We start from the raw sequence: 1,060,457 nt of genomic DNA, 5'->3' as shown, positions 1-1,060,457 counted from the left end.
TTATAAATGAAAAAAATAAGATTGTAGGAGCCAAAAAGACATTTATTTGAAGAAGAATCATTATATAAAGTTATCTAACTCACTAAGGATTATCTGTTTTGTGTCCTAATAACGAGGTTGGCAATGTATTGCATCCAAAAATATGGAACTTCCTACTTGTCAGTTTTATCTTTTTTTTTAGGTTGCTATTTTTAATGTGTGTTTATAATACACTGAAGACATCTCAGTCAATCATGTATTGAGCAAAATAATCACCATGGCAGGGAGACACACCTGGTAGTCTTTATCGTCAACACATCTATAAAACTGGATAAATATTTGTTAGTGTTCCATTTTGATAAATACAAGGAACACATGGGGCTGAGAGGGAAACATATCCAGAGCTTCATACTTTTTCAAAGACTGACACTACTTTAATAGTAAATAGCAAAGAATGCCAGGATGGGTGGGAGGGGCTTTGCAAACACTCCACATCAGAAACAGGCTAGACTTCGACGTGGCAGAGTAACCCAGTGGCTAAAGGACAGAACACCACACCTCTTGTCCTGTGAAGCTAAATGCCTAAGCGCTACGAAAGGTCTTTCAGGATTCTTAACTTTTTACTAGCTTGCTCCCCCTCCCCTTTCCCTCAGCAGGCCTCTCTTTGGCTTCCTTTCCCAGCTCCTGCCTAACTGGGACCCTTTCATCACTCACAGACCTTTCTTCTTAGAAACTTCTTCCCTCTAGTCCCTTTGCTTCCTCCTCCAACTATTTCTTCCCAAATCTCCAAAATTCCCCAACTATTATAGCTCACTGCAGACTGCAGAAGGCAAAGTGAATAAAAAGAATCCTACAGAAAGAGTTAGAAAATTGATGGTCACACTTAGCGAACGTCCTAGAACTCCGCAGTGGAACACTTTAGAACTAGAAAAATGGCCCTAAGAGTGAGGGGCTCTGAGTCCCAGCTCTGCTCGCCACTAGCCGGGTGAACTTTAGCAATCACAGTCTTTCTGGACTGACTTCTTCATCTGTGAAGTACCTGCCTCACGAGGTCACGAGGTGTAAGAGGATCACAGGAGATCACTATGGGAGAGCATTTTATAAATTACAAAGCACAGGACCCACAGTTTCCAAAGGTTTCCTACAAGAGCAGCATCAGCTTCACCTGAGAACTTGTTAGAAATACAAATTTTCCAACTCACCGCAGACCTACTGAATCAGAAACTCTGGAGGGTTTCTGGGTGAGGCCCAGCCATCTATGCTTTAACAAGTCCTCCAAGTGATTCTGATACCTGCTAAAGTTTGAAGACCCTGCCCTATACAGATGAATTGCTTTTCATGAGATTTCTTCTGGTTGCAGCTTTCTATGGCGCTGAATAGATTCTGCCAGCATCAGGAATGTTAATGCCCTCGTATTGCACGGGTACTTATCATGGGATGAACACGATAGCTTACTCTCCTCTGTTCTCTTCTTGGTTCTCACAAAATTCAGCAAGGTAATGCACTTGGCTCCATCTCACGGAACCCAGAGCACTTATAATGTAGATCATACAATTTATGACATCTTTGAGGGCTGAGAATTATTCCACCACAAGGCCAGCCTAACACCTCGATGGAAGACTACGTACTATGGTTTCAAGGATACTAGAAAGATCTAATTCTACACGTTTCCACCCAGCTCACTGATGCCAGAAATGCCATCATTAGAGCTTAAAGCTTTGGTCCTCCACCTGAAATGCCAACATCCCTGGAAATATCACAGCAAACCCCTTACTTCCCAGTTAAATGGTCCTGTTCTCAGGAAGTGGGATGCCCACGCCTGCTTTGGGAAGCATACCCTAAAGGGCTATCTGGGGTCACTACAGGTAACTGTGCTTCCTTCACAATTTTGCCCAAAGCCACGTGTGCACACAGAACCAGGTGTACGTCATAGGTGTGTTAAAACTTAAGGATTGACTTGGGGAGTCTCAGGCTGAAGGAGGAAGAATGAATAGACCATACCAGAGATGGAACCAAATGGGAAGATGCCTCCTTTTTGGTGCACTGGGAAAGAGAGAAAACCTCCCAAACTATCATGGAAACAAATCTTCCGATTTCACTGGGTCCTCTTCTTCCTCATCTGTCTATACATTTGACATTCTGGTGTTCTTTTTAAAAAAATATTGTATTTATAAAAGTATTGTATAGTTTGCAAAGCACTCTTACATGCAGCATTTCATTTGCTCTCTACAGCCCATGAAGAAGAGAAAATTCCTCATTTTGTCGAGGAGGAAACTTGTGCAAGGATTCCATCAATAAGTAACAGAGCTCACTTAGATTTGAACCCTGGTTTTGCGACCCCAAGCCTACTTCTTGTTTTTAAAAAAAAAGATTTATTATTTATTTTATTTACTTCTGGCTGCATCGGGTCTTCGTTGCAGCATGCGGGATCTTCACTGAGGCATGTGGGATCTTTCGTTGCGGCACGCAGGCTTCTCTCTAGCTGTGTCATGCGGGTTTTCTCTTCTCTAGTTGTGGCACGCAGGCTCCAGGGCGCGTGGGCTCTGTAGTTGTGGCGCTGCGGCCTTAGTTGCCCCGCAGCATGTGGGATCTTAGTTCCCTGACTGGGGATCGAACCCGCATCCGCTGCATTGTAAGGCAGATGCTTTACCACTGGACCACCAGGGAAGTCCCCCAAGCCTACTTCTTTTATCTTGGTGTGTATTTTCAGTCTGGTTTGTACCCTATTGCTGAGGTGGTCTGTGTATTACTGGTCAACTCCCACCCTCCCTTTAGGAGAGGGCTTCTGGGGGTGTGGAGCCCTGGTGCAGGGCATGAACCCCAGAATCCCGTCATCCAAGCAGGCTCCCAATTTTCTCCAACTGCATACCTCCTCCCTGCTTTTAGAGCACAGAGCTTGATGACGCCACAGATGGGCAACACTGCAAGCCATGGAAAAGAGATTCTGCTACACATAACTGTATTCTGAAAATATCACTCTGGAAGTGTGTAGCTGAGTCACAGAGTTGGCAAGAGAATGACACACAGGCCAGGCCTTTCTGGCAATGAGCTCCACGGGGCTCTAGCAGGGGACCCAGGGCATGGCCCTTCCCTGATCCAAGCTGACAGCTGCTGAGGCCAACCTGAAAGGACATTCCTTGCACTATCATTGAGGTCAGGACACTTGGATCATGCATAGAAGTTTGGCCTAAAGTTTTCTAAAATTCCTTCCATGCCTCCCATTCTAAGTTATAAGCACGAAAAGTCTTTATTCTGTTATCTGGACTTCTTGTACCATTTGTATGACCCAGGCTCCCACCTCCGGGATAATGGATCACAAATCCACGCTTCTAGTGCCGCCCTTTCACCTAAGCCCCAATGCCCCACCACCTAATGCCTGCCAGATGTGGTTGCCATGAAAACTAAGCGGAAATGCCTTAAGCCAAACTAACTCCTCCTTATCCTCTGCAGACCAGCTCCCCACCCCCACAGCAACTTCTGGCACAACTATTTTCTCAACCATCAAGACTCAGCGTGGTGGAGTTGTCTTCTCTTTCATTTTGTATATTTGGTTCATTGCCACTAATTTCTCTTTCCTGAGCACACTCTTCATACTGCTGCATGACTTATCTTTATTAAATCTTTCACCGTGCTATTCTCTGATCCAACATTTTCACTCTTGCTTTATAGCCATGAAAACAGTACTTCTTAACCCTGGCTTAAGAAGTACTTAAGTACTTCTGTACTTACTTAAGTACAGTAGTACTTAAGAAGTACTTAAGAAGTAAGTACTTGAGTAAGTACTTAAGTACTTAAGAAGTACTTAAGTACTTACTGTTAACCCTGGCTTAACAGTACTTCTTACAGGTTAGAGCTTCTTAAAACCTTTAATGTCCAAGCCCCATCCCTAGAAAATTCTGATTCAGTAGGCCTCGGGGTGGGGGATAAGACATCATATCACTGAGACCTATTGTCCTGAATGACAGTACTTTTCAAACTTCAAGTTGCATGGGAATCACCTTTGGATCTTGTTAAAATAAAGATTTGGACTCAGTAGGGCTGGGGTGGGCCTGCGATGCTGTGTTCCTCACAAGCCCAGGTAATGATGATGCTCCTAGTTCCAAGACCATACTTTTGAGTCTCAAGGTCCTAGCACACCAAGTGTAGGAGCTTCCGCATTACCTGGGGCCTTTGGTGACTGTAAGGCCCTTTCTCATTTCCCAGGCTTCCTGTTCTCGCTAGTACAGTTCTTGACTCCTCCTAACACACCAGCCCTGCCTTGCCATCCTGGTTTACTTGGAAAGCCTGACTCCCTTCTCTCTGCCTAGCTAAATCTTACCCCCTGTCAGTTTCCAGCCTAGGCCCTCTTCTCCCATTTAGTCTTCCCCAACCACTCCATGGTTTATTCATTTCTTTTTCCTCTGATCTCCCACAACTGCAGAAAGTGTGGTGATCATTCTAGCTTACAATAAGCTCTGCAGCTGACAGCAAGAAGAAAACTGGAAGAAGAGAGATGTGGAACCTAGGCACCATTGTTGACACATTGTGACTGCAGGCAGGTCATTTTCTGTTTCTGAAAAATGCCTTTGAATTCAACAATACATTAAGAAGATCATGCACCATGATCAAGTGGGATTTATTCCAGGAAGGCAAGGATGAGTCAATATCTGCAAATCAGTCAACATGATACACCATATTAACAAAATAAAGGATAATCATATGAGCATCTTAATAGGTGCACAAAAACATTTGACAAAATTCAACATCTATTTATTATAAAAACTCTTAACAAAGTGGATATAGAGGGAACACACCTCAACATAATAAAGGCCATAATAGAACCCACAGCTAATGTTATACTCAAGGTGAAAATCTGAAAGATTTTCTTCTAAGATAAGGAATGAAACAAGGATGCCCACACCCACCACTTTTATTCAACATAGTGTTAGAAGTCCTAGTCAGAGTTATTAGGCAAGAAAAAGGAAAAAAAGGCATCCAAATTGGAAAGGAAGAGGTAAAACTATCCTATTTGAAGATGGCATGATACTATATACAGAAAATCCTGAAGACTCTACCCCAAAACTGTTAGAACTAATAAATGAATTCAATAAAGTTGTACGATACAAAATTAATATACAGAAATCTGTTACATTTTATACGCTAATAACAAACTATCAGAAATAGAAAATTAAGAACACCAGCCCATTTACATTTGCATCAAAAAGAATAAAATACCTAGGAATCAATTTAACCAAGGAGATAAAAGACCTACACACTGAAAACTGTAAGACATTGGTGAAAGAAATTGAAGAAGACACAATAAATGAAAAGTATTCTATGCTCATGGATAGGAGGATTAGTATTCTTGAAATGTCCACACTACCCAAAGCAATCTATAGATTCAATGCAATCTACAGATTCAATGCAGTCCCTGTCAATATTCCAATGACATTTTTTACAAAAGTAGAACAAACAATCCTAAATTTATATGAAACCACAAAAGAACCCAAATAGCCAAAGCAGTCTTGAGAAAGAAGAACAAAGCTGGAGGTATCATGCTCCCTGATTTCAAACTATATTACCAAGCTAAAGTAATCAAAAGAGTGTGGTCCTGTCATAAAAACAGACACATAGGGCTTCCCTGGTGGCGCAGTGGTTGAGAGTCCACCAGCCAATGCAGGGGACACAGGTTCATGCCGTGGTCCAGGAGGATCCCACCTGCCGCGGAGCGGCTGGGCCCGTGAGCCATGGCCGCTGGGCCTGCGCGTCCGGAGCCTGTGCTCCACAATGGGAGAGGCCACAACAGTGAGAGGCCCGTGTACCACAAAAAAGAAAAAAAAAAAATGAGGAAAAGATCTGAATAGACATTTTTCCAAAGAAGACATACAGATAGCTAATAGGTACATGAAAAGATGCTCAATATCACTAATCATCAGGGAAATGCAAATCAAAATATAATGAGATATTACCATACACCTGTCAGAATGGCTATTATCAAAAAGATAAGAAATAACAAGTGTTGGCAAGGATGTGGAAAAAAGGGAAACTTCTCTCCCTTTTGCACTGTTGGTGGGAATGTAAACTGGTTCAGCCACTATGGAGAACAGTATGGAGGTTCCCCAAAAAACTAAAATAGAACTACCATATGATCCAGCAATTCCACTCCTAGACATATATCCAAAGAAAATGAAAACATTAATTCAAAGAGATATATGCTCATATATGCCCTATGTTCATAGCAGCATTATTTATGATTATTATTTATATACATATACATACAATGGAATACTCCTCAGCCATAAAAAAGAATGAAATTTTGCCATTTGCAACATGGATGGACCTTGAGGGCACTATGTTAGGTGAAATAAGTCAGACAGAAAAAGACAAGTACTGTATGATCTCACTTACATGTGGAATCTAAAACGGGGAAAAAAACAAGCTCATAGATGCCGAGAACAGATTTGTGGTTGCCAGACGTGGGGGTGGACAGGTGGGCAAAATGGTTGAGGGGAGTCAAAAGGTACAAACTTCCAGTTATAAATAAGTCATGGGGATATAATGTATAGCATGGTGACTATAGTTAATAATACCGTATTGCATATTTGAAAGTTGCTAAAAAGAAATAAATCTTACAAGTTCTCATCACTTTCTCCATCATTTTATTGATAAGGAAGCTGAAACCCCAAGAAGAGAATAGTTTCTTCACATGACCAACTGGACAGTAAGAAATTCAGTACCAGAGTCCAGATTCCTTGTTTTGTATGTTTTGTTTTGTTGATCTAGTAACTGCATAGCATTTATTTCAGAACAAGAAGCTCTTGATTCTTCCAGAGGTAGCATCTTCCCAGTGTTTAAGGGGAGCCATTACTGTATTATGCAAACAACATGCCAATGCCCTGTGACTAGATGGGCTGGATAAACCTCAGGAAACAAGTGTAATGGCAAGATGTTACAGGATGGCAATCTGCAAGGTGAACACTTTATACATAGCAGAATCCTCCTGCCTTCCACAAGAGGTCGGGCCCTATAGTTCAGTGTCAGACTCTGATGATGGCTTCAAGGTCCCCTATAATCTGGCTCCATCCTAACTTTCCAGCATCCGTCCCTGCTGGGATGTTACACTCAAACTCGATGTTTCTCACACACACGTTATGCCACTGATGATTCTTAAACCACCAGAACACTTCTTCGCACAGGAGTCCATGTGGATGGGGTTAAATCTGCTCCATGACCTTTGACATCTTGAAGTTTGGAACTGAGCTAGACAACGGTTCAGTCTGAACATGGGTCCAGACCTCACAATGGTTCCACCCTTTCTGGAGCTGTGGGCATGATCTTTCCAGGATAAAGCAGCTTTTCTTTTATCTTTTGGCTTCCTAATGCCACCTCAGGTGAAGTTCCACTCTGTGGAGCCCAGACAATTGTCACGCTGTGGCCAGAGATGTTTAATTGGATTTTAAAAGATGAGAAAGCAGCAGGGAGCTGATTGTCAGACCTCTGACAAATTTGCTCGGCATAGGTGGCCTAGCAGCAACGGGGAGGGGTGTCCTGCCCAGTGTCAATTCCTGTCTCCATCTGGGGGCAGGGAGGGCTGAGGAAAGGAGGAGAAAGCTGGCAGTGGTGGCAGAGCCTTTTGCAAACTCAGCGCCACATTGTCGCATGTTCTGTTTTTACCCCCAAGAATAGGACTCTCAGGAGTCAACCGAGGCTTCCTTTTTTTAACTTACCCCTCTTCCTATGAAAAACTTCTTGAGATGTAATATCCATAATTTATTTTTATATTTTTAATAACACTTTTCCACTTCCATGCTAACTTTAAACCTCACTAAGCCTGTGAAGTACGTGATCAGGGAAAATATTATCACTGCCTGTTTATGAAGCAGTAAACTAGATTAATTAATCTGGGACAAGAGTTTGCCCAAGGTTATGCAACTAGTAAATGGTTAAGCCAGAACTGGAGATCAGTTGTCAAAGATCACTGATGAAAAAGTAGATAAAAGATGTTTCAGGGCTTCCCTGGTGGCGCAGTGGTTGAGAGTCCGCCTGCCGATGCAGGCGACACGGGTTCATGCCCCGGTCCGGGAAGATCCCACATGCCGCGGAGCGGCTGGGCCCGTGAGCCATGGCCGCTGAGCCTGCGCGTCCGGAGCCTGTGCTCCTCAACGGGAGAGGCCACAACAGTGAGAGGTCTGCGTACCGCCAAAAAAAAAAAGCTAAATTCATTCCATTCAAAGCAGACTTTAAAGCAAGGAAAGGTATCAGGGATAAAGAGGAGCAAACATTATCTAATGATAAAGGAGTCAATTTTCCAAGACATAACAATCCTTAATGTGTATGTACCTAACAACAAAGCATCTAACTACATGAGGCAAAAACTGACAGAACTGCAAGGGTAAATAGATAAATCCACTATTATAATTAAAGACGTCAACACCCCTCTCTCAGAAATGGACAGATCCAGCAGGCAGAGAAAATCAGTAAAGACATAGTTGGACTCAACAGCACCATCAGTCACCAGGATATAATGGACATCTATAGACTACCTTATCCAACAACATCAGAACACACGTTCTTCTCAAGCTCACAGGGACTATTCACCAAAATAGACCACATTCTGGTTCTATTAAAGTACACCTTAACAAATTTAAAAGGAAAGAAATGATATAATGTCTGCTGTTGGACCACAATGGAATTAACTAGAAGTTAATAACAGAAAGATAGATAGGAAATCCCAAAATAATGGGAGATTAAATAACACAATTCTAAGTAACATGTGGGTTACAGAAGAAATCACAAGAAAAGATTTTTTTTAATATCTAGAACTAAATAAAAGTGAGAATACAACTTATCAAATTTGGTGGGATGAAATAAAAACAGGACTTAGAGGGAATTTTATAACACTGAATGCACATATTAGAAAAGAAAGATCTAAAATCAGTCATCTAAGCTTCCACCTTAGGAAACTAGAAGAAGAGAAAATTAATTCCAAAATATGCATAAGGAAACAATAAAAATTAGAGCAGAAATCAATGAAATTGAAAACAGGAAATCAATAGAGACAACAATAAAACAAAACCTAGCTCTTAGAAAAGGTCAATAAAATCATAAGTTTCTGGCCAAGCTAACTAAGAAAAAAAGAGAGAGAGAATACAAATAACCAATGTCAGATGAAAGAAGGGATATCACTACACATTCCATGGACATTAAAAGGATAATAATGGAATACTATGAACTACTAAATCTATACTCACAAATTTGATAATCAAGATGAAATGGACCAATTCCTTGAACAACACGATCTGCCAAAACCCACAAAAGAGGAAACAGTATCTGAATAGACTTACATCTGTTAAACAAATTGAAACCATAACTAATAACCTTCCAAAATAGAAAGAACCATACTTAGATGTGTTCACTGGTGAATTCCACCAAACATTTAAGGAAGAAATTATATCAATTCTCTACAATCTCTTTCAGAGGATAGAAGCAGAGGGAATAATTCAGAACGTATTCTATGAAGTCAGAATTACTTTAATACCAAAACTAGGCAAAAACATTAGCAGAAAATAAAATTACAGACCAAATCTCTCATGGACATACATTTAAAAATCCTCAACAGAAAATTGGCAAACTCAATCCAACAATATACAAAAAGAATAAGACTCCATGACCAAGTGGGATTTATCCCAATAATGTAAGGCTTGTTCAGCATTTAAACAACATTTCATGTCATCCATCACATTGCAGACTAAAGAAGAAAAATCACATGATAATAATAAATGGAAAAAACACAAAATCCACCATCCATTCGTGATTTAAAAAAAAAAAATCCTCTCAGTAAACTAGGAATAGGGGGCAATTTCCTCTACTTGATAAAGAATATCCACAAAAAACCTACAGCTAACATCATACTTAATAGTGAGAAACTAGAAGCTTTCCCACTAAGATCAAGAAGAAGGCAAGGATGTCTCCTCTCACCACTTCTTTTTAGCATTGTACTAGAAGTCCTAGCTAATGCAATAAGACAAGAAAAGGAAATAGAGGGTATATAGATTTGGAAGGAAGAAAGCAAACTGTCTTTGCTTACAGATGATGTGATCATCTATGTCAAAAATCCAAAAGAATTTTTTTAAAAAACTCCTGGAGCTAGTAAGCAATTATAGCAAGGTTTCATATAAAAATCAATCACATTTCTATATACCAGCAGTGAATATATGGAATTTGTAATTGAAAACACAACACCATTTTCATTAGCATCCCCAGATATGAAATACTTAGTTGTAAGTCCAATAAAATATGTACAAGAGCTATTTGAGGAAAACTACAAAACTTGAATGAAAGAAACAAAGAAGAATTAAGTAAATGGAGAAACATTCCATGTTCATGATAGAAAGACAATATTGTCACGATGTCAGTTTTTTCCAACTTGATCTGTAGATTCAATTCAATCTCAATCAAAATCCCAGCAAGTTATTTTATAGATATCAACATATAGATTCTAAAGTTTATATGGAAAAGCAAAAGACCCAGAACAACCAACATAATATTGAAGTAGAAGAGAGTAGGACTGACACTATCTGACTTCAAGACTTATTTAAAAAGGTATGATAATCAAGAACGTACGGTATTTTGAAAGACATAGACTGGCTGAATGGATACCAAAAGAAGACCCGTATATATGCTGTCTACAAGAGACCCACTTCACCTAGGGACACATACAGACTGAAAATGAGGGAATGGAAAAAGATATTCCACACAAATGGAAATCAAAAGAAAGCTGGAGTAGCAATTCTCATATCAGACAAAATAGACTTTAAAATAAAGACTATTACAAGAGACAAAGAAGGACACTACATAATGATCAAGGGATCAATCCAATAGCAAAGATCAATAACACTAAAAGCTGGTTCTTTGAGAAGATAAACAAAATTGATAAACCATTAGCCAGACTCATCAAGAAAAAAAGGGAGAAGACTCAAATCATTAGGATTGGAAATGAAAAAGGAGAAGTAACAACAGACACTGCAGAAATACAAAGGATCATGAGAGATTACTACAAGCAACTATATGCCAATAAAATGGACAACATGGAAGAAATGGACAAATTCTTAGAAAAGCACAGCGTTCTGAGGCTGAACCAGGAATAAATGGAAAATATAAACAGACCAATCACAAGCACTGAAATTGAGGCTGTGATTAAAAATCTTCCAACAAACAAAAGCCCAGGACCAGATGACTTCACAGGGGAATTCTATCAAACATTTAGAGAAGAGCTAACATCTATCCTTCTCAAACTCTTCCAAAATATAGCAGAGGGAGGAAAACTCCCAAATTCATTCTACGAGGCCACTATCACCCTGACACCAAAACCAGACAAAGATGTCACAAAAACAGAAAACTGCAGGCCAATATCACTGATGAACATAGATGCAAAAATCCTCAACAAAATACTAGCAAACAGAATCCAACAGCACATTAAAAGGATCATACACCATGATCAAGTGGGGTTTAGCCCAGGAATGCAAAGATTCTTCAATATATGCCAATCAATCAATGTGATACACCATATTAACAAACTGAAGGAGAAAAACCATATGATCATCTCAATAGATGCAGCAAAAGCTTTTGAAAAAATTCAACACCCATTTATGATAAAAACCCTCCAGAAAGTAGGCACAGAGGGAACTTACCTCAACATAATAAAGGCCATATGTGACAAGCCCACAGTCAACATCGTTCTCAATGATGAAAAAGTGAAACCATTTTCTCTAAGATCAGGAACAAGACAAGGTTGTCCACTCTTACCACCATTATTCAACATAGTTTTGGAAGTTTTCACCACAGCAGTCTGAGAAGAAAAAGAAATAAAAGGAATCCAAATCGGAAAAGAAGAAGTAAAGCTGTCACTGTTTGCAGATGACATGATACTATACATAGAGAATCCTAAAGATGCCACCAGAAAACTACTAGAGCTAATCAATGAATTTGGTAAAGTAGCTGGATACAAAATTAATGCACAGAAATCTCTTGCATTCCTATACACTAATGATGAAAAATCTGAAAGAGAAATTAAGGGAACACTCCCATTTACCATTGCAACAAAAAGAATAAAATACCTAGGAATAAACCTACCTAAGGACAAAAGACCTGTATGCAGAAAACTATAAGACACTGATGAAAGAAATTAAAGATGACACAAACAGATGGAGAGATATACCATGTTCTTGGTTTGGAAGAATCAACATTGTGAGAATGACTTTACTACCCAAAGCAATCTACAGATTCAATGCGATCCCTATCAAACTACCAATGGCATTTTTCACAGAACTAGAACAAAAAATTTCACACTGGGGCTTCCCTGCTGGCGCAGTGGTTGAGAATCTGCCTGCCAATGCAGGGGACACGGGTTCGAGCCCTGGTCTGGGAAGATCCCACAGGCCGCGAAGCGACTGGGCCCGTGAGCCACAACTACTGAGCTTGCGCGTCTGGAGCCTGTGCTCCGCAACAAGAGAGGCCGCGACAGTGAGAGGCCCGCGCACCGCGATGAAGAGTGGCCCCCGCTCACCGCAACTAGAGAAAGCCCTCGCACAGAAATGAAGACCCAACACAGCCAAAAATAAATAAATAAATAAATAATTTATTTAAAAAAAAAAAATTTCACACTTTGTATGGAAACACAAAAGACCCCGAATAGCCAAAGCAATCTTGAGAAACAAAAACAGAGCTGGAGGAATCAGGCTCTGGACTTCAGACTATACTACAAAACTACAGTAATCAACACAGTATGGTACTGGCACAAAAACACAAATATTGATCAATGGAACAGGATAGAAAGCCCAGAGATAAACCCACGCACATATGGTCACCTTATCTTTGATAAAGGAGGCAAGAACATACAATGGAGAAAAGACAGCCTCTTCAATAAGTGGTGCTGGGAAAACTGGACAGCTACATGTAAAAGAATGAAATTAGAACACTCCCTAACACCATACACAAAAATAAACTCAAAATAGATTAAAGACCTAAATGTAAGGCCAGACACTATCAAACTCTTAGAGGAAAACATAGGCAGAACACTCCATGACATAAATCACAGCAAGATCCTTTTTGACCCACCTCTTAGGGAAATGGAAATAAAAACAAAAATAAACAAGTGGGACCTAATGAAACTTCAAACCTTTTGCACAGCAAAGGGAACCATAAACAAGATGAAAAGACAACCATCAGAATGGAAGAAAATATTTGCAGATGAAGCAACTGACAAAGGATTAATCTCCAAAATTTACAAACAACTCATGCAGCTCAATATGAAAAAAACAAGTAACCCAATCCAAACATGGGCAGAAGACCTAAATAGACATTTCTCCAAATAAGATATACAGATTGCCAACAAACACATGAAAGGGTGCTCAATGTCACTAATCATTAGAGAAATGCAAATCAAAACTACAATGAGGTATCACCTCACACCAGTCAGAATGGCCGTCATCAAAAAAATCTACAAACAATAAATGCTGGAGAGGTTGTGGAGAAAAGGGAACCCTCTTGCACTGTTGGTGGGAATGTAAATTGATACAGCCACTATGGAGAACAGTATGGAGGTTCCTTAAAAAATTAAAAATAGAACTACCATACGACCCAGCAATCCGACTACTGGGCATATACCCTAGGAAAACCATAATTCAGAAAGAGTCATGAACCACAATGTCCCTTGCAGCTCTATTTACAATAGCCAGGACATGGAAACAACCAAAGTGTCCATTGACAGGTGAATGAATAAAGAAGATGTGGCACATATATACAATGGAATATTACTCAGCCATAAACATAAATGAAATTGAGTTATTTGTAGTGAGGTGGGTGGACCTAGAGTCTGTCATAAAGAGTGAAGTGAGTCAGAAAGAGAAAAACAAATACCGTATGCTAACACATATATATGGAATCTAAAAAAAAAAAAAAATGGTTCTGAAGAACCTAGGGGCAGAACAGGAATAAAGACACAGACATAGAGAATGGACTTGAGGACACTGGGAGGGGGAAGGGTAAGCTGGGACGAAGTGAGAGAGTGGCATGGACATATATACACTACCAAATGTAAAATAGATAGCAGTGGGAAGCAGCCACATAGCACAGGGAGATCAGCTCGGTGCTTTGTGACCACCTAGAGTGGTAGGATAGGGAGGGTGGGAGGAAGACGCAAGAGGGAAGAGATATGGGGATATATGTATATGTATAGCTGATTCACTTTGTTATAAAGCAGAAACTTACACATCATTGTAAAGCAATTATACTCCAATAAAGATGTTAAAAAAAAAAAAAGAAATGATCAACCCATAAAAACAATTGAAGGAACCTTAAATGCATATTTACTAAATTCATGAAGCCAATCTGAAAAGACTACCTACTGTATGATTTCAAATATATGATATTCTGGAAAAGACAAAACTATGGAGACAATAAAAAAAACGTGGTTGCCAAGTGTTGGGAGAGGAAATGGAATGGATAGGTAGAAGACAGATTTTTAGCACAGTGAAACTATTCTGTATGATATTATAATTGTGGATACATACCATTGTAAATTTTTCAAACTCATAGAATGTACAAGTCCAGGAGTGAACCCTAATGTAAACTATGGACTTTAGATGATAGTGATATGTCAATTTAGGTCATCAGTTGTAACTGATATTTTATCTCTCATGGGAGTTGGTGTTAATGGGAAAGGTTCTGCATGTGTAGGGGCCTGGAGTATATGGGAAATCTCTGTAACTCTGTTTAATTTTACTGAACCTAAACTGCTCTAAAAAATAAATTATTTTGTAAAAAAGAAAGTATGGTATTTTGGTAGAATCGTGGACAAATAGATCAATGGAACAGAACAGAGAGTTCAAAAATAGACCCACGTAAATATAATCAACTGATCTTTGACAAAGAAGTAACAGCAATACAAGGGAACAAAGATAGTCTCTTCAACAAATTATACCAGAACAACTGGACATCCACATGTTAAAAAGTGAATCTAGCCACAGATCTTACACCCTTCACAAAAATTACCTCAGAATGGATCATGTAAATGTAAAATGCAAAAATATAAAACTCCTAAAAGATAACATAGGAGAAAATTAAGATGACCTTGCACATGGTGGTGAATGTTTAGATAGAATACCAAATGTACAATCCATGAAAGAAATAATTGACAAACTGGATGCCATTATAATTAAAATTTTCTGCTCTGTGAAAAACAATGACAAGAAAATGAGAAGACAAGCCACAGATGGGGAGAAAATATTTGCAAAAGATACATCTGATAAAGGACTGTTATTCAAAATATGCAAGGAACTCTTAAAACTCAACAATAAGAGAAAAAACACCCTGATTAAAAAATGTGCCAAAGAGGGGCTTCCCTGGTGGCGCAGTGGTTGAGAGTCCGCCTGCCGATGCAGGGGACACGGGTTCGTGCCCCGGGCCGGGAAGATCCCACATGCCGCGGAGCGGCTGGGCCTGTGAGCCATGGCTGCTGAGCCTGCGCGTCCAGAGCCTGTGCCCCGCAACAGGAGAGGCCACAACAGTGAGAGGCCCGCGTACCGCAAAAAAAAAAAATGTGCCAAAGAACTTAACAGACACCTCACCAAAGAAGATATACAGATGACAAAGAAGTATATGAAAACATGCTCCACGTCATTTGCCATCAGGGAAATGCAAATTAAAATAACAATGAGGATACCACTACACACCTACTAGAATGGCCAAAATCTGGAACACTGACAACACCATATACTGGCAAGGATGTGGAGTAATAGGAGTTCTCATTCACTGCTGGTGGGAATGCAAAATGGTGCAGCCACTCTGGAAGCCAGTTTGGCAGTTTCTTATACAACTAAACATACTCTTACCATGTGATCCAGCAATCACTCTCCTTGGCATTTACCAAAAGAGTTGAAGACTTATGTCCACACAAAACCTGCACATGGATGTTTATAGCAGCCTCATGTATAATTGCCAAAACTAGGCATCAATCAAGATGTCCTTCAGTAGGTAAATGGATAAATAAGCTTTGGTATACCCAGACAATGAAATAGTGTTCAGCACTACAAAGAAATGAGCTATCGAGCCATTTAAAGACATGAGGGAAACTTAAATGCATATTACTAAGGGACAGAAGGCAATCTGAAAAGGTTATATACTGTAGGATTCCAACTCTATGACATTCTGGCCGGCCCCTGCCATTCCACCTCCAACCCCTGCCTGACTGCAACTGCCTGGGACACCTGGAGTCAGAGCCACCCGGTCAAGCCCTGCCTAATTCCTGACCCAGCACAACTGTGGGAAAGAAGAAAATGATTCTAGTTGTTTTAAGCCACTAAGATTTGTGATGATTTGTTAAGCAGCAATAGATAACTGAAACATTGACAATCAAATTAACCAAAAGTTGAGATATGAGTATATTGGATTATAGGAAGAGAAGAGGGGAGTAAAAGAAAGCTAAAAAATCTTCATCTACCAATGTTTATGTTAGTAGATAATGGATATATTTGATAAACCAGGAGATAGTGTATAATATATATTATACATGCTATAATGTATGTAGTTATATATAATATATTATATATAGCTATTATATATATGTTATAAAATATAGATATATATGAGAGAGAGAGAGAGAGAGAACAATTTCAAGGAGGAGAAAACAATTAAAGAGTTAAGAAGTGGTTATTTCTGGGGAACAGATTACAATGTGAGGTTGACAGGGACTACTCTTTTTTAAGTTTATTTTAATTGTAATAAAATACACATAACATTTACCATCTTAGCTATTTTTAAGAGACTGTATTCAATAGTAGTGTTAAATACATTCATGTTGTTGTGCAACCAATCTCCAGAATACTTCGTCCTGTAAAACTGCAAGTCTACACCCATTAAACAACAACCCCCATTCCTTCCTCCCTCCCTCTACCCCTGGCAATTACCATACTGCTTTCTGTCTCTATGAACTGGAGGTACGTGCTAGGTACCTCATGTAAGTGTGGAATCATAAGTCTTTTACCACTGTTTAACTTTTTAATGTATATTCACTTATGACTGTGTTAAAGATAAAAAATTTAGAGAATAACGGAACACACACAGAAGACTCTTCTCTCCAATCTTTGACAAAGAAATACATGGCCCAGCATTGCATAAATACCATACATTTCTGGTACCTAGCAGGTATAAATCACAGTGGTGTGCCATCTCTATGGGATAAATGACATGCATGCACGTGGTTCTAGACTTTGAAATACTTGCGATTTGGTAGGGGAGAGAGAATGTGAAAATTGAAAAGGTAAACAAAATAGATTACCCTGATTTAATCAGACAAGTGGTATGGGTGGCTAGAGCTATAGGAAATGAGAAGCTGAGAGTGAGCGCTAAGGTGAGGGAGACTGGAGAGGGCATTGCTAAGGAAGACAGGGGGCCCTTACCTTGGGGCTAAAGATAGGACCCAGTGCCCGAGTCTTATTCATTACACACAGGTTCTTTGGAACCTCGGGCACCTCAGCTCCACTCTGTCACTCTGTCCACTCTCCAATATTCTAGCGGTACCCTTTCCTGTGTCCCAGTGAGCCAGCCAATCTCAGAGTCCCATATTAATATTATTATGGTAATATTGATATTAAACTCCTAGAAAATCAGCCATAACGATAATAATAATGACAAAGATCGCTTACGTGTATATAGTACTTTACATATCGCAAAACATTTAATTTTATCTTCATAACTGTGAAGTAGGCAAGAAATTATTGCACCCATTCTACAGATAAGGAATCAGGAGACTCGGAGAAGGTAAGTGAACCCCCTGATATCCCACAGCAAGTAGATGGCAAATTGGAACGCAAATTCATATCTTGTGACTCTGAGATTGGTAGATAAAGTCAATCCAACCAAAACACAAAGTGGTATAATTCTATTCGTGCTGCCAGACTCCCTGGTCAAGCCAGAGCCACAGGGTTAGAAAGGAAGAAAGGGGAAAAGGTAACTCGAATTTTCATATTATCGATGGTATCTGAACTGATGCAGAGGAGTTAGGTTATAAATATATAATAATACTGTTGAAAGAACCATGGTGTCCAGTACTCACTGGATCTAACTAAAGGCAAAGGGTATTCTTGATGGAAGCAGCAATGGTTAGAAAATAGACTATTAGAGAAAAGAAAAGGAAAATGCAGAAAATGAATGTCAAGCCATGTGCTCAATTCTGAAAATACAAGGAAAATCATATCTAGGAATGAGCAAACAGTCTCCTTAAAGATCCTGGGGGAAAATACAGAACTCAAGAACACTCCCAGCTGGAGATGGGGAATTAAATGAGTTTTCAAACTTAAGAGGCCTCGAGGGAGAGCGGAAGTAAAAAGCCAGAAACATCAACACCACTTCTGGGAGAGAAAAGCGGGGAGGATCTGACTTTTAAGCCTAGGAACTAGCTTTCAGGAGGGTAACATGGCCAGAAATAAAAAGGCTCATCAGTGATTCTAATATTGCCCTCCACCACCTGAAACAGGTGCAAAACCCAACTGAACAAAAGCAGCAAAAGCCTGACCAGATTCCCAAGCAGCTGTGAACCGTGGAATATTCACCAGGATTCAAACCGCAACACGAGCAGTGCCATCTAACAGTCATTTGTTTGTTTTGAGTTTACCAAGCACTTTAATACACGGCAATTGCGTGAATGCAGTCTTTCTCATGTTTGATGAGGAAACTGAGGCCCGGAAAAGTAAAACAACTCATCCAAGTTCATATAGCTATTTAGTAGAACTAGAAATAACTCCGAGCTTTGGCATCTCAGCTGACTTTAGCTTGAAAACAATTTTTTTCGTGAAAGATTTTACTTGTTTTAAAGCTCAGAATTCTGCTTTTCTAAGCACTGGAACAGGTCCCATTTTAATTTGATGACTGATTAGTGCTTGTGTAAACCAGGGGTCCCCAACCCCCGGGCCACGGACCACTACGGGGTCCGCAGCCTGTTAGGAACCGGGTCACACAGCGGGAGGTGAGCGAAGCTTCATCTGCCGCTCCCCCTGGCTCACATTACCGTCTGAACCGTACCCTCCTCCCCACTCCCCGTGGAAAAATTGTCTTCCACGAAAATGGTCCCTGGTGCCAAAAAGGTTGGGAACCACTGGTGTAAACAGACTCATTCCTGCACTCATAGGTAATAGGAAATAGTGGAAAGAATGGTTTGGAATACATAGAGGAAAACCAGGTGGACATAGAATTCTCATCCATTTGAGGGAATGTAAACTTGATAAGCCAGGTGAATCCCTAGGGGAGAGAGAGAAAGCGAGCACCGCCCTATAGGGAGGTAAATATTTCCACTGGCCTCAAGGTCATTCAGAAGCACTATCATGACTTCAGAGCTCACAAGCCATAATCACCGTGGAAAAAAATTATAAACAGAAACCTCAATTAAACAGAGTCAGGAGACCAGAAGGGGGAGCTCTCATGCCCTGTGATGATAGCAAAGCTCACCAAAAAAGAAAGATGCCTCTTCTTCCCTTGCAAGGACTCAGCCAATGAGAAGCCATGGACTTTGTTTACTACAGCCCTCCGCACTTCCTTTCTCCTCTATAAAAGCGTTTTCCTTCCCTTGCCGGGGGATCTTGCATGTGGCCTGCCAGGGCTGCAGACCCTGAATTGCAATTCTCTGCTGATTCTGAATAAACCTATCTTTGCTGGAGAAGTATCTGGCAGTCTATTTGTTTTAGGTCAATAACCACTAAACCCTGCAACCCAGAGGCTCATAGGTGACAGAGCCAGCACCAGGCAAAAGGCTTGGCTCCTGTAGCTCTGCTTCTCCTTAGAGCAATTTCTTTCCATGCCCACATCACTGTCTTCTGATCTTCCTCTCCTTTCTCTCAGAAAAGACTCTAGCTTCAGTCATTTACACCTTAATATTATTTAAGGCTTTGTTATCTTTCCCCTAGGAGTTTGCATTTTAAGCCTTTTCTTTAATGGAAGAAAAACACCACATTAGTCAAAGGAATTTTAGCATTTGCCAACCCCTTTAAGGAAAATCTGCTCCCCCCAACAGAAATACACCCTAGCTAAAGAAGTTAGCCCCTAAAATATCAAAGCTATCCCCAGTTTTCTTTGGAAGAACAGAGAAAGAGTCACACAAATATGTAACATAAGAGGAAAAGAAATATCTATACAGGGTCTCCTTGGCATTAAAAATAATGAGCCAGACACTTGAATATAAGGAAAGAAGTAGATTTGGGAATAACAACACAACAAAACCCCTGTAGTGATTCTGTGTTCTGGTTATGTCTCCTGTTCCCCAGTCAGCCTGCCTAATGCAAAAGTCAAAAAAATTAAATGTACTCCCTATAGCTGCTCCTCTGGCCGTCTTACAAACAGTAATATGGTGTCTGCTAACAGGTAAATGCATCAGTTTAAATAGCCCTAGCTCTATGTCTAGAAGTTCTTTCTGTATGTAACATAGACCTGAAGGCTGTTCCTCTCGTGTATACGTTGAATTCGTACAATGGGCTCAGCACTGTGTCTGGTGCCAAATATAAGAACTTGGAGTCTGGTAGGGAAGACACATACTGCAAGGAAATTAACAACAAATGAAACAGAATAGTGTATTGGTCTCTGCATCTTCTCATTTCAAATTACTCTTTCCTCCATTCCAATGCAGCAGCCTACCTACCCTCATGATGTGCGCGCACGCGCGCGCGCACACACACACACACACACACACTGTTTCTGTTTTTCCAAATTCACACTCCAACCTCCTGGTCTTTTGATCTACTTGCTCAAGTACCCCAGCTATAGCAATTCTTCAACATCACTTTGGAACTGCAATGCACTTTCTCACATCATTTCTCTCTCTCTCCCTCTCTCTCTCTCTCTTTCTCACCACTTCTCCCTCCTATACTCTTTGGATCCCATGTTCCATCTTAATAGTCACTTCCTTACAAATCTCCTCAATGCTGTTGCCCCTCTCCTTGTATTGCTGTACTCCCCTGACAAACCTCCCTGCTTGGATGTATTAGGCACCTTCCTTCACCATGCCTGTCCCTGAGTTCTGGAAGCAGCATATTCCACATCTGGGAATACCGTTCAAACTCATTTACTAAGTGGCAGGAAGACTACAGGTTTCAAGTATGTCCAGAGTAGGAAAGGACTCTATAACAAGTCCAAGCAGTGAAGCATTGATGCATTCCACACTATACCCTAACCATCCAACTTGGCAAAACCTATGATTCTAGAGGTATATTTGGTAGGGGAAAAAAATGCCTTGAGGAGTTTATGGTAAACTCCTGCAGGAGACTCACAACACAAATCTCAAGAGTTCTGGAGCAAGGCCATTATATATGCAGCAGAGAACTATATACTATTTTTAAAACTTCTTCTGGTGTGCTACTGGGCTAGGAGAGCGCTGGAGAGTCTTGTCATAAGACATCGAGTGACCATACAGCTGAAGTGCTCCTCATGAACAGGGTTCTGTAAGGCCCACCAAGTCATAAGATGGGCCTACCCATGATACATCATAAGACTGAAGTAGTACACCTAGGATTGAGCATGCGGAGGGCACAAAAAAATGAAGTGGGTAGCACAGACCCCCAGGTCCTCCCCCACTGTGGTAAGCATTTCTCCCTCAACTCACACCTATGGCCACCTGGGAGTCCTGCATGAACAGCTGACAGAGGAGGAAGAAGGCAGAACATGATTCACAGAGTGACTTGATATGTAGGTGCCAAAAATGGACCATTAGTGCACTCAGGGGTGACACTAAAAGACAGCATCTATGCGTGTTGCACCTGGTCATCCACTGTATGTCGAAGGAGACGTGGCATGAAGCAAGAATATACACAGACTTCTGGACAGAAGTGAATGACTTGATTGGTTGTTCAGGGGCATGGAAGGAAAATGGAAGATGAAGGACAAGGAGGCTTGGGGAAGAGGCATATGGATGGAACTATGGGGAGAAACATAAAGTGTGGAGATATTTCTATCACATATTAATTCTCCTCAGATAGCATCCACCACAGAAAAGGCATCAAGCAATCAAGGAGGCAGAATGGTGTAGCCAGCTGACATCAGCCAGCCTCTGTCATTGGCTACTCCAGCGCTGGCATGATGGGCTCATGACTGGAGTAGCCATGGTTCAGGGATAAAGGACATGCATGGTCAACAAAATGGGCTCTCATTCAACAAGCCTGATCGTCCTACTGCTACTGCCAAATATCTATCTTGCTAGCAACAGAGACCAACTCTGAGTGCCTGATACAGCATCATTCTTTGAAAAGACCAACCAGCCAGCTGGTGGCAAGTTGATTACACCAGATCCCTTCTCCCTGGAAGGGGTAGCAATTCATCTATTGGAATTTGACAGTTTACCTTTCTCTTTCATGCCTACAAGTTCTTGGCCAGCACCATTATTGGAGGGTTTATAGAGCGTTTGGTCTACCAACACAGAATCTTGCACAACAGTGCATTAGACCAAGGAGGTGACATAGTGTGGCACATAACCATGAGATCAACTGGTCCCACCATATTGTTCATCCCTCTAGAAGCTGCCACATTGACAAAGAGACAGAACAGCCCATTGAAGGTGCAACTGAGGTGGCAGTTTAGAGATGATACCCATAGGGTATATACACAGCTTACACCTAAAGCAATGACGATTACATTGTGCTGTGTCACAAGAGGAAGAATGCATGGGTCGGGGAAGCAAGGAGTAAAAGTAGGAGTGTCCCCACTTACTATCACCCCCAGCAACCCACTAGGGGAATGCATGCTGCTCCGCCCTGCAACTTCAGACTCTGTTGGTCTTGAGGTCCTCTTTCCCATAGGAGTAGCACTTCTACCAGGGGAGTCATGAGTGATCCACTCAACTTTAAGCTACAGCTGCCACCTAGTCACTTTGAGCTCCTCGTTCCAAAGACCAGCAGATGAGGAAAGGTGTCTCCAGGCTAGCAGAAGTCACTGATCTTGCTCATCAGCAGGCGGTAGGGCGACTACTACACAAGAAGGACCCGAGTGACCCACTGGTTCATCTCTTGGTATTTCACTGCCCAATTTGACGACACATGAACAAGTACAGCAGCCATGGATCTCAGGTATTTCTGAAATGAACAGGGGTTCCGCCCTCACCACATAAAGTAAGCCAGCAGCTGTGCGAGCCAAGGGTGAGGGGATTTAGAATGAACACAGAGGAAGGATACACTGAGCATCAGTTGCAGCCTTGAGACCAGCTGCAGTAGAAAGATATTTCATCCCACTAACTTTGCTCTTCTAGGTTTTCCCAGGAAGAGACCAACCAGGATCTCTGAGAATTTCTTTCCAGGTAGGGTGAATGTAAGTACATCATGTGATGAGGGAGGAGTTTACTTTGAACCAGAAGTCAGGTTGAATTGTAAGCTTGCCTAGACTGTATTTTAACCACTCAAATTGACTGGAAATTTATAGGATCTGCCAAACATTCACCAAGAGGTAGGAAATTATGTGAACAAGGTTGAAAGCAGTCACTGGAAAAACAGATAGAGCTGTTTCAAGTTTATATCCAAATGAACTGAGAATCCTCGATGAACTGTTTATTCCTGTTACTTGTTTATTGTCTGTCCTACTCCTTTGTAACATCCAGGAGGCAGGAATCACCACATCATCTAGCACCCAGTACAGCCCTGGTAACAAAGCAGTTACCAAAACATAGCTGTGGCTGTTGTACATATGAAACAAGTCATAAATTGTGTGCAGAAGCTGTAAGATCTGAAAGCAGAGGGAAAGCAATAAACATGGGTGGACAGAGAAGTCTTCATGGGATTAAACCAGACTCTGAAATGTATCTGAATTTCCCTTCTTTCTCCTTGTAGAGTAGGGTCAGCCCTCTTTGCTTTCAGCGGTAGCTTTTTGGTCCCATGTAACTGCACAAACAAGTTGTTCAAAAAGATCAATGCTTTCCATAATGTATGTGAAGTCTTTAGAAATATAACAGCATCCACACTCTTTACACTAGCCAAGACATGGAAGCAACCTAAATGTCCATCGACAGAGGAGTGGATAAAGGTGTGGTACTTAGATACAATGGAATACTACTCAGCCATAAAAAGAATGAAACAATGTCATTTGCAGCAACACGGATGGACCTAGAGATGATCATACTAAGTGAAGTAAGCCAAACAGAGAATGATAAATATCATAAGATATCACTTATATGTGGAATCTTTTTAAAAATGGTACAAATGAACTTATTTACAAAACAGAAACAGAGTCGCAGATGTAGAAAACAAAGTTATGGTTACTGGGGGGAAAGGCGGGGGAGAGATAAAATGGGAGATTGGGATTGACATATACACACTACTATATATAAAATAGGTAACTAATAAGGACCTACTGTATAGCACAGGGAACTCTACTCAATACTCTGTAATGACCTATATGGGAAAAGAATCTAAAAAAGAGTGGGTATATGTATATATACAACTGATTCACTTTGCTGTACACCTGAAACTAACACAACATTGTAAATCAACTATACTCCAATAAAAAATTTTAAAAAAGAAAGAAATATAACAGCATTGCTCCCAAAAGATTAATCAATTTAGTAATCACTAACTATTAAACTCCTCCTACGCACTTAGTGTTGTGCTAACTGCCTCTTAGTAACTAAATCTCCTTGCGAAGGTCCAAGACAGAGTTAACACGGAATTCATCTCTACATTTAAGAATATTATAGTGGAGTTCTAGGATGATTTGTTTTATGTTTAAAGGTCAGTGAACAAAATTTAATAACAGAACTATGGAAATGCTACTGTCATCCCAAACCTCCCCTTTCAAGTAAACAGAAAACACTACAACTTCTGCCATGTGGATCCAAGGACATTAAAGAGGCTAGATCCTCCAAAGGCAAGTGAGAGAATTAAAAAGTCCGGAATATGGAAGCTCTAAAGTGACTGGTTCAGATATTTTACTCTGATCAGTAAAATTTTCTCAACAAAACACTTTAAGGGTTTGAAATGTATAAAAACTGAGAATTCCAGCCTTTTTAAATTAGTCCAGCTTCTTTATTTTTAGTTAAAGTAGCTGTGCCTAACATTTCTACCAAACAAATCCTCCAATTCTGTGAAATGTAGGGAAAGTTCATCTCTCCAAGTGTGCAGCGGTCAACTTCCAACTTTCTTGGGCAAAGATGTCTGTCTGCTGAGCCTAGTATGCGTGGTTTCATGAGTATATACAAAAGCATGGCTCTAACAATAAAATTCAAGTGGAATTCCAAAGAGGAAAACCCCTCTATTCCAAAAAGGTAAATGCCCAGAGCAGAAGCTCTTTCCTATGGCACCTACCCATAATGCTCTCTTCTTGTCCACCTGTACCATACATGGTGTGTACTGAGCTACCTTGAGTCGTGAGCTGTCATAAGCTCCTTGGGACCATGCGTCTCACGTGATGCCTTGCATAATAAGATGCTCAGTACTTGTATATGAGAGGTGAAGGGTGGAAGTAGATAATTGTATAGTCAGTGTCTGTTCATAAGCCTGTGAGAAGCTCCTCTAGAACTAGAACAGAAAATACAGATAGTACATATCTCTCTCACCGCGCCACCCCCTTTTTAATGAAAGGCGGGGTGGGTCTGGAAGGAGAGAAAGAGGAAAAGGAATAAGAGAAAGGAAAACAGGGACAAAAAACGTACCCTAATATAACTTCTGCTTGTCATCCTAGCTTTTGCTTCCCCCCAAGGGCAAGAATTACCCTCCTAGAATTTTCTATGCCTGTGAGTTGGGTAGATGAATGTGGACTGAGCGTGAAGGTTCATTGTGATGATTATTTCTGGAGCCATCATATTTCCCAACATCTCTTTTATGTAATGAAGAGTTTAGGTTCAAGAACTGACCTCTGGGGCTTCCCTGGTGGCGCAGTGGTTGAGAGTCCGCCTGCCGATGCAAGGGACACGGGTTCGTGCCCCGGTCCGGGAAGATCCCACATGCCGCGGAGCGGCTGGGCCCGTGAGCCATGGCCGCTGAGCCTGCGCGTCTGGAGCCTGTGCTCCGCAATGGGAGACGCCACAGCAGTGAGAGGCCCGCGTACCGCAAAAAAAAAAAAAAAAAAAAAAAAAAAAAAAGAACTGACCTCTTCACTAAGTAAACAATTTTTCCCTGAATTAAACTCTTCTAGCATTCGTAACTAATATTAGAGTACTTGTCATCTGCATACTCTAAAATTGTCCTACATGCTGGAGAATTTTCCTATGAAATGGACACACTGACTTTGTGTGCAGTGAACATTTATGTGCTTTTCCAAACTTGGTCAAGAATAGGGCTTTTTTTAAAAGCTTGGCAGACTATTGGAAAAAGCCATTCTTTTGAAGTACATACAAAGATTATTCTGGAAAGCTGGAAAGTGAGGGCATATAAGTTTACCAGATAGTCCAAAGGAAAGATAATTGGTTTCCTTGAAAAGGAGTAACTGCTTTATTCCCTTTCACATCTATAGGAGCAGTAGGTACCTAAGAAAGGAAACAGATGCTTTCTTTTGAACTCATTTATAAGCCATAATTTTGTATTTTCTGGTACATATAACACTCATTTTGTGTATCATTAACTGTTTGTTCATCTTTTTAACTGGTTTAAAATAAATTAAATACGTGAGCCATGGCCGCTGAGCCTGCGCGTCCGGAGCCTGTGCTCCGCAACGGTAGAGGCCACAACAGTGAGAGGCCCGCGTACAGCAAAAAAAATAAAATAAAATAAATTAAATGGCTTTTAATTTAATTGTGCCTTTCAAAAGCTTTCTTACAATAAAAGTAATATGTATTCATCTTGTTTTCATCATTTAATATATTGTGAGCTCTTTTTCCCATCATTAAACAGTCTTAACAATCTTTTTAAAATAAATTTATTTATTTATTTATTTGTTTGTTTATCTATCTATCTATCTTTGGCTGCATTGGGTCTTTGTTGCTGCGCACTGGCTTTTCTCTAGTTGTGGCGAGCAGGGGTTACTCTTCACTGTGATTTAACACTTGGGTGATCTGGAATCCTTTTCCTAATGTTCACCTTTAGTACAGAATCAAGCTGCCTTTGGTAAGATTTTCCATTTGTCATCAATATTTTTAGACTTCAAGCGTATCCCCAAGGAGATGTTAAACATCAGGATGAAAATATCCGTTGGGATTTTCAGTATTAAGATGGCCTTCTTCTCTCAAAACTCTCTCCAAAACGAGAAGGAAAAGAAGCAGAAAGAGAAATTCCATATAAAGTCAGAAAGTAGATGTAGGAAGGCTTAATGACTTCGAAGAGAAAAAGGTCAAACCTAAGGGCATACAAAAGAAGAGGCCAGTGAAAGAGAAACTAACTCACTCTCAAGAACTCTAGAGGAATTCAGGAAATATTAAGTACCAGATAGAAGGCAGAGGTGAGCCAGAGGCAGCAGGTAAGCTGCAAGACACCAACCTTCACCTGGCATTTTCAATTAATTCTCCTTCCCATAGGAGACAAAGATCAAGTCTCTGGTGACATTGAACCAGAGAAGATCAAGTCTAGAGGACATTAGGCCTGGGGAGGAGAGGGGGTTTGGTCAGGAGCAAAACTAAAAACTAAAAGATAAAGTAAAAATTTGCATATTGAATATGAGAACCTCAGCCCCTCCCACTGCATAGCTACAAAATAATGGCAGCCAGGCTTCTTATAATCCTCGGGCAGGAGATTGGATGATCGCCTCTTGGAGAAACTGAAGGACACATGAACAGAGGCCTACAGATGCTGAAATTCGGAGGTCCCCAACAAAAAAGCTAGCCAGCCACCCATCCAATTGTCCTATTGTTAAACCCATCAGACAACAAATCTTGCACAGCACACTCATTTATTTAATACATATTTATGAGGTGACTACTATGTTTTATTTTTGTTTGTTTGTTTTTTGTTTTTTTGCGGTACGCGGGCCTCTCACTGTTGTGGCCTCTGCCATTGTGGAGCACAGGCTCCGGACGCGCAGGCTCAGCGGGCATGGCTCACGGGCCCAGCTGCTCCGCGGCATGTGGGATCTTCCCGGACCGGGGCACGAACCCGCGTCGCCTGCATCGGCAGGCAGACTCTCAACCACTGCGCCACCAGGGAAGCCCGAACACTATGTTTTAATACAAGGGATTCAGCAGTAAAGAAAACAGATAGAAAGCCCTATGTTCATAGAGCTTCCATTCTAGTGGAGGATAACATAATAAACACAAGAAATAGATAAATGATATAGTATATGGAGGAAAATAAAGCAGAAAAAGGGAGAGTGCCAGGAATTCTAAATAAGGTGGTCAGAGAAGGGTCCTCTGAGGTGACACTTGAACACAGACTTGAAGGAGTTGAGAGAGTGAGCTATGTGGAAACCTGGGAGAAGAGAGTTCTAGGAGGAGGAGAGAGAAAATGCAAAAGCCCTAAGATTCCTGTGGCTCTAGCAGAGTGAACAAGAATGACGATGGTAGGAAATGATGTCAGAGAGGTAATAGGGAGCCAGAGCAGGTATGGCCTTGTAGACCATTTGTGGCAGAGAGACTCAAGGTGGCACCCCATAATCCTGACTTCTGATGTTCACGCCTTTGTGTTGTTCCCTCCTGTGTGTGGACAAGATTTGTGACTTGATTTTAACCAAAAGATTATGGCAAAGATGATAGGATGTCATTCTTGTGATTAAGTTACATTGTATAAGATTCTGCTTTGCTAGTAGACTTGCCCTAGTGCCTCTCTCTCTCTCTCTCTCTCTCTCTCTCCCCACCCCCAACCCACCACCACCACCTTGCTGGTTTGAGGAAGCAAACTTCTGTGAATCCCACAACCGCAAGGAACTGAATGCTGCCAACCATCACTCAAGTTAGAAAACAGGTGCTTCCCTGGTCGAGGCTCCAGATGAGAACCTAACCCTGGCCAACAGCTTAACTGCAGCCTTGTGAGACTCTAAGCAGAGGACCCAGCTGAGTCATGCCTGGACTTCGGAACCACAGAAACTAAAATAATAAATGTGTGTTGTTTTAAGCCTCTAAATTTGTGGCAACTTATTACACAGCATAGAAAACTAATACCTTATTGTAAGGACTTAGGCTTTTACTTGGAGTAAGATGGGAAGCCATTGGGGCATTTGCAACAGAAGTGATATAATATGGCTTACGTTTTTAAAAGATAACTCTAGCCTCTGTTGAGAAGAGTCTATAAGGCATAGGTATGGAAACAGGGGAGACCAATTAGGAGAGTATTGCAATAATCTAGGCAAGAGACAACGGTGGTTTGGACCAAGATGGTACAGGTGAATGTGGTGAGAAGGAGGATTCTAGATAAATTTTGAGATGCACAAATAGACTGTTAGACCTCATCCTTACATATGATGAGACAGCACAGGATCATCAGACATTTGAGAAATATTAGGAATATTTCTAATATAGTAGGAGAAAAGAAAACAAACAAACAAACAAAACCTCAGAGAAAACAGATATAACCAGGGAGCAGAAGAAAACTCATTAGAATATCAGAGAAATGAGAAAAGCTATTTCATCCTTGAAATAATAACAGAATACTATATATAAAAGTTTTAAAGTAATAATCCAAGAACCCAAAAAGGACTCTTCAAGTTAAAAATATATGAAATTTTTAAATCTATGAAAATGTCCTTAAAAATCAAAGTAAAACAAAAAGACCAAGACATGAACAATAATACTGAAAAGGAAAGGAAAGTATAAGTGATACAGGAAGTCCAATTTCTAAATAATAATTCCAGACAGAGAACAAAGAAAACGTGAGAAGGAAATTTTCAAAAAGAATTGCTAAAAAAAAAATAACTTATAAAAAAATTTTTTAAAAGGGAAAATTTCTGAGAACTAAAGGACATCATCTTCCAGACTGAAAGGGCCTACCGACCAACTGTCCAACACAGTGACTGAAAAACAACACAGACCAGGCAAATTATTATAAATGTTCAGAACACTAGAGTTAAATAAAAGATCCTAAAACCTCCAGAGGGAAGAAACAGGCTATCTACAAAGAACTGGAAATCAAATGGTATCAGACTTATTGAGAGAAACACTGAAGCTGGAAAGCACTAGAACGCCTTCAGAATTCTCATGTGTTGGGAAATTATTTTTTATCTAGAATTCTACACCCAAAAACATGAGAGTGGAAAATAAACACAAATTTTTTTTCAGTTTCTAAAGATTTATCTCCCATATACTCTTTTTCAAAAAGCTACTGAAAGATGTATTTCACCAAAATAGAGGATTAAACCAAGAAAAAGAGAGGTATGAGAGCCAGGAATTGGGGCTAGAACACAGAAGATAAGCTGAACTGAAGGACTTCTCAGATGATGGAAAAAAGAAGTTCTAGGAAAACCCCATATGTGTTCCTGGAGAAGGACAGGTCCAGACTGGGAGGAAAGGACAGAAGGCTGCCAAAGGGATACCTCCAGGAAAGAAACATGAAACTGAAAGCTAAATTTTGCATCTATTAGAATAGAGACAATAAATAACATCTAAAACAATAACCCAAGAGATCATAGTACATGAATATTGGTTTTGAAAATATAAAGAAAACCTGAAAAAGTGGTTTAATAGGTTGAAGGTGGTTGCCTCTTGGATTGGGAGAGAGCATGGGATCACTGATTTTTGTTATTAGCCCTACTTGAATTTTAGATATATGTTAATTTATTCTATTACCACTAGTAAAAATTAGATTTTAAAAATTTAAGTGGTTTGTAACCCAGAATTTGGCAACATCACAGCGGGGGGAAATGCAATATTTTGCATTAAAATGAAATATTTAAAAAATATTTTTACAGGTCATTTGCAGAAATAAAATATTTCAACCACAATTGTTGAGAATTTTATCTCTTTCCTCTCCAGCTTCCCTTCTATCACACTTCTAGAGTTGGCACCATTAGAGTAGAGATGATTTGGGGAATCTGGGTAAGGGGAAGTTGAATTGTGGATACATTTAGTTTTGCTTTACTGGGAAATATTTATAAGGCTCTTCTATGTAGAGTTGTTTTTGCTTTCTCTTGTAATCTAAGAAAGACCCCCAGGAATGCTCCTACTGTCCACCATATCAGGTATCTATCCTGATATGAAGGTGCAGAAGTATGTGAGTGGTGCAGGAGAATCAAGGTTTGAAATGTACATAACTAGAAGCTAGCCTATGGAAAATTCTTCCAATCATCAGACATGTGAAACTGTGAATGAAGGATAAAGTTTTCATTGATGCCAGGTCAAAAAAGAAGTTTTCTCCTAAAAGAAATATACTTGATAGTAAGGCAAATATAAAAAAAGAAAACAACATTTTTTTTCTTTGTTGGTGGGAATCATACAAAACAGAATTTATCAGAATACTTGTCTTTAAATTTCCTGCTGACTTAACATGAAATATGAGTTTGATGAAGACAGTATAGATTAACATTAAGCTACTAAAATGAGAACATCAGTGACAAACTGGTTAATGAGTATTGTCAATTTAAGGGCTACTTATGATTGGTCACTGCACACACACAAAAATCTTTTTATCTTATAGCTTACATATAAAAGAAACTAGAAGCTTTCCCAAATCTGATAACAATCCTAACAATTTATATGATCGTAATGAGCTGTGAAGCTAAAAGGAACTTTTCTAAATCATTACCAATAGAAATGAAATTTGATCGACCATGTTAAAGGAAAGACGGAATTATCCTTCCTGTCTCCATAGAAAATGATATTCATTGTCATGTGAAGAGAGGACCAGAGGATGCTGCAGGGAAAAAGTCTAAGAGAGGTATGACAGGCAGTTAACTAATTTTAAACATAGTAAGTGTTTATGACGTTTGTGGTACTTATCAGCTTTTAATATTTTTGTATTTTGTTGCCATTTCTCGTTTCATGGTAACTGCATGCCCAAGTTCCTACCTAATTTTGTATTTCTAATTTTGATTCTTTGTTTAAAGACAGGGCCCCCAAATTGAATAATCTTTGTGTCCCGTAATACCTGAATCTGCCCTTGGTGGAACTTCCACAGACGTAGAACATCATCTAGTTCAGTAATTCTCAAGGGAGGCAGTACTGCCTGCACCCCCTTACCCCCACTCCAGCATGTTTTTGAAATTGTGGTGGGTGTTTTTGTTGTTCTCCCAGTAATTTGGAGTGAACCTCTGAGCATTTGGTAGGGGTGGTGAGGGCCACTCAACATCCTGCACCGTAGGAAAGAGTTCCACCCACAGAAAACTGTCTCACTCCTCCTCTGACTTCCCAAGGTCCAGCCAGCCAATTACATAAGTGAAAGTGTGTGTTTAATTATCTGAGCCTAGAACAAAACTCCTTTCTACATATAAGCACATGATTTTTTTTTTGGTTTTTTTTTTTTTTTGCACAGTTTAAATATATACTGACTTTTTTTTTTTTTAAGAAAGCAACCCAGAAGGGAAGATCATGCTTTATTTTGTTTGGAACTTTACCAAGAAACCTTCACCATTTTGGAAAGTCAAATCACTGACAGCAATACCGCTAGTTGTATTTGATGGTCAATAAAAATGACAAATGAATGCCAACACCACACAGAGTTGCAGCATTTGTAGCTGTCACATTTATGGTGATTTTACGTATAGCTGCAGGTATCTGATGACTTTATATCTTCTGGTGTAGGTGGGCCTGAGCATTTACATATTGAAATACATATTGTTTTATATAAAATACTTTCCTTTTATTTCTTTTTTCTGTTACAGTTAAGATACTATATTGATTTTTAAAATCATGTATGTTAAGTAGATTATATTATCTCTGAATTCCATTTCAGAATAGTAAAAGAGGAGCTTCAAATAAAAGAGAAGACAATAGTATGGCTGAAAACCACTGATTAAGTTTAACTGCCTCATTTCATAATAAAGAAACTGAGGCTATACCTATTCAATCTATACAGGTTACAAAGTCTGTCAATAACAGTGCTAGGACCAGAACCTAGGACCCCTCTCTGCTTTCAGGGCCCATAGCACCAGACCAAGCAACTTTCCAATATTCTCAGATATTACCAAGAATCTAACCACTGTTAAAATAGGAATGCCACAGAGAAAGGGAGGTGAAACAATGTCCAACATTAAGACCTACACTTGAATGGTATGATCTTATTCTTTTTAAGTGGCCCAGAAGTTTAGAGAATCTTCCTGCCTGGATCAGACACTGGGAAGAGTGTCAAAGTTGTAAAAGTCATTAAGAAAGGTTGTGGAGAGAAAGTGACCAAAAATGCCAAAGACAAACGTCCTCAGCAGCAGTCTTTTGCCAAAGGTTAATGCTGAGAGTAATCCTACTGGAGAAGACATTTCATGTGCCATCTGACCTGGCAGTGGCATTGCCATGACCAGTGCATCCCACCCCTGCAGTCTCAGCACCCATCTGACCTGGAGGCAGGGAAGGAGGGTAATGTCACTAGTCATAGGGACTGTCCTAGAAGAATGGCCATTGCTATGACACTTGAGAGAACGCTCATGTAAATGGGCTTAATTCCAACCATCTTGAGTCAGGCTCAAAATATTAATTTCCTGAGCATACAGGATCCTGCCTGGATTGAAGTGCAAAAAAACAGCTGAGTTTCCCAAGTAACCTAGAAATCCACACTGAAAAAGGAAGGTAGTTTCTTTCAAACAATCCAAGGATTGGCAATGAGGATGAAGAGGCCAGACCCGCCATTCAAGCATGAGTAGCTTAATTCTGGTACGTTTTCAAGAATCAGGAAAACCAACCATAAAATTAGCTTCAATAGATAATATTATACATGCATGTGTGTAAAACCACACTTTTATCCCCCCACCATTACCACCCCAAACCAGCTCTTCCTTCTATTTCCATCCAGGGTACCATTATTCTTATAAACTCAAAACCTCAGCCTTTAGACTATACCTGGTCCCTCACTCTGTACATTCAATCAGTTGCTAGATTTCCTCTGAAACTTTCTTATGTCCCAGTTTTGTACTCTTTCTGCTACTAGTTTAAGCCTCATGCTCTTTCGCCTGAATACCATAGGAACTGCCTAACCTGTCTTTCTCCCTTTTCTCCATTTGTCTTGCCAGGTAAGGATCCTAAAGGGCAGGACCAATTATATCATTCCATCCACACATTTATTTGCTCATTCTTTCTTTCATTCATGCATCAAATACTTGGACCATTATGTGCCAGGCAATTGGAATACACTGGTGAGTGTGTCACAGCCCCCCCTGAAGGAGCTTCCTACCTGGAGATGGATACAGAAAATTCAGCAAGTGTTAGAGTTCGGAGAGATGGGTGGTATGACAGGGTGACCATGGGGGAGGGGGCACCCTGCACCAGGGTCCAACTCAGTTAGGGGACAGGGAAGACCTTTGGAGGAAATGATAGGTGAAACCTCAAGAATAAGTTAGCGTGGGCCATAAATAAAGGGATGGGAGAGAAGGTGGAGACACAGAGGCAATAGAACAGGGAGTCTTGGTGAACAGCAAGTAGCTCATCATTTCAGTGGGTGTGTACCTGCAAGTGGATGTAGAAGGAATAAGCTAAAAAGACCACCGGAGGGAGGATCAAGGGTATTATAAACTCTGCTAAAACTCTTCAAATACTTACCAAATTAAATGCCCTTTCCTCATCCTGGCACTCAAGGCTCTATCCACTGTGACTTGGTCTACCTCCTGGTCTTCTTTCCCGCTCTCTAGACTTTTATTCTGACACTGACTGTTCTATGATGAGGCTTATACGTCTTCCCTCTTTCTCTCTCCTCGGTCACCCTAACCTTGGCATTGGTTCTCAAAACACACACACACACACACACACACACACACACACACACACACACACATATACATCCCAAAGGTGGGCCTCACTTTAAGAAAATTCAATATGGGAAATCCAGGAGTGGTAAATAGGTATATAATAGGTTGAGGAAAGACAGGATAAATCACGCCTCAACGTACTCAAAGTTAATCACAGTGATTCTAAGTAGCAGTTCTTGAGTATATGACAGTGTTATCTTATATGCCATGAACAGCTTTACAAAGTCCCTGAGCTAGAGGGAAAAAACTTAAAGCTTAATATGTAAGGAACTACTTTTGAATCAAAGACAAATTAGAAATAAAGATAGTCATCTCTCTTCTCTGAATGGGAATCAAGAAGAAAGTCACATTCTATTTACTGAAATTCATCTTACACATCACTTTTTAGAAATGTATTTCTTGCAAAAGTAAAATAGACTTGAATTATTCACTAAAAAACTAACTAAATAAATAAATAATTCACTAATACCTTCACTCATCCAACATTTACTGGATACATCCATGTGCCAGGCAGTACAGTACACAGAAGGGATAGAGGCTTGAATAAGGTGAGCTTTGAGAGTATATTATTTGGTAGGAAAAGAGTCCCATATCAGAAAATACAATAGGCGCTAACACTGACCTTGGCAGCCTGTAAGGGTCAAGCAGGAGCCATTTCAGATGAGATGGTGAAATCATAGGGTGGGGGTGGGGGGAAGTATCTGAAGTTCAGATCATAGTTCTGACTCTGCCAGTAAGTTACTATATGGTTTTAGGGCAAAACACATACAATTTGGGCCCCAATTTCTCCACCTATAATGTGAGGGAGTGGATCAGTTGATTCTGAAGTCCCTTTAATCCAATAGCAATCAAAACTGAGAATAATTATCAGAGGCTTGGCTTTGAACAGTTGGTAGACCAGTGAATATGCAAGTAACTAAGGATGATCACTGGAGTGCAGAAGGGGACGATGATACTGTGTTTGATGTGATCATGTGTGTACACAGGATGGAACATGAACATGATGAAGAGATGAAGAAACTGAAGCATCACAAAATTAAATGCCCAAGATGATACCACAGTTCTGCTGTAAAATGCACAGATAATTTGCATGAGGTTGTTTACTATATTACTCTCTAATTGGTCTCCACTTGTTCTCCAAAATGAGTGATTTATTTAGAACTTACATGTATTGATAGATAACCAACAAGGACCTACTGTGTAGCATGGGGAATGCTACTCAATATTCTGTGATAACTTATATGAGAAAAGAATCTAAAAAGGAATGAATGTATGTATTATATATGTATAACTGAATCACTTTGCTGTACACCTGAAACTAACACAACATTGTAAATCAACTATACTCCAATAAAATTAAAATTTAAAAAAAGACAGAGAGTCTCAGAATGCTTCTGGCATTAGATCATGTATTTGGTTTGTATATTGTCTGCTTCCCCCACTGCAGTGTAAGATCCATGTGGGCAGGAACTGTGTCTCCCATACCTTGCACTGGGCCTGATACAGAATAAGCACTTTATAAATATTTTTGATTTGATAGATAAATGTTAAGTGCTCTGAGAAAGACAAACAACCTAAGATATTTTCTCAACTCTAAAGGACATTTTCAAGGGGCACTTGGAACTATTGAACAATACAGAATACTTAACAAGCAAGAATCAAATTATTTAACATAGACTGTACTGTAGAGTTGAGAAAATAGACTAAAATGATCAGGAAATGCTGTAGTGATTGGGGAAGCTGCCAAAAGAAGTGTAACTTGAATCAGAATCTGAAACATGAAAAGCTTGGAGTTTGGAAGGAGGGAGTTGGAAAGCAATGAGCAAAAGCCAATGAAAATGGCCCAGAAGAAAAGACAGACTTTAAGAGAGCTCCTTTTGGAGAAAAAGTGGGAAGTCAAGGTGTAAGGGCAGGTGAACCACAGACTACCAAAGATATCCAAACAAAGAGAAGGGTTTGGACTCGATGTGATAGAGACAGGAAGTCCAGAAATAACAAGATTAAAAACTTCCCTTCCAGAGGGTGTAGAGAAAATGGAACCTTCCTACACTGTTGGTGGGAATGTAAATTGGTGCAGCCATTAGGGAAAACAGTATGGACACTCCTCAAAAAACTAAAAATAGAACTACCATATGATCCAACAATCCCACTCCTGGACATATACCTGGACAAAACTATAATTCGAAAAGATACATGCACCCCTATGTTCATAGCAGCACTATTCACAATAGCCAAGACATGGCAACAACCTAAATGTCCATCGACAGATGAATGGCTAAGGAAGATGTGATATTATATATAATTAATATATAATATATATTATATTATTCCATTATGTATATATAATGGAATATTACTCAGCCATAAAAAAGAGTGAAATAATGCCATTTGCAGCAACATGGATGGAACTAGAGATTACCATACTAAGTGAAGTAAGTCAGAAACAGAAAGACAAATACCATATGATATCACTTTTATGTGGAATCTAAAATATGACACAAATGAACTTATCTCCAAAACAGAAACAGACTCACAGACATAGAGAACAGACACGTGGTTGCCAAGAGGGGGTGGGGGAGGGATGGATTGGGAGTATGGGATTAGCAAATGCAAACTATATAGGATGGATAAACAGCAAGGTCCTGCTATGTAGCACAGAGAACTATATTCAATTCCCTGTGATAAACCATAATGGAAAAGAATATGAAAAAGAAAAGATATATGTATGTATAACTGAATCACTTTGCTGTACAGCAGAAATTAACACAACATTGTAAATCAACTATACTTAAATAAAATAAATTTAAAAAATAAAACTTTCCTCCCAGATTAGATTGCAGCAACTCTCCTTTTCTTGGGTCCTCAACAAACAATGACCAGGGCTGGTTATACAGTAGTTATTTAATTAGCACTTCTGATAGATAGAATTTCAATCAAAGACCCCATCAGTCTTCCATCAGTCTTTTATTACTCACAGACACCACACCACTGGAAAGGGGGAATTGCATAATTTTATTTCCCATCCATCTTTTATACCTTTTTTCATGTCTGCTGCTGTTTACAGTCCCGGGGAAAAAAATGTATTACCAACAAAGTCATTGCCTCATTAGGAAGCAGGGTCTGATCTGAAACCAATTTTTCAGAACAATGACTTGTTAAATGCTGAAAAATGCAGTGTTTAGTCATGGAGAAAATAAAGACAATTCACCATGCAATTGGGGTTTTTTTTTAATACTAAAAGATGAGAATTTTAACACGGCGGGGGTGGGGGGGAACCAGTCCATTATCAAGTCTCTGCTCCTTCAAAAAGGGATACAGAACATGCTCCTTCGTGCACAAAGAGAAAAGGCTTCTTTCTCCCCCCACTCCCTATATTTTCTTACTGAAAATTCAGAATGAATGTCAGCCTTATAAGAAGGTGAGGGAGCTTAGAAAGAAGGGTGTGTGGCGTTCAGAACAAATCTCTCTGTGAAGGACAAATTGGGTGAGCAATTGCAGGTGACAGCATGAGGGGAGTGCAGGCTTCCAGGGTGGCCAATGGCGGCTGATTTCTCTAAGGAGGACAGCAGGGTCTGGATGCTGAGAGGAAGAGTTCCAAAATTCAGAGAGCGGGAAATCAACTGCAAACATCCACATGAAATGGACCAAAGGTGATGCCGGTTTTACTTAAGAAGTATCTCAGAATAATTCAGTAGGAATAACTCCCATCCTATCATTTATTTGCTCTCTGAAAGATAAATGGATAGCAAGTGGAAAGCATTTGACTCCTTCCATTAAGAAGACCTCTGAAGGAAGAAGGAGACAGAATACTAATGCTACAATATTGTTTTAGCATAGCTAGAAAATGTCCCGAGCTATTGCTTAACATGGCCCCGAGTGCATAGGTCAGGGTTCATTTCTTCTGTGAACTAGTTGCTCTCCCTCTGCTCCTGGCCACGGATTTTAACCATAACTCCAACAAGTGAGTCAACAAAATGGGTACCATATGTCACAAGGGAGACCAGATCGGAGAACGGAAGTAGCTTTCCTCAAATTTATGTTCACTTTTGGAGAAAGTATCTAAAACATAACTTCAAACTATGTCCACCATATCTGATTTTTTATCTTTAAAAATAATGTAAAATGAAGAAAGCAGAAAACATCCCTGACACAGGGCAGGCTTTCCAGAGTGTCAAGCAGTTGCTACTCCTTTGTCCCGGGTAGTCCCATGCCGGTCTTGTTGAAGAGGATTGTGGAAATGCAGGCTTTCAGCGGCATAGCCCTAACTATTTCAGACATATTCATCCTTCCCTTCCAGCTCTGAGGGTGTGTAGGACTGTAGATCCACTTTTAATTTAGAGCTACATGGTTTGGCTCTTAATTATAAGCTATCTTATCATTATAGTTTAATGTATGCATCTTAATCTCATCTCCTCATTTACTGTAAATTGTAAATTCTTTGGAATGAGAGGTTATCTTCACTTTCGTGTTTTCCAAAATGCCTATAAAAACATTGGGCACACATTTTGGAAAACAGGTTGGCAATTCTTCAAAAATTTAAACACAGAGTTACCCTCTGACCCAGCGATTCACTCTTATACCCAAGAGAACTAAAAACGTACTTTCACAAAAATGTGTACACAAATATTCAGATCAGCATTGTTCATAATGGCCCAAAATTGGAAATAATCCCCATGTCCATCAACTGGTGAATGGATAAACCAAATGTGGTCTATCCATACAAAAGACTATTGTTTAACCATAAAAAGGAATGAAATACTGATACATACTACAACATGAATGACCCTTGAAAGTACTCTGCTCAGTGAAAGAAGCCCAATACAAAAGGCCATATATGTGATTCCATTTATATAAAATGTCCAGAAGGAGCAAATCCTTAGAGACAGAAAGTAGACTTGTGGATGCCAGGAGCTAGGCGGGAGGGAAGACTGGGGAGTGACCGCTGATGTGTATGGAGTTTCTTTTGGGGGTGATGGAATGTTCCAAAATTAGACTCTCATGATACGTGCACAATTTTGTGAATATAGGGAAAAAACCCACTCAATTGTACACTTTAATAGGTGAATTTTACGGTATATGAATTATATCTCAATTTTTTAAAGGTCGGGCACATAGAAGAATTAGTGCTTGAAAGTGACTTGTTTAGAAATATTTTAGGGGAAAAAAAACTCCAGAAACTATGCTTAGTGACTTTGGCACAGTTGTTCCTTCCTGTTACCACGTTATAAGCTAGAGGCTTTCTCCAATCCTGGATGCTTCCTGAGAGAGGCTGTGCAGCAGCCAGGGAAAGTGCCCAGGCCGCCTGCAGCAGGGAGCATAACTGACTGATGGCCCAGCTGCTCCTGCTCTAGATTGGCCACCGCCCTTGTGCCAGGCTTCTGCTGGCCGCTCCCAGCCAATGACTGGGGACAGCAGGGCTACTAAGGCGGGCTCATTCCAGCAGGGCACACACTCTTCCAACAGGCAGCTTTGGCTCGAGGACTCTCCATCCACCTGGCATCATTAAGTTGAGTGGTGGCTCTCCTTGGCGGGCCAGAGCTCATGATAGGAAAGGTCATCACAGAGCCAGGCTTGTTAATATCTATGAGGATGATGGGGTCCAAAGTCAGAGTGGCCCGGGGGGCAGTCAAGGGGGCTTGACACTCAGAGAGTTTGGAGATAGTTAATCGAGCACAGTGTTCCTGCAGGTGAAATAGATCGGCAGCCATCAAGAATGCTACTTAATTTAACGTCCATAAGGGGGGAAAGGGCAAGAATGGAGGAACAAGAGGCTGAGGGTGGTCACCTCAGTAAAAAGTCACTTTCCCTTCTCAGCTCCCAGATCCAAGGCAATTTGTAGATCTGGAATCCACTGCCTTAAAAGACGTGAGGCGGACAGGTATGTAGGACCCACAATAGCACAGCAAGTCTATACTGTAATGATTCCTTCTGCAAAGGACCTAGGGCCATTTACTCATGTGATTATATGGATACGGAAGTTTCCAGGCTTTTTTGAGAACTACCGGACACAGGATCTGAGTTAACATTGATACCTGGGGACCCAAAGCATCATCACGCCCCCCTGTTGTTATCTTAGGCGAGGCCACGTAGTAAATACATCCTGGCTATCATCCAGCTCTCAGTGGGCGCAGTGATCCACCCAGTGATCATTGCCCCAGTCCCTGACTGTACGATTGGAAGTGATATACGTGGCAGTTGCAGTAACCCTCACATTGGGTCCTTGGCCTGCTGGGTAAGAGCTATCAGAGTGGAAAAGGCCAGGTGGAAATTCTGAAACTGAGTCCCCACAAGCCAAGATAGTAAATCAAACACAATATCACTTAGTAGGGATGGAGATTAGTATCATCATTAAAGACCTACAGGATGGAAGACCTATCATACTTTCAGTTCACCAGTCTGGCCCCTGCAGAAACTGGATGGCTCCCAGAGGATGCCTGTAGACTACAAGCTCAACCAAGTAGTAGCCCTGACTGTAGCTGCTGCTCTGGGCCAGGATTAATGCTAGATCAATCGAACAAGGCCTCAAGTACAGAATGTGTATTTGATTTGGCTAATGCATTCTTTCCCATTCAGCATTCACATGGGACCAATAACAATGTTCATTTACAATAATGCCTCAGGGTTATGTTAATTCTCCTGCCCTCTATCGTGAGGTAGTCAGAAGCCCTCTGGTCACCTGGCCATCCCACAGAACATCAGACCAAAACATTCCATCAATGACAGGATGAGCAAAAGCTGTGGTGCACTAGAGGCCTTGATAAAACACACTTGTGGCAGGGATGGAGGATACACCCCTTGAAGCACCAGGGACCTGCCACTTCAGCGAAGTGTTTAGAGGTCCAATAATCAGGGGCATGCCTGATTTGGGTGGAGCCCAGAGCAGGAAAGGGCTATACGGCAGGTACTACAGACCTGTCCTGATACTTGGGCCATACTATCCAGCGGACCCTATCATGCAGGGGGTGTTAGTGGTGGAAAAAAGACACGCTGTGGAGTCTATGGTAATCCCCGGTGGGAGAATCACAATGTAGCCCCCTGCGATTCTGGAGCAAGGCCATGCCATCTGCAGTGGAGGGTTTTATGCCTCTTGAAAAACAGTTCCTGAGGGGGTCCTGATAGAGACAGAATGCTTGGCCCTGGGGTAACCAATGTAGCTGTCCATGAAGAGCTGCATCTGTTGGACCTGCCAAGTCATAAAGTGGGACAGGCCCAGCCTCAGCCCATCATGAGATGAAGTGTGCATCTGTAATTGAGCCTGAGCAGGAACAGAGGGCACAGCCCGCAGATCATCCGCCACAGCTGCTCCAGTTCCTCCCTCTGAGCTTGCGTCTATGGCCATCCAGGGAGTTCTACACAACCAGCTGAAAGAGCAGGAAAAGGCCCACGTCTGGCTTTCCAATGACTTACAAATTTGTATTGTATGTGAATTACATCTCAATTTTTTAAATGTTTGGTCACAAGCTGTATGTGGATACAAGCTGAAAATGGACAGCAACTATATTGCAGCCACGTTCAGAGTTGGTCTTGAAAGAGCAGAGACAAAAAGTCTTCCCTGTGAGTTGAGTTACGAGCAGAGCTCTTCGTCGTGCCCATGTGCAGAAGTGGCCCAAAGTGAGAATATGCAAAGGTTCTGGAGTGGTGGCCAGTGGCTGGCCCTTTACTTCAGGGTACCAGGAGAGGGTCTGGGGTAGTGCCTGCTGGTACTCCCTCGCCTTATAACTGTAAACAGATGTGTAGCAGCACCAGCCTGAGAAGGGTATGATTACCAAGAGCTCAGGCCCTGGAGATGAAGGTTTGGGTCACAATACCAGTAAGCTGCTGCCACCTACCAAAGTAATGGCTGAGGGTGAAGGGGATTTAGGATGGATGATGGAGGAAGAAGAGGATGAGCCCTTCTTGTGGCCCAGAGACCAACCACAACAATGGGTCGTTGTTCATCCCATGAACCTCTTCTAGGCTCCCCTCAGGAAGAGAGGCTGACAGGAGCTATGCAGAAGCTGCTCCCTGAGCTGCGGAAAGCAGTAGATCTGTGCAGAGCAAGGGATGGACCCTGGTGGCCCTGAAAATGCACGGCTCAGACCTCCTGCTGTGGGGTGGGTAATTGACAACAATTAAGCACACTGGGGAGATTAAGGTGGCTCAGTCCAGCAAGAGGCAGGACTTCTCCAGTGTGTAACCGGCTTGAGGACTCCCCATCGGCCTGGCTGAACCTCTTTTGACTGTGTTTTCGTCCGAGACTCTTCTTCTTTCCTTCTTCCTTCCTCGGGTGTCAGATCTACATCACCGCGTCGGCCTTCCCCGGCTCCCCACGTCCCCCTCAGGAACGCTCTTGTGTGTCTAATGCCACCTTGGAGTCTGCTTCTCCACAGACCTGAACTAACACAGGCTGATTTTAGCTGGGCTCTGTGAGCAGAGAATAAAGTTGTGAACAGATACTATGTGGATGCAGGGGATTTTTGTCATTATCCACTCTGCCCCAAATAGGTGTCATTATTACCTCCTACCAGGAGCTGAGGAGAGATTGAGTGCAGTGCATTAGCCAGCATCAAAAACACTAGAAATGATGAATGAGGTAAATTTCAAAGCTGCATTTTATCAGTTCTCTTTATCCACTCCATTTCTACTGAATAGACAGTGAGAAGTTCCTGTCCATTCCTTACCTGCCCAGTCAGTCCCTAACACACACTGCCAGGAGTGCCAGGATTCGGAGACCTCTGAGGGACCTTGGGTTTCTGCAGAAACACAGTTGATTTAGAATCTAACTAGAAAAATAGGCAAGCTCATTTATTGCTGTAGGAGGGCTCCAAACCTCCCGTGAGCAAACCAGTGAGCCACAGCCCACTCAACCTAGCTACCCTAGCCAGTGGGGCACATGTCAATGGTGTATTTTCTTTTTTTTTTTTTTTTTTTTGCGGTATGCGGGCTTCTCACTGTTGTGGCCTATCCCGTTGTGGAGCACAGGCTCCGGACGCGAAGGCTCAGCGGCCATGGCTCACGGGCCCAGCCGCTCCGCGGCATGTGGGATCTTCCCAGACCGGGGCACGAACCCGTGTCCCCTGCATCGGCAGGCGGACTCTCAACCACTGCGCCACCAGGGAAGCCCCAATGGTGTATTTTCAACATTCTCACATACCTCCTTCCTGGGATCCCTCTCCACATCGGGAGGCTCCTCCCAACATCCTAGGAGGGTGTGCATGAGTGATAGCAACTTAATACGCTTTCTTTCTCAAGGGTTGAGCACTCTGAAAAGACTTCCAGTGGAAAACAATTTTAACTGTAGGGAAACTCTTCTGGAAAAGGAGGAATCCTTCCAACCCCTATTACTTGTAGCAGGTCCTACTGTGCACAGGGAACCGTGCTAGGCTGGCTGAAGCTTTAAAATCAGAGATCACTTTCAAATATGTTGTCTAACAGCTAATGAGATCCTCAATCAACAGAAGGCAAACAGGGCAGGGACTGGCATTCTAGATCCCAGAGAAGGAAAGAGGCTCAAAGGTGAAATGATTTGCTCAAGACCACAGAGTCAGAGCCTGTTCTTCTCACTTCCCGACTAGTTTGCCCACCCTTAAAAGAGTATTTAGTCTTTAAGTTTACTATTTATTCTTTACTATGAAGACAATCACATCTATTTCATCAACAAAGGCAGATGAGTCTGGAGATGTCACTTTCAAGATTTTAAAAATCCTAAGTAGTGCCTGTGTTGGACGCTGTGATGCTCTACACTGATCTGCCTTCAGGGATGAAAGTCACTCCCAGGTCCTAGGAGTGCTGCCAGCCAAAAGCCCTCAGCTGTGAGCCCTTACACAAATCACCCTGGCTGATGTCAGCCGTGCTTTCAATCTCATGGCCCCTTACCAAAGCATCTTGCATCCAATGACTTTTTGACATGGCGGTTTAAGACTAAGCCCTCTTGCCCCAACTTGGGGTAATCCTAAAGGGTCATGGATCTCAGCTTCTGAGCTCCCACTGGGGTCAGCTGAGGCCTCCACTGAGACTGCATCACAGCTCCATTTCCCTTCCCCTCCACAGGTTTTGATCCTAAGAGCAATTCCTAATAAATTTTTTGCATGCTAATCTTAAGTTGGTACCAGGCATAGTCAGAGAAAGTGGACATCAGGTTAGGATTTTGGAAGTGGATCACCCAGTTGGCAATGAGGATCCCATCACTAGTGGGACTGTGTGGTACTAGGTGGCATAAGATAGCACTGTAATCGTTAAAATTTCATCTGTGGTGAGCTGGGATGCTACACTGGTGGAAAGAAAGGCATTGGCTGGCGTGATGTATCATGCATTAGAGAAATAGTAGCAGTAAGGGTAATGAAGTTGCATGGCTATTGCTAAACACAATTGACACTATGGAAAAAGATAATGAGGGCTTCCCTGGTGGCACAGTGGTTGAGAATCCGCCTGCCAATGCAGGGGACACTTTGATCCCTGGTCCGGGAAGATTCCCCCAGGTCGCGGTGCAACTAAGCCCGTGCACCAACTACTGAGCCTGAGCTCTAGAACCCGTGAGCCACAACTACTGAGCCCACGTGCCACAACTACTGAAGCCCATGCACCTAGAGCCTGTGCTCCGCAACAAGAGAAGCCACCACGATGAGAAACCCGCTCACCACAACAAAGAGTAGACCCCGCTTACCACAACTAGAGAAAGCCCGCACGCAGCAACGAAGACCAAATGCAGCCAAAAATAAATTAGTTAATTAATAAATTTTTTTTAAAATTAATGAAAAGCTGAGAGCGATTAATCATCAATTAAAAGCTGAGTGTAGGGACTTCCCTGTGGTCCCAGTGGTAAAGACTCCTCGCTTCCAATGCGGGGGATGCAGGTTCGATCCCTGGTCAGAGAACTAAGATCCCACATGCTGTGTGGTGCAGCCAGAAAAAAAAAAAAAATTAAGAAAGCAAAAAGTTGAGTGTAAAAGCCAGATGGCCTCTTAAATAGCATGTGAAGAGGCTGTCATCATCTGTAGTCGGAGGGTAGAAAAGGCTGAGGGTTGGTCCCAGGACTTAATAGTAAGAGCAGCTGAGCTCCAAGGTACATTAAAGTCCCGACCAGTATAGATTTGCTATACCAAGGATAGAGTCCTGGTTGGGAAAGAACGGGACCATGACTCATAGGATGGAGGCATCTGGGTTGATCCACCTGGAAATGCTAAATTCCTATACTTCCCCTAAACTTCTGAACCTGCTGAAGTGGCCCACTCCTCCCTATTAGGGGATAACACTCCCCTCTCGCTTGGAGGTGACACAGAGGCTTCTCCCCAGCAAAACAACGTGTTTTGGATTCAACCTCACCTCCTCTTCCCATCATTAGGCCGATAACAAGGTTTAAGTCACAACAAAATCCAGCTTTGTAACTGTAAATATTAAATGCTGTTTAAGTGCAGGCAGCTGGGAGCGAAGTGGGGGAAAAGGATCTGGCCATGGGGAGGGAGGAAGGGGCCACCAAGGAGCTGCAGGTCCTCGCCAGCATGCAGGAGTGAGGCAGGCACCCAGGGCTGCATCCTGAGCGTGCCCCATCAAGGAGGGCAGAACACAAGGCTTAATAATGGAGAGTTTATCGCTTGGAGAGCACTCTCCTGGGATACATGATGTAACACCCTGGCAAGGATCCCAGGAAATGGTGCCGACACATTCCTAGCATGATTCCTAAAAGCATAGAAAAGGCAATGGGCCCCACTAAGTGAAGTAGAAATACCAGAACTGCCATGGCAGACCACAGAAGAAGGGTTGAAATGCTGGGGTGGGTGTCGCTAGATGGATAGGAGGCCAGAAAACCCACCAGAGGATGCAGCACTTACCAAAGCTGAGAAGTTCAGTGGTGGCTGCCTTCTGTGGGTCAGAGCCGATGGGAGAGATGCCATTACAAAACAACTCATTGATAGCAATGAGGATGGGATGGTACAATCCACGCCTACCACCTTACCCTACCTCCGTGGCCAGGTGGCAATGCTTCCAGTCAGGGGGAAGGTGGATGTAATTATCACAGTGAGCGGCAAGGTTGGGGGAGACCAGGAGGCCTGAGACACAGAGTTCAGGAGATGATGAACAGAACACAGGATCCCTAAGGACAAAATAAGTGGGACCCCAATAAATGTATCACTCAAACTGTAAAATCAAAATAAATCAAGGATGGATAATCAGGAAGCTGAGGTCCATTACCCCAGTAAAACGTCATGGTCCCTTGCCGGGTTTCTGAACCTGAGCTAGTTTCTTGACACAGAAATAACTGCCTGGAAGAGAAGACAGATTCCCAAATGCAAGGATCCTGTAACATCCTGGCAAGCGTACATGGTGATGTTTCCTTAGGTTTTCTCTCCACATGGGCCTCTAGAGCCATTACTCAGATAACCATGCACTGAGGAAAGGGAACTGCCCAGAAGGACTGTTGGACACAGGGTCGAAATTGACATTAGTTTCCAGAGACCTAAAACAGCACAGGGCTTCCCTGGTGGCGCAGTGGTTGAGAGTCTGCCTGCCGATGCAGGGGACACGGGTTCGTGCCCCGGTCTGGGAAGATCCCACATGCCGCGGAGTGGCTGGGCCCATGAGCCATGGCCGCTGAGCCTGCACGTCCAGAGCCTGTGCTCCGCAACAGGAGAGGCCCGCATACCACAAAGAAAAAAAAAAACAGCACAAGCACTCCCACCCCAGCCCTTACAGTGGGGTCGTATGGGATTTAGGTAAAAACTGAAATCCTAGCCCAGGTCCTATTCACAGAAAGTCCACTGGGTCTACGACCCATGTAACAGTCATTTCTTGGATCCCCAAATGTATAACTGGAAGAACACGCCTATTATTTGGTAGAACTTCCATATCAGTTCTTGGCCTGTCAGGTAAGAGCTATCATCATGGGAAGGCCAAGTGAAAACCCTGAAACTGACCACCACCCCTTGGCTTACAAATAAGCCCAGATAGTAAATCCAAATCGATATGGCATCCTGGGCAACTGGCAAAAAAACAGTGCCTCCCTTAAAGATCTAAAGGATGCAGAGAGGATGGTCCTCATCATGTCCTCATCTAATTTACCAATCTGGGATCCTGCAAAAAATAAGACAAATGCTGGACTATGAAAGGAAACTACTGCAAATTCAACCAAGCAGTATCCCCAATTGCAGCTGCTGTTCCAGATGTGCCTCTCTTTGGTAGAGCAGATTAACGTGGCCTCAGGTATGTGCTATGATCCGCAAATTGCATTCTTTTCTATCTCTCTTAGAAAAGATGATCAGAAACGGTTCCCATTCACTTAGAACAAACAACAGTATACATTTATAGTCTTGTATACAGGATACATTTACAGTCCTGCCCCAGAGCTATATTAACCCTCCCACTCTCTGAAGAGACCTGGTGGTCTGGCTGAAAACCCCACAGAACATCACACTGGTGCTCCATACAGATGATGATTATATAGTCAGACCAGATGGACAAGTGGCTAGCACACTGGGGAACTTAAGACATATGCTCTCCCAGGGGTGGGAGATAAAGACTACAAAGATTTACTGCCACATCAGTAAAATCAGCTTACCCAGGAGGACAGTCCAATTCGAATCCTGGAGGAGTTTCCCCCAGACCTTACACAAAAGAAGTGGATCTGAGCAGCACAGAGCTAGACCCTTATGAACACTGAAAAGGAAGGAATTACACTGCTGAGCGGACTGCCAGCAGGAAGCCCTCCACTGTTAGTCCCCACCAGACCCCTGCCGCTGGGACTGCCTTAGATGGAGATTGCCGCCTCACCCGAGGTCACACTTCCTCATCCAATCACTGATCAGTGGGAGGTGTAAAGGCCAAGCCCCCTGGTCCCCATGGGATCAACCACAGCATCCTCTGAGATGGCATCAAAGCTTCTCCCTCTGCCCAATCCTGCTTTCTTCCCTTCCCTTTTACAAGTGTCAATCCCAAAAGCACTCCCAAATAAATTTCCTGAAGGCTAATCTCAGTTGAAGAATCTGTTTCCCAATCTAACCTGCAACAATGACGAAGCTGGAAGGAGCCTTGAGATGTGATTCCAAATCCTGACGTGACATCACTATTCGAGAAGGAAATGAGCCCACCTCTACCATAGTCCTGAGTCTACATGCAGACAGAAGAGGGAACTCTTGCTAGTAATTTTTAAGCTTTGGGGGAAGGGGGGTGGCTATAGGCTCCTTTGAGATTCTGATGAATGATCTGGACCCTTCCCCCCCACCAATATATATACATACACTCACATGCATCAAATACTGCATGAATTTCAGATAGTTCATGGAATATCTAAAGACGCCAAATTAAGACTTCCCAAGTTACATCATCTCTAATAGACCCTACATTTCTCAAGATTAAACCATATATCTCATGGTGAGACATATTGTAGGCATCCAGTAGAAGTTTGCTGATTTGCCTTTCACAGGCACTCAATAAATGCTTGCTGATTTGATGTGACTTCTGATATAAAGTGAAGGACTAAAACAAAATCTTCTTTCTCTAATTTGCCGTCCGCCTCCCACCCAACAGTGATAACGGCTGGAAAGTCCACCATTGCACACCTTTAGCTCTTCCACTTGAGGCTTTGCTTCAATTAAATGAAGCTGCTCCTGGGGACTTCCCTGGGGGTCCAGTGATTAAGAATCCGCCTTCCAAGGCAGGGGACACAGGTTCGATCCCTGGTCGGGGAACTAAGATCCCACATGCCGTGGGGCAACTAAGCCCGCGCGCCACAATGAGAGAGACGCCGGCGCACCCGACGAGAAGACACAGCAGTGGAGGATCCCGCGTGCAGCAACGAAGATCCCAGGTGTGGCAACTAAGACCCGACACAGCCAAAAATAAAATAAATAAGTAAATATTTTTTAAAAAATGAAGATGCTCCTGAAAGACATCAAAATAGCTTATCACAAATCAGTTTACCCTAGCCTGCTTCAGTCACATTCAATCTTGAACACTGCTGTTGCTTAGAAGTGAGGGACAGTCATCAAGAGGGCACTGGCTACCAGATGGGACTCAACAGTTGAAGTGTTGGGAATAGATTAAGACAGGGAAATTGCTGGAAAGGACTATCAACTTTACAGCTGTTTTGCACGGGAGGACGCGTTCTGAGCCCAGATCCATGTTGTGCCAAATGCAAGTCCGGAGGCAGCGATGGTACCGCGAATTTTGTCTGATAAAAATATAGAATTACTTTGTGACATTCATTTCGTTTTAATTTTTATTGAGTATAGCTGCTTTTCAATGGTGTGTCAGTTTCTACAGTACAGCAAAGTGATCAGCCATACATATACACATATCCCCTCTTTTTGGGATTTCCTTCCCATTTAGGTCCCCACAAAGCACCGAGTAGAGTTCCCTGTGCTCTACAGTAGGTTCTCATTAGTTATTTGTTTTATACATAGTATCAATAGTGTACACATGTCAATCCCCATCTCCCAATTCATCCCACCCCTGCCCTTTCCCCTTTGGGTGACATTCTTTTTAAGGAAAAACAACAAGCCTGTTATAATAGAGCCATGGTATCAATATAAGGATTCTGTATTAAATTTAATTTCCTAAGAGATACTCAAGATCTTTTTGAGGTCACGTGATTCTCACCTGCCTCTCTTATTTTCTCCCCCTAATCTCCCCTTCAGGCCCCCTGGCTGAGTCGGCCTGGATGCTAAAAGCATTACACAGGGTCACAGATCAAGCAGCTTGTCCTGATTCCTGACATGCTCTGGGGAAGGGAGAAGTCACGTGCATAACACAAACCACAGTTCCAGGCATCCTGGCTTTGTTTTGAAACCATTCTTTATATGAAGAGCTAAGGGGATGCAGTGGAAAGGATTCTGGATTAGAAGCAGAAGATCCGCTCTGAAGTTCCAGCCTAGCATTTACAAACTAGATTCTTAGGCAAATCACTTTCCCTCCATATCCCCTAAAATAAGACTATTACCTGTCTTACCCAGTAGTGTTCTTTGAGGAACAAATGAGATAATATATGTAAGCTGGGATGCAGTAACACTCAGGTAAGTTCTATTTCTATCACCTCTGAACACACCGCCCCTTCTCTTCTTCATCTCACCCTCCAAGCCCCACCACCCTTTCTGAAATCTCACTATCTCTTCTAACTTCTTTATCCAACTCTTTTCTGGGTTTCTCCTCTGTCTCTAACACATTCCACACCATCCTGCACTTTACATACCATCTTATTCTCTTCACTGTTTCATGGATATTAGTCCTCTCTGCAATTTAAATGTAAGCTCATTGTAAACAAAGACCACGTCACATATTCTTAAACCACTCTTCTTTAGCTGAAAACATGATAGGTCCCCAATAACTAGGAATTTGATGAGCTGATTCTAAAATATGTATGGAATAAAAAGACCACTCAGCAGTCTTGACAAGATCTGAGGGGAATCCTGCCAAGGTCAAGGGGCTGGGAATGGGCTTGCCACAGATATGAGCTTTGCATAGATCTATCCTAACAAAGCATAAAACTAACTCTGCACAAATTCAAGGTGACCTGCTGGTAACTGAACTGCCTGATAGAGCAAAAATCACCACTCTTCAAATGAAGACAATAAAATCCAGGGTCTCTACAATGTATCAGCAGCAATCTTCAGTATGCAGTTCAAAAGTGTTAGACGTGCAAAAAAAAAAAAAACAGGAAAATGTGACCCCGAGTCGGCACAGAGGTTGGATTTTGCAGACAACCTCAAGCAGCTATAAGTATGTTCCAGGACTTAAAGGAGCATATTGTCTTACTGAGTGAACATATACGGAATCGCAGCAATAAAACAAAACATTTTAAAAGATCTAAATGGATATTATAGAACTGAAAAGAACAATAACTGAAATGAAAAATTCACTGGATGGGCTTAATAGATGAACTATGTGTTAGCAAACTTGAAGACAGGTCTTAAAAATCATCCAATCTGGGAGGGAGACGCAAGGGGGAGGAGATATGGAGATATATGTATATGTATAGCTGATTCATTTTGTTATAAAGCAGAAACTAACACACCATTGTAAGGCAATTATACTCCAATAAAGATGTTTTAAAAAAAAAAAAGACAGAAAGAATAAAACTCAGCCTCAGGAATTTATACGACAATTATCAAATAGTCTCACAAACATGTTTTCCAGTTTTTGTAAATAAAGTCTTATTAGAACACAGCCACACCCATTCACAGAGTTGAGTAGTTCCGACACAGACTGTGTGGCCTGCAAACCTAAAATATTTACTGTCTGGCCCTTTATAGGAAAAGTTTGATGACTCTTAGTCACAAGGGACAAAGGGAGAAAACAATGTTCTAGAAGCGCATGGACAACAGTCACCTGGCAGAAGCTGGAACCACAATGGCCTGTCCAGACCCTAGAGCCAGGAGGAGACAGCCACAGCCATTTCCAGAAATACTGCTCAAGACAGAGGGGGAGAAATACCTGGCTTCTCTCTTCCTTGTCTCTCCAATCTCCCCCCAGTGCCTCCCACTCACCAAACCCAGTGGACACAAAAGCCTGAAGCACACAGCCTGCAGGGGTCAGCCTCCTGTAATACAAAGCAGGTCAGCAGAAGGGTAAGAAATAGATCTGAGGGTAAATCCAACCAAGGACTGCCAAATACCTTGGAGAAACTCTTGCACATCTGCACCAAGAGACAGGGACAAGAATGTTCTAGCATTATTAGTAAAAAACTGAAAACAACCAAAGTGTCCATCAACAGGAGAATGGTTAAAACACTGCAGAATATTCACACAGTGGAATATTACGCAGCAGTAAGAATAAATGAACTGCAGCTACACACAGTAACGTTTGTCTGAAAAATATAATGTTAAGTAAAAAAAAAAAATCAAGATACCAAAAGAAAACACACTATATGATATAATTTGTCTAAAGTCGAAACATGTAAAACTAAATAATACATTGTTTTGTGATATATGCCTATGTATTAAAATTATAAAGAAGAGAATTCAGGATAGTGATTCACTCAGGTAGGTTTGGGGAAGCAGAGGAATAAAATAAAGGAGAAATGCAAAGGTAGTTTCAATAGTATTGGTTACATTTTATTATTAAGTTGAATATCAGCTTCATTGGTATTTTATTTTTGACCTTCATAACTTACATACATGTTTGTGTGTGTGTACATATACACATATTTAGTTAAATATCAAATTTTTTGTAATAATTTTTTCTTGGCCATGCCACGTGGCTTGCGTTCCCTGACCAGGGATTGAACTTGGGCCACAACAGTGAAAATCCAGAGTCCTAACCACTAGGCCATCAGGGAACTCCTATAATAATTATTTTTAAAAATAGAAAACGATGTTTTCTAGCTAGACCTTAATTCTCTGCCTTTGCCTTAGGGTTTTCAAGGCCCCTACAAAAGGAGAATTGCTCTGTTTGATTAGAAGACACAAACAAGGGACTTCCCTGGTGGCATAGTGGTTAAGAATCCACCTGCCAATGCAGAGCACACGGGTTTGATCCCTGGTCCAGGAAGATCCCACGTGCCGCGGAGCAACTAAGTCCATGAGCCACAACTACTGAGCCTGCACTCTAGAGCCTGTGAGCAACAACTACTGAGGCCACGCACCAAAACTACTGAAGCCCAAGCACCCTAGAGCCCACATGCCACAACTACTGAGCCCACATGCAGCAACTACTGAAGCATGCGCTCTAGGGCCCGTGTACCACAACTACTGAAGCCCGCGTGCCTAGAGCCTGTTCTCCACTACAGAACAAGCCACCGCAATGAGAAGCCCGCACACCTTAATGAAGAGTAGCCCCCACTCGCCGCAACTAGAGAAAACCCACACACAGCAACAAAGACCCAACGCAACCAAAAATAAAATAAATAAATAAATGTATATGAAAAAAAGACACAAACAAGAGGCTTTGTCCCAAAATAGCCAATCATAACTGTAGTATAGACCATAGGTGTTCTGAGAATATCACTTTCCCTTCCTAGATGAGACATAGAAAAGCACAGATACATTTTGGAAGGAGAAGTAGAGAAGATAGAAAGATACGAAAGGGTTGCCATAGAAGGCAACTATGTGCTACACTCTGCTTGAGAGACTCAAGAAGCCTACAATCTAGTTGTGGAAACGAGACACAGTACAAAACTGTGTGACCAGGAGCCTGGAGGCTGGGTTCTATAGGAAAGAGGTGGAGAGATGGGTAATGACTGGGAAGGGGAAGGAAGGCTTCTCAAAGGAGAGGAGACTGTCAGGACCTCAAGGGATGGATGAGATGCCATCCTTTCCTGGAACCTGGGATCCCCAGTTTTGTCAGTGACTTGCTGCATGATTTGAGCTGGCCTATTCATATCCATATCTCAGGTTCCACCTTACGGGAGAGATAAAAGCCTGTCTGCTTTCAAGAGATGTTTAGGAGAAAATGCCTGGTGATGTGGAAAATTAAGAAAACGCTTTAAAATAAATAAATGAATAAATAAATAAACAAATAGAAACCCTTTATTGGGAACCCTCCTGCACTGTTGGTGGGAATATAAATTGGTGCAGCTACTATGGAAAACGGTATGGAGGTTCCTTAAAAGCTGAAAATAGAGTTATCATATGATCCACCAATCCCTGTGTATGTATCTGGGAAGGATGAAAACTCTAATTCAAAAAGATACATGCACCCCAATGTTAATAGCAGCACTATTCACAATAGCCAAGACATGGAAGCAACCTAAGTGTCCATCAACAGATGAATGGATAAAGATGTGATGTATATGTATACAATGGAATATTACTCAGCCATAAAAAAATGTAATATTGCCATTTGCAGCAACATGGATGGACCTAGAGTTTATCATACTGAATGAAATAAGTCAGACAGAGAAACTCAAATATTGTATTATATCACATGTGGAATCTAAAAAACAATACAAATGAATTTATTTACAAAACAGAAACAGATTTCACAGACATGGAAAACAAACTTATGGTTACCAAGGGGGAAAAGGGCGGGGGAGGGATAAATTAGGAGTATGGGATTAACAGATAAACACTACTATACATAAAATAGATAAACAATAAGAATTTATTGTATAGCACAGGGAACTATATTCAATATCTTGTAATAATCTATAATGGAAAAGAATCTGGAAAAAATATATATGTATAACTGAATCACTTTGCTGTACACCAGAAACTAACACAATATCGTAAATCAACTACACTTCAGTTTTAAAACCCAGGAAAAAAAAAAAAGAAAACCCTTTATTTATATGATTAAAATGAAAGGAGACATCATACACCTAATACCAGCACCTGCTCACCTTGTTCTCTAAATTCCTGGAAAGTCAGTAAAACAACCCTAGGCTTTGCTAGGGAACAGCAGCTTTTTCTCAGGGTGAGGCATCCTGCCAAGGCCTCCCAAGGAAGTCCCCTGCTTCTGGCGTACTGGTGGCAGTAAGAATGATAGGGAGAGTGCTTTTAGATCTGGACTCAAGGCATAGCAGAGGGCCTTGCACATGCTAACTGACTGCTGCTGAATGAAAGAATGAATGATCTCCCAGCTGGCAATTCACAGTGTGAGATGCTTCCTTGGATACAGATTGCTTGGGATTCAACACACCCAGATATATTAAAACTGTAAGTAATGCCTAAGAACTTAACTGACACACTTAATAGTTCAACGTAAGCATATGCAAAATGTGTAGCAAATGTTTATATAAAGGATCTCGTTCTCGAAAATAGTATATTTAATGCTTCACAAGTTATATTAATGCCCTCTCTTTTTTTCAGGCTAAGGCCAAATTAATCATTCAATAGCCAAACTTCAAAGATAACTCAGCCAACAGGCCATCAAAACAGCTTTATTTGTGTAACCTAAGGGGCCCTGGGAATGTGGGTCTCGGTAAAAGGAACACACCTCATGGGTTAGGCTACTTCTCCGGAGTCCCCAGTCACTTAGGGTGTGACACACTAACCCCATGGTGAAGTGGAGTCAGCATTTTACTTTACTGAGACTGCAGATGGCTCAAGGACAGAGGCTTAATGAATGCAGGAGCACAAAGGGAGTGGAGTCAGATAAGGTCTACATGAGGGTTTCCAGTAGCCCTGGCTGCAAACACTGAGCTCTTTCTTCTCTAGATTAGCGCATCCACTTTATCACTCCACAGCTGGTAATCAGATTTAAATCATCGGAAGGAAAATCAATAACGCAAAGCTCTCCCCTCTCACCTATTTACACCACAGTCAGCTGACTTTGTGGCCGAGAACCAAAGTTCTACTTAAAGATCCTCAAATTTGACAAACCTTGTCTTTTTTCGACCGCACCGCGCAGCTTGTGGGATCTTAGTTACCCAACCAGGGATCGAACCCGTGCTCCCTGCAGTGGAAGTGCGCAGTCCTAACCACTGGACCTCCAGGGAAGTCCCCAACACACCTTGTCTTAATTGCTTAAGATTCCACTAAACACAGGCTGCTCAGGAGAGCTACCCAGAGTACAGATCCTCTACAGATTCAGGCCAGTAAAGGATAATAATAACTTACATGTTTCTTCCCCCTTACCAGCCTTTGTCAGTGGGCTATAGGACCTCCAAAGTCTAACATGTTCTTTTTATTGCAGTTAAATCATATATATATTATATATATGATTTATATTATAATATAAATATATGACTTATATATATTTATATAATAATATATATAATTTTCTATTCTAATCATTTTAAGTATACAATTCAGGGGCATTCATTGCATTCACAGTCTTGTGCAGCCACCACCACTATTAAATGTAGGTTCGCTTGTCTAAGAGAAAGAAGAAATTTAGGATAATTTTAACATTATCCAAACAATCCATCTTGATGGAACAAAGTTTCTGTTGCACGTTCTGTCAGTAAACTTCGGAGGTTTGATCACAAAAGAGTAAACATGCACACAGTAAAATCAAACAGAATTCCAAATGACTGCCCTCAATTCCATAGCTGCAAAGCTAACTATTTCAAAGAAATGGTAGGTATTTTCCTGCTCCCTCATAGAGAAAAAGGTAGATCTGGCCTCTGTGAGAGTCCTGGATGGGCTGGAGCTGTTGTAATGGTGGCTGACCGTGTCGTACAGGAGAGATGGCTGGAAGGTGGTGGTGGAAATGGAGGCATCCTTGGGGAGGATGACTCAGGGGGGAAGAAAAAAGGGGACACCAGTTATGGATGATCTGCAAGCTGACCCTGTCTGCTAAAGTTAGCATGCCCGGGTTGTGGAAAAGGACTGACTCACTTGGAGAATGATAAATAACAGCAATCACAGGCATTTGTAGAGTATCGATTTCCCGAAGACTTCCACAAGTTCTCATATGAATAATCTAATTTATAACCAAGCAGTTCCTGTGATGAGTCTGATGAATCTCCTGTGTGAGTCTCTGGTGCTCCTCACACCTCATAGAAAAGGAAACTAGAGAGAGAAGGTACGAGGCTTCCTCAACACCACATGGGATCTGCACTAGATGGATGGTCTCTGAAGGACACTAGAACAAATGGTTCCAGATTGCAAGGATGACCCATAGTTAAATCATCGAATGCCTCCAATAGACCCTCGAATCCAGTTAAGTCTAAATAATTGTTGTTAATTTAATTCTTGTTAACGTAATTTTATTTATTTTATTTTATTTATTTATTTTTTTCTTTAGCAGTACACGGGCCTCTCACTGTTGTGGCCTCTCCCGTTGCGGAGCACAGGCTCCGGACGCGCAGGTTCAGCGGCCATGGCTCACGGGCCTAGCCGCTCCACAGCATGTGGGATCCTCCCGGACCGGAGCACGAGCCCGCGTCCCCTGCATCGGCAGGCAGACTCTCAACCACTGCACCACCAGGGAAGCCCATTAACGTAATTTTAAATCTGAATGCAATCATCAAAATAGTTCTTGAAAGAAATAATCCACAGTGTAAAATGGTAACTTAATAACAATAAAGTAAACACATGTCTTGTTTACTATGTTCCAGGTACTGTTGTAAGTGCTTTACATATATAGTTGTCCATTGGTATCCATAGGGCATTGGTTCCAGGACCCCCCGAGGATACCAAAAATCCATGAATACTCAAGTCCCTTATGTAAAATGACTTAGTATTTGAGTATAACCTATACACATCCTCATGTACACTTTGGATCTTCTCTAGATTACTTATAATACCTAATACAATATAACTGCTATGTAAATAATTGTAAATACAATGTAAATTCTATGCAAATAATTGCCAGTCTGTGGCAAATTCAAGTTTTACTATTTTATTTTTTGGAAATTTCTAGAATTTTTAGAATATTTTTGACCTGCTATTGGTTGAATCCGTGGATGTGGAACCCACTAATAGGGAGGGCCGACTGTACCACCTCATTTAATCCTCAGATCTGCCCTTTGATGAAGGCATTATTATTACCTCCATCTTTCAAAGGAGGAAACTGAGGCAGAGAAGGTACATAGAAATGTCACACTGTTGATAAGGGAAAGAGCTGGGATTCAAACCCAGGCGGTCTGGTTCCAAAATCTTAACCACCATTCTAGACTTCCTCTCAGTACTGCTAACAATAATCCAAAGTGAGATTCCTGGAATATATCTACAAAAATTAGCGATGTTGGGGGAAGTAAAACAGGCTTCTTTTTCATTTTACTCAAAAGGAAATCAATTTTGTTCTTGAATTTAATCATTTGAGGAAAAATACATTCAGATTTTAGAGAACTGGAAGGAACATGAGGGAATTTGGGGGTGATGGTAATGTATATCTTGATAGGAGCTACATGGGTGTATGCATTTGTCAAAACTCAGTGGACGTACACTACAAATTTGTGCATTTCATGTAAATTTTACATCAAAAGAAAAAAACTGTAAGCAAATATTAAGGTCTGGTTAATCGTATTAGAGTACTGGAGTACTTTGGGGGAAGTATACAAATGTTTGTAATTTACTTTTTTTTTTTTTTTTTTTTTGCGGTACGCGGGCCTCTCACTGTTGTGGCCTCTCCCGTTGCGGAGCACAGGCTCCGGACGCGCAGGCTCAGCGGCCATGGCTCACGGGCCCATCTCCGCGGCATGTGGGATCTTCCCGGACCAGGGCACAAACCTGTGTCCCCTGTATCGGCAGGCGGACTCTCAACCACTGCGCCACCAGGGAAGCCCTGTAATTTACTTTTAAATGCATCCAAAATTAAGATGGATTGATGGATGGATGGAGGGATAGCTTTGGCTACATGTATGGTAAAGCAAGCATCGTAGTGTGTTAATAATGGAACACTTGGTGAAGTATTCTCTGTGTACCCCATACTAATCACACCTTCCAACTCTCCCTCTAAAAATATCATCACCCTCTTGTGTTACTTTATGGTTTTATCACCCCAATGGGCACAGTAGTTTAGTTTGCTCCCCTTTTAACTTGGTATAGCCCCCTCCATCCCTTTCTTTCCCTTACAGTGTATCTGTTGAAGGACCTAGGCTGTTTAACCTGTGCAGTTTCCTCCAATCTGGACTACTATGACTGCTTGCTTATGGTACAGGTCAGCATATTCCTCTGTCCTCTGTTTTTTCCTGCAAACTGGCCACCGGATCCAGAGTATTAATGAGACTCAGATTCCTTCTCTTTGACAAGGTGAAGTGGTGGGGTATTCCTTCCTTCACCAGGGTTGTTGTTTTCTTTTAATGTCGGCAGTTAGTGCTCAATGACTAGGTTAATTAGTTCATTTGAGATAGTTGGAATGGTGATATTCTATCACATTGTTTTTATTTATTGGCTGGAATCATCTAATAAAGAGATACTTCCCCTCATATACCATTTGTGACCCACGTGTTTGCACAATTCATAAAGGAGAAGTAGTCGATTCTTTGTTTTTATTCAGTTTTCAAAATAATGAATTGCTTATCTATCATCCTCAGAAGGTGACCAATTAGTTTTCTTTTTAGATACTACTATAAAATCACGGATTTAAACATATTTCAACATTATTCTCACTAACAATGTGGAAGCCTCTTCAGAATGGCCCCTGAGCCTTTTGTCTGCCCCTCTAGTAGTCTTTGATAGCCTTCCTGCCCCATTCTATACCAAGATGCTCCTGTTCATCTTGTACATTTCCTACTCCAGATCTAGAATCAGCCATTTCTCCAAGAAGCCCTAGTTTCTTTTAGTATTCTTTAGTTCTTTCCATTTCTTTGGACTTCTTCCCCTCCCATTATCTGTATTTCTGACCTTTCTTATCTCCCATTATCCATATTTCTGACCTTCCTTATCTCCTATGTATCACTTCCCACAACTCTTTTAGTATTTCAGGGCCATACTCTGGGTGCTAGAGCTACTCATTGTTACTAGGGGATTGCACCCTTTCTTCCATACCAAGAATCCTAGTCTCAAGGATCCAGAGGCTGATAGAATTAGAATATCCCATCATTTACTCTAAGCTATAATAATGGTACAACAGTCTTGGAATAATAATACCATCACAAATTATGGTTAGAGAAAACACTTTAAAAAATGTTTTTGGGGGACTTCCCTGGTGGTCCAATGTTTAAGACTTCACCTTCCAATGTAGGGGGAGCGGGTTCGACCCCTGGTTGGAGAGCTAAGATCCCACATGCCTTGGGACCAAAACACCAAAACATAAAACAGAGACAATATTGTAACAAATTCAATAAAGACTTTAAAAATGGTCCACATCAAAAAAATCTTGGAAAAAAATGTTTTTCTTAGGCTAACCTCATTCTCTCCTCTTTTTTAATGGTTGTACTAGATCTGTGTTGACAGTTCGTATAACCTTTAGATATTACAATCGCCTGCCTTCAATCCTCATTAAGTCTTAGTTCTACAAGCAACCATGTGTATCATGCTCACCGCCAGTTCTTGTGTCAGCGTCTCTCTAATCTTTGTGGTGGACTTGATATCTAGTGGACGCTTTAATAAGGGCCCATGAGAACAATATTCCCCGAGTTCTAGCATGTTGATCACAGCTCGTGTCAATCTTACTGGATATAAAACTTTTTGTTCAGATTTTGTTTCCTCGAGTATCTTACTATATTATTCCATCTTCTGGCATAAATGTTTGCTGTCAGAAAGTCTGGTAATACAGTGGGGAGTGGGGAAGGGCAATAAACAGGTGGGGGAGTGGGAGGTACAAACTATTGTATGTAATATAGGCTCAAGGATACATTATACAACACAGGGAATATAGCCAATATTTTGTAACAGCTATAAATGGAAAGTAACCTTCCACATAAAAGGTTTTATATAAAACCTTTGTATAAAAATTTTTTTGAAAATTAAGTCTGGTAATAATCTAATTTCCTTTCTTTCATAAGTCACATGCTATTTGTGCCTTAAAAGAAATTTTTTATTTTTCTTTAAAGTCCAGCAATTGCTCTAGAATGTGTCCTGGTATTTGCAGTTCTGGGTCAATGTAGCTCCTTCAATCTGTAGTTCAAAATATTCCAGGAAATATTTCAAGAAAGTTTTCTTGACTTTCGCTTTTAACACTGGTTCTTTCCATTTCTTTGGACTTCTTCCCCTCCCATTATCTGTATTTCTGACCTTTCTTATCTCCCATTATCCATATTTCTGACCTTTCTTATCTCCTATGTATCACTTCTCACAAGTCCTTTTAATTTCTTTCTTCATTTCTTTTTAACTGTTAAATTATATTTCTTTTTACCTTCTACTATCTCTGTTCTACTGTTCCTTTTGGTTTGGTCTTTTCTAAAATGATTTTTTTCCCTTTTATTTCTAGTTCTGTCTTGAATTTTGTCACCTCATTTGTAAGTTTTTCTAATTCTGATGACTAAGGTTCTTTATGTCTTTTATAATTTTCTTAATGTCTTTTAGTTCTTCTGAAATAGTATATGACTATATTTAATGATATTTCCAGCATGCCTTCTGGCAAGCTCTCATTGTCTATATTCCCTTCATCTTTGCACAAAAACATTGAGGACCACCTAGAGGTATGGGATAGGGAGGGTGGGAGGGAGACGCAAGAGGGAGGAGATAAGGGGATATATGTATATGTACAGCTGATTCACTTTGTTATACAGCAGAAACTAACACACCATTGTTAGTGGTTACTCATACAAGTTCACTTTTTGAAGCACACAAAAAACAACTGAATTTTAAAAATAAATTTGCATCCTAAGGTTTCTTTGGAGAAGAGTAAGGAAAAGCAGTTCACAACACCAGTCAACAACACACTAAGAACCCCCAGAGATAAGCCAGCTTTGCTCCTGAGATGAGGAGTTTCTTTCAGGTAACTGTTTTTTCCTTCCAGACTTCAAAGCAAATAAACTATCAATTTAGTCAGAGGAAAGTGCACCCACATAACACACTTTCAAAAAGGCCTGATGAATCTTTTTTCAAATCTTCTTCAGTGTCAGTTCAGCTTCTGCTTTTGAGGTCCTCCCGACAGAAAAGAATCATCTCTGTTCCTTTGTGTGAGTCAAAGAGAGAGACGGATGACATACTGAATTAATGTGAAAGGGAGTTTCAAACGCAGACACCATCCAACAGCAACTCTGAGCATAAAACTGTCTTCATTGAAATATTTGATGAACTGTTTGATGTCAAGCAGTATTATTTAATTAGATGCTTGTCTCTCTTCACATAAAAAGACAGATTACTGTATTATATAGAGGAATGAATTTAAAAATTTCCTACCAATAAAACAAAACTTTGCCCTCATAATGTTTTAACCACTTGAACTTTAAAATGCAAATGGTCTCCACAGTTACTTTCTATTTTCTTTGAATTGATAAGAATAATTTATTTAATATTAAGATAAATAGCTATGACTCAAAGACGTAGAAAACAAACTTACAGTTACCAGAGAGAGCGGGGGGTGGGGGTAGAAGATAAATTAGGAGGTTGGGATTAATGTATACACGCTACTGTGTATAAAATAGATAAACAACAAGGACCTACTGTATAGTGCAGGGAACTATATTCAATGCTTTGTAATAACTTACAATGGAAAAGAATCTGAAAAAGAATATATATATGTGTATATATATATATATATATATATATGTATGATTGAATCACTTTTCTGTACACCTAAAGCTAACACAACATTATAAATTAACTATACTTCAATTAAAAATGGATAAAATACCAACAAATTCAGAAAAAGAGATAATTACCTATTAAAAATAATTATCTTGCATGGCAGTATAGAAAACACCCAAGCACTCCTTTGATTAAAAGATAAAAATCTCTGAGCATTTGAATATAAAAAAAGAAGCTGTAAGACAAATAATTATGGCTGAAAAACTTATATTAGGTTTTTGTTTTCTTTTATAAATTTTATTGAAGTATAGTTGATTTATAATGTATAAATTTCTTCTCTACAGCAAAGTGACTCACTTATATGTACGTATATTTTTTCATATTATTTTCCGTTATGGTTTATCACAGGATATTGAATATAGTTCCCTGTGCTATACAGTAAGACCCTGTTCTTATCCATTGTCTATGTAATAATTTGCATCTGCTAAAAAACCACAGTGTCTTGATTCCTATTCCTTTATTTTTTTAAACATCTTTATTGGAGTCTAATTACTTTACAATGGTGTGTTAGTTTCTGCTGTATAACAAAATGAATCAGCTATACATATACATATATCCCCATATCTCCTCCCTCTTGCATCTCCCTCCCACCCTCCCTATCCCACCCCTCTAGGTGGTCACAAAGCACTGAGCTGATCTCCCTGTGCTATGCGGCTACTTCCCACTAGCTATCTATTTTACGTTTGGTAGTGTATATATGTCCATGCCACTCTCTCACTTCGTCCCAGCTTACCCTTCCCCCTCCCCGTGTCCTCAAGTCCATTCTCTACATTTGCATCTTTATTCCTGTCCTGCCCCTAGGTTCTTCAGAACCATTTTCTCTTAGATTCCATATATATGTGTTTGCATACGGTATTTGTTTTTCTCTTTCTGACTTACTTCACTCTGTATGATAGTCTCTAGGTCCATCCACCTCACTACAAATAACTCAATTTCATTTCTTTTTATGGCTGAGTAATATTCCATTACATAGGTTTTGCCACCCAAATAAGAGCCTGTGAAATCCGAAAAAATCCGTATAGAATTTCCCAGCAGTCATTTCCTGTCCATCACCGTACTTGCTCCCAAGTCTTTACCACGTTCATTCTCAAAGAGTAACAAAGACTGTGGCTCTGTCCTCAGGCTACCAGGTGCTAAGCAATCCATCAGGGAACCACCAATAATGTTAAGATATGAGTTGAGGAGGGAAAAGAAAGGAATATTGAAGAAAAGAAGGAGAAACTAAAAGGGGAAGATGGAAGTGGAGCCATGGAGTAGGACAAAAGGAGAGAAAGAAGTGTTTGAGGGCCATTAACCTCCAGCTCCTAACAGAGACACCTATCACCATTGTTACCACCCTCATCATATGATGTCAACATTTGCTTTGCACTTACTGTGTACCAAGCACTGTATTTGTGCCTTACATGCAGCCTCTCACTTTATTCTTGCAACAATCTCATAAGGTAGCCATTCCCATTTAAAATCATAGATTGATTTGTAAACGTGTGTTCATGGCAGGATTGTTCATACTAGCCAAAAAGTGAGAACAACCCAAATGTCCATTAACTGATGAACGGATAGACAAAATTTGGCATATCCATCCAGGAATACTATTCAGCAATAAAAAGAAATAAAGTACTAACACATGCTACAGCATGGATGAACCCTGAAAACTTTGTGCTGAGTAAAAGAAGTCAGTCACGAAAGACCACATAGGGTGTGATCCCATTTACGTGAACATTCCAGAATAGGCAAACCTATAGAAATAGAAAGTAGATTAGTGGTTGCCTAGGGTTGGGAGCCGGGAGCAGGGAGAGAATTGGGAGTGACTCTTAATGGAAACAGTGTTTCTTTTTTGAGTGAAAAAATGTTCTGACATTGATTATAGTGATGGCTGCACAATCTGCCCATATATTAAAACCACTGAATTCTATACTTTAAATGGGTGAATTGCATAGTATATGAATCATATCTTAATAAAGCCGTTATTTAAAAATTATAGGTTGAAAAAATCATAGATTGAACTGGTATACAGTCACTCCTTGAGGAAGGGAGCCCACGATTATTTATTTAAGAATAACAACTGGCCCATTTCTGAGCTATTTAAGGGGTCCTAAAAATATGGTAGAAAAACCTTCTCCCTACCTGGGCTGGGAGCCAGGGATCTGAGTTCTAGTGTCCTCCACTAACCTGCTGGTAATTTTGAATAAGCAAAATCTGGAAATACAGGGAGGCACAGAGTCCGGTGTTACTAAAGGAAATACCATGCATGTACTGCTTTGTAGGTGCCTTAGTTTATAAAGTCAACCTCTACCTAATCACCAGGTACTGGAGAGCCTATCTCCTTAACTCCTCTCCCATCTATTTCCTTTTCTCCATTTCTACCACCTCCTGTCTTGCTCAGGCCTTTATCATTTCTAGGTTACTGTAATCACTCCTAACAGGGTCTCTCTGCCTCTACTCAATGTCCCCTTCCATTTCCCCAAACACTGGGTGCCAGGATGATCTCTTTAAAAGTAAGGTCTTCATCATTAGGGAAACGCAAATCGAAACTATGATGAGATACCACTTCATACCCATTAGGATGACTACTATCAAAAAACAGAAAACACCAAGTGTTGACAAAGATGTGGAGGGACTTCCCTGGTGGCTCAGTGGTTAAGAATCCACCTGCCAATGCAGGAGACACGGGTTCGAGCCCTGGTCCAGGAAGATCCCACGTGCCGTGGAGCAACTAAGCCCGTGCACCACAACTACTGAGCCTGCGTGCGGCAACTACTGAAGCCCGCGCACCTAGAGCCCGTGCTCCGCAACAAGAGAAGCCACTGCAGTGAGAAGCCCGTGCACCGCAATGAAGAGTAGCCCCCACTTGCCGCAACCAGAGAAAGCCCACGAGCAGCAATGAAGACCCAATGTAGACAAAAATAAAATAAATAAATACATTTATAAAAAAAAAAGATGTGGAGAAATTGGAATCCTTGTGCACTGTTGATGGGAATGTAAAATGGTATAGCTGTTGTGGAAAGCGGTATGATGATTCCTTAGAAAATTAAACAAAGTATTACCATATGATCCAGCCATTCCATTTCTAGGTATATACCCAAAAGAATTATGAGAGTCTCAAACAGATACTTGCATACCCGAGTTCATAGCAGCATTATTCACAATAGCTAAAACATGGAAGCAACACAAATGTCCATCAACAGACGAAAGGATAAGCAAAATACATTCACACAAAATACTGAATACATACAAAGGATTCTGCCTTAAAAAGGAAGGAAATTCTAACATATGCTACAACATAGATGAACCTTGAGGACATTATGCTAAGTGAAATAAGCCAGCCACAAAAAGACAAATACTGTATGACTCCACTTATGTGGGGTACCTAAAGTTGTCAAAATCATATGGACAGAAAGTAGAATGATGGTTGACAGAGACTGGGAGGAGGGGAGAATGGGCAGTTATTATTTACGGGGTAGAGTTTCCGTTTTGCAAGATGGTAAGAGTTCTGGAGATGGATGGTGATGATGGTTGTACAACAGTATGAAGATATTTAATAACACTGAAAAGTACGCTTTAAAATGGCTGACAGTAAATTTTATGTTGTGTGTATTTTACCTCAATAAAAAGATAGGGATTTTTTAATTAGGAAAAAAAACAAATGAAGTTCACTGGTCTTGGTACTAGTACCACTACCCTGCCTGAATCTCTTCCATACTCCTTTTGTCTTATAAGATGAAAGTCAAGTTACTTGACTGCCCATCCTTTAGTGACCTGGCTCCTAGCCTCACCTCTGTCAAACTTCCATCCAACAGAGATGGCATTCCCTCAGTCCCAGAGGTACGGCGACCAGAGGACAGCAGGTCCCTTACACACACCACAATTGCTCACATGTCCATGCCTTTGCACGCTGTTCCCTCCGTGGAATTGCCTTTCCTCCACTCTTCCTACTGTAAATGTCTAGACCAAAGACCATTCATCTGGTTGCCTCTGAGGTGGCGGCTTGGGGTGGAGCGCTGGCTAGAAAGGAGCACAAAGGAATGCTCTGTGCTGATGAAAATGATTTATATCTTGATTAAAGATCAAAATGGGGCTTCCCTGGTGGCGCAGTGGTTGGGAGTCCGCCTGCCAATGCAGGGGACACGGGTTCATGCCCTGGTCTGGGAAGATCCCACATGCCGCGGAGCGGCTGGGCCCGTGAGCCATGGCTGCTGGGCCTGCGCGTCCGGAGCCTGTGCTCTGCAACGGGAGAGGCCACAACAGTGAGAGGCCCGCGTACCGAAAAAAAAAAAAAAAAAAGATCAAAATGCACTGAAATGTATTACCATCTGTGCATTTTATTTCAACTGTTTATAATGGGAAGCAACACGAAAAGAGTCAACCCAAAGCATCATTTCCTATAAGAAGTTTTCCCTAAGTCCCACAGGCTGATTCAGATAACCCTCCTCTGTGCCCACATAACACTCCATGAACCCTTCTGTCGCAGGACTTACCCTATCCTACTGTATGTACACAACTGTTGAAGTCATTTGTCTACCTTGCCAGGCCAAAAGCTTTAGCGGGCAAAGACCATGTCTTAACAGCTTTATTTCCCTAGCACCTACTACACCGTTGTGGTATCTCCCACGCCACCAAAAGCACTCCGTAAACAAACATCTATTGGATGGATCCAAATGAGATACGATGATGGGCAGAAGATGGTGGAGGTGCAAGAGGGAGACAGGAAAATATCTCTGAGGTTGTAAGAGAACTAAAAAATACTACATCACAGTGAAATGTAATCACCAACTGCAATTAGGATCAGCTTACAAGCTACCCTCAGCACTGGCTACCACCCTCCGTCTGCAGACACACGTAAACACACCATCATCATCACTTTCTTTATCGTTCCCTTTAAACAGTTTACACCAAGATTAGCATGTTTGGGGATCATGGGGGACATTTTCCCGATGTGATGTGAGACTTGTCTGTTTATGCCCCTCCAACCTCTATCGACAGTCCTGTAGAAAAACATCTAGAAGCCATTCCTACAGTGAATTCACATGCTGTTGAGTGATCAGCAGGAATGGTGACAAATCCGTTTTCCAGGAAAGGCTCCTTGTTTCCTGCTCCTCATGTAGGGAATTCAACGCTTATCTCCTCAAAGCACATGTGTAAGTGAGCTTTATCATCCCTATAGTCTCCTTAAATTTTACATCATAAGCTTGGCTACAGCTAGATGCACCAGGAGGCCCCTATGAGCTGCAGGAATCGATGAAATGTTAACGAGCACTGACAGCTCCGCAGGTGCCACGGAGGAGAGGCGAATCCAGAAAACAGTCGTGCTCCACCAAGCATCTCTGTCCCACCTCATCAAGGGTACCTTCTGGCCACGCTTCCACCTCCATTTACTGACCCAGAGGCACAGCCTCAGCCTGAGCAGACTGTGACATTCCTCCACATCTGATACCCTTCCCCATTCCCCTGCCCACTCAGCCCATCGAAACCTCCCTCTGGAAAGAACGGAGACTCAGCGCTTAACAGTAAATTGACTGATACAGATCTATGTTCTCCCATGAGCAACTCCAAATCCCCAAACTCTGAAAACCAAAAAATTGTTTCTTTTATAAAAAAATGTTTTTAATATCTTTCTAGGGCTTCCCTGGTGGCGCAGTGGTTGAGAGTCCGCCTGCTGATGCAGGGGACACGGGTTCGTGCCCCGGTCCGGGAAGATCCCACATGCCGTGGAGCGGCTGGGCCCGTGAGCCATGGCCGCTGAGCCTGCGCGTCCGGAGCCTGTGCTCCGCAACGGGAGAGGCCACAACGGTGAGAGGCCCGCGTACCGCAAAAAAAAAAAAAAAAAAAAAAGAATATCTTTTCTATTTAAAATTTGTTTTCATTTATTGTTTCTTTGATCCAAAAACTTTTTAAGGCTTAAGGCAAACTCATTTGACAGAACGCCCTGGCCTGAACTGACAGGAGACCATTTGTAGTCTTTATGCCACCTGGTCCAAATACTCAACTTTGATTACAGACTGCTGCCCCAGGCCGTGTTGGCAGTATTACATAATATACCGTAGAGGCAATGTATCACCTTCCTAAAATCCCAAAATGTCTGGTTGCTAAAATACACCCAGCACCACATATTTTAGGTATGGGACAGTGGGCCTGAACCCACGAACAGGCCAATCTGATCTGTTTGTAGTCGGTGCCCATAAGGACATTTCTGGGGCCCAGGTGGAAAGAGCAAGCACGACGGTACGTAGCTTCTGGACGTCTAACATTGATGACAGAGCAGGGAGTGGGGCACGCCTGCCTGGCGGCTCCATATCTGGCTCGGAGCATCACGTCATCCAGGGGGTTTATATTCCAGCAGCCCCAATGCACAGGAGCCACTCATTAGCCATGCCCTTGCTCTTCAAAACAATGATTAGGAGATGGTTAAGATGCACTCACTGCCTCAGGGACAGGGCCCTGATGCAGAGCTCAGAAAGCGCCTACAAAATTTGGCAAAAAACTTTCAGAATGGCCATGGCTGGGTGTCACCTCCACAGCAGCAGGTCAACTCAGTGGATTCTGGTCCCCATTTAATCACACCAGTTTGTCGATATCATAAACATGTATATGGAGGTTGAACTGAATTGTTTTCTTGTTATTGAAACTTACGAAGATGCAGAACGGTGCACATATCATAAGCATACCACTGGATGAATTTTCACAAATCGAACATACCCATGAACCAGTGTCCAAGTCAAAATATACAATATGCCCAGCATTGCAGAAACCTCCTCCATGTTTCCTTCCTAGTCATAACCATGCCTCTCCCCACCAAGGGCAACCACAATCCTAACTAGAATTCTAAGAGTCTATTATTTCCAGCTTGATTTTTAGATTAAAGTCATCAAATGTTTTGCCACTATTTAGACCCAACTTTGGTGATGACCAGGTTTGCTCCCTGCCTTCTGAAGGTAGCACTGTAAAATTAGCTGGGCAGCAGGCGAGGCAAAGCAACCACAGTAAAGTTCTGATACAACTCAAGAAGCACATGCCCTAACCCCAACCTGGCGTTGCCGCAGAATCAAACTCTGACAATGGCCATCATCAGAAAATCTACAAACAATAAATGCTGGAGAGGGTGTGGAGCAAAGGGAACCCTCTTGCACTGGTGGTGGGAATGTAAATTGATACAGCCACTGTGGAGAACAGTATGGAGGTTCCTTTAAAAACTAAAAATAGAACTACCATATGACCCAGCAATCCCACTACTAGGCATATACTCGGAGAAAAGCATAATTCAAAAAGATACACACACCCCAGTGTTCATTGCAGCACTATTTACAATAGCCAGGACATGAGAGCAACCTAAATGTCCATCAACAGAGGAATGGATAAAGAAGATGTGGTACATGTATACAATGGAATATTACTCAGCCATAAAAAGGAACGAAATAGTGCCATTTGCAGAGATGCGGATGGACCTAGAGACTGTCATACAGAGTGAAGTAAGTCAGAAAGAGAAAAACAAATATCGTATAATATCGCTTGTATGTGGAATCTAGAAAAATGGTACAGATAAACTTATTTGCAAAGCAGAAATAGAAACACAGACGTAGAGTACAAATGTATGGATACCAAGGGGGGAAGGTGGGGTGCAATAAATTGGGAGACTGGGATTGACATATATACACTACTATGTATAAAATAGATAACTAATGAGAACCTACTGTATAGCACGGGGAACTCTGCTCAGTGCTCTGTGGTGACCTAAATGGGAAGGAAATCCAACAAAGAGGAGAAATATGTATACGCACAGCTGATTCACTTTGCCGTACAGCAGAAACTAACACAACATTGTAAAGCAGCTATGCTCCAATAAAAATTAATTTTAAAAACTCAAACTCTGACAGATACAAAAAGAGGCAATGCTTGCTTGCAATAAAGAGCACAGAAATCTAATTTAAATAAGATTATTCAAATATACGCATCACTTAAAGCTCGTAAAATGCCATTTTTTTAACTGAGATAAAACTCAATTAACATAAAATTCACCATGTTAGCCATTTTTTAATGTATAACATAGTGGTATATTCACAGAGTTGTACAACCATCATCACTATCTAACTGCAGAACATTTCCATCACACCATAAAGAAACCCCTTATCTGTTAGTAGTTACTCCCAATTTCCCCATTCCCCCCATCCCTTGGCAACCACTAATCTACTTGTGGTTTCTTGGATCTGCCTATTCTAGACATTTCATATAAATGGAATCATACAATATGTGGCCTTTTCTGTCTGGCGTCTCTCACTTAGCAGAATGTTTTCAAGGTTCATCCATGGTGTAGCATGCATTAGTACTTTGCTTCTCTTTATGGATGAATAATATTGCATTGCATGGATACACCACATTTTGTTTATCCAATGATAATTTGATGAACATTTGGGGTTTTTTCCTCCTTTTGGCTATTAATACTGCTATGAGCATTCATGTACAAGTTCTTATGCACTTGTTTTCATATGAAAACATATGTTTTCAACCCTCTTGGGTATATACCTGGGAATGAAATTGCTGGGTCACATGATAACTCTGACATTTTGAAGAACTGCCAATTCTGTCTTACAAAGTAACTGCTGCATTTCACATTCCCACCAGCAATGTTTGAAGGCTCCAATTTCTCCATATCCTCACTGACACTTGTTATTTTCCCTCGTTATTATTGTTATAGCCATTCTAGTAGGTATGAAGTAGTATCTCATTGTGGTTTTGACTTACTGCCCTAATGACTAATGATGTTGAGCATCTTTTCGTGTTATTACTTGCCGTTTGTGTATCCACTTTGGAGAAATGTCTGTTCAGATCTTTTGCTTATTTTTATTTTTTTCTTCCAGTTTTATTGAGATATAATTGACATACAGCCCTGTATAAGCTTAAGGTGTACAGCATAGTGATTTTTTCCATTTATTTTCCTTTATTTTTTATAATAGTCTAGTTTTATTTTATTTTATTTTTTAATATCTTTATTGGAGTATAATTGCTTTACAATGTTGCATTAGTTTCTGCTGTATAACAAAGTGAAGCAGCTATATGTATACATATATCCCCATATCCCGTCCCTCTTGCATCTCCCTCCCACCCTTCCTATCCTACCCCTCTAGGAGGTCACAAAGCACCGAGATGATCTCCCTGTGCTATGCAGCTGCTTCCCACTAGCTATCTATTTTACATTTGGTAGTGTATATATGTCAATGCTACTCTCTCACTTCATCCCAGCTTACCCTTCCTCCCCACCCCTGTGTCCTTTGTTTTAAATTCTTTTTTTTTAATACAGCAGGTTCTTATTAGTCATCCATTTTATACACATCAGTGTATACATGTCAATCCCAATCTCCCAATTCATCACATCACCACCCCGCCCCCCACCGCTTTCCCCCCTTGGTGTCCATACGTTTGTTCCCTACATCGGTGTCTCTATTTCTGCCCTGAAAACCGATTCATATGTACCATTTTTCTAGGTTCCACATACAAGCGTTAATATGCGGTATTTGTTTTTCTCTTTCTGACTTACTTCACTCTGTATGGCAGTCTCTAGAGTCATCCACGTCTCTACAAATGACCCAATTTTGTTCCTTTTTATGGCTGAGTAATATTCCATTGTATATATGTGCCACATCTTCTTTATCCATTCATCTGTCGATGGGCATTTAGGTTGCCTCCATGTCCTGGCTATTGTAAATAGTGCTGCAGTGAACATTGGGGTGCATGCATCTTTTTGGATTATTGTTTTCTCTGGGTATATGCCCAGTAGTGGGATTGCTGGGTCAAATGGTGGTTCTATTTGTAGTTTTTTAAGGAACCTCCATACTGTTCTCCATAGTGGCTGTATCAATTTACATTCCCACCAACAGTGCAAGAGGGCTCCCTTTTCTCCACATCCTCTCCAGCATTTGTTGTTTGTAGATTTTCTGATGATGCTCATTCTAACTGGTGTGAGGTGATACCTCATTGTAGTTTTGATTTGCATTTCTCTAATAATTAGTGATGTTGAGCAGCTTTTCATGTGCTTCTTGGCCATCTGTATGTCTTCTTTGGAGAAATGTCTATTTAGGTCTTCTGCCCATTTTTGGATTGGGTTGTTTGTTTTTTTAATATTGAGCTACATGTGCTATTTATATATTTTGGAGATTAATCCTTTGTCCGTTGATTTGTTTGCAAATATTTTCTCCCATTCTGAGGGTTGTCTTTTCATCCTGTTTATGGTTTCCTTTGCTGTGCAAGAGCTTTTAAGTTTCATTAGGTCCCATTTGTTTATTTTTGCTTTTATTTCCATTACTCTAGGAGGTGGATCAAAAAAGATCTCAGCATAGTGATTTGACTTGCATACATCATGAAATGATTATCACAATAAGTTATGAATATCCATCATCTCATATAGATACAACATTAAAGAAATAGAAAAAAATGCTTTGTGATGGGATCTCCTAGGATTCACTCTCTTAATGACTTTTATATATGACATGCAGCGGTGTTCATTGTATTTATCATGTTGTACGTCACATCCTTAGTACTTATTTATCTTATGACTGGAAGTTTGTACCTTTTGACTGCCTTCATCCAATTCCCCCTCTCCTTCACCCTCTACCTCTGGTTACCACAAATCTGATCTCTTTTTCTATGAGTTGGTTTGTTTATTGTTGAATTATAATTGACCTACAACACTATGTTAGTTCCTGTTACACAACATAGTGATTTGGTATTTCTATACATTTCAAAATTGATCACCATGATAAGTCTAGTTACAATATGTCACCATATAGATATTATAGTTATTGACTATATTCCCCACACTGTACATTTTATACAGTATAAAATTTATACATTTCTCTACCAGATCATTGTTTCTAGGAGGTAATCCATAAATTTTTAATTCTTCTAGTGTTCTTGAGCAATGTAAAAAGAACCGTTCCTGACCTAGTTCAACCTCTTTTTTCACATCTCTCAACAACTGTAAGTTTGTACCTCTTAATCTCCCTCACTTATTTTTCCTTTGCTTATTTTCAAATTGGATTGTTTTTCTTTATATTGTTAAGTTGTAAATATTCTTTATAAATTGTAGGTACTAGACCCTTATCAGATAAGATTTGCAGATGTGTTCTCCCATCCTGTAAGTTGTCTTCTCACTTTCTTGATAGTGTCATTTGAATAATAAAAATTTTTAATTTTGCAAAGGTTCTATTTGTCTATTTATTCTTTTGTTGCTTATGCCTTTGGTGTCATATTTAAGAAACCAATGCCTACTACACCATCACGAAGATTTACACCTATGTCTTCTCCTAAGAGTTTTATACCTTTGTAAAATGTCATTTTAATAAATCGTTTTGATTTATGTAAGACAACTATCATACCAAAACTCTCTTATTATGAGTTACAAAAATACAAAGAAAACTTGCAAAATATATTTTAGTTTTATATTCCAAAGCGTAAGAGCTTAGAAAATAGTCACTGGAGTCAAATCCTGGATTCAGCATGTCTGAGGAGCTCCTTTGGAGAATTTGTGTGTCCTGATTTAGAATGAGTGTTTCAAATTATATATGTGGCCTATATATTTTTCTATAATTGTCTGTATGTCCAAGTCTATATAAATATAATATATGGTCCTACCACTAGAAACAATTAACATAAAAAAAAAACAGAAAACTGTATAGACTGGTACAATCCCATACCCACTAAGCCATAGAAAGACAAAGGGTATGTCAGTAGCAGAAGAGCTGTCCCCTGACATAATATTAAAAATATCTTTTGAGACTGAAGAAAACCCAATTCTAGTTACCTTATCTCTCCAAGCTTCAGTTTTTGCCTCTATAGTATGAAGATGATAATCGTACCTACCTCATAGGTTATGAGGATTAAATATGATAATGTATGAAAAGTAATAATAGCATCTGTCACACAATATGCTTAATGAATGTCAGCTATTATTATTTTTATTAAGTTTAATGTACATGAAAATTGTTTTGTAGTAGGGAATTCCCTGGCAGTCCAGTGGTTAGGATGCCACGCCTCCACTGCTCTGGGCCTGGGTTCGATCCCTGGTCAGGGAACTAAGATCCTGCAAGCTGCGCAACACGGCCAAAAAAATTAAAAATTTGTTTTGTAATAATTTTTTTAAATAACACATTTTCCTTGTGACCCTCTCTGTTCTCTCTTGCCCAAAGAAGGTTATAAACTGTCTGCAAGCAAATGAGCAAATAATGATTTGAGCTGAAAATAAATAGCCTTGGGAGAAATCTACAGGATTAGAGAGGAAAACTGGAAACTTTAGAGTGGCTAAAGACCAAGAAGTGTTCATTTTTCCATCTCTTGGGTGATACTCTAATTACTTGTCCACGGACACTGAGCTTTTTGAGACCTAAGTGGTTAACTTCCCCAAAAATATTTAATTGAGCATTCTCCTGACTATTTCCTTGTTTACTGGCAAGGCGGCATAATATATTCTAAAGAGTGAGAATTAGGAAACCTGAGTTTGGGTTCTGACTCTGCTGTTAATTGTGTGACTCTGGAGATCTGCCTCATTTCTCTGGCCTTTTGTGTCTATTTGAGGAAGGAAGGAAGGAAGGAAGGAAGGAAGGAAGAAAGGGACGGAGGGAGGGGAGGGGAGGGGAGGGGAGCCGAGTCAAGAAGGGAGGGAGAGAGGGAGGGAAGGAAATGCCCTCCTGATTCTAAAAGTCTGATGGTTTGGGAAATTCTACATGTAGAAGTTCTTTTCTCCTCTATCTGTAGCAAGCAGAAATGCTCAAGCCAGTTTTTCAAGCTACTTGTGTGCGCTAGCCTTTGTGATAGCGCTTCTATCACATTTAGCTTTTGGAAGTAATCCATAGCCCAAAAGATAATCTTCCTTTCTTTGTTTAGCATCTCTACCCAAAAGCCAATCATCCATACATTTGGAGGGAAGGAAGGCTCTGTGCCAGGCTCGCAGATGGGCCTAAATGTTGACTCCCCAGGGATGCTGCGGGAGATCAAAGGGGAAGACGTGCTGACTAAACGTCCAGGAGGAATCTGTGTGAGCCCAGAGCTTGGAGGGACTGTGTCATTCCTGACCAGCTGAGTTTTAGAAAGGAAGCAGAAGCAGAAGGCACCAAAATAATGCTTTAAAGTTCCTGCTCTTGCCATTTGTCTCTGTCAGGGAAAGAAGTATTCACACAATTCATTCACTTATTCCATAAAAATATATTGAGAGCCTATGGTTTGCCAAGTACTATTCTAGGTGCTGGGAATACAGCAGGGAAAAAAATTACGTTCCTGTATCCACAAAGCTTACCTTCTAGTGGGGAAGACAGGCAATAGGCAAATAAACAAGCAGGTGTGTGTGTGTGCACGTATGCAGGCATAGGTGGAGAATGTGTGCCCATGTGGATGCATATATTTATGGGTGCGTGTATGTGTCAGTAGGTAAGTGCTTTGGAAAAAAAGAAAAGCAGAGAAAGTGGCATAGGGAATGGGGAAGGGGTTGGGTACAAGTTATTATTTTAAATAGAGTGAGCTTCATCAATTAGGTGACATATAAACACAGAACTGAAAGATGAGGAATTGAGGTGTCTGGAGGAACAGCATTCTAGCAGAAAAACAGTAAGCGCAAAGGCCTGGAGGTGAGAACATGTGAGTCGTCTATGAGGAATAGCAAGGAATTCAGTGAGGATGAATCAGAGAAAGCAAGGCAGAGAGCAGCAGGAAGTGAGTGTGATGGAGTGAGGGGAGGGCGCATCACGGAGGGCTTGTAAGACACTGTAAGAACTTCAGCTTTTATTCTGCCCAACATGGGCATCCACTGAACAATTCTGAGCAGAAGAGACACATGATCTGACTTAGGCTATAGAATGACCTCTCGAGCTGCTAGGAATATATCATAAGGGGTTGGGATGCCAGTCCCAACCAGAGGGATGCCAGTCAGGAACTTATTGCAATTATCCTACAAGGGGTGATGGGGGCTTAGACAAGGGGATTTAGCCATGAAGGTAATGAGAAGGAGCTGGATTCTTGATGTATTTTGAAGGAAAGGCCAGCAGGATTTGCTGATAGGTGTGACGTGGGGAGTAAGAAAAACAGTCAAGCATGACTATGAAGTTTTTGGTCAAAGCATCTAGATGGAAGGCTGTAGGAGGAACAAATTGGAAAGCAGGAGGGTGTGGTGACTCAGGAGTTCAATTTTGGACATGTTGCTTTTGCAGTGCATGTGAGACATCCAAAAAGAGATGAAGTTATAGCTTTGGAATTCAGAGGAAACGTCCTGGCTAGGAATACAAATTCAGGAGTTGATGGCATTTGTATGGGATATAAACCCGTGAGACTGGATGAGGGCCCCTGGGGAGTGAGTATAAAGAAGTCTGAGACTTCCCTGGCGGTCCAGCGGTTAAGACTCCACGCTTCCACTGCAGGGGGCACGGGCTCGATTACTGGTCAGGAAACTAAGATCCCACAGGCCGCGTGGCACAGCCAAAAAAAAAAAAGAAGTAGTAGAGGTCTGATGTCTGAGCCCCGGGCTCACCGACATTAAGAGGACTGGACAATAAGGAGGAAGCATCAAAGAAGACTGAGAAGATGCAGCCAGAGTGGTGAGAGGCACGTAAGAGAGAGGGTGCTCCAGCAGCCAAAAGAACAAACAACATGATCAGTCACGTCAAATGCTCCTGACAGGGCAAGATGAGGACTCAGGATTCACGCTACAATGCGGATGAACCTTGAAAACATTACGGTAAGTGAAAGAAGCCAGTCGCAAAAGGCCACATACTGTACAAGTCCATTCATATAGTGCGTCCAGAATACACAAATCCATTGAGACAGAAAGTAGATTAGTGGTTACCAGAAGCTGGGGGAGGGAGAAACGGGGATTCACTGCTATGGGTGTGAGGTGATGAAAGTGTTCTGGCCTCTGTTTTTTGTTTTCGTTGGGTGTTTTTGTTGTTGTTGTTTGGGGGGGGGGGCGGTTGCTGCACCCCATGGCATGTGGAACTTCCCTAACCAGGGATAGAACCAACGCCCCCTGCAGTGGAAGCGCGGAGTCTTAACCACTGGACGGCCGGGGAAGTCCAAGTGTTCTGTGGTTAGAGAATGGAGATGGCTGCACAACTTTGTGAATAAACTTAAAAACCCACTGAACTGTATACATTAAAACAGTGAATATTATGGTGTGTGGTATATCTCCATTTAAAAAAATCTTTTAAAAAAGAGAACTCAGAGTTGACTATTGGATTTTGTGACATGTAGGCCAATGGTGACACTGACAAAAGTGGTGGGGATCACTGAAGTGAGTTTAAGAGAGAGTGGGAATGGGAAAATTCGTGCATCAATATGAATAACAGCTGTAATGGACTGAAACACATCTAATATGTTTAAATACATGACTTCATAATAATACTTGAAAAAAATCACCCAGAAAATCCAAATTGAGGATGCTAGGGGACCAACTCATTATTCTGAGACTGGTGAATTTTTTTAAAATCAAAGAATTTATCTTGTTTTTCGTATATAAATTGTACCATTGGGTATCCAAATAGTAAATGAAGGTAAATTTATCTTTTAAAATGTATTCCAGGGACTTCACTGGTGGTCCAGTGGGTAAGACTCCAGGCTCCCAATGCAGGGGGACCGGGTTTGATCCCTGGTCAGGGAATTAGATCTCACATGCCGCAACTAAGAGTTCACACGCCGCAACTAAAGATCCCGCATGCCGCAGCTAAAGGTCCCGCATGCCACAACTAAACATGCTGCAACAAAGATCTCACGTGCCGCAACTAAGACCTGGTGCAGCCTAAATAAATAAAATTTTTTTAATTAAAAAAATAGAATTATTCCAGCTAGTAAATAAATGAAAAGGGAACGATAAAATTAGAATATCACCTAATATATTTTGGAACCCCTAATGAATTAATGGAAATAGGCATTGATCATCAAGAGCAACTAGCATCTCAAGGAGAAAAGCAAACAGACCTTATAAGCCTCCTGACGGAAGAACACACCGGCAGCTATAAAGTCATCCTCGTCCCACACCCCCAAAATCAAACCTGTATCTGATCAAGCCTCTAAATTAGCTACCAATTCTTAGGAGATACAGAGGGCAGAGAAACACATTAAATTACACCACAGGGATACAACTGGCAAAATCCAGATTATGAAAAACTCTAAAGAAAAAGGATCATAGTTTCCTCAACAAATTACAAGGGAGGAGAGACAGAGAAAGAGCAACAGATTCAGAAACAGAGAAAAAGAAGAAATGCATTATATGGACATTTGAATCCTGTTTCAAACCCTATAAAAAAAGTTATGACAGAGATGAAACCATTAGAAATTTCAACACTGATGAGATATTTAATGATATCAAGAAATAGTTAATTTTTAAGGTATTAGTTATGGTAAAAGGTCCTTATCTTTTAGTAATACACACTAAAATATTTACAGATAAAGGGCTATGCTATATAAAATTTGCTTCAAAATATGGGAAAGGAGAAATGAATAAGGGTGTAGATGAAATAAAATTGGCCATGATTGATCACTGTTAAGGCTGGGTGAGGAGCACCCTTGGGTTCATTCTACTATCCACTCTACAGTTATATCTGTTTCAAACTCACCATCAAAAACTAGTTGAAAGAGAATGGGAAGAGAGGACCTGGAGAGAACAAGTACGGACTGCTCTAGAGAAGCCAGGGGAGAAGCAGAGAAATGGGGTGGCAGCAAGAAGAGAATGTGGGGTTGACATTTTCTGAAAGTCGGGAGGGTTTTCTGAAAATAGCGACATTGGAGAAAGTTAGTGTTCCGATGTGAGGATGACCCAGTAGGAAGGGAGAACGATGGGAGAGGGAGGCATGCTCTGGTGCAGGCGTTAGGCTGTTACCTGCAGATAAACCCAGCACAAGTCTCACAGCCACATTGGACAGGGACATAGGTTTCTTAGAGAAGAAAACCATCTCCAAGTTTGTTCTATATAAGGGACCTAGAGAGGTGAATCTGGGGTACTTCCTCATCCTTGGGAAGCATCTTCCTGAAAACACCCTCCTTCCAATGATCAGACCTTAAATCAGCTATGGTTATTCTTCATTAATAATAATCCCACCTAACACCTCCGAGTCACTATTTTCCCAAGGGTCTTTTATTTTCTTTTTTTAAATTATTTTTAGTTTTTTAAGAGAAAATAAAAATAATTAAAACAACAGCCCATCATCCGACTGCCCAAATATGCCATTAGTATTTTCTTAAATAGTGAAATTAGGGATCATATTTTTTTTAACTTTCTATAATCAGCTCTCCTTTTATTTATTTATTTATTTACTTACTTACTTACTTATTTATGGCTGCACCGGGTCTTAGTTGCGGCATGCGTGATCTTTCGTTGAGGCACCCGGGCTCAGTAGTTGCGGTGCACAGGCTTAGTTGCCCCACGGCATGTGGGATCTTAGTTCCCCAACCAGGGATCAAACCCACGTCCCCTGCATTGGAAGGTGAATTCTTAACCACTGGACCTCCAGGGAAGTCCCAATATTTTTAACAGAAAAAAATACCTCCCCACTCCTGGTTCCCCAACAGTAACCACAGTTTTTTGTTTACCTTTCTAGTAAATAATAATCATAATGGCATATATTATCAGCATATACGTGTTTGGATAAAAATTCATTCACAAAACCATCATACTATAACTACTCTGCACCTTACTCTCTATGCTTATAATGTGTCTTGGCAATCCTTATCAACAGTTATTTTAATGGCCATGGTGTACTTTTAAAAAGCGCTTTGCTATCATACCTTAGTCTCATTGAAACAGAATATCTCTATTTTGCAGTTAACAAACTGACCCAGTGTGAGATTAAATGACCTGTCCACGGTCTCACTGGAGTTGGAAGCTGAGGGCTCATTAGACCTGGGTTCCTTTTATTCCCTGTGCCACAGCGCCTCCCAGTGGCGCTCAGGTGACATTTTCCACCCACAGCACCAGGGTGTCCATCTTTTCAGTCCTCCAGTTCCCAGGAAATTTTTCATTTGAATTTATTAAGGCCATCTCACATCCTAAGACAAGGCATCTCCTTTTCAATCGAGCTTCTCTATTTGTGAAATAATTTTTATAATCATTGCATTGGGATTTAAAATTCATACTAGAATGAATTTTTATAGGTTGTATATCCTATATCTAAAATTCTAAGCCTTTAATGTAAAAAGAGAAGGTATAGATGACCAGAGAAGTTTCTTTTTATCAATTTTTAAAATTTAATCCTATGTACTGGGCATTTTTAAATGTTTGTGGTTCTTAACCTTTTGGGGAGACATGGACCCTTTTGAGAATCTGATGGAGGCCACCAATCCCCTTCTGAGACAAAAGCACAGACACACAAAACATTGCTTTTAATCCCAGGGCAGTCAGAGAATTTCTAAAGGCCATTCACAGGCCCCAGGTTAAAAACCACTGCAATCATGATTTCATCTCCCGATTTTAATCAGTGTCGCCACATGCTTTTAATTAACTCTAACTTTTAACGTATATGCCAAATCTTCTCAGCCTGACTGGATATTTAGGGATATCTCACTATGAGCTCAACTATCTTGGGCAATCTGAACACCCTGAAATATTTTGTTTCAAATGTTTTTAAAAAGAAGAGAATTAAATTTCATTTTCCATTGAAATAATTATTCAACACTAAAGATATTGAAATTAAGGTTTGACCTACGTTACACAGTGATAACTGATGCTCAATCCTTACTTACACTGAAAACAAAACCAAACCAAAAAAAAAGAAAAAAACCCCTAGGCTTTGGATATGGTAGGAAGGGGTAGAGGGGACGCAGGATTCATCACCTCAATTAATCATTAACTTCAGAAATATAATGACCCTCAGGGGCAGAGAAAGTTTACCCTATGGCTTTTGGGTGGCAAAAACACCCCCTAAAGGGACTTCCCTGGTGGCTCAGTGGTTAAGACTCTGCACACCCAATGCAGGGGGCCCGGGTTTGATCGCTGGTCAGGGAACTAGATCGCACTTGAATGCCGCAGCTAAGAGTTCACATGCCACAACTAAGGAGCCCACGTGCCGCAACTAAGGAGCCCATGTGCCACAACCAAGGAGCCCGCCTGCTGCAACTAAGACCTGGCACAACCAAATAAATAAATAAATTTTTTTAACTTATTAAAAAAAAAAACACCCCCTAAAGAAAATCTTTCTTCTACCACCTTTCAAGTCCACTACTCTAATTAGAGTATCCTTTCCTGAGGTGTCTTAGGACATCACTCTACAAAGGCTCAGATCCCCATCGAAATGGAGTCTGCATATAACACCATCAATAAGTAACAATAAAGGACTGTACCTAGGTTTTTCTTCACATGGTTAAAACTACCTTTAATTTCCCTTTTCCACCAAGTGACTATCCAGCTTTCCAGCCCAAAGGCCACCCTGAACAAGAATTTAGTCTGCTGCCTAGAGTGTGAAAAAGCTGTTTTCAAGCATTTCAAAAAAGTGACCCTTCTTTCACTATTTAATAAGGTGGGAAAAAGAGGGAAAGAGGGTAGTAACAATAACATTATTTTCTCACCTCTAAGAGCTTCTCCAAGGCCCTGTTCCCACCACCAACCCTAACCTCATCTCCCAAAGAATAAACACTTTCTTAAACACGAATCCAATCCCTCTTTACTAACTCTGAGTGTTCAGGGAAGAAATAGAGAACAGAGGCCCCTGCAGACTTGGAAGACAGTGGCCTTGCTGTGCCAGAGACTGGTTGCCCAGTGGAGACAATTCCTCAGAGCCACAAAGGAGCCTCCCTTCCCAGGTTAGTAGCAAATGTTAAAACAGGTAGCTTTACCTTTTGGGGTTTTAGGGGATTTTCTGCCTTGGATCCGTTTCTCTGACTGGAAGTATTTTGTCATTTGTTGTTATTGTTCTTATTATTATTAATTCAACAGAAACCCTAGAGCATAAAGACACAGGACTTATAGGTGTATACCTGATTCACTCTGAAATTTTATTTAGCCTTCAAATGGATGTTATTTAGCTTGCTAGGGGGTCTGTAATAATGCAACCTCCCCCTTTCTTCAATTCCTAGGCTTACAACAAGCTCTCAAAACAGATTCTCCCCCTCGTGATGGCCACTTTCCCAGTAAGATATTTTAATTAATTAAATACAGCACAGAAGCCATTACTCCCCCTCTCTTAGTAGAGAGCAGGTTTAACCAGTGTGTCTGCCCCATCTGATTGCACTATCAAAGGGCTTTAGAAGGCCACCCAGAAAAATATGTGCAAGAAAAATTACTGTAGCTCCGTGCTGGGCTAACTCACGGGGAAACTTCTGATTACCTAGCAATGCGCACTTGTCCTTGACTAACAAAGATCCTCACTTTAACATATATGCCTGGCCTCAGCACTTTTCCGTCCTGAACTCTGCTGTCCTTTGATCTTCTTGACAGTGCACGTGTGTTCCAGAGCTCTTGAGGCTTGTGGATGGCAATGTACCAGGAAGTGTGACCCTGGGGCCCCCATTCATTCTCCAGACAAGGAACAGCGTCTGTGGACGGCCACCAGCAAGAGGTCAGGCTTAGGTTTCCAGAAAGGCTGACCACGATTCCAGAGACAAGCATTTCAGCAGAGGCACCACCTTATTCACATGCTGTCAGGAGCCGTGATGTCTCTTCCCTACTCAAAAAACAAATCTGTTATTTATGGCCTATCAGGAGGGACAAGAACCTTGTCATTGACAGAGCCCTTCCTATGTGTTAGGCACTATGTTAGCTAATTTGCCGACGTCTTCTCAGTGTGGGCAAAGTTCCCAATTTCTACAAGCCTGGGAGGTAGAAATTATTAACCCTATTTTTTCAGATGAGAAAACAGATCCAGAGAAGTTAAATGATTTCTCCGGTGGTGCCAGCCATCACGCGATGGAGCCAGGACTGGAGTTCTTGTTTGACCTTCTGGTATGAAATGCTCAGATGTTGGGCATCTTAAAGCTACTGGTGAGATACTGCTTTAGCATATCCCAGCAAACGGGAGAAAAGGAGAACATTCTTTCCGAGGGTGTTCCAAGAAATATTATTCAAGAATGTAACCCCAAAGAGAACCCACATGGTTTTCTCTGTAACGAAAACATATAGAAAAAGAAGGGAGTTGGCATCCTTTCCTCTCCCCTCAGTCCGTCCTAACCCCACCCACCACTGAAGCTCAGGCCCAGACTCTGCTCCTCCGTGTGGCTTCTCTGAGTGCCCTTCATCTGGGACACAGCCCTGGCTGGCATAGTAGGACCATTCATTTGGCACTTACCATATACTGCTTTATAACCGTACCCCTTCTAACTACCCCTCTGAACTCCCAGTGACTCTAATAAGCAGAGAAAGGCTAAGAAAAAAAAAAGTAAACATCTATTGATGGACGTATGGATAAAGAAAGTGTGGTATGTATATATATATAATAGAAGATATATACAAATATTTATAAAATAGAATATTATTAGCCATAAAAAAGGACATCTTGTCATTTGCAACGTGGATGGACTTTGAGGGCATTATGCTAAGTGAAATAAGTCAGACAGAGAGAGACAAATACTGTATGATCTCACTTATATGTGGTGTCTAAAAAAAAATAAAATAAAGCAAAGAAACTGAACTTATGGATGCAGAAGACAGACTGATGATTGGCAGAGGCAGGGGGCGGGGGGAATGAGGTGAAGGGAGTCAAAAGGTACAAACTTCCAGTTATAAAGTAAACCAGTCCTGGGGATGTCATGTACAGCATGGAGACTATACTTAACAATACTGTATTACATATTTGAAAGTTGCTAAGAGAGTGGATCTTAAAACTTATCATCACAAAAAAAAAAATTTGTAACTACATATGGTGATGGATGTTAATTGGACTATTGCAGTGATCATTTCGCAAGACATACAAATATCAAATCATTATGTTGTACACCTGAAACTAATATCATTTTCTTTGTCAATTATATCTCAATGTTTTAATATAGTCCAAAAAAAAAAGTAAAGATCCTGGACATTTCACAGATTGAATCATCAGCCCCCGATATCCAGAGCTGACCATTAAATGGGAGCTTCAGAGCACGGAAGTCTCTGCATGGCCCACTGGCAGAGTGGAAGGGAAGCCAGGACAGAGCTTTCAAGATTCACTTGGAATATATTGAGTTGTTCAGCAGTGAAGGAGCAAGAGACAAGGAAGCCTGTGGCAGCTCCAAGAAAAAGAAAACTCCAGTCACAGAACTGAGTTAAGTCAATCATGAGGGTCTTCCCAAAAGCATCCCAAAACTTTTTAATGCATCTAACAAAATTTTATGGATGCCAGAATTTTTCTGTCTCTCCTTTTTTTGTTTCACAACCCAGTTTCCATTATCTTACTAGCCAAAACCATCTTTCATATTTTCCTGAAACATTCACTATGAAAGCAGCCAGTGGGGTACCTGGGAATGGTCCTCTAAACCACCACTGGCACATTAGCATTTGTTTATCGGTTTTGCTACATGGTTCCTTGGACGCCAAGTGGCTGAGATTCCAGTGTCTAAGGATAGTGAGGCAGAGTGGGGGATGGGCACCCTGGCAGTGGGTACTGGCTCCGCCTGTGCGGAGACAGGCTCTGTCACTTCACTATCAGAGCACCCATCTTCCCTTAGATGAAACAAGGATAAACATCCCTTCCTTGCCCTGGGTTGCATATTAAAGGAAATAATTTGTATGGATGTTCGATATGAGAGATGAATATTTCTATGGCAGTGACAGGGTTCAGGACATGCTACCCCAAAATAGGGCACCTTGGCATATTGGATATTTCTACCTGAAAGAACTTGAGAAACGGCTTGCGCAGGAAGGACTTTCTGACCTTTCCCTGAAGCAGGTCATAAAACCCTCATGTGAGAGGTGCTCTCCAAATACCCAGAGGAAGGAGCATTGCTATCTCTGAAGAAAAAGGGACACAGGGAGGAATTTGAACAAACAAGCCTTGCTGAGTTTCCCCCAGTTTGCTACACTTAGCTCATACCCTTCATCCCATCATCTCTCCACGACTTCCATTCTTCACCCAATCTAGCATAAAAACACTCAGGTTTATACAATGGAATATTACTTGGTCATAAAAAAGAGCAAAATACTGCCATCTGCAGTGACATGGATGGACCTAGAGACGGTCAGACTGAGTGAAGCAAGTCAGACGGAGAAAGACAAATATCATATGATATCACTTATATGTGGAATCTAAAAAAATGGTACAATGAACTTATTTATAAAACAGAAATAGAGTCACAGATGTAGAAAACAAACTTATAGTTACCAAAGGGGGAAAGGCAGGGAGGGATAAATTGGGAGATTGGGCTTGACATACCCACTACTATATATAAAATAGATAACTAATAAGGACCTACTATATAGCACAGGGAAGTCTACTCAGTACTCCATAATGAACTACATGGGAAAAGAATCTATAAAACAGTGGAAGCAAGATCCATTTTGACCCACCTCGTAGAGAAATGGAAATAAAAACAAAAATAAACAAATGAGACCCAATGAAACTTAAAAGCTTTTGCACAGCAAAGGAAACCATAAACAAGACAAAAAGACAACCTTCAGAATGGGAGAAAATATTTGCAAATGAAGCAACTGACAAAGGATTAATCTCCAAAACTTACAAGCAGCTCATGCAACTCAATATCAAAAAAACAAACAACCCAATCCAAAAATGGGCAGAAGAACTAAATTGACATTTCTCCAAAGAAGATTGCCAACAAACACATGAAAGAATGCTCAACATAATTAATCATTAGAGAAATGCAAATCAAAACTACAATGAGCTATCACCTCACACCAGTCAGAATGGCCATCGTCAAAAAATCTATAAACAATAAATGTTGGAGAGGGTGTGGAGAAAAGGGAACCCTCTTGCACTGTTGGTGGGAATGTAAATTGATACAGTCACTATGGAGAACAGTATGGAGGTTCCTTAAAAACTAAAGATAGAACTACCATATGATCCAGCAATCCCACTACTGGGCATATACCCTGAGAACACCATAATTCAAAAAGAGTCATGTACCACGATGTTCATTGCAGCTCTATTTACAATAGCCAGGACATGGAAGCAACCTAAGTGTCCTTCGACAGATAAATGGATAAAGAAGAGGTGGCGCATATATACAATGGAATATTACTCAGCCATAAAAAGAAACGAAATTGAGTTATTTGTAGTGAGATGGATGGACCTAGAGTCTGTCATACAGAGTGAATAAGTCAGAAAGAGAAAACAAATACCGTATGTGAACACATATATATGGAATCTAAAAAAAAAATGGTTCTGAAGGACCTAGAGGCAGGACAGGAACAAAGATGCCAATGTAGAGAATGGACTTGAGGACATGGGGAGGGGGAAGGATAAGCTGGGACAAAGTGAGAGAGTGGCATGGACTTATAAATACTACCAAATGTAAAATAGATAGCTACTGGGAAGCAGCCACATAGCACAGGGAGATCAGCTCAGTGCTTTGTGACCACCTAGAGGGGTGGGATAGGGAGGGTAGGAGGGAGACGCAAGAGGAAGGAGATATGGGGATATATGTATATGTATAGCTGATTCACTTTGTTATAAAGCAGAAACTGACACACCATTGTAAAGCAATTATACTCCAATAAAGATGTAAAAAAAAAAAAAAAAAGAGTGGATATTGGAATTCCCTGGGTGGTCCAGTGGTTGGGACTCCAGGCTTTCACTGCCGAGGGCCCAGGTTCAGTCACTCATCGGGGAACTAAGATCCTGCAAGCTACATGGCCAGAAAAATTTAAATTAAAAAATAAAATAAATAAAATTAAAAAGAGTGGATATATATGTATAACTGATTCACTTTGCTGTAAAGTAGAAACTAATACAACATTGTAAATCAACTATACTCCAAAAAAAATTAATTAAAAAAAAACCACTCACGGGCTTCCCTGGTGGTGCAGTGGTTGAGAGTCCACCTGCTGATGCAGGGGACGCAGGTTCGTGCCCTGGTCCGGGAAGATCCCACATGCCGCGGAGCGGCTGGGCCCGTGAGCCATGGCCGCTGAGCCTGCGCATCTGGAGCCTGTGCTCCGCAACGGGAGAGGCCACAGCAGTGAGAGGCCCGCGTACCGAAAGAAAAAAAAAAAAAAAAAGTTTGAGGAAAACCTTTTCCTCACCTATAGCAAGGAGCATATTAAAAGATGAAAGTACCAGAATGTGGTGCTTTGTCATCATGGCAGAGTTTGGATGTAGTTTATCAATGTTCTTACCCTGGAACTGTTGGGTCAAGATTGTTTGGTCAATTAATTCTATACAAAATCAAAGTGCCTAACTATTTATTGGATGAAGTGCTACTGAGTCCTCACGGGTTTGTTGCTTATATTTTTTGTTTAAAGTTAAAAGTCAAAGGATTTCCCTGGCGGTATGGTGCTTAAGACTCTGCGCTTCCACTGCAGGAGGCGTGGGTTCAATCCCTGGTCGGGGAACTAAGATCCTACATGCCGTGTGGCAGGGCCAAAAAATAAAGTTAAAAGTCAAGTATTTTAGTGTACGTACATCTGATGGTGATGGTTTTAAATAAAACTGGATTCAAGAGCTGGGTAGAAGATCAAAAAGAAGTCAGGTCTGTGTTTTCCCCTCAGCTTTCAAAATGCTCTTTTTTCACCCCGTCTGCATCTTGGAGGACAGGTGACCCTACAACAGAAGGCCCGGCCACACCACAATATTGCACAGTCAGCAGCTGGCTTTGCTCTGCTCAGACCTATGAAATACTTAGGTCTAATAGATGCAGACCTAACCCATACTTTCATAAAAAGGTCAGTTCTCTTCTCTTTCATGATGTTAATATCAATTCATTTACCCTCTGCCTGTCTGAAGAAGGTTGAAACAAACTCATTGGCTTTGCCTCTGAAACCTCTTTTGCACTACCCATCATCTCCAGTTTGAAGGACAAAAAATCCAAAGACTGCTCCCTTTTTATGGTCAATGATACCTTTTTCAAAGACCTTTCCAGATCACACCAGGAACGATCTATGCTATTCCAAACACTTTAAAAATCAGTTGGGGCTTCCCTGGTGGCACAGTGGTTGGGAGTCCGCCTGCCGATGCAGGGGACACGCGTTTGTGCCCCGGTCCGGGAGGATCCCACATGCCGCGGAGCGGCTGGGCCCGTGAGCCATGGCCGCTGAGCCTGCGCGTCCGGAGCCTGTGCTCCGCAACGGGAGAGGCCACAACAGTGAGAGGCCCGCGTATGGCAAAAAAAAAAAATCAGCTGACTTCTTTGGGGGGAAGAAAAAACTCCTTGTTTACTCTGAGAAGGCACGCCAAAATATGACGTTGAGATTATCTTTTAGTTCGGTTTAGCTGATGTATTTCAAGCAATTGCAAGCTACACAGCTCTTTTCTCTGATGTGATATGCCTTTCAACAGATCTCTTGGCTGCTTTCAATAGATGATGTACCTCAATCCTCAGGGATTCACTGACTGAAAAATTCGAGTTTTTTTTTTTTTTTTTGCACATATTCTATTAGCATAAACTGTGGATGGGCATTTTTTCCTCCCAAGCCTTAGTTTTCTGTAGATGACTTTAAATGCAGGAATCTGTGGAAAGCAGAAAATGTCTGTACAGTAATGTTTCACCCAACTAATCATCTTTCCATTACCTTTGCTAAACCACAAGGCAATTTAGCTCAAAAACAGATCAATGGAACGCTTGACACTGTGTATCTTCTCAAGCAGTTCATCATGGAAGAATAAAAGGCCATCAAAGGAAAACAGAGATAGGAAAGGAATCACTGAGTCAGAAAACAAAAATTTTTCTATATGAAAACATCCATCAATACTTAGGAAACACATGATTTTTAGACACTTACAAATAAAATGTCCAACTCCCCCCCAAATCCCTTGAAACTAAGTTACGTCTATCACTAAAAGGGCCCACTTAGATTATTTTCCAGCATTAAATATAATACAAATATACGTGCTTTAAAATACTCTTTAAAAACAACAACAAAGACTTAGAAATGTCTGAAAGGTTAAAGAACCATTAATAAAAGACTTTTCAAAACTAGATACAGTTCTTTGAAGAAGTAACTTTGCCAGAATTTGCTGCTGGAAGATTTCACATAAAAATAACAATACAGTAATTTTCGTAGCCAGAAGGATACTTATACTGTATGATACTATGAATACCACTCTTGACTTCACCTTCATCGTTTTTTGGCTTGTACTTATCAGCAACCCAAGTAAAATAAAAATACGAATATATAGAGTATACACAAAATGAGATTCTATTTGATTCCCATTTTAACATTACCTTTCTACACCGTCTGCCTCTGGATTTCCCATAAAAAATCTTTTGCTTTGGAAATCTTCATCTTTGCCAAAAGACAGTTTCTAGAGCTTCAGAAAGTTGTCACACTAATACAATGGCAACATGAAATGGCATGGAGCAGCTTAGGAAGACACAGGAGAGTCGGTGTTTTATTACATTTCTCTACCAGATCATTGTTTCTAGGAGGTAATCCATAAATTTTTAATTCTTCTAGTGTTCTTGAGCAATGTAAAAAGAACCGTTCCTGACCTAGTTCAACCTCTTTTTTCACAGCAGTGGCAATAATTTTATTGTGCAAGAGAAACCGGTTATTCTGTTACCTTTTGGGTTCGTGCTTATTGAATGGTAAAGTATAATTTATGTGCTTCTCTTTAGATGATGAATATCAAGATCCCTTCAAGGCTCAGAACACGTAATACTCATTAAATTCAAGGCTGCAGACAACATATAGATGAGTGACTGGCTTTTCATACTGTGACAGTTAATCTCCATTAAATTATAGTGGTTCAGTAATTCAGAGTGATTTTTAATGATCCTGTGTGACATCAAAGTCTGTAAGTGCACTTGAATTGGGAAAGATAGGATTTCCTAATACGTGAGCCTTCAGGGTGAATGAGTTTGAGTTCACATAAACTGTATCTGGACCACGTTTATTACTCCACAGATCACATAGTGAGTGGTTTACACAAGAGAGCTCCCAATGACTCGTATGTCAGTTTTGTCTCAAGTAGACCACATGTCAGAGAAGCAAATTAGGACAAGATATAAACAGAAAAACAGAAAGCATTGAACCCTTTCACTATGTAACATTGTGGTTTTACCGCAAAGTGGGAGGGTATAATAAATATAAATAATTAATTCCTACAGATATTTCTGTACAGATGCAAACCATAGGAGATCAACAACTTATGAATATTCCCTGGCCACCGAACAATCAAATTTCAGATTCGAGGGAGCTAAAATTCATTAAATGAATTAAATTCATATGTAAAAATGATTATGATGTTAATTATGCCAGAAAAATAAATATTAATAAATGAATAATGGCAATATAAGCCTAGAAGAAACCCAGAATTAAAATTGGGGAGTTATAGGAGAGAATCCATGGAGAGAATCTATAGGTTCTATTACCAGTGCTTCTCAGGCTTTCATATTTATCTGGACAGTCACAAAGAAACTATCAGCATTCAGAGTTGACACAACAGAGAGACACCTTACAAAAACTCTTCTTATGGTCTTGGCTTAAGAAATATTGCATTTTCTGGGCAGAAGACCTATAATAGACTTTTCTCCAAAGAAGACATACAGATGGCCAAAAGGCACATGGAAATCTGCTCAACATGCAAATTATTAGAGAAACTCACATGAAAACTATAATGAGGTACCACCTCACACCACTCAAAATGGTCATCATCAAAAAGTCTAGGGACTTCCCTCATGGTCCAGTGGTTAAGAATATGCCTTCCAATGCAGGGGACACGGGTTCGACCCCAGGTCGGGGAAGTAAGATCCCACATGCCACAGGGCAATGAAGCCTGCACACTCTACAGCCTGTGCGCCACAAATAGAGAGCCCTCATGCCGCAACTACTGAGCCCATGTGCCACAATGAAAGATTCCGTGTGCCACAATGAAGACCTGACACAGCTAAATAAATAAATATATTTTTTTAAAGTCTAGAAACAATAAATGCTGGGACTTTTCTGGTGGCACAGTGGTTAAGAGTCTGTGCTCCCAGTGCAGGGGGCCTGGGTTCGATTCCTGGTGAAGGAATTAGATCCCACATTTATGCCGCAACTAACAGTTCTCATGCAACAACTAAGGAGCCTGCGTGCCACAGCTAAGGAGCTGTCGAGCCGCGACTAAGGAGCCTGTGAGCTGCAACTAAGGAGCCCGCCTGCTGCAACTAAGACCCAGCGCAACCAAATAAATAAATAAATATTTTTTTTTTAAAAAAAAGAAATGATAGAAACAATAAATGCTGGAGAGAGTGTGGAAAAAAAAATCCTACGCTGTTCCTGGGAATGAAAACCGCTAGACCCAATATGGAGATCACTGTGGAGGTTCCTTAAAAAATTGAAATTCAGAGGCCAAAGGATGCAGCAATCACATTCCTGGGCATATCTTCACAGAATAACATAATTCGAAAGGATACATGCTGCTCAGTGTTGAATGGAGCACTATTTACAATGACCAAGATATAGAGGCAACCTAAATGCCCATTGAGAGGTGAATGGATAAAGAAGATGTAGTACATATACACAATGGAATAGTACTCAGCCATAAAAAAGAATGAAGTAATGCCAGTTTAACCAAGATGGATGGACTAGGGATGTAAATATGAAGTGAAGTAAGGCAGACAGACACCGACAAACATCATATCATACCACGAATATGTGGAATCTAAAAATAGAAACAAAAAAACTAATTTATAAAACTAAAACAAACTCACAGAATTAGGAAAAAAAAACTTATGGTTACCAAAGGGAAAGGAGGTGGGGAGGGATAAATTGGGAGACTGGGATTAACACGAACATATTAATATATATAAAATAAATAATAAACACATACCAACTGCAGACCATAGTAAATTTAACTAAACACTGTGTCAAACTCTATGAGGGTAAGGAACCAAAACAGAATAAATATATCTATATGTATAACTGAATCCTCTTGTGGTACAACTAAAAGAAACAAACATTATGAATCAAATATACTCCAATATACTCCAGTTCCATGGATAAGCAGTGTATCAGTTAAATATCCTGCTGTTGTTTATGACATTGCTATGTTATTGGTAATTTGAAACATTACATTGGGTAAAGTAACAGTAAACAACATAGAACTTTCTACCAAAGAACATTATCAAGAACACCATGTTAAATGCAATCTTTCCTGGCAATAGAGGGATGAAATAAATGTTGTTCTAATCCCATGTTCTTTTATTCTCACTACATTATTCCATATGGGAAAGCCATTTCTTTCTTCCTAGTTGAAAGTACTATTATTTCTGCTCCAGAATTGACAGATTTAACTAGTTCAACATATCAGAAATGTAATTCTAGAAAACATCTAACACCACTTAAAATACTTTCATAGAGTAACATTTTAAAATACAGAGGTCTGACCAGATGGCTTCACAGGTGAATTCTATCAAACATTAAGAGAAGAGCTAACACCCATCCTTCTCAAACTCTTCCAAAAAATTGCAGAAGAAGGAACACTCCCAAACTCATTCTACGAGGCCACCATCACCCTGATACCAAAACCAGACAAAGATACTACAAAAAAAGAAAATTACAGACCAATATCACTGATGAAAATAGATGCAAAAATCCTCAACAAAATACTAGCAAACAGAATCCAACCACACATTAAAAGGATCATACACCATGATCAAGTGGGATTTATCCCAGGGAAGCAAGGATTCTTCAATATATACAAATCAATGGATGTGATACACCATATTAACAAATAGAAGAATAAAAACCATATGATCATCTCAATAGATGCAGAAAAAGGTTTTGACAAAATTCAACACCAGTTTATGATGAAAACTCTCCAGAAAGTGGGCATAGAGGGAAACTACCTCAACATAATAAAGGTTATATATGACAAACCCACAGCAAATATCATTCTCAATGGTGAAAAACTGAAAGCATTTCCTCTAAGATCAGGAACAAGACAAGGATGTCCACTCTCACCACTATTATTCAACATAGTTTTAGAAGTCCTAGCCATGGCAATCAGAGAAGAAAAAGAAATAAAAGGAATACAAATTGGAAAAGAAGAAGTAAAACTGTCACCGTTTGCAGATGACATGATACTATACATAGAGAATCCTAAAGATGCCACCAGAAAACTACTAGAGCTAATCAATGAATTTGGTAAAGTTGCAGGATACAAAATTAATGCACAGAAATCTCTTGCATTCCTATACACTAACAATGAAAAATCAGAAAGAGAAATTAAGGAACCAATTCCATTCACCACTGCAAAAAAAAGAATGAAATACCTAGGAATAAACCTACCTAAGGAGGTAAAAGACCTGTACTCAGAAAACTATAAGACACTGATGAAAGAAATCAAAGATGACACAAACAGATGGAGAGATATACCATGTTCTTGGATTGGAAGAATCAATATTGTGAAAATGACTATACTACCCAAAGCAATCTACAGATTCAATGCAATCACTATCAAATTACCAATGACATTTTTTACAGAACTAGAACAAAAAATCTTAAAATTTGTAGGGAGACACAAAAGACCCCAAATAGCCAAAGCAATCTTGAGGGGAAAAAATGGAGCTGGAGGAATCAGACTCCCTGACTTCAGACTATACTACAAAGCTACAGTAATCAAGACAATATGGTACTGGCACAAAAACAGAAATATAGATCAATGGAACAGGATAGAAAGCCCAGAGATAAACCCACGCACCTATGGTCAACTAATCTATGACAAAGGAGGCAATGATATACAATGGAAAAAAGATAGTCTCTTCAATAAGTGGTGCTGGGAAAACTGGACAGCTACATGTAAAAGAATGAAATTAGAACACTCCCTAACACCATACACAAAAATAAACTCAAAATGGATTAAAGACCTAAATGTAAGACCGGACACTATAAAACTCTTAGAGGAAAACATAGGAAGAACACTCTTTGACATAAATCACAGCAAGATCTTTTTTGACACACCTCCTAGAGTGATGGAAATAAAAACAAAAATAAACAAATGGGACCTAATGAAATTTAAAAGCCTTTGCACAGCAAAGGAAACTATAAACAAGATGAAAAGACAACCCTCAGAATGGGAGAAAATATTTGCAAACAAATCAACGAACAAAGAATTAATCTCCAAAATATATAAACAGCTCATGCAGCTCAACATTAAAAAAACAAACAACCCAATCAAAAAGTGGGCAGAAGACCTAAATAGACATTTCTCCAAAGAAGACATACAGATGGCCAAGAGGCACATGAAAAGCTGCTCAACATCACTAATCATTAGAGAAATGCAAATCAAAACTACAATGTGGTATCACCTCACACCGGTTAAAATGGGCATCATCAGAAAATCTACAAACAGGGCTTCCCTCGTAGCACAGTGGTTAAGAATCCACCTGCCAATGCAGGAGACACGGGTTCAATCCCTGGTCCAGGAAGATCCCACATGCTGCAGAGCAACTAAGCCCGTGCACCACAACTCCTGAGCCTGCACTCTGGAGCCCGCGTGCCACACCTACTGAAGCCTGCGCGCCTAGGGCCCGTGCTCCACAACAAGAGAAGCCACGACAATGAGAAGCCCAAGCACCGCAACAAAGAGTAGCCCCCGCTCACGGTAGCTAGAGAAAACCCGCTCACTGCAATGAGGACCCAATGCAGCCGAAAATAAAAAAATTAATTAATTAATTGAAAAAAAAAGAAAATCTACAAGCAACAAATACCTAGAGACCTAGAGACTGTCATACAGAGTGAAGTAAATCAGAAAGAGAAAAACAAATATTGTATATTAATGCATATATGTGGAATCTAGAATAATGGTACAGATGAACAGGTCTGCAAGGCAGAAATAGAGACACAGATGTAGAGAACAAACACCAAGGGGGGAAAGCGGGGAGGGGGAGGTGGTGGTGGGATGAATTGGGAGATTGGGATTGACATGTATACACTAATATGCATAAAATTGGTAACTAATAAGAACCTGCTGTATAAAAAATAATAAATAAAATAAAGTACACATCAAAAATAAATAAATAAATAAAATACAGAGGTCAGAGGCCTTTCTGGAGAAATTGAAGGAAAGAACTACCGTCCTAATCATCTGGCAAGGACGAGGTAAGGAGTTTTATAGTAACTCCACAACCTTTTGGATATCCATCATATAAAATAAATATCAACAGTGAAACAGCAGCATAAGGAAAACAAATTTCACTCATGTGTATCCAGTGTAATTTAAGAGTGTGCCTGGCAGAATAGTAGCAAGATACATGATCTACCTGGAAACCAAGGCTAGAAGATGCTAATTCCAGCTCAGCAAATGAATCATTATTGGACCTTGGGAAAATTAGTTAGCTTGCTTTCTCTGCCTACAAAGGTAAACAGTAATAAGCAGATACTTTCATTTATTTTTTAAATTATTTATTTATTTGGCTGCGCCAGGTCTTAGTTGTGGCATGTGGGATCTAGTTCCCTGACCAGGAATCGAACCTGGGCTCCCTGCATTGGGAATGTGGAGTCTTAACCACTAGACCACCAGGGAAGTCCCTAAGCAGATACTTTTAGAATAAATCTTTGAAATCTGAGAAAGAGGACTTCCCTGGTGGCGCAGTGGTTAAGAATCCGCCTGCCAATGCAGGGGACAAGGGTTCGATCCCTGGTCTGGGAAGATCTCACATGCTGTGGAGCAACTAAGCCCATGAGCCACAACTACTGAGCCTGTGTGCCACAACTACTGAAGCCCACATGCCTAGAAGCCCGTGCTCTGCAACAAGAGAAGCCACCACAATGAGAAGCCCACGCACTGCAATGAAGAGTAGCTCCTGTTTGCTGCAACTACAGAAAGCCCACACACAGCAACGAAGACCCAACACAACCAAAAAATAAATAAATTTTAAAAAATAAAAAAAAATCTGAGAAAGAAGGGGACAGGGAGGAGAGAAAGAGAGAGGAGACAGAGATGGAGAGAAAATGGACAGGGAGAAAGTTGCAAGAGTGAAAAGATGCTGAATTCTGGGCTATACTAAAAGCGATAAGCATAGAGCCTAAGAAACAAAAAATTATATTAATAATACAAGTAAATCAATCATGATTATTTGTTGAGACTTATGACAAACAAATGTTTTGTTGGCTGTAGAGCTGAAACAACCATCCCTTCTCTCAGGTTTATGTGGTAGATAGAAATCAACTTAACATTCCATTTAATCCAACAAATACTTATTAAGCCTGGCTTCTGTGTCAAAATGTGATAGTAAACAAGACAGACATGGTTCCTGCTTCACTAAGCTGATGAGACAGACAAAAGTGAATATAATAACTACAACTCACAGATAAGTGCTATGAAGAAAGTGGGGAAATGAGCCATTATTATATCACAGGGATATCAGAGACAAGAATGTTCCAGGGCTTCCCTGGTGGCACAGTGGTTGAGAGTCTGCCTGCTGATGCAGGGGACACAGGTTTGTGCCCCAGCCCGGGAAGATCCCACATCCCTTAATTGAAAAAAAAAGCCGCAGAGCGGCTAGGCCCGTGAGCCATGGCCGCTGAGCCTGCGCGTCCGGAGCCTGTGCTCCGCAATGGGAGAGGCCACAACAGTGAGAGGCCCACGTACCGCAAAAAAAAAAAAAAAAAAGAATGTTCCAGAAAGGGAGAACAACAAGTGCAAAGGCCCTGAGACTAGACTCATTTAGCACACGTCAGTCAGTGGGCTGGGATGGAAAATTTGAAAGAGCAATTCACAGAAAATGGAGATGGAAAGAAAGCAAGAGACCAGGCCCAGCGAAGTCTCCTCCTAGGCCATGGCAAGGACTTGGGATTTGACACTGGAGAAATGGGAAGTCTGGGACTGACAAAGCTACACAGCTGGTAGATGTATTTTTGTGCCCTTTACCTTACAGCCCATGATTTTATTTTTTTTAAATGAAAGGTTTATTCAGGGAGATACACACTCCATAGACAAAATGTGGGCCATCTCAGAAGGTGAGAGGCCCCAAGGTGTGGGGGTGGTTACTTTTCATAGGCTGGGTATTTCATAGGCTAATGAGTGGGAGGATTATTCCAACAATTTTGGGAAAGGGGTAGAGATTTCTAGGAACTGGGCCACAGCCCACTTATTGGCCTTTTAAGGTCAGCCTCGGAACTGCCATGGCTCCTGTGGGTGTGTCATTTAGCTTGCTGATGTATTACAATGAGGGTATACTGAGGCTCTAGGTCTAGTGGAAATCAACTTGTCCACCATCGTGGACCTAGAGCCCATGGTTTTAAATGGCAAGTTTTATTTTCTACCACAGAACCACTCAGAGTGGGAGACACATGGGTTGGACTGATTGGGTTTTAGGTTTTCATATTTTAAATTATTTTTATTAAAAAACTGTCATTCATGGAACACAACGCAAATGTTACCAAAGGTCTTCCAGTGCAGAGTAAGACTCCTTCCCACCTCTGATCACATGATCCCAGCCACCCACCTCCCCACCCCTCCCACAAGTCTCTTCCATGGCCTTAAGGGAGTTGGGTTTTAAGACAACATTCATTCACCAGTATTTATTGAGAGTCTACTCTTTGCCGGGGCTGTGTTAGGTACTGGAGACCTAATAGACTGAGATGGAATCTCTGACCTCTCAAAGCCTATTGTCTAAAATAGTGGTCCCCAACCTTTTTGGCACCAGGGACCAATTTCATGGAAGACAATTTTTCCACGGATGGGGTGGGGGGTGGGGAATTGTTCAGAGCAATGGAGAGCAATGGGGAGTGGCAGACAAAGCTTCGCTCCCTAGCCCACTGCTCATCTCCTGCTGTGCGGCCTGGTTCCTGGACCACTACAGGTCCGAGGCCTGGGGGTTGGGGACCCCTGGTCTAAAAGACATGGGAAAGGTCTTAAGGTTTCATTCACAAATATAAGGCAAAGTCAGGCTTCAAAGTAAATGAGAAAGATTTTCAATTCCAAAATACTCACATTCTCTTTAATATATCTTAAGAGCTGTATAGGGCATCAAAGTCAACATTAACATGTTTGGGGCCATGCAAACATGCATTTCGAAGCAATTTTCTATTCTGAATATGGAAAATCCCTAAAATAACTTGGTGTTCTTCACTAGTCTAGCCCTGTTCAATCAAAAATATATATTTAATAAATAAAGAAGGAAATGTCCTAGATTATTTCAGGAAATCTACATAAGAAAAAAACGAATGAATAAGGCACAAGAATGTAATGTACAGCATGGTAACTACAGGTAATACTGTACTGCGTATTTGAAAGTAGCTAAGAGAGTGGATCTTGAACGCTGTCATCATGAGAAAAAAAATGTGTAACTATGTGTGGTGATGGATGTTAACTGGACTATTGTGGTGATCATTTTACAATATATACAAATATCAAATCATTACGTTGCACACCTGAAACTAATATAATGTTATATGTCAACTCTACCTCAATTAAAAAATAAGAATTAAAAACACCTATATTCTGTTTCAGGTGTGCCTTTGAATTCTGTACCAAGGGAATGTATTACTTATTCAAAAAATACAATTAAAAAAAAATTAGGGTACAGATTGTTTAAATGTTCCCTTGAAAGTAGGTGGGGGGGAGGGATAGTCAGGGAGTTTGGGATTGACATATACACACTGCCATATTTAAAATGGATAACCAACAAGGACCTACTGTAGAGCACAGGGAACTCTGTTCAATATTCTGTAACAACCTAAATGGGAAAAGAATTTGATAAAGAATAGATACATATATATGTATACCTGAGTCACTTTGTTGTACACCTGAAACTAACACAAAATTGTTAATCAACTATACTCCAATATAAAATAAAAAGTTTAAAAAAAAGTAGGTAGAGGGGATGTAGGGGTCTGCCTCCACTATGAAGAAAGGCAGCCATAGTGTGGATAAAAGGACCCTGGGGTAGCAGGCAGTAGTCCCTGGATTCTAATACCAGATCCCCCCTGACTAGTGTGGAACAACTAGCCAGTGATTTCTCCACCCAGCTTCAATTAAATCAACCAGCAAATGAGGATGAACACTTTTCTACCATTAGACTGTGAGATGAAAGGAAGCCCTTGCCTTTCGTCTCTGATGAATTCCTACTCATCCCTGAAACATTAATTCAAACATCATCTCCTCCATGAAGGCTTCCTATACTTTCCTGACCAGATGAAGTTAGTGGCTCCATCCTCTCGGTTTCAAGTGAAAGGTCTCTAGCATTGCCTCTACTTCTTTCAGTTTCTCCCAGAGCTAGAAAGTTGTCTTTGAAGCTTCCAGGGGGCTACCCTTTCACAATTAGGAGTTCAATAAATACTTGCTTAATGAACGGTAAATGAATGATACATGTTTCCTTGTCTGCATTTGTATATGTAACGTGATTCTGCAAAGAATGTAAGACATGAAGTATCTTTCCATTAACAAATGGCCTTGGGATGTAAAATCATCAACAATACAACTACTATCCTTTTTCTTTTTTTTTTTTTCTGTCAAAAATTTTCCATTCCATTGGGGTATCTTTTCTATAAGGAAATGTTTTTTAACAAGTCGGCGGTGGGGCAGAGCTCCCTATACCTTACAAGCCTTGTTTTCCTCTTCAGCTAGTACCTGGCCCTTTAAAATGCCTTAAAATGCTCAACAGATGTTTGCTAAAATAATGAGTTATTGTTTTAAAGCTTTAAACGATCCAAGACAAACTCAAGCCTTCACGGGCTCTTTCCAAGACTGGATAGAAATATTTTCGTGGGATTCACACGAGGAAAATAAGTAAACGTGGATAATAAAAGACACTCCTGTATAGTTACAGGCGGGTTAGTTTGGCTTTTATCAAAATTTTCCTTCATAAAAACACGAAGAGAGCCGAGATCTGAGGTAATTTTCGGGGTTCCCTCCCTCCTTCCTGTCCGCTTCTCTGTGCTTTCTAAACTCACGGTGGAGCACTGCCTTGCCACAGCGAGGTTTCCATTCTGCGGCCCTGGGAGCCTAGTCCGGCAGGAACGCTGGAGAAAGCTCCCGAGCAGCCTTGATCCGGGCGCCGGGACCTTTCAGCCAGCGGAAGAGAAGCAACTGAGTCCCGTCCTACCAGCTCGGCTACGCGGCGGCATACGCCAACCCGCACGGTAGGTCCACTGGGACCTGACGACACTGGAACCCAGCGCCCCGGGCGTGGGCGCAGCGGAGCATAATAGCTGACGTACCGCCTCGCCGCGAGGCCCGGCTGAGAGGCGGAAGATGAGGGTGCTGACGCAGCTGGGGGAACTTTGGCTCCATGGCACCTTCCTGTCCGCGACTCCGCCCCCGCCAGAGGGGCTAGGTTCCGGAATTCAAGATGGAGTCGCTGAGTCGAGCTGGGCAAGAGATGAGCCTAGCGGCCTTGAAGCAACACGACCCCTACATCACCAGCATCGCAGACCTCACGGGCCAGGTCGCACTGTACACCTTCTGCCCCAAGGCCAACCAGTGGGTGAGTGCAGCCAGGCCGTTGAAGTCGCCCGCCCGGCCGCCGCCTCTTAAAGGGGCCGCGCGGACCGTTCTGGGTGGGGGCCGATGAAGGAGGCCACGGCGGCAGGGGCGAGGCCAGGGACTAGAGAAGAGTCCGGCTGGCGCCTGAGGGGTGTCGGCGGAGCCGGAGATTGGGCGAGAGGAGCGAGAGAAGTAGGTCCAAACATCCGGGGGAAAAGCTGATAGAGGGGAGGGTTGGAAGAGGATCAGCCCCATGGGGTCCGGTTCGAGGATGTGGGCGACTTGCCTTTTTTGCAGGTGTGTTAGAGGATATGAGACTGGTGGAGTCATAAAGATGCCTGAAAGATTGTGTTTGAAGCTTTGAGAGTTATTAGATAAAGTATATATACATAATCTATAAAATAAACACTCCTTCTCTCCCCCCAATAGACATAAATAAGGGCTCCCTTCTCAGAGGTCATTTGGATTTAGAGCTTGAAATCCAGTTAGTTTCAATTATTGGAAGAGAGGGGTTGGGGATAAGTCCTGCATTTATCGAACTACACTGTATTTCCAGAGTTTGGAAAAGATTTCAAGGCGCTTAGGAAAATGACTTCCATGTTAATTGGATTACCTTGAAACCTTTGGAAAAGAGACCCTGTGTCTGTTCAGCAGTGCTGCTGGTGATGTCACCTCTGAATGCACCCATCAGACTAAGTACTTTTTGTCTTTTTTGCACGGGAGAGGATCCGAAAAGTTGCATTCAGTTTGTCCACTGACTTGTTAGCCCGTTTGAAGCTTCGTCCGTTGTTTAAATAACATAATTAGGGAATTTCCTGGCGGTCCAGTGGTTAGGACTCCGCACTTGCGCTTCAGGGTGCCCGGGTTCGATCCCTTGTCGGGGAACTAAGATCCCACAAGCCGTGCAAGTGGCCAAACAAATAAAGGTAACAAAATTTCCCTTAAAAAAAAAATTGAACCTTCTTGATTAACTCATTCAGCTATATAGGCTTTACTTAGGAAATAATCCGTAAATATTTGTTGGATCGAATTAATGATTGACGTTAACGTTTCAGTAAGAATTGAAATCTTTATACTAACAAAACTGAAAGATTATTATCGTAGTATGTCCTTTACAACATAGTGCAGATACATAGGTTATAGTTAATTAGTAATTTTGTGAAAAATCATTTGGCATTTATAAACAGTTAATTCAGATAAAGAGAGTTTTCAAAGTCATCTTGCTTTACTTTATCTTCTTTCCTTCACCTCCTGTAAGAGAAGGAGGTATGGGAAGCTAAAGAGAACAAAATTATAGATTTTTTTTTTAAGTGTGGCTGTTTTAGACATTGCTTTAGTTTGAATCGTTCTTAATCATTTTTCTTGCTCTACGTATGAATTTTTGTAATATGGGTTGCAGACAAATGGTGAAGATTTGGGGCATGGACTTATTATTTGGGGCATGGACTTAGGCTTTTATTTCTAGTTTGTCACAGACTTCCAATATTTTGGAATTTTAATTGTTATTCACCTTTAAATATGAAATACAAGCTATAATAACCTGAACTGAAAAATAAGCTGCCATTATTCATTTGGGTCATGGTACATGGAGTATAACCAAAGTCTCTTCTCTCATTGTTATTTTACAGTGAGTTGTAACTTTGCACAGTGGTTTATTTGGGCGTTTTCTTTCATTGTGAAACCGTTGATTACCAATTTCTTGCACTAATAAAGTTTGAAAGGCAAGAAAAAGCCTCTGAATTTTTAGTAAGGAAAAGTTTCATTATGATGTTTAAGCTAGGGCAATACTCCTGGAAGAAATCAAGTTGGTAAATATTTTTTAAAATTATTTTTTCATCCCAGCAAATTCAATTTTATATGGCTGACATTTAAGTTTGCTAAGTTTGTTGATTACCTTAAACCATTTAAGTCCTATCTGGGCTGTGAACTGTAGACTAACGTGTTTCTTTTGCTTTTTTAAAAACATTGTAACTGTGTGGTTTTGTTTGTTTGTTTGTTTTTGCGGTATGCAGGCCTCTCACTGTTGTGGCCTCTCCTGTTGCGGAGCACAGGCTCCGGACGCACAGGCTCAGCGGCCATGGCTTATGGGCCCAGCCGCTCCATGGCATGTGGGATCTTCCCGGATCGGGGCACGAACCCGTGTCCCCTGCATCGGCAGGCGGACTCCCAACCACTGTGCCACCAGGGAAGCCCCTGTAACTGTGTTTAAAACCTAAATACGCTCTTGTCACAGCAAGTGAAGGATGATGAGTTGTACTTTGTTAATCAAAACATTTACTTTAAGCTAAAAAAAAGTTTTTAATTATTTGTAAGACCTATAAGAATTACACTAAGACAGAGTATAGTTTCAATATTCATGATTCTTCAGCACAGTTTTAAAAATAACAAACTAATTGTGTTTGAAAGTAACTCTTAACTAAATTTGCTACAAAATTTGCTACTCATAAAAATATACCAAAATTCCCCAATGATGAAACAAAGTGTCCTATAAGAAAATGTTTTTTTTTTCCCCTAGTAACTTTGATAAACTTTAAAGGTGAAGAAATTGCTTTATACAGGACCTTGGCTTTAAAATTAAGAAATTTGGCTAAAACATTTTAGTTTTAAAAAGTGAAAGCTAATTCTAGAATTTTTCTCCTTTAAATTTTAAAAAAGGAAAGGGAAATTGCTGCAGATACAGGCGTGTTGCTAGATAGAACATTGCATATCAGTTAATACACATCAATAGAATAGAAAGGATACAAAAGAAACTGGTAATAGTAGTCTGTGGAGAAGACCTACTTGACCTGTTCAAAGTGATTAATTTTAAAATAAATAAGTTGATCTTAAACATGAAGTATCTCTTCTCCATTGGGACTACTTGGGGTTAGATTATGGGAAAAAAAACTAATCATCTCATTGTCTATTATAGGAGAAGACTGATATAGAAGGGACCTTATTTGTATATCGAAGGTAAGCTTTTTTAAAAAGATTTTTTTTTAATTTTTTTTTTTTTTAAATTTGATGGTGAATGGTGTCATATGGAGTGATTCAACCCTATTGTATATTTGTCTTTGGGACCTTGCTGCTTGACCCTTCAAGTATTCATCCATCCCTTGCTGTGAGATCCTTACCAAGTAATGTCCTTTCTTTGACACTTCCCATGATTCAGAATCAAACAGAACTAGAATTTATTTAGGAACCTAGCAAAATGGAAAACATTTTCTAGTAATGAATGAGTCTAAAGCAGTTGCCTTTCTCCCTCCCCCCATATTAAGAAAAATAGAATACATTGAGAAAAATAGTTGAGAAAAAGAGAATAGACGGACTAGCTGTTGTGTGATTACTAAACAAAAAGTTATCTTCTAAGACTCTGGTTCTGTCCCCTTTCCATCTACCCGCAAAAGTTTTGGATTTTGTCAGTGTTTGTAGTAATATGTATTTTTAGTTTGAGAGTCCTTTAGAAAGCCTAGATTATTCATAATTGCACATTTTTTATTTTTAACTTTTCTGAGAATTATTGTCTTAAAACATGATTTTTAAAAAAATGATTGGTTTGTAAATGCAGCTTGTGTTTTGTTCGGCAACTTTCTTGGCCTAAAGGCAGCTGACAGGGTATGTTAGTCATTGGAGTTCCTTGTTTTCCTGGATCCCTCTTAGGTCTTGCTCTGACTGAGGTAGGTTCCTTCCTTTGGTTTCTAAAGCTTAGGGAACTCAGCAGGAGTTATTACTGATACCTGGTTCTTTCCCTGTGTGTGTGTATTGTGAGTTATCTTTTATGGATTGCCTTTCTCCATTTCTCCACTGATGGTTATTAACAAGAATTTGTGAAATATTCTTCTAAATTTTGCTGTACAACTTTGAGATCTTGTCTAAAAATACTGATCTTTTTCTTCCTTTAAATGTATATGCTTTGATGTTACTTTTTATTTTTTGACATTTTGTTTGCTGTTATTCATCTTTCTCCTTTAAAAAAAAAAAAACACTTTACCCTTCACCTACTTCATTAGTCTTCATTACCAATATAAATGTCTAGAAGCTCTTCAACTGTTGTTAGAATGTTGGTACTTGGAAAGTGCTTTGCTGGCCTTATTGTTACAGTAGAGTACAGATCCACCGGTTATAGAAGATGAAATTTAGTTTAGTGAGCGACTTGATTTGATGAAATTTATGGAGGCTTACACAGTATTGATTGTAATAAAAGGAGACCAGAGAAACTCTATTTGGGAAATGTGAGAACATTTTATATACTTTGGATAAATATATACCAGGATGTCAGAATGTCGATTTGGAGAGACCTTAGTATAAAAGAAGCCTGGATTTGGAATCAGAAAACCTAAAGGATTCAGTGAAACAAGTGTATACAGAGAAACAAGTGAGAAACCGTAAAGTGTTGTATACAAGTGAGAAATATCTAAAGGATCGTATGCTGAATCATCCTGATATGAGAACCAAGCGTGTTTCTTATTGTAGGATTCGAAGCATTTTCTTTGTAACTCAGGTTTTTCCATAGTTCTCACATTTGATGTAAGAAAAATCATTGTAATGGTGGGCAATAATTATAACCAATCCTGCAACATATTTAAAATAAATTATATTTTTATTGAGCATATGTTTATTAAACATATACTATATGTCTGTCTTGGGACATATCTAAAAAAATGACAACCCTATTTTCATGGAATTTACAGTTTAGTGGAGAAGGACAATAAATACAAAAAATAATAAGTGGTTTGGAAAAAGAGAGAGGAGGATTAGAGGTATTGAGTTTGGGAGCATTAAAAAGGGTAGTTCTCTAGTAGGCCTCAGTGAGAACAGGACAGTTTACCAAAGGCTTGTGGGAAATGGGATAACTCTAGATTCTAGGCCATTGGCCCAGGCAGAGGTCTTTAGGTGGAAACATACCTGTAGGAAGAATGGCAAGGAGCCCAGTGTGGCTGGAGCAGGAGGAACAGGGAAGAGGCATAGGAGATGAAGTCAAGGGGGTGCACATCACCTGAGGCCTTGGTGGCCTTAGACAGGACCTTGGTCTTTACTCTGATAGACCGAGAAAGCTTCTGAGAGGAGGAGGGGTATGATCTGACTTAGATTTTTTTGTTTACAATTTTAAGTGCCAATAATACTATATAATGCAATATTGTATTCATTCTTTAAAATGGAAATAAAGAGGTAGATAACATTTCTGCAAATGAACAATGACAACAGATTTTTTTTTCTTCTATTAAATCTAAGGTCAGCTTCACCTTACCATGGTTTTACCATTGTGAATCGACTGAATATGCACAATCTAGTTGAACCAGTGAATAAAGACTTGGAATTTCAGCTCCATGAACCATTTCTACTATATAGAAATGCAAGCTGTGAGTATCTATCTGTTAATTACAGTGCATATGTTTGCAGTTAAAATTGAGTGACTTCAGTTTCTGTCAGCACATTATTCTTGGAAATTAAAGGTACAATAAAAAATATGGTCTATACTCTTGTGGTTATAAATGAGTCTCTTAGTAAGATCAGAGCTTTTAAATTGGGCTTCTAAAATTGAAACACTCTTTTGTATACAGTAACTTATTACATTATTTTAGTTAACTATACTATTCCATATAATAGCATTACATTATATTCCTATTGTTTGTTCTCTGAAAATAAGTTTCACCCTTTGTTTTTGTTGTAACATGTATTATTGGCTGCCCATGCCCCTGAGCAACAGAACTTAGTTTAAGAGACACAGGACAGATACTGATATTTCTGTCCACAAAGAAAGTACTATCTTTGCCCTGATTGTGGTATTTTTCGATCTGTTTATTTAGTTGAGTATCTGTTGGGTAAAGGTGCAGGGCCAAGAGCTATTGTACTTTAATGTTAATAATATAATAACCTATGGGGTAGGCAGGCAGTTAAGTCAGCTGAGACTCTGAGGTGAGTGGCGGCTATTCAGTTGAAGAGTGAGGATTGTAACCCTTCTTTCTGCTTCCTAGTCCAGGGTCCTTTCAGGCATTTTATAGACTCTAAAAATGGTTGGGTGTGGTCAGCAAAGCTAGAGTGGCCCTTTCAAGAAGGAAAGCACTAAAAAGTATACCTGGTTCCTGTACTTCAGCATGGGTATTGAAAGTATGAGTGTTTGAGGAAAGAAGATGGGCGATTTGTTTGGCATTGATGGTAGAGATATCAAAACTGGTTACGGTGGTAAGGTGATTGTGCTGTAACCATAATCTAACGAGATTGCTGGAGATAAATTTGCTCCTTAAGTAAAAGTTTGAATTTCACTTGACTGGGAGGTAACTGGTATTGGGGGAATGTCTTCAGTATAAAATGTAAAAAACTACTAGAAATTATGCATCTTTTCATTCCCTGAATGAGAAATGACAAGGTCTGTGTTGAAGCTAGAAACCCCAAATTCTTCTCTGTAGCTCACTTTTAAGTGAAATAAAATCTGTCTCTTGACTTTTCAGTAAACTGTTTGTCCAGATAATTACCTCTCTTAGATGGTTTGAATGGATTTATTTAAACTAATGTTACAGTAGAATTACTTCAAATAGCTGTTTTCTTTATGCTGACCATTCTGTTAAAGGGGAAATTCTGCAAAGTAACACAGATCCAATTTTTTTTTAAGGAAAATTGGTTTAATTCTGCTTTTTATTACCTGAAAGTTTAATCTAGCTATTGCCTCTAAGAAAAGTTTGATTGGTAAAGTAGTCAGCAGGGGAAATTATCAGAGGCCCATGGACTTGATTACCATTTAGCATAAGCCTGAAGTGAATCTCATTATATTTCTTTAACAAGTAAAGTTCCCTGTGAAGTTGAAAGTGCAAGATAACACAAATATAAGTGAACCATGATTAACCAAAATTTTTTTTAATTAATTTTTATTGGAGTATAGTTGATTTACAGTGTTGTGTTGATAAAACAAAATTTAATCGGAGCCTAAAATATCTGGAAATATTTCTATAGTCCATGTGTGGAAGAAATGAAAGCAAATTGTAAAAAAAACAAGCTAATGTTAGGTTTTATTTTGTGAAAATCTAGTAAATTTCTCATGTGTTACTTGGGATCAATACTATAGCTTTAACCGCACTATAGTGTCATAGATTGATTTGCTGTAATGATGAGACCTTAAATTGTCAGGAGTGTTTTTTATATTAATTAGAATATTCTTGAGGGAAAAAGTGCACTACTGCTTTTTATTTTAGAAAGATTTTCAACAAGAGGTTGAAACAAAGGTTTCCTTAGTTAAACAGAAGACTCACTTAACCAGGTCATTCCCTTCCTCGGTTAGTTGAGGCACTGAATCATCTCAAGGGCCTTACAGTTTCTGATATTGCTAATTAGAAATTCAAGAGCACATCAGTTTGCTTTCAGACCAGAGAAAAGCCTGAAAAGGTCAAGCACAATACTGTGGATATATTAGAAACAGTCCAGAGGAGGAGCTTGGGGAAAGTATTTAAAGGAATAGCTGTATCAGGGAGAAGTGACAAAGGCAGCATAAAGTGATTCTGGGAGTGTTAAGGCCTCTCTTGAGTATATGTTTTGTCTACCTAGTCTTAAAAGTAAAAAGTAGTCTTGTCAGGTCAGCAGGCTATTGAGTTGTTTAGGGATTGTTCTTTAAATAAAAAGTTAATTAGTGTCTGATTGTGTATACAGGTAATTGTACATGATTCTGTAGCTGCTCTTCTGTTGTTTTCTTTTGGAAAATACCACCAAGACACCTGACCCATTTTACTCAAGTTACACCCTCAGATCTAGTTCCACTTAAATCAGTTTTTAGAGTTGAGAGAACATTGAGCTATAACTTTTTCCAGTTCTAAATTGTTTGTTTTGCTTTATTTATTTATTTTTTTGAGTGGTTTTTCTTGTTTGTTTGTTTTGGCCATTCTTTGCGGCTTGTGGGATCTTAGTTCCCCGACCAGGGATTGAATCCCGGCCCACAGCAGTGAAAGCGCGGAGTCCTAACCACTGGACCACCAGGGAATTCCCTAGGTTTTCTTTATACACTCCCCACACACCCTAGCCCCACCACCCCAAGAGAAAGGTAAAATCTTACAGAGGAAATGCTTATGCCTTCCAGAAGCTTAGCTTTGGTGATTCTCTTGAACCTTTTGGAAGCAGTATATTTTTGTATACTGTGCAAGGACTTTGGGCAGCCACAAGACCCCAGTGAGGGTTGTGGAGACTGCAGATTCTGTAGTTATTAAGCAAAAATGATGTTCCCAGCACCTTATTTCTGATTCCCAACTTACAGATGAGGAAACGAGTCCCAGAGAAGTTAAGAAATTTGCTCGAGTCACAAAGGTTATAAGTGACAGGCAGAAGTCAAACCTAGGTCTGTTGAGCTTCAAAACCTATGTTCTTTCTACTCTGCTACAACAATAACATTACTTCATCAATCCACATTCTAGAGCAGTGCTATCCAACAGAACTCTATGATGATGGAAAGATTCTATATGGGTACTGTCTCATATAGCAATCGCCAGCCAGCCACATGTGACTGTTGAGCACTTGAAGTGTGGCTGGTGTGACCAAGAAAAAAATTATTTTTAAGTTTATTTAATTTAATCAATCTGCCTTTGAATAGCCATACGAGACCAGTGGCTACCATATTGGACAACAGAGGTCTAAAGCATGGATCCATGCAGAAACACACCCTTTTGTTATGCCATATCTGAACTGAACAAGCACTTGGGAAGCTTTAGATTAGATTTTTATGCCTCTCATTTAGTAATTCCTTTTTAAAATTTACAAATGATTTCTAGATACAAAGGCTGCAGAAGATATCCCTGAGGGTGGCTTTGCCATGGTAACACTCTTCTGCGTGGAATTTAGTTTGCAGACAAGAATTCTATTCTAGGCTTTGCCATTTTACCAACTGTAACCTTGGATAAATCACTTAAACCACTGATCTGACCTGCTTATCTTAAGAGAGCACCATATATGTAAAGGTTTTTTGTCAGGCACTTACAAATATAAAATATTATAGACTTTGTCTCCATCTTGGACTTAAGCCACATGATCTTATTAGTGAAAGAATCATAAAGACTTTAATATTATACGGGCTGTCTTATAACCTAGGCCCATAGTGTGCTTCTTTCCATCCCTTCTGATTAGCACCATGACAAGCTGGGAACTCTGTTTACCTTTACAAGTATTACATTCAAATGTTGTAAGGGCAATTACTAGACAGCCTGAGGTATGATAAGTTGAATATATATAAATATATGTTAAAGATGAGAAATCTTGGAGGCTACAAATTTTTTAAAACTCTGATCAGTGGGTCATGGTGTGCTGGAACACACAGCCCCCTCCTGGCTAAAATTTTGTAGGATAATGTAATGCTGTTTTAATCTGTGGACACATCTCCCTTAAAAACACTTACGATAGTTTTCATTTTATCTGTGATTAGTTGAAAAATCATAATTCTTTTGCTGTGTAAACATATGCATTACTACCAATCTGCTGATCTTCTGTTTTCATTTGTGAACAGAATCCATTTTGCTAACTGGATTATAAAACCATTCTTGCGAACTCTGAATTTCGAGGAGTTATGGCATAGGCACATCAAAGAAAAACTCCTGTCCAGCAATATGATGTCAGAAAATCTTCCTCCTATAAACACTTAGAAATGCTATATAAAATATTAAATGCACAGTATAGCCTGAAAGGGAATGGGGGCATTTTAATGGGTCAGCATCAAAGTGAAAACTGAAAGCCAAAGTGGGAAGCTCGTGTGCTGACACCAGCTGCCAGCTGGTTAAAGAGTTCTTGGGGATAGGGAACGTTCCTTAACATAAGGACCCCATTATAATTACATGGGATCAGGAGACAAGACCTTGACCCCTCACGAGGTGGCTCATTGGAGCTGAGACGTACATACCAACGTTCACCCAGGTGCCCTAATGAGTTATATATTAATAAATTAGAAGGATATCAGAGATATCCCCACGAACCTAGGGAGATGACAGGCAAGCTAATCTACCTCAGTCTAGGCTATGAGTTAGAGGGAAAATGTCTCCCCTGAAAATTGTAACCATGAGCTCTCTCATGCAGATTTGAGATTCAAGTTATATCATTCATTTGGTATAATTTCTTACCCAGGCCAAAAAATTAACATAAAATTGATCGTCAACTGTTGAGTACTCTAGAACATCTGGCAAAAGCAAATACAAAACTTTTCTGGAGAGAAATATTCTTAATCCAGATTGCCCAGGCATCTTATTGACAAGCCTCGTGGTCCAAAATTACTATATATACAAAGAAATAATTCAGTCAGTAAAAGTTACGATAAAACAAACAGCCAACCCTTCGCAGAAACTTTGGGTAATGAAATGATCAGATAGAGACTTTAATGGATATGAATATCCGATGTAGATTATAAAATAAAATGATAGGAAGATTTGAAAAATAACCAAGTAAAACTTCTAGAAATTAAAATTTTAGTTACTGAAATAAACTCTCTACCTGGACTCAACAGTGAATTTATAACAACTGAAAAGAGAATTGGGGAACTGGAAGAGACATCTGAGAAAATTATCCAGGATGCATTCCAGAAAGGGAAAAAATGGAAAATTTGAAAGAGAGGATAGGATAGGAAAGTCTTAGAAAGTTTAACATATGACAGAGAAGAATTTCAGAATGATAAAATATATAGAGAGGTAATATTTGAAGAGATTATGACTGAGAATTTTCCAGAATCCATGAAAGACAGAAGTCTCAGATTTAGGCAGTAAAATAAGGCCCCAAGCAAAGTAAATAGAAATAAATACACACCTGGACAGATGGTAAAACATCAAAGGCAAAGACAGAAGCAACCAAGCTTGAGATTGATTATTTACAAAGAGCACCAGTTTGACAGCATATTTAATTGCAGCTACTGAATTTGAAAGACAGGGGAATAATATATGCAGAGTACTGAGGAAAAAACAAACAATTCAGTAATTCAAGAGAGCAAATAAAGACATTTTTCAACAAAAACAGAACTGTTGTCTCCCCAGACCCTTGTTGTATACACTTCCAAAGCAATACTGTCCAGCATGGTAGCCACTAGTCACATGTGGCTATTGAACACTTGAAATGTGCCTAGTACAACTGAGTTTTTAATTGTAAATTACTTCTTAATTTAGTTTAATTAATTTAATTTTACCAGTGCAGTTCTAAAGGCTATAGTTCAGAAATAAGGAAATTGAACACAGAAGTAATGAGATTTAAGCAACAACCATAATGAGCAAAGAAAACAAGGTACATCAAAATAAGCATTAACTGTATAAAACAATAAAATGACTAGTTTGAGTAGAGGTATTAAAAAGGTGAAGCAGGGCTTCCCTGGTGGCGCAATGGTTGAGAGTCCGCCTGCCGATGCAGGGGACACGAGTTCATGCCCCGGTCCGGGAAAATCCCACATGCCGCGGAGCGGCTAGGCCCGTGAGCCATGGCCGCTGAGCCTGCGTGTCCAGAGCCTGTTCTCCGCTACGGGAGAGGCCACAGCAGTGAGAGGCCCGCATACCCCAAAAAAAAAAAAACCAACCAAAAAAAAAAAGTGAAGCAAAAATACTAGACAGCAATAATATAAGATAAAAGCTTTCCAAACATAAAGCATCCCAAGACTGAGAAGAGGGTAAATAAACTGATGAACAACAGACTTTTAAGTCAAGTGATTACCCAAAAGATTCAGGGTAATCACTGCAGAACAAAAAATAGGATGTCTTGATTTTAAGCCAGTATAAGTCAAGATAGGAAAAACATAAATAGAAACCATGGGAAATAGCCCAGTTATAATAAAATGGCAGAAATAAATAAATCAGTATTTAGAACAAATGTTAAGTGAACTGTACTTGCCAGTTAAAAGAGATTCTGAGATTGGATAAAGATACAGAATTTGCCTAAAATGCTGTTTTCAAAAAACTTAAAACTCAAAAACCAGGATAGGTTGAAAGTAAAGGGATAGAATGATATATGTTAGGTAACTCTTAACCAAACAAGGCTGATGTAACTATGTAAATCACACATGATAGATTCTAAGGTAAGAAACATCATCAGGAATAAAAGTTACCACATAATGACAAAAGGAGTAAATAACCTGCAAGATAAAACAATTCCAGACTGGTATTACCTTGTGTTAATATTTGTCAGAATTACATATCAAATGTTTAAAATCCATAATTATAATGGGAGAGTTAAACAGGCCACCTCAGTAATTGACAGATAAGGCAGATAATTTAATAAGGTTATGGGATATTTAAACAACACAGTTAGGCTTGATCTAATGGACATATAAAGAACCCTGCTTCTAGCAGTTCAAGAATTTGCATTTTTTTCAAGTCTGTATAGAATTTTATAAAAAATACCATATGTAGGCTACCCAGCCACAAAAATTATAGAGGAAAAAAGAAATCTTTAAGTTGAAGGAAAATATAGATGAGTAGAAATTAATTGCAGAAAGTAGGAATTGCAATAGAACAGTAGAGCAAATCAACAAAACAAAAAACTCTCCCCTATAACTTGATTGATCCAACAACAACAACAAAAAAAGAGTAAGGAGAGGCATAATAGGCAATACTAGTAATAATATATACTGTATATATAGAGCAACTAAATATAGAGAATAAAATAAGAAACCACTGCAAAGAACTTTTTAAAAATAAGAAACCGCTATGAAGAACTTTCTGCCTGTAAGTTTAAAACTTGGATTATATGGACAATTTCCTGGAAAAAACACAGTGTAACAAAACTTAGGAATAAATGGACTCAGTAAAATAACTGGGTCAGTAGTTTAAAATCTCTTCCATCACATCTTAAAAAATGCTGAGAAGAATGTTCTGTCAGGTTCAGTAAATGGTACTAGAGTAGTTCTCCACATAGCAACCGGCCTCTGAAAAAGCATCCATACGATCTATACACTTCTGATCTTATCACAGGACATTTATCTCCACAGTGAGGAAATTGTGCTTCTATTATCCACTCTTCCTTCAAGCATTTGGTGAGCACCTGCTACAAGAAACATACCTCACTAAGTATGTTTCTCTTAGAAGGTTCTTTTCCCCAAGATCAATGTCAGGGGTGCTTTGATTTCCACTTCTGTGGGTATCTCTCAGGGTGAACGTGGCAACCTGGAATCTGTTATTTATATGTATGTATGCGTGTGTGTGTGTGTGTGTGTGTGTGTGTGTGTGTGTGTGACTTAATTATGACATGCCCCAAGGCCATTTTGTAAGGTAGGTTCTGAGCAGTTTTTTTAAATCCAAAATTTGGCATGTGAATCAGCAAAAAAGTGAAAGCAAGCAAAACTGGTTTTTCTTTGTTACAGCTAGACAGTTCACAGTATAACCTTGTTAATTGAAAATATTAAGATAAAGGTTTGTGGTACCACTAAGCTCTGTAAAATCGATTCTAGCATTTAATGATTTTCTTTTGCAAAAACTATTTATTTTGTCCTTTACTTTGTTTTTAAACAAACAAGGTGATTATTTAATTCAGATGCACATCTTAATTCATTAATGTTTATTAAATATCTTTTGCTAAGCATTTTACCACACGGTATATCATTTTGATTAACAGTATTGTGTACTTTTAAAGAATTTTATGTATGTTTCTAGTTCTGAGATTCTGTTTTATTTTCTTAGAAAATTATAAGCAGAAGTCTTTAAATTGTGTTAGAACTTTTAATGTCAGACCTCTGCCTTTCTGGTAAAGGTCAAGATTCTTAAAGAAATATGCTACTATATTAATCCCAATGCTGCGCATATTTATTCCTGAAACAACCCTGTTAATTAGTGGTAAAAATTAATGATTTAAGATCTGTGATTTGAGACTTACCAGTTGCCAATTTGAATGATTAAGCTCGTTACAGTGAAAATGTGATCCACCAGAGGGATTGTGAGGGTATTTACGTGTTGTTTTTCCTGGCCATTTTTAACAGCAATACTGATTCATGAATTAGAAGTATACAGTCTAGATTTTCTCTTCTCACACCTAACTTTATTCTGTCCTTAGACAAGTTGGTGGTGGTGGTTTTAGCCAGAAGAGAAGCAATTATCTTACTTTGTGTGCATGTTAGACTTGACATCTTTTTACTGAACTATAATCATTTTAACAAGAACAACTCCGTGTTTCCTCCACCCAACACCTTAAGGCATGGATCTCCCACTGAATGCCACTTTTCATTTTAAAATGTTTTCTATAATCCAGAAGTACTTTTGAAAAAAATCAACAAAGCTTCACTCTGTAACCAGCTTAACAACAACAACAGATCACCATAACAAAACAATTGAATATAAAAATATTATCGCTATTTAATATTTTTAAGAACTTACCTCCAAAAACCTGTGCGAAGTACCCCTTCGTTTCCGTTTCACTTGTAACTTTTCCTTTATATCGGGCATCAGTCTCTTGATATAGAGCATTTTTAATTAAAATTAGATCACTAGAAAAAGCAGGGAGATTCATTTCCATAGCGTTGAAAATGTAGCTGCCAAATGGAAAGTTTTAGTAGGAGAAATACTGTAGTGTGTGTTTGTGTGTGTTTCTTGGTCTCTGCTTGTCCTTTCTCAGTTCAAGGGCAAGACTCGGAACAGTAGAGGTGCTAGGTGGCTGCTGGCATTTGGCGCAAATCTTCAGACTTAAAGCACAGTGCAGGAAATTTCCTTGCAAGAGAAGTTTACAATTTGTCAACTCAGAAAATGTGAGTTCTACGTCAAGACTGAAAGAGGAATTTATAAACAGTTTTTAAAGTTACACAGTTCATTCTTTGTGATCTTTGAATCCAGCACACTGCTTCTTACTTAGCCTGAAGAAAGGCAGGCAGTCTTCCCCCATCAGCAGCAGCTGCTGTGGTTGGTATGATTCTGCAATCAGTGAAAGAAGAAGGATCTGTGGCGCTGCATTAGTCTGGCCTTCTGAACCAAGATAAAGAGCCTTGCTGTTGCCACCTTTGTAGATTGAAGAGGTAAAAACACCATGAAAACAGTGACTTAGACTCTAAGGCTGATCTGGTGACACTGTTAGGTCAGACATATCAAAAATCTTTAATGCTTCCTGTCATAGGCCACCACTTAGTATTCTAGTAGAGCTCCATCAGGTACCTTCTTGTTAACTTCGTGAGCCTGTGAATGTGTCAGAATTTCCAAAGCAGATTCTTTTCATTATGCCTAATTAATTACTGGCTTTCCCACCCCCACCCCGCCCCGCCCAAAGTAGTGTTGTCAGGGGAAAAGCAATTTTTTTTTAATTATAGTGTTATCTTAATTGTAAAGATTTAAAAAGTTAACCATGTATGCTCCACTTATTTCTTTTAGGTAATTAATGTTTTCTCTTTTAAGAACTCAAAAAGGAACGCAACATTTACTTATAGCTAAGTGGCAGAAACTTCTTACTATGTGTTGTATAGGTTTTCACCTTGTGTTAATATAGGGAAGCACACTGTGGAGGTGAAAAATTGAAACAGAGTAACCACTTGTCCAGGAAGATTTGAAGCCACTCTGGAGTGGGCAGAATAAACCTCAAGACAACCCTCTGACATTCAGTCCCCTGGAGGGTCCAGGCAGATCTGAGCTACTTGCAAAGTCACTGCTTCTAGGCATGCTCAACTTTTTCTTTTTGTTAGAGGAAGGCGTAGGATAAGCATTTACTACCAACATTTTAAAAATTAGGGCATTTGGGCTTCCCTGGTGGTGCAGCAGTTAAGAATCCACCTGCCAATGTAGGGGACACGGGTTCGAGCCCTGGTCCGGGAAGATCCCACATGCCGCAGAGCAACTAAGCCCGTGCACCACAACTACTGAGCCTGCGCTCTAGAGCCCACGAACCACAACTACTGAGCCCACGAGCCACAACTACTGAAGCCCGTGTGCCTAGAGCCTGGGCTCTGCAACAAGAGAAGCCACTGCAATGAGAAGCCTGCGCACCGCAACGAAGAGTAGCCCCTGCTCGCTGCAGCTAGAGAAAGCCTGCGTTCAGCAACAGAGACTCAACGCAGCCAAAAATAAATAAATAAATAAAATTTTAAAAAAAAATTGGGGTATTTTACACACACACATCTGGAGTTCTACCTTTTCTTGTTATGATAAAATGGCATGTATGGCCACACAGCACCTGCATTCCTGCAAGCACTAACAGTCAGCAGAGCGCTGGGTAGGGCCTGCTCACCGGAGCCTCGCTGATCCATCACACCCTGAGGTCTCTTATACCCGCTTCGGCATTTGCCTTACAACCCTGGTTTGGATAATCTCTTAGTAAATTGGTAGAAAAACATGTAGGAGAGAAGTTAGAGAAAGGAGAGAAAAGAAGTTCCCCCTTTTCTTACACCACTGTCTGACCTGTTTCCCAAACCCCTAAGTGTAGATTTTTAGAAGCCCAGGAAACAGGAAGTTGGCTGCATGGAAGCCAAGGGCCATGCTTCCCACCCTTTGTTGTCCCTTGTGATACATAAAAATGATAATATGGATTTGTGTGGGACACTGGGATGAATAGACCACTAGTGGGGGTTGGATGAATCCAACATTTTGGCACACCCATAATCACTTGCAGCTCAGGGGAAGCTCTGCCTTAGGGAGTGGCAAGTACTGTCTGGCAATAGTGGCGAAAGATCCTGACAGCAGAGGTGAAACCCTAGTGTGATTCACTATTTTATTCAGGGTTACCCATCATTAAAGAATAAAAAGTTTATAAATAGGAATCATCAGTTGTGATATTTCGGGGTTTATTTTCCTAGTCCCCCAAAACATTCAGTGGTCATTTCATGTGTCTGAATCCTATACTGAAATTACAGTGTTAAAAGGGACTTTGGAAGCAGTATTGCTGGTAAATATTTTTGGACTTGATTTAATTTAGAGAGGGGAACCAAATTTAGAAACAAACCAAAGAGCTTGCAAAATAGCATTTTTAATTTCCTGGCCTAAGTCTTTTAATCAGTGTTTACTAAATGGACATTATAATTTAAATTTTGGAAGGTGTGCTCTTTCTCTGCCATGTTAGTGTTCAGTGGTGTTTTAATATGTGTGTTCTTTTGTCCAAAAAAGGTAAGCTGCTGATATAACCCAGTTACACTTACCAGCCTTACTTATAGATTCACAGCATTGCCTCACCTGCCTGTTTGCCACCTACCACAGTCTCCAGTCGTAATCCCAGGTCCGCAATCTTTGTCTCCATACCCCTTTTCGTGTGTGTGTGTGTGTGTGTGTGTGTGTGTGTGTGTGTTCTAAACCCTAACCCACCTCAGAGACTTTCTCTTCTCTCTCTTTCCCAACCTTTTGATACTGATAAGGAGCCACCAGGCTTATTCTTGTCTTAAAGGAAATGATCTGTCAAGGCATTTGCTTTTTCACTTGTCAGGGCAGGCTTGTGTTTGTATCATCTACTCCATTCTTAACAGTACTTTTATAATCAGAAGGGTCTTTCTCATTCTAGGGTAAATATTTTTGGTTATGTTGAAAGTACATTTTCTTGTTTTTGTTCCCCGGTCTCGGGGATCTTTGTGGATGTCATCTTCATAAATTTTATAATAATTCTATAACTCAACCCCAAAAAGCTTTATCAAACCCCTTTTTCTGCTTGGCACCATACTGAGAAAATCTTCAGCCTCCTCAAATCCTTTTAGAAAGTAGATCAGATCTAAATAATAAATGAATAAAAAGACAACGTGCATGAGAGTGATTCCCAGCTCTGTGACAGTTCACAGAATCTCTAGAAGTCTCAAGGGATTTTATAAAGGCTCCAAATTAATTTGGGTTTCCTTGATCTTGTGTGTGCCATATGCCACTGCAGATGAGAAGCAAAATGAGGTATAACATCAAATCATAATTGGCTCCTGGATCTTCAAACAGGACTCTCTAGGGAAATGGATGTCTTGCCCTTCAGCTTTTTAAAATTTATCAGTATTAAACAATCCAATAACTTTAATCTTTGTCAATTGTATTTTTCATACTTTCAAAAGAAAAGGGCTGTCACTTGAAAAGCAATGGAGAGTTTCTCTGGTGGCTCAGTGGTTAAGAATCCGCCTGCTGATGCAGGGGACACAGGTTCAAGCCCTGATCTGGGAAGATCCCGCATGCCGCAGAGCAACTAAGCCCATGCGCCACAACTACTGAGCCTGTGCTCCAGAGCCTGCGAGCCACAAGTACTGAGCCCGCGTGCCTAGAGCCCGTGCTCTGCAACAAGAGAAGCCGCCGCAGTGAGAAGCCCATGTACCGCAGCTAGAGAAAGCCTGCACATAGCAACAAAGACCCAATGCAGCCAAAAATAAAATAAATAATTTTTTTAAGTTATAAAAAGAAAAAAGAAAAGCAATGGAAACGTTTAATTTTGAATATACTTTTCTGCACTTTGCTATTTTTTATGGAAGTACAACATAAAGGTATTTAAATGTCCTGTCACACCCCCTAACTCTTCAGTAACAGCATGACTTACTTGGGACAATGGTTAACAGCCGTGATATGTGATGGGTGTCCAATAACTAAATAATTTGCTTTCATATTGATAAAAGCCACTTATAAAGCAGGATGCCATTATTATTTACCATAGCAAAATTATACGGTATTGCCACATCCCTAAATCCTCTGTGGTATAATTAATCAAGATGTTTCAGCAAGCATATTGTTGACAAAAATGTGTTGGGCCTTAGAGTGTAAGTTCTCTTGAGGGAAGAATACTTAGCTTTGGTTTAGAGACAAGGCCTTCCATGGTTTTATCTATCTGGTGAACTTGTCTGTCTTTCCTCACCAGTGACAGTGACAGGCTTAGTGGCAGCTCCCTGGGCCTCCTTGCCAGTTGCATGCACTGAGCATTTGATATGTTGGCAGACAGAGCTGATTCTTTGATGCGTGTCTGAACCTCTACAGGTCTGCTTTTGGCAGAATCGAGTGTGACTCTTATCCTTTACCCATTAAGCTATCATTATGGCTTCCTTATCTTTATTTCTTCTGCAGCATGCCTTTGAAAGTGTTTGGCTCTTTTTTGGCCGTTTACTTGATAATGTACAAGCGTGGAAAGTGTGCATCTTATTTCTAAATTATAGTGTATTTCTTCAAAGGAAAGGGGGTAGGGCTTAAGTAAAGATTTGTCAAAGTAAGTTGACAGCTCGGGTGGACTTACTTTGATTATTGATATGGAATTCTTTCTTAAGAGTTTGGTTTGCAAATCCCCTATGAAAACATACTTAAGTGCCTCTGCTTAGCCCCCAGTAATATTGTGTGTTCCTCTCTGAGCCTGATGTACTGCATATCATCCTTTTTTCTCATCACTCTAAGTTGTATGGGGTTGTCTGTTAGAGAAATATTGGTATCTTTTGTATTTGGCCTCTTGTATTTTGTGTGTTCTTTAGCCAAGGTCAGATGAGGCATATTTAGAGAAAGGTAGTTGTGTGTGATTGCCATATATGAAGTCTTTTCAGAACCCCAATCCAATTTACTCTATGTTGGAGCAATTCTTAGCTGCAAGGAACATAACTTAAGAGCCTGTGGTAGATAATGCTTAGCAATTATCTCCTCTGTAACAGGGTTGCTTCTGTGCTTCTTCCATTGGGATGTCAAAGGTAAGTTTAATCTGTCAACTTACATCATATAAAATATTCCAGAATTATCTATTATTCAAGGATATTAACTCTGTTTGAAGCATTGGTAGTGTTTTGAAGTTCTGTGAACAGAAGAGGGGCGATGAAAATGGATTCCAAACACAGGGAACTATTCACAGCAGGCTGACGGCTCAGAAAACAAAAGCAAGCCTGGGCTGCTTCATGGTAGGACGCATGGCCAGATGTGGGGTCAGAGAAACCCCCTTGTGACCAGAGTAGGGAAAAAAAAAAATCCATGTTCATGATCTTTATTGATTAAAATGAAACCATTCACTTACTCTGTATATCAGTGTTTTATCTCACTCTACAATGGCAATAAAAAAGCCAATTAAACTTTTATTTCCATTGAAAAGAAACTGTTAAAGTTGTGATTGGCCACGAAGTCTTTTATAGAATGTAATGACCTTAATTCAGGGTGAAACAAAAAATTCGCCATTAAAATAGCTTTCATTGTACACTGAAAACTATGACATTAATCAAAGAAATTGAAGAAGACACATTGGACTTCCCTGGTGGCACAGTGGTTTAGAATCTGCCTGCCAATACAGGGGACACGGGTTCGAGCCCTGGTCCGGGAAGATCCCACGTGCCGCGGAGCAACTAAGCTCATGCGCCACAACTACTGAGCCTGCACTCTAGAGCCCGCGAGCCACACTACTGAGCCCATGTGCCACAACTACTGAAGCTTGCACGCCTAGAATCTGTGCTCCGCAACAAGAGAAGCCACCGCAGTGAGAAGCCCGCACACTGCAACGAAGAGTAGCCCCCTGCTCGCCACAACTAGAGGAAGCCCGCATACAGCAACAAAGACCCAATGCGGCCATAAATAAATAAATAAATTTATAAAAAGAAAAAAAAGATATCCCATGCTCATGGATTGGAAGAATTAATAGCGTTAAAATGTCCATACTACCCAAAGCAATCTACAGATTCATTGCAGTCCCTGTCAAAATTCCAATGACATTTTTCACCAAAATAGAACAAACAATCCTAATATTTGTATGAAACCACATAGACCCTGAAGAGCCAAAGAAATCTTTTTTTTTTTTTTTTTTTGCGGTACACGGGCCTCTCACTGTTGTGTCCCCTCCCATTGCGGAGCACAGGCTCCAGATGCACAGGCTCAGCGGCCATGGCTCACGGGCCGAGCCGCTCTGTGGCATGTGGGATCTCCCCGGACCGGGGCACGAACCCGTGTCCCCTGCATCGGCAGGCGGACTCTCAACCACTGCGCCACCAGGGAAGCCCCCTTTTCTTTTTAATATTTATTTATTTATTTATTTGGCTACATTGCGTCTTTAGTGTAGGCATGTGAGATCTTTCCTTGCAGCACACAGGCTCTCTAGTTGTGGCGCGCAGGCTCCAGAGCACACAGGCTTAGTTGCCCCGCAGCACGTGGGATCTTAGTTCCCTGACCAGGGCTTGAACTCATGTCCCCTGCTTTGGAAGGTGGATTCTTAACCACTGGACCACCAGGGAAGTCCTGAGCCAAAGTAATTTTGAGAAAGAACGACAAAGCTGGAGGCATTACCCTCCCTGATTTCAAACTATATTATAAAGCTGTAGTAATCAAAACAGTATGGTATTGGCATAAAAACACACATAGGTCAATGGAACAGAATAGAGAGCCCACAAATAAACCTAGGCATGTATGGCTGATTAACTTATGACAGAGAAGCCAAGAATACACAATGGGGAAAGAACAGTCTCTGATAAATGGTATTGGGAGAACTGAACACACAATGGAATATTATTCAGCCATAAAAAAGAATGAAATTCTTCCATTTGGTTGGCCTTTGAGGGCATTATGCTAAGTGAAATAAGTCAGATGGAAAAAATAATATCGCATGATCCCACTTATATGTGGAATCAACCAAAAATGGAGATCATAGATATAGAGAACAGGTTTGTGGTTGCCTGAGGTGGGTAGGTAAAATGGGTGAGGGAAGTCAAAAGGTACAAATTTCCAGTTATAAAATGAATAAGTCATGTGAATGTAATGTACAGCATGGTGACTATGGTTAATAGTACTGTATTGCATATTTGAATGTAGCTAAGAGAGCGGATCTTAAAAGTTCTCATCACAAGAAAAAAAATTTTTTTGTAACTGTGTATGGTTGATGGATGTTAACTGGCCTTGTAATTATTTTGCAGTATACACAAATATCAAATCATTGCACTGTACACCTGAAACTAATATAATATGTCGTTTATACCTTAATTTTTTTAAAAAAAAGCTTTTTATTAACAGTGGCTTCCTAAATGAATGTGTATTGGTAATATCAATATATGTTAATGTGTATTGATGAAATTCAAATTGTAGTTATAAAAAAGGATTTTTAATTTATTTAAAGTTTCTTGTGCTAGCATTTATATTTTTTATATTCTGTCAGTCTTTTAGTGTATAATTTTTAACTTATTCAGTTATTTATACTTTATTCTTTTATGTGTTGCTTTAGTCTTCAAGCATAATTAAAGCCCATTAACTCTTTTGTTTCTACAAAATATTTTACATTATTTCAACTAATGAGGCATTGGGTGTATAGCGGCAGGATTATTGGCCTAGGAATGAGAAGACCTGAGTTCTAGTTATAAGGCTATTTTTCTCTGATTTATTAATGTCATGTAGTCTTTCCATGAGCTTCAGTCTTCCATCCATAAGCATACATAATGAGACTAATGATCCAAACAAAATGGCATAGATTTGTCTTTCTTTGCTTCTACCCTGTTAAGTACAACTATAAAAACCAGAAGTAACACAAAAGACAATCAGGAAAACTCTGAACAGTAGAAAGAGGAAGATGATCTGGTGCGGGACCCAGAACTCAAAGAACAACACAGCAGCATGTTGTCTTACAACCCTCCCACCCCAACAGAAGAAGGGGACCCAGGCCTGGTGTTTCTTGACCTCCAGTGTAGCAAAGGAGGGTGCCCCAGTTAGGCTTATTCCTCTCCCAGATCAAATGGGAGTCCTGTCAACAATACCAGGTGAGCCCAGCAAAACTGGCAGGAAGGATTGGAAGCCCTACTGACAATAAGTGGCCACTGGGGTAATATGTTCCCTCCTGTTCATGAAGGTGTGGTGAGAGCAGGGGAGGAGTCACATCACAACCAGCCTGGCCTGGGTAGCAGTCTTCATCTCTGAAGGTCAGAGGCTCCCCACTAAAGGCATACCAGACGGCCTAGCCATGGGAAACTTCTCTCACCCCTTCAAGCAACACTGCCTAGGAGTCTACTAAATTCCCACCTCAAGAAATTAGGAAAAGAAGAACAAAATAAAATAACTCAAAGCATACAGAAGTAAGGAAAGAACAAAGATGAGAACAGAAAAATCAGTGACATTGAAAAGATGAAAATAGAGAAAAACCAATGAAACAAAAAGTTGATTCTTTGAGGGCTTCCCTGGTGGCGCAGTGGTTGAGAGTCCGCCTGCTGATGCAGGGGACGCGGGTTCGTGCCCCGGTCTGGGAAGATCCCACGTGCCGCGGAGCAGCTGGGCCCATGAGCCATGGCTGCTGAGCCTGTGCATCCGGAGCCTGTGCTCAGCAACAGGAGAGGCCACAACAGTGAGAGGCCCGCATACTGCAAAAAAAAAAAAAAAGTTCTTTGAAAAAGTCGATAAAATTGATAAACCTTTAGTAATGACTAACAAAAGCAAAAACACGACACAGATTAGCAATATCAGGAATGAAATAGTGGACGTTGTTACCCCCAAACTGGGTTTGCCTCTTGGTGGGTGTCGAGCCAAAAGACAAAACCAAGCCAAAGATCAGTAGAAGGAAGGATTTATTTTTTTTGTTTTTGTTTTTTGGGGTTTTTTTTTTTGCGGTACGCGGGCCTCTCACTGTTGTGGCCTCTCCCGTTGTGGAGCACAGACTCCAAATGCGCAGGCTCAGCGGCCATGGCTCACAGGCCCAGCCGCTCCGCGGCATGTGGGATCTTCCCGGACCGACCGGGGCACGAACCCGTGTCCCCTGCATCGGCAGGCGGACTCTCAACCACTGCACCACCAGGGAAACCCGGAAGGATTTATTATTACTTGCAGCAATTGAGAACTACTGGGCTTTCCCAAAGCAGGGTTTCCCTGAACAGCAAAATTGGGGGAGTTTTAAGCTAAGGATACATGCATATTCATGAAGGGGCTTGAGTGGTCCACAGAGTCCAAGCTTCTATAGTTGATTGAGGGTCAGAAAAGGTCAACATCATCATTCCTTAGGTTTCAGTTGATCTGGTGGTTGAGCTTTTCAGGCTAGTCTTACCATTGAAACAGAACTGGGAGTCTAAGACTGATATGTTATCTTTGTTATTGTTACTTCTCTTGCCTGATAATAGCTTATTTCTGCATTCTTTTGTTCCCTTAAGATCATTAGTTACTGGGACCTGTTCAGGGGCAAGCATGATGGCCAGGCTTAGAACACAAAATGTCTTAGGCCAAAAATGGCTTCTCTTCTGTCAAGAAAGCTGTGCCTGGTTCTCTTTCTCCTGGGACCTCCTACCGTATCTGCTTACAATGTCACTACACATCCTCTGTAATAAGAGAATGCTATTAACAACTTTATACTCATAAACTTGACAACTTAGAAGAAATGGACCAATTTCTTGAAAAAAACAAACTGCAAAACTCAACCGAGATAAAATAGATAACATGAGTAGTCCTATAGCCATGAAAGAAATTGAATCCATAATTTTAAAGCTCTCAGAAAAGAAATCTTCAGGCCCAGATGGTTTTACTGGAGAATTCAAAGAAGAATTAACACTAATTTTACACAGTTTGTTCCAGAAAACAGAAAGGGAAGGAACTCTTCTCAACTGATTGTGTAAGACCAGTATTTACTCTAATACCCAAACAAGACAAAGTACAAAAAAAAAAAGACCACAAACCAGTATCTCCCATGAACTTAGATGAAAAAAATCCTTAACCAAATATTAGCAAAACCAACAATATATAGAAAAGAAATATAAATTATGCCCAAATGGGCCTTATTCCAAATCTGCAAAGCTTGTTCAATATTAAAAATCAGTCACTCTAATCCACCATATCATAAGTGAAAGGCTGAATGTCTTCCTTCTAAGATTGAAAACAAGACAAGGATATCCATTGTCATCACTGCTATTCAACATAGCACTAGAAGATCTAGCCACTGCAATAAGGCAAAAAAGAAAAAAGAAGAGGGCTACAGATTGGAAAAGAAGAAATAAAACTGTCTCTATTCACAAATGACATGATTGTCTATGTATAAACTCCTAGAACTAATAAGTGAGCTTGGTAAGGTCTGAGGATACAAGATCAACACACAAAAATCAATCAGACTTCTACATACTAACAATGAACCTGTGGAAACCCAAGTTAAAAACAATACCATTCATAATCTCTACAAAGAAAATTAAATACTTAGGGTAAACATAACAAAAAATATACAGGGTATGTGTGCTGAAAATTACAAAATGAAAGAAATCAAAACCTAAATAAATGGAGACATGTGCTATATCTGTGCATTGAAGGACTTGACATACTAAAGATGTCAGCTCTTCCCAAGTCCTGTCAAAATCCCAGCAAGGATTTTTTTAGGCATAGACAAACTTATTCTAAAATTTATATGGAAAGACACAGACCCTAGAAGCTAAAACGATCTTGGAAAAAGAAGCATAAAGTGGAGGAATTATTCTTCCCAATATTAAAGCCTATATATAGCTGCAGTAATCAAGATGATGTGGTATTGGTAGAGGGATAAACAAATAAATAGGACAGAATAAAGAATCCAGAAATAGACACACACAAATATGCCCAACTCATATTTGACAAAGGTACCAAAGATCTCTCAATAGAAGAGAGCATTTTCAACAAATAATACTGGAACAGTTGCACCAAAAAGAAAAAAAAGAACATTAACCTAAACCTTTTTTTCCCCAAAAAAACTTCAAAATGGATCACCATCTTAAATGTAAAACTATAAACCCTTTAGGGAAAAAACAGGATAAAAATTTTTATTTATTTATTTTACCTTTGGCTGCTTTGGGTCTTCATTGCTGCATGCAGGCATTCTCTAGATAACAGGGCCTACTCTTCATTGCGGTGCATGGGCGTCTCATCGCAGTGGCTTCTCTTGTTGCAGAGCACAGTCTCTAGGCGCTCAGACTTCAGTAGTTGTGGCTCACGGGCTCTAGACCGCAGGCTCAGTAGTTGGGGTGCACGGGCTTAGTTGCTCCGCATCATGTGGGATCTTCCTGGACCAGGGCTGGAAACCTGTCCCCTGCATTGGCAAGGCAGATTCTTAACCACTGCGCCACCAGGGAAGCCCAGGATAAAATTTTGAATCTAGGGGTCAGTAAATAGTTTTTAGACTTGACATCAAAAGCATAATCCATAAAAGGAAAAACTCATAAATTGCACCTTGTCAGAATTAAAAACTTTTGCTCTGGAAGGACCTCGTGAAGAGGATGAAAAAAAAACAACAAAGGAGAAAATATTTTCAAACCACAAGTCTGACAAAGGACTGGTATATTGAATATATGAAGAACTCTCAACAGTTTAAAAAACAATCCAATGGGTCAAAAGACATAAACAGACATTTGACTAGAGAGGATATACAGATGACAGGCAGATGAAAAGACGTTCAGTAACGTTAGCCATTAGGAAAATGTAAATTAAATCCACCATGAGTTACCACTATGCACCTATCAGAATGCATAAAGGTAAAAATAGAACAACAAATGCTGGCAAGGATGCACAGAGACTAGATGTGTCATCCACTGTAAAACTGGAAAGCAGTTTAACAGTTTCTCTTTAAAAAACATGGAACTACTGTGACTCAGTAACTGTACTTTTGGACATTTAACCCAGAGAAGTGAAAACTTAGGTTCACAAAAACCTGTACCCGAACATAGCAGCTTTATGCATAATGGCCAAAAACTGGAAACACTCCAGATGTCCTTCAGTGGACAAATGGTTAAATAAACTAGTACATCCATACCATGAAATACTATTCAGCAAAAAATGGGAACAAACTATTGATGCAAGCAACAACTTAGATGAATATCCAGAGAATTATGTTGAGACAGAAAAGTCAGTTGCAAAAAGTTGCATCCTCTATGTTTCCATTTATAATACATTCTTGAAATGGCAACGTTATAGAAATGGAGAACAGATTAGTGTGCTTGTCAGGGGTCAGAGATGGGGGAGGGGTATCAACGGAGATGGCTGTGGCAATAAAAGGGCAACAGGGATCCCTGTGGTTACAGAAATGTTCTGTATCTTTTTTTTTAATATATATTTTTAAAATATTTATTTGGTTTTGCTGGGTCTTAGTTGCAGCAGGTGGGCTTCTTAGTTGTGGCTTCCAGGCTCCTTAGTTGTGGCATGTGAACTCTTAGTTGTGGCATGCATGTGGGATCTAGTTCCCTGACCAGGGATCGAACCTGGGCCCCCTGCATTGGGAGGGCAGAGTCTTAACCACTGGCCACCAGGGAAGTCCCAAAATGTTCTGTATCTTGATTTTATCAATGTCAGTAGTCTGGCTGTGATATTATGTTATAGTTTTACAAAATGTTACCACTGGAACAAACAAAGGGCACACAGGATCTCTGTTTATTTTTTGCAGTTGCATGTTAAGCTACAATTATTTCAAAACTAAAAGTTTAATTTTAAAAAATAAAAGCATATCTGCCCTTCCTGTGCCAGAGAGTCACAGTAAGTATGAAAGGGGGTGCAACCTGGGATGTGCTGTGTCACAGAGGGTGCACATTATAGCAATGAGCCATGCCTATCGCTATGTTTATTTTGACTTATGTATTCAGTATATCTACCTTATCCAGAAAGTATTTATATGTACGACACAGAGAATACAGCCAAAATTTTGTAATAACTGTAAATGGAAAGTAACCTTTAAAAATTGTATAAAAATTAAAAGTTCAAGTAAAAAAATAAATTCAAAAAGTATCTGGGGCTTCCCTGGTGGTGCAGTGGTTAAGAATCCACCTGCCAATGCAGGGCACACAGGTTCGAGCCCTGGTCTGGGAAGATCCCACATGCCACGGAGCAACTAAGCCCATGCACCACAACTACTGAGCCCACGTGCCACAACTACTGAAGCCCTGTGCTCCTCAACAAGAGAAGCTACCGCAATGAGAAGCCCACGCACCGCATCAAAGAGTAGCCCCCGCTCACCACAACTAGAGAAAGCCCGTGCAGCAACGAAGACCCAACACAGCCAAAAATAAAAAATAAATAAAATAAATTTTTTTAAAAAAGCATCTACAGTAGTTTTGGACTTACCTGGTAGCGCAGTGGTTAAGAATCCGCCTGCCAATGCAGGGGACAAGGGTTTGAGCCCTGGTCTGGGAATATCCCACATGCTGCAGAGCAACTAAGCCCATCCGCCACAGCTACTGAGCTTGCACTCTAGAACCCGCAAGCCACAACTACTGAGCCCACGTGCCACAACTACTGAAGCCCGTGCTCCACAGCAAGAGAAGCCACCGCAATGAGAAACCTGTGCACCGCAACGAAGAGTAGCCCCTGCTCACCGCAACTAGAGAAAGCCCGTGTGCAGAAAGGAAGACCCAACGCAGCCAAAAATAAATAAATAGAAATAAATAAATATTTTTTAAAAAGTATTTACAGTAGTTTTATATTTAGTCATCTTTATAAAGTTCATCTATCCATTCACCAGTGTTTTTCTTTATTTTTTTATTGAAGTATAATTGATTTACGATGTTAATTTCTGCTGTACAGCAGTGTGACTCAGCTATATACATATATACATTCTTTTTTATTATCTTTTTCATTATGGTTTATCCCAGGATATTGAATATAGTTCCCTGTGCTATACAGCAGGAGCTTGTTTATTATTCAGTGTTTTGTGGGGGCTTTCTTAGTGGTAATCACCATACTGGGAATAAAAGATTGGAAAAGAAGTGTGATATGGAGCTCAGCCTGGGCACTTCCATTTCACGTGTGAATAGAGTCGATCATAGGATGGGTCTGGAGTTGGTGTTTGTTTTTTAAAGCTTTGTTTTTACTGTAATGTGGTATTAATTTTATATTCTTAAATTTCAAGAGACTCATAAAGGTTCTGGTGTTTGGTTTTGGAACATGGTTTTCAACGATTAAGACACCTTTTTCCCCACATTTGACTATCAATTTGGAAAGCATTTTACAATTATCAAGTGAAGAAAAACGAAACCTAAAAGTTGCAGGTTAAATTTTATTGAGACCTTTCTGAGGACTATTGCCCAGGAGATAGCTTCTCAGATAACTCTGAAGAATGCTCCAAAGAGGTAAGGGAGGAGCCAGGATATGTAGGAGTTTTTGCTGAAAACATGTAGTTGAACATCAAAATATTACTGCTAATCACAAAAAGTAGATACCTTAAGTTAATGATTTTTTTGCTTTTGTGTGTACGGGAAGATGCAAGGTCTGGGCCCATTGAAATTATTCCTTAGATAGACATCTTAGATATGCAACTATCTAGGGCCAGTATCCAGAGCACACAATGTTTGCTGTTTGTCTCCATCCTGAATTTGCCTTAGGGCTCACCATAGGGGGGTAGGGGGCGCTGCAGTGGCTGATGGCTTGATGGCAGGCTAGGGCAACATACGATATTTACTGGAATGGTAGGCAATGTTCCCTTTCCACACAATCAATGTTAATTCTTAGTTTAATTGGCAGCATTTTTTTTCTTGATAATACATAAAATAATAGTTTATCTTGTACTTTAGTGGCATCTTAAGCTTGATGAGATCTGGTAATGATGTCTAAAACCAACAATTTTTGCAATTTTCATCTGAATATTTTAGCTGTCCTAATTTTATTAATAATTTTATTATTAAACAGTTTGCGGGGAGGCTTTTTTTTTCTTTAGAGTAACTGTTAACAGTTTGAGGTCCTCATGGTAAATTCTGTGACATTTTATGGTGATAATATGTTACTTACATATTACCCAAGTATTGAAACCTCATTTCCCCTTATTTTTTTTTCTTTGTTTTTCAAGTGTCAATATACAGTATCTGGTTTTATGACAAGAATGACTGTCACCGCATAGCCAAACTCATGGCCGAGTAAGTATTTCTGTTTACACCATAGATTTAATTAGTGATATATGGGAGATGAAAAAATGACTTTTCCCCTTTCTCTTTGTTACTGGAGTCCACTAACTCGTATTTTCCCCTGATTTCCTGTTATTGTCAAAGTTTTGAAAAAGGCAGCCAAGCTTAAAGAAATCTAACATTATCTATAATCCTACTACTTACTAGCATTACCGTTTTTGTCTGTTTGATTCCAGTCTTTTTCTTTACGTGTACCTTGGGTTGATGTGTGTGATTGTTTCTTACGTCCACTGAGAGAACAATGCACAACATAAAAGTTGTGAGTTAATTTTTATTCAGTGACCTTACTGAGCACTATAGCCTGGGAGATAGCCTCTCAGAGAGCTCTGAGGAACTGCTCCCAGGAGGTAAAGGAGGAGCCAGGATATATATGAACTTTTTTTTAATATATATACATCAGAAAAAAACATCTACTTAAGATGTTACCACCAAGAGGAAAATACCATAGGAAAAAATATATTTACATAATTGAAACCAGCTAAAGACTACTTTGTTTTTAAACCAAAAAGGTAAGAAAAAAAAGAATTCAAAATATGACCCTCAGCAATAGTAACAAGAATTTTAAAATACTTTAATTAAAAAAAAAAAAGGAGCTAGAGAATGGAATGCCAAAAGAATGAGGATATATGAACTTTTTTGCTGAGAAAAACATGTAGTCAAGCATCAAAAGATTACTGCCAATAGCAAAGAACAGACATCTCAAGTTGATGATTTTAGTGCTTTTCTATGTATGAGAAGATGCAAGAATCTGGGGTCATTGAAATGATTCCTTAGATATGCATCTTAATCTAAGGACCAGTATATCCAAAGCACAGAATGTTTCCTGTTTTTCTCCATTCTGAATTCCTCTCAGGGCACACTCTCTGTGGGCAACTGTAGTAGCTATAGGCTTGATGTTTCTTGAACTGGAATGGCAAGCAACACTTTTTTCTTTACACTTACAAAAGTAAGATCATACTGTACATCCTACTTTTCATGTCAACAGCATTTTTCCAGGGCATTCTAGTATTTATAATGACTGCATTGTATTCAGTCCTGCAGACAGATCATAATTTAACTGTTAAACATGTGGTTAGAGCCATATGAACTGCCTAGCTCCAGAGGGTATCCTCTATATCCAGTGCACAGCCTAACCAGCACATGCAGTGGATCTGACTTAGGTTCTCTCCAGATATCCACTGTAGCAGATAGAATTGTGTTCAGTAACTGATAGAGAACTTCTGCACACATCCGTGGCTACTTCCTTTAAGAGAACTTATTTTTGACACAGATTCTAGGTTTAGTAGTCCCCAATCCTCTAATGGATTATGTTCCAGGAGAGTTCTTATAAACCAGAATCTTGGAATTTGGAAAGTAATTTTCATTGGATTGATGTTCTGAGGGATGGTTCATCGACCTTTCTCAGACTGGCCCACAGAAGCCACCCCTCATGTGGCTTATCTGTATTGCTGGTATTGCCATTCTGGTTTCTGGGAGCCCAAGACACTTAGGTGCTGGAGGGGCCTGAGGTGCTACAGAGCTCTGGACAAACTGATGCAGTGGGTGGCAAGTTCTGGTGCACTTATATTTCCTTTGCAATTTTTGCCTGAATCTCCTCAGAAATGCAGACCTCTCTTTCCCCTCTGTCAAATCAAAATTCCCTTTGCTCTCCTGCAAGGTTTTTACCTACATGCGTGGGGGAAAACAGTCTTAATTTTCTTTTTAACAGTCTAATTTTAAACTAATTCTTGTAAAAGTGTAAATAATTAGGCCCAAAATCTCAGTTCCAGGTATATTTGCATTTTAAAAGAAGTGCACATGGCTAAGGCCACGTTTTAGTCCAGGACTGCTAACATGTCTCAATTGGATGTTCATCTGCTTCCTGCTTTGTTTGCTGTAGCTATGAGCCACTGGCAGGCCATGTTTATTACTGTGTGCACCCCAAGGACATTGTTCCTTATGAACTTGTGTCATTCATTTGAAAATGTGTTGTTGGCTCCCCAGAACCAGACTTTCTTTTTAGAACAACTTTTCTCTAAAAAAAAAAAAAAAAAGATAAACTTTTTTTTACAAACCCATTTATTTGACTATTTTGTAGTTCTGAAAGTGACAGCAGAGGCAGCTTCTGATAACTTAGAAGACAAAGATTTGTTGATTCTTGGTTGTCCTGAAATCCAGAATATTTTTCTTAAATATCTATGCTTTGGAATATATTAATATATAGACTTTCTCCTGCAGATTGAGAGCTTTTGGGCCCAAAGTGAGAGAACCTGGCTCTTGCAGAACTAACAGCTATTTGCAGGAAACCATTTTGAGCTTTCTTCTCTCTCAGGGCAGGTGGTACACCTAAGGCAAGGCTTCAGAATGTAGATAAAGCAGAAGACTGAAGGCCTATCTGAAACTATTGTATTGAGCCTAGAAATAGGATGAGAAAGTAGAAACAGGAAGCAGAAAGAAAAAAGAAGGACATTCAGGGTTCCTTCACTAGAAATGCCCAAAAGAGGGACATTTGCTTAAGCTTTAAGCTTGTTTTACTAGAAGCAGGGGTGGTATTGAAACTGATTAGTGAATGCCCTCATGAAACTGTTGATAGTGAGTTTTCAAGTGTCTGGCCTATTTATGGCTGAAGAGAATACCTAATGTTAACATTAACTTTGTGATAAATGGTGTTCTGGTCACCAAAGATAAAAAGGTTACTTTATCCTTCTTTGCTCTAACTTTGCCTGCATACAGCCTCTATTTGCTACATATTTTAGAATATCACCTCTCTTAACCAGAAATACAGGTAAAATTCTTTTGGGCATATTGTGCATCTAAATAAAAGTGCCCATTATTGCCCATTCTGTTAAATCTAGTTCTTATCACTGTTTTGACAGCCACAATATAATAAAAATTCTTCAAGTAAAAAATTGATTTATTCCGAAAGGTGTTACTAAGAACTGAGAAGCTATGTAGGAGAGCAAGAAGGTGGATTCAGGCTGATGTGGCCTATAACTGAGTATTAACTAATTAGTCATTTTTAATAGTACTCTTTTTTCCGATTATTAAAAGAGTGCCTGTTAATTACGGAAAATGAAGAGAAGTACAAAAAAAGAAAGTGAAATTGCTTGTAATCTACCATCAAGAAATAACCAATGTAGATCTCTGCAGTCTTTTTTTCCTTTGCAACAGGCCTCACAGTTGTCACAATACAGTATTTCTTTCCCAAGAGTTGATTACCAGTATGGATATAAATGAAACAATATTCTAATTGGTCTGATCCTCATATCACATGCCTGTCTTCTTTCAGTCTGCCATCAAGTCCATGATTCTACATTTGTTTTATAAATAATAATCCTATTAAGAGCTGTAAGAATCTAAATAGAGAAATGATACCATTACCTTAAAGCAGCGTTTTCCAAATAAGAATCCTACTTCAAGAGAAGATTCTACGGTCAAATAAATTTGGGGAAATCTATAAGCCCATCCTTGGAGAATCATAATACATTTTAGCATGTTAAAAACTCAGAATGTTTTTGCTGTTTAAAAAAAAATCTGTTTAATATTGTTTAACCCAGTATTTTCAAATAAAAGAACCATCCCACACACACTACTGGGAGTTCCTGGACAGGCTGTTTTAAAGCAGTAAAGCTGACACTGGGTGGCCTGTTGTTGTCCTACTCCTCTTAGTCCATAAAAACAAGCCTTTTGCTACTGAATTGTTTTATTGCCTGTCATCATCACTGTCTGAAAGTTCTCAATTAATATGATTATCAAGTTGTGGCTGTACCTATAATACCCCATGGCAGGTAGGCCTATTCATTACAGTTGGGATTGAAACCTGAATGGATCTTTAAAAGAAAAAAAGACTAGTTGCTTCATTAAAATTTATTACTTTTATTTCAAGCTTGAAGAAAAATATAAGAAACAATAAAATATCCATGTGCTCACCACCCAGCTTTCAGTTTCTCACATTTTGCTATAATTGCTTCAGACTTTAATATGTGGCAGGTGAGAGAGGATGTTCCTAAGAAATGAAACCCCTCAGATAGATTTGAAGACCACAACCCTCGACTTAGACCTTGACTTTTCATGCTTTATATATTTTCAAGTGCAGAATTAGTTTAAGCAGCACCAATCAAAATAAAGAGCATCACCACAGTCACCCTAACCTCAGTCACCCACTTAGTGATTTTTTTAAGGAGAGAACAAGGGAAATCTTTTGTTTGCTTGTAGTGCTATCGTTAACTTTTGAAGATTCACCAAGACCTCCGTTTTCAAGAAGCTGATCTTTCTCCTTGCTACCCCATTATCAATACACACTCTCCCCAGGGGTTGTTCAACTGTGCAGCCTTCCTTGGTCTTGGTGGCATTGTCCATTTTCAAATTTACTTCACCAGTTAGTTTGACTGATTTTGACATACTTTTAAAAAAGAGAGAGAATGAGATAATTCAGTAGAGTTTTAAAGGTACCTACTTCTACCCACTCTGGAAAGGAATTCTGTATTTTGGGCCTTCTGACAGTTAAATATATTGGTTGGTACTGTTGTGAGTGAGGTGGTGAAGTAGGTAGTTGAATACTCCTGGGATGGGGTAACCGAGGCTCTGTGTTTTGTATTGTGAGAACAATGTTACCATGTGGCATTCTTCCTGTATCCTTGGAAGATGGACACCAAAAGAGTTCTTGGGTCAGATTGTATCAAAAGAGGTCTTTCTAAAACCTGGTTCTCCTCCTGTAGCGTGGTAGAAGAGGAGACACGGCGGTCCCAGCAAGCAGCTCGGGATAAGCAGAGTCCCAGCCAGGCCAACGGCTGCAGTGACCACAGGCCCATCGACATCCTGGAGATGCTAAGCAGAGCCAAGGATGAGTATGAGAGGGTGAGACTCTGCATGCTGAGTGGGAGAACTAAAGGGAGGAGGAGACCTGCGGGGGGCTCGTGGGCTGGCGAAGTCACCTCCAGGGCCAGCGGGAATAAGTAGTTCAAAAAGAAAACATGTCTTATAGTTTTAAGCCTAAAAGATAAGGAAAGACATTTTCTTACCTCAGAAAATTTAGAATGCTCTTTTTCTATTCCTGTAAAATTACTGTGGGAGAAAATGATCTTGGACTGCAGGAGTTAGCCTGTAGCAGGTAGTTCTGGAAAGGTTTTATGCCTCTTCTTCCACCCTGCAGGCTCTGCTAGGTCTTAGGAATTTATGTAGTTTTTGAAAAGTACTCTGATAACTTGCACCCTGTAATACCGAAGCGTATAATTTATGATCTGTAATTGGTGCTAGGTGCACAACCCTCATTAAGCATCATTTGGAATATTACCCAAATGAGAGGCTCTTCTAGAATGCTTTTTTTTTTCTTTCTGTTTTGTATTTTAGTTTATTTATTTATTTAAGCCTTGCCACATGGTTTGTGGGATCTTAGTTCCCCGACAGGGACTGAACACAGGCCCTCAGCAGTGAAAGTGCAGAGTCCTAACCACTAGACCACCAGAATTCCCTGGGTTTTGTTTGTGTGTTTTTAAATATTTATTTATTTATTTATTTGGCTGCGCCGGGTCTTAGTTGCGGCATGTGGAATCTAGTTCGCTGTCCAGGGATCGAACCTGGGCCCCGTGCATTGGGAGCACGGAGTCTTAGCCACTGGACTACCAGGGAAGTCCCTCCCTGTATTTTAGTTTAAAAGTTAATAACATTTTCTCCCCAAAGTTGAATTAAATGGAAGTTGTGGTGCATTCATTAATTTATTCAATACATACTTATGAACTGTCCACTATGTGCCAAGCAGTGGGCAGTTCCTCAGTGGTCTTCAAACCTTGTGGCTTTGGAGCTGTCCTGGCTTTTCACCTGACATCGGCACTTCAAAGCCCCACGCTTCCTTGGAGTGAGGTGGAAGGTTTCCACTGCTGCACTTTGTTTCAGCAGAATTGTAATTGTCATCTTACTCTTTACTAACATTGGGTTAAGTTAAGCTTTTTTTGTTGAATCTTCACCTCACCAAAAGTTAAAGGAACAAGGTGTGAAAAACGCTAAGACTGTAGCTCCCTTAACAGTTCTCTAACACTAGCCTCTACATTGTTAACAGGTGGTCCTTGAAAAGAGGTTCTAATTGGTCAAATGAGTTAAGAAAACATTGTTAGAATGGCTTCTCCTCCCCCATCTTCTTGGGGCGTTACAGTGCTCAAGACTCTGAGAGGTCCCACAGTAAACAAAACAGTAACCTCAAGTTCCAGATTGACTTGACTACAGGACCATTTTTCACATACTGCCCTTTAACATCTCAAGAATCTAGAGTTCGGGGAACAAACTTTGGAAGCAGTGCTCTAGAAGGTAGTTGCCCCTAATTAAAAACAGTCATATTCACCGTAAACTACAACAAATCTTCATGTTCAGACACCAAAGGTCCCACCTCCTGGGCAGAGAAATGTACTTAGAGCCCATGAGAAGTTTCAGTTTGTACCAGATTCCTCAGTGTCTCATACAGAATTATGAAGAATTTGTGGATCTGTGAAAATTAATATAGGAAAAGCAGTCATCTCTATAATGAATTCCTTGATTCTTCGGAAACTAGATGAGATTAAATTCAAGAATCATTTGTGAACTTTTAGGTTACCATATATTACCATAAATTCCCTCTCATATCCTTAATGAGATATGGGTTATCTACATAGATGCCTTGTTCTGTTTTTATACAGACCTTTTGGTGTTCTGACAACAAATAACTAATAAGTTCCGAGCTCTGTCACCTCTTCCCAGTGATGAGTAGATCAAGGTGCCACACAGGATAGGAAGTATAGGCACTGTACACTAGAGCAGACACTCCAGGAGATGGCTCGCCTTCCCCCTCAGGCTGAGAAGTGAGTAATCTCCAAAGGAAAGAAAGAACTAAAGCCTTGTTTTTCTACACAGAGCTGTAAAGGAACTCTAGGTCACATGAGCAGAATAAAAATCTGACACGGGGCTTCCCTGGTGGCGCAGTGGTTGAGAGTCCGCCTGCCGATGAAGGGGACGCGGGTTCGTGCCCCGGTCCGGGAAGATCCCGCATGCCGCGGAGCGGCTGGGCCCGTGAGCCATGGCCGCTGAGCCTGCGCGTCCGGAGCCTGTGCTCCGCAACGGGAGAGGCCACAGCAGTGAGAGGCCCACGTACCGCAAAAAAAAAAAAAAAAAAAAAATCTGACACGATTTCTAGTTAATAAACATTGCAAAAGTAGAAAATATGGGAAGTGCAGTAATTACCGTTGTAAAGAAAATTCTTCCATCGTGTGGAATAAATGAAATTACTGTGGTTGGATTAAGACTAAACCTTTGGGAATTTAGTTAAATCTTTGATATTTACTTCATAATATGTTCTTTCTAATTTTGAAAACCGTCCATAAATAGGTGGCGCTTCCTTAAACAAGAGTTTCGTTTCTTGTCTGCACTTGCCTATCATCTAATCAAATGGAGTTAGTATTAGCAGTGGCCCATGAATTCCCATCTTAGAGTTTGGATGGGCTCTTCTCTGGTGCTGATGGTTCCAGATGGACCCTTTATCTTTAGGTAGAGACTTGGGAGATTGATAGTTTCAAGAGCAGGGGTACAAGCTAGGCCTCAGTGATGGAATTTAATCCCAATTCTAAATCTCCCCTGTCCAGTGTATATAATACAGTGAATGAAATTCCAGACTTTTTTTTTTTTTTTTTTGGCTGCGTCGGGTCTTATTTGCGGCACACGGGCTCTTCTGCTTTGTTGTGGTGTGCAGGCTTTTCTCTAATTGTGACATGCAGGCTTAGTTGCCCCTTGGCATATGGGATCTTAGTTCCCCAACCAGGGATCGAACTGGCGTCCCCTGCATTGCAAGATGGATTCTTAACCACTGGACCATCAGGGAAGTCCGGAAATTCCAGACTTTTGAGTGAAGAATTTATAATAGAGACTATTTGAAAATAAAAACACTTTATAATAAACATTTTCTCCCCAAGTCCTATAGTAGTTTGTTTTAACCAACTTCCTGGGTTTTTTAATATTTATTTATTCATTCATTTATTTATTTATTCATTCATTTTGGCTGTGCCGGGTCCCAGCTGCAGCACACAGGATCTTCGTTGTGGCATGTGGGATCTTTTTAGTTGCAGCACATGGACTTCTTAGTTGCGGCATGCGGACTTCTTAGTTGCAGCATGCAAACTCTTAGTTGCGGCATGCATGTGGAGTGGAATCCAGTTCCCCAACCAGGGATCAAACCCAGGCCCCTTGCATTGGGAGTACGGAGTCCTACCCACTGGACCACTAGGGAAGTCCCCCAACTTTCCTGTTTTTAATGTAAAGAAAGATAGCTGAAACACAGGCCTTGACTAAGGTTGGCCCATTCTGAGTCACATCTAGCCACAGGATGTAATCCTAGATTTTGGTAGGGATTTTTTTGTTCTTAAAAAAAAGGAACACTTATTTTTCTTATTATGTAAGCAGTGCATATTAATTATAGAAAACTTTATATTTTAAAATTATAATAAACGGGAAAAAAAATAATTCCACCACCTAGAAATAATTGCTACTAATGCCTTGTTATTTATCCTTCTACAAATTTGTCTAAATATGTCCCAATGTGTGTGATAATATTTAAGTACACAGTTTTATTAATTAGTTTTAAAACTACTTTTTCATTAACTTTTTTGTAACCTATTTTTTTTCCAAAGAACAGTATCTTTTTGTGACAATATTTATCTCACAGGGAGTCCCTGGGAAAGTTCATTTGGTAGAATGAAAAGCTTTTGAAAAAGCAAACTGTGATGTTAATAGTTGTATATTTTTATTTCTGTGCCTTATATAAACAATATCCTAGATTTTTCTAATTCCGTTTAAGAACTCAGAAGTATACCTTTGGTAGCTGTCTTGTTATTAATTAGCATTAATTTTCTCTTAAGATAAGTTACTTGAAATGGGATTGGTAAATCAAAGGATTTTGACATTTTTAAGGTTTTTACCAAATACTGTAAAATTATCTTCCCAAAAGTTTGTTTGTGGGACTTCCCTGGTGGTGCAGTGGTTAAGAATCCACCTGCCGGGCTTCCCTGGTGGCGCAGTGGTTGAGAGTCCGCCTGCCGATGCAGGGGACACGGGTTCGTGCCCCGGTTCGGGAAGATCCCACGTGCCGCGGAGCCTCTGCTCCGCAACGGGAGAGGCCACAGCAGTGAGAGGCTCACGTACCGCAAAAAAAAAAAAAAAGAATCCACCTGCCAACGCGGGGGACACGGGTTCGATCCCTAGTCCAGGAAGATCCCTCATGCCTCGGAGCAGCTAAGCCTGTGCACCACAACTACTGAGCCTGCACTCTAGAGCCCGCAAGCCACAACTACTGAGCCCACATGCTGCAACTACTGAAGCCCACATGCCTAGAGCCTGTGCTGCACAACAAGAGAAGCCACCGCAATGAGAAGCACGTGCACCGCAACAAAGAGTAGCCCCTGCTCAACAACAACTAGAGAAAGCATGTGCGCAGCAATGAAGACCCAACGCAGCCAAAAACAAAATTAAAAAAAAAAAAAAACGTTTGTTTCTGATTGTCCATTTCTCCCAATTCTTATGAATACTGGTTACTATCATTAACAAACAAACCCAAAATAAACCCTCAAAAATAAATAAATAAACAAACAAACAAACCTTCCAAGAACAGCCCTGCATAAGTGTAATAAAATATTTGAAGTTCTGGAAACCTTTTAAAGTACAACCCATCTTATAGCTTATGTTGAGTTAAGTAAGTATTGCAGACTCACATGTCCCAAAACCAGGTGGGCCACAGTGGCACCCACAGTGAATCAGAGTGGAAGTAAAACCAACAGCGAGCCTGTCCCTGTGTCATCTGGTCAGTTGCAGCTCAGCTATAACCAGTCATTACCAAATGGGCTGGTGTGCCAAATTATTCAGCTTCTCTCTGAAAATGACAAGCCAGGATTTTTATGTGAAAACTCCCAATTTTAAAGATGCTCCTGAACATTTGCACCTTCCATCTTAAGAACTTGTTGTGAGCAGTGTTTTCAGTTTATATTGGGTTGGCCCAAAAGTTCGTAACATTTTGTGGAAAAACCGGAACGAACTTTTGGGCCAACCCATTATATTTTCTCTAATACAGTTCAGTTCCAAGGATTCCCCATAAGGTGTTGATACTGGTTGATGGTGGTGTTGCATAAAGAGGTATGTTAGAAGATAAGACAGTTTATAAGCTTTCACAGACTACTTCACCTCTGCTTAAATGCGTAACATTGAGTAAATGGTGTTCTGAAATAATACAAGGACTAAGTCATTTGAATAGGAAAAAAATGCATATTATCCATTCATTTCACATTCAGTACCTACTCCTGCACTAGGCACATATCTTTATAATATGGTGTCAAGAAAGTTAATCTGTCTCTGAACTAAAGTTTGGAGCTTCTGTTTTTAAAAAGTCTGGTCCCTTGACTGTTCTAAACTGGTTTTGGTGTCTATTTTGACACAGATAATGCTCACTAGATGCTCGATTATATAGCCTAAATATATAAGTTTCTAAAAATTCCATGTCCATCTAGTGATCATTTTTTTAGGATTCTTTCTAAGAACAAAGATACAAGTTAACAGGAATTTTTAAACACTTTATTACAATGTTTTGTCATCTGTGATAGTGATGTTTAGAGACTTTTTAATTAATTTATTTATTTTGGCTGTTCTGGGTCTTAGTTGCAGCATGCACGCTTCTTAGTTGCGGCATACATGCGGGATCTAGTTCCCCGACCAGGGATTGAACCAGGCCCCCTGCATTGGGAGTGCAGAGTCTTACCCACTGCACTACCAGGGAAGTCCCTAAAGACCTTTTTAATTCAATTTTTAAAATATATGATGGTATTAGAGTACTTGTACATTCATATGTCCAAAAAAATGAACCTCAACCTAAATGTAACACCTTATATAAAAATCAACTTAAAATGGGTCAGTAGATCTAAATGTAAAAAATAAAAGTACAAAAATTTAGAAGAAATATATATTTACTATATGACCCAGAATTACCACTCCTAGGAATTTACTCTAGAAAATAAAGCTTTTGTCCACACAAAAACCTGTACATGAATGTTTGTAGAAGCTGTATTCATAGTCACCAAAAACTGGAAGCAACACAAATGTCCTCCTATAGGTAAATGGTTAAAAAACTTTAAGACCGTTATGGAAAAAACCCAAACGAACTTTTTGGCCAGCCCAATACATACAACAGCTTGGATGAATCTCAAAGGCATTATTCTAAGTTAAAGAAGCCAGCATTCCATTTATATGACATTCCCGAAAAGACAGAATTAGTGCCAGAGAACAGATCACTGGTTGCCAGGAGTGGAGGGAGGGCATGACTGCATTGGGATAGCACGAGGGAGTTTTGGGGGGTGATCAATATGTTTTATATCCTGATTGTGGCGATAGGTGGTACACAGATAGAACTGTGCACTCCAAAAGTTAATTCCACCATATATTAACTTAAAAAATAAAATGGAAAAGAGTACATGATAAAGTAATGCTATTTGCTTTTCCTTAAAGGGGTTATAAAAATAGTAGTTGTTACTAACACTATTGTCTAAAATCAGGTGCTCAGCTTTCTAGAAATTTTATTGTACAGGTTAATTTACATGTAGGTCCAGAGCAAACATTTGGGGGGATTTTATGCTTGACTTTTAAAATAATATTGCTAGTAACCTTGAATGCTGTTTTGTGAGCCAAAGAATAGCAAGCTTTTCACCTGATATACTTTTCCTTCTAATTTAAGAATCAGATGGGCAATTCAAATATCTCCAGTCCTGGGTTACAGCCAAGTACTCAGATCTCCAATCTGGGAAGCACCGAGACTCTAGAAGAGACGCCATCCGGGTCCCAAGATAAGGTTTGTACAGCTAAAGCCCTAACTTCACCTAAGGTAACCTAACAGAGTCAACATTTTGTAAGGATTTTAATGCAGTACAATTTTGATTTGTTGTTCATCTGTCAAAGTATTTATGTACAGGCAGCCATGTAATGTCATCCTCTTATGTCATATCCCCTGGTCCATGTAAAACTATCTTGCATCTGGATTTTGCCGTAGCCTCTTGTCTGGTTTCCCAGCATTTGCCCTTGCCACTCCCTCCCCTATTCTTAACCCAACAGCCAAAGTAATCCTGGTATAACATAAGTTAGATCATGGCCTTCCTCCAGTGGTATCTCATCTCACTCAAATAAAAGCCAGGGTCATGGCAGTGGCTTACAAGGCCCTACCTGATCTGGCCCCCCTAACCCTGGCCTCATCCTCTACCTTTCTGCCTTGCTCCCAGCCTCATTGGCTTTCCTGCCTTTCCACAAATGTGCCACACATGCCCCTGCCTCAGCACAGGCCTTTGCACTTACAGTTCCCTTGGCCTGGAAGACTTCCCTCCTAGAAGTAGCTTGCTTCCTTTCTTCCTTCAGATCTCTAGTGTCTTCCATAAAGGTGAGAGCCTCTCTCACCACCCTATTTTATTTATTTATTTTTTTAATAAATGTATTTATTTATTTATTTATTTATTTTTGGCTGTGTTGGGTCTTTGTTGCTGCACGTGGGCTTTCCCTAGTTGTGATGAGCGGGGGCTACTCTTCATTGCGGTGCACGGGCTTCTCATTGCGGTGGCTCCTCTTGTTGCAGGGCACGGGCTCTAGGCACATGGGCTTCAGTAGTTGTGGCACACGAGCTTAGTTGCTCCATGGCATGTGGGATCTTCCCAGACCAGGGATCGAACCTGTGTCCCCTGCATTGGCAGGAGGATTCTTAACCGCTGCGCCACCAGGGAAGTCCCTCACCACCCTTTTTTTTGGCTGCGTTGGGTCTTTGTTGCTGCGCGCGGGCTTTCTCTAGTTGCAGCAAGCAGGGCTAGTCTTTGTTGTGGTGCACGGGCTTCTCATTGCGGTGGCTTCTCTTGTTGCAGGGCACGGGCTCTAGGCGCACAAGCTTCAGTAGTTGTGGCTCACAGGCTCTAGAGAGCAGGCTCAGTATTTGTGGCACATGGGCTTTGTTGCTCCATGGCATGTGGGATCTTCCCTGACCAGGGATCAAACCTCGGCCCCCTGCGTTGGGAACACAGAGTCTTAACCACTGGACCACCAGGGAAGTCCCAGAAAACCATAGTTTTTTAATTAAACTTTTTATTTTGAGATAATTATAGATTAATATGCAGTTGTAAGAAATAATACACAAAGATCCATGTCCCCTTTATCCATTTACTCCATTGATAACAGGTTGTAAAATACAGTACAATATCACAACCAGAATATTGATACAATATACCCATCTTGTTCACATTTCCTCAGTTTTATTCATACTCATTTGTGTGTATGTGCATGTGTTTATTGAGTTCTATGCAATTTTATCTCATGTAGAGCTTTGTATGTCTTCCACCACAGTCAAGATACAGAAGACTTCCATCACCACAAGAATCCTCTGTGTTGCCCTTTTGTTATTGCACAAACTTATATGTCACACCCTCCCAGCCTTCTTCTGGCATTCCTAACCCCTGGCAGTGACTAATCTGTCTCCAGGTCTGTAATGTTGTCATTTCAAGAATTTTTTATAAATGGAATCATATAATATATAACCTTTGGGGATTATGTTTCTTCACTCAGCATAACTCCTGGAGATTCATTGAAATTGTTATGTATATCAGTAGTTCCCTGTCATTGCTGAGTGGAATTAACATTTTTAACCATTAACTTGTTAAAGGACATCTGAGTTGTTTTCAGTTTGGGACTATTATGAATAAAGTTTCCATGAACATTTGTATATAGGTTTTTGTACATAAATTCCCTTTACTCTGGGATAAATGCCCAAGAGTGCAAATGTTGGGTAATTTGGTAATTGCATGTTTTAGTTTAATAGGAAACTGCCCTGCCATACTGTTTTCCAGAGAGGCTGTACCATTTTACATTCCCATCAGCAATGTATCTATAAAGTTTTTAGGTATGTAGATGGTAATTAATTTAAACCCATTTTGTATACCACATTCCTTTGCTCCATTTTTACTGTATTTGGACTGAGGATCCTAAAGGTCAAACATATATTAGAAGCAATGCTGTGTTTTTAAAAAATCAAAGAAAAAAGCAGTGCTATATAAAACTTAATTTTTAAAAAATATATGTTAAGAGAGGCAGCAAGGGAAGGAGCAGATTCCTTCTGGTCTGGTTTATCAGCCAGTGGGCCAGTCACTTCCCCTTTCCTTCTGAATCATGGGATTAAGGATTCTTGGCAGTGCCTAACTCACAGACTGACTGTGAGATCCAAATGAAGAAATGGACCCCCAGAAACTCCATTTTATAGCCAAAGTGACAGCATTTTGTAAAATATTGAGATCTGGATATTGTCAGAGCCATGTCTAAAATTAGCTAAAATCCATAATCGGCCCTGCATGCAGATTGTATGTTGGTTTAGTAACACTGCCATCTAGTGCTGAGGAGCAAGTAATGCTGTCAAGCCTTACTAGTATTATATTTTATTTCAGTTTCATAATTTACTTATTAAAATTCCCTTGGGACTATTTCTCTAGTTTGTTTTGTATTGTTTTTTTGGTTCCTGTGGTTAACAATAATCGTATCTTCTAGTGTGCTCAGGGCACTATCAGGTAGGAAATCTGACATGGACACAATAAATCCAAACAGAAATATGAAGTTCTCTAAATAGCAAGAGCTATGGGGTGAGGAAGGAACAATGGAAAACCTGATACAGTTTTGTTGTTGTTTTGTTTCTTAGGGGTTTTTTAATATTTATTTATTTATTTGGCTGTGCCGGGTCTTCATTGTGGCACGTGGGATCTTCACTGCAGCATGCAGGATCTTCGTTGCAGCCCGTGTGATCGTTTAGTTGTGGCAAGCGGGATGTTTAGTTGCGGCATGTAGCATCTAGTTCCCTGACCAGGGATCGAACCCGGGCGCCCTGCATAGGGAGCTCGGAGTCTTAGCCACTGGACCACCAGGGAAGTCCCCTGATACAGTTTATTAGAATTTTTTTTGAGTATCATACATGGTGTCACTCATTGAATTCCATTTCCCAGGGGCATGGTCAGACTAAAACTTGATTTAAGTGAGGCATTACAGAACTCAGAATCCAGTCTTCAAAGATGAGTAAAGAATAAAATTTCACCTTTTCTATGGATGATGGAAGATGAATCCATGAATAAATAAGCCCAGCTACTAGAGGAATGCAGCCAGTTTTTCTTGTCAGAGGCAGAGAAGCATAGAGAGGGTCCTGTACAACTCAGAGACTATAAAGCTTTGGGGAGTTTGTGTGGAGACGCATGCTCTGCCTACTCAGCCTCTTGCGACTGATTCAGCCAGTTACATATTTCCAAAAGTTGGTACCTTTTGACTTGTATCCACCTCTTATTTATTCAAGTCTTAGCTGCACCTCTGTTCCCCAGAGGATCATATCACCATTCAGTTGAGTAGGTAACCTATCATCTACTTGATGGACATCTCAGGATGGTGGAATAATGGTTAAGAATATGGACTGTCTTGTTAGAACTAGGTTGGAGTCTGGTTCTGTTGTTGTACTTGGTCATCATCTATAAAATGGCAATAATAATAGTACTGCCCTCACCGATTAATAGAGTAATGCGTGTAAAGTGTGTAGCACAGGGCCTCGTGTGTAATGAGCGTTCTGTCTATGATAGCTCTTATTGCCCTCGTAACCTCATTTATTCTGCCTCACGTGAGATACCTCTGAAACCCTAAAGCTTTACCACACACCCTATTCCAGAGAAAATGTGAGAATCTGTCTCTGGCCTGGCAGAAGCTGCAGGGAGGCAGCATGGAGAAATTGGAAACTTTCTGCTGCTTTTGCCATCAGAGTTCAGCATTCTACCATATGGTTTCATTATTTATTTACTTATTTATATTTATTTAGGCTGTGCCAGGTCTTAATTGCGGCACGAAGGATCTTCATTGAGGCATGCGGGATCTTTTAGTTGCAGCATGCAGACTCCTTTGTTGCGGTGTTCGAACTCTTAGTTGCAGCATGCATGCAGGATTTAGTTCCCCGACCAGGGATCAGACCCGGGCACTCTGCATTGGGAGTGTAGAGTCTTACCCACTGGACCACCGGGGAAGTCCCATTTTTTAATATGAAGTAGATTTCATACCATTAGAAATACCAGTTTGGGGGACTTCCCTGGTGGTCCAGTGGTAAAGAATCCACTTTCCAATGCAGGGGACTTAGGTTCGATCCCTGGTCAGGGAACTAAGATTCCAACTAAGATTTGTGGGGCAACCAAGCCCGTGTGCCACAACCACCAAGCTCTCGTGCCTCAACGCTAGAGCCCGCCCTCGCGCCACAACTACAGAGCCCACACACTCTGAAGCCTGCACACCACAACTAGAGGGAAGCCCACGTGCTGCAACGAAAGATCTCGCATGCCTCAACAAAGATTCTGTGTGCAGCAACTAAGACCTAACGCAGCCAAAAGAAAGAAAGAAAGAAAATAAATAAATATGTATATATTTTTTTAATGGAGGATTTAGAGAGACTTTTAAAAAAAATACCAGTTTTTTTCAACAGTCTTAGATGTATGTATTAATTCAGTAAATATTTATTAATATTTATTAGTAAATATTTATACAGTAAATATTTATACTTCAAAGTAAGCCCTGTTTTTCTATACTGAAATAAACATTATCATCAAACCCCATAAGACATTCACCATTCTAATCATCTTGGAAGGTAATTTATTTTTTTTAATATTTATTTATTTATTTGGCTCTGTCGGGTCTTAGCTGTGGCATGCGGCATCTTTCCTTGCGGCGTGCAGACTCAGTTGCGGCCCGCGGGCTAAGTTGCCCTGCAGCATGTGGCATCTTAGTTCCCTGACCAGGGATCAAACCCATGTCCTCTGCATCGGAAGGCAGGTTCTTAACCACTGGACCACCAGGAAAGTCCCTAGAGATACCAGTTTTTAAGTGTAAGTGTAGAAACATTTCACATGTAAATGTGGGTAATGTTAGTTGTTCAAAAGTTGATTTGTGTTCCACTAGATAGATAAAAATTGCTACCTGGATCGTGTCATTTACGAAGCCTAAGGTGTATTTCATGGTGAGGCGTCTCCATGTCCTATTGTTGGATTGCTCCTTTCATTATAACATAAAATAGTATTCTTCCCTGGAAAAGACTCTTAAGTTTCTGCAAGATAGTCCCAATGTGGTCTGTGTTTTTTAAAGTAGGTATGTCTAAATGTTGGTTTGTGCGTGTTTATATATATATATATATACACATATATATAAAAAAATATGGTGGTTAAGATCTACGTAATTGGGAATTCCCTGGCAGTCCAGCGGTCAGGACTCCGCACTTCCACTGCAGGGGGCACAGGTTCAATCCCTGGTTGGGGTACTAAGATCCTGCATGCCGTGTGGCGTGGCAAAAAAAAACTACATAATTTGCATTAATGAATAAGAATTAGTGTAGTTTTCCAGCACTTCTTTTGCCAAGCAGTCTTCACCATTTTGTTCTAAACATGATGTGTAAAAAAGGAATTAACCCAACTCAAAAATGGGCAAAGGGGTAACTTCCCTGGCAGTCCAGTGGTTAAGACTCCGAGCTTCCACTGCAGTGGGCATGGGTTCAGTCCCTGGTCTGGGAACTAAGATCCTGCATGCTGCATGGTGCAGCCAAAAAATAGTAAATAAATAAATAAATTTTTTAAACGGGCAAAGGGCTGAATAGAAACTTCTCCAAATAACATACACAAAAGGCCAACAAGAGTTATGGTAATGTAAAATGGTACAGCAGCCCTGGAGAACAGTTTGGCGGTTCCTCAAAAAGTTAAAATGTGGAATTGCCATATGATGCAGCAGTTCTGTTCCTCAGAATTGAAAACAAGGACTAAAACAGACACTTTTACACTAATGTTCTATGAAGCATTATTCATAACAGCCAAGAGGTGGAAACAAATTGTCAATCATCAGATGAATGGATAAACAAAATGTGGTATATACATACAATGGAGTGTTATTCAGCCTTTAAAAGGAATGATATTCTGGGAATACCCTGGTGGTCCAGTGGTTAGGATTCTGCGCTTCCAGTGCAGAGGGCACAGGTTTGATCGCTGGTTAGGGAACTAAGATCCCGCAAGCCACGAGGCGCAGCCAAAAAAATAATAATAAAAATAAAAAATAAAAAGGAATGAAATTCTGATACCTGCTACAACATGGATGAACCTTGAAAACATGCTAGGTGAAATTAAGTCAGTCACAAAATGACAAATATTGTATGATTACACCTAAACAAGGTAGGTAGAGTAGGCAAATTTATAGATACAGAAAGTAGAATAGAGATTACCAGGGTCTGTGGGTGGGGCATTGGGGGTGACCGGGAGAGAAGATAGGGAGTTGTTTAATGGGTACAGAGTTTCTATTAGGGTTGATGAAAAACTTGTGTAAATCGACAGCATTGTGAATATTCTGAATGCCACTGAATTTTACACTTAGGTATAAATATGGTTAAATATGGTTAAATTGGTAACTTTTGTTATGTATATTTTACCATAACTTTTAGAAATGGGAAGGGGGAAGGAATTGTCTCTCTGCTCATCAGCAGACATTTATGATGCCAGGGATCCAAAAGTGAGTAGATCACAGTGTTCAGCCTGGGGTTGGAACCTGTGCATTCTACTGCAGTTATGTGGCCTGGACAGAGAGAAAGAGACATCTGTCCCATATCAGAATTCATTGTCTATTTCAGATTACTTTGAATGGATTTGAAACGTTACCAGTGAATTCTAAACAAACAGCTGTGTCTTTAATGACTCCTTGCCTCAGGGAACAATGGGGTGATTTATAATAGCACAGCCTCCGTATCCCATCAAGTGGTTTTGTTATTATTTTGCATTATAGGGGATGATATTCTAAAAGGATTTAATAGATTTTTAATATCCCCACATATTATTTGATATTCTTTAAAACATATCCACACACAGATTTATCATAATTGCTGTTAAAGAGTATATGTGGGGCAATGTGCTCACCAGTCCCGCAGATCTGTCTCTTGCTTCAACAGTGTTTGGACGGAAGAGACCCAGGGACGCCTCTTGCTCCAGCCTCCGACCACCCTCCAACCTTTTTTCCAGTCTCAACCTTCAGAATCAGCCACTCAGCTATCCTTGGCCACCAGGACCAGCTAACACCATTTTTTGAGCATAACTCCTCATTACCGATCAACCCTGAGCTCCCAGATTCGTCAGAATTATTCCACCAAGGTGGAGGCTGCCATCAGCTGCCTGGTCAGCATGCATCTGCGGGCTTCCTACACCTACCTCCTCTCTGGGCTTCTATTTCAACCACGACAACGTGGCTCTGGAGGACATGGGCCACTTTTTCTGTGAATTGGTGGGGAAGAAGTGCAAGGGCGCCCAGCGTCTCTTGAAAATGCAAAACCAGTGTGGCAGCCGTGCCCTCTTCGAGGACATGCAGAAGCCATCTCAAGATGAGTGGGCTACAAACCCAGGACACTTTGGAAGCTGCCATTCTCGTGGAGGAGAACCTGAACCAGGCCTTTTGGATCTGCATGCCCTGGGTTCTGCCCGCCCAGACCTCCACCTCTGTGACTTCCTGGAGAGCCACTTCCTAGATAAGGAGGTGAAACTCATGAAGAAGATGAGTCACCGCCTGACCAACCTCCGCAAGCTGTTTGGTCCCCAGGCTGGGCTGGGCGAGTATCTCTTCGAAAGTCTCACCCTCAAGCATGATTAAGAGCCTCCAGAGCCCAGCGGCCTCTGAGGAGCCCCTCTGGTGTCAGGGCTTCTGCCTGAAGCCCCTCTCTGCAGCCACTAGGCAGCTTTTTAACCACCCTGGACCCATCTCCCAAGCCTTGGACCAAATGGAAACAATAAAGCTTTTTGCAGCAAAAAAAAAAAAAGACTGTATCTGGGTTCATATAATGATGATAATAGCCAACTCCCAATTATTGAATGCTTGTTGGGCACCAGACATTATATCGAGAACTTAATTTTTACAACAGCTCTGTGAGGCAATTAGCCACAGTTGCCCTCAGTTTTCAAATGAGCGCACTACATAGAAATGCTGTAATTTTACGAGTTAACAGCTGGGACTTGAACCTAGGTACTTGTTATTTCAGACCCTAAGCTCTGCAGTTTTCCAGAAGTAAAAATGTAAGGATATTAAACCATATAAAGTCTTTTGCAGTTCTTCACATCCACAGTTTATGATGAGGTGTTAGTGCTGCCTAGTATTTGGAGTGAGACTGTGAATCTGGAAAATCCCTTGAAGTGCTAGAAAGTGTTGTGACAAGACAGTCTTACTAGTCTCGCTACAGCATTGTTAGCGGGGGCCTGAATGTGCCACGTGAGAGTTCCTTCACCTAAACAAAGCCTCTCGTCACATTAACTTGCCAAGATACATTATGCTAGCTTTAATATTAATAGAATTCTCTTCATTGACTATTTTCTAAGATATAATGAATGGTTTGGTACGAAGTTGTGATTTTTTTACAACTTGAGGAGGCTCTGCCTCTTCCTCCACAACAGCTATTCCGCACCACCTACGCTCTCCCGGCCACCTCTCTCTCACCCAGCAGGTGCTTCTGCCCTGACACCAGGGAGAAAGTGCACAGCGGCGACCCCGAAACTTTTTCTGTCCCTTATGTGTAAGCTCCCCTGCATCCTCAGTCCTCCCTTCCCTGTTGTCTCTCAACAGAGGGGATCCCTAACCCCCTTCCCTTAAGAGCCTGCTGCCCAGAAGCTCCCTCTCTCTTCTTCTCCCCACCCTTCACAGCCCAATGCCCCTGGCACCTGGTTAACACCATTAATTATTTGTCAAATGGACGCAGCAAACATTGGGGGAAAACTGAGCTTGTTTTCCTATAGAAATGGGATCATACCATAGTGTTATCATCATTGTATTTCAGATGCAGTGTACTTTAAGGCCTTTATAGACTTTCTGGGGCCCTGAAAGTGAATTTTTTTTTCATGTAAACATATATGTAAACAACTAAGAAGTCCATACACTTTAGGGATAAAACCGTAAGTTGAGGCTGCTTGTGTTCTCAGAGTACTTTGTCTCCCATGAGAATGTAAGCTCTGTTAGGGTAGGACTCTTTGTCATTACTTCCTGGTATGTCCTTTGGGCCCAGGTCAGAGCAGGACCTGCCACCCCGTGCATACTCAGCAAATAAAGGTTAAATGAATTCAGCAATAGTCCTTGAAGGGAAGGGGCAGGAAAGCTCACAAGTGGGAGGCACGAATATTTCTCCTTTGAGTCGTTGCAGTGGCGTCAGTAAACCAGATCACTAGACTATATGTAAATGTAACGTGTTCAGGCTTAAATGCTTCGCTTTTTCTTAAGGATTCTGTGATTCAGGAGTAGGAAGGAGGAATGGCTAGCTATTTAAAAAATGATTAAATTGGGAGGGGCAGGATCGCGGTAGGGGATTAAGAGGTACCAACTACTATGTATAAAATAAATAAGATATAAGGATATATTGTACAGCACAGAGGACATAACCAATATTTTATAATAACTTTAAATGAAGTACAATCTATAAAAATATTGAATCACTATGTTGTACACCTGTAACTAATATAATGTTGTATCAGCTATACTTTAATTTTCTTTAATAGTTAATTTTATTTTCTGGTATTTGAGGCCTAGTCCTCAAGGTGCAGTGCCTACCTTTTAGTCAAAAGTCATGAAAATAAAGGTATGATTGCTTGATCAGCATTTGGTCCCTCTGTCCTCTTGAGTGTAATTTCCCTACCATGTGTGACTGACATAGGGCAATTAGGCACAATTAACTTTGAAGTAAAGTAATTGCCCCTTCACCTTATATCTGTTTGCCAACAAAAAAAAGGTGAATTCTAAGCTACCACCTAAGAGTCCGGAAAATTGGAATTTTACTATTAATGCAGATTTCTGTCCACCACCTTGGGGAGACCAGATAGATGTACCTAGGCCTTAATCCTGAGAACATCTTCAGTTTGTTCCATTTCCTATTTTCAGACTCCACCCAACCTTGCTTCTGCAAACTGTTTTGGTTGATGGAAAGGAAGTTTAGATGCGCTGGTTTGCAAGAGATTTCTTTCATTGGGTGGTTTGATTTGTTTTTCAGTCTGCTCCGTCTGGACACAAACATCTGACAGTGGAAGAATTATTTGGAACCTCTTTGCCAAAGGAACAGCCAACAGTTTTTGGTCTGGATTCAGAAGAAGTGGAGAAGCTGCCAGGAGATGCCTCCCAGAAAGAGCCCAGCTCGTTCCTACCATTTTCCTTTGAGCCAGGAGGGGCCCCTCAGTCGGAAAACCTGGGTGTCCATCCTGCTGCCCACCACTCAGTCCAGCCTGAAGTCACCACCCCGGTGCTAATCACTCCTGCCTCCATCACACAGTCCAGCGAAAAGCAGGCCCCAAGCTATACGATCCCGTTGCACCCTGTGCTTAGTCCTACTCTACCAGCAGAAGCTTCTACTGGACAGGCTCCCCCAAGCCTACCCCGAAACACCACCATGATGCAAGCAGTGAAGACCACACCTAGACAGAGGTCTCCACTTCTGAGTCAGCCAGTCCCTGAGCTGAGCCACACCAGTCTGACTGCCAGCCAGAGCCCATTCAGGGCCCCGCTGAGTGTGACAAACACAGCCGGTACATCCCTCCCAAGCGTTGATCTTCTCCAGAAACTCAGGTTGACCCCACAGCATGACCAAATACAGACACAGTCACTTGGGAAAGGTGCAGTGGCACCCAGCTTTTCTGCAGCAGCTGGCCAGCTGGCCACGCCTGAGAGCTTCATAGAGCCTCCCACGAAGACAGCAGCAGCAAGAGCCTCAGCCTCCCTGAGCAACATGGTGCTTGCTCCCCTTCAGGTACTGGCAGGAGGGTGGGTGGCTGTAACTGGGTGGGATGAAACTGCAAAGACCTGGATTTTAATTGACAGGAGACAGTTGTTTAAAGAGACAGCTGTTGAGTGTGTCAGGAGCTAGAAGAAAGGAGAGAGAAGCCCTGCAGTGATCAGCCAGACCATTGGTAACTGGTGTTGTAACTCAATTCACTTCCCAAAGTTATTTCAACTGATAAAAGCTAAGAAACAGTATTTGTATTTTCCTTCCCGGGTGTACATTTTAGGGTTTTTTGTTTATTTTTGCCTAACAGTTCCAGAAGTTCTTATTTGACTTGGGACCACAGATCCAGATTATCCCAATCTTTGTTCCATCCCTGGCTCCCTCAGTACTCTCACTGAGTGCCTGCCTTGTGCCAGGAGCGTTAGGGCTGCCATCAGACCATCCCAGATTTGGAGGTCTGGGGTCAAATAAAGCTTCCTCAGGAAACTGATGTTCAGCTGAGATCTGAAGACTCAGTAGAAGTTAGCCAGACCTATTCTAGAGGTAGGAAGAGTATGTGGAAGCAAGGAAAATAGCACATACAGAGGCCTGGACATGAGAGGGCATTTGCTGAACTTGCACTGTGGCTGGATCTACATGGAAAGAAATGTAGGGGAGCAGGTATTTGTTGATGAGCAAAACTTTGTAAATTGTGTCAAGGAGTTAGAGGTTTGTTCTAAGGGCCCTGGGGAGTCTTTTAAGTGCTTTGAGCCAAGGGTGGCATGCCGGGAAAGGAGAAGATGGCAGTAGAATGACCCATCAGGAAGGAGGCTGGGGCAGTCACCCAGGCTTGAGCTGGTGGGGGCCTGCACTGGGGAGTGTGGACCCGTGGATTTGTTAAGAAGTAGGGTCAGTGGGACTTAGTGGTGAAGTGGGTGTGGGGGTGAAGAAGAGGCTTGTCCCTCAATTTATAAGGTCGGTGAGTTTACAAGTGAGGAAGTCAGGTCAGAGTTGGAAGTGACTTGTGCAAGATCAGAGAACTGAAAGGGAGTAGAACCTTTCAGGGTTTTAGTCTCATGCCCTTTAATAATTATAATCCCCAACTCTTAACATTTTACCAAATAATATTATATAGAAGAGCCCATCATAATAATTGAATATTATTTCTTAGTTAATGGAGTATTTTTTCCATTCCATTGAAATTCTGTACAGAAAAAGAGGAAACCTAGTGTCCCGGTTACATCATTAAATTGTCATTTTTTGCCGTTTCTGTCTGCAGTATAAGGAGGAGAGAAAATGTTCTATTTAACAGTAAGGTATCACACCCCTGCAGTGTGTCTGCCGCCACTGTTCCTGTTGTTCTGGAAGTACAACCAGCAGTGGTTGGGGATGCTACCCGCTCCAGATTTTGCCTTCTGGGATGGCACCCTGCTCTCCAGCATGCCTCCTTGCAAAGGAAGCTTACAAACATGTACATTTTCATTTATGTGGCAGTATTGAATTTTAGGACCTTGGGCTTTATTGAGTTCCAATGTATTTGCTCTGCACAGGAATGGGGATAAAATTTAACATGTGGAATTGTGACTCTGTATGAAGACTATTTAGTGCCACCTGTCCAAAGTTTAAATCACCTTATCAGGAGGTATCACACTGCCAGGATCTTGCATTTCTACAGCCTCAACAGCAAAAATAGGCTTGGGCTGTCCCAGCTCTTATAAGAGATACAGGTTTCAGCTTTTTCCTTAGAGACACTTTCAAGGCTTTGCACGCACCCCTGTTCTTGGGTGGAACTGAAGGGGGTCGGGTACTGTCCCAGAGCTCTCATTCTGCATTGTCACAAGTTCTGGTCAGCCTCTCCCCTCAGGAGTCTAGGAACCAGATCATGTCTGAACTATTCCTTACTGCTGCTAACCTAGATTTTTCCACAGTAACTAAGAAATCTTAATTGAAACTTGCTACATCTGTTCATCTTTTCTTTTTAAACGTTGCAGTCTATGCAGCAAAACCAGGATCCTGAAGTTTTTGCCCAGCCTATGATGTTATCCAGTGCCATCCCGGTAAGGATTCCCTTTTTCTGAAGAGCACAGTATGTTTAAGTTCTGCTGAGTGTGAAGTAAAACATTGTCACTTGAGTGAAAAGTTTTGGCTTTCAAGCCTAGGCCCATCTTAGACGCCCCCTCCTGCTCCCCCAGGCAGAGTTCATTGCTGTGGCCTTTGTAGGCCTCAAGGCATCTGTCTGCAGTGATGTCTTCCCTGACTGTGTGTATGGGAGGGCAGGTGGGCCACAGCAGGGGCAGTCACTCAGTGTTTGTGAATGGGCGACTGCTGAGAGCAAGTCAGCCTGGTCCCTATGAGTAGGAGATTGTCTTTGCCCTGGAAGAGCTGTGGTGTCTCAGTAAACAGAGGGCAGCATCACTACGATGCTCTCATTGGCTTCCCGTTGCTCTGACGACAAAGCCTCCCAGGGCTGTGTGCTCTGGGTCTTGCTGTGTCTCCCCTGCCTCATTTTTTAAAAGTTGCCCTCATCCTCCATTACCTACCAGCCTTGACATGCACACTTACTTTTTTCAGTTCTTAAACTTTTACATTCCTTTTGCCTTTGAGCCTTTACACCGCTCCTCAAGTCTCAGAATTTAAAGTATAGCCAGCTTCTGACTGGTCTTGTTAACGGGTCTTTTCTGTAGCTTGTCCGCTGCATGGTGATTGGCGGGAGCTCTCAGCCTGGTGTTGCACCAAAAAAACAAACCAAATGGCTCAGAACCCAGAAACCACATTCTCAAAACTATGGCTAGCTCTTGGCTATTTGTAAATGAGGAGGGTGACAGATAGGAGGAAAAAAATATATAGCTCTCTGTTGATTGTATCAAAATGTGAGAGTTATTTAAAATACTAATTATTACTCTTTTGTGTATTCTGATGGTTAGCCGTTATTAGCCCAGAAGTACATCTAAATGAAAGGAGATAGATATTAGATTTATGTTTTTAAAATGTATCTTTGGGGGCTTCCCTGGTGGCGCAGTGGTTGAGAGTCCGCCTGCTGTGATGCAGGGGACACAGGTTTGTGCCCCAGTCCGGGAAGATCCCACATGCCGCGGAGCGGCTGGGCCCGTGAGCCATGGCCGCTGAGCCTGCGCGTCCGGAGCCTGTGCTCCGCAACGGGAGAGGCCACAACAGTGAGGGGCCCGCGTACCACAAAAAATATATATATTTATCTTTGATACCTGTAATGATACAATAAATACGTTGAACACCACCAAAGAAACTAAGGCTCAGGGTTTCCCTGGTGGTCCAGTGGCTAAGACTCCGCACTCCCAATGCAGGGGGGCCCAGGTTTGATCCCTGGTCAGGAAACTAGATCCCACGTGCCACAACTAAAAGATCCCGCATGCCCCAACTAAGACCCAGTACAGCCAAATAAATAAATATTTTTAAAAAGAAAGAAACTAATGCTTCATATAACTGGGTTTTTTTAAATTCTCTTTTTATTGAAATAAAACTTACATATAATAAAATGCAGATTTTTTAATTGAGTTTTAACATACGTATATCCCTTGGGTAATGACCCAGCCAAGGTATGTAACATTTCCATCACCTCAGGAAGTTCATTCACGCCCTCTTCCAGTCATTTCTGTGCCCCTCATGGAAAAACTTTACATGTTTGATTTATCACAGGACTATTCTTACTGTACATACCCTGCTGTTATTTATCAGGTCCCCCTTCTGTGATGATCGGGCCTGGCTTCTCATAACAACTCTAGAGCATCCTTATCATATAAATGGACTCTTTATCCTTCAGCTAACAAGCTTCCTAACCAGATGTAAAATGCCCAGATGCTGCTCCTGAATGTTTATCTGAACCCCAAACAGTTAGCACTGGACTCTGGGCTCCAGTCTCCTGCTGCTTATGCTTGTTATCAGGCGTCCACTAATCAACGTGGCTGCTGACGGTGCAAAATGACCATTGTTCCCCTGCAGGTGGCAGGCCCCCCACTGGTTCCTGCAACAACTTCGGCAGTGTCCTCAGTCCTGCTGTCCCCAAGTGTTTTCCAGCAGACAGTTACAAGGTCCTCAGACCTTGAGAGGAAAGCAAGCTCCCCTTCTCCTCTCACTGTTGGAACATCAGAAAATCAAAGAAAGCCTTCCATTATCCTCAGCAAGTCTCAGCTCCAGGATACATTAATACATCTAATTAAGGTATGTAGGGCATCAATTTCATCTTTGAATTTCATTCTTTAAAAATAAAAAAATTGTATGACTTCTTAGAAAATCAGCTCATAAAGAAAATTCACGACTAGCCAGAACCAGTGTTTCTCTCTTCTTGGGCATATGCTCCCGGTGGAAGAATATCTGAGTGAATTCCAAAATATTAATGGTTATCTCTGGGTGGTGGGATTCTTTGGGTAATTAGTTATACAGATCATGTATACAGCTTCTTCCTAAGCGGTTATCAAGAAAGTAAGCTCTAGTGAGGTAAATGTGACATTACCATCTCTTCCAGAATGATTCCAGCTTCCTTAGTACGCTTCATGAAGTCTACTTGCAGGTTCTGACCAAGAACAAAGACAGCCACAACCTATGACTGGAGCAGAGTCGATCCAAAGGCAGAATGGCGACCTCAGAAACAATAGGCCTCATCATGGAAACTTCTAAACAGAACATTGAGTTTTGAGAATCCTGAAATTGAGCCTATGAGAAAGAGACTCATTCCTTAAGAATGTTTTCCAAGTGACGTTCCCAGTGATAATGGAGGTTTCACTGTGAAGCATCACCAGCAGACCTTTGTTTTGACAAAAAAAAAAAAAAAAAAAAAAAAAAAAGACCATTGTGTTGAGTTGTGTGGGTGTTTTCATCAGATCTAAGCAAGTTTGTGAAATAAGGAATCTGATTTTCAACTCACTTTCACGTTCAAGGTCTTAGGGAAAAGGGGTCACCAGCCTTGCAGCAGTCAGAGTTCAGCCCAGTCTGCACCCCTCTCCCCTCCACTCCCCCCCTGAAAACTTGAGCATTGGGCTGGTAGTCAAGTTCAGAACAGAGCAGAAGTCAGCTCTGTGCAAAGTAGCTTCGTGTTTTAAGGGTCAGAGTTTAAGCTGGCAAATTAGGACTGATTTGTTCAAGTGAAGTATGTTTTATATGAATGCCTCACTTGGGCCTTAAAAGTTCTGAAATTTCTTAATTGTGTTTTGTTTTTAAGTGTCCCCAGTGCTGCCATGTGGCAGGCTCCCAGTGTGGGGATACATTGGAATCAGGCCCTGCAGGCCCTGTCATGGTATGGGAGCAGGCGTGGCACATCTTTGAAATAAAGGCTGGGACTGGTAAGGCCCGAATTCTATCAGAAATCTTCACTTTAAGTTACTCTCCAGTGGTTTTGAAAATGTTACATTTGTGTGTGAATCATAGCCTTATTTTCCTTTTCTGTCTAAACACAGTGAGAAGTCATTGTTAATTGTTTTCCTTAACACTTTGACAAAAGGACCAGTGGACCAATCTGACAAAGCCATTCTGGTTCCATTCCTCAAGTCTACTGAGAATAGTTTTAAAGCTATGCAGAAAAGGGAGCTGTTATTCACACTGCCCTTACTTTATTATAGAATATGGAGTTAAAAACAAAGTGTGAAATTCAGAACTTTACCAATGTATTCCTAGGCTGTGAGTACTTTTGCAGCCCGAAGTGTGAAAATATGTAAAGATGCTTTGTTATGCTGCTATTGATCTGCCATGATTTATATTTATTCTTTTATGGCATGTAATGGTGATTAGTAATATTTTAATGTAGATTTTGATTTATTTCAGCAATAGTAATTTTAAGATATTCTTTGAATGAAAATGTCTTCGTTTCTATGATACAGGTCATTTTGTAGTATTTAACCAATTAAGATGCACTGCTTACTTTTCTGAGCACTATTTAATGATGGGGTAAAACCCAATTGGCTCAACCAGCTAGCATAAGGATTAGCTGTGAATAATGCTGACAGATGTAATGGTTCCTCGGGAACAATCATTTAAGCTTTAATGGTAACTCAATCATAAGTCCACAGATTTTTTTTTTTCTAGCTGAGATTTTAGAAAATTACTTGTGAATTACATACTTGTTTTAGTTTGCTCTTAGTTTTTTAGCATAAAGAATACCTTGATTGGCTTTTGTTAATCTAAACATGCTTCCTGGGCAACTTTTCTGCTTCCCAATTTAGTGTCCTCTATTGCATTTACCTAGTTATTTGTGAATTGCGCAGAAGCCAGGGAAGCTTTTAAGTTCTCATACTCCATTAGGAATAGTTTGTTTTCAAAGGTAGTGTGTAAATTCAGCAACCAAAAATGAATTGCTTGCGTGTCACCTGGGAAAGAGAAGGTTACAGTAAGACGTGAAGTGTTGCTGACACCAGGAGATGGTGTCCAGGGAGCCACGTGACTGTTCTCAGAAAACAGTTGCCCTGGTAGGTTTGCTCGCATCCCAGGTGTAGTCTCAGTGGGCTTTGGTAAGTGGAAGAATCGAGGGATTCTTGTTATGATAGACATTTGAATTGAAATGATGATTTGAGTATGGACAATATTACAAGAGAGTTGAGAGAATATCCTGAAGAGGGTCTTTAATCAGATCTGTTAATTTTCACCCTTTAATCCAAGGAATGAATATGACAGACAGTAAAGAGAATCTGTGATAAGGTTTCCTTAGTGTGAAAGTAAATTTTTAAGTGCCCAAGTCATGGAGACTTGAAAAGGGTAAACCTGTTTCAGCTCCCAGATTTATGTATTCAAAGCATTTTGAAAATTCAGAAGCCAGAAGTCCCCCGTCATGATGACTAGGAAGTTCAGGCCAGAATGAGTCCCTAGAGAAGTCAGGCCAAGCCTGAACAGTTGCAGTTGGATGACCCTGGCCCGAAAGTCGCAGTTCAGTTGCCTTATTCCTCATTCAGGCTTCTGTCCAGAACCTCATGCTAGTTTAGGTTGCATGTTTACATTGCTGCAGTGACTTTACTGGAATCTTAGTTTTAAACCTTAGGTGAATCAAAATGGACACCAAAACAGAGATGCTTCTTGCTAGGTTTGCAACTTCAGGTGACCTGCATTTAGGTCACTGTGACTGTCTGTATGCCCCCCCCCTCACCTGGGTGGGTGGCACTACCTTCTTTGGTTGTAGTTGATGTGGTGTCTTTGAATGGACTCCCACCTCCCAAACAGCCTTGCTCCTTTCCTTTAAGGAAGAAGCTCCTCCTCATTGTGCATCTCTCCCGAGGTTTGTAAGGTGTGACTTTGAATCCTAGGTTTTCAAGTGACTGTCAGTTTCAGAAGCATTCATGCCGTCTGCATGTGAATGTGAGTGTCCATGGCTTACTTTGGAAGGCTTTTGGGAGTGGGGTTTTGTTAAGAACCCAAGTTGACCTGGGTCCTTCTCTGCCGGAGGATGCACAGGCTAAGTTTAGAATATGACCCGATTTTGCATGTCAAGAATTGTTCTTTTTCCACCCATGTTTTCTTGTAAAAATTTTAAACCCCATCAAATCTTCTACTAGGTAAATATTTTTAAACCACGCAGCTTTATTACTCTCCTCCCCAAAGAATGTAGTTTGAAATTTTCTCATTTTGGTAGTAGAGGCCATAACTGCCATTGTATTACTAACAATGCAACATGAAATTGAAGGTGCCTAACTGCTTAAAAAACAAAATTAGCCATCATACTGTAACTCTGGGCAAAATGAAACACAGAGGAATGAGAGGCAGCACAGGCACGAGTGGGCTCAGTCCACGTGAGTGAAGACGAGGAATCACACGGACGTGTGTCCTGCATTCTTGCTGCGCGTTTGCTGCTGAGCACGTGTTTCTTTCTTACTTGTCTTTGGTTTTCTTCAGTTGTATTCAAAGGGCCTTCTGGAACCAATAGTGCCCTGTGTTTTCAGGTGTCTAAAACGTTAAGATCTGAAACAAGTAAAGCAACTTACACTGAGCTTTTTAAAGCTGTGCTTGAGAACATTTCCCTGAGTGGGCCGGGGCCTCAAGGAGCCTGTTTTTCAGCAAATTCAGCAGGAGAGATGTGTGCAATGTTTCACTCAGTTTTGTATTTGACATCTTCATTTGAAATGCTATGATGCAATATCGTTCACTTTGAATGGGGAAAATGCAAAATTGTGTTTCCCTTTTATCTGTGTGATTCCTTAAGAAACGTGTTTTTAACAGTATGTGTTCTAAATGGTTTTTTATTCTGTATTCCTGCTTTGGCCATGTGGCTCTCATGACCTTCAGTGTACCAGAGTCTCAGCGCCCTGAAATGTGAGCATGAGAAGCTCTGGGGTTACAGCAAGATTTTTGTTCCATGAGCGCAATACAGCATCATTAACATTTTTAATGGTATGGATTTTATACCATCTGTGTATGTTTGCAAATATTAAGTTATTACCTGTTTTCAGATGAGCATTTTTCATCCTAAATTTTATATGTTTGCAAATATATTTTTTTAATAAAAGTTCAAAACCAAGTTTTAGCACCTACTAAATTTTAATTGTGTTTTTATTGAATTTACAGAAATAGGAACTTTTGAATGAGTTGCTACACTTTTCCAGAGTCTCCTACTGCTGAGAGGGAGTGAGGTGAGAGAACAAAACAACTCCGTTTATTCCTCTGAGTTTTCCCCAGATGGAGGGTACAGATCTAGTCATGACCAAAAACACTGTTTTACAGGGGACTTAACCTTCCAGGTCACTTCCCAAATTCACTCAGTTTATGTGTGTTGAGTTGTCATATGTGCCAGGCATCTAGGATGATAAGGAAGGAAAGAGGGAGGGAAGAAAGTAAAATGTCATCATTATGGGACATAGGGAAAAGGAAAAAAGTGTTAATCATATATCTCCCTAGTAATTGTTCACATTAAGTGTGTTTCCAAATGAAATTCTCTCTAAAATGTTTGATATACCTGCCTGCTTTTTTAGAGCAGAGCATATGCTTAACCCTCGCTTTATGACTTTTGTACACACACCCCAGTCATCATTAATGCATGCTCATTCAGCACTTAAGCATTGCTGTCCATTATTTTCCTGATCTTCACAATAACCCATTTTAGGGAGAAGGGAGTTGAAGCCGAGAGTGACAGGGCCTGCTGCTTATTAAGCCAGTACTGAGTTAGGGACCCGAAGCCAAGCAGACCAGAGGGCTAGTCTAGAACTCCTTTCTTGACTCCATTGCCTCCATGATAAATTATTCTAGATTGCTTTCTATAATTCCTTAGGTCACACATTACCACTGTTTATTAAAAGCTAGTTTGACCTACTCACGTGCTGCTTTTCAGCTGTCATGACCTAGGAAACCAGGTAACCAGGTTCATTGGAATTTCGTGAAAAACTAAGACCACTGGATCGTGAACAAGAGCCATAGGGTTTGGGATTTTAGGCTTCCTGGTTGTTTCTAATGATGTTTTCACTCACCGTTTATGGATCCTGGTTCATGCTGTTGCTAAAAGATACCTCGTCTTAGGCTTCCCTGGTGGCGCAGTGGTTAAGAATCCGCCTGCCAATGCAGGGGACACGGGTTCAAGCCCTGGTCCGGGAAGATCCCACATGTCGCGGAGCAACAAAGCCCGTGTGCCACAGCTCCTGAGCCTGCGCTCTAGAGCCCATGAGCCACAACTACTGATCCCCGCGTGCCTAGAGCCCATGCTCCGCAACAAGAGAAGCCACCGCAATAAGAAGCCCACGTACCGCAACAAAGAGTAGCCCCCCCTCGCCCGCATGCAGCAACAAAGACCCAACACAGCCAAAAATAAAATAAATAAATATTAATTAATTAATTAAGTGATTAACTTTTAAAAATACCTGGTCTTTGAGTAAGTGTGTGAGTTAGAAATTGCTGAGGCTTCTGTGTTTGTCAGAGCTACAAGAACCAGCCTGTCTCTCCTGGATGAGCAGCTAGAAATCCGGCCATGGGGTTTCCTCTAAAGATGAAGCCAGGTTCTTGGAAAGCTGAAGGGAAGAGCAGCAAAACAGTCACTAAACCAAGCAAACCCTGGAGCCCAGCCTGCATTCTCTCCTTTAGACCGTGTCTTTTGGGGTCTCTGTTACCCCCAAATGTAATGGGAAGACGCCAACAGGTTTCTAAAGGGCTTAGATCAATTCAAGATTCTCCACCGGTCTAAGTTTGCTGCCACGCTCATGCAGACGGAACCCATGGCAGGGCGGGCGGGCGGATGGGACTTACATATATCTCTTCAGGTTCACCAGGCAAATTAGCTAAAAGTAAAGCTGACTACTAAGAGATCTCATGCCCAGCGGTAGAATGGCTCGGAAGGAGGTGATACAAAGGCCGCATGACAGTCACATCATGTTTCACAGGTACTTCTTTCACGTAAGTTTGAATATATTTGAAGTACAATCCCACAAGTAATCATAACCGACGTTTGTTGTGTGCTGTGTGCTCTGTGTGCATTCCTTAACCCTCCCCACATCCCTCGGAGGTGGAAGCCATTCAAAGTGCAGCCTTGGGAAAGGGCCACACACGACACCAGCTTCCTGTCATCCTGGGAAGGGGCAGAGGCCCTGGCTGTGGTTAGACTGACCTCAGCCCATCAGTCTAAAAAAGGGCCCCAGAATTTGGAGCTGAGAAGCCGGCCACAGTCCACAGGAACTGCTGCTTGCTTACCACGTCCCTGCCCCTCCAGAAAGATGGGTCTGGTACTGCCTGAGCCCTGTGAAAGCTCTAGAGGCAACCCCAGCAAACCACCCACCATGTTCTGTGGAATTTCTCAGTGTTGGCAATGGCGCCCTGGCTTCTGAAGCATGTACAAAAATCTGGACCCCTACACATTTTGCTAGCGAAGCCCCGTTTTGTTGTTTCTATATCTGACACGTTCCTGCCCCCACAGACTGCCCCTCCCAGCCTCTCCCAGGCAGGGGTCTTTCCCCTGGACAGAAGGGCTAACATCCTCTCCCGTCCTGCTGGCACCGAGAAGCTTCCCTGATTTCTGTTTGACCCTTACCCCGACAGGCCCCCTGATGGGAAAGGGGATGCTAGCAATGTTGCCGGCCAACACCCCCATTTACTGTGTGGTCTCCACCCTAGCAGGCACCTCACCCCCTTTTAAACAAATATTTTGTCATTTCACCTTTACCATTTTGACCTAAAATTCATAGAGAATGTAACCTGTGCCTACATAATTTTTAAATAAGACCTTAATTGTGATCTAAAGGAGAAGTTTTAAAGTAATTTATAATCAGATGCTCCATATTAAATATGGAAATGCTTGGGCATGACTACACAAATTCTCAGAATGCCCCCGTAAATAGGAGCCCTGGTCTTCACTCTGACACAGCTCCCCTTCACCCAGAAGACGGCCGCTCTCCCACAAAGGGCCCGTCCAGGGCTGACACACCTGGGAGCCAGCTCCCGCCCCCCTCCATCGCCTGCCCTGACTCACTGGGCTCCTGCCCAAAAGGAGACCGAGGAGCTGTTTGCGCTCCAGCCCAAGATGGCGAGGTTATTAATTAACATTCCCCGAGGACTTTGGAGCCCTTAAAAGATGGGCCGGTGCGTCAACCTCAGAGAGAGGTAGGAGGGAAGATGGGAGGGAGAGACACACACACACACCCTATTTGTTGGTCCCCATCTGACCCTTGGGGCTGGGGGTAGCAGCTGTTCTGTCCCAGACTCAGTGCTGGACACTATGGGCACAGCCCCACACACGCCTGCCCTGTCCCCTTAGCCTGGGCTCCGTGGTAAACTGCGATTTCGGGAGCAGGGATGCACGTCACTCTGGAATAGAGTGACTTTGACCATCCTGACCACCTGGGGGACACATGTCATTGCCTCGTTTTCCAGGTGAAGGAACTGACCACTGAGTGATTTGCCGAAGGCCATCCGTCCAAGTTCACCCAGCTAGGGGGCAGCAGAGGCAAGAGCTGACCTGGACGTGTTCAGTTCAAACCTCCCTCTGGGTTTGTGGAACGTGGAAAAAGCTTTCGGGTCCCTGGAGAATTTTGAAGCACGTTTGGAAATGACAGTGGCGTTGCTGCCAGTCACCTGTTGTTATCCCTTCCTCCCAGGTATGGCTCTTCAGAGGGCTTTCTCAGCCCTAGGCCGGGGGTGGGGGGGTGGGGGGCGCGTCGGAGTGGCTCAGAGGCATCCTGCCAGGATACTGGCCAAGCTGGGAAGCCGAGGTCCGGATCTGAAATGGGTTTATAGTCTCAATTCCCATCACCCATGCCAGCATGACACAGGTACAGTTTGGTGACAGGGAATACTGTTATTTCAAAATTTGCTGTCGGTTGTCACTTCCTCCTTGGAGCCTTCCCTGATCTGCAGTCTCAGCAGGCAATTCTTTATACAGATCACAGGACAGGGCCGTGTGGCCCCTGCCGACCTGTGACCTGTGATCTGAGAACCAAGACAGGATCATCTTCTTCCCCAAACATCTAGCACAGTGCTGGCACACAGGCCTTGGTAAATGCAACAAAGGAGTGAATTCATGAGAGAATCAAAGGGTCAATTGAGGCCTCATCAAAGTCACCAGAAGGAAGGCTGACTAGATGTCATTGCTAATTCTAGGGGTGGGGTGGGGAGAAAAAGCCATTGTGTTTGGAGGGCAACCAACCTGGGTTTGGGACTTCCTGTGGCTGCTGACTGTTCCTCCTAGCCAAACACTGTTACGGCTTCGTGTTTCCCAGGAGGAGCCGTGTGGCTCTAAGCAGGGAAAGGATCCCTCTCCATGCCTTTCTCCAGACTGCTGCAGCCCTACCCTAAATAACCACCACTTCAGCTCTTCAACAACTGCCCAGGAGAAAATCCACTTAATCTCCCCACAGCGAAACAAAAATGTTCATCTTTAATATCTACTGGAACAAAAGCCACCTCTACCACCCAGCTTGCTCAAGGAAACCAGGAGATATCAGAAGAGGGAACAGGGTGACAGTCTCTCCCCACTCTGTGCCGCAGGCCATGCAGGCGGGCCCGGCTGCCCTAGAAGTGCCCTGACTGTCAATAGCACTGCCCAAGCCCTGCCTGGCATGGCACACCCAGACAGGAACTGATGAGGGCTGTTGAGGCAGCTCCTTACTCCCCACCCAGGGAGGTGCCCAGGCTCTGCTACTCAAACCGCAAGCTGCAATGACTAGGCACTTTTCCTTTGTGTGCAAGGAAAGCAGGCCTGGCAGGGCTGCGCTGGGCTCCATGCTGGTGCTCACCTTTCAGGAGTGCCAGGTGCCTGCAGCCCCGGCCTTTGGGGGTGACTCAGAGGGTCGACCACCCAATCTGGTCCTGGGATTGGCCAAGGACACACAGTGATGACCAGAAAAGAAGCCCTCTCTCCCAGAAGCAAGTGCTAGCTATAGTGAAAGCACAAGTATTGTTTGATACAGTATAAACGCAGAAGCAACGCAAACGTCCAACCAAGGGGGGACAGTGGATGACCTTCCTCTTCGCCAGTAATAATTCTGGGGGAGAAAAGCACGTGGACTCTGCGGGAAAGCATTTAAGATGCACAGTGATATAAACCAGAGGGATCATGACCTTACTTAAAATATTCATGCTCATGGATAAAAAGGGGAAAAAAAGGCTGGAAGGAAATAACCAAAATGTTGTCCTTAGTGACCTCTGGATGGTGGATTATGGGGGATGAAGTTTTCCTCTTTGTGTATCAGTCAGGATACAAGCAGAGAAGCAGAACCTGTAGGTCTATATTAAAGATTTGTGGCAAAGAATTGGATTGCTCCAAGGTGGTGGGCTGAGGGGACTGATAGGTAAGTCACAAACTGCAGAGGAGGCTGGAGCTGCCACAGAAGAAGTCACTTTTCTTCTTCAGCCTTTCAACCAACTGAATCAGATCCACCCAGTTATCTAGAATAATCCCTTTTACTTAAAATCAACTGATTACGGGATTTAATCACATCTACAAGATACCTTCACAGCAGCACCTAGGTTAGTGTTTGATTGAATAATTGGGGACACAGCCTAGCTGAATTGAAACAGGAGGGAAGGGGGGCAGGGCACAACCTTTGAAAGAATGACATAGCCCGAGGACATGACATAAACGGATTAGAACCAAATGGGTCCAAGATGGTGGGCAAGTCGACTTCCACTAGACCTCGAGCCTCAGTATACGCTCATTGTAACACATCAGTAAGCTAAATGACAAACCTACAGGTGCCATGACAGTTCCAAGGCCAACCATAAGGATGAAAAAGTGGGCAGTGGCCCAGTTCATGGAAATCCCCGCCCCTTCCCGGAATAGCTGGAATACTCCTCCCACTCATTAGCCTATGAAATTACCCACCCTTATAAAAACTGACAATCCCATACCTTGGTGCCTTTCTCACCTTCTGAGATGGCCCACACTCTGTCTGTGGAGTGTTTCTCACTTCTTACCTATTACTTTGTCTCACTGAATCCTTTCTGCAATGAGACATCAAAAACCTGAGCTTCATTAAGTCCTGAAACCAGGTGTGCAATCTCAGTTGGAAGACTGGGAGTTTGGTCTGGGTTCTAGTCCCGGCCATGTGGGTTCAAGTCCCAGTCTGGGTTTTGGCTGGGTTTGAGTCCCGGCACGTGAGTTCAAGTTCCAATTTGGGGTGCACGGTTTCAGAATGACATATAAAACAGACTGTCAGAGTATTTTGCTATATTCTCAAATTTTCTACAAAGAACATGTGTTGTCATTTGTATAATTTTTTTTTTTAAGCAGTAAGTGACAAAACCACCATGAGATACCACTTTGCACCTACAAGGCTAGTTAAAATAAAAAAGACAAGAGGATGGGCTTCCCTGGTGGCGCAGTGGTTAAGAATCTGCCTGCCAATGCAGGAGACATGGGTTCAAGCCCTGGTCTGGGACGATCCCACATGCTGTGGAGCAACTAAGCCTGTGTGCCACAACTACCGAGCCCGTGCGCCACAACTACCGAGCCTGCATGCCACAACTACTGAAGCCCGCGCTCCTAAAGCCCGTGCTCTGCAACAAGAGAAGCCATCGCTATGAGAAGCCCGTGCACCACAACAAAGAGTAGCCCCCGCTCACTACAACTTGAGAAAGCCTGCGTGCAGCAACAAAGACCCAACGGAGCCAAAAATAAAAATAAATAAATTTATTTAAAAAAATTATTAAAAGATACATTTCTGCAAGAAGAAAAGTGAATCCAGAGAGAAGATTTGGGAGTAAAGAAGCAAACCCTGACTGGTTCGAGTCCCAGCGCGTAGGTTCAAGTCCCAATCTGGGTTTAAGCTGGGTTCGAGTCCCGGCATGTGGATTCAAGTCCCAATCTGAGGTGCACAGTTTCAGTACCACGCGGCTTACAGGATCTTAGTTTCCCGACCAGGGAATGAACCCAGTCCCCCGGCAGTGAAAGTGCTGAGTCCTAACCAGTGGACCACCAGGGAATTCCCAAGTTGTGATTTTTTTAAAAAGCAATAAAATGAGAAAGGAAGGAGAGAGAGCCGTGTGCACCGGGGTTAGAGCTGACTTCTAGCAAAGTCGAGGAGCTGGTGAGTTATCCCCTGTGTCCAGGTTCCCTTTCCCCACCCCTGCCTCCCTGTCATGGGGCTCTTGCCCAGTGCCCACGGTCCCAGAGTCTGCAGGTGTCCTGGAGAAAACCATCTATAAAACTCATCTCAGAATTCTCTCTTCTCATTGATTTTCCCTTTGCTCACTGGACAAGGGGGTCTAATACCTCCTGCTGCCTACATACCACTGCCAGGAAGAGCTTACAGCTGTGAAAATGAGGGTAGCCTCCCCACCTTGAATTTGCTTTCCCCAGGCAGAGAAAGGGAAAACAAGAAGAAACCTCTGTTTGTTGTGAGAATGAGCCCATTTTACAAATGTGAGGAAACAGAGGCCCAGAAACATGCAGGGATCCACTCAAGGCTATGCAGGTCTTGGATTCCCTCCCTCTGCCCTCTCCCCCAAGCACATGGCTGAGAGGCAGAGGTGACTGAGTCACAACCAGACTTCCTGGAGAGCTCATTGCCAAATATGTATCAAGGGCTTTAGAAGGGTTGCCACCCTCTGACCTAGCAGCTTCCCATTGAAAACTCTGGGAAAACTCCCAGCTAAGCTGCCAGGAGGACAAGGATTTAGGTACCACATGTTAACTGCAGGGTAATACATCTTGGTGAAAACCTGGAAGCACTCCAAATACTCATCACTAAGGGATGGTTAATAATGAGGACATAGCTCCATGATGGGACAATACACAGCTAGTAAAAACGATGTCTTTGAAGAATTTGGGAATGCTAATGGGAAAATGTAAATGAAAAATGGAGAATTTTATGTGATCCTGACAATAAGAAAACAAAAGAAACTATAGTAGCAAACACCTATTGAAGGGTCCCCCACTTCTACTCTCCAGCCCCTCTCCCTGACCCTTGACCCTGTTTTATTTTCTTCAAACAATTGTAATAAATCAGTATTTGTCAAATGAGGGAATCCCCTGGCGGTCCAGTGGTTAGGACTCCGAGCTTCCTCTGGAAGGGTCACAGGTTCAATCTCTGGCGGGAGCTAAGATCCTGCATGCAGCGTGGTGCAGCCAAAAAAAAAAAATTTGTCAAACGAACAAATGACTTTACCAGTGGTCCTCTTTGGGTGGCATTACATACAATTTTAGTTTACTTCTAAATTTTCTGTACCTTCCAGGTTTTTACAATGAGTGTACTTTACTTTTACCTTTGGAGGGGGGGCAGTGTTTTTAAAAAACAAGAACAAAAACAAAAGTTAAATCAGAAAAATCAGAGGTTCTGTGAGTTGAACTGTGTGTCATCTCACGTCCCTGGGGGCAACATTATCAAAAGAAACTTTACCCCAAAAATGCCTCTGGAAGGAAATTTCCGGCATTGAGAGGAGAGATGGATTTATTAAAACTGAATTCTTCATCAACCTACAAGCCCGTTAGAGAGTGTCCAACGGGCCCTCTGCTATGCATTGGTGGACACGAGGCTGGACACATCCTCACACAAGGACCCATCCCAGGCCCCCACAGGCTTTGAGCCCCGGATATGAGTCAAAGACAGTGTTCCGAAGACCCAGACTGGGATGTTGCCTCCACTGCAAGCCCCGTGCTGACTTAGGGCCCCCAGCACTAGCCCAGGCCTGCCCCAGGAGCCGCACGTGGGCCAGACCTGCCAAAGTGATGCCCAGTGCTGTCATTCAGGAACACAGCTGCTCGGGACCCGTTCACGCCTCATTGGTGTCCACTCAGGGGATGTGCAGAAGCACATCAGGATAGCTCTGCCCTGAATTTCATGTAGATAGCAGAGCAAGGGCAGGAGGGACCTCCCACTGGTGAGCACCCACCGCCTGGAGGTTTGCTCCCAACTCAGAAACATCCAAGGAAACAGCCTGGCTTATGAAACACAGAGGCAGCTTTACATAATCGTGAGAAATTACAAGAAAAAGCGCATTCATAAAAATGCATCTCCAGGGCTTCCCTGGTGGTACAGTGGTTAAGAATCCACCTACCAATGCAGGGGACATGGGTTTGAGCCCTGGTCCAGGAAGATCCCACATGCCACGGAGCAACTAAGCCCGAGCGCCACAACTATCGAACCTGCGCTCTAGAGCTCGCGAGCCACAACTACTGAAGCGGGTGCGCCTAGAGCCCGTGCTCCACGTCAAGAGAAGCCACCGCAATGAGAAGCCCGCGCACGGCAACGAAGAGTACCCCGCGCTCGCCACAACTAGAGAAAGCCCGCGCGCAGCAATGAAGACCCAAAGCAGCCATTAATTAATTAATTTAAAAAATTAAAATAAAAAAAAAATGCATCTCCCAATCTCAACAGTGCTTTTTTCAAGATGGAATTTTGTTTTGCTTTTTTTTTGGATTATAAAAGTCAACAGTGTTCACTAGCACTAAATTCCAGCCAAAGAGAAATTCATAAAGTAGAAACCCAAAGTCTCCCTCAGTCCAACCCTCCAAAGTCCCCCATGGCTTGAAGTCTGTCCTTGCAGCCTCTGTTCTGCCCAGACACACTTACGAACACACACATGCATGGGTACACACGCATGCGCATACACACACATGCGTGTGCACACTTTAATTTATTTTTGACAGAAATAGGATCACACTCTACCTGCTGTTCTATACCTTGCTTTACTCTGTTTACATGTCACAGACATCTCCCCACCACAGCTGGACTTTCAGTGCTTCACTTAGCCCCATGGCGTAACCAGCGAGGCATTGAACTCAGGTCTGTCCAGGTCTCCCTGATGTTTTTCTCTGGAGAGTTCTCAGCCCCAAAACAGAATTGCCTGAGTGTCTTCTTAGAAATGCAGAGCCCCAGGCCCCACCCTAGGGATTCTGATTCAGAAGGTTAGATGTGGTGACCAGGGATTCGTGGGTAGAATAACTGTTTCAGGCAATTCTTATGACTCAGCCAGCTAGGGGACTGTCATGTCTGGTGATTGGGACCCTTAGGAGCTACAGTTCCCCACAGGCCCTTCCAATTTCTGTCCGCAAGTCAGAAATGGGGATACTTTAGAGTATCCCCATTTCTCAGGAGGCTTGGTCTTCACACCGATTGGGTGAAATGACCACGTAGGGCCCCACCAGCCCGTGCCTGCTGCCATTGCAGACATGCTTGCCCATGGAACTTCCCTCAACATCATCTCCCAGGCACAGAGTTCCTAGTGGAAGGGCACGAGCACTGTGGAGGTCTTCATGTCCAAGGGTCTAGTTGGGTGCCCAGGTCTGAGCAGCAGGAGGAGCTAGACCTTGGCTCTGCCCTCTGCCTTAGCTAAGGCGCCCAGACCTTGTAGGCCAGGGGGGTCGGGGAGCAGGGCAGGAGGAGAAGGCTGTGGTGATGCCAAACTGGGTCTTATTCACCTGGAATCCTGGGATGACAAGAAGCTGCCCCAGGGGTCCCTAGAGCCCCACAATGGGGCAGGTGGAGGGGCATTTTATTCTATCACTGCTGGATCCCCAGAGCCATGGAGAGAACTGTGCCACCATTAGAGACCAGGGTGGGTGCAGAATGGCAAGGATTAGTCCCATTGGGCAGAGGGAGAAATTGAGGCTTGGAACAGGAAAACACTGCTCTAAAGGCCAGAGTTGGAAGGCACAGAGCTTCCAAAGGGTTTCAAAGGTATGTCTTTTCTTATCAGACTGAGGGCAGAGGCACACGTCAGGTCTCTGACATGGCATACCCCTGGGGCTATCTCACTCCAATCCAGCCTTCAGCCCTTGCCAGCTTTGGACCCAACCCTGGGTGGGCAGGCCTCCGTGGGCTGGGCCGGCAGGACCCAAGTGCTATGAGATGCACTTGGCTTAGGGTCTGGCTGGGCATCTGGGAGCCAGGCCAGCAGAGGAACAGCCAAGGAGCACCCAGAAGTGGGGTGGGGGACTCAGTCACATTCAGTCCATTGTCCCTCATGACCCAGAACTCTTGAGTGTTGGCAAAAGACACAGAGGGGACACAGGCAAGGAAGGCCTGGCCACTTGCCTCCCTCAGCTTGCTCAGGGGCTCAGCATCAGACAGATCTGATGCAGCCCCCTCCTCAGCCACTGATTTGAGGGGATACCTTTCTCTGTCCTCTGTAAAATGGAGCTTCTTCCTGTATAAGACGTGGTAAAGGGTATCAGCCTCCTGGGGCATGTGGGGTGGGTGAACTCCACCGACAACATCTGTGATGACGGTCCCCTCCCTACTCCCTCTCGGGGGACCTTCATCCCCCTGGGGGGCCAGGGGACCTGGTAAGAGCAGAGGTGGGTTCTCCTGTCCTTACAGACCTGGAAACCAAATCTAGTGATCTCCCTAAGAGTCAGCAGTGTTATTAGGCCTTAATAACTTGTGAACGGTTTGCCTCTAGTAATTTCTCGGTTAACATTAACTGATATTATCATTACTACTCATATGTATTCTCATTTTCATAATCCTCATCCTCCTACAGGCTCCTCAAGCCCTGGGGTCCCTCTCTGGGGCTGGGGCTCGAGGACAGGGCGTGTTTGCTAGGGCAGAGCTCCCTGCACGCACCAGCCCTGTGACCTTAATTGACCTTACCAGTTTCAGTTTGCTCATTTTTACTAAGGTACAATCAATGAAGCCTCCCCTCTCAGTTTCACTCCAGGGCTTTGTGGAGGAAGGAGAGCGGTCTGCAGTGAAGATGCGAGTCAACAGAAGAACCCTGAGCCGGGCCTAGAACCTGCAGTTATTATCACATTATTTGTGTCGGTGGTTAATCCCGGCATGGCAGTGCAGCCTGACTCACAGAAGCCTGGCAGCCCGCAGCTGCCCCGCAGATTCCGGGGGAAGGAAAGAGGGACGGAGAGGTTAGGCGGGCGGACAGCATCGGGCTGGGTACAGAGACTCCCAGGCTCCCGACGGTCTCGGTTTCCTAACAGCGCCGGAGGGCTGGGGCGGGGCTGCCTCCGCTGGTCCGGGGGCGGGGCGGGGCGGGGCAACCTGGGGTGATGCCGGCGCCCCGCCCCCGCGGGCGGCTCCCGGCACTCTTAACGCGCCCCAGCGCTGCGTCCGGCCTTAGCAGTTGCCGGCAGCTACGCTGCGCTGCGTCTCCGCGTCCTCGGCCTCCCCACCCGCCCGTTCGCCCGGCCGCGCCATGGAGGCCTACCATAAGCCAGACCAGCAGAAGCTGCAGGCCCTGAAGGACACAGCCAACCGCCTGCGCATCAGTTCCATCCAGGCCACCACGGCGGCCGGCTCGGGGTGAGTGAGGGCGCAGGGCGAGGGCGCCGGGGCCGCGGGCACGCCGGCTCCGTGTCGCGCTGCACGGTGCCACCACGAGGGAGGCGGCCGGGGGCGCGGTCACATGGCGGAGCGCGCGCCTCGCAGGTCAGCGCCGGAGGAGCCTTCCGCCGCGCCCGCGCTCGACCCGGCTTCCGCCCGCTGGGGCCCGGCTCCCAGCAGGCCTCAGGCCGGCTCGGCCCCTCATTCCCCGCTGCTCAAAGGCGCAGGGGACGCGCGGCTACGCACTGCGGAGGCCCCTCGCCGGCCGTGCCGGGAAGGCCACCATTAGTGCCCACTCGCCGAGAGATAAGCCCTGTACCGTGCCCTCGGCACGCGCGGCCCCAGGACCCTTTCCTCCCTGGTAACTGGTAACGTTCCACCCACATGTGAGGAAACTGAAGCTCCGAATTTGTCAGTTGCCCGAGGTCGCATGCGGCGAGATCTGGAATTTGAACCCGTGCTGCCCAACTCGAGAGCACCTGTTTTAACCCCTCATCTTGCAGACGAGCCTGGGGGCCCCGGCCTTGTCCCTACCTCAAACTACCTGTCCCCTTCTCCACCTCACATTCCTGTTCAGAGTCACATTCCTGCCACTCTTGGCTTTGGAGCAGGGGTGCTGAGACTCCAGGAGTGGAGAGTGAGGAGGAAGGTGGCCACGTGGATGCAGAGCCCTGGCATCCCTTGTGGAGGGAAGGTCTAAGATCTCCTCTGGGGTGGGGGCAGGAGGAGGGGATGGGGTGGAGGAGGGGAGACTTGGAAGGTTAAGAGAACCAAGAACCAAGCCCCAGGGCCTTGGGGTGAACATACAGGGCCAGCCTCCAGGTGCACTTTCCTCAAGTCAGAGGCCCATCCCCCAGCGTTCTTTCCCGACAGCCCTAATGGCTCAGAAGATGGAGAAAGGCTGTTGCCCATCCCAAGGAGCCTTCTCTGAAGATGGCCAGTTGCAAGGGACAGTAATGATAACTGGCCACTTTGCAGCTGGAGGCATCAGGTGGGGTAGTTGAGAGGGTCAGCTACTGAGTCGCTTCAGAGCCTGTTTCGCCGCTCTGTAAAATGGGAACAGTAGTAGCGCCTACACACTGAGTGGTTTTCAGGATTCCAGCCCTTTGGGGCGGGGCATGAGGCTGCCCAGACAGCATGTGATGGGTTCATGAAATGATTTTGAAGTCTGGCTGGGGAATGGTTTCCAGAAACCTTCCCAGCCAAGTCTTCTTGCTTCTGGCTGGTACCCGATCATGTGGGGTACCCCTTGGCCAGGCAGGGACCTGGCTTACTCTTGGTGCCCTCTCCCCTGCCTGGCACACAGTAGGTCTGCACACCTATATTGCTTGGTGAGTACTACTGGATCCCCTTCCCTTGACCACTTTAGGGGATCATTTGCCCTGCAGAACCTTGTTGAGCCCTGCTGTATGCTAGGAGCTCTCTAGCTAGATTCCTGACGGTCTAGCTGGGGGGACACAAAATAGTGTTACACTTCCGAGCATCTTACAGGTCTAGATAAAACCTGTAGACAATTACAGGGATCTTGAGTGGTCAATAAGTATCCCTGGTGTGACACAGAGCATCCTTTATTGCTAATATTATCTTATGGATTCTGAGAATAACCCTATGAGACAGATGCTGTCATATCACATTTTATAGATGAGGAAAGTGAGGCTAGTGTGTTGAGTGACTTGCCCAAGCTGGTCATTGGTAGCTGTTCCATGCTGTCCAGTGAGGGGCTCCCGTTAACCAAGAAGACTTCTTGGGCAGGCAGGCAGCACCAGGCCAGAAAATGGAGAGAAACTAGAAAGGGAAAGATAAGGCACAGTGATAAGGGATCTCAGTCAGTTTGAAGGCACTTGGAAAGAAATGAAATAACATTTACAGCTGGGGGAGGGGGGCTCCCAAAGGGAGAGGGTGTCCAATGGGTCTCCTGGGTCTTTGTTAGATAGTTAAACTCTGATTTCTATGGGGAAAAGATACTGGATTGGCAACTAAGTTACACCCAGGTTTACACTGTAATGCCTTAGGGAGGAACTCACTGAACTCAAAGTGTCCATTTACAAAAAGAAAAAGTGCAAGATACAGTGATTCCTGTTCGTTTTAAGCATGCGTAAAAAGTGCAGGAAAGAAATACTTAGGAAAAAACATGCTGCAAGGCCCCCCCAAAAAAAAGAAATACTTAGAAAAAACTTAATTTTTCAGAAGGAAGTAACATTACTATTACTACCTCTTTCACAAGAGATTTTGAAAGGCATGTGCCAAGAGCTCTGTGTGCACACACACAAAAAAAAAAACAGTAAAGGAAGACTTGAACAGGTCTCCAGATGTTGGTTTTGAGGCCGGCTATTCCCTCACAGCAATGGGTGCGGTCCATCAAGTGAAGGCTCAGCTTTGAGGCCCCGGCTCTGTGCAGTCGCGGCCAAAGTGACCATCCTGTCAGGTTGTCTCCTTTCTGGGGGAGCTTACACCCCGGTGGTGAAACAGCACTTAGGCCAAGGTCTTTTCATGGTCACTGTGGAGGCTGGACTGACATTGGATCAGTGAGGACCAGGCCATGGTGTTCAGGATTCGGTGAAGTCCTGATATCTTGGTAGCTTTCCCCTTCCTGTGCCATCACTGACCAAGTGACAGTGGACGTCACCAGGCCCGGGAAGTGAGGACACTGGCCTCTGTGTCCGAGGAGCTGAGGGACAGAGCCTGCACAGAGGGCTCCTTGTGGCAACACCCACAGCTTCTCCAGGTCACCTGCCCCTCCCTCCGCGTGCTGGGGGAGCTGTGGCAGCCGTGGCAAGGGTCCAGCTCATCCAGGCTTTAAAAGATAAGACTTGATGGCCTTGTCAGAGGGGCCCTTCCTGCTGAGGCTCATGGTGGAGATTTCTGAGTTCTCAGCAAGCAGGCTAGACTGGCATTATCCAAACAGTGCTGAGTGTCATCTGAGGACGCCGTCAGAGTCAGGCCCGGGTCTGGCGGTGCAGGCTGTGCCTAGACGTCCCCGGGACTCTGACCCACAGTGTTGGGGTGCATACTCAGAAACGTAAGGTCTGGCCAGGCCTGGCTGGTGGGCACAGGGAGACGAATCTAACCCTGGCTGTGTTCCGACTGGCTGTGCCCTTGTCAGAAAGACCCTTCCCATCCCAGGGCCTCAGTTTCCCCATCTCTAAAGGAGAAGTTCACAGATGGGTGGTTTTTGAACTGGGTTTCTCCGGGGTGGGGCTGGGGGACCAGAATGAGCAAGCTCTGGGGTCCTGCCACCTCCTGTTGTGGGTTTCATGTCCTGGGGGATTCACGTGACCTTGAAGTGGCTGGAAGTACATCCCTCCCTGCTACCCAGTTCTGGTGCTCTGAGAGGCTTTGAGTGCTCTCTCTGGGCAGAAAACTGCTGCCTGGGCCTGCTTCTCCATTCTGGCTGTCTTCACCCCAGCCTGGCCCTGACTGAGGCAAGAGCAAGCCCGTTGAGATTACCCCAGCAGCAGCATTTCCCAACTCTGTGTGAGGACACCCGGCTGTCCCGCAATGACCCTGTTCTTTGCCTCTGAACTCAGCAGGGCTGATGGGCAGTGCTTCCTGAAGCTGGGAACCTGGTGCAGCCACCTGGCTAGGGTCTGAGATGTTCTCCTGTCTTCCCATGAGCTGATCACACTGTGGCCCCTGGACCACCAGCTCTGACTCCCCTTGACTTTGCCTCTTTAGGCAGAGGCCTGTTGTCACTAGAGCCCAGTCTCACAAAATCAGGAACTCCCTTATTGCCACAGACAACAGCTACCAGCCCTGGACGCTGGGTCCTTAGGCAGACTCTGTGCTCCCGCCCTGAACAGTGAGGTGAAGTCCACTCCATGGGGTGGGCTGGTGGGAGCTGGCGGTCGCCCCAGCATATGGGTCTAGCTGGCGGGGGCCTGCACTGTTTGGCCTTCTTGCTCAGAAGTCAGTCTCACCTGTGGCCTGGCTGTAATCTCTGAGGGCTGCACAACTGGCTAAGGGAGTGTGGCTGCTCAGGTATTTGCTCTGCTGGGCTCTGAGCACCTTCTTCCTTTTAAAGGTCATCCTGTTATAGCTCTAGTGAGGTATAATTTTCATATCATAACATTCTTAGTGTATGGTCCAGTGGCTTTTAGTAAATTTAGTATATTGACAGTGACTTACAATAAGTTTTAGTGAATTTACCACTTCCCCTTTTAACTCTAATGGATATTTCATATAAATGGAATCCTACAGAATGAGGTCTTTGGGGGTCTGGCTTTTTTCACTGAGCACAATATTTGGAAGGTCGTCATGTTGTAGCATGAATTAGTACTTCATTTCTTTTTATGGCTGAATAGTCCATTGTTTGGATATACTACATTTTGTTTATCCATTCTTCACTTTCTCTTAGCATTTTGCTTTTCTCCTAGCTCTTCTGATGGTAGACTGTGTGACCCTGGGCAAGGTACTTCCCCCCTCTGTGGACCTTAGTGGTCCCATCCTCAAAATGAGAAGGAGGTTTGACTTCGTATCTGGTATCTTTAGAGCTGATATTTACTGAGCAATTGCCGTTTTCCTATGCACTGTGTCAAGCTCTTTACACACAAATGCTACCTCATTCAGTCAGATTCTGCTACTGTCTCCATTTTACATTGAGGAAACTGAGGCTCAGAGAGGTGACATCCTAGAGTCTTGGAGCCAGGATACATCATTTATGTGTGCACTCTTTGTTCCAGATGCTCTTCAGACCCGAGGCTACAACAGTGAAAAGACTCAAACTCCCTGCCCTCCTGGAGCTGGAGTTGCACCTAGGATAGACAGGCAACAAATAGCCACATAGTGTCAGTTGGCGGCAAGTATGAGTGAGGGGAAAAAGGTTTATTTGTTTTTTTTTTTAACGCAGTATGTGGGATCTTAGTTCCCCGATAAAGGATTAAACACAAACCCACTGCAGTGGAAGCACAGAGTCTTAACCGGTGGACCGCCAGGGAAGTCTTGAAGAAGGTATTTTAGATCGTGAGGTCAGGGAGGGCTTCTCGGAGGGAGTGGTGTGGGGCATAGCTCTGTTTCTTCACAGTCTGAGGTGTGGAGGCAGTCTTTCCAGACAGGAGCCAGCCCAGGTGGTTCTAGGAACAGGAAGAACAAGGATGGCTTGTGTCCTGGCATCCTGCGATTCTCTTGCCTGAGTATTTTCTTTTTTAATGTTTATTTTTTAATATATAAATTTATTTATTTTATTTATTTATTTTTGGCTGTGTTGGGTATTCATTGCTGCGCGCGGGCTTTCTCTGGTTGCGGTGAGTGGGAGCTACTCTTTGTTGTGGTGCGTGGGCTTCTCACTGTGGTGGCTTCTCTTGTTGCAGAGAACGGGCTCTAGGCGCGCGGGCTTCAGTAGCTGTGGCTCGAAGGCTCCAGAGCACAGGCTCAGTAGTTGTGGCGTACAGGCTTAGTTGCTCCACGGTATGTGGGATCTTCCCAGACCAGGGATCGAACCCGTGTCCCCGGCATTGGCAGGCGGATTCTTAACCACTAGTTAAGAATGCCACCAGGGAAGTCCCCTGAGTATTTTTTTTTAATACATACCTAAAAAAGAATACAAATGATGTACATGTTATAAATAACTATCCTGGGTGTACCTACCTCCAGGCCTAAGAACTAGGACATTATAGTGCTTTAGAACCTGCTGGGTGTCTCTCCCTACTCACAGAAGGAGGGTTTCCCCCAGAAAGAACTATACACTGAGTTTTGCATTTTATTGTTTTCCTTATAGTCTTATAACGTTTGTATAAATCCATAAACAGTGTGGTCTTCCCTGCTGTAGAGATCTGTCAGCAGTGTGCTTTGTTCACGTGTTGTATTTGTGAGATCTTGTTGAGGTTGTTGCATAGTATTCCATTATAGGAATATATTGTCATTAAATATCCTCTTTATTTCTTTTTGGCTGCGTTGGGTCTTTGTTGCTGTGCGCGGGCTTTCTCTTGTTGAGGCGAGCGGGGGCTACTCTTCGTTGCGGTACGCGGGCTTCTCATTGCGGTGGCTTCTCTTGTTGCAGAGCACGGGCTCTGGGGTGCATGGGCTCAGTAGTTGTGGCTCACGGGCTCTTGAGCGCAGGCTCAGCAGTTGTGGTGCACAGGCGTAGCTGCTCTGTGGCATGTGGGATCTTCCTGGACCAGGGCTCGAACCCGTGTCCCCTGCATTGGCAGGCAGATTCTTAACCACTGTGCCACCAGGGAAGTCCCTTTTTTTTCTCTTTTGAAGAGCTAACTCTTGACTTCGATTTTTAAAAACTGTACATTTGCTTCCTATTTCATAAATTTCCATTTTTTATCTTTCTACTGTCTTTGAGCTCACCATATTTTTTAACTTTTTAGGTTGGACCTTAACTGTTGGTTTTCAACTCATATTTCTTACTTTTTCCTTCAGGGACTTATTTCTTCTTCATAACAGATTATTTTTCTTTGTATTTTTAAGCATGGGAGAGGCTGTTGTAGTGCTCGCCTCCCTGGTTCATTTTCTGAGGCCTTGAGGCATGTGTAGGACATGTGTAGGGTGGGAGAAGGGCCATCTTCCAGCAGCTGGCAGCATTATCTGTTGATAATGGAGAGGAGCCCAGCCAGGGGGTGAGGGATCTTCTCTGCACTTTTTTTGCAGGGAAACCTGTGAGCAAGCAGAGTGAATGCTGAAGGGAAGGGTGGTGGTGGGGACATCTGGAAGAATGTCCTCCCAGAGGTGGGGGGCCTTTGGGAGACTTACCTAGGCCCAGCTGTAAGGCCTCAGCACCACCTTCATAGATTGAACTAATTAGGAGTAAGTGGACAGGTTTTGGAACAAACTTATAACCCCCATGCGTCACAAAGAGTTGCTTAGTGGATAAAGTTCCCTGCAGCCTCCCACCTTGCCCACACCCCTCCCTGCCTCTTGCCAGTTTACATTCATGGGTTTGTCCTGCACAGCACCTTGGGGTGGGCCCCCGCCCACAGTTGTACCCCCAGGGCAGGCTGGGGTTACAGGAGAATCTCAGGCCCTCAGACCACAGACTCTGTACACTGAAGTTCCTCTAGTAAGTTGCACCTGAAAGTAACTGTCTCCTGTGTGTTCAGCAGTTTACGGTTTGCAGAGCCCCATCTCAATTCTCAGCTCATTTCTTCCCTCCTGCCTGCCCTGTGGTCCGCAGAGGGTCGCGGTCCCAGCCTGCAGATGAGGAGTTGGAGGCCCTGAGAAGTGTGGCATCTGGTCTTCCAGCAGATGGTGGTGGCCGATGGTCACCTGGGCACTTTGAGTTCATTGTCTTAGGGACCCCCCGCCATCCCCACACAGCACCCCATTTACAAGTGAGGAAGCTGAGCCTCAGGGAGGGTGAAGCATGTGCTGAAGTCACAGCCTGAGTGGCCCATATCCCCACCCTGGGACACCTCTCAGAGGGAGTTCCCTGAAAGCTCTGGGGTGCGGTGGAGCAGACACCTGGCCCCCAAGGATCCCTTATTCCGTATGTTTTTATTTGGCAGGTATGAAGGTAGGGCTAGTAGTGTGTCCGGGATGCAGGCTTTGGAGGAAATATAGGCTCAACCCCCATGGGTCTCGCAAGGAATGGTTCAAATCAACTACTTCTCAACTTCTGGTGTCTCTTCGTGGGTGACCTCCCTCCCACCACGTCAGCTTTGCCTGGGCCAGGCACACCTCCACCATGTGCAGAAAGTGCTTGTGTCACAGCCCTTTCTCCCTGAAGCCCCTTCCTGGGAACCGCCAGGTGGGCAGGGCAGGCCAAGCTCCCGTCCGTGTCTGCCTTCTTTCTCTTGGAGCAGTTTGGCCTGCTCTCCACCCACATCCTTCCCCCGCTGTTCTCCTAACAGGGTCATGACTTTTGAAAGAGGGTTCCTCAGGGATGGGGCTGCCCTAGGAGGGGAAGGGCAGGAGGTCAGCCTGGCTGGTGTTGACTGGGGTGTCCCCCAGCTGAATTCTGCGCTAGCGACAAGGGAGTTGGGTTCCTGCCAGGCGGGGAAAGGTTTCTCGTTCACATTTCCTCACCTCCCTCTTTCAGGTCTAGTGTCTTTCCCCATGACCAGGAGTTCGTAGAAATGGTTAAGTATAAGACGATTGTGTGCTGGGGATGTGGGTACTAAACCAGCATGGGCAGTTCCGGATTTCTCTACTAATGTGTCTGCTCTGGGAGTGACTCACCCCTAACCCGTGGTGGGAGCCGGCTGGCAGGGAGGAGGGAGGCCCACTGAACTCCAGGTGGTGCATGTGCCCTTGGGTTTGGCAGTGGGCATGTTTTAGTGTGAAGGGCCTCAGAGCAGCGGCAGAAGGCTGCGCTGAGCTGGCTGAGCTGCATGGAGGGAGCGGCTGGGAGCCACGTGCCCTGAGGCTGACATTGTAATCAAACTGCGGACCAGAGGCCTTCAGGAATCAACAGCTGTCCTGCCGGGAACTCCAGTCTCCACTCCTGGGCGCTGGGGCTGAATCAATCAAGTGGGTCCTAAGAAACCTGAATAAGTCACATCTCTAAGACATAATCCTTGTATGTTCCCTGGTTAAGTCCTTTGCCCAGTAGCCATTCAAATAACTGCAGCAAATAGAACAAGAGCCTGAAAAAGGGAGGCCCGTTGAGCCACCGCCCCAGGCCTGTCTCAGGCAGAAGGAGTTTTTATTTTTTCCAGGATTGTAGCCTTTGTAGAAGATAAGAGATTGCTTTGCCTTTTAAATTCTGTGCAGAAACATGGTTTCTGGTGGCTGTACCAGCCCTCAGAATGCCCATTAAAAGCCTGCCGAGTAGCCCAGTGATGCTCTTGGAGAGCCCGAAGGCCCAGTTTTCAGACTACCAACCCTGCGGGTGGAGGCTGCTGGGAGCCTTCGTCCGTTAGCCCCTGCCCAGGGCCGTAGGAGGCCCAGCACCCCTGGGGGCCTGGGAGGCCAAGTTGCCCCGACAAGTGGACAGAGTCCTGGGCAGTCCCACTGGGACTTAGCTAACTGTTCATAGAGGGGCCACCGCAGTCTCCTGGACCCCTCCTCCTTTCTTACTCTAGTCCAGCCCCAGAATTCTTCAATTACCATGACTCTGAGGGTCCAGACTGTTGGCCCCTGGGAGGGTGCAACCCCCATGCTGCCAGCAGTGCCTCCTTGAGACCCCATGTAACCCTCCCAGGAGGGAGGAGCACGTGGCTCTCTGACAAGCCAAGCCCGTGACTCCTTGGGACCTGCACCCCCAGGTCCCTGTCTGTGGGCGTGAGATAAGCCCTGTAGATCAGGGGTTCAGGGCTGTGATGCATGCGTTTGTCTCTCTCCTGGGCCACAGCCACCCCACGTCATGCTGCAGCGCCGCCGAGATCATGGCTGTCCTCTTCTTCCACACCATGCGCTACAAGGCCATGGATCCCCAGAGCCCTCACAACGACCGCTTTGTGCTCTCCAAGGTAGGAGGCCAGCCCTCTGTCCTTCACCTGGGGCTGGGTGGGCCCTGAAATGGTGAGAAGGGGACCTACCTCCCTGGTGTGAACCCAGCCCCTCACCACTCTTCTCCACCTGCTCCGCCCGGCCCCTCCCTCGGTGTCTTGCTCTGTGCTGACCCAGCTGGTAAACTTAACCCCAAGCTAAGGAATAAACAACCGAATTAGTAGGGGATAATGGAAATGGTCTGGGTGTTCCAGCCATGTTTGGTGTTGACAGGCAGGACTGGAGTCCAGGTCGGGGGTATAGCTTTGTGGCTTTCTACACGCGTCTCTGCTGTGCCAGTACCCAGGCCACGCTCGCTCCCTCAAGAGTGGTGATGCCCTGCAGTAGGGTTTGGGATGGGGCGCACTGACCACCTCCCCCCGCCGCCCTGCTTGAGAACCATAGCCACAAACTATGCCATGAAACCCCGAAATCCACCTGTACCCAGGCCTGGCTCCGTGGCCTCTGGTCTCCTGGGGTAGGCATGAGAGCTTAGAAGTCTGTCCAGGTCCACTCACACGCCAGAACCCAGGGATTAGGGCTGCCGGCTGCCTGCTGGGGCTTTGGCCTCGGGCCTCACAGCTGCGCTCCCCCTGCACCTGTCCTAGGGCCTGCTCCGCCTTGGCTGTGGGAGCCTTGGGCTGGAGAGGGATGAAAGGAGGGAAGGTAGCCTTCACTTGCTTCCTTTCCTGAAAGGGATACCCAGGCCGGTAGGTTCGGTTTGGCCAGGCCCCGGGTTTCGGGGCGTGGTGGGAACAGCTCCTCATCTGACCCATCCCCCCACCGTCCATCCCCTGCAGGGCCACGCAGCGCCCATCCTGTATGCCGTCTGGGCTGAAGCCGGCTTCCTGCCCGAGGCAGAGCTGCTGAACCTGAGGAAGATCAGCTCTGACTTGGACGGGCACCCTGTCCCGGTAAGTGCACCCCACCAGGAGCCTCTCCAGGCCTCTGGTTCCACTTCCTGTTTCTCAAGGCATGCGGGAAGGGAGCAGGGCACCCACTGAGGAGCTGAGGGGGTGTTGGAGGGCAGAGGAGGGCATTAAAGGAAGGAAGAAGCAGGGGTTTGGGGGCACGCTGTTTACCCCAAACTTGTGCTGCAGGGTGAGACTTTTAAGGCCCCAGCCCAGGGCACTCTGGGTCAACTGCAGGGAGGGCCTCTCCCCAGGCACCAAACACCGGCTTCCCTTCCCTGCTGGGCCTCCCTGGCCACTTAGACACAGCTTGGGCGAAGAGGTTCACCAGGGATTCTCTAAGGGGGTCACAGCAGGATGCTGGTGACATCCACGGAAGGGGCCCGGTGTGCTCCTCGGGCCGCTGCAAACGTTTGGAGTTCATGGGGTTACCATGGAAACTGTGATGCCCCATCTGGGCACCCACTAGGGCCAAATACTTCAGTTTTGTCTTGAATTCTCCCAACCACTGTGTGAGGTGAATAATGTGGGCTCTGTTTACAGGTGAAGGAACCAAGGCCCAAAGAGATTCAGTCTGTGGCCTGAGGTCACACAGCTCCCTATGGGCCGAGCTGGTATTTGAACCACACCCACAATTACTGCTGTAGGGGAATAATGAGAAGTCACACTCTGCCTTCTGCAGACCTGCCTGCACCCCGTGTATGGGTGGGGTGTGGCTTCGAGGCTCCCAAGGCCACAGGGCTAGAATCCTGGGAGGCATTTCTGGGAAACATTGCCTGTGGTAACTGTAGCCCTCTGTCATGACAGAAACAAGCTTTCACCGACGTGGCCACGGGCTCCCTGGGCCAAGGCCTCGGGGCCGCTTGCGGGATGGCCTACACCGGCAAATACTTGGACAAAGCCAGGTAACACACCCACTCCCCATCCCCACCCACGATGGTTTTGGGAGGGGTCCTGGTGGCCCAGCTTTACTCGCTGGCCCCAGGCACCTCCTTGCCTGCCCAGGGCGGAGTCGGAACTGAGTAACTAACCGTGCATGTGTGGCATGAGGCTGGTACCAGGACCAGCTCCCTTTTCAGATGAGGAAATAGGCTCAAAGGAGTGAAGGGACCTGCCCAGAGTCCCTGGATAGTGACCGGTAGGGCCAGGCTTGCGTCCAGAGCCACATGCTCTTTGGCCAGAGCGCTTTGGCTCACGAGTTCCCGTGTTCCCCCCAAGCCTGGCACCTGGACCCTGGAAGTCTTAGGTGGGCCCACCTCTCGATGCCTGACTAGGTGCCGAGAACCCAGGCCGGAGCCACTCGCCTTTACCTCGGGAAAGGAGAAAAGGGGGTGTTCCGGGGGTGTTTCTGGGCCTCCCTGACCCCTACGTGGCAGCCAGGGAAGAGATGAACCCTGGAGAGAGTGGCCTGTGGAGGGTGAGCAGCCTGGTCAGAGAGGTTTGCTGCTGCAGCACCAGGCAGCTTGGGAGAGAAGCCCCTCGAGGCAGGTTTCAGCTGCAAGGCCGTCCGCCGTGGCCTGCAGACAGGCGTCTGCTGCGGAGGGGAGGCGTGTCGGCTGCAGGCTGTCCGAGCGGTTTCTTCACTCCTTTACCGTTTAGGGCCCTGTGCTCTGTGCTTTATAGGGTTTCACCTTGATGAGGTGATAAGGTGCATACAGCTGCCCCTCTCACAGGTGGGGAGACTGAGGTAAGGTGTTTGCCTTACGGTGGAGGCAGGATGTGAACCCAGGGTGTGCACCTGGAGTCCATATTCAGGGTCCCCAGGCTGCTCTGAGGGGCCTGAGGGAAGCACAGCAGGCTCGGGGAGCCCTGTGGGCGGGAAGCTTCCCAGAGGAGAGGCCGAGGGAGTCTGGCCTGCAGGCGGCAGGTGGCTGCAGGGAGCCTGACTGGATGCTCCACCCCAGTGAGCGCCTACTGTGTGCAGGGCAAGCTCCTGAGACAGCTCTCCAGGAGGTGGGCTGGGGCTGCGAGGCCTTCCAGACTCAGGCCAGTGTTACCTGACGGCAGAGCCTCCCGGGCTGGGCTCTGGGGCCAGGCTCAGCTACACCCAGAAGTGATTCACCATGCAGTGAAGAAAGTCACAAAGAATGGGATGTGTGTTTAAGAGTATTTTATTTGGCACAGAACCAGAGCTGTGAGTTAATTATTCTCTACAGTTGCTTGAAATAATTCCTCGTGAAGGGTCGTTTCCTGACCCTAACATAATGGGAAAAGCCAGTGTAGGGAGATAGCGTTTAGCTGGGTTCTCAGTGGCCAGGGTTGGCTAAGGCTGAGGGGTTAAGGGAATTACCAGGCTGCGCCAGCTGCCAGAGGTCCTGGATCCAGCCTCCAGTCAGGTCTGTCCAGCCATCAGCCAGGGAGCACACATCCAATTGGGTCTGTCCCATTTCTCTCTTCTTTTTTTTTTTGGTTGCACTACATGGCTTATGGGATCTTAGTTCCCCAACCAGGGATCGAACCTGGGGCCCCGGCAGCGAGAGCACTGAGTCCTAACCACTGGACCTCCAGGGAATTCCCCATTTCTCTTTTAAATAATTTTTTTTATTATAAAATACATACTAATCTAAAATACAGGAATGCATTAAAAAGAAATGAGGGACTTCCCTGGCGGTCCAGTAGTTAAGACTGAGCTTCCACTGCAGGGGGCATGCGTTCACTCTCTGGTCGGGGAATGAAGATCCTGCATACTGCGAGGTGTGGCCAAAAAAAAAAAAGAAAGAAACAAACTTCTTCCTTATTCTTAACCACCTCTCCCCCATTTCAGTCTCACTTAACAGTGTATCCTATTTCCTCCATGTTATTGTGAGAAAAAACTTAATGGATTTATAATCCTAGTATTTATACAATTTTACCCAATGCTTTTTAGAAAAATCTGAACACTTTCTCACACCCTGTCAAGAGCTAGTGTTTGTTTTTTTTATTTTATTTTTAGTTTTGGCTGTGTTGGGTCTTCATTGCTGTGTGTGGGCTTTTCTCTAGTTGCGGCGAGTGGGAACTACTCTTTGTTGCGGTGCGCGGGCTTCTCATCGCGGTGGCTTCTCTTGTTGCAGAGCATGGGCTCTAGGTGCGTGGGCTTCAGTAGTTGTGGCACTCGGGCTCAGTAGTTATGGCACACGGGCTCAGTAGTTGTGGCTTCCCGGCTCTAGAGCGCAGGCTCAATAGTTGTGGCGCACGGGCTTAGTTGCTCCGCGGTATGTGGGATCTTCCCGGACCAGGGCTGGAACCCGTGTCCCCTGCATTGGCAGGCGGATTCTTAACCACTGTGCCACCAGGGAAGTCCAAGAGCTAGGTTTAATGACTGGATACTGTTCTGTTTTATGGGGATGCTGTAACACGTTTAGACCGTCATCTGTTGTTGGATATTTGAGGTGGTTTCCCAACTCCTGCAGCAAATGTTGGCCGTCTCGTTAGGGTCTCTTCTCTTCATGGTAATTCAGGACTGTGGGCATTTGTAGCCCTACCCTGAATCTAACAGCTTCAGGAAATATGCGGCCTCAGGGTTAGCCCTGGCTTCTGCAGGGCCCCCTTTCCTGTTCACAAGCACCCCCAGTGTCTCCCCACACCGCCTTCCTGACTTGAGTCTGAGGCTATGCTGGAACTCCACGCTTGGCCCCAGTTCAGGTTCCTTGGAAGTGGGTGTGGGGTTGGGAAGGCAGCCAGTCTGCTTCCCTGGAATCCCTTTTTGGGGAAGTCGAGTTCCCTACAGGTTTCTCTGGCTTAGCCCTGTCAGGCTGGTCATTTTCGGGAGCTGCTGTGCCAGACCCCACCCCTGCAGTGTCTTTGGGCCCCCCCTTGCAGCCTGCAAGACCCAGCTTAAGATAAGCCTCTGTGAGCGGGACCTTCTGCTCCTTGTGGGGGAACCAGTGGCCTGGCCTGCTGGAGGCCGCAGAAGCGAAGGTACGGGCCTGGCGTGGCAAGGGGAGGATGCAGGAGCCCTCCCTGACCTGGAGGCCTGCAGGGGTGCTGAGTCATGCTGGCAGCACCACAGCCGTCCCCGCCTCTCTTCAGCTCCCCCTGCCTTGGCCCTGCAGCAGGGAGGCCTGGAGGCCCAACCCACTCAGCAGCAGGGCGGCTGCATCCCTCCGAGCCGTCCAGGCACCAGCCTCGCTCCCTGGGGTCACGCATCTGGACTCTGGGCAGGGGAAAGGGGGTCTCGGCATCCTGCTGCCCCTCCCCCTGTGTGCGATCCTAGTCAGCAGGGAGTGGACAGTGGGCTGGGCAGTCAGGCCTGTGTTTGAATCCTCGCTCAGCTGCTCCCCAACTGCATGATCTTCAGGCAGGTGCCTTGACCTTTGAGCCTGTTTCCTTGTCTGTGTGTTTTCTTGGGAATAACAACTGCACTTACCTTCTCTGAGAGGGTTACTCAGTGCTAAGCAGAGTTGGGGGGTTGGGGGTTGGGGTCAAGGTCCCTGAACTGGTCTCCCTGCCTCCAGCCTCACCCCTTGGCTCCACCCTCCCCAGCCAGGGAAGGTTCTGTTTCTGGGTAATTTATCGCAACCTTATTGCTCTTTTTACCGTGTCACACTGCCTTTGGAACAATCATGGCTGCCTGTTTTGAGGGCAGGAGATAGCCCCTGGGGTGGAGAAAGCCTAGGCCCAGCTCTAGTCTTGGGTAAGAACCAGCCCCAGAAGTTTGGGAGGAGACCATCCTTCAAGGCACCTGCCGACACCATGATCCCGGCCTTCAAGCCCCCTCGTGCGTGCTCATCTTCACCTGAAGCCTCCCTCTAGGGTGCATCACAGATGGCCTCCCTGGCCCAGCTCCTCTGAGCAGAAAGGTGCTCTGTCTCTCTGGCCCACTTAGCGAGTCCCAGGGCTCCCCCAGCAGTCCTGGTTCATGGTGGGGTGGAGAGAAGTGGGTGCGCTCCGGCAGCGGGCGGCTCAAGGCCCTCCCGCCCAGCCTGCGTAGTCAGCCCCTGCGAACCTCACCATTTTCTTCATGCCCTAGCCACTCCACACTGCTGTCTGGAGCTGTTTCTTGGCAGCTGGTACTACTTTCTGGAGCTCCTGACAGCTTCCTTCACAGCCCCTGCTCACTGGGTGTGGACTTGGGGTGGGCACAGCTGTTGCACGTCCCAGAAGGAAAGGCCAGGGGCACGTGGGCCAGGCAGGGGGGCCGGTCTCTAACCCCCCCACCCCCACCCCCCCACAGCTACCGTGTCTACTGCCTGCTGGGAGATGGGGAGCTGTCAGAGGGCTCCGTGTGGGAGGCCATGGCCTTTGCGGCCATCTACAAGCTGGACAACCTCGTCGCCATTCTTGACATCAACCGCCTGGGCCAGAGCGACCCCACCCCGCTGCAGCATCAGATGGACGTCTACCAGAAGCGCTGCGAGTCCTTCGGGTACGTACGAGGCTGTGGCCTGAGCACCCTCATAGCAAAGGATACCTCTGTGCCAAAAGCTTTGCAGATGCAGGGGCTGAAGCCAGAGGTTAAGCCCCATCAAAAGAAGGTCTCCCTTCAGGGTCTGACTCACAGGGCATGTGGCCGCCCTGGCCAGTGCCATGGATCTGTGGGCTGAGGCCCAGCTCTGAGCAAGTTCCTTTATTTGCACGTTGGGTGGTGTGATGGCTCTCAGAGCTTCCACATAATGTGATCTCACACATCCTCACCTTGTTCTTGGGTGAGGAGGCAGGAGGTGCACGGTGTGGACCAGGCTCGCTCAGTACGTCAGGCCACTGGTTACCTCCTGTGACAGGAGGAGGAACAGGCCTCTCATAGGGAAACGGGAGATAGGATTTCCAGATTTCCCCCATGGGCCTTGGATGGTTGTGAATTCAGAGTCACGTGTTACAAAGCAGGGAGGTCCATCTGGGCGGGTGTCAGCCAGAGAGGGCCTCACCTTGATGTCCCTCCCCTACCCCAAATAAAAGTTCTGCAATTGGGCTCTGAGGGCCCAGGGCCTTCAAGGCCACCCTTCATAGATGAGCCGATGACCAGGGAAAGTCGAGTTGGAGTTGCAGTACCTGATCACACAGCGGACACAGGGCTGTTATCTCTGAGTGACCTTACAGAGGGAGAAAATGAAGAGAAGAAAGATTCTCTGTTGGACAGGGGAAGAAACAGCCACAACATGCCTCAGGGACAGACCTCCTCAAGGCCACATCGGGCTGGGGACTTGGAGTATAACCCCGGCAGCATCCTTGGGTCTGTGTCCATAACCTTGTGGCTACGAAGCCAGATTCCTTAAGTCCTGGCTTCATCACTTAACTTGCTTTGCGGCCTTGGGCAGATTACTCCACCTTCAGTATGTCAGTTTACATGTCTATAAAATGGGGACAACAACAGGTTTTTGTTTGTTTTTAATAATTTGCTTTTATTCTTTTTTTTAATTTATTTTATTTATTTATGTTTGGCTACGTTGGGTGTTCGTTGCTGCGCATGGGTTTTCTCTACTTGCATCAAGCGGGGGGCTACTCTTTGTTGCGGTGCGCGGGCTTCTCATTGCGGTGGCTTCTCCTGTTGGGAGCATGGGCTCTAGGCACGCGGGCTTCAGTAGTTGTGGCTCGCAGGCTCAGCAGTTGTGGCACATGGGCTTAGCTGCTCCGCGGCATGTGGGATCTTCCAGGACCAGGGCGCGAACCCGTGTCCCCTGCATTGGCAGGCGGATTCTTAACCACTGCGCCACCAGGGAAGCCCAACAACAGGTTTAAATGGGTTAATATGTGCTCAGCCCTGTGCCTACATAGAGTGGGCACTCAGTAAGTGTGAGCTGCTACTTCTGTTACTATTAATCTGCCAAAAAGTGTCCCAAAAGGGATTGCCTGAAAGAGAAGGGCTCCTTCCTCTGGATGTTTGACAACATGACTCATTTTATACAAGTTTCTGGCACCACGTCCACCATCTACGGAGTGATCGGATGTGTCCCTTAAATAAAAGTTCATCAAAAATCTAGCAGTAGATTCCAAACCCACTGCATTGTCCTAAAAGCAGCTTTCAGTAGGAAACGAATAGCTCAGGAATGAAAGACAGTAAGTAACTAGGCTTTGCATTACTTAGGAGAGAGGAGGAAAATCTGTTCAAAGGCAAACAAGAGGAAGTAAAACAATGTGAAAAGAGAAAATTAAATGCAAATCGGAATCCGGCAGGTTTGAGGCACCCCAGCTCCTCCAGCTCTTTTCCAGATCGCAGCCGTGCAGTGCAGCGAGGGCAGGGCCTTTCCCCAGGGCCCTTCTCAGGGCCCTCGCCCCTCACGCCCTCTTTCTGTCCCCAGCTGGCACGCCATCATCGTAGATGGACACAGCGTGGAGGAGCTGTGCAAGGCCTTCGGGCAGGTCAAGAACCAGCCAACGGTCATCATTGCCAAGACCTTCAAGGGTCGAGGCATCACAGGTCTGTATGCTCGAGTCTCCTCCCACCCACCACCCCGGGACTGGGCCCTGCGGCTGACTGAAGAGGGGGTGGTTTAGGAGGCATATGCCTCTGAGAGCCCGTGCCTGGGGTTGAGCCAGCCGCTTCCTTCCTCAGCAGAGTGCACCCAGTCCAGGGAAGGGGGAGCAGGAGACTTGCTGGGCAGCGTGGCTGAGCTGGGATTTAGAGCCTGGTTTGGCTGGTCTCGACTGGGGGTCATGTGTAGGCAGGAGGAGAGGGAGGACTTGGGAAGGACTGTGGGTAAGGAGAGAGGACACTCCCTGCCTGGCATCTGCAGAGCGACCTTGACAGCTCCAGTTGTCTGCCCTGAGCCGAAGGGCTGATGCAGGGAGCCCCAGGAAATCCTGGGGAGACCTAGATTCTTCCCTAGGAGGCAAGCAGGGTACCCCTCATGCAATGGAAAAGTGATTCCAGAGGCCTGTGCAGGTGGGCAGCCCAGGAGCGTCTGGAAGATGGTTCCTGTGCCTGGCCTGAGAGCCGTGCAGACATAAGCCCCTCCCTAGGACCTAGGCACGGGCTCCAGACCCTTGCTTGGGGCTGGGATGGCCCTTGCCCATTGTAACAATGGGAAGATGGGGCTAGAAGTGGCCAGGGACTTGCCCAGGGATACAGGGAGTCTGGCACTAAAAGGGCTAACTGCAGGCTCTGGGCTGGCTTCACTGTGCCATGTGTCCGGCTCTCCCCCTGCCCACCAGGGGTCACGTCCCCCTCTGCCTGTGTGGACTTGAGGTAAATGAGGATATTCACTGGTATCTGGGAAGAAGTGCACAACTCTGGAACCTTCTGGGAGAGGACTCTGGGATACAGTCATGGCCTCAGTGCCGCTGATGCTGACTCCTCAGGTGTTACCACCACGTGGGATCTGGAAACCTCAACTCCTGGGGGCTGCTTGGTTACTTCTTGGCTTTCTCCAGGCTGTGGTGACATCTGAGGTGACCTTAGAGGAGAGGGTTATTAAGTCTCACTGGTCCCCACACGGCAAGATGCCCCCCCACACAGGGGTTGCACCTGGGGGCTTACAGAGCCCTGTCTGCTGCTCACTGATGCATAGGTGACCTTGGCGGTGCTCCCCCCGCCCTAGGCCTCAGCTTCCTCTCCCAACCTATGCAACAAACTGAGTGTGATTTCTACAGCAGACCCCACGCTGTGCAGGCTTGGGGTGGGGAGGTGATGCAAGGAGAATGGGATGGGGTGGCCAGCAACATTCATCTACCACACATGCCCCCTCCCCACTGGGAGCTCCTGGGGGACTGGGCTGCTACTCAACAGGGGCCTGCAGTTGAGTGCTGGTCACCATGGTCCTCCTTCCCTGACCCCCATGGTGGCCTGCCCTTGACGTGTGGAGGGTTAGGCCCCCTCGAGCAGCTTCCTGGCCCTCTGGGAGCTTTCATCTTACCTGTCCCTCTGCCCTCCTACGTTGTACCCATAGGGATAGAAGATAAGGAGTCTTGGCATGGGAAGCCCCTCCCCAAAAACATGGCTGATCAGATCATCCAGGAAATCTACAGCCAGATCCAGAGCAAAAAGAAGATCCTGGCAAAACCCCCGCAGGAGGACACCCCCTCGGTGGACATTACCAACATCAGAATGCCCACCCCACCCAGCTACAAAGTTGGGGACAAGGTACCCAGTTGGGCCTCACTTTTCTGGACTGGTTGGGCTAGGGTGGCAGCGGTTCTCTGGTTCCCCAGGGCTGGGGCTGGGAAAGAGAAGAGAGATTAGATTAGTTCTGGGTGAGGAGGAACCCTGAGATGTTGCTCCTGCCAGTTCTTTCATGGGGTCAGCCAGCTCTGGAATTATTTACATGCAGAGAGGCTCAGAGAGGGCAAGGGATTTGCCCATAGTCACACAGCAAGCTACTGGGATCAAAGCTGACAGCTTCTGAGTCCCCCCCCAGCCCCGGTCCATCATGGCCTTGGCCTGCGCTCAGGACTCCCCCACTTCTGGCCAGGCAAAGGCAAAGGGCAGGCCTGCCCGGCTCTGGGCACTACCCCTTGTGGACCCATCAGTGCCACCTGAGTCAGGCTTTCTGACTCCCAGGCCCTCAGTGTATTCTCGTGCAGAGTGGGGCGCGTTCACAGGCCTCTTTCACAGGGCTGGGGAAATGGGGTTGTTAGGACATCTTTTCCAGCTCAGATGGTTCATAGCCGGGCTGGAGACAAGAGGCTGCACCCAAGACATTCATCGTTTTAAGTTCTTATTGGCACCCTTACAGAAGTTTCCATAGGGCCATATGCTGCTGGGCTTCCTTTTTCTGCTGTTTTACCCTTTTCCTCCCTGGTGGAAGCTATGGCCCAGAGGCTGAGCTGGGCTCCAGGCCACATGCCCCCCGAGGTGCTCAGCCTTCCCACTCTCCTCCCTACAGATAGCCACCCGCAAGGCCTATGGGCAGGCCCTGGCCAAGCTGGGCCACGCCAGCGACCGCATCATCGCCCTGGACGGGGACACCAAGAATTCCACCTTCTCAGAACTTTTCAAAAAGGAGCACCCAGACCAATTCATCGAGTGCTACATTGCTGAGCAGAACATGGTGGGTGCAGCTGGGGTCTGAGGGGTGCAGGGGCAGGGCTGAACCCCTCCTGTTCCCTTGAGCAGCCGTGTTTGGCAGTGCCAGGTGCCTGCTAGGCCCCAGAAACAGCTAGGACCCAGCATTGACCCTTGACCTCCAGTAACTGGTGGGGGAGGGGTGTTGTGACACCTAAGGGCTGGGTGAGTGCACACGGGGGAGCTGAGCAGGGGATGCTGCACGCAGGCCAGTCGTTGTGGTGGAGGGGCTTTCTCTGGGGGTAAAGGGCCCTCCAGGCGGAAGGGCAGGCACAGCCAGGAGGCTGGAACTAGCAGCCAAAGTCTGCTGGGCCCTTTTATGCACGAGGCTTTGGCCCTTGCTACCCTGTGGAATACAGAGATGAGAGAACTTTGTGGACCCCTGTCATGCACACAGTTGGGTTAACAGCTCCTTGTCAGGATCTATGGTTCTTAAATAAGGAACAGTGTTTTGTCCTGTTTTTCAAAATATCCTGGCCGAGGAGCCCAGCCTGGCCTGCAGGCTTCTAGGAACTGGGAGCTTCCTCCCCCTGGAGACCACCTGACTCTGCTGCATCCAGAGTTCTTCCTCCACCTGAACCTGAAGTTGTCCCTGGCTTCCAGCCTTGGCAGCTGGAGGGGCCGGGGCCGGGGGGTGGGGGGCTGGGGAAGGAGGGCTCCTGTCAGCTGGTGGGTTTCAGAGCTGTGGAGGCGATGCCAATTTAGAACCAGTGCCTGCACTCAGTGCTTCTGGGCCAGCATTTGGGGCCTGGGGCCTCTGGGCATACAGAGGGCTTGCGAGGGCTGGTCTCTGCAGAGGCCTTGGGGTGGCAGGCAGATGGTGGAGGAGACTTGCAGAGGCCTGGGAAGGATGGACCATCCATGCTCAAGCTTACTGGCCTGCTCTGTGAAAGGCTTTTCTTGCTAGAAAAGTGTTCCCCAGGAGAGTGATTTTAAGAGAACTTGTGAAATTACGATTTCAAGTTGAAGGAGTTTGGAAACAGACTGTGGAGTCCGTGGGCGCACAGGATCACTTGCATGGGAGGAGGAGAATTAACAGTTACTAGGATGACGGAACCCTCACCTCCCAAGAGGTGGCCCTGGGGGTCCTGGGCCCCCTGGCCACCCTCTCCCTCCTCTGGGCTGACACCACCCACTCTGCCCCCAGGTGAGCATCGCCGTGGGCTGTGCCACACGTGACAGGACGGTGCCCTTCTGCAGCACCTTTGCAGCCTTCTTTACGCGGGCCTTTGACCAGATTCGCATGGCAGCCATCTCCGAGAGCAACATCAACCTCTGCGGCTCCCACTGCGGCGTGTCCATCGGTAAGGAGCTGCGGCCGGGTGTCACACCTGTGACGTCCCCGGAGTTCTTTTTATTTTATTTTATTTGTTTGCTTTTTCCCACACATGCACATTTATTAAACATTTTGAGTACTTTACACAATTTCCTTCTTTTACTTAGCAATTTTTGGCATTTTTCTGTCAGTACTTCATTCTTTTTAACTGCTGCAGATGTTACATTCTATAGACATATTGGTTAGTTATTTCTTATTAATCAACATTTGGGCTGTTTCCAAGTTTGAAAAAGAAAGTTGCAAGAAGTACTCTTGGGTCCATTTCTTTGTTCAGGATTAATTTCTAGAAGTGGAAGTTCTGGGTCCAAACCCAGAATACTTTGAATTTTAATTGATATTGCTAACTTACACTCTAAAAAGATTGTACCAATTTATAAGGCAGAAAATGCTATTTTTTTTTTGGATACTTAATCTAAATCTTTGCTAAAGTGATGGGTAAAACATGTTTTAATTTTCATTTTTTAATTCTGTGAAGTTTAGTTTCTAACTTACTAATTTTGGTTTCTAGCAATATTCATTCTCAATTTTCACCTCTTTGAATTTTTAATTTTAGCCATTATGCTTGATATTAGGTTATTCTTTTTTGTAAAGAGCAGCCAATTCTTATTCTATCATTGTAGCATCCCATGCAATCTCATTGAAGATCAGAAAGTTTTTTAAGGTCTCAGACCTTCTCCTTTAACCACCGAAAAGGTAGTCTCGTACCTGCCTCTTTACTATCTCTGTGGAGTATCCCGGAGTTTTCAACTTATTGACTCCTAGTCTGAGTGAACAGAATTTTTTTCAAAAGTGTGATATAAAGTAATTCACAGTCCCTCTTTTGATGTAATTTTAATAACTGAATGCTAACTCTTCTGTTTATAATCTATTTCTGACCTTTGGACCCATCTGCCTAGCTCCTAGCTCTATAGGCTCTGGTTTCAACTCATGCTGCCAGGGGACGCTGCCACTTTGGGCTGTCTTGGTAGATATTCTACCCTAGGCACGTGCTGGTCACCTATTCTTGACTCTTGATGGGCATTCAGGCAGTTACAGCAAGAAATGTTTCACAAATGGTATCTGATACCGTCTAGTTAAGATTAATGGGGAATAAAAGTACTTTGCTTAAAAAAAAAAGTACTTTGCTTAGAAATAATTATCCATAGATCTAAAGTCAACAACAGTCTCCACAACAAAAAATACATAATTTTTTTTTGGGGGGGGAGGAGGAGGCTTTAAATAGATCAGAAATCACTTTCACATTAATTGTTCTTTTTATATACTTCAAATGTGTACTTAATGCCTTTCTCCTCCTGGACATCAGAAGGAACACCTGGATACCTTATAAACGGAACTGCCTCCCACTATCCAAACCCCGTCCACTTTATTTGTTAATTCTGGTTGCTCAATAAATTTTAAGGCATCATCCAGACTTTTAGCAAGAAAACGAGCTCCCTGTGGAGGTTCCCTGAGTTCTCTACTGAGAACTATATTAATTCTGTCCTTTTAAAGGTCGATTCTTCTCTGGAATGGAGAACCAGGTTTTCCCACCCATAATCACCAAATTCTGTTTACCTAAGCAGGGGCCAGGGCAGGTCCCCATTCTTGCCGATGCCCATGTTCTGGGACACAGCGACAATGCAGTTTAGCAGACGAACCATGACGGTGGCAGAAAACACTTCCGAGCTAGCACGTCACACTGCCGGGGATAGCCTGCCAGCTTGGCGCGAAATTCTGTCCCCGGACTTCTGAAACAGGGTTTGGGGCCAGGATTCCATTCCACGCATGAGGTCTTACTTCAGCATATCCTTTCCCACACCCCAGGGGAAGATGGGCCCTCCCAGATGGCCCTGGAAGATCTGGCTATGTTTCGGTCTGTCCCCATGTCAACCGTCTTTTACCCAAGCGATGGGGTGTCTACAGAGAAGGCAGTGGAATTAGCAGCCAATAGAAAGGTAGGTCACTTAACTGTTCTTTCTTCGCTGGCAGCTAGCGCTTCCCTAAAGGGACGGGAAGGGAGGCCAGTATGCAGGCCCAGAGCTGATCATTTGCTGCCCCAGAGTGGTGTCTCCTGACCTTGCACTGGTGTTGTGGCTTGGAGGAGTTAGACCAGGAAAAATGAAATACACACCACCTTTCCTGCTGCGTGGCAGACATTGCTAATTGATCACCGCTCTCTTTCACCACTGAGCATCCTGGCAGCCCCTGCCAATCCAGCAGTTGATGCCTGTCTGCCCTCCCTGAGTTGAATTCTCCAAGACGGAATGAACTGAGTCCTGAACAAGAGCCACGCTGCCATTGACTGGAATGTCTCACATGGCTCTCGTCCCTCTGAGGGCAGGGGGCGAGCCACAGCACTCTGGGGCGGGGGGCGGGGGGGGGGGTGCAGTCCTTGGAGGCCAGTCTACCTGATGGAGAAGTTATCTTCCATCTGGGGCTTGGGGCTGGCTGTCACGCAGGAGGAATATTTGGAGAGGCACGTGCTGCAGAGGAAAGACTCCAGTCCTCAAGGTTGGAAGTCCTGCGTCCTGAAATCCTCAGTTATTCTGTTTCATTCCAGGGCATCTGCTTCATCCGGACCAGCCGCCCAGAAAACGCCGTCATCTACAACAACAACGAGGATTTCCAAATCGGACAGGCCAAGGTCAGTGTGGTTTATGCCCCAATGAGACCCCGCAGAGAGAGCCTGAGGTCGGGACCCACCCCAGTCTACCAGACTCTGAGCCTCACTGGCCCCCATGTTGCCCCCAGGTGGTCCTGAAGAGCAGGGACGACCAGGTGACTGTGATCGGGGCTGGGGTGACCCTGCATGAGGCCTTGGCTGCTGCTGACCTGCTAAAGAAAGGTAAGGAGGGTGGGACCCACATAGTCTTAGATGGGCTGCTAACTGCAGACCCGGTCTTGGGTGAAGAAAAATCTCGTCGAATTAAATGATGAGAATATTACTAAAAGCCAGGCTTGGAGCACTCACTGTGTGCCCAGCATGGTGGCCAGATCAGAGGCCCTGGAGCCTGAATCTACTTAGCTGGCTGCTAATTAAGTCTGTTATTCAGCATCGTTGTGCCTTGTTTCCCCATCCATGATGGAGGTACTATCACCTTCCCCACGGGGCTGTCCTGAGGATTTAATAAACGTGACCTGGCATTATTATTATCATTGCGAGCTCACAAGTGTTAGCTGTAGGGAAGACAGGCATTAGCCTCCCCTGCAGTAGAATCACAACAGATTTCAGCCGTGCTGAGCACCCAGGAGAGGGTGGACATGGGTGTCCTTAGGAAAATGACCTCAGGGCTTCCCTGGTGGCGCAGTGGTTAAGAATCCACCTGCCAGTGCAGGGGACATGGTTCAGGCCCTGGTGCAGGAAGATCCCACATGCCGCGGAGCAACTAAGCCCATGCGCCACAACTACCGAGCCTGCGCTCTAGAGCCTGGGAGTCACAACTACTGAGCCCATGTGCCACAACTACTGAAGCCCACGCACCTAGAGCCCGTGCTCTGCAACAAGACAAGCCACGGTGACTAGAGAAAGCCCGCGCGCAGCAACGAAGACCCAATGCAGCCAAAAATAAATAAATTTAAAAAAAGAAAAGAAAATGACCTCAGATGTGAGTAGGAACTGATAAGCAAAGAGGGTATCGAAGAGGCCCAGGCAGAAGGAACAGAGCTCTGAGGAACTGGGGGGAGGGCCAGAGCAGGAGCGAGACGGGCTGGAGATCCAGGGGGAGGGTTGACCCATCCTCCTGACCTGACACTGTCCTGCCTGTAGCCACAGCTCCCCTCCCCACCACCCCACATGCCCTCACTTTACCTCAGGGCGGACCCCTGGAGGCGGCCGTCCCTCTGGCTTTCCCTGACAGTCGGTCCAAAGGCGAAGATACTGCAGCCCAGGGCGTGAGGGGAGAGAGGAGGCGCTCCTTTTCCTGCCTGAGACCTGCTGCTCCTGTTAGGCCAGGGAGGCTCCGAGGTGGAGGGGTGGGTGTGGAGGATACGGGCATCACAGATCAACAGAGGAGGTGGCCGAGCCATCAGGGGTGGGCAGCTGTGTGACAAGCCCCCTCGCAGGGTGCCCATCAAAGGCCCCCAAAGGGCAGACCCATGGCGCCCAGCTCCTTCCCCTCAGCCCGCCCTGCTTCTCCTCCCCTCACAGAGAAGATCAACATTCGCGTGTTGGACCCTTTCACCATCAAGCCCCTGGACAAGAAGCTCATTCTCGACAGTGCCCGTGCTACCAAGGGCAGGATCGTCACCGTGGAGGACCACTACTATGAAGGTGAGAGAGCCAGAGACACACAGGTTGGGAGGGCTGGGGGCATAGGGCTGGACATCCTCCTTTATCCCAGCCCCAGGAGGGTAGCTGCGGCCCAGGAAACCCAGAGCAGCTGGGACTTGGCCTCTTAACAGACCTCAGGCTTGGCCTGGGGACCCTTGAACTCAATGGCTGGAATGGCTCCTTGGATCCCTGCCTGACCCAGGAAGCCCGAGAGGGTTCCAGCCGTGCTAAGAGCACACAGTGGTCATGTCCCTGAAGTACCTGAAAGTTAAGGCTGTTGTGCAGAATCAAACCGGGAAAGCGACACAAATTTCTGGCTTTAATGAGTTTTTCACAAAGCCATCCTCTACAAATACACACTACTCTCTCCTCCAAAGCAGGCCCCGGGGGAATAGATGGGCTTAGACCCTGAGATCAAGTGCAGATGTCGGTTGATGACAGCTGCCCAGAGGATGGTGTTAAATATGATTCAGAGGCCATATTTGGGCTTATGAAAAAAATAAGTACTGTGATTGGTGATGTCTGCTCTGGCTACAGGCATAGGGCACGGTGGTTGGTATATATGCCATCCCCCCATCCTTGGGAAAGGGAATAAACTCAGACTGATTCAGGGCCCGGGGGGGCAGCTAGGGGCTCTGGGGACCCGCCCACTGCTCACCTGAGGCTGCATCACCTGACTCACCTCCTTTCCTTTGTCCAGGTGGCATAGGTGAGGCAGTGGCCTCTGCAGTAATGGGCGAGCCTGGCGTCACTGTCACTCGCCTGGCTGTCAGCCATGTGCCAAGAAGCGGGAAACCAACAGAGCTGCTCAAGATGTTCGGCATTGACAAGGACGCCATCGCGCAAGCCGTGCGGGGCCTGGTCACCAAGTCCTAGTGGGGGGTGTGGGGTACAGCGTGGGAGTGAGTTCTACACATTCCTGAGATCCTGGCAGAGGTGCTCAAAGATGTACCAAGAGGAGTCATAAATATATGTTTTGAGAAAAATGAATTGGCTCCTGAAATGTTTTTTCTTTGATGTGAATGCAGCCAGTGCTGGTTCAGAGGAAGAAGGGTGGAGGGAGAAGTAGGGAGGTTGGCGCAGTTGGTTCTGAGCTGCTGCTGCTGCTTCCCAAGCACCACCAGGTTCGCCTGCAACCTGCCTTCCAGCCCAGAGGTGGAAACTCTCACCCTCAGCTGGCCCGGCCCCAGGGGTCTAGGGAGCTGCCTTATAGTCTGACCTCTGTGGTCCGAGGTCTCCTGGGGTAGGGAGGACACTTGCTTATTGTTCCAGTTCCTTCCCATGCCTTCTTAACCAGCAACCTCAGAGAAGCAGAGGGAAAGAGAGAATGAAGCTCTCAGGTTGGCATCAGAGCTGCAGGCTTCAAGAAAAACAAGAATCTCCCACCCAGCACCACAGACCCAGCAGTCCTCAATTCCAAGTGTGCAGAACTGCCTCCCCACGACTTGTGAAAATGCAGTTTCCTGGGCCTTGCCTCTGGGGCCGGACTCTGTATTTGACAGCTGGTCCAGGAGCTTCTGCTCACACTTAGAAAGCTGTGCAGGCCCGAGCCCCAGCCTCTGCGTGGCGCTGGTTCCCTCACCCCCGTGGCCACAGCTTATCTCTCCCTTGCTCCCTGGGCTCAGCTACGGTAGGCCTTGCCTGTAGCCAAATGCATAGGCCCTTATCCCGACCTAGGACAGACTAATGCCAGGGAAAGAGGGCTGGGCGCTCTCAGCCACTGGTGGGGTTCCCAGGAGATCCAGAGTCCTTGGGGAGATGAGGCACTCACAGACATGTCTGTTTGTCCGCCCAGCAACCTGGACAGTATGAAGCAGCCACACCCACAGTCAGCTCGCAAGGCTACTCAGCCAGGTTTGGCTGGACCAGAGGCTGTGTGCCTGCGTTTAACACCAATTCCAAAGGGTGCCAGGAAGAGCAGGGGCGGGGAGGAGTCCTGAGCCAGGGCTTATCAGCCTGCTGGCACCAACTGGAGGCAACTTAAGCACCAGAAGCGGACATCAGGGCAAACACCAGGGAGGCTGGCCCCAGGCACTGCCGGAAGCCCACATGGGTAGGGGGAGGAGGAGAGCAGGCAAGCCCGCTCTTCCTGCCTGGGACCAGTGGGGTGGGGGGAAGAGGATAGCTCTCAGCCAGAGCTCTGGGTCCTGACACAATTCTGATGCCCCTTCTTGTATAATCCAAAATAAACTACAGTAAACCAGAAAAAAAGAGTAAGGAAATCCATGGAGGTCTGCAAAGCAGCAGCCTGGGGACAGGGAGCTGGGGTGGGTGCCACCTGCTGGTCATCCCTGGTACTGTGATGCCTGAAATGGATCCCCAAGGTGGGGCTGAGACGAGGAGTGGGACGGCGGCTGTTGTCCCAGGACTGGGCTGCAGCCAGCCAGGACCAGAGGAGTGGGAAGTGAAGGTGACATTGCTGAACACCTCCTGCAAGCCAGCGCTTTATGTGTATACATCTATTTAGCCCTTCCAACTGGATGAGGTAGAACTGAGGCTCAGATGAGACACCAGTTACTCCAGCACAGTAGCAAAAGGCAGAGCTGGGATTGGAACCCGGGTCTCTCTCACTCCGAGACCTCAGCCTCTGCACCCTCAGCCCCCTGGAGAAGGGGTTGTGCAGCGGGCACCTGGAGAAGGGCCTTAGGTCCTGCAGCACCATGGCCATGGGGAGCGTGGACAGAGCACGCTGGAGCTCAGATTCTGTACAGCTGTCAGCAAAGCCCCCTGTGGTCGTTGGGGCCTAAGGCCCATGCACGTAAGTTTCTAGAAGCAAATGGTGGGAAAAGGGCACCTGAGCCATGGACACAGGCCCAGGCCTGCAGGGAGGCTGGGGTAGACCTGCTGGGCCCACCTATATGCATCAGCCATGGCCCCAAGGACCTGGGCAGCCCTGGATAATCCAAGCAGAGGGACAGGACAGGCAGCTGCCCCAACACCCCAGCCTGCTAAGCCTCTTGAAACCCACACAGCTTGTGAGGGAGACGACAAAGGCCTGGGCGGGCAGGCCCTTGGGGCTTGGGCAGGATACGGAGGAAGTGACAATACCCCCAAGGCCTCAGACCTAGTCCTAAGACATCAGGGACACAGGAAACTGGGACACTTATGGACCCAGAGCCCATGATGAGCCTTTGAAACCCTGCTTCCTCTCTTTGGCTGAGAAGACATAGTATAAAACGTGCTTGGTAGGGACTTCCCTACGGGTCCAGCGATTAAGACTCCGCACTTCCACTGCAGGGACGGCGGGTTTGATCCCTGGTCAGGGAACTAAGACCCCACATTCTGTGCGGTGTGGCCAAGCACGTGCAGGAAGCCCAGTCAGCTGGGCCCTCATGAGAGTCCTAGGAACCTGTTATTTCCTCCTCAGCCCCTGGCCAGGGAGGATGAGAAGCCAGGACACAGTGTCCAAGGCTCTCCTTGGCCTGACCTCCCAGCCAGAAAGGCCTGGCCAAGCCTCACAGCTTAGGCAGCTGAGTGGGAGGTCAGTATGGCCTGGGGAGGGTCAGCTTCAGGGCCCCACAACAGCCTCAGGACAAACTCCTGGCACCAGTGAAGGGCCTCCCAGCCCAGCTGGCAGGGAGGGGAGGCCAGGGACCACTTTTCTTCACACCACCCCACAGCCGTGCATGTGACATGGCTACAGGGGTGAGGGGTGCCCTGGGGACTTCTCGGTTCTCAGGCGAGGCTGAGCTAGGTGAGCCTGACAAAATCATACAGGTCTTTTCTGCCTTCTTCTACTTACCATATGTTTTTAAGGTTCACCCATGTATCAGAATTTCATTTCTTTTTATTGCCAAATAATATATATTATTGTATGGTTATACCGCATTTTATTTTTCCATTCATCAGTTATTTCTTCTTTTTGTCTACTATAAGTAACGCTTCTATAAACATTTGTGGTCTGGGGGGACATATGTTCTCACTTCTCTTGGGTGTATACCTAGGATTGGAATTGCTGGTAACTATCTATGTTTAACTTTCTGAGGAACTGCAAGGCTGATGGCTGTGCCATTTTACGTTCCCACCAGCAATGCATAACAGATCCAATTTCTCTTCACCCTTGCCAACACTTGGAGTTATCTTTTTTATTACAGGTGAGGTGGTATCTCATGGTTTTGATCTGCATTCTCACGATGGATAATGGTGTGGAACATCTTTTTATATGCTTATTGGCCATTTGCACACCTTCTTTGGAGAAATATCTATATGGATTCTTTGCCTATTTTTAAAATTGGGTTATTTTTCTTCTTATTATTGAATTGTATGGACTGAATGTTTGTATCCCCTCAAAGTCCATATATGGAAATTCTCATCCCCAGTGTGATGCAATTTGGAGCTAGGGCCTTTGGAAGATAATTAGGGTTGGATAAGGTCATGAGGGTGGAGCTCTTACAATGGAATTAATGCCCTTTTAAAAGAGGAAGCAAAGGGGGCTTCCCTGGTGGCGCAGTGTTTGAGAATCTGCCTGCCAATGCAGGGGACACGGGTTCAAGCCCTGGTCTGGGAAGATCCCACATGTTGCGGAGCAACTAGGCCTGTGAGCCACAACTACTGAGCCTGTGCGTCTGGAGCCTGTGCTCCGCAACAAGAGAGGCCGCGATAGTGAGAGGCCCACGCACCACGATGAAGAGTGGCCCCCGCTTGCCACAACTAGAGAAAGCCCTCGCACAAAAACGAAGACCCAACACAGCCAAAAAAAAAGAGGAAGCAAATAAGATCTGTCTTGTGTTATGTGAGGACATAACTAAAAAGCCATCTGCGCTGAGGGCACCTTGATCTTGGACTTTCCAGAACTATGAGAAATAAATAATTGTTGGCTAAACCACCCAGTCTACGGTAATTTATAACAGTAGCCCAAACTAAGACAAATTGTAAGAGTTCTTTATTTATGTAGTCCAGATACAAGTCCCTTATCAGAATTATGATTTGAAAATATTTTCTCCTGTTCTGTGGGTCTGCCATTTTTTTTAATCTTTTTTGTTGAGATAATTGTGGATTCACAAGAAGTTGCAAAAAAAGAAGAGGTCTCATGACCTCAACCAGCTTTCCCCAGTGGTGGCATCTTACATAACTATTGTGCATCACCAAGACCAGAACATGCACGTTTGTACAACGTCTCAGGTGACCACAAACCTTACTAAGATTTCACCAGTTCCTGTCTTTTTCATAGGACTTGAAGGCCTTCACTTCTTGTCCTTTCTGTGGTGAGGACAGGGGGGCAGAATGTGAGATGTCTCACTGCAGCCGGGGACCAAATGCTCCTTTCTCTCCCAGTGAGGACACCTGTGCTTCCAGGATCTCCGTGTAGAGATCCACACAGACGCCTCTTGCAGCACAGCTGGGGTCACAACCGTTCCCTCATCTCACCAAAGATCACCTCCCCGGATGTTGTGTGTAGGGGGATCCAGGTTCTGCCACAAAGAAAGCTGCCACTTAAAACAGCCTGTCCTTCCCAGCCTCCGGGACAATGGGTTTTGGGGGTGGGTATTACTTTAATAATTAAAGCATTTCAGAGACAGGTTCCAGCCCTCCTCCCCAAGATGAGTCCCTGCCTGGGGCTCCCCTGTGCTCTTCTGTCCCCTTCGGGGTGGGGGGAGAGGTAACAGGAGAGCAAGGGCACACTGGCAAGTGCTCTGGGCAGGATTCCAGAAATCACTAACTCTTGGGGATCTGGGTGTTACAGACATGGGGATTTGAAGTATGAATCTGGGAAAATACATAAGGGCAAAGACAGGCTGCCCACTCTCACCACTATTATTCAACATTGTTTTGGAAGTTTTAGCCACAACAATCAGAGAAGAAAAAGAAATAAAAGGAATCCAAATCGGAAAAGAAGAAGTAAAGCTGTCACTGTTTGCAGATGACATGATACTATACATAGAGAATCCTAAGGATGCTACCAGAAAACTACTAGAGCTAATCAATGAATTTGGTTAAGTGGCAGGATACAAAATTAATGCACAGAAATCTCTTGCATTCCTATACACTAATGATGAAAAATCTGAAAGTGAAATTAAGGAAACACTACCATTTACCACTGCAGCAAAAAGAATAAAATACCTAGGAATAAACCTATCTAAGGAGACAAAAGACCTGTATGCAGAAATCTATAAGACAGTGATGGGGCTTCCCTGGTGGTACAGTGGTTAAGAATCCACCTGCCAATGCAGGGGACACAGGTTCAAGCCCTGGTCCAGGAAGATCCCACATGCCGCAAAGCAACCAAGTCCGTGCGCCACAACTACTGAGCCTGCGCTCTAGAGCCCGCGAGCCACAACTACTGAAGCCCGCACACCTAGAGCCTGTGCTCCACAACAAGAGAAGCCACCGCAATGAGAAGCCCATGCACCGCAACAAAGAGTAGCCCCCGCTCGCTGCAACTAGAGAAAGCCCGCATGCAGCAACGAAGACCCAACGCGGCAAAAATAAATAAATTTATTTTTTTAAAAAAAGACACTGATGAAAGAAATTAAAGATGATACAAACGGATGGAGAGATATACCATGTTCTTGGATTGGAAGAATCAACATTGTGAAAGGGACTATACTACCCAAAGCAATCTACAGATTCAATGCAATCCCTCTCAAACTACCAATGGCATTTTTCACAGAACCAGAACAAAAAAATTCACAATTTGTATGGAAACACAAAAGACCCCGAATAGCCAAAGCAATCTGGAGAAAGAAAAACAGAGCTGGAGGAAGCAGGCTCCCTGACTTCAGACTATACTACAAAGCTACAGTAAACAAGACAGTTTGGTACTGGCACAAAAACAGAAATATAGATCAATGGAACACGATAGAAAGCCCTGAGATAAACCCACGCACCTATGGTCACCTTATTTTTGATAAAGGAGGCAAGAACACACAATGGAGAACGACAGCATGTTCAATAAGTGGTGCTGGGAAAACTGGACAGCTACATGTAAAAGAATGAAGTTAGAACACTCCCTAACACCATACACAAAAATAAACTCAAAATGGATTAAAGACCTAAATGTAAGGCCAGACACTATAAAACTCTTAGAGGAAAATATAGGCAAAACACTCTTTGACATAAATCACAGCAAGATCCTTTTTGACCCACCTCCTAGAGAAATGGAAATAAAAACAAAAATAAACAAATGGGACTTAATGAAATTTAAAACCTTTTGCACAGCAAAGGAAACCATAAACAAGACAAAAAGACAACCCTCAGAATGGGAAAAAATATTTGCAAATGAAGCAACTGACAAAGGATTAATCTCCAAAATTTACAAGCAGCTCATGCAACTCAATAACAAAAAAACAAACAACCCAATCCAAAAATGGGCAGAAGACCTAAATAGACATTTCTCCAAATAAGATATACAGATTGCCAGCAAACACATGAATGGATGCTGAATATCACTAATCATTAGAGAAATGCAAATCAAAACTACAAGGAGGTATCACCTCACACCAGTCAGAATGGCCATCATCAAAAAATCTACAAACAATAAATGCTGGAGAGGGTGTGGAGAAAAGGGAACCCTCTTGCACTGTTGGTGGGAATGTAAATTGATACAGCCACTATGGAGAACAGTATGGAAGTTCCTTAAAAAACTACAAGTAGAACTACCATATGACCCAGCAATCCCACTACTGGGCATATACCCTGAGAAAACCATAATTCAAAAAGAGTCATGTACTACAACGTTCATTGCAGCTCTATTTACAACAGCCAGGACATGGAAGCAACCTAAGTGTCCATCGACAGATGAATGGATAAAGAAGATGTGGCACATATATACAATGGAATATTACTCAGCCATAAAAAAAAAACGAAACTGAGTTATTTGTAGTGAGGTGGATGGACCTAGAGTCTGTCATACAGAGTGAAGTAAGTCAGAAAAAGAAAAACAAATACCATATGCTAACACATATATATATAGAATCTAAAAAAAAAAAAATGTCATGAAGAACCTAGGGGCAGGATGGGAATAAAGACGCAGACCTACTAGAGAATGGACTTGAGGACACGGGGAGGGGGATGGGTAAAGTGGGAGAGTGGCATGTACCTATATACACTACCAAATGTAAAACCGATAGCTCGTGGGAAGCAGCCGCATAGCACAGGGAGATCAGCTTGGTGCTTTGTGACCACCTAGAGGGGTGGGATAGGGAGGGTGGGAGGGAGATGCAAGAGGGAAGAGATATGGGGTTAGATGTATATGTGTAGCTGATTCACTTTGTTATAAAGCAGAAACTAACACACCATTGTAAAGCAATTATACTCCAATAAAGATATTAAAAAAAATACATAAGGGCAAAAAGTGGGAAAGGATGAGGCAATAAAAGGGTGTGAACTACAAGGCTCCTCCCCCAAGTAGTGGCTCAGTGGGGGCCACTGAGACCCGCCAAACCAGGTCTTGTGCCCCCACTATCCACTCTAGAGAAAGGGGGTCATGCAGATGTGGCCCTAAGGGCAAGAGAAGGAAAGTGTCTCCTTTGAGTTGTGTCCTGGATGGAGGCACAGGGTCTGCACTGGTGCTGGGCTTGGTGCTGACTCACTCTAGGTCAGGCACAGCCTTGGGGAGAGTGAGCCTTTGGTCAAGCTGGCAAGGCAGGACAGGGTCCTCGGGGTCAGGTGTCTTGCTACTGCCTCTATAGCCTAAGCCTGAGCCAGGAGATGTCCTGCTCCCAGCCATCTGGGAACGGGGAGGCACAACGTCATCATTAAGGAGGACCCCAGGACTTCCCTGGTGGCACAGTGGTTAAGAATCCGCCTGCCAATGCAGGGGACACAGGTTGCAGCCCCGGTCTGGGAAGATCCCACATGCCGCGGAGCAGCTAAGCCCGTGTGGCACAACTACTGAGCCTGCGCTCTAGAGCCCGCGAGCCACAACTACTGAAGCCCACGCACCTAGAGCCCGTGCTCCGCAGCAAGAGAAGCCACAGCAATGAGAAGCCCATGCACCACAACAAAGAGTAGCCCCCACTCGCCACAACTAGAGAAAGCCTGTGCACAGCAACGAAGACCCAATGCAGCCATAAATAAATAAATAAACAAATAAATTTATTTAAAAAAAAAAGAATTAAAAAAAAAAAAGGAGGACCCCAAAGCTGCTGAAGCCCCGGTCTTAGCTTGGGCTGCATAACAAAATTCCTCAGGCTGGGTGGCTTAAACAACAGAAACTTATTTCTCACTGTTCTGAAGGCTGGAAGTCCAAGATCAAGGTGCCGGCCAATTCGGTTTCTTGTGAGGGCCTACACTGTGGCTTATAGATGTCCTCACATGGCCTTTCCTCCCTGTGCCAGTGGAGACAGGCAGTGCCCTTGGTGTCTCTAAGTAAGAGGACACTAACCCTATCTGGTCAGGGTTCCACCCACATGACCTCATTTAACCTTAAATACCTCCTTAGAGTCTCCTTCTCCAAATATGGTCACATTGGGGGTTAGGGCTTTAACCTATGAATTTGGGAGCAACACAGTTCAGTGCATAGCAGCCCCCAAATCTACCCAGTTCATGGTTCACCCATCATCTCCCAGGGGAACACTCATCTGGACATTAGAACTTGAAGTTTAAGAGAAAAAGGAAAATATCTGGGATTTAAAGGGGAAGAGGAGGGAAGGTTCTTTAAAAAGGGAGCAGAAATTCATCCACAGGTCACTGACCACCTCCCTACACACACCCAGGCCAGGGTGGAGGAAGCCCAGAGCCTCCAACCTTCATCCCCATCTCACCACAAAAAAAGAGCAACAGAGTTTCCAACATCGACAAATGCTTTTCCCCAGAAAATGTCTCTTTCTACCTCAGTACTCCTCAAAGGAAAAAGGGTGAGTTTATTAGTACCCAAGTCATACATGGCCCATTTTTATGTTGCCTTCAGTGACCTCAGATCTGAACATGCAATAAATGTTTTTCTCATATTTTCATGGGGGTAGGAGGCAGCTGATCAGAGTTTTAACAAAAACTTCCTAACCATACTCTGCACCTCAAATTCAAGACGTTTCCACCTCTGCTCCTCCAAGCTCAAAAGATGAAGAAAACCATCACACAGCTCAGAACTGGATGAGCAGCTCTATCCTTACAAGAGGTATTTGGACACAAGCCAAGGCCTCTGCATGTGCTTGAGCCCAGGTCCACCAGGCTGGGGGTGAGGGGCGCTGAAGTTTAGACCCACCAGGAATTTCATTTTAGCTGATCCCGGGAACACAGACCTCAGCAAAGAGCCTGTCTCTCCATCACCTCAGAGGCCCAAGTCACATCACTTTGTAGGAAAAAGTGGCCCATGTGGAGGAGTAGCCTGTACCTCCACCTGTAAGGACTAGGGAGGAGCTGACTCATGGACCAGAGACCCTGGGCTGCAGCAATGGCTCCCAGTAGTCACACAGCACTGAAATTGCAAGATGCATGCTGGGATGAAGAGGAAGCTTTGGGCAATTACCCACCCCCACTCCGCTCGTGGAACTGGACAGGGTTCTCTCCCAGTAACCCCAGGCCCCATGGATTTTGCTTCCTAAATGATCCCAAATATGCCAGCTTCTGCCTTCATCCTGGTCCAGACCTCCATCACCTCTTCTTCTTCTTTTTCTTTTTTTTAATAAATCTATTTATTTATTTTTGGCTGCGCTGGGTCTTCGTTGCTGCCTGCGGGCTTTCTCTAGTTGTGACGAGCGGGGGCCACTCTTTGTTGCGGTGCGCGGGCTTCTCATTGCGGTGGCTTCTCTTGTTGCGGAGCATGGCCTCTAGGCACGCGGGTTTCAGTAGCTGTGGTGCGCGCACTCAGTAGTTGTGGCTCACAGGCTTAGCTGCCCCGCCGCATGTGGGATCTTCCTGGCCCAGGGCTCGAACCCAAGTCCCCTGCGCTGGCAGGCGGATTCTTAACCACTGCACCCCAGGGAAGTCCCCATCACCTCTTCTTATACAGAGCACAGCCAATGGCCTCCAGATGCCTTCTGACTTCTGCCCCTCCCCCCAGCTCATTCTCCACACAGCAGCCCAAGGGAATCCTCTAGAACCTGACACAAGCACTTACTGTTCAAGCACATCCCCTCCCTCATGACTCCCACTGGATGAAGCCCTGAATGGCCTCTTCCTGCCCTGCTGTAGCCTCACCTCAAACCATCTCCCCCTGTCTCTCCAGTGCCAGCCCCGGCAGCCGAGCTTCTGTCACTTCCTCCATGGTCTCTCCCACTTCCTCTTCTCCCTCCCACCCCCTCCCCAGGCTGCGCTGGTGCCGATCACTTAGTGCTGAGAAAAACACAAGGCAGTTTGACAACAGGAAGAAAACGGGGGGACTGAGGAGGAGGAAGAGAAAGCTTGGGTTGGGGGGCAGAGGCCTCTAAGAAGGAAGGCACAGCCTATCTGGGTGACAGCCCATGCCTAGTGTAACTAGAGGGCACACACGGTGGGGGGCTGGGGGAGGAAAGATGCAGCCTTGAATGCTAAAGTCAGTAATCTGGATCTCAACTATGCCTGAAAAGACTTCCAATTTTACTTTCACAGGAAGAGGAACTTCTTTTTTTTTCCTTCTCCAACCAATATTTTATTGAATGTTTTCCATGGCCCGGGTCCTGTGAAAAGAGGAATCCAAAGCTGGACCAGCCCTAATTCATGTCCTCCGGGCCAGTGATTCCCCAAACCCGGCTAATGAACAGAATGGGAGATTTCCACACACACGTGAAGCCCCAGGCCCAGAATATCACCTTTCTGTGGCTTTCCTTAGCAAAGACAAGATGGGCTGAAATTCTCAAGAAAGGGTCCACTAAACCAAGAGAAAACAAAAAGGATATCAATGCATAGAGTGCTTGAAAAATTAATCACACTTCTCCACAGATTCCAAAGCTCCCAAACCAAAAGGCCGCCTTTCTGTTCACAGCCCCTACACACCTGAGAAAACTGCAAGCAAGCCCCAATTACAGTCGTAGTTTCCAAGGCCACTCACCCTGCTACCAGAGGCCTTTGTAGATCATCGAGATATTCTGGTGGTGAAAACTACCTTCCTCCACTTTGCTGCTTCACCATCCATTCTGTGTCTCTCCCCCTCCCCCTCCCTCTCCACGCTCCTCCAGTTTCAAACACAGTAGAGTAACAGAAGGCAGGGGCATGAAGCAGGAGGAGAAATTTTATATTTTAACCAGAAATTTAATATTTTCATCAGAAGTTGCCAACACTTGACACATAAGCTGCAGCCTTTCTTAACTAAATATTTCTAAATTCTCACGCTTTGGAGGGTTACCTAGGAAAGGGCCTTCCTTAGATCTCTGGTTGGGAGGAATCCCTCCCTGCCTCTTCTATATTTCTTCCTCTCATAAGGCAGTTGTATTTATTACTTGCTATTATGGCAATTGCTTCTAGACTGTGAAATCCTTAAAACCTGGGTAATTTTCTGGTTCGTCTTTTTCTCCACATAGGCAGTTGCAGTGCTGTGCATGGGGCAGATGGCACATGAATAGCTGTCCAACAAAGTGGGTAAATGAGAAATGAGTAGCAAAAGAGTACAATTAACCTGAGAAAAACTGCACTGTGGTGGTTGCGAAAGGTGTATGCAGCTGCACGGCTCATTTCCTGCCCTTCATTATCTGCAGAAACAGTTTTCCTGCCTTGCGTCCACCCCTAGAGGAATAAGGACATTTTTATAAAGAAATGTTAAATCATGTCACCTCTGGAACTAATTGCCCTGCATGTGCAATTCCAGAAAACAGTTCACCAAAGCTTCATTACTATACCAAGTCATCCATACCGTTCGTATTTCTGGTATGCTTTGTTCCTCTGTGTAGATCCCTGTTTCCAGCTGGAATAACTTTCCTTCTGCCTGATGGACCTCTTTTAACATTTTCTGTAAATGCTGGAGATGAATTATTTTAGCTTTGGATGTCTGAAAAACTCTTGACACCCTTGCTGGCCATAGAATTCTGAGTGTGTGTGTGTGTCTTTCAGTATTTTAAAGGCTTGCCCCCTTGTCTCCTCACTTGCCTTGTTTCCAAAGAGAAATCTGTTGTCATCCTTATTTTTTTTTTCTTCCTCTGCCTGTAACACGACTGTTTTCTTTGGATATGTTTAAGATTTTCTCTTTATCACTGCTTTTTAGCAGTTTAATTATGACGTGCTTTGGTGTATTTTCCTTGTGTCTGTTGTGCTTGGGATTCATTGAGCGTCTTGGAGCTGTGGATTTATAGTTTTCATCAAGTCTAGAAAATTTTCTGCCATTACTTCTTCCAGTATTTTTCCTGTACCATCATCCCCTTATCCTTCAGAGATTCCACTTCGATACAGATTAGATTGCTTGAGGTTGTACCATGACTTACTGGTGCTGTTAATTTTTCCCCCACTCTGGGTTTCATTGTGGGTACTTTCTGTTGCTATGTCTTTAAATTTTTATCTGCTATGTCTAATCTGCTGTGAATCCCAGTCAGCATATTTTAAAATCTCAGACATCATTGTGTAATTGGGGTCTTTTTTTGTATCTTCTATATTTCTGTTTATTTTTTTTAAATAGTCTTCACTTTTAAAAGCAGTTTTAGGTTCACAAGCAAAACTGAGTGGAAGGTAGAGCTCCCATATACTCCCTACCCCAACACATGCACAGCCTCCCCAGCTATTGACATCCCCCACCAGAGTGGTACAACTGTTACAATTGATATGAACCTATATTGACACATCATTATCACCCAAAGCCCACATTCACATTAGGGTTCACTCCTGGCGTTATACATTCTATGAGTTTGGACAAGTGTATAATGACATGTATCAATACACTGACATATAGAATAGTTTTACTTACTGCCCTAAACATTTGTTGTGCTTTGCCTATTCATCCTTTACTTAACATTTTGAAATATGGAATAGTTATAATAATTATTTAGTTAATAACTAGTTTTAATGTCCTTGTCTGCAAATCCTAATATGTGTGTTGGTTCTGGGTCAGTTTCAATTGGTATTTTTCCTGTTTCTTTTCATGCCAGGTAATTTTTTTTTAATTAATTTATTTATTTTTGGCTGCATTGGGTCTTCGTTGCTGTGCGCAGGCTTTCTCTAGTTGCGGTGGGTGGGGGTTATTCTTCGTTGCGATGTGCGGGCTTCTCATTGTGGTGGCTTCTCTTGTTGCAGAGCACAGGCTTTAGGCACACGGGCTTCAGTACTTATGGCACGCGGGTTCAGTAATTGTGGCTTGAGGGGTCTAGAGCGCAGGCTTAGTAGTTGTGGCACCAGGCTTAGTGGCTCCACGGCATGTGGGATCTTCCCGGACCAGGGCTTGAACCCATGTCCCCTGCATTGACAGGCGGATTCTTAACCACTGCGCCACCAGGCAAGTCTCCATGCCTGGTAATTTTTGATTGGATACCAGACATTGTGGATTTTATGTGATTGGTTGCTGGATACTTTTTATATTCCCATAAATATTCTTAGGCTTTGTTCTAGGATGTGGTGAACTCTGGGTACTCTACATAATGACCCTGAATCATAAGGTTTTCCAGTATGGCTTCTGAGAATAGCCACTGTTCCCAACACCCTGTGAGTTCTAAGGATTGCTCCCTTTTATCCACTCAGATAATCCTTTCTCACCTCGGAGCATTTCCTCACACACATGCCCTGATGAGTGCTTAGCCAAGTACTCCAGAAGGATTCTCTGCAGACCTCTGGGCCTTTCTCCCTCATCTCCAATAGGCTACATTCTGAATTCCAGCCCCCTTGGCATGCCTGATTTCCCAGCTTCATCTTCCCAACTTGGGGAGTCCACAGGGCACCACCTGGTTTCCCCTCCCTAAGCCTCAGCCTGGAGACTGTCTCCAGGCAGTAAGCTGGGCAAACATGGGGCTCACCTCCCATGTTTCCCATCTCCCAGGGAACACTGCCCTTTGTTACCTCATGTCCAGAATCTTGAGAACTGTTGTTTCATTGATTTTATCTTGTTTTTGGTTTTGTTTTTTGTTTTTTTTTTTTTTTCCTCAGGCAGGGCAGGAAGGTAATTATAGTCCCTTCTACTCCATTTGGCAGGATAAAAGCAGGATTCTACATCATTCATTTGGATAAAGTGTGGTCAATATATATGATGGGATATCATACAACCCTGATGGGAATTCCTTAACCAGTCACAAAAGAGTACATATTGTATGATTCTATTTATATGACACATCCTGAATAGGCAAATCTATACAGTCAGAAAGTAGATTAGTGGTTGCCAAGAGCTGGGGATATGGGGGAAGTGGGAGGCTGAAGGCTAAAGGGTATGGAGTTTCTTTTCTGGGTGATGAAACTGTTCTAAAATTGATTGCGGTAATGATTGTATGACTCTATGCACATACTGAAAACCATTGAATTGTACACTTTGAATGGGTGAATTGTATGGTATATGAATTATATCTCAAAGCTCTCACAAAAGGAAGGAAATACACTTGAGCTACAGGGCTTAGTAAAGGTCAATTTCAAAAACATGTGTGGGTTGGCGGGGTGGGCAATCAGGCGGCAGAAGGATCCTCCTGTGCACAGACACTGTTTATAATGAAGTTTAAAAACATGCAAAACAATTCTCTAGGGACTTCCCTGGTGGCACAGTGGTTAAGAATCTGCCTGCCAATTCAGGGGACACGGGTTTGAGCCCTGGTCCGGGAAGATTCCACATGCCGCGGAGCAACTAAGCCCGTGCGCCACAACCACTGAGGCTGCGCTCTAGAGACCGTGAGCCACAACTACTGAAGCCTGCACACCTAAAGCCCGTGCTCCGCAACAAGAGAAGCCACTGCAATAAGCCCGCGCACTGCAACGAAGAGCAGCCCCCACTCGCCACAACTACGGAAAGCCCACACGCAGCAACAAAGACCCAACACAGCCAAAAATAAATTAACTAATTAAAGCAAAATTTAAAAAAAATTCTCTAGACTATGCTCAGGGTTGCCTATGGTACAGAGAAATGGTCCACACAGTAAAACCAGGTGCTGGTTCCCTCTGGAAGAATGCAGAGGAAATGAGGGTGCGAGGTACAAAGGGTGGCAATTTTATCTCTACACTTTTCTTTAAGAGCTTTGTTTCTTTTTTTTTTTTTTTTTTGGTTGGGCCACAGGGCTTGTGGGATCTTAGCTCCCCAAGCAGGGATCCAACCGGGCCCCCTGCAGTGGAAGCACGGAGTCTCACCCATTGGACCACCAGGGAAGTCCCTTTACGAGCTTTCTTAATAAGATTACTCGTCAGATAAATCACTCACATTTCCCCTGATGTCAGTGCCTCTCCATCCCTGCGCAGGCCGAGCACCTCACAGCGAACGCCAGCCCCACGGAGCCTGACTTCCCATCTCTGATGCAGAAAGAACGCCGGAGAGTTTAAAAAAACAACCCTTGAAGCTTGTTTTTTGCTTCCCTTGGGAAAGCGCAACTATCCCACCACACTTGCCCGTGCTGCGTCTCCCCCAACCTTCCCAAAGCCCCAGAAAATCTTACCGAGCTGGTGCAGGCTGCAGTCAGCGGAACCTCGCGGGCCCAGCGGGGTAGCTGCTCCTCCGCGCCCACGCCCAGGGTCCGCATCACTCTCTCCGCAGCCCCGCCGGGCCGCCACGCCCCCGCCACGAGCTCCCGCACTAGCTCAGCTGCAGCCCGCCGGCAGCCTCCAACAAGTAATGCCAAGCTCATGATAACCCACACCTGCGGGCCGCACGCCCACCTCTTAACACACCAGGCGGGGGTTAAACCGTTCATCAAGCCTGTCCTCTCACTCCAGCTGGCGCCCCTGCCTGAGCGCTCACTTTCTGCCAGCCTGGCCCCCCAGTGCAGAGAGCCCGACCACCCACGGGTGGGGGCTGGGAGCAGGGCTGTGCTCAGGGGACCACGCATCCTTAGGGCGGGACTCCAGGGCCCTGCCCGGCGCCCAGGCCTTGGCTCTGCCAGTTCCTCTGCCTGGGACCGCTTCCCCGACCCCACCCTGTTGCCTACTCATTCTTTTTAATTTCTAAAAAACTGTGAAATGTCACCTCCGTAAAGAAAAGCACATAGCACAAATGTACAGTGTAACAAATCATTAGAAAGGGACACCTGGGTAACCGGCAGTCAGGTCAAGAGACAGAACACCTACCTGTTCTTTAAAAAAATACTTTTAAAAATTATGAGACGTTTTGAGCATAAAGCACAGAGAATAAAATAAACATCTGCAGACCCTCCACCAAGCTCTATGAACCTCTGATGGTTTTCTGTACATGCTTCAAAATTTTTTTGAAAGAGGTAAAGCATTACAGACAGAAGCCAAGCCCTTCGGTAGTCTCTGGAGCCCAGGTCTCCCCCAACCCCTACCCTTCAGAGGACCCAACGTCCTGCGTCCTGGTTGCACCCTCTGACTCCTGGAGTTCTGGGCGCTTCACACAGAAGCTTGCATCCCTGAGCTCGTGCAGCTCTGCACTGCCCTATTTCATCACCCCACACATATTCTTCCACATTTCCTCTTAACGTGGGTTTGAGAGTCAGTTGGTGTTGAAGCTGGCAGCCCTGTCCACTGTGAAGGCAGAGGCTCCATACCCACTGCACGAACTCACCTCCACTTCTCCATTTAGTCTCCTGTGTGGACATTCGGTTGTTTCCAATTTTGCACTTTACAGTGTGGCAATGAACAATCTTACCTGTGTGGCTCGCAGTGTCGCGACCAAGACTTTCTCCAGCAAGAAGCCTGGGTCTTCAGCAGTCCCAAAGGGTGCCAAGTTGCCTTCTGGGGGAATGAGGCCAATTACGTTCCCACGATTGCTAACAGGGACCTGCAGCTTTGCATCTCAGCAAAACTTGGTATTAGCAGACTTTAAAAGTGTTGCAGGTCCGACAGTGGGACCTACTCATTCTTTGGATCTCAGGATTAAATGTCTCCTCTTCCAGGAGGCCTTTCCAGTCCCTGTTGCCCTCCCAGGAAGAGCCGGTACTTCCTCTGTCCACCCACAGCCCCAGCGGACACCCTGACCCCCACCCTCCCCTGTACTGTAATTTGCTTACAGACCTGCCTCCCCCAGGAGACCATAAGCCTGTTCCTCATTTGCACAGTTTCCCACCATCCTGCAGAGCCCTGACATGCAGTCAGTGCTTACTAAATGCTCACAGAGTGAATTGACGAGTCCAGCCTTCATTTCAGAGACATGACCACAAATACACTAGAAAAGCCTCCAATGCAGGATCTGACCTTAGTAGCTGCTCAAGAAACATCAGCCCAACCTGTGTATCTGCATCCTGGACGTGATTTGGGGGCTCCCAGGAGGCTCTCCAGCTCTGCCTCTGCAACATGCTGGGCAAGGTCCTGAGGAGTGAGGGAGAGGTTTTACTGTGGCCCTAAGACCAAACAAGAGGGGGTGGAGAAAGGGAGACCTCCAGGCATCTGTCGCTCCTGCTGCTGCTGTGGCAACTTGCAATGGAATTTTGTGACAGTGGGAATTACTACCTTTCATGTCATTTGATTTTAGTTTTTTCCAAGAACTGGGGCTTTTTTTTTTTTTGAATTTTCTTTTATTTATTTTTTTATACAGCAGGTTCTTATTAGTCATCCATTTTATACACATCAGTGTATACATGTCAATCCCAATCTCCCAATTCATCACACCACCACCCTCACCCCCCCGCCCCGCCGCTTCCCCCCCTTGGTGTCCATACATTTTTTCTCTACTTCTGTGTCTCTATATCTGCCCTCCAAACCGGTTCATCTGTACCATTTTTCTGGGTTCCACATATATGCGGTAATATGCAATATTTGTTTTTCCTTTTCTGACTTACTACTCTGTATGACAGTCTCTAGATTCATCCACATCTCTACAAATGACCCAGTTTTGTTCTTTTTATGGCTGAGTTATATTCCAGTGTATATATGTACCACCTCTTCTTTATCCATTCATCTGTCAATGGGCATTTAGGTTGCTTCCATGACCTGGCTATTGTAAATAGTGCTCCGGTGAACATTGCGGTGCATGTGTCTTTTTGAATTACGGTTTTCTCTGGGTATATGCCCAGTAGTGGGATTGTTTGCTCATATGGTAATCCTATTTTTAGTTTTTAAGGGAACCTCCGTACTGTTCTCCACAGTGGCTGTATCAATTTACATTCCTACCAACAGTGCAAGAGGGTTCCCTTTTCTCCACACCCTCTCCAGCATTTGTTGTTTGTAGATTTTCTGATGATGCCCATTCTAACTGGTGTGAGGTGATACCTCATTGTAGTTTTGATTTGCATTTCTCTAATTATTGGTGATGTTGAGCAGCTTTTCATGTGCTTCTTGGCCATCTGTATGTCTTCTTTGGAGAAATGTCTATTTAGGTCTTCTGCCCATTTTTGGATTGGGTTGTTTGTTTTTTTAATATTGAGCTGCATAAGCTGTTTATATATTTTGGAGATTAATCCTTTGTCCGTTGATTCGTCTGCAAACATTTTTTCCAATTCTGAGGGTTGTCTTTTCGTCTTGTTTGTAGTTTCCTTTGCTTGGGAAAAGCTTTTAAGTTTCATTAGGTCCCATTGGTTTATTTTTGTTTTTATTTCCATTACTCTAGGAAGTGGATCAAAAAAGATCTTGCTGTGATTTATGTCAAAGAGTGTTCTTCCTGTGTTTTCCTCTAAGCGTTTTATAGTGTCCGGTCTTACATTTAGGTCTTTAATCCATTTTGAGTTTATTTTTGTGTATCGTGTTAGGGAGTGTTCTAATTTCATTCTTTTACATGTAGCTGTCCAGTTTTCCCAGCACCACTTATTGAAGAGACGGTCTTTTCTCCATGGTATATCCTTGCGTCGTTTGTCATAGATTAGTTGACCATAGGTGCGTGGGTTTATCTCAGGGCTTTCTATCCTGTTCCATTGATCTATTTTTCTGTTTTTGTGCCAGTACCATATTGTCTTGATTACTGTAGCTTTGTCGTATAGTCTGAAGTCAGGGAGTCTGATTCCTCCAGCTCCGTTTTTTTCCCTCAAGACTGCTTTAGCTATTCGGGGTCTTTTGTGTCTCCATGCAAATTTTAAGATTTTTTGTTCTAGTTCTGTAAAAAATGCCATTGGTAATTTGATAGGGATTACATTGAATTTGTAGATTGTTTTGGGTAGTATAGTCATTTTCACAATATTGATTCTTCCAATCCAAGAACATGGTATGTCTCTCCATCTGTTCGTTTCATCTCTAATTTCTTTCAACAGTGTCTTACAGTTTTCTGCATACAGGTCTTTTGTCTCCCTAGGTAGGTTTATTCCTAGGTATTTTATTATTTTTGTGGCAGTGGTAAATGGGAGTGTTTCCTTAATTTCTCTTTCAGATTTTTCATCATCAGTGTATAGGAATGCAAGAGATTTCTGTGCATTAATTTTGTATCCTGCAACTTTACCAAATTCATTGATGAGCTCTAGTAGTTTTCTGGTGGCATCTTTAGGATTCTCTATGTATAGTATCATGTCATCTGCAAACAGTGACAGTTTTACTTCTTCTTTTCCAATTCGGATTCCTTTCATTTCTTCTCTGATTGCCGTGGCTAGAAATTCCAAAACTGTGTTGAATAAAAGTGGCAAGAGTGGACATCCTTGTCTTGTTCCTGATCTTAGAGGAAATGCTTTCAGTTTTTCACCATTGAGAATGATGTTTGCTGTGGGTTTGTTGTATATAGCCTTTATTATGTTGAGGTAGGTTCCCTCTATTACCACTATCTGGAGAGGTTTTTATCATAAATCGGTGTTGAATTTTGTCAAATCTTTTTCTGCATCTATTGAGATGATCATATGGTTTTTATTCTTCAATTTGTTTATATGTTGTATCACATCCATTGATTTGCATATATTGAAGAATGCTTGCATCCCTGGGTTAAATCCCACTTGATCATGGTGTATGATCCTTTTAATGTGTTGTTGGATTCTGTTTGCTAGTATTTTGTTGAGGATTTTTGCATCTGTATTCATCAGTGATATTGGTCTCTAGTTTTCTTTTTTTGTAGTATCTTTGTCTGGTTTTGGTATCAGTGTGGTGATGGCCTCATAGAATGAGTTTGGGAGTGTTTCTTCCTCTGCCATTTTTTGGAAGAGTTTGAGAAGGATGGGTGTTAGCTCTTCTCTAAATGTTTGATAGAATTCACCTGTGAAGCCATCTGGTCCTGGACTTTTGTTTGTTGGAAGATTTTTAATCACAGTTTCAATTTCATTACTTGTGATTGGTCTGTTCATATTTTCTAGTTTTTCCTGGTTCAGTCTTGGAAGATTATACCTTTCTAAGAATTTGTCCATTTCTTCCAGGTTGTCCATTTTATTGGCATAGAGTTGCTTGTAGTAGTCTCTTAAGACACTTTGTATTTCTGCGGTGTCTGTTGTAACTTTTCCTTTTTCATTTCTAATTTTATTGATTTGAGTCCTCTCTCTCTTTTTCTTGATGAGTCTGGCTAATGGTTTGTCAATTTTGTTTATCTTCTCAAGGAATCAACTTTTAGTTTTATTGATCTTTGCTGTTGTTTTCTTTGTTTCTATTTCATTTATTTCTGCTCGGATCTTTATGATTTCTTTCCTTCTGCTAACTCTGGGTTTTGTTTGTTCTTCTTTCTAGTTCCTTTAGGTGTAATTTTAGATTGTTTATTTGAGATATTTCCTGTTTCTTGAGGTAGGCTTATATAGCTATAACCTTCCCTCTTAGAACTGCTTTTGCTACATCCCATAGGTTTTGGATCATTGTGTTTTCATTATCATTTGTATTTTTTGGTTTCTTCTTTGATTTCTTCAGTGATCTCTTGGTTATTTAGTAATGTATTGTTTACCCTCCATGTGTTTGTGTTTTTTACGTTTTTTTCCCTGTAACTGATTTTTTAAAAAATTTTATTGGAGTATAGTTGATTTACAATGCTGTGTTAGTTTCAGGTGTACTTCCCTCTGTTTCATTTTCTTTTTTAAAAAACTTAATTAGTTTATTTATTTTTGGTTGCGTTGGGTCTTTGTTGCTGCATACGGGCTTTCTCTAGTTCCCTGTAATTGATTTCTAATCTCATAGTGCTGTGGTCAGAAAAGATGCTTGATATGATTTCAATTTTCTTAAATTTACTGAGGCTTGATTTGTAACACAAGATGTGATCTATCCTGGAGAATGTTCCATGCACACTTGAGAAGAAAGTGTAATCTGCTGTATTTGGATGGAATGTCCTATAAATATCAATTAAATCTATCTAGTCTGTTGTGTCATTTAAAACTTGTGTTTCCTTATTAATTTTCTGTTTGGATGATCTGTCCATTGGTGTAAGTGAGGTGTTTAAGTCCCCCACTATTATTGTGTTACTGTCGATTTCCTCTTTTAGAGCTGTTAGCAGTTGCCTTATGTATTGAGGTGCTCCTATGTTGGGTGCATATATATATTAATAATTTATAATAATTTATAACATTTATAATTGTTATATCTTCTTCTTGGATTGATCCCTTGATCATTATGTAGTGTCCTTCCTTGTCTCTTGTAACATTCTTTATTTTAAAGTCTATTTTATCTGATACGAGTATTGCTACTCCAGCTTTCTTTTGATTTCAATTTGCATGGAATATCTTTTCCCATCCCCTCACTTTCAGTCTGAATGTGCCCCTACGTCTGAAGTGGGTCTCTTGTAGACAGCATATATATGGGTCTTGCTTTTGTATCCATTCAGCAAGCCTGTGTCTTTTGTTTGGAGCATTTAATCCATTCATGTTTAAGGTAATTATCGATATGTATGTTCCTATGACCATTTTCTTAATTGTTTTGGGTTTGTTTTTGTAGGTCCTTTCCTTCTCTTGTGTTTCCCACTTAGAGAAGTTCCTTTAGCATTTGTTGTAGAGCTGCTTTGGTGGTGCTGAGTTCTCTTAGCTTTTGCTTGTCTGTAAAGCTTTTGATTTCTCCATTGAATCTGAATGAGATCCTTGCTGGGGAGAGTAATCTTGGTTGTAGGTGCTTCCCTTTCATCACTTTAAGTATATCACGACACTCCCTTCTGGCTTGTAGAGTTTTTGCTGAGAAATCAGCTGTTAACCTTATGGGAGTTCCTTTGTATGTTATTTGTCGTTTTTCCCTTGTTGCTTTCAATAATTTTTCTTTGTCTTTAATTTTTGCCAATTTGATTACTATGTGTCTCAGTGTTTCTCCTTGGGTTTATCCTGTATGGGACTCTCTGTGCTTCCTGGACTTGGGTGACTATTTCCTTTCCCACGTTAGGGAAGTTTTCGACTGTAATCTCTTCAAATATTTTCTCGGGTCCTTTCTCTCTCTCTTCTTCTGGGACCCCTATAATGCAAATGTTGTTGCGTTTAATGTTGTCCCAGAGGTCTCTTAGGCTGTCTTCATTTCTTTTCATTCTTTTTCTTTATTCGGTTCTGCAGCAGTGAATTCCACCATTCTGCCTTCCAGGTCACTTATCTGTTCTTCTGCCTCAGTTATTCTGCTATTGATTCCTTCTAGTGTATTTTTCATTTCAGATATTGTGTTGTTCATCTCTGTTTCTTTGTTCTTTAATTCTTCTAGCTCTTTGTTAAACATTTCTTGCATCTTCTCGATCTTTGCCTCCATTCTTTTTCCGAGGTCCTGGATCATCTTCACTATCATTATTCTGAATTCTTTTTCTGGAAGGTTGCCTATCCCCACTTCATTTAGTTGTCTTTCTGGGGTTTTATCTTTTTCCTTCATGTGGTACATAGTCCTCTGCCTTTTCATCTTGTCTATCTTTCTGTGAGTGTGGTTTTTGTTCCACAGGCTGCAGCATTGTAGTTCTTCTTGCTTCGGCTGTCTGCCCTCTGGTGGATGAGGCTATCTAAGAGGCTTTTGCAAGTTTCCTGATGGGAGGGACTGGTGCTGGGTAGAGCTGGCTGTTGCTTTTGTGGGCAGAGGTCAGTAAAACTTTAATCCACTTGTCTGCTGATGGGTGGGGCTGGGTTCCCTCCCTGTTGGTTGTTTGGTCTGAGGCGACCCAACACTGGAGCCTACCCGGGCTCTTTGGTGGGGCTAATGGCCGACTCTGGGAGGGCTCACACCAAGGAGTACTTCCCAGAACTTCTGCTGCCAGTGTCCTTGTCCCCATGGTGAGACACAGCCACCCCCCGTCTGTTCAGGAGACCCTCCAACACTAGCAGGTAGGTCTGGTTCAGTCTCCCCTGGGGTCACTACTCCTTCCCCTGGGTCCCGATGCGCACACTGCTTTGTGTGTGCCCTCCAAGAGTGGAGTCTCTGTTTCCCCCAGTGCTGTCGAAGTCCTGCAATGAAATCCCGCTAGCCTTCAAAGTCTGATTCTGTAGGAAGTCCTCCTCCCGTTGCTGGACCCCCAGGTTGGGAAGCCTGACGTGGGGCTCAGAACCTTCACTCCAGTGGGTGGACTTCTGTGGGGTATCTTTTTTGGTGAGTTCCAGTGTCTTCCTGTCGATGACTCTTCAGCAGTTAGTTGTGATTCTGGTGTTCTTGCAAGAGGGAGTGAGAGCATGTCCTTCTACTCTGCCATCTTGAACCAATCCTCTATTTGTACTCATTCTTCAATCCAACTCAAGTTCTGAAATCAATAATGAGTCGTACAAGATTTGAGACATTCCTTTTTCATTTTCCTATGACTCATACTTCTTTCTTCCTGGCAGTTTGTTGGGGCGGGGGTATGAGGAGGAACTCTCCAAACTCCGGAACTCCACACTCCAGAGGCAGCCCTTTGGACGTGCTGCCTCTCCACTTCTGGGCGGGTCCTAAGCAGAGGCCCCGCCCCACGCTTGACCGTCACCCCACCTAGCAAGAACTGGGGCATTTGACATTCAACTTTTCTTTTTCATAATTTAAAACCACATGAGACCCACCTGCCACTCACATCAGCCTTAGACTCTCATTTTCCTGCTGTGGAGCTGGCTGATGGCCCAAAGCCCACAGTAAGGGAAGCGGAGACGGACCCTGCTGCTAGGTCTGGAACCTACTCCTGACTCGCAGTCCAGGGCTCTTCACTCCATTCCCATCCAGAAAAATTTTGTCCCCTTTCTACAAGATTCCCGGACACTAGCCTGGGCCCAGCCATGCCTTGTACCTACAGCACTGCTGTGAGGCAAACATGCTTGGAGACATGGAAGATGTTCACAGAGTGAAGAATAAGAACAATAGTCTTAGATTTCCTGAGTACTCACTGTGTGCCAGGCTGCACGAAGAGTTTTCCAAGCTTCAGCCTCATAACAACACTGTAAAGCAGGTATTATTATGCCCAAGCTATAGGGGAGGAAACTGAGGCTCAGAGAGGGCAAGTAACAGTGGAGGGATGGGACAGGCAGGTGTAGACCCAGATCTGACTCCAAGTCTGCATCCCATAGTTTGTCATCAGCGCTGCCACTTCCTGGCCCACGCTAGGTGAGTCTGAGTATGGGTCCAATATAAAAAGGAGCATTTGATATCCAGCTACTGCAAACCTGAGCCAGGGTTTAAAGACAATCTTTCTTTCTTTTTTTAAACATACCTTGTTTCCAAACAGAGCGCTCAAGAACAATTAAGTTAACAAGATCCTTTTCTTTTTCTTTTTCTTTTTCTTTTTTTTTTGCAGAGGGTGTGTTTTCACGTAGAAATGCTTTCAGCAGCAGTTTTGCTTTATATTCTGCAGCCTCTTGCGTGGTTTTGCAGAGCCCTGAGGCAACAGTTTTAAAGGCCTGGGTTTGACTTCTCTTTGGGCTTTTCAGCTTTATTTTATTTTATTTATTTATCTTTGGCTGCATTAGGTCTTCATTGCTGCACGCGGGCTGTCTCTAGTTGCTGTGAGCAGGGGCTACTCTTCGTTGTGGTGCGTGGGCTTCTCACTGTGGTGGCTTCTCTTGTTGCAGAGCACGGGCTCTAGGCGCGGGCTTCAGCAGTTGTGGCACGTGGGCTTAATTGCTCCGCGGCAATTAAGGGATCTTCCTGGGATCCTGGGATCCTGGGATCCTGGGATCTTCCTGGGATCTTCCTGGACCAGGGCTCGAACCTATGTTCCCTGCATTGGCAGGAGGATTCTTAACCACTGCGCCACCGGGGAAGTCCCAAGATCCACTTTTAATGGAATGCAAGCATTTTGTGAAATGAGTTATTTTGAACTTATCATTGATGCAAAGTGGGTCTAATTGGCTTAATTTTTGAGACATTCCTTTTTCATTTTCCTATGAAAATGAAACTCATGATTTAAATCCAGGAAGTGGCTCAGAGAGGTTTTGCCAATACTATTGATGGCAGGTTTCTAAAGGTCTGTGGTTGGCCACAGCTGTCTTGCTCTTGAACCATGTCCTAACCCTCAGCTGGGACAGTGGGCCAGTGCCACCTGCCAGCTGGAGGACATTGACTTCTGAGTTCCTGGGGTTTGGTCACCTGTCGCTTCTAATGTCACAGGGCAGGATTGGCAGCCACCCTTGTTTTACCGACTCCTTACCCATGCCCCCAGAGCAGGGGGAGGGGAGCTCATATCAGTCATTCACACCTTAGTAAGGAAGAAATTGGGGAAATGGGATTCTAATTGTGTGATGGATGCTAAGGAATGGGGTTGAGATTTGGGGCAGACCAGAGACCCTCTTAATGCCAGGGGAGCTGTCTAGATGTGTAACCTCCACATCTCTGAATCTCTTCAAAATGGTCCTCGGGCACCTCCTTGCTGGAATATTTCCCCAGGGACTAATGACAGGAGGTGGGTTAGGAACCGAGCACTGTACCTGGCACAAAACGGTCCTCCCTGGGCCTGCAAGCCCGCCGGCCACCAGAGGGCGCTGTAGCTTCCCGGAGCCGCCGCAGGCTCCCTCCCTTAGGGCTCACCGATCTTCCGCCTGTGATGCGCGCTCACGCAGGGGTCCCAGGGTCCAGCGGTGGAGCCTTCCACACACAGGGGCTGGGCGGTACTGGCTGGCGACTTCACCTTCCAGGGTGTGGCCCGCTCACAGCCGCATCTCCTTGCTCCACCAGGACGACTGGGTGAAATGCAGATTCCCAGATCTCAACCAACTGGCTCTCAATCCTGGTGCCCGTTGGACTGCGGGGCACTTTAGCAATACTAACGTGGGGTCCCTTCCAGAGATCACCTAGAACTAGACGCGGGGCAGCCTGGGCATCGGATTCCTATGTATAGTCAGGGCTGAGACCTGCTGGCTAGAACTTGGCATAAAGGATGTGTCTTATCAGTATGCTTTGCACGCTGACTGTGAGAGCCACTGCCTTAAAGGGATTGTGGTCTGCGCAGCCCACGCATTCATTCACGCATTCATCCTTCATTCCACCTTTGGGTGCCCTCGAGAGCTGGCACATGGAACCACAGGGTGGAATCGCTCTGAAGTTTTGGTTCTCTAACTTGCTCATCTTGATTCCTTGGCCCTGCACCACTTTCCACATCAGGAAAGTATTTAACCACCTCCCCAGGTGCTGGGTGTTCTGCTTGCTTCGAGTTTTTCCCAATTAGTCCACGAGGTGGTGGGCATCCTGGGCCAGCCTCCTGGGGCCTGTGGGTGAGACTCCTCTGGGTAGCTCTGCTTGGGAAGGGGGATTGCTGGATCATGGGGTGGGTGCATTTTAGGATTCATTCATTCATTCATTCATTCCACGCCACATGGCTTGCAGGGTCTTAGTTCCCAGACCAGGGATCGAACCTGTGCCCCCTGCAGTAGAAGCACGGAGTCCTAATCACTGGACTGTCAGGGAATTCCCACATTTTAGGTTTTAATTGAAACTGCCAAGGTGCCCTCCTGCAGTCTGGTCAAAAGGCCCACGGGTTCTGATGTGCAGCTGACAGGCCCGCTATCCTGAGCATGTTTCATCCCCTTGAGGGGATGGGGTCACAGTGGCTGCTGTCTACTGAGCATCTACTGTGTCCTGAGACCGTGGGATGCACTTACAGAAATCATCCTAGTCCACAAGCATCAGCATAGCTACACGCGTACCTCGGAAATATTACGAGTTCGGTTCCAGACCACCGAAATAAAGCACGAGTCACAAAAAATTTGGGGTTTCCCCAGTACATATAAGTTATGTTTACACTATAATCTATTAAGTGCAATAACATTAGGTCTTAAAAAGCAATGTACATACCTTAATTAAAAAGTACTTTATTGCTAAAAAATGCTAACCATCATCTGAGCCTTCAGCAAGTTGTAATCTTTTTGCTGGTGGAAGGTTTTGCCTCGATGTTGATGGCTGCTGACTGATCAAGGTGGTGGTTGCTTGAAGATTGAGGAAGCTGTGACAATTTCTTAAAATAAAACAAAAATGAAGTTTGCCATATCAAATGACTCTTCCTTTCATGAATGATTTCTCTATAGTACACAGTGCTGTTTGATAGCATTTTACTCACAGAAGTTCTTCCAGAATTGGAGTCAATCCTCTCAAGTCCTGCCACTGCTTTATCAACTATGTTTATGTAATATTCTAAACCCTTTATTGTCATTTCAATAATCTTCAAAGCATCTTCACCAGGAGTGGATTCCATCCCAAGAAACCACCTTCTTTGTTCATTCATAAGAAGCAATTCCTCGTTCGTTAAAAGTTTTATCATGAGATTGCAGCAATTCAGTTACATCTTCAGGCTCTACTTCTAACTCTGGTTCTTCTGCTATTTCCATCACATCTGCAGTGACTTCCTCCACTGAAGTCCTGAACCCCTCAAAGTCATCCATGAGGGTTGGAATCAACTTCTTCCAAACTCTTCTTAATGTTATTTTGACCTCTTTCTATGGATCACAAATGTCTTAATGACATCTAGGATGGTAAACCTTTTCCAAAAGGTTTTCAATTTTTAGATCCATCAGAGGAATCACTATGTGTGGCAGCTATAGCCTTGTGAAATGTATTTCCTTTTTTAAAAAATACATTTATCTATTTATCTTGGTTGCGTTGGGTGTTCATTGCTGCACGCAGGCTTTCTCTAGTTACAGCGAGTAGGAGCTACTCTTTGTTGCAGTGTGCAGGCTTCTCATTGCGGTTGTTTCTCTTGTTGTGGAGCACCGGCTCTAGGCGCATGGGCTTCAGTAGTTGTGGCACATGGGCTCTAGAGTAGTTGTAGCTTGCAGCCTCTAGAGCGTGGGCTCAGTAGTTGTGGCCCACAGGCTTAGTTGTTCCGTGGCATGTGGGATCTTCCCAGACCAGGACTCGAACCCGTGTCCCCTGCATTGGCAGGTGGATTCTCATCTTTTTGCGTTTTTCTTGGCTGCACTGTGCAGCAAGTGGAATCTCAGTTCCCCAACCAGGGATTGAACTCATGTGCCTTGCAGTGGAAGCATGGAGTCCTAACCACTGGACTACCAGGGAAGTTCGGATTAAGTTCTTATATGGGCACAGTTGGTGGTGCTGCAAAACAATTACAATAGTAACATCAGACATCACTGATCACCATAACAAATATAATAATAATTTAAAGTTTGAAATATTGAGAGAATTACCAAAATGTGACACAGAAGCACGAAGTGAACAAATGCCATTGGAGAAATGGTGCCGATCGACTTGCTCCACGCAGGGTTGCCACGAACCTTCAATTTGTAAAGAACATGATGTCTGCAAAGTGTAGTACAGCGAAGTGCAGTAAAATGAAGTCTGCCTGCATCCCCATTTTACAGTAAAGGAAACTGGACCTCCGGGAGGTTGTCACTCACTGAGGTCACACAACTAGGGACATGCAGGGTTTGAAACCAGGGGTATCTGACAGCAGAGCCCTGCTCCTGCCCCCAGGCCCTCCTGCATCTGTGTTTGCTTGGCTCTGAGTGTGAGGCCTGGTACACATTTCAGGTGGAGGCCAAGCTCGCTGCTCTGCCTACACACCTACCTGGCAGGCGGAGGGCCGTCTTCCAGACCCCCAGTTCCCAGTGAAAGCGTGGCTCCGAGCCCAGCCACGAGAGGCATTTCCTGGGCCACCCGTCAGTCCTGGTGCCTATGCAACTCTGGGAACAGGCCTCGAGCCGCACAGCTTCCCAGGCAGTTTGGCAGCATCCCTGGCAGCTGCTTCCCCATCCCCCAGGCTTTGCCCAGCCCCATGGGGTACCGAGCATCAGTCTCTGAGGGATTCCCCAGAGCTGGGAGCTCCAAGAGCCAGTAAGGAGTAATGGTCCCGTTTTACAGATGAGGAACTGAGGCCTAAGGAAGAAACTCGTGGTGGTTACAGTGTGTGGGTAGCGGAGTAGAACTCACACTTCCGTTCTTCCCGCCACCCTCCACAGCCTCTGGCTGAAAAACGACTTAGTCTCCCAGCCCACGCAGGAGGAAATGGGCTCTGGCTGCATGGCTCTGCCTTGGAGCTGCAGGACGACGGGAGAGACTCTGAATTCACTCACCAACTGTAGTTCTGTTCTAAACACACTCTGGACCACCCCGGGGGCTTCTGGGGCCTGTGCAACAGAAGTAGGGAACAGGGGTCTCCAGGCTCCTCCTCTGGGCTCTCAGAGCCCCAGCATTCCCCAGCACAGCCCATGTCACGCTGTGTCTCCCTCCCGACTGTGAGCCCAAGGGGAAAAAGCCCCACTTCTGGGGCTTTCACTGCTGGACGCAGAGCAGGGATTCAAGTGTTTCCCAAGAGGATGGCAGGTGGAGAGGACAGGGAGACACTTAGGTCTCTCTGGGGAGGGTTTGGCCCCCAATCCCCGCAGTATCAGCCCCCCCTCATCTGGCACCTCTCCAGCTGTGGAAACTTGTACCTCAGCCCAGAAAAATGAACTTGCTGGAAGTCAGCTACTTGGATGCCAGGGCCAGCCAATCCGGCGCTGGGGGCACCTCGTCCACCACCAGGGACGAGGGCCGGGGGCTGGACCAGAGGGGCTGCAGGGAGGGCCCTGCCTGAGGCCTGTGCCCAGAGAGAGGCGGAGAGGAAGAAACAGGAAGCCGTGAGCAGGTGTTGAAGTGGTGGGGACAGAAAGCTGCACGCTCAGGGGGACACCGGCTGCCACCAGTTTCCTCGCTGCACACGGGCACACTGAGCAAGTCTCTCAACCTCAACCCGGCCACTCGGCATTTTCTCACTTTTTTCTCCTACCCTGCTCCCCTCCCTGTCCCCAGGTAGGAAAGAGCTCCTGAGATATAGATTCTAGAACTCAGACACAGACTCCTCTGTGGCAAGGGCGGGGACAAACATGAGATGAGGAGTTACACCGAGTACCACCTTGCTTTGTCCCCATTTTACAGATGAGGAAACGGAGGTTTCAAATGATTAAGTGACATCTTAAAAGCCGAATCTTTTGGCTACTCTGCGATTTGAATCCAGAGCTGTCTGAAGCCTGAGCTGTATTTCCATTCTCTCCCCTGTCCTCCTCCCCAGTCTGGGCTGGCCTCGACGACTTTGCTCACATCTCCCCGCCAGACCTTGCACTGTCCTGCTTTTCAGCGCTCGCCCCTCACTCTTCTGAGATAGACTCTCTGCAGCTGGTCCCTCCTCCTCCCATCACCCCACAGAGACACCTGGGGCTCCCTCAGCCACCCAGAAAAGTTTTCTGCTTTTGGCCCATGGCCCTGGAGCCAGAGGAAACCCATAAATACAAACACATTTGCATGAAAGCCCAGGGGTCTGCATCTGCAGCTAACAGCTCGGTTTAACTTCCAAGACAGAGCTGCCAGAAGTGGGAGCAGCAGCCACCAGCTTCCTGGGAGAAACGTGTCCTGACAGCCAGGTCAGCATCAGTTGGTGTTTATTTAGACACACAAATAAAAGAATCTGGCGTTTCAAACAGCTTGTGCTCCTTTTTTTTTTTTTTTTTTGGGTGGGGGGGTGGTGGGAGGTGGGGAGGGTGTGTGTCATATATATAATATATATATATTTTAAAAGATCATATCACCACATTTTTCTCTACTGAGCAATATATACACGCCTATATATATATATATATATATATATATAGGCGTGTATATATATATATATATATATATATATATATTTTACATATTTTTTTCAATAGATAACTACATTCAAGTAATGAAACACAGGATTTACAATTTCCCTCTGAGGGCAGAGGAAAAGCAAATTCACATACAATTCACAGAGGAAGTACCATGAAAGCCCAGCCAGACAGGAGCTGAGGCCTCTCTGGGGGACGAGGGAGACAGGCAGCAGCAGAAATTATGACAATCACACTGCTACTTATCGTGGGGGACAGGCAGGTGCCGATGAAGTGGGGGGCCCTGCCTGCTCTGCCTGGGCCAGGTCAGCAGGCCGTGCTGGCTGACCCAGGCTCCCTGGCTGGGGTGGGCTGGGGGCACGTGTCTGGCAACCTCAATTTTCCAGGAGCCTCTCGAATTTGGGGTTCACAAAGGAGAAGCCGGCAAATGCTGTTTGGTCCATGGAGTCGATGAGGTTCTTGTCGCTGTAGGAGAGGCGCGGCTTCTCGTTCAGGAACTCCTGGTCGAAGTTGTTGTAGTCTCCAGCAGACCTCTGCAAACAGAAGGCAGGGGTGTGTAAGCGGGACCCAAAGGGCAACCTTCCAATGGGTTCCCGACGTTCCAGGGACCCATTCCCGGAGCCATAATCCCTGTTGGGCTGGGCCAAGCCAGAGCTGTCCTTATTTAGAACAGAAAAGGGAGTCTTTCTGCTGGAAGGTGGATGCTGTTACCAAGGGAATGAGGGAAGCCAGCAGGGGGCCTGGAGGAGGAAAGGTGGGCATCCACCCAAGCAGGGTTCTAGAAGACCACAGCCCTGGGCCAAAGCCCAGCCACCACTTGTTTTTGTAGGTCCCACAAGCTAAGGCTGGCTTTTGCATTTTTAAATGTTTAGGAAAAAATCAAAAGGAGAATAACACTTCATGACATGTGAAAATTAAATGAAATTCAAAGTTCGGCATCCATAAATAAAGTTTTATTAGTACCCAACCACACCCACTCACTGACATACCGTCTATGGCCGCCTTGAGACTATCTGGCCTGCAAAGCCTAAGATATTTACTATAAGGCTGTTCACAGGAAAAGTTTGCCAACTCTCTGCTTCTGAAGGTACAATGAAAGAGTGATTGAAAGAGGTCTTAAGCTGGTGGCCCTCAGGCCAAACTGAGCTGCAGGTACAACCATTTTGACTAGCCATGGGTATTAATGGCATTTGAGCCAATATTTTAAAATTGGGCAATTTGGGGCTTCCCTGGTGGCGCAGTGGTTGAGAGTCCGCCTGCCGATGCAGGGGACACGGGTTCGTGCCCCGATCCGGGAAGATCCCGCATGCTGCGGAGCGGCTAGGCCCATGAGCCATGGTCCCTGAGCCTGCGCGTCCGGAGCCTGTGCTCCGCAACGGGGGAGGCCACAACAGTGACAGGCCCGCGTACCACCAAAAAAAAAAAAAAAAAAAGGGCAATTTGACATAAAAATCCTGGTTTCTGGCTTCTTTGAAAACTGACAGAGCAGAGCAGCCCTGGGCCCATTTCCTGGCACGTCCACCCACTCTTGGTGCTGAAACCCGCTTGGCCAGTACATCACAGGCCCCACTTCCCACTGACAGGGGCTGCCGATCAGCTGCCTGGTGTTATTTAAAATCAGTCTATCCCTCTTTCTATCAAAAGCGAGACACTGAAAGCAGGCTGTGTGATTTTACTACAGCTGGCCTGGCCTGGTAGTGATGTGCCCACGGCAGGAGGCACTGAGTTTGAGATCCCTGGAATGGGGGAGTGCTCTGCGGCTTCAAGACACAAACACGGGGGCACATTACACAGGCTGCTCAGTGGGAACAGCGTGTCCTGAAAGAGGAGGGGAAGCAAAGGAGAGAAAGGGGAAGGGAGGGAAGAGCTGCGATCAGAGAAGGGCCACAGAGCTCAACTTCTGAGAAGTCCAGCCTCCCTCTGCTCTCCTGCTGGCTCCTTGGTGGTTTCTCTAGATTCTAGGCCTTTATGCAAACCATCCCTCCTCTACCTGGAATACCTCCCATCTGCCCTTGGCCTGGCCGAGCTTCCCCAGCCCTGCAGACATCCCATTTCCTCTCAGACCCACCCCGATCTCTGCATCTTGGGCACCTGCCCACAGACCATCCCTATGGCAACTGATTGTGTGTGGCCTTGTGACATGTCTTGTACTGCTGTCATTTATCATAGATGACCATCAGTGTGCAAGTTTCCTATCTCTCTGAGGAGCTGGGGCCCCTCTAGCTCTGGGACTGGGCCTCCCACTTCGCTATGCAGCCCAGCACAGTGCTCTGCACCCAGAGGGTACTCATCATTTCCGATATTTTTTGGAAAATGGATTGGATAGATGGGTAGGTGGAGGGAGGGGGGCCTTAACTGTGATCCCCAAAGCATACTCCCCTGCACACAGTGGGTTTTAAAGAATGTATGCTAAAGGGTGGCTGGATCCACTGTCACCAATGTTTGTTGAATGACTGACTGAGGAGAGATGGTGAGGATACGAGGGTAGAGGCTGTGGCTCAGTGTGCCAAGGAGGTTGGGAAAGCAGATTTGCTAGAAGAAGGGAGAGGAGGAGAGCATGCGAATGATGCAGGAGAGAGGCAGGGCAAAGCAGGAGGAGTCCACTCCGGAAGGCAGTGAGAGAAAACATTGAGTGGGCAGCCCCCACTGGAGCGGGATCACGTACCACTTTGGGCTTGAAGGGCGGCTCCACTGCACGTTTCTCCAGCAGAGCCCAGTTGATGGTCTTGAAGAAGGGGTGGATTTTGATGTTCCCTGTCACTCCCAGCCTCTTGGTTGTATCCCGTTCAAGCAGCTGCAACGCAGCAGGGAACCTGGTTAGCACCCGAGGGCTGTAGGAAATGGGAGCCTCAGAAAACGCCAAGCAGGTCGAGGGGTGCCCAGCCTGGTCCAGCCCAGCCTGGTATCACAGCCCAGGGCCTCTGGGCCTGAGAGGTCCTCTCTGGCCTCTGGTCCCAGGTCCGGTGGAGAAATAGGGTGTGGACTGGGGCTGCCAGGACTCTCAGCTGGTGGGACTTGTGAGCAAAAGCAGTAGCTCTTATTGGGTGTTTACCATCTGCCTGGCATCATACACTTACGTTTTTTTTCCCCCAAAACTCTGTGAGAAAGGTTCTCTTCTGGCCTCATTTTGTAGATAAGGAGATAGACTCAGAGTTTAGCCTAAGGTCTATCTGTCTTCTGACCCCAAGCCCATCATTGCCAGGCCAGGCTGATTCAGTGCAGGGAACATAGACAGGAGGTCCCAAGAAGGTGGCAGGAGAGTGACCCCCCAATGTGTTAGGACCGGAGCACTGGTGAGGCTGCCATCCCTGAGACAGGAGGCTTCTGGCATTCCCGTGACCTGGTGTCTGCCAGCTCCTGCCCCTGCCAGCCCAGCCCAGGGGCTCCTACCTTCTCCAGGATGTCCTTGGACTCCCTGGTGATCCAGCGGGGATAATACGGTGAGTCCACACGGATGGACTCAAAGAGTTCGTCCTCATCGTCACCGTGGAAGGGGGACTGACCAATGAGCATCTCATAGAGAAGGACTCCAAAGGACCACCAGTCCACGGAGAATGAGTACTTCAGGCCCTGCAGGATCTGGGGCAGAGGGGGTGCCAGAGCTGAGGGGGCCCTGGAGCACAAGCCCCGACCAGCCCTCCTCAGCCTCTTGGCTGTGACTCGGACATTGCCACCCACCCCCTGTGGAGACAAGGTGTCGGCCAGAGGCAGGGCCGGGAGGGTGCCACTCACCTCGGGGGCGATGTAGTCAGGGGTGCCGCAGAAGGTGCTGGCCTGTTTGTCCCCAAACATGTTCTCCTTGCACATGCCGAAGTCAGCAATCTTGATGTGGCCATCCCGGTCCAGCATCACGTTGTCCAGCTTAAGGTCCCTGCGGGGAGGGGACAGGAAAAGGAGTCGTTAGGGTCCAATTCCCCTCCTCCCCGTAGTCCCCTCCCATGTCCCCATTGTCAGCCCGGAAAGCCTAGGACTCTCTCCAGGGTACGAGGGAATGAGGAAGAGGAGGGGAAAGAGGTGCTAAACACAGGTGCTTCCTGCAAGCCGCCTACTGTGTGCTGTGTGCTGGACACACACCATCCTACTTTCCGAAGCCCAAAATGAGGCTCAACGAGGTGGTATCACTTGCCTAGGGTCACCCAGCTACTCAGCTGTGGAAGCGCCCTGGACTCAGGTTTGTCAGACTCCACAAGGGCAGGGAGCCCATCTATTTTATGTAGGTAGTTGAGTAGATAACTTAGGCACACGGTAACAAGCACCAGAAAAGCAGAACAGCACAAGGCCCATCTTCCACTAACCTCGCTTGCCAGGCCCTCCCTAGACTGAGTCCAGGCACGGACAGCACATTACAATGTGCATCTCATGCCACCTTTTAAAGCCTGGTCCCTAACATCCAATATGCACTGTCCCATGGATTGGTTTTCCACTTGACAACATACCTTGGGATCATCCCACAATAGTACACACAGCACGGCCTCAGCCTTTCGGATGAGTACATATTAATCCATGGCAGGATGGAACTGTCATTTATTGGGTGAGAATTTATGAAAGCAGACCCCATTGGTGGAAGCTCAGAGTGCTCAGATGCAGCTGCAGAGGGAGACCGATGGCTCCAAGGAAGGGAGACACCATACCAGTCAGTGCTGCGCTCCCACCAAAGGTGTCGAGTATGGGCAGGGAGTTCCCAGTCCCTGGAGCTGTGCCAGCCTCAGCTAAGGGGCCACAAGGAATTGTAGCAATGGAGTAGGTGGTTTAAGCAAATATCCAACTAAAGACCAACTCCAAGAGGAGATGGGGCCACAGCTGGACCGGGATCCACTCAGAGCATTTCAGAGGATATGATGGGGTCGGGGCCTCCCCTCCTAAACACCCCCCACCTTCCGATCCCCGCACCTGTAAATGATCCCTTTCTGGTGTAGAAACTGTAGTCCACAGACTATCTCAGCCGCATAAAACCTGTATGAGACACACACACACACAAAGTGTCCTGAGATTTCTGTGAGCAGCCCCTGCTTCTCCCTGGGTCTTCATCCCCACCCCCAGGGACAGGAAATGCTGAAAATAACTCCACGGACAACCTGGTCCTGATCAAGCACATCTTGTATCAGGCAAGTAGGGGCTGGTAGCCAAGGCAGAAAAGAAAATTGTGAAGTAAAAAGCTCCAAATGAGACAGTTCTCTGTCCTAAGAGTGTATGCATTTATATAGATATGCCTGTGTGCACACACACACAGTCTGGGGGTGCATGCTAGTTTAGGGGCCACCCACCTGGGTCCTGCATTGTGCAGGATCACCCACCCGCTGAGGCCCAGGGAGGGGACAGGACCTGGCATGTCTAGGTTGTGTTCCCAGCCACAGCTCACCCCTCACCCCTAGCTTCCCACACGAGGCAGGGGACGGCCCTGGCCACCCCAAGTCTCTCCAACCCCAGCTCCAGCCCAGGCTGGCTTCACCAGGGGGAGGGAAGAAGGAATGGAAGGCAGATGGGCAGAGGGCTCTTCCCCCAACAGGGCCTCGCGTACGTGGCACGGTAGAGCTCGAAGCGGCCTTTGTCCTGGATGTGATACATCAGGTCGCCCCCATTGAGGAACTCCATCACAAAGAACAGGTGGTCCTGTGGGGGGAGGGTGGTGAGCAGAGGCACAGAAAGCGGCAGGCAGCTCCCTCACTGAGGACCACTAGGGACAAGCCCCAACAGGAAGCAGGGGACATCTGCCCTGGTGGATGTGAGGGGGGAAGAACAGCCCTGCCCTGAGGAGTCTGAGGAAGGGAGACTCAGCCTTGCCTTAAGTGGTCTGAGGAAGAAGACTGGGCCCTACCCTGGAGAATCTCAGTGGGAGACATGGCCTTGACCTGAGCGACTGAGGGGGGATGTGGGCCAGGGGCACTGATAGTGGGCGGGCCGGCACCTTGGTCTGGAAGGTGCAGAAGAGATGGGTGAGAAAGGGATTCTCCCCGGAGAGCGCCAGCACCCGCTTCTCCACCATCGTGCACTCCACGTCATCATCGATCAGAACCACGTCCTTCTTGAGGGCCTTGATGGCGAAGAATTCCTTTTTGCCCTTCAGCTCTGCGAGCAGCACCTGACAGATGGGCAGGGGAGGTTCGGACCAAAGGTCAGGGCGCACGGCCCAACCCAACCCGGAAGCACCCAGGGAGGGTGGGAAGCAGGTGCCCCTTGGCTACCAAGCCCAGGTCCCTCCGGCTGCCTGCCCCAGGGCCATGGGGCCCTCACCTTCCCGAAGCTGCCTTTGCCCAGGATCTTGATGAAGGTGAAGTTGTCAATGCTGCACTTGGTGCTGCTCTCCCAGATCTTGCCGTAGGTCCCAGTTCCTGCCCAAGAGACAGCTGCTTCAGACTCATGTCTCATGTCCAGAGGGTGGTCCTCCCTGGCTGGGTCCCTCCCCACAGAGGTGCCTCCTCTCCAGTTGCACTCAACTGTGTGGAGAGGCTAGGTCCCATGCTGGCGTGGGGGGGTAGGGGCTTTCCTGGAAGGAATGGGCACACCTTCACATGGGACATCATCTCCAGAGACTCCTGGCTTCTTCTCAAAATTCTGGTAGATCCCAACAGTCTCTGCAGTCTCGGAGTCCGACCTCCGGGCAGGTCTCTGGAGGGGGTAGGGGTTGGGGGGCCAGAGGTCATATCATGGTCAGAATTCCCAACCCAGAGGGAGGACCCCAACCATCCATGACTCCACCCTCAGTACCAATGGGGGACAGCAGGGGCAGAGCCCAGGACTCCAGGCGGTGCATGTGCACGCACACGTGTGTGAATAAGTGCGCACACACACGCACACACACTTCCGGCACAGAGACGCCTCAGTGGTCTGGAAGGCACTGACTACAAACAAGAGTTCTGGAAATTGAACCCTAACTTCCCAGCCACTTACTCAATAGATTTTTATTTGTGTTGCCTTCACTTGTTTTTTTTTTTCCCTCACTTGTGATAGATTCTAGAATCTCAAAGTTCTGTGGCCTCCTTCAAGCTCCACCCATACCCACACACAAAAAAAACATGTACACACTGGACTGCCCTGGTGGCGCAGTGGTTAAGAATCCACTTTCCAATCCAGGGCACATGGGTTCGAACCCTGGTCCAGGAAGATGTCACATGACACGGAGCATCTAAACCCATGTGCCACAACTACTGAGCCTGTACTCTAGAGCCCGCGAGCCACAATTACTGAAGCCCGCGCACCTAGAGCCCGTGCTCCACAAGGAAGAGTAGCCCCTGCTCGCCACAACTAGAGAAAGCCCGCAGGCAGCAACAAAGACCCAACACAGCCAAAAATAAATTAATTAATTAAAAAAAAAAAAGTAAAGGAGCAAAAAGAGATTTTAGGTAAACTCCTTTTTTTTTTTTTTTTTTGGCAGTACGCGGACCTCTCACTGTTGTGGCCTCTCCCGTTGCGGAGCACAGGCTCCGGACGCGCAGGCTCAGTGGCCATAGCTCACGGGCCTAGCCGCTCTGCGGTATGTGGGATCTTCCCGGACCGGGGCACGAACCCATGTCCCCTGCATCGGCAGGCAGACTCTCAACCACTGCGCCACCAGGGAAGCCCTAAACTCTTTTCTTTAAAAAAAAAAAAACCATATACACATAAAGGCTTTAGTTCCAAGTGTTCCAACCTTGCAGTCATCCAGGTTCACCCTCAGGAAAAGCACTGCTTGAATAACTAATTTCTTAGGAGAACAAGCCCACCACCCTCTAATGTCCAATCCTTGAACTGGATCTTCCAGAAGTAGGGTCTTATGTATAAACGCCCCTCACTGCAGTTCCCCAGGAGTGGGCATGAGCCCTGACTCGTCCCCAACCCTGCCACCCTCTGTCCAGGGTTCCCACAGTGCCTGCCCACCTGGGTGACTTGGTTCAAGGCCTCGGCCAAGAGCTTCTGGTTGATGCCACAGAGGTTGGCCACCTTCGTCTGGCACTTATGGTGCACGTTCATGCCACAATCTGGGGTGGGAGAGAAGCAGAGCCATCAGGGCCCCCGCCCAGGCAGGCAGCCAGCAGGCTCCAAAAGAACTGTCCCCTTGTCCCAGGCCCAGCCAAGGGCAGGGAGGGACGGAGGAGAGAGCAGGAGAGAGGAGGGCTTTTGGCAGGGTTTGCTGGGTTTCCTGCATTTAGAAAAAGATGCATCTGAAGCCATCAGGAGCACCTCAAATCTTTCATTATTTAAAGAAGAAAAAGAAAAAACAAATGTCTGGGACAAGCTAGACAAGTCACTTTTCCTCCAGACGTGTCTCGTTTCAGTGAAGCCTGAGGTGGGGGAGGGCCTGCAAGGAGCACGAGCTGAGCTGGTGTGAGAGGGGCCCTGGCCGGGGAGCACCTTCCGCCTGTTTTCCCCTCGGTGACTCTCTGGGGCCGACTCGACACCTGTTTTATACTTGAGGACGTGGAGCTCTCAGCAGTGGGGCCACCTTCTGATGGTCACACAGCAGTAAATGGCAGTCAGTCGAGCCAGTGGGGAGGGGCCAGGAGGCCTCACCCACGTGAGAGTCCCCAAGCGAGGGGGCAAAGGCAGCCTCAGCTGGTCTCAGCTTCTGGGGTCCGGGTGGGCCCCCCTCCCACTTCCGCCGCAGCCCCCGCCCTAGCCGGCACGCACCTTCACACTTTAATCCCTGCTTCACCAGCCCCCAGAGCAGGCTGCCGCAGTGGTCGCAGAAGGTGGGGCTCATGTAGTTATAAACCTTGAACCGGTGTGGCATGTCAATGTTGAAACGTTCTTTCTGGAACTAGGGGTGTGGGGTGTCACAGGTCAAGGGTCACATGCCAGCACCAGTCCCTTCCTCACCCCCTAACTCTCCCTGACCCAACCCCATGCGTGGCAAGATCCCCAAGAGGGCTCCGTGGGGACTGGGAAATCCAGGGATCCCAGGGGCCAAGCCAGGGGAAGGAAGGAAGAAGGAAAACGGGGAGGAAGGGTGACTCCACAGGGAAGGGGTGGGGAGAGCTCGAATCCCTCCCGCCCTGCCCTGGGCCCCGCCTCACTATGGTGTCCCGGCTGTTGGCTGCAGTGCCCGTACACCGGCCAATGATCTTGTCGATGCATTTCTTGTGGATGGCAGCGTTGCATTCTTGAGGCGGCCCAGGCCCAGGAGGGGGACGGGAAGGCCCCGGAGGGGCAGAGTCTGTGAGCTGGCGCCCCCCGGCCCAGTCCTGCCTTCCACACAAAGTCCCCGTGCTCCCCGACCACCCACACCCTCACCACATGGAGCCCTCGGCCTAGAGGTTGATTTTTCTCTCCTCCGGTCAGTCCCTGTGGGAGGAGTCTGGGAAGGATGGGGCAGGGAGGACAGGTCGATCTGGGCGGGTATCAGAGGTTAGGAAAGGCTCAAGGAGTCCCGGTGGGCAGGGAGGGGGGCATGGCAGTGAGAGAACTAGAGGCAGGGGAGCCCTCTTTGTGGCTCAGGACAGCAAACAGCTCTTAAGCTCTCTCACCGCCCCCCGCCACACACACACACACACACACACACACACACACACACACACACTGACAGATGCACCCCAACACAAAGGCACTCAGGTACACGTACACAGCATGTATAATGACAAACCTTCTTACATAGAATGCTTACCGGGCACCAGCCACACTTAAAATACAGCTTTACATATTTTATCCCATTTGATCTTCACAATGACTCTATTGTCCCTATTTTACAGATGAGGAAATTGAGGCACAGATAGGTTAAGTAACTTTGTCTAAGGTCCTACAGCTAGGAAGTGGTAGAGCTGGGATTCAGACCCAGGCAGGCTGGCTCCAGAGCCTGTGCTCACCACCACCGGTCCACACTGCCTCATGCATGCACCGACGGCCGTAGAGAAGGGTGTGCTCATACGTGTGTACCAGATGCACACAGCTCTCAACAGAAGCACACATGCAGCCAGGGATGTGCTGGCAAAGGTCTAACAGCCTCTCTGCAGGGAAAGAGCCCCGATGTGCAGCACTGGCAGATTCTGTGTACATACTCCACTGGGGCCTATTTCAGGCCGCCAACGTGATGTCACTGAACGGGAAGCGCTGGGAAGAGACACGCCGGCTCCAGCACTCACTGACGCAGCTGCCGTCCACACACACACTACCACATGGAAAGCCTCACGTGCACACACTCAAGCACAGGCTTCATCCAGACACACCGTCCCAACACAGGGACACAGGCTTCTCTGTGAAGGCACGCAGGCACATGCGTGCACACACATGTGCATACAGACTGGGCGGTGGAGACACTTACGCCTGCACTTGTAGCCTTGCTTGTTGAGACCCCTGAAAGGCAAGTGCCCAGGCAGGGTGAGTGAGAGGAAGTATCGGGGATGGGGGCCCTCCCTCACCCACCCCACCCCAGCGGACACAGCCAGTCTCACCAAACAAAGTCTCTGCACACAGAGCAGAAAGTGGGCTGTCCAAAGAAGGTGGCGATAAACTCGTGGTTCTTGATGTAGTGAATTTTGGCCTGTTTGATGGCTCCACGGCGGTTCATCGTTGGGAACTTGGCCCCGTCTTCACCCCGCATTGACTGCTTGCAATCTGGGGACCGGGTAGGAGTGAAGACAGCCCCAGCCCACGGGAGGGGCCACACCCCTTCAGTCCCTCCCAGGGCAGTCCTGGACAGAGCGCCAATGGAGGCTGCTTCCCTAAACCTCCGTTCTGGCTCTGGTCTCTGAACCTCCGTCCCCAGCCCAGGTAGGGAGGGGCTTACCTATGTCTTCCAGGAAATACTGCACAGACATCAACACCTTGGCCTGGGGTTGCAGGTCCAGCTGCAGGAGTGAGGGTGGGGGAGTCAGTGAGGGCGGGCCTGGGCCAAGCCAGACTCAGAACCCGCCCCCATGGTTGGTCCCTGAAGGGCCAGGGAGTCCCAGCGCCTAGCCAGACACCTGTTTGCCCAGAGTGGGCAGGGCCCCACCTGTGAGTCCCGCCCCCAGCCCTCACCCAGGAGTATTATTACATTTGGGGAAGTAAAAGGATCCAGCCCACACCCAGCTTGGCCACATGGCCCTGGGAACAGAGTGGGAAGGGAAACTCCCCGCCCCCAACCCCGGCTGCCCACTTTCACAAGGATCTTAGAATGGAGGCACTGCATCCCCCCACACATGCAGACACACAGACACACGCCTACTGACACAGCGTGCTGGTTCTCTCTCTCTCTCTCTGTCGGGGGCTCTGCCTGTCCAGTCTCCTCACACAGACTGGCTCGTCCTAAGGGCAAGACCCTCAGCTCCCCCAGGGCCTGGTGACTGACAGTGTCCCTTGGGGTAGTGGACAGAGAGCACAACAGGAGCCTCTGCCTGATTCTTCAAGGGTGGGTGCAGCCCTGGGTCAACCTCTCTCGGCCCAGTTCCTTCACCCCTCACTGGAGGCTGAGTAGAGTCTCCATGGTCACAGGTCTTTCCTGGCGGGGACACCTCGGCTGCAGGAGCCCACATGTAACCGCAGGGGGCAGGGATGCCCTGCCAGCGCTGACGTCCTGTGGCCACAAGGGACATATGGCCACGTGTGCATGCAGAGTCCAGGTTTCAGCAGGTGAGTCGTGGGCCATGAGCCTTCTCCTCCCCGACCCCCCCTGCTGTGGAAGATCATAACTGGTGCTCCCCGATGCCTGCCTGGGTTTGGAATATCTGTGAAGATTCCAAAAAGAACTGGGAACAATGGGGTTCTCTGAGAAAGGGGACCTGGTGTTGGGGCTAGGACCCACCCTTTCATACAGCTTGATATGTTTTACTATGTGCACATCCTGCCTTTGCAAAATTAAAAGGGAAAAAAGCAGCTGTAATACCAAGGAGGGCTCTCTTTAGCACTGCCTACGTGCCAGGTTCTACAGTAAGCCCTTTGCATCCAGCAGCTCATTTCATCAGAACTGACCCCACCGTAGGTCTTTTAGTAGTTTCTCCTTTTACAGATTCAGAAGCAGACTCAGAGAGGCGAAGGGTCTGATGAATCGCAGGACCAGGATTTGAACACAAGCTGTTGGCTACAGAGCTGCCCCAGTGGCCGGAGCGGCCAGGTGCCCTCGGCCGTACCCGCTCACTTTGCCCACACACATGCGTGACTGTGGCTGTGCCCCTCACCCAGAACTCGGCCTTGCCATTGTTCTTCTTGCAGCGCTCGGCCAGCACCGACACACCCACTGTCACCTCGGACACTGGCTCCTCTGCAGCTCGCATCAGCACAATCTGGATGACGCGACCTTCGTAGATGTGGGCATCAAACGAGGACTTCCACTCGGGGTACATGGTGGGCTTCTTCTGCACCAGCGTCTTCCCACGCTCTGCAACGGGCCAGGAAGGCAAGGTCAGGCTAGGGAACCTCTGTGCCTCAAATCTCGGGCCTTTCCACAGCCTTCCATCCTATGGAATCTGCCTGCTCTCTCCCCCAGGGCCCAAGTCTCCACTCCTCAGCCCTCATGACCATGCTCTGCTCGCCTCACCAGCCCCATCTCACTCACAATCTGCATGAGAGCACAGAAACGCCGGCAGTTTCCCCAGGGTGCCCTGCTAGGTTCCACCCCGGACCTTTGCTCCTGCTGTCCCTTCTTCCTGTGACCCGCTTCCTCCAGCCCCTCTTAGATGTCACCTTCCCTTAGACATTTACTCAGTGACACTGCCACAGGCTCCCACATGCCAGCCATGGTGTTGGAGGCAAGGAACATGGTACCTGTCCTCCTAGAGTCCCAGTCCTGGGCAGAGACATGAATCAGTTCACCCCTCAAGTGAACATTAAATCACAGCTGTCATGAGACTGAAGAGGGCAAGGTCACTGGTTCTAGACCCGCCCATGGTCAGGTGGCCTGCCCCAACCTAAGGGTCAGGGAAGGCTTCCTAGAGGAAGGGACAGCTCAGCCGAGACCTAAGGGATGAGCCAGGGGTTCACCAGGTGAGGGCAGAAGCAAGAAGGAATGGCGTGAGATGTTTGCTTCTTCCAGGATGACCTCCCTGACTGCAGCCTGGGATGGTTCCTCATCTGGACTTCCCTATCACAGGATCACTGTCTGCCTCCTCCACCAGACTGTGAGCCCCATGAGGGCAGGGCCTGGTCAGCCCTGGAGCATGGCAGTGTTCTCAGAACCCAGCACAGGGCCTGGCACAGATGGACATGTGGAGCTCCTGGAGGGAGCCTGTTCTTGGGTGAAACAACCAGTGGGGGAGGAGCCAGAAGCCCTGAGCTCCACAGAAGGTTCCATGTAGCCAGTGCAGGTGGTTCTACAGGCAGTGAGTCGCCTGTTGTCCTGCATCGCAAGCTGAGCTGGGCAGGGAAATGAGGACAAGGAAGAGAAGGATCCCTCAGAGGCTCTAGGAGAACAAGGCACAGTCCCTTCCATTGCCTCCTCCTGGCCCTGGCTTCCCCGCCCCACCGGCTGCTGCCATTGCCTGCAGCACAGGTAGGGTCCAGCCTACAGCCCTACCTGTGCTGAGTGCCTCCTTCATCCTCACAGCACAGAAGGGCTGGCTTGCCTCGTCTGCGGCCTGCAGGGAGCCCAGCTCATAGGAGGTGAAGGAGATGCGCAGGAACGGTGCCATGTTGGGGCTTGCAGCAGGGCTGTGGAGACAGAAGGTGTGAGGCGGGCAGCAGGGACAGCCCTGGGAGGTGGTCAGGTAACCGCTCCCCCCAAGGGCTCCCACAGCACTGAATTTGGCCCACATGGTGCTCAAAAGGCACTAGTCCTAGTTGCCACCATTAAAATTGAGAAGTTTTATGTAAGACTAGATTGGTGGCCTCCCTGGTGAAATTGGAAGGTGCGACATCAGGCCTACTGGGCAATATCTGGCTGGCACTGCCCCCTTTGTTGGGCACCCCTGCCAGTTGACTCCAGTTCAGAGGCCCCCTTCCACTTCTCTCCGAATCCTATCTAGGCCCTGGAGGCGTGTGAGCCTGTGATTCCCATGTCATTCATTTGGGGAGTCAGTCATTCAATGCCTCCTTTAATACCCAATGGCTGTTACCTAGTATGTGCTGGCCATGGCACCTTGGTGCCAGCCACGATGGGCAGGACAGCACCCCTTCCTCCCTGTACCCTGCCCCACGCAGCCCTCCTTGGTTTTCAAAGTTTGGTTTTTGCTCATAACTACCCAGGCAGACAAGTAGGGCCAAGACAAGTAGCAGGGCCAAGATGATCACCCCCACTTTTCAGATGGGAAACTGAAATCCTGAGGTTGAACCAGAACCCAAAGCTGGATTCTACTAATTAAGCACCCACTTTGTCTGGGATCAGGGTCATGAAAGGCCCCACCCACATCAGCGTGCTTGACACTTCTGAACCTGAGCTCCTTGGGGTCAGGCGCTCTCGCCTACCTGGAAGTTTGTCCGCACTTTCAGACTAAGTTTTTCCAACTATAAAACTACTTTAAGGTCGAATGTAACGCTGACTTTGCTTCTTACGCCACACAGGTTGGCCCCACACGCCCCCATTCCTCACAGTTCCTCAAATCGAGGATCACGATGGGTGGCCCTGAAGGTCTTTCGGCTTGTCCTCGTGGAGGATGCTCAGCTGTGCAAGCCCACAGGTGTACACTTGCACACCTGCACAGACAGTGGTTCCGGGCCTAGGCCCCACAGGAGGGAGCTCCACAGCCGAGGCTGCAGGAATGCTCACTAACATTTATCCCCGTGTATACGTATTTGCTCCATCCTAAACATAAGCCAGCACGGAGGCAGACTGAGACACGCACCCCTACCCACACATGGGCCTGTGTGCACAGGCAACAGCCACCCTGGCCCTGGGACAGCTCCCCCAGCTCCTCCACATGGCCGCAGAGTACCAGCCAGGCCTGCTGGCAGCTCCAAGCCCAGATAAGCTCACAGGAAACACTTGACCTCAGCCTACAGCCCAGTCCAATGGCCCGGCCAGTCCTCTGAAGCCTGCAGCCAGAGAAGAGGGGAGGGACCATGCGGGGCAGACTCCACCACGTCCCCTGCCCGGGCCAGGCTCCTACTCAGAGGGAGCGAGAGTGGGTGTGTGAGCTCACGTCTGAGACCAGACAGGCCAGCCACAGTGACCCCTCAGCAGGCAGGGAGGGAAAGCCAGCTGTGGGCGGCTGCTGCTTCCTCCTGGGGCCCAAGCAGGCATGAGTGTGCAAGCTGGTGTTGGGGGGAGGGGGGCGGTATGTGTGGGTGTGACTGCACAGCCATGGAGATGTGTGTGCCTGTGAGGATGTGTGAGTGGGTGGCAGGTGGTGTGCACTCAGCCAACGTTGAAGTGGAGAGCGAGCTGTGTGGGCCTGGCTGGGAGCGTGCGTAGGAGCCTGGGTGAGTGTCTCAAACTTCCAGGCAAAAGGACATCATGCCCCTCCTGCCACCCTGTGTGGTCTGGGGGTCCAGAATGATTAGCAGGGCCCCTGCACAGCACACACTTGCCATGTGTCTGCATCTGCATTCCAGGGCCTGACCCCGGCAGACGTGGCTCAGCCTCATGCTTCCCAATAGGATAACCTTGAGACCCAGGTGGGGCCGTGATGAACTTCCCGAGTGTCTCAGAGGATGAGGGGACAGGTGGGCAGGGACAAAGGAGGAGCAGTTGTGCTGCAGGGGGCTGGGCTCATATGGGAGAGGGGGTCAGGGCAGCCCTGGGTGGCAAAATGACGGTCAAGCTGCCTGGGTATAAGATCCTATCACCCACACTGCCTTGGCTGTGGGACTCTGTGGGTCACTTGGCCTGAGTCTCAGTCATCCCCATCCTACAGATGAGGAACAGTCCCCTCGCTGCAGAGTTGTCACGATGATGAGAACTTGTATAGGACGAGAGCCAACACCAACCCCACAGCCTCAGGGCGGGGGCCTCTTACCACTACAACCCCTTCTTGCTAATAGCACCCCTCTTTCATCTGTGCACCTTCCCTCACCGCTTACAAAGTACACTCACATCCCCACCACATCCACTCCATGCCACCCCTGGAGCCTGGGAAGATGGTCCTGATAACTGACTCTACCTTTCGGGGAAACCAAGCCTCCAGGAACAGAGCTGCTCATCCTGGAGTAGCAGGTGGGCCCAACACCTACTGGCCAGCTCCTCCTCGGCCCTTCCCCCACCTCCCCTCGGGGCCCATTCCAGGTGGCCCATGGGCTCCGGGTCACCCAGCAGGAGCCGTCCATGGACCACCCAGGGCTGTGAGGCAGAGACAGGATCATCAGCCTGCCCTCCAGCTCTGCAGCACACTCGGAGCAGTTGCTGTTCGCAGTCAGTTAGAAGCCACCAGAGGGAAAACCACAACCACAGCAGGCCCCAGTCCTGGCCCCAAACCTGCACAGCCAGGCCGCAGCACCGTGAGAGAGAGGACCCACGGGCTGCCCTGGGGCTACTTGGCAGTAACCCTAGCGTTAGGTCACCCAGCCCCAACTACCTAGGACTAAACCTAGAGCACGGGCCCCGGCCACGTTCTATCACCTCCTCCACCTCAACTGCACCGCCTGGACCCCCAGAGGAAGACAGGCACCACGAGCTGGCATCTTCTTCCATTGATGGCCATGTGACCCTGAAAGGGGTCTTGGGCCCCTGCACACCAGGACCCCCCTGCACAGCAGAGCCAGAGTTGTCCACCTACCTTGCAGAGCATCTGAACACTGGTGGGAAGGCCAGGGGGTAAAGTGACAGCACAAAAGCAAGGTGGGCCAACTATTTATAGCCCCCATGCAAATTGGCTCAGGCCCACAGGCCCCAAAGGAAGGCCATTGGCTCAACATTATCCCCACTCTGCAGGGCCATGGAGGTGGCAGGGGTTGGACTCCACACAGGCCTCCATGGGGACCAGCTCCTTGGAGCCAGCTGAGGCCAGCCAGGCCTTTCCCAACTGCCTGTGGGCTCCGAGTCTCTACTCTCCTGCTTCTCTAGCCCACAGCAGGGGCAGCCCTGTGAAGCAGAGAGCTCCGGACTTGGGAGTCAAAGGGCCTGGGTGTGAATCAGTACACTCACTTATAAGAAAGATCATCCTTCTCTGAGGCCAACATACACCAGACCAACCTTGTAATGGCATTAGCTCACTTTATCCCTGTGCAGGTCCCAGAGGTGGATATTTTACTGACGAAGAAACAGGCTCAGAGAGGCTAAGTGACTTGCCCAAGATCACAGAGCCAGTAAATGGTAGAAGGAGGATCTGAATCCAGGCCTGCCTGACGTTGCAGCCCACATTCTTCTGGTATGCCATGTCAGGAAGAGGAGATGAAGGGCAAGAGGGGGCAGAGGCAGAGATAGATAAAAGTGCAGGGAGCAATACACACAAACACACCCATGAGGACAAAGTAAACAAGAAGAGGGGTGAGGGGACCAGGAGACAGGTCCCCTGTGCTTGACCACCCAACCCCCTCCAGGCTGGTCCTAGGTCTGACCTTGGGGATCCCCCGCTACTGTACAAAGAGGGTGGTACAGACCCCTGAACTGCTACTTTCTCTCCTGACCCAGCTGTTTGGGACACACTCCAGTTCTTAAAACCTGGGGAAGGTCTGGCTGCATCCCATCCCCAGGATATGAGGGCTTGCTGGCCCTGTTCCCCACCCTGCCCTAGACCAACAGCCCAGAGGTACGGAAAGGCAGGGCCAGGCCGGACCAGAACAGGCGGCCCGCTTCTGCCAGGGCAGCGGAAACCTTCTCCCAACCAGTCAGGGGCAGTGGGCAAGGCCGACCTCAAGGTGACCAGAGTGACTGTGCCAGTTGAAGCTCCTGGGGCGTGGAGGACAAGTATGCACATTACACATCCACGTGTGTGTGCGTGAGTGTGTTCCAGTAAAGGAGGCAGGTGGGGTGCAAGGCCTGAGGGGCACTATCAGGAACAAAAACGCATTTTCTACAACAATCACATATAACTTGTTGACTAACAATTTTTTTTTTTTTTTTTGCGATACGCGGGCCCCTCACTGTTGCGGCCTCTCCCATTGCGGAGCACAGGCTCCGGACGCGAAGGCTCAGCGGCCATGGCTCACGGGCCCAGCCACTCCGCAGCATGTGGGATCTTCCCAGACCAGGGCACGAACCCGTGTCCCCTGCATCGGCAGGCCAACTCTCAACCACAGCGCCACCAGGGAAGCCCTAACAATTTTTTTAGAGGTAAAAAATAAAACCCATCAAGCCAAAAATATCTCCCAATAGATCGGCCTTCAGAAACTGACATGTCCAGCTCCTCTTTGTACAGAGCGCAGGGGAACTGAGGACCGGGTCCTGCAATGAGGGTCCCCTGGCCCCCAGATAGGGCCGGGTCCCCTCCAACCTAGTCCTTCCCTGACATTTGATTCTGCCTCACAGGCCACAGGGTGATGCCTGCTGGACAGAGGAGCAAAGCAGGGCCCGAGAAGAGAGGCCTTGGGCAGGCTCTTGGGGAGAGTGTGAGAATGTAGAGGGGGGCTCCCTCACAAAGTCTGCCCAGGGAACAAGAGGAGGCAGGCTGAGGTCAAGCAAAGCAGGGGTGAGTAGGACGAGCTGAGGCCCCTAGTGGGTCTAGGGTCTGGCTCCCTTGAACAGACCCCTGAAGAGAGGGGGATACACCCCTCCCATGCAACCCTCCCCACACACACCCACCCAGCCTGGGGCAGCCCCTGCCACCTGCCCACGGAAGGCCACCACCCGCTGCCGGTCAAGGCTGGTGGTGGCGGCAAAGCAAAGTGGGGCAGTGTCGGCCTAGGCCCTCTAGGGACACAGACCCTGCCTGGGGGGAGCTCAAGGTCCGGCCCACATCAGTCTTGAGGGATGAACGGAAGAAGGAGGACACAGGAGGCCCAGGCAGTGGGAGGGAAGGAGAGGGACCAGCCATGGTCTCAGGTCATGGCCAAGTCCCACAGCAGGGGATGCTCCCCACCCCTGCTCTCCCCCAGGACTAGCACCTTATCCCCCAGCCAGACTCCTTCTCAGCCCCTCCCTCGCCCCACACAGACCACCCACTGCCATGGACTCTCCTCCCCTTGCCCAGTGACCTCCCCTACTACCTGTCACCACTCCCGGTCTTTCCCCAATCCATTCTTCTCACAGCTCAGAACCTCCTGGACTCCCACTGCCCTTGGAGAAGGCCCCAACCTCAGCCTGGCCCTGGCCGCCCCGCCACCTCAAATCTCACCCCTGGCTACTCTGTGAACACATGCCTCACTTTCCACCTTTTGCACAGGCTGCTCCCTCAGCCAGAATGTCTCCCTGAATTCCTCCATATCCTTACAGATTGCTCTGAAGTCCAGCCCTTCCTTCCCCACTTGCCAGGAAGCCAGCTGCTCCTCTATCTCACGTGCCCCAGCAGGTCCCCTGTGCATGTGTCTGGGATCACACTCAGCAGAGGACCTGGGTGTCTGCCTGTAGCTCAGCCTTGTCAGCTCTGGCCACACATCTGACCGGCCTGGGGACATTCAAAACCTCCACTGCCAGCTGACCCGGCCCACTGATGGGAATCAGAGGTGAGGCCTGGGCAGCACAACTGAACGTTTTGCAACTGTCCTTCCCTCAGAACCAGTGAAACACCTGGCTTTTCCCTCAGGAAAACCCATGCCTGTGGCGACAAGATTCTGCACATGATAGGGTGGGGACTGTAGGTCTCGAAGGCCTAGCCTGGTCCCAGGTGACCCCCAGCCAGCGGGCGTCACAGTGACAAGACACACCAGGCCCATGGAACTCACAGCCCCACCGGGGACAGCCACATAAGTATGTAATTACAGAGAAGATGACTGCTGCTCAGGCAGTGAGAAGGCCTGGGGTAGAATGGGGGCCGGAGGGGCCTGTCAGCCGGGGTGGGGGCGGGGTGGTTTGCCTTAGGAAGGGCTTCAATCTGAGAGATGCTCACGGTGCCATGAGCCCATCTGGCCAGAGGGTCTGGAAGGGTAACGGGGACAGGTCTTGGGACCCTGGCTGTCACTGGCTCACACTCACCCCTGCCCGTGTCGGGTGTAGGACCTGTGTGGGGCACAGTCCACAGCAGGCACAGGCCTGAGCCACTCAGCTGGCCCTAGGACTGGGGAAGCCCTGGGCTCAGCCAGAGGGAGGGCTCCAGGTACCCCTGAGGGGGGAACAAAAGTCCCTTCATGGCAAGACTGAGGACAAGGGGGCTCTGTGAGGAGCCAGGGTAGGGGGTATGTCAGGGCCTTTCCCAGAATAACCACACCTGTGTGCCCACACGGGCACACCCACCAAACCAAACACAGTTACACGTGGGGAGCCCTGACTGCAGTTGGACATACACACACAGCTGTAACCACAGGCACATACACAATCCTATGACAACTCAGTAACGCACACACGGAGAACGACACCCCAGCTCCCCGGCTCTCACATGTTGACAGACATCCAAGCCCACGCAGATCACACAGGACATTCATACCCTCATGCATTCACCAGCACAGAGAGATCTGTGTGCACACAGGGAGCCGCGAGCACACAGGCACACCGCCACTCCAGGCTGGCAGAGATCAACTCACAAGCCTGGAAGAACCCACACATGCCTGACTACAGTCTGCCACCAGAAAGTCCAAATGTAGCTTTTTCTCCTGCAGCCCGTGGGGCACAACAATTGGGGACAGGGGAGGGAAGGGCAGCAGGACATCAGGCAGGCTGGGCCTCCCCACTGAGGGAGGTGGAGAAAGTCCCTCCTGGCCTGGGGCAAAGTCCAAAGTGTACAAGGGAAGGAGTGGGCCGGTCAGGCTCATCGCTGGGTGGCCTCCCACTGCCTGAGGGGAAGTCAGTGGAGGTTGGGGACGAGGCTGGGGGCCACAGGTGCAGTCACAGGCCTGGTGCACAGGAGGAGGGGCGGGTGCACCCGTGCAGGTAGAGCAGCCATGCGGGCACCCCACACAGCACCTCCACGGAGCTCCAGACTCACTGGGCAGAACCTGACAAAGAGAGGGCGGGTAATTCACCCAAAGCCACAAAGCCAACGGGGCAGACCCCAGGGTGGCGGAGAGGGACTCTCCGGTCCTAGCCCCAGAACTGCCCGTCTGGCCTCCCGCGGGACAGGGCACTGCTTGACAGAGGGCACGGCTCCTCCACCAGCCCCCACAGAGATGGGCCCGCAGTCCACTCCTCAGCCCCTCTCTGTGCACCTCCTTCTAGAGTCCCTGTGATTTTCCTGATTGTTGACAACAGCCTTTGTGTTTGAGAGACGGTGAGATGGCCATCTAAGGCTTTTGCCATCCATGCCCACAAGGTGAGTAGGGCCTAGATGATGCCTTCCCACTTTAGGGATCAGGAGAAAGCTGGAGGGAGGCAGGGCCATGGTGTGCCATCTCACAGCGGGCAATGAACACAGGAACTGGAGAGCAGGGGCTGGTTGTGGGCTGGACAGGTCTAGTTCAATGGGGTCTACCCTGGGTGCCCTGCGACCTTGGCCAAGGCCCTCTGGCGTCATCTGTGAAAGGGATGATCTTGCCCTGCCCAGGAGGTGGTGCTGAGTGTAGGAGCTGTACCGTCATCCTTATCAGTGCTGTCATCCTCACGCTGGGCCCTCTCCCCACCTGCCCCACCGCCCATTCCCAGCTGTCTGATAGCCACAGGGGCCTCCAAACTTCCTTGGATCAGTGGGTAAAGGGGCTCTCTCAAGCCACCCAGCCCTGTGGTGCCCTGCTCTGGTCTGTTGCTCTGGAAAGAGACCAACTGGGCAAAGACAGCTGAGTCCACTGGCAGACACCTGGCCAGCTACTGTCTCTCTCAGGACCTCAGTCTCCCTACGTTGACAATGGAGACCTCTCAGCTTCCTCCAGCTCTGATGAACGACCCCACAGTTCTCCTCCTACCTCCTCCCAGCCCCAGCCCACAGCAAGCGGACACCTGCTCCAGCCTCAGGCCTTGGTGACTGGCTACTCCACTATGCCTGTTTACCCAACACAGCCATAGACATAATCCAAAGCTTCTGGGGCTGTTGTGAAAACAGCAGCTCAGCCACCACAAGCCTGCCCTCCTGGGCACCCTGGCAGGGACCTTCAAGGGACAGCCACCCCAGCCCTGTACCCAGGGCCTCTCAAACTTCCCCACCAAAGGCCTGCTGAACCCTCTCCTCCCTAGTCCGGGCTTTACGTGCTACCTCTCGACTCTCAGGTTTCACTTTCAGCCCAGACCCTCCTGAACTCCAGGATCCCCAACCTCACCAAGCTCTGTAGGTGCTCAAACACATCCAAATGAGGCCTACTGATGTTCTCCACGCAAGTGCCCCTGTTCTCCTAGCAGCGCCAGCACTCAGGCCAGACACCCGGCGGTCGTTTCCACCTTCCCCTTCTTCCCAGCACAGCAAGGCTATCACTTCTGCCTCCTGTCCATCCCGAAGTCCTCTCTTTTCTCCATCACCACCCTATCCAGACACCATCGCCTTCTGCAGGCCTGCACCAGCCTGATCACTACCCTCCATCCTCTCCTCTGGCCCCCATGGTCCCTCTGCCCCAGTGACTAGGCAGGTCTTTTAAGACAGTAAAGCAAGTCTTGTCACCCCCTGCTCAAGTCCCCAGTGTTTCCCATTTCCCTTCTGATGAGCCCAGACCGCTCTCCCCGGCCTCCTGGCCATACCCCGCCCTGCTCCTGGGCCCCAACCCCAGCGACCACTTCTGGTTCCCTAAACAGCCACGTTCCTTTCTGCTCACGAGCCTCTGAGCTCGCTGTTCCATCTTCCTGCTCCTCCCAAAACACACACTGGCTCTTTCTCATCATTCAGGTCTCAGATGGACACTCCCTGATCTGCCCATTTCACAGGTGAGGTGACTGAGGCTCAAAGTAGTCCAGTCCCTGGCTTGAGTACACAGCCAGGAAATATCAAGCAAGGATTTGAAGCCAGATCTGTCTGACGCCTGCAGAGGTCTTGCTCCTAAACCTTCGATGCCCTCGCTCACACTCCTAGCCGAGGCCCCTGCCCATCTCCAGCCCTCCAGGCTCCTGGCCCCCGCCTACCACACCACCAGCATTACCATTCAACACCCAAGAACCCCAGCCCCTTGGCCCTGGATAGCAAAAGCCAAAGCTCAGCCCAACCCTCACTGGGCTGACCTTCTGTGTGTCCCTGGGACAGGCAGGTCCCTGCCACCAGCTGCTGCATGGCAAGGATGTATGTATGGATGTGTGTAAGGGGATTTCCAGCTCTCCCCACTCCTCCAGCCTCCATCAGCCCCACACGTCCGCCCCCTTCCCCAGTCCAAAGGCCAACTCCAAGGGTCCAAAGGGCAGGCAGGCTGGCGGGAGGGCTCACCAGCTACGCCCTCACCGCCAGCCTCAGCTTTTCCAAGCCTCATGTCCCACAAGGGGCCAGGGCAGGGGAGAGGCTTTAGGGAGGCCAGAGGGGGCAGCAGGCAGCTGCGGCCTGCCTTTCCCTTCCCTGCATCTGTTTGTCAGGAGATCTATTTTTCTCCCTTTGAAAGGGAGTGAGGGGGAGAAGAGCTGAGTGGGCACAGCTGTTCCACCCTGGAGTTCTCCTCTGAGAACGCAGAACTTATTGAAAACAACAGAACTGTCCCCACCCTGCAGCATTGCTGCTGGAGGCAGAGTCAAGACCCGGCTTCTCAGCCGCAGCCACTTGGCCCCGTGACACTGGGCCCATGCCCAGGCCATCAGATGATAATAATCCCATCATCAGTACCACCTGCTGTTCTTCGAACAGTTACCATGAACCGGGTGCTGAGTGCTTTATACAGCTAGTTTCTACTTCTTACACACGAACAGCATGCCAGGCACGGTCCTGGCTACTTTGCATACATCATCTGTTGTTTCCAGCACAACCTGGTAAAGGTGGATGCTGTCATGGTCTCAGGTGTCAGAGGGGGACACTGAGGCACATGGTGTCAAAGCCACTTGCCCAGGTCCGTTCATACAGCTGCTTAGAGCTGCCTAATCCCAGAGATGCAGCCCAGCTGATGTCACTCACACACAAGGGGCCATCCCTGCCTGAGCTAATGCTCTGAGCCTCAGCTTACAGCTTGGAGGAAAAGAGGAGCTGGGGTCATGGAGGCTGCAGGGGACTCCGTGGCCTCTGCACCCCCAGCCCACTCCTTGAGTTTCTGTCCAGGCCTGGAAAGCCTGGCCGGTTGACCTATTCCACTGGCCAGACACTGCTCCTCTCGGAGGCAAGACTGGGGTGGAGCAAGCCACAGATGGAGAGCTGGTCAGTCCCACTCTAAAACCACTTCCTGGGCAGCCCAGAGGAAGTGAGCCTCCGGAAACACCTCGGACGGTCTCTCCTTGGGCCCAGGCCTTGGAAAGTGCACAGACTGCCCCAGGAGAAGTCCCCTGCCTGCCTCCCAGTCCCCAGGGCCCAGCAACTCCACGTGTACCAGACATGGACACTGCAGGGAACAGAGGAGCTGACAGGATCCCCCATCCGCCTGTGAGCACCTTGGCCCTGTGACCACAGGCAGCCCACTTCCTCCTCTGTGGCAGCAGCCACAAATGGTGCCAGCACAGCTGACATGGCTCCTCCCCTACATTTATCCCCCCTCCCCCCAGTGCCAAGCCCTGGTCAGCCTGGGGGCCTAGCCCAGGCAGGCAGGATAGCTGGTGAATGCCTGGGAAGAGCTCACCTCCCACTGTGGCCCTGTCCCCTGGAGTGCCTGTGGTCACACAGCCACACCTCAAACCTCACCCTCAGTGCCAGATGCAAGCTGAGCTGTGACCCTGACCAAGGACCGCCCCCCCTTCCTGACCCAGAATGGGCACAGTGTGGTATGTGTGGGCAGGCGTCTGAGTGCACGGATGACTGGGTGAGCCTCTGTGTGCGTGTTTGAGCGTGCCTGCGGGTGAGTCCATGTGAACACGTGTGTACGTGTGTGCGCATGTGTGCTACGTGTGCAGGCACTCATGCGTCTGCGGGTATGGGTGCCGAATGCGGCTCAGCTTGTCTCCCTGTGTGTGTTTGTATGTCTATGCCAGTGAGGTAGGTGAAGTTTGAGAGTAGAAAGTGGGCTGGCTTTAAGGCTAATTAATTGAACTTAGGGAATGAGGCTCAGTGGTGGGCGGGAATGGCCCCCTGATCTCACACAGCAGAGTCCCCCAGCCAGCCAAGGACACATCACCTCCTCCTCATCAGGTTTGCAGGGAGGCTGAATAAACAGAAGACCCAGCGTAGACCCTGCCCTTGTTCAGCCCCTCCAGGAAGTGAGGGCCCTGACCTCTTGCCCTCCCCTCAAGGGGGAGCCCGGCCCCCACCATCTATTCACCCCTGAGACCTGTAGGTGCCTGGCAGCCAGTAGGGGTGGGAGTGAGGGGTTCATCTGGGAGGACTCCTGGGGGAAGAACACCTTGGCCACCCTGAGCACCCTCCAGTGCCCCCCAGAATCCTGTTCACTGGACTTCAGACACTCAGTGGGTAACTCACACTTGCCCCTGTAATGTGGGCTGAAGGAGGCAAGTCTGGCGCCAAAGGAGGGAAGTTTTAGCTTTATAAGGGGCCTGAGAGAGAGCAGCCTTTCCCAGTATTCCTTAGAGACTCCCAGCTCACCCTGAATCTGGGGGCTGGCGATGGGGATTTAGAGCCTCTCCTCTGGCCCCAGAGAGGCTGTGGAAATGGGGGAACTGGGGTGTGGAAGAGAGCTGTGCCAGGAGCTGGGAGACCTCGTTCCATTCCAGCTCAGTGTCCAACCCCTACAGGGCCCAGGGCAAACCTCAGTTTCCCTTCGTGATGACAAGGACAGCCTGAGGCAGAGAAAGGGGCCAAGGAAAAGCTGATACATCTACTCTCACCCTGGCTCAGACACCACCTCCTCTCGGCACCAAACCACTGGTGGGCCCCAGGCCTCTGAGCTCCAAGGCCAAAGCCTTCCCTGGGCCCGAAGCCAGTTCTAGGCAGGGAGCTCTCAGGGGCAGGGCCAATTGCTACCTGCTCTGGGTGCCCAGCCCCATACCCAGACCATGGGCATGTTGTATGTTCCCCCACTCCAGTCCCAGGGCAGAAGGGGAGGAGCCCAAAGAGGGTGGTCATCCCCGTACACTGTGCATCTGCCTAAGAGGACCCCATCTTACCTGGGGCTCCCGGCTCCCCTTTGTCCGTAGTCCTGGCTCCCGCTGCCACCACTGCCACACAACCACCACCAGAAGTAGGCCCACCGCCCTCACCTGGGCCAGTTCCTGGCAGACCTGCAGGAACAAGAGAAAACAGATGAGCTGGGAGGCGCCACCAAACAGGCTCTTCCCATCGGTCAGCCCCAGCGTGGCTGACAGAGGCCCAGCTCAGCCTCGTCTGGTTCTGAGACCTTGGTCTCCGTGGACGTGGCTTTCTCTTCTATGAAATGAGGTATTGGGCTTGACTTTTCCAGGGCACTGGCTATGTGTCCACTCCATGCTTGGAGTCAGAACACTATGTCTCAGCCCTTGGAGCATTCCCAGACTACAGATACAACAAGAAAGCTGTTACTAATCCTCCTGTCTTCAAGAGTCTGCCCTGTGGGCTTGGAGACCTAGGGTGCAATCAGGTACCACCGCTTTGTGGCCTGGGGCAATTCCTCTGAGCCTCAGTTTGTCTCATCTTTAAAGTGGGGAGACTACATCTCCCCAGATGGTACTGAGGCTCCAATGATGTGGTGTGCCAGCTGCTGTGCTGAACTCACACTGGGAGTGCCAAATGAATAGTGACACTTTTTTATTCTTTGTTTTGCACCTTCTAGTTCAGGTGATTCTCACATTACTGTTGTGCCCATTATACAGCTGAAAAAATGGAAGCCCAGAGAGATCCTAGAAGGAAGGAACAACAAAGGCAACAAGGTGCCCTGGGTCTCCTGGCTGAAAGGCCTGAGCACTTTCTCTGCAGGCCAGGCCTCCACAAAAGTTTCTCCTCCCCAGATGTGAGCCGCTCCTCCAGCTGAAGACCCCCATCATCACTCCCTCGGGGCTGAGGCATCCTCGAGCTTTATCTTTTTGTCTGTGCTTTAAGTTATTTCTAATTTTAAACTCCAATTAGCTGTGCTAGCTAAACGGTGTCAGTGGCCTGCGGTCACAGCTTCGAATCACCCCCACCACTCTCTCCCCATCACTGCTGCTGAGACTGGTAGGGGGTATCATGTGGGCTCAACAGGGCTGGATGCAGGTGGGGTCTCTGTCAGCCATCTTCCCTCCACAAGCAGTCTGGTCAAGTGGATGGGAGGGGGCAAAAGATACATCACGGGCAGGAAATTGGGTTGGGACTATCTGGGCTTTTATTAGCTCCAGCTCCCAGGAGAATGGGGACCATACAGTTTGCGGGGAGGTGAGTGGTCACCAAACAAGACTTAGCATGTGCTGAGCTTTCACTATGGACCAAGGCTGTGCTAAAGGACCTCTGACACAGGACTTCTGGTCCTCACAACTTTCTCCACCCTGCCAATAAGGAAACTGCCTCAGAGAGGCCTAGTTCCCAGCTCTTGCTCTTAAAAGGCACAGTGTGTATTTGAGCCCAAATCTTTCCTGGGTCCAGAGCTCTCGGTCTTAGTCACAACACTGTGACCTCAGGTGTCTGTGAACTTGGGAGAGTGGAGGAAGGTGAGAGATGGAGGCTTTCCCCGTCTCCCCAGGAGCCAGGGCTGGGCCTGCGTGTATCATGTGCACATCCACACTCTCACAGCCTGCCACATGCATACACATATACACACACACACCAGGGCTCTCACCTTCCCTCCCAGCACTGCCACCCCAGGGCACAGGCAACACACACCTCGTGGCATCCCCTCCTGCTACTGACACCCACGCCCAAGCACTCTCGGTTCCCCACAATCACAATGACTCCCCAAGCACACATCCTCACAGTTTCATACAGTCAGACTGTGAGTCTCCCACCAGTCATACGCTCAGCCTCAGCCCCAGCCAAACTCCTGTCACACGCCAGAGCCCTCATACCACCCTATAGCCAGGTACAGCTGTCCAAACACCTCCACATCACACACACCCGCACAACTGCCTTCTATCGGCCTGCCCACCACGTCCCAGCTCAGTCCACGGCAGGAACGAGGAAACCCAAGGGACCAGTCCCCTCCCTCAGCGACTAGGTCAGTCTGGTCACAGCCTGGTCACAGCGGCTCAGTGGCAGAGAATAAGAACATGTAAGTGCACACACATACACACACTTATACAGACACACTCACACATGAGCCTGGTGGACTGACACTAACACTGCGGGCTGTATGTACTCATGACCACCAAAACCTACCCAGTGTACAAACAAGACCCTCCAGGCACATGGGGACACACATCCCAACACACAGATGGGAGTCTGGTGACAAAGAACATAGTACACACATAGCTGCGGAGGGCACACAGAGCCTCAGGGCACTCAAAGAGGTATATACACATACACACAGGCAAGTCACACATGTTTAAAAGGACACAGAGGGTCAAGTCCCAGACCCGGTGACAAAGAACACACAAGGAGACACAGATACACAACATACCTACATGACAGATACGGACAACTCAGCAGAAGACAGGGTCCACGCACATAGGGTACGGGCCAGAGGAGAAAGGAACGTCGCTTCACTCACACCAAATCCTTCTGACCTGGTTCTGGTGGGGTTCTCAGTGGGGCTCTCCCCTCCCCGACAAGGACGAATGGAGGAGTTGGGGAAGTGCGGCAGTTATGACGGTGCCCACCTCCTGCCTCTTCACCCTTTCCCTCCTCCGCCTCCTCCCCTCTCCCGGCTGGGCCCCCAAAGGGTGGCATCTGGACTGGGAAGGGGCCACTGGAAAAGGGGGCTGGGGGGCGTAGGGGTGGGAGGGGAAGGGCAGGGGATAGTGTAGCATGGAGCCACGCCCAGCCCGGAGACAGACGGGGAGAAACACACAGAGACTGAAAGAAGAGAACGAGAGAGGAGGAGGCGCCGCGCCGGCTGGGCCGGGCAGGGTCCCAGCGGCGGGAGGCGAGGCCCAGCGGGCGGCCTGGCCTCAGCCCCGCGGTAGAAAAGATGAGGCGGCGGACAGGCAGGGGGCGGCGAGCGTGGCCGGGGGCGCCCCTCGCGGAGGACAGGATCTAGGGGGTGGCGGGAGGTGGACTGAGGGTGGGGTGATGGGGCGCAAGGGCAGCCGGATGGGTACTAGGAAGAGGCGGACGGGGGAACACTGAGGGGGTGGGGACGGATGGACGGACAGAGGGCCCCAGTAATTCGGAAGGGACGGTGGACCCTCGGAGGCGCGGGTAGGGAGGGCCCGGGAGCAGACGGACAAGAGCCCCTCAGCCCTTACCGCTGGAGAGAGGGCCAGAGAGACGGACGGGGGCACGGAGACACCGGCGGGTCTCGGAGCGCGGCGGGACTTTCGCCGGCCGCGGCTCAGTTTCGGAAACGGGAACCGGAGCGGGGAGGGAAAGGGAGGGACGGTTCGCCCTCGGGGCAGCCCGATCCCACGTCCGGGCCCGGCCCTCACTCACCTCCGGGCTCGGGCCAGGCGCCAGGGGTCGCGGTGGCTAGAGTCTGGCTCTCGGCGCGGCTCCCGGGCGCGCGCGCGGATGGGGGTTCGGTGCGCACCCGACCCGGACGGGCCTGGTGGCCGGTGAGGTACCACCCGGGCCTCGGCGCGGCGGGCGAACGCCGGGGGTCGCTCAAGTGATCCCTGGTCCGCAGCCTCTAGCTCCCGCGCAGCGGCACACGGAAGTGCGAGGGGGCGAGGCGGCGCGGAGCGACCTCACCCAGGTGCCGGCCCCGGCCGCGGCCCCGCCCTGGGCCCGCCCCCACGAGGGCCCGCCTCCCCCCGCGGCCCCCGGGGGTCTAGCGGCTAGGCTTTCCCTGGCCCGCCACTCAGTGTCTGGGCCTCTCCGCCCGTCCCGGCACCCCTCGCCCCCGCCCGCCATTAGGGCACTACCAGCCCTCAGAAGGGGCCTCATTTTACGGAGGACGCTGAGGCCGGGGGGTTGGGGTGGGGGGCGATCTCCCCGCCCCACGCCCCGCACAGCGAGCCGGAGAGGCGCTGGAGGGGGTTCCCCAGCTCCCAGCGCCCGCGCCCGGGACTCCCGCCCCGCCAGCTGGCCCGCCTCGCCGGGCCCTCGCTCTTTCTCTTCCTGTTGGCTGGAGTGCGGACGCGGCCGGGCTCCGTGCCCGCCGCCAGGCCGGCTAGTCCCGGCCCTGCCCCCGGAGACGAGTGGGAAGACTCCAGGGCGGGAGGCTCTAGATGGTCCACCACTGCTGGTCAAGTGATTCTGGGAGCAGTCCCTACCCCGATCCACCAGTATTCCTCCCTCCTGCCCCTGCTTTTCAGAGTTCCCCATCGCCTCTGGGAGGCTCCTGATCTTCCTTTCCAGACTTAGAACTTGGTTGTCTGACATAACTCATTCATTCATTTCATTCACTGGGTATCCTCTGGGCCTCAAGTCTGGGGAAAGAGTAAGGCGCAGGGAATCCATTCCCTTGCCCCCAAAGATCAGAAAACCAAACCAATGACTCCATACTCCAAAGAAACGTCACTTTTCAGAGGAAAAGAAGAGGGTTCCAGTTCCAGGCCTACCTCCTGGGGGACCACCTAGAGGACAGTCTGCACAGCTCTTCCCAGCTGAGACCTAAGGGATGAAAATGGGAGGCAATCCCTGAGGAAGCCTGACCTGATCAAGGGGCCCACAGCTAACACAGGCCATGGCCAGGACATTAGTCTTCTCAAAGAGCAGGTGGCTGCAGCTGTTAGAGTGGAGTGGGCTTGTGGGGGAAATGCATGGACAGAGTGGCTGCAGGCAAAGAGACGGGCTGGACAGGGGCAGAGGTGCTGCCATGTTGTTCAGGTGGGAGGACCCTAGGTTGGGGAAGATGGGTGGGAAGAAGGGGCCACACCAAGTGGGTTACAGGGCTGTGGGGGTGGGAGGAAGGGGTGTCCAATGAGACCTTCAGGGATGGAGAGCCTGGCAGAGATGTGAATCCTGAAACTGTTTTAAGTGTGTGTCGGTGGGGGTGGCGGGGGTGGTCTGGACTGGAAAGAGAAAAACTACAATGATTCTTCCCACAAATGGGAGGCTGGGGTGGGGGGCGGGCGGCTGCTACTCTACATTCCAGAAGGAGGACCTAGTTTGAAAACTGGTTATTGTCTAGGTTCCCAGCACTGGTGCCTGTCCCCTACCCCACTGGGGGAGGCTCTATCCACCAAACTGAACCTTCAGGTCACACTGGACTATCATTTGGGAAATAGGGCTTATGCCCTACTCCTCACAACTAGTCTTTTTTACACACTGTTCCCTGGGACTGAATGCCATTTCCCACCCATCCCCAAATCTCTACCTCTCTTTGTTGTGTCCATTCAAATGCCACTCCTCTGTGATGCCCAGCTGTGAATCCATGGCACTTCCCTGAGCTAAGGGACTCCATTCATTAGTGTGATTTGTGTCCTCACAAATCACACTACCCCCACCCCATGGCTTCCGTGGGGTTGGGCTGGAGGAAAGGGGAGCAAGGTGAGCTTTAGGTGACTTTTGCTCACCTGGGATCAAGTTTCCCTCCTGGCTCCTCCCTCCAGGTCCACAGAGGCCAACCTAGCCTCTCCCTCAACATCAACAATAGGCCCAGCCTGTGCCAGGGATCACTGGAGGGAGGGCAATGGAGGGCTGCCTCTTGGGGAGCTCCAGGGCCAGCCACCAGACCTTTGCTCCCACACCCCGAGGTTCACCTTGGAAAATGGAAAAGAAGAATAATCTCTATCACTGATGGAGCTTCCCCGGTGCCAGGTCCTGTGCTGGGTACTGGATGTGTGCAATCTGATCAGTCCTCAAGGCACTTTAAGGTGAAGGCCACTATTAGGGCCACTTTCGGTGATGAGCAAACTGAGTCTCAAGGAGAGATGAAGCCACTTGCCCAAGGATTCACAGCTAGTAAATGGCAGAGGTGGGATTCAAACCAAGGTCCACCTGGCTCCAAAGTCCAGGGGTTCTCAGTCTCAGCACTACTGACCCTTGGGTCAGATGATCCTTTGTTGTGGGGGCTGTTCTGTGCATTGGAGGATGTTTAGCAGCATCCCTCGCCTCCACCCACTGGATGCCAGTAGCTCCCCTCCCTTAAGTCGTGACAGATAAAAATGTCTCCAAAAAGGGAACCCTCCTACACGGTTGGTGGAAATGTAAATTGGTGCAGCCACTATGGAAAACAGTATGGAGGTTCCTCAAAAAAACTAAAAATAGAGTTGCTATATGAGGCAGCAATCCCATTCCTGGGCATATACCCAGACAAAACTATAAATCGAAAAGATACAAGCACCCCTATGTTCATAGCAGCACTATTCACAATAGCCAAGACATGGAAACAACCTAAATGTCCATCGACAGATGAATGCATAAAGAAGATGTGGTACATATATACAATGGAATATTACTCAGCCATAAAAAAGAATGAAATAATGCCATTTGCAGCAACATGGATGGACGTAGAGATGATCATATTAAGTCAGAAAGAGAAAGACAAGTACCATATCACTTATATGTGGAATCTAAAATATGGCACAAATGAACCTATCTACAAAAGAGAAACACAGACATAGAGAACAGATTTGTGGTTGCCGAGGGGGAGGGAGGTGGGGGAGGAATGGATTGGGAGTTTGGGATTAGCAGGTACAAACTATTATATATAGGATGGATAAACAACAAGGTCCTACTGTATAGCACAGGAAACCATATTCAATATCCTGTGAAAAACCATAATGGAAAAGAATATGATAAAGAATGTATAGGGCTTCCCTGGTGGTGCAGTGGTTGAGAGTCCGCCTGCCGATGCGGGCGACGCGGGTTCATGCCCCGGTCTGGGAGGATCCCACATGCCCCAGAGCCGCTGGGCCCATGAGCCATGGCCACTGAGCCTGTGCGTCTGGAGCCTGTGCTCTGCAACGGGAGAGGCCACAACAGTGAGAGGCCCACGTACCTCAAAAAAAAAAAAAAAAGAATGTATATATATAAATATAAAAATATATGTATAACTGAATCACTTTGCTGTACAGTCAAAATTAACACAACATTGTAAATCAACTATCCTTCAGTAAAACAAATTTTTAAAAAAATGTCTCCAGACACAGTCAAATGCCCCCTAGGGGGCAAAACCACCCCTTGTGAGAGTGAGAACCACTACTTTAGAGCAGGACTGGTGTTGCAGGAACAAGAAGGATTTAAATTAGACACCAGGAAGCACTTTCCTGGCCCTCAGGATTATGCAGACTCATGAATTCAGGGGCTGTGGGCACACACTAGCTTCAGTCAATCTTTCTCCTATGGAGATTCCAAGGGGAGGCGAGATGTCCCCAGAGAAGGGCAAGGGGCTGAGGCTGTGCAGGCCACACTGTGGCCAATGCAGAGAAAGGATGCAGGTGGGCTTCCCTCTAGAGACAGGTCCTGGGACCAGGGGACCCAGGGAGAACAGGCTTGTGTGGGGTCCAGGGAATCCAGGCCAAGCTCGGATGGAGCCACTCTGCATGTCGGAGTTGCCCTTTGGTGCCACACTGGGTGGGCCAGGGCACAGTCCAGGTGAGCTTGCTTCTGTGCCTCCACAACCCGACTGGTACTGACCTTAGAAGGGCCTGCTGAGGCTTGGGAGCAAGTCTTGGCTGTGTCACATGCTAACTGTATGACCCTGGGCGGGTGACCACACCTCTCTGATCCTGAATTCTCACCTGTGAAATGGGCTGATGACAAACCATGTTGGTGGTTACGTGTTGGGTGAGATGATGTGTGTGCAGTTTCAGCCAGGGTGGGCACCTGGTGAGGCTAAGCTCACACTGGCCAGGGGCACAGGTAAGGTCACTTTGCCAAGTCACAGGCTGTCGGCCTCGGAAGAGCCCTTGTTAGCCTTTCACGATATGGGGCATAAATCCCCATGCAGGGCTGGGTCCACAGCAGCCACCCGGAAGTGGTGCTTTCCCTTTTCCCCTATCCAGGTTTGCAGCCAAGGAAACAGGCCCAGCAGAGTTAGCACTGAGCAGTCTCCAGACTCCTACCCCGGGCATCCACCCAGGGCTGTCCCCCTGCAGGCTCCCTGGAGGGTTAGTCCAGAGGATCGCCAGCCTGACCCCTGCAGCTTCCACCCCACCCAGAGGCCATTAACCCTGGGGGCCCTCACACCCCTCCACAGGAAGGCCAGGACTCAGCCAAGCAACCTGGAAAAGGCCTGGACCTCCCTCCATCTCTGGGGCCCACCCACCTGAGGGGGCAGGATGGGGTCCCCCACTTGATCCCTGCCAAGAGTTGGTCCTTGTTCCGGCCTCTCTTCCTATGCTGCCTCTCTGTTTCTGCTTCTCTGCATCACCATCCCTGTCCCTGAAGCTTTGGCTGCCATCACCATCCCCATCACATCCAGAGCACTGGCCTGACCAAGGGAGAGTGGGCTCATGTTTCTGGAGCAGAAGGCCTAGGCCAGCAGGGATGGTGCTCCTGGGCAACTGCTGGGGATGGCAGAGCCTGGATGGGTCCTGTTGGGGGTAGCGCATGCAGGTGAGAAGGGCACTTGGAACATGGTCCAACCTGCGGCCATGCCTCAGGTCACCAAGATGACCATGGGCAGGGATTTCCGCCTCAGGCACTGGGTAAGCAACAAGTAAGGGAAGTGGCCTTGGGGGTAGTACCAAATGGTAGGGAAGTGCCAGGTCAGGGGCCTGAACAGGCCAAGTTTACATCCTGGCTCCACCCTGGACCTGTGTCGTAACTGTGCCTCACCTTCCTCATCTGTGGAATGGAGAAGAGAACAGTAATATTGGCCTGGTGGGTGGTTGAGAGGATGGAAGAGATCAAGATTGTGGGGCACTAGGGGCAGAGCTCAATCCATGCTGGTGTTAACTACCAAAGAGTTGGTGAGGCCGGCTAATGGTCCACAAGTTCTGTCCTCAAAACATCTTTGGGTGAAACTTGAGAAATACTTGCGGTAGACAAGGGGAAGGTGCTTTCTGGGAGTTCAGGGCACAGGGCTTTCCCCGAGCTCTCACAGAGCAGGCAGCCCCTGGACTACCCCAGTCCTGCACTGACCACCGCACAGCCCCTGCTCTTGAGTCCCCTCTTCAGGCTCCTCTACTCCTCTGCCCACCAAAGGGGTGTGGATGGGCATTGATGTTGTCAGGGGCAGTCACGGACTAGCAGCTATCCCCTGGCACAAAGACCCAGGTGACCCCCCAGCTCTCCAGCATCACCCCTACTCCCCCATCACCCGCAAACAGCAGCACGCCCTCTGCTAAGATCTGCCAGGTTTTACACTAGGCTCTGACACCTGCGGAGTCGGAGGGGCTCTGTCACCCACAGGGCGGGGAGGGCCGCCGGCCTCAGCAGCTCCCTCGCTCGCTCACCTGCCTCAGTCTCCCTCCGCAGCGGGCAGCTCACCGTGCCCAGCTTGGCCGGTGGGAAACGGGGGACGGCGGGTAGGGGCGGCCTCGCCCCCCAGCAGCGGCTACGGCGCATACGCCCCCGCAGGCACGTCTCCCGCGTTCCGGGTCCAGCCTAGCCTACCTAGCCCCGGGGAGACCTTTCCGAACGGCGGGCGGAGGCGTCCGCCTCTCCTCGTGACTCAGGCCCGGCTATAAATGACCCGGCTGTATTCCCGGGTCGCGCCGTCACCTGGAGGCTGGAGTGGCCCCGCCTCCTGGACCCGGGCGCTGGGCGGTGTCTTCTCCTTGCCCTTCGCTGCTGGCTCCGTCCAAGAGTCAGGGAGACTTGAGCACGCCCGTTTCATGGATGGCGCAACCTAGAGCCTGGGCGAGAGTGTCGTCCAAGGCACCAAAGCCTGACCTCTGGGTGGGAGGACTGGGGCTGGGGGGTGGCAGGTGGTGAGAGATGGGGAGGGAGACTCACAGAAACCTAGAAAAGTAATGAAGTAATGACACACATTGGCTGTTCTGATGAAAACCAGAGCAAATAAGGAAAATAATGACAAGTTTACAGAGAAAAGTAGAGATTTCTCATAATTGCACGGGTAATTTCATCTCCTCAGACAGACCTACCCTCCACACTGTTGTTGTATCTTAGAAATTGTCCTACTGGAAGGCACAATCCGGGCAGGCTTTCTGGAGGAGGTGACTGTGAGGAGGTGACAGAGCAGTCTGGGGCTCAGGACCCCTTAATCATTTTACCCTAGGGCCAGGATGAGGGATCCTAGGTTCCTGACCCAGCCTTCACCCAGGGTTTGCCAAAGACTCTTGGCCGGGCTGTGAGCAGGGGCAGTGAGCAGTGCCTGGAGAGAGAAGTGGTTGGGCCAGTTGGACCAGCAAAGCCTGAGCAAGGTACTTGCGCAGCCAGCACCCTCCATCCTGGGTGTGCTCATGCTGTGCTTTGCTCTTGAAGATGCCATTCGATCAAGCTCTTAGCCGTCTAACAAGGCCCCATGCAAAAGGTCCTCCTCTAGGGAGACTTCCAGATTCCTGTCTCTAACTAAAGAGGTCCTCTGCTTCCTATGAGCCCTCCCCTCAGTTCTAACCCACTCCCACCCCCTCTGTCCAGGGCCTCTCCTGAGGCACCAACCACATGGTGCAGACACTCCAGAGTAGGAAGAACTAGCATGCAGCTTCCACACTAACTCACTGTGTGACCTTGAGCAAATGCCAGCCATCTCTGAGCCTCAGTTTCCTCATCTGTAAAATCCCCAGCCCTTGAGGCTGCTCTGAGGATGGATTGAAATGCTGGCTGCAGAGGGCCCAGCCCTATGCCCAGCACTAGAAACAGTCAGCTGGGCTGTTCATGTCCATCTCCCCGAGGCTGCGAGCTCCCTTGGCAGACATACACCTCCTCCTCAGTGCCCAGCAGCCTGTGGTGGGCAGAGACAGAGGTTGCCAGGTGAGGAGCCTCCCCAGGGAGCTGAGTCTCACCCTTAGGCTACTTGCCCACCCCACCACCTTCATATGCCTGGGCCTTGCCTCTGCCCACAGGATTCTGCAGGAACGGACTGTGGCCATCTTGGCCACAGCAGCTAGGCCTGTGGCCAGGCTGCTGGGCAGGCCTGGGCAGCAGGAATGGTGAGCCCTGGGAGCCAGAAACACAGCCAGTTCACAGGCCAGCCCCTCAGGGCCTGTGCGCACCAGGCAGTCGTCCCAGGGCAATAGAGGGAAGAGTGGCAAGGCTGGAATTTCTGGATGGGGGTGGCATTTGGGTCAAAGGCTGGGATATATAATCTAAGTCCTCAGGTGGGGCCCATGTGGGACCCTTTACACCCTCACTCTAGGCCAGTGGGGTGAGAGCTCCAGCTAGCTGCATCCAGCTGTACCAGGTTTCCCCAGGTGGGCACTGGAACTGGGGCCTCCGCTTCAGGCCACAGGCCTAGGATCACAGGGAGATTTGGGAGCCTTGCAAAGAAGATGAACTAGACTTTCAACTTGGCCTCAGGTTTCACAACCTGGAAGCCTGGGAAGTTCATGCTGATGTCTGCTGTAGCTCTACTGTGTTGCAGAGCAACCATGCTGGTCTGTCCTTTGGGGTGGGAAGGTAGCTTTCTTGTGTGTGGGGCCACTCTTTGCCTCGGGAGCAGCTCTCTGGAGGGAAAGCAGAAAGGATGAGGAGGGAACTTGGGGAAGTGTGAGTGGGTTTTAGTGCTGGGCAATAGGGGTTGTGGTGGGAGTGTTCTGTGAAATCTGGCTTTGGGTTCTTGTGTGTGCACCTAGGTGCCGGCTGGTATGCATGTGTGGGGGGCTGGGAGGTGGGGATGGAGAGAAGCTGGTGGCAGTGATGCCCAGTGTTCCCTCCTGTTCCTCAAGCCCCCTCCTTCCACACCACCCACATGAAGCCGCCGAAATCTAGAGGAGAAGACTCCAAGGAAGCCTCTGCTGCCCACCAGGCTCTTGGGAAGCCAGGCTGTGGCCAGACCTCAGCCTGTGTGGGGTGGGGGTGGTGCATGGCATAGCTGTGCCACAGGGGACGAGAAATGAACTTTTCTTCCCTCAGGCAGAAGCTTTGCTCCGAGAGGCGGGGAAGGGACAAAGGATTCCCAGCCCCCGAGGTGGATCCAAGTGGGCCTGCGCTGGGCAGCCTCCTGCCCTTTCCCCACCTCTCAACCTCCACCCCCCACAATGTCGCCACCCCAGCCAGGCCCCGGGTCACTATGGAAGTGTGTACAGGTCTTTGTCCCCTTGGTGCCTCAGTACCCCCATTCTTTGTATTTCAGCTGCACTGCACAGCATGTGGGATCTTAGTTCCCTGACCAGGGATCGAACCCACCCTCCCTGCACTGGAAGCACAGAGTCTTAACCACTGGACGGCCAGGGAAGTCCCTCAGTCTCCCCATTCTGACTTCTCCATTCTTTTGCCCCCACTGCCGCCGCCCTGGGCCACCAGTGCCTCTTGTCTGGCCACCTGCAGTCTTCTGTATTCAGGACCCCAGCTCCGTGCCCCCAACAATTCTTTTTTCTCACAGGAGACACACACCCCTCCTGAAGAGTCCAGGACTGCTCAGTCCCAGCCCCGAAGTGACCATGGGTCTCTCGGGCTAAAGGACAAAGTCTCGACATGACTGTCAGGCCCAGCCTGGTTCAGCCCTGCCTCCCTGGCCCCTGTCAAGCACCCCAGCTCCTGTGAGAGAAATTTCTTTCAGTTCCTACCAGACAATCTCCTGGAGTTTCTCACCTCCAGGCCTTTGCCCATGCTCTTCCCTTTGCAAGGTGCACCATGCCTAGCTAACTCTTTCTCAGTCTTCATATAGCATCTTGCTTAGTTACCACCTCTTCCAGGAAGCCTCCCCTAGCCCCTGTACCAGGTTAGGCAGAGCTCAGACATCAGGGCAGTGTGCCCTCTCTCCCTGGGGAACACCACCACTGGGGGGTTGGGGGATTGTCCTTCCACCTCCCCACCCAGGCCTGCCCAGCTTCCAAGCCCCAGCGCAATGCTTTACCTCAGCCCCCAGGTGTCTGAAGAAGAGAGAACAGGGTGACCAGCAGGAAGTAAGGGGACAACCGGGGGAGGGGGGGCGGTGGTTCTCAGGATGACTCCTACAGCTCCGGCCCACCTGCCCTACAGGGCCTCCCCTGGGAGTTGGTACCACCAACTGATCCTCCAGATTTGCCCAGGGCTTCCAGGGCTTGGGGGACTTGGTCTCTCAGCTGAGCCCCAGCTCAAAGGGAACCCTAGCAGCTGAGGATGGGCCCGGCATCCTGGGTCATGTCTGATGGGAGGTAGGCATGAAGTGAAGCTTCTGGAGAAGGACAAACCTCTGGGCTGGGGTGGGCCTGAGCACACACAAGTAAGCGAGTTTGTGTCAGGGGTGGGGATTGTAGCAGAATGCAGCTAGAAACAGGCCCCCGATGGGCATGCCTGAAGAGGTGCCTGGCAAGCACTGTGAAGCTGGAGCCTCACCCTGCGGTGCCTCTGACTTGCTCCAGAATCCCAGGAGTCCCCTCTGCCCCTCCAGGCCTTGATAGCTCCAGCTATACAAGAGAGGCGACAGGATGGGACGTATTAAGTTATCACTAGGATGATACTGGCCCCTGCCAAGGACAGGCTGAGCAGTTCAAAACAGCGTCTCGTTTAGTGCTTGGGGCAGCTCCAGTTTACAGGTGAGGAAACTGAGGCTCAGAAGGGTGAGGTCACCACCCAAGGCCACTCGGCAGGTCAGGAAGAGGCGGGGCCCCAGGTCTGTGTGAGGTCGCAGCCTCCAGCCTTTTCGCAGGAGGACCTGGTGGCTTCAGAGGCAGAGGCTCCTAGTAGTTAAACTTGGTCTCTGGGTTCCCCTCCCAGCTCAGCCCTCACTGGCTGTGTGACCTCGGGCAGGTAGCTCAGCTTCTCTGAAACACAACGAATGATGATAAGAGCCCTAGCTCTCCGTGGCCACAAGGATTAATTGACCCAGTGAGGGTAAGGAGGAGGCCACTGCCTTCCCTATCCCATCTCTCCCTCCTCCCCAAGTCCGCATGAGGACATGCTGGGAGCACGGACAGGAGTGGGCCACTCTGAGGGTTGCAGGCATCAGGTTCAGCAGTTCCACCCAGATACCTTCTTCTCTTTACCCCTTGGCTAGGAACCTTCCCCAGGCACCATGGCGAGCCCCCCAATTGCCATCTAATTGCCTCCACCTGGGTAGAGCAGGCATTCTGATCCCATCCCACAGAGGAGGAAACTGAGGCTCGGGTAAACCCCCACCCAAGGCCACACAGGTTGTTAGAGGAGAATGAGGCAGGAGCCCAAAGCCTGGCTTGTCCATGTGTCCTGCAGAGAGTCCCTGCCCCTTCCTTAGACAAAGGCAGGATGCTGTGGTGGGGACCGGCTCTGCTGCCCTCCAGTTGGTTCTGACAGGGGCATTGTCAGGACAATTCCTCGGGAAACTGGAACGGAGCAGATGTTCTGCCTGGCTTAGGCCAGGCCCAGATGGCAGCGTGGACTTTGGCCAGTGTCCCCACCAGAGGAGGGGATGGAGTCCAGCATGATTTGGGAGGCCGGGCATCTGTTTTCCTCTGCCTGGCAGGGATGCTGGGCTGGAGCAGCCGCCTGCCTGGGTGACTGCCCTCCAGTGTCCTCTCTTCCCTTCCACGTGCCTGCGGGGTTCCCAGCCCACAGTGTAGCCCAAGCCCCTGAGCCTGAGCCTCCTGAAAAGGGCCTGTCCTTATAGGTTGTGTTGAAGGACAGTGGCCGAGCTCAGGAGGCCCAAGCCTGAGACCAGGAGTCCCCTGGCCATTGGGGGTGGGCTTCTTGCTGCGAGTTCAGCCACTCAGTTGTGTGACCTTGGGCAAGTCACCTCCCCTGTCTGGCTTCAACTCCCTTATCTCTGAATGGGGTTGTTTATAGCCCCTCAGAGGCTCAGGGAATGTAGACAGAAGAGGGTCTAGCCCTGTGTCTAGATCAGAGTGAGCTCCCAATAGATTACTGCTATTTTTGTTATATGATTTAATTTTGATATTATCAGGGTGCATTTAAGGATGGGATGGGAAGCTTACATGGCCAGAATCCCTCTGCATAAAACCTAAGGCTCTTAGAAGCTTAATGCAAAACATCTCATCTAACTCCCCATCAAATGGATGGGAGACTAAGGTCCCAAGAGGCAAAGTGACTTGCCCAGGTAACCAGCACAGACTCCAACAGAGCCAAGAATAGAACATAATTCATTGTTCTTTCCCTCCTGCCATCATTTAGCAAACACCAACTGTGTGCCAGACCCTGTATTAGAGCTGAGGAAGCAAGGACAGCTCCACAACAGGGTGCCCCTGGCCTGGGCCAGAAAGACAAGGAGGAATTCCTTCTCGGGCAGTGGTGAGGGGGCAGAGAAATCACTCACAGTCGGAGCAAAGACTACATCCAAGGCCAATCCTAGGAAGAGCGAGGTGAGCCTGTGGGGCTGGAGCATGAGGTGCACAGGGTACCTCAGGGATCAGTGGGGGATTCACATTCTCAGGGGCCTTGGATTCCATGCAAAGGCCTGGGTCTGCGTTTGGGCCTGTGCTGAAGATAATGGGAAATGAAGCCTTGGGAAAGGGGTTTTCCAAGCAGAAACTGGAAGCGATAAGGCTGGGAAGACAGGCATTCTAGGCAGAGGAAAGGGCAAGGGCCTGGAGGCAGGCTCGGCTGCAACAAGCCTCTTTAAATGAGTGGGTAAGTGTGGCATGGCCTTTATCATTCATGCTGCCCGGGTCTGTGCGTCCAATAGGGCAGGGATCAGAGTGCCCTGCCACATGCTACTGATGGCACCTGCAGTGCAGGGGTGGAGACACAGCTGATGCAAAGACCTCCACCCACCCACCCCCATGCCCAGCTCCCCCCACCCCCCCACCCCCCCACCCCACCCCCCAAGGCCAGCAGCGCCTGAAGCTGATTACAGCCTGCTCCCTGAGCACAAGGTTTGCCGACATGAAAGGGCACATATGGGTGTAGGTCCAGGGAGATTTCTCTAATCTTTGCCCTTCTGACCTTTGCTCTGTGAGCTCACAGTGCGCAGCCCTGAAGGATGGGCTGCTGGGTCTCCGACCAACAGACTCATGGGTGAGGGTGTGGCTGTGTGTAGGGGGTTCCTGTGTCACCTCCAACCCCCTTCCTTTCGTTTACTGTTGGTTCTGGAACCTTTACCTATGGGTCTCTGGGCTCCCTGGTGTCATCATTCTACCACGTGACCTTCCTGGTGCCTGTAGGATTGAGCTTTAAACTGTGCATGTCTTTGTTCCTTTGCTAGCTGCAGGGTCACACCCCTTGAGGGCCATGTCCTCTCGTCCAGATCACTCCCCATGCCACCACACACATGGCCGCCACCCTGTGAGGGTCAGGCATACTGTAGGCTGTTAGCAAAGACTGGCTTTCCCGGGGCGGCACCCCATGCCCAAGCAGTGCTCAGCAGCATCTGTTCACTTCACGTTTGTTGGCCCCCTCTGGGCCCTGGGCCTCCACGGGCAAGGGGCCACGGGCAAAGGGCCAAGCTGCTTCCCCATGGAAGTCAGGCTGTCTGGGATTGGCCTGAGCCTCTGGGGCTCCCTGTCCTGTACCCTCCTGCAGCTCTGGCAGGCCCTGCCCTGGAAGCTCCTCTTTGGATCAAGAGACATTCCAGCCCTGCCCTGGGGAGAAAGATGCAGTAGGCGGGGATGTGCCCAGAAGAATTAGGAGCAGCAATGCATGATGAAACAGCTCGGGGCAGACCTGCCTGTGCTGCTGCCCATAGCACTCAGACACAGGATCCTCTCCCTGACCTGGAGGCTGACCCCTTGAGTCCCCACCTCTTGCTGCTTTAAGATGGGGAAGTTTGGGGTGGGAAGTCACCATTACTTCCTCCATCATCACCCTGCAATTGTTGACATGGTTGAGTGTACAAGGACGCGTCTGTGCATAAATTCTTGTGTGTGAGAGGCCTGGAGTGGGGGCAGCAGTGTGGGAGAGCAGGAAGGTGCAAGTGCACACGGCGGTGAGAGGAAGGCCAGGCTCCAGCCAGCAAGGGTGCATGACCTCCAGAGACGGCTCAGGCTCAGGGTTTGCCCTTGAGGCACCCTCATTCCCAGCCACCTCAATGCCAGCATCTGCCCTCCTAAGACCAAGGCCTGGGCACCTGAGGGGAGGAGGGGAAGGGGACAGTGGGGAGGAGGACGAGGATGGAATGTCCACTGCGGGTCCTCTGGAGCCTCCTCATTCTGGCCTCACACTGTGTCCAAGAGGCCCTGGAGTACTCTCCAATCAGCTCTCCTGGCTGCCAAGGGTCCCCAGAGCAGCCTTTGCCCCCAGGGCCTGGGCAGAGGTGGGTCCATGGAGACTGTGGGGTCCTGAACTCTTGGATCCTGCACTCAGAGGTCAGCTTCCTTGGAAGGGCCTCCTCCCCAAAGAGCTCAATCTTTATCTGTGTCTGGCAGTGGTCAGCCGGTGTGGGGAAGCCCAAAGGCACTGACTGGGCATCAGAATAAAACTTCACAATTGCTGCCCCCGCCCAGTGCCACAGAGCTCTGCCAGAAGGTAATTATAGGTGGCCTGGGATGGCTGGCTCTGCTCATAGCCCAGAGCGCAGCAGGCCCAGGGGCCTCAGGGCTGCAGGGAACCCCTGCCCACCCCATTTTGCTCTGCCCCAGGCCTTCAGGTTCAAAACATTCCAAGTCCCCAGCTCCAGGGCCCTCCACCAACCTTGATGCCTACCAATCTTGGAAGAGGTCCCCTGGGGGTCCAGGTGGAATCAGGACTCTACAGAGGATGTGGTGAACATGAACTTGGTCTCAGAATCTTAGAATCATAATAAGAACAATAATTCCAGCCCCTGCATATCAAGTACTCACTACCTACCAGGGCCTGAACTAATAACAATGTTTATTAACTCACAATCTTTCCACAAAGCCCTTACGACGTGGGGACCATCATTAGCCTCATTTTACAGGAGAGGAAACTGAGACCCAGGGATGCTAAATGACACGCCGATTCTCACACAGCCAGGACGTGGCCAAACTGAGCCTTACATCCCAGACTGCTCTGAATTCCAGGCCAGAGTTCATAGCCACTAGGCCAGTCTACCCCTAAAGCCACAGAAACAGGGATGGGGGTAGGGGGCACAGTTGGAAACTGGCCTGGGTGGAGTCAGACGAGCGATGGGTGTGGAGGTATTGGCAGCTAGCAGGGGAGGGACAGAGCTCCCCTTTCAGAGGCTTGTTCCCCAGCTGTGAAGGCTTGTGCAGACCTTTCTGTGTGGCCTCACGGGGTGGGTATCCAAGGGGCAGTGAGAGGCTGGGGGAACAAGGGTAGGTGCACACAGTCTGACTGCCCCACTGTCAGCCTTCTCGGTCCTGCCCAGGTTCTCCCAGACGAGAGGGAGCATCCTGCCCGGCCCCACCTGCTCCGGCCCCCACAGTATTCTTCCCTCACGACCTGGGAAGCTATGTGAAGACAGGGGCTCACACAGGAGCTGCACCTGGGACCCCTATGTGCCCCTTGCACTGTCCTGGGCCCAGTGGGGATGCCTGAGTCTGCCGGGCATAGAAGGCTTGGGTCCGGCCTCCTGCAGCACAAGCCTCCACCTCCTGGGTCCTTGCCAAGATTTATCTCTGGAATTTGCCTTGGAAAACTCCTGGTTCCTGCTGACTAGTGAGGGCAGAGCTGTGCCTGGGTTCAGGATCTCAGTCCACACTGTCCAGAAGTTCTCATGGGCATCTAACTTCTCATTTGCTGTCTGTCATTCTTTCCCATTCTCTTCTCCCTTTTTCCTTTCTGGTTCTTGCAGATACAATAGTAAAGAGGCCGTGGGTTCATAGCTCCATCTCCATGAATGACTAACTCCAAATGACTTCTGCGCTGACCTTGTTAGTAATCAACAATGAACCCACAGACTTTTATTGGGTCCCTACTCTGTGCTGAGAGTTGAGGAAAGGTGAAAGGAGGGGCTGACAAATTCTGAAGTAGGCTACTGTGCCCCCCTCTGTGCTGGTGGCCAATATTGCTAATCGATCACAGCACTTCTAACTGAGCCCGGAGGGGTACAACTCAGAATCCTTTTCAACAGAGCTGCAGGGAGCCATTGACAATCAGCCGCAAGTGACACATCAGTTGAAACCCATTTACCCTCCATCTCTTCTGCAGCCCACCTCCTGCCAAGGATCGAGGCCAGGGTCAGGCCAGGGCTTCTTGTGCAAAGCTGTCCTTGTCCTGTCCCACCTCACACTGCCTGTGCCCTGATTTCTTTGTCCTCGTTCTCAGCGCCTGACACAGGATGGGGAGAGGGTAGACAGGATCATCTGTCTTTGTGTCTCAGGTTCCTCTGAGGCTCTGATGGCCTGGTTAGGGACTTGGCCCCAAAGTAATGCAGTGCCTTTGGATGGAAGGCATCTGGGCCACTGCATCCAAGCATCTTTCAAAGCTGTCTCCGTCTGGGACCCAAGACCCTCCCCAGACACATATCTTCTCAGAGATGCTCTGGGGCCTGGGGGTCATAAGTCCCCTCACCTAGTCTCCTGCTCCCGAGGTGCTCACTGTGCATTCCTTCCCAGGTCGGCAACAAGATCCTGACTGCTGCCTTGCCTTTGGTAGGCATTCACACACGTGGATTAGCATCCACTGGGTGCCAGAGCCTATGGCAAGGGTCAAGGACCCCCCAGCAGAAACAGCGGGTCCCTGATTCAAGGAGCTTGAGGTCTGTAGGAGAAAGAGACGTGTTCCTGGATGGGTGATTGAGAAAGCACTAAACTCAGGATCAGACAGGTGGGAAGTCAATCCCAGCACTGCCACTAAGCCTCAGTTTTCTTGCCTGTAAAATAAGGATAATTGTAATAAGAAACACAATAACACCTGCTTCACAGACTTATTTAAAGGTTAAACAAGATAACTTATGCCATCCTGTAACATTATATGTTGAGCATCTACTATATGCCAAGATTTGCCCTCAGTTCCAGGGATATGATCGCTCTCTTGGAGCTGACAGAGAAAGCAGATAAGTCACTAGGAAATGACCACATCCTGTGAGCAGAGCCCACATGGGGGAAGCCTAGGCACTGTGAGAGCCAGAAGAACTCCTGACTCCACCCATGAAATCAAAGAAGGCTTCCTGGAGGAGGTGACTCCTGAAGGAGGAGGATGAATTAGCCAGGCTTAGGGAGAAAGGTGTTCCAGGCAGAGGGAGCAGCATGAGCAAAGGCTAGGCAGTGAAGATGGTGTATATGAAAGGGCCCAGCACTGGGCCTCAGCACTTGTTTAAAAAATACAAGGCAGGAGAGTGGCCCAGACAGACTGGCCTGGGTGCTGGATGTGGGGCAGATGAACTGGGTCAGGTACGTCCGGGGAGCTGCATTATTTACTGTCCCATCTATAAAATATTTACACAGGCTTCCTGATGATTTATGGTGTTTGTTTTCCTACCTCGGGGCTCCTGGCAGGTAAACCATGTGCCCTGCAGCTCACTCTTGGGAGGAGTCCCGGGGCACCGATGCCAAGCACCTAACTGGGCCAGGAGGAGGGCTCTGGTCCATCAGGCCAGGCCATTCAGCAGCTCTAAGCTCTTCTAATGAGGTGTGAGCCCCGCAGACCTGAAGTCCCCACCCCAGAGTCCCCAAGGCAGAGTCAGGAATCCAGGGTGACAAAGGTCCAGGCTATGGGGAGAGGCAGACCCAGACAGTGACCCAGTGCTCCCTGGCTGCGTGGTCTTAGACGAGGTGCCAGACCTCTCTCATCTTGTCTTCTCCCCTGTAAAATGGGGTTCATGGTGGTATAGTGTTCTGAGGAGTAGATTGAGATCACATAGCACAGGGTGTCATCTCAGTGACAGGAAGCTTGACACTCTATACATGTTACATTAAATGTCTGCTAAGTGTAATATTAGGACAACCTGTCAACTGGAGCACACCTCATGGAAGAGCACAACTCTTATAAGTGTTTTATGTGGGAAGTGGGTGCCTTTTAATTTGCTTGGGTTGAGAGCCAAGAGCCTGCGGAAACCTTAGAAGGGCTTGACCTCAGCCTCCCACAGAAGGAGACCTGCTGTCCCCTCTGCTCGGCACCTCTCTCAGAGTCTTTTTAGAAATCTTTCTTATAATCTCTCTAAAACGGGCCCAGTTTCCTGTCCATTTCTGGAAAGGAAAAAAGGAGAAACCCCAGATAGAGGGAGGGAGGTGGGGCGGAGGGCTCGAGTGGACCTCTGCCCAGGCCAGGTGGTGTCTCCTGCTGCTCTGAGGGGGAAGAGCCCTCAGCCGGCGAAGGTGGAGCTGGGGTGGGAGGTCCAGACCCATGACTGATGGGCTGGCAGGCTCATGAAGACTGGACTACAGGGAAAAGCGGACACAGGGCTGGGTGCCCCCAGCCTGAGACAGCAGGATGGGCAGGTATGGTGAGGTCAGCAGATTCCTGAAAGGAGCTTCTGGAGAATCATGGCCTGGATGTGGATGAGAAATCGGCCCACATACCCAGGGTCTTCTTCCAGGGCCCACCTGGACCAGCTTGACCAACCTCTCCATTGAGCAGATGGCCACACTAAGGGCAGAGGGAGTAGGGATCCGCAGGCCACGCACGACAGGAATTGCGACCAGAACCCAGGGAAATCCAGCCCTTGCTCTATGAGTCACAGATCCATAGACTTTCAGAGACCAAGTATCCTCAGGCACCATCAAATCCGACCCCTGCCACAGTAGACAGAGGAGAATGTGCCTATCCTGGGCCTACTTACCGCAAATCATTCCTCACCCTTCCCCTGCTCTGATCCTCGTCTATAGCAGAGGGGTCAACCTCTTCAGGGTGCATTCCTCATACTTTAGTGGCTTGGTTTAGCCTGTTGGGGGCACTGGGGGAAAGGTGGAAGGAGACAGGAAGAGAAATGCTTTAGGCAATGTTTCTAGCAGTGCCTGCCTCTCTTCTGCGGCCTCAGATCCCCTGGAGAGGCCCAATGAGGTTCTAGCTTCTTCTGGATACCCAAGTATCAGTCAGTAATACTTTAGTAAGAATCAACTGATGAAGTTCCTTAAGTTCACTACATTCCCAGACAGCTCTCCACACAGCAGAAGGAAGCTGGCACAGAGTGAGGGTGAGGAAGGCAGATCTCCAAAGGGAGAGGGGGCTGAGGAAGCAGAGGATGGGTGCCACAGGCAAGCCCTTTGATCCTGGACAAGTGGCCTTACCTCTGTGGACTTCAGGGTCCAACAGGAAAAGAGAAGCCACTTGAGGTGTTTCAAATAGGGGGAACTGAATGTAGGGAATCCATTACACAGGTGATGGAAAAGTAGAGAAGCTATGGGGAAAGGCAAGGCAGCCCAGAGAGTAGCACCAGCAGGAAGCCACCACTGCCTCCAGGCTAAAGGGACAGAGGAGGAGAGAGTGGTGTGCATGTGCCACCCCTGGAGATCCCCTCCCCAGAGCCCAGCAGCCTGGTGGATTTTCCCCACCTTGTTTCTCAACCGGGTGTTTTGGGCAGCAACTTCCCCATTGAGCACATACTTCCTTCCCTCAGCTGCAGCTCTGGGACACAGCCGTCTGGAAAACCTGTGGCCTCCTCTGCCCGGCTCATCTGGGAACTGGAGCGGCTGGGCCTGTGCATCACCCCCAAAATTCCCAGAGGGAGAGCCAGGGGCTGCTGCCCAAACCAGGGACTGGGGGAGAGAGCTGAGGACTGAGGCCCTCTAAGCAAGGCTCCAGAAACCCAGGAAGTTGAAATCTCTACCCCACCGTCTAGACTCCAAACAGCACCACCCCCTAAGGGTCTCAAGGCCAGTGCTAACCAAGGGACCCACAAATCTTTACTGTGCACCTACTGTGTGCCAGGCACCATTACATCACCTTGGTTTTACCTGACTCCAGATATTATCATATAACCCCACTTTATAGATGGGGAAATCAAGGTTCTAAGGGGCTAAGTCATTTGTTCAGGCTCCCTACACTAAGACGCTCTATACCGCAGAGCCCTGAGGTATAGACATGGAGAACCCTTGGCATTCACCTTTTCAACATAGGGGTTTCAAGGGCTTGAGAGTGATCACAAAGGCTGGGGATTTTCTGTCATTGGTAGCATTGCCGAGGCGTGAATTTGAACCCTGCATAGGTAAGGCTGGTGGTGGGAGCGAGTCACTGACTTTGAGGCTTAAACAGAGTAAAGCAGGCTAAGCATTTCACCAGCACCCCGTGTGAAGGCATGGGGGCTATTAGGCTCTGGGGTCAAGTTACCCCCACCTCCATCCCTTTACCTCCTCAGCTGTTAGATGAGATACATAATCCTGACCTTAAAGGGTTCTTGTGAAGACGACAATCACGTATGTAAAGGTTCCAAAGTTTCTGGCACATATAGGGGCTGTTAGGACAAGGACGTTGATCTTGGCCTTTTCAAACGGTGACATAATTTAGGGCTCTGTGGTAGGTTGTGAGGCCTGAACTGGTAGGAGCTCCAAGGGCAGGCAGTGTGATCCTGGGGGGCAGGGTGGCCAGGAAGGTCCAGGTCAGTGAGATGCGAAGGGCAAGCAGGCAGGAGGCACCAGGGTGTGTGCTCAGGGCCTCTGGTCTTTGGGGTCACAGAGGCCTGAGTGCAAATGGCAGCTCTGCCCCTTCCTGGTTGTGTGACCTTGTGCATGTTACTTCAGTGGGGCCTCACTTTCCTCATCTGTAAACTGGGGTGACATCACTGCCCATTTCCTAAGGTGTGTTGAGGAGGTTAAATGCAATAATACACCTGAAGCCCCTGGTATACGCCTGGCACATGCGAAGAGCTTAACAAACGTCAGTAGTTACCGTTAGTTAACATCAGTGGTTACTATTATTTTCATGAGGGTTGGACCAGCATTTCAGGACATGAGTGGAGATGATGGTTCCTCTATGGCCCCAGCAGTGATTCCTGGGCCCCAGCAGCCTTCGGAACGACTTGCTTCTCATCTCTGGCCTTCTCTGAGGGAGGATTCCTCTAGTCCCCAGGGAGGAGGTTTTTCTCCATCATTTCCCATCAGAATTGGATTATGGGGAGTTAGACTCTGTGCCTCTCGGGATTTGGGGTCTGACTCATACCCTGACTCTCTTGTTTATCAACTGTAGATGGAGCCTACGTGCCCAAGCAAGGGCTAGACTGGGGAGGGAAATGGACAGTGATTAAAAACTGAGCGAGGTCCTGCCAAGAGGAGTTCACGGTCTAGGGCGCAAGGCAGACCAGACTGGCTGAGGTACAGGCTGTGATACACGTGGCAGTCAATCCTCTTAGATTCACGGTATTTTCTGAGCAGCTGGTGCAGAATTCTCATCCTCCTCAACCAGGTTACCTTCTCTGGCATTCGAACATTGGCAGTACCCTTTCTCTTACCTGTGCTCATGTGCCTGCCGTTCCGGCAGGCCAAGGTGTTTTTCCAGCGTCAAGCCTGGGAAAGGACTGTCACAGGCTTCCAGATGATTAGCCCATCTTTGATCAGCTTCCGGATCGGCTGACGGGATTTGGCATTGGTAATCTCCTTAGTCTCATTGGGGTCCAACCAGACCTTCTTTTTGCCACAGTGGAGGACACTGAAGCCAAGCCTTTTCTGAAGCCTGAGCATACTCATGCCTGCGGCCGCAGCAGCAAAAGAGTGACCTGCCATTTTTGATTCCACTTTGCTTTCCCCGAACCATGTCCCAGACACCGAGCCTGCCCAAGGGGTGTGTGTGTGTGTGTGTGTGTGTGTGTGTGTGTGTGTGTGTGTAAATGACCTAAAGTTCCCCACCACACTAGAAAAAAATTAAAATGCTATTTCTCCCTTACTGCCCCCTGCCCCAGAATAGACAGCTCACTTGTCGTGGGACTCAACTTCCTCAGACCTCATCAGAGACACACTCAACTTTACATTTTCAAGGAGATTCTTGACCATTTATCCTCTGATAGACACCCAAAGGTTGAGTCCTCCTTTTCCCATTCCAGGTCCCAGGTTTGTGGGCAGATTGCTCGTGGGCTCCATCCACTTCAGGCTTGAAGTGGCAAAGGGGAAACAATTTCAAGGGCATAAGCCATATTGCCCCCTGCTTCATGACACTGCTCTTCTAACCTATGAACTGAAGTTAGCTGTGAGGACCTGAATTGACCCAGGCTGCTCCAGTGCTCTTCCTGCCTCCGACATCTCTCTTCTGGTTCTGCCTACACCCTTTTCCCAGCAACCTTAGTCAAGGTCTGAGAAAGCCTGGTGTAGTAGAAAGAGCCCTATTGTCTTGAGTTCCAAGCTCTTCTTTGCCATTTAACAGCATGTGATCGTGGGAAAATCATTTACGATAAGCCTCAATTTTCCCTGTCTTTGAAATGGAAATAATAATAGGTGCCATGCCTGAAGGGTTAAGAAACACTCAGGACACCAAGTAAAACAGGCTCTTTCATTAATTGCTAGTGAGTACAAAGTGGGAGCACAAAGTGTTCCTTTTTAAAAAAAAATATTTTAATTTTATTGGCATATAGTTGATTCACAATGTTGTGTACAAAGTGTTCTTTAACAGGTGAATGGTTAAACTGTGGTACATCCATATCATGAAATAAATAAAAGAAACAAACTACTGATACATTCAAAAACTTGGATGGATTTCCAGAGAATTATGCTGAGTGAAAAAATCCAATTCTAAAAAGTTCCATAGTGTATATGACTCCATTTTTCGAAAGAAAAAATTTTAGAAGTGGAGGATAGATTAGTGGTTGCCAAGGGTTAAGAAGGGGGTGATGTAGGCGTGATTATAAAAGAGCAACATGAAGAGTCCTTGTGGTGTTGGAACTGTTCAGTATCTTGACTGTAGTGGCAGATGTAAGAATTTACACAGGTAACAAAATTGCATAGAACTTAATATACACACATACACGGGTAAAACTGGGGCAATATGACCAAGACTGGTGGATTGAACTAATGTCAATATTCTGGTTGTGATGTCATACTATCGTTTCACAAAATGTTACTACTGGGTAAAAGTGGGCAAAATGTACAAGGGATCTCTCTGTATTATTTCTTACAACTGCATGTGAATCTACAATTACCTCAATTTTTTAAAAAGGATATGATAGATTATTAATGTTTCTGCTGGGTTTAGGAGAAAGAAGGGGCTGCCCTTGTGTTTCCACTGCAGAATTCCAAAGAGGAAGATTAAAAAATATTACTCTCAAAAAAAAAAAAGAATTGGACTAGGGGAGTGGTCGAGGCTTCCTGGACTGTGGCACTTGTGACAGCTCCACCTGCCCCTAGAAGGTCACTTAGAAAATAGGTCTGAAGACCCAGCTGTGAGGAGCTGGCTACCCTACCCTGGTCTCAGCTCCGATGTCACGCTGCAGAGGCCCTCCCTGACCACTCTGTTGAAGTAGGCCTCAGGATCGCATCACCCTACTTTTCTGACTTCAAAGCACTTTTCAGGATGTGGAATTATCTTATCAACTTGGCTATTGGTTTACAGTCTACCTTTCCACCCCTGGAGGAAAGCTTCTTGCAGCAGGGTCCTGGTCTGTATCTTAGAGACCAGTTTGATGTGTAGCTCTCAACAGGTACACAGTAAACATTTGCTGGATGAATGGACCACAGAGGCAGAAGGTGTGTCTTGGTGGAGGCACAAGAAGACCACTGGACAGAGAGGCGAAGGCCTGAGTCACAAGCCCAGCTCTGCCCCCACCAGCTGTGTGGCCCTGGGCTCCAGTCTCCCCATATGTACCATGAAGTCTTTGGGGAGAGGGGCTCCAAGTCCCTTTGGTTTCTGACATTCTGTGCCTCTGCGAGGTCCACAGAGCAGCAACTCTAGGAAGTCCTATTGGCCCCCAGGTAACAGGCAGTCCCCATGACAAATGCAGCCGGGTCTATTCTGAAATATGTTCTTGAACTATCTGTGTCTGGGCTTTGAGTGACTAAGCCCAGAGAATTCTACCTTCCCTTGGGGCCACCACCATTAGTAAGTGACCTGGGGCACCGACCACAAGCATGTGCATATGCACAAACCGGCCTGCAAGGCAGAAATAGAGACACAGATGTAGAGAACAAACGTATGGACACCAAGGGGGGAAAGTGGCGGGGGTGGTGGTGGTGGTGGGATGAACTGGGAGATTTGGATTGACGTGTATATGCTAATATGTATAAAACGGATAACTAATAAAAACCTGCTGTATAAAAAATAAATAAACAAAAACCCCCATACACACAGACACCCTATCACACCTGCTTGTACACACTCACATATACTTGCTCACATGTTCACACCACACGACACAGGTGAACACTCATGCACGTGTACTCACATTTTCTCAGACACACTCACACACACAGATGCTTACACAATCACACATACACTCTGGTATGAACACATACAGGCAGTCACACACATTTGCACTCCTACACGCTCACACTCATTTGTACACTGTCATATGCACTCACTTGTACTCGCTCACACTTGCACGTAGACTCGCAATGCTAACATACTCACGTATGTGCTTGCACGTGCTCACAGACTTCGCCTGACACACAGATGCACTCAGACACTCAACCTGCATCCACACACTCACACACATTCACACATACCCACTCCCATACCCACGTTTACTATCACACATGCTCAGTCACGCTTAAAGTCAGTCACGCACACATGCACACACACACGCACACATACACATGCACACACTCACACACACGCACACACTCACACACACGCACACATACCATTCTGTTGTACAAGCCCAACCCCCACCCGTCTGCAGCTTGCCCCTCCAGAACCGCCCAGGCCTGGCCCCATCTGATGGCTGCTCTTTGCTCTCTTTTCCCTCTTGGTTCGATTTATTTTTCTTAGCCACAATGAGCATATTTGGAGAAGGATCTATTTTCACCCTATCTGGAAACGTACTTCCTTTCAGCCATGAGCTCGGCAGACCAGTGAGAAGGCGCCTGGCTGCCGTGGCACGGGCTGGGAGGGGTGAGGCGAAGCCGGGATGGAGACCAGAAAGTCCCAGAGGCCAGACAGCTTCCTAGGATGGTCTGGCTGCCCCTCCTGGGGCTGCTGCCTCTGAAATTCTTTTTTGGGTACCCCTGAAATCAGGACAGCTCCTTCCCATAGAGGTAGCTGTGACTGGGAGAGTCTGGCCTGCCTCTTTGATCCTTTCATATGATGTGGGGGTTCCACTGGCTCCTTATCACCTCTCTTTTCTAGGAGGGAGTCGAGCATTTGTAGATCATCTCGTCCCTCTCAGTTTTCAGATGACAAAAAAGTAACATGAGTTATATCGCGTGAACATTTCCTCTGTCCCAACCTGTGTAAACCCCTTTGCATGCATCATTTCATTTCAGCTTCAGAAGCACCTCAAGAGATTGTGTTGTTAGTCTCCTATTTCACAGATGAGAAAACTGAGGCTCAGAGACATCAAGGGACATGCCTAAAGCACACAGCCGTGTGGGGCAGAGTAGGCTCCTTCTGTCTTCCTATTGCTCAGGCTCCAGCAGCCTCACTATCCCTACCACTCACCCTGCAGAGCTGCCTGGAGATGACCAGGGATTGTGTGGGGGCCCTGGCTGGGTGGCCATGGGTTTAAATTGGGATTCCCTGAGGGTGCTTACCCAGAGGGTACCTCCTCTGTTGGTGACCTGGGTGGCTGCCACGTATCAGTAACACCGGTGTCAGGTGTGGCAGGGCAGCCTGTGGGCAAGGCAGGCCCCTGGGAGGGTGCATGGCACAGCCTCTGAAACCCGAGGCTCTTGTCCAGTCTGTGCCTCCTCCCCTCTTGGATCAGAGTCCCTTCTATCACACACATGCTCCAGTGTGACAGCCCTGGGAGGCAGAGCAAGGCAAGCCTTCATGTCCCAAGCAGAGTCCATGGCTCTGTGTGCCCCTTCCCATCCCAGTAAGTCAGCACACAGGAGATGCTCAGTAAATGTTAGCTAAAATAAAAAGAATTTTTAAATGGCAAAGGATTTGAAGAGACATGTCTCCAAAAAAGATATACAAATAGCCAATAAGCACATGAAAAGATGCTCAACATCCTTGGTCATTACGCAAATGCAAATCAAAACCACAATGAGATATCACTTCACACCCATGAGGATGGCTGTGATCAAAAACAGGGACAATAATATGTATTGGTGAGGATGTGAAGAAATTGGAACCCTCATACACTGCCAGTGGGAATGTAAAATACTACAGCCACCGTGGAAAACAGGGTTGCCACAAGACCCCAGCAATCCCGCTCCTAGCTACATAACCAAGAGAACTGAAAACATGTCCACACAAATATCTGTACACAAATGTTCATAGCAGCATTACTCATAATAACAAAAAGTGGAAAGAACTCAAATGTTCATCAGCTAATGAATGGATAAACAAAATGTGATATACCCATAAAATGGAATATTATTCAGCCATAAAAAGGAATGAAGCAATGATACCTGCAACAACATGGATGACTCTACAAAACATTAATGCTAAGTGAAAGATTCTGGATGCAAAATACCCCATTCTGTATGATTCCATTTATAGGAAACGTCCAGAATAGGCAAATACAAAGAGACACAAAGTAGATTAGTCATTGCCAGGAGCTGAGGAGAAGGGGAAAAGGGAATGGTCTGCTAATGAGTATGGAGTTTCTTTTGGGAGTGATGAAAATGTTCTGGAATTAGACAGTGGTGATGGTTGGAGAACGCCATCCAAGCGTGAATATGCTAACACCCACTGAACTGTTCACCTTATTTTTTAATTTTTTAATATTATAATGTTTTATTTTATTTTGTTATTATTTTTAAAATTTGTATTGAAATAGAGTTCATTTACAATTAAATTGTACACTTTAAAAGGGGTGAATTTTATGGTACAGAATTATGAAAATAAGTTATATATTTTAAAGCATTTAAATGAGCCTGGGACTTCCCTGGCAGTTCAGTGGTCAAGACTCCATGCTTCCACTGAAGGGGGCATGGGTTCAATCCCTGGTTGGGGAACTGAGATCTCACATGCTGTGCGACATGGGCCCCCAAAAAAATTAATTTAAAAAATGAGTGTAAGAAAAAAAGAGTCAAAATAATTTCTATGGGGGTGGAGGATGGAGGTCCAAATATTAAATGGTTTTCCAAGGTCACAGGGAGAAACGATGTCAGCTCTATTGATGCAAATACAATGAAAATAACACTAATAGCTCCTATCTGTTGAGCATGCTCAGTCTATATGCCTGGCAGTATGGAAGCCTCTGCATGCATTATCTCATTTAACTCTCACCATAACCCATGTGGCAGGTATTATTATTATCCCCATTTTACAGATGAGGAAACAGAGGCTTGGAGAAATGAAGTGTGTTACCTAAAAGACATTTGAACTTAGATCAGTCCATCTCCAAATGGTTGAGGAAAATGATTCTGTGAGACCTATTTTTTAAAAAATTGTTATTGCCTGTTTTGGTTTTTACATGACACTTGCGTCCTCAATGCAAGAAAAAACACACAAATGCAAGTTGGTGGTGCTGCTGCCGCTGACAGGCTGTCAGGTCCAGGAAGGGCCTGCCCTGGTACCCGACTCTACTCTGGTCCCCAGGCTCGATCCCCACCTTCTTCAGGAGCAGGTGCTGGCAAGTAGCCTTCGAGAAAACAGGCCCAGGAGAGCCTGGGGGCAACTCTCCATGCTGGACTGTTTTTCCATAGGGCAGCAAACACACCATGTGCTCAGGCTTGTGGCCTCCACTGGCTCTGGCCCAAATTCTTTGGGGTTTTGGATAAACAAAGTCTGCCCCATTTCACCTCTATGTGACCTTTCTATGTGTGTAGCCCTGGGTCCCAAGAGCCAGGCCCCAGGGACAGCCCCTTCCTAGCTAGCATGTGAGAAGAAGCCCTGGGTGTTTATGCCAGGTCCAGGCCAGGGGTGGGAATGTGCCAGGAGCGGGAATGTGCCAGGGGCGTTTCCTCCCTGGGAGTGTTGTGAATTGCTGAGAAGAAGCTTGCAGAAAATGGAAAAGGGGGGCCTTTGAGGTCTGACAGTCTGAGCTCAATCCCAGCTCTGCTACCTATTGGCTGGGTAACCCTGAGCAAGTCACTTTACTTTTCTAAGCTTCAGTTTCTTCATATGTAAAATAGGGATAACAACTCAGATGATTATTATATAACTATTATAAGCCCCCCATATAAAATTTTGTTTTAAATAGATTTATTTACTTATTTATTTACTTTTGGTTGCGTTAGGTCTTCATTGCTGCATGCGGGCTTTCTCTAGTTGCGGCGAGTGGGGGCTACTCTCCACTGCAGTGCGTGGTCTTCTCATTGCAGTGGCTTCTCTTGTTGGGGAGCATGGGCTCTAGGCGTGCAGGCTTCAGTAGTTGTGGCACGCGGGCTCTAGAGCACAGGCTCAGTAGTTGTGGCGCACAGGCTTAGCTGCTCCGCGGCATGTGGGATCTCCCCAGACCAGGGCTGGAACCCATGTCCCCTGCATTGGCAGGCAGATTCTTAACCACTGCACCACCAGGGAAGTCCCCTCGCCATGTCAGATTGATGAGAGGGTTAATTGAGGTGATGCATGAAAAGTGGAGGCCTGACTCACAATGTTAACCATTTTTACACTTATGGGGGCCATGGACCCAGAATCAGAAAGTCCAAAGGCTGACTCCCTGAAGTAGCCTACATATGTGTATACTTGCGTGCACACACACCTTCATGTCCCCACACGTTCACTGGCTGCGTGCACTGCACGTGACCTTACATTCACATTTTCACATCCGTGCTCATACATAAACGCACAAGCGTGTATGCATTCACGTGCATGCTCACACACTCCCACACACAGACTTTGTCTGTCTGAAGGCAGATCCTCGCAAACAGACTGGCACACACATACAGATGCACGCTCACCTCCCCCTATGCATGTGAACACATGTGCCTGAATTTATATTCATTCACACATGCATGTCCACATCCATGAACTTGCTGTTCTTCTCAGGGCTGCCAGCCCGGCACTGGCCACAGACCAGTGAGGGAGGACCTCCTGCACTCCAGGGCAGTCAAAGGCACTTCCTGGGTCCTCCAATGGGCTCGGCAAGTTTCCTCCTCTGTGTTCTCTCTGCCCGCATGTTCCTCTGTCTGACCAAGCCCTCTTTCCCTTCAAGGTGCAGCTCAAAAACAGCCCCTGAGGGAAAGCTTCCCTGATGCCCCCGCCAGAGAGCTCTGACCCCAGCCCTGAGCTTCCCTTGCCTGTTTTTTTCCACCTCAGCCTGCCTGGTATCACAGTCGTGTTCTCTTGGAGAGGGACCCTGAGCTCTGAGAGGGCAGCGATTGTGACTCGTTCACCCTTATGTTCCTTCCTAATGCCCAGCACAGGGTGGTGGCTCTGGAATAGACATTGTGTTGATATGAACCAGGCTGATGAGTGGACATTGCAGTTTACTCTCTTATCTCTGCACAAATCAAAGCCCACAGGAGCCAGCAAGGCCAGGGCCCTGTGGCTGCTCACCCCCAACCCCTGGGCAGACCCTGGGACCCAGGGGCTGCACTGTGCACCCTTCCTGATATGAAATTTCCCCAAGGCCCTCCCGCAGGCACCGCCTCCAGTCCCCGCTGCCCTGACCACTGAACTGTAGCCCAATCCTGAGAGCAAGACCCCTTGATGGCTGGATGGGCCTGGGGGCAGATCTCAGGACTCAGTTTGCTTGCTTTAAGCAGACGGAATTTTCCAGCCCACCGAAGGAGGCAGATTTTCCAAGGTGCCTGAAGATCTGCCCTCAGGCTGTGCTTCTCAGAGCTTGGTCCACTGTATCAGAACCACCCAGAGTGCAGGTTAATGCATATTCCTAGGCCCACCCCAGCCTTCCTGAATCAGAACTGCTGAAGTGGAGCCAAAAAATCAGCACTAACAATAAACAACCTGGTTTAGTCCTAGTTAAGGGTCTGAGAGTCACACCGCCCGGTGCAAATTCTGGCACCGTCATTTGCTAGCCCTTAGGCAAGTCCCTTAACCCCACTAAGCCTCAGTCTCCTGGTCTGTAAAATGGGGATAATAATGGTGCCTACGTTGTGGGGCTGCTGTGGGAGATCATGAAAGTGAAGTGTGCAGCATAGTGCCTACACGGGCTCAGCAAATGTGGACTACTAATAGCACAGCCAAATTCTCATGCCCGGGGACTTCTGAGTAAGGGACAGAGTCTTGAGTTTCTCTTGCAGGGAGGGCATTGGTGGAGGTACTCTGGGCACCAGGAAGCCTTGGCAGGGCAGAGCTAGTGGCTGGTGTATAGGACCATGCCCAGTTCTTCTGCCTCCAGCCAGCTGAGGTCCAACGTCCCGCTTCCCATATCTTCCATCCTGCCTCCCCACCTACCAGCCACCTCCCTCCCTGCCCTGATGCCCCAGGAGTCTAACTGTCTTGGCAACAGCCCTGGCACTCCCTCCCGCTTTGTAATAAAATAGCCAGCTCAGGTCAGCTTTCCCTGGCAGGGAGGCTACCTGCCATGGAGAGCAGGGGGCAGAGGGGGGTGAAGCCCAGAGAAGCAGCTCCTTCTGTGACCACCAGTGATAGTCTAGTGTTCTCCCAAGGGTCACTTGCTCTCCAAACCAGGCAACCACCAGGAAAGAACTCTCTTATCATCATTATCATCATTAATCATTTTGTATCTTGCCATGGGCTAATAAAACTCTTCCACCCTTAAAAAATTTTTTAAACTGAACTTAAAATTTCATTTATGTATGCATTCATTCATTCAATATTGAAATGTCCACTGCTTGTCAGGCACCGGGGCTCAATGGTGATCACCAGGATTGGCAAACTTTTTCTTTAAAAGGCCAGACAGTAAATATTTTCAGTTTTCCAGGCTAAACTACTCTGCTATTCTAGTAAGACAGTAGCTATAGACAACAAGTAAACAAATGGATGGATGTGGTTGTGTTCCAATAAAACTTTATTTGTGGGGAGGGGCAAGATGGGGTAGAGATTAAGAGGTATAAACTACTATGTATAAAATAAATAAGCTACAAGGATATATTAGAAAACAGGGAATATAGCCAATATTTTATAATAATTGTAAGTGGAATATAACTTTTAAAAATTGTGAATCTGGGCTTCCCTGGTGGCACAGTGGTTGTGGGTACGCCTGCTGATGCAGGGGACGCGGATTTGTGACCTGGTCCGGGAGGATCCCACATGCCGCGGAGCGGCTGGGCCCGTGAGCCATGGCCGCTGAGGCTGCGCGTCCGGAGCCTGTGCTCCGCGGCGGGAGAGGCCACGGCAGTGAGAGGCCCGCGTACCGCAAAAAAAAATAATTAAAAAAAAATGGTGAATCACTATGTTGTACACCTGAAACTTAACATAATATTGTACATCAACTGTACTTCAATTTAAAAAAATAATAATTTGAAAATACAGTGGAAATGTACAGTATGATTCCAATTATCTTTTATAAAATCTATTTATTTAATTTATTTATTTTTGGCTGTGTTGGGTCTTTGCTGCGTGCAGGCTTTCTCTAGTTACGGTGAGCGGGGGCTACTCTCCACTGCAGTGCGCGGGCTTCTCAGTGCGGTGGCTTCTCTTGTTGTGGACCGTGGGCTCTAGGCGCGTGGTCCTCCGTAGTTGTGGCATGCGGGCTCAGTAGTTGTGGCTCGCGGGCTCAGTTGCTCCACGACATGTGGGATCTTCCCGGACCAGGGCTCAAATCCATGTCCCCTGTATTGGCAGGTGGATTCTTAATCACTGCATCACCAGGGAAGCCGCGATTCCAATTTTCTAATTAAAAAAAACCTTTACTGTGGACCCTGAAATCTGAATTTCATGTAATTTTCATGTGTCATGAAATAGACTTCTTTTGATTTTTTTCCCAACCTTTTAAAATTATAAAAATTATCCTTAGGGCTTCCCTGGTGGTGCAGTGGTTGAGGGTCCGCCTGCCGATGCGGGGGGGCGCGGGTTTGTGCCCGGTCTGGGGGGATCCCGCATGCCGCGGAGCAGCTGGGCCCGTGGGCCATGGCCGCTGGACCTGCATGTCCGGAGCCTGTGCTCCGCAGCGGGAGAGGCCACAGCAGTGAGAGGCCCGCGTACAGCAAAAAAAAAAAAAATTATCCTTAGCTTGCAGGTGGTTTAAAACAGGCAATAGCAAAAAAAAAAAAAAAAAAAAAAAAAAAAAAAACAGGCAATAGCCAGTGGGTCACAGCTCACCAGCCCTGTGCTTAGCCCTCCACACAGGAGTGTGCCAGGCCCTGTTGGTGTCAATACCTCTAACAGAGGCAAGGCCTTTGGAGAGGCTCAGCACAGAGGCGGGGGACAACTTCAAGCCCACTGCAGCTCAACCTCTGCAGCTCTCCTGGAGTCCTCATCTGTAATACCTACCTCATGAGTTGTTGAGAGGATGAAGAGGTTAGTACATGCATGTGCAGTGCTCACACAAGCACCTAACATGGAGTCAGTGGTCGGTGCTCACTGATTCTCATTACAGTTCCTTCTTTCCCACACACCCCTGCACCCAGCACGGCTCTGGGCACAAAGTGTCTGCTCAATCTCTCCTTGCTAAATCCTACCCTCCAGAATGAGAGAAAAGGGCCCCTGACTCCCTGCCCAGAAGCCCGTTAGGGTCTGTACCCTGGACTCCTGCGAGGCTTTGCACTTTGGACTTAGCTTGGAGCATTTCCCTTTGGCTTCTTTGCCCCCAGTGAAACGATTCCCTAGTCACTCCCAGACCAGTCCACCTGGATGCCTAGGGTTAGAGTATGTTGACGTGAATAGCTCTTGGGGACTTCCCTGGTGGTCCAGTGGTTGAGACCCTGTGATTCCAATGCAGGAGCATGGGTTCAATCCCTGATCAGGAAACTAAGACCCCACATGTCATGCAGAGCGGACAAAAAGAAAAAAAAAGGTTGGTTGCGCTCCAAGCAGTAGCTGTGGAGGAGGCAGCTGCTTGGCTGGGATAAAGGGAGCCAGAGCCCACCTCACCTGCCAGCCCAAGGTCCATGGGGGCAGGCAGGCAGCCCAGGTCAAGGCCTTGGGCATCTCGGCCCACAGGCTGAATACCTCGACCCTCCAGCATTTTGCTCTCCTCTCCAAGTGGTTGCCTAATTTGCTCTGCCTTCCGGAACAGCACCCCTCCCTCCCCATCTAAAAGTCTCTATTACCTTATCTTATTTCATTCTTTCATAGCACTTATCCCTATGTAAAATTTTATTATTTATTTACTAGGGTTTTTTTTTTTTTCAATCTTCCTCCCACTAGAATTTAAGCTCCTGAAGGGCCAGACTTTTGTCTACTATATTCCTTACGACTGCCATCACAGGGCAGATAATATCCCCTATTTAATAGCTGAGCGTATAGAGGTCACCTGGTTAGTGAGTAGCAGAATAAGGATTCAGGGCCAGGTCTGTCTGACAGTCAAAAGCTTACATTCTGAGCCCCTGCCATAAGACAGAGCTTGATTAATCTGGCAAGATGGGAGTGGGGGATGTGCATAGGCCTTGAACCCCATAGTCTGTTTTCAGCAGTAATAGCAGCAATAACAAGTCAGGAAGCATTCATGGGTGTCCTGGGGACTTTCTCTGCCACTGCTGCAGGAGGCAAAGCCAATGGACTTCATTCCTGCCTTATCAGAACTCATGGGATGTTTAGACATAGCCTAGTCTCTTCACTGCAAAGCAGACTGTGCTAAGAGCTATAAAGGGTTACAAAGTGCTTTACAGGTGCTGTCTTTTTTTTTTTAAATAAATTTATTTATTTGTTTTTATTTTTGGCTCTGTTGGGTCTTCGTTGCTGTGTGCAGGCTTTCTCCAGTTGCGGCGAGCAGGGGCTACTCTTCACTGCAGTGCGCAGGTCGCTCACTGTCATGGCTTCTCTTGTTGCAGAGCACAGGTTCTAGGCACACGGGCTTCAGTAGTTGTGGCAGGCGGGCTCAGTAGTTGTGGCTTAGTTGCTCCACGGCATGTGAGATCCTCCCAGGCCAGGGATCGAACCCGTGTCCCCTGCATTGGCAGGTGGATTCCTAACCACTGCACCACCAGGGAAGCCCTACAGGTGCTGCCTTAATCTGCTTAGGCTGCTGTAATAGAATACCATACGCTGGGTGGCTTAAACAACAGGAATTTATTTCTTGCAGTCCTGAAGGCTGGGAAGTCCAAGATAAAGTGGCCGATTCAGTTCTTGTTGAGAGCCTTCTTCCTGGTTTGCAGCCAGCTGCCTTCTTACTGTATCCTCACATGGCAGGGAGAGAGTTCATCTCTCTCGTCTCTTCTTGTAAGGTCACTAACCCCATTCTTGAGGGCTCCACTCTCGTGACCTAATTACCTCCCAAAGGTCCCACCTCCAATTACCACCACATTGGAAATTAGGGCTTCAACATATGAATTTGGGGAGGACACGAACGTTCAGTCCATAGCAGGTGCTGTTATACTCACAGGTCAGAACACTGGGGCCTGGGAGGGTAGGCAGTGCCATTTGGAAAGGAAGGCACTTTGGGCAGAGATGGCAGCAGAGCAAAGGCCAATTTGGGCCTGTTTGAGGAAATGTAAGGGATCCAAATGGCGAGAGCCTAGAATGTGCTGTGAAAGGGCAGTGAGAGTGTGAAAGGTGGTTGAAAGGTAGGTTGGGGTCAAATCACCAAGTGCCTAAAAGAGACAGATGGGGCTTCCTATGGCCCGCATAGCAGATGATAGGAGCATGGACAGAACAACAGCTGACTATGTCGGGCACTTTACATTTTATGAAGCTCTTTCCTACCATTCTTCTGCTCTGTCCTCACAATTGGTGGCATGCAGACAAGGGAGGCAAGTTTAGGATCAGGAGCCTGGGGTCCACTCCACCCAGGTACAAGTTATGTATACATGAACAAGTCACTTCACGTCTCCACGTCTCACTTTACTCATCTCTGACAACAGGTCCCAATTTTCAACACTTGAGAAAGGATTACACAAAACCACACATATGAAGATGCTGTATTTAACTTCTGGTCCTCAGTTCTTTCGTTGTAAAATTGGGACAATCCTGTCTAGTCTAATTCTGGGTACCGTGTCCGTGATTTTGTAAGCGAAGGCCAAATGGCAAAAATCTTATTACGGAGGTCAGTGAATAGTTTGTTCCTTTAGACAGATGAGGCCAGGGAAGTGAGTGTTTCTTGGTTGGTGGCCTGGGTGCCTCAGAGAAGGGGCTTTGGCTACTTTAATAGAGCCTCTTAGTATGGTCACAGTATTTAACTCATTTGGAACAGGGAGGCATAGGCACACAAACCACACGTTCTCTCAAACGGGAAAGGCGATGCGGCGCAACCACGCTGACTCATCCGAAGCCGGTCCACTTAAAGGGCCAGATCTTCCCGTGTCCCGCCTCCGCCCTACAAAATCGCCAATCAGCGAACGAGCCGCTCCGTGACGCTATCTTCTTGCGACAAAGCCGGCCGTCTGAGGCGTTTACTGGTGACGGATCCCGGGCGCAGAGGCTATGAGCCCCCGGGAGGTGCTGGGCCAGGCGGCTCGGCTGGCCTCTTCTGGTCTCCTCCTGCAGGTACTCTGCCGGGCCGTTCCCCAGCCGGGACTTACGGGGAGGTGGCCCTGGGGCCCTTGAGAGCCCATCCCGGGGCAGACCCAGCCCTGGCGTGGACCCCGCTACTACTGAGGGCTTCCGCGAGAGGCGGTGGCGGCGGCGGCCGAGAGGGGACACCTGGGCCCGGAGCTGGGAGCCTGCGTCCAGAATCCTGGCTGGGAGACTGCAAACAAACCACTTTCCTTTTGAGCTTTATTTATCCCATATGGCAGTAGGGGAAGGTTAGATCAGGTGGCAGGGGTGCCTCTGGTGCTCTAGAAGCTCACATATTTTTAAGGCAAGGGTTTATTTTTTCCATGTCCCACTCCTTACCCTCAAACACTTTTTCAAACTCTGACTCGCACTGAGTTCAGAGAGACAATATGGCATGGCGAAGAACAGGGACCTGGGCTCAGACAGGCCTGGACTGGAATCTTGGTTCTACCATGTCCTTGTTGCATGACCCAGGACAAGTGACTTCACCTGCTAAGCCTCAGCTCCTCCTCAGAAAATGGGGGTAGTAAGAGTACCTAGCTCATAAGGTTGCTGTGAAGCTAGGTTGGGGTTATTCGGATAATTGCACTTAACAGTAGTATGCTCTGGCTCTTAGTATGCACTCTTCCTTAAGGCAGTGTGACCTTGGACAAGTCACTTTCCCTTCTTGGCCCAAATTTTCACGTCAGATATGGTGCATGCCAGTTGATCCAAATGGTATTGTAAAGATTCTTTTAACCCTAGAACCTGGTCATTCTAAGTCATGTGGCTCAGTTTCTCTGTGTCCCGCTCTTGACCCGTTCAACCTTTCCTCACAAAAGTCCTGAATCTACCTTTCCCCTTGTTTTAGAGAGGCAGCATTTCACATAGAGGTTAGGAGAAAGCACCAGGCAGACTAGGGCTCAAGTTTAGGCCTTGCCACTTGCTAGATGCCTGCACTTGGGGAAAATCTCTTGACTTCTACAATCATCAGTTTCCTCATCTTAAATGAGAACAATAATGCAATCTCATAATGTCATTAGGGAGATTAGGTGAAATGCCTAAGTGCCTGGCATAAGTACTTAATAAATGTTAGCTAGTTTTATTATGGTAATATGAATTTTGAAAATGGTCACTGTAGGGGTGAAATGAGCCAATCTATGTAAGGCATGTAGAAGAATTCCTTGCACAAGATATGCACTTAATAAACATTAGCTAGTCATCTAACGCTAAATTAGGTGAACCCTAAGTTACTTAATTGTGTTTTTTTTTCTATTTCACAACATTAATAACTGTTTGAATTTAGTGCTTTAGCCACAGTGTTGATTGTTCAACCTTTGATGATACCTTACTACTGAGATTAGCTTCATTAAAAGAAAACAAGTCATAGCAGAAAACACACTAGACTAGGAGTCGGGTGGCCTTACCCATAAGGTCATGCTGGGTCATTTGCTTGCCATGTGGGCAAATCCCTTTGCTCCGAGTTTACTTGCTTCCCATGCATTCACCAGGTTGCTTTTAGGGGTCAGGTAATTAACAGATGTGAAAGGGCTTTTTTTTTTTTAAACTGTTAAGTCCTTTACAAAGTTAAATGAAGACTGTGTTGCTAATAAGGGCCACTATACGGAGCAAATACTGGGGAGTGTGAGCAACCTCATAGCTTCATTAGCTCAAACCTTTATTCAAACCAATTAGGAGATATGGATATAGCCTAAGACATTAAGTTTCTTATTGATAACTTTGAAGTTAACATAAATGTGTGCATGTGGTTTTTTTTTTAAATAGCTATAATCTTTAGGTTTCTTGGAGTGTTTTAATTCAGTCTTGTGTGCTTTCTCAAATTACAATGCAGACACTTGAGGTAGCTTTGCAATTACATTGTGTTCTGAAAGAATTTAAGAGCTTATTCTCTGTAACTCTGAGCCAGCCATAGTGTATTAATGCCTTTCATTTGTATGCATTTTTCAAAAATGCTTTCACTTCCACGATGTTTTTTGATCCTTGTCATCAACTCTCTGTGATAGGTAGCCTCACTTGACAGGGATGAAAACTGAGGCTTACAGAATTTAGAAGATGATGGGTTTAGCTAAATGGTGAGTTGAGACTCTCAGCTGAGTACTTTTTCCGTTAAGAGCTGCATGAATTGGCTTCAAATCTCTAAAATTGAATACAGAATTTGGTGTCTACGTACCCGCATGTTTCTAAGGAGAGGCTACCAAGCTTTCATCAGACTTTGAAAAGATCACCTTTGACTCCATAAAGGTTAACACTGTGATACCTTGGCTTTGGAGACCTTGCTGCTCTGTGACACTTCAGGGACAGTGTTAGACTGCAATCTCCCTTTTTGGTCATACCTTCCCCCGGAAATTTTCAGACCACTGTAGTCCATTGGCATAGTTTGATTGAATTTTCCAGATTGCAACTGTTCACGTGTAGCTCTGAGAGTGCTTGACACAGAAGTGATCTGTCATTTGCTCTGGAGTGCCCTTGAGTTACATCTGTGTTGCTGCCAGGATGCAGAGGGGGTGTCACTTAGTGAGGCTTGCACCCCAGCCATCATCCCCATTTGGCAGCCTCACTTAATTGCAACCTGTTTTTCTCTGTCTCATGGGAAGAATTCTTTGTTCAGGTGGTTTTCTTGAATTCACAGGCTTGAAAGTCTCAGGATATATCCTTTTCAAAAGGTGATAGCTGGACTCTGTTTTCCTTTCCCCTCTATTTTATAGTATCTTATTGCAGTTGTTTGAAAGGTATTTCAGTTCCTCTCTGGAAAGTGGCAAATATTCAGTAAATAAACATAGCCTTTTCTGTTTTCTAATTGAGAAACCAAAGTTCAAAGAGATTAAATGTCATTGTCGGATCCTTAGATATAACTAGGCAAAGAAGGAGAAGTTAGATTCCGTGATTCCTGGTAAATCTGCTATATTCTGCAGACTCCCACTTGCTAAGTGTGTGCTCTTTCTAAACAGGCTGGAGGGAGGGCCAGTGTGAAGCACTAACTAGAATTCCCTTTCTGCTCCCTAGAATTCCATTTCTGCTTTCTGCCTGACTGAACTTGAAGAAATTCAGTGAATCTGTCAGGGCCTCCCTCTTCTAATCAGTAAATTAGGGAGACTTCCACATGCCTTCTTGGGCTCTTTGACCATTGCATGAGAGTGCCGAGAGACCCCAAGGAATGAGATTTCAGAAGCAGTTAAAGAGAAACTCTCTGGCGAAGCTGCTGTGTGTCGTTACATTAAGAAGAGCAGCCATCTTGTGTTCTTTTCAGCAAAGTAAACCTTCCCAATATAATTTATTCTTATCTATTTTTTTTCTTTTTCTGTAGGTGTTGTTTCGATTGATCACCTTTGTCTTAAATGCATTTATTCTTCGCTTCCTGTCAAAGGAAATCGTTGGCATAGTGAATGTCAGGTAAGAAGGGGTGTACCCTGGCGTTGTCCACAACTCACATCCCTAGTCGGGTTTTCTTCAAATTCTGTACCTGTGTGTCACCCTTGGATTTTAGAAGCATGGACCTTTACCAGAAGCAGAGTGTTTCAGCAGTGGGCTGAAGAGAAGCATTAGGCGATGTTGCTTTTAATGGACCCATGGTGTGTTTTCCATTAGCAGCCTCCAAATACACATTTCTCTGCCCGCTGTTCCGCTGTGCCTTAGAACCCAGGAGAGGAGTGGGAGTAATTCACTGCAAACTCCAACTCAGGTATAATCCTGTGTTCTCGTCCTGCTGACAGCAAAGGAAGCAGGAATTCTGCACATCGTGAGGATGTGCTTTGTAATTGCAGGGCTGGAACAGCCCCTTCCTTCCCTCCTCGGTGAATTTTATAATTGGAAAGTGGCAGTGGGATGAGAGCTGTGTCCTTGTCATTAGTTCCTTGGAAGCTCTTAGAAAGCCAACTTGCTTTGTCTTTTAGATTCTGTTTCTTCTACTCTCCTCCTGTCTGTTTAAGGACACCCACACATATTCTGTCTTCACAAATGACACAAAAGTATATGAAGTGATGTGAGTGCTCAGTATAGCTCAGCTTCCCAGGTGTGTCTTCATGTCCTAGTAAACAAGACATTATGTTCCAGACAGCATTTCACATCTAATATTTACCGAACATACGCTCTTGGCTCTGTTCTCAGAGCTTAGAGAAGGGTCTCAAACTTTGATGGGCAAAGGAATCATCTGGAGAGCTTTGCAATTGGTAGGACTGAGGAGGTGCCCGGGAATCTGCACTTTGACAAGTTTTTCAGGTGATTTTGAAATAGGGACCATACTTTAAGAAATGCTCTTTTTGGAACTTCCCTGGTGGCGCAGTGGTTAAGAATTCGCCTGCCAATGCAGGGGACACGGGTTCTATCCCTGGTCTGGGAAGATCCCACGTGCCACGGAGCAACAAAGCCCATGTGCCACAACTACTGAGCCTGCACTCTAGAGCCTGCAAGCCACAAGTACTGAGCCCACGTACCACAACTGCTGAAGCCCACCCGCCCTGGAGCCTGTGCTCCACAGCAAGAGAAGCCCCTGCAATGAGAAGCCCGCACACCACAACGAAGAGTAGCCCCAGCTGCCACAATTAGAGAAAGCCTGCACGCAGCAACGGAGACCCAACACAGCCAAAAATAAATAAATAAATAAATTTATTAAAAAAAAAAAAGAAACGTTCTTGTAAAAGCAGGAAGGAAGAGGGCCAAGGCCTCTTAGGTACTCAGACTTTAAAGCAGTTTGGGCCTCTCCCAGATTTGCAGATCCCTGCATTGACAGCCCTTGTCTGGCCTGTCCACCTGCTTAACATATAGTTCAGTCTCATTGGGACAGAAGCACTGGGTCACAGAATGGTCCCTGGACAACCTCAGGTACCTTAGCCCTGGGCCATCCTCATTCTAGCTATTGATTCTCTACTCAATAGAGCCTCAGCTTCTTTCGTAGGGGTCATTAGGTCACCAGTCTCAGGGTGGCCAAGAGGCCCTCTTGCTGTGTGTGGTCATATCTTGTCCTTTTTTCCTCCTTATGGTCAGAGCCACACCTCTGTATAGGCACAAAGGCTGCAGTCTTTGGGGGCCTCTGTGGCAGTTTCTGTCCTAGGCATAACTCTTATAGGCACACACTCATATGTCCCTTGTTTGGTTCCTAACTCTCCTATTGTATGGATCAGATTAGCTGGGGAGGGGGCTTCTGTAAGAAACCATTGCCCCCCACCAATCACCACCAGTGATTTATGACCAAGACTTTTCCTCCTCCCGATTGCTAGCAAAATCCCAGAAGTTGTCTCTGTGAAAAAACTAGACATCATGTTGATTGCTGCTTTTCCTTTACAGGCTAACACTGCTTTACTCTACCACCATCTTCCTGGCCAGAGAGGCCTTCCGCAGAGCATGTCTGAGTGGCAGCACCCAGCGGGACTGGAGCCAGACCCTCAACCTCCTGTGGCTAACGTGAGTTGTGCTTTGGCCAGAGACGGTTTCATGGAGGCAAGCGTGATAAGTGTGAGAAATTAAACAGCAACACTTGCCTAAAGCTGAATAGTTTCCAGCTTGGGTTTTGCAGTGGGCTTCTGGGCCCTTGGCGTGGGACAGGAAGGGGAGAACATCTGTGTGAAGTAGCATCCCTGGCTGTTTTCTCTCCGGATGGCCAGGAGCCAGGAGGAAGCTCCGGGTAGGGGTTTGTGTGCCACGTTTCTAACCCCACTCCTACCCTCTTTGGAGGCTGTTTCTGCTATTTTGATTCCCACTGGGCCTGTGCCATCTTTTTTATTCCTAACCTTTTTCCTTAGAGTGTTTTCTGCGCTTTTAACAGCCACTTATTATTTTTTGAAAGCCTTTTAAGGGTTTCTTTGTATCTCTCCTCAATTTTGTTATGTTGATTTCAGTTCTGAGCCTTTTAGAATATTCTTGAGGACCAAGTACATCAGCTAAAAATTGTAATGGCTTTTCTGCAGTTTGATCCCTGCCAGGAGGGCTAGTGATTAAAATGCTTTCCCAGTCCTGCCCTTGCATAACTCCTTATTACCTCATGGAGATGACTGTCATAAGGACCGGTAGGTGTTTATTTTATTAGAGGAATGACTGTTAGCGACCCAGTCATATTGAAGTGCTCTCTGGTCACACCTAAAGGGATACTGTGCACTGGACTACCAGTTATTTGAGGTACAAGGACCAGCTGTATACCGTCCTTCAGTTATTCTAGTGCAAACAGCAGGCACTTCTGGGAGTTTTACTTACGAGTCGTTGTAACACAGTGGATAGGAGTGCAGGCTTTGGAGTTAGATCAGGATTGGGTCCTACTTCTGCCCTGAATAGCTGTCTGTGACCTTGGCCAAATTACCCAATGCTTGTCAGCCTTAGTTTCCTCATCTTTTAAATGGCGGTAATGACAGAGTATCATTGTGAGGAGTCAGTGAGATAAAGGGGGTGAATCATATGCCTGGCATGTAGTAAGTGCCTGAATAAGTGGTAGCTATTTTTTTTTTTTTGGTAGCTATTTTTATTATGACTATATTTCTTTTCTGTTCAATGTTACTATTTTAATATATTTTTATTTTTATATTTAGCATATTAAGAGACATTTTTTCCGTTTTCTAGAGTCCCTTTGGGTGTGTTTTGGTCCGTGTTCCTGGGGTGGGCCTGGCTACAGTTGCTCGCAGTGCCCGATCCTGACGTCATCCCCCACTATGGAACTGGAGTGGTGTTGTTTGGGTTCTCGGCAGTGGTGGAACTTCTGGGAGAGCCCTTCTGGGTCTTGGCACAAGCACATATGTTTGTCAAGCTTAAGGTCAGTGTGCCTTCTGCTGTGAATGAGAAATGAGAAGAATAGGAGAAAGAGTGGTGTTTAAAAAATGCTTTTATAGGAGAGAATGGCCTTTTCAGATTTGCATCTAAAAAAATATTTGGAAAAAGGTAACATCATCAGTTCAGTTCATTCACTTGAGATTTGTCAGATGAGTTTGGTTGAAGTTTACCTCTGCTACCCTATTAATGAAGAACAGGTTTTGTTAATAGCGAAGTTATTAGTGTAAATAAGAATTTAAAAGGACGTTTTTCAGATTTTTCTAGTGATTCTATTTAGTTGTATGCGGATATTAGCTTTTCATCTTTTAAAATATATTATTTGATACATACAAAAGAATATAGTGTGTAACATATATGTAAATCTTAAAGCATGATAATATACTGAAGGTCCATGAACCTACCACCCAACCTAAGAAGTAGAATATTATTAATACTGTGTCCAACCATATGCCCCACCCCTACCACCAGGGTAACCACTATCCCAGATTTTCTGGGATTCCTTTGCATCTTTAGTTTTTAATAATGTTTGTAAAGTATACCCTTTACCATGAGTTTGCAGGTGATTGCTGAGAGCCTGTCAGTAATCCTCAAGAGCATCCTGACAGCTTTTCTCGTGGTGTGTTTGCCTCACTGGGGACTGTATATTTTCTCTTTGGCCCAGGTAAGAGTTATGACTTTTAACTTTTGTATAATCTGTTTCTCCATCTGTTTTTTACTTCCTGTTTCTGTTACTCAGTGATTTACATTTACAGTATTCATGCATGTGGAGAAGGCTGGAAGCTCTAGAAAGGTGGTCTTGGCACTGCTTCTCCTCTGGCTGCCATGTCCATCCTGCTGCATACACTGACACCACTGGTGTTTGTGGGGACCTGGTGAGGGCCACATCCGGCCTTGTTGTCAGACATAAAAACTCCTTTAGACATTCTGTGGGCAAGCCCAGCCCATATCCAACTGATCTTTGATTGTCTGACAATCCTATGGAGGAGAGAAAAAGCAGTAAGGGGGTGGAGTGGGAATCAAATTACATGTGTGTTATTTTCCCTGGATTTCAATCAATTGTTTTCAGAATAGCAGGAAACTCTGCCAAGCCTGTTTTAAACTTAGATTGAAATCTCTCATAATTCAGAGGGTGTGAATCTAGTCATAGGAGGTACGTTTTCATTTTTAGCAATTTTGGCTTCAATTCCATCTCATTTTCTAGTTCTAGTTCATATTTCTAGTTCTATTAAAAATGTAACTACAGTACTAATGCTAATTTAAAAACTGAAAAAGATCATATAGTTATCAGACCATCTCATAGTACAAACTACTTTGTAATTTTTCTTAATGTATTGGAAGACAAGTTAAAATTCTTAGTAATGTTTTATGTGAAAATGTTTCCCATGTCCTAGGCAAAAAGTACAAATATTTCTGCGAAACATAGAAGAGCTAGATTTAAAATTATAGATTAAGAATGAGGGGCTTCCCTGGTGGCGCAGTGGTTGAGAGTCCGCCTGCCAATGCAGGGGACACGGGTTCATGCCCCGGTCCGGGAAGATCCCACATGCCGTGGAGCGGCTGGGCCCGTGAGCCATGGCCGCTGAGCCCGCACGTCCGGAGCCTGTGCTCCGCAACGGGAGAGGCCACAACAGTGAGAGGCCCGCGTACCGCAAAAAAAAAAAAAAAAAAGAATGAGAATTGCTTCCTAAAAGTAGCTTGCTACAATTGCATATTTTAGAGAAGTTATCTCTGATTATTTTTGCCATGTTTTATTAGATCTAGAACTACAGTTCTCAACATTCATCATTGTTTGTGATGGACTCTCCCTAATAGGATAGGAGGGCAGTAGAGATGCCCAGTTATTGGTTGACTCTTCTTGGGAAAGTTACTTGCATTATGACTTTCTCATTGTCATAGTTCCCACCCAGGATACGTCATAGATCATAGGTCAGCTAGGCCAATTCTGAGTTTATTGACATCCTTATTATAAGATTTCTGAGAGCACTTCTCTGGTATGTTCTCTGTCAGTCTCTGTGGGAGAGGTCTAAGAGCCAACAGCACCTCATATCAGCAGGTGAGCCCCACCTATGTTGCTGGGATTCCCCTTTCTCCAACCTGCCTCCAGGTTCCTCCTTGAACTGGCCCCTCTCTCCATGGCATCATAGCTCAAATAAAAGAGTCACTGTAGAATATATAAAGAAATCTTACAACTCAACAACAAAAAGACAAACCATCCCAAAAGTGGGTCAAGGACTTGAATAGACATTTTTCCAAAGAAGATACACAAATAAATAGCCAATAAGCACATGAAAAGATGCTCAACATCATTAGTCATTAGGCAAATGTAAATCAAAACCGCAATGAGATACCACCTTACAGCAGTTAGGATGGCAAGTATCAAAAAGATAGAAAATAACAAACACTGGTGAAGATATGGAGAAATTGGAACACTCATACATTGCTGGTGGGAATGTAATATGGTGCAGCTGCTGTGGAAAACAATTTGGCAGTTCCTCAAAAAGTTAAATGTAGAAGTGCCATATGATCCAGCAATTCCACTCCTAGGTATATACCCAAAAGAACTGAAGATGGGTGTTCAAACAAAATTTTGTACATGGATGTTCATAGTAATACTATTCACAATAGCCAAAAGGTGGAAACAACCCAAATGTTCATCAGTTGATGAATGGATAAACACAATGTGGTATATCTATACAATAGAATATTATTCAGCATAAAAATGAAATACTGATACGTGCTACAACATGGATGAACCTTGAAAACATGATACTAAGTGAAAGAAGCCAGACACAAAAGGCCGCCTATTATATGTTTCCATTAATATGTAATGTCCAGAATAGGTGAGTCTGTAGAGACAGAAAGCAGATTAGTGGTTGCCAGGGGCTGGGGGAATGGAGAGGGACTGCTTAATGGGTCCAGAATTGCCTTTTGGAGTAATGAAAAATGTTCTGGAATTAGATAATGGTGGTTATTGTACAACATTGTGAATGTAGTAAAAGCCACTGCCATTATATGCTTTAAAATGGTTAAAATGGTCAATTTATGTGAATATTTCCTCTATTAGAAAAAGGGGAAGGGATCATGTAGTTAGGATACTCTGTAAAGAGGTTGTTGCTCTTCCCCAGGCTCTGGTCAGCAGGAAGATGGAGAGAGGCAGGGAAGGGGGCTAGAAAAGCGTGCTTGTTACAGAGGATGTTGGCATCAGGTGGTGTGGCTCCCCACAGCACTGCTTGTGTCTTAAAGGGTTTGAGGCGTGAAAGAAGGAGAGTAGATGGCGAGTCTGTCCTCAGGCATGGATGGGCGTGGAGAGCAGAGGAGCCTACACCTGCTAAACCCAGACTCCTCTTAGTGCGTTTACTAAAGGAGCAGCCTTGGTGTTTCCAGATTGAAAGTGGGGCCTGGAGGTCCCAGTACTTCTTAAGCTAGTGTGCACTGTTCTCAGGGGCAGAGGGGATAAGGGAGCTTACGAAAAGGGGCTCTTTCGTTTTTTTTTTTTTCCCTGCGATGCCACGCAGCTTGTGGCATCTTATTGTAGTTCCCTGACCAGGGGTCGAACCTGGGTGCCCGGCATTGGAAGTGCAGAGTCCTGACCACTGGACTGCTAGGGAATTCCTGAAAAGGGTCTCTTTGGGTACTCCTCCCCAACCTGCAGACAAAACCCCAGGCTGCTGCTCATGGCCAGAAGACATCTTTTTGTCCTAGATGGGAAGAGGAAGGGGTGGAGCCTCTTAGCACCCTGTCCCTCCCCATCCTGTAGTAGCTCTTGCCCTACCCATGCACTAGGCAGAAAGGAGAGCCAGCAGCTCAATTCTGCTTTTTAATCATAGTGTCACAGGTTTCTGGGGTTCATGGAAAACCCCCAGCCCTAGATGATGGACAAGTCCCTGGATACTAGCACAGCCGGAACACATGGATTCTCAAGGTGTACTGTCTAGCTGGGAGAGCCATCCCTTTGTCCAAATACGAATCTTCGGAGAACGTATCTGACATTGCTGTGGTGGTTGTCCTAGTGGATGTCTGTCATGGAACTTATGTTCTGCCTGCCTGGAAGAACTTCTGTTCTCCCAGTCAGGTGAAGTGTGACACTTTCCCTAGAGATGCTGCAGTGGAGCTGGGTCATACTCAGTAGTGCTGTTTTCCAGAGGGTGAGACATTGCTCCATAGAAAGTACAGTTAATTAAGACAGTTCTATTTCTTGACTGGCCTTTGAGGTCAGATCTATAGTTGTATCTTAATTATGCTTACATTAAAACAGTGTAATTTAAACCCATTATTTTCTTTTTTCAGCTTTTCTATACTGCAGTTCTGGTGCTCTGCTATGTTATTTATTTCACAAAGTTACTGGGCTCCCCAGAATCAGCCAAGCAACAAGTTCTTCCTGTCTCCAGAATGACAGATCTGTTACCCACTATTACGAGAAGTAGAGTAAGTAATGTATTTTGTCTGTTATCATTTTAATCACAGATGCTAGTTATCCTTGAGGGAAAGAAATGACAACTTTATTGCTTATTGTTAATATAATAAAGATAATTTGATAACTCATGTCTATGGAGTGCTTGTTATGTGCTCAGCCAGGGTTTCTAAATCTTGTCACTATTGACAGTTCGGGCCAGATAATTTTTGTTGTGGGAGCTGTCCTTTGCATTGTAGGATGTTTAGCAGCGTTCTTGATCTTTACCCACTAGATACCAGGAGGTACCACCCCCAAGTTGTAACAACCAAAAATATCTCCAGACACTGTGGAGTGTCCCCTGGGGGACAGAATTGCCCCCAGTTGAAAATCACTCTGCCAGCCCCTGTGCTGGATGATTTACACACCTTATTTAATGCTTATAACAACTCTTTGGGGATGACATTATTACTTCTATTTTAGCGTTGAGGAACTGAGGCTTAGCAACTAAATTACCTGCCCAAGGTGAGGGTCAGAGTGAGGACAGGAGCTGGAGTGGCATGAATCCCAGCAGAGCACAGGGCTCTCACCACTGTGCTCACTCTCTCTGTTCTGCTGCGTCTCTTGGTTTTTCCCGGGACTGACCTCCAGCACAGATAGTCTGGAGGGTGCTGACAAAGCAGGGAGGGGCCCTGCAGAGTTCCTTCGCCTAGTGTCAGGCTGCTCTCTCAGGTGATCCGCTTCCCCACGTAGACCACTGAGGATTCCAGAGGCTGATGTGTGAGAGCAACTTTCAGTCCATTTGACTTTTATCTCCTGACTCTGGTGGGGTCAGTGCTAGTGTCTCTAGCCCAGGAGCCGTGCATGTGATGTCTTACCACGTCGCCTCTGCACAGATGCTCTGTGACCTGCTCCATCTGGGCTGATGCACTTTCCCTTTTTCTCGTACTTATTTGCTTGCTGGATGTGGTGCACTTAGTTGAGGGAAGGCTTCAGCTGGACTTCTCCTTATAGCTCTTTTGTGATTACTTGAAAATGTAATAAAGTATTTGGGACTTAAGTCTCAGAACTTAAGGAATCTTGTTATGCAGCTTTTCAAGAAAAACGAGAAATTATGTAGCAAAGCCAGATATGTTCTTATTTGTTATATGAGAGTTCTCCATTCTGATCAACTAGATCTTACCTTTAACCTAAATCAACATGACAATTTTTGGATACCATGGTGCCTTATCTGCAGGCTTAACAGATCAGGACTCCAGATCACTTCTCTTGCCTGGAGCTTCTGCTCCCTGCCCACAGAGCGGGTCTGAGAGTGCAGAAAAGTCCCCCTCCCTGAGCGCTCCCCAGGGCCCACCTGTACCAAGCCTGGCCAGCTTTTCATACTGGACCAGCGCCTGCACCCAGCAGTATTTTGGAAAGGAGCGTTTTTACTGTTAATACAGGCAAAGATAGAGAGGGTAAGGAAAAGAGTCTGACAAGTGTGTACTTAACCCTGTGACGGGCTCAGAACTCCAACCTTCAGTTTCCTTATCTGTCAAATGGGCATAATAAGAATACCTCCCTCCTAAGGTGGTTGTGAGAGCCAGATGAGATGGGGCATATAAGGTGCTTAACACTGTGGCCTGGCATGAGTGCACATCCATAAGTGACAGCGCATACCATCATCAGCATCCCACTGCTGCTCTGAGAGCAGGAGTAGCTCCACTCGAGCATCCTAGCCAGGCAGACGCTGATGACATTGCTGAGAGCTCAGCGGTTTCATCTGGCAATCTGTCCCGAAAGTACCCATGCTCATGTTGTCAGGACAGAAGTCTTGACCTTAAGAAGGTTGGGTGTACCTGTCACACATGATGGTGGCAGCGTTCCTGCTGACAGAACACAGCCCCTGCTGGGTGTTCTCTGGGATACAGACACGTAGGAAGGTGACTTCTTAGGCTCAGGGAGCTTCCTGTGCATTTGGGAGGCAGTAGATACAGATCTGAAGCCTGCAGGACTCTCTCCAGACCTCAGGGTCCTCACTTTTAAGGTGAGATTGTTGGTCTACACAACCTCTGAGGCCCCTCTTAAAGACTTACAGAATTCTGTGAAAGTATTTGAACTTTGACAAAGAGCCGTTATAACTGCCATTGACTGCACACTTACTCTGTGCCCGGCCTTAGGCTAAGTACTGTACTTGGACTTCTGTCCTTAATCCTCTTAGTAATCCTATGAGGTAAATACTATTGTCTCCCATTTTACAGGTGAGAAAACTGAGGTTCAGAGACATTAGGTGATGAACCCCAAATCACACAGCTGGCTTTGGACCCACTTCTCTCTAACTTCTGTCTATGGAAAAACTTTAGTCTGTGTGTTTAAATCTCTATGCTATGAAGTCTTCCAAAAGAAATTGGCTTATTGCCCAAAGTAATTATTTATTTACTTAAAGATTGGGAGATTCCAGGTAGAACAATTCATTATTCAAGTTTACTTTTTTAAAGAGAAAAGAAAGGAGACAAATCTGAATGCAGTGGATGACTACACCAGCAACATGCCTAACTTGACTCTCCAGAACAGCTTTCTGCCCTGGGGGCTCCCTTCTACGAAACTGGTCAAAAAATTGCATTCACAATCAACTTGACCAAATTGGGAGATTTCTTGCCTCCTCTTATAGAATTCCATCTTCTTTTTTTTTTAATTAATTAATTTTTGGCTGCATTGGGTCTTTGTTGTTGTGTGTGGGCTTTCTCTAGTTGCGGTTAGCGGGGGCTACTCTTCATTGTGGTGCGGTGGCTTCTCTTGTTGCGGAGCACGGGCTCTAGGCGCACTTGCTTCAGTAGTCGTGGCTCACAGGCTCTAGAGCACAGGCTCAGTAGTTGTGGCACGTGGGCTTAGTTAATCTGCGACATGTGGGATCTTCCCGGACAAGGGCTCAAAACCGCGTCCCCTGCATTGGCAGGTGGATTCTTAACCACTGTGCTACCAGGGAAATCCAGAATTCTATCTTCTTTAATGTTACTTATTTAGCCTTAAAATAATGACATCTCAAATAACGGCTGCCTTTTACATCTTTTCTATTCTTTGACACTTCTGAGGGATTTAATATGAGAGATCAGCTAGCATGCAAGTAAAGCTGAGGAATTTAACATAGCAAGCATGTACTAAGCAGTATCCTGTCTTAAGCACTGTACCAGGTGCCCTGAGTGAGGTCCCTGTGCTCATAACTTGCACTGTGGTGGGGAGATAACATGTGTACTCTGCTAACTACACTGTGTGTCTAGCGTTAACAAGATAGAAGCACAGAGAAAGAACTGATGAATTCCATCTGCAAGCGTCAAGGAAGGCTTCATGGAGGAAGCTGCTTTTGAGCCAGGCCTTGACGCCTGAGCGGGCAGAGGTGAATGTGCACCTGTGGTAGAAATGAGCATTCGTGGCTGTAGGAAGGAAGAACATTTGCTCAGGGCCTGTTATGTGCCCATCACCGTGTTGGAATTGGGATTGCAGAGATGACTGGGTCCTTAGGTTGGTTGGACAGCTGGGGAGGGGAGAGGTGAGGAAGCAAAAGGGGGAAGGAGGTGACGGCGTGCTGGTCTAGAGCCAGGTAGTAATGGCTTCAGTGCTGCCAAGTGCAATTCAAGGGCAGTGGAGCCTAATGAAAGGTTTTTGAACAGTACCATGGTCTAATTGCTTGTGTTGAGAAACTTACCATCTGTTACAAATTTATCATGTCTAGTTTTCTCTCATTCAATGCTCATACCAGCTCCAGGAGATAGGACTTCTTATCCCTCTTTGTAGGTGAGAAAACTGAGGCTTAGCAAAGTTAAGTATTTTGCCCATGGCCTTCGTAGTCCGTAAGTCAGGAGCTGTAGGGAATTCCCTGGAGGTCCAGTGGTTAGGACTCTGCGCTTCCACTGCAGGGGGCACGGGTTTGATCCCTGGTTGGGGAACTAAGATCCCACATGCTGCCGTGGCCCAGCCAAAAAGAAAAAAGAAAAAAAAGGGTAAGGAATGGCACTTCCCCAGTCTCACCCCTGGGTCCAGTGGGTGAGACTCCATGCTCCCAATGCAGGGGACCTGGGTTCAATCCCTGGTTGGGGAACTAGATCTCACATGCATGCCGCAACTCAGAAGCAGCCCTCATGCCACAACGAAGATCCCTTGTGCTGCAGCTAAGACCCAGCGCAGCCAAAATAAACAACAACAACAAAAAGTGAGGAGCTGTAGTTTGAGCCCCAGTCTCTGAGCTTGAATCCAAAGCCTGAACCCTACCATGAGGAGAGAAAAGGTTGGAAGAGGCAGTGGCAATCATCTATCACTTTTCAAGTGATGAGGACAGTGGAGGGTGGGTGGAAGTGGGAGCATGGACGAAACCAGGGCAGTCGATAGCCCTGGAGCGAGAGGGAGAGGAAAGAGTGCTGTGTGGGGTGTGGAGGTGATGGAGGGCAGGGGACAGGACCGTGGCCCTGGTGACTCTTGTCAGTGTGGTTAAAGATGCAGCTGGTTGGACCATTCTGAGTCAGAAGAGTTTGGGAAGTGGAAGAGTGACTCAGGTTAAAGCACAATGAGCCCCTGAGTTCTGATTCCAGACCTTCTCCAGAGGTACTGCACATCACCTTTCCCCACCTGTACCTCAGTTTCTCCATCAGTACCGGGAGGCAGTGGAATGGCTTGTTGGTCACGGGATTCTGGAGAAATTCACAGCCTGTAGACCAGCTCAGCAATACCAACCTAGCTCTTGGGGAAGAGGCCTCTTTCGACCTTCCGAAGTGGCAAATCCATTCAGAACAGAATGGTAAAAGCCCGAAGAGTGCTTCTTTTTTCCACCACTTAGCAGGTGCCTCTGAGAAGAAACCCAATCTCTGATCAGACTTCCTGCCTCTGTGTCCTTAATGAGCATTTTGGAGTTAGTAAGCAGTGTGGCTGTTCCTTCCAAACCATGGGTCCATTTAAATTGAAGGCATTAGGAGAAAGGAATGCTCAAGTATAAGCTTGAAGATCAGATGCACTGTCATGATTTCACTCTCCTAAAGAACTTTTTATTTTTATTTTTTAAAGAGCTCAGCCACCTTTCCAAATCAATTCACAGCCTAACAGCAAGTAGGCTTCACAAAAGCCTTGTGGGCCCACTGTAACTGTTCATTTCCTTTGAAAAGAGCACAGTTACTGCTTTGCAGATCACACCCCTCGCTCCCTCCAGAGGACCACCTGGCATGGAGGGGGCAGAGTGTGAGAGAGAGAAGGTGCTGTACCCAGGCTCCCCTGAAGCCAACTATGGGCGGGATCAGTGTACGAGGATGACATGGTCCACAGTGTCCCCTAGTGGTGTAGGGCGGTCTGGCGCTCTTTGTTCTGGGGAAAGGAAATGCCTAGTTTCTTTCTCACTGAGGAAAATTTCCTCCTGGACTAGAGCTACCCCTGGCATTTGGCTCCAGGTCCAATGATGCACTGAAGTCAGTGTGGTTTGGCAGGATTCAGAACTGTCCTCCAAATATGGAAGAAAGGTTCTGAAACCAAAGGGTGAGGAGATTTGAGGACTGGAAATGACTCTTGCTTTCAAAGGGTACTCTAGACTTGCCCTGTCCTAAATGGTAATGTGGACAGGGCAGTGTGGCTACAGAGCGTTTGGAATTGAGATGAGCTGTAAGTGCACTCAATACACACTGGATTTCAAAGAATTAATATAAAAAATATGAAATGCTTCTAGTATTTTCATGTTGCAATGATAATATTTGGGGTCAAATCAAATATATTAAAATGAATTTTACCTGTTTCTTTTCACTATTCACTGTAGGCTGCTAGAAAATTAAAAATCATATATATGGCATGCATTATATTTCTACACAGATGGGCTTTGTGCCAAGAGCAGGGGCCCATGTGACTGGGACAGGTGCTACACCTGCCTTTGGGCCAGCTTCCATAGCTAAAATCGACCTTTTAGAGAGGTGGGGTGGGCTTGGCCTTGAGATTCACCCCTTTCCTCCTAAATAGCCCCCTGAAATCCCACCTTTCAAAAGTCATCAACTGAGTTAATAAGAACTTTCCAAAATGCAGGTACCCTGAGAATAAGGACCTAACACCTAAACTGAATATTCTGGAGTCCCAGGATGCCTTCATGTTTGAGGAGAGGCCCCTAGAAGGAACTGGAAGTAGAAAAAAAGAAGTCATGTCCAGCTAGCTTGCCCCTCTCCTGCATTTTGTGGTCAGCTGTCTGGATTTGAGGCTACCTGTCTCTTACAGGTTGACCTCTGCCCTTCCTAAGCATTTGCTTCCTTCTTACCCTCCTTGTCCCTAGGAAATGGGCAGTTTGTTGCTCCCCCTGAGAGTTTGAGAAGAGCCATATCAGAAGTTTGTTTTTTGTTTTTGTTTTCCTTTTCTCTGTCGTTCCAATTCTATGTGGTTTAACTGACCTGGAAGGCCTTACTTTCTTTTGAAATATACAAGCCAAGCTCATATGCTTTCTGTAAAGAGACCCTGGCTGGCTAAATAAAGCACTAAGACGTACATTGAGCAGAACTTGTCCTGCAGCTTGGCATGCTTCAGACGTCTTTTAAGGGAAGAACTGACTGTGAGCTGTGTGTGTTCCATGTGGTCAGCTTACTCTCTGGGCAGCAGCAAGGGGACAGCACATTTCTTTAGGGGTCTCAGTGAATGAATCTTGGGCAGGGCCCACAGGGAGGCTCTTCCACCCAGAGACTTTGTCTTCACATTTAGGAATGTAAGTTCTTTGCCAGGATTCGTTGGATGTTTTCTGTGTGCTTAGCAGTAAATGAAAAATTAGTGGGGACTATCCAAATTGGGATTTAGAGACCAAACTGAATTTCAGTAGTATTACTGTATTCTTAGACTTGGAATGCCTGGAGTTTTTGTTTTATTTTGTTTTTTCTTCTAGGCTTTTGTAAATTGGGAAGAGGCTAAATTGACTTGGAGTTTCTTCAAACAGTCTTTCTTGAAACAGATTTTGACAGAAGGTAAGTAAAAGGTCTCTCTGAGCAGTCAGGAAACCGAAGTATCAGCCAGGGGATTCCATAGAACTGATGATTGCCTAGATGCAGACCACCTGCTGCCTAGAGCCCCCAGGGCAGAGGACCCTCAGAAATGGGAGTTTTTTAAACAAGGAGAGGGAAACTAACATTTATTTAATTTGATACTTCAGTTGTCTAATTTAAATCTCCCCACAGCCTTGTAAGAAAGATATTGGCCCCATTTATTATGGATGAGGAAACTGAGGGTCAGTGAGGTTACATAACTTCTGCAAGAATGAGGAGCAATTTAATTTGAATCCAAGTCTAACTCCAGAACCCATGTTAACAGCGTTTAAACAAATGTATTATAAAAATATTATATCAATTACAGAAAGTTTGGAAAATACAGAAAACTATCTGTAATCTCATTTTCCTAACTTTTTATACACTTCTTTTTCTGCACTTTTTAAGACCATGTTTTTCTCATTTTATTTTCTTCAACAATAAAATTCACCTGTGGGATAGTTTGGTCAGCCTTCCAACTTCTCGGGACTTTCCAGTTTAACAGTGACAGAGCTCTGAAGCAGAGGGCAAACCAGGAGCTGAAAGTATATGTAATTTTTCTATATATACGTATGGTTTATTTATACCCAGCTTTAGTTCAAAGAATGAGATTGGAGGCGGCTATAAGCTGCTGAAAGTAGTAGTTTCTCTCTATAAATTTCGTGTGTCTGTACATCTATATATCTATTACTGAACGTGTTTCTAAATATTTTCAAAAATTATCTTTTAATTATGAAAATAATATAACCCCATTACAAGAATTTTGGAAAATAGAAAAGTTTCCTATAATTCTAGCATTCTAATACAAACATCATTATTATTATCTTGTTGTTTTTCCTTTTCCACCTTCTTTATTTTATTCATTATGCTTCCAAAGGGAAGTAACCCCCCTAAGCCTCACTTTCCACATCTGTGAGTTAAAGGATAGGACCAGGAGGTGCCTGAGGGCTCCCTGAACTTTGCGAATGGATGTTTCTAGCCTGAGCCCATAATGCTGCCATTACAGAAGTGAAACTGTTCATAGGGCTTCTGGAGGAAGTAAAGGTCAGAAGCCTTCGGAGAGCTGAGTGAAGGTGCCTTAACGCTAAGTTTCTTGAGAGCAGTGAGTGTGCTGTTCACCACTGTCTCCGTGGCACCCTGCCGGGCCTGAACCATAATAGGTATTCAGCAAGTATTTTTTGATAAAGAAAGGTACTGTAGTGAAATTGTATATTGTGATAGTTCCCATTATTGTTAGAACAGGCAAAACAATGGAGGGAGTTTTGGGAAGGGGTGTTGCTTAAATGCACTTTTTTTTCCTCCTGAAGTTTAAAGGACAGTTTGAATGAGTTGAGGAATGGTCCTGAGTTGGTTGCAAGCAGTGGCCCTAAGTTGGCTGTGTGGACTGCAGTGGCTAGATGTGTTTGCAGTGGCAGGTGTCAGCTACACACTCAAGCCTCCCAAGCTGGGCCTGTTCCATGGTTGGGCCGTCCTGACCTGGCTGGCAGAGGGCCCTTAGGGACTTTCCAGGGCCTCCCTCTCTGTGGCTGTGAAGTAAGGAAGGGACTTAACAAGGACACCCAGATTCTTCTTCTCTAAAAACTACAGCTCTAAAAAATTTGAAATCATTTATTGTTATAGCGAAAATGTGTGTGTGTATGTATGAGTATATATAGTATATGTGTATGTGTGTGTGTGTATGTGTGAGTGTATAGTATATGTGTATGTGTATGTGTGTATACAGTATATGTATGTGTGAGTATATATAGTATATTTGTATGTGTGTGTGTATGTGTGAGTGTATATAGTATATGTGTGTGTGTGTGTGTGTGAGTGTGTGTATGTGTATATAGTATACGTGTATGTGTGTATGTGTGAGTGTATATAGTATATGTGTATGTGTGTGTGTATATAGTATATGTGTATGTGTGTGTATGTGAGTGTGTATAGTATATGTGTATGTGTGAGTGTATATAGTATATGTGTGTGTGTGTATGTATGTGTGAGTGTATATAGTATATGTGTATGTGAGTGAGTGTATATAGTATATATGTGTGTGTGTATGTGTGTGTATATAGTATATGTGTGTGTATAGTATATGTGTATGTGTGTGTATATAAATGCTGTTACTTTCTGCCCCCACATTTCCTAAACACTGTGTGTCAGGTGCTGAGAATACACAGATGAATGAGGAACAGGCCGTGGCCTCAAGGAGCTCATTCTCTCCCCAGAGACTCTCCCCAGGCATTTGTGTCGTTAACTCTGATACAGGGCTGTGAGGGGCTGTACTTGGAAATGGCAGCTCATTCGCCAGACATCTCTTGAGTGCTGTTTCATTTCCTGGAGCTCTGCTAGGCAGCCAGGCACACGGAGATGACTGAGACATGGTTCCTGCCCTCAGGGAGCTCACGGAACGTGGGAGGGAGAGGCCTTTTGTGCCAGAACCCAGGGAAGCCCCTGAAGAAAAGCCATTGCAGGTGGTGAGAATACCAACAGCTGAGGCTGGGAACACCAGCCCAGCCTGACTCAGGGCAGCTGGAGGGGCTAAATCCTCCGTGTAGGGTGTAGCAGAGGATGATGGTGTGATGGTGGGAGGTGGGGGTGAGGTTGGTGAAGGGAGGCCAAAAAGATAGCTCGGGGTAAGTTTATAAAAGGCCTCAAGGGCTTCCCTGGTGGCGCAGTGGTTAAGAATCCGCCTGCTAATGCAGGGGACACAGATTCAAGCCCTGGTCCGGGAAGATCCCACATACCACGGAGCAACTAAGCCCGTGCACCACAACTACTGAGCCTGCGCTCTAGAACCCACGAGCCACAACTGCTGAGCCTGTGAGCCACAACTACTGAAGCCCGCGCGCCTAGAGCCCATGCTCCGCAATAAGAGAAGCCATTGCAATGAGAAGCCCGTGCACTGCAACAGAGTAGCCCCTGCTCGCCGCAACTAGGGAAAGCCCACGCGCAGAAACGAAGACTGAACGCAGCCAAAAATAAATAAATTTCTAAAAAATAATAATAATTAAATAATAAAAGACCTCAAATGCAGAATCAAGGCGCTTGGACTTTTTGCAAACACTACAGAGCCATTTAAAATTGTGAAGACAGGGATTGACTTAAGATCTGTATTTGCAAAAGCTGGAACTGTTAGTGGTGAGGATGGATCAGAACAGAGCAGAGATACAGATGGGAACTAGTGCAGTGCCTGAGGACCTGTGCCTGGGAAGACTTGCAGAGGTCCCTGCCACAAATGCAGTGGCTGGAAGATTGTAGGCAGGGAAGGGCTGAAGAGAGACTTGAGATCACATTGCTTCTCATCTCTTAATATTGCTTTCCTCTTTGAGCAAGTTGCTAGGAGGTGAGAGTTGGCCCTTCAGAGCTATGGACACTCTTCAGTGCTCCACCTCCATAGTGGTCAGTGCTTTCCACTCACAGATAATAAGAACATTCATGGAAGTTGAGGGTGGGGAATAGGGCTCTGGGCTGGTGTCTTCACCTTGAAAGCATTAGACTGTCTTGAATTGTGAACTTGGGCTCCAGGGAACTGCCAGCCTCCACAGAGCTTTATCCACCCAAAGAGGAAACTTTTGATGAGTCTGTGCACTTAATCATGGACCTTTCATTTCACAGAATTTACACGCAGATTATCTGACCTCCCTGAAAACTTGAGATAATCATTTTCATCATTAACATTTTAGTAACTCCTCATACTTTTTGAAAAACTTATCAGACTGGTTTTATTGATTTTTGTTTTGTTTTTAATTTAACTGGTTTGGGAATTTGTTGTCAGTAAAGCCCCCTGCACTTTCCAAATTGTTATTATTTTGAGATTATTTGAAATCAACATTAGGACAAGGAACATGTCTTTAACTGATTACTTAATTTTTCTCCTTTGAGAGTATTTACCAACTGGAAGAGATGATAGACGATAAAAGAAAAGGAAAGAAGAAAATACTGTACATTTGAAATGCTAATTATTTTGCTTTTCCATTTACAGGCGAGCGATATGTGATGACATTTTTGAACGTGTTAAATTTTGGGGATCAGGGTAAGATGAAATTCTGTATTGTTTTAATTAAAGATGAACTATTAGTAGATACTTTCTCATATTTTTCTCTGCAGTTTGATACATTTAATGAAAAAATGAACCTGCAGACTATTTTTTACAAAAAGATTATAAGAAATGAATCCTGAAGATTAAAAATTGTAGGTCTTTATAAATATATATTTGACTATCCCCTCTCATTGACATGGGTGGCAAGTTCTCTTTTGAGATTCTCTGCCCTTACCCTGCTTTCTGCAGAGCTCTGGTGCTCATTTTGGGGGCCAGAGTGTGCTAAGGGAAAAGGGAGCTCATTGCAGTCACAGAGATTTGCTCCATGTTTGTGTGGCTATATAGGTCTTAATATTTTTTTCACATTTATTTTTGAATATAATCCCAAAGTAGTGCAAATAAAAATAGAAAAAAAAATCAACTTGGCATTAATGACTTTTATAAAAAAATGCTGGTGATGGAAATGTTCTGTATCTTGACTGTATCCATGTCAGTTGTGATATTGTGCTATAGTTTTGCAAGAATTTACTGTTTGGGGAACTGGGTAAAGGGTACATGGATCTCTCTTTTATTTCTTACAACTCCAAGTGAATCTATAATTATCTCAAAAAGTTTAATTTAAAAAATTAAATTAGAAAAAATTTTAATGGTGCTATAAAAATTCAAATAGAAAAACCAATACGATTGTTATTTCTTCCTTTTTGTTTTGTAGGCGTGTATGATATAGTGAATAATCTTGGCTCCCTTGTGGCCAGATTAATTTTCCAGCCAATAGAAGAGAGTTTTTATATATTCTTTGCTAAGGTGCTGGAGAGAGAAAAGGATGCTACACTTCAGAAGCAGGTAGTCTTGGTTCTTATGTCACCATCTCCCAAGTGATTTCTCTGTCTATGTGCAGGATAAACAGACAGAAACGTGGAGCTATCTGTTCCCCTCTGTTAGCTCTGAAATTTTCTTCTAGTTTTCATTCTTCTATCACATTCTGAATGATGGCAGGACGCTGAGCTCACTTCTTCTTTCACAGCTTCTCCTTTTTCCCCTGACCAGCCCTTCTTTTTCACCCTTTGTCCTTCTTTGTGACCTTATTCTTGTCCCAGCCCTCTCAGAACTCTCTGCGGCTGTCCCCAGCGCAGCGCAGACCTCCTTCCATGGTCTAGTCTTAGGTGTAAGAATGAGGTTGCCCCCCCCATCCTCAGATTCTCAGGAACAAAAGATGAACTGAAGGATGCAGAGACGGGGTCAAGGCTAACTGAGGGTGCGGGGAGGAAAGCATGCGGACATTTGGTCTCGCTCACCACACCAGTTGTTTAGCTTCTTAAGGACTGTGACATGCCCAGAGCTCCATTCTGACTCTGAGAATTGATATACTCCAGCCAGTAAAAACAGAAGAGATTTTAATCCAGGAGTATTTGGTTGTAGAAACTTCCCTTTTCCTAGAACCATTGAAAATGTCTGTCTTAGAATTAGAAGCAAGCTAAGTTGGCCTCTTACATCTCTTAGAAGACATTTTGCAAAATACAGTTTATGCACAGTATTTCAAAACGAGCTAATCTGGTTCTCAGACTGATTTAGGAATGTTTTCCTAAGTGTAGATTCCAGGAACATCAGGGTTTGGAGTTGTTTGTCAGGAGAAGCACGGTGACAAAGCTAGCTAACAATGTAAAAACTCATCCATTTAAGAATAAATGTCAGAAGGGGAAGTGAGTGTTTCCTAGGCAACATTTGAGATAGTTTATCCTAAATGAGTTAAAAACTAACCCTCCCCTGCACTGCCTAAGGAGGTACACTTTGTCTTTTTCCCTCCATTTGCTAATTGACATAGAAACAAACCCAGGCTACAGAAAAGCAGTGATGGCCCTCAGCAGTTGAAAGAGTGATCTGTAAAACAGCAAAGGGAGAAAGTCAGATGTGAAGTTTTTCTTTAGCTCATGATTCATCCCACTTCCTTCCCTCTCCCCCGGCCCAAGGAGGATGTTGCTGTGGCCGCCGCGGTTTTGGAGTCCCTGCTAAAGCTGGCCCTGCTCACTGGCCTGACCATCTCTGTTTTCGGCTTTGCCTATTCTCAACTGGCTTTGGACATCTATGGAGGGGCCATGCTTAGCTCAGGATCAGGTATGCACAAGAGGTTTTTCCAGATCTGTTCTAATTTCCAAACCGAAATATTTAGAAGAGTCTTACAAAATTCAAACACACGACTGACATGTGTGTCAGTGTAGGGAAAATTGCCGGTAGCTGGGGCACCTGAGGTCAAACCAGCTCAGGGTGCAATTAGAGCTTTGGCACCAGGTCGATCAGTCCCGCAACCTCACTTGGAGCAGGTGTTATGAATCCTTGGCTTTCGTCTCAGCCCTAAAATGTGTTTTGCCGATTGCTTCCTTCTGGGGTAAGCGAGGAAGGAAGAGAGCAGGCTCTGATGAGTCTCCGCTTGGTACTAAACACATCTGCACATAGTAAATGCCACATAAATCTCACGGCCTGATGGACAAAAGCCTCCGAAGGATAACCCAGAGCCATTTGCAGAGAATGAAATTGATCTCGGCAAATAAAGTGGTATATTTAGTCCAGTGACTCTTGGGTTTTGAAGGAGAAAAGTATTGAATGTGTCTAACTTTGAAACACTTGGTGCCCAGGCCACTGGGCGTCTCACAGCATCGCTGGGCCCTGGGAACTTCACCAGTTTCAAAATGCGCTGGGTCGTGGGGTGGCAATCCATTTGGAGTGTTTCATCTTGGGTTTAGCAAAGATGTTTTTAATTCCTCAGGTCACTAGACAAGAACCCTGAAGACTTCTTTCTGCTGCCCTATCTCAAATGTAAAGGGCCTTCTCCAGTGCCATTTTACAACGTCACTGGCATGTTTTAGTCTCCACTATAATAGGCCCAAACTTTTAGTATTAGGGGAAGAAGGGCCGAGTTTCTGCTTGACAGCAAAGGTTGTTAAGTTTGGAGAAACACCTGCCATGAAACCAATGACGTGGTTTGTGGCTCCCTGGGTCAGGCAACTGCAGGGAGGCCCGCATTGAGATGCCGTTAGCAAGTCAGTGTGCAGAGATCGAGACAGGCTATTTCACAGCAGCTCTGCACCTTTGGAAAGGTAATCACCAAGGAGCAGCCTTTGTAATGCAACCACAGGACAGTGCCACGAGGAAAGGGCCGTCCCATCCATGTAATGTTCACTTGCTGGATTCGTTTATCATAGAAGATATATCAACAAACCATTGTCATTGTGTGGTCCTTTTACTCAAGTGAGATGCTGGTACCAGTCTTGAGAATTTAAAAGGGTCAGTGTTAGTTGATTTCTAAGGTAATAAATTCTATCTGTGATGGTTTATGTCAGAGTCATTAATAATTCTATTTATTTTTTATTAATTTATTATTTTTTATTTTTGGCTGCGTTGGGTCTTCGTTGCTGCACGCAGGCTTTCTCTAGTTGCGGTGTGTGGGGGCTACTCTTCATTGCAGTGCACGGGCTTCTCATTGCAGTGGCTTCTCTTGTTGCAGAGCATGGGCTCTAGGCACACGGGCTTCAGCAGTTGTGGCTTGAGGGCTCAGTAGTTGTGGCTCACAGTCTCTGGAGCGCAGACTCAGTAGTTGTGGCACATGGACTTTGTTGCTCTGCAGCACATGGGATCTTCCCGGACCAGGGCTTGAACCCGTGTCCCCTGCATTGGCAGGCGGATTCTCAACCACTGCGCCACCAGGGAAGCCCCAGAGTCGTTAATAATTTTAGACTCAAAAAGATATCCCCTCTGTCTCATCTTCAGAGAGAGAAGAGTCTTGAGAGTGGTCTGGTTTCTCAGTCTCTGAAAAGGATGTGTGGTTTGGTGTAGCTGCTGCAGGATCTTTAGGACCCTTGTCGTCTCTTGCCTGGCCCAGGCCTCCATCAGCATCCCTGTCCTGGCAAGGTCTTCTAGCATTTGTCTCCTCATTGCAACTGCTTCTCATTTTGACCAAACTTCCAGTTCTCTGTGCCTTCTGGGAGGGTCATTTTGTCTCCCCAGGGTGCCTGTCGGCTTTCCTTCCCTCGTCTGCACTCCACCCATCTTCTCCTTGCCCTACTCCTGACTCTTCGGACTAGTGCTGCATATCCGAATGCCTTTCCTGTGCCAGAAAACATTAACACTACTGCTCTCTGCCCCCCTCCGCCCCCCACCATAGTCTTTTTTGTTCCCTTAAAACTACCTCACAAAACTTGACTTTCTCCAGAAAGTCTTACTGAATCAGAAAAGAATGGGAACCACTTAGTTTTGAAAGTGGACCTTGCAATGCTGCTGTCCTCCATTGCCCCAGTTGCGTGTTGCTCTTTGTCCTCACCTGTGAAGTGGACTCACCTATGACCTGAAGTGGCCTCTCAAGAGGCCTCTGTGCTGTTGTCTCCAAATGTAGGACTTGGACGCACCACAGGCAGGCGTTCGTGGGGCACTGTGGTTTTGCTTTGCATTACTTGGGCTTAGCCCTGTATATAATTAGGAGCTTTGGAAGTGCTCTGAGACTTTTCTCAGAAGTCTTTCTCATACCTAGCTTTTCCATCCTAAAGAAAAATACATTCAGTGAACTTCCCTGAGATTTCTCACATTTATCTCTTAGGTGCTTCTCTCTTGCCCTTTCTTTTACTTTTTTTTGTCTGGAGAAGGAAGGATTTATTATTTGCAGCAAGTAAGGAGAACACTTGCTTTCCCAAAGCAGTGTCTTCTCTTTTATTTTTTAAAATCTTTTTTCTTCTCAATCCCCTAATATTAGTTTCCTAGGGCTGCGATAACAATGTATCACAAACTGGGTGGCTTAATTTCAACAGAAATTGATTGTCTCACAGTTCTGGAGGGCAGAAGTCTGAAATCCACGTGTCAGCAGGGCCGTGCTCTCTCTGACATCTCCAGAGTAGGCATCCTTCCTTGCCTCTTCTAGCTAAGGATGTAGGCTGGCAGTCCTAGGCTTGGAAATGCATTAACTCCTCCTATCACGTGCCTGTCTTCTCCGTGTGTGTCTTCACATTGTCTTCCCTCTGTCAGTGTCTGTTTCTGCATCCAAATTTCCCTTTTTTATAAGGACACCAGTCATAATGGATTAGGGCCCACCCTAATGACCTCATTTTAACTTGGTTATCTTTATAAAGACCTATTTCCAAATAGATCACACTCTAATAGATCCAGATCTATTAGACTTCAAATTACTTCAGATTACTTTTGAAGGGGATATATAATTCAAGCCATACTACCACTCACTTCAATCCATAGTTTAAGGTTCCATCCACAAATTCCCCAATTCCAACCTCTTTCCCCAAAATTGACTCAAAGCGCTTCTACTTGAATCACCGTTTCATGCAGGAGTTTTGTGTCCTCCACATTGCAAAGCAGCTCACTATCCACCTTCAGATAGACTCACACATGCCGTCAGCTTTCAGTTACCAAGTGAGAGGTGCAGGTTATGAGAGGAGCCCCACTCCTCTCTGCCAGAGAGAGGAGGATGGAGAGAAGCAGGAAGCACACTGAGCATAGCCTCGAGCCACCACAGGGCAGAACCTGGTCCCTGCGTTCTTTGCTGGAGTCATCCCACAGCTGGAGTGGGGGCCAGGCTACTTTCTGCAGCGACTTGGGGAATGAAATGCAACAGGATATGGTACAATGTGTACCCAAGAGAGGGCCATCAGGGCTGCCTTGTTAGTAGTCCTTTTGTCCTTTTTGATGGCCATAAAACTATTTAGGGTCCCCATGATGCAGGGATGTTTCATATTAAGCAGCTTTCATAAACCCATGAATAAGTTTCAGATTCTGAGACTCTGGAACTCCCCCCGCCTTTCCCTTTTCTTTTAGCAGTTAAGTTTTTTCTTTTTTGAGGTCTAGTTTACATAAATTAAAATGCTATCCTTTTTTTTTTTTTTTTTTTTTTGCCATACGCGGGCCTCTCACTGTTGTGGCCTCTCCCGTTGCAGAGCACAGGTTCCGGACACGCAGGCTCAGCGGCCACAGCTCCTGGGCCCAGCCGCTCCGCGGCATGTGGGATCTTCCCAGACCGGGACACGAACCCGTGTCCCCTGCATCGGCAGGCGGACTCTCAACCACTGCGCCACCAGGGAAGCCCTAAAATGCTGTCCTCTTAAGAGCGCAGTTTGGGGGCTTCCCTGGTGGCGCAGTGGTTAAGAATCCGCCTGCCAATGCAAGGGACATAGGTTCGAGCCCTGGTCCGGGAAGATCCCACATACCGTGGAGCAACTAAGCCCATGTACCACAACTACTGAGCCTGCACTCTAGAACCTGCGCACCACAACTACTGAGCCCACGTGCCACAGCTACTGAAACCCGCGTGCCTAGAGCCTGTGCTCTTTAATAAGAGAAGCCACCGCAATGAGAAGCACGTGCACTGCAACGAAGAGTAGCCCCCGCTCGCCGCAACTAGAGAAAGCCTACGTGCAGCAAAGAAGACCCAACGCAGGCAAAAATAAATAAATAATTTTAAAATGCTTTAAAAAAAAAAAAGAGCACAGTTTGATGAGTTTTGACAAATATCTACACCCATGTAACCAACATCCAGATTAAGATACAGAACATTTCTATTACCCCAGAAAGTTCTCTTAGGACCCTTTCCAGTCAACTGCCCCCCTCCAACTCTGAGACAAGCACTGCTCTGATTTCTGTTACCATAGATTAGTATTGCTTTTAGAAAGAATTTCATATAAATGAAATCATATAGCATGGGCACTTTCATGTTTGGCTTCTTTCCCTCAATATAATGTTTTTGAGATTCATCCATGTTCTTACATGCATCAGTAGTTTTTTTCCTCCTTGATTGCTGAGAAGTATTTCTTTGTGCGGACGGCCCATAGTTTGTTTATCCCTTCTCCTGTCGATGGTCACTTTGGGCTGTTAGGAATAAAACTGCTATGGATGTTTTTGTGAACACATGCATTTGTTTCTGTTGGTTGTACACCTAGGAGTAGAATTGCTGCATCATAGGTTAAGTACATGTTTATTTTATTAGAAACTGCTTGGCTGCCTGTCAGTAATAGCCCTCTTAAAGGAGGGGATCAGGGAATTCCCTCGTGGTCCAGTGGTTAGGACTTGGCACTTTCACTGCTGAGGGCCCAGTTTCAGTCCCTGGTTGGGAACTAATGTCCTGCAAGCTGCGCAGCTTAGCCAGGGGGAAAAAAAAAAAAAGAGGAGATCAATTTCGTTTTAAGGCTCCCGATTTTTTGTTAGCAGATCTTCCCAAAGCTTGTTAGTTAGCTCTAGAATCACATCACTTTGTTTTAGGAGAAAATAACCTTGCAGGCTCTGATTCTCCCTGAAGAGTTATGGGTGTTATATCTCTGTAGTTTCCTGCTGCTCCTGAGCCCTGGGTTTCTTCAGGGCCTCCTCAACTGAGTTTCTCTCAGCATGCAGGGCCACTAGTGTCCCCAAGTGCTCAAACTAGCAGGCTTCTTCATGCTGATTTAAAAAGTGAGTTTTGCTTGCTGGCCAGATAAGCTTTTAGTTGTTAGGCAAGAGATCTGTACATTTATTCCTAATTGTCCTTTTGTTTTCAGCTGTTTGTTTTAGTTAGTACTGTAGAATGCTGGGAGTCCTTCCAGATAGTTAAGACCATAGGCTCAAGCATGCGTCTGCCCACTGATGACATCAGCAGGGCTCATGACCCAGCTCTGGTGTTCTCTGACCAACCTGCCAAAGTGAGGGTGCATGTGGGCCTCCCGTTTGGGCTCTGGAGTCTCAGTGGGTTGTTTCCTTACAGGTCCTGTCCTGCTGCGTGCCTATTGCCTTTACGTCCTCCTGCTTGCCATCAACGGAGTGACCGAATGTTTCACATTTGCTGCCATGAGCAAAGAGGAGGTTGACAGGTAGGTAACCTTAAAGATAAACCTCTAATTATGGCCTTCAGCCAAAATGAAGTAACTTCTTTCTTTTCATTCTGAACATGCATTTACAGAAGGCTCTTCTAGAACCAGGAGTGTGGTGCCTTCCTCAGGCACCATTCAGTAAGTCCTCCCCACAGTAGGGCTGGGAGCAGCCACTGCTCCTTGCCTCCCTTTGTGAAGAGAGAAGTCAGGGCCCTGAAGGGTTTTGTTAGTCCAGTTTGGCAGAGGCAGGCACCAGACAAGATCCACTCCTCCACCCACCTCCTTGCCCAGTGCTCCGATGGGTTACCAAGGAGCTTCTACGAGATGCAGATCTATAGAATCTGATTTGTAGGTCTTGCAGTATCTCAGGGATCTGTGACACCTCTCCTCAGAGAAAGGCCCAAGTGCACATACAAGTTTTGCCACATTTTTTCCCATCCATTGACCCCCAGGTCAGGACCTCTGCCCTGGAATTTCAAGCAGTAGTTTTTAACACTGGTTATGAGTCACAGTGCCCCATGGAGCTTGTTAGAAATGCAGATTCCTGTCCACCCTACTCCCACCACTCTCTCTCCTACCACGCCTACAGAATCGGCAGGCCCTGAGCATGTGAATGTTTTTTTAAAACTCCTCAATGATTCTGATGTGAACTCCTGGTAAGAGCCTCTGACCCACACCTAGGATAATTGATCTCTTGTGTCCCAGATGCCAAAATTAGCAAGGTGGTATCTGAAGACATCACTGCAGAGTGCAGTTGAGGAGAAGGATAAAACTGATATGGACAAAGAAGAGAGAGGAAGAAGAAGAGAGAAGGGGTGGGTGTAGGTAATGGGGCAAGTGGCCCTCTTTATCCCTTTGCCCCTTGAGGTCTGGGTCCCTCGGGGGTTTCATGCTGCCTCTGTAGTGCCCTGAGTGCCATTGAAATCCCTCAGAGTCCCAGTGTGGGGGTGGGATAGGAAAAAGGTACTCAGAGAGTTGGCGAACCCTTCCCCTCATTCAGAGCAGCCTCTGTCTGCTTCCCACTGGGGCCTGTCTCACAGCGGCTTGGTGACCTTGTATGCTACACCGTAGTTGAGAACTGGAGTCTAGGGCAGTGGTCCCAGCCCAGATTGCTCAGAAGTTCTGGCCCCCTCCCATACCAGCTGAACTGGAATTTTAGGAACTTAGGCCAAGGAGTCTTTTATTGCTCAGCTCCAGGAGGTTGCTGATGATAGATAGCGAAGGCCTTAGGAACCGCTGGCTCAGACCAGCTTTCAGAGTGAAAACTGCATTGAACACTGTGACCCAGTGCATATTTGGGTGTGACTGAAAGGAAGCTTCCATGAAGCAACAAGTACCCCAGTTACGCACAGGACACACTGATGGTTTTTAATTCTGTTCTATTTCATTCTTTAAACTGCCATGTCATGACCCACTAAATTGATTTCCTAGCCTACTTTTAGGTCACAACCCATAGTTCTCAAATGGTGGTCTAGACATGGTTTTTACTTCAGACAGTTAAATTTATAGCTATAAACTGCTTTGAGTCTATCTTTTTTTTTTTTTTTTAGTGGATAAAATGTTCTCTAAGTTTAATTTTGAAAGCACTGTGTTTTTACTTGAAAGGTGCTTCTAACATGAAATAATTTAAAAATATAATTTAAAGCGTACTAAATGAGGCACTGAGGTGTAGTGGAAAGAGTTCTGGACTAAGAATCTATCTCTTTGAAGGGAATTTTGTTATAACAATTTCAGCATTAGTGTTGAGGGGGAGAATCAACACTAAGCCTGATTAAAACATTAAAAATACATATCTTGCAACAAATCATGAGGGAATATAGACAGTGGCCGGTTGCTTTGGTTTCTCTTACATTGCATTGACCCAAAGAAAGCAACTTTTTAAGTTATTTGTAGTAATGGGATCAGAACAGTATATTAAAATCTGGAGAATTATTTTCATGGTATTAGTAGTCAACATAGAGAAAAGACAGGGCCTTGTTCTCATCTGAAGTAACTCACTTCCCCTAAGAGTAAAATGTGTGTGCCTTTAAGCATGGTCTCCAGGTTTGTATTAAACATAGCAGCCCCCTTTCTGTCTGGGCCCCTGACCCCAACCCTCAGTCCTGTCTGAACACAGGTAGCACCTGGGCTCATCACAGACCCCAGCAATTTTTCCCTTTCTATGAATTTAGCCAGACATAAAACGATAGTAAGAATTTTTATAGTAGAATTGAGCAGCTTAGTTAAGTGTTATGATTGATTTACCTCCTACATTTCAGATTCTGGATTGAAAAATATATACTGATGAAATCATGGCTTTTAGTTAACTACCTACAGGTTAATCAGTGTTTTTCTAAATAAAAATAGGGGATTTAGTTGGATGTGAAATATTAGAATGTCCATTGAACTGCAAGTGGCTTTTTTGTTAATAACCTCATAATATGTATAGCATAAAATTGATGGCTTTTACATTATGCTCCACTGAAGGATTTTGTTGTGTTTTGTTAAGGATATCTCATTTTCTTTTGTCCATTTGACAAATACTTTTTGGGCATCTACTCTCTAACAGGCATTTCTTTAAGCTCTAGGAATTCAGCAATGAACAAAAGAGAAGAAAGAGATCCCTGCTCTCCTGGAGCTGACAGTAGGGAAGGCAGGTAGCAAACAAGTAAATAAGCAAGAAAGTATTGTGCTTTGCAGAGAACTAAAACAGGGTTATCTAGTGAGAGTTGGGGCCTTTTTAGATTGGGGGGCCCCTCCAAGGAGGTGGCATTTAGGCTGAGGCCTGAATGACCAAGAAGAGTCTGCTATGCAAAGATGGGGCCGAACCTTCCAGGCAGAGGGGACAGTGGTGCAGAGGCCCAAGGCTGACAGCTCCTTTTGCTGACTTGTTGGCCCTTGAGTGCCCAATGTGGAGTGGGACTCCATAACTGTTGAATGCAGGACGAGTGCACACAAGACTGGCACCATACTTTGCACGGTTGCCAAGGCTACAACGTATAGCTGTGCCTTGATGTTTTCAACCAGCACCCACTGGGGAATGCTTCAGTTGCTGCTGCAGTCATCTATCTTTTGATAAGCCTGATTAAATAACTTCCTGTCTGTGTTAACCAAGCCTTAGAAAATAATCATTGTCACTGACTAATTTTCCATTGACTCAAAAAGTGGCATTTTAATTTTATCTTTAAAATTCTCATTTTTTCCTGAAGTGGATAATGTCTTTAAGGCTATAGATTTATGAGTTCTGGAAAGTTCAATAGTTGCAGAGCCCTCTTCTAGTTAAAAACAGTGGACTCCGTCATCATCAGCACCTCCCAAATGGCTACGTTAAAGAAGCCACACCATGGAACTTGTCCCTGCTTGAATTAGCATGAATTGCCTACCAGTTTCATTCATTGTTTCCATTCTACTTGGAGCTGGGTGAGGATGACTTTGAAAGTTTGTGAACCTGTGGCCTAAACTCCAAGCATTGGTCTTAATAAACCTTTCTGAGATCGTTTCTGAAAAAAAACTGAACAGATTACACATCTCTGCTTCTTTTTGGAAAAGAGGTCAGAGTACTGGCCCAGCCTCAGTGGCCTGTCATAAAGTTGGCCATTCTGATCATTGATTAGCAGTTAGTGAAGAAACTTCCCCTTTGAAGATGTGGGCTCTTGTAGTTCCATTACTCATTAAAAGAAACTCTCTCAACTGAGAAGCAAATGAATTCCCTCTCTGGAATTCTGGATGAAAGCATACCTCCCCTGTTGAGTACAGTGTGTGTGTGTGTGTGTGTGTGCGCGCGCGCGCGCGCGGAGGCTCGCGCGCACGCATGTGTGTTCTTGCTATCCTCTCTGATGAATTATATCTCCCATAGCACCTTGGGAATCTGGGCATTTGGAGGCCACAGTGGCTTTCTTACCACCCCTCCCTTCTGTACAGAACCCGAGTGGTGGCCTCTGAGGTTTCCTAACCCAGCTGACACAGCTTGGGGATCTAAGGAGTTTGGTTCCCTCAACAACTATACACTTAGAATGCCAGCTGTGTGCTAGGCAGAAATGAGATGCTGGAGAATTTTGTTCATGGATGTACCACAAGCCTTTTGGAAGACTGTGGCAGCTATTTTATCTCTGCTGAGACTCAGTTGAGAACTGAAAACTGGAGATAACTAAGTGACATGCTGCTCTGGAATCATAGAAGTGAAAGGAGCAGTATAATCCCTCAAGTCACAGAACCCACAGAGCTCTGGAGATGTAGAGAGCAGAGCAGGGATGTGTAAGAGTCTGGGAAACCCTGAAGGTGGTCCAGGCCTTGCTCCCTGTTTCCATTTCATTATGGAAGCTGGTCACTTGCTTTGAGTGAGATCCACTGGCCAAGGTTATGGGGCTTCCGCATTTTGCAAGGGAAGCGGTATGAGGTGCTAAAGTTTAGGGGCGAGGGGTCAGGTTGGGGTGTAGGCTCATTCCTTAGGCAAATTATTTAGCCTCCCTCTGCCTGGTTTCCTTGTCCATAAAACGGATCCAAGCTCCACAGGGAAAGGGCCGTGTGTTCATCCACCAGTGCATCCCCAGCACCCCTCACAGTACCTGTCAGAGTGCCTGTTCACATGTAATTGTTACCCGTGTCATATTGTTGTGTCTCACATTAAAGACAGGCTGAAAAGGATTTTTATGTGTTTTGATCACAGTGTCACTTAAACTAACCAGTTACTATCCTTAAACACCATAAATATGTTGAGTTGTTCCTTTTCTTACTCTTCTATTCAGGGGCGAAAGGGACAGTGACATTTCCATGTTGTCCACTTAGCATTCGATGTTGTGAAAATCAGCTGGATTGCGGGAACTTGAAGGTGCTTTCTGTGAATTCATGTTCACAGCCACTTTCTTTGCAGCAGCCCTGCCTTGGGACCAGGTACCCACTGCCCTGCATTGCTTGCCTCCCTCTTCCCAGGTACAATTTCACAATGCTGGGCCTCTCATCTTCGTTCCTGCTGTTATCCTATCTCCTGACCCATTGGTGTGGCAGCGTGGGCTTCATCTTGGCCAATTGCTTCAACATGGGCATTCGGATCACACAGAGCCTTTGCTTCATCCACCGCTACTACCGGAAGAGTCCCCACAAGCCCCTGGCCGGCCTGTTCCTGTCACCAGTCCTCCTCGGGGCATTTGCCCTCAGTGGTGGCATTACTGCTGTTTCCGAGGTGAGGCGCCCTGCAGCCTTCACACCACATGATTTTGCAGCATGTCCACTGTCCCTCGTTCCAGGCATCCCGTTCCTGCTCTGCCTGACCCAGCTGGACAAGTACTTGCTTCCTCTTACCCCTTCCCCTAAGCTTCTGGGACAGCATCTTATGATAGAAATGACTGATCAGTGGTACCCGTGGGAACAGAGTAGACCCTAGTACATAGCTGTCATGCCTTTACCTGACTGGAAGCTGGAGCAGTAGGGCCTCCACTCCCCGTGGCTTGCCCCAGAGAAAGGAGGTACAGCTGGGGGCCCGGGGCAGTGACAGTGGTTTCTTTCTGCAGGTGTTCCTCTGCTGTGAGCGGGGCTGGCCAGCCATGCTGGTGCACGTCGCTGTGGGGGCCCTCTGTTTGGGAGTGACTCTTGGGACAGCATTCCTCACAGAGACCAAGCTGATCCACTTTCTTAGGACTCAGTTGGGTGTGTCCAGACTCACTGACAAAACGACGTGACCTCGCAGAAGCCCTGTGGCACCTGGACCAGCTGTGGGGCAGTTTTATGGTGGAACATGTTTTTTATGCAGAAGAGCCCAGTTAGGGGTCTGTAGTGGAGTGAGACCAACACACAGGTGAGTCATTGGAGCGAACCACCAGACCAAACCCTTAGTATCCGTTTGAGATTTCAGACAGCAAGGAGGAGTTCCATTTTTAAGGGAAGACCAAAAAGCTTTTAAAATAGATGCAATTATTTTTTTCACCATTTTGTTATAATCAGCATTTTTCTTTTTGAATAATGTGTTAATTCTTTTTGGTGGTGATTGACCTTCAGAACTACATGTTCCAACAAACTCTGTCTTGGATGATAATAGTTAATAATCTTCTGGCCCAGAAGGAGAGATGTAGCCACTTTACCCTCCATAGGAATATTTAACATATTCCATAAAAGCTGGAAGGAGACTTGATGTTATGTGATGTTGTGCACCAAACAAGAACAAGTTGGCCCTGGAGTTGTGGCTTTCCCCACGTCAACACTGTGGCCTGGTTGTTTAGCGAAGGAGAAATATTGCTCAACGAGAAATCTAAGAAATGAAGACACAGTCTTTCAGATCACATTTCCCACAGTTAGCCAGGCAGAGTCATGTCTCTCCCCTTCATGGCTGTCCCCCACTCCCACCCCCACCCCCAGGCCAGCACATGTCTTCCCATAGCAGGGGCAAGCCGGCTCACGACCTCTGGCCTGGCCACTTGAGAGAGGAGGGCTTTGAAGGACACTGTGATCCTTCGTGAGCTACTCTGAAGGGAACACCACTTTGCAGTTGGCTGTAACTTCTCATGAGGAGATTGCACAGATGACAACTAAAGTTGAATAGAGGTGTCTTTTTTTCCATCAGAATGAAATAGGGTAAATTCTATATGGCATGTGTCACTGAATCACACCCTTCTCCCGCTGACCTGTTACTTCCAGCACTGGTCAGTACACCGGAATTCCAGCCCCAGGACAAGACTGACAGGCCTGCGGATCTGGTCCTTCAGGCTACAGTGTGAGCCCAGGCTAAGGCTTGCCTCCCTGCCCTGCACCCAGCAGGTGCTGTTCTCAGGCAGCAAAGCATTCTTCTTCTTTCATTAATGTATTACTGTATTAACTGATGTAATGTATTAATTAATTAGATGTGATTGACCTTTGGAGCTACATGCACAGACTATATCTTGGGTGGTAATAGCTAGTAATCATCTAGCCCCGACGTCCCCAAACTTTCTATGTTTACACCCAGAGAGCAGGATAGCTTGTATCAGATGGCAGTTTGGCTGAAATGCACACGTTTAAATCCACTGGCCTAGAGCCAAAGCCAAGAGGCCAAGGATAAAGACCCACCCAGTGCACCAAGACTAGGACCCAGTCACCTGGACACCTTTTTATCTGTTCAAGGAGAGAATGCTTCGTATTAATTGCAGGGAAAGTAGCTAAATGCAAGGTGTCACTGAACAATCAGAGGCCCTCCAGAATCATGGGCTTGGTCATGTTTTGTAAGGCAGGGTCAGCCTACCTCAGAAGAACTGATTGCCCCGTGGGGTAGGGTGGGTGGCACACACAGAAGGCAGCCCCCCACCCCCAAGTACTTTTTTTTTTTTTTTAAATAAATTTATTTATTTATTTTTGGCTGAGTTGGGTCTTTGTTGCTGCGCATAGGCTTTCTCTAGTTGTGGCAAACGGGAGCTACTCTTTGTTGCGGTGTGCAGGCTTCTCATTGCGGTGGCTTCTCTTGTTGCGGAGCACGGGCTGTAGGCACACGGGCTTCAGTAGCTGTGGCACGTGGGCTTAGTAGTTGTGGCACACAGGCTCTAGAGTGCATGCTCCGTAGTTGTGGTGCACGGGCTTAGTTGCTCCGCGGCATGTGTGATCTTCCCGGACCAGGGCTCGAACCCATGTCCCCTGCATTGGCAGGCGGATTCTTAACCACTGCGCCACCAGGAAAGGCCCTCCAAGTACTTTTTTTGTCTTTTGAATGCACAGAAATGGGCCTCCAGCCCTCACAAGTTCCTTCTCTGCTGCCGTTGACCACCCCTCTCTCCCCTAGAACCCTGTCACCCAACCCCTGCCCACTTGACCCCAGACTCAAAGTGTGGGCCTCGCACTACCTGCCTCAGAATCACCTGGATTGCAAGTTAGAAATGTAGGTTTCCAGGATCCATTCCAGACCTTTTGCCTCTGCGTCTCTGGGGCAGGACTTTGGGACCAGCTTTTTCGGCAAACAGGTTGGCACACCCCATTATCCTCACCAGCGGCAGTGCCTAGGCCCAGTCATGCTCGTGTTCACAGTGTCCATTCCCAGCTCCAGGAAGACAGCTGCCGTTGTCTGAGCAGCAATGCTGACGCCCCACCTCCTCGGGAGCAGGAACACCACGGCTCCCACTCTGTTCTCCAGCTTGGAAAGTCTCTGTGTCTGATAGCAAGGGCTCATGCTCATCTCGTCGCCATGCAGCCGGGCTCTGCTATCAGCACAGGGCTGCCGCAGTCAGGGCCAGCGCCTTTTGAGAGATGGCCAGCTGGGACAGCCACCGGGGGCTGCTTCCTGTGGCCTGCTTCCCCGTTTATAGAAAGAGGAGTCCCCATGGCCCAGGGTTTTGGGAAGCGGGTGTTGTCCCATTACTAACACCTGCTTCCCGGGCTCCAGCACTTGGGCAGCAGGCCCTTTGCAGCCCATGGCTTCTGGCTCTGTCCCCGCTGCTTCCTGGAGCACAGCTGGGCCCAACCACTCGCTCTGGGGCTTTCCCCCGTCTCCCTAGAGCCACACCTGTGCCTCAGGGTGCTTGCATACATGGGTGCTGAGCTGCCCCATGTTACCCAAGAAGGGTTTTTGGGGGGAATCACACTTGAGGCTTTAAGTGCCACTCAAAATATAGTGAGGCTACTTTTCCCATGGAAACAAGTCTCTAAAGCACATCCATTTATGAAACGAAGAAGCTTTTGTTGGTGAGGATAACAGCATTTCTTCTTTCTGTGCTGCTCTGGCCACGTGTGTGTTGGTGTCCTCAGGTTTGGCCTGTCAGGTCCCTCCGTGAGGGGATGCTGCTGTGCTACTTAACGCTTCCTCAGCTGTGACTTCTGGCTCAGGAGATGCTGTATACTCTGCCCCACTCCCTGCCACTTACCACCTAATTCACCAGGGCATCTCCTCCCTCCTGTCTGTTTTTAAAACCATGTATTCATATTGCTAGTTTCATGTCAATTTCCCCATTTTAAAATGAATAAATTATTTTCTTCACATCTCTGTGAAGATGTTTCATACTACTTCTCCTTGCAAAAAAGAAACAAAAACTCTTAAATTTCAAAAGGAAAGTGGGCAAGTACCTTGAGTATGTGAATCGTTTTTATTCCTCATCAGAACAGTTTTCCCTACGTTGACGTTACTGGACCATGATTCTGACTTTGAAAGAGAGGCTGGATTCCTGGCCCCTGCGATGGAGCTTTCTGTGTCCCAGACTGACAGGCCTGGCAGTTTATTCACTGCCTTTCCCTTCTGCCCAAAGTAGTGCTCCCCATTGTTGATAGCACTTTTCTCTTTCCTATCTTCTCTGTCTGGCCTGTCCTTGTCTTGGTCATGTTTTTTAAATATGCAGCCATTGTTGGCAGGTCAGAACTAATATCAGGGCAGGGTGGACAAGTGTGTGATTTTAGGCCTGTGGTTTTTAGGGAGTCCAGGGTACCCCTTCACCTTTATATCTTCCTCATTCGGTTGCTTGACTCGTGTATTTTATTTGGAAATGAGACTTCTGAGCCAATCACATGCAGGTGGAAAGTGATTTGTTTTACTGCTATTTACCTGAGTGAATGTCCTTAATGTTGTAAGTATTTTATTGATATTCGTTAATTTCTTTTTTTTTAAACAGGGTTTTTAATTTTTATTTATTTTTGGCTGCGTTGGGTCTTCGTTGTTGCATGCAGGATTTCTCTAGTTGAGGTGAGCGGGGGCTACTCTTCATTGCGGTGCATGGGATTCTCATTGCGGTGTCTTCTCTTGTTGTGCAGCACAGGCTCTAGGTGCGAGGGCTTCAGTATTTGTGGTGCGCAGGCTCAGTAGTTGTGGCTCACGGCTCTAGAGCGTGGGCTCAGTAGTTGTGGCACATGGGCTTAGTTGCTCCGCGGCATGTGGGATCTTCCCAGGCCAGGGCTTGAACCCGTGTCCCCTGCATTGGCAGGCTGATTCTTAACCAGTGTACCACCAGGGAAGCCCAAATTTCTTTTTTTAAAAAATTCTATTTTATTTTACTTTATTTTATTTATTTATTTTTGGCCATGCTGTACGGCATGTGGGATCATAGTTCCCCAACCAGGGATGAAACCCACGCCCCCTGCAGTGGAAGCACAGAGTCTTAACCACTGGGCCACTGGGGAAGTCCCTAATTAACTTTCAAGGGTAGCAAGAAAGGTGTTTTATTTGAAGAGTCTGGGGGGAAAGGAAGACTCATTGATTTGCATCATCAGTTCGACCCCAATTACTGTGGCAGAATTAGTCCCCCCACTTAGTGTCATTCCTTCTTAACCAGAACCATCTGGGTGTATCAGAGTGAAATAGGGAAAATGGGCTCCTAATGTAGTTCAGCCTCCTTTAGGGGCCTAATGAAGGAAGTCTTATAAATACTTCTTAATTATCCTCCAGATTAATTAGCCGAAGTTGCTAGGTGCCCCTGTCCCAAAGTGCAGTCAACTCTTGGCCTGTCAGCTTCTCCATCCTTCTGGGGTAGTATGGCTTAGACGGCAAGTGCTAGAGGTGAGCTGTAGGGAGTTAGGTCTTTCCCTTCACGAACGGGGTCCTCACCAGAGTAGGTGCACCCAGAACCCTGTCAAGGCTGCAGCACGCTCATGGAAACCCCTCCCCACGGCTTGTCAAAGCTGTTACAGTACACCCTGTCCCACACTGAGCATAACAGGTATGTAAGTATGCAGGAGTTGTGGTTGGCTAACTCTCCTGGTGATATGTGCTATAGACATTTGAACATCAGCTTTGAAGCTTTATGTTTGGATCCAGTAAATTTTTTTCCATCTCAGTCATTTCTGTAGGTTCCTGAAGAGTTGAAGGGCCCTGGATTCTGCGCCTATGAGACTGAATGAACAAAGGGCCCCAGGGGGCTTTAGAAGGAGGAGAGGGGGTGCCTGGACGGCTACCTCACCATGAGGCTAGCAGGTGCTGGGTGCTGGGGCAGCTCCTGGTTTCTGTGCTCCTCCTGGCTTCACACCGGGGTGATACCCACCTGTCCTGGGGCCCAGACGGTGGGCAGTCAGGCTGGTGGGCAATGAGAGGAGGAGTTCCCAGAAATAGGTGCTGCTCTCGGGTAGAGGTCCACGTTCTTCCAATGATGAGACAGTCTCTTTCTTTCTTTTTATAATATTTATTTATTTATTTGGTTGCACTGGGTCTTAGTTGCGGCTCACAGGCTCCTTAGTTGCGGCTTACTGGCTCCTTAGTTGTGGCATGTGAACTCTTAGTTGGAACATGCATGTGGGATCTAGTTCCCTGACCAGGGATCGAACCCGGGCCCCCTGCATTGGGAGCATGGAGTCTTAACCACTGCGCCACCAGGGAGGTCCTGAGACAGTCTCTTTCACCACCTTTTATCTCTTGCCTGCAGTCTCTCCTCTCGGGTTTAAGCTCTGTTCTGTACACAAAGCCCCTGAGGAGAAATGGAACTGGCCCAGGCTAGCTACTGTGGGCCATGGGTCATAAGGGAGCCAGTGGATGGGCCACCCTCGGGGCAGATGAGTGCCCAGTTCAGTCAGCTCTCACTGGGCAGGGGCTGGGCCAGGTGGCATAGTTCATCCGGAGTTGCCCCTTCAGCCTCAGAGGAGCTGCCCAAGGGCCTGTGATGTAACAACCGACTTGTGAGGGAATGTTCTAGTCCACCATTTACTTGTCTCATTACCTCCCTCCATCCAAAAATGTGTCCCTGTTGGCTCTACTGTCACAGTGCTGCCCTGGTCTGACCAAAGCACTTGGCAGAGGCCACCTGGGTTCAGAGTGCTCAGTGGGAAGGGGACCTGGAAACCTGGCAACTCTCAGTCCTTTAATCTCATCCGCATCACAAACTGGGGCCTTGGAACGGGGCTCTGATGCTGTCAGCGCAGGAAACAGTGACTAATTAAGACACGACTGCATTAGTCACGTTGGAGGTGACAATGAGCAGCATGTTTCTGGTTCGTGTCTGAGAGATCCTGACACACTTTTCAATTATGTGGAACTAATAGTGTGCGGCTTCCATGCAGCCGTGTCAGGCGGGAGAGAAGGGGAGTCTGAAATGAAAGCCTGACTCACTGTGGCTCTTCATTCACTTCTCTGCACTGCTTTTTGAAAATCACAAAAATTGACACCAGGGAGCGTGGCATCAGGGGGACCAGAGGGCATCTTTCAGAAGGAGAGTTATGAGACAACTCTGGGTGACACAGGAGCCTCGGTCCTTTCGGGAGGTGTGTGTTGTGAACCCCAGCGTTGACTAGCCCCAGCTTCCCCTGGGCTCAGGGCACACTCTCGTCCAGCCCTCATCAGGGATTGGCACGGCCAGGCAGGGAGAACCATGAGGACCCAGGAGAACCAAAACCCTTAGCCGCGAGGGAAACGGGAATGTTTTCCCCCACACGTAATCCCAACCAAACTAGGGAATGTTGCTAAAATAGCTTTCCTTTTTGTTTCCCCCAGGGCATTAACACAACAGTTTTATGAACAAACCAGATTAGCACAGCGCATTTTTATGTTCTTGAGCTAGAGCTGAAGATTCCTTTCTTCCTCATGTGGCTTGTGAAATCCCTAAGTGGCATCTCTCCAATGACAAGAGGATGTTCTTGCAGGTGTGCAGATGTCCAGCTCTGGGGGGCAATAGAAGTGATAGAGCTACTTGCATTTTTTTTCTTTTTTCTTTAGTAAGTGGGAGTGACATCATGCGGGGCTGATGGCAAGATGCCCAAGCGCACTGGCCACTCATCCTCGGCTCTTTTCAACTGTCCCTGCAGCAACCCTACAAACACATGGCTGAGAGCCAGGCTCTGGGGGGAAGAACCCAGAGGTGTCCTGCCCACGGCGTTCCTTCCATGTGCACCACCACCAGGGAAGTCCGCTTGTGTCCATGTCTGCCTTCTGAAGTACACAAACAGAGTTTTGCTTTCTAAGCGGCCCATGGTGTCACATACATGGTTATACTCCAGCCTGGCTGCCCTTTTCTAACTCAATGGGTGACCTTGAACAAGCCTCCCTCACTCTACCAACTGTGGCGCACTGAGCACATGTCAGGTACCATCTACCTTTGGGCTCCGTTCCTCCCTCGGGTTAACAAGGGCTGGATCTGAGCTGTAGGGATAACATTGAGCCTGAGGAGATGGACGGGCCATCCAGCTGCAACTCCAACTGGAGCAGCACCCTTTTTATCTGTTTTGAAAATTAGGGGTTAGTCTAAGAATTTGCTTGAAAAAAAGGTTCTTTTTGTTAAAAACAAAAACAAAAAAACCCAGCAAGTTTGAAATCCACGATTTTGAATGTTTTAAACCTCCTTGCTGACCTTCCATGACTTTTTCTCCCACAATTCCTCTCCCACCTCAGTCTTTATCTCATCTGAAAGAATTTAAGGTAATTGTTTTGCATAGGCATTAGCATGCATAAGAAGTATTTGGGAGGGCTTCCATGGTGGCGCAGTGGTTGAGAGTCCGCCTGCCGATGCAGGGGACTCGGGTTCGTGCCCCGGTCCGGGAGGATCCCACGTGCCGCGGAGCGGCTGGGCCCGTGAACCATGGCCGCTGAGCCTGCGCGTCCGGAGCCTGTGCTCCGCGATGGGAGAGGCCACAACAGTGAGAGGCCCGCTTACCGAAAAAAAAAAAAAGAAGTATTTGGGAGAAACAAATCTGGCCACAAATTATGTTGCGTTACAAAGAAAAAGTTGTCTGTATCCCATGGTCCCCTGTCTGTTGTGGCCTTGACTCCAGGTGACACCACCAAGGAGTGGGAAGGCAGCTAACTTTGGCCACTCCATCACTTTGTAATCATAGGCAGGAGGTCTTGCCTCTCTGTGCCTCAGTTTCCTCATCTGTCAGTAGCCCACCTTGCACAGCCCAGGGAGGATGGAAGGAGAACAGAGGTAGGACAGGCAAATGCAGCTCTGAAAGCCTTGGAGAAAACAACCCATAGCAAGACTCCCTACATGTCCTGTGTATGCACCTCCCTGCCCGCTTTTTCTTCTGCTCCTCACCCTCGGCCAGTCCTCTCCTGATGCTGTCCACCCCACCCCCTCCCCAGCCCAAGCTCTGTTCTCCCCACCCTCGCTCCTATTAACTCACTCAAGGCCTGTTTACGGCTGGACCAGCAAAGGAGCGAGAAGTGAGGACACTACAAATACTGGAGATTTAACCACTTTTCTTTAGCCCTGTCACCCCCAGAAGGCACTAAACCCCAGCACCACCTGCTATCCAGCCTCCAACCTCTCACCTCTCCACCCCCTGGGCCCTCGCCCCTGTCAGGTTCAGTTGCTCATGCTCTTGACCCCATCACACTCCTTTCCCTTTCTTCCAACAGCCCTATTTTCCTTCTCCCTTGAGAATTAGGAAGGCAGGTTGTGTGTGGGTTCCAGAGAGGGTCTTGGAGGCAGACCCATCCCCACTTCAACCTTGAGCAAGGTAATTAATCTCTTTGAGCCTCAGTTTATGCAGCTAAAACTGGGCATTAGAGCAATTGCCTCATAGGATGTGGCAAGGATTCCATGAGAGGATGGAGCGGCACTGAGCAGGGGGTGCCCTGCACCAGCCTGTTTGCTCTGTGAGTGGAATTATAAATCTGCTGAACAGAGAGGAACTGTGGACGCTGGGAACATTTGTTTCACGCCTACCTGCTCCCTCCTTCCCACCTAAACCCAGTCCACAGACATGCATGTGGTTGAGTCTTTTTCCCTTCAGTGGCAACATTTCTTTCCCCTTTTCTTGGAGGCAGCGCTGCAGGTGAAGAGGAAACGAAAGATCCTTCTCAGCCCAGCTTGCCCGGAGGAGCTTAGAAAGTGAGGACATGGGTAACGGAGACTGCCGGAGGCCTTCTGACTCTTGGCCAACTCAGGTAGGCAAGCCTGGGGAAGCAAAGCCACAGCTTCCAGGGAGAGCCAGCAAATGACCTCTTTCAGGCTCAGCCTGAGTGGCCCCCCCAGAGCAAGAGGGGATGCTTCCAAAGCTTGTTAAATGATTTTCAGCAATTTCAGAAATTACCTCAACTGGTAGTTTAAATTTCCCTGTAGCCTTAGATTAAAGCAGAAAGAAAAAAGGTGACAGAAGAGAATGTGGCTTTGTCCAAGGAGGGCCAGCTGCTGTCGGCAGCTTCTGAAGAAAATGGAAGGGTCTGCGTTGGTCCCGCCATGTGGGTGGGCAGCCATGGGCACTGGCTCCCCTGACCTCAGCTTTAGGCCTGGGCCATGGTGGCCAGGTGAGGACACTCCCGAAACTCCCCCCGCCGCCAGCCTCGATCTCCAGTTTCCCAGTGTCCTCACCTTGAACCCACTCATCAAAGCTGATCTGAAACTTGTTGAGTTCTTCCTCCTCACCCTAAAAAAGACAACAAAAAACAACCATTGCCTCTGCCATCAGCCTCTCAGACTTAACCTCTATAAACTTCTATTTCGTTTGTTGTTTTTCCTTCTCTGGACTGGGATAAAGGATGCCAGGTTCAGACCAACCAGCTTTCCCCTTCCAGAAGCAGCTGGGAGGAAGAGAAAGGCCAGAACTTAGGGTGCCCAGAGGGCTCTGTCTTGAGTGCTACTATTAAGGTGGGATTTTCCTAAGAAGGGAAGCGTGTTCTGCCCACAGTTGGGACTCAAGGAGAGCAGGGAGACACCAGGCACGTCTGGGTCTGGCACCGCTCCTTGGGGGAGGAGTAAGGCTGTTGACCTTTGGGGTCTGCGTGGTGGGGGTCCGTCAGGCCTGCCTCTTGCTCCTCCTCCTCCTCCTGCTCTCTTCAAAAGCCTGTGACCTGGGTGTGCCACAGAGCCCGGTGCTCCAGGCCTCCCCACTCCCATCAGCTTCTGTGGGCCTCTCCCCCAACTCTGCAAGCTTTCTGGTTGTCTTCGCAGCTTGGGAGATGATGTTTTGGCTCCAGGGACCAGCTGTTGATACAGATAATCAACAGAGCCAGGGAGCCTGAAAATCACGCTCTAATTCCAGGCCTGCCGCTGTCTGTTCATAAGATCCTCTTCTCCATCTACAAAAGGTTCTAATCCCTACTCAACTGTTGCTCTAGGACCATGGTGGGGGCCAAGAAAAAGTCACCATGCAGCACTATTTGGGGCTGAGTGGAGAGTGGGAAAGCAGGTGGGCCTGTGTGCTCCGAGGCTGGAGCCTGGGCCTGCGTTCAGACAGGGGAGCTAGACCAGAGCAGAAATCATCACAGAGTCTAAAATATCTCTGGGTATTGTTCTTCCTGGTAGCAAACGATCTTATCTCTGACAGCATTATGTATTTTAGGTATTTCTTGTATTAACTTATAAGTTGTAAATTATAAAGTATCCTGGGCAGCCAGTGCCCTGTAGACAGTTAGAAACGCCCCATCCTGTCCATGGCCTCTTTTTACTTTGCATGTGGTGCACACATCTTGCCATGTACACACTGCCCTCTACATTGTTCTTTTTTACTATACAGTGTACCAGTTAAGTTGTCCCCAGTTTTCCCTACATTGTAAACCACGTGGTAGAGAATATCTTGACACAGAGACCTGTTCTGCATTTTGCCCACTGATGGAGCCTGAGACCACTCTTGCTGTATCAGAGCAGGGCCCTGCCTCTCGGCCTCAGCTTCACCCCAGAGGAAGCCCCGGGATGGAAGGAAGCCTCTCCAGGTCACACTGTGTTAATGACCAGCCAGCCTGGAGCCCAGTCCCAGGACCTGCTAGCCAGTGGGCCATACCCCTTCTTTCACATGAAAGAGGCTTTGCGCAATGCCAGGCACCCAAGCCATGCTCAGCGGTAACTGTGAGATCATGGCAGCCTGTCACTGGGTCATTCAGCCGACTGTCTTTCCCGCTGCAGAAGCCGGGAAACTCCTGGAGGAGTAGTGGACTTTGGTGCCTCTGGTGAGCACAAGCCAGCAACGAGGACCCGACCCTCCAGGCTCCACTGCCTCCTTGGCTGCAGGTGGAGCGTGTCTGGCACAGGGAACTGCTTCCCAAGGTGTCAGGCAAGTCATTGATACCCCAGGCCTCCCCCCGGAGAATCTAACTAATCAGCCTGGCTGGATGGGGAACTTGGGAACTAAAGTTACCAGTAAACAGAAAGGAAGTGAAACCACCCTCTGCTCCTGCTCCTCCCACGGGGTGACGTGATCTCCTCAGGGAAGTGGCTTTGGGCCTTATTTCCCTGCCCAGAGGCATAGGGTGCAGCCGGTTAGGCTCGAGGCCTTATTTGTGCAGCCTTCCTGGGTGCTTGGTGAGCCACCGGCCCATAGGTGGAGTCCATGGTCTTGACAAGGTCACTCCAAGCTCTCAGAGCTGCATGTGGATCCCTGCTAGGCTGTCTCCCAACTCTGCCACCCTGGACGAGTTACTCTACCTCTCCAGCCTCAGCCTGCTTTCTATCTAAACTCTACCTATTTTTATTTTCAGTTTTTCTTTTGATCAAAAAAACACATGTACATAGTTTTAAAAGATAACCCTCAAAGGGCAGGTTCTGCCCCCCTCCAAGCTTCCTTCTCCTTGGCCCATTGTTTTAGTTCTTTGCATCATTCCTTCTTCTGTTTCCCTTCATATTTCTAAGTAATTTGCTTATAATGCTATTTCTTGATTGTTTCTGCTTTAGAATATTGACCTCCTCGTATGGAAAAATGAGCTCTGATGGCCACCTCCCTGCACACTTACCTTCCCATCCTCCCAGTGTTATGATTTGGGGTAAATTGATATTCATGTTCACATGGTTAAAACTATAGAAACATTGTTCTCTGCTAAACCAAGTAGTATCCTATTTCCTTTCTACTACAATCCTCAAGCTATTAATGGTCTCGTTATTTCATTTGCTTTTTTAAAAATACTTTATACTGTCCCCTACAAAATTATAAAACTCTGAGCAAACACTATAAAGCTCTTGGCAACATGACTAACCTCAGCAAGTATCACGGAGTCTGTGTTTTCCCTGGAGACTTTGCTCAGGGAGCCCCTCACCCCCCCCTCCACTCTCACGGTCCCATCTGTGGGCCCCTCCCTTCCCCAGAGGGAAAAGGCTCAGAGAAGTTAAGGAACTTTGCCCAACATCACAGCAGTAGTAAATGGGGGCAGAGATGTGGACCTAGCCCAGGAGATAGAGTTACGGTCAAGAGCCACCACCCCCTCATCGGAGGATGCTGCAGCCCTGTGGGGTGGCGACCATGTAAACAGGACCACGTGGTGGGTTTAACCTGCAGCAAGATTGCACGTGTGGGAATTCCCTGGCAGTCCAGTGGTTAGGACGCTCATGGCACTTTCACTTCCATTGGCCCTGGTTCAATCCCTGGTCGGGGAACTAAGATCACACAACCTGAGCAGTGCAGCAAAAAAAAAGGAAAAAAAGGATTGAACGTGGGGCAGAGGCCTCAGCCCTGACTGCAGAGGGCAGAGGCAGGTCTCCCTGCTCATCTTGAGTGACCCTTCCTGATAAGTTCCCCCGCATCCACGTCCATCCCTGTCCCAGGCAGATTTGAGAACAGGCTGAGCCACAAGTCTGCCTGACAGCCAGGTCCACACGTTTCTCTGACTGCCCATGGCTACCTCCCATTGAACAGGCTGAGCCAGCCCTCACGCAACTGCCAGGCTGACACGTGCCTTCCAGTGCCACTGGCAACCCCCTTATTACAGGCCACCCCAGGTCTCCTTCACTAGGGGACTGAGCTCTGACCCCAGCCACCATGCTCTGCACTGGAGGCGGCTCCTTTCCTTTGCTGGTCACAGTCAGCTAAGGTGAGCTCCTGGGAAAGCGTGGTTCCGAGGGCCCCAGGGGGCCTGGTCATCCAGTTGTTCACACACAGGCAATTCCCAGCCAAGGCCACCGAGCCCCTAAAGGCAGCGCACACCCCTGAAGGGGACAAAGAGCCTTCTGAGTCCAGAGCTCTTGCTGGAAAGCCCTGTGCCTCACACGGAAGAGGACTGTGCATGGTCTGGGGCCTCTGATGACCACCATCCACCCGCCCCTGAAGCTGCACACCAGAGTGTTGTCAGACGGAGGCCAGACCGGCAGGGGATGCTGCCACTGGGCCAGGACTGCCCCTGGGACACAGGAGCTGGTACAGGACATGTCTCGCTGGCCTCAGCCATCAGGAAGCAAGGAGGGGGCATCAGAGATACTTGGGAAATGGAAGATGCATAGATGTCTCCAAGCAGCCACATGCCTTCTAAACAGACAACTCACCATGATTTAATTGGCAGCTCAAATTCAGTCTGCTAAGTAGGGAAGAAGAAAGTGTGTGGTTGTCATGGCAACACCAAATTGCCCAGGACTGTTGGTCTCCCAGGTAGGAAAGGGAGGGGAGCAGAGCCCAGCCTCTGTTTCCCTGATGGGGATGTTCTGGGGAACAGGGGCCAGGCTGGACACACCTGCTTTCTTCCCACCACCCCAGCTTGCGGCTGAGGGCCTGAGCCGTGTGGTGTGGTGTAAAGGGGGCTGGCTGGCTCAGGGCCCTCACCCTGGGGTCTGGGGCCCAGGTTGTTCAGCCATGCGTGTTCCAGCCCCACCTTAGAGCAACTGGGACTTGGACCCCCCTTTTCCTCTTACCCCCCAAATCCTATGACTTCCTAGCGGTGCTGTGCCCGTAGGCTTGGTCACGGGCATGTGCACAGCTGGCCTTGCTGGCCTATCCTCTGAGTCCAGTCTGAATGACCAAGGGAACAACAGCCTCACCCAGAGAGTGCCAACCGGAGCCACACGAAGGAGGGTGTGGGGCTGATCCTTCCACTCACAAGCACACCGCACTGCCAGCCTGGCCTCCTTCTCTCCATAAGGAATGGGAAGAAGCCATCTGATGGTTGCCCCCTGTAATCTATGCCAAGCTGGGCCCAGGCCTGGGTGGGGGTGAGTGGTAGAGGAAGGGGCTGCTCAAGTCGGGGAGTTAAGCACTAGGAGCTTCGCCTGCCCTCATACCCACCTGCACGGCCCTGCTGATCACCTTCATGTCTATCTCTGTGGTCCCAGGGCCCGGTCCTAGGAGGTCCATGGACACTTAATGCATGAATGAATGAGTGAATAAATGAATGAATGAGTGGATGACGTATGGAGTGAGGACTGGGAGCAGAGGAACTTGAGAGGCCAAGTTGGGATGAGGAGCTTGGGGGAAGGCCTCAAAGGAGGTGTTTGTCAGGCTCCCCATCCTCCAGTCTGCCCCAGCCCTGGGGCAGCTCCCATCTTCCAGAGGGACCACTGAGGTCCCTGGCAGATGTGGCCCTGTCACTTGATCCCCCTTCAGAGAAGCAGGGACCCCAGGGCCCTTCCCCCAAGGCCCTTCTCACCTGGTGCCTGATGGGGACTGCCTCCCTGGGACCCCACAGACCTGACTGCTTTTGCTACATGGTCTGTGGGTTCTCCTGCTGTCTAATTAGTGCTAATTGGGAGCAGGAAGTGTGTGCGTGAGTGGGGATTCGTGGGGGTGTGTGTGCCTGGAGCTCGTATGTCCTTGTCAGAACATAGAGGCTTCTTGGGATGGGCCCTTGCCCAGAGCCACGGGGTCTCTGTGGGGCCTGGGTGGGACTGACTGGGCATCGTGTGCGCTGAGTGCTTCTCTGCAGAGGCCTGTGCTGTCACTGGCCACCTCCTACCCTAGGTGCCAGCTGCCCCAGGGCCAGGCAGGCCCACTTTGTTCATGTGAATCTTCAGCGCCTGGCACAGAGCCACAACTCTTTGCATTTCAGACTCCAGGAATGAAGGGAAGAGGCCTCCAGGGCTGGCAGGAGAGACATGGAGGGCCTGGGGGAATGACCCGGTCCCAGGCTCAGCTCATGGTTCAGTAAAGGCAAGGAAAGACTTGTTTATCTGATGGGTTCACACTTGTGCCTCCCTTGAGGGAGAGAGGATGCAGAGGCCCTCCCTAGAGAGGCGTGACTTCCCCTTAGTTTTCCCTCCTTCCCCAGGTCCCCGCCTCCTTTCACTTGGGGCACAGACGGGGGTGTCCAGAAGCAAAGCAGCTTTTGTGTCAAGCCCTAGGCTAAGTTCTCAACTCCTGTGGTGCTCCCCCCATCCATAGGCACTGGTCATAGCCTGATGATAGGCTGCAATGGGGGAAGCAGGGGTGCGGGCGTGTGGGGAACCTGGGCAGAAGCATGTGCCCCATTCCAGAGCTAAGGCTCTCCCTGCTTCCTGTATTGCTTGTGTTGACCATGGTCCGTGAGTACCCTCATCCTGGGCACAGTCAGGCCTCCCTCTTAGTGGACACAGACCCTGTGACCCTAGGACCACCAAGAGCCCGGAAGCAGGGCCCTCAGGGCTCAAAGGTGCTCAGAGATTAAGATAGCTGAGCCGGCTGCTAGGACCAGCCTCAGTTTTAGCCACTGTAAAACAGACTTGTTATTGTGAAGCCGGCACTGGAAAAGGTAGAGTGGGCAGTGGGTTCCTCTGAGGCTTGGGATCCAAAAGGAGAGGCCTGACCGCCGGTGGCCACTAGAGGGCAGGACCCTCCCGTGTGTTTCTTCCAAAGGGCTGGCGAGCAGGGTGGTGGGAGACAATGGCAAGGCAGGCCCTGGACACAGTTGCCAAATGCTGAATGGCTGCTAGTCAGGTCCAGCAGAGGCTGGGGCACTGACCAGAAGTCCACCTGGGCCCTACACCCCACAAACCCTCGTTGAGCCTTTAGGCTTTCCCCTCCTGAGCCTGCTCAGCACCTCGCCTCCCTTCTTAGAGTATCAGCGGCAGAGGAGCAATTAGCACTGGCTCTTCAGCCTCCTCTGGGGACACTGAGGCAGGCAGACACTCAGCTGGCCACACCCCATGCGTTGGCTTGGAGTAGACCAAGGGCTGACCGTGACCCAGGCACTCACAAAGACTCCGTGGGGTCAGAGTTGTTGGGATCATGCTGCTTTGGCAGATGAGGAAACTGAGGCCCAGAGGGGCTTTTGTCTGCCCGAGGTACACCAGCAATGGTGGTACAGGGATTCCAGCCTGGGCAGAGGGACGGCAGAGCCTGTGTTTGAGCTACCACGCAGCGTTGCCATCACACATGCAGAGACACCCTCCCATGACCCTCCCAGACATGAATGCGTGTGTGCCCACAGGGCCCTGGTAGCTAGCTGCAGCAAGCACAGGGTGTCTCTGCACCCTGCCTCTCCCAGCCAGAGGCTTCTGCCTCATCCGGGCCTGGCCGGTAGTGAGGCCCAGGAGTACTGCCTCCCAGGTACAGGCTCCTTGAGGATGCCCACCCCACCCCTGGGCAGGAGGAGATGTGTGAGAAGCTGTCCATGCTGTGACCACGCCTCCTTCATGGCCCCTTGGCGCTAGTGGGGAAGTGGGTGCCAATTAAGGGAGCAGATGGTGGCCCTGTCCACCTCATGAGGCTGTGCTTACAGCCACAGGAGTCAAGGACCTGCGTTTAAGCCCTTGTTTGGCCTTGTTCCTCCAACCAGGCTTGGAGCTCTTTGCCCAGGGCGGGGAGTGGGGAGTTCCTGACCCAGGCTGCCCTACTTCTGCCCTTTCCCAGAGAGGGCGAAGGCCATGGAGCTACTGGGCATCATATTTCCGGTGAGGGCCTGAGCAGTTAGAGGCTGAGGCCAGCTGTCCCAATACTGCCTTGGAGCAGTAGAGAATGAGGGTGTCTTTGGGGCCTGTTTCTGGAGCTCTGGTCTGAACTGAGCTATAGCTCATACAGCTGATTTGCATGGAGATCCCCCACTGGGCTGCTGGGCTGAAGTAGTGGGCCCTGTTAAGGGCTGGGGTCTGGTTGGGGAGGTAGCCCTGTTGCCAGATCTTTCTCTATGGCCCAGTTGGCCTCCTGGTGTGTTGAGACCTGTGAGCATCAGGCACGCCTGGGAGGGCAGCTCCACAGGCCAGCCTGAACAGGGTACTTGGGGGAGCCCTGTCTTCCAGCCAAGTATCTGGGGAACAAACCCCACAGACTTCAGAGTGCACCTCCAATAGTGCTAGGGTCCTCTCAACAGCTCCAGTGACCATAGGATTCAGTGCACCCATTTTACAGATGGGGACCCCCAGACTCCGGCCACACCACCCCTTCACCAATAGCTTCTTCACTGATCTCCTTGACTTCAGTTCTCTCTCTTCCTTCCTTGTTCTCAATTAAAACAATTTTTTTAACTTTTAAAATTAGTTTTTATTACATAAGAAGTACATGAAAACATCCTCTTTTTTTTTTTGCAGTACGCGGGCCTATCACTGTTGTGGCCTCTCCTGTTGTGGAGCACAGGCTCCGGACGCGCAGGCTCAGGGACCATGGCTCACGGGCCCAGCTGCTCCGCGGCATGTGGGATCTTCCCGGACCGGGGCACAAACCCGCGTCCCCTGCAACAGCAAGCAGACTCTCAACCGCTGCGCCACCAGGGAAGCCCAAAAAACATCCTCATTTTTAAAATGTAATACAGTAAGATTAAATTGAAAGGCTCCCTTGGCCTTGTTCTTCACAAGCTCAGGGTTCACAAGGGTTAGGAGTTTGATATTTCTCTATAAAATGAGAATAATTATACTTGTGCTACCCAAGCAACAGATTTATTGTGTATAAAAAAAGAAAGTGCTTTAGGAGAATGTGTGTTTAACACATATAGATGATTTATCAAATGTCCTGTGAATGTGAAATGCTTGTGTCCCAGTGGTGGTGCTCAGCTGTGCTAATGCCCTGGCCCTGCAGGCAGCCCATCCCATGATGACACTGCCACCAACGCCCTGACTTCCTATCTCTGTCCCCTTATTTTGGCTTCAAGACTCAATCATTTTCTTTTAAAAGCTCACATCTCAAACTATTTTCAGAGTTTATTTTCTTTTTTCTCCCAACCCCCCACAATAAGATTTGGGGTGGGATGGGGACAGGTAGGGACGTGAGGGAAGCCAAGCAGGGCAGGAAATGTCTAGCAGAACACCCCTCCCAGACTGTAGACCCAGGTGCTCCTGCACAGCCTGTGCGTCTGGCAAAGCCTGTGCTCCTGTGGACACGCAGCACCCCCAAACCAGCCATGTCCCCCTCCCCCTCCTCAGTCATTGTAATTGCAGCAGAGGACATGCACTATATGGATATCCCATGGGCTTATCTGTTCCTCTGTTCCTGGACGTCTAGGCTGTTTCCAGTGGGGTGCTATTCCAGACTGCCACAACGGACACCCCTGTGCACATCTCCTCTGGGGTCTTTCAGAGATGCTGAGAACTGAACTCGCTGAGCTGAGACGCAGGTGCTAAATCACCCTCCAGGGACTTCCCTGGCGGTCCAGTGGTTAAGATTCCGCACTCCCAATGCAGGAGGCACGGGTTCGATCCCTGGTTGGGGTACAAAGATTCAGCATGCCACACAGTGCAGCCTAAAAAAAAAGAAAAAAAAAAAAATCACCCTCCAAACTCTTGAGCTCACACCCAGGATCAGAAGACTTTGTTGCACTAACAACACTTTGTTGCACTAACACTTTGCCAAAACATCTCCTTTCAATGTGAATTTCTTTCATTACTCATCTTATATGTTACTTATTAATTAATTAATTAATTTATATTGTATATATTTAAGATGTATAACTTTACATCTTAAAGGCAGGATCTGTCTGGTGAGGCCTCTCCTGAAGTAGAGCCCTGACCTCAGCTCCTTCTCCAAGGCCGGGAGACTTGGAGATTGAGGTCAGCGGCCTGCTGGGCCCTCTCCTCCAGGCTGGATCTGAACTACACCCTGGCCCCAGGTTTCTTCCTGACATCTGACAGCAGGGCTGGCTGGAGGTGTAGCTGACATGGTCCCTGCTCAGGCTCAATCTAACTAGGGGGAAACTGCCCCAAAGCAACTCACTTGGAAAAGATTGACCTTTCCTGGACTTCTCACTCTGAATTAACAAATCCCAATCTGTCTCGGCCTTCACTTTCTGCTTCTAGAAAATGGGGCGAAGGAGGACCCAGAATAGGAGATTAAGAAGCAACAGACAGGCAGGTGCTTTGGGCAGTGGGAAGATAGGGTTCGGGTCCTGGGAGCTCAGTGTGGATTCTAGCATCCACCAGGCCAGGTGCTGGGAGAGGTTGAAGTGTCAAGTTTGGGGCTCTCCTGGGCCTGTCTCAGATGTTTTTCCCAGCCCTCCCTGAGCTCACCGTGCCTTTTCTATGCCCACTCCCCCCCCCCCCGCCCCCGCATCCCACCAAACAGCATTGAGGATCTGCTGGGCAGTAGCCACCAAGAGCTCCAGGGAAATAGAGAGCAAGCCCATTTGATGATGGAAATGGGCTTTCAAAAAAGCCCATTCTTGGGATGCCGTGGGCTTGCTTCCCTCTGACCAAAGGAGACCCCACCTTGGAGAGGGTAAGGAGAGGGTAGGGAGAGAGGAAGTGCAGGGGGCAGGGGCCGGACTGGGCTTTCTGCCTGGCTGCAGTGCTTTGGGGTTATGTTGAGTGTCTGGGTGGATGATCACAGGCAAGTGACTTTTCTCTGAGCTCCTGTGTCATCATCTTTAAAGTAGGCAGAATACTACCTGCCACACAGTGTTGTGGTGAGAATTGAATGAATCCACACATGGACAGACCATCTAGCCAAGGGCTGCACACATGTGAAGTGGACCACAAGCAATCGCTGATCCGACATTGCCCAGTGTTTAGTGGACACCCAATAAATGGTGACTGTTATCACGGCGGCAATAGTTTATGTGCCCATGGCCGTAGGCACCTGTGCACGTCTATAAATCCACTCCTGTTGCCGGGGATCCTCCCGGGATGTGTGTGAATGAGTGTGTGTGTGGTATGTGTTTCCACATGTGGACAACCATGTCTTGCCACAGGTGTGGGTGTGGACCTCCTGGGGTCATTTCTTCTGCAGAACCAGTGCTCAGAAGGTAACAAGTAGGGGGCAGTCTGAGGAAGGGCTGGTGCTTGGATGGAAAAAGGAGTGGACAGGCTGAGCGTGGGCAGAAGACAGGACAGGAAAAAACAAAGATGAGATTAGTCTATATTGGGTGCAGTGGCTAAGGTCTGTTAAGGTCAATCCCTGTCACACTCTGCACCAGGGCTACCCCTTAGGAGAGGCTTGGGCTGGGCCCCTTCTTCCCAGCAAGGTTGGCTATAGCTAACCTTATGCCTTGCCCCAGCCAGGCAGTCCTGGGGCCTCAGAAAAGCCCAGAGTCTAGTGGTGACAGGTGGCCCAGCTGACTTGAGGGCATGATGTGGCCTGTCCGATTGTGATCTTCCTCCAAGCCCTCCATGCTGTAAACTGCCACTTACATGTGTATGATCTCATTCACCAGCCAGTGCACTCGACATTCGGTTGAGACAAGAACCAGGAAGATCAATTCCCAGCCAGGCTCCTGAAGGATGGGTTGGATGAAGGGAGCGCTAGTGCGCACACACAGGGCCTCTGCCTGCTTCTCTGCAGCACCCCTCCCCCAGAGGCTCCTCATTTCGGAGTGCATCCTGGAGGCTTATTTTTCCTGTCGAGGAATAAGTTACAGTCAGTAAAAAGCACTAATCAGGACTGTACAACCCGATGACTCTCATGCAGATGGACACCCATGTAACCATGACCAGAGCAAGGTTCATCACCTCAGAAAATTTCCTGTGTGCCATCCCAGTCTCTAGCACCCACTCAAGAAATAATTGCTACTCTGACCTCCATCATCAGAAATTAGTTTTGCTGTCCTAGAACATCAAGTAAATGTAGTCATACAGCATGTTCTTTTTTACATCCAGTTTCTTTTGGTCAGAATGATTTATTTTAGATTTGCCCATGTTGCTGTGTCTAACATTTGTTCATTCATTTTTATCACTGAGTAGTATTCCATTGTATAAATATACCACAATTTACCTATTCTTCTGTTGACGGGCCTCTGGGTTGTTTCCAGTTTTCAGCTATTATGAATAAAGCTGCTCTGAATATCTTGTGCAAGTCTCTGTGTGTGGGTGTGTTTTTACTTCTCTTGGGTAAATTTAACTGAAGAGTGGAGAAACTGGATCACAGGGTAAGTGTGTGTTTAATTTTATAGGAAACTGACAATAGCAATGAATGTGAATTCCAATTGTTCTTCATCCTTGGAAGTCCCTCTGTTCCAGACCCTTGGTTGCCTCAAAGAGCCCACCCCATTTCTCATCTAAGTGAGCCTGGCTGCTAGAGGGGGCAGGCATCCTCCAGGAACCCAGAGTCCTGCTACAATGGAGGATCTGGCTGATGTGGGAGACTACAAGTTGGGCACCACAGAAGACCTTTACTTGCATGCTTTTACTTAATCCTCTGATTGCTGGGGTCCCACCAAGAACAGTGCACAAGACGTTTGCTGTCTGCAGAGAGCCTGCCCCCACCTGCCAAGGCTGCTTCTCCCCAGCAGTGCCTCCTGGCTGCCATAGTAAATCTATCAGAGGACCCAGCACAAAGGTGCTGGGAGGGTCTATAGAGCCTCTCCTCCTTCCCCACCTGCACAGAGGAAAAGCCAGGCCCTGGGAGAGAAGGGACAAGCAGACTCAGGTTTTCTGCTCCCAGCTCAGGAGAAGAAATCAGGCCTCCTTCCTTGGAGAGAGGCCCTTTCTAGGACCCCCTTTCTTTGAACCAACCCTCGGGAGGACTTTACTCAGCTGGGAGCACTTCTGGGTTGGCCATTTAATAGATCTGTCTGTGCACCTCAGTCCCACCTGTGCAGGCACACAGCTGGCATCAATGAGAGGAAGCATGCATGAATGATTTAGTCTGGCTCTGCTGCTTGGAAAACTCCTTATCTGAAATATTCACAATCGTGTTCACAGCCCAATCCCAAATCTTTGAGCTGAAAGAACCTCTAGACATCTTTGAGTGCACTGCTCTGCTTTCAACAGCCCAAATGTTACTAGCCAGATTATAAGGATAAAATAATTGATATCAGGAAGTTAAAAGTGACTGTCTCAGGTTTTGTGCTCCAGAACTGACTGAAGACGGTGGAGAACGGAAATTTGAGGATTTAGGAGCAAGACCCAACAGGAATGAAGATCACACATCTCAGGAATTATAAAGTAAGTAATGAGAAAATTAGAATTCAAATGGCTACACTTCATTTTGTACAAAGCTACCGGGTAAAGCAAGGTCCATTGGCATTATCTCTGATTTTGTCTGTATTATGCAGAAATCTCTTTCCTCCCAAATCCACCCAGCACTGACAAGCAGGGAAACAAGTTGGGGGCCTAGAAGTGGTACCACACATTTGGCTGGAAGCCCCGCCAGGTAACTGTGAGGCTCTTGTTTACCAGGGAGATTAAGCTTCCCTGTTGCTATAACAGGCATCAAACAAACATAATGAATGTCCGTGTTAACATGTTATAAATTCATACCAATATCCTAATAGTTATTAAATGTAAGCTATACCTTAATAAAAAAGGAAAAATGGTAGCATGGGAAGAGGCAGGGAGTGCAATGGAGGGCATGGGACAGGCGGGGACTGTGGTCTCCAGTCATGGCAAGCAGGCAGGGGATGGAGAAAGGACTCCGAGCATCAAAGGGATGCAGGCTGCGCTTGCCCAAGCCCAGCAGGTGGCTTTGGGGAGAGGCTGGGAGGGTCCACTGTCATGTCGCCCTTTACTCTTTCCTCTCCTGGTGGGCTTACCCTGCTAACTCCCTTCCAAGGGCCCAATGGCCAGCTCTCTTCATGAACCTCCCACCTCTGACCCTTTAGGAGGCCATGACAGGCTTGGAGAATGTTCTGTGCCTGAGTTGGCCCTACTCTCTACTCCCTCCTGGGTGGCAAGTAGCCAAATACAGGAGCCCTTGGCCAGCATAGTGAGCCTTGGTGTCCTGATTCCAAATGCCAGCTCCTCAGCCCCAACTTGACCTCCAGGTCTTGGAAGTGACCTCTCTGGGGTCAAACCTGAGTGACTGCTTCTTTTTAATGTGGTTTTCAGAACAGGTGGGTAGAGGACCACAGGGAATGAGGACTAAATGTCCCATCAAAGACATACACATCAGATAAAAGTGTGTATGTGTATTTAGGTATTTACATATATATGTATGTGTGTGATATATATATACTTTTTAATGTGTATGACTGTTGACGGGACATTTATTATATATATTCAAAATATTTAATACATGTTATATTAATTACATTTTATTATATACTATAAATTATATTTTCATTTACATATTACACATTTCATATCACACATACATATCTCTATAGATTTAGTATTTCATATTGTTTTATTATATATTTTCATAGATCATATGTTATATTACTAATTAATAATTAGGAATATTTCTAGTACATTATATTTAATATATTACATAATATATATGCCGTTAACAAAGAGGAATGAAAACACACATCCACAGAAAGACTTACATATGAATGTTCATAACAGCGTTATTCATAATAGCTCTAAATTGGAAAGAACCCAAATGCCCATCAACAAGGGAACGGATACACAAATAGTGATATACCCATACAATGGAATACTATTCAGTAAGAAAAAGGAATGAGCTACTGTTACATGCAACAGCATGGAGGGATCTCAAAATCATTAAGTTGTATGAAAGGAGACAGGCAAAAAAAGAGTACCGACTAATTCCATTTATATAAAATTCTAGAAAATGCAATCTAAACTGTAGTGAACAAGCACATCAGTGGCTGCCTGGGGATGTTCGCAGAGAGAGGGATGAATTGCAAAGAAATGTGAAGAAACTTTTGTGGGTGATGAAAATATTTGTTTTCTTTATTGTCATGATGCTTTCATGGGTATATTCATATGTCAAAACGAATCGGATTATAAAATTAAATATGTGTAGTTTATTGTACTTCAATTATACTTCAGCAGTGTAAAAAAAGAAGCATTTTTAATCCCATTCCTTTTTTAACAATATTATTTTTCATGTATATTTTTTAATATTGTTAAAAATAATCATTTAATATAATAATTTGTGAGGGCCAAAATGATTATACTCCTTTGATAAATAAAATGGAAATTATATTAAAGTAGTATTTATCTTACCTTTACTTCTTCCTTTTAAAATTTCTATATATTGTGTATGTTTTATAATGCATGTAATATTTTACTAGATATAATAGTATGTGTGTATAAAATAATGATTTAAACATAAGTAAACATACCGGAGGGTATATGCTCAAAAATTCACTGATACGGGTACAATATTTTGAAGACCAGTAGAAAAGAGAGGTGCTGAATCTTCATTCCTTGGGCATTCTGTGTGATTAAAATAATATTATTTAACCTGAAATAAAGGAGTGGTTGAACATCAGAGGAAAAGGGAATAATCTTCTGATACATGTAACAATGTGGATGAATCCCAAAAACAGACACAAAAAGGTATTACTCTATGATGAATTTTTTAAAAACAGACAACACTAACTATGGAGACAATTAAGACCCGATGCAGCCAAATAAATTAAAAAAAAAAAAAAAGAAAGAAAAGAAGTCAGATCAGTGGTTGCCTGTGGGCAGGGGAGTCACTGAAAGGGGTTGGAAGGAACTTTCTGGGTGATGGAACGCTCTGTATCTTGATTGTGGTCGTGGTTACCTCTGTCAATACTCAGAGACTGCACACTTATAAAATGGGTGCATTTTACTCTATGCAAATTACCCCTCCCCCCAAAAAAGAGTATTGTAAACAAACCTCACTGTGCAGGTCAAGTAAAGTACCACCTGGGGCCACATTTGATCCAAGGGCTACAGGCCTGTGTCCTCGGAACCTGTCACTGCAGACTTCTCTCATACAACTTTTAAATGGAGATATTACTCATATACCATAAAATTCACCCTTTGAAAGTGTACAGTTCTGCAGTTTTTAGTATATCATGAAGTTGTGCAACCATCACCATATCTAATTTTTGAACATTTCATCACCCCAAAGATAAATGCCAGCCTTGTTTTCCCTGCATTGCTGAGTATTCTTGGTCACCAGTTCTGTGCCCTTAAACTCTTGTTAGCAGATAAGATGTTGAAGGGGCAAAAAGTCTTAGGAAAATTGCATGGCCCAATAATATAAAATCGAGAACATTGTGCCCATTAATTTTGTTTTCCTCCATGAATTGGGAAAAGAGAGCTGTGGAGGTAGAGAGGGATCCCTGGGAATGAATTGTGCATAGCCCTGGGCTTGTGATACTCAAGGATGGAAATGGGGTCTGGTGAGCCTGTGCTTTTCCCAAGGTAGGTGACTGGGGAAAAGCAAGCTAAGTGCCCTACGTAGACAGAGAAGGAAGTGGAGAGATCTTGGGAGGCCTCCTGCAGGAAGTGGCTTTGGACCAGGCCAATTATTATAATTCTGTTGTGCTTCGTAGTTTGCAAAGAGTGTTTATGAACATTACTGCCTTGGATTCTCAGGACCCAGCAAGATAGGTGGCTTTATCCCCATTTTTATAGAGATGAGGAAACTGAGGCCCAGAGAGATGAAGTGTCCCATAAAGGAGGTCTTATTGGGGAATTCCCTCGCGGTACAGTGGTTAGGACTCCGTGCTTCCACTGCTAGGGACCCGGGTTCGATCGCTAGTCGGGGAACTAGAATCCTGCAAGCCACGCGGCGTGGCCAAAAATGAATAAATAAATAAAAATAAATACATTAAATTAAAATTTTAAAAAAGGAGGTCTCATAAATAAACAGTGACTAAATCTGGACTTGACCCCTAAGCTGTGTGCCTCCAAGCACACTGCTCTTTCCCTTACAACACGTATATAGGAGAGAGGGATGCCTGGCGGGGTGAAATTGAAGGAGCCAAGATGTGGAGGTGGAGCCAGGCAGGTTTTGAAGGGACACGTGACAGTGGCCTGTGCCCCTAGGGAAGCAGGGCCAGCATAGTGAACTGGGCTTCAATGGAGAGTGGCATGGTGTAAGCAGGGACTCTTCGGTGGTGGTCTACTTGATCCTTTGCATGATTAGCCACAGGGCATCATCATGTGACTTGCTTCCCTTGGGCTGATTGAAGGGTGCTGGCTGGTCAGTGGCAATGGAGGGCTGCTGACAGCAGGGCCTGGGAGGCTGCAGAACTTTAAGTTCTTCTTGGGTGGAAAATGGGCCCACGTCCTGGCTGAGGGCTCTGTGGGTCCCCAGAGTCCAGGCCTGGCCCTAATGCTCTCATTCAGAACAAGGCCCTGAGTTGACACCCACCTGCAGAGAGTAGGACTGCTTGGAAGTAGCAGGGGACGGGGGTTCATACGGAATGATCACACGTGAGGGCAGGAGGTCATAGCCTCCACCCCCAGAACCAGTAGGAAGTGGAGACTGAGTTGGGAATAGTCAGGGTACGTCATGGGTGTGCCAACCTCTGGTCTCGGATGTTGCCAGCTGACCCACTAGCCACCCTCTCATCAACCTGCTGCTTCTCAGGGAAAGGACCAGCTTCATAGTGAATGAAACAGGCACATCTCTGCCCTCAGGGGGACTGATGTCTGTGGGGTTATTAGACAAGGGTGACAGACCCCACAAAATGACAAAAATACAGATATAAATTATAGGTACCAATTGTGGGGAGAGAGAGAACCTGTTAGGTGGAGTGGGCAGGGAAGACTTGTCTAAGGAGACCACCTTCTTATTTAGTTATTTATTTAATTTGTTAATTTTTGGCTGTGTTGGGTCTTTGTTGCTGTGCATGGGCTTTCTCTAGTTGCGGTGAGCGGGGGCTACTCTTCGTTGTGGTGCGTGGGCTTCTCATTGCGGTGGCTCCTCTTGTTGCAGAGCACAGGCTCTAGGTGTGCAGACCCTAGAGCACGCGGGCTTCCGTAGTTGCCGTGTGTGGGCTCAGTAGTTGCCACGCGTGGGCTCTAGGGCTTGCGGGCCTCAGTAGTTGTGGCACACGGGCTCAGGAGTTGTGGTGCCCGGGCTTAGTTGTGCTGTGGCATGTCAAAACTTCTCGGACCAGGGATCGAATCTGTGTCCCCTGCATTAACAGGCAGATTCTTAACAACTTAACAACTTAACAACAGGAGGAAGTCCAGGAGACTACCTTCTTAAACAGATACTGGGACAATGAGATGGTACTAACTATATGAAGGTGGGTGCATGAGGTGGGATGGAGGGTGTCCCAGGCAGTGGGAACAGAGTGTGCAAGGGTCCTGAGGCGGGAAGGGGCTTGTCATACTTATGGGATGGAAAGGATGTAGGTACAGGTGAACTGCAGCAAGCAAGACTGGTGAGTGGTGCCTGGTGAGTTTGTAGGATGGCCAGGGCCAGTCTCAGAGGCCAAAGTAAGTCTTTTGGCTTTTTCAAAGTGCAACGGGAAGCCCTGGGAGGCTTTTGAGCAGGGGTGTGCCATGATCAGAAGTCAGTTTCCTCCATGCTCCTCTGGCATTGCCTCCTCTGTGAATAACTACTATACGAAATTCCAAGTGGCAGAGGGGTTGAGGGGCTGGTCCACCAGGTTTGTGGTCTAGCTCTGGCTCTCACTGAGTGACCTGGAAACTCCCAGTTTGCTCTTTGTCCATAGAGAATGCCATGACCTGCCCTGGGGGGTGTTGCAAAGGGTAAAGAAGATTTCCTGCATGTGCATACATGTCCATACCTACACGGGGCCCTGCACAAGCCAGACTCTTAAATGGTAGTTCCTTGTGGCTTTCTGCTCTTCCTCTTCCTCAGGGGTCGTGAAGGTGAGCAACAGAGAGAGGCTGGAGTCAATGAGGGACCTCGCTTCTGTCTGAGTTTTAACATATTTGGAGGAAAGATAGCACATGTCCTGGTTGGGAAAATGAAATATTATAGAGTATTTGATCTGTTTAAATGAATTCATAGGTTTAACGTAACTCCATGCAAAATCCCTTTTTTTGGGAAAAATATCAATAACAATGCTGATATTTACTGAGTATATATATATATATATATATATATATATATATATATACACTATATGACAGGCATTGAGCTTGTGAGGCAGGTGTCACTTTTATCCCCGTTTTACAGACCAAGACCATAAGGCCTAGAGGTGATAAGCAACTTGCCAAGGTCACAGGGCTGGTGAGTGTTGAACCTGGATGATCCCATCTCCAAAGCCAGCACTCTTAAGCCCTGTATGATTATCCTAAAATGTGTACGGACTTAAACCAGTCTGGATATCAAGTGATATTCTGAATAAAAGAAGACCCCATGAGGAGGATTCTAGCCCTGCCAGATGTGAGAACCTATTTTAAAGAACCAATATTTAGATCCACATGTTATTTGCTTAAACCAAAGTCTGTGAAAGGAAATGGACAATTCAGAAATAGACCAACCAAAATCAAAAGCCTAGCATAAAAGTAGATTTTACTAAGCAAAGGATAAGGGAAGAATTATTTAATTAATGGTGACTGCATAAAAACTGGTGATGGTGCTGGTTAATTAAATCTATATTTTACCCCACACAGCAAAATGAACTTGCCATGGATAATCACCAAAGAACTAGATGTAAAATGAAGTTTTAGAAAACTAGCAGAAAATAAGACTATCAGATGGGTCGAAGAAAGGTTTGTCTGCATTGAAATAATTTTAAAAAATCACAAAGGACCAGAATGACAGATTGAATAAAACAAAAAAGAACAATGGACTGGGAAATATTTGGATCACTTATGACAGAAGAGCAATATCTATAACATAAAAAATGCTTATTCAATGTTAGAAGAGGTTCAAGTCCCCAAAAGATGAATGGATGTGAACAGATCATTTACAGAAAGGGAAATACAGAATAGTAAATGCATGGAAAAAAACATTTCTTTTTAAAGTCATCTAAGAAATACTGAAGTAACCTTGAAATACCAACAGACACTGTTAAATTGGGGAGAAAAAATGATGGTACCCAACGCTTAGAAATGTGTATTGAACTCTTTTACACTTGTTCCTGGGAGGTGCAGAGTAAGTGGGGCAGCTCTTTGGGAAGCCCTATGGCACTGTGGGGCAAGAACACCTTGCTGTTCCTTAACCTTCCACCTGGTTATTCGACTGTCAGGAATTTGTTCCAAGTGCAGAACTAAGATACACATTAGCAAACAATTACAAGGAACCAAAATAGGCAATATTAAGAGACTGAGTGAATGGATGAGGATACCTGCACACATTAAAAATGAATTGTGTGAACAGAAGAAAAATGTTAGCGATGGTAGCAAACACAAAGGAGAATGTGTGGTTGCAACTATGTAAAGACGTGCATATAAGCGGAAGGTTTCATGTGTAAAAAGTTGCATTTTGTAGTAGTAGTATGGATACTTTATTCTTTTTTCATGTTTCTTTCTCCCTGGTTTTCTTATTCTTTTCAGTGGCAGTTAAAACAAAAACAAACAAACAAAAAAACTGGATTCAAATCTAGCCAGCAGCGTGACTTTGAGCAACTCTTGTCTGTAAAGTGGGGTAATATTTTCCAGCGCGATGGTTGAGGTCAGTAGGAAATGATTTGAGCCGCATTTGGCACCCCAGACCTCCTTCTTGCGGTGGGGGCGCCTCCTCCTCCCCGAAAGGCAGGAGCCGTCAAAGCCCTCTTGGAGACCTCCTCCCTGGGCCCGGGAGTCCAGGCACTCCTGGGTCTCCACGGCACAGGGACTCCTTCCTGCATGGAACTCTCCAGAGCAGGTGGGGATAGGGGTGTCCCACTGGCACCTGCCCTCGCTGGGGAAGGGGCAAGCTCGGGGAACATAACGCCCGTGGGCACCTCGGGTTGCGGGGCTGGCTTGTAGCCACCTTCGAGCTTCTGTCCCGACCCCGGGCCCCCTGCACTCCCGGCGGAATTCGGCAGCCGTCTTGTGCCCCCTCGCCGGGGCCCCGAGCGGCAGGAAAACTCGGATTTACAGGGCACCTCCTGCGGAAGCCTAGAGACACCGGGTGTGCCGGGGGTCCGGGTCTGACTTCGCAGACAGGGGGCACTTGGGTGCCTTCTCAGATCTCAAGGGTCGCGCCACGTCTCCGACGTGGGCCAGGCGGGAGGACGCAGCCCTCTCCCACGGCGACACGCGCCGATCTGGTATCCAGCTGTCGCTCGGTCCGTTCCTCCGCTAATGCCATCTTGCCGGAGGCTGTCACGTGCGGACGACAGCATCGCGCTTCCCCCGGCTCGGACACCAAAATCTACACAGGGACGCCACCCGGTTTCCTGGGCTCTGTCCACAACCCGAGGTGAGGCGCGGGGGCCCTTCCCTCGTGGGTTGGAGCAGGGACACGGTGGGCGCTGGGTCCCTGGGGGCGCGTCTCCCTGTCGGGGCCAGGCAGCGCGGGGTCGCAGCGCCGTCGGGGGCCGGAGGCGCCGCCGCTTGCCTTGCGCCACGGCCTCGGGGGTGTCCGCTGCAAGTTGTGGGCTGCGGGCACGTGGGGCTGGGGCGGCTGGCGGCGCTGGACCCCCCAGGACCCCAGTCCGCGGCCGCCTCGCCTCCCGCAACCGGCCAGCGGTGCGGGAAGACAAGCGGGCGAGCTCTGGGAGGCCAGGCCGGGGGGCGCCACGCGTGCGGCGCGAGGGGCGCGGGCCGCCGGGAGGAGCGCGGATGGTGGGGGGGCGCGGGCGCATGCGCCCTGCGCCCGTGCCATATTGGAATGAGTCGGAGCGCTGAGCGCCGCCGCCGCCGCCTCCGCCGGAGCGCGGGTGGAGGGGGGCGGGGAGAGCTGCCGGCCGCCCCGCTCCGCGGAGCCCAGCAGGAAGAAGGGCGCGAGCGGGCGAGTGCAGGCGGCGCGAGCGGAAAAAGCGCCCGCACGGGGGAACGAAAAGAAGAAAAGAAAGAAAACGAGCGCGAGAAGGGAAAAGCGAGCGATCGAGCGAGTGCGCGCGCGAAAACTCCCGACAGGTAAAAAAGCGGGGCCGCCGACTGGGCCTTCCCGCGCGGCGGCCTGAAGGGGCGGCGGCGGCGCCGGGGCGGTGGACCGCGCGGCGTCCCCCTCGAGGCGGCCACGCAACTTTGGCAACGAAAATCCGCCGGGAGCCGAAGGGCGGCGGGCGCGCGGTCTGAGGCGCCAACGGGCGGCGGCAGCACGTTGGGGGCGGGGGCGGGGCGGGTGTGTGTGGGGGGGAAACGCAGCGCCCGCGCGCGGCCTGGCGCGTCCCCGCGCGCCGGCCTGCCGGGCAGCAGGAGCGCGCCTGGGCGCCTCGCCGCGGCGGCGGCGGCCGGCCGTCCCGGGCGGACAGCGCGCCGAGCGGCAGCCTTGGGGCGTGAAAGGAAAGTGGCCGGGCGGCGGCAACGCCGGCGCCCAAGTTCCCCGGCGCGCTGGGCCCGCCGCGCGCCCCTCCCCGCGCGTCCCGCGCTCCCGCCCGCCGAGCCCCCGCGGACCCGCCCCCCGGGCTCGCTCCGGGCCGGGGCGCGAACCCGCAGCAGGACCCGGGGGCGCGCCGCCCGCGCGGAGGTCCGAACTTCGCAGGGCCGAGGCGGCCGCTGAGCGTCTAGCGGCCGCCGCAACCGGTTGCTTCGGGCCAGCGTGGTGGAGTGCGCTGGGCCTTCCTAGCGCCGCGCGAGCGGGCCGAGGGCTCGCGGGGAGCCCGCTGCTCGACCCCAGCCGGGCTTGCCGCTCGGGAGGTCCGTGACCGTTTCGATTTCTGTTCTTAAAGTCTCGTTTTGGATCTTGAAAAGAGGCTATGGAGAGGCGAGCAGAGTGTCCTGAGAAGGCAGGCCTGCCCTGTGGGGAGCAGAAACGCCTTGTGAGAACAGAGATAAATTCCCGCGGAAAGGATGTATGTTAAGTTTTTCACAAGATGTCAGCTGCTCACTGGGTTCTAAAACTGAGCCGTAAAGGACAGGTCACCTGCACGTTTTGTTATGCGCCAGGATTGGGGTAGGACACCCTTGCCAGGGCCAGGCGTTTTATTTAGTGGGGGTTATTCCCAGCGGTTCTCTCAAAGCCATGCGGATGGACGGCCCTGAGCGAGGTTTCGTGAGCCCTGCTTAGCAGTGATATAGTCTTGAGAACCAAGAAACCATCAGAGAGATTTGAAAGGAAATAAAATGGATTTTGTCAATCCCTGCATATGCCTTCTCCTCTGGAACCACATTTTTCAGATGTCACACTTTATTGCATCGCAAGCAAAATGCCTGAAAATGTAATTGTTCATTTGTCAACTGTCTTGACAGGAGGAAGGAAGATGAGTGTTTTCTTGCATACACTTTGGGGCCTGTTGGCCTCGTGTTTTGAGGGATATGTTGAATCTTTCTAGGCCACAGGTAGATTCAGAGTTGAGATTTGTTTATAATGTCAGAAAAGTAACTGCTTGGTGGAAACGGGAGTGGCCCAAGATCAGGAAACAGTTACATTACTGCTGTTGTCATTGACTAGCTGTCTTATCTTGGGTATGTTTCTTACCCGTTACAGATTTGGTTTTCCTTCTTCGCAGAGTTAGAGGATGAGTGGATCATTATTCTGCTGCTTTCAGTTCTAAAATTCGGTGACTTTTTAAAGTGAACGATTAAAAAAATCTCGGTCTGTACTTTGAAAGGTTCTACATAAAAGTGCTCACAATGTGCATCTTTATTAAAATACATTTAGAGAAAATATCTTGGGAGCTCTGGATGATTTCATGTAATTATCTGGAAAGATAGTTACACATGTATTTTAATATGTTTTTGAAATTATATATATATATTTATTCATTTATTTATTGAGGCCTAACTTACAGTAAAATCTTAAGTACATAGAGTTCAATGACTTTTTACGTATGTATACGCTTTGGTAGCTACACTCAGATTAAGATACAGAGTATTTTCAGCCTCCCGAAGGGCTCTCTTTACATTCTTTCCGTTCAGTAAACACCTTCCCCCTCCCAAGGTGATCACTATACTGACTTCCATCACCACTGGTAAGTTTTGCTTTGCAGCAGAACTCTTTTGAGGGTGAAAGGGGGCAGTATTAATAAACTGAAGGACAACATGTGTGTAAACCTGGAGTTATGGTCATGGTCGTTTTCGCCCTAATCCTGATGCTTTTATAACAATTCTTACTTTTTTTAATATCTAAAATAACTAAAAATTCTGACCTGGGAGACTTCTTAGTCAGAAGATCACTTTTTAGCTGAGGCAGTACTGTGCAGGTTTGGATCTGTGGTTTTTGGGAGTCCTTGTGGACACGGGGCCTGTATTAATCTGTTATTTCTCGTTTTTGGAATACAGGTATATTTGCAGACATTAGGTTTGAAGGATGAATCATAAACTTTCCCAACAAGTCAGATTTAAGTTGTCAGTAGATGAGTCAGTTCCTTAAAGCCTAGAATTTGCTGAGAAAATTAAATGAAAATGGATTTTTTAAAGTTCAGTGAATTAAAGAATGTGGGCATAAAGCTTTAACAACCTTTTAAATGACGGCAATTAACTTAATTTATATATGCAGGATATTTGCCTGGTTTATCAAATCATTAAAACTCTAGCGATGAAAGCAAAAACAAAAAGTAACTAAAAGTTGTATCAGGTGTGTTTTTTTCTTTTTAATTTCAACATGATTAAGATACCTTTTTGTGTTAGACCTAGGAAGTTGGGTTTTTTACATTCCCCCCCTGAAGCAAGTACTTCAGCAATTTGCTTGTCCTACCCAAATGCCTTTTAGTATATTCTTGTACCCTTTCTTGTTTCTAATGCTAAAGGAGAGGAGTTAGAGGTTGTAAGTGAGTTCTTGTTAGTTCTCACAAAGGTCTGTGTTTTTCTACTGCATGGCCATCTGTGTGATACAAAGTTGGGAACTGTCTGAGGCCTGTGTTAGGGATGTATGGGGCGTAGTCCACAAAGTTCAAAGATTTTCTTTTGTGAAATGATTCTGCTGAATAATTGTGTTTTTCTGTGACTAGGTCAGACAGTTAGCCAAAAACTAAGCTGAATTTGGTCACTCTACCCCAAGATTCATAGCATCATTAGGAAAGTAATTCATCACTTAGTTGTTATTGATCCACCAGTTTTTATCTCTCCTTCCTTCCTTCCTCCCTCCCTCCCTTCCTTCCTCCTTTCCTTTTTTGGTGGCTCTTTTTAGATTTCTTAGCTTTGGCATTATCAGATATTTAACTTAAAATTTGTTAAATTTTTGAGAGATGCAACTGAAGAGATGCAAAATGAGAAGCACATATGAAAGGGAATTCCGTCTTTTGTTTTTTTGTAAACTATGATTTTTCTCTTTAAAAATGCTTTTCTTATTCATAATCTTGCTGCTTCTGTAGGGTACTTTTGCTTTCACAGTGGTGACTAGACTGGGCTTAGCTGTAGAATGATGATGTAGAAGCTGATATCTTTTGACTCTGAAGTCTATAGAAAAGCTGAACTGTCCAAACTTCATTGGCCTTTTTATTATGACTTCATGTCATGTTCACATTAAAGAAATGAATACAATCCAGAAAGCAGAAGACCATAAGGCAGGTATTTGAATGCTAAATATTTTTTATTAAATCTTTTCTATCTTATAATTTCCTGAAACTTTTCTTTCTGGATTTATTTGGCTGTTAACCAGTATTTCAGAATAATTTAAATGAGAATGAAAGAACATTTAATCAGTAAATGGTATGGTTTTGTTATGGCAGGGTATTTTTATCTCTGTAAATAGAATTTGTTTTCTAACTGGAATGTTTTGTAATTGAAAAAAAAATTTCTTCTTGTACATAGTTGTTAAATTGGCTGAAAGTCTCTGGGGATTTTGGTTACCTGGGAGATTTTGAACCATTAGACTTCAGGGAGTGGGATTTTGATATGACTGTATACTTCTTCAAGTGGAACTGGCCCCACTGGAAAATGTTTACAATAGAAAGGATATGGTCAGGTTGTTACAAGTTCATTTTTAAGCTTTACAAAAGTGGGAGAGAGGATAAGAAGACGGGTTATTAAAAGAAAAATTATGACTTTACTGTAGACGTTTTAACAAGTTTGATTGTAAATCTTTGCCTGTTGCTGAAAGGCACCTAAAGATTTGTAGTTATTTTTTAGTCTCTTTTATTCAAGAGGATGTTTATAAATTTATTCAGCTCTTTTTGACTTTAGATCATCACTCAAGGACATAATTAAAAAGAAATGTTGTCTATATATTGTGCTAAAGGTATTAGGTCTCTGCTGAACTTTGTGGTTTGATAGTTGAGTAACTGCAGAGCCAAGCACTGGGCTGTGTGGGTAAAGGCTATACAGTGGCATTTCTAACATGGTGTACAGTGCTGCATGCAGGTGTGTTTGCTTAATCTAGAGAAAGGTTAATCACTAGACTGATTTGGGGTGGATAGGGCAGTTGAGAGTACCTGCTTGGTTTGGGAAAGTTGGTTTTGGGCTGAGATGACATTTGGAGAGGGTCTTAGATGAGAGATGAAGGGAGGTTTGTTGGCAGCTGCAAGTGCAGGACAGTCGTATTTGGAATGACAACATGAGATGGACTGAGAAATTTATCAGTCATTAAAATACCTCAAGAGTTTTTCCTGCTGAAATTCAGTTTAAAGTGTTAACCAACAAGTACTTCGATTTAATTCCAAAATATTATATATATTTTTTTACCCAGAATAGTTTTAAAATTTATTTTATTTATTCTTGGCTGCGTTGGGTCTTTGGTGCTGCGCACGGGCTTTCTCTAGTTGCGGTGAGCGGGGGCTACTCTTCCTTGCGGTGCATGGGCTTCTCATTGCGGTGGCTTCTCTTGTTATAGAGCACGGGCTCTAGGCGTGCGGGCTTCAGTAGTTGTGCCTCACGGGCTCTAGAGCGCAGGCTCAGTAGTTGTGGCGCACAGGCTTAGCTGCTCTGCGGCATGTGGGATCTTCCCGGATCAGGGATCGAACACTTGTCCCCTGCATTAGCAGGTGGATCCTTAACTACTGTGCCACCAGGGATGTCCAGGTTTCATTTTTATTATTGAGCAAAATGGGCAGGGGTAGGTGATCTAGTAGCTAAAGCTAGAAATATGAAAAACTTTGGGTATTTGATTGTTATTATGGTCATTTATGATATCTGAACCCCTTGACCTCTTAATATAGTTGATGCTTATTATTTTCATTTGTTTCCCTTTTGAAGTTGATTTTAGTCCTCAATCATGGTTTGTATTTGCATTTAAAATATACGTAAGTTTTTATTATTGTTAATATTGATACAAGTAACACTGTACACAAATTGGGAAACAGACTTAATCTGCTCTTAGGCATTATCTGTGCCTGGCTTTCCTTAAGGGCTCCTGGGTGAACTGAGAGAAATTTTAAATGGCTCTGTTGCCAGTAGTAGTTGTGACACGGGAAGCAGTGGGCTGGGTGGGCTCTTCTGGCTTTGCCTTCTAGGGTGGCTTTCCTTCTCTGCTGTGAGTGCTTGAGGAGGGCTCCACGACTCCTACAGCCAGATCCAGAGCTTTAAGGCACAACAGGGTTCTGAAAACCGTTTCTCCTCCCAGCCCACCCCTTGACCTTTACCCTGATTTTGGCTTTCTATTAACTTTGAGAGGAGCTCTTTCCAAAGCAGCTATACTACTGAAACCTCAGGTTCTGGTGTGGTATTCTTTTTCCGCCACCTCCTTGAGAGGCTTCCCTACTCATCCTGTGTCATCTTTGACCTCATTGTTAACCTCCTTTTCCTCTCAAAGAGTTCCAGCCCCTTTAAGCCTGGACCCATTGTCCAGTCTTTTGCTTCCTGGCCAGTACCCTTTACTCTGGTCCCTTTGCCCTTCTGCAGCTTCTGCTCTGTTGAGTACCACCCCTGCCAGTCCAGCCTGTGCCTGCTCTTCGGTGGACAGACTGCCCACTTCAGACCCTGAAGGAGACTTCAGGGTCTCCTCCTGAAGTGGCCCTATGTGCCACTAGCTCCACACAATCTTAGCTCGAGGCAGACCCTTTTCTTTTTGCCTTCTGTGACCTTTTCAGACCCTCCCTTGGTGGATTCCCCCACATTTAGACTTCATCTAGCTCTTATGCCCCCCTAAACCTTTCTGCTGAGCTTCAGATCCATATATCCTCTGTTCTCTGGGCCTGTCCAGTTTGGATGCTCTGCTGGCCTCTCAAAATCTACAGGTCCTGAACAGAATCCCTCAGTCTACCTTAAAGCTACTCCTCTAGCCGGCCCATCTGCCTAGGTCTCTTTTTTGACCTTCCTTCTTAGTGATGGCTTCCATTTTTTCCCCCAACAGCTTTCCCGTGGAACTGAGTTTTATTCTTGAATTACCAACCCTTTACTTAAGAATGTGCAGTTCTGACTCCTTGGCTTTCAAACATTTTTAGAAGCTATGGGACCCTTTGTTAAGTGAAATCTTTCTAGGAAACCCAATATGTAAAATAAGTAAAACTAGAGTTCTGGTGGAAGGGGAGTGAAGGGTCAGCATCCTGTCCTGCCACTTAGGCCTTCTAGTGCTGCCCTCTTCCTCTTCCGAGGCAGAGCTGGTATCTGGTCCTTGGACTCTGTAAGTGGAACTTTCTGGAGTTGCTCAGTACTGCCTGAGGGCACTCTGCTTGTCGGAAAATCACTTGATCTGTTCTGCACCCCACCTCTTTCCCATTGGTTTTATTTTAATTGTGACTGGTAAATATAAAATTAACGCTGCGATGAATCTTGCCAAGGAAAAGGAAAGCCACTTTGGAAAGTGAAACTAGGTTTTAAAAAGAGCCAACTCCTTTAAATGCTGAAACCTTCAAAAGTGCCCAAGGGTTTCTTTCAAGTTTTATGGAAGTCTCTACTAACTTATCTTATTCTCTTAAAAGCTGCTTTTCTACACCATGAACATGCAAGTAAACTTAGTTTAGTTTTACTGTTTTTGTTTTGTTCCTTTACCAGTATAGCAGGTTTGTTCAGCCCATAATATAACTAAAATGTTAAATATTTGCAGTTAAAAATATGTTCTGTTGCCTCCAAATGGTTGTCCATACCCTCCATCCTCTGCCCCTCCTTCTCCAATCCATCTGACACACTGTGGCCAGATAGCTCTTTCTAAACAAACTTGATTTTATCACATAAACTTATTCTGCTGCCAGCAGGGGAAAGTCCAGGCTCCTCAGGAATGTGCACAGAATCCTTGAGGAGCTTGTCCCCTCACCTGCCCAGCTTAGCCCCCTCTCACACACGCCCATCCCTCCAGCCACGCCTACACCCTGGTCCTCTGCACATACTCTCCTCTGCATGTCCAGTGTGTCCTCCACGAACACAAGGCTCCCCAAATATCAGTCTCGCACGTACCAATCTCATGCTTTTGGCCATATTTGATTACCATAATTATTCTTTCAATATTTAAAAAATTTACTTTAAATTTTTGACTATTTTATTTTTAAAAATATTTATTTATTTATTTGGTTGCGCCAGATCTTAGTTGCGGCATGCAGGATCTTTAGTTGTGGCATGCGGACTCTTAGTTGTGGCATGCATGCGGGATCTAGTTCCACGACCAGGGATTGAACCCAGGCCCGCTGCACAGGGAGCATGGATTCTTACCCACCGGACCACCAGGGAAGTTCCTAAAATTTTGACTTTTTAACTTAAATTTTATAAAACATTATTACATTTTAAAAATAAAAATAATGAAATACAAGTAATAGTAAGTCTAATCGTTTTATCCAAATATATTCCTTCAGTAAGTTTCTTATTTATTTATGGCCGTACCATGTGGCTTGCGGGATCTCAATTCCCTGACCAGGGATTGAACCCAGGCCCTGGCAGTGAAATCCTGGAACCCTAACCGCTAGGCAGCCAGGGAACTCCCAAGGTTCTCAACAAAGCCTTTGTACTTAAAATTTTTACAAACTATGTACCTCATAACAGGAGATATTAAGAATTTTTTTTTTTTAAGTGTGATAATGGTGTTGTGACTATATATGAGAATGCCCTTATTCTTGGGAGAAGCAAGCTGAAGAGTTTAGAGCTGAGGTATCATGATGTCTCATGATGTCTTCAACACTTTCAAATGGCTCATAAAGTATACATATATGCACATATGTATAGAAAAATAAAACAAATCAGGAAAATTTTCATAACTTTTGAGTCTTAAGTGGAGAGTATTTGGAATTTTTTCAAAATCTGTTTGAAAATTTTGATTAAATATTGTCTTGGCTTAAGTATAAAAATGGCTGCAAAAAATGTTGGTATTAAAAAAAGTTTTTAACCCCAGTACACAATGGTTAACATACATACATACACACACACATACACATACATATACAGAGAGCACAGACCCACTTGTTGAAGTGATATTTAGACTACCCACATATTCAGTGTTGTGGGAAAACCAAATGCTAGTGAAATTTTTTTTAAAAAATTTAATTTTTAAATTGAGGTATAATCGACATACAACATTATATTAGTTTCAGGTGTAAAACTAATGATTTGATAATTGTATATATTGGGAAATGATCACCACAATAAGTCTAGTTAACATCTGTCACCATACCTAGTTACAAAATTTTTTTCTTATGATGAGAACTTTTAAGATTTACTCTCTTAGATACTTTCAAATGTGTAATACAATATTATTAACTATAGTCGCCATTGCTGTACATTACATCTCCATGACTTATTTTATAACTAGAAGTTTGTACCTTTGAAGTTCTTAATAAATCCTGTTTCAGCAATACCTGTGAAGTTGCAGTTTCATGTTTTATATGTTAACTCTTTTTCCCATTCCACCTTAATGATGCTATGTAAATACTTGAAAAGAAAGTCTTCAGCAGCCCCTAAATTTTCTCATGTTCCACCAGTGGTTTGGGTGTTGTGCTTAGGGGACTACACTAAGGAGATTCTTGCTTGTCCTGTAAGACTCAGGTCTCCTGTAGAGTTTTCCTCCCTGGACTTCTCCAGGCCGGATTAACTACCCTTTGCCCTGGGTACTCACAGTATTCTACATATTCTCCTCTTGTGAATATTACAATTGTAATTATTTGTTCAGTGTCTATACCAGATTGAGAGCTCATGGTGAGAGACCCTGTTTTATTCTTTATCGGTACCTTGCATACAACGTAGCAGAGAGTAGACAGTAGATGAATTATAGCTGAACGAAAGCATAGAAGCAATACTGCAGCACCATCATTTATAACATTATTTCTACTCTAAAATGTATTATTTGCTAAACAAGAAACTATGATGTTTAATCAGATCCTGTCTTGTCACTCCTAGGCTTAGAGCCTGCTAGTGGCTTTCCATAGTAATTACAATAAAATCCAAACTCCTTTTGTGGTCTGTAATGCCCTTTGTGATTTGTTCCCTGCCCACCTCTGCCACTTTTCCGCCTGCTTTCCCACAATCCAGCCACATGTCTTTTCTGTCCCTCCAAGTACACTGAGTTTGTTACATTTAGTTCCTTTTCATCAGAGGGGTCAGCTCAGTAATGAAACCTTTCCTAAACATCCTTACCTCCGCTCCCCTGGCTTTTCATGTGTCATTACTGTTTGGTTTTCTTCATGGCACTTATCACTATGTGAAATTATCTTATTTTTAGCTCATTCTAATATTTAAATTTAAAAGTTTAATTTATTATAAAGTGTTTTAGAACCCCAGTGTAGAGAATATTAAAACCTACTCCAGGAATGTTTTCCCTTATTGTTCCTTGTGGGAAAACTAGACAGTGCACTAATGCATTGTTCTTCTGTTTGCTGTTGTAAACTCCATGAAGATAGGAACCAGGTCTGTCCTTTAATCAGCATGGCATCCCTGTACTGAGAATGGGGCGTAGCAAGTACATATATGTTACGTGGAGGTATGAATAAAAAACCAACTTGTAGATGATCTAAGAAAAAAATTTTTTTAAACTCTGGAGATTTGGGGGCAGTATTATAGTTTAGTTTTGAATCTTCAGAATTTTTTTTTTATGAGAAGTCAATATTTTGTCATATTTTGCAGCTTGGAGTGTCTGTTTATTGTTTTAGGTGAGCCACATTCCTTTCCTCAACTTCATTTTCTTTATAACCTATAACATCACTTTTTCGAGGATAACTGCCCATCTTCAGATCTTTGACACAAATGGTTTTCCATTAGTAAAAAAATTAGTAAAAATTAGTAAAAATCAAATTGAAGGGCATTAGCTCCAGTCATTTGCTTTACTTTTCATGATAGTAGTTACAGAGAGGCAATCACCAGTCTGGTTCTATATGAGCGTAGGATGGGGCAATTCTGTTGATACTTCCTTTGCCCTCATGTAACTAATGAGAGCCTGTTATTTGCAGGTGCATGAGCCCCAGGTTGAGCTTCAGAATAAAATCCAGTGGATCCATTGTCCTTCCACCATTGTTAATTGAATTGATGCTCTTACTGTGGTGGGAGTGCTGATGATGTTGTATCTGTATGAGGACTGGGGGTACCTGAGAACAGGGGAGGCACCACAGAAGTGAAAGAGGGTTGACCAGACTTAGACTTTGCCTATAATCCTTCCCACCCCCTCCTCAGTCCTGCCTGGAAATGGAGAAGTTTTGGAAATTGTGACGCTATGGGGGAAAAAACCCTCTATTTTTTAATGAAAAAAAAAATTTTTTTTTTTGGTTTGATATATTTTGTTCTGCTTCCATGCACAAAGGAAAAATGAGTCAATACTCTAGTTTTTTACTTAACTGATTTTTGGCTGGAGAGACTTTAGAAAATTTGGACTCTTCAGTAATTCTGAAGTTCTTTGTTTAGAAACAAAAAGATATTATGTAAAACTGTTTACTCATAGTATGTGATATTAACATGTAAAATGTAATTGAACTTTAGTTGCAGATCTATTAATATATTTGAATCATTTAAACTTTGATTACAGTGGAGCCAAACATTTAAGGGATTTTTGCATCTTGGTTTGAGGAGGAAGTATACATTTTTTTTTTTATCACGGTTGGCAAAAAGTTGAAAGTTACTGTGGGTAGACTGAACCTCTTCCTATACCACCCCTCCACCCACCCGTTTTACTGAATTCAAATGTTGCCACAAAGAATTTAGAGATAATAAATTCTTTTAATAGGCATCACTTTTTCTTGCATTGCTTTGTTTTTATCATAATCACAGACTTAAGTACTTAATCTTTTTGTTTGTTTGTTTGTTTTTCAGCCACTCCATGGCCGTGCATCATGTAGAATCTTAGTTCCCTGACCAGGGATCAAATCTGTGCTCCCTGCAGTGGAAGCTAGAGTCCTAGCCACTGGACCTCCAAGGAATTCCCTTAATCTTTTTTTTTAAACAGAGATACATGGTACGTAGTAAAATATTTTTTGAATAGTGAAAAAGAGTGTACAGTACTCCTTTACTGATATCCCTAGTCCTTCAGTCCGTTCTGTACAATTTTTTTTTTTGGCCACACCACACGGCATCGATCTTTGTTCCCCAACCAGGGATCGAACCCGTACTCCCTGCCTTGGAAGCTTGGAGTCTTAACCACTGGACTGCTAGGGAAGTCCCCTCAGTCCCTTCTGTAGGCCACTGTTATCCCTAGTTTTTTTTGTTTTCTTCCAGAAAAATTCTGTTTGTATAATGATATATATTTCTCCACCCACTTCAAAAAACTCAATTGGTAGTGCTCTTTTCATTTAAAATGTCTTGGATATATCCAAGTTCACAGAGATCTGCCTTGGTTTTTTTTTTTTGGTTTTTTTTTTTTGCGGTACGCGGGCCTCTCACTGTTGTGCCCTCTCCCGTTGCGGAGCACAGGCTCCGGACGCGCAGGCTCAGAGGCCATGGCCCTCGCGCCCAGCCGCTCCGCAGCATGTGGGATCTTCCCGGACCGGGGCACGAACCCATGTCCCCTGCATCAGCAGGCGGACTCTCAACCACTGCGCCACCTGGGAAGCCCTGCCTTGTTCTTTTAATGATTGCCTAGTAGTCTGTTAATGGCTGCTCCATAATTTATTCAGTCAGTATTTCCAGTTTTTTATGCTATAAACAGTGTCATGGACTAATAATGATAACTGCATTTGCTTGGATTAAGACAAACTTTCTAATACTGAATGTGTTTTTTCTGAGTTAATGTGTTTGTATAAGTAGACTGTTCTTCAGCACTGGGTGCAGTAGAATAAGGGGAGCAGGAGGTAAAGTCTCTGCCACTCCTTCCCCTTCCTGTGGGGCAGGAGGGGTAGAGGGGGCAGAGTTCCCAGCCGAGTCTTGGGAGGCTGAGATGTCTGAAGATGTCCACAGACTGTGAGGTGTTAACCATGCCTTTAAAGCCCAAGACCTGTGTGTGTGCTGCTTGTTATCAATTTAGTTTATTTGTGTTTGTGTTTTGGTTTTGAGAAAATCACAGCAGCATGGATTGGCTAACAAATTATTTTCTGGAAATTTTTTTGTATTCATTGGCAGTAATACAGCTAATTTTTTTAAGTTGCTTTTTATCTGAGCTACTTGATAAGGAATTTTAAACAGAATGCTATGGTTCCAGTATCGTAACTTCTGAAGAAACTGAATTTGGAATCTTGATGCATTATGTAGCTGAATCTTAAAGTGTTATTATATTTCAGTAATCTGAGTTCTTACTTCTTACCCTTTATTGGAAGAACTTGAGAACACTCCCTCAGAGCTTACATTCATACCCCCATCAGTATCTCCTCTGTGTACAGCCATTGCCTCTAAAATACTGTCATCAAAAAATGGGTAACAATTCATGGTAGTATATTCCTAACCCAGGGCTGTCATCGCATGTGCAGAGGGTGCACACACTGGGCCAGCAACGGGCGGGCACTGCTGGTCCACAAGTGCTAGTGCCCTTCCCTGCAGGGGCTTGCAGCCGCTGAGTGCACTATGGGCTTTCCGGAGTCAAGTGTGTTTGCTTTGCTGTGGCATTCTTTCTGCCATTTATTTTGTATTCTGGTGAGTAGTTTTGACCCATGAAGGCAGACAGAAGGATGCGACTTGTAGACTTGGACTTGTGGCAAAGAGACAGCATAACATACTATGGCAAAAAGCAAGTTCTTATGGGTTGATAAGGTGCCTTCAGAAAGTGATCTCAGGACTTTCCTGGTGGTGCAGCGGTTAAGTATCCGCCTGCCAATGCAGGGGACGCGGGTTCAATCCCTGGTCCGGGAAGATCCCACATGCTGCAGAGCAACTAAGCCTGAGAGCCATAGCTACTGATCCCATGCGCCACAACTACTGAAGCCTGTGCACCTAGAGCCCCTGCTCCACCACAAGAGAAGCCGCTGCAATGAGGAGCCTGCGCACCACAACAAAGAGTAGCCCCCGCTCGCCACAACTAGAGAAAGCCCACATGCAGCAATGAAGACCCAGTCCAGCCAAAAAAATAAATAAATAAAATAAATAAATAAATAAATAAGTGATCTCAGGAAAAAGAAGTATAGAAATCGGCAATTAGATTTAGTCAAGTTCCTTATATTGTGAAAAGCCTTGTAAGCAACAGGGTAGCCTGGCAAGTTGGACCGTTCAATGTTTAAAGAACAGGTGGAAGAAACAATGGTTTGAAGGCTTGTTTTAACGTCAGAGGATTTGAAGAGGACTGTAGAGCAAGCAAATTACCTGTGGATAATGCCTAATAAATTTACACGGGAACTCTGCTTTAACGCCCTCTCAGGTGAAAAAGGCACTCCCGATTGGTCAGTGTGCACACCAGGACTGTCAGCAGTGCTGACCTTGAGGCACCTCGAGGTAGTGGACACTGAATTTCCTTCTCTTGTGAGAATGACATTACCCCTCCCTGGAGGCAGGAACGTTATTGCTGCATTAGAAAGTTGCGGTTTTTTCCTCTCTACTGAATTGGAGGTACCATGATCTGTTGACATAGAAATTTATTCAGAAAACTTCATAAAGTGGTGGTGCCAGGAGTTTAGGGAATACAAAGTTGAGTAAATTCCCTGCCCTTGAGAAGCTTATAGTACCAGGATAAGATATGATACAAAATAGCTAGTGTTTAAGTGCTGTCAGAAAGGTACAAAGTGCCTCCTATGGAAGATAGTTTGACAGGGCTGGGAGGAGGGGCTAATATTTTTGTAGGGTGTTATTTTGAGAAATGGTTTTTGTGGAATAATGTTTGTGGGAGTAAAGGTCAGGGAGTGAGTAATCTTTGAATACTTATATATTATTAGTGTAAGATTTTCTCAGACTTAAGACATTTCAGTTTTTGTTTTTTTTTAAACAGTGTTTATTAACTTGGACTTTGAATTTAACTTACAGCATGTGGCACTTGTGATTTTTTTATTTATTTATTTTTGGCTGTGTTGGGTCTTCGTTTCTGTGCAAGGGCTTTCTCTAGTTGTGGCAAGCGGGGGCCGCTCTTCATCATGGTGTGCGGGCCTCTCACTATCGCGGCCTCTTTTGTTGCGGAGCACAGGCTCCAGACGCGCAGGCTCAGTAGTTGTGGCTCACGGGCCTAGTTGCTCCGCGGCATGTGGGATCCTCCCAGACCAGGGCTAGAACCCATGTCCCCTGCATTAGCAGGCAGAGTCTCAACCACTGCACCACCAGGGAAGCCCCGACATTTCAGTTTTTAATGGAGACAAGGTCCAGTATAAAATAAGAAAATAATCCTGAACTTTTCCTTTTCAAATCCCTTTCCAAGCCTTTATCTTTAGTGCTGCTTCCTCCTAAAGCTGTTTAACTTTGGTGAGGTTCCCACCAACTTTCCCTCTTTGAGAGTACCAGAAGAAGCAAACAACTAGCTACAGTGATCTTGGGCTATTATATCTGAAACTGAAGGCAGGCTCATTGGGACCTGCCTGGAACTGGAGTGAGCAGCAGTCAGAACACGGGGATAGAGGGGAAACTCTGTTAACTTGTGTCCATAAGCATGCAGCTTGGCAAGATTACAGTATATCCTAAATGGGCCCCAAACTTTTTACTTTGTTATCTGTTGAGTTCCCCTAATTTGCTGTTTCATTGCTGAGGGAGGTTATTATGCTGAGTGCTTATATGTGAGTCATTTGCTGTTTTGATTTATTAAAATTTTTATAACCCTGGCATGTTATGTATTAATTTTTCTGTATATTGAATATTATAAGAAGTTAATTTGCAATTATTACATTTTCTTTGGCTAATTATATTCTCACCTGGTAGGAGTCAGATAGAAATTTTTTTTTTTATAACCTAGGAGGGTACAGTTGCCTGCATCATCAATTTTATTTATATTTAATTAATTAATTAATTAATTTTTGGTTGCGTTGGGTCTTCGTTGCTGCACGTGGGCTTGCTCTAGTTGCTGGGGTGGGGCTACTCTTCATTGTGGTGCATGGGCTTCTCATTGCGGTGGCTTCTCTTGTTGCGGAGAACGGGCTCTAAGCACGTGGGCTTCAGTAGTTGTGGCACGCGGGCTTAGTTGCTCTGCAGCATGTGGGATCTTCCTGGACCAAGGCTCGAACCAGTGTCCCCTGCATTGGCACGCAGACTCAACCACCGCGCCACCAAGGAAGCCCTAGAAATTTCTATTGTTGTGGATTTCAGCAAATTTCAGGGACCAGCCCGTGACTTTTTAATGATCACATAGGAGTTCAAGATACATTCAGAATTTGCTCAGCATCCTCACTGTCATTACTTTCATCTTAGCTATCATCCAGTCTCATTTGGATTATTACAGTAGCCTCCTAACTGATTCCCCTCCTTCTGCCCTTGCTTCCTCCAGGCTACCCTTGACACAGTGAGATTCTGTTAACAGGTAAGTCAGATGATGTCACTCCTCTGCTCAGAATTTCCTGCTTTCACTCAAGTCTTTGTCATATCCCACAAGGCTCCACGGCTTAGCCTTCCCACCTCTCACACTTCCTCCCCACTATCTGCTCTCCAATAATCCCAGGGGGCTCCCACCTGAGGGCCTTTGCACGTGTTGTTTCCTCTGCCATGAATGCCTTCCTGGAGATATGTGCATGACTAGCTGTCTTGCTTCCTTGGGGTCTTTCCCCCAAAATCACCTCAGTGACCTGTGTGATTAAAATTTCAACCCTCCTGTTATTACGCTCCGTGACGTAAAGTCAGTCAGAGAAAGACAAATACTGTATGATATCACTTATATGTGGAATGTAAAAAATAAAACGAACTAGTGACTGTAACAAAAAAGAAACAGACTTGCAGATATAGAGAACAAACTAGTGGTTACCAGTAGGAAGTGGGGCAAGATAGGGGTAGGGGATTAAGAGAGGTACAAACTACCATGTATAAAATAAATAAGCTACGAGGATATATTGTCCAGCGCAGGGAATATAGCCAGTATTTTAATAACTATAAATGGAGTATAACCTTTAAAAATTGTGAATCACCATGTTGTACACTTGTAACTTATTACCTATTTTTTTTTTTGTAAATTTATTTTATTTAGTTATTTATTTTTGGCTGCATTGGGTCTTCGTTGTTGTGTGTGTGTTTTCTCTAGTAGCAGCGAGCGGGGGCTGCTCTTCCTTGCAGTGCAAGAGCTTCTCATTGCGGTGGCTACTCTTGTTGCGGAGCACGAGCTCTAGGCGTGTGGGCTTCAGTAGTTGTAGCTCGCGGGCTGTAGAGCATAAGTGCAGTAGTTGGTGCATGGGCTTAGTTGCTCCGTGGCATGTGGGATCTTCCCGGATCAGGGATTGAACCCGTGTCCCCTGCATTGGCAGGTGGATTCTTTTTTTTTTTTTTGTGGTACGCGGGCCTCTCACTGTTGTGGCCTCTCCCGTTGCGGAGCACAGGCTCTGGACGCGCAGGCTCAGCGGCCAAGGCTCACGGGCCCAGCTGCTCCGCGGCATGTGGGATCTTCCCGGACCGGGGCACGAACCCGCGTCTCCTGCATCGGCAGGCGGACTCTCAACCACTGCGCCACCAGGGAAGCCCTGGCAGGTGGATTCTTAACCACTGCGCCACCAGGAAAGCCCCTTAGTACCTAATTTTGTAAATCAACTATACCTCAATTAAAAGAAAAAGAAAATTTCAGTCTTCCCTGGTGGCGCAGTGGTTGAGAGTCCGCCTGCCGATGCAGGGGGCGCGGGTTCGTGCCCTGGTTCGGGAAGATCCCTCATGCCATGGAGCGGCTGGGCCCGTGAGCCATGTCCGCTGAGCCTGCGCGTCCGGAGCCTGTGCTCCGCAACGGGAGAGGCCACAACAGTGAGAGGCCCGTGTACCGCAAAAAAAAAAAAAATTAAACCTCCTGCAAAATTTCATATCCTTGTCCCTGATTATTTTTTTTCTCCTTAGCATTTATTATCTAACACTGTGTATTTTACTTCTCTAGCCTGTGTATTATCTCTCTCCTGCACTTGAATGTTAGCTCTTTGATGACAGGGATTTTTGTCTATGTTGTATCTCTAGCACCTAGAACAGGGTCTTGCCTACAGTAGGTGCTCAGTAAGAAGTTGTTGACTGAATGGATGAATGAATATTTTATAGCATAGCTCCCCACCCTGGGTTGTGAATTATATAAATTCTGAATTTGGTAGGCTATCAGACAATGTCTAGTCAGGAAACCACTCCTAGGTGCTTCAATCAAAAGGGGATACAATTCTATGTGTATAACTGAGTCTCTTTGCTGTACTGCAGAGATTGGTACAATATTGTAAATCAGCTATATGTCAATTAAAAAAAGGGGGGGTATGATTCTAGGAATTGGATACAAAAGGAAGGGCTGGAGGAGCAAAGAGGAAGGTGGTATTGCGTAGAGCCCACACACCACCATTTTTCACCTATACTGCTGGAGTTCACTAACTGCCAAGCAGGAACGCCTGCCAGGGCTGCTGCCAGAGTGGAGTGAGAGCACAACTGACAAGGGGGGCTGGCGATGCAGATTCACACCTGATGATTCAGGGAGAGTCTAGAATGTTAAACATGGGGCTGAGTACCAACATAAACTATCCAGCACAGGTGGTATTTATTTAATTCATATGTAGAGATTAATAAACTTAGATGTAGGACAAACTAAATTAATAGCAAGGGTAAGATCTGAGATCATGAGTGCAACCTTAAAAGCTAAGAATTAAATTCCATCTTAGCCTAGTCACATCCATGTGTTGAACCACAAAACTGAACTCAGCCTCTCGAAATGGAACACGACAGGAAACATATCTTCACTGTGGCCGTGATCTCTTAGTGTGATTAAGTGCTCATTTCCGTGAGTTCAGAAAATCTGTGTTTAGGCCCAGTTGTGTCCCAGATTAGATCTCTGTCACTTACAAGATCATACTGGCCTCTCCTAATCTGATTATAGTCCTTATTCAGAGCCCTGATATTAGTTCTTGGTCTAAGATGTGACAGGCTTGTATTTACGGTACCTCTGATTGAGTGCTCCTCCCTTTGCTGCTCAGATCATTCTTACCGCCCCCACACCCCCCAAGACACATTGCCAGCATCTTGTTGCTCCTTTTCTCGCTTATGAACAAGGATACCAAGGTCTAAATATACTTGATTGCAAACTATATTCATGTTCAGTGCTCGTCAGTATTTATGACATGAATCTATTACTGATAAGCTTATTTTTGATTAGGGATGGCAACATTTAAATCTCTCAAGATGTGGAGGGAGATCATAGTGGAAATGGTAGGAATTAGTGGGACTTCTGTTGCCTATTTCCCTGCTTCTCTAGGCCCCAATTAAAATTGGCCTAGGGTTTTAGGTTGAATGTCTGTTTCTTGGATGTGAGGTCTGTCACTGATAGATCAAAAAATACTTCTTCCACCTACCCCCCAAAAAAGAAAGACAAAATGAAATCCTATGCAGTGATTACATTTACAGATTTAGAATTCTACTGTAATTTATTTATGAAATTCACATCTTTGCTTTTTTCCTTAAATCTGAAATTCTAAGGGCTTTTAATGTTAAAAGTTATCTTCAGGGAATAATTTATCATGTTTTTGGTGAATTAAATAATTTATGTTCAAGTACTAGCTTATTTCATTCATCAGGTTATTTTGGATTTCTGTAATGCTAATTATTTTTCTTAAACGATGATCCTTTTCTTTTTTTTTTTTTTTTTGATATAATATGACAAAAAAGGGTTAATGCCTTTACTTTTTTTTTTTTTTTTTTTTTGGCGATAGGTATACCTGGATTTAATTCTCACTTCTACCGCTTGGTAGCTGGATAGCCTTAGGCAAGTTTCATACCTCCCTGAAATTCACTTAATTCAGTCTGTAAAATGGCATAATAACTTATTATAGCATCCTTTTAGGAATTTTAAATCAGTTCTTGAAATAAAAGTACACAATATATAGACAAGTATGGATTCCTCAATAGGTGTTTGACCTTTCATTTCTCCAGTATCCCACCCGCATCAAATAAAGAAAAATACTTTTTAAAATTTACGAATATTTCATTGTTGTAAAGTTAAAGCCATAAAAATAATCAAATGGCCTACTATCATACCGTTAGAAGAAAGAAAAAAAAAAAAAAAAGGTGTTCATGAGAGTTCCATATTAGAATACAAGTTTTCCTTAGGCACCTGTTTATGTATGCTATTCTGCTCTTTACAATAAATAATTAAATTTAAAAGACTTAATTCCTCACTTTTAAGACCTTATTAGTTTACAAATTACATATTGACCTATGCTAAATTTTATACCGACCCATGCTAATGAATTCAGTACAGAAAACAAAAAACACTGCACTCAAGCAAACTACATATATATATATATATATATATATAACTTATATGAGAATTGCTACTCCAGCTTTCTTTTGGTTTCCATTTGCATGAAATACCTTTTTCCATCCCCTTACTTTCAGTTTGTATGTGTCTCTAGGTCTGAAGTGGGTCTCTTGTAGACAGCAGATATATGGGTCTTGTTTTTGTATCCATTCAGCCAATCTGTGTCTTTTGGTGGGAGCATTTAGTCCATTTACATTTAAGGTAATTATCGATATGTGTGTTCCCATTCCCATTTTCTTAATTGTTTTGGGTTTGTTATTGTAGGTCTTTTCCTTCTTTTGTGTTTCTTGCCTAGAGAAGTTCCTTTAGCAGTTGTTGTAGAGCTGGTTTGGTGGTGCTGAACTCTCTCAGCTTTTGCTTGTCTCTAAAGGTTTTAATTTCTCCATCAAATCTGAATGAGATCCTTGCTGGGTAGAGTAATCTTGGTTGCAGGTTTTTCTCCTTCAACACTTTCAATATGTCCTGCCACTCCCTTCTGGCTTGCAGAGTTTCTGCTGAAAGATCAGCTGTTAACCTTATGGGGATTCCCTTGTGTGTTATTTGTTGTTTTTCCCTTGCTGCTTTTAATGTGTTTTCTTTGTATTTAATTTTTGACAGTTTGATTAATATGTGTCTTGGCGTATTTCTCCTTGGATTTATCCTGTATGGGACTCTCTGTGCTTCCTGGACTTGATTAACTATTTCCTTTCTCATATTAGGGAAGTTTTCAACTATAATCTCTTCAAATATTTTCTCAGTCCCTTTCTTTTTCTCTTCTTCTTCTGGAACCCCTATAATTCGAATGTTGGTGCGTTTAATGTTGTCCCAGAGGTCTCTGAGACTGTCCTCAGTTCTTTTCATTCTTTTTTCTTTATTCTGCTCTGCAGTAGTTATTTCCACTATTTTATCTTCCAGGTCACTTATCCGTTCTTCTGCCTCAGTTATTCTGCTATTGATCCCATCTAGAGTACTTTTAATTTCATTTATTGTGTTGTTCATCATTGCTTGTTTCATCTTTAGTTCTTCTAGGTCCTTGTTAACTGACTCTTGCATTTTGTCCATTCTATTGTCCATTCTATCTCCAAGATTTCGGATCAACCTTACTATCATTATTCTGAATTCTTTTTCAGGTAGACTGCCTATTTCCTCTTCATTTGTTAGGTCTGGTGGGTTTTTATCTTGCTCCTTCATCTGCTGTGTGTTTTTCTGTCTTTTCATTTTGCTTATCTTACTGTGTTTGTGGTCTCCTTTTTTGCAGGCTGAAGGTTCGTAGTTCCTGTTGTTTTTTGTGTCTGTCCCCAGTGGCTAAGGTTGGTTCAGTGGGTTGTGTAGGCTTCCTGGTGGAGGGTACTAGTGCCTGTGTTCTGGTGGATGAGGCTGGATCTTGTCTTTCTGGTGTGCAGGTCCACGTCTGGTGGTGTGTTTTGGGGTGTCTGTAGACTTATTATGATTTTGGGCAGCCTCTCTGCTAATGGGTGGGGTTGTGTTCCTGTCTTGCTAGTTGTTTGGCATAGGATGTCCAGCACTGTAGCTTGCTGGTCGTTGAGTGAAGCTGGGTGCTGGCGTTGAGATGGAGATCTCTCGGAGATTTTTGCTGTTTGATATTATGTGCAGCTGGGAGGCCTCTTGTGGACCAGTGTCCTGAAGTTGGCTCTCCCACCTCAGAGGCACAGCACTGACTCCTGGCTGCAGCACCAAGAGCCTTTCATCCACAGGGCTCCTTAATTTGGGATGATTCGTTGACTATTCAGGTATTCCACAGATGCAGGGTATATCAAGTTGATTGTGGAGCTTTAATCCGCTGCTTCTGAGGCTGCTGGGAGAGATTTCCCTTTCTCTTCTTTGTTCTCACAGCTCCCAGGGGCTCAGCTTTGGATTTGGCCCCGCCTGTGCGTGTAGGTCGCCGGAGGGCGTCTGTTCTTTGCTCAGACAGGACGGGGTTAAAGGAGCCGCTGATTCGGAGGCTCTGGCTCACTCAGGCCGGGGGGTAGGGAGGGTCACGGAGTGTGGGGCGGGCCTGCAGCGGCAGAGGCCGGGGTGACGTTGCAGCCTGAGGCGCGCCGTGCGTTCTCCCGGGGGAGTTGTCCCTGGATCCCGGGACCCTGGCAGTGGCGGGCTGCACAGGCTCCCCGGAAGGGCGTGTGGCTAGTGACCTGTGTTCGCACACAGGCCTCCTGGTGGCGGCAGCAGCGGCCTTAGCGTCTCATGTCTGTCTCTGGGCTCCGCACTTTTAGCCGCGGCTCGCGTCAAGCAGCGTTCTTAATCCCCTCTCCTCGTGCACCAGGAAACAAAGAGGGACGTAAAAGTCTCTTGCCTCTTCGGCAGGTCCAGACTTTTCCCCGGACTCTCTCCCGGCTAGCCGCGGTGCACTAACGCCCTGCAGGCTGTGTTCACGCCGCCAACCTCAGTCCTCTCCCGGCGCTCCGACAAAAGCCGGAGCCTCAGCTCCCAGTCCCGCCCGCCCCGGCGGGCGAGCAGACAAGCCTCTCGGCTGGTGAGTTCCGGTCGGCCCGATCCTCTGCGCTGGAATCTGTCCGCTTTGCCCTCCGCACCCCTGTTGCTGTGCTCTCCTCCGCGGCTCCCAAGCTCCCCCACTCCGCCTCCCGAAGTCTCCACCCGCGAAGGGGCTTCCTAGTGTGTGGACACTTTTCCTCCTTCACAGCTCTCTCCCGCTGGTGCAGGACCCGTCCCTATCCTTTTGTCTCCGTTTAGTTTTTTCTTTTGCCCTAACCAGGTACGTGGGGGGTTCCTTGCCTTTTGGGAGGTCTGAGGTCTTCTGCCAGCGTTCAGTAGGTGCTCCGTAGGAGTTGTTCCACGCGTAGATGTATTTCTGGTGTATTTGTGGGGAGGAAGGTGATCTCCGCGTCTTCCGATGATCCTTTTCTACTTGTAAACTAAATAAATGGATCTTTCATGTGCCAGTTTGGATCCATCTCATTATGTTCATGGATTCACTTGTAAGGATAAAATCAGTCTTAAAATTGTGACTAGCTGCAGTCCCTTACTTTCCTAATAGGATTATTTTCTTCAGTCTAAACAAACTGAAAATAAACTTCTATGATTTTTGTTTTCCCATAGAGCAGAGTATTTCTGTAGCAAAAAAATTAACTACTGCCAGAGCAGCTTACATTCTTCTGTTCTCTGTGCCACCTAATAAATGAGGCCTTCACATCAGCATCTCTACCACTGACAGCAGCAACATTTTGAAATGTTGGAGTCATGGAGGAGGAGGGCCATTTTGGCTGGGGATGCTGGTCACTGGTGGATTTGCATTTAGTCTTCTGTAAGTCCCTTTCAGCATCTGAAGTGCGCTTTATTTATTTATTTTTTTGCGGTGCGCGGGCCTCTCACTGTTGTGGCCTCTCCCCTCTCCCATTGCGGAGCACAGGCTCCGGATGCGCAGGCCCAGCGGCCATGGCTCATGGGCCCAGCCGCTCCGCAGCATGTGGGATCCTCCCGGACCAGGGCACGAACCCGTGTCCCCTGCATCGGCAGGCGGACTCTCAACCACTGAGCCACCAGGGAAGCCCTGAAGTGCGCTTTAGACAGAAATATTGCCTTATCAGAATTCTAGGAAAAAAATGTTCTGTTTAAGTTTAAGCAAAAATCATTTATTTTCCCTTTCTGCATGCTTCCACTACTTCCTCCTTTTAAACGATTTTATTCCTCCCCTAAAGTTGCAGACTGTCATAGAAAGGAGGCTGGGCTGGAAGTCAGTGACACTGAGCCAGTGGGAGGGCCCGCAGACACTCCCAAGGAGCCCATGTCTTAAGAAAACACCTTTAGAAACTGTTATCAGTTCATTTAAATTAAGTCTCCAGAGGGCAACAGAGCTCACTTGAGCTAGGAAAATAGCTTTGACCCAGAGATACTTACTTTTTTTTTTTTTGCAGTACGCGGGCCTCTCACTGTTGTGGCCTCTCCTGTTGCGGAGCAACAGGCTCCGGATGCGCAGGCTCAGCGGCCATGGCTCACAGGCCCAGCCGCTCCGCGGCATGTGGGATCTCCCCGGACTGGGGCACAAACCCGTGTCCCCTGCATCGACAAGCGGACTCTTAACCACTGCGCCACCAGGGAAGCCCGAGATACTTTTGACTTCTTAGAGGCATTTACTCTTATTTAACTTTTTATTATGGGAAATTTTAAACATACACAAACGAAGAGGTTATAACAGTGTATCCCGTTTACCGATCACCCCTCATTAACATTTTGCTCTTTTAGAGGGATTTTTTCTAATGCATTTAGGCATAAAGCGCTTGCATTTTATAATTATCTTTTTCTCCTCTTGGCATTATGTTTTAAGCAAAATTTTCTCCTCATTTACATTAGCAAATTTAAGTGTGTACTAGTAACTCCTGAGACTAGTTGTAGGGAAGCAATAATTTGATCTTTCAGTAGAAATGCACTGAGTATAAAATAAACAGATTGCTGCTAGAGCTGTACTTTACAAATAGGTTATATATAGAATATTACTGTTAGGCTCAACTTAGCCGACAGCGAACCTCTACTTTCACTTACAGTATGGAAAAATCTGTATTATAAAACTCTGGTGGAAACCTGGCTATAGATAGGAAATGTTTTCTTTTCTTCCCTTCTTTTCTCTCCTTCCTATGTCCTTGAATTATTTCTTCTTTCTGCCACTCATTCTACAAATATTTATTGGCACTGCATGTACAACCCAAACAGGGAAGCTTGTATTTTGGGAAAGTAGGGAGATAATAAACTAGTAAGGGAATAAATAGAAGCTAGTATTTGTGATAAGTACTTGGCTGGTAGGCTGAGTGATGTTAGAGAATAAGATGAGGACATGCTCGATAGGGTGATGAGAAAAAATCTTCCTGTGCTGGTGACTTTTAGACTTACGATGTGAAGGGTGAGAAGCAGCTGTGTGAGGAGCACTTTGGGCAAGGGGATAGTACTTAGGAAAGAGTCTGAGATGAGTTAGGAACCAACAGAGGGAGTATGATTGGAAGGAAGATGGAGTGTTAAGTAGGGACCAGACCTTCCAGGGCCTTGTAGATCCTGGTAAGGAGTTTGGAGTTTATTACTTAGGAAGTTACTGAAAGGCTTGAAGTACGATCGTGACAGGATCTATTTTGCCTTTTTTTTTTTTCTAGCTGTGCCGCATGGCTTGCGGGATCTTAGTTCCCAACCAGGGATTGAACCCGTGCCCTCTGCAGTGGAGGCGCGGAGTCCTAACCACTGGACCACCAGGGAATTCCCTCTGCTTTGCCTTTAAAAAGATTTCTATCTGCTGTGTAGAGAACAGACTTCCAAGTGTGAAAGGAGAGGCGGTTTGGAGGCTACTGCAATAGTCCAGGTGGCTTGGATTAGGATGATGGTGAAAATGGAGAGAAGTGGTTAATTTCAAGATATATGGTCACAGTAGACTCAGTAGGATTTGCTAATGGACGGAGTGAGGGTGATTGGGCCATTGACCATGGTTTCTAAGTTTTTGGCTTGGTTGGTTATCACTGAGATGGGGAAGCCTGGAGAGGGTTGGGTTTAGAAGCAAATTAGAGTTCTGTTTTGCTTGCCTGTGCAACATTGAAATGGAGATTCCAAATGAGTAGTTGGACATATGTGTCTGGAGCTCAGGGAGCAAGTGCCATGAATTTGCATGATATCGCCCAGGAAGAGAATGTTGGATGTATACGGGAAAAAGAGAACTCAGCACGTAGCTCTGAGGAATTCCAAGATTTAGGGTTTGTGTGATTCTGGAGGAGCCAGCAAAAGAGAGTGAGATGGATTGGACAGAGAGGAAGAAGGAAAACCAGGACAGTAGTGTCACAGTAGCTGAGAGGAGAAAATGCTTTGAGTAGTTTACTTTATAGATGGGGGGCCTGGTGAGACCAGAGAGGAAACCATTGGATTTGGTGATTGAAAGGTCATTGGTGATCTGGCCAAGAGTAATGTCAGTGTGTTAGGATAGACTAGCCAGACTGGGGAGGAAGTGAGGAAATGGCACATGTAGACAAGCTTCTGAGATGAGATTTCTTACTGTGAAGGGAAAGCAGAGAAATGGAGTTCTTAGAGGGCATGACGGGGTCAGGAGAGGTTTTCTTTGATTATTGAGATGGCAGCATTAGAGTGTTTGTATGTTCCTCTGATGTGACTAATCCTGTGGAAATGTAGTACAGAAGGAATAACTGATGGTGTTATATTATTAAGTGGGTGAAAGGGGTGGAATTTAGAGCCTCTGGAAAGGGCGTTTCCTTTGTCTGAAAGATGGAAACAGATGCAAGCAGGTGATGGGAAAATAAAGGTAGTACTTGGCCTCTCGCATTGCTCTGAATAGTTACCTCTTTTTCTCTCCTAGTTCTTTATTTTAAATTTTTTTTTATTTTTGGCCATACCACACGGCATGTGGGATCTTAGGTTCCCTGACCAGGGATCGAACCCATGCCCCATGAAGTGGAAGCGTGGAGTCTTAACCACTGGACCGCCAGGGAAGTTTCTCTCCTAGTTCTTGAATTCTTCTATTTTCTGAATATGCATAGACATCCCATTTGTAGTAAAGAAATGAAGCAGAAGTTTATTACTGCTTATTGTACATAGAAATGCATCTTTTTAAAGAGGGAAAGAAAAGGGTTAAGAAATAGCACAAGATGTATGCTCATTTTGCTTACAAGAAGTCATGCTCATTTTTTTAAGGTAATTTGGAAATATTGCTAATGTTTTTTGAAAAGTGAAAGTATAAGCTACAGGAGAAGGGAAGAGGCATGGCAATGCTTTCTTTCATGGCGTTCTGTCAGTGTGAAATGGTGAAATTTCTTCAAGTTGCTATTTAAGTTCAGCCTTAAACTTGACAGTGCAACATGTTGCAGTCCTATTGCTCTGCTTTTGAGGAAGTATTTTTTTTTTTTTTTTTTTTTGCGGTACGCGGGCCCCTCACTGTTGTGGCCTCTCCTGTTGCGGAGCACAGGCTCCGGACGCGCAGGCCCAGCGGCCACGGCTCACGGGCCTAGCCGCTCCGCGGCATGTGGGATCTTCCCGAACCGGGCCACGAACCCGTGTCCGTGCATTGGCAGGCGGACTCTCAACCACTGCGCCACCAGGGAAGCCTGAAGAAGTGTTTCTTTAATAAGTGTGTAAGACTGGGTCATGCAGAAGGGACATGGGAGACTACTTATGAGCAGGTTAGACGTAAGCCCTCAAGAGGATAGGGACTTTGTTTTGTTTATCACTTGATCCCCAGAGTAGGGAACAATACCTGGCAGGTAATAGGCACTCAATAAATATCTGTTCCCTGACTATTAAAATAAAGTAAGCATCATTTTATTAGCGGACCTGGAGAGTAAAGTGACTACTGCATCCTCAAATGAAAACGTTTCCTCTTTTATCCAGAGATCAAATTCTTAACCTAAAACAGTGTGGTATGGTAGAAAGAACACGGGCATTAGATGAGACAGATGTGGATCCCATCTTTATCTTTTAACACCTTGGACTTGTTTCTTAGCTTCAGTTTTTTCATCTGTAAGATGGGAATAGTAACAGTGTACTTCGCAGAATTATTGCATATTTGTATAAGGTATGTAAAATACTCCTAGCTGGCATAGTAGGTCCTCAACAAAAGAAGAATCTCGTTAGTTTCCTGTTTTGCTCAGTGGTTGAGTCTAGTTACTGGGGTCAGATCTAGTTCCCAATAATCAGTTTTACATGTAGTGGAAAAAAATGAAATTGAATCTTTCCCTTGTAGCTGATGGATTAAGGAACTGAATGTAGAGGCATAATTTTAAAAATTTTAGGTAATAATAATAAGAGAAGATCATTGTGACTTCAGGGTGGGGAAGAATTTTTTAAAACAGGTGCAGAAAGCACTAACTGGGGACTTCCCTGATGGCGCAGTGGTTAAGAATCTGCCTGCCAATGCAGGGGACACAGGTTTGATCCCTGGTCCAGGAAGATCCCACATGCCACGGAGCAACTAAGCCCATACACCACAACTACCGAGCCTGTACTCTAGAGCCCAGGAGCCACAACTACTGAAGCCCGTGTGCCACAACTACTGAAGCCCTCATGCCTAAACCCTGTGCCCTGCAACAAGGGAAGCCACCGCAATGAGAAGCCCACGCACCGCAACCAAGAGTAGCTCCAGATTCTGCAACTAGAAGAAATCCAGTGTGCATCAACGAAGACCCAATGCAGCCAAAAATAAAATAAACCTTATTTCCTGGCCTTTCGAATGGGACTATTTCTTTTTTTCTTTTTTTACTTTTTTATTATTTTTTTACCATATATTAAATTTTTTATTTTTATTGAAGTATAGTTGATTTACAGTGTTGTGCCAGTCTCTGCTATACAGCAAAGTGACTCAGTTGTACACATATATACATTCTTTTTTTATATTGTTGTCCATTATGATTTATCACAGAATATTCAATATAGTTCCTTGTGCTATACATTAGGACCTTGTTGTTTAGAACGGGACTATTTCAGAGGGTGGTGGAATGGATGAGGTATTATATCGCACAATGCCTGGCACAGCAAGTCAGCTGTCTTCCTCCCTGATCTCAAGACTGTTTTTAAAGGAAACGACGCTGCATAAATAAGCTATGTTCTTTCTTAAAGCAATTGAAGCTATCAATTAACTGATTATTATCTAATAGTAATGAAAGTGTGAGAGCATTTTGGCAAAAGAAAAAGAGCTAACACAGTAATATATGCAGTTGTAATCATTTCGTAGAATGTAACAAAATTGATGCAATTTTATTTTTTATTTTATTTTTTTCTGCACACGTGGCATGTGGGATCCTAGCTCCCTGACCAGGGATCGAACCCATGCACCCTGCAGTGGAAGCGCATAGTCTTAACCACTGGACCACAGGGAAATCCCGATGCAATTTTATTTTGTAAATTAAAAAAAATTTTTTTTTAAATTTTATTTTTGGCTGTGTTGGGTCTTCATTGCTGCACGCGGGCTTTCTCTAGTCACGGTGAGTGGGGGCTACTCTTCGTTGCAGTACAAGGGCTTCTCACCGCAGTGGCTTCTCTTGTTGTGGAGCACGGGCTCTAGGCATGTGGGCTTCTGTAGTTGCGGCAGACAGGGTCAGTAGTTGTGGCTCACGGGCTCTAGAGCGCAGACTCAGTAGTCGTGGCGCACGGGCTTAGTTGCTCCATAGCACGTGGGATTTTCCCGGACCAGGGCTCAAACCCGTGTCCCCTGCATTGGCAGGCAGATTCTTAAGCACTGCAGCATCAGAGAAGTCCCCCTGATGCAATTTTAAATCACTCTTAATTCTTAGGAGTTACCTTTTTTTTTTCTTGTCAATTCTAGATTTTTCTGCTATTTCAAGTTATAAGTAAAAATTCTTCACAGGAGAAGATTTTTAGAGGTCATGATTATATTCTAAAACAAAATGTACTTCTTTTTGCAATAGTAACTTGGAGGAATGTTTCTGATATAAGGCACAGGGAAATGCTCATAAATGCAATGTTTTATTTTCCATCATTTTCTTGAAAATCATTAGTATGTCCTTGATGGAGAAAACTGCTCTTTTTTTCTATATGGTAAGATGGTGTTACATGCTTTGTAACAAGTGAGGTTTGCATCTTGAGTTAATGACTCTGTAAGTATAATACTGTTACATTTTGAACAAATTTAAGAATCTCTAAGGAACTTGTCCAGAATTTTTTTATCTGGTGGCATAGTTCTTGCATTGCTTTCAGTATTATGAAATTCTAAAACAGTGGATTTTTAGCAGAACACTGCGTCTGGTCAGCTTCTGGTCAGCTTTGAACTCATCCATATATACCACTAAGAGTTGTATTCATGATGACATATTCTGCCCATTCTAAATTTATCTGTTACTTACAGTCCCCCGTGTAGAAGAGTTTATTCTTCAGATAAAAGATTGAAGAATGAGTACTTTTATTATTTTGAGTACAAACTAATGCATAAGTTGTAACTTAGCAAGTTTTATGATTGGCTGGGACTATCTCTGTTTAAGGCTCAACACTGGAAACATGGAAAAAATTTTCCATTGAACCAGTGAGTGTTTTTGCAAATCAAATTCTATAGCACTACAATTCCTATAGCAAGTTTCTAGATGATTGTGATTGGTCTTTCAAATGTTTTATTTATAAAAACATGGTTTAGGATTTCAAAAAGTTAGTGTGAAATATTTGTAATTTTTTTTATAGCTTAACAAGCTCTTTGTGTCTTTGTTATTGGTCTCTCAGCACTCACAACCTTTCAACTGTAAAGAAGACAGAATATGTTCCAATCAGTGTATGTTAATTTGTTATATTTATAGCTGAACTCTGTTCGTTATGGAATAGAGCTCGCAAAGACTAAAATGTGCCTGTCATTTTCCTTTAATTCTAGCACCTTCAATAAAGAGAAGTATGGGCGCTAACCTTTGACTTTTGGATTTGTTGGTCAGTGTTTTCCTAATTACTTTGGTGAACAAAGGATTGTGAGAACTGTTTGACATTGCTGCCCTTTTTAAGAGGCCATTAAACCTTGTCCATTTGCTGCTTGTTCGTTTTATACCTAAATATATGGTTGCTTCTTATTCACTGCATTCACTTTGTATCCCCGCCTTCTCCTCTCAGCCACCCACGTTGCAGCCTCTGCTCCTGCCACACAACTGGAAAGCTCTCTCAGCCGCTGCCGGTGATCTTTGCATTGGCATGTCCAGTACCCTTTTCTCAGTCTTCATTATCCATTGAACTTCCTTTCATAATTGTCTTTGTTGATGGTGCACTCTTTGCGAGAGGGCATTTTCTTGACTTACTGCATTTATATTTCTTCTCTATTTAATGTATGTGAAGTGACTTTGATAGTGGCCAGCAGAAAGTGCTACCTCCTTTCCCCTTTTTGTTACCTCCTTTTCTTCCTCTTGGGTTTTTCTGAGAAGTAACTGCCTGCACTTGCCAGGTGACTCATAATCTACAGCCCAGCCTGTCTTACTCTGTCATCTCTTAGCAGCCTGATTTTCACCTGCCTTTGGGACTTCACCTGGATGGCCTACTCTTAACCCAGGAGTCCGTATCAGTCATAAAGGATGCACCAGTCTTTGACATGTCCCCCACCCCAAAACCTCAGTTTTGTGTCACTACTATTTGGCCTTTCACATGACAGAATTTGGAGTCATCTCTGATTTTTCTGTTATTTCCTACTTTGAAATATCTCTTAGGTTTAGTGTTTCCTCACCATTCTGATGGCTGCTTCTCTGCCCCAAGCCCTCAGCCTTTCATCTCTGGGCTGTTTTCTGCTGGTCTGCCTCTAGTCCTAATTTTCCTTTAACTGTGTATGTCAGCTGACAGATAAACTTTAAAATGTAGTACTCCTCGAGTCTTTCCTATTTGGTGCCTTTTGTGTAATATGTAACTTTCTACTGTGTACACCCCTCTGTGTGGCCTTATGCTATACACCAGCAGACTGATCTGTCCTTCCACCTTACGTGCAAGCACACTCCCCCCACCCATACACACAGCTGATGCCAGTCTCATGCCTGCCTTGCTGCCTTTTGCATCCTGCTTGCCCTGCTAGGAATGTCTTCTACTCTTTCCTCTACCTTTCCAAGGTTCTGTCCATTCTTCTTCAAGATGAAGTTTCTTTACTTTTACATGCAGCTGTTATTTTTTTTTTGGCAGCTATCTTGACTCACGGTTAACTTTTCCTTCTCTGTGCAGCTGGTTTTCTAATGTCTTGCATTTCAGAAATTCCCCCGGTGGCCCTGTCCCTAACTGTAAAATCCTTTAGGGCAAGACTGACCTTTGTATCATGATCTTCCATCCCTAGTGTAGTGCTGGGAACGAAAGAGGTGCTCAGTAGTAGGTGGAGGTCAGTTGCGAGAAGGGTTGAGAAAACATTGTAAACATGTGGGTTTCTAATTGCATTGGTAAATATTGGAAGACAGTTCTAAAGATAAAGATATAAAACAGATGTTCATAAGGTTGGTGGTATTCCCCTGGGATGGTTTTATCTTTTACCTGGTGCCGTTTTGTTGATATGGTATAACAAATATTGTGGAATTAAAATTCAGTGGGGGAAACTGTGAGCAAATTAATTAAACATCATGTTTTATAAGTTAAGTTCTATATATAGAGAGAGACTCATTTGCCACTTTCTCAGTCAGCTACTGTAAATACTATGTTATAAATAAAATATCATTAGTCAGACATACTGTATTTTTGTTTGTTTGTTTGTTTTGTGGTACGCGGGCCTCTCACTATTGTGGCCTCTCCCGTTGCGGAGCACAGGCTCCGGATGCGCAGGCCCAGCGGCCATGGCTCACGGGCCCAGCCGCTCCGCAGCATGTGGGATCTTCGCGGATCGGGGCACGAACCCGTGCCCCTGCATCAGCAGGCGGACTCTCAACCACTGCGCCACCAGGGAAGCCCCAGACATACTGTATTTTGATTGTACAGATTAAGTGAATGTCATCTTATTTTGAAACATGGCTCCACTTTACCCCCTTGTACGTTTTCCCATCTACATTATGTAAAGAAAGTGAAGAAAATTTCGTGTTTAATTTTCCCAGAGCATCTGTGGAATAGAAAGGGCCTACCAGCTCTACAGAGAGTTAAATCAGGATCCATGAGCTACTTGCCCTGGCTGGGCAGCCGTGTTCAGTCACTGCCCAACTGTTCTCTCTCTCTCTCTTTTTTTTTTCAAATTATTTTGGCTGCGCTGGCTCTCAGCTGCGGCATGTGGGATCTTCGTTGCGGCATGTTTAGTTGGCAGCATGCGGACTTCTCAGTTGCGGCATGCATGCGGGATCTAGTTCACTGACCAGGGATCTAACCCGGGCCCCCTGCATTGGGAGCGTGGAATCTTACCCACTGGACCACCAGGGAAGTCCTGCTGTTCCCTCTTGATAGCTGTCTCCCTTTGCCTTCTCCTGGGCTAAGGATGGGCTGCCAGAAGCCCCCTGCACTCCAGGCTGTAGGAGCAACTGAGAGCTAGAAGAGCTTTCTGATTCTTCTCCCTTTACTCAAATTGTGCCTTGTTTGTTTAGTGAGAAAACAGAAAACCTCGTCTTTGAGTTCAAAGGTTTCTTTTGCCCTTTTCCTCTAGGCCTTAAGACATTCTAACCTTGTTACTTGCTTTTGTCTCCTTTCCCACTAGTTTGAGGCAAAGGGGCAATGTTTTATCTTTATAGCTGCTTCACAGTACAGCACAGAACAAGAACCAAGTAAATATTTGTTGAATGAATAAGTGGTTCATGTGTTTAACAGCCAAACTTTTTTCCCCTTTATTCTCTCAAATTCTCAGCAGATTAACAGCTTTGTGTTTCAAAACCAGGGGTTCTTAAGCTTTTTGATATGCATGTATCCCTTTGGTAAATTAGTGAGGCCTGTAGACCATTCTCAGATTGCTGGTTTTAAATAAATAAAATACATAGGATTAAAAAGGAAATCTTTATGTATATCTGCATCATCTGTAATGTGATATGAAGATATGTGTTCTTTCTGTGGTGACAAAGTTACTGTTAATATTGCTGTGTCGCCTACACTCATATTTGAAGGAAATCTTAAATTTCAATTTGAGATTAGTTAAAACAGATGTAACAGCTTTCTCTCATTCACATTCATGCGCCCCTGAATTCTCTTCATGGATCCTAGCACTTCAGGTGAAGAACCTTGCTCTAAACAGTAGGAATAAGAAACTGTTTAAGGTAGGAAGACATTTTAAGAAATTTGACACTGTTGCTGATTTTTAGTAAACAAGTCTGTGATGGGGGAGTTGACAAGATTATTGTAAATTGCTGAGGATGTTGATGGACGAAGACTTGGGGGTTAAATAATTTCTGTTTTACAGTGATAACAGGGAACTGTGGGGGTAAGGGAGTAATTTCCTGAGTGCATAGTGTACAGAAAACCCTTTTAAACATACATATGTGGTGTCTTTCTTAATCACATTTGGAAATAATAGAGTTAGCATTTAGTGGGAAATTCATGAATGTTGGAGTCAGAGAGACCTGAATTCTGAGTCAGTTTCTTAATCTTGCTTGAACCTTGGTTTTCTTACCTGCAAAATCATTATAATGCTTGCTTCCAAGTTCTGTGAAGATGAAACGAGAGCGTGTCACAGTGCTTGGAGCTCCCAACCAGTGCTGGTGTCTCTGTGATGGGAGTGGTTTGCCTTTGCCTTGCGTAAGTCCAGGGTCTCATTTCCTTCTCTGTAAAGCAGGGGTATTGGAGTAAAGGATCCTTAATATCTCTTTAACCTGAAATGTTGTTTGATATTAGGAAGCGTACTCCTTAGGCTTACTAAGATGTAAACTTACTAACTAGATGCAAGCTGTAAAGAGATTGTTTAGAAGTGGGAGAGAATTAGTCTTGAGTATCTATAATCTGGAAGGCATTCTCAGAGAAACCAGTTTATTTCATCCTCAGAGACACTCTGTAAAAAAGGTGGTATTCCCACTTTATAGATTAGGGTATTGAGACTCAGAAGGGTAAAAAATCTTCCAAGGCCATGAATTCATTTGTGATGAACTGGAGTTTGAAGTCAAGGTTACAATGTGGAAAACCTGTTTTGGCCTTTCGTTTTTTGTTATACAACACTGTTTCGCTCTACTTTCCTAGTGATCAAATGCCAGACTCAGTTTAGTACTCGTCTTATAAAGAGAACATTCTTGTTGGAAAGAATACATGTGTATGTGTTAAGATTATATTTATTACTTTCATTTTGGAGAGATAACCAGTCATTTAAAAATATTTTTAAAATTTTGAAACAGCCAAAAACAGGGAAAACTTATAAGTACAATAGGGAAAGTGTTTTCCCACCCCCAGAGTCCTTGGCAGTAAGTTGTCCATCTGATGCTCCGTCACTCCAGAATACCCTGCTGTGTTACTTCTGCAGTAAGGACATTCTCCTACATATGTACAATATAACTCTCAAAATCCGGAAATTAACACTGACACATTACCATCAAATACACCTCAGACCCCATTCAGGTTTGACTAATTGCCCCAATAAAGTCTCCCACCTCCCCACTGCCCCCTTTTTTGGTAAAAGCAAAGTGATCCAGTTGAGAATCATGCTTCGTATTTAGATGTCAAGTTGTCTTCAGCCTTTCTTTTGATTTTCATGATCTTGATGTGTTTGGAGATTATAGGCCTGATATATTTTAGAATGACCCTCTATTTGGGTTTATCTGATGTTTTCTCAAGATTAAACTCGGGTTATAGGTCTTCAGCAGGAACATCACAGAAATGATGCTGTGTCTTATGTACCCTGAAAGGAGGTACAGATTTCAGTTTGTCCTACTTCTGATGATCATCTGTTTATGGTGGTATGTGCCAGGCTTTCCACTGATAAATTACCCTCTTTCCATTTGTAATTAATTAGTATTTTGTGACTAAGTACTTTGAAACTATGTAACTATCCCATTCTTTGTCAAACTTTTAAATTTATTGATTTATTAATTTATATAAGTATGGACTCATGGTTTTCTGTTTTATTCAGTGAGCTATAGTCTTGTTACTTGTTATTTTTATTTCTGTGTAAGTTGTCCTAGATTTGGCCAATGGGAGCCCCGTTAAGCTGGCTTCTTTGTCTTTTTGACCTGTGTCCATCATTCTTTGGAGCATTTTCTCAGTTCTTGGCATCAAGTGTTCTAGGCCAGGATTTCTCACCTTTGGCACTGTAAGTGCTCATATGCATGGCTATTAATCTTAGTATCCATTCCATTCTGCAAAAAAAATAGAACATTTTTGAAAAAAATAACTACCAATTGTCAACCTTTTTGTATCCTTAGTAATATATCACTTAGCCTGACTTTCTGATACTACTGTGAAGGTGACAGAGAACCTGATATTCCCTTTTGTGCATTTTTCTTCTCTCCTACCTAGGGGAAAAAAGAGGTCTTCTTGTCTAGGAACTGCCAAAAAAAAAGGTAGTGTAATTGTCAAAGCTTTTCCATTGTCAGAACAAACATTAAACAAAGCAAAACAAAATAAACATTTCAGTGTCATTGGCACAAGAGTGGAAGAGGAAATGTGTTCTTCAGTTATTTGCTTGCTCATGTATCATGTATTAAATGAATATCTTCTGGTATCAGGTACTGAGCAGGGCTCTTTGCAATGCAGCTGAGATTCCAGGGCAAACAAATCAATGGTTCCTGCATACCCTCAAGGAGCTTACAGTCTAGTGGTTAAGAGATGAGTAATCGTGAAAAGAAACATGGACCGACAGATAGTCATAGAAGGAAATGCCCTGAGCAGCAGTTCCTGACTTATGAAATGTGACAGATGTTCTACTTTACAAATTGTTCTGAGGGTAAAATGAGCTCATTAAAGGAAAAGTCTTTTGGAAACTGCAGACATCTTATATAAATGAAGTGTTTCTTTCCTGTCACTCTATCTTCTGGTGTCTCTGGTCTTCTTTTTAGAATTACTAAAGTAAGCATCCCCTGATCTAGCTTCCAGGCTCTTCTTCCTCCCCACTCCAATCCTGAGCATTACTGCCCATCTTTCTATATGTACACTACCATTCACTTTCATGGCACTTAACTCTGTTCGAGTGTTCCCATATTTCCTTCAGGTTGAAGTCCAAACCTGTGGTAAATAAGGCCTCCAGGTTAGTGTCAACCTAGCTTTCCAGTCTTGTCTTTTCACTTGTATTGAAGCTCTCAACCCAAACCAGATTGGTCTAGTTGCTGTGTCTGAAATACACATTGCACTTTTCCAACTCTGTACCTTTGCTCTTATCCTTTTGCCTGGAATTATCTTCATTTTCTCCATTTTTCACAGTTACATCCTCATTCTGGACCTGGCTCAAACCAAGGCCTTCCTTTGCTTTGCTCCCATTGTGTGTGGTCTGTCCAGAGCACTTGGTAGTCATCATTGGCCTCTTAGGTCACTGTTAGGTTTGCCCAGCTGGCATTACGTGCTTTCAATGTATAGGGACCATATTTAACATGTGTTTTATATTTCCCATATTTATGTAGTGTTCAATGAATTTTTTCTAATTGATAAGAAAAGTGATTAATTCAACCCAACTCCAAAGAATTTAAAAACAAAAACAAAGGGCTTCCCTGGTGGCGTAGAGGTTAAGTATCCGCCTGCCAATGTAGGGGACACGGGTTCAATCTCTGGTCCAGGAAGATCCCACATGCCACGGAGCAACTATGCCCGTGCGCCACAACTACTGAGCCTGTGATCTAGAGCCCATGCCCCACAACTACTGAAGCCTGTGTGCCTAGAGCCCGTGCTGCGCAACAAGAGAAGCCATTGCAATGAGAAGCCTGCGCACCGCAACGAAGAGTAGCCCCTGCTCGCTGCAACTAGAGAAAGACCGCGCACAGCAACGAAGATCCAACACAGCCAAAATTAAGTAAATTAAAAAAAAAAATCCATTATCTAAAAAACATAACAAAACAAAAACAAAGCCTAACTTTTCAAAAACACAAACTGAGTTTGCACTGCAAAAAATTGTTGCTCTGTACCAATTTTGAATTTCGTTAAAAGTTACAGGGGCGCAAAAAAAAAAAAAAAAAAAAGTTACAGGGACTTCCCTGGCAGTCCAGGCAAAGTTAAGACTTTGCCTTCCAGTGCAGGAGGTGTAGGTTCAATCCCTGGTCAGGGGGCTAAGATCCCACATGCCTGGTGGCCAAAAAACCAAAAAACATAACACAGAAGCAATATTGTAACAAATTCAATAAAGACTTCAAAAAAATGGTCCACATCAAAAAAAAAAATCTTAAAAAAAAAAGTTACAGCACATCTGACTTAAACTTGTCCCTTGCCTCCGCAAAAGATGAACACTTTTGCATTGTGAGTACACTGTTGTCAAGAAGGAGGCTTCAAACTGAGACAGTTGCAACCCCTTTGTCCCTCTCTTTTGACCCATTTTGGTACCAGGGATGGACTGCTTCAGCTTAGCAGTTGGATGTATTAGCTGGGGTCAAATGGGGTGCCGAAGATGATATAAGTGGATGCTGGAGGTGCTGAAAGGGGCTTAAGACAAGACCCAGTATTTCCCTTTTGTACATGAATGATAAAGAAGTTGTGTCTCAGAATCTGAGGAATCTGCCACTTGATTATCTACCATAATTAAAAATGAAGATCAGAGTAAAACTGAAGTCATTAAAAGCAATCCATTCTACTAAAAAGAAAAAAAAAAAAGAAATGCCCTTGTGTACTATGGGCAAAATGGGAAAAATGTCCCATGCTGTGAGAATAGAAAATAGGAGGAACCATGAGTTTAGGTTTCAGTAACCAAATGTGATCTAATAATTGGTGTTATTGCATCCTTTTGAGTTGAAATTCCGTATTATATCTAGATGGATTTTCAATGATAGACTGTTTTTTTCCCTTACTGCTCTAACTTCAACATTCACTGTTGAAAGAATGGGTTGTTGAAGAAAAGAATGGTCAGAAGTTGGAAATACTCAGATAACAATGATGATCTTTTAGTCAATACATACTTGTTAAATATCATTGATTTTCCAGAAAGATCTCTAAATACAAAATACATTTTGGATGTAATGTGTTTTGGACGTGATGTCCAAAATATAATTTGGGATATTAGTCGTGGGAGTCGCCTCACGCTGCGGAGAATGCAGCAGGTTTTTTCAGAGTAGTAGCATCCATGAATATCAGGATGTCATTTACCATGCACACTCCTTATTTCTGTGTTTACAGCAATTAATGCTGCTGCTGCTTCTTTGTTGTAGCCTCTAAGAAGACTGATTTATCACTAATTTTTTTATGGTCTACTTTTCATTATAGCAGTATTCAAACGTACATAGAAACAGAAAGCCCTGCTACTTGGTTTCTGCAATTATCAACACGTGGCTGGCTTATTTTATCTGTATTCTTTTTCTCTGACACACATAATTTTGCCTCCCTCACTGTATTGTTATACAGCAAAACTAGAGTTATCACTTCATAAATAATTCAGTGTTTATCTCTAAAATGATGACTTTTTAAACCATACATGTTTATCACATGTAAAAATCAGTTAATTCCTTAATACTATTAAATATCCAGTTGGAAATATCACATGATATCGCTTATATGTGGAATCTAAAAAAATGGTACAAATGAACTTATTTTCAAAACAGAAATAGAGTCACAGATGTAGAAAACAAACTTAACGGTTTCTGGGGGAAAGGGGGGGAGGAAGCATAAATTGGGAGATTGGGATTGACATATACACACTGCTATATATAAAATAGATAACTAATAAGGACCTACTGTATAGCACAGGGAACTCTACTCAGTACTCTGTAATGGCCTATATAGGAAAAGAATCTAAAAAAGAGTGGATATATGTATATGTATACCTGATTCACTTTGCTGTACACCTGAAACTAACACAGCATTGTAAATCAGCTATACTCCAATTAAAAAAAAAATCCAATTGGTATCATCACTATTTTTTTTTTTGCGGTATGCGGGCCTCTCACTGTTGTGGCCTCTCCAGTTGCGGAGCACAGGCTCCGGACGTGCAGGCCCAGCGGCCATGGCTCACAGGCCCAGCCGCTCCGTGGCATGTGGGATCTTCGCGGACCGGGGCACGAACCCGTGTCCCCTGCATCGGCAGGTGGACTCTCAACCACTGAGCCACCAGGGAAGCCCTATTTTTTTTTTTAAGATTTAATTTTATTTATTTTTGGCTGCGTTGGATCTTCGTTGCTGTGCGCGGGCTTTCTTTAGTGGTGAGTGGGGTCTACTCTTCGTTGCGGTGCGCAGGCTTCTTGCGGTGGCTTCTCTTGTTGCAGAGCACGGGCTTCAGGCAGGCGGGCTTCAGTAGTTGTGGTGCGCAGCCTTAGTAGTTGTGGCACATAGGCTTAGTTGCTCCGCGGCATGTGGGATCTTCGCGGACCAGGGATCGAACCCGTGTCCCCTGTGTTGGCAGGCAGATTCTTATCCACTGTGCCACCAGGGAAGTCCCATCATCACTATTTTGAATTCTCTTCCACGTGAAGATTAGAATTTGACTTGTGGTATTGGCTGTTATGCAGAACCTGTAGAAGTTTTTTTCTTTTGAAATTAAGATCTAAAAAGAATAGCTCTGTTTCTGGAATGAAAATCTAAATACCATAATTTTGTAAAATATTTCGGGCTAAGACCAAAAAAAACAACAACCAACCACTGAAAATCTAGGTATAACAACCTTGATTAAATTAACTTGAATGATTGTGTTTTTCCCATTGCTTCAGTACTTCATGAATACCATACTACTTGTTGGAAAAAAGAGGAGGCTGTTTTGCAAATTTGTGCTTCAGGTTTAGCAAGCTGGTGCTGACTAGGTGATGAGTTTGTGTATGGCTCTGGGTGGCAGTCACTGGTCTTGGACTATGGGATTTAGGATGCTCGGGACAGGCATCAGTTATTCAGTACAGTTCATTTTAGCAGGTGCTTAAATGAGCACTTACTCTGTGCAAATTAAACTGAGGAGAATATCTCCTGACTGCTGAATGTTGAGTTAATTTGAAATGATAATTCTCTTATTTCTGTTGTAATTCAGAAATATCACAATACATAGTGCAAATCGTGTTTGAACTTTTAAAAGTACAAACTGGACCATTCCATAGAAAACACATTTTAAAATAGGTTATGGGTACTTCCCTGGTGGTGCAGTGGTTAAGAATCCGCCTGCCAATGCTGGGGACATGGGTTCGAGCCCTGGTTCGGGAAGATCCCACATGCCGCGGAGCAACTAAGCCGGTGCAGCACAACTACTGAGCCTGCGCTCTAGAGCCTGTGAGCGCCAACTGCTGAGCCCACAAGCCACAACTACTGAAGCCCATGTGCTCTAGGGCCCGTGCTCTGCAGCAAGAGAAACCACCACAACGAGAAGCCTGCGCACCGCAACAAAGAGTAGCCCCCACTCACTGCAACTAAAGAAAGCCCACACAGCAACGAAGACCCAACACAGCCATAAATAAATAAATAAACAAGGAAATAAATCCCTTTTCTCCATGCCCTCTCCACCATTTATTCTTTAAAAAAAAAATTATTAATTTTATTTATTTGGTTGCACTGGTCTTAGTTGTGGCTCTTGGTCTCCTTAATTGCTGCTTGCTGGCTCCTTAATTGCGGCTTGTGGGCTCCTTAGTTGTGGCATGTGAACTCTTAGTTGTGGCATGCATGTGGGATCTAGTTCCTGGACCAGGGATCGAACCCGGGCCGCCTGCATTGGGAGCGTGGAGTCTCATCCACTGTGCCACCAGGGAATTCCCACACATGCTGTTACTTTTTAAAAATGTGTTGCACAACAATATGAATGTACTTGATGCCACAGAACTATACACTTAACAGTGATTAAAATGGTAAATTTTATGTTATGCATATTTTACCACAATAATTAAATTTTAAAATATTGTTTACAGGATCCAAAAGGCCATTGCATTGCATTTGGTCTCTTAATTCTCTTTTTTTTAAAAATTGCTTTATTGAGGCATATTTTACACCTTAAGTGAACAGCTTCATAAGTTTTAGTAAGATTATACAGTTGTACAACCATCATCGAAATTTAGTTTTAGAACACTTCCATCACCCCCAAAATGATCTTTTGACCATTTACTCAGCCTGCCTCTTCCTGGCCCCAGGCAACCACTGATCTGCTTTTCTCTCTACATTTCTGCCTTTTCCACACATTTCATGTAAATAGAATCATTCAGTATGTAGCCTTTTGTGTCTGGCATATTTCATTCAGTGTGTTATTTCTGAGGTCCATCCCTATCATTGCATGTTTTGGTAGTTTGTTCCTTTGTATTTTGCTGAGAAGTATTCCATTGTGTAGATATACCATATTTTGTTTATCCATTCACTACCTGATGGACATTTGGGTGGTTCCAGTTCATAGCAGTGAACACTTGTGTAAATGTCTTTGTATGGATATATTTTCATTTCTCTTTGGTAGATGCCCAGGAGTGGAATTGCTGGGTCTAAATTTTTTTTTTTTTTTTTTTTTTTTCGGTACACGGGCCTCTCACCGCTGCGGCCTCTCCCGCTGCGGAGCACAGGCTCTGGACGCACAGGCTCAGCGGCCATGGCTCGCTCACGGGCCCAGCCGCTCCGCGGCATGTGGGATCTTCCCGAACTGAGGCACGAACCCGCGTCCCCTGCATCGGCAGGTGGACTCCCAACCACTGCACCACCAGGGAAGCCCCTGGGTCTAAATTTTTAAGAAGCCGCCAGACTGTTTTCAAAGTGGCTGTACCATTTTACATTCTTTTACATTCATTCCAGTATTGTGTGAGAGCTGCGGTTTCTCCACATCCTTCTTAACGCTTGGTATTGTTAGTCTTTCACTTTAATCATCTTCATTGGTGTGTAATGATACTTCGTTGAGGTTTTAATTAGCATTTCCCTAATGACTAATGAAGTCGAGCATCTTTTCATGTGCTCATTTGCCATTCATATATCTTTGTTGAAGAGTCTCTTCACATCTTTTGCCTATTTAAAAAAATTGGATTGTTTATTGAATTGTAAGAATTTTTATATACAAATCCTTTATTGGACATATATTTTGCAATTATTTTTCCCCCAGTTTGTGGCTTTTCTTTTTCTTAATGGAATCTTTGAAGAGAAAACACTTTTAAACTTTGATACAGTCACAATTTATTGATTTTTTCTTTTGTCGTTTGTGCTTTTTGGGGGGTCATATCTAAAAAATCTCTGCCAACCTAGGTCAAAAACATTTTCTCCTTTTTTTCTTACGTTTTGAAATTTTAGCTCTTATATTTAGCTTAATGATTCCTTTTGAGCTTTTATGTATGGTGTGAGGTAAAAGTCGAGGTCGATGTTTACCATGTTCCTCTGACTTCTCTATTGGATCTAGAAGCTCAATCTGATTCAGGTTTGATTTTTTGTGTGTTCATAGTTGGTGTTCTGTTCTTCCATCATTAGGCAAGTAACCTTTCAGCTTGTTTTTTGTTTTGTGATTGGTGTAAACTGTTTGTTGATGGTCAGCACTCAGATGCATTAACTGTATCAGAGATTCTGTCATTCCTTCATCATGTGTTAGCTGGATTACTTTCACTAAAAGAACTCCTTATCTTCTATTTCGTTATCCAGTGGTATAGTTGTGTATGATCTCTTTAGTTACAAATGCAGTGACTCTTATTATTAACAAGTCGTTTGGGTTATTTTTCCTAATGCACCATTTCCCAGATGACTTGGCAGACAAAGTTTCAGCTAATTAGCAAGTTGAGTTTTGTTTTTTTTTTTTCTTCCTCTGTCTCTGCATTAATGGCTTATGAACAAATCCTTCTGTTGGAAACTCTGTAAAGTGTTCTCCTTGGCTTCTTTGTAGGCAAAGATTGTATGTATCCTCAATTATTGCTTTATAAGAGCACATTGCAAGCTTGACCTTATCTTTTCCCAGCATAGTATTTTATAGTGAATATATAGTAATTGCTTGCTTTTCTGTTTTTAGAGCTCTGATTTATGATGCTGCTGTCTCTTATGATGCTTTATTGTTATGAAAAGGTTTTCTGTTCTTTTCTTGATCTTAACTGTAAATAAGAAAAGTTATAAAGTTGACGTACATTCTACTGAGTTTTTACTATTTCTTTTTCATTTTTTGTACCTTAGTTATTAACCCTGTTTTCAGAATTCTCCCTAAATGGGATGATTTCTTTTTCTTTTTTTTTGGCTGTCAGTGTATCTGTTTTAAATACTAATGTCACAGTGACTCTGTAGTGTTTTGTAAGTAGATGTACCTCTTAATTGGAGCTGTAGGTAGCAGGTGCTTAGAGTGGTCAGAACTAAGTGGATGGATGGGGCCAGGGGTGGGGAAAGTTTCTATACTAATTGATCAGCCTAGATTTAGTGACTTTGTTTCCTTTGGATAATACCCAGAAGTGGAATTGCTGGATTGTATGATAGTTCTATTTTTAGTTTTTTGAGGAATCTCCATGCTGTTTTCTATAGTGGCTGCACAATTTACATTTTCACCAACAGTGCACAAGGATTCCCTTTTCTCCACATTCTCACCAGCACTTGTTCTCTCTTATCTTTTTGATAATAGCCACCCCAGCAGGTGTGAGGTGATATCTCATTGTGGTTTTGATTTTCATTTTCGTGCTGATTAGTGATGTTGAGCATCTTTTCATGTATCTGTTGGCCATCAGTATATCTTTGGAATAAAGGTCTATTTAGTTCTATGATTGGTTAAATTTAAAGAAACATAATGAGAAAGGAACAGTTCTTTGGTCCATCAAGGCTGATTACCAAGATCTCAGTATCGAAGTCTAATTAACTGAGCAAACTTAGTTTTGAAATATTTTGCCTGGTCACATAAGTAGTGGACTGTGTAAAGTGAAATCAAAATCATTTTAAGGTTTTATTTTATTCTTTTGTATTCTGTTGGGATACAGACACTGAAATGTGTTTCAGAGGAAGACTAGGATTGGTCTAGGGAGACTAGGGAGAACTGTTCTTTCAGCTATGGGAAAGAAAGAAACTGTTCTTTCAGCTATGGGAAGACAAGGAAGACTAGGGAGAACTGTTCTTTCAGCTATGGGAAGGGCTCTTGTATGTGTGAAGGTGCAAACTCATTCTGAATGGGCAATGGATATGGGTAGAATCCATTGGAAGTTGGGGGCAGTTCAAAGACAGACTATGTGGTGCAGCTGCTCAGAAGTAGAACAGATTGTCACAGAAGGTATACATGGGAGTTTTCTGTACTGTATCATTGATGGTGTTGGAACACAGAACGGACAACTTACTCAGGGATGGGCGGGGAGAGACTTGTTAGAGAAGCACCATAGGTTAACGGAGAGATGTTATTTGTGGAAATATTAAGGCATGAGAATGGCATATAATCACAAAACTATGAGAGTCATTGGACTAGATGTGACCTATTGAAGTTTTTTCTAACTTTCAGATTCACCAATATCAGTTATTTAGTGAGACAAAGAAAGATTTAAAAACAATCATCCAGGCAGTTGACTTAATGTATTGTAAACATATAGTGCTAGGTATAGTTCCTGATGGCACTAAGCAAATGTTTGAAAATGAGACAGTGATGTGAGCATAAAGTATTTAATTGGGGGAAAAAACGAGTAAAGGGAAAAAGGTTTATATGTTGAACTTCATTACTCATTTGAGTAAGGTGGAAAAAGTATTTTATTCTCTTCATACTTCACCCCACTCCATCAGTATCCCTCCAAAATTGCAAGGTTGACTGGGTAACCCCACAGTAGTAATTTTTATTTATTGGGTTTCTTCACATGTTTTACAAGGTGTGCTGATGTCTAAATTCCCAAGGCCAAAATTCCATGATGTTTAGTTCTCATTAGAGGATTTGTTAAAATGGGAGAAACTTTCCCTCCCTCCCTTTCTTGACAAGACTTTTTCATTAAGGTGGCTCTTTGAAGTCTAACTGGCAGTCTGAATTTGTTTGACATTTTGTTAAAGATTCAAGCAAGAGCAGTACTCTGTGTTTGAATAGCTTATTGATTTTTTTTCTTAAAAGATTGCTTTGAGAGGAATTTGAAGTGAGCTTATGACTTTTTGGTAGTTAGATTTGATATTAAGCCTCTTCCAGCATTGGATTTTGGTTTCCAAGTCAGCAAGGACTGACTGAGTGTCCTATTTGTCTGTCATCTGACTGGTGGGCATGAAATTCCAACTTGATATATCTAAGCCTGGGATAATCTTCAAATTATCATTTTGGAGGAATTGAATGTGAGTTTAAACAACTGAGTTGAGTTCTCTTTTCTACTTTAATAGAAAATAATACTGTATTTATAATCTCATATCCTATAAGAAAATACTGAAGAAAACATGTTAATGATTTATAGGGTGTACTTTGAGTTGTTATTATCTTTATGATGATGTTTTTCCTGAGTGAGTGGCTGTGTTTTGACCAACTAGTTCATTTATTTATTTTCTGAACAGTTTAAATACAATTAAAGTAATAACCATGTCTCCCTCCCACCCCTCATCATAAAAAACAACCAGCCTTTGGAATGTAAGTCAGAACAGTTTTCATAGATGGTGCTGGAAATTTTTTCCCTCTGAAAGAGACATTAATCACCAGTTATTTACCTCAAGCCTACCTTTTGTTAACTTGCAGATAGCAAAGTTTTGATTTCTTTTCAGCTTGTTTTGATGACTTCAGGCACCTGTCTCTGTTTCAAACTGAAAGAAGTTTTATACTTTGTAAGAACTATTTTTTCTTATAAAATATGAAAATTAGCGCAGCATAGTCAGTGTTGTTAAGGATTGAATATTATGTAGATAATTTTGTACTACACGCTAAAAAGTGGAATTGGTAAGTGCTAATCTTAGAAAACTGGTAACCTTTGTAGTACCGTATTTAAGTTTACTTAAATAGTAATTTAATGGCAGGAAAAATAACTCATTTTTAGGGAAAGAATAGAGAAGTGGGGGAGGAGTCATTGTTTTTGTTTAAAAAGTATGGAGATTTAACCAAAAATCTTTCTATATTTAGCATAGGCACTTCTAGTTTTTAGAGGATGTTCACTGTATATATTAATATATGTGGGTATTGAAATCGACAAAAGCAAATAACAAGCTGCAACTAAGTTAGGGTTTTGGTTTTACATCTTGAATATGAATTTATTTATTTATCTATTACATCTTGCATATGAATTTATTTATCTATCTATTTATCTTATTAATTCATTCATTCATGGCTGTGTTGGGTCTTCATTGCTGCGCATAGGCTTTTCTCTAGTTGTGGCGAGCAGGGGCTACTCTTCATTGTGGTGTGCAGGCTTCGTATTGTGGAGGCTTCTCTTGTTGTGGAGCATGGGCCCTAGAGCGTGTGGGCTTCAGTGGTTGCGGCTCGTGGGCTCAGTAGTTGTGGCTCGCGGGCTCTAGAGTGCAGGGTCAGTAGTTGTGATGTATGGGCTTAGTTGCTCCGTGGCATGTGAAATCTTCCTGGACCAGGGATCGAACCCATATCCCCTGCATTGGTAGGCAGATTCTTAACCACTGCGCCACCAGGAAAGTCCCTTGCGTATGAATTTAACTGGATTCCTAATTAGTTAGCATAATTTAGACTTTGTTTTTCTCATGCTTATTTAATACTTTGCACTGAATTATTTTATAGGTCTAACGCATTTGCAGCATATCTCCAGTAGTGACCAGAGGTTTACTCCTTTTTTGGAAGCACTTATTTAATTTATTTATTTGTTTTTGGCTGTGTCGGGTCTTCATTGCTGCGTGCGGGCGTTTCTCTAGTTGCAGTGAGCGGGGGCTACTCTTCGTTGTGGTACGCAGGCTTCTCATTGCCGTGGCTTCTTTGTTGCGGAGCACGGGCTCTAGGTGCCTGGGCTTCAGCAGTGGCTCGCGGGCTCTAGAGTGCAGGCTCAGTAGTTGTGGCTCGTGGGCTCTAGAGCGCAGGCTCAGTAGTTGTGGCACACAGGCTTAGTTGCTCCACAGCATGTGCGATCTTCCCAGATCAGGGCTCCAACCCGTGTCCCCTGCATTGGCAGGCATATTCTTAACCACTGCGCCACCAGGGAAGTCCCGGAAGCACTTACTTTAAAAGCTACTGAAGAGAAGCAGCGGATTAAAGCTCCACAATCAACTTGATATACCCTGCATCTGTGGAATACCTGAATAGACAACCAATCATCCCAAATTAAGGAGCCCTGTGGATGAAAGGCTCTTGGGGCTGCAGCCAGGAGTCAGTGCTGTGCCTCTGAGGTGGGAGAGCCAACTTCAGGACACTGATCCACAAGAGACCTCCCAGCTGCACATAATATCAAACAGCAAAAATTTCCGAGAGATCTCCATCTCAACGCCAGCACCCAGCTTCACTCAACGACCAGCAAGCTACAGTGCTGGACATCCTATGCCAAACAACTAGCAAGACAGGAACACAACCCCACCCATTAGCAGAGAGGCTGCCCAAAATCATAATAAGTCTACAGACACCCCAAAACACACCACCAGACGTGGACCTGCACACCAGAAAGACAAGATCTAGCCTCATCCACCAGAACACAGGCACTAGTACCCTCCACCAGGAAGCCTACACAACCCACTGAACCAACCTTAGCCACTGGGGACAGACACAAAAAACAACAGGAACTACGAACCTTCAGCCTGCAAAAAAGGAGACCCCAAACACAGTAAGATAAGCAAAATGAAAAGACAGAAAAACACACCGCAGATGAAGGAGCAAGATAAAAACCCATCAGACCTAACAAATGAAGAGGAAATAGGCAGTCTACCTGAAAAAGAATTCAGAATAATGATAGTAAGGTTGATCCGAAATCTTGGAGATAGAATGGACAATAGAATGGACAAAATGCAAGAATCAGTTAACAAGGACCTAGAAGAACTAAAGATGAAACAAGCAACGATGAACAACACAATAAATGAAATTAAAAGTACTCTAGATGGGATCAATAGCAGAATAACTGAGGCAGAAGAACGGATAAGTGACCTGGAAGATAAAATAGTGGAAATAACTACTGCAGAGCAGAATAAAGAAAAAAGAATGAAAAGAACTGAGGACAGTCTCAGAGACCTCTGGGACAACATTAAACGTACCAACATTCGAATTATAGGGGTTCCAGAAGAAGAAGAGAAAAAGAAAGGGACTGAGAAAATATTTGAAGAGATTATAGTTGAAAACTTCCCTAATATGGGAAAGGAAATAGTTAATCAAGTCCAGGAAGCACAGAGAGTCCCATACAGGATAAATCCAAGGAGAAATACGCCAAGACACATATTAATCAAACTGTCAAAAATTAAATACAAAGAAAACATATTAAAAGCAGCAAGGGAAAAACAACAAATAACACACAAGGGAATCCCCATAAGGTTAACAGCTGATCTTTCAGCAGAAACTCTGCAAGCCAGAAGGGAGTGGCAGGACATATTGAAAGTGTTGAAGGAGAAAAACCTGCAACCAAGATTACTCTACCCAGCAAGGATCTCATTCAGATTTGATGGAGAAATTAAAACCTTTAGAGACAAGCAAAAGCTGAGAGAGTTCAGCACCACCAAACCAGCTCTACAACAACTGCTAAAGGAACTTCTCTAGGCAAGAAACACAAAAGAAGGAAAAGACCTACAATAACAAACCCAAAACAATTAAGAAAATGGGAATGGGAACACACATATCGATAATTACCTTAAATGTAAATGGACTAAATGCTCCCACCAAAAGACACAGATTGGCTGAATGGATACAAAATTTACAAGCAGCTCATGCAGTTCAATGTCAGAAAAACAAACAACCCAATCCAATAAATAGACCTAAATAGACCTAAATAGACATTTCTCCAAAGAAGATATACAGATTGCCAACAAATATATGAAAGAATCTGCAACATCATTAATCATTAGAGAAATGCAAATCACCACTACAATTAGATATCATCTCACACTGGTCAGAATGGGCATCATCAAAATATCTAGAAACAAAAAATGCTGGAGAGGGTGTGGAGAAAAGGGAACCCTCTTGCACTGTTGGTGGGAATGTAAATTGATACAGCCACTATGGAGAACAGTATGGAGGTTTCTTAAAAAACTAAATATAGAACTACCATAGGACCCAACAATCCCACTACTGGGCATATACCCTAAGAAAACCATAATTCAGAAAGAGTCATGTACCAAAATGTTCATTGCAGCTCTATTTACAATAGGCCGGAGATGGAAAAAACCTAAGTGTCCATCATCAGATGAATGGGTAAAGAAGATGTGGCACATATATACAATGGAATATTACTCAGCCATAAAAGAAACAAAATTGAGTTATTTGTAGTGAGGTCGATGGACCTAGAGTGTGTCATACAGAGTGAAATAAATCAGAAAGAGAAAAAGAAATACTGTATGCTAACACATATATGTGGACTCTAAGGGGGGAAAAAAAAAAAAAAAGGTCATGAAGAACCTAGGAGCAAGACAGTAATAAAGACACAGACCTACTAAAGAATGGACTTGAGGATATGGGGAGGGGGAAGGGTAAGCTGGGACGAAATGAGAGAGTGGCATGGACATATATACACTACCAAATGTAAAATAGATAGCTAGTGGGAAGCAGCCGCATAGCACAGGGAGATCAGCTCGTTGGTTTGACTAACTAGAGGGGTGGGATAGGGAGGGTTGGAGGGAGGGAGACGCAAGAGGGAAGAGATATGGGAACATATGTATATGTATAACTGATTCACTTTGTTATAAAGCAGAAACTAACACACCATTGTAAAGCAATTATACTCCAATAAAGATGTAAAAAAAAAATAAAAATAAAAAAAAAAATAAAAGCTACTGAAGAGTTATTTTGTTTTCTGAATAATGTATGCTTTTTCTAAATAACTTATACTTGTTCCTTGTATCATTATTATTAAACGTTCAGCATGCTTCTTAGGTTTGTGGACCACAACATAATGGCCCAGTGTTTTGCAATAGACAGTCGCCATCATGCTATTTTCCAGGGATGCCTCAGGGGGCAGCAGCATTGCCTGGAGTTGGGAGGTGTTGAGGGACTGGTTTTGTCTGCTCATGCAGTATGGATACATATAGTGATTTTGAGTGGTTATAGCCTATCCAAAGTTACTTGGCATTTATAGCTGATAATCTTTTAGGGCCTTAAATTCTTTTAAAAAATTCCAATGAATTAATCGTACTGCACACGTGATTATAGTCCAGGAGTCTGTGAAGTCTGACATGAAGCTATTTAAAAATACCTGTGCGCTTAATGTAACAAAACAAAGCAGCAAACTCCCCAAAGCATTCTGCCTTATAATCACGCCCTCCGTTGAAAGCTTTGAGGAGAAAGAGTGGGAGTTCAAGTTTGGTGAATGATTGGATAAAAGTGAAGCCTCCCAGAGGTCTGAAGACATCAATCACTGCAAATTGCCCTTGGTTCTCTTCTCGAGGCCTCTGGGGTAGGCAGAAGCCTCTTTACTCCCTTGGGGCAAAGGCTTTGTTTTTGTGCTTTCCTACTGATTCTAAGGTTTTCGGTGATGGCTGTTGATCACTGATTCTTTTTTTAGCCTTTTGACTGTTTTCTAAACTAACTCAATGTCATTTCATTACACCAAAGAAGAATTAATAAAGAAATGTACTTTAATTTTTTAAAAAAATGTGTACTGTATAACTTTGCTAGGAGGAGTTAGGAGGATATTTGGTAAGAAAAATAAAGAAATAAAGAGGGTGTTCCGGGGGCTTCCCTGGTGGCACAGTGGTTAAGAACCCGCCTGCCAGTGCAGGGGACACGGGTTTGAGCCCTGGTCCGGGAGGATCCCACATGCCGCGGAGCAACTAAGCCTGTGAGCCACAGCTACTGAGCCCGCATGCCTAGAGCCCGTGAGCCACAACTGCTGAGCCCGTGCACCTAGAGCCCGTGCTCCGCAACAACAGAAGCCACCACAATGAGAATCCCGAGCACTGCAACGAAGAGTAGCCCCTGCCGCAAGTAGAGAGAAAAGCACGTACGAAGACCCAATGTAGCCAAAAATAAATAGATAAATAAATAAATAAGAGGGTGTTTCAACTATGTATGGTCTGGGAATCATTTTAGAAACAAAAGGTATTTTCATTCTAATAAGAGCCTTGTTAAAGCAATAATAGCTAATATTCTTTGAGGGCTTAGTGTGCTGTAAACTTTTACGTGCATTAATTAATTGAATAATCAAAGTAGCTGTATGGGATAGGTACTATTGTTAACATCTCCATTTTGCAGAAGAGCCTACTGAGGCATAAATTGATTCTGTAACTTGCCCAAGGCCACACAGCAAGCAGGCTGTGCACCTGTCAAGCCTTAGCAGTCTGGCTTTTGAGGCCACATGCTTCCTTACCAGAACTGTCCAGTTACTTTTGATATGGTGTTGATCATTCATATACCTTGATTTCCTCCCTTTTAGAGACCTAAATTAACCACTTAAAATATTTTATTAAACTTCCTGAACTTTTGAAAGTTGTAATGTAGGTTCAGTAGCCTCTAAAATTTATGATCCCTAATAACTTCCTTAGCTGGGAAGACATGGTTGTATGGAAACATGAGGGTTTAAACATATCTCTAATATTCTGATGGATAGGATTTATTAGGTACCTGCTGTAAGTGTAAATTATCATTTACTCTTCACAACAGCTCTTTACCATATTCCCTATTTAACAGATAAGGAAACTGAGCTAGTAAGTGGTGGCCGGGGGATTTAAGCTGGGTCTCATTTTTATAGTTAGTCTGGTCCATTATTTCACTATCTGCCATTGCCCGGCATGTGAATTTTGTTGTTCACTATTTAGAGAAACATTTGCCCAACTGATGAAGACAAAGGCACAAAGTCAAAGAAGAGTTCTCTTCTAGGCACCTGTATTGGCTTTACCGAGTGATCTTTTTTTCAAGATACTTACTGTGCTGAACTTTGGGTAGAACAAATTTAGTTATACTCATTATTCAGCTTCAGTTGATTTTTCATTCTCTTGAAGAGAATAGTCGGCTTTTCAGATTCATCAAGAAAAAGAGGGAAGGGCTTTCCTGGTGGCGCAGTGGTTGAGGGTCCGCCTGCCGATGCAGGGGACATGGGTTCGTGCCCCGGTCCGGGAAGATTCCCACATGCCGCAGACCTGCTGGGCCCGTGAGCCATGGCCGCTGAGCCTGCGCGTCCGGAGCCTGTGCTCCGCAACGGGAGAGGCCACAACAGTGAGAGGCCCGTGTACCACAAAAAAAAAAAAACACAAGAAACTAAAACTAGAATTACCATATGACCCAGCAATTGCACTACTGGGCATATACCCAGAGAAAGCCATAATTTAAAAAGACACATGCACCCCGATGTTCGTTGCAGCACTACTTACAATAGGCAGGTCATGGAAGCAACCTAAATGTCCATCAACAGATGAATGGATAAAGAAGATGTGGTACATATATACAGTGGAATATTACTCAGCCATAAAAAGGAATGAAATTCGGTCATTTGTAGAGATGTGGAATGGCCTAGAGACTGTCATACAGAGTGAAGTCAGTCAGAAAGAGAAAAACAAATATTGTATCTTAATGCATTTATGTGGAATCTAGAAAAATGGTACAGATGAACCGGTTTGCAGGGCAGAACTAGCAACACAGATGTAGAGAACAAATGTATGGACACCAAGGAGGGAAAGCGGGGTGGGGGTGGGGATGGGGTGAACTGGGAGAATGGGATTGACATGTATACACTAATATGTATAAAACAGATAACTAATGAGAACCTGCTGTATAGCACAGGGAACTCTACTTCACTGTACAGTAGAAACTAACACAACGTTGTAAAACAACTATACCCCCCAAAAAACTTAAAAAAGAAACAAAAAACAAAATATGATACAGGGACACAACTGAATATTCACATGCAAAAAAATTAAGTTGCACCCTTATTTTACACCACACACACACACACACACACACACACACAGAGAATAGTCGGCTTTTAATGAACTATAATTGGCTTTTATGTTACTGCAAACAATTCATAAGTCAGAGAATTTGCAAATACAGTATTACATCTAAGGCAACTAGGAATTTAGAGGGAGAAAAAAAAGTGTGGACTGTCAGATGGTGGTTTGTTTTGGTCTGGTCTGATGCCCCCTTTTTTCCTGGCATGTGTATGTGCACTTAGTATCTCATTTAATTGACCTGCTTCTCTTATTTCTAATGTAGTTATCAAGGAGCTTTCAGACTTTTCCTCTGCTCCCAGTGGTCTTCCTTTTGAGGGTGCTGCCTATAATGAGATGAGCACATTGGTAGCTATTTGGGAGGTAAAGACAATTAAGTAACTTTCTAGGCTTGATTTGAACTTCTGGGTCCTTTTGGTTTGTGGTCAGTTCCTTAACCTTGTGCTAACTAAGAATCTCAAAAACATTTGGAGTCCTTTCTTTCAGGTTTCTGCTTTATTTTGTCTGAGCTGAGCTCTTACAGTTAAACTATTAGTGTCTCTGGTCTCTCGATGATCCCTTTTAAGTATTAATCTTTCCTCTTGCCAGACTCCCTTGTTTCTTTTCTTTTTTTTTTTTAGGCTGCATTGCGTCTTCATTGCTGTGAGTGGGCTTTTCTCTAGTTGCGGCGGGTGGGGGCTACTCTTCATTGCAGTGCGCAGGCTTCTCATTGCAGTGGCTTCTCTTGTTGCGGAGCATGGGCTCTAGGTGCAGGGGCTTCGGTAGTTGTGGCGTGCAGGCTAAGTAGTTGTGGCTTGTGGGCTCTAGAGTGCAGGCTCAGTAGTTGTGGGGCACGGGCTTAGTTGCTCTGTGGCATATGGGATCTTCCTGGACCAGGGATCGAACCTGTGTCCCCTGCATTGGCAGGCGGACTCTCAACCACTGCGCCACCAGGGAAGCCCAGGTCTGCATCTTTATTCCCGTCTTGCCCTTAGGTTCTGCTGACCATTTTCTTTTTCTTTTTTTGTTTTAGATTCCATATGTATGTGTTAGCATACGGTATTTGTCTTTCTCCTTCTGACTTACTTCACTCTGCATGACAGTCTCTGGGTCCATCCACCTCACTACAAATAACTCAATTTCGTGCCTTTTATGGCAGAGTAATATTCCATTGTATATATGTGCCACATCTTCTTTATCCATTCATCTGTTGATGGACACTTAGGTTGCTTCCATGTCCTGGCTATTGTAAGTAGAGCTGCAGTGAACATTTTGGTACGTGACTCTTTTTGAATTATGGTTTTCTCAGGGTATATGCCCAGTAGTGGGATTGCTGGGTCATATGGTAGTTCTATTTGTAGTTTTTTAAGGAACCTCCATACTGTTCTCCATAGTGGCTGTACCAATTCACATTCCCACCAGCAGTGCAAGAGTGTTCCCTTTTCTCCACACCCTCTCCAGCATTTATTGTTTCTAGATTTTTTGATGATGGCCATTCTGACTGGTGTGGGATGATATCTCATTGTAGTTTTGATTTGCATTTCTCTAACGATTAATGATGTTGAGCATTCTTTCATGTGTTTGTTGGCAATCTGTGTATCTTCTTTGGAGAAATGTCTGTATAGGTCTTCTGCCCGTTTTTGGATTGGGTTGTTTGGTTTTTTGTTACTGAGCTCTGTGAGTTGCTTGTATGTTTTGGAGATTAATCCTTTGTCAGTTGCTTCATTTGCAAATATTTTCTCCCATTCTGAGAGTTGTCTTTTCGTCTTGTTCATGGTTTCCTTTGCTGTGCAAAAGCTTTTGAGTTTCATTAGGTCCCATTTGTTTATTTTTGTTTTTATTTCCATTTCTCTAGGAGGTGGGTCAAAAAGGATCTTGCTGTGATTTATGTCATAGAGTGTTCTGCCTATGTTTTCCTCTAAGAGTTTGATGGTGTCTGGCCTTGCATTTAGGTCTTTAATCCATTTTGAGTTTATTTTTGTGTATGGTGTTAGGGAGTGTTCTAATTTCATTCTTTTACATGTTGCTGTCCAGTTTTCCCAGCACCACTTATTGAAGAGTCTGTCTTTTCTCCACTGTATATTCTTGCCTCCTTTATCAAAGATAAGGTGACCATATGTGCGTGGGTTTATCTCTGGGCTTTCTATCCTGTTCCATTGATCTGTATTTCTGTTTTTGTGCCAGTACCATACTGTCTTGATTACTGTAGCTTTGTCGTATAGTCTGAAGTCAGGGACCCTGATTCCTCCAGCTCCATTTTTCTTTCTCAAGATTGCTTTGGCTATTCGGGGTCTTTTGTGTTTACATACAAATTGTGAAATTTTTTGTTCTAGTTCTGTGAAAAATGCCAGTGGTAATTTGATAGGGAGTGCATTGAATCTGTAGATTGCTTTGGGTAGTAGAGTCATTTTCACAATGTTGATTCTTCCAATCCAAGAACATGGTGTATCTCTCCATCTATTTGTATCATCTTTAATTTCTTTCATCAGTGTCTTATAATTTTCTGCATACAGATCTTTTGTCTCCTTAGGTAGGTTTATTCCTAGATATTTTATTCTTTTTGTTGCAATGGTAAATGGGAGTGTTTTCTTAATTTCACTTTCAGATTTTTCATCATTAGTGTATAGGAATGCAAGTGATTTCTGTGCATTAATTTTGTATCCTGCTACTTTACCAAATTCATTGATTAGCTCTAGTAGTTTTCTGGTAGAATCTTTAGGATTCTCTATATATAGTATCATGTCATCTGCAAACAGTGACAGTTTTACTTCTTCTTTTCTGATTTGGATTTCTCTTATTTCTTTTTCTTCTCTGATTGCTGTGGCTAAAACTTCCATAACTATGTTGAATAAGAGTGGTGAGAGTGGGCAACCTTGTCTTGTTCCTGATCTTAGTGGAAATGCTTTCAGTTTTTCACCATTGAGGACGATGTTGGCTGTGGGTTTTTTATATATGGCCTTTATTATATTGAGGAAAGTTCCCTCTCTGCCTACTTTTTGGAGGGTTTTTTTTTTTTTATCATAAATGGGCGTTGAATTATGTTGAAAGCTTTCTCTGCATCTATTGAGATGACCATATGGTTTTTCTCCTTCAATTTGTTAATATGGTGTATCATGTTGATTGATTTGCATATATTGAAGAATCCTTGCATTCCTGGGATAAACCCCACTTGATCATAGTGTATGATCCTTTTAATGTGCTGTTGGATTCTGTTTGCTAGTACTTTGTTGAGGATTTTTGCATCTATGTTCATCAGCGATATTGGCCTCTAGTTTTCTCTCGGTTTTGGCATCAGAGTGATGGTGGCCTTGTTGAATGAGTTTGGGAGTGTTCCTCCCTCTTTTATATTTTGGAAGAGTTTGAGAAGGATGAGTGTTAGCTCTTTTCTAAATGTTTGATACAATTCGCCTGTGAAGCCATCTGGTCCTGGACTTTTGTTTGTTGGAAGATTTTTAATCACAGTTTAAATTTCAGTGCTTGTGACTGGTCTGTTCATATTTTCTATTTCTTCCTGTTTTAGTCTCAGAACGTTGTGCATTTCTAAGAATTTGTCCATTTCTTCCAGGTTGTCCATTTTATTGACCTATAGTTGTTGGTAGTAATCTCTCGGGATCCTTTGTATTTCTGCAGTGCCAGTTGTTACTTCTCCTTTTTCATTTCTAATTCTATTGATTTGAGTCTTCTCCCTTTTTTTCTTGATAAGTCTGGCTAATGGTTTATCAGTTTTGTTTATCTTCTCAAAGAACCAGCTTTTAGTATTATTGATCATTGCTATCATCTCCTTCATTTCTTTCTCATTTATTTCTGATCTGATCTTTATGATTTATTTCCTTCTGCTAACTTTGGGTTTTTTTCCTTCTTCTTTCTCTAATTGCTTTAGGTGTAAGGTTAGGTTGTTTATTCTATTATTATTTTTTTTTGCGGTACGCGGGCCCCTCACTGTTGTGGCCTCTCCCGTTGCGGAGCACAGGCTCTGGATGCGCAGGCTCAGCGGCCATGGCTCACGGGCCCAGCCGCTCCGTGGCGTGTGGGATCTTCCTGGACCGGGGCACGAACCCATGTCCCCTGCATCGGCAGGCGGATTCTCAACCACTGTGCCACCACAGAAGCCCTAGGTTGTTTATTTGAGATGTTTCTTGTTTCTTAAGGTAGGCTTGTATAGCTATAAACTTCCCTCTTAGAACTGCTTTTGCTGCATCCCATAGGTTTTGGGTCATTGTGTTTTCATCGTCATTTGTTTCTAGGTATTTTTTGATTTCCTCTTTGATTTCTTCAGTGATCTCTTGGTTATTAAGTAGTGTGTTGTTTAGCCTCCATGTGTTTCTATTTCTTACACATTTTTTCCTGTAATTAATATCTGGTCTCATAGCATTGTGGTCAGAAGAGGTACTTGATACAATTTCAATTTTCTTAAATTTACCAAGGCTTGATTTGTGACCCAAAATATGATCTATCCTGGAGAATGTTCCATGATCACTTGAGAAAAATGTGTATTCTGTTGTTTTTGGATGGAATGTCCTATAAATATCAATTAAGTCCATCTTGTTTAATGTATCATTTAAAGCTTGTGTTTCCTTATTTATTTTCATTTTGGATGATCTGTCCATTGGTGAAAGTGGGGTGTTAAAGTCCCCTACTATGATTGTGTTGCTGTCGATTTCCCCTTTTATGGCTGTTAGTATTTGCCTTATGTATTGAGGTGCTCCTGTGTTGGGTGCATAAATATTTACAATTATTATATCTTCTTCTTGGATTGATCCCTTGATCATTATGTAGTGTCCTTCTTTGTCTCTTGTAATAGTCTCTGTTTTAAAGTCTATTTTGTCTGATATGAGAATTGCTATTCCAGCTTTCTTTTGATTTCCATTTGCATGGAATATCTTTTTCCATCCCCTCACTTTCAGTCTGTATGTGTCCCTAGGTCTGAAATGGGTCTCTTGTAGACAGCATATATATGGGCCTTGTTTTTGTATCCACTCAGCCAGTCTGTATCTTTTGGTGGGAGCATTTAATCCATTTACATTTAAGGTAGTTATTGGTATGTATGTTCCTATTACCATTTTCTTAATTGTTTTGGGTTTATTATTGTAGGTCTTTTTCTTCTCTTGTGTTTCCTGCCTAGAGAAGTTCCTTTAGCATTTGTTGTAAAGCTGGTTTGGTGGTGCTGAATTTTCTTAGCTTTTGCTTGCCTATAAAGCTTTTAATTTCTCCATCAAATCTGAATGAGATCCTTGCTGGGTAGAGTAATCTTGGTTGTAGGTTTTTCTCCTTCATCACTTTAAATATGTCCTGCCACTCCCTTCTGGCTTGCAGAGTTTCTGCTGAAAGATCAGCTGTTAACCTTATGGGGATTCCCTTGTGTGTTACTTGTTGTTTTTCCCTTGCTGCTTTTAATATTTTCTCTTTATATTTAATGTTTGATAGTTTGATTAATATGTGTGTTGGCATGTTTCTCCTTGGATTTGTCCTGTTTTGGACTCTCTGTGCTTCCTGGAGTTGATTAACTATTTCCTTTCCCATATTAGGGAAATTTTCAACTATAATCTCTTCAAATATTTTCTCAGTCCCTTTCTTTTTCTCTTCTACTTCTGGGACCCCTATAATTCGAATGTTGGTGTGTTTAATGTTGTCCCAGAGTTCTCTGAGCTTGTCCTCAATTCTTTTCATTCTTTTTTCCTTATTCTGCTCTGCAGTAGTTATTTCCACTATTTTATCTTCCAGGTCACTTATCCATTCTTCTTTCTCAGTTATTCTGCTATTGACCCCTTCTAGAGAATTTTTAATTTCATTTACTGTGTTGTTCATCTCTTTTTTTGTTTGTTTGTTTTTGTTTTAAATTTATTTTATTAATTAATTTATTTTTGGCTGCGTTGGGTCTTTGTTGCCGCACGTGGGTTTTCTCTGGTTGCAGCAAGCAGGGGCTACTCTTTTTTTCTTTTTTTCTTTGGTTGCATTGGGTCTTCATTGCTGTGTGCAGGCTTTCTCTAGTTGCGGCGAGCGGGGGCTACTCTTTATTGTGGTGTGCGGGCTTCTCGTTGTGGTGGCTTCTCTTGTTGCGGAGCACAGGCTCTAGGTGTGCGGGCTTCTGTAGTTGTGGCATGTGGGCTTCAGTAGTTGTGGCTCACTGGTTCTAGAGCACAGGCTCAGTAGTTGTGGCACATGGGCTTAGTTGTTCCACGGCATGTGGGATCTTCCCAGGCCACGGATCAAACATGTATCCCCTGCATTGGCAGGTGGATTCTTAATCACTGTGCCACCAGGGAAACCCCATTTCTGTTTGTTCTTCTAGGTCCTTGTTAAACATTTCTGGTATTTTCTCCATTCTATTTCCAAGATTTTGGATCATCTTTACTATCATCATTCTGAATTCTTTTTCAGGTAGCCTGCCTATTTCCTCTTCATTGGTTAGGTCTGGTGGGTTTTTGCCTTGCTCCTTCATCTGCTGTGTGCTTCTCTATCTTCTCATTTTGCTTAACTTACTGTGTTTGGGGGTCTCCTTTTCACAGGCTGCAGGTTCGTAGTTTCTGTTGTTTTTGGTGTCTGTCCCCAGTGGCTAAGGTTGGTTCAGTGGGTTGTGTAGGCTTCCTGGTGGAGGGGACTAGTGCCTGTGTTCTGGCGGATGAGGCTGGATCTTGTCTTTCTGGTGGGCAGGTCCATGTCTGGTGGTGTGTTTTGGGGTTTCTGTGACCTTATTATGATTTTAGGCTGCCTCTCTGCTAATGGATGGGGTTGTGTTCCTGTTGTTTGGCATAGGGTGTCCTGCACTGTAGCTTGCTGGTTGTTGAGTGGAGCTGGGTCTTGGCATTGAGATGGAGATCTCTGGGAGATTTTCGCCATTTGATATTACGTGGAGCTGGGAGGTCTCTTGTGGACCAGTGTCCTGAACTTGGCTCTCCCACCTCAGTGGCACAGCCCTGATGCCTGTCTGGAGCACCAACAGCCTGTCCTCCACACGGTCAGAATAAAAGGGAGAAAAAAAAGAAAGAAAGAAAGAAGAAGATAAAATAAAATATTAAAGTTATTAAAATAAAAAATATTAAGAAAAAAAATTTTTAATAAAGAAAAAAAACGGACAGACAGAACCCTAGGACAATTGGTAAAAGCAAAACTATACAGATAAAATCACACACAGAAGCATACACATACATACTCACAAAAAGAGAAGAAGGGAAAAAAAATATATATATATCATTGCTCCCAAAGTCCACCTCCTCAATTTGGGATGATTCGTTGTCTATTCAGGTATTCCACAGATACAGGATACATCAAGTTGATTGTGGAGATTTAATCTGCTGCTCCTGAGGCTGCTGGGAAAAATTTCCCTTTCTCTTCTTTGTTCTCACAGCTCCCGGGGTTCAGCTTTGGATTTGGACCCACCTCTGCGTGTAGGTCGGCTGAGGGCATATGTTCTTCGCTCACATAGGACGGGGTTAAAGGAACAGCTGGTTCAGGGGTTCTGGCTCACTCAGGCCGGGGGGAGGGAGGGTTACGGATGTGGGAAGAGCCTCCGGCGGCAGAGGCTGGCGTGACGTTGCACCAGCCTGAGGCGCACCGTGCGTTCTCCAGGGGAGGTTGTCCCTGGATCATGGGACCCTGGCAGTGGCAGGCAGCAGAGGCTCCCGGGAGGGGAGGTGTGGATAGTGACCTGTGCTCGCACACAGGCTTCTTGGTGGCTGGCTGCAGCAGCAGCCTTAGCGTCCCATGCCCGTCTGTGGGGTCCGCGCTGATAGCCTTGGCTTGTGCCCATCTCTGGAGCTCCTTTAAGCGGTGCTTTTTTTTTTTTTTTTTTTTTTTGCGGTACGCTGGCCTCTCACTGTTGCGGCCTCTCCCGCTGCGGCGCACAGGTTCCAGACGCGCAGGCTCAGCGGCCATGGCTCACGGGCCCAGCTGCTCCAAGGCATGTGGGATCTTCCCGGACCGGGGCACGGACTCGTGTCCCCTGCATCGGCAGGCGGACTCTCAACCACTGCGCCACCTGGGAAGCCCTAAGCGGTGCCTTTAATCCCCTCTCCTCGCGCTCCAGGAAACAAAGAGTCAAGAAAAAGTCTCTTGTCTCTTTGGCAGCTCCAGACTTTTTCCTGGACTCCCTCCCAGCTAGCTAATGGCGCACTAGCCCCCTTCAGGCTGTGTTCACGCAGCCAACCCCAGTCCTCTCCATGGGATCCGACCGAAGCCTGAACCTCACCTCCCAGCCCCAGTCTGTCCCGGCGGGTGAGCAGACAAGCCTGTCGGGCTGTTGAGTGCTGGTCGGCACCGATCCTCTGTGCGGGAATCTCCGCTTTGCCCTCCGCACCCCGTTGCTGCGCTCTCCTCTGCAGCCCCGAAGCTTCCCCCCTTCCGCCACCAGGAGTCTCCACCCGGGAAGGGGCTTCCTAGTATGTGGAAATCTTTCCTCCTTCACAGCTGCCTCCCACTGGTGCAGGTCCCGTCCCTATTCTTTTGTCTCTGTTTTTTCTTTTGCCATACCCAGGTACATGGGGGAATTTCTTGCCTTTGGGGTGGTCTGAGGTCTTCTCCCAGCGTTCAATAGGTGTTCTATAGGAGTTGTTCCACATGTAGATGTAATGTATTTTTTGATGTATTTATGGGGAGGAAGGTGATCTCCGCGTCTTACTCTTCCGCCATCTTGAAGCTCCTCCTCTCCCAGTAGTTTTTGTTTGTTTTTTGTTTTGGGGGGGCCAGAAATCAGATTTTGAATTTTGATTTAAATCTTCATTGACTGCTTCTCTGTATTTAGTGTACTCTTTAAACATATTCCTTAGAGTTATAGCGAAATTAATACTGAAGGAACACTTTCTCTTTCAGTTTACGCACACATACTATTTGTGAGAAATTGGAAATTCTCCAGTTTGCTTATAATAAGTATAAATGCCTACCAATACTTACTACACTGAATATTCTCTGGTATTTAAAAAAAATATATATATATATATATTTTAGTTGTATAACAAAAACTGGTCAAAAGGGGGCTTCCCTGGTGGTGCAGTGGTTGAGAGTCCGCCTGCCGATGCAGGGGACACGGGTTCATGCCGTGGAGCGGCTGGGCCCGTGAGCCATGGCCGCTGAGCCTGCGCGTCCGGAGCCTGTGCTCCGCAACGGGAGAGACCACAACAGTGAGAGGCCCGCGTACCGCAAAACTGGTCTAAAGGTACAATATATAAAAATTATCTGAATATTAGTTTCAGTTAAACTTTTACTATTTTACAGCTTAAAAATAATTTATTCTTTAAAAAAAACCCAAACCAATTTATTCTACCAAAGTTTTAGTTCAGTAATTAATCATTTGAATTTGCAGTTCGTTAATTCAACAAGTATTATTTGAGTACCAACTGTGTCTTAGGAGCCAGGATTTTAATGTCTCATTTGTTCATGACTCTACCCTGGTGCCCAGCACAAAGCCTGGCATGTACTAGGCATTTAGTAAATATTAGTTGAATGAAACAATGCATGGTCTTGTGGAGTTTACTTTCTAGTGTATGTCCATATCTAGCATTGCAGAGGCCCTAAAAGAAGTAGAATACATAGTCTGTATACATTGTAATGGGATGTGTTTGCTAACCCTGGCTGTGCCAGTTACCACTGCAAGGTGAACACTGGGTGATATTAAAGATTCTACACATTTTGAAACTATCTTGCCTTTCTTATTAGGAATGAAAGTATACTTCCCAGAAGCTCCCCAGTAAGTTTTCTCTTATTTTTGAGCCAGGACTGGGTCACATAGCCATAAGGAAGACTCAGAACACAATTATCTGCCAGAGGGGAATGAGACTGCCTGAGCATGATCCATTATGTGGAACATGGGACTTTGCCATCATGATCAAATGTGGACTTTGCCGTCATGATCAAATGTGGAGTTTGGTGGCAATGAGGAAGAGATGGAGGGAAAGACATTAGGCTGTGCTAGTAGTGACCATTACAGAGTTGGAGAGAGTTGAACTGGACTGGGCTTAACTTTGTACAGTGCTATGAAAAAAGTAGTTTCTAGGTGTATAAAGGAGTATGGTGGGAATTTAAACGTACTTGAGAAAAAACTTAAATCTTAACACTTTAAGCAAAAGTCTCATAAATCATCTTCTTTGGAGATTAGTTTATCATTCACTTAAAGAATAAGAAAATTATATTTCTTTTTTCAAGTGTTCATTAATTCAGAGTTTTTAGGCTTTTATTCTTTCATATGAATTAACCTAGTTAAGGACCTAGTAGAATAACATTTTGGGAGAAATTCGTTGATGGCAACACCTATCTAGGTACCATTCAGACTCCTGATTACTTACCCTTGTAGTAGAACAGTGTAGAACCTTGAAGTTAAATAAATGAATAAACAGAAGAACTAGAGTGTAAATCATTTAGGGCCATCACTTTGTGGTACAGGAGATAGACACTTCACAGTCATCCTGAGCCACAGGAAAACTAGAGGAGTTTAGACTCAGGAATCAGGCTAGGGTTCAAATGCTGCCTCTGGTGTTTCCTAGCTGTATAAACCGACAGGTTATTTAACTTCTCCGAACCGCAGTCTCCTCATCTGTAAAATGGGGTTATCATGTATGTGATAAGTAAATGGTTGGTTAGGATTAAATAAGATATAATTTTAAAATAGTTAACACTTATATTATGCTTACCATGTACTGTTGGGCAGTGTTTTATTTACCGTATAACACACAAAAAAAGTGCCAGGCACATACATAGCAGATACTCAAATATTACTTCTTCCTTTTTTCTTTTTTAAGATAAATGGCTAACAAGCATTTGTTGCATTGGAATGAAGTTTCTCATCTGTCATTTGACATGAGAAGGCTGAGAAACAGCAACCATGGAATTAGAGAATAGTTTCCTGGCTTTTTGTAACCAGACATGGTCTCTTCCTGTAATCCTTTTATAAAATTATTAAAAGTGGTACATTTTGACAGCGTTTGTGTTGGTGAATCAAATACCTCTTTATTTAATCAGATTAAAGACATATTGACTCTTTTAACATGTACTAGTGCTACTGGCTCCTGTAAATAAAGCCTGTAATCAATGAGAAATGTGATAATATTTGAGCTCTAGAAGGTCTGCTATTTCTGCAGCCTACAAGATAATGTGAGGATAAAGAAATGCTTTTTAAATGCTTATGTCATATTTTGGTACAGTGAAAGATAATTTCAAAACCATGATTTAGTAGTCTTCGTATCTGGCATAGTGTAGGTGCTTAGTACCCTGGTACTAATTAACAATTGCTGAGGAAACAGGACTGCAGAATGGCCATACTTACAACTGTGAACCAGGAATTTATAAATTGGTTGGCATAAAATTTCCAACCTCATTATAGTATGATTCAGTTTTCAAAATTGTCTGAAATTTTTGTTAGATGTGTATTAAAGAAGGCTTAGAAAAATGGACATTTAAGTGCTTTTAATGCAAAATTTGTGGGTATTGAATTTGGGGTTTTAAAATAAGACAATAAGACAGCATAAATTACTAAACTGGTATGAGGAAGTGCCTTCATGGATGATTAGTAAACCTAGAAAAAAAAGGTGAAGTGTAAGAGAGGGATTGAAGATGACAAAAAGGTTCCCAAGGTGTAAGATAAGGATTGAACCCATCTAACTGTTGTAAAGAGTTGTTATTTTGCTCAGATGAAGTATAGCAGATAAAGAAAATAGCTTATAAATTGGAAACACTTTACATAGTAATAATTCTGTTGATTGAAAAAGAATTTCCCTGAACACTCAAAGAGCAAACCCTTAATAATGAAGAAGGCAATCGTATTGCCCTATTTTGCATTGAAGCCCTCAGTTTGTTTTCCTCAAACCACTCCTCCTTTAGACTTTGCTTTTCCCCAAGTGGCAACTACATCCTTTCTATTGCATAGACAAAAAACTTAAAGAGTCAGCCCAGGTAACACTCTTTTCTCACACCCCACATCCAGTTTCTCATTTACTATTCTCAGTGTTTTTACTGCTTCTAACCTGGAGTTAGCCACCAACACCTCTCACCTGGATTATTCCAGCGTCTTTTAAATTGGTCTTCCTGCTTCTACTCTTGCCCATTTACAGTCTTTTCTCAACATAGCTGCAGGATAACCTTTATAAAAAATAGGTCAAACTGTGTCTCTCTTCTGCTCCAAATCTTCCAGTGGCTTCCCCAAAACTAAAATCTTCACAGCAGCCTACAGGTGTACATGTAATCTGACTCCCTGGTACCTTTCTAAACTCACCTCCTAGATCCCAGCCTTGATCATTCTGCTACAACAGCAGTGACCTCAGATATCCTGCACAAGCTCTCAGTTGAGGGTCTTTGCACTTCTCCTTTTCCTGCCTGGAATGTTCTTCCCTCAGGTGTGGGCTCATGTCACCTTATCACTAAGACCTTAATCACCTTTTTGAAAGTAGTACTTCTGTCCTCCTTCCTTGCTTCATTTTCCTCCTAACATTTATTTTTGTTCAATATGCTATATACACTTTGTTTTTCTGTCTCCCCGTGCTGGATTGTGAGATCCGTGAGGGCAAGGTTTCCCCCCCTCTATTTGTTTACCTAAAACAATATGTGGCAGATAGTATGTACTCAGTAAATATTTATTGATTAGTTGAGAAAGCAATTCCATGGCAGTTTGTTGTATCACTACTGTTGATCCGTAGAGGCTTCTTTAAATAAAATAACTAATATTAGCTGTTGATATGAATTCTAGAATATGGCAATGCTAATTCTAAACACTCATATTTACTAATGTCGGGAAGTACTGCATTAGAGTTCTCGGCTTCCCTTAGAGCAGATGGGTCACATGACTAAGTTTTAACTAGCAGACCGTGGGTAGAAGGGAGGTGCCGCTTGCAGGCCTGGCCCAGGAGAACCTCCCGTGAGTGATCCCCCTATATTCGAAGATTTGAGAACCCTTTGTTGAAGATGGAGGAGGTGTGAGGTAGAAGGCACTTGACTCCATGAATTACCACGTGGAGGGGAGTTGCCCCACTCATTAAGAACATCTGTTTGGACTTTATGTGTGTGAGAAATAAATATCTGTTGGATTAAACAACAGAAATTTGGAATTTATCTTTTAAAGCATTGACTTAACTAATACACAACAGTGACAGCTAAATTATCTTTCCTTGTTCTGTTGCATATCCTAATGGTGACCCAGACTCCTTGTCTCTTTTTGTCATTGGCTTCTGTATTTGAAAATGGGAATAATGTTATTTTAAAAGCACAGTTGTGTCCTTAATATTTTTTTTACAGCTTTTATTTTTTTACCTTTTTTTTTTTACAGCTTTATCAAGATATTTTTCCATACCATAAAGTTCACTTATTTAAAGTGTACAGTTCAGTGGTTTTTATTCAGAGTGGTACAGCTATCTCAACCACCTAATTTTACAATGTTTCAACACCCCCGCAAGAAACCCTGTACATGTTAGTCACTCCCCATTAGCCTCTCCCCCAGCCTGGGCAACCACACTAATCTGCCTTCTGTCTCTGTGGATTTGCTTCTTCAGTACATTTCATGTAAATGGAAGCATATAATATGTGGCCTTTTGTGTTTGACCTCTTTCACTTGGCACAGTATTTTCAAGGTTATCTATGTTGTAGCGTGTATCAGTACTTTGTTCCTTTTTATGGCCAAATAATATTCCGTTGTGTTAGATATCCCATATTTTATTTTTCTTTTATTTTTTAGTTTTTGGTTGTGTTGGGTCTTTGTTGCTGCGCATGGGCTTCCTCCAGTTGGGGTGAGCGGGGGCTACTCTTGGTTGTGGTGCGCGGGCTTCTCATCACGGTGGCTTCTCTTGTTGCGGAGCACGGGCTCTAGGCGTGCGAGCTTAAGTAGTTGTGGCACGTGGGCTCAGTTGCTCCATGGCATTTGGGATCTTCCTGGACCAGGAATTGAACCCGTGTTCCCTGCATTGGCAAGTGGATTCTTAACCGTTGCGCCACCAGGGAAGTCCCCCATATTTTATTTATCCATTAATGGGTGGGTGGACATTTGGGTTGTTTCTACCTTTTGACATTACAAATAATGCTGCTGTGTACATTCATGTACAAGTTTTGGTGTAGACATATGTTTTCAGTCATCTTGGGTATACACCAAGAAGTGAAATTGCTAGGTCACATGGTAAATCTATGTTTAACATTTTCAGGAACTGCCAGACTGTTTTCTAAAGGGATTGCACCATTGTACATTCCCACCAGCCTTGCCTTTATGTTTTATCACCCCCAGAGGAGCAGGGTCCTGGTAAATATCATAGTTCCCTAAGGACTGTAGGTGGGAGACAGTCACAAAGGAGACTGGGAGTGTGGCAAACAGTGTGAGGTTGACAGCTGTCTTGCCTCTCCTCTCGCTTGCTTATTTATGTAGCCTGTACTACCCTGGCTTCCTTGCTAGTCTTAGAACACACCTCACATGTCCTCATTCTAGGGCCTTTGTTCTGGGTTTTCCCTATGGCTGGCAGGCTTTTTCCTTCTGTTTGTCCTTCAAGTCTGTCCAAATGTTACCTTTTCAGTGACGCTCCCCCCCTCCCCTCGTCCCGGTCCCCGCCCCACCCCCCCACTGCAACCTCCGCATTCAACTTTCAGCCTATGCGTCTCCCCTGCCCAGCTCTATCACTTACCATATTTCGAAAAGTACTTTTTCTCCTTCCCACTAAAACATAAGCTTCATGAGGGCAGGGATTTTGGTGAGTATTCTTCACTGATAACATCCCTAATATTTTGATAGGGCTTATTAACACAGAGTAGGTTTCTGGTAAATATTTGTTGAAAGAATGAATAAATAACTTTCCATGTCAGTAAATGCATTTTTTTCTTAAAATAAAAATTTAAGTCATAGAAGTACACATATGAATACATTCTGATCATAAAATGTTTATTCAAAGCAGATAAAGCACAAATTCCCTTTTACCCTATTCCTGAATCTCACTCTCCTAGAAGTAACCACTGGTAGTGATTTGGATGCATTCTTCCAGATCATTTTAAAAGTATCTGTAGCTATATAAAGAAATGTATATACTATAGAAATATGTAGTTTTGTGTATGTTTGAGTATGTTTTATAAGCATGCACACACACACAAACTACTGTCTATACCCAAAACCTTTTCATCACTCCCAACATAAACTCTGTACCCATTAAACTATCTCATTCTTTTTAACTCTCATCTTAACGAATATGCCCTAATTTACTGATTGATACTGAGGTTTCCAGTTTTTCCCTAGCCACAGACATTGCTCAAGCATACATTGAGGCTTTTGCACTTTGTACGTGTGGGAGTGTCTTCTCTGTGTATGCCCTGGAAGTGAGAACAATTTAATCTCTTTCTTTGAAATCGTTATGCTGCTTATTTATTTTTTGGATAGTTTTCTGAAATAGATATTAGAAATTGAATTGCTCGGTTGTAGAGAATACAGGTTAAAATTTTTGATGAAATAAAATTTCTTTCTAAAAGGATCGCATCCATTTGTGCTCTTCAACCGGTGATAGGAGCATTCATATCTCCATATCTTTACCCATATTGGGTGTTATTAATCTTTTATTTTTGCCAATCTGTGAGTGAAAAATAACTTGTTTTAGCTGTTGATGTTAAACATATTTTCATATGCTTTTAAGTCATTTGCATTTCTTCTGTAAAATTCCTGTTTATATCTGACTGTTTTGCCCCTATAAGGTTTGGTCATTTTTCATTGATTTATAGGTGCTTTCTGTAATTATGGCTGTTAATTCTTTGTCTATTATATTGATATATGCTGGCAGTATTTTTTTCTAGTCTATTAACTTGGCTTTGAAAGTTGTTTATGGTGTCTTTTTGCTAATCAGAAGTTTTAAATGTTTATGTAGTCAAATGTATCCATTTTATAGCTTCCTTGCTTAAGGAAGTCTATACTATACCAAGGTTATAACCATATTCTCTTGTGTTTTTCTTTTAATTTGTTTAGAGTCTTAATTTTCATGTTTTGCTCTTTTAATTCACCTGGGATTTATTTATGTTGCAACATGAAGTAAGGATCTAATTTTTTTCCTCCCAAAATGGATAGCCAATTCTTTATTATTAGTTTGTTCATCCTTTCACAATTGATATGGGATGCCATTGTATCACAAACTGTACTCTCATATAAATGCATCTATTTCTCAATCTCATTCTATTTTATGGGTGTATTTGTCTTTTCTTGCACTAATACTACACTATTTTAATATTTTGATAGAAGGAACTAGCTTCATCATATATCATCTTTTACAAATATGTAGCTAGATTGTACATTTTCTCTTTTAGATGCATTTAAAAATTAGCTCATCAAGGTGAATAAAATACCCTATTGGGATTTTGATTGGGAAGGAAAACATTTCTCTAACATAGTTTTATTGGCCATGTAGTAATACAGTGTATGCTTGTACCATATTTTACTTAAAAATTTCTCATTGTTAGTCCAAAATAACCCTTTTAAAATATTGCCTCATAATTTGGCTTTTTAAAAGATTGAGATATAATTGACATATAACATTGTATTAGTCCAAGTTGTACAACACTGTGATTTGATATATATATATATATATATTGCAAAATGATTCGATTATGTATGTATATATGTGTACACAGCATCTTCTTTATCCATCCATCCATGGACAGTTAGGTTGCTTCCATGTCTTGGCTATTGTAAATAATGCTGCAATGAACATGGGGGTGTAGGTATCTTTTTGAGCTAGTGTTTTCATTTCCTTTCATTTCACATACCCAGAAGTGGAACTGCTGGATCATATGGTAGTTCTGTTTTTAATTTTTTGAAGAATCTACATAGCGTTTTCACACAGTGCCTACACCAATTTATATTCCCACCAGTGGTGCACAGGGATTTCCTCCACATCCTTGCCAACACTTGTTATTTCTTGTCTTTCTGATAATAGCCATTCTGACAGGTGTGAGATAGTATCTCACTGTGGTTTTGATTTCCATTTCCCTGATGATGTGATGTTGAGCACGTTTTTAAAAAATTAGGGTATTCTTGAGTTGTGGGTTTTATTTAAAGCTTTTACTGGTTTTGTAAATTAATAAGTACTGATTTGTAAAGCTGAGATAGATGTGCCCTGTGTTGCATTTACATAATCATGAAAAAGTTAAGTTAGGGTCAGATTTAACTTAGATGATTTGAGTGGCTAAGATGTGTCAACTTAACAGACTTATTTTTTATCTCCCTAGTTAAACATGTAGCAGTGGGTTAGAAACAATAACAACAAACAACTTAATGAAACAATAGAAAATTTCTACCCATGATAATCAAGTTACATTGACATTTGACAGATGGAAGCATAAGATTTAATTTAGATAGCCTGTCAAATAAGATGTGCACAAGGTCAGGGAGTGATGATTAACCCTTGTGGAGAGTGAAAGGCCAACTGAAATCAACACCTGTTGGGGAACAAAAAATACAGTGACTCTACCACTAGCATTTACCGTCAAGGGCAGGGTTAACTTCGCAAATCTGCCCAAAATGGAGCATCTGATTTGCTGAATTGTTTGCACTTACCATATTTACAACATACTTGATATTATTACTGACCTTCCATTTGTTCGGTTGAGGGAGAGGAGTGCAAATTCAAGCATGTTAGTTAGTGGGAATTTTCCTTTTAACTGTCTGGTAAATATTTACTGAATTAAAGCATTTTCTTGCAACCACCATACATACTAGGTCATATCTTTATAGTCACACTGAGTTTCTGTCCTTCTTCCTAAGTGCTTTAAAAATTATATCCAACATGTTAAATCATTTGGCTGAGGACGACTCATGCTACAGAAATCTCTCTTGCATTATTGTAACTTTTCTACATTATAAATACTCTTACTCAGTGTTTAATCTTAGCCTTGAAAATCAAGAGCATTAACGTGCAGCTGAGTAGTATAAGCTTAGAGTGTGGACTGCATGGGTAAACTGAAATAGCATGGGAGGGGAAGCATCATGTAGCTGTTTGTTGTTCAGATGACTTTTAGATCTTTTTAAAAATCTATTAAAGTATAAGTATTCCATGGTGGTTTTATTTTATATTGATATATCACTAAAAATGAAGTAGCGAATTCAGTTCAGTTTTATTCTACCTGGGTTTTGTTTCTGTTTTCTTTGTGTGCATGTGTGTGTGTGTGTGTGTGTGTGTGTGTGTGTGTGTGTGTGTGTGTTTGACATCAAAGCTGGTTTTGTACAATTAGCTTTGCTTTTTTAAATTGTTATTTATGTTTCTTAGAAGTGTTTCCTATTTTAAAATACTGGCTTTAGTCTCTTTTATTAGAACCTCCTGTAAATATCTAGGCTGCTGTTTAGTTCACTGAAAGAATTCTTAAATAAGATGAACAAGGTCCAGATTAGTTAGTTCATGAGAACTTATTTAAATAAATAATTCTGATGTATTCTGGTCACCACAAGAGGAGTTATAATACCAAAATCAGTGATAAATAAAGACAGTAAAACAGTTTAACATGAATAGGAAATAAATGAAAAGTGAATTAAATTTTTATATTTTAAGCTCCTCGATATTTTATTGTTTTTTTCTCACTGAATAAAAAGAGAGCAGACTAGCAATAAAGAGAAAGATCTGACAGATGTTCTACAGCAAAAGGCTTCATCAGTTTATTTCTCATGATACTATTAAGACAATGAACTGATTATTTATTAAAATCTAAGTGATGCTGTAAGATCAAAAAAATGTCACAGCCCTTTTTAACAACTTTGTATGTTGACAGATGGTAAATGGTCTTCTTGCAGTGATGTATAAAAATACTGGGGGCTTCCCTGGTGGCGCAGTGGTTAATAATCCACCTACCAATGCAGGAGAGACAGGTTCGAGCCCTGGTCCGGGAAGATTCCACATACCGCGGAGCAACTAAGCCCATGCGCCACAACTACTGAGCCTGCGCTCTAGAGCCTGTGAGCCACAACTACTGAAGCCCATGTGCCTAGAGCCCCTGCTCCGCAACAAGAGAAGCCATTGCAATGAGAAGCTTGCGCACCGCAACGAAGAGTAGCCCCCACTCACTGCAACTAGAGGAAGCCCGCTCGCAGCAACGAAGATGCAATGCAGCCAAAAATAAATAAAGAAAACTTTAAAAAAAAATACTGAATCACTACACCTGAAACTTATGTAATAATGTGTGTTAATTATAACTTAATTTTTTAAAAGTTACATTCTTAGTTTCAGCTACATAAGACTTGGCATTTCCCCCAGCTCATGTCTTTTTGGCTTTGAAGATTTATTAATAATAATAATTATTATTATTGCACTATGTGGCTCGCTGCACAAAATATGCTGACGTATTTCAAGAGTTTATGAGTGTAAGCAGTGGATGACATCTTCACAACCTAGTAAACCAACAGATAATTTTGTTACATCAGACCCATGATGAAGTTTCAAGACTATATGTAGAAATGACCCTAAGTTAGTGCCATAGGAACTTGAATCTGTCAATATTGCATAACAGTTAACATTAACTCAGCATTTACTATGTAGCTCTATGCTACATGCACTTCATTGTTTATCCTACTTATCCTGTCAGTCCGGTGAGGTAGGTACAGTACTGTTACACTCCATTTTATTAGTGATGTCATTGGCACCAATAAGGTGATTGTTGAAAGTCACATAGCCAAGTAAACAATGGACACAGGATTTTGAAAAGTTAATATAAATAATAATTGTCCTTCACTTGCTTTTTTCATTGAGAATATAGATGACATTCCCATATGCTTTTATGGATCTACTTGAATTCTTCTAATGATTACAAATTATTTCCTAGTGTAGGTGTATCATAATGTCTGTAGCCATCTCATTCACATTTGATGGACATATAGGCTGTTTCTGGTTTCTCACTGTTACAGATAATACAGCAGCAAACATCATTGGCTATGTAGCCTTCCACACATTTGTGTTGTGTGAAAGGTTATTTTGTTGTTGTTCAAGAGTGCTTTTTTTAAATTTATTTTTTATTGAAGTATAGTTGATTTACAATGTTGTGTTAGTTTCACGTGTAAAGCAAGGTGATTAAGTTATACATACATATATATATATATATATCTATTCTTTTTCAGATTTTTTTCCATTATAGATTATTACAAGATATTGAATATAGTTCCCTGTGCTCTACAGTAGGTCCTTGCTGTTTATCTATTTTATATATAGTGTGTATCTGTTATTCCCAAACTGCTAATTTATCCCTCCCCTGCCATTACCCTTTGGTAACCATAAGTTTGTTTTCTATGTCTGTTTCTGTTTTGTAAATAAGTTCATTTGTATCACTTCTTTAGATTCCACATATTGTGTTGTGTGAAAGGTTCTTAACAGTAGAATTATTGCTCAAAGAGTTTGTCTTTTAAATCTTTATATGTTAAATTATTTATCATTAAATTCCTCTCCAAAAAGGTAGTACCAATATATACTCTCTCCCTTTGTCTGTCTTCCTTGCCAACTCTGGAGATTTTCAGTTTTAAAAATTTTACCAGTTGGAAAGGTGAACAAAATAGTATTTGATTAAAAAGTCTCATTATTTCACTACTAATGAGATTGAGCATATTTTTGTAAGTATTAACTCTCATTTTTAGTGTGGATTAATTACATATTTTACCGATTTTTCTTTTTTTCTTGTTGAATTATGGGCGCTTGTATTTGGAAATTAATCCATTATCTTACATGTTGTTAATATTTTCACCCATCTCAACTGTCTTATTTATTTATTTTTATTGAAGTAAAATTGACATATAACATTATATTAGTTTAAGGCATACAGCATAATGATTTGATATCTGTATACATTGTGAAGATTACTGCAATAAATCTAGTTAACATCTGTCACCATACATAGTTAGAAAAATTTTTTTGTGTGTGATGAGAACTTTTAAGACCTACTCTGTTATCTTTGAATTTTATTTCCGGTGTCTTTTGCCATGTAGAAATTTTATACTTTTATGTTTTTTTGTCACTCCTTTATGGTTTCTCTGATTGGGTCCAGAGTAATTTTTTTTTTTTCCCAGAGTGATGTTTTTAAAAACACAGATTTGATCCTTTCTCTGCTTAAGAAAACCCTCGGTTGCTTCCCATTGAGAGGCACTATAATACAGCGTTTGAGGACCTATAATGTGGATGTTTTGCTAGGTTTGAGACCTGGTTTTCCTACTTAAGTAGCTGTGGGACACTGGCAGGTAGTACCTGTTTTGTGCCTGTTTCCTCATGATAGTGATGTCACCTTGTCCAGTTGTTGAGAGTATTAAATGGGTTAATATGTTTAAGTGCTTTGGACAGTACCCAGCTTATGGTAAATCCCCAGTTTGTATCAACTGCGTTATTCCTACTCTTCCTGTCCAGTTTCATTGTGTGCCACTTACCCGGTTGGTTCCCATGCTCCAGCCACAGTGGCCTGCTCTCAGTTCCTCCCCACCTTAGAGCCTTTGTATGTGCTGCTCCCTATTCCTGGACTATTCTTTCCTTTCTGCCCTTTTTGCCTAACTGCTGTTTCCCCTTTAGTGTCAGCTTAAATACCTTTTCCCGCCCCAGGGACGCTGTCAGTGACCCCTTAGTTTAGGTTAGGTCTGCCATTATGTTCTATCTTAGCACCTACTGCTGCTTTTCCTTCATAGCACTTTAAATAATTGTTTTAAATTGTTGGCTTAAATTGTCTTACGCCAGTTGAAAATAAGCATCATGAATGCGGGAACCAAGTCTCTCTTGATTGCTTTACCCTTATTTCCTAGAATAGTGGATGGTAATGAGCTAGTGTTTAATAAATATGGGGAGTGAATGAATTGGCAGGTGGAATGGTACAGTTTGAATGTTTTGGGCTTGGGGTAGGAAAGTAAACTGAGAGAAGAAAGCTTATTTAGAGGCTTTAAATCTCACTACCAGGTTTCTATTCAGTTGTTCCTATCTGCGAAAGTGTGAGTTTCAGTGCTTATGTTGTTGTATGAAAAGATTTTGGATAACTGGCAGTTACCTCAAATGGGATATCCATAATTTTAACTGTTATTAAGATTTTCTCTATGCTCAATATGAAATTTAGTTTTAAAATCTGAAAATGTTACACTCATTTTACAGATTTTAAAAATGGACATAATAGGGCTTCCCTGGTGGCGCAGTGGTTGAGAATCTGCCTGCCAATGCAGGGGACACGGGTTCTTGCCACGGTCCGGGAAGATCCCACATGCCGTGGAGCGGCTAGGCCCGTGAGCCGTGGCCACTGAGCCTGCACGTCTGGAGCCTGTGCTCCGCAACGGGAGAGACCACAACAGTGAGAGGCCTGCGTACCGCAAAAAAAAAAAAAAAAAAAAAGACATAATATAGTCCGTATAAGATTGCATATTTAGTTACGGGTAGAGCTGGGACTAGAATCTGGGTATCCCTATCACCCAGCTCACACTGTTGTACTTGAGGTAGCTTGTACCTTTTCAAAGAGTATGTTAAAATTTAAACTAATTTTTTCTTAGTGTTTAAAAGATTTTTATGATAATCTTTTACTGGGGATCTAATACAGAATCAGAATCTTTTTGAGAGGTTCAGAGTTGTTTGCTCTTGTAGGTATCACCCAGGCAGCTGTGGCTGTTGAGTTGCTATTCCACCTTTATAGTTTTCTGCATTGTTGCCCTTGAGGTTAGTTCACATCACGCCTTCCTGCAGCAGCTCCTTTTCCCCCTTGCATTTACTCTTTCTAATCTGTTAGGCATATATAAAGGCAGTATCTTAGATTGTTCTACATGTATGTAAAGCAAGAATAAATAGATTCATCCATGCTGCAGCATGGATGGGCCTCAAAAACATGCTGAGTGAAAGAAGTCCACAAAAGACCACATGTTGTATGATTTCATTTGTGTGAAATGTCCAGAAGAGGCAAAATCTCTAGAGACAAAAGCAGATTAGTGGTTGCCTGAGGCTAGGGATGGAATGGAGAAGAACTGCAAATGGGGAATGAAGTTTCTTTCCAGGGTGATGGAAATATTCTAAAATTGGATTATAGTGATGGTTATACAACTGTAAATTTACTGAAAATTATTGAATTGTACACTTAAAATGGGAGATTTTGGCATGTGAATTATATCCCAATAAAGCCTTTTTAAAAAAGAATAAATGGTTTCAGAGGTTATTTTGGAGGGATTGAGCTCTCTTTATAAGTGTAATTGTAGACAAATGTAGTTGATACTTTTTGGTTCTGCATAATATTCTAGGTAAATGAAATGGAAAACTAGATAAAATAATATGTCGTATCCTGAATCTTATTTACTGGTTAAGACAGGGCATTGAAAGCTAACTTTTCCTCCCAGGATTTCATTAGGAATTAGAGTTTTTGTGGATAGTGGTGCTCAGTATTATAATCTAAGTTGAAGGGGTAGTGATTCATATATATGTTGATTTTTTGTGATTTTTAGATATCAAGGTCTTGATAGCTCTTTCTCTCTCTCTCTCTCTCCACACACACACACACACACACACACACACACACACACACACACAGTCTTCAAAATTAGAAAAGGTATCAAATTTTTTTCTCTAGTTCCATCTATTCTGCCAGTGTATTTTTGTTTTATCTGCCCTTTCAACCCACCAGAGTATCATGTCTTATGACTGAATAAACACTGGGCTGCAGCCTGTTAATGTGTTCTTTTTGATTTTTCAGCACTTTCATTTGGACGCTTGGATGCCCATTGAACAGATGCTTGAGAACTGCAAGTAATCTTCAGACTGTAGCATAACTATAAGGCCTGTCCTCTGTGTGGGGAGGAGATCACCCATGTGCTGTGGAAATGAACGGGGAGCAGCAGATTGATGCAGGTATTGGTTTTGCTGAGCAAAATCCATTCTTCAGAGTGCAGAATTCCATTACTTACCTGTGTTATGTTGTATGGCTTATCTTTCTACCACTAAATGGGAAGCTCTTTGAAGACATGAGTTGTCTTTCTTTGTACCTGGCAGAGAACCTGGCACTGAGGGGTGGGGGTGGGCGTGTACTCAGCATGTTTGTTGAAAAAGTAAATAACTTTTATGAGCAGACTTCGTTAAAAAAAAAACACAAAGTTTCTTTTGAGGTAATTATTAATTCATAGGCGCTTGCAAAAATACTGACAGTTCTCATGTACCATTCACTCAGTTTCTACTGTAAGTTACATCTCATTTAAGTATAGTACAGTATAAAAGCTATGTATAAAATGTATGTAGTTCTGTCATTTTATCACGTGTAGATTCCTGTAAGCACCACCTCAGTCAAGATACAGAACTATTCCATCACCACACAGAGCTCCTTTGTACTGCCCCTTCATAGTTACACCTACTCCTCTTCCTCAATATTCCCTAACCCCAGGTAACCATTAATCGGTTCTTCATCTCTATAATTTTGTCATTTCCAGAATGTTACATAAATAGAACCACACAGTATGTGACTTTTTGAGATGGACTTTTTCACTCAAAATAATGCCCCTGAGATCCATCCAAATTCTTGAATGTATCAGTAGTCTGTTCCCTTTTATTGCTTGCTAGTATTCCGTGGATATACTGCAGTTTGGTTAACCGTTCATCTGTTGCAGTACATTTTGGTTGCTTCTAGTTTTTGGTTTTTATGAATAAAGATGCTATAAACAATCATATACATAAAATTTCATTTTTCTGGGATAAATGCCGAGGAGCACAGCTACTTTCCAGAGTGGCTGTACCATTATGCATTCTTAGCAGCAGTATATGAGATCTGATTTCTTCACATCCTCACAGCCATTTGGTATTGTCACTATTTTTATTTAAGTCATGCTGATAGATGTGTAATGATAGCTCATCCTGGTCTTAATTTTCTTTCCCCTATTGGCTGAATGCAAATGATGTTGAACAGGTGCTTACTTGCTATCCCTGTATCCCCTTCAGTACCATGTCTTCGTATTTTTGGCTCATTTATTAATCATATGGTTTGTTTGCTTTTTAATTAATAATTTTTTTAACTATTGAGGTTTCCTAAAAACATCTTTATTGAAATATTTTTTAAAGATATAATTCACATACTATAAAATTTACACTTTGAGAGTATACAGTTCAGTAGTTTTTAGTATATTCAGAAAGTTGTGTGACCAACACTACTACCTAATTCCAGAACATTTTCATCACTCCTCAGAAGAAACCATTAGCAGTCATTTCTTGCTTAATCTACCCTCTGGCAACCGTGTCTACTTTCTGTCTCTACAGATTTACCTATTCCTACTTTCTTTTTTTTTTTTTTTTTTTGCGGTACGCGGGCCTCTCACTGTTGTGGCCTCTGCTGTTGCGGAGCACAGGCTCCGGACGCGCAGGCCCAGCGGCCATGGCCCATGGGCCCAGCCGCTAGGCGGCATGTGGGATCTTCCCGGACCAGGGCACGAACCCGCGTCCCCTGCATCGGCAGGCGGACTCCCAACCACTGCGCCACCAGGGAAGCCCCTACTTTCTTTTTATTAATGTTTGCATGGTATATCCTTTTCATCCTTTCACTTTCTTTTTTTTTTAAATTTTATTTATTTTTGTCTGCACTGGGTCTTTGTTGCGCACGGGCTTTCTCTAGTTGTGGCAAGCAGGGGCTACTCTTTGTTGCGGTGCGTGGGCTTCTCATTGCTGTGACTTCTGTTGTTGAGAAGCACAGGCTCTAGTCACATGGGCTTCAGTAGTTGCAGCTCGCAGCTCGGTAGTTGCGACATGCAGGCCCTAGAGGGCGCAGACTGGCTTTAGTAGTTTCGGTGTGTGGGCTCGGTAGTTGTGGTGCATGGGCTCTAGAGCGCAGGCTCAGTAGTTGTGGCCCACGGGCTTAGTTGCTCCGCGGCATGTGGGGTCTTCCTGGCCCAGGGATCGAACCCGTGTTCCCTGCATTGGCAGGCGGATTCTTAACCGCTGCACCACCAGGGAAGTCTCTCATCCTTTCACTTTCAACCTGTGTAAATTGTTATATTTTGAGTAAGTTTCTTGTAACAGCATGTAGTCATTAAAATTTTTTTTTTCAGTCTTGTAATTGGTGTAGATCATTTACACTTAATGTAATTATTGATATGTTAGGGCTCACGTCTGCCTTTTTTTTTTTTTTCCCGGTACGCGGGCCTCTCACTGCTGTGGCGTCTCCCATTGCGGAGCACAGGCTCCGGACGCGCAGGCTCAGCGGCCATGGCTCATGGGCACAGCCGCTCCGCGGCATGTGGGATCTTCCCGGACCGGGGCACGAACCCGTGTCCCCCGCATCGGCAGGCGGACTCTCAACCGCTGCGCCACCAGGGAAGCCCCGTCTGCCATTTTTGTCCGTTTGTTTTCTCTGTTTTTTTAATACATTTATTTATTTACTTTTAGCACGTTGGTACGCACAGGCTTTCTCTAGTTGCTGCAAGCGGGGGGCTGCTCTTCGTTGCAGTGCACGGGCTTCTCATTGCTGTGGCTTCTGTTGTTGCGGAGCACAGGCTCTAGTCACACGGGCTTCAGTAATTGTGGCTTGCGGGTTCAGTAGTTGTGGCTTGCGAGCTCTAGACCACAGGCTCAGCAGTTGTGGCGCACGGGCTTAGTTGCTCCACGGCATGTGGGATCTTCCCGGACCAGGGCTTGAACCTGCTTCCCTTGCATTAGCAGGCAGATTCTTAACCACTGCGTCACCAGGGAAGCCCTGTTTTCTCTGTTTTTTTGTTCCTATCTTTTCCTGCCTTCCTGTGGGTTACCTGAACATTTTTTTAGAATTTCATTTTGTTTTGTCTATACAATGTTCTTGAGTGTATCTCTTTATATAGCTTTTTAGTGGTTGCTCTAGGTATTACATTATATATATTTAACTTACCACACTCTGCTGGTTTTATCATTTTGTTAATTTGAGTGAAGTGTAAAAATTTTACCTATTTTTATGTCTCTTTTCCTACTCTTATTTATAATAAACTTGTCTTAAATATTCTTCTACATGTTTTGAGAACCACATCAGATATTGTTAAAAGTTTTGCTTCAACTGTCAAATATAATTTAGAAAATTCAAGAGGAGAAGGAAAATGTAGTATGTTTTCCAGTATTTTTACTCTTTTCATTGTTCTTTATTCCTTCCTGATTTTCCAAGATTCCTTCTCTGTCATTTCATTTCTGTTTATAGAACTTCCTTTAGCCATTTTTTTAGGGTAGGTCTCTTGGTGATAGAATTCATTAGTTTCCCTTCATCTGAGAATATCCTTTAATTTTGCCACTTATTATTAAAGGATATTTTTGCTAAATATAGAATTCTGAGTTGAAAGTTCTTTTCTTCATCTCCTGAAAAATATTGTGCCTTCTGGCCTCCCTTTCTGATGAAAATTTGCTGTCATTGGAATTCTGTCTCCCGCCACTCCCCTTAAAAGAGGTATTGTTTCTCTTGCTGCTTTGAGGATTTTTTGTCTCTAGTTTTCAGCAGTTTGACTCTGTGTATCTGTGCACAGATTTCCTTGGGTTTATCTTGTTGGGAGTTTTCTCACCTTCTTAAAAGTATAGGCTTATGTCTTTTGACAAATTTGGAACCTTTTCAGCCATTATTTCTTCTAGGACTTCTTCTGCTCTGTTCTCTTTGTCTTCTTTTGGGACTCTGAAGACACTTTTGTTAGGTCTGTTGCTATTGTGGCATAGCTCTGTGAGGCGCTTTTCTTTTTTTTTTCTCTCCATTGTTGAAATTGGGTGTTTTCTATTGCTCTTTAATTTTGGTGTTTCTTTCCCTGTCCTCCTCATTCTGCTGTAGAGCTTATCTGTAGAGGAGTTTGTTTTGTTTTGTTTTTTGGTTATTGTATTTTCAGTTCTAAAATTTGTTTTGAGCTGGGGAGGAATGAAAGATGGGAATAGCTCCAACTTAAAGAGCCACAATCCCACTATTCTAACAGAGGTTCTGTAACTTGTCTTGATAGATGCTTTTCAGTTTGTTCTGTGCCTTCAGTTAATTTCAGAACTTTGAAATGGTCAATTTTCATTGTTTAGCCAGTATTTTTGCTGCTTTTCTGGAAGAGTGTGTTCACTGAGGTACTCACTCCGCTATTTAGGAAGTTGATTTGTTTTCTTTCAAGTGTTATTATTAACTCATATCGTATATACATTACATATATATTTTATATATGAATTTGAATCTATTGCTGTCATCATTCATTTGATGATCAAATTGCCTCATTCTAGACCAATGAGAGTTCTTTCAGATTGGGTCCTATGTTCTTTGGATGTGATGTCATATATCTTTGATAGTTCTAGTCCTTGCTTTCTGGTATAATAAGATTCCAAGGTACCTCTTGCACATTTCCTGCCCCAAGCTTGCAATTTGCCATTTCTCTGAGGAGCTCTCTTTTTTTAAGTGGATATGATATTTACAGTCTACAATCCAGGTGCTGGGGTGCTCATTGATAGCAGATTGCCATTTCTTCTAGGTCTTATCCATAGCGATAGCTAGGAAATACACGTCTTTTGAAGAGAAAAGAAAATCAGATGGCTTCATCTGATATTTACAATTTTAATTTAAAATTACAGGGTTTTTATTTCTTTGATTTTATATTCATGTCTCTTTTCTTTTAGAAATGTGTTGTTTTGTAATGTCTTTAGTATCATCACTTATTTGTTTTTATCCTATAATATTCATATAATTTTTTCACAATAACAGTACCAACCTTCCAAATATCAGTAGGATAATAGTGTATAGTTTAAGATTTCTTTATGTTTTTGCCTTTAGATATATTCCACTTGGGTTTGTAGTCAAAATTTTGTATTTTATTAATGACTTAAAGGGATCCTGTTTTCTTTGCGGTTTTGACACCAACAGTTAGGCATATTTAAGTTCATTTTCAGTTTTTAGAATTTTTAATTTAAATGTTTCTGAATTGTGTAAAGTATATACATAGTTACAAAGTCAAAATTATATAACAGCATTCCCACTTTCAGCCTGATAGTATTCATCCTTTTTATTCTTCTCCATATATACAAGTTTTATTACTTTTTATTCTATTTTTCATGTTTTAAAATGTAAAAAGATATGTGTGAGCATTTACATATATATTCATCTCTCTCTCACCTTATACAAAAACTAGAGCTACAATAAAAACTGCTGTGTGTTTTCTGTTTCACTTAGTGTATACTGAAGATTATTCCACATCAGTATATGGAAATCATTCTCATTCTTTTTTACAGATGTATAGTACTGGATGTATATACCGTATTTTATTCACCCTGTTCCTTATTGATGGACATTTGGGTTGTTTCCAGTCTTGGTATTACATATAGTACCGCAATCAGTAGCTTTGTACATATGTCTTTTTGTATTTTTGCCAGCATATCTTTGGGATAGATTCCTAGAAGTGGGATTGCTGGATCAAAAGGTAAATACATATGTAATTTTGCTAGATATTGCCAAGTTCTTTCACCGGGGTTGTGTCGTTATGCTTTACCTGCTTAATTACCTGCCTCACCATGGAGTGTGTTGTCAGACTTTGGAATTTTTTCCATCTGATATCTCAGTGTAGTTTCCATTTGCATTTTTTTAAAATGAATAAATTTGCACACGTTTCCATATGTTTAAGGACTATTTGCATTTTTAAAAAATAAATTCTCGGGACTTCCCTGGTGGCGCAGTGGTTAAGAACCCGCCTGCCAATGCAGGGGACACGGGTTCAGGCCCTGGTCCGGGAAGATCCCATATGCCACGGAGCAACTAAGCCCATGTGCCACAACTACTGCACCTGCGCTCTAGAGCCCACGCCACAGCTACTGAGCCTGCGTGCCGCAACTACTGAAGCCTGCACACCTAGAGCCCATGCTCTGCAACAAGAGAAGCCACCACAATGAGAAGCCCATGCACTGCAACGAAGAGTAGCCCCTGCTTGCTGAAACTAGAGAAAGCCCATGCACAGCAACGAAGACCCGACGCAGCCAAAAATAAATAAAATAAATTTATTAAAATTAAAATAAATAAATTCTCTTTTCATGTGTTTTGCTGACTTTTCTATCAGATCATTAGTCTAGTTTCTTCTCAGTTTTTAGGTAGTTTTTGATGAACGAGAGATTTTAGTCCTTTCATTCACTGCTTTTATTGTTGTTATTGTTTATTTTTAAATCAGCATGCTATTTGAGGGACTAGGGTTCTTGCCAAGGACCATGAATATGAATGTCCAGCCTTGTTGTGTTTTAGTGATGGAAGTTGAATTTCTACTGGCTCATACTTCCAGGATGCTCCCAATAAAGTCTTTGTTGGTTTGTTGTATTTCTAGGGAAAATTTTCAAACACATAGAAATGAAAACAATATAGGAAACACCCACATACCTACAATGCAGAATTTAAAAATTAATAAATAATAAATTAACATTGTCCAATATTTGTTTTCATTTTCAAAATTGCGGTAAAGTATCCATAACATAAAATTGACCATTTCAGCCATTTTTAAGTGTACTGTTCAGTGGCATTACATTACATACATTCACATCATTGTGCAGCTATTACCACCGTCCATCTCCAAAACTTTTTCATCTTCCCATACTGAAACTCTGTACCCATTAAACACTAACTCCCCATTCCCCTCTCCCCCCAGTCCTTGGAAACTACCATTCTTCTTTCTGTCTCTATGAATTTGACCACTCTAACTACCTCAAGTAAGTGGAATCATAGAATATTTGATCTTTTGTGGCTGGCTTGTTTCATTTAGTGTAATGTTCTCATGGTTCATCCACATTGTAGCCTGTAGCCTGTGTCAGAATTTCCTTCCTTTTTTTTCAGAGATGTGGTGCTTTATATATATATATATATATATATATATATATATATATATATATATATATAAATTTATTTATTTATTTTTGGCTGCATTGGGTCTTCATTGCTGCATGAAGGCTTTCTTTAGTTGTGGCGAGCAAGGGCTACTCTTCGCTGCGGTGCACGTGCTTCTCATTGCGGTGGCTTCTCTTGTTGCAGAGCACGGGCTCTAGGCATGCAGGCTTCAGTAGTTGTGGCACGTGGGCTCAGTCGTAGTGGCTCATGGGCTCTAGAGCTTAGGCTCAGTAGTTGTGGCGTACGGGCTTAGTTGCTCTGCGGCATGTGGGATCTTCCCAGACCAGGACTCGAACCCGTGTCCCCTGCATTGGCAGGCGGATTCTTAACCACTGTGCCACCAGGGAAGCCCCTCCTTCCTTATTATGACTAAATAATATTTCATTGCATGCATATAGCACATTTTGTTTATCCATTCATCTGTTGATGGACACTTGAGTCAGTTACTTCCGCCTTTTGGCTATTGTAAATATTGCTGCTATAAACATTCATGTATAGATATCTGTTTGAGTCCCTGCTATCAGTTCTTTTGGGTATATACCCAGAAGTGGAATTGCTGGATCATATGGTAATTATATTTTTAATTTTTTGAGAAACCACCAAAAATTTTTCCACAGTGGCTGTACCATTTTATATTCCGAGACCAGCAGTGCACAAAGATTCCAGTTTCTCACAGCCTTGCCTACACTTATTTTCTGCTTTTTTGATAATAGCCATCCTAATGACTGCGAGGTGGTATCTCACTGTGGTTTTGATATGCATTTCCCTAATGATGTTGAACATGTTTTCATGTGTTTTTTCATTTCTTAAATAAAACATAATACAGTTTAAGGCTCTTTTGTACTTTCCTTCTAATCTTCTTTGCTTCCCTCCCTCCCCAAAGGTAGCACTGTTAATGTATATTCTTCCCATCCTTTTTTTATACTGTTATTGATTTGTATTTATAAACATTATATTGCAGTTTTGTTTTGAAGCCTAAATTGTATCTTGTGCTTTTCATTCTGCACCTGCTGTTTTTACTTGATGTGATTTTTTTGAGATTTATATATGTCAATATAGTTCATTTATTTCAGCTGCTATATGTAGTAGTACTCCGTTGTAGGATTGCCATAATTTATCTATTCTTCTACTGATTGCTTCTGTCTGTTGCTGTTAGAAACAGTGCTGTGGTGAGCATCCTTGTATTTGCCTCCTTGTGTTTGTGTGAAGCACAGGCTCCCCAAGGGTATACTCATTCAGCAGCTGTTTATCACAGACTTCCTAGTGACAGGCATTGTTTTGGGCGGTGGGGATAGTTAGTGAACAAAACCCTGCTCTTAGGGAGTTTATGTGAATTGGGATTATTGGATTCCAATGGAGTGTTTGAATCTTTGCTCACTCATCAAAAATGTATTGAGTCTCTGCTGTGACAGAGATGTAGGAGTGACCAAAACAAACCTCCTGTCTTCACAGGGTTTATTGTCTAATGGGGAAGATAAAAAGACATGGTATGCTTGTAGATAGGAATGAATGCTGTGAAGATAATGAAAGCAGAGGCTGGAGGTTTCTACTTTAGATGCACACTGATGGAAGGCCTTTCTGGTGGAAGGCTTTTCTGGAGAGGTGTTGAGTAGAGGCTTGAATGACGTAAAGCTGTCAATGACAGGGGAATGAGTCTAAGCGGAGGAAATAACAAACGCAGAGACTTTGAGGAAAGAACATGGTTAGAGAGGAGTGGCAAGAAACTCAGTGTCCCTCGAGTGCAGTGAGCAAACAAGAGGCTGGTTGGGGATGCAGAGTCAGGGTCGGGAACTAGGGGTCAGATCATATAGGGCCTTTGCAGTCTCCCAAATTTTAGATTTTATTGTGTGATTAAAAGGTGAAAGATATTGTAGTTAGACCTTGCACTTAGAGAGAGAGCAGTAGAAATGGTGGAAGGTGATTAGATTTGGGATATTTTTAAAGGTAGTACCCAGAATTTTCTGATGGATTGGATGTGAGATGTGAAAGAAAGGGAAGAAAGTAAGGATAACTCCACAGTTTTTGGATTGAGTCAAAATATCAACCATTGGTAACTTTTACTCAGTTGGAGAGTACTAAGGAAGAACAGATTGAAAATTTAAGTTTGAAATGCCTATTAAGGATCTCAGATATTTGGCATTAGATACTAAATTACAGTACAAAGGGTTTATAGTAGTTACACTCTCACCAGCTTTATGTGATCTATTTAGGTGAATCCCAGATAGATCCCAGCAGGAGATAGCATGTCACACTCTATGGTGTTGAGATTCATTGACAATCAGTGCACTAAGGGAACCTGCTATTTAAAAAGAACACTTAGTTATTTTGTGTGAAAAGTCAATTAACTTATGAAGTAAATTGTAAGTTAGGTTTACTAAGTTTATGTTTTTATAGCTTAAGTTTTTTTTTAATTGAGTCTTACCTGTTTTTGTGTTGTTTTTAATTCCAGATGCTGGATCTGGAGTGGAAGAAGTGGAATTAAGCTGGGAAGACTATCTAGAAGAGACAGGATCCACAGCAGTTCCCTACGGGTCTTTTAAACATGTGAGCGGTGACTATATTGCTTGACTTACTATATTTCTTTTCTTTGACTCACTGCACCATCAGTAGAGAGTTTAGAGTTATTTTAAGGTAGAATTCTCTCAAGTGAGAGAATTTGAGTGTTTTTTCTTTTTCCCCCCTGTTGTCACTTTTATTAAGAAAACTTGACATATTCTAAAACCCTTTTGGTTTTGTGTATTTTTTCCCACTCGATGCCAACCTGTCTTTTTTGACCAGTCATGAATATTCCTTTATTTTTATTTTTGTCAAAAAAACCCCCAAAAACCTCTTCAGTTGAAGAAAATGATTTATAGTCTGGTACAGGCAGACCTTGGAGCTGTTGCGGGTTCAGTTCCAGACCACCACAGTAAGGCAAGTGTTGCAATAAAGTGCAAGTCACACGAATTTTTTGGTTTCCCAGTACATATAAAAGTATGTTTAAACTATACTATAGTCTGTTAAGTGTGCAATAGCATTATGTCTAAAAAAAAGTACATACCTTAATTTAAAAATACATTATTGCTTAAGAGTGCTAGTCATCATCTGAGCCTTTAGTGAGTAGTCTTTGTGCTGGTGGAGGGTGTTACCTAAATGTTAATGCTGCTGACTGGTCAGGGTGGTGGTGGCTGAAGGGTTGGGGTGGCCGTGGCAGTTTCTTGAAAAAAGACAACAGTGAAGTTTGCCCCATGGATTGACTCTTCCTTTTACGAATGATTCCTCTGTAGGTACAATGCTATTTGATAGCATTTTACCCATAGTAGAAGTTCTTTCAAAATTGGAGTCAATTCTCAAGCCCTGCCACTGCTTTATCAACTAAGTTTATGTAATATTCTAAATCCTTTGTTGTCATTTCAACAATCTTCACAGCATCTTCACCAGGAGTAGATTCCATCTCAAGAAAGCTCATCCATGAGAAGAAACTCCTGGGACTTCCCTGGTGGTCCAGTGGTTAGGATTCCACAGTGCCAATGCAGGGGGAATGGGTTCGATCCCTGGTCGGGGAACTAAGATCCCACATGCTATACGACGTGGCCAAAAGATTAAAAAAAAAAAAAAGAGGAAGAAGAAGAAGAAACTCCTCGTTTGTTCAGGTTTTATCATGAGATTGCACCAATTCAGTCACATTTTCAGGCATCACTTCTAGTTTTCTTGCTGTTCCACCCCATTGGCAGTTACTTTCTCCACTGAAGTCCTGAACCCCTCAAAGTCATCCGTGAGGGTTGGAATCAGCTTCTTCCAAACACCTGTTAATGTTCATTTTGACCTCTTCCCATGGTTCACAAATGTAATTAAAGGCATCTAGAATGATGAATCCTTTCCAGGAGGCTTTCAATTGTTAGATTCATCAGAGGAATCACTATAGCAGCTACGGCTTCATGAAATGTATTTTTTAAGTAGTCAGACTTGAAAGTTGAAATGACTTCTTGATCCATAGGCTGCAGAATGGATGTTGTGTTTGCAGGCATGAAAACGTTATTAATCTTGTACATTTCCATCAGAACTCTTGGGTAACCAGATGCATTGTCAGTGAGCAGTACTATTTTGAAAGGAATCTTTTTCTGAGCAGTAGGTCTCAACAGTGGGCTTAAAATATGCAGTAAACCATGTTGAAAACAGATGTGCGGTCATCCAGGCTTTGTTTTCCCATTTATAGAGCACAGGCAGGTTAGATTTAGTATAATTCTTAAAGGCCCTAGGAGTTTTTCATGGTAAATGAGCGCTGGCTTCAGCTTAAGCTCACCATCTGCATTAGCCCCTAACAAGAGAGTCAGCTTGTCCTTTGAAGCTTTGAAGCCAGGCTTTGACTTCTCTGGCTATGGAAGTCCTAGATGGCATTTTCTTCCATCTTCTTCCAAGATAAGGCTGTTTCATCTACACTGAAAATCTGTTATTTAGGGTAGGTACCTCCATCCATTATCTTAGCTAGATCTTCTGGATAACTTGCTGCAGCTTCTACATCAGCACTCACTGCTCCACCTTGCACTTTTATGTTATAGAAATGTCCTTTTTCCTTCAACCTCATGAACCAGCCTCTGCTAGCTTCACACTTTTCTTCTGCAGCTTCCTCTCTGAGCCTTAATAAAATTGAAGAGAGTTAGGGCTTTGCTCTGGATTAGGACTTGGCCTAACCATAAACCTGAATCAGTATATGGTGAAGGGCTGCCAAATATAGTAAAAATCAAGCATGGGTATAGGAAGATGTTGAGAAGGGATGGCTATGACTAGCAGATCATGGGCAAAACTGGTAGAACTCAGAACTCTAGAGCAATGGTAATGTATGTCCAAGCCACCAGCAAGAGTTTTACATAACCAAGTTTGGCATGAAGGAAGGAGGGAAGACAGGGCTGAAGAAGGAATTAGAGATAAACCACATTTGCAAAGAGGAAGAGTGTAAGATAGTGAAAAAGCCTTCCTCATGGTGCATGTCTGTTGGAGAGAAGAACCCCCACTGTGGGAAAGGTACTAAGCTTTACCTGGGTCTTCAAGAGCAAAAGCATCAAACTGATTGGGGAAGGGATGTAGGTAGGAGAGGGGTAGGAATACATGCTGGAGCATCAGAAGTCCCCTACAGTTGGGGGAAGGTTAGGATCACTGAGAAGTTTCCACCCCCAAGACCAAGGGACACAGAATCTCACAAGACTGAGGCTGAATCTCAGAGAATGCTTGTCCCCCACTACCAAGTTAGAAAATTGTGGGCAGTAGAGGTCTCTTTGTGGGGGAGAGGCAAGAGTGTGGAGAGAGAGAGACAGTCACAAAGAGAAGTGTAGTTACAACAGAGGTGTAGTCACAAAGAGAAGATCTAAATGTGAGGGTGGAGCAGCTAATGTTGAGGGAAAAAACCGTATAGCAAATGAGCCTACAGCATAAATACCAGACAGTGCTAGTGGAATCTGAAGCCTATGGTACACTGTGAATAACTGTAAGCAACAATAAAACCCAAACCCAGCTCTACTCCTAACTAGATTGACTTAACCTTCTCTCTTGAACTTAAGACCTAAGAAGAAACATGCTCATTTCCGGGAGTAAATACTATGTGTCTCAGTCTTGACTGTTCTACCCAGGATGTCTAGCTTTCAACGAAAAAATCATGAGAGACACACAGAAGGAAGAGAAAAACAGCAAAGTGTCAAGAGGCAAAGCATTCAATAGAACCAGACTTGTATGACCCAGATGTTTAAACTGTCAGAGAATTTTAAATAACTGTGATTAATACGTTAGAGGCTCTAGCAGAATAGGTGGACAACATGCATGAACAGAAGAGGAATTTCAGCAGAGATGGAAACTATTAGAAAGAATCTAATAGAAATGAAAAACATGGTAACAGATGAGTGCCTTTGACAGGCTCATCAGTTGACTTGACACAGATGAGGAAGAAATCAGTATACTTGAAGGTAAGTCAGTAGAAATTGCCCAGACTGAAATATAAAGAGAAAAAAGTGGGGAAAAAACAGACTAGAACACCCAACAGCTGTGGACAGTATTAAAAAAAAGAGTGTAATTTGTGTGTAATTGGAATCTCAGAAGGAGAAAAGAGCAGAGGTGAGGAAGAGATGTTTGAAGGGATAACGGCAGACAATTTTCCAAAGGAAAACAAAGATACTACACCACAGATCAGAGAAGCTCACGCAATGCAAAACAGGATAATTAATAACAATAAAATGCATCCAGACACATCATATTCAGACTGCTGAAATCCAAAGGGAAAGAGAAAATCTTGAAGGCAGCCAGAGGAAAAAAAGGCACATTACATATAGAGGAACAAATATGAGAATTATAGTGAAATTTTTTGGGGAAACTATCCAAACCAGAGCACAGTGGAGTAAGATCTTTAAAGCGTTGAAAGAAATGAACCTATCAACCCAGAATTCTTCCTTCAGCAGAAATTTTTTCGAGAAGTGGAGGAGAAATATAGACCTTTTCAGGAAAACAAAAATTAAGAGGTTTCATTATCTACAAAAAAGTATTAGGAAGTTCTTAAGGCAGAAGGAATTTGAAATAAGACAGAAATTTAGATCTACAGAAAGAAATAACAATAGAAATGGCATGGATGTAGCTAGATATAAAGTTCATTGTTTTCCTTATTTTTAGTGTCTCTAAAAGATACCAGTTTGAAACAAACAAAAAAATGGTAGCAGTATATTGTGTGTTTATAGCATATGTAACTATAGTAGCACAAAGGGTGAGAGGGAGGATTTGGGAGTATATGGTTGTAAGATCTTTGTGCAGCACATGAAGTGGTATGGTATTATTTGTAAGTAGACTGCAATTAATTAAAAGATGCATATTGAAAATACTTCAGTGTTAAAGGTTTTTAAAAAATTAACTTCTTCCTCAGTGTTGTACAACCACTAACATTCTCCATTTCCAGAACTTTTTCATCATCTCCAACAGAAACCCTGTATTCAGGGTTTCTCCCCTGAGTGGCTCCTCCCACTCTCCTCCCCCAGCCCTTAGTAACGTCTGTTATACTTTCTGTCTCTCTGAATTTGCCTATTGCACAAAAGGACATATTTGTCCTTTTATGTTGGCTTATTTCACTTAGCACATCATTATACTTTTAGAAACTTTTTTAGTGGTTGCCCTTGTTTTTGCAATATACATTTACAGCTAACCCAAGTTCTCTTTCAAGTAACACTATACCATTTCATGGATAGTGCCAGTAGCTAATATCAGAGTATTCCCAATTACTCCCTCCCAGGCCTTATAACATTGTTATCATTCGTTTCACTTACGCATAAGCTATAATCACCAAATAATTTGTTGCTGTTATTAGTTTGAACAGTTATCTGTTAGATATATTAAGAATAAGAAAAATTAGATTTTATCTACGTTGATTCTTTTATATGTTTATTATATATTTATTCATTTATTCTATTGCTCTTCCTTTATGTAGATCTAGTTTCTGACATATATCATTTTCCTTCTCTCTGAGGAATGAATGAATGAAGTTTCCCAGCCACGCTGTGTGGCTTGCGGGATCTTAGTTCCCTGACCAGGGATTGAACCTGGGCCCTCGGCAGTGAAAGCGTGGAGTCCTAACCACTGGACTGCCAGGGAATTCTCTGAAGAATTTATTTTAATATTTCTTGCAAGAAATATTACTGGCAACAAAGTTCCTCAATTTTTGTTTGAGAAAAGTCTTTTATTTTGCTGAGTGCAGAATTCTAAGTTGGTGTCTTTTTTCTTTACGTAATTTAAATATTTCACTCCACTATTTTCTTACTTGAGTGTTTTCTTAAGAGGAGTCTGATGTAATTTTTATCCTTGCTTCTCTATAGGTAAGGTATTTTTTTCTCCTCTGTCGTCTTTCAAGAGTTTTTTCTTTGTCTTTGTTTTTCTGCAGTTTGAGTATCTTATGCCTAGGTATAGATTTTTTTGTGTTATTTATACTGCTTGGTATTCTCTGGGCTTCTTGGATCTGTGGTTTGGTATCATTAATTTTGGGAAATTCTCAATCATTATTGCTTCAAATATTTCTTCTATTCTCTCTTTTCCTTCCAATATTTATAGTACACTTATGTCACACTTTTTATAATTGTCCCACAGTTCTTTGGTATTCTTTTCCAACTTTCTCATTCTTTTTTCTCTTTGCTTTTCAGTTTTGAAAGTTTCTATTGACATTTTTTCTAGCTCACAGATTCTTTCCCTGGCTGACCCCAGTCTTGTGGTTGAGCCCATCAAGGAATGCTTCATTTTTGTTAGAGTGTTTTTGGTGTCTGTCATTTCATTTTGATTTTTCCTTGGAGTTTCTCTCTTCTTGCATCATCCATCTGTCTACTCTTTTCATTTAGAGCCCTTATCATATTAATCAGTTGTTTTAAATTCCTGGTATGTTACATCTCTGCCATATCTCAGCCTGGTTCTAATGTCTGCTCTGTTTCTTCAAACTGTGTTTTTTGTCTTTTAGTAGCTCTGTAAGTTTTTGTTGAAAGCTGGACATAATATACTGAGGAAAAGGAATAGAAATAAATAGGTCTTTAGTGTTTTATGTTTACCTGGATAGAAGTTAGGTTGATTTTACCGTTTGTTGTAGCTACAGGTGTCAGAGGCTAAAATTTACTTTGGTGTCATTTATTTTTCTCCTCTGTTTTACAGGAGCCCTCTTGATGTGGTGGTAAGGTGTGAGGAGAGCAAAAGCATTCTCTAGCCCTGTGAACTGGTCTCAGTGTTTTAGTGAACCTGAGTTGTGCATATCCTTTCCCCTATTTTGGAGGCTAGAGGGGGCTGGAGTTGGGTATTTCCCTTACCTTAGATCAGGAAAACTCTGGTAAAGGTTTTGGTAAAACTAGTTGATTAGGACCTAGTAAAATAGTTTTTCTTGAGGGTTAGTCTTGTTAAGAGCAGAATGCTTTGGATGTATTTCACAATGCTACTTTATTCTTCCCTCTGCCAGAAGTACTAGGAGATTTTTCTCTGATCTTTATTGTGAAAACCTGATAGGACTCCTGGGGGGGGGGGCGGTAAACTCAGAGAAGTCCGTGGGCCGCCCTGAGACTGGGCCCCCGTGGAGTTTTTACTCAATCTTGTCCATACTGAGCCTCTAGCAATTCATTAATTACAGTTTGAGGTTTCCTACCCTGGTTTTAGTCCTGCAGAGGTTTCTGCTCTGTCTAGTATGTTGTAATTCTCTGTATCTGTCTGTCTGTCTCCAATTTTGAGCACAGCAGTTTTGCCCTATGACCTCAGTTCTCTGCTGGATCTAAGAAGAGTTGTTGATTTTTAGTTTGTTGAGGTTTTTTTTCTTCTTAGGACAGGAGTTCCAACATCCAAAAATCCTTACATGTCAAATTGAAACCCAGAAGTCCTGTATTGTTTTTCTGTTCTCTGTTTTATTTATCACTACTCTAATCTTTATTATTTCCTTCCTTATGCTAGCTTTGGGTTTAATTTGCTCTTCTTTTTCTAGTTTCTTCAGAAGTAAAGTTAGGGTGTTGATTGAGATCTTCCTTCTTTTTTAGTGCAGTCACATACAGCCACACATTTCCTGCTTAATGCTGCTTTTGCTGCCTCATAAATTTTGATGTATTTTTGTTATAATTTGTCTCAAAGTATTTTCTGATTTCCCTTGTAATTTCTTCTTTGATCTATTGGCTATTTAAGAGTGTGTTTCATATCCACGTATTTGTGAATTTTCTAGTTTTCCTTCTGTTATTGAGTTCCAGTTTTATTTCATGGTGATTAGAAAAGATAACTTTGTATGATTTGGTTTTTGGCCTAAAATTATGGTCTGTCCTGGAGAATGTTCCATGTACATTTGAGAGGAATGTGTATTGTTGTTGAGTGGAGTGTTCTCTATATGTCTGTTAGTTCTAGTTGGTTTATACTCTTGTTCAAGTCTTCTGTTTCCTTTCTGTCTGATCATTCTATCCCATATTGATTGTAGGGTACCAATTTGTTTAGAGATCAGCACAACCTTGATACCAAATCTAATAATATTTCAGGAAAGGAAAATTACAGAGACATGTCACTCATGACGACTAATGCATAAATAGCATAAAAAATAATACCAAACTAAATGTCGCTATATTTAAAAAGGATAGTACATTAATAAGTCGATTTTTTCCAGGAATACAAGATGGCCTAAGTGGCTTATTAACATTTGAAAATCAATGAGCATAATTCACCATAGTAGTAGAGTAAAGGAGAAAAATCACATTATCATCTCAATATATAAAGAAAATTATTGATAAAATTCCACATCCACTTATGATAAAACTCTTAGCAAACTACAGATGGGAATTTCCTTAATTTGATGAAGTGTATCTATAAAAAAATCTACAGCAAACTTTATTAATGGTAATATGATACATCTTTCTTTTTAATATGGAACAAGACAAAAATCATGCTGGTTAACATGATTTCTGTTTGATATTGTTTCGGAGGATCTAGCCAATATAATGTAAGAAAAACAATTAAAATGTATAAGAATTAGGAAGGAAGGGAAAAAGTCATTGTTTGCAGATGAATAAAATAATTTACAGCTATATTATTAGAATTAAGGAGTAATTTTAGCAAGATTTTTAGATACAAGGTCGATATAAAAAGCCTTTTATTTCTATATACTAGCCACAAACAGAAATGGAAACTGAAAGATGTGATTTACAATAACATAAAAAATATCAAATAGCTAAGAATAAAATGTAAGAAATATTTGCAAAGAAACTTCAAATATTTATATAAGTTAAAATGAAGGAATATACCTGTTCATCTATTGCAAGACTCACTATTGTAAAGATGTCAGTTCTCCCCAAATAGATCTGTAGATTGACTGCAACCCAAGTCAAACAGCAAAAAAAAATTTAAGTAGAAATTGACAAACGGATTCCAACATGTAAAACCTGACCCCTACCTAATACCACACACAGAGATTAACTCAAGGTGGATATTAGTTCTCAATATAAAAGGCTTCTAGAAAATAATATAATAGTATATCTTATGACCTCTAAGGATAGGGAAAAGTTTGTTTAAAAATATAGAAAAACCATTAACTTTTTAAAGGAAAAATATTGATGAATCAGAGTATATTAAAATTAATAACTTCTGTTTATCAAACAACACCATCAAGAAAGTGATATTTGTAATACAAGTAATTGACAAACTGTATCCAGAATATTGACTGAATTAAAAATTGGCAAGAAATTTAGGCATTCCCCAGAAGAAGAAATCTAAATGGCTAATAAATAAAAAGGTTCTCAACTCTATTAATAATCAGAAAATGCAAATTAAAATTACAGTGAGATAATATAATACATGTTTCAAAATGGTTAAAATGAAAAAGGTAGAAAATACAGTAATGTTGGTTAGAATGTTAAGGCAGAAGGATTTCTTGTATACTACTGGCAGAGTACATTGGTATAGCCACTTTGGAAAATATTTGTCTTTTTATTATAGGAATCCATGTAGGTATGCATCAAATGACATACAAAACTATTCATATAATTATGAGAATATTATCAGTAGTCTTCCAAAACTGTGACCTACCCAGAGTGCCTACTATGAGGAGCATTAGAATGGATAAATTATGGCATATTTGTATAATGGAATACTATACAGGAAGGGGAAGACATAAAGTACTGTTACATGCAACAGCACAAATGAATCTCATAAGCAATGTTGGACAAGAGAAGCGCCACACAGAAAAACATTCATACTGCATAATTTTGCTAACATAGTCCTGTAACACAGGCAGTGTTAAACTGTAGTGTTATAATTCAGGATAGTGATTACCTTTCAGGAGTACAGCAGGTTAGTGATTAGAATGGGGAGGAATTTTACACAGAATGCGGACTTTCCCTCTCTGGCCTCTCCTTTCCAGGAGCCCCCTCATTTTCTAGTGGTTATCATGGCCACATTGCGCTTAGTTGTCATGTCTGCATCGTCTCCTCCAGCGTGGGACAGTTCCTCATTCTCTCTCTGTCTTTCATGGCCTGGATACTTTTGAAGCACATATCATATACCAGTTACTTTGTAGAATGTTTCTCATGATTAGCTTGAGTTTATGCATTTGGCAAGAATGTCATAGAAATGATGATGTGCTTTTCTGGTATGATATCAAGGGTATATGATATTGATGTTTTAGGACTGGTGATGTTAACTTTGATCCGGTAGTTAAGGTGGCGTCTGCCAGATTTCTTCACCGTCATGTTACTGTTTTCCCTTTTGCGACTAAGAAGAATTTTGTGGAGAGAACCTTTGAGGTTATGCAGATATCATAGTCGTCATAGTCATTTTGGCATCCACACCTCTGATTTCAGATCAACACCACAAGATTCATTCTGGTTTTACCTTCTTCTTTTTAAAATTTTATTCTATTTTATTATTATTATTATTTTTGGCTGTGCCGTACGGCATGCAGGATCTTAGTTCCTTCACCAGGGATTGAACCCATGCCCCCTGCAGTGGAAGCGTGGAATCTTAACCACTGGACTGCCAGGGAAGTCCCATTCCCCTCTTCTTATTTTTACTTCTTTCTCCCACAGTGAGAAACCTGGCTCTCATTATCCATAATATATTTATTTAATTTTAGTATACACATACAGGAATTCCAGAATTGCAGACCCCTAACTTTGTGACCATATAATTTATCATCTAAATTAGGACACTTTTGAGAGAGTTAAGAGGCATTATTATTATTCAAGAAAAACGGGTGGAAACACAGACTGTTTTAGGGAAACTGGGAAATATGGCTCCTTTTGTATGATACATATTATACTAATTTATTATCAGTATAACTTATTTTTGTCCTTTACCTTTTCTAGCTTCATAAATTTTCTTTTGAATGATCGAGAAATCACTCTTGAAAACTTAATGTGTTGAAGGTTGTTAAAATGGTGAACATTCAGTGATTTGTATACTTAATAGAAAGCATATTCTATAATCATAATAGACTGCTTTGGTGGAATATTGAGTTCTCTTAAAGCTCCTTCAGAGTCAGATGGAACAGAGCAGCATTGCTAGCCCCTGTTTTGTTTGGATCACTCCTGTGAGTTAGAATTGGAATTTCTCAGGTTTCCCTTGAGAAGATTTTATTGCATTTAGTGCTTCAGAATTGTAAGTCTTAAAGAATGTTGGCCAAAGAAGTATTCATTTGAGATGTTTTTCTGGTGGTTAATAACATTTCCCTGTTCAGGTGGACACACGTTTGCAGAATGGATTTGCTCCTGGGATGAAACTGGAGGTGGTTGTGAAAACCGATCCTGAAACCTACTGGGTTGCCACCATCATTACCACCTGTGAGCAGTTGCTCCTCCTCCGCTACGATGGCTACGGGGAGGACCGGAGAGCAGACTTCTGGTGTGACATCAGGAAGGCTGACCTCTACCCCATTGGGTGGTGTGAGCAGAATAAGAAGACCCTCGAAGCCCCGGAAGGTAATGCGATACTTCGTATCAAGGCATGATGTGGTATTGATGTAGGAAAATTTGGGCTGTCCACAGTCTTAAGGTTTTCAGTTTCCCAAGCACATAGGTCTACCTAACTTCTTTGGGTTAGCATTTTGAATGACAGTATTTATAAGGAATAATTTACATTTCCCTTTAAAAAAAATTATATTCTGTGCTCACTAAGCTTCAGGCTTTTATGACATTCATAGGAAGCATCTGTTGCTTATAATCGTGTAGGTCTGTGAGGCTCTCTTAAGTTTGAGACTTGTAGGTCTGGTTGTCTTTGAATACGTTGGGCCAGATTGATTCTCTTTCTGATTTTATCGTCCTCCCTCTTATGACCTACAAGCAATCTGGGACCTGTGGACCCTTAGAATAAACCAGCTGAAGCTCGCTTTCAGGAAAGAGCCCTACTGGGAGTAGAATCCAAATTAAGTAAGACAGAGACAATAGGACAAAAGAAAGAGAAGGGTCATATAAATGTGCAGAAAGGAAAGACAGACCTTAAGAAAATTCCAGACCTTATATGCTTTACTTTCAACTTCTTATTTTTTTTATAATTTCAGATTTACAGAAATACTTGAGATTTGCAAAAATATTATAGAAAATTCTTGGGGACTTACTGCCAACTTTCCCCAAATGTTGGCATTTTACCACATTTACTTTGTCCTCTCTCTCTCTCTCTCTCTCTCTCTCTCTCTCTCTCACACACACACACACACACACACACACACACACACACACACACAGGCTTTTTTAATGAACCATGAGAGTCAGTTGTACATGTGATTTCCTTTTACCCTTTACTTCTAAAACCAAGGACATTCATGAACACAATAAAATAAAATCAGGAAATTAACTTTGATACAATACTGTTATTTAATCTATAGACCTTGTTCAGTTTTTATCAATAATGCTTTTATAGTAAAATGTTTCTACAGTAAAAGAAAATCCTGGATCATGTGTTAACATTCATTTGTCATGTCTCCTAAGATTCCTTTAATCTGGGACAGTTCCTCATGCTTTCTTTGACTTTCATGACTTTGACATCTTTGAAAGGTACAGGCCGATTTTCCCAGGAACGTTCATTATGTCCTGGGTTGAGTACTGTTCATTATTCCTCATGTCTTTTCCTCGTCCAGGATTCAGTGCATTTAGCTGTCATATCTTTTTAGTTTCCTTAACCTTTCTTTGTCCTTCTTGGCGTTGACGTTTTTGAAGAGTACAGGCCGGCTATTTTTTAGAATGTCTCACAGTTTGGGTTTGTCTGATGTTTACTTAGATTCAGATTGTGCACTTTTTTTTTTTTTTTTTTTGCGGTACACGGGCCTCTCACTGTTGTGGCCTCTCCCGTTGCGGAGCATGGCTCCGGAGGCACAGGCTCAGCAGCCATGGCTCACGGGCCCAGCCGCTCCACGGCATGTGGGATCTTCCCGGACTGGGGCACGAACCCGTGTCCCCTGCATCGGCAGGCAGACTCTCAACCACAAGGGAAGCCCAATTGTGCACTTTTGGTAGGAGAAATGCAGAAGTGATGTTGTGTCCTTCTGGTGCATCATATCAGGAGACACATGCTATTGGTTTGTCCTGTAACTAACTTGTGATATTAACTTTCATCACTTGATTAAATTGGTATATGCCAAGTTTTTCCACTTGTAAAATTTTCCACAGTAAAATTGCTTTTACTGTTTTTACTTAGTAAGTATCTTGTGGGAAGATACCTTGAGATTATGTAACTATCTCATTACTCTTCAAACTTCACCCACTATTTTTGGCATCCATTGATAATTTTTATCTGAAACAGTTATTACTCTAATGATTACCAAATGGCATTTTCTAATTCCTTCTTCATTTCATAATTGGCTTTCTACTATAGAAAGAGCTTTCTCTTTTCTACCATTTACACACAGGTATTAATGTATGCATGTGTGTATTTATGTATCTATGTCACTATAGACTTATGAGTATTATTTTATTCAATGGATTATAATCCTTACTATCATTATTTATTTTGATGCTCAGACTGTCCTAGATTTGGCCAGTGGACACCCCTTCAAGCTGGCAAATGTGTCCTTTGCTATGTTCCCATTATTCTTTGAGTAGTTTCTTGTTCAGGAAACTTTTCCCTGCCTCAGCCCTGAAATCAGCCATTTCTCCAGGGAGCCCTAGGTTTTTTTGTTTTGTTTCATTTTGTTTTTTGAAGGATGGTATTTAGAAATGTAGAGTCCTGGGTTATCGGTGGGCTTCTAGCTTGCCCTTAACATTCTGTGAAAAAACAATGTAAGAGGAAGCTCTAGAGGCGTGAAGCTACCTGGCCCACTATCACATCTTAAGAGTATAGGAAAATTCACCTCATTTAAACATGAACAAGAGAAAATGATTTCAGTTGAGTCTCATACAAGGTCAAGTTAGGATAATTTAAAAAAGAGGAAAAAAGGGTAGAATAAAATCCTTCCAGAGCAGGCTTCCCTGGTGGTGCAGTGGTTGAGAGTCCGCCTGCCGATGCAGGGGACACGGGTTCATGTCCCGGTCCAGGAAGATCCCACACGTCGCGGAGCGGCTAGGCCTGTGAGCCATGGCCGCTGAGCCTGCGCGTCTGGAGCCTGTGCTCCGCAACGGGAGAGGCCACAGCAGTGAGAGGTCTGCGTACTGCAAAAATAAATAAATAAATAAATAAATAAATGTTTTTAAAAGAAAAGAAAAACAAATGAAGAAACATTAGCTTGAGAATTGTTAGTGAAACACTAAATGTATATATGACTGTAGAACTTCAAGCTAAATGATTGTTGTAAGAGAGACAGTATAGTATATTAAGGCTACATGCTCTGACAACATAAATACAGTATAACTATAAAAAATATGCGACCACAGTGGGGCGAGCAAGTGAATACAGTGGTATAAGCTTACTCATCCCTCCTCCCCTTTTAAAACAGGTTTATTGCCTAGTAATTTAACTAATTGCCTTTTAAGTGTTAACTGGGAGTAAAAGGCTACTGAAATGAGATGCTGAAAGAGAGGAGAAGAAAGACATTATAGCTAACTTTAGTATTGTTTATTAAAAAAAAAAAAAATGAAATAGAAAATAGTCCGAAAATAGAGAGGACTAACATTGTTATATAAAGATATTAGTAGGGGCTTCCGGGGTGGCACAGTGGTTGAGAGTCCGCCTGCCGACACAGGGGACACGGGTTCGTGCCCCAGTCCGGGAAGATCCCACATGCCGCGGAGCGCCTGGGCCCGTTAGCCATGGCCGGTGAGCCTGCGCGTCCGGAGCCTGTGCTCCGCAACGGGAGAGGCCACAACAGTGAGAGGCCCGTGTACCGCAAAAAAAAAAAAAAAAAAAAAGTAAACAGAAGAAATAAAAACACAAACCTTTCTAAATGCCAAAAGATAGATTTTAAAAAGAAAAAGTATATATTTAAATAAAATAGATCACATAGTGAAAGACTGTACACATACACAAGCAATTTATGTAATACTTAACAATAGGACAGAATTGAGGTTGTATCTTTTGGTAATATAAATAAATGTTAATGGGCTTACTCTTCTATTAAAAGTAAACAATTCAGGTTGGCTCACAAAATAAAACCCACTTCTGTGCTATTACAGGAGACATACCTAAATGGAGATATTCTGAAAGAATAAACATAAAAGGATGGACAAAGATACATAGACAAATGCAAATAGAAAAGAAAGCAGGAGTCTCAGTCTTGATATCTGACAAAGGTGGAATTCAGATCAGAAAGCACTGTAAGAAACGAAGGGTACTTTATTATTATTTTTTAATTGAAGTATAGTTGATTTACAATGTTACATTGGTGTCAGGTGTACAGCAGAGTGATAATCTCTTGGTTCATCCATGTTGCTGCAAATGGCATTATTTCATTCTTTTTATGGCTAAGTAATATTCCTTTGTGTGTGTGTGTGTGTGTGTGTGTGTGTGTGTGTGTGTATCAATATATATCACCTTTCCAAAGAAGAGTACTTCATAATAAAAGGTGCAATCAGTCATTAAAAAAAGAAACAGGGTGAGTCCATGTACATATATCCAAGGAATGGTCTCCAGATATCTTGTTATATGAATAAAGAAAAATATGTATTGAATGAGGGAGGAGGAAGATGTATGAATGCGTGTGTATGTGTGTGTTAACTTCGTTTTTTAAAACTAAAGGAATCTTTTTTTTTAATTGAACTATAGTTGATTAACAATAAGGAATACACCATTTTAAAAAGTTGCCTGTGGGTAAAGAAGGGAATAGGATGAAGGGGACAAGGTTAAAAGGTGGATTTTCTGAATGTACCTTATTTTGTAGATTTGAATTTTGAACCATGTAAATATTTTATATAACTTATAAAGCAAAATTAAATTTAAAAAAGCAATTTGTGGGGCTTGCCTGGTGGCACAGTGGTTGAGAGTCCGCCTGCCGATGCAGGGGACACAGCTTCATGCCCCAGTCCGGGAAGATCCCACACACCACGGAGCTGCTGGGCCGTGAGCCATGGCCGCTGAACCTGCGCGTCCAGAGCCTGTGCTCTGCAACCGGAGAGACCACAACAGTGAGAGGCCCGCGTACCGCAAAAAAAAAAAAAAAAAAAAAAAATGCAGAAGCAAGTAAAGAAACCTGTGTATGGAGCTTGTGAAGTAACTACCCAGAGAACAACTATTTCAGTGACTTTCAAATACAGTAGTTTAAATATATGTCCCTAGTAAGGCTATGCCAAAAGGAACCAAAAAAATTGCCGAAGTAGCAACAACAACTCAAGCTGTTTTTAGTAATCATATTGTTGGTGGTAGAGTTGATGTTATTTTGAAATCATTATTTGTGTATTGTGGGATAAAGCTGGACTGGGGCAGGAAATGTATAAGAGGAGCACGGAACATCTTTTTATACCAAAAGTGAAAAAGAGATCAATAACTATTTACTACGGTAAGTCAAAGGACTCAGGAGCCAACCTGAAGAGACCCCCTCTTCTTAAAGATGAGGCACTTTGAGCATCAATAGGACAGTAGCTGCAGTGGCCTGAAACATATATGTGATTTAATCTGTAACTTCATGGTGAATCTTTTAAACAAAACCCTCATTGGTCGCTTTGGGATGATGCTGGAGAACCAAATGATAATTTTGAAGGCTGGTAAATACAGAGAAAGAATAAAGAGAATCAAGCATATATCCTGCCTTCTTTGTGTGATCAAATAGTAGAAGAAGAGAAATTTTTCTTTATAGAAGTATTTTGGTTAGTAAATGAAGAAGGGGTGATAGAATATCACCATTTTTAGCCCCTAATGAATCAGTATATCTATGTAGTGACCATTAAAAGCTGCCAGCATCACAGAAGGAGAGACAACCAGAATGAATGTGCCTCTTGATGGAAAGATACAACTCCACTTATGAAGTAATCTTACCCCCCACCCCAGAGAGTCAAATCTGAATTTGATCAGGCCTCTAGATCTAAATACTGATTTATAGAAAATGAAAAGGACAGTAGAGCAACTAGTTACCACAAGGAGGCAACCAGTAAAACCAGACTCTGAAAAACTCTATATAGGACAAAATGTTGAGTCTTAACAAATATGCTGCAAGAAGAAGAGGGAGTGTGGGGTATACGTACACATTAAAAGAGATTTAGTTGATATATTAACCATTTGCAATGTATGGCTCTCATTTGTATCATGATTTGACCAAACAAATTGAAAAAATCATTTTTGAGACATTTTGGAAAGTTGAACATGGACTAGGTATTTGATATGAAGGAATTATTATACTTTTTAAAGGTGTGATGTTATTGTGGTTATACAAAAAGTTATTTTCTTTTAGAAATTTATACTGAGATTATATTAGATGAAATTACATGATATCAGGAATTGGTTTCTGAATAATCCACGGTTGGGTCACAGGGGGCGGGGGGAGTATGTGAGGATGTAGATCAGGGTTGACAAAGTAGCTGTAAAGGACCAGATAGTAAAATATTTTAGGCTTTTCAGGCCCTGTGGTCTCTGTCACAGCTGCTCAACTCTACCTTTGTAATGTGAAAGCAGTACTTAAAAAATGATGTTGGCTGTGTTCCAATAAAACTTTATTTACAGTAAAGACAACAGGCCAGATTTAGCCCACAGTTTGTCGTTTGCTAACAGCTCCTGGTCTAGATATAAAGGTTGACCATGAAGTGACAGTTTTTGAAGCTGGGGATTCATTATACTGTTTTCTCTATTTTTCTATATATTTGAAAATTTCCATAATAAAAAATAAAGTAGTTCATTTTTGGGTAAAATTATACTAACAGGGAGTTGGGCCTACTCTCTTTTTTCTGGATACAACTCTTATTAAACTAACCAGGAAGTAGCTCTGTCTAGAGGAGGATTATTTTTAAGCTGTCAAAGAAGCAATATTTTGGGCTGTTAAATATTAAAATGACACATGCACCTCTAAACCATTTTCACTCGTTTAGTTTCTCTGTATTCTGCTTAGTTTAATTTCTGTGTGTTTTGTGGCTGACAGTATGATTCCTTCATCTAGGCATCAGAGATAAAGTGTCTGATCTGGATGAGTTTCTGCGGCAGACCCTGATGGGAGCATGTAGTCCTCCTGTTCCGCTGCTAGAGGGCGTGAGTATTATTGCTTCCAGAATCAGTGTGGAAAACCCTTCCAATCTTCCTGTCCAAGGAATCTTAAAATTGCATGCTCATTTACCACTCCAAGACAGATCAGCATTATTAGTACAGACATAGGCATAGGTATTGGGGGATGTAAACTTACCTTCAGAGGTTGCAAACTGGTGGCTTGCTCAGTGCATAAAAGGTTTTTGAATTAGTTGCAAACACATGAAAATCTAGTTTTCCAGATTCTTTCACTCAGTTGGAAAATGTGGCCATTTTGAGCTCTCACTTGGAACTGAGCAAGGGCTGACTCTACTTCAGCATGGACATTTGTAACTCCCACACCAGGTGACTTGAGACCCCTTTTCTTTTGCTCGGAAGACACTGGACCACCACCTACCTGCTTTCAGCAGTTCTTTTAAATTAGTATAGCTTTTGAGCTTGTTGGTGAAAATAGATTTCTTGTTTTTGTGAAATAAATTTATTGATTATGACGTTTCTAAGTTATATTTTGTCACTATCTGTCGTACCAGCAACATTCTTTGTATCATACGTGAAATGCAGTTTATGAAGGTTCCAATTTCTTTACATCCTTGCCAACACCCGTTATTCTCTTTTTGGTTGTAGCTATCCTAGTGGGTGTGAAGTACTATCTCACTTCGATTTGCATTTCCCTAATGACTAATGATACTGAGCATATTTCTATGTGCTTTTTTGGAGAAATATCTGCCCATTTTTAAATTGGGTTATTTATCTTTTTATTATTGGGTTGTAAGAGTTCCTTATAAATTCTGATTACAAGTCTAGATCAAGATATATGATTTTTAAATATTTTCTCCAATTCTGTAGATTGTCTTTTCACTTTCTTGATGGTATTGTTTGTAGAACAAAAGTTTTTTATTTAGATGTCATCCAATTTATCTATCTTTTTCTTTTGTTGCTTGTACTTTTGGAGTCTTATCTAAGAAGGCTTTGCTTAACCCAAGGTCATATAGATTTACTCCTATATTTTCTTCTAAATGTTTTATAGTGTTAACTGTTATATTTAATTCTGTGATCCATTCACAATTCCTCTTTAAACTTGATTGGCGAACACTCTGTTTCTAGGTGATCTTTATATTTTATATAGGCATACCTCATTTGATTGTGCTTCACTTTATTGTGCTTTTCAGACACCGCAGTTTTTACAAATTGAAGCATTGTGGCAACCCTGCTTTGAGCAAGTCTGTCGGCGCTATTTTTCCAACAGTATTTGCTCACTTTGTGTTTCTGTGTTACATTTTGGTAATTCTCACAATATTTCAAACTTTTCATTATTATTATATTTGTATGGTGATCTCTGATCAGTGATCTTTGATGTTATTATTGTAATTGGTTTTTGTTTTGTATTTTTAAATTAAGATATGTGCTTTTTTTTTTTTAGACAATGCTGTTGCACACTTAATAGACTACAATATAGTGTAAACTTTATTTTTATTTTATTTTTTTTGCGGTACGCGGGCCTCTCACTGCTGTGGCCTCCCTGTTGCAGAGCACAGCCTCCAGACGCGCAGGCCCAGCAGCCATAGCTCACGGGCCCAGCCGCTCCGCGGCATGTGGGATCTTCCCAGTCCGGGGCACGAACCCGTGTCCCCTGCATCAGCAGGCAGACTCCTAACCACTGCGCCACCAGGGAAGCCCTAAACTTTATTTTTATATGCACTGGGAAACCAAAAAATTAGTATGGTTCACTTTACTGCAATATTTACGTTATTATAGTGCTCTGGAACTGAACCTGCAATATCTCAGATGTATGCCTGTACTCTGACTCATTTAATTACGTTTAGTCTGGGCCCGGCTAAACACTCAGTAACATTTGAATGAATGAATGAAATCATGAACAAATGAATTAATAAGTATCCTGCAGTACATTGACCTTGATTTTGCTGTTCTTATCTTTAGCTGTGAATGTGTTCCTTCATTTGTTCATGTGTTCTTTTGCATGTATATGAATATGTAAGTGTCATAGAGCAGTTCTTTTTTTTTTTTTTTATAAATTTATTTATTAATTTATTTTTGGCTGCATTGGGTCTTTGTTGCTGCCCAGGGGCAACTCTTGGTTGCGGTGTGCAGGCTTCTCATTGCAGTGGCTTCTCTTGTTGCAGAGCACAGGCTATAGGCATGCGGGCTTCAGTAGTTGTGGCACACGAGTTCAGTAGTTGTGGCTCGCGGGCTCTAGAGCACAGTCTCAGTAGTTGTGGTGCACGGGCTTAGTTACTCGGTAGCATGTGGGATCTTCCCAGACCAGGGCTTGAACCCGTGTCCCCTGCATTGGCAGGCAGATTCTTAACCACTGTGCCACCAGGGAAGTCCGAGCAGTTCTTATTAGGAAAAAAATGTAAGTTTGAACATTAAGAAATGGTTAAGTGATGATATTGGAATCAGCCTTTGTTTTTATTCTTTTTTCTAGCTTTTACTATGTATCTAGAGAGTGAGAATTAAACTCTTCCTTTCCCTCAGTGTAATCAGAACACTCATTGCATTCATAAGAACATCGTTGTGAAATGAGTAAAAAAATCAGAACTGAAATGCCATCAGCAGATAAGTGGATAAATTACTGCCCATATAATACATAATACATGACATATAATACATAATGTCAATGAAACAGATTAAAAGAATGAGGGAGATTTATATGTGCTATAATAGAAAGATAGCTATGAAATATTAAGTGACAAACACACATTGAAAAACAATATACATTTTTCAAAAAATACAAAAGAGAAAAAGATAGACACGGGTGGATGTTGACTTGTGTGTAGAAAACCCATTCTCAGAGAGTATATGCCAAAGCGTTTATCATGGTTCTTTCCTGGAGGTAGGATTGTGGGGGATTTTGACTTTTGTCATATTTGATTTTTTTTTAAATGATGATCATATTTGCTTTTACAGAGACTAAGTAATGATATTTTAAAAATTCTTTCTAGATGAAACTGTAATATAGTCCTAGAGACAGAAATCTTTCTTTAAGATAAATATTTTCATATCACCAGAAATAATACTATAGAGACTTGTATGATATTAGGCAGTTCAGTGTCACTAGCTTTGAATGGGTAAAAATATAAAGGTTAATTTGAGTTCATTTAAAACTTGATTTTAAAAATATTATGTTACCTCTCTTATATAATCATTTTGCTTTTTTTACCTACAGCTCCGTAATGGGAGGAATCCTTTAGATCTCATTGCTCCAGGTTCCAGGCTGGAATGTCAAGCTTTCCAGGAATCTTTAAGTACTTGGATTGTTACTGTAGTAGACAACATTGGAGGAAGGCTGAAGCTGCGTTACGAAGGACTTGAGAGTTCTGATAATTTTGAACATTGGTTGTATTACTTGGATCCATTTCTTCATCATGTTGGTTGGGCTGCTCAACAGGGATATGAGCTTCAGCCCCCATCAGGTGAGGAGCAATATAACATTATTCTTTTAATATTACATTATTGTTTATTATATTTTTATTAATATCTATGAGACTGAAAAATACATTATTCTGCATATTATGGAAGCCTTTGTTAGTTTACATAATAGAGATATTGAAAAAATGTATATGGAGTAGTTAAATGCCTTTTTTTTTTTTTGGCTTTATTGCCTTAGTAATTTGCCACACATATTGATATACCTTCTGCTCCAACTTTTACTAACTTCTGCCCCAACTCATACTGATCCGTTACCAAAACTGAAGAAAAATTCTCTAGGTAGCATGGACATAGTTACAGGAGTAGGACAGGTCTTGAGTTCAAAGCAAATTGTTGATTAAAAGATATCCCAATAATATTAAAACAGGAGTTAATGTTTGAATCAATTTACATTCATTATTACGTGTCCCAATTTGGATGCTATATTATATTATTTTGTGGACAACAGCAATCCTTATGATCTTACTGTAGGTATTTTCACCAAACCACTACCCAGGTTCTGAACAGAGGAGACGAGGTACTGAAGTTAAAGTTATAAGTTCTCTGAGTAAAGATGGTATAAGTGGGCTTGAACCCCTTCCTTTTCCCAGTGGAAAGTGACTTTTTTATGTGAATGGTTTCAGAGCAGTTATAAAATGTGTCAGTTCTCACATCACTTAAAGCATCCTGTCTTGTTTTAACTAAAGCCATCAGACATCTGAAAACTGAAGTTGAGTGGCAAGAGATCTTGGCCAAAGTGAAAGAGGAGGAGGAAGAGCCATTACCATCTTACTTATTTAAGGTAAAAACAAAAATGTTGTAGATAGGTACTTATCTTCTCACAGTAGAGAAAAGCAATATGGGGGAGCTGCAAAGCATAAAATAATCCCTGGCGTCAGTGAGGGTGCTGTGATGCCTGAAGGAGGGAAGAGGTGTGAAGGCTAGCGAGAGTGATGATCATCCTTTTTTCCTAAAAGTAGTCCAGGTTTTTTCCTGAAGCACTCTTAAAGCATTTTGAGTCTTTTCTTTTCTACTCTTAACTACATAGCCTTGACTTCTTGTAAAATAAATTTGTTTTTTCTCTGTATGACCCTCGTGTTCCGAATGTAGAGAGTAGGAGTGCTTCCTTTGGGGTTTTTTTTTTTCCTAAATAATTTTTTCCAGGCTGGGAAGACAATTATAGGATTAGATTATTTACCAGAAGCTGGACAGTTCTGTTATTTTAATTAAGAGTAGTATTCAGCTATATATGAGTATAAAATTAATGTGCAGATACTATAGTTTATTCCCTCTTGGCATTTGCATTTCAGGATAAACAAGTGATTGGCGCTCATTCATTCTCTGTAAATATGAAATTGGAAGCTGTGGATCCCTGGTCTCCTTTTGGGATCTCTCCTGCTACAATTGTTAAGGTAAAATGGAGGCAACTCTCTTGGTAAGAATTCTTACAGGGTGACTGGTTTAGGAGATTGGTAGTGTTTTAATCTTCAAACTCCACTAATCCAACCCATTGTTTCTCCTAAGCTGTGAGGCTAGAATTAGTTCTGTGCACATTTTACATTTGTAATGTCTGGTTCTTTGTGGTCCATTCCTTTGTCAGAGCTTGGCTGCCCCAGCTAACCAAAGCCTGGGCACCAGAGTAGTGGGCTGCACATTCTTTGGGGCAGGCCTGGCTGTACATAACTATAGAGGAGATTTAAGCAGCAGGTGGCCCACGGTATCTGAAAAGTTTGGAGGCAGGCAGTGTCATCAGTGTCCAGCTAGGTGCAGGGCTCGTTGGGTGAGCAGATGTGTGGGGAACGGTTGATTAGTGTCACAAGATCTGCTAGTAGGATTGCTCCAGCCATGGATTCCAGATCCAGACTTTAATCTTTTGGAAGGCTGACAAAAGCGAGGTTCTTGTTAGAAGTAACCACAAGAACCGGGCAGGTTGTCAAGGCCCAGTTACTCAGTAACTAGAACTGAGGCATAAGGTAGAGGATTTCGTTTTAAGAGTAGAGCAGAAGCCTACTTACTGAAAGTAGAACCAAAAGTCAAGTGTGACAAGAGGAATAGTTATGTGGACACTAAATCGTCTGACCTGTTGAGATTTAAATTTTCCTTACCTTAGAAGAAGATTATTCTTAGAACAAGAAGGGGGCTTCCCTGCTGGCACAGTGGTTAAGAATCTGCCTGCCAAGGCAGGGGACACGGGTTTAAACCCTGGTCCGGGAAGATCCCACATGCCGCGGAGCAACTAAGCCCGTGTGCCACAACTACTGAGCCTGTGCTCTGGAGCCCATGAGCCACAACTACTGAAGCCCATGCGCCTAGAGCCCATGCTCTGCAACAAGAGAAGCCACCCCAGTGAGAGGCCTATGCACCGCAACAAAGAGTAGCCCCCGCTTGCTGCAACTAGAGAAAGCCTGCATGCAGCAACAAAGACCCAACACAGCCAAAAATAAATAAAACAAAATAAATAAATTTATTTTTTTTTTTAAAAAAAGAGTAACTTCACAAAAGGAGGGGGAAAAAAAGAACAAGAAGGGATTCTGAACTTGCAGTGGAATCAGAAGGTCCTTCCTGAAGTTGAAGGGTAGGTGGTAAGGAGCCAGGGGAGTTTCGTAAAACCTTCTCTTTGGCATTTGAAACTAGGCTAGGATCTGATCTAATAAACTGGTGTAGTTGACCCCTCACTGAGCCTGAACTAAGCTTTGTTTGGAGCTCAACAACTTGGATTTAAATCTAGGTTCTGTTTCTTCCTGTCAGTGTAACATGGAGCAGGTTATTTAACTGCTTTTTAAACTCAGTTTCCTTTTCTGCAAAATGGGGTTGATAATGGTACCTCGTTAGAGTGTTAGGAAGATTAAAGCTGAATTAATACAAAAAAAGCATTTAAAGAGTGCCTGACACAGAGATAACATTTACTGAGTGCTTAGTAGTAGTATTAAAAAACACTTAATGTTACTATTAATGTGGCTATTAACTTTTGTAACACGTTCAGCTATGCCAAGGAAATGACGTGTGTGTGTGTGTGCGCACGCATGCGTAAACATACACGTATTGGGATTGACATATATTGGGATTGACATATATACACTACCATGTGTAAAACAGCTAGTGGGAACCTTCTGTATAGCTTAGGGAGCTCAGCTTGGTGCTCTGTGGTGACCTAGATGGGTGGGATGGGTGGGAGGGAGGTCCCAGAGGGAGCGGGTATATGTACACATATAGCTGATTGACTTCGTTGTACAGCAGGAACTAGCACAACATTGTAAAGCAACTATACCCCAATTAAAAAATCAAAATTTGTCTATTTTGTGTGTTAAATCATACATACAGGTTTTTGATGAGAAGTATTTTCTGGTGGAAATGGATGATTTGCGACCAGAGAATCGTGCACAGCGATCCTTCGTGTGTCATGCTGACAGTCCTGGTATTTTCCCTGTGCAGTGGGGTCTGAAGAATGGTTTACACATCAGTCCCCCTCCTGGTGTGTATTCATTCTTTTCTGATTTGTTTGCTTCAAAATGAGATTTATCAGATGGCTTTACCTGGATCTTTTGTCCACCTCTCTCCTCACACCCAATCCTGTCCTTAATGTTTTGGGGGCCCAAGACAAGAGTAAACAAAGACCTATATTCCAGTATCTACATATTTAAAAGTTATAAATTAAGCTTAAAAACTAGTAAATAGGGACTTCCCTGGTGGCACAGTGATTAGGACTCTGCGCTCCCAATGCAGGGGGCCCGGGTTCAATCCCTGGTCAGAAAACTAGATTGCACATGCATGCCACAACTAAGGAGCTGGCGAGCCACAACTGAGGAGCCCGCCTGCCACAACTAAGACAGGTGCAACCAAATAAATATTTTTTAAAAAAACAAAAAACTAGGGCTTCCCTGGTGGCGCAGTGGTTGAGAGTCTGCCTGCCGATGCAGGCACACGGGTTTGTGCCCCGGTTTGGGAAGATCCCACGTACCACGGAGCGGCTAGGCCCATGAGCCATGGCCGCTGAGCCTGCGCGTCCGGAGCCTATGCTCCGCAACGGGAGAGGCCACAACAGTGAGAGGCCCGCATAGTGGAAAAAAAAAAAAAAAAGAAACCTAGTAAATAAAGTATGTCCTACTACCTTGATAAATATCTTCATAACATCCTGGGGTTCCATGCAGCTTCCTTAGTTCATTCCATCTGTGTCTGCTGGGAGGCAACAGGGGTGAGGGTAGGATGCAATGAGTGTTGGGAGCTGATTTATGAGAAGAGGCCTTAGAGCCAGAGTTAGGAGGTAGATTAGTGATTTTTAGGTTTCTGGGCCTCCTCTTAGAGGGAGACTCTTTGGACCTCAGAGGGAGATTTATGGTCAAAAGTAGAACTCAGGCTGTAAGTAGGAAGGTATCAACTCATTTTCCTCATGTTTGCAACTTTGCAAAATTTAATCTTTGACCCTTTAATCAAGGTTACTAAATATGACTTATTTGAGCTGAAATTTTAGGTATTTTTTTAACTTAAGAGTATCTGGAAGTGTAAGGTGTTTATCTGATTTTTATGTCAGCAAATCAGATTATTTGACTGGCCGTGTATATACTTTATTGGTAAGCTCTTAGTAAAACATAGCTTCACTTTCTAAATGGTGATTGCTGGAACACTGGGCTGGAAGTGCTCTTTTCTGTTAATAAGAGTCACAGACTCTGAACCTTTGTCTTCCGTTCAGCCTTCATTCATCCATCAAACATTTTGTGGAATGTTTGCTTTGAGCCAGGCATTGGACTAGTCACGGGGGAAACAAAAGTGAGAATGGCAGTTCCTTCAATGAGTAAATAGGGGAAAACCGTAACAACCCCCCAGGTTCTCCCTCATCAGTGAACAGACAGTGGGAGTGCCTGCCTGGTGGTGTTGATTGGGGGGACATACCTACAGGAGCAAGTTCTTGCTTTGCAGGAATGCTCTGAACATCCCAAGTTCCTTATCCTGCCCACTGCCATTACATGAGAAGAAAAAAAAATTAAAAGATATCACCTCTCTCCGCATTGTTGTAGACAACTCAGCTGTCTTTGTAAATATCAGTAGAAGGAAAGTAGTAGATTATGTAATTAAAAATGGTAGTTAATTTACTGTCAGGAATTGAGGGGGAGGCAGAGAGAACATGGTGCCACTCTGAGGTGGGCAGAGGAGGTGACTGCAGGGGCTGTTTGGCTGTAGGCTGGTGTGCTCTTGAGTAGCTTGCTCTGTGCCTGTGGGAAATTGAGCTCTGGGGAGCGGAGGTGAGCTCAGACACGGCGGGGCAGCCAGACTCAGTCCAGCTCCTTGCACAGAGCCGGTGCCATCAGGGTGTCAGGTTAGAGGGGCTTCTGCCAAGAACCTGTAGACTTAAGCGGGGAATTAAGCTCAGCTTTTTTCCTGAAATGAATTCATGATTCAGCTTATAGAGCACTGAGATTCTATAGAACACGAATCTGAAACCTGTGCTGGGAATATTAGTAGTTGCTAAGACATGTTTAAGGGAATAGCTTTACGAAAGAAAAAAATCTTCACCGATTAGATAGTGCTGTAGGTTGCTCTTTTCCTTTAGACCCTGGGTCTCTCTCCTTTAGAGGTGGGATTTATTAGCACAAATCAAATTCAGTCATAACTGTCTTAAATTCTTTTGGTAAATTGTCAGCAACTAATCATATAAAGTATTGTTCAAATAAATGCCTAATTTGAAGTGTGAGTTTAAAAATTTATCCAGAGTTGCTCTATTTTATAAAATTAATACTTTGGATTTAATAGGGTGTTATTTCCCCTCTCTAAAATGATCAAAGTCCTCAAATTAGCAAAATTAGAAGTTGTGGGTGGACACCTGGCAGAGTGGCAAAGCCAGGCAGGCATGTGAGGTGTGAATCATTGCTCTTTTGTCCCTACCTAGGCTACCCAGGCCAGGACTTTGATTGGGCCGACTACCTCAAACAGTGTGGTGCTGAAGCTGCTCCCCAGAGGTGCTTCCCTCCGGTGAGAATCCTGTCCCCTCAGGGCCACTGCTTCGGGGCTGCTGGGGACTGCTGTGCTTCCCTTGCTGTAATGATGTTTACTGTGAAGCCAGTTCTCTCATGCAACCCCAAAACGCCTCTCGTTGATTGTAATAAAATGGTCCAAGGAAAATTTCATTTGCTGCGGAAGTTCATTTGTTAATTTAATTAGCTTAACAGTTTATCAATTTGGTTTTTTTATTAGCTGAAATCATGTGAATTTAAAATTTTAGTTTATGATTTGTTTTGATGGTCCATTAATATGAAAAAATGATGAAATATTAAGGAGAGAAAATTAGTAAACTTATTTATGGTTTACAGAGCCAAACAGCAGTAAAAAGCTTAGAACATAAAACAACAGTTTCCTGCTCTGTCCCTTTCCATGGCTTCCCTTCCCAGAAGTATTCACTTCCTATTCTTCTCACTGTTTGTTATTCTCATATTTATACTTCCTCACTTATAATTCGCTGCTATCTTTTGAGTTAATTTTAGATGTGTCTCTCAATTCTGTATTACAGTAAGTGAGTAATCTAGCTATTTTACCTTACCTTTCTCCTCTGTCTTACCTATCTGCTCTTCCTATTAGAGTGATATTACAATTCTCGGTTAAGTCTGAATTTGAGTATTTACATTATCATGGGCATTTAGGTGTTACTCACAGATTAGCAGTGTAGTATTTTACGATTATTTTCTTCTTTTATTTGTCCTCAAGTTAATAATTGCCTTGTTTTTCATAGCCTAGTTTTCTTTGCTTATAATACTAGTTCTTCCCACACCTTCCAGTAGATTCTCAAAACTATTAGCGTATCAGGAAATCTGTCATGTCTAATATATATTTTTTAGAGACACCCCTCTTAGCAACCTCTTTTTAGACAGGTTACTGTCTTGGCTTGCCATGTAGTTTTAATTCTGGAAACTGCTCTGCTGTGTCACCAAGGAATTGCCTCTCCTTCTTCTTAGGACTTGGGATTCCTGTTTTATATATCTCATGGCCTCTTCTTTTTTGGTTTACTCCCTTGTTTTGATGGAGCCTGTCTCTCAGTAGCTTCCTGAAATGGGATGCAAGAGATGTAAGTGTTAGTAGACTTTTGGTGTTTGAAAATATGTTCACTCTACTAACTTGACTGATCGTTTGGCTCAACGTGGAATTTTAGAATGCAAGTTATTTCACTTTAGAATTTTGAAAACCTCAGTTGTTTTCTACTTATAGTGTTGGTATTGAGAAGTTGAAAGCCATTCTTATTCTTGATCTTTCATATATGACCTGCCCTTTTCTCTATCCCTGGAAAGTTATAGAATCTCTTTTGTCACTCCCTTTCAGTGTCAAGCTATGGCTTGGCCTGTCTTCACCCATGTGCTGGGGCATGGAGAGCACATTCTCTCTGGAAACTTGCGCCTCTCTATGCTGGGAAGTTCCCTTGGATCTCTTCTTTGATTTTCTTTTCTTTTTCTCTCTTCTCCTTCTGGAATTCTCATTTTGGTGGCCCTCTGGACCAGGCCTCCAATTTTGCCGCACCCTCCCCACCCCCACCGCTTTTCCTGTTTCTTAGGGGTTTTTTTTTTGCTTTGCTTGCTGGAAGATTTCCTAAACTTTATCTTTCAACCCTTATTTTGAGTTTTTAATTTTTGATATCACATTTTTACTTTTTAAAAACTATTTCTGAATATTTTTAATAACATACTGTTCTTATTTTAAAGATGCAATAGTTTTTCTCATCTTTCAGCGGATGTTAATTACCCCCACCTTTTGTGAGTTTTCTTCTTACATAATCTGTTTTCTCCAAGTTGCTTGTTTTGTCTGTTTTGGTCTCTAGTTTTCATATGTTTAGATATCTGGTAATTCCTTGGTGGAATTTGCTTGCTTATATTTAAGAAATGGGAGACTAAAAGAAAAAGCTGATTGGAAGCTCTGAGCATGTGGGTGGGGCTTGTCAACCTTGAACTTCCCTATTGGGTAAGATCTGTCTGGCCATTTGTTGGGGAAACCTAAATCCATGTCTTTATGTGTTCCTTCTTGTGCTTCATATTGCCACAAGAAGTCTCTTCCATTTGCTCACATGGAGGGTAGTAGCAGGGACTGGGCCTCAGCATTCCACATGCTAATCTCTGTTCTGGACAGCATGCATGCCCTCAATAGTTCCTGTGTCCTCCTGCCCAGGGATCTGTTGTTTTACCCTCTGGAGGATAAATCTTATCTTCTGTAGGGAGGGAAAGGGACAGTTACCCTGGGGTGTGGAATGGAGGAGTTGCTCTAGATTAACTGTTACTTGGAAAGTTCTCTCAGATGAGCACGTGAGTTAATACTGAGTATGTATTTGATTAATTTATCTTCTAGTCAATTTCTGAGCATGAATTTAAGGAGAACATGAAGCTTGAGGCAGTGAACCCTCTTCTCCCTGAAGAAGTGTGCGTTGCCACCATTACTGCAGTGAGAGGCTCCTACCTGTGGCTCCAGTTGGAGGGTAAGCGTCAACACCCCTGAGAAGCCTTCGTCTGACCACTCTTCTTTGCCTTCCTGTTTACCCCTGTAATGTGGCTTGTTAAACTTAATTGATTAGCTAAATAGGGGTCTTGTTCAGAGACTTCTAATTTGTAATGTAAGACTGAGCTAAAAATTCATCCTCCTGTCCTTGACCTTCAAATTTTAGGAAATGAATATGAATAAAAGCCTTCACTTATATGGCCCCCTGTTTTCTTGAACGGGAAAATACAAGTTAAATAGCATATATTTTGATGTGACCAAAATACTTGAGCATGAGCATTAGTAACTAGCTTATTCAAGAGATTATATTTTGGTTGCCCCCAACCAGTAGAACCAAAAAGTATGTAAAATTGAAAAGATATATTATGCTAAAAGTAATATTCAGTGATGGGACAGGTTTGTGGACAGAAAGTAGTATGCGAGTACTCAGCACTACAGCTAACTATGCCTGGGTTTCTTTTTTTTTCACTGCTGAGTAGTCAGACTCGGTCCTTACTGTTGCTCCCGGTTTGTAGAATCGGCCTTTAACATAGGTGTCAAGGACAGTATTGGATGTACATGTTTATGCAACCCCTGCTGAGCAACTTTGTTTACATCACTTTCTGACTTGAGCCCACCAGTCGAACTTCTGGCTTGTTTCTGAGTACCAGAAGTAATGTTTTTATTGAGTAGAACTATAACGTTTGCCTTTTATTTTCCAGTTATTTCGTGGAATTGACGACCATATTTGTCAACCATCTGAATGATATTACTGGTAGTTCTAGGTGCTTATTTGCTGTTCCCTAACTAAGGGTCACCCTGTACATTGACTACCTGTTTTGGTCTTTATACAGTTGCGCTTGGGGGACAGTTTGCTTTTTCTCTTCATGTTTGTCACACATGAAAAAGTATGACTTCTGTGTAAAGGGAACTTGCTTAAGAGACTTTGTGTCTGTATTATTGCAACAGTAGAACACTGTCTACTAGAACATTGTCTAGAAAGTAGTTTATGAAGAAAGCTATTTAATAGTCTTTAAAAAATGTTTTTTAAATCTAAACAGGTTCTAAGAAACCCATACCTGAATTTATTGTGAATGTGGAATCCATGGATATATTTCCTTTGGGCTGGTGTGAAACCAATGGCCATCCCCTCAGCACTCCTCGCCGAGCACGAGGTAGCTGTCTATTTCTGGGTCAAAGGATTGATTGTTAAATAATTTGCTGTGTGGCTGTTACCAAGTAGGATGAATCTGGACATTTCAGAGAAAAATAAAATGATATTCTGGTTATCCGTTTCTGCATAGGAAATCATTCATTGCAACAAAACATTTATTATCTCACATTTTCTGTAGGTCAGGAATCTGACGCAACTTAGCTGGGACCTCTGGATCCGAGTCTCTGGTGAGGCTGCATTCAGGGTCTCAGCAGGGCTCTTGTCATCTCAAGGCCCAACTGGGGGAGGATCTGCTCCCAAGTTTACTCAGATGGCTGTGGGCAGGAATTCATTTCCTTGTGGGCTGTTGGACTGAGGGCCTCAGTTCCTTGTTGACTGTCAGTTGGAGGCTTCCCTCAGTTTCTTGTCATGTGGGCCACTTTGTGGGGGAGCTCACAGCACAGGAGTTGGCTTCCATCAGAGCCAGCAAGCAAGAGAGTGAGAGATTGAGCAAGACACAAGTTCCCATGTTTTGTGACCTAATCTTAAAGTGACGCCCCCCAACTTTAAAAACAGCTTTATTGAGAGATATTTATATACCATAAAATTTGCTCCTTTAAAGTACAGTTGACCCTTGAACAATGTGGGTTTGAACTGTGTGGGTCTACTTGTATGTGGATTTGTTTCAATAAATATGTACTACAGTACTACATGACCCCTGGATGGTTGAATCCACGGATGCAGAACTGCACATACGGAGGGTGGAATGTAAAGTTATACATGGATCTTCGATTGCTTGGGGGTTGGCACTCCAACTCCTGCATTGTTCAAGGGTCACCTGTATTTAAAACCTAGTTCTGAGGGCTTCCCTGGTGGTGCAGTGGTTGAGAGTCCGCCTGCCGATGCAGGGGACGTGGGTTCGTGCCCTGGTCTGGGAAGATCCCACATGCCACGGAGCGGCTGGGCCCGTGAGCCATGGCCGCTGAGCCGGCGCGTCCAGAGCCTGTGCTCCGCAACGGGAGAGGCCACAGCAGTGAGAGGCCCGCGTACAGAAAAAAAAGAAAAAAACCCCCAAAAACCTAGTTCTGTGTTTTTTTAACTAGCAAGTACTATAAGTATTGCTATGTCTTTATACAGAAACCAAAAATAATATTTTTAAGCCTCCCTGGGACAGCCAACTTCTATGAATATTTTCTGGGGGGAAATAAAATGGTGTAGCTGCTTTGGAAAACAATCTGGCAGTTCCTCAAAGTGTTAAATATAGAGCTATATACTCATGAGAAATGAAAACGTATATCCACATAAAAATTTGTACACAAATGTACATAGTGGAACCAATCCAAATGTCCATCAACTGATGCATAGATAAACAAATGTGGTATCTCCACACCATGGAATAGTATTCAGAAATATAAAGGAATGAGGTGTTAGCACACACCACAACTTGCATGAACTCTGAGAACGTTATGCTAAGTAAAAGAAGCCAGTCACAAATCATACATGTTGTATGATTCCATTTATGATTTAACAAGCAAATCTAGAGAGTGGAAAAGTAGATTAGTAGTTACCTAGGGCTCGGGGGTGGTTAAGTGGAGAGGTGATTGCTAAGGAGTACCGAGTCTCTTTTTGAGATGATAAAAATATTCTCAAATTGACTGTGGTAATAATTGCCCAACTATGTGAATACACTAAAGACCAGTGAACTGCGTATGGTTGTCCCTCCATATATGTGGGGGATTGGTTCTGGGACCTGCCATGGATACCAACATCTGCAAATGCACAGGTCCCATAGTTGGCCCTCTGTCTCTGCGGTTTTGTATCTGAGGAATCAACTAACTGCAGACTGTGTAGTACTACAGTATTTACTGTTGAAAAAAATCCACATATACTCAGACCCATGTTGTTCAAAGGCCAGCTGTAAGCTAAAGTTAGCTTAATGCATATGTAACTTTTCCTTTGTCTTTTAATTTTTCTTGACATTTATATATTTTTTTTCTTTGTACAGTACACAAACAGAGGAAAGTTGCAGTGGTTCAACCAGAAAAACAGTAAGTGATAGTATGTTTGAATAGTTGACATTTGAAAGTTAAATATCTAGAAGAAGAAATAACTATTTCAGAGAATATATCTCCTCATATATTGTTTTCTCAGATGGAAGCATAATCCTGTAATTCAGCTTTTGATAGTTTATATACTTCTCCTTACAATATGAGCATTTCCTAAAGTGGCATTATATATAAAAGGGTACAATGCATTCTCAAGATGTTCCCCAAATTGAATTTTCTTTGGCTTTTAGACCCTGAAGACATTTGAATAAGAGAGGAAATAGAGTCTCTATGCTGGTATTTGTTAAGGAAAACACAAAATTTTAAATCAGGTTATGATTTCTCACAGTGAAAAGAACTTGAGGAAGAAAACAACTCTACAAGAAAAGTCACACTCAGAGGAGTGCTTCTGTCTCCCATTAAGAAGCCCTTTGGGACTTCTCTGGTGGTCCAGTGGTTAAGACTCTGCACTCCCAATGCAAGGGACCCGGTTTCGATCCCTAGTCAGGGAACTAGATCCCACATGCCACAACAAAGATCCCGCACGTGGCAACGAAGATCCCACGTGCTGCAACTAAGACCCGGTGCAGCCAAGTAAATAAACAAATAAATATTAAAAAAAAAAAAAAAAGCCCTTTGTAGCATTCCTTCATACACACTGTTGAAAAGCAAAGAATTAGTGGTGCCTTTAAAATACAAGGGATTCTGTGTGCATGTGTATTTTTAAAAATTGGGTTTTCAATTCTGTCTTAGCTCAGGCTGCCAGAACAAAATAACAGAGACTGGTGGCTTAAACAACAGAAATGTATTTCTCACAGTCTGGAGGCTGGAAGTCTAAGATCAGGTACCAGCCTGATTTGGTTCCTGGTCAAGGCTCTCTTCCTAGCTTGCAGATAGCCATCTTCACGCTGTGTCCTCACATGGCAGGAGCAAGGAGGAAGGGAGTTCTTTCTTTCTTGTTCTTCTTATGAGGCCACTGATCCTATTGGGTTAGAGCCCCACCCTTATTTACTGCCTAAAAGGCCTATGTCCAAACACACTCACATGGGGTGGGGGTGGAATTAGGGCTTCAACATATGAATTTAAGAGAACACAGTTCAGTCAGTCTGTAGCAAATTCTGTATAATTTATAGCTGCTTTCATGGCTATGTGAGTAATAAAACAATTTCTCTCCAATTGTGGTGGAGAGAAAGGCTGCAGCATTCTAACCCAGCTAGAGGACTGAGAAAGCAATGACAAAAAAACTGGCTTTGGATTTTTCCTTGACTTAGTCATCAAGACTGATCCAAAGGTTTAGTGAGGAAGTATTCTGAAAAGATAAATTAGCCTTTTTCAGTGATTGCTGCATATGGTGTAATTCTGTTTTTGTAATTTGTCTTTAATTTTGAAACTGATAGAAGGAAACAGACCTTATATAAAAATGCTTCTGTTCTTCATCTATTAAAAAAACAAGTACAGATCTTCCTCGATTTATAATGGGATTATGTCCCAATAAACCCACCTTAAGTTGAAAATATCATAAGTTGAAAGTGCATTTAACACACCTAGCCTACCAAACATCGTAGCTTAGCCTACCTTAAATGTGCTCAGGACACTTATACATTAACCTTCAGCTGGGCAAAATCATCTACCACAGAGAATACTCACGTGATTTATTGACTACTGTATTGAAAGCAGAAAACACAAAGGTTGTAAGTGTATTGATTGTTTACCCTGTGATCTCCTGCCCGACTGGGTTGCTGCCCAGGAACATGGATTGTACCGCATATCACTAGCCAGGGAAAAGATCAAAATTCAAAGTATGGTCTCTGCTGAATGCATATTGCTCCTGCACCATCGTTAAGTGGAAATATCTTTAAGTAGACCACTGTAAATTGGGGACCATCTGTAGTTTACTTGCAGTTTAAGAATCCAACAAGGAATTCTGTAATTTGTTGCTCACATGAATGCAAGTTCATTGGAACATGCAGTATCACAGTACTGTCTACAGACTGTTGTCCCCTTAGAACATGTCCATGGTTTTTAAAACAATTGCTGTTTCTAAAAAAAGTACAATTGAGGAAGCACCTTTTGTTACCAATTTTGCAATCTGCCACATTTGTTTTCTTCTTAGATTTGAAGGAAACTAATCCTTACATTTTACTGACCTTAGGAATTATCTCATTATTTTGTTGTGTTTTCTTGATGCAGAATACCATCCTCAAGGACTGTCCATGAGGGTCTGAAGAATCAGGAGCTGAGCTCCACAGACTCAGGTATAAGTGCATGCAATCTTAGGGAAAAGACAACCTTTAGCTTCTTTTAATGGACGATATCTAAAAATAACTTATTAAACAATACCTTTGATTTATGGGATGTAGCTTTATAGAGGGGTCTCTTAATTGTGATTTTAAAGAGTTATAATTGTCTAAGATATATTTAGTTTAATAATTATCTTTAGGCTGGTATTTCTGTCCATTATAAATGGACATTATAATATTTTAGCCATTATTTACTGATCACTTGTCAGTGTTAAAGGCTCTGGAGGTCAATATATCATCCCTGAGTTTAAATAAAGAAACTTAGGCTTTTCAGATCGTGCTCTTTTTTTAAACTGGGTGGTTGAGAGATAGATATTTATTCTTCTTTAAAACCTTTTTATGATATACACACTTTGTATATATATTTTGCAATTTAAAAAAAAGAAAAAAACAAACACTGAAAAACAGATTGTTCCAGAGGCAATGCCTGATAAATTAGACAAGGATCCTTGCTGGAGGCCCAAGCCTTTTGACCAGGGCTCCTTGGAACTACTCTTGACACCACTTTGCTGGTTGTATAATGCTTAGCATCTTGGCTCTGTGTGTTTTAGCACAGATTAGGCATTTGGGTGGTATTTAGTAAATGCCTAGAAAAGAAAGGAAACCAAAGCTCAAAGAGGTCACACAGCTTACAGTAGAAGGGTCAGAAATGGAACTCAAATTGTTCTCAAGTTCAAAACCTGTACTTTTGTCTCTTCTACCCACTGCCTTTTCATAACATCATTTATACATAGAGGATCAGGGCTGCATGACTCCTTATTTTTGACATGTTACTGACCGTTCTAATGCCTACTAAAACTAAAGAATTAAGACATTAATATCTCATGTGACCACAGCCAAAATGTGTTTGCTTTGGGTTTTGTCATATGTCAAGTTACCTTGGAAACAGAGCCTGAGACTCTGATATTTGCATGCAGGAGTTTCATTGGGGAGTGCTTTTTGAAACACTCCTGGGAAGGGTAAAAGATGCAGGACTGGGCAGAGGGAGAAGTTGAGTCACAGTGCAGTTGTAACAGAAGTCTCTTCCAGTCCCGCAGGGAGCCTTGGAGCTGGTATAGCCACTGAGTGTCCCTCAGTGGTGTGTCCCTAGAGGTGTGGTGGCCACACCCTTGTACTCCCTCCTTGGTCAGTTATTGGAAGTGAGCTGCTTCTCCCTCCCCACCTCACAAAGGGTGGGACCTTGGGCAAGGTAGCTCTCTCCTACTGAGGGACAGTTCTGGACTGAGAGATATTCCAGGATAGACTCACAACTAAGAGCTGTAAACTCCCAACATTCCCAGCAGCAGGGAGCATCCCCTGAGGGGATCTGGGTGACAGAGTTCAAATGGAGAAGTGGGCACCGACATGCTGACCACTGTGCTAAGACTGGGTTCTTAATTAGAGAATGAACACTATGTACTTCAGGGTGCTATCAACACTGGGCAGTGTACACGCTCGTTTCCTTTTGATTAACAGGGCAGTGTCCATCAGAAGAGCTTTCTTTGCTTTATATGAAAATGGAAAATGTTTTAGTGTCCTTGAATTTTTTTACATTTAGTAGCTGAATTGCCAACTACTCATATGAGGGAATTAAAAAAACCTTATATTGGAGTACAGTATTCATACAGAAAAATAGTTGAAGAGAAGGGTCTCTAGGCCTAGTTATACCCCGTAATACCTAAAGAATTTAGAGATGTGGTCACAGAATGCTTTTATCCCTCTGAGGAATCGCAGTGATGGGTGGGCTCCCACATCACCAAACGCTACCAGCATACTAGTTTGGTAGTTTTAAGGGGACAAACTGTAGTTCTGGGTAATATTCACCATCACTGTCTAGAAATATTCTAGAATCGATTATTGAGTCGTTGATCTTCAGGAATCATCATGAGTTCTTGAAGTAAATCCTCCACTTCCTGTAGTGATAGAAGCGTGGGGCTCTGGAACAATGTTGCATTAACCAGGAGTTAATCTGCAGTAAGGATGTTGTTGATCTCAGCAGAGTGATAGCTCTATAATAGACTTGTTGTAAGTATAAGGTATTTCACACTCAGACAGTATGTTAAACTCCAAAATAAGTTAAGTCCTGACTTTATGTAATGGTGGATATGCTGGGTTTTTCCTTCAGTAATTCAGCTTTGGAAACATAGGGTAGAAAACTATTCTGTTCTGAATATTTGTTTCTCTTCATTTCTCAGTTATGATTAATGGAAAATATTGCTGTCCAAAGATATACTTCAACCACCGTTGCTTCTCAGGGCCATATCTTAACAAAGGAAGGATCGCTGAGCTGCCTCAATGTGTGGGACCCGGGAATTGTGTCCTGGTCCTCAGAGAGGTAAGGTTCCCGCCTGGAGTAGAAGAATTTAAGAAATTTTACAGCAGTCTGGTAGACTCATTCAGACAAGGATCAGCGTGCCGTAGGTGTGACAACTCTAGGTTTTATCAAAAGTGACTCACTTTTCTCATGTATTGGACAGTGAACTAGGCACATAATTATTTTTGCTCCATAGGAAACATTCACCTAAGCAGTTCTTCACGTGGCAGGTTCACCTCTGTCAGTGTAGAAAGGTCTTCTGTCAGAGGCCACGTGAGGACCATGCAGGAGTGAACATGAGAGTAGTCTAAGCCTGAGAGGCTGTGTGGTATTAACCTGGGACCGTGATAGAACTACATACACATCTGCTGGACTTGAGCTTCCCAGGCAGGGTGCTGCACTGTGGGTAAGAGATGTGAGGGTTCCAAACCTATCAGCCCTTAGCGTGGTGAGGCTGTGCCTGGGGAGGCCGGAGCTTCTGTGTGTACCATGACTAGGAAAGGATTTGGAAGCAAATGCTAGAGTAATTTTAAATTTGTGGTGCCTGTTTCTTCCTGACCATAATGTTTAGAATATTTAAGAGAGCCTCATTACTGTCTTATTTGCAACTTTGGTCAACTGTCATATCTTCAGTATTATTATTTTGTTAACGTTTGTCAATTAATATGACTAGAATTAATCACCTAGGTGACATGCTAGGGAATAGCAAGGTTCTAATCATCTGCTTTTCTCCTCCCCAACCCATATTTCTGCTTTAAAAATGGAGCACAGGTCCTCACTTTACTGATCAATGCAGCCTATAAACCCAGTCGTGTCCTTCGGGAGCTGCAGCTGGACAAAGACTCGGTGTGGCATGGATGTGGGGAAGTCCTCAAGGCCAAGTGAGTAGGCTCCCCTGCCCTTTATTCTTTTTTTTTTTTTTTTTTTTTTTGGCTGCCTTAGGGGTCTTCGTTGCTGCATGCGGGCTTTCTCTAGTTGGGGCTAGCAGGAGCTACTTTTTGTTGCGGTGCGAGGGCTTTGCATCGTGGTGGCTTCTCTTGTTGCAGAGCACAGGCTCTAGGCGCACAGGCTTCAGTAGTTGTGGCTTGTGGGCTCAGTAGTTGTGGCTCGCGGGCTCCAGAGCGCAGGCTCAGTAGTTGTGTGCACAGGCTTAGTTGCTCCGAGGCCTATGGGATCTTCCTGGACCAGGGCTTGAATCTGTGTCCCCTGCATTGGCAGGCGGATTCTTAACCACTGTGCCACCAGGGAACCCCCCCCCTGCCCTTTATTCTTAATCATGCTTAACAGGTCACAGAATTGATTCTTCCATGGATAATATTAGGGTACTTACATTCCCTTGGGCAGGGCTTCTTCAACTATTTGTGGTAAAGGACCAGGTTTGTTTTCTTTTTTAAGTTGCTATCCTATTATACTTTTATAAAATATGGTAAAAATGAGTTACAAAAATATGGAATTCAAAAGACATACAATGCAGGAACAGCTTTTTTGTTACTAGATTTAAGAGCCATAAAATTACTTCTGCAAGTTACTGTGAAAGTTTATAAAACATTTGCTCTTGTTTTCTGACCTCATCTTGTCATGGATGGGTAACAGTTGGCAGGTTATATTGGTCCGTGGACCATACTCGTGGAACCACTACCGTAGGGTCAAGGAAGACTTAATGAAAGTCACTGTTTTTTTAGTGGTTAGTGTAGAAGTTGTTTGAAAACCTTAAACATAGGAACAGAAAGCGGGGACCTTACTTTGCTAATTTAAAAAGTCAGCTTTTAGTTGTCATAGCTTACTAGATTATAAATTTAAGTACAATATAAATTCCTCATTGTTTTCAGAGTCCTCAAACTGTAAAGGACATAGAATATTCTAAGAAGCAAAAATATTTTTCAGGTCTGTTAATATACTTGATTTTTCTCTGTAATCACTAGCCCAATAAACTTGGTATCTGATGTCTTCCAATGGCAGATACAAAGGAAAGAGTTACCGAGCTACTGTCGAGATAGTGAAAACAGCAGATCGGGTGACTGAATTCTGCCGGCAAACCTGTATCAAACTGGAGTGCTGTCCTAATCTCTTTGGTCCACGGATGGTTCTGGATAAGTGTTCAGAGAACTGCTCTGTACTTACAAAGACTAAATATAGTGAGTCAAGTTTTTTAAATTTGTTAACTGTAGCAGCTGACCATATCTCATATCCTAGAAGGTTTTTATTTTGCAGACATTCAGATATAGCAGAGGTATGCAAACTTTTTCTATAAAGGGCCAGATAATAATATTTTAGGCTACGGGTCATAGGATCTCTTTTGCATATTCTTTTTGTTTTGTTTTAATTTTTTTAAAGAACACTTTTAAAAATGTATATACTATTTTTAGCTTGTGGGCCATACCAAAACAGGCCATGGGTCACATTTGGCCTACAGGCCCTAGTTTGCCAACCTTTATGTACAGAGTGTATATAAATTAACTGTTGCATCTAATAGGATATGGAATCTGTTTATACAGTCTGCATGTATTTATTACGGGTCCACTGTGTGCTGCCACTGTTCTAGCACTGGGATACAAATGTAAAGTAAAAAATTCCTTTCCTCACTGAGTTTACATCTTAATGTGGGAGATAGATAATAAACAAGTGAACAAATAGAGGGAAGTACTATGGAGAAAAATGAAGCAAAATAAGCAAAGTAGGAGAGTGAGGAAGGCTAGCAGGTGGGGTGCTGTTCATACAGGTGGCCAAGGAAGTGAAGGAAGCAGGAGAGCTAGCTGTGCAGACATTGGGGTGAGAGTGCTGGGCAGGAGGCAGGAGTATGTCATAACAACACCTGCTGCCTCTCATTGCTTGTCTTCTCTTTTGTGAAACGGCAAAAAAAAAAAGGCATTCAGAATGAAATGTTTAATTTGGAGTCTTGTCAAGGCATTGTTACCCAAACACAAAATTCTGATCCTACTTTTCCTTAAATCCTTAAATTCCACAAGCCCTGATGTCACTTAGGAGAATTAATACAGAGGTGGATTTTACCTTGTTAAACTTGAAGATTTCTTTTAGGGGGTCTCTAATTTTGGGCCTCTTAAACTTTATCATGTGTGCAAATTCTGAGGATCTTGTTGAAATAGAGGTTCTGGTTCATCATGCCATGGGTATCTGGGGCCTAAGTGTCTGCATTTCCAACAAGTTCCCAGATGCTGGTGATGCTGCTGATCCAAGGTCCATATTTAGCGTGACAAGTTTTCTAATTAGTATATGAATCACAAAATCATATGAGAGTATCTAACCTAGTTTCTACTTACATTTATTGGATTATAAACTCCTTAAGAGCAGAGTTTGTCTAACTTATTATTATTGTGTCAGATTCAGCACTTAGTTTAGTAAATTGCAGTGGTTATTAGTGGCCAAGTGAAATGTACTGTTCATATAAGCACATGTATAAGTACACCAATTTGAGCCTTTGGATGTATGTGGATTATGTTATGCTTTTTGTCTTGAATTTATTTTTCACAATGATACAATTGAAATTAGCCTAGATTTTAGGACTCTTTATAATTTTTCCCAATTAGTAATTTGAATGATATCAAATGGATTTATATCCTTTAGTATTCATTTTTTGCAAAAAATTACATTATATTTTGATATTACTTTAATATGTAACTCAGAGCTAAACTACGTATATTTCATTTTTGGAATTGTCTCTGTATTCTAAAATATATGAAAATACAAAGGACGTAAAATAGTCAAAACAATCCTGAAAAAGAAGAGTAAAGTTGGAGGGCTTACTCTATCTGACTTCAAGTCTTACCATAAACTATAGTAATCAAAAGTGGGGTATTGATGAAAGAATAGTCAAATAGAGTGATGGGACAGAATAGAGGGTCCAGAAATAGAGACAAACTTATGTAGTTAAAGAATTTTCAACAAAAATGATAAATTTAATGGGAAAGGAATTTCTTTCAACAAATGGCACTGGTACAATTGGATATCCAGATCGAAAATGCAAAAACAGAGCTCCTTGGCTCCACCTCACTATATACAAAAGTTTATTCAAGGTAATTAATCATAGACCTAATGTAAAAGCTAAACTATAAAGCTTCTAGAAGAAAACAAAAGAGGTATCCTGAAGATCTTGAGCTAGGCAAAGGTTGCTTAGAGAGGACACAGAATTCACTAACCTGAAGGAAAAACTAATACATTAAACATTACCAAAATTAAAACTTTTGCTCTCTTAATAATACTATTTATAAAAAGGAAAAGACATTCCACAGTCTGGAGAAAATATCCTGTTTATTTGTTTGTTTTGGCATCCCTGAGGGCGCACAGGTGAGGAGATATTCTTAATCCATATATCCAACAAAGAACTTGTCTCCAGAATATATTAAAAACTCTCACAACTCAATAAAAAGAGGAGTTTTGAAACTAGAGAAAGCTGGTAGTTGTACAACATTGTGACTACACTAATACCACTAAATTGTACATTTTTATATGTTTAGTTGTTTGTTATGTGACTTTTACCTCAATTTAAAAATAAGTAAATAAAAAGAGAAACAAAATGATCTGGTATTCGATAGTGGTGATGGCTGCACAACAGTGTATTCATTCATAGTCTGTGTCTAAAGACTGCTGAATGTGTACAAATGACGGATTTTATGTTATGTGAATTATATCTCAGTAAAAAATTAAATAAACAGAGAAAACCATTTTAAAAAGTGAATAAAAGACTTGAATAAACGCTTCACCAAAAAAAGATGCGCACATGGCCAATAAGTAAATGAAAATGTGCTCAGTAGCATTAGTTGTCAGGGAAGTGCAGATTTAAACTACGATAAGAAATTACTGTATATCCACTAGGTTGGGTAAAATGAAAATTACTGACAATCCCACATGTTGGCAGAGGTGTACAGAGCAGCTACATCTCTCGTACATTGCTGGTGGAGTGTAAAATTATATAACCCTTTTGGAAAACTGTTAGCAGTCTCTTTAAAGGTAATCATATGTCTACCATATGATCCAACAATTCCATTCCTAGGTATTTACCCAAGGAAGATGAAAACATTGCCCACTAAAAGCCTTGTACAAGAATGTTCACTACAACTTAATAATTGCCAAAATCTGGAAACAACCAGGGGCCCATCAGGAGGAGAATAGATAAACCGGTATATTCATACAATGGAATGCTCTTCATCAATATGAAGAAATGAGCTACTCATACACACAACATAGATGAAACCCAAAAACATTATGCTGGGACTTCCCTGGTGGTGCAGTGGTTAAGAAGCCAATCCGCCTGCCAGTGCAGGGGATGCGGTTTGATCCCTGATCTGGGAGGATCCCACATGCCGCAGAGCAACTAAGCCCATGCGCCACAACTACTGACCCTGCGCTCTAGAGCCCGCATGCCACAACTACTGAGCCTGCATGCCCTAGGGCCCGCGCGCCGCAACTACTGAAGCCCGCGTGCTCTAGGGCCCATGTGCCATAACTACTGAGCCCACGTGCTGCAACTACTGAAGCCTGTGCACCTAGAGCCCGTGCTCCACAGCAAGAGAAGCCACCGCAATGAGAAGCCCGTGCAACTAAGAGTAATCCCCGCTCACCACAACTAGAGAAAGTCCACATGCAGCAACAAAGACCCAATGCAGCCAAAGATAAAAAAAAAAAGGGCTTCCCTGGTGATGCAGTGGTTGAGAGTCCGCCTGCCAATGCAGGGGACACGGGTTCGTGCCCCGGTCCGGGAGGGTCCTGCGTGCCGTGGAGCGGCTGGGCCCATGAGCCATGGCTGCTGAGCCTGCGCGTCCGGAGCCTGTGCTCCGCAACGGGAGAGGCCACAGCAGTGAGAGGCCCACGTACCGCAGAAAAAAAAAAAAGTTAAAATTAAATAAAAAAGAAACACTTAAAAAAAATTATACTGAGTGAAAGAAGCCTTGTTGGAAAAAGTATTTACTGAATGATTCCTTAGATGAGGCAAAACTAGTCTATAGTGATGAAAATTAGAATAGTGATTACTTCTGGTGAGGGGGACTAACTAGGAAGTGACCCTGGAAACTTTCTAGGTTAATGTAGATATTCTGTATCTTGTTAGGGGGAGGATTATTCAGGTTTATGCATTTGTCAGTTACTAATCAAACTGTATATTCAGAATCTATAGTCAAGATTATTCCATTGTATGGAATTTAACCTTAATCAAATACACTGTACCCATGTTGTGCTATGCTAGTGGAATCTCTTGTGGTTTGAGGTACACAAAAATAATGAAGCTACTTCATTTTTCTTTGTCATTCACATTTAGCACACTACTATGGAAAGAAGAAAAATAAAAGAATTGGGAGGCCACCTGGTGGGCATAGTAACTTAGCATGTGCCCTGAAAAAAGCGAGTAAGAGGAGAAAGAGGCGAAAAAATGTTTTTGTTCATAAGAAGAAACGCTCCTCTGCATCTGTTGATAATACCCCAGCGGGCTCTCCCCAGGTACGAGATCTATGATGTACCTGTAATGTCTAGAAGCCAAGAGATCCCTGGTTTACAATACAGACAGAAGGAATACCTGCAGGTCTTTCTATTTGGATCTCCGGCCAATGGAAGATGGTCTCGTGGTCCAGGAACTGATTTGTCCTGAATTTCAATGAGACTTCTCTCCTTGTCCTCTAGGGAAGTGGAGGTGAAGATGAGGATGACCCAGATGAAGGGGATGATGATTCCCTAAGTGAGGGCAGTACATCTGAGCAACAGGATGAGCTACAGGAAGAGTCAGAAATGTCAGAAAAAAAATCATGCTCCTCCTCTCCCACCCAAAGTGAGATATCCACATCACTGCCTCCAGACAGACAGAGAAGAAAAAGAGAGCTTCGCACTTTTTCATTTTCTGATGATGAGAATAAACCTCCTTCACCAAAGGTACCCGTTTTAAAACTACAGTCTTTTTTTCTCTCTTGACAATTTCCCTCTAGAATCTAACCGTTAATGATGTTGGTGTTACACTTATTTCACTATGGCTTCAGTTGAATTTCCTGGGTCTTTTTTAAAAACATCCCAAATTCAGTGATTTACTTGCATTTCAAGGATTATTTGGAGATCAACTACTTATCAGGAGGAAAGTCTCTCTCAGAATGGCTGCTTGTTTTAAGTAAAAAAAAGTTTCATTGGTAGTTTATTAGTAACTTGTCATTTAGTTTAGGGAAAGCTGCCTTTTGATATTTTTCATAATATATATGGTTTTGTAGTAATAAGTTATCTTTTTGGTTCTGATTAAACCATTTTGTTTGGTAGATTCATACATGCGTATTAACACATACATGCATTATAAGAATGGCAGTTAAGTTAGTGTTTTAAAACTGGATTGCTTTTTAAATATAGTCTGTGAACAGAAGTGGTTAAAAACGATTTCTCCTGATAATTTAGTTAAGCCTTCTCTTATTGGAAATACCAGCCCATCTACTTCTGCACCCTGCCAGAGAGTGACCTGAAATAAACCAAGGAACAAGTGGAAGATTTTAAAACTATTCTTCTCTGTTAAATTGTCCAAATTATTTGTGCTGAAACTTTGAGATGAATTCTTGTCTGTTAATATTTCTTATTATAAAAGACAAACATTTCCTGATTAGCTAGTGTGTATGGACCTTTGCCATCCTTGCTGGGAGAAATCATGTCCTAAAACCACTTTAAATCCTGCCTTAAAGGGTTATGACTTTATGTAGAGACTTTCTTAGAATGAAATAGTTCTAACACCATTTGGTTTGCTTTTGTTGTGGGGAATGAAGGAAATAAGGATTGAAGTTTCTGAAAGGCTTCACCTGGACAGTAACCCCCTGAAGTGGAGTGTGGCGGATGTTGTGCGGTTCATCAGATCCACCGACTGTGCTCCGCTAGCAAGAATATTCCTAGACCAGGTAATCACAAAGACCTTGAGGTTTTAGTAATGTATCTCTTTAGCAGAGGTCTGTGGAGGTAATAGCAATTTATTTACAAGTCTAAGGAAAAATATTTCTATCCAAAACAAAACAAAAAAAATTATTTCCCTTCTCCGGAGTAGAACTATGATAAAAAGTTACTTATCTAACTGCCTCCATAGTTGAAGCAGATTATTATTACATTCTCATTTTTCCTAAGAGTTTGTTTCCATCCCCTATTAAATAGCTTAAAATTATGCATGCTATACTTAATTATCCTCCTCTTTTCCAAAATAACGATCTGCTTGTTTTAAAAAATAATTAACATCTATAATGTGTTAGGCTCTAACAGAAATAGTCTGTGGCCTTAAATATTGAAATAAATTTTGTTTTGATAATTGAGGAGATTCAAAACTGAACATCTTTTGAAAAGCTGGTCAGGCTTTTATGAATGTTACAGAGTAGGAAAACATTGCAGTTTATAGGTAATATTTTCTTTCAGATTTAGAAAGAGTCCTCTAAAAAGATATTTCTTCTGGCACATTTAGTTGCCGGTTACTGTTAGGCTAGTTAATTTACTGGATTTCTGCAGAGCAGAATGGATTCTTACCCTTGGTAAAACTTTTATTACACATTCTGTTTTTTTTAAATTTATTTGGCTGTGTTGGGTCTTAGTTGTGGCATGCAGGCTTCTGTCTAGTTGCGGCACACGGGCTCTCTAGTTGTGACAGACAGGCTCAGTAGTTGTGGCACACGGGCTGCAGAGCGTGTGGGCTCAGTAGTTGCAGTGCCTAGGCTTAGTTGCCCCACAGCATGTGAGATCTTAGTTCCCCAACCAGGGATTGAACCCACATCCCCTTCATTGGAAGGCAGATTCTTAACCACTGGACTACCAGGGAAGTCCCCTTTATTACTAATTCTGAAGATTGATTAGTATGGAGGACTATGAGAGGCATTTAAAAGGAAGTGTGTGATACTTATTTAAAGGGAAAAAGTGATGAAAGGAAAAGCACAGGGACTTTTGATTTTGACAAAGCGAAGTGAACCAGGGCTGTAATGGTCGAGCTGCCACTCATATGCACATCACAGATGATTTGTATTTTATGCTTTAACAGGAAATTGATGGGCAGGCCCTGTTGCTCCTTACCCTTCCCACCGTTCAAGAGTGCATGGACTTAAAACTGGGCCCTGCCATCAAACTTTGCCATCACATAGAGAGGATCAAGTTTGCTTTTTATGAACAGTTTGCCAACTGAGAAGGACAACCAAAGTGAGCTGTATCTTTGAAGCACAAATGCAGCAAATCCTTCGCCCTGCTCTACAAGTGGAGCTGAAATAGTCCTGGGGCTCTGGGCCGTGCAGGTGTCGGCTTGCTCTCTTTGCACTTTCAGGGAAGGAGGACCCACACTGAGTAAGCAAAAACTGCACAGAAGTGGCTCTCCTGCCAGTGAAAATGTGGGCATCTCTTGTTCAGCAGATTGCAGTTTAAAAAAAATAAAGGTTGTGAAGAAAAGACTCCTATAGAAGAATAAGCATTTCCACTGGTGTGGCCTGAAAACGAAGAATAATCTAGGTTGCTGGAAAGCACCCTTTTGGTTTTCTTTTTGTTCTTTCTGTTCCTTCCCATTGTAGATTGAACTTTGTTCTCTGCTTTCTCTTTCTTGGAAAGAGAGAACATAGCTTTAAGTCAGCACTGATTTGGGACTGTGCCTAAGGCACATCAGTGCTTCATTGTCATTGTGTTTTTTAAGCTTTTTTAAATTAAAACAGTTCATTTTGGGGATGATTATGTGGCTCTAGGGTTTTGAATGTACAGTCACACTTTGATCCATTTTAAAATCTATTCTTAGGAGTTCCTTTGTTTACTACCTCTGTTGATAATTGAGCTTATAGCCATGTATGAGGTTGTTTTAATGATACCATTTTTAAGCTACATGAACACTAAAACTATGACAGAGTTGGAGGGAAAAAAAACACTGTTTGCTTTCTTAAAAATAATATGTGGCACTTAACACCAATTCCTTAACTGACTGATCTAAGAACTCTACTGTCATTGTTTTGCATCTTGACCCAGGTTGGGCTGCCTGTTTCAAGTAGTTCAAAGATTGTTGCTATTTCAGTTGAATTGCTTTCTCCCTGTTAGTTCTCAGAGGGATTTCAGAGGCTTTTATTTTGTGTTTACTTTTCTCTATAGTTGTTTGTCTTTCATTTTGAGAGTCCTTACTTTGGGTAAAAATCAGTAGGTGTTCCCTGGACCCACAGTAAAGCCCATTTCCCCCATCTTTCTCGGTGTCTCCAGGCAGATAGTGTAGAAGCACAACAGAGAAAATAAGTTTTAGGAGGGGTGATGCAGAGCATGGCATTTCCGTCACAGTATGTCCTCAGTGGCTGGATAAAGATTGAGAGATGGTTAAGGATTCTAGAAACGTCTTTGCCTAGTCACGTTTACTCTTTCTTTGGTTAAACCTTTAAATTGAATGTATTCTACGGTCAATTCCCACTCAACAACTCAAGTTTCCTTTTAGGTGTTTCTTTTGACCCAGCTCAAGTTGGTATTAAACAGGCAAATTTTCACTTATGATTGCACTGTTAGCTATTATAGAATAATAGCATTTGCTGTACTGTTCCAACCATGTGGAATGAGGAAAGATACATAGGTTGCTTCCTTTAAATGGTTTGCTTTGCTGAGTGTGTGTGTGTGTGTGTGTGTGTGTGTGTGTGTGTGTGTGTTTTAAATATCCTAGTTACCTGCAAATATATAACCTAATCATTCCTCTTCAAGATTTGAAAATGTTTTAAAACTACAAACTGGGTAAATTCTAAACAGCTATACAAATATAAGGTAATTTTATTACAAATTTAAACTGATTGTGATTTTTTCCTTTTCTTCCCCCGCTGCCCCACGTGTTTTTATGGACCTTGGCAAACATTTGTAATCTGAATCTTCTCTTCATTGGATAATTTATGAACCACCTTAACTCAGGCCCTCCAACCAAACCATATATTAAAGCATCAACTCTTTGCTTAGGCTACTACCAGATACACCTGGAAAGACGCTTCATTTAAGTAGAAGTTAATATGTTTGAACTTATCGGAGATATAGTTTTTAAAGTTTTGATTCATTCTATGCCCCTGGAAGAGAAGCATATATATGATGCTTGGGAACAGTTAGCATTAAGTAGATAGAGTTTCGGCGGGAGGGGGGTGGGGGTGGGGGAGGCGGATATCTTGCATAATAAAATTTCCTGAGAGCTCAGCAGTCAAGGCACTAAGGCAAAGAGTTCCTTGAAGAAGATCAATGAAACAAAAAAAGTCTGGAACTAATTAACATTGTTGTCTTATTTAGGAAAATGAGATTTTCTATAAGAGAGAATTTACCAAATGCAACAGTGAATATGTTATATTGTCTCTCTCTTGACTTCTTCAGAAACCATAGAATTTAAAACACCTCCCTTCACAGGTGAGGGGGCAAAGCCCCTGCAAGATGAAACACACGGCCCTAAGTAGTAGTCTCTGATCAGGTAGAGTCGGGCCCCAGCCAGCTTGTCTATTTATGCCATGATTATTCAAGCTCAGCTTTCTCCCAGAGAGAAGCTGACTCTAAATTAGACAAGTAAGTAGGGTTTCCTACTTACTATTCCTACCTACTTCCTATTTTTTGCATTCTCATACCAAGATAATAGTTTATCAGGCAACTACATTAAAGAAGTATTATATACCCCCCGTCCCTATCCCTGGCTGTCACAGGAGAGAGGATAATTGTTTGGGAATTTGGCACGGGGCTTTTTTTTTTATTTTTTAAGTATAAAATTTAGACTCCATTTGCCTCATAATGTGGCTGGGGCTGGACTGGCCAGCAGTGACAGTCTGATTGTCGTGATTCTAAAACATATATTAAGCCTGATAACAGCTCACCATGTTGGGGTAAAATGTTTGTTATGTTGCAATAGGTATATGAACTTTGGTGTTTAAAGATACCAACCTCTTAAATCTGTGCGAGGTACATTATGAGGGACTGCATTTGTCTAAATTTCACCTTCAGCTGGCTCCATAGCCTCCCTAAGGTCAGAAAGTTTTCCAGGATCCATTTTTGATCCTGAATTGACAAGCTTGGAAACAGGTGAATGGATTGTATCATGCTCCTGGACCTTGAAGTTGACTGACCAATATAAGGCTATTATTGTAGTGTTGGTGTGTTAGGGAAACCTTTTACTGCATGCGAAGATTTGCTGTGACATTTTGACTATATTTTGTGGGCTTCTGGGGACTGTGCTGTTTTCATTTGTAAACCACCTCCATTCCTCTCCGTTGAAGCAGAACTGTGGTGGCTAATGCAGGAAATGCATTAATGGGAGCTTTCGTCCTATCTGCCTTTCTTTAGCGTTGTAGGTGGCTCCCAGCATCTACATTATAGATATAAGAGGTCAGGGAAGGATAGTTACCAACCTCTGGAAGGGATGGGCTTCTTCGGTAAATATTTATTGAATTACAATAGAGGCAGTCATAGAAAACCAGTTCAGAACTTGACCTTTATATGCTCCTTCTCCTGGAAGTAAAATTTTTCTCACTGTGAGAGAGAGGGCATTGGACCAAAGCTTCCTGAGGACTTGAATACATTTTACTTGTTCTCTTGTACAAATTCAGTCACTAATACCATAACTGAATACAGAGTAAAAGCTTTAGGAGGCCTCAGGTTGGATAGTACTCAGAACCATCCCCTCCCCCAAGCCAGAAAGTATTTCTGGGGCACACACAGAACATCAGGGAACTGTAGGTAAGATTTAACTAAATGGGGACATTGGGAAAACTATCATAGGCACTTCTGTTTACTTGGTGCCTATCACCAAAGACATTTATTTAAGACACCATGTGCTGGTTTGATTGATGCCCACAGATACTCTGAGAGAGCTGTTAGGAGCATAGCCTCGGCAGTGGAAACACACACTAAGTTTGAACTTTGGTCCTGTATATTGGAGATGTTTTGTGTGTGTGTGTGTGTGTGTGTGTGTAAGTAAGTTCAAAAGTGTTCCGTGTTATCAGTTGGCCTTTTGAAGATGAAGGAGAAGGGAGCACTAGCAAATGGAGTATAAGTCTCAGTAGGGACTGGGTACCCCCTTTAAAAATTTGAATGTCTTTGGTCTTGGGTCCACCCAAAGTAACCATGTGTCATGGTCATGGTGCTGGCTCGGAAACCCTGTAGGACAGAGCCTCCTGCAAAACCAAAAAGAAATCAATCACTTTCATGCACGTATAACTCTTCCTTGATTTTATTCACTTTACAATGTTTTGCTAGTGAATTTTGATGATTCCCTCCCATTGTGTCAGGATGTATATGCTTTGGAAATTTGAATTTATCTAAATAAGTCACCTATGGACTTGGAGTTTTGGCAGGAGAGTTCTAAACTCCAAGCCCAGTCCAAATGGATCTGGTTCCAAGCCTGCTCACCTGGGATCTCCTCTGTACTTGTACCAGATTTGACAGGTAGTTCTGTTTCTGAGGGCAGCCTTAGGGGTGAAGGTGGTGGGCCATAAGTGCACTGGAGATCGATTTTCTTCGTTCTAGGGTTTCAGAAGTCTTAGATTTTTGCAAGAACCAGCAGAACCAGGAGTGGGGGTTGGAGGAATGGAGAAGTAGGCCTAAAACTCCATTCCTTTATGTCTTTTCTGACCTGACACACCATTTGGGTCTGTTCTGGTGCCGTGGCCTATCGCAAAGGACTGTCTTAAAGGGAAACAAGCCACAGCCTTGCCGGACATGTCTTTAACTCCAGCAGTAATGGAGTTAAAGCTGTGGGAGGCAAGGGTCTCCGACTATTTCTGGAGGCAAAGGATGACACTGGCTAGTGACATGAAGCTACCATTGCTAATAGGTGTGCCTGTTCTCAGGATGCATGGGAACTCAGTCCTGCGGGTTTCTACGTGTTTTCGTTTATCTAACTGCATGCCTAACTTGGCAGAGTGGATGTGAGCGTGAGCAAATAGTGTTGAACGGATGAAGGTAGGCTCTTGGGGCAAATCAAGTCACAAAGCAGATGACTGAGGGAGGTTACAAAGTTTAGACAAAATTAAAACTTATCTCCTTTTGCAAGAAGTCTCTAGGGAAGTGTACTTTGAATGTTTCTCTTGAGATTTTTAAGTGCTCATTTTTTTTCTCTTCCGGTTTTTTTGTTTTTTTTTTTTTTTTTTTTTTTTTGCTGTTGACTATTCTCTGAAGACAATCAGAGGCCTGCCAGTGTGGGACTCCTGGCTGGTTCCAGCACTGTCCTTAGGCCCTTTTCTAATACTAACTCATTGGAACTGATGCACTTTAATGTACGTTGTCCTTTTTTTTTTTTTTTTTAAGCTGCTTGTTTGGAACAAAATGAAATGCATATTGCGTTGTATCCTTCCTGCTTACTGTTTTTCTCTTAATTTTAAAAGTTATGCATTGAGGATAAAGTATACTTAAGGAGAAATATGCACAAGAATACCTATTAAAATAACTCCCATCAAGTTTGATGGTATAACTTCAAGGGATTAAAAAATAACTATTTTGGATGAATATTTTGCGTGGGTTTTTTTTTTTTGGTTTGTAAATAAGAGTGTATATAAACGTGTGGTATGTTATGACAGTTTTAAGTGGTCGTGAGAAAATTAAAACAGGTCTTAAGGTATATTTAACTTCCTTTGACAGCAAAGAAGGCATCTTGACCAGAGTAAATCCTTCAAAACTGTTTCCAGTGGGACCTCAGAGAATCATCTCTGAATGGAGGAGAAAGTTCCTTCCTGCTTCAATAAAATTAACCTTTCCAGAATTCTCCCCCCATCCTTCTGTCTGATCCTTTCCCCTCTGGATCTGGGTACTTTTTAATTGCCGTTCAGAAAAGGTAGGAAGAGCAGAACTTCCCATAGTGAGCTTGCTCCCGGCACCGAGGACTCTGCCCCGATCGCTGAAGACTGCTTCTTGTTCTTTACATTTGCCTTGGCACAGCAGCGACAGGCCTTAGGGTTCCTCCACATCTGGATGTGCAGAGCACTGCTTTGTCAAAAAAATTCATTTTTCAGCTCTGTGTGCAATTTTCCTTGAGCTGTGTCTTCAAGCAATTAATAATCTCCTTATGCCCAACTACAATCTCTTCGGCTTTAAGGACACATCCTATTGTTTGGTTCTCTCTAAACGTGGACTGTAACTGTTGAGCATACATACCCATAAGGGACCTTCTTAGACTTAAGACGGTAATGCAATTTTTCCTTACCTGTTTATTTTCTTAACCTGATTTTCTGTATTTTCCCATGGTCAATACTTGTGGAGAGTTTTTAATTTTATAAATTAAAAATCAATTTAATTTAAAAAGCATTTTGTTGCATGCTCTCTGTGCCAGGCACTATGTTGGTTTCAAGGCTGAGAGAAAATCAGTTCCTGCCCTCAGGAGGCTTACACTCAGCTGGGAGAGAGAGGTGTGTACAGCCGTCTAATTTAGCAGTCTGAAAAGTTCTAGTGGAGCAGCACACACAAGGTAATGTGGATGCACAGTGGGGACAGGGGTGTCAGGCAGGCCTTCAAGCATGAGTAGCAGTTCATGGAGCAGGGAAAAGGGAACAGTATTCCATGCAGCTAGAATGCCATGTAAAGGCACAGAGGTGTGGAAGTGCATTGTAAGAGAAGGGATGGAGAATTGGCTCTAGGGAGCCAGTAGCATTTGTGTTCCCCAGATAATCAAGTTAATATTCCTGTTAACCAAGAAAGCTTTTGGATATCATTGAACCTTTTATGTAATTGGAATTTCTTGACAGCTATCTTTAGGGGAACTTTCCCTAGGTTTGGTATTTATTGTTCAACAAGTGTACCCCAGTGTCTACTAGAATAATACTGTGTGTACACTGGCATTAAGTGGATGCAGTCCTGGTCAGGGACCTGAGAGCACCAACAAGAGGTGTCGGGAGAAAAGCCAGAGGCAGCTCAGAGGGTAGGTGACAGAATGGGGACTAAAGGCCCTAGTAGAGGAAGGGAGCAGGTTCTGAGGAGTCAGAAAGGGTTGAGTGGGAATAAATGTGAGTGTGTGTGGAGGGAGGCCCTGGAGACTGACAAATACCAACAACCTGATTTTCTTTTATGAATCACATTCAGAATGAACAAGATGGGGTTACATCCACGTGTTTACAGCATATACCCTGTATATTTTTAAATGAAGGCAGTTGGATTGAAATGACCATTTAAATTACGTTTATGGGAGGAAAAGTCGATTTGGGGCCTGAATGATGAATCTAAGACAAGCCTTTGGCCAGGATACTGGTACTAACAAGGAAAGTACAAGGACACCGAAGGTCTGGGTTGGAAAGAATATGCTTGTTTGCGGAGTCAGATTGTTTTCCTCCACGACCTGCCTCAGAATAATCCAGCCTGCTTGCCGAAAATGCAGATTGTTGGCCACCGTCTGAGAACAACTGAATCGGAATCTGGGGGTGGAATCCAGAAGTATTTTTTCATAAATTCTTCAGGGGTTTATCTTAGAGGGAAAAAAAAAAATTTCGTCACAGATCTTCCCTGCTCCTGCCCTCCCGACCTGGAGCTCGGAGTCCGGGCTTGGGCTCTCAATCCGTTTTGCGCAGCCCAGCTCACCTGGCCTGTCCTACCTGTGGTCGGGATCCAAAACACCGCTCCCTCTCCGGCCGGAGCCCCGCCCCTGGTGGGGGGGAGAGTAGGAGCGGCCAAGGCCCGCCCCCACGCCGCGCCTGGCCAATCAGGCGCTGCGGTCTCAGACGTCGCGTTACGCGCGGCGCCGAGTCGGCCGCGGGGCGGAGATACCGGCGCCCGTCTCGGACTCCGGGCTCTGGGCTCGGTGGCGAGGGCCCCGCAGGTAGCGAGGCCGGGCGGGCGGCCGGGCGGCGGCGCCCAGCGCCCCTCGCCAGGCCCGCCATGCAGGGTCCTGCCGGGAACTCGAGCCATTCACTGCCGGGTGGGCCGCCTTCCACCGTAGCGTCCGGCGCGGGCCGCTGCGAGAGCGGTGCGCTCATGCACAGTTTCGGCATCTTCCTGCAGGGGCTGCTCGGCGTCGTGGCCTTCAGCACGTTGATGCGTGAGTCCGGGACCCCCGCCTTCCTGAAGCCCTGCGCCGCGAGCCTCGGGCCCACCGGCCTCGGGGACCCTCCTGCCTGAGGAGTTCAGGCCTTGGGGACACGGGCCCTTTGGCGAAGGTGTCTTCCTCCCGCGAGCCCAGGCTGGGCATTCCCAGACGAGGGGGAGCTTTGGCCCCGACCCAGGGTCCTGGGTCCCTCGCCTTATCGCGGCAGCTTCTTGTCAGGGGTCACCCCTAGTACTCTTCTCCCACCCGCGCACACCTCTCTTCTGAGATGCCCCCCTGCAACCGTGTCATCGCAAATTAAAGCTACCCTACTTAACAGCCTACGGCCATGACCCCCGGAAGGCATATTCTTTTCTGCCCCCTTTTAAAGGCTCTTCTTAGCCTCCCCTTCGCCCCCAGTCTGATACTGAGCTTTTTTCTTCACCTTCACTTCAGGATTTACTATATCCCGTTCGCATATAAATTCTGCCACCTTGCAATACCTGGCTTATTAGGCCGTGCATTCCGTTCCCAGGACTACTTCCCCTGGCCCCGGCCCTTCACCCTCAGCTTAATTTTCTGTTTTGGTTGGAGCCGGACCCACCCAGAGTGCCTTCTTCCCCGCATCTCCTTTTTCCTCTCCTTTTCCTGAACAGGCTCACCTGTTCCATCTCTGCCCCAACCGTTCCTAATTAAGTTGCATCTCAAGTCTCCCCTGGCTGTTCCCTTTCCCAGCCCACTTTTGTTTATATTTCAGGTATCCTTCCTTTCCATGAGACTTGGGCAACTTAGGAGCTTAGTGGAGAAGCAGACTCAGAGGGTCTGAGGAGGTCTTAGAATTCCTGTGCTAAGTCATCAGGGGCCCTTCCTTGAGAGCTTCATAATGGGGAAGAAAGCCCCAGATAGCCCTTCTGGAAAACCAGAAGTTCCAACGTGTTGTCATGTGTGCCACGTGTTGAGGGGTTATGTTTTCTTAGTGTACATCCTTCCTTTTATTAAAGTGACAAGAGACCTAGTAGCTCTGTGATTGCATTTCGGGGAAAGGAAGAGTTATAACTATTTTGACAGAGGTGTTATTTCCAAAATGACTTGTTCTCAAAATTTCCCCACTGTGCTCACGTGGGCAGAATGGGAAGTTCCTGCAGAAGGTATGCTCCTTGGCATCTGGGAAGGATCCTGCAGCTGTGTGTGTGCGTCTTGTAGGGTCCAGTTACTGGAGTTGCAGCTTTGCTTGTTTATGATGTGTGGCTTATTTGGGTGAATTCTCCCAGGCTTTAGGGAACCTTGAAGAGGCTATTCTTGGACACCACTTTTTTTCTGGTTGCCTGGCCTTCGTAAGTCTTGCAACAAGTCCCAGACTGTATATGTTTGCTACTTTTTCTCTCCTTTTTAGTCTCTACTTGCCTTGCTGTTTTCCCTGCTGAACAAATACCCACTTGTTCCCACAGTAATAATTTGTGATGACTTAGCGAAAATCAGCTTCTGACTTGGGTGCATGAACTGTATGTCTGTATGTTCGAGACATTGTGCGTGGGTCTGCACTCCCCTCCCCACGTTTCTCTCCTCCAGCTGGCCTTCCTTTCTCCCTAAAGGAACTCCAGGCTTAGGTTTTATGTTGTTCCCTGACCTAAGATTTCTTAGCATAGCCCTGGCTATTTTCATGGGTTTGATTGGTGCTGATGACCCCACTAATTCCCTGGGGTTTGATACTTGTGATTCAGAGAGGGAAATGTGATTATGACAGGCGGAGTTGCTCACAGCTGAGAAGTGTGCTGGGTTGAATGTGTTCAGAGTGATGGTGCTGGCCCTGCGAGTCTTCAGGGACACAGTCACTTCTTAATCTTCACTGTGAGCACAAGTGCAAATCCCGCCGTGGTTGGTATATTCCGTATGCAAAGGTGGAACTAGGAAGTGGTTTCTTGCTCAGTGTAAGGCTAGATGTGGAGGGAGCTTGTGGCATTGGGTAGTAGGTCCTGGGACAGTGATGAGTAGGGGTGATGGGGGGAAGAGTTGGAAAGGCTAGAGCCGTGTCTGCCCTGAATACAGGCATGGACATGGATCGAGAGCCCTATTCTCCCACCTAGAAGCAGACACCAGCCCAAGGGGAGTCCCACTGATCGAGACCCAGTCAGGGAAGTACCTTTCTTCTCTTTAACTTCTTGGTTCTATTAAAATAGAACTGTGGGGCTTTTCCATTTTGCAGGGCTGGGAAGAGGAGGAAATCTCTTAGGAACTGCTTTACATTTTGAAATGGACTTTATTGGGGAAAACGAAAGGGAGTGGAGGTGGTCTCAAGGAATTGCTCCTGCAAGCTGCTTGGCTGTCTTCCTGGTCACAGTGCCTGTTCCTCAGTCTGGCAGAGCTGCTGTCAGGAGTGCCAGGCTCCCATGAAAAGACTGCTCACCTTGCAGCCCTTGAGGGAGGTCTGGGTTCGTTAAGATGAGGCCACTCCATCCTTTGTCAATTCCATCATTGGTTTCTTCAAGCATATTTTTTCTCTCTCCCTCTCTTTTTTTTTTTTAATTGACTATGCTGCGTGGCATGCGGGATCTTAGTTCCCTGACCAGGGGTCGAACCCGTGCCCCCCTGCAGTGGAAGCACGGAGTCTCATCCACTGGACCACCAGGGAAGTTCCCAAGCACATTTTAAATACCAGTCATCTCTCCTGAGCAGTTGAAACTAACAGTCCCTCTCCTCTTTGGAGTCACAGTCTTTTCCGTTCCAGTGCTTTCCTCCTCCAGGGCAATGGGCTCTGACACTTCTGACAACTCCTCGGTTCTTGGGGCAGGCACTATTCCGTTTTCCTTTTGGACCAGCTCTGTTGTATAGGATGGACCCATTTCTCTGCCAGACAGGCTGTGTGGTATTTTTCATCACTTCACATCCTGATTTCAGTGAATCCTCAGACCACTGTTTTTATGTTTCTTTTTCTACCCAGAAAATTACTTTTTCTCCATTTACAGGTTGCTGTGTTTTTTACCTAGAAGTAAGGGTTACCTGGAGGAAGACCCTCTTATATCTCAGGAGAGGATTTTGATTCTCACAGGGATTTCTCATCCTGGTGCTCGACTCACTGTGTGCGGATTTCCAGACGTCTCTGGCCAGGCAGTTGAGAGTTGGTGTGCCAGTTGATCTATATAGCTGATTCTTTAAGCTGCATAAACATACAAGCCGCCATCTGCTGGCATGTCCCAGTGTCAGCATCGCCTTGTTCAGGGGGTGAACTTTCCGGAGGCTTCGGCTAAGGTACCCTGTGTGTCCAAGGAAAGCCAAACAAACTCAGAGGCAAGCTTTTAAAGGGCCTTCCCCCTCTAGGTTTCCTGGAGTGTCACTGAAAGTCGTCGGGGGTCTGAGTAGAAGGAAATGCTTTAAACGAGGGACCTTTGTCATGTTCTTCCTGCCGAGCAGCTTGTTTTGGTGGCTTTATCTGTAGTGTGTGACTCAGTGAAGTCACAGCACAGCAGAGCTGAGCAGTCCTGGAGCTGCCCTGTGTGTTCCAGTACAGGGCAGTGGCCCAGCCATCAGCAAAAGGTCAGTATTGGCCAGTGTGTGTGTTGGCATTAGGGGTATATTTACTCTCAGGACCTGTAAATGCAAAGCAGACTCAAGCCTCCTTCACCATGCACCATCAGAGTCCTGGGCTGAAGTGTAGACAGGATTGGCTTTTTAACAAAACAAGCATTTTGAGAGCTTGGATAAATCTACCTGCCTATTTTCATGTTACAGATTTGGGGACTATCCAACTGAGAGAAGGTGTCATTGTTTTATGAGGACACTGATGGTGCTGAGAAATGATAGCATTTTTCCTGAGGCCCAAAGTAACATCACAGACTAGTCTACCCAGCTTTGAAATCTTTTTTTTTTTTTTTTTTTTTTTTTTGCGGTATGCGGGCCTCTCACTGTTGTAACCTCTCCCGTTGCAGAGCACAGGCTCCAGACACGCAGGCTCAGCGGCCATGGCTCACGGGCCCAGCCTCTCCGCGGCATGTGGGATCTTCCCAGACCAGGGCACGAACCCGTGTCCCCTGCATCGGCAGGCGGACTCTCAACCACTGCGCCACCAGGGAAGCCCCCCAGCTTTGAAATCTTAATCTCAAATGAGTCCCTGCTGTTCTGGCGCGTGGTGAACTGGCCTCCCTTTGTGTTCTGTACAGACATAGGCATGTTGGGACAACCTTTCCTGGGATCACCTGTCCCCACGCCATCCTAATTTTTATCTTAAAAAATGTCAAGTATACAGAAAAGATGAAAATAATACAATGAATGCCTATCTGCCCTCCACCTCGATTCAGAAATTGTTCACCTTTTGCCACATTTACTTTATCTCTTTATACTTTTTTATTTTGGCTGACCCATTTGAAGGTAAGTTGCAACCAGCATCACACTTTATCCCTAAAAACTTCAGTTGAGTCTCCTAAGGATAAGAATAGTTGTCTACATAACCACAGTTTCTTTTTTTTTTTTTTAATGAATTTATTTTTTATTTGTTATTTTTTGGCTGTGTTGGGTCTTCGTTGCTGCGCGCGGGCTTTCTCTAGTTGTAGCGAGCGGGGGCTACTCCTCCTTGCGGTGCTCAGGCTTCTTGTTGCAGTGACTTCTCTTGTTGTGGAGCACGGGCTCTAGACATGCGGGCTTCAGTAGTTGTGGCTCGCGGGGTCTAGACGCGCAGGTTCAGTAGTTTTGGCACGTGGGCTTAGTTGTTCTGCGGCATGTGGGATCTTCCCGGACTAGGGCTGGAACCCGTGTCCCCTGCATTGGCAGGTGGACTGTTAACCATTGCACAACCAGGGAAGTCCCCATAACCACAGTTTCATGATCACACCTAAGAAAATGTATAACCCTGCAATATCACTTAATATCTAATATTCACACTTCCCCTAACATCACAGGTCTCTTATAGCTGGAGTTTTTTAAAAACTATGATCTAATCAAGGTCCACACTTTGCACCTGGTTATGTTTTTAAGTCACTTTCACCCTAAAAGAATCTCCCCTGTGCGCGCGCGCGCGCGCGCGCGCGCGCGCACACACACACACACACACACACACACACGAGTTTTTTTTGTTTTTTGTTGTTGTTTACTGACATTGCCTTTGGAAGAGTCCTGGCCAGTTGTTGTGGACGGTGCCCCACCTTCTGGAGTTGTCTGGGTGTTACCTTGTTGCGGTTTTGGGGCGTTTCATGGACCCCTATGTTTCCTGAGTTGGTCTGGAGGAGCCATTAGATTGCGATAACCTTTTTTACAGCGAGAACACTGCGTGAGCAGTGTTGCGTGCTTCATGTTACACAGCACCAGGTGGCACGTGACATCAGTCCCACTGTTAGTGATAAGGTCAGTTACTGGGCAGAGAGGGCACGTCTCCAGCTCTCTCCCTTATAGGGTACATTTTCCCCTTTGCAGTTAATACATTATCTCTCTGGTGGTAATACTTTGAGATCTTGTGAATATCCTGTTTCCCGGTAACTTTTCACTTCTGGTAAAATAACGAAACTCAGTGATGGCTGAAATGGAGCTGGAGCTCATATGTGAAGGTGCCATCTCTGGGCCTGGCACCCATCACACGGTCAATAATGTCGCCTTCCTTTCCTACCCCACCCCGGAGTGCCAGCCAAGGCCCAGGAAGAGCATTCTGTCCCAGGCTGCTTTTGTGCCCACAGGGGAAAGGAGTGCAGCCAACATTAGCATGGAGGCCCGTTAGGGGGTCTTTATTTTCAGAAAGTTTTCGGTTTTCTAAATGCTGATTCATCTGGTAGCATTTATCCATAATGGTGATGGCCTTTATTTATAATAAAACTTCACTAATTTGGAATAAAATCAGGGCAGGAGGGAGTTATCTGAATTAGGGGACAATCTGAGTTGTAATGCATTTTTTGCCTTTTAAATACCTTTGTTTTTCAAGTGTTGCTCTATTGGAACCTATCAACCCCTTTACTGCTTTAATGAGCTGTTTAAAATCCTCTGCAGTTAGTATAGTGTTTGCATGAAGATGAAGTCTCCTCCTGTTGAAGGAGTTTTACAAATGGTTAAAAATAGCAGAATCCCTGGCTCTGGAACCCATCTGACCTGGGTTTCATTTCTGCTTCTGCCACATACTGCCCTTGAGCAACCTACGTATTTCTCGAAGCTTTGGTTTCCTCCCCAGCAAGATGGGAGTGATGATTTTTCTGGAACTCAGGATTAGAAGGGTGTGTGTAAGGAAGCTGGGTTAGTGTCAGGCACATGTTGGGCCCTCCATAGTAGGAGGGGGGATGTCATCCTCATTGTCATTACAGTATTCACATTCAGAACTCAGTTGAAGAACATCTCACAGGTGCTTGAGTAACTTGTTTTCTGAATTAGGTTAAACATTTCCCTTTCTGTCTTGTTTACTCAACATGTTTACCTTTAGCCCTCTTCTCTTAGACTGCATAATAGTAAAAAAAAAACTGTAACCCAGACAGTATAGCGATTGCCAATTCCAAGTTAGCAGACACTCAAACCAGGTGGCTTTGGTGTAAGTAATAATCTCCTTCCTTCACCTGACCCTTTCTTGTGTTTTCGCCTACGGAGTCTCATGTGGGCCCTGAGCGGGCAGTGGGTGGACTGGGGCAACCCATTTACAGGTGACGAACCTGCATCCAAGTCCCTGGCTTCAACATACCCAGGTCCTGTGGTAGCAGGTGGTAACACTGGCTGCTGGAGCCCACTTTCCTGCAACTGGCTTTTTACTCAGTCCCTAGTATGCCGGCTCTTGTGCTCAGCACTTGACAGTGCTTCACAGGAACCTGGAAGGGAGGCGTTGTTTTCATTCTGCAAACAAGGACAGTGGGCAGGTGAAGTGTGTAGCACAAGGTGCCGGTTGGTAGGTGCAGAGCTGAGATGTAAGCCGGGTCCCTCAGGCCCCAGTCTCTCTCAGCCACTTCCCCTGATGCCTTTTTTCGCCTCTTTCCACAGGTGCACTTATTACTCTCTATCCCTGGCTACTTCACTCCCCCCTTTTTTTTTCCTATTTGTATAATTCCGAGTTTCTTTCTTAATGATTCTTCTTTATGTCCAGAGTATTATCTGGAACTTCAGATTATTTTGTGGCTATTGATAACGTTAAACGTATCAATTTGAAAAGACCTACCAGTCCTTTCGTGCATGTTTGAATTCCATCTTCGGTTCGCTTTTCTGGCCTTGGCCTTTGTGAAGGTTTGCCCTGGCTATGTGAGGATGGCGAGCCCACCCTGGGACTGAGGTCCAGCCTCTGAGGTGGAGCCTCCCGGAGCTGCAGGGAGGCGTACATGAGTCCATTCTGTAACTCGTGAGGAGGGATTTCCAGGGCCCTTGGTATTTCAGGTTACCTGCAAGTTTTCACAGAATTTGTTTCCCTGGTGCTATATGATTATAAGGAGCGCAGTAATAATCTTAAGAGTCAGGGATGGCCCCTAAGAGTTATCCTTTTCTTCTTGTGTACATAGAAGTGGTCCGTGCATCTCTTTTAGATCACTCCACTGCTAGGAAGTTATCCATCTAACCCAGGGTTTTTCAACTTGGCACCATTGACATCTTGGGCCAGATAATTCTTTGTTTTGGGGGGCTGTCCTGCGCATTGTAGGATGTTTAGCAGCATCCCTGGCCTCTACCCACTGGATGCCAGTAGCTCCCCCACCCCTTTTGTGACAACCCAAAGTATCTCCAGACATTGCCCAGTGTCCCTTGGGGGGAAAATCACCCCTGTTAAGAACTACATTTGTTCAGTTTGTAGACTCAGTCACATGCAGACTCTGATGTGAGCTCTAGCAGAATGGATCTGTTAAGGACCTGGGTGCCAAGTGTGGCCTTGACAAAGAAGAGCTGAGACCCAGTCCCCTGTCCCTGAGGGACTCACAGCTGGAGTGGGCTGCGTGCGTGCTGGCAGATCATTCCATTGCAGTGTGAAGAGGGCTGTAGATGTTTGAACAGACTTGAGAGGAGTGATGAGGGATTCTGCCAGGAGACCTTGGGAACCATCTCTGAGGAAGCCCTGCTTGGTCACAATACTGGAGGTGAAGGAGATGTGAGGGGCTCTCGAAACAGAGGGAGTAGTGAGGGCAAAGGTCCAGGTAGGAGATCATAAGCGTGGCCATCCGTTCTGGGGGCTGGAGATAGTGGGGACAGAGGCTCCCAGAAAAAGAGACAGTGTGCTTGGAGGGATTCCAGAGAGCCGCCTTTTTTCAATTTCAGGCCTATTTTCTACAACTTAAAAAGGATGGTGAATTAAGTCAGGTTCTGTGTTTACCTCAGGCTCCTTTTGTTTGTTTGTTTTGTTTTTTGGCCGGGCCACGCAGCATGTGGGATCTTAGTTCCCTGACCAGGGATTGAACACTCGCCCCCTGCAGTGAAAGTGCGGAGTCTTAACCACTGGACCGCCAGGGAAGTCCCTACCTCAGGCTCCTTTTGCATTGTTTCTTTGAGAACCTTTGTTTTAAAGCAGTTTCATCACATGCCTTTTAGACCTCATGGGGTCTCCTAGGGAAGGTCTACTGTTTGTATCTTTGGGGCTGCAGGAAAAGAAAGGGGAACCCAGTGACCTTCTCCCAGCCCCCTAGCCTATTGGCAGTGTGCCTCCTGAGATAGGTGTTGTGATGATGTGGGCAGACCTGCTGGGCCTGCTCAGTGCCAGGCATCGTGTATTAGCCCTCGCAGCCACCCTGAGAGGTGGGTGCTAATATTGTCTCCCTCTCATACATAAGGAAACTGAGTCACAGGGAGGTTAAGTAACCTGCCCAAGGTCACACAGCCAGGAAGTGGTAGAGCCAGGCCGTGTGGCTCTGGAGACATTGCTTTTTGCTTTTAGCTAATAAGGGAAGCAGCTCCTTATTTGTAACCGGCTTCTGTTGGCTGTCCACCACACTCCACACAGGTGTAGACAAAGTGGAGATGCTTCCATCCCTGGATTTTTGGTTCAGCCTTGGTTGTGGACAGCTGTTGGGTGTGGTCACAGAGAATAAGCCTGGAAACCTCTAGCCCCTTTGGGGCCCCAGGCTGTGGTGGGGTTGGGCTTTGCTAAAGAACCTCTCCCGTGAGAACTCCAGTCCTCAGCAAGTTCTAGAACTCCTGCACTAGTACCGCGGGGTTGCCAGCCCCTGAAATCGCATGTTTGCCTGTGAGAAAAGGACTTCTCATTTGAGTTACTGCAGCCCCAGCTTATCCGACATGACCCCCCCCCCCCACCGTGTTCCCTTTGATTTAGAGCATGCTTTGCATTCTCAAGGGCATCTTGCGCTGTGGTCAGGTTCCACTTGAGCCACTTTGCTAGAGGAGGAAGCAGGAGCTGGCGAGGCTCAGCCTCCCCCAGGGAGAGGGGGGAGGAAGGGTTAGGCTGGGGCGCTCAACCAGTGTTTTCCTTGGCTCTAAAATTTCTTCTAAAGACTTGGTTTCGAGGATTTGTGGCTTTTCCTATCACCAATGAGTGATAGGTGTCAAGAGCTTCATGTTTTTTCTCTGTTCTCTCTCATGGACCAAGTTGTGTGCACAGTAGTTTGGGACACATGCGTTTTTTACACATTTACCTTTCTCAAAAGGCTTTATTTCCCCCCAGCTTGTGTTCTAGTCCGTGGGCTTTTCCAGCCTCTTAAGCTCATCAGTGTTCTTCATGGGCTTTTCCGTTTTCTTTGAAGACATTTTCGCTTAATAACGTGAAAAATGATGCAGAAAGATGACGCAGTGACGACTCCTGGGTTAAATGACACAAGCCGGGCCGCGGTCCTGAGGAAAGAGAGAACAGTGGGAGCGCACACGAGCCTCTTGCCAGCCCCGCGTACGCTGTGTCTTGGCCCCGGCGGCATCAGAGCATGAGAGCAGGTTTTTCTATCTGGGTAGTGAGTTTGGAGCTAAAATATTTGCAGGTGGTTCCATCTAGGCCGTGCATGGAGCGGAGACTCACTCAGCACTCCCTTGAACGGCACGCTGCACACATGCGCTGACCTTCCGGCTGGGATTTTGCTCTTGGGGTTTCCAGACAGCAGGCTTGAGGACTGCAGGTCTGCTGTTTCCACCGCTGCCCCACCCTCAGGCTGATGACGAGGGCCGGGTGTTGGGGTCCCACAGACACAGTGTAGGGAGACTTAAATGAATGTGTTTATTCTGGCAAGAGCCCTGCTTGTATAATTCTGTCCCCAAATTCTCTGTGAGAAATCTCATCAGTTACTGGCAAAAAAAAAAAAAATCATCCAGTTCTGTTACATGAAATTAGAGTAAACAGGAATGTTAAACTGCGTCTCAGTCTGCTTAGCAGATTACATATTGATTTGTTTTTCTCAACATGTGTTAAACTAAATAATTTACTAATACACCAAGTAGGTAAAAATCTCCGGGGAAACATCCAACAAGCACTGTAGTCTTGCTAAAGACCTGCCTGAGTTCAAGGACCACTGCTGCGGGTGGGACAGCATCCTGGGTGCAGCCGTTATACAGTGATCTTGTTCTCCCAGCAGTGGAGGTTCTCGGGCCGGGCCAGCGTGGACAAGGCTCAGGCTGAATTTTGCTCAGCAGTGATGTGAGGTGTGAGGGCAAGGAGAGCTCGGGCCGGGGGGCGTTGTCTGACGCTGTTCAGAGCAGGTGGACCGCTGAACCATACCAGGAGCTCCTGGGTCCTTGCTCCCACTGGCCATGGCTGCCAGTGGTGTTATGCAGTGGGTCCTTCTTTGCCTGGGACTAAGATGGCATCCTGGCATCTAGAAGGACAGCCGGGCTCCTGGACCTGGTGCCCCCATCTTCGTTTCTGAGCTCTTTCTTTGCTACAGACATTCCAGCCACCACAGTCTGCACTGTAGCCCAGGCCAAGGAGAACAGCCATGATACCAGACAGTGGGTTGCAGCAAGATGCCACCTGCTGCTCTTCTTTCAGCCCCAGCACCTGCCAGACCCGTTCCTCCTCCCCTTACCCACAGTCCTCTTTCCCCTAAGTGCTTTTCTCCTCCCACCCCACCTCGCCATATCCTCCGCATCTTCCAAGAAGCACGCTCCCTAACGACCTTAGCCATTACTACTCTCCTTTGAAGTTGAAGGACATACAGTCTGTACTGTACAGGTTAGGCCTCTGCATGGCTCTGCCTCTCGCTGGGCTGGGCTGGGCTGGCTTGGCTGCCACGCTGGTGCTGGCGCCCTGGCTTGGTGCTCAAGGCCAAGGCAGAAGCTTGCTCCCTACTGGGAAGCTGCTCAGAGGGAGAGCAACGGGGCTTAGGAGGTGGGGGAACTGAGATCTTTCTCTTCTCTAATCACTACACTCTAATCACTACATAGTTCAGAATTCATTTTCTGAGAACACAGGTGTTCTCTTTTAGAACCATGGTACAATTATTAATGCTCAGGAAGTTTAACATTAACATGTTATTGTCAATCCGCAGTCCATATTCAGATTTCATCAATTGCCTGAGTACTGTCTTCATAGCTATTTTCTCCCGGTCCAGGGTCATACTTTGGATTCAGTTGTCACATCTCTTTAGTCTATAACAGTTCCTCAGCCTTTCATTGTCGTCTTAGCTTTGATGCTTTTGAAGAGTACAGGCCAGTGACTTTGTAGAATGTCCTAGATTGGGTTTGTCTGATGTTTTCTCATGATTACACCCAGGCTGTGTGTTTTTGGTGGGGATGCTGCATAAGTGATGCTGTGCCCTCTTCAGTGTGTCAGACCCTCAGGCACCTGATGTTGGTTTATCCCAGTATTGGTGACGTTCTCTGACATCTTGGGTAAGGTGGTTCCTCTGAGTGTCTCCAATGTGAAGGTAACATTTCCCCCTAGTACTTAATAAGTAAATTGTGGGGAGGCATTTTGAGACCATTTAAATGTAGGATCTATTTTCAGTCTTCCTTGTAAAGCCTCTTCTGGGTGGGAGGGCAGAACCACAGGCTCTGAAGGTGCTTTGGCCAGTTTTGGGTCTGGTGACAATACTAGCACTCACATTTGTAGAGTGTTCATTATGTGCCAAGCCCTGTACATGCCTTACCATTTACTTCTAACATTAGCCACGTGAGGTGGGTACTCGTATTACCCTATTTTATACCTGGAGAAACGGAGGCACAGAGAGGTTAATTGAATTGTCTAAGGTTGTGGCAGCCAATAAGTGGGATACTGGAATTCAAACCCGGTGGGTCTCACTCCAGTGCTGGGGCTTTTCACTGCTGTGTGTGCAGTGTTCACATGCAATTCGTGGTGCAGGGACGCTGCTTCTCTAACCTCTGGGTTTCCATGTCCTCTGTGTGTGGAGTTCTTCAACACCATTTGGTTCTCATTGTCCCTCATCGGCTTGGTTTTTCGCTGAGAGCATCAATGCAGTTATTCTTCTAGGCATGATAGGTGGACTAGGAAAAGCCAAAGGCTTTTCATTTTGAGATTGGAATCCAGTAGGGCATGTCGCTGAAGCTGGAGGAATCTTTCCTATGTGGGTAAATTTAACACTTGAGCCCATGCAAACGTAGATGAAGAGGCTTTTGCCAGAGAAGGGGCCACTGGTATACAACTCACCCTCCTTCTATAAGCAGTCAGAAAAGGGGCCAAAATATTATGAAACAACCGTTTGCAGAAATTGGACAACAGGCAGCTCAGGATCCCTGAGGGAAAAGAAAATAATGAACTGAGCCCTCTGGTCTTCCCCTCAGCTTTCTGCTGGAGGTAGTTTCCAGATCTCAGAGTAGTGAGGCGCAACCCGGAGTCCAGCAGCCTTGCTGAGTTGAGAAGACAAAGTTGAGGAAGCCAGAACAATTGGAAATTTCAGGGACAATATGGAGAAAAAAGGGCTACATAGAGGAAAAGCTCAAGACATTTGTTCAGAGGTCTCAACTCCTTTTCTGGATATTAATCTGTGTGTGCATAGGTGAAACTCAAAAGACAGAGCAAGGGGGAAGCTGTTGTTACCAAAAGCTCTGCCTCTCTGTGCACCAGTGCCAAACTGAATCTTGGAGACAGAGTTTTAGGTGAAGTAGAAGAGAATAGCTTTATTACTTTGCCCGGCACAGGGGGCCACAGCAGGCTCCTGCCTCAAAAAACTGTGTGTCCCAACCCCAGATGATTTGATGAGGGTTTTACAACCGTGGTTCAAGGATGGGGTCTCTGACAAGATCTGGGTGTGTATAGGGTCTGCACTCCTTTAGTCTCGTCTCAGGTGGTCTCCTGATCTTGATGAGCTTCTCTGGTCCCTTTAATCTTGCCTCAAGTGGTTTCTTGACTGCTCCTCCCTTGATTAGCAACTGTTCGAATCTGCCCTTTGGAACTTAGAATAAGGTCATGGAGGCTGGATTCTTGCCTACAAGAAACGGGGGACAAAAAAGACCTCCGTGCCTGGGGGCCCCACAGGGCCCTGCTCAGTTTCACTATGAGCTGGACTATTTAGGACGGGAAGAGGTTTTTCTTTCCAGTTAACGTGAGAGACGTTGTTGAACACTGGGGGCATTCACTAGACACCTCAAAAGAACCATGCCTTATCTAGCCCTAGGAAAAAGAGTACATGGCTTAAAAACAAGCCTTGATACCATACACAAAAATTGAGTAAAGGGTTTCCCTGGTGGCACAGTGGTTGAGAATCTGCCTGCTAATGCAGGGGACACGGGTTCAAGCCCTGGTCTGGGAAGATCCCACATGCCGCAGAGCAACTAGGCCCGTGAGCCAGAACTACTGAGCCTGCGCGTCTGGAGCCTGTGCTCTGCAACGAGAGGCCGTGATAGTGAGAGGCCCGCGCACCGCGACGAAGAGTGGCCCCCACTTGCCACAACTAGAGAAAGCCGTCACACAGAAACGAAGACCCAACACAGCCAAAAATAAATAAATTTTTAAAAAAATTGAGTGAAAATACATCACAGCTCTAGATGTAAACGTGAAAACTGTAACACTTCTAGAAGAAAACGTAAGAGAAAATCTTTGTGACCCTGGGAAAGGCAAAGGTTTCTTAGGATACAAAAAGCTTGAACCATTAAAAAAAATAATAAATTGGATTTCATCTAAATTAAGTATCTCTGTCCTTCAAAACATACTGTAATGAAAATGAAAAGGTAAGCCACAGACTGGGGAAAAATATTTGCAATATGAATATCTGACAAAGCATTTGCATTCAGAATATGTAAACAATTCTTACAATTCAGTAAAAAGACAATGCAATTTTAAAATAGGCAAAGGATAGACATTAAGATATACAAATGGCCAGTAAGCACATGAAAAGATGTTCAATATCATTAATCATCAGGGAAATACAAATTAAACAGTGATGAGATACCACAGTACACCGACAAGAATGGCTAAAATTAAAAAGATTGATGATACCAAGAGTTGAAGAGACTGTGAGCTTTGGAACTCTTATAGTACTGCTGGCAGAAATATAAAATGGTACAACTACTTTGGAAAACTGTTGGAAAGTTTCTTATAAAGAAAATTACACCTGCCATACCACCTAGCAATTTTACCCCTAGATATTTATTTACCTAAGAGAAAAGAAAACATTATGTCCATGAAAGCACTTTCATAGCAACTTTATTCATAATTGCCCCAAATTGGAAACAATCCAAATGTCCATCAGCACATGAGCAGATAAACAAATTGTGGTATATTCCTACAATGGAATCCATGTCAGCAGCTAAAAGGAATGAGCCACTGATAAAACAACATGGTTGAGTACACTGAGCAAAAGTACGCAGATAAAAATAATATATACAGACTTCCCTGGTGGCGCAGTGGTTAAGAATCTCCTTGCCAGTGCAGGGCACATGGGTTCAAGCCCTGGTCCAGGAAGATCCCACATGCTGCGGAGCAACTAAGCCCATGCACCACAACTACTGAGCCTGCGCTCTAGAGCCCACAAGCCACAACTACTGAAGCCCACGCTCCTAGAGCCCGTGTTCCACAACAAGAGAAGCCACTGCAATAAGAAGCCCGCGCACCACAACTAAGAGTAGCTCCCACTCGCCACAACTAGAGAAAAGCCTGCATGCAGCAATGAAGACCCAATGCAGCCAAAAATAAATTAATTAATTAAATCTAAAAAATAATAATGAGCACAGTGGAAGATAGAACAGTGAACCAAGTGGAATGTCTGGAACTGAAAATATAATTTCTGGAAATTTTACTGGATGGACTTAACAGAAAATTAGACTCTGAGGAATAATAGATTAGTGAATTGAAAATACAACCACAGAAGCTTTACAAGTTGAAGCACAGAGAGAAAAAAGACCAAAAAAAATGAACAGAGGGCTTCCCTGGTGGCGCGGTGGTTGCGAGTCCGCCTGTCAGTGCAGGGGACATGGGTCCGTGCCCCGGTCTGGGAGGATCCCACATGCCACGGAGTGGCTGGGCCCGTGAGCTATGGCCGCTGAGCCTGCGCGTCCGGAGCCTGTACTCCACAACGGTAGAGGCTGCGGCAGTGAGAGGCCCACGTACCACAAAAAAAAAAAAAAAAAATGAACAGAGCCTCATGGGACAATATCAAAGGTCCAACATGTAATTGGATTTCTAGAAGAGGTGGGAGAAAAAGGGCAGAAAAAATATTTTAAGAGTAATGGCTGAGGGACTTCCCTGGTGACGCAGTGGTTAAGAATCCGCCTGCCAATGCAAGGGACACAGGTTCGAGTCCTGGTCCGGGAAGATCCCACATGCCGTGGAGCAACTTAAGCCTGTGCACCACAACTACTGAGCCTGCGCTCTAGAGCCCGCGAGCCACAACTGCTGAGCCCACGTGCCACAACTACTGAAGCCTGCACACCTAGAGCCCGAGCTCCACAGCAAGAGCAGCCACCGCAATGAGAAGCCCGTGTACCTCAACGAAGAATAGACCCCACTCACTGCAACTAGAGAAAAGCCCGTGCGCAGCAACCAAGACCCAACACAGGCAAAAATAATAAATAAATAAAATTTAATTTAATTAAAAAAAAAGAGTAATGGCCGAATATTTTCCAAAGCTGATGAAAACTAAACTCACATAGGAATTCCGTGGCAGTGCATTGGTTAAGACTGGGTGCTTTCACTGCTCTGGGCCCAGTTTCGATCCCTGGTCAGGGAACTAAGATCCCACAAGCCACAAGGCACTGCCAAAAAAAAAACCAAAATGTAAACTCAGATCCAGGAAGCTTAACAAACCCCAAGTAGGATAGACACAAAGTAAATCACACTAAGCCACATCATAATCAAATTGTTGAAAAACAATAATAAAAAGAAAATTGTAAAAAGCAATGAGAGGAAAAAAGACATTATGTAGAGGGAAATAAACATAAGAACTAATACAGACTTTTCATACAATTATTCAAGCCAGAAGACAATGGAACGTCTTTTTTGTAAATTATTTATTTTTGGCTGCGTTGGGTCTTCGTTGCTGCGCGCAGACTTTCTCTAGCTGCGGCAAGCGGGGGCTACTCCTTGTTGCGGTGAATGGGCTTCTCATTGCGGTGGCTTGTCTTTGTTGCGGAGCACGGGCTCCAGGCTTCAGTAGTTGTGGCTCATGGGCTCTAGAGCTCAGGCTCAGTAGTTGTGGCACACGGGCTTAGTTGCTCTGCGACATGCAGGATCTTCCCAGACCAGGGCTCGAACCCGTGTCCCCTTCATTGGCAGGCAGATTCTTAACCACTGCGCCACCGGGGAAGTCCTGGAACAACATATTTAAATGCTGAAAGTAAAAACCTGTAAACCTAGGATTCTATATCCGGTGAGAAGTATCTTTCATAAATGAAGGCAGGAAAAAGAAAAAACAAGGATGATCCTTTTTTACCCAAAGCAAGTGCCTCCAGTCCTTATATGCTGCCATATCAACTCAGCTCCTGGAAGCTTTTACAAGTTTTGTCATCTTTAGTTATAATCTCAAGAGTTAAGTCTGATGGTAGCAAATTACAAAATTGGGGAGAAATTGAGTTGTTTTCCTAACTTTAAGAATAACTTTCACCACATTAACCAATAGCAGTGCAGCAGTGTGGCTTTGAGCTCTTAGAGGGCATGCTGGGAAATCGTGATCCCAGTGCCTCCTCTGTATTGTCAGCTCCTCCACCCTTCCCGGCTCTGCCGAGGCGTGCTATAAATACCAGGCCCTAAGTCCTTCTTGATACCCCTCCAGGGCATCATTTGGGTCCATGCTGCCCTTGTCAGTAGACTTCATGGCACTGATAGGATGTCCCCTTGTCTGGGTGAGTGAGAACCTGAATTGAGCTTACAGTACCTTCTTGGTTGTTGCAGTAGAATAGGGGAAGGGAAAGCTCTTGTAGGGATGGACAGAAACACTGGTGACAGCATCTAGTGCCTTGTTCTTTTTTCTTGCCTTGAAGGGCTGTTGGCCACCTAAGTCAGCAGAGAGCGTGAGCGTGTCAGCTAAGATTGAGTTGAAAAGTAAAGCAACAGCTTCAAGTTTCCCCTTGAAAGTTTCACCCATTCCACGTTCAAAAATAAATAAATTTTTTTTAATTTAAAAAAAGCAATGTACACACCTTAATTAAAACATACTTTAGGGCTTCCCTGGTGGCGCCGTGGTTGGGAGTCCACCTGCCAATGCAGGGGACACAGGTTCGTGCCCCAGTCCAGGAAGATCCCACATGCCGCGGAGCGGCTGGGCCCGTGAGCCATGGCCACTGAGCCTGCGCGTCCGGAGCCTGTGCTCCGCAACGGGAGAGGCCACAGCAGTGAGAGGCCCACGTACCGCAAAAAAAAAAATACTTTATTGCTGAAAAATGCTAGTCATCATCTGAGCCTTTAGCGAGGAGTAGTCCTTGTGCTGGTGGAAGGTCTTGCCTTGATGTTGATGCTGCTGACTGGTCGGGGTAGTGGTTGCTGAAGGCTGGGGTGGCCGTGGCAGTTTCCTAAAACAAGACAGCAGTGACGTTTGCTGCATTGACTGACTCTTCCTTTCACTTGAACACTTAGAGGCCACTGCAGGGTTATTAATTGGCCCAACTTCAATATTGTTGTGTTTCAGGGAACAGGGAGGCCTGAAGAGAGGGAGAGTGACAGGGGAACGACTGTTAGAACATACAGAGCAGTTAGAACATAACGGTATTTATGGCTTAAGTTCGATCTTATATGCACGCTGCTTGTGGCAACCCAAAACAGTTACAATAGTAAAATCAAAGGTCACTGATCACAGGTCACCATAACAAATATAGTAATTTTAAAGTCTAAAATATTGAGAGAATTACCAAAATGTGACACCGAAACACAAAGTGAGTAAATGTTGTTGGGAAAATGGCACCGATAGATTTGTTCGACGCAGGGTTGCCACAAACCTTCAATCTGTAAAGAACATAGTTATCTGCGAAGCACGGTAGAATGAGGTCCGCCTGTATTCTTATTATTTACCTCGTCTTTAGCAAGCCAGCCTGTTGGCTCACTGCTTGTATTATAACCGGTAGGAAATCAGAGTTTCTACATTCCACACTGGATTGTTGATACAAGATAAATTTCAGACTAATTTGCTGTATAATGAGCTTTGAGTTGTGTGTGGGAGTCAAATAGGGGCTAATCTTTGAAGTGGAGCCTGCTCATTCTGTGCAGGTGATTTTTTACACATTTTCAGTCTTCTCAAGTTGCTTTTTTGTAAGGAGGCAATTGATCTTCCTTCTCCTCCCTCTTTCAAAGGGGGGCTCATATCTCAATGCTAAGGGAGAGGAAGTGCTCAAGTTCTAGCTTGTATACAGTATAGAGCTTTGTTCTACAGAGTTGTATAGAATTTTTGTTCAGTGCCCTGAGCTCTCAGTAAGTCTCTCCAGAGCCACCTGCTCTTCCCTTGCCCCTAGAATGTACTTAGGCACAGTCAGCACTATCCTGATTCTTGTGTCAGATTGTTTGGTCATTTCCTGAGTAAATGAGTGAGCTCTGTCCTTGCCCAGCCACATCAGGGGTTCAGCCTCAGGCTCTGCTTGCACAGTGTCAGGTGTGGTAAGATGCTCATTAGCTAAGTCTCCCGCGGGTAGCTTGGTTGAGGAGCAAGCCCAAAGGAAGCATATTCCCAGCACTGTTGCTGGGTTGGAGAGTCTGAGGACAGGTAGGCAGGCCTGACCTGGGCCCTATGCCTCCTTTTTTCCTGAGGTCTCGTGAATTGTGCCAGGACTTTCTGATCAGGAGTTGGCATTGGCAGGCCTGTTTCAAGTGAGAAATAGCAGGACCAAGGCATGCTGGTTCTCTGGGGTTCATTTATGTTCATTCTAGACTTCTAGGAAGGCTGGAACAAAGGCGGACACTATTGTGAAACAATCCCGGATCACCCAGCAAGTGCTTCTCCAAAACCCAGCACACTCAGGTGGCTTCTCCTCACCGCCTGTAGGTGTGGTTCGTAGCCCTCAAGGAAAGAGATGGAGGCTGACTTCCTTTCCACCGGCTCTTCAGCCAAGCTGTCAGCCTAGCCTAGCGGCATCCCTGAGGCCACTCATGCACATCCTGCATGATAGGACAAGGGATGCAGAACAACTTGATGGTGCCTCTCATGACCACCACGCCATGTGGTGGGAGTTTTTCCAGCGCTCTCATGGAAGGTAAATTGGAGGGATCCCCGTAGACAGACGAACAGAGAGAGCACTGGAAGTACAGGAATCCCAATTTGACCCAGACCCGCCTTTCCTAGGACAGCCTGGGGCCCAGTCCTGGGGGTTGTGGTTTATTATGTTGTCTCTCCCCCTGTACTGACGTACACACTTCTCGTTTATCACTCCTTCCTCTCACCCAGGCCACTTGTTCTTCCTAAGTGGAGAAGAGGTGAAAATAGCTGTGACAGGAACCCAAGGTGCCTGAAGCATCTGACAGACTACTCTAGATGGGATTCCCACTGCCAGCCAAGGAGGACTTACAGATATTTTAGTTCATAGGGGACTGATGATTTCTTCACTTAAGGTCCCAAGGCTCCCTGGAGTCAGGATATTATTGTAAAGTTAAGGTTTCCTCAGCTGCTCTCTGCTGCCCTGACACCTGATTCCCAGGCTTTGGGACTGAGGAAATGAACTCTGTTGCTTGTCTTCTGCTCAGATTCTGGTTGGTTACACAACGTATATTGTTGAAAAAGAGAAGACTCTGGGTGCCAGCTGCCCTGAGTTGAGAAGCTAGGGAAAAGGTCTTAAATGTAGTTTTATAACTGTGGTGTCAAGAGAAGAGCTGCTCTTCTATTAATTCCTCTGCTAAGGGTGCTTATCAGCTCATTTCAGTTAGAAGGTGAAGCCCCAGTACATTCCCAGAGGAAGAGTCTTCTGCTGGGTAAATGTGTGGTATTCTCACAAAGCGGTGCCCCTCACTTGCATGGGCGGTGGGAGCCTCTCTGGTCTGTGAGCAGACCTTCCTAACTGTGGCACTTGGTCCTGACAGCCCAGGAGCACAGAGCCTGGAGCAGCAGCCAGTGGGAGGGGGCATAGGGCTGTGGGGATGGTGGAGGGATATTGCAGACGCTGGGAGACCTGGGGCTTTCCCCCTCCCCACTCCAGCTGCTTGGGCTGCCCAAGAGCCTGGGCTGTGTGTGGGAGGCCGAGTGGTGGCAGGAGCAACCAACCTTGGGCAGCGCTTGTCAGAGACCTGTTGTAGCCTCAGCCGGTGTGGCCTCTGCCTGTACCAACGAACTTCAACGGCAAACAGTTTCAGTTTCCACCTGCATTAAGACTTGAATTGACTTTTTAACTGCAAGCCTTGAAATTTTGAATGATGCATGTATTGTGGATATATATGCTGTAGCTACCGTCAGTACAGAACAAAGTTTTTGAACTATTTTTCTATCTATACTTAAATTTTCTGAGTGAATTCTCTTCGGGAGGCTGTTCTTGACTTTTGTTAATGCTGTCTGGATTGCACATAGAGGTTTGCATTTCAGAAACTTTGCAGTTTATACCGAGGGGCCAAGCCCAGGCAGTCCTGATGCTGAGACTTGTTTTGTGGGGAGTGAGGGTCAGCAGTGGCCTGGGTTCTGGTCCTGACGACCGCTTGCCACCTGTGAGACTTCAGCAAGTTCCTTAACTGCACTGAGATTCAGTTTCTTCATCTAGAACTTGGGATGATACTATCCTCCCAGGGTGGATGTGAGGAGTGATTGAGTTGGCATAGCTCGAGACTTCAGTATTCTGATGATGACGATGATACTGTACGTGATGAGGCTTTCTCAGAAACCCTCCTAGAAACTCAGGTGAATTAGCCATGCATGTTGGGTTTAGGTAGGAGACAAGGTTGTTTTTCTTCGAAGGTGAGGCAGGGTTTGGTTGGAGACCCTGTTGGGTGTGAACCTGTCCTCGGCCAGTTGCCCTCATACAGCTTCCAAAGTGTTCACAATGGCTACTGGATGAGGGAGATGAGGGGCCGGGGGACCCCTTCACCACTGCCAGGGAGTGGCATTGAGAGTATATGACCTGCAGAAGGTCAGAGGGCAAGTGGAGTCATCTTTATGAATGAAACAGTACACTGGGGTTTTCCTCCTAGTAAGATTCTTGGAGCTGAGTGAGCCAGGTAGTGAGTGGCAGCGTTGTGTCCAGTCCTCAGCTTCTGTTTAACTCTTGGTGGGTGAATGTACAGCTGGACCTCCAGCCTCTCCTTCCAGGCTCAAGGTGTGAATGTGACGTCCCTATACCCATTGTATATGTTCTGTTCTCTGCTGAGTCTGGACCACCCTGAGCAGCTGGAATCATTTCAGAGCCTTGGGTTACAAGGATGAAAACCCACCCTGTAGTCTGCAGCTCATCACTGAGCAGTGGGGCGAGTGGGTGTTTCCTCTGCCTGTCGGAAGCAGCAGTGAGACAAGCTTCTGCACTGCCTGAGCCGACGATCATCTTCCATGGTGGCACTGGGCCCAGGCTGCAGGTGTGAGCTCTGAGAAACAGACTCTGGGGCCACTCCTTTTTCTGTTTGATTAGCCTTGAGGTTGCAGTGAAGGGCTGTGTAAAGAAATTTTGTAGTCAGAGGCCTCTTACCCAGCACAATCAGGATTGATTATTGGTTGGTTAATTTTGAAAAGGCAGGGAATCTGGGGAATCCTGTAAAATATAAACATATACGATAAACATTTTATTTGAACCTGTGCCTGTGAGCATCAGGTGTGAGGGGAGCCCCTGACCTGACTGACAGGAGCATGGTGGAACATCTTGTCCATCAGGGATGACAAATGGTGCAGTAATGATCCTTGCCCCTGCTTGACGTGGACTAAATGGGCTGAAGTGACATATTTCCTATCTCTAGTGAGTCCTGCCTGCTGGAAGCTTTTCTGGCAGAAAGAAATTTTATGAAGGAGTTAGGTTTGAGGAAGGCTCTAAATTAACCTAATGTGCAAAATTGTATTATTGTCATTTTTAAATTATTGTTTTTGGCAACAGAAGCTTTTTTCTCAGTTAATTGTTTTTAGCCCTTTTTTTTTTCCTACCACAAAGTAATACATGCTCTTTGTAAACAACTAAAGAAAACATTATGGAAATACATAGCATAAAAAGCAGAAGTTCCTTATAATTCCATGCTCTAGAGAGCTACCCACGGTTAACATTTTATTGTGTGTGCCTTCAAATTTCTGCATATATATATCATTTTAAAATAAAAATAGGCTAAAATGACACATTACTGTTTTGGTGACTTGCTTTTTTCCATGAGCGAGCCAGGTAGTGAGTGCTTTTTTTTTTTCGGTGACATGGCATTTTTCCATGTCAATGCAGATAGATTTACCTCACTTTTTAGAAAACTTTACTGAGGTGTAATTTATATAGCATAAAATTCAGCCACTGCAAGTGTACCATTTCTTCCTCACTTTTTAACAGTTGAATTCCACTGTATGATAACTTACATTTAACCCCTCCCTTATTGATAGACACTTAGGTGGTTTTTAAGTCTTCCACTCTTACAGACAAAGCTGCAATACACTCTTACACAGACTTTTGGGTATTTGTGTGAGTGTAACAATAAAAGAAAATACTAGAAGTGGATTTTCTGGGCCGCAGTATGTAAATATTTAAAATCAAAACAGACATTACCAAAATATCTGCTGCAACTTTTTAAGTGATCTGTGGATTGATAGGGAGGAAACCATGCATGTCTCCATCCACTAGGAGATCAAATGAAGTTCGTAAATGTATTTGGCCAAGGAATCCAGTTAGCAGTGTGGTGGTGACGCAGCAAGAGCAGATGCAGCAAATCTCTGTGAGTTCCCTAGGTCTAGAGGGTCCCCAGTTGCCCAGGGACACTGGCTCTCAGGGCAGAGTCCTTCTAGGATGGCCCATTCCTGAACGCTTGCGGCTTCCGTCAGTGTTCAAGGAGAATTTACACTACCCATGAAGCCTTCATTAGGAATATTTATAGGTCTGTAGCTCCTCCTGCTTCTGAAAGTCACACTGCATCCTGGAGGCCTCTTCTTCCACCTCCAGCAGCATCTCTAACATCTCTGCCTACAGCATCCCTGGTCCCAGGAGGCTCCATTCACTGTGACCATCCTGATGTCAATTTAATGATCCTGGGGACCAGGATCACAGATCCACTTCCACACAATTCCCTAGTGGTTGTACCATTTACTTTTCTACCTGCAGTTAAAGAGTGCCTGTTTCCTAATAGCTTCACCAGATGTTTTAATCTTTGCTAATCTGGGCAAGAATAATTATTAATTTGCATTTTAAAAATTGACCTTATTGAGGTTGCGTATCTTCTTGTGTGCTTATCAGCCATCATTTCTTTCCATCCAAGAGTTCCCCATGGACCACTCCCACCCTTGCTGAGGTCATCAGCTGTAGCAAATGGCACCGCCACCCTGCTCCCAGGGAAGCTGTGCTTCTAAGGAGGCCCCGTGTTTAGAAGGCTAAGCATATTTATTTGCCAGACAGTTTAGCTTTTTCTCTCGCTTCTCTCTCAGCCTTTGGCCCACCCACGCATGGGAGGATTAAAGCTGGCTGACTTAGAACCTTGGCTTCATCTGTCCAGAAAGAGTCCTTAACAGAAAATATTCATGAGCACTTAAACTGATTACAGAGTGTCCGGTTCTTGCATCTAAGGCCAGATATGGGGAGGGAGGCCTTGACAGGACGGTTGACCCTGCCTTGTGGTTAGTTAGGAGGAGGAAAGGTCTGGGGTAGTGTCCTCTGGCAGTCTTGCTGGCAGATTACTTTGGCGCCAAAGAGAAAGCTAAGCAATTTTAGTCCTGTTGCAGGACTAATGGTTTGCAAACCAAACTTCTGGGAGAACTCACTGTGCAAATTCATGGAACTTATTGAATTAAAAATAGAAACCTGGACGGTACTCAATAACTATGTCTTAAGTGACAGACTGAAGGAATTCCTTTGTTCAGCAAATATTGTGTAGCACCCTTTTAAGAGCCAGGCACCCTCTAGCTGCTAGGAATGTGGGGTAAGCAGAGCAGAAGTCCCTGGTCTTACAGAGCTTCCTTTCTAGTGGGGAGAAAATAGACAGTGGTCAGGAAAACACAAAAGAATTTCTGAGGTGAGAGGCATTAGTGCTGTGAAGAAAACGAGATAGGGAAGTGAGATTGAGGGATGGGGGCAAGGCAGGACGCGCACACCTGGAGCTGAGGTGGTTGGGAGAGGCTTCCAAGGAGGTGTCCCAGAAACTGGGACAAGAGTGAGAAGAGGGGCCCGCCACTTGGCAAACTGGGAGAAGAGTGTCCCAGACAGAAAGTGCAGCTGCGGCAGGATGGAGCCAGGTGAGTGTGGTGCATAGAGAGAAGGCCGGAGGGGATGAGGGGATGAAGTCAGAGAAGCAGAGAGAACCCAAAGTGACGCAATACCTTGGCCATGAGAAGGAGCCTGCGTTTTATTCTAACTGCTGTAGAAAGGCATGGGAGGGCTTTGTGTTTGTTTTTAAAATTTTTATGGGGGTGTCATTTACATAAAGTGCACAGCTCTGAAGTATAAAGTTTGCCTTTTGACAGATTTGTGGCCATGGGAGTTTTAAGTGGAGTGGAGGGACACCCTCAGCTGAACTCTGACCCCAGTCTCCCCCCGCAACCCCCACTGCAGGCACCTGCTCAGCCAGCTTGTGGGACAGCAGCACCAACCTGCTCTTCCCCCTGGATCGGAGTGTGATGACAGGGTCTCATTCCATGGTTTCTTGAATCGGTGACGTGTCGGTTCAAATTTTTTCCTCACTCTTTGATTGTAGAAGAAATTCTGCAGCGGCCCCGAGTTGATTTCATGGTGCATCTCCCATCTTCAGCTAAGAGCAGCGTGAGGTGTCTTGACAAGAACCAGCCCTTTTCCCCAGTGACCTTCTGAGCCTTCCGAGTTGGTCTTGAGCCCTCTGTCCTGTCAGTCCCTCGGTGTTGCCTGAGCATGTCCCGTGTTCGCTGCCTGCTGTGGTGAGGCGGGAGGCCCAGCCGTGCCAGCCTGAGCTGTGCCCTGCCGCTCTGCCCAGGGTGTCCCTGTCACCACTCTTCAGTGCTCACCTTTCAGAGCACCAGCATCTGGAGAGTTCTTCCAGTGGCCAACCCTTGGGGCTGATGGAGGCTGATGGACCAGGGAACAGAGAGCACAGCCTGCTATAGCTTCGTTCTGGTCCCACATGGGAAGTGCAGGCCAGAAGGAGATTTGGAACCAGAAGTACAGTGATATAACAACTAATGATCTTGGTTGTATTCAGATGGTGACATTTTAGAAAATTTCACTTTCTCTGGTTTCCAAACTTACCACAATGATTTATAATCTATAAGAAAAAAGATTTTAGGGAGGCTCTGGATCCACAAATTATAATCAGATGAGTGCTTTCTTGCTGTCTGCAGCTGGGCTTTGCACCTGAGGATGCACTGTTCCTCTAACAGTAGCACCTCTACTCCTTCTTGCTGTGCTGTGCACAGTACTTGCTAAGTATAAAGCACAGTTTTAAGTACTCTATGAATATATTGTCTTGCTAATGCTGCGGTGAGACGGGTGCTGTAATTTCTTCCACTTTATAGAGAGGCAGATAGAGGCCCAGAAAGGTTAACAACATTCCCTGGCCCCACGTAAGTTGCTGACGTGAGGTTTTGAGCCCAGAGCTTTGCACACTGAGTGCTAAGGTGTCACCTCCTCTGGCCTGTGGCGAAGCCCAGTGTGCTCTGCTCCATTTGTTCAGTCAGTGCCTGCTTCCTTCTAAAAGGTGCTGAGCTGAGTGCGGAGGGTGTAAACACGAATAAGTTGAGGAGGCGTGTGCCTCCTTAACTAATTGTCTGGCGGGAGAGACAGATCCTTAGTATTGCACGTGAAGTGTTAATCCAGGGGTGTGCATAGGAGACCTTGAGGAGCCAGAGGGAGGCAGGAGGCTTAGCCCCGTTGCAAAGGAGGCATGTCTTAGAGTTGTCTGAACTTAATCTAACAGTTTTCCAGGAGAAGAAATGTGGAGGCCCTCCCAAGCCAAAGGGACAATGTGAGTGACAACTAAGTTGGGAGATGCCAGGCCACGGGTACCTTGTTTGCCAACTTGAAAAGTCAAACTTGTGTTCCCTGAGGGATGGGAGGTGGGGTAGACTCTGGAAGCTTCTGAGCAAGGCGTGGCATCTCAGCTCACTCCAGCTGCTGTGTGGAGGTGTTTAAGGGAAGAGAACCAGAGTCGTGAGGACATGTTGCGGGGAGGAGGTGGGCCCTGACCTCAGGGAGCCTCCTGGGCTCTCTCTGCCCTTGCGGTCCAGCCCTACAAGAACCAGCGTTGTCTTGGATTAGGCTTCCTCGGGTTGGCTGGTGGGAGTGGGGTGGGGGGAGGATGTGGGTGCTGGAATCAGGTAGACGTAGATGCACATGTTGGTTGTACCACTTTTGGCCTTTGGCAGATCCTCTGACCTTATGTGTAAAACAAGGATGATACCTTTCACGGTTGCTGTGAAGATGAGAAGTAATGATGTAAAATCCTGGACTGAATGCCTGACGAAGGGTGGTGGTGAGGCAGTCACACCACTCACCTGCTACAGCTGCTTTTGTCCCAACATTGACCCTATGACGTAGACAGCTGAGGACACTTAGACCCGGAAGAGTTAAGTGACTGGCTTAAAATAATAAAACTTTTGATAAAGCAGGGACTAGATTTCAAACTACCCCCAGCTGGACTGCCTTTAGTCCCTTGTCGTAAGAATCACGTGGCTCTTCACTTCTTGAAAAGCAGCCCAGTCTGGGTGTACAGCTGTCCTAGGCTAGAACTTGGTCACACAGCCGCACCCAGCTGCAGGGGAGGCTGAGGACACAGTCTGCAAGCTACCGAAGGGGCTTCCTTAGTGAGAAAAAGAGGGGTCGGTGGGTTTGGGGGGCAACCAGCAGGCTACCTCAGTGTCTTCCTGGAACTTTCTCCCTGCTCTGAAGACACTGAGTACCTCTGGGGTTTTCACACCACTAGGGAGCATTAAGGAGGCTTGGATATTGGGATGATCATTTATAATTTAGGGAAAGTGCAGAAACACTTCTGGGTTCTTCCTAGATTGCTGCTTCCATCGGGGAGGGTGGATTTACTCACCCCCAGGAGTTTCTGTCCTTTGGGATTGGGGTCCTGGGAACACAGAGCCAGCAAGCTGTGGTTTGAGGTCACTGGCCCAGCCAGTACCAGTTACAGAAGGAGGCCTGTCTCAGGTGGCTCGGATTTCACCCCAGCTCCACTACTAAGTACCTGGTGCTCCTGGACAAATCAGCTCTTTCCTCCCACTTTCCTCACCCTTTACACCGAGGAGGTTGGCCCCTCAAGGACCCTTCCGGCTCTGACTCAGATTCCAAACTGCCTAGTTTATGAACTGATCCCCAGCTGGCACAGGTGGGGGCTGCTTGCCATTTGCCCTGGTAAACAGTCTGTTACCCTCGACAGGAAGCCTCTGTTGCGTGAGCCACTGAACCGTGGTGCAGCTTGAGAAATGAGGCCATCAGAGTGTCGTCCTGGTCAGCAGCCTGTCACTGGGCAGAAGGCTCTAAAACTCTGGGTTTTTTTTCTGGCTGCAGGTCATTGGAAGGAGAGGGTTTGCCCCCTGGGATGAACAAGAAAGCATGAGCTCATAGTCTCTGGAGCCTCCCCCACCCCAGGGGGTGGAAACCTGCTCACATCCCGAGGCCCGAGATCTCACACAGGGACTGGTGAAGAGCCTGTAACTCATTTCCGTAGCCTGTGACGTGGCACCATCCAGGGTGTCTTCTGTTGTATCACTTTGTGAAATGCCAGATGCTAAAGTGACTGCTGTGTGGTCTGTGATCACCTTCTAGCTTCAAGATTACACTTTAGCAGTAAGAATGTGAATGTCCCACACGTTTTAGGTTGTAATTGAATTGCCTTGGTGGGTTTTCACGGCAAAGAGAAGCTCTCTGCCAAGAAGCCTGCCGGGCTCACAAGCCTCTTCCTGTACTGTATCCGCAGCAGGGGTGATTTTACACCCTCATCATGCTGGTTTGGGAAGTGCCGTCAGATAAAGAGGGGCTCAAGGGACTGCTACCTCCTGGTAATCACATCTTCTGAAGCCCAGCTTACCCTGTTGTCATTCAGTTGAGCCCTGCTTTCTCTTCACCAGTCAGGAGCCTCTTACTGCCCCTTACACGCGTCTAACTCTAATTCTCTCAGGGTGCGCCCGGCACGGACATGGCTCTCTTAAGTTGTGTGGTTTAATTTCTAAACAGTTGTGCTTTTTATGACTCGGTTTCTAAGTAGGACTGCAGCTGCTTTGAGGAAATTATTTCCCTTCCAGTTCCTGTGATTTGACTTGCAGTGCCACCTCTTAGGTCTTCTTCCTTGTGATATAAAAGGAAACACCCCTGTATAAAATCCCATCTCTCTTCCTCCACTCAGCAAGTCCCTGGGGCATCAACTGGCGAGGCTCCGAGGAGGACAGGGAAGTGGATTGCCAGGTACCTGCCCTCTAGGTGCTGACTCAGAGAGGTGTGTGCAAAACCAAGTGACGAGGTTGCCGGTGTGAAACAGGTAGAATCTGATCACCCATACTGCCTTCCTGTTGTGTGGCACCAAAAACACAAAACTTCTGGAAGAGTGAGCACTATGCCCTGGTACCCTCAGGGGAGGGTGTGAGCCGAGGCCCAGAACAGGTGGGCAGAGAGGAGGGCAGGTGGGAGTCTTGCCAACCTCACTTGAGCTGCTTCCTGGGCGCCCACGTGCCTTGAAGAGTGCACTCTACAGCCATGCTGAGGCTGCCTTTCAGTGATCACATTGTCAAAGCAAAAAGTTTCATTAAGGGCTTCCCTGGTGGCGCAGTGGTTGAGAGTCCACCTGCCGATGCAGGGGACACAGGTTCGTGCCCCAGTCCGGGAAGATCCCACATGCCGCGGAGCAGCTAGGCCCGTGAGCCACAACTACTGAGCCTGCACTCTACAGCCTGCGTGCCACAGCTACTGAGCCTACGTGCCGCAACTACTGAAGCCCAGGTGCCTAGAGCCCGTGCTCTGCAACAAGAGAAGCCACCACAATGAGAAGCCTGTGCACCACAACGAAGAGTAGCCCCCGCTCACCGCAACTGCAGAAAGCTCTTGCACAGCAACCAAGACCCAACACAGCCAAAAATAAATTAATTAAATTAAATTAATTTAAAAAGAAAAAGAAAAGGAAAGGGAATTCCCTGGTGGTCTAGTGGTTAGGGCGCTGTGCTTTCACTGCCGAGGGCCCGGGGTTCAATCCCTGGTCAGGGAGATTCCGTAAGCAATCCGGGTGTGGCCAAGAAAACAAAAACAAAAAGTAAAAGTAAAAAAAATTGCCTGATTAGTTTTTTAGGGATGCCATAACAAATAATCACAAACTTCTTGGCTTAACAAAACAAATTTATCCTCTTACAGTCCTGGAAGCGCGAAGTCCAGAATCCAGGTGTCAGCGGGGCCATACCCCCTCCACTGGCTCTAGGGGGGAGAATCCTTGCCTCTTCTACTTCTGGTGGCTTCAGAGGTTCCTAGGCTCCTGTCTTCACAAGGCCTTCTTCTTCTCCGCTCTTCTCTCTCATAAGGGTACTTGTAATTCGATTTAGGGACCCCCCACACCTCCCGTTAATTGAGGATTATCTCTTCTCAAGACCTTTAACTCAATTACATCTGCAAAGAACCTTTTTCCAAGTAAGGTCACATTCACAGGTATTGAGGGTGAAGATTTGGACATACCTTTTTGAGGACCACTCTTCAGTTGCCAGCCACATTTGGAGTGGGGGGAACTCAGCTATATGTTGCTTACAGTAGACCCACGTTAAATATAAAGTTGAAAGAAAGGAGATTGAAAAAGATGTACCCTACAAGTTCTAACCAAAAGAATGTACTCTCTGGATTTTATACACTTTACCTCTTCCAAAAGATGTATTTTAATTCAAAAATGAGTAAGATTGGAAAAGAAGGGAGCTGTGTTTCAGGCAAGTTAAATGATGTGCAGTGTAATTACACTGAAAGTTCCTTGAGGGCAGGGACTGTGTTTGTGTTATGCGTTTTAGTATCCCCAGCACAGAGTACCTGCTGGCTGTGGGTGGGATGGGGAGGGGAATGGGTGGGCAGGTGGGTGGGTAAGGCGACTGGGAAGCCTGGGAAGAGGCAGTCTCACTGGCATGGGAAAGCAGTCATGAGGACCTGGACTAGTTCAGTGGTAGAAACGGGGAAAGGGACACATCCAGATGACTCCTCAATTGCAGAGTTGGTGGGAGAGATTGACAGAGTCAGGGGAGGAGACTATGGAGGCCCCAGGGGTGAGGAGACTTCCATTCTATGCAGAAACGGGGAAGCCAGGCAGGACTGGCAGGGTGGGCAGGAGACACGACTCTGCGGGACCAGGCTGCACTTGGAGGGTCACTGGGGGCCAGGGCTGGGGGAGGAGGCTGATGAACCCTTGGCATAGAAACCCTGAGAGGGGGGGCTTCTCCCCAAGGGTCAAGCAGAGGAAGGAGAGCCTGTGGAGGGAGGAGAGAGCCACTGGGAGGTAGAAGGGAGCCACAGAGGAACACTCAGAACATTGGGGGGATTCCTAGAACCCTGAGCTGCCTGCAGGCACAAGAGGGAGGCTGGTGTGGAGAGGTCAGGTTGTGGCTGGCAGACCCTAGGTCACACACTTCTCAGAGACCAGGACCAGGATGGGGTGGCTGGGCCCCAGGTCTGGGAAGAGTGGACACAGAGGGGAGGAGAGGGAAGACGTCTTGGTCCAGGACAGGGCCTGCAGGGTGTGGTTTGCTTTCCTGAGCACGTGTTCTGTGCCAGCTGCTTCCACCTGTTTTCTCTTATTTAATTTTGAGGTCAACCTGCTAGATCATAGAGGCCCCCCTCCTTTTTTTCTTTTTACATAAAGTCACATAGTAGCAGAGGACTCACAGCACGTCTCTCTGGCTATTGGCCACTACTGCTTTTCTGGCGATGGGGCCCCACACCTGTCTCTGGGACGTGTGTGCATGAAGGCAGACAGCCTGCTGGGAGCCCTCTGAGGGCTGCGCGCCCCAACGGCCCCCTTGTCTGTCCTCCACTCTCAACACCCCCCCACCCCCCCTTCTTTGTCTCACGAGGGCCTCTCTTGGGCGCTGCTCCGTCAACCTTGGGTTCCAGCTCCAGTGTCGCAGAGTGTCAGGGGCCTGACCTACCTTTGAGGTGTGCCTGCTTCCCCTCCACTAGCCCTCCGGCCTCAGGGGACGGTGGTGGATACGTTAGAAAGGATGTATTGCCCTTTGCTTTGCCCTCTTGCACCGTCTGAGTTCTCTCCATCCTGTGGAAGCACCAGGAATTGAGAAAAGATCGGTTGTCCGAGGGCTGAGCCTGAATCACTCTCTGGAGCTTCTGAGGGAGCAGCTGCCGCAGCCCCGTGGGGAACAGGCCTGTTTGGGAACGGTTACCTGGCTCGTCGTCCATCAGGGACCTGGAGGCAGCTCCTCATCTCTTACCTGCAGAGAAGTCTTGTGTCCCCTCAGTTTCCCACCTTTCACCACCACCAAACCAGAACCAGAAGTGCAGTGGAACAGTGTAAGTTCCCAGCTCTGGAGTTGTCCTGGGCTGTTCTCTTCCTCACACCCCCCCATCCACCCTGTCGGCAAGTTCTGTCGGCTTAGTGTTGAAGATACAGCCAGGATCCCACCTCCTGTCGTCCTCTCCTGCTGCTAGCTGGCTAAGCCACCGCGGCCTCGCCGTGGGTTCTCATACTGGTCTCCCTGAAGGCTGCTCAGCACAGCAGCAGGGGTGAGCCTATTCGACTGTAGGTCACAGCGTCCTGCCCTGCAGCTGCCCCCTCGTCACTGCAGGCAAAGGGGAGCCTTTGCTCCCTGGGCCACAGGCCTGGGAGGCCTGACTTCGTGTCCCGTACTCCCGCCTATCCCTGGCCTCTGCCTGACGGCTATTCCGCAGACACGGGTGATTCTCACTGACTGATGCTCACCTTCCGGGCCTCCTCATCTGTCCCTGCAAACCCACTTCCCAGGCCCCTTCACTCCTTTCCTGCTTTCCTATCCCTTGTTGCTGCCTGACATGCTCTGTGTTTACTCCTCTCTCCCCCCTTGAAAGTAAGGAAGGTGGGGGGTTTTGTCTATTTCGTCACCTGCTGAACTGGCCCCATAGCACAGCAGGCCCCTCAATAACACATGGCTGGGTGAACGGGATCTTCTGTTCTTTTCCAAAATAGATCTAGAGTAGCTCTCTTAATGCTTCTTCTTCCTTTAATTTAAAAAAAAAAAAAGATTTTAGACTCATATATTCTAGGGAAAGGGGGTAGGACATGGAGAGGGAGAAGGCAGGAGCCACACGTCTGCTCTTCAGAAGAATCTGAATCCACTCTGAGTCCCGTGTAGGGCGCTCCCGCACACGGATAGCCTGCACACACCCTTCCTCTCCCTTTCTTGAACCAGAGCCCAGCTGTGAGTCACATCACTTCTCCCATGTCCCACTTTGCTGCATTAATACAAGTCTCTGACACAGACTTGTCTTTTTTTTTTTTTTTTGAAATAAAAACAATATGAACATGGAAGAATGTTCAAACCATTCAGAATGATATAAAAAGTCTGTGGGTCCCCTGACCCATAATTCCTTTCATCAAAGGAAGCCTTTGTTAACAGTCACTTACATATCCTAGGGAAAAAACCCCTGCGTAATACCAGCAGAAATATATATTCTTTAAAAATGGGTCTGAACAGAATCATGGTAGGCATATTATTCTGCAGTTTGTTAATACAATTTGGAAGTCTTTCCATATTAATCCATGCAGATCTACCTTGTTTCTAGTAACTGCATGGTGTTGCCTCGTACCGTGATGTATATACCCGCCCCCACACTGATGGCTTCTTCCTGGGTTTTTGTTTTGACAGTGAAGACCTATATACATCTTGGCGTGTGCTGCAGTAAGACCTGTGCAACACGTACCTGTCAGTGCACTGCAGGTTAAGGGGTGTGGGTATTAACAGTTTTGATCGATATTGCCAGATGAATGCTTCGACTGGTTCATTCTTCTAGAGTGTGTTTTCTTCCCAGCTTTTTATTTCAAAAAATGTTAGACCTAAAAAAAAAGTCTAAATAAATTTAATGAATACACAAATGTCCTTCATCTAGGTTTATCAATTACTGTGTTGCCACATGTATTGGTGTGCTAAGGCTGCCATAACAAAGTATAGAATGGGTGTATTAAACAACAAAAACTTATTTCCTCACGGTTCTGGAGTCTGCAAGTCCCAGGTCAAGGTGTCAGCAGGTTTGGTTTCTCCTGAGGCCTCTCTCCTTGGCTTGCAGGTGGCTGTCTTCTCACTGTGTCCTCACATGGTCACCCCTCAGTCTGTGTGTGTGTCCTAATCTCCTTATAAGGACACCAGCCATGGTGGATTAGGGCCCACCCATGGACCTTGTTTTACTTTTATTACCTCTTTTAAGACCCTGTCTGCAAGTAATCACATTCTGTGGTCCTGGGGGTAGGACTTCTTCATGTGAATTAGGGGGGTGGGAGGAGGAATACAATTTGGCGCATAACACCATATTTGCTTCTCTTTACTTATTGTATATTATATTAATATAATTATAAATATTATATAATTACTTTGTATTTATTTATAATTATAGTGTAATTATAATTACAAGTTATACCATTTATAATATATTTATTATATATAATTATCATAAATAATGTATAATTTTCCACCTAAACCACTTGAAAGTAAATTGTACCCATTCTGGTACTTTAGCATGTATCTCCTAAGAATGAGGACATTCTTCCTGGGTTATGTTTTGATGTCCTTTATTTTATGCTGATGGAGACAGACTCCCCTGAGGAGAAGAACACATGAGCAGGAGGCGCTCTGGCCCTGCCTGTGGGCTTTCCTTCCAGATGGCTTGTCCTGGCCCAGCTCCCTCCGCATCTCCTTCCTGAGCCCCCAGCCCCTCAGCCCAGAGGATGCTTGCAGAACCTCTGGGCCTCCCTCAGCTCCTCCCTCAAGACTCTTCGGCCTTGTTGATGTTTTGGATCTGTCATGTGTCAACGGGATGAGAGCCCTCCTCACAATTTCACCTGCTTTTTGGTCTCTCTATCAAAATGTCTCTAAACACCAGACATTTCATTTCTGTGCATAGACAGTCCTTGCTTTGCAACCCAGGGGCTGCCTGTATTTATTTAGAGAAGTAGGGCTTATTGATTGGCCACCCGTTTCTCTCTCCCTGCCTTCCTCTTCCTGCATCCTCATTGCAGCTTGGGGCTCTGCCAGAAGTCTGTTCTTGCCTGCTACCATCGTGTCTGTTTCTTCCTCGGTACTTCTGTGTGGGAGAACATCACACATGCGGCACTTGCATTGTTTGTTTTAGTAGATAGAGTCGTTGTAGAAATAAGTCTGCCTAGGGCTTCAGTGGAGGACAAGACACTTAGAACTTTTTTGTTTCCTTCAGTGTAAACGGTTATGTCTCAGACCCACCTGAGGTGAAGATGTCAGTCTGGGGAGCCCTTTGCCATTCGACGTGGTCAGGCTGTTGCTGAATGAGTGTCCCGCCTCCACTGTCCTGTGCTGGGAGTGCCACTGCCTGGTGCTGGGACACAATCAGCATCCTTGCTCAGTCCTCTCCACCTCCAGAAACCCACCATCTACACAATTCAGAGCCGCTTTTCCGCCATTTCCACCGTGTCTTTGCCTCTGCTTAGGTCTCTTCCCTGGCTTTTCCTTCCCAGCAGGATTCATTCCAGGCTCCTTGGCCTGGCACTCAGGACGCTGCTCAACCTGTCTCCCTTGTTACCTGCTATATTAAAGCCAAATCAAATTATGCCACACACACTCTGTCACGTCATGTCCCTGTGCCTGTCAGCTCATGGTGTGTGCTCTGTCCAGAACGGCTGTTCTCTCCCCTCCCTGGTCCGTTTGCTAGCCTCGTCCCCGGTCCCCAGGACTGGGCTTGGCCACCTTCCTGACTGGTGCCTTTCCTCCAGGCAGGCAGGCGGGCTCCTGCCTTCACTCTGCCTCAGACTTATCTGTTCTTAAGCGCTCGCCACCCTTGCGGGTACGTGTCTGCCCTCGCTTTGTCCACAGCTGCCTCTGCCTTTGTCTCCACAGCGCCTGGCTTGGAGCAGGCACTCTGTGAACGTTTGGGTGGGTGGGCGGATGGATGGGTTTGTCGTTGGATCCTGAACTTAGAAGTAGCTACATTCCCCTTTGCGGTTTCCAGTCCCTGTCTGAGAGACCCTTGTCACAAAGAAGAAAATACAATTTTCCACATGCTGTGAGGAGCCACTCTTCCTAAGTAGCCAGTTCGGAAGAGTCCCCTGGTCGGTAGCAACAGGGCCTCTGAGACCTTCATGGCTTCTTGCACATCATCCCATGTTAAAGAGCAAGTACCCTGACTCAGTGGTTTTAAACACTGAGTGTGCCGAGAACCCCCAGCTTGTTAAATGCACTTTGCTTCCTTATCACTGTAGAAAGGTACTGAATATCTATCTTTTCTTTCAGTCAAACGCTTCAGAGAACCAAAGCATGAAAGACGTCCTTGGAGGATATGGTGCGTATTTAAATATTAACTCATTCCTAGAATGCTTTTGACTATTTGGGGGGGTTTTTTTTGGGGGGGGGCATGGCATGTGAGCAATTATACATAACATAAAGTGTTGAAATCCGTTAGTCCAGTTAATCATCAGGAACTGTGTATATTATGAAAGCACTTCTGTTTCTCCAGATAACTGTTGAGCCCACTATAGGGCTAGTGACAGCCATATGGTGGCGATTCTGTCATAACTCTGCTGTCTAGTTTTAGGAGGTGGAAGATGATACAGATGTATCAGTCCATGCTGCAGGCTTTGTTAGTTATGTCTGCCTCTTGTTGGACTATGTTAAATCTTTGGACTCTCTATGCATAAGCAAAAAAATCATCTAAATTTGGAGATAAGTGAAATGTACCATGTAGATGCCCCTCTCCCCAAAACTAGTCTTTCTTAGTCCCAGGATGACCTTGTGGCAACAGTTTTTCCTTCATAGAAATGGTGATTAAAGCTTCAGACATAGCTTCCAAAGACAAAACTCCAAAAAAATAAATCACTTAGAAGGAGACAGCCAGCTCCTCGGGACAACTAATGCCCTCAAGAAGCCATCTTTCTTGCACCTGTCCTAACAATAGCTACTTTCCCTCCAGAGTAAACTTCCGATAAATCTCTGTGATAAAGGCCCCTTAATAAAATTATAAGCATATTCTTGATTGATCTTCAGTGCATTATTTCTCAATGTTGATAATTCGTTTTTATTTTCCACCAGTCGGTTTCTCTCAAGTCTGGGTATCTAGCTTAGGTGGGGGGCCTGGGGGAATGTGGAGTTGGGTTTTACACACAATCCCCTTTGGCAGCTCCTACTTTGCCGTGATTTTAGGAAATGATTTTCAGGCCTCAGTTGCAGGGTTGGTCTGGATAATCTCTAAGGTCTGTTCCAGCCCTGAGACCCATGCCTGTGTGCCCCCTTTATCACCCCTGTCAGTGGCCTGGCCCAATTCTGAATGCCCAGCCTGGGAGGCCAAGAGAGGTGACCACAATCCAAAGGTTCCTCGACCGCAGACTGTGAGTGGTCCCCAGGTGTTCATGGCCGAGGAGAAACTGAGGGCCCACGTTATCTCCACAGTGCTCCTGCCACCTGTCCCAGAGACTACCAACTTTGCTTTTTCTTGTCTGAAACTCCTGTCCTCTAGTCCAAGGGCTGGCAAGCTGCAGCCCGCAGGCCCAATCTGACTGCTGTCTGTCTCCATAAATAAAGTGTCAGTGGGCTGCTAGTGACTGGCCGCTCTTACAGTGCAGCAGCAGAGTGCGTAGTTGCTGCAGAGGACGATGGCCTGCAGCCTAAAATATCTACTCTCAGACCCTTTACTGAAAAGTTTGTCTGCCCCAAACGAGCCAGTTGTTTAAGCGGCAGCAGCTGAAGGTTGTTTAGGGTTCCAGAGGCAGTGCTGGATGAGTGCAAGTCTCGTTAAGCTTGCACATCATTCAGCTTGTGTGTGAAGTCGGTTGGGAGCTCTTTAAAGTAGAGGCACCTCAGACCCCATCCAAAGCTGTGTTCAAGCATTTTGTTTTGAAGTAACAAAAATGAAAAAGTGAGGGCTTCCCTGGTGGCACAGTGGTTGAGAGTCCGCCTGCCGATGCAGGGGACACGGGTTCATGCCCCGGTCCGGGAAGATCCCACATGCCGCGGAGCGGCTGGGCCTGTGAGCCATGGCCGCTGGGCCTGCACGTCCGGAGCCTGTGCTCCACAACGGGAGAGGCCACAACAGTGAGAGGCCCACGTACCGCAAAACAAAGAAAGAAAAAGTGAAAACACACATTTTAAACGTGTTTCGTGTGTTTAAATCTGTGTTATTAATCAGTGGCCTTTCAGGGATGCAGTGTTACGGTTTTGAAAGGGGGCTGAAACGCCAAGCCTGAGTTAGTCCCAACGTCCCAGGAAGAGGTGACTCGTAACTGGAAGTTTGGGGTCTCCCCAGTGGCTTTTTTCTTTTTTTTTTCATGTTTCAGACTTATCGTTTTCCCCAAATTGGTTATTACCCTCCTGTCAGAGTGATAGTAAGTGCTGATTCTATTTTGTACAGGTTTTTAGACACTTCCAAACAAGCCATAGGAATGCTGTTCATCCACTTTGCAAATGTATACCTAGCAGATCTCACTGAAGAGGACCCTTGTTCACTGTAAGTGGCCCATAGTTGAGTGCAAACATCACCTGCCCCTCCATGCCTTGCTTTCTGCTGCCAGTCATGTTCCCTCTAGCTTGGGGAGGGGGCAACTCCCCTTCGTCTCTGTGCTCATCTGAGAGATTGTTGTGTGCGTGCTGGGTGTTAAGGTTTTGCCCAGTGACAGTTGCCCTGTGCTCTGGCTTTCTGCTAATCAACCTAAGTTCTGTCCCTTGGCCTTCTAGTGCCCTTATGTCTCCCAGTTTCCAAGCAGCCCCTGGCAAAGCAGCATAATGCCCCAAAGGAGTGTCTGTGCTGGAGCAGTACACATAGGGGCTTCTCTGTGGTGTCAGCCATTCAGGGTCAAAGCCATTGTTGACCATTTATTGACCAACGTTGACCTCTTTGACCTGAAGACCACGGGTGGTTCTGCCTTGTCAGTGCAGTCAGTGTGCCTTCCACACAGCCCCCAAAGCTGTCTGCCTAAAACCCCAGTTGGGCCATGATACCTGTCCTCCTTGCGGACAGCACCCGAACAGTGCCACTCTTAGCAGATGGAGTAGAAGAGGATGCTCCCCTTTCCTATCCTGGCTCCATCTGCTGCCTTCCTCGCTCAAACTTAGTGCCCCAGCCATGCTGGGCTGCTCCTGGTGGCCCTCAACCCCACCAGCTGTCTCCTGCTTCTCTGCCTTTGCTCGCACTGCTCTCTGCCTGGAATGCCCCCCAGCCCTGCTGTGCCTCTGAGGGAGAGTGGGGTGGAGGGCTGGTGAGTCCCTTGCCAAGAGGTTCAGTGTATATTTAAGACCATTTGAACTGGAAGGTTCCTTTAAGCTTCTCTTGTTTGGTGACAGTTTGTAATTTTGAGATTTAGTTCAGGTCCCGATCCAGAAGGAGGTTGTAAAGTCTTCCCTCCCCAGGGTTTTTTACCTTAAGACCTGGATAGTTGTAATCTGTTAGGGTGTAGTCCCACAGCATGGGGCCGGAAGGGCGATCCTCCCATAGGGCAGTTGGTTAGGAAAGGGCCTTGTTCTTTTAACCCTTGAGCCCAGCGGCAAGCTTGTGTCATCCTCTGGTGGATTTTCTTGGTTGGCCAGGATATGCTGAGAGCCAGCTGCTCACCCTGGAGGCACTGGGGTGAGGAACCCTGTCTCCTGGTGCCGCCTTGGTCACTGGTGGACTTTGACAAACTGAATCACAGCTGGGATGGAGAGGGGACTGCTGACAGATCTCGAGTGCTTAGCCAAAGGAGAAAAGGCCCAAAATGGAGTTAGGTGTGGTGAAAAGAGCCCTTGAATGGGAGGCCAATCAGCGGAAAGGCAGCTCAACTTCCCTGAGCCTCTGTTTCCTCGTCCAGATCCCCAGGATCACCATGAAGGTTTCATGAGATGATGAGTACATGCAACGTTGGAAGTCATAGAGGCCCTTGCCAATGAAGATGTTAATAGCTCAATCAGAGGATATTGTCGTTAAAACATAGGAAAGACAGGTGAGCTCCAGCAGTCGGTTGAAGAGCTGTTGGAGGGAGACTAGGCAGGCAGAGCAGGCCTTGCCCCACAGAGTGGAGAGGTCCTGGCCTGTGGAAGAGCAAGTGCTGCAGCAGGATTCATTGCAACCCCATCATCCGTGAATAGCCCTGTGACTTTTTACAAGTGGGGGAAGGGTTGGGCTGGACCTGGGGCATCTTGGTACTCTACAGACCTAGAAGGGAAGCCAGTCAATTCAGGGAGAGGAGAAGTGTACAAACAGAGGAGGGTGAACAACTTCCTGTGGCTGCAGGGGTGCCCCGTGCTGGGGATACTGCTCTGGGTGGCAGTTTGGCTTTTGTGACATCCGAGGGGCTATGCTTCTAACAGCACATTTGTGTAGCACTTGATACGTGGCAGGCACTGTTCACGTATGTTGACTCGTTTGATCCTCATAACAGCCCTGCAATATAGATACTTGGATTATCCTCATTTACAGTTAGAGAACTGAGGCACAGAGAGATTTATATAACTTAACTGAGTTCACACAGCTCAAGAGTGACGGAGCGGGGATTTGATCCCAGCCAGTCTGGCTCCGGGACCCACAGGATACCCTGTTGGCTGCCAGTGTCACCTGTGTTGAGTATAGAGTCTAGAGCTTTCTGTCTTTATTCCTAAGGCCTGGCACACAGTAGACTCGAATCAGTGTTTGGTGAGGGATGAATGAACTAATGCATGCATGTGTATCAGGTTCTCTTGATATTTTCAGGATGGGTCCCAGATGTCAGAACCACTTGAAACCAATGCAGTTTAAGCATCTGAGAGCAGCTTTAGCCTAGGGCCAGAGCTCAGCTGTGGACTTGGAGAAACTGCCTGGGAAGCAGTCGCTATGCCTTCTCTGGTCTGTGGTCTGAGAGTGACCCCTTGTGATTTTAAAGAGGAAGGGCAGGCAGGAAGAAAAGGCCGTCCCCTCCCTCTGGTCTTCTCGCCACTCCAGGGCCCTGGCAGCCGCCCCCTTCCCCCCTCAGCACATGCTCCCTCAGGTTTCAGAGTGCTGTGCTTGTCACTGAGGCCGCTGAGGCTGGGCCTTGGGGTTGGGGCCATGGGCCTGCATAAAATGTCTCAAGCCTGAGCAGCTCAGCAGTGCCGCAGTTGGTCTGTGTTATCCAGAGCTTCCCTAGGGGGGTTTCCTAGCCATGTGGCATCTAGAGGGCTAGCACCTGACCCCGTGACTGCTTGTCTCCTGCTTTGTGTGGAGAGCTGCAGCCTGTGTTTAGGGCCCTCGAGGGAAGGCCAGTGAGCCAGGGGCCTTTCCTTGGTGAGGGAAGGAGTGTGTGTCGGACAGATGAAAACAGACCCCACAAGAACGAGAGGTCAGGGTGGGCATGCTCTTCTGACCCTCCTCTCCTTCCTCCATCATCTTGTCTTTTCCATGGGGGGTTAAGCTCTCTCTTTAGAAATATTTACTTGTGCTTGCTTCCATGGCAGGCTCTGAAGCACAGGGATGAGCAGGGGCCACAGGGCCCTGCCCTCTTTGGTCTAGGAAACCCCGGGGGCCATTTCCTGAACTGCTCTGCTGCAGCAGCACTGTCTCGGGGCCTTGGGAGGGCTGGGCCTCCAGGGAGTGAACAGTTATGGCACAAATTATTTTTATCGATTAAGTTCTGTTTTGCTGCCGGCCTCCTTGGCTGCTTCCAGGCACTCTGTCCCAGTCTTCGTTTGGCAGGAACACTTGAGGGCTTTTGAGTTTCTTGGTCGCTCCTCCATCCACTTTGAGCAGTGCACTGTCCCGGGGCGTGAGGCCTTCCTGGGCTCCCGGAGGTGAGCCCTGCAGCCTCTTGCACAGGCACACTGGAGGCTCCCACCTCCCAGAACAGGACCAAACAGTGCTGGGTCCCCAGCCTTGACCTTGGCCCTGGAAGCACGTGGGCCCAGCTCCCTGGGTGGTGTTTCCTGATGGTGCCACTGTGCCCTCTCCTCACAGGTACCTCATCAACTTCCTCCTGGACGCCACCGTGGGCATGCTGCTCATCTACATGGGCGTGCGCGCCGTCAGCGTCTTGGTGGAGTGGCAGCAGTGGGAGTCCCTGCGTTTTGGCGAATATGGTAACGTACCACGGACGCTAGACAGGGCTGTGGAGGGGGCTTCCTGGAGGGGGCTCTGCTCCTTGCCCCGTACAGCCCTCCAGGCCATTGGGTTCGGAGAAGGTCCAAGAGCTGGTGGCTGTGTCCTCTGTGTGGTGGGGAGGCTTGTTCTGGAGCCTGAACTCCAACCTCCTGCCACATGCCCGAGGCAGGTGGGTGCCTGCTTCGCTGCCTAGGCTCCTAGGAGACAGGAGACACCCTAGAGGCAGGGAGGGGCACAGCCCTCACCTGCAGGGCTGTAAGGCCACCTCACTCTGCCACAGTTCCCACCAGGCTCATACCACCTGCCCACCTCACTAGAGAGATGGGAGGCGGCTCTCAGTTTGGGAGTTGCCCCTCTTTTTGCTGCATGTCTGTGCTTGTCCTGTCACTGGGCCATTCCACTACTGGGGTTCACAAGGTCAGGACTGGAGTGTCCATCCCCCCACCGTGGGGCCAAGTCACCTTGCTGACCGTGGGCTGCCCCCACCCCAGCATCCGGCATGTACGGTCACCAGGGACACCAGGTGAATCCTCAACTCACAGAGACACAGCTTGAAACAGGTGACCTGGGGATGCTGGCCCAGCTTTGACCCACTCCATCTTGCCATACCCCATGGGATATAGCCTGGGTAGGAAGCTGCCTTCATGCTGGCTCCGGGCACAAATGCAGTGCCTTTTACTTGGTACCCCCAGAGAAACAGCTCGATGTGCCCTCAGCGGGGCTGCTGGTGAGAGGGGCTTCTTTTGGCCTTGCCCCGCTCTGGGGATTTAGCTGTCTCCCACCTTCACAACAGGCCTTGCTGTCTGGAGCCAGGAGCTCCCGTTCATGGGAACAACATCAGTGGAGCCTTTGCCATGAGAGGGGCACGTGGGACAAGAAGGAGGGATTCTGTGATGGAACGACCGTGGGATTCTGGATCCCACTCTCCTTTCCTGGTCACACCTCCTGAAGAGCTCATGGCTCTGGGCCCAATGGCCGCTCACTCCTACATGGCTGAGGACTCACAAGGGACTGACATTTAAAAGGGGAGCCGGTTCGTGGAGCTGGCTGTGAGTGCCTTGGGTATTTCTAGAAATCTTAAGTAATTGTTTGTCTCCATTGACGGGAGATGAGCTCAGGGAAGGGCTTTTCTTAGCCTTGTTACTTGATGCCTGATGAGTCACTGACTTAAGATAGTGTCCGACACACAGCGTGCGCCCCTGTGTCTCCAGGGAGGGCTGCAGAGAAGCTCCAAGTCACTGACTCCTCAACTTGGAGGATGGAAATGGACCACAGCGCACATGGACCAAAGCAACATCATCCTCATTTATAGGATAGGCATCCACAGGGGTTGGGTGACACAGGAAGCTCACCCAGACAGTGCACAGCTTGGAGGGCCTCTTGGCTGCTACACTGAGATATGCAATCCTTCCACCATCTCCAAGAGCAGTGCTCATAGCTTCTTCTTGCTGTTAAGATCCCTTCCGGAAGGCAGGGCTCTCGACTTAACTGTAGCTGAGCAGTGCTACGAGAGAGCCACTCATAGCCAATCATGCCGCTCAGTGACCTGGGAGTGGAGGCCAAGTCTGGTCCTGATACGCTGGACATTATGGTACCACCTATTCCCAGTGTGTTTTGTTTGCATCCTTAAGAGAGATTGAAAGGAAGAAGGCAGTGGTTGTTTAAACCTCTTGTTTCCATGCCACCCTCCTCCACCCACTTAGCCTGCCTCAGCCCCTGCCCTTGCGTCATCCCACCCCTGCCTTTGGGAACCAGAGTCTTCAAGCCAGGGTGTTTCCACGTGAAGCTGCCCTTTATCGAGGACCGTCCGGGTCCTCCCTCCCCAGGCTGAGGAAGGATGGTGGATGTCAGTTACCTGGTTTCTATTTCTGTCTATTTCTATTATTTTTTCTTGCGGCTAAAACAAATTACCACAAAACTAGTGGCTTAAAACAACACAAATTTATTATCTTACTGTCTGTAGTTCAGAAGTCCAACATGGGTCTCATGGACTAAAACCAGGGTGTCAGCAGGACTGGTTCCTTCTGGCGTCTCTAAGGGGAGAATCGGTTTCCTTGCCTTCTCCACATTCTGGAGGCTACCTACATTCCTTGGCGCGTGGCCCCTTCCTCCATTTTCAGGGCCAGCAGATGCAGGTTGACTTCCTCTCATATCATATCGCTCTGACCTTCCCCCACCTCCTTCCACTCTAAAGTGCCCTTGTGATTACATTGGGCCCACCTGGATAGGCCAGGCTGCTCTCTCTTAGTCAGCTGATCAGCAGCCTTAATCCACTTGCAGCCTTGAGTCTCTGCCACAGTAGCTCCATAGTCACGGGTTCTGGGGATTAGGTTGTGGACATTATTCTACCTATTGCACCTGTTAACCAGCCCATCCACTTGAGGCAGTAGTTCCAGGTAGGCCACAGAGCTCTCTTCTCAGGTGAGAGAAGAAAAGGGGCTTGTTTTCTAGGTGTTTCCATGGTCCCTAGAAGAGAAGGTGAACTTGCTAACAAGAACATGGGCCGTGGGGAATAGACCACACAGCCCTGAGGGGCGAGACAGGGTCCAGGGAGTACGTGGTGTCTGCAGTCTGAAGACCAGGCTGCTCTTCCTTAGGCAGAAGCCCTGAAAACGAGGTCTCTGTCCTTTGGGCACCAGTGGTGTGTGGGCTTTGCTGCCCGCCGCTGTCCCTGTGCTCCCTCCAGAGGCCTCTCTACAGACGTGTTCCGTCCTTTTGGTCCCATCCATCCCTGTGATTTATCCTGAGGAAATATTCCAACAAAAACAAACGCCCACGTACCTCAGTGTGTCCAGTGTGGTAAAAAGCAGAGCACGCGAGAATGCCTGGCTTGTCTGTCCTTAAAAGACGAGGCTGTGGATAGACTCTCAAATGAAACAAACCAGAAAAACCAGCTCATGTGCGCTCACTCCAGCTGTGGCTACGAGGGCTGGATGCTTGGAGGAAACAGTGTGTGAGAGTGGGGTCACATGTGACTTTTTACTTTTTTTTCCACCATGTATTTATTTATGTTTGTTTGTTTATTTATTTATTTTTGACTGCCTTGGGTCTTCGTTGCTGTGCATGGGCTTTCTCTAGTTGCGGCGAGTGGGGGCTACTCTTTGTTGTGGTGCACGGGCTTCTCGTTGTGGAGGCTTCTCTTGTTGCGGAGCATGGGTTCTAGGCACGTGGGCTTCAGTAGTTGTGGCACACAGGCTCAGTAGTTGTGGTGCACGGGCTTAGTTGCTCCGTGGCTTGTGGGATGTTCCTGGACCAGGGCTCGAATCCGTGTCCCCTGCGTTGGCAGGCAGATTCTTAACCACTGTGCCACCAGGGAAGTCCTCACCGTGTTTTTAGACTTTCTTACTCAAGCATCTACATGAAAAACAGGCAGCTGCCTCTTAAGTTGTGGCTCTGAAACTCAGAGCAGTGGAATTCAGGGGGCAGTGTGAGGCCCCCTGAGAAGGAAAAGCATCTTCTTTTTCTGTCGGCCACTTAAAACTTGGAGCAAATGAAGTGAGCATGCTCTGAGCAAGTATATTTTCTTTTGATATTAAATGTTAACTCGTTGTGTTGACTTTTAAACACACTAGTCCCAATTCAGACTAGATTGGGATTCAGTCCCAATCCTACCAAGTGCTTCTGTCTGACTGTCCCGTTTCACTTAACAGTTTTTAACAAGTATTTTCAGCTGCTGTTCTTGAGGATTTTCCTCAATAACATCAGGTAGTTTACCGAAAGGATTACAAAACTCCATTAAAAATCTAGTTAGGAGAGATTGCACTTCTGAAATGGCTTTTTGGCTCAAATGTGAAAGTAAATAGGACACCGCAGAAGAGGCAGTGACGTCTTTCTGCATGTTTTCTGTGCACTTCTCCAGAGCTTTTCCAGAAAAGGGAATGGCCTGGGGTTGTGTCCATTACGGCTGCTGGAAGGTGTCCACTGGGTTTCCACCACATACAGCTGGCAAGGCTGCGGGCCTCCGGCACCCATGCTGGACAGGGATTGCTGCAGAAACTGCAGAATCAAATGAGAAGCCGGATGTTCCTCTGGAGGCCAGATTCTCCTCACAGCCTGGATTGGGGCCTTTGTCTCCCCTGCAGCGTTACTCTCTAGCCCTCTCCGGGCCAACGTGGTCACACAGCTCCGGCAGGGCTTCCAGAGTGGCCCCTGGCGGCGTCCCCCCACCCCCCCACTCTCCCTGGGGTCTCTCGCTCTGGAGGCGTTTGTGGCTCCCAGGGACTCACCCATCCCTTGGGTTCTGCCTGTCACTGAGGATGTAGGATGTTCCCTGGAGGGGTCCTCCACCCTTCATCAAGTCCCTTTTGAAACTTTCTGGAGGCACTGATGAGTGTCCCCCAGTACGGACTGTTGGATTCCTGTGATTCCTGTGCTGTTTCTCAAGCACAGTGACCAATGGGATCACAGACGGACCTTTGTCACAGCACCTCCTCACCTTGGCTCCTCTCTTTTCTTCCATGTCCCCAGCCCAAGGTGTTTTGGGGTGCCCCCCTAGACAGAATCTGAATTTCCCCAGAGTCAGGTTTCTGCTTTCAGGGCTGAGGGCAGCAGGAATGGCCGGGAGAGTGGGTCAGGGGTAGGAGGCAAACAGAGAGGTCATTTGCTGCCTTCATGATTCAAACCCTCAGCCCGCTCATGGACAAGGGAAAGGATGGGTAGCACTACAGCCACTGGAAAAATCAACAACGGATAATAATAGCAGTCTTGCTTAACACAGCCTCTGCTGCCAGTGGACAAAAAGAGCCAGCTTTTCTGAGCTCCAGCAATGGGCACTTACTAACTTTAGTGCTTTGTAATTATATCTTGGGCTGTCTTGGAAGAAAGGCCACTTTGGTGTCTCCAAATTAGGAATTCTCTGATTTTGTTTAAAACACCCACACTTGTTTGTTCGGCCGAGCTGATTCTTGGTGCTCTGGAGGGCTCATTCAGGAGCTCTGGGGTGGGGTGGGGTGTGAGGGCTCACGGGAGCTGTGGGCAGTGGGGGGGCGGGGCATTGGTGTCTGTGCCCCGCGTGACCAAGCCCGCTCTCCCTGCAGGAGACCCTCTGCAGTGCGGAGCCTGGGTTGGACAGTGTGCCCTTTACATCGTGATCATGATTTTTGAAAAATCTGTCGTCTTCATTGTCCTCCTCATACTTCAGTGGAAGAAGGTTTGCCTCCTGTTCCCTTCTTTACCAGCTCCTCGAGACGCTAAGCAGGACAGTACTCCCCGACCCCAGCCCTATTGGGAAACCAAATTGGTGGTGGTGGTTGTTTTTAACTCCATGAATACACCTGGATTGGTTCTGATGGGGCAGCTCCTGGCTACCTATCAAGAGCAGTAACTTGTCAGTTTTTTACGTAGCATCCTTCCACTTCGGCCATACACGTCTGCTCTAGATTAAGCCTTGGAATATATAAAGCCCATGAAAATACAGTCCCCACCCTGGGCTTGCTTACGGTGGTCGGTTAACTGTAAGTGTTGTCAGTGGGTGTTCTCTCCGTTTGCAGGTGCTTCCTCATACACCTCTGTTGGCCAGTGGTTTAACCGAGCCTTTTGGTGCCACAGGCAGTGTGGCTGGTCGCAGGTTCCCATGGTTCCTAACCCTGCCCTCTGGCCCCAGGGCTGTGCAGTTAAGCTTCCACTGCCCACAGGAAACCAGCCAAAGAGACTCTGGGGACAAGTAACTCACATCTTGGCCTGCTTTCGTTTTATTTGTGGCTGAGATTTATTTTTTTAAGAAAATAAACCAAGGCTTTTGGGAGCTGTTGCCCTTGAGGAGGCGGTTGGAGTGCAGGGTTTCTGCTAGAAAGTGGTCGGCACCTCATTGCTAGTAGCTGTGATGAGCGCCCACCAACCTCTTCCTCTCCTCACACTCTCCAACCCCACCCCGTGCCTGCTTCGTAAAGTGCTTCCCGCCCCACCCCTGTCCCCCATCCCCGCGTCGCTTCGCTTCTCAAGCACTAACCGCTCCCAGTGGTCTCCAAGGGCGTCAGTCCCTTGTTAGCTGTCAGGTCTGGGGGCTGTGCGGCCCTGGGTGTGAGGTGCTGTTCTCATCAGGGCTCTGGGGGGAGTGTCTAAGCTAAGCCCCCTCGCAAGGCCTCGTGGGTGATTTCCAGTGCCGCATCAACCCCCCACTCCCCCACCCCTGCCCCAAACTTTCTCTGGGGTCTCCTCCACCCTCACTGAGTCTGCTTCTCTTTACAGGTGGCCCTGTTGAATCCCATTGAAAACCCAGACCTGAAGCTGGCCATCGTCATGCTGATCGTCCCCTTCTTTGTCAATGTCAGTGCCTTGTTGCATTTTTTACCCTGTTTGCCCCCTGCATTCCCGCGTCTGTCAGAATTCTGAGTCTGATGGAGAAAACCCCTTATAGCCCTCGGGTCCCTCCATGCAAGCATTTGCCACCTCCTATCCCCACCCCGGACCTGGAAATAGCAGGATTGCTTCCTCAACATGCACATCCCTGCTCCGGGGCCTCTGTGCAAAATGAAGGGTTCTGGGATCTTTGTCTTGCCCTCCCTGCTCTGTGTGTAACAGCAGCTTCTAGATTAAGATTAAGATCGTCAGGAATTCACCCCCGTCGTTTATTCCTGACCGCAGGGCTCCAAGAGGAACTCATGAGCACTCTGGCTAGAAATTAAGAAATAAGAAAAGAAAACGGTAAAGGAACCTGGGGATGACAGATGTGGCAGGTGTGCCGGCCACCTGCTCGGCCCAGGGGAGGAGCCCCCACTAGGAGTCCGGAGACCTTGGTTCAGGCCCCGCTCTGCCAACTGCTGCGGCACCCGGAGCAGGCTGTCCCCATCAGTCACCACCACAGAACCCCTTGGGGTGAAACAGAAGAAGGGACATAGAGATTGGGAATCTCTTCGTAGACTGCTGAGAGAGAGAGCAGGGGGCCTGGAGGTTTTCCTTTCCCTGGTTCTCGATGCTGTGATCTGGAGCAGGGGTGAGAAGGATGGGTGTGGGGCTGCTCAGCTTGGTTTCACAAATGGCTTATCCCGGAGTAACCTGCACTTTCCTTCCCCCAGGCTCTGATGTTTTGGGTAGTGGACAATTTCCTCATGAGAAAGGGAAGGACGAAAGCTAAACTAGAAGAAAGGGGAGCCAACCAGGACTCGAGGAACGGCAGCAAGGTCCGCTACCGAAGGGCCGCGTCCCACGAGGAGTCGGAGTCTGAGGTAGGGCCGAGCCCTCGTGCCGCTGACCCAGGAGGGGTCTGGTCTCGTGTTTGCATCTGTCCTTCTCTTGAGTGCTGAGTCACAGCGCCAGCCAGCGGGAGGGAGAGGAGGCTGACAGCTCCCATCCAGCCTGGACCCACTCCTGCTGTCCCGTGGGCCTTCCTAGGGCTGGGAGCTGGAGCATCTGTTGGGGGTGGCTCGCCTCCAGTAGCCCCTCTGTCAGTGGAGGAAGACAGGAAAGGGAGGAGCTGCCTTGTTTCAGGGAAGCCGTCACGGATGTGTGGGCCTGGTCGTCGACCTTTAAGCATCAAGGCGTTTGAATCCCTGCCTGTCCAAAGAGCAAGGGAAGTGTTGGCTAAGCCACCAGGAAACTTCTGTAGGAGTAGCCAGACCTCCCAGGGAGAACCTTACCTCCCCGTATTTTCAAGTTTCCTGAGTTCAAATATTTGGACTTCAGGGAGATTGGTGGTCATAAATAGGAGCCTGGAGGCGAGGTTGTGTGTCCTAGGCAGCCCACAGCACTCACTTTGCACCTGCACTGCGCTGTGGGATGGGGGCTACAGAAATGGCTGAGGCCTTCAGACTTTTGGACAAGGAAGATGACCGCCTGCACAGCCCATCGTAGCACTCTGTGATAAGTTCGGAGGTTGAGGCGTTGACAAAGCCCTGTGAGGACTTGGAACAGTTGGTTTAGCTCTTGGGGGCGTCCTGGAGGGAGCTTTGAAAGCTGACTAGATGGCAGACAGAGGGGAAGCCCGTCTCTTCTCTAGGTGTCCCTAGAATCTGGCACGAGGCCTGTCGGGTTGTAACAGCGCAGTGAACATTAGGTGAATGACAAACAGTGTTTCAGGCAGAAGCAGCTGCTCCTGAGCGGTTGTGGTCATGTGGTTTGGCATTTGGGTACTAATGTGAAATTCACTGTGGCCAGAGTAGCATATATTCCGGAGGGTAGGACGGAATGACAAGAAGTAGGTACAGGCAGAGGATTGAGCTAGCTGGGCAAGGTGCTTTGTGATCCAGGGTGAGGAATGGGAATGTGCTTGTGCAGCAGATAGGGAGCCAGAGTGTTTGATCAGGGGACCAAGACTGGAGGCAGGAAGCCCTGCAGGGAGGGGTGGTGAGACCGCCCTGCCGGGGAGGAGAATGAGCTCCCCTTGCATAGGTGCGCTTCGGGCCTCTCCATCCTGACCTGGGCTGTGCCAGTCCTTCCCTGGTGCTCTGAGGTCTGTGGAGCCAGGCAGGTGGGCGGTGAACGAGTGTCTGCCCTGGATGCCCTAGCTGCGTGGCTGCATCGTTCTGGGGGCTCAGAAGAGCGGAGGGCTTCTCTTTGTCTTCAGAAGTTTACCAGGTTGGCTCAGAGCAGACACTTTGAAATCTCCCTGCTTTATGTTGTGCCCCACAGGTGTTTTCCTTTCAGAATGGGGCTTTTCAGTCTGCTTTTGCTGTATTTGAACCAATTTCAAGGACCTAGGACTCCATGTGTGAAGACTGGGCTTTTTTGCCAGGATGACCGTAGGCTAAGTTTGCTCTGACGTGGGTTCGGTCACAGCCGGAGGCTGGATGGAGAAGCGGGAGCAGAGGGGAGGCGTATCGACTCAGCACTGGTATCAGTAGCCCGTGGTTGCACGTGGTGTAAAAAAATGTCTGGGGTGGGCCAGCTTGTCTCACTCTGTAAAGAGGGCCTCCCCATCACCGTCTCCTAAAGAAACCCGACACTTGAGGCCTCCTAGACAGGCTGGCATTCTGTGCTGGGGTCCAGGGTGGGTAGGTGAAGAGGGCACTGCAGGCAGTGACTCAGGGCCACGCCTCTCCACCACTCAGATCCTGATCTCGGCCGATGACGAGATGGAGGAGTCCGATGTGGAGGAGGACCTCCGGAGACTGACCCCCCTGAAGTCCACGAAGAAAAAGAAGCACCGCTTCGGGCTGCCTGTATGACGCATCCTCAAGCTGGGGTCGGGTCGGGGCCCGGCCAGCCGCCAGTTGGCCAAGGGTCACTCCGCTGCGTCTTCCCTCCCCTCCTCTCTCTGCCCCTCTTCTACCTCCACTCCTCCCACGGTCTCTGCCCACTCCTAGACTACTGTGACCCGAGGGAGGGAGGCCGCTGTCCCGGCGTGGCAGCTGGAGGTCCCCACTCAGTTGCACTACAAACACTGACCAAATATGCAAGCGAGGCATTTTGTTTGTGTGTTGTCGTCCCAAGCAGTGTTGTGAGGGACCCGGAAGCCCTGTCCTGCGTCTGGCCGGGTGGCCTCGAGGATGAGAACTCACGTGCACACAGACTGTGGGTGGAGCCTTTCGCCAAGGCTCGGGGGAATGTGAAGACGTAACACGTTTGGGGGCTAAAAGTTACACATTGACCAGGTTGGAACCGCAACGCTTTCTTACTCGAAATGGCTTTTGTAACTATTGATTTCTATAGCTGGTTTTATGAGCTGTCACAGTGTTAATGTTTTTTGAGTATATGTTTATTTCCTATGGGACTCATGGGCAAAACATAGATTTTTAAGTCTTCCGTATACTGTTAACTTTTATATTTTTAAGTTATATTTTCATACTATTGTATTTAAAAACTCTTTTTAATCCCCAAAGAAATGGGTTTGTTTGCCTTTCGTGGGTTGTGAACTGGTGGGTGGAAAAAGTCGGGAATTTTTTATTTGGAATATTGTTAGGTAATCTACGATCAGATGAGGTAAATGATTCCGGTAGGAAGGGAGGTGGGCCCTCATCTGAAATCAACAAACCCGGTGGTTCTGCAAAGGTCAGGCCTGAGCAGGAGGTGGCCAGTCCAAATGTGGATCCAGGGCCCTGTGAGGGTGGAATAGGAAGGGCTCTGCCCAGGGCCCACCAGCTCCTTGGCACTTCTGCCGGCAGGTTAGAGGTCTTACTGAAACATGCTGGAAAAAGAAGCGTAAGTAAGAGGATTTTGTGTCCAGAGAAATTGAGACTCTGAGGCCACTCCTGTTTGTTCCCTGCCTCTCTTCAGAGCCTCCAGATCTGAAGTTTAAAACACAGTCTTGGCCTCCGCGCCTCCCAGGGTGCAGCCTTCAGAACCAGGCTCTGGACCCAGCTCTGGGAACTTCCTCTCAGGCTACGCCTGTCAGCTTAGTGTTGTCGACTCGTCTTCTAGAGAACGCCTGTCTGACCAAGTGATCCTGTTTTTCACATCCTCCAGAGCAGCGGGTGGAGGTGAGCGAGCTTGCTCTCTGCGTCCACAGGCAGGACGAGGTGTTTCAAAGCTTGGAGCCCCCACTCCCCAGCATGGGCCTAGGCCCCGTGTCTTTGGGAGTCTGCTGCCCAGCAGTGGAATGGGCAGACCCAGGCACTTGCCCTGCTGTGGGAGCAGCAGCCCAGTGTTTTGTCCCAGCCCAGAGGCAGTCATGGAAGTTTAGGAATAGAGAACCGCATGGCTAAGGTGCGAGCTGGAAGTGAGATCAGTGCAGGGAGGCCACACCACCCAGAACCTTCTTTTTAGGTTCCTACCTAAAAACCTACATAAAAACGTGTCACTCAAACAGATTGTGTCTGAATTGTGGCGTGTGAGCCACGCTGTTAAACCAGGCATCCTGGGCCTGTCCTCTGCCTCCCACGGTCTCACCTGTGTGGGTCATGGAGGGACAAGCCTTGCGGAGGCCTTCTCAGCCTGTCGTCCTGTAGGAGTCCAGAGGGCCAGAGGAGCTGGGACCTGAATTGCAGTGGGCGGCGACTCTGTTACGCTGGGCACCTGCAGCTGGAGAGGAGAGCAGGGTGAGATCGGAGCCCATCTCCACTCTCCCTTAGCTTTGCTCTCATTTTATGCTCCTCCCCCCTCCCACCCTCCGCTGTGTTAGTGGGGGGCTCCCCACTGGGAAGACCAGGACTGACATCGGTCCTGGTAGGTGGCAGGCATCGCTGACTTGCCTTACTCTGTCCTCCTGTTTTGTCTTGGTTTGAATAACCTTTGGGCCACAGCTGTTTTCTGCACCTCCCTGAGCCCAGAATCTGAGCTTCACTTTCAGTCTTGAGCTCCTCATGTTTCCAAACCAGGGACGAGGGTGGGGAAGCCACAGGTGTGAAGGACGGAAACTGGGTTATACAGACCCCAGATGATCTGCTCATCTCAAGGCTCATCCCAGCGCCTGCTGGGCAGTGGGTTTGGGGGACAAAGAGGTAGCGAGCGAGCAGTGGTTTCTCCCTGTATCCTGGTTTTGAAAGGGCTTTAGTCTCTGAGCGTCAGTTGTATAGCTGGCTAACTAGGACATGGACGTCTAACAGGGAGTCTGATCGTACAGGGCCTTGTCAGCGTGCGGGCCTAAACGGCGTGGCCTGATGTGTTTGGCCTTATCCCTAGGATAAGCTTCCTCACCACCTGCTCCAAGGTGCCTTATGAGGTGCAGCTCTTCACCTGCCACATGGCAAGCATCATTGTGCTTGAGAAACCACGGAACACCAACTGTGTATTGTGCGCCATCCGTCTGATTTGTCCAAATCTGGACCTCAGCCAAGCCACCCATAATGGAAACTTGTAAGTCAAGGCCATGAACAAGTTTCTTGTAACTGAGAGAAATAACCCGATGAGGTAGAACTGTCATATCCGAATGGAAGAGATCGTTCTTGCCCATTTTTCCTTTCACTGACAGTGGGTTGTTGACAATGGCAAGGAGGGATGTTGGTGAGATCCCAGGCAGTGGCTTCTTGGTCTGCTCAGCCCAAAGACCTGCCACGTGAAGGCCTGTCAATTAGCCTTCGGGCACACTGGTGGCCTCCTGCCTCAAGCTTTAACCTGTGCCTCTTCCTGACAACAAGGAGTCATGGGTTAGGTTGACCTGTCATGCCTTTAAAGGGGAAATATATAAAGGCTCAAATTCAGGTTATTTCTTCCCCTCTTCAGTGTGCGCCTGGAGGCTGTAGCCCAGAGTCCCCATCTGAAGGCTGCCCCAGGAGCCTGGAAGGAGCAGCAGCTGTCAGCAGCTCTCTCTGCCCTCCAGACTGCAATTCACTGGCCTTTTTGCAACCAAGCAAATGCAGACGGCTCTGGGAACTTGCCGTCAGTCAGAGCAGCCACCTTGTAGGGGGCAGGGCTGGCCTTTAGAAGTTTCACACGTTTCCAACTAGGAGTGGAGAGCTCTGTGTTTTACCCTGTGAAACATTGGCAGCTCTGAAGGGCTTTGCTCTTGGGGAGGGGCCTTGAGCTCCTGAGTGGGTGGGTGGGTTGGTTTAATTTGATTTCTCTTTTCATGAAGTTTATTAGAGGTCAGACCTACGTAAGCAAACCATGACCGACTTCCACTGCCCTCCCAGCGCGGGTGGTTAAATCTGTGGTGTTACGATTCACAGAAACACATTTTTGAAATGAAAGGGAAGACGATGTACTTAACATTGTAAAGTGGTTTACAATAAAGTTTGACATCTTATTACAGTTTTTTAAAAAAAGAAACCATCACTTTTGTGGTTGTTGGTTGTGTGTTCTGTGAAGTTGAAACAGCTTAGTGGGGGGTCAAGAAAATGTCCCCAGTGAGTTAGAAGGTTCTCCCCAGAAAATAGAGTGAGAATGAATCTGACATCTCCTTCTGGCAGATGTGGAAGCCAAAACCTGCCAAGGGGAAAAAAAACAAACATACTCTTGCCATTTCCACTTCCCTGTTAATGCGAGTAAAAGCTACTCTGCCTGCCCCCCGCCCCCCGAGGAGCGAAGGGTGCCGGAGAGATGGAGTGTGAGGAGTGAACATCCCACATCCTTGTTCCTGAGGCCACGGGGCTGGAAGGCAGGTGCCCCCCCTGGGCAGAGCTGGCTGTGGGGGCCAAGCTGAAGCGCTGGGAGCCAGCAGCAGTGCCCTCACAGGCCAGGCCTGCCCTCAGTGCCTCTTGGCCCCTGTTTGGAGCCCTGGGTCTGTGCCCGTCCAGAGGCATTCCTCATGTCAGCACTCGTCTCAGATGGAGCCTGGCAGGGCTCGCATTGGCCTCCTGGGGCCAGGACCAGGCAGGGGGTATCGGGGTGGGTTGAGGTCTGACAGCAGCAGAGCGGTGTTCCAGACAGCCAGACATCAGTGCCTGGCTGGGTTTTGTCTGCCCGGAGCCTTCAAGGATAAAAATACTCTCCATCACAAACTGACAAGGAGCTTGGGCATGTCTCATCCAATGGGGCAGACCCTGACCTCCTACCCACATCCACTCCTACCCTCACCTCAGGCCTGGAGTCCTTCCCTGTGCCCCGGGGGTCTTCCCTTCAAGGATGGGGTGTTAGGAACTAGCAGAGGAGAGCTAAGTGACCTTCAGGGAGCCTGTGCCTCTGTCCATGACTTGAGTGGGCTTCACTCTTGCCAACCCTCTCATAACCTAAATGTCCTTGGGCCAGGTGCCCTTCGGTGACCTCGTCTCAGTCAGAGGCTCTGTGCTGTTTCCTGCCTTCTGCTCACCGGTCCCCTTACCACAAAGCATGGTTTCCTCCCGGCCCTTCCTGGGTGCTTTGCTCCCTCCTTCATCCTGTTGCTAAACTTGCACTGGGAGCTGGACAGAGGGCAGGGGCGTCAGCAAAAATGCAGATGGAGCAGCTCCCAGGCTTCCCTTGGCAGCAGCTTCTGTACCTGTGAGCCAGGGGTAGCCCCCATGATCTGAGTCCACTGTGAGAGCCCAGCGAGCTGGGTGTGAGCACATGCTCCCCAGCGGCACATGCAGGAAGCCGTCTGCCCTGCTGCCATGTGGGTTTGGGAAGTCTCTTTCCTCTGGAATCCAGAGAAGGGGTAGGAGAGAGAGAAAAACAAGCTCAGAGCTGTCCACCCTGGCTCAGGGCCTTCTCTTTCCTCCGGGACACCCCCCACGCTGGGATGGACTATCGCAGATGGACAGCTCGGAGTGCCACACGCACGTTACAGGACCTTCGTTCATAAACGCGAGTCTCTGCCAGGCCCAGCACCTCCCACCTGCCAGAGAGCAGCTGTCCTCAAGGGTACGGGGTCTCCCCAGCTGTCTGCTTTCACCAGGACTGCAGCCCCCCAGGCAGCAGTGCTCAGCGAGCCCCCATCATCTCCAAGAATAAACTCTGAAGCCAGCGGCTGTGTGGATCTGAATCATCAGGGAGCTGTCAGAGGAGGGGGAGTGACTTCCCGGGACAGGCAAGCCAACTATATAAGCCCCAGAGGGCTGGGTGCCTCTCAGATCTCTTTCACAGCCACTGCCTTCCAGGGAGCAGTTCCCCATACCCACCATGTCCCAGGTAGGAGGGCCCAGCACAGGCCCTGCTCGTGCCAGGGGGTGGGGGTGGAGGGTGGACGCTGTCATCTTTAGCAGCTGTGTCTTGAGCTGAGCTCTGGGCATAAACACAGGAGGCTCTGCCTCCCATGGAAGACCGGGGCTCAGGGAAGACAGGCACACAGATGGTGTGAGGCTACAACAGCCATAGCCCCAGAGCTCCCAGTTTGTGGGAAGAGGGCAGAGACTCGGGGTATGGGGCTGTGAAGTATAGTCAGAAAGGCTTCCTGGAAGAGGAGTGAGGCCTTGAATTGGCTTGAGTTAAGTGAGCAGGGAAGAGGGGTCTCGGCCAAGGCACAGTGCTGGGAAAGGGCTCTCAGCCTCGAGGCCTCGGGTTGTAAGATGAGGCTCTGGGCTCTCCAAGGCTGACACTCAGGAAGCCCCCATCAAGAAGAAGCGCCCCCCTGTGAAGGAGGAGGACCTGAAGGGGGCCCGAGGGAAGCTGACCAAGAACCAGGAGATCAAGTCCAAGACCTACCAGGTCATGCAGGAGTGTGGTGAGTGTTCTTGGGACAATGGGCTCCAAGGGCGCAGATGTGTGTCAATAGGAGGGAGGATGGGGTTGGGGGGGAGGTCCCATGAGTCCTTTTTCTAAGAGTTCAGAGCTTGTGAGCTCAGCAGGGTGCTCCCCACAAAAGGGGCCTTTCCTCCCTAGGAAGCCAGGTCGTGCCCCTGACTACACCTCCTCCCCATCCTCCCCACAGAGCAAGCTGGTTCTGCCGCCCCATCGGTGTTCAGCCTCGCCCGGACTGGCACCGAGACTGTTTTTGAGAAGCCCAAAGCCGGACCCGCCAAGAGTGTCTTTGGCTGAGAAGTGCGCACCACGCCCCTCACCGTCAGCAACACCTAGACACAGGAGCCTTTCCCAAGAACTCTTTTTTTATGCCAGAGCATAGCTTCTCACCCGCGGCCTCTGGGATTGGCACCCTCCCCAACAGCCCTGGCCCCTGAGCCCAGGGACTCTGCACCAGCACCTGGGCAACACCAATAAAGAGGATGCCCAAGTGGCCCCAGCATTTGGAGGGTGTTGGTTGGTCACTGGCCATGGCCACTAAATGCAGGGGAGGGGTGGGCAACGTAGGTGTGGGGCATGTTCTGTACGCTTCTCAGCTTTGGGGATGGCCCCAGAGGATAATGCAGGTGCCATTATGGCCACTGCCACGTACTAGAAAGAACCTTGGGTGTGGAGACCTGGAGCTGATCTGTGTGACTTCAGACTGTCTCTCCTCCTTTTCTGAGCCTGTTTCCCCTTGTATGAGGCAAGGGAGCCTGTTGCGCAAAACAGGCCATAGTCACACTGCTCAGAGTGAAGCAGGTGGGGGCCTGGGGCTCACCCTTCCCTTGGTTTTCACAGAAGCCATCGAGATGCCTCCAAGGACCCCGAGGCTCTGAGAGACTCAAGATCCTCAAAGCGCCCCCCCCCCCCGCCCCACCTTGTTCATATTGCCTCCCTGCCAGCTCGCATCCCCTCAAAGACAAAGCCAGGTGGAGGCTCCTCTCTGGCCAGTGGCAGTCTGCTTCCTGAGCTACTGTCCCCTCTCCCAAACAGGGTAAGCCTCCCCCTTGCCACTCCCACAGCTCTGCCTGAGGCATGGAGCACCAGGTTCTCAGCTCATGTGCGATTCTTCCCGCTTCAGGCCTCAGTGTCTCTGTGCGCATGGACCTGTCAGACTCAGGGGACTGCAGAGGCCTGTCCAGCTGTGACAGCAAGACCACAGACAGTCCGGAGATGGACTGGCAGGGTCTGGGCTTACAGTGCCTGGCTCGGGGCCAGTGCCTACAGGGAAGTCCCGCCTGTCCCCTGGGCAGGTGGAGCGGGCTGCACAGAGCCTTTCCCACATTCCTGGCCAGCCCGGCCTCCTTATATAGCTGTTTCCAGGCTGGGTCCATGCTCTGTGCCCCAAGGGAGCAGACCTTCTGTGGCGCCCAGGCCTGGGCCTGCTCGCTGGGTTCCTGGGGAGGCTCTTTCCCCAGACTGCTGAACGGGTATGTCTTCCCGAGTAATCCCAATCACATCCATAGTCAAAGGGAGAGCTGTATAGATGCGCCCAGAGGTGAGGCTTCTGGCTAAGTCATGCTAAGGAAGGGGAATATTTACTTGTAGCCACAGACCCAGCTTCCTTCCCTTGGAGCAGATGCTACTGGCGTTGACTGAGGCAGGGCTAATGGAGGAGCCCCCTTCCCAGCCCTTGCAAGCCTGTCACTGCGCCAGGGTCCCGAGTAGGCCCTGAAGATGGTACCCTTCCCCAGTTCCCACCCCTGGGATAGTGTCACTGAGTCCTCCTTCCCCGACCAAGGGTCTGGCACCTGGCCACTTTCCTGAAGCCTCTTTATCCCATCTGTGGCCCCAGACTCAGGAGCCAAGCTTTCCCAGAGCCACAGGGACATAAGCACCAGCTGCGTCCGGATCCCCTAGTATTTATTCGCTTTATTGCTACTTGTTATGAAAGCAATCTTTCAACTTTATTAAAGAAAAATTGAAAAAACATCATCTGTAATCCTACCCCAGGCCCTCCAGCCACCTCCTGTGGTCTGAGCCCACGACACCGGCACTGCCTTGGCGTGCTGACAGATCGGCGTTCTGCCGTTTCTCACTCCAGGCGTGACTCACGGGCTCCCTTGACACGGCTGACCTCCGTGTAGGCCACCTGAACATCGTCCCCTTCAGGAGCTCTGTGCTCTCTCTGTTCCATGCTTCCCTCAGGAGGTTCCCCAGAGCGGGACTTCTGGGCCACCATGTGTGGGCGTCTTTATGGCCCTCGGTTTGTATTGCCAAGTGCAGATCTTGTTTCAGAGGCCTTGCTGGAGTTGCACCAAGAGTCCTGGCTAGAATAATGGGGCCCAAACAGCATCCTGAGGCCCCAGCAGAGAGAAGGGGGGCTCCTTGACCTAGCCTCTCTCATCCCAGAAATAAGGTGTATCCATCCTGCCTTGGCCCCAGCAGATCTTGCCCCACTCAGGCACCCCAAGGGCTGCTTGGTGCATCTGGGGTCCCACTGCCCAGTCACACTGACCTGACTTCCAGGCCCCTGCCTCCTGCAAACCACCCTCTGGCCCTCTTTCCAACCACGCCTGTGCTTCTCCCAGGCTGGGCTTATGGAGAGCAGGCCAGTTCACTGCTATGTCCTCCAGTCCTAGGGAGCCTGTCGGCGAGATGAGCCATGCAAGGGGTGGTGGTGGTTTGGTCGGATTCTGGACCATTCAGAAGGGGCGCCAGCACCTAACTCCCACCTGAGCCTGCTCCTGCTCAGTACACGTTCCCATCCCCAGCCAAGGTCCACAGGACATTCGCAGTTTGCCTGCTTATCTGAGGCCACTGCGGTGTTTGGCTTGCAGATCCCAATTTCCCAGAACCTGCCCCCACAGGGGCGGGGCAGCGAGCAAGTTACAAATTCATTCCGCTCTTCCTCTCAAGTTCAGAAGCAGCCTGCCAGGCACCAGAGCCAAAATGAAGACCCCAGCCCCTGGCCGCGCCTGCGGCGTCGTGCTGGTCCTGCTCTCGCTGGCCACCCTCCAGACCCTCAGGGCCCAAAAGGTAGCGGGTGTCCACGGGTTCCTGTGTGTGTGCACCTGAGCGTGAGTGGGACAAGTGGGTGAAGGGGAGGAGAGCCTCGGTGTGTGCAAGTGAGCACGGGTCGGAGTGTGTGCAGAGAAGTCATGCTGCCCATCCACCAGGCGCCACACTGAGGGCTCTATGGAGAGTCCCCCATTTACAAGAAGGGGTGATCCCGGTATCCCCAGTTCACGGGGAGGAAGTGCAGCCTAACAAGTTGCCCTGGAGGGCGGCAGTGGGTGGGGCGGGTAAGAATGGGCCTCAGGAGCCCAGCTCACGCCTCCTGGCTGCGTGACCTCTCGGAAGTCAGGGATGCTTTCCGTGTCTCTTTTTCCTCATCTGTAGAACAAGGTAGTAATAGAACTATTTAGAAGTTTGTGGTTGAAGAGGAAACCTATAGTGTTGTAAAATGCTGAGTACAGCGTCTGGCATGGAGCAGACGCTCACGTGTAGACAAGCCACACGGCCCGCCGCGCACCTCTGTGCTAAGCACACGTGCGCCACATGGCAGGCGGGCGAGAGATGTGTAGGCTCTGCCTGTTTGCACGTGCCCTTCCTTGGAGACCGCAGACCTCGAGCGAAACACATGCCTGGGGGAGTGCCCTGTGGACAGGGCAACAGGAGAGGCCCAATGCCGCAGGGAAAAGGGGGCAAAGCAGAAGATGCCCAGCCTTAGAGATGGACCCTCCAGTTCTCCCAGCTCCTGCAGGCCCCTGGGGGGAGGCTGGCAGGGGCTGTTTTCTCCAGTCACAGGACTTGCTCACTGCCCTTTCACTGGGCAGAGCTAAGATGGCATGGAAGCTTCCTGACCTAACAGGACCCTCTGCCACTCACCTCTGCCCCAAGGATAAGTAAGTTCCTCCCAGACACAGTGGGGCTCAGGCTTCACCCCCCCACCCCTTGCCTGCTTGTTCTCCGAGGGGCACTGTGGCCCCCACTGAACAAGACAGACTGATCCCTGCCCCGTGGCACTGTAGGATGGGGACTGAAGCACACAGCTGCCTCTGATCTGAGATGAAAGTCCACAAATGAAATGCTTCATAGAATTTTGCCTGAGGCTTGATCAGTGTCTCGCTTGGGGTTGGGGGCCAGGGCTTGGTCTGGGACCAAGGTCAAGGCCCACTCTTGAAGAACATTGAACAGTCCTACCCTTTCCTTTCCTCCTCCACTGGTCCAGAATGACATCGACATCTACAGCCTCACTGTAGACTCCAGGGTCTCATCCCGATTTGCCCACACAGTCGTCACCAGCCGGGTGGTCAACAAGGCCAGTACTTTGCAGGAGGTCACCTTCCAGATGGAGCTGCCCAAGAAGGCCTTTATCACCAACTTCTCCATGTAGGTGCCCTCCTGCTCTCCTCCTCGTCCCCCCTCCCCAATCCAGCACTGTGACACCATGGTCCCTGTGCCAGATCAGGAAGAGAGGGCATCCTCCTGATGTGAGATGTGCCAGGATATATGCCTGAGGTGTGTGTGCTCCACCTGCAGGCAATACAGGGCGCAGAGGCTTTAGCCAGGAACTTCATTCATTCTCAGAGACGTTTCCCTCCCTCCGTCCCTCCCTCCCTCTCTCCTTCCCTCCCTGTATCCCTTCCTCCCTCCCTTCCTCCACCCATCCTGCTGTGCCTTCATCCCTCCCTCCGTTGGTCCCTCCCACCATCCATCTCTCCATCTGTTCATCCATTTTCCCTGAGTGCTGCCCAGGTAGCACATGGAGAACCACGGTATCTTTGTGTCTTTGCCTTTGAGAAGTACAGACTTAAGGCATCCTGAGGCCAAGCCCAGGCAGAAGGGAGTCACCAAAAGGCAGATTCCAGCTCAGAATACAGAAAACTTCCTAACCCCTGGGCTGCCCCACAATGAAGCAGTGCCTCAAGGAGGGGGACCACCTCCTTGTCACAGAAGTTCTAAGCCAGGCTCATCCCCCCACACCTCCAACTGGGATACTGCAGAGGGTGGTTCTGCTCTGGGTCAGAAGCTGCATTGGGAGGCCCCTGGGGTTTCTGTGGACTCTGTAAGCAGGTGATGATCCTTACGTTGTCTCTACTGTCCTCCCCCACCCTTCCCGACCGGGTTTTGCAATGTTTACTAAATGCAAGAGAACTCTCTGTCCCTGGCCCCGCAGGAGAGGCAGTGATTGAGGACAGGCCAGAGAGAGGCTGATCCCAGAAACTCAGGGAGGGCGATGGGTGAGGCAGAGAGCGAGCATCTCAGATGGAGTCCCCAGTGCACCCTGGGACCCCTGAAAACCTGCAGTGGGGGTCTGGTCCCTATGGTTGGCTCCTCATCTCTCTGCCCGCACCCCCTCCAGCAGCCCTTGATTTCCTCACCCTGGAGCCAGACCTGTGCTGCCCAACTTCACAGGCTGCACCCCGCCCCCCATGTGGGTGCCACGGCCAGCAAGTTACGAGGTTTCAGGCCCATCGCATCTTCTGAGGGCCCTGGACTTGCACCCCTCTCTGGGCCCAGCTCTTGTTGCTGCATGAGATAGGGAAGCAGGGGGCAGGGTGCCCTGCTCTGGGATCCCAAATTGGACATCTGGGAGGAGAAGCCCTGCAGCCCAGCAGCAGCCCAATCCCTAGCCCAGAGTTAAATTTGACCAGGCAGGTCAGGAGGGTGTGGAGGAAGGACACTTGGTCCTGAGGTCCTGGCTGCCCCCCCTCCCCCCCTGTACACTCTCACCCTCTCACACCACCCCCAGACAGAGCAGGCTTATGTTTGCCTGCCAGTTCACTCTCAGTCCCCAGAAACAGCCACCAGGATTGTCTGCACGCCCCAAGGAGCCCTGTCCACCAGTTGTCCAAAACTTCCTTCCCCAGAGGCCAGCCTCTCTGCAGAGTGGCCTGTCCAGTGTTGGAAGAGGGGGCAGCCATGGGGGAGAGGGGTCAGAGCCTTCAGTCCTGTGTCTCCACTGGCCTGGGAGCCGGCATCTCCCTCCTGCTGAGTCTGCCCCACGGGGCTGAGTGAACTGTGGCTCAGAGATCTCGCTGGTGGCTGACCAGTTCCTCTGAGAACAGTCTGTGGGATGGAAGGGGCAACTGGGACATGGAGCCCAACAGGAAGGGAGAAGAGAGGCCGGGACCTGCCTCCCCTGCAGCCTTCATCCCAGTTGTTTAGTAAAAGGCATGTTTGCCGACACAGTGCACGTTTCAGGGTAGATGGAGGCCTGCAGAGCCCCCGTTGACACCGGGCCCCGCACAGAGTCGTGTCCACAGTAGGTGCATAATAAATGGGTGGGCTCAGGTAAAGATGGGAGTCAGTCTGTCAAGAGGCACGTGAAGTCCCGGAGGAGGCAGGATTGCAGGGAGCCTCCCCCACCGGGCTCTCAACAACTCCCTCCCTCCTGCCCCAGGATCATTGATGGTGTGACCTACCCCGGTAACATCAAGGAGAAGGCTGCAGCCCAGGAGCAGTACAGCGCGGCTGTGGAGAGGGGAGAGAGCGCCGGCCTCGTCAAGTGAGCCCGACGGGGTGGGGAGGACCCTGTGGGGGTGGGGGCTGCCCCTGCCTTCAGCCGCGCCTGGTCTGAGGGGCACACCTGATGCCCTCTTCCCCCAGGGCCACTGGGAGAAAGACAGAGCAGTTCCAGGTGTCAGTCAGTGTGGCGCCCGCTGCCAAGATCACCTTCGAGCTGGTGTATGAGGAGCTCCTGGTGCGGCATCTGGGAGCGTACGAGCTGCTGCTGAAAGTCCAGCCCCAGCAGCTGGTCAAGCACCTGCAGGTACCTGGTGCCGCCTCCTCTTAGAAGCCCTCCTCACTCTCCTGAGGGCGGCCCCTGCTTCCCCTTCTGCCTCCTGTGGAGGCCAGCCCTGTCCCCCAGCAGACCCAGTAACCCACTTCTTGCCTCTAGATGGACATTTACATCTTTGAGCCTCAGGGCATCAGCTTTCTGGAGACAGAGAGCACCTTCATGACCAATGAACTGGCAGAGGCCCTCACCACCACACAGAACAAGACCAAGGTGGGCCTGCTATGGTCTGCGGGTGAGAGTTCCCAGGGGCCTGTCTTCAGGCTGGCTCTATGGGCCTGGGTTTCCAGAGAGTGGGACCATTGGGCAGAATCTCTGCGCTGAAGGGACGTGTGAGGTTCCTGTGTCCATGCTGTCATTTGGCAGATGGAGAGGGCAAGACCTAGGGAAGGATGGTGGGTGCTGGTTTGAAGCCTGAAATCGGGAGAGACGACTGATGTCAGGGTCCCAGGACCAGGTAGGGAGGAGGAGCTGACCGGACGCACACATCCTGAGCCCAGCCTCTGCTTGCACAGATCTAGGAGCAGGGGATTCACTTGTACCCACTCCCCTACATGGAGGCAGTCTATCTGATAGCTCAGCTGGAGAGAAAGTTCTCTGGAATTTGACCCAAGGCTGCCTCCTGGAATTCTCTCTTCAGATGGGGGTGAGGGGTGTTGTTGACATGGCCTTGCTGCTCCTCCCAACTTCAGCCTGGTCATTTTTCCAGGCTCATGTCCGATTCAGGCCGATGCTGTCCCAGCAGCAAAAGTCTCCAGAGCAGCAGCAGGACACAGTCCTGGATGGCAACTTCATCGTCCGCTATGATGTGGACCGGACTGTCTCCGGGGGTTCCATTCAGGTGTGTGGGCTTCAGAGAAGAGCTGAGCCACCAAAAAGTCCATCTACCCTCAAGGACCTGAGCCTGGGGGTTCTAAAAGAACAGACAAAATAACCACCCCTAGTTACCAGTGTGCACCAGGGGCAGCACAGACGGCAAACAGGCAGTTTAGTTGTGTTGTCCCTGAAACAGTTCTCTTTTGGAGGGAAGAAAGTTTGTCTCTGATGAAGAACTGCCCTGCAGGGTTTCCCTTGTAGCCTTGGCTGCCAGGAGACTTACAGTTCACGTTTATGTTCAATTACAGTACCTTCTTTCACACAAGTTTCTGGCATCGTTGTGCTTCCCCTTTATTTTTGAACAAATCACTGTTTTCTCGCCCCTTTCCCAAACCACTGGGTCCAGGGGAGACCAACCCCTCGAGGATCCAGAAGAACATGCAGGAAGCCATAGATGGACCTTGTTTTTGGATTCTTCACTTTTTTGATGGATCTCAGGTTTATTATGTCTGAACCTTTTAGTATAAGCTGCCTCAGATACTAAAACAAGTAAGAGGTAAAGTAGGGGTAGAGTTCTGGTGGGCTGTGCATGAGCAGGGAAGCCTGCAAGGGACGGGCTGGACTAAACCCTAAAGTATGGCAAGGATTTGGGGAGGTTAATGGTGGGACAGGGATGGAGGGGGATGGAATGAAGAGAGCAGAGGACCCCCAGGACTGGGGATGAGGAGGCTGGTTGGGGCAGGGCAGGGCTGCAGCTCTTACACCTGGGTGTGTCTCACTCTGGTCACAGATCGAGAATGGCTACTTTGTGCACTACTTTGCCCCTGAGCACCTGGCCACGATACCCAAGAACGTGATCTTTGTCATTGACAAGAGCGGCTCCATGAGCGGCAGGAAAATCCAGCAGGTGGGTCCCATGGGCCAGGCGGGGTCCTGAAAACTCACAGATGTCCCACACCCTCAGCTCTGGTCGAACAGGCAGACCTGCCCTCCTCCATCTTCCTAGGTAGGGGGCTCCCATGGATCGAGGTTGGTCAGAGTTTGGGGCAGGTCCTGCCGCTAGAGCATTCACCATGTCCTCACTGCAGATGTGAGCCTGGGGGTCCAGCCCAAGGGCACATGAGCCCCCAGGGAGGCCCCACTGAGACACCCACCTTGTGTCCCCTTCCCCTGACCAGACCCGGGAAGCCCTCATCAAGATCCTGGGTGACCTCGGTCCCCGTGACCAGTTCAACCTCATCAGCTTCAGTGGGGAAGCAACCCCGTGGAAGCCACAGCTAGTGGCAGCCTCGGCTGAGAACGTGAATGAGGCCAAGAGCTACGCCACTGCCATCCAGGCCCAGGGAGGTGAGCGCCTCTGCAGCCTTGCACGCAACTTCCAGGGCACTGAACCCAGCCTGGGGCACCCTGCTGGGAGCCACCCTAAGAGTGTGTGCCCCACAGGGACCAATATAAACGATGCGATACTGATGGCCGTGCAGCTGCTAGAGAGAGCCAACCGGGAGGAGCTGCTGCCCCCAGGAAGCGTCACCCTCATCATCCTCCTCACCGACGGCGACCCCACTGTGGGTGAGGCCCTGCCAGCAGCCCCAGGACGTGCTGCCCAGAGGGAGTAGCTGGGCTCTGGCCCGGCTTGCTGTGGGACCTGGGGCAGGGAGGGGGGATCTCTGAGGCCCCTCTGGCTCTGAGATTCCAGAAATATCTGTTGAGCAAATCACTGTTTTCTCACCCCTTTCCCAAACCACTGGGTCCAGGGGAAACCAACCCCTCAGAGATCCAGAAGAACGTTCAGGAAGCCATAGACGGCCAGCACAGCCTCTTCTGCCTGGGCTTCGGCTTCGACGTCAGCTACGCCTTCCTGGAGAAGCTGGCACTGGACAACGGTGGCCTGGCCCGGCGCATCTACGAGGACTCGGACTCCGCACTGCAGCTCCAGGTGCCCATGCGCCCCTGCTGGGCCACGTGAGCAAGGGATGGCACAGGCGGGCAGACCCCAGCACGGCCCTCATGACACCCCCACCCTGCAGGACTTCTACCAAGAGGTGGCCAACCCACTGATGACATCGGTGGCCTTCGAGTACCCAAGCAACACCGTGGAGGCGGTCACACAGGACGCCTTCCGGCTGTTCTTCAAGGGCTCCGAGTTGGTGGTGGCCGGGAAGCTCCGGGACCAGAGCCCTGATGTGTTCTCAGCCAAAGTCAGGGGGCAGCTGGTAGGTATGGCCAGCCATCCTGGAGGGGAAGGGCCGCCGGGGCAGGCAGTCAGCGGCTGGGTTCAAACCCCAGCCCTGCCAGGCTCCAGCCGGTTGACCTTGAGCAAGTTGCAGAGTGCCCTCTGCCACTTGCGGATGACGCATCCCCACTGTGTTGGCTCCTGGTAGAGGTTCAGTGAAATGATGTGATTTTCTGAGAGCACCTGTGTGGGGCCGGCATGCGGCAGTCACTCCATGGTCAGTCAGTGCTGCTGCTGCTGTTCCCAAGGGCACCAGGTGCTTGGCATCCCCTCCTGTCCTCACACCAGCCCTCTGAGGTTACAGTCAGGCAGGGAGGGCTGCTCCCATTTCACAGATGAGCAGCCTGACATCCAGGCAGAGCAGGCGGTTTGCCCTGGGCCCCACTGCAGCCAGGTCAAGAACCCAGCTCACCGTGTGGCGTCCTGTCCTCGCCCAGCCTTCCCTGCCTCTGTGCCATGGGAGACCCTCTCATTCCACAAAGAGAAACACAGCACTTCTCTAGGCCCTGGGGATACTGCCCTCACGGGAGAGACAGCATGGGTAAATTGTCACACAAACAAGGAGCTACAGGCTGGATAAATTCGGGGATCAGGGAGGGCTTCCCAGAGGAGGCTCAGCTAAGACTGAGAGGTGAGTAGAGGGTGGCAGAGGCCAGATGGTGGAGGGACGGAGGAATGTTCCAGGCTTGCGTGGCAGGCAGGCAGCACGTGTGGGGAGAATAGCAGGTGGGCTAGGTAAGCGGGCATGGGGGGCCCAGGGCCTCGTCTCAGGAGAAGTAGCCAAGTGTCATGATGGGCAGGGCATGCCCTGTGGCCAGCCTGCCCGGCTTCACTTCCAGCTCTGCCATCTCCCAGAGGTGAGACCTGGGGCAAGGCACTTAAGCTCCCTGTGCCTCAGTTTCCTGCTGTATACAAATGAAAGTAGGTCACCTCTCCCACACCTGGTAAAGCTGCAGTGGGGATTAAGGTCTCGCCTGGTATCAACACTCCATGTATGTTAGCTGCTGATATCCTAGAGGCCAGGGGTTCCCAAAGTGCAGAACCCAAGGTGACTTGGAGTAGTTTACAAACAAACATGCCTTTGTTTTAGTAGTTTAGTTATGCATTTATTTTAATGTGTTCTGAAAAATAACTCGAACCACAGACCTAAGATTTCACAGGTATTACTGCTCGGGTCAAGACCAAGAGTGTTAGTCTACTTAAAGTTCATTGGAGAAAAACCATCAAACAAATAGCTGTATGTGTGGAGAAGGCAAAATTCATGCAGCTCCTGGTTCTGCGCCTGCTGTGTAGCACCTGGGATAGTTTGCTCCCTTTTATCTCCACCTCCTTGTCATCCTTGGAGGCTCTGTGGCTGAGCCCCTCACACCCCTAAACACACTCCCTACCCTCCACTCTACTCAAAGGAAATGTGGCCTTGCAGCCAACGCTGCCCCTGCCAGGTTTCTCGTGGCATTGCTGGGCAGCGCCAGACCAGGTGCAGACGTCACACCCTGACTGCTCCTGCCCTGGCTGGGCCCCTCTTTCCAGCACATGGAGAACATCACCTTTGTAACGGAGTCCCGCGTGGCAGAGCAGGAGGAGGCGTTCTGGAGCCCCAGATACATCTTCCACAGCTTCATGGAGAGACTGTGGGCGTACCTGACCATCCAGCAACTGCTGGAGCAAACGTGGGTGGACACACCCTCCAGGCCCCACTGGGGTGGCCACACACGGTCTCAGCACTTCCCCAGGCTCTTCACCGGTGGGGCAGGCACAGCTGGCGCTAGGCATGGAGACGGGGTGGCGGTATTGTGTCTGAGTTCCAGACCCCCAGTGAGAGCTCCCTAGAGGGGTCTGGAAGGGAGGGAGAGTCTGACTGGGCACCCCGGGGCCTGCTGAGCCACTGGTTTCCTCCGCCTGCAGAGTCTCCACGCTAGATGCTGAGAAGCAGGCTCTTGAGGCCCGAGCTCTGAACTTGTCGCTCAGCTACAGTTTTGTCACCCCGCTCACGTCCATGGTGATCACCAAACCCGAAGGTCAAGAGCAGTCTCAGGTTGCTGAGAAACCCGTGGAAAATGGTGGGTGTGGCAGCAGAGTTTTGACCCAGCATTTTCCCCAGCCCCTCCCCACATCCCGACCAAGACGCCACCCCTGCCACCCACAGACTCCCGGGAGACTTACCCTATTTCGTTGATGAGGAAACTGAGGCTAGGTCTCCTGACCCCTGCATGTTCACTGCACCTGTGTAGTGCTGGGGTTGGGAAGCAAGGTTAAACAGAAGCACTTCAAATTTATCAAAACCACCCTGACAGTGTATCTCTCTCTTTCTCCCTCTTTTTGTCTTAACCAGAAAACAGACACAGGAACGTCCACTCAGGTAAGGGCCTAATACCCTCTAAGGCTGGCCTGGGTGACTGTTGGTTGACACAGGGCCTATGGTACAGCGACTGTGAGGTTGCTAGCCGGGGCCTCTCCAACCCAGCCCTGCTCAGGAGGGGGTGGCATCTGCCCAAGCACGCTGGTGCATGTAGTTACCTGTTCATTCATATTGGTTGCCACTCAGGCCCTGTCCTGGACACTAGGGCCACAGACCCCCATCCCACTGGGGGCCCCAGAAAGGCACATCCAAGAAGCAAACCGAGGTCTCTCTGATTTCCAGGTCACACTCTCTTCAGATATCATTCCGTGGGAGGCAAAGCGTCCAGAGTATCAGGTAGCAAAAGAGGACAGGATAGAGGAAGGGGCTGTTTACGGAACCTTGAACCTGGCCACAGACTGGGCTCTGCCCTGGCTGTTGGGGGGAGTGACTCTTGTCTCGCCTAGCTGGTGGCAGGGCTGGGACTCAAATCCAGTTGTGTCCGATTAGGAGGCAGCATTGCAGACCCTGTCTTTTCTAAAAGAAGAGGCTGGAGAGGACAAGGTAGTTTGAGGGGCACTGCCAGAGTGGGGCAAGGGGGGCCGATATCCCAGCAGGGAGGAGTTCAAGAAGGGTCCATTGTTCCAGCGTTGAATTTCTCCCAGAATGGCGGGTGTGGGGAGGGGAGCCGTTTGCCTTCTCCACGTCCCTCTTCTGGGGTGGGTCCCAGAGCCATGGGTGTGGGGACCCATGGCACTGCTTGAGAAAAGACTGCATGTGTCAACTTTTCCAAAACTGGAGTTTTCGATAAACTGTACAATTTCCCCACGAGATTAGGACCACCTGGACCTCTTCATCCTCCTCATCTTCCTTATCCACCCCACCGTACGCCCTGGAGACCAACGCCACCAGACGTGATGCCACGTAAGCCGCTTTCTGACCCTCTGAGGGCCTAGTTTCCTCAAGATGAACCTGCCCGTAGAGTTGGATGAGATAGAGCACCAAGCACAGGGCTAGGCACAGACCAGGGAGAGTTGCTGTAAGGTATGACATTACATAACGTGTCCTTTATTTTTACTTAATTGGATTCATCACACTCTGGAGGCTGGCTCAGGATGGAACGTTCTAGAAAGGGAAGATTTCCTCCATTCCCAAAGCCAGGAGTAGTCCCTTGAGCTGTTTCTGATCTCCAAATCTGGACTCAGACACAGCCGCAGGGCCCGGCTGGACCCTGTCTCCTCAGCGTTTTCCCTAATAGCATGCTCTTCTGGTTGAAAAATCTCTTTGCAAAGGCTCGTCCAGATTGGGTGTAGGTGTGGCAGGGGTTGTGGTATTGGAGCTTGGTGGGTGGCAGGTGGCAGTGATGGCTGGAGGGCTTGCCGATTGCTTTGAATCCTGACTGCCTTCTCCCTTTCTGTTCCTGGCTGTTCCTGCACTAATGCCTGCGTCAGGGCTATCAGCTACCTCATTTCTTGATGAACATGACATGGACTTAAGAATCAAAGGTACCTCCAGGCAGCAATAGATTCTGGCCCTATAGCAGGGAGAGCCTGGGAGGGGAGAGCCCGGGGAGCTCTGCCACCTGTCGCGTGGGCTTCTTGATGGAGAGGGAGCCCTGCCACACCCATCTGCTACTCCATTCCTCAGCCCACCCCTCCCCAGGAAGGGGCTGCCTAAACCCAGACTTTTTCTTCTTTCAGAAACAACCACGGCATCCCCACACCACGGTAAGTGCCAGCTCCCCTCAGCCCCCCTCACCGTCCTCACCCCCAGCCTGCTCTACCTGCCCCCAGAACCACACCTGCTGTCCCTGCCCCCATCCAGCCTCCTTCTGTCATCCTGCCGCTGCCTGGGCGGAGCGTGGACCGGCTCTGTGTGGACCTCAAGCGCTCTCAGGGACCGACAAACCTGCTCTCAGACCCTGGCCAAGGTGAGAGGTGCACACCCAGTCATACACCCAGAGAGACCCGGGCACCATGCACCCCCAACTTCCCACCCCAGAAAAAACGGTGGGAAACCTGCCCACAGAGACTCACGGGCAGTCCTCGTCCCAGGTAGTAACATGGCCAAGCCCCTGAGCACCGACACTTGTGCTCATACGTCTTCCCCACACACCTTTCACTGGGCACCACATATGCAGGCCTGAGTGGCCTGCACCCCAGGATGACCAGATGTGGGCTTACCCCCAGGCACTGCCATACTTCAGGGTTGGGGAGACAGGCCTGGGCACAGAGCAGTGCAGGGGCCTGTCATCCGTGCCCAGAGCGCCGTGGAGACAAGCCCAGAGGAGGAGATGAGAGCTGTCCTAGGGTCAGGGGAGGCTGCACAAGGTCATATGGGGGTGACTGGGCCTTGGCAGAGAAATGGGGGGTCCACAAGGTAGAGGAAGGGGTAGGCAGAAGCACAGAGCCCTGAAGGAAGCTGGTGGGGCTGTAGGGGGTGTGGAGGAAACAAATGGGGGGAGGAGGTAGGTGCGCTGGCCAGACCTGACCCCGAGTCCCCAGAAGGGTCGAGCTGAGCTGTCAGGTCAGACGTGGGGACACACAGCACTCGGGATGCTCAAATGCACACCTGCAGAGCCACTCACAGTCAACGAACATCTACGGCCCCCTCGTTTCCCCCAGACCTCACACACTGTCTCCCGCTTCATCACGCCAGGCCCAGAGCCTGTTTGCTCCCTGAGGCTAGGGAGCACTGATTTTCCCTCCCACTCTTGGCCACGGTGCCCAGCTCAGGGTCAGCCACGCTGCAGGGGCTTCACGCGCGTTTACTGACTTCACACGAGACCTCCCTCCTCAGAGGGCTCGTCTGAAGATGGCTGTCACCCAAGACTTGGGGGCCCCTCCAAAGCTATAGGGAACCAAGGGATGAGTGGAAAGACTGTGGGAAGCAGGCCCGTGGTGGGAGGGGAGGCTGGGGAAGGGGACCGGAGGTGAGTGGGTGAAGAGCGGCTCGGGGGGTTGTAGCCGGAGGGACCACCTGTTCAGGCCAGTGCCCAGCTGGGACCACAGCTTCGACCTCTCTGCTCCCGGCCCTCTCAGGGATTGAGGTGACTGGCCACTATGAGACAGAGAAGGGCCACTTCTCGTGGATTGAGGTGACCTTCGAGAAACCCCAGCTGCAGGTTCGTGCATCCCCTGAGCATGTGGTAGTGACTCGGAACCGAAGAAGCTCTGCATACAAGTGGAAGAAAACTCTGTACTCGGTGATGCCAGGGTAAGCCACAGGCTGGGGACCGGCGGTGACCCCTCACCCCATGTTAGCTGGTGATGGGACGCCACAGGCCTGGGGACGGAGTGGCTAGGCATGAGTCCTCTGCAGTGGGCCGCACCCACAGGAGGGGCAGAGATGCACAGAGCCCTGTACCTACCCCTCCTGCTCTGGAGGGTGCCAAGGGGTTGTCCCGGGGGCCTGGCTACCCTCACACCTAACCCAGGTCACTGTCCTGTGCAGGGGATGGTGTGGTTTGGAGCTGCTCTGCTGAGTGACCCTAGGCAGGCTGCCTAGCCCCTCTCACTTCTAACTAGGGATAATCATCTGGCCCTGAGTCGGAGGGCTGAGGGGATGGTCCAGTGAGAGAATGTGGTCGGGGAGCACTTTGCCCACAGACAGTACGGTGCCCACTGGGCATGCGGGAAGGTGCGCTCTCTATGTGGTGAGGTAACCCTGACAACGAGAGGTTGGAGAGCGCTGTCCATCAGGGGAGGTTATAATTGTCATCCTTAACTTTGAAGCTCTATTGAGGAGAGACAGGTCCCTCTGACATCAACACCGGGCAGCTGGGGGGTACTGGAGAAGGATGGCGACCTCTTCTTGTGGGGCTTCCCCTGTGTGGAGCCTTGCAGAGGTAGCTCTCCTGCTCTGGGAGTCACGAGGGGCCTGGGAGAGAGGCCAAGGACCCCGGCCCTCTTTGAGCCGTGTTCTCTGAGCCCCCAGCCTGTGCTGAGTATGTTGTCCGCTCCCTCTCACCCAGCCCCTCCGAAGAGACTGGTTCCCACTTGATACATGAGTGCACACCTGGCAAATCTGAGGGGCTCACCTGAAAAGCTCCCCATTTCATAAAAGATCTTAGTTTCCTGCTATCTGGTAGACACACAAAGATCAATAGCATTTCTGTGCCTTGGACATACACACTAGAAGATGGAATAAAGGATTCCTATCAATCGTGGTGATTGAACATCCACATACTTTCATGAGCTGCAGAAGATGCACATAAAGAAAAATAGACCATGGCTTGTACACTGAACTCTGTCAACAAGACGGTGTAAGTTTAGCGCGTTTCCATTGAAAATAACCTCCGAGTCACAGCAGGGTCTTATTCAACATGCTTAAAGGAATCTAACGTTCCTAAGAAAACAAAAATGGTAATAATCTCAAAGATTATTTTACGTTAAAAAGGAAGGCATTCGAGAAGGACTTGCCCTTCTAGACCTTAAAACACATGATTAAACACTGATCATCAGAAGAAAGTGGCACTAGCCATAAAAACAAAAGGGACAGAGGAAATGTATCCTTGAACCCCTAAGTCATATAACTCATGAGAAACCAAATCTAAGAAAACCAGAGGGAGAGGAACCGTTATCTCATGTTATAAATAATCCTGGGATAGGGGACTTCCCTGGAGTCCAGTGGTTAAGACTCCGCGCTGCCACTGCAGGGGGCATGGGTTTGATCCTTGGTCAGGGAACTAAAGGTCCCGCATGCCGTGCAGCATGGCAAAAAAAAAAAAAAAAAAAAAAATATATATATATATATATATATATAAAATGCTGGGATAACCAGGTATCAGTAAGTTAACCTTGGTCCCAGTTGACTGAGGAAACTGAAGCCCAGAAGACTGAAGGGACCTTCCACCAAAGGCCACACTAGGAGATCCTGAGGACAGGAGGGCAGCCCCTGCCCACTGCCATGCTGCTGCCCACGCCCCCTGCGGGCACCTCCTTGCCTCCCTTCCTGCTCAGGACACAGGTTTCCCCACAGTCTCAAGATGACCATGGACAAGGCGGGGCTTCTGCTGCTCAGCAGCCCTGACAGAGTGACCATCGGCCTGCTGTCCTGGGACGGCCCTGGGGCGGGGCTCCGGCTCCTTCTGCGGGACACTGACCGCTTCTCCAGCCACATCAATGGGACCCTTGGTACGTGGCTCGGGACGTCATCAGAAACCGCCTCTGCCTGTGAACAGGCAATGCCATCACCTCTGCACGTCCCCCAGCCTCCCTCCGTCTTTATTCCTCGCTGACCCGCCCTTTGCGTCTCAGGCCAGTTTTACCAGGACGTGCTCTGGGAGCCCCTGGCAGCAGCAGATGACAGCAAGCGAACACTGAAGGTCCAGGGGCATGACCACTCTGCCACCAGGTGACTCAGCACAACAGGCCACTGAGCCCGGCCAGGGGTGGGGCTGGGAGCCGGGCTCTGAGACCCCCACTCCTCTTCTGTCCCTGCCTGGGAACTAGACAGTCAGGTGTCAGGTTAGACAAGTCTGACCCAGCTTTCAGTGGCCCCACAAAGGATGGTCAACTCAGACCCACAGAAAACATACCAGCCCAGAGATCACTAGAGTGAGTTGGGAGCAGTAGGAAACTCCCCCTGAATTCCTAGAGCCCTGGCCCCTGGAGACCACACACAGCTGGGTGCCCTTGGGTGGCCAGGCCTTGTCAGCCTGTGCTGGAGGGAACTCTAAGGGACCCCAAGACCCTCCACCTTCCACATTCCTATCCCTAGCTGTCTCCCTCTCTTCCCACCCAACCTGAGACATGCTGACCACCTGTCCGTCTATCCATCCCAGAGAGCTCAAGCTGGACTACCAAGAGGGGCCCCCGGGAACGGAGATTTCCTGCTGGTCTGTGGAGCTGTAGTTCTGATGCAAGGAGTTATGCCCACCCGCCGTGCCGCCTGCTGGGTGCAGATGGCTGCCACCCTGCGACCACAGGGCCACCTGTGGGTCCTGTAACATCATGGGGAGAGGTATTTGCGCTCATTAAAATAAAGAGAGGTGGTGTGAACCCAGGGAGTGGGCATCTCTGGTCCCATCTGGCCAAATCCCAGAGCCTCAGGATCACGTCCTGGACACATAGCGTGTGTAACATTAGAATCATCCGCCATCAACCCTTCAAAGACCTGAGGCCAGTAAGGCCCATGGAGAGCTTTCAGTCTGGTCCCTTCATTTCTCAGGCAGGGAAACTAAGATTTAGAGAGATTTAAACCACCCAGTCAAAACGTTGCTCTTGCTGGGGGCCTAGGGCAGGAGAACACTCCTGGGAGCAGCGTTCACTCTGCTTTATGGTGACATGGTCCATGAAAACCAGTTTTGACTCAAAAGAAGAAAAGTGACCTGGGTAGAAGTTCGTCATTCTCAGCAAACTTTTGGGCCCTTTTGCAGTGGGATTTGCCAGACATAATTTGATTTTCACACCTGTGCTCAGGAACAGGCCTGTCTTCTCACTACCTTGCAGAGAAGCTGGCAGTGGAAGACAGAGGAGACAGAGATGAGGCCCCAGTGCCAGGAGGGAAGCAAGGGTCTGTTCCCAGGAGCTTGGGCTGTTGAGGGTCTCCTCTCCTGTTTGTGCCCCAGGGTTAGGCACCCCAAAGATTGCATCCAATTCTTGCACAGGCAAAGCATGCTTTCAAAACATTTATAATTATTTCACCTACTTCTTCAAAAATGACACAAGTCTTTGGCTTACAAATAAAAAACATAAAGAGAATAAAACCAAAAAACAAGAGAATGAAAATAATAGAAAAGAGCCAAGCAGGAGGAGAGTTAAATCAGAGACACCAGGGTAGGGGAAGCTGTAGCAGCAAAAAAGCTTTGCTCTGAGCTTCCTGGCAGCCAGGGTAAAGCAGGAAACGAGTTCATTTGCTTGCTGAGAGGGAGCAAGCCAGAGCAGGGAGAACATTCTTTTCCCAGCTCTTGAGCTATACAGGGTGTTTGCTGAGTAAGTCTTTCTAGAAGGGTAGAAGAGAGGCCGGTGGGAGGGAGGGGTCTTCAGCAGCAAGTTTGCCCAACACTCAGGAACACTCTTTCCTGCACTACTGCCTCCCCATCAAGCCTGGGTGGCAGGCAGGGGTCTCAGGCAGAGTCACTTTGTGAAGGTCACTCAGAGGGGCTCAGACAAGAGCTCAGCGAGACAAGGGAGCAGCTTCGGGGGCTCCGCTGGACTTGCTGTGGGGCTGGCCCTGACATAGCGGAACGAGACGCCGCCACCTGGGCTGGGCTGTGGCATTTGTGCCACAACAGCGGGGTCCTGGGTGACTTTCTGGCCCAGCCAGCACCTGAAGTGCGTGAGTTCTCTGTGAGCAATTGGAAGTAGGTCCATGCATGTCACTGTTTTGTTCACTGCATGCTTTCCAGCACCTGCTTGGTCCAGGCCCTGGGCCGAGTGCTGCAGGTACATTGGGCACCTGACAGACACAGCTGCCACCCAGAGGACAACCAGGTGCCACAAGGAGCCCAGAGGGAGGCATCTTGCCCAACCTGAGGAATATCAGGGGAGGCTTCCTGGTAGTGTCATGGTTGGGATTGGACTGGAGTTGAGTTTTGAAGAATAAAGAAAAGTTAGCCCAGTGGAAAAGGAGGGCAGGGACACCAGGGCCAGAGCCAGGACACTGCACTGAGTCCAGGAAGGTAAAGGGAAGCGGTGCCGTGGGGTGAGGTGGAAGGGACGCTGGCGAGGTGGGGAAGCAGCCCCAGGCCAGCACCAGTTGCATACACCTCGCCATGGAGCTTGGCTTCTATCCTGAAAGCCCAGGGAGCCTTCACAGGCTATAGGCAGGGACAGGCACAGCCAGGACAAGGTGGGACTGGGCAGAGGACAGACCTCCCTGACTGTGTGTTGGGGGAGGGGGCAGCATTTGGGCTGGGCACATCCTGCTGCCCCTCTCCCAGCCCGCTGGGTTTGGTTGCTAGCTGGAGCAACAGGACCTTTAGATAGGCACCTCAGGAGGACCAGAAACTACCGTGCCGATGCCTTTCACACGCTCCATCTGGCAGGATCCTTCTCCCCGTTTCATAAGTGTGAAAACTGACCTCAAGATGACTGGTTTAAAGCTACATGGCTCCTCAGCCGACCTGGGACTGCCCACTTTAGGGTGTCCCATCCCAGGCCCGGGCCCTTTCTGCCAGCCCAGCCTGGACCTCTGCCGCTTTCAGTCCAGGGCCCTGTCTCATGTGGCCCTCTCTCTAGAGCGGTAACAGCGCCTCGGGGGCTCTTCTGGTGACAGATGTTCCCTCCTGGATTGCCCTTCTCCAGCCCTCTCCAGGCCCCCAAGCCAGTGTGGGCCCTGGGCAACCCTGTCCTGGCTCAGACAGAGGGGCCCCTCGAGTGGGAGGTAGCAGAACTTCCTGGTGAGCCATGGCCAGACCCCACTCCACCCCACCCCGCTGGCATTCGAGACCCTTCCCAATCTGACTGCAACCTCCTCCGGTCTTACTGTGTCCCCCGCTCTGCCATAAGCGAAGCCACCCAATACTTCCTTCAGCCGGGTACCTTCCGCCCAGCGTGCCGTCAGCCCCTCAGGCAGAGAGAACAGCAGAGGCAAAGGATCTGGGGAAGGAGGGGTTGTGTTTGCAGAACTGGAAGCAGTTTGTGTGCCTGGAACGCAGACAGTGAGAGGGAGAGACCGCAGGAAGGACTTTTGTCTTTGTCCCAAGAACCCTGGGTGGGAGATGTCATTTATAGGGTTTCAGACAGGGAATGATGACCAGGTCTGCACTGCAAAAAAGCTGTCTCTGGAAGCAGGAGGGCTGGGGAGGGGCAGTTGCTGTTGTCCGGGTGGGAGAGGGTTGTCCAGGCTGAGAGCCCTCAGAGCCCCTTCCCTAGGAACCTCTGGCTGACCCCCACCCCACCCAGGAATTACTGTGAGTGTGCAGCAGGTGGTCACCGTGAGGAGTGATTGGAGGATCCCAGGGGTCCCCAGCCCAGCTGAAGGGAAACTTGGGTACCCATGCAAGCAGGACCTGGGTTATTAAACTATGTGCTCCCAGATCCTACCCCAGAATGTTGGGTTTACCTGCTGAATAGATGGGTTGTTGGGGGGAGCGGGGGATGGGCGGGCAGATGGATGGCGAGATGATTAGAGTCGAAGGGTGGGTGGCGTGCACAATTAGCTGCAGGCTGGGTCTGCCCTGGAGCACTCTTTGCTCCTGAGTCATAGAAGGAGCTTCAGGCCTAAAGGTCCTGGTAAGAGCTTGTGAGCCACGACCCTGACTTTTCCTCTGACCCTCCTGAACTCTGAAATGTAGTCAGTCCTTCCCGACTTCTCAGAGCCTCTTTGCTCTCGAGTCAATTCTTGATTTTTTCCTTCCCCAACCATCACGTGTCTAACTCCCCATAGTACCACCCCAACCAACTGTGTCTTTCAGCCGCATCGGTGGAGAGGCCCAGGAAGTTGCCTTCCTAGCAGCCAGCCCTTCCTTCGAGCTGCCTGTCCCCTGGAGCAGGGGCTCATGGAAGCATGCAGACACTGGTAGCCGTCCGGCTTCTCCTTGGCCTTTACTGTCACAGCCCTCCATCAGGCCCCACTCTGTGCCTCTGTTCCAGATGCCATGCAAGCCCTGCCAGCCGCCTCAGTAGGAGCTGGCATGTCCACTCAGAACAGGCTGGGGACAATGTAGTCGCTGTGGACGCCATCAATCAGCCCTTGCCCATTGTTGTGGACGAACCAGCAGGCAACTTTTGTGCCAACGCTGACGTCCTTCCTGTAGTCCTTCTGGGAGCCCCTGGGAGAAAGGAGAGAGATGCACGGGGTAGGCAAGATGGCTGCTGCGCCCAAGGACCTAAGGTTGAAAAGGCGTGTGAAGTTGCCAATTCTAGGAGTCCAAACTCTGGTCAAGAATGAGGCCTTGTGACTCCTTCTAGGGGGTCAGATTTGGCCTTTTCCCAGTTAAAGGGGGCCAAGACCCCAGAGGGAAACAAGGATGCCCCACAGACGACAAGAGCCAGATGGGCTGATGTGCGTGGGCAGAGAGAGCTCCTTCCTCCTGTCTTGTGACAGGGCAGGGTGAGGACGTCAGTAGAGTCTCCTCACCGGGTAACTGTCAGCCGATGGTTCTTCACCACCATTGTGGCATCTGGCTTTGTGGGGTCAGAGCCTGGGTGGACGTCAGACACTTTAAAGTCAAAGCGGTGGAAGAATTGTCCTGGGAATAAAAACATTCACACTGTCAGCCCTGCCACCACCATATGTGACATGGCCACTGGTCTTCCAAGGTAGATGCAAAGGCTGGATGAGGTGTTGAGCCCTGGGTCCAGGGTGGTTAGGCTGGCCCTTTGCATGGCTTTTTCCCTCCACCATGTGGCCTGAACAACCTGAGGCTTGAACGTTTCGTACCCAGCAGCCCATGTGTCTGTGCTGACATCCGATGACTGTCCACCACATAGAAGCCCAGGAAGTCATGGTGGATGGGCTGTTTCTTCCACACCTGATGCAAGACAACCACAAAAGTAAGCCCATCTCCAAAGGAGACCACCATGTTCTTCTTGTCGATCGTCACAGACAGTCTAGGAGAGAAGAGGAGGTCAGCAGTGAGGCCCAGTGGTCATGACACCAGGCATCTGAATCAAGGGTATCTCAGCAGGAGACATGACACCTGAGAGCGCACAGACTCCAGAAACTATGTCAGGGGTGCTGGAGAGAAGACGCTTATGCATGTTGACTGTGCACTCCACTGAGTGGGTCCCTGCTCCTCTGTAAGCAGGAGAAGGGGCTGTCCTGGGCGTCTGGAGGCCCGGGATCGAGCCCCAGCTCCACCACTGGCTTCCTGTGCGACATTGGGCAGGTTCTGCCCCTCTCTGAGCCTCTGTGGAACTAACACCGCTGCCCTGCCCACCCAGCTTGGGGTGATCTGAAGACACACGAGAGGCTGAGGAGTTTGAGAACAAGCGAGTTCAGCCAGACATGATGCATGTAGGGATCTTGGTCACTCTCAGCTTGCTTGCCAGGTCCACCTAATGCTTTCGTCCACACAGCGCTTCCCTCAAGGTCAGTCCTGCGAACTGTCTAGCTACCAATACTGCCTCTGATGGGGGCCCCAGGGGTTGGTGGGGGGCCACCATGGTCACCCTCCCCTAGGCAGGGGCTGAACTCTGAGGCCACTGGTCTTTCCTGTGAGCCCTGTGGATCTTCTGTCCTGCGATTTGTTCAAATCCCTCCTTAGACCCTTGCACTATAGCGCCTCTCAGAGACCCAGTAGTGGGGCTTTACCCATCCTGTGTGACCGTGACCGTGTCCAGCCAGCTGAACGTGCTCTGTGCAGCCCCATGCCACAGGGTGATCCTCTCCGGTGTCACCTCAATCTGGAAGTCCATCTGAGCATTGGCAATGCCCAGCTTGCCAAAGTAAGTCTTTCTGGTCTGGGAGTCCAGGCTGCTTCTCTTCTCACCAATGATCTGCCCGTTAACTGTGAGGCCTGCCAGAGGGGCGGGGTAGCAAGAGACCAGCAAGACCTGAGTCCAGGCTGGTCTTTAGGGACACACCTTCCCCTTCAGCCAGCCTACTGAGGGGTAGCCCAGTGGGGGCCCCATTGAGAGACCAGGACTTCAGAGCCAACCCTGTCTGTTCTTAGACACATGGGGGTCACACTACTGGCTGAGGGCCCACACTGTGGATCTGCCCCTTGCCTGGGCCAGTGTTGTTCAGACAACAATGATTCCCTACACACAGGCCGGGTCCTGCCTGCATGCCCAGGCTGCACTTAATTCTAACCATCTCCCCAACACCACTGGCCCCGGGGGCACTAGGGGAGCCTGTGGCTCTGGGTGGAATCTGTAATCCCTACAGGATGTAATCTACGTATAAGATGGGTGACTTATAGGCAGAGTGAGGAGCCAGTCCATGTGCCTATCCTAGGGACTCCAGGCCCTCCCAGGAAGAGACCCTGGCCCCAGCCCGCAGTCCCCACCTGTGACAGGGTCCTGAATGAGGCGCAGCACTGTGCCTGGGTCTTCGTCAATGTTGAAGCAGATGGCATCATCCTTCTCTGGAACTTGGATGATGAAGTGGGGGTCCCCATCCACTGAGTGCACATAGAGAAAGGGCTGGCTTCCAGGGCCTCTCACTGTTCCGGGGCCCTCCCCTTGCCTCCTAGTCCCCGTGGGATGGACTCCTAGACAGGTAGGAGGCACTTGGCCCTGGGCCCTGGGCCACGCCCCAGGAGCTGGGGAACTCACCGTAGTAGGGTGTCTGGGGAGGCTGGTAGTTGGCTGTGGACGCAAAGGGAGAGAGGGCTGAGCTAAACAAGCAGGCGGGGAGGGTCCAGGACCCCCACCCAGAGTTCGGTTCATGCCTCTCCCCTCCTGCTCCCTAATGCTCTTAAACCCTCGTCTCCTCAGGACCCCCTAGCCATCTGCCTGTCCCAGAGAGCTGATTCAGGAAAGACTCCGGAGGGGGACGGCACAGGGCCACGCTCTGTGGCAGCGGGCACATACTCACTCAGGTAAGCCATGGAGGGGATCACTGAAAAAAGAAGCCAAAGGGCAGGCGTGAGCAAGGTCTAGGGGTTCCCTCCGCCCAACCCCATGCCTTCTACCTGTCTCAGAGCTGCTGGTCCCCAGTGGGGCCCCAACCCTGACAGATAGAGGGTGGGAATATGACCCCCTAAGTTTAGGCTTTAGCAATGGGACATGCCTAGGAAACTCCTTTCTAGGGCTGGTGGGTAATATGGGTGTAGTGTTAATACCGGGGCTCAGCGCTTCCACGCAGCTAAAATGCAAGCCGTCAGTCAGTTTCTGTGTCAGGAGCAATGCCGTCCCCCACCCCTGAACTCCCACCCCCAGGGTGGGATGAGGCTCACAGGTGATTGTTGTCTTTGGTAGTAAAACACCCACCCAGACGCAGGCGGGCACACATACACACACACACACACACACACGCACACGCACAGTGACTACATTTCACAGGGCTGTTCAGAGGGCAAAGCCATGAGCCATTCCAAATATACTGCTTGGTTAGGACAGCCTGTATGGATAGAGACAAGGCAGGCTGATAGGGGCTGGGGAGGCCCTGACTGGTGGTGGTGGGCTTGTGGGGCGGGTGATGGTCAAATTTTACAATGAGAGAAACGCAAAGTGCTGTGAATTCCAGCGCAGGCGCTGGAACCAGGCTGCCTGGGCCAAAGTCCCGGCTTGGCCTCCTGTTGACTGAGTCATTGAGCAAATAGATTTAACCTCTCTGTGCCTCAGTTTCCTCACTGTAAAATGGAACCATGAGAGGACTCCCTGAATGGATTGCTGTGGGATTAGTCGAGTGCTAATTAAGTTGCTAATTTTTGTAGGTCACAGAATACTTTCATACTGATTGTCCTTCCTTGGGCAGGGGAAGCTACCGTCAGTCAACTGACGAGAACCCTTAGGCTCAGAGTGGAACAGAGCCCAGCCCCAGGCCCCTGGTGAGTTCACAGCAGAGCTGGGAGCTGAGCCAAGGTGTCCTGAGGGCCCCTCCCCAGGCAGTACATCCCCAGCATGATTGAAAACGCCTCCTTGGTCCTCTCTTGTCGTCCTCCTGGGACACCCACCCAGCTGTGGCTAAAGCTCACCTTCTGCATCCACAGGCCCTGGGAGGGAGGAAGAGGAGAAATGCATTAGAGGCCACAGACTCCTGGTGTCAGGGCCAATGTGACCGACTTACTGCCTGGCCAGCCAGCCCCAGGCCTCGTGTGGCCCCTGCAGGAACCAAGAGCTCCTGGAGGCAGAGGCCTGGCCCAGACCGGCTCTTTACCTCCCAGCCCCAACCCCCATGGCCTGTGCCAGTTGCAGGGACGCTCAGGAACCCCCTCTTGGGGTCTGGTTGAGCAGACCTGGTCCCAGCCTCCAGCTCTCAGGGCCGCTTCCTCTCACAGTCCCCAGGCACCTGCTCCAGGCCTAACTTTTAGGTCAGAAGTGCTTCTTCTTGTCTAACTGAACCCTTCCATGCTGCAGCCTAAGTCCCTTTCCTGGAAATGACCCTGGGCAATGTGCCCTTTTAGAAACTTCGAGGCTCCTATTCACACTAATGGCTTCGCTCCCTCTACAACACCCTCCCCATCCCTTGGCCAGTTTTCCTTCGATGCCCCCAGGACCTGCGCTTCTCAGAAGGTCTGGTCTCCTCAGCCTGGCCCTCTTCTCTTCAGGGCACCTAAGGCCAGGGGCCTGGAAGAAGGCCTCTGAGTTCTGGCCCCTACCCTCCGTGCCCACCTTCCCCAGGCTTGTCGGCAATGGCTGTCTTGTTCTCGTTGTCCTCAGGCTTGGTCACCACCATGGAGGTCAGTGGAGTCACGAAGTGGTACTTGAGGGACAGGTCCAAGGCCTGGGCTGTGAGGTTCTCCTTCTCCTCGCCATGGGCATTCTTGCTGTGGGGAGGGGCGGGGTGGGAGGGTCAGCCCAGGACCCTCTTCCACCCCTCCCAGTGGGGTCCCCCAGGATAGAGCCCACTAGCACTCAGAAAAAACTGGTTCACCAGCTCCCTGGGACAGACGGACATGCCCTGATTCCTCTCTGGACCTCAGTTTCCCCACCTGAAAAATACAAGGGGCTCGAGATGGCCACTGCAACAATCAGTCATGATAGAGTTCACATGCTGAGCGCCAGCGGCTTTCCTGGCCGAGCCCACTTAACAGAAGGCTGACACGGCCCTCTCGCATGGGCCCGAGCTCTGCTCCCTGTGGCTGAGGGCTGGGGTCCCAGCCCTTGGTTGTGTTCAGCATCAACATCTCTGTGGGCCCATGCTGGGTGCCGGGAACAGGATGCTAAGGCCCACCCCTGCCCTCGAGGTGCTCCCAGCCTGCTGCTTGAGCCCCAGACGATGGACCCGGCTCTACTCCAGGGAAAACGGGCCATGGGGCCTGGCCAAGAAGAGGGCAGGGCAGCTGGAGTGGGCGTGGAGGTGCACTTCCTGGGGTGTAAGTTTCCTCCTCGTGGGCTCCCCCCCGGAGCATAGCCAGCACAGGGGGCTTCACAGGTAGGTGCTGGGGCAGTGCCGGGGGCTGAGTGCGGGGCCCGGCCGTGTGAGAGGTGGGCCAGGGTCACCATTTCTCCAGCAGCTGCTTGATAGTGAGGTAGGCCCAGAGCCGCTCAATGTAGTTCCCAAAAATGTAGTCCCGCTCCTTCAGGGCCTTCTCCATCTCCTTCATGTCCAGCTCCTCAGTGAATGTCAGGTCGTTGATGGCCTGGGGCAGGGGTGGGAGAAGGTGAGAGGCTGGAGGCCTGGAGCCAGGAGCCAGGTGGGCCTTGTTCAGGAGCTGCTGCTGCTGGGCCGTCAGCCAGGAGGCTGGAGCCCTATCCGTGCGGATCCCCCATCCCCAGCGCACAGCCGGGCCCCGGCCCAGCTTACCCCGTGGCCCTTCACGTCCGCCTTAAAGCTGTTCATGTCCTCGTCTGCCAGGCGCCCAGCCACCACAATCTCAGAGCCGTCGTAGAAGTGCTGGTAACTGCTCTGGGTGAGGTCCAGGATGGCGTTCTCAGGGTACTCCACCTCCACATCTGTCAGCAGCGGGTTGGCCACCTCCTCATAGAAGCCCTGGAGTCCAGATAGGGGACCTGCTCATCTCAGGCCACCAGGGCGGGCAGAGAGAGGACAGGGTGGGCAGGCTCCCACTGGCGCCTCCGCGGGTGGTTGAGTCTCCCGGGCTGGGCCAGTCCTGGCTCCTGATCTCTACTTCCATGTGGCCCTGACTGTGCCCTTCAGTTTGTGGGTGCCCTTCCTCACCACGTTCCCCCCTCCCCCCAGGTAGAGACTGGGAGGAATAGAAAAGGAAAGGACAGAGTTCTTGGCACATAGAAAGGACTCAAGAAATGTTTGTTGGAACGAAAGTAAGAAGGAAGGGTGGAAGCCGACTAAAGAAGGCAATGTGGGGTGAGAGCATGGAGACCCGGAGACTGACAGGAGGAAGGCCGGGGGTGTCCACTGCAGAGGTGGAGAAGCAGTCACCTGTGCCAGGGAGGAGGGGGAGGGTACCAGATTTAGCAAATGAAAATACAGGACATGAGTTAAACTTGAATATCAGGTAAATGACAAGTGATTTTTTAGTATAAGTACAGCTGTCATGGGATGAATTGTGTACCCTCAAAATACATAGGTTAAAATCCTTACTCCCAGTACCTCAGGGCATGACCTTATTTGGGGAAAGGGCCTTTACAGAGGTAATCAAGTTAAAATGAAGTGTTCAGGATGGACTCCAATCCAATCCGACTGGTGTCCCTATGAAAGGGGGAAATTTGGACCCAGAGGCAGACATGCACACAGAGAAGATGATGTGAAGATACAGGGAGAAAAATGTCCATCTACAGGCCAAGGAGAGAGGCCTGGAACAGATCCTTCCCTCGCAGCTCTCAGAAGGAGCCAGCCCTGCCGACACCTTGATTTTGGTGTTCTAGCCTCCAGAACTGTGAGACGATAAATTTCTGTTGTGGAAGCCACCCAATTTATGGTAATTTGTTAAGGCAGCACTAGTAAACTAATACAGTGTCCTATGCAGTATCTGGAGCATGCTTGCTAAAACATTATTTGCTGTTTATGAGAAATTCATATTTAACTGGATGTCTTGTATTTGATCTGGCAGTCCTACAGAGGAAGCAGGTCTGTTCTGTGTAGCCCACAGACAAAATCAGAACCAGTATGGATGGGTAAGAGATAACCAGAGGTAGATTTCAACCCAAGAGGAAGTTCTTTCTAATAACCGAAATTGTCACACAGTGGAACAGTTTCCTGAGGAAGTAGTGAGCTCCTTATTCCCAGAGGTGTGCAAGACAAGACATACCTGCAACTGCACATTGGCATCGGAATCCTCATAAATGCGGCGGGCAAGCCCGTGGTTCTCCAGGGCCATACGCTCCAGGAAGTTATAATTCAGATTGTTGCCAAAGCCCAGGTTATATAAGGGGAACTTGCCACCAATGGCATTCCGCACATTCTCTTGGATTTTTTCAGGTCTGCTTTCACCTACAGGAGAAGGAGGTGTTCACGCTCCAGCCACAGCCCCGGCGGCTGTCAGGAGAAGCTGTCTGGACAGATCTGACTCCTACACGTGCAGTTGGCGGAGTCATGGCCACCAGCCCTTGTAGAGGCAGACGTGGGAAGGCCTGGCAGGGAGGCAGGGCCCTGCCCTTGAGGGGCTCACAGACCATGGGGGACCCTGGAGAGAGCTGCCCAAGGTCTTGCAGCACGCCAGCTACAGAGCCAGGAGTGGCAGCCAGAGTTACACCCGCTGCCTCACCCACATTGGCGTCCCCGTCGGTCAACATGATGACAATGGAGGTGCTCCTCTCCAGGACTCTGTACTCCTCCCGGGCCTTGTTCAGCATACTGATGCCCTTCAGCAGCGCGTCGTTGATGTTGGTCACTGGCACACAGACAGACAGACGGCACCGTGGGAGCGTGTCCTCAGGGTGTCAGGGTGGAGGAGGTCGAGACAGCAGGCCCTGCTCACGTGCCCAGGGACCCTGCCTGCCCATATGTGGTGGTACTCAGTAAATATCGACTGAATGACTCAGTGAGTGATGAATGAATGACTGAGTCTTTCAAATGAGTAAAAAGACCAGCCTCTCAGGGCTGCCGGAAGGATAGATGCACACAGTGATTGTAAGAGCAATTTGGAGAACAGTCAAATGGACTCCCAGCCCCTCTCACAGGGAGGAGTGGGGAACAGTATAGACATCACTTGTCATCTTTCATACAAAACTGCCATGGATAAGGGTATCTTGCTGGGGCTAGTGGGGCACCAGGATCACAGGTTAGAAACAGAAAGAATGGCTTTCCCTAGACCACAGAGAAGACACCCCAGTATCTAGCCTCAGGACTCCCCACCCCCACCTCTACCCCCATCCAGGGTCTGCCGGGCCTGGACGAGCAGAGTCTCTGCCCCAAGGCAGGAGGGAGATAGGCTGCTCAGGCAGAGAGGAGTGGCAGGATGTGGCTCCCTCCCCTCTGTTCTTACTTCCTTGGTCACGAATATTCATCACAAATTTCCTGGCCTCCTGGATGTTCTCAGGAGTGGCTTGAACTAAAGTGTCTTTCCAAGTGGTCACACCTCCACTGAACAGGATGAAATTCAGGTAGTCATCCTCTTTCACATCCTCCAGAATTTTGAGGAGGGCATCCTTTGTCTGGGAAGGAGAAAGACAAGCAGACAAGAAGATGTCTTCCCAGCCTGGGCTGGCGGTGAGGCCCATGCCATCTGCAAAAAAAGGGGCAGATGATTTGTGCCTTTTTAGAATCCTGTCCCCCTTTCCCATCTTTCACTGGAAATATTGGCTTCGTGCACTTTTTAAAAATCTCTCTCTCCCTCCCACACGTCCCACCCCCACCCCCTTTGCCCCAAGGAGAGTACCTGCTCCATTTTCCGACCGTGCATGGAGCCACTGACGTCAATCACGAAGACCACGTTCTTGGGCACCACCGGAAGGCCTTGAGGTGCAAAGAAGTGCACGAAGTAGCCATTGACGATCTGGAAAGGGGAGAGAGAGAGAGGAGGCCAGTATCCCTTCAGCAACCTCACGTTGGCTGCCCTTGCAAATAGGACGCAGCCGTTAACCAGCCCAAAATAAAGATGTCCTTTCCACCCCTCCAGGGGTGCCACACGAAGGCTCTGGACTACCTATCGTCCCCACACCTTGCAGGAAACTCATCCTTGGGCTGAGGATCAAGGGTGTCTCACTAGATGAAGCTGCAGCCCCTCCCCGCATCAGCCCTCACTCCACCATGGTGGGGAATCTACCAGCCTGGCAGAGCCAGTCGGCGGGTACCTACCTGCACATTGGCTGGAGACTCTCTGTTCACGTCATAGGTGATGATAAAATCTCCTTTGAGGAGGGAGTCCGTGCAGGTTGGGCATGAACGTTGTTGATCCAAGCTGGGCTTGAAGGACACGTGGCCCTGAGGGAGGGTGATGGCCAGCCTTGCTCAGCTTGGCCAGGGCCTGCCCTCTGCAGACCTCAGCCCGGGGCTGCCCTGGGGAGCACGGTGCAGTCCTCATGGCGAGGAGCCTGTAGGTAGGTGCCTGGGCAGTCCTGCCACCCTCTGGGGTGCTCAGCCTTTCTGAGCACCTCTCTTCCCTTCGGAGATCTGGAGCTCCTTGGAGGCCAGGGGCCTTATCTGAGCCAGCCTTTCACTCTTCCTGCTCACTGGGCCCACAAGTCCCTTAGCTCTGCCTGCACTAAGAAGCCACTTTGGGAGGGGAATTCTGCACCATGAAAAGGAATTTCATGTTGGGTGGTATTGTGTGTGTTGTTGCCAAGAGGAGGGGGAAGGGAGCAGAGTAGGGAATGGGGAGGGGGCCCTGGGTGAGGGCACCGCCTGCAGAGGCCAGCAGCCCTCTGAGCATATGCTCCTTGGGTCTCACCCTGGGAGTCCTGACTGAGATTTGCTGTCCATATAAACATTTATTCATCCACTGCCCATGATCAGCAAGGCCCCTGGAATTGCTGGGGACCTTCGGGACCAGAGCCAACCACCAGTACCAAGAATAAAGTTCCCTTTTTTCTTTCACCCCTCATGTGGAATCAGATCTAAAAAACTCCCTCTGGCCTCGGTCTCCTTATCTGTAAAACAGGGACCAGTAACCTGCCCTGCCTGCTTCCCAAAGTAGAATGGGACCAGGCTATATAAATGGCTTCCCTGTCCCCCAGTGCAGTTGAGACCCCAGTTCCTCCGGCAGGTCATCATCAGCAAGCAGCCCCCTGCCTCCAGCATCCTCACTCCTGACCCAGGGGGCCTAGGAGAAAGGGGATGTTGCAGACTTATCCCCCCGCCACACACACACACGTGCACTCTCTCTCTGTCTCTCTCTCTCTCTCTCTGTCTCTGTCTCTCTCCCTTGCATCAGTCAAATCCCCAGGTTCAGACTCGCCCTGCTAGGGTCAGTGTTCCTGCACCTGCCCCCCAGGCCCGAGGAGCATCTACACCACCTTTTTCCCTGAGAAGGACTTGGTGAGAGCGCTGCTCAAGAGGTCATTGGTGATGAATGAGGCTTCAGCATCCAGCGTACTGATGCCCTGGGGCTCGAAGATGTCTGCTGTGATCTGAAATGGCGAAAGGTAAGGAGATGTCACTCAGTGACAGTGCAGAGCCCAGCCTCCAGGACAACAAGGGCAAGGAGATGGGTCAGTGATGTACAAGGAGCAGCCTCTAGGACAACTCTGTGACAGCCAAGCCTGCTGTCTCCCACCAAGAAAATGACCACAAGGGCTTTTAAGTGGGTACTCTGACCCCAGAACTCTTCTACTACCTGCCATATGGTGCCCCAGATTCTACCACTAAAGCATTTCCTTTGGCTTTCCACTCTGATGTAGGTAAAATGCCCATGTAAGCAGTTAGAAGCATTACAGAGACACTTTGTGATGTTGCCCCCAAGGGCCCAGCACCCAACCTGGATCTGCCAGGTGCCGCCCAGCCTCCTCCCCTTAGCCCAGGTGCTGTAGCCAGCGCCAGTGTAATTCCCCCACGCCTCCTCAACCAAGTGGTGGGGGCTGGGTTTCTGTGTTCTTGACCCTGCTGTGAGGTCTGCCCAGGGACCCTTCCCAGCACCCTGCCCCCAGCAGTTTCAGCAGGGGCTGCAGGAGAGCAGCTGATTACCTCAAAGTGCTTGACCAGTTGCTTGGGCTGGACCTTGAGGTACATCTCGTACTTGCCCTTGTGCCTCTTCAGCAGCTCCTCGTAGGTTAGCTCAAAGGTGACCTTGCTGCCTGCAGCCACATTGACTGAGACGGTGAATTTCTCCAGCTTCCTCCCAGAGGCCCTGGATGGGGGTGCAAGACAATGACTGCCCCAAAGACAGCACCAGCCCATCCTTCCTGGGCTTTGGGTTCAAGTCCCTTACCCTTGGGGGAGACCCCTACCCACTCTGAGCCTCGGTTGCCTCAAATTCAAAATGAGATAACATTGTAAGAATTACGGCCCTTTTGCCAAATAATGATAATAATAGCTGCTGTTCTGTTGTTTGTGTCTCTGAGGGCCCTTACAGCCCTGAGTTCTCCCCAAGGCCTGGGGGCCCACACTTACTTGACCAAGCCAGCTGTCTTGCCCTGGGACACGGCCTTTTCATACTGCTTCTTGGCAACTTCCTTCTCTTTGACATTCCCAGGGTAGGTAACACCATCAATGGTCCTGCAGGGATAGAGAGCTGCTGGGGGACTCATGCTGAGCCAGACTCCCCTCCCAGCCCAGAGCCAGCGGTCGTGATGACACCCACAAGGTGAAGTTGGTGATGAAGGCTGTCTTGGGCAGCTCCACATTGAAAGAAACCTCCTTGGCAGTGTCTGCGTGGTTGACGGCCCTGGTGGTGACGACATTGTGAGCGAAGCGGGAGGTCACCTTGCAGTGGACCTTGGTGCCGTAGACTTCGATGCCATCGACCACCTGCGGGAGAGGAACAGTGTTCAGCAGATGGTGACCAGCCAGCCTGAGGCACCCGGAAACCAGGACTTCCTCCTGGCCTCTCCCCTTCAAGCTCCCCTTTGTGGGCTCCAAAGCTCCTGCCTGGTAAGTGGCCCCTCCAGTCTCCCAGTCACCCATGTCAGAAGCCTGGGCAGCATCCTTGGTTGCCACCTTTAATTGGCCACCACTGTTCTGATGGTCACTCTGCATCCTTAGCTCTATCATCTGTTTACATACAGCCGTAGCCAGTGAGATGGTATAAAAACCCAAATCTGACCCTGTCCTTCTGCCACTTGAAGCGCTCCCGTTCTCACCACTGCCCTCAGGACAGTCTTCCCCCTGGCTCTGGGGGCCTCCAGGCAGGTGCTGCCTCTGCTCATCCCGTGCTCCAGCCATGCCAGGTCCTAGCTCTTCCTGCTCATCTTCCACACCTCAGCTTGGAAAGAGCGTGTCCACACACACACCCCAGCCCGCCCCCTGTGTCCTTTGGTAATTGCCCGCTTCTGTCTCCCAAATAGGCCCTTGTTTCCTATCTGAGGGCAGTGCATGGGGATGGCCTTCGTGCCCCCCAAAACCCTCTTTCCAACGGGGTGATGGACCAAGGGACGCTCTACGGAGACGTCTGGGTTAAACATGGATATAAAGATGCTTCGTGAAGGTGTGACGGGGCCATTCACTGTGTGTCTCCTGCCCTGTGCATGGGGCCTGACAAGTGCTCGGTAAGTGTTTGTGGGAAGATGGACTCGTGGAAGGGTGGTCCTCTGCTCTATCAGCGGGTCCGAGGGCCATGGTTCCGTGGTGCTCTTTCCCAGGGCTCTGGAGTCACGGCGGGGGTCTGCGAGGGCAGGGGGCCATAGGCTGTTTGCCAGCTGGAGGGACCTGCCATTGTGGCCCACTCCTTCTGCTGTTGGGCAACTAGCTCCGTCCTGCCCTGCCCTGCCCCATCCCTGGTGAAAGTTCTCACCCCTTCCGGGAGGCTCCGTTTCTGCAAAAACAGACAAACACAGGGGTCAGGCCAAGTCCAAGGCCACAGTGGCTTGGCAATAGGCTCTGGGCTGAGGCCAAGGTTCAGCAGTGACCCCCACACACACACCTCGAGGGGCCTCTGGACATGGACCCACCCAGAGCCACATGTCGGAGTAGGAAGGGCTCTGAACAGATGGGGAAACTGAGGTGCAGGGAGGGAAGATCTCCAGTTCACCGGGGGGATCAGGGCAAGGAGGACCAAAGCCAGAGCTCTTCCCCTGCCCCATATACCCTGACTCACTCTGCCCTTCCCTGGGCCCAAGGCCCCTGAGGCCTCATCCAGACCCCACCACCACTGTACCCCACACAGCTCAGCTCGGCCATTCCTAGAGGCCTCTACCCTTGTCTCAGACGTGGACCTTCACAGCCCCTCAGTGAGGTGAGCTGATCGTGCAGCATCACCCACCTGACGGGTAGGGAAACAGAGGCCCAGGAGATTTAAGAGCCTTGCCCAGGATTAGGGAGCAGGTCTGGAGCCCAGTTCCCCGCATACCAGCTCTGTTCCCTGCAGCTCACCGCCCAGCCTCTGCCTCCTCCGCACCCTACACACAGGACTGCCGGCCTGGCCCCTCTGCCTGCCAGATGGTGAAGAGGGGGCAGATTTACCCCGAGTAGCCGGCATAATCTTCTAGGGAAGCCAGAGACCGCCACACCGGAGAGCAGAGCCAAGATGAGGCAGGGCCACCGAGCAGACGCCATCGCTGAGCACACTGGCAGCACCTGGTCTCCTTATATGAGCAAGCCTAGTGTTTCCCAAGTGGGGTCATCGACCTGCAGTGTGGGCGGGAGGAGCGGGAGGCGGGAGGATCCCCCAGGAAGCTGGACACGGGTGGAGTAATGGGCCTGGATCTGACTGTACCAAGGAGGCCCGGTGGGTATCGTCAGCGGTGTTAGGACTTCACTCCCGGGGGCTGTGGGACAAGGAGGCCCCCGGAGAAAGCAGAAGCTCTGTGTTGGCAAATGGGCCCCGAGACCCCCTGGGAGGGGGCAATGGGAGTCACAAACGGCATCTCGGCATTGTCGCCGCACCGCAGACGTGCCTCCTGGCCTCCTGGATCACAGTCACCCCCCTCTTCTTGAGGCAGCCAGGGCACCAAACCAGACCCATCCCTCTAAGGCTCAGATCTCCATGGCTGACCCCTTGCTCATTACTCTCTCTGTCTCCCGCGACCCCTTGAAAAGGACAACTCCCAAGTCCTGTGGTCCAGCTCCAACTTGCTTTCTGAACTTAACTCTCTTCTCACTGGCGTACCTCCCCCTTCTCTGCACATCACATCTCTTATCTCTGCCAGCCTGTGTCCCTCCTTCAGAAGTCTTCCTCTTTTGTCCCCTAGCTGACCACAGACAGCCCTGCTGCAGGCTCCAAGCTCCCGAAGGGCCTACATTCTGTCATTACCTTTGGTTGAGGTTCTCAGGTTTGGATCTGATCACTCTCTCTAGACTCTGAGCACCTGGAGGGCCAGGCCACGTGTCACATTCATCCCTGTGTTCCCAGTCTGGCCAGGAACTCAGCTGCCCTCGGCCTCTTGGAGAGTCGTTCTCCTGAAAGTCTCCAGTGAGCCTGGAATTCTGCTATCCAGGACAATGGGAGCCTCAGAGGCAGGGTCTTATCCCCTCCTAGTGGGGGCTGGGTCCTTCTGGGCCATCCCAGGGCCCTGCCAGCCCCTAGACCTTCCAGAGTGGCTACCATGTGCCGGCCATACCCATGTTCTTCTGAGCAAAGTGACCCAGTGACCCTCCTACTCGGCCACTAGTGAACAGTGTTGATGAGGATGCCTGAGCACAGGACAGCTAATTTATGGATCGTACCATGGTCTTGACTGAAAGCCACGAGTGTACTTGACTGTGAGATGTACAGAGAGAGTTGACTGCTGAGGGCAGAGAAACAGAGTGAGAAGACAGAAAGCAGAAGCTCTGAGGCAGCAGAAGCCATGAGGAAGGAGTGGACTAGTGACTGGAAGTCGCAGGAGCCACAGAAGTAATGACAGAGAGCTGCAAAGTCAGCAAAACAATACTGGATCAACAAAGGGAGCTGCTGAGGCCCGGCTGGGGGTCCCTGCTCTCCTCAGGCCTCCTGAACCCTGACCCACACTGCTGGCGGGCACCGAGTTCAGGGCTGACACCTGGGAGCAGAGAGAAGGGCCCTGCAGTCTAGCTCCCAGCACGTCTAGTTCATGAGGTCATCTTCAGCGTCGATGGTCGCTGACCACTGGGCTCTTGGGGCTGTGGCAGGGGTGGCAGAACTATTGTCCTGCCAGCATTGCCCAGTGGCTCCTGCTCACGGCCCTGCAGCCGCCTGAGGAGCTTTCCCCAGCCCCTCTCCTCCAGGCTACCGCCTCATCCCCCAATACTTGGAGTTTTGTGGGAGGGACAACTCAAAGTACGAAATTCTGAGGTTGCTCAAGAGGCCCCTGAGGGACAGCTGGGGACTTGGAGGGACCCAGAGTCATCATACAGAATTTCGAATTAAAGGAATCTAGGAAATCTTCAGGTCCACCCCATTTCCACTCTAGAGGACGGGAAAAGGAGGCCCCAGTTGGGCAGACTTTGCTGAGGGTGACCAGCCAGCTGGCAGCCCGTGGCTCTCCCTTGAGAAGCCCAGGATACGTCAGACGGTGGGCTGGGCTCTGAGATTCCACTGGCTGCCCCTCAGGGCTCTGTGTCCCTGGGCTTGGGGCAGCTCTGGACCTCAGCATTTGTGTTGTTGATCTGAGCCCCCATGGGCCTCATCTGGAATGGGAACTGGACAGAAGCCAGAAAAAGCAGAAACCCTTTGGAAAGGAGTGGGTGGAGGCCCATCAACCTTCGCCAAAAGGGCCAGTGGCTCCCCAAAGTACAAGTTCATCTCTACACACCCTGTAACGTCACATTTTAACTGGGCCCCTAGACAAGGCCCAGGGAAGGCATTCTGAAGGGGTATCAGGAATCAGTGTGAGGAGTCAGTGGACTGCTATTCCTGGCCCCTGAAATCACAGCTTCTGGGCAGTGGCCGTCTCTGCTTTGAGGAAATATGCCTGCTCTCAGAGGTTCCAAACCCCCAGCTGGGAAATCCAGTGAAGGATGGAGGCCTGGGAACTGCCTCCTGAGGCCCTGACCCCAATAGGTGACCCTCAGCTCCTGGCAGGACTTCTTCAGGACCCCAAGTCCATATATATTTCATGTATTTCTTTCACATGTTTGTGTTAAGTGATACTTTGGGATATCCAGAACCAAATCCCAGCAGGCTTTGGCCATCAGCCACCCAGCCTGATGGGAATATTTACATGGGGTGGTTAAGCACATAGATGCTGACTCCAGATAGCATGGGTTCAAATCCCAGCTCCGCCACTTAAAAGAGCAGTGATTTTGGACAAATTACCTAACCTCAGCTGAAAGTAGTCATGATAAAAGTATCCCCCAGGGCTGTTGAGAGTATACATTTAATTAATTCAACAAAGGCACTTAGAACAGTTCCTGGCTACAGGAAGCACTGGGGCAGCTGCAGCTGTTACGGGTTGTTCCTATACGTGCTGCCAGAGTGTCCTTTGGTCTCTGGACCTGTAGGGGAGGCTGTGTGCACGGGACACCCAGGACACTCAGAGGGCACGGGGCCAGGCAGCTGCAGAGAACAGGGTGGGGTGGGGGCAGAGTTGGTGCCGGCTCCCGCCCAGCCTCCTGGTCTGCTGTGACTCCTGAGCCCTTCTGAGAAGCAACATCTTGGGTTGCCTCCCTGCCACACCCCCCTCCCGCAAAGCAGCCAGCCTGGGCTGGACATAGCCTCTCTTTAATGGAAGTCATGAGTGCTTCGACATAGGAGACCAGCTTGGACAGGGAGGTGTGGCCTGGGCAGCGGGTCAGGCTCCTCCTCTGCCATGGTCCCAAGGGAGGATTGGTGTGCTGGCTGGGGGCTCAGAAGATGTCGGGGACGATATAGTCAGTGTGAACACCGTCGATCAGCCCATCCCCGTTGTTGTGGATGAACCAGCAGTTCACCTCAGCCCCATGCCGGGGGTCTTTGCTGTAGTCTTTTTGCAAGCCCCTGAGGAGACACAAGCCAGCTGGGGTCACCTTTTGGAGCTGGCAGGGCTGCACCGCCCCAAGAAGCCCACCTCAACCCTGTGACACCTGGAGGAAGGCCTGGCGCAACGATGGGGAAGGCCAAGGGCAGAGATGCTGGGAGAGCAGCCCACCCACCTGGTGACCGTCAGCCGGCGTTTCTTCACCACCATCGTGGCGTCTGTCTTTGTGGGGTCAGAGCCTGGGTGGAGGTCGAACACTTTATAATCAAAGGGGTGGAAGAATTGTCCTGGAAAGGCATATGGGAGACAGCAGTTACCATCGGGGGCCTTGCTGCCTTGTACTCAGTAGGTGCTCACTGGAGGCTTAGAGAGTTGCCTAAACAATTGTTTTTCAAGGGCTTGACTGTTTCTATAAATGTTGGCATCAAAAGCCACCTTTAGTTCGCTTGCTATAGAGAAGCAGATATATTGCCTGTTGGTTGTACCTCCTGTCTTTTTGGACCAATTCCAAAGGAATCTGGCTGGGGAGAGAGGGTTGAGGGGTAGAGAACAGGGTCTGCAGGAAGGCCACAAGGAGAAGCAGTGTGGCCGATGACCCATCCCATCAGGAGGTCTCTGGGTGTCCACTGGACCTTTCCATTTGCTAATTGGACCTCTCCTTACTCGCTCCCAGGCTCACTTAACCTTTAAATTCATTGTGTTTGATTGCAGCCTTTTTGTGGGACAAGCCTTCACTGGGACCCTCTTTGGAACTCTGAGCCTTGTAGGCCACGTTGGAGGTGGGCCTATCCTGGTGACCCGCTGCAAAGCTCACCCAGGGTAAGTCCTCTGGTTTCAACACCCCACCCCACAGCTCTGCCCGCCTAGCCAGCCGTACCCAGCAGCCCGTGTGTCCGTGCCGACATCCGGTGACTATCCAGCACGTAGAAGCCCAGGAAGTCCTGGCAGATGGCACTCCCCTTCCATACCCGGTGCAGGACGACCTCGAAGGTGCCCCCATCCTCCACGGACACCACCAGGTTCCTCTTCCTGTTGATGGTCACCACCACCCTGTGGGGCCAGGTGCCATGAAGGCAGGTGCGGCTGCACTGCACCCCCTCCATTCAGCTGCTCTTGTCCTTGAGACCCAGCTCTTATGAACCCCTCTCCCCGCAGCGGGTTGACGGTTACCTGCTCCATGCTCCTTCCCACTTGTTGCTATTGTGTATGGGGCCCTTACAATGTGCTAGGCTCTGTGCTAAGCCCTCCACGCAAACTGCATCATTCAGTTCCCACTCTGATCCTGTGAGGACTGAGGCTCAGAGAGGTTAAAAAACTTGCTCAAGGTCACACAGCTGGCGAGTGGCAGAGCCAGGACTTGGACTCCAGCCTGTCTATTATGAGTCTGTGTTCTTTGACTCCCACTTATCATCTGTGTCCTCCACACCGGACTCTGCCCACCTCTTCCTATAGCTCTGCTGCCCAGCATTGGGCTCTGGTGCTCAGCAGTTTATTGAACGAATGAATGAGTGAAGGAAGGAACAAACACTAAACAAGGCATACTAAGACAGGGGCTGAAAGAGAAACCTAGAGAACGCTGGAGTTCAGCAGAGGAAGGGACTAGGATGGCTTCAGGGAAGAGGTGGCCAATGCGCTGGGCCTGGGAGGAAGAGTTGGCTTGGTTTGGTGGAGACAGGGGTGGACTGCAGGGTGAGGGTGCCACGGGAGCACAGGCATCCAGGCAGCTGGGCCCGGAGCACGTGTCCAGCAATCCAGGGAAATTGGGAGTCGGGTGGGGAATGGTCCACGGGGCCCGACATGTCTGCACAGCCTACGCGGAGGCCACATGGACGTCACACACTGACACAGCTCGGGGAATGAGGGCCCAGCAGGCTCGGGCAGCAGAGCTGGCTCTGGGGCTTTGTGCCTTGGTCTTCACCACACCCACCCCTGCCTCCCCTCCCAGGCCCCGGCCCCAGCCCGGTTACTCATTCTGCCGCAGTGAGGCCTGGTCCCTCCAGGAGAATATGGGTCCGCCAGAGCCAGGGTTCAGCGTGATGTTCTGAGGAGTCACTTCCAGCTGGAAGCCTGTTGCGGGGTTTGCGATCCCCAGCCGCCCGAAGTACGTGCCCTCGTGCTTCCCAGGGCCACTGGCCTCGTTGCCGATGAGCTGGCCATTCACTGAGAAGCCTGCAGTGGGGTGAGGGGCCATCCGGGTCAGGGCGGCCCAGCTCTGCCTAGAACCCCACCAGCCGGTCCTTGCTCCTGCCGCCCCCAATGCCCACCCTCTTTGGGCTCTGAGGGCCTCACCACCCAGGGGGAGGGGCCTTCAGGACAGGTGCAGGCCGCTCGCAGCACCGCCTCCCTTCCCTCCCGCCACACTAACTCTCTGAGACTTAGCCCTCAGTTCTGGGCCCTGAAGGAGGTGTCACCTCCCCGAGGACAGGCCTTGGACCTGCTCCTTCTCTGTGGACCCAGGCCCTGACACAGGGCAGGTCACAGTAGGTGCTGCAGGTGGGCCTCTCCACAGAAGCCTCCTCTGAACTGAGCAGCCAAAAGCCCCCTCCCCGTCTTCACTATCCCAACACAGCACGTCTCATGCTCGGAAATTGTCAGCTAAGAATTTGTTCACCTGTTTATCTCCCTTCCCTAAACTCCACGAGAGCAAGGACTTTGTTTCGGTTCCCACTGTGTCCCCAGACCTTAGGATGTGCTCAACAAATATTAGCAGATGGCCTGACTGGACTGGGAGGGTGGGAGAAGTGGCCGATAGATGGAGAGGGCGTTGTTCCCATCACCTGAGCCCTGCTGGGGAGGTGGGCACCAAGACCCCTGCAGCCATGAGGGGGATGGGGGAGGGGGGTGTGGCAGGGCCACTGCATCATTTATAGGATTCAGTACAAAATGAAAACGAGGGGCCCCTCATTCAAAACTTGTTAAGAATTTCAAGATGCAACAGCAGAACATTCAATCAAGCATGGAGTCCTTCCAAGGGCAGGGTCCTGTGCACCTGCACAGGTCACATGCCCATGAAGCAGGCCCTGTATAGGGCCCAGGCAGGCGGATGGGGCATGAAGGAGGCCGGCTGAGCCCAGCCAGGTGGCGGGTACACAGGGTGAGGGGAGTGGAGGCCACAGCCACTGTCCTTCCTCTTCATGGCTGAACGTTGAGGACAGAGGAGCCCAGGCCCCACCCTCTCTGGCAGAGGGCGTAATGTCACCCGTACCTGTGTCAGGGTCCTGCACCAGGCTCAGGACCACACCAGGCTCCTCGTTGATATTGAAGCACAGAGTGTCCTCTTTCTGGGGCACGTGGATGAGGAAGTGGGGGTCAGTGTCCACTGGGGGCACAGCATGGAGTCTATTAGATTGAGTATTAGGCACATGGGGCCGGCTGGGGAGAAGGGTTCAGTCAGGCAGGTGTGTCCCTCAGACCCTCCCAAGGACTCACCGCCAGTCACTTGGTTTGGCAACTGCTGGATCTCGGAGCTAGGCCGCGTCGGAGAAGGCTGCGAGGCCAGCAGCACGAAGGCTGACGGGCAAAAGTAAACAGCGCTTAGAAGGGAAGCAGCTGCGCCTTCCCTGGAGCTGCTGCCTCCTTTTCTGAGGCCCCTCCCACCCAGGCAGGCTGGCCTGAGGCCACAGGGGCCGGAGTGGACACAGAGCCTTTGACGCCTCTCGGGATGTGGGAATGGAAATTTGGCCCAGCACAGTGGCGTGGCCCCCTCTCGGTCTCCTTTCCTGGGAACTGGGAGGTGCTGGTGGCATAGGGGTGGGGAGGCCAGGCCAGGTCAGGGGGAGCGTTCTGACGGTTCCCAGTGAGAGGCAGCGAGGAACGCTGGAGCAGAGGAAGAAAACCTTAGGCTATCATTTCCTCATCACGCAGATAGGTGATGACCCAGGCTTTGCTCAGGACTGAACGCACAGCCTGAGAGGTGGCCATGTGTGGAGTAGAGGGTAGAGACCTGCGTCATCAGGATGGCTGCCACTTACTCTTTCTGGGCCCCACCATCTCTGTAGAGGACAACAGTAGAGGACAGCGTCACTCTCCCCACTCCACACGAAAGGCACGCGCCTCATTCCCCAAGTGCAGCTGGGCCCGGAGGCCAATCAGGCCTGGGCCCGCCCTGCTCCTGGGGGTCCCAGCCCTCCTCCCGGGGGTCCCAGCCCTCTTCCTGGGGGTCCCAGCCCTCCTGGTAGATGGATGCTCACACGTAGGGCCCCTAAGGAGTCCGGGGAGTGGAGGGGTTCAGGCTGAGCGAGAGCTCCCCGAGCGCACAGGAGGCAGCAACTAGTTTGCAGCAAAGTAGGGAAGGGCATCTTGGGGAAGGAAGAGACCAAGAAAGGGTGGAGCAGAGCAGGGGGAGCGGGTGCTGTGTGCCTGGCGGCTGGAGCACGTGCCACTTGCCCAGCCACCCGGAGCCCCTTGCGGAAATCAACGTGATTTAAAAACTCACCCAAGGGCAGAGAATCTGGAAAGGAGAGAAAGGAAAGAGAATTAACGCCCAGGAGATTTTTGGCTCTCAGAAGCCTCCCCATGCCCACAGCCTCCCCTCTGCCAGCCCATACCCTCCAGGGCCTTGTCAATGAGGGGCTCCAGGCCGTCTTGGTCCGCCATGCCCCTGATGGTCATGGAGGTCAGCGGGGTCACAAACTGATAGGCCAGCGACATCTTCAGGGCCTTGGCTGACACGTTGGCCTTCTCTGCCCCCTCCAACTTCATCCTGCCAGACAGACACCGGCTCTAAGCCCGCAGCTTGGATGACAATGGACTTGCACTCCCTCGTCCTTTCCTTCCTTTGTTCACTCTTTCAGCAAATGTTTACAAGGCCCCTGCAGTGCCCCCGCCCAGGGGCTGTCTTCAAGGACCTCATGATTTAAAGGCCTCCCTCAGAGAAAACCTGGAGGTCTGGCAGGGCTGGGGGATGTGCCTCAGAAACCCACAGAGAATTCAATAGCTGTGAGATCCTGGCAAGTGGTCTAACCTCTCTGAACCTCGGTTTGCTCGGCACGTTGTGAGGATTAAATGAGTGTGTCTGGACACAGCAGCCCCGCAGTAAAGGGAAGCCTCCCCCGCAGCAGCTCAGTGGGGGCAAAAGGGGCTGCACTGTGCCCCCAGCGGGCCCTGACCACACTGCTGACTGCCTGGTTGATATTAACTCAGCGAGCAAAGTCAGAGGCCAGTAAATCTGACCTGCTCGCAACCTCCAAGGCCTAGAACCGCCCCTCTGTAGTCCAAAGGCCCAGGGCGGGGGGCGTGTTCTGGGGTGGTCATGCCCCTCCACCCCCCAGGCAGCCGCAGGGCTGGTACCACTTGGCCAGCAGCTCCTGGATGGTGAGGTAGGCCCACAGGCGTTCGACGTGGTTCTCCAGCATGTGGCCCCGCTCTCGGAGCAGTTTCTTCATCTCTTCCTCGTCCACCAGGCAGGTCGTCTTGAATTCTTGGCCCTCCTGAGGGAGGCGAGGGAGAGAGAGGTTGTGCGCCATGAGGGGTTCTGGGGGAGCCTGATGTCGTCTGATCTCTGCAGCTCCGTTCTGAGCATGCTACCCCCTGCCTTTCCTGAGCCTGCTCTCCTCATCCTCTTCCATCCGTTCCTTCCACAAAAGTTGCTAAGCACCCTCTGTTAGCCAAGTTGGGCCAGGCCCTGGGGATCCCAGGGATGGAGGATCAGGCCCTGCCCTCATGGATTTTCTCTGGGGGATGCCAGCAGGCACCCAGCCGATCCACCATGTAGCTGTTTCCACCACGCCCCGCTCCTCCGGATGCCCACCGCGGCCCCGTGCGCCATTCAGCTTGCCACAGCTCACAAATGCGCCTTCTCTCCCCAGCTACAGTAACGGGGGCACCTCTTCCCAAGGGCATCCCATGTACCAGGCACTGTATAAGCCTATCATGTGGATTATTTCGTTTACTCCACACAACTCTCTAGTACATTGTTACCCCCACGGTACAGAAAGGCCTAGAGAACTGGACCCATTTGATCAACGTCACCCAGCTGCAGCCAGGGTCTAGCTCAGCTTTCCTCACTCTAAGCCCGAGTCCTGAACCCTCAACTACACTGCACGGCTAGAGTCCAGGTCTCTGTGACACCCCCCCACACACACACACCGCAGTGTGCACATACACATAGGCACTGCACCGTGGTGCAAAGCTGCATGTGCAGTCGGTGCTCAGGAAATAGTGGTCACTTGAGAAGAAAGAGGCTGGCCTCTCACACTCTCACGCTTTGGGAGGAGTGATGTGAGGAATAACAGGTGGACCAGTTGGATACAAGGGACTACAGCTAATCAAGGCCATGTTGGCCCCACTCTAGCCTGCCCTCTGGATGCCTTCATTGGAAGAATGCTCAGCCCTGGGGTGTGTGTGGCCCTCTGGGGTGAGGCACCGCTCTGGGGAAAGAGAGGCTGCTGGGGGCCTAGGGGTGGGGAGCAGTGTAGGTTTGGAGTCTCTGGGTGCCTCTCCACCCTCCGCAGCCCTCTGTTTACCCCATAGGCTTGCACATCCGCCTTGAAGCTGCTCCGCTTGTGGTCAGCGATGCGCCCGGCCACTATGATCTCCGAGCCTTCGTAGTACTGTTTATGGTGGTGCTGGGTCAGGGCCGAGACGGCATCCCTGGGGTACAGCAACTCCACATCCCTCAGCAGAGGGTTGGCTACCTGCTCGTAGAAGCCCTGTGGGGATGGGGGGTGCAGCCTCAGAGCTGGTGGGTCGTCCTAGGCATCCAACAGGAAACCCACTCACAAAGTGGGGTGTCGGGATCCCTACTTTATAGAAGGAATTGAAGGCTCAGGGCTTAAGTAACTGGTTTGAGGTCACACAGCTAATTCGAACCCCACACCAGAGCTTTATCTGCTCTGGGCTGATGGGTACGTGGCTGCCAAGGCCATGCTCCCCATGGCGTGACTTTGGGAGCAGGGGGAGGAGGAGACCTGCAGCTGCTGGGTGGCATCGTGGTCCTCGTAGATTCTCTGGACACGTCCGTTGTTCTCCAGGGACATGACCTCCAGGAATTTCAAGTCCACATCATGGCCGAAGCCCAAGTTGTAGAGTGGGAACTTGCCCCTGATGGCATCTCGGACGTTCTTAAGGATTTGGGTATGATCCGTCACCCCTGCAGCCACACAGCCAGGTAGGGACGGGATGCTGGCTCACAGGTGTGTGGGGCACGAGGGGACTTTGGGGCACCCTCCCTGGGGGCCAAGACTCCCATCTCAGACCATCTCCAGTCCCCACTGGCATCTTGAGGCAACGCCTCTTGCTGGCTCACCTGGGTGACTGCAACAGCTACTCACAGAGCTCCTCGAAGACTTTGCCCATCTACATGGATCCACCATGAGCAGATCTGATTCTGCTGTAAACTCACGGCTCCTCGCATGGCCTGTGAGGTCCTGCTGACCCTTCCATCCTGTTTCACCTACTCTGCATATGCCTACGCTTCCCAGGCAGGCCCTGCCAGTGCACAAACCTTGTTTTGCTCAAGCTGCCCCTTCTGCCAGGGATCCCTTCCTGCTTCTCCTCCCCTCCTTCCAGATTGAGCTCGGGGGTCACCTCTTCCAAGACGCCTTCTGAGACCCTGCCTGGGCCAGGTGCCCCTTGTCTGTGCTCCTTCGGCCTTCTGGCACCCTTCAGGGCCCTTGACAGAGCATCTGCTCCTGGGGCTGCCTCCCCCAGTGGACCCTGGGCTCCTTAAGGGCAAAGATGTGTCTTGTTCTCTTAGTGTCTCTCCTTGGTCCCTAGTCCTGTGCTTGGCACTCAGTCAGTGCTGAATCCATAGTTCATTAAACTCAGCCTAGGGTCCTGCCCATCCTCCTGGGCCCTGTGCAACCCCGTGTCATGCAGAAACTTCCCCAGCTTCCCAATTCAGGACAGAACACCTTGGAGCTCCTTCAGACTCTGTGGTCTGAACTCTGCTTTTAAACCAGTGCTTGGTTTTGCCCTTAGCCTTTCTGCCCCCTGACAGCATCCCCATTGGTTGTATTTCCAAGTTCAGCTTGAATGCCTTTGGTAATGAAGGTAGCCCTCGGGGCGTTTACCCTCTGTGGGCTCGCCATCTGTCAGCATGATGAGAATAGAGGCATGGTTGCTGAGCTCTGGGAGGCTTCCCTGAGCTTTGTTCAAAATCTCAATTCCCTGGAGCAAACCTCCATTCAGGTTTGTAGCTGCAAAAAAGAGAAAGCAGATCAGTGTATGCCCTGAATCTGAGGGGACAGAGGTGACATCGAGGTGGCCCCAGACCCCTGCCCTTACACCCGGCCAGAGAGAAGTGCTGCACAAAGTTCCGAGCTGCGTCCAGATTGGCGGCAGATGCCTGCACCAGCGAGCCCCTCCAGGACTGCACTGCAGACCCAAAGAGGACCAGGTCGAAGTAGTCCCCTGGCCGCAAGTCCCCCAGGATTTTAAGGAGCGCCTCCTTGGTCTGTAAGGACAGGACAGTCAGTGGAGGGGCAGGGCCCCAGGATAGTGCCTTCTGTCATCTCCAGATACCCAGTTCAGAGATCCACAGGGTAGAAGTACACGGTGGGCAAGCAGAAGGGGATGGACAGGACAGCCAGGTGGTGCCAGAGAGGAGCATCCTACTGAGCTCTGGGATGTCTTGAGGGGGATGGAGAAGGCAAAGGGACCCAGTATGGGGAGGGGAAATGACCAGAAGTTCAAGGGGGTCAGGATTAAGACAGAGGACCCCAGGGGGCTGAGTTTCTAAAACTCTGCTTGTCCAGCCATGCTTTCACTGCGCTATGGACAGGACACCCAGAGCGCGGTGGGAGTGGGCTGTGCCCTGCTGCAAGCCATCTCCCGGGAGCACTGTAATCATCCCTGCACGCCTAGGGTACAGGTCTCATCTTCCAAGCATCCCCCATTGGTAAACCCCACAACCGTATGGGCGCTGCATTTTACTCCCATTTTTGCCATTGAGGAGAAGTGAATGCACTTGCCCACGGTTGCACAGTGAGAAAGTGGCTGATTCCAGAGCCCCTGACCACTGGGATATCCTGTTAAATTACCCTGCCTCTGACCAGGAGCAGAAGTCCCAAACCAAGACTCTGGAGGCAAAACCAGGGTGGGATGGGTGATGGGGCTAAAGAAGCTCCTGCTGGCCAGCTGGTTAGAGCCACAGTTTACCTGCTTCACTTTCTGGCCTTCCATGGAGGAGCTGATGTCAATCACAAAAACCACATTCTTGTTCAGTTTTGTCAGGTTTTGGGGAGCAAAGAAGTGGGCAAAGTGGTTATCAGCGACCTGAAACACAAAGGGACAAGTGAGGCCTCTCTCTCAAGCACCCTGCCCACCCTCTGAGTCTTGGGCAAGAAGCTTCCAGCTCACCAGGAGGTCACAGGCCTTGTCCCGATTGACATCGTAGGTCACCTTGAAGTCCCCATTCAGCAAGGTCGTAGAGCATGTGGGGCAGGATTGCTGCTGGCCCACCGTGGGACGGAAAAGCACATGACCCTGGAACCATTGAAGGTGTGAGGCATCACTGGTTTGCAACGACAACGTAAGGGGTGTGTGTGTGTGTGTGTGTGTGTGTGTGAATGTGTGTGTGGTGCACAGGCATAGGAATGAGTCTAGTGGGCCCCTCGCCCTGCTGCTGAGAATACACACCTGTGGGTGGTAGGAGAGAAGACCTGTTTCTTTGCTCACATGCTTCTGAATCATTGGGATTTTCTATAAGTATCGTCACTTTGGATACACAATAAAAACAAAATAATAGCAGCATGAGAGGCACCGGTCAACTCACACTATCTAGTGAGAAAAGCAACACTGTGCTGGAAAACGAAACCTGCCTGGATAGACAAAGAGAAGGAAGAGCTCCCAGGGTGGGAGCTGCGGTCTGTTTGGACTCGGTGCTGGTATTCCGGGAAATTGGTGGTGCTTTGTACTCGATACATTTCTACACTTTTGTACTTTCCACATTTTCTTTAAAGATGCTTTTCTTTTTACTTTTTGTTTGTTTGTTATAAAAGCAAAATATGCTCATTAAAAATTTTTTTGAAAATTATTAGGCAGACAAAGACCATCCCCTTGGTCCCCTGCTGAAAGCAAGCATGTTTGCTAACACTCTGGGGTATCATATTTTGTTTCAAAGGAACCCCTTCAAAACTGTAGGAAACATTTCTTTTAAGTGAATTGTTATGGACTCACTACCAAAGGTGGGTGGGGAATAAACAGTTTGCTCCTGGCTCCAGTTGAGGGCAAGTTAGGAAGCAGGGCACTAGTTGGGTATCACCCACTCATATGCCACACTCCTCAGGACCTGGGGTAGGGGCAAGCAGGGGGCTTCTGGGATTCCCACAGATGGGTGGGAAGTGACAAGTGGCAAGTGGCCAGAGGCCAAAGGCCTTTCCAAACTTCATCATGTTTCCAAGAACACTGGGGCTTGGAATCCTGAGGTTTGCACATGTGCCCTATATTTCCATGAATGCTTTCCTATTGGGATGAGACAGGCAAAGAGGAAACTGAGGCTTAAGCAAGCCAGCAACTCGCCCCAGACCAGGCAGCCGTTGTAGGCACCCTCCCCAGCCTCCGCACACAGGCTTTTGCCAAGTGGCTCTGAGAATCAGGAGTGCAAAGTTCTTCTCTCTCTCTCCCCTAGGGTGGCCTGCAGCCCTTGTCTGCAGCCACGCTGAGAAGTCTCTGAGGGCTCAGCCATGCCACGCACCTCTTTTCCTGAGAAGGACTTCTTGATGAGTTGGGCGGCCCGTTCCTTGGGGAGGAAGGAGGCCTGGGCATCCAGCTTGCTGATCCCCCGAGGCTCAAAGATGTCCACGTCGATCTGTGGCATTGAAGCAGTTCCTGTACCAAGGCTCCCACTGGGGAGCCTTCATCAAGCCCCAGCCAAGAGCCAGCGTATATCCTGACCACCTACTGTGTGCAGCACCCGCCCAGCTCTCAGCACAGGGCCTGGCATGTTGTAGGCACTCCAAAAATATTGGCCAAATGAAAGTGTGCATGCCTGAGCCCCTCAACTCGGCCACCACTAAGGTGCCAGTGACAATTACAGCCCCTCAGGCTGCCCAGGACTAACTGGTTTACAGACTCCCTGGACATTCAATATCTCTCATGATCCTTGCGGCAGTTCTGGGACACACAAAACCCCCATTTGACAGATGAGCAAGCCAAGGCTCAGAAGAAGGAGGAGGTTGGAGGGTTCAGGGAGCTCCCTGCCCACGAACAGCCATCAGAGCCCACCCTGAGGAGTGAGTCCCCTCCCTGTGTGCTCAGGCCCAGGGCTGCACGTGGTGGGTGCCGAACCAGCGCTCAGAGCCGCAGAGAGGGAGAGGCAGGAGCCCAGCTCCTGAGACCTTGCCCCTGCACGTGGTCACCAGCGATCTACCTCAAAATGCTGCACCAGCTGCTTGGGCTTGACCTTGATGACAATGTCATACTGCATAAGCTTTCGCCTCAGCACCTCCTCGTAGGTCAGCCGGAACGTGGCCTTGCTCCGGGGACCAATGGTGACCTGGATGGCAAACTGCTCCATCGTTCTCCCTGAGGCCCTGGATGTGCCACCAGTGGCAACAACAAACAGACAAATGGTAAGTGATGTGGAGGTCCTTGTCACCTAAAGCATGGCCCTCAGAGTCAGTTTCTCTTATTTTCGTGCTGCTCCCAGCTTTCCTTGACCCTCACTCTTAGCTGGCTGGCCAGGGTCAGAGCCCCACTTCTCCAGAGGCCTCGTCCAGTGCACCTGTGCCAGCAGTGGATCTGGTCAGTTTGCTCCCTTCCCATCAGCCTGGGCTGCCCTCCACCCAAGGCATGCATCCTGGCAGGGGAGGGCAGCACCAGGGCAGCACCCAGAGCTCACCTGGCAAGGCCGGCGTTCTCTCCTGAGATGGCTGCTTTCCGGTACTGCTTCCATGCAGTCACTTTGTCCTTTATGTCCCCGAGGAATGCATTTTCACCTGCTGTGCTACAGGGAGGAAGATGCCCTCAGGGAGGTGCCCCTCCCCAACCACACAGGGCCTCCGTATTGGAGGTGCTCCCAGCCCAGGCACTAAGGAGACCCTGTCCAGGTGAGCACTTGTGAGAGGGCATCTCCTGCTGGCCTCCCACTGCCCCCAGAGCTACTCAAGGAGGTGGGCAGCCACGGCCACAGAGTCCAGCAAGAAACTGTGGGTGCCAGCCTGTGCTCCTTGGGCCCTAGGCTGAAAACACACTGTCAGAGGCTCTAGTTTGCTGTCTAAGATGGGAGCCCAGAGCAGACCTAAAGGGCTTTTCAGTCCTTCAGAGCTGGGGCTGGCCTGTGGCCCTTGGGGACGAGGGGATGGGCTGCACTGTTGGGCCACTCAGAGCCATGGTTTTGGGCTGGGCCTGGTGAACCAGGCGGGCACGCACATGGCAAAGTCGCTGATGAAGGCCGTCCTGGGGATTTCCACATCAAAGGCCACTTCCTTGGCTTCGTCGGCGCTGTTGACCACTTGGCTGGTGATGACACAGTGGGAAAAGCGAGAGGTGACTTTGCAGTTGACTTTCAAACTCTGGATGACCACGCCATCGACAGCCTAAAGTGGGACGTGCGGGAGGTGGCTGGGATGGGGGCTCAGCCACGGGAGACCTCGGCACCCAGCTCTGACACAGGTGCTGTTCTCTATGCCTGAGGCCATGTCGTGGGGCATGAGGGGGGTGGGCGAGCCCTTATTTGGAGGAGATGGGAATCCCTCTGCCCAGGGGCACACCTCGAAGCCCAGGGGAAACAGACTGTAATAAAGGCCCACCACAGACCCCTGTGCTGAGATCCTCACTCACTGTGTCCAAAGCCGGTCGCTTCTGTAAAACAAAACCGGCACAAGGGTGAGTGCGAGCACTCAGGGGACCAGGACCTATCTGTTAACGGACGGGAGTAGGACACAGCCTGTGTCCTCGACGCCTTGGCCTCACTTCCCCCATGCTGCTGGGAGGTCCTCTCCATTCAGAGGAGGTCGAGGTGGGTGGGGAGAGCCCTGGTCTCTGTAGCCCCTTCCAGGTTCAGCCGCCTGTTTCTGGCCCAGGGGTTTACTCACATACCTTGCCGCCTTTGGGACTGCGTGCGGGTGAACCCTGAGCGGGCATGGCCTGCAGGGTGAGCAGGGACGCCAGGCACACATAGAGCAGCCCCCGAAGCCCCATCGTGCCGTGCATGGTCTCAAGGCTCCTGCTGCCTGTCACTTCACTCAGACCACTAATCAATAAAATGCTGGATAAACATGGATTAAACATTAGACAAGGTGAAGGCAAATATTACAGTTTGAGGGATGAAAAATAGACAGTGAAAGCTTTCTCCTTAGGGGGACTCCCAGCTGTGCAAACTCCTGACCAGACTCAGACTGTGCCCCTTGGTTAGAGCTACACTCAGCTGGCGTGAATTGTGAAGACCCAGACAGCTCATTTAATCCAGGCTCCGTGGCACAGGGCCAGCATCAGCGATACTGGGGCAGGTATCAAGTAGCCACAGTTAAAAATGAATTTCTCAACTTCATTAGGTGTTCCTTTCAAAATTCTTTAAGCATCAACAAACTTTTCAGACAGTCCCACTTTGGCCAGGGAGGCAGGTACGGTGGCTTACAAAGCGTCTGCCCATGTCCTTGTTTCTGACGGCACCACCTCTAGCAGCTCTGCCAGAGGTGGTCTGGACAGTTCTGGGGATACGTAATGGGCGACACACCCTTTAGGCCAATCAGCTTTGTAAAGAAGAGCAGAAGTAAGCCTCATCGTTCCAGGATATAGTGGAGACAAAAGATGAAAGCCATGCTTTCATGATGAAGGACAGACTACAAGCCATGCGTCGCTCTCAGCCCTTTATGATCTAATTTTATCCTCAGGGTGTCCCTGGGACGTTGGTCCCACAGCAAATGAAAGAGCATGTATTCAAACCCAAATCTTTCAGACTCCAAAGCCCAGGCCTATCATGTAATGATAGAAATGTCCTCTGCATTATTAGGAAGAAAGAAGAAGCAGTCAAAGATCCCAGAGACCCACCTTGTAGCTGCAGTTTCTTAAGTTTTATGCACAAACCCTGTCTGTCCCCCACAAGCCACACACACTGGGCAGACATGGCCCCTGGTCAACCTACTCCATGGCCCTGGTTGGGATGTACTGGCTGCTGTGACCCCGATATGGTGAGGGGGCCCAGAGGCTTCTTTGATCTCTGTTTGCTTGTCCTGGACTTTGTCTCACAGAGCAGCTTCTGGGAAAGGGCTTATTGTCCCCAGGCCAGAACACCCTTCTTGCCTGTCTTCTGGCCTTTGCGGGAGATGAGATGGATCTACATGAAACTGTACATTAGGGGTTCTGTTGATTTTCTGCACCAGTATCAACGAAGCCCCATGTTGGGTTGGGTACAGTGCCAGGCACTAGGACACCACAGTGATGAAGCCTATGTGCCTCCCTGTGTTCGGTGAGCTGATGCCTTGGGAAAAGGAGTCAGACAAGTCGAAGGAAGCCCAGTGAATCCCAAGAGTGGCCAGAAGCTAAAGAGGAGCCTGAGGAAGCTGTAGAAATCTGGAAGGGGTGGAGCTCATCCCCTGCAGGGCCTTGGAGAAGCCTCCCAGAGGAGGTGCCTAGCAAATAGAGCGGCACTTGGGAAGGACGGGTGGGAAGGGGAGAAAGAGAAAAGCAGATGGGTAAGTGTGTAACATGATTGGGGAAGGTGCAGGTGTCTGTGATGGGAGCAGCACCTGATGAAGAGGGTGGGGAAGGAGGCTGGGAAATGGCTTGGGACTAGCTGGCACAGGGGTCCTGTCTTCTGAGTAGGAAACACTAACACTATTTTGAGCAGGTGCATGGCAAGATCAAGACTGGGCTGTTGGGAGATGGCTAGTTCCAAGCCTGTGCCGTAGAGGTGATAGAAATGCACTTGTGTTGCATGGCCGGGAGAAAGGGCATGGGCAGTGCTCACAGTGACTAGCACCTGGCCCACTTCTCAGCATCTTTTGTGCCTTAGTTTGCTTACTGCTTACAGCTACCCCCAGGAAATGGATACTGTTTTTGTCCCATGTGACAGATGAAGAAGATTGGTTGACTCACTCTGTGGATGTGTGTGTGCGTGGAGGGGGAGGGTGATGGGTGGACAGGAAGCAGCTGAAGTTGCTAAAGATTGAGCCTGGGGTGCTTCCCTAGTGGCGCAGTGGTTGAGAGTCCGCCTGCTGATGCAGGTGACATGGGTTTGTGCCCCGATCCAGGAAGATCCCACATGCCGCGGAGCGGCTGGGCCCGTGAGCCATGGCCGCTGAGCCTGCGCGTCCGGAGCCTGTGCTCTGCAACGGGAGAGGCCACAGCAGTGAGAGGCTTGCGTACCGCAAAAAAAAAAAAAGATTGAGCCTGGGGGTTTGAGAGGGTGGCCATGCTGCTGGTGCCTGTGGGACAGCAGGTAGGCCCAGACCTGCTCAGACCCCTCGGTCTGATATGTCCAAACTGAACTCATGACCTTTCTTGCCCCCCACCACCAAGCCTGGTCTTCTTCTTCTTGTAGTCCATCCCAGTGAAGGCCACCACCATCCATCCATACATCCAAGCCAGAAAGCTGGGTGGCATCCTGGATGGCTCCCTCCCCTACACTCTCAACCTCCTCCCCACCCCATCTCCAACCCTCGAAATATCTTTTTGGTCCATTCACTTTTCTCCAAATCCCCAGTCACCACCGAGTCTACCACCCTCATCTCTCACCTAGATGGCTGCTTCCCCTACTTCTACTCTGCTCCCACGGTCTACCCTCTGGCAGCAGCCAGAGTCATTATTTTAAAAGGCTGATCCGCTCTAGGCCTTTCCCTGTCTAACATACTTCCAGGTCTTGAGTGGTCTGACCCCTGCTGACCTCCATCTCACCCAGCCCATGGCCCTTTGGGTCTCACAGCTTCAACTATAGATACTGTTTCCCGATCCATGCCACAACCAATCCACTTTTTGCTAGTATAACTTCCTTGTTCCTGCTCCCTTCAGCCTGTAAAAATCTTTCATTTTGTACAGCTCCTTGGAGCTCCTTTCTGTGAGCTAGATGGGATATGTTGCCCAATTCGTGAATCATTGAATGAAGCCAGTAAGATCTTTAAAATTTACTCAGTTGAAATTTGTTTTTTAACAGATTTGGTGGCAGTGGTGGGATCCAGAGGAAACTTCTGAGGGCTTTGAGGACAAGAAACACAAGCACTGGTACCCTCAAATCCTTTGAGTTCTCTTTCTCGCCACTTCCAAAGGCCATGGGTAAGTTCCTCCTGATTCTGAGCTCCATTCTCTTTGTGTCAAACTTCTGATTTAATTGGCTTTCCAGTCCGGGGCAGGTCAGCTTGAGCTAGCAGATGGTTCCACCCAGAACCCAAGCCTCTAGCTCTTGGTTTCGTCCACTGTTCTTTATTTGATTGGAATCCCAGTCCATAGTCCCCTTTGTTGGGGGTCTTCTGGTTCAGTCCTTTCCCTAGTCCCCAGTTCCACATTGGGAATTGCTGGTGGTGCACACAAGGCCTTCTCTTGGCCAGGTTACTGTTAGTTTCTGTTAAGGTGCACATGAGGTCAAGTCTGTTGCTAATAGGAATCTTGGAAGCCAAAAGCCACAAAACTGGTGGGCACAGGTGGAGCACTTAAAAGCTGTTAGAGCACTCACCACCTAACTCTAAGACCCTAGTAATTATAATAAATTGGTCTTGGAAAGGGTTAGGTTGACACTAGGTCACCTGCCAACCGCAAGAAAATTTCTGTGCAACAAGAACCACTGTAAAACACCACACAAACTCCAACCCGGCAGCACATCCCTCTCAGGTATTAATTTGGCTCCAAGAGACCCAAGACAGCTAAAGAAATGGGACTGAGTTTCAAATAATTGAGTGTGTCGCCTTCTGGCACAACTGCTTATTTTATACCCAAGAACTGTGGTCCTGGAAGCTGTAAATATCTACAAAAATGGCAAAATCTTACAAAGACAATCGAGACTTACAATAGCTGCTATGAGAAAGGTTCCAGTTAGACAAGAGCATTTATTTAAGAAGTGCATTTGAAAGCAAGGGTTCCCAAATCAAATACACAGAATGGGACACCTATTTTTTTTTTTTTTTTTTTTTTTTTTTTTTTTTGCGGTACGCGGGCCTCTCACTGCTGTGGCCTCTCCCACTGCGGAGCACAGGCTCCGGACGCGCAGGCTCAGTGGCCATGGCTCACAGGCCCAGCCGCTCCGCGGCATGTGGGATCTTCCCGGACCGGGGCACGAACCCGTGTCCCCTGCATCAGCAGGCGAACTCTCAACCACTGTGCCACCAGGGAAGCCCCTGGGACACCTATTTTAATTGGCATGCAGAAACCTCCAAAAGCCTTCAGAATTCCATAATAGCTTCATTGAGCGATTCATTGCAAAAGGCTAATGAAAAATTAAAGACACACAGGCATGTAAAAGAAAAGACTATATGAGACTGATGCAACTCGTATTGCTCCCCTCTATCCTCCTTTACTTGAGTGCTCATTCTAGTAATCCTCTGTCTGAATTGTCTTTCCACTCTGAAGAGACTACAAGACCATAAACAAAAGTCCACCAAGTTAGTGGCCTTACAGATGTCCCCATGTCTACCCTCAAAGGAGGGCCCTGATGTGGGCCCCTCCCAGTGTTGACGGCCTCCTGAAGGATTTTCTGGTAAACAGCTATTTTATTTCCTTAAGCAGCCTAGGGAAATTAAAATTAAAATTAATGAATAACCTTGAGCAATTCTGGTAGATATTAGAGCCTGAATATGGGATCCTGGGAAAACTGATAAAGCCAGTGAAGAGTGAGAATTCTAACCAGCTTCAGCTCTCCTGAATCTCTGTCTGTAGTGCCCAGTCCAGAGGAGAATAAAACTTGTTATTGTACCTACCTTTACTGTTTGTCCTGGCTGAAAATTAACAAGATTTTTTTGAAAGGACTTTTTCCCCCCCCCCAAGGTAGCTCTTTGGCCAGAAATTGGCCAAATTGTAAGCTGATATTCAGAGCCTGGTAAGAATTTTTTTTTAGGCCTTCTCTAAGCTAAATGTACCCAGAGGGAAAGAAAAAAACAAACAAGCAAAAAAACCTTCTGAAGCCTTTGTGGAAGGATTTACTAAAACATTTCAAAGACATACAGCTCTAAATCTAGAACATAGGACTCTTTTAGATTTCCATCTTAGTTGAAGATCTTCTCCCTGTTACAAAGAAGCAAATTGAGAAAAATGTAGTTGGATGGGTGGATCAATCTATAATGTCATTTAAGTTGCAACCTAATCCCCTGAGGAATTAAAAGCAACTGTCCTTACCTTACAAACTTTGCAAAGCCAGAAATGCAGCTCCAGAAACAATTCAAAGTCCACCTGTCCTTTTTACCAACCCCCAAACCTCCCCTATTTATCTTAAAAGGCTTGTGAGTATTGTAAAAATTCTGGCCTTAGAAAACAAAAGTCCTTGGAGGAATTTGCCTTTTTTCCCTGTGCCTTTGAGATGTAAATATTCTTACTTGGCCTTCTCCAGAATTCTTATCTAGGTCATCTCTTTGAAATGCAAACTTCAGAGAGACCATTCTTATCTGGAGGAAAACAAAAGGGGGAAAGGTTGTTTGGAACTTAGACAAGTAAAAGTCTTAAATGTCTTCTCCACAAATATTAGTAAAAAGTTTTAGCCATCTGAGCGGGTAACCTTAACTTATTCCATCTGCCAAAACCATTTGGATCCAGCTTATTCTACAACTAGTTAACTTTGTACCGAATTCATGGCTAAAATTTTAGAACAAAAGCTATGAGCTCTTGGGACTTCCCTGGTGGCGCAGTGGTTAAGAATCTGCCTGCCAATGCAGGGGACACGGGTTCGAGCCCTGCTCTGGGAAGATCCTACAGGCCGCGGAGCAACTAAGCCTGTGCACCACAACTACTGAGCCTGTGCTCTAGAGCCTGCGAGCCACAACTACTGAGCTCACATGTCACAACTACTGAAGCCTGCGCGCCTAGAGCCCATGCTCCGCAACGAGAAAAGCCACCGCAGTGAGAAACCCACGCACCACAACAAAGAGTAGCCCCCGCTCACCGAGAAAGCACACACAGCAACGAAGACCCAATGCAACCAAAAACAAAAAAAAAAGCTATGAGTTCTCTGTTTGCATCAGTCTGTATGTTTATATGTGTCTACGTACATATGTTGTAGATGTGTGGTATTTTTCTACCTTAAGGAGGTATTGCCAAAATTAATTTGTAAAAAAATTCTATTTAATTGGCTTAAAGAAACTTAAGCACATTGAAGAAAAATGCACAACCTGGACCTTCATTGCAGGCTTTCTCTAGTTGTGGCGAGCAGGGCCTACTCTTTGTTGTGGAGCGAGGGCTTCTCATTGTGGTGGCTTCTCTTGTTGAGGAGCATGGGCTCTAGGCACGCAGCCTTCAGTAGTTGTGGCATGCAGGCTCAGTAGTTGTGGCTTGCGGGCTTAAGTTGCTCCATGGCATCTGGGATCTTCTCAGACTAGGGGTCGAACCCGTGTCCCCTGCATTGGCAGGCGGATTCTTAACCACTGCGCCAGCAGGGAAGTGCTTTGGTTTAAGATTTATTTGAGGAATCTTATTGAGGACCATAGCCTGCGAGACAGCCTCTCAGCTCTGAGGAACTGTTCTGAAGAGGTAAGGGAGGAGCCAGGATACACTGACATATTCTGCTGGAAAAAAGACATGTAGTCGAACTGATCTCTGGTGGCCTCGGCCAGCAGCGGCTTGAAGCAGGGTCTTGGTTCCCCAGCCAGAGATTGAAGTCAGGCCACGGCAGTGAAAGAGCTGAATCCTAGCCACTAGACCATGAGGGCCAGTGGCCAGTGAAAATGCCCTGGCCCACTGGCTTTGTAGAAATGAACTTCCACAAGGAGATGGAAAGTAGTGAAACAAGTAGTGTTTATTAGGAGGAAAAAGAGCACATGTGAATAGACACACATGGGCAGGCTCAGAGAGGGAGAGTCGTGCCCCCATGGTAGTTTGGGGCATTTCTTCCGGGTTTCCTCTGGTCAATCATCTTGCTTTGCCCCGCTCTGAGTCCATATTTGGTTTATCTCAGGATCCTCCCCTGTGTGCGTTTGCATCTCTTAGCCAAGATGGAGTCTAGTGAAGAGGCCTATGGGTAGGTTGACATCGTAACAGGGAAGAGCAAATCCTGACTCCATGTTGCATCTGTTTCTTTTACTTTAACCTTTGCTTTTTGTTACTTTACTTCCTCACCTCTTCCCCTTCTCTGTTCTATAAAAGAACCTGGCATCCAGACCCAGATAAGACGGTTTTTTTGGGTACACTTGTCTGCCATCTTCTCAGCCCTCCAGCTTTCCGAATAAAGTCGCTATTCCCCGATAGCGACTCATCTCCCGATTTATTGGCCTGTTGTCCGGTGAGCAGAGCGAGCTTGGACTCAGTAACAACATCATCTACTATGGGGCGGTGCCCCCTCCCTTTTTTTTTTTTTTTTTTTCCTTTGCACTACACAGGCCTCTTACTGTTGTGGCCTCTCCCGTTGCGGAGCACAGGCTCCGGATGTGCAGGATCAGCGGCCATGGCTCACACGAACCCGTGTTCCCGCATCGGCAGGTGGACTCTCAACCACTGCGCCACCAGGGAAGCCCCCCCCCTCGTCCCTTTTTAATCCCTGAGGAGCCTTTCTGCGCATGTGTAGTCAGGGAGGTCTCCTTGACCTTGAGAATGAGAAATATGTGGACTTTTTTTTTTTTTTTTTTTTTTTTGGCTGCGCTGGGTCTTAGTTGTGGTGCAGGATCTTTGTTGAGTTCTGAGGGATCTTTAGTTGTGGCACGTGGACTCTTAGTTGTGGCATGCAGTCTTCTTAGTTGCAGCATGTGGACTTCTTAGTTGCCACATGTGAACTCTCAGTAGCGGCATGTATGCGGGATCTAGTTCCCGGACCAGGGATTGAACCCAGGCCCCCGGCATTGGGAGTGCAGAGTCTTACCCACTGGACCACCAGGGAAGTCCCTCTTTATCTTTTATCTGGGCAAGACTCACTCTTCTCTGGCCCTGCCATTACTGTTTTGTTTTGTTTTTTAATTTTTGTTGGAGTATAGTTGATTTACAATGTTGTGTTAGTTTCAGGTGTACAGCAAAGAGCAAAATGAATCAGTTATACATATGCATATATGAACTCTTTTTTTTTTTTTTTTACATTCTTTTCCCGTATAGGCCATTACAGAGTATTGAGTAGAGTTCTCTGTGCTATACAGCAGGTTCTTATTAATTATCTATTTTATATATAGTAGTGTGTATATGTCAGTCCCAATCTCTAAATTTATCCCTCCCCTCCCCCCCTTATCCCCTGGTAACCATAAGTTTGTTTTCTACATTCATGACTCTACTTCTGTTTTGTAAGTAAGTTCATTTATACCCTTTTTTTTTAGATTCCACATATAAGCAATATCATATGATATTTGTCTTTCTGTGTCTGACTTACTTCACTCAGCATGACAATCTCTAGGTCACTAGAGGCAAAGTCCAGCTATTTACCCTGTTCCTGTTGTTATTTCTATCTGGAAGTGTAAACAGGAGGCTGGCTGTAAATGTCTAACCTGGAGCCCATCTATCTCCTGCCTCAGAACATCAAAAGATTATTGCTAATCACAAGGAACAGATGCCTCAGGTCAATGATTGGAGTGCTTTCCTACGTATGGGAAGGTGCAAGAATCTGGGTTCATAGAAATTATGTCTTAGAAATGCACCTTAACTATCTAATGCCAATATCCAAAGTGCAGAATGCCTCCTGTTTTTCCCCATCCTGAATTACCCTCAGGGAGCACTGTGGGCTGCTGTAGCTAACGGCTGGATCCTTGTAGAACTGGGATGGTGGGCAACATTGTTCACTGGAATGGCAGGCAAAATTCCCTGTCCACAAGCACTTATATGAATTAAGGATTCCTAAAACTCTCAGAAATATAAAAACTAAACCAAATGTTTTTCAAGTTCATGTGATCTGAGGTAATATTTGGTAAATAAAAGCTAGTTTAAGTTTGTTGCTTTAATTAAAATAGGTATGTCTTCAGAGTTATCATTAAAAATAATGCAGACATACAACTTTTCTTTTTTTTTTTGCGGTACGCGGGCCTCCCACCGCTGTGGCCCCTCCCGCCGTGGAGCACAGGCTCGGGACACGCAGGCTCAGCGGCCATGGCCCACGGGCCCAGCCACTCCGTGGCACGTGGGATCCTCCCGAACCGGGGCACGAACCCGCGTCCCCCCCATCGGCAGGCGGACTCCCAACCACTGCGCCACCAGGGAAGCCCAAGACATACAACTTTTATTCCACCTGAGTACACTAGCTAAATAAGTTCATGTTGTTTCTGTTACCAAATTTGTTAGCAAGAAAAACAACTTGGTATGATGACATTTTCATGTTAAGAACAAGTGAATTGGGACTTCCCTGGTGGTCCAGTGGTTAAGAATCTGTCTTGCAATGCAGGGGATGCTGGTTCGATCCCTGGTTGGAGAACTAAGATCCCACATGCCGCGGGGCAATTAAGCCTGCGTGCTGCAACTACAGAGCCTGTGTGCTCTGGAGCCTGTGCGCCACAAGTAGAGAGAAGCCTGCACCCCACAATGAAAGATACCATTTGCCGCAACTAAGATCCAACGCAGCCAAATAAATAAATAGTTTTTTTTTTTAAAAAAAGAACAAGTGAATTAAATAGACGTAAATGGGATAGGAGTCTTTAGGTAGGGCTTCCCTGGTGGCGCAGTGGTTGAGAGTTCGCCTGCCGATGCAGGGGACACGGGTTCGTGCCCCGGTCTGCGAAGATCCCACATGCCGCGGAGTGGCTGGGCCTGTGCGCCATGGCCGCTAAGCCTGCGCGTACGGAGCCTGTGCTCCGCAACGGGAGAGGCCACAACAGTGAGAGGCCCGCGTATCACACACACACAAAAAAGAGTCTTTAGGTAAAACACTTCAGCAATTATTTTATTTTATGGCATGTCTACTTAAATAGTTTCCATTATTTAACTTAAATAAGTTAAAGTTAATAATGGACATTTATTAAATATTTAGATCATATAAATATTTTATTTTATTTCAAATAAAATAAGATACTGAAACATTAATCACTGAACATAAGTTAATCCACTTTTGGTTTCCTTATACAAAAAAAAAAAAAAGACCCTAAATATATTTAGGCCTATTAGTAAAAATCTTTTCTGCTACATTGGAAAATTTACTATGAGGAAGATGTACTCCTAGAAATTATGGAATGTATTTATCTCTGCCAATCCATAGAATGCTAGTGTAAGAGACTGTCCACGATTACTCACTTCTTAGTTTTCACTAGAAATTAAGGATTCTAAGGGTTAAGAATTCTAATTAAGATATGTAATTGAAACTACTTAGAAATAATAAGGGTGAAAGGAAAAAACTGTGTATGAAAAGTAGGTAAAGAAAGTAGATGGATTTCCCTGGTGGTGCAGTGGTTAAGAATCCACCTGCCACTGCAGGGGACACAGGTTCGATCCCTGGTCTGGTAAGATCCCACATGCCGCAGAGCAACTAAGCCCATGTGCCACAACTACTGAGCCTGCACTCTAGACCCCGTGAGCCACAGTGACTGAGCCCGTGTGCCACAAGTACTGAAGCCCACGCACCTAGAGCCCGTGCTCCGCAACAAGAGAAGCTACTACAATGAGAAGCCCCTGCTTGCCGTAACTAGAGAAAGCCCGCGTAGCAACAAAGACCCAATGCAGCCAAAAATAAATAAATAAAAATAAATTTATATTTTAAAAACCCCAATAGTATGCTCTATATTATGCATTCTCAACAGGGGCAATATCAACTCCACCCCCCCCCCCCAAACTGGGCAAAAATTGGTTCTTGGATATAGGCCAAGAAACCTTACATTTCAATGGGATGGATTTCATGACCTTAAGAAAGACATTCTGGGGTTGTAGGAATACAACCCCCCCACCCCCATCCCATTGGATTTATAATTTTAAGCTTTTTAGGTATATGTCCTAGGAAAGGGAGGTGTTGGCTGGATCAAACGATAAATCTTTTGGCAGTTTTGAGCTTTCACAGGCAGGCCATTTAAGGTGGGCAGGTTCTCCGGGGACACTGCCTTAAGCTGTTAAAAACCATGCCAAAATTTGGTCAAGTCACTTAGTGCAGGGGTTTGAATGGAGTCCTTCTGAGAGTTTTTGCAGTTCTCAATATGCAAGCTGAATTGTTTAGGGGTGAAGGGCACTGATATCTTCAGTTCGTCTTGCAATGCATGAAAAATAAGATGGATTGCTGCATGCATACATTAACCACCATATGATAAAGTAAATATAACAAATGTTACTTGTAGAATCTAGTCTGTCCCCAGTCCCCCATTAGAATGTGAGCTCCCGGAGGGCAGGGACTTTTTCGGCCAGGCACAGGGTAAGCAGTCAGTAAATATTTGGGAAGCGAATACGTGCGAAGCACTAAGAACAAGTAAGCGCTCAGTAAGTGGAAGCGTTCGTGAGTCTATTGTTGCGGGAAACCCGCAAGTTCCGGCCTTGGAAGTGAGGCCGAGGGTGCGCGCGCAGGCCCGGCGTGGTCGCTCTGGCCGCCTGTCGCCTCGGCTCTGTGGTGGGTCCTCCGGGCCACGGAGCATGCGCAGGGCAGCCCCTGTGGGGATCGCTATGGCAGCGGCGTCGCTCTGGGTCGGGCCTCTGCGCTGGCGCCCTGGCAGGGCCGCCTCAGCCGCCGCTGGCACCACTTCCTCTCTGGAATGAGCGGGGTCTCCCGCCGCCGCTCGCCGCGCTCCCCGCCGCTGCCGCCGCATCCCGACTGTGGGCCCGCTCCGGGATCATGCCCCTGACCGCCTACTGCTACCTGCGTGTCGTGGGCAGGGGCAGCTACGGGGAGGTGACGCTCGTGAGGCACCGACGGGACGGCAGGCAGGTCGGCGGAGCTGGGGCCCGGCAGGGGATGGGAGCAGGCAGGGGTTCGCCGAGGGCGCCGTCCAAGGGCTGGGCCCAGATATTCTGAAGGGGACGCGCCTCAGATGGCACTTCTTCTGGGAAATCGTCCCAGACCATCAAGACTAGGCCAGGCCTTCCTGTCATATGCGCCCCGAACTCCTGGCATTCTCTTTGTAGTCGTAATTGGTGTGCTTAATCTGCACACTTTCCCCCAACTCTCGACCGTTCCATGAGAGCGTACACTCCCAGGACCTAACGGCGGCGCCTGGCAAGTATTCCTCCTTCAGTGAAGGGCCCCATACTCCGTCTGACCTGGAGACCTCTGGAGTCGCTCAAAACTCAGCTCGTCACCTTCCCTCCAAACCTCCTCTCACGGTCCCCATTTCAGGGAGTAGCACCACCAACCAGCCAGTTGCCCAAGCTGGACACCTGGGAGTCGTTCTGGGCTCCCCCCCTTACCTTCCCCCACTCCCACCCCTTTATTCGTCTGTCCACTAAGCCAACTGGCCTCTTCTTCATCTCCATGGGTACCTCCCCCATCCAGGACACCATTGTCTCTAGCTAAGCTGTGGCCATGGCCTCCCGCTTGTCCTCCCTGCCACATGACTTGCCCTTCTCCAATTCATCACTTTCATTGCAGTCTCAGTGATCTTTCTAAAACGTGCCTCTAATGTTGCACTTTATCCCATTAGCCTCAGGATAATGAACCATTTCATAAATATGGTTTATAAACCATATAATGTACAAACTGGGACAATTTGGAAACTGAAAGGAGACACTATTTATAATTACACCAGGACAATGGGACTGCCCCAGACAAACTGAGAGGAGATGGCCCCATAAGTATAAGGTCCTCTCGCCTCTTCTGCCTTGTCTCAGGTGCTGGTCACTGCCTGGAACACAAGCTCAGACATAAGAGATTTATTCAGTGGTCAATGGGGAGGGGGGATTTTTTTGAGCTGAGGATGGGGTACTCGCTGTAATAATAACCCCTCACATTTCAGCAGTAGTTTGTTTACATTTTACAAAGCACATTTATGCTTTGTTACAAAACACATTTATGATTGTGTTTGTTGAATAATGAATTGTTTGGTGTGTCAGTTGATTGAGGGCAATGTATTAGGTGTTGGAGGACGTTGTTTTGTTTTTCTTTTAAGTGAGAATAATTTTGGATGTTGAGGATAGGTGATGTTTAGCCTTATTGGGCCTTGGATCCCTTTGAGTATGTAATGGAATCCACAGACCCATTCTGTCTGCAGATGTATATTCAAGTCATATTGTATGCACCTTTGTAGGGGGAGCTTAGAGGTTAAAGAATTTCTACCACAGATTTTTTGGTTAATTCAGTGGTATGTTAACATTGACTCATTTTTAGCCATTAATGAAATTGTAAAATGCAGATGGAAAGTATAATTTTTTTGTGACCCCCTACCCTGCTATAAATCTAACTTGTAAAAAGTATCATTAGTGGTAACAAGTCTTTTTCCCAGTTTTGTGCTTTGTGAATAACAAAATGAATAGGTTATGTGGCAGTCTCCAGAAGGTTGGTTTTGAGGACACTCAGGATAATCCTTAAATACTTTTGAATCTATAATACTGTATGTTTGTTTGCATATTGTAAAAACATGTGTTTTTTTTGTAGTATGTCATCAAAAAGCTGAACCTCCGAAATGCCTCCAGCCGAGAGCGGCAAGCTGCTGAACAGGAAGCTCAGCTCTTGTCTCAGTTGAAGCATCCCAATATTGTCACCTACAAGGAGTCGTGGGAGGGAGGGGATGGTCTGCTGTACATCGTCATGGGCTTCTGCGAAGGAGGTGATCTGTACCGAAAGCTCAAAGAGCAGAAGGGGAGGCTTCTGTCTGAGAGTCAGGTGGTGGAATGGTTTGTTCAGATCGCTATGGCTCTGCAGGTACTGTCAGGACTCCTAGCATCCCACTTGCTCCAAGGTGACAGAGAGATGCTTGGTGGATTTTAGGAAAATGCTTCCCCAAATGCTTAATGAAAAGAAAAATTCTTTTAAAAATCCATTTATGAAGTGGACCTAGTTCCTCTTGCTGTAGCACTGAAGTGTTTCTGAATGAGTGATATCTGTATTGAAGCAGACATGGATTTTGTCTGATTGCTGGGAAAGACAATTCTCTATTCATTTAATATTTATAGCAAAATCCATTTTAAGGGCCCTGAATTGACAAAGAGCAAAGAATGTCCATGTTTGTTATCAGTTGGTCAGCTGCATCATACTGAAAGGTGGTTGGGCTAATTAATCTGCCTAAACTGTGGGGCTTTGGGCTTTAACCCTGCTGTGGCAGAGTGAGTAGAAATGTGAAACATGTTTGTGTTTTAATATACACATATTCAAAAGTGAGACTGTTTATGGAATATCACTCTGATATTAGAGAATGTATCTTAGGATTTAAACAATAAAAGTGATATTGTTATAGTTGAAAATATTATTAAGCTGAAGATTTCATGAGTCTGAGAGGAATGTGCATCTGACCTTGTATAAGTTGTCTTTCTACCTTCAGTGAAAGTTTGTAAGCACATTGTTTAACTGGGTCCATATAATTCTAGACGGTATGATTGTTAAGTCACCAGGGAACAATTGTGAAGGAAGCTGGGCAAATTAATGCATGGAACTTAATTTCTTACTTTGGAAAGTTGTAAATTAGACTTTTTATTTAGAGATTATAAAACAATAGTGTTTTGATGTGTAGGTAAGGCTCATCTAAGAGTATAAGGCTCTTTAACTTATACAGTTGTTGATGGTATATAAGAAGTCAGGTATAAATAAGTCAGGTATTAAATATTTATATTTAATAAAATTTTATTTCTCTTCAGTATTTACATGAAAAACACATCCTTCACCGAGATCTAAAAACTCAAAATGTCTTCCTAACAAGAAAAAACATCATCAAAGTGGGTGACCTAGGAATTGCCCGAGTCCTTGAGAACCACTGTGACATGGCTAGCACCCTCATTGGCACACCCTATTACATGAGCCCTGAATTGTTCTCAAACAAACCCTACAACTATAAGGTAGGATTCGGCTGTGTTTGCCAGCTCACCTTGTCTCTACAGCAATATAATTTTAGAACCCATTAGAATAGTAAGTTAGAAGAATTCTCTGTGAATTGGTTTAAGGAAAATGTTTTTTTTTTTTTAAGAGGAAAACTAAATAAGGCATTCTGACATTTAACCATTTACTATTTTTTTTTTCCTAGTCTGATGTTTGGGCTCTGGGATGCTGTGTTTATGAAATGGCCACCCTGAAGCATGCTTTCAATGCAAAAGACATGAATTCTTTAGTTTATCGGATTATTGAAGGAAAGGTAAAGAATGTTCTGGAATTAATTTTAATATTTGGAGTAAGGTTACTTTAGTGCAGCTTTGAAAGTAGCTACTGAGAAAAGGGAGTAATCATATTGGGTGGATAGTTAAGAATGGTGGGTCCTGTCTGTGGGGAGGGTTGAACTGGAGGAGAAGGGATTGATCGTTTCTTAATATTAATTTATAAGGGTGGCTTAATGGCTCTGAAGAATTGGCTTCTTGAAAACCAGTACCTTATAGACACAGGATGTGCAGGTGCCCTGAGGCTACTGGTAGCTTCACCTAAGCGGTTAAATGAGCCCTGTTTAAAAGGAGTCTACTCTGTTTGGGCTTCCCTGGTGGCGCAGTGGTTAAGAATCCGCCTGTCAATGCAAGGGACACGGGTTTGAGCCCTGGTCTGGGAAGATCCCACATGCCACGGAGCAACTAAGCCCGTGTGCCACAACTACTGAGCCTGTGCTCTAGAGCCCGCGAGCCACAGCTACTGAGGCCCGCGCACCTAGAGCCCGTGCTCTGCAACAAGAGAAGCCACAACAGAGAAGCCCGCGCACCACAACGAAGAGTAGCCCCCACTCACTGCAACTAGAGAAGGCCCACGTGCAGCAACGAAGACCCAACACAGCCAAAAATAAATAAAATAAATTAAAGATTTATTTTAAAAAAAAGAGTCTACTCTGTTTGAACTTCTTGCTCCTTTGATAATCATCACAATCACTAGTAACCAGTTAAAAATTGCAGAAAGCATTATGTATGATAGATGCTAGAGTGACCAACTTTATGTGTCAATTTCATGAGGCTAGTTACCCCCTGCAGTGTCAGGCATCCTCACACCTTTAAGTTTTAAGGCTGTAAATCACCTACTGATTTTAACATTATACCAAGACTCATTTATTTTTTTAATTTGAAAAAAACACAGAAAAAGTAAAATTTGCTCATAATTCCACTTCTTAAAGAATCAAACAAGAAAGAGGTGAAATTCCCCTGTTTCCATACATTTCCATCCCTTGGAGATAACCATTGGTAATGATTTGGTGCATAGCCTTCCTGGCTTTTCCCTGTCTTTATAACTCTGGGTGTGTATGTTAAAAAAGTAACTGAAATGGAATCAGGCTATACACACTGGTACACAACGTGCTTTTTTGACTTAATAAATGAGGGACATCTTTCCAGGTCAGTACCTGTAAGTCTTGTATTTTTTTAAAGGCTGCCTGGTATTTTATTAGAAGGGTATACCATACTCTATTCCGCAAGTACCCTATGAATGGCCATTTACATTGTTTCCAGTTGTTCACTATTATAAGAAAAATACTGCAGTGAATATCCTGGTACATAAATCTTTAGGAACTCATGCTTTTATTTATGAAGGAGAGGGTCCTCAAATGGGACTGCTGGTTTGAAGGATATATTTTATAATTTTACAACTTGCTATTATAACCAGGATGCCAGATATGCTTCCTGTAGACTAATATGCTGGTTATTTTCTGCTGTGGATAATGATTTAAAAAATATATCTTGGGAAACCTCTACCTTCTTTTACTTTTCACAAGACTGTTAGTCATACTTATGGTATTATTTCTCTTTGTAGCTGCCACCAATGCCGAAAGATTACAGCCCAGAGCTGGCAGAAATAATAAGAACCATGCTGAGCAAAAGGCCTGAAGAAAGACCTTCTGTGAGGAGCATCCTAAGGCAGCCTTACATAAAGCGCCAAATATCCTTGTTTTTGGAGGCCACGAAGGCGTAAGATATTTCCCTTGCAAATAGGTCAGCTAAATAGATGGAATAAAAGAGGGTGACTTTTATAATTTTCGTGTATGAGAGTTTATGGTGAGTTTTTTAAAAACACGAAGTAGAATTGCATGATTAGAACAAGTGTTGAGATTTGTTTAATTGCTAAAATCAAAAATCTAGAGAACCATTGGAGTAATCACTTTCACATTCCTCTGGGAGTTCCAAGACATATTGAGTACGATCCTTTTAAAAGGATGTATGCTTTATTATTTATTTATTTATTTATTTATTTATTTGCGGTACGCGGGCCTCTCACTGTTGTGGCCTCTCCCGTTGCGGAGCACAGGCTCTGGACGCGCAGGGTTAGCGGCCGTGGCTCACGGGCCTAGCCACTCTGCAGCATGTGGGATCTTCCCGGACCGGGGCATGAACCCCTGTCCCCTGCATCAGCAGGCGAACTCTCAACCACTGTGCCACCAGGGAAGCCCAAAGATGTAGGTTTTAGAAATCATATTAAAATGAGAGATCATCTAAGAAGCCTATTATTACATTATGTACTATGTAAGATAATAGTCACATTTAAAAAATAGAGGTTCCCTCTTTACTCATATAACTTCTCAAGGGGATAGAATTCCTTCTTTGACTTTCAGGTCCTACCTTCATAAATAGCTGTTCTAGGATCTGAGACTTAGAGCTGGACAAGACCTTCACAGTCCTTGTCTTTTGACATGTTAAATTTGGGAGGCAATGCTAGAGCGGCCCTGGGGGATAAAGAAGGGTCGTATTTTTGTTTACATTGCTTATAATTTCCTACCTACAGACCTTTGGCTTTCTGCAGCTCTGGTCTTCATGCTCCCCTTGAATTCTCCAGAGGTTTAGCTCCTTTGGAAAATGTCACACTTAAACAGTTGGGGATATTATTCCTGTATACATTTATTCTACAAGTCAAGGCCAAGTATACCAATCATTTTTACTTTCAAATTTGGCAAAGCAGTTGTGGTATTATTACAAATGTGAAATTTGAAGATGAAAATTATCCTGGCACTTCTAATTGTGAGGCAAGTTTTCATAGGTTTTAAATTTTAGAATAATATTGTATTTACAGAAGAGTTGCAGAGATAGAACAGAGTTTCTGTATAACCCTCAACCAGTTTCTTCTATCAGCATCTTATGTTACCATGGTACATTTGTCAGAACTAAGAAAACAACATCAGTATCTTATGTTGACTGAATCCAGACTTCACTTGGCTTACACCAGTTTTTCTACTAGTGTCCTTTTTCTGCTTCAGGATCCAGTCCAGCATACCATATTACTCCTCATTTCTCCTTAGTCAACTTGGGTCTCTGACAGTTTCTCACTTTCTTTGTTTTTCATGACCTTGATTGTTTTTGGAGATTACTGGTCAAATGTTTTGTAGAACACCCACTGGTTTTTAGAAGACTCCTATCTATAAAAGGAGCAGTTCTATGGGAATTCCCTGGCAGTCCAGTGGTTAGGACTCCACGCTTCCACTGCAGGGGACCCGGGTTCAATCCCTGGTCAGGGAACTAAGATCCCACAAGCCACATGGCACAGCCAAAAAAGAAAAAAAAAAAGAAAAGAAAAGAAAGAAAGAAATAAAACAAGCCGTTCTAAGAGGGAGTGTAACATGTATGCACATTTCCTCATATATATAGAAACCTTTAACCTTCACTGTACTGATAATAACTTTTTCTTCTTTTCTTCCTCATAAAGAAAAAACTCCAAAAATAATATTAAAAATGACGACTCTAAATCCAAGCCTGTGGCTACAGTGGTTTCTGGAAAGGCTGAATTAAGTCATGAAGCCGTTCCCCCTCAACCACACTCTTCTGAGGGCTCCAAGACATATGTAATGGTACGTCTCATTCTAAAGGATATGTGTTCTAGAAACTGTATTAAAATGATAGGTTACCTAAGCTAGTTATTCTATGTGAAATGACTAAGCTTCATTAGATTTCTGTTGTGTAAGTAGTTTTGTATTGTAAAGAAGGAATACTGGTGAAGTATTCAAAGTGCCTATTAAAATGTTCATGAAGTCAGTGCTGTAATAACTTTAAGAAGTTTTTTTTAATTGAGGTGGATTTATATAACATAAAGTTAACCATTTTAAAGTGAACAATTAATTGCATTTAGTATATTCACAGTATTGTGCGACCGTCACCTCTATCTCATTCCAAAACATTTTCATCACCCCAAAAGGAAACCTCATACCCATTAGGTCGTCACTCCTCCTCCATCCAGCCCCTGTAAAACACCAGTGTTCTCTGTTTGTATGGGTTTGCCTATTCTGAATATTTGATATAAATGGAATCATACAATATGTAACCTTTTGTGTCTGGCTTCTTTCACTTAGCATGTTCTTGAGGTTCATCCAGGTAGTATATATCAATACTTCATTTATTTTTATGTCTAAATAATACTCCATTGTATGTATATACCACAGTTTGTTTATCCATTCATTCATTGGTAGATATTGGGTTGTTTTCACCTTTTGGCTTTTGCTATGAACATTTATGTACAATGTTTGAGTATCTGTTTTCAGTTCTCTTGGGTATAATATCTAGGAGAGTAATTGCTGAGTCATATGGTAATTCTATGTTTAACTTTTTGAGGAATGACCACATTGTTTTTCCTTTGTGGTTGCACCATTTCATGTTTTTATCAGCAATCCCTGAGAATTCCAGTTTCTCTACAACTTCACCAACTCTTGTTATTTTCTGTTTTTCTGATTCTAGCCATCCTAGTGGATGTGGAGTGGTATGTTATTGTAGTTCTGATTTGCATTTGACTAATGACATAGAACTTGTTGGCCATTTGAATGCCTTCTTTGGAGAAATATCTATTAAGCCTGTTGCCCATTTTTTAATTGGGTTTTTTATTTTTTATTATTGAGTTCTAAGAGTTCTTTCTATATTATAGATACTAGACCCTCATCAGATATATTACTTACAAATATTTCCTCCCGTTCTTTAGGTTGTCCTTTCACTTTCTTGATAACGTCCTTTTATGCACAAATGTTTTTAATTTTGATGAAGTCTAATTTATTTGTTTTTTACTTCTGTTGCCCATGCTCATATCTAAGAATCCCTTGCCAAATCCAAGGTCATGAAGATGTATGCCTATGTTTTCTCCTAGGATTTTTATAGTTTTAGCTCTTATATTTAGGTTATTGATCATTAAAAAAATTTTGTTATGGTAAAATATAAGTAATATAAAATTTGCCATTTTGTACCATTTTTAAATTAATTAATTAATTATTTATTTTCATTTTGTACCGTTTTTAAGCATACAATTCAGTGGTCTTAATTACATTCACAATGTTGTGCAGCCATCACCATATCTTCCAAAACCTTTTCATCATTCCAAACAGAAACTCTGTACCCATTAAGGTCTAACTCCCCATTGCCTCTACTCCCAGACCCTGGTAACCTCTGATCTACTTTCTCTGAATTTTCCTGTTCTAGATACCTCATATAAATGGAATCATACAACATTTGTTCTTTTGTGTCTAGCTTATTTCACTTAGCAAGTTTTCAAACATTATCCATATTGTAGCATGTATCAGAATTTCATTCCTTTCTATGGCTTTATAATATTCCGCTGTATGTATATACCACATTTTGTTTATCCATTCATCTGCTGATGGACATTTGGGTTGTTTCCATCTTCTGGCCGTTGTGAATAATGCTGCTATAAACATTAGTGTACAAATATCTGAGTCCCTACTTTTAGTTCTTGGGACAAATACCTGGGAGTGGGATTGTTGGGTCTTATGATTATTCCATGTTTAACTTTCTGAGGAAACTGCTATTCCATTTTGAGTTGGTTTTTTTTTTTTTTTTTTTTTGCGGTATGCGGGCCTCTCACTGCTGTGGCCTCTCCCGTTGCTGAGCACAGGCTCCGGACGCACAGGCTCAGCGGCCATGGCTCATGGGCCTAGCCGCTCTGCGGCATGTGGGATCCTTCCGGACCGGGGCACGAACCCATGTCCCCTGCATCGGCAGGCGGACTCCCAACCACTGCGCCACCAGGGAAGCCCCTTGAGTTAATTTTCTAATATGGTGTGAGGAGTGCTATAATAACTTGGAAGCATGTTTTCATTCAGGGTGAAGACAAATATTTGTCCCAGGAGAAACCCATAGTCATTGGCCCCTTGAAGACACCCCCACGTCTGAAAGGCCACACCTACAAACCAGACATAAGCAATACTGCAGAATCGCTAGCCACGATCAGTAGGGTGAATATTGACATCTTACCTGCAGAAAGGAGGAACTCAGTGAACAACAGCTTAGTTCAAGAGAATCAACGAAGACACTTAGATGCCTCTAATGAGCTAGAAGGTAAATGTATTATTTCTCAAGTGAAAGAGAGGCTGCAGGATAACACTAAATCCAGTGCTCAACCTGGAAACCGAATTTCCACATGGTCCATTGACTATGTCACTGGAGAAAGGAATGACCCAGTGAAGCCTCTGCAGCCCCTAAACAAAGACCAAAATTTATCAAAGGACCAGGTGAGTGATATTGGTTTCAGAAAGAAGACTGGAAAGTGTGGTTACAAAGGTGTGGGTTGTGTTCTTTGGTTGTGCTTTTAGTTGTGGTTTTAGGAAAATCAGTTGTTCCCATATAACAGTTTAAACATGACAGAACCAAAGGATAGGACCCAAGGAATTCTTAGATCCTTTCTGTGCCCTGGTGTAGGGTACTTGCCATTTGCCATTAGTGTGTTTTTTCCTATTTCTACATCATTCTTTTGTAAGTTCTCCAAGTCAATGGACAGTTCCAACAATTAGGTAATATCACATTCCTTCTTGCTTTTAAAAGTTAGTGGATTTGCCTGATTTTTTAAGTTAAGGAATTAAAAAAACATATTTTATGTGTTGGAACCAAAGGAGAAGGAAGAAGAGAAGAAAAGGAACAGAACAAAAGGATTTTGATACTGAGAGACTATTCTGAGTAAATTTAAAGGGTATCTTCTACTTGAACATGGAAAGAAGCCTAAATTAGATGAAGCATGGTAATAGCTAAGGATTAGAAAGAAAGCCAGAACATTTGATTAACTTCACATTTTTATTTGTAAAATATTTAAAGAATATATTTAATGTATATATTGACTATATTTTTATAATCTCTATATATTTAAACTTTATATATTACATACATTTTCATATTTAACACTTTTATATAAATGTATGTAACTATTTTATATGTCTATAGTCAAATGTTTTTATCTATTTTATTTATGGCTGTTTGGGTCTTTGTTGCTGCGTGTGGGCTTTCTCTAGTTGCAGTGAGCAGGGGCTACTCTTCATTGTGTTGCACAGGCTTCTCATTGTGGTGGCTTCTCTTGTTGCGGAGCACGGGCTCTAGGCATGCAGGTTTCAGTAGTTGTGGTACGTGGGCTCAGTAGTTGTGGCTCGTGGGCTCTAGTGCACAGGCTCAGTAGTTGTGGCGCACGGGCTTAGTTGCTCCACGGCGTGTGGGATATTCTCAGACCAGGGCTCGAACCTGTGTCCCCTGCATTGGCAGGCGGATTCTTAACCACTGTGCCACCAGGGAAGTCCCTCAAGTGTTTTTAATAAGGTTTTGTTTTTATAGAAAAGTACAAGTATGATGCTCTTTTCATTTAAACTCATTGAATTGAAACCAAAATTTAGTCTTAAACATTCTCTGGACACTGGAATCCTTAGTACTTTATAGATAAAATTATATATGTCCTGCTTGTTCTGCTTGACTGTCAAATTATATTCAAGTTCGCTTCTTTTATTTTTTTCCATAATTATTTAAAAAATTTTTAAAGTGCCAATTCAGTGGTTTTTAGTATATTTATAAAGTTGTACATTCACTGCTATTATCTGTTTCCAGAACATTTCCATCACCTCAAAAAGAAACCCCATACTCAATACTAGTCACTCTCCATTCCTCCTTGTCTCTAGCCCTTGGCAACCATTGTCTGTATGAATTTGCCTATTCTCAATATTTCATATAAATGGAATCATACAGATATGGCCTTTTGTATCTGGCTTCTTTTATTTAGCATAATGCTTTCAAGGTTATATCCATGTTGTAGCCTGTACCAGTATTTCATTTCTTTTTATTGCCAAATAAATTCTACCATATGTATATTTCATATTTTATTTATCTATTCATCAGTTGATGAACATTTGAGTTTTTTTCACTTTTCACTATGGATAAAGTTGCTTTGAACATTCGTACAAGTTTTTGTGTGGACATATGTTTTCAGTTCTCTTGGGTATATACCTAGGAGTGGAATTGCTGGATCATATGGTGACTCTATGTTTAACTTTTTTTTTTTTTTTTTTTTTGTGGTATGCAGGCCTTTCACTGTTGTGGCCTCTCCCGTTGCGGAGCACAGGCTCCGGACGCGCAGGCTCAGCAGCCATGGCTCACTGGCCCAGCCGCTCCACGGCATGTGGGATGTTCCTAGACCAGGGCACGAACCCGTGTCCCCTGCATCGGCAGGCGGACTCTCAACCACTGCGCCACCAGGGAAGCCCTATGTTTAACTTTCTGAGGAACTGCAGAACTGTTTTCCAAAGCAACTATATCATTTTACTTCCCATCAGCAATGTATGAGAGTTGTAATTTCTCCACATCCTCACCAACACTTATTTTCTGTGTTTTTTGTTTTGTTTTGTTTCGTTTAGCCATCCTGGAAGTGGTATCTTATTGTGGTTTTGATTTGCACCTCCCTAATGACTAATGTTGTTGAGCATCTTTTCATGGCTTATTGGCCATTTTTATACCTACTTTGGAGAAATATCTATTCAAATCCTTTGCCCATTTTTAAATTGGTTTATTTATCTTTTTATTGTTGAGTAGTAGGAGTTCTTTATCAGTTATAAATGTCAGTCCCCTATCAGATATAAGATTCAAAAATATTGTCTCCCATTCTGTGGATTGTCTTCACTTTCTTTTTAAAGTATATTTTATTTTATTTTATTTTGACTGTGCCATACAGCATGTGGGATCTTAGTTCCCTGACCAGGGATCGAACCTGTGCCCCCTGCAGTGGAAGTGCAGAGTCTTAACCACTGGACCACCAGGGAAGTCCCATCTTCACTTTCATTTTTTTTATTATTTATTTATTTTTTCTTTATTACTTTTTTGGCTGCGTTGGGTCTTAGTTGCAGCATGCGGGGCCTTCGTTGAGGCGTGCGGCATCTTTCGTTGTGGCGCGCAGTCTTCTCTCTAGTTGTGGCACATGGGCTCCAGGGTGTGTAGGCTCCAGAAAGCGTGGGCTCTGTAGTTTGCAGCATGTGGGCTCTGTCATTGAGGCGTGCGAGCTCAGTAGTTGTGGCGCGCAGGCGTAGTTGCGCCACAGCGTGTGGGATCTTAGTTCTCCAACCAGGGATTGAACCTGCGTCCCCTGCATTGGAAGGCGGATTCTTTACCACTGGACCCCCAGGGAAGTCCCCCATCTTCACTTTCTTGATGGTGTCCTTTGGAGCATAAAAGTTTTAAAATTTGATGAAATCTAGTTTTGTCTATTTTTTCTTTTGTTGCTTCTGCTTTTAGTGTCATGAAGATTTCTCCCATAATTTCTTTTAAGAGTTCATAATTTTAACTCTTACATTTAGGTCTGAGATCTATTTTGAGTTAATTTTTGTGTGTGATGTGAAGAAAGGGTTCTACTTCATTCTTTTGTATGTAGATATCCACTTGTCCCAGTACCATTTGTTAAAAGATTATTCTTTTCCCATTGAATTTTCTTGGGACCCTCATTGAAAATCAGTAGACCCTAAATATGATCATTTAATTTTATACTCTCAATTCTGTACCACTGATTTTTCTATCTGTATGTCAGTAACACAATTACTGTAGGTTTATAGTAAGTGTTTTTTTTTTTTTTTTTGGCCATGCTGCGCGGCTTACAGGATCTCAGTTCCCTGACTAGGGATTGCATCCGGGCCACAGCAGTGAAAATCCAAAATCCTAACCACTAGGCCACCAGGGAATTCACTGTAGTAAGTTTTGAAATTGGAAAGGTTAAGTCTTCCAACTTTATTCTTAATTTTCAATACTGTTTTGGCTATATGGGGTCCTTTGCATTTCCATATGAATTTTAAGATTAGCTTGTCAATTTCTGCAAAAAAGCCTGGGGTTTTGACATGGATTTTACTGAATCTGTAGATTATTTGCAGATTATTGCTATCTCAATATGTATCTTCCAACTCATGAACATAGGATATCTTTCTATTTTCTTTAGGTCTTCTTCAGTTTCTTACAATGATGTTTTGTTGTTTTAAGTGTATAAGTCTTGCACTTCTTTTGTTAAATTCATTTCTAAGTATTTTGTTCCATTGGCTTCCCTTGTGGCGCAGTGGTTAAGAATCCGCCTACCAGTGCAGGGGACATGGGTTTGAGCCCTGGGCAGGGAAGGTCCCACATGCCGTGGAGCAACTAAGCCCGTGCACCACAGCTACGGAAGCCTGCGTGCCTAGAACCCATGCTCCACAACAAAAGAAGCCACTGCAGTGAGAAGCCTGCACACTGCAACAAAGAGTAGCCCCTGCTCGCCACAACAAGAGAAAGTGTGCGCAGCAACGAAGACCGAACGCAGCCAAAAGTAAAGAAATAAATTTAAGTATTTTGTTCTGATACTATTGTAAATGGAATGATTTTCATAGTGTTCATTGCTTGTGTATAGAAATACAATTAATTTTTATATATTGTCTTTATATCCTACAGCCTTACTTAACTCATTTATTGGTTCTAATAACTTTTTAGTAATGGACTCCTTAGAATTTTCTGAATACAGTATCACATCATCTGCAAATAGAGATTTTTCCTTTTCAATCTGGATTTCTTTTATTTATTTATTTTTTCTTGTCTGATTGCCCTGGCTAGAACCTCTAGTACAGTGTTGAATAGGAGTGATAAGAATGGACATCCCTGTCTTGTACCTGATCAAATATGTTTCTTACATCAGGCTTTTAGAGTAGATTTTTTTGTTTTTTTGATAGAATTTCATGTCCAGCATTTCTTTGTTGTTGTTGTCGTTATTTTGTTGTTGATAAAAGTGGAAGAACTTTTTTTAGGACCAATTGGATTTCATGGAGAAACTCCTTAAGTCATTTGTTCAGGTACTCTTATATGTATAAGCTTTATTTTGAATATTCTATACTTAATACCAGCAGAGAAACATTTATTTCACTCTTCAGAATTAAATCAGTTACTGTTTATTATCTGGGTATCCTTGCATAGCTAGCATATGACACTGTTCCTTTTTCTAAAATGTACCACATAGTGGGCTCTTGATAAAAATGTGTTGATTGGGCTTCCCTGGTGGCGCAGTGGTTGAAAGTCCACCTGCCGATGCAGGGGACACAGGTTCGTGCCCTGGTCTGGAAGATCCCACATGCTGCGGAGCGGCTGGGCCTGTGAGCCATGGCTGCTGAGCCTGCGTGTCCGGAGCCTGTGCTCCACAACGGGAGAGGCTACAACAGGGAGAGGCCCGCGTACCGCAAAAAAAAAAAAAAAAAAAAAATTAATGTAAGAAGCTATTTTATTTTAATGTTTGGTGTGCATTAGTTTCTAAAACCAGTTATCCAAATAAAACACTAAGTCCTTGGTGATCTTCATAATTTAAAAGTTAACTTATTTTATCTTTACTACTGCTAGTAATAGCTCCTGGTTTCTGAGCATCTAATATGTGTTAGATGTGATCTTAAGTACTATAGTGCACAATCTCCTCTAATCCTCCAGTAGTCACATGATGTGTGTGACGCATTATACCCATTTATAGATAAGGAAACAGAGGTTCAGGGAGATATGACTCCATCTGAATCCAAGCTCGTGATCTTTTCATGGTGCTTTTTAGAGGGCATCCAAATAACTAATGTTTACTTGGGAAGTATGTGTATATTAAATTGGATTTCATTTAAAACATTTGTTAGTTTTCTGAATTGCAAACCTATTAAAAGTTATAAAAAGATTTTTAAAAAACTAAATGAACATTGGTAGTTTCAGGTTAATAACAATCTGAGTAATTTAATTAAAATAATTATTTTTATTTGGGAAAAGAGAAGAAAACCCAGAATATGTAGATAACTGATGCCATCATTCTGTCTTTGCCTGTCAGCACTGAAAATAAGCATTCATTTTGAAAAAGACAGCTCCTCCTTCTTTCATTTATAATTTTAGAAGTAGATATGGCAGGTTTGGCTATTTGGAAGTTCAAAAGACTGTTTCATTATTCTATTTTGTTTTTTTGTTTGTTTCATTTTATTATTTTTAAGGATCAAGTTGCTGGTGAATGTGTTATAGAAAAACAGGACAGAATCCACCCAACTTTACAGCCACACAGCTCTGGGTCTGAACCTTTCCTGTCTCAACAGCGGCGGCAGAAGAAAAGAGAACATACTGAGCATAGTGAGGAAGAGAGACAGGTCAGCAGAGATCTCTTTGGAATAAGTCATTGTGCTGCTGCTTGGGAAACAGACTTTAGGAAACTTCATTTCTATTTAGAATGATGTGCTAAAAAGGCACATACATAATGCAAGGAACATATAAAGAAGGGTAGAAATGCTAAATATTGGTTATCAAATGTCAGTGAGTTGGAAGCAGAGTAAGGATTTTATCTTCTCCAGCAAGGATGGACAGCTTATTTTGAGAGTTAAAGGAACAGGCCAAAAAAGGTAAATCTCTGATTCCTCTTACGTCATATTAATGAACAGTTTCTCCCTCAACTTCTGCATAAGATCGTGGCAACCCCTCATTTCTGGAAGTAACTTTCACAGGCACCCTCTCTATAAGCTTCTTAAGTGGTCATTCACTTTTGGCAGAGTTTCTTCCCCTCTGCCCCCTGCCCCCCCCCAAATGCAATGTTTTAAAGTTTTTGGGAGGGAATCACTGACAAATACATAGATTTACCGATGGGGGACCTTTGGAGGTAGATGTATATGACACTGATAATCTCCCTCTCTTTGTTAATTATGGAAGTTCCAAGAGACTCCTCCTCGTCTTTTGCCTTCTCTTTCTACTGTTGGAAAAGTGGATGTCACATCAACACAAAAAGATGCTGAAAACCAAAGTAGAGTGATCACTGGGTCTGTGAGCAGGTCGAGGAACAGTGAGATATCATCATCAAAGGTTTGTAGGAGTCTATGTTGGATTTTTTTAAGCTTTATTATAAAACTTTTTGGTTGTAAATCCTGCATATATTGTGCAGTTTTATATTAAAACATCTTAGCCCTGCTTTTTGCCAAACACTGGAAAGCGCAAATTTGTGATTCTCAACAGAAGCTTTGATTGAAATGGACAGATTCTGTTGTTTCAGGGCTGGTCACTTCCAGTTAATTAAGGAGACCAAGTGGATTCTGAATGTAGGAAATGCAGAAATACCTATTTGCCCTTCCAAAGATGAGCTCTTCCTAGAAATGAGGGCTGTGATCATCCTAGCTAGGAGTTGTAAGCCTGATGTGAACTGGTTTCAAATGGACACTCCCTTAAAGACCTGTGCAGGGCCTTTCCTGTAGTGCTGGATTATATGTCATGCATTGTAGGTATTGTAAGAACAGTGAATAGGAATGGAAGTAACTGACTTTCTTTAAAAGGACCGCCCATTATCAGCAAGAGAGAGGAGGCGACTAAAGCAGTCACAGGAAGAGATCTTCCCCTCAGGTAAAGTTTTTCTCTTTCCTTCATCTATTGGAGGTTATTGGTATGGCTCATGGACATAGCATTGGTACTGATTGTGAGGTGTTAAGAATTTCCAGCATCAGTAATCCATTTGGGAAACCAATTTAGAAGAATTTTTGAAATTTCCTAGTTAAGCCTTTTAAAAAATTGGCATAGTATTGGATCTGGAACTTGTGTTATTAGAGAAAGAGGACTCTAAAAAGAGAGCAAGAGAGCTTTGAGTGACAGTAACTCCTGGGAGATTACAGACAGGAAAGCAGTCAGGCGAGTGTTTACTTTGTTTCCATGTTCAGAGTCTGTTGGTCAGAGAAGCGCTCTCTTCTCAGGAACAGAGAGAGGAAGCCAGGAGAATGGTACTGCCCTGGGCTGAGGGCTGTGATCATTCCTATTACTATTATCTAAAGACAACATATTCTAGCAGTTTCCATTTGTTGAATGCTGACAATGTCTCAAACATTATGCTAAGTATTTTAAGGGCATTATCTCATTTCATATTTTGCAGCGGAGGAGACTGAGGGTCTGAGGGGTTAAGTAACTTACCCAAGGTCACAGGGCTGGTAGACCTAGACCTGAGATTTGAACTGAGGTGTCAGACACCAGAGTGATGATGAATATGCTGTCTGAGTTCCTTCTAGGCTGGCCCTTGCTGGGGTATCTTCCATAAACAGTGCAAAGCCCTCTTCTATTGAGGCCAGCCCACCATAAACAACTGCTGGGGGTTGTCACTTTTTCAGGCCCTTCAGTGAGGAGAGTTTCTCTGAGTCCAGCGGGGTCAGAGAAACCACAAGAGGAAGGCCACCCTACCCCTGCTCAATGGTTGTCTTCTGACTACAGCGTTGCTCAGGTACATTACATAGTCCTAAGGTAAAAGGTAGACATGTCTACATCTGGCAAGCCTAATAACGGTAAACCTCATAAATGCCAGCTCTATTTATTCCTGGGACAGTGCTGACTTAAGTTACACTTTTCACACTTCTCTGATAAGAAAAAGAACTGGTCAATAATAATTAAAAGGATTTTGTTTCCTTCATTAAGGGAATGGACTTTTCAGGCGCTCTTGTAAACAACTGGCAGCCTAGTTAATAACTTTCTTAAGCAGTCTTTTAAACAAGACTTCCAAAGGGCTTCCACTAGGCAACACTTTGCTTATTCTGCTGTGTTAATAATATAACAAACGACCTGGCCAGATTTTAGTCTCACTTGCTGATCCTTCCTTTGTTTCCTGTTTGTGTCAAAGTACCTTACCTTTCCACCCAGGGATAATGTAGGGGCACCATTTGGTGGCTAAATGGATAATTGCAAGTTTTTAACCACGTTCACTTTTTTGTGTAATAATACCCTGGGAATAATTATTCAGTTTTCTGTATTCCAGTTTTTGACATCATTTCTAGGAGCATATAATTACTTTTTTTAAAAAAGAAACTTCCTGCCCTTGAAAGTAATGAAGAGTTTTTTCCTTTAACAATAGTGTGTGATTTAGTTGCTTCACTAATTAAAATGATCCTCTTTATTTTCAAAAGTTGTAACATTTGTGTGTAATTATATCAGGTAATCCTTTAAAGCATTTAACAATGAGTATCATGGGTGAGCAAACTGAGGTTACTTTTTATTTAGGTGGCATTCTGTCTAGTTTAAAATGCCAACATTCCTTATGGTACCAGCCCTCTGCTTAGAAGTTCAAACACCAGAACTGTTTGTCTGCTCTCCTCTGGAAAGGAAATTTCTTCATAGCTGAGACTTTCCAGGACCTTATAAAACTTCACCTTGGTGTTCCTCAGGCTTCACTTATGAACTTCATGGGTGAACTGGGACATTATTTGGTAAAGTAACTTCAATTTTTATATCCATAGTTCTCCTGTTAAATTGGACCTAGGTGCACATTGTGTCTAGGCATTGCATCTAAGATTGTTTCATGTATTACATTCTGGTTGTGTTGTCATGTGGAATTTTGTATTTCCAAACATTAATAGGAAAGGAAACTCACCCATTGTCTCTCTGAGGATGAGTTAAGTTCTTCTACAAGTTCAACTGATAAATCAAATGGGAATTCCAAGGAAGGGTAAGTTCTTATTTTTCTATCTCCTTTCATAAGCTATTTCTGTTTGAATTAATTTTATTCTAATTTAATTTTATTTTTTTACTTTAAAAAATTTTATTGAAGTATAGTTGATTTACAATGTTGTATTAATTTCTGCTGTACAGCAAACTGACTCAGTTATACATATATTCTTTTTCATATTCTCTTCCATTATGGTTTATCACAGGATATTGAATAGAGTTCTCTGTGCTATACAGTTAAGACCTTGCTGTTTATCTGTCATATAAATAATAGTTTGCATCTGCTGATCCCACACTCCCAGTTACTTCCCTCCCCCACCCCCAACCCCCTTGGAAACCACAAGTCTGTTCCCATGTCTTTGAGTCTCTTTCTGTTTCACAGATATGTTTGTTTGTGTCATACTTTAGATTTCACAAATAAGTGATATCATATGGTATTTGTCTTTCTCTTTCTGACTTACTTTGCTTAGTATGATAACCTCTGGGTCCATCCATGTTGCTGCGAATGGCATGATTTCATTCTTTTTAGTGGCTGAGTAATAGTCCATTGTATGTATGTGTATATATATGTATGTGTGTGTATGTGTATCTATCTATCTGTCTATCTCACATCTTTATCCATTCATCTGTCAATGGACATTTAGGTTGTTTCCATGTCTTAGTTATTGTAGATAGTGCTGCTATGAACATAGGGGTGCATGTATCTTTTCGAATTATAGTTTTGTCTGGGTATATGCCTAGGAGTGGAATTGCTGGATCACATGGCAACTCTGTTTTTAATTTTCTGAGGAACCTCCATACTGTTTTCCATAATGGCTGCACCAATTTACATTCCCACCAACAGTGTAAGAGGGTTCCCTTTTCTCCACATCCTCTCCAGCATTTTTTTTTTTTTTTGCTGTTTCTCCATTTATGTTGCTAACACAATTTTCCTTTTTTTTTTTTAAATCTTTATTGGAGTATAATTACTTTACATTGGTGTGTTAGTTTCTGCTTTCACACACACTAACGTTGGTGTGTTAGTTCCCCCGCTCCCTGTCCCACCCCTGTAGGTGGTCACAAAGCACCAAGCTGATCTCCCTGTGCTATGCGGCTGCTTCCCACTAGCTATCTGTTTTACGTTTGGTAGTGTATATATGTCCATGCCACTCTCTCGCTTTGTCACAGCTTACCCTTCCCCCTCCCCATATCCTCAAGTCCATTCTCTAGTAGGTCTGTGTCTTTATTCCTGTCTTACCCGAAGGTTCTTCATGACATTTTTTTTTCTTAAATTCCATATATATGTGTTAGCATACGGTATTTGTCTTTCTCTTTCTGACTTACTTCACTCTGTATGACAGACTCTAGGTCCATCCACCTCATTACAAATAGCTCAATTTTGTTTCTTTTTATGGCTGAGGAATATTCCATTGTATATATATGCCACATCTTCTTTATCCATTCATCTGATGATGGATGCTTAGGTTGTTTCCATCTCCTGGCTATTGTAAATAGAGCCGCAATGAACATTTTGGTACATGACTCTTTTTGAATTATGGTTTTCTCAGGGTGTATGCCCAGTAGTGGGATTGCTGGGTCATATAGTAGTTCTATTTTTAGTTTTTTAAGGAACCTCCATACTGTTCTCCATAGTGACTGTACCAATTCACATTCCCACCAGCAGTGCAAGAGTGTTCCCTTTTCTCCACACCCTCTCCAGCATTAATTGTTTCTAGATTGTTTGATGATGGCCATTCTGACTGGTGTGAGATGATATCTCATTGTAGTTTTGATTTGCATTTCTCTAATGATTAATGATGTTGAGCGTTCTTTCATGTGTTTGTTGGCAGTCTGTATATCTTCTTTGGAGAAATGTCTGTTTAGGTCTTCTGCCCACTTTTGGATTGGGTTGTTTGTTTTTCTGTTATTGAGCTGCATGAGCTGCTTGTAAATTTTGGAGATTAATCCTTTGTCAGTTGCTTCATTTGCAAATATTTTCTCCCATTCTGAGGGTTGTCTGTTGGTCTTGTTTATGGTTTCCTTTGCTGTGCAAAAGCTTTTGAGTTTCATTAGGTCCCATTTGTTTATTTTTGTTTTTATTTCCATTTCTCTAGGAGGTGGGTCAAAAAGGATCTTGCTGTGATTTATGTCATAGAGTGTTCTGCCTATGTTTTCCTCTAAGAGTTTGATAGTTTCTGGCCTTACATTTAGGTCTTTAATCCATTTTGAGCTTATTTTTGTGTATGGTGTTAGGGAGTGATCTAATCTCATACTTTTACATGTACCTGTCCAGTTTTCCCAGCACCACTTATTGAAGAGGCTGTCCTTTTTCCACTGTACATTCCTGCCTCCTTTATCAAAGATAAGGTGACCATATGTGTGTGGGTTTATCTCTGGGCTTTCTATCCTGTTCCATTGATCTATCTTTCTGTTTTTGTGCCAGTACCATATTGTCTTGATTACTGTAGCTTTGTGGTATAGTCTGAAGTCAGGGAGCCTGATTCCTCCAGCTCCGTTTTTCATTCTCAAGATTGCTTTGCCCAGGGCTTCCCCGGTGGCACACTGGTTGAGAGTCCGCCTGCTGATGCAGGGGACACGGGTTCGTGCCCCAGTCCAGGAAGATCCCACATGCCACGGAGCGGCTGGGCCCGTGAGCCATGACCACTGAGCCTGCGCGTCCAGAGCCTGCGCGTCTGGAGTCTGTGCTCCGCAATGGGAGAGGCCACAACAGTGAGAGGCCCGCATACCGCAAAAAAAAAAAAAAAAAAAAAAGATTGCTTTGGCTATTCGGGGTCTTTTGTGTTTCCATACAAATTGTGAAATTTTTTGTTATAGTTCTGTGAAAAATGCCATTGGTAGTTTGATAGGGGTTGCATTGAATCTGTAGATTGCTTTGGGTAGCAGAGTCATTTTCACAATGTTGATTTTTCCAATTCAAGAACATGGTATATCTCTCCATCTATTTGTATCATCTTTAATTTCTTTAATCAGTGTCTTATAGTTTTCTGCATACAGGTCTTTTGTCTCCTTAGGTAGGTTTATTCCTAGATATTTTATTCTTTTTGTTGCAATGGTAAATGGGAGTGTTGTCTTGATTTCACTTTCAGATTTTTCATCGTTAGTGTATAGGAATGCCAGAGATCTCTGTGCATTAATTTTGTATCCTGCTACTTTACCAAATTCATTGATTGGCTCTAGTAGTTTTCTGGTGGCATCTTTAGGATTCTCTGTGTATAGTATCATGTCATCTGCAAACAGTGACAGCTTTACTTCTTTTCCGATTTGTATTCCTTTTATTTCCTTTTCTTCTCTGATTGCTGTGGCTAAAACTTCCAAAACTATGTTGAATAAGAGTGGTGAGAGTGGGCAACCTTGTCTTGTTCCTGATCTTAGTGGAAATGCTTTCAGTTTTTCACCATTGAGGACGATGTTTGCTGTGGGTTTGTCATATATGGCCTTTATTATGTTGAGGAAAGTTCCCTCTGTGCCTACTTTCTGGAGGGTTTTTATCATAAATGGGTGTTGAATTTTGTCAAAAGCTTTCTCTGCATCTGTTGAGGTGATCATATGGTTTTTCTCCTTTAGTTTGTTAATATGGTGTATCACGTTGATTGATTTGCATATATTGAAGAATCCTTGCATTCCTGGAATAAACCTCACTTTATCATGGTGTATGATCCTTTTACTATGCTGTTGGATTCTGTTTGCTAGTATTTTGTTGAGGATTTTTGCATCTATGTTCATCAGTGATATTGGCCTGCAGTTTTCTTTCTTTGTGACATCCTTGTCTGGTTTTGGTATCAGGGTGATGGTGGCCTTGTAGAATGAGTTTGGGAGTGTTCCTCCCTCTGCTATATTTTGGAAGAGTTTTAGAAGGATAGGTGTTAGCTCTTCTCTAAATGTTTGATAGAATTCGCCTGTGAAGCCATCTGGTCCTGGGCTTTTGTTTGTTGGAAGATTTTTAATCACAGTTTCAATTTCAGTGCTTGTGATTGGTCTGTTCATATTTTCTATTTCTTCCTGATTCAGTCTTGGCAGGTTGTGCATTTCTAAAGATTTGTCCATTTCTTCCAGGTTGTCCATTTTATTGGCATAGAGTTGCTTGTAGTAATCTCTCATGAACTTTTGTATTTCTGCAGTGTCAGTTGTTACTTCTCCTTTTTCATTTCTAATTCTATTGATTTGAGTCTTCTCCCTTTTTTTCTTGATGGGTCTGGCTAATGGTGTATCAATTTTGTTTATCTTCTCAAAGAACCAACTTTTAGTTTTATTGATCTTTGCTATCGTTTCCTTCATTTCATTTTCATTTATTTCTGATCTGATTTTTATGATTTCTTTCCTTCTGCTAACTTTGGGGTTTTTTTGTTCTTCTTTCTCTGATTGCTTTAGGTGCAAGGTTAGGTTGTTTATTCGAGATGTTTCCTGTTTCTTAAGGTAGGATTGTATTGCTATAAACTTCCCTCTTAGAACTGCTTTTATTGCATCCCATAGGTTTTGGGTCGTCGTGTCTCCATTGTCATTTGTTTCTAGGTATTTTTTAATTTCCTCTTTGATTTCTTCAGTGATCACTTCGTTATTAAGTAGTGTATTGTTTAGCCTCCATGTGTTTGTATTTTTTACAGGTCTTTTCCTGTAATTGATATCTAGTCTCATAGCATTGTGGTCGGAAAAGATACTTGATACAATTTCAATTTTCTTAAATTTACCAAGGCTTGATCTGTGACCCAAGATATGATCTATCCTGGAGAATGTTCCATGAGCACTTGAGAAAAATGTGTATTCTGTTGTTTTTGGATGGAATGTCCTATAAATATCAATTAAGTCCATCTTGTTTAATGTATCATTTAAAGCTTGTGTTTCCTTATGTATTTTCATTTTGGATGATCTGTCCATTGGTGAAAGTGGGGTGTTAAAGTCCCCTACTATGAATGTGTTACTGTCGATTTCCCCTTTTATGGCTGTTAGTATTTGCCTTATGTATTGAGGTGCTCCTAGGTTGGGTGCATAAATATATATTTTTTTTAATTTATTTATTTTATTTATTTATTTTTGGCTGCGTTGGGTCTTCATTGCTGCATGTGGGCTTTCTCTAGTTGTGGCGAGCGAGGGCTACTCTTCCTTGTGGTGCGTGGGCTTCTCATTGTCATGGCTTCTGTTGTTGCAGAGCACGGGCTCTGTGCACGCAGGCTTCAGTAGTTGTGGCGCATGGGCTCAGTAGTTGTGGCTCACGGGCTCTAGAGCACAGGCTCAGTAGTTGTGGTGCTCGGGCTTAGCTGCTCCGTGGCATGTGGGATCTTCCCGGACCAGGGCTTGAACCCGGGTCCCCTGCATTGGCAGGCGGATTCTTAACCACTACACCACCAGGGAAGCCCCGGGTGCATAAATATTTACAATTGTTATATCTTCTTCTTAGATGGATCCGTTGATCATTATGTGTAGTGTCCTTCTTTGTCTCTTGTAATAGTCTTTATTTTAAAGTCTATTTTGTCTGATATGAGAATTGCTACTCCAGCCTTCTTTTGATTTCCATTTGCATGGAATATGTTTTTACATCCCCTCACTTTCAGTCTGTATGTGTCCCTAGGTCTGAAGTGGGTCTCTTGTAGACAGCATATATATGGGTCTTGTTTTTGTATCCATTCAGCGAGCCTGTGTCTTTTGGTTGGAGCATTTAATCCATTTATGTTTAAGGTAATTATCGATATGTATGTTCCTATGACCATTTTCTTAATTGTTTTGGGTTTGTTATTGTCAGTCTTTTCCTTCTCTTGTGTTTCTTGCCTAGAGAAGTTCCTTTAGCATTTGTTGTAAAGCTGGTTTGGTGGTGCAGAATTCTCTCAGCTTTTGCTTGTCTGTAAAGGTTTTAATTTCTCCATCAAATCTGAACGAGATCCTTGCTGGGTAGAGTAATCTTGGTTGTAGGTTTTTCTCCTTCATCACTTTAAATATGTCCTGCCATTCCCTTCTGGCTTGCAGAGTTTCTGCTGAAAGATCAGCTGTTAACCTTATGGGGATTCCCTTGTGTGTTATTTGTTGTTTTTCCCTTGCTGCTTTTAATATGTTTTCTTTGTATTTAATTTTTGACAGTTTGATTAATATGTGTCTTGGCGTGTTTCTCTTTGGATTTCCAGCATTTATTATTTGTAGACTTTTTAATGATGGCCATTCTGACCCGTGTGAGGTGGTACCTCATTGTAGTTTTGATTTGCATTTCTCTAATAATTAGTGATGTTGAACATCTTTTCTTGTGCCTATTGGCCATCTTTATGTCTTCTTTGGAGAAATGTCTATTTAGGTCTTCTGCCCATTTTTTGATTGGGTTGTTTTTTGTTGTTGTTATTGAATTGTATGAGCTGTTTTTATACTTTGGAAATTAATCCCTTGTCAGTTGCATTGTTTGCAAATATTTTCTCCCAGTCTGTAGGTTATCTTTTCATTTTTTTTTATGGTTTCTGTTGCTGTGCAAAAGCTTATAAGCTTGATTAGGTCCCATTTGTTTATGAATTAATTTTAAATGTACATTTATCGTAGCATTCAGACCTGTAGTACTGTCATTGATAACATTGTAAATGGTTTTTGGTATATGCAAGAGCTAAAATTCTCTTTTAATGGACACATCTGATTTTCATTCAGAATTCTTATAAAATGTCTTCTTAGATCTGTGGGTTTATAGTTTTCATTGGTGGAAACAGTTTCGCCATTATTTCTTCAAGTATTTTTTTGGACCCCCTCCTGCCCTCCTAAGGATTCTGATTACATGTATATTAGATTGCTTAAAGTTATCCCACAGGTCACTAATCATATTCTATTTTTTCTTTAGTCTTTTTTTCTCTGTTCCTTTTTTTTTTTTCTGGCCACACGTTGTGGCTTGTGGGATCTTAGTTCCCTGACCAGGGATTGAACCCATGCCCTCGGCAGTGAAAGCATGGAGTCCTAACCACAAGACTGCCAGGGAATTCCCATCTGTTCCATTTTTTGTAGATTCTATTGCTGTATCTTTGAGTTCACTAATCTTTTCTCCTGCAGTATCTAATTTGTTAATCCCATCCCACATATTCAACACATTGTACTTATCATTTGTAGTTCAATTTGGGTCCTTTTTATATCTTCATTGCCTCTCCTTAACATGTTGGTGTTTCCCCTACCTTGGTCATATGGAATATATGTTTAATAACCATTTTAATGTCCTTATTTACTAATTCTGTCACTTGTATTGCTTCTGGATCTATTTCTATTAACTTATTTTTTTCTCTTCATAATTGTGTGCTATTTTCCTGCTTTGCATGTCTGGTATTTTTTTTTTTTTTTTACGGTACGCGGGCCTCTCACTGTTATGGCCTCTCCCGTTGCGGAGTACAGGCTCCGGACGCGCAGGCCCAGCAGCCATGGCTCACGGGCCCAGCCGCTCCGTGGCATGTGGGATCTTCCCGGACCGGGTCACGAACCCGCGCCCCTGCATCAGCAGGCGGACTCTCAACCACTGCACCACCAGGGAAGCCCTCATGTCTGGTATTTTTGACGTGATGCCAGACATTGTCAATTTTATCCCATTAATTGCTGATATTTTTATATTTCTTTAAATATTCTTGAACTTTGTACTTGGATATAGTTAAGTTACTTAGAAATAGTTGGGTGGAATTTATACGCAAAATCTGGGACCTTGTCTTTCTCACTCTCTCCTTTCCAAGATTCTTCTCTCACTTTCTAGTGGCAGTGGTGGTCTTGAACTCTGTCCTTTGGTTTTGCAGGCAAGAAAGACTGGGTTTTCTGTTGTACTTTAGCTGCCTATGGCTTGCCTTTAGGCTAAAGGTGTTGACTCTCCTCCAGAATCTGCTTGCAAATTTTGTACATTCTTCATTGCCCTCACATAGTTGATTTTTGTATTTTGTCCAAAGTTTATACTTATTTGTGGAAGGGTTCTGTCCGTCGGAACTTACTTGCTTACTAGAAAGCAGAACCCTAAAGGTTGTTTTGTATCTAATTTCTAATGAAAAATTTTCATGAAGCCAATTAATAACAAGAGAATTTTTTCTTTTCCAGGAAAGGTCATACAAATGAAATGAGTGACTTGGTACAATTGATGACACAGACCCTGAATTTGGACTCTAAAGAGAGCTATGAAGATCTCCTGGTACCAGAGCCAGTGTCAGAATTTAAACTTCTTCGGAAGTATCGGGACACACTGATACTTCATGGGAAAGTTGCAGAGGAGGCGGAGGAACTCCGTTTTAAAGAGCTACCTTCAGGTGGTCAGTTTATTGTTTTACACCAAGCTGGAGAGCATATGTTTACTGGAGAAATGTATCAAACTAAGGAGCTTAATGCTTGCAAATATTTTTGGTTTTTTAAATTATTTCATTTGGATATCTTCATAAAAAAATATATCTTATTTTATGTAACAGTTGTATTCCTGAAAAGTTGAATGAAAATTGATTTTTAAAAATAAATGTAAATAAATACATGTTTGGAATTTTTCACGTGGACTTTCTTCAAATTAGACAATTTGTAGTTTTTAGATTTAGGAGATGGTGATGAGACATGAAGCGTAAGTTCATATATACATTTTAGTCATCAAAAATAAATGAACTCTTGGGCTTCCCTGACGGCACAGTGGTTGAAAGTCTGCCTGCCGATGCAGGGGACACGGGTTCGTGCCCCGGTCCGGGAAGATCCCACATGCCGCGGAGCGGCTGGGCCCGTGAGCCATGGCTGCTGAACCTGCGCGTCTGGAGCCTGTGCTCCGCAACGGGAGAGGCCACAGCAGTGAGAGGCCCGCGTACCGCAAAAAAAAAAAAAAAAAACATGAACTCTTAAACTAAACTCTTGTCAAAGTGAAAAGAATCTTAACATGACAAGATTACCAGGAAAAAAAAAAGAAAAAAAATTGTGTTCTTGCTGCAGTGGTGAAAGTGTTTACTTTTTCCCTGTTGTTGTTATTGCTTTTTAGCTATCGTGCCAGGTTCTGAAAAAATCAGAAGAATAGTTGAAGTCTTGAGAGCTGATGTAATTCGGGGCCTGGGGATTCAGCTTTTAGAGCAGGTGTATGATATTTTGGAAGAGGAGGATGAATTGGAAAGAGAGGTGAGTGTCCTATTAGCTGTGTCAGCTGCTTAGGCTATGGAATTTTTTTAATGGCCTTTTGAAATATAATTAACATACCATACATTTTACCCATTTTAAGTATACAATTCAGTGGTTTTTAATATGTTCACAGAGTTGTACAACCATCACCACATCGATGTTAGAACATTTAATTATCCCCAAAAGAAACCCTGTACTCACTGTCACTCCCCATTGTCCTATAGGCCTTTCACCCCTAAGCAACCACTAATAGTTCTGTCTCTATATCTGCCTATTCTGAACATTTCATTTAAATAGAGTTGTACAGAACTATGTGGTCTTTTGTGACTGATATCTTTCATTTAGCGTATGTTTTCAAGATTCATCCATGTTGTAGGGCACGTCATGTACTTCATTCTTTTATAAGACTGAATAGTATTCCATTGTATGGCTATACCACATATTGTTTATCTATTCACCACCTGATAGGTTGTTTCTACTTTTTAAAAAATTTATTTATTTATTTATTTTTGGCTGCATTGGGTGTTCATTGCTGCGCGCGGGCTTTCTCTAGTTGCGGAGAGCGGGGGCTACTCTTCGTTGCAGTGCACAGGCTTCTCATTGCGGTGGCTTCTCTTATTGTGGGGCGTGGGCTCTAGGCACGCAGGCTTCAGTAGGTGTGGCGTGTGGACTCAGTAGTTGTGGCTCGCGGGCTCTAGAGCGCAGGCTCAGTAGTTGTGGTACACACGCTTAGTTGCTCTGTGGCTTGTGGGATCTTCCTGGATCAAGGCTCAAACCTGTGTCCCCTGCATTGACAGGCGGATTCTTAAGCACTGCGCCAGCAGGGAAGCCCTGCTAAGTGTTCTTATCATGAAAAGGTGTTGGGTTTGTCAAATGCTTTCTATTTAGATGATCATGTAGTTTTCGTTTTTTATTCTGTGGATATGGTGTGTTGCATTAATTGGTTTTTGGATGTTAAATCATCCTTGTATTCCTGAGATAAATCCCACTTGGTCATGGTGTTTACTGCATCTTATATGTTGCTAGAGTCATGTTTCTAGTATTTTGTTGAGCGTTTTTGTGTCTGTGTTCACATGAGATATTGGTCTTCAGTTTTCTTTTCTTGTGATATTTTTATTGGTTTTGTTATCAGGGTAATACTGGCCTCAGAATGAGTTGGGGAGTTTCCCTCATCTTTCTTGGGAAGAATTAGTGAAGAACTGGTATTAATTCTTCTTGAAATGTTTGCTAGAATTCACCAATGAAGGCATCTGGGTGGGCCTTAGCTTTTCTTTGTGGGTAGTTTTTTGATAATAAATTCCGTGTCTTTACTTACTATATTCAGATTATTTGTTCTTCTCTTTCTAAAATTTCTGTCTTTCTAGGAATTGTCCTTTTCAACTAAGTTATCTAATTGGCATATAATTTTTTTTTTAATTTAATTTAATTTTTGTAATACAGCATGTTCTTATTAGTCATCAATTTTATACACATCAGAGTATACATGTCAATCCCAATCACCCAATTCATCACACCACCACCCCCACCCCCCTGCCGCTTTCCCCCCTTGGTGTCCATATGTTTGTTCTCTACATCTATATCTCAATTTCTGCCCTGCAAACCAGTTCATCTGTACCATTTTTCTAGGTTCCGCATATATGCGTTAATATACAATATTTGTTTTTCTCTTTCTGACTTACTTCACTCTGTATGACAGTCTCTAGATCCATCCATGGCTCAACAAATTACCCAGTTTTGTTCCTTTTTATGGCTGAGTAATATTCCATTGTATATATATACCACATCTTCTTTATCCATTCGTCTGTCGATGGGCATTTAGGTTGCTTCCATGACCTGGCTATTGTAAATAGTGCTGCAATGAACATTGAGGTGCATGTGTCTTTTTGAATTATGGTTTTCCCTGGGTATATGCCCAGTAGTGGGATTGCTGGATAATATGGTAATTCTATTTTTAGTGTTTTTTTTTTTTTTTTTTTTTTTTTTGCGGTATGCGGGCCTCTCACTGTTGTGGCCTCTCCTGTTGTGGAGCACAGGCTCCAGACGCGCAGGCTTAGCGGCCATGGCTCATGGGCCTAGCCGCTCCACGGCATGTGGGATCTTCCCAGACCGGGGCACGAACCCGTGTCCCCTGCATCGGCAGGCGGACTCTCAACCATTGCACCACCAGGGAAGCCCTGTTTATATATTTTGGAGATTAATCCTTTGTCCATTGGTTCGTTTGCAAATATTTTCTCCCATTCTGAAGGCTGTCTTTTTGTCTTGTTTACGGTTTCCTTTGCTGTGCAAAAACTTTGTAGTATCATTAGGTTCCATTTGTTTATTTTTATTTTTATATCCATTACTCTAGGAGGTGGATCAAAAAAGATCTTGCTGTGATTTATGTCAAAGAGTGTTCTTCCTGTGTTTTCCTCTAAGAGTTTTATAGTGTCCGGTCTTACATTTAGGTCTCTAATCCATTTTGAGTTTATTTTTGTGCATGGTGTTAGGGAGTGTTCTAATTTCATTCTTTTACATGTAGCTGTCCAGTTTTCCCAGCACCACTTATTGAAGAGGCTGTCTTTTCTCCATTGTATATCCTTGCCTCCTTTGTCATAGATTAGTTGACTATAGGTGTGTGGGTTTCTCTCTGGGCTTTCTATCTTGTTCCATTGATCTGTATTTCTGTTTTTGTGCCAGTACCATATTGTCTTGATTACTGTAGCTTTGTAGTATAGTCTGAAGTCAGGGAGTCTGATTCCTCGAGCTCCGTTTTTTTCCCTCAAGACTGCTTTGGCTATTTGGAGTCTTTTGTGTCTCCATACAAATTTTAAGATATTTTTGTTCTAGTTCCATAAAAAATGCCATTGGTAATTTGATAGGGATTGCATTGAACCTGCAGATTGCTTTGGGTAATATAGTCATTTTCACAATGTTGATTCTTCCAATCCAAGAACATGGTATATCTCTCCATCTGTTGGTATCATCTTTAATTTCTTTCATCAGTGTCTAATAGTTTTCTGCATACAGGTCTTTTGTCTCCCTAGGTAGGTTTATTCCTAGGTGTTTTATGCTTTTTGTTGCAGTGGTAAATGGGAGTGTTTCCTTAATTTCTCTTTCAGATTTTTCATCATTAGTGTATAGGAATGCAAGAGATTTCTGTGCATTAATTTTGTATCCTTCAACTTTACCAAATTCATTGATTAGCTCTAGTAGTTTTCTGGTGGCATCTTTAGGATTCTCTATGTATAGTATCGTGTCATCTGCAAACAGTAACAGTTTTACTTCTTCTTTTCCAATTTGTATTCCTTTTATTTCTTTTTCTTCTCTGATTGCCGACACTAGGACTTCCAAAACTATGTTGAATAATAGCGGTGAGAGTGGACATCCTCGTCTTGTTCCTGATCTTAGAGGAAATGCTTTCAGTTTTTCACCATTGAGAATGATGTTTGCTGTGGGTTTGTCGTATATGGCCTTTATTATGTTGAAGTAGGTTCCCTCTGTGCCCATTTTCTGGAGAGTTTTTATCACAGATGAGTGTTGAATTTTGTCAAAAGCTTTTTCTGCATCTATTGAGGTGATCATATGGTTTTTCTCCTTCAATTTGTTAATATGGTGTATCACATTGACTGATTTACATATGTTGAAGAATCCTTGCATCCCTGGGATAAATCCCACTTGAACATGGTGTATGATCCTTTTAATGTGTTGTTGGATTCTGTTTGCTGGTATTTTGTTGAGGATTTTTGCATCTATATTCATCAGTGATATTGGTCTGTAATTTTCTTTTTTTTGTAGTATCTTTGTCTGGTTTTGGTATCAGGGTGATGGTGGCCTCATAGAATGAATTTGGGAGTGTTCCTTCCTCTGCAATTTTTTGGAAGAGTTTGAGAAGGATGGGTGTTAGCTCTTCTCTAAATGTTTGATAGAATTCACCTGTGAAGCCATCTGGTCCTGGACTTTTGCTTGTTGGAAGATTTTTAATCACAGTTTCAATTTCAGTGCCTGTGATTGGTCTGTTTATATTTTCTATTTCTTCTTGGTTCAGTCTTGGAAGGTTATACCTTTCTAAGAATTTGCCCATTTCTTCCAGGTTGTCCATGTTATTGTCATAGAGTTGCTTGTAGTAGTCTCTTAGGATGCTTTGTATTTCTTTGGTGTCTGTTGTAACTTCTCCTTTTTCATTTCTAATTTTATTGATTTGAGTTCTCTCCCTCTTTTTCTTGATGAGTCTGGCTAATGGTTTATCAATTTTGTTTATCTTCTCAAAGAACCAGCTTTTAGTTTTATTGATCTTTGCTATTGTTTTCTTTGTTTCTATTTCATTTATTTCTGATCTGATTTTTATGATTTCTTTCCTTCTGCTAACTTTGGGTTTTGCTTGTTCTTCTTTCTCTAGTTTCTTTAGGTGTAAGGTTAGATTGTTTATTTGAGATTTTTCTTGTTTCTTGAGGTAGGCTTTAGCTGTAAACTTCCCTCTTAGAACTGCTTTTGCTGCATCCCATAGGTTTTGGATCATTGTGTTTTCATTATCATTTGTCTCTAGGTATTTTTTGATTTCCTTTTTGATTTCTTCAGTGATCTGTTGGTTATTTAGTAACGTATTGTTCAGCCTCCATGTTTGTGTTTTTTACGACTTTTTCCCTGTAATTCATTTCTAATCTCATAGCGTTGTGGTCAGAAAAGATGCTTGATATGATTTCAGTTTTCTTAAATTTACTGAGGCTTTATTTGTGACCCAAGATGTGATCTATCCTGGAGAATGTTCTATGCACACTTGAGAAGAAAGTGTAATCTGCTGTTTTTGGATGGAATGTCCTATAAATAGCAATTAAATCTATCTGGTCTATTGTGTCATTTAAAGCATGTGTTTCCTTATTTATTTTCATTTTGGATGATCTGTCCATTGGTTTAAGTGAGGTGTTAAAGTCCCCCACTATTATTGTGTTACTGTCGATTTCCTCTTTTATAGTTGTTAGCAGTTGCCTTATGTATTGAGGTGCTCCTGTGTTGGGTGCATGTATACTTATAATTGTTATGTCTTCTTCTTGGATTGATCCCTTGGTCATTATGTAGTGTCTTTCCTTGTCTCTTGTAACATTCTTTATTTTAAAGTCTATTTTATCTGATATGAGTATTGCTACTCCAGCCTTCTTTTGATTTCCATTTGCATGGAATATGTTTTTACATCCCCTCACATTCAGTCTGTATGTGTCCCTAGGTCTGAAGTGGGTCTCTTGTAGACAGCATATATATGGGTCTTGTTTTTGTATCCATTCAGCGAGCCTGTGTCTTTTGGTTGGAGCATTTAATCCATTTATGTTTAAGGTAATTATCGATATGTATGTTCCTATGACCATTTTCTTAATTGTTTTGGGTTTGTTTTTGTAGGTCCTTTTCTTCTCTTGTGTTTCCCACTTAGAGAAGTTCCTTTAGCATTTGTTGTAGAGCTGGTTTGGTGGTGCAGAATTCTCTTAGCTTTTGCTTGTCTGTAAAACTTTTGATTTCTCCATCGAATCTGAATGAGATCCTTGCCAGGTAGAGTAATCTTGGTTGTAGATTCTTCCCTTTCATCTCTTTAAGTATATCATGCCACTCCCTTCTGGCTTGTAGAGTTTCTGCTGAGAAATCAGCTGTTAACCATATGGGAGTTCCCTTGTATGTTATTTGTCATTTTTCCCTTGTTGCTTTCAATAATTTTTCTTTGTCTTTAATTTTTGCCAATTTGATTACTATGTGTCTCAGTGTTTCTCCTTGGGTTTATCCTTTATGGGACTCTCTGTGCTTCCTGGACTTGGGTGACTATTTCCTTTCCCATGTTAGGGAAGTTTCTGACTGTAATCTCTTCAAATATTTTCTCAGGTCCTTTCTCTCTCTCTTCTCCTTCTGGGACTCCTATAATTCAAATCTTGTTGCATTTAATGTTGTCCCAGAGGTCTCTTAGGCTGTCTTTATTTCTTTTCATTCTTTTCTCTTTTTTTTTTTTTTTTTGCAGTATGCGGGCCTCTCACTGTTGTGGCCTCTCCCGTTGTGGAGCACAGGCTCCAGACGCGCAGGCCCAGCAGCCGTGGCTCACGGGCCCAGCCACTCCGCGGCATGTGGGATCCTCCCGGACCAGGGCACGAACCCGTGTCCCCTGCATCGGCAGGCAGACTCACAATCACTGCGCCGCCAGGGAAGCCCTCATTCTTTTTTCTTTATTCAGTTCCGCAGCAGTGAATTCCATCATTCTGTCTTCCAGGTCACTTATGTGTTCTGCCTCAGTTATTCTGCTATTGATTCCTTCTAGTGTATTTTTCATTTCAGATATTATGTTGTTAATCTCTGTTTGTTTGTTCTTTAATTCTTCTTGCTCATTGTTAAACATTTCTTGCATCTTCTTGATCTTTGCCTCCATTCTTTTTCCGAGGTCCTGGATCATCTTCACTGTCATTATTCTGAATTCTTTTTCTGGAAGGTTGCCTATCTCCACTTCATTTAGTTGTTTTTCTGGGGTTTTATCTTGTTCCTTCGTGTGGTACATAGCCCTCTGCCTTTTCATCTTGTCTGTCTTTCTGTGAATGTGGTTTTTGTTCCACAGGCTGCAGCATTGTAGTTCTTCTTGCTTCTGCTGTCTGCCCTCTGGTGGATGAGGCTATCTAAGAGGCTTGTGCAAGTTTCCTGATGGGAGGGACTGGTGCTGGGTAGAGCTGGCTGTTGCTTTTGTGGGAAGAGGTCAGTAAAACTTTAATCCACTTGTCTGCTGATGGGTGGGGCTGGGTTCCCTCCCTGTTCGTTGTTTGGCCTGAGGCGACCCAAGACTGGAACCTATCTGGGCTCTTTGGTGGGGCTAATGGCAGACTCTGGGAGGGCTCATGCCAAGGAGTACTTCCCAGAACTTCTGCTGCCAGTGTCCTTGTCCTCACAGTGAGACACAGCCACCCCCTGCCTCTGCAGGAGACCCTCCAACACTAGCAGGTAGGTCTGGTTCAGTCTCCTATGGGGTCACTGCTCCTTCCCCTGTGTCCCGATGCACACACTACTTTGTGTGTGCCCTCCAAGAGTGGAGTCTCTGTTTCCCCCAGTGCTGTCGAAGTCCTGCAATCAATTCCCAGTAGCCTTCAAAGTCTGATTCTCTAGGAATTCCTCCTCCCAGTGCCGGACCCCCATGTTGGGAAGCCTGACGTGGGGTTCAGAACCTTCACTCCAGTGGGTGGACTTCTGTGGTATAAGTGTTCTCCTGTTTGTGAGTCACCCACCCAGCAGTTATGGGATTTGATTTTACTGTGATTGCGCCCCTCCTACCATCTCACTGTGTCTTCTCCTTTGTCTTTGGATGTGGGGTATCTTTTTTGTTGAGTTCCAGTGTCTTCCTGTCAATGATTGTCCAGCAGCTAGTTGTGATTCTGGTGTTCTCACAAGAGGGAGTGAGAGCACGGCCTTCTACTCAGCCATCTTGGTTCAGGGCCCACACACCGGCATACAATTATTAATAAAAATTCTTTTTAATATTTTTTATTTCTGTAAGGTTGGTTGTTTAGGAGTGTATTGTTTAATTTCCACATATATTTGCACAAATATATTACATTTTTCTATTTTATAGGTTCAACAGTGTATTATATACATGCTGGATTTTTAAATTACAGTAAAATACACATAACTTCAAATTTAGCATTTTAACCATTTTTAAGTATTTGGTTCAGTGGCCTTAAGTATGTTTACATTATTGTGCAAACATCACCACCATCCATCTCCAGAACTTTTTGCATTTTGCAAAACTGAAACTCTGTACCAATTAAACAAAAACTCCCCACTTACCCCTCCTACCAGCTCCTGGCAACTACCATTCTAATTTCTGTGTCTATGAATTTAACTACACTAAGCCTTGATATAAAGCCTAAACACAGCATCTAGAAAAAGTAAAACTTGCCTGTAAAGAAAACTTCAGGCCCAGATGGCTTTGCTGTGAATTCTTCCAATCATCTAAGGAAGAAATAACACAAATCCTACACAAATTCTTTAGAAAACAGAAAAAGAAGGGACATTTCCCATTTCTCCCCATAAGCCCAGAACAACTGTGATACCAAAACCCAACAAGGACACTACATGAAAAAAACATGAGACCAGTATCTCTCATGAACATCTTAATCATCTAGTATTTTGCTGAAGATTTTTGCATCAGTGGTCAAAAGGGATATTAGTGTATATTTTTCTTTTCCTATAGTGTCCCTGTTTGGCCCTAGCACCAGGGCAATGCTGGCCTCATAAATGAGCCAGGAAGTGCTCCTTCCTCATTAACTCTCTGAAGAGTTTGAGAAGGATTGGTATCAGTTCCAGTCCAAATGTTTGGCAGAATTCACCAGCAAAGGTCCAGGGCCTTTCCTTGTTAGGAGGTTTAGGTTACTGATTCAGTCTCCTTACTAGTTATGGGGATATTCAGATTTTCTATTTCTTCATGATTCAGTTTTGGTAGGTTTTATGTTTCTTGGAATTTGTCCATTTATGCAACTTGTTGGTGTACAATTGTTCATAGTACTTTCTTTCTTTTTTTTTTTTTTTTTTTGCGGACGCGGGCCTCTCACTGCTGTGGCCTCTCCCGTTGCGGAGCACAGGCTCCAGATGCGCAGGCTCAGCGGCCATGGCTCACGGGCCCAGCCACTCCGCGGCATGTGGGATCCTCCGAGACCGGGGCACGAACCCGCGTCCCCTGCATCGGCAGGTGGACTCTCAACCACTGCGCCACCAGGGAAGCCCCATTGTACTTTCTTAGAATCCTTTTTATTAGAGTGGTAGTAACGTCCCAAATCCATTTCAGATTTTAGTAATTTGAGTCTTTTTTTTCTAAGTATAGCTAAAGGTTTGTCAATTTTGTTCATCTTTCTGAAGAACCAACTTTTGCTTATTTTGATTTTTTTCTATTTTTCTGTTCGCAATTATATTCATCTCAGCTCTAATCTTATTATTTCCTTCCTTCTGCTACTTTTAGGTTTAATTTGTTCTTTTTTCTATTTCTTTAGGCTGCAAAGTTAGGTTGTTGACTTGAAATCTTTTTTTTTTTTTTTAAATATTTATTTATTTATTTGGTTGTATCAGGTCTTAGCTGCCTGCTGGTGGGATATTCACTGCCACATGTGGAATCTTTCTTGTGGCATGCGGGATCTTTAGCTGCAGCATGTGAACACTTAGTTGCAACATGTGAGATCTAGTTTCCTGACCAGGGATTGAACCCAGGCCCCCTGCATTGGGAGCGCGGAGTCTTAGCCACTGGACTACCAGGGAAGTCCCCAAATCTTTTTTCTTTTTTAACATAAGCATTTACAGCTATAAATTACCCCCTTAGCACTGCTTTTGCTGCATCTCATAAGTTTTGGTTATATTGTTCTCATTTTCATTTGTCTCTCAATATCTTAAATTTCCCTTGTGATTTCTTCTTTAGTGCATTGGAGTGTGTTATTTAATTTCCGTAAATGTGTGAATATTCTAGTTTCCTTCTGTCATTGATTTCTAACTTCATCCTGTTGTGGTCAGAGAAGATACTTTATATGTTCTTTTTAATCTATTGAGACTTAGTTTGTGGCCTAACATATACATCTCTTCTGGAAAATGTTTCATGTATACTTGAGAAGGGTGTGTATCCTATTATTGTTGGGTAGAGTATTCCCTATATGTCTGTTAGATCTAGTTAGTTTTTGCATTGTTCAACTCCTCTGTTTTCGTATCTTCTGTCTGGTTGTCTTATCCATTATTGGGAGTGTGAAGTTTCCAACTATTATTTGTAGAACTATTTTTTCCTTTAATTCTGTCAAATTTGGCGTCAAATATTTTGATGGTCTGTTATTAGGTGCATAAACGTTTATAATTATTATATCTTCCTGCCGTATTGATCCTTTTGTTAATGTATGTCATTGTGTCTTGTAACCTTTTTTGTCTTCAAGTCTGTTTTGTCTGATATTAGTATAGTCACCCCTGCTCTCTTTTGGTTACTATTTGCATGGGATATCTTTTTCAGTCCTTTCATTTTCAATCTGTTTTGGATCTAAAGTCTCTTGTAGAAAGCATATAGTTCTTTAAAAAATTAATTAATTAATTAATTATATTTTTGGCTGCATTGGGTCTTCGTTGCTATGCACGAGCTTTCTCTAGTTGCGACGAGTGGGGGCTGCTCTTCGTTGCGGTGCGTGGGCTTCTCATTGTGGTGGCTTTTCTTGTTGCGGAGCACAGGCTTTAGGTGCGTGGGCTTCAGTAGTTGTGGCACACGGGCTCAGTAGTTGCAGCTCACAGGCTCTAGAGCCCCGGCTCAGTAGTTGTGGCACACAGGCTTTGTTGCTCCGCAGCATGTGGGATCTGCCCAGACCAGGGCTCGAACCATGTCCCCTGCATTGGCAGGCGGATTCTTAACTACTGCGCCACCAGGGAAGCCCCAGAAAGCATATAGTTTTGTTAACAATTCTGCCAATTTCCGTCTTTGTGATTGGAGAGTTTAATTCATTTACACTTAAGCAATTACTGATAAGGAGGAACTTCCATTATTTTGCTGTTTGTTTTCTATATGCTTTATAGCTTTTTCTGTCCCTAATACCCTGTATTACTGCCTTCTTTTATGTTTAGTACTTCTTTTTTTTTGTAGTGAAACATTTTAATTCCCTTTTCATTTCCTTTAGTGTATATTCTATAACTATTTTCTTTGAGGTTATCATGGAGATTACATTTAACATCCTAGTTTTAATACTCAAATCTGAATTTATACCAGCTTAACTTAAAAAATCTGCTGCTTTAAAGCTCTGTCTTCACCCCTTTTGGCTATTGATGTCACAGAATTACATCTTTATGTATTGTGTAACCAAAAACATAAACTAGTAATTGGTTTTTTTTTTAATGCATTAGTCTCTTAAATTTTGAAGAAAACAAAATGTGGAACAAACCAAAGTTATATTAGTATTAGACTAATAACTTTTTAGACTAATAATTTTTTTTAGTGTATTAATGTCTTAAATCATGTAGAAAATAAAAAATGGAATTACAAACCATTGTTATAACACCAGCTTTGATAATTGCCCATGTATTTACCTTTACTGAGATCTTTATTTCTTCATACAGCTTTGAGTTACTGTCTAGTATGCTTTCATATCTGTCTGCATGACTTCCTTTGGTATTTCTTGCAGGGCAGGTCTAGTGGTAATAAACTTCTTCATCATTTATCTGGAAATGTCTTAAGTTCTCCCCCACACAGTTTTATTGAGAAATAATTGATATGTAACACTGTGTTAGTTTAAGGTATACAGCATAATGATTTGGTATATGTATATACTTTGAAATGATTACCACAATAAGTTTAGTTAGCATCTATCATCTGTCATAAATTTTTTTTCTTGTGATGAGAACTTTTAAGATCTACTATTAGCAACTTCCAAATGTACAATAAAGTACAATTAACTATAGTTACCATGCTGTATATTATATCCCCAAAACTCACTAGAAGTTTCTACGTTTTCACCACCTTTACCCATTTCCTTCACCCCCACTCCCCGCCTCTGGCAACCACCAGTCTGTTGTCTCTTTCTATGAGTTTGGTTTTTTTCAGATTCTGCATGTAAATGAGCTCATACAGTATTTGGCTTTCTCTTTCTGACTTATTTCACTTAGCATAATATCTTCAAGGTCCATCCATGTTGTTGCAGATGGCAAGATTTCCTTCTTTTTTATTTCACTTTTGAAATAAAATGTGAACTCTTTGTGTTCATCCTACTTGGAGTTTGTTGAGATTCTTTGATGTTTATATTCATGTCTTTCATCAAACTTGGGAAGTTTCTGGCTATTATTTCTTTAAGTAATTTCAGTTCCTCTTTCTGTCGTCTTCTGGGACTCCCACAATACCTGTTAGTCCCTTTAAATCCCTTGGAAGTTGCTTCAGCTGAAGGCTGTGGTGTTTGTAACAATGTCAATGAGCGTTGCAGCAGTGGTTGCCTGCCTCTGTGTCTGCCCGTCTGTGATGAGAAGCAGCAATCAGCTGTCAGTACAGAGATCCCTAGTACTTGGAAGACAAGATTCTTATTGCCTACCCTGGCTCCTACAAGCTATCTACAGGCTGCTCCAGGAATGTTGGACAGCTACCTGCTCTTGGTGGAGGGGGTGCTAAGAGCTGAAATTGACTGGAATTAACCAAAATTTACCATCCAAGCCTTCCCCTGAATGTTTCAAGCCTTTAATAGACTCCAGAGTTCCAAAATAGTTACATCTGGCAGGTTCTGACAGTGCAATTTTTGTCCATGTGAGGAGATAGATTCCTGGTGCTTCTTCCTCCTCCAGCATCTTCTATACATATTGTATTATACAATTGCTTTTTTTTTTTTTTGCGTTACGCGGGCCTCTCACTGTTGTGGCCTCTCCCGTTGCGGAGCACAGGCTCCGGACGCGCAGGCTTAGCGGCCACGGCCCACGGGCCCAGCCATTCCGCGGCACGTGGGATCCTCCCGGACCGGGGCACGAACCCGCGTCCCCTGCATTGGCTGGCGGACTCTCAACCACTGTGCCACCAGGGAAGCCCTATACAATTGCTTTTTAAATCAGTTCAGAGAAGAAAAGGAGAAGCAATTTGTATTTATATTGTTTTTATTTACATAATTACCTTCATCAGTGCTTTTCCTGTTTTCATGTAAATTGGAATTATTGCCTGGGGTCTCTTGCTTTCAGCCTGATGAGATTCCTTTGGTAGTTCTTGCAAGGCAAGTCTGCTAGTCACAAATTCTGTTTTTGTTTATCTGGGAATATCTTTATTTTGCCTTCTTTTTTTTTTTTTTTTTTGCGGTACGAGGGCCTCTCACTGCTGTGGCGGTTGCGGAGCACAGGCGTTGGACTCGCAGGCTCAGCGGCCATGGCTCACGGGCCCAGCCGCTCCACAGCATGTGGGATCTTCCCAGACCAGGGCACAAACCTATGTCCCCTGCACCGGCAGGTGGACTCTCAACCACTGCGCCACCAGGGAAGCCCCTTGCCTTCATTTTTGAAAGATAGCCTTACTGGATATGCGATTCTTAGTTGACAGTTTTTTCTTTGAGTTCTTTGAATATGTTATCCCACTGCCTTCTGGCCTTCATTGTTTATGATAAGTCAGCTGTTAATGTTATTGGGGTTCTCTTGTAAGTACTGAGTCATTTTTCTCTTGCTGCTTTCAAGATTTTCTTCTTGCCTTTGGCTTTCAGCACTTTTACTTTGTTGTTGTAATATTGCTTTTTGTTATTTTTTTAAATTTATTTTTTCTTATTGAGATAACATTGGTTTATAACATTATATAAGTTGCATGTGTACAACCTTACATTTTGACTTCTGTGTACATTACAGCATCAGGACTTTTACTTTAATGTGTCCATGTGTGGATCTCTTTGAGATGATCCTGCTTAGAGTTCATTGAGATTCCTGGATGTGTAGATTGTTTTTTTAAAAATTTGGGAAATTTTCAGCCAATATTCTTCAAATATTTTTTCTGCTCCTTTTCTCTCTCCTCTTCTTCTGGTACTCCCATTATACATGTGCTGTTGTGCTTAATGGTGTCTTACATTTCTCTGAAACTGTTCATTTTTCTTCATTTTCTTTTCTCTCTGTTCTTTGGATTGCATAATCTCTGTTGATCTATCTCCAAGCTCACTTATTCTCTCTGCCAGTTCAAATATACTGTTTAGCCTCCCAGGTGAATTTTTTCATTTGTTATTGCACTTTTCAACTCCAGAATTTCAATTTGGTTTTTTAAATGCCTTCTTTCTCTTGTCAGTATTCTCTGTTTGATGTGTCATTGTCATCATACCTTTCTTTACTTCTGTAATCATGATTTCCTTTAGTTCTGTGAACATGCTCATAATCCCTACTTTGATGTTTTTGTATGTTAAATCCAACATCTGGTTGCTCTCACAGGCAGTTTATCTTGCCTGCTTTTATTCTAGTGTATGTGTCATACTATTCTGTTTCTTTGCATGTCTCATAACTTTTTGTTGGAAACTAGACATTTTAGATAATAAATGGTTACAAGTCTGAGTATTGGCCTCCAGTGGTGGGGGGTTGTTATTGTTATTTGCTTGTTTATTTGTTTAGTGATTGGCTGGATTATATTAGTAAAGTCTATGAACCCCTTACCCTAGTCCCCACAATGTAAAGCCTCTGATGTTGCCCCTTAGGGTACAGCCTTGGGTATGTTCACAGCTACCTTGGAATGACAGTGGGTTTGGCAGAGCGCTCTTTATTTATTTAGTTATTTATTTTGGCTGCACTGGGTCTTAGTTGCAGCATGCGGGATCTTTTAGTTGCAGCATGTGGACTTCTTAGTTGCGGCATGCGAATTCTTATTTGCGGCACGCATGCGGGATCTAGTTCCCGACCCCGGGGATCAAACCCAGACCCCCTGCCTTGGGAGCATGGAGTCTTACCCACCGGACCATCAAGGAAGTCCCTGGCAGAGCTCTCTTGATGCTCCCTTTCCCAGACTTCACCCAGATGTTTTTTGGTTGCCAGCTGATCGCTTTTATTGTTCTCAGTAATGCTCTGGGGCTACATTGCTCCAAAGGCAGATCCAATCAAAGCTGAGCTCCTTTGAAGAGGTAGTTCCCAAACTTAGTGTTTGAGATTTTTTTCTGAACCCAGGGCCCCTCCAGCTTCTTGGTTCTTTTAAAGTAGCTGGCGTACAGTTTAGCCTATATCCAACGTACCTAGTACTAATCTCCTCCCAGTTGCCTTTCACCACTACCTCCAGTTTTTGAGAGCACCCTTAGGCTTGAATTCTCCACACTGTTCCAAATGAAGTCAGTTCATTAAAGACTTGGTGCTTATTTTATGTCTTGCTTCTACCCCCAGGCAAAATCTGGGAGCACAGCTCCGGAGCTGAGAGTGGGAACAGTAGCTTGCTTGTCTCTCTGAGTGATACCCCCACTTTGGAAGCTCAGAGGGGGTGAGAGGCAGTAGCATCTGGTCTTCTTGGCATGCTTCACCCAGCATGGAAACTTCACTTTATGGTCTGGGACAAAGGTGATTGGGGTCCCCGTATTTTCAGTGGCCCTGTACCCAAGATAGAGCCTCTATCCTACATGTCTGAGCTGGGCATAAAAAGGAAGCTCCCACCTCTTGGCTGCACTCTCCCAAAGCTTACTGTCACCATCAGGTATTGGGGGCAGGATGAAATATGCTGATGTCCTGCCCCTCCCAGGAAGATTGCCTTCCAACTAGGAGTTAGGGGGAAAGAAGTTTCTTGACTTCACCAGTGTAGTGAAGTTTTTGTCTCACCGAGCTGGAGTGGGGAAGGAGACATTTCATTTTAATTCAGTTCACTGACCCTCATTGTTCTTAGTAGCTTTACTGTTTTTAACTGAGTTTTAGTAGATTTTCTTGAAAAAAAAAAGGGTCCCTATTTGCTGTATGCCCTAATGACCATTTCCAGAGACTTTAAATGGTTGGTTTTTTAAATATTTTCACCAGTTTCACTGAAGAGGGGTCTGCAGAGCTTCTCACGTTGTCATGCTGGATGTGGAACCAATTAGGATTACATTTTATTTTTATTTTATTATTATTTTAAAATTTATTTATTTTATTTATTTATTTTTGGCTGCATGGGGTCTTCATTGCTGTGTGCGGACTTTCTCTAGTTGCAGTGAGCAGGGGCTATTCTTCATTGTGGTGCGTGGGCTTCTCATTGTGGTGGCTTCTCTTGTTGTGGAGCACGGGCTCTAGGTGCACAGTCTTCAGTAGTTGTGGCTCACAGGCTCTAGAGTGCAGGTTCAGTAGTTGTGGCACATGGGCTTAGTTGCTCCACGGCATGTGGGATCTTCCCGGACCAGGGCTCGAACCTGTGTCCCCTGTATTGGCAAGCGGATTCTTAACCACTGTGCCACCAGGGAAGCCCCAGGATTACATTTTAGGTTTAGTTGTTATGTCTCCTTTAATCTGGAACAGTTACTGAGTCTGTTTTTCATGACCTTGACGTTTTTGAAGAGTATAGGCCATGTGTTTTATAAAATGCCCCTCAGATTGGGTGTGTTTGATGTTTCCTCATGAATAGATCCAGATTATGCATTTTTGGTAGGAATACCACAAAGGTGATGTTGTGTCCTTCTCAGTTCATTGTATCAGGAAGTGCATGACATCTGTTTAACATATTATTAAATGTTATTTCAATTTCAGGCATTTCTTTCAACAGACATACTTTGAGTATCAAATAGTCCGTTTTTTTTTATTACTAGTCAGTTTGAATTTTATGTTAATTGGTTGTATTATTTTTTAAATGCCTTTACTGAGTTATCTATGGGATTGATTTTGTTTTATCAATTCTAATATTGTTTTTTTCCCCTTTAATTAATTTATTTTCTCCATTTCATGTGTGTGATATGAAATGGAATGTCTAGGTTTCTAATAAGGATAACAGGTGTTTGGTGGCTTTTTTTTAAATTACTTTTTATTAGAGTATAGTTACTTTACAATCTAATATTCTAATATTGCTGTGTTTTATTGATTTTAAGAGCTCTTTATACATTAATGGTATTAATTCTTTGGCATGTAGCAAATATTTTCCTTAGTTTATTGTTTGCTCTTTAATTTCTTATGACTATTTTTTGGTATGTTGACATTTAAAATTTTTATGTAAACAGAACTATTAGTATTGTCCCATAAGGTTTCTGCTCTTGGTATCATGCTTAGAATAGCCCTTTTAAGGTTACAGAAATATTTTTTTCTACTATATACTGATTTTTTTTTTTTTTTATGTTTCCCAAATAGGTACGTTTGCGGGAGCACATGGGTGAAAAGTATGTGACTTACAATGTGAAAGCTCACCAGTTAAAATTTTTTGAAGATAATGTAAAATTTTGAGAATTTACCTAATCTGCTGCCAGAATGAAACTATTTTCAAACGTTTTTGGCTTAAACAAAAACAAACAAACCTATAATAATGACTGGAGTCCATTCACCATCCTTATATTTTGTTGGGCCTTTTTTTACTAGAAAAAAATTGGACAGAGTAATATGAAGCAAGCTTATTACAAAAGAAAAAAACCTTTGGCTATCTTATTCTCTTTATGAGGGAAAATCTGTTGTATGACGTTTATTTGGTTACTGTTTACTGAGCCTTAAACCAACTTGATATCTAGAACTATTTTTTTTAAGGTACTTATTAGCTTGAATACAGGGATATAACATACTGGATTGGAAGTTTTATATTATACTAGAGTGACGAAAGCAATAGGAGAAATAAATGACATATATCTAGTGACACTACTTTTTACTGTTAATAACCTTAAGTAGAAGTTGATAAATTATTTTTTTTATTATTCTGGGAGTAGATTTAAAGATATGGCATTATATATAGTACTTGAGCATTGAATTCCTTTTTTTGCATATTGATGGATGTTTTAACATTTTATTTCCATTTAATATGGACCTCATTCAGGGTATACAAGAAATGAAACTAGGAGTTATTTTGGGCTAGTAAATCAATATGTTTTTACATACTGGATTTTTTTTTTTTCTTTTTAAGATTTATTTTTCCATCAGCGAAAACATTCCTTAAACGCTAATTCCTTTTCTAATTCAGCAGGTGTTAAGTAAAGTCCAGATCCTTTTAGTTATGTTGGACATATTTGTCTCCTGAAATTTGTCTTCTTATACATCAAGATATTGTCTTCCCATGTTTTAAATGTAGAATTGTATATCACATATTTTATTAGTTGTTTAATAAGGGGCAATACCCATCTAGCAAATAGTTTTTAAAAAATAAAAGTTTTGATTAGTAAATTTTAACTTCTGTATTTGAGGGACTCTAAACATGAATATGACTCCAGAAATATTTTCATTTTTTACAGTTAAAAATATGTCTTACCTTTTATGAAAATTATACACACACATAAAATAATAAAATGTTCTCTTTCTAGTCCACATAAAAGACTTTTATTTAGTTTTTACTATGTGCCAGGTGCTAGGCCTGGGTTCATGGCCTAATTTCTGAAATTTCTTTATTTTGAAGGGTTTTTAACAACTTAACTCTAAAAACATCTAGTCCTAGTGCTCAGCTGAGGACAAATTTTTGGCAAACCATCGGTCTTCCTGAGCTATTTACCATTTCTTGCATGTTTTATAAATCCACATCTTTCTGCAAAGTCATCAGTTCTACTAAAGTTTTCTAACTTACTGGTATAAAGTTATACATATTATTTTCTCAGAATAAAAAAAAAATCTCCATACCTTTTTTATTAACATTCTGTATATATACATATATATATATATACATATATTTTTTTTTTTTTTTTTTTTTTTTGCGGTACGCGGGCTTCTCACTGTTGGGGCTTCTCCCGTTGTGGAGCACAGGCTCTGGACGTGCAGGCTCAGCGGCCGTATCTCACGGGCCCAGCCGCTCCGCGGCATGTGGGATCTTCCCAGACCGGGGCACGAACCCGTGTCCCCTGCATCGGCAGGCGGACTCTCAACAACTGCGCCACCAGGGAAGCCCATTGGGGTGTCATTTTGAGAACATGAGATGACATGATTTTTAACCCTATTGGGAGCTCTTAACTTTATAATCACATTTATTATACTTATTGATATGCTTGTTCTTGTTTCTGCCATCTTTTATTTTTCTTCCCCTTTTTTAGAATCCTTTCCTGACTTTTGCTATATTAAGGTCTTTGCTCCCTTTTTTTTAAACTCATAGTTTGGAAGTCCTATATCCTGGTATTGAGAAACAGAATATTACCTGTAATAACCCTTCCACTCCCATCCCTCCCACAAGGCCTTTAGAACATTTTTCTCTTCGGCCCTCTGGAAAATTTTAAAGGAATTTACAGTTTTATGGTTTCCACTTTGAACCACCTTAGGTAAAGCCTGGATTAAATGTTTTCTGCTTGGCAATAGCCTTATTTTAGTGGTACCAAGATACTACTTTACCACAAATTTACATTTGTGGTAAATTTCACAGCTGTAAGATATCACATATGAATCATGCATTGAATAAGATGTTAAATGTATAAAGCAAAAGTTTTTTTATAGGTGCTTTTGCTGTTGTTAAAGAAAAAAAAAAGTATGTTAGGAACTTGTAGCTTCAGAAAAGAGAAATGGTTCTTACACTTTCAGAACCACAAACTTCTAACTTTGGCTTTTACTAGTAGTCATGCTGCAGAACAATAAACAAAAGACTCTTTAGACATTGAGTTGCACTGTGAGTTTTATTTGAAAACATTAAAACAGCCTGATGACTCATAATGAATTATAAAACTTTGATAGTTAAACTGTACTATCATTTATGAGGCTTTTATTCTTCATTATTTTGTAGACCTGAAACAAACTTTGCATACTTGTGTTTTCTGTTCTCCATTTCAGAGGAAGATTGTGAAGAGAAGGTCTAAAATATTTATAACTCAAAACCCAACATAAAAGTGAAATATAGAGAGAACAAAATCTGTACACAGCTGAGCATAGGTGTTTTTAGCTCACGTTTTGGATATGAAAACAATTTAGCTCATGTCACACGAAACAAAAGCAGGTGCAGTAGTAAAGCTCAATCATGAAAATCCCAATCAATTATTTTTAGCATGCCTCTTAATTTTTCTTTCCCCTGGTTTCTTGTCTTCTGCGCCTGAGTCTTGAACAGGTAACCACTTGAGGGGGTGCCGGCGATAAATGGGCCACGGAGGAAGTGTCAGCTGGGTCAGAACAGAGAAAATGCATCATTTACGGCCATTAAAAGTTTAAAAGAGCATTATGGATAATGCCTGGTTCCCAAATGACTCCTATGCTAAAGGTAAAAAAAAATGAAACTGACATTCCTATGAAAACTATGTGCCACCACCCAGACAAGATACTGTGAGAACAAGCCTCATTGTTTACACATGGCTTTAAGAGCTAAAAGAAAGGTGAGGAGGGAGCAGTATGAAGACCGTAAGGTCTTAAGGTCTAGTGTGACTTTAAGATTACTGCTTGGATCGCCTGCCAGAAGAAATGAGCTTTATGTAACTTAACCTTATCTGATGCTATTTGGCATTTACTTTTCCAGTGATAGCAAGGGAAGGACGAGGTAAACGATGGTGCCGGTTCTCACTACTAGGGCCAACCAAAACAACCCAATTCAGAAAACCTAAGTTGCCACCAACATCCAAGCACCCATAAATTTCTTACCAAACACGAAAAAGCAAATCCCGCCATAACTATATAGACAGTCCACCCGAACTGTTCAGCCACGTACCCGTAGATAAATCCAACTATCTAGAGACAAAGCAAGTATATTAAATACAGTCAAGCTGGGGTGGGGGTGGGGAGAGACGACTATGCAAAACCAATACTTACTGCAGAAAAAAGAATAATTCCCTGAAACATCTGTTCAGCTAGCTTCTGGCCCTTGTAATCCTAGAGGTGAAGGAGAGCAAAGCAGAAATTGGTTCCACCACTGGAGAGGTACATTCCTGCCCTGGCCTCACAGCTTTGGCACAGGGCGATCCCAATATATGGGACTTCCCCAAGAACTTAAGCAAGGAATGACATTCTGGGTTTCCCGGGGGAATTAAAGCAAACTCACGGAACCCGGGCTGGGGTATCCTCGCGGGGGAAGAGAGAAGGGGACCCAGGAGATTCATTTCGGGGAAGAAAGTAGCCATCCGGGGTAGGAACCGCGCTGCACCGGGTGGGTCTCGGACAAGGGTTGCGGAGCTGCCAGGCTCGCGAGCGGCGTGTAGGAATCTTGGGGCCGAGGCGGGCAGCGCCCTCACCATTTGCGTGGGCAGGGAACTCAGATACTCCAACATGACTGGCTCAGGAGGCGGGCGGCGGAGCGAAGGCGGCCGGGACTCAGGGACAGTAGGGGCCGGAGTCAGCTCCTGCGTACAGCTCTACTGTCCTGTCGAGCCGACGGTCGCGATGGCCGCGGCCCCGGAAGCGGATGTCTCCCACAAACCCGGTCGGCCCGAGGCCCCTCCCCGTGCCCTCGCTAGGCGACCCGCGCTTTCGGAGCTGGCTGTAGGCCGGCGCCCTCTCTGCAAGGGCCGAGATGCTGACGGTGGCGGCCAAGCCGAGGCATCACGCGCCCGTGAAGGGTTCGCCGTCAGTGCTGTTGGGTGCCGAGGGCCGCGGTCCAGGTCCGCCAAACTGTACTTGGCTGTGCCTTCGCGGCTTAACGGCGGCCTGCGCGCGCCCCGTCTCCATGGCGACGGACATTTCTCGGCGAGGACCCCAGCGGTGGGGCTGCCCGGCGGCGCCTGTTCTGCGCGACGGTCTTGCGGACCGAGCAGCTAACGGCGGGGGGCTGCGGGACTGCGCGGCGGCCGCGGAGCTAGCGGGCAGGCGGGCTCGGTCCGGAGTGCAGGGGACGCGGGCGGCCCGGCAGCGGGCTGGGCCCCGGGGCCTGCGGTGAGGACGCTGAGCTGGCGGGGCGGGCCGGGGCGTGGGCAGCGGCCCCTCCTCCTCGGGCTGCAGGTAAGGGAGGCCGTGGGGAGCGTCCGAGGGAAACGGCTGGCCTCGGGGCCGCGGGGTGGGGAGAACCCCTGGAGCGTCACCCATTGCGAAACACTCCTAAACGTTATTGACCCCCAGAATTTAGAGGGGAGTACCCCAGAACCCATCATCCAGAGAAAGGGAATGCCCTCGGAGAAGGACGGGTCCTGGCCCGTCTCTTCGCACGAGTTGGAGAGAGTTCCCACCCGGGGAGTCTCCAGTTTGTCCCTCCAGGCTGCTTGGCGGCTTCACTGGCGTCCTCACAGACTCAGGCCTCCCGAAAGAGGCCAGCAAAGGTTTCGCACTGCCTCTCAAGGCCGGCGTCTATCTCAGAAGCTTAGGCCCTGCCCCGTTACTCTGAGCAAGGTGGAAGACCCACGTTCCGGAGAGAAACTTCTGGGAAACCTGGGCCTGTGGGTCCCAACTGGCTGTCTGGCCTCTGTGCTGTGTTGCGCCTCAGGGTCACAGGCGGTGGGATTCTAGGCACTCCAGGGCAGGCGGTGTGCGGCTGCCGACCTCATGCAGTCAACAAACATTCCCGGCAGCTTTTTTTGTGCCATGAATTGGGCCAAGGACATGGCCGTGACCAACACCAGGTCCTTGCCTTCCTAGAGCCCGGAGTGTGTCAAGGGAGACAGCCACGTAACCCCACAAATATAAGCCGGATTTACTCTGGGGGAGCGAAGCCTGGGAGATGTGAGAGCTCAGGGGAGATGCAGCTGAATGTGAGGTTTGGGGGAGGCTCCCCTGACTCCTGAAAGCCAAGTAGGAGCTAGGCAGAGAAGAGGTAGAGAAAGTGGATGTATATCCTTAGTGCCTTTTCCACCTTTCAGTCTGGCAGAGACTAAACGGACTTTCCTTCGTATGCAGAAATAGATGAATCCCTCTGTGTTATCCCTCTTTAAATGCATTTCACAGGGTGGTAGTTGCTGCAGAGCCTTTATGGTATTTGAGCTATAAAGATAATCATGGGAAAAGGAGATTGCGTGTCAGGTTCAATTTCAGATCTCCATTGGAATCCATGTCTTGCCTTGTGTTTGAATTTGTTTTCATGATTATTATCAAAGATCGTGTTCCCTTTCAGAGCTGAGAACCAGCCTTGCTCCTGGATTAACAAGACCATTCAACAAATATCACATACCTATTACCATTTACCAGACATGGTTTTAGATGGCAAGGATACACGAATAAACACTTTTCACTGGGATCACTGTTTTCATAGAGCAGGGAAGACACAAAGAAACAAATCAAATAAATGAGATAATTTCATAATTGAAGAGAGGGAGCGGTGAACTTTCTTGATGGCCTCTGAGGGGATGGGTAAGAGGACAGAAAGATGACCTTGGTCTTTTGTGACCTCGACAAAGCCACTTTGAATGGAGAAGTAGGGCCAGAAGTCTGGTTGTAGTACGATAGAGGACAGAAAAATGACCTTGGTCTTTTGTGACCTCGACAAAGCCACTTTGAATGGAGAAGTAGGGCCAGAAGTCTGGTTGAAGTAGGATAGAGGACAAGAGAGAAAGTGGAGCTGGGAACTTTAAATCCTTTCAAGCTTTTAGAGTGAGAGTGAACAGAGAAACGGGTCTGTGGGTCTGCTGGGATATGGGAAGTGGTGTCTTTTTTATTTTTATTTTTTAATTAACTGGAAGATACCAGAGCATGATAATTAATGCTGCTAAGTGTGTGATCCAGCAGAGAGGGAAAGAGTTTGCTGATGCTGCGCCAAGGAAACAATTATAGGATAGGTTGCAGAGCATGAGTGGAATGGCCTTCCTTGGGAATATATAGCAGTAGAAAGAAAAGCAGAAAAGGCCACTGAGATGTGGGTACTATTGCAGGTAGCTAGCAAGTTAAAAACATAAAGTGTTCTTGCCCCGTAAGGTTTCTTCACCCATATTTCTGGGAATGCCTGCTATGTGTGTGTATTGTGAATGATTTGGGAATGTGAAGGTCTTGTAATTTATAGACAAAATGCTACTTTTCATAGTGAACAATTGAATATTACTGATCAAATTGTACACAGTTGTGTACTCTTGCAAAAATACAGCCAATATTGCACATCCGGGATGTACATACAGTTTTGTTTTGAGAATTCTTTCTAACCAGATCAGTGAATTCCATTACCAGGAATTGCACCAGGAAAGGAAATATGGATCAGACACACTCCATAATAATCGGCATTTTGCATGTAGATAACTGTGGAAGAGTTTTAGGAGTAGGTGGTTTCTGCCATGTGAATCTACTTAAGTACATCAAATACCTGCTGGGATTGTGTTTTTCTTCTGTCTAGCTAGCTACAATAGCACAAATACTTGTGCCTCTCAATTAACATACCACCTGTAAGTAATTGTTAGTGGACATTGTTGAGCTAAACCATTGGCCCTTATACCATTAACTAAATGAGATTTATTAAAGTGAGATAGTTTTCTCCAGTCTTGGTGGAAGTTGACTCCAAGCAGGCAGATGTTAGAACTCTGTCTGAGCAGCCCCCAGTCTGCCACCTTCTATAGGTAAGGCTCAGTCCTCAAGAGGAGATAGAGACACATGGCTCAGGGTATATAACGATTTGTAGTCTTTAGAGAGTAAGCTTGTTGGTATAATATACTTTACATATACTGTTCTAGAAAGAAATGAGAGTGAGCGAGAAAGAATGTGTGTATTTTAGATTGTTCTTTGGGAGTCTGAATTATGTTCTCCCAAATTTGTAATCTGGCCTGTGATCCCAGTTTTTAAACAGCACTTCAATATATTTCTCTTCTTTTCAAAGGCCTTGAGAAATCAAGTGCCTGATAGGCACGCACTTCATTTAAGATGAAATTAATTCAAACTAACTTTGATTTTAGAAATATGCTATATTTGAAAGTGCTTTGTAAAATTAATAGCCTTTATGTAAATGTTAGGTACTCCCATGGGGGAAGATGAAGTAGAAAGGGGTAAAGTTCTCAAATGTAGGATCACAATATCCAGGTTGTATAAAATGTTTTTAATGAAACATTACCCAGAGATTGTTGTAGAAACCTAATTGTTTAATTTAGCCCCACTTACAGTCTTGTTTCCATTGAATTGTTTTGAAAAAGTGAAGGCTTCAGATGAGCTGGGGAGCACAAACCACCGGCGGAGTGACAGTATTAGACACCACTTTCATAAGAGATGGGTAGTTAACCAACAGATAGGAAGCCCCAGAAGAAGCTAATTTTTTCTTTTAGCAGATTTTTAATTTTTGAGACTAGAGCTCTAAACTTTTGATAGCAAGATTGGATTTTGTGAATTTTTGTAATTCTGTTTCCCTGCTATAGGTTTTTTTTTTTTATAAGTTTATTTATTTTTGGCTGCGTTCGGTCTTTGTTGCTGCGCGCGGGCTTTCTCTAGTTGCCACGAGTGGGGGTTACTCTTTGTTGCAGCGTGCGGGCTTCTCATTGCGGTGGCTTCTCTTGTCGAGGAGCACGGGCTCTAGGTGTGCAGTCTTCAGTAGTTTTGGCTCGCGGGCTCTAGTGCGCAGGCTCAGTAGTTGCGGCGCACGGGCTTAGTTGCTCAGCGGCATGTGGGATCTTCCTGGACCAGGGCTCGAACCCGTGTCCCCTGCATTGGCAGGCAGATTCTTAACCACTGCGCCACCAGGGAAGTCCCTCTGCTATAGTTTTAAATGAATTTGGGAACTGTTCTTTTTTCTCTTTTCTTTAATTCCAGTTAAAGATGAATGGAATACATCTTGGAGCAGGGATGTTTGTACCAACGAGGCTGACCTTGGTTTACTGGATCATAGACAACTGAAGTCCATGTCTAATTAGGAATTTTAAGTAGAAATTCATTCAGAAAACATTTCCATAGTGGTTAGACTCCAAGTATTCCTCCTGGTAGAACTTCTTTTGCTTTTCATCTAGTGGCATATGGTATACAAGGCTATAAGTTACTGGAAGTATTTTATTATTATGACTACCATAAAAAATTCAGATCCCAAATTGGGTCCTTGGAAACTGTTAATTCAAAACGAGTTTCTTGCAGAAAATACCGTATGCATTTCTTGTTTCTACCTGAATAAAAGTGTGTAGGTGGGACTTCTCTGGTGGCACAGTGGTTAAGAATCCGCCTGCCAATTCAGGGGACCCAGTTCGAGCCCTGGTCCAGGAAGAATCCCCATGCTGCAGAGCAACTAAGCCTGTGCACCGAAACTACCGAGCCTGCGCTCTAAGGCCCACGTGCCTAGAGCCCATGCTCTACAACAAGACAAGCCACTGCAATGAGAAGCCTGCGCAGCGCAACGAAGAGTAGCCTGGCTCACCACAGCTAGAGAAAGCCCGCACGCAGCCAGAAAAAAAAACAAAAAGCATGTAGGCATTTTGATGGCCATTCTAATGTACCTACTGACTTTGGGGGCTTGTTTTTGTTTTGTAGGGTTAATAACTAATATTTATATAAGACAGAAGAAAAAGATGTCATTCCGTAAAGGTATGTCCTTTCTACAGTTCTATTGTTTTATACCAGGTCAAAAGGTGAAGAGATGTAACATGGGCATTCTCCTCTGTTTCAGTAAACATTATCATCCTGGTCCTGGCTGTTGCTCTCTTCTTACTGGTTTTGCACCATAACTTCCTCGGCCTGAGCAGTTTGCTGAGGAACGAGGTTTCAGGTATGGGAACCCTGACTAATGCCTTGGCATGTGTTGAGGACCTGGAATTCCCTGCGTCCCACATTCTGAGTTACATCACTAGATTCAAAGAAAAGGCGGCTTTTTTCTTGGCCTTATAGAAGTACTAAAGACTTTCAGAAAGGCAGGTGGCACTCATTGTGCTCTTGCAGCCTGTCCCCTTCTCCTTGCCGGGCAGTTGTTTGCTGAGGGTTTGATCTCACAGAAGATTCCTTTTTACCAAATCAGAGGCCTTGGAGAAAGGAGCCACTGTGGGCTGTTATCTACAGACATTTCAGTAGGGCAGGGCTTCAGAATGTGGGGACAGGTGAGTGTTGCTGGTGTTTGATGCCTCCTCTGTTCACTAGAGTGTCAGTCTGGTTACTTTCCTTTACCTGTTACTCTGCTTTAACACATGAAACCATATCAGCAGGTCTTTAGTAGTAAAACAAAACCACAAAGCCTTGTCACCTGATTTAAAAGACCACTATTGTATAATTCCGCTGCCAGTTATTTTAGATTAGTTGTTCATACTGCTCTGCCTTGGTATTGAGGGATGTTTGAGGCTTCAGAGTGTTTGTCAAAAATCATTTTTGGATTGTCGCCCACTGTACTTGACCAGAGCAGGAAAAGACTAATAGCTTTTCCTTAACTTTCACTGAGTGCTCTGATAGCATGTTTTTATAATAGTGTATATATGTGTGTGTATTTTTATATATACATACATATTTACATAAAGTAATGCATGCTTCTGGTGGGAACATATATAAAAAAGAAAACAGCATTCAAGCTCCATGAGGACAGTTGTGTCTGGTACATAGGAGGTGCTTCTAAATATTCATTGAATAAATGATTTCACTGCCTAGAGATAATTATTAAAATTTTGTGTTAGTACCTTCCAGGTTTTTTTCTCTGTATTTTTTTCTATACAGTTGAGATTATACTATATATAAACTACACATGACATGGTTTTTCACATAATTATATCCCAAGTACGTCACCATGACAAAACTCTTCATATGTAAATTTAATGTCACATAGTTTACTTTTTGCCATAGGAAAAAGTCTTTTGGTACAATGACTTTCAGATTTTTTTGATGGCAACCCCACAATAATGAATGTGTTACATACAGCAGACACATACATGTATTTATTGTCTATCTGCCCTACACAATGGTAAAGACTTGACCATCTTATTCATGGCTGTAACCCTGGTGCCTAGATATTGCTTGGCACATAGTAGGCATTCAGTGTTCAATGCATGATGAATGAGTAAATGAACAAACATTATAAAAAGCAAGGTTTACAAAACAATACTAGCATTTCCTGTATGTGATGCATTCTGATATTTTCTAAGTCACTGTTCTATTCCAATTCAGGAACTGTTTTCCTACTCATGTTCTGATTGCGATCCACTTATACTGATTTCATGCCTACTTGTGGGATACAATTCACAGTTTGAAAAACAACTGTTTTTTAGTCTGTTTCTAGGTTTTTCACAATTGTAAATAAAATTGTGACTTTTGGTTACCTCTCAGATGTCCTTAAGAGACACAAGGGGAATTATTGGGTCAAAGGCCATGTACCTGTTGAAGGCTCTTGATACAAATTGCCCAAATAAGGTCTAAAAAGATTGTTATATTCCTACCAGTAATGTATCAGAATTGTCTGCCTGTTTTTTTAAAAATGCTTTTCCAAAGGCCTGGTTACATACAGGAAAACACAATTTCTGGGCTATATGCTTCACATTACAATGAGGCAGAATGAGGTGTATCATAATTCTCAGCTTACCTCTTTTCATGCCTTGCGCTCTGTATCAAAAGCTCTTGAGATTGTGTTTGTATCACAGTACCTTCTTTGTGTTCTTTGCAGATTCAGGAATTGTGGGGCTTCAGCCTGTAGACTTTGTCCCAAATGCTCCCCAACATGCGGTAGATGGGAGACAAGAGGAGATTCCTGTGGTCATTGCTGCATCTGAAGATAGGCTTGGGGGGGCCATTGCAGCCATAAACAGTATTCAGCACAACACTCGCTCCAATGTGATTTTCTACATTGTTACACTCAACGGTACAGGAGACCATCTCCGGTGAGTTCCGCTTCCCTGATGATTCTGCTTCTAGGGGATGCTCTAAGAGCAGGCCAGCTGCCAATCCAGTAATATGTTTTTCAATGTTTACATTTTTCCTATACAATTATACCACATGTAAACTGCACATTGTTCTTCCATGTGATTGTACCATAAACATGTCTCCATGATAGCAAAAACATGTAAGAAAACTGTGCCAAGATGTAAATCAACTGCGTTACCATGCATAGTTAAGTGGATTTTTTTTTTGGTAATAAGACTTTCTCAATGAAGGAAGTAAGGTGTTGATTTACATTCTCTTACGAGTTCCTTATTTCAAGAACATGCTCTTGAGTAGTTCTGGTCTAGAGTGGGAAGGGACATGGGAGCAATGGCAAGGTAGTATGGTGAAGTGAGCATAGACACTGATCCAAATTTTAGCCCATAGTGGGGAACATTACCTAACTCTTTGGAACCCATTTACTCATCTGTAAGTACGGGGTATAAATATCCAGATTAGAGGATTGTTGTGTCAAGTAAATGAAAAAATATATGAAAACACCTACGACATAATAATCGCTCAGCAAATGATCCTTACTATTGTAACCTGTGATTAATAGAAACTCAATCTGATGGATAGTCTTAAGTGTTTTGAAAGATGCTTTGAATTAAGATTTACAAAGTTTATTCCAAGAAACATTTTATCTAACAGGTTAATAGTGGTCAAAGTTCTAAAACATATCTGTCCTTGTGCCTTTCTCCATGGTTGTTCATCAAAGTTGTTAAGAATTATTTTTCCGTATTTTAAAAACTCAAGAAATCATCTAAAATAATGTAGAAAGAAATATTGCATTAAAATAGACTATAGAAATAACATTATATCCACAAAACGCTGATGTGAAATGGGCCTAGGAAAAATGTGCAACACCTCTTTAGGGAATACTGACGTTTCTTACAGGCAGTACCTTAGACTCAGGTAGAAATCACTCAGCCAACACAGTGAATTAATGAGTGTAGATTAACAGACTGATTTACCAGCTTTGTTGATAACTTAGCTTTCACTACCATCATATTTTGACTCATTTTCTTCACTGATGTATTTGGAGGGACAAATGTTAAATGATCCATGTGGTGAAAGGATCTTCTCAATTCCATAATGAATTTTTTTTACAGCAGTTTTAGTGTCAGAAGAGTGATCAAAAGTATGAGCCTTTGGGTGCACTATCACCATGGAATCTTGGTTCAGGAAGGGTCTTTAGTGGGTAAATTCACTGCAGATGAGGAAACCAATGCTCAGAGGTGAAGGGGCTTGAAGACACCTATTTTGTCCTCAGGATTTCTCTTGCATTATGGTCTTATTGGAAAGCAGAGATATGGCTGTGGTTTGGGACATGATTACTTAAAACTGATATTTAGTGGTTTATTTTCATCAGGTCCTGGCTCAGCAGCAGTACCCTGAAAAGCATTAGGTACAAAATTGTGAATTTTGACACTAAACTTTTGGAAGGGAAAGTAAAGGAGGATCCTGACCAGGGGGATTCCATGAAACCAGTGAGTTCCATGCATCCTTGTTTGTACTTGGTAGTATTATGAAATGATTGGAATACCTGGGTAACTGTGGGTACAGTACTAGTACTTCCCTGGGGACCAAACCTGGAAGTTCAGAGACCTTTGGCTGTCTTCTCCTGCATGGATACTGAGAGCATTCTGGGAGTTTCTAATAAACAAAAGCACAGCCACTGACAAATCTTGTGCCAATGCCTCTTTCCTTTTCCAGTTAACCTTTGCAAGGTTCTACTTGCCAATTCTGGTCCCCAGCGCAAAGAAGGCCATATATATGGACGATGATGTAATTGTGCAAGGTACTAAAGAATGTCACCATCAGTGCTGCTCTCTGTCCAGCGTGGGCGATAGTGGTTGTCTTATTTATGATATCCTATAAAAGGCCATCCTAAGTGGGAGGAATAGGGAATCTTGGGGCAACTTCCAGTGTAAATCTTAAACCTTATCTGTTTCAGGTGATATTCTTGCCCTGTACAATACACCACTGAAGCCAGGACATGCAGCTGCATTTTCAGAAGATTGTGATTCATCCTCTACTAAAGTTGTCATCCGTGGAGCAGGGAACCAGGTAAATTACTTATTAGACCTTGTAAACAGACACTCCACTCCCTATAATTCATGTCAATGGGGAGAGGCAGCAAAATCAGGGAATTCTAAATCTTTAGCTACATTTTATTCACCAATTATTTCATCCCAAAACTCAAGGCTGCTTTCCTAGATTGGTTCACGGATTAGACACCCTAATTCTCCTTGAACATCTGGCTTAATGTTTAGGTTCCTGTTGTCTAACTTGCAATCCCAAGTGTCACTTTTATTTGCTTTATGTAGAGCCCTTTGTTAATAATCTGAGAAGTCATAAGTAAGCAGAACAGTTATCAAATTACTGTTTGAAGCATTAAACATACTATATATCCCAATTGTGTTTTTAGTACAATTACATTGGATATCTTGACTATAAAAAGGAAAGAATTCGTAAGCTTTCCATGAAAGCCAGCACCTGCTCATTTAACCCTGGAGTTTTTGTTGCAAACTTGACAGAATGGAAAAGACAGAATATAACTAGCCAGCTGGAAAAATGGATGCAACTCAATGTAGAGTAAGTATGTAACTGGCCTAGCTGTGAAAACTCTTTGTTATTTCAACCCTGGTGGTCTTCACTAACAGGAATTAGGATTCTTTACTAACAGCTTTCATTTGTTATCTGTCCCACCAAGAGAAGGGCTGTACAGTAGAACACTGGCTGGCAGCATCACAACACCACCTCTGCTGATCGTATTTTATCAACAGCACTCCACCATCGACCCTATGTGGAATGTTCGCCACCTTGGTAAGTAGATAATTAACCAAGGGCCTAAGCTAATAAAGTGTCTAAAGGACCACCCTCAGGGATGGAATATATTGTTTCCCTTAAGTTTCCTGCAGTCTTGTGTCTGATTAGTACAGTCATTTGGCTCTTTTTTCCTAAATGTAAGGTTCCAGTGCTGGAAAACGATATTCACCCCAGTTTGTTAAGGCTGCCAAGCTACTCCACTGGAATGGGCACTTTAAGCCATGGGGAAGAACTGCTTCATATACTGATGTCTGGGAAAAATGGTATATTCCGGACCCAACAGGCAAATTCAGCCTAATCCGAAGACATGTGGAGATCTCAAATATAAAGTAAATAAATATGCTATAAGCATTTCTCAGGAAATCCTGGAAGACAGTATGTGTGGGAAGTAACACTTGCTAGGCTTCAATGCCTGTTTGCAGCAACAAAGGGACAAGGGACATTTCAGCTGGGTAAAGAGGACAAACTGCCCCATCTGGCAGTCAGCTTCCCAGACAGACTATAAATATGCCTCCATCTGCCTTACCAAGAGTTTGCTTACTGACAGTGCTGAACGACCAGAGGTGAATGTACTTAGATACGGCTGGTACAGCTAGTTCAACACTGCTGCTTGGTTTTAATTTTGTGACCTGTGGCCGAATCTGTAAATAAAGTAAAAGTACATGTTTCAATAAGGTATGTTTTAACTTTACTTCTATCCACTCACTGTTTAAGAGATATCTTTTTATAGAATTTAGACACTTTCTAAAGTTGCCTGATTTTTTAAAATGAATATATCATTATATACACATTCACAAAATTTACACAGCTTATGTCATACTGTAACAAACTGGTACATCACACGCAGAGAACAGCTTAGCAGTCTGCTCACAATGTTAAAAACCAACAACAAAACACCATTATATAAGGACAAAGTTCTATTATACATAATCTGTACTGAAATCATAAGCATCATCTTCCTCTTCAGTCATTTTATCCAAGATGAAAGATGGTGCAGACTGCTTATCTATATTGGAAAGAAAAAGGAGGTGTTTAAAAACAAAAATAAAAGCTACTGTACTGCTTTGTTAGAAGATCCCTCCACCCAACTCACCTGATTGACAGTCCTCAGGCAGTGCCTCGCAGGCCTCTTCTTCAGGGGACATGTCTGAGCTCTTTTCCTGTGGGACAGAGAAACAGTGTTAGTAAGCCCTTGTGTGCTCATTAATCCAATTTAATTACATACCCAGAAAACGTCTCTGGAGTTACACATTAATGGATGCACAAAATCAAGACTAATGATTGCAAGCCTTAAACTTCTAAATTGTACGAGGCTTTTTAAAGTCATGAAATATTTAATTTCTATTTCTTCCTTCAGCCCCTTCCCCTCTGTTGTACATTGTAATGCTAGAAAACTTACTTCAGCTTAAACAACTCACGCACAACATACTTACATCACCTTCTTCGTCAACACATTCCTGGTCAGTGTTGACATCTTCATAGTCCCCCCCCGCCTCCTGCTTCCATTCTTTCTGTTTCGGCAATTCTTCAGGTATGTCCTTTTCCTCTATCACTCCATTTGTCAGACCCGATGACTGGAAAAGGATGCTACTGGCTAAACGAGGGCCCCTGATGGCTAGAAAAGGTAAACAGCCCGTGTAAACAGATGAGACCTTTATTGGCCTGTCAGCTTATGAAGACAGTATTTAAACACAAGCCGTGCTTACCTTGTATGCTGTGTGCATTGTTCTTTTCCAGTTCTTCCAGATTAAAGCCCCATTTCATGTCTGTCACAATGCTCTCATTAAAATGTGGAGGAGTCCAGGATGTAGGGGGATGGCAAAAGTAACCTAAGGAGGCACTGGTATTAAAAATAAAGTGTGTCAAAAATCAGTTCCTTTATTCTATGTGGCCATCAAAAAGCCAACAGAAAGAAGCCTTACCCTGTCCACTCAGACCACAGCAGTTTGGCAGCACCTTCTACATTTGGGCTTCCACCTTTTTGGTGCAGTCCTCTTCTCTGAGCAAGTGAAGTAAAAAATTCCAGAGAATTCTTAAAGTCTGGGACAGTAAATTTCAGTACTACCTTATTAAAAAAAGAAAAACAAACTGTCATCTATCTGATATAGTACAGATGTTAAAAAAAAAATGCTTATAATGAAAGACAAGATGGAGCTCAAGGGAAGGGGATTCTTTTTACCTGTCGAGCATCAGCATGGGACAGAATGGCGCTAGCAGCCTCCATTGGTTTTACTACCTCAATACTTGCTGGACTTCTCAGAGCGAGTGCAATAGCAGAGTTAAGTGGAGACACGATGAAACTTGGACTATCTATGATTGTGATTTGTTTGTCCAAGGGGACAACCTGCATGTACCTGAGACAAGAAAGATGGTAACTGACGGGCACTGATTTTCCTGAAGGTCAAGAGACACAACGAAGCTCAGGGTTGGATTGAACAAACTCAGCACAGTCTGTCAGATCCATTTTATCATCATTTGCTTCATGTTTATCTAAAACCGTAACAGCACACCCTCCTCTTCTAAAGACAAAACACTACGTGTTATAGCTTACATACATATTGACCTAAACACATGCTGTGTCCTCTGTAGTATCTCCCCCCTCTTCTACCTGGCAGACTTCTATTCATTTCAAGTTCAGGTTCAAACATCACTTCCTCTAAGGCAGCTTTTCCTTCTATGAATCTATTTGCTTGTCTTTCAAACTAGATTGTGGGCAGCTATTCTAATCAATTCTTCCCAAGCCTAACACTGGCTTAACCCTGTTCCTTTCACTAAATAGAAAGTTGAGTAAATAGAAATAGAAAACTGTCTCCCTTAAAATAAACAAAATCATACTTACCTATAATGAAATATTGCAATTATGGAACTCAATTTACCTTGTAAGTCCCATGGATACACCAACATTGCATATCCGTTCTTGTTTTAAGCTATTGATGATGCTGCTTTTCCCCACATTTGGGAAACCTACAAATGGGAAATCCACAGATACAAAAGGCATTATGTGCTGGTAATTATAAAATCTCCACTCCCTTATTTTATGCTTGCCTGTTTAGAGCAAGACCAGAGTTGGATCTAAGCATCTTCACTTCAACACTAAAACTACTCTTAGCATCTTCATTTCTTGCACAGGTAATGAAAGAGCAGGAAACGATTATTAATTCAAATAAACCAGAGCTCTTAGAAGCTAACATTACCTATAGTGCCGAGTTGCACTTACTGAGATAAGACATAAAATATGTTGAACTGAAACTCACCAATTACCCCAACGTGAATGGCTTTGCCATAAGTCTCCTGAAGACCTTCAAGAAGCTTCCAAAGGCCTTCTTTTCCAACACAGACTTCACTTTTGAATGGAGCAGATTTCTTCTTTACCTTCACAAGTTAAAATTCTAAATAATTAGTTTAACTACTTCTGACAATCCACCAGACAAAACCCAAGCCATCTGGCTCCAGAGCCCATCTATTAAAATCACCACATTCCATTGCCTTTCAGATTATCTCTGGATGAAATCAGAGTTGGATCTTAAAAGTTATCATTTTTTAATCAAGATTTTGTACACTCATCATATTTCACCCATCTGAAAGATGAAAGAACCACATTTCCCACCACTAAATTAAGGGTACCTTGATTCTCTTCCCTTTGTCCTTCAGATTTGTTGAGGCTTTGAACACCACTGTTGGCAATTCCTTTGTCAAATAACTTAGCCAGTTCTCCAAATTCTCCTTTGGTACCAAATCTGATAGGGATTAGGAATAAAACACTGTTCCAATTTGGTCATTTTGTTAAGATAAATTTGCAAAGTCTAGTAAACTATGGATTTCATTCAGGTTTGCCTTTTCCCAGTTTTTTCAAAAGTATCTGAACTAGAAGATGGGGAGGAGGTCAGCTGCCTACCATGCTTCTGGTTAACAGAGTTCAGTATGTACACCTCTGTATTTCTTTAATTCCCCTCTGCATTGCTCATCCTTTCAGGATTAAGTCATCCTCTAGAATATTACCATACTAACCTTAGGGCTATGTTTCCAGAATTTACTATCAGGTAGGAGCCATGTTTACTGACCCCAACTGTAATTTTAGATCCCATCCTTACTTTCTGTTTCACAGGTTTCTGTTTCTGGGTGTTTCTGTCCCTGCTGCTCAAACCCAGATACATAATCATGTCTCATCTAAATAGTGCCACATGTCGACATTGCGCAGGTGTGAAGAATGTGGCACTCTGTCATCATTTCCTACGTGAAATATACTACACAGTAAGCTGAGCATAAAAGCTTACACTGTTAAATAAGACAAGGTGGTTAAGTACTGAATAGCGAAAGAACAGTACAAACCAGTTAATTCGCTTCTAGAAAACATCTCCAGGACCTCCCTGGTGGTGCAGTGGTTAAGAATCCGCCTGCCAATGCAGGGGACACGGGTTTGAGCCCTGGTCTGGGAAGATCCCACGTGCCACAGAGCAACTGAGCTCGTGCACCACAACTACTAAGCCCACGTGCCACAACTACTAAAGCCCACATGCCTAGAGCCCGTGCTCCACAACAAGAGAAGCCTGCACACTGCAATGAAGAGCAGCCCCTGCTCGCCGCAACTAGAGAAAGCCCACACACAGCAAAGAAGACCCAACATAACAATAAATAAATGAATAAATAAGTAAATAAAGTATAATATAGTAATTAAGGGGAAAAAAAAATTTCCACCCCACTGCCCAGCACTGTCTTTGGCAACAAGAGCTCATGCATATGCATTGGTTTTGTTGAGGTCAGAGTTGGATCTTATCAGTCTTCAGAGACAATCAAGACTGTTCAGATGTTTTCCTCATACCTCACTAGTGTATATGGAACATAAAGAGCAATGTTTTCGCCTACCTGATTTATTTAATACAAGTACCAGCTTTTTCTGTCCACCCTTGACAATGGCTTCTTCTACCTGGGGACACCGGCAACCAAGAGGATCTCTGGCATCCAACACCTCCAGCACAACATCTGAGGCTTCAATCACCTGTCAAAGCAGAAGCTATCAGAACACCATCCCTTGCTCTGGCACCACCCTCCACATAAGTACACTGGCATTGTCTACTTTGCAACAGGGTGAGCTCAGAGTTGAATCTCTTAAAATTTTTTTAAATTTATTCTTTTTTTTGGCTGCATTGGGTCTTCGTTGCTGCACGTGGGCTTTCTCTAGTTGCAGTGAGCAGGGGCTAATCTTCATTGCAGTGCACGGGCTTCCCACCGCGGTGGCTTCTCTAGTTGCGGAGTGTGGGCTGTAGGCGCACGGGCTTCAGTAGTTGTGGCACACAGGCTCAGTATTTGTGGCTCACGGGCTTAGATGCTCCCTGGCATGTGGGATCTTCCAGGACCAGGGCTCAAACCTGTGTCCCCTGCATTGGCAGGCGATTCCTAACCACTGTGCCACCAGGGAAGCCCCAGAGTTGAATCTCTTATCTTCACTTTGGTGTGAATGATGTTCACATGTTTATTTCTTACATGACAGTAAGACATAAGTTTGTTCAGTGGCCTCTGATCAAAGTGGATTTCAAGAGTGGAAACATTCCCAACTATCTAAATGTATAATCTTCCCATTCTGAGTTATGTAGTTTGAAAGACCTTTGTGGCCCTACCAAGAGCTGCTGAGAAACACAGTCAGGGTCTATTCACAGGAGGGAGTGACCTTAGGAAAATAGGTGTAGGGGATGGCAGTGCTACACCAAGACATCCCCTTGACCTCCTTCACTTAGGTTTCAGCAAAGTACTTTAGAGATTCTTACTTTTGTACTGCTCCTCTAAAGTATTTCCTTCTATTTAAAAAGCCACTGTGTCATAATGTTATTTTATCACAAAATGCCACTTCTGTAAATCATGCTTATGGGGAACTGTTCCCATGCAAAAAAATTAAAACCATAACAATATTTCCTTCAGTGAAACATATCAGTAAGCCAACTTGCTGAAGAATTCTTCCTGCTCAAGAGAACTCTACTTCCACCTCTACAAGGTTGGTGTCAGGAGAGAAAGAAAAAAAAAAAATTCTAGTCTTTTAAACCTCATTACCACTTTTAGACACTAACCTAGACTATGATACCTTTTTAAGTTCCTGACAATACAGCCTCTTCGGATTCTGTTTGCTTGACTTGGCTTTCTTAGCTTTGCATTGCCCAAATTCCTAGGTGATAAAGACAAGGGGAAAGGACACAAAATTAGTAGGTCAGTAGATGTAACCTATTTCTCCATTTTTCATGACTGTAATCATTACCTCTTTCACAGGTTCCATGTTACATAGCTCAACAGCAGGGTCAGTTCCAAGTCTTCTTTTCTTGTCCTGTTCCTTCTGCCTGTCAAGTTTCTGCTGCTGTTTCAGTTCTTCAAGCTGTGTTCAAGCCACAAGAGAAATGGGAGAGCCAAAGTGACCTGATATTGTAACTTTACTTTGAAAAAAATACACACACCCACACATCACTTGTTGAACATTTTAGATGCATTTTACCTGCTGTTTCCTTAGCTCAGCTTCCCGAAGAAGAGCCTCCTTAAAAGGAGCACTGTTTGGAACTCCCGGGTCTTTCCTAGGCTTCTTTCGACCCCGTTTTTTAGCCTCTTTCCTCAATTTTCTATGGTGTTCTCGAACCTATCGTAATAAAATTTTATTAGTTAACAAAAATACTAAACAAAATTCATGTGACTAACCAATCTGGCTGCAGTTTACTTATATCTGTAAAATGACCTAGAAACATAGAACTTTAACTGTAACAATGCAGAGAACACATGCTTATGTATGAAACAGCAAGAAAAAGTCACCAGGAGATTCTTTTTGCAGCAATTGTTACCATATTGATCAAAATTTAGACTCTTATCACTGAATTATTTCTGATGCTTAAGAGCTTGTGTCATAGTCTATCCAACCTCCGTTTCTTGAGGTGAAATCATACTAATATTAATCCAGACCTCTTTGTGGAGAAGGGGTGGGGCAGAAATAAGTTTAGCATTATACTTGGTATAACTCTTTCAAGAACAAGACTTACCTTTTTTTGGATTTTATACCGCTTATGGCAGGTCATGCGTTTACTTGCTTTCTTTAACTCTGTAAAGCAACATATCACAAAAGGGTTAATTTATTTACTGTTTTCTTTTTAATTTATTTATTTTTGGCTGCGTTGGGTCCTCATTGCTGCGCATGGGCTTTCTCTAGTTGTGGTGACCGCGGGCTTCTCATTCTGGTGGCTGCTCTTGAGCCACCGGGGAAGCCCTATTTACAGTTTTTTAAAATCCACTTTATCCACAAATGATCAGTTTTAGTTTTTGATGACTGCGCTCTAGGGTCACATCTATGTTTGCGTTAAGTAATTAACTGGCTCTGAAACCTAATTTAAGAATCTTGTGGGGAAGTTCCCTGATGGCACAGTGGTTAAGAATCCGCCTGCCATTGCAGGGGACACGGGTTTGAGCCCTGGTCCGGGAAGATCCCACATGCCGCTGAGCAACTAAGCCCGTGCGCCACAACTGCTGAGCACGCGCTCTAGAGCCCGCGAGCCACAACTACTGAAGCCCGCATGCCTAGAGCCCGTGCTCCGCAACAAGAGAAGCCACCGCACCGCAATGAAGAGTAGCCCCCACTCGCCACAACTAGAGAAAGCCCGCGCGCAGCAACGAAGACCCAACGCAGCCAAAAATAAAAATAAATGAATTTTTAAAAATCTTGTGGGTGTGTGGTAAAGATAAAACACGGACCACTCAAGTCCCAAAGACGGATTCAACAGATCCGTTGTAGAGCCCAACTTCCCCGCTCCCACTCTTCCCAGATTATACTGGGATAGCACACAGAAGCGTATAAGATCCAAAAATAGAGCCACTTCTTATCAAATAGCACGAATCACAAAGGAGGAGCTAACAGTGGGGTCGAGAGGCGGCTCTCAGATCTCACCAGGGCCGGATCAAACGTGGCCGCACAAGGGAAAACGCTGCGCCTGAAACCTGGCTCAGACACTGACTGGGTCCTCACGAGACTCTGGCCCGAACTTCACCCTTGAGGCCCAGCCTTCTTTCTGCACCACAGGCCCGCGACTCACGTGGAGCCTTCCAACCCCCCAGTGCTAGGCGGGATCAGGGCTACGGCCTCCCCGCCGGCCCTCCATTCCCCAGAGACCAAGCCGCAGACGAGCGCCCTGGTGGGTCCGTCGACCATCAGACACAGAGGCCCCTCCAAGCCCGCCCCCTGACCACACTCACTCGGCCGCTTCATACTGTAAGTCGGAAGGGCTGCGCTCGCTGTTGCACCAGCGCTCACAGCCACAAACGCCTCCGCAGGCGCCACGTGCGAACAGAGACCACGGGCGAGCGTCACGCACTCACGCTGCCGCCGTAAAGCGCGCCGCGGCCTGCCCGCGTGCGCGCGCACGCAGTGTCGCGCGGAGCCAGGTTCGCTTGGCGGCCGCGGGGCTGGTTTTGCGGCGGCACCGGGAGGGGTGAGGGCGGTGAGGGCGGCGGGTGCTGGAGCGACGGCAGCGGCTGGAGGAGCAATAGCAGCAGCCGTGGCGGCCACGGGGCGGGGCGCGGCGGTCGGTGACCGCGGCCGGGGCTGCAGGCGGCGGAGCGGCTGGGTAAGGCCGGGCCCGGGGCGGGCGGGGCCGCTTCCTCTCAGCCGGCTGCCGGGCCTTTGTGTGGGCCCGGGCGGGCGGGAGCAGCGGCGGAGGCCCCGCCCCGGCCGTCGGGATGCGCCGGTCGGGCCGGGCGCGCGGGGCGGGGCATGGCGGCGGGCTTCGGGAAGCGCCTGGCAGCCTTGCCGCACCTGCCTGCCGGGACAAAGGCGCGCAGCGGCCCGGAAACTACCCGCGCCCCGCTTTCCCGCCCCCCGCGGCTGGCCGAGCTCTCGTCGCGGGCAGCTTCAAAACTGTCAACGTTTCCCTTAGTTCCCCGTACCGGTGACAGGTTGGGAAAGTCTTTCATTTTCTCCGCAGCTCAGGGCCTCCTTTTTTTGTTGTCGTTTCTTGACGGTTCAGACACAAACTCTCCTAGTAAATTTTTTTTTTTAGTACTTTCTGGATGACTCTGTTCAGACTGAGTATTTTTATCAATGGGACTTGTATTTGTCGTGGAGCCCAGGTATAGTTTCTTATATGCAACACCACAAAGAATCGAGATTTTCAAATTGTGTGTGTTTCTGGTTATTTTTTCGTCTCTTAAAATTTTTTTACTGAGAAAGAAGCATAGTTTTGTTATTGTAGGGTAGAAATTGGTGACTTAAAGAGGAAGAAAGATTGGCAAAAATGTAGAAGAGATCCTGAAAAGCAAATGACAAATACACGGTATAGTGGATATAGAAATTATTACTACAATTATAGAAACATATGTTGGAGTAAAGCATTTTTATTAACTTATTTTCCAGCAAACTAAGACTCCTCAAAAATGATTTCAAGGTATTTTTTTTCCATTTAGTAGTGAACTCTTTTCCCAAGTACAATTCAAAAGCAAATTGGGCTCAATACAAAAGAGTAGTATAATTTCTGCCATATCACCTGTTAACAGATTGCCCATATTTTAGATCCAAAGGAAGATTGGAAGGTATCTTTTGAAGAAGTATGTCAAATCAGTAATAAATATGTGTGGATAAATAGAAGGGCTTTGACCACTTTCTTTGGCTTTGGGAGTGTACAGAATATCTTAAGTATTGATATTCTATGCAGATCGCCAAGATTAGTAAATTGCTATCTGTATGATAGACTACTCTCAAGGTATCCAGCATCATGTGAGAGAACACTGAATTGGGAGAATATTCCCTAAGTTAAAACACAGGCTGCAACATAATACATGTGGTTTGTTCATGCTTTTTAAAAAAAAAAAAAAAAAAGGCAACCAGGGCATAGAATAAATACTGAAAGCTGTGAATGCCAACGTTAAGGGTTCTTTTTCTCTGGGAAGTTGGTTTATAAGCGATTTTTTCCCATTTTTGAATCTTCTCTTTTCCAAGATTTTTATTTTAAACCTGTATTACAGTACTAAGAAATACTAGAAATACAGGAGAGTACTAAAAGTCTATAAACTGTCAAAATATACCATTAGGCTATACTGAGTAAATATTTTCCCAGTTGCACATTGTAAAGTTATTCTTTACTGTCCACTGTAATTTATCATTGGTTGTTAGAGTTTTGGACATCTGACTGTAATCAGTGCCATTTAAAAACTTGTAACTAAGTTTCAGAATCTTTTCTCTTTATAGGAAAAGAATTACTGAATGGATGCTCACAGTCCTTTGAAACTATGCAAACTTTTTTTTTAATGTCTCACTTAAGTGCACTTTTAATATGTCTTATTAAATAGATAAGTTGATCACTGAAACTATGCTATAAGTCAGGCTACAAAAATGGATAAAGTGCTGTTCCTGTGCCCAAGACAGCGTACAATCCTAGAGTTAAAACTTAACATTTTTTTTGTGTTTTGACATTTCAAAGTGATTTCACATACATTTTTCACTGTCATAACAATCCAAGGGAGATATGTACACTGCTGTTCTCATTTTAGAAATAAAGAAACAGATCTGAAAGGTTGTGACTCAAGCAACATCAAACAGAGATGGAAGACCTGGGTCTCTTATCCTGGTCTTCTGAGGTCAGGTCCTATTGCCCCTCCCACCCACCTGGCCACATTGCCTTTGTAGCCAAACTTCCAAAATACATGTTAAAATGTGTTCCTTGGATGAGAAAATATTCAAAAATTATCCTTAAGTTGAATCTTTTTTTTTCTTATCAAAGTAAATTAATGAGTCAAGGAGTTTTGAATATTGTGTGGTCTAAACACCCCCCCCCAATGATTTACATTTTTTGTCATTTGATTTTCAGCGGATTATTTATAAAAGTAATTTTGACCTCCTGCCAAATGGTCGAAGGCTTTTTTTTTTTTTTTTTTAACCTTTCTAAAGTTGTATGTGATATCTTTTCAGTGCTGATAGGACTTTTGGAAAGAAATGTCTCTCTGAATTTTTTTGACGAGGAGGAGTTTTCCGTACTCTGCTCACATGAGCCATTCTTGGTTTGTTCCAGCTTGCTAACGCTTGGTGTCACATGTAAGCCTTCCACATGTGTTCACTCTCCATTCCAGCTCTGTGATTGAACTCTGCTCTTATTGACTAGGGTGCAGTTGGGCAGGCATGCTTCGTTCCTGGAATTGACAGTCATTCCGTGTGAGTAAAGGGGAACCTCAGTGAGGCATCTTTATGTATGTGAAAAGCATTTGGTTTTAAAATGGAAGAAATATCAGATACTGTTAGTGCCTGAGCCTTTGCAGCTGTTTAATTGGTGCAAGAAAACTGATATGCCTATTTTCTCCAGATCTCGTATCTTTAGCAGTTCTGCTTGAATGTTTTCTGTCTATTCGTACTCATTTTTACTCCTTTGACCCTTCTTTTTATTTCCCCTGTCTCTGCCTTTTTCTTCTCTTTCAGTTTTGAATATATTAACACTGAATCAGCACTTCTAAAGCCCTGCCTTCTCCCACTGGCTTCACTTGGCCTTCAGACATAATGAGGAGACTGGCTTTTCGAGGAGCTGGTTGTGCTCTGGTAAAGCTGGTAAATTACTGATCATCTACACCCTTTCCCTTTTCTGTCCTTCCTTGCCTTTTCCCTTCCACCTTTCTTAAATTTTGTTATCCTTTTCATAAAGATTCCTGCCTTATGTTCATCAAATTCACTTGTGTCCTTGTCATAGATTGTTTACAAAAGCTTGGTCCTTAGTTTCTTCATTTTAATGAATTGACACCAGTTTATCAGCCTTTTATAAAACAAACAAAAATCAACAAAAGTTGGCTGGCCTTGGCCTACGCCCTTTGAAGCTTTAGCCAGTTGTGGCCGATTGCAAACTAATACACTGTATAACAAACCAAGTCCTAGAGGTAGGAACATCATCATATTAGGCTCTGTTTTTAAACACCATGTGGACTGTAATTCAGAGGAAGAGATAAGAGACTTAGTTTGTTAGTTGGTTACCAGAATTTTTTATTTATTGGTTTGTTTTGCTCCTGCTTTCTGTTCCCTGGAGATCCCCAGTTTTTCTCTCCATACTACTGGCAACCCATTCTTTCAGCTACTAGTGTCTTAGTGTCCTGAAATTGAATGTTGATGAGTGACACTGGGATCAGTTTTTTCTTTTTGCTTTAGAGAAAGGCCTGTGAAATCACAATATGCTATTTGATACTGTTTTTAAATTGTATAAGCATTGTAGGACTTTCTCAGGTATGCACCCTTACCTTCTTCTAGCTGTAGCAGGTCATTTCAGTGGTTGCATTTCTTGTGTTATAGTCAAATATACATGTATGTATATATATATATATATATATATATATATATATATATACACACACATATATATATATATTTGTAAAGGTGTGTTAAGATTACTTAGCAGCCTGCCTAAAACTTAGAGCAAATATTTACATGTTTCTGGGAGCCCGAGGAGGGCCTAAAACCTCACTTCTGGGGTGCTCTTCAAGATCATCTACTGAAATGTAAAGCTGTGAATTCATGGGGATAGGGTACCTCATATAACTGAAAAGGAGGTTAGTCTGGATTGACAGAAAAGTTTCAAAATGCAATTTTGCTACTTTAGCATAGGTATGGCAAGTATGTTGAGTGTTTTCTGGGGTATGTCTTGTGGATCTTACTTTAATGAATGTGGAGAAAATTCATTTTCAGTGTGTTAATTTTAGGGTACATCTAAAATGCTAGAAGGTTAATCCTCTGTCCCCTTATCCTTTTGCACTAATTTGCCTCAGGGTCTTCTTCCTGTTTTTTGGTTTTTGTTTTTTTCCAACATGCTGGCCCACCTGGAAAGTGATCATAATCATAAGAAACACTGGGGAAAACAGATGAGGCTTCTGACTCCAGAGGTGACCACCTTAGGGACTCTGTCCCTGAGGCCTGCCTGACTCCCTCAGGGGCTGAGGGATCAGTACCTCCAACACACCATTATATGTGGGTGTACCCACATATATAATTATGTGGGTTTCCAAATTCCAGTCCAGGGTAAATTTGGGGCCAGAAGTGGTTGAGTCATTCAAAATTGGTAAATACAAATGAGTATACTGTTGCTGAATTTGTCCCATCCAAGTTGAAAGTGTAGCATTCTGGTAAGTGAAGGGGCTAAAGCAAGGGCCAGGACTTGCATTGAAAAAAACATAGTTAAGCTTCTTTGCAACAGTGAAAATATTCTCCTAAGTGAACCAGAAGCTTTGTGGCAAGTGGCCAACTGAGGGCTTGGTGGCAGAGTATAAAATTCAGTGTAAGAACATGGCTAATTATTTCTTATAGAAGAAGTTGGATTCCATGGGTTCCAAGAGAAGAAGAGCTACCTCCCCTTCCAGTAGTGTCAGCGGAGACTTTGATGATGGGCACCATTCTGTGTCCACGCCAGGCCCAAGCAGGAAAAGGAGGAGACTTTCCAATCTTCCGACTGTAGACCCTGTAAGTAACTCAGATCACAGTTTCTGCCTTCTGCACAATTCCCTACCTTTCCTTTAATGATAAGCAGTTAAGATGCAAGGCCTCTCAGCTTCTTTTTCCTCTGGCTTGATATTCTTAACCTTTCTTTTATGAAAAGTATACACTTAGCCAGAAGTCTTACAGTAATAGTGTAATTTAATATTATGAAATAATAAAGAATATCATTTTTGTCACATTATATAGTCATTCAAGTAAGTGTGTGCTGTCATGTGCCAGGCACTGTTGTGGTGATTGGGAAAGAACTATGTGTAAGACGAGCTAGTTTTTTACATGGAGCTTAGATGCTAGTGTTGGGGAAGCAGAATGTAAACAGATGAACAAATAAATAATAAAGTATCCTCAGCTAGTGATGAGTGCTAAGAAGAAAAGTTGGGATGATATGGGCTGTTTTGGCCCATACCTTCAGGAAAGATTTCTTTGTGATCAGAAGGCAGCAGCCCTACAGAGCACTGGGGAAGGGTGTTCCAGGCAGAGGGGCTGGATCAGGAATGGATTTGATGGGTTGTGATTACAGAGAGGTGGTCAAGAGGAAGAAGGAAACTGGCAAAGTCTGCCCAGCCAGAGTATACCCTACATACTCTGTGTTAGGAGTTTAGATTTTATTCTCTGATTGGTAAGAAGCCCTCTATTGGATGATTTTTAAACAAGAGTGATATGAACTAATTTTGTTTAAAGGAAAAGAAAATCACCAGTAACATATTCTGATGAAAGATTTAATCATTTAAATGATTTTAAATAAGGAGAGGTACTGTCAGCATACTTTAGACTTGGGTTCCCATGTGGGAATTTGGGGATTCATCGTTCTCTACTGGCATTTTATGTTTTGTTGTTTTTTTTTAAGAACCCCTACACTGACTTTCTGTTCACTTTTCTGGTGATTTTTCTCCTTTTCCTATGTGTAGATTGCCGTGTGCCATGAACTCTACAACACCATCCGAGACTATAAGGATGAGCAGGGCAGGCTCCTCTGTGAGCTCTTCATTAGGGCACCAAAGCGAAGGTGAGTGGGAGGGGTTTGGTCCCGGATCCAAGTTGAAAGTGTTTAATAATTGAGTTTTCCTTTGGAAGGAATGGCTTAGATGATACAGGGGTCTAGATTTTAGTTTCAGTTGTCAAGGTGTAGCGAAGCGCATTTAAAAAAATTTTTGTCTTAATTAAAGAAAAAAATTTTAGTTGTAAAAAATATACAACATGAAATTTACAGTCTTGATTGTTTTTAAAAAACTTTTAGAAGTAATAGGTGAATTCAGCAAAGTTGCAAGATACAAAACCAACATACACAAAAATCAGTTGCATTTCTGTACCTTAACAGTGAACAATCCAAAAAGGAGATTAAAGAATAAACCTAACCAACGAGGTGACAGACTTTACACTGAAAACTACACACTTCTGTAAGAAATTAAAACACAAAAAAATGGAAAGATATCCCATGTTCTTGGATTGGAAAACTTAATATTGTTAAGATACCAATACTACCCAAAGCAGTCCACAGAGTCAATGCAAAACGTAACAAAATCCCAACAGAATTTTTTTCAGAAACAAAAAAAACCATCCTGAAAAAGAAGAATGAAATTGGAAGACCATATTAGTCAGGGTTCTCCAGAGAATCAGAACCACTAGGATCTATCTATCTACCTACCTATCTAAAATAAATTTGTGTTGTTTTAAGCCATTAATTTTGTGGTAATTTGTTAGAGCAACAATTGGAAACTAATACAATGAGTTAATTAAAGATTTAGATCCATTCATGAATGTTGATGCCACAGTGGGTAGCCAACAAGCTCTAGGTTGATCTGAAGGCAAACCTCTCACTCCAAAGAGCAGAGCCACCAAGGATGCAGTATCATCATCCTTAATGAGGAGAGCTCTGTAAATTAGTCATGCCAAAAAAGAAGAGTTTTTTTTTTTTTAATGAAATCCCTCTCCAGATTTCAGTTAATCAGTAACAATCTTTTGAAAGTTGTTATTTAATTAGCATATGTTATTAAAAGCCCATATTTATTGCTTACTACATGCTAGACACAGTACTAAGTGCTTTCCAGGCCTCATCTTGTTTAAACCTGAGCAGTATTGTTATCACAGTTTATAGATGACAACTTGTACAAGTTCTCAGAACTATTGAGGATAACCAGAATTCAGACTCAGGTTTTTCTGATTCTAAAGCCTGTGGTCTTAACCAGTATGTTGTATAGGGAAGCAGCATCATATTGTAGTACACAAGCACCTCATGGAAAAGGACTGCCCCTCTGCTGCCTGCTTTCCACCAGCTGAGGGGCAGAAAATACAGGCCTTTGGTGCTAGAGCACTGTCTTCTAGCCTCCATGACGCAGTACTTTAGGAGCACTGCTGCCTTCCCCCCAGTGCTGTGCCTGCCTGCGTCTCTGCTCCTCCTCTGTGGAATGCATGTTTTCTCAAGAGCTTGTGGGAAGAAGTACTGCTCAGAGCCATGCATTTGTGAATCTCTTTTTGAGACTTTGTTTTGATTAGTATGTTAGGCTGCTTGTACTAGGACATCCAAATTAACAATGGCTGAAACAAGAACAATTGCTTTCTCTCATGTACAACTCCTATTCTGTGAGGTCTTCAGGGCCGAGATACTGTCTGTCTTTTTATTCTGCTGTGCTTGGGGTATCGCCCTTGTCTGCATGGTCTGAGACGGCTCACCACCACAACTACCTTCTGGCCCATAGGAAAAAAGAAACATGTTAGGATGTGACCTGGACGTGGTACATTTCAGCTCTTGCATTGGTCAGAACTTAGCTGCAACGTGGCTAAGAATTTGGCCTTTAGTACCCAGGCAGGAGCTTAGAATGCTGTCATCTTGGGAAGGAGGCAAAATAGGTTTAGGGGTAGCCAGCAGGCTCTGCACATCAGGCAGAGTGTTTCTCACTTTTCTGGTTAAAACTCTTAGTTGTGCTTTGACTATTCTGTGGCCATATTATGGCAGGGTGCCCTCACCTATTGTTGAAAGAGAAAAGCTCTTAAGACATGTACTTCACAATCCTGTGTGTGTGTGTATGTGTGCACAGAGTCTGGAAGAATATTAATAGTGCTTTTAACTCTGGATGAATAGGGACAGTTTTTACTTTTCTATACTTTTCTGTATGTTGATTTAAGTGGGAAAAACCAGTTAGAGCTATTTCATTTTCAAAGTGAGGGGACCTTGTTTTGATCACATTATATAGAGTGGAATGTTGGGATCCTGACCTTTTTTTCTATATGGCAATTCTGAAAATGTTTGTGAGGAACCCCCTAGCAGAGCTTCTGGGAGATAATGTCCTTTCTAGGTATGTGTCCTCATTGCATTGTCAGTTGTCTACAGATAATCCCCCAAGCCTGAGAGGCTGCCGAGGCCCAGCTTTAGCAAGGAGCAGTGGACTATGGCCCATCAGGCCCAGGCGGAGAGAGCCATCTAGGATAGCAAGTTAACAAAGCCCTAATGTTCACTCTGAGAAAGTCCCTTGGTACCACTGACAACATTGATATTAGGCCTGGGTGGGCCTTTGTTGTTACTCACTGAGACCTTTATGTTCTTACACTTTCTTTGAATAGCAGATTGAATACTCCTTTTATCCCCTCGTACTTAATTTTGTAGTTCACTGAAATCGTAAGTAGTTGATAAGGGCTTAAAAACTTAATTTACTCTTCTTCCTTTCCCTTCCTGGAGAATTCAAAGTCATTAGGTGAGGCTGAGCAAGGTAGGAATCTGCAAGGGAGACAAGCGGTGGGGGTATGGGGTAGCGGTTGTGGACAGTAGCCGTGTCACAGGCTGTTACATAGCCTGGAGTTACCTTTCCATAAAGTACAAGGGGTAAAAGAGTAACTTGGTCATTTGAGAAGCTTGGCAGACCATAATCAAGTGACCAAAATCAACCTCATCTAAGTAGTGGCATGAGTTGAAATTAAGCGCCACCTGATAGAATACAGTGAGATGAATATAGCATCATCAGAATTTATTCCTCAGGAGAAGACACAACCCCAGATTAAGGGACACTCTACAAAATAACTGGCCTATAATTTTCAAAAGTACTAAGATCATCAAAGTCAAGGAAAGACTAAGGAACTGTTTCAGAATGAAGGAAACTGAGGAAACATAACTGAATGCAGCATGATTCACATTGATCCTTTTTCTATAAAGGACAATTTTGCAACAGTTGGCAAAATATAAATGGGTTCTGAGGATTAGATGATGAGACTGTATCAAAGTGAATTTTCTGATTTTGATGATTGAACTGTGGTCCTTTTTTGTAGGAAAAACACACAACTCTTCAGCAGCTTACTCTCAAATGGTTCAGAAAAAACATTCTGTGTACTATTCTTGCAATTTTTATGTTAAAGCAAAAAGTTTTAAAAAATTAAATATATCATACATACATGGCTAAAACATGTCAGCCAGTGAGTGTCCCAGGAGAAATTAAAGCCTTAATGACAACATTCTTCATATGTAGTAACTTACCCTCTTACACATCTAGGATGAGTTTTATCTACCCCTGAGGGAGAATTGTGAAAAACAATTGCTTAGATAATTTTGCAGAAGGTTTACTTGTCTCATGGAACTCCATTTGAAAAAAAGCCAGAAGGAATAATAATAAACATCCATGAACCAAAACCCAACTTAAGAAATTATTGTAACTACCTTTAAAGTGTCCCCTCCTCTCCAAAAGATAACCACTATCCTTAATTTTCTGTGTATCATTCCCATGCCTTTTTTGTTTTGTCATGTTTGTTCATGTCTTATGCCCTTTTATCTTTGGTAAGCTCCTTGTGCCAAGGGCCTCATCTTTCTCTTTTGTCACTTTAGTACTTGATGTTAGAGCAGCATATATACTGGGCACTTGATAGCACTTGGTAGAGCAAGTTCTGTGGTCACTACCTGAAGAAAGATAATCCATTTCGTAAGTTTATAAAGAGCTTTGGAACATACCTGTTTTCAGCCATTATTGAACCCCATGAAAGGTAAGTCATTTTCATTTACAGGAGATACCATTGACATGGTTTTAGTGTTGGTGCCTTAAATCTTAAATATTTTGCATATAAAAGACTATCACAGATGTTAATTTAGGTTTCTATATCACCAATATGTATTTTGAAAAGGGCGTGCATATTCGTCTTGCTTTTGTTATTCCTTCTCAGTTCCAATAATGAGAGTACATCTAGTATGTTCTGTCACTTGGCGTGTTGGACATTACCACAGAGTTTTGAGACATAACTTTTTATGGGCTTTTGATTAATAAATATCTTTTTAAAAAACATTAAATTATTGACAGAAATCAACCAGACTATTATGAAGTGGTTTCTCAGCCCATTGACTTGATGAAAATCCAACAGAAACTAAAAATGGAAGAGTATGATGATGTTAATCTGCTGACTGCTGACTTCCAGTTGCTTTTTAACAATGCAAAGGCCTATTATAAGGTAAGAAAGCATCAAATTTGGAAGATATCCAATTTGGTAATTGTGTGGCTTTTTAATATTTATCAGGCTGGTAGATAAGTAGTGGTTTTTCATTTGGTAGTTTGAGTTTGCATTTCTCTTGTTAGTAAAGAAAACTGAAGATTAATATGATTATGACCCATTCTTGTTTCTTCTGTGTCTGCTCAAATCTTTTGCCCGTTTCTTGGGTTGTTTGTCATTTTCATATTTACTTTCAGAAATTTTTTTGTTCTAGATACTAATCCTTTTTTTGGTTATGTGTGTTGCAAATATCTTCTCCCACTGTTTGGCTATTTTTTCACTCTTTGTGGTGTCTTTTTTTTTAAAAATATTTATATATTTATTTTGGCTGCACCAGGTCTTAGTTGCGGCATGTTTGGTTGCAGCATGCAGGATCTTTAGTTGTGGCATGCGGACTTCTTAGTTGCGGCATGCATGTGGGATCTAGTTCCCCGACCAAGGATCAAACCCGGGCCCCCTGCATTGGGAGCGTGGAGTCCCACCCACTGGACCACCAGGGAAGTCCCTGTGGTGTCTTTTGATGAACAGAAGGTTTTTTATTTTAATATAGTTAGATTTATTAGTCTTTAACTTTGTGGTTTATCCTTCTTTGTATCTTGTTTCAGAAAACTCTCCTGCCCAAAGATTATAAAGATATTCTCTTATTTTCTTCTGAAAGTTTAATAGTCTTGTCTTTCGAGTATAAGCCTTTAGTGCAGCTGGGATTGATTGTTGTGTCTTCTCTGAGGTAGCGATCTATTTTTTTTCCACAGGTATAAGCAGCACCTTGAAATGGCCATCCGCTTCACATTTGTCTGTGGTGGTAATGCTGGCGTTGATTCCATGTGCTCATGGGTCTCTTTGTGGCCCTTTATTCTGTTCCTTTTGTTCTGGCCAGTTTATCTAAAACTGAGCTATTCTATTTCTACCTTAATTTCTGTGGCTTTATAATTCTTTATCTGGCAAAGAAACTGTTTTGATTATTTTTATACATTTTAATATTAGTGTGTTAAGTCAACAAGGACCAAAAAGATTGTTTGAATTTGTATTGGAATTGCATGGGCTGTGTAGATTGTATTTTGGAGAATTGACATAATTGTGATGTTGATTATTCCAGTCTGTGAATTTGGTACGTCTTCATTTGTCTTTTTAGCATAGCTTTAAATGTTTTTTCATCAAGATTCTGCAAAAATGTTAGATTTATTCTTAATGCTGTGTGTATATATTTTTTCTTTAATTAAGATATAATTCACACACTCTTTTAAAGTGTAGAGTTTGGGGCTTCCCTGGTGGCGCAGTGGTTAAGAATCTGCCTACCAATGCAGGGGACACGGGTTCGAGCCCTGGCCTGGGAAGATCCCACATGCCACAGAGCAACTAAGCCCATGTGCCACAACTACTGAGCCTGTGCTCTAGAGCCCGCGAGCCACACTACTGAGCCTACGTGCCACAACTACTAAAGCCCGTGCACCTAGAGCCCATGCTTCACAAGAGAAGCCACCGCAATGAGAAGCCTACACACCACAGCGAAGAGTAGCCCCTGCTCGCTGCAACTAGAGAAAGCCTGCGTGCAGCAATGAAGACCCAATGCAGCCAAATAAATAAATTGGTATCTTAAATGCCCTTCTAAATAATGCAAAACCTTAGAATAATGTAACTCTGATCTTTTTATTTATGCTATTGATGTTTTGTATTTTATTTCTATTGTGATAAATTTTTAATCCCATAAAATAATGTTACTGTTTTATATAGTCACTTTTTTTACTTACAAATATATTACTGTCTTTATTCTTCATTCTTATATTGCTATTGAGAAATATCTGTCAGTATAACTGTATTTCCTTTGAAGGTTACCTGTCTTTTCTTTCTAGCTATCTTTAGTATTTTCTTTATGTCTTTTATATTCTGCAGTTGCACTGTGATATGTCTAGATACGAATATCTTATTATTATAGAATTTGGGAGTTGTAGATCTTTCTAAATCTTTGGGTTGGTATTTTTCATCAGTTCTGGAAAGTTTTCAGCCATTGTGTCTTTGTATATTGCCCTTTCCCCATTCTCTCTTCTTGTAGAACTGTGACTGGATGTTATATTAGAACTCTCTTAGGTTTCCATTTCTCTTAACTTTTTGTAGTCCCCTTTTTTGTGTCACTATTGCTTTTTAGGTCATATTTTTAGTTCTTATGTTTTTCTTTTTTTTTAATGTATATATATTTTTAATTAATTTATTTATATTTGGCTGCATTGGATCTTCATTGCAGTACACGGGCTTCTCATTGCAGTGGCTTCTCTTGTTGCAGAGCACGGGCTGTAGGCACACGGGCTTCAGTAGTTGTGGTGCACGGGCTTCAGTAGTTGTGGCTCACGGGGTCTAGAGCACAGGCTCAGTAGTTGTGGCGCACGGGCTTAGTTGCTCAGCAGCATGTGGGATCTTCCTGGACCAGGGCTCAAACCTGTGTCCCCTCCATTGGCAGGCGGATTCTTAACCACTGTGCCACGAGGGAAGCCCCCAGTTCTTATATTTTTCTTTGAAATCTGCTCTTAAACCAATCTATTGAGTTCTTACATTTTAATGTTTATATTTTTCTTATTTTCGAAGTAGTTTCTATTTTGGGGATTGCTTATGTCTTCAGTCCTATTCTTTAAACGTTTTCAACATATTTTTTATTCTGTAGCAGATAATTCAATATCTGAATTATTTGCATGTGTTTTTGCTGTCATTTCTGCTAGCTTTCTCTTGTGACTCTTTTCTTATTTTTTCCCTTTGATATTTGGCTGCACTGGGTCTTTGTTGCTGTGCATGGGCTTTCTCTGGTTGTGGCAAGCGGGGGCTACTCTTCGTTGCGGTGCGTGGGCTTCTCATTGCGGTGGCTTCTCATTGTGGAGCATGGGCTCTAGGCGCGCAGGCTTCAGTAGCTGCAGCACGTGGGCTCTGTAGTCGTGGTGCGTAGGCTCTAGAGTGCAGGCTCAGTAGTTGTGGTGGGTGGGCTTGTTGCTCCTCGGCATGTGGGATCTTCCCAGACCAGGGATCGAACCCATGTCCCCTGCATTAGCAGACAGATTCTCTACCACTGCACCACCAGGGAAGTCCTCTTGTGATTCTTATTCTTGTGTGTTTCATGAATTTTGACTATGAACTTATATTTCTTGGAACTTTATCTATAGGGAGACTTAGGCTTAGATTGAAGTTGGGTTCATCTAGAGAAGATTTGTTGCTTATCCCAGGCACCTGGCCTCTCTTCGTTAGGGCTAGCTTATGGTGAAGAGTTCTCAGAGGAGATTCCTCTCATGCCTCTCTTCTCTCCAAAGTGCCATGGGTTTAGCTGGGTGGAGGTTGAGGTCGGTAGTCTTCCTTTTCCCTGGCAGCAGAGAAACTGAATTGTTTTGAATTCCCAGTTACACTGCATCCATGGCCTTTGGATTCCCAGCTTTGGGCAGACCCTGGCCTTTATCTCTTGTCCTTGCAGCCTCAAGGAGGCTTGAAAACTAAAGGTTAGGTTATCTTGTCTTATAGGTGCCTTCAGGTGAAGGCAGTGTTCTTGTTCATCCGGGTTCCTGCTTTTACTCTATTCTTGCTTTTATGAACATTGCTTACTCCTTATTGGCAGCACACGGATACATTTTTAAAGCTTTACTCTTTGTTTAACATTGCATCCAGCATTATTCTTTTTCTTTTTTAAAAATATTTATTTATTTATTTGGCTGTACCGGGTCTTAGTTGTGGCGTGGGGGTCTTTGTTGTAGCACAAGGGATCTTTAACTGTGGCATGTGGGATCTAGTTCTCTGACCAGGGATCAAACCCGGGCCCCCTGCATTAGGAGCACAGAGTCTTAGCCACTGGACCACCAGGGAAGTCCCCCAGCATTGTTCTTACTGGAAAGTTTCAGTTAGTTTATCCCCACCATACTTCAGGAAAAGAAAATATTCAAATAAGGTGTTAAATAGTTTAAAAATAGAAGTGATAATCAGGACAATCATTAGCTTCTGTCCTTTAGTCTTGTATCCCTTAAGCTGGGTCTTACCCTTTAAATTGCCTTTCTTAGTGTATTAGTAATAATTAGCCTTTATTTAGCAAATCATTTATTTTTTTCTTCAAGTCTTTCTGTAATGAGATAGGGCATAAATAAATAAAATAATTTCATTCCAGAATGCCTTTAAAACATACACTTAGTTCTTCAGAAGAGGAATTGAGGCCCATGTATCTTTTACTCGTAAGAATTTTTAAATTTGTAATAGAGTTTTCAAAGTTATGTCTTAGAATACCAATCTGCTGGAACAGGATGCTTTAAAAGTAGTAACTGATTTACAATAAAATACTAAAGTGATATTTTTTTCTCTTCTCCTTGCTAATGTACAGCCAGATTCTCCTGAATATAAAGCTGCTTGCAAACTCTGGGATTTGTACCTTCGAACAAGAAATGAGTTTGTTCAGAAAGGAGAAGCAGATGATGAAGATGATGATGAAGATGGGCAAGACAATCAAGGCACAGTGACTGAAGGAGTAAGTGTGCCACTGGAATAGGTGATAGATAGGCTACTGGGAGGTGGATGAGGCCCCTGCCTGTGATTTCTCTTGGCCACTGTGGGCAGGTGGGCTTTCTGTGCAGTTGTGTTGGTAAGTGGGAGGGTAAAGGAACACGCAGCCAGCGAGCCCCATTCCAGTTACAAGGGATTCTAGGACATCCTGCACTACATGTAACATGCATGGTTGCTTTCATGAATTGCTCTTACATTAATGCATATTTCCTGCTCAGTTTTAAAGAGAATCTTCATATTATCAAGGACTGGTCCAGTATTGCTATATTGAGATATTTTGTAAGGGTAGGCAGTGTTGTGATTGAAAGTTGGAAAGTTGATGAAGTCACTTTAGTTAGGAATATTTTTGTGGGTTAGGCTGGTTCCTAGAACATGCCAGGTGTGTTCCTGCCTCTGGAATTTTGCAGTTGCTCTTACTTCTGCTTCCTTTGACTCTGCCTGTGACTATGTCTTCTGCATTATTCTAACATCACTTAAAATAATGTAAACTGGGAGAAGGGGCTTCCCTGGTGGCGCAGTGGTTGAGAGTCCACCTGCCGATGCAGGGGACGTGGGTTCGTGCCCTGGTCCGGGAGGATCCCACGTGCCGCGGAGCGGCTGGGCCCGTGAGCCATGGCCGCTGAGCCTGCGTGTCCGGAGCCTGTGCTCCGCAACGGGAGAGGCCACAACAGTGAGAGGCCCCCGTACCACAAAAAAAAAAAAAAAAAAACTGAGAGAAGACTTTCCTAACCACTCTGTCAAATTGTTTGCTCTGTGCTCCTCCTTTCCCATCATCACATCACTCTGTTCTGTGATCTATAGTTTTTATCACTATATGTGAAATAACGTATTTAGAATTAGTTTATGTGTTTACTTTCTGTCTTCCTCAAGTAAAATGATAGCTCCACAAAAGATATCACCTTGTTTACCTATTCTGGCATCTAGACTCTGCCCGACATGTAGGTACTGAAAAATACTTGCTGAATGAACACACATGTTTAAAAAGAGGAAAAAGAACAGTAAAAGGAATTGCATCTCTCTTCTGCAACTAAATAGTAAGACACCCAAAGAATAAGTTATGTGAATGCATTCATACTCCCTGCTCCCTTTGTCATCTGCAACATTTTTCCAAAGTAGCTGGTTGGGTTGGGAGAAGAGGAATCTTGGCTGCAGGACATAACTCACCTCTTTGAAGCTTACTCTGTAGTGTCATGTTTTAACTAGTAAGTAAATGACTTAAACACGAATATTTTTGTCTGCTTTCATCAGTGTTATCTTGGTTCTTCTCTAAGCTTAGGTGGTTGGTGAGTCTCAGCTAATCACATATCTTATATGTTAAATATTTATTGCGTGTCTGTTTGCCAGGTGTTGTGCTGGTAGGCTCAAGAGATGTCAGTACCCTCTCTCTGGGCTTAATGTTGGACTTTAAAATTGAGACTTTACTAAATAAGACTTCTGTTGGATTAGGACAAAAATACTAGTGCTTTTATGATTTAAACCAGAATTAACCATTAATCTTTACTTTATATGCCCAAAACATGGTTTGGACTTAAAATACTATTTAATATAAACCTTGACTGAGACATCCCATTTCTGACTGTAGAACAGGGGTCCATGGCCTGTTAGGAACCAGGCTGCACAACAGGAGGTGAGCGGCAGGCGAGCGAGCGACGCTTCCATCTGCCGCTCCCCATTGCTCTCGTTACCACCTGAACCATCCTCTGCATTGCTCGCATTACCACCTGACCACCCACCCTCCCCATCCGTGGAAAAATTTTCTTCCACGAAACCAGTCCCTGGGGCCAAAAAGCTTGGGGACTGCTGCTCTAGAAACTGGCTTCAGACTTAGACCCTCCCTGTCCACCTACTCTTTGGGACATATCTTTTCCCATATTGAAACAGTGACTAAGGTAGGAGTAAGCCAGCCAGTGTGGAGAGCAGAAGTGATTGCATCAATTGGCTTAATCTCCATTCAATTTTGATATAACTTGAATTCGGTTGTTAGATCTGGCAGAGCACCCCATAGTTAAAAGTATGTAGTTCCAGAAGTATTTAGTTGTTCCACCAGAATACCAAGATTTCAGTAGACGTGAACAGCAGATACAGAAATGGGCAGGTATCATGGGGCACGTTTTCTCCATCTCAGTTACTCAGACCCTTGAAAGGTATGCATTTCCATCATTTCACACATATGGCACTTTAACTTCACTGTTGCAGTGTTTGCTGTGAATAGAGTTCAGTAAAAGGACCTGATTCAAAGGATTTAGTTACTGAAATAATATGAGTGGCCTCATTAGTTTCAAATATGCTGTCCTGGGAGTGTAACCCCTCATGACCAGCATCAGAGAATTTCTGTGGTATTCTTGAAAATTGTACTTAAAATAAGTATTGTTTAGAAGTTGCTCTTTTGAATTAGCTGTAAAATTTTAGAAGCTGTTTAATATCAGCATTTATTTTTGGATTTCTCTCACCAAGGTACATATTTCTTCCCTCTCTCATTCCTTACAACCGCCTCTCCCCAGTCTTCTCCAAGTTACTTGAAGGAGATCCTGGAGCAGCTTCTTGAAGCCATAGTTGTAGCCACAAATCCATCAGGACGTCTCATTAGCGAACTTTTTCAGAAACTGCCTTCTAAAGTGGTAAGTGATGCAGTTGAAGACAGGTGGATTAAAGTGTTTTTTGTTTTTGTTTTTTAAGTACTTCAGAAATTCTGTTAGTTCTTAGTAAATAAGGTAAGGCTAATGCAAGGCATTGGAGATAGCCAACAGATCCTCCTCATGGCCTCAGCAGTAAGCACATAGGATATGTTCTGTCATTTTACTTCAGCAAAAGGTTGTGGATTTTTTTTTAAATTGTGTTTTTGTTTTTTTGATTGGTAATTCATTTTGTTTTTTGTTTCTGTGATCGTAAAATATACAATAACATAAGATTTACCTTTTAACCATTTTAAGTGTACAGTTCAGTGACATTAAGTACATTCATATTGTTGTGCAATTATCACTACCATCCATCTCCAGAACTTTTTCATTTTCCTACCCATTAAACAATAACTCTCCACTTTTCCCTCCTGCCAGTCCCTGGAAACCACAGTTCTGCTTCTATGAATTTGACTACTCTAAGTACCTCATTTAAGAGGAATCATACAGTATTTGTTCTTTTGTGTCTGGCTTATTTCACTTAGTGTAGTTTATCCACGTTGTAGTATGTATCAGGATTTCCTTCCTCTTTAAGACTAATCCATTGTATGTATATACCACATATTACTACTTTTTGTTTATCCATTCATTTGTTGGTGGACATTTGGGTTGTTTCTAAGATTAGTAATTCTTAAATGATCAAATAGGGGAGGGGGGAGAAAAAGATAAAATAAGCAGCTAAACTAAACCTTTTATTTATAAAAGAGAAGCCACATTCTCTACTCAGGAGACAGAATGAGAGGAAGATAAATGAGTTCTTCCTCTCTTAGTTCTCTTTGATCGTCTGGTGATAAAGAAGAGAGAGAGACCTAATAAGTACTCTTCTACCCCAAAGAGGAAGAGGGTTTCTAGACCAATGAAACCCTTTAAAAGTGTTAGAACCCCTTGTGGCTTCACATCCAAGAAGCAATTAGCATAGCTAAAGTTCCACTTTAGCCTTTGGAACTACAAAAATTTCTGTGGCCTCTGCGTTCTTATATTTCTAGATAAAGATATACTTTTAGAAGTACTCTACTGTAATGCTTAACTCCATTGTGACCATTCTCTTTTTTTTATCTAACTCTTAAGGACAAGGACTGACATATTTTCGTTTGTGTCCCTGCCACGTAATTGGAACCCAGCATGTCAGAGGTTTGCTAGAAGTGCTTGTTGACTGCTGGGTAGCATGCAACTTTACCCATCAGTCATCAACAAGACTAGTTATTTACAATGTGACTAGTTGTAGGACAATTACAACATTAGAAATAAAGCATATCTGACCACTGCTGTCCTAAGCATGGATCTGATTAGAAAAATATAATGATTATATTGGTTATACATTTAAAATTTCAAGGAAAGAAAAAACCAGTAAGACAGTTCTTCAAAAATGAAACATAGAATTATCATATGATACAGCAGTTCTACTTTGGATATATACCAAAAGAGTGTAAGCAAGGTCTCAAAGAGGTATTTGTACAACCATGTTCATAGCAGTATTATTCACAATAGCTGAAACATGGAAGCAACCCAGGTGTTCCTCTACATGTGAATGAATAAATAAAATGTATATACAGACAATGGAGTATTATTCAGCCTTTAAGAAGAATGAAATTCTGACCCATGCTGCAGTAAGAATGAACCCTGAACACATTATGCTAAGTGAAATAAGCCTGTCACAAAAGAACAAATATTGTATGATTCCTGTTTCAAGGAGGTACTTAGAGTAGCCAAATTCATAGAGAGAAAAAGTAAAATTGTGGTTTCCAGGGGATGACAGGAGGGGAAGGTGGATAGCTGTTGTTTAATGGGTATGGAGTTTCAGTTTGGGAAGGTGAAAAGTTCTGGAGATGGATGATGGTGATGGTTGTACAATAATGTGAATGTATTTAAAGCCACTGAACTGTATACTTAAAAAGTTTAAATGGTAAATTTTATGTATTTTTTACCACAATAAAGAAATAAGAAAAGAGTACAGTCTTTACTCAGGATTTATTCTTACTCTGCATGATACAGTCAGTAGTGATCAAGCCATCAAGGGTGAGTTGGGTGACTAAAACATTACTACCCAGTTCCCCCATTCTGGGAGGGTTTTCAGGGACACCATGCAGCAGGAATTGATATGGGAAAGCAGATTCCCATTGGTCCCTTGGGGTGTGACAGTTTGAAAGACAACAAGGACTGAGACCTGGAAGGTCTTTCCTTTCCTTTCCTTTCCTTTATAAATCTTTCCTGAGTGAGACTGGCTAAGTGGGAGAGGTAGATTGGGAATACCTGGGCCAACAACTTGGTTTATGCTGTACCCTAGCCTGGGCGTCTCTGCCATAATTTGTCTTCTGAATTGTTTCTCAGAAGTAGAATTGTTGAAGAGAAGGGGCAGGCAAGGGGTTTGATCTAAGGAAGAAAAGGAGTAGGGTTAAGAAAATAGAGAGGGGTAAGCTGAGGGATCAGATGAAATGAGATCATCCCTTTAGCCCAGTAATTGAGTGAACGCTGTGGTCTCTCGTTGTTGTTGTTTTTGTTTTTTTGGGCTCCAAGGATTTGAACAGGTAGGAAGAGCCTGGAGAGCACAGTCTGACTTTCCTCGATACTTGTCCCCCACTGAAGAGACCAACTTTTGATTTTTGGTTGACTTCAATTATTTTCTCCAAGGAATAAAACCTGTAGGAAAGACTCAGGGCAGTGAATGAACTCCAGGCTTTGTGAAACCCTTCGAGTATATTCTTCTAACATGTTTAACTCTTTTTCTTTTGTTGAGCTAATATTTGATAAGAAATCAGAAATTGTTTATAATTTTGCTTTGATTCTTTAATGTATTTTCATTGAAAATGTGTTTTATTTTGACTGAGATAAGGAGAAGCATTAAGGTAGACCTGAAGCTAACAAATCTTGCAACCTGACTTCTTGTAGATCCTTAGTATTTTATATGAAATAGGATATAATTGTGCTATTTAGATTGCTAAATTAAAAGAGTTTATAATAAGCCCTTCAAAAACGTTCATTTGCTTCATTTCCTGGCATAGATATCTTGGGATCTTAAATTTAAAATTGTGTGATCTGTGAATTTAGAAAAGTTAAAAACATTAAGTTGTGGTGTATTAGTTATATAATGATAATTACCCAATACTACCTGTAAAGTCCTACAACATGCTGTTGGGTATCTCATGAAGCTTGTAAAAATCAAATGCTTTCTGCTTCAAATATAACAAACAATATGCTGTATAACTGTGTCTTTAGCCTTAATCTCACAAAGCTGCTCAATTGATTAACAGATAGTCAGTATACTTCCTTGTTTTCTCATTAGCTGGATACTTTTACTTATTAAGCATGCTTGGGTTTTGTCTTCCAGCAATATCCAGACTATTATGCAATAATTAAGGAGCCTATAGACCTCAAGACCATTGCCCAGAGGATACAGGTATGAAGGTGACCATATGTAAAAATAACATCATTTAGGGCAGATTGGCCTGTGGTCATTTTTTAGGGCCTTTTAGAAAAACAGAGAAGCAGGTATCTCTGTAAGGAGTTACTAGCAATATAATGTAAATAAATTAGAGATGTTACTGAGTATAGCGTTGGAGGAGTAAACACCGCGTCCCTTTTGCATTTTTTTCTGTAGGAAGGAAAGGAAAATTTTCATTGGCATAGTAAATCTTGACCTTAGGACAAAAATTAAAGTGCATTGGTCATCGCCATTTCTGATTGTGAAAGGTACATTGGGAACAAAAGCTTTGTTGTTTATTTTTATTTGCTTTCAAATAGTTTTAGTATATCTCAGAGTAAAAGTTACCTACAACAGACATTAAGAGTGTAAGGTTAGTGAAAATAGAGACTTTGTTCTCTTTGAGTGCCCCCCTCCCTGTGTCTCCAGCAGTGATAGCAGCAAGTAACACTCACCTAGATAGAATTCCTATGTGTTAGCTAATTAATTCTTATAACACCTCTATGAGGTAGATACTGTTATTATTCCCATTTTAAAGATAAGAAAACTGAAGCACAGAGATGGTAAGTCACTTGCCTGAGTCATCAACTAATGAGAAAAGTTAGGATTTGAATCCAGACAGTCTGGCTCCAAAGTCTATACTCTTTAATGAATTAGTATTCATGAAGCATTTAGAACAGTGGTTGGCACAGTAAACACTATATGTTTGCTAAATAAAACAACTTTTACCTTTTTTGATTTCTTAAAAAGTATAAGTTGTTTTTATGAGAATAGTGTAGCTCTGGTTTTGTTACCTATCTCAAAAACTGTTTTGTAAGTGGACCATAGTAATAGTTTATAAAAGAGAAGATGACTTTATATATTGTTCACATGTGTACTTTCCAATGAAGTCTTAGAATATGGTGACAGTTTAAAATTACGTAGAGTTTTTTTTTTTTAAAGTTCATGTTGCTTAAGAGGAACTGCTATATTTTGTTGTTTACTATAGAATGGAAGCTACAAGAGTGTTCATGCAATGGCCAAAGATATAGATCTCCTAGCAAAAAATGCCAAAACTTATAATGAGCCTGGTTCTCAAGTATTCAAGGTCAGTTTTGTTGTTGTTGCTTTCATTGATAAGAGTAGAGACCAATATTTTTGTTCTTGTTTTTTTTTGTGGTACGCGGGCCTCTCACTGTTGTGGCCTCTCCCGTTGCGGAGCACAGGCTCTGGACACGCAGGCTCAGTGGCCATGGCTCACGGGCCCAGCCGCTCCGCGGCATGTGGGATCTTCCCGGACTGGGGCACAAACCCGTTTCCCCTGCATTGGCAGGTGGACTCTCAACCACTGTGCCACCAGGGAAGCCTGAGACCAATATTTTTATATAACAACTTTATTGAGACAAAATTCACATACTATACATTTTACCCAAAGTGTATAATTTAATGGCTTTTAGTATATTCACCAAGTTGTGTAGCCATCACTACAATGAATTAGCAGTCACTCTCCATTTCCTCCCAACCTCCCTAACCTTAGGCAACCACCAGTCTACTTTCTGTCTCTGTGAATTTGCCTATTCTCAACATTTCATATAAATGGAATTATTCAATTTGTGGTCCTTTGTGACTGGTTTCTTTCACTTAGCATCATGTTTTCAAGGTATTCATTTTGTAGCATGTATTTCTTTTTATTCCCAAATAGTATTCAATTAAATGTATATATCATGTTTCATTTACCCGTTCATCAGTTGCTAGGCATTGGGTTGCTTCCACTTTGGGGCTATTATAAATAATGCTGCTATGAGCATTCATGTATAAGTTTGTTTTTTTTTTTAATAAATTTATTTATTTATTTATTTTTGGCTGTGTTGGGTCTTTGTTGCTGCGCATGGGCTTTCTCTAATTGTGGTGAGCAGGGGCTACTCTTCATTGTGGTGCGCGGGCTTCTCATTGTGGTGGCTTCTCTTGTTGCAGAGCACGGGCTCTACGCACGCGGGCTTCAGTAGTTGTGGCTTGCAGGCTCCAGTAGTTGTGGCTCGCGGGCTCTAGAGCACAGGCTCAGTGGTTGTGGCGCATGGGCTTAGTTGCTCCGCGGCATGTGGGATCTTCCTGGACCAGGGCTTGAACCCGTGTCCCCTGCATTAGCAGGTGGATTCTCCACCAGTGTGCCACCAGGGAAGCCCAGTGTATAAGTTTTTATGCAGACATATATTTTTATTTTTCTTGAATACATACCTAGGAATGGAATTGCTGGGCCACATGGTAACTATATTTTTAATTTTTTTGAGGAACCACCAAATTGTTGTGTTTTTGGTTTTTTTGTTTGTTTTGTTTTGTTTTGGCTGCATTGGGTCTTCGTTGCTGCACTCAGGCTTTCTCCAGTTGTGGCAAGTGGGGGCTACTCTTCATTGCAGTGTGTGGGCTTCTCTTGTTGTGGAGCATGGGCTCTAGGCACGTGGGCTTCAGTAGTTGAGGCATGCAGGCTCAGTAGTTGCGGCACGTGGGCTCTAGGGTGCGTGGGCTCAGTAATTGTGGCTCACGGGGTCTAGAGCACAGGCTCAGTAGTTGTGGCGCACGGGCCTAGTTGCTCCGCGGCATGTGGGATCTTCCCAGACCAGGGCTCAAACCCGTGTCCCCTGCATTGGCAGGCGGATCCTTAACCACTGCGCCACCAGGGAAGTCGCCACCAAATTGTTTTTCAAGCCACTGCACCAACATTCCCACTAGCAATGTGCAAGTGTAATTTCTCTACATCCTCACCAATGCTTGTTTCTATTTTTGGTTTTATTATAGCCATTCTAGTGGGTATGAAGTACTATCTCATTATGGGTTTTTTTGTTGTTGTTGTTGTTTTGTGGTATGCAGGCCTCTCACTGTTGTGGCCTCTCCCATTGCGGAGCACAGGCTCCGGATGCGCAGGCTCAGCGGCCATGGCTCACGGGCCCAGCCACTCCGCAGCGTGTAGGATCCTCCCGGACCGGGGCACGAACCCGTGTCCCCTGCATCAGCAGGCGGACTCTCAACCACTGCGCCACCAGGGAAGCCCCCTCATTATGGTTTTGATTAGCATTTTTTTTTTTTGGCTGTGCCATGCAGCTTGCATGACCTCAGTTCCCCCACCAGGGAATGAACTCAGGCCATGGCAGTAAAAGCCCGGAATCCTAACCACTAGGCCACCAGGGAACTCCCTGATTAGCATTTTCTAATGATTAGTGATGTTGAGTATCTTTTCATGTGCATATTGGCCATTCATATGTCTTCTTTAAAAAAAAAAAGTCTGTTCAGATCTTCAGCCCATTTTTTAATTGGGTTATCTGTCTTTTAATAAAAACTTGAGTTGTTAGAGTCCTTTGCATAGTCTGGACATTAGACCAGACATATGATTTACAAGTATTTTCTCCCATTCTATGGATTGTCTTTTCATTTTCGCGATAGTATCCTTTGCTGCACAAAAGTTTTTAATTTTGGGAATTCCCTGGCAGTCCAGTGGTTAGGACACTGTGCTTCCACTGCAGGGGGCACGGGTTTCATCCCTGGTCGGGAAACTTAAGATCCCTCATGCTGAGTGGTGCTGCAAAAAAAAAAAAAATCTTTAATTTTAATAAAGTATTTAATTTTGGTTCAGTCCAGTTTGTCTGTTATTTTCTTAGGTTGCTTGTGCTTTTAGTGTCTTATCTAAGAAACCATTACCTAATCCAAGGCTGCAAAGATTTACACCTACGTTTTCTTCTAAGAATTTTATAGTTTAGCTCTTACATTTAGATCTTTGAGCCATTTTGAATTAATTTTTATATACATGAGGTAGGCGTGAGTTAGGAGTCCACATTCCTTTGCCATGGAGTATTCATTTGTCCCAGTGCCTTATGTTGAAAAGACTATTCTTTCCCCATTGAATTGTCTTGGCAACCCTGTTGAAAATCAGTTGACTCTAGATGTGTGGGTTTATTTCTGGATTCTTGGTTCTAATCCATTCATCTGTATGTCTTTCTCTGTGCCAGACAAGGTTTATTTTTGATCCACTTTGTAGTTAAATATTGATGTAGTCCCTGCATTTAAACCCCACTGATATAAAAATCAATCTATGTAGTATAGTACACAAAGTAAAATGACTATTTCATTGCTTTGCAGTTCTCTCCTGGAAGTTTTGTAGTCCTTCTACATAATGAACTGTAATGACAGTTGCTTGTAGAAATTTCTAGAATTAATAATATATCATTGGGAACTTAGCAAAGGATGGTCAGAAAATCTTTTGGGAGTAAAATCATTTAGATTTACAGAATGCTGATTCAGTTTCTTTTGGTAGTTAATTTTAACTTTTATCTTGTATCTTTTTAAGAAACTTTGAGTGGAAATCAGGAATGAAATCCTCGTATTCTTAATCCTTGATAGGACATTTTAATAGTGTAGTACTAATTGTTTGTTGATGCAGTTAAGAATTTTACTTCTTGGTCTGATTAATTTTCCTAAACTAAATTTTGGAGTGAAGGGAAACTTGGATTTGATATATGCTGTTAATGTAAGCAAGTATATTCATCCTAAATTTACATGCCTAATCTTTAATCTTAGAAGTGGACCTTTGTTTCAGTTTTAAGGTTAGTGTACACAGGTAGAGTTCATTGTATTTTCACCCCTGCTTTTCCCTGTTCAGCATTAGGTCTTTGTCTCTTACCTGAATAATTGTGAAAGAGCTAGGTGGCTTTTCAACTTGTATTTAATTATGGAGATGTTTTGGAGGCTTGTGGAAAGGTTAGAGGATGCAGCTTTCTGGATATTGAATGGAAGTCTACTCCAGATGGAAGGAGTGCCGTAGAAAGTGTCCAGTACATGATTGCGGGCATTTTAAACTGCCCGTTTTCTCTATACTTTTTCTAAGCCAAGTAATTTTATCTTAACAGGATGCAAATTCTATTAAGAAAATATTTTACATGAAAAAGGCAGAAATTGAACATCATGAAATGACTAAGTCAAGCCTTCGGATGAGGTAGGTTAAAAAAATGTCTAAAATCCTTGTACCTTTATTATTTGCCAAATTTTCTCAGTATAGTGGAAAGTAAGATGCATGTTGCATTTCAAGATTACATTTACAGTTGATAATGTGATTCTGAAGAGAGTAGTGTTAACTCTTACCCAGTCCCTTCATTGCAGCTGAAGGGCTTTATTTAAAAAGAAACAATTTTTAAGACTTAACACTGCTATATACTTCTATTGCCTTATACAAATACATACATATTATATATCACATTGTGTGTAATGTATATTAAAGATATAACGTGTACTATATAAATATATGTACAGGCATACCTTGGAGATACTGCAGGTTCATTTCCAGACTATTGCAATTAAAATGAATATCACACTAAAGTGAGTCACACAATTTTTTGGTTTCCCAGTGCATATAAAAGTTATATGCAAAAAAAAAAAGTTATATGCACAGTATACTGTAGTTAAATGTGCAGTAGCATTAGGTCTAAAAAACCAGTGTATATGCCTTAATTTAAAAACACTTTATTGCTTAAAAATGCTAACCATCGTCTGAGCCTTCAGCAAGTTGTAGTCTTTGTGCTGGTGGAGGGTGTTGCCTCTGTTAATGCTGCTGGCTGGTCAGGGTGGTGGTTGCTGAAGGCTGGGGTGGCTGTGGCGGTTTCCTAAAACAAGACAGCAGTGTCGTTTGCCCCATCAGTTCTCTCTTCTTTTCACTAATGATTTCTCTGTAGCATGCGATGCTGTTTGATGGCATTTTACCCACAGAACTTCTTTCAGAATTGGAGTCAGTCCTCTCAAATCCTGACGCTGCTTTATCAGCTAAGTTTATGTAATATTCTAAATCCTTTGTTGTTGTTTCAACAATCTTCATAGCATCTTCACCAGGAGTAGATTCCGTCTAAAGAAACTACTTTCTCTACTCATCCATATGAAGCAATGTCCTCAACTGTTGAAGTTTTATCATGAGATTGTAGCAGTTCAGTCACATCTTCAGGCTCTATTTCTAATTCTAGTTCTCTTGCGGTTTCCACCCCATCTGTAGTTTAAAGTCTTAAACCCCTCAAAGTCACCCATGAGGGTTGGAACCCACTTTTTCTAAACTTCTGTTAATGTTCATGTTCTTTCCATGAATCACAGATGTACTTAATGGCATCTGGAATAAATGAATCCTTTCCAGAAAGTTTTCAATTGAATTTGCCCAGATCCATCAGAGGAATCACCGTCTGTGGCAGCTGTAGCCTTACGAAATGTATTTCTTAAATAATAAGACTTGAAAGTTGAAATTACTTCTTGGTCCCCGAGCTACAGAATGGATGTTGTGTCAGCAGACATGAAAACAACACAAATCTCGTGCATCTCCATTAGAGCTCTTGGGTGACCGGGTACATTTTCAGTGAGCAGTACTATTTTCCAGATCTTTCTTTCTGAGCAGTAGGTCTCAACAGCAGGCTTAAAATATTCAGTAAACCATGTTGTAAACAGATGTGCTGTCATCCAGGCTTTGTTGCTCCATTTGTTGAGCACAGGCAGAGTAGATTTAGCATAATTCTTAAGGGCCCTAGGATTTTTCAGAATAGTAAATGAGCACTGGCTTCAGCTTAAAGTCATCAGCTACATTAGCCCTAACAAGAGAGTCAGCCTGTCCTTTGAAACTTTGAAACCAGACATTGACTTCTCCTCTCTAGGTGTGAAAGCCTTGGATGGCATCTTCCATGATAAGTATGTTTCGTCTACACTGAAAATCTGTTGTTTAGTTATAGCTACTTTTATTAATAATCTTAGCTAAATCTTCTGGATAACTTGCTGCAGCTTCTATATTCAGTACTTGCTGCTTCACCTTGCACTTTTATAGAGATGACTTCTTTCCTTAAACCTCATGAACCAAACTCTGCTAGCTTCAGACTTTGATTCTGCAGCTTCCTCACCTCTCTGAAGAGAGTTAGGGCCTTGCTCTGGATTAGGCATTGGCTTAAGGGAATGTTGTAGGTGGTTTGACCTTCTATCTAACAGTTTCTTCGTATCAGCAATAAGGCTGTTTTACTGTGTTATCATTCCTGTGTTCACTGGAGTAGCACTTTTAATTTCCTTCAAGAACTTTTCCTTTGCTTTCGTAACTTGGCTAACTGGTGCAAGAGGCCTAGTTTCCAGCCTGTCTCAACTTTCAGCATGCCTTCCTCACTGAGCTTAATCATTTGTAGCTTTTGATTGAAACTGAGAAACATGCAACTCTTCCTTTCCCTTGAATGCTTAGAGGCCAGTGTAGGGTTATTAATTGGCCTAATTTCAGCATTGTTGTGTCCCAGGAAATAGGGAGGCCTGAGGAGAGGGAGAAAGACGAGGGAATAGCTGGTCGGTGGAGCAGTCAGAACACACACAACGTTTATTAAGTTTGCTGTCTCATATGGGTGTGGTTCATGGTACCCCCAAATAATTACAATAATAACAACAGAGATCACTGATCACAGATCACCACAACAAATATAATAATAATGGAAAGGTTTGAGATATTGCAAGAATTACCAAAATGTGACACAGAGATGCGAAGTGAGCAAATGCTGTTGTAAAAATGGTGCCGAAAGACTTGCTTGATTCAGAGTTGCCACAAACCTTTAATTTGTAAAAAATGCAGTATCTGCGAAGTTTAATAAAGCAAAGCGAGATAAAACAATGTATGCCTGTAATATTACATTTGTATATGATGTATAGTAGTATATATTTATATTTGCAGTAAGAATATTTAGCCAGGTATCAGGAGATCTGAAGTCTCACCCTAGCTTACCTTGTGCTAGGACTGTGACTTTGAGCAAGTCTTTTACTTCTGGGATTCCATTTCCTCCTACCTGAAATGGAAAGATTGATTGGCTACTTTTGAAGCTTTCTTCTGACCCAGACATTTGCTGTGTTACTAAATCCTATGGTCACTGTGGTGACCATAAGCTGTCTGGGATCAGCCCTGGTTTATGCTTTTCCACAGAGTCCCAGATTTTGGAGCAAAGCCTCCTGCACAGTAGAGACTCAGAAATATTTGTGTTGTTTTGTTTGTTTTTTCTGCCACGCCGTGTGGCATGTGGGATCTTAGTTCCCTGACCAGGGATGGAACCCGGGGTCCCTGCAGTGGAAGCGTGAAGTATTAACCACTGGACCACCAGGGAAGTCCCGGAGTGTTTCTTTTTAAGAAAAGAAAAAGAAAATGGTTGTTTCCTTTTTGTTATTCAGCATTCTGATTTCAGCTGTCAGTTTTCTGAGTTTTTTTTAACCTTGTCTCTGGATAGGACTCCATCAAATTTGGCTGCAGCCAGGCTGACAGGTCCTTCGCACAGTAAAGGCAGCCTTGGTGAAGAGAGAAATCCCACTAACAAGTACTACCGGTGAGAGAGAGTGTGTTTAGTCTGAGAGCTGACCCATGTTTATGAGGATAAGCATGCTAGCATTTTCTTGATGACTATCTTGAAGTAATATTTTTGGGTGTAGTTGGGTTATTATGAGAATTTGTTGTCAGATATCTTACTTAAAAGGTATAGTAGGCCTGACCTCACCTCTGAGAAAAGACTTAAGCAGAAGTTGTTTGTCAGGTAGAGTTTAATATTACCAGTAAATCGTGAGGTAAAATGCTGAAAGATTTTGTGTTCATAATAGAATTTGTTTTCATTGTAAAATCTGAGCATATTTAACCAGCAATTATGAATGAATCTTTATTTTTCATTAAAAAAGGAGTAGTGCTGCATTTAAGTAAAAAACAAATTGCAAGTAGCCTGCTTTAGGCTTTCTACCACCACTCCCTCTTTTCTAAGAGAAAAAAATTAGTCATCTTGGTTAAGATTGATTGTGGGGAATATAAAAAGTACAAAGTAAATTGAGGAGGCAGTTGAATAGAAGCTCTTTCTTTGATGTGAATGCCTTGTTAACAGTCCCTACTTCCTATAAAGTAGCCAAATTATTATAACATCTTTCCCTGCCTTCTAATTGCTTGTTTTTCTTTGTAGTAATAAACGAGCAGTCCAAGGGGGTCGTTTATCAGCAATTACCATGGCACTTCAGTATGGCTCAGAAAGTGAAGAGGATGCTGCTTTAGCTGGTAGGCATTAAGTTGTGACTAGTTAAGTGGCGTCTCAGTGGATCCTTCTGGTTAAGGAAAATTATAGTTATTTTGGTCTGGCCGGGAGTTTGTCTGTTTTTGGAGTACATACCTGTTTTGTTACATTTTAATTGAACTCTTGGTTGGCAAACTTATCGAGAGCTTATTACTGCTTTATTTCGTGTTAAAGCATGTATCAAAGTAAATAAATATTTGTGCAAAATCAATTAGTTTGATAGCCTTAGCAGATTCTGGTTTCAAACCTATGATGATAGTGAGTGCTAGTGACACCATCAGGAAATCCCAGGGAGACATTCACATCATCTTAGATTTCCAGGCTTATATTTTCAGTAGACTATAATTTTTTCTCACCTAGGGCTTATGATTTAAAGATAGCTGTAAATTATGATCAGAGCAGAATTCTCATTTAAACAAGTGAAACAAAGGGCATTGGGCACTAGGAATCCGTGTAGAAGTACACAGTTTGTAAAAAATAACAGCTGTAGAGGTATATTTGATTTCATTGTCTTTCTCCTAAGCGTGATATAATATTTTTTTATTTTACTGTAAATACTTTTTATATGTAGATACACAATTCATTTTATGAAATTACTGTTTTGATTTTATAATCAGGTGTGACACGAGAGATTTTTCTAGCTATGTCTTATTTTCTACTAAGTCTATGGAATTTCCTTTTTTAAAAATATTTATTTATTTTTGGCTGCGTTGGGTCTTTGTTGCTGCGTGTGGGCTTTCTCTAGTTGTGGCGAGTGGGGGCTACTCTTCATTGCGGTGCTCGGACTTCTCATTGCGGTGGCTTCTCTTGTGGAGCACGGGCTCTAGGCGTGTGGGGGCTCAGTAGTTGTGGCTCGTAGGCTGTAGAGTGTAGCCTCAGTAGTTGTGGCGCACAGGCTTAGTTGCTCCACGGCATGTGAGATCTTCCTGGACCAGGGCTCGAACTTGTGTCCCCTGCATTGGCAGGCGGATTCTTAACCACTGTGCCACCAGGGAAGTCCCCAGTCTATAGAATTTCATAATTACTCTAGACTGCTGGAGTACGAATTTAATTTTTTGACACTCATCTACAGAATTAAATTTTTTTTAACTTAAATTGGGCCTTATCAAAAATTGAAAGAAAATTTATCTCTTCATTATCTTTGTTTTGTGCTAACTGTAAAAGTGACACATATGTTATGTTTAGGTTTCCTTCTAACATTTGGTTACTTCATTAACCTTATAGTAGTATAACAAATAGAAGGAAGACTATACCACTTACAAAATTCTTAAAAAGCATTTATTGTTCTTTTTTTCCTAATAAATAGTACCTTTGTCACAAGAGGATTCTTAATTTAGTAACCTCAGGTATTAGAAAACAAAGTAGATGCCAACCAACTTTGTATGTAGTAGATTCTTCAGGCTGTTATTCAGAACCTGTTTATCCTTAATTTAGTTGAGGTTTTAATATATTTGGTTTTCTACTTCCTGCTCCTGGAAACAACTTAGGGGGAGGTACAGTGAAAATAGCAAAGAAAGGATAACTCATGATCTTGGAGCAACAAGAAAGAGCTGATGGAAAGAAGGCAAAAGAATTCAAAGTGTGGCCTGGCTTCTTGAGGTGATTTGTTTTAGAGGCAAACCACACTGCATGTCCCTAAGCGGGTGGAGAAGGAGGTGGAGAAGAGCACCCATCCACAGTCACTATAAGAAGAGGAACGAAGTGAGCAATAGAAAAAGAAAAAACAGATAAAGCTTACAGTCTTCTCCCACCAACACAAAATAAGGCAAGAAGGCAAAAGGAAACATAGAAAAAGTGGGATAAATAGAAACAACTCCAAAAATTATATCAGAAATCAGTGTTAGTGGCCTAAATTTTCCAATTAAGACAGTTCCAGATTGTATATTTAAAAAATCAGATTATATGCTAGTTACAAGAGATACATCTTCAATATAAAACTGTGTACTGGAAAGTTGAATGTCAAAGGATGGAAAAAGATATACCTGGCAAATAATAACCAAAGGGTAGTTATGTTGATTTCTCTTAAAATGGACTTTCAAACAATGTATTTCCAAAGATAAAATGGATTCACCTCATAATGATAAAAGGTTTATTGTATGAGGAAGATAAATTATAAAAGGGCTCAAAATACATGAAACAAACAGATGGAACTTCTTGGAGAAAGTGAAAACATTGCCCTTAGAGTGGGAGCCTGCTTCTCTCAATTGCTAGATAAACAGCCAAAACAGTGAAGACAGAAGACATGAATACACTTCCTCACAAGTGTATTTGTTCCCTATTGCTGCTAAAACAAAACAAATTACCACAAACTTAACTGGCTTAAGACCACACAAATTTATTCTCTTCAGTTCTGGATGTCAGAAGTCTAAAATCAGGTTGTTGGCAGGCTAGTGTTCCTTCTGGAGGCTTTAGGGGATAATACACTTCCTTGCCTTTTCCAGTTTCTAGAGCTACCTGTATTCCACGGCCCTTTCCTCTCCATTCAGGACGCAGCACTCCAGTCTGCATCTGTCACCCCGTCTCCTTCCTCCTTTGGCCTTCTTGCCTGCCTTTCGTAAAGACCCTTGTGATTATGTTTAGTGCCCAGAGATTAATCCAGGATAATCTCCCACACTCAAAATTCCTCTCAATCATATCTGCAAAGTTTCTTTTGCCATATAAGGTAATATTCACAGGTTCTGTGGATTAGGACATGGTTGCATGTGGGGACCTATCGTTCAGCCTACCACAACAAGATGGTTATAACAGACAAGTATTCTACACTTAGAGAATACATGTTCTTCCCTGGTTCACATGGAATATTACAAAAATTGACCATGTACTTAGCCATGAAACAAATTTCAACAAATTTGAAAGATCGGGTATTATAGAGACCATGTTTCTGAGCACAATGCAGCTATGATAGCAACTAATAATGAAAAGATATTAATTTTTTTTAATAGGTATTTATTTATTTTGGCTGCTCTGGGTCTTAGTTGCAGCACACGGATTTTCGCTACAGCATGCAGGCTCTTAATTGTGGGATGCAGGCTCTTAGTTGTGGCCTGCATGCATGCTAGTTCCCTGACCAGGGGTCGAACCCGGGCCCCTGCATTGGAAGCACAGAGTCTTACCGACTGGACCACCAGGGAAGTCCCAAAGATACAATTTTTAAAAGGAGTAATTATAATAGAAGTTTAATTACTTGAAACTGAACAATAACAATGAAAATAATGCGTATCAAAACAGTGGAGGTGCAGTTACAGTGATACTTCAGAAGGAAATTTACAGGTCTGACTGCTTCTGTTTAGAAAGAAAAGCAGCTGAAAGTCAGTGAACTAATAAGTATCCAACATAAGTAAATAATAAGAAGAGCAGAGATGTTAGAAAAAAGAAGATAAAGAGCAGAAGTTAATTCATTAGAAAGGAAATCTATAATGGAAAAGACCAATAAAGTCCAAGTTTTTCTGTTACAGCAGTTAATAAAATAGGTAAATCTGTAGTGAGATTATCAAGAAACAGAAGGCACAAACAAAAAATATTAGGGGAAAGGGGGAGCATACAGAGAATAAAAAAAGAATGTAAGAACAGCATAATGCAAACAAATTTGAAAATTTAGATGAATGGATAAATTCCTAGAAAATGATAAATGCCTAAAAACTGATTCAAGAATAAAAAGGCTGATTAGTTATATCACCATTAAAGAAATTAAATTACTACTTACAAATATTCCTGCATAGAAAACACCAGGCCAGACATTCAAGGAACAGAATTATACATAAACTCCAGCAGTGAATAAAAAAGAGCTCCCCAATTCATTCTTTTTTTTTTTTTTTTTTTTTTTTGCGGTACGCAGGCCTCTCACTGTTGTGGCCTCTCCCGTTGCAGAGCACAGGCTCTGGACGCGCAGGCTCAGCGGCCATGGCTCACAGGCCCAGCCACTCCACGGCATGTGGGATCTTCCCAGACCGGGGCACGAACCCGTGTCCCCTGCATCGGCAGGCGGACTCTCAACCACTGCGCCACCAGGGAAGCCCCTCCCAATTCATTCTTTGAATCTGATATAAAACCAAAACTAAACAAAATATAAACACACTGTATCTAGCAGTATATATGAAAGATAATACATGATAACACAATTGGGTTTATTCCAGGAATAAATGTAATGTAATGTGAATGTAATGTTAGTTCAACATTAGAAAAAAGTATTATTCACTACATTGGTAGATTAAAGGAGCAAAACCGTACTATTGGCTTAGCAAATGCATTTGATTAATGCTTCAGTTCCCATTCATGATAAAAGCTTAGCAAACTAAGAATAGAAGGGGATCTTTCCTAACTTGATACAGGGCACCTCCATTTTCATTGGAGAAGTATTTGTAGCATTCCCCCTACCATAAGAAACAAAGTTAAGAATGTTGTTACCTCTTGGTCAAAGTACTAGCCAGCATACACTGATAACAGTGAAGTTATAAGGATCAGAAAAGAAGGATTTATAAGGATTGCAGTTGATAGATTATTTTTTGAGTTTTCTAGTTAAAAAACTACAGACGGGGCTTCCCTGGTGGCGCAATGGTTGAGAATCTGCCTGCCAATGCAGGGGACACGGGTTCGAGCCCTGGTCTGGGAAGATCCCACATGCCACAGAGCAACTAGACCCGTGAGCCACAACTACTGAGCCTGCGCGTCTGGAGCCTATGCTCCACAACAAGAGAGGCCGCAACAGTGAGAGGCCCACGCACCGCGATGAAGAGTGGCCCCTGCTCGCTGCAACTAGAGAAAGCCCTCGCACAGAAACGAAGACCCAACACAGCCAAAAATAATAAATAAAAATTAAAAAAAATACTACAGATAAATTATTAGAATTAATAAGAATAATAAAATGCTAATGTAAGATTATTATACAGAAATCTACTTCGGACTTCCCTGGTGGTCCAGAGGTTAAGAATCCGTCTCCCAATGTAGGAGACACAGGTTCAATCCCTGGTCCAGGAAGATCCCACATGCTGCAGGGCAACCAAGCCTGTGCGCCACAACTACTGAGCCCGTGCGCCACAGCTACCTAGCCCGCATGCTCTAGAGCCCACACGACACAACTACTAAGCCTGCACGCCACAGCTACTGAAGCCCACGTGCTCTGGGGCCCGCGTGCCGCAGCTACTGAACCCGCGTGCTGCAACTGAAGCTCGCGCGCCTAGAGCCCTGCTCCACAAGAGAAGCCACCGCAATGAGAAGCCCGCGCATCGTGATGAAGAGTAGCTCCAGCTCACCGTTACTAGAGAAAAGCCCGCGTGCAGCAACGAAGACCCAGCACAGCCACAAAAAAAAGGAGAGAAAAGAAAAAAAAAATCTTCATTTCCGGAATCAGCCATAAAAAGAAAATGTAATTTTTTAAGAAGATACAGTTTATAGTAGCAATAAAACATATACCTAGGTTTAAATTCAATAAAAGATGTGCAAGAGCTTTATGAAAAGATTCTAGGTAATGGAGTCAGAAAAGACTACATAGTTTCAAATTCTGTCTTCTAGCTCCATGACTTAAATCCAAATCCCTTCTCAACTGCTCTACAGGCTAGCTGACTTTGGCCAGTCATCAGCTCCTCATACCCAGTTTTCTCATTTGGAAAAGAAATGACAATACCTGTTCTGTGTGGTGATGTTAGGATTTCCTGAGGGTGGTGCTTATCAAGCTCTTAATAAATAACTAAGTACTTAATAAGTGATTATCATACTTAACATGGGAACACATAGTGATTTTGGTTATCCTGATCCCTTAAGAAAACATTTTAATCAGGTCGTTATATACTGTTTAAGAGTTCAGAGAAATAAGCAATATATTTTGTATTTCTGTAGAAGTGATTACATGTTTTGTTTTGGTGTTCTTATGATTAGCTTCTACCTGAAAATTTTCTCAATAAAGGAAAACATCATTCCTAAGGGATGCTATAGATCAGTGGGGCAAAGTCAAAGAGACTTAAAGCTAAATCACATCTGTCAGTATCAGCCCCGTCTATATTTATACTATCCTAAGCTACATGCTGTCACTTTAGTTCTGAGATCTGAGAATGGCTACTTGCTCCTTTTCTTGTCCAAGCACACATAAGCAAGGAGTCTCAGAAGATGGCAGAGAAACTATTTTGTAATCTTTTAAAGATGGTATAACTTTTACCATGTAACATTCTATTCTATTTCTGTGTAACATTTCTCTGAGTAAACATAACAATTTTACTAAGCATTACTAACAGCATCTGTATGAAGCCTAGAGACTATTCTTTTAAAACAAGTATTCTCAAACATACAAAACAGTATTCTTAAACATACATATAGCATAATCTGGAAGGTTGTTAAACGAGCTTAAAAAAATGTTTGTTTCTTCCCCTTATAAATATCTTTTTTTTTAACATCTTTATTGGAGTATAATTGCTTTACAGTGTTGTGTTAGTTTCTGCTGTCCCTTATAAATATCTTTTATGTCTTTGTAGCTGCACGTTATGAAGAAGGAGAGTCGGAAGCAGAGAGCATTACTTCATTTATGGATGTTTCAAATCCTTTTTATCAGCTTTACGACACAGTTAGGAGCTGTCGGAATAACCAAGGGCAGCTAATAGCTGAACCTTTTTTCCATTTGCCTTCAAAGAAAAAATACCCTGATTATTATCAGCAAATTAAAATGCCCATATCACTACAACAGATCAGGTAAGATATCTTCTACATTACTCAGTATAAATCTATTTTCTTGTGATTGAGCCTGCACATGTATCTTCCTTTCTAAAATGGATAAAGATAATAAAGGTAAAAATGTTTTTCACATGTCTAAAGTGTGCTTAACTATCACTCTTATGTAAAAATGAGAAATAAATTTGATTAACTACAAATGATGTTCTTTGTACTGCAGTAGAGTCAAGAGGCAAATAAAAGATATCCCAGCTAGGCATTTTTGTGTCAGATTATGAATTATAAAAAGTCATGCAGGGCTTCCCTGGTGGCGCAGTGGTTGAGAGTCTGCCTGCCGATGCAGGGGACACGGATTCGTGCCCCAGTCCAGGAAGATCCCACATGCCACGGAGCGGCTAGGCCCGCGAGCCATGGCCGCTGAGCCTGCGCGTCCGGAGCCTGTGCTCCACAACGGGAGAGGCCACAACAGTGAGAGGCCCGCGTACCACAAAAAAAAAAAAAAAAAAAAGTCATGCAGCTCAGAATTTAACTGTTCGTTTTCTTATAACTGTGCAAGAATTTCTCTTCTTACACCTTTTATTAATATTTTAATTACAACAGTTTATCTGCATTTAAATTTTGTATCTGTAGTTAAATCTCCAGAATAAGCATTGTCAGCTCTTAGAGAACTCATTAGCTGAAACAGTACCTGAGAGATGGTTCATCATGGTTTCCCTTTTCTGTTTAGAAAATGTTAAAATGATCATTGGGAATTCAGCCAGACAAAATACTTGAACCACCACAATATCATTAACAATAGTAGGAAATAAATTAGTGTTATAAAATATTTTGTTTTGTGACTCTTACAATGTGGGTTAGGTTTTGTAGTATACCCAGATAGAGGCAAGACGCAAGTAAAATTACCTTAGATGGGCAAGGTCAGAGTAAGCTGGTGTTTAAATAATGTTTTCATGGCAGATAACTAGCTTTCCATACAGTAGGAATTAAAATCCTTGTACTTGCTGGATTCTAGGAATAAGGTTGCCTAACGTATGTTTTGTGGTTTTGCATTTGTAACGTCTGTTTTCCTTATTTGATCAGTAAAGTTTATGGTGTTTTTAATTTAATCCAAACTTCAGAGGTTTTGGACACGAGTAGGTTATAGAAAATTAGTTTATTTGGCCTTCTTAAAAATAACATGGAGGGACTTCCCTGGCGGTCCAGTGATTAAGAGTTGGCACTTCCATTGCAGGGGCACGGGTTCGAACCCTGGTTGGGGAACTAAAGATCCCACATGCCATGTGGCATGGCCAAAAAATAAAATAAAAATGAATAATAACATGGAAATTAAGGCTGCCTTTCATTAAGAAAATGGACTAGAAATTTGTTTTTTGTACTCTTTGCCTTGGAAAGGATGGTGACAGTCTTGTAGATGTTAAGAGGTTCCTTTTTAATTGATTTTTGTCCTTAGTTTCTTTTCTCCCTCAGTCTTTTAAAATTCAGTCTAATTAAGTAGATTAGTTCAAAAGAAGGCAAATCCTCAGCCAGCCCAGTCACCTGCCTGCAGCCGTCTTCCAAGTTAGACTTTTCTAACATAAGCCTTACTTTGTATAGCGACTTTATGAGAGTTGGTGTTAGTAATAGCCTTAGTGTTTGAGACAGCTATTGGAATTCTTAAGACTTAGGGTAAGTAAAAACCTCAATATTAAGCTATCGTAATTAATTACAAATGTTTGTATTGGAGGAGGAGGAGTGAAGGGACTCTGACATATCTGCCTCTCATTTATCATCTTAAGACTGCTCTTCAGGGAATTCCTCGGCGGTCCAGTGGTTAGGACTCAGCGCTTTCACTGCCGGGACCGGGTTCAATCCCTGGTTGGGGAACTAAGATCCCGCAAGCTGCACAGCGCAGCCAAAAAACAAAAAGGACCGCTCTTCATTGCCCATATGCAGCTCGCCTGGAGGTTAAATGTGTATTATTCTAAACGCTCCTTCATGGAGTTGCCAATACTTTCTCTTTTCTTTAACCCTCATCAAGTGGAATGGCCTCTTATTTTCTAAAATGTGTAGATCACCATGATTCTTCATTAAGGTAGCTTAAAACCTCCCTGATTTTTATCTCTTCCTAGGGTTTGCATGTTAGCCACTAACAGGATTTTTGCTAATATGTTTGCTTTGTAATTGACCACCTTACTAGGTTCTCTTATTACTTCTTGTAATGTTTTATTCTTTTGGATTTTCAGTTAAATTGTCATATTGTCTAAACGGTGCTTTTGCCTCTTCACTCTGTATTTTGAAATTGTCACTTCTAGGCCTCTAATCAGTATCACTGGTAAAGATACCTTGTAGTGCTTGTCAGGATTTTTGCACTGGACTTTCAGGAAGTGTGTTGCATAATTTTCATAATGGAAGATTCTAGCCATGTGTTTGTCTTTCACAGAACAAAGCTAAAGAATCAAGAATATGAAACTTTAGATCATTTGGAGTGTGATCTGAATTTAATGTTTGAAAATGCCAAACGCTATAATGTTCCCAACTCAGCCATCTACAAGCGAGTTCTAAAACTGCAACAAGTCATGCAGGTATGATTTCTTGGTTTTGCTAAGTTGTTGTATGTATAATTGAAATAATCTTACACATTTTGAGTGTGTTTTTTTAAGATACGTGATTTCCCTCCAGCAATATCACATCATTCATTTCAGCCACAAGTACTGCTGAATATGTTTTTAAGAGTTTTCAGGACCATGTAGAGTAGAAATAATAGTTTAGACTGGTTTAGCTTTGTGAGTGGAAGAAGAAGGGATTTGTCCCTGGGGAGTAATTTTAGGGATGTCAGGAAGTTTCCCTCTAATCACAGATGATATTCTGTCATTTAGGTTTTATTTCTTTGGTTCTAGACTGTTTCTGTTATGGTAGGAGAAGGGTCCTAGGAGAAGGGACATCTTAAGGCTAATTAATCATTATACAGTGTCCATGAGTTTATTGAATCCTTTCGGAGAGCACACCTTGGAGTGCATCTGAGGCCATGGGTCTTTTAATATTTATATATTCTAGAAGTGTTCGGCAGAGTGAGCTTGACTCCCAGGGTCTGCTCTGTTTTAGGCAAAGAAGAAGGAGCTTGCCAGGAGAGATGACATTGAGGATGGAGACAGCATGATTTCTTCAGCAACCTCTGATACTGGTAGTGCCAAAAGAAAAAGGTAGATACTCTTCTTATAGCTGGAGACATCTTCTCAGTTTCTTTTTATTTTGTTTTAGATTTAAGTGCAGAAAAATGTTTCTTTAAGCTGTCAAGTATGAATTATCTTATAAGCTTTAACTATTTTATAACATTTAAAAATTCATTTGTAAATTGTATGATTAGTGCTTTTTTTTGTACTATATTGGCTTTAGATAACATAGATAAAAATAACTACTTATGTAGCTTGGCAAAACATGTTATTCTTTTTGCTGTCCAGGTTATTTTGTTTTAACGTGGCATTTAAGAATGCCCCTTAAATCTAATTTAGGTAACTTCTACATGGTGAATTACAAAAAAAAAAAAAAATCAGTACTACCACTGTAGTGAAGTAAGTCATTATTCTTACCCATTTCTTTTTCCTTGTTAATCTGATCTTTATTTGCCATTTTAAGAATGTCAGATTGTAAAATACCAAGTCATAACTTCTTGTAGTTCATAAAAGGTTAAGCTAGATATTTGGTTTTCTTTTCTTTCTAACCTTTCTGTCAACTTCCCTAACCCTTCCTTTTTCTCATGGGTTTTATGGAGGGGGGCCTTACTGTGAGATTCTGAAGCTGGACTCCTGTAAAGAATCATGCAAGACCATCTCTTGTCTGTGCCTCCCACATGGAGTTTCTCTGGCCTGATCTTTGTGGAACACCATATTCTTCTTCAGCCTTAACTGTCTCACCATCTTTGTAACAGCAGGGAGGATACCTTAAACAAGGAATAAGGTCCATCACTAATAGCAGGGCTTGACAGGTTCAAAATTGAGTGAAGAAATCATTAGTAACTATTAATACAGTTCTGTTCATGTATTAGTAGATCCACTGAGACCTGAGGATTTTAAAAGGTGGTTTAGAAAAGACAAGCTGTCTTGTCTTTCCCTATAAATAACATTTGGGAAATTTTTTCTAGCTTTGAAAATAACTTTGCTATGCTATACCAAGGTAACTAAATTGATTGGTGTGCCCTGAGATGTGAGTCTCCTCCATTACTGGCCTATGAATTTCATCCTTCCAAGTTCTTAATTCCTTGTTATACCAGGGACAACGGAGGAAAAATGTGAAACCAGATCAGAGGCATCAAATCAAGAACATCTTTGAGTGTAATTATATAACTACTACAGCATCACCTGTGTTTTCCAGATCAGTCACCAATCAAAGATAAAAACTTCTCAGGCAAAAGAAGGTAATGGAGGCAAAAGTGATGGTACAGTTAGTGCCAACACTGAATGAAGAGAGAGATCTTAAACTAGTTGAGTGTTAAGAAAACAGTTCCAAGGACGCATTAGCCCAGGCCAGAGCCTTAAAAAAATATCTGTGGCTTGTACTTTGTGGGACAACCCAAATAGATTAAATGAAAGTTATTATTCTAAAACCTCCCATAAAAAGAAAAGCATTATGTTCTTGAAATAATAAAATCCTACTTTAGACCAAAAGTCTTTTTGTGCACAGGTTTCTTAGGAAGTGTTTTGTTTAATGAAGTGAAAAATACAAGTAAGAGAAGAACAAATATAAATCATAGTTAAAGCAATAAAATAACATATCTGGGTTTGAAATACAGGCATGAGCACACATTAAGAGGTTGACAGAAGCAAGTCCTATACTTTGGACTGTGACAAAGGAAGTAACATAACCAGCCTTTTAGAAGGTAGTTATGTTAAAAGGTTTTGGTAATAAGAAACAGACTTCTCCAGAATTCAGGCAAACATGACAGCCTAGTAGGTTAAGTTAAGCTTATCCAGAGAAGTCAGGGCCAAGTTTTCAAGTACCACTTGACTTGACTCCTAAGTATTGTGTATGATTCTGTCTTTGCCTTATTTTTTTCATATCAAAGATTGTGAGAAGAATTACTGCGGGTATGTTCTCTTCATTCTGGGAATGTATTCTTCTCCCCAAACCCTCTACCCAAAAATCCACCTGCTATCTTCCATGTTGAAATGTTCCAAGTATTCTTAAAACCTTTTATCCTTTGGATTGAATAATCCTCTTTTTTCTCAACCATATTTGGTTTGTACATGACCTCCAATGTTGCTTGTTTTGTTTCTCTTCACATGTAATGTTTGTTTCTGCTTTCCCAGGAACACTCTTGACAGTGAGATGTTGGGTCTCAGGAGGCTATCCAGGTGTGCAGTCCTTTTTTATGCATAAACATATTTTTTAAACTGTAACTTTTATGGCGTGGTCAGTACTGATTAGGTGAAAAGTGCAGCCTTAAGCATGTGAATAATGGTTTTTATTTGGATGCCAGTTTATTTTATGAGTAAAGAAAGCAGTACAGTTTAGAAGTGTAGTTAGTAAAATGAGAATTAGCCTAGGTATATTCAGGAGCTGTAATTTGTTGCCAGCTTTGCCAGGGGCAGTAAGCCCCCACAGCAGTCATTGTGGCTGTGCTTCTGCAGCAGAGGTGGAGAGGCTGAGAATATGGTAGCATTGCCAGTGTCCAGGAGCTGGCGGGTGCTGATTGTCTTTTACAGATTGGGGGATGGTGGAGGGATTATAATCAGTGTTGACAATCCAAGTGATGTCAGTCTATGTTGGCACCATTGCGTTGGGTTACTGCTTCTTGAGCATAAATACATTCTTCAGTCTCTGATCTTGTCCATGTTTTATTTCTTTAAAAGCATCCATTCTTTTGCATGTTACTTATGATTTTTAAAAACAGCCCATAAGTTGCCATGTTATGGTCCTAGTAATCATTGTGTGGTGCTTTTATTTTCACCTTTGCCATCTGGCATTCATGGAGTGTCAGTTGTTTGCAGAACACCAGACTCTGCTCACAGGTCATAAAGGAGAACGTTTAGTCATCACCTCTACCTTCCAGGAATTTATTGGCCAGGAAAAGAGGCAGGCTAAAAAGAAATGAACTTATGTGTGATCTCTGTAGTAAAATAATTGTTTAAGGTACACAGTTGTATAATTGTATGGAAGTGTTCTGTGATTGCCCAAATAGCTTTAGGAAATGTGATTTCCCTATCATGCTTTTTCTTAAAAGTTAGATGTTTTAAAGTTATCTTTATGTTGCTACCATATGCAGTCCACTCTACAAAATTACTGTATTATTATCTTCTTCCTAATATTTTCCTTAAGAAAAGTTTTCTTAGATAGTAAATTTAAGGAAAAGACAATGGATTGTATTTCTTTTATATCATTCATAGTATATGGCACTGGTTCTGGGTAGTAGTAGAAGAAAGAAATGTGGGGCATGGTGGAGTAGTGTTACAACCCCGAGCACTAGAGCCTTAACTGCCCAAGTTCAAATCCCAGTTGTTCTTATCAGCTGTGTTCTGAGCCTCATCTCAATTTCCTCATCTGAAAAAGGGGTTGATGACATTACCTGCATAGGATTGCTGTGAAGACCTGATTGCTTAGTATGTTTAAAGCCCATGGAACTGGGCCTGGATGCAGTGAATACTCACTAAATGTACTCACTCTGATTATTTTCTGCCAGTATTTCCTGCTGGCATCAAGACATGGTAGATTTCATTTTGTTTTTAGTCAGATGTTACTAGTCTGGGAAACTCCTTAAAAAGGTGAGTAAAAAAGTCCTTGAAGACTTGAAGATGAAATATAGAAAGCCTTGTAAAAGAAAGAACCTTTGGGTTTACTTAGCTTCACAGCAGGCACCACTGAAGGTCTAGGGCCAGGGAGTTAAATTAAATGCTGGGAGACTTTGAAGCCTATGAGCAGGGTTGACTTTGATTAGAGAGGCCCTTGGTAAGAGCTAAGTTTTTATCATCCAGTTGCATGATAAAAGCAGTCTGGTGATTATCAGCTGATTCAAGTCTCAGTTCTGATTAGTCACTTTATGGCCTTAGGTATTCACCTGGGTCTCTAAGCCTCTGTTTTTATATCTGCAAAGTTGGGATAATAATTGTACCTGGTTCTCAGAGTTTGAAGTTTAAATGATAGTGCTTAGCACAGTCCCTGGCATGTGGTAGAAGTGTTAGCTGTAACTATAAATAGGAATCTTGTGTGTATATCCAAATACAAATACATAATAAATAATAGCTTCATAGGAAGAATAATGATAAGGACATTTGAGAAAGTGGTCAGCCACAAACTATGAAGGTTAGGACTAACACCATGGCATGAAAAATTAAAAGGAAAGATTAGATCTAGAAGCGCTATGGAGGTCCTCTAGGACTTAGTGATAAACTAAGAGAGGCAAAAAGTGACATTGATTTCAGTGTTTTAGGCTGGGTTTAAGGGTCAGGTGGTGGTCCTGGAAAATCAGGGATTCAGAGCGAAGCCCCTACTAGCTCATAATCTTCATGCAAATTAGAAAAAGCACCCATTTCTCTTGACTTTCATTTATTGGAAAATTGCTGTAATATACTGATTTTGTTAGCACAGAACCAATTATGGCCCATCTCCTGTAAACTTCTAAAACTGTATATTTATTATGTGTCTGTGACCTGAATTGACATCCCCTTAAGTGTGGCACCCTTAAGTGCATAATGACAAACAACCTTGGTTTTGAACCCCCTTAAGATGTATTTTATCGAAGTAGCTTCACAGGTGCTGATTAAAAAAGAATGAGTATGCCAGTTACAAGGTCTGGGATTTAATTTTATGCACCTTTCCCAAAATAGGGAAGAGTGAACAAAGTTTATAGTTACTAATCTGAGGGAGGAAGAGAGGATGAATAGAGGGGTTTAAAGAAGAATCTAAAAATCAAAGTGACATTGAAAACAGTAACCAGAAAGTATCACATAGGGAAATATGGTAGCTGTCTTTCAAAGTTACTTTCAAAAGTGTGGATATAATAAGGTTCAACATCATATTGGAAAAGGATAAAGTAAATATACCAGCCACCCAAGCTAATACAGTTATAAAAGAATATGAAGTTTAGCTCTGAGTTTTTTCTGGCAGTCAGATTAAAAGTAATGGGCCTGTGGGTCTTGGTCTCAAAGGCAATATAAGGATCTGGAAAAATGTAAACAAAATAACAAAACTGGATTAGTTCAGAGAAGATTGTTTGACCCTAATGACAAAAGTTTTGCTTGCCTTTGAGGATGGAAACCAGTTACATATCACTCTCTTGAAGTGAATGATACAAATGGAGAAAGGATACTATAAGTGTTACAAGTCCTAAAGCAGTAAATTTCAGTTATTAGACCAGTTACCAAATTCTGTGATATCAAATTCAGGTTCTGAAATTTTTCTTAATAGGCTTCTTGAAGGCTAAAGTCATCTGTGTTCTAATCTCTGCTCAGATGTGGAGCTCTGTAATGTTGGAGCTTTGTCCTGCATTCCCCTTTTATTATTTACTTGCTAAAGTCCTGGACTGAGAGAGTTCTTCCTCTCACATCATCCCCTCAGGATATGCAGGTGTTCAGGAGTGGTTGTCATAGGAGATGGGACACTTCTCTTTGTGTTTGTTTGTTTGTTTAAGGGAGAACTGTTAGTAGGGAATCAGCAGTTTTATTCCACTTCTGCTCTGTTCTTAAAAAATATATTTCAGTTGATAACAGAATTTCATTTTCTTTGACATTAGACAAGATCTTTTTTCAAGCATTGCATTTCATAAATATTCGAAACACGTTTGCCTGGTGTTCTTGGGGGGTGCTCCTGCCAGAGTCATTATGTTTTAACTATTTTGAAAATTTTCCTAATATTTGCTTATAGCTTCCAGCATGTTTACTGTGTTTGTGCCATACATAATCAATACATTATAATCATGAAGCACCTGCCCACAAGATTAATTTGTTTTATTTCATGTTCATCCTTGTATCAAGAAAACTGAACCTGTTCTCATTTTCCCCCTTTTCTCCCTTCCCCCTCAACAGTAAAAAGAACATTCGAAAGCAGCGAATGAAAATCTTGTTCAATGTTGTTCTTGAAGCTCGTGAGCCAGGTTCAGGCAGAAGACTTTGTGATCTATTTATGGTTAAACCATCCAAAAAGGACTATCCTGATTATTATAAAATCATCTTGGAGCCAATGGACTTGAAAATAATTGAACATAACATCCGCAATGACAAATATGCAGGGGAAGAGGGAATGATAGAAGACATGAAGCTGATGTTCCGGAATGCCAGGCACTACAACGAGGAGGGCTCCCAGGTGAGGATGTGTGGGAATCCTGGAGTAGGTACATTTTCTTTTGATCTTGAGAGACCAGGTCTAGAGGCCTAACTTAGGTTGCCCTTCTCAGTGACTAGCTTAATATTTTGTCTTTTCTTAATTATTTAAAATGGGAGGCAGGACACTGTAAAGGTTAAAAGTTTATACCCTGTACAGTTGTCCCTCAGTATCAGGGGTGGGGAGTTGGTTCCGGGACCCCTGCGGATACCAAAATCCACAGATGCTCAAGTCTCTTATATAAAATGGCATAGTACAGTCAACCCTGCGAATCCCATGGATTCCATATCCATGGATCCAGAGCGTCAAGTGTAATCTGACATTTGAATTTGAATCCTGCTCTGCCAATCCCTGTGTAAGTAACTTATCTTTTCTGAGCCTCATCTGTAAAGTGGAGATAATAGCAGTACTTGCATCAGGGTTATTATAGGATTTAAATGAGATAATATTTACAGAGCATGTAGCACAGTGCCTGGTATTCAAACACTCAAATGAAAGCCAAGGACAATAAAATCTTTCATCATAATTTTATTATTACTATCCGCAGTAGCCATACTTCTCTAAGGATAGTCTAGAAAATTGTATAATTATATAAATATCAGGGTATTCCCAGTAATGCACCTTTGAATAATTGAGTTTGTTATGAAGCATCTTGATTTTCAGTTCTTTGTCAGTAAAGCTAAGATACATTCTTCCTTTCATATTTTTTTCTATTTCATGTCCTTTACTTAATTTTTTTTTTTTTTGTGGTACGCGGGCCTCTCACTGTTGTGGCCTCTCCCGCTGCGGAGCACAGGCTCCGGACACGCAGGCTCAGCGGCCGTGACTCACGGGCCCAGCCGCTCCGCGGCATGTGGGATCTTCCCGGACCGGGGCACGAACCCGTGTCCCCTGCATCGGCAGGTGGACTCTCAACCACTGCGCCACCAGGGAAGCCCTACTTAATTTTTTAAATTGAGGTATAAGTGACATGTTTCAAGTGTACAACATAGAGATTTGATATTTATATATTGCAAAATGATCACTGCAGTAAGTCTAGTTAACATCCATCACCATATGTAGTTACAAATTTTTTTTCTTGTGATAAGAACTTTTGAGATCTATTCTCTTAGCAACTTTCAAATATGCAATACAGTATTACTAACTATAGTCACCATACATTACATCCCCATGACTTATTTATTTTATAACTGGAAGCTTGTACCTTTTATCTCCTTCATTCGTTTTGCCCGTCCCCCACCCCCACCTCAGGCAGCCACCAATCTGTTCTCCATATCTATGAGCTTGGGGGTTTTTTTTGGAGGGGGCTGTTTTTAGATTCCATATAAGTGAGATCATACAGTATTTGTCTTTCTCCATCTTAACTTATTTCACTTAGCATAATGCCCTCAATATTCATCCACGTTGTCTCAAATGGCAAGATTTCATTTTTTTTTATGGCTGAATAATACTCCTGTGTGCGTGTGACATTTTCTTTATCCATTCATCCATTGATGGATGCTTAGATTGTTTCCTTATCTTGGCTATTGTAAATAATGCTGCAGTGAACATGTATTGGGGTACATAGATCTTTTCTGAGTTTTCTTTATCTACTTTAAATCTCCCAGAAATAAAAGTACATTTTCAAATTGTTTATTTCCTTTCTTATACTATTACATTTCAATATAAAATGAAGTAGGCACTGAGGGTGCTTGTGATCAAAGAAATGGTTCTCTCTGTCATAGGAGTTTACACTGTCCTCAGTGTCATTGGCCAATGTGCCACTTGTCTGCCACTGATAAAGAAAAAAGCCACCCTTACGAGAGGTTGCCAAAGAAGAGAGGTCAGTTATTCCCTCAGCCCCTCTGCTCTGGGGCAGTCAGGGAGGAGAGCCTTTGTGGGGGGAGTGGGAGGAGGCAGCTGTGGGAGCAAAACAGTTGGGTGCGTAACCTTGTCCTTGGCTCTGTGTTACCACCTTTGGCCCAGTCTTCATAGAGAGAGAGCCTCAGCAGGGATTGTTGCTTTTCACAAATCAGATTCCAGGCTGTGAACGCACACTGGTGTTAAATCCCTTCTAATGTTTGAGATGGTTCTCTCCAACTATCAGATGTTTTTAATTTTTAATTTCCATTGAGCTAAGTCTGGCTACCTTGAGGGTCCAGTGCAAGAGAGATTTATGAAGAAACAACACACGTAAATATATTTCAGAACTTCTGCAAAAACTTGCAATGATTCTAGTACAGTAGTTCTCAAACTTTAGCCTGCATGGGTGTACATTAGAGTCACCTGGAAAACTTTAAACAACAAACCAGTTGAGGCTGAGGCCCACCCCATGGAGGTGTGATTTTGTTGCTCTGTAGTGATCTCAGGCTTTATTTCTTTAGTTCTCAACTATCCTATGTTTTTAAAACTTCTTTATGGATGTATATTATACTTCAGTGGAAAGCTTCTTAAAAAATAATTTTAATTATATTTGTAATTAAATATAGGTGTACAATGATGCGCACATCCTGGAGAAGTTACTCAAGGATAAAAGGAAAGAGCTGGGCCCACTGCCTGATGATGATGACATGGCTTCTCCCAAACTCAAACTGAGTAAGGCAGCCTCACACTTCATTGTTCAGTTCAGTCCATCAAGGATAAATTGCTGATTTACTGAAATAATATTTAATTAATTGGTGAATATAATTGAACTTGTACTACAGCATGGAGTTTCTTGCTTCCTTTTAAGCACTGTCTTCTGTATTTTAAGTAAACATAAAAGCATGTGAGGAATAGAAGAATATAATGTCAAAGGTTTTGCTTTCTTGAATGCAGTGGACATTTTGTAAATGTTAAATAGTAAGAATAGATATTTTTTCTACATGTGATGCCTGGAAGAGTATAGTGGCAGATTTTATTCTATTTTATTTTTTTTTGTATGTTTGTTTGCTGATTATTAGAATTAAAGATTAGTCCCAGTAGTTCCTCCTAGACAGAATTTGAGAGGTTAGAGATGTCTAGCCACTGTACTGTAAGTTAACTTGGCTGTCTTTTTTTTTTTTTTTTTTTTGTGGTTCGTGGGCCTCTCACTGTCGTGGCCTCTCCCGTTGCGGAGCACAGGCTCCGGACACGCAGGCTCAGCGGCCATGTCTCACGGGCCCAGCCGCTCCATGGCATGTGGGATCTTCCCGGACCGGGGCACCAACCCATGTCCCCTGCATCGGCAGGCGGACTCTCAACCACTGCGCCACCAGGGAAGCCCTTGGCTGTCTTTTGAGCGTAGTCTGTGGATGGTTGTTTGGTTGAAAACTGTGAGAGAGAAGAGAGACAGCAAAAACAATTAGTACCATTGGGCTAAAGAAGAGGTTTCTGCCTTATTTAAAATATATAAGTAAAATAAATACCAAGCAAATGACAGTGGTGGTGTCAAATATTCTTTAGAGTCGTATTTGCTGAAAAGGGAAAAAACAAACAGACCCTGATTTTTTTATATGAAATGACTGTAAACTGAATTTACAATAGCTTTGGGTATGATTTATTGCTAAGTGATCATTCCTTTTTGTCATGCCATTCATTTATCTCTTCATGGAATTGTAAAAGCACACAGAAGGTTTGCAGAAACGAAAACCTTCTAATTTATAGGGATATAATGCCTTTTAAAACTAGAATTCATTATACAAGTTGAGTTAGGAAACTAATGACAGATAGATACTTTAACAGTAACTATCTAAATATATATAAATACATTTTTCTTTAAGTTCAGGGAAAGGAGATTTTAACATGCAATGTTAATTTTTTCATTTCTCAATTTTATGAAAAATTCAAAACATATATAAGTATAAAGAACAGTACAGTGAATCCCTGTATATACCTGTTACTCAGCATTTATCAAGATTCTGCCATACTTATTTCCTGTCTTCCCTTTTTTCCTTCTTTTTTCTTTGTTCTGAATTATTTTAAGCCAAATCCAATCATGTGATTTTATTTCTACATAGTTCATTATGCATCTCTAAAATACGCAGATATTTTCTTAAATAGCCATGAAGTCATTGTCACACCTAACAAAATTAGGAGTTTCTTGGTTTCATCTAATACCTGAAAAATTTTCAGATTTTACTGATTGTCTCACAAATGTATATTTATAGTTGGTTTCTTCAAATCAGGATCTAATTAAGTTCTATATATTACATTTGATTATTTTGTCCTTAAACTCATAGTTTAGAGGAGTCCCCCTCCTTTTTTTATCCTCATGCCATTAACTCTAGAAACCTGGTCACTTTATTGTGCAGTCCAAAGTTCTGGATTAGTTAGTTCACTTCCTTGTGATGTCAGTTAACTTTTTCCTTTATTTCCCTTATTTCTCATAAATGGAAGTTAACTTTAAAGGCTTGATTAGATTCAGTTTCAACTTGGCAAATAAGGTCCACACATTGCATTTGATTGATGGTTCTTTTAATCTATAAATTCCCCTCCCTCTCTTTTTTTCCCTTGCAGTTTGTTGAAGAAATTATTTGTACTGTAGTTTCCCACAGTCTAGGTTTTGCTAATTGTGTCCCTTTGCTGTAGTTTCACGTGTTCTTTTGTCGTTTTTAGTTCCTATAAATTGGTAGTCGATCAGATTTAGATTTAAATTTGATTCTCCCCTCCCTTTGACACAGAAACTGACTTCAGAGGTGATATAGTGTCTTCCATCAGGTGACACGTAATATCTGGTTGTTTCTTTAAATTATGTTAATAGCTATTGATGCTTAATTCATTGAAGAGCTGTTAGATAGTGATAGTTTAGTTTTATCATTCCTTGCTCATTTACTAACTGGAATACTTCTATATAAATAAACTTTGCCTCATCCAGTGTTTGGTTACCCAGTGGTATGGTTTTTTTGTTTGTTTGTATATATTGTTTGGTTTTTGAAAGGATAAAAGCTAGATTTTTTTTCCCCTTTTATTTACCAGTTTTCAAAATAATGAAATACAAAGAAAATAATGCATTGGTTTACTAAAGTCCTGCAACATCTACCCTATTGTTTGTTTGTTTGTTTTTATTTATCATTAAGAACTACTAGATTTAAACATATTGCTGAGTTTTATAACCCATTGCAATTATGGTTCTTGTTGATATTTACGTTGTCCCAAACTGGCTGCTATGGTCTTTTTTTTTTTTATTTTTTTTCCTGCTATGGTCTTTTGACCTGACCATGGTAAGAAGTCATTGGTAGATTCTTTACTGTCTAGTGTTTCAAGCTATACCAGGCTCATCTTGTATAGACTAGGAATTAGCCATTTGCCAAAGAGCTACTAACATTAGTATTTGAAATCAGTATTCCAGAGCTATAGTCTTTATAGTCAAAATTATATAGGGGTATACTGCAACTGGGTTGGTCACTGTTTCTAGAATTTTCAGTGGACAGAGCTAAGAAATTTTGTGTGTGTGTATTTTATATTTAAAGAGAAAATACATCTTAAGTTCATACTGATACTCCCAGTTGAGATTCAAGGCCACAAGGTTTTTATTCAGTGTCCTCTGTTTTAACATCTTGATCTCTTTTTCTCCCTTGATGAAAATCTCAGTTCTCAAGGATACCATAGGAGATGGAGTTAGAGTGTCACATAGCTACTCATTTCCTTTATTCTACCTTATTCACAACTATCTCAACATAATAGTACTTACTCTCCCACCAAAAATATGAGTAGTGAAAACAGTTTTTCTAGTTCTTTCTTTGTTGATAGGGTATGTTTCACTAGAAATATACTAATTACTGTGTTTTATAAATCACTTGGAATAGTCCCTTCCTTGTGGTTATGCTACCAACTTTTTACAAATTTAGGTTCATATAGTTTATTTTATCCATTTAATATAAATCTTTCTTTAGGTAGGAAGAGCGGTATTTCTCCTAAAAAATCAAAATATATGACTCCAATGCAGCAGAAACTAAATGAAGTCTATGAAGCTGTAAAGAACTATACTGATAAGAGGGGTCGCCGCCTCAGTGCCATATTTCTGAGGCTTCCCTCCAGATCTGAGCTGCCTGACTACTATTTGACCATTAAAAAACCCATGGACATGGAAAAAATTCGAAGCCACATGATGGCCAACAAATACCAAGATATAGACTCCATGGTTGAGGACTTCGTCATGATGTTTAACAATGCCTGTACATACAATGAGCCCGAGTCTTTGATCTACAAAGATGCCCTTGTCCTACACAAAGTCCTGCTTGAAACTCGGAGAGACCTAGAAGGAGATGAGGACTCTCATGTCCCAAATGTAACCTTGCTGATTCAGGAGCTTATCCATAATCTTTTTGTGTCAGTCATGAGTCATCAGGATGATGAAGGAAGATGCTACAGTGATTCCCTAGCAGAAATTCCTGCTGTGGATCCCAGTTTTCCAAACAAACCTCCTCTTACTTTTGACATAATTAGGAAGAATGTTGAAAATAATCGCTACCGGCGGCTCGATTTATTTCAAGAGCATATGTTTGAAGTATTGGAGAGGGCAAGAAGGATGAATCGGTATGTTTTCAAAACCATTTCCTTTTGAGAAGATGTGACATTTAATGTAAAACAGAAGAAAGAATTTTGCTTTGATGTGCTATTTCAGCATAGGTACATGATTACAGTTGATGGGGTGCTATTTTGAATTTTAATTAGCCAAAACTTATAGAGAGCAAGTATAAGTATAGTCTGTGAAGGAGAAAAGGCACACTACTAAATTGTCTAGAGTAGGGCCAATGAGGGGAAGGAATGAGACAAAATTGAAGATCTGTTGAAAAACATAAACTTTTAAAATATAGCCTTTTGTAGAACATGTATTTTTAATGGATAAAATGCTTTCAATTAGAAATTGTAATATGATTTCCTTTTAAAGTTTGAGTTCAATGCAAGCATGCTTTAAATAAATTAAAATAGCTCTAAGATACTGATCTGAGGTTAGACTGATTTAAATTTGATTGTCATTTCAGATATCTAAAAGGGCTTCTTTTTAATCTCAGATTCGTCACTTTTAAGTTCATTCTGTAGACATTAAATGTTCTAAAAGAAGAAGAAATCAAATTTAAATTTCCATCAAACTTAAATTCCCTTCTAATTTTGATCTGTGCTGTATATTTGCCACACAACAATAGTATATACTCAGCTGTGAAAACAGTTTCAGTTCAGCAATTACAGTGTGTCTTCTATATGCTCTTGAGGTCACTTGGGGGGAATATAAAAAGTTCAAAATACAAACCCTACCTTCCTGGAGCTTATAGTCTATCATGCTGAGAGCTAGACCTTTAGTCACTGAGCATGGGGTGATTCCAGCTGAGGAATCTGTGAAGCCTGGGTTTGCTCTGGATCTTGAAAGAAAAATTAAAAGTAATGTAATGTTTGATGTTCCTGTTGAGCGCCTGCCCTTTGTAAAGCACCATGCTAAGTACTTCATGTACATAATCTCTAACCCTTATAATAGCCATTCTAGGTAGGTGATAATCTTCCTAATTTTTATACGAAGATGTACACGACAGAGAGAAATACATTGCCAAAGTCACACAACTAGTAAGTGGCTTGGCTCATCTTGTTCCCCACTGTAGAGAGCCACTGCTGAGCCAGTCACCAAGACGCCAGTCATCCCTTATCACAGCCAGGGATGATAAGACTTGAGCTGTGTGCTCTAAGCGCTTGAAGTCTGACAATTGGGATAGCCCCTATGCTTAGGGAAAAATAATTCCAGGCATGAGATAACGTTTAACAACTTGATATTTAGTAAAAGATGGTGGAGTAAAGGAACTGCGTTAGAGTTCTAAAAAGGCATGAGATGTCAGAGAAAAATGGGAAAATGGGTGGGATTCAGATAAGGTAAGTGGTATGAGTAAAGGTATAGGGTTAGGAAATGAATATAGTGTGTTCAAGAGACACGTGGAGTTGGGGTCAGATTGGAGAGGCCCTTGAGTGACACATTTAGTAAATGGTCCTTATTCTTCAACAGTGCAGATAGAAATAAAGAGAAATATGGAGGGACATATTGTAGTCAAAATCTGCATTCATTTATTTGTTTTCATTTATTCAACAAATGTTTATTGAGTGACTACCAGTTATGAGAATGTTCTGGATACTTGGTATATACCAGTAGACAAAACAGACGAACCCTGCTCTCATGGAGCTTAGAGTTCCACTCTTATTCACAGTTTACTTAAATAGTCCTTAAGTCTAAAGTCACTCCTCTCCTCCCTGCCCCCCTACCTTACCCCCAGTATATCTTGGGGTTAGTTCTGTGAGTCTTCCAAAATAGACTTGTCTCTTAGATTATTAGCAACTTTTGTTTCTTATATAGATGACTAGCAACTTTGTTTCTTGTATAGATGACATGATTATTTTAAGAATTAAGCAGATTTGTATCTCTAGGCAATGAGCTCTTTTGCTTCTAGCATTGTTGACATGGTTAGTTTTTGCTTTTGAGGCCTAGGAGGTAGAGTCCAAGGTGACTTTACAGTATTCCCCTTTTTACCAACGGTTTCACTTTCTGCAGTTTGTTACTCGAGGTCAACCAAGGTCTGAAAATATTAAATGGAAAAACCCAGAACTAAACAATTTGTAAGTTTTATAAATTACACACTGTTCTGAGCACATGATGGAATTATGAATCTGCCCTTTCATTGTAATGTGGATTATCAAAAGTGTTTTCAGTTTTAATTTTATACTTAAAATTGTAAGCTCTTGTAAAATTAATTTCAAGCGAACAGTCTTCAGAAGTCTCTGTTCAGAAAATAGGCATCAAAATAGTGCCCTAGGAGTTTTTTTCCCTTGGCCAGTTTTATTTTTATTGCTTTCCTACAAGTGTTAGCATTTCTATAACCTGAAAAGATTTTAGAATCTTTCTTGAAACATCCATTTAGGTTGTTATTGGCAGTGTTTTAGATTGCCAGTTCACCTTTGCTGGTGAGAAGCATTCTGGAGGCTTCGTTCAAGTTTGATGCTCTAGTGATCCGTATCAGCAAACAGCTGACTGGGCTTGCTACACCATCCACACTAGCCTGACCAGAATGTCTCCATGACTGCTGCTAATAAGTCTTTGTCTCTGGTTACCTTTGTGCATAATTTTTTAGACCCTGATATTCTTAGTTAATAGAATTATCTTCCTTCCTCAGACCAACAGTGGATTAGAAATAGTAATAGTAATAGAATTTCTATTACTAGAATAGTAATATTAATAGAAGTAGTAATAGAATTTCTCTGAGTCTAAATTCTGAATTCATTTTGCCCAATCCTCTCATTTTATAAATGGTGAAAGAATCTTTTAAAAGTTTTCAGTATGACACAGATAATTTTTTTTCTATCTTTCACTATGTTGCCTCTGGTGATTCCCCAGAATTATGTAGTTATTTCTGGGAAACTAACATGAACGCTGACTCTGAGGCCTGTAACCATTTTACGATGCCCTTAGGATTTGGCAGTTTAGGTTCAAATATTCATGGAGTCCTACCAGCCTAAGCAACCATGATATAGATCCAAAAAGAAGAAAATGGGCTAAATCTTTTGTTAATACCTTATACAGTGTGTTGGTCCCTTAACTAAGAGAAAGTAAAACTTAATTCAAAGATTAGATGCAAGTAAGTACTGCACATGGTGTGGAGCCTTAGTATAGTCCCTGACTGTGGCAACCCCCTTCTGTTGCCAAAATCAGCTAATGAACATGCTATGTTTCTCCCCAGGAAGCTGTATGAGGCCTTTCCTTTTACATGAGCTGTACAAGGAGTGAGCCTCAAGGAAAAGGAAACTGGTGAGCATGAGGCTCACCAAGGTAAAATTACACTTCAGATTCTGTTCTAACAAATTTTAAGGAGATAGCCTTATTAGAACTGCACAGAAGTTACCATTATATCAATTAATGCATTAAAGAAGCATTTCATAGAATGCTTTAACATATAAGCAGGGTGCTTAAAAGAAGCAGCTTGTGTGTCAGTGAATACTCTTAATGCTATTATAGGACAGATTCTGAAATATATGAGGATGCGGTAGAACTTCAGCAGTTTTTTATTAAAATTCGTGATGAACTCTGCAAAAATGGAGAGATCCTTCTTTCACCAGCACTCAGCTATACCACAAAACATTTACATAATGATGTGGAGAAAGAGAAAAAGGAAAAACTACCGAAAGAAATAGAGGAAGATAAACTAAAACGAGAAGAAGAAAAAAGAGGTTAGTTTCTTTCATTTTATTAAATATGAAGAAACATTATTATGATCTGTCCTAGCTGGTCTTATAATTACCTGTGGAGCAGAGTCCTGTTTGTGTAAATGAAGACTCAGGGTGTTGGCTCTTTCAAAACAGACGTGGTAAGATGGGAAATGTTTTTGTCACTATCAATTTGTTCATCAGACTGGAAATGGTTGGAAGTTATACGTGACACAGCTGTTATTCTAGTATTTCAAGAACAGAGTTAATTAATTCACAAGTGTGGAAGCTAAATACCTCTTAATACTATTGGTAGATAAAAACCTAAGGGGCACAGCTGGGCCTAGAGAGCATTCTCAGCAGTGCATAAAGTTTCTGCCCCATTGTTCAACAGCATGGCTGTCCTCATATGGACTCAGCCAGGTAAGTAGATTATATTTTGTTTTTGTTTCAAATTATTTATTTATTTATTTATTTATGGCTGTGTTGGGTCTTAGTTGCGGCACGCAGGATCTTTCGTTGCGGTGCGTGGGCTTTTCTCTAGTTGGGGTACGCAGGCTCCAGAGCACGTGGGCTCTGTAGCTGCCGCATGCAAGCTTAGTTGCCCCACAGCATGTGCGATCTTAGTTCCCCGATGAGAGATCGAACCCGTGTTCCCTGCATTGGAAGGCGGATTCTTAACCACTGGACCACCAGGGAAGTCCCCAAGTAGATGATATTTTGGTTGAACCACATAACTAGGAGGAAATTTTTATTTTAATTGTATCAACCTAAAAATTGAGTCACTTGCCAGAATTTAGAAATATTTGAAAGGAGGAACTTTTATTTGAAATTTAATCGTTTCTGAAAAAGTTAGAATTCACATAAATACCTAGAATATATAACTTTCCAAACATTAGATTGAGTAAAGGAATAATAACACTATTGTTAACTTTATAACGTTTATGGAAGTATATATGTGACACAACTAGCACAAAGGAATGGAGCTGCATTGGAGCAAAGTTGCAATATTGAATGAAACTAAATCACTGTTAACCTGAAATAGATGGTGACAAGTTAAAGATGCATATTGTAATACCAGTAATAACAAAGAGAAAAAGTCAATACAGGAATTAAAATGATATGCCAGAAATACTTGCTTAACACAAAAGAGGGTAGTAAAGGAGGAAAAAAGGAACAAAAAAATAAGACAAAAAAAATAGCAAAATGGCAGACTTGAATTCAATCATATCAGTAATTACATACTGTGAATAGACTAAACACTCCATTCAAAATGCATTGGTTATCAGACTGAATTTTAAAAGTAAGATCCAACTGTATACTGTCTATAAGAGATTCATTTAGATTTGGACACAAATAGGTTGAAAGGAAAATGAAGGGAAAAGATATACCATGGAAATAGTAACCATAGTGAGTTGGAGTGACTATATTAATCAGACAAATACTTTAAGAAATATTACTAGAGTTGAAGGGGGACATTTTATAATGTTAAAAGAGTCAAGAACGTATAATACTTATAAACGTGTATGCACCTAACAGTGGAGCCCCAAAATACATGAAGCAAAAACTGACAGAATTGAAGAGAAATAGTTAACAGTTATAGTCTCAATACACCTTTCTCAGCAAATGACAGACTAACTAGACCAAAAATTGGCAAAAGTATGACTTAAATAAGATTGCTGTAGACTGAATGTTGTGTCTCCCACCAAAATTTGTATGTTGTAGCCTCCAGTATGTTGGTATTTGGAGATGGGGCCTTTAGGATGTAATTAGGTTTGGATGCAGTCATGGGAGTGGAGCCACTACAGTGGAATTGGTGCTGTTGTAAGGGGATGAAGAGTGAGAAGACAACTGTTTATGAACCAGGAAGTGGACCCTCACCAGACACCAAATCTGCCTCCAGAACTGTGAGAAATGGATGTTTATTGTTTAAGCCACCCCATTTATGGTGGGTGTTCTTACGGCAACCTGAGCTCTAGGACAAGGACTGTCAACTAGCTTGACTTGACTGACGTGTAAAACACTATACCCAATGACTGCAGAATACACATTCTTTTAGAGTGTACATGGAACATTGTCTAGAATGGACCATGTGCTGGGTCATAAAAGTTTAAAAAATTTTAAAGGATTGAAATCATACCAAGTTCTTTTTTTTTTTTTTTTTTTTTTTTTTGGCTGTGTTGGGTCTTGTTGCATGCGGGCTTTCTCTAGTTGTGGCAAGCGGGGGCAACTCTTTGTTGCTGTGCATGGGCTTCTCATTGCGTTGGCTTTTCTTGTTGCAGAGCGCGGGCTCTAGGTGTGCGGCCTTCAGTAGTTGCGGCACGTGGGCTCAATAGCTGTGGCTTGCAGGCTCTAGAGTGCAGGCTCAGTAGCTGTGGCACACGGGCTTAGTTGCTCCGCGGCATGTGGGATCTTCCCAGACCAGGGCTCGAACCCGTGTCCCCTGCATTGGCAGGCGGATTCTCCACCACTGTGCCACCAGGAAAGTCCCAGGTTTTTAATTTTGAGACAGAAGATTCTTCTCTTGAGAAATGGACCAGGCAGTGGGGATCTAAAGATAACATCTGGTCCTCAGTGAAATCCATCCAGCTCTATGTATGCATGGAGAGCTTCCAGTCAGCTTTTTAAAGCGTTTTACTTTTGTTTCTTTTTTTTTTTTTTCTTGGCTGCACCACACAGCATGTGGGATCTTAGTTCCCAGACCAGGGTCAGACCCACGCCCCCTGCACTGGAAGCACAGCATCTTAATCACTGGACCACCAGGGAAGTCCCTAAAGTGTTTTACTTTTTTTTTTTTTTGCAGTATGCGGGCCTCTCACTGTTGTGGCCTCTCCCGTTGCGGAGCACAGGCTCCGGATGCGCAGGCTCAGCGGCCATGGCTCACGGGCCCAGCCGCTCCACGGCACGTGGGATCTTCCCGGACCCGGGCACGAACCCGTGTCCCCTGCATCGGCAGGCAGACTCTTAACCACTGCGCCACCAGGGAAGCCCAAGTGTTTTACTTTTAAATAGAAGCAGATGTTTATTTAAATGGGACCAAATATTTAAGGGAAAACTCTCTAAGATGTTAAAATAGAGAGCAAAACAAAAAATGGAACTTGGAAGAAACAAAGAAATTGAAGGTAGCAGGAGAAAATTTTTTTTAAAAACCAACTAACTGGACCTTCAGAGAGATGACAAGCTACTGTATCCATAAAACAAGAACAGAAAGCCATAAAAAGTGAACATTTGCAGAACAGAAAATTTCTTGGAAATTAAAAATATGGCATACCCACAGTTAAAGAAAATATTCACAAATCATTATATCTGATAACGGTCTAGTATCCAGAATATGCAAAGGACTCCTACAGTTCAACAACAACCAAACAACACAATTCAAATGTGGGCAAAAGATTTGAATAGATATATCCTCAAAGAAATTATAGAAATGGCCATAAGCACATGAAAATTAATGTTCAACGTCATTAGGGGAATGAAAATGAAAATTACTGTGAGATACCACTTCACACCCTTTAGGATAACTTATGCAACAAAAAAAAAAAGATACAAGTGTTGGTGAACATGTGGAGAAATTGGAACCCTCATAAATTGCTGGTGGAAATGTAAAGTGGTGCAGCCACTATGGAAAACAGTTTGGCAATTTGTTTAAAAGCTAAACATTTCATTACTATATGATCAATAAGTTCTGCTCCTAGGTATGTATCCAAAAGAACTGAAACCAGGGACTCAAGCAGATACTTGTATACCAATGTTCATAGCAGCATTATTCATAATAGTCAGAAGACAGAAACAACCCAAGTATCCATCACAGATGAATGGATAAACAAAATGCAGTATTTACATACAGTGGAATATTATTCAGCCATAAAAGTAAAGAAGTTCTAATACATACTACAAGGTGGATGAACCTTGAAAATATTATGCTATCTGAAATAAGCCAGGCACAAAAGGACAGATGCTGTGTGATTTCACGTATATGAGGTACCTAGAATACCAAATTCATGGAGAGACAAAGTAGATTAAAGGTTACCAGGCTGTGCGTAAGAAAGATAAGGAGTTATTATTTAATGATTACAGAGTTTCTGTTTGGATTAAAGAAAAAGTTTTGGAAATAGTGGTTATGGTTACACAACATTGTGAGTATAATTAATGCCACTGAATTATACACTTAAAAATCGTCCAGAGCTTCCCTGATGGCGCAGTGGTTAAGAATCCGCCTGCCAGTGCAGGGGGCACGGGTTTGAGCCCTGGTCAGTGAAGATCCCACATGCCGCGGAGCAACTAAGCCCGTGTGCCACAACTACTGAGCCTGTGCTCTAGAGCCCGCGAGCCACAATTACTGAAGCCCAACGTGCCTAGAGCCCATGCTCCACACAAGAGAAGCCACCACAATAAGAAGCCCACGCACCGCAACGAAGAGTAGCCCCTGCTCGCTGCAACTAGAGAAAGCCCACGTGCAGCAACAAAGACCCCACGCAGCCAAAAATAAAATAAGTAAATTTATTTTTTAAAAATCGTCGAAAAATGGTGAATTTTATGTGATATATATCTTACCACAATTTTTAAAAATTAATGTAGTATACCAAAAACCATTGAATTTTGCACTTTTAAAAAAATTCGTTAATTTTTGGCTGTGTTGGGTCTTTGCTGCTGCACACGGGCTTTCTCTGATTGCGGCGAGCGGAGACTACTCTTCGTTGTGGTGTGCGGGCTTCTCATCGTGGGGGATTCTGTTTGTTGTGGAGCACGGGCTCTAGGCACACAGGCTTCAGTAGTTGTGGCACATGGGCTCAGTAGTTGCGGCACACGGGCTTAGTTGCTCCGTGGCATGTGGGATCTTCCCGGATCAGGGATTGAATCTGTGTACCCTGCATTGGCAGGTGCATTCTTAACCACTGCACCACTATGGAAGTGCCGAAGTGTGCACTTTATTTATTTATTTATTTATTTTGCTGTACGCGGGCCTCTCACTGTTGTGGCCTCTCCCGTTGCGGAGCACAGGCTCCTGACGCGCAGGCTCAGCAGCCATGGCTCACGGGCCCAGCCGCTCCGTGGCATGTGGGATCTTCCCACACCGGGGCACGAACCCGTGTCCCCTGCATCAGCAGGCAGACCCTCACCCACTGCGCCACCAGAGAAGCCCGAACTGTGCACTGTAAATAGATGAATTGTATGGTGTATTAATTATATCTCAAGCTTTTAAAAAAAAATGATAGCAGAGTGGGGTTAGGGGATGAGATTAATGTTGTTTAACAGAACAAACTTGCAAAGAGTAGTAAATAAGCTATAGAGATCTAATGCAGAGTACGTAGATATAGACAACAATATTGTCCTATGTAGTGTGGTAAACTGCTGCAGTGGCAACAGTATATAAATAGATCAAAGTAACATGTTGTACACCTTAAATTTACACAATGTGGGATTTCCCTGGTGGTCCAGTGGGTAAGACTCCGCACCGCCAGTGCAGGGGGCCCGGGTTCGATCCCTGGTCAGGGAACTAGATCCTGCATGCATGCCACAACTAAGAAGTCCACATGCCGCAATGAAGATCCATGTGCCTCAACTAAGACCCGGCATAGCCTGCCTAAATAAATAAATAAATAAATTTACACAATGTTATATATCAATTTATTCACTTAAAAAATTGTTTTAAAGATAGCAGAAGGGAAACAGAGAAGGATTAGAAGATAAAGTTGAAGAAATCTCCAAGAAAATAGAACAACAAATAAACAAAGAAAAAGATATCTAAAAGATCAGCTCAGGTGGCCTAGAATCCACATAACTGCAGAACACAGTTCTGCTAGGCTTTCTTCCACTATATAACAAGGACCCCTTTCCTCCACATTTTAATAACTTTTTCTTCTGAGCCTTCAATGCCAAGTCTTTAATATCCATTTCTCTACTAACAGTGTATTCAAGGCAACCTAGGCTTTTTCTGTCATGTTCCTCAAAATTCTTCCAGTCTCTGCTTATTATTCAATTCCAGAGTCACTTTCATATTTTTTTAGGTACTTGTTACTGTAACAACCCCTCTACCGGCTACCAAAATCTAATCTAAATACCATCAACTCGAAAGTCCCAAATCTCATTATTTAAATCGTCTAAACTAGGTGTATGGGTGAGGCTCTGGGTATGGTCCATCCTGAGACACAATTTCTCTTCATCTGTGAACCTGTGAAAGTGAAAAAATAAGTTCTCTGCTCCTACAGTATAGTGATGGAACATGCATAGGATAATAGGGACGTTCCCATTCAAAAAGGGAGAAATGGAAAAAAAAAAAGAGTCATCAATTCCAAGCAGTTTCAAGATCTGGGCAGGCAGACTGCATTAGGCTTCCGGGCATGGAATTAGTTCTCTGTGGCGCCACACTTTGCCCTCTGAATCATCTTTTTTCATGAAAGGTAACACATATTTGCAGCTGAGTTTTATCAGCCTGTTTCCTGTCTCTGGAATTTGGGAGGTTTAACAGCCTTCTTTTTTTTTGTACTCTTTCTCCGTTTCAGGCCTGTTGACAGTGTTCCTGCTGGTATAAAATTCTCAAGAACCTTGTGAATATGCTTCCTATGTCACAGGGATTCATTTGATTAATCAACTGCTAGATAACATTTTCCACCCAAAATGGCAAAACTTAAAAAAAAATTATAATACCAGTATTGGAGAGGGAATGGAGAAACAGATCCCCCCGCCCCACTTGTAGCCAAAGAGTGAAGGACTTAAGTTGGTATAGACTTTTGGGGGTCAGTTTGGAATATGCATTTTAAAAACGTTTAACATGCTTATTTCCAGCTCTTCCATGTATGGAAAATTATCCTAAGGAAGTAATCAAAGAAGTGGGCAAAGCTTTTTCCTGAAAAAAACCTATGCTGTTTGCAAATAATGGCTTATATGGGAGCCATTAAAAAGTTTTGGGGCTTTCCTGGTGGCGCAGTGGTTGAGAGTCCGCCTGCCAGTGCAGGGGACGTGGGTTTGTGCCCTGGTCCGGGAAGATCCCACATGCCGCAGAGCAGCTGGGCCCGTGAGCCATGGCCGCTGAGCCTGCGCGTCAGGAGCCTGTGCTCCGCAACGGGAGAGGCCACAACAGTGAGAGGCCCGCGAACCGCAAAAAAAAAAAAAAAAAAAAAAAAAAAAAAAGTTTTGTTTAGGGACTTCCCTGGTCCAGGTCCAGTGGCTAAGACTCTGCACTCCGAATGCTGGGAGCCTGGGTTCAATCCCTAGTCAGAGAACTAGATCCCACATGCCACAACTAAGAGTTCGCATGCCGCAACTAAAAGATCCCACATGCTGCAACTAAAAAGATGCCCCAACTAACGGTTCTGCGCGCTGCAACTAAAGGATCCCACGTGCTGCAACTTCTGCCGCAACTAAAGATCCCGCGTGCCGCAACTGAGACCCAACACAGCCAAATAAATAAATTTTTTTTTTAAGTTTTGTTTAACAAAAATAAAAATCTTGTTGAAAAGCATTTAATCTCAAGGGAAATGTTCATGATATATTAAGTGTATGCATATATAGTTTACAATATATTGTATGAAATACATATTCCATATCTCCTCAATTCTAAGATTCCATTATCCTAGGATTACATGATTATCTCTAGGATTACATGATTTACAAGTGACCTGTTTTCTTCTTTATATGTTTGTGTATCATCCAGAATGACTCTAGTGAGCATATATTATTAAGGTGATTATTTTTATTCTGTAGATGCTTTATTTATGTATTTATTTAAATTAATGGCAGTTGGCTGTAATTCACAACGACAGTTTTGAATAGAGGCTATTGGGAATGTGGATGTCATACTATTTGTCCTGAATCCTGCCTTTGAGTATCTAGAAAAGAAGTAAATGTATTAGTATGTGTTGTTTCAATCCTGCATCTGTTCCAACATCCCTTTCATGAGAACATTTTTCTCTTTTTTACCGAAGAAGCTGAAAAGAGTGAAGATTCCTCTGGAGCTGCAGGCCTCTCAGGCTTACATCGCACATACAGCCAGGACTGCAGCTTTAAGAACAGTATGTACCATGTTGGAGATTATGTCTATGTGGAGCCTGCAGAGGCCAATCTACAACCACATATAGTCTGTATTGAGAGACTGTGGGAAGATTCTGCTGGTAAGTTCATTTTAAATTGGAGGGCAGATTGGTGAGATGTGACTGTTGTACTCCTCCTTGGTTCCCAGGGAAGGAAATTGTAACTCCGACATTTTATGTGTTCCAACAATAGTTCTACACTGTCAGTAAATGCAGTTAAGTACCCACTATATGAGAAACATAGGATCAAGCACTGTTGGGCAGTGGCCCAGCTGAGTCGAAAGAAATACAACTTTCTGAAGTCTAGTTGAGATTCATTCATTCAACTGATATTTATTAAAAACATACCATGAGCCAAACTCTGTAGGATGGCAGAGATTCAGAAGAACAAAAGGCCTGTGTTTTGTCCCTGGCAAAACCACTCTGGTAAAAATCACAAATAAAGAAGAAATTGTTATAGACAGACATGTGCCTTAGCTTAGAATTTGATTTCAAAAAGGCTTCCTAGAACAATCGCCTTTAACTTGAGACATAGAGAATGAATAGGAGTTAATGAAACCAAAAGCAAGCAGAAGTGTGATCCAGGCAATCCAATTCTTTCAGCTGTTCATCATGTAAAATACCTTTGTATTCCTTCAGCCAAGAGCTAAATATGTCTTTTAGTATATCTTACATCCTTATAAAAGCACACAGCTTTATGTGTGTCCTGACCCAGCAGAGTAGAGTAGGTCTCATCACCTTCCTTATTCTATTTATTATACATCTTTTAATAGGAGGGGGAAAGTAGCATTTTTTAGGTCTCATTACATTTCATTATTTTAAAGTATTGTTTCTTCTAAGATAATTGTATTAAGGAACCGTGGCCTAAAAGCACCTTGCTAGGTTTAGGCCATGGCAGAATGGATGGAGTATTTGTTCATTTTACAAAGAATATGTTATTTTTGTTAATGGTAATTCTCTTTCTTTCTCTCTCTCTTTGTTTTTGAGGTGAAAAATGGTTGTATGGCTGTTGGTTTTATCGGCCAAATGAAACATTCCATTTGGCTACACGAAAATTTCTAGAAAAAGAAGTTTTTAAGAGTGACTATTACAATAAAGTTCCTGTTAGTAAAATTCTAGGAAAATGTGTGGTCATGTTTGTTAAGGTAAGAAACTCATTAGTCCCAAAACAATAAATTATTCCATGGGAATAAAATTCACAAACACAAAAAATTGATCTTTACAAAATTGATAGCTCTATTTTAAACTGTTGAATTTTTTTTAAGCTGTGTCTCTAGCTTCTGTAAAGATTTGGGGAGAAATTAACCTGAACATGATGGTGAAAGACCATTTGCTGCCTACACTATATAGCTATATGCAGTTAGCTTAAATTTTTTTATATCAGCAGACAAATTTTTAAGGGTGACATTTTCTGAAGGATGATTATAAATTGTTAGTGTGGTTTTAGGTAATAAGGTGCACTTTTTTTTTTGTCTATGTAGTATAGGCACATGCCCATAGCTTTAAGGAATATAATAGCTGTATGAAATATTAGTATACTGTCAGAGGAGCAGTTGGTAAGCTAAATAAGCTAAACAGTATGTGGTGAGTAAGGCCATTGAGTATAAGGAAATACTCCTAGATCTCTAGCCATTTACCATTTGTTGTTCACTGTCAAAAAGTCTTAATACTTTAGCTTTTATTTCTTTGCTTGTTTGGTGATTTTATTTGCTTTTTAGTTGATTGGTTTTCAGAAAATTCACCTAATTGATTTTATTCTTATATCCACCAGGAATACTTTAAATTATGCCCAGAAAACTTTCGAGATGAGGATGTTTTTGTCTGTGAATCACGGTATTCTGCCAAAACCAAATCTTTTAAGAAAATTAAACTGTGGACCATGCCCATCAGCTCAGTTAGATTTGTCCCTCGAGATGTGCCCTTGCCTGTGGTCCGAGTGGCCTCTGTATTTGCAAATGCGGATAAAGGGGATGATGAAAAGAACACAGACAACTCAGAGGACAGTCGAACTGAAGACAGTTTTAACTTGGAAAAGGTATGTAGATAATAGCCACGTAGAAAAGAATTTTACATTTCAGAATACCTAGTCTCAAAAATAAATGAATAAAGTACTCAAATTCAGAATTAGAAAAAGAGCAACAATATAAAACCTTAGCCTAGGGACTTCCCTGGTGGCGCGGTGGTTGAGAATCCGCCTGCCATTGCAGGGGACATGGGTTCGATCCCTGGTCTGGGAAGATCCCACATGCCACAGAGCAGCTAAGCCTGTGCGCCACAACTACTGAGCCTGTGTGCCACAGCTACTGAAGCCTGCGTGCCTAGAGCCTGTGCTCCACAACGAAGAGTAGCCCCTGCTCACTGCAACTAAAGCCCGCATGCAGCAACAAAGACCCAACACAGCCAAAAATAAATAAAAAACAAAACAAAACAAAAACAGCCTAATAGAAGGAACTCTAAAAGAAAGAAAGAAATTAATACTTAAAAAACAGAGCAGCAGGGCTTCCCTGGTGGTGCAGTGGTTAAGATTCTGCCTGCCAATGCAGGGGACATGGGTTTGAGCCCTGGTCCGGGAAGATCCCACGTGCCACAACTACTGAGGCCCACACGCCTAGAACCCGTGCTCTGCAACAGGAGAAGCCACTGCAGTGAGAAGCATGCGCACTGCAACAAAGAGTAGCCCCCGCTCACTGCAACTAGAGAAAGCCCGTGTGCAGCAACGAAGACCCAACACAGCCATAAATAAATAAATAAATAAATGAATAAATAGAGCAGCAGAATTAAAAAGGAGACTTCAACAAGTTCAATGAGATAAACTACCAACTATCCTAATAAAGGAAAAAGAAGGGAATTAAGCTTAATATACAAAATATAGAGGAAATTTAAAGACTTGTACATTTCTGTTAATAAGTTTGAAAACCTGAATGAGGGAATTCCCTGGCAGTCCAGTGGTTAGGACTCCATGCTTTCACTGCCAAGGGCCTGGGTTAGATCCCTGGTCAGGGGACTAAGATCCCACAAGCCGCATGGTGTGGCCAAAAAATAAATAAAACAAAACCAAAAAATAATAATAATTTTAAAAACCTGAATGAAGTGAATAATTTTCTAGGGTAATACCAGTTAGTAAAGTGGAATCAAGAAGAGATAACACATGTAAGTGGACAACAACGTGAAGAAATTTCTTTAATGTCAAAGAGCTCACTTCAAAGAGTACTCAGGCCAGATAATTCCATAGGTAAATTCTTTTAAGCCTTTAAATTATTGAAGGACTTCCCTGGCGGTCCAGTGGTTAAGACTCTGCGCTTCTACTGCAGGGGGCATGGTTTGATCCCTGGTTGGGGAACTAAGATCCCACATGCCGTGTGGGTCGGCCAAAAGAAAAAAAAATTATTGCAGAGCATGGAGAGCAAAGAAAACTTCCCAGTTTGTTTTACCAAGTTGGAATAATCTTGATTCCAAAGTCTGACAAAGTAAAAACAGAAAACTGCAGTTCAGTCTCACTGTATGAATATTGATACAAAAAAATACTTGGGAAAAAAGTATTGTTACAAGTGAAATCAAGTTAGTTGTTTGAGAACAACATGACCAAGTAGGCGGGAGTTCATTCTAGGAATGCAAGGATTGTTCAAAATTAGGAAAATTCAGTAATACCTGTCATTATAATTAGTAGATAAAAGGAGAAATTATCTGATAAGGTATAGTACCAATCTTGATTGAAGTCTTCAGATGGATATTTCCTCAAAGTGATTTTTAAAAATTGTCTTCGTATCTCAAGCCTAGAGTAAAAGAAATTCCTTTTAAAGTTATACACGTGACAGAGGTGCTTTCTGTACCATTATCTGTATTTTTCTGAGAGTAGCCAATGTAGTGAGACAAACAAAACTATTGACAATAAGAGGCAAAATTATTTTTTTGCAGATAATGGAGAGAAATTAACTGAAAAGTTTTTGAAAACAATTCAACAAGTAGAAATTTCAAAATCTATATACAAGTCATTAGCTTTCTTACATAAACAGAACAATAATTCATAAGAATTTTGAAAGTAAAATGAAAATGTTGAATACACTTTAACAACTGTTAGAAAAATCATATGGAAGAAAATATCCAATTCATATGAACAAAAAACATACATTAAGAAATTATCGTAAAAGGAGTATATGGAACCTATGGGAAGAAAGATAGTCTACTGCAGGACATTAAAGACTTGAATAAGTTGTTTTGGAACTTGACAAAATTATTCTAGCATCCTTTTTTTTTTTTTTTTTAATTCTAGCATTCTTAGGAAAGAATAAATACATGACAGTCACCAGAAAAAGAAAAACTGAAAGAGTAGTCAAGAGTGCTTTACCCTGCCAAATAGTATTACATTTTACAAAAATACATTTAAAAAAATATTAAGATATTAGCTCAGGGTTGGTCAGTGGAGGGAATAGGCTTTTCACAATTAAATCCAGAATATAAAGATATTCATTCATTTTAGTTTATATATATATATAAAATTTTTTTTAAGTAATTTATTTTTTGGCTGTGTCGGGTCTTTATTGCTGCGCGCAGGCTTTCTCTCTAGTTGCGGCAAGCGGGGGCTACCATTCTTTGTGGTGCACAGGCTTCTCGTTGCGGTGGCTTCTCTTGTTAAAGAGCACAGGCTCTAGGCATGTGGGCTTCAGTAGTTGGCACACGGGCTCAGTAGTTGTGGCTTGTGGGCTCTAGAGCGCAGGCTCAGTAGTTGTGGTGCATGGGTTTAGTTGCTATCCGGCATGTGGGATCTTCCCGGACCAGGGATTGAACCCGTGTCTCCTGCATTGGCAGGCAGGTTCTTAACCACTGCGCCACCAGGGAAGTCTCTAGTTTTATATATTTTAACTTTTATTTTGAAGTGATTTTAGACTTAACAAATGTGCCAGGTGCTTAACAAAGATAGTACAAAGACATTTCCTTATACTCTTCATTCAGCTTCTGCTAATGTTAACACCTTGTAAAGCATGGTACAAGGATCTAAACCAGAAAATTAACTTTAATACTATTTACTAATCTAGAGACTTGATTCATACTTTCCCTTTTGTCCCACAATCGCCTTTTTTTCCTTCTAGTTTTATTGAGATATAATTGACATATAGCACTGTATAAGTTTAAGGTGTACAGCATAATGATTTGACTTACATATATCATGAAATGATTACCACAGTAAGTTTGGTGAACATCCATCATCTCAATATACATACAACATTAAAGAAATAGAAAAGAAAATTTTTTTTTCCTTGTGATGAGTACTGTTAGAATTTACTCTCTTAACATCTTTCATATATAACGTACAGCAGTGTTAATTATATTTATCATGTTGTACATTACATCCTTAATACTTATTTATCTTATAACTGGAAGTTTGTACTTTTTGACCACCTTCATCCAATCCCCCTCTCCCCCTATCCCCTGCCTGGTGTACAACATAATGATTCAGTATTTCTGTATGTTTCAAAATGATCACCATGGTAAGTCTAGTCATCATTTGTCACCATACAAAGATGTTATGTAATTATTCCCCACACTGTACATTTCATACCTGTGATTCATTTATTTTATAACTGAAAGTTTGTATAAAGGTAGTATTTCAGATCAGCAAGAGAGGATGGAATCAAATGATACTGGAAAAACTGGTAGCCATTTGAAAAAAGAAGAAAATAAAACCCACCTGAACTCTACCTCATTTCATATTCCAAAATAAGATATAAACATTAAAAAAGAAACATAAGTTGCTGACAAAAGTACATTTACTATTATTTACCTGTAATCTTTTATTCATTTATAAGCTTGGAATGGATCCTTTTATATACATGATATAAAACCCAGTAGCCATAAAAGAAAAAAAAAAGATCATTTTCTTGATACAATTGACAATATCAATTAGTTTAATGAAACAGTCTAAGGACTGCTGTTTCTAATGTACAAAGAGCTCTTTGAAGTCTAGGGAAAAAATAATACTGGAAAAATGGGCAAAGGACCAAATAGATCATTTATAGAAGGTCATTCAAAAATGTAAGAAAACGTATTAATCTAATAACTTTTAAAATGCCCAACAAATTGACAAGAGGTCTGAAGCCTGATAATACATGCAGCCTGGTGTCAGTGTGGGGTAACACACTCTCATCTCCCATCAGTGGCATTCCCTTTGGCCCTGCTGTTTGATGGCAGGGAGTGTGTTCCAACATAGTACTCAACTAGGTATGCCAAAGGGTGACGTAAGTGTTGTTTGTAAAAGCAAAACCCTAGGCCAAACCCAAATGCCTGTGAATGGGAATTAAGTTGTTATACATCCATTCATATAATGCAAACTGTGCAGCCAGCAAAAGGAATTAACAGGTTGCAGAATGGGATGTGGTTCCATCATTACTCAAAAAAATCAAAATGTATGTTTACATATATGTATGTGTAAATAACATGGAAAACTATAAACTGAACTGGATGATTATCTCTAGGGTTAGATCACAGAAGACTTGTTTTTTAAATTTTACATACTCTAATGTTTGAATTATTTCCAACAAATACACTTTTTATATAAAGGAGAAAAATAAAGTTTTTAAATTGTTAATGTAAAAACTGGAAAAACTGAATTTTTAGTATCCTAGAAAAAATATCCATTTTAGTGTCCTTACAGTGTTTTTAAGAGAAAAGGAGCTTGGGAAAAAACATGTTATTTTTTACATTTTACCAATATGTCTGGGAATCATAGAGACATTAATTTTAAAAGAAGAAATGTCAGTGGAAGTCAATGTGGGAAATAAATTTGTTATTATTGTCATTAGAATTCATAAGTCCCCAGTGTCCTCTCTATGTATGAGTTACTTTTCTTAGTCTCATATATTTATTTTAATATTGCATGGCCAAAACATGTCATGCTAAGAAATTTTTAGATGAATAACTAGAACAGAACCCATTCCTGAAATAAAAATGTATTCTTAATCTCAGGGCTTTCTTTTTCATAGCTTCCATTCCTTCAGGTGCTCCTCACCCAGCATATATGTGGGACCTCTCTCATTCTTAAGGATTTTCCAGGAAGTCCATTTCAGTACCACATTTGAAATCATAAAGATCAAAACATTAAATTATTTTGGACAGTCTAAAGGAGATTTTTTTTCCCTTAAGTTTGAAGTTTCAGATATTCTCAGGGAGATATTCTCAGTAGAAAATTTGGGGGGTGTTCTGCCATTTCCTCAGCTTTTATGTGTTTTAGAGCTTTTATATTTAAAACACCTAGTGCTGTGCTCAGTATCTGCTAGGTTCTCAGTAAATTATGTTTCTTATTTTCATTAGTCAGAATTATCTTTTATTTTTCTTCTGAGTCAGGCATTATTCTGTGTACGTAACATGAATTGTGTCATTTAAGCTTCCTAACAGCCCCACCTGATGGGCACAATATCTTCATTTTACAGATGATGAACCTAAGGCATAAGAGGTCAAGTAATTTACCCATGTCACAGCAGCCAGTAGGTGACAGACCCTGTTATTTATTCAAAAACAGAGTATGTGTGTTTATGTCATAGAGGCTATGCTGTTCCTTTCCATGTTGGAATAAATCAAAATGATAAAATTTTTAAATCAGTCAGTTGTTAATATGAAGAAATGTGGTGAAGAGGAAGCTTGTGTAGAATTTGCACCTTATCTTTTTAACAGTTGCGTGAGGCTGTTTTCTGTATGCTGATAAGTCTTCTCCATTGCTTTTTTTTCCTAAAGTCTGTGAGAATGGGGGAAGAAAAGAGAGGGGAATAAAACAGTCTTGGAGTAACATTATTTTATGAAAATTAACTAGAAATTTAAAATAGATACAATATTTGATAAGACTTAGTTTGATTTCAGTAACCTATTCCTTTGGTTTCCTATCTTTATCAGAGCCTCTGTTTATGGTTATTTTTTCTTTTAAGTTAAAATGAAGGAAGTCTGCTCTCCCTTCTTACCTTCTCTGCCAACTCCTTGATTGTCAGCAGCCTGTCTTCAACCAGTTCCCTTTACCACAGGAGAAAGAAGATGTCCCTGTGGAAATGTCTAACGGTGAACCAGGTTGCCACTACTTTGAGCAGCTCCGGTATAATGACATGTGGCTGAAGGTTGGCGACTGTGTCTTCATCAAGTCCCATGGCCTGGTGCGCCCTCGTGTGGGCAGGTGAGCGTTTTTGAGGTAGAGAAGACGAGGTTTGGTTTGAGAGATTCGGAGCCAGTAGAAATTCATCACTGTTTAGAATGAAGGCTAAAGTCACTCTCTTGGCAACTTTTCCAACTTCCTCTCACACCACACTCTCCCTGCTTACGCCTCTAGCCACACTTTAAATTCTTTAAATTGCTTCCATGAATCCCTTTTTTTTTTTTTTGGCTTTTTCTTCTCCTACCATTTACTGAACTCTCAACCCAGAAATCTCCCTGCCAGCTTCATATGGTGAACTCCTTTAGCTTAAATTTGAAATGGCTCTTCCTTAAGGAAGCCTTTCCTGTCTCCTCCAGACTAGGTTAGGTCTCCCTATTACACATTCTCAGAGCACCGTGTATTTCCTTCTTCTCAGAGCACATATCATTTATATTATCAGGCTTCCATACCAGACTGCAAATGCCCTGAGAGTTAGAGACCCTCTCTTTTTGAGCAAAAAAGCGATAGATATACCTTTATATCCCCTGCTCCAAGCATAGTGCGTGAGGCTCAGATATTTGATGAACAAGTAAATGGGTGGAAGTATGGTTGGATGGCGTAGAATAGCATTAAAGGAGTCAGGGCGCAGGGCTGGGCAGTAGAGGATAGTAGTTAAGGAAAGTAGTTGGTTCCAAGAGATCTTGGTTTAAGTCCCAGCCCTGCTAGTTTAATGTCCATAGGCAAATGACTTAACTCTCTGAGCTTGTTTCCTCATTGTATTTGTTCATCATTCAGTAATTGTTTATTACACACCTACTATTTGCCAGGCTCTGTAGATACATTAGTGAATAAAACAAACAAGTATCCTTAGTCCCGCGGATCTTTTTTCTAGTGGGAAGACAAACTATAAGCATCATGAATAAGTAAAGTGTATAGTGCATTACATTATGATATGTGCTGTGGAAAAAAATAGAGCTGGGTATAGGGAATCAGGAGTGCCATAGTCAAAGTTAGGGTGTTCAAAACTTTGAATAGGATGGTATGTAAAGCCTCACTGAGGGCTGACAGTTGAGCCAACACTTGAAGAAACCAAGGAAGTGAGTAATGTGAATATCCAGGGAGAAAGCTTTCCAGGGACGGAGAACAGCCTGTGTAAAGACCGGAAGAGAGGCATTCCTGGCCTATTCAAATCATCAGAGTTTGTTACAGGCGGAGTGAGCTGTACATGAGTTAGATAGGAGATACGAGAGCCAAGGGATATAGTGCAAATCTTGTGGGACTCAAACCATTGTAGGGACTTGGGCCTTTACTGAGTTAAATGAAATATCATGGATTATTTTCAGCACAAAAGTGACCTTTTTTGGGCGACACTGCGAGGCATGTGGGATCTTAGTTCCCCGACCAGGCATCGAACCCGTGCCCCCTGCAGTGGAAGCACAGAGTCTTAACCACTGGACCACCAGGGAAGTCCCCAGAAGTGACATCTGACTTAGGTCTTAGCAGGATTGCTCTGTCTACTGATTGTTAAGAATAGACTGTAAAGAGTCAAAGGTAGAACAGCTAGATCTGCTAGGAGGCTATTGCAATAATCCAGGCAAGAATGATGGTGGTTCAGGCCAGTAGTCAGATCCAATTCTGTAAATTAGTCAGATCCTGTTTTGAAAGATTGAGTTAAAAGAATGTAGTGTCCAAGAGAGAGGAATCAAAGGTGACCCCTGCATTTTGGCCTGAGGAACTGGAAGGGTGGAGTTACCATTAACTGCAATGAGGATGCTGCTTCATGTCTGGAACCATGAGGCTATTGGGACAATAATAATAGCAACTTTATGGTGTGGTTGTGAGGAATGGTACAGTATCTGCACTGAACAGTCAGATGTTAATTTTTCTTTTTCCTAGGGAGATGGTCTGTGACTTTCATCAGATTCTCATGGGGTAAAGGGGTATTAAATCTTGACCTTCAAAAAGGTCATGAACCATGGCCTTAAAGGAATATGTGCCACTAATGTGATCTGACCCCAAATATTGATGTGTTTATTCAGCTCACAAATCCAATGATAGATGCTTAGCATCTCAGGAAGAAAACCTGAGAGTCAGCTTAAACTATTAAGTTGTATGCCTTAGTATTATGTTAAAAAAAAATTTTCCCCTGAGATGAGTAGCCAAATGTTCACTTCTCTTTTTTCCAAGTATCTTCTCACATGCTTAAAGGGGAAAAAAACCAAGGAAATTGTCTTATTATCAAAACAGCCAATGAAACTCCTCTAAATAGTGCATATCATTAAGTTTTTGGTTAACAGAATTTTTGTTAGACTAAGCCTTTAGGAATGAAACCTGTAAGAACTCTATTTTAATGGAATTTCTCCATTTTTTTTCTCCCAAGAATTGAAAAGGTATGGGTCCGAGATGGAGCTGCATATTTTTACGGCCCCATCTTTATTCACCCAGAAGAGACGGAACACGAGCCCACAAAAATGTTCTACAAGAAAGAAGTGTTTCTGAGTAATCTGGAAGAAACCTGCCCCATGACATGTATTCTAGGTAGGTATTCATGCTTTCAATTGTAGGTATTCATGTTTTTAATTTTATCTTATTCATTCCACAGTTGGTTGAATAGTTCTTCTGTCCTGGGTACTCTTCTAGGTGCTAGGTATACAGCAATAAAAAAACCAAAATTTCAGCTGTCTCAGAGACTTACAGTGGGGCAGAGGCTGGGGAGTAAATAAATTAAAATTAAATATATAGAACATCAGGTAGTAATTAGGGCTATGAATGAGAACAAAGCAGAGGAAGAGAATAGAGAGTAATGTTAAGGGGAGGTCCTATTTCAGGTAATGTGGTCAGCAAAAGCCCCTCTGATAGGTGACATGAGAGTAGAGCCCTGAAGGAAGTGAGGAAGAAAACCATTGAAAACTGAGATTTTACTCCTTTTAGGCACAACAAACACCAAACACAAAGACCTTGCGGCAGAGTATCTGGGCATGTTTGAGTCACAATAAGAAAGCCGGGTGGCTGGAGCAGCCAGGGGGTGTGGTAAGGAATGAGCCCTCTAGGTGGCTGGGCACTCGGTCATGGTAGGTCTTACAGACAGTGCAGGGATTGATCTAGAACAGATGAGAGGTCCTGTGAGGAGTCTGAGCAGAGAGGCCATGTGAGCCGATGTATAAGCATTAGAGGAATCACTGTGGCTGCAGTTTGGAGGACGTGTTGTAAGAATAAGGTAGGAAGCAGGGAGAGCAATTAAAAAACTTTTACAGTCTCTGTTGGATTAACCCTAGTAGTGTTATTGTTCCCATTCCAAAAATGTGAAAGACTCTTGTTTTGGTTTCTGTTGTGTCATCCTACTGAGTGTTCACAGTGGCATTCTGCTTCTCAGATCTAGTTATATGCACCATATACTGTTATTGTTTTCAGCTGTTGTATTTATTCTGGCCCTGAATTAACTCGTTAGCTTACTTACACCAACTACTGTTTACATCTTTTGGAGTGGTTTTCCAAAAGGTTACTAGTCACAAGCTTTATGTTGATTACATATGGTTATAAAGTTAAAGGAGCCACCATGCTTACGACCAAAAGGAAATTTGCAGATTAAAAAGTATTTTACACTTAGACTTTGGTCACTTTACTGTTTACCTACATTGTTTTTGGTGCTTTGAATTTTTTCAGAATTGGATATGGTAAAAATGTCTGAATGGCCAGTAATTCAGTACATTTTCCTCTTCCCCTCTGGGGAGAGGCAACAAAATCTAGTGAAGTTATTAAATCTTCTTGAGTTTCTGCAGCAGAGAAAGTCTTCCTTTTAACTTGTGCCCTAGAGCTTTACTCCCTAGTGTAAACCTAGTTGGGAGCCTCAAAGGAAACATAACAAAGGTGAGACTGAAGTCTTCTTTGGTTAGGACAACTGTATCATTGATTCTTTTTTAGTTATTTTCTTTGTGGTTACCCTGGGGATTACATCTTAAATTTATGACAATCTGGTTTCATATTCTATACAAAAAAACTCTGTTCCTCTATAGCTCCATCCCTCCCTCTTTATTTGTAAGAAATTACCTCTTTATACTTTGTGTGCCCATTATCATAGATTTATAATTATTGCTTTGTGTATTTGTCTTTAAAATCATATAGGTGAAAAAGAGGATTTACAAACCAAAAATATAATATTGTCTTTTATATTTACCTGTGTAGTTACCTTTACTAGTGGTTTTTATTTCTTTGTATGACTTCAAGTTATTGTCTAATGTCCTTTCATTTCAGCCTAAAGAACTCCCTTTAGCATTTCTTGTAGGACAGGTCTGCTAGCAACAATCTCCCTCATCTTTTGTTTATCTGGATGTCTTGATTCCTCCATTTTTTGTTTCCTTTTGTTTTTTTGTGGTACGCGGGCCTCTCACTGTTGTGGCCTCTCCCGTTGCGGAGCACAGGCTCCGGACGCGCAGGCTCAGCGGCCATGGCTCATGGGCCCAGCCGCTCCGCGGTATGTGGGATCTTCCCAGACCGGGCCACGAACCCGCGTCCCCTGCATTAGCAGGCAGACTCTCAACCACTGCGCCACCAGGGAAGCCCGATTCCTCCATTTTTGAAGGCTACTTTTGCTGGATATAGAATTCCTCCATTGGCAGTTTTTTCTTTCATGTCTTTCATCAAATTTGGGAAGTTTTTGGCCACTGTTTCTTCACATATTTTTTCTGCCCCTTTCTCTTTCTCTTCTTCTTCCAGGACTCCTATTATGCCTATGTTGGTTATGCTTAATGGTGTGCCACGGGTCTCTAAGATATTGTTCATTTTTCTGTATTCTTTTTTCTTTCTTTTCCTCAAACTTTTCATTTTAATTGACCTGTCTTCAAGTTCGTTGATTCTTCTCTGTGTTCAGATCATCTGTTGAACCCTTCTAATGAATTTTTCTTTTTTTTCCATATTTATTTATTTGTCTGTGATGGGTCTTAGTTGCAGCATGTGGGATCTTCAGTTGAGGCCTGCAGGATCCTTAGTTGCAGCATGCAGGATCTTTAGTTGTGGCATGCAAACTCTTAGTTGTGGCATGTGAACTGCTAGTTGCGGCAGGTGGGATCCGGTTCCCTGACTAGAGATGGAGCCCGGGCCCCCTGCATTGGGAGCACAGAGTCGTAGCCACTGGACCACTGGGGAAGTTCCTCTAATGAATTTTTCAATTCAGTTATTATACTTTTCAGCTTCAGAATATCTATTTAGTGTTTACATTTTCTCTCTATTGATATTCTCTATTTAGTGAGACATCATTCTGGTTTCTTTTAGTTCTTTGTCCATGGTTTCCTTTAGCTCTTTGGGTGTATTGAAGGCAGTTGATTTAAATTCTTTGTCTAGTAAGTTCAGTATCTGAGCTTCCTCAAGGACAGTTTCTGTTCATTTCTTTCTAATCCTGTGAATAAGCCACACTTACTTGTCTCATGCATGCCTCATAATTTTTTTGTTGAAAACTGGATGTTGAAACTATATTTTGAATATTATGATGTGATAACTCTAGAAATCAGATTCTCCCCCCTCCTCAAGTTTTGTTGTTATTGCTTATTGTGGGTTGTCGTTGCTTGTTCAGTGACTTTTCTAAGCTAAAGACTGTGTTCTTTGTGCTGTCACTGAAGTCTCTGTTCTAGCTTTGTGGTCAGCTAGTGACTTAACAGGATTTTCTTAAATGCTTGGATCCAGAAAACCCCAAAAATTCCCAGTCTTTGCATTGCATACTGCATCTTTGTTGGAGCACACCTTTAACACTCAGTGCAAAAGTTTACAACTCTGCCTTTGCCTTTACTACCTGCTCATGCAGGGCTTGATAGTCAGCTAAAGGTGAGAGCTTAGGGCCTTCTCAGGTCTTTGCTGAGCATGCACCCTGCCCATGGCATGTGCATGGCTTTCTAGATTTTCAGGACTATGTGGAAGCTTTTCAAAACTCTTATTCCCCAAAGAATAAGAGTTGGGGTGGGTGGGGGGGATGGATGAGGTAGATTAAAATGCCACAATGCTCTCCTGCTAGCTTTCAGTCACTTTTTTCCTTAAGTAAGGATTCATTTGGTTGTTGTAAACTTTTAGCTGTTTTCCAGGATTCCAGTACTGTTGATTCTCACAGTTTTTGCTAGCTTTTAGTGTTTCTGTGAAGGAACACGTGGATTCCCCAGCTGCCATTTTCACTGACATCAGTTGAAGTAATTCCTTTTTACAGTTGCCTGTTAGAATGTGTTGCATTCTGTAGTTTATAAACTGTTTTTTTTTTTAATCTAGGATTTCATTTATTTCAAACCATAACCCAGTGTAAAAGATGCTGATATTCTCAGAAAGGTCATGTTACTGTCCAAGAAATGGACCAGAACTGAAACTTAGGTCTTCTCGTTTATACTCCTGTACTGATGTTTGGATTGTTGGTTGGTTTACAGCCAACTGGGACACTTTTGAGAGTGAAAGTGGGTGCCAATAATATTAGGCAGGAAAACAGGCATACAGTGAGATGTTAATCTTGAGATAAAACCCCTAAAGAAAATGCATCTAGTGGTCACAAAATGGGTTTTCAGTCCAGCTTGTGGATTTCAATATCCACCCTCCCCTTGGGAGAGAAGTGTTTCTTTGTTACATTTTATATTGACTTAAGTGCAAGGAGGCAGATCTTTTTTTAAATTAATTTGTTTTTGTAGACTAATAATTTAAAGTGTTTAAACTTAAGCTTTAGAGGATTTATAATTTCATTGTGTTAAATATACACACTGTTGAATGTAAATCTCATTTTTGTCTCTCTGAAACAAAAGTTTTAAGGATAATTAGGTGTAATTTTTTCATCTTCTATGATATAGACCTAGTGGGCCTATTTCACTTAGGAAATAATACTGTTTTCCTAACTATTATGTATATGTTCTTTGTTCAGTTTCTGTTAAGAGTTGTCCTCACTAACTTGAATGGTAATCAAATGGCCACCAAGAAGTTGCTTTTGGGAATGAACATGGCCTCACCTGGCAGAGAGTACCTTTACCCTTAGGCCACTTGAGTGATAAAATTTCCAGGAACCTCAGCTCCTCAAACATGCCAGTTCCTAATTTATTGCAAGTTCTGTTTTCTTCATAGTAGATTTTTTTTAATGATTCTTTAATTGAAAAACTATTCTTAGTAAGACAAGAAAAATAAAAAGATTTTAAAGATTAGAAAGGAAAAATAAAATTATCAATTTTTGCAAAGGTACAAAGAAAATCCAAGAAATGTTCAGATAAATTATTAGAATTAGTGAAAATATCAATATCATCTGTATTTCTATTTACCATCACTGAGCAGTTAGAAAACCAAAATTTTTAAATATGCAATTCACATTAAATATCTGGGAATAAATCTTTTAAAAGATATATAAGACTCATACATACACATGCTAAAAAAAAAACTGTCAGGAAATTATCAAGAGAAATTAAAGAAGACCTAAATAAATGAAGTGGTCTGTCATGTTTATAGCTGAAGGACTCAGTATTATAAAGATGTCAGTTCTTCCCAAATTGACATATAGATTCATTGCAGTTCCAGTTGAAATCCAGCAGGTTTTTATAAATTTTTTATCCATTAATAAATGAAGCTTCCTAAACTCTTGTCTTTTCCCTATCTTTTGAGGGCCTGGTGGAAACCCCAAGTCAGGACAGGGACAACACATCCATTCCAAGGCCACCAGTCATTTTTACTCTTTAGCTGTGAGCAGAATTTTTACCTTTTCCAAATCTCTATTTTTACTCTATGAAGTATGGAAAATACTAACTGTACCTTCTCCGAATTGAAAAGCCTTTGGATTATGTAAGTAAAGTGCTATGTAAATCCAAGGCAGTGATAATAATTATAGCTATTTTAAGCTTGTAATATGGGGACTTCCCTGGTGCTTCAGCAGTTAAGACGCCATGCTTCTACTACAGGGGCACTGGTTTGATCCCTGCTCAGGGAACTAAGACCCTGCAAGCCACACAGTGCAGCCAAAAAAAAAAAGAGTTATAAAGTGTTTCTGACCTGTTTTTACATGTTTTGCTTGTAAATGTTTAGTAAGTTGTTAGCTATGAACACTCCTGTTAAGTTCAAGAGCAAAATAGGAATGTCCTTGTCACTCATGTTTAACATTGTTCTGAAGGTATTAGCCAGTGCAGATAGAAGTAAGAAACAGACATTTCAAATAAGGAAGTTAAGGAGATGAAAATTCAAGAGAATCAACCAAGAAGTCATGGCACATAATAAGAGAAGTAAGATGGTTGAATATAAAATTAATAACAAACTAATTGCCTTGAAAGATTAAATAATAGGACTTCCCTAGTGGTGCAGTGGTTAGGAATCCACCTGCCAATGCAGGGGACACAGGTTCGAGCCCTGGTCTGGGAAAATCCCACATGCCGCGGAGCAGCTAAGCCCGTAAGACACAACTACTGAGCCTGTGCTCTGGAGCCCGTGAGCCACAGCTACTGAGCCCACATGCCACAACTACTGAAACCCACGCGCCTAGAGCCCATGCTCTTTAACAAGAGAAGCCACCGCAATGAGAAGCCCGTGCACCACAACAAAGAGTAGCCCCTGCTTGCTGCAACTAGAGAAAGCCCGCGCACAGCAACAAAGACCCAAGGCAGCCAAAATATTAATTAATTAATTTTTAAAAATGCACTTTAAAAAAGATTAAATAATAAGAAGAATTACTTTAGGATAAATTTAACAAGGTATTGCCACAGTTGTATAAAGAAAGTTTTTTAGTGCTACTTTTAATGCATTTAAAAGGGAATGCTTGGACTTCCCTGGTGACACAGTGGTTAAGAATCCGCCTGCCAATGCAGGGGACACGGGTTCAAGCCCTGGTCCGGGGAGATCCCACATGCCGCAGAGCAACTAAACCCATCCACCACAAATACTGAGCCTGTGTTCTAGAGCCCGTGAGCCACAACTACTGAAGCCTGTGCACCTAGATCCCGTGCTCCACAATAAGAGAAGCCACCGCAATGAGAAGCCTGCGCACTGCAACGAAGAGTAGCCCCTGCTCACCGTAACTAGAGGAAGCCCGCGCGCAGCAACAAAGACCCAACACACCCAATCAATCAATCAATCAGTCAGTCAGTGGAAAGCTTGAACAAATTGCAGAGCATATACCATGTGCTTGAATAAGAATTTTCAACATAGAGATGTTCATTCTCCCTAAATTAATCTTTAATGTGAGCCCAATAGACATACCAATGGGAATTTTCTGTGAGAAAGTTGGGACTAAATAAACTGATTTTTTAACATCATGTCAAAAAAGAAACAAAAATCAGGAAAATTCTGAAAAGCATGGTGAAGGGGAGAGTGTCTATCCTTACAGATACTAAAACATCGTAACACTATAATAATTTAAATTATTTATATGATATATGAATAAACATTATTTGAACAGAATAGAAACTTTAGCAGTAGACTCAAATATAATTTAATTTGTGATAAAAGTGACATCCCAGGTAAGTGGGAAAAGATGGATTTTTCTCTAAGTAATATTTGGAAATTAGGTAGCCATTTGGAAAAAGTAAAATTGTATCCATCTCTCGCATCAACTTCAAAATAAATTCCCAGATAAATCACAGGCTTAAATGAACCTAAAATGAAGTAGCAAAGATACCAAAAGAAGTGATGGGAAAGAAATTCTTATAACCTTTGACATAAAACCCAGAACTCTTATAAGAAAGATGGATAAATTCAACTATATAAAAGTTTAAAATGTTTGGCAGAAGTAAAGACAGATGACAACTTTGGGAAGATATTTGCAATGTATATCATAGAAAAAGATCAAATTTCCCTCATATATGAAGAGCTCCTATAAACAATTAGAAAAAAAGATCAACATCCAATAGGAAAATGGGCAAAGATTAAGAGAGAGCAGAGAGGTTTATCAGTGGTTCTTAAAAGAAAATACGAACTTCAGCCAGTAGAGAAATGCAAATTAAAATTACCCAGATGCTGCTTTTTTTTAAATTACCTATGTTTACTAGTTGATAAGAATACAGGGAAGTGGCATTTGCCCACTTTGTGGTGGGTTTATTAATTAGCATAACCTCTATGGAAGGTAATTTGATAATACCTATAAAAATTAAAGTGTACATACCCTTTGACCCAGGTTTTATACTTCTAGAAATTTATTCCTCAAATGTATTCATCCATGTGCAAATTGATATGTGTCTTTTTTGTGGGGGGAGGCTGCGTAGGGTCTTTGTTGCTGAGTGCGGTCTTTCTCGAGTTGCATCGAGTGGGGGCTACTCTTCGTTGTGGTGCGCGGGCTTCTCATTGTGGTGGCTTGTCTTGTTGTGGAGCACAGGCTCTAGGCGTGTGGGCTTCAGTAGTTATGGCACGCAGGATCAGTAGTTGTGGCTTGTGGGCTCTAGAGCACAGGCTCAGTAGTTGTGGCACACAGGCTTAGTTGCTCTGCGGCACGTGGGATCTTCCTGGACCAGGGCTCAAACCCGTGTCCCCTGCGTTGGCAGGCGGATTCCTAACCACTGCACCACCAGGGAAGTCCGATATATGTCTTAAATTATTTATGTCGATATTGTTTTGCTTCAGTAGGAGAGCAAAAATTTGGAAACAACCTAAATATCTGTCAGTAGGGAGCTAGTTGAATAAATATATTAATACCAGCAGTGATCCTCAAGATATATTATTTTGGAGCAAAATTTAGGTGTAAAACAATATAAGTGATATGCTACCATCTGTAAGTTTGTATGTGTGGTAAAATATACGTAACATAAAGTGCAACATTTTAACCATTTTTAACTGGACAATTCACTGACATTAAATCCATTGACAGTATTGTACAACCATCACTAGAACACATCTAGAACTTTTCATCACCCCAAATAGAAACTCTGTACCCATTAAGCAATAACTACCCATTTCCGCCTCTCCCAGCCCCTGGTAAGCACTGTTTTACTTTATTTCTCTATGAATTTTGCCTATTCTGGGTACCTTATGTAAGTGGAATCATGCAAAATTTGTCCTTTTGTGTCTGACTTATATTACTTAGCATAAATAAAAAATTCTCAAGCTTCATCCATAGTGTAGCATGTAGCAGAATTTTATTCCTTTTTAAGGCTGAGTAGTATTTTATTGTATGTGTATATAACATTTTGTTTATTCATTCATCTGTTGATGGACATTTGGGTGGTTTCTACCTTTTGGCCAATTGTGTATAATGCTGCTATGAACATTGGTGTATGAGTATCTGTTTGAGTCCCTGCTTTCAGTTCTTTTGGATATTTACCTAGAAGTAGAATTGCTGGATGAACTCTGTTTAACTTTTTGAGAAACTGCCAAACTGTTTTCCACAGGAGCTGTACCATTTTACATTACCACCAGTGATATACAAGGGTTCCAATTTCTCCACATCTTTACCAACACTTGTTACTTTCTGGAGGTTTTGTTTGTTTGGCTTTTTTCCCTTTATAATAGCCATCCTAATGAATGTGAAGTGGTATTTCATTTCAGTTTTGATTTGTATTTCCCTAATGAGTAATGATGTGAGCATCTTTTCATGAGCTTATTGGCTATCTGTGTATCTTCTTTGGGGAAATGTCTTTTCAGATCCTTTGCCTATTTTTTGAGTTGTCTTATTATTGCTGAGTTGTAGGAGTTCTTTATATATTCTGGATATTAGATTCTTACCAGAAATATAATTTGCAAATATATTCTGCTGTTCTATGGGTTGTCTTTCCACTTTGTGTCCTTTGAAAAACAGAAGTTTTTAATTTTGATGAAGTCCAGTTTATCTTTATTTTCTTTGGTTGTTTGTGATGTTGATGTCACATTTATGAAACCATCGCCTAATAGAGGGTCACAAAGATTTACACCTATGTTTTTCTTCTAAGAGTTTTATAGTTGTAGCTCTTACATTAAGGTCTTTGATCCATTTTGAATTATTTTGTGTATATGGTATATGGTAGGCTTCTAGCTCCATGCTTTTGTGTGTGGAAATCCAGTTGTTCCATCACTACTTGTTAAAGAGACTATTCTTTCCCCATTGAATTGTCTTGGCACCCTTGTCGAAAATCGGTTACCCGTAAAAACTCAATTGTATGGGTTTATTTTTAGACTTTTAATTCTATTCCATTGACCTACATATCTATTCTTACACCTGTGTATACCCTTTAAATCTTCTAACTTGAATCATGTGAATATATTAATTCAAAAATAATACAAATTTAAAGTAACTGTTAGCTATGACCACAGTTTACTCCTTTAATTTCTCTCCAATTTTCTCTTTCAGGAAAGTGTGCTGTATTGTCATTCAAGGACTTCCTCTCCTGCAGGCCAACTGAAATTCCAGAAAATGACATTCTGCTTTGTGAGAGCCGCTACAATGAAAGTGACAAGCAGATGAAGAAATTCAAGGGACTGAAGAGGTTTTCACTCTCTGCTAAAGTGGTAGATGATGAAATTTATTACTTCAGGTAAACTTGAAAAACTAAGGAAGAAAGAGCACTTCAGCTCCTAATAGTAAAACTGATATCAAAATAGCATAGTCCAGGGTGGGTTTTTTGGTTGTGTTTTTTATTAGGTCTTAAACCAGAGCAGTCAACATTTCAAATAGAAAATATTAATTCATTCAATTAAATATTAAAGGAAAATCCTCATAAAATGCTGAGATGTGATAACTGGTATAACAGTCCTCTTGGCGTAGACTTCAGTAATTGTAATATGGAGGCAGAAATCTTTGGTTCTGGTTCATAGCCTGTCTATTAAGAGGTTGCACAGTTCTGTAGACTACGAAAATTCTTTTCACTATATATTGGCAACTAGATCTCAACTTTGCACCCAGTGCTTTTGTGGGTATTCAGCAGAATCCCTTAAAAACAAGCATCTGTAAGTAGGTGTGACTATAAATATACGTTTTAATTCTTTCCCTTGCTGACTTAGAGTAGACATTGCAGATTGCAGGACGTTGCTTCTAGATATTAAGGCAGAACATTGCTTTCTGATCAATCCTGGAGTAGTGTTAGGTGATTTCATTTTATTTATTTGTTCTTATGTCACTTCTTTTAGAAAACCGACTGTTCCTCAGAAGGAGCCCTCACCTTTATTGGAAAAGAAGATCCAGTTGCTAGAAGCTAAATTTGCTGAGTTAGAAGGTGGAGATGATGATATTGAAGAGATGGGAGAAGAGGATAGTGAGGTCATTGAGCCTCCTTCTCTACCTCAACTTCAGACTCCCCTGGCCAGTGAGCTGGATCTCATGCCCTACACACCCCCACAGGTGAAGGTGACAAGTTCCTGTTACTTGTCTTATTTCCAGCTCTGGTTTGCAGCAAATTCAAACCCAAAAGGAAGGAGACATCCAACCCCTATATTATGGGAGCTTCAACCTAGAATGCTACAGGAAGGAACAGGTTTTTTTTTTTTTTTTTTTTTTTTCACGATGCCACTAATAACTTAAAATTTAATACTATTTTTTTTAATTTCATAGACAGCTGGTTTTAGTGGCAGGTTTAGTTAGAAAGTTCTTCTTGCCTTGTATTGAAGGAAAGCCATGAGGAACTGCATCATTCTGTTACTCTGTCTTTTATTGCTTATATCTTTTTAGTCTCTCTTTCTTTAGGACCTCATCTTTCGGTTAAGGTGATCCCTATTGGTATATTTTTTTCATTTAGAATTTTCTGAAGACTTGATTGTGAGGTCACTATTACAGATTGCAGTCATGGAATTCAGTGAAACTTTCATTTTTCTTATATGGTTAGAGACAAGGAAGAGCTGTGTTTTGAACACGAAAATGGCCAGCTATAAACTGAACATGTCTATAAAACAGTAGCTGTTGAGTCGCATGTTCCTGGCTTCCAGAAACCTTTAACAATTGACCAGATGCAATGTTCCGATGCACTATAAGAGCTTTCTGTCTTACAGTCTACCCCAAAGTCTGCCAAAGGCAGTGCAAAGAAGGAAGGCTCCAAACGGAAAATCAACATGAGTGGCTACATCCTGTTCAGCAGTGAGATGAGAGCTGTGATTAAGGCCCAGCACCCAGACTACTCTTTTGGTGAGCTCAGCCGACTGGTGGGGACAGAATGGAGAAACCTTGAGACAGCCAAGAAAGCAGAATATGAAGGTAAATAGAGCGTAGGCACAATTGTCTGAGCTTTCTAAGCAAGGGGGTGTTTTCAGCAATGCACGTGCATAGACAGGTTGAATCTCTTGTTCTTACCACTTGCACGTGAACTTTGTGTTGGGGACTGTCTCAAATGGCTCCCATCCAGCAGTTTAAGTGTCAGCCTTGTCCTGACTGAGGAAGTGCTGTCTCTGACTTGGCCTCTGATCCTGGTGTGGTTTTTTCCCCCCCGCCAGATTTCTCAAACAAATATTTAGCTATTAAAAATTGCATGATTTTTTTTCTTTCATTAAGTCCTGTAAGCACACATGTGTTGAGCTGGGGAATGAGTATACAAGGATGTTAAATATAATTTTGGTTAAAATTCATCTGAAATGGGTCTTTCAAAATCAGTGATCTTCTATTACGGCTCTCGATAAGCCATATGTATAAACTCCAGGCTGAGGCTTGGCTGAAGCGCTTGGTTTCCTAGGCCAGTCCTGGCCTGTGCTGCATTCATAGCTACTTTTAAGGTACTTGGGTTCTCTTTGATAAAGCTCAACTGCCTTCATTTTCCTTTTACTCTATAATTAAATCATTTGGGGCTATGAGCTATCATTCAAGGATTTGGTGGTTCTTAGCCATTAAGGACAAATATTTAAGAGAGGTTTTTGGTTTTTTAATATCAGGCATGACTTTAATAAAGAAATGAGTAATAAACATTAGATTAGGCAGGACTGTTGCCGTTAGAGCTGTATTTTTTTTCCATTTGGAATTGTATATAATGCTTCATTTTGCCAGTTTAAAGCCCTCTCTTGATTGACCATAGTGATCACCATTACTCTTCTTGGCCAGGTCCAAATCCAGCAAGCATAAACAAATTAATTATCAAGGCTGCCTCCTTTATTACAGTTTATGGAGTTTCCAAAGAAACTCCTTTTTTAAAAAAAATAGTTTACTCCTTTCATTTATTACAGTTGATTTATTATTATAAAATTATCTGACAGGCTTCCCCAAGGATCTTCTGCAGAACCCTAGTCCTACAAGATGTTCATTCAGAAAACATTTGTGGCAAAACCAGTTTGAGAAGCACTCCAAAAACTTTCTCTCTTAGAAACTTAACAGTGCATATTGCCATATGAAAGTCTTTAAACCTGTAGTAAATAACCTACTTTTTTCACCTGGCATTTTCTGAAACTTGATCAGGTATTCATGTAATATCAGCTAATATCCCGAAGAACTAATATTTGACAGAATATTCTTTGAGAAACCATAGTCAGTTCTGTAAGAACCTAGAACTTTGGAGAGCTTTGGTATTTCTAACCTTAGTGGAAGTTAAGACCAGATATATCACTCAGTTGGAGAAGTGTTAGAAATGAAGCTCACATGGCTGTAAAGCCTGGTCCAGGACAAATGAAGCCAGTACTGCATGGCTGGTTATTCAGAGTGTGAACAAGAGCAAGAAATGTGTCTGGAGATGATGTAAAAGTAAAAATGCTGGAGCAGAACTGAAGAGAAGGAGAAATGATGGCTTCTGGGAAATTCTTCCAAATTCAAAGGGGGATCTGAAATTTCAGTGAGAACTTAGTGAGAGGAGCTATATGACTCAGCAGTGTCTGCCTGAGACACAAAATCTGAACTTTTGGTGTTCAGGCCCATTGAATTCAAAACCCAAAGTTTGGAGGTTGGCTGACTTCATTTAATAATTCTCTTTTCTAAGACAGCCCAAAAAGAACCAACAGGTAGCCAGTCCAATTCCATCCACAGCCCTGAAATTTTCCTTTTTCAACTTCATTTTTTTGCTCTCCCATTTTACTGTGTCATTTGTGTAATGAAAATATGAGAACTTAATGTGGGGGTCTAGGTCATCAGTGTTTTTTTTACTGCTAGTTCAAGGAAATAGGTTGTTAAAATGGCCTTTGTCCCTCACGCTCATTGTACAGAGGATCTGTAAACTGGGACAGTGTAGTGAGTGATGACAAGTCTCTGCAGGTAACACTGTCGCAGCCGAGGAAGCTTTGACTTGGTTGACTTTCACATTATCACACAAAGGAGGACTGGAGCCGTTGCTTCTCGAAGCTCTTTAAAGCCATGTGACCTAAGCTGTTTTCCCCTTCCTTAGATCAGCCAGCAGTAGCCTTTTGAATTCCTTGTTGGAGGGTTAATGTGTGGCAGTTGGAGTTTGATACCAGGAATCAGAGCCGCAGGTTGCTGGTTCTCTATATCCTTGGACAAGTCACTACCTGTCTCCAGTCTCAGTTTGCCCATGTGAAGAGTGGAGAGGAGTTCCTATTTATGAACGGTGAAGCAAAATAAACCCTGTATTTTGGGAGCTTTGGGAATGCACATTTCTAGAGTTCTCTAGTAAGGGTCCAGCCTGCTAGCTCCCAAAAAGACTGGGAATGTGATTGTTGGGGCCACTGGCTATGGAGAAGCAGAAAGAGTAGCTCAAAGGAGTGAGCGGTGTAGCAGGGATGTTCCACAGCCCAGAACTGGCACAAGCTAATGCTCCTCTTGCATTTTGGATGAAATAAGTATGAATTCTGGAACTTTTGCTGATTTAGTATGATTTATGGTCAGTATTGAACTCAGCTTCAGGAAACCTGGTTCTGTCAGTACATTGTCCATTGCTTCATATGTGTATATATATTATTCCCTGCTTCTGATGACTGTAGCCTGGAGTATCATGCATTTTTTTCCCTTGGGGTTTATTAAACATGACCTCTTTGCTTCATTAGAATGTACAAATTAGCGTTTATTTTCCCTAAAACCTTGTGGAGGAGGCAGTAAGCTACTTTTCCCTTACAGAGTTAATTTTCTTCAGCTGCTAAACCTCATGACACTAATGACAAGAGTCCTCAAATCTTAGTAAAATTGGGTGCCAGGAATCAGGAAAATATAGTAAGTAACAGTTGTGCCAAAAATTACAATGGGCCATGGAATTGCTTCATGTTGAAATTATAAATAATTTGTAATGCTATTAATACTAGAATAATGGTAGCGCTTCTCATCTTCAGGGTGCCTTGTGAGATTAACCACGTTGGTTATGCTGGTGACGTTTTTAAATAAAATCTGTGCTTTCTGAATGTGTGTTGCAGTCTTAACATTCTTGAAATCTTTGCAGACCAGTTCTCAAGATGGGATAGGAAAGCTGGACTCTAGGTTACCAAGTGAAATCGGCCTGACTCCTCCTGTGTTGAGACTAGTCATCTACTGTTCCTTCCATTGAGACAGAACTGTTGCCTGTGTTTTTACTAGTCCTGTTGAATGCAATGGATGGTATTTTGAATTCCTGGGTTAAAAACAGAATTGAAAATCTGAAATGCCTTTACAGAGCGGGCAGCTAAAGTTGCTGAGCAGCAGGAGAGAGAGCGAGCAGCACAGCAACAGCAGCCGAGTGCTTCTCCCCGAGCAGGCACCCCTGTGGGGGCTCTCATGGGGGTGGTGCCACCACCAACACCAATGGGGATGCTCAATCAGCAGTTGACACCTGTTGCAGGTAAAAACAGGAGCTAAGACCATTTTTTTCCACTTTAAGAAATTCCTTCATTTTTTTTTTTCCTCCAACAAGGAGTAAGCCACAGTCTCTAGGCTTTTCTCATGACAGATTCAAAGTTTGAAGTCATCCATGTTGTCCTTATATCGCCTTTCCCTTATGGGCAATGCCTCCCCTCTGCCCCAGAAATGGGCCCTGGGCCCAATCCTGGGAATTGGTAGGGAGCAGCTCTTCCCTGGCTGTGGGCATGGTCTGGCGATATTCTCCACCGCAGACTGCTCTTGATAGAGTTCTACAGCAGAAAATATAAACAGACCCTGAATTCTGTTCCGGAGGGACTACCAAGAGAAAACACAAAACTAGTCTTTAGGTGGTGATGATTTTCCCATCTCATTCCAGTATTCAGTTTGCCTTGTTCTGCTGCAGCCATCCTTAAAAGACTGACCATTTAAAAGGATTTTTGACAATGAATTGTAAATCCTTTCTTGGTCACCAATGTGCATGACTGCTAAGTAGAATACAAAGTCCTTAATCAATTCATTGTGCCCACTCTGTAATGCTTTTCTATTTAATTACATTAAACTGCATTTTCTGTTAGTATCCCAGTCACATATTTTTAAAAAAAGAAAAGAAAAGATGAATGTGGTTTGCTTGTGTGTGTTGTCTCTGGTTCTGGTAGCCATAGCAAATTTGGCTGTTCTTGAATATTCTTGTCTGACGTGTCTCCAATGAGAAACCTGCAGACCACTTCTCGGGTCCCTCCTTCGTGATCTTTCTAAGCCTGGTGAGGTCCATTCAAGCTGTGTTTCTTCTTAAGCAAGCAGTCTGACCTCTTTTTTCAGGGAGTCCAAGATAGTGTTGCTCAAGACAGGCTCATTGGGATGCTGTTTTTGTTTTCACTTTTTTTTTTTTTTTTTGCTTTTTAAGGCAGAGTAGCAGAAGATAACTTTTCCATTGTTGCTCCTACCTTTTGTGATGGCAAGTTCTCAAATGCACTATCGCTGAACTCAGCAGTTGCACTCGCCAAAGCACATCTGAATCATGGCTTTCAGTACTTTCAGTGTAACTGATGTTGATCTAACAAATCTCATAATCGCCTGCTCTATTCCATGGCCCATTTTGGTTAATGGGGTGCCAGAGGTTTTTAGAAATCAGACCTTGAACATGGGGACTTTGAAAGTTAGAATTCCCTCATTGACATTCTCTTTTGTTCTATTTGATGTGTGATATTATAGCACTGTGCCCTTGACTAAAAAGCCCAGGGACACATTAACAAAACCAATTCAAACAGCTAAAAACATTGAAAAACAGCAGCTGCAGCATTTTAGCTCCCTGTTGGGGAATAACATCACAGAGCTCTGATGGGTAAGGAGGGTGGCCCCCTTCCAGAAAGCCCCTGCTCCATTATTAAACCTTTTGCTGCCCAGACTTCTGGGCTGTGGGAGTGCAGGGCAAGCATTCTCTACAGTAAGCAGTCTTTGGTCCACAGTGGGGACTTTGCAGCTTAAGAGAGTGATTTCTTATGGGTTTACAGGTTGCATAGGGCCTAAGTCTTAGCCTTGTTGCTGTCTGAGACCAGCTTTGCTTACAAGCATTGAAGCTCATTTGAACACATGTGACTGGGATAATAAATGCCAAAGTACAGTTTAATGAAGACAAGTGTCATGTCTTTCGATTCTTAGTAATTTCTTCAACCACAGCCCATGAAGGCTGCGTTCAGATGGGCTTTTGTAATTGAAAGCAAAGCCTCCTAACGTTCTTGAATTCCCACCTACTTATCCCTAAAAGCTCTGTCTGGTGGTATGGTTAAAAGACAGTTTGGTAGCATTGGATCTCCTCATGTTTAAGATGGTGGTGTCTGTTCAAAAGTAGTTTTTATCTCTGAACTCTCATTTTAAGAAAATGAAACTGATAATCCTATTTTATGTACAGAGGTGATTATTATTTAAAATTTGTTTTATTGGTTTGTGTAATTGTAAGTTTCTTAGTCAGCTTAGATATGATCGATGAGGCAAGCTGAATCAATCTCAGAACTTGCAGTAATTTTATAGCTTCAAAAGACTAAACTTTTATAAATAAATACCTTTCAAACAATTCTTCAGGGAAAATCAAAGAGTATAATTCTTAGAACCGGGAGTCTTGCACTGTTTCCAGAACCCCTCTACAAAGAGTATTATATAAAAATGAGGTTTTGCACCAATTCCTCAACCCCTCCCTTTGTGCAAGAAGCTGTGACCAAAGGTGATTGCATTTTGTGGGGAGCCTTGTGTTTTGTTCATTATGATCATTTCAAATCCCAGAAAAATCAAGTTGTTTTCCTTGCTTAAAAAAATGTCATATGGCTTTAAAGTTCTTTTGATAGGTGAGTCTTTGACATTCTGAAATTATCTTCTTCCTTTCACTCTTTTTGCCAAAAATACTTGTTTTTTGAAATTCTTCCCTAGCCAGCAGGAAGTGTTTTGTGTTGTGAAGATGCACTTTGAAAATAAAGGAATAAAAACCTCTGTTCACAGAAATTCTCTACCTCATTTAAAATGTTCCCTGTTAACTGAAGGTCTTTGTGAGGACATTTGTGTGCTTGGGGACAATGATGACAACTGGCCTTTTCTCATGTCAACAGAGCCTGATTCTCCAGCCATTCCTCCTAAGATCTGCGTGCAGGCTACTGAGTGACCTGGGCTTAGGTTGGCTGGTGGCCGGGGTGGGGGTGGGGAGTTAGGTTTTATCTTTATTTTATCATGTTTTGAGATCTAAAGATGAAACATCATTCATTGTGATGACTCTTAGCTGTTCCCCATCTCAAGCTCAAGCATGATCCATTCTTACCAGCAGTGGTGGGGCTAAAAGGGAGGAGGAATGGACATAGAAGTCTTGAAAAAGTCTTGCCGCCTCCCCCATGCTGGAGAACCATGCTTTGTGATCAGGGCTGTGTGCCTCATTTTCCTCCATTCCAGTTTCCCCTCATGTGTACCCGTGATAGGCATATGAGTGTGGGCATAGTGGAATGATGGGGTTTATACTCTTCAGTAGAATCGCAGTAGGCAGAACGGGTCTCTGAACACCTTGCAATAATCATGACCTTGGGAAGGCTGTTAATGGAACTCCTCTTTATTATTATTTAACTGAAAACATGCAGCGTATTTATCACAGGGAAAATAACTACAAATAATAATGTACTAAGTACTAATTCATCCAGAAATGTATTTCATATTTGTAACTTTATATTTTGTTCATTATTGCAACAAAATAATTGCACTAATTGCCGTTATATCATGCAGTACTAAGGGTGCTTTATTCATTAGTAGTGCATGGGGGGGGTTGTTATTACTTACTTCATGTTGCATGTTAATGATGCATGTCTGAAATTTGTTGTGTCCTTCAAGGCATGATGGGTGGCTATCCGCCAGGCCTTCCACCTTTGCAGGGCCCAGTTGATGGCCTTGTTAGCATGGGCAGCATGCAGCCACTTCACCCCGGGGGGCCTCCACCCCACCATCTTCCGCCAGGTGTGCCCGGCCTCCCGGGCATACCACCACCGGGTAAGAACTTCATCCTCATTCACTCATTAATCTCATCTTCATATTCTCTTTTTCCTCCTTCAGCCATTTGTTCCAGGAGGTACCTGCTGCCCATGTGGGCAGGCCTTCCCTCACTGAGAATCCCAGGGATGTCAGCAGTAGGACCTGTCCTGTGTATTGAGCAGGTGGCTCAGCACCTGTGCCCTTGAGCACCTGGCTGCCTAGCAGCAGCACAGGACACATGACAGAAACTAGACTCAGCAGATCAAGGGGCAGGAGGCATACTCTAAAATCACTCAAACAACTTGACACGTGCTCAGAAAGCCAAACACAGCCTAGGAGGTCATGCTCTGCTCTCTTTATCAGTGAATGAAGTTTCCCAAATTGCCAGTTGGTATAAAAAGCACTTTTTGCTCCTGAGTACATTTCTTCTTCTGGTTCAATTCTTATCTCAAAGGGTCTTCTGTGTAGAGTCCCTGCTCCATCTTTTGCTTTTCAAGCAGCCCCTCCCCTCTAAGGGAATTACAGAGTCGCTAATGTAGAACTCTGTAGAAATCCTTCAGTCAGTCCTTCTAGCAACAGAAAGGAGGGAGAGAACGAATTTGTCCTGAACGAGTTTTCTATTTCTGAGTCCCCAAAGAAGGATGACATAACATTTAAAGAACAGCATAGCCCACCTTGCTACCTGGAGACACTGGTTTGTCTGTCAACAAGCTCAGAAGTTATGTCATATAGAAACATATAAGTGGAGCCCAGAAATAGGTACAGTTTTCCTTTACAATTAATTAGCAAATTTGAAAGATTATTATGAAAGGAAAATCACAAGTTCCCATATTAATTGCCATCATATGCAAAAAAACTGACCTTAGGTATCTATTTGGAGGGAATGTGACCTTAAGATGACTTGGAATAGTATTTGATCCATTATCCAAAATATTAGCTAAAGGCCTGGCCCAGATGACAAAATGTAGAAACCCTTAGATTTGCTTACAACAGCATTGGATCTACCGATCCCGTGGCTATAAAGAGTTCCAAACAAAGCTTCAGAGGGTGTGCCCAGCAGTATGTAGGGTGAGCTAACCTGGTGGCTCGGCCTAGAGCCTTCAGTAACACTCTTTGTGATGTGAGTGTTGCTTAGAGAATGGCCATAACGCCACAGAAGTATTTGATCTAGACACACCCAGAGGAGGAAATGTTCGTGGGCGTGGGTGCTTCATTATGGAAGTGGTGGACTATGTGTGAGTTGCTCTTGCAGCAGGTGTCAGTCATAAAATGGGTGTGTTCCTGTGGCAGGTGGAGTTGTCCTTAATTCTGTGCCCTCTCCCCTTGGCAAGAGTATCTGACTGAGCAGTGAGACTAAGCTGGACTTAACTCCCAGGTGCGTGTGCTACTCAGCGGGAGTCACACCGAAGGCCAGTACCCTCTAGGTAGCTGGTCTTTTGGCGGGTATTGGGGGGTAGATGTCTCCCTTTGCCCCTTTTTCAGATTCTAAATGCATTTGAAGAAAGCACAACACACCTGATGATAAGGAGACAGGGAAGAACCCCTCTTAGTATCTACACACGCACGTCTGATCAGGCTTTGAGAAGAGGGAGATTCAGTGAGCTCCTCTGGTGACTCAGCCTGCATTCTCACCAGCTGCCCCCTGGCATGGCATTTGTAAACAGAGGGCACATAGGGGGTTGGTTGCTGATTTTTTTGTGCTGCCCTGATTTTTTTGATACAGGCAGCTCAGGGAGGCCCACTGTGTTGTGAAATCTAAGGTGGGTGAGTGTCCTAGGGGAACAGGGGTTAATAATATGTTGCTGGAGCAGCAACTTACCCACTGCAACCTCTTCACTCACTCACAAATAATCACTAAGATTCTATTCTTGTGGTTCAGGTACCCTTCTGGGTTCTTGGAATATAAAAATCCCTGCTTTGTAAACAGAAAGCTTGTTTTCACTTAGTGTGTTCTCTCTTACAAACGTCTAATACTTCTTGGAAGTGGTATTTAGCAATTCTGAACCTTAGAATAGTGGGTTGGTTCTGCCTGGTTAAAATACCAACATTTTGAATCCAGAGAAACTATAGAATATGAAGTTAGCTCCTGTTGATCCTTCCGTGCAGCCAGCTGGACTTGTTTAAGGTTTAAGCAGTAGCTCACCAGGGTTTTGATTGTAGTTTGTTAGTTTTTAATGAACTGGGTCCTTTACCTATTGCTCTGTTTTATGAGACTAGGAAGTGGACGGTCCTGAGATTAAAATAGCCCCAGATGCTAAATTTAAGACATCATGTTATTATCAACTAGGACCTATGAGACAGAACTTGCTTGTGTGACAGAAATTGCTTGTGAGGAGTCACCAAGGGAAGTTTATACAAAGTCCAAATATAGTAGGACCATGGAATCTTTCTCTTTCCCTTTGTCATTTTGCATTTGAAGTGATAGCACCAAGGCTGCTCTGTTTCCGGATGATTCCTTTTCAAAGTGCTGGTCTATCAAATGGCAGTGTCCCCTCTCTGCCAACATTAGTGACTCCAGTTAGAACCAGAGGTGCTGGTGGCCTGTGAGAGGACAGCAAGAATGTGCCTCCAGCCTCCACAAAGGTCATTTAATGTGCACTTGCACAAACCTCTTCCCTTATGTCCCTGCTGTCCTAACACATTGCATACAGCTGAGCCTGGTTGCAATGCCATTACTGCTGAAATTAAACACGGGCTTCAGTTGCAGGAAACTGTGTTGTCAAAAGAAAAATACCTTGAAAATATAGTTGTATTCTGACTGTAGCTTACCTAGGGAAATACTAGAATTTTATGCAGGGTTCAAATTATTTCTAAGCCATGAATAATTAATGTACATCTGACAAGTTGTCCTAGCTTTGTATTTAAAGTACCTAGAAAACAAAAGAACATGCATTTTCTATATGAATGCTACATCCTGTTTTGGGTGCTTAGAGTTCCTATCCATAAAGACTCAGGGCAGAGATCATAGGCTTGCATTATAAATGGCCTTTCTTATCAGACAGTAGTTTTCAGTCTTCTCAACCCAGAGCCTCTAATTGTGCCTGTAATTCTGAATTATAGGTGTGATGAACCAAGGAGTGGCCCCTATGGTAGGGACTCCAGCACCAGGTGGAAGTCCATATGGACAGCAGGTGAGCCTCCAAGTTGGATCTTCTAGGACTCAACAGAATTCAAGTTACCCTCTTTCTCAGAGCATGCACTGAGTATTTTTTTTCCCTCACCATGTGTCTGTGCTCTTTCAGGTAGGTGTTTTGGGGCCTCCAGGGCAGCAGGCACCACCTCCATATCCTGGCCCACATCCACCCGGCCCCCCTGTCATACAGCAGCCAACAACACCCATGTTTGTGGCTCCCCCACCGAAGACTCAACGGCTTCTCCACTCAGAGGCCTACCTAAAATATATTGAAGGACTCAGTGCTGAGTCCAACAGCATTAGCAAGTGGGACCAGACCCTAGCAGGTAAGGAGAGTCCTCAAGAAGGCTTTTCGAAATCCATGCTTTATCAAAGTCCTCTCGCTGCTATGGACCTATTATATCAGGATAAATATCCATGATTCTTATACAGGCATACCTTGTTTTGTTGCACTTTGCTTTGTTACTCTTCTCAGATACTGCATTTTTTTACAAATTGAAGGTTTGTGGCAATGTGTCAAGCAAGTCTTTCGGCACCGTTTTTACAGTAGTATGTGCTCACTTCGTTTTTCTGTGTCACATTTTGGTAATTTTCACAATATTTCCAACTTTTTCATTATTATTATATTTGTTTTGGTGACCTGTGATCAACAGTCTTTGATATTACCATTATAAAAAGATTACGACTTGCTGAGGGTTCAGATGATGGTTAATATTTTTTTAGCAGTGTAGTCTTTTTTAATTAAGGTATGTACATAGTTGTTTTAGACATGATGCTATATTGCATACTTAATAGACTACACTATAGTGTAAACGTAACCAAAAAATTCATGCAACTCACTTTATTGTGGTGATTTGGAACCAAACCTGAGGTATGCCTTTATAAGTAAAATAAATTGTATACTTAGTAGAAGGGTTTGGAGCTTCTTTGTATATTGACATTACATACTGAAAATGTTTTTTTGCTGAGTTTCAAAGCTTAGTTTTGTCAGAAATATCTATGCTATCTTCTTAAGTATATTCTGAATTTTTTCAATTATTTTTCAGGCATTTGGGGATAGCATAGATGGATTTGGGTAAATTAAAAATTATTTCAGGGCTTCCCTGGTGGTGCAGTGGTTGAGAGTCCACCTGCCATTACAGGGGACACGGGTTCATGCCCCGATCCGGGAAGATCCCACATGCCGCGGAGCAGCTGGGTCCGTGAGCCATGACCGCTGGGACTGCGCGTCCAGAGCCTGTGCTCCGCAATGGGAGAGGCCACAGCAGTGAGAGGCCCGCGTACTGCAAAAAAATAAAAAATAAAAAATTATTTCACCTCAATTTTTAAAAAAGAAAAATAATATTGGAAGACATGTTTCTATTAACCTATGAAGTTTATTCATTTAGTTCAGCAGGCTCAGCATATTTTCAGTACTTACTAAAATAACTTGCCTAGTTTCTGGAAAGAACTTTGGAAGTTTCTGTTCATTTTTCATTTCTAAGCCAAATTTGATCATTTGATTGCTTTAAGAGTAGTAGGTGGTTTTCCCTTTCTTCACATTTACCTTTTTAGGAATTTTTGTTAATATTGGAGTAACTATTGAATATTAATGATCAGATCTTTTAGGTGTTTGTACAACTTTTATATTCCCATTCTAGTAATTATGTTATCTTGTGCAGCTGTTTTGTGAAGTAATTGTTAGAAATTAGATAATTTCTAGGACTTCACTGGTGGCACAGTGGTTAAGAATCCGCCTGCCAACGCAGGAGACACGGGTTCGAGCGCTGATCTGGGAAGATCCCACATGCTGCGGAGCAGCTAAGCCCGTGCGCCACAACTACTGAGCCTGTGCTCCAGAGCCCATGAGCCACAACTACTGAGCCCGCGAGCCACTACTGAAGACTACTGAAGCCTGTGTGCCTAGAGCCCATGCTCCACAACAAGAGAAGCCACCACAATGAGAAGCGCGCGCACCACAACGAAGAGTAGCCCCCACTCACCGCAACTAGAGAAAGTCCGCACGCAGCAACGAAGACCCAATGCAGCCAAAAATTAATTAATTAATTAATTAATTAAAAAAAGAAGACATTAGATAATTTATAAACTGCAAAGTGTAAAACGAGACATCCTTGGCTAGGTAGTCTCATACCTAAGTAAAATAGCTTTCTAAAAACCAAGATGCCTAATAAAACAATGTAAGAAATTTGCTTGGAAGTATTCTGCAGAGTTAAAATTCATAATATTCAATAAATAATAAATGTTTCATGTTTTAATCTGTCAGACCTTAGGACTGATATTTGTATTTCTCTGTCTGCACTTTAATTTTCAGCCCGAAGACGCGATGTCCATTTGTCAAAAGAACAGGAGAGCCGACTCCCCTCTCACTGGCTGAAAAGTAAAGGGGCCCACACCACCATGGCAGACGCCCTCTGGCGCCTTCGGGATCTGATGCTCCGAGACACCCTCAATATTCGCCAAGCATACAATCTAGAAAACCTTTAATCACATCAATTACGATTCTTTTATAGAAGCATAAAGAGTTTTGTGGAACAGTAGCCATTTTAGTTACTGGGGGTGGGGGGAGGAACAAAGGATGATCATTTTTATTGCATTTTATTGTACATCACAAGGCCATTTTTATATAAGGACACTTTTAATAAGCTATTTCAATTTGTTTTTGTTATATTAAGTTGACTTTATCAAATACACAAAGATTTTTTTTTTGCATATGTTTCCTTCGTTTAAAACCAGTTTCATAATTGGTTGTATTTAGACTTGGAGTTTTATCTTTTTACTTGTTGCCATAGAGCTGAAACCATCAAAGGTTTTTTGTCTTGGCTTGGGGTTTCTGTTTCTTGTTTTTTTTGGTTGGTTTTTTGTTTTTGTTTTTTTTAAATAACAAACAAAATGAAAAAAAACACACACAAGAGTTTACAGATTAGTTTAAGTTGTCAATGAAATGTGAAGTTGGCCCTAGTTTACATCTTAGAGAGGGGAGTGTACTTGTGTCTGTTTCACGTGCCTAAATATCTTAAGCCACTTTTGCAAGAACTGTTTCTTCCAGGTAGAGTGAAAGGTTGTTAGTTGGATTGTAGATGTTTGGCAGACATGGCACATTTGCTCTAGTAACTCAGAAATCTGAAGTCAGCACTGTGCACTCTTCTGCAGCTAATGCAGCTCCCGGACGCCTGGAGGGAGAAAGCACTTTTTCTTGTGCTGAGTTAGACATCTATGGTGTCAGTTATTTTTGCAGAACATGTGCACAACCCTGAATTATATTTAGTCTTGACAGGTAAGTTTAAGGGTACTTTTGATCTTTTTGTAATGAATTCACAATTTATGCCTATACATGTTAGGTGATTTAAAACTTTAAATCTCTACATTGCAAATTATTGAAGTTCATCTTGAAGAAAGTATTGAGGTGTGCTGGAGGTGATTTATTTTTAAACATAACACCTAACCTAACTTAGGGAAGGGAGTGCATTAACCAGATATGGGCTGTGTCAGAAGCATAATTGTAAAAGGCTGGATTGCCTGCATATGCAAGTATGTTTTAGTATTCTTTATTTCCTCATCAGATCTGGCTTTTTTTTTTTCTTTTTCTCCTAAGTTTCAGGGTTGTAATTCTCAACCAGAAATTTAAGACTTTATAAAATAATTTTAAAATTCAGCTTGTGCTTTTGAATTTCAGGAGAAGGAAATCATAATTTAAGAAAATGCTCACTAAAAAGACCATTACAGATCCCAAACACTTAGGTTTGATGACCCTGTCTCTCTTATATGACTCTGGAAAAAAACATTTGGAGGCAGTATATAATGCTCAGACAAGTGGAAAGCATCAAACATGGTTCAGTATTTCACTCAGCGTTTTTGAAACCTGCTTTATTGTAACAAGGTGGTTGCCATTGTGGTGGAGCTTCCACTGCTGTTTGTAAATTGAGAGTGACTCTCAGAGGATACTTTTTTCTTTTAATCTGGTATGAGTCAATACCTGGATATTTAATTACCATTCTTACTAAATCATGGGGACAGAAGAAGAGTTTAGAATGGAAAAAAGTCTCTTGTATCTAGATACTTTAATTACAGGAGGTCCTTATAACTTAATTGCCTATAAGTCAACCACTGGATCTCAATTTGCATCAAGTATTTTAAACAGTTCTGAATTTTAAAAAATGTTTTGCAGTACTATGTCAGTACCTTATTGTTAAACTGAATCAGATAAAGAAATCTTCAGTTCTTGGTTATTTGGGCCATTGAATCATCATGGACTGTATAATACAATCAGATTATTTTATTTCTAGACATCCTTGAATTACACCAAAGAACCTGAAATTTAATTTTGGTTAAGTTATTTATTTATTTCATGCACCCGTCTTATTTCCCTTTTTAAGGTCTGGAAGAGACTTCTTTGGGAAGACTCTAAAAACTCTTCACTGTGGTCTATGTGGGGCATTAGAAGCCAGAGCACTCCTCCTCCAGGCTCCTTCTCAGTGTCTGGAGGTGCTGTAGGAACCATAGATCCAGCCAGGGGCTTCCCTAAGGCAGTGCAGAGCCGGGCCAGGGGGCCATTAGGCAGGCCCTAATTACCTTTAAAAAAAAAAAAAAGCTCTATGTATTTATTTTAGAATCATGTCTTTCTGTATATTAACTTGGAGAATGTCAATTAATATTTTAGGATATAAGATTTGAGGTCAGCCATCTTCCAAAAAAGAAAAGAAAAAGAAAAAAAAAAAAAGCCCTGACTTTAAAAGGTACATGTGAACTATACATCTTTTTTTTCCATGAGTTTTAGGAACTGTAGTGATATGGCTTAGAAAGTATAATGGCCTAAATGTTTTCAAAATGTAAGTTCATGTGGAAAAGAATTTTGTTTATGTGCGGAAAAAGACCTATAGGTTTAAAATAGTATGTCAGCCAACTGATTTAAAAGGCCTTGAATTACTTTGTTTTTGAACCCACCCTTTTCTTCCTATGAGGAAGAATTAAGAGGGGACTCTTCTTTGTGTAAAATCTCCAAATTGGTGTTGTTGATTTTTGAACTTAAACATTTTCAGACTTGATTAAAACTTGGTTTATTCTAATTTCTGTATCAAAAGAGGTTTAAGTGATAACTAGTCTTATAATATGTATGTATCATATCTTTGTTCATCTAAAGCTTTTTAATCCAAATAAAAATGGAGTTTGCAAAGTGATTTGGATTAACCAGGTTTGGTTGTTTTGTTAAAGCTGTGTCAGATGTTAGTTTCAAGTAGGTTTAATTTCTGCAAGCCTTGATTTTATGTTGACAGGGATATGGCTGCCAATTTAAAGGAAGAGAGCTCCTTGGGTAGAGGCAAAAGTCAGTGTCCAGACACTGATCCAAGGCTTAGGCTGCATTAACACAGAAGCCGAATGTAGTCACACTGCAGCCTGACATGCCCATGCCAAGCCTCTCAGACTGGCAGTCAAGGATTCCTAACATGTCTTCAGCATGGGCGGAAATGCAGGTTGAAGTTAAAATTGCAGAGGGAGTTGTTACTGATGATGGAAGGTAAGGCAAGCATGTCCTGTATCATAAATCAGTGTAATCCATTTCAAATAGCTGTGTGTGGCCAGAAGAGAGAAGTGGCCCGGGTATGTTTTTATCATGCTTATAATCTCTTAAAACATGACAACACTTTTAATAGAAGGTGTTGGTAAAATCAACCAACTGTTTTCCTCTAATATCACTTTGCAAATCCCTGTGGTTCTGTTCTCCTAAGAGTTTAGGGCTGTACTTCCATCTCTGCTCATAAACATATTTTGAATGATCGTTGATGTATAGTTAAACATTCCAGCTGAACACTCTGAGCAATAGTGCTAAGTATTACTCTGTTCCTTTTGCATTTGGAAGTGTGCGAGGTCAGCTGAATGAAAGTTCATACCTGAACAAATTAATAGACTATTTCTATCCCCCAGATAGATGTGGAATGCACGTCTTGTGGATTTTACATATAAATGTGGCAAGAAATTCCAAATTTAATACACGTGTGTGAAAACTAAGAACTGATGCTGCTTTACTAGGAGAGAAGTTGTTTTGGAAAACACCATGGTCCAAGTGTATATTTTTTTTTAAGAGAAGTAACTCAGCGTGAGAGATCCAAACTTCTAAAAGAGATTAATTTGATTGAGTTATAACTTCAGAGATGTAGGCAAGATTTCCAAAAGAGGACTACTAGATGAACAAAGATAGCCCTTCCTTATTGAGTATTTACTCTGTGCTTAGGTATTGGGTTGGCCAAAAAGTTCCTTGAGTTTTTAAGTAAAAATAAAAGACATTTTTCATTTTCACCAAGAACTTTATTGAACAACATATTCACATTCTGCCATTTTTCAGGCAACTTCATAATTCCATCTTCCCAAAACTTTTTATCTTTTTGAGCAAAGAACTGTTCCAGGTGCCTTTTACAGTCTTCCAGAGAATTGGCATTTTTTTCCATGAAGAGAATTTTGTAAAGACCGAAATAAATGGAAATATGCAGGTGCAATATCTGGTGAATACGACGGATGAATTAGAATTTCCCAGCCAAGCTGTAACAGTTTTTTGCCTGGTCATTGAAACGTGCGGTCTTGCGTCATCCTGATGGAAGATTATGCGTTTTCTGTTGACTAATTCCGGATGCTTTTCGTCGAGTGCTGCTTTCAGTTGGTCTAACTGGGAGCAGTACTTGTTGGAATTAATCGTTTTGTTTTCTGGAAGGAGCTCATAATAGAGGACTCCCTCCCAATCCCACCGTATATACAACATCACCTTCTTCGGATGAAGACCGGCCTTTGGTTGGTTGGTGGTGGTTCATTTAGCTTGCCCCACGATCTCTTCTGTTCCACATTATAGTACAGTATCCACTTTTCATCGCCTGTCACAATTTGTTTTAAAAATAGAATGTTCTCGTTACATTTAAGTAGAGAATTGCATGCGGAAATACAGTCAAGAAGGCTTTTTTCACTTAAATTATGGAACCCAAACATCAAAGCAATTAACATAACCAAGCGGTGATTTTCAATGCTTGATTTGGCTATTTTTGAGTATGTCGGCTCTCTCACGCATGGTATAACGTTGATTGTTCTCAGTGTCTCGATTTGATCACTATCAACTTCAGTAGGTCTACCTGACCGTGGAGCATTGTCCAGCGGGAAATCTCCAGCACAAAACTTCACTAACCGCTTTTGACATGTTCGATCAGTCACAGCACCTTCTCCATACACTGCACAAGTCTTCTTATGTGTTTCAGTTGCGTTTTTACCTTTCTTGAAATAATAAAGCACAGGGACTTCCCTGGTGGCCCAGTGGTTGGGAATCCACCTGCCAATGCAGGGGACACGGGTTCTATTCCTGCTCCGGGAAGATCCCACATGCCTCGGGGCAACTAAGCCCGTGCACCACAACTACTGAGCCTGCGCTCTAGAGCCCATGAGCCACAACTAACTGAAGCCCATGCGCCTAGAGCCCGTGCTCTGCAACATGAGAAGCCACTGCAAGGAGAAGCCCTCACATCGCAACGAAGAGTAGCCTCCACTGTCCACAGCTAGAGAGAGCCCACGTGCAGGAACAAAGACCCAACGCAGCCAAAAATAAAATTTATATTAAAAAAATAAAGCATAATACGCAGAAAATGTTGCTTCCATCTTCAATATTAAAATGGCTGCACAAAAATTCAATTTTGATTTTTTTTTTTTAATGCACGCTGATATGAGACCTGTCACAATACAGTCTAGCAAAATTGTTGCGAATGAAGTTAAAGACAGCTAAGTGCTACTAGAGCCATCTTACGGGAAAAACCGAATGAACTTTTTGGTCAACCCAATACTTTCCCTATCCATTCAGATGATAAAATGAAGCTCCAAAGCCCATGTTCTTTGTCTAACACCCCAGTGGAGGAAGACTTCTAGCAATAAATGCTAATTAGATTTTTGTCATTCTGAAGTATTGTGGTTTTTGAAATTCAAGTTATTAAATTGTTTGCCTTGTAGTTCACAGTAGGGGGCACTGCAGTTCTGTAAGCAGCTTATGAGAGCATTGCTGTTTAAATTATTTAAGTTCCCTTAAATAATCCTAGTGTCTGATAAGTGGGATAGAGTTATATTCCTTAGTAGAACTGTTAAAAAATTGAGGTAAAGTTAAAAAGCTTGCACCTTGGTTAACAAAAATTAGTTCTGCAGCATCCAAATTAATATGCTTTGAAAGTATCTTCAATTTTAATTGCTTTGCTAGTCTGCTTGCCTTGAAGTCAGACATTGTTGTGTTGTCTTCAAAGCTTCGTTGTCTTAAATAAATTGGCACTCCAATACATATATTTTAGAAAGATGAAGAAAACTCTAGGGAAGTTTAGCACAAATTTCAGACTAGAGATTCTCCCTGGGATGGAGACAGCAGGATAGGCCAGGGAAGGAAACCACAGCAGACAACAGAAGTTAGCTGATGGTTTTAGTAGCATTTACAACTATTCTTTGTAAAAGGTATGTATGTTACATATGCTCTTTACATAGGTACAAAATATTAAACTTCTAAAACAGGTTGGGGGAACAAATGGGAGTTAAGGCCACAATTTAAATTCATTATGCAGCAGTCTAGTCACTAAAAGTAACTATGAGGTTTAGGGTCACCAGGAATGCCTGAGGTAACAAAAGCGCACATGAGAACTACCTTCCTCTCCCTGGTGCTGTTGGTCATCACTGGTCTTCATACTCAAGCCACCTCTGAGCAGCGACTCATTAGTGCTTTAATGAGATCTGAGTAGTCAGTGGCTCCTTAATTATACTGGATTGGTTCTAACATAAATGGACTGACTTAAATTAGAAAAAAAAAATCCCTTAGAACAATTTGTGGCAGATATCATTAACTTGAGGATACCCTGTGGCCTTAAGCATCTGCTTCTTTATTCATGAGCAATAGTTAGAAACTATTTTGAAACTTAGTCTTATTTAATATGTATATATTTTCTTGTTTGAAAAGATGTTGGATATGGTTATCCAAACATGGAAAGATGCCTTTGCTTTTTCTACCAACTGATCCAAACTTATTCTGGGTCAGATTGGAAAATCTCTCCCTATAGACTGAGCCTCTGATTTAGCTCAAGTCTATGGTTGCTTTATGCTGTGAAGATTCACTTTCTTTGGGAAGGAGCAGTGTCTTTATCTTTAGCAGCTGGATGAAAGCAACATCTTCATCTCAGAGGGGAGTGAAACGTGTTGCTCCCCAGTCCTCATGGAGGTCCAGCCCTTGTATGTTAGTGGAGCCAAGCAAGGAAAGGGGTTGTCTGTGTTCACAAGAGCACTTAACATGAATAACATATGGTCACATTCTAACAAAATGTTTACAAATTGGTAGCTAGCAGAAATGTAGTCTGCATAATAATCCTCGTTTAAATGATCCTACAGTAGATAACTTTTATTCATAGTAAGTCTGAATTCTGCAAAAAACTAAATAAGGTTATCCCTTGTTGCCTAAAACAAAGGACTTCACAAACAATTCAGGCTACACTGAAAAGCATCCTGATTGATCCTTGAATTGTTTAGAAATATTTCATGGACTAGATTCAATGGGTAGGTGTGTTTTAGTAGGAAATAATTTTCCCACAAGTGCTGTCCATCAGTGACTTGGGAAGTATTCAAGCAGAGACAGGAAAACTATAAAAGTTCTTTGTAAAGGCAGTTCTATGTAAGAACAAGAGACCCGAAAAGTACATCTTTAAAGGAGTTGAAACCAGTAGTAAAGTTTCATATTCACTTTATTGACTGCTGAAGTTCAGTCTCTGATGCATCTTCCAGCCTTCTCTGATACTGCCTTTCTGAGGCTTTTCTACGGTAGACATCGTCTGTATCAAACAAAGATTTTATTTAGATTTTCAAGAGACTAAGGAATTAAAAATACATATCTGAGTAATTTAACCAATAGTCTAGATCTGTCACCTGAATATCAACATTAAGGCTTAACTCAATGCCAGAATAAACTTAAAACAAGATTTGATTTAAATGAGCACTATGTTAAAGGAACTCTCAATATCAATAGCAGGGTCAGAGTCAGTGTCTTCAAAGATAGTGTCATGTCCCAGCACAGCCCTTAGCAATTTCACTTCTCTCTGAAATCATCCTTCTTAACTGGCCCTGCAGAGGCACTTCTGGCCCTATAGCTCTCTGCTGCTCCCTCTGCCACACCCAGGAACTGAGGGCTGGGAGATGAGGGCAGTCTCCTTGTTCTCAGCTGCTGCTTTTCCAGACTACTACTGATTCTCCACCTTCTTCCTCTGGGTCCTATGCCATTTGCCACCATCTTCTCTGCACTGGTACCTGCTGTCCATCACTCCCCTTCAGTCTCTGAAAATGCTGGCATCTAGTTCAGGTTCCTTGACCCTGTCCTGTGCCATCTTCCCAGGCAACACCACCCCCAACAGAGATGAAGCACCAGCCCCCTTCATCTTCCTTACTTCTCAACTTCTACCATCTGCTTGCAGTGTTCCTCTGAAGCAATAAGTTCATTCTGCTCTGACCACAACCTCTACTACCTTTCTGTCCTTGGACCTTCACCAACTTCCTCAGGCCCTTGTCCTCTCTTCCTGCCCAGATCAGCTGAAATTCCCTCTCATCAATATCAACTTCTTGATATACCTTCAAAACCCAAACTACAGATTAATCCAACTTACTTCTCCATGCCTCATTCTGCTTGCTTTGCACTGTGGGCCCAACTGTTGCATCTAACTGGGTCCACTGTGATGCCTGGCAGTCCTGTTTCTTCAGCCATGGCCCTGACCCTACTTTACCCACCCCGAAATGGCCATGAACTCTTTCTTCGCAGAGAAAAGTCATCAGTAAAGAACTCTTCCAGCTGACTTCCAAGGGCTACTCCTTGCCCTGCTCTGGTCCCATCCTCTCCCACCTTCTCAAGGGCCAAGGTATCTCCAGCCTCTCTCCACCCTCTCTTTTCTGATCAGTACTTGCATATTTCAAGTCTCTCCTGGTAGGGGAGAGGGGGCTTACCTCCCATTCACTTAGTTGAACTTCCTGAACCTCCTGTCTTCTGTGATAACAAGCCCTTCATGTTTCCCTTCTTGCCTCTCTGGTCACTCTCAGTCACCCTTAAAATGTTGGGGTTTAAACTCTTTCATCACAATCAGCTTGTGAATGACCCACAAACCTAGATCTGAGGCCCAGATCTGCCTTCTGAGCTTCAGTTCTGTATAACCATCTCCCCCCTCAGCACGTCCAAAATGGAGCCCAGGACTGTCCTGCCTGTGTTCCCCCTGACCCAGCTGCCCTACCAGAAGCCGCCACTCCTCATTTCCTGAGTCCAGTCAATCACCAAGCCCTTGTCAGTACTACCTCTGGGGTGTCTCTCAACTCCGCCCACTTCTTGGCATCTCACCCTAGTCCAGGCCACCATCTCAAATCTGGACAACCACACAGCCTAAGTGTTCCTGTCAATCCGCCCTCCACAAGAAAGCATTCTCCACATATGTTCACCAGCTGCGGCTTAAAACTCTTCAGCCCTTTGGGATACACTGTTGGTTCTCCAGTCCCTTTGTGGCCCTGCCCAGGCACCTTTCTAACCACGTCATCCCTCACTCTGCTCACCTGCTTCAGTCCCTGAAACACAGCAGCATACTTTCACACCAAGGCCCCAAGGTTTGCTCTTACCACTGGCAGAAGACACTTTCAAGTCCATAAACGTTTCCCTCATCTGGCTGACACCTACTCAATCTTCGGACCCTACCTGACATGGTAACTCCTCCAGGAAGCCTTCCCTGCACCACCTAGTCCAATTCAGGTGCCCCACCCAGGACTCCCATGCTCCCCCAACTTTCCCCCCACAGCAGTGATCACACTTAATAGTAACTGTATGATCTGTCTCTCCCATTAGTGCTCTTCTGGTGTGGGGGCCCTCCGCCTTATATCCTCTCATCAGTGCTCATTAAATATGAAGGAATGGGTGAACACAGGAGGATTAAATATCTTTAGAAAGCACTTTTTTTAAAAAAATGAGGGTTGGTGATTCACAAGTGATTGTGTTTCTGGAGAGGGAGAAAGCAGAAAGGGCCTAGGGGTTAGGGAAGTCTTCCTGGAAGAGGAACTAGCCTGTCCAGGCTAGTGCTCAGCAAAGCAATGCCAGACACACTTTTTGTAGTGCTGGGCATTGGTACCAATGACTCTGGCCAGTAAAGACAGTAGTATTTAGCTAAGCCGGGCCAACCAAGTTCTCTCTAGGGTTTGGACTGGCCAGTTAGGAACTTCCATGAATCCTCAAGATCCCACCCGCCTCTAGGTGCTGTGAGAAGTCTATTCCTTAGGCCCGAAAAGTGTTACCGGCATGGCCGAAGGGCAGGCTTGAAAGGAGGGCGTCCTGAGTGGAGTCACGTGCCCTCCTCTCAAAGTGCAGGGAAGGTCTCAAGATCGGATACCAATGTGCCTTTGTCGCCCCGCTTACAGGAGAGCCCAGGCGGATCTCCACCGCCCAACGAAGGGAACCGCACTCGCCCTTCTGACCAGGGTAAAAGCAGCTCAGCGCTGAGCGGAATGAGAGGTCTACCAGCTGAGAACAGCCCCCAGGAAAACGGCTCCCTCGCCGTCTCCCGCCTGCCTGAAATGAAACAGAGGCTGCTGCACCCCCACTTACAGAAGGTCTCCTGGCCCACGCGCACTTTAATCATGATCCACTCCATCGTTCCTCCCAGGACAAAAAAGAAGGGCAGGAACCTGTAGACGCCGAGTCGCTGCTTCCCGGGCACCCGCTGCAGAACCCGCCTCACCTGGGCCCTGGAAAACATGCCGGACCGCTGTCGTGGAGAAGGGTACGGCGGAACGAAGAGCGACGGGAGCTGTCCCAGCCCCTGGACTGGAGCTCCCGGATGAAGCCGAAGCCGTCCTGCCCGTCCTTGCTGAGTCCGGCGGCCAGGTGGCCGTGCGATCCCGGCCCTGGGCCACCTCCAAGGAGGTGAGGAGCGGAACGGGTAAGGAGCAGCGCTGAGCTCGGGACCCAGAATGTGGAGCGGCTCCACCAATCTGAGTGCGGTGGGCTGCGTGGGTCCGCCAATCAGAATGCGGCGGAGTGCGCGTGCTCAGTGAGGCCTAAACCAGCTGGCGCAGACTCCTCTGCTCCAGAGGCAGGGCGGGCCAAGGGGCGGGGCCTCCCACGTGGCGTCGGTCCGGCCCCGCCTCCCGGCCTCCCCTTTGCAAGCTGGTATTCGGAGTTGGCGGCCGCGCCCCCTACTCTGCCACCGCCATCTTTTTTCTTAAAGTCCTAGTAGAAGTGATGACCCTCTATGATGGACTACTAAACGGGTAGTGCACCATGCTCTAAAATGCAATTACGCAACGCCTTTCATTTATTTCGAGATCGAGACTGATGCCTAGGCTTCTAAAAATAAGGTGCATTGTTGAAAGCTAACTATCATTATCACAAGAAAAGTCTAAGTAAGCATCTGAGACAAACAACCATAAAATTAAGAAAAGCTATCCTGTATGGGGCACTTTCCGTTATTCCCGGACTATTAGACAATCTAAGAAAGTCAAATGAAAACTTAGAACCAATAAGAGAGTTTGGTAATGTGGACACAAAATGTACAAAAAGAAAGAAGAGAGATCAAGCAGCGCCTCTGAAAAGGGTAGTAGGGTCCGCCGCTGAGCTGCCAGGCCCAAGCTGCAGCTTGGATAACCTGGATAACCTGCCTTCTCCCGGAGCCAACCCCACCCAACCACGCACACACAACTGGCTTGGTGCTCACTCTGGCTTCTCTTGGTGGCTCTGCGGGCTGGACACCACAGACCACCCATCTCCCGCCCAGACAAGGCTTACATATGGCTAAGCCCCCAGCGCACACTTAGCTCACTGGGGCCCTGGGAGTGGGGAGGGCAGCCGCCCACCCACGGGCCCACCTATGGCCTCCATCCTGTGCCAGCACTTGGCCCAGGGGTTGGCACACTGTAGGTCCTCAGCCAAGGTGCAGTGAATATTGGAAAGTACACCCTTAGACCCGGCGAGGACACCCCGGGGAGCATCCCACAGAAACAGTGTCTAGCTAGCCAGCTCTCCACCGACAAGGCCCACGGGTGCAGGGTCGGCCTGCTGAAGGCCCAGAGCACATGCGCATGTGGACTTAGAAAATGGATCTGTGTGGAATACACGCGGGTGGAGAGTGGTTCCCAGCAGGAAAGAGGAATTTCGTTGTAAATCCTGGTGATATTGCTAGAAGAGCTAGAGAGTCCCGCGTGGGGAAGCGAGGAATGGAGCGGTTCGGTGCGGCCATTTGCTGAGGTAGGAACCAGGCAAGCACAGTGACCCCTGGCCCACCACCTCGCTCCAAGTTAACAGAGGTCATCTGTGTAAGGCACAAAGAGGGAGCGACGTCTGCTTCAGCGGACGTCGGCTGCGCTGCGGTCCCGAGGTCTCACCCAGCGTGGGGCTGGCAGCGGGGAGCGCGCGGGAAGGACTCTATCCGCCAGAGACGTGAGTGAAACGGGCCGGTCTCTGGTCCGCGGGCAGAACCGGCAGGGGCGAGGGGCGGGGAACAGGACCCCCGCTGCAGGACTGGAGGAAGGGGCAGAGGATCTGAGGTCAGAAGGACAGGAGGTGGGGGAAGGGGCGGGAGGCCCCGGGAGCAGAGGGGGAGACAGAGGACCGGGGGGCCGGGGTGGACCCGCCGCGCTCTGGCCCTTTCCCCTCCGAGCCCTGGCCGTCCGGAGCCTCGCGGGGACGGCCTTTCTTAGGCCCGCCTGCCTCCCTAGGGGAGGAAAGAAGGAGCCGCCATCGCCACCGCAGATTCCGAAGGGGCGCAGAGTCCTCCCGGGCCGCTCCGGAGACTGGGGGAGGGGGTCGGGGAGTCCGCCCCGCCCCGTCCGGGACCTCCCGCCCCCCGGACATAGGGACGCTCCCATTGGCGGTCGGGCTCCGCGCGCCGCGCCCATTGGCCGGCCGCTGTGAGGAGCACGCGGCCACGGTGGCGGGCGCGCAGTAGGAGGGCGGCGGACGGGCCGGAGGGCTGAGGGCAGCGCGGGCGGCGCGCAGCGGGCATGGCGGGTGTGGGGCTGCGGGCGGCCGCTCGGCGCTGCCTGCCGCGCCGAGACCACGGCGGGCCGCGAGCCGCCTCGTCCTCGCCCTCCTGTCCTGGTTGCGGCCCTCCGGGTCCCGGCGCCCACTGCCCCGGCGCCCCTCGCTCGGCGCCCGCCGGCGGCGCCGAGCCCAGCGCACACCTGTGGGCTCGATACCAGGACATGCGGAGACTGGTGCACGGTAGGTGAGCCCGAGCGGGAGGAGCGCCGGGCGTGTAGCCCTCTCGGCGGCACACGCGAGCCTGGCCGACGGACCGACGGACCGAGTTCCAGGGTGCCGCTCCCGAGTCGTCCCGGGCGCCGCTCCTCGGGGGGAGCGCCGTGGTGGGGCTCGCCAGGGCCCCAGAGCCCTAAGGCCGGGCAACCCTTCGGGAGGGACTCCGGCGGAGGGTCCTGGGGGCTTCTGGGGACTCCCGGAGGCGGGCGGGTGCGCGGTTTGTTCCTCCGCTCAGTATTCAGGAGCTCGGGGTTCCTGTAGCGGCCGCCGGAAGGCGGGCCCCGCCGTCTTTCCTCAGGGTCCCGCCTGTTGGGAGGCCGAAGCGGAAACGCCCCCAACCCCTTGTTCTCTTCGGGGCCTTTAGTTGGGGCGGGAGTACTGGGGACAAAGCCAGCCAGCCGGCGGCGCTGGCCGAAGCGGGCTCCTAGAGATTCCTGACTCAAAAGATGCCGACTAGACTCTTCGGACGCCTCTAGATTCCGCCCTGGAGTCTCGCGCTCTCAGCTCAGGAGGGGAAGGCGTTGTTTGGAGAAACGACACCAAGTCGCCCAAGTCCCCTGGAATCCAGAAGGGTTGCTGCTTCCTTGGCCAGGGCACTTACTCCTCTATCCTCTCTCCCTCTGCAAAACTGGCAGATGAGGCCCCAGAGCACCCTGGTGAGGCCAGAGGGCTGGATATTTGTTCTGGTCTCTGGGGCCCTGCCTCTTTAGCAGACAGATGTGGTTGGGGCTTGGCCCTATCACTGACCAGCTGGGTGGCGCTCAGCAAGCCTCTTCCTCTCGGACCCTCAGTGTCTTACATCGGAAAACACAGTCCTGGGGCCTCTGTCACAGGGTTGTGGTGCTGACTCGGAAAGAGTCCAGGAATGGATGGGGCAACTTCAGGAGGAGCCCCTCTGGGAGTGATATAGCTTTTGCCATCTTATAAGACAAAGTGGTCCTGTCTGGAAGATTCCAACTGCCTGAACAAGGGCTTCCACTCCAGCTGTGTAGAGACCTGGGAGTAGTATGGGTGGACAGGACTCACATTTTGAGGAGCTGAAGGCAGAATAAGCCCTGAGGACTGGTGGTTTTGAAGCCCTTGGGCCTCTATCAGGACCATCCCTGCCTCCCCCCACCACCCAGTGGACTGGGCATACATGGGGTGCCGTTTAAGGACCTGTCTTTGCTCTGGGCCTCGAGAAGACCCTCAGTAGAGCAGCCTGAGAAGCCTGCATTGTAGGTGTGGGGGAGAGACATAGGGAAGTCTAGTGGGCTTTATCACTCGGGGCCCACTTGGATTTTCAGATCTTCACAGAGACCCCCCCCCCCCAAGCTCCTCTTGATGTGATAAGGGCAAGGTCATTTCCAAGATGCCATAGTGAGTGCCGGGATGGACCAGCCTTGCACCCCTGGGTCCTAACTATCCCCTTCTGGCTGGGTTTCCTTGGGGGAGATTCTGGACATTGAGACATGCTGATGCCTGTGGGCAAAACTTTGCTGGGGAGCCAGGCCCCAGGCCAGCCCCTCCCCCCCCCAGCCTCATTGTGGTGACACTGGAAGGCTAGGCGGAGGGACAAAGTGATTGAGGCAGTTAGGGTGACCTGAATTCAAATCTCAGTTCCATGGCCTGTTGCTAGATGGTTTGGAGCAAGTGACTTTACCTCCCTGCACTCCAGTTTCTTCCTCTGGATGATGGAGGAATAAATGTGATCACCTCATGGGATTGGAGTGAGCTCTAAGGCACCTGCAGCAGCTGGGAGGATGGCCCCCACAAGTCTCATGGCTGCCATTGAGAGGAGTTGGCCTGGAAGGTGGGGGCTGGACAGTGACACCAGTAAATTTGGGAGGCTGGTGCAGGTGGGGGGCATATCTCCTCACCTGGCCCCATGCACCACCACAGCCCTATGGAAGAAACTGGGGCCTTCTGGCCCCCAGAGCTATGGTTTTCTCAGTCTAGAAGCTGGGTCAGGAGGCCAGGCCTGTGGGCTGCTTCCCCATCCTGCTTTGTTCCTGGGAGGGTTGTCCATCCCTCGGAATATCCTCAAGGGCAGAGGCGAAAGCCTGGATTTGGCCAGAACTCAGTGCCAGGAAGGGGCTGCACAGCCAAGCAGACCCCTGCCCTCCTGGGGAACTACTGGGCTTTGTGCTGAGAGTCACAGATGGCACCCAGGAACTCAGGACCGTGGGAAGGGACATCTCAGAAGCAGCTTCATAAGAGAGCTGATGTCAGCTGTGTCTCATGTGCACCCAGGTGAGGAGTGTTCCATCTGCACCCACGAATCTGAAGCAGCTGCTCTTCCAGGCCTAAGGGCCACCAGAGGAACCAGCCACACCTGTTCCCCCACCCACATTCTGTACTTGTCTCCAAAGGAAAGGGGATGGGTGTGGAGCCTGTGTTCCAAAGGGACCTCTGAGGCAAATGTCTGCTCCATGGCCAAGGGCTTCTGCTTCAAGATCACAACTTGTGTCTGAGACAAAAATTAATTCACTGGAGGCTTGGGCTCTTTGGGCCTCAGCCACAGGCTAGAGGTCTCAGGAACGGGGCCACCTGGAGCCGCTGCAAGGCAGTGTGCTGTGTGTGCACCTAGTCCTGCCTGCTCCCCTCTGATTCCCTGCAACCCGTTTCTTTGAGGGAAACTGGGGACAGGGAAATGTGGGCTCCAGAGGTGCATTGCCCATTTAATCCTACATTTGCCACGGGTCCAGGTGGGAATGCTGCCCAGAGCACGTTCTGTATGACCCTCTTTTTAATTTTGTAGGTTGGTACAATTTTTATTCCTCCTTTAGAGACAAGGAAACTGAGCCCCAAAAGGTAAGGTGTGGTAATTTTCCTGAGGTCACAGCCATGTGAGGGAGGGCTCGGTCTGCTCTCTCTGACCTCAAAGCCCGTGCCCTTTCCCCGTCCACCTCCCCCACTGCACAGATGGGGAAACAAAGGCAGATAAGCCTGGGGACCCTCAGCCCCCTAGGGAGCAGCCAGGGGATTGGGGTGGCTATGACTGTATCCTCAGAGGAGAGCAGCCTGGGTAATGACCCAGAACCTACCACATGTCCCACCTGTCATAATTAGCAATGTTCCCTGCCTAGCGGTGATGCTGAAAACTCGGCCTCTGTACACCAGTGCTGAATCAAGTCTCGGAGACAGAGTTTTAGGTGAAGTAGAAGAGAATAGCTTTCCTGCTTTGCCAGGCAAAGGGGGACGCAGCAGGCTCCTGCCCCAAAACACTATCTCCCAACCCAGGAGGAGTTGGTAAGTTTTTCTAGCAATGGTGCAAGGGTGGGGTTGTTGAGAAGATTAGGGTGTGAGCAGGGTCTGCACTCCTTTAATCTCATCTCAGGTGGTCTCCTAATCTTGATGAGCTTCTCTGGTTCCTCAGATCTTGCCTCAGGTGGTTTCTCGGCTGTTGCTCCGTTGTCTCCCCATCCTTTCCCTTCCCGACTAACAGCTGTTCAAATCTGCCCTTTGGAACCCAGGGAAGGTCATGGAGGCTGGAGTCTGTTCCCTACAAACAAGAAATGAGGGACAGAAAGGCTTCTGTGCCCAGGAGCCCCACAGGGTCTTGCTTGGTTTCACTCCCCCCTTTTCTTTGATACTCCTCAGTCTTGAGGAGAACAGATGTTGGACAAGATAAGGAATAATTGTTTTGGATAGAAATGTTAATCATAAACTTGGCAGAGGGACTCGGTTTTAATCCCTGCTTCAATTTTATCTTTCCCCAAATCTTACTTCCTGCTGAAACGGGGCATAGATACCGAATTAGAAATATTAGAGGGCTTCCCTGGTGGTGCAGTGGTTAAGAATCCGCCTGCCAATGCCGGGGACACAGGTTCAAGCCCTGGCCTGGGAAGATCCCACATGCCACGGAGCAACTAAGCCCGTGCGCCACAACTACTGAGCCTGAGCTCTAGAGCCTGTGCTCCGCAACAAGAGAAGCCACCACAATGAGAAGGCTGTGCATTGCAATGAAGAGTAGACCCCACTCGCTGCAAGGAGAGAACGCCTGCACACTGCAACGAAGACCCAGCACAGCCAAAAATAAATAAATAAATTTATTAAAGAAACAGAAAGAAAGGATATTAGAAATACTTGAATTCCTAGTCCTGGATCCGAGGAGTCCTGTATGATTAAGATCTCAATCCCTTAGTCTGCCATTTTGGTGCAACAGACCCAAGTTAAAGGTAAAACGAGTGACAACTGGATCTTTAGTAGATGGTGTAGATCTCACTTCCTTAGAAATTCAGGAGAATAAATCGGAAACCCAGTCTGGAACTGGGCTGTTGTAGCCAGTTGTTTCCAAACAATTCCCTGTAAGGGGGAAAACTCACCAAGTCAACCCTGAAGACTCGGAAATAGGAAGCTCACCACATATCCAGCAGTTATGAATTATCAAGAGAATCAGCATATGAATCTATAGTTTTGTGGGGAAAAGTAAAAGGTATGAGAAAGAATAAGAAAACAAAACTTCATTACACTTGTCGGAACAAATACTTAAGGTTTCCCAAAGAGTGAGATGTCCACTTCTTAGGAGTCTTGTTCGCTGGCTGTAGGCAGGTGTGGCTGGTCAGTCTCTGGTGATCATCTTACTCTAGTGTGATGTACCCATGGTTTTACTCCATCCAGTTTCAGAGAGGTATGAGTGGTAAGAACATCATAGGCTCCCTTCCATTTTTCTTCAAGCTGCTGCTCAGGTTCTTGTTCTTTCCACACTTTCAGCAGCACCCTGTCTCCTGCTTTGAAGGGATGAAAGGGAGCTTCCAGGCGAGGGGGAGACCTGTGAGACACAAACTCATGCTTAGCGGTTAACAATTGACCAGTCTGTTGTACATACTGCTTAACTTATTTATTTGAAGTATAGTTGATTTACCATGTGCTAATTTCTGTTATATAAAAGTGACTCAGTTATACACATATATACTTTTTTTTTTTTTTTTAGGCTGCATTGGGTCTTCACTGCTGTGCGCGGTCTTTCTCTAGTTGCAGCGAGCAGGGGCTACTCTTTGTTGTGGCATGCAGGCTTCTCATTATGGTGGCTTCTCTTGTTGCGGAGCATGGGCTCTAGGCGTGTGGGCTTCAGTAGTTGTGGCTCATGGGCTCTAGAGCACAGGCTCAGTAGTTGTGGTGCACGGGCTTAGTTGCTCCGTTGCACGTGGGATCTTTCCAGACCAGGGCTCGAACCTGTGTCCCCTGCATTGGCAGGCGGATTCTTAACCACGGTGCCACCAGGGAAGCCCTACATTATTTTTTTATAGTCTTTCCATTATGGTTTATCCCAGGAGATTGGCTATAGTTCCTTGTGCTATACAGTAGGACCTTGTTGTTTATCCATTCTTTTTGTTTTTTTAAGATTTTTTTTTTAAATGGACCATTTTTTTTTTAAGTCTTTATTGAATTTGTTACAGTATTGCTTCTGTTTTATGTTTTGGTTTTTGGCCACGAGGCATGTGGGATCTTAGCTCCCTGACCAGGGATCAAACCCACACCCTCTGCATTGAAAGGCAAAGTCTTAACCACTGGACTGCTAGGGAAGTCCCTGTTCATCCATTCTAAATGTAACAGTTGCATCCAGTAACCCCCAACTCCTAGTCCATCCCTCTGCCTCCCCACCTCCCCACCTCTCCCCTGGCAACCAAAAGTCTGTTCTCTGTGTCTGTGAATCTGTTTGTTTTGTAGATAGGTTCATTTGTGCCCTATTTTAGATTCCACATGTAAGTGAGATATATGGTATTTGTCTTTCGGACTTAGTTCACTTAGTATGATAATCTCTCGTTGCATCCATGCTTGCTGCAAATGGCATTATTTCATTCTTTTTATGGCTGAGTAGTATTCCATTTTTTATGTGTACCACATCTTCTTTATCCATTCATCTGTTGAACATTTAGGTTGTTTCCATGTCTTGGCTATTGTGAATAGTCCTGCTGTGAACATAGGGTGCATGTATCTTTTTGAATTATAGTTTTGTCTGGGTATATGCCCAGGATCAGGATTCCTGGATCATATGGTAGTTCTATTTTTAGTTTTCTGAGGAACCTCCACACTGTTTTCCATAGTGGCTGCACCAACTTGTATTCCCACCAAGAGTGGAATTCCCTTTTTTCCACACCCTCTCCAGCATTTGTTATTTGTAGACTTTTTAATGATGGGGATTCTGACTGGTATGAAGTGGTACCTCATTGTAGTTTTGATTTGCATTTCTCTAATAATTAGTGAGGTTGAGCATCTTTTCACATGCCTACTGGCCATCTAAATGTTTTCTTTGGAGAAATGTCTATTATGGTCTTCTGCCTGTTTTTTGATTGCTGTTTTTTTTTCTTTTTTTTTTGTTTTTTTTTTTGTTGTTGTTTGTTTTTTTGGCCGCACTGTGCAGCTTGCAGGATCTTAGTTCCTCAACCAGGGATGAAACCCGCACCCTCAGCAGTGAAAGTACACAGTCCTAACCACTGGACCTCCAGGGAATTCCCTGGGTTGTTTGTTTTTTTGTTGTTGAGTTGTATGAGCTGTTAGTATATTTTGGAGATTAACTCTTGTCTGTCTCATCATTTGCAAATATTTTCTCCCATTCCGTACGTAGGTTGTCTTTTCATTTTTTGAGTGGTTTCCTTTGCTGTGCAAAAGCTTGTAAGTTTCATTAGGTTCCATTGTTTATTTTTGTTTTGGGAGACTGACCTAAGAAAACATTGGTATGATTTATGTCAGAGAATGTTTTGCCTGTGCTCTTCTAGGAGTTTTATGGTGTCATGTCTTAACGTTTCAGTCTTTAAGCCATTTTTAGTTTATTTTTGTGCATGGTATGAGGGTGTGTTCTAACTTCATTGATTTACATGCAGCTGTCCAACTTTCCCAGAACCATGAACTGTTTTTCTTTCTTTACTCTTAGGAGCCAAGAATGGTCGCCTGTATATAATTTCTTAAGGGCTCAACCCTCGCCTGCTTCTAGGGGCCACCCACTTATGGAGGAGAGCAATTGGCAAGCCCTTGTTCTATTTTAGATGAGTTTCCTGGCATAGCTTAGCAAAAGTTCTTCATGGTGTGATTCATCTTCTTAGCCTTTCTCATAGATCGGTGTCTCCATGCTGAGCGGTTTCCATTATATACCTAAAGCTTTATTTACTGTTTGTGTTATTTCTGCTATGAAAGCAGATCCATGGTCACTCTGAATAGTAGAGGGAAGGCTGTACCTAGGAATAATGTCCTTAAGAAGAGCTTTTGTCACTTCTAATACTTTTTCTGTTCTGGCTGGGAAGGCCTCTACTCAACCTTGATCCACGTGCAATCCTTGTAAATCTTTAGCCAAAATCTCGTTGAAGAGGGTGGGGGAATTTTTAAATCCTTGTGGCATCCCAAGTCTGATGTAGCTCAGAAAATTCAAGTTTGCAACAATACAGAAATATGTCCGAAATCACATACACAACGGTCAGTTCGTTTTACCATAGTTACTCCATTTTGACTTTCAAATGCACTCCCCTCCTCAGTGTCAAAGCAGATGTACAATGCGTGTCTGAAAGGCCACAAAACAGGCCTTTTTTTAAAGTTAAACCATGTATAAGCCAGTGACTTCCCCACACCTCAATACATGCAGATTTTTTTCATCATTTTCCCTCTGATTGCAAATCTTTCAATAGAAAGCATTGATAATCAAAATAGCTGTCCCTCAATGCCGGGGTGATACAGCTGTTTGACCTGGTTGTAGATCATGTCCCTCCATGCTAGGCCTCTTTTATATTTGCCTAATTAATCCACACTGGAGGAAAACTGATCAGGTATCATGAACAAGCTCAGAGGTATGTTAGTGAGGAAACATTTTATAGGACATACATTTTATCATTTATACCCAATTGTCACACGAGCATTGTACATGTGCTTTAAGCAGTAGACCCAGCTCAGTGGTATGATATGACATTTATGAGAGACCTGTATTTGTCTGAAGGTCCTTCGCATAAATCTTGAAGATGAAGCACTTCTGCAAAAGCATCAGAGTACAATAACTGTCTATAAATGACAGAAGGACTTAAAGGATGCAGTTAAACATCTGATTACAATGTAATCGATAAAGAAACTTGGTTACAATAACCAGAATTACAACTGATTACATTTGATTTAACGTACCAAATCTTAATTAAATGTTTCTGAAATGCCTCAGGGGCCCTCTGAAGCATCTCAAAGTTAGCTGGAGGTCAAAAGAACTTTTAGAAACTGCCAAACAATGCTATTTACTTAACCAAAGTGAAAAGATTTTAAAGGTGAATACAGATCACTTAAAGGCAAAGGAACTCACAAGCTGTTATCAAAAGCAGTATTTCAAGAAAACTTTAGAGGAAGAAACCAAATCCAGTCTTGTCCCAGCCCACTCCCAACAAAATTCATTTACCCAACTAAATTTCCTTTTCCTTTTCTGCAGACCTTCTACAACTTTCTGTAAACATTTTGCCCCTTTTCCATTCAAAATCAACCAGCTCTAGGGCAAAAATCACTTTTTTTTTTCCTTAGGAAAATGCAGTGCCATTCCTCATACCATCTTTTGTTCAAAACACACAACCTACTTTCCTTAAGCAACCGTGAATTGTCTTCAGCACTCTGTAGATTTATAAACATAAATACCAATAATTTCTAAAGACATGTGCTTTCTTTTTTATTTAATATTCTTCACTCATTTATTTATGGCTGCGTCGGGTCATAGTTGTGGCATGCGTGCTCTTCTTTGCGGCGTGCGGGGCTTCTCTCTAGTTGTGGCATGCGGGCTCCAGAGCGTGTGGGCTTAGTTGGTTGCCCCACAGCATGTGGGATCTTAGTTCCCCGACCAGGGATCAAACCCACATCTCCTGCATTGGAAGGTAGACTCTTAACCACTGGACCACCAGGGAAGTCCCAGACGTGCTTTCTTATAAAGAATCACAGGGTGGCACCAAATACCTTTAGTTCCTACATACCTTTAGTCTCTCTGCAAAGGGAAGCCAGTATTCAGTAATTAATGTTTCAGTATCTTATTTTACTTGGAAATGGCCTACCTATTCAATAAACTTCCATCATTTAACTTAATTTAGCACAACTCTACAATTTTAAGTTACCAAGCATCTGGAGAGATTATTCTTAAGTAGACATTCCTAAAATACTTATTCATAAAGAGTTTACCTAAAAACTCTTAACCTCGTTTGCTTTACTTAACACTGATGATTCTAAATACATGTCTATATTAATTAAACCAACAAGCTTAACCTACCTTCAGTAACAGATATCAATTCAGTACTGAGTATTTCCCAGATCGTGTGGTCCAAAATTTATATTGGCCAATTTTTTAGACATTTAGATTTAACTTGTAAGCTCTTACTTTTAAGTCAATTAAACAGAGCTCATTTACAAGTTAGCTCCTACATAAAGACAGAACCAGAGATCTCACAGTTTTTCCACTTGAGTTTAATAAGGCCTTCTTTCCCCTGCCCTTTTTCTTCAGTCTCAGGAACTAGAGATGGTCTAGATAACATGTGTTCCTGAGGACCTAGGCACAGGGGGAAAGAAATACCAATTCCTTTTCATGGGAGCATAGCTGAAGAGCTCCTAGTTTTGTAAAAATACCCTAGGGGGTGTACAGAGATTGAACAGAGCTCTGGTCACCTATAACAAGGCTAGTCCAAAAGGGAAAATCCCAACCAACATTCCTCCACAGGCAAAGCCCCACGCAATAGGGAAGGATACACTGATGTTGTCACACGTGAGCTCTGTTATTCACAAAAGATGTCTCAACCAGTCAGTGCAAGTACTGACACACACACACATACAAACAACAAACATGGTCCCACAAACAAAAGATCAGACAAGGCGTAGCCCAAAGATTCCATTTCCACTCCCGGACAGAGAATTCAAAGTGGCCCACAATGAGCAGGTAGAATTTTCCCACCCTGCGCAAGCCAGAGTGGCTCACCCCAAAACAATACACATAAAAGCACAGATGACAGGTAAGCTATGGCCACACAGATAATTAGAGGAGGTGTAGTTTAAAAATTCTGCTTCCACTCCCAGACAAAGGTTTCCAAACAGATTGGCTCAGTTCTTGAAAAAGAACAAACCCAGAGTTGGCTCTTGGAGAGCCCAGAGTGGCTAGCCCAGATGGAGTGGAGAGAATTCCCAGCCTTTCCATTCCTGTGACAAAAGGATTCTAGCTGAAGAATAGAATAATAATTTAGGCTACCACACAAAGGCCACTTCTCCTTACTTTTAAGAATGTACATTGGCCAAACAGAATTACAATAGAATCTCATTCTTTTTAGCCATAGGTTGATAGCTATAGGTTGACCAGTCTGCCAGAATTTTCCCCAGGGGACTATCAGATGGACTCGAAGAAGAAGCACTTCCCATGTTTGATTGAAAGAACACTCAGGCTCAGACCAAGAACAAACCAAAATCCTAGCCAGCAACAAGAAGCCTCAAACCAAAGAAACCAAAAACCCAAACAGAAACCAAAACGAAATGGGCTTCCAAGTCCCACTTAGCCCGTGATCTCTGCCCAAGTGGCACACCTCTCAAATGGGATTTCCTGGAATGGAGAATCCCCCAAATGGGAACCAAGGTTCCCCCAAACGGACAGGGTCAAAGTGGCCACAGAGTACACGCTGGGGGACTTCCCCAAATGCTAGCCGAGGTGTTGTGACATCCCAAATGCTACTTTTATGCTTCCCCAAAATAATTCCTTGGAGTAGGAAGTCCAGGGTGGTCCAGGCAGGAGGAAGAGAGGAACATCCTCAAGGCGAAGATGACCTCGGCAGCTGGGCAGTTGCTAGGGTGGTCCCTAGCAGGAACACTCTTCCACTGTCTCGTCCCGCCTCGGAGTTCCAGCTGCCAGGATGGCCGATGGGGTATGACTGGGGCTCAGCCTTCCCAGACAAGGGTCCCAGGTGATCTGGTCTCTAAAGGAATTCTTCAGCCCTCCACTCTTGAATGAGGCTGGCATGGAGAAAATCTTGGAGCATCCAATCAAGCCAGGGAACCACCCCCCCCGCCCCGCACCCGCCCCAGGACTGCCCACGAGTCAGCCCCATGTTGGGTGCCAAATCGAATCTTGGAGACAGAGTTTTGGGTGAAGTAGAAGAGAATAGCTTTATTGCTTTGGCAGGCAAAGGGGGACAGGCTCCTGCGCCAAAAAACTATCTGCCAACCGGGGAGGAATTGGTGAGGAGTTTTTATAGCAGTCGTTCAAGGGTGGGGTTGCTGATAAGATTAGGGTGTGTGCAGGGTCTGCACTCCTTTAATCTTGTGGTCTCCTAATCTTTTTTCTTTTTTTAATTTATTTATTTTGGGCTGCACTGGGTCTTCATTGCTGCGCGTGGGCTTTCTTTAGTTGCGTCGAGCTGGGGCTACTCTTCGTTGTGGTGCGCAGGCTTCTCATTGCAGTGGCTTCTCTTGTTGTGGAGCACAGGCTCTAGGCACGTGGGCTTCAGTAGTTGTGGCGCACGGGCTTAGTTGCTCCATGGCATGTGGGATCTTCCCGGACCAGGGCTCAAACCCGTATCCCCTGCATTGGCAGGCAGATTCTTTTTTTTTTTTTTTTTTGGCTGCGTTGGGTCTTCGTTACTGTGCGCGGGCTTTCTCTAGTCGTGGTGAGCAGGGGGGCTACTCTTCGTTGCAGTGCGCTGGGCTTCTCATTGTGGTGGCTTCTCTTGTGGAGCAAGGGCTCCAGGCACGCAGGCTTCAGTAGTTGTGGTGCATGGGCTTAGTTGCTCCGTGGCATGTGGGATCTTCCCAGACCAGGGATCGAAGTCGTGTCTCCTGCATTGGCGGGTGGATTCTTAACCACTGCACCACCAGGGAAGTCCCAAGAGGCAGGTTTTTTTTTTTTTTGCGGTACGCGGGCCTCTCACTGTTGTGGCCTCTCCCATTGCGGAGCACAGGCTCCGGACGCGCAGGCCCAGCAGCCATGGCTCACAGGCCCAGCTGCTCCGCGGCATGTGGGATCTTCCCGGACCAGGGCATGAATCCATGTCCCCTGCATCGGCAGGCGAATTCTTAACCACTGTGCCACCAGGGAAGCCCTGGTCTAATCTTGATGAGCTTCTCTGGTTCCTCAAATCTTGCCTCAGGTTGTTTCTTGGCTGCTCCTCCCTTGTCTCCCCATCCTTTCCCTTCCCTACTAGCAGCTGTTCAAATCTGCCCTTTGGAACCCAGGGAAGGTCATGGAGGCTGGAGTGGGGGACAGAAATGGGGGACAGAAAGGCTTCTGTACCCAGGAGCCCCACAGGGTCCTGCTTGGTCCCAGGGGCAGTGAATGTCATTACGTGGACTGGTGGGCAGCTGAAATCCGATTAGAGGGGCCTCACTGTGAGACCTGTGGCAGGTGCACAGAGCTGGGGCCCTGAGCAGCAGCGGAGCTACCCAGTACCCCTCACCTTGATAATGTTCCTAAGTCCCAACCCCAGCTTCAGGCAAGGTGGAAAGTGTCAGAGCATAGCCAGGTGTCCCATGGGGCTTATGAGAGTCTGGAGGAGGCATGGCTCAGAGCAACTGGTAGGCTGCAGGCGGTGGTATAATCCAGGACCCATAGGGTCCTTACCCCACCCATGTGACCCTGGGCGAGTGACTTTTCTCTGAGCCTCAGTTTGACCTAATGCTGCATTGAGCTAAGAGTACCATTTTAGGGTGTTTCCTGATCATCCTCATTACACTTATACCTCCTTCCTCTAGACCTCCTGCCTCCTGAGGTCTGCAGTCTCCTGAACCCAGCGGCCATCTATGCCAACAACGAGATCAGCCTGCGTGATGTCGAGGTCTACGGCTTCGACTATGACTACACCCTGGCCCAGTATGCGGACACACTGCACCCAGAGATCTTCACTGCCGCCCGTGACATCCTGATTGAGCACTACAAGGTGAGGCCAGACAGGTAGGGGTCCCAGGCCGGATCATGGGGCGCCCCTGGATGGGTGGCTGAATTGATCCCCTGAGGCAGCTGCCCAGCCAGCAGGTCTGTCAGTACTGCTGGCTCAGGCCTGACCTGATTTCCCCTGACAGTACCCGGAGGGGATTCGAAAGTATGACTACAACCCCAGCTTTGCCATCCGTGGCCTCCACTATGATATTCAGAAGGTGAGTGGCTAGACCACTGACTCCCTGGCCCCTCCTGACTGGATGTATATCAGAACTACTTCCTTAGCTGCCCGTCTCCTATGCGGGCGGGGGCGGTGCTTATCTTTCTACTCCCTTGGCCTCAAAGCTGTAGCTTCCTCTTGGCGTGCACATGATACACTTGGTACCATCCAACTGGGGCTTCGGCATGGGGGCTAGCAAAGGCTGGCTCAGAGCTAATGGCAAACTCCTTCATTGCCCGTCTTACTCCCTTGGTGCCCTCAAGAGTCTTCTGATGAAGATTGACGCCTTCCATTATGTGCAACTGGGGACAGCCTACAGGTCAGTGCTAACCTTGCCCTGACCGCACCCCAGCCTGCTGCTCCAGGTCCACACTGTCCTGCATCACCCCACGGTCCCCCACCCTACACCGTGGCCCGGGTTCAGGACCACTTCGGACTGGTGATCTCTGCATCCACCCAGGGGCCTTCAGCCTGTACCAGACGAAGAGGTGATCGACCTATATGGGGGCACCCAGCACATCCCACTGTACCAGATGAGTGGCTTCTATGGCAAGGTACTCGCTCCGTCTGCCACTGCCCAGGGCAGCCAGCTCCATGACCTCACAGTGGGTGCTGGCTCCCTGGGAGGCAGTGCCCACACCCTGGTGCGCCAGCCCTGACCCACAGGCTGTGCCCCTCCACCAGTGTCCCAAGACATATTTGGAGCTCTTGGGTCTCCGGAGCTGGGGCTTGCTGAGTCAGTGGTCCTTCCTCAGGGTCCTTCCATCAAGCAGTTCATGGACATCTTCTCGCTGCCAGAGATGGCACTGCTCTCCTGCGTGGTGGACCACTTCCTGGGCCATGGCCTGGAGTTTGACCAAGCACACCTCTATAAGGATGTGACGGTGAGGGCGCTAGGCCTGCCTCCCAGTGTGGCAGGGAAGGTGAAGTCCAGCCACAGCAGGGCAGGTCCTCCTGGGCTCCACTGTGGCCTCACTGTCCCTCCACTGCCCCCAGGACGCCATTCGAGATGTGCACGTGAAGGGCCTTATGTACCAGTGGATCGAGCGGGACATGGGTAAGGGGGGATGGTTGCCCTGCTGCGGCCTGTCCGGGCAGGGTGCAGGGCTGGCCCTCACAAGCTCCCATCTCCCCCCATTAGAGAAGTACATCCTGCGAGGGGATGAGACATTCGCCGTCCTGAGCCGCCTGGTGGCGCACGGGAAACAGCTGTTCCTCATCACCAACAGTCCTTTCAGCTTCGTGTGAGCACGCCCGTGTCCCCCAACCCGTGGGAGGAGGGAGCAGGGCAGGGGCCTGAGTTGGGATGGGCAGGCCTGGAGCCTCCCTCAGACACCTGCCACCTGTCCCACTCTGTCCCACCAGGGACAAGGGGATGCGGCACATGGTGGGTGCCGACTGGCGCCAACTCTTCGACGTGGTCATCGTCCAGGCAGACAAGCCCAGCTTCTTCACCGACCGGCGCAAGTATGGGCCTGGCAGGGGCGATGGGCCCAGGGAGCGGGGACTGGCCTCTGCTTGCCGCCCTGTGTGCCTGGGGTGGGGGCACCCCCTTGCTGATGGGCAGGTGAGCAGGTGGGCCTTTGCAGAGTGGGAGGTGTCCAGCCTGTGGTCCTGCCACAGACTGGAAATCAGGCCCTTTAACCCCACCCTAGGCCTTTCAACCCACCCTAGGCCTTTCAGAAAACTTGATGAGAAGGGCTCACTGCATTGGGACCGTATCACCCGCCTGGAAAAGGGCAAGATCTATCGTCAGGTGAGAGCCATCTAGGTGGGAATTGTACCTGGTAGGGACCCCAGGGCCCAGCCACGGCCCCAGGCTGTGGCGGGGCTGCCGCACGGCCTCTTGGGCCCTGACCAGCCACCACACCTTCTGTTGTGGCTCTGTCCCCTCACAGGAAGTGGCTCCCAGGGCCTGGCCCAATTGCTTGGCCTCTCTGTGCTGTGCTTTCCTCGTCTGTAAAAGAGGTATAATACTCTACTTGAGTGGTGGTGTAAAGCTCTTAGGTTGTTGGGGCATTCGCCAAGTGCCCAATAAATGGCCCTGCTTTTGCCTTGGGCTGAGCACTCTGCTGCAGCCAGATGAGCCTGGTTGGGGCCCCCGAGTTGGGCTGGTGGGGGTGCTGGCACAGGCCTCGGAGGAAACCCCTTTTCTGGCTGGCTAGGAGGGTGAGAAGGGCCTTGTGCTTGGTGGGGAAGTGTCAGGTGGCTGTGAGCAGGAGGTGATTAAGGCACTTGGCTCTGGGTGGAATGCGGAAATCCTGGCTGAGCTGGGTTTCTTGGAGATGGAGGTTCCAGAAGCTGGGGGCAGGGAAGAAGCCAGCAGTCGGGCCAGTGACAGGCACAGGGAGCAGCCTCGGGCCGCCCAGTGCCAAGGTCCCAGCCCTTCACCCCTGCCGACCGCTCGGCCTTCCACCCTGCTGGCCCCCAACTGTCGGTGGCCCCCTTGGGCACGAGCTTTACCCCTCGGCTCTGAGGCTGATGCTCCCTGTTGTCTTGGCATCCTGGCTGAGCCTGAGGAGGGTCACGCGTCTTTGTGGGGAACACTGATTTTTCTTCTCTGGCAGGCTTTAGACTTCTGTATGCCTGGTGTTCTGAAATTTCATTGTGTGTGTGGTTCTCGTCGTCTTGGCACGTCCTCAGCGCCCCGCCCGCTCGTACTTCCCTCCTGCTCCTCACCTTCTCTGCTTGAGCTTATTTCAACCATTAAGCCCTTCACAGCTACCTGTTTCCCCCACGGCTGTCACCTCCCCAGGCCTCTCACGCCCGCAGACTGCCTCTAGTAACTCCTTTTTGCTGGGTGTATATTCTCACTTCTGGGCTGTGGGTGCCTGCCCTGTGGAGGCTGCTGCCCCTGCCCCGGTTTCTGCTCCCCTGCCAGCTTCCTCTGCTGTGCTTGAGCCTGGCTGTTTTCATCTCTCCAGCTTTGGCGCAGGAGGGGCAGGCGGCCTCACAGTGAGGACTGCCATTGGTCTGCTGGGTCCCTCTGGGCTCAGGCTGAGGTGGCCTGCTTGCTTCAGGGCCATGGGGTCACTGCTGCAGTTTGTTTCCCACAAAGAGTGAACTCAATTCCTAGCTTGGGTGGGTGTGAGGGCACGGGGAGGGGAGGCCCAGGGCACCAGGCCAGGCCTATAGGAGACCTTCCTGCCCCAGGCAGACCCCCTTCCGGAGCCTGGAGGGGACAGCGAGGCCACAGGAAAGGGCAGCCCAGCATCCGGCTAGAGGGGCCTTGCTGCCTCTGGGGATTAGGGATTTGGGAAGACTGGTGGAGAATTACCCTGGGGGAGCCCCTTCGGCACACTGGGCTTAGCCCGGTCTCCCCCGCCCACCCCCAATCTCTTCCCAGGGAAACCTGTTTGACTTCCTGCGTCTGACGGAATGGCGAGGCCCCCGTGTGCTCTACTTCGGAGACCACCTCTACAGTGACCTGGCGGTGAGGGCGGGAGGCGGGGATGGGTCGCAGTGGGGAGGGGAGGGGGACCTCCTGGCCGGCACTGAGCCCTGCCTACCCTGCACCCTGCCCCCCAGGATCTCATGCTGCGTCACGGCTGGCGCACAGGTGCCATTATCCCTGAGCTGGAGCGAGAGATCCGCATCATCAACACGGAGCAGTACATGCACTCGCTGACGTGGCAGCAGGCGCTCACGGGGCTACTGGAGCGTATGCAGGTGCGGGGCAGCTGGATGTCTGCAGGGAGGTGGGGGGCCGCTGCCTGGCCGCACACACCCAGAGCACCCCTTGTCTCCCCCAGACCTACCAGGATGCCGAGTCTCGGCAGGTGCTGGCCGCCTGGATGAAGGAGCGGCAGGAGCTGAGGTGAGTGGTGGGGCCTGGGCAGGAGCCCCAGCCCAGCCCCCTCAGGAGCACCCCCATGAGTGCCCACATCTCCCTCCCCAGGTGCATCACCAAGGCCCTGTTCAATGCGCAGTTCGGGAGCATCTTTCGCACCTTCCACAACCCCACCTACTTCTCGCGGCGCCTGGTGCGCTTCTCCGACCTCTACATGGCCTCCCTCAGCTGTCTGCTCAACTACCGCGTGGACTTCACCTTCTACCCGCGCCGCACGCCCCTGCAGCACGAGGCACCGCTCTGGATGGATCAGCTCTGCACTGGATGCATGAAGACACCCTTCCTTGGCGATATGGCCCACATCCGCTGAGGGTACCTTTATTGTGTGGACCAGGCCCAGCCCCTGCTGTCCCCACCCACTCTGGGCAATAAAAGCCGCCTCCCTCCTGCTCGTGCCTCTGCTTCAGCACCGGCTGCGTCACTTGACCTCGAGGATCCTCTGGGTGTCAGGGAAGTCGTCCTCCAGGAGCGCGTCCTGAGGGGAGGACTGTATGTTTGTTAGTGGCTGGACTGAGACCAGGCCCTGGGTCCCCTTTCCCAAGCCCCCAGCCCCCGCACTCACATCAAAGGGCTCACAAAAGGCATCATGGCTACCAAAGACCGGGTTGGGGACAGAGACCAGGGTTGGGCTCGTCCCTTCCTGCCATGGGGAGAAGTCATCAGCAGCATCATCTTCCGCCTGGGAAGGGAGGTGAGTAGTGAGAGGCCTCAAGCAAGCTCGGTGGGCCCAGACCCCACCAACCCCATCAGTCTCCAGCCCAGCCTACCTGGAAGGCAGAGAAGCCAAAGCCTGCGGACCTGCTTCGGGCACGAAGGTAGAGGGCTCCGGCCGCAAGGCCAAGGAGCGCTCCAGCAGCTACCACAGCCCCTGCGCCTGCTGCCACAGGTGGGGCCTCCGGGGCCAACACTGCCCGCTGCCAACGAGGAGAGCATCAAGAGACCTGGCCAGAGCGGTCTCCTCACCCCTTGCCCACCCCTGGCCAACTCACAGGCTGTGGGGGTGCCAGGAGGGGGCTGGCCAGAGTGTGGATGATGCCGTTGAAGGCCACGATGTCCCACACAATGACGTGGCTAACCACAACTGCTCCTGGGACCTGTAGGGAGACCAGGTCAGGCCCAGTGGGTGAGTGAGGGCTGGGGCCAGTAGGGGAGGGGCAGCCTCCAGACTCACCACAGGGGCCTGAGAACTGTTGTCAGGGCCCATGTCACTGATGATGAGGCTGAGGCCTGAGTGGGCGGGAAGCAAGGTACCCTGGCTGGCGTTGGTGCTCAGGAAGGTGGTATTGGAGGCGTGTAGCTCCAGGTCTGGGCCGCTCAGTGTCTGTGGGCAAAGCAGGGCCTGTTGGCCTGGGCCAGCTAGAGGGAGCAGAGTTGGGCCCTGCTCTCCCCACATCCCCTGCTACTTACCAGGTTGTCCATAAAGCCTTCGTTGACAGGGACGAAGAGTGTCTTGTAGGTGAGCTCGTCGTCCAGGAAGTCCAGGAAGTCGAGACCCCTCGGGGTGGCATTGGCATAACCCAGTAGCATCTGGGATGGTGGGGACAGGGTTGTGGGTAGGCTCTCTCCACAGGGATCCCAGCTGTACCACCCCCCGGTCCTAAGCCTGGGCCCCTGCACACCCCGTAGAAGGTGGAGAAGTTGGCAGTGGTGGCCAGTACATCAAGCAGCTTCCCATTGCACACGCTGGCCCCATCACCCACGAAGCCATCGCGGCATCGGCAGGCCACGTCTGCAGGAAAGGCAGTGAGTTAGTGGGTCAGTGGGAAAAGGCAGGGCAGAGAATGGGGTGTGGTGGGTGGCTGTACCTTGCATGCGGTAGCAGTAGGCGTCCCAGCACTCCGACAGGTTCTCCCGGGCACCCAGACTGACCACGCCCACCTGACCATCGCCACAGTCTGCTGCCGGGAAAACGACGGGATGGGCAGCCGAGCCATTGGCCAGCCAGCCCACAAGGCAGAGGTGGAAGCCCAGCTGTAGGGGTACAAACAGATGCTGAGACCCAAGACCCAACTCAAGGGGCCCCCACAGGCTTGGCTCCAGACTCCTGGGCCCCGCGCACCTGCTGGGCAGCGGAGAGCTGAGGGAGAGAAGCAAGCACAGCTCCTTGGGCCCCACAGGCTGCCTCGGCCTGTGAGAAATTCAGGCTGTAGGAGCCACTGGGGGCCTGGAGGTGGAAGACACCAGCTCGTTTTTCTGTGGAAGGCAGGGATGCATGGTCAGAGGGCCAGCACCGAGGTAAAGCCGGGGTGCTGGGAGAGGGCAGGGAAGCACACCCTGGAAGTGCAGGTCAGTGCACACAGCGTCCACGTGACAGGGTGGTGGCTGGTCCAGGCAGCGGTCCACGGGCGGCTCAGGCTCCTCCAGACACTGCAGTCCATCACCCACGTAGCCGGCGTGGCACGCACAGCGCCGTGTGTTCTGGACAGCAGAGCAGGTGGGCGCCCTTCAGGGACTGGGGCAGCCGCTCATCGGGGGGCCCCCGCCCAGCTGCTTGGCTGCCCGCCTGCTCACCGGTCCAGTGCTCAGGCAGTCAGCGTGCTCGCTGCAGCCCCCGCGGTGGCCATCCTCACAGGGGTTGCGGGCCCGGCAGCTCCAGCCATCACCCTCGTAGTCGGGCAGGCAGGTGCAGGTGACCACTGTGCCTACCTGGCTGCAGTTGGCATGCTCGCTGCACCCGCCACGCCCATGCTGGCACAGGTCTACCACTGGAGGCAGCGAGAGAGTGGTTGGACCAGGCGACAGGAGGGGAGGGGAGTGGGGCCTCCCACCTCACACTCCTGCTCACCTGTGCACGTGCGGCCATCCCCTTCGTAGCCCAGGCTGCACTCACAGCTGTGGCCAGCGCGGCACACGGCCTGGGATGCGCAAGGTGGAGCACACACAGGCTGCAGCTCTGTCCCCCAGGGCCCACCCCACACATCCAGGTTAGTGGCTGCCCTCCTAGACCCCCTTCCACCTCACTGTGCAGTTGGGGCATGCACTGGTGTGTGTAGGTATACAAGTGTGCAGGGTCGGCACAAGCACAGGGCCCACTCACCCAGCTGCACCTCACAGTGTGGCCCAGTCCAGCCCTCATCACAGAAGCAGGAGCCAGAGCCCCCCAGGCCCTCATCGCAGTGGCCATGGGAGGTACAGTTGCAGGCTGGGGAGAGGGACAGGCAGGATGGTGGCGGCACATGGGCCATGTGGATTAGGGAGCAGGATAGGGCAGGGTCGGGCAGGACAGCCTACCTTGGCAAAGGGGCCCAAAGGCACCTGGGGCACAGAGTTCACATGCCATCCCGGCAAACCTCGAATGGCACCTACAGTTCCCGCTGCCGCTCATGCCGTCCATGCACGTGCCATGGCCATTACAGGGGCTGCTGGCACCCCCAGGGCAAGCTAGGGGTTAGGGTGGGAGAAGAGAGGTGGGGCCAGGGACGCTCATCAGGAGCCGCAGACACGCATCCCCAGCCTAGCCACACAGTCCGTCCGCCACCCAGCAGCAGCAGAGGCTCTTGCAGAAGCAGCAATCCACCCAACTCCCCACGCCCTGGAGAACACCCGGACCCCAACACACCCCACCAGGTCCTGTACCATCTACACACCCACCCCAGCTCTTAGAGCGTTCTCACCTGGTAAGATCCACTCCCCGCCCCCAGCCCCTGACCACCCTGACACCCTTTCTGAGGCACAACGGCCAGAACTACGCCCTTGGCCACCTTGGGAGCTGGAGAAGCCAGCCAGCAGCCTCCACAGCCTCAGGACACTCACCTCGGCACTCACTGCCATAGTGACCAGGGCAGCAGCTGGGCTTCCAGGTGGTGGTGACACAGTTGCGGTAGCAGCCCCTGCCCAGGCCTTGGGGCTGACCCCAGTGGCTGGGCCGGGCCCAAACACTGCGCAGTGCCAGGGAGTGCAGCGGAGGAGACGTCCAGAACTTTGAGAAGTAGCGCCAGCAGCCCTCAGGGCTGCCCTGGGCCAAGAGGAATCGGGCTGCAAACCTGAGCTTGGTAGGCCCTGGGCCCTTCCCCCACCCCCACCTGGCTCCCAGCCCCTTACCTGCTCCTGTGAGCCCTCAGGACAGGGTGGTTCCAGCCCACAAACGCTGCAAACCTTCTGCAAGGAAGGGAGACCAACAAAGCAAGCTCAAGTGAGTGGACAGGACAGGTGGGCTTAGGCCCCTGCCTATCCATCCACCTCTGGCCTGTGGCCTCCCTCACCAGCCACAGAGGCCGAGTCTCAAAGCGGTCACACCGGGCACCAAGGCCAGGTGGCTCCAGCAGCTGGTCGATGCCGTAAGCCAGGCCCCCCTCAAAGGGCAGGTGTCGCTGCACAATCCGGGCGTCCTCCTCTCCCACCGTGAGCTCACCCTGCAGGCGGAAGATGTGGAGTACGTGGTGGATCACAGATGTACTGCAGCCCCCCCCCGCCCCGCCCTGCCCTGCCAGTGCCAGGGCCCCTGCCTCCTGCTTCCCTCCTTCAAGCTTCCTCCCCAGACTCACCGGCCGGGCACGGCTGCAGGAGAAGGAGATGGGGGTCCCATGCATGGTGCGCAGTGGGCCCAGGTTGGGCAGGTCAGATGCCAAGGCCTGAGCAGATGGAGCACAGTTGGAGCTGGGAGGGCAGGCTCAGTGGCCGGCAGTGGGGACCAAGGTCTGGGAGTGCACCCACCTCAACGTTGCGGATCACGTGGCCCCGCACAATAGCCGCCAGCTTGTCACGGTGGTCTTTATGGTATAGCCAGACCTGGCGATCGGGAGGCAAGGCTTGCAGGGCGGAGTCTGTGGGCCACAGCATTGTGAAGGGCCTATGGAATGAATCTCGAAGCAGGGGCAGCAGGCCAGCCATCTGGTAGGATAGAGGTGTGACAGTCTCGTCAGAAGATGGTGGGCAGATGGAGGGGCTCCAGGGACCCAGGTGACCTTCCCACCAGCCACATGCCTCTGTAGCCATCCCAGGCCAATAGACATGGACAATACATACAAGTTGTCAAGTATGTGGGCACAAATAAGCACACTCTTGTGCTCACTGGGACGCTCATGCCCACAAATATGTCCCTGTGCACAGAAAGGTGAGCACACACGTTGACAGTCGCCCGCATATACACACTTAAACGTGCACACATACACACACTGAAAGAGTCACACACAGGAGCAGTACCGTCACAAGGCCACTGAAGATCTTGTAACCGAAGCTCTCCGCAGCGGCAGTGAAGTTTCTCTGGGGACAGGCGCTCAGTGAACAGTGAGGTCAGGAGGGGAGGGAGGATCCCAGGCCCCTGGGCGCCTGCCTTCCAGCTCCCCGCCCGCACCCAGGTCATACCTGCGGAATCGGGGCAGCGTCAGGCTCCCAGTGCAGCGCTTCAGGTGGCAGCAGGACACGGTCGATGAAATGCAAGACACCGTTCACAGCCTCGTGGTCGCTGCTCACCAGGCGCGCGAAGTCATTGATGTATATGTTGCCCTGGGGGTGGGGCCGGGATTGAATAAAGCCAATTAGTGGGGTGCTCAGGGAGCTGTGGGTGGGGCCTGAGGTGGGAGCAGAGCCTGGGTTGGGTGAGTCTTGGGGCAGGAAGTGGGCGGGGTCAAGGCTGAGGGTGGGTCTTGCCTCCAGCCCAGGGAAACAGCCACCCAGGGAAACCACCACTGGACTTGGCTGGTGGGAGCCGTGCAGACACAGGGCCAAGCTCAGAAGTCCTGAGCCCAGGACTGGCCCCTGGTAGTGGGTGGGGTCCGGGGACAGACTCATCTCCCTCTCATTAAAGCCGCCCTGGCCCTGGGAAGGTGAGACGGTCTTAAAAGCATGGGGACAGGGCATAGATGCGGGGCTTGAGAGCAGCTGAGTCCTTGGTCTGTGGACAGTCCATGTCGGGGACCAGGACCTGGGCTCACCTCCCTCTCACTGAAGCGCAGCGGGTGCCCGGAGAGTGTGGTGGCATAGCCCTCCTCTAGCAGCTCCTGGCTTCGCAGCTGCCGGCAACCAGCCACGTGATAGCGGAACACAAGCTGGCGATTGGCACGAATCCGGGCCAGCTCATCCTGGAGTGGGAGTCATGAGGGCACAAGGGTGCCCTGACTTCCACCTCTGCCCAGGCAGCGCCCACCCCCCCAGAATCCCCAGCCTTGCTCCAGGGGCTGAGTTACCTGCGACACGTTGGTCATTAGATCTGCATGCGGCACAAAGATTGTGAAAGGCCCATCCCCCTTGAGCTCCTTGTATTCCTGGGGGGAGAGGGAAACAGCTTAAGTGGAAGAAGGGCGACCTGGGACCAACTCGAGGTTTCCACTGATTTTCTGGGAGAGACACAGACTCAGAAACCAAACCAGCCAGCCCTCTGACCAAATGAGAATATCATGGCCCAGAGACAGGTGGGATTTGCAGGTCAGAGAGGCCCAGGCTGGACCAAGGATGTGCAGGCCAGCTGGTTACTCACCAGGAGATGGAGGCTGAAGAATGAGGCATGCTTGTCCCGAAGGAGCTCCTGGATCAGGGGAGACAAGGATCAGCTCAGATTGTGGTTGGCCTCCATTCAGGGCTGGTGCCTGTCCCAGCACCTAGAGCCCAAGGTCTGGCCAAGATAGAGATGAGGAAAGGAAAGCCAGGGTGGTCTGTGCGGGGATCAGGATTGGTTTCATGGATCATAACTGGGTCATGCCTAGGTGGAGTCAGGGGTCAGGCTCAAGTCCTGGTCAGGGCCAGGATCAGGATCAAATTTGGGGTCTTAACCAATATCACGGGTCAGGCCCATGGGCGGCATTGCCAAGGCTCGGTCAGGGGTCCTACTTGGGCATCATTACCAGGCCGACTCGGGCACGGCAGGTGAAGCCATCACCCACAGTGTGGACTGCATCGCAGGTACACATCCTCTGGCCATCCCCTGTGCTTTTGCACACAGCATAGGGGCTGCAGCCTCCATTGTTCTGAGGCAGGGACAGGAAAGAGGCATCAGTGACTCCCAGGACTGCTGCCCCAACCAGCTGTGGGGAAGGGGCCATGAAGTTCCCTCCCCAACACCCAAGGCCCTGTTTCCTACTAATCAGTCAGACTTGACCTTGACCCCTCAGTCAGAGCGCAGGTGGCTCACCCTTCAGAAGAACTCAGGACCCTGCTGGGGGTGAGGAAGGCTGGTTCCCACCCCAGTCCCCTCCCCCTGTGGAACTGGGTGCGACTTGGGGGCCTGACCTGGGAGCAGGGGTCCAGGAGCACACAAGTCCGGATGCCGTCCCCACTGTAACCCTCGCGGCAGCTGCAGGAGACCTGTCCCAAATCCTAATCAGTGGGGCTGCTGGTACCCTAGAGTGGGCCAGCGCCCTGGACAGAAGGAGCACCCCTCCCTGGGCCTGGTCTGAGGAGGGCCACACCCTATGAGGGAATGGCACAGCCCCAGTGTCCAGCTCTGCTGTGCTGACCTGCTGGGGGCCGGTGGGGATACATTCGGCGTGCATGTGGCAGCCCCCGTGGTGGATGAGACAGCCGTTAACTTCTGGGGGAAAAGACATTGGGATGAGGGCTGGCCCTAGGCAGCCCCTCCATTCATCTGTCTGTTGAGGTGCTCATCCCCTACTCTCTCAGCACCCTCAGGCTCACACCTGTGTGTGCCCCTCAGCCCTTCCTAGTCTCACTCATGCCACTGAAACCACACCCCTGGGGGCAGACCCCAGCCTCACCCTGGCACAGCTCCCCATCACCCGTGTAGCCATCCAGGCAGGTGCATGTCCGCTGACCAGGTGCCACATTGGTGCAGTTGGCGTGGGGGGAGCAGCCCCCATGGTCATGGGCACAAGGGTCCACCACTAGGGGTAGATGATCCCAGAGTTGTGAGCAGTGGGCATGGGACAGAGTGGGGACAGGGGAGGAGGGCATGAGAGAAAGGAAAAGGTCGGAGGGAGGGGTAAGACCCAAGAGGTGACAGGGATAGAGACTGGACCTAAAGGGCATGGAAAGGGCTCTGTGGGGAAATCCACCCCCAAATTTCAGGGGCCTCGGGGCATTGGTGTGCCTGGACCTGCACAGTAGATGCCGTCGCCCGAGTACCCCGCGGCACAGACACAGGCAGGGGCTGCAGCCAAGTCCTGGACGCAGCTGGGAGGGATGGCAACAGCTTAGTCTATGTCTGCCCGGCCCCTGCCCTGACCCTAGCCACGCCCCCCCCACTTGCCCACCTGCCCCAGGCTGAGCTCACTCACTTGGCATTGGGGTCACACTTCTGTGGGCACTGAGGGCCAGTGATTTCTGGGGGGTAGGAGGATGGTTCTGATCATGCTGACCCAGGAACCGCCTCCCCAGGAGTCACCCGCCTCTCCCCCTTGGGGCCACTCCTCACTCTGGTCACAGCGGAGGCCCTGCCAACCCACGTTACAGACACAGCTTCCGTCCCCTCGGAGCCCCTCCTGGCACAGCCCGTGGGCACAGTCACACACTGGGAGCGGAACGAGGCAGGACAGAAGTTACCCAGTGCCTGTTCTGTCCCTGCTGCGGCGTCTCCATGACCGCTGTCCTTGGCCGCCTTTCCCACCATTCCTGCCCGCCCCCGGGGCCTCACCTCCAGTGCAGTTGGGCCCGTAGCGGCCCAGCTCACACATCTCACAGGCCGTTCCGTGGAAGCCCTCGTGGCAGCGGCACTCCCCACTGCCCAGGAGCCTGTCCTGACACTGCCCGTGGCCCGAGCACACACCACCCAGACCCCCCGGGCACGGCTCACACAGTGTGCCGAAGAAGCCAGGGCAGCAGTCAGGCACCTGTGGGAGGGGGCACAAGGAGAGGCCCGGCACAGGCCAGGACAGACGTCAGGGGGCAGGGAAACGGCGGGGGTCGGGGGAAGGGCATCTTGGGGCCACAGAGCCACAGAACAAAGCAAGTCAGACCCAGAGAAATGGAGACTGCCTTCTACAAGCCTCTCCATGGCAGGGGTGAGGAAACGGACTCCACGGAGAGGGGCAGAGCTCGCCCCATTGCTGCCCCCAGGGCTTGGTTGCTGGTGTCAGTTCTAGGCTGAGCCTCTTTCTCTCTCTCCCCATCCCCACTCCCTGGAGGCACAGCTACAGAGACAAACACTGGCCCCTCTGACCTCAGACCTCTCTCCCCCTTCCGCCAGGCCTTTGCTTCCCTGGCTTCGTCATAGTCCTAGCCCTGCCTCTGCCTTTGAAGCCTAATCCCAGCTCCTGCCCTGGGCCCCCACTCCCACCTCCTCCTCTCTGGTCAAAGGCTTGGGGCTGGGGGTTGCTTCAGGGCAAACCTGGATCTTCTTGGCACACGTGTAAGAACAGCCCCGGGAGAAGGAGTAGCCAGACCGGTAGACACAGCTCTTCTTGGGGGTGTCCTGGAAATAGGGACAGGCAGGAGGACTCAGGCAGTGGCTTAGGTAGGAGCAAGGCAGTGAATGGGGAGACAGATTACAGGTGTCAGTGGGTGAGACAGGTAAGCAGGATAGCAAAAGGGTCAAGGAAGGACCACGACAGATAGACCTGAGGAGGAGAAGGTAGGCAGGACTGGCAGCCCGAGGGTCACTGGCCTCAGGTTGCCAGTCTGAGTGAGGCCTCCTCTGGGCAGACCTGGACCCAGGCCTCCTGGCCGCTGGCAGGAGAGCCAAGCGGCCCACGCTGCTCCAGGTTCCCATGCCTGGGTGAGCAGAGCTGGGCCCGGGGAGCTCGGACACCTTGGGCACAGTGAGAGCAGGTGAAGCAGGGACGGAATGTGCTGGGCCCTGCCTCACCTCCAGCTGGTAGCCTTGAGTGCAGCGGAATTTCCGGGTGCAATTTACACATTTCTCCTGAAGGGAAGGAGGGCAGAGTGTCAGGCAGTCCCGAGGCGGGGGCTCCAAACCCACCTTCCCTCCTCTGGGGCGGGCTAACAGCTCTCCCACCCCTGACCAAGTGTCCCTCCCGCCGGCCAGGCCAGCCAGAGCCTCCGGCTCTTGACCGCCCCTCTGCGCTCCCCAGGCCCCAGCCTCTTACCCGCAGGGCCTCTGCGTGGCTGTGCAGGCAGCGGCTTGAGCCCACCGTCAGGACCCCGGACAGGCCAAACAGTGAGCGGCCAGGGGCCTCCAGCACAGGGCCTTCCAGTGGCACATGGTTCACCTCGGGCTGGGGGTTAGGGCAGGAGGCTGAACACCCCCCACCCCATCCCCACCCTCCCCTCAGGGGCTGCAGGCCACGGAGGCGCTCCAGGGCTGGGGTATCTCTGTGGACTGGGGGTCTCCCAGGATGGGAAGTCTCTGGACCAGAGGCTGAGGTGCCCAGGTGGGGGAACTCCAAAGAAAAGGGGTGTTCAAGAGCAGGGTGCCCGGGGCAGGGCCTCCTGTGCTCCCCCACCCCACCACCAACCTGGCCGCTATGGTTGTAGAAGACAAGCCAGTGCGTGGGGCCCAGGAGGGAGTTGCGGTGTCCGCCCCTGCGCAGGGCCTCTGTGGAAAGCGCCTCCCCCAGGATCACATGGTGTCGCACTATATCCAAGTCCTGGAGGGGGAAGGAGAGACTCAGGGGCTCCAGGACTCCAGAGTGCCCGGGACGGTGCGTCCCGCCCGCTGTGTCCTTGTCGTGGGATGGGAGGCTCACCCACCCCCCTCAGTGGCCCCTGTCCCGGTGATCTTACCAGGCCGCTGCTGTTGGCCTGGGCCTCCAGAGAGTGGTTGGTTGGCACGAAGATGGTGTAGGCGGTGGCAGCCTCAATCTGGGGTACTAGCCTGTGGCGCTAGGGGCGGGTGCAGGCATCAGGGGTGGGCCTTCTTGCCCTCAATCCTGACCCTGGGGGAGGGTGCCCCCATCCAGGACTCCCCACTCCTGCCGCCCTTACCTGCAGCAGCTCCCGGAAGAGGCGGAAGGCAGGCACTGAGTCCAGCTGCTGCAGCAACCCCTGCCCCCCCAGCACATCCCCTCTCGGAGGCAGTAAGACCTGGCACAGAGCATGGGAGCTGGTCAGTACATCCTTGCCTCTTGGCATGACTAGAAGGTTCCCTGCACACACACCCCTCCAGCCATACCTGACTGACGACATGTAGGACACCATTGGTGGCAAGGAGGTCAGCCACGTCCACGCTGGCATTCTGCACCCAGACCCTCTGGAAGGCAGCAGGCAGAGCTCAGGGAGACACAGGTAGACACTTAAGAGTGCGTGTAGCACCAACAGAGAGGCTGCTGGGCACAAGGCACCCAACCTGGCCTGGACACCCTCAGACTCAGGACCTACCAGATGGGCACACAGACCCTCACCAGGGCCCATACATGAGGGGGCCAGGTGTGCACATGCAGACAAAGATGAACAGACAAGCCCTGGCAGGGCAGTCACTCTGGCCCAAAGACACCACCCAGCAGCAAATGTGTTCTGAGCACATCCTCTGAGCTCAGCCCTGGGCCGGGCAAGGGGACCCAATCGCATCGCCGGGGACCCTGGGCTGGGAAGCCTATAGCCACTCGAGGCCCCCCTTCCCTGTATGGTCCCCTCTTCTGCCCAAAGTTCACCACGTACCCCACTGATGTTGTGAATCTCCCAGCGTGCGGTGGGGCTCAGGGTGGCTATACTCTGCCCGTCCAGCCGGGCCAGCTCCTCCTCAGACAGGGCGCCCTGGAGAAAATGGGCCCTGAGAGGGCACAGTTCAGGGGGGCCATGGAACCGGGTTAGTGTAACCTACAGAGACCCCTGGAACCGGGCTCCACCCCGAAGTGTGGACACATGCCAGGTTGAGGACCTCTGGGGAGGGGCTGGGTCTCACCCAAAAGCCCCCTCCCGGAGCCCAGCCGTGGCAGCCCACCTGACCAGTTGCGGTAGCATCCTCGGCTGCAGCCAGAAGGCCTGGTCCTCAGGGCTCAGCCTACGGATGGCAGACTCCGAGGGCACCAGGGCTGTGACTCGGCTGTCAGCAGGAAGAGTGATGCCGGCCCCCTGTGCACATGGTGTGGGGGGGGACAGGGGGAGTGATGCAGGCAGCCACCACCTGAGATCACTTCCCCCAGCCTCCAGGCCTGCCCCCCACCTCCAGCTCTTAGAGCTGTTATGTGGCCTCCTGGATCTGAGTCCCCAAGCCCAGCATTCCATCCGATCCTACCTTGATCCACTGGTAGAAGATGGAGAAGTGGGCATTTGCCTCCAGCTCCTGAGGGGAGGGAAAAAGCTGAAGTCACCAGTCTAGAGATAGACTTGAGCTCCCTCCCTCCATGACCCTGAGTGCGGCCCCACCCCCGGATTACACAAGAGGACTCCTCCCCAAGCACAGGAAACCACTCACCTGGAAGATGTCTCCGTAGCAGCTGAAGCCATCACCCCCGTAGCCAGGGGGGCATGTGCAGACCCGCTGACCTCCTCCCACTGCCCGGCAGGTGGCCTGGGGTTGGAGGGCAGAGAGACATGGCCTCCACTCAGCACCCATAGGGCAAGCTGGACAGCACCCACCCTCCATCTCTCCGCTCACTCTGGCCCATCCTCCTGCTGTCCTCCTGTCCAGCTACCCATCCCTACCATCTGTCTCTCCCTCTATCCAGTCTGTATTCAAGCTGCTCCTTTGGTGTGCCCGGCCCTGCTCTCCAAGCCAGTGAGCATGTGACGTGAGCTACCCCAACCCATCCTGGCAGATGGGTCAGGGAAGTCCAGGGCTGTGGGAGCATCGGGGAGGCCCCGGACCTCCAGGCGAGGCCTGAGCTGAGGGCAGGAGGAGCTAGCCAGGCCGAAGGTGTGGCGCTGGGAGCACGGGACAAGGGTGGTGAGGGCAGGGGCTGGGATCTTTATAAGGAGGGTGAAAGCTCTGTCCTGTGGGCAAGCAGGTGACAGGGTTTGGATTTCAGGTTGAGAAAGATCCCAATCCTGACCAGAGACAGGGACACTGCTGCGGCCAAGGCCTACCCCTGAAGCCTCCCCTGGGCCTGGAGCCCTCTCACCCCCTCACCAGATCATGGCAGCCACCGTTGCCTGCCCGGCAGGGGTCAATGGGACTGCACACGTAGCCGTCCCCCGCGAATCCCAGCTTGCAGGTGCACTGGCTCTGGAGAGGTTGGGGAGCAGAGAGCCTCATCTCACCAGAAGCATGAAACCCTTTCCTCCTCCACAGCTCAGCTCAGCTCCCGATGGGCACTCCCCTGGGGTGGTCTGCTCAGACCCCAGAGGAGCTTTTCCCAGCCCCACCCTTGGAGGTCCATGTTCTAGAAGCAGAGGTTGAGGCCCTGAGGGGAGACTGGCTCTCAGGAAGAATCTGAGGAAGTGATGGCATTGGCAGGGGGGCATCCAGGAGCCTCGGGGCCTCTTTGCTCTCAGGCCTGGGCCCAGCCAGGCTGTTGATGTCTGCAGTGTGTGATGAGTTGGCAGGTTTTACCAAGACCAGCCCCAGGGATGGCCGCTCGGATCCCCCTCCAACCCCGCCACTCTGCTTGGCTGCTCTGATCCTTCCCGCTAAATGCCAGTGTCCTTGGGCTTGTCCACACCTCAGGTGAGTGACTAGTAAGACTCTCCAGATCTCAGTTGCCCTTCTTTGCACGATGGGGGCATCTGCAACTGCTTATTCCACCCTCAGTTCTGAACTTTAAAGCTCCTGATGGAGTTCGCAGCTCCAGCTCTCAGGCCCATCTGAGTGTCACTGCTGAGGTCCCACGGCTGGTGGTCCAGACAGTCATGGGGCAGGAGTCAGGGAGCCCCACGGATCCCTGCATAAGCCTGGGCCACACAGAGGCTGACCCTGAAGCAGCCAGGCCTGGCCTCCCAACTTGCATATTAGATTCTTCAACGCCAGCCAGTCCTCGGGCTCACCAGGCCTGACGTGCTTCACGTGGAAGATTCCAGATTCTGAGATCCTGTGACTGGAGTCTGAGACTCCAAAATTCCAAGAGCTGGATTTCCATGAGTCTAAAAATTTGGGGATGTCACTCTCTTTGGGCAGCTGTCTCTTCTTGCTTTGCTCAATACTGAATTCCTAAATCTAGAACAGCAACTAGCATGTAACAAGTGCCTGGTGACATGTGGGAAACCAGTGAGTGGGTGAATGAGCTAACTATCAGAAGGCAATGGCCCCAGTGGCCCGTAAGAGCAGAGGACTCATTGATTCTCAGTTATGAGAGTCCTCATCCCTGAGACACAGGAGCCACAGTCTTCTGACTTGGAAAAAATGCTGCCTTAGACCGGCACTCGAACACGCCTTCCTTTAAAACCACTGCAACCTTCGCATTGCTTCCAGCACCCGTCCACTGCTTCCAGATTGTACAACTCAACATTTCAGAACTGGATTCTCATTTGTGTCTGAGGTTAGAGACCCTGAGCTTGAGTTCTTAGACACTGCTAGAGTCAGATGGGCTAGCGGGAAGAGCCCCCCAGGATGGAGACCCCCACCCTGCTCTCTCGAGGCCGGCCAAGCCTCACCTGCCCGGGTCCCACATAGCTGCAGAGGGCGTCAGCATGGCAGCCACCTCGTACATCCAGCTCACACTCGTCGATGGCCACGCAGACACGACCGTCCCCACTCCAGCCCTTGTGGCACGTGCAGTGGTGGGTGCCTGGGGCCCCAGGGACACACTCAGCCTGTGAGAGCCGCGGATAAATGACTCAGGGCTGCAGGGTGGCAGGCTGAGGGCAAGGGAGTCCCACCTCGAGCCCGTGGGTCAGGACTTCAAGGAAAGGGCCAGACTCACATTCTCCGAGCATCCGCCACGGTCTGGGCGAGAGCAGGGGTTGCTGGGTGTGCAGGAGAAGCCGTCACCCTCAAAGCCATCGAGACAGAGACACCTGGGGGTGGGAGATGGTGAATGAGGAGCCTCCAGTAAGCCTCTGAAAGCTGTGAGCAAACTGACAAGTGCAGTCACAGACGCAGCAGAGAGGAAGCGCACGTCCTCACCTGGCAACATCCCCCTGGTTAACGCAGCGGGCATGCGGGTGGCACTGCTGGGCCTGTTCTGTGGGCCCACAGATCCCTGTGGACTCGTTGCAGAAGCGGCCACTGAAGCCCGGGGCACATGTGCCACGCTGGCACACCCCCCCACTGCCCGGACGGTTGTCACATAGACCGTGGACACAGCCGCAGTCTGCAGGGAGGAGATGGAGCAGGGAAACTGAGGCTGAGGCAGGGCTGGCTGGGAGCCAGGATGCAGTTGGGCAATGCTGGGAATGGGGCAGCCAGAATAGATTTGACTGCAGGGTCAAAATCAGGTCATCCCAGACTCGGGAGGGAGGAAGAAATGAGAGGGAGGCATTCATTGCTTTCAGTCACCCTATTCTAGCTGCCCTGCTCCCAACACCACCATCGGAAAGTTCTTCTGTATGTCTGACCTAAATCCTGCATGCTGTAGGTTAAACTGTGGCTCTCTTCCAGGCATGGGTAAAAGAGACATCTACTCTTGTGTTTCCAAAACCTTCTCCATAACCTCTGGACTGAACCCTTCTTCCTGAGGTTCTATTTCCCTTCTTGGGAGTCCCCAGCCCCACTTCCAAGCGACCCTTTTTCTCCCTGGCAGGTGGCCTAGGCCAGGATCACCCACCTTGCCGGCACTGGTCTCCATGCTTGTTTGGGTTGGAGCAGATGTGGCAGGCGATGCCCTTGTAGTCTGGGAAGCAGAGGCAGGCCCCACTGCCCTGGACCCCATCACTGCACTGGGGGTGGGCAGGAGGCAAGAGCAGTCACGGGGAGGGGATTATCCACATTCTCTTCCCTAACATCTCTTCTCTCCACAGGCTGTGAGCTCCTGCTCCCCCTAGAAGACCTCCTGCTGGAAGAGACCTTCCAACTCACTGATGCTGCCAAAGAACTAGCCCCTAAAAGGCACCTGGCCCTGGAAGCTTCATGGGTGACTTCTGCTTAACCTAGAAACACATAACTCCTGTGCTCCTCCACAGCCAGGTGCTAAAGCAATCGTGATATTACAAAATGGCAAAAATACAACACACACAAAAAACTCCTGACAAATAGCCCTTATGAAAATAGATGTAACAATCTAATTAATTGATTCTAATTAAAATAAACATAATTTGGTCCAACTTCCACTGCCTCGATGTGAAGAACCCAATACCAGAGAGAGGCAGGCTTTGCTCAGACATACAGCCAGTCACCGGCCAACTCAGAAAGGAGCCCCTATCTCCCCCACCCCTCACTCCAGGGCAGGAGGGGACTCACGTTGCCTTTGCCATAGCAGGGGTTGGAGAAGCCCCCAGGACACTGCACACAGTCAGGCCCAAAAAACCCTTTGCAGCAGCCAGGTTTCTGTAAGAGAGAACACATCTGAGGGTCCATCAGGAGCCACGTCGACCCCCTGGCCCAGGTTGCTTCTGCTCCCTGGTGCCATGTCTAGAGCAAGGGGGTGGGCGAGGCCCCTCTGCGACACCTTTTCCACCATTAGGATGCAGCACAGCTCTCTGAGGATGGCAGACCACCCAGCCCCAGCCTGGGGGCTCCAGAGGAGAAGCAAGTGCCCCAGATCCCTAGGGAGCAAGTGCCCCATGCCCAGGCTCACCAGGATGGTCTGATTGCAGTAGTGGGCGCAGCCCTTCTTCAGGACGTTCAGCCCAGTAGGGTCATGGATGTAGACACACTCCTCAGGGGAGATGTCCTGGGTGGGCCGTGCCAGGCTGGTCAGCAGGCAGGGGTTTTGGGCCGGCCCCCTTCACCAGGCAGCCCTGGTCAAGGGACCTTGGCCCCCTGGGCCCGGCACCTCCCCTGTCAGTGGGGCTGAGCCTCCAGGTCCAGCTGAGCCTCCCAGCCCCACTTCCCCACCCTGACCCAGGGCAGAAACCTCACGGGGCAGTCAGGAGTCAGCCCTGAGAGCTGGGCCAAGGGATGCTCACCAGCTTCACGCTGTTGGGGGGGCACATGCTGGTGTTCAGGGCTTGGCAGTCCACACAGGAGCCCTGGGCAGGGTAGGGGGAGGAAGGGAGAAGGGTTAGTCATGGTTTATTTATTTAGCAAACCCTAAGAAAGAGGCACTCAGCCAAGGCCTGAGATATGAGAAAGAGTCACCACAGGAGGGCCAGAGGATGGTGTTCCAGGCAGAGGGAAGAGCAAGGGCAAAGGCCCCGCGGCGGGAGAGCTCAGTGTGAGAGCATCACAGATTTGGGCAGGGAGGCTGGGAATAGGGCTGTAGATGCGTGAGTGACGGCAAAGGGACCATCAGGAGGACTGCTGAGGGCTGGGTGTGGGGTGTCCAGGTGAAAACTGGGGCCTGCGCCCGAGCCCCAAAGCCACCCATTCATTTGAGGAGACCTAGAAAACGGTACCTCTCCCTTGGTAGATGACCCCGACCCAAGCAGCGCTGGGGTCCCGTGCGCTTACCGCCACGACCTTGTGCTGCTCTTCGTTGCAAAGCTTGGGCAGGATGGGCAGGATGGTCGGGGGCAGCAGGATGCCTTCCAGCATGTGGATGACGCCGTTGGCAGCCAGCACGTCCACTCTCCGTAGGGGTACCCCCTCAGGTCCCAGCAGGATGCGCCCCTGTGGCGGAGCCCAGCATGCACCCTTGGCCCAGTCCCCTCCCCTGCACTCAGCACACTGTCAGAAGCCCAGCCTGTCAGCCACCTCTTCACCCGCTCCCTGGCAACATCTCTTGCTCTGGCAGAACCGCTCCAGCCTCTGCACCCTGACCCACATGGTTTCTGTCACGTGGAGCCCCTCCCCCTGCCCATGTGCTCACTCTCCTCCTCTTTGGAGCCCTCCCAGCTTGTTGGGCCCCAGGAGAGGAATTTGATCTGTGCCTGCTCCCATATGACCCTCCACCAGGGCATGCCCACCGCAGGGCTCAGAGCACGAAGCCGGGTCCGAAAGAGGCTCGACACCTGGCTGGTCATCACCAGCCCCTCCACCGGTCCATCCCTGGTGCTCATGGAGCTCACCTCCTCCGAGATATTCACAGCCAGGACCTGATTTGCCATGGTGAGGACCCGGCCCTTGGAGATGAGCTTCTCAACAGTCAGCTGGGGTGGAGAAGAGAGTGGCCTTAGGCCAGGCACTAGCCACACCTTGGGGCCACACCCAGTCCTGCCCAGGTGACTCGCAGCTACCACCTTGGTCCCCAGGCTCTCCTCTGTCCTGTAGAGTCCAGATGGGCGGGGAGGGGAGAAGGGGCCCCCTGGAAGACCGGAATCTGCAGACAAACCCTCTGACAGCCCACTGGCAGGTGTAAGCCAGCCACTCTCCCAGAGGACCTCTCACCTGGCCGTGGCTATAGACATGGTACCTCACCAGCTCCTGCAGTTTGGAGAGACCCTGGCAGGAAAGAGAGGGCTTGGATGCTAGAGGCTCTGAGCCTGTATCCCTGGCCCCTTCTCCCCGACAAGCTTACCGCTGTGAAGAGGTAGACCAGGCGGCCGTCCCGCAAGCCATCCACTGCCTCATTGCTGGGGGCAAAGACTGTGAAGGGCCCAGGGCCATCCAGGAAGGAGGGCAGCCCACAGTTCTGTGGCGGTGAGAAGGAGTCTCAGGGGGTTCTGTGGCCAACCCTTACCTCTAAATCCTGCCTGGGCCCTGCTGCCCTTGGTCTGCAGGGAACACCCACCAAAAGTAAGTGGGTGACATTGGCAATGGGTTCATGCTACCACAGAGCCTCAGGATTCTGATGGGCAGGTTCCAGGATCGGGGTGTGGGCAAAGGCCCGTCCTACTCCAGAAGCCCAGATCACTGTGGGGCAGATTCTGGGTAGTGAGGGGTCCTGGGACAAAGATCAGATGGGCGAGGACCTTTTGCCCAGACTCACCTCCAGGATGGTTTCAAACCGGGTGAAGGCCTCAGTGGAGGCAAGGATCTGGCCGATTGTCCTCTGTAGGAAGGGATGAGCATGAGGGCCCCAGAGGGGAAGGAGCTCTGCTCCAGCCCTGCCCAGAACTGCCCCGCCCCCCTCTCCGAACTCAGTGCGGGTCAGAGGCCACGCAGGGGCACAGGGCGGTGGGAGGGGAAGGCACTAGCTTACCTTGGGGTCCTCCGGGAGCTCTGGTGGGGGCTGCCACCGCAGGGCAGTGACCACGTGGAAGATGCCATTGGCTGCTGGGTAGTTGGCCTTGTGGATGGTGAATGTCTGCTGGGGCTGGTCTTTGTACTTGTAGGTGTATTTCTGCTGAGACATGAGACCTCTGGCTCAGACTCCAAACACCCACTCCTTGTCCTGAGGCTCTATCCCACCTCCACACCTTTTCCCGGGCTGTTTCCCACCTATGACTCCTCTGGTCCCCGGGCTGAGGTCCCTGCTTACCCTGAAGCGGCCGAAAGTGACCGTGATCTCCTGTCCAGCCAGTGTCCACCACCTGCGTGTAGGCTGGGTTCCTGACTCCTCCAGCATGTGCTGCCCTGCGATGATGTGCTGTCTGCAGAGCTGCTGGGCAAGGGATGCCTGTGGGCACAAGGGGACAGGGGTGCCGAGTGGGCCCAGGGCAGGGCAGGCAGTCCTCTTCAGGGACCGTTGCCCAAGCAATGGAGGGGACAGGAGGCCTCCCAGGCCTCAGACCCCTAGAGTGTGCACTGGGGACACTCTCAGGGCCCTGAAGCCTAGGGCAGGGTCCAGGGAGGAGGCCCACTCCTCAATAGGCAGGGGCTCACGTTCATGGTCCTAGAGGATATGGACGGTGCCAGCACGGTGAATGGGCCCGATGTGCTGAGGATCTCCCGGCAGCCCTGGTCTGGGGGCAGGAGAGGGTGTATCAGAATGGGTCTGGGAGGCCCTCAGCCATCAGTCCTGGGTTTTGGAGAGTTGAGGTTGGGGGGTGGGGGCGGCGTTGGGTCTAGATCTAGGGTAAATGGGGACATCAGGATCTGGGGGGGTAGCTCCCACCTCCATCATGCACCCCACCACAGTCCATTCTCTGCTTCCACAGCTCTTGGGCAGAGAAATAAGGCATCTCTGGAGAGTCTGCCAAGGATGCTGGGTGCAAGGGGCGGGGTCTCAGGCGAGTGACGGGGGTCACACACCCAGCATGGCAAAGGCGACTCTCAGCCGCAGTAACGTCATGCTCGTCTGGCTGGCCTTCTGCACCTCGTGGAGTAGGTGTCCGTAGCAGGCACGCCCATCTCCCACCTCGCCGTCCTTGCACACACAGCTGGGGGCATGGGTAGAACTGGTCAGGGCGGGGGCGTGGCCAGGTCCCCCTCCTGGCCCTCACCCACCAACCCCACAGAGCCCTTGAGGTGCACACGGGCACAAACTTGCCCCTGCCAAGCCCACCCTCTCTGCTCTGGCCCTGGTGCCCAGCCCAAGGCGCCTGTGCTCACCTGGTCTTTCCATCAGGGGTCACCTGGCAGGTGGCTGACCGGTCACAGGAGTAGGGGAAGCAGTAGGCAAAGCAGCCCGCGGAGGCATTGCGGTTGGTGCTGACCAGGCCTGGCTTACATGAGCAGGAAGCCTGGCCCACCCGGAGGGGAGGGAGGACGACACCACATCCGTGAGAACCGTGGCATCTGCCACACCCACAGAGCTCTGCTGGGTCCTCACAGCCACCGGCCCAGAAGCGGGTTGTCATGCTCTTCCCATTTAACAAATGGGGCAGCTTAGGCTCCTAGGAGGCCCGCGATTGTCCCACAGCCCATGCGAGCTGGGGGACCGCAGGGCAGGCCCAGCCCAGGGCCCCAGCTCACCTGGCCTGGCCTCTTGTACAGACATAAGGTGGAGTTGCTGGGGCAGCCGCCGTTGTTGGTGGTGCATGGGTCCTGGGGCAGACACACCGTTCCGTCCCCATGGTAGTTTTCAGGGCAGCGACACTGTGCCTGCCCCCTGGGGCTCACGGAGCACTGGGCAACTGGGGAGCAGGGTGACGGCTGGCAGGGGTCAGGGGCTGCCGGGGCAGTGGAAAGAGCCCAAGTGAGACGAGCACCCAGGAGGCCCATCTCCTCCACAGCCTCTATCCAGGCTGGCCCAGGGATGGGGTGAACAGGCTGATCTAGACCTTGGGGACAGGCCCTATTTCCCTCCCTCAGGGAGAGTTCTCCCTCCCTGTAAAAGGCCAGATCATACTTGCTGGTTTAAAAGGATGCTCACCCTGAGCTGGGGCTCCTAGCCTCTAGATCCCAGACTTACCTAGGCATTCGCCGCCCTGCTGGGTGTGGCCAGGCAGGCAGCTGCAGGTAGGGGTCTCTGCAGAGCACTGGGAGTTCTGAGGACAGTTCAGGGCCTGGCAGACCGGGAGCTCTGAGTGGAGAAAGGAGAGTTATCACAGCAGCTCAAAGTCCCAGGTTGGGAAGGAACACAGGAGTGAAGATGCTATGTCAAATTTGCTGTGTGACCCTGGCCAGGGCCCCATCCTCTCTGGGCCTCTGGGCAGTGAAGGTTTCAGATGACACCCCCTCCCCTGAGAGAGGCTGCAGGCAGAGGTCCTGCTGAGGCTCAGGCCCCATCCTTCACCCAGTCAGCCTTTCCTGCTCTGGCCACTAAAGACTGGCTACCCCAGCAGCTGCTCACCTTGGTCACAGTGGGGTCCAGTGAATCCAGCAAAGCACAGGCAGCTTCCATCCCCGAGTGGCCCATGGCGGCACACGCCATGCACACAGCTGCAGACTGGGAGGGATACACATGGACAGGTGGGACCCCAGCCTCAGCCAGGGGCACACAGGGACGTCGAGTCCCTGCCCTCTGCATCTCCAGAACTCAGCTCCAGCAGGCACAACCTCAAAAATACAGAATTGTGGTGCAGGACCAGAGGGGTGGTGGGAGCCCAGGGCAGGCACCTGTGCTAGCTAGGAGGTTCAAGGAAGGCTTCCTGGAGGAGGCCTTCAAGAACAGCATGGGCAGGGGCTAGAGGTGTGATAAAGCAAAGCTCATGTTCCTAGAAGGGATGTGTGAGGCTGAGCAGCTGGGAGGGAGTCTGGTAGGGGCTGGCTGTAGGGACCAGGTCCCCACTGGCCCCCAAGTGGACATCGGCCCCGCCCCCTGCCTGGCCAGCACTCACCTGACTGGCAGTCAGGGCCGAAGCGGTTGGGGTCTCTACACTCCTGGCAGGCTGAGCCACTGAAGTTTTCCTGGCAGAGGGAGGCACCAAGTCAGTGCAGCCCCTCCACTGCCCCCACCCCAGCCCCACCAGGCCCTTACCTGGCACACGCAGGTCCCGTTCCTGTCTATGCCATCCAGGCAGGTCCCGTGGCTGTTACATGGGGTCTCAGCACCCCCAGGGCACTCTGTGGACCCCCCCCCGCCACACAGAACTCAGCTCTGCCCCAAGAACTCTCAATTTACCTGACCCCAGCAGCTCTGGGCAGCCCCAGACTTGGTCCCTCCCCTGGGGCAGCCAGAGCCAAGAGGCCCAGCTGTCCATTAAATGAGCCAGTGGAAGGGGAAGGCAGGTGGGTTGAGGCATGAGGAGCAAGGCTGGGACCCTCCCCCATACCATAGCACTGGGACCCCCAGTAGCCAGGGCAGCAGGCCTTCTGCACCACGTCCTTCGAGCACTCCACGCTGCAGCCGCTCACAGACAACAAAGAGTCCCCCAGCTGGACCTCGTATCTGGGGACCAAGGATGGGCAGGGTGATGGGAGGGGCTCCCCCAGCAGTCTCCAGCCCAGCCTCCCCACACTGGGTTCTGTTACTCTTGGTCCCCCGACCCCTTCCCGCCTGGCCCTGAGCTGAACACAGGGCCTGGTCCATAGTAGATGCTCAATAAACAGCACTTGCCCTTCATTCTTACTCCTTCCTCCCTGCTTATCTCTGTCCCAATGGAGGGGCCAACAGACATGTGGATGAATGAGTCCCTGCCCTCAATCCCCAGGCCTGCCAGGCCCTCCTGGTCCCCTGCCATCCCACAGGATACCCCTGGAAGCAAGCAAGGGTGGAGTGGGGGTCCGCACCGGCAGTCCTGTGAGATCTTCTCCGGGAACTCCCGAAGCCAGCCCGAGGGACACACCCGCTTCTTGATGGCAGGGCACGGGGTGCAGGGTATGTGAGTGACAAACCTGGTCTTCATGTCGCAGCGTCTGGACTGTACCTGGGCATGGGGAGGGTTTGGAGTGAGGGACCTGAACCCTGCACACAGCCCTGACCCTTGATCGCAGCGAGGCCTAGCACCCCTCTCCAGGTCCTGGTTTCCCATCTGTTCATTGGGGAGGCAGTGAGAACAGGGAAGGCCCTGAGTCTGGGGGAAACCGGCCTGTCACAGGCTGTCCCTGCCACAGTGTGTCTCTATGTCCACAGCCATACACCTCTGCCCGGGGGCCTGGAGGCACACCCAGAAGCCTCAGAGTCTCTGCCTTCTGACACAGAGCATCTGGCCCTCTTGTTCCACCCTGGGTGAGTCAAAGGAGGAAACTGAACCCCATCAGGGTGGCCCTCGCCTGTAGCCACCCAGGAACTTTAACCTAGACTCTCAAGCTAGTGCTCATTCACTCCTTTCATTTAAACATAAACACTAAATGACAGGCTGACACTGTTGGGGAGGAGAACACAGTTGACGCCATCCTCCATCCCCTGGGCACAGGCAGGATGAGAGCTTCAGCCATGCGCCATGGGGCTGGCCCTCCAGTTGTCACTCTGCTCTGAGCACGTCCCCACCTCACTCCCAAATGACCCCCTCGGCCAGCCCAGGGCCCTCTCTGGTGCCCTGCGGTCAGAGACCCAGCAGCCAGCCCCATGCCCGAGGCCAGCCCGTGTGAGCAGGCGTGTGGGAGGGGGTCTGAGTTTGGGCCAAGCAGTCACATTCCCTGAGCCCTGGTCCAGGCCTGGCCCACAGCCCCACACGCCAGCCGGGACCCAGGGGTCCACTGCCCATCACTGGATGGGCAGTGCTGGGAGTGAGAGAACTGAGAAGACCCAGGCTGGAGGCCCAGGTGGCTTCCTGGGGAGGTGACAATTGAGTTGGGACCTGAAGGATGCATGAAAATTGGTCAGGGTCACTGCTCCTAGCAGAGGGGACAGGAGAGGCAAAAGTCACGAAGTGGGAAGAAGCAAACGGCCATGTGTGATGAGGCAGAGACAGGCAGAGAGGAGGCTGGAGAGGGGCTGGGGCCAGGCCAGGCCAGTGAGGGGAGGTGGAGTCCGGAGCAGACCCAGGACTCGTTTATGTTTTAAATGGGCCCTCTGGCTGCTGCATGGAGAACAGAGGTGGGGGCAGGAGAAGAGATGGTCACCTGAGAGCCAAGAAAGTCCTAGGCCTGCAGTCCACTCGCTGGCCCGTCACAGCTCCCCCAAGTCCACCATCAGTGGGGCTACCATTATGGCAACAAAGTCCCAATAACCTACAGCACTGGCCCTGGAGGAATGGAAGCTAAACTCTTGGTTGTCAGTGGGAGAAAAGACCACAGCAAAGTGCATTTTGATGAGGAGAGCTTTCAGGGGCTTGGGGCATGGCCTGGAGAAGCTGAGAAGTTCTCATCTTAAAGAGTGCTGAAATGTATAACTGATTCACTTTGTTATAAAGCAGAAACTAACACACCATTGTAAAGCAATTATACCCCAATAAAGATGTTAAAAAAAAAAGAAAAAAAAAAGTGCTGAACACAATGTGCTCCAAAAGGGAGTAAACCCAGAACATCTCTTTCCTAGAACACATCACAGATGTGTGGCTCTCAAAGCCAGAGAAAAGGAGAAATAGTGCCTCAATACTTTCTGGTGTACATGAAGGTCCCAGGGCCTCTCCCAGCTGCTGTGATTTGGCCTTTTCCGCTCCTGCCTCTGTGGTCTGCAAAGAGGGAAGTTGCTGCGGGCGGCCTCAGCCCGAGCTGTGGGGCTGGATGTTGTGGTCTCATTCCCCAGCCTGAGGCTCGGTCTTTGCTGAGCCAGGGAGCGACTAGGAAGTTGGGTAATTTCAGGGCCAGGCAGCTGCTGGCTCAGGGCAAAGGCTCTGCAGGTGGTGGGCTCCCCTGAGGGCCACCTGGCCAGCCAGACACAGCTGCCAGCGTCAGCGCAATGGCCCAGGGACCAGTTCTCAGAGCAGCCCTGGATAAGGGCTCAGGGGCAGTGAGAGAGCACTGTCCTCACTCTTGGGCAGAGGGGGAGGTCCTGTCAAGTGGGGGGTGAGTCACAAGCACGGGAGGAAGCTGGAGCCTTGTGGCTGGTGGTGGGGTGGACACTCATTCACGAGCTGTTGCATCTGTAACTGTGTGATGGATGGATAAACCAGCGGACAAGTCACACTTCTCTCTGGGACCTCACCGGAAGTGGGCATGCAGGCCCCCTCTGCCTGGTGGCGTGGAAGGAGCATCAGCCCCAGCCGACAATCTCGCCACTGGTCCCGTTGGGTGGAGTGAGGCTGGATTCCAGCCGAGTGCTGAATCAGATTCCCTTCTTCCCTAGGGCACCTCGGGACCCGTCTGAGCCAGGCGGGTGCTGCTCCCCTCCCTGTCCTAATCCAGAACTGATTTTGCAATGTTTGCATCCCATAGAGACACTGCTGGGGAAGTTGAGGAGACACGAGGTGTTAGCCTGTTGTGAGAAGGTGGAAGAAGTTCCCTCAAGCTGGGGTCCAGGGCCCAGAACCCAAACTCCCTCAGATGGGAAGGGACCTCCCAAACTACTTCCCCCTGCCCAAGATCAATGCTCCTCTTCCTTCAAACCCCAGCTTGAGACCACAGGCTTCACCTGCACCAGCATACACCTAGCAGAGGAGGCACTTGTGAAAGACTTGAATAGACAGGTGCTAAGCCCCCTCCTCCAGGAAGCCTTCTCTGCCTCTACTGCCTGAATCTTCCTGTGTTTGAGTTCTGCTCCTCACTAGCTATGTGACCCAGAAGTCATCCCTTCCCCTTAGAGCCTCGGTTTCCTAATGTTTACAGTGGATCTCGTGCTACACAAGGTGCCGGTAGTGCTGAGGGACTGAGGGTGAGTGAGAGGCCAGCGTCGCTGCGTCCCTGACAAGAACCCCCAGGGCCCTCTTCCCTGGCCCAGGAGGTCTGAGCCCCAGCCCCAGAAGGCAGACTTAGAGGTGGTCTGTGACAAGGAAAAACTCCCAGGCTGAGGCCCCTCATAGACCCCTGTCACAAGAACATAAGGAGGTGGCCTTCGAAATTCCCTTGCATTGTACACATGGGGAAACCGAGGCAGGGAGGGAGCAGGAACCACCTGCAGGGCTCAGCACAGCCTGAAACCCTTGGCTCTTCCACCATCACTGTCACTTTTTCAACCTCAGATCTGCCCGTTCCCAACCCTGACTTGGCCCTGAAGCTGGTGAGGCCCCTCACCAGACCACAAGGCCGATGAGAGCAAGCCCCAGGGTAGCACAGGGCCTGGGTCCCTGTCCTGGCTCTGCCTGGCAGTGGGATCCTGGGCAAGTCCTTTTCCTCTCGGGACCTCAGTCTGCCTGTTAGTGATTTGGGGACAGTAGCAGCTGCCCCAAGAGAACTTGGCCTCACAGGAGAGGGTCCTTCACCTGGAGGCAGGCCCCAGCCAGGTGACTGTCTCCAGGCCTAGGGTGGGAGGCTCTCACAGAAACTCCAGTTGGGAAAATGTCCCTACTATAGGGCTTGGGTGGATCTGCAGACAGGCATCCCAAAGGGGGCTTGTGCATGTGGACCTGACAGCCACACACTGGGACCATCGGCTCCTCCCTCATGGCCAGATGGGGAACCGCAGATGGCGGTCTGGAGCGTGGCTCTGGAGTTGGACCAACCTGTCTCTATCATCCTTGGGTTTTGGCTTCCTCAAGCGGAGAATAACAGGGCCCACTGCTCAGGGGCTGGGATGGCTTGAGGGGATGATGCTGGGTGTGCCCAGGGCTGTGCACTTGAACACCAGCTCTTAGGCTTGAGGGCATTATTGTTGGCTGCTGTTTGCCCAGAGGGACTGGGGGTGAGTAGACCTCATTCTGCCTCTGGGCACACACACATGCACACACACCCAGCACGCCTACACATGGTCCACGTGAGCCTCTCAGTTTGTCAGCCCTGCGAGGGTTGGGGGTGATCACATCTCCCATCCCCAAGCCAGGGCCACAGAGACACCGGGCCTCAGTCCGGGCAGGGGGATGGGCCCGGCTCTGTATACCCTACCCTCAGGCTGGGGAGACCTGGGACGGCTGCCCACACCCCCCGGCTGGCTAGCCGGACACAGAGGGGCAGGCTGACACATCCCTGCCACCCCAAGCAGCGAGACACAGACCTCAGCCTGGGGAGGTGGGCACAAGAGCCCAGCCCTCTGTCCAGCTCAGAGAAGGTCAGACAAGAACCAGCTGCCCTGTGTCCCCAGCCCCGTGCCTGATCCATGAGCACTCCCTCCCTGTTCCTACTACTGGCTGGGAGGGCCTGGATGTCATGCCCCCCACGACCGGCTCACACTCACCTTCTGCCCCCCGATGAAGCTGAAGCCTGCCAGGCAGAGGACCAGCAGGCAGAGCAGGAGGTGGTCCTGGGGCCCTGCCATGGCTGGTGGTGGCTGGCGGGCACGCTGTCCAGGACAGAACTGGGGCAGCCGGCGCGGAGAATGAGCTCTAGGAGGCAGGCACAGGGCGGGCAGGCAGGACAGGGAGGGCGGGCGCTTTAAAAGCAGCCGGGAGGCCCCGCCAGCTCACCCCCACAGGAACCCGCCAGGATTTCCTCCTGCGTATCAGCAGCCTGCAGGCGGAAGGGAAGGTGCTGGCCACTGACCCCTGCATGGACGCCTGGGCCCAGCTTGGGGCTTCCTGGCCCGGGACCCTCCTCCTGGCGTCAGCCTCCAAGCCCACCATTAGCCACAAGCCTGGGGTGTTTCAGAGGTTGTGAAGCACACTCAGGAGCAGATGCAAACAACTCCCCAACCCCAAGTACCTGCAAGCCCAGCATGTTTCATTCAGAAGCTCTGGGGGGTTCTGGTGCCTGGGGGAGAGGGCAGCCTCTGAATCAGGTTCGTCTGCCTCTACCTTTCCAGCTGCTGAGGGCACGTGCAGGCCTCCGACTCCCTGCTAAGTGGACAGTCATCAGGCTGCTCCCCCGCACCTGCCCTGCTCGGCCTCCACTGCCCAGGATCCCCATCCCCCATGTGTCCCTGCGCCACCCTTCTCGCCCAGAGAGGCCTCCCTGCTGCCAGTAGCCCTCCCTTCCCAATCCATTCTCCACTCAGCCCTGAGGCTTGCCCCCTGTGCCCCGCATCCCTGTCCACAGCAGGCCAGCCTCTCTGACCCGGCTGCCTGCTCTCCACACCCCCAACTCTGTTCCACCACAGGCTTTTCTACTCCATAACCACAGAGCGAGCTCCCTGGGTGCTGCCGTTACCCCAGATCCTCACAGGACTCACCACAAGGTTCAGCCTCAGGTCAAAGGTCTCCCGCCTTCACCTCCTCGTAGCACTGGCCACCAGCTGACACTAGTTTATTTTCTGTCCCCCACTGGAATGCCAGCTATGGGAGAGCAGGGAAGGGGCCGGGCTGGTTCACGCGTGGATGCTCACTTCAGATTTGTGGGCTGAATGAATGCAGGCACTTTTATTATCCTGTTACTGGTGGGGAAACGGACGCTCAAAGGGGCTAGGGAATTTGTCTAAGATCACTCAGCTAACCAGTGTGAAGATCCAACCCCAGGTCTGCTGCCTGTGGGGCGCCCTTCCCCCCACTACATTGCATGGACTCCCCCCATTAGGTCCTGTCCTCACGGACCCAGGCTGGGGTCGGCTGCTAACTGTTGGGCTGTGGGACCTGGGAACAGCAGTCTAGGTGGTAAGGCCTATGCATGGTGGACCCTGCCTCTGATCTATAAATCCCCATTTATGTATGACATAACCGATGGAGACAGGCAGGTGGCCCATCTGTACGGGCTTTTGATAAAGGTCTGGTTGGGGGCAGTCCCTCCCCCATCAGCTGAGGGGCCATGGGGCTGGTCTTTGAGATTTGGCTGGGGGGAGGTGAATGCAGAGACCCTCCCCTCCCCTTGGTGGCTCCTCCCATCCACCACAGCCTTCCTGATGGTGATGGGTCCTCCAGGCACGGATCCCCACTCTGCTGGCACGAAGGGAAAAATGAGGAGAAGCAGGCCTGGGAACCCGGCTGGCCCCTCCCCCATCCCCAATACTGCTGGACCAAAACGGTCCTGCAGCCTTAGGGCCGAAGGCTCCTGACTGGCCAGGATGAGAGAAAGTAAGTGGGCCTCAGGGGCCCTGCTATGGGGTAGAAATGGGTTGAGGAGGGACTGGGCACAGGGGCTGGCTCCCAAAGAAATCCCACGTCCTACCTCAGCAGAGCTCCCTGAAGCAATCATCTCTCAGGACATGAACCCAGACACGGACGGCACAGAGCCCTCCTCCCCACTATCCACCGCTGGGGCCACCTCCTCTGCAGGCCATGCTGGTGAGACCCCTAGACCCCACAGAGTAAGCCGTCCCAGACGCCAGGCCTAACCCTCACAACAGGTCGGGTGTGACAGTCCTGACCTGAGGGCTGGCAGGGCAGCAGCCGGTGTGCCAGGGGCACCTGAGGAGCTTCATTCCTCTCATTTGCCCTGAGGCTCCTGGTTTAGCCACAGCCTAGCACGGCCCTGTCCAAAGATGCCCTCACACCTCCCCTGTCCCAGGCTCCACAGACACCCATCCAGCATCTGGCCCTGGGAGAGCAGCTCCCTTTGCCCTTCACAGGCTCCTCCCCTCTTCCTTTACCCCAAGACCTTCTTGCATCTCTAGGCACCCTCTCCCCCTCAGGCCAACCACGCCCTGAACCAATGCCCTGCTGGGACCCCAGTGGCCCTTGAAATAAAAGACCCAGACTGTGTCAAACTTGGCTTTACTGGAATAGAGAAAATAGGCAACAGGAATCACACTTGGTGCTGGCAGCTCTAGGTCCCCTGCTCCCAGCCCTCTCAGCCCCAAGGCCTGGGGGACTCCTGCCCCCATGGGGCTCTCCCACTTGTCTGGACCGGGAGAGGCCTCCCCTTTGGAAAACTGCATGGAGCGGGAGCTTTCAATGTGCATTTCTCTGCCAGCTTCATAATTAGCAGCAAGTGCCCACAATGACAGCAACAGCAACAAGACTGAACTTAACATCTCGGGAAAGGACGCGTAAAAGAGTAAACCAGACCCACGGCGCCACATGTTAACAACGGTCCCACGAAAGAAGACACGAAACTGGTGTGCCTGGCCACGCGGCACCAGGGGCAGGCAGCAGATCCGCGGGAGGCTGAGAACCAACTGAACACACATGTTCACATTCTCTGGGAGGACAATCAACCAAAGGTACCGAAAGAGAAGAGAAAACATTTTAAAAAAGCAAAGAAAGCCTGCTTCCCGGCCCTGAGTGGACACCAGGCCAGACACGGCGGGTGGCAAGGGCCAGCTACTACCCGGGCTAGCCAGTGAGCTCCACGGGCAGCTCCCGGCCACAAAGGGCCTCCCACTGGCGGGCCAACAGCGAGATGAGCTTCTCTCGGCTCTCAGCGCTGGGGACAAACACCTGCCACTGGACCTCACGGCCCTGGCCGCCTCTAGCTGGGCCACCTGGCACCTCCCCAAAGTGGTCCAGGGTGACGCTGCCCATGAGGTCGTGGCCCTGCACGTCGTCAAAGACCAGGGTGAGGGCCTGTGGGTATGTCTGGTAGCCCATGAGCACGCGGTCCAGGTCCCGGATGCGGCGGCCGTCGTCCAGCCGGTACCGGTCCCTCTGTGGCGGCTCTTTGGCAAACTCGGGCAGCGGGTAGTGGACGAAGTCCTCGTCCAGGAGGAAGATCTCGGCGCTGGTGAGCAGGAGCGTTTTGGGGCGCAACATGCCCCTGCAGCGCCCAGATAGTGGTGTGCCCACCTGGAAGGCCTGCACATACAGCAGGATGCTGAGGGATGGCGCCTTCTCTGGGTCAGCCACCTTCTGGGCCACAGTGAATGTCAGGTCCCCAACCTCCTCCTCACTGGGGTAGGTGAACTTGACACGGCTTGAGTGGATCAGCTCATAGTTCTCCATCTTCCCTGCAGAGAGAGACGCCACCGGGGCTGCAGCCTGGAACTGGCCTGTGGTGGTTCACCAGCAGCCCCAAGCCACCCAGAGACGGCAGCATGAGTCACGTGTCTGTCAGAAGTGGGAGAGAGCACTCCAAGCCCCCACCCTCAGGCAGAGACCCTCAGGCCAGCAGCTCAGAGAAGAGCAGACACTGAGATGCTGAACGGTTGTGGATTTGCCGGGCCAGAGACTCTGCCATGGAAAAGCCATGGAAAACCCTAGCTGACTAAGCAGAAAAAGAGAGAGAGAGAGAGAGAGAGAGAGAGAGAGAGAGAGAGAGAGAGAGAGAGAGAGAGAGAGCCAGAAGCAGAGAGGGTGCTGCGGCACAGAGAGGTTGTTCCGGGGCCTGCTGCAGCCCTTGGGGTTGGCGAGGAGACCCGAGCTGGGTGGGGATACCTGTGGTCTTGTTTCCAAACTCAGAGTAGAAGTCTTTGTCGACAGGCTCAGGTGAGGGTGTGCGTTCCAGCAAGGAGAGCACGGCCATGAGGTGCTGGAGGAAGCAGTGTGTCAGGTAGCTGTCCCGTGTCAAGCATGTAACCACCTGCGCCGGAGAGGAGCCTGCGGGAGAAGGGGCCGGGCACGGTTGCAGGCTGCTACTCCCCCCAGCCCCATCCCCACCCCTGGAGCCGTCTCTAGTCTCTAGCAGGTTAGCCTGGACCTGAGGACCACAGAGCCAGGGTCAGGAGGACCCACTTGAGGAAGCATCACGGGGCCTGGGGAGACGGCCATTTCTCAGGCCGGAAGGGCTGTAACATTTTTCTGGAAGGGGATACAGAGGCATTAGGGAAAGAGCTTAGCTTTCTCTCTTCAGGAAGTATGAGTCAGAAACATCCTGCCCGTGAGCCCAGGGCCCACTCTGCCCGCCCACCCAGCACTTTGCCGCCTCTGTCCCCAGCCTCTCGCTCCAAGTCCTGAGGGGTGAGTTCTGCCCTCTCAGCAGTTCCTGAAGCTGCTTCCTCCCGCTCCGGTGAACTGGCTTTTGAGCAGATAAACTCTGCCTGCGATAATGCACCCACATATGAAGGTGGAAGCCCACTGGTGACACTGGCCTTCACCCAAAATAGGACAAAAGCACAGTGGCCACTCACCCGTCAGCCGGAAATACTGGTCAAAGAGTCCAACGTTGACTACATGCAGGTCGCTGAGTTTTAAAACAAAGCACTGAGAGATGTGGAAGGGACTGTTGTTGTAGTCGGCGTTTTTCTGATGCCAGAAATCTGTGGCAGACAGAAAGGGCGCGAACATGGTGGTGGGCGTGCTGGGTGAGCACAAGGTTCCCAGGTGTGCAGCTGCGTGGAGCAGGAACGGGCCCCCTTGATGGCCTGGCCCACTGAGGCCTGGCAAGGAGCCCCCGCCACCTCTGAGCACACATGGCCTCGGGGAAACGTGTTTTACAGTCTGAGCCTTGCCTGGTACGCTGGAGACACCAGGAGCCCTAGGACAGGGCACTGGCTAAGGCACCCACCAAGGCCCCAAGGGGCAGAGGCTGCCCAACACCCCCCCAGCACGCCTGGGTCCCGGGCACTCACAGGGCCTTACTGGGCGCTTTCACGCCTGGCCTCGCATCCCATGTGACAGCTCCAGGAGGAAAGTGCTGTCATCACCCCCCTTCCTCAGAAAAGAGATTCTTGGCCCAGTGCAGCCAAATCGCTGCTGCCTGACGTGGCACAGGGGCTCTAGAGACAGAACCCCGCCCATCCCCTCAGGCCCCAGTGCCCACCCTGCAGCGGCTCCGAGAAGTAGCGGCGGAGGCCATCGTGCAGCACAAAGTACACGGCCTTGGTGGAGAGCAGCACGCAGGCGGTCACCTCTAGCCCCGGGGTCTGGTAGAACACCACCGACGACCACAGGAGGTGCCGCAGCTCCTCGTTTTCCACCTGGACACAGAGGGGCCGGGTTGGGGCCTGCAGGAGAGCAGGGCGGCCGGGGCACACAGCTCCTCCTCCAGGCCTCTGCGGAGGGTGGCCTCCGCCAGCCCCACTACCCAGTGACCTGCCGTCCCAGGGATGGGCCCACAGCCTTGGATGGGGAGGCATGGGACCTCTACTGTGTCTCGTCAACGTATTTATAAACTCCGAAGCAGAGAGGTGGTGAGGGATGGGAGACGGTGTGCCGTGGGGTCTGCCCGGGGCCCGAGGCTAGGAATGGCCACAGGAGGAGGCGGTGATGGAGGGAACAACTGGCCAGGGAAGGGCACCCCAGGTTCTCCCTACTCAGGCCCTCAAAGCTGTGAACAGCTGAAGCTGGGGGAAAAGCCAGCACACGTAAGTCTGGGAACCTGAGGCTAACCCCAAGATGAGCCTGCTGGGGCCCCAGGACGACAGTGCCGCCTTCCTCCACAGGTGCGCTGGCCCTACCTCGGCAACGCTGCTGTGGAAGAACTCGACGATGGCGCTCCCCTGCAGGCTGGCGATGTGCCGGAGCGACGGGCAGGCGGGCAGGTGCGAAGGGATCTGATTCTCCTCCGACGTGGACCGGATCAAGTGCTCACTTGGGTACTGGGTGGGGGCCTCCACTTGTGCCGGGGCCTCTGCTGCCGGGGCTGAGGCCCCCACTGAGGCCTCCAAAGGGGTCTCTGCTGAGGCTGGGGCCTCCGCTGGGACCAAAGCTGGCACTGAGGGCTCTGCCGGAGCTGGGGTCTTTGCTGGGGTTAGAGCTGGGACCTCCACTGGGGCTGGGGCTGGGGCTGGAGCTGGAGCCTCTGCCGGGACCTCCTGGAGATGCTGCTCATTGCTGCATCTCCCAATCCCCCAAGAAAAACCATATTAACACATGAGTCCCAAATACAGATTCACATCCCACGTGTAACCTCAGTGTGAGGGAAACGCATGTACCACACACCACCTCTGGGGTCATCTGGGGATTTCATCTTGGCTCCTTATGGGAAGACCAAAGAGCAGAGAGAAAGTGCCGGGGCCCTTTCTCTTCGGGAGGAGATGGGAAGATAGGGCAGGGCTGAGAAAGACAGATGTGGCTCATGGGCTGAAAAATCATTTTGAGAAGGTGGTAAAGGTGTCAGAAATGCCACTACAGAGTCCAGAGCACAGACCAAGGTGCCCAGGGCTGGGACCTTGGGGAACATGGAGTTGAGAACCAAATACTCAAACCGCTCCTCAGTTTGCCTTCGAGGCCTCCTCAGGTAGCCCGGGATCTCACCCCACTCGGCCACCACTGCATGTGGCCACACTGGGTTTTCTCTGGTCTGTTCCAAGCATGAGATCAAACAAGCTCAGAAAGAACCCTCACAGAAGTCTGGAGCTCCCTGCCACCAGCCTACATGCCCAAGCTCATGCTGGTGGGGAGTCCTGGATGGCATCCTCTCAACTGGACAGTCCAGCTGTTGAAAGAGATCCCTGGGGCCCTGATCTTGCACTGGGCCAAATGCCCCCAAGCCCTCTGGGCTGCCCTCCTGCTGTCTTGGAGCAGAGATGCATCTGCTGGGATGAAGCAGAGCGCCTGCTTTCTGCATGCAGTCCCTACTGTGGGCAGGGTCCAGCCAGGCTTGAGGGTGGCAGGGAAACTGAGACAAAGTGTCACCATCTGAAGCCTCATCATAGGGGCAGGGAGACGGAGAGATGGCCATGCAAGGCCGCCTCTGGCATAAGGGGCTCTCCAGTACCTGGAGGCATCAAGGGTCTCTATGGAGAGCATGGAACTTGAGCTGGGCATAAGACGGGGTCCCTGATTCAGCCAGGAAGATGCTGGATGACCTTTGGGAGCATCAGTTGAGGGGCTGGGTTGGACAGAGAAGGCGAGAGATGTTGGGGTGAGGGCAGGGTCTCCACTGTCCACCAGGATGGAAGAGAAAGTGAGCTACACCGTGTCTCATGGGACAGGAAGGCCAAAAAACAAAGGGCTTTCTTGCCCAGGTAGGGAAGCCCCAGCATACATGAAGTTGGGAGCAGTAATAGGAGAAAGGGGCACCCTGAAGGGCACAGGGTGCCTCTTGAGCCCCAGGCAGGGGTGAACCTGTGGGTGTGACCATGGCCCCACACAAGCCATTATATGCCAATCCCAGGCGGCCCTGAGAGAAGCCAGGCTCGGGGGCAGGAGCAGGGGAAGGAGAGTAAGGAAGAAGAAGACAGGGCTGGGCTTTCCTGGTGGAGCAGTGGTTAAGAATCCACCTGCCAATGCAGGGGACACGGGTTCGAGCCCTGGTCTGGGAAGATCCCACATGCCGCAGAGCAACTAAGCCTGTGCGCCACAACTACTGAGCCTGCACTCTAGAGCCCACGAGCCACAACTACTGAGCCTGCGTGCCGCAACTACTGAAGCCCACGCGCCTAGAGCCTGTGCTCTGCAACAAGAGAAGCCACCACAATGAGAAACCTGCACACCACAGTGAAGAGTAGCCCCCGCTCACCACAACTAGAAAAAGCCCGCATGCAGCAACGAAGACCCAATGCAGCCAAAAATAAATTAAAAAAAAAAAAAGAAGAGGACAGGGCTGCCAACTCCTCCCCTCTCTGCACTTCACTCTCCCCCCAGAAGAAAAGGAGCTTTGCACAAAGTGACCACCCAGCTCACACACTCAAACCTTGCTGCTCTCAGCCAACAGCTTCCTTTGGAACGGACTCACAAAATTACACACAGAGAGGGCCCCTGAGCAACCCAGGTCTTCCTGAGAAGGCGTGTGTGGCTCACCAAAGGGTACGGGCTTGGAGCTGGGGGTCAGAGGCAGGTGGTGCCTGAAGCAGCCCCCTGGCTCACAGAGCCAGCCACGGAACTGCGAGCCTGGAGGCGAGAAGGCGTGGGTGATGCCTAGAGGCCATGCTTGGACTCAGTGGAGAGGGCCAGGCAAGGTGGGACCCAGCCACACAGGACTCTAAATGGCAGAGAACTGGGCCAGCCTGGCTTTGTGGAAGGACAGCTTTCCTGGGCCTCTTCTGAAGCCTTGGGAGATAAGGAGCAGCCCAGCACCAAGCCCCAAGCCCGAGGGAGCCAAAGGCAATGCTGAGGGGTGCTGGAGATCTGGGTGAAGTGATTGGTCTCAGCCGGCCTCCCGCCCCCTGGCCCCCAAAAGCCCATGCTCGGTCTTACCGGGCCCCGTCCTCGGCAGCCTGGCCATCCACAGGGGGGCTCTGAGGCCTGCCCCCGGTTGCAGGGGTCTTGGCGATGACTACAGTCTTCAGGTCCTGCAGTGAGGCCCGCAGCTGGTTGTAGATGCGCAGGAAGTGGAACTTCTCATGGGGCAGCACGAAGATGGCGGTGACAAAGCGGTAGCCCACAAGCAGCTCAAGCACGTGGCCATCTGCGAAGGCGCCCCTCGGCTGAGTGCAGCTGCGTGTGGGGTCCAGAAGCACAGTGGAGAGCGGCACACGGCTAAGCTTGAAGCTGTTGCGGTTGCGGCAGTTGTGGGTGCCGCGATTGGGCATGGGGTTGAAGTCGGCCTTGATGACGTTGAGGTGCTGGGGTGTGAGCAGCAGCCAGTAGGGGATGGCAGCAGACTTGACAGCCTCGGAGGGTGCACAGCAGGAGCGCCGCACGGCAGAGCACAGCGTGCAGCTGGCCCACTCGATGTTGCCCGAGTAGTCCCCGGCGGCTGTCTGCACCATGCGCTTGTCACTGTAGACCAGGTACACAGGGAAGCAGCCCTGGCTGCGCTCCTGGCAGCCGCCCGCCACCTTGTAGAAGGTGAGCAGCTGGCGCAGGAACTCCTGCAGGCTGGTGTGGCTGCCATAGAGCACGGGGCTGCACAGCATGGCCATGTGCTGCGGGGCGAAGCAAGAGCGCAGGTCAGCGTGGAACTCGTGCAGGTTGGCGGCGTCTGAGATGATGAAGAGCGTGTTCTCGCTGTGCCGCACCTTGAGCACCAGGCACAGCTCCGGCATGAGGAAGCCAAACTCGGTGAGGTCGCCGTGCGGGAAGCAGAACACAAAGCGCAGGGTGGAGAGGATGTGCTGGCTGCTGCCCCGCGACTCCTGGTGCGGGATCTCAAAGACAGCGATGCCGAAGTCTGTGAGCACGAGGCAGGCAGCAAACTGGCGGATGCTGCCCTGCACGTGGATCAAGAAGCACCAGAGCACCTTGAGGATGCGGATGTGCTCCAGCAGGAAGTCCTCATCTGCGCCCAGGGCCCACTCCAGAGCCAGGCGCTCCTCCTCGCCCTCCTCCTCCTCCTCTTCTTCTTCCTCTTCTTCCTCTTCCTCTCCTGGCCCACCCTCTTCCTCTTCCTCCACATCCGGGGGCCCCATTTCAAAGTAGCGGTTCTCAGTAACATCCTCCTCCTCCTCATCATCATCCTCGCCCTGCTCGCCCTGGCCCTCCTCTCGCTGGTTGGCAGCCTCAATCCAAGCAGGTAGCTGCCGCTCGATGGCCTGCCGGATGAGCGTGCTCAGGCGCTGGATGAAGTCCTGGTTGGTGGCGGTGTAGCCAATGCAGGTGAAGGGCAGGAAGATGATCTGGCCGGACCCTGGCACCACCTGGACCTCTGGCTCCACGTGCTCTGGGCTGTGTGGGGAGAAGCCAGGTCAGTGACATGCTGGGCTGGGATGCCCCCACCTCCCATGTCCAGTCCTGCTGCTGTCCCCTGGCCCTGAAGAAGCAACCCATGGGTCTCCCAAGCCTCCTAAACAGCTGAGCCTGGTCCTAGCAAGCACCCTGGTGGGGAGCCGAGGTGCTGGAAGGCTGAGGCCACCACACTTCCAGGGTCCAGACCACAGGCATCCAACACAATCCTGCGCACATCATGAAGACTTCTCAGTCCTTCAGACGCTGGCCACAAGCCCCAAGAGCAATGAGTGCTCATGGGTATGGACTAACTTGACAACAGTCCCCTGCAGGGGCACCCAGTCGCCTTCACAGGTGAGAGGCTTGGGGAGTGGGCTGGGGGTCTTAGGACCTTCACATTTAAATTCAAGCTCCTTTAGAGACAGGTAATCTACCTGAAAAAGAATTCAGAGTAATGATGATTCAAAATCTCAGAAAAAGAATGTAGGCACAGACCAAGAACATACAAGAAATGTTTAACAAAGAGACAAAAGATTTAAAGAACAGAGATGAACAACACAGTAAGTGAAATGAAAAACACACCATAAGGAATCAGTAGCAGAATAACTGAGGCAGAAGAACGAATAAGTGAGCTGGAAGACAGAGTGGTGGAAATCACTGCCACAGAACAGAATAAAGAAAAAAGAATGAAAAGAAATGAGGACAGTCTCAGAGATTTCTGGGACATTAAATGCACCAACGTTCACATTATAGGGGTCCCAGAAGAAGAAGAGAAAGGGAAAGGGCCTGAGAAAGTATTTGAAGAGATTATAGCTGAAAACTTCCCTAACATGGGAAAGGAAACAGTCACCCAAGTCCAGAAAGCACAGAGTCCCATACAGGATAAACCCAAGGAGGAACACACCGAGACACATATTAATCAAACTGACAAAAATTAAATACAAAGAAAAAATATTAAAAGCAACAAATAACATACAAGGGAATCCCTATAAGGTCATCAGCTAATTTTTCAGCAGAAACTCTTGAAGGCCAGAAGAGAGTGTCACGAGATATACAAACATATATATATATATATATATATATATATATATACACACATATATATACACACACATATATATATATGTGTCTTTTAAATATCTTTATTGGAGTATAAGTGATGAAAAGGAAAAACCTACAACCAAAAATACTCTAACAAGCAAGGCTCTCATTCAGATTGACGGAGAAATCAAAAGCTTTACAGACAAGCAAAAGCTAAGAGAATTCAGCATCACCAAATTAGCGTTACAACAAATGCTAAAGGAACTTCTCTAGGCAGGGGGGTAAAAAAAGAGGCCACAACTAGAAATAAGAAAATCACAAATGGGAAAGCTCACTGGTAAATGCAAACATAAAGTAATTAAGTAGGAAATCACCCATACACAAATATGATGTCAAAACCAGCAACCATGAGGAGACTACAAATGCAGAATATGGGAGCTGCATTTGAAATCAAGAGACCAGCAACTTAAAACAACCTTGTATGCAGACTGCTACATCAAAACCTCATGGGAACTGCAAACCAAAACACTAAAATAGATACACACACAAAAAAGAAAAAGCAACCCAAACACAACACTAAAGATAGTCATCAAACCATAAGAGAAGAGTACAAAAGAAAAAGGGAAGAAAGAAGACCAACAAAAACAAATCCAAAACAATTTAAAAAACGGCAATAGGAACAAACATATCGATAATTACCTTAAATGTAAATGGATTAAATGCTCCAACCAAAAGATGCAGACTGGCTGAATGGATACAAAAACAAGACCAGTATATATGCTGTCTACAAGAGACCCACTTCAGACCAAGAGACATACATAGACTGAAAGTGAGGGGATGGAAAAAGAGATTCCATGCGATGGAAATCAAAAGAAAGCTGGAGTAGCAATACTTGTATCAGAGATAAGAAAGGACACTATATAATGATCAAGGGATCAATCCAAGAAGAAGATATAACAATTGTAAATATATATGCACCCAACATAGGAGCACCTCAATATATAAAGCAAATGCCAACAGCCATAAAAGGGGAAATCGACGGTAACACAATAACAGTGGGGGACTTTAACACCCCACTTACACCAATGGACAGATCATCCAGACAGAAAATCAACAGGGAAACACAAGCCTTAAATGATACATCAGACCAGATGGATTTAATTGAATTTATAGGGCATTCCATCCGAAAACAGCAGAATACACTTTCTTCACAAGTGCACACTGAACATTCTGCAGGACAGATCACATCTGGGAAAACAAACCAAGCCTTGGTAAATTTAAGAAAACTGAAATCATATCAAGCATCCTTTCCGACCACAATGCTATGAGATTAGAAATCAATTACAGGGAAAAAAAATTATAAAAAACACAAACACATGGAGGCTAAACAATATGTTACTAAACGACCAATGCATCACTGAAGAAATCAAAGAGGAAATCAAAAAATACCTAGAGACAAATGACGAAAACATGACGATCCAAACCTATGGGATGCAGCAAAGGCAGTTCTAAGAGGGAAGTTTACAGCATACAATCTTACCTCAGGAAACAAGAAAAATCTCAAATAAACAACCTAACCTTAGACCTAAAGGAACTAGAGAAAGAAGAACAAACAAAACCCAAAGTGAGTAGAAGAAATCATAAAGATCAGAGCAGAAACAAATGAAATAGAGACAAAGAAAACAATAAAAAAGATCAATGAAACTAAAAGCTGGTTCTTTGAAAAGATAAACAAAACTGATAAACCTTTAGCTAGAGACTCATCAGGGAAAAAAGGGAGAGGGCTCAAATCAATAAAATTAGACATGAAAAAGGGTAAGTAACAAATGACACCACAGAAGTACGAAGGATAATAACAGACTATTACAAGCAACTATACACCAGTAAAATGGACAACCTGGAAGAAATGGACAAATTCTTAGAAAGGTACAACCTTCCAAGGCTGAACCAGGAAGAAATAGAAAATAGGAACAGACCAATCACAAGTATTGAAATTGAAACTGTGATTAAAAAACTTCCAACAAACAAAAGTCCAGGACCAGATGGCTTCACAGGTGAATTATATCAAACATTTAGAGAAGAGTTAACACCTCTCCTTCTCAAACTCTTCCAAAAAGTTGCTGAGGAAGGAACACTCCCAAGCTCATTCTATGAGGCCACTGTCACCCTGATACCAAAACCAGACAAAAATACCACACAAAAAGAAAATTACAGGCCAATATCACTGATGAACACAGACACAAAAATTCTCACCAAAATACTAGCAAACAGAATCCAACAGCACATTAAAAGGATCATACACCATGATCAAGTGGGGTTTATTCCAGGAATGCAAGGATTCTTCAATATACGCAAATCAATGTGATAAACCATATTTACAAACTGAAGGAGAAAAACCATGTGATCATCTCAATAGATGCAGAGAAAGCTTTTGACAAAATTCAACACCCATTTATGATAAAAACCCTTCAGAAAGTAGGCACAGAGGGAACTTACCTCAACATAATAAAGGCCATATATGACAAACCCACAGCCAACATCGTTCTTAATGGTGAAAAACTGAAACCATTTCCTCTAAGATCAGGAACAAGACAAGGTTGTCCACTCTCACCACTATTATTCAACATAGTCATGGAAATTTTAGCCACAGCAATCAGAGAAGAAAAAGAAATAAAAGGAATCCAAATTGGAAAGAAGAAGTAAAGCTGTCACTGTTTGCAGATGACATGATACTATGCATAGAGAATCCTATGAGAAAACTACTAGAACTAATCAATGAATTTGGTAAAGTAGCAGGATACAAAATTAATGCACAGAAATCTCTGGCATTCCTATACATTAATGATAAAAAATCTGAAAGAGAAATTAAGGAAACACTCCCATTTACGATTTCAACAAAAAGAATAAAATACCTAGGAATAAACCTACATAAGGAGACAAAAGACCTGCATGCAGAAAACTATAAGACACTGATAAAAGAAATCAAAGGCGACACAAACAGATGGAGAGATATACCATGTTCTTGGATTGGAAGAATCAACACTGTGAAAATGACTCTACTACCCAAAGCAATCTACAGATTCAATGCAATCCTTATCAAACTACCAATGTCATTTTTCACAGAACTAGAACAAAAAATTTCACAATTTGTATGGAAACACAAAAGACCCCAAATAGCCAAAGCAATCTTGAGAAAGAAAAATGGAGCTGGAGGAATCAGGCTCCCCGACTTCAGACTACACTACAAAGCTACAGTAATCAAGACAGTATTGTACCAGCACAAAAACAGACATATAGATCAATGGAACAGGACAGAATGCCCAGAGATAAACCCACTCACATATGGTCACCTTTTTTTTGATAAAGGAGGCAAGAATATACAATGGAGAAAAGACAGCCTCTTCAATAAGTGGTGCTGGGAAAACTGGACAGCTACATGTAAAAGAATGAAATTAGAACACTCCCTAACACCATACACAAAAGTAAATTCAAAATGGATTAAAGACCTAAATGTAAGACCAGACACTATAAAACTTTTATAGGAAAACACAGGCAGAACACTCTATGACATAAATCACAGCAAGATCCTTTTTGACCCACCTCCTAGACAAATGGAAATAAAAATAAACAAATGGGACCTAATGAATCTCAAAAGCTTTTACACAGCAAAGGAAAACATAAACAAGACAAAAAGACGACTCTCAGAATGGGAGAAAATATTTGTAAATGAAGCAACTGACAAAGGATTAATCTCCAAAATTTACAAGCAGCTCATTATCAAAAAAAACAAACAACCCAATCCAAAACTGGGCAGAAGACCTAAACAGACATTTCTCCAAAGAAGATATACAGATTGCCAACAAACACATGAAAGGGTGCTCAACATCACTAATCATTAGAGAAATGCAAATCAAAACTACAGTGAGGTATCACCTCACAGAAGTCAGAATGACCATCATCAAAAAATCTACACACAATACACACAATAAATGCTGGAGAGGGTGTGGAGAAAAGGGAACACTCTTGCACTGTTGGTGAGAATGTAAATTGATACAGCTACTACGGAGAACAGTATGGAGGTTCCTTAAAAACCTACAAATAGAACTACCATACGACCCAGCAATCCCACTACTGGGCATATACCCTGAGAAAACCATAATTCAAAAAGAGTCATGTACCCCAATGTTCACTGCAGCTTATTTACAATAGCCAGGACATGGAAGCAACCTAAGTGTCCATCGACAGATGAATGGATAAAGAAGACGTGGCACATATATACAATGGAATATGATAAAGAAAATGTGGCACATATATACAACAGAATATTACTGAACCATAAAAAGAAACGAAATTGAGTTATCTCCAGTGAGGTGGATGGACCTAGAGTCTGTCATACAGAGTGAAGTAAGTCAGAAAGAGAAAAACAAATACCATGCGCTAACACATATATATGGAATCTAAATACAAAAAAAAAGGTTCTGAAGAACCTAGGGGCAGGACAGGAATAAAGATGCAGATGTAGAGAATGGACTTGAGGACACAGGGAGGAGGAAGGGTAAGCTGGGAGGAAGTGAGAGAGTCGCATGGACATATATACACTACCAAATGTAAAACAGATAGCTAGTGGGAAGCAGCTGCATAGCACAGGGAGATTAGCTCGGTGCTTTGTGACCACCTAGAGGGGTGGGATAGGGAGAGTGGGAGGGAGACACAAGAGGGAGGAGATATAGGGATATATGTATAGCAGATTCACTTTGTTATAAAGCAGAAACTACCACACCACTGTAAAGCAATTATACGCTAATAAAGATGTTAAAAAATATATACTAGCAAACAGAATCCAACAACACCTTAAAAGGATCATACACCATGATCAAGTGGGATTTATCCCAGGATGAAAGGATTCTTCAATATATGCAAATCAGTCGATGTGATACACCACATTAACAAACTGAAGAATAAAAATTATATGATCATCTCAATAGATGCAGAAAAAGCTTTTGACAAAATCCAACACCCATTTATGATAAAAACTCTCTAGAGAGCGGGCACAGAGGGAACCTACCTCAACATAATAAAGGCCATATAAGACAAACCCACAGCCAATATCATTCTCAATGGTGAAAAACTGAAAGCATTTCCTCTAAGATCAGGAACATGACAAGGATGTCCACTCTTGCCACTTTTATTCAACACAGTTTTGGAATTTCTAGCCACGGCATCAGAGAAGAAATAAAAGGAATCCGAATTGGAAAAGAAGAAGTAAAACTGTCACTGTTTGCAAATGACATTATACTATACACAGAGAATCCTAAAGACACTACCAGAAAACTACTAGAGCTCATCAGTGAATTTGCAGGATACAAAATTAATACACAGAAATCTCTTGCATTCCTATACACTAACAACAAAAGATCAGAAAGAGAAATTAAGGGAACACTCTCATTTACCATTGCAACAAAAAGAATAAAATACCTAGGAATAAACCTACCTAAGGAGGCAAAAGACCTGTACTCAGAAAACCGTAAGATGCTGATGAAAGAAATCAAAGATGACACAAACAGATGGAGAGATGTACTATGTTCTTGGATTGGAAGAATCAATATTGTCAAAATGACAATCAATATTGTCAAAATGACCCAAAGCAATCTACAGATTCAATGCGATCCCTATCAAATTACTAATGGCATTTTTCACAGAATTACAACAAAAAATTTTACAATTTGTATGGAAACACAAAAGACAAATTGCTTTGAATAGCCAAAGCAATTTTGAGAAAGAAAAACGGAGCTGGAGGCATCAGCCTCCCTGACTTCAGACTATACTACAAAGCTACAGTAATCAAAACAGTTTGGTACTGGCATTAAAAACAGAAATATAGATCAATGGAACAGGAGAGAAAGCCCAGAGATAAACCCACACATCTGTGGTCAACTAATCTATGACAAAGGAGACAAGAATATACAATGGAGAGAAGACAGTCTCTTCAATAAGTGGTGCTGGGAAAACTGGACAGCTACATGTGAAAGAGTGAAATTAGAACCCTCCCTAACACCATACACAAAAATAAACTCAAAATGGATTAAAGACCTAAATGTAAGGCCGAATACTATACAACTCTTAGAGGAAAATATAGGCAGCACTCAACAGGCACATGAAAAGATGCTGAACATCACTAATCATCAGGGAAATGCACACCAAAACCACAATGAGCTATCACCTCACATGTGTCAGAATGGCTATCATCAAAAAGAATGCAAATAATGTTGGCAAGGATGTGGGGAAAAGGGAATTCTTATATACTGTTGGTGGAAATATAACTTAGTGCAGCCACTGTGGAAAACAGTATGGAGGTTTCTCAAAAAACTAAAAATAGGGCTTCCCTGGTGGCGCAGTGGTTGAGAGTCCGCCTGCCGATGCAGAGGACATGGGTTCGTGCCCCGGTCTGGGAAGGTCCCATGTGCCACGGAGCAGCTGGGCCTGTGAGCCATGGCCACTGAGCCTGCGCGTCCAGAGCCTGTGCTCCGCAACGGGAGAGGCCACAACAGTGAGAGGCCCGCGTATCGCCCAAAAAAAAAAAAAAAAAAAATAGAACTACCATATGACCCAGCAATTCCATTCCTGGGTATATACCCCCAAAAAACCAAAACACTAATTCAAAAAGATAGATGTGCCCCAATGTTCATAGCAGCATTATTTACAATTGCCAAGATATGGAAGCAACCTAAGTGTCCATCAACAGATGACTGGATAAAGAAGATGTGGTACATATGTACAATGGAATACCACTCAGCCATAAAAATAATGAGATTTTGCCATTTGAAACAACATGGATGGACTTGGAGGGTATTATGATAAGTGAAATAAGTCAAACAGATAAATATTGTATGATATCACTTTTATGTGGAATCTAAAAAATAAAACAAACTGGTGACTATAACAAAACAGATATAGAGAACTAGTGTTTATCAATGGGGAGAGGGAAGGAAGGATGGGCCAGATAGGGGTACAGGATTAAGAAGTATGAGCTATTATGTATAAAAAACGGTACAAGGATATATTGTATAACACAGGGAATACAGTCAATATTTTATAATAACTATAACTGGATTATAACCTTTAAAAATTGAATCACTATATTGTATACCTGTAACATATAATATTATACATCAATTATACTTCAATTAAAAAAAACAAGCAAACTAAAATATATGTATATATATACACATATTGTATATGTATGTGTGTATATAAATATACATACGTATACATTGTATATACATACATTCCATATGTATATAAATATATGTATACGTATATACATATATCGCTGACATAAATCACAGCAAGATCTTTTTTGATCCACCTCCTAGAGTAATGAAAATAAAAACAAAAATAAACAAATGGGACCTAATTTAACTTAAAAGGTTTTGCACAGCAAAGGAAACCATAAACAAAATGAAAAGACAACTCACACGTGGAGAAAAGGGAACCCTCTTGCACTGTTGGTGGGAATGTAAATTGATACAGCCACTATGCAGAACAGTATGGAGGTTCCTTAAAAAACTAAAAATAGAATTACCGTATAACCCAGCAATCCCACTATTGGGCATATACCCAGAGAAAACCATAATTCAAAAAGACACATGCACCCCAATGTTCACTGCAGCACTATTTACAATAGCCACGTCATGAAAGCAACCTAAATGCCCATAGATAGACAAATGGATAAAGAAGATGTGGCACATATATAAAATGGAGAATTACTCAGCCACAAAAAAAGGACGAAATTGGGTCATTTGTAGAGACGTAGATGGATCTAGAGACTGTCCTACAGGGTGAAGTCAGAAAGAGAAAAACAAATATCATATATTAATACATATATGTGGGACCTAGAAAGATGGTACAGATGAACCGGTCTGCAGGGCAGAAATAGAGACACAGATGTAGAGAACAAACGTATGGACACCAAGGGGGGAAAGCAACGGGGGGGGGTGGTGGTGGTGGGATGAACTGCGAGATTGAGACTGACGTATATACACTAATATGTATAAAACAGATAACTAATAAGAACCTACAGAAACTAACACACCAGTGTAAAGCAATTATACTCCAATAAAGATGTTAAAAAAAAAAAAAAGAAAGAAAAAACCCACAGAATGGAAGAAAGCATTTGCAAACGAAGCGACCAACAAGGGATTAATCTCCAAAATATACAAACAGTTCATGCAGCTCAATATCAAAAAAACAAACATCCCAGTCAAAAAATGAGTGGAAGATCTAAATAGACATTTCTCCAAAGAAGACATGCAGATGGCCAAAAAGCACACGAAAAGATGCTTAACATCATTAATTATTAGAGAAATGCCAATCAAAACTACAGTGAGGTTTCACCTCACACCGGTCAGAATGGCCAACATCAAAAAATCTACAAACAGTAAATGCTGGAGACGGTGTGGAGAAAAAGGAACCCTCTTGCACTGTTGGTGGGAATGTAAATCGGTACAACCATTATGGAGAACGGTATAGAGGTTCCTTAAAAAACTAAATATAGAACTACCATATGATCCAGCAATCCCACTCCTGGCCATATATCCGGAGAAAACCGTAATTCGAAAAGCTACATGCACCCCAATGTTCACTGCAGCACTGTTTACAATAGCCAAGACATGGAAGCAACCTAAATGTCCATCAACAGGTGAATGGAAAAAGAAGATCTGGTACATGTATACAATGGAATACTACTCAACCATAAAAAAGAATGAAATAATGTCATTTGCAGCAACATGGATGGACCTAGGAATTGTCATACTAAGTGAAGTTAGACAAAAACAAATATCATATGATATCGCTTATATGTGGAATCTAAAAAAAGTGATACAAATAAACTTATTTACAAAACAGAAATAGAGTCACAGATGTAGAAAACAAGCTTATGATTACCGGGGGGAATTGGAGGAGGAATAAAATGGGAGATTGTGATTCGTATGTACATACTACTATATATAAAATAGATAATAAGGACCTACTGTATAGCACAGGGAACTCTACTCAACACTCTGTAATGATCTATATGGGAAAAGACCTTAAAGAGTGGATATATGCATAACTGATTCACTTTGCTGTACACCTGAAACTAACACAACATTGTAAATCAACTATACTCCAATAAAAATTAAAAAAAATTCAAGCGCCTCTTGGCCTCTACTGGCCCTGGTGAAAAAGGGTATGTAGAATGGGTTGGGGAACCTCTTCTGTAAAGACAGTAAACACTTGAGGCTTTGGGGGCTACCCCACCCACATCGTTTATTTTAAAAAAAAACAGCTCCTTAAGAATGGAACAATCATTTTTAGCTCACAGACTGTACAAAACAGGCAGTGGACTAAATTGGCTTTGACCTGCTGACCCCTAGCGTAGGATAACGTGTCAATGCAAAGTTTAGGGATTAGAACTTGGAAACAGACCAGAGCCCATTTCAGCTGTGTTTATTTATTTAAAGGAAGAAATAGTTCTATAGGACTTCTGCAAACAGACTTTTAAGAAAATCTTGGTTACTACTGGCCCACAGAGTATGTGCAGAAGGCCCAGAATGCCTTCCATGATAGCCTCTTCCTTACCTTGCACCGCCAACAGCTCCCGGCACGTCTCTTAAATCATCAGAAGGTGCCTGCCAGGAAAGGAAACGCGGTCAGCCCCCACCTGCCGCAGCCATGCCCTGGCATTCACCGGGCGGCAGGCCCTGAGCACTCCTTCGTGGCCCAGCAGGAGGCTCCTTGCTAACCCCACACTCCACCCTAGGGTGGATCTTGGGGCTCAGAGAGGCAGAGAGACTCACTCAGTCATCCTGCCAGTGCACAGCAGAGCTAAGATTCCCAACCGTGTCGGTCTGACCCCAGCCCACACTCCCAACCCCTGGGCCAAAGCCTCTCGCCCTCCGCAAGCTCAGCTTGTGCCTCCAGGTCTGGCATCTGAATGTTCCCTGTGCCATCCCACAGGGTCCATGTGGACCATCTACCAACTTGGTACCGGGCCAGCAGAGGACATGGTGAGCGGAGGCTGTGCAGCGCCTGGCAAGGCCCTCCCAATGGTCTCTGGGCAGCGGGGAAGACCTAGGGCTCAGGAGCCTCCTGCTGTGACCCTGGGGAGGGTGAAGGGAGAGTGCAGTGGAGTGCTGGGACAGAGCGAGGACTCTGCCCACTGCCCCACGTGACACTGTGTTGGTGAAGAGAGACAGGGCTAGGCAGGCCCAGCTACCAAGCACACTCCCCACGCACACAGCAAATGAGCCCCTCGCACCACACCTGCCATCCTCTTTCTTTCCAAGACACAGGAAGCAGCTCAGGGACCCTCAGGAGCAGCCACGGAAGAAGGAACAGAGTCACAGCGTGTCCCAGATTACCAGGGTGGGTGACGTGCAGAAACAGGCAAAATGGCGCAGGGGTGCCAGACAGCAGGGGGAGAAACTTCCTGATGGGTGCGGAGCCCAAACAAGCCACCCCTGACCAGGGCCTTCTGAACTTTCCCCAGGGAGTCTGCTCACATGCACTAAGGGTTATGTGGCTTTGCCCCCCAGGGTCCAGTAAGAGAAAACTGCCTATTCCCATCAGTCCAAAGAAAGAGACAGACGACAGACGCTAACTGAACAGACCCTTAACCACAAAGCAGAGCACACCAAGCACTGGCAGCATCTGCTACAACTCCAGCCAGGCCACCTCATACTTCCAGACAGCTTCAGGCAGAAGAGCTGGCCGCAGAGGAAACCAACCCCCAGAAGCAGGAGGAGGATGTTACCTGTCCCGCAGGGATGGACTCCAAGGAATCAGAGCATCCCCGCGCAATGGGCCGGTCCTCAGGAGTCAGACTGTCGGTGGATGACAGGCTGCTGGCCAGGGCCTCTTCTTGCACAAACATGATTCCTGGAGAGACCAGGGGCAGGCGGGTGGGGCAGGCGGGGCAGGGAGAGCAGCCATTCAACAAATGGGGCTGGGCCCTCGGGCTACTGGCATGGCTGGGGGCTAATCAGACCCCAAACCTAGCCACGTGGATTATAGAAGAAAATGTTGAAACTGAAATCTTAAAATAACTAGAAGAACAAATGACTGCTTATCTCATCTCACGGTAGGGAGAGATTTTCTGAGCCTAAATCCAAAGGAAGAAATTGAGGTGTGACTGCGTAAAAGCTAAACTTCTGTAAGTAAAAAGAGAAACCTAAACGAAACGAGAAAAAAGTGCTCACAACATTTGTCAAAGGCTTGTATCTTTAATCTATAAAACGCTCTTACAGATAACAAAAAATGGGGGGAGAAAATTAGAAATCCCATTAGGAGACTGCAAAGAATGAACAGACATTCCACAAAAGATCGGCCAACAGGCTTAACACAAGATAAAAGCTCACCCTCGAGAGCCATCAAAGAAGGGCAAGTTTGGCCTCTCACTTTGGCAAAGGTCAGGCTGTTTGGCCTAACTGGCAGAGGCAGGCACTGGGGTGCAAGCTGCCCCACCCATTTGGAGAGCAGTTTGGCAATATGTCCACCAAGAGCCTTAAACGTGTTTGCTCCTAGAGCGTCTTCACGGGGAAATGGTTCAAGTCCCCCTACCCGCCACTCCAGCATCCCTGCGGAGTTTTGCAGACACAGGAGCACAAGACCCCTCATCGGAAGGCCAGGCGTTCTTGCAGGCTCGGGTTTCCTCCAGGGCTGGCGAGGACAACCGATGCCCACCTTCCCACAGGACACATCCCACTGACCCTCCCCTGGGCCACCGCCCGTGGACAGCACGCTCTGACTCACTTGGGCTGCTTTTGAAGCCTGCTGATGCTGTTGTATTATTATTACAGCCTGTCTGGGCCCATTACTTCACTCCAGACATTGTCCACACTGGTTGAGGGTAAAATCTTTTTTAACTTTCTCCTAAATGCAGCTGATTGAATGAATGCTGGGCATCAACTCCAAGTTTCGCAGAAACCTGGAGGAGCCCAGGGCTTGCCTTCATAGCCTGGCTTTACCACCAGTCACCACAGCCCAACAAAATGCCTCAGAGAACTCAGAGCCCCAGAGGTCACAGGCCCTCGTCCAGCTCAGCTGCTAGCTGGGGTCAGGACAACTCACAATGGCCCAGGTCCTCTGCCCATGGGCTAGGCAGGCAGATGGCCCAAGCCCAGACACCCCCCAGGGCAAAGCAGCAGGGGCTGTGCACAGGCAGGAAGGGCAGCAGGCACACTGCCAGGCATGAAGCGTGCTGCTCTCTCCTGGAATCCACCCCCTCCTCCCTCACATGCTCAGATCCTACCATCCTTTGACATTCACCTCACATACCACTCCACTGCAAAGTCCTCTCTGCTCTAGACAGACTTCTGTCTTCCACAAATGACCCAAATCATTCTGCCCTGTTCTCCCTTGGAGGTACAGCTCATCTTCCCAAGAGGCTCCAAGTTCCTCAGGGGCACTGTCCTGGTCATCTTGAAACCCTCCAAAAAGGACGTAGGTAGGAAGCCCCTACTGACCCCTTCTGATGGACCAGAAGCAGTGCTAAGTGTTTCCCCAGGATTAGCTCACGCACGCCTCCCGTTATTTACCACAGCTCATCAAATCTAAGATGCGTAGATGTGGCGCCATCTTGGTCTCAGCAGGTGTCCACGGGTTTTCACACAACTCCATCACGAATACCAGCTGGCTGACAGCAACTATGAGACGCCACTGACTGAAAGATGCATCTCAATTTCAGAGAAGTCACAAGGTGGAAATGTGTGCATCTTAGAATCGATGAAGTAGGGTAGAGAAAACAGAGCTTCGGGAGGCAACAAGTTGCTTGAGGGACCACAGCTAGAAAGCTGGGCTGCAAACTCAGGTGACTCAGCCCAGGTGCCTGCTCCTAACCCCTTCTCTACGGCCTCCTCTCAGCCCCTGGACCTGGCTGGAGAATCAACTCGGTCATTTTGCACATCAGTCCCTGTGGCCACAACCCTCCATGGCTCCAACAAGCTGGCTAACAGCTCCTGAGATGACCAGAGGCCTGGTGTTTACTGGACAGCGCCCCTCCAGGCAGGCCCCCGGGGGCCCAGTTTATTCACAAGTATGTTCACTTCTACAGAACTGGGCTGGGAACAAAGCTGCTCCCCCACCTAGGGAGAAATCCTCGCCCATGCAGGCAAAGCCCAACAGCACGTGGCTGAACACAAACTTCTGCGGATTCCTCCACGTTAGCAAGAAAAAGAACATTTTCCTGTCACTACCCACCCAAGCCCTGTTTGCAACTGAGGAAACGTGGATAGGGACAGTCTTTCTGCTTCCTTCCTGGACTGTGGTCTGTACAAACAAGTGGTCAGAAAGGGCCACTCAGAGAATGGGACAGGGGACATTAGAATGCTTAGACGGGGCCCAACCTTTGTTGTTTCTCACCAAAAGGAAAGAGATGTGCACACAGAGACATCCACTGCAGTTTTATTTATAAGAGGTGCAGATCTGGAGACAACGTCTAAAGGTCCAGTAGCGGGAAGGGGAAGACTACAGTGAGCCACTGTGTGGCATGTCCCCAGGAGCGGGGGCAGCGAGGAAAGGGGCTGAGGCCTGGGCCTGGCTGGTGCAGAGGCTTTGCCACCAAAGGGGGCACTGCCCGCAGCTACGGCTGTAGGGGCAGACGCCTCCCTCGCCGCCTGCGGCTCACTCATTCCCCGTCTCAACAAACGCTGACTGAGAACAGGATGGGCCCTGGCCCCAGAGCCTAGCCATGCGGTCCCCCCACAGGCACGCAGGGCTGTGACAGGCAGCTCGGGGCGGGGGGCCTGAGGAGGGCTCTGACCCCTTGGCAGGAGACACAGTCAGGAAAGCATCTTCACAGTGATACAAACCCCCTCCCCTTTTACGTAAAAAAATAAAACCGAAATTTCTCAGTCAAGTGTTACAAAAGCAAACGGACGACTGCTCCAGCACCAACGTCCCCATCCACTCTCTGGCTCACGTCCACGGCTGTGACCTCGGTGCGCTGCCCTGCGCAGGCTCTCTGACTCAACCCAGCACTTCTCCTTTCTTATCCAGCCTTCCCCTCGGCTGTGATGGCTGCAGGGTATTCTGGAGGACCACAGCTTAATCTCCCTCTCACTCTGACGTCCATCACGGCCCATGTTTAGCTAGCATAAACAGTGCTGCAGTGAGCATCTCACCTCCCACTTCCCTGTTATCTTATCCCGCTAAGATAAAATCCCCACCAGCGGGGTTACCAGGTCAAGGGGTGGAAACGTTTTTCTGGCTCTTGAAACATAGGGTCAAACTGTTTTCCCAAGACCTCACACCAAGTTCTCCGTCTCCAGGAGCCCGGGTGGGCGGCGTTCTTTCCTGTGTGCCCCGAGCCTCGGCTCCACTCGGGACGGCACACCCTCCCCTCTTCCGTGGGGGCCGGGCCAGCAGACACTCATGGGACCTGCTTCACTCACTCATCTCCGAGGATGCCTGGGTTCAGAGGTGAAAGCCCTTTGAAAACGCTAAGACAGTGGGTGGATGAAAGGGATTGGTCTTCCATGGGTTCACAGACAGCCCATCTGGGCCCCACCAACACAGCGTTTGGGGCTGGGTCATACCACCAGGGCCATGGCAATGAGGCACGCTCCCCACGCAGGTATCGGGGTGCCCGACTTAGGGAAGTAACCAGGCCTGGGTTCCCATGAACAAGGAGCCAGTCTGCCCCCACTGCCTGTGGGCCAGTGGGGTCCTTACGGGCCAGCAGCCAGTTCAAAGAGCACACCCCGTGGTACCCTAGAGGACCTGGATGTGTGTGTCAGAGCAATTGGGAGTCCTCATTAAGCAAACCTCAGCCAGGCACCGCCCCCCCCAGCCATGCGCCACCCCGAGAGGGGCTGGTGTGGAGACAGCACCACGCCCTCCCTGAATCTGAACCATGTAGGGAACAGGTGCCGGCATCTCTCCCCCAACGCCAGCCCAGCTGGGGGCCCAGGCAGGGCCCAGGCAGGGCACGTGCAGCTCTACCAGGGAGAAGGATACACAGGCGATTACCTTGGTTGGAGAGGATGGGCTGGGGCAGGGAGGCAGAGGTGGGAGCCACGGTAGGAGGGGAGCTGCTGGGCCTGACGCACGGGGCAGCAGACAGCCTAGAATCCTCACTGACCTGAGGAGAAGTGCTGAGTCAGTCGGGGAGAGGAGACAGATCCAGAAGAAGAGAACAGAGCCTGGCAGAGCCTGAGATGTGAGAAGCTCATGGCTCTCACAAACATCAGTGACAGGGAAAGAGATCTTAACCAACCCTCAGCAACCCCATGCAGCAAGTCCTATCGTGACCCCCATCTCACAGACGAGAACAGAGGGGGCGTGAAAGCCCAGGGTCATGCAGCCTGGGGTGCGGGGGGTGCAGCCAGGACTCCATGGCCCGGAGTGCTCCCTGGCCCAGTTCCACTGCAAGCCAGCTCCTTCCCCGGCTGGCTCCTCACCACCCCTCCTCCCAGCTCCCACACAAAGACTCACCTTCTTCTCAGGGTTGCTTAATTTGGACCTGACCTCCTTGGCTTTCTGAATTGCTTTTAGCACTTCCACCGTGTCCAACTCCTTCTCTGTGGTCACTGTGTTGTCCAGACAGACCTACAGTGTCCAGAAAATGGCTATCAGCATAGGTGCTGGCAAGCATGGAGGGAGCAGAATGGCAGGGTCCCACCGAGGGGTGGGCCAGGCCCCGTGAGAACACAGGAGGCTGCAGAGTCTCAGCCTGTTGGGAGGTGAGCTCCTCGCCACCCATGGAAGCGACCTGGGAACTCCTTGGAGTGGCCCAGGGAGGTCCCACACCGCCTAGCCCAGCTCTGGGAGTCCCTCTCCAGGAAAGGAAGGAAGGGCTGCAGGGGCCACTGTGAAGGCCTCTGAGGTGGCTGGGAGAGGGGGGAAGCTGGTGCCTTGAACTAAGCCTCCAATTATGGCGGAACTCAGATCTGCAAAGAGCAAGGGGAGGGCCTTCTGGACTGGGGAACTGGGAGGGCAAAGGCATGGGAAGCAGGCAGAAGGGCAGGGACGCCACCTGCAAGTGCAGGAGGGAGCTGTGGCCCGGCAGGCAGGCAGCGGGGAGCAGCAGTGTGGTCAAATGAGGGAAGGTCCCAAGGGCCTGGGAGCCAGGGAGGGGAGGAGGTGACATCTTGTGAATGTTGTCTTGGTGACAGTGTGGAGAAAGGTGCACTTGGGGCCGAAAAGAGATGGGAGGGGTTGGGAGGAGGATGCAAATAGACTCCCAGGTATCTTCCAGCCTGGGATTTGAGGAGAGCGGAGGGAGCCTGCTTGAGACTGAGGAGGCAGGTGAACCTGGAGGCGGGCCTGTTGGGCTAGCGGGGCAGCAGGCGGCCACTTGGCAGACAGCAGATGGGCTGGGTGACACTGGCCAAGGTGGGCAATCCCTTCAGGTTTATGGTCAGACTTTATGGCCAGAGGTTGTCCAGGAAATATAATTATTTCAGATATCTTATTCCTGACCCTTGTCTACAATAAACATTATTTTTTAACAAATTGAAGACAGTCCCTCCACATTCAGGCTGTGCCTGTTGGTTCCTGGGGAGCACCCCAACCTGAAGCTCTGACAGAGGTGAGGGGAAGCCCACTGAGGAAGCACGGCAGCCAGTGGCCCCCAAGAGGAGATGCATGAGGGAACCTTTTCCTGGGGAGGCAGTGGACTGCCCAGATCTGAAAGGCCCCTCAGGGTCAGGATGTCCTTCTGAATCAGGCAAGTATACGTAAGCGGATGTCACCTCCAGCTGACCCCTCCCCAAGCAGCTTACCTCCGAGGCCCGCTCTCCAAACTGAGCCAGCACCTTGGTCCGGTAGTCAGGGATGATGCTCAGAGGGTTGTTCAGCAGAGCCACATGCTCCAGACACGGGAGGCTGCCGATGCTCCTGATCTCCTCCATCTGCAAGGCATTCCCGTGTCCCTTCTTTAGCACTTCAGCAAGGTGACCACACACTTGACAGTCAAAGAAAGGAAGCCCACTATTCTCGCTCAAGTGATCAACGCCAAGGCACAGCCACTCCAGAACCCCAAGACCCTTCTGGGGCACAGCTCACCTGTTCGATTCTGTTGTCGCTGAGATCCAGGTTGACCAGGGAGTAGAGCTTGTGCAGGCCACTCAGACTCCCCAGGAGGTTGCCTGCCAGGTTCAGGGTCTTGATGTTCCCCAATTTGGTGTGAACCCCTTCCAAGAAGGAGAGCTTGTTGTAGGACAGGTCCAGGTGCACGAGGTTGTACAGGTGCTACGGCAGCATTGAGAACAGAGTAAAGTGGTTAAGGTCAAGGCTCCAAAGAAAGGGGACTGACATTAAGGGTGTGATGGGCCTTCCAACCTAAAATGACCAGTTCCTCTGACAGTTATTCCGAAGGGAAATCCCTCTTCCCTGCACAGGTTACAGCCCAGCTGCATCCCCCGCACGGGCAGCATGGCCCACAGGGTAGGCACGGGCTTTGAAAATGAGACTGTCCGTCTTCACAATGGAGGCACATCATCTTCATCACACTCGATTTGTATTTACACATCTTTTCTAATTTGGGGGAACTAGAGCAACAAACGCTCAGTGTGCATTATTGGGACCCAAAGGGAAGGGCAGCAGCCCCTGCCTTTACAAACCTCTGGTGCACGCAGACACCTTTCGAGGACCCATGAGAGAAACCCCAGAGTACGGCCAAACTCCCAAGGCTGCATCTCAGGAGAATGGGACCTTGTGAGAAGCCTGCAGGCAATAATGGTCTCCAAAGACACAAATTACCTGCAGATTGTCCACGACCAGCACTCCATTGTGACTCAGGTCCAGGAACTCAATCTTTGGAATCAGTTTCTTGTGAAAGAAAAGATAACACATGACGTTATCCTAGGAAGCTGGACCCCACATGGCCCCTGGACATGGTGGACAGACAACTTGGGAGGCTTCCCCCTGACCACAGACTCCTGGGCTGGCCATCTGTGCGGGGCCCCTGACGTGACACCTCCCAGTGCCCACCCAGAAACACGTCCTCAGGAACACAGAACACAGGAACTCCGGTGCTGAGCATGACCCACTGTTTTTACGGAACACTTGGCTTGTAAAAATGACAAATGGGGCTTCCCTGGTGGCGCAGTGGTTGAGAGTCCGCCTGCTGATGCAGGGGACACGGGTTCGTGCCCCGGTCTGGGAAGATCCCACATGCCGCGGAGCGGCTGGGCCCGTGAGCCATGGCCGCTGAGCCTGCGAGTCCGGAGCCTGTGCTCCACAACAGGAGAGGCCACAACAGTGAGAGGCCCGCGTACCGCAAAAAAAAAAAAAAAAAAAGACAAATGGCAAGGTTGCAGACGGAAGGAGGTGCGTCCTTCAACTCTACCCACACCCACTGAGAGGCACAAGTACAGGAATCACAGTCCTACTGCCCAAGTACCATCTGGATGTCACTCTTACATGGGCACATCTAGAACCTTTCTTTTTTTTGGCTGTGCCACGCAGCATGCGGGATCTTAGTTCCCTGACCAGGGATCAAACCCGTGCTCCCTGCAGTGGAAGTGCAGATTCTTAACCACTGGACCACCAGGGAAGTCCCTGGAACCTATAGACTGATTTTTCTGCTACACTCCTTGGGAATAAATTTCACCACTTACTGTGTTTCTGTTCTATCAAATGTACATGCAATTAATACACTTCATTTGGTTCTAAGCACTCCTCACCTCGTTTAAATAACCCAATTTTGAAATTAACTTAAAAATTACAGGCAATGTACAGAGTGCTGGGTACAGGTTTTCGGTGGTCCTTCTAGAAAAAGCCAGGTTAAATATCCAACCCCAGGGTCTGGTCAGGCCGTGGAGAGCGTACCACAGACTCATCGATCTCAGAGATGCTGTTGTGACTCAAGTCCAGAGCAGTCAGCGCCTGCCACATGGGGATGATGGCAGTCACAGTGCCCTCCAGGGCTGCTCCTGCTGGTTCCCACTCATCAAATTCTGAGGCTTCAGGAACGAGGACTTCCTGTGTAAGAACATCTGGTGAGCACCACACGTGGGCCCTCATGCAACACTGACTGGGAACACAATCGTTGCAAAATTTCAGGAAGGGCTGGAGCATATTTAGTATGTGGAAGTGAACTTGCATTAAAATGGGGCTTTTGGTTCATATGCCTTGAAATGATTGTGAAATAACTGAAGAGTTCAGAAACATAACAGCCACTTGGAATATGTTCTGGCCCTACTTGAGCAAATGCTTTTCCAGCTCGCAAGAGCCTCGTTATACGGTGATGCCTTTTCTGGCTTAAATCTCAGAGACTGAAGGTCAGAATTTGCAGTGTTCCCAGGCAGCTGTGCTTTACAAGCTGGCACTGTGGTCCCCGTGGTGGACAGTAGGCCCTTTAACCATTACTTTACAAGGTAAAATCCAGCAGACCTGAGACAGGGGAGCAGCACAGAGCACAGGGGCACCATCCGAGGGGAGGGAGGCAGGCAGGCCTCCTTGTTCCGATTTCTGGTGCCCTTTGATAAGACCTCTCCTCTTGCAATGGATCATCTTGGGCTCCTTGAGCCAGGCAGCAGGGAGTGCCTCCCAGAGGGGCAAGGCTGCCTGACACAAGCCTCCTCCTTTCAGCCAGTAGCCTCAAGACAAAGACTTTTCACCAAACCCAAATCTTGATCAGACACTCTAAGTTCTAAAAGTGCCACAATGTTTCTTTCTAGAAGAATTTTAACATTATTAAGATGCAACCCATGAAGAGAGAGATCTCTTACACTCTCAGTTTGCATATTTGTGTCACTCACATACAAACAACAGGGCCCAGCATACACAACTTGGCCTGTCTACTCAAGTCCACTGAGAATAAGATACGAACGAGTGCCACACCAAGGCTTTTTATGTTTAGAGAAACATTTCTATCAGTCCACGTAATAATTGTTCTGACACTTGCCGCTGCTAAACAATTTGGTTATTAAAAAAAGTGGCTTTTTCCATGGGAAGGGGTTACCCAGTTCCTTAAAATCTCTCGTTTAACAGTGTTGATTTTGGACTGAAGCGTCCCAGGGACCGTCGAGCACTGGGAGGTGAGTGTGCGGCTGACCAGAGGAAGTCTGGCTTCTGGCTCCTGACAGATGGCAGCAGAGTTCGCATGATCCTCCACGGGAAGACCACAGTGCAGGACCCTGCCCCTCAGACAGCACCCTGGGCGGTAACAGGTTGCACTTACCTTCATGGAAGTTGCTGAGAAGCGGACACTCATCGTGGCCAAGGTGGGCTTGGACGCGACCAGCCCCCGGATGCGCTTGGCATCACAGTGACTTATCTGGAACAAGAACAGCTACGTCTCAGAAACGGCATCACTGCTCCACCAGAAGTCCCGGGAAGTGGGTGTTCATCACCCACACACAAAAGGAGCACAACCATCGGTGACCCCGAATCCTTCGAGACAGGCGGTGACTTAAACCTTAAGTCTCTCCTTTCCTCAATTTTTAGTGTTAACTAAACATTCTCTGAAGTAGCTTATGAGATAATGAACCATGAACTCCATTTTCTCTGAAGGGCTGCTTGGGGCTTGGCAGCTGGACACAAAGTGAGGGCCAGGGACACCAGAGCTGGAGAGCCGATGACTTCACCAGCCTCACTTCACTGGCCTCAGCGGCCCTGCAGGAGGAGGGAGGGGTACAGGCCAAAGCACCCTCCCTCAAGCCTGCCCAAGTGCTACACACCCCGCCCGGCGGAGCCTCAGCCTGCCCAGCCAGCCAGCCAGGCACTCCTCTCACTTCCCAGCCCCACTCACCTGTGCTGATCGAGGCACAAATGCCCATCAAGGGAATGGCCCTCAAGGTCTCTGAGACAATTGCAGCACATTGCAGAGTCAGACTCAGCTGCACTCAGATCCCAGCTTCCCCCTCGTTAACTGTGTGATCCTGGCCAAACTTCCTTACCTCCCTAAGCCTCAGTTTTCTCAACTGTAAAATGGGAATACAAGTGCCCACTTCACATGGTTGAGAAGATTCCATCAAGGAGTGAACATCAGACATGGGGCACAGGGCTGAACACAAAAGCATTGATTTCTCATTGCTGAGATGAGAAAATTTTTATTATTCATTACTGAGTCCCCTCTCATTTATTTAAAAAGTGGTAACAAAATTGGCATTGTGAACCCAGGAGTTTAGCAGTGAGTAATGCGAAGTATTTCTTGTTAGGTGTAGGCATGCCAGAGAGCAGAGGACCCTCCAAACCCTCTGCTGATCTGCCTTGGGAGACAAAGACTTGGAATTGGCTCTGCCTGACCCTCAGGATGGCTTCCCAGCACCTCAACTCGCACAATGAGGAAGCCCAGAAGGAGCTGGGCACTAGTGCTCCATCCTGTCCAAATGCTGCAGGGGTGGGGACATGCAGACCAGCCAAGAATAGCAGAATCCCCTCTTTCTCCGCCTTCAGATGGGTCTAACTTACCTAAATGGAATCTGCCACATACTGACAAACACAAAAGCAACAGTGCCTGACAATTAAATCCAGACACCCAACATTGGGAACACTCCGTAGCCAAAGATAGGATGGTCAGAATGCAAGACCATCCTGCACAGGGCTCAGCCCCGCCTGCATTCCAGGGGCCCTGGGCCTTACCTCCACCTGATGAAGAGACTTGAATATTGACAGATCAAAAGGCAGAAGCTGCTCCTGAATGTTGCTGGTCCCAAAAGGTCCTTCTGTGCCAGAAACCTACAGCCAAATAAATGGCTTGAATTAGAGATGCTGCTGTAACAACCACTTCCCATCCATGTTCACAGGGCGGTGCTACAGCAACTACCAAACCGCACTCGAAGCTTCGCCTGGCTGTGAGAGGCAGGCTGGGCATGTACTCCCACTCACCACTTCCACGGTCAACAAAGCAGGCTAAAGCGGACGTTTAAAGCGAGGGGCCATTGGTTCACGACTGCCCCCTGGTGCTCACAGCTGAAAGCACAGTGCCAAGATCACCAAATGCAGCCTTCCTTCCCTCAGGGCCCACGGAGTCTCCACACACACATACTGCCAGGCTAGGAGGTGCATGCCCACGACTGAGTAGCTCTCCCCGACCGAGCTGCCCCATCTTTACCTTAAGGTACTTAAGGCGACAGGTGAAGTCCAGGATGTGCCCCAGGTCAGTCTTGGCATCCCCGCTGGCGCACGTGGGCTTTCCCTGCTGCAGCTGCTCGGTGACCGCGTACAGCTGCAGGGGCCTGATGGCAAAGACCTCGCCGGCCCCCAGGAGCTGTTCTCCTGCAACAGCCATAGCCCGTGGGGTAAGCACTGATCCCCAGCCCCATCCCCACTGTGTGGCCAGGGCACCGGCACACCTGGCCAACAGTGGACAAGCACTTGGCCAGCACCCATTAGATGCACCGAGTCGGGAGGAAGCCATGGTCCTGAGAATGCAGGAGCGGCCCCCCTCCTGAGCTGACTGCATGCAGGGGAGACCCAGGACACGTGATTACAAAGGAGGGAAGAGCCACGGGAATTTGCAGCTGGGGAACCTCCCTGAGTTAAAAATCTGAGGCACTGGGCCAGGAGAAAGCTGATGCAGGCAGCACTGTGGGCATCGGGCCCATGCTGCAACCTCCAAGATGCAGACGTCTTAAGGTTAGGTGAGGCCTAAGGTGCCAGCACAGTACAGGGCCTGAGAGCAGGAGGGGGTTCTGAGCCAAGCCAGACAGACTGGCATTTGGTCCTCGTTTTGCTCCTTCCAACCATGTACCTTCCAACCACGTTACCTGCCTTCAGGCAGGTAACTGGGCCTCTTATCCTCAATGCCCTTCTCTGGCCCTCCTGGGGGGAGGCAGTAAGGCAAACACAAGGCTAGACCACAAGCACTCTTTACATCTTAGCTACCATTACTGTGCTCTCTGGCAGGGCCGCGACCCTAAGTTAGCTTCTGTTTGCCATCGGAATCTTTTTAGGTAAGGACAGACCCGGTGCAAAGGGCAGCATGCCACCCACCTTCCAGAACTCCACCATAAGGCCCTGGAATAGATCCTGAGCCTGGGATTGGCCCCCGACACAGGGACCCGGGGGTCCTAAGGTGAAGAATACAGCTCCTCAGACCTGCAGAACAGGTAGGTGGGCAGGCCTGGCTGTGGACGAGGTCCAGGGATTTGGGCAACCCCAGGGAGGTGGGCCCTGGTTAGGACTCACTTGGCACAGAGCAACTGATGGAGTTCTGTGCCACCCAGGGCCCCTGGCTGCCTAACAGGGCTGGGCAAGTTGCACCCAGTATTTCAAGGACCCCTGGCCATATACCTTTTTCAAAGAGCTCCTCAGCCAGTGCTGCAGTGATGCCATTAATCTCCTGCAGAGAAAACAAAACCCACAGTCAGGAAATGCACCTGCTCCCAGTCACTGGGACTTGCACATTCCCTGCTATCGACCCCCTCTGCTGTTGCAATGCCAGCTTTCCAGAAAGTAAAACAAAATGGAGAGAACAAACTAAAATGAATCAAAGAGCTCAGAAAGGTAAACAATATTTCCAGCTAAAGGGACATTTGAAATGTCTCCTCCAAAGGAGAACCGAATAGACTAACACTGCAACTCCAAGGCCACTCAGGCACTGGCTGAGAACACCAGGCCCGGGAGGCTGCAAAGCTTGGCCATGTCAAGAGCTGGCTGGGAAGCCAGCAGCTCCCCAGACTGGCCCTGGGGGATTCCTAGGAGACGCATGGTAGAGAGACAGTCCTGTTTCTTCTCGAAAAGAGGCTCCCATCACCCTGCTGGGAAAAAGGGCCTCCCAGAGCTAACCCTGCCTGAGAGGAACCATTTCTACTGACATTCATGCCCCACACGTATCTTAGGAAAGAGCAAGCGCCCGCTCTCTTCCTGTGCCCATCCCTTCAAGCCCTGCAACAGCACCACTCAGCCCAGGGTCATGAGAAAGAGGCATGAAAGGATTTCCTTTTAGAGTGATGGGATAAAGGAGGCACGACAAGGACCAGCCTTCAGTCATAGTAAACGGCTAACATGCTGGGGTCCTAATTCACACCAGGCGATGGCCTGAGCACTCCCCACCCAGAGGTTTGCTCAGTCCTCCCAATGCCCTAGGCCAGGAGGCCCTTATTTTGAATCCTGTTTCCCAGGTAAGCAAACTGAGATGGACAGGTGCTGTAGTTCTCCATTTTACATGGCTAGAAACTAGCAAAGCCCCACTCCCAAGCACTTGGTCTTGAATCCTCTCTGTTCACAACCAATTGCCTCAGCATTTCAGTGGTGTAGCCGTGGGGTTGGCAGGGCCCTGGGGCCCGCAGCCCCACATCCTGCAGGTAAGAACTGTAACTAATTGACAGATGGCAGCGAAACGGACTTTCATAAACAGGTCCAGATGGAGGCTGCACAATCGCCTTTGTAACTCACAGGAACACCTCTGCCACCAGGACAAGCAATTCACATGTTTACCGGACTCAAAAGGTACCAGGTTGCAGGAGACATGATGTCCTTTTCCTGTTTTTCTCTTGGTTGCTCGTCTCTTCCTTGCCTTTTATACATAGAGGATACTTTACATGTTGTTTATGTGCTACAAATATCTTCTTCCTGTCTGTGTATGCCTTTTACCTACACTCACCCTGTTTCTCCTGACAGAGAGAGGTTTGTCAAGTTCATGTTTTTAAACCTGTGATTCTTTTTCTTTGTCATTTCTGGAACCTCTTCCCCCACCTCAAGATTATAAACATTCCCCTAATTTCTCCTTTTAGTATTTTAAGGTATTTGTTAAAAATAAAACGTGTTTATTTCATCTGCTTGAAATTCAATTTATATATAATATGAGAATAACTTCCCCTTATTCTCACACATGAACAAAAAGCCAAAGGGAGAAAAATGAGCAAACACAGCTCCAGCGTTAAGGAGCTCAGAGTCTGGCAAGACGCAGGGTCAAATGTAAAATGGCCACCAGAGGGGCAGAGCAGGCTCTGAGCAGGAGAGGCTCCAGCCAGTGAGAGGAGAAGGCATCAGTTCACTCCAAAGTTCAACTTCACTCTCTCGCAACAACTCAGTTACCTTTTCCTTGGCTGCTGTGAAGAACCGAAGATCAGTAAGACCTAGGAACGACCTAAAGGCTCATTTCTCTACCTCCACCTTTGAGAACCAAGCCCTGTCTTCAGATCAGCACCTCCCCATCCTGCCGGTAGTCAGAACGCCTGGACAGCCTTAAAAGATACAGATTCCTGGGCTTCCCTGGTGGCGCAGTGGTTGAGAGTCCGCCTGCCGATGCAGGGGACACGGGTTCATGCCCCGGCCCTGGAAGATCCCACATGCCGCGGAGCGGCTGGGCCCATGAGCCATGGCCACTGAGCCTGCGCGTCCGGAGCCTGTGCTCCTGCAACGGGAGAGGCCACAACAGTGAGAGGCCCACGTACCGCAAAAATAAAAAAGATACAGATTCCTGAGCGGCTCCCAGAGGCCTGATCTGCACCCACCTCCAACCCCCAAGAGCAGCTGCCCAGCCTCTCCAGCCCCTTACTGACACTGGGCTCCTAGAAGGTCTCCCGTGGGGAAAACTGTTCCCTGTCCACCCTTAGTGCCCAACAACCCTCACCCTCAAAGTTACACTTCTCCAGGCAGCTGCCATCAACACCAGCCCTGCTGGGATTTCCAGAAGACACAGAAAGCCCAGAGACAGTGAGAGCCAAGGGCTCATGCTAAGCAAAGAGCATGTTTCCACTTACAATCTAAAAAGCAGACTATGTAACAATTTCTTTCCCTGCTCTTGGGCCAGAGGAACTGTGCCCTGTGGCAACACTACCTACTTAGTTTCCCAGGCTGATCTTCTTCACCTTGGGAGACCCTTAATCAAAAAGGAACAAAGAAATGCCTCAGCCCACAAATCTAGAGCACAGGTCTCTTCAGAGAAGCACGTTCTCTGCCTCCTCAGGCTGCTCTGGCTGAACTGTGGCCTTGTGTGCAAAGGTGAGCAGCCCCTTGCCAGGAGGAAATGGGGGGGGGGGGGACAGTGGGCCCCAGTCTAAGCTCCTGTAGATTCTGCTCAGAGGTCACCTGTGGGAACAGGTAACCCCACCCACACACCACCCAATCCTGCTGAAGGGACTTGAAGTGCTTCAGTGTCCCACAAATGTCTGAACTGAAATGCATTTTAAAAAAAAAGACATTCTTTATAGTTCATTTTTTTTTCAATTAAAAAAAATTAGCTATGTTTAAAAACTATAATACCCACCTCCAAACGTGTTACAGACCAATCAATCAGCCACCTGCCAGGTCACATGCTGGTTTGCAACCTTGGGCAACAGTGTGAGCTGCACACAAACGCACCATGGACTATCAGGCTGCTGCTAGGCGACTACCGCTCTGACTGAGCATGTCTGTGCATGCAGAACCCCATGACCCACTGCCCCCCGAAGCGCAGACCCTACTCAATGAATAACCCCAGTCCAGCCCGACACTCCTACCTGACACAGGCTGGAGCACAGAGTGCGTGTCAGTGGGACATTAACAGGGGACTCAATTACACATCACTGTGTGGTTTACACACACACACTAAGGGCTGGGAGTCCTTTTTTTTTTTTTTTTTTTTTTTTTTTTTTTTGCGGTACGCGGGCCTCTCACCGTTGTGGCCTCTCCCGTTGCGGAGCACAGGCTCCAGACGCGCAGGCTCAGCGGCCATGGCTCACGGGCCCAGCCGCTCCGCGGCATGTGGGATCTTCCCGGACCGGGGCACGAACCCGTGTCCCCTGCATCGGCAGGCGGACTCTCAACCACTGCGCCACCAGGGAAGCCCTGGGAGTCCTTTTATAATTTATTTCACTCCTGCGAGGCACGCTAGCAAAAGTCAGGTATACTAGGTGCGTAAAAATTCCTGATGGATAGATTCAAGCCTAAGCTTTGGCTGAGGAGAGTTCCAAGACTGTAACTAAGTTGCAAAGATATCTGTTATCACTTACAGCCTCTGTATTTTGCAAGTAAAACAAATCACCAAAGGCTGCCTTTAGGTTGGTAACAGTTTTATCCTATCTCCTGATTTCAAATTTCAAAAAGTGGCTTTGTTCTAGCCAACTGGTTTTATTTATGTATTTATTTTTTTGCAGTATGCAGGCCTCTCACTGTTGTGGCCTCTCCCGTTGCGGAGCAGGCTCCGGATGCGCAGGCTCGGCGGCCATGGCCCACGGGTGCAGCCGTTCCGCGGCATGTGGGATCTTCCCGGACCGGGGCACGAACCCGTGTCCCCTGCATCGGCAGGCGGATTCTCAACCACCGCGCCACCAGGGGAGCCCTAGCCAACGGGTTTTAAAGTAAGAAAATGATATAAATACCACCGTTGACAAGCAGTGAGTGCCTTTCCTAACTAGGAGAGCTGGCACTGGCTGGGACCCGGTGAACCCCTGCCACGGGCCCATCGCTCTTCTCGGTCATTCACCTTCACCTCATGTTCTCCTGCAATCCTCAAGAGCCCGGGATCATCACTCTCCAGCTCACAAGAGGAACTGGGACACAGGGGTTAAAATGACTGCCTTGGAATAAACTGTCAGGAAGCAGCAGGGCTGGGAGACAAACTCAACTCTGCCTGCCTGTCAGACATCCTGCCCCAAAGAGGTGTGTGCTGAAATTCTCCGTGGGATTCCACTTTACTGAATTTGAAGCCCTCTGCTCTAGGGGCTCTGGGATGAGGTCTGTCCCTGAGGGTGCAGGAACACTAGGGCAGAGTTATCTGGAGGGAGAGAGCCCAGCAGTAGGCCAGGGCTGAGGTGTGCCCTCTCACTGCAACACAGGGCTGCACTGGCCTGTGGACACCCCATCTCAGTTGGCTGGGGAGAGAAGTGGTGCTTTCCTTCCTTGACATTAAAATTCACACTATCAACCTCACACCACACCCCAACCTCACAGCATGTACAAAAATTCACTCAAAATGGTTAAAAGACCTAAATACAAGAGCTGAAACTATAAAACTCTTAGAAGAAAAACACAGTTGTAACTCTTTGTGACCTTGGATTAGGCAATGGTTTCTTAGATACGATACCAAAACCACAAGCGACCAGAGGGGAAAAATGGATAAACTTCATCAAAATCTAAAACTTTTGTGTTTCAAAGAATACTATCAGGAAAATGAAGACAAACCACACAATGAGAGGAAATATTTGCATATCATATTTCTGATAAGGGTCTAATATCCATCCAGAATATGTAAAGAACTCCTACAACTCAACAAAAATAACCTAATTTTTTGAAGTGCAAAGAATTTAAATACATTTCTCCAAAGGAGATATGCAAATAACCAATAAGCATATGAAAAGAAGCTCAATATTATTAGTTATTAGCCAAATGCAAATCAAAACCACCATGAGATACCACTTTAAACCCATGAGGATGGCTACCAAAAAAGTGGACAGTAACAAGTGTTGGCAGGGGTGTGGGGACATAAGAACCTACACATTGCTGGTGGAAATGTAAAATGGTGCAGCCACTACGGAAGAAAATTTGGCAGTTCCTCAAACAGTTAAAGTTACCATAGAATCCAACAATTCTACTCCTAGTATATACCTGAGAAAAATAAAAATATAGGTCTATACAGAAGCATATATGAATGCTCATAGCAGCCTCACTCACAAAAGCTAAAAAGTGGAAACCAGCTAAATGTCCATTAACTGATAAATGGACAAACTGTGGTGTCTCCAAGCAATAGAATATTACTCAGCCATAAAAGGACTGATGTACTGATTTATGCTACAATATGAATGGACCTTGAGAACACTATGCTAAGTGAAAGAAGCCAGTCACAAAGTCACATATTGTATGATTCCATTTATATGAAATGTCCAGAATATGCAAATCCATACATTACGAAAGTACATTAGTGATTGCTGATGGGTACATGGTTTCTTTTCGGGGTGATGAATGTTCTGCAATTAGATAGTAGTGACAGATGCACAACTCTGTTAATATACTAAGAACCAGGGACTTGAACACTTTAAAAGAGTGAATTTTATGGTATGTGAATTATATCTCAAATTTTTAAATCCACACCTCAGCCAAACAGGGTTCCCTGGGTCCACCCTGTCCACTGTCAGCCCCACAAGAGGTGGAGCACATTGGGAACAATTTCAGAGAGAACATTGATGGGGCAAAGGTTATCAGAAACACTCCCTAAGGGCTTCCAGCCTATAAAAAAGGCTGACAAATCTTTTGGACCCTGTTTGTTCAAAGTCATTTGAAGATCTAATCTAGTGATTCTCAATCAGGTGCAATTTGCCCCTCAGGCAGTACTTGGCAACCAGTGGAGACATTTTTGGTTGTTACAACTTGGTGGGTGGGGGGAGGGGACGCTACTGGCATCTAGTGGGCAGAGACCAGAGATGCTGCTCAACAATGCACAGAGGAGCTGCCACAACAATCGTCCAGCCCAAAATGTCAACAGTGCCACAGCTGAGAAACCTTGATTCAGTTTAATGATGGACCAATCACTTTTTAAAACCTTGGATTTATATAACCAAGTGGCCCTTTTGATAACTGTTATTTCAAATACATTCGAACTGCTCCAAGCAGTAGAGCATGCCTCAAACCAGAACCACAGATGTGGGGCAAGGTCCCAGGCCTATCTCAGGCAAACCTATCTCAAAAGAGCAGTCCAGGCCTTTCCATGCTCAGAGGTATCCAGGAGACCTACTCAAAGGCCCACGTCTTAAGCAATGAATTATATTTTCAAAGTGCTGCTTATCAAGTTTTAAACCTAAATAGCCAAACAAAGCTTTCTTAAATTACAGCATTTCTTAAAATACTAACCAGTTAAGTTTATCTGAAAGACTCACATAAGGAATGGACATTTCTTTTCACATAAGGAAAGAAAATGCAAAAAAAAAAAAAAAAAAAAGGCTATAACAGGAAACTACTGCTAACCACATACATTACTGGTATATGCCAAACAAAATCCAAAGATATATATACATATATACCTTCCATCTATAAATGCCACTCTTTTTTCCACATGGCCCCTCCAAGCCGAGAGGCCCATTGCTAGTGCTATCACCAAATTCCCAGGCTCTAACACTTCAAGAAAGGTTCAGCTGTCTTACTCTGAAAATAGCTCAAGACAGTTATTGTTTAAATAAGTTTGGGCCTTTAAGACCACAACCCACAGGTCCCTTCCTAAAAGGCAAGCCTGAAAAGGAAAAGGGAGTTTTTTCCCCCTATCTTCATCACACAGAGAAAACAATTAAATGTAAATTATCCAAAAATCTATCACCCAAAGACTCCTAGCATTTTGATGTATAACCTTCTAGAATTTTCCTAGACATATTCATACAAGCTTTTTTTTTTAATGAAAATGGGACCATACCCTAATACCGTTTTCTGGCCTCTTTTCATACAGTAATATATTTGTTTTCCTACAAATCCACAGCTACACCATCATTTTTCTAGCAGCATAATATCCAATTACATGGTTGCACTCTTTAATTTTTTTTTTTATGTAGCCTTCTGTTGGGCTTTTGACTGTCTTCAATATTTCGTTATAATCCTGGAATGACTATCTTTGTACCCATATCCTTTTCTCAGTCGCCCAGTATTTTCCCTTAAAATAAATTTTCAGAAATGAAATTGCTAGCTTTTTAACATTTTGGTTTCATACTGCACCAAACTTCCCTCCTTGAATTCTGACAACTCATCCTGTCACCAGCAGCCCATGACAGTTGTTCCTCCATCCAGAAGGGGGTACAGAGCTGCTCTGAGACATACAGTCCCACTGGAGGAAGCCACCTACTCTCACTCGGCATCCTGGACTCTGACGATGCCCTAAGATGGCAATATTCTGCCAACACAGACTGATCCCTTAATTAGTTTTGAGCTGGGAACCAACAACTCAACAACAGTCGATGCCGAGTGTCAGCTGTTTCTAATCTAACCCCATCCATTTGGACGGAATGTAGCTCAAAAACCCAAAGGCCATTTATGCTAAACAGAACGCCTTGTGGTGGAGAAAAACCGCTCCGTGGCCACAGCCAATAGTCTAATTTAAGGCAAATCCGTTGATGCACATGCTTCTGTCCGTACCCCAACCCCACCAGGACGCTCCTCCATCTTCTAACCTCAGGCTCCAGCTCCAGCCCACCTCTCCTCAAAGCTGAGGTCTACAAGGGTTTGCTGCCTGGAGTTTTGGTGGCTGTGGGCTTGTAGGCAAAGGAGAAAACCCAAGAGGAACTTACGTAGAAGTGAAAATGCAAGAAGTGGGCCAGCACTCTGGGGGCCACGTCAGGGAAGGTGGCCAGAAGTGTCTGGAGGTAGACCTCCAGATCCTTCTCCCTCTTTTCCACCAAGCTCCTGGAGTTTTTCCCAATTATCTTTTTGGGCGGAAGCAAACTTTTATCGATCTTCCTCTCTGCGACGAGCTGTAAGCAAACATAATGTCAACCACAGACCAAGAGGTTCTGTAACTGTGCAAGGCCAAGGCAACCAGCCTGAGGGCAGGTGCTTATTATGACTTCCACAGCCCCTCCTGGCAGTAGTACCAGAATTAATGATCAAACTGCTGCACCTGGGATTTGGCCTCAAGTTTAATTAGCACTAGAAATACCAATACAATTTCAGATGAGAAGTTCCATCTGGAGGCTTTGGAGACATTTAGGAAAATAATACCTCAAGGTTCCTAAAACCACCATCTTCTCCAAACCAGAACAAAATACTTGTGCTGCAAATGACCCAGAGAAAGGCAGCTCTCTCCAAACGCAAAGGAAGAAATGGAATCACAGTCAGATATTAAAGCATAGGTTCTGGAATAGGTATAGTCAGATGGAACAAGTTCAAGCCTGTTCTCTCCCCGGGAAACTGTCCCGGCATCTCACATCCAAGCTACAACTGACAATCTTAAAACTAAAGTTCAAATATGCTCCTTGCACACTATCTTATGCAAGGGTTGAACTCCCAGAATCCACCAGTTTTTTTTGCCAGTTACATTAGCAAACCAGTTTATTAATGTAACTGGCACAGAGCCTGTTTTGCCCTAAAACAGGCACACTGGGAGCTTGGCCTAAAAGCCCCCAAGCCCTGAGACACAGGACCCCAGCTCTCAAGGGTTACCTTTTCATGTAGGTCATGGAAATCGCTGTAGCGGTGCTTGACTGTCCACTCATGGCCGCCATCAGTGACCTGGATGATGTAAACCTAAAAGGAAAAACCGATAGCCCTTGCCCAGCCGGCAGTAAGGAAAGTGCCACCCTACCCTTAACGATAGCTGTAGCACACCCAGACCCCCCCCAACCCCCAAGCCAAAGTTAAGCTGCTCTTCCCCACCAGCTTCTGCACCTGACCCTTACGAGCAGCAAGGCCCCCTCTCCTCCATGGCCCTAGCACTGGATCTGGCAGGCACATGGGATAAGTCTGAGCTCTATCCAACAGTGAGAAACAGAAAAGGTGGCTATCATATCAAGCCATCTCTTTAGTTTTTTAACTCCAGCCTCATGTAAGTCAAAGCCCAATCCAACCTGAGCTGCAGGAAAGGAAGGCCATTCCTTCTAAGAGAGGCAAAACAGGGTCAGGTTTGGCAGGACCAGCTTTTCTGCTGTAATTCTTTCCCAGGTGCCCTGACTGTAGCCTAGAATCAAGTCCTTTTCCAACGCTTTCAGCTGCTTCAGAGCTGTGATTTCTGCTGCTGAGCCAGGAGTCAAGGCACTAAGAAGCTGATGGGGGGGGGGGGTGGCGGGGGGGAAGCAGTGATGGACAATTAAGCCCTATCAGAAGGGAACAGGCCGTAGAGTCAAGGAAGACCTGTGTTCAAAATCTGGTTCTGCCATTTCCTGGCTATGGGTTATTTATGTCACTTATATAAGTGACTGGGAGCCTTAAGTTGTCTGAGCCTCAGTTCCTCCAGCTTAAAATCTGCTAGGTTTAAGAATCAAAGGTAATGCACGCAAAATGCTTTGTAAAGGGCCTGACATATAGCAAGCGTTCAACCAAAGGTAGGTGTGTTAATAATACTCAAATCAGCATACCCGGACAAAAGGACACGAAAAGGTACCGTCCAGTCCGCCTGGATCACCACCTCCCCCCACACCCATTCACAGGAGGGACTCAGCCCTGTGCAATGAGGAGGCTTTTTGGAGCAACCCTCCAGCTACATGCAGTGCACGCGTGACGGCCAACCAGCCAACAGCTCAGAGACCTCAACCCTCACCTGGATGAGGCCCCCTGGTCCTAAGGTCCCGCCCCTCTCTGAAGGACGCAGGGAAGGGGGAGGAGAAAATAATCAACTCTGCTGAAGCCTCCCTGGAGGAGCAGCCATTTCTCCAGGGCCGGCCTGTTGCTCCAGGATCCGCCCCCAGCCCCTCTCCACAGCCGGGCAGCTTCCCTCCCCCTCTTCCCGCCCAGAAAAGGAGAAAGAGCCAGAAAAATGACCCTCAGGAGGAGGGTTAGGATGAGGGCCAAGGAGGTGGGGTGAAGGCAGGGCCAAAGCCCCCACCCCCACCCTCCGAGAACAAAGGACAGGAGGCTGGGAGGTGCTCAGGATGCCCGCACCTTGGGGCCAGTCCCTGCTAGGCAGCCTCCGAGGCCCACAGGCCTGGTGCCCAACCCCATCCAGACCCCAGAGGGCCTCCAACTCCTTCACAGTCCGCAACTGCCCCCATTTTCTGTCCTCCATCTCCCCCACAGCCTTGAAGCGTGCGTGGGCGGTACGCTGCCCCAACTCTCCCGCACACTCTAAAGCCACGAAGAGCCCTACGGTTCCTGGGTCTCGGCCTTTCAGCCCTGAGCCACCCCCTCAGTTCCCGGTGTCTGCGCCCCACCCCTCCCCCATTCTTGTCTCTGCCTCAGCGCGAAGGCCCCAGATCCCTCCTTTACTTTTTGAGCAAATCTCAACTGCAACCCCTAGGCTCCCCCAAATCAAGGCCCCGCCCCCTCTACTTCTTCACAGCCTGCAGCGCCCTGACCCTTTCCCCTGATTCCATCCATCAAATCCCCCACTCCTTAATCCCCCTCCTCCGGGACACCCTGTCACGTCCTCCCAGGCCGGCGCCCCTCCAGGCCTAGAGGATCTAGAGGGGCCTCCGCCTCAACCTGACTCCCCTCTTCCGCAGACCCCCTTTTTCCCCTGATTCTCCTCAACCCTAGCCTCCTTTTCTAAACGCGTACCCTTCCCAAGCCCCCTCCCTGGGCCCCACCCAAAGACCCTCTTTCCGGAGCTGCGCGGCCCAGGCCCCTTCCCCTGATTCCGCCATCCCAGGCCCCCTCCTCAAACTCGCAGCCCGCCTACCCCCAGCTCCCCAGTTGCGGGGCTCAGACGCCCTCCCCAACACCCCCGACTCAGGCTCCGGGTTCCAGCCGCCACCCCCAGTTCGGGCGCCCAAGCCCCCAGCACACCGTATACGTGTCCACGAGCTCAGAGCCCACGACGCGCGCCTCCTTGGCCGGCTCGGCCTCCCGCTCGGGACCAAAGCTGCGCGCCGCCGCCGCCGCCATGTTCCGGGCTCGGTTGCCGTCGCCGCCCGGTGCAGACTGGCAGCAGCAGGGGGCGGGGTCAGCGTCCCACCGCCCCCAGGCCCCCGCCGCCCCCCGCCCCCGCCGAGCGCCGTGCAGCCATCTTGGCCCCGCCGCCTTCTCGCGCCCCCGCCCCACTCCCCCCTTCGCGCGTAATTGACAGCAGCCGCCAGCGGCGCGCGTGCGCAGGACGCCGGGGACTGTCCTCTTGCGTAACCGGCACCTGCGTGGCGCCGCCTGCCGCGCTCTTTGCAGCGTGGGAGAAACTGAGGGCCTATGCAGGGACTGCTCTGGGCACTGCCGCTAGGTGCCCAGGAAGGGAGGTGCGATGGCCCCGCACCTACCGGGCTACCCGAAGCAAGTCACTGCCACGCCTGGCCTCAGTTTCCCTCTCCAGATAAGAGACAGTAACCACATCTCACCTGGCTCTTGGGCTTATTCCCTGGAGGGCACGAGAGGGTTGAGAGAGAAGGAAGATCTGATCTGTGCCTGGAGCTCGAGCAGGACAGAATAACTGGGCTATTTCTTAACCTCTCCGAGACTCGGAGATCTCTGTCACATGGGTTTCTAGAGAATTGAGTGGGTTAATCCATGCAATGCATGTCAGGCAGGGCAGGGAACTGGCGTAGGCTCTGTGTGAAGGAGGTGAAGGGTTAGGTGGAAGGAAGGGATATGTGCTGGCCATCTGGCACAAGACCCCCAGATGGTGTCCTACCAGAGCTCAAAATGAGGGGGCAACAGCCCGGTCCTGGACCCAGGAACTACAGTACTGGAAAGGGGAAGCACAGAGAAGCAGCCCTAACTCAGGGGAAGACCCAGGTCTAGAAAAGAGAGGTGGTAACGGAACTGGAGGGGGAGAGTCTTACACAGATGGGGCATCTGTTGGTGTATCAATATTTGTTGAATGACTGATTGAGTGCAGTCAAGCCTAGAGCTAGTACTTTTCTCCCTGGGGAGATGAGAGGTCTTGGGCATGGCTCCTCTGGCACCCTTGGCAGAAGGGCTCCAGACCACACTCTCCTGAGGTAGGTCAGTGCCTTCCTTCTCCACCAGTTCCACAGCACCATACTCTGAGCTTGGCATTCGAGGCTTCTCTTGGCCCGGTCCTACACTCCCAGCCTCTTCTTGTATACTGCTGCCCCTACTCCAGAGAGGTTTAACTTAAGGCAGGAGCTACCAAGTCAGACAGACCTTGAGCAAGTCGCCACCCCCCCAGGAGCGTCACCCACCCCCCTGGTTGGATAGGAGTTGAGCTAATGTGTATAGGGGCCTGGCCTGAGGCCCACGACACTGGAGCTCCTGTCCTGTCCTGGGCTCACGTTTTCACTCATTAAAACCTTTCCAGAGAGTCCCCTGGAGGAATGGGGGACAGAAGAAAAGAGAACTGGTCCTTGTAGCCCTTCATCGGCTCCTTGCCCTGGGCAGAGGACACAGGACTCAGGCCAGTGTGAGATCACCAGAGCCGGGGGGAGGGAGTGGAGGATACTGCAGGCAGGGGTGGGCTGGGCGGGGAATGAGATGGGGCAGGGCTATTTAAGCCCAGGGCTGCTGGCAACACCAGCAGCCTGCCCTGTGAGCCGCCAGTATGGATGACATCTACAAGGCTGCGGTGAGGGATGGGTCTGGGCAGGGCTGGGGTGGGTTGGCCCACTGGGGGCTCATTCAGCTCGGGATGGGGTGCAAGGTCACCCCCAGGAGGTGGTGGGGACCCAGGAGAGGACCCACATACTTTCAGCCCAGACCTTCAAGGGGATGGTGGGTCTGGTGTTCCCGGGTGTGGAAGGGGTGAGTTTAGGGTCTGTGGGAGCTGTGCAGGGTGGTGGAAGAGGATGTCGAAGCTTTTGCAACAAGTCTAGACCTGTCTCCAGACATCTATAGTCTGTGTCATTGTCTCCCGGCCACATCTCTCTGCGTTTGTGTCTCTGGTCACTTTCCCAGTCTCTTTCTGTCTCTTTGTTCCTCCCAGGCTCTTCCTCTGAGGCTCTGTCGCTGTTTCCCTGCCCCCCATCTCTGTCCCTCACATTCTGCTTCTCACACACTCCCAATCCCCCACCCCCTCCAGTCCCTTGACTGGCTGAAGATGCTGTGGAGGGTGGGACAGGGGTTGTGAGAAGGGGGCTGCAGAGCCAGAATCCTGAGCTGAAGAAGGGGCTTTGAAGTTTGAGGCAGGCAGGGAGTGACTGGGAAGAAGGAGCAGAGCACTGGGGCCCCAGCCCCCATCTGGCCTGGCAGGCTCAGGGCTCAGTGGCTTAGCCAGGGGTAAGGGCTAGCGGGTGGTCAGGTCACCCCAAGTCCCTGCTGGGGCCGCTGAGGGGCTTCAGATGCTATTCTATCTCGGGATGGGGCGTGTTGCTGACCTACCCCCAGCGCAGAGACAAGGACATCTGACACAGACAGCTGTCCAAAAGGGAACCCCTCCCTCAGCCCTGGGAAATGTGGCCCCATTCCTGGGCAGGGAAGGGCTATGGCTGGCTATGGGGGTGCCCCTGCCTATCCTGCAGGAGTCCGTGGAGCTGGGAGGGGGACACCAGCCCTCCACCCTGTGCCCATACAAGGCCTGGCAGAGCCAGGGACTAATTTTGGCTCCTGAGGCACCAGCAGGCCAGGGGGCCAGATAACGCTGCCCTACCCCTGCATGCCAGAGTCCCCAGAACAATCACCAGGTTTAACTTTGTCCCCTGTTAAAAATAGCCCAGTGGCCACCCCGGTCAGGTTACAGTGGGTGGCTTTGCCCACCCCCACACTGGTTTTATTGTCCCAACCTGAGGGACAGCTGTCTCTCAGGCCACCCAGCTTGGGTTTCGGTGGGGGGTGGGGGCGAAAGGGCGTTGAGTGGTCACTGACTATTGTTACTCAGGGTCACCTTAGTCCTGGAGGGGGTGCCCACCTGTCACCCTGGCCCTGAGCCCAGTCTCAGTGAGGCCAGCTGGGTCACCTCAGGATTCTGGGGGCTAGGAGGGAGAACTGAGGCCTCTGCTCTGTGACCTGGGAATGGCCTGCTTCTTCCGGGTTTCAGTCTTCCCACCTGTGGAATGGGTTGGTTTCCTCGACAGCAGTTAAGGCCTGAGCCTGGGTCCTGAGACCTCTTTTCCTCTCTAGGTAGAGCAGCTGACAGAAGAGCAGAAAAATGGTGAGTACCCCAACACGCATGTGGGGGAACAGCAGAGCCGGGCTGGGGGAGCATGAGGACCCCAGGCTGGAGGCCAGAGGCTGGGGTCCCTCTCCCTGTGACCTCAGAGGTCTCAGAGGGAAGTGGGCAGGTTAGCAGGTGGCCCTAGGGGTCTGGCCTTCCAGGTTCTTGGCTGCTGAGCCCTGGCTGCTCTGTTTCCCCTCCCCTCCTATTGGACACAGAGTTCAAGGCAGCCTTTGACATCTTCGTGCTGGGCGCTGAGGATGGCTGCATCAGCACCAAGGAGCTGGGCAAAGTGATGAGGATGCTGGGGCAGAACCCCACACCTGAGGAGTTACAGGAGATGATTGACGAGGTGGATGAGGATGGTGAGCCCCTTTTCCCCCCTGCCCTGCCCCGGACCCATAGTGCCCCCAACTCTCTGGGGACCTGCATCCTGGCTCTGCCACTTATTACTCTGTGCCCTTAAAGGAGCTGTTTAGCCTCTCTGAGGCTTGGCCATATCATCTATAAAATGGGCACACTGACCACACTTGTCTCACAGAGTTGCTATGAGGATGCAGTGAGAACAGTGGGGTCTAGTGTCAAGGGCAGTGCCAGCCATTCTGACCGTTGCTCTCCAACGGCTGTGCTGCCCACCCCCCCAGGCAGCGGCACAGTGGACTTTGATGAGTTCTTGGTCATGATGGTTCGGTGCATGAAGGATGACAGCAAAGGAAAGTCTGAGGAGGAGCTTTCTGACCTCTTCCGCATGTTTGACAAGTGAGTGTGTGACCCTTGACCTCTGCCCCTGACCCTAGTGGAACTGGGCAGAGGGGGACAGTCTTGTGACCTCGAGGCCTCAGTCTCCCGTTCTGTGCAATGCGGGATGGGATGCCCCATCTCCCAGTGGCTCTTCCTTACTTCCTGGGGTCTTGAGCAGGGCTGCTTCTTCCCCTCGCCCTGCCCCTACCATGGGCTCTGAGGCCCCCCTCACCCAACTGGCAGAAACACTGACGGCTACATCGACCTGGAGGAGCTGAAGATCATGCTTCAGGCTACGGGTGAGACCATCACAGAGGACGACATTGAGGAGCTCATGAAGGATGGTGACAAGAACAACGATGGCCGCATTGACTATGACGGTGAGTAAGGGTGTGCTGAATCCCCAGTGCCCATGCCCTGCCCAGCCCCGACCTCTGACCTATGCCTGCCCCTCTCTCACAGAGTTCCTGGAATTCATGAAGGGGGTGGAGTAGACACCGACCTTCTCCCAGAGCTGCCTGTGCCAACTTCCAACTCCAGCTGGGCCCTGGGGTTAGGGGCAGGGGGCTAGGGTCCCCAGGATGTGAACTTGGGTGTGTCCTTGACCACGGGCCCTCCCTGACTACCTCCCCCAGCCCTGTCCTAGGGAATTCAAATAAAGCCCTGCTCCCTGGAGGCCTGGTGTCTGGCTTTCATTCCCTAATCTTCACTAGGGTGGATTCCTGCCCTGACCATTTCTGTCCCTGTCCCAGAACCTGTGCTCTAACCACCCTTGCACACCACCTTCTGCAGGAGGGGTTAGGTTAGATCAGAGACTACCACGCTCCATACCCACCCGGCTCCTTTCTATAACTGCTGGTACCCAGGCCCCATCTCCAGCAATTCCACACCTGGAGTCTGTCGTGGCCCAGGAATCTGCATTTCACAGGCTCCTGGGGGCCATGGCTTTAGTCAGCCAGTTGGCAGCTGAGGGGTCCTATACTTGGAGAGGGCAATCACTCAGCAGCAGGCTAGGCCCTGGATGCCACTTGGCACGGCTGCCATGGCTCCCTCTCGCTTCTGGTTGGGGAGAAGCAGGGCTCTGTGGGGGCTCTGCGGGCCTGTAGCTCCAGTCCATCTGCCCGCTCACCTGGATTTCCTGCCAGCGACGTTGACTCCCCGGGACCGAGGGGCATATCGTCTACTCCCCTTGCCCATTTGACAGGTAAGGACCCTGGGGCCCAGAGAGACTCAGGGGCCTGTCAAGTTCATCCAGTGAGTCTGGGAGAGAGCAGAGCCACCTGGTTCCCAGCCGAGGACTCTGTCTGATGGAACAGATTCTGATGGGCATGATTTCCAGTTCCCGCAAACCTCACGGCTCCAGCAACCCACTTTCCCTCCCTGGCAGGGAATAGAGGCATGGGGCCTTGTGGCTCTCAGCTTACTGGGGGCACCCAGGCCAGAGCTACAGCCAGAACAGTGAAACTGGCTTTGGGTAGATGGGGGGCTGCAAGGAAGTGGAGGTGTCAGCAGTGGTGCTTGCAAGAGGGACAGCTGCCACAGCACTTAGGCTCCAGCCAGAAGGTCAGCAGCTGTCCATACTCCGCCCAGCCACTCCACAGGCTCCCCACCTGTGCCCCAGACTGGGCGTTCCCCAGAGAGGCCCAGCATTCCGGAGACAGTCTTGGAATTCTGAAGATGCCTCAGTGGAGGCCAGAGCTGCCTGGTTCCTGGAGAGATCTGGGGTCGGAGAGAGGAGAGGGGTCCCCTCAGTCCTGCCCTCGGGAGCTGGAAAACTCAAGGACCTACATGTACACCCAGGAATGACGTCTCAAGAGAGGAGGCAAGGCTACATTGGGTGGCACCACAAGCCAGTGTACCATTCCAGGGTTTAGTCACACCCCTACTATGTGTCCAGTGCTGGCTGAATGCTGGGACCCTTCAGAGCGAGGCCCAGTCCCTAATTTTGTGGAATTTATAGTCAACTCAGGAAGACAAAGAGGGAGATGAGTGCAGTGAGGAAACCAACATAGTGCTAGAATGGGGACTGGAGAGGAGATGAGGCTGGTGAGGTAGGAGAGAACCTGAGTGAGCAAAGGGCCCAAGGATCCAGGAGGGAAGGAAAGAGGCATTGAAGACAGCTGATGGCCCTGAAGCTGGGGAAATTGGAGGCCCCAAGGCCTTGGCCACCTGGACACAAGGGTTTCACTGGAATGGTGGAATGGGAGCTCAACTAAAAAGGGCCAAAGGAGTGAGGCAAGGTAAAGGGGAGATGGCAAATGTGGACAATACTGGTGAAGTTTTGCAAGGGCTCAGGGAACAGAGAGTTGAGCTGGAGAGGGGAGATGTGGAGTTCAAGGAAGTTCATTTAAGAAGGTGGGTCAGGGAGTGGCCTGTATGCTGATGGGCACAACCTAGTGAAGCTGGAGAAGGGTTAAAGCAAGATGTGGGGTAGAGCTGCACAGGGTGAGCAGCTAGGGTCTCCAGGAGTGTGTCAAGGGCCTGGTTATAGCTCTGGGACTGGACCCAAACTGGGCAAGGAGAAAGGAGGTCTTGAGGCAGGGAGGGAAGAATTGTGGCAGGGGAGATGCTGAGCACAAGGTGCTATAAGAGGAGGAACGTTCTGAATGGAGATGATGAAGGTCACGTCTTCATTGGTGGTGACTTGGAAGATGGGTGGCTGAGGTGGGGGGAGGAGGACAAGGACTGCAGAGGCCAGGGGTTCCCAGGGGGTATGGGATGCTGACGGGATCAGGGAAGGAGAAAAGGAAAGCCCCAAGAGTCAAGCCCTCTGTGAACAAAACAGGAGGATGACTGGGCCAGCTACAAAGTATAAGGGGGGCGGCTGGCTGGTGCCTTAAAGAAGGGGTCCACAGGTGGGAAGTCCTGTGAGATTTTCCCAATATCTCTGTTCCAGAATTAGGTTGGTGGAGGAGGGACTGAGGACATCCATTCCTTCCAGGCATTTCTACCCCAGAATTCTAGCTGGGAGAGGCTGGGCTGTGTCCCTTTCTTTATATGTCCACCTGGGGGCACATGGTGCATGACAGTACACATCACATATGTATACAGCCAAGGGCTGACAAGTTCCCACTAGCACATGCCATTGCGCTCCCCCCACATGCATCACCCAGTTCTGACTGTTTTGCTCTGTTCAGTCCTCTCCATTTCTTCTGGGCTGTGTCATCCTTTGCCTAGATAGTGCTTCCTCCATGAAGCCCCCCTTGATTTCCACCAGAAGCAAGCACTAGATGCATGTAAATCAATGAAGTTAGAACACTCCCTCACACCAAACACAACAATAAACTCAAAATGGCTTAAAGACATAAAAATAAGACATGACACCATGAAACTCCTAGAAGAGAACATAGGCAAAACATTCTCTGACATAAGTAGTAGCAATATTTTCTCAAATCAGTCTCCCAGGGCAAAAGAAATAAAAGCAAAAATAAACAAATGGGGGGACTTCCCTGGTGGTCCAGTGGTTAAGAATCTACGCTCCCAGTGCAGGGGGCCTGGGTTTGATCCCTGGTCAGGAAATCGCAGACTGCGACTAAGAGCCCACATGCCGCAACTAAGACCTGGCGCAGCCAAATAAATAAATAAATAAACATTTTAAAAAAATAAACAAATGGGACCTAATCAAATTTATAAGCTTTTGCACAGCAAAGGAAACCATAAATAAAACAAAAAGACAACCTACAGACTGGGAGAAAAAATTTGCAAACGACACGACCAACAAGGGCTTAATTTCCAAAGTATACAAATAGCTTTTACGACTCAATATTTTAAAAAAATCAAAAAATGGGCAGTTCCTAGAGTGTCTTCCAGCAAACGATGGCAAACATAATATAAACACCACTTGCAGAAGAGATGGTTTTTTATTAGTTCTTAGAAAGGCCTTCATTTCCCTCCAGGCTCATCACTCTAAGTGGGAACCCGCTGATGGTTGGGAGTGAAGCAAATAGATCAGAACAGTAAACACCAGGTTTCCGAAATATGGTTATGCTTTTAATGGTAAAATAATTATAAGCTGGGACCTTAAAGCATGCTTCCATTTACCCCCAGGAAGAATTGTTCTATTACAGCGTGATGCTAGATTAAGACTGGAGTTTTAAAGGATTGAATTGTGTCTCTCTTGAAGTGGTGCCACTTTATCTCTAGAGATCGGGAGAAAATAAAATTTCATTTCATATTAAAAAAAAAATGGGCAGAGGGGGCTTCCCTGGTGGCACAGCAGTTAAGAATCTGCCTGCCAATGCAGGGGTCATGGGTTTGAGCCCTGGTCCGGGAAGATCCCACATGTCACGGAGCAACTAAGCCCACACGCCACAACTACTGAGCCTGCGAGCCACAACTACTGAGCCCACGTGCCACAACTACTGAAGCCCACATGCCTAGAGGCCATACTCCGCAACAAGAGAAGCCACCGCAATTAGAAGGCTGCGCACCACGGTGAAGAGTAGCCCCCACTCGCCACAGCTAGAGAAAGCCTGTGCACTATAAAAACCCAAAGCAGCCTAAAATAAATAAATTAAATGAATAAATTTTAAAAATAATAATAAAATAAATTTTTTTTTAAAAAATGAGCAGGAGACCTAAATAGAAATTTCTCTGAGGAAGACATACAGATGGCCAACAGGCACATGAAAAGATGTGAAACATCACTATATTAGAGAAATGAAAATCAAAACTACAATGAGTTACCACCTCACACTGGTCAGAATGGCCATCATCAAAAAGTCTACAGGAAAAAAAAAAAAGTCTATAGGGCTTCCCTGGTGGCGCAGTGGTTGAGAGTCCGCCTGCCAATGCAGGGGACACAGGTTCGTGCCCTGGTCCGGGAAGATCCCACATGCCGCGGAGTGGCTGGGCCCGTGAGCCATGGCCGCTGAGCCTGCATGGCCGGAGCCTGTGCTCCACAACAGGAGAGGCCACGACAGTGAGAGGCCCGTGTACCGGAAAAAAAAAAAAAAAAAAAAGTCTACAAATAGTGCTACATGTATACAATGGAATATTACTTAGCCATAAAAAAGAACGAAATAATGCCATTTGCAGCAACATGGGTGAACCTAGTGATTGTCATAGTTAAGTAAGTCAGACAGAGAAAGACAAATATCATATGATATCACTTATAGGGGGAATCTAAAAAAATGATACAAATGAACTTATTTACAAAACAGAAATAGAGCCACAGATGTAGAAAACAAACTTATGGTTACTAGGGGAAAAGTGGGATGGGGGACGGATAAACTGGAAGATTGGGGTTGACATATACACACTACTATATATAAAATAGATAACTAATGAGGACCTACTGTATAGCAAAGAGAACTCTTCTTCTTTTTTTTTTTTTTTGCAGTTCGCGGGCCTCTCACTGTTGTGGCCTCTCCCGTTGCAGAGCACAGGCTCCGGATGAGCAGGCCCAGCGGCACGAACCCGCGTCCCCTGCATCGGCAGGCGGACTCTCAACCACTGTGCCACCAGGGAAGCCCAAAGAGAACTCTTCTTAATACTCTGTAATGACCTATATGGGAAAAGAATCTAAAAAAGAGTGGATATATGTATAAGTGGTAGTTTCTGTACAGCAGAAACTAACACAACATTGTAAATCAGCTATACTCCAACCACAAAAAAAATTTTTTTAAGTCTACAAATAATAAATGCTGGAGAGGGTGTGAAGAAAAGGGAACTCTTCTACACTGTTGGTGGAAATGTAAAATGGTGCAGCCACTATGGAAAATAGTATGGAAGTTCCTTAGAAAACTAAAAATAGTTACCATATGATCCAGCAATCCCAATCCTGGGCACATATCTGGAAAAGATGGAAAACTCTCATTTGAAAACATACATGCAGATAGCTTCATCTACCAAAGGGCAGACAACAGAAGCAAGAAGAACTACAATCCAGCAGCCTGTGGAACAAAAACCACATTCACAGAAAGATAGACAAGATGAAAAGGCAGAGGGCTATGTACCAGATGAAGGAACAAGATGAAACCCCAGAAAAACAGCTAAATGAAGTGGAGATAGGCAATCTTCCAGAAAAAGCGTTCAGAATAATGATAGTTAAGGTGATCCAGGACCTCTGAAAAAGAATGGAGGCAAAGATCGAGAAGATGCAAGAAATGTTTAACAAAGATCTAGAAGAATTGAAGAACAAACAAACAGAGATGAACAATACAATAATGAAATGAAAAATACACTAGAAGGAATCAATAGCAGAATAACTGAGGCAGAAGAACGGATAAGTGATCTGGAAGACAGAATGGTGGAATTCACTACTGTGGAACAGGATAAAGAAAAAAGAATGGAAAGAAATGAAGACAGCCTAAGAGACCTCTGGGACAACATTAAACACAACAACATTCACATTATAGGGGTCCCAGAAGAAGAAGAGAGAGAGAAAGGACCTGAGAAAATATTTGAAGAGATTACAGTCAGAAACTTCCCTAACATGGGAAAGGAAACAGCCACCCAAGTCCAGGAAGTGCAGAGAGTCCCATACAGGATAAACCCAAGGAGAAACGTGCCAAGACACATAGTAATCAAACTGGCAAAAATTAAAGACAAAGAAAAATTATTGAAAGCAGCAACAGAAAAATGACAAAAAACATACAAGGGAACTCCCATAAGGGTAACAGCTGATTTCTTAGCAGAAACTCTACAAGCCAGAAGGGAGTGGCATGATATACTTAAAGTGATGAAAGGGAAGAACCTACAACCAAGATTACTCTACCCTGCAAGGATCTCATTCAGATTCAATGGAGAAATCAGAAGCTTTACAGACAAGCAAAAGCTAACAGAATTCAGCTTTACAACAAATGCTAAAAGAACTTCTCTAAGTGGGAAACACAAGAGAAGAAAAGGACCTACAAAACAAACCCAAAACAATTATTAAGAAAATGGTCATAGGAACATACATATTGATAATTACCTTAAACGTGAATGGATTAAATGCTCCAACCAGAAGACACAGGCTTGCTGAATGGATACAAAAACAAGAACCATATATATGCTGTCTACCAGAGACCCACTTCAGACCTAGGGACACATACAGACTGAAAATGAGGGGATGGAAAAAGATATTCCATGCAAATGGAAATCAAAAGAAAGCCGGAGTAGCAATACTCATATCAGATAAAATAGACTTTAAAATAAAGAATGTTACAAAAGACAAGGAAGGACACTACATAATGATCAAGGGATCAATCCAAGAAGAAGATATAACAATTATAAATATATATATGCACCCAACATAGGAGCACCTCAATACATAAGGCAACTTCTAACAGCTATAAAAGAGGAAATCGACAGTAACAGAATAATAGTGGGGGACTTTAACACCTCACTTACACCATTGGACAGATCAACCAAACAGAAAATTAATAAGGAAACGCAAGCTTTAAATGACACAATAGACCAGATAGGTTTAATGGATATTTATAGGACATTCCACCCAAAAACAGCAGATTACACTTTCTTCTCAAGTACACACAGAACATTCTACAGGATAGATCACATCTTGGGTCACAAATCAAGCCTCAGTAAATTTAAGAAAAGTTAAATCATATCAAGCATCTTTTCTGACCACAACGCTATGAGATTACACATGAATTACAGGGAAAAAAACGTAAAAAACACAAACACATGGAGGCTAAACAATACGTTACTAAATAACCAAGATATCACTGAAGAAATCAAAGAGGAAATCAAAAAATACCTAGAGACAAATGACAATGAAAACACGACGATCCAAAACCTATGGGATGCAGCAAAAGCAGTTCTAAGAGGGAAGTTTATAGCTATACAAGCCTACCTCAAGAACAATCTCAAATAAACAATCTAACCTTACACCTAAAGGAACTAGGGACAGAAGAACAAACAAAACCCAAAGTTAGCAGAAGGAAAGAAATCATAAAGATCAGAGCAGAAATAAATGAAATAGAAACAAAGAAAACAATAGCAAAGATCAATAAAACTAAAAGCTGGTTCTTTGAGAAGATAAACAAAATTGATAAGCCATTAGCCAGACTCATCAAGAAAAAGAGGGAGAGGACTCAAATCAATAAAATTAGAAATGTAAAAGGAGAAGTTACAACAGACACCACAGAAATACAAAGCATCCTAAGAGAGTACTACAAGCAACTCTACGCCAATAAAATGGACAACCTGGAAGAAATGGACAAATTCTTAGAAAGGTATAACTTTCCAAGGCTGAACCAGGAAGATACAGAAAATATGAACAGACCAATCACAAGTAATGAAACTGAAACTGTGATTAAAAATCTTCCAACAAACAGAAGTCCAGGACCAGATGGCTTCACAGGTGAATTCTATCAAACATTTAGAGAAGAGCTAACACCCATCCTTCTCAAACTCTTCCAAAAAATGGCAGAGGAAGGAACACTCCCAAGCTCGTTCTATGAGGCCACCATCACCCTGATACCAAAACCAGACAAAGATACTACAAAGAAAGAAAATTACAGACCAATATCACTGATGAATATAGATGCAAAAATCCTCAACAAAATACTAGCAAACAGAATCCAACAACACATTAAAAGGATCACACACCATGATCAAGTGGGATTTATCCCAGAGATGCAAGCATTCTTCAATATACGCAAATCAATGGATGTGATATACCATATTAACAAACTGAAGAATAAAATCCATATGATCATCTCAATAGATGCAGAAAAAGCTTTTGACAAAATTCAACACAAATTTATGATAAAAACTCTCCAGAAAGTGGGCATAGAGGGAACCTACCTCAACATAATAAAGGCCATATACGACAAACCCACAGCAAACATCATTCTCAATGGTGAAAAACTGAAAGCATTTCCTCTAAGATCAGGAACAAGACAAGGATGTCCACTCTCACCGCTATTATTCAACATAGTTTTGGAAGTCCTAGTGTCAGCAATCAGAGAAGAAAAAGAAATAAAAGAAATAAAAATTGGAAAAGAAGTAAAGCTGTCACTGTTTGCAGATGACATGTTATTATACATAGAGAAACCTAAAGATGCTACCAGAAAACTACTAGAGCTCATCAATGAATTTGGTAAAGTTGCAGGATACAAAATTAATGCACAGAAATCTCTTGCATTCCTATACACTAACGATGAAAAATCTGAAAGAGAAATTAAGGAAACACTCCCATTTACATTGCAACAAAAAGAATAAAATACCTAGGAATAAACCTACCTAGGGAGAAAAAACACCTGTATGCAGAAAACTATAAGACACTGTTGAAAGAAATTAAAGATGATACCAACAGATGGAGAGATATACCATGTTTTTGGATTGGAAGAATCAATATTTTGAAAATGACTATACTACCCAAAGCAATCTACAGATTCAATGCAATCCCTATCAAATTACCAATGGCATTTTTTACAGAACTAGAACAAAAAATCTTAAAATTTGTATGGAGACACAAAAGACCCCGAATAGCCAAAGCAGTCTTGAGGGAAAAAAACGGAGCTGGAGGAATCAGGCTCCCTGACTTCAGACTATACTACAAAGCCACAGTAATCAATATAATATGGTACTGGCACAAAAACAAAAATATAGATCAATGGAACAGGATAGAAAGCCCAGAAATAAACCCATGCACCTATGCTCAACTAATCTATGACAGCTACATGTAAAAGAATGAAATTAGAACAGTCCCCAACACCATACACAAAAATAAACTCAAAATGGATTAGAGACCTAAATGTAACACCGGACACCCTAGAACTCTTAGAGGAAAACATAGGAAGAACACTCTGACATAAATCACACATAAAAACAAAAATAAACAAATGGGACCTAATGAAACGTAAAAGCTTTTGCAAAGCAAAGGAAACTACAAACAAGACGAAAAGACAACCCTCAGAATGGGAGAAAATATTTGCAAATGAATCAACGGACAAAGAATTAATCTCCAAAATATATAAACAGCTCATGCAGCTCAATATTAAAAAAACAAACAACCCAATCAAAAAATGGGCAGAAGGGCTTCCCTGGTGGCGCAGTGGTTGAGAGTCTGCCTGCCGATGCAGGGGACACGGGTTCGTGCCCTGGTCCAGGAGCATCCCACATGCCGTGGAGCGGCTGGGCCCGTGAGCCATGGCCGCTGAGTTTGCGCGTCCGCAGCCTCTGCTCCGCAGCGGGAGAGGCCACAACAGTGAGAGGCCCGCGTACCGCAAAAAAAAAAAAAAAAAAAAAAAAGGGGCAGAAGACCTAAATAGACATTCCTCCAAAGAGGACATACAGATGGCCAAGAAGCACATGAAAAGCTGCTCAACATCACTAATTATTAGAGAAATGCAAATCAAAACTACAATGAGGTATCACCTCACACCAGTTAGAATGGGCATCATCAGAAAATCTACAAACAACAAATGCTGGAGAGGGTGTGGAGAAAAGGGAACACTCTTGCACTGTTGGTGGGAATGTAAATGGATACAGCCACTATGGAGAACAGTTCCTTAAAGAACTAAAAATAGAATTAACATATGACCCAGCAATCCTACTACTGGGCATATACCCAGAGAAAACCATAATTCAAAAAGACACATGCGGGGGCTTCCCTGGTGGCGCAGTGGTTGAGAGTCCGCCTGCCGATGCGGGGGACACGGGTTCGTACCCCGGTCCGGGAAGATCCCACCTGCCGCGGAGAGGCTAGGCCCGTGAGCCATGGCCGCTGAACCTGCACATCCGGAGCCTGTGCTCTGCAACGGGAGAGGCCACACAGTGAGAGGCCCGCGTACCACAAAAAAAAAAAAAAAAAAAAAGACACATGCACCCCAATGTTCATTGCAGCACTATTTACAATAGCCAGGTCATGGAAGCAACCTAAATGCCCATCGACAGGTGAACGGATAAAGAAGATGTGGTACATATATACAATGGAATATTACTCAGCCATAAAAGGGAATGAAATTGGGTCATTTGTAGAGACGTGAATGCATCTAGAGACTGTCATACAAAGTGAAGTAAGTCAGAAAGAGAAAAACAAATATCATATATTAACGCAAATAGGTGGAACCTAGAAAATGGTACAGGTGAACCGGTTTGCAGAGCAGAAATTGAGACACAGAAGTAGAGAAAAAAACGTATGGACACCAAGGGGGGAAAGCGGCGGAGGGTGGTGGGGGTGGTGGGATGAATTGGGAGATTGTGATTGACATGTATACACTGATGTGTATAAAATGGATGACTAATAAGAAAAAATATATAAATAAAAAATAAACATTAAAAAAATGAAAAAATAAAAGAAAACATACATGCACCCCAATGTTCATAGCAGCACTGCTTACAATAACCAAGACATGGAAGCAACCTAAATGTCCATTGACAGATGAATGGATAAAGAAAATGTGGCATATATATACATATATATGCACAATGGAGTATTACTCAGCCATAAAAAAGAGTGAAATATTGCCATTAGCAGCAACATGGATGGACCTAGAGATGATCATACTGAGGGAAGTAAGTCAGACAGAGCAGGACAAACAATAATGATATTACTTATATGTGGAATGTAAAAAATAATACAGAGGAACTTATTTACAAAAGAGAAACAGACTCACAGACATAGAAAACAAAATTATGGTTACCAAAGGGGAAAGGGGGAGGGATAAATTAGGAGTATGGGATACACATTACTATATATAAAATAAACAAAAAGGATTTACTGTATAGCACAGGGAACTATATTCAATATCTTGTAGTAACCTACAATGGAAAAGGATCTGAAAAAGGATATATATATATATGTATGTATGTATATCTCCAAATCACTTTGCTGTACATCTGAAACTAACACAACATTGTAAATCAACTATACTTAGGAAAAAATAATTAATAAATTTTACAAATTTTTAAAAAGAAGCAATCACTGGAGCATCTCCCACTGTCCCTGCCTCTTTCTATTGAGGTTGCCTGGTTACTGCCTGCTGTCCTAAGAGGGTGTGGTTTCTGCTGGGTGGCCCTGCTGCCCATCACTTGGCCTGAGACAGCCGGCAGCTGTGGGACCTCCTGCAGTTCCTACTTTGTCCATTAGATGGCACAAGATGCCTTTGGCTGGGTCCATTGATCCAAGACACCAAGGGCACACATGGGGTCTTTTTCCCACCTGCAACCAGCAAGCAGAGATCTTAATTTTTTTTTTTTTTTTTGGTTGTGCCACGCGGCTCGTGGAATCTTAGTTCCCCAGCCAGGGATGGAACCCAGGCCCTTGGCAGTGAAAGCACGGAGTCCTGCAGAGTCCTAACCACTGGACTGCCAGGGAATTCCCTGCAAGCAGAGATCTTCACAGAAGATTCTTATCCCCTTCCCAGACTGGGAACCAGACACAGAGAGGAAGAGCACCTGCTCGAGGCCACACAACAAGTTTAGCCCCTGCCACAGGCTGCTTTTCTGCGGTGTGGAACGGGCTGCCCCCACATCCTGTTCCAGTAGACCCAGGCCTCCCCTGCAGTCACAGCTGGGGGCTGGCTGAGCTTAGATCCCCAGGGTGAGCTGGCAGGCTGAGGAGTTGTTGGGCCTCCCACCCACAGCTGGTGGCCACATGCTGGTTGAGGGTCTGTCTGGCTCAATCTCTAGCCAGACATTGGCCCCCAGCCCGGGCTACTAGGCTGAAACATCTCCCCAGGGAGATGGACGCAGAGGGGCTCCACCCCTCCAAGGGCCTAGGGTATGATCATCATCATGGCAGCTGCTGCACAAGCACCCCTCACCAGTTTATAGAGCCTGTTACACCTAAGGTGGCTGGTCCCTGGCTCTGGAAGGAGGAGACTGAGACCCAGAGAGGGAAAGGCCTTGGCCAAGTTTCTTCAGGGAATCCAGAGGCAAGGTGGCCTCCCTGAGTAGCACTTTGCCCAATCCCAGGTCAAGAGGCATGTATATTTTGAGGGGAGTTGGGGACAGGGAGACAGGGTCCCAGGTCCCTGCGTCCTTCTCATGCTGATTCAGAGACTGAGCTGTTTCTCTTTCAGGAATGAGATAGGAAGGGAGGTGGAGTCCCAGTACCCTCAGGAGCCTGAGAAGCAAGAGAGGGTCCCAGGAAGGGGCAGGACTGAGCAAGACCTGTTCTCAGGCTGCTGTGTGGCCTGGGCCACGTCCTTCATTCTCTGATGCCCCCAAGTTTCTTGACCACCATCTGAGGACCTGGGCTGGTAACTTGCAGGAGTTTCTAGAATCCTGGGAGTACCAGGATTCTTGCTCAAGGTGGAAATCTTAGCACCCAAGGCCTCAGATTCTGAGTGTAGGGGTCTGGAATGGGGTGGGGTGGCAGCTGTGGAGGGTGGAGACAGGGGCTGCTGTTGAGGGGGGGGAGGTCTCCCCACTTGCCCTACTCAACCCCTCAGCTCCATCTCCCGCCTTGTGCCTCTTCTGTGACTCTCCTGTCCCCTGGATCAGAGCTCAGAGCAGAGGGAGTTGGGGCATGAGCACCCACCCTTCACCCTTGGGAAGAACCCACCACTTCCCTGGTGACGCTCTGGGCCCTGAGGCTCAGTGAGGACTAGAGACTGAGGGAAGCAGGGCAATAAGGGCTTCTCTGGCACAGGGTGAATCCTGTTCCCTGCCCCAGTGGGCTGGGATGGGGCCTGGAGGCCAGACACGGACAGGCCTGAACAGCCGGCAGCCGTGGGACCTCCTGCAGTTCCTACTTTGTCCATTAGATGGCACAAGATGCCTTTGGCTGGGCCCATTGATCCAAGACACCAAGGGTGGAGAAGTCTGGGCATTCATCTATTGCCAATTGCAGATCTGTGAAGTGTGGCCAGACCTCAAGCCCCCCATCCAGCCCCTTGGGCTGGAATGACTCCCCCCAGGCAATCGGGCCCTGCCTGGGGAACTGGGGAGCCTGACCAAGACTTCAGGGGGCTGGGCCCTTGGTGTCAGGGACCAGGGCCCAGAATCAGTCTGTAGGGGTCTCTTTCATGGGCACCAGAGGGGCAAGGAGCAAAAGAGAGCCCAGCTAGACCCCCCTACCCAGCCCATCAACCTCTGATTTCCCTTCCAAGCTATTTCCCTCCTTGACATTTTGCTAGAGCTTAGGGACTTGGGTTTGTGGACATTTCTGTATAAACCACCCACAGCGCAGCTGGGAAGGAGTCTCCCAAAATGGGGAACTAGCTATTGTGACACAGAGGCATCAGCTGGGCCAGCCGAGGTGGAATGAGAGGCTGCAGGTAGATGGCAGGGCACTTGCTCCCTCCCTCTTCCTCCCCGCCTTCCTGGCCTGGGACGGGGTGGAGCTGTTGCCTTATAAGTGGCAGGCCTGGCGGCAACGGAGCAAACTACAACCAGCAGCAGCGGCAGTGGCAGGACCCAGGGCAGCTCTACAAGCAGCTTGGTGCCCCAGTTCCCCAGCATGGCCCCCTCAGCCTGGGCCATCTGCTGCCTCCTGTGGGGCCTCCTGCTCCGCGGTGGCAGCCTCAGCCCTGGCCCCAGCGTGCCCCGCCTGCGGCTCTCCTACCGAGGTAGGGCAGTGCGTACCCTGTTTGTGTGTGTGTTCCTGGGAGCCCCAGACCCTGCCATACCCCAGCTATGGGACCCCAGCCAGCCCAGGGCAGTCTGTTCTGACAGCAGGAGGGATGCATTCACTCCCAGCACAGGCTGTGGGAAGGACTTTACAGTCACTCCCTGGCATGTGCTCCCCGCTGGCCGCCAGAGGCAGGAGCCTGGGAGAAAGGCAGGGGGAGGGGGACAGGTCCTGGAAGACATGGCCAGGGTGGAGGTGGGAGAGACAGAGACACACTGGAGGAGAAACTGAGGGGACTGCTGAGAAAAGGAGAGAGACCTCAGCAGAGATGGGCAGAGAGAGATGGGGAGGGGGCAGAGAGGGCAGGTCTGGAGCATCTGTCTGCTCTCAGCTGGGCCCCTTGCCCAGGGCAGACAGTGGAGAAGAGGGCAGCATCCTGTCCCTCTCGTCCGCCCTGAAGTGGGGTCCCTCACCCTATGCCCCAGCCCTGTTCCCCCTCCTGCCTCTTGCAGCCCACTTTGCAATGCTGGCCTTTCCTCTTCCCCTCCATCCACGAGGCTCTTTGTAGCCTCCCTTCTTTGCCCATCCTGGCCCAGGAGGTTCCTCTGCAGATCTAACCTGATATGTTGTGCTGCAGCTGGCACAGGCCTCTTCTGAATCAGATGAGACAAAGGCTCTCCACAGATTCTTCTTCCTGGGGAAACCAGAGGGGTGATCACCTTCCCCCAGGAACCCCAGTCCAAGGAGGGAGACCCAGGCCTTCTCTGGAGAGTCGGAGGCAGGAGACATGGCTCCACTCTGGAGAGTCTGAAGGGAGTCACGGCGGGGGGTGAGGGGGCTGGCGGTTGTGGAATGTGGTCCTGCCCTGGGGCTGTGGCTTTGGGCTAAGTCTGGCTACAAGAAAAGGTTCAAATAGGGCAAATCTCCTCCAAAGTACTGTCAGGCATGGAGGGCTTCCTGGAAGAGGCTGTTAATGAGTTTGGGGATAGAGTGAGTGTTTGGGGATAGAGAGGATGACCTTTTGGGCTTGGATACCTCACCTTCCCAGTGGTGGCCATCGCCCCTTCCCACCACATCCTGCTGCTCTGCCCTTGCCCACCCATCATCTCCAGCTACCTAGCTGGACCCCAAGGACCTACTTCAGAATCCCCACCTCCTGGGGTCACCATACCCAGAGAGCCACTCCCATCCCTGGGGCCTGGTGGGCAGCGTCTATGGAAGAGAAAACCCTCTTTAGCCATATCGCTGGACCAGAGGCTAGAGATCCACCTGGCCATACCTGGCCTCTCCCACACCCAGGCCTTAGCCAGGTGCTCCCTCTGATGGAACGCTCTCCCCTGTCCATCTGCTTGTCCCACTGAGTCAGCCTTGTACGCTTCTCAGACCACCCACCCTTGCTCCAGGCTCTCCCAGTACTTCACCCAGCTTGCTGCCATAAGTTCTGCCAGTGGGGCCATCTTCCCTAGGGACTGGGTAGAGCACAGATGGGCCAGGGGGAAGGAGATGTTAACTGAATACCTGGGGGCCACGGAGTGAAGGTGTAGGGGGCAGGCCCCTGGGTAGTCTGGGCTGGGTGAGGGGCTCAGAGCCCCCTGTCCCACCCACCCCCAGGAGTCATTTCCCTGAAGCCCTCCAGCACCCCTTGCATGGAAACATTTTCCAGATGTGAGTGGGGGCGGGGATGGTGAATGCACAGCTGGGACACTCCACCTCCACAGATTGGCTAGAGAAGTGGGCTGAGCAGCAGGCCCTGACCCCCTCCCTCCCCCCCTCCTAGACCTCCTTTCTGCCAACCGCTCTGCCATCTTTCTCGGTCCCCGGGGCTCCCTGGACCTTCGGGCCCTCTACCTGGACGAGTACCGGGACCGCCTGTTTCTGGGCGGCCGCGATGCCATCTACTCACTGCGGCTGGACCAGGCATGGCTGGATCCCCGGGAGGTGAGCTGGACTGACTGGGAAGCGGCTCTGTCTGAGAGCTGGGCAACTCCAGATGGGAGGCCAGCTGGGTCAACTGAGGCTATGAGGTCAGGGGTCATACAGGCTGTGTTTCAGGTGCTGTGGCCACCGCAGCCCGGACAAAGGGAGGAGTGTGTTCGCAAGGGAAGAGATCTTTCGGTGAGTGATGTCGGGAGTGACTGCCCCCCACCATGACCAACACCCAGCCCCTGATCCCCAGGAGAGCCTGGGGCTGCTCCCCAGGTGCCTGTTCTGGGGCCACTTTAAGCAGATCTTGAAGGCTCCTGACGGTGCTGAAGAATCTACCCCCCCGCCCTAGATCATCCTCCCACCCCCCTCCTCCCCCTAGGTGGAGTGTGCCAACTTTGTGCGGGTGCTGCAGCCCCACAACCGGACCCACCTGCTGGCGTGTGGCACTGGTGCCTTCCAGCCAACCTGCGCCCTCATTGCCGTTGGGCATCGTGGAGAGGTGAGCCGGGGCGGCCCCGCAAGGGACTGGGAAGCAGTGACATTTCCTCCCTGTTGTCTGAACGCTCCCCATTGAGCCTGGGTCAGGGCAGAGGGGTCAGAGCCTGAAAGGCACCTTTGTGCCAGGGAGCTGACCCTGCCGGCAAGGTCCTGAATGAGGGCGCCTTCTGCCCACCCCCACTCTCCAGCCGCAAGCGATGGGCAGCAGCCGGGTTGGGGCTGGCTCTGCTTTCCTAGGTGACGCCTCTTCTCCCTCCCTCCCTCCCTCTCCCCAGCATGTGCTCCGTCTGGAGCCCCGCAGTGTGGAAAGTGGGCGGGGGAGGTGCCCACACGAGCCCAGCCGTCCCTTCGCCAGCACCTTTGTAGGTGGGTGATGCCCAGGTCAGGGCGGGCATGACAAGGGTGGGAGCCGGCCAATGTCACTGGGATGAGATGGGGTCTGGGTACAGGGCCTGGCCCTCCTCCCCTGACCCTACCCTCACCCTAGGAGGGGAGCTGTACACGGGCCTCAATGCCGACTTCCTGGGGCGTGAAGCCATGATCTTCCGGAGTGGGGGTCCCCGACCGGCCTTGCGTTCTGACTCTGACCAGAACCTCCTGCACGGTGAGCCCAGGGGTCTGCTGAGGGCAAGGCTGGCTGGGGTCTGCCCCTGGCACTGGCAGGGAGGTGGGAGAGCTGACGGTGGAGTGGGGACCAGAGGGGCAGCCCATCCCCACTCACTGCCTGGGACTCCGGCCTCCAATGGGGTCCCTGCACCTCTTCCCCTCCTCACTGGCTCACCCCCCACCCTGTTCCTCCTCTGTGAGGCCCCCACCAGCTTTACTGTGTTAACTCACAGAGCCCAGGTTTGTGATGGCCACCCGGATCCCTGACAACTCCGACCAGGACGATGACAAGGTGTACTTCTTCTTCTCGGAGACAGTCCCTTCACCTGATGGAGGCCCGGGCCGTGTCACTGTCAGCCGCGTGGGCCGCGTCTGTGTGGTGAGAGCTGTGGCAGGGACAGTGAGGTTCACATCCTGGCCGTATGTGCCTTCCCAGACCTGTCCCAAACTGCAGCAGTAGGCAAACTGAGGCGAGGGTGTAGAGCCGACATCCAGGCCTCCCCCACAAGGGTGAGGGTGGAGGAACAGGAGGAGGGGCCTGTCCTTGGGACACAAGGCTGACTGGTCCCCACTCCCCAGAATGACGCAGGCGGCCAGCGGGTGCTGGTGAGCAAATGGAGCACCTTCCTCAAGGCCAGGCTGCTCTGCTCCGTGCCTGGCCCTGGAGGTGCCGAGACCCACTTTGACCAGCTGGGTAAGGGCATGGCCAGGACAGGCTGGGTGAGGGCTGGGGAGGGCTCAGAGCCAGTGAGTGGCGGGCATTGGTCGTGGCCTTCTGTCTTCAGAGGACGTGTTCCTGCTGTGGCCCAATTCAGGGAAGAGCCTGGAGGTGTACGCTCTGTTCAGCACAGTCAGGTGGGCACACGGCCTCCCCTCCCCTCCACCCCGGCCCCGTCTCTGCACTGCAGCCTCCCCTGTTGAGCCCCTGCCTTCACGTCCGGCCTCGCCATGGGTCCCCGTCTCTGTCCCTGACTCGGTGACTCCGTGGCTGTACTCTCTGCCTGGGGGTCCTCGTTTTCTGGTCTCTGCTGACTGCAGGCACCATCATCCTCTGTCCTACCTATGGAACCAGGCTGCCCCCTTCCCGCCTCTGACAGCCTCCCTGGCCTGACTGTCCCTGTCCGCCCTTGGCAGTGCTGTGTTCCAGGGCTATGCCGTCTGCGTGTACCACATGGCTGATATCTGGGAGGTCTTCAAGGGGCCCTTTGCCCACCAAGATGGTCCCCAGCACCAGTGGGGGGCCTATGCGGGCAAGGTACCCTTTCCCCGTCCTGGTGTGGTAAGTATCTGCCTGGGACCAGGGCAGGGAAGAGGGCTGAGTAGATGCCAGGAGGGGCTCTGCCTGAGGACAGGCCTGTGTCTGCATGCAGCCCCAAGGCAGTGGCTGAGCTGGGGCTCCAGAGTAGCTGGGCTGGGTGGGGTGAGGATGGGAGCAGAGCCCAGACCACACTAAGGATTCTCTCCTACAGCATGAAGGGTCCACAAGTGGTCCCTCTGAGGTTGGCGTGCCCAGCCAGTGGAGCCTAGAAACAGACTGGGGTGGGGAATGTGACATCATAGGAAGCTTCAGGCACTCCCTTTGCTGCTGCCCACAGTGCCCCAGCAAGATGACCGCACAGCCAGGACGACCCTTTGGCAGCACCAAGGACTACCCGGATGAGGTGCTGCAGTTTGCCCGAGCCCACCCACTTATGTTCCGGCCAGTGCGTCCTCGGCGGGGTCGCCCCGTCCTTGTCAAAACCCACCTGGCCCAGCAGCTGCGTCAGATCGTGGTGGACCGCGTGGAGGCAGAGGACGGGTCCTATGACGTCATCTTCCTGGGGACGGGTGGGTGGGCTGAGTGGGGTGGCCGGGCAGGGGAGGTGTGTGAGGACCTATGCCCCCCCTTCCTCTCCCACTGACACCTCCTCCCCTGCCCCAGACTCAGGCTCCGTGCTCAAGGTCATTGCCCTCCAGGTGGGGGACCCTGATGAACCTGAGGAGGTGGTTCTGGAGGAGCTCCAGGTGTTTAAGGTGAGTGGGGGCAACTGATGGGAAGGGTCCCCTCAAGCCCCGTCCCTGCGTCTAGGCCTGGCTACGAGAAAGCAGGAGCAAAGTACAGGAGGGAGATGGGCCTGCTGTACTGAACTTGCGGCCAGTGGGGAGTGAAAGTGATGACGCTCACTACTGCAGAGGCCTTGCCGATGCTTCAAAATGACTGCAGGGCCTGGAGACGCAGCCTGTGAGCTGAGAGCTGGGGGGCCCAGTGAGGGATGGCCAAGGCGATCACCCCTTGACAAAGCCCTGCCAGGGGCTGCCAAGTTGCACTGAGGGGCAGCTGACACCCTAAGTCCCCAAGGGGTTCTGTTGACCCCTCTATAGAGTCAGACAGGGGATCATCTGTGTTTGGGGAACTGTTGTGCTTCCCCACATGGGATGGGTGATTTGGGACAGCTGCCTCATTGCTGGGGAACAGGACTGTGGGAGGGGACGCCAGAGCTTTGTGCTTGTAGCCAAGCCTTGGAGGCCAGCCAGGGAGAGAGGACCTTTCTAACGTAGGAGAGACTGTCTGGCCTTAGTTGCCAGGGAGTGCACTGACCTGGGAAAAAGATGGTTTCCACCCAGAGTCTGGAAGAGGCTGAAAACAGGGACGCAGGGGAGGTCTTCCTTCTTTCCCAGGTGCCAACACCCATCACTGAGATGGAGATCTCCGTCAAAAGGGTAAGAGTAGCTGACATCTCTCCCCACTCCTCCTTCCTCTCCACCTGTCTCCTGAAGTTTCCCTGAGCACTGCTGTTGTCTGATGGAAAGCTGAGTCACAGCAGGCCCTGCGGCTGCCTGATTAAGCCCTGCAATGAGGGTTGAGAGTTCAGCTGGGAGCTGAGATTCCCACGCATGAAACCAGTGGGAGTGGGAGGCCCGGAGTAAGTGAGCATGTGTTCAGATAAGGGGAGATCCACAAAGGCCGTTTCCTCAGGGGAGACAAAAACGTGCTTGAAAACAAGATGCAGATTTTAAATCAAATAGACTTTAGAGGCCTGCTGTGTGTCCTTTTGCAAGTGGCAAAATCTCCCCAAGTTCATCTGCCCCAGTTCATCTTTGGGTAAATCTCGACTTTTGTACTGGGATTGCTTAAAGCAGAGCTCACCTCCAAAGTCAGGGGCAAGACAGGATAAAGGCCATTGGGGTAGAGGGCAAAGGTCTGCTGCCGGGAGGGTCTTGAGAAGCCCCCTAGAGAAAAGACCCCAGGTGTGCCCCATTCCCTCCACGTCCTAACATAGGATCTGATGTAGATCAGGTGGGTGATAAACATTTTTTCTTCTGGGAATGCACTCAGGAGGTTCTGGAAGACTCTTGCAAATGTCAGGGGTCTCAGGAAAGCCAAGGGAGCTGAGAGCCTGCAGCTGCTTCCAGGCAGAGCACAGGCTCACCTTGGGCTCTGCCTATGTTCCTCCCAGCAAATGCTGTATGTGGGCTCGAGGCTGGGTGTGGCCCGGCTGCAGCTGCACCAGTGTGAGACTTACGGCAGTGCCTGTGCAGAGTGCTGCCTGGCCCGGGACCCGTACTGTGCCTGGGATGGTGCCTCCTGTACCCGCTACCGGCCCGGCACCAGCAAGCGCCGGTTCCGCCGGCAGGACATCCGGCATGGCAACCCTGCCCTGCAGTGCCTGGGCCAGAGCCAGGAGGGTGAGTGGCAGCGGGCATGGGGGCACCAGCTGGGCTCTCACAGGGCCCCCACTCACCCCTGTGGCCTGGGCTTGACCCCTGTGAAGTATGGCCTCAGGCCGTTCTTGTAGTAACAGGCAGTCCTCAGTTTCCGTACGTGGGCAGCTCCTGTCAGCATATAGGTTAGGGTCTTTGGGCAGAGTGAGCGGCTTAGGGATCAGTAGACACCTAGGTCCCTGTCGCATTCATGGGGGCTCCTGGACTGAGGGAGTCAGTGGGTGGTCCCAGGGGTCCTATAGTTCCTGAGCTGAGCCCACCTCCAAATCCTTCCAGAGGAGACTGCGGGACTCGTGGCGACCACCACAATCTACGGCACAGAGCACAACAGCACCTTCCTGGAGTGCCTGCCCAAGTCCCCCCAGGCCGCTGTGCGCTGGTTCTTACAGAGGCCAGGGAACGAGAGGCCTGACCAGGTGAGCAAGGACCCTGGCTCCAGCCTGCCTGTGTCCTGAGGTCATACCCCTCCATGAACTCTGGGGGGAACTTGCCAAGATCAACTTAAGAAAAGTATGTATTAAAGCCCCTGGGGTGCCTAGAAGGAGGTGCCCCTGTTCCTGCCATCTGGGAACACCCAGGCCAGATGTGGTAGAACTTCTCCAGTGACAGGGAGCCCACAAACTCCTGGGCACTGAGCTAGGCTCTGTCTGAGAGCTGGGTAGCAGAGATAGAAGAGAGGAAAGGGGTCTAGGCTGGTCAGGAAGGCCTCCATGCTTACACATATGGCTCATCTTCGAAGGGGTCTCTTCCGCAGGGGTTCTTGGTCCTCCTCTGCCTTAGGCCTGGGCCCCTGATCACTGGCCCTTGCACACACACCTCTACCACACACAAACACTCACACACTGCCTGGCCCCACACGTCCTCCCTGGAGTCCAGCTGTCTGCCTAGGCCCTCTCCTCCCCCATCCAGAAAAGTCTGTCAAGCCCAGAGATGGCTTCAGTCTGGGGCCTGAGGCTGGGTGTGGGTGGGGGCAGGGTGAAGAACCATTCACAAGCCACTCCCACGGGTAGGGAAGAGGAGGGAGTGGGTTGATTACAGGAGGGGCTCTCCTTCCAGCTTGAGAACTGGAGGAGGCCAGCCTTGGGCCAGCTGTTGGGCTGGGCACTGAGAAGTCTCCCCCAGTGGGGAAGGGGCAGGGGAGCGATGAGATGGAGTTACACAACACTCACCACCCAAGCAGTGCTGCCTCAAAGTACACATGTGCGGACTAAAGCCCAGACAGGGTCCAGGCCAGAGACAGGGCTGGATCGGAACCGTGTTCCACCTGTGATGGGGCTGTGGGCCCTGCACTGTGGGGGGAGTGGGCAATGCAGACCAAGACAGGGAGGGCTGTGTGTGTGTGTGTGTGTGTGTGTGTGTGTGTGTGTGTGTAGAATGGAGGGGAGCTCTTGTCCTTGGTCTGGGGGTATAGCCCCCCTGAGTAAAAGCCCATAAATACTCTTTAACACTCTGTTCCCTGGGAATATGTGCCAGGGCCCCCCAAGGCCAAGACAGGGGATCCAGAGCTCTGAGTAGGGGAGAAACCAGTCAGTCAAATCTTTGAGAAGGCCCTATCCTGGATTATGGGAAGGTGAGTCCCTGCCTGCAATTAGCTCACGGTCGAGGATGCTGAGCCAGCCAAGCTGCTGGGAAGGGGAGAATGAGCCCTGAGATGGCAAATTTGGAAAAGCAGGGGCAGAGAAGCTGATGGTGCAGGCCCTGCTCCAGGCTCCCTCACGCCCTCCCACACCCCCAGCAGGTGAAGACAGATGAGCGCATCCTGCAAACGGAACAGGGGCTGCTGTTCCGCAGGCTCAACCGCCTGGATGCGGGCACCTACACCTGCATGACGCTGGAGCACGGCTTCTCCCAGGTGGTGGTCCGCCTGGCTCTGGAGGTGATCATGGCTGCACAGCTTGACACTCTGTTCCCCGGGGAGCCGAGGCCAGAGGAGCCTGCAGCCCAAGGAGGCCCGGCCTCCACCCCCTCCAAGGCCTGGTATAAGGACATCCTGCAGCTCATCGGCTTCGCCAACCTGCCCCGGGTGGATGAGTACTGCGAGCGTGTGTGGTGCCCCTCCCGCAGCCGAGGCCGCAGCAAACAGGCCAAGGGCAAGAGCTGGGTGGGGCTGGAACTAGGCAAGAAGGTAAAGAGCCGGGTGCAAGCCGAGCGTAATCGGACACCCCGGGAGGTGGAGGCCACATAGAAGAGTGAGGAGGAGGGTGTGGTCGGGATGGGCCAAGCGGCCAGCAGGAGCCCCCAGCCTCTCCCACCCACCCAGCTAGGGCAGAGGGGGCCAACATGCCTGATTGCCTCTTAGAGATGGGAATCTCTGCCCCCAGACCCCTACCAGGCAACCCACAGGATAGGCTGGGGCCTGATGGAGGGCCTTATGTCCTGGGCCTGTTCCCTGCCGCTCTCTGTGCTCTCAGTCCCAGGCTGGAGCCAGCACCCTCGGGCTGCTGGCAACTCCAGTGGGCCTGCTATTTGTTCTTGAACGAGGCCCCCAGAGCACATTTCCACTTGTGCCGGAGGCGAGAGGGCTGGGTGATTTTTACCCAGGCTGCAGAACAATGGCCATTCTGAGTGACCCTTAGACTGGGTGTGTGGGTGCAGCTGAGGAGGTGTCTGGGCAGGGAGCCCTCAGGCAGCTGAGGAGGGTGGAAGTTGCCTCTAAGCTAGTACCTGCTAAGAAGACCTACCCTGACTGAGGTGGGGAGGGAAAGTGGAGGCGCTGAGAAGGTGGAACAGCAAGACCCCCTCACACTTTGTGCCCTGATATCTTGGTAGTTCCCTGCCACTCCACAACCCCTCTTCTGCATCTCAGAATCACAGAAGCATAGACTACTAGAGCTCCCTGGGACCTGGGGATGGTCTGGACCTCCCAGCCTGACATCCCTTCATCGGGTCTCGGAGCAGCCAGGCCAGGTTTCCTGGGATGCCCACACCCCCTGATGGGATTGCCCCTCCCCACCATCAGGGTCTCCATGTTGATGAGCAGGGAGGGGGTGAATTCTAGGAGAATGTTATCCCCCAACTCTGTGGACTAGAGATAGGGAGAGGGGAGCTGGGGAAGTGTGGGGTGTTTCGAGGAGTGGGCTGTCTTTCCCAGGGCAATGCAAGCTGACCCACAGCCTGGGAGGGTGGGGACGTGGCAGCTCTAGGAGCAAGCTGCAGCTGGTGGTCAGGACAAGGGGCAGGGCTTTGCCTGGGAGGCCACAGAAGACTGAGGCTTTTGAGATGGGGAGAGGGTGGGAGACCCTAGGACCGCCTATGGGACCCAGGGGCAGGCATTCTCAAGGACTCCAGAAGGCATCAATTAGCCCAGGAGCCAGATGTTTCCCACCCTGGGATCTTTGGTTTCTGCTAAATAAGGGTTTGTCACGGATGGTTCATTTATGAAGCCTTTTTTTCTTTTAAGGGAAAAAAAATGTAGGGGGAAGCTTCTAAGTCCTGCTGGTTCTTGGGGGGTGCTGCTGGCTCAGGTAGCCAGGACGCAATCTGTCTGGGCGTGTAGGGAGGTGTTTTTGCCATCAGCAGTAATGTGTTTCTTGGGCTGGGGAGCATGGAGGCGGAGGAGGAAGAGGACTAAATGAAAAGTTGTTCCCAGCCTGCATGTGAACAAATCAGTGACGCACAAAACCGACAGGAGGGAGACAAGAGCATCAGGTTTGAGATTCCCTCCATTAAAAACCAAGATGAAGGAAGGAGGAAAAAACAGATAAAAAGCAAGACACGGCTTCCTGCCCCACTGAACTCAAACCCAGACTCTGTCTGCCTTGGATTTTATCCGAGCCACCCCCGCACTCCTTCCCCCCACCCCCCCCCCCCAGCCCCTACCACCTCTAGAGAACTGGAGTCCGAAAAAGGCCCCTCTTCCCATCTTTGCAGAGTGAGTGAACCAGAAGCACTGAGGTTAACCTGACAGCACTTTGGGAAGCCTCTGGCCTGGGGTAGCTGTGGCTGGGATGTCAGTACGTAAAAGCAGAGGAGGAGGACCGTGGAGGGGAGGAGGAGAGAGAGGCCATGGAAGAGGGTGGGGAGACAGCGCAGAGCCCCAGGAATGGGTGTCAGAGCTGCAGCCAGCTCTGCCCCTCTATCCCAGGCTCTGCACTGGCCGCTAGGCTGGGTCCCCTGGGGAAGTTACTCTGGAAAACAGAGGGAGAAGGAGTTAAAAATCCTGAACAAGGAACACCTGCGCTTGGAAAATTGTGGACAGCTTCTACTGGTCCATACCCCACCCCCGCCCCGCTTCCACGGTACCGTGTGTTATTCACTCCTGGAAATGCTTCTATGTGTGAATTCTATTTTTGTATTCATATGTTGAGATGAGCCTTGTGGTTTCTCTGTCTTCAAAGCACGCTTCTCATAATTACTATTCTTTTTATCGTCACCACCCCTGAGAGCTGGTGAGGATAGCACAGGGGTTTTCCACACAACCTGCAAGGAAAGGAATGAAGTTAATACTTACATCACATAATTATTACCATTATTGTATCTGTGTATTTCTGTACTAAATTAACTGATGCCATTTGTGTGAGCTGGAAATGAGGGGCTTTCCCTGTCCTTTCCAGGAGGGAGAAACCACCCTGGGTGGCATTTTCTAGACGGGAAGGAGATGGGTATCAGAGGAAGGAAGGAGTCAGAGGGCTTTGCCTATGAAGCTGAGATTGCTTATTAAATTAGGAAAATCCTGTCCCGCGGGCTTCTGAGACTTCTTGGAACTTCAGGAAAACCTTGAGCCAGGGGTAAAAAATGCTGGCAAAGGGCAGCTGGGCACGTAGGCAGCACTGCTCCTTTTTCACAATAACACTTGACTTTGTGATAGCGACACTTGGCCTGGTGCCTGTCTTCATCAGCCACATACCAACGTATATTAAGACCACTGTGCTCTTGCCTGGGGGGCCAGGCTGTGCTGTGGGAGCTGCAGCTTTGGCAGAGGAGGGGGAGCCCCAGAGTCTGGCCTGCGGGGCAGGATGCAGGAGACGCCTCTCCCCCAGCCCCACTCCCCCAGTGACATCATGATCCTGCCCAAAGAGCAGACTCCACTGGTGCTGGAGGGAGATGGGTAAAGGCAGGGATGCTTTAAAGATGGGAGGGACATCACCCCACCTCACCACAGAGATTAGCCTCTTGCTTGGATGGCCTCCTCAATCTGTGCTATGGACTAGGGGGCTTAACAGTCATCAGTCCCATCTTGCAGCCCAGGCCCTGGAGCAGGACCCCTGCTTTCACCTCCTGGACCCTGCACAAGCACCCAGGCCTCACAGAAAGTGAAACCCTGTTGCCCGGCCTCGGGCAATCACCACCCATCTGAGAAGCATCATCAGAGCACCATTTGGTATGGAGTGCTGGGCTGGGAGGCTGTGTGAATGCAACCTCAGAGCCCCCTTCTCTCCTCGGGTGCACGGTGCCTCTGCTCCCACATCACCACCCCCCACACCCTGAAGACCCCTTGGGCATGGACTTCCCCCAGCCCCTCACCACCACCCTCATCTCCAGCCCTATTTCCTGCCTCAGGGATTTCACTCTATCTTCCTCTCCCAGCTTTTTCCTCTAAGTCTCATACTTCCCCTGGTCTTTGGTCCTGTTTCATGATTTCCCAAACAGGTTTAGAACTGGAAAGGGGCTTCGAGAAAGGGGCTAGTCAAACGTTGTCCTTTGGAACAACTGTCTCATGAGATCCTCGACAATGGTCAAATAAACATGGGATTTCTCTCCCCTTAGCCCCTACAGAGCTGTGCACTGCCTGCTTGCTTGCCCTGTGAAATCCCTGAGGAGCTCACAATGATTTCTCATTAATTGGCATGCCTACTATGTGCTACATGATCCTCCAAAACATGTGGCCCTCTATCCTTTTTTTTTTCCCATGGAGCAGTTACCACCTCATGTTTCTAATGTTTTGAAGAGCATACTTTGGGAAAATGCTGGTTAGATTAATTCCCTCCCTTTACATTTGAGATTAATTTATTAATCTCTGCCTTCTAAGCCTGTAAACTCTGGAGCCCCTGACTTCGCAGATGGAATAGCCACATCTTGGTTTCCCATGGCTGGCACCAGAGCAGGACCTGCCACCCCAGGACCAGGGCTGCCAAGCTGCCAGTCTGCTGTCCCTTGGGCCTGGACTCTGCCCTGCCTCTGGCTCCTGTTCTCCCACAGCCAGCCTGCCTCCCCAGCCCATTTCCTACTCCTCCTGTGTCTGGCATCATCCACTGTGGAGGGCTGGGATTTACCCCAAGCTTGTGGCTGTCCTGCAGTCCAAAAGACTAGTTTCTAAAGAAAGGTGAGGGGCAGGGTAGGGGCAGAATAAGGGCGGAAAACAGCCCTTTTCACTTTCTCAAATGGCTTCTGTGCTTCCCTTTCATTCAGCTAAACCTGGGTCAGGTCCCAGACACCCATAGAATCCTCCAGCTTCAGGAGTGGGCAGGCAGCAGCCATCAGGAGGCAGGTCTGTCTCCTGCCAGGTTATCTTCTCTGTGGGCTCACAATGGCCCCAGATGCAGCTAGAGCCAGGTAGGTCGCAGAGAACTCTCTCGTGCCTCTGCAGTCCAGCAAACTGAGGTGTCTCCAGCTAGCCACATCTCCTTATAAGTAGCAGACAGTTGCTCAGAAACAGACCAATTTCCACCCAAGTTAAGGATTAACCCCAGCCTCACCCAAGTACTAGTCTGCAGGGGCTCTGGCAAGGAGAAAAGTTCAATACACACCAGGATCAAATCCCCAGGGATTTCTGAGATTATAAACTTGGCCCTGGTGTGCAGAAAGAAGGAATGAGTGGGGCTAGGTTTGGATATAATACCTGCTAAAGAGCTCAAGGATTGTTGGACCCCCACCCTGGCTCCTCTTCCAGACTCACCCACCCTCCTGGTGCACAGGAGATGAAGTAACAGCAGCTGTGGCCCTGTGTCCACTTCCCACTGCCCAGCCCCAGCCTGCCTTTGTGTGAGTACCACTGCTGGCCCCCTCTTCCTTAGAGGCTGTGTCCTAATGAAGCCTTTCACTTTCCCTGCTGGATTTTCATTAAGGAACCTCCTGGTTCCTCAATGATGCCTTTAAAAAAATCATTCTCCACTGAGGATTGGAAATGCTGCACAGTCTCTAGGGAGGCCTTGAAAGGAATGCCCACCTTCACCCTCACACCAGGCCCCCAGCAGTCAAATAGTAGCTTGTACTCAGGGATTCTGCTATGAGGAGGACTCAGGTGACCAGTCTTGACCCCTTTCCCCCAGGGACAAAGATGACTGGAGCACACCCTAATCCATCCCAGTGGGGTGTGTTTCACCGCCAAGAACATCCCATTGGGCAGAGAGGGAAGACCAGGGCAAGGGGACAGTTGTGGGCTGGAGAGGATTCCGAAGTGAATCAAGAGACCTAAAGCAGAGTCCAAGTGTCTGCCATCAAATGGAGGAGACAGTATTAAGAGACACTTAAAGCCCAGATTTGCCTGTTAGAAGGACAAGGGGTCTCTGCTCTCACAGATAAAGGTATAGAAGAATGACATGGCAGACCAGCAGCTTGCTTTATGGGCATGACCTCATCTGTTCACTCTGCCCCCTCCCCACCCCACCCCCCCAGCTGATAAGAATCTGGTGCTGTTTCCTGTAGTCCAAGGGTCTCAGACAATGGTGTGAACGGCTGGCCCTACTGGAAAGGACCATTGTTCAGGGAAGAAAAAACAACACACTAGCACAAAGCCAGGGCAGGACCTGCCTAAATATAAGGGCCTGTTAACATATCTATGACTTCCAAGTGAGGGGACACAATGGGGAATTGTTTCTGGAGAGACTAGGTTCCCCTCCAGAATGCTCCTGGGGGCTGGGGATGGCTTTGATGGCCCAGACAGGTCTCAGATGCTCTGTGAGGGACAGACATTGATGGCGCAGATGTCTTCCTGTTTATTAGAGGTGCACTTCAGGGCAGGCCCAAGGAACAAGTTTATACCAAAGACAAGGGGGAGAAGCTCCTGGGCTTCACTCCCTCTGTGGAGGCCTCATGCTGTCACACTGCTCAGAGATCCCAGGGCTAGAGGTGGTTTGCTAGGGAAAAGTGAGATTATTTTCTGAAAAACATCAACTCTTTGGTTTATGGCCTGCAATTGCCATGTTGCTTTTTGGAAAAAATGTACAACGCATGAGACCCTTGCAAATAGCCAACGCCTCTGGAATGGGGCTCCCTGGCTTAGTCTGTTAGGGAGCCTTCTCATACCTAGGAGCCCTTGTGATACTGCAATTCACCTCCAGTCAGCCTGGAAGCACACAGGGAGCTGACGCTGTGTCCCTGGGGTCAGGGCCAATGGAGGTGCTGTTTCTCATAGCAACCTCCTGCCCTGCCAACAAGAAGTTAGAGCCTTTGAACCACCAACCAAAGTCCCTGATGTCAGAGAGAGAGAGAAAGAGAGAGAGAGAGAGAGAGAGAGTGTGTGTGTGTGTGTGTGTGTGTGTGTGTAGCAGGAGAGTAGGGCAGAAGAGGAACAGAATCATATTACCCATTCCCCTTGGGACTGGCAGTCCCCATTTTTAGGGGTGAGAGGAGGGCAGCTGGGGTTAGGAGGATCACTTTGGGTCTGGGAGACCATGAAGGCAGTCCTATCTGAGGACCTGACCTATGATAGAAGTGTCATTAGTAACATCTATACTAACCTCTAGATATAACAGGAGCACAACTCATGGATAAACTTGAATGGATGTGTTTAGAACAAGTGAATAGCAGTAAGTCCTGTGCAATCCCCAAATAGAAGCAAGTTTTCATAAGCCCTTCACAACCTTCCAGACCTAAAGGGTTATAATCTTCTTCCTCAACATGCTCACAGTGCCCTCTGGTGTTTGACAGTAAAACATCAGGCTTATGAACGCAGGGTTTGAGCACATCCAACAATTCAGTAGACGTCAGACTGCCTCTGCATGTGGGGTCCCGAGCCAGACACCATGAGGGGGAGAAAGGTTAATAAGACAGAAAGGTCCCTTCCCATAAGGGGCTTCCAATCTAGAGGGAGAGACAATTATGGGACCAGATGGAGAATGACATAGGCTATAATAGGGGTATAAGCAGAGCTCAGGGAGAGTGCCTAGGGATGAAGAAGTGGCCCTTATGCTGGATCCATCAGGCTGAGGATAGAGGTTATGGCTCTCCAGACTGCAAAGCTCATGCTCAGGGCCCAGTATTTCAGGGTAGCCATGGCAGAGTGCCCATGGAAGGGCTTAGATGTCCATCTCAGCGGGAGCCATCCTAAGTAAAGAGCTAGCAGATGTTTTATGGCAATTAACAGAAGAGTTAAGGATGGATATGCCAAGCAAAGCAAGTGGATATAGGAAACCATGCAGAGAGAAGGCTTTTGCTGCAGTCCTGTGAGGCACAGGGGTCTGAGCTCAACACTGGCAGTGGGATGGAGAGGAAGGCAAACATTTGAAAAATAGTCAAATTGACAAGAAAGAGGGTGGTTGAGCAGAAAAGGAAACATAAGGAGATTCTGAGGTTTCTGGCCCTAGTTCATAGTTCCCACAAAGGTAAGAATTAGAGGAAGCGGAGCAGGTGCTTTGGGGAATTTTTATTTGATGTCTATTCCTACCCTCCCCAAGTGAACTATATGTTCTAGGTCCTAGGTTATAAAATGGTAATTAATTCTAATAGACACATCATTTGTGAAAACAGGTATTTAAAATATACAAGATGAGGGCTTCCCTGGTGGCGCCGTGGTTGAGAGTCCGCCTGCCGATGCAGGGGACACAGGTTCGTGCCCCGGTCCGGGAAGATCCCATATGCCGCGGAGCGGCTGGGCCTGTGAGCCATGGCCGCTGAGCCTGCGTGTGCGGAGCCTGTGCTCTGCAACGGGAGAGGCCACAACAGTGAGAGGCCTGCATACCGCAAAAATTAATAAATAAATAAATAAATAAAATAAAATATACAAGATGAGCCTGGGGCATCTTGTAGTGCCAAAAAGTAAAGAAGTGCTCAAAACCAAACCAAACCAAACAAAAATGAAACACACAATAATGGCAGTATGTGAAAAGGAATAGGAGTCCCAATGGCCAAAGCTAGAACAATCTGAGCAACAAAATAAAGTAGTATTGGATTATAAACCAAAGTATAATATACATATCCATGAGTCCACACTGATATACATGGTTGAATAAATAAATACGTGGGAGAGGATAGGTAAATCTCCCATGCTGAAGAATTCCAAATAATACATGTAGATAATCTGTCCTTAAAAAGGGAGGGGGCATAAATCCCCACTCATTAATTGTGGGCTGAACAGAGTGGCTTCTTTCCAAAATTTACAGTACATAAAGAGGGAAAAGGAGTAACTTTTTCTGGAAAAACTTGGCAAACACTAACTTGGCCAGATGACCAAGATCAACATCAACAGTGATAAGTCATGTTGATCGTATGTAACTTCGATTTGATGCGATGAAAATGGCACTTTACCTGTGTGGTCTTCCTCCCTCAAACCCATAACTCCAGTCTAATCATAAGAAAAACATCAAGGACTTCCCTGGTGGCCCAGTGGTTAAGAATCCGCCTGCCAATGCAGGGGACACGGGTTCGAGCCCTGGTCCGGGAAGATCCCACATGCCACGGAGCAACTAAGCCTGTGTGCCACAACTACTGAGCCTGTGCTCTAGAGCCCATGAGGCACAACCACTGAAGTCCGCGCGCCTAGAGCCCGTGCTCAGCAACAAGAGAAGCCACTGCAATGAGAAGCCCGTGCACCTCAACAAAGAGTAGCCCCTGCTCTCCGCAACTAGAGAAAGCCAGCATGCAGCAACAAAGACCCAATGCAGCCAAAAATAAATTTTAAAAAAAAAAGAAAAGAAAAGAAAATCATCAGACAAATCCCAATTGAGGGGCACTCTACAAAACACCTGACCAGGGCTTTCCTGGTGGCGCAGTGGTTAAGAATCTGCCTGCCAATACAGGGGACACGGGTTTGAGCCCTGGTCTGGGAAGATCCCACATGTCACGGAGCAACTAAGCCCGTGCACCACAACTACTGAGCCTGTGCACTACAGCCCGTGAACCACAACTACTGAGCCCACGTGCCACAACTACTGAAGCCTGTGTGCCTGTGCTCCACAACAAGAGAAACCACCGCAATGAGAAGCCCGCGCACTGCAATGAAGAGTAGCCCCCACTCGCCGCAACTAGAGAAAGCCTGCGTGCAGCAATGAAGACCCAACTCAGCCAAAAATAAAGTAAATGAATTTATTTTTTAAAAAAGGGAATAAACAATGAACAGGAGGACTTCCCTGGTGGCACAGTGGTTAAGAATCAGCCTCCCGATGCGGGCGACACGGATTTGAGCCCTGGTCTGGGAAGATCCCACATGCCGCGGAGCAACTAAGCCCGTGTGCCACAACTACTGAGCCTCCGCTCTAGAGCCCGTGAGCCACAACTACTGAGCCTGAGTGCCACAACTACTGAAGCCCGCGCACCCTAGAGCCCATGCTCTGCAACAAGAGAAGCCACCGCAATGAGAAGCCCATGCACTGCAATGAAGAGTAGCCCCCACTCGCCACAACTAGAGAAAGCCCACGTGCAGCAATGAAGACCCAACGCAGCAAAAATAAGTAAATTTAAAAAAAAATGTACAGGTGAGGAAAAATAGTCATAGTGTACCACTTGACTCAGCACTGAAGGTTAATTTAACAAAAATTGTGATGCAATTATAAAAGATGGAAGGAATGAACACAGGAAGGTTTTAAAGGTGCTGGATCTTTATGTAATATGATAGTACGTCAAAAATGTCTAAGATTAATATATCAAGAAATGGCTAAAAAATGTGCAGAGTAGTTGCCTTTAGGGAATAGGACTGGGGGTAGTGAAGGATGAATCAAGAGAGTATTTTTCATTATAATCCCTTTAGTATTTCTTGATTTCTTTTTAAAGTATTATTTTGACCCCCACCGCCTCCTTGTGATTCCAAATAAATCTGGTCAAATCCAAATCACTGTGCACATTCAGATGTAAGTCTCCGGGGGTCAGCAACATTTAAACCAAGTTCGCAGCGAGACCCTGCGAACTCGGCACCTGGCAATGGTCCTGAGTTTCCCCCACTAATCCAAATCCCACAAAATCATTAAAAACAAACAAATGTTCTATTCAATTTATCCCAAGACCTTCTGCCAGGTTTCTGTCCTAGCTGTCTTGCTTAATGTCCTGGCATGGCCCCCTTACCTGAGCTAGAAATGCCCGAGCCACCAGACAGGAGGGTTTGAGTGGAGGTGTGTTAGGGTTAGGAAGGTATGCTAAAGACCAGGCTGCCTGGAGTGAGTGGAGCCCCTTCTGTCTCACGTGAGCACGGCAGTCCCTGGCCTTTGAGTCCAGGGCGCCAAGCCTTGCAATAGTGGCCTATTCTCAGTCCAGTGTGTTCTCCTTTGCTGGCTCACTTTCCTGATGAGATCCTGTGTGTTTATTTGCACAACGATGAAATTTCTGTCCCCGCAAAGTCGATTTATCTGCAAAATACTTCCCTCCAAAGCAACATGTCTAATTGAAAGTTCTACACTTAATTCACTGAATTTTATAGAGTAGAAAGGTGCATTTTCCTATTCCTTCACTCTAACCTCCAGATTCCTTAGTATGCTAGATAAATTCCAGAGTGAATGCTTAAGGAGACACCAATGGAGAGAAAACGTTTATTTGTATAATAACAAACGTGGGTGAAGTCAGAAGAGTTATATGAGAACAAGATCAAGGTGGAATAATCTTGCTGGAAAAAGAAGAGTAGAAAAGGCCCTCTGGGAATCAGGCAGAAAGAGCAGAGGTGCTCTCAAAGCCACAAATGCATCCTGTGGTTGGCATCAGGACTCTGCTCTGAACTCAAGTTCCCCTGGGACTTCTCTTTCTTTGGTTCAGAGTCTCACTGCTAGCCCCCTTTCCTTGGCTCACAGTGCCAAAGTGTTCCCTCCCTCAAACCTGATGGAGGAACACAGCTTTGTACTCAAATGTGCTTGGCAGCGACTAATCAGAAACTGTTACTTGGACTTTTTGCAGCTCTTAGTGATCTTGACACCCTTGGATCGCCAGGAGTGGCCCCTCGTCCTGCAACCAGAGGACTCTGGTTTTTCTAATGAGGAAGAGCCTGGTCAGTCAGTCGAAGAAGGGCCCGGATTCTCTTCCAGGCTGGTGTCTCTGCAAAAATGCCCCCTGGAGTGGAAAGTGCTGTTGCAACAGGGGATGTCACCTGAGTTTTCAGGTGTGTAGTCTGTGGTGAAAGAAAGGTGGGAGAGGCAAACTCGACCCTCTGTCTCTCTCCCAGGCACAGGTCCTTATGCCCCTCCCTAGCCGCTTTCCTCCCCAAACTAAAGTACCAACTAAAAGTCCCCATCTGATAGCACACCCTCCTCCTTTCCCAGGCACCATAAGTCCCCCAGACCCCTGACCCCCACCCCAGTTCTGAGACCAGACCACCCCTCCAGTCCCACCTGTGGCTTCAGCAGCAGGCGCACACTCCTCGCACTCCCATTTCTTACAGCTGGATATGAGAGAGGAGCAGTCCCTATGGGTTCCGTGGGATCCACATGTAGCACACAGAATGAGGCTCCACCTCCTATAGGAAGAGCCAAGGGAGGGTTGTGGGACAAATTTAACACTCACTACCACTCTTGGAATGTTCGCTGCAGGCCAGGCCTTTGATGAGGGCTCCCTAGGTATCTTTACTACACATTTTACCCGTGACAGAGATGTGGCTGAGTGCTGATCCCAAGACCTGCCGTCAGGCACAGCCACTCGCAAGGTAGATCGTGGAAGGAACTGGCCCTGAGTGTCTCTCCATGGGGCACAAGGAGAGTAGACCCTGCAGAGAGACCTGTTCACTTGTACATGAGTGAGTCCTGAGCTGATTAAGGATGGGACTCAGCAGCTATGTTCATCCTGAGGTCTGTAGACAAAAGTAAATTTCTTGCGCTTGATAACTGTGCAAGATCTAAGATGGTCCTGATGAGAGATCTTTCTGGCTATGAGGCTTTTCCTACCCTTCATCCTCAAAGCTGTCTCTGCCTTGTTCATACACACAGATGGGGGCATCACAATGCTGATAGCGCTCATACAACTCCGAGAAAGCCCCTGGCTCAAGTTCCCAGGCAGCGTCTCTGCAGTGGGAGAAGAAACAGTGAGTAAGGGACATATAATCAGGTGGTAAAACTTTTGTTCAACAGAACAAAGAAGTTCAACAGATTGCCTGAATACTTTCAGCAAGGCAGGGCTAGTGGCCTGGCAGTGGGAGAGGGGTGAAGCAGATAAGTGGAACACAGGTGTTCCTTAGTTCCACACTGGAATTCAAGAACTCAAGGAATTCTGACCCCCAAAGCACCTTTTTCAGAAACACGCCCACCACCCCTGCTTCACCCTCCCCCCATTTCTTTTTATAATTGAAAAGCTCTCCCTCCACCCTTCCCTCTTCACTGTACATCAGTGCTTCTGCTGCTTCCTCATTCTCTGAACTATCTTCACACTCACCTTCTCTCTAGAAACCTAGGCAACCCACTTCCTGGCTCAATTCCTGCTGTAAAGTTTCTACTACCTGTCTGGAATATGAATTCCCATTCTTAGCATTTCTTGAGGAAATTCTTCTCGATTGTTGCAATGTGGACATTTGAAGAAATGCTTTGCTGATGTGTGGGCATATTTCTGTAAGATAAACATGGAAGATAGTGTTTGTAAAAACACTATCTTTGCACACATTCTTCCCACCCCGCACCCTCGTCTCACAAAGAGGATGTTGCTAGGAGAGCTTGACTAAGGGTTACAGGACAAGGAATATGGATGGGCTGAGGAGAGGGCTGCAAATCCAGGCGTCAGACCAGGGACCAAAAGCTCAAGAGAGTGCCCAGGAGTGCCTCAGCTGTCATCTCCAGTCATGGGGCCTGGCAGTGCTCGACCCAGTAGGGGTCAGGTACCAAGAATACACATTTCCCTTTCCTTCAATCCCAGGAAGCATGGCTGATTTTGAGGCTACTTGACTCATTCTAGGATAAACTCATTCGCTCCAGCCATCCTGAGGATTTTGTTCAGTCTAAATCTTATGATAAAGTCCTACAGGTCAAGGATACCCAGAGACCAGGCTAACTTTCCTCTGGAATCAGTCCTGTATACAGGCCTGCAGCACAGAGCACAAAAGCTGAGATTGCCTGTGCATTCCCAGGGTGCTCAGAACTGGGCCATTGTGGAGAGTCCCCAGTCCAGGGAAAGCCCCACCTGTATGCACTTGCGGTGGTAGATAGTTTGGCTACAGCACGGACTCTGGATGTTTTCAACACTTGCTTGGGCTAAGTCTTCGCAGCACAAGACACAGCTTTCCTCCCCCACATTCTCCCATCGGATGTCCTGTGTTGGGCGATGTTTCCCACAAAATGATCTGTGGTAGAGTAAATAGACTTGGTTTCTGGTTTGTCACTGATGCAGTTTTCCAGCTGCCCGGCCTAGGAAGGGCAATCAACCACCCAGGCCAGTGTCCACTGAACCTCCACGCTAATGGGGGAGGAGGAGAAGCAGGGCGAAGAACAGCCACATTCCTTCTCATAGCTTCTTTCCCACTGAGCAAAGCTCCCGGGACTCCGGGGTCTCCACAGCCTCCTGCTCCTGAAAGCCCCACTTAGTTCTGAGCAGCTAAGAACCCCAGCTGTTTGTAATTTAAGGAGGGGATGGGAAGCAAGAAGCAACCCCTGTGAAATCGCCAAGTCAAGATACTGTTTCTCATTATTGAATGGAGGAACAGATTCTCTGGTAAATCAAAACATGAGAACTGGACTCTGATTTCATTAGATGCTAAATAACAAATAGCAAAAGGGCAGCCCAACTTTCCTCCTTCATCACTCACTTGTACTCTCCAAAAAATTGTGAAAGGCAACCCCTTTCCTGGCCACAAGGAAAATGGAAGTTCCTGAGGCACTGATCCTTCTGGCAGTTGATGGCAGCTCCCTTTTTCTTGCACACAAAGCAGATCTGCAAATGAGATCCCAGGCAGTGCTCAGGGCCCTAAAACAGACAGACATTCTGTGGCACATCATTCTACGGAACGGAAATTTTTTGAAGCAACAGCCATTCTTCTTCCTCAGTGGACCTAGAAGCTCTAGGTATGCCGAAGCTGAGCTCCAAGCAGCACTGAATTCTTTTTGGCTTTCTCAGGATGTTGCTCCCTCTCCTTACTTAGGATACTACACCCTAGAGAAGCATGGAACTTAAGAGAAGGACCAGTGGGAAATTCAAGAGTCCTCTGACTTTTAAACTAGCAACTAGGGAAAAGAATAGAAACAGGGATGATGAGAGGAGTATGAGAAGAGGCCCACCCCAAGGCCCCCATTTCAGGGGATTCTAACCTTCTTAGAGGCCCGGGATGCCTCCTTTTTGATGTCCTCAGGCAGGAATCCATAGAAACCTCTATTGGACTGGCCCCTCTGAGGCAGCTTGCTAGATAGGATCTAGAAGGTCAGCAGAACCAGGCTGTCAACACTGATGATCAGTGAAACAGTGCAGTGAGTGATGACAGGGTAAGAGAGCTGAGAAACAGAGCTTGGTGGAATATATATGCATTTACAGGGTAATTTATTTACTTAACAAGCCCTTACATAGCATAAGTGTTGGGTGCTCTAAGTGCTTTTCAAGTATGAACTCATTTAATCCTTGTAACAACCTTAAGAGGTAGGTACTATCATCATCCCCATTTTATAGGAGAAATAACGTGACAGGATCAAGAGCCCAGAACCTGGGCTCTTACCCACCTTTGTGCTACTCTGCCTTTCATTCACTGAGCACTACTTTTGTGTGCTGAGCACTTTGGAGAAACATTCCCTGTGTAGTGACTCATTGTCTGCTCACCACAACCCTGTGATACAGATGCCATTGTGATCCTCATCTTAGAGCCCACTGAGGTGTAGCGCAGCAAGTGACCCGGCTGGGGTCACCCAGAAAGGAGGCAGCAGAGTCGCCTTCACATGTGAGCCCACAGAACCCACACTCTCACTCTCCCGCTGTACTGCCCCTCAGTACAGAATAAATACTCTTCTCAGAGTGTATTCTCCACAGAAAGGGAAACAGGGCTTTCAAATCTCCTGACTGTAGTCATTCTGCTTTATAGGGGAAGGGGAGGAATTGAACTTTTCTTTAAAAACATACTTTAAAGGACCTTTTGTTTCTGAAAAGCCCCCAAAGCAGAGTCTAGAATGGGAAATCAAGGGAAAAGAAGCTAAACTGTTAGGTACCCATGAACAATGAATGTGTACATACTTTGGAGGAATGTCATACCTGAGCCCCACCCCAAGAAGCTTCCAAAAATATTAAGGAGGGTGCTGGACCTACTGCAGCAGTTACATGTAATATGTAATGGGGGCTGAGGTTGTCTTAACATTATAGAAAAAGTGAGCCTACGAGGTTATCTTATTTTAACATTATAGAAAAAGTGAGCCTACAAGGTTGGATGACTTGAGGATGCTTGAATTATATCCCAATTAGGCTTAAAACATATCTATGTTAACAGTCTCTCAAGGCTTTAGGACTATATGAGTCCTTTTAAGTGTTATTAATATTTTCTACAATGAACATGTATAATTTCTACAAACAGAAAAATCAGTAGTGAAAGATTAAAAATAATCTAAATGTCCTTTAACAGGAGTTTAATACTTTTTGGTACACCTGTACCATGGAATACCAATTAGCTATTAAAAAAGTGTTCTATATGGAAACAGCTCCATAAATATATGAGGTAAAAAAAAGTAAAATACAAAACACTATGTATAGTATGTTGAAAATTATATGCTTATAAATGCATTGAAATTAAACAAGACCTGACACCAAAACAAGACAGAACTTACAGGAGTGTAAAAGCACACACCAATTTTTCTTATGAGCATAGATACAAAAATGAAACAAAATATTGAATCCAGCACCATATAAAAAGGATTATACATCATGACCAGGCAGAATTTGTACCAGAAATGCAAGATTAGTTTAACATTGAAGTATTCAATCAATGTAACAAACCACATTCACAAAATAAAGAAGAAAAATCATGATCATCTCAACAGATGCAGAAAAAGCATCTGACAAATTCAGCACACATTCATAATACCCTCAGCAAACCAGAAATAAAAGGGAACTTCTCCAATCTGATAAAAAGCATCTAAGAAAAACCTACAGCTGACATCATATTTAATGGTGAAAAATTGGATGCTGTCCTCTAATGTTAGGAACAAGACACAATATTCACTCATACAACTTCTTTTCAATACTAGATTGAAGTTCCCAGCTATTACAATAAGGCAAGAAGAAGAATTAAAAGACATAAAGATTGGAAAGAAAGAACTGCCTTTATTCACACGTGATTGTATACACAGGAAATCCTAAGGCATTTACAAAAAAATTAAAAAATAAAAACTACGAACTAATAAGTGAATTTAACAAGATTGCAGATACAAAATCAATGTACAAAAATAAACTGCATTTCTGTACACCAGCAACAAACTTGAAATGAAATTTTAAAATACCATTTATAATAGCATAGAAATCACAAAATATTTAGGAATACATTTAACAAAATATGTGCAAGACTTCTTCACTAAAAAAAAAAATTGCTGAGATAAATTTTAAAAGACACAAATTAATGGGGAAATATATCATGTCCATGGACTGGAAGATTCAATATTGTTTGTCAATTCTTCCCAAATTGATCCATAAATTCAATGCAATCCCTATCACTATCCCAACAGGCTTTTTTTTAAACGAAAAATTGACAAACTAAATATAAAATGTATATGGAAAAGGAAAGCACCCGATAGCCAAAGCAATCTTGGAAAAGACTGCAGAACAAGACTTAATTTCAAGATGCTGTAAAGCCACAATAATCAAAACAGTGTGGTATTGGTAAGGATCAACACACAGATCTATGACATAAAATAAATCATCCAGATCCACAGATACATGGTCAACTGATTTTGACAAAGGCACTGAGGTAATTCAATGGGTAGGCAAAGATTTCTTGGGACACACAAACAAGCACTAACCATAAAAGGAAAAATAGATAAACTGGACTTCATCAAAATTAAAAACTTTTGTTCTTCGAAAGACATCATTAAGAAAATAAAAAGGCAGGGGGAGGGGCAGCAGGCACCATGTTGGGCCATGAAGGTGGCAAGAAGAAGTCCTTGAAGCAGCCCAAGAAGCAAGCCAAGGAGATGGGGAAGGAAGATAAGGCACTCAAGCAGAAAAAGGAGGAGGAGCAGAAGAAACTCGAGGAGCTAAAAGGGAAGGGTGCGGGTAAAGGCCCCCTGGCCACAGGTGGAATTAAGAAATCTGGCAAAAAGTAAGCTGTTCCTGGAATTCCTTGGTGGTCCAGTGGTTAAGACTTGGCGCTTTCACTGCCACGGGCCCGGGTTCGATGCCTGGCCAGGGAACTAAGATCCCACAAGCTGCACAGCGTGGCCAAAAAATAAGTAAAATAAAAATTTTAAAAAGTAAGCTGTTCCTTGTGCCTGAGGCAATGATGATTCCATTCCTGTTTAAACATCTGGATTCCCTGCCATAACATCTGTCACCACCTATAGCTATAGCTTGGAACCTTTTGTACATTTAAGAATAAATTTTTGTAAAAAAAAAAAAAAATCATACAGTGGCTCATCTTGTCTATAGTTTTTCTCAGCCATTTTCTACCTTAGCTATGAGATCCGCATAAACCCAGCGCAGAGTCCTGCCAAAGTGTGTTCCTAAGTCCTTGTTCTATCCTGAATTCTGCATCACCTGGAACGAAACCAACTCATTTGAAAAATAAAAAGAAAATTAAAAGGCAAATCACAGACTGGGAGAAAACAGTAAAAACACACATCTCTGAAAAAGGATTTGTAGCCAGAATATACCTGTGCCCCCGGCAATGGAAGTGCGGAGTCTTGACCACTGGACTGCCAGGGAAATCCCAAAACAACTCAACTTCTAAAATGGACAAAATATTTGTACCTACACTTCACAAACGGAAATATGTGAATGGCCAATAAGCACGCAAAAAGAAGCTCAACATTTTAGGTCATCAGAAAAATGCAAATTAAAACAGCAATGAGATACCAAAACACACTTAGTAGAATGGCTAAAATTAAAAAGACTAACAACAACAAGTTGGGACAAGAATATTGTGCAAACAGAAATCTCATAAATTGCTAGTGGGATTGTAAACTGGTACAACCACTTTGGAAAGTGATCTGTCAACTTCACACAAAGTTAAACATAGTTAGTAATTTCACTCCTAGACATTTGCCCAAGAGAAGTGAAAACATGTTTTCACACAAAAAATTGTACGTGAATATGCGTAGCAGCTTTATTCATAATAGCCCCCAAATGAAAACAATTCAAATGTCCATCAGCAGGTGGATAAATAAGCAAATTATAATATATTCATACAACAGAATATAACTACACAATAAAAAGGCACAAGCTACCGACGCATGCAACATGCATCAGTCTTCAAAACACTGTGTTGAGTGAAAGAAGCCAGACACAAAAGAGTACAAATTGTATGGTTTCATTTATATGAAGTATAAGAATAGGCAAAAGTAACCTATGGATCAGAACAGTGATCACCTCTGAGGGAACTGACTGGAAGAGGGTAGGAGGGAATTTCTGGCCTGATAGAAATAATTATTTTGATGGGGGTAGTGTTTACATGGGGACATACTTTATATCCCCATGATATATGAGTTTATCAAAACTCATCAAACTGTATTCTTAAATGGGTACATTCTATAGCATACAAACTATACGTAATTTTAAAAGAATATCAGGAAAAAATAGCTGGAAGAACTGTTGGTAGAATTTGCTGCTGGGGAGAGGGAGAAGGACTGGGAATACTACTAAGGGAAGAGACTTTCTATTGTACATACTTTATACTGTTAGGATTTTACACCAGGTACACACATTACTTTTTAAAAATTAGATTTTAAAAGAAAAAAGCCATTAAGAAAAACAAGCAAACAGGGCAATGGATCTGAGGCTGGATGCAAAAACAGAGCACAGACTGTACAGCAAAGCCATAGGACATTCAAAGCAAAGGGGGCCTTATACTCACAAGACAGAAATAATGCACACTGAGATTGTCTTTCTGAAGAAATTCCCCTAATTTTTCGGGATCCCCAGGTTCTTGAAGGCATAGCCGGCAAACTGGAAGAAAGGATGTTAGGAATTCATTTTGGGAGCATAACGATCTAAGTATAAGGAGGAGTACAGTACTGGGAAGAGGGTCATTTTGACAAGGGATGAAGTGTTATTTGATATCAGTTAGGTTTTCATATAATTTTAGCCACATCTGAGGGAGTTGGCTGCAACTGCTCACTGAGATAAAAGATATACTTTTATCTCAAGTGGCTTTAATTAACTTGTTCCTTGAACTTTGGACATGACATTTAAAAATTACAGTCTCTGAGTTCTTCAGGATCTTAGAGATTCTGGGAAGGAACTGACAGTGAGAAGAGCAAGTTTGCTGCCCTACACAAATGGCCTTTGCTGAGGTCGGGAGGCAGCAGCCAAACAGAACCTCCAGTCTTTCTTACCAGGCCCTGAAGAAGGCTTCCTCTGGGTTACTCTCCTTGTCTTGGCAGATTTTCTATACAAGAGATGGAAAAAGTACAAGGTAGTCTTTGAGGATCCTGTTGGCATCTCTTGTAACATTTCCCTCAAAATGCTATCCATGGGTCTGATGAAGGACCAAAATAGCTAAAGACTAAGACATCAGTTTTCTTCTTCCCTTTCATATTTTTTGAAAGCACAAAACATGCCCATGGAATTATGTGAATTAAGTGAGATCATAGCCATCTTTCTGTTCTAGTGCCTCTATTGCCTGTGTTGACTGAATGAATGCAAGAACAAACCCCCTTTTATTCTTTTACTGTTTCTCCTGTCACCTACCCTGAATCTCAGGTGGTACCATGTTCACAAGGCATAATAAAATGATACTAAAATTGATTAAGAATTTCCTATTGCTAGGCAATATTCTTGGCTCTTTATATGTATTAGCTCAGTGAATCTACAGAATGTTCTAAAAAGTGGGTGCTATTATTATGCATTTTCCAGATGAGGAAACTGAGGCCTAAAGAAATGAAATAACCTGTCCCAGGTCACCTAGTTAGCAAGTGTTAGAGCCAGGATATGACTCTAGGCAGAAGGGCTCCACAGCCAGGACTTTGCCAGTAGGGACATCCCTGGGAGGATAGGTTACTGGGCAGCTTCCCAGGGACCACTGGTGTATGCTTCAACACTAACCAACCTTAGCCTCCAAGACCAAGCAAAGGGGACAAAAAATGAAGCATATACTACAGGCCATTGGACAATTTCTCCCAAACTCTCTTAAGTTGCCTACTCTACCTCAATCTTTGATGTTGCTTCTTCTTTCCTTTTATAGTCTTCATTTGCTGCTGCCTATCTTGAATTCTTCTATACTATAATGAGAACAATACCGGCTCTTCCAGCTATAAGTATAAACAAGTCAGCAATTAATTCTGCATTTGGTTATCAAGTTCCACAGGGTCAAAGCAACAGTGCGCTTCACCTCCTCATCCATGTGACAGAATAAAAGCGACACGCCCAGTATCAATGCCAGTAATAGCCAATAATTATTAAATCATGCCCAGAACTGTTCTGGGCATTTTACATTCAACTCGAAAACCCCCCTGGCAATAGGTACCATTTTATCCCTATTTTCAAGATGAGACTGAGGCACAGAGAGGTCACACAGAGGCATTTGCTCAAGATCACAGTTACTGATACACCACAGCGGTATGAGAACTTCCAACTATTGCTTGAACTGGCTAACTTGTTCTTTGTTCTCTTTGTGCCTACTAAATGTATGAGGTAGCACTCAGGAAAAATGCCTCCTTCTGCCCCCAAGTTTAAGTTCCTTAATTCCACCCAGGAAAAGCTAGATTAGGTAGCTCTTTCCTAGGAAAAGGAGCCTGTGAGATTCTGGCTGCCTAAAGCGAGAACTCCCTCTAGTGAGAGCCAAGATATAACCCTGACAAATCACCCCTTGGCTCCTATTGTTTCTTTTCACCAGGCTCAGATGATCACTGAGGTCTGGCCTGTTCTCAGCCTTCCTCTAGATGTGAACCAAGGTTAAAAGGCCCAGAAGTGGAAAAGACACCCTGCCACTCCTCCCCCGACCAATGTCAGCTGGCTATAAATTCAGTTTTCATTGGTTAAGGGGGAAATCCCTGAATGGGAAGGGGGACAAAAGAAATAAAAAGCACTCCTCTGAAAGAAGGACTGTGTCAAGTCAGGGGAGAGGAGAAGGATAGCATTTCTTAGGAGAATTGAGTGAATTAAGTCAGTCCAGGGACACACACTCCAGTACCCATGTCCTCAGGCCACAGCTGGAGAGCATGAACATCTTTAGGGACTGTCAACTATTCTGCATGAACGTAACTACTCTGGCAACTAGCTGTTCTGCAAACTAAGGCTCCATCTCCTCTTCTAACCCATGAGTTGCACTTGCATTGGTAATGACACTTGATGGCTTTTTACTCAACAAAAGCACTTGGACAGGCTGGAAGAGGAGAGAGAAGGGCGTGCACTAGGGGATCCACTTTAGCTGGCTACTGAACAGTTCCGAGTCATTGGGGAAATCCAGATCTAGCAATAGAAATAAAACCTTGAAACGTCAGTTCTTTGAATCGCTGGACCAAGACGTTCCTTGAGCGGGATCCTACACACAGTGGTAGTTACAGGAAGACGCAAGGATCTTCAAAGCATGCGAGGAGGACGTTGCAAATGCTGGCTTCCACAAGCTGCTCAGTCTGAGATTTCCTAACCGAGCGGATGCTCCCTTGAAACGATTACCGAGTTGTTTCACTGGGTAAGTGCTGGGTAAAACTTGTTGAGAAAGTTAAAAATAAATAAGCGTGTTCGGCCCCGCCACCGCAAGAATAAACAATGATTTATTTGGAAAATACGAGTCGGTGTGGCCACAACCATCCCCCAGAGGTAACAGCCGAAGAAGGGGCTCAAGGAGCATCCCGCAGATGCCAGACCAGGCTCATGTCGCGCCTGCCGGGCTGCTGGTGCGAGGCCGGGCCGGAGGTCGCCTCGGCCGCTCACTCCTCACGGTAGCGCACGGGCGGCCGCTCCCGGCCAGGGCCGCCCGCCCAGCTATCGCCCAGGGCGCCGCTGTCCCGGAGCTTTATTCGTTGCCGCAAGCCGTGGTAGCTACCTCACGGGCCGCCGCCCCGCGCGGTGACTGCGCCGGCGAAGGGAGTGACAACGCAAACGGACACTGGGTCACGCGGACTGCGACCCACAGAGCCTGCAGCCGCGGGGAGCACAGCGACGCTGACAGTTGCGTAGAGTGGGACCGCTAACGGTAGCGCGCTAACGGCCGCGCGCCTGCCCCGCCCCTTCTCGCGTCACCGGCGCTCTAGCTCCGCCCCGACCTCTCGCCCTGCACTCCCGCGCGAGTTCGCCGGCGTCTGGAGTCGAAACTGCAGAAGACGAGGCCAGAGGCGGGGCGGCGATCGTCGCGCAGAGGTGACGTAGTGCCGCCGGCGCGGGCGGGTGACGCGTCGGGGCCCGTTGTCTGTGTGTGGGGCTAGGGGCCCCGGGGGCGGCGGGGGCTCCCGGCGGGGGGCGGCGGTGGGTCGGGAGGGCCTGGACATGGCGCTGAGGGGCTGCCCCGCGGGAAGATGAATAAGGGCTGGCTGGAGCTGGAGAGCGACCCTGGTGAGGAGGGGACCGGGCAGGCCCGGAGCTGGGGAGGCCGGGTGGGTCCGAGACGCGCCTTTCTGACCACTACCCGCTCCTCTTGTCGCCCCACCCAGGCCTCTTCACCCTCCTGGTGGAAGATTTCGGTAAGAGCCTCTCCTACGCGCCGGAACCAGGCTGTGGGGGCCCACTCCTGGGCCCTCGCTCCACAGCCAGAGGCTACCCTTCCCGACTTCTTTCCTTACCTGATCGCAGGTGTCAAAGGGGTGCAGGTGGAGGAGATCTATGACCTTCAGAGCAAATGCCAGGGGTGAGTGGCTTGGCACGCGGCGTGGCTTCGGTCGCCCCTTACACCCCGAGGGCTAGGGAGGGACCCGGGAGAGAGTGCTCCTCAAGGGAGGAAGTATCAGAGGCTCCAAATTGTAAAATCTCGTATAAGGAAGCATCCCTCCTCTTTGGGTGCCTTCCTGATGAAGCTGGTGCTGTGCTTTTGTTTCTCCCAGTTTTCCCTCAACACTTCCCTTTATGTGGTAGCCTCTTCCCCTCAATACAAATTCTAACCATCTCTTGGATTAAATTCATCTGCTTTCTGGGGCCTTCCAGCCAGAAACCCCCTGCTCTTGACTCGGGTCACACTGTGCCTTTTGTGCAGCTGTAATTTATTAATGACTGCTTTACTGTGCCCATGTGCCAGTGGTTTTAATCCCCATACAGGGGTCTCATATTGATTGGTTGGTTTGTGGCATCTGACAAGGACTCTCCTGGGTGACCAAGGTCAGGGTCTTGTCTTGGTGGTCCTACAGAATAGAGGTGTGGAGGAACTGCTACAGTGACTAAACGGAGAAGTCTGCTTCTTTCCCTTCAGGAAAGAACAGACTGATATGGGTGTTCATTAACTTCCCTGATTGCACTGGGGCCCAGGCCCTGGGCTTCACAAGTGAGAATTAGTGTTTAAATTCCTCATCACATTTATTGTTCTCGCCTTACCTTCTGTTCCTACCCGGTCCTGAGCCATCGTTCCAGCTTTTCTTATCCCAGAACCACAGACTTCATAAGGATACTGGGTGACTCCCGGAGCATCACAGCCAGAGGCTGATGCTTGACTCTGCCTGCAGTGGGCTTCTGGGGTGCGAGGGCGCAGGGCCACTTTGGGCAGCGTTGGGAAGAAGCCAAGGGAGAGGTGGGATCACAGGAAGGGCACCTGAGTGGTAACACAGTGCAAAGGAATAGGGGAGAGGAAAGGGAATGCAGATTGCCTACCCCCACTTGACTGGTCTAGCTCTGTCCCTTACTTTCCCCAGCCCCGTGTATGGATTCATCTTCCTGTTCAAATGGATCGAAGAGCGCCGATCCCGTCGCAAGGTCTCTACCTTGGTGGATGATACATCTGTGATTGATGATGATATTGTGAATAACATGTTCTTTGCCCACCAGGTCTGCTGGGCTCTGTGTTCTTTCTGGAGGGTGGGATGCTGCCGTTTTCTTCGCTTGGAAAGTGGAAGTGGGGAAAGGCAGAAGGAACTGAGCTCTTATTCACTAAAAAAGGGAGTCTCTTTAGAGCAGGGTGATGTCTGAGTCCATTCTCCATGTCCCCAGACTCCTGATGGGTACTTAGTTGAGTGAACAAATGTTGGGTAAAGATGAGGGGAGTTGATGAGGATTGTCCAGACATGACTGTCCCTCTCTGAGTCCCCATTCCTGATGAGTATGGGCTTGGGGTGAGGGATGCTGTGGATGGGTGACTGTTCTTTGTTTCACAGCTGATCCCCAACTCTTGTGCCACTCATGCCCTGCTGAGCGTGCTCCTGAACTGCAGCAATGTGGACCTGGGGCCCACCCTGAGTCGCATGAAGGACTTCACCAAAGGCTTCAGCCCTGAGGTAGGCCACAGTGCCTTAATCCTGACTCAGCTGACTAGGCAGATGTGACCACCAGATCTACCACTGATAATGCCACTACACGGCATTTGGCACTATGAGGCTTTTTCAAATGATATTTACATTATATTTGACCTGTAAATTAATTGTGTAAGTCAACTTTTTTTTAAGGCCCAATTGTCAGAAAAGGAGATAGGCCTAGGGAAGAGAGGAACGTTCCTTAAGTGACACCTTATTAGGACTTTATCAGGCAATGTTGTTCTCCAGTGTCCACTGATTACTGTGCAAGGCCAGTACAGCCCATCTTTTGGGGGCTCCAGAGCTCTTTTCTGCCCCCACTAGGCCTTCAGGAGAGGCCACCTGTGCTTCTTCAAGTTCCTGGAATGCCCCCAGGCCTGCTCTCCTGAGCTCTGTTTCCCACCCGAGGCCTGCCTGAGAAGTTGCTCTGATGTGGCCTTATTTTCTTCCCTCTAGAGCAAAGGATATGCGATTGGCAATGCTCCAGAGTTGGCCAAGGCACATAATAGCCATGCCAGGTGTGTGGGAGCTGTGGGAACTGATGGGGGTGGGGGAAAGGAAGGGGGTTGTACCATTCTGGGCACTGACTGTGTCCTTCCCCAGGCCTGAGCCACGCCATCTCCCCGAGAAGCAGAATGGCCTTAGTGCTGTGCGGACCATGGAGGCATTCCACTTTGTCAGCTATGTGCCTATCACAGGCCGGCTTTTTGAGCTGGATGGGCTGAAGGTTTACCCCATTGACCATGGTAGGCACTCTGAGCTGGGGGCCCATTGGATTTCTCTGCTTACCTCCTAAGGAAGTGGGGCTCAAGGTCCTCAAGCACTTGGGACCCAGTGGTGGGGCGTGGCGGGGGTGTCTTGAAGACGTGGTTCTGGCAGGATGGCACCCTGTACTGCATTGTCCAACTAGCCCCTGATTCTCTGGGTCACCTTCTCTCCATCATCCTTCCAACTCCTGGCCTGCCCGAGCTCCGGGCTTCCTACCTACTGACTCCTTGTCTTGGTTTCCCCAGGGCCTTGGGGGGAGGATGAGGAGTGGACAGACAAGGCCCGGAGGGTCATCATGGAGCGTATCGGCCTCGCCACTGCAGGGTAAGGGCCCTGAGCCTGCCCTACCTTCTGGAGCTGTGCCCCCATTGGGAGGGACACAGAAGAGGGAACCAAGGCAGAGAGAGGCCAGATGGCTTGTGCAAGGCCACGTGATGAATCTGGCAAGATCAGGATTAGATCTTGTGCTCCCAACTCTTTGCCCTATTTCCCACTCAGGCTGCGTGTGGCCTGCTTCAGGATAGCCTGGGGAGGGGCAGGCCCTGGTGGAGCCCCGGGTGGCCCACGTGTGCTGGCTCACTTCCTGACAGGCCCCTCAGGCAGCTTGTTGGAAGGCACCAGCTCAGGTGCCTGGTGTGCATGGCCAGCTACTGCCCGCCTGTTGGGGTGGGGCCTGTACCTGTGGCTGCAGGTGTGACTTCAGGGAGCCCTGCCAGGAGATCTGCCTCAACCTGATGGCGGGGCCAGGGTGAGAGCTGCTCTCACGGCCACGGCTGTGACTGCAGGGAGCCCTACCATGACATCCGCTTCAACCTGATGGCGGTGGTGCCCGACCGCAGGATCAAGTATGAGGCCAGGCTGCACGTTCTGAAGGTGAACCGTCAGACAGTACTGGAGGCCCTGCAGCAGGTGGGTACCCCTCCTGCCCAGGCCCTGCCTAGCCCAGCCACCCACTCCTTCCCTCCACTGGGTCATCGGTGTCTGATTCCTACATTACTCTGTATTGTGGATCTGGGCTTCAATTAACCACTCCTTTCCTTTGCTCCCTTTGTGGGAAAGGTGATGGGACTTGGCATGGGGAGGGGGAGAATAGCCTCTGAAAGGAGGTTTGACTGTTGTTATTTCCCTTTAAGTGAGTGAGTAGAGCCAAGACCCTTAGCTGTCCAAGGTAGAAGCTAGGGTCTGCCTTCACTCCTCCGCACCTTGGATTTTGATTTCAGCTGATTAGGGTAACGCAGCCAGAGCTGATTCAGACCCACAAGTCTCAAGAGTCACAGTTGCCTGAAGAGACCAAAGCAGTCAGCAGCAAGTCCCCTCTGGCCCTGGAAACAAGCAGGGCCCCAGCGGCCTCTGAGGGCACCCACACAGGTATTGGAGCCTCTCATGGGCCTCAGAGCCACCCCAAGCAGAGCAAGTCTTTTTCTGTGGAGGCACTTGGGCAGTGGTTCAGAGGCTCCTGCAGGAGGTCTGAAGCCTGGTACCTACAGCCCTCTCCCCTCGGAACATGGAGGAAGAGCAGTCCCTCCCTAAACAAAGGCACCTGGAAAGGGCTGCCATTACCACAGTCCCCAAAGCCTTCTCCTTAATGTATATTCCCTTTCTAGCCTCTCTAGAAGTTTTTTTCTTTCTGCCTCCTTTTTTTCATCTCATCCTTTTCCTTTCTCACTGTGGCCCCATGACTTAGAGCTTGCTGACTCCACCCATCAGCTGTCTCTGCTGTTCTTCTCTGAGAAGGGAAGGGGAGCAGTACTGTGCCCCAGGACTGGGGAGACAGTGGGCTGAGGACAGCTTTTCTTGAGGGTCTGGCTGAAAGTCCTGCCCATGCCCCTTGCCCTCTCAGATGGTGTGGAGGAGGTGGCTGGTTCGTGCCCACAAGCCCCGACCCACAGCCCTCCCAGCAAACCCAAGCTGGTGGTGAAGCCTCCAGGGAGCAGCATCAATGGGGTTCCCCCAAACCCCACTCCTATCGTCCAGCGGCTGCCAGCCTTTCTGGACAATCACAACTATGCCAAGTCCCCCATGCAGGTAAGCTGGGAGGATTCCCTCCAGGATTCTTTTGAGAGGTTGCAACAGGCACTTTCCTCAGGTGATTCATTGGTGTTTGCCTTCTGTCGGGGCCTAGGTAACCACGTTCCTCTGTCTGATTCTCAGAAGCCCCTATGATGGCAGGGGTTGAGGGAGGCAGAGAGAGCTCCTCTGACTTTAAACTCAGTCTCATGGCTGTGGGGCTAAATGTTTAGGGCATGGGGTTGGATTCAGCTCTGTGGGTTGGGTTCTACTGGCAAAATAAATGCAGGTGTTTCAGGGCACTCTGTTTCTCTTAGAAGCCCTATGTAGGCAGGTAGTGTGGGTGGGCTCTGGAGCACCTGGAGGGAATCAGTGGACTGAACCCGGAGAGACATGTTGGCTTCCTGGCTGTGGCTGCTGTGTCCAGCCTGGCTCATGGCCGCCCTGGGTCTCTGCCCCAGGAGGAGGAAGACCTGGCAGCAGGTGTGGGCCGCAGCCGAGTTCCAGTCCGCCCACCCCAGCAGTACTCAGATGACGAGGACGACTACGAGGATGACGAGGAGGATGACGTGCAGAACACCAACTCCGCCATCAGGTTAGCCCCAGCTCTGTAAGGCTGGAGGCTGAGTGCTGCAGATCCTATCTTGAATCTTCCAGCCCAGAAAATGCCCTTCAGCAGATAATGCTGAATGCCTGCTGAGTGCAGGGCCCCGGGGAGGCTGACGTGAAGGGGCCGACTCCAGGTCCCAAGAAATTTTTGGAGGGCTTGGGCGAGGGCCGTGCACATTTAACCAGACATCAAGGCCTTTTGTCTAGGCCTTGGGAGATGGGGTGGGGGATATCTTTGCTGGAAGAACTGGCATTGGCAAAAGGCCAGAAGTGAGACAGCTGGAATAGAGGAGGTATCCTTTGAGGACACCTGGCTGCAGCTGTCGAAGCTCAGTGTGCCAGCCTTGGCATGGCCAGGTCAGGCTGCTGGAGCTTCAGGGTCAGTCCCTGGAGGCCAAGATGTGTTCAGGTCATTCTGGGCGTTGCTGAACGTGGTCACCTGGCCCATTCCCTTGGCTTACCTTTCCTTGGGCCCCACAGGTATAAGCGAAAGGGGCCGGGGAAACCAGGGCCATTGAGTGGCTCTGGGGATGGGCAGCTGTCGGTGCTGCAGCCCAACACCATCAACGTCTTGGCCGAGAAGCTCAAAGAGTCCCAGAAAGACCTCTCAATTCCTCTGTCCATCAAGACGAGCAGCGGGGCCGGGAGTCCAGCTGTGGCAGTGCCCACGCACTCACAGCCCTCGCCCACCCCCAGCAATGAGAGCACTGACACAGCCTCTGAGATCGGCAGCGCTTTCAATTCGCCACTACGCTCGCCTATCCGCTCGGCCAACCCCACGCGGCCCTCTAGCCCCGTCACCTCCCACATCTCCAAGGTGCTTTTTGGAGAGGACGACAGCCTGCTGCGTGTTGACTGCATACGCTACAATCGTGCTGTACGCGACCTGGGTCCTGTCATCAGCACGGGCCTGCTGCACCTGGCTGAGGACGGTGTGCTGAGTCCTCTGGCACTGACAGGTGGGCCTTGGGCTGGCTCACTGGCCTCCCAGTGGCGTACTGAGGAGGGAGGTGGCCAAGTGACCACCACGTGTCCTGCACTCTGATGGGTCTTCTCGTGCCTTCTCTTCCCAGAGAGTGGGAAGGGTTCCTCACCTTCCATCAGACCGAGCCAAGGCAGCCAGGGGTCTGGTAGCCCAGAGGAGAAAGAGGTGGTGGAGGCTGTGGATAGCAGAGAGAAGCCTGGGCTGGTCAGGCCTAGTGAGCCCTTGAGCGGGGAGAAGTACTCACCCAAGGTGAGCCCCTCTGCAGCTTTCTCTTCTAATACTGACAAGGGAAGGGCCTAGGGCACTGCTGCCCAGGTGCTGGGTTCCTAGTTGGTATTTTGGTGTGAAGGGTGGTGGCTGAAGCCAGGTGCCAGGAAGCCTGTCTGGGTTGGGTGGTGGCTGGGGCCTCAGTAGGCTCCCGGGACTCTGGCTGCTCGTCCTTGCCTCTAGCTGCCTGCTGGTAGTGGGGCTTTGGTGCTGGCCAGCCCCTGCACCACGGGTGCAATTGTTGGGTTTTGGCAGGAGCTGCTGGCACTGCTGAAGTGTGTGGAGGCTGAGATTGCAAACTACGAGGCCTGCCTCAAGGAAGAGGTGGAGAAGAGGAAGAAGTTCAAGGTGGGCCCTCTCTCCAGCTGCCTGGTCCTCTGCCCACCTGTCTTCCCAGAGGTGCGACCTGCTGGGGTCAGCTGGTGGCTGCTCTGGGGAGATGGCTGCAGCGTCCTCATGTCCTCACTCTTCTCTCCCACAGATCGACGACCAGAGAAGAACACACAACTACGATGAGTTCATCTGCACCTTCATCTCCATGCTGGCTCAGGAAGGTGAGGGGTCTCGCTGCTGCACCTTACCTGGCATGCCCTGCTCAGAGCCCTGGCCCTCAGGCCCCCTCCTTCAGGCCTCTGCTGGGGCTTGAGCAGACTGTAGTCTCAGGGAGGGCCGAGAGACCCTCAGCTTCTGACCGGAGGCTGTGGCCCGTTGAGTGAGTGGCTGCTGGGCATCCAGCCACCCGCTCAAGGGCCTGCGCCTCTCCACAGGCATGCTGGCCAACCTGGTGGAGCAGAACATCTCGGTGCGGCGGCGCCAGGGGGTCAGCATTGGCCGACTCCACAAGCAGCGGAAGCCTGACCGGCGGAAACGCTCACGCCCCTACAAGGCCAAGCGCCAGTGAGGACTGCTGGCCCTGACCCTGCCGCTCACTCTTGCCACATGGCCCTCACCTGCCCCACTCTCCCTCTTCCCAGTATTACCGAATAGTTCCAGTCAGAGAGCCCAGACCCTGGGAATAGGAGCCAGGCCAGGATTCTCTGCACGGTACCCCAGTGCCTGCCAGGGCAGGGCTGCCCCGTCATGCTCTGGAAGCAGGAGCTGGGGCACAGGGAGGTGCTGCAGCTTCCTCCACAGCCGGCTGTGGAGTGGCAGGACCTGGCCTTTCTGCCTGGGCAGCAGAATATATATTTTACCTACAGAGACGTCTATTTTTCTGGGCTCTAACCCATCTTGCCACCACTGTGTTGACATAGTCAGCTTCCTGACTCTGAGTTCTCTCCTAACAGCTGTCATCCTGGAGGGCCGGGGTCACTCCTGCAGGGTCACAGCTGGGGGCCCTGCTGCTCTGGCCCCAGTTGTCCCTGTTGCGAGAAAGCCAGGTCTGCTCTCCGTTCCTCCTGGGAGAGCTCCAAACTCAGGGACCTGGCTGCTGGGCTAGACTGGGAGTGGGGTATTCCAGCGGGGGCAGGGTGAGCAGCCTGCTTGGGTCCCATGGCCTGAGCAGAGAGGAGTGTTTGAGCTGTTTGGTGGCCTGGCTTTGGCCAGGCTTGGTAAGACTGCTCTCTGTGGCAAGGCCCTGGGCTCTTTGTCTTCAGTGTTGTGGCCCTGGCAAGGGGCCTGCTTTGGGCTCCTGGGCTCAGAGGAGCCTCTGCCCGCCCCTCAGTATTACCACGTCTCCCTCTTCTTAGAGACAGCAGAGACAGGGCTGCTTGCAGGAAGCTGGCACCACTCAGCTCTCCCTGCCATGCCAGCTTTCTCAGCTTCTGCAAGGCACTCAGGGTGGGGGACAATAGGACCAAGACAACCAGTTGGAGCCCCATGTTCCCAGAGGGCCTGATGCCAATGGCTGATGGGCCCAGCACTGCCTCTGGAGCTCAGGCCCCAAACAAACAGCCCCATGGCCTCTTCTAGGTGGCTTTGAAGGTGATCCAGGCGGGCCCCTTATGTGTACATAGTGACCAGGGTGGGGGCCAGCTGCCTCTGCGCTAAGCATAGCCCGACCCCTCTGGCCCCTGTAAATATTGGACTAATGAATGAATAAAACTCTCCTAAAAAATTAGCCCTCCTGTACTTGCTGGCCTGAGGTTTGTAGGCCAGGGCTGTGGTGGGAGTGAGGACCTAACCAGACCTGGGCCCAGCGCCCTGTGTGTGACCAAAGAGGTAAGGGGAGTGCATTCTCGGGCATTCAGCCTTCTGGGGCAGAGGTTCTTGGGACCCTAGGCCTGGGACTTAGGGTCTGAACTGAGGAGGGGCTTCGGGTGGGCTGTGGAACCTGAGGAGTTGTGTGCATGGTGTAGTGTGGGAGGAGAGGGCCATGGCTTTCACCAGATCTGACAGCTTTGCAACCTGGAGAGGTGTTGGGACTCAGTGGAGGTGGCACCTCTGTCTCTAGTCCTGCCTGGTGTGTAGTCCCTGGAGGGGCCCTGGGACCTTGCAAGGCTCACCTCTCTTCCCTTGTTGCAGGTAAAAGCTGCCAACTGTGCCACTCTTCCCCCTGCTAACCACATTTTGTCTTGAGGCCCCTGTAGCCTCTCACCCGCACCGTTTCCCTGGCAGTGGGTTCTACAGAGGGGGCCTGGTGTAAGCAGCTAAGGCTCAGCTGGACTGTTTAGGAAATGCAGCTTTAATGGCCCCAGCCCTTCTGTCTGGGTCTAGTAGTCCAGGGCACAGATGAGGGCCACACCACGCTTTACCCAGTGTCGCTGGGGCTGGTCGGTGGGGATCTCCACAGCAATGACGTAGTTTGTGGAGTGGCCTGTGGTTGATAGTGTTCCTAGAGCAGGCAAGAAGGGGGAAGGTTAAGTTGTCTGCTTCAGCTAGGGCAGGAACAGGGTATAAAGAAAGGCAGTGGACTTGGCAAACTGAGCTTGGGACAAGGAAGGGGACCTGACCCAAGAGGAAGCCTGTCTGGGGAGTGTGGCCAAGGCTCAGGCCTGCCCTAAGTTACTGCACTGACAATTGAGGATGGGAATGGGAGAGTTGACGCCCCTGCTCATTCCCTGTGGACCCAGCCCAGGCCCACCCCACCTCTCCAGGCCTCAGTTACCCCCTCTGAACCTCCATTGGCAGGCTGGGCCTCCCAGGACCCAAGGTGGGTCTGCTAAGGGAAGCAAGAGGATGGTGAGCTCAGGGGCCACTCCCCACAGACTGGGCCCAGCCCCTGGGCATCACCTTGCCTACTACTGGCCCAGCTCTGTCCTGGCCCAGTCAGTCTCAGGAGTGAGTGCTGACTGACCTCTGTCAGCCATCCTGTTCAGCTAACCTGGGTCAGCCTAACTGGCCCAACCCTGGGCCCCCACCTGTGGTGTAGGCTCCCCGCCCTGGGCCCCATACCAGCACGGGTCAGTGTCTTGTAGATGGGGCACAGGTAGAAGTCCTGGTTCTGGACCTTGCGGTTGGGCGTTGGCAGGAGCCAGATAACGGCCATCTCTGTGTATAGCTCCTTGGGCCGAGACTCAGCCAGCTGGAAGGCCAGAGGGTCCCATCGGGCACCTTCCAGGAACAGTCCATGGATGAAGCACCCCTCTTTGGGTCTTGTCTTGAGCTCTGATACCGACTGGCGCATCACCTGTGGTCGGGCACACAGATGCCCCCTCACATATAAACACCCAGAAATCTCGGTTAGGATTTGGGTCAGGAGGCACAAGCTCCCTCCTGAGGGCTCTGCCTGCCTCCCCCCTTCACCTGCTGTTTCAGCTGGTAGCCTACAGTCTGTGCTCTGCCCCTAGGGATTTCCCTGGGGCTTATGGTCTCTTCTGGCTCTCCCTGTCCCCCAACCCCCTCTCAGGGGCTCCCCTGATTCCGCCAGCCAGCTGTGGCCTCCGTGCTCCTCCTACCTGGGCCACACCCCAGCCTGTCACCTGACCTGGCCCTGGCTGAGTCCAGACCTTGAAATCGAAGGAGATGGTGTCGATGGAGATGATAGACTTGCGGGCATAGTTTTGCAGGGTGCCTGTCAGGAAAGCCTGGGGGAAGAAGAAGCCGCTGATCCAGAAGACGGCTGGGATGCCCTTGGAGATCCAGGTCTGCAGGAAGTCCAGGCGCTGCAGCAGGTCCATGACCCATAAGGACAGTGGCTTGAGTGATGGGTAGGCCTTGGCATTCCAGAGCTCGGGCACAGTGTTGTTGTATAGGCTGGCAGCCATCAGCTCCAGCTGCAAGGACATCACCACCAGCCCTTTGAGTGCTGTGAGCAGGTCTCTCAGCGTCTGTGTGATCACTTGCAGCAGCCGGTTGTACCTATGGAGGCAGTGGCAAGGAGGAAGGCAGTGGTCTGGGGCCGTGTGGCCATATCCGCACTCCCCAGTTGTAGGCAGTAGACAAAAAACCAATGGCAGAACATAGGGGCTAAGAGCATAGAGTGGGGTCGAGTGGCCTGAGTACCAGTTCCAGCTCTGGCTGTTAGTAAATGTATGACCTTAGACAAGTCATGTAACCTTTTTGGGCCTTGGTTTACTCATCTGTAAAATGGAATAAAAATATGGCTGAGTTAGAGAATGGGTTCATAGCACTTGGTGTAGCTTTTACTGTCATTACTCTACAGCCCAGTGGCCTGCTGACTCAGGGCTGGGGGTGGCAGGGGATTACCGAGTGACCTCCTGTACTAGCACCGTGTTCATTGACTCCTCATACAGCACAGGGTACTTGGTCATCACCCGCTGCAAGCTGATGGGCTCAGGCACCTTGAGCAGAATGTTCTGGGCCACATCCTCCACTATCTGTGGGCGCAAAGAATTCTATATGCACAGAGTTCCTTCCCACAGGGGAACAGGCATGATGGTGGATAGGAGACTGGTCCTGCTCAACCACTGGGCCCTTTCCCCTGCTGCCACTAACCTCCTCCCGGTGCTGGCCGCCTGCAGAGGATGATTTGGGTTGCAGCTGGACAATGGTGCCAAGCAGGGTGTAGGTCTCATTCTGGGCACAGGTGATATTGGCATTGTCATGCAGGCCAAAGATCTCAGGCATGTCGTTGAGTGGAAGGCTCTTGATGTAGGAGAGGTAGCCCTGGAGGGTAGGAGCGCTGCGACTGAAGCCCCTGCCCTGCTCTACCTCCAGCCTGCGGGACAGCCCTCCAACAGAGCACATCCACTACTCGTCACCCCTGGTCGCAAGCTTTACGCATGTCCCTCTTACCCTCAGGACTCCATGGCCTCTGCTCCCTCCTAGCCCACTTCTCCCTGCTGCCTAGCTCCCTGCTTCTTCATTCAGCTGCTCAAACCTGTCACAGCCCCTCCTGCCACAGGCCCTTTACACTGTTGACCCACACTCTGGGGTGCTCCACCCAGCACCTGCCTGCTCCTCACACATCTTAGCTGAAGCATCATTTCCTCAGGGAGCCCTCTCTGACTGTGGTCTGGGCTGCTTCCCACCTCACCGCCTCACCTGGCAGCCTCAGAGGAGCCGCCCGGCCCCTCCCAGCCTCACAAAGTCCTCTCGGGCAGGGGCTGAGAGGCGGGAGTTGGCCTCTGCCCACAGAACCTGAGCTCCAGGGCTATCTTTGTGGGATGGATCAATCAATGAAAAGGAACTACTGGCCGGTTGGGGCCAAGTCTTCCAGCACCCAGGTGTTCACGGCACCCCAGGACCCCAGCCTGGCAGGCTGCCTAAAGCATAGCCCCGGTGTGTGCTCACGTTGAGGTCGTAGGTGGGTTGGATCTGGTGGTAGACGCCCGAGGCACTGTAGCTGTGCTCGGGGAAGAGCACGGCGGGGCTGTAGAAGTCCTCCAGGATGTTCATGATGCAGCGGCGGTCCCAGTCGTCAGTGACGCGGCCCCCGTAGTTGATCTCCCCTGCCGTGTACTTGAGGACCTACGGGGTGGGTAGGTCAGGCCCCCACAGGCGACCAGCTCCCCGCCCTCAGCCCATCCCCAGCCCACCTTGTAGGGGATGTGGTCATACTCGTCCAGGAACATCTTGAGCTGGCTGATGCAGATGCGTAGGTCCCCGTCCGTGAACTCGTAGGGTATGTTGAAGCCCAGGGGCCCAAACTTACGACGCTCCAGGGCATTCCCATGGAACAAACACAGAGACAGCAGCAAGGACTTGAACTCCATCACCTGCCAGAGGTGAGGGCGGGGCGGAGGGGTGTGAAGGGTGGTGATGGAGATGGGGCAGGTTGGGGGTGCATGTGCCAAGTGTGTCTCACCTTGTGACAGGAGTTGAGGAAGTCATCGCTGAGGCTGCTGTAAGACTTGAGCAGGTTGGCCTTGACCCCGCGTGGCGGCTCAATGGTCACCTTGGAGCCATTCTGTAGGATGGACACTGGGAACTTGTTGCTGGGCAGGCTGGTGAGCCACAGGCGGAAGTCCCGGTGCACCTGGTGGCCACGCTCCACGTGAGCATTGAGACCCGTACCTGGTGGCTGCCCCAACACCAGGCTCCTTCCTACCCAAGGACCTTGAGCCACCCTCAGCCTGACTCCACCCCTGGGTTGGGCTGGGCCAGACCAGGCTGCAGGGACCACTGGTAAAGAACATGGGCTTCGGCAAGTTCCAGGGTCACCCGTCTGTGCTGGGTGGCCTTGGGCGAGTCACTGGTAGCAGTTACTTGAGGGGGCCACTGGGAAGATTAATCTAGTTGATACGTGTTACATATGTCACTTCCTGAGCGCCCACTGTGTGCTGGTGGCTGGGCTGAGTGCTCTGTGGGACGATCTCATTTAGCCTTATCAGTCCTGGATGGATGTACTGTATTCCCTTGGTGTACCTTGTCGGGATTGATGTGCTCAATGAGGCGCTCCAGGACTGGCATCCAGCTCGGTGCCAGGTGGCAGTTCTGAAAGAAGACCCACTTGCCCCTCTCTATGGAGCTGCGCATCATGGCTTCCGCCCGAGGGCCCTGTGGGGACAGGAGTGCTGAGTGGTGGGGAACCAGCTGGCCCAGCCCACCAGCTCCCTTCTCCCCCACCCCCTCGCCCTTACCTGGCCCTGGCCCAAGGAGATGGCAGAGAGCTTCTTGGAGAACTTCATTTCTTCGGCAAACTTGTAGAGGTCGGCAGCCGGGTCAGTGCCAGGCGATAGCACAAAGATGAGGGGCGTGGTGGAGCTGGAGTCTTTGAACACCAATGACAGATTGGCTGTCTGCAGGGCAGGGAGAGATGCTGGGGCCACCTAGAGCTTCTCCTCAGGGGCAGGCGACCAGGGCAAGGTAGGGGGGTCCTGGGGCCCCCAGAGTAGTCCCAGAGGGGCTTCCTGGTGGGACCTGGAACCTCTCAGAGCTTTTTGGGGTGGTTAGGGGTCCTGGCCTGACCAAGGCTGCAAAGTGGTCTGTCCAGGTACAGCTAGGATCCTGGGACCCAGGGTGGGGATTAGCCCAGGTGCTGGCTGACAGCACTTGCCTGGGGCTCAATGAAGCGTGGCTCCAGGTTGGTGGCCACGAAGTCCTGCATGGCATTGGTAACCTTGTCCCCACGTAGGCAGCGGAGGACCAGCAGCTTCTGGAACTGGTCCAGGTACTGGTCCCAGATGCCAGGCAAGGGCTCCCTGCAACAGTGCCCACGTCCCCCTGAGAGCCAACCTGTGGGAGGGCACTGGCCACAGGGTCTCTGCTTGCTGGACAGCAGGGGAGAATGGGGTGTCCAGGGGTACATGGCCGGGGGCATGGAAGAGATGTAGTCACAGCTGCAGGGCAACCCTGTGTGGCCCCTCAGAGAAGGCTCCAGGGCAAGCCTGTTCCTGGGTCTCAGCCCCTGGATGTGCCCACCCTGCTGTGCCCCGGGTCCCAGCTCACCGGTGGGGCTCAGGGCTATCAAAGATGGCCTGGAATTCCGACAGATGCTTCGTGAAGTCAAGGGCGAAGGAGGAGAAGGCCGGCAGGTTGGAGAGTGCCAGGATGTCTCGCCAGGCCCGGTCTGACAGCCAGTCCGGGGCAGGGTTCTCACTCATGACAGGGACAGAGCCCCCGGACAGGAGGTAGCGCCACTCGCTCTGGCAAGGGACAGGGGAGGCTAGTGCCCAGGCCCTGAGGCCTGTCTCCAGCGCCCCACCTAGCGGTGCCTCCCCTACCATCCTCAGCCAGAGAAATGGAGTTCCCCTTAGGGGTGGCAGTTGCACAGGTCTGGGTTAGTGTCACCTCTTTCCCTTTCCCTGGCTGTGTGACCTTAGGCAAAGGATTTGACCTCTGAGCCTCTGTTTCCTCACTTGGAAAGTAGGAAGAATCAGAACTCTGCTTCCCAGGGGTTTTGTGGGGGTAGGTCAGAGGGTAGCTGTGATCCCAGCACCCGGCACACAGTGAAGGCTCAAGCAGTGGTGGCTGTGACTTTCAGTGCTTTCCAACGCACCAGGAAATACCTGGGGCTCATGAGACCATGAGCCGGGAGGCTCAGGACTGTCTGTGCTCACCAGCACTCTCAAGGCTCTGAGAAGACATGTGCACAGGAGCTGCTGGGCCATAGTTAACCCAGAGCCTCCTGGCTGTTTTCAAGAAAGGACCTGGCCGCCCCTCCATCACGCACCTGGTCAATCTTGCCCTGGTTCATCATGATGCGGGCACACAATAGGAAGGCGAACATCAGCTTGTGCTTCTCGAAGAGGCTGCGGCAGACATTGCTGTAGAGGTTGTAGGTCAGGTAGCGGTTGATGTTGGCGATGCGCTTCTTTAGGTTGTCTGCAGGGCAGAGGGGTGATGGCAGTGCAGGGAGAAGGGTGGGAAGCAAGACCCCTGGGGCCCAGCCCAGCCCATCTCCCCAGTAGCCAAAGGGGCAGTCTGGGCACCCGCTTGGGGCATTTGCTCCGAGGAGGGTAGGAGGGGCGTGTGTTCTTACGTAGTGTAAGCCTGACGAGGATGTGTATGAGTGGACATGGGTGTGAGTCTACGTGTGTGTGCCCGCTGTGGAAATGCATCCAGGTGTGTCACACCTGTGCCAGGGTAGAGCCTGGTGTTTATGTCAACATGTGCATCTGTGCCAGGGCTACCTGCCCTCTCTGAGTTGGCGATGCCTGAGAGGAAGATGTTGAGAAACCACTCGAGGGAGTACTGGTACATGGGGTCCACGTTGGCCAAGTCAGACATGCAGAAGAAGAGGATCTGGGTGCGGACGGCCACGGGAATGTACTCCATGCGCGTGAGGTCAATGTCCTTCTCTGTCTGCTCTGCAATCCTGACCTTGGCCTGGGGGTGCAGTACAGGGGGTGCTGGTCAGGCCCAGGTAGGTTGTCAAAGGGCACCAGGCAGAGGTGGGTGGCAATAGGGGGCAGGCCTGGGGCAGGTGGGGAGAGGCAGGCAGGGGTGGGCCGGCAGTTGCTGACCTGGATCTCAGCAGCCTTCAACTTGGAAGCCTCCAGCACCTTGATGAGCTCCACGTCATCCACAGGGTTGCCCTCAGAGGAGCTGAGCCGGTACAGGATCTGGTCTTCAATGTCCTTCAGCTCCTGGCGCATCTTGGCATTATTGACAATCAGCTGGTTCTTGGCTTCCTCAAGGTCAGGCCGCTCCTCAGCCACTACCTGGCCCAGCAGCTGGTCCTCTAGGCCACTGCCAGGGGTAGGGGACATTATGTCTGTGACACCTGGTGGGCCCTGGAGGGCCAGCCTTGAGCCTGCTGACCTATGTACCTGTGCTCCTGGGGCTCCAAAGAGCCTAGCATCCCTGTTGGTGTCAGCCTGGGAGGCCTGGCCTCTGTCTCAGGCTGCAGGGCTAAGGCAGAGCCTGGCTTCAAAGTGACCAGTTCTCAGCGAGACCTCAGGTGGCAGCTTGGAATCCCAGCAGGGGCCAGGCAGTTGAACATGTGAGTTGCTGGGGTCTGAAAAACTCCCTCTCAGCAGGAGGGGGCTGGGGGTGATGGGGAGGGACAGGACTTAAGGATGTTTTCACCCCCTTGTCTGTGGAGAGGTTCATAGTGGCCACTGGCATGGAGGCCTTAGCACTCTCTGTGGGTGGTCAGCAAAAGCTATAGTGCCTGGGCTTAGGGCAGCAAGGGCAGGAAATGGCTTGGGTGCAGGGAGCCAGAGTATGCCCCCCACAGGGCTCCAGGACAGCTCTAGGGGTGAGTACACAAGGGCTCAGCAAGGGCTGTGGGGAAAGGGTATCCGGATGAGGTGGGGCTAGTGCTGGCCAGGCAGGCTGGGGGAGGGGTTCCTGACCAGGGATCAGGATGATCTGAGGGTGGGGTTTCTCAGGTGGAAACAGTGGCAAGTAAAGGGAGTTCGTGGAGGGGCTAGAAAGACCTGAAATGCAGAGTGCCTGGGAGGAAGCTGGCGGGGCCTCAGGGGGAAACCCACTGAGTCTCTGCCTGGGGGTGGGAGGAGGCAGCCAGGCAGGCTGAGGCAGAGCTGATGCTGGGGGTCCCAGGGACCAAGGGCTTACCTGGGAGACAGGGTGAAGTTGATGAGGGTGAGCTTGGTGGAGATCTCGGGCGTGTAGTGTGGGTTGGGCAGCTTGGTGGTGATGTACATCCTGAAGTCCTCGTGGTAGGGGATCACCGTGTCTCCCAGCTTCAGCACCTTGTTCCCCTGCTGCTTGTATGTCTGTGGCAGGTGGGATGGGCAAGCGCTGTGGCTTGGGCTTCACCAGTGAGGCAGGGGAAGGGGGCCGCCCCCACCCCCACTGCTGCAGGCCCACCTGCTTGAGCAGCACGGGCTCCAGGGCGGGATCCAGCTCCTCGCCCACGTTCTCTAGAAGGCAGGGCTTGCCAAAGCGGATGGCATTCTCCATGCTGCGCAGGAAGTCGCGGTCGCTCAGCTTGAACACGTCCAGCCCGCTGTCCTTCTCCTGTGGGCACAGGGGGCGGGTGGGGGCCGCGGGAGCTGAGAACCAGCCTGAGGCTCAGCTACTCCCCCTGCACCTGCTAAGCCCCGCTGGGTGGGGTGGTGGCACCCGGTGGGTAGGCTCACCATGTTCTTGATCCATTTGTTAGCCTGGCTCTGAGGGTCAATGAAGTGGGTCCAGCGCTGGGAGAACTGGTTGATGACCCCATTCTCCACTGACAGTGTGTCGTTGGGGAGGCCAGCAACCTGTGGGGGACCGGGCTGGGTCGGGGGTCTCACACAGCAGGCTCAGCTGGGACATCAGCCACTCCCAACCTTGTGCTTTGGCTGTGTTTCCCTTCTCCTTACTGCACCCTCTTGAGGGTGAAGGGCAGTCCTGAGGTCTCAGCCCCCAGGACTGGTCTCCCTCCTATTGGCTGGCTCCCGACACCCTCCTTCGCTGGGCCAGTCATTCCTCATGCCTGTTGAGTCCTTGCTCAGTCAGACCATCTTCACGGAGCCAGTAAAGCCCATCAGCCCTCCCGGACTGTGTTCACGCTTAGCCTCTGCCTGAGCCTCTTGGTTCTCTCCTTGCGCCAACTCTACCTGTCCTCCAGGGTCTAGCTCAGACACGACCTCGTAACCCTCACTCTGGACACTGCTCTCCCACCCCACCCCCACTCTCATAAGCACCCCTTGACCTCTCTGCCCACAGTAAGCCAGCATCTGTACCACTCGCTCGGCTTTCTCCTCTCCTACCCACCAGCCTCTGACTGGCCCCGGGCGGGGTCAGGAGACGCATCTCTAAGCAGACCCAGGAAAGAGGGTGGGAGGGAGGCAGGAGGCTCCTGGCCCAGCCCGACCACACTGCAGGCCCAGCCCAGTTGCTCCAGCCCCCCAGGGTGGGCACCTGCCACGAGCGGATCTTCACGGGGTTCCCCAGAGTCCCGATTAGCGTGGGCTCGGAGGTGTGTGGGACATGGTGAGTCGTGAGCTGCTTGACCCAGCTGTCGTAGAGCACCGTGCGGTACTGGCCCTGGGGAGATGCCAGGCTCAGGGCCACCCCACTGAGACAGCCACGATGCCCTCCCACTTCCCCCTGCACCCCAACGCTCAGCAGTTGTGCAGAGGTCAGAGCTCAGACATGGAGACAGAGGCCTGAGCTCTAGCCCCACTTTGGGGAACATCCTTGGCCTCCACAATCCTCAGCCCCTTATCTGTGGAACCAGCATAAGAACAACAATGCCCACCCATCAGGGCAGCTGTGAGGATTGAATGAGAGGCACACAGCAAGCACGGCAGTGTGAACTCACACTTCCCTCTAGAAGGCCAGCCCCACCGGAGCAGGTTTTCTGGCTGTTTTGTGAGCTGCCATATCCCCAGTGCCTGGAACAGCACCTGGCTCAGACGGGGCGCCTGAGAAGTGCTTGTTGAATGAGTGAGAGAAGAGCCGCCCCTCAGGCCACCCCTCATGGAGGTGAGGCCTCAAGGCGGGGCCGGGGGTTCCTTACCGTGAAGGGGCCCAGATAGGCCACAAAGCCTGCAGCCACCAGCACGTCCCCGAAGATGTTGTCGAGCGTGTGTTCTAGGCTCTCCACCGTATCCTGCCAGCGCACCCTCTCGTCCGACAGCCCGTTGATGAGCTGCAAGGACAGCCCATGGGTGGGTTCTGGGAGGCTGGGCCGGGGGCCTGGGTGACCCTGCCTGGCGCAGTCCCCGAGGTGGCCGGTGTGGGGGGTGTGGACAGCCACCCTGGGACCCCCCCTACCACCCGGGCCCTTCCAGCCTGTCGGGGGCAGGCCACACCACAGGCCCTCACACCTTGTCGGCGCGGCCCAGCCGCTGCTCGCACTGCTCACACTTCAGCTCCAGTTCCTCCTTCTTGGCAATGCAGTCTCGGTACTTGGCCTGCATCGTGGCAATGCCATCCTCCACCTTGTGCAGGCGCTGCTTTGCCTCCTCCAGGATCCTCTGTGTCACCTCCAGGTCGTCCTGGGCCTCCCGCAGGGCTTGCTGCGGGCAGAGGGCGCAGGACCAGCTTTCCTGGTGCCCAGAGGAGCCCACGCCCTCTCCCCTGCCCCCTAGGTCTACCCAGCCCTCACCCGCTTGGGCTCCACGGCCTTGGCCACGAAGTGGTACTTGTGCATGGCGCGCACCCACTGGCAGATGGAGGTGCAGGCCTTGGACACCTTGGCGATGGCGGCCGGCTGGAACTCTTCATTGTCGATGTATGGCTGGATGGCTTTGATCACCGCCTCCCCAATGTTGTCCTGGGGATGGGAACCATGGGCTCAGGGGGCTGCTTCCCAGGGAGGACAGAGAAGGCTCTGCAGGGCTGAGGGGCATCCTGCTCCTGCCGCTATGCCCCGTGTAGGCCTCAGTACAGGTGTCCTCCCTAGGGAATAGACACAACCCACAAAAGCTGGCCAGAAGAGGATCTTCTGTATTCTAAGATTTCAAATAACATGATCAGAGATTTTTCTTTCTCAAGAAATGACACAACCTCAAGATCTGATAATACAGGGACTTCCCTGGTGGTCCAGAGGGTAAGACTCCGCGCTCCCAATGCAGGGGGCCCGGGTTTAATCCCTGGTCAGGGAATCAGATCCCGCATGCATGCCGCAACTAAGAAGTCCACACGCCACAACTAAAAAGATCCCGCATGCCGCAACGAAGGTCCCGCGTGCCGCAACTAAGACCCGGCGCAGCCTAAATAAATAAATAAATATTAAAAATTTAAAAAATGAAGACCTGATAATATGCAGGCCCCATTTAAAACCCATTTAGAGACAAGGGCTCCTTCTTGGCTGATGTGGAGACGAGTGAGTGGTTCTGATGCCCAACCCGGCTCATGTTCAAATGTAATAATCCCTACCCCAAGAGCTCACCATACTCTTGGAGCACTTGTCCTACCCTGGGAGAATCCAGCTCTGTAATTCAGGATGAGCCCAGGAATCTGTACTGTTCATGAGCTCCCAGAGGTCAGAGCTTGGGACCAGGGGAACCTGAGTGCTGGCCGTGAGCCTCCTGATTTGGGCTCAGTTAGAGGGATGGGGAAGCCCATAAGAGTCCAGCTGTCACTGAGATGGGCCATTGCCTCTGCCCTCCCAGTGCAGTCTGGGACGTGCCCAGGGCTCCAACACTGACACATGGTGGGGGAGGGGGGGAGCGGCCCGCGTGGGACTAATTTCTGGGCTGGAAAGGGGCCCTCCAAGAGGGCTGCAGGCTCCAGGCTGACCTAACCCTAAGCAGCCCCATGAGAGAGCATGCCCATGGATACTGAGAACCCCAGATAGACAGGAAGGCAGAGAAATCCAGAGACAGACAGGCACTAAACCTCAGGTGTTAAGGCTGAGGGAGAGGCGATGATTGAGCAGCCAGGGAAGGTCTTGGCCAGCGCCATGGGGGTTTCAGGAAAAAAAGAGCAGGAGAGAATCTCCAGGCTGCGGAGCCTTGGAGTGACTGTGGGTGATGTCCTATGGGCATAGGAGCCTTCCCAGGTCCTGATTTCCTCAACACCCATCTGTTGGTCGGTCCGTCTGTTTCCCCCACCAGCTGGAGAGCTCCTCTGTGCCAGGATCTGGTCCCATCAGCTCTGTGGCCACAGGGCTGTGTGTGTTGCAGGCAGAGTGAGATAGGATGGAGGCCCCAGCGCTGGTGGCGGGGAGGGGGCCGGTTCCTCTCCTCACTTCTCTGCCCAGCTGGGTCCTGCCCTCACTCACTCCCAGCTGGCTGGGTGCCTGGCACGCTCACCTTGTCAAACTTGAGGAGGCTCTCCAGGAAGCGGCCGGGGTCTTGCAGCAGCCCCTTGCCTGGCTCCCAGTAGTCATCCACCTTGGAGCCAGGCTTCTCTCCAGGGACCTTCTTGGGCTTGATGCCCTTCATGATGCACACAGCTTCTATGACCAGCTTCACGCCTGGGGGTGGCCGCTGCATGGCACGCACCTGTGGGCCAGGCCAAGAGTGGGGAAGGGGGAGGTCCATCAACGAGTGGTACGGTACCTCCAGGCAGGGACAGCCACCAGACAGGGTGGGCCCCACCAGCCAAGTCCCTACCACTACAGACCAAGGGCACACCCGGGGATCCCCCAAGGTCTGCCTTAGCCTATGGCAACTACTGCTCCCCCATATACCCAGGCCTGGCCACGAGGTCCTGTACGCTCATTTCTCAAGGCCCAAAGCCCTCCTCATGCACCTGCCCGGGCCCTGGGGGCTGATACAAGGAGGTAAGGGCAGGCAGCTGGATTCAAGCCCTAGTTCTGCCCTCATCTCTTGACATATGACCCTCAAGGGATGTGCAGAGGGAGGGCCTAGGGGCCAGGACCCAAGAGGGCTCCAGGGAGGGATGTCAAGAAAAGCCTGGGAGGTGCCTAGCCACCCACCTCGGTCACATCATTCTTGTTGAGGTTGCGCAAACTGGCCAGGGCTGCATCCAGGGTGGGCAGAGCCTCATCCAGATCCTTCTGGGCATCGTCAGCAATACCTTGTGCCTTCCTGGCCTTCTCATTGGCCTTGATCTCCTCTGCTTGCACTGAATTCCGGGACTCCTCAGCAATGGTTGTGTCCACCTAGGGACCAGAAGTAGGGAGGGCCCAGGGATGGCCCGTGTCAGGGACAGGTGTGCCCTCCTCCCCTTTCTCCTCTCTGTGTCTCAGTCTCCCCAGGTGGAAGGAAATGAGGGTTGGGATGCCCCATTCTCTAAGGACCATCTCGGCTGTGACAGCCCACGGAGACCTGGGAGTGCTAGGAACTCCTTCCAATCCTGAGTGCTCATCATGGGCCTGGCATGGGGCTCAGGGCTTTTACATGCTTGAGCATAACTACCCCATGGGCAGGACCCCCTAAACCCACAGGGCACTTCCATGCAGAACAGAGAAAGGCACTCTCCTCCCACAAGTCACTTTCTTTCCATCTGCTGGAAAAATTTTCAATACCACTGCCTTTGTAGAGCAGGACATGATTCCTTCTGCCAGAAAGCTGCCATCGTGAATATGCAAACCTGCGGAGGCTGCTGTGACGACCGGCCCTCAAATGTGGGCCCTCTTGTAGACTCAGAGGATCTTAGAGGGAGACTCAGGCAGACTCTGCACCGCTACCTGTGGCTGCCCTGCTGCTCAGTCCGTGTTGTGATTATTGGGTTTGGATTTGTCTGTCTTGCTCATCACCATATCCTCTGCCCAGTGCAGCACTTGGCATAGAATAGGTTCTGAGCAAGCATTTGTTGAATGAACACATGACTGAACGAGGGAACTGGGCACCAAGAGGCTAAGCAACCTGTGAGGCCGGGCAGCTAGGGATCTTGTGGCTGCATGGGGGTGCCGAGCATCCTCAGACACGGTCAGCCGTCAGGGAGGGGGCCAGGAGCACTCCCAACCTTGATCTGCTCCATGGTGAGCGTGGTCTCCTTGGCAGCCTCCTCCAGCAAGGGGCGCATAATCTCCAGCTCTTCCTGCATCTTGGCCACGTCCTCCGAAGTGCGCAGCAGCTGCGGGGTGGGAGGTGTGGGGCACAGAGAGGAAATCCGGTGTGACAGTGTGATGGGGACCAGAGAGTGAGTTAGGCCTGGAGGGGGCAGGGGAGAGGTCCCTGCAGGGCCGCCCTCATTCACGAGAGGCTGTGGCCAGCAGCTTCAGTGGCCCCCAGGTTGCCCAGTGGACCCCAGAGGAAGGGAGCAGTCCCCTAAAAACATTTGGGGTGACCTGCTTTGGCCTTGCCCTTGGCCAGCAGCTCTTTTGGTGAGGGAGGAAGCCACCCATTTAAACACTGTGGGCTGCCAACTGAAAGGCCAGGCTGGGCCTCTGGGGTCAGGACTGAAACTGCATGGGCAGAACCACGGGCAGCTATACGTTGCCCACAAGGCCCCACTCCAGCCCACCTTGTCAAGGCCACTCTTCATGCGGTTCCTAGCAGTTTTCAGCTCCTGTTTCTTCTGCCCGATGAGGATGGAGAAAATATTGAGCAGCTCCAGGTAGCTCTTGGGGGTCACATAGTTGTGGCGGGCCAGCTCGGCCAGATACTCGACACACTTCTTGGCCACCGACTGGTGGATATACACACAAACCTGAATCTGTGAGGGAGCAGACCACTGATGCCAGTCTTGTAGAGCCCCCAGCAAAGATGGGGCACCAGGGTGCCCTTGAAGCCACTGAAGCCTGGTTCTGCGGAGGGAGCCACGTGCAGGAACCTCAACGGCCCTCACACTCACTCTCTCCTATGATCCTCACGACCTCCAGGTAAAGGTCACCTATTCTGCAGATGAAAAATCCCACGACCCAGAGAAATCAAGGGGCTTTTTCAAGTTCACACAGTTGTCAAGGGCAGAGTTCACTTTGAACTTGGACCCAGGTGTGTCCCAGCTCTTGGCCCAGTGCTCTTATCACAGCCCCTATGACCTGCCTCTCTCAGAAAGCCCTAAGGTGGGGCCCCTCTCGGAGGCTGTAGATGTGGGGAGGGAGGGCCCAAAGCCTCAGCACAGCTGGGCAGAAATGGGCTCACCCTAGCTCTTGGCCCCCAGGTGACCATCACTGTCTCAGGCTGGACCAGACAAATCTACCCCCCACCCCATCTGTAGTCTCTGGGTTGTATCAGGGGGCTCTTTGTTTGTTAATGTAGACCATGTTTTAAAAAAAACTCTTTACTGAATTTGTTACAATATTGCTTCTGTTTTACGTTTTGGTTTTTTGTCGCCAAGGCATGTGGGATCTTAGCTCCCCGACCAGGGATTGAACCCTCACCCCCTGCAGTGGAAGGTGAAATCTTCCCTGGACTGCCAGGGAAGTCCCTATATCAGGCGACTCTTTAAAGAAAGTTTCCATGGAGCCCTCAGAGAATAAGATAAACAGTGACTGTGTAACTGTGTGCCCAGCCTCCTGCGTCACCGTGACAACCTTGTGGCATTCCCATTACACAGGTGAGGAAACTGAGGCTTAGACAGATAAAGCTGTCTGCCCAAAGGCTTCCCATCAGTGGTGGGCCTGGGAATCTTACCCAGGCCTTGGTGACCCCAAGCCCAAACCTACACAGTCCCCCTCAAGGTCTTGCTCCTCACCAAGATACCTACCAGTCCTTCAATTACTTTGGGAGTGGCGTCCAGCTCTGGGATCTCGTTCAGGAACATGGTGGCCACAGACTCCAGGGCTTCTGCCGGCCACTCATTAAACCAGTCGATGGTACAGCAGTTGACCAGGGAGGGGAACTGCCTTAGGTGAGCTCGGAAGACCTCTCCAATGGGGCTGGGGAGGTGGGGGTCCAAATGAGGCCCTGAGACACTGACTTACACCCCCCAGGAACCCAGGACCCAGGGTCATTTCACAGCCCTGTGGCATGGCAGCCTGGACCCAATGGCACAGTGGCCAGGCCCAGGCCACTTCCCCTTGTGGCAGGCCCAGGTGCTCCCCCACCTAAAACCCCTGTCCCTGCGAGGTTGCAGTGGCCACCTGTACCTCATGCACAGCACCAGGTGGATGCTGCTGCGCACACGCCCGGTGTAGGCAGCCATGAGGTTGGTCTTGGTGGGCTGCAGGCCCTGCTCCTGGACGTAGGGCCGCATGGTGTTGACAATCTGGTCCTGCTCATCCGTGTTGTAGAGGTTGGGAACGTCGCCTGAGTTCAGGACATTGTTAATGTCCTCTAGGAAGGACTCGTTCTTGATCTGGGGGGAAGATGGGGATGGAGGAACTGAGTCTTGATGATGGCCCCTGGGTGTTGGGCTCCATGACCATGGTCTCACTGGACCTTCACAGGAGCCCCATTCCACAGACCATGCCACTAAGGCTCAGAGAAGCCCAGGGTCACACAAGTGACCTCACAAGTTGTGGTCCAGGACTCACACCCAGGCCTGCCCTACAGCAGAGACTCTGAACATCACTGCTGGGCTGTGGAAGGGCCCTGGGTCCTGGGTGGGAGATGTGGTGTCTTCCTCCTCTCTTGCCAGGCCTCTCTACGTCTCAGTTTACTCACAGGAGAAAACCAGGCCACAGGCAGAAACGGGTCCTTGCCCATCTCATATGGCCAGGGCCTAGTCAGTGCCAGAGGGCACCCTCACTTGCCTGACTATGTAAGGGGAGCCTGGGGGATAGGAGTAGGGCTGGAAGCCTTCCAGGGCTTCAGCTTCAGCCCAGTCCTGACCACCAGTCAGGTTTAAGCACTGCCCTGTTTGTCTTGAGACCCTGGACCCACGACCTCTCCTTCTCTCAGACCTGGGGCGAGGCCTCATCTAGGGAGCTCCAGACGGAGCAGCCCCAAGAAGGGGGCCATAGTCACAGCACCTCAGGCACAAGTCCTGTGGTCCTTGAGGTAGGAAGCCGTTGGCCAGTGAGTGTGGTGCTGCTTGTGGTCAGCCATGGTGCCAGGGGCCTTCTTTACCCTCGGGGCATAGTAATGATCTATGCCCCCCACCAGCCCTGACAGGCTAGGTTTGGCCCCCTCCCGCTGGTCCCAGCCATTCCTCCCAAGATCCACCCCAACTGACAGTGACGTGGGAATGAAGGACTGACCACCTTCCAGGATGCCACACTGGGGTGGGTTGTACCCAACCCACCCTAGATCCCCCTCACTGCCCGTGTGGTGGCACCTGGGTATCTGAGAACAGGAAGGTGATGGGCAGGCTGTGCAGGCCAGCCTTGAGCAAGACCTTCTTGACATCATCACGCCACTCGGTCATGCCATAGTTCTTGGACAGCTCAATCTGGAAGCACTCATACTCGGCCCTGGAGACAGGTGGTTGGGTGGAGGCATGCCAGAGCTTGAGGCCAAGCGCCCCACCCCAGCCATCTGCTCCCATCCTGGGCAGACCTGCTGACTCCCCCAACCCTGAACCTGCTCTCTTGCCTCCAGACATTTGCTGAGGCTGCTCCCTCGGCCTGGAATGCCCTTCCCTTCCATCCTCCCAGCCTTGATTAGAAGAGAAGGTCCATGGCCACCTCCTCTAGGAATCTCTCCTGGATGCCTGCAGCTACCCCTCCCCCATCCCTGCAGCATCACAGGGCACTGCTGCTGTCTCTCCTTGGACCCCATGTTACCCTCCCAGGTTTAGAAGCCCATGGGCCAGGTGCGTCTGCCTCAGCATAGAACATGTGGAAGAACACGAATGGAACTGAGTCTGCCACCGGCCTCCCACTGCCCACCACGCCTGGGGACCCTCACATGTGCGAGGCCAGTCTCGTGAGGGACCTGCGGCCACTGCCGCCCACACCCAGCAGGAGCGCGTTGCCCAGCGCCTGGCGCAGGGTGCGGCTGATGCGGCAGACGTGGCTCACGGCGTCCATGAAGAGGACCAGCCTCAGCTTGGCTGTGCTGATCTGGTTGTAGTCCTCCATGTACTCCTCAATCACCTGCATCATCTGGCAGCGGGGGGTGGGGGGGGCACGGGGAGAGCTGGGTCCTCCCTCTGTCCCCGTGCACTGTGCCCCCCCACAAGGGAGCACAACACCCCATCCCCCCAGCCAGCCCTGCTCCTCTGTGCACAGAGGGATGTTGGCCTTAAGATGCCAGGTCTGCCTGGATGAGGCCTGACCCGCTGGACACGCCAAGGCCTGAGGGTCGGGTCAGAGACCTGCCTGCTGCCTTGCGGGCTCAACAGGATGTACCGACCTGGGGCCCCGTGGGAGCTCCTGGGAGCTAGGAGAGGGTCTGTGCGAAGAAACCAACAGGAGGCCCCCCGCACTCCAGCTTCATCCTGCCACCCTGGGGTCTTGACTCAAGACTCGCGGTGCCCAGGGCCCTGCCGTGGCTCTGTGGGTGGGATACTAGTCCCTCAAATGGGCATAGCCTGTTCCTGCTTACAGAGCCTGTCTCAGTTGAACGTTAGGCTTGTCCTCAGGAAAGGGCCAAGGGGGGCCTACTGCGCCCATTTGACAGGCGAGGAGATGGGACTCAGAGAGGCAACTTCTGGCCTGAAGTCCCTGAGCTGGCCTTCCAGACCAGTGTCCGACCCTCTGGTCAGAGCATGGTGGTCTCTTAGCAGTGGCTGCAGAGGGCTGGGGTCTCGGGGGTCAGGGGTTGTGGGTCAGGGGTAGGGCCCCAGCAGGCCCCTTCACCTTCTTCTTGCTGGTGATGAGCTCATAGGACTTGACGTCGGAGCCTGGCGACATGAAGTCCCCGTACAGGATGGGCTGGAAGGGGCAGACCTCTTCGAAGGCCACCTCCCACTGCTCCATGCAGCTCTCCAGGAGCTTGTCAAACCAACTGCAGTCCTCCTCGTTCACCAGGCGGTCGCGGAACACACGGCAGCTCTCGTGGTACCACAGGCGCAGCAGTTGCACCTTGTCCTGCGGCCGCCCCAGCGTCAGGGCCCGGTCTCAGCCCCGCACCCTCAGCCACCTCTCAAAGCACCTGGGCCTGGCTCTCCTACCAAGACCCTGCCAGGGCCCTGGGTGTCTGCTGTCTCCACAGAGCGTGGAGTCCACACGCTGACGCCTGGGCCTCTCCACCCCCAGCTCCAGGCGCAGCTGTGCCTGCAGGGCTCCCAGCTCAATTAGCTTCTCCCCTCTTAGGGTCCCCACAGCTCCCCAAACCCCAAGCCCGAGAGGAATGCCCGATTCTCCTTATACCTTCCTGACACCTCACATCTAACCACTCACTTGACCCCAAAGCTCCCTCTGACTCTACCCCCATCCTGCTGCCACCTCCATGCTGACCTCCCTGCCTCTCCCTGGGTGACAGGACCACCCTCAGGAAGCCCCAAAGCTCTTCTCTCGACTCCTTTGGCAGGGCCCTAGGCAGGGCCAGGGCTGGCATCTGTCCTATTCACACTATGCCCTTGACGCTGGGCCCACACACTGACCCATCCGTTCCCCATCCCAAAGTGCAAATGTGCCCCCTACCCACCCCCCAGCTCCCATCACCTTCAGGACTCTCTGCCCCTGCAGCCCCCAGAGCCTGCCCAGCACAGCTGACACTGCTCCGTGCTGCACTCATGCTCCTTCCACCTGGTACCATTCACTCTTCCCCTCAATCTTCTCACACACAGGGCTTCCACCAGGAACCCTCCCTCCCTTGCCATGCCCCGGCTCCTGCTTTTGTGTGATCCCATCACAGCCAGCATTCTAGGTGTGGATTTCACCTGCAAGATAGGACTCAGCTGCATGAAGGCAGGGCTCCTGGGGGCTTGGTACCTGTTGCCGTGTCCCCAGCTCCACCCCCTGCCCGAGGGCCTGGCCAGATGAAGGCTGAGGAGTGTTTGGGTAGGAAGGCCTAAAACCAGGGAGGACTGTGAGGGCAGTGTGGGCACTCCACTGCTGGACACTGGGGAGGGGGCCCACCGGTCCTCACCTCAACCTTGGCCGGGTCGGCCATGAGCATGCCCTGGAAGACCTTGGAGAGATCCCTCAGGTTGAAAGTGTAGTGGGATTTGGCTGGGGTGGGCAGCAGCTGGGAGGTGATGGTGGAGTACACCATGATGGTGGCTTCCACGAGGGGATCCGTGAAGTGGGAAATGTTGGGGGCACCGGCTGTGGGAACAGGAGAGTAGCCCTGAGTCACAGCCCTTGCAGATCCGGTGCTGTGTTCTCTGCACATACCTTTCCCCAGCCTGCATGCTTGGATTCTGCCCACTCTGCAGCCCTCTCGGATGCTACTTCCCCAGCAAGGTTTTCCTGGTATCCCCCACCATGGGGTGAGGAATCTCTCACCCGGAGCTCCCCCCTTTTACATCCTTATCACTGATATAGCCTGTCCATATATTGGGGCACTGGGACACATTCATGGAATTGAGAACACTAATGGGGCCAGACCTGAAACGTGCCACTCTGAGCTGTGCATGGGGAGGGTTGCATGGCCCACACGGGGTTCAGGAGTGCACCACAGTGGACGTGGAGGCCTGGGACTCAGCCATGACCTTGGGGGCTTATCACCCCCTTGCATTTTCACCATTAACATAACCTATTTGCTTGTGCTTTGAAAACAATGCAATTCTTTGCTGGGAACCAAAATTCTGTCAGTGGGAATTTGGGGCAGAGGGAGCCCCCAGAAGAGGGAAAAAAGCAAAGAAGGGGCAGGACAACTCACTAGCCCCAAAGCGGGCTCATCCATTAACACAAGGACTGTTCTAGGTGCTGGGCACAGAGGGTAGCCCCAGCAGACACGCTCCTCACCCCCAACAAGTTGACTTTCTTTGGGGGACTGACAGTAAACTGGGGATGGAAAATGTGTGGAGAGAGGTTTGGGGAGAGCCAGCGTTGGGGGATTTGACATAAATGCTGGGGAGGCCTTGCGGAGGAGGGCACTTGAGCAGAGACCCGAAGCCTTGAGGTGCCAAGCAGGTTCAGAACTGGAGAAGGTGTTCCAGAGAGGGCGTGGCCAGGGCGAAGGCCCTGAGGCAGGCATGTCTGGGGGGGTTAAGGACTTAGCAAGGGGGTGGTGAGAGCAGACAGTGATGAGGGGTGCCCACCACTGCCAGGACCTGGGCTCTAGTCTGCATGAGATGGTTGAGCAGAGGAGGAATGTGATCTGATTCAGCGTTTGAATGGGTCCCTCTGGCTGCAAGTGAAGGATGGATAGACCTCCAGACAGACAGACAGATGCAGGGGGTGAAGACAGAATCAGGGAGACCGGCGTGGGGGGGGCTGCTGCAGTGGCCTATGAGTGAGGGCTGGGGTGCTAAGCAGCGCAATTCAGGGGGGGTTCTGGAGGGAGAGGCAGCAGGACCTCCTGAGAGAGAGACAAAGAGAGCGAGCAAGTACGGATGGTGCCAAGGCCCTTGTCCTGAGCGAGTGGAAGGACACAGTGGCCATCAGCTGAGAAGAATGGAGGGCCAGGTGCTGGTGGGTCAGGGGCTCGGGTTTGGACATGTTCAGCCTGAGACGCCCAGTGGACATTCAAGAGGAGACATCGGTCCGAGGTTCAGGCAAGAGGTCTGGACTGAACACACAGACTCAGCAGCATCCGCACTAAGGGGTTTATCGCCAGGGCAGGATGATGATGTCCCAGAAGAGTGTGTTTAGAGGGAGTAGAGGCTGAGAGTAAGCCCCCCGTCCACCTAGGAAGGCGACTGGGAGGAGGAGGGGTGACCCCCACAGACAGCTGACAGCCCGGGAAAGGTGAAGACCCAGCTGACCTTTGGTCTGGACGCTGCGAGGCTGCTGGTGACAAGAGCCCTCTCCGGGGACTGGTGGGGCTCAAGAGAAAGTGGGAGGGAGGGCTGGTGCCCGCAGGAGGAGAAAACGCTCTTGGAGCGTTTTGGTCTCAAGGTGACAGAGAAATGGCGCCAAGGCTGGGGGGCGGTGGTAGGGAGGGGAGAAAAGAGGGGCTTGTTTTGTGTTTTGTTCTTAAGATGGGAGAAATCGGGGCGTGTCTTCGCTGATGGAATGGCCCAGTGGAGAAGAGAACACTGATGTCGGTGGCTGTCAAGCAGACAATAGGGGATGGGACTCAGGCCTAAGAGGAGGGCTTGGCCTCATACGGGAGCAGGGAAATCTGTTCCCAGGAACAGGAGAGAAGACAGGGCCCAGGGAGGCCTGGGTGCAGGTCAGCAGTGGACACGGAGGCCTGAGGAGGTCTGGAGCGGCCAGTCACCCTGCTGCAATGAGCAGCAGATCCGCTGCCACACGGGGGACGCCCGACACGAACTCAGGTTGCTCCTGGCTCCAGGCTCATGCCCTCTCCTCAGAGCCTCTGCTTCTTCACACAGGGTGGGACTTTGTTGGATTCCTTATTCATTCATTCAACGTGCATTCACCTTGCTTCTACTATGGGTCGGACACTCACCCGGGCACTGAAAGACTGGCCATGTAACGGTGAGTGAGCCATGCAGACCGTCGGTGCTGGGCAACCTTTGCTCTAGCAGTGGCCCGAGGTCCCCTCAGGAGTCTGAGGATGGTTCACTGTGGCCCCTGGGACCCGGCCTCAACGACATCCAACTGGAGTCCAGGGCTCCCCCTGGAACCAGTGCCCCTGCCCCATCCAGGCCTTCCCAGGCCCTGCCCAGGCCTGCACTTACGCACGGGCTCCCGGTAACTCTTTTCTCCAAGGAGTCCATCTAGAAGGTTGAGGGAGAGACACGGGGCTCAGAGTTAGGTGGGTCCCTTGCTGCCCACCTTGACCGGCTGTGCTCAGCTGGGCAGCCCCAGAGCAGCCACTGACCATCACCCCCCTCCTCAGAGCCACATGGCCCCCACCTCCAAGCTGGGCATGGGGGCAAGTTCTGGTCTATAGCCCCTGGGGGCAGGGCAGGCCAGGCCAGAGGAAGGAAGGCCTGACTCCCATCACCCACCACCTGGCACAGTGCCAAGTGGAGTTTAAAGGTCAGAGTGTGTGTTATGTAAGAAGTGGACTGGTTGGGGAAAACTGCATCCTGGAACAGACTTTTCTTCAAGCTCCATGGAAGATCAGGGCCATTTTGTCCATTCTATCTTGGTGGCACTTCCTGATTTACAAAAGTAACATCCTTTCACTAGCCTTTCTACCATATATGCGTGTACTTATACGGATGAAAATACATGTATACATATGTATAAATCATATATTCCACAGTTACCACATGCCGGGCTTCTTGCTAGATGCTCTACATGCAGTGTCTTATTTAACCTTCACAACTCGGGGTGTTGGGCACTGATATTATCACCCATTTCAGATGAAGAAACTGAGGCTCAGAGAGGTTCATGAATTGGCCAAAGGTAACATAGCTGAGTAAGGGGTGAAGCCAGGGCTGATGTCAGTGGTTCAGCCACTCGGCCCTTCCCAGTGCTGCCCAGCTGTCCTTGGTGTGGCTTACCTGGCCGGGGCTTCTGCCCTAGCCCGTGGCCTCCTACCCCACTCCTGCCCGATACTCACCCATCCAACTGCCCAGGATGGTGGAGAAGATGCGCTTCTTGCTGACCTCATCCATCTCAGCAAAGGACAGGTAGTTGAAGTGGCGGGTCAGCCGTGGAGTGATAGCATTCCTGCCTCCACCGGGGGGGCCCATGGCACAGACAAAGTTGATGTCCACCAGGCTCTTGAAGGCTCCTGGAGTCAGGGCAGGAAGTCAGAAGGCCCTGCCCAGGGCTACATTAAGACTTCTGTAGGCCCTGGGCACTTTTGCCTTCTTGGGCCTCCTCCTCCATTAAAAAATATATATATTAAAAATTATAATTTACCACAGTATTGGTACATAGACAAATATATTAATATTATGCATTTTAAATGTTCTTTGACCTAGAAGTTCATTTTCCCCTTGATTTTAAAAGACATTAAAACACTTCCATGGACTCTCTGTGAGTCCTGTGGGCCCAGGCCCTGTGCCTACTGTGCCTAACGGGTGAGGCCCTGGCCCTGCCCAGCACACCCAGCCCTGCCCCGCTGCCCCAGGCGGCCAGCACGCACCGATGATCTTGCGGTCATACCAGCCGCCGTGGTCCATCCACTGGCGCAAAAGCTCGATGGGCGGCTGGGCGCCATATGTCTCCAAGGCCGGCATGTTCAAGTCATCGATGAAGAAGATGAAGTTGCGCCCCAGGGGCGGCCCGAACACGCCCTTCCGCCTGTGGGATGGGGCTGTGTAAGCCCAGCACCCACGGGTACCAGGTCCTCAGGGAATCCAGGGTGGCAGGATGGCAGCTTCACCTCTGGGAAGCCCTCACTAACTTCAGGCTCCCCCGAATTGCTGAGCCTCTTGAGCAACTCCTTGTCTCATTCTGAGTGTCCTGGGACATCACACCTGGCTGCTCTGAGCCTTGCCTCTAGGCAGATAGATAACAAGCCCCTCCCGAGTGCTCAGCCCAGGGAGAGCACCCACAGAAGGGCTCGGTGGGAATTCCTGATGGAAGAAGGCTCCAGAGCAGTTTGCAAGGGAGCCCAAGGGCCACCCGGGAGGGGAGGGGGGACAGCAGCTGGCCAAGCCAGGCTGGGGGACATCGGACCCAGGAAGGAACCAGGGTGCCTGCCTCTTATCCAGCTTGCTGTCGATGAGGTCCTGGGTTTGGTTGGCTGAGGTGCGGGCAGAGAAGGTGAGGAAGTGGCTGATGTATTCCAGCGGCAGGTTCTTGAGAAGCTTGTTGGAGATGGTGAGGGTCTTCCCTGTGCCCGTCGGCCCGATGCACAGCACCTAGGAGAGCAGGGGACATAGGGTCAGAGCGCTCTCACAGGGCCCAGCATGCAGCACGAGCTGCTGCCCTGTCAGTGTGGGAGCCAGCCACTCCTGACCTAGGCCTTGGAAGTGTGGGGCACTTGGAAGCAGGGCATGGCAGGGGCACTCACGGGCTTGTGGTTGGTGAGTAGCATGTCTAGCAGGTAGGACATCTGGATGGTGTCCATGGTTGGCACGATGATGTTGCAGTAGTTGGTATCTGGCATCATGGTGAACGAAGCTGAGGAGTCCATCCACTTCACCCAGGCAACCTGGAACCACAGGTGGCACAGGGTGGGCCTGGAACCTTCTCCCCGTCTCACCCTTGGCCAAGTGCACCAGGAGGGCAAGGAGCGGCACTGCTGGGACTCAGCAAGAGGGTCCAGGTGAAGGGCTGCTTCTGACAGAAACAGGAATCCCTGTGCCCACTCTCCACACAGGGTGGGGGACTCCCAGAACAAACCTCCAGGAATGGGGGGCTCTCTGCACACAGCTGCCCAAGTGAAGGCTTCCCTGCATCCAGCTACCTCAGTGGGGCCAGTCTCTGGGCCTCTGCATGAAGGAAGTACTCTGGGAACTGGACAACCCAGAATGCAAAGGTCTCTGCTGTTTAGTTTAGGCTACCCAAGCATGTGAGGGCCAGAACCATGGGGCTGGCATCGCCTAGACGCTGAGAGGTCACCTGGCCCGCTCTCCCCCACCATCCCCACCTGCATGCATCCCTTCACCCACAGCCCTGACTCAACTTGCAGACCTCCCTTGATGGGGGTGTTCATTGTGGTCAAACCCACATGTCCCATTGGGAACGGTACTGATGGTTAGACTCAAACATGCCCCGTGAGACCCCCAGCAGGACCCTGTGCAGTAACCATCTCTATAGATGCCTCTCTGGCCCCTCCTCCTTCTGGGCTGGAGTCCTGATCCCGTGAGGGTAGGCTAATGGGACCCTCGCTGGCTAAGAGGAGAAATGGGGACATCAAGACAGGCCATGGGGGCTTACTCCCCCACCCCTGAGGAGCCCAGCCCCTGGGCAAATGGGGCTTTTAAGTAGAACCGAGTTGATTAATACCTGGGCTCAGCATCAACACAGGGGAGGCAGTGTGTATGGTTGGGAAGGGAGGCACTCTGACATCTCCCAGTCCCAGGTTCAAGTCCAGCTCTGCCACCGACTAGCTGGGCGCGACAGTTCTGAGCCTCAATTTCCTTGTTTGGGAAATGGGCACAATAATAACCACGCTGTGGGTCTGTGAGGATTCAGGAGATGATGCAAATAACCCCAGTCTGAGACCTGTGACCGTCAATGCAGCCTCTTCTCTGCAGTCACTATTCATCGAGGAGGACAGCCGCCACCCAGTGGGGCCCTCCCTGGGCAGGTCTGCAGTCACCTGCTTGCCCTCATCATCGTCCTCATCGTCAGTGGTGCTGCTGATGCCGCCGTCCTCTAGCCTGTAATCAAACACCAGCCCCTCCTCCGGAAAGAGCAAGGTCAGCTGTGAAGGACCAGGGAGAAAACCAGGCGGTGAGACCCGGTGGCTTGTGTGGCTACTTGTTTCTGGGGGCCGGGGCCTGGGGGACGGCCCCAAAACACCCAGCATTCAGCGTATGCATCCCAGACCTTGGACCCCAGCCCAGGAGCTGCCGCCTCTCACGTTTTCTGTCTTCATCTTGATCCTGAGCCAGTGGCTGAAGCTGATGCGACTGGCGCTGTCCCCTGTGGCACCCACACTCCAGATCAGGGAGAAGATGAACCAGGGCTCGATCAGCTCTGGGATGCGACTCAGCTTTTTGGGAGGTATTTTCTTGAGGCCCTGGGGACAGAGGCGGGGACAGAACTAAGTGGCCTGAGGAAGCCAGGGGGTGGGGGCCATCCCTTGGCCTCTGCCGTAGTTTTGTGTCTGCAGCAGACTGGACAGGGTGTCCCATGACCCATGTGAGCCAATCTGATTCTCTCTTCCAGAAAGCTGGACTTGGGATTCAGGGCCCTCAGATGAGGAGAGAAGGCCCCCAGCCCACTGCTCAGAGCCGTACCTCTTTAGGCAGGAAGGGCTTGAAGAAGCAGTCCAGCAGCTTGAGGAGACTCATGGTCAGGTTGCTGTTGGTTGAGGTGATCACCTCCTTCACTGAGGACCGGACGAAAGTGATGGACCCCTACAGGGGATGGACACCCAGCTCTTGTGGCTGGTGGCCATAGCACCCGGCTGCCCCACCTGGGCCGGCACACCGTAGTCTCACTCACCTCCAGGAAGCTGACAAAGAGGGCCTTGAACTGCTCCGCAAAGGGCTTGAGTAAAGCAGGGAGATGCCTCAGCCAGCACTCGACAAAGGGCATGAGCCCCAGGATGCTGGGCTCCAGGTACACCATACCGCAGCGGGATACTGTGGCTGGGGAGGCCACTGCCAGGTCCTGCACCTCAAACATCATGGTCATCGCCTGGTGCCAAGATGAACTGCGTGAGTGGGCCAGCCGCCAGCCTCCACGGCAGGGGAAAGGGCTGCGGGGCCATGGGGAGGTGTTGCCCATCCTGCAACTCTGGGCAGGCCACGGGGCAGGCGCTGGGCCAGGAACAGGGCTGGGGTGGGGGCAATGCAGGAACCTTTTGGCCCTCAGCTGATAACACAGCCCTCCCCAGAGGCCAAGAAGGAGTCTAAGGAGATTCCTGGGAGCCCTCTGGCCAGCCTCGGGTCAGGGCATTTTGGGGTCCCTAGAGCCCTGGGGATATCCGATGGGAGCTGTGTGCTCTGCTCCAAAGCCCCACACCTGTGTACATGGACACAGGGTCACACTGACATCCAGGTGTTCTCAGAAGAACTCAAGAGACTGGCTGCTCTTAGGCTCAGGCAATACCCCTCCTTCTCTAAGAACTGCCCCACACTTCCCACCAGGCAGCTGTTCCCATGTTCTCCAGACTCCAGGCACATTGCCAGTATGCCTAACCCAGAATGGGCCGATATGACTGCAAATAGGCCTGGGAGGCACAGCATCAACCAGGAGCTGGGGTAGTTGTCCTGGCCCTAGGCTCGGAGCATCACAGAAAGTGGGTCTGCCGAAAGGGCAGCACTGAGCAGCTGTGTAGGACGTGCCTGCAGTACAGGAGCCTGGGGATGGGGATGGCGCTGTGGCCCCAAGAGGGAAGGGTGGAGGGGGATGAGGCTTGGCTAGCATGGTGTGCCCTGGGCCCACCTGGCTGCGAAGGAGAGCAGAGTGAGCAGACAGGCGGACACACCTCTGTGAGCTTGATTATCTCCCCGGAGCTGAGGCACAGCTTCTTGTTGTCGTCCAGCACCGTGTTCATGTTCTCAATCCAGATGGCGTCTACCGGCCCATCGAACACGTACCACTTCTTGTTGGTGTCAGAGGTGATGGCCCCCACCCGGATGAGGGAGGAGAAAATCCCATCTGTCCTGCAGCCACCAGGGTGGAAAGGGCTGTAGGTACAGGGGAGGCAGGGCGGCAAGCACAGCTGGCTCCCAGGGAAACCTGGATCCATGCTGGCCCTGCTCTGCTTTTGTTTTTTTCTTAAATATCTTCATTCATTTAAAAATTATAGCAGGGAAAATGGGACTTTTTGGTATAATAAATATAATGAAAATGTGTGCTTATATTCTCTCCCTGCTGAGTCCTCACTAAAGTTCTATTAAAGGAGAATGAAAAGTAATATCCCCAAAAGAAAAGGAAGATGAGGGGACTTTCCCAGTGGCGCAGTGGTTGAGAATCCGCCTGCCAATGCAGGCGATACAGGTTCGAGCCCTGGTCTGGGAAAATCCCACATGCCTCGGAGCAACTAAGCCCGTGCGCCACAGCTACGGAGCCTGCACACTACAGTCCATGAGCCACAACTACTGAGCCTGCGTGCCACAACTACTGAAGCCCACACGCCTAGAATCCACGCTCCACAACAAGAGAAGCCACCACAATGAGAAGCCCGCACACTGCAACGAAGACCCAACACAACCAAAAATAAATAAATTTACAAAAAACAAACAAACAACAACAAAAAAAACTATAGTGTCCTGGAATTTAAGAAAAAAAAGAAAGAAAAGGAAGATGGGGGAGGAGGCAACACAGAAACAGAGGTCCACACAGTCCCGGAAGATGGACAGAGATGGAGAAGGGGTAAATGACCTCGTAGAGAAAGCAGGGTCATGAGATATATCTAGTCCCTGCCAGAGAACCCAAGAAGCCTCAGACTTCAGAGGCATCAAATGCCAGGGAAGGGGGTGAGTAGGAGGGCATTTTTCTGGTCTGATCCCCAGGCCGCCACCTAACCACACAAGAGCCTGGAGTAGGCATGGGTGAGGCCCTTTACCAGAAATGGGGGAAGCTGGACAGGCCCACATTCAGAAAGATGGGTGACTGCCCCTCTCCAGTGCCCATCCTCCATTGGGTTCCTGAACACTGGGACCAAGAAGACACCCCAGCAGGACACTGGAGACTTCTCTGGAGAGACAGAATAGCCCTGGAAAAAACCCTCAGGTGCTGACATCTCTCCCAGTTTGGTGCACTTCCCCTAAAATGCACATCTCAGCCCAGGAGCAGAGGCCCCAAGAGAGACCACCAGCCTCTCGTGGGTACTAACAAAAGTCAACATGTACTGAGAGCTCAGCATGTGCTACACTGTCCCAGCCATCTTCCATAATAATGGTGTCATTTTTTTCCCCACTTTGCAGATGAGGGACAAAGGCCCAGGGGGTGAGGTGGGTCACTCAGTGAGGAAGTGCAGTGGTGGGTAGAGTCCCAGGTATTTGGGCTTCAAAGCCAGAGCTCCCGACCTTCCACTTGGCTCAGGGAGGGAGGCGGCCCACGGCCCATAGCCTGCAAAGGTCTGGGAGCAGGGCAGTCACTGGAGGGGTCCCGGGCCACTCACCACTCATGGGTGAGCAGGTCAAACTCCCCGTACAGCTGGCCCATTGTGATGGACTTGGGGTTGAGCACGTAGTAGTTGACGGCCTCATACACACCGCCGCTGATGGATGGCTGCCCTTTCAGCGACGTCATGGCAGCTGCCAGGACTCTGTAACACTGTGGAGAAGGGCCAGCCAAGAGTGAGCCTCCAAGCTCGCTGGAGAGAAGGGCTGAAGTGGGCTGTGGGCCACGGCGGGCAGGACGGTATTCTAAAGGCCAAGGAGGCACAAGTGGGGGCCAAGACCCCTGTTGAGGCTGCTCTACCCTCAGGTCCACTGTCTGGGTACTGGGCTGCCCAGCTAGGCTCCACTTATATTAGTCTTTTTTTTTTTTAATTTTTATTTTATACTGGAGTATAGAGAACAAACTTATGGTTGCCAGGGGGAAAGGGTGGGGGGAGGGATAAACTGGGAGTTTGGAACTGACATGTACACACTGCTGTATTTAAAATAGATAACCAACAGGGACCTACTGTATAGCACAGGGAACACTTACGTTACTCTTGCCAGAGCCTGTGGGCCCAACGAGCATGAGGCCGTGCCGCACCACCGTGGTCTCATACAGCTGGATACACTTGGTCAGGAATCCTGGAAGGACATGGCAGGGAGCCCAGGGATCAGAGTGGGGGCTTAGATCCTGGTCCTGACACTAGCTTGCTGTGTGACCTGTGATGGGTTACCTCACTCCCTGCACCTCAGTTTCCTCATCTGTAAAATGGGGATGGTGGGGATGGCAGTAGTACCTACCTCATAGGTAGAGGCAGGTGAAGCCCTGAGCACACAGCCTGGCACAGAGCAGGAATTCTCTGCTAATGGCCAGCCATTATTTACATTGTGACTATTACTCCCTAACATCCACTGGTCGGGTGTCCAGCTGGCACAGGCTTGCTCAGTGAGGAACTGTCACAGGCCTCAAAAGCAACTTCAGCTCCAAAGCTACCACCCAGCTTACTGAGAGCATGGCCCCATGGAAGTGCTGGCCAACATGAGGCAAAATCCCAGGGACAAGATCCAGGGTCAGGGGCTTCCCTAGTGGCACAGTGATTAAGAATCCGCCTGCCGGGCTCCCCTGGTGGCACAGTGGTTGAGAATCTGCCTGCCAATGCAGGGGACACGGGTTCGAGCCCTGGTCTGGGAAGATCCCACATGCCACAGAGCAACTAGGCCTGTGAGCCACAACTACTGAGCATGCATGTCTGGAGCTTGTGTTCCGCGACAAGAGAGGCTGCAACATTGAGAGGCCCACGCACCGCGATGAAGAGTGGCCCCTGCTCACCGCAACTAGAGAAAGTCCTCGCACAGAAACGAAGACCCAACACAGCCAAAAATAAATAAATAAATTTAAAAAAGAAAGAAATCCTGAATGCTAAAAATAACTTAAAAAAAAAAAAAGAATCTGCCTGCCAATGCAGGGGACACGGGTTCGAGCCCTGGCACCACAACTACTGAGCCTGTGCTCCAGAGCCCGTGAGCCACAACTACTGAGCCTGCATGCCACAACTACTGAAGCCCACGTGCCTAGAGCCCATGCTCTGCAACAAGAGAAGCCACAGCAATGAGAAGCCCGCACACCCGAAAGAAGAGTAGCCCCCGCTCACCACAACTAGAGAAAGCCCACGCGCAGCAACAAAGACCTAATGCAGCCAAAAATAAATAATAAATAAATAAATAAAAGATCCAGTGTCGGTCAGGGTCTCTGACTGACCAAGACCAGAGCTGTAGGGGCAGCTGCCTGCTGCAGTGGCAGGCCAGACCCACACAGGTAGGGAATGAGCACATCACTTTAGCCCAAGAAGAGGGGTCCAGGAGAGCGATGCAGGTCTGGGGGCCCCTGCCAAAGGGACAAGATCCAGTTATTTGGTGCTGGCAAAGCTGCCCCAAGGCCGTGAGGGAGAGAAGAGTATGAGGCTTCATTCAACTCGCCTGCTGGGGCCTCAGCAGGCCAGGGGGGTGCTTAGGGCCGCATATTTAATGAAGAACGGTGAAGGGCAGGGGTGTGGATAGGCTCACCATCTTCCCCCATCCCAGACATCAAACCCTATTCCCACCCCAAGCAGGTGAGGATGAGGCAGAGGAGAGCCTCTGTCAAGGAGTAACAAGGCCAAGGGTGTGGTCCAAGCTGTGACTGCTCCTCCACGGGGAGGAAGGGCAGCACCTGCTTCCCCACTGTGAAATAATAGGCAATCTCTGTATCGTCTCTGTTCCTGGTTCCTGATGCATAGCTCCTCAAACCCTTGTAAATAGGGGTGCTTGGAGAACCTTCAAGTTCCAATATTTAGTCTCTGGTTCCTGACACAGAACTCCTAACTGTGTAATTTCCCAAGTGTTAGGAACATCTTATGTTCTAATGAGGCAACTCTTGGTGGTGAACTCCTGGGAGGGGACTGGTCACCGGAAGAAGCTTGGAACTTTCAGGCCCACCCTCATTCTCCGGAGATGGGAGAGGGTCTGAAAGTGGAGTTAATAAGTGACCATGCCTGCATGATGAATCCTCAGAAAAAGATCCCAAAAGTAAGGGTTTGGAGAACTTCTGGATTGGTAAACACATCCACGGGCTGGGAAGGTGACTCACCCCCACTCCACAGGGACAGACCTCGCCCTATGTATCTCTTCATCCCGCTGTTCATCTGTATCCTTTTTATCACATCCTTTATCATATAATAAATCAGCAAGCGTTCGTGTTTCCCTGAGTTCTTTGAGCTGTTCTAGCAAATGATCAAGCCAGAGGGGGGCGGGGTCATGGGAACCTCTGATTTGTAGCCAAATAGGACAGAGGTTGTGGGTAACCTGGGGACCCAGTACTTGTGACTAGTATCTGAAGTGGGGGCAGTCTTGTGGGACTGAGCCCGTAACCTGTGGGGTCTATGCTAACTCTGATTAATGTCAGGATTGAATTGAATTGTAGAACACAGCTGTGTTCGAGAATTGTTGAGCGTGGGTAAAACCCCATACATCTGGTGTCAGAAGTGTTGATGTGAGAGTGAAGGAGAGTTTTTCCCTAGACTCCCACCACCTGAAGTGTCCCAGCGGAGACAGGGGCAGAGAGCCCCAGCCTGCAGCATGCCTGGCCAGGCGGGAGGGACCCTGAGGCTGGACTGCAACCTGGGGTGGCTGGACCCAGCCCTCCTCTGGCACCACAGGACGGTAGGGCCAGGGGCTCACCATCCACATCCTTGAGGTTGTTCTTCTCACAGGCCTTGCGTATGGCCTCATCTAGGTTGCCGTAGTCAGTCACCTCCTCCTTGATGGTGGGGAACAGGTCAGACACGATCCCAGAGAAGAGCTTGAGGTCCTCCTGCAGGAACTTGGGCACATTCACGTCTCGGATGGCCCGGAGGCAAATCAGCTCCTGCAGCAGAGGCCCAGGTCAGACACCCCTCTAGCTGCTCCAGAGCCTCCCTAGAGCCCCACTCCCCAGACACCTCTTTGGATGCAGCTCACCTCATCCATGCTGGGGTTTTCTCGCTTAAGGTTCCCGGCAGCTGAGATCACAGTCTTCACAGCTCTCATCCCGAAGTCATAGTGATCCTGTCACCACCATACAGGAGGAGGGGTGGGTGAGCATTGTCCCTCTCGGGTCTTTTGTCTGGAACACTGTCTCCCACCTGACACCTGGCCGTGCCTCATCGCCTAGCTCATAGCTGAAGTGTCACTTCCCCTGCAGGCCATCCGCACCCACATGCATTCCCCAGCCTGGGCCAGGTGCCCCACTTTGGGTTCCTGTGGTGCCCTCTACTTCACTGCCCCAGTGGCCCACTCCCCTTACCAGGTTACCTATCCTGCACCCCTGCTTGCCTCTTGGCCCCTGAGGGTGAGGAGTCTGCCTTGGTCATGGCTCAATCCCTGTGGTCCCAGCACAGCGCCAAGGGCAGGGAGGCACTCAAGTTTTGTTCAAAAAGGGGATGAAGGAGTTTCCCATCTGTGCCACAAGCAGACTTGCCTCGATGGCCTTTAAGCTTCCTTCTAACATTCATCATATCTCTCCAGACCCACCCTTTCGGCCGTACTACCTTGGCTTTCCCCGCTTTTGCCTCTGGTTCTGTTTCTCTCCATTATATAGCAGGTGTGTTGGAAATAGTTAAACTTATCATTTTGCCTCATGGTGCCAGACCAGGAAGCTACATCTGGACCTGACCCACAGACCAGCACATTTCCCAGAAATCTTGGACTTGGAGCTGGATGAAGAGACTGGGCTTGGCTTTGGGTCATCAGCACTTGGGAAGGGTTGATTGCATTTCCAGAACAATGTGGGGATAGCTGCTCTATTGAGGGGGTACATTGTTGAAAGTGGATGGTTAGAAAGAAGGGTGTGTGGAAGCGCTGGCACCTATGGTGCACTCTGTGGACAGCTGCCGTTTTTCCCAGTAACAGAATGCTCCTCTAGCCCATGGGTTTCGGTGGGCCCCACCTGGTCAAAGGCAGTATGGTCTCCCAAGCCACAGTGATGGGTGTTCATGCATGAGCAGGTCACCTAAAGAGGGCCCATTAGGGTGACACCAGGGACCTTTTTGGAACCATTAAGAAACTAAGCTGGGGGGCTTCCCTGGTGGCACAGTGGTTGAGAGTCTGCCTGCCGATGCAGGGGATGTGGGTTCGTGCCCCGGTCCAGGAAGATCCCACATGCCGCGGAGCAGCTAGGCCCGTGAGCCATGGCCGCTGAGCCTGCACGTCCGGAGCCTGTGCTCCGCAACGGGAGAGGCCACAACAGTGAGAGGCCCACGTACCGCAAAAAAAAAAGAAAAGAAAAGAAACTAAGCTGGCAGCATGTAAGCCCAGAGCTAGGGCTCATCTCTGCCACTGCAAAGGGGGAGCCTGCCTGAGACTGGAGCCAAACAGGAAAGCTCATCTGCCAGTGCTGGTGCCTATACCAACAGCATGTGCCCTAGAACCTGGGCTCAGCTCACTGAGGGGAAGGCCCTGGTGTTGGGAGGTTCGGGTGGAGCGGGTGCTGGTTGTCCCACTCTGGTCCCACGAGACCTAGGTGCACTTGCTATCCAGCCTTGGATTGTGTGGCTCTTGGTCTCTTACTGGCTGACCCTCGCTTGCACCTGAACTGGCCCAGGTGGGCATCTGTTCCCGGCTCCTGTTCCAGCTCCCCTGTGCACCACATGAGCCTGGCCAGGCTCCTGCCTACTTAGGACCTCAGTGACCTCAGCTGAGAAATGGGGATGTAATACCTATCTCCTAGGGTTGCTAGGGGAAGGCAGCAGCTCTCAGACCCTGGAAGCTGGTTAGGGCATGACCTCACCTGGGAACTGAGCTGCTCGGAGGATAGCTTGAAGGTGGTCGTGATCTTCTTGGCCAGCACATTGGCCTCGTTGAAGCCAAAGGAGTAGAGGGAGATCTCAGCGATCATGGCATAATCTGGAACCATCATGGCTACAGGCCGGAACAGTGCCTGGGGCACATGGTGTACGTGTGAATGGAGAGGCCAACCTCCCCTCCCGGAGCACCACCTGCTCTCTGGACTGTCTGGTCCTCTGAAGGAAGCTTCACTGCCCTCCTCCCCCACCGACGCTTGGATCCTCCCTCCACTGCGCCTACCACAGCTGAGGCTTATACGCCCCTATGAGTGGATCCCTCTGCCCGTTAGAAACCAGTCCTTTGTGTTGACTTGAACCTGCCCCTTACCTTCTGCCAAGCCCTGAGGACAAGCCTGGGCCCTCCTCTCCATGGCTGGGGGTGGGCTTCAGGGCCCCTGGGCAGGAGGGCTGCCATGGGGAAGCACAGTCCCTGATGTCCAGCAGCTGTGTGTACTTGCATAAGTGCTTTAGCATCTCTGAGCCCAGGCCACAGCTCTGGTGTTTCCCAATACCCTGAGCAGCCTCCTGGACAAACCTAGGTCCGAACTCACCTTCAGGTTATCGGGCAGCTCCGTGCGACCAGCGTATCCCGGGTTCATGGTGATAAACACAGCGCAGGACTGCACAAGTGGGATCTCAACACCTTCAAACATGAAGCGGTCCACCTACAGGGGTAGGGAGGGGTTGGCTCACCTGCCGCATCCTCTGGATGTTCCCCCTCATCCCCTCTTGATGTCCCTGTCCTGACTATAACCGGTCAGCCTGGACTGGACCCCTGACCATGGGTTGGCTCCTCTCTCAGGATCTGGCCTAAGACCTCTGGTCCCACTGGCTACCCGTGGCCTCCCAGGTCCCGGCTCCCCTTCCCTTCACATATCTTCTTCCACCCCCATTTCCCAACACTGATTCTCCTTAGACCTGGGCAAACTCAGCCCTTACTAGGACCCAGGGCCTTACTGGGGTTGGGACACCTGCCAGCCTCCCAGCTCTTATCCCCAGGAGAAGACCTCTGACCACCCTGAACAAAACTAGAAGGACAAATGGCTGGGACTTTCCGTAACGGTCAGGATGTGGGGAGGGACCGCTTCATCTACTGCAGCTTGGCCTAGGAGCTGTACCCAGAGTGGGGTAAGGATATGGGGCTCCCCGACTGGCTTCAGAAGTCCCCCAGAGACAGCTCTTCTGGGGTGGGGGGGACTGCCCAGTCCCCTGTGAGATGAGAGAGGCTGGGCTTAGGGCAGGCCTGAGCACCTGGCTTCTCACCCCACCAGTGTGGGGGGCTGCAAGGCGGCATGGGCGGGACGGGTATAGCTGAAGGGAAAACGTGGTCAGTTGCGGGAGGCGTGGACGGGGGTGGCCCCCGGGAGGCTCACCCGCTGTTGCTGCGCCTTCTGGATGGTGGTGATCTGCTGCGCCACCACAGACAGCACCTCGATATCGATGCGATTGAACTCATCGAAGCAGGCCCAGGCCCCAGCACTGAGGGGAGAATGTTGAGGGGGGATATGAGTTCAGAGCCCCCTGGCACCTCCAAGGGCCCCCGCTGACTCTGCTGGGGAGGAAGCCCTCAGTGGAGCTCTCTGTCAGCTCAGCCACAATCCCACCGCCCACCACCCCGTCCCAGTGGCCGCCAGGGGCCGAGCCTTTGACTCCTGTTATCCCATCCCCTCCCCTCCACCAAACCGTGAGGCTCCTCTCGGCAGTGTCCCGGGAGAGCTCAGCCTTCTTGCCCTGTCTGTGCCACCTGCACACCCAGCCTTACCTGGCCAGGCCCTTGAAGAACTTGCCCATGGCCATGACGTCGAGCTGGTCGGAGCAGTTGAACACAACGGTCTGGATGGCCAAGGCCTTGCCCAGGTCTTTTGTGGTCTCAGTTTTCCCTGTGCCAGCTGGGCCAGCTGGGGCACCCCCAAACTTGAGGTGCAGGGCCCCAGTCAGGGTTAGGTAGCACCTGCGGGAGTGAGAGGAGATGGGTGTGGGCCGTGCACCTTCCTCAGGAGTCCCACAGGCACGAGGAGAGACAGCCCCCATCCCCCACCGTCTTGGGCCCTGTGGAGGGGCAGCTCCTGCTCCTCCCCGTTCTCAGGGCCCCAGGCGGGCCCAGCCCTGGCTGCCAGGGTCAGGACTGGAGCCCTCAGCCACCTGGCCAGTGCTCCCCCACCCCATGGCCCTGCAGGGCTTGGCTCAGGGACCTGCCAGGATGGCTGACCTGTGGCCACTCTTCCCTTCCTTTCCTCAAAACCCAATTTGAAAATCCAGCTGCTACTAAATACAGACAGCCAGAGGAAACAACTGATTGCTTTAGAAGAGAAGTGTTCACTTTGTAAAGGGACTCGCCCATTGTTTCTCTCAAGATCAATTCCTCTCTCGTGTTGAAAGGAGGATCTGACTGATAAAATCAGTAAAGCCCACACCCATTAGATGCTTACTGAGCACCACACAGGTGCTAAGAGCTTTACACATCAGCTCACAAAACTCTCATAACCACCCTGAGGAAGCTGCAGAGGAAACTGAGGCATAGGGGGCGTTGAGCCACCTGCCCAAGGTCGCCCAGCCCATGACAGGCAGAGCCAGTTTTAAACCCGAAAGCTGAGCTACTAACCTTTGATGGACTGACTGCGCCTTGTGGGCCCTGGACTCCTGGGCCAGTCATAACTGGAGGGAGGGGCCCAGTGTGGGAGGGTACGTGGGGAGGGGGGCACTCACCTGTCTGTGAGGGGCGTGATCACCAGCCTCCCACTGTTGCCTAGGTACTCGTAGCCATAGATGAACTTGGCATTCACAGCCCGGGTGTACAGGTTGTTATTCATCCAGTAGTACCTGGTTTTGCAGGGAGATAGGTTCCCAGGCCATGTGGACCACGGGCCATTGTGCAGGGTATGTGGTAGGGGAGAGGCGGTTATTTTGGGGAGTGAAGTCATCTAGGCGCCCAACTTGCCCCAGGGCCCCGAGGGCTGGGACCACCCTATTGTAGTTGACTCCCCACGTCCCTTGACCCCTCCTGCTGCTGCTCTGGCCCTGGACGTGGCCACACCACCTGCCTCCTCACCTCAGCTGTGAGATCCACTCGAAGTCATTCACACTGACCACGTTCTCCTGAATCAGCTTGTTCACCACATCCTTGGCGTGGACCTCGATGACGATTAGCGCTGACAGCACAGCTCGCTGCATGGGGGACAGCTTCCCCCGCACCAGTGCCACCAGGTCACTGAGCTGCAGGAGTCAGGGGACACCATCAGGAATGGGCAGGGCCACACAGCAGGCAGGCTTCCCCTCCCTTGTTGAGAGGGTGGGCTTCCGCCAGGAACAACCCCTCTATTCTGGGGGCTTCTGATGGTCTGGGATGGGTGGGGTGCAGTGACCAGGCAGGGGGAAGGCAGGCAGGGCACTGGTCACATGGGAAGTCTGGCAGGGAAGTGATAAAAACGGAGGCACATGCATGGCATCTGCCTCCCTGCAGCTTATGGTGTCAAGGGCCAGGTGAGGTGGTGGGGCCTGGCGAGGAGCTTGAGGAAGGAGTGTGGTGAGGAGCTAGTGCACAGAGTGAGCGCAGGCTGCGGGGTAGCCCAGGAGGGCTCCAGGAGGAGGCTCCCACCGTGACCTTCGGGAGAGGGGCATCTGCCTGTCCTCAGAGCTCCCCTCAGAGCCCCAATACCTCCCACTTGTGGCTGGTCATGAGACACTCATTTCAAGGGTGTCTAACTTTCTACTCTTTGGCTCCAACCACAGGCCTCTTCCAGGATCAGTACACAACAAAGCTCCTGGAGGGCCTGGGCTCTCCCAGGGTGTAGGGTGTTTGTGGGGAGCAGATGGTGACCCCCTTGAGTCTCACCTGCCGGGCAAGCTGGGGGAACAGCTGGGTACTGAGGTTGCTGGCCTCCAGAGCCTCTTCCACCTCCATGGTCCAGTAGGTCTGGCACCCAGCTATGGTCACCTGGCCAGGCCAGTTCAGAACCCACTGAGTCCTGAGTATCTGGGACGATAACACAGACGAGGCTGACCCAGGAAGCTGCCAGCCCCGACCCTGCACACTGTTTTTCCCTTAAATGTCATCTGTGCTTCTGGTCTCAGGTTGTTAATTCCACCTCGAAAGCAGAGAAGCCATTAAGCTCTGGGCCTCTCAGGGCTGGGCAGAGTCATTACTTCCTCTGCAGAGGAGACCTGGAAGCAGAGAGGTGGGAGCCCAGGACTGGGGAACACACAGTCCTGGGTTCAAATCCTGACTGCCACCTATGAACCACATGCCCTTTGTGCAGGAAACATCTCTCGGCTACTTTGTAGGATAAGGCTTAACACCCAGGCTAGCCACTGATTGTGGGGCTGAGAGAGGTAATGGGGGTGAAGTCCCATCCCAGGGCCTGGCACACAGTGAGTGCATGAAACATAACCATAGCAACTGATTATCACTAGGAGCCAGTCTCACTTTTTAGAGGTTGTTTTCAGATTCCTCCCTGAGTGGGCCCCAAGGACCCTTTGCCCCCAGAGACACTCTGGCTGACTGAGGATGAGGTAGACAGGTAGCCCAGCCCCCGTGATAGAGCACAGAGGCACTGAGAAAGGAGCAAACGGAAGAACGAGTAGGTTGGGAGACTGTGCTGGGAGGGGAGGCATGGCTCACTGTGGGGTAGGCCTTGATGGCTCTCTCGATGATGTCCCGCACACTGGCCTTCATGCTGTGTTCCACCTCCCGCAGCCAGTCCTCCACGTTGCTGGATGGGTAGATGGAGAAGGACAACTGCACCTCCTCACCCTCTGCCGAGTACATATGTGTGATCTCCAGGTCCTCCTGGAAGAGCAGCTGTGGGCAGGGGGCAGTTAAGAGTGAGGTTACCCTCAGTGTGCCCAGAAGCCCTGCCCACCAGAGCCCCAGTGCTGACCCCGCCTGTGCCCTCCACCTTCAGAAGGTGGCTCTCACATTTAGAAGAGAGCTCCACCTTGGCTGGGTCTTCCCTGACTGCTTGTGGGCAAGATGAGACTGCCTTGTCCCCAGCTGTGGCACAGCCCACTTGGGGAAGGAGACTAAGCCTGCCCTGCATGTCCCCCTCCTGCGCAAGCCTGTGTGGCCTCCCTCGTAGACGAAGATGAGGGCAAGGAGAGTCAGGAGCCTCTGGCCTCATGGGTTTCTCAACCTAGCCAGAACCTCAGTGTATGGCAGGGGCCAGGGATCCCCTGGGTGAGCTGGGAGCAAGGGTCCCCCAACCCTGAGCCAAGGGCTCTGCAGCTGACCTTCCTCCCACAGGCCCCAGGTATGTCTCTAAGAGCCAGGAATCTCACTTGCCACCTCATTTCCTGCTAAAGAGACTTGAGGTGAGAGAAGAGGTGTGCTCCCTGGGAAGGTGCCCCAGTGCTCCTGGCCCTGAGCCCTTGGCCCAGTTACCCACCTGGGCGATGTTCTCAAAGCACTTGCGCAGGTGGGGCTGCACAGCTGTGGGGTCCTTCGTCTGGGACAAGATCTCGAGTAGCTCATCGTCAGACAGGAAATAGAATCTGCCAGGGGAACAGGGGTGAGGGAGTGGGTCAGGCAGCCACTGGGTCCCAGCTGCCCCAGTACCACTGACATCCCCTGCACCCCAGCCTGGAGGGGCACTGGGGCCCCAGTCTCGTGGGCAGGCACTGACACAATGGGCATGGGCCAGTGGTGCCCACCTGGGGAAGGCGCTCCTCTTGGTCTCCAAGTACTTGCTGAGGCCCTTCTGCACCATGTCCAGCAGCTTGTTGCAGTCCCGCAGGCTGTCCAACAGCCTCTGGTCAGAGCACACATTGATCACCTGGATGGCCCGGGTCAGAGAGAAACTGGAAGTAAGAGCGGTCTGACTGGGAAACAGCAAGGTGGGCTCAGAGAGGACCCATGCCTGCCACGTAGAGACCTCCAGTGGGGCCCGTGAAGAAATGGGGGCAGGAAAATTGCCCCGAGCCAGGGGCTGCCTCCATCACCCCTGTCAGCCCCACAGAAAAGAAGTCTATGATCAAAATAAATAGGGTTAACCAATACCAAGTAATTTGATTTGCTGTAGGACTTGTCAGGGTCTTTAAAAATACTAATGTGGGGCTTCCCTGGTGGGGCAGTGGTTGAGAGTCCGCCTGCCAATGCAGGGGACACGGGTTCATGCCCCGGTCCGGGAAGATCCCACATGCCGCAGAGCGGCTAGGCCCGTGAGCCATGGGCGCTGAGCCTGCGTGCCCGGAGCCTGTGCTCCGCAACGGGAGAGGCCACAACAGTGAGAGGGCCGCGTACCGCAAATAAAATTAATTAATTAATTTAATTAAATAATAAAAATACTACTGTGGACTGCAAATCTCCAAGGGGAAAATCATCAACTGCTGTGTTTCTGAGGAATGTCTCTCAAGACTGGGGAGCCCACCCAGGGGGACACGGGCCAAGACCAAAGCCCTGGACTTGTCCTCCAGTCTTTCTTGTTCAGTAGAGACAAGACCAGGAGGCTCCCCGGTAGTCCCAGCTTCCCCCTCCCATCCCCGGGTGAGCTCGCCTCCCGGTTCTCGTAGGCATTCTTCATGATCTTCCTCCAGATCCGCTCCATGGTCTGGTAGCGCTTGCTCTCTACCGGCAACTGCCGGTTGATGTCTTCAGAGCTGAAGATGGGTTCCAGGTAGAGCCAAGCCCGCTGACAGTTCAGCCACTCCTCTAGCACCTCCTGAACAGGGCATGGACTGTCAGGGCCTGGGGTCCAAGTTGGGTCCTGTCCCCCATGACGTAGACATTCTATCCCACTAGAGTTCTAGGCAGAGCACTGGGCACCAGAGCCAGTGTCCACGGGAAAATTTCTAGATGGCGCTGTCAGCCACGGTACTCCAGGGAACAAAGAGGCTGCATGGATGTCTGCCCTCCAGAGAAACCGCAAATCCCCCACAGGATGTCCAACCCTCCAACAGAGCCAGGGGAGCCACTCTTCTTATGAGAGAACCACGCCCCAACCAGCAAAACCTAAAGTAACAAGGAAAGAGTCCAGTGCATGGAAGACCAAACCAGTCTCCTCTCCTGGGAGGACTTTGGGTCTATGACCCCTCGATTCTTTGAGGTGTACTGGGACTTGAGCTTGAGATCCCCTAAAATACTCTGTGAAACATCAGTCCAAGAGTGAGACCTCTTCAAGCCACTTTCCCCTCTGCCTCCAGATTCCCCTTTCCAAATTTATCTCTTGCCATTTCCTATCAGTGCAAACCCATTCATTCATTCGTTCATTCTCTTCTTCATGAGACAGTGTGCTGTGGCCAGCCTGTGTCAGGCCCAGGTCAAGTCCATGTGGGCTCCAGAGGAAACAGAGGAGGGTGTGGTCCCTGCCCTTGAGGAGCCCACAATCCTCTAAACAGCCAGTTCTGCCTCTGAATCACCAAGGGCCCAGTGTGTGTGATGGGTTCTGTAAGAGGCACCGACCAAGGGCCTCGATGGGAATACCTTGCAGGCAGGTGTGGGGGAATCAATGAGGGCCGCTCGATGCTGAGCCCTGGAGGAGATGGAACTCCAGGTAGAGAGGACAGTGTGAGCAAAGGACGGAGACCCAGGGACAATGCTGATGAGCTCAGGCCTCTCTGGGTGACCCAAGGAACATACAGGCAGGCCCTGCTCACTCAGCTTCTGGTCTTCACTGGAAGTTTCTGAACAGCTCCCAGAAAGGGGCTGTCAGAATCATACCAGTAGGCCTGGCCCTGGCACTGACCTCAGGGTTCTGCAGATAGTGCCGGCCACTGGCCTTGAGAGCCCCAAAGAGCAGCGGTCCCTAGTGCCCTGGCTCTCTTACCCCAAGTCAGCTCCAAGTGAGAAGCTGCGAGTGAGAAGCTCAGGGCCGAGTAGGAGGGGACTTTGAGGAGCCTCAGGGCCTTGTGGTGTCCAGCCCAGAAAGTCCTGAGACTGGAGGTCCTAGCTGTCCCAAGCCTAGGCATCACTTTGGGGGTCTGCTGGCAGCTCTCACACCCCTCCTCAGCTGCAGCTTTGGACCAAACACTGGCCCCACCGGCACGTTCTGAATTGCCTCCTCCAGCAGCCGAACCTGAGACGGAGAGCGCCATTCTAGTCCCCCTCCTCTTTGTGAGGGGACTGGCAGAGAGCCAGGAGCTGTGCAAACCTTCAGCAAGGCACTCCAGCACTTCCAGCCCCACCCAGACACCATAAAGAGCAGCCTTGGGACAGGGTGCTGCGAGGGTGGGGGGATGGGGGAGGGGAGGACAGGAAGGGCCCACCTGGGTCAGCTTCAGCTTGTTCTCCCAGGAGTTGATGCGTTGCTCGAAGGGCTTCTTGTAGGGCGAGAAGGTCATGCTCTGGGTCATGACGATGTGGTCATCAAGCAGTTGAGAGGCCTCATCTGGGCTCTTGAGGATGTAGGTCTCTGTCTCCTTGTAGGGCATCACGTTGAACAGGATGGTGGACCACTCCTTCTCCATCTTGTCCAGCGCCTGGAGTAGGAACGAGTCAAGGCTGGGTCCCGGGAAAGAGCCGGCCCACACTGAGCAGCACTGGGCGGGGAAGGGCAGGTTCTACCCGGCCATGATCTTCACTCAGGCCCCCTCAACAAACTCTCAGCTTGTCTGGTCAACAAATCCCCCATGGACCCTCATTGGAATCCAAGGCTGACTCGCTCTCACATGTGGTGTATGTGTACAACATGCATGAACAAGCATGTTGGGAGGCAGCTAAGGCACTGGTTAGGAGCTCTGGTCCCAGTTCCAGCCCTTATTGGCTATGCCACCTTGGCCAATTGCTGAACCTCTCTGAGCCTTAATTTGCTCATCTGTTAAATGAGGTAATGCTATCAGCACCTTCCTGAGAGAGGAATAACTTGAGAGGAATAACTGAATAATAATAGGGGTGGTAGACACCATGCCAAGCACTTCATATGCATTATTAACGCACTTAATAGGATGCACCTCAACCTCTTGGCCTGGTGAATGGGGCCCCAGGGATAGGGCCCAGTACTGTCACATTGCCACACCATTGGGCAGCATGTGGGTGGGGCAGGGCGGGCCTGCTGGTGGTGGCCCACCTGCTCGATGGCGTACTCCTTGCCAGCCACCTTGGCCACCTTGCTGATGCTCTCAGTGTGGTCCTGCAGGTTCATCTCAAGGCAGCGGGCGAAGGTCAGGTTGGCCTTGGGCCTGACATTAATGTTGATCTCATTGGACAGCATGTCCCAGTGGTGGGTCCTCATGCCAGGGTTGCGTAGCCCCTGGATCAGCGGGATGTACGGCTTGAACTCCTCAATGCGGGCCTGGATGTCTAAGGCCACATCCTGGCAGGCTGCCGGGCAGGGCAGGCAGGGGTGAGAGGCAGCTGGCACAGGCAGGGAAGGAGGGGACGGGCTGGCTGGGCTGCCTACCTGGGATGTCCTTGAACTGCTTCACGCACTTGTGCATGGTCTTGAACGACTCGATGACGTTCTTCTCCAGCTGCTCTGCGTCGATGGCTGACAGGGGGTCGTTCATCCAGCTCTCTGACCAGCGCAGCCAGTCGGAGGCTGTGGTCCAGAGGTCCAGGTAGGGCTGGAACTCCTTCACCATCCTGGAGAGCTTGTCATACTGCAGGGGCAGAAAAGCTGGGGCTGTGTCGGGGTGCTCCCCAGTCTCTCTCCACGCTGCTCCTTCTGGGGCCCCTCCTTGCTCCTGGCTGCTGTCCCTGATCCTGTCCCCATGGACTCAGGCCTGGCCTCCCTTCTTCCTTCCCCCCATGGGCTCTGGGCTCTGAGTGGCTGAGCAAGGCCTGCACTGAGCCTCCAGCCTCCTGCTTAGGTCCAGGCAGCCTCCTCGCCCTAGGGGCCAGGAGACGGGGGTAAGCTCTTCTCTGCAGCCTGCTCAGTCCTGCACCCCCCCCCAAATGCCAGGGCCCTGATACTTGGCAGCTGGCTCCAGATGTGGCCGCAAATGCCATGGGCTCCTCCTCAAGCCCTTCTCAGGGCTGGGGGGCAGTGCACCCAGAGGAGGCCTACGTTGGTGATGGGCAAGCCAAAGATGTGCTCGCGGTTGTTGTAGAGCATCGCCAGCTGCTGGCAGTCCTTCAGCTGCTTCTTGACCCGGCGCACCTCGTTGGCAATCTCATGCGCTCGTGCAATCTCCACGTGGCTGGAGAAGCCAGCTACCACCAGCTGCAGGCCAAGGAGCGAGGGATCAGAGGCCTCTGTGGGCCCACCTATGCTCATGCATCCCTGTGCACACCCAGGGAAACTGAGGTCCCCAGAGCATCAACATCTCCCAGTTCTGAGGGGACTTTCTCCTGGAGTGAGAGGTTCCTGGCCTATCACAGGCAGCTGACCACCCCAAGGTAACACAGCAAGGTCCGATGGAGACACAGTGCCCATGAGGACACAACAGAGGGGTTGGGGCTCTTTGCTACTCTGAAATTTCCTGGAACTTGCTGCCCAGGCACCTCTCTGGCCTTTCAGTTCATTCTTTTAGCTACTTGTTCACTCGCCCAGCAAACATTGACACAGCACCTCCTGACTGCAAGGGGCAAGTCCTGGCCCTGGAGAGCTGTGTGGTGTGTGTGTGTGTGTGTGTGTGTGTGGGTGTGGGTGTGGGTGTGTGTGTGGGGGGGGGGGGTGTGGGTGTGGGTGTGTGGTGGGTGTGGTGGGTGTGTGTGGTGGGTGTGTGTGGTGTGTGTGTGTGTGTGGTGTGTGTGTGGTATGTGTGTGTGTATGGTGTGTGTGTGGTGTGTGTGTGTGTGTGGTGTGTGTGTGTGTGTGTGTGTGTGTGTGTGTGTGTGTGTTCTCAACCCAGCGCCACCTGCAGCCCTTCCAGCTTCTCCTGGAAGTTGTTCTGATCCATGATGTGGATTTTGCGGAACTTCTCCTCATCTTCCATGTGTTGCTGCCGTACCATCTCTATCTGCCCGAGGATCTTAGCAGGCCAGTTGCTGGCAGCCCATCTGGATGGGGAAGGGATGGGTTATGGGGGGGAATGTCACACTGAAATCATGGGGTGTGCAGGCCAGGGTGAAGGGGAGAATGGGGGATCCAGGCGGCAGCTGGAGCAGCCGGGGCTGGGCAACCGGGAGGTAGAAGTGAGCCTGGAGGCAGCCACTGCCACCACTGCAGTGTGGGGCTGCCTGGCAGGGAAAGCAGTCCCCGCCCTGGGATTGTGGGCAGCTTCCAGGGAGATGCACACCCAATGTGCCCAGCGCAGTGACAGGACAAGAAGGGAATGGTGTCCAAAATGAGAGAAGCGATCCTGAGTTCCCCAGATCTGTAAAGGGCCTCAGCTCAGATGAGGCAAAGTGACAGCCTCTGGCCTGCATTTCCTTGGTGACCAGACAGGGCCACCAGACCAGCTTCCTTCATATCAACTCCCTCTGCCTGGCTGACCTGGTGACCCTGTGGGCTTCAGAGATTCTGCTTGCAGTTGGCCTTGGGCTGCAGATCGTGGGGGAGGCCACCCTGAGCACCAGGATGTCCCATAAAGCAGGTGACTTAGGGCTCCTGGGCAGGGTTCCCAGGAGACAGTGCTAGTCTCTGCCAGACGCTGGCAACCTGGAGCCAGCCCCAGGCTATAAGACAGGCTGGGCAAGGGGTCTCTTGGCCTCAGTAAGGCAGTCCCAACCTGAGGCTATTTCCTATGAGGCTCTCGAGCTGGGTGGGGACAAGTGCTCCTCCCCAGGGACCGCCCACCACACTGGGCTTTGCCTTCTCGCCATGCTCCCAAGGACCCCCAAGGGCCTCAACCACAAACAAGGGGATCCCAGGCCCGGTGAACATGTGTGTGTCAGGCCAATGATGGGATAGAGAATGGAGACAGAGTGGGGGGCAGCAGGGTCCCTAGACCAAGAGGGCCAAATGATTTCCTTCTGCCCCACTGGCCACGTGGCCCTGGCCCACGTGGAGACGTGTGACTGCACAGCCTGCAGCCGCCATGGCTCAGCACCTCCTCCCCCACCTCCCGCTATCCACCACCTGCCTGGAGTGAGGACCGACCTCACACTCACTTGTCATTGAAGTCATCTGTGCTGAGGTTGTAAAAGAACTCGTCCATGACTTGGTAGTCATCCATGACCTTCGCAATCCGATCCTGCATGTATAGGCATTGATGAGAACTATGTGTACCTGGGAGGTGGGAGGGTAACTGGGACCAGGCTCCCCAAAGTGGTTGGGTGTTAGGGAGAGGGTGCCCTCTTCCAGAGAGGGGAGGCCTGGGGTGGTGGAGGAGGTGCTGGCATTGGGCTCAGGGCTCCAAGGGCCTGGGCCACCACACCTCCAAACTCCAGCCCCCCACTCATGCCCTCCTGACAGCCCAAACAGCATAGCTCTGAATCTGCATCTTGCACCCAGCCTCATAACCCTCCGAGGCCAACTGTCCTCTGTGTGTCTACCTCACTCCCAGCCTCCCGGCTCCTGCTCTCCCAGCCCCTGCCTGTCCCCAGCCCCCAGCCCCCCGTGTACCCGCCTCACCTCCAGCCCCACCAGCTTCTCGGGGATGCCCTTCATCCACTCACGAAGCTCAGCCAGCTCCTCAATGCTGTTGGGCTTCTCGTAGATCTTGCGACTGATGCTGCGGAACTCTTCACAGATCTGGCAGGAGGGGGAGGGTGCTGGGGAGGCCGTGTGCCCCTCCCTTGCCTTCCCAGGGGCCTGCTCCTCCTTCTTGGTCCCAGTATCTCCCAACAGGGAACTGCCCCCACCCCACCACATCCTACGGTGCATTCTGAAAAGAGGTGCTCCCTTCCAGCACACTGGGGAGCTGAAGGTCACCCAGTGCGTTTCCCCCTCCCCAGCCGCCTGCACCTGCACACCCTCAGCTCTGCGAAATGATCATCTCAGGGTGTTCTTTGTGAGGGGTTCCCAGCTCTTTACAAGTCCAGGGGAAAAGATAGAAGCCCCCACTTCCTGGGACCTCCCATATGACCCCAGGCAGGGTCGAGGCAGGGTGACTTCCAGACCCTTCCATTGGCCTGGATGTCTGCAGACACCCCTGAGCCTCACTCATGGGAGTTCACTACATATGCACGGTGTGTGTGCTGGTGCGGTCTCTGGGGCCGGGCAGGTGGGCACCTACATCATCCACCTCCTTGTGCAGGTTCTTAGCCAGGATGTCCAGCATGGAAGTGGCCAGGGCCTTGCACTTCTTGGACAGGCTCTGTTTGACGTTGTTGACGTTGACGTAGAAGGGACCGATGATGATGATGCTGGGCAACGAGCTGTCCAGGATCTCTTTCTCCTGCAGGTGGGTGAGCACCACCTCCCGCACCTCCTCGGCCGACGGGCATTGCGTCTGGAAGGCCCTGTGGACAGCGGGCACCCACGAGGGGCAGAGGGTGGTGAGAGGGTGAGTGGGGGTCACACAGACAGGCAGACACACTCTGACGCACCCACGCACTTGAGGAAGGTGCCAACATCATTGTTGTTCAGTTCCAGGTACTTTCTGTACTCCTTGGCGTAGGCCTGCAGTGGGATTATGGCCTTGCACACAGCATTGGCGATGACGGCCCGCAGCTCCTCCACCAGCAGCTCATGAAGCCCCACCGACTCCAGCAGGGGGTCACCGCTGATGAAGATGTCCTCCATCACCAGCTGTGGGGCAAGGTGGGGAGGCGCACAGAGCTGGATGAGCCACAGGGCAGGCGGGCAGAAGGGTTGGAGTGTGGTCCAAAGACTGAGTGAGCGGCAGCGTGGCCGAGCATAGACAGCATGGTGGGGGCAGGGCAGAGGGTCTGCTGCCACGTCTCTTAGATGAGGCTGTGGACTAATACAAGGCGGGAGGCCCAGGTGGCCCACCAAGGGACAGCATCTTTCTCTGCCTTGCCTGGCTCAGCTCAAGGCCAATGGGACAACCAGGTCACTGATGTCTCCGACTGACCAGCAAGGGACAGAAGAGGGGACTAGAGTTACAGCAGCTGTGGGGCCTGGGGTAGCAGGCTGTGCTGTGGTGACGAATGAGGACCTTTGAGAAGGGGTCCCGAGAGTGGAGGTCAGTCTCTGTCTACATCTTGAGTGGAAGAGAGAGGTCAGGAGCTGGATGGGATCTGGGTCAGACATGGCTGTGGCAGGAGTGGGTGAGCAAGCCTAGTTCCAATCGCAGGTCTGACCCTTAGCAGCTATGTGACTTTGGGCAAAACTTCTCCAAGCCTCATCTACAAAATGGGGATGTTAATGGTACCCAGTTCAGCTTGTGGTGAGGACTAAATGAGCTATTCAAGAATTAAAGGGCTGAGCACACTGCCAGCCATGATGAAGTTGAACTGCTCTGACACTGTGGCAGCACCCTGGCATAAGTGCCACTGTACCTTCTCCAGCTGGGGCACCGTGTGGGTGGCCAGGATGCCCTTGTCAAAGAGGTTGAGCAGAGAAGTCTCGAACTGCTCCAACGGCGTGCTGTAGTGCACCCCTGAGCTGTCCAGCACCAGGTCCACGATGAACAGGGGATTCTTGCGGGGCCTGCGGGGACAGTGGTCGGGCGGATTGTGGGCAGGGGCCTGAAGAGGGCTGCACACAGGAAGCCCAGTCCCTGCCCTTGCTGCCGGCATTATGGCTCTGGAGCTTCTTCATGCACGAGACTTGCCTCTGCCCTCTTCCCAGAAACCTCCAAGTTACCAGAGAGAAAGACCCACACCAACCAGACAGGCTCCTCCATTCCTGCCACTTGCCCAGAGGCCCATGGGCACCAGGGAGAGGGAGAACGACCTCCACGCGGTCCTGAGGTCATCAGGGAAGGTTGGAGAGGCCCTGGGCACTTGTGCCGTCCATGCTCTCCCTGGGAGCCCACCATCCTTGGCTCCAGACACCCACTACATGCAACGACCTTCAAGCCTAGATCCCAGCCGAGCCTCCTCCGCACTCTGGATTGCCAACCACCCTGACCTCAAATGAGCATTTCAGACATTCCATGTTCCCTGACTCCCACCAGGGCTCAGTGGACCCCAGGAGTCAGCCTGGTCTCCTCCCCTGCCCTCTTCCTCCTACACATCCTCTCCCCAGCACTACAGCCTATTCACTGCCCCAAATCTGCCCTACCCAGCCCCATCACCCCTTTTCTAGACAATGGTAAGAGCCTTGGTCTCACTTCTCTTCTGCCTCACTCATCCTCACAAACCCAGAGCATGGTTTTGGAATATAATTTGGATTGTTACTCCCCTCTGATGGCTGCTGACCACAATCGGAATAAATCCAGCCCCCAACCATGACCGCAGGAGGCTCTACATGGTCTGGCCTGGTCCTCGCAACCTCTCCCGAGTCATCCTGACCAACCCCCCCTGCCTTTCCCTCTCCAGCCATAGCCACTGGCCTTTCCTTCCATGACGGCCCCAACTTTTCTCTTCCCTCCGTGCCTCCAGGTCCTCCAGCTGGTGCCCCCTCCCCACCATCCCCTCATGGCTGGTTTCCTCTGTCTCAGTTCTTGGTTCAGATGCCACCTCATCCCTGACCCCCTTGGCAACGTCCCCTCTCCTGGATATGTCAGAGCCCCTGCCGAGATTAGCAATGACTGTATCTGTTTATTTCTTTGATTGCTGTCTGTGCTCATGTGAGAGCAGGGGCCGCACCCCTCTTGTTCCCCTAGAACCCCACCTGGTTCATGGCAAGTGCTCAAAAAACATTTCTCAACTGAGGAACTCAGTGACAGAGATGGAAGTCACCAGAAGATATGCCAGGCAGAGCTGCTGGGACATTCCCCAGCAACCAGGGCAGGAGCCAGGCCCACCCTTGTGTCCAGGACCCAGCAGTGCTGGGCACCCTGCCCCTGGCTGCCCTGGCCCCCTGACCCTGTACCGCCCTAGCCGTCAGCGCCTGACAAGGAACAGCTCTGGTGTCGACAGGTGCCTCTGCCCAGCCGAGCCCCACCTATAGGGGCTGTTTATGAAGTCTTCGCCCCAGACCATGTCATCGGTGCAGTCGAGCACGCTGCAGCAGGCATCGCTGATGAACTGCGCGAAGCTGGCGAGAGAGTTTTGCACCAGGAAGCGCAGTGTGTCCTGCAGCATGTACTTGAGCAGCTCCATCAGCCTGCGCAGCTTCGACATGAGGTACACCTCCCAGTTGGTCTCGTAGAGGTTGTACCAGCCCTTGCTCATGTCACGCAGGCTGCTGCGCATGACCACCTTGAGCGTGGTGATCCAGCTGTCCTTGAGGAACATCTGCACCTGCGGTGGCCACAGGTGGCATCATGTGGCTGCCTGCGGGGCGCACTGCCCACAGCCACCATGCTCAGGCACTCTCCAGACTCAGATGACCATGAAGGGATCTCCCCACAACCCCAACTTACTGCCAAGCCCTGCCAACCAACACCCCCTATGACCCCCAGGGACCAGGGCTTCTGGAGGTGGGGGGATGAGGGAGGGAGGGGCAGCAAAAGCAGGGCTTTCCCTCCAGCCAAGGGAGAGACACAGAGATACAGAGAATGAGGCAGAGAGAGAGAGATCGAGGCACAGAGTGGAGCAGAAAGGAGCTTTCCTCCTGGGCCCACTGGTGCCTGTCTCCCATGAGGCTACACCTCTCCCCCTCACACTCCCATGCTCAGGTAGATATGGGGGTGCATGGGGTTCCTGCTCCCCTTTCCAAGACTGGGAGTCTGCTTCAGAGGCCACCAGTGTTGGGATGGAAAAGGACTAGAAAGGGAGCCCAGCATGGTTTTCCTTTTCTCTCTAAGATGAAACACCCGGTTGGCACCCGCCCCAGCTTCCCGCAAGGTCTAGGAAGAGGCAAGGCCTGGTTTTAAGGAAAGCAGGGGCTCTCGGCTGATCAACTCCGGGCTTCCCAGGGCCCCTGTCTGTGCCCATCAGCTCCGAGGCCCTGGCCCGCTATCACCCTCTGTGCCCTGGATGCCCACGCACCTGGGAGTAGGTCTGTGACTGGATTTGTTCGAACTCCTCTAAGCGGCTGTACTTGGAGAGGCTTGAGTGGAAGAGGGACATAGCGGTCACCTTGCTGCACTCGGCCCGCACTTTGCTGAGGGCCGTGATGACCTCCGACCGTGTGAGCAAGGACACGAAGGTGAAGTCTGCCTTCTGTTCCTGGAATGGGTACTGGGGGACACTCACCAGTCCTGCAGGGATGGGGGTCAAGGGCCAGTGTCAGATGGGCCTTGGATGTACCAGGGGTCAGGGCAGATCTACCAGGTATTGATGGAGGGAACAACTCCTGCCTCCTCCCTGGAAGAGACACCCATGTCCCTGGAACCCCTCTTTCCCCATGGCCTACCTGGGTGACCCCAAGGCTCCACAGTGAAGTGCCCACTCTGGGGTGGGTAAACCAATTCCCTCCAGGTCACTCTGGATCACAGGCCCCTTGAAGGTGGGTGAGAACCATGGGCTCCCTCCTCACTCCCTCCCAGCCAACCTGCACACAACCCCTGGGGCCCATCTGGGGCCTGCCCTGGAGCACCAAGAAAGGAAGACGTGGGCATCAGGCCCCTGGGAGTGCCCATGGTCTGCACCCCACCCCAGTTTCCTGGGTACCTCACACACATGGAAGCTGGGGCAGGGATCAGAGAGCTCCAAGCAAGGAGCTCTGAGACTCGGTCTGCCACATATCAAATGGAGCTGCAGCAGTGCCAACCTACTCTTGCTACTGGAGGAAGAAAAGGACTGCATGTCCCTAGGTCAGAAAATCAGAGCACTTTTCATCCACTTCTGGACAACTGCTTTCCTAGTCCATGTTTACCTTGCCACTTCTGCACTGCTCAGACTACTATTTTTAAAAGAGCCTTCGGGGACTTCCCTGGTGGTCCAGTGGGTAAGATTCTGCGCTCCCACTGCAGGGGGCCCAAGTTCGATACCTGGTCGGGGAACTAGATCCCACATGCGTGCCACAACTAAGAAGTCCACATGCCGCGACTAAAAAGATCCCACACGCTACAACTAAGACCGGGCACAGGGCTTCCCTGGTGGCACAGTGGTTGAGAGTCCGCCTGCTGATGCAGGGGACATGGGTTCGTGCCCCGGTCCGGGAAGATCCCACATGCTGCGGAGCGGCTGGGCCCGTGAGCCATGGCTGCTGAGCCTGCACGTCCAGAGCCCGCGTACCGCCAAAAAAAAAAAAAAAAAAAAAAAGACCGGGCACAGCCCATATAAATAAATAAATAATAAATATTTTTAAATTAAAATTAAAAAATAATAAATCAAAGAGCTTTCTTCTACCCCACCCCCACAACCCCAACCCCCAGCTCTCCAGACAGGTAGGAAAAGAAGGTGATGAATGCTGGGGACAGGGGAGGTCCCAGAGGGAGGGGCAGGAGGGGCTCTGGCCGTGGGTGGCTGTGGGCCTGCCTCTGTCTAGCCAGCGTCACCTTGCTTGGGCACCTTCTCCTCCTCTTCCTCAGGCAGGGTCACATAGGAGAACGTCTTGGGCTTGGAGGAGACGATTTTGTCAAAGTTGATCTTGTTCATGCTGCGCTCGTAGTCCAGGTTCACTTCTCTCGAAAGATTGCTGAAGTGCTCCAGAACCCTGCCCATGTGGAGCAGAGAAGGCGGAATCAGGAGGGCTCCACCCCCCCGCCACAACACTGTGGGCCAGCTGGGCCCCAGGCTCTGGGGACATGAGTTTGGGGCATCCCTTCTGCATTCCTGGGCACACCTCCTACCTGGCCCCCAGCCACCAGCACCCGTCGTGCCTCTTCTATGCCACCCCCGCCCCCAGGATCACATCAGTCCCTGAGTCTGCCCATTTTGCTTCCCACTCTTCACTGACCTCTCTGCCTCCCCCTCTTGCCCCCTTAAAACCCATTTTCCACTTGGCAGGAAAAAAAAAGATATTTTAAACATGTAAATGGTCAAGCCGGTCCTCTGCTCAAAGCCCTTCCCTGACTCCTCTCACACTGCAGGCCCGTGAACGCGTTCCTTCTTAACACCTGTGCCTGCCTCATGGCGTCCGGCCTCCGTCTCCAGTGTCTCCCAGGCTACAGCACCCTCTCTGGTCCACTCCGGCTGCATTAACCCCCTACTGCTCCTCACATCCCCCAGACGTGTCTCCACCTCTCAGCTTCGACACCATTGTTCCCTCAACCAGAATTCTCTTCTCCCCTTGCACTGCAGGCCTCAGCTCAAATGTTCACCCCAGCGAGGCCTTTCCTCACCACCTGATGTAAAGCAGCCCCTCCAAGACATCTCTATTCCCTTACCTTGCTCTGTCATCACAGTACCCATCAGAACCCAGACACCCAGCTTTCTCACTGCCTGTCTTCCTGGCTAGACCGAGAGCCCTTTGTTGGGGGCGCTCACCACTGTGCCCCAGTCCTGGCACAAGATAGGTACCTGCCACACACGTGGCTGGCCGCCTGAGGGATATCCATTGCCTCCTAACTGCACCTCACTTTTGCTCCAGATTTATTCCTTTCTCACATGACTCAGGGGAAGATGAACCATCCCCAGCTCCAGGGGTATATCTCAACTAGTCTACGTCAATCCTGGTGGGGCTGGGTCCCGACTGTAATTGTTTAGGAGTGGCTACAGGACCCAGTTGTGACTGACCAGTGACTGATGCAGAGATATAGAATCAAGCCCCCTTGTCCTGTCTCCCTCAAGACAAACTCTGTGTTGTCATTCATGCTCCAGAATTCCCTGTGGGATCAGAGGCTAGCTTCTCCTAAAACCCCACCTCTGCCTAGATGCTTCCTCCATCTTATCCTGCCTCCTTCACTTGCTTGTAGATTCTCCTGAGAGGACTGCATCAAAAAATCACTTGTACGTGAATCCCTGAAACAGGCTCTATTTCTAGGGAATCTAATCCACAGCAGGAGTCAATGGACTCTGGACCTTGTGCTTCTGAAACTGCTGCTGCCATCTTCCCTGAGAACAAAGCCAGCAGACACCAGACAGAGCCCTGAGGTCCAAGCCTGAGATGTCCTGCATCAGATTTCTTGTTACATGTAAAGAAATGAATTTCCCTGTTTTCTAAGCCAATCTGAGCCAAGCATCTTTGTAATTTATAGCCAAAGATACTCTAAATGATATAAAACTCAAGAAATGGAATTCTGGACAACCATGATAACAATGGCCACATCAATTCAACTCTCCCAGCACACTTTTTAAAAAAAGAGAAGAGGAAAAGAAAAGCAAGAAAAACAAATAGCACTACCCAAAACGTACACCTTTAGCATAACTAGAATAAAGAGAATGTCCAAACTCACATTATCTTCAAGTAGAAAAATAAACATCAACTCCCAGTGCACTCTCACTCACACTGCAGCTGCAAGCCTTCATGGAGAACAAGGGCAGTCTGGGAAAAACTGTGCAGAAGAGTGGTGTATGGTAGCCCCCATATGGACCTAAAATCCTTCCAGAAAGAGAAAGTCTCTCCTAACTGCAAAAACAAGAGTCCTGGTAAATCACAGCACTTACTAAAAGGAAGGGATTTAACTGCATGCGTTCAAGGTAGGATTCTCTGAAAGGCATGACTTATGAGGGGGGAAAGTAAGAGGAAAGAATAGGAATCCTTTGGAGATTGGAGGGTGAGGGAGAAAGAAACAAAAGTGAAAAGTAGAGTCCTGCAAGAGAGAACAAAAAATTCGGAGGACACATGACCCTTCTCCCCAACACCCGCCCCCCTACATGGCCATTTATTAAAAAATAAATAAATAAATAAAAACAGTTTGCTATACTAACAGAGGAGGGCGCCCTGGGACTAGAAATCTTGTAAATCTTTACAAATCAATGAAATAGGTAGGTGAAATGCTACATTTATATAAAGCTACTATAAGAAAAAGAAAGAAAACACCTTAATTGATGAAAATTCTCACACCCCGCAAAAAAAGACAAAGGAGAAGAAAACTAACGCAACACTTCAAACTAAAGTAAATCTCTTCAAAGTATTTGGGCATATGAAAAATAAAACATAGAAATAGGCAAATAACAGGAAGAAAAGAAACGATATTTAATTGGACTCGGGAAAAAAATGGAAGAAACTAAATTATCTTATGAAGGAAAGCTAAATTACAAGTTGGCCATAGAATAATACAGTCAAATTAAAAAGTTAATAAAATACATTTAAGAAAGTCACGAATAAAACCAAGAGAATGAAAATTAGAAAAAGAAAGAACAGAAAAGGATCAGAAAGTAGTTGAATTAGAAACAAAGAAGAAGCAACACAACAGATAGATAAATGGATAGATAGATAGTATGGAGTCTCTGATGAAGAGAAACAAAACAATGGAACAGAACTAATATTTAAAACTACAATTCAAGAATATTTTCCAGAAATAAAAGAATATCTGAATTTATACATTTAAAAGGCCCATTGTGTACTTGGGAAAAAATATCAGAATGATCAACTCTAGGACATACCCTAGTAAAATGATTAGACTTTAAAGACAAAAAAAAAAAAAATCTCCAAGGTCTCCAAGAAAAAAAAAAATCAAACAACTTACAAGAGAAGGGGACTTTGACATCAGATGTCTCAAAAGCAACATACAAAGCAAGACAACAAGAGTTGTCTATGCAAATATATTTTTAAAACTAGGTAACATGGATAATTTTCTAGAGAAACAAAGTATACCAAAATTGACTCCATTAGAAAAAAGAAAGCTTAAAAAGATCAAATACCTGTAGAAAAATAAAGTTATAGAAAAACTAGAAAAGCCCCATGTCCAAATGGTTTTACAAAAGAATGACCACACAGCCCCAATGCAACATAAATTGCTCCAGAGTACTGAAAAAGATGGAAAATGTCAAAATTCTTTATATGAAGCAAGTATAACTTTGCTTCAAACCTGTATAAAGAAATACAAAAAAAAATTGCAAGCCAGTATCACATATCAATGATAAAGTTCTAAATAGCATATTAATGGACAAAATCTAATACCACATTAAAAATGATACACTAGAGGGGTGGGATAGGGAGGGTGGGAGGGAGACGCAAGAGGGAAGAGATATGGGAACATATGTATATGTATAACTGATTCGCTTTGTTATAAAACAGAAACTAACACACCATTGTAAAGCAATTATACTCCAATAAAGATGTTAAAAAAAATGATACACCATGGCTAAGTGGGATTTATTAAAGGATTGCAAGGTTGTCTCAATATTAGCAAATCAATTAATATAATTCACCATGTGAATAGATCTAAGGAGACAAACATATGATTATCTCCACGGGTACTTAAGTAGCCTGTGACAAAAAAAAATTTAAGAAAATAGAAATCAACAGCTACATTATTAAATAAACAAAACCCTAAAGCTAGCATTTTTCTTAAGGCATAAACACTAGAGGTATTTCCACTAATTTTAGGAACAAGGTAATGAAGCCTACTGTCTCCACTACTATTCAGTATTGTACTGGAGGTATTAGAAAATGCAATTAGACAAGAGAAAGTAATTAGAGGAATAAGAATTGGAAAATAATAAGTAAAACTATCTCTATTTACAGATAGTGTGCACTTAGAAAGTCCCAGAGAATCAATGATAAACTCAAACATTAAATGATTTTAGGAAGGTAACAGGATGTAAATTGGCATAAAGAAATCAATCAATAGATGTAAAAGTAGAGAAAGCCCATTTATAATAGCAACAAAGAAGATAAAATACTTAGAAATATGCAAAACCTATATGAAAAAATCTTTAAAGCACTACTGAAAGATACAGAAGTAGACTTGAACAAATGGACAAACATTCCTTGTTCTTGGATAGTACAATTCAGGATCCCAAAGATGTCAGCTATACCTAAGGTAATTTAAAAATATAATGCTATCACAATAAAAATACCAAGCGTTTTAAAAATACAGCTAGACAAGTTGATACTAAAGCTCACATGAGGAAATAAGCGTGCAAAATCCCTATCAAAATCCCAACAACTTTTTTTGCAGAAAGAGAAAAATTCATCCTAAAATTCATATGGAATCTCAAGGGACCCCCAAATAGCCAAAACAAACTTGAAAAAGAACAAAGTGGGAAGACTCACACTTTTCAGTTTCAAAACTAATTACAAACCTACAGTAATCAAAATATGTGGTACTGGAATAAAGACAGACTGAGAGACCAATGGAATAGAAAAGACAACCCAAAAATAAAACCTCATATATATATAGTCAAATGATTTTCAACAAGGGTGCCAACATCATTCAATGGGGAAAAAGACAGCCTTTTCAACACATTATCCTGGGAAAACTGCATATTCACATGCAAAAGAATGAACTTGGACCCTTACCTAAGACCATATGCAAAATTTAACTCAAAATGGATCAAAGATCTGAACATAAGATCTAACACTGTAAAATTCTTAAAAGAACACATGGAAGAAAGCTTCACGACATTGGATTTGGTAATGATTTCTTATACATGACACAAAGTCACAAGCAATAAGGGAAAATAGACAAATTGGACGTCACCAAAATGAAAACCTTTGTGTCCTAGTTACACAAAGGACACTATCAACAGAATAAAAAGGCAACCCATGGAATGGGAGAAAATATCTTCAAATCACATATCTGATAAGGGATTAATATCCAAAGTATATAAAGAACTAAAATGCAACAACAAAAAAACAACTGGGGACTTCCCTGGGGGTCCAGTGCTTAAGAATCCACCTTCCAAAGCAGGGGACATGGGTTAGATCCCTGGTCAGGGAACTAAGATCCCACATGCCACAGGGCAACTAAGCCCGTGCGCCACAACTAGAGAGGCCGTGTGCCACAACTAAAGAGAAGCCCATGCGCTGCAACGAAAGATCCCACGTGCCAAAACTAAGACCCAACACAGCCATAACTAACTAACTAACTAACTAAATAAATAAATACAACTAGATTTGAATATAGGCAAAAGAATTTGAATACACATTTCTCCAAAGAAGAATATACAAATAGCCGATAAGCGCATGAAAAGAAGTGCTTAACATCACTAATCATTAGGAAAATGCAATAAAAATCACAAGGAGATACCACTTCACATCCTTTAGGATGGCTACTCTAAGGAAAAAAAAAAAACAGAAAATAGAAAGTGTCAGTGAGGATATGGAGAAATTTGAACCCTTGTGCCCTGCTGCTAGGAATGTAAAATGGTACAGCTGCTATGGAAAACATGTTGGTGGTTTCTCAAAAAATTAAAAATAGGGCTTTGCCGATGCCACCCGAAGCCAGCCTGCACTACCCCACCATGGTCAACCCCACAGTGTTCTTTGACATTCACTGTTGATGTCACCTTGGACCATGTCTCATTTGAACTGTTTGCAGACAAAGTTCCATAGACAGCAGAAAACTTGAGTGTTCTGAGCACTGAGGAGAAAGGATTTGGTTATAAAGGTCCCTACTTTCACAGAACTATTCCAGGGTTTATGTACCAGGGTGGTGACTTCACATGCCATAATGGCACTGGCAGCAAGTTATCTACAAGGAGAAATTTGATAATAAGCATCACTCTGAAGCATATGGGTCTTCACATCTTGTACATGGCAAATTGTGGACCCACATAAATGGTTCCCAGTTTTTCATCTACACTACCAAGACTGGGTGGTTGGGTGGCAAGCACGTGGTCTTTAGCAAGGTGAAAGAGGGCATGAATATTGTGAAAACCATGGAGTGCTTTGGGTCCAGGTTTGGCAAAACCAGCAAGAAGCTCACCATTTCTGACTGTGGATAACTAATAAATTTGACTTGTATTGTATCTTAACTACCAGACCATTCCTTCTCTCATTTGCTCATGATAGCCTATAATCTTTGTGTTCTCACTGCAGTTTTTTGGGTTCCAAGTTTTCCTTATCCCCTTCCAAGTCTAGCTGGATTACGGAGTTAAGTTTATGATTATGAAACAAAAACTAAACAACAACAAATAGAATTACCATATGATCTAATAATTCTGCTTCTGGGTTTATACCCAAAAGAACAGAAAGCAGGGACATGAAGTTATCTTTGTATACCCATGTTCACAGCAGTATTATTCATAATAGCCAAAAGATGGGAGCAATCAAGTGTCTATCAACAGATGAATGGATAAACAAAATGTGGTATATATGTACAATGGAATATTATTCAGACTTAAAAAGGAAGCGAATTCTGACACGTGCTACAACATGGATGATACTGAAAGACATTATGCTAAGTGAAGAAAGGATTCGCAAAAGGATAAGTATATATGATTCTACTCATATGAGGTACTTAGGGTAGTCAAATTCAGAAAGTACAATAGAATGGTGGTTGCCAGGAGCTGGGGGAGAGGGGAATGGGTCTTATAGTTTAATTGGTACAAAGTTTCACTTTGGGATGATGAATATTCTATGGATAGATGGTAGTGATGGTTGGACAACAATATGGATGTACTTAATGCCACTGAGCTGTACACTTAAAAATAGTTAAAATGGTGAATTTTACATTATGTATATTTTACCATATACATAATGGCCCTACAAGAGATTAAAATATACTGTAAAATATCTATAATTAAAACTGTAGGGGCTTCCCTGGTGGCGCAGTGGTTGAGAGTCCGCCAGCCGATGCAGGGGACGAGGGTTCGTGCCCTGGTCCGGGAAGATCCCACATGCCACGGAGCGGCTGGGCCCGTGAGCCATGGCCACTGAGCCTGCACGTCCAGAGCCTGTGCTCCGCAACGGGAGAGGCCACAACAGTGAGAGGCCCGCGTACCGCAAAAAAATAAAAATAAAAAAACTGTAGTGGACGTCCCTGGTGGAGCAGTGGTTAAGAATCCGCCTGCCAATGCAGGGGACACGAGTTCGAACCCTGGTCTGGAAAGATCCCACATACCACGGAGCAACTAAGCCCGTGCACCACAACTACTGAGCCTGCGCTCTAGAGCCCACGCACCACAACTACTGAGCCCGCGTACTACAGTACTGAAGCCTGCGTGTCTAGAGCCTGTGCTCCACAACAAGAGAAGCCACCGCAATGAGAAGCCCTCACACCGTAATGAAGAGTAGCCCCCGCTCACCGCAAATAGAGAAAGCCCGCGTGCAGCCATAAATAAATAAATAAATAAATAAAAACTGTAGTACGAGGACTTCCCTGGCAGCGCAGTGGTTAAGAATCCACCTGCCAAAAAAAAAAAAAAAAGAATCCGCCTGCCAATGCAGGCAACACGGGTTCAATCCCTGGTCTGGGAAGATCCCACATGCCACAGAGCAGCTAAGCCAGTGCACCACAACTACTGAGACCGCGAGCCACAACTACTGAAGCCTGCGTGCCTAGAGCCCGTGCTCCACAAGCCACTGTAATGAGAAGCACGCACACTGCAAGAGTAGCCCCCACTCACTGCAACTAGAGAAAGCCCGCACACAGCAACGAAGACCCAATGCAGCCAAAAATAAATAAATAAAAATAAATAAATCTATTTAAAAAATTATAGAAAAGAAAACTGTAGTACGAGTGCATAAATGGACAAACAGAACAATGGAATAGAACAGAAAATCCAGAAATAGACCCAAGTACACATGGAAATTAGTGTATGATAAAGGTGGCCTCTCAAATCTCTGTGTCATAGATGGAGGTTTCAATAAATGTTGATGGGTAATAATAAACCATTTAATAAATGTTAGTTAGCCATTTGGAAAAAGATAAAATTGGATCCATACCACATACCATACATAAGGATGAATCAAGGATATAAAAGGCAAAAACATGAAACCATACAAGTTCTAGAAGAAAACCTCAATATAGGGAAGGACTTTCTAACTATGACTCAAAATCCAGATGCAATAGAAGAAATGATTAATAAAACTGTTTATGTACTTTTAAAGTTATATTGCAAAGATTACTATAAGAAAAGTCAATATACAACTGACAAACCAGGAGAAAACATTTACAACATACATCACAGATAATGAACCAATATCCTTGGGACTTCCCTGGTTGTGCAGTGGTTAAGAATCTACCTGCCAATGCAAGGAACATGGTTCAATCCCTGGTCTGGGAAGATCCCACATGCCGCAGAGCGACTAAGCCTGTGAGCCACAACTACTGAGCCTGTGCTCTAGGGCCCGTGAGCCACAACTACTGATCCCATATGCCACAACTACTGAGGCCCACGCACCTAGAGTCTGTGCTCCACAAGAGAAGCCACCACAGTGAGAAGCCCACACACCGCAACAAAGAGTAGACCCCGCTCGCCACAACTAGAGAAAGCCTGCGGGCAGTAACGAAGACCCAACGCAGCCCAAAATTAATTAATTAATTAATTAATTTTTAAAAGAACCAATATCCTTAATATATAAAGAACTCATAACATTAGAGGGAAAATACCCCAAAAACCTAAGAGAAAAAAATGGGCAAAAAATATGGACAGGTCACAAAAAGATATAAAACTTGTCCTTAATCATATGAAAAGATTGAAAAGACATTCAGCCTCATTTATAATACTTACAGACTTACCTTCCAGACTGGCAAAAAATTAAATTGTATAACAACGCACTCTTGGCAAGGGGGTAGGGAAACAGGCACTCTCACACATTGCTGGTGGGCATGCAAAATCCTTATGGAGGAAAATGTGGTGATACCTAACAAAAGTACAGTGAGTACTCATCTTTTGACCTTGCAATTCCACTTCTCAGAATATACACTATATAAAGCTATACCTCCATCAATATGAATATACAAGTGCACAAAATTATTCATTGTAGCATTGTTTGTAATTGCAAACTACTGGAAATTACCTAAATGCCTATGTATTAGAGAATGGTTGAATAAACCATGATACATGGTACAGCCACACAATAGATTACTATGCAGCTATAAAAAAGAATGAAGGAAGACTCAATGAACTGATAAGGATTGATTCCCAGGATGTATTGTAAATGAAAAAGGCAAAATAAAAAGAATATCTATAGTGTACTACCCTGCATGTAAGAAGGGGGATAAGAAAATATACATGAAAATATCATTTGTGCAAAAAGAAACACAGAAAAAATAAACCAGAAACTAGTGATATTGGTTACCTATGAGTGGGAACAGAGTGGAAAAGATGGGAGATGTGGATAGGATAGAATGAATGAGAGTGAAGAGGGACAAATCTCTGAGTATACCTTTTTGAGTAACATATATTAGTGAGTATGTTTTATATATGTGTGTATATATTATACACATAAAGAAATATTTACATATGTATATGTATTCTCTCTAAATTTTATACATACATATTATATATAATGTAATATATAACAATATATATGTATATATTACAATATAATACACATATTATATGTATATTTTACATGTATTTTCTATATATATACACATATATTTATAAAACAAACAGACCAAGCTATATATATATTCATCAAATGAATATATCCCACTGAGCAGGGTGGGAAGAACTAAACCAAGTAACTTTTGAACATAGTATTTGGACTATATACTCCCTCTCTTTTTTTTTTTTTTTTTTTTCTTTTTTGCGGTACGCGGGCCTCTCACTGTTGTGGCCTCTCCCATTGCGGAGTACAGGCTCCGGACGCGCAGGCTCAGTGGCCATGGCTCATGGGCCTAGCCGCTCCGTGGCATGTGGGATCTTCCCGGACCGGGGCATGAACCCGTGTCCCCTGCATCGGCAGGCGGACTCTCAACCACTGCACCACCAGGGAAGCACCCCCTCTCTTTTTAAAGAGAAAAAGAAAACTAAACAAATCAAAGATTACTTTGTAGAGTTCTTCCTCCAAAGGGTATGGATTAAGCAATTGAAACTACTTTCTGTGTATTCCAGGACTGAGCAAATAAGTAAATATACTATGAGGAATAAAAGCCAATTTTCTTTTAGAAAAAGAAGTACCAAATATGTACAAGTGAGAATGAGCCCTGTGGTTTGAAGTCAATATGAAGATATCAGTATGAACTCATGTTTTTTAACAGATAGATATATAATAGATAAAGACATGTGCATGGAGGTTACATGTAACATAATGTAATATAAGAATATATGGTATGAGGGGCTTCCCTGGTGATGCAGTGGTTAAGAATCCGCCTGCCAATGCAGGGGACAGGGGTTCAAGCCCTGGTCCAGGAAAATCCCACATGCAGCGGAGTGCCACAACTACTGAGCCTGCTCTCTATGGCCCGCAAGCCACAACGACTAAGCCCATGTGCCGCAACTACTGAAGCCTGTGTGCCTAGAGCCCGTGCTCTGCAACAAGAAAAACCACTGCAGTGAGAAGCCCGCGCACTGCAACTACTGAAGCCTGAGAGCCTAGAGCCTGTGCTCCGCAATGAAGAGTAGCCCCTGCTAGCCACAACTAGAGAAAGCCTGCGCACAGCAGCAAAGACCCAACGCAGTCAAAAATAAATTTGTTTTTTTTTTTTTTTTTGCGGTACGCGGGCCTCTCACTGTTGTGGCCTCTCCCATTGTGGAGCACAGGCTCCGGACGCACAGGCTCAGCGGCCATGGCTCACGGGCTTAGCCGCTCCGCGGCATGTGGGATCCTCCTGGACTGGGGCACGAACCCGTGTCCCCTGCATCGGCAGGCAGACCCTCAACCACTGTGCCACCAGGGAAGCCCCAAAAATAAATTTTAAAAAAAGTTTAAAGAATATATGATATGATATAAAATAAATAAATAACGTATATATCTTAGATCTATCTGCTCTAAGGACTTCAAAGTGTTGATTTCCCAGTAGCAATGAGCACATCTTAATGTCAAAATCTTAGCTTCTAAATACCATTCCCCACCAAGAGGAACCAGGGTTCCTTGGGAAAACAGCTGATTTCAGGGCTGGGTCTGGGAAAGTAAGATGAGCCTGGAACTTCTTGCTGTGCCAGAAAGTAAAAGCATACTCAATGAACAATAAGAACATATCAAATGGACACAGGAATCAGCCTGAAGAGGCTCCCACTGGCCAAAGCTGGGACAATTTGATCATCAAAATTAAAAATGGTAGTAACAGATTATAACCCTTGGAATAAAATTAAGAATCCATGAGTCCATATTGATATGAGAGATCTGGAGATGAACAAGAAATTGTTTGGGGCCCAAGAAATCCATAATGCAGTGGGCAAGACAGCCCCAAACAGATGAGCATGGAGGGAGCATCCCCCCTCCCCCACTGGGCAGCACTACTTTTCCACTGGACAGCTCCCTGGAGGAGGTGCTGCTCTGGTGTGGGAAAGGGTCTGGGGGAGGTACTCACGAGGGCCCTTTGCGCATCCGAGGTGTGCTCATGGCCCACTGCTTGATCTTGCTCAGGCTCTGCTCACTGATGAGCCGCTGGCCCTCGGAGGGCATACAGTCCACATACAGGTTGTATAGCAGCAGCGCCTCTGTGTTCTTGCGCAGGGCGTTGGCCTGGACCACACGTTGTGTGAACACACGTGGGTCCTCAGCACAGAAGAGAAGCTGGATCCTTGGCACCCAGTACTGGCAGATCAGGAGGGGCGGCCTTCCTGGGGTCGGGTGGAGGGAGAAAGGAACATGCAGTGGGGCCCTCTGGGCAGGAGCACTGGGTTCCAGGCTGGCTCTGCCACTGATGCATGGTGGCTCTGAGCAAGTGACCCCATCACATCTGTGAAATGGGTATGACAACACTCCCTGAACTGCCCACGTCACAGGTTGTCATGGATGGATGTGAAAGTTCTTTGTAAACTGTAAAAAGCTGTGTACAGACAAGGAGTTATACAGGGGTGGCCATTCAATTGCCCATTCCTGATGCGACACCCAGGGCAGACATCTTTAATTGTTGGGCCTCAGGCTCCTTCTCAAGATGACACTGAAAGCAGCACTGCCAGCTGCTCAGAGTTGGCATATCAAATAATGGCCAATTGTCCTTCCTGGGGTCTCTGAGTGATGCGTCCTCTGGTTCTCACTGGTTGGGGGACAGACAGCCCCAGGACAACAGAGCAAGGGGGCATTCAGACCCGAGCTGGCTATACCCTGCGCAGGGGTTGGCCTCAGTCACAGGCCAGGCCGGGCCTGAGCTGGGGGTCTGCCTGAGGCAGGGGCAGAGACCTCGTACCTTCGGCCGTTACCCCTCCATTCAGGATGGGCTTCCCCATCTCATCTCGCACCAAACCATCCTTATTCGTCTTGTGCACTAGGTACAGCTTCTTCTCCTTGTCATAGTCCAGGACGCCGACATCGCACCATTTGTACGTCAGCTTCTGACTCTTGGGGTCCTCTGAAACAGGAGGGGTGCCCATCAGTGCTCCCTGCCATAGGGTGGGAAAAGGCCCCTGCATGTGGGCAGTGGATGCTAGGAAAGGTCTCAGTGGTCACTAGTCTGGCCTCTCTCCCACCATGCTGACCCCCACCCTCTGGCTGCAGCAGAGTGGGGAGCCTACTTCCTTCCAGCTGAGCTTGACTCTTGGGAACCAGGCAGGTCTCTCTGCCCTGATGCTCTGCATGACTCCATCAGGGCAGAGAGAGACACAGGCCAGCAGGGCTGGGACAGGAGGCAGGAAAGCCCCAAGCAAACAGGGGCTTGTTTGCTTAGTCCTTGTTTGCCTAGCCCTGTTGAGGATCTAGGTGTAGAGCTCATCACGTCTGAACTGGACCTCTTCAAGGCCCGAGGGAAGCCCTTAGGCTGCATGTGGCAGCTGAGCCCCCGGGCTGCTCCCATCAGGGCAGGGCAGGGTAGAAGACTGCTTCCCTGCAATGGCCTCAAAGTGGGCCTCAGGGGCTGTTTGGCCAGGATGGGCCTCCCACCCTCTCCCTGGGCTGAAAGCCTTTGACTACTCCAGCTCACCTCTTGCCACTGCCTCCCTCACTCATTCCTCTCCAGCCACACTGGATGTCTGGCTATTCCTATGACTTTGTAGCTTGCTCCTGCCTCAGGGCCTTAGCATTGGCTGTGCCCTCTGCCTGGAACAGTCTTCATCCAGGTCACCTCGATGCTGGCTTGTTCCCTGCTCAAGCGGCTTCTCCTTGTAGAAGCATCTCTGCCTAAAATAGCACCTTTGCCCCAGGCACTTTCTGATTTGTTACCTTGCTTGTGTGTCTCACAGAGCTTAAAGTCATATTGTGTATGCATCTTCTCCAGGCTGGAATTCCAAAGAAATGCTCCCACTGACTGATGCCAGGTAGATAAGTAAAGGAGGCTGCTGTGGGATATACCTCACCAGCTTTGGCTCTGTTTTGCTTTTCCCTTCTCTTCCTAATTAGTTTCCTTTTTGAAAATGCTGACCTTGTCTTGACTCAGCTTAAAGGAAAAGATGTCACAAGAAGCCCCTAGCAGAAAGCAGAGTCTGGCAGAAACGCTCCACCATTAGTGCTGCCACCCAGGGCCAGGGCCCATATGAAGCAGTGCAAGCAGAAGCACTTCAGGGAAGCCACTACCTGGTACATTTAAGGTTAATACAGCCCCAAACCTTCTGGTTTTATCACCAGGAATTGGAGATCTGGGAACAATTGAGTTAAATTATTTTTGTAATTAAGTCCAAAGTAAAGGGAACATTCTGGGTTTCTTACCTAGTTCAAAGAAATTGATTCTAGCATTTACATGTTTTTAAACTGAAACATAAACTTACAGCTTGCACAACGGACTCGCTGTGGGCCCCCTGGAGGCTGAGCAGTCTGAAAACCAGCATGGCTCTCACAATCCTATCTCCCGCCTGGGAGCTGGCCCACTGGGCCCACTCCCCACTCCACAGCGGCATATCCATGCACTGGGCAGGGAGCAGAGAGGCCTTCGCCCTGCACATGGGGACAGCCACCTCCAATCCCATAACCCAGACCTTCCTAGGATGCCTACATAGAGAGTAGTCATGCCAGCCATGGTGGCAGGCCAGGGTGGTGACCGTGGAAGGTCAGCCTGGCAGACAGCAACAAACTGGAGAGAGCTTCCACAGCCCCCAGGGCAGACCTGGGGCCAAAGGAGGGGCAGACACAGACAAGGGCAAGATTTGGCAAGTCTGTGCAACATCAGTGTGAGGATGTGTATGTGGGTGTGATAGCAGTTGTGAATGGGTGACAGTAGGCATGTGTGTTTGTGTGCTTAAAATTTGCATATGAGTACAGCTGTGTGTGTGTGTGAGGGATGGTGGGTGAGTGTGACAGTGGGCTTATGAACGTGTGTGTTTGAAAGCAAGTATGTGAGTGTGAGTGTGTGACAGTGTGTGTGTTGTCCACGCAGAGGTGAAAGCCAAGAGGCCACAGTTATAGGTGGAGCAATGCGGTTTCTGGGGCACGGGATGGAACCGCTTGAATTGTGCCCCTTATACACATTTGAACATGTCTAATAAGCTTGCATATTTTTCATTGCCAATAAATCAAAGCATTTTTTTTTAACATTAGACACCATCCAGCTGTTCCTTCCTCAGCCCACCCACCCATGTCATCCCTGGTCCCTGCATTTCCTTCTATGCGGCCAGCCCGCTGGCCTGTATCCCAGCTGCGAGGCCTCAAAAGGTGGGACCCCCACCTCCCATGGTTGAGGCCCCAGGGCAGTCTAGGAGTCTATGGCTGGGCTGCCAGGACAGGATGGTGCAGACAAGATCCTGTCCCCCTGCCCTTGCTGGCCCTGCTCACCGTGCCCCAGGAAGTCATTGATGGGCAGGAGGGCTTTTCCGGGGACAGGTTTCCTGTTCTGAGACCCTGGCTCCAAGCCCATGTTGATCCACTCACTGGGAGTCCGGCAGTCAAACTCCTCATTGTCAAATACCTGGAAGAAAACAGTAGATGCTGGGAGCAGGCGGCTCACCCCTGGTGGACCCAAGTGGGCTGGGCATGCCAGAGGGTAGGGGTGCCTGAGTAGGCTCCTCCCCAGATGCAGAAGCTGAAGACTGGGGCCCAGGGGCCTGAGTGCCTCCTCTGCTGTTCACAGGGGTCTGTGGAGTCTGGCTCTATGAAACCCTGTCTAACCAAGCCACACTGAGGTTCAGGCAGAGGGGTATCTGGGGACTCAGAGCAGGATATGGGCTCTCCCCCACCACTGGCCAGGATCACCCAGCTCAGGTCCAAGGGAAGTGGTGGCCCTTGGATTTTCCTGAGCACCCACCCAGATTCAGAAACAATGCAAGTTCAGGTTGTCAGAAGGCCATCTTTAGTAGGGTGATATGCAACTCTGTCTCCCCATAGGGACCACCAGGCAAGAGATACTCAGGACCATGGAGAGGAAGGGCAGGGAAGTGGGTGAAAACCAGGGCAGGCTATGCTCCCTCTTTCTCCTCTGGACTCAGTTTCCCCATTGGTACCCCAAAGGGGCTACAATGGTGCCTTCCTCCACCACAAGTCTCCCCATCCCAGTGACACCAGACGCAGTAGTCAGGGAGGCCTGAACACTACTCCACAGTCCAACTGGGCTGCTTCTTGGTGCCCGTGGGTGGGGTGGGGACAGAGCTCATGTACACAGGGTTCCCAGGCTCCCAGGGAAGAAGCAGGGAATCAGCGTCCCAGGGGTCCTGGGGCCCCTCCTGCCCCAGCCTAGGATGCCTGAAACCCCAGGAGTGGGGGTAGCACCCTGACTATGCAGTTGTCCTGTCTGACAAGTGAGTGCTTGTGATTGCCATGGGATCCCCTTTTGAGTCTGATCCCTCCGCTGGAGTCCTGCACCCCCATCGCCTGACCACTGGCCCTCTGTGGAAGCTGGACTCACCTTCAGTGGGAGATAGATGGGGAACAGCGGGTCATGACCCTGCTCAATGGTCTGGGGGTGGTGGGGGTCTGGGTGCCTGGGCATGAGCTTGTCGGAGTCAATGCCCTCGCTGGCCAGCAGCTGCTCAATGTCCAGGCTCAGGTACAGCCGCTTCCTCCTGGCCGAGGGAGACAAGGAAATCTCACGACAGCTCGGCGCATGTGAGGTGTCTCCATGGGGGTCAGCAAGGGCCCAGGGAGTTAAGGCAGTAGGGGTGTGGCCCAGTGACCCCCTCCAGGGCCCTCTGCCCTTCTGGGACTTATCAGGAAGTGGAATGGTGGCTGGGGCTGGTGTCCTGGGCTCCAACTGCCCTTGCATCCTGCCTGTCAGTTTCACCACGTTGACTTAAATGCCACCCTCCCTGATTCCACAGCAAGGAAAGTAACTCGTTCCTATTAAGAAACCAAAGGGCTAGAAGATTTGAACACTTGCACACAGACCCATCTTAGTAACCTCTGCCATGAGGATGATCACCTAGTTGTCTACTATCCCTCACTCTTTGAGGTGGGTGGATGCCACCTCCCAGAGGGCAGGCCCTCCCACTGCTCACACAACCATACCTACCTCTCAATCTCAATCTTGCGGGGGCACTGGCCCGGCAGCACCAGGTAGGGCACCTGCACCTTGGGCTCGTAGGCCTGCAGCGGGAAGTCAGTCTGGGTGAGCAGCTTGGTGGTACACCCGATGTGCTGATGCTCCAGGCGCTCCTCGAAGTCCTCAGGAACCTCAAAGGTTCTGACTGTGGGCAGGGGCAGGGGCAGGAGCTGCAGGGGCTCAGGCTGGGGCCCAACACCCCCAAAACACAGTGCTAGGCAGGTACCAGGCATGCAGCTTTGGGGCATGGGAAGCTCAGAGCTGGCCTGTGGCAGTGAGAAGCCAGATGTGCACCGGGCTCCCAAGGGGTCACGAGCCTGGAGGACAAGGGCCTCCAGAAGGTCTGTTTTGGTCCTGCTCGCCCTGCCCAGAGCCAGCATGCTCGACCATTCCCCTCCTTTCTGCCCACAGCCCCGGTGCCAGTGGCTTTTGCTCAAGCCAGATGCTGAATCAAACTACCAGTGAGGATTACAGCTGGATAGGAAGGTGAAGTGGTAGCTCCCTGCATGTCTGGGATGGGTTCCTGCCATCCCTACCCCAGAGGCCCTCCCAAGCATCTCGGGGTCTGAATGCCATTCACTCACTGGGACTGTTTCCAGACTCAAGACATCCTGGATACTGTAGGAGTGGGTGGCACCACCACCCCACCCCCAGGGGACCCTCAAGTCACAAAATGGCCACACCTCCTTAGACAGGCTTCCATTCCAGGTCTGAGGGCAAGGGAACTGGTGAAGAGAGGCCCATTGATAGGGTGACATTCCAGTTTCCTGGGACTCAGGATGTTAAATGGGAAGGAAAGTCTCAGACAAGCCAAGACCATAGTGGTGGGGACGGGAGTGCAGGAAAGTGCTTCGGGGATGAGCCACCTTTCCCAGGGCCTGGGTGGGCTCTGGACAGCTCAGTGATGGCTCCGAACAACTCCCCTGGGAGGCCCTAGTAACCCCCTCCTTGGGCCTCACGTCTCTGGGGTCAAGATGCAGTCACACCAGAGGAGGGTCTACCTTGGGGGTACCCACTGGGGCTCTACAGAAGCTTCCAGAGGCTGAGCAGAGGCCATCCACCTGCCGCTAAGTCGGCTCTCTTACCAGAGCTGTCAGGTGCTCGGGGAACCCCACGCTACCAGAACGGTCTGGCCCAGGGGCAGTTTTCAGATCCCTAATCATCTGCTCTTGAGCCTATGGATCCATAACACATTCCACACCCAGGATCATGAATTCCTGGGCCTGGCCCTGCGTCTCAGGAGCCAAGAAGGAGCCAGGGTGAGGACAGCAAAGCCTGGCCCCCGCCCCTGCTGGTCCAGGAGCCCTAGGCAGGCTTCCCAGGCCTTCACGTAGCCTTCTGCCAAGAGCTCTGACGGCCATAAGCCCTGACTGCCGCCACCCTGTGACCCTGCCGGGCTGTTCTTCCTCACTTGGGTGGGGCCGCAGAGCTGCTGACCAGCCCTGCCCCCTGCCCCTGCCATGGATAGCAGGAGCCCCATTCCCAGCTCCCCCGCAGCCCTTGATCTGTGGTTTGTAACCATTTTCTGGGCCACAGATACTTGTGAAACTGCTGACCACAATAGGCTGGATCCTCAGGTCACTGCACAGAGGCATGTACATGTGATGTTTCCTGTGCCACTTTTGGGGATTCACAGGCCCCCAGGAGGACTGTGGGTCTCAAGAAGACAAATCTGGACAGTGCCAGCACAGAGCCAGGCCTCTCCTGGGGGTAGAGTGGAAAGGCAGACAGCTGGGACCATGGAGCTTCTGGACCTGATCGAAAGGGCGTCCTGTCCACTGGCCAGCCAGGAGGGCCCCCAAGGTCTCACTGCCTCTCAGGGCCCCAACCAGCTCGCTGCCTTTCTTGGAGCCACCCTCTCCTCCCCTCTGCCACTGGGGACTGGTCTGTGCCATGCAGACCTGCCCCACATCTTACAAGACTCATCATGGAGCCTGAGAGGAGCGTCTTCCTTCCCCTCTTTGGCAATGAAATCCTGGGTACCTTCCTGCTCCAAGCCCTGTTCTAGGTGCTGCAGCCCGAGCCAGGTAACAACAGTCCTGACCTCCTCCAAGCCCACGTTCCACGTACCAGAAAACACACATGTCAATGTCCTACTGTCCCCAGCCAGGCAGAGGGAACTGGGGACCTGGCCCTCAGCAGCCCCACCACACCACAGTGCCCTTGTCACACACAGCTCCGCCGAGAGTCACAATTAAGCAGCTGTGCTTCACCGAGCACTCACCATGAGCTGGGGCCCTGCAAAGCACCTTGTTTCTTGTTATCCCCATTTCACAGTTGAGGAGATTGAAACCCTCAGCCAAGAGGAGACAATCTCCCTAAGGCCAGAGGCCCTGCTTCTAAAGGCACCCTCCCACCCAGCCCCCTGGGCACTGACCTCTTGGGGTGAACTTGTCAAGGTTGGCCTGCCGCAGGAGGTCCTGGTTCGTGCAGGGGCCACGACACACCTCCTGAAACCAAACCCCATAGCCCTGAGGGAGCGTAAACATCCCAAGGACAGGCAGGATCTGGTAGGGCCCCCAAGGCCAGGTGTCTCCCCCATGCCCACCAGAGAGCATCCCAGGGGTGCACAGGGACAGGGATGAGGAAGAATCAGTGAAGAGGAATTTGCACAATTCCTCATTTAGAGGCCACAGTAGGTGACAAGCTGTGGCCACCTGGGACACCCCTGGCCCAACCCCATTCTGGTTGTGCACAGTCCCCCTCCTCACTCTGAGAACACTCTTGGTGTGTGTCCAGGGGCTGAGCCACAAGACAGAGGTACTGTAAGGCCTGCAGGTGCCTCTGTGTATTCCTCCACTGCCAAGGGCACTCTGGGACCTCTGGCACAGTGGGTATCAATGGGTCCTCGCCCTATCTCTATTGGCCCCTCCCCTGCCTAAAACCATCCTAAGGCTGTCCAGGACGCACAGGGCTCTTTGAACTCTCCCCTAGTTATATCCCTTCTCCGTCTTCCCCTGCCCTCCATCTCTCTCCTCTTATTTCTACTCTCCTCCTCCATGTGGGCCATGGCCTCTGTCAGGGATCTCAAGGCTCTGTATCTTCTGTTCCCCCTGCCTGGAACACTCCCCCCAGCCCCTATCTTACCCAGCAAATTCATACCTATCTTGTAAATCTCAGCAGTACACCACCTTGTCCCAGGACCCCCTCCCCAACCAGAGCTGGGGCCGGGGGAGGGAGTATTTCCCCACCAAAGCCATTGCCCCATGACAATAGGCATATGGATGACAATCCTGGTGTATTGTCACCGGGGCTTAGCCCAGGGCCTGTCACATAGCAGGTGCTCAGTAATGAATTTTTGAATGAATGGACAGAGATGGATGGGCAGAAGGATGGGCAGATGGGTGAGTGGGTGGAAAATTGCTAGACAGATTGGTGGATGGATGGATGGATAAAAGGAAGAAAGGGCAAAAAGAACCCACAAGGAAGGCTCAGGCTTGGTAGGGTATGGCTGCCACACTCACCCCAAGTTTATCCAAGCTTCCAGGGCTGAGGATGTCAGAGTAGAACCCACGCTGCTTCATCAGCGGGTACTTCTTATCAGTGCCCGTCAGGGGCAACTTCCGGGGCTGCCCCAAGTCTGAGGACGTGGATGGGGCTGCAGTCAGGTGCAAAGGTGGGGTCTTGGGGTCAGGGCTTGGAGGAAGCTTCTCCGACCTAGAATCTGGTGCCTGAAGAATGCTCCCCAGGTTATGCTCCAGGTCTCTCAGACTACACTCTTGGCCCACAGGAGTACTGCTGCACTCTGGGCCCTGAGGGGTCCTTCCTGGGCTGTGGCCTTCTCTGTTAGGCTGCTGCTCCATGCTGCTTCTCAGGGTGATGTCCCAGCCAGAGCTCCTAGAAGATACTGGTGTCACTGGGCCCTTGCCAACCTCTGCTCATCCCCCAGGGCCACCAGGATACAGGGATGCCTAGTCTGCCACCCCACAACAAGCCCCAGCCCCCAGGCATGGATAACGGAGGGAGGGAGTACTCTTCTAATATGAACAGACACAGAGTGCCAGGAAGGTCCTGCCAGGAGACAGCAGGGCCTTCCCTAGAAGCTATGTGAGAAATGAGACCCCAGAGTCAGAGGTTGAACACTCTATAGATGCCCCCAACCCCGTGCATCCTTCTGTACTTTCCTACCCTTCTCCCCTGTGTTACAGAGTAAGGCCTGGCTTCTCACAAGGGGAGATAAAGAGGGAGGCCCAGAGTTCACTCACTCAGTGAAGAGCTCTGTTTGGTTTTCTCCAAAATAACTTTCATCCAGTTGCAGCCTCAGTGCCCCTTACCCCCATTCCCCCAACCCCAGCCCCACCCCCTGCAGTCCCCCTGCCGGACTGCCCTGACTCTTTTTTTTTTTTTTTTTTGTGGTACACGGGCCTCTCACTGTTGTGGCTTCTCCCGTTGCGGAGCACAGGCTCCAGAAGTGCAGGCTCCGGACGCGCAGGCTCAACGGCCATGGCTCACGGGCTCAGCCGCTCCGCAGCATGTGGGATCTTCCCGGACCGGGGCACGAACCCGTGTCCCCTGCATCGGCAGGCGGACTCTCAACCACTGCGCCACCAGGGAAGCCCTGCCCTGACTCTTCCCAGTGTGGGGCTGGGGATTCCAGAAGGAGAAGAAAGAGAAAGGAGATTGAAAATGTATTTGAAGGAACTTCCCTGGTGTTGCAACAGTTAAGAATCCACCTTCCAATGCAGGGGACATGGGTTCGATCCCTGGTCTGTGAAGATCCCACATGCCATGGAGCAACTAAGCCCATGAGCCACAACTACTGAGCCTGCACTCTAGAGCCTGCAAGACACAACTACTGAATCCATGTGACACAACTACTGAAGCCATGCTCTGCATCCCCCATGCCCATCTACCCATGCCCATCTCCCTTACCTTACCCCAGGAGCCAGAGGACTAAATCACCTCCCGAGAGGGACCCTGACCTTCTGTTGGCCCACAGATACCTCTGCCAGCAAAGGAACTATTCATCCACACCCTGGCTCTCAGGATCAACTCAGCTAATGAAACTGACACCCTCTTGTCTCCCCACAGGGAAAAACAGATGCACCACTGGATTGCATACACATCCCGAGGATGAGGGTTTGCCGAGTTTTTATTGTGCAGCAAGCAAGCCCTTGCCAAGCCACTGCTGCTTTTGGCCACCTCAAAATGCACCACCAGGGGAAACCCTTGGTCAGGGGAGCACTATAAGAAACTAGAAAAGGGTATGAGGAAGAAGAGGTTTGTGTGTAATGCTGGTGCAAAAATAAAAAAGTTAAGTCAGGGAGATCAGATCAAGATGGCAGAGCAGTAGGATGTAGAGCTCACCTTCTCCCACAAATGCATCAAAAATATATCTACATGTGGAATGTTCCTCACAGAATATCTACTGAATGCTGGCCGACCTCAGACTTCCAAAAGAGCAAGAAAATCTCCACATAACTGGGAAGGACAAAAGAAAAAAGAAAAAATGAGAGAAAGGAAACAGGACAGGACCTGCACCCCTGGGAGGGAGCTGTGAAAAAGGAAAGGTTTCCACACTCTGGGAAGTCCCCTCACTGGTGAGGAGATCAGCCTGGACAGAGGGGGAGCTTTGGGGGAGAACGCAGCAAGCAACGGGTTTTTGGAGGACAAAGCGGAGAGAGATCTGCATAGACGGTCAGGGCCATCACCTGGCACTCCCCAGCCTGAGATGCTCATCCACTGAGGTGGGCCGGAGCGGGGGCTGGGTGCTGAGGCTTGTGCTTTGGAGGTCAGACCAGGGAGAGGACTGGGATTGGCTGTGTCAGGAAAGCCTGAGGGGGCCAGGGTGTGGTTGCCACAACCGAGGGAGTCCGGGGACGAAGCCTGGGCCCGACAGAGAGGCAAGGCTGCGGGCTGCCCCCGTGAGGAGACGGGGCGGGCCGCCATAGGAGCTTCTTTCTCCCAGGCTCACTATGTGGTGGCAGGGCACCGCCTATACACAAACTCCAGGGTTAGGTGGAGGGTCCTCCTTCCAGGGAGCACATGGCCTGCCGCGGCCACCACCAATGAGGGTCCCGCCACTGGGAGCCAACCTCTGTCCCCACCCTCCTGGGAGCGTGCACGGGGGGCTGTGCATCTGCATACCCCCTATCAAGGGGATAACGACCAGCACACCCTGAGGAAAGAGACTGCAAGCATCCAAACCAAAAACAACCTTCATGCCAAAAAAATATTAAACCCACACAAGCTATCAGGGACGCTCCCATATATAAATAGCCCTCCAAGACTATAGCAGATAATTGTTTCTCCTAAACACACAGAGTAAGGGAAATATAAGCAAAATGAAGAAGCAGAGGAACCACCACCAGTTAAAAGACGAAGAGAATTCCCCTGAAGGAATAAACAATGAAACAGACCTCTTCAGTCTTATAGACACCGAGTTTAAAAAGGAGGTAATGAAAATACTGAAGGAATTAAGAAAGGCTATCAACAGAAATGCAGATTACTGTAAAAAAGGGACTAGAAAACTAGAAACTATAAGGAGGAGCCAAGAAAAATTAGAGAATTCATTTGCCAAGACAAAAGCTGACCTAAAGGCAATGAATAGCAGAATAAATAATGCAGAAGAAAGAATAAGTGATCTGGAAGATAGAATAATGGAAATGAATGGGATGAATTGGGAGATTGGGATTGACGTATATATACCAATATGTATAAAATAGATAACTAAAAAAAAAAAGTCTCAAGAAAAACAGTAGACACAAAGCCAATGAAAAACATATATAAGATAATGTAAAGTGTGCCAAGCTACGCATAATAGGGATTCCAGAAGGAAAAGAAAGGAGATTGAAAGTGTATTTGAAGGGACTTCCCTGGTGTTGCAATGGTTAAGAATCCACCTTCCAATGCAGGGGACATGGGTTCGATCCCTGGTCTGTGAAGATCCCACATGCCACGGAGCAACTAAGCCCATGAGCCACAACTACTGAGCCTGCACTCTAGAGCCTGCAAGACACAACTACTGGGCCCATGTGACACAACTACTGAAGCCTGCACACCACAACTACTGAGTCCATGTGCCACAACTACTGAAGTCCACGTACTCTAAGTCCTGCCTGCCACAACTACTGAGTCTGCACACTGCAACTACTGAAGCCCATGCAGCTAGAGCCCATGCTCTGCAACAAGAGAAGCCACTGCAATGAGAAGTCCATGCACCACAACAAAGAGTAGCCCCTGCTCACTGCAACTAGAGAAAGCCTGTGCACAGCAACGAAGACCCAACGCAGCAAAAAATATAAAAAATAAATAATTTTTTTTAAAAAAGGCAACAGAGATCCTAAATGATACAATAGAACAGTTAGACTTGATATTTTCAGGACATTACATAAAAAAAAAAAATACACATTCTTTTCAAGTGCACATGGAACATTCTCTAGGACTGACCACATACTAGGGCACAAAACTAACCTCAACAAATTTAAGAGTATAGAAAGTATTTCAAGCATCTTCTTTGATCACAAGGGCATGAAATTAGAAATCAATCATAGGAAAAGAAATGAGGAAAAATGATTACATGAAGACTAAACAACATGTTACTAAAAAAGACAATGGGACGGGCTTCCCTGGTGGTGCAGTGGTTGAGAGTCTGCCTGCCGATGCAGGTGACACGGGTTCGTGCCCCGGTCCAGGAAGATCCCACATGCCGCGGAGCAGCTGGGCCCGTGAGCCATGGCCACTGAGCCTGCGCGTCCGGAGCCTGTGCTCCGCAGCGGGAGCAGCTACAACAGTGAGAGGCCCGCGTACCGCAAAAAAAAAAAAAAAAACCTTGAGACAAACGACAATGAAAACACAGCCATACTAAATCTATGGGATGCAGCAAAAGCAGTTCTTAGAGGGAAGTTCATAGAGATACAGGCCTTCCTCAAAAAACAAGAAAAATCTCAAATAAACAGCCTAATCTACCACCTACAAGAATTAGTAAAAGACGAACAAACAAAACCTCAAGTCAGCAGAAGGAAAGAAATATTAAAGATAGGGAGAAAATAAATAAAACAGATTTTAAAAATATAGGAAGAAATCAATAAAACCAAGAGCTGGTTCTTTGAAAGGGTAAACAAAAGAGACAAACCTCTGGCCAGGCTTACCAAGAAGAAAAAAGAGAGAACCCAAATAAACAAAATAAGAAATGAAAAAGGAAAAATATCAACTGATACCGCAGAAATACAAAAAACCATAAGAGAATACTATGAATAATTATATGCTAACAAATTTGGCAACCTAGAAGAAATGGACAATTTTCTAGAAACATACAGACCACCAAAATTGAATTGAAAAGAAATAGATAATTTGAACAGACTGATCATTAGAAATGAAATAGAATCTGTAACTAAAAACAAAAAACAAAAAAACTTCCTACAAACAAAAGTCCAGGACCAGATGGCTTCACAGGCGAATTCCACCAAACATACAAAGAAGAACTTATACTTATTCTTCTCAAACTCTTCCAAAAGAGGAGGGAACACTCCCAAAAGACATTCTATGAAGCCACCATCACCCTGATACCAAAACCAGACAAAGACACCACCAAAAAAAGAAAATTACAGGCAATTTCTGATGAATATAGATGCAAAAATTCTCAACAAAATATTAGCAAACTGAATCCAAGAACACATAAAGAAGATCGTACGCCGTGACCCAGTTAGATCACCTGGTAGCCATTTTGGTTTGCATCAGAGGACGCTTCAGGTTGGATTCACTGACATTCAACCCCATGTGACCTGACCACCCACCAGGCACTGGGCTGGATGGACACAGATGAACAAGGGTATTTGATCCTCACTACAGGTACTACTAGAATCACCAATCCACAAACAAGGAAACTAAGATCCAGAGACGTCAAGAAACTTGGAAAAGACACACAGCCAAGAAGTGGCAGAACCAGAATAGAAACTGAGGTGTCCACCTCTGGCTGACCCAAAGATCGGTCCTTAGCACCACAACAGTGGTTCTCAAACTGTGTGCCAAGGAGCCCTGAGGTTCTGCAAGGTGAGTGCCTAAGCAGAAGGGCTTCTGAGCCACTCACCCCTGATTCAACAAGGATCCTGCACCCTTATCTGTTTCACATATTCCGTTCGTGCTCAAATGCAGCAATTTTCAAGTAACACTGATCTCTGGAACCTCGACACCTAGCACGGGACTGGCATGGGCTTGGCACATGGTAGGTGCCTAGAAAGTGGTGAATGATTGTGAGAATGAATGAATGGGGTAAGTAAAGGAAGGAAGTTGATCTCTGTAAGCCCTGTGAGACAGATGCAGCAGTACTCTGCCAATTTACAGATGGGGACCCTGAGGACTAAGAAGATTGGACATGGTCGGGCTCAGGGGAGGCACTGGTGGCTGATGAGGACCAGAATCCTGGCTTTTTCCCTGCATGGGAAAGGACAGGGAGAGGGCTACACTCTCAGCATGGGGTGTGGTCAGTATGGGACTTATCTGCAAGGTTGTTTAAAAGTGCACCCCACTCCCTTCCCACAGGCCAAGGCAGAGAAACGGCACGGGGGCTCGCGGACAGGGATGTGGACCCGGGGCCGGGAGGACGTCCTCCTTTCTGTGCATTTGCCCTCTGAGACTTATGGAGGTCCCCCTGCAGGCGCTTGCCCCGCCATCCCTTGGGCCCACCGACCTACCGGCTCCACCGCACACGTTGTGGGGTCCGGCTGCCCGTTTCTAGGGAGGGACGCTGGGCCCGTTGCTAGGGGGCGGGACCATCCGGCAAGGCTGGCGGGAGTTTCCGCCAGTGAACCTCGGCAGGTCTGCACTAGCCTCCCTACACACTCCTGACTTGGCTCCTCCCGCCCCTACTCACTCACGCGGCTTGCCCCACCCAGGGCTGGGCCACCTCCGAGCGGCGGGTTGGAGGCCAGCGGGAAAGTGTCAGCCGTCTAGGCTTTCAAATCCAGGCTCCATTATCCATCTCCCCTCCCAGAGTTTTCTAGAGAAAGAGACAAAGCAGCCAAATGCTGTTTTCAAAGTGCGACAACTCTGATTGAATCCTGTTTTTAAAAAAACAAAGCTATGTAAACAACGTGGTAAGAAAACTTGGGGAAATTTACCGGAAAGGGTCGTTTCTGTTCCCCCGGAGGCTCAGCTTAAACACACACACATACATACATAGCCGGGCTGCAACTCCACCTCAGGCCTCCGCCGGGTGGGCAGTGGATGAACCTCCCCCGCCCCCGCCAGGTGCCCATCTGCTCCAAGACCTGGCATGAGTTCAGGCTTAGATACTCCTTCCTGCCCTGGATATTACTGTTAATTTTCTCAGATGTGATAATGTTACTGTGGTTATACAGAAGACTGTCCTTGTTTTAGCTAATGTGCAGTAAGGAATTTAAGGACCAATGTCAGGATGTCTGCTGCTGGGACTTCCTTTCACATGGTTCAGCAAAATTTATACATAGATAACTATATATAGAGAGGAGATAAAGCAAAAGTGGTCCAATACTGATAATTAGGGGATCTGAAGGTATACAGATGCCCACTCTACCCACCAGTCTTTCCATTTTTCTATAAGGAAAAGAGGTGGGTTACAAACCAAAGAAAATGTAAAAATCACTCCACCTTAACCTGAGAATCCCTGCCCAGGGCCTTCTCAAAATTGGCCTCATTTCATAGATGGGGAAAATGAGGCTTGGTAACACAGGTTAGTGTTGGGGGAGGTGGTAGGACCTGATGCTCATTATGCAAATGCCCGATTTTATTTGACATTTTAGTAATGCTGACTTGGTGCCAGCCCTGTGCTGGGGACTAAGTGTCCAGATTTGAACTGGACGCTGTCCCTACCATAAAATGTCTACTAAGTGGGAGAGAGCCAGAGAGACCAGGCCACAAAGAAACCAGAGGCAGGGTATAAGCTGTGACTAGAGATAATGATTCAGCCTTTGCACTGACTTCTGCTTCCTCTGTCCAGAACATCTCTCTCCACCAACTCCCACTCCTGGCCAACTCCTATTCATCCTTCAAGACCCAATGCTGATAAAACCTTTCCTGAGCCTGAACCATAGTTTACTTTGCTTTTCTTGTTGGCATTCACACAATAGGTACTTGGTGACCATAGCAGAAGGAAGGAAAGAGTATGAGGGGGATTGAAGGCAAGAATGGCCACAGCTCTTCGAGGGGATAGAGACCCCCAAAGCCCTGTTTTGGGCAGCTTGGCTCCTCTATAGGTCTGGAGATAGGCTGTGTACCCCAATCAGCCTGTGGAGAGGCACCTGCTTCCCCTCTTTTGCCTGCCACTTCCCACACTGGGTACAGCTGTCCAAACAGCTGCAGTACCCATCCAGTTGCCAAGGCAACATCAGCCCATGGCGGGACGTCAGGGATGACAGGGGCAGAGCACTAATCCTGGAAAGTTGCCAAGCAACACAGCGGGTTGGTGACATCACAGGCACCATGGCTTCTGGACAGATGGACAGGCCACTGTGGAAAGGGTCCACTCTCAGGAGATCTAGCTTACAGAGTCACTCATCCTCTACTTCGCAATGGTTAGTGCTGTGTCCCTCAACTGGAGGTGGGCTTGAGTGGCAGGGACCAGTGGGTGCTGCTTTCCCCAGCAGCCCTGCCAGCTCCACCTTGCCCCTCTACAGGTGTGACAGTGGATGTGACTGCCTCCTTCCTCAGCAGGGGACTGTGGGTCAGTCCCCACTCTCCTGAGTCTCAAGTGCCTACTTTCAAATGCCATCTTCTGCAATGGCAGGGCATGCAGGCTTTGATCTTCCTGCCCTGCCCTAGAAGTCACCATGCCTACCTGTTCCCTGGGAGAGGAACAAGGGGGCTGAGCCATGACCTCACCCTGGGCTCCTACCCCTCCTGTGGTGGGAGGGCAGTCTTTTGCCCTATATGAGCTGGGAGGCCAGTCTTGCTCTTGTTGAAATGGGGAGAAACTGGCTTCCTGAAAGAGTTGGCGGTGGGGTGGGGGGTGGGGTGGGGGACGACTTGGGCAGACAGGCTGCTTAGGGCACCCTGGCCCAGGCCCATGCCTTTGGACCAGGGGTCTGAGGGGCATGGCAGGCCTGGGCTCCCCTCTCCCCTGTGCCTTCCTGCTGGCAGCACTGAGGCCCGGAGGAATGCTTTACTAGCTGCAGAGATGAAAGCCTTGTGTGAACAGGCAGCAGAATGGGCCCTTCACGTGGCCGACAAGCCAGAATGGAGGGCGACAGGCATTCAGACAGGGTGGCTGGAGCTACCCGCTCTCCACCTGCCCCCAGTTGGCCTCTTGAACCCCAGGATCTCTCTCTGGTTTGCTAGGCCAGGAGCTCTGAGCTGCTGCCTAGAGAAACCAAGTCACAGGCATGGAGGGTATCAGAGAGAGCCGGGCAAGGTCTGAGGCACGCCTTCTCCCCAGGCCTCCCCTGATCCTCCCCTTCTCTGCCATTGGCCAGCTGGCCTCAGCAGCTCCGACAGCATTTTCTCTGATGAATAAAAATGGAGACAAATTAATTCTCCTTTCATCCACACGGTCAGCTTGACAGACAATACCTTGAAAGCCCAGAGCTCAGGGAGGAAGAGTGGAAAGGAGTTCCTGGGGGGTTGGAGGATTGAGGACCAGTCACCCATGAATGCTCAGCCCCCAGTCCAATCCCACTCCCACCTACATCCATGTGGAGCTTCGCAGACAGAATCTCCTCCCTCTTTTGGTTTATCTACCACTTTCCATCTCATCTCAAGCTACACCTCCTCAGGAAGCCCTCCCTGATTGCCTCAATCCACAGAATATGCTCACATTCTCCTCAGGGGACCATAGTCAGTACCACTCAGCAGGCAATCATGCAATGGTCACTGCTGCATCCCCCCAACTGAAAGATGAGCTTGTGTGGTAGGGACCAGGGATGCTGCTTTTCCCAACAGTCCTGCCAGCTCCATCACTCCTGCAAGAACCCATAGGAAATGCTGAGGAGACAGAGCAATCACACCAGGCCATCACCCTGAAGATGGTGGCCACCAACATCTGCCCAGCTGCACATGATCACACTTTACACCCTCTTCCCCAGCCTACCTCCTCCCTCTGACCTGCAATTCCAGACCACGCCAGTGAACAAGGTCCAGGATGCTAAGGTCTGCTCACTGGGAGTGGCAGCCAGGAGGAGTTCCTACCAGTCCCTAAATGCCTGAGCCAAAGCTCCAGATGACAAGCCCCAAGACAGTGATATCTTGCACAAGACATTTCTGTGGGGCCTGAGGAGCTGCAGAAAGCTGCTTATTGTAATTAGGCTCTGAGCGCCTCTGATTTCCCCTTGGCCCCAAGCAGCTCATTGAGCATTGGTGGAATGATCTTTTTGCAGGGTGGGTGGCCTCATCATCTCAGCCTTGTGACCCACTAGGTAGCCCCATCCCACCCTTCCTGGGAGCCTGAGTTTGCTGAGTCTGGGGACCAGACTGCCATTCTGACTTTTTCCCCACCTCTAAAAAGGTCTATGAACAGGGCAGGAGGCCTGGGTTCTGCAGCTGACTCACTGGGCAAGTCTCTTTTCTTGCCAGGCCTTAGTTTTTCCATCTGCATATTGGAGAACACAAATCTTGCCCAGCCCTGAACCTGGGCCTCCTGTACAGAATGGTCTGAGGTACACCAGGACTGTTACCCTACCCCAAATACCTCCATTCTTGGCAAGAGCTTTGCCTTTGCCAGACCTCTGGGAGGAAGTGTGTAAGAAATTCCAACAGTCATAGCAGCACTATTCACAATAGGCAAAACATGGAAACAACCTAAATGTCCATCAACAGATGAACGGACAGATAAGATGTGGTACATATACACAATGGAATACTACTCAGCCATAAAAAAAATGAAATAATGCCATTTGCAGCAACATGGATGGAACTAGAGATTATCATACTAAGTGAAGTAAGTCAGAAAGAGAAGGACAAATACCATATGATATCACTTATATGTGAACTCTGAAATAGGGCACAGGGACTTCCCTGGTGGTCCACTGGTTGAGAATCCGTTTTGCAATTCAGGGGATGCCAGTTCGATCCCTAGTCGGGAAACTAAGATGCCACATGCTGCGGGGCAACTAAGCCCACGTGCCACAACTAGAGAGCCTATGCACCGCAACAAAGAGCCCACGTGCTGCAACTAAGACCTGACATAGCCTATAAATAAGTAAATAAATAAATTAGTGTTATAATAAAATAAAATACGGCACAAATGAACCTATCTACAAAACAGAAACAGACTCACAGACATAGAGAACAGACTTGTGGTTGCCAAGGGGAAGATGGGGAGGGAAGGACTAGGGAGTTTGGGATAAGCAGATGTAAACTATTATACATAGGATGGATAAACAACAAGGTCCTACTGTATGGCACAGGAAACTATATTCAATATTCTGTGATAGCAACTAGAGAAGCCCACATGTCGCAATGAAGATCCCGCATGCTGCAACTAAGACCCAATGCAGCCAAATAAATAAATATTTTAAAAAATATACATTCTGTGATAAAACAATGGAAAAGAATATTTAAAGAAAGAATGTCTATATGTATATAACTAAGTCACTTTGCTGTACAGCAGAGATTGGCACAATACTATAAATCAACTATACTTCAGTTTTAAAAAATTAAAAAAAAAAAAAAAGAAAAAGAAACTCTGACCGGTCAGCAAAAATAAGTTTGTTCAAGAGAGGGAGTTCCTCATTATCAGAGAGGTGGGGCCACAGTTAGTGGCGAAGGCCTGGGGGTGTTCAAAAACCCAGGGCGGCAGCTGGAGCTGGCAGTCTCCTCGGCAACCTGCTCCCACACTCCAGGTCAGCAAACGGAGGTGGCAAGAGGGGAGAGGGCCTCACCCAAGGTCACAGCAGAGTAGGATGGGAACCTGGGGCTGGCCTGCAGGGTGTAGGGAGACACTAGAAGGGGGAGACAACACAAAGACCAGTTACCACAGGCATCTCCTTCCCTCTCCAGGACGGGGAGGGGCATCCTCCGGAGCTTCCCACTTCTCCTGTCCCCTTGTCCCTCCTCCATTCCACCATCCGGTTGCGGGGGAGGTGGTATCAGACAGCCAGATACAGATCGTTCCTAGGATCTCAGTGTCCCCACCTGAACTGGCTGTTGGATCACCAGGGACCCCCAGGCCATCCTTTCCTCATGGAGGGTCCCTGCCCCAGTGTCCTCTTTCCCTGATACTCCTAACAAGCCACTCAAGAACCTGGCACTGGGCCCAAAAGACCCAAGGTGGACAAAATATTGGAATCAAGCACATTCCTGCAACCCAGTGTGGCATCTGGGTTCGAACCAGCAACAGAGGTCATTTTGCTTCACCAAATTATCCTGACTCATATCCACCAAACAAGGAATGCATCTACATTTTGGAAGCTGCTCCACGTCAAAGAATAGAGTTGACCTTTGATAAACATTATTATATAGAACCATCATTTGAATGTCGGTTTGATCACTTGGGAGTTCAAGATGGGCCATTTGGTTTCTCTCCACTTATATATAGATTGTTACTGTGGTGTGAAAAGCCCTCCATTAATTAGATCAACAGGGAGATTCATGTGGATTAAGTTTAGTTCTGATGAAGAACTTGAAGGACTGGGATTTTGAGCAAAATATTCGTTTATTCCAGATCCAGACTTTACTTACCGAGGTATTTTAAATCCCATCCCAGATTGCCAGTTTGAGCTGTCAGGAGCTGACAGAATAGTGTGTTCTACTCAGGTAGAACAAGAGGAAAAAACAAAACCCAGCCAAGCAGTTGACTGCATATGGACGATTAAAGCTACTCCAAAAGCTAAGTTGACGTGGAAAGCTGATCAAGGGACTTCCCTGGTGGCACAGTGGTTAAGAATCCGCCTGCAAATGCAGGGGACACGGGTTCGAGCCCTGGCCTGGGAAGATCCCACACGCCGTAGAGCAACTAAACCCGTGCACCACAACTACTGAAGCCCACGCGCCTAGAGCCCGTGCTCCGCAACAAGAGAAGCCACCACAATGAGAAGCCCACGCACCACAAGGAAGAGTAGCCGCCACTTGCCACAACTAGAGAAAGCCCATGTACAGCAACAAAGACCCAATGCAGCCCAAAATAAGTAAATAAATAAATATATTAAAAAAAAAAAAAAGAACCTGGCACTGATAGGTCCCCTGCCCAGTTCCCCTGTACCCATGATGGGCCTCTGGGAAATGTCATCTCCACCTCTACACAGTGACTCTTAAGTGTGTAGGAGGCTTTCAGGTCTCCACATGGTCTAACAGAGGTGGCCCTGAGAGTGTGACCCAAGACAACCCCCTTTCCTCTTCTCTCTCCAACTGTCCACCCTGACCCAGCTCTGGGGACATCCTGGCCTCAGATCTCCTTGCAAGCAGAAGGAAACTTACTCTTGGAGACCCTGAGGGCAGGAATGGTTGCTCCCATTTAATAGGTAAGCAGACTGAGGTCCTGGAGTGGAGGTCTTGTCATGGACACACATGCTACTGGTAAGGCAGAGCTGGCTTGTCAGCTGGACCCCCTGCCCTTGACCAGGGCCGTCCGTCCCTGCTACCCCTCCCGGTTGCACAGGCCCTCTTGAGTGGCCCTCAGAGCAGGCAGCTGGGCCTGGGGATGGGCAGGGAGTGCCTTGGGGAGGATGCCTGGGCTGGGGAGCAGGTGTGGTGGGGGGCAGCAGGTGCAGGATAATGGGGCCACCAAGGGAGGCCCAGGGAGCAGGTGCCACCGTGGGGGGTGAGGTTGTCATTGTTCACCCGGCTCTTGTGGGCCCCGAGCAGGAGGGGCATCTCTGTGAGCCCCTGGGCCACCTTGGCTCATGCTCAGAGGTTGTCCAGATGCCTGGGCTCAGGCACACAGCCAAGCCCCTCCCCTGGGTCCCAGCAACCCACCAGGTTGCCATGACAACCAGCACTTTCATCCTTGTCCCTTTGTCTGGTCATGGTCCAGCTTTTGTGACCAAGCCATAATTCGGGGGTGGAGAGAAAGGGGCCTTGCCTCCAGACACACTCAGCTGGGGTAGAGTTGTGAACCCGAGGCAGAGGGGACTGGAGGGCACGTTAAAGGAAACTGGAAAAGCTGGGTTTGCTGGCCATCAACCCCTGCAGCTTCCTCCCTTGGCTACTGACCACACTCTCATGGCTGAGTCTGTAGGCCTGGGAGTGACCAGGGCCCCAGGCTCTCCTGTCCCCTCCCTGTGCCTCATTTTCCCATCTATAAATGGACCACCCCTCTCCACTGATGCACCATGGCTGAACAATTTGATGACTTCCCTGTATAACTGAGGAAACCAAGGTACAGAGCCAAGCTGGGCCTTGGCCTGGATCACGCCACAGAGAGCAAGAGGAAGAGCCAGGCCTACTGGGGATCCAGGACCTCAAGCCATTAGGCCCCCACGCCAAACGACAAATCAAGCCCCACAGTCGTCCCTTCTCCTGACACCCCCATCGGGAGGAGCCTAGCCACCAGATTGGACAGGGCTGGGAGCAGGCTGTGGCCGCCCTGGCCCCACCAGCTGTGTGACCGTGAGCAAGCCCTTTCTCCTCCTGGAGCCCCAGTCAGTAAAATCAAGGGGTGTTGAGAGTAATGGAGAGCCCTCCCACCCACAGCTGGGGTGAGAATGAAGCAAGGCGCACTCTGCACAAAGCAGGCTCCATGCCCACCCCACAAACATCACACATCCTCCACTCCCAGCACCACCTTGGCCTGCCCAGAGGACTTGGCATCCCCATGTGTCCACCCTGCCACCCTGCTCCAGGCCTTTGCACCTGTGGTCCCTCCCCTGTGGCGCACTCTCCGCCTCACACAGGAATCTGGATGTCCCAGGTCACCAAGAATTGGAGAGCATGACCACTGCTTAAATCTACAGGAATCCCCTAGAGACAAGTTGTGATGTTCAACAGGGAACCCCCGAGCAGAAGCAGAGCGTGCTCCTGGGATGTGGACCTGGCTCCGGGGATGGGATGGCACAGAAGGGGAGCAGGATGGCTTTAGAGACTAGGCTGTAGCAACTTTTGTCCTTTCTTCCTTTTGTCCTCCTCTTTGAGAGCAGCCAGGAGTTCCTACAAGCCCCTGCCCCAGGCTTACCACCCCAGTCTCGTGGGAGGAGTCTGGGCACCCCAACAATGATCAGCACAACCTTGAGGGTTTGGTGTGAGCTTCTGTAGGGTCTTCCACCTTCCATGGGATTCAGGGCTCTCTCTGCAGGCCCCTTAGGCTCAGGACAGACACCCACCACCAGGGCAGCTCCACAGACATGACAGGGTCTGGGGATGTGCCCCAGAGACACCTCCAGGCAGACACCTCAGTCAGGGTGGGTCTGCACCCCCCCTTCTCAGCCACCACTGGTCCCCCTGAATGAGACTTGACGAGCAGAGGGCCACAGGGGAGGGTCTTGGGCTCTCCTGCAGTGCAGTGAACACTGAGCAGAGAACCGATTCCAAACAGCAGGGCCCCGACCCCATGTCTCAACACGGCACGGCCATCTCAAGAAAATGTCACTTCCTCTTCCCGTGAACATCTTCCTCTGGGATTAGCTCTGCATCTGTGCTGGATGTGCTGGGGTGGTAGCAGAGTCTGCTACCTGAGGCCATCAGGTGGGTGTTGGGGCCTGGGCTGAGGCTGCACCACTGGCGGCCCATGCCAGCAGGAGGACAATGTCCGCCTCTGTAGTTATTTATTATCACTATGGGTTAGGAAGCTGTTACTGAGGAACTAGAATGTGTCATGAGGTTTATACATCATGTCATTTAATCCTCACACCAGCCCTGGAAGATGGTGGCTATTATTGTTTCCCCTTTTACAGGTGAGGACACCGAAGCTCAGAAATGTTAAGCTTGGGAAAGGGGATCAGCAGACCCACCTGAGGGGTGGGAGAGGGTAGGAGGGCATAGCTGAGGCCACTGTTAGGTAGAACACGGTGCAAGGCAGATCTGGGCTCAGGGTAAAACATTCTGTGCAATGGCCTGAGCCAAGGGACTGGGCTATCCAGGTCGCAGGGAGCACCTGTCATGAGAGGCATGCAAGGAGAAGCTGGATGGGATACCTGTTATTCAGGTATCAGGATGGAAACAGAGTCCCTGTCCAAAGCATGTGAGAACCTAAGGTATCCATCCTAGCCTCACCCCAGTCCTGGAGGGTGCAGAGAAGGCAGCACCTCCCACGTAGGGGTTGAAGGATGGAGGGGGACACACTGCCCAGACCATCCCCCTGTTTTCTCATCTCCAGGAGTGGCTTCCACTTTCCAAAGTATGTTTTAGTGAGAAGTTTCAGAGAACCAGGGACAAGGCACAGGTGGAAACACAAGACTGGGAGTGAGTACCCCAAATTTTGCATCCCATGCACTTGACTTGCCTCATCCTAGTGCCAGCCCTGTGGGGACATTTCAGAGCTCAGTCCCACTCCCACGTCCCCTCCCTAGGGAACTGACAGCTCTTCCTTCCCTACCCCTCATACCAAGCCCCATCAGTTCTACTCCTAAATATCCCTCAAATCCCCTCTTCTCCAGATCCACAGCCATGGCCCTGGGCACCACCTCCCTGGCCTCCCAGCCAGCAGTTACCAGTTCCTCCTACCCAGAAGCCCTTCTTAGACCCCTCCATGGCCCCTCCCTCTCCCTACTTGGCACCTTGTGCTGCCCTCTGGCCAGAGAGAGGCCCTTTTAGTTCCTGGTAAAAATCAGGTGCCTGCCCACTTCTCACCTGGATCATATTCACTGCAGCTCAGGCATCTTTCCTCCCAGGTCTGGGTTAAGCACCTCCGTGCTCCTACAGCCATGACAAAACTGTGTAGCCATGACCATTAATATGTCTGCCTTGGGAATTCCCTGGCAGTCCAGTGGTTAGGACTCTGTGCTTTCACTGCCAAGGGCCCGGGATCAATCCCACAAGCCATGCAGTGCAACCAAAAGAAAAAACATATATACATATATATGTGTGTGTCTGCCTCCTCAGAGAGACCAAAGGCACCATGGGGCAGGGTCCAACCTGTCTCACCCAGCCTTGCATCCCCAGCCCTGCTGCCTGACACAGAGGAGATGCTCAGTGACCGAGAGACAAATGGATGAATGAATGAGAGTGTGGCCAAGGCTGGGAGGGCTGTCCTATACAGGCAGGTCCCCGGGGTCAGCTGGGTGTAGAAGCCAGAGCAGGAAGTGGGTTCGGGGAGATGTCCAGGGCAGGAGACTGACTGAGCCAGCAGGTCCTCTGCAGAGGCCCCAGATTTGTGTGCCCCCCCTACCCTGAACTGCAGAGAGGGGGCATCTCTAACAGCTACACATCTGCCAGAAAGGGACAGGAATTGGTGCCTTATGCCGAAGGGAGAGGGTGATTTAGGTGGATTCCTAGAGGTCTCACCCACTGCCTCTGAGCCACATCTTCGCTTTCAGCAAAGCCATTTTACAGTCTTCCTAGGGACCACCACGGGTGTGAGGAAATCCAAAGGTCCAGCCGCGGTGCACCCACGCTGCTCAGCTGGAGGGGGGATGCCTGTTGGTGGCTCTGTACAGCCCCCAACCCCAACCCCAACCCCAACCCCTGGGCAGAGAACAAGCAAGTTTGAGAGGGCAGAAGGTTTCCCTGGGCTTGGCTGACCTTGAAACTCCAGCTACTGCTCTCTGTGGGTGGTCCCGGGCCAGCCTTCTGCTGCTTCATACTCCTCTCAGCTCAGTGGCAGCCTCCTGGACTTCCTGGCGGGCTTCCAGGCCTCAGAGGAAGCCACCGCCTCTGCCACCACTGCTACCGCTGCCACCACTGCGGCTGTGAAAATGCAATTACAGCAAATAGCCGCTGCCTCACTTGAGCCTCACCACCCACACCTGGAACTAATTAACTTAATTAGGCCTTAATGAGCTACACTGGTCAGAAGGCCTATTTTTACTTAATTATCCCCTAATGTGCTTGGCATGGAGGAGCCCGGGACCAGGAGGATGGCTTTGGTGGTGGCAGCCACCTCTTCTCCCTGCAGAAGGGACACCCAGGAGTTATGCCTGCAGGCCAGGAGTGAACCTCAAAGCTGAAAGTTGGCGAGTGGGGGTGAGCCAGGGGACACAAGCCAGACCCGCGGGAACAGCGCCCCTCTCCCAGCCCCATCATTCTGGCCACCCTGCCTCAGCTGGGCTGAGAGCCCCCCTAGCCCTAGCACATCGCCCTGTTAGGATTTTCTGCATCGCCCGTGCACCACACTATTCTCATTTTCCTGACTCCCACTAGAGTATAGGTTCCACGAGGGTAAGGATTTCATCTTGGTCGCTACTGAATCTCCAGCCTAGAACATGTGCCTGGCACATAGTAAGGACTTTTTGTTGAATGGATGTTGAGGGAATGCCTTGACCCTCCCACAAACAGCCAGAGTCCCCAGCCCCTTCCTCGAGCTCCCCAGAACCCACCCAAACACCTCACACCTGAAGATGACATCCCCACATCCTACTCTGGCCTCCCAGCCTCTGCTCACACTGGTCCTACCATCTGAAGTACATCCTCTGTGAACTGAAATTCTTGCCTGTCCCAGGCCCTGCAGGTGCCGTGTCTCCTGACCAGTGAGGGAAAGGGTTGGGACCTCTGCTTGTTTGAACTTGGCTCTTCCTGGCACTTATCTCTGCCTACCCTTTGGAGGACACTCCTTGGGGCTGGGTCTGTCTGAACCCTGAGACCATGAGCCCCTGGAGGTAGTGACCCTCATCTTTGCCTGCCCATCGCTCCCCATTTAACCCCAGTAACCAGGCCCAAGGTGGCTGGCCCATAGTCAGCAATTAGCAAACAAGTTGGCCTCACCTTGATCATATGCCTCCAGACCCAGAGAGGGGCTTGGATGAAAGCCAAGTCCAGCCAGTTGCGGGTATTGCCTATAAGAGGGGGCACCACTGAGTGGGAAGGTTTGGGATGGCCCCCAGAGCCCATGCCTCCCAGACAAGATTCCCCAGTTCAGAAGGGCAGGGGGCCCAGCCTGGGGCAGTTGGAATTGCCAGTCAGAGCTGTCTCCCCAGGGGCCTGACCCGCATACAGGGCACAGGTGGGACAGAAAGAGGAGGGACAACTATGACGACATAATTTGGAGAGAGGGAAGAAAGATGTCACATTCCTTAGGTACCTCCCTGGGGACTCTGGACAGTGTCAGGATGTCTGAAATCATAGACTCTCCCTTCACACAGGGATACTGAGGCCTGAGAGAGAGAATCCGCCCAGGTGACCCAGCCAGACAGAAAGTAGAGTTGCTGGGACCTGATTTTGGCTCTGACAGCACCTCTTGGAGGCCCTGGAGCCTCGGCTTGCCCATCTTTACAATGGTAGCACTGATTCCCATCTTCCCTCACTTCCTTCCCCCTGCCGCCACTCCCCCGACCCCTGCCCAGGAAAGCTGTGAGACTCACTGAGGGGAAGGCTGTGGATGGTCTCAGGCAGGTCAGGGCCCCACCTCCTGGCCTTGTGGAAGGAGGCAGGGGGTGGGGAGTGCAGAGGAGGCTGAGGGAGCAGGACTCTGGGGGCCCCCCAGTGATTCCCTGCCCCCTCCTAGGGGAAAGAGCCATGGGGCAGGAGACCTTCCTGAAGCTGAGGGGGAGCTGCCTGGGCTCGAGGAGTGTCTGGCCATGTTGGGCTGCCTCTTGGGTCAGCAGCACTGCCACCATCAGATCTAACACCTTCCTTGCCCCAAGCCTCAGTTTACCACAAGTCCAATGAGGATAGCAGTAATCAATCCAGTCCTTCCAGTCTGTGGCCTCGAAGAGCCACCCTGAGGGGCCAATAGGCTAGTGGCTGGTGTGAGCATCAAAACCCTGAAGAGAGAAGAGACAGCCTGCAAATGGTAGTATTTCAGGCAGAGAACCTGGGGGCAGAGGGGCCTAGACTGCCCGGGCCCCTGATCTCAGCCAGACCAGCCTAGCCAGGGCCCTGGCTGTGGGGACGGCAGTGCCCATCTGTGATGGGAGAGGCTTGGTCAGGGATGCCATCAGCCCTGGAAACTGCCTTTCTGCTCCTGCTGACTCTTCTGTCCTCGCCTGTCTGTCAGCTTCTGACAGTCACCGCGCCTCACGCACACAGCGGCCACTGCCTCCAAAGCAGAGGCAGCTGCTGCGGCCTCCATGCTGGAACCAAAACTGAATGAGCATTTTCACAATGTTGCCTCCCGCTGACGGCTCATAATTGCATGTTGAAGCCATGTGATGGAGCCCAACTTACACTAATTATGTCATTACCCTAATTAAGTAAATACTGTATGTGCTAATTGGCTGAAATCTCTTCGGGGGGGATGGGCAGGGTGAGAGGAAGCCCGTGTCCCCTAGGCTTTCACATGGATGGGCTGGGGCTAATAAATTCGGGGGGGGGGGCATTCTTCCCTCAGTTTTGCAGGTTCTGCCGTCACCCAGGTGGGATGCAGGGAGGACCCTCGGCCACTGCCCTGGACAGGCTTGCCCATGCTCCAGGGGAGAAAGCAGAAGGTGCTGGACAGGTGGTCAGAGATCCAGGCTGGAGGCCTGCCTTTGCCCTGACAGGCCAGTGGTCTTAAACAACCTTCTACCTCTCTCCAGTGGGTCCTCTTGCCCACCCCCCACCTCAGCCAGCCCAGAGCTTGTGGAATCTCAGATGTACGGGGCACAGTGGCATCAGAGGGACTCAATGTCCAGGAAGGACTAACCAAGCCACTGTCATCCACCTATATAGGACAATAGTTACATGCCCGGCCTGGGACAGCAGGAGGGAGAAAGGCTGATGACCGAGCAAAGCCCTAGGCCCAGGGGACAGCACCAGTGTGAGCCAGCAAAGGAATAAACAGAGCTGGCATGTAAGGTGGAAGACAGCCTGAGGAAGTCAGGAAGGCTTCCTGGAGGAGGAGGACCTCAACTGTGAGAGAGGACATAAGGGCCTCAGAGATCAGATAATCTTTCAAGGTGTGATTTTTTTTTTAATGCCAAACTTTTTAACCATAACCTTCAGGTTGGGGTTACGAGAGAGAAGAGAGCAGCCATCTGGAGGACGGTCCCAGATGGGAGTCCAACCCATTTGGGGGTACTGAGGGACCAGAAGGAATGCCAGCCCTGTGTCAGGGACAGTTGTGTCCAGAATGACCAGAGCCCTCATCCTTCCCTCTCTAAGTCTATCACCATGGACCAGCTGTCAAGCGAGGGCCCCCATCCCTGCCCTGTCTCTCATGAGGCTGTGGGGAGGGTCCCAAAGGCAAGAGTTTGAGGCCTCAGCACTGCAGCTGGGGCCTCCAAGAGCTGAGTCTTCTCAAACCCAACAGAGCCAATCAGTGCCCAGTCTGGCGAGTGTGCCCAGGTGCCTCAGTGTGGGCATCCCTGTTCTCCCAGCTCCACCCCACCCGCCTGCTGCCACCTCCATAGACATATGCTGCAGCTCCACACCCGGCAAACACCACATGCTCACTTTGGTGGGCAATGGCTCCCTGCCTCCCAGGCTGGAGGAAAGAAAAAACAAGAGGAACGTGAGGCCTAGCCCTGAACAGGCCCAACTCCCAAGGCAGCCTCGGCCAAGTCTCTCCAGCTCCCAGGCCTCATGCTCCCAATAGATGATACACACTCATTCATTGCCTGTCCCAGGCCTCCATTCATTCCACACAACATGGTCTGGGCTCCCCTACACTGGCTCCAGGAGACAGAAACAGATAAGAAACCATCCTTTTATCCATGACATCTGCAACTTACTCTCAAATGGCTCAGGAAAAAAAATACATATAACTATGCACACATACAGAGCAAATACATATATAGAGAGGGAGAGCAAGTGAGGAAAAATATTAACAGTAGTCGACGTGGCTAGAGGGTATATGGGTGTCTTACACTATTCTTATTGACAATTCTTCTGTAAATTTGCATTTATTTAGAAGTAAATGGAATGAAGGAAGGGAGGGAGGGAGGGAGGAAGGAAGGGAGGAAGGGGGGAGGAAGGGAAGAAGGGAGGGAGGAAGGGAGAAAGGAAGGAAGGGAGGAAGGGAGGGAGGAAGGGAGGGAGGAAGGGAGGGAGGAAGGGAGGGAAGAAGGGAGGGAGGGAGGGAGGGAAGAAGGGAGGGAGGGAGGAAGGGAGGAAGGGAGGAAGGGAAGGAGGGAGGAAGGGAGGAAGGGAGGAAGGGAGGGAGGAAGGGAGGGAGGAAGGGAGGGAGGGATGTCCTTTCCTTTTATGGGATTCCAGGCTGAGAGGAGGTAGCTGGAACGGTGGCAGCCCGGTTGATGTGGCCCTCCTTGGTGGCGCTGGGACAGCTTCCCTGAGGAGGTGGAGGGAGTTGGGCTAGGCAGAGTCTAAGGGCATCTAGCTCTTACCCTTCCACGCAGGGTGGGATGGAGGCTGACTCCTCCTCTCCCTGTCACAGCTTTAGGCAAGCCCACAGCTCCCTCCCCTCTTCCTGCTCTCCAAAGCACGTTGGTGTGCTGGACTTTCTATAAGGAGTCTCCAGTGGGATGAGAAGGGGAACTTCCCTTGGTCGTAAGCTTAGGACGGCCTCCTGTGCCTCTGAGCATGGGAGGAGACTGGACCAGCCCGGGGTGCTGTGCCTGGGACTAGAGAGGGATAGGATGGTTCTGATCAAGGCCACCCTACCTCCCCTGCCCCTCACAACACTAACACAGACTTGTGCTGCAGCGGCCCAAGCCCAAGTGGAATTCCCTCGTGCCCTTGCCTGTCACAGTAGCACTTAGCAGCAGGAGGGAGCAGCAGGAAGTGGTTCATTATTCCATCCTTCATTAGGTCTGCATTAGGCAGCCCAAGAATCGTGGGATGTGCAGGAGGCCTCTGCTTTAGATGGGCCTGTTAAGGGGCTGCAGCTCTGGACACGCCCCCTGCAGCCTCCTTCCCAACTCACCCCCCCCATCCCCTGCTTCCCCACTCCCTTCATTCTTCCCCATTGTGCCTACCATCCTCCCCACCTCCCTTGGGGCCCCAAATGCTCTTCCCTAAAAGGGGACTTCCCCTACCCAGTTCTCAGTCCAGGCTTTGGACCCCATCCACCATCCCCTCCCCCAAAGACACAGTGACAGTGGCATCCCGATGTGTGGTCAGTCTCAGCAGAATGAAGGGGACCCGTGGCCGCTTTCACAGCCCATCCCCTCTCCCCTTGACCTCAGGCTGACACTTCAGAGCCTGGACCGCCCCAGAGTGGACCTGCCCTCCATTCAGGAGACTCTGTCCAGGACGCTCCAGACTGCGGCACCCAGAGGTCAGCAGGGGCCCATTCCTCCATTCGGACACCTTTGTTCTTCTCCCGCCTTTGTCCCTGGCCCATCCTCCTAGCCAGCCCACAGCCCAGAGCCTTACCCCTCGCCTGGCGGCTCGCCTCTCCCTCCCATTCCCCTTCGTGGCCTTTTGCCCACTCAAGTAGCAGAGCCTGGCATGGGATGGGGTGGAGCCTCTCTGCCCACCCTGCCCAGCCCCCAGCCCGCCCGCCCCCTGCAGCCCTCCTCTCCACTACTCCCTCTCCTGCCCACGCCCCCTCACTTGCCCCACGTCCCGCCCCTCTAACAACCTCCCCTCTCTAGGTCTGGCCCCCTCACCTCCTCCGCCCCCTCCCCATTTCCTCTTCCCTCTTTCCTTGGCCCTTCGGTCCCTGGAAGTCAGGCCTCCTCCCCTCCCCTCTTCTCTCTCATCCTCTCCCTTCTTTCTTCCCCCTCCAGTCTCCACTCCTTCGCCTGCTCACTCACCCTCTCCCTCTCCTGCTGCCCCCCTCTCTCTCCCCCACCTCTTTGTTTCAGCTGAGAACCGGCTCCTCGGGACAGTTCCCACACCGCAGTGCCTCTGGTGAGGAGACAGCGCCGCCGAGGTGAGCTGAGCGATCGGGCACCGGCAGGCGCGGGCAGCCGGAGCTCCGGGGGCAGGTGGGTGGGGAGACGGGGCAGTCCAGCCCGCCGCTTCTCTGCCCGGACCAGTGGGAGCAGCAGTCGGACTGCCAGCTTCGGATTCCCCGGTGGTTAGCAGGAGCCAAGGACAGAGGGGCAGCCAGTTGGCCACGGGGGGGGGGGGGGCAAAGCTTGTCAGGAGCTGGCAGGCTCTGTCCCAGCCCTGGTGCCTGGCTTCTGTGGGTGGCCCTGGGTGGAGGGAGACCCTCAGGGGGTACCCGACTGGGTGGGCGGGGGGCTGGGCTGCCAAGAACAGCCATCCCTGACGGTCTGAATGTATGCCCTGTCCTAGAGTCCAGAGCTCAGGACCCAGCCTCTGGCTGGGCTGCGGCTGCGAGGTTGCCGGGTGGCAGCAGCGGAGCTGTCCGTGGGGCTGTGACCCCTACAAGTGTCCATTCCTGGGGGGCTATGGTTGCTGGTCAGGTATGTGCTGGACCACTCCCATTGCCCAGGTGGGGGGTGTGGGCGAAGGAGAGCTCTGCCCCATGCTACAGGCTGGCTGCTTTCACCCCAAGCTACTGACCACCAGACCCAGAGAGCCACATGGAGGGGCACTTCTCCCTGCCCTATGGGTCTCTGACCAGCTCCCCCAAGATGGGGTCCCCAGGACAGCTTTACCCAGAGTTGCAATCAGTAGGGATTCAGGTCGAAGCTCACATGTTCCTGCGGTCAGCTTCCTGGGGTGAACTGAACAGGACAGGGAGGAATGCCTTGATGGGGGTGGTGGGCAGCTGGGAGAGAACAGGTGGAAACGGAGCCCTGGCTCTTGAGTAAGGCTTAAGTGTGAGTACTGGACATGACCCAGGGCTACACAGTGATCCAGAGACCCTGACGCTGGGTAGGTGGGTGGGAGTGGATGGAAGGGGCAGGAGCCAGTGCCATGGGCCCCACCCCCTTCTCAGCTGGAGCTGGGGATAGAGAGACAGCACTGGATGAGGACAGAGGGTGCCTCTCACACTTCCCCAAAGAGGCGAGCAGGGAGGCTCTGTAGGCTGCCAGAGGAGGGGCAGGAAAGGCCAGGAGTATGAGGGAAAGGGTGGGGGGATTCCCACTGGGGTGCAACTTGGGGGCCAGACCCTGGCTATCTGGCTAGGGCAGGGCCAGATCCTACAGCTCCTTGAACCCCCAGGAGGCAGCAGTGGACAAGATCATGGTGGGTAGTGATCCCATGAGGCAGAGCTGTGAGGGGCATTTTTCCCACTAGGACTGGGTAGATGGGGCACTTGTTTCTGGGGGCAAACTCTCCCTGGACAGAGCCTCCTTAACTGAGCTGGCAACAGCCCCTCCCAGACGGAGCAACCTGTAGAGAGAGGGGGCATCAGAGCCGGGGGCCCCAAGCCCACCCCACACAGCCTCTCCAGAACAGGGCAGCCTGAGCCAGGGAAGCAGGACGGCAAAGCTTCACGACTGGCCTTCAGGTTGCCTAGGGAGGGGTTGACCGTCAGACATCCCTGTCTCAGGGAGAAAGGCCAACCCTCCCAGCCTGGGCAGAGCTCACCCCAGCTCTGTGGCCCTATCTCTCAAGCGACAGCCCACCTAGGCCACTGGCTTCCCCACCACTCAGGGCGTGTCAGTGTTCCCCCCGCCCCTACTCAACCCCTGTCCTCCCCTAGCACACAGGATTCCTCTCACCCAGCTAGGGACTCCTGGCCTGGGGTCAAGCCAGTTCTCCCCCACGCAGCCTGGACCTCATCAGGTCCCTCACACGTGATCCAGACCCAGAGGGATCAGGCTGCCCCACCTGTTTTTCTAAACCCTGAGGGGCTCTCTCTCGAAGGTTGAGTCAGCTTACTCTAGCTCCAGCTGATCCCCCCCACTGGCTCTGTGATCTCGCATGGCACTGTGCACCCCAGCAGCCATTAAAGACTCAAATACCACATCCTGCCAGTGCCAGTCCAGTGCCAGAGGGCAGTAGTCACTCGCTCGGCCTCAGTCAGTGAGCACCAAGACCTCGCCGGCTCAACCCCGACCCTGTCTGGAAGAAGGGGCCTCCCTGAGCCAAGAACTCCCTGAGCTTCTCCTTGGAAGAGGCCAATACCTCTCCCTTCTCTCCCTCTGTCCCTGACCCCCTTCCACAGAGCATTCTTACCTACATCCATCTGCTGCCGACACCTCCCCAGAGAGGTAAGCAAGATAAGGATGTTGTCCCATTAAACAGAGGGGAAAACCAAGGCCTGGAGAAAGGAGGCTGGCATGGCCAAGACAAGGACCTAGGACCCGACTCCCACTCCAGTGCTCCTTCCAGGTCTTTTAACTGCCACCTTGGTGAGACCCTACATGCGGTGGGGTGCCTATGCTCACCAAAGTCCACTCGCTGCCCAGGCTCTCTGCCCCACAAATCCTCATGCCCTGAAGGCTTTCCAAGCAACAGAGGGGCTAGGTTACTCCCAGGGGTGTTTGAGCCAGGGCTTCCAACCTTAGTTCCAAAGTGGGCATCCAAAGGGATGCCTGGCCTGGCTGAAGGCTGCCGGAATGAGGCTGCAGAGGAGTGGGCAGGGCGGAGGTGGGAGGGGGTTGCTGGGCCTGGTGATGCACCTCCCTCCTACATGCCGCACCTCTTCCACCCACCCCCCACCCCCATGATAAGGATGGCCTCAGCATCAAAGTCCTAAGACAGCCTCCTGGCATCACTCCTTGCCAAAAACTCCTTGTGGGGCCTGCCACCACTGTCAGTGTGAAGTGCAACCCCTTCAGCCAGGCACACGAGGCCTTTTGCCAATTGGCCTCTGCCAGCCTTTATGGCCTCCTTGCGTTTCTTGCATCACCGTCTCCCCAACATTCTAACCACACCAAACTGTGTGTGTCCCCCACCCCACTCAGAGCATGGCTCTGAGGCCCACTCAGTGACCGTGGGTTGAACTGGACACACACGCCGACACGTCTCAGAGCACACACACAGGTGTGCACACAGATGCAGGCACACACCTTTGTGTGGAAACCCACCACACGTGGCTTTTTGCCAAATCACACACACAATGGAGCTGTGAAATCTAAGCCAAGAGGGACTGACAAATCTGTTCTAAGGACCCCTAAAGAGACCAGTCATGGTCACGTCACCATCCCCAAGCCCTTGGCAGGGCAGCAGGGAAGCAGGAGTGGATCTCTGGCTCTGGCTGAGCCCTTGACAGGCCCCAGGGTCTCTAAGCCCCAGAGGGTAGGAAGAGGATAGTCAAGCAGGTCCCAACCAGGCTCTCATTCTGGTTCTGTGGCAGACTTGCCATGCAGCCCCAGACAAGCCACCTTCCCTCTCTGCTTCACCAGCTATAAAACAAATGGATTTGGATTGGCAGACACCTAAAGGCTGGCCAGGCCCATTGCCCAGCTGCTCTCAGTTCATGTCAAGTGCAGAGAATGGAAGGGCCTGTGAAGGCAGCAGCCAGGGAAAGCTGCTGGGGATGGAGATGAGGTGGGAACGAGGGCAGCAGGAACCCAAGTGGGGACAGACGGAAGCCAAGAGCCACAGGACGGGAGCAGTTATTGTGACACATAATTGACATTTATGGAGCAAACAATAAGTCCTACAGAACACTCACTATGTAGGCTTTATCTCATATTTTCATCTAGATTGCAGCCAAATACATCCTTTCTCATCTTGGGGTTACCAAATGGGCAAATCTAATGGGTTAGGCCCAATCCAGCCTCTGGCCTCCAGCCCCCACAAACACAGGCCCAGGGCAGGGGCCAAGGTGGCAGGGGGAGACTCTGGCAAGACCCCACTCTCTCACCCCTCAGCAGGTGTGTAAGCAGCAATGCGCACAGGAAGCAGCACAGCACACCCCGTGCTGAGGATCTCCGTGTACACACACAGATGCGTTCCCCCTCCTGCGATGCCAACACCAACACCTGCATGCTCACATGCCACCACACATACACATGCACATGCTGGGGACATGGCAGACAGGCCCTCTGCCACAGCCCCAACCCTCTTATCCTGCTGTTGCTGGGAACTTGACACCCAGTGCTAATCCTCATGCCCCAGAGGGCAAGGACTGAAGCAGGAACAGGGCATATCTAGAGGGTGCCAGAGGAGCACCGGGGCACAGGCACAGCCATGCGGGGACAGTAGCCCCTAAGACTATGACATCCCCACCCCTGCCGGAAGAAACCTCCCACCAGGACAGAAGGAAATGGAGCCCCTGCATCACAAAGGGGTATGAATTCCCCTCTCCCCTAAATCTCCCTGGACCCCAGCACCCGGCTCACCTGCTCACCTCCCTCCCCATCCCCAGCCCCCCAGGAACCATCTGCAAGCTGCATCATCTGGAGCCCAAGTAGAGAAGGGAGGCTCTTCCCAGGAGCAGGGCACGCCAGCCCTGGCCCAGAGCCCCTCACACCCTCAGAGAGGAGGGCACGGCTGGGATGGAGGAGGAGGCCAGCAGGAACAGCCCCAGGCCTCGCTGTTCTCTATGGCTTTTTATTCCTATGTGATTCTACTGCTCACTCATATAGGGATTGGAGCCGTGGCGCACGGTGGGGGCAGCCAGCGGAGGGCTCGAACACTGAACAAGGGGGCCCAAGGAGAGCCGGGACAGTGGCCCCACCCTCTCCCAGGGCAGTCTGCTAGCCTGGCTAAGGAAGCCCTTCCTCTGTTGCTCCCCTCCCCACTGGCCTCTTCCCAGGCAGCCATAACAGGAGAAGGGGAGAGGGGCTGCTGGACCCCACCACTGCTCTGACCCACCATCCCAGCACTGGAGACCCCCACTGCAGGCTGGCACCAGGAACTGGACTGTGTTCCCAGAGAAACAGCTAAAGGCTCTGAGGGTAGGGAGTGGTTCAGCCTGGGAAAATGGGTCTGACACAAGGAAACAACACCCAGTGTCCTGTGTGGCTGGGGGTAACCCCTGGATAAATAGGGGTTTATCAACCAAAGAAAGTACAGTCTGGCTAAGGGCTGTCCAAAGACAGAAGGAAGTCCTTGGTGGCAGGCAGTAAGCATGTGCCCAGAGAGGCACTCCATCACAGGGTGGAGAGACCTCAGCAGGGATGCCACAGGGGAGAGTGACAGTTGGATGGGTGGCCAGTCCCTCCCAGACCTCACAGACTAAAGTTCTTAGGCCTGTCCTCCCTGGGGTCTCTGCTCACCCACATCAAGCATGTTGGGAGCCACGCTCAACCCTCCCAAGCTCCTGTTTAAGTGAAGCAAGTGCCCTGCAGAGATGGGTACGGAGAACTCCTGCAGGGCCCTGGCACAGGGGCTGCTGCCCAACACCATTCCCCTTCCCGGCAGCTCCCCGCTAACCTTTGCTGTGAGGGAAGAAGCACTGAGAACCCATAGTGTGGTCCTTTTTATTTTCAGTCCTTCCTGTTTCACCCCACAGAAGAAACATGCTCAGGAGCTGTGCAGAGGGGCTGCCTGGGGGAAAACAATGGGAGCAGCAAATTGGCCTAGGGGCTCGTCCTGGTCCTCAGGGGTACCTGCTGCCACAGCTGAAAAAGTAGGGGTGGAAGAGAACCCCCATCTGCCTGTCTGGTTGAGGAGTTGGACACAAAGCAGAGGCCCTGGTTGGGAGGTGTGAGGGACAACCATGTAGCTAGGGCCAAGGAGAGGAGAGGCCCTAAAGCCTGGGGAGGCCCTGGGGACCAAACCTGGTCTGCTCCAGGACGCTGCCCTGCAGGTCTCCTCTAGGTTCCCAAAACATGACCTACAATATCACCGCGGCTGCAGGAACAGGAGGTGGGCGTCCATGACATTGGTGCCAGTCAGCCCCGTGTGCAGCAGGTGTGCCCCACCCTGGAAGCGACAGAAGAAGGTATGTGAGTCATTGTGAGCTAGGAAGGCAGCCACGTCCAGACCCTGGGCGGCGGCCTGGCTGGTAAGCTCAGGCCTGACCCAGGCCCCGGCTGCCTCTGTGGGCCCATCCTGCCCATCAGTGCCACCGCTCAAAAACAGCACATCAACAGGCCCCAACGGCCACCGTCCCAGCTCTGCTCCAACACGCAGGGCCAGTTCCTGGTTCCGGCCACCCTTGCCTGAGCCCTGCAACTGCACTGTGGGCTCACCACCAGCCAGCAAGCAGACCGGGCCCTGAGTGCCCACCATGGCCTCCAGAGCCTCCTTCAGCTGCAGGTCTGGGAGCTGGAGCTCAGCCGCCAGTTCATAGAGTTGTTCATCCTCCTCCACAGAGGCTCCAGCCCCAGGCATGGTGAGGCGGGTTCCAGCCACTCGGGCCAGCAGTGCATAGAACTGGGCTACACTTTTCACATCTCCCTGCATAGCTGTGCTCAGCACCACAGCCCTGTATCCCAGCGCCTCGGCCTGCTTCTGAGCCTCAGCCAGTGCCAGTGCATTGGAGCCAATGATCACATTGAGGACATGACCACAGGTGTGTGGCCCATGGGGGTCAGAGTCAGCCCGTGCCAGCACAGTCTTCACAGAACGTGGCAGGGCAGCACGAAGGCCATAGCGATTGAGGATGTGCAGGCAATCTTGCACACTGTGGATGCTGGCCACGGTGGGGCCGCTGGCAATCACCTCCACAGGGTCCCCCACCACGTCTGACAGAATCAGGCTCACCACCTGGGGAGGGGTCGCAGAGGCAAGGCTCAGTCCCACCTGATCCTTGCCCCAGGGCCCATGAGATCAAACTGCCTCCACCTATCCACACGTCCTCACACCACCCAGTGCACTTCCTCACCCACTTCTAACCCCTCTCAAGTGGGTGTGCAAAACACCTAGCCCTGTGGACTCCTGTACCAGGCTTCTGCCCTTCATCTCCCTGGCACACGTGGGCCTGGCTCCACCAGCCCAGAGCTGCCTGGGGAAGAAGAGACCCACACACCTGGGCAGGGTAGGCCGCCTGAGCCAGCCCCCCACCCTTGAGCTGGGACAGGGCCTTCCGGATGGTGTTCAGCTCCTGGATGGTGGCTCCACGGGCCGCCAGCAGCTTGGTGAGTGTCTGCTTCTCCTCCAGTGTTACAGGTGGAATGGGGGCGGGCAGCAGGGCCGAGCCCCCACCTGCAGATACAATGAAGACACTGGGCAGAGGGGATGGATGACAAAGGGATTTCCCTACCCGGGGTGGGGGGTGGGGGTCAGGCAGTCAGTGCTCATATTAGGCTAGAAAAGAGGAGGCTAGAAAGAGGGGTTAGGGTGCCCCCGTGTGGACATACAGTGAATGTGTGCACAGTCACCACACCCAGGTTGAACCCTGCTTTGGGGTAGCCCAGGTCCCAACAGACACTGGAAGAACTATTCCTTAACAGCTTGGAAAAGAAAGCAGACCTAGAGGAGACAGCGGAGAACGAGGGTGGAGACTCTGAGAGAGCTGGAAACCAGGGTTCTAGCCCCAGGTGACAATGGTACAGACAGCAGCAACAGAGACATTTTCCTGGCAAGGCCTGAGTGAGGTGCTCCCTGGGTGCCCTCTCACGGTTATCCAACAAGGTCAGTCAAGCGGAGGACTCCACAGCTCACAGGAGGCCACCAAGGACTAAGCCATCCAGGCTCTTTACTGCTCCCTTGTCCTGTGACCTTGAGAGCTCAGACCAACAGCTTCTTGCAGGGCTGATATTTGGAAACCCCCACCCCCCATCAACACACTGTCCTGAGCCAATCTGGCACCCACACCTGAGATGAGCACGAGCAGCAGGTCATCAGCTGTGAGGGCTTCAGCCAGCTGCCGGATGGCCAGAGCAGCCCGCAGGGCATCTCGGTCCGGCAGGTTGTTCTCCGCGCCCTCGAATACCTGGACACGGCTGTGTGGCTTCAACAGCATCTCCCTCAGGGGAGAGAGAACAGAGAGCAAGATATGGGGTGGGTTCCTCTTCCCACCTGATTTCCCAGATGTACAGGTGAAGGGGACATTAAAAAGGACACCCACTGACACCCACCCTGGAGCCAGGCCAGTCCCAGAAGAAAATGGAAGCTGGTGAAGGAAGGAAGCCCCGATCCAGCCTGAGTCTGGGCCCAGGTTCCCCTCCACATAGGAGCAGCCCCCCAAGGCTCCTTACTGCTTGCCAGCACTCTCCATGGCAGCACGGATCCCCTTGGGAACGCTGATCACACCCTGCACAAGATGCTGGCCCAAGAGCTCCTCAGCTGCAGTTGCCATGCCCAGGACAGCCTTGCCAAAGCCCACCAGGTAGAGGTTTTGCTGCAGCTGAAAGCTCCGGTCCCTCACCTTCAGCTGCCCACTGTCAGGATCCAAAGACAGTGCCCGCTGCAGCATGGGGCCCGGCAGCACGGCACCCACAGTGCTCTCAAACAGCTGCTGTGCCTGCTCTGCCAGGGCCATGCTACTGGCCAGCCGGGCCAATGGACCCCCCCAGAGGAGCGGGCTCAAGGGGGCTCGGGCCAAGTGACGCAGGACCTGCAGGGCTGCAGCCATGCCCCACTGCTCTCAGCACCACCTGGCATCCATGGCTGCCTAGGGGGAAGAAAGCACTAGTTACACCGTTGCAAGGCCAGACAGGAGGCTCCCCACAGCCACGGCTCTGAGGGCTCAGGGCCAGTGGACCCCACAGCTGCTGCTGCAAGAATAGGCCATCTGCCAGTCCAAGGAGATTTCCTAAGGCCCACAGCTGCCTGATCTCACTCCAGTCCAGTCTTCTGAGCCCAGGCCTGCCACCCAACCATGTCCTCCTCTTCCACAGGCCACATGCCAGCCCTCTGGACACTCTGCCCAGAGTCCAGAGGTCCTGTTAGCTGAGCCCTCCTCCTAGATCACCCCCTTCAGCTGAGAGCTAATCATTCACAGAAGAAGAAATTTACTATCAGTAGGCTCCCACCCCACCCCTTTTCCACCCCCTGCACTTCTGAGCCTTGCCCGGGGAACACCCCTTTCTGGCACTCCTTCCTTGCCTCTTTACCACTTCTGTTGCTACAAAGCTGCTGGCTGTCCCACCAACTGACCTTGAGCCCAGTGACCTCCAGCCTGCCCTCTTTTTTTTAAAATTAATTAATTTATTTTTGGCTGTGTTGGGTCTTTGTTGCTGCGCATGGTCTTTGTTGCGGCGACCACATGGTCTTTGTTGCAGCGAGCGGGGGCTACTCTTTGTTGCAGTGCGCGGGCTTCTCATTGCAGTGGCTTCCCTTGTTGCGGAGCATGGGCTCTAGGCACGCAGGCTTCAGTAGTTGTGGCTCGCAGGCTCTAGAGCGCACAGCCTGCTCTATTTCATTAGCTCATGGGTCTGGGCTGAGGAGCCTGGAAAGGCTAGGTCTGTGTAGGGAGGCTGTAGGTTTGCTGGGACACCGACAGGCAGGTCCAGGCACATCCTCGGGGCACACAGCCCAAAGAATCCCAGCACTCAGGGTGAGTCCAGCAGCAGGTTCAGGTTCAAATCAGAAGTGGCAGCAAAGCCTGGCCCATAGTAGAACCCTGAAGAAGTCCTTAGATGCCACATGACCCCACATACCATTGGGCCCAATCTGCAAGACAGAAAATGACGCCCTTCCACCTACACGGTCAGACCCACCCATGCCAAGAACATGCCTTTGGCTCTGCATAACAAGTCTTGGCTCACACCACCCACAGGGGTGAGAGCAGCATGGCTGGAGTAGGCAAAGGGCAGGCTTCCCCAGCTGAGGCCAAATAGTCATTTTCCCTACTGGGCACAGTAAAGGCTAAAAAAGCTTTAAGGTGAAGGTCAAGAGGCTGTAGCGGAGTTTAGGGACAATAAAGCCCCCAAGAGCTCATCTGTAAAAAGGCATTACTTTAATAAATGCCCACCATAAATGCTGCCAGCTGACTGCAGCAGCAAGTATGGACAGAGCAGGGGAAGGAGGCTGGGAATCAGGCTCCAGCTCTACCACAGGGACAACTCCATTTCTCTCACTGGGTCTCATGAGCAAAACGAGAGGTGAGATGAGACTAATGCTCTCCCCTTGACATCACTGGGCTCTCTGAAGCTGTCCACTGTTAACACTGAAAATCTGGACTCCAAACATCACTTTATCCCACACTCAAAAAACCTGGCAACTTCTAGCCTCTGGCCACTTAGCCTACATGGAGCTCAGCTTTCCCACAAGAGAAGACAAACCGCGCCTCACTCCAGCCGTGAAAGGGAACACAGGGGGCGCTGCCATGGGGACTCAAAATGGGCCCAGCTGTTGCCGGGGTGTCGTGAGGCTGGCCTATTAGGATTGGCGCTAAAAGCGGCATAGGTAGCGATAGCTGATTCTGACAGTCTGGGCGAAATTTGTTACCTGTTTCCCTGATGGATACAGGCCTAGAGGATACCAGCTTTGCCACTGGATATTAGAGCCCAGGGAAGGGGGCGCCCAAGAGTAAGGTAGCCAGATAAGATACCGGACGTCCAGTTAAATTTGAATTTCAGATAAATTAGGAATTTTTTTAATGTAAATACGTTCCGTACAATATTTGGGGCATACCTATACTAAAAAATTATTTGTTGTCTATCTAAAAATTCAAGTTTAACTGGACGCCCTGCATTTTTTTTTTTTTTTTTTGCCAAATCCAGCAACTCTACTCGTGACACAGCCTCTCCTAAATTCCCCGGCACTCCAACAAGAAACCCGGAAATACCGAGCGGGCCCTCCTTGACTCCTCCCACCCACAAAGCGAGGCTGGAGTCCTTTCCGGCCTTCGCCTGCTCGCCCAGCCCCGGAAATGGCGTCACCCTCAAGCCGGAACCTCTGGCTTTCGTGAGGTAAATGGCGGCCGCGTAACGTCCGGTGTAATGTCCGAGAAATAAGGGCCCGCTGACGCCTGGGCCCGCTGTTGCCGGGCCCAGTAGTTCTAAGGGCCCTCGCTGCGCGGACTTACCGCAACACCGTTCAGGGCCGCGTCTTCCAGCCTCGGGAACCGGAACTGCTTTGAGGGGGCGGAGCGGAATCCGGAAGTATGGGGTGGGTGGGGCGCTTGTGGCGGGAGGCCGGTGGGAGCGGGGGCGGATGGCAGCGGGAGCCAGGACGGCGACTAGGGCATTGACTCTGCCTTGACCGCCAAGAGGCCTGGTTAGAGTCACCTTCAGGACTCGGTGTCTTCATCTCTACAATGGGATAATAATCGCCGATTTCTGTAATCCGTCCCCTCCTTTATTCTGTAGGATTCAACCAGTCGCAGATACATTCCGACCTCTTGTTAGGTGCCAGGCACTGGACTAAGCAAACAGGCTGAGAATCACTACTTACCCACAACACACCCCTCCTGGGGCCAAAGGAAGTCATCCCCGTCCCTCCTCACCGCTGTAATTCTACAATTCATTCGTGTTCCCCGCCTTCTGTCTTGAGCGACCAAATCACAGCTCTGACTCAGCAAGAGAGTTCTAGTCCGTGATTCTCGAACACGCAAGGTGCATGTAAACACAAAGGACCCTAGGCCTCCCACACTGTCCCTGCTCTCACGCTGGGCCCGGCTTGATACCTTCCCACATTCAAAAGACAAGTCCTGGGCTTCCCTGGTGACCCAGTGGTTGGGAGTCCGCCTGCTGATGCAGGGGACACGGGTTCGTGCCCCGGTCCGGGAAGATCCCACATGCCGCGGAGCGGCTGGGCCCGTGAGACATGGCTGCTGAGCCTGCGCGTCCGGAGCCTGTGCTCCGCAGCGGGAGAGGCCACAGCAGTGACAGGCCCGCGTACCGCAAAAAAAAAGACGAGTCCTGACCAGACACAGAAGAGTACATTGTTTTTACTGATGTCTTCTTGGGAAGATCACAAATAACACAATAGATCTGCTAAAAGTCTTAAAACATATTTCTCCCCACTTGCTCTTTTTAGTAGCTGCCACATCTCCCCTTTCCTCTCCAAACCATGCTCTGCTCTTGTCAAGAACTCCTCCCCCCTTCCTAGCTGTCTCCCCGGATTTTTCTTTCCTGTTGTAATAGAGGACCTTTCATTCCCTATCAGTTTCTCGCAAGTGCTTCCCCACCCCATCATCAAAACAAAGGCAACTTCAGGAGGATCTGCCCTCTTTAGGCATGGGGAGATTGTAAATACTTTAAATTGCAGTTTTTCCTTGCTTATAGTAAGCTGTCTTCATCCATCCATGCATTTATTAATTTCTCCAACATTCAACAGATATTTCCTGAGTGCCTTCTAGGTGGGCCAAATGCTCTAGCTGCTGGGATGAGTAAGCAGTGGTACTTTTAGTTGGGAAACTTACTCTGCTTTTGTAATTACATTCCCACGCTTGGGAGGGTGGGGAGTGTAAATTTGAGCACCTCTCATTATTAGTCCCAGGGACTCATAAACAGACACCATTTACTGTGCCGGTGCTGTTCTGTCCGATTGTTAACAGGAGAATAATTATATCCATTTTTTAAATCCCACCCCACATCCCACCCCACAGCTACTCACAATATGCATTTAACAACAAGGTTTAGATGCCCACTGGACTGTGAGCTCCTGGAAGGTGGTAATTTGGTCTAATTAATATTTGTATTTCCACTGACTTGCATAGGACCAGGCACAAATACAAGCTGGAATTTTTTTTTTTTTTTTGGATGAATTAACGGTGGGAATTCCCTGGCAGCCTAGTGGTTAGTACTGAGCGCTTTCACTGCCAGGGCCCAGGTTTGATCCCTGGTTGGGGAACTGGGATCCTGCAAGCCAAGTCCCTTGGCCAAAAAAAATAATAATTTTTTTTCAAGAAAACAGTGAAATGCTCAGCTACAAAGTGCTGCAGACCCTAGGTGGAAAGGATTGCACAAAAGGGAAAGAGATGCTGGTGCGTGGGAGTAGAAGACTTCATGAGGCAGTGGGATTTGGGTCTAAGAAAACAATTAGGCACATTAGAATGCTTAAACATACTTTGATAGTAGGCATGAATATGTCTACACTCTTTGTACACTTGGCAATAAGTATCAATGTCAAATGTGACAGACATTTTCAGTCCAAGGAAATAATTGGTTATGTGGACAAAGATGGTATAAAGGAGGAAAAAACATTTTCCTCTAATCTCTTAGGTTTATTGACTGAGGCCCTACAAATTAAACTAACACATGACAGATTAACAACAGAAAAAGGTTTATTTCATATGGATAGGAGAGGCCTCACAGAAATGACATGAAAACCCCAAAGAAGCCATTAGGCCTGAGAGCTTATGTACTATTTTTAACAAAGAGTGATATTTTTTGGAGATGTGATGAGACAAAAGGGGTTTGAGCTTCTCAGGGCCGTAAATTACGTGAAGGTTAAATATGTGAGGGAAACTAATGGAAGATAAGGATTGCTGAAGTGATATTTGTCTGTGAATATTCACCTCAGCGATAGCTCCCCACCTCCTAGTATGGGGAGGGTGCCTTTCTCATGAAACTGAGCCCCCCAACAGTGGGTTCCCTTTACCAAGTTTATGATTAATCTCTCTATCCAAAACTTTATTCCCTTTCTTGTCCCTTCTGACCTCTATCCCTCTTTTGTCCCCTTTGACCATAATCTTTTGCTAACTGAACGCTAATCAACCAGAGTCAGATGACTAAACTGTTGTAGATAACATAGTTGTAGATAACATAGTTGATGTAGATATGTAGATAACATAGTTGATGTACAAAAATTGCTGTTGTAAATATCATCATTAACATACAAACTCAGGTTGTTTCTCCAGGGCAAGATGAGCTAATAGGCCCCTGAGCCATGAACCACCGGGCCAGAGAATTGTAACCCAGAGATATCTTGTCTCCCAAAATATGCTTACAAAATGTCATAGAAATGTCCCAAGACGATAATTAATCCCAGATGATAATTAATCCCAGCTTCTTTGTTCTTTCCCTTTAAAAACACCCCCAACTCAGAGACCAAGATGGACTGGATCTGAGACTTGTTTCCCACTCCCTTGCTTGGCGCCCTGCAATAACCCCTTACTTTGCTGTAAACATCCTCTGTCAGAGTTTGGCTTTCTGTGCCATGGACACAGGAGCCATTGCTCCATAACACTCACAGGAAATTTGTCCTGCTTTTAGGTAAAAAGGAGGAGGGCACAGAGCCCTTCCTGCATCTGCTGTTTCTCATATTCTTTCAACTCAAAATAATTCTTATGCCAAAGTGGCATATTTGGGGGTGGCATACTCTGATCCCCTTCAATGGACATGAAGAGATATTCAGCCCAGAGATTTTATGAGTATAAAGCAATCTGAACATCCATTGATAAGAGAATTTATACAAATAAGTTATAGTACTTCTAAACAGACATTAAAAATAATATAAATTCTAATATTATTAAGGCTATGTACATGCTACTTTTTGTAGCATGACTATTTTATGACTAAAAAGACTGTTGAAAAGGCCATTTAGGTAGAATTTAAGCCTTCCTCATTATTCAGGCAAGCCAAAGGAAAGAAGGCTATGGATTGGGGTACATTACTTGTACCCTATTAGGGGATGGTTTACTGAATTGATTAATTCAGGGTAAACTTTAATTTAAAGGTTCCCTTTTAGAAAAAAGGAGGAGGTCATGTCTGGGTGATGTTGGGTAGTCAATGACCAGGAAAAGGTGGTGTGAATGAAAAATATTGCCTGTCATATTAGTAAACAAAGGATGTTGCAGCCATCAAGCCATCACATTACAGGTGCCCCAGCCGTGAGCCCTGAGGGAACTCAGGATAGAAAAATAATGCCCACCATCAAATCATCAGACACTGCAGCCCCCCCACCCCCCACCCCATGGTGCACCTTGAGGAAATTCAGGATGAGAAGACACAGGATACTGGCCCCAGGTAGCTGAGGTGCATATCAAAGGAATGATTTCAGTGACCCCAGACTCTTGCATCTTCCCATACATAGAAAAATGCTAAATTCCTTAACTTGAGATATCTGGGTTTCTTTAATTAACAGCACTCTTTTAATGTTCCAACTACCTGGTCTTTGTTGCAAAAACTCTAACATCCTGGCTCCGCCCCTGCCTTTTCGGAGCAGTCTCTCAGATTTATCTGAGATGCTGTGTCCTGGGCTTAAGTCCTCAGTTT

General features: G+C 46.9%; 26 protein-coding genes, 4 long non-coding RNA genes, 4 other non-coding genes and 3 pseudogenes across 123 annotated transcripts; 20 read left to right on the top strand and 17 right to left on the bottom strand.

The window, feature by feature from the left end:
* The first annotated feature begins 100,980 nt into the window (after nt 1–100,980).
* On the top strand, nt 100,981–159,596 carry DCP1A (decapping mRNA 1A). The gene is made up of 10 exons (XM_067754763.1): nt 100,981–101,165; nt 104,076–104,116; nt 106,376–106,503; nt 130,682–130,748; nt 135,494–135,632; nt 142,504–142,617; nt 152,845–153,594; nt 155,541–155,606; nt 157,525–157,743; nt 158,048–159,596. The coding sequence occupies exons 1-10, from the start codon at nt 101,031–101,033 to the stop codon at nt 158,126–158,128; spliced, it is 1,740 nt and encodes a 579-aa protein (XP_067610864.1). The 5' UTR covers nt 100,981–101,030; the 3' UTR covers nt 158,129–159,596.
* Nucleotides 106,523–121,414, top strand: LOC137232546 (uncharacterized). 2 transcript variants are annotated; one of them, XR_010947072.1, is made up of 2 exons: nt 106,523–115,808; nt 116,422–121,414. It is a non-coding gene; the product is annotated as an uncharacterized lncRNA (long non-coding RNA). The 2 variants fall into 2 exon arrangements; XR_010947071.1 differs by having other exon boundaries at nt 106,523–116,072.
* A 2,268-nt stretch (nt 159,597–161,864) lies between the features above and the next one.
* On the bottom strand, nt 161,865–163,493 carry LOC137232545 (uncharacterized). Its single transcript, XR_010947070.1, has 3 exons — nt 163,347–163,493; nt 162,960–163,041; nt 161,865–162,293 (listed from the first exon to the last, which is right to left on the bottom strand). It is a non-coding gene; the product is annotated as an uncharacterized lncRNA (long non-coding RNA).
* Nucleotides 163,494–173,963: 10,470 nt separating this feature from the next.
* On the top strand, nt 173,964–200,962 carry TKT (transketolase). The gene is made up of 14 exons (XM_067754762.1): nt 173,964–174,167; nt 183,424–183,541; nt 184,361–184,474; nt 185,279–185,376; nt 189,624–189,815; nt 191,686–191,804; nt 193,273–193,466; nt 194,209–194,373; nt 195,535–195,691; nt 197,527–197,657; nt 198,263–198,346; nt 198,454–198,547; nt 199,850–199,972; nt 200,673–200,962. The coding sequence occupies exons 1-14, from the start codon at nt 174,061–174,063 to the stop codon at nt 200,846–200,848; spliced, it is 1,872 nt and encodes a 623-aa protein (XP_067610863.1). The 5' UTR covers nt 173,964–174,060; the 3' UTR covers nt 200,849–200,962.
* Nucleotides 195,794–197,532, bottom strand: LOC137232544 (dihydrofolate reductase pseudogene; annotated as a pseudogene).
* Nucleotides 200,963–227,896: 26,934 nt separating the features above from the next.
* Nucleotides 227,897–261,218, bottom strand: PRKCD (protein kinase C delta). Of its 6 annotated transcripts, XM_067754759.1 has the most exons (22): nt 260,928–261,212; nt 257,561–257,674; nt 245,081–245,214; nt 243,747–243,946; nt 242,378–242,438; nt 242,043–242,205; nt 241,913–241,944; nt 240,672–240,757; nt 240,286–240,415; nt 239,536–239,636; nt 238,185–238,287; nt 237,913–238,010; nt 237,587–237,760; nt 237,200–237,291; nt 236,572–236,634; nt 235,414–235,552; nt 235,072–235,260; nt 234,347–234,475; nt 232,055–232,214; nt 229,626–229,933; nt 229,246–229,332; nt 227,897–229,153 (listed from the first exon to the last, which is right to left on the bottom strand). In XM_067754759.1, the coding sequence occupies exons 3-19, from the start codon at nt 245,193–245,195 to the stop codon at nt 232,056–232,058; spliced, it is 2,034 nt and encodes a 677-aa protein (XP_067610860.1). In that variant the 5' UTR covers nt 245,196–245,214; nt 257,561–257,674; nt 260,928–261,212; the 3' UTR covers nt 227,897–229,153; nt 229,246–229,332; nt 229,626–229,933; nt 232,055. The 6 variants fall into 6 exon arrangements, with proteins under 6 accessions (XP_067610860.1, XP_067610859.1, XP_067610861.1 ...); XM_067754758.1 differs by lacking the exon at nt 229,626–229,933; XM_067754760.1 differs by lacking the exons at nt 227,897–229,153; nt 229,246–229,332; nt 229,626–229,933 and having other exon boundaries at nt 229,940–232,214; nt 243,813–243,946; nt 260,928–261,211.
* Nucleotides 261,219–295,572: 34,354 nt separating this feature from the next.
* RFT1 (RFT1 homolog) lies at nt 295,573–349,873 on the top strand. Of its 10 annotated transcripts, XR_010947062.1 has the most exons (16): nt 295,573–295,703; nt 299,020–299,105; nt 300,996–301,112; nt 302,259–302,448; nt 303,025–303,126; nt 306,753–306,890; nt 313,721–313,799; nt 317,824–317,874; nt 318,593–318,723; nt 319,848–319,992; nt 325,601–325,706; nt 330,615–330,864; nt 331,193–331,476; nt 335,237–335,307; nt 338,038–338,186; nt 340,309–349,873. XR_010947062.1 is itself a non-coding variant. In XM_067754755.1 (13 exons), exons 1-13 carry the CDS (start codon nt 295,641–295,643, stop codon nt 331,358–331,360), a joined length of 1,626 nt encoding a protein of 541 aa, XP_067610856.1. In that variant the 5' UTR covers nt 295,573–295,640; the 3' UTR covers nt 331,361–331,607. The 10 variants fall into 10 exon arrangements, 1 of the variants encoding a protein (XP_067610856.1); XR_010947067.1 differs by lacking the exons at nt 335,237–335,307; nt 338,038–338,186 and having other exon boundaries at nt 340,309–340,428; nt 348,671–349,873; XR_010947066.1 differs by lacking the exons at nt 335,237–335,307; nt 338,038–338,186 and having other exon boundaries at nt 340,309–340,428; nt 342,383–349,873.
* An 11,471-nt stretch (nt 349,874–361,344) lies between these two features.
* SFMBT1 (Scm like with four mbt domains 1) lies at nt 361,345–499,734 on the top strand. 3 transcript variants are annotated; one of them, XM_067754753.1, is made up of 22 exons: nt 361,345–361,508; nt 438,609–438,763; nt 448,168–448,262; nt 458,890–459,130; nt 462,752–462,892; nt 465,658–465,746; nt 468,928–469,174; nt 469,877–469,971; nt 470,480–470,581; nt 472,491–472,641; nt 475,051–475,133; nt 477,486–477,612; nt 478,673–478,786; nt 480,770–480,812; nt 483,000–483,064; nt 485,284–485,423; nt 486,174–486,283; nt 487,362–487,537; nt 491,671–491,849; nt 492,030–492,275; nt 493,139–493,267; nt 494,383–499,734. In XM_067754753.1, the coding sequence occupies exons 2-22, from the start codon at nt 438,736–438,738 to the stop codon at nt 494,521–494,523; spliced, it is 2,742 nt and encodes a 913-aa protein (XP_067610854.1). In that variant the 5' UTR covers nt 361,345–361,508; nt 438,609–438,735; the 3' UTR covers nt 494,524–499,734. The 3 variants fall into 3 exon arrangements, with proteins under 3 accessions (XP_067610854.1, XP_067610853.1, XP_067610855.1); XM_067754752.1 differs by lacking the exon at nt 361,345–361,508 and adding an exon at nt 361,932–362,167; XM_067754754.1 differs by lacking the exons at nt 361,345–361,508; nt 462,752–462,892 and adding an exon at nt 361,933–362,167.
* A 2,298-nt stretch (nt 499,735–502,032) lies between these two features.
* Nucleotides 502,033–556,368, top strand: STIMATE (STIM activating enhancer). Of its 7 annotated transcripts, XR_010947056.1 has the most exons (10): nt 502,040–502,323; nt 538,011–538,059; nt 540,121–540,216; nt 543,646–543,767; nt 548,826–548,938; nt 549,976–550,053; nt 550,803–550,952; nt 552,774–554,141; nt 554,610–554,699; nt 555,283–556,368. XR_010947056.1 is itself a non-coding variant. In XM_067754745.1 (8 exons), the coding sequence occupies exons 1-8, from the start codon at nt 502,164–502,166 to the stop codon at nt 552,421–552,423; spliced, it is 837 nt and encodes a 278-aa protein (XP_067610846.1). In that variant the 5' UTR covers nt 502,033–502,163; the 3' UTR covers nt 552,424–552,767. The 7 variants fall into 7 exon arrangements, 2 of the variants coding, with proteins under 2 accessions (XP_067610846.1, XP_067610845.1); XR_010947054.1 differs by having other exon boundaries at nt 552,774–553,316; nt 553,939–556,368; XR_010947057.1 differs by lacking the exon at nt 554,610–554,699.
* Nucleotides 556,369–557,986: 1,618 nt separating this feature from the next.
* MUSTN1 (musculoskeletal, embryonic nuclear protein 1) lies at nt 557,987–559,195 on the top strand. Its single transcript, XM_067754747.1, has 3 exons — nt 557,987–558,144; nt 558,544–558,676; nt 558,884–559,195. Exons 1-3 carry the CDS (start codon nt 558,136–558,138, stop codon nt 558,988–558,990), a joined length of 249 nt encoding a protein of 82 aa, XP_067610848.1. The 5' UTR covers nt 557,987–558,135; the 3' UTR covers nt 558,991–559,195.
* A 153-nt stretch (nt 559,196–559,348) lies between these two features.
* On the top strand, nt 559,349–576,869 carry ITIH4 (inter-alpha-trypsin inhibitor heavy chain 4). Of its 5 annotated transcripts, none has more exons than XM_067754718.1 (25): nt 559,349–559,729; nt 561,516–561,714; nt 562,910–563,070; nt 565,085–565,189; nt 565,291–565,453; nt 565,583–565,693; nt 566,190–566,321; nt 567,087–567,203; nt 567,475–567,643; nt 567,740–567,865; nt 568,051–568,232; nt 568,324–568,509; nt 570,060–570,199; nt 570,435–570,589; nt 570,862–570,888; nt 571,171–571,224; nt 571,378–571,431; nt 571,705–571,791; nt 572,319–572,372; nt 572,568–572,594; nt 572,681–572,797; nt 573,909–574,083; nt 575,848–576,002; nt 576,126–576,222; nt 576,653–576,869. In XM_067754718.1, exons 2-25 carry the CDS (start codon nt 561,628–561,630, stop codon nt 576,720–576,722), a joined length of 2,751 nt encoding a protein of 916 aa, XP_067610819.1. In that variant the 5' UTR covers nt 559,349–559,729; nt 561,516–561,627; the 3' UTR covers nt 576,723–576,869. The 5 variants fall into 5 exon arrangements, with proteins under 5 accessions (XP_067610819.1, XP_067610821.1, XP_067610817.1 ...); XM_067754720.1 differs by having other exon boundaries at nt 559,490–559,729; nt 561,595–561,714; XM_067754716.1 differs by lacking the exons at nt 559,349–559,729; nt 561,516–561,714; nt 562,910–563,070 and adding an exon at nt 563,429–563,754.
* A 3,470-nt stretch (nt 576,870–580,339) lies between these two features.
* On the bottom strand, nt 580,340–593,959 carry ITIH3 (inter-alpha-trypsin inhibitor heavy chain 3). Of its 4 annotated transcripts, none has more exons than XM_067754725.1 (22): nt 593,842–593,959; nt 593,174–593,194; nt 592,025–592,191; nt 591,835–591,955; nt 591,409–591,571; nt 590,742–590,855; nt 589,585–589,710; nt 589,166–589,282; nt 588,773–588,941; nt 588,053–588,178; nt 587,597–587,778; nt 586,171–586,356; nt 585,867–586,006; nt 585,036–585,190; nt 584,399–584,416; nt 583,297–583,320; nt 583,035–583,067; nt 582,767–582,880; nt 582,070–582,274; nt 581,197–581,366; nt 580,894–581,005; nt 580,340–580,585 (listed from the first exon to the last, which is right to left on the bottom strand). In XM_067754725.1, the coding sequence occupies exons 3-22, from the start codon at nt 592,122–592,124 to the stop codon at nt 580,456–580,458; spliced, it is 2,505 nt and encodes an 834-aa protein (XP_067610826.1). In that variant the 5' UTR covers nt 592,125–592,191; nt 593,174–593,194; nt 593,842–593,959; the 3' UTR covers nt 580,340–580,455. The 4 variants fall into 4 exon arrangements, with proteins under 4 accessions (XP_067610826.1, XP_067610823.1, XP_067610824.1 ...); XM_067754722.1 differs by having other exon boundaries at nt 591,835–591,939; nt 593,842–593,953; XM_067754726.1 differs by having other exon boundaries at nt 580,346–580,585; nt 581,197–581,287; nt 591,835–591,939; nt 593,842–593,953.
* On the top strand, nt 581,361–585,042 carry LOC137232536 (uncharacterized). Its single transcript, XR_010947059.1, has 4 exons — nt 581,361–581,847; nt 583,197–583,300; nt 584,179–584,251; nt 584,414–585,042. It is a non-coding gene; the product is annotated as an uncharacterized lncRNA (long non-coding RNA).
* LOC137232535 (uncharacterized) lies at nt 590,109–607,122 on the top strand. The gene is made up of 6 exons (XR_010947058.1): nt 590,109–590,870; nt 591,917–592,314; nt 592,728–592,928; nt 597,945–598,052; nt 604,205–604,341; nt 606,399–607,122. It is a non-coding gene; the product is annotated as an uncharacterized lncRNA (long non-coding RNA).
* Nucleotides 596,632–611,247, bottom strand: ITIH1 (inter-alpha-trypsin inhibitor heavy chain 1). The gene is made up of 23 exons (XM_067754721.1): nt 611,166–611,247; nt 610,215–610,383; nt 609,957–609,977; nt 609,546–609,712; nt 609,016–609,120; nt 608,545–608,707; nt 607,870–607,983; nt 606,534–606,659; nt 606,333–606,449; nt 605,460–605,628; nt 605,246–605,371; nt 604,142–604,323; nt 603,698–603,883; nt 602,523–602,662; nt 601,781–601,935; nt 601,669–601,683; nt 601,205–601,225; nt 600,663–600,743; nt 600,439–600,552; nt 599,201–599,402; nt 598,111–598,283; nt 597,409–597,520; nt 596,632–597,253 (listed from the first exon to the last, which is right to left on the bottom strand). The coding sequence occupies exons 2-23, from the start codon at nt 610,326–610,328 to the stop codon at nt 597,124–597,126; spliced, it is 2,733 nt and encodes a 910-aa protein (XP_067610822.1). The 5' UTR covers nt 610,329–610,383; nt 611,166–611,247; the 3' UTR covers nt 596,632–597,123.
* A 10,500-nt stretch (nt 611,248–621,747) lies between these two features.
* Nucleotides 621,748–669,548, top strand: NEK4 (NIMA related kinase 4). Of its 9 annotated transcripts, none has more exons than XR_010947048.1 (16): nt 621,748–622,047; nt 623,710–623,976; nt 624,906–625,103; nt 625,289–625,396; nt 626,980–627,134; nt 628,861–629,002; nt 631,253–631,660; nt 637,409–637,558; nt 638,112–638,261; nt 638,726–638,792; nt 639,545–639,654; nt 640,781–640,869; nt 648,888–649,096; nt 649,795–649,928; nt 655,900–656,618; nt 666,633–669,548. XR_010947048.1 is itself a non-coding variant. In XM_067754728.1 (15 exons), the coding sequence occupies exons 1-15, from the start codon at nt 621,955–621,957 to the stop codon at nt 666,723–666,725; spliced, it is 2,370 nt and encodes a 789-aa protein (XP_067610829.1). In that variant the 5' UTR covers nt 621,749–621,954; the 3' UTR covers nt 666,726–669,406. The 9 variants fall into 9 exon arrangements, 4 of the variants coding, with proteins under 4 accessions (XP_067610829.1, XP_067610828.1, XP_067610831.1 ...); XR_010947049.1 differs by having other exon boundaries at nt 648,888–649,093; nt 666,633–669,406; XR_010947051.1 differs by lacking the exon at nt 631,253–631,660.
* On the bottom strand, nt 634,144–634,216 carry TRNAG-UCC (transfer RNA glycine (anticodon UCC)). The gene has a single exon. It is a non-coding gene; the product is annotated as a tRNA-Gly (tRNA).
* SPCS1 (signal peptidase complex subunit 1) lies at nt 669,052–670,797 on the bottom strand. Its single transcript, XM_067754746.1, has 4 exons — nt 670,607–670,797; nt 670,188–670,247; nt 670,020–670,106; nt 669,052–669,547 (listed from the first exon to the last, which is right to left on the bottom strand). The coding sequence occupies exons 1-4, from the start codon at nt 670,640–670,642 to the stop codon at nt 669,422–669,424; spliced, it is 309 nt and encodes a 102-aa protein (XP_067610847.1). The 5' UTR covers nt 670,643–670,797; the 3' UTR covers nt 669,052–669,421.
* GLT8D1 (glycosyltransferase 8 domain containing 1) lies at nt 669,506–681,583 on the top strand. Of its 3 annotated transcripts, none has more exons than XM_067754742.1 (10): nt 669,506–669,645; nt 675,720–675,773; nt 675,856–675,954; nt 677,824–678,037; nt 679,450–679,567; nt 679,794–679,878; nt 680,035–680,147; nt 680,509–680,675; nt 680,794–680,906; nt 681,052–681,583. In XM_067754742.1, the coding sequence occupies exons 1-10, from the start codon at nt 669,606–669,608 to the stop codon at nt 681,240–681,242; spliced, it is 1,194 nt and encodes a 397-aa protein (XP_067610843.1). In that variant the 5' UTR covers nt 669,506–669,605; the 3' UTR covers nt 681,243–681,583. The 3 variants fall into 3 exon arrangements, with proteins under 3 accessions (XP_067610843.1, XP_067610841.1, XP_067610844.1); XM_067754740.1 differs by lacking the exon at nt 669,506–669,645 and adding an exon at nt 670,834–670,972; XM_067754743.1 differs by lacking the exon at nt 669,506–669,645 and adding an exon at nt 671,106–671,309.
* GNL3 (G protein nucleolar 3) lies at nt 681,581–689,275 on the bottom strand. Of its 3 annotated transcripts, none has more exons than XM_067754738.1 (15): nt 689,121–689,275; nt 687,917–687,975; nt 687,385–687,522; nt 687,154–687,267; nt 686,983–687,063; nt 685,773–685,905; nt 684,534–684,646; nt 684,164–684,281; nt 683,786–683,873; nt 683,089–683,263; nt 682,832–682,974; nt 682,616–682,749; nt 682,339–682,524; nt 682,003–682,056; nt 681,581–681,915 (listed from the first exon to the last, which is right to left on the bottom strand). In XM_067754738.1, the coding sequence occupies exons 1-15, from the start codon at nt 689,131–689,133 to the stop codon at nt 681,830–681,832; spliced, it is 1,635 nt and encodes a 544-aa protein (XP_067610839.1). In that variant the 5' UTR covers nt 689,134–689,275; the 3' UTR covers nt 681,581–681,829. The 3 variants fall into 3 exon arrangements, with proteins under 3 accessions (XP_067610839.1, XP_067610838.1, XP_067610840.1); XM_067754737.1 differs by having other exon boundaries at nt 682,003–682,069; nt 682,343–682,524; XM_067754739.1 differs by lacking the exon at nt 689,121–689,275 and adding an exon at nt 688,816–688,969 and having other exon boundaries at nt 682,003–682,069; nt 682,343–682,524.
* LOC137233189 (small nucleolar RNA SNORD69) lies at nt 683,320–683,396 on the bottom strand. The gene has a single exon (XR_010947355.1). It is a non-coding gene; the product is annotated as a small nucleolar RNA SNORD69 (small nucleolar RNA).
* On the bottom strand, nt 684,408–684,489 carry LOC137233192 (small nucleolar RNA SNORD19B). Its single transcript, XR_010947357.1, has one exon. It is a non-coding gene; the product is annotated as a small nucleolar RNA SNORD19B (small nucleolar RNA).
* Nucleotides 685,654–685,731, bottom strand: LOC137233188 (small nucleolar RNA SNORD19). The gene has a single exon (XR_010947354.1). It is a non-coding gene; the product is annotated as a small nucleolar RNA SNORD19 (small nucleolar RNA).
* Nucleotides 689,276–689,337: 62 nt separating the features above from the next.
* PBRM1 (polybromo 1) lies at nt 689,338–791,070 on the top strand. 24 transcript variants are annotated; one of them, XM_067754688.1, is made up of 33 exons: nt 689,353–689,491; nt 692,329–692,445; nt 694,192–694,344; nt 695,286–695,383; nt 699,651–699,798; nt 704,174–704,317; nt 706,854–706,970; nt 710,353–710,421; nt 711,434–711,532; nt 715,320–715,405; nt 718,680–718,775; nt 719,391–719,482; nt 725,960–726,173; nt 728,572–728,713; nt 729,234–729,331; nt 731,435–731,479; nt 735,146–735,422; nt 737,909–738,014; nt 741,272–741,914; nt 745,366–745,577; nt 753,479–753,664; nt 754,571–754,728; nt 755,355–755,618; nt 761,590–761,735; nt 764,074–764,231; nt 773,935–774,118; nt 774,711–774,921; nt 775,566–775,767; nt 779,081–779,245; nt 782,626–782,781; nt 785,824–785,894; nt 786,006–786,222; nt 788,208–791,070. In XM_067754688.1, exons 2-33 carry the CDS (start codon nt 692,407–692,409, stop codon nt 788,378–788,380), a joined length of 5,169 nt encoding a protein of 1,722 aa, XP_067610789.1. In that variant the 5' UTR covers nt 689,353–689,491; nt 692,329–692,406; the 3' UTR covers nt 788,381–791,070. The 24 variants fall into 24 exon arrangements, with proteins under 24 accessions (XP_067610793.1, XP_067610789.1, XP_067610788.1 ...); XM_067754687.1 differs by having other exon boundaries at nt 692,329–692,454; nt 694,195–694,344; XM_067754686.1 differs by having other exon boundaries at nt 692,329–692,454.
* Nucleotides 786,799–798,906, bottom strand: UQCC5 (ubiquinol-cytochrome c reductase complex assembly factor 5). Of its 3 annotated transcripts, none has more exons than XM_067754751.1 (3): nt 798,504–798,906; nt 795,624–795,711; nt 786,799–787,179 (listed from the first exon to the last, which is right to left on the bottom strand). In XM_067754751.1, the coding sequence occupies exons 1-3, from the start codon at nt 798,652–798,654 to the stop codon at nt 787,050–787,052; spliced, it is 369 nt and encodes a 122-aa protein (XP_067610852.1). In that variant the 5' UTR covers nt 798,655–798,906; the 3' UTR covers nt 786,799–787,049. The 3 variants fall into 3 exon arrangements, with proteins under 3 accessions (XP_067610852.1, XP_067610850.1, XP_067610851.1); XM_067754749.1 differs by lacking the exon at nt 786,799–787,179 and adding an exon at nt 792,175–792,753 and having other exon boundaries at nt 798,504–798,801; XM_067754750.1 differs by lacking the exon at nt 786,799–787,179 and having other exon boundaries at nt 795,607–795,711; nt 798,504–798,801.
* A 1,921-nt stretch (nt 798,907–800,827) lies between these two features.
* NT5DC2 (5'-nucleotidase domain containing 2) lies at nt 800,828–818,443 on the top strand. Of its 5 annotated transcripts, none has more exons than XM_067754732.1 (15): nt 800,828–801,116; nt 813,801–813,985; nt 814,128–814,202; nt 814,468–814,523; nt 814,665–814,758; nt 814,960–815,088; nt 815,201–815,261; nt 815,346–815,448; nt 815,537–815,771; nt 815,860–815,960; nt 816,103–816,172; nt 817,551–817,637; nt 817,733–817,873; nt 817,957–818,021; nt 818,103–818,443. In XM_067754732.1, exons 1-15 carry the CDS (start codon nt 800,897–800,899, stop codon nt 818,362–818,364), a joined length of 1,884 nt encoding a protein of 627 aa, XP_067610833.1. In that variant the 5' UTR covers nt 800,828–800,896; the 3' UTR covers nt 818,365–818,443. The 5 variants fall into 5 exon arrangements, with proteins under 5 accessions (XP_067610833.1, XP_067610834.1, XP_067610835.1 ...); XM_067754733.1 differs by having other exon boundaries at nt 800,829–801,116; nt 815,570–815,771; XM_067754734.1 differs by lacking the exon at nt 816,103–816,172 and having other exon boundaries at nt 800,830–801,116; nt 815,537–815,671; nt 815,879–815,960.
* STAB1 (stabilin 1) lies at nt 818,339–845,349 on the bottom strand. 4 transcript variants are annotated; one of them, XM_067754681.1, is made up of 69 exons: nt 845,171–845,341; nt 840,751–840,887; nt 840,294–840,409; nt 839,999–840,084; nt 839,859–839,928; nt 839,372–839,467; nt 838,991–839,101; nt 838,552–838,748; nt 838,189–838,319; nt 837,889–838,016; nt 837,520–837,599; nt 837,176–837,313; nt 836,897–837,040; nt 836,684–836,746; nt 836,273–836,386; nt 836,143–836,196; nt 835,824–835,904; nt 835,267–835,425; nt 834,783–834,845; nt 834,452–834,547; nt 834,115–834,201; nt 833,483–833,594; nt 832,843–833,029; nt 832,640–832,733; nt 832,371–832,529; nt 830,911–831,006; nt 830,257–830,352; nt 830,077–830,124; nt 829,783–829,913; nt 829,500–829,611; nt 829,015–829,092; nt 828,828–828,926; nt 828,627–828,725; nt 828,359–828,490; nt 827,990–828,118; nt 827,749–827,805; nt 827,272–827,355; nt 826,579–826,774; nt 826,360–826,455; nt 826,223–826,268; nt 826,042–826,118; nt 825,704–825,829; nt 825,446–825,519; nt 825,219–825,293; nt 824,834–824,956; nt 824,470–824,517; nt 824,180–824,257; nt 823,928–824,074; nt 823,359–823,499; nt 823,197–823,256; nt 822,708–822,884; nt 822,539–822,625; nt 822,257–822,406; nt 822,096–822,152; nt 821,808–822,009; nt 821,286–821,435; nt 821,092–821,196; nt 820,840–820,947; nt 820,566–820,759; nt 820,328–820,472; nt 820,114–820,247; nt 819,860–820,025; nt 819,674–819,783; nt 819,462–819,581; nt 819,226–819,375; nt 819,044–819,148; nt 818,822–818,968; nt 818,617–818,733; nt 818,339–818,541 (listed from the first exon to the last, which is right to left on the bottom strand). In XM_067754681.1, the coding sequence occupies exons 1-69, from the start codon at nt 845,249–845,251 to the stop codon at nt 818,473–818,475; spliced, it is 7,725 nt and encodes a 2,574-aa protein (XP_067610782.1). In that variant the 5' UTR covers nt 845,252–845,341; the 3' UTR covers nt 818,339–818,472. The 4 variants fall into 4 exon arrangements, 3 of the variants coding, with proteins under 3 accessions (XP_067610782.1, XP_067610783.1, XP_067610785.1); XM_067754682.1 differs by having other exon boundaries at nt 818,339–818,529; nt 836,897–837,037; nt 845,171–845,340; XM_067754684.1 differs by lacking the exons at nt 818,339–818,541; nt 818,617–818,733; nt 818,822–818,968; nt 819,044–819,148 and having other exon boundaries at nt 819,238–819,375; nt 819,860–819,949; nt 845,171–845,347.
* Nucleotides 845,350–847,557: 2,208 nt separating this feature from the next.
* On the bottom strand, nt 847,558–890,733 carry NISCH (nischarin). Of its 4 annotated transcripts, XM_067754715.1 has the most exons (22): nt 890,532–890,733; nt 888,255–888,338; nt 887,384–887,566; nt 879,489–879,537; nt 878,308–878,471; nt 877,836–877,931; nt 876,433–876,528; nt 875,079–875,231; nt 874,008–874,076; nt 873,312–873,497; nt 873,029–873,157; nt 871,740–871,853; nt 871,275–871,386; nt 867,061–867,185; nt 865,887–865,936; nt 853,818–855,227; nt 852,397–852,510; nt 851,135–851,516; nt 850,498–850,654; nt 849,866–849,994; nt 849,174–849,335; nt 847,558–848,746 (listed from the first exon to the last, which is right to left on the bottom strand). In XM_067754715.1, the coding sequence occupies exons 1-22, from the start codon at nt 890,628–890,630 to the stop codon at nt 848,136–848,138; spliced, it is 4,674 nt and encodes a 1,557-aa protein (XP_067610816.1). In that variant the 5' UTR covers nt 890,631–890,733; the 3' UTR covers nt 847,558–848,135. The 4 variants fall into 4 exon arrangements, with proteins under 4 accessions (XP_067610816.1, XP_067610812.1, XP_067610813.1 ...); XM_067754711.1 differs by lacking the exon at nt 852,397–852,510 and having other exon boundaries at nt 890,532–890,732; XM_067754712.1 differs by lacking the exon at nt 852,397–852,510 and having other exon boundaries at nt 851,135–851,510; nt 890,532–890,732.
* A 1,412-nt stretch (nt 890,734–892,145) lies between these two features.
* On the top strand, nt 892,146–895,197 carry TNNC1 (troponin C1, slow skeletal and cardiac type). Its single transcript, XM_067754680.1, has 6 exons — nt 892,146–892,257; nt 893,748–893,778; nt 894,000–894,146; nt 894,426–894,540; nt 894,766–894,902; nt 894,985–895,197. The coding sequence occupies exons 1-6, from the start codon at nt 892,234–892,236 to the stop codon at nt 895,014–895,016; spliced, it is 486 nt and encodes a 161-aa protein (XP_067610781.1). The 5' UTR covers nt 892,146–892,233; the 3' UTR covers nt 895,017–895,197.
* A 13,620-nt stretch (nt 895,198–908,817) lies between these two features.
* SEMA3G (semaphorin 3G) lies at nt 908,818–920,195 on the top strand. Of its 3 annotated transcripts, none has more exons than XM_067754667.1 (16): nt 908,818–908,990; nt 910,770–910,930; nt 911,045–911,107; nt 911,298–911,417; nt 911,692–911,782; nt 911,904–912,020; nt 912,256–912,401; nt 912,602–912,716; nt 912,808–912,877; nt 913,157–913,301; nt 913,618–913,849; nt 913,944–914,035; nt 914,681–914,722; nt 915,460–915,688; nt 916,001–916,140; nt 917,463–920,195. In XM_067754667.1, exons 1-16 carry the CDS (start codon nt 908,882–908,884, stop codon nt 917,907–917,909), a joined length of 2,319 nt encoding a protein of 772 aa, XP_067610768.1. In that variant the 5' UTR covers nt 908,818–908,881; the 3' UTR covers nt 917,910–920,195. The 3 variants fall into 3 exon arrangements, with proteins under 3 accessions (XP_067610768.1, XP_067610767.1, XP_067610769.1); XM_067754666.1 differs by having other exon boundaries at nt 917,460–920,195; XM_067754668.1 differs by lacking the exon at nt 914,681–914,722 and having other exon boundaries at nt 917,460–920,195.
* A 5,079-nt stretch (nt 920,196–925,274) lies between these two features.
* Nucleotides 925,275–940,130, bottom strand: PHF7 (PHD finger protein 7). Of its 4 annotated transcripts, none has more exons than XM_067754676.1 (11): nt 939,321–940,130; nt 938,039–938,142; nt 937,228–937,280; nt 936,747–936,838; nt 932,020–932,121; nt 931,521–931,645; nt 930,899–931,058; nt 930,225–930,331; nt 929,677–929,793; nt 929,128–929,252; nt 925,275–925,522 (listed from the first exon to the last, which is right to left on the bottom strand). In XM_067754676.1, the coding sequence occupies exons 2-11, from the start codon at nt 938,080–938,082 to the stop codon at nt 925,356–925,358; spliced, it is 1,092 nt and encodes a 363-aa protein (XP_067610777.1). In that variant the 5' UTR covers nt 938,083–938,142; nt 939,321–940,130; the 3' UTR covers nt 925,275–925,355. The 4 variants fall into 4 exon arrangements, with proteins under 4 accessions (XP_067610777.1, XP_067610775.1, XP_067610779.1 ...); XM_067754677.1 differs by lacking the exon at nt 925,275–925,522 and adding an exon at nt 928,325–928,907 and having other exon boundaries at nt 939,321–940,126; XM_067754674.1 differs by lacking the exons at nt 938,039–938,142; nt 939,321–940,130 and having other exon boundaries at nt 937,228–938,032.
* Nucleotides 934,690–935,057, top strand: LOC137232517 (translation machinery-associated protein 7-like). Its single transcript, XM_067754679.1, has one exon. It carries the CDS (start codon nt 934,807–934,809, stop codon nt 934,999–935,001), a length of 195 nt encoding a protein of 64 aa, XP_067610780.1. The 5' UTR covers nt 934,690–934,806; the 3' UTR covers nt 935,002–935,057.
* Nucleotides 940,131–940,171: 41 nt separating the features above from the next.
* On the top strand, nt 940,172–948,424 carry BAP1 (BRCA1 associated deubiquitinase 1). Of its 5 annotated transcripts, none has more exons than XM_067754671.1 (17): nt 940,247–940,384; nt 940,483–940,512; nt 940,622–940,676; nt 941,668–941,728; nt 942,127–942,246; nt 942,718–942,779; nt 942,865–943,007; nt 943,275–943,353; nt 943,815–943,938; nt 944,250–944,397; nt 944,870–945,054; nt 945,498–945,631; nt 946,126–946,604; nt 946,719–946,879; nt 947,153–947,296; nt 947,379–947,451; nt 947,665–948,424. In XM_067754671.1, exons 1-17 carry the CDS (start codon nt 940,348–940,350, stop codon nt 947,796–947,798), a joined length of 2,169 nt encoding a protein of 722 aa, XP_067610772.1. In that variant the 5' UTR covers nt 940,247–940,347; the 3' UTR covers nt 947,799–948,424. The 5 variants fall into 5 exon arrangements, with proteins under 5 accessions (XP_067610774.1, XP_067610772.1, XP_067610770.1 ...); XM_067754669.1 differs by having other exon boundaries at nt 940,248–940,384; nt 941,668–941,800; nt 947,665–948,422; XM_067754670.1 differs by having other exon boundaries at nt 940,249–940,384; nt 941,668–941,800; nt 947,153–947,245; nt 947,665–948,421.
* On the bottom strand, nt 948,404–1,022,636 carry DNAH1 (dynein axonemal heavy chain 1). The gene is made up of 77 exons (XM_067755772.1): nt 1,022,298–1,022,636; nt 1,021,211–1,021,283; nt 1,018,804–1,018,978; nt 1,018,201–1,018,357; nt 1,017,135–1,017,267; nt 1,014,625–1,014,786; nt 1,013,803–1,014,055; nt 1,002,043–1,002,200; nt 1,000,589–1,000,800; nt 999,600–999,898; nt 998,048–998,198; nt 997,141–997,334; nt 996,820–997,045; nt 996,216–996,335; nt 995,753–995,835; nt 994,558–994,699; nt 993,765–993,920; nt 993,159–993,357; nt 992,826–993,079; nt 992,026–992,238; nt 990,318–990,482; nt 989,476–989,597; nt 989,211–989,316; nt 988,448–988,627; nt 987,662–987,802; nt 986,879–987,042; nt 986,536–986,649; nt 985,592–985,780; nt 985,203–985,308; nt 984,381–984,494; nt 983,775–983,924; nt 981,968–982,054; nt 981,689–981,875; nt 979,023–979,114; nt 978,490–978,644; nt 976,849–977,026; nt 975,861–976,055; nt 975,653–975,772; nt 975,274–975,432; nt 975,010–975,114; nt 973,756–973,896; nt 973,443–973,603; nt 972,883–973,040; nt 972,352–972,525; nt 971,519–971,557; nt 968,854–969,032; nt 967,620–967,850; nt 966,727–966,923; nt 966,155–966,290; nt 965,025–965,233; nt 964,643–964,814; nt 963,458–963,649; nt 962,957–963,067; nt 961,965–962,150; nt 961,336–961,527; nt 959,685–959,852; nt 959,404–959,595; nt 959,094–959,225; nt 958,493–958,618; nt 957,730–957,849; nt 957,458–957,607; nt 957,203–957,363; nt 956,146–956,371; nt 955,813–956,008; nt 955,353–955,504; nt 954,629–954,825; nt 954,237–954,381; nt 953,821–953,979; nt 953,606–953,737; nt 953,046–953,216; nt 952,777–952,956; nt 952,532–952,708; nt 951,734–951,904; nt 951,485–951,615; nt 950,785–951,136; nt 950,231–950,465; nt 948,404–949,670 (listed from the first exon to the last, which is right to left on the bottom strand). Exons 1-77 carry the CDS (start codon nt 1,022,634–1,022,636, stop codon nt 949,549–949,551), a joined length of 12,801 nt encoding a protein of 4,266 aa, XP_067611873.1. The 3' UTR covers nt 948,404–949,548.
* On the top strand, nt 1,007,840–1,008,322 carry LOC137233114 (peptidyl-prolyl cis-trans isomerase A pseudogene; annotated as a pseudogene).
* A 7,683-nt stretch (nt 1,022,637–1,030,319) lies between the features above and the next one.
* On the top strand, nt 1,030,320–1,049,873 carry LOC137232927 (neuropilin and tolloid-like protein 2; annotated as a pseudogene).
* Nucleotides 1,049,874–1,050,870: 997 nt separating this feature from the next.
* On the bottom strand, nt 1,050,871–1,057,043 carry GLYCTK (glycerate kinase). 4 transcript variants are annotated; one of them, XM_067754663.1, is made up of 6 exons: nt 1,056,323–1,057,043; nt 1,053,549–1,053,964; nt 1,053,166–1,053,317; nt 1,052,378–1,052,553; nt 1,051,599–1,052,115; nt 1,050,871–1,051,329 (listed from the first exon to the last, which is right to left on the bottom strand). In XM_067754663.1, the coding sequence occupies exons 2-6, from the start codon at nt 1,053,923–1,053,925 to the stop codon at nt 1,051,241–1,051,243; spliced, it is 1,311 nt and encodes a 436-aa protein (XP_067610764.1). In that variant the 5' UTR covers nt 1,053,926–1,053,964; nt 1,056,323–1,057,043; the 3' UTR covers nt 1,050,871–1,051,240. The 4 variants fall into 4 exon arrangements, with proteins under 4 accessions (XP_067610764.1, XP_067610763.1, XP_067610762.1 ...); XM_067754662.1 differs by adding an exon at nt 1,054,450–1,054,965 and having other exon boundaries at nt 1,050,871–1,052,115; nt 1,056,323–1,056,400; XM_067754661.1 differs by having other exon boundaries at nt 1,050,871–1,052,115; nt 1,056,323–1,057,042.
* Nucleotides 1,057,044–1,060,457: the final 3,414 nt, after the last annotated feature.

Source organism: Pseudorca crassidens, chromosome 10 (genome assembly GCF_039906515.1).
Source record: "Pseudorca crassidens isolate mPseCra1 chromosome 10, mPseCra1.hap1, whole genome shotgun sequence".
NCBI lineage: Eukaryota > Metazoa > Chordata > Mammalia > Artiodactyla > Delphinidae > Pseudorca > Pseudorca crassidens.
Note: the sequence above shows the minus strand (reverse complement) of the source record. Positions and strands in the feature narration are given on the sequence as shown.

Coding starts and splice junctions, on each gene's coding strand:
- DCP1A (XM_067754763.1), top strand. CDS start 101,031: ATGGAGTCGCTGAGTCGAGCTGGGCAAGAGATGAGCCTAGCGGCCTTG. Junction 135,633..142,503: donor CCAAGGATGAGTATGAGAGG/GTGAGACTCTGC, acceptor TTCTAATTTAAG/AATCAGATGGGCAATTCAAA. Junction 153,595..155,540: donor TGGTGCTTGCTCCCCTTCAG/GTACTGGCAGGA, acceptor TAAACGTTGCAG/TCTATGCAGCAAAACCAGGA.
- TKT (XM_067754762.1), top strand. CDS start 174,061: ATGGAGGCCTACCATAAGCCAGACCAGCAGAAGCTGCAGGCCCTGAAG. Junction 198,347..198,453: donor TCCAAATCGGACAGGCCAAG/GTCAGTGTGGTT, acceptor TGTTGCCCCCAG/GTGGTCCTGAAGAGCAGGGA. Junction 199,973..200,672: donor GGAGGACCACTACTATGAAG/GTGAGAGAGCCA, acceptor TCCTTTGTCCAG/GTGGCATAGGTGAGGCAGTG.
- PRKCD (XM_067754759.1), bottom strand. CDS start 245,195: ATGGCACCGTTCCTGCGCATCTCCTTCACCTCCTATGAGCTGGGCTCC. Junction 239,637..240,285: donor GCAGGGATTAAAGTGTGAAG/GTGCGTGCCGGC, acceptor CTCCCACCCCAG/ATTGTGGCATGAACGTGCAC. Junction 234,476..235,071: donor CCAAGGACATCCTGGAGAAG/GTAGGAGCCCCT, acceptor GCTGCGTTGCAG/CTGCTTGAACGGGATACAAC.
- RFT1 (XM_067754755.1), top strand. CDS start 295,641: ATGAGCCCCCGGGAGGTGCTGGGCCAGGCGGCTCGGCTGGCCTCTTCT. Junction 301,113..302,258: donor CTCAACCTCCTGTGGCTAAC/GTGAGTTGTGCT, acceptor TCCGTTTTCTAG/AGTCCCTTTGGGTGTGTTTT. Junction 306,891..313,720: donor CCACTATTACGAGAAGTAGA/GTAAGTAATGTA, acceptor TTTTTCTTCTAG/GCTTTTGTAAATTGGGAAGA.
- SFMBT1 (XM_067754753.1), top strand. CDS start 438,736: ATGAACGGGGAGCAGCAGATTGATGCAG. Junction 475,134..477,485: donor CCCAGAGGTGCTTCCCTCCG/GTGAGAATCCTG, acceptor TTTATCTTCTAG/TCAATTTCTGAGCATGAATT. Junction 480,813..482,999: donor GTGGTTCAACCAGAAAAACA/GTAAGTGATAGT, acceptor TTCTTGATGCAG/AATACCATCCTCAAGGACTG.
- STIMATE (XM_067754744.1), top strand. CDS start 502,164: ATGCAGGGTCCTGCCGGGAACTCGAGCCATTCACTGCCGGGTGGGCCG. Junction 502,324..538,010: donor GGCCTTCAGCACGTTGATGC/GTGAGTCCGGGA, acceptor CTTTTCTTTCAG/TCAAACGCTTCAGAGAACCA. Junction 550,953..552,773: donor ACGAGGAGTCGGAGTCTGAG/GTAGGGCCGAGC, acceptor TCCACCACTCAG/ATCCTGATCTCGGCCGATGA.
- MUSTN1 (XM_067754747.1), top strand. Junction 558,677..558,883: donor CCAGGTCATGCAGGAGTGTG/GTGAGTGTTCTT, acceptor TCCTCCCCACAG/AGCAAGCTGGTTCTGCCGCC.
- ITIH4 (XM_067754716.1), top strand. CDS start 563,444: ATGGAGAACCACGGTATCTTTGTGTCTTTGCCTTTGAGAAGTACAGAC. Junction 568,510..570,059: donor CCAAAGTCAGGGGGCAGCTG/GTAGGTATGGCC, acceptor CCCTCTTTCCAG/CACATGGAGAACATCACCTT. Junction 574,084..575,847: donor CTGTACTCGGTGATGCCAGG/GTAAGCCACAGG, acceptor GTTTCCCCACAG/TCTCAAGATGACCATGGACA.
- ITIH3 (XM_067754722.1), bottom strand. CDS start 593,934: ATGGCGTCTGCTCGGTGGCCCTGCCTCATCTTGGCTCTGCTCTCCGGT. Junction 588,942..589,165: donor ACGGTCGGAAAATGGAGCAG/GTACTCTCCTTG, acceptor TCTCCTTCCCAG/ACAAAGGATGCCCTCCTCAA. Junction 582,881..583,034: donor TCCCCAGACACCCTACTACG/GTGAGTTCCCCA, acceptor ATGTGCACTCAG/TGGATGGGGACCCCCACTTC.
- ITIH1 (XM_067754721.1), bottom strand. CDS start 610,328: ATGCACGGCACGATGGGGCTTCGGGGGCTGCTCTATGTGTGCCTGGCG. Junction 608,708..609,015: donor GAGAACGCCGGCCTTGCCAG/GTGAGCTCTGGG, acceptor TGGCACATCCAG/GGCCTCAGGGAGAACGATGG. Junction 598,284..599,200: donor GCCTCACTGCGGCAGAATGA/GTAACCGGGCTG, acceptor CTGGCCCCACAG/GGTGGTGGTGACCATCAACA.
- NEK4 (XM_067754727.1), top strand. CDS start 621,955: ATGCCCCTGACCGCCTACTGCTACCTGCGTGTCGTGGGCAGGGGCAGC. Junction 625,397..626,979: donor ATCGGATTATTGAAGGAAAG/GTAAAGAATGTT, acceptor TTCTCTTTGTAG/CTGCCACCAATGCCGAAAGA. Junction 629,003..631,252: donor GCTCCAAGACATATGTAATG/GTACGTCTCATT, acceptor GTTTTCATTCAG/GGTGAAGACAAATATTTGTC.
- SPCS1 (XM_067754746.1), bottom strand. CDS start 670,642: ATGTTGGAGTATCTGAGTTCCCTGCCCACGCAAATG. Junction 670,248..670,606: donor GTTCCCTGCCCACGCAAATG/GTGAGGGCGCTG, acceptor CTTCACCTCTAG/GATTACAAGGGCCAGAAGCT. Junction 670,107..670,187: donor GAATTATTCTTTTTTCTGCA/GTAAGTATTGGT, acceptor CTTTGTCTCTAG/ATAGTTGGATTTATCTACGG.
- GLT8D1 (XM_067754740.1), top strand. CDS start 670,885: ATGCTGACGGTGGCGGCCAAGCCGAGGCATCACGCGCCCGTGAAGGGT. Junction 679,879..680,034: donor CGATGATGTAATTGTGCAAG/GTACTAAAGAAT, acceptor TATCTGTTTCAG/GTGATATTCTTGCCCTGTAC. Junction 680,148..680,508: donor TCCGTGGAGCAGGGAACCAG/GTAAATTACTTA, acceptor TTGTGTTTTTAG/TACAATTACATTGGATATCT.
- GNL3 (XM_067754737.1), bottom strand. Junction 687,523..687,916: donor GGTATAAAATCCAAAAAAAG/GTAAGTCTTGTT, acceptor TTATTACGATAG/GTTCGAGAACACCATAGAAA. Junction 687,268..687,384: donor CTGAGCTAAGGAAACAGCAG/GTAAAATGCATC, acceptor GCTTGAACACAG/CTTGAAGAACTGAAACAGCA.
- PBRM1 (XM_067754686.1), top strand. CDS start 692,407: ATGAGGAGACTGGCTTTTCGAGGAGCTGGTTGTGCTCTGGTAAAGCTG. Junction 729,332..731,434: donor GGTAGTGCCAAAAGAAAAAG/GTAGATACTCTT, acceptor CTGCTTTCCCAG/GAACACTCTTGACAGTGAGA. Junction 779,246..782,625: donor GCAGTTGACACCTGTTGCAG/GTAAAAACAGGA, acceptor GTGTCCTTCAAG/GCATGATGGGTGGCTATCCG.
- UQCC5 (XM_067754751.1), bottom strand. CDS start 798,654: ATGTTTTCCAGGGCCCAGGTGAGGCGGGTTCTGCAGCGGGTGCCCGGG. Junction 795,712..798,503: donor CGTGGGCCAGGAGACCTTCT/GTAAGTGGGGGT, acceptor TGTTTGATACAG/ACGATGTCTACCGTAGAAAA. Junction 787,180..795,623: donor GAACTTCAGCAGTCAATAAA/GTGAATATGAAA, acceptor ATTTTTTTGCAG/TACGCGGGCCTCTCACTGCT.
- NT5DC2 (XM_067754736.1), top strand. CDS start 802,895: ATGGCCCCCACAAGTCTCATGGCTGCCATTGAGAGGAGTTGGCCTGGA. Junction 813,986..814,127: donor TCCTGATTGAGCACTACAAG/GTGAGGCCAGAC, acceptor TTCCCCTGACAG/TACCCGGAGGGGATTCGAAA. Junction 814,759..814,959: donor TGAGTGGCTTCTATGGCAAG/GTACTCGCTCCG, acceptor GTCCTTCCTCAG/GGTCCTTCCATCAAGCAGTT.
- STAB1 (XM_067754681.1), bottom strand. CDS start 845,251: ATGGCAGGGCCCCAGGACCACCTCCTGCTCTGCCTGCTGGTCCTCTGC. Junction 834,846..835,266: donor AGCAGCACAAGGTCGTGGCG/GTAAGCGCACGG, acceptor TACCCTGCCCAG/GGCTCCTGTGTGGACTGCCA. Junction 823,500..823,927: donor TGCGCTTCAGTGAGAGGGAG/GTGAGCCCAGGT, acceptor CCCCACCCCCAG/GGCAACATATACATCAATGA.
- NISCH (XM_067754715.1), bottom strand. CDS start 890,630: ATGGCGGCGGCGGCGGCGCGCAGCTTTGGTCCCGAGCGGGAGGCCGAG. Junction 876,529..877,835: donor AGTCTCTTCATCAGGTGGAG/GTAAGGCCCAGG, acceptor TTCTTGTTCCAG/ATAAGTCACTGTGATGCCAA. Junction 865,937..867,060: donor AGTCCATCCCTGCGGGACAG/GTAACATCCTCC, acceptor CTTTCCTGGCAG/GCACCTTCTGATGATTTAAG.
- TNNC1 (XM_067754680.1), top strand. CDS start 892,234: ATGGATGACATCTACAAGGCTGCG. Junction 894,541..894,765: donor CTCTTCCGCATGTTTGACAA/GTGAGTGTGTGA, acceptor CCCAACTGGCAG/AAACACTGACGGCTACATCG. Junction 894,903..894,984: donor TGGCCGCATTGACTATGACG/GTGAGTAAGGGT, acceptor CCTCTCTCACAG/AGTTCCTGGAATTCATGAAG.
- SEMA3G (XM_067754666.1), top strand. CDS start 908,882: ATGGCCCCCTCAGCCTGGGCCATCTGCTGCCTCCTGTGGGGCCTCCTG. Junction 911,783..911,903: donor CTTCGCCAGCACCTTTGTAG/GTGGGTGATGCC, acceptor CCCTCACCCTAG/GAGGGGAGCTGTACACGGGC. Junction 912,021..912,255: donor TGACCAGAACCTCCTGCACG/GTGAGCCCAGGG, acceptor GTTAACTCACAG/AGCCCAGGTTTGTGATGGCC.
- LOC137232517 (XM_067754679.1), top strand. CDS start 934,807: ATGTTGGGCCATGAAGGTGGCAAGAAGAAGTCCTTGAAGCAGCCCAAG.
- PHF7 (XM_067754674.1), bottom strand. CDS start 937,366: ATGGATAGCATTTTGAGGGAAATGTTACAAGAGATGCCAACAGGATCC. Junction 936,839..937,227: donor GAAGCCTTCTTCAGGGCCTG/GTAAGAAAGACT, acceptor CCTTTCTTCCAG/TTTGCCGGCTATGCCTTCAA. Junction 925,523..929,127: donor GCCTGCTGCTGAAGCCACAG/GTGGGACTGGAG, acceptor CTCCCGTTGCAG/AGCACAGGCTCCGCACACGC.
- BAP1 (XM_067754669.1), top strand. CDS start 940,348: ATGAATAAGGGCTGGCTGGAGCTGGAGAGCGACCCTG. Junction 940,677..941,667: donor CTTCAGAGCAAATGCCAGGG/GTGAGTGGCTTG, acceptor TACTTTCCCCAG/CCCCGTGTATGGATTCATCT. Junction 942,247..942,717: donor CCAAAGGCTTCAGCCCTGAG/GTAGGCCACAGT, acceptor TCTTCCCTCTAG/AGCAAAGGATATGCGATTGG.
- DNAH1 (XM_067755772.1), bottom strand. CDS start 1,022,636: ATGGAGCAGCAGCCTAACAGAGAAGGCCACAGCCCAGGAAGGACCCCT. Junction 1,000,801..1,002,042: donor GGAGAAGGTGCCCAAGCAAG/GTGACGCTGGCT, acceptor CCATCCCTGCAG/GACTGGTGAGTGTCCCCCAG. Junction 985,309..985,591: donor TTCTTCAAGGGCCTGGCCAG/GTAAGGCTGGGT, acceptor TTCTCCCCTCAG/TGCTGGGGCCTGGGCCTGCT.
- GLYCTK (XM_067754661.1), bottom strand. CDS start 1,053,925: ATGGCTGCAGCCCTGCAGGTCCTGCGTCACTTGGCCCGAGCCCCCTTG. Junction 1,053,318..1,053,548: donor ATGGAGAGTGCTGGCAAGCA/GTAAGGAGCCTT, acceptor CTCTCCCCTGAG/GGAGATGCTGTTGAAGCCAC. Junction 1,052,116..1,052,377: donor AGGCGGCCTACCCTGCCCAG/GTGTGTGGGTCT, acceptor ACCCCTCCCCAG/GTGGTGAGCCTGATTCTGTC.